The sequence below is a fragment of the Canis lupus genome, chromosome 15, assembly GCF_048164855.1.
Source record: "Canis lupus baileyi chromosome 15, mCanLup2.hap1, whole genome shotgun sequence".
NCBI classification, from domain to species: domain Eukaryota; kingdom Metazoa; phylum Chordata; class Mammalia; order Carnivora; family Canidae; genus Canis; species Canis lupus.
Genome location: NC_132852.1, coordinates 24364196 through 25508950, shown reverse-complemented (window position 1 = coordinate 25508950; position 1144755 = coordinate 24364196). Strand labels below are relative to the sequence as shown.

At 37.7% G+C, this 1144755-nt stretch overlaps 3 protein-coding genes, 7 long non-coding RNA genes and 1 pseudogene across 32 annotated transcripts; 6 read left to right on the top strand and 5 right to left on the bottom strand.

The window, feature by feature from the left end:
* Positions 1 to 9884: 9884 nt before the first annotated feature.
* On the top strand, positions 9885 to 13481 carry LOC140604749 (uncharacterized). The gene is made up of 2 exons (XR_012007563.1): positions 9885 to 9959; positions 10536 to 13481. It is a non-coding gene; the product is annotated as an uncharacterized lncRNA (long non-coding RNA).
* Positions 13482 to 61193: 47712 nt separating this feature from the next.
* On the bottom strand, positions 61194 to 153484 carry LOC140604767 (uncharacterized). Its single transcript, XR_012007580.1, has 3 exons — positions 153345 to 153484; positions 151906 to 152033; positions 61194 to 61335 (listed from the first exon to the last, which is right to left on the bottom strand). It is a non-coding gene; the product is annotated as an uncharacterized lncRNA (long non-coding RNA).
* Positions 104920 to 108140, bottom strand: LOC140604766 (uncharacterized). The gene is made up of 2 exons (XR_012007579.1): positions 107784 to 108140; positions 104920 to 105781 (listed from the first exon to the last, which is right to left on the bottom strand). It is a non-coding gene; the product is annotated as an uncharacterized lncRNA (long non-coding RNA).
* On the top strand, positions 108289 to 152155 carry LOC140604765 (uncharacterized). 3 transcript variants are annotated; one of them, XR_012007577.1, is made up of 6 exons: positions 108289 to 108367; positions 125825 to 125915; positions 130877 to 130938; positions 131224 to 131491; positions 150940 to 151039; positions 151741 to 152155. It is a non-coding gene; the product is annotated as an uncharacterized lncRNA (long non-coding RNA). The 3 variants fall into 3 exon arrangements; XR_012007578.1 differs by lacking the exons at positions 150940 to 151039; positions 151741 to 152155 and adding exons at positions 139326 to 139395; positions 141907 to 142709; XR_012007576.1 differs by lacking the exons at positions 150940 to 151039; positions 151741 to 152155 and adding an exon at positions 132652 to 133087.
* Positions 153485 to 153692: 208 nt separating the features above from the next.
* TRMT9B (tRNA methyltransferase 9B (putative)) lies at positions 153693 to 224642 on the top strand. Of its 6 annotated transcripts, XM_072776251.1 has the most exons (8): positions 154752 to 154905; positions 188453 to 188610; positions 190149 to 190251; positions 190648 to 190845; positions 204236 to 204390; positions 210741 to 210914; positions 216678 to 217741; positions 222732 to 224642. In XM_072776251.1, the coding sequence occupies exons 5-7, from the start codon at positions 204237 to 204239 to the stop codon at positions 217709 to 217711; spliced, it is 1362 nt and encodes a 453-aa protein (XP_072632352.1). In that variant the 5' UTR covers positions 154752 to 154905; positions 188453 to 188610; positions 190149 to 190251; positions 190648 to 190845; position 204236; the 3' UTR covers positions 217712 to 217741; positions 222732 to 224642. The 6 variants fall into 6 exon arrangements, with proteins under 6 accessions (XP_072632351.1, XP_072632350.1, XP_072632352.1 ...); XM_072776250.1 differs by lacking the exon at positions 154752 to 154905 and adding an exon at positions 153693 to 153971 and having other exon boundaries at positions 216678 to 224642; XM_072776249.1 differs by lacking the exon at positions 154752 to 154905 and adding an exon at positions 154658 to 154723 and having other exon boundaries at positions 216678 to 224642.
* Positions 193372 to 195019, bottom strand: LOC140604764 (large ribosomal subunit protein uL30 pseudogene; annotated as a pseudogene).
* Positions 224643 to 249526: 24884 nt separating the features above from the next.
* On the bottom strand, positions 249527 to 257236 carry LOC140604748 (uncharacterized). Its single transcript, XR_012007562.1, has 3 exons — positions 256417 to 257236; positions 252098 to 252223; positions 249527 to 250529 (listed from the first exon to the last, which is right to left on the bottom strand). It is a non-coding gene; the product is annotated as an uncharacterized lncRNA (long non-coding RNA).
* A 16974-nt stretch (positions 257237 to 274210) lies between these two features.
* DLC1 (DLC1 Rho GTPase activating protein) lies at positions 274211 to 767566 on the bottom strand. Of its 14 annotated transcripts, XM_072776232.1 has the most exons (19): positions 767454 to 767556; positions 737656 to 737722; positions 668928 to 670064; positions 579348 to 579497; positions 568032 to 568172; positions 479476 to 479509; positions 304325 to 304396; positions 299236 to 299317; positions 292616 to 292679; positions 288483 to 289906; positions 287849 to 288025; positions 284586 to 284745; positions 284273 to 284471; positions 282360 to 282573; positions 280743 to 280857; positions 279944 to 280162; positions 278720 to 278937; positions 277559 to 277732; positions 274211 to 276800 (listed from the first exon to the last, which is right to left on the bottom strand). In XM_072776232.1, the coding sequence occupies exons 3-19, from the start codon at positions 669939 to 669941 to the stop codon at positions 276680 to 276682; spliced, it is 4578 nt and encodes a 1525-aa protein (XP_072632333.1). In that variant the 5' UTR covers positions 669942 to 670064; positions 737656 to 737722; positions 767454 to 767556; the 3' UTR covers positions 274211 to 276679. The 14 variants fall into 14 exon arrangements, 12 of the variants coding, with proteins under 12 accessions (XP_072632333.1, XP_072632335.1, XP_072632334.1 ...); XM_072776234.1 differs by lacking the exon at positions 737656 to 737722 and having other exon boundaries at positions 767454 to 767566; XM_072776233.1 differs by lacking the exons at positions 737656 to 737722; positions 767454 to 767556 and adding an exon at positions 685446 to 686039.
* Positions 353395 to 377978, top strand: LOC140604762 (uncharacterized). Its single transcript, XR_012007575.1, has 3 exons — positions 353395 to 353507; positions 375515 to 375680; positions 377461 to 377978. It is a non-coding gene; the product is annotated as an uncharacterized lncRNA (long non-coding RNA).
* Positions 736767 to 765000, top strand: C15H8orf48 (chromosome 15 C8orf48 homolog). 3 transcript variants are annotated; one of them, XM_072776244.1, is made up of 3 exons: positions 736767 to 737757; positions 740047 to 740215; positions 757801 to 758010. In XM_072776244.1, exons 1-2 carry the CDS (start codon positions 736991 to 736993, stop codon positions 740210 to 740212), a joined length of 933 nt encoding a protein of 310 aa, XP_072632345.1. In that variant the 5' UTR covers positions 736767 to 736990; the 3' UTR covers positions 740213 to 740215; positions 757801 to 758010. The 3 variants fall into 3 exon arrangements, with proteins under 3 accessions (XP_072632345.1, XP_072632347.1, XP_072632348.1); XM_072776246.1 differs by lacking the exons at positions 740047 to 740215; positions 757801 to 758010 and adding an exon at positions 764155 to 765000 and having other exon boundaries at positions 736768 to 737757; XM_072776247.1 differs by lacking the exon at positions 740047 to 740215 and having other exon boundaries at positions 736769 to 737757; positions 757801 to 758006.
* Positions 767567 to 829940: 62374 nt separating the features above from the next.
* On the top strand, positions 829941 to 1050388 carry LOC140605499 (uncharacterized). Its single transcript, XR_012008150.1, has 4 exons — positions 829941 to 830422; positions 993183 to 993285; positions 1027967 to 1028064; positions 1049620 to 1050388. It is a non-coding gene; the product is annotated as an uncharacterized lncRNA (long non-coding RNA).
* The last annotated feature ends 94367 nt before the right edge of the window (positions 1050389 to 1144755 follow it).

Sequence of the window (1144755 nt, the reverse complement as noted above, 5' to 3'; positions counted from 1 at the left end):
GCAGGAACGCGAGGTCAGATGATCCCCCAGCGGGGCTCTAATTGGCTCCTCCCGAAACGGGGGCCTGGCTTGTAATTGAACAAAGCCTCGGGCCGCGCAGGCCTCCCCGCCCCTCGCCTCTCCGCCGGCCGCCTGCCCTCACCTGCCTCCGAGGCTTCTCCCCTAATTCCCGCTTGGCGGGTGCTTTTCTGCCGGCGGCTGGGCCCCGGGGCTAAAGCCCAGACCGCCAGCACCGCCCGGACACACCCGGCGCCCTGGGGGGGGGGGGAACCCGCCCCCCGCCCCGCCCTCGTCTTCCCGGCCCGTGGGCGCCTCCCCGTGTGGGGGTCAGGTGCACGTCTGCAGTTTCTTTACACCCAAGTTACAGATGGACATGTAGAGGCGGAGGACCTAAGGGTGCGCCGAGTCAGTCTGGGGACTCTGACTCCTCCCGCCTAGGCTAGGTCGACTTTAGAAACAAAATAACCCCACCCACGTTCCTGAGCCGACTCCCAGCGGAGGACAAGGCACTTTTCCACGGTGGCAAGTTACTGCGGATTTCCTGTTTAAAACTGCCCCCACCGCGAGGAAGAAAGCCCGCAGGTTCCCAAGGTGGCCGACGCGCTCTTCCCATCTCATTCAATGCTCCACAGCTGGCTAAGGCCTATATTTGGCATTTTTAAAGAGAAACCACCAAGATGAATAGTTTTCATAGGGCAGTTATAACGCTACAACCTGCGCAGGGTTTGCAGCATCGCCAACAGAAGGAAAAAAAATGATCTGGGTTTTTGTAAGTCGGTTATATTTCCTTTAAACTTGGTATCAGCGAGTTTAAAGCTCTCAGTTGAGAATACAGATCTGATAACAGGCCACTAGATGGTTAATGCTGGAAATGACTTAGAACTTTTAATCCTTTTTCAGATGGTTAGAACAATTGCCCAGAGAGGGAAGGTTACCTGTCCCAAATCACACAGCCAATAATATATGCAGGCTCTGCTCCCTTCTCTCATTTCACTGTTAGGTTACCGTGTTAGATCTCAGAGATATATTACATGAGATTTTCAAAATAAAGAAAGTTGGTAAATGGAATGTTAACCCGAGCATGCTATGCCTGAAATGGGCTAACGTTTAATTAACATCCTTCTTTATATGGAACAGGCAGTTAGGCTCAAAACTGCTTTTGAGTTACATATGTTTTTACTACACAATGAGCAAATTCTGTAACTTCAGACGAGATGTGGATATATTGCCCCAAAGGAACAAGAAAAAAGCTAGTTAAGGAAAAGCGGAGGCTCCCATTCCAACAGGGTGCAGAGGCAAACGGGTTCCTGTACTATTCATGATTGCACCTGAAAAACACTGTAGCCAAGAAACAAGGAGCAATTCCTAATCATCTGAGGTGGGGAATATTGGGATTAACCGTAATTGTGACCTTGAATTTAATCCTAACCCCCCCCCATATTGCCTTCCCTCAATAATAAGAATGAATGCTCACATACTCGAGACTTGAAACCATAAGTGAGAAAACAAATATTCCTATGTAGATGGACATTGACTTTTTGTGATACATTCCTGTCCTTAACAGCAGCTGGCAAAAATGTACAATAGTAAATACTTCATGCATGTGTCCATGATTACTCATGAAGTATAATAAATTAACAAATATGCTTATATTTCCTTCAGATAGAGTTCCAGTCAGGTTTTATTATGGAATTTCCCCCAAAAGTAAAATGTACGGTTCAGAAAATAGTGTGAAGTATCATTTGTCCTTTCGAGTTTCTTTCCCTAATAAATGTGACAGATAAGCACATCTGATTCTGGTGTGAAATAAAATGGTACAATTACAATAATGTGAGAGGGAAAAAAAAAAAAAATGGGACCGTGGGAGGAATCTTGCCGTGATCTCCTTGGCATTTGTGAATGGTTATAATTCATGTTTGCTCGTTTATACATTTACATAACTGGTTCTCATTTATGTAACTTATTTATGTAAGAGGCTGCCTCTGTGGCCTTTCTGTGCTGCACAGTTTCCCTCTGAAACAGGAAGTCTGGGGCAAAACAATCACCGGCTGTAGCAGGTCACTCTTCCATCATTCTCTGCCACCAAAAGGGGATATGCGCTTTGATGTGACTGCCTTTTAAATTAAGAGGAGAGAAAAACTAGTACCTTCATTCATTTTCTAAAATTCGGACTTTGGTCCCCGGCTCCCCGGGCAGGCTGCAGTGGAGGAGGGGGAACCCGCGAAGCAGCCCCCTGGCCAGAGAGAGTACACCGGGGTGAGGCTCTCCCCTCTTTCCCTCTGAGCATTACTTGCCTCTGTCTTTGCTAACAAAGTAGTAAAATCATGAGATTTGTATTTCATTTCAGTTTTTTAGTGTTGTCTTCTAAAATAGATCAGTTATGTAAGAGAGTAAGAAGAAAAGCATATCTGTTTCCTAATTTGGAAAATGCTTATCACCATCATTCCCTTCGTATCCCTGCCCTCCCCCCGCCACACCAGAAGGAGACTTTTCCTGATATAGTTAGGTAAACTCCTATTTAAGAATAACGTAACATAGTGCTTTTCCTGGACACGAGTCAGCTGAAGATGTGTATTTGAGCCTCTTTTTTTTTTTTCTTTTTTCTTTTTTCTTTTTTCTTTTTTTTTCTTTTTTTTTTTTTTGCCGTGGGTGAATTTACCATTTGTTTCTTCACATTCTTACCATTAAAAAAGAAAGCCTGAATTTAAGCTTTAAAGAGCCAAGCAAAATTATATCCTCTTTCTGATTTATTGCAGTTGGTAACATTCCGGTTAGTGCATTGAAAACAGTAAACTCTAAAGTCCAATATAACCAGCACACACCCAATAGCATATATGTACATAATGCACAGATGAAAGGGTCTTCAGAGACCACCTCTCATAGCCCTTATTTTATGTGTATGAGGACACTAAGATCTGAGAAACTCCTGGTTTAACGAAGTCATACTGGAGGGGCAATCCGGAGACCTGGTGCCGCCCATATTTGTGCTATCTGGGAGGAAGTCCTTTGCCATCTGTAAAATGAGGGAACTGGAACCATCTCTCAGGTGCCTCTGCCTCTGGATCTGAGCCCTAAGGGTTTGTTTGAACACAATTGAGAGGAGGCAGCGAGTCTTCCAAGCTCAGGAACACAGCAACGTGACACCTGTTACATGAAAATCTAACAGCAGAGGAAAGGCTGAGAATAGAAGGGGTATCAGGAAGCACACTTTGTTGATGCACACCCAGCCCCATCCAGGGGAGGGGGGATCTGATCTCTGGGACGTTAACCCTTTCAATCATAAGACAGGGATCCCCCACCACACACACCTCCTCGCCCCTACTGTAATTCTGTGAGAGGCTGGAGAAAAGTCTGGGTGTGGGGGGGTGGTTATATAACTTGGGCATTTGTGGGGAAGTTTATATAAGATGCTAAAAATACAGTATATGATTGCTATAATAGTTTCTAAGTGAAAAGCCCTAATGAGGACAACCTGCTAGGTTAAATAGAGGTGATGCTAAGTAGATATCTAAACCCAATTGTCTGCAGTGACTACTGTCTAACCAAGTACAGTTTACTACTCATTGCTAATAAAAATATTCTGTTATCTTCATGGGGAACACTGTCAGTGTGCTCAGGGGGGCACTACCCTTACCATGGGCACCATTCTTAATTCTTCTTTCCAATGCTCTAAAAAAATCTAGAAATACTAAGTAGGTAACCCATATTCTATTTTATTGGTAGGCAAATTGATAAAATGAGCATATTTCCCAGCATCAAGCTGTTAGAAAGAAATAGACACAGGAATAAATCCCATATATTATTTAACAAGCCCTAAGAATTAACCACATGTGAATTCCTCTTGCTCTCTATCCTCCTTCCTTGACTGCACCCTGCCCTCATGCATTTAGCACTTATCATCTGATATATTATACATATAATTTGTCTCTACCCTTGAGACTGTAAACTCCTTAAGAGCTGGAATTTCTGCCCATCCTGTTCACAGATGTGTCTCCAGCACCTAGGACACTAGATGATCATTGTTGAATGAATCATGGACAAATTAATGATATCACCTAATATTCTTCAGTCTTGTTAGTGATGAAAAATCTTTTAACTGCTAATACACGAGGATAAGTTATTTTCTTCATTTCTCTTCTCTTTCATACTTCCCACCTAGTCTGCCAAAAGATCTTGGTTCTGCCTTCAGGATATATTGAGAGTCTGACCCCTTCTCATTGCTCCCTCCACCCCCTGACCTTTCACTCCCTCCCTTCCTCACTCCATACTCCCATAGTCACCATGGCCCAAGCCATCAGCATTTCCCCTCCTAAAAAAAGCACAACCAGTTTGGGTATTCTTTAGATAAGAATTTTGCAAGTGGAAACAGAAAATTAAATTCAGCAACATTATATGTATCTACAAATCAAAAAAACCACAAAGAAATATATAGTTGAACAGCACAAGTTTGAACTGTTCAGGTCCACTTGTATGTGGATTTTTTCTGTAAATACACACGGTACAGTACTGTCAGTGTATTTTTTCTTCTGGTTTTCTTAATATTTTCTCTAGATTACCTTATTGTGAGAACATAGTATATAATACATATACAATATATATGTTAATCAAATGTTTGTGTTATCGGTAAGGTTTCTGGTCAACCGTAGGCTATCAATAGCTAAGTTTTGGGGGTGTCAAAAGTTACACATGGGTTTTTGACTGCGCTGGAGGTCAGTACCTCTAGCCTCTGCATTATTGAAGGGTCAACTGTATAACCACCTAACATAGTGAATGAAGCTTTAATAATTTGAAAATTATAAAACACTAATACTTTGGATAGAATCTAGCATTAGTATTGCTATTATTACTTAGAAATGCTTGCCAAACTGAGGATAATAGAAAGTCTTTGAAGATTTGAGAAGACTTGGTGATCCCACCAAGTTACATGGTCTACGTGGGTCCATGTAGGATCCCAAGAGGGTGATCCCACCAAGTCCATGATGTCTACATGGGTCAAAAAATCTTGGAGCCATCCCGAACTCCTCTCTTTCTCTCCTATTTCACATACACATGGCCAGCAAATCCTTTTGGTTCTACCTTCAAAATGTATCCAGATTCTGACCCCGTCTCACTCTGCCACCACCTTGGTCCAAGTCACCAGCAGCATTCCACACCTGCTGGATTACTGCCACAGTCTTCTCACTGGCTCCAACCCCCTTTGTTCTCTTATCAGCACAACAACCAGAGTCATCACCCTAAACCATAAAACAGTATGCTCCTCAAAACACATTTATTCCTCAGTTGAGCTCCCAAGAAAATTTAAAGTGCTGACCAGTGACCCAGAAGTTAGTCCTTGATCTATCCTACGTACCAGCCTTTCTGATCTATCTCCTGCTGGTCTCCCCATTCTTACTCCTCCCTGGGCACATTGGCTTCCTCATGGCCTTGGCTCTCTCTGTTCTCCTGTCTTGGGATGCTCTTCTGACAGATATGCTCAAGGCTGCTCTCCCTCTTTCCCTTGGAGCATTTGTGCAAATGGCACCCTCTCGGTGATGACTTTTCTGGTCTCCCAATCTCTCTTACCTGTTTTTTGTTTTTTAATCTTTCATGTTTATCCCTAATAAACTGTATGTTTATCTTATTTATTATAAATTCCACAAGGGAAAATTTAGGGACCAGGGGGCAAAGACAAAAGGGCCAGATGATGGAGACATTATTTATGTATATAATAAACTGCTTTATTTACTGTTGGATTTCCAGTGCTTAGAACATATATAATAGATCCATGATTAAAAAAAAAAAAACAATTGTCGAATGGTAGAATAAGGAAGGGGCTTTGGTGCTACACACAGGTATACGTGTGCTTTGCTGCCCACCTTTCTGCCTGTGCTGGCTACGGTCATTGTGCCACTGCTTAGAGGAGAGAGTGAAGTCTGTGGAATTAAGGAGGTGGAATGGAATCTAGAACATGGTTTCTTATGATAGGATCTAACAAAATCATAATTGTATTTAAGAAAGATAAGAGAAATAAAGTTGCAGTGTCAGCTTCCTTGAAAAAGAATCACTAATCCTAGTGGACAACACTGAGTAAATATACTTTTGGATAATTCACATATGTCCTGGCAATCTGACAAACTCCTCATGCCTGCCAACTATAGAGGAACTCCCCCCCGATTCTGTCCCCCTACGATGTAGTTTCGTTTCATTTGTACCTTCCCAAGATTATGCAACTTGGTCAGGCTATCCCCCCACTGAGAAGATAAAGCCTGGCTCATTTTCAGCTCCTGTGTGATGTTTTTAGAATCTGAGATATTAAATTGTAAAAATGTAAGATTGCAATTCATAGAAAAATGAATGATGTGTATAAAGTGAACATGTATATGGTTTCATCTGAAAGACCAGAGTACGTTATTTGGGCGGGGTGGACATTTGAGCTGGTGAAGGAGATACAGCATGTTAGGTAGGCAAGTCCCTGTGAGTAGATTGGGCCAGATGACCTGTGTCCCAAGATGGTCTACAAGTTCTCCAAAAAAGGAGAGATGATCACTTCAGATGATGGAAGAATTCACAACCAGGAGATGATAATGTACAGATCAAAGAGTCAGGGCAAGGACATAATGGCGGAATAAGCAACCAGGTTAGAGGTTGAAAGTTAAGAGAAAACCAGAGGAAGAGGAAGAGATGGAACGTATCAGGTAGATATGCATCACAGACCATCTTTCTTCAGTGTCCAGTGCATGGTTTAGGCCAGACTGGCTTAGGGCCTTGGACAAGAGAGAAGGAACTTTTTTTTCTATCCCTGTTTTCAACTCTGAAATAGCTAGACTAAGGGATATTCTTTCAGACTTAAGTGAAAGAAATTCAGTAAACAACACAGATTCTATTAGCCAGTATGGAAAACTATCACAAAAATAAACAGTCCAGAACAAGTTTAAGAATAATGGATACATTAAAATACTACTAAGGGAAGTCAGACTCAACCAAAGTTTTAGGTCAGCCAAGAAAGACAGTGATGCTTTCCAGTGATCCATCCTTTGGTGTTTTTGTCAAGAAGAGACTGCTGGGCTGCATGCATGGTCCAGGTATCCCACTCCTTAAAATAATCCTTAAATTCTTATATCTTGTCTTAATTAATCCCATTAACTCCCTTATGGAACCAAATTGCAAACACATAACTTTGTTTTTTTTTTTTTAATTTATTTTTTATTGGTGTTCAATTTACTAACATACAGAATAACCCCCAGTGCCCGTCACCCATTCACTCCCACCCCCCGCCCTCCTCCCCTTCCACCACCCCTAGTTCGTTTCCCAGAGTTAGCAGTCTTTACTTTCTGTCTCCCTTTCTGATATTTCCCACACATTTCTTCTCCCTTCCCCTCTATTCCCTTTCACTATTATTTATATTCCCCAAATGAATGAGAACATATAATGTTTGTCCTTCTCCGACTGACTTACTTCACTCAGCATAATACCCTCCAGTTCCATCCACATCGAAGCAAATGGTGGGTATTCATCGTTTCTAATGGCTGAGTAATATTCCATTGTATACATAAACCACATCTTCTTTATCCATTCATCTTTCGTTGGACACCGAGGCTCCTTCCACAGTTTGGCTATCGTGGCCATTGCTGCTATAAACATCGGGGTGCAGGTGTCCCGGCGTTTCATTGCATTTGTATCTTTGGGGTAAATCCCCAACAGTGCAATTGCTGGGTCGTAGGGCAGGTATATTTTTAACTGTTTGAGGAACCTCCACACAGTTTTCCAGAGTGGCTGCACCAGTTCACATTCCCACCAACAGTGTATGAGGGTTCCCTTTTCTCCGCATCCTCTCCAACATGCAAACACATAACTTTGAATAAAAAGCCTCGCCATCAGAAATGTCTTGACTGGAGCTGTAAGTAAAATGTGCATATTTGGTCCAGTACATGAATCCATTTATGATGCCCCCTTCTCTGTCCTAACTGGCTAGCTCATATGAACTCCCAGAATTCTAGCTACTAATTTAATCTGATTCTGACCCCGATCTTTGTAAAAATTCAGGATCTGACACCTCTGACTCTGACTCATTTGTTAGGTGACGACACTTCTCATCCAGTGTGGAGGGAACTGAAGGTTCCTGCAAACCCATTTATTAACACGCTGACTTTGCTACAAGTGCCTTTGGCTTTAGAGGATTTATTTATCTGGGTATCACTGTATCTTTCTCCCCTGTTTCATCAACTCAGGCCTAAAAGAACTAAGGCCTTTTCCATAGCAAGTGCTTCACCAGATTTAGATCAAACCTTTCTGAGCAGACGGGGGCATTTTGAGTAAAAGAACAGCTCCAATTTTGTTTCTCCTAAATTTGATGTAGCCCAGTTATTTGACCCCAGATATAACTAGATAGCTCAAATGCAGCTTGCAGTAGCTGTGAATACTAAGCTTTCATCTATGGTTGACCCTTGAACAACACAGGTTTGGACTACGAAGGTCCACATTCCGGAAGATTCTTTTTCCATAGATATAGTACAGTCCTATAAGTGTATTTTTTTCTTATAATTTTTTATTATTTTTTAAAGATTTTATTTATTTTTTTATGAGAGACACGGAGAGAGAGGCAGAGTCACAGGCAGAGGGAAAAGCAGGCTCCATGCAGGGAGCCCGATGTGGGACTCAATCCTGGTACTCCAGGATCACACCCTGGGCCGAAGGCAGACGCTCAACCACTGAGCCACCCAGGCATCCCTCCTTTTAATTTTTTAAATGACGTTTTACTTGCTTTATTGTAGTAATACAGTATATAATGCAAATAACATAAAAATACATGTTAATAGAATGTTTATGTTATCAGTAGGCTCTCAGTAGTCAAGTTTTGGGGCAATCAAAAGTTACACTCATTTTTTTTTTTTTTTGACCAGGCACGGGTCAGGGCTCCTACCCACCCCTACCGCCCTGATTTTGTTCAAGGGTCAACTGTGAATTTGTTAAAACAACTTGCTTCAAAGAATGTTTTGGAATTTATATGATAAATCAAACTTGTTTTGTGTTTGGGGAAAAAAAAGAGCTACTTATATGTATAAGAAAAGTTTGCAAATACAGAGATGGTGTCCGTTGAAGGACACTGTGCCGCACACAGTGAGGCCAAAAAGCATCTCACTCAGAGCATAAGCCCCCCTCCACCCCTCCAACCTCCTCCACACCGCCCATCCTCCACCACACCCCCATCGTCTTCCACACCCCCATCCTCCTCCACAACCCCATCCTTCTCCACACCCCCATCCTCCTCCACCCCCCATCCTCCACCACACCCCCATCCTCCTCCACACCCCCATCCCCCCATCCTCCTCCACACCCCCATCCTCCTCCACACCCCCATCCTCCTCCACACCCCATCCTCCTCCACACCCCATCCTCCACCACACCCCCACCCTCCTCCACACCCCCATCCTCCTCCACACCCCATCCTCCACCACACCCCCACCCTCCTCCACACCCCCATCCTCCTCCACACCCCCATCCCCCCATCCTCCTCCACACCCCCATCCTCCACCACACCCCCATCCTCCTCCACATCCCCTCCATCCTCCTCCACATCCCCCCCATCCTCCAACCCCCTCCCCATTCTGTGAACCTATGGGAAAAGTTTCTCCAGCCCGGTGTATGATGAGGGGGTTGTAACACATAATTTCTAGTCCCTTCCAGCTCAGAAAGGCTGTAATTTCTGAACAAATACATCCCTTGCCTTTTGATAATTTTCTAGTGGAAAACCATACAGCTTGGGCTCACATGCAAAATCTTTACTTTTGCAATTAGAACCCCCCCCTCCCCCGCCCCGTCGGAGGTTTTCCAGTCCTGGAGCAGGCGGGGTCTACGCATGCGCGCCGCGCTTCCGCGGGGCCTGGGCGGGGGCTCTGAGTTTGGGGGGCGGGGGAGGGGGGGGAAGTTCCTACCGGACGGGCCCGCTGTGGCCGAACCAGGACCAGGGCGGTGTGACGTCGGTAGGTCCCGATGGGCCAGAGAGGGTTAAAGGTGGCCCCGGGGTTGGTTGAATGGGAGCTCAGCGGGCAGGCGGGCGTTTGCGTTTGGCTCCGGTTGACGGATGCAAAGCAGTGGGCGGGGATCAAGGGGGCGCCCCCCCCCCCCCCCCCGCCCCAGCGCGACCTGCGTCTCTTCCCCTCGGAGGGCTTGTCAGGCTTGTCCCCCGCGGGCTGCAGGGGCTGCAGGGGCTGCAGGGGCTGCAGGGGCTGAGGGGTGGGCCCGAGCGCCGCACACCTTCCTGGCTGCTCCCTCGAGGGCTCTGCAGCCAGGTCAGCCACCGGGGCCGGAGGTGTGCGGTGCGGTGCGGTGCGGTGCCTGCCTGCGGGGCGGGGCGGGAGCTGGGGGCGAGCCGCAGGGAGCTGTCTTGGTAAAAGATAGCCGTGAGCCTCGAAAACGTGCTCCCATATTTCACAGCGGAAAGCAGGATGTAGTGAGCTTTTTTATTAACCTCCGTGGGGACATTGCAGCGACAACTGTATAGGGGGGAGAGTGCTATATTCAAGTACCCACTGATCTTTGAAAGAGACTTTTTCCAGATCAGCAAAAGAGAAGTGATCGACGTGCACTGCGTGCCAGTGATGACCTTGAGCTTCATATCCACCAGCCGAGCAACATCTGATACTATGATGCTGGCCAGCACATGCTATGAGGAGCACGCCAGGTGTGGAAGACACCCAGGGAAGAGGCCACAGGCTTACCAGGACCTTGGAGTTAACCCGGGAGCTTCCCTTGAAGTTTGTAAAGATAGCCATCGAAGTCATGAGAAACAATAGCCCCACCTGAAGCTTGCCACCGGACACGTCTTTAACCTTCAGCTGTGTCCCCTTCAGGTGCAAGGGATCTTTTTGTTTTTTGTTTTTTTTTTTCCACTAGGAAAACCTTGTTTACCTCCAAGACCACCAATGGAAGCTTCCAGCTGTACCCAAGCCATTCCAGCAGAGGACACAGTGGACATACCTGAGTTTGAGGCAGAGCCCAGTGGTTATGGAGCCCCATGGACAAGAGGATCACCAGCCTCCTGTTTGGGTCCACCTCCTCTCATGAACTGTTTTCCCAGAAGCACATCCTTCCCTAATCACAGAGCCTACTGTGCCTGACAAAGGGATAGGAGCCACAGCAAGTGCTGCGGACAGGGAGGCAACCGAGCACAGACTTGGCACATTAATACAGCACCAGCAGGAATAGCCTTCATGGATCCAGCAAGAAGTGGAACCTGCATGTTCATGACAGGTGCTTCTGATGTGGCCTCAGAGGTCTTCACGTACTTGGAGCAAGTGTTTGCTTCTAGTGCATACTTGCAGCATGTCAGCAAGAGCTGCTGGTTCCTCCCTTGTGGACAACATGTATGTGGTGACTGCAGGACAGAGATGACCAGCAATTTTGTTGCAGAAACAGTTAAAGGTCCCACAGCAGACCTCTTGTCTCCATCCTGCAGGCTATACAGTGAATGGGATGGAAGCCAGAGAGCCCCCCAGCCCAAGGCAGAACCCAGAGGGATCAAAAGGAAATGGACAGAATTCTATCAGAAGTCAGTTCTAGCACCATAGGACCGAGGAAGACAGACAACCCTAATATCATCCTTCTTTGGCTCCTTAGCTCCCTGACACTAGGGGTGAGGGAAAGGAAAAATCCCCAGCAGCCCAGGAGACTGAGGACACAACTCCTCCTCCAAGAAAACACCACAAAGGAGTCCTGGGTTATGCCAAAATTGAGAGGGCCTGAACTACCACTCGTTCAGGGTCTTCAAGCAAAAAGGGTTCTTCATGAACTTCAAAGCCTGTCTTATTGTACAGAGTAGAGAGATGAACATCAAATCCAAGATGGTGGAGGAGTTGGAGTGGAGGCCCCCATGCAGTCATCTCAGTGCGGCAGGGGCGAGGTACCACTGAACTATATATCGGAGACCAAGGATGCAGGAATTTTGAAGCCTATTAGAAAAGGAGTTACAGCATGGAGACCTAGGTATTTCCAGTTATTTCTCAAGCTTGCCTTAGATTTAAGTAAATAACTTTAAAAAAAATAAAGTACATTTTAAGAATTAAAACACCATAAAGCACAATTCAAAGGCACATCTCTTTTCATCATGAAATTCACAAATGCGTGTTGGTGGGAAGAGTCTGGTAGGTGATGGAAGAACTGGAAAACACCTGTATTCACACCAAGAATGAAACTGTGACTCAGTGGGCCTGTGCTGGTCAGAGGAGGAGCCTCTTACCTTCTTTCTTAATCTGTTTGGATTGCTGTAACAAACATATCATAAACTGGGTGGCTTATAAATGAACATTTATTTCTCACCGTTCTGGAGGTTGGGAAAGCTAAGATCATGGTGTCAGCAGATACATTGACTGGTGAGAGCCCACTTCCTGATTTGTGGCTGTCTTCTCACTGGAACCTCTGATAGCAGAAGGGACAAGGGTTTGCTCTGGGGTCTCTTTTTTAAGGGCACTAATTACATTCATGAGGATACCACCCTTCGGGCCTAATCACCTCTCAAAGACCCTACCTCCTAATCCCATCACTTTGTGGGGTAGGATTTCAACATGTGAATATTCAAGGAACACAAACAGAAAAAAAATCTATAGTGCCTTGCTTCCTTTTCTCTAAAATGCATCTATTTAATTATGTAACCGAATGAGCCTCAAACTCCGGTGGACTTCAGAATCAGCAGAAGTGCTCTCTGAAATGCTTATTCTTGGCCTTAGACAAACTGTTACAGGACCATCTTAAGTGGTGCTGATGGAGATGACTCAGGATCTTCACTCAGAAGAACAGGGATACGTGGTCCAATTTAAGAACTGACCCTGAGTGTCAGCAAGTAGGCCCTGTACATTTTTTTTTTTTATGTAGATGTGCTCATCTTTTTGAACTATGTGCTGGTTCATTTTAATCATACCTACTGTAGACATTCACCTCATTAACAAACGTTGGAATAAGAACTTACCGTATGCCAGGCACTGTTTTAGGTGTGTACCAGTTAAACACTTTTGATTTTTTAAAGATCTGTTTTTTGTAATGCTATATACAGTCTACCTTATTTTTATGGTAGCTGTGTTGTAGGGGTACTTACATCATCCAGAACCTGTATAAACTAAGTGACAGAGGATAGGATGGGATGGAGAAGAGAGACAAGGCTTTTTGTTCTTATCCTTCTGCTGATTACCTTTGCAAACTATAGGGGACGCATCAAGCTTCCAAGGCTTTATAATGTTACCAAAAATATAAATACAAGTATGCCATGACACATGTAAGAAAAAACAATTGTTTTTCACCAGTGGGTTAGCGATGGGGAGGTCCTGAAGCAGTGGCTACATAGTACAAAAGAAAATGACACATCCTTCCATTGTTTTGAGAAGGTATCCAAATTGGGAAGCATTAACTTATCTTTCTCTCCTCTTAATGAATGGACATTAGGTTGAAGGCATGGAACAGCACACATATTTAAGGAAAGGAAATAAAATATCTTATTTCCTCACGATGCTAAAGGATTGCTTCTTTCTTACTAAGTTACTTTGTCACGGTCTTGTGTTATATGTAGGAAAAAAATAAGGAAAAAAATTAGAGTCACTGTTGGGAAATCCATTTGCTCTGGTTTCTACACCAACAGGAGAGGTTCATAATGTTGACATGTCCAGTCTATTATGGGCCACCTTGCATCTGGTGAAACTGGGGGGACCTTGAACATCCTAGTAGACTCATGGATAAGATCCCTAGCCAAATAACCCTCCTATCAAAGAAACCAGAGGTAGTTCCTACTTATCCTGGGGGAATGGGTTTCAGTCCCCTGCTAGCTAGCAGAATTATTCAAACAAGCCACTGAGGGAGCCAGATGCCACCTCACTCTCTTGACACTCAAAAGTCTGCTTGCCATAGCCCTTAGCTGTCCATTCCATTCCTGTATGGCTCTGCATGACATCAGTGTCCTCCTCTGGGCTGCACATATATGTGACTAATGAGCTTTTGTGGGTCTCATCTTCCAGTGTTGGCATCATGTGTTTGGCCATCACTGTAACCCTAGGGCAAGAACCCCTCCCTCCCCAACAGGAATCATAGGGGGTGATTAAAACATGTTTTATCCCCTGAGTAGGATTTTTGTTAAAATAAAACAAACTCCTATATTAAAAAAATATTTTATCTATTTATTCATGAAAGACACAGAGAGAGAGGCAGAGACATAGGCAGAGGGAGAAGCAGGCCCCCTTTGGGGAGCCCAGTGTGGGACTCCCTAGGGCTCATGCCTTGAGCCAAAAGCAGATGCTCAACCACTGGGCCACCCAGGCACCCCAATTCCTGTATGTTTAAATAAAATGTGCCTGTGCATAATTTTAGAAGGCTTTTTTTTTTTCATCCGTAACAAGATGGTCAGAGAAAGTGATCTCCTCGAATACTTTCTTTTCATCATAGCCTGTCCTTGTGATAGACTGGAGGTAACAAAATAAGTGGTTGGCCAGTTACATAGCGTCTGCAGGGGCCATAGATTATCACAGCCACAGCAAGCCCAGAATTAGTCAATATGGGGTAAAGGCAGGAGTCATCATTTCTCAGGAAGCAAACTAAAGCAAACACAAGAAACAAGGCCTCCCTCCAATTTATGATGGGTTATTATATTTAGGTTGGGAGAATGATTAACCTGTGTTGCTTACTTAATCATAAATAAGAGCTAAGCTCCCAATTGCCAGGCAGTACAGCAGATATCTGGGCTCCAGAAGAAGGTGTGAGTGGGAAAGAAGGCAAGAGCGGGTGTGTGTCATCAAATCAAGCTTCTGCCCCAACTGCACGTGCCCAGCAGGGACACGGGGACCCTTCATGATTTCTGCCCACGAATGGTTTCCCCTGAGAGTGTCTGGTGATCAGGCAATGAAGGCCACTCAGGCTGCGTAAAGACTATGTAACATAAAGAATGGCTTGGGAGGTGAAGCCAGCAATTAACAAGGAAGCGGCCTTAGACCTTCCAAAGGCAGCACAGTGGTTGAGGGACTGCCTCTCTGCTAGTGTTTGTGAGAGAGTGCATTCACTGTGCTCCCCTAAAGTGGACCATAAAGGCTGGTTTGCACATCATCAAATGTACCTGGGGATTCTATTACCAAATTAGCTACCATTTATTAGCTACTATGTGCCCCCCAGTGCTACATGATCTCCTTTAATCTGCTTATCAACATTTTGAGATAGGTACTATTACCCACATTTTGCCAGGGAGGAAACTGCATTGAGTAATTTATTCAGACTTGTACAGCTAGAAAGAAGAGGTGGAGTCTAGATTCAAACCCAGAGCCAAGGTTCTGGATGATGTGCAAGCAACCAGGATGTGTCTGGGCATTTCTGGGGAGAAGGAACTAGCTAGGAGGACTATCTAGGGCAAGCTGCTCCAAGTACAATGCCAATAAAGAGATAGGTCATGGCTTTATCACAAATATAATTTTGTATTAGAGCAAGAAATCAACCAGATGTCCCATAAGCATATACCATTAGGACCTGGTTGGAATACAGATGGATCCGTGTAGGAAGTGACATTCCAGTTAGGATGAAATAAACACAGAACCACATTGTGTATTTTGATGCCATTTTCTCAACAGCTTGCACCTTACTGTACAGATTTATCGAAGTAGTATCTTTGTGCTCTACATAAAGCACAAATCAAAATATGCATGCTCTGGCATCGATCAGCAGGCAGCACTGCATATTGGTTGCGTGTTTATTTCTCCTTTCCTTACGTAAGCGTGTTTACATAACATCAATACCCAGAGCAGGAGCCAGATGATGTTATGCTAACTGATGGGAATAGCAAAGTACTGCAGAGCTCAGCACTTTTGGACACCGCTGCCTTCCGATGGTATTGAATAATGAGAAACTCTCCACCTTGAGAACACACCTCCTGGAGCTTTGTACTCTGTTCATTGACTTTGCTGCCTTTGGGTTGATGGTAGCCTGTCTTTATGTTACATTGATTAGTTAGGGTTTGGTTTAAGCAATTATGAAATCCTTTGAGGCTTAAAAAACAAAAAAACAAAAAAAAAACCGAAAAAAAACCCACGACCTGGCTGAATAGATAGGGACCTTCTTGAAGGTCTCTTGTTAAAAATTCATTGTTATGAAGTATTTTCGACATAGTGATTTATAATTGAATTCACAGAGCTTAATGTTAGGTCTGAAGGATTAACTTGTAAATTATGTAATTTGAGCTACAGCCATGCTAATTGTGTTAGTTCAGAAGATTGTTTACACGGACATGAAATCACTGTTTTGGAGACACCGGCAGAGTGAGACATCCCAACCAGATGAAGTTAGCTCCCCTCACCACTTCAGCACGTACTTTAATTAGTATTTATGTGCACTATATAAATACATAATTATTTGTACATGTCTGCTCTATGGTCTCTAATTAGCTTTGCCTCCTTTTTATTACCTTGAAAAAGACTTTTTTTCAGATGCCTCTATGTCTCCCTCCTCTCCAAATTTCAAAACTCCTAACTGAATCCTCTGAGCCCTGTGAACACACACCAGGATTTCATCTGGCAGTAAGAGTTTCAAGTCAATTAACAATCTCACAGCTTTGCAAGCCTCTCATAGGAATCAAACCTAAATGACTCTTCCCAGATACAAGTCATCTCTTGGGTAGTTTCTTGTCTTAGAGTAAAAAACACTTCCAATTACTTGTTTATGTCATCAAATGGCCACGCACTCCTCGGAGAGCCCACGTTAGAAGGAAAGTCAACGTCTAAATAAGCATTCATTTGTAAAAGATCTCCCTGTATTGAGAGGCCCAAGATAGTTTAAATGTATATGCTATTTCTATGTTATTTACCTACTAATTTACCTAATTTCCTATTCACTTTTTTGTCTCAGCCGTTTCACTTAGAGTGACCAGTAACACTTGATTTTCCCGGCCCACGCCCACATGTATTTCTAGCAGTTTTCTGTGTGCTCCACTTTTATGAAAATCAAGTATATTAAAATCTGAACTTCTCTAGTGGTTAAATTGGGAGGGATTGTTTGTTTGTTTGTTTACATTACACAGGGTCCTTCACTTTACAAAAGGGATCAGGGACCTCATCTTTTCTTTCTGTAAATATTTTTTAGCACATCAGTGACTAAAAAGAATTCTCTGGATGACAATACAACAATGTGAACGTATTAACTGCCACTGGACTGTACACTTAAAAGTGAGATGGTCAATTCTGGTGTATTTTACCACAATTAAGAAATATATGTTATTGAATTACTGTGGGCCTGCACTGTGCTAGAGGCCATGGCCACGTCCATGGCACTCTGCTGTCTAGTGCAGCAAATAATGGAGGAAATGTGGCATGGTGCTCTGAAAGATATGTTGCTAGACCTGAATATCTAGCAGTGGGAACCTAATTTACATACCAGGGCTCAGAGAAGGCCTAACATCAGGAGGTATGTTAACATGAGACAGTTTAGCCTTCTGAAGTGTGGGGAAGGGCTTCATGGGCAAGGGATCAGCATGGGCAAAAGATCTAAGGTGGGAAAGAATTCAATGTATTTGAGCAACTAATGAAAAGCCAGTGTGGATGAAGAAATTTATGACTGGAGAAAAATGTGACATGAAAAGAAGTTGGAGAGGCGTCAGAATCCAGATCACTCAGGTAAGAAGGATTTGGATTTTATTCCAAGTGAAAGGAAAGCCACTGAAAGGTTGTAAACTGGGGATTTACATGATCTTATTTATATTTTTACAAAAACCACCCTGGCTGTAATACAGATGGTGGATTGAGGAGGGAAAGTAGAAACAGAATAAATGGGGAACTATTTGAGTACTTTCTCCTCATGTATCTTAAAATATAATTTGCCTTTAAAATTAGACACAGAGGACATTGTATTTTTCATGAGTACATTTCAGGGAAAATAAAATGCAAAGTACATCCATTGGTAATTGTTTCATTATATGCATCTAAATTTTTTCTTTGACTTTTTCTACTCTGCTACTCTTTAATTTGCTTTCCCTTGTATTTTTCCTCAATGAGTAGGGGATTTTTTTTTTTTTTGACCAAAGAGATAATTTATGATAAACTTATAAACTGTCTAACATTATTCACATGTCATGTATTACTATTGCTTTTCTTTAAATATCAGATAGTAAAAGCACTCCACAAAATATTTCACTGGCTCAAAATATGAACCTAAATTATTGATTAGTATCTTCCCATCAAGGTCAATATTGTCTTCCCTTTCATCTTACTTGAAACATCCAATATTTTCTTGGCTGATGGGCATGACCCCTAGGGATCAAGTAGAAGGTTCCTGAAGAAAGGGCACATCTCTGGAATAGGCCAGATTCTCCAAGACGTGTCTGTTTCAACACTAAAAAAACTTTTTTTTTCTTTAATACTTGAATTGCCAAAACCAAGGACTGGCAGAGAACACACATGGCATGAGGCCAGAATTCCCATGACCAATAGTGAAAATTAAGTTGTGCTAAGAAGATGTACCAAGGCACTCTTTGCCTCTCTGCATCTTCAGTCTTCCTTTCAAAGAGCCAAAACCATGTAAAGTATAAGAAAATACCTCATGATGGTGCATAACTCTGAATGCTTAGGCTGAAAACACCAGGAAACAGGACTTCATGTCCCTCTTCCCAGGTTTATGGTTTGAGAAGTAGCCGACACACTGCCATCCTATCTACAAAATCCCACCCTCTTCTCCATGTCTCTCCATGTCTCTCCAGATCCAGCCACTCTCAGAAAATAAGTGTGATGGGAAGGGTAGAAAAAGGAAAGTGTATCTTGGTTTAACTACACTCACTGCTGAAACAAATAAACCCTAACATTTCAATTAATGCAGTAGAAGTGTTTTCCTCCCTCACACAGTTTTCCAATTTGAGTTGCCAGGTGGTGATTAGGAGGTTGAACAAGGTCTGCTCCACACAGTCATTCAGGGATCCAAGTTGCCACAGGCTCAGCCCTCTAAAACATGTGGCCTCTTGGGGAGGGAGATAGGGGGAAATGGGAAGTTGTTCAAAGGGCATAAAGTTAACAGTTATACAAGACCTATAAATTCTAGAGATCTGCTATACAACATAGGGCCCCTAGTGAATTGTATGGTATCATGCACCTCGAAATATATCAAAAGGGTAGATCTCATGCAAAGTGTTTTTATCACACACACACACACACACACACACTAAAAGCAAAGGGACCCAAGGAAACCCTTGGAGATCATGGATATGTTTTGTTTTGTTTTGTTTTGTTTGTTTTGTTTTGATGGATATGTTAGCATAGGTATATGCATATGTCCATGCTTAACAAATTGTATACATCAAATATGTGCACTTTTTGGTATATCAATTATACCTCAATAAAAAACATGTGACTTCTAATGTTTCCCTGAGCACCAAGAGCCAGTGAGCAGATGTGAGAAAAGAGAGTGGCCCACATATGGCAACTTTTGCTTGGTCAGACCACAAGTACTGCTATACTCACTTCCACTCATGCCTCCAGCTAGAATCCTAACTGCAAGGGAACTGAGATAGCTAGTCTGGCCCTGTGTCCAGGAAGAAGAGGAAACAGGGTTGGTGATTACGATGAGGATGGTGTGGTTCTCATGTGTAAAGAGCTAAAAAGCAGGAGTGGAAAGTGGACTGCTGGAAATTGTGTTTTATTTACTTGTTTGCTCATAGTTACAGAGAATCAGAAATTGGGAATGGAAAAAATTATTGTTTTTCAGTAGATGAATATCTATTAGAAATTTGAAATAGCTATCAACTTATCTCAACTAAAGATCTGAGAAAGGAATTTATTCATTACCTACATTCAGAGGGTGGAGCAATAATGATTCACCTTCGGTGTATTTGATTGGCAAACACTGAGTCTATACTGACTACAACATGAGTAAAAACAAAAACTTAAATGGGGCTTATGAATTTTTTCTTAGAAAAAAATTAAAGGAAATATCACAGGAAGACAGATTAAAAACATACCTCTGCCCATGGCTTATTTTAGAAACCAGAAGTAAAACACTCTCAGTAGAATGAGAGACAGCAAAACTCCTAGGAAATGAAAGTTGTGTAAGGAATGAATGGTCCAAGATGAGAAACGTAAAATAGAGGAAATGGGGGGAGGGTTGTTAATGACATTGAAAACTATAGAAAACGCAATAGGAACATTAAAATCATCTTTGGAAGTGTGTGGAAGGCACAATTGGAGCAGAGGAAAGTGAATTAGGAACATAGAAACAAACTTGAATTTTCACAGAATGAAAAGAAAGTGAATAGACGTGAAAGGATGTCAAGAAAGAGAACTGAGCTCACCATATAGGTGAGTTGGGTTTTGGAGAAAAGGCCAGAAAAAAATACTTTATGAAGGTGATTTAAGAGCTGTATATGGAGAATAAGAGCCCTTTAATTCCAGACCAATGTGAAGTAAAAGATACAAAGAGACATATCCTGGCACATATTTTGATTTATAAGGATAAAAAATTTAAATCCGACCCAGGGCCAAAAGATAAGCCACCCACAAAAAAGAGAAAGACAGGTAAAAATTCACCTGTCTCTGTACCTCTTGAGAATTGGCAATGAAGAGAAATTTCTATATAATATCAAGATGAAATCCATTAAGATCCAGCTCTTCATAGGCAGCCAAATTGTATGTTAGACAAAATAAAGGTATATTCAGAAATGCAATAACTTACTCAACGACATAATCAAACTAACTGGTAGTGAAGCAAAATTGAGAGCTCATGAATGGGGAAGTGACAGTATAGGAGAGCTTGGGGCAAGCACCAAAAGCAGCACATGACACATTAAATCTTAATGATCTCCTAAACACAGCTGAAAATGAAATCGTGTCAGAATATTTCTTGGAAGAAAAAATTTATCCTGTAAAATGGTCTCATCTATTTAATGTACATCCTGCCCTTTCCCCGTCCCTGCAGCAGCCTCTGAGGCACCTCTCTGGGGGTTCTGCAGGACACACTGGAAATCCCAGGCTCTTACACTAATCATCTCGCCCTGAATTACAAGGTTTTCTGGGATGTTTTTCCTCCCAACAATTCTGACACCAAATGTGTGGGTTTGTCCCACATCAACAACCAGTTCTCCAAGTCTCTGGACACCACCTGGGTGTCCCACAACTCAATTCAATTCTGATACTAACCATCTGGAAATAGTGTTAGACTCCAAAGGCTCAAGGTTCAGTTGCACAAGACTCTGCCCTCCTTTAGATGCCAGACGTAAGTTCCCGAGTGCCACCTGTCCTTCTTACCAATGGGCTACACATCAAGGATTCCCATGACCTCAGTTTCAATGATTTGCTAGAACTACTCACAGAACTCAGGGGGAACACTTTACCCACATTTACCAGTTTATTATAAAGGATATAACTCAGGAACAGCCAGATGGAAGAGATTCATAGGGCAAAGTATGGCAGTGGAGGCAGGGGATAGAGACTTCCATGCCCGCTCTGAGGGTGCCACCCTCACAGTACCATGATGCATTCACCAACCTGGAAGCTCTCTGAAGCATGCCATTTAGAGGTTTTTATGGAGGCTTCACTGCATATGATTAAATCATTGAACTCAATCTCTAGCCCCTCTCTTCTCACTCTCTGGATGTCCTGGGGATGTGGGTGAGAGTTCCAACCCTCTAATCACATAGTTGGTTCCTCCCAGCAACCAGCCCTCATTCCAAAGCTATCTAGGGTTCTAGAAAGAGTCACTTTATCAATATAAACTCAAGAATGGTTGAAAGGGGCTCATTATGAATAACAAAACACTCCTATCCCTCAGAATATTCCAAAGGTTTTAGAAGCTCTTTGTTAGGAACCATTGACAAAGACCAAATATATAGTTCTTATTGTATCACACTTCTCATAGTTTCGTTTGTGTTATTTTATTATTGCTTTTTGTTTGTTTGATTCTTGAATGCTTGTGGTCTGAGTCCTTTCATGAATGGAGCAGGAGAAAATATCATAAAGCATTGAGTAATATAAAGAGTTCACACAGAGCAGGCATATAATCAAAATCAATATAGCCAGCAAGCCAGCCCAGAACTAAAGGCAGGGGGCTCTGTGTACAGGATATTTCTTGTGTTTTCCACAGACTGCCAATTACTTGGAAGAAGGGATATAATTGTCACACAGAGGACACAGCCCAGCTAGCACCTATGCATGTGGTTCTCTGTTGTTTTTAAAAGTCAAATGGTCCAAAAAAAAAAAAAAAAAAAAAGTCAAATGGGACCATTATTTTTCTTCTATGGACCCCAGTTTTTTTTTTTTAAAGTAAGCTCTATGCAGGGTTTGAACTCATTACCCCAAGATCAAGAATCTCATGCTCTACTGACTGAGCCAGCCGGGCTCTCCTGGACCTCATAGTTAGGATTGGGTATACTAAGTAATAATTTTCCCAATTTTAGTCATTGTAGATACTGATCATGCTTACTCAATGGGGGGAAAATGAGTTCTTATGGACTGAATGAAAATATCTTACTCTTAATCATAAAGCACAGATATATAGATATGTGAGTACATACAGTACATAAAAGCATATGCAATATATCTCTGATATTAAAATTTCATGTGGGTGACTAGGAAAAAACCATATCTAAAAAGCTGATGATTTTATTTTTTTATTTTTTATTTTTTAAATATTTTATTTATTTATTCATGAGAGAGAGAGACAGAGAGAGAGGCAGAGACACAGGCAGAGGGAGAAGCAGGCTCTCCATGCAGGGAGCCTGATGTGGGACTCGATCCCGGGTCTCCAGGATCATGCCCTGGAATAAAGGCAGCACCAAACCGCTGACCCACCCGGGCTGCCCAAAAGCTGATGATTTTAAAAAAAAAAAGGTAATGATGTTTTCATATAAATGACTTCTTTTTTTTAAAGTTTATTGATTTAAGTAATCTCTACCTCAACGTGGGGCTCAAATTCACAACCCCAAGATCAAGAGTCACATGTTCCTCTGACTGAGCCAACCAGATGTCCCAAATGACTTCTATCAGAAATTTTGATCTGTATTACTTTATCAGTATTATCACATTTGGTTGGAATTTCAATCAAAAGCAAATAAATGCCATATCTTAGCTTGTGAATAAGTATAATTGGTCATTCAACAGTGAACATTTTGCCAGACAATGATCTAGAATACAAAATGCTCAGGATATGAAAAGATAAAACTCTGTCCTGCTTCTCTAATAACTTACATTCTAGTTGGGAGAGAGAGATAGTAAACAAATTAATAAAAATATGGATAATATATCAACCGATGATAAAGTATTAGAAGAGAAAGAAGGCAAGATCTGACAGAGAAAAGAGGTATACTGTTTCATATAAGGTGACCAATTAGAGAAGGTTCCCTTTGATGAGGTGACATTTGAGTAGAATCCTGAAGGCTTTGGGGCAGAAACTGTTTGGATAACTGGGGAAGAATGTCCAGGTAGAGAGAAGTACAAAGGACCTGAGGTAGGAGTGGCTCAGTATGTTGGATGTATTACAGAGAGGCTCATGGAGTAGCAACAGAGTGAGCAAAAGGGAGGAGTAGGAGATGGGATCAGAGTAGCAGGTAAAAGGGAAAGGTCAGGGGATGTAACAACATGACATAACTGAGTAAGGTGGAAAGCCTTTGAAAAATTTAAACAGAGGAGTTTATTATGTGATTTCCATCTTCAGAGGTTACATTGGCTGCCTAGTAGAGAATAGATCTTAGTTCGATGAGCTTGGAAGAAAGGAGACCAACTGGAAGACTACTGCAATAGTCCAAGCAGGAAATGGTGGAGACTAGATGAGGATATTCAGATTTGGGATACACTTTACAACATGCTTTTTTGGAAAATCCAAGACAGCCAAGACCACCATAATGAAAGATTTTATGTTGGGAAATACAACATCATCTTATGGTTCTAGGTCTTATTTAGGAGAAATCTTTGCATGTGTTAAAAAATAAAAGGGGATTTTTCCTGGTCTGGTAATTCTTCAGGTTAGCAAAAAACAAACCAGCAAATCTCATATTTTATTTTATAGGAAAATTTTGTTTGTAGTTGCACCAAATTTCTATTTGGGGAAGGAGTGGCTCTTATTAAAAGACAAGCTCTGCATGTTTGGTTACACAGATGTCCTTTATTTCTGAAGCTGTCAACAATATTTCCATGATTGCAAGTGGTCTAGGTTGATGTAACCTGCTATGCTACGTAGTGTTTGAAGTGCATTTGTATTTCCAGAGCTCAGAAAGTACATAACGAGCATTAATGAGTCTTCCCATGCAATTTTTAGCTCACTCCTGGCATTGATCAACTGTGTTATGCTTAGTGTGGTGAAACTTTCTTCCAGATAAAAAATCCGACTTTGGCCCTGAAATCTGTTTTTCCGATGGCTATTAATCAATTTTGCAAGCTGCCTCAAATTCTTTTTGGAGATAGGCTGTCATAAATAAGTAAAAAATAATCTTTGGTTAGTCCGGAAGTGGGGAAGTGCAAGCTAGTATACGTGCCAGATAGCATGGCTGAACATATTTATGCATATGGGAAAGCCTGACTCTTCCTTATGGTTACGTGGGTCATACTGCTTGCATATCACCCTCCTCTCAGTCTCACGAAGGGTTGTAAACAGCATGTAATCTAAGGGGCTGCTATCAAAACAAATTCATTTCATGAGATGTGAGCTGTCACTGCACTTTGGCAATGACTTGAGATCACTGGTTAGGGTTTTTATAGCATGTTTCCATAATGGGCCTGTATTCCTCATGAAGAGGAGGATTTACAGGGAAAAGAAAATTCACAAGTCTTTTTAAACAGAGACATAGAGTGGCTCCCTCATTTCTGGAGTGCAAATAGATTATATATTATATACGGCTAAGCAGTATGTATGTAAATATACATTGAGAAAATATTTGTATTTTATATCACAAATATTGTTTACCCTGTGTGTGGTCAATGTATATTTCTAAGTATTTACTAAAGGAAAACCATGTGGCTTATCTTACACCTCAGATAAAGTGGAAAAAGAGCTGGCAGGCCTGAGATTGAGAAAAGATCATAAAATATTTAATGATCTGAGGACAAGGGGGAGAGGACTAAGATCAAACTTACATTAAAAGCAGTGCAGCCAGGATGCCTGGGAGGCTCAGTGGTTGGGTACCTTCCTTTGGCTCAGGTCATGATTCCAGGATCCTGGCATCGAGTCTTGCATCAGGCTCCCCCACAGGGAGAGGGAGTCTGCTCCTCCCTCTGCCTATATCTCTGCCTCCCTCTCTGTGTCTCTCATGAATAAATAAATACAATCTTAAAAATAAATAAATAAATAAATAAATAAATAAATAAATAAATAAATAAATAAATAAAAGTAGTGTAGCCAGCTAGCCACCAAAAGACAGCAGTCTCTCCACTGATTGAAGAGTGTAGGGACCAGAAGTATGGGGACCGAATTATTCATGGAAGGAACACACCAAAATGCATGCTGCTGAAGAGAGAAGCCCATGAGAGAAGCCACCAAGATAGTGCCTCCCCCCAGCCCCCCGTGTGTCAAGAATTGACATGTTTATGATCTTTGGGTAAGCACATGAAGGAAAGGAAGGGACGAAGAAAGAGGGGAGAGTCCAAGCTTCTGGCATAATCTTGCCATGGTTCCTAAAAACAGAAGGCTATGAAAGCTACAAATCCTTAAACCATGAAGTGCTATGTGAGTGTCTATTCCACACCAACTCTAAAAGTAACAAATCATGTGATAGCTTTAAAAGAAAATAGCCCAAGGGCCACCTGGGCGGCTCAGTTGGTTAATCATCTGGCTCTTGATTTTGGCTTAGGTCATGATCTGAGTCCTGAGATTGAGCTCTGCATGGGGCTGGCTCCATGCTGGGTGTAGAGCCTGCTTAAGATTCTCTCTATTCCTCTCCCTCTGCCCCTTCCCTCCTCTCCTTCTCTTTCTCTCTCTCAAAAAAAACAAAAGAAAACAAAAAAACAAAACAAAACAAAAAAAAAACCCAACCCTCCTCCCCCAAAACAAAACAAAACAAAAACCTTTCAAAAACTAAATAAAAAATAACCCTTTTTTAGAACAGCGTGGGGGAGATTGAAAACAAGATAATACTTAAAGGTGAAGGGGGGGGAATGCACCAATATTCATAAAAAATTACAGACCCCTGAGAGCTCCAGACTTTTTTGAAGATCCCTAACACTGAGAGAAGTGTTCCAAGTATTCCGAGAAGTCAGCTTTGCTGTGCACAGACCAGGACCTGGAGTCCGTTTACAATATCTGAAAACTTCAATGTAAGTTCTAATTAAGTTTGCTTCTCTAAAGATCATGTTTAGTAAAAGCAGTCTGGAAGTCAGCAAGACCCAAGATGTGCTTGGGAATCTTCTTTTTAAGTCTTGCTCTTAAGGAAATCTGTAACTATTTGTAGTTGTTTATGTCCTTATATGGAAAAAGAATGTATTTTGCTGGAGAAAAACAAAAATAATGAACTGGATTTATGGCTAATTTCTCTCGATTATCTTCTTTCACAAGACCTTAATCCAAGGATATTCAGTGAAATAATACTCCAGCCCTAGAGACAGTTACCAGAAGTGCAAGCACTACATAGGAAACAGATATATCATTTTAAGATTGCATATTGTAATGTCCTAAATCACCTTCTTGTCACTAAGAATGAGGCACTAAATTTCTTTCTGAGTGAGGAGGCCACCTAAGCAGTTAGGGATGATGGTAATATCGTATCATGCTGGTTTCCAGATTTGGTAGCTGTCCTGTAGCTCTCCAGGAGAGTGCCTTGTTTTTGGTTAATGCACACTGAAGTGTTTATACTTAATGGGCATCATGGCTACAATTTACTCAAATGGCTCAGGGAGGAAAAACAGCAAAGAGAGAATAAGAAATCAAATGTAAAATGTTCATGACTAAGTGATAAGATGAGAAAGCTTTTTGAATTATTCTTGCAACTTCTCTGTAAGTTTGAAATTATTTTTTAAAAAATTAAGACAAATACAAAAAGACAGTTTGAAGAGTGTCTAATTGGCCAAATTTTAGATTATTTGAAGTTCAAAAAAATTGTGACCATGATTGTAATTCAACGAATAAACAAGAATCCATGAGTCCACAATGAGAGAGAAAGAGAAAAGAAAGGAAGGAAGGAAGGAAGAGAGAAAGATAAAAGAAAGGAAAAAGGAAGGGAGGGAGAGAGGGAAGGAGGAAGGAAGTACTTAGGACCACCAGAGCCTACTATTACGCCAACGTCTTACTCTGGTCTTAACTCTGACTTTTTTGGTAAAAAAAAACGACAACAACAAAAAACAAACAAAAACAACCTTTACCATGTCTTTTTGAGAGGAATTAAAATTCATCAGTTGCTTAGTGATAGAAAGTTTTTTTTCAGAAGAATGTCAGCTCCCCTATATTGAAGAAAGGATAGGCTAATAATCACCATTTAACAATTGTTCCCGGGTCACTCGGTTTTTGTCCCCAGTGCACCAAAGAATTGGCAAGCTGAAACCAGAATGAGGAGATAGAGTTTAATGAGTAGATAAGTATAGCAACTTGCAAAAGAGAAAGTGGGCCAATGCTGGAGCCAGGGTGGCAAAGGCCCCAAGAAGCACCAGCTGCATTCATTTAAGCCAGCTTTTTGCATATGTAAATTTGGCTTTGATTGACATTTTTGATTGACAGCTGGTGGGTATATACACTTCAGCTTCTGAGCTTGCACCTACCCAGGATACATTCTGTTGTGATTGTATTCATTTATATATTGCATATTTAGGAGTTTCTAATGGGCTTTGTTGTGACTTAGGGTTACCTAAGGGCAAGTTGCACCTTTTATGCGCATGTTCAGCTATTTGGAAGTCCCCTTGTGGTTTTTGTGTGGCTCTGTGGTTAGGCCTTTCCTGTTCTGTTAACTCTCAGGGTGGCTCTGAGACTGTAGCTGGCATCTGCTGTATTCTTCCCTGCTCATGCCTGACTTGCCTGACATTCTCCTCTCAAGTGATTGGACCCCAAATCATTGGGAATTGAGGCAATGACCACTTGGCTTCTTGGAGCTGTTAAAGATTTGGGGCGTCTATCACTTGTCAGGTGTCAAGGACAGAAGGTAGTGGTGGCTGGTGGTGTCCATCCAAGGGACTTCCAAAAGGGAAAGAGGCACAGGCACCTAAAGGTTGATATCCTTGATTGAGGACCAGTTGGAGATTGGTAGCCTGTAATCTGGAGGAGACAAAGGGCACTGATATATTGATTAGTGGGGGAGGGGGGGTCCAACGAGTAATGTCAAGAAAACCCCTAGATGAGGGGAATAAAGGGTATAACCCATTGCTAATATGGAGGACAAGGGATTCCACCAAGGGGTTTGGGTGTATTTGTTTTCAAGGTTGGTGGCATGAGTTAAAAGTTCCCATATATCTTGTTGGATTTCTAGGGATTTATTGACATAAAAGCAACATTCCTCTTGCAAGAATAGACAAGTTCCTCCTTGTACCACTATAGCAGATCCAGGGCTCGTCTATTTTGGAAAACAACTGTGGCAAGAGAGCATCTTTCCCAACCTTAATTAGAACTTGGTCACCAGGTTCATATAGAAGATGCACCTATTATTTGTTGGTAGGTACTGTTAGGCTGTATTCCTTTAAAGCCTACTGGAATTTAGATAGATGAGCTTGTATGTCAGTAGTCTCTGGATCTATGAAGAAGTCTGTAGTTAGGAAAGGTCACCATAGAGGGCCTCAAATGGACTTAAATCCAGGGCCTTCTTGGGAGCTATGAGGAGAAGGGTAATTGGCAAGGCTTCTTTCCAATCTAGAGATGTCTCTTGTGTGAGTTTTTTTAATGATACCTTTTAGGTGTTGGTTGGCCCTTTCCACCTTCCTGGAGGACTGTGGCCTCCCAAGTACATTGGAAGTGGTATTTGATATCCTGTGCTTTGGGACAGATTGAACTATGGTATCTTCAAAGGAGGGCCCATTGTCACTCTGAAGTGACTCTGGGAGACCAAACTGAGGGATGATTTCATGTAGAAGTTTGGTTACTTCAATTGCCCTTTGAGTTTGTGTGGGGAAGGCATCCATTCACCCTATGAAAGTGTCAACAAGCATGAGGAGGTATTTGTATCCTCTGCAGGGTGGCATCTGAGTAAAATCCATCTGCCAGTCTTCTCCAGGGTAGGATCCTTGCCTCTTTATTGGTTGGATTAGTTGTGGGTGATGAGCACCCCTGGGAGTTGTTACATATGTGCAAGTGGGAAAAGAGGTTATTTGTTGAACCATCTGGGAGAGTCCTTTACCTTGGAATGTTCTGGAAATGAGAGTTTATAAAACATCTCTCCCTAAATGATTCATGGGAGGGCTTTAACTAGTTTCCATTGAAGACTTTGAGGAATGGCCAAGATTCCATCTAACGAATACCATCTGCTGTCATCTAGGGAAATTTCTTTTTGTTTACCCAGGCTTTGTCCTTTTCTGTATATTTGGTTTGTGGCAGTGATAAAGGGCCAAGTATGAGGGTAGGAGAGGCTGCCTGATTGGCAGTCTGATCTGCATCCTCGTTGCCCTGTGTTATTTCTGAGTCCCCATTTTGGTGACCCTTGCAACGGACCACTGCCACTTCCTTGGGTTGGTGTATAACCTCAAGCATGTGGGCTATGTGAGTTGCATATTTGATGGGTATATTTTTGGAGGTGAGGTGGGTATATTTTTGGAGGTGAGGTATCCTCCAGCCCTACGTATCCTCTTTCTGTCCAAATGGTTGTGTGGGCAGGTAGGACTAAGAAGGCATATTTGGAATTGGTGTAGATGGTAACCCTCTGATTCCTAGCCAGCTCTAGCACCCTAGTAAGAGCAATGAGTTAAGCTAGTTGAGCTTATGAGTTGCTTAGGTGGGCTTGTGCCTCCATGGTAGAATGAAGGGACGCTATAGTATAATCAGCTTTTCTCTTGCCTTCTTCCATGAAGCTAATACTATCAGTGAACCATATTTCATTTTATATTTTATAAAGGTTGGTTGGCAACGTCAGGCCTAGGCTTTGTGGGTATGGAAAGGATCTCTGTGCATGAATGGAAGGGTTTTGTGTCATGCTCTGAGACTGGTAGTTGGGTAGTGGAGTTGAGAGCGCTGCAAGTGAGGGTTTTCTAGTAGTAGAATTTGGTTTGTGGAATTCTGCTGTCAGAGAGCCCGTTTGATGCCTGATTAGTCATGAGGTCTGGATTTTGATGAGTGCTGAGGATTTGTATGGGTGCTCCCAATATTAGTTTTAGAGATTCTTCTGTTAGTAAGGCCAGGGCTCCATGGGCTCAGAGGCAGGGTGGACCTCCTCTGGCTGTGGGGTCAATACATCTAGAAAGATAAGCCATGAGCTGGGGAGTGGTCCCAAGTTTTTGTATTAAAACTCCCAGAGTGATGCCTTCTTTTTCATGAGCATAAAGTTAGAAAGTCTTGCTGGGTTTGGCAGACCTATTGCAGGTCCCTGTTTAAGAAGCTCTTTAAATTGCCCATAGCTAACTGTTGTGAAGGTCCCCAGTTCACAGGAGTAGAGTCTAACTTGCCATTTAGAGCATCATAGAAAGTCTGGACAATAAGTCCATAGCTGGGAATCCAGATTCTACAGTATCCCATAAGGCCCAAGAAGGCCTCAGTTGCTTATAGCTCTGGTAGTACCCATTATAAGTTAATTATAGCTTGGATTCGTTTTGGGGAAAGACTATCTTTAAGGGGATTATGAGAACTCCCAGATAAGACACCTGCTGCACCAATTGAGCTTTGGACTTGGATATTTTATAACCCCTTTCTGTCCAAAAGTTTAGGGTTTAGGCTATGTTGGATGGCCAACTCTTGAGTGGGGAGCAAATTATCCACATATTGGAGGATTGCTCCCCCCGAAAGTTGTCAGTCTTGTAAATCCTTAGAGAGGGCTTGGCCAAACAGATGAGGGCTACCCCTAAATCCCTGCAGAAATGTTGTCCATGTAAGTTGCTAGATGGGTGCACAAGGGCATTCCCATGGAATGCAAACAGAAATTGCAATAGGATGCAAACAAAAGCATCTTTAAGGTCCAGGACCATAAACCAGAGGCCATTTGGAGGATGGTGCCCAGTATAACATATAGATTTCACACAGTTGGGTATGGGGGTATAACAGCCTCATTAAGGGCTCACAAATCCTGGACTAGGCAATAGCTGTTGTCCTTTTCCTTAACTGCTAGGATGGGAATGTTGCAAGATAAAGTTGTGGGGCTAAGAAGATCATGTTTTAAAAGCTTGGTAATTATGGGCAGTAGATTCAGCCTTGCTTCAGATCTGAGAGGGTTTTTTTGTTTTGTTTTGTTTTTTTTTGAGGGTAGTAATGGGGGCCCCTAAATTCAATTATAATGGGTATGGTTGATATTGCTCTTCCAGGGATTCTCTGATCCCAGATGTCAGGGTTGACTAGGGAATCTCAGTCTTTTAGCATTTGTGTTGGAATTGGTGAGGGTCATTTTAAGAGAGCCCCTAACATGTTCCATAGATAGTTTTTAGTATAAGGCTAAAAGATGACTACAGACCTCTATTTTTTTAAGAGGTCCTTGCCCAATAACGGGCTGAAACATTCAGGAATAATTTTAAAAACTATGGATAAATGCTTGTCCCTCCCAAAAGCAGAACAGGAGATCAGTGAAATGTCTGATGGCCAGTTGGCTAGACACTCCCATGATGGTGCAGGTGTTAGAGGAGGGAGGTCCAGAGAAGGAAGTCAAGACACAATAGGTGGCCATATTATCAGGTAGGAAAACAGTTGGCCTACCTGCCACAACCATTTGCAACCTTGGGTCCAGTTGGGTGATGTGGATGCTCAAAGATGGGGCCAACTGGAGGGGGCCTTCTCATTCTTGGGCAGTCATCTGGGAGGCTGCTGGTAGCCCTGGTCCCCTTTGGGTCAAGGGACAGAGAGAAGCCCAGTGCCCCGTTGCCCAAATTTGTAAGAGGAGGATTGTTTTTGTTGGGGCAGCCCTGTGCCCAATGCCTTTGTTGTTAGTAAACATGGCATTTATTTTTGATTTTTTATTTGCTTGGGGGGGCTTTGGAAGCAGCCTGGTCTTATAAGTCAGCTAGCATTTGGGCATGCTTGACATCTTTTCTTTTTTCCTGCTCTGGAGTTCTAACCTCTGTTTCTGTATCATGGTTATAAAGGGTCATGATCACCATTTCATTTAGGTCAGCCTTAGGTTCCTGAACCAGTTTTTTGTAAATGCCCTCACAGGAGTCTAAGTTGAGATCGGTTTATGTTGTGAAGGCCTCTTTTAGCCTATTTATAAAGGTGTTTGGGTTTCCTTCTGGGCTCTGACTGATGGCTATTACTTTGGAAAAGTTAATGACTTTATGGCAGGCATCCCTTAATACAAATATCGAAGGGATTTCTTTCCCACTGTTGGGCTTCATTGCTATAGTCCCATCCAGGGTCCACAGGTGGGACCATGGTCTCTCTGATAGGATACTTAGGATTAGAGAAGTACAGACCATCTGCATACTTTCTTGCCTCCTTTTTCTCCCTTTCTAACTCGGTGTCAGAAAGCACTTCTCCCAGGATAACCATAATCTCTTTCCAAGTCATTTCATATAGGATGGTGATATGTTGAAAGCCCTTGATATATCTATCATGGTTATCCGAGGAGCTCCCTAGTTTACCTTTGTTTTAGTTCCACTAGGGAGAAAGACTTATGCATAGATTGTGTCCCAAACTCACCACCTGCTGCCTCCACTAGGGGTTAGTTTCTTTATGGTGGGGGTAAGGGAGGTCTCCAGTGTGGCAGGGTTGAGGTGGGGGTGCCTCTGCAGGAGCTGAAGGAGACATAGGAGGTGGGCAATGTTGTCCTAGGTGGTCAACGTTGTCCTAACCAGAGGGTGGTGAGAGTAGTAACCTTACAGTTCTCCAATAGGTCCTTACTTTCCCTGAGGAGAAAGAACACCTGAACATAGGGGATTTCTGCCCATTTGTCTAGTCTTGTAGTATAGGTCTAACTGAAGACCAGTATTGGAATTTAGTGTTCCATTAAGGGGCCATGTCCCCCCACCCCACCCCGCCCAGGGAGATTGTATAGTGGTCATGCCATGTTGCAATAGAACACTAATTTCCTTTTCCAAAGAGTTGTGGGGTCAAGCCAGTTCTTTAAGATAAAGCTCAGAAGAATTCCCTTGGGATGGACTATTCAATTCCCATCTAGAAAACAGCATGGAATCGGAGAGCCCTGTATTCCAGTGTCAAATTCACGATCCAGCTTGTGGTCTGACACCAAAAAAGTAGTTGTGGAAGACGTATCCTACTTGTACCCAACCAAAGGACCCACATAGAAGCTGGTGGCCATTCAGCATATGTAGGAATCCCTTTCTAGTGGAAATCTGGGGGAAAAATGTACTGAGATGGATCAGTGAGGTTGATGATTCAGCCAATGGGTGACCAGAAGGAGAGTAGAGTCCTGGGAGCAAGGGATCTGCTCAACCAGGGGAGAGTGGTGAGGATAGATAGAAAGAGAATTAATAAATGGCCTGCCTGCAGGCCAAGAAAATTAAGAAACGAGATCCCCTTACCCAGTGATCCAGGTCATGTGACCACAACTACCAATGAAATAATCAGTTATGTAAGAGTCATTAATACATACTGGGGAAAAAAATGTGTGTGTGTGTGTGTGTGTGTGTATAAATACATAGAAAGATAGAAAGATAATGTGTAAAATATTAATGATACTGATATTAAATCTGTGACATGGGTACAAAGATATTCTATTATTCCTTCAACTTCTTTGTATGATTGAAAATATGCAAACATACAAAAGCTTCTCCGATACCAGTGCCACTTGATATTTGACTAGAGTTCTAGAAACTCAGTGCTAGAGGAGGTAATCCAACCCATCAAGTTGTTAAAAGACACATTTATTACCTTGCTCACCTTCTCAACCACAAAATATACATAAGGGAGAGGATTTTCTAATGGCTGCTGAATTTAACTAAAGAGTAATTCCTGGGGCTCCTGGCTGGCTCAGTCAGTGGAGCATGTGAATCTTGGTCTTGCAGTTGTGAGTTCGAGACCCAGGTTGGGTATAGAGATCATTTAAAAATAAAATCTTAGAAAAAAGAGTAATTCTTAAGAGCTACAAGATGACTTGCCTTGCAGGTAGGCAAAAGAGTTCAGAAAATAAGGAAAAGTAGCATGGAGGCTCTGCTCTCAAGTTTCCTACGTAATGGGTACTAGTTGGCCCAAAGTAGAGGACTGGGCTGACTGATACTCTGAAACTATCAATAAAACATCCCTCTACCTTTACAACTTAAGGTCTTAGAGTTGCCATTATTCACATATTAAGGGATTATCAAATTCCTCCTTATTCTCAATTTTTATTAATACACACCTGTCTTGAGAAAAGTCTGTGGAAATAGTTAACATTAGACTGTGTTCTGTATTCGCAGATCATCACTCTGGCCTCCTCAGCTATGAACTAGCTCTACTGTGGCATGAATCATAGAGAACACTCATTGATTCTCATAGAATGTTAGTGCTGTCCCCAAGTCAACAAGTCGTCTGTGAGCTCATCTTCAGAAAGAATGTCCACTGCTGCTACAGCCATACAATAAAAGCTCTAACAGAAATAGGATTATTTTTGCACAAACAAGACGAAGTGATTTTTAATGTTTGTATTATTTTTTAAAAGATTTTGAGAGAAAGGGAGTGAGAGATAGAGAGAGAGAGAGCACAGCTGGGAGAGAGGCAGAGGGAGAAAGAGAAGCAGACTCCTGGCTGAGCAGGGAGCCTGATACAGGGCTCGACCCCAGGACCCTGAGATCATGACCTGAGCCGAAGGAGGATGCTTACCCAACTGAGCCACCCAAGGCGCCTCTAATGTTGCTATTCTTATTACAAAATCTATTTAAAATTACCTTACTCATATCTAAATATCTTAATCATACCACATCTAAACATGACACGAGATGACTGATCTTTGTGTCCAGAAACAGATCTGACCTACAACTGCACTGTTTTTGTGGCCACGCATCCCACTGCTCCCGGGGGACTAGAGGTCCACTTCAGTGATAGTATTTATAAAGCAAACCGAGACGTATTGCTATTATATGTTAGAATTGGTCCATCCATCACAGGCGTGCCACAGACTCTCAGAGGGAACAGCCAGCTCTGCAATCTTGTGTAGCCAGACTATCAAACCACGAAGGAGGAGAATAATAGCTGAGGCGCATGAAATTGTAACTTCCAGGGAGAATTTGTTGGGGAGGAAGAATAAACAATTCTGTGAAAAACTTTCAAGGGCCAGTGCTCTATACACATCAATCCTTAAAATAATCGGTTTGGAGGAGCTCTAGTTTTAACATTCTGTAACTCTTTAATTATGCCTTAGGGAGTGGTGGTGTCCAGAGTAGGGGTGCATGAGAAGATTCACTGTAGAACTTCTATTTCTGTTTGTTTTTCATCTAAAAAAAGATGGGAAGTAAGTTTTATTAGTATTTAATATACAGATTCACACCAGTGAACAGTGTGTCTGTCCAGTACAAGTCAACTGTTCACCACAGCCTACTGTACACGAAGCAGAGCCCAAGGGAAGAGTGGGGGTTCCACCACACTCAAGCTGACACGGGCCTCCTTCAGCTTTCCATCTACTTGGATATAATGGTGTTTGGCTTGACCCAGTTGAGTTGGGTCGTGCATTCGCCATTGATGTGTTTGGGCATTTTGAAAGAGGGTTAATATTAAAACAAATGCAAAACTACTTCATATGCCCAGACTGTACCCAGCAGCGGATGTCACTTTCAAGCCATTCATATCTAAAGAAACCGAAGCTGGTAGAACTAGTTCTCAGTGGGGCTGAGAAACATTTCTTTCACTAACCTGCAAGCAGAGCTATCGTCATTTTGGTTATGATGGTTTTGACTTGTACATGGTTCACTACCTTTGGGCAAGTTTCTATACTGGAGGTGCGCAGTCATGATCACAAATTGTAAGGACCAAGAGGACCAAGTGAGAGGCAGTTCCACCAAAGCAGCTGACTCATGAAATGATGGGAGTCTTAAAATCATGGTTCTCACTGAAAGGGGTTTCTGGGAGGTCAAGGCCTTGGGAACAGCATGAAGCTGGGCCACCTGCCTCAATAACTCTCAATCCCATTCCTGGGGTGCTGAGTATCTTTTTGTTTTTGATTTTGGGAAGACCCTGAAATCAGTGGAGTTTACCTAAAACCTCCCTCTCACCTAGAAATACTGGGGGAAAGGCATGTTTTTCATTCCAATTATAGGTTCTCAAAAGTTGACATACTCAAAGAAAGAATGCAATGATAAAACAGCTATAAATTACCTGATCTTTGCTCTATGTGGGGCACTGTGGTTAGTTTACAAGCATTATCTATTTCTCATTGTACAAGGTTTCTAAAGAAGTCTTACGACACTGACCACACCTCATTTTAAAACGACCATGACTTAATGTCTTAACACTCATAAACCCAATGCATGTGGAAACTTTCTTTTCCATGATAACTGCTACTATCAAGCATGAGTTTCCTCCATGCAGATATTTTAGGCTTGTTTTAATTATTCTACCTTTTAACAGATCACCAGATCTGCTTTCAATTCCTTCCACCTCAAGCTTTTCAAAATACAGTGTATGAAAGTTCCACTCCCCAGCACCACCATCCCTCCATTGAAGCTCAGCCTAGGGACGGTGTGAGGCCTGTAGTAATTTTCAGTGTCTGAGCCTGCTGGGATGGCAGAAATACAGCGCAAAACAAGGGGAAAAGGCCACTCAAGGCTCCTAGAGATCAGGGGATGTATATTAATGACCTCATTGGCAAATTTCTCAACTGGAAAAAGGAGAAGTAAGTTCAGGAGAATTTAATATGGTTTGCTAAGTGCTAATGTATTTGTTACCTCACAACACTCACAGGCTCTAGAGTCTCCTAACCTCAGTTCAAATCCCATCAACCCAATTTACAAGCTGGGTGATTTGGGCCTGTTGCCTTATCAACAAGGAAGGACAGTAATGATCCTACAATGAGGATTAGATGACTTGTTTTTTTCTAGATACCGTCAGTTACATAGTAAACTGTCTAGGAAAAACTCTGGTGTTTATCCCATACCATGGCACTTTATACCTCTGTACTCTGGTCATCAAATGTGGAAAAGGGGTTCCCTACATTGAGCAATTCTTGCACACCAGCTGGGTGTCCTACAATTCAATTTTGACACTGCCTCCCTGGAATTGGAGTCAGACCCCACAGGTTAAGGACTGAGCCCTGCAAGACTGTCCTCCCTTTCCGTCCACCTCAGTCAGATACCAATGTCAAGTCCCAGTTCTCACCTGTGCTTCCAGTCAACCAACTATAAAGCAGAGGTTCCCATGAACCCCATCTGGGGTTTGATTAAGTTGCAAGAGTGGCTCCCAGAACTCAGAAAAAGTTTGCTTTCTAGATTACTCATTTATTATAAAAAGACATAACTCAGGAACAGCTGGATAGAAGAGACACATAGGACAAGGTATGTGGGAAGAGGCTGAAGCTTCCATGAACTCTCCGGGTGAGTCACCCTCCCACCCTACGTGAGTTGGCCTCCACCCGTTGGCCAACCTGGCGGCTGTCCAAACCCTGCTCTCTTGGGTTTTTATAGAGGCTTCATGGTGTAGGATGTTTGGTGAAATCTTTGGCCATCAGTGATCAGTTTAGACTCCAGTCCCTCTGTCCTCCCTGAACAGCATTATTAGGGATTTTCCAAAAGTCACCTCGTTCGCATAAACTCAGCTGGGTTGAAAGGGGGTCGTCATGAATAACAAAAGACACCTTTACCACTCTTTTCACTTAGGAAATTTCCAGGGCTTGGGGAAATCTGCACCAGGGACTGGGATGGAAGACTAAACAGATATTTCTTATTATAAATCACATTATCACATAAGCACTCAATATATGTTGGTTATTTTAATCTAAATCCTCACAGCAACACTGATAGGTAGACACTGTTGTTCTCATTTTACAATTGAGGAAATAAGCTTAGAAAGTACCTAAGCAATTTCCTCAGGTCATACAGCAAGTAAAGGATGATGCTTGTATTTGTACCGAAGCTCTAACATTCAACTTCTTTTCTCTACATCACACAGCTCCATGAGAAAAAAAAAAAAAAAAAATATATATATATATATATATACATGATAATGAGAACCAAGCACAATCTTATATAGAGAGAAGGCTGTGAGAGTCATGTCTGACCTTCATTTTTTTTTTATCAAAATATCTGGAAATTGGATTTGTTCTAAATCTTTTTCAGAATGATTATGACGATAATTGTGAGTTCTAAATTTTGAGGAGCTGTTTTATGAGATGTGGGAAAATAGTTATTTCTTCAGTGATAAGTAATAGCTATGTGTGGAATGTGGCCTGGAGTTTCAAGTTTAATTGTAAAACTGCTATTCTTGTTATTGCTCACGTATGAACCAATTTAAATTCTGCCCAATTTCTAAATTACTTATTGCCCGTACCATAGCTTTGATTTTTTGGCTTACTTCTACATATGCTTCTGTGATATGTATGCTTCTATCTAGCATAGAAACGCTATGCTAGATAGCTTCTAGCTTCTAGAAAACGCTAGAAAACGACTAGAAAAACTAAGCTTTTCTTTTTTCTAGCTTCTAGAAAACGCTAGAAAACGACTAGAAAAACTAAGCTTTTCTTTTTTCAAGAATTAGAGATGCTTTATTTCTAGAGACAAGAAGCCATTGAAATTGAGAGAGCTTAGCAAGCAACAACAATGTAGCACACTTTTCTTTTTCCCCAAGCTGTCGATAACTGGAATAGTTCAGGCACCACATCTAATCTCTTACATAAGTCTTATGCAAGAGATGTGAGCCAGTTCTTTCCTGAAACAGTGCCAGAGCTAATTCAGATATTGAAGGGCTTTTGCTTCCTAATATTCCTGGTAAGCATGGCATACACTTACTTTACTTAGTTCACTTGGGTTATTTTTAGATGACTTGGATAAACATACACACACACACATTTATAAACAACCTTGCCAACACAGTGAAAGCTCATATTGTGTCTGTTCAAGTATGCTTAGCTTGGGCAGGGATGGGGAAAGCAAGAGAACGGTTTGGGATGATTAGCACTCTTTCCTTCATCTTTCGTAGAAACATATATAATAACTGAAGACATTTTTAAAACAAGCTATCGTTATTTGGCAGGCCTTCTGTGGGACAGAACTCCAGCACAGGAGGCTAGCAGCCCTGTCACACTGGCTCAGGAATTTGATTTTTCTTATTCTAAGAGTGAAGAGGCAGAAAAGCAGGAGGAAAGCAGGCGGTTAAAAGTCCATGACAGTACTCAAGAACAAAGTGGATAGATTAGGTCTCAGAGATCCTGTTTGACCCCAGGCAAAGAGTAACAAAGAGGGAATCCAAAGAGAAAAACAAAAGATACAATTCAAGGAAACTTCTTCTTTTTTTCTTTTTCAAGGAAACTTCTTTACTGAGAGCTCAGACTTCTGGGATAGCCCTCTCAGTCTTGGTCTTACTAGTTGACCCCACTAATGCAGACTCATAAGTCCTCTTTCAGCTTCCCAGATGAAGGGAGGTAGTAGTTGCTTTCTGTAGCCATTTCTCTTAGAATATTAATGAACCCTGCACTGCCTCAGGGCAGCTCTTGTTCTTGTCACAGGGAATATAGCATTGAACAAACTCCTCTTGGTTCCTGCCCTCATGGGATTGACTTGAAAGATATGGTCCAGGGCAATGGTTCTCAACCCTGGCTACACTTAGAATCAACCAGAAGCTTTTATAACATATCATTCCCGGGTCCCCCTCTCTGGGAGGATAATTATTTACTTGGCTTGAAGTGGAGTCAGGGTGGAGCCGAGGTTGAGAACCACTGGTCTGTTGGGGATAGTGCTGTGTGCAGGCTGCTGCGCCACACAGGCTGTTATGCCATCATGTTCTTCAGCTTTTCATTTAAATTGTTTTCCCAAAATGTGGATTCGTATCTCTAATGACACGTGAGGAGGGTTTATGTTCAGAAATGAGTGTTTCTTATCCGAATAGTCATGTATTTTTATGTGTATTTAAATTTTCAGTATATGTGCTGCCGAAGCACGGACTTTAATTGTACTTAAAAAATATATAACTGGCATGCCAAACTTGTGAACTCACAGATATTTTTGCTCTGTATGAGAGTTTCCTTTAAAATAAATGAATTAAAACTAAACGTTGAGTCAGCTTAAATAAAATATTAACTAACGACCAGGATATTGCAGACATCGTGAAGTTGGTATCATAATGACCCCAAATTAGAAACACGAATTTAAACAGTATGAGAAAAATCAATGTGCAGGTCAAAACATGTCACGGATTTGTTTAAATTATTCTTGGTGGTGACTCCCATGCATATATCATCTTCAGGGTGAGAAAGAAGTAAAGCTAACTTTGTTCAATTTCCTAAATGACTGCTTGATTAATGGCCACTTCACTGGATGGCCCATTGGTAAAAGCCAAGTCACTGAACGATCATCTAACCAACTGACCGAATGGATACTGAGAGACAAATACCTTACACTAGGTATTTTGATGATTTTGCCCTGGGAAGCAGGAGCAAATGTACCAGAAAGATCTGGTCTAGGAACCAAGTCCTCAAAAACAGAGAGTAGATTGCACTAAAGTCAAGCTTCCATCACACATTCGAGAAGTATCCTCATACCCAAAATTTGAAACACACTTGAGATTCACATTCAACTGAGTTGGGCCTAGAAATTCATAGTGAGATGATTCAGGTGATGCTGAGGAGAAGGTACACTTGAAAAATAAAAAAACCATCAGTAATGTGACAGTTGATGGAAGTGAATTGGTTTTCACTGAATGGGCTTTAGTGAGTTAGCTGCTTGACAAACTGGCTTCCACAAAACTGATTTGCTTTAGAGTAATAGTTACTTTCCTTTAGGCAAACTGGAGTACATTTTTCCATAAGTCTTTCTACCTTCTCTATAAAGGCCACTTTCGGGCAACCAGCTTGAACAATGAAAGCCTGAGTAAGGTAGGAGGGCTACAGTGACCCCCTAAACTTCCCCTGCTGATTATAAACAGGCCCATTAGGTGACCCACCTCAAGATATCCATAAGCCCTAGCTGACCACCTAGACACAGTTACCAAAGAAGGAGAATTCCATTTGTTCCCTCCCATACCTCCTCACCTGCCCCCTTAACTACAGCCCCCAACAACTGCTTCCTGGTGGACGGTGTCTCCCTTGCTGTCTTGCCTGCTGTTCCTTTGGGGTGTATCCAATAAATTTCTATCTGCTTTGTTCTGCCACAGGTGAATTCTTTTTTTTTTTTTAAAAGATTAAAATTTAGGGGATCCCTGGGTGGCACAGCGGTTTGGCGCCTGCCTTTGGCCCAGGGCCTGATCCTGGAGATCCGGGATCGAATCGCACGTCGGGCTCCCGGTGCATGGAGCCTGCTTCTCCCTCTGCCTGTGTCTCTGCCTCTCTCTCTCTCTCTCTCTCTCTCTGTGTGACTATCATAAATAAATAAAAATTAAAAAAAGATTAAAATTTATTCATGAGAGACACAGAGAGAGTGAGCAGAGAGAGAAGCAGGCTCCCTACAGGGAGCCTGATGTGGGACTTGAACCTAGGACACTGGGATCACGACCTGAGCCAAAGGCAGATGCTCAACAACTGAGCCACCCAGGTGCCCCATGCCACAGGTGAATTCTTTCACTGCCATCTCCATCAGCCTTTACCAGATCAGGCCACCCCACATTTGGTGGCCCCCCATCTGATCAGGAGACCCCACGTTCTCTAGACTGCTAACTTCTGGAAGTGCTATTCCCTGTAACACCTAACTCATGTTAGCTGGCTGAACAGAAACAAGACCTAAGATATGTTTGGGTGGAGTACCCTTTCCCTCACATTGCAACTTAGGGCACACAGTCTCATATTCAAGCATCAATTGAGTCCACCCAAACCAAATATTTATGAATAGGAGTGCTGAATACAAGATGCATCCATCTATCTATTGAATAGAAGATGAATTTTAATGAGGATTTTTAAAACCCAAATGATTAATTGAAGAAGACTAATTTCAACCCTTCATCATGAACTATACACATTTAATTAAAAAGTTTAATAGTTTTTTAAGAGAGGGGGGAGAGAGAGAGAATATCTGAGATTCTTAAGTAGGCTCCATGCCCAGCACAGAGCCTGATGCCAGGCTCAATCCCACAACCATGAAATCATGACCTGAGCTGAGTTCAAGAGTCAGATGCTTAACTGACTGAGCCACCCGGGCTGCCCTACAATAAGAATTTTAATGCTGATTTATATTTTTTTCTTCCCAGCAAGTGTTGACTTGTTGACTTACTTCCTCGATGTGATTAGTAGAATTGTTTCTATTCTAATCTGGGTAGAATTCTCATCTTATATTAAGCCTCCAGGTTCTACTGAACTTTACATATATATATGCATACATATATATATATACATATATATGTATCTTTTTACAATTTTTTTACATATATATGTATCTTTTATATATCTTTTGTCTGATTCTAGTCCTAGGATGTTTTGTACTGAGGTTGTCACTCTCATGTATTAAAGGCAGAAAACAGTCCCTTGTAGTATAAATGTTCAAAGTGCTGGATTTAGATGCAGTCTTCACCAGCTATATTTAAAGGGGTTGCTTTCCTCCAAGGATCCCTGCTAAGTGCTGGCCACATAATGGGGATGTCTCCCCTCTTTATTATTGACCTTGCATTCTTCCCTCTGACTCAAACTTCTGTGTTCTGCTTTAGGATGGCAACAGAAACATTTAAAACTTGGCAACTTCAAGCAGAAAGAGTAATTTTCTGATCTGATCTGAGCAGATATAACCCTTCTGCTGTTCTAACATTTTCAGGCAAACACCATTAAGTGGTCTCTCTGGCAGCAGAAACTCAAGGTTTTACTGCTTAACCATTTCATACTCATACAGGCTTCATTAGGGTGATGTGACACAGAGCAAGTGTGGAATAAAAAAAAAATCTGACTTTTCAGACAATGTACTATTTGATTATAACTGCCATATTTTTCCCTCAAAATTTGATCCCTCTAGAAGATATTTAATCTTTTAATCTAGCCAATTAGTGCAGCCAGAAGAGAATCAGCTGTAGACATAAAGGAACTAGGTGGCCACCCAAATATGATGGTTTTTTAAGAGTGTAGGGTACAACCCCGTTCCAAATTTTCCTTCTGAAGTTTTATAAAGAGAGGCATTTCAATCATTACTTTTCATTTGAAAACTAAAATATTCCCATAAAGGATTATATATTATGCTCCCAAAAGTTAAAATCTGAACTAGGTTTAGGGAACAGATACCTTGAGACCAAAGTCTTCTGATAGATGGCATAAGAAAGGAAGAATGCATCTTGGGACTTTGTGCTATGGGATAAGGGACTAGGGACTGAGAAGCCAATTGATGTGGTGGGAAAAGGAAACCAGAAACAGGAACTATGTAGCTTCCAGCACTGTGAAGCTGTCTAATCCTAGACAGTTGCTCTTTGACAGAAGCAACAGTCTACAGATAATCTCTAGGTCTAGACTAGCACTGGCAATAGACCTTTTGAAAATAATGGAAATATTTTCCATCTGCTCTATCCAATATGGTAGCCACTGGTCACATGTGGCTACTGAGCATTTAAGCTGTGGCTAGTGCAACCAAGGAACTGAATTTTTTATTTAAAATTTTAAATATAAATAACCACATGGGGCCAGTGGCTACCATATTAGACAGCACTAGTCTACCCTGTTCCCTTTGAGAGTTCTACCTATGTATTAACAAGATAAAACAAAATTCAAATCTTTTAGTTCCCTCCTTCTTCATTTCTTTTATTGAAATAATATTTCCAAGTGAGATATACCAAATTAGTTTAACTATTTCAGCTTCTATATTATTAGGTATCTACTAACTACTGAGTACATTTATTATTATTTTAACAACATATCTGGGGATCCCTGGGTGGCACAGCGATTTAGCGCCTGCCTTTGGCCTAGGGCGCAATCCTGGAGACCCAGGATCGAATCCCACGTCGGGCTCCCGGTACATGGAGCCTGCTTCTCCCTCTGCCTCTCTCTCTCTCTCTGTGACTATCATAAATAAATAAAAATTAAAAAAAAAACAACAACAAATCTGCAATATAAATATTAATGTTTTTAACAGATAAAGAAACAGGTTCAGAGAGGTCATGAAGATAGTAAAGAAGAGCATTGGCATTATACCTAGATTGGTCTTTCAAATCTATATTCTTTCCCCTATATCACGCTAAAGGCACAAAACATATAAAACTATATTAAAATTGTGTCTAGTTCTGCTTTTCTAGGTCAAACCATGCCTTTATTGCATTTTATTAGCATGAATAATTACATTTGCTTTTGCTCCATCATTTTTGTACCTATTTCTCTCTATTTGGAACAAAAGGAGTAACTGATGCCTACAGCAGAAGGGGTTTTCTTAGGAAACAGATATGGAGTCACGAAACTCATGAAAAAATTCATGACGAAAATAGCCAGAAATTCCTCTTAGCACTTTGGGATATGGTTTCTTCAAGCTCGTTAGGTAGAACTGCTTTGTTGCTTGAGGTAACTGTTCATACCTGAATACTGAGATGGATTCACCCTAGCACGACTCAGTTCAGATCCCTACGTTCTTATGATAGGCATTAGCAAATTAAGGAATCAGACTTCTACATACAGCTCGGTTGTAAGCTAATGATTTATTAGTTCAGGGAAGGTCTCTTGTTTTAGCATCAGTGTCATTACGCAAAAATACTATTTGAAAATGGAAGACTTCTGAAAATCAAAAGTAAAAGTATTCAAATAAATTCATCCCAAGCGATGTTAATTTTAAAGAAGGCAGAAAAGCATCATATAATTGACAACACGGTTGTAAAGAGAATCCCCATTAATGAATTTTTAACCATTCTTTTCAGTTGTTGGATTAGGCTTCTCAAATCAGAGTTTAGGTGGCAGTAAAATGAGCCAAAGTTGAAAAAGAAAAAAAACTAAGTATCCAGTTAGAGCCAGGGTATCCAGAGAAAGCCAGGTTTTTGAACAAGCGAACCAGGCCAAGGGTCAGCTATTTTGGGAACACATAGTACCCAGAAATGTGAGCTTAAAAAGAATTCTAAAAATCAAGAGTTCGTTCCCAGGAGAAAACTAGGCAATATACAAAGTAAAAGCCCCTGGTAACTAGCAAGCTAAGAGTCAGATTCATAAAAAGCCCAAGTGGGTGGGCAGTTGGCGTTAACAGCTTAAGGGTTCTGTAAGTAAGGAGGAAATGAGGTGAACATCAGAAGATCCAGCCACTAGGGAGACCACAGCACAAGACAAGAAACAGTCTCTCAGAGGACCGCATATGCTAAGGTCTGAAGGTGTCCACCACCGAATTTTTAAGTTAAAATCTTAATTTCCCAGGGTGTTGGTATTAGTGGGAGGGTGGGGGACTTTGGGAGGTGCTTAGGTCATGAGGGTGGAGCCTCATGAATGGGATTAGAGAGATCACAGGGCTCCTTCACTGCTCTGCCATGTGAAGACCATGGGGAGAAGGCGCTGGCTGCAAAGCAGGAAGAGGCCTCTTTCCAGAATACCACCATGCTGGCACCTTGATCTCAGACTTGAGCTTCCAGAATGTGCAAAATAAAGCCCCAGAGTTTATAAGCCCCAGAATCTGTGGTATTTTGTTATAGCAGCTCCAACAGATGAAGGCAGTATAGAAACCTAGCCACTAAAAAAAAAAAAAAAAAAAAAGGAAACCTAGCCACTGAAGAACTAGTGTTAATTAATTGTTTTAAGATTATTTATTCATGAGAGACACAGAGTGAGAGGCAGGGACATAGGCAGAGGGAGAAGCGGACTCCCTGCAGGGGAGCCTGATGTGGGACTCGGTCCCAGGACCCCAGGATCACTATATGAGCACAAGGCAGGCACTCAACTGCTGAGCTAACCAGGCATCTGGAAGAACTAGTGTTTAAAAAAGGAAACCAATGCTAAGTCCTGGATATACAGTTGAAGAAACTAAATCCAAGACTGACTCATTGCTGATCAAGGGAGCTGTTCCTTAGAATCAGGGACAGTGAGGTCTCGGCTGGTGTGGGTGACTAACTGGGCCAGGAGAAGCCTCAGTACAGTCTTTAAAGACTGTGAGACAACTTGATGTGTAATCTTATTGAGAAGGCACAATGGCCCTAGGAATCAACACTAGGGTACCACTTCTTGTGGCTGGCTACAAAAAAGGTGGGGGTGCCAGGGCCTTTACTTGCCCATGAATAGACACGGAGGGGGGCAGTGGTAGCATGGCAGGCAGCAAGGAGGACAACCACCTAATCTCTCTATCTTCCATCCCTCTACCTAATAGCATAATTGGCATGAGCCAGAGATTTTCACCTTGGTCAGTGTAGGACACTCTTTGAAATGCAAGTATTTTCTGATGGCAAGGGCAGATGATCTTCTTTTCATTTTTGTGCTGTTTTTCTTCCCTGTGAGAAGCAAATGCTACAGTGTTTTAGGTATTCTCAAGCCATATCCAGAAAACCAGAGTGTGTTCCTGCTGTATTTGCGCCAGGGATGGGGAGAACTGGGAATGCGAAAGCCACACTCCTACAGTACATGATGAAATGTCACTGATGATCTCTGCCAATGAAGGCATGCCTTGGAAAACCCATGTGACTCAGTGGCCTTCCACTGGCATCCATTCAGTCCCCTTCAGTATGTATTTATTTGTTTCTCCACTCCCATGTGTGAAAGTCATTCGAGCACACTCAGGGTTTAGCTTCTTTTCTTGGCTTCTGAGAGGAGAGAAGGATGGGGATGGGATGGTTGGGTGAAGTATATCTCTCGGGGCCCACTGTCAAGAGGGCAGCAGTGACACCTGCTTTTGTGTCGCACTCCCTCCTCTATTTCCCACCAGCTTGCATACGTGTGATTGTCCCTGATACCTCTCATATCTCTTAGGACTTAGTTTCTTTTTGAAACCATTCATTGGGTTAGAGTCACGGATCCCTGGAGCTACTTTGCAAGCATCCAATCAATCTCATAATTATCTTAAGAGAAGCATTAAAACAAGCAAAACATATTAAGGATATGCCTGTAGAAGTTTATAGATATTTTCTGTAATGAAGAATGAGGTTGATATTCTGTGTTGTAGCATAATAGGCCCAGGAGGAGGTGAAGATGATATTGAATAGTGAGAAACAATATTGCAAAGACTTTTCCAGAGTCCTGCTGTTTTTAAGGATTATGTTTTAACACAAAGATAGATCTAACAATTGGAATAGTGTCTTCTGAGATCTAATTTCAAAAGTGTTAGATCCTGGAAATATCTTATTTGTTCCTTTGTGATTATTTTGAACATCTATTTTCTGTGATCTGTGATGAGGTTTTGAAGGAGCAGGCACTTGACTGGATCATGGGCAGGGGGAGTGACCTGTCTTTGCTTAGATAAGCATTTGTTGGGTAGCACCTCTGCATGATTTTTTAAAGTTATCAGAGGTGATAAGGGTAACAAAAGCTTTCAGAATCAAGAAAAATGAGAAAAGAAGCTCATTTTTATAAATGGTATTGTCTTATATAACCCCCTGGAAGACACCCAGTTCTCACTCCTAAGAGCTCTTATGAGTCAATTTGTCATTTGATATTTTGTAGAGTTTGCAGTAAATTGGAAGAAGTGAATGCTCCTACTAAACTTCAGTGATAAGCTAAATCCACTCAATTTTGTACTTGAATTCCTTGAGGGAAGCTCTTTTGTCTCTTTCCTCTCCTTGCCCAACCTATTCCCAAGATCTAGAAGAGTTTCTTATACATACTAAGCCCCCAGTAAGTGTTTGTAGAATCAAATTGAATTTTGGAGAACTTTCCTTCTTTTGGATATGGAACTGAAAAAAAAAAAAAAAACCCATAAAGCCAGAAAGTTGTGCCAGTCTCACCCCAGGCATCAACCCTCAAGCATATGCCTTTCCTGAGGCTGATAATGAGGCTCTTCCCCTCCTCTTCTCCAGCCTCCTCCTCTTTTCTCCCCTCTACCTCCTGCTCCTTCACTCTCTCCCCTTCTATAGAGACTCTAACCCAGGAATCTATACACACAAAGAACAAAACTCACAGGAAAACAAGATGCCAATTCATTAATAGCTGGGCAGGGACTCAGTAATCCCAATGCAAGGCGGATTTGTAGAATAAGGTTTAAGCAAGGAAATCTAAGGAAAGCTTCTCCTTGTTTCCCTGTCGCTAAGCCCAAGATTATCAGGGAATCCACTTAGCTTCCAAAACACATCTGGGAAAATATGAAGAGGGCTTCCTGCAAGCCAGTAGAGCTCATCACGGTCCTCAGCTGGAAGCACAGAGCCCACCGTTGGAGATAGGAATCAGCAGCAGAGCAACTCAGGTGGGTTTGTCCTTTACCACGAAGGCATTCTGACCTCAGGTAGAAAGTGGCCCAGTGAGAGTCTCATGTGTTCCCCAAACAGGAAACCACTGGCACTGGTGGTTTGGACAGAAGCTAGTGGAGGAGTGGGGTGGGCAGTAGATGGAAGTGTCTACTTCCCTTGTGGACAGAGGTAGGAAGTAGCAAGAGGGGAACGAAGGTTCCCAGACAGGGAAGCACAGACACAGAATCAGAAAGGGAATTGAGGAGTCTCTTCAATCCCCATTCTCCAGAGGAAACCAGGCCATAAAGCTGGGATTTTGCTCTGGGCCCAATTCAATGCATGGATTGTCACCACTGGACTCTGCTTGATGCCTACACTGCACCAGCCTGTTCGTTTTACCCTCTGCTACTGGCCAAGCTGCCAACAAATTAGACTTCTTTTAAGTTCCTCGAGCAGCCTCTATGCTCTTCCGTCTCCACATCTTTGCTCACTTCCTTCCCTCCTACCACTCACTCTGTCATAACCTTCTGGATCCTTTGGGACTCAGCTTGGATGGCACTTCTCTATGACCATCTGTAATTGTCTCAACCAGAAAGAGTCAAGTCCTCATGGCTGTGTCCAAAGCATGTCTTATAGTGCAAAGAGCAATGATCTAGCAGTCTGAGTCTAAAAACCTGGCTCCCCTGCCTTTGAGCTTTGATCTTCAGCAAGTTAGCTACCATTTTCTCTGACTCAGTTTCCTCAGACATCACACAGTCATCATGTCATCCTGTCATGGTAATCCATGTCAAGAAAATCATATAATATAGTGCCTGGCCCACAGGAAGCCCCTCACCAAGAAGACTGCCTCCTCTTGCTGCCTGTAGACTTGTTTTTATTGTGTGTGTGTGTTTTTTTTTTTAAGATTTTATTTATTCATGACACACACACACACACACACAGAAAGAGACAGTCAGAGAGACAGGCAGAGGGATAGGCAGAGGGAGAAGCAGGCTCCATTCGGGGAGCCTGACATGAGACTCGATCCCGGGTCTCCAGGATCATTCTCTGGGCCGAAGGCAGGTGTTAAACCACTGAGCCACCCAGGCTGCCCTTATAGACATGTTTTAGCATTGATTACAAAATATGGTGAACTAGATTTGTTTGTGGACTCAAGTTCTCTCCTCCCACTGGATAATTCACTGGCTGTGGCAGCAGCAGGAGCTACTTGTTTCTGTGTCCCTTCTGTCCCCACCCCAGGGCCTTGGACACGGCACACAAACAATGTACAGTGACTGATCAATGCAATGAACTTGCGTGTGCCAAAATAGACTTGATTCTCTATAGCAGTTCATATCATACCAAATATATATATTTTTAAGATTTTATTTGTTTATTCATGAGAGACACAGAGAGAGAAGCAGAGACACAGGCAGAGGGAGAGGCAGGCTCCCTGCGGGGAGCCAGATGTGGGACTCGATCCCAGGACCCCAGGATCACAACCTGAGCCAAAGACAGACACTCAACCACTGAGCCACCCAGGCGCCCCTCATACCAAATCTTTCATTGCCATTCCCTAAAGAGGGCACCATATAAAGTAGCTAATTAATAGCATAGAACACTACATGTATTAATTTACTCAAAATATCAGATGACCTAACTTTATATTTTTATATACGTATACCTAACACATTTTAAAAAACAGGGCCTTGTTTGAATAAAGCATTAATAACTTACGAATCATTTATCCTAACTTTTGCTTGGCCCCTGCCAGAGGTTCAGACCTTGCCAAAACGTTTCCCTCTGCTTGGTTAAGAATTATTTTCTTTAGATTTTAATCTGATTTTTCTATTAGAAAACACTCTTCTTATCAAGATAGTTTAATAGACTTAAAAAACGAATAGAGTTTGTTGAAACGTCTTACATAATTGAGGGGAGTGATGATTCTTTACAGGCCGTATCCTGTGCCTTTCTGCTTTTCCAGGGCAGGTTTAGGCCACATCCGGGTTTGGAATGGTGTCTGAACGCCTCTGTGGAGCAGGGCACACAGACCCCTTTTGTAAGTGTGTATTAGTTTCGACCACATGCCTCTTAAGCTCAGTTTGGAAAAAATAAAATGCAAAAAAATTCCTGTGAGTATAGGAAGTTTGCATTACATTAACTCTACACCATCTTTAAAGGCAAAGACTTGCCCGAAAGCTGGAAGTTAACAGACAGGGCCCCTTTGTTCCAGGATGCACTTCTAAAAGAGGGATTCGAGCCTCTAGGGCTGAAGGGGCACACAGTGGGCCCTGGGCCAGCCTGCCAAAAGCCCAAAGATGATTCCCGGAATCTTCCCCTGCCTGCTGAAGTGCTAACAGTCTCTGCTAACAGCAGAAAGACCCTGCTGTTAATAGGACGATACAGCTCAAATAGTCAGAAATCAGCCTGCTCAAATTTCTCAGACTGTTCTCCACTTGGCATCTCTCTTCCAAGAAATCCAAGTACAGATTTTCTTGTTTAAACCTTCCTCCAGTAAAGTACCTTCCTGCTTCCCTTCACCCTGAAAAAAGTAAAAGCTTCCACGTTCTCTAAGCCAACTAGAGCCAGCGCCCCTCCCTCTGGTCCCCAAGTTCTCCTGGATTCCAGGGTGGGGGCGGGGGAGGCCTGTGGTTGGTTGGCAGTGGCTCCCCTCCTGGGGCTGCTCCTCTCACTCTCAGCCCCTCACCTCAAGCTCAGTCTTGTCTTGTGGGGCCTCACAGGGAGATGAAATGTAGCCTCTGCTTACAGAGAATGTGGGAACCCCTGCGATCCACAAAATTTTTTTTCTATTTTACTTTCTTTTTCTTTTTTTTTTTTTTACCCTATTTTACTTTCTACTTTCTATTTACTTTATCCTTTGATTTTCTAAGAAACAACACAGACTGTATAAGCCTATTCTGATGGTTTTAGGGACATCGGTGCTCAGTGCACAAGATATTAATTAATGCTTCATGATAAAGCTCTGAGTTTGACCATTTAAAAATGAAAGAGAGGGGTACCTGGGTGGCTCAGTTGGTTAAACATCTGCCTTCAGCTCAGGTCATGATCTCAGTCAGGGTCCTGGGATCGAGCCCCACATAGGGCTCCTGCTCAGCAGAAAGCCTGCTTCTCCCTTTCCTGCTGCTGCTCCCCCTGCTTGTGCTCTCTCTCTTTCTCTCGCTGTCAGATAAATAAAATCTTAAAAAAAAAAAAAAGAGAGAGAGAGAGAGAAACAAATTGACCTCAAAGAAGCTAAAAAAAAAAAAAAAATGAATGAGACACACAGAGTGAGGAGAGAGAGAGACAAGGAGAGAGAGACAGAGGTCGAGAGATAGGAGGAAGAAAATGCTAGCGGTCTCAGTACTGATTTTCCTCTACTTCTACAATAATAAAACCCTTGCCATTTCCCCAAGGTACCTGACCACCTGGAATACAGACTTCCTTTCTAAGAAAGTAAGCAGCTAAGGGAGCCCATGTAATGAAACTCTAGCATTGGATCGGGATGCAAGAAAAAGCTCTAGATGCACCTCAAAGAGCATGTCCCTAAACTTCAGAGCATGCTCATTCTTCTAGCTCTTTCTCAATCCTGCTGCCTGCCTGGGAGACTTGGTGCCAAAGGCAACATTCTAGGAATGACACAGCCACAAGATAGAAGAACCTCACACGAAGCCGCCATAACGCCATCCCTGCGGTGTCCATCTCTGGACTATGACCTGAGAGAGAAACACATTCCAATTTTGTTGATGCCACCCCTAATTTGAGTTTTGACTTTATTCCATGTAGCCAACCATATTTAAAGTCGAGGTGGATTTTCCATGAAGCTAATGAAGCATAAGGTTCAGAAACCCTCACTTGCCTGGGACTATTCCCAAGAACAGGAAAGAAATGGTGTTGTGTTCTGTGGTCATTTTGTATGCTTTTCCTTAAAGGGTCCTCCACCCCACCCCACCCCCAGATTGCATAGGGCCCCACCACTCTGAACCCATGTCTCATCCTCAGTAAGCCAATAAATCTCTTCATGCGTGCTTCTTCTGGAAAGTCAACTATATACACATCCCAGTAAATAGTTCAGTTTTCTCTTGCAGTGGGGAACTTGAGTGTGCTTGGTGGGCCCATTGTTTTTTTTCAAAGTATGTTCCTAGATATTAATGGCTCTTATAAGAGAAAGAGGGTCTTAGGGAGGTATTTGGGGAAATACAATATTAGCTAAAATATGTTTGTCTATGTTTTTAACTACAGTCTCTGGGAGGATTTAATATGCAAATACACATAGAGAGTCTCCCAGAGAAAGAGGATGCTGTCTTTCTGAAATGCATCAAATGACTAAGTCGCCTTGATGAAGAGTAGTTCATGGGCTAGTTTTCTGTGGAACATGATTTGGAAATACACAGCAGGTCTCAGCGGGAAATATTTGTAGACCATCTCTTAGGACAAACGATGTATTTTATTTTTCAGCATTCATGGAACAAGGTGATTTTTCTTCCTTGTCTTATTTTTAGAAGTTGTTCCCTGTCTGGATACTACTCAGTAAGCTTTAATTCCAATAATATTGACATTTTTAGATTGACACAAACCTGTCTCTTGGGTCAGGAGTACTAGCTAGGAGTATTTGTATGAAGTATTAGATCAGCTGTGGATTAAAAGGGGTGTGTCTTCAAGGGAACTGGAGTCACATTGAGGTTTTATCTCCTAGGAGGAGGTTTTCAGATAGTGAGGTATGGAAAGTTACAACCACCATCAGAAAGTGGTTCTGCATAAAAGGTCTTTTTTTTTTTTTTTTTTTTTAACTTATGTTAGTGCTTGCAGAAATAAACCAGCTCATTTATGGGAGCCAGATTTTCATTACAAGGAAAATAATGAGTCCCCACGCTTCTGGTCTTTAATTGAAATTTAAGTGTTTGCACTTGTGTTTGTCTTCTAGGGTTTCTATCCCAAAGGACCACAAACTGGGTGGCTGAAAACAAACAACAGAAATGTACTTGTTTCCAGTTCTGGAGGCTAGAAGTCTGAAATCAAGGTGTCAGCAGAGCCATGGTACCTCGAGGTCTCTGGATAGAATCTCTCTTTTCCCCTTCCTGGCTTCTCCTGGCAGCTGTCCATCCCTGGGACTCCAGCTTGCCACTGTACCCCTCCAATCTTTACCTCTGACCTCATGCGGCATTTCCCACTTTTTACAGAGGTTGGAGCTTCAATATATCTTTTGGGAGCATATAATTCAACCCATCACAACACCAAAAAACCGGTAATTATCTGTTGGGTGACCTGATGTCATGGTGGACAGAGCTCTGAGTTTGCTTTGTAGCGGTTCAATGATAATAGATGTGTTGCTATTGCCTTTAAAGAAAAACATAGTTACTGTGGGTAATTGAAATTTGGCCTATCAACTCGTTCCTTACTTCAGACAATATCTCTACCTCATTGAGCTCCCTACCTGCAGAATAAGAATTTTTTTATTGGTTCCCTTGCACTGTCAACTAAGTGATTTTAGGAGGTGAGGAGAATCTTTGTCAGTGGGAACCAATTCACAAATTGAATATGAAGCATTGGGCCATGGAAAAAATGTCCATCTTGTTTTAACAACAATTCTCTGTGTTTGAATTCAAGGTAGAAGACTGAAAAATGCCAGTGGAAGACTTTCTAAAGACTAGATATTAATAGTGTATCTAGAATTACTCTGCATCCATTATATATAAACCTTGTATATACTCTTAAAGTCTTTGATACAACGATACAAAAAGCAGAGCTGTCCTTCATACAATGGCATCCCAAGTCTCTAGAGCACTGAGGTGATAATAGGAATTTGCACGCTAATTTCAATTTTGCAAAAGTCTCTAAAGTCATATTTTTATTGAGTTAGTACAATGTAACTAAAATGTTCTTTTTCCTTCAGATTGAATTTATTATATGATTTTGATTATACTGGTTCTCTCATGCAGGTAGGTGTTCTCTTTGGCAATCATATATCTTTTTAAATAAATGAAAATGAATTCTGTATAGTGTGCAATTTTTTTTGACATACAGAATCTTATAAAATATGGGAGTAGAAGGAGATTGAAATTTTATTTTTTATTTTTATTTTTTTTGAGATTGAGATTTTAAAAAGTGATTCTTGGTAGTTAAAATGTTGAGAAAAGAGCACAGGACAGGGTTAATGCCGATCATGCAACTCTCTTTTCATGAACATTGACAAAAAACAAGGCAGTCTTCCAAATGCTTTGTTCTCTTTCTACTTAAACCCATTACTTGACTTAAATGCCTTTAACCTATGACCTTCTAGAATATTCCATTGTTTAAAAAAAACTGTAATTGTCTGATCAACTTCTTTAACATTTCTGAAGCCCTGTATCATTTTAACGGTTTGTATAGTGTGCCTTTGTTCTCAACCCTGTTAAGTAAACAGAGCCAAAATACTACAGAGAATAATTTATATATTCAAGAAAACCTCAGAAAGGGTAAAATGCTTTCCTGACAGAGTACTTAAAATAAGACAAAGCTGGGAGGGCAAAATCACCATTCCTGAAAGATCTCAATTAGAAAGTTCCTCATAAGGAGATGGCAACGTTCTACTGCATTTGTTGAAGCAATCTGCTGTCCTTCATGGCGTGATAATCCCACAGGGTTTTCCCACACTCTCTGGAATCCCTGAGAGCATCAGTTAAAACTGCATCCCTGACCTTTCTTGGGAAGTTTCTATCACCTTCTCTAAATTTCCATTTAATCTGATCTTACTCATCATATATTTTTTCTTAGAGTAGACGATGTCCTTATAACCATGCATTTTTTACTCTTTAGGCAAGATGTTCCCAGGTAGGGGCCCCAGGTGTGTTTTCACTTTCATCCAGAGGCTCAACAACAAGCAGTTCCTCATCTTTACATTTTTCTAAGAACTTGTCTTAAGAGTTTATTTCCTTTTAAAGGAGGTGACATCACATACTATTCTCTCTTGGAGGGCATGTGCAAAGAGAAAAGTCAAACCCCAAGTGACTTTTTTTAGATGTACATTTCCTTATAAAGTGTCACATCCATGCATACTGTTCCAAATGGTACAGCTCAGTGAAATTGGATATAGTGAACCCACTTGCGGGGCCACACCTAGGGGAAAAAACATCAAATTTTGCCGGCATTCCAGAAGCCTCTCTAAGGCCACCAGCTAGTCACTCCCTACCCTACTCCACTCCAGGAAACAACCATTATTCTGACTTCTATTACCATAGGTTATTTTGGCCTCTTTTCCAAATTTACTCAAATAGAATGAGACACCATATACTCCTTCGTACCAGGTTCAGCATTCTGTTTGTGGAGGCCAGCGAAGCAGTAGTAATGTGTTCAATTTTATTGTTGACTTTTACTCTGTGGTATGAAAATGCAACAATTTATTTTCTGGTCTGTCTTGACTGGACCTTTGTGTTGTTTCTAATATTTGATTATTAAGAATAGTGCTGCAATAAAAATTGTTGTGCATGTGCTTCAGAAAACACGTGTACATATTTCTGGTCAAGTGTTTATTAGCTCTTTGGATGTCTCCTTTGGGAGGTATCTTTTTTTTAAATCTTTTGTGCATTTCTTCTTGGGTTGTTTGTGCTTATTGCTTTGTTGGAGTTCCTTATATATTCTTTTACAGATACACATTTTATGTTTCTATGTTTTATATCTGTCAGATACACTTCTGTCCATTTGTAGCTTGACTTTTCCTTAATGCTGTCTTTTAGATCTCAATTTTAATGTAGTCTCATTTGTCAATTTTTCTCTTTATGGTTTTGGTATACCATTTAAAAAAGATTTGCCTACCCCAAGATCATGAAGATATCCTCCTATGTTACCTTCTGAAAGCTTTATTGCTCTCTTGCATTTAGATCTCTGGTGCCCTTGGAATTGATGTTTGCATATATATGAGAAAAGAGGTAAAGTTAATTTTTTTCTGCATGGTGTCTGATTTTCTATATGGATATCCATATGCCATTTGTTCAAAAGACTATCTTACAGTGTAGAGTAACTGGTCATAAATCAAACAACTATGTATGTATGTGTCTCTTTGTGAACTCCGTTCTCGCCCATTGGTTTATTTGTCTTTCCATGTACCAAGGCCATGATGATTAAAATAAGACTTGATATAAGGTTGTCTAAGTCCTCTAACTTTGTTCATCCTCAAGATTGTCTTGGTTATTCTTGGCTCTTTGTTTTCATAAAAATTTATAATCAGCTATTTCTCAACTTGAGAGAAGGATCAAAGGGGGGGGATGTTGTATAACAATCTGTTGGTGTATATTCAGTGTGAAAAAAGTTCCTTCTGATTTTGATGATACATTAGGTTTGTGAACTGTATCATTAGAATGACTTGGGATACAAATATAGAAAACTTCAAACCATCTGGTTTAAATGTTAAAGATCTTTGTTGTCTCCCTTAACAAAAATCTGTTCAAGGGAATATGGCACCATTCATGGTATAATCAGTATTTCTGGATCCATTTCTGTATGATTCTGTCTTCCATGTGTTTTGGTTTTATATTCAGGCTAAGAGAGAACTGCAGTTTCAGGTAACATGTCTATAAACAATAATATCCAAAGGAAGAAGCACTGTTTCCTTTTTGTGTCTTACTTAGGACAAAAGTCCCCCCAATTTTTCCTCTTTCCTCATTGGCCAGGATTATATGCCATGTCTTTGTATAAATCAATCACCAGTTTACAGAACAGAGCCACCATGATAGACTTGGATTGTACCTAAGACCAAGCTCATTCTCTACTTGGTTCATGATTTTGCATAACTGTGTCTACCTGGACAAAAACCAAGTAGTAAAAATAGCTGTAGGGTAAACATATAACTATTTCTGCTACAGACAGACTATCCCTTGGTCACTCAACATCTAAACGCATTCCTCTATCTACATTTCCAAAGATAATCATTCCTGTGTGAATTATGATTATTGCTTTCTTAAAGGAAAACAACCCAATGTCTCTGTCAGTTAATATGCCCAACTCCAATTCTAGTGTCTCTGGATGTTGTGAGGTATTATCAGGTTCACATATAGCTTCTCATGTTCCAGCTTCCTCAAACATTGCCTAACATTGCCCCACAGATGAAAAATGGCACAGACCTTAGCATCTACACTTTAGGGTTGTGGAGATTACCAAAGAAGTTGAACTATTTCTGGTTAATGTTAGCAAATACTGGGGTTTCTCCAGAGAATAATTCCATTAATAATGTTTCTAAGAATAGGTTTGATTTGTTTCTTATCCATTTCATGAGCTAATGACTACAGCCAAAGCATGTGTCTGTGTAATCTTTGAGTCTGAGAATCCATGCTCCATACCATGATTCTCTGGGCCTTGTCTCTTTTCTTGGTCTTGAATATCAATGGCAACTACCTTGAATTTGTGCAAAGTAATAGCCTTGTGTGAGCAAGGCACTAGCCATGATCCAGCACTTCCCTACACTGTATTCTCTTTTCTTGGCCAAAAAATTGGTTAATGAGAAGTGTGTGGGAAATGTGTGGCAGATTAGGCTTGCTTTTACTCCAATTTATCTCCTCCAAGTTTCCAGCCTTCCTCTGTGCTCTCAGATGGTCATCTTCAGGCTAAGCTCATATTTCTACTATAGGACTTTGAGAATGGTCTATAAAAGTAGACCATCCTCAAAAAGCATCCTAAATCATTCCTGCCATTTCTTTTATTTTTTTATTTTATTTTTTTTAAAGATTTTTATTTATTTATTCATGAGAGAGAGAGAGAGAAAGAGAGAGAGAGAGAGGCAGAGACACAGGCAGAGGGAGAAGCAGGCTCCATGCAGGGAACCCGATGTGGGACTAGGTCCTGGGACTCCAGGATTATACCCTGAACCAAAGGCAGGCTCCAAACCACTGAGCCACCCAGGGATCCCCTGCCATTTCTTTTAATACTATACTCTGTTCAACGTGTGACCAAAAGTAGAATAGGTGATAGCTTCATTAAATGCTTTATAGCTGCAGAGTCATCTAACCTCAAATTCTGGTACCCTAATTTCTTTACTCAATGAATTTCACATGTTTGGGCTTGTTTCTTACAGAATCCCATTCCTTGAGTTATTTTATGATTTAGCCACAGTCCATAGTTGCCAATAAGGAAAACCAGCTCCATACTGTTTACACAGAAAAGGAATACGGTGAAAGGATTATGAGTAGGCATAGAATCTCTCTGAGTGCCAGAAAACTAAGCTTAGAGGTCACTTAGCCAGAAACAAGGGCCAATATCCTGCTGCGGATCAGACCTGGTGCTGATAGCACCCTTGTCACTGCCAAGCATAGATGTTGCAGGAGAGACCGTTAACACCAGTGGAACTGGACACCAGATGTTCCTCTAGCAATGCGGCTAATATTGGCCCAGAAAACTTGGCTGACAATGTCTTGAGGCCACATCGCATTGTGGTCTTTACTCTTAGAGTTCCAAAAATGGTGCAGGTCTTAAAAGTCCCTCTGATTTGGGCTTTCTCCTTATCATATCTATCCCATCTCTTTCCTATGCTACTTTGGCCAGGGGAGGAGAGGTTAAAATGAAGGTGATGACCTCTAAGTTTCCTTTTCCTTTCCTCTCCTCTCCTCTCCTCTTCTCTCCTTTCCTTTCCTTTCCTTTCCTTTCCTTTCCTTTCCTTTCCTTTCCGTCCCCTCCCAGAGTCCACCTGGGTCAGAAGAAGTGGCTTTCCTTTCATGGTCCTCTCTGATTTCTACATTTGCATATTTTTCCCTCGAGAGGACTTGAGGTCCTCACAACTCAGCTGTCACATGGTAAGGGCATCTCCTCTATACCATGAAGACACTTCTATGGTCCCAGTTGTCCAGGAGTGACACTTGATGTGAAAACCATGGAGTGACTCAGAAACCAGTCATTTCAAATAACAGAAAAATACACTGGCTTAACATCCCCAGAATATTACTCCCCAGTATACTGCATGGATTTGCTGAATCCACAGAACATTCTTTGGGAAGTGGCTGAGGGGCTTTTAGGTTCTTGTATTTGATAGCATAGGGAGAGCTGATTCAGCTAGCATCCACCAGCATGGCTGGGGATTGTAAGAATGTTGAATTATGAGACACCTGGGTGGCTCAGCAGTTGAGCATCTGCCTTCAGCCTGGGGCGCAATCCCGGAGTTCCAGGATCGAGTCCCAGATCGGGCTCCCTGCATGGAGCCTGCTTCTCCCTCTGCTTGTGTCTCTGCTTCTCTCTCAGTGTGTCTCTCATGAATAAATAAATAAAATCTTTTTTTTTAAAGAATGTTGAATTATATAAATTCCAACTGATCATTAATCTAACAGTAACTGTGATAAGTCGAAAAAAAGAATAATATAAATCCAGCTACATAGTCTCAGAAATTGCACATACAATTCTAACACATTTTTCTGGTTTGAACGTTGGAGAGCAGGGTTAGGGACCTTGGCAGAGACATTCTGTTTTAGGTGTGGGAGGATTCTAAGTTTAAAATTCCTGGGTGGGAGGGGATGGACACGGAGCAGAGCTGAGGAAGATGTTTCTGGTAAACCCCTCAAACAATGCCTAACATCATCCAAGGGATAGAGAATGGTAAAACTCAGGTAGCAGCTGGGGAGCTACTGGGCCTAGCAGGTATTTGTTTGGGTTCTTTCAGATGGCTTGGGGGAACTTGTCTGATACTTTTCCGTGATCCATGGGGTGGGAGGGGACCCTGAGCACAGCGAAGAGGACTATGTGGGAGGGAACCTACCTGAGAGCCAAAGGGTCAGCACACCAGTAAGTAACCAAGTGAACTTCCCTCTGGCCGGACACCAATGGCAAGCTGCTGGACAGAGGAGCCGGGTGTCCCTTCAGATGCCCTCCTGCCATTTCCTTCCTGAGGCAGACCCAGCCTCAGCTGGAGCCCTCTTGCCTCTGGGAAACCTCAGAGCCCTTGCCCAATTTGTGGGTGACTTTCATTTGCATTTCTTTTATTCTCCTCCCTTTGTCTTACACTTTTTTTGTATATTGCTCAGTAGTTGAGCTCAAACCTGCACCTGTTGCCCACAGATTGCCCTACATAGGACCTGCTGCCACCATCTCCCACCACCTGGGCTGGGGGGCGGGGGGTGGGGGCTATAAACAAGAGGCAGACTCTTGGTGACGAAGATGAGCACTTCTCCACCTCATTGTCTCTTTTCTCCTACCTTCCTTTTACCTTCTGATTCACTTATGCCAGGAGAGGCTCCGAGTGGGCAACCTGCCCTGGTAGTCCCGTCAGGGATGAGGGACCAGAGGGCATGGAGAGAAAAGAGTGAAGCCCTGGAGAACACCGGCGAGATCGGAGAGCTGAGATGAGAGACAATGATCCTCATGCACTTCACAGCATCACAGATCACCTTATCTTGGTCAATTTAACAGGGAAGTTGTGAGAAGTCTGATGTGGTGGGAACATGTCTCTAATAAATTAGAGCTCAGATGGGGCCATCATGTGGCTAGTGACAGCCGTGTCAAACAAAAGATCATATAAACAATATTTAAAAATCAATAAATAATCTGGAAATTATTAGAATTATTTAAGGAATTCTACTGCAGTTCAATCACTTGGCAAGTGATGTTAAAAAACACATGAATTTTCATTTTTTCTTTCTGAGAGTATATAAAGTTATGTTTCTAAATTTTGAAGTTTACATACCAATTTCTATGACTTTACTGGTTATGAAGTATTTTTAATATTTATATATTAATATAATATATATTTAATATTTATATATTAATATAATATTTTAATATCCTTAGTCAAAAGACTATATTACCAATGAAAATATTTCATTTTTGCATGCAAGAGTATTTCAAACTTCCTTCCCAAGGTGTGGAGACACTCAAATGAAACACTCTTGATATCCAGGCTCTTAAAGCAAGTACCTCTTTATCATGATAGCCATAAAAAATGAGTAATTTCTTACGTTCCTTTTCCTTTCCTCCTTTCCCCTTCCGTCCTGGTGAAAAGGAGATTATCACGGATTATGGGTTTTGTTGATGTAGAAATATGTAATGAGTTCCTTTCAGAAAGATTTCAGTGATCTGGCTGTGCTGGACCTCAGGATTATTCATCTGTAAAAGGTACCAAAGAACAGAATCAGGTCGCAGTGGTTATTTTGGGATTATCAGAAGGCTCCCCTTGCAAGCCTCAGTACAAGGCTTTTTGAGCTCTGGATATTCCCTTCTTCATTCCCCAGAAGGACAAGGGTTCTGTAAATTCTCTGACCCTCCACCTCTGGAATGTCTTTCTAACTACCTCTTTGCAAATTTGAGCTGCAAATCCCATTGCTGTTAGTGACACATTTTGAAGTATCCTGTGTCTCCCTTCATTTGACATTAATATTGACATACATTCCCTTTTATCAGTATAGCTGGGCACCATCGCACCCTTAGACATATTTTCCTGACTCTCCAACGCACGAACAATTTCAGCGATTACAAAAGTTTCATTATTACTCAACTTAGGCTTATACGTAAGATATTTTATGATTCCAGTTAATAAAAGATATCAATGCAGAACAGGAATAGGCAAAGCATTTTATTACATGATATCTATCGAATTTTGAGAGTCAATACTTCCTTATTTTACCAGCTGCCACAGAAAACCTGAAAAACAGAATTTAGAAGAGGCCTCCAAGAGACAGAAAACACTCATGGAGCCTTGAGAGGATCGAGCAGATCTGCTATGCTGACCTCATGACTTTGATCAACAGGATAAGCAGTGTCATGCTTTGCTCTCATACTCATGACTCTGTTCTGGACTTGCTGAAAGAGAGCAAAAGAAAAGATAGTGAGAGGTGGAGAAGACAAGTCCCGGACCTGTCTGAAAGTCACATGCTTGTGGACCCCCATTTCCTATGCATCTCCCTCTGCATCGTAGAAAGATAAGAGTCAGGTTATGGAGAATCTGGTAAATGGGAAGGTAGGTTTCCAGCTCACACACAATCTTTGTACATAGCAAGTCAGATGAGGTCAATTTCATTAATCTCAGTTGAATTTTATTATAATTTATTGAATTGCTTCAAAGCGGAATGCTCTGTGTCTAAGGGTCTTACTTTAGGTAATATATTTTCAACTGATTGTATGACCTCTGGGAAAGTCATGTAACCACTCTGAGGCTCAGGACTAAGAACTACTTGGGACAGTCGTTTAATACTTGATGATACAGTAGATGTGATCCCTGGCACACTGTGACCATCAGTGCCGGTTGAGGCTGACTCAGTTTTCCTGATTACTGACAAGGGTGGTGTGTGCAGGAAAACAAAAACTGATCAAGGGTCTTTGGCAGACTGAGTCTCATAGCCACAAAGGGTATTAAACACAAGAAAAAAAAAATCTGGCGCCTCTTCAAGTAGCTGATGACACAAGCCAACATAATGGAAAACAATTACCAAGTGAAATCACAAATTGTGCAAAAAAATGCCCCGACATAAGTGATCTTAGGGGAAATGCTCAAAGAATACACAAATCTACTGATAACATTTGTTAGGCCAGAATAAGATGTGCTGTGTGTATTTCCCTATGGAAGGATCATGTGAGCTGGATCATAGGAATGTGATTCAATAGCGATCTTAAAAACTTGCCATTACACTGCCCTAGTACTTACTGTTATTTCCAGTAGACTCCAGCCTACCCTAAGTGTGAGCTCCATATATCATTTTTCCCAGGACCTGATAGTTTCTGGATTAATCATACTCCAGTTTTGAGCTGAGAGAACAAACAATGTAAAGAGCTAAAAGCAACTGTAAGTCTTTTTGGATCAGCAAATTTGATGTGAATGTTACCAGACGCCCTTGATTAAAATTGTTTTTTATTCCAGTGAAGTTTGTATCACATATTCTGAGCATTTTAAAGTATATAATTCAATAGTTTTTAATATATTCATAATGTTGTACAACCATCACCACTATCTTATTCTGGAATATTTCCCTCACCCCCAAAGAAACTTCTCTTTTAAAGTAAGTATACTTCCTAGGGCCTGTGAGTGGCTTAGTCAGTTAAGTGTTTGCCTTCAGCTCAGGTCATGATCCCAGGGTCTTGGGATCAAGCCTTCCATCAGGCTCCATGTTCAATGGGGAGTCTGCTTCTCCCTCTCCCTGCCCCTCTTCCCCATTCATGCTCTCTCTCAAATAAATAAAGTCTTTAAAAAATAAGTAAATAAAGCAAACACACTTCTGGAGGGGCAACATGTAAAGTCCAGCCCTAACATTTATATATTACCAGATTTTTTTTAAATTCCAAAGACAATAAAAAAATCAATGTATTAGAGAAAAGAGATCACTTGAAATGGGAGGGCAAAATATTGAAGCAAGTATCAGTAATTCATTATTTCAGTTAGTTGCAGTTAGCCTGCTGACAAGATAGCCTCCTGTGTGATCTCCTCCTGCATTATATCAGGATTGGTCTGTGCAACCAATAGAATACTGCAAAAAGGATGCTATGTCATTTCCAAGGCTGGGTAATAACAGATATTGTGGCTTTGCCTTACTTTCTCTGATTACTCCTTCTGGGGAAGCCAACTGTTATCTCAGGACAGTCAAGCAGCCTATAGAATGACTCATTTATCAAGGAATTGAGACCTCTGGCCAACGACAATATGAGGCAGCGGTCTTGGAGGCAGATCACCCAGCCCCAGTCAAGCCTTCAGATGACTAAAACTTGAGCTGACTCCCTGATTAGAGCCTTCAGAGCAACCCTAAGCCAGAGCTACCCAGCTAAGCTGTTTTTGGATTCCTGAGCCTCAGAAATGATGTGTAATAGTAAAGATTTACAGTTTTACACTGCTGAGTTTTGTGGTAATTTATTAACAGATTAATACAGAGCTACTATAGTAGTGTTAGGGTAATAGTTCAGCAAAGTTTCCAACAGGAAAGGAGGAAGTACCTGTGCCACAAAGAGCGAAACACCAGAAACTCATAGATATATAATCAATGCTCTAACCCTTCACCTGGCACTAGGCTTAAGCAAGTCAGACTGCTACTTCCTTTACATATTATTTTCCCTGCCACCAAGATGCCCTGTAGCAATCTCTTTTCCCAAACAAGATGATCCTTGTTGAAATTAAACCTATCTCCTACAGAAATCAATAGAGAGGCTTACATGGTGTGATTTTTCTCTGGGCCCCATTCATGCCTAGAGATGGAGGACTTTGATCCCCTGAATCTCCTTAGGCGTGGAACTAAAAGAAGGTTGAAATGAGGATTTTCCAGAGGGGTCTTCCAATTTCTCTGTTTATTTTCATTGAATTTTTTTTTTTTGAAAGAGGTTAAGACAAACAAAATAATTTCAAGTAAGTGCAAATAAAATGGCAAATAAGCAATTTAAATAAGCCGGGGGGCAAGAAAGAGTTTGAAAATGTTAAACCAGTTATTGGTATCTTTATCATTCCATAAGTTTCTAGAAAAAGACTGGTTTCTCCTTCCCTGCTTAAAAAGTTTACTCAGACTCTATTCTTTGAGTTGCTTAAACTACTTTACAGTGTTTTCTCTTGGCACCAAAATGTGTTTATATAATTCAAACCTCCAGTCTGTTCTGATCTTGTTGAAACTTGTTATGCTTTGCTAACTCATAGTAAAGTAAATGCATTTTTAGAGTTTAGGCCAGAGACTTAAGCCACATTTGACTACATGTTTTCCTGACAGTATCAATTTCTGTCACTTTGTCAACAAGTTACTCGAGGTGGGGTTAATTTTCTTTTTGCAGGAATGTGACCAAAAATGTGTTTAATGATCTTAGGTCCTGGTTTTCTTGGATTTGCAGTAGCTCTTAGCTGGCAACTCTGAGAAGAAGCCAGATGCTGTCCAGTAACTAACCTCAGCAGTCGGGAACCAAAGGAGCTCATCTCCTGTTTCATCAAATAAAAACATAACACAGACGCTTTTTGTTAATTGGGCATGAAGGGCAGACATTGGATCTGTGGGCCCACTGGTTTTTAGAACAGGCCAAAGAAGGGGCACCTGGGTGGCTCAGTGTTTGAGTGCCGCCTTTGGCCCAGGGCATGATCCCAGGGTCCTGGGATCGAGTCCCGCATCAGGCTCCCTGCAGGGAACCTGCTTCTCCCTCTGTCTATGTCTCTGCCTCTCTCTGTGTCTCTCATGAATAAATAAATAAAGAAGTGTCTAAAAAAAGAATTAAAAAAATAAAAATAATAAAATAGGCCAAAAAAAGTAATCAAGGGCTCTCAGAATCTGGGGTTTAGAAAAAGTGATGATATCATCAAACCTGACCTCTTCTGTACCCTCTTCTTCTGTTCTATTGGTCTTTTGAAATGTCCTTTACTGGTGAGCCTACTTAGTAATTTTTTAAAAACTTTGTTGCTTACATTTTGAACTATTTCAATGATAAAGAAAAGTCCCAGAAACAATTTAACAGATATCGGTGGAGGCAACATCAATATTGAATAAATGTTAAGATTTAGACTCCATTTTTTAAGAGAGAGAACATATCCTAGACAAAATCAAGGCTCCGGTCCTGTGGTGGACATGCCCTAGGGTTATGCCACACTCTTATATGTCCTCTTCCCCTTGAGTCACAGAACCTCTGGCTTGTTCCTAAGTAATAGAATATGGCAAGATGATGTGATGTCATTCTCTTGATTAAGTTACATTATACGGCAAAGGGTAAGAGATTTTATAGATGTAATTAAAGTCCTTAATCAGCCGAGTTTTAGTTTGCTGAAAAGGAGATTATCCTGTTTGGGCCTAGTCTAATTAGGGAACCCCTTCAAAGAGTGTCTGGAAGTCAGAGATTTACAACAACAGAGAACCTCTCTCCTCACTGCCAGCTTTGAAAAAACTGGCCACCATGATTCTATAGCTGCAAGAAAATGAAACTGGCCTACATTTTGACAGAAGTTGGAATATTTTCTAGTCCAGTTCCCAAGTGTGAGCACTGTCTGGTTGATTCCTCGATTTCAAGCTTGGATTCGAGACAACTAACCCAGCAAAACCTTGTCTGGACTTCTAACACAAGGAAACTGAGAGATGATAAATGGGTGTTAGTTTAAGCTGTTAAATTTGTGGTGTTGTTAGTCGAGACACAAAGCTAGTAAAAGCCCTAATCTCATCCTTTATCTCCTTCCCCAGAGGAGATGATATTCAACTTTGCTAGAATGAAGGGAAATAGAAATTAAAACAATGAGTTGCCATTTCTCATTCTTCAAATTGACCAAAATTAAAACACCTGACAATTCCAAATGTTGGGAGTCATAGGAAGTTTTATATGCTGGAAATAGAAATGGAAATGAAAATTGGTACAACCATTTCAGACAGGTTTTATAATGCCTATGGGGCCTAGCAATCCACTTTTAATGTGAATACTTAAGTACTTTGTTTTTGTACTTAAAAAAATACTTTTTATACTTTAAAAAAAACTTTTACTGCATATACTTTACAGAGGTTTGCCACATAGTACCCATAAACAGTATTTGGTATCTTTGTTTTAAATTTTTCATAGATGTACACTTTTGTAACTTGGTTTTTAAATTCAGTATTAGGTTGTCAGATTGATCCATTTTTGATATATGGATTATACTTTGTATTTTTTAAAGATTTATTTATTTATGTATTTATTTTTTTATTTGGGAGGGGAAGGGCAGAGGGAGAGGGAGAGAGAGAATTCTAAGCAGTGAAGAGCTCAACTCAAGGCTTAATCTCATAATCCTGAGATCACGACCTGAGCTGAAACCAAGAATTGAATGTTCAATGACTGAGTCACCCAGGTGTACCTGGATTATTCTTTTTAACACAGTAAAAAAATATTCCATTATATTACAATACCACATCCATTCCCTAAACTGTACTGAGGTGAACAAATCTGTATTAATTTTGAGGACAGCTTCTCTAGGGAATATACGTAGCAGTGAAGTTGTTAGGTCCCAAAGGCATTATAAAATGCTTGAGATGTCTGTGCCATTTTCACTCTCACTTCCAGTATACAAAACTTCCTATTACCTTAACATGTGGGGTGGTCAAAGATTTTAATTTTTGTCAATTTGACGGGTGTGAAATGGCATCTCGTGGTTGTAATTTGTATTTCCCATTATTTCTAGTAAGACTGAAATAGTCAAAACATCAGCTCATGTGATTTTGGTCATTCTGGTTTCTTCCATGCTAAATATCTTTTGTCCTCTTCATGTCTTCTGCCCATTTTCTTGCCGGTAGTTATTATTTTCCTTGTTGAGTTGTAGGACGTGTTTATATATTCTGGGTCTCAACGTTTTACCAATTAAATGCATTACATATGGCTTATTCTAATCAGTTCACTTTCAAAAAACATATGTGTAGTGAACTTTGGTTTTCCTTGCTGCAAAGTGTGGGTTACACCATGTAACTCACAGATAAATGAGATAATGAACACATGAAAGTTCCTGCTCCAGTGCCAGGTATAGTTTAGGTGTGCAGTGGTGAGCCTCCTCCACCTCCTATCTATCTATCTATCATCTATCTATCTATCTATCTATCTATCTATCTATCTATCTATCATCTGTCTATCTATCTATCTATCTATCTATCTATCTATCTATCTAGATTTTATTTATTTATTCATGAGAGACACAGAAAGAGGTAGAGACATAGGCAGAGGGAGAAGCAGGCTCCCCAAGGGGAACTCAATGTGGGACTCTATCCTGAGACCCTAGGATCATGACCTGAGCCAAAGGCAGACACTCAACCATGGAGCCATCCAGACACCTCCCTATACCTCCCTTTTAAAGAACTTCTGGGTTTGGTGATAGGGCAGTGGCTAAGAGAAGTGGTTTGGGGTTGTACGCATGTCTTATTACATCCCACTATTAGCACTTGCTGGCCTGTGATGTTGGAGTTCACCACTTAAAGCTCTCTAAACCTTTTTGCTCATTTGTAAAATAGAGATCAAAATGCTTGCTTTATAGAGCAACTGCAAGACTCAAGCTCTAGTTGCACAGTCCTTACAGCACACTGAGCCCTCAAAGCAATGGTAGCTGCTCTTATTATTATCATCCTCATTAGGGAAGATGAGAGTTGCCTAGAAATAACAAACATGGCTTAAAATATGACAAAGTCTCCCTATAAAAGATGTACTAACTGCTATTGGAATATAGCAGTGAAGGAAGATTACATTCAGCCAGGTGTTGATGGAGATTCAGGGAAGGCTTCATAGAAGAAATGTCATTTAAATATTGTTTGTAAGAAGGGAGGGTGGGATATAAATAAGTAGTTACAACTTGAGGAGAAAAAGATTTTTGGCAGTAAAACAAAAGAAAATGTGGGGATATTAAACAAAACCAACAAAGCTCCTAGTACTCTAGCTGTACAGAAGTACGGGATAATGGGAGAGGGTGTTGTGAACAACCTGGAAAGGGATGGTAAGAACAGATCATGGAGGCTCCTGGATGGCTTAAAACTTTGAAGTCAGATATGATAAAAGAGGATTTAGTCTTTGAAGATATCAAAGTACCTTTGCACTAACTAGTATCCCATGTACTGAAAAGGACCCTCTCTGTGTAACTATAAAGTGCTTTTGCCTATGGAATAGTCACATTTCTCAAACAGGGGTCAGTGACTAAGTTGCCCAGGGGTGGGAGTAGGGAATATGGGGGCTGTGCATATGACCCATATACAGGAACCCAATATGTATGTCAGGGCAAATGAACACTATGGGATCCAGTCTGAAGCTGCCTAATTACTCCCATCCCATACTAGGAATCAACGATCTCCCTTAGATCAGTTGTAGTGAACCTTGGTTAGTTCCTTAATATGGCTCAGAAAAGGCAAAGTATGTAGCCTTCTCATAGGCGTTCCTTGTGGGTTCAGATAATAGTTTTCGCCACATTTAAAAATATTTGGATGAAACGCATTTCCTTCAGAAAGTTTTGTTTTGGATAGATTGTGCACCACTTATTGTCCACCTAAACTGTGGAATTTTGGTTGTCCCCAAACACATTGGGTTTATAATTATTTTTATTTCCTCCTAGATTTTGTTCTTCCAATTTACTATCACATAATCATTAACTGGAAAAGATGCTTTGGTCTTACTTATATGAGGAATCTAAAAGCACCAAACTCAAAGAAACAGAGAGTAGAGTGGTTGTTGTTAGGCACAATGGGAGATGGTGAGAAAGAGAGGGTGAGAGAGAGAGAGAGAGGTATTAGACAAAAGGTGCAAAGTTTCAATTATACAAGATGAATAAATTTTAGAGATTACTCTATAGCATATAGCCTATACTTGACAATATTCTATTGCATATTTAAAATTTTGCAAAGAGGGTAGATGCTATGTTAGATGTTTTTATCACAAAAAGCAATAATAATACTTTATTATTATTTATATAATGATTAATACATTCATGGCACAGATTATGATGATTTTACAGTGTATACCTATCTCCAAACACATCAAGTTGTATACAGTAAATATGTACAGCTTTTTGCATGTCAATCACACCTTAACAAGGTGGTTAAAAAGTGCTTTGGTCTTCTATTATTGTTTTCTTAACAACTGAACATTCCAACACTTATATGAGTACTCATAAGAGAGCTTTCAAGAGGTAGCTAGATACAGCTGCAAAACTTTTACCATCCAAATTATGAGTCTGAGATTAGAACTGTTCCTACTTTTAAAGAAAGTTCTAGGCTCTAGCATGGCAAATGCTTTTTCTCAAACAAAAAATGGTGAGTAATTCTGTGAGCAAAACCAGGAATGAATCATACCACAAGAAATTTCCATCCTAACTGCAGACACTCATTGTAAAAAAAAAAAAAAAGAAAAAAGAAAAAAAATCCAGAGCCATTTCTAAAGGAAAAATGGAGAGGATTTACCATGAAGTTACCCTGTTGCTCTCCATCTGGATCTAAACTGATTCAGCTGGAGTTGACTTCCTAGTGGTCTCCAATGGAACTGAAATAATCTTTGTGGGACCAGCAATTTGTTCTCATTTTCTACCTCATTTTGCAGCATCTGGTAAGAAGTATGTAAGTAGCAGGTGTATTCACCATTGCCCGCCCCCCCTTTTTCTGGAGAACCATTTCTTAAGTATTTCAATCTTTCTTCTCATCCTAATGTAATTGATAGAAAGCATGAGAAGCTTTTTGAAATGAGGTTATTATAATGAAAGTTTATTTATGTTGGACCTTATAAACACAATGATTCATTAATCAAAACACCCATTTTTGTTTAAGCTGGAAGTGTGAGACCTAGGAATTGATAGTTATCTAAATTTTCACTTCCAAAGGCTTTGTAGGGGTGCCTGTGTGGCTCAGTCAGTTAAATGGCCAACTCCTGATTTCAGCTAAAGTTATGATCTCAGAGTCGTGGGATCGAGCCCCACATTGGGCTCTGCACCCAGCGCAGAGCCTGCTGGAAATTCTCTCTCTCCCTCTCTCTCTGCCCTTTCCCCTGTTCTCTCTTTTTCTTTAAATAAATAAATAAAATCTTTAAAAAAATAAATGCATAAAATTTAAAAATGATCTTTATTTTACAAAAATGGAAGTGGGTCTCTGAGAAGTTTCTTGTTTTTTAAGAGTACAGATGTGCTGGTGGTTCGAATAAGTCAAGTTTTGTGACTCTTCATCTTCTGTATTTGTTGTCTGTCAAACCACAACTCACACATGGCACTTAACAAGCTTATTTTTTTCAGCAAGGGAGTTTTATCTATGTTAATAAATTGAGGCAATTTTTTATATTTCTATCAATTTGCTGTAATTTTGCCCAAGTAGCTGCTCCAGATGGCATATTAGAGACCAGAACACAGGGTATTAAATGTTTTTAGGATATAATCCCATCTCTAATAATACTTTCTTCTAGATAACATGGCCAACCATTTTCTTCCTAATGCCATCTAATTAACCAAGGAGGGAACTGCCAGTAGGAAAATCCCTATTTTTGCCTTCAGAATTAGGGCTTTTTTATATAGACGTCTGCACCTGCAAAGCTTGGGCAAAAACACAGCTCACACTGGTGAGCAATTTGGTCTTGTTGGTAAATAAAACACACACACTTCTAATAGGTTTCTTTTAAAATTAAACACAAATTATGTCCCAAGTACCTTTAAAGGCACTATTTTGGCAAGGTAGCCTCGTAAACTGAATCACTTGTATTTTACGATACAGTTCCAGGTGGTACAAAGTAAACATTTAGACCTGGACACTTTCCTCTCATGTTTTGCTTCGTGTTTTGTGCTTTCTTCCTTTGGTTCAAGTCCTAAGAATTCAGTTGAGCACAGAAATTTGTTTAAAAAGTAAATCTCCACTCAGATACGGTATATAGGCCTGTCCCTGATGCTCTTCCCTGAAAGTTATGAAAACAGAATAGCTGATGTTGGCCTACCATGGGCAGAGTTGCAGAAAGTCTTCCTAGGTTACCTTATGAAAACTTCTCTAATACTTTCTCTCATTTCCATGAAACTCAACATCATGCCCTTAAAGAAATGGAAAAGAAGCATACTAAGTATGATCAACAAAGAAGGAACTGGAACCCATTGCTCTCCCACAGTATCCCATCTTTGGCCATGGGCAACACTCTCTCACTGTTGGCAGAGAGAGCTTGTGACAGATGGGATGCTAATAACCACTCTTGGAAGATGACTTGGCTGTGTTCGGACCCTGTTTTCAGTTTCTTGGCTGCTTATTTTGGTGGAAGACATTAGGATTGAGTTGGGGCTAAGAGCATCATGTGAATAAGCAGGCAATGCATTATAGCGGTTTGAGTCTGTGAATAAAACCTTTTATAGCCTTTCGCTTTAACCCACTCTGTGGGGAGATGAAACAAAACAAATCTCTAATGTAGTTTAAACTTGGTCCAACCTAAAAAAAAATAAAACGATCCTTTTTGGAAAAAAAATTCTCAATTGGATAAAAATGTTCTGTCTCTCAGATTACTCCTTCTTTGCCTTCTCTGTAAGATGGAGTAGTTGGTGTAGAAGGTAGTATGGAGTGGCCACATAACCTGTTGGGTTTGTGGGCGAAATGGGGTCCTCTGGTCTTCGGTTGAATTTGGAGTATTACCTGGCAACATCTGTTGGCCTCTAGAATGATGTTGCTTGATCAACTCCTTCCAAACCTGCTGTTTTGGGCTGATGGGTCTTTTGGACAATGCTTCTGGACAGAGCCAGTCAATTAGTTTCTCCTCTCTCACTGCCTGCTGGCCCCTGAGTCTCTCTTTTATCTTCCATGTGGTCACTTGGCCAGACCGTCCACCCTTAGTCTCTTCTGTGGGTCACTTTGCCTTATCCTAGCAGCCCCATGGCAGGTCCATTGGCCTTAATAGTGTCCTTGTCTTATGGGGATGAGAATAGCCTGGGAAGCTATGCTTCAAGGCATTTCTCTATCTGACCACATTGCACTCCCAAGTTTATTTAGATAGACTGTTTCCTGTTTGGTATATGGCTGCTTATGCTGTGTCCTCCTTCTTGAGACCCAGACAAGTAGCAAGATAAGAGTCCATGTACCCAACTTATATAACAAATTTCAGAGGGAAGAATCAGGGCACATCCATCTGACTATCTCACTCTTCTCTTTCTCTGTGTCCTCTACATAAAAGGCAGGTTTCTCTGCTCCTCTTCTGCTCTTATTTGTCCCTTACATAAAACTCTAAGCTAAAGAAAAAGATAAATGAATTTAGGTAATCCTTTCTTATGGCAAAGCCTCGCCTGAAAGGCCGTTGTTTTGCTTCATTTAAGCTGTATTTCTAATGTTTTTTTAAAGCTCTAAATGTTTTGCTTCATTTAAACTAAACCACAGTTTAAATGACAGCAACTGAACATTATCTGTCATTTTGTTGTTGTTAGTTTTGTTTTGTGTTCCTTTTATAGAAATCTTAATCTCCCTCCCTCAGGCAGATGGGTTCCTTGAGTGTCCTAGGACCAAGGCCATGTATTAGGAAACTAAGAAGTAAAAAAAGCACACACATAATTATCAAATTATTTCCCCCATTACATTTATGCTCTCCCAAACTTTCACAGAAAGTTAGCAAAATATGTATAACTTTAGATGCTATTCTCTAGATGAAAAAACTAAGTTTACCTAAATATATTTCAAACTATACCTGACTGGCTCCAAAGCCCACCCTCTTCCTGGGAAGTACGTTGCCTCTGTTGAAGAGCTGGAAGTTTAGATGTAGATCAAGAGCTAAGAAAGTTCAGAGAGTAGCCAAGCAAATGGCATCATCTACACTATGACTCAAAGTTGGGGACAGAACAGAGACCTATGTGGCTTCCATCACCACTGTGCCAGGTGGTCTGGGGTGCTGAGAGTTCAAGTAAATACTTGCCACTTAGTAGAAGAAAAGATGCAATACATCTGATTGCTTGTTTACTGATAGAAACAGAATCAACAGATGATTTCATTAAAATGGAACAGCTTTTGAGACACATTCTCTGAATTCTTAATGTCATCTGGGAAACTCGGAAATAGTTCCATAATCTTGTGGAGGAGGGAAGAGCAGATCCTGCCATTCTGACTTTCATATTCCACACAGTCTACCAAGTCTCTGCTACTTGGGCAAATGTCATATGATTTGAGTTCAGAGAATTTAAAGCTTAATGGTTTATTACCTTGATAGCTACATAACTCATTTTAAGCCTGCTTCACTTAAGCTTATAAACACATTGCCATGGTGTGGAGATTCCTTCGTGTAAATTTTATTTTCCCTCTATGTTCATTGATTTTTTAAAGAATTGGTCACAAACGGACAAGATGGCTGGAAGAAGAATGCGCACCCAACCCTTGGGCAGCATGAGAAGGGCATCCCTGTGTGGCCGTGTCCTCAAGGGATTGGGGTGGGGGGTGAGGTAGGTATATTAAAACCTGAGTAGGGTGGGAAGGAAATCCTTAGGGAAGGGTGGCATGGCATGGGGTGTGGGAGTCCGTCCAGGCTAAGTGGGGAGGGTATTTGTGCAGCATGGTGGCAGCCTGGGGAATCAGAGCGCTAAGAGCGTCAGGACGAGGTCCAGGAAGGAAGCAGAGGTGCAGCCAAACCTTGAGGTGTTGGAGCTGAGGTGTCGTAAGGAAAGCTTCCAGATGGGGAATGAGTGGTGGCAGCAGAGAATGTTCCTATATGGGGAATTGATCAAATAGGTAAATATATTAAGGGTAATGGGAGATAGATTTCTCACTGCCAGAGATGGAGACAAAACAAAATGGACCTCAGTAGTATTGAATTGGAATTGGTGGTATCAGTGTGAACATACAGGTTGTCAGAAAATAGAGAGGAAGATAAAGACAATAAATAGATTTAAGTATACACACGGGTGTATATACATTGACTTTGTCTACTGAGTAAAGTGATGCCCTAGTAACAGCGAACGAAACTCCTAGCACTCAGATCTGTTTTTCTTAACATGATTCTACAGAAAGGAACCAACTTCCTTGAAGAACTCACTGATTCCAGGGCTAGGACAGGGAAAGTACAAGTTGAGACAGAAAACTCTTTTTTTGTGTGTGTCAGAAGCTAAGAAAGTATACTCAAAGAATGATGGGGATATGTCAAAGGAACACAGGCCCAGCTTGCAGGGGCTGCACTAGCTGAGTCTGGCACAATTTGTACTTTAAAATAAATGATATTACTAGTAAAGCATAACCTATCGAAGAAAATAGAAAACTATGAGTCTAGACTGATATAATAAATGAATAAATTGCAAGTGTTGAGACATGGGATATTTACCCTACAAGTACCTGTGCACAATATACTTATTAATTCTAAAGAAAAAAAAAAAAGAGAGAAACTTCACATCAGAGAAGTCTGGAAGTCAATACCTTAGTCAAGTGATCAAAGAGATATCACCAACAACGGGACACAATGAAATGATGTGCCAGCACTCTTGGGCAATGAGGACACAGCAACACATCTGTGATGTTCCTGCCAAAGAGGCATGACCTGAATTAATCATGAGGGAGCAAGAGATTGAGGGACATTCCACAAGATAATTGGTGTACTATCTTCAAAAGTCCCAAGGAAGATGAAGAAAGTCTGAGGAACAGCTCCAGAGCCAAGGAGCCCAAAGAGATAGACAACTAAGCCCAACGGGTGGTTCTGAACTGGATCCACTTGTTGTAAAGGACATTAGGAGGAGCACAATAGTGAGAGGGGGGCCTCATAATCAGATGGTGATTATGTATCAGTGTTAACATTTTGGTTTTGGTGGTTGTGTTATGGTTCTATAGGAGAATACCCTTGTTTGCAGGAATGCACACTGAAATATTTTGCAATTATGGGCTATCAGGTTGGCAACTTACCCTCAATGATTCAGAAAAAAGGTCTCTTTTTCTGCACTGACATTTCTCTTAAAAATATTTAAGTAGGGGCACCTGGCTGGCTCAGTCGGTAGAGCATCTGCCCCTTGGTCCTAGGGTGGTGAGTTCAAGCCCCAGCTCAAGTGAGGAGCCTACTTTAAAAAAATAGTTAAAAATAAAGAAATAAAATATATTTCAGAAAAATATTTAAATAATATAATAATAACAATTATATTATGTAATATATTATTCTATAATACATATTATCTTATATAATTATAATAATATGCACACAAATTAAAATGGAAGATATTTAACGTAAACTTTCAGCACAGACTCAAGCATATTTAGCTCTATGGTGATCACAGATGATTAGACAAAGCTGTCTAACTGTGCTAGTCTAATTTGAAGCAGAAAAAATGTAGCTAGTATGAAGTTTTAGGTCTAGCTTTTCAGAATTATTATTAGTATCATTATCATTGTCACTTTTTTAAAAAAGATTTATTTATGTATTTGAGAGAGAGAGAGACGATGCAAGTGAGGGGAGAGGCAGAGAGAGAGAGAGAGAGAGAGAAAGAGAATCTTCAAGCAGACTCCTTGCTGAGCCTGCAGCCTGCCTAGGGCTCAACCCTAAGACCCTGAGATAAAGACCTCAGCTGAAATCAAGAGTCAGATGCTTAACTGACTAAGCCATCCATGTGCCCCATCATTGTTACTTTTAAATTTAAAGTTATTCCAAATGTTTGGAAAAGTTGTGAGACCAGTGAGAAGAACTTCCACAAGGCTTTAAGCTTTACCTAGATTCAACATGTGGTAACATTTTATGGTATTTGATTTTTCATCTCTATTTTTTTTCTGAACTATAAGTTGTCAACATCATGTCCCTTTCCACTTAAACGTTTGTGCCTCCGTCTCCTAAGAACAAGGATGCTCTTTTACTTAACCACAGTACAATGATCAAATTCAGGAAATGTAGCGCTAATATATAGAGTCCATATTTTCATTTTGTCAATTAGCCCAATAATTTCCTTTATTTCCTAGCACAGGATCCAATCCAAGTTCAAACAACACATCTAGCTGTCATGTCCCTTTTATCTGGAACAATTCCTCCGATTTTCTTTGCCTTTCATAATACTGAAAGCTGTTTCGTAAAATACTTCTCGGTGGTGGTATAATGTTTTTGTCTGGATTATTTTTCTTCTTCCCTCTCCCCTTTTCTGTGCCAATTTTCCCATGTGTTACAGAAATCTCTTCTTTTTTCTGCCCTCTGGAGTTCCACCAAATCCCAGAAACTGACACTTGTTTTGATGGGTGGATTGTTCACAATGGACATTTCTTCTGATTTCTTTTTCCTACTTTGCTGGAAGAACCAAGGATCAATACCTGAAGAATTTCAATAATTTAGACGTACAGAAGGGCAACAAACGGATTAGTTGGGAAGAACCAAATTCACCGTTGGAATGAACAATTTACTACCATTGACTAAACATTGCAGAATAATTTTAGACAACAAACTACAAATCATGGACTTGCAAACCATCATAACCCCTGAGAGTCAGCATTAATTACCAATTGCATCCTTCTAACACACCAATGAAGCTCTTAGCATGGGGGATGAAGGTATAGTTTCTGTTGTCTCTGGGTCTTCCTTTGCTGTGCTGGCTTGATGCTGAGCCCTCACACTGGTTCCTTGCCTAAAAATAGCACACTGCTGGATTATAGGGAGATTTATGAGCACATGAAATGAGAAATTAGAGAACTAATTGTAAGAGAAAGACAAAACAACCTGAGAACGAGGGGTTATTAAGTATGCTTCATTTCAGGGAAGGTGGGGCAGGATGGGACACAAAGCGTGGGTAGAAGGATTATGCTAAATATAAAAACAGAGCTACATGAAACACACAAGGGAAAATAATGTGCTAATTATATAACAAAACATTCACCTCATATAGCAGCATTATAACCTCTGGGTTCCCACAGTTACAGTATTTTCCAACCCTGCCAGTACTGGAAGCAGTTAGCTTATGAACTGTGAACACAGTAATGTACAGTGCAATAATATTGGGAATATGTATCCAGCTGGAAGACTGTTGCCTTAATCATATGCATATTTCTGCTGGATTTTTTCTTGACAAATGATGTTACGTAAAAGCCAATATTTGTGTACATATCTTTGTAGAACAAACTACCTCCTCCCCCAATAAAAAGTTGTTTATAAATGTTTAAACAAGCATTTAATTAGTTAACATTACTTATGAATTTTTAAAAAGTACTCTCCCAAGAATAATGGTATTTTGTTTTAATCTGTTTCAGATGTAAAATAGGAGACTTAATGGATACTAGCTGGTCCGGCTTCACTTTAACTTCCAAGTCCATGCTGCCACCTGGTGTTCTCTGAGGGCTTCCATCTTTTAGGCAAATGAGTTTGGTATTTCCTGCTGCCTGTTGGACATTAAAAGGGGAAGTGTGTCCTCCTGCAACCTCTTTGCGTCTGACTATAGACGACAGATCCTCTCATCCCCGACTTTCCTGTTCTTGCTACTGTCTCTAACATTTGGCACAATGCCTGACGTATACAGTGCCTGATGTAGCACCACCTGTTTGATGAATGAATGAATGCTTGTCACCCAAACTAGAAAATGTGAACCCATTTTAATTCTCTCTTCACTCCCCCATGGCCAAAACTCTTTAGCCCTTGCCACCCCTCACTTCAGATCTTTATAGCTTCATGTCTGGACTAGTTAGTTCTCACTTACATGTGCCACTGATGATATGCCCTATGCTGTGTCTTTATTCTTAAGACATTCATTCTATAACAGGAAGCCTGTATCTCCCACTCCACTTTACCCATTTGACCCATCCCTCACCCTGCTCCCTTCTGTCAACCATTATTTTGATCTCTGCATTTATGAGTCTGTTTCTGCTTTTGTTTTGATTTTTTGACTTTACATGTAAGTGAAATTATACAGTATTTGTCTTTCTCTGACTTATTTCACCTTCTCTCCAGGTTGTGGTAAATGGCAAGATCTCATCCTTTTTTATAGTTGAGTAATAGTGTTTTATATATATATATATCCATTCATCTTTATCCATTCATCTATCGATGGACACTTACATCGCTTCCACATTTTGGCTATTGTAGATAATGCTGCAATAACCATAGGGGTGCATGTATTTCTTGAGTTAATGGTTTTATTGGAATTGCTGGATCATATGGTATTTCCATTTTTATTTTTTTGAATAACTTCCACACTGTTTTCCACAGTGGCTGCACCAATTCACATTTCCAGCAATAGTGCATGAGGGGTCCTTTTTCTCCACATCGTTGCCAACACTTGATATTTCTATATTTTTTATCCTAGCCCTTCTGATAGGTATGAAGTGGTATCTCATTGTTGTTTTGATTTGCTTTTCTCTGGTGATTAGTGATGTTGAACATCTTTTCATGGGTCTGTTGGTCACCTGTATGTCGTCTTTCAAAAATAGTCTATGTAGTTACTCTGACCATTTTAAAACCAGGTTATCTGTTTTTTTGTTTTTGGTGCTGAGTTCTATGTCTGGGTTTTTAATATTTGCAAATATCTTCTCCCATTCAGTAAGTTGCCTTTTCATTCTGTTAATGGTTTCCTTCACTTTGCAAAAGGTTTTTATTTTGGTGTGGTCCCAACAGTTTATTTTTGTTTTTGTTTCCCTTGCCTGAATAGACTTATCTAAAAAAATGTTACTATGGCCATTGTCAAAGAAGTCACTGCCTATGTTTTCTTCTAGGAATTTTATGGTTTCATATCTCCCATTTAGGTCTCTGATCCATTAAGATATTTTTTGATAGTGCTGTCCTGACATGTGGTGCTAATTTTTCATTTATGCATCCCATTGGTGAATAGAGAGAGCCTGGATAATTTAACCTTTAGATGTTCTTCAGATCTCTGTTCCCTCTTTTACCAAACCTTTTTTTTTTTTAATTTTTTTTATTTATTTATGATAGTCAGAGAGAGAGAGAGAGAGAGAGAGAGGACATAGACAGAGGGAGAAGCAGGCTCCATGCACCGGGAGCCCGACGTGGGATTCGATCCCGGGTCTCCAGGATCGCGCCCTGGGCCAAAGGCAGGCGCTAAACTGCTGCGCCACCCAGGGATCCCCCCAAACCTTTTTAAAGAAGGGCTTCCTAGACAGAGAAGTAGATGATTTTAGAATGCATTTCCTATCATTCTTTAAAAGGAAGACCGTGCTTGGAATTTTAAATTATTTGCATCCTGATGGCCTCAATAAAAACACTCAGGGATCATAGTGAAAATGTCAGTCCAACAGGGCTCTAGCTGGGAGCCTTTTTGTGGAAGGTCATGAACAAAAAGACCTCATCAAACAACAATAGCTTCTTGCAACATCCTGTAGGCAAGGCTCCAGGCTGCCCTGCTGGTGTAAGACCCTCGGGCCTTCATTCACGTGGGTGTGGCTAAAATATTCTCCCTTAACCAATTTTGTTTTGCAACCTATTCTCGTGAGAAGATGGTTTTTTGACTTATATTTGGAGTCATCAACTGTGACACTGCTTACTTACTCCTCAGCTCACTCAAATCTTTTGCTCCAAAAGAATCATCAGTCACCCTCCAATGTCAGGGCCAGAAGCAAGGGAGGGGTCAGGGAGAGATGTGTGGAGCTTTGATACCTCTCACCTCTGAAACACCTGAGAACCATTATTCAATAAAATCTACGCTCTTGAACCTCTCAGATTCATCCATTTTGTTATAAATAACAAACATCATTATAATAAATTAATGCCATAAATAAGATTGTAAGAGAAATATTTACTATATCCAAATGCAGAGAAAAAAAAATAAGAAAAGACACCACCCAAAGCATTGATTCCTAGATAAATAAAATCTCAGATTTTTAAAATGTGAAATTAGAACATTAGATATTTTTAAGTTATGAGAAGTAATTTATGACATAAAACATACAGATTAAGATAGCACACTCATTTGCTGTATTTGCTGCATGCATAACATATGTAAACACGGTTGGGTGGTGCCATGTATGGAGGCTTATTTTTTCCTGCAGAGTCCCCTGCAGTGGAGCCATGTCTTCCCAAGCAGGGCATGCGGATCACAGGAAGGACGAAATGTGGCGGTAGGTTGTGCACTGAGCCCCCGCACAGTACAGGTGTTGAGGGAATGCCAGCAGAAATGGTGAAGCAGCACAGCATGACTGAAGTTTGAAGACACTGGTGGAGGCTAAGGATTGTCAGCCCATTTTACAGATTGGGAAAGATGCCCAGGAGCGTTGAACTATTTCTTCAAGGTTGTAGAGAGAAAGCAGCAGAGCTGTGTGACTTTGCATCTACTTCTCATTCTAAAACCAATGCTGGCCTATCTTTCATTCCTTTTCTTTCTTTTTGAGTGATTCATTGTGAACTATTTTAAAATATAGAAAAATGATGCAACGGATGTTTACAATACCAGCCATGGAAATTAAGGGAATGTCAGTATCTTGCTGTCTTTGCTTCAGCAACATTTTTGCCTTCTTAAAAGAAAGAAAACATTCCAGGTACAGTCAGAGCACCACCCAGATCTTTCTTTTCCTTCTACAGAGAACCATGTTCCTGAAGTTGGAACATATCATTTGCATGTATTTTTCCTTTTTGGCTTTTATCATATACGGATGTAACAATATGTGTCCAAAAAAATGAATCATGTAAAATGTGAGGTCTTGCTGCCAGAATGTTAATAAGGCAAAGCAGAGCCCCTGATGAGGGCAGATGCCAATGGCTGATCATCTGAAGTCTGCGGTCCAATTGCTGTGTGGATCACCCACATTAAGTGTTTACCTTTAAAAATTGTGTAACTTGTGTTTGTAGATCTGCTTTTTTTCCACTCAGTCCTATTGTTTGTATCATGTTGATACATATTTGTAATTTACTCAAATGAACTGTTTTGTGGCACTCCAACTTAAGAGCTGTTCCTGTTTCTACTTTTAAAGTTATTGTTCTTATTACAAATAGTATTGTTATGCACATCTTTGGTCATGCTTCTTGAGGCAGGGTTTCCACTGACATTTTTATTTTTATTTTTTTTCACTTTTCACAGCTAGTGGATTATTTATCTTTTGCTAACAAAAAGAAATCCTTTGGTATTACAGAATTTGTTTCCAACCCATAATTTTATGAAGCATTAGAATTTTATTTTTGGGGAATCTGCAATAAAACTGTTGCAACTTTTCCTTATATGTTAAAAAAATAGTTTCCCTCAGTGATTTTCTTAATATTACATAACTTCAGTCAATAGGCATATTGCTGGGATCCCTGGGTGGTACAGTGGTTTGGCGCCTGCCTTTGGCCCAGAGCACGATCCTGGGGACCTGGGATCGAATCCCATGTTGGGCTCCCGGTGCATGGAGCCTGCTTCTCCCTCTGCCTGTGTCTCTGCCTCTCTCTCTCTCTCTGTGTGACTATCATAAATAAATAAAAATTAAAAAAAATAGGCATATTGCTATTATTGGTAGTGAAAATAATAATTCCTATGCACCAGGCATTATCACATATTTTGTCATTGCATAAAATTATTTTAGTATTTTTTAAAAAAAGATTTTCAAGTTACCGTAGCACAAAATGAAACAAGACAAATAAAAGCAAATTTTATAATGTCAACTTGAGGGAACAAGTAAATCATTCCTTCAGATAAGAGGGTAGATCAGAGCATAAAGAGCAGGAATAAGGCTAGCATAATATTTGGTGTCACTGCAGGGTCAAAAATGATAATCCTGGGACTGAACACAGGACAGTGTGTACTCTTAACTGATATTCACAGGTTATACAAAGAGAAATTTCTTCTTGTCTAGATTGCTTTTTCTATCCTAATGGGAATGGGTGGAATTTCTAAGAAAGAAACTGTAGAGTCAGGCAGATCTCCAACAGTGACCCGGCTCTACACCCTTGAGCAAGGTATTTAACTTTCCCACGTCTCTGCCTCCCTCTCTGAAAAAAACACAACATATATTTTGAAGATTTTCATGATGATTAAGTGAGATAATCCACTGACATTTTTAGGCTGGATAATTCTTTGTTGTAGAGCTGCCTGGGCATGGTAGGGTGCTCTGCCTCTGCCCACTGGATGCCAGTGACCCTTCCTCCCTCCGACACTCCTCTCCCTGCAGTGTGTCAACCGAAAATGTCTCCAACATTACCAGATGTCCCGGGAGGGTCAAAACTCTCTGTTTGAGAACCAGTTCTCTTGAGTATAGATTTTGAGTGGAATTACTGAAATGTTGAATGTGCACATCTCTAGCTTACTTCTGTTTACCATGCAACTGTTCTCTAAAGTTGTACCCGTTTTACTTCCACCAACTGAAAAGGGTACTTACTGCCCAGCATCATCAGCAACACCCCACATCAACATTCTCACTGTAAGTCTTATTCTTTTAATTACTAGTTTATTTGCTGATGTCAAGTGGGGTTGAATATTTTGTGTTTATTGACCATTTGGGTTTTTTCTCTGTGAACTCCTATACATATATTTTGCCCACTCATATTCAGTTACTTGACTTTTTCTTATTGATTAGTAGGACTTAAAAAATAATCACTGAATACAAAAACAAATCCATCCATCCATCCAACAAGTATCTGTTGAGCACATCCTATGGACCCCAAACCATTCTGGGTGATAGGAATAGAGCAGCAGACCAAAGAGAAACATTTCTGTTCTATGGAGTCCATGATCTTGCAGGGAGAAACAGACAAGAAGTAAAATAAACAAGTAAACTGTAGAACATATTGGAAGGTATTATCTTTTACAGGGAATAACAGTGTAAGAAAAAGGTAGGGAATGTCATGGTGGGGAGGTCACAATTTTAAATAGGGTGGCCAGTTAAGATTTCAATGAGAAGATGACATTTTAACACAGCTAAGTAAGGAAGGGATTTGCAGTCACTTTAATCTGATGTTGGTTATTAGGCTGCACATAGCTTCTCTAGGCATACAGCTTAGCTTCTCACTTTTGAGCGTTTTTTAAAAAAGATTTTATTTATTTGATTGAGTGGAATTACTCGGACTTGCTCCTATCTGCCTTAGTCTCCCATTTCTAGCATATACTTCCTGGCTACAGCTCCTTCCCCTAATTTTACAACTAACACCCTACCTCCAACTCCAGCTTCTCTGGAAACTTGACTCTGAAACCCTTCATCCTTCCCTGTACAGCTCAGTCACAGGGCCCGCCCCTACTTCCAAGCAGCATGCCTGCCAAGCATCTGCCTGAATCCAAGCATCATGAGGCCAGGGCCTTGGTTTTGTTCACTGCTGTGTCCCAAGGTCCAAGGGAGTGCCTGGCACAGAGGAAGAGCTAAGTAAATACATTTTGAATAAAATAAAGTATAAATGAATTTAACCACTACTCACACTAAAGTATCGTCTGTTTTCAATACACAACGTGCAATTAAAAGCTTCTGCTTTAAAGTAAAACAAAAATAGCAGAAATATGTAGCCTGAAGGCTGGTCGTACAATTTTAGGTGGTTTTTTAAAAGTTTCCCAATACATGATGATGTTTTTTTTTTTTTTAATTTTTTTATTTATTTATGATAGTTACAGAGAGAGAGAGAGAGGCAGAGACACAGGCAGAGGGAGAAGCAGGCTCCATGCACCAGGAGCCTGATGTGGGATTCGATCCCGGGTCTCCAGGATCGCGCCCTGGGCCAAAGGCAGGCGCCAAACCGCTGCGCCACCCAGGGATCCCGACATGATGATGTTTTAAACTCCCATGCCATGCCACAGTTTCCCATAGAAAACAAAGTAAGAGACAAAAGCTATGAAAACTAAAATTCTCTGATAAAGGAACAAAAATATCAGGGAAAGATTCTGCTGTAAAATTTAGACATGGCTTTAAAAATAATTTAATTTTAATTCTCAGCCCCAGTTTCCAAGTAAGAACAAACAAACAGACCAAAGTCCAAAATTAAAAAAAAAAAATGTTTCTTTACAGAAATCTTCCACCACATTTCTGGACCTGATGTAGGGGGTGTGGGAGAAGGAGGGCCTTTTGTTTGGATTTTGTTTAAAGTCCTCTCCCCTCCCCTCAGTTTCTAAACAAATAACAATATTTTCAAATAAAACAAGCCACAAAATAGCAGCCCAAAGCCCTAAGGCAAAATTTTGCTAAATGCTTTTTAAAAAAGTCTACCAAGTTCAGTTTCCAATTAAAACAATCAGAAGAACATAAAAATATACAAACTGATTTTTTTTATTTTTTTTCTTAAAAAGGCTTCCTCCCCCCAAAAGTTTTAAAAACACGCACACACTTTTTTTTTTTTTTAAATAAAAAAACCTTCTTTTAAAAAATAAAAACCTACCTTCTACTTGGTCAAAAGTCCAGTTACAAAGAGCTAAAACTGAATGCACTAAATAAACTTCCCACTCCTCTCTAGGCTGTGAAATAAGGGAACATGTAAGGATTTGGCAGGACCAGGGGCTGCTCAGAGCTTAGATCTGCTTGGAACCCTGTGTGCAGGCTTCCAAGGGCGGACTTGCTGGGGGAGATCTGGCAAAGGCAGCCGCACCCGGCCCTCCGTGCACCGCAGCGCTTCATAATCCCGGGGAGCACAAAGTGCCCTGAGAGTGACAACTGGGATTGGAAGAAAATATTCGAGTTTCCAGGATCTCTTCGTGGTGTCCTATTCTTCAGGGCCCTCCAAAATGATCTGTGTTTGACTGGAAAATAATTTAAAAAAAAGAAAAAAGAAAAAAACCCTCTCTAGAACTGATTCTCTGAATACTGTACTCTTTAGGAGTTGACAAGGCAAAAATGTTCGGTTAATTTTCATGCTTCTTACTGGACTAGTCGAAAAGTATCTTATTCTTGGGGGGTAGGGACATATTAAAAATATCTCCAATGGAGATCCCCGAGTGGCTCAGTGGTTTAGCGCCTGCCTTCGGCCCAGAGCGTGATCTTGCAGGCCTGGGATCGAGTCCCACGTCGGGCTCCCTGCATGGAGCCTGCTTCTCCCTCTGCCTGTGTCTCTGCCTTTTTCTCTCTTTCTGCGTCTCTCATGAATAAATGAATAAAATCTTAAAAAATATATATCTCCGATGCCCCTGTGGTAATGAATAGCAAACATCTAAGCAATCATAAGATGACTGTTACTCCTGGAAATGCTGCTCTGAAAATAGCTGCCACCTTGGATGCCCATCTTCCCTCTCCCAGGGGTCTCTGGGGTCCGACAGAGAGCTACCCCTTCTGCTTCCCTTGTCAATCCTGTATCTCTGACCCCTGGGAAGTCCTTGCTGCAGTCTGACTGCCTTCCTTCCAGCTTCAGTTGAGGCAGACTGTGATCCCCTCTGCCCTCACTGGAATGGCCACGGTGATCTTTGGAACTTGCTCATGCCTTTATTGTCCCTGATCCTTGACTCTCTCCTCCCCTCCTTCCTTGGTTTGGGGATTCTGAAAACCGCTTGTCCCAGACACCAGACAGTTCTTTTTTTTTTTTTTTTTTAAAGGCAAAGCTTAAAAAATTATCTTAGTATCCTACAAGCTTTTCACGCTAGAAATCCTCCTAGGGAAGGAATGCCTGTGTGGCTCTGCAGTTGAGTGTCTGCCTTTGGCTCAGGACATGATCTTGGAGTCCCAGGATCGAGTCCCACATCAGGATCCCTGCAAGAAGCCTGCTTCTGTCTCTGCCTTTCTCTCTCATGAATAAATAAATTAAAAAAAATTTTTTTAAAAAGAAATCCTCCTAAGGAAAATGATCTCGGAAACCCATTCCTGGCTCCCAAAACACAGTAATCAGAAGGAGAAAAAAAAAAGTTTTGACATCCTGAGTTTAATGCTGTGAAGAAATGAAATTTATAGAAGAGAAGGCACTTCTCAAAACTTGAGTTTTGAGAGCCTTTTTCAATTCCTTGGGGGCAATCCCTGGAGTCCTCTGATAGGATCCCAGACACAAAGGGCTTATGGGATGCTGATGGGCAGTGAGTCCTCAGCACCCCAGGAATCTCTTTAATACCTAAACAGAGACAGGAGATGAACAAGGCCTGGGGTCTTTGTCAGGTTTAAGTTGGAACCAAGTGACAGTTTTCACTTTATGTGAGATCCCTCCCCTACTGAAAATAGTCTAGAAATAAATTCAGCACAGCAGTGGGAGACAAGGGGGCAAGTATGTCTTGTTCCTCCTGCTATTGGGGCCAGGACCAGACATTCTGAGACAACATGTCCTCTATTATTTGAGAATAAATTGCTTTTTCTTGCCTTTTATGCAATCAAACCCAAAATACAGTATTATTTATCTGCTATTACTGCTTCATATTCCTCCAGTATGTATCTTTAATTATAATCAGAATGACTTCCTCCCAGTGAGCTAAGCAGCTACAAACTCTCTGCCATCAAATATGAATGCCAGCCCTAACTCCAGCGCATGCTAAGCATCTTTGTGTCTGGTTATCTTGTACTCTCACCCAGACGGTCCTTCCTCCTCTGTGTCTTTGTGGAGAGTTAACTTGCCATTTTATCAAAAATCCATGTCCTGTTGAGGTGATTTATATACATCATCCTACTTAGCTTTTAACAATAATTTTACCAGGTGGGTATTATCAAATCATTTCGGAGTCAAGAATGCTTAATCCCAGGAACACAATGCCTAGAGCCAGAAAGCAGTGGCGTGGGATTTGAATTCAAATTTATCTAACTGTAAAGCACCTAATTTTGTTTTTCCTCTCACATATCTTATGCAGAGTATAGGATGGAGAGCAAGCCTTCCCACATCTTCCAAGTGGCAGTGTACTGGAGCCAACTTGTGGGAGCCAACTATGAGCATCTCTACCTAGCTTCACGTTCAATGACTTCGCATCGGTAGCCAATGAAATGAGCCCTGGTGGAATGGACCATGGTGGAAGTATTTACACTGCAAACATTAGCAAATGCTACAAATCAGTGCTTGTCAGGGAACTGGCTGTTAAACATTTACCAGCACATAACGGTCTTCAAACTATAGTGATTGCTCCTCTTTCATAGTTCCTGGTTTGTATATTTTAGAATTAATTTTACGGTCTTCTAAGTTTTACGTCAATAAATCTTATCGATGCAGACTGCCTAGAGAGAATTTAGAAAACACTTCAATCTCTTAGGTCCAAGATGCTGTAAAACAGAACTGGATTTGTAAAGACCTGAGATGCATTAGAAGGTGCTAAATCTGCCAGCAGGGGGAGCCTAATTCCCAAACATATGCTCGCCTTTTCTGGAATATAGAAGCCACGCAAAGGAAAAATACAGGACCTGGCTTTGATAAAATCTGTCAGAAATTAAAATCTACATTAGAAGTAAGTGGAGATCAATGCTTTTCAGATAAATAGTGGTGGAACAAAAATGCATTACCCATGCTACTGGAAGTAAAGGAGAACTCTGAACAAAAAATCGACTACAAACATCAAATAAAGAACTCAGAATTTTACAAGGTCTTTTTACCAGAAAGAAAATCAGAAATACTATGCACTTTGAATTCTCATATCTAGGCTTTTAGAATATATAAATTCTGACTCTGCAATTTTCAGAAAGCTTACTAAGATATCCCAGGCCCTTTAAATCGCCTCCCACCCAAAACAATCGGTGTACGTGGGTAATGCAACTATAGTCTAAATCTCAGTGGAATTTAAAAAAACTGGACAAGATTAACATACTGAATAATGCTGAGAAATGAGCATAACTTTTCCAAGAGGACCTTGCACTTTCAGATTCTGCAGCAGGCTGTATGGCATAATAGCTAACCTAGAGGGGACTCGTGTGAAAACGTGCAGCTCAGAAGAACATAATGGTGGAATGGTGGCCTATACAGACCTAGGTATTTGGGATTTGATTAAAAAGGCCATATCAAACTGGTAGGAAAGTTGTGAGTTATTCAGTAAATGGTGTCTGGATAATTATGTTGGGAGAAAAAGTTACATGATTCTATATAGAGAGCCTCCACGTTGTGTTCTACGCACAGATACCTACATTTCTTGACATAAAGAAGTGTACATTTGATGCAAAGGGATCGTATGTGATCAGCTTCATTGGTGATCAGCTCTCCAGGTGAATCAATAAAATCCTGGGAAGCCACCTATGAGTCAGCAGCCTCTCTCTCTGTCCACTGGCTCCGGCTCCCTCTGCAGGAAAGGTCTCAGAGCTTAATACAGATGGGCTGTCTGGGGATGGAGCACATGGCTGCTGGCAGGTCTGAGCATAGTGATCTCAGAGGAAACAGCACTTCTCTCCTTCAGCTTCAGTAGATAAAATCTCAAGAGTTTCTTTCATACGTATGAAAAAATTGGAGCATTGGCATAAGTAGAGAAAATAGTGTTAGAGCCAATCATCCTGCTTCAACATGGACAATTTTGTCTCATCTACCCTCATCTCCTTGAATTTTTCTTATCATTTTGATTCACATATCACCTTTCAAGTCGTTCCATCCTTAAAAGTTCCTGTGTGTACCTCTAAAAGATAAGGACAATACTATCATCACACATAAAACACTGATTATAATCCCCTAATATCATTAAATATCCAGTGTTTAAATTTCCCCAAGTATATTATAAACATTTTGTTATTTATTTGAATGCAGACTCAAATCAATTCAAGGATCTATTCTAATCGACTCAGTCTTGGTGATGTGCTCACACCTGTACTAGTCACAGTCACCTGCGGGCATGACACACTGGGATTGGCCCGGCGTGGGTCATGTGTCCGCAACGATGGTCAGGTGGAGAGGATTTTGCTAGAGCAGTGGGGCCTGGAGAGACACAAGCAATAGCCAGTCTAGCCAATACAACCCGAACTAGATGTTTATACAGCATTTCATTTTCGGAAGGACCCCCTCAGCCTGCCACCATCACAGCGAATCCCACTTCTGGTGTAGTCCCACATGGAAGCTTGCCAAGAAATTAGCCACCCTCAAGAATCCTCTCACCTCTTTCTCAGAACTTTCAGGGGCTTCTTCTCCCGTGCGTTCCACGATGAGCTTCTCTGGCTCTTGTCCCTCTCATCTCGACCCCTTGCTGGTCTCTGATGTGGTGCCTCATGGTACTATGGCTCTTTGGGGAACAGTACTGCATGGGTGACTGCTACTTTTTTTACCCTAACACCCGCATCAGGGAAGGGGTGCTGCTCCCTGATATGGTGATCAGACCCCACAGCTGCTGGGAGAAGTGGTTACTCTTATCATCTCGGGTCCTAGTTACCAGCTATGTGGCAGTGTTTGCACATGGACTGCCTTACAGCCAGCCCCCCACGTGTCTTTAATTAATCCCTGCTTACCCCTCAAGTGCTGACATGAAGTGGGCTTTCCCTGAATGGGTCTTCCCTCCCTCTAAGGTCTGGGCCAAGCAGGCTCTTTAGTTTACCCCATCTTACCATACAGATGTTTCTATTTCTCTCTGTCTGCTTTCACAAGTGTCTACTCCACGCAGCCTCAATTCCACATTGGCTTTATTTATGGACCACTTGCCTTAATATTAATATGTGCAATGATTCACCAATTAAAGATTGAGTGTTTCCTGAAAATCTGGAGGAGCTATCAAGTATAAAACACTGAATTATTCAGACAGAATGAAAAAGCAGCTCAAGAGCAAATTTGTTTCAGTTTTAAGAATAGGGAATAAATCAGGATGTGAGCAGAAGTTAATGTAAACCTGAAAGTCCATTTTGCCTCTGGTAGCTTGGTTAATAAATGTTTGTAAATCTCCTTTAAAGGCTAAGCTCCTCACACCTTTATCTCTAGAATGCATCGGGTGGGATTTAGAACATTCTCGGTATTCGTTTAATGTAACACTATTCGGACCAGCTCATCAGCTCTGGTTCTCCACAGAGGTATGCTGCATTCTGCACCTTAGTTATTTGGTACAATTGTTCAGCCTCGCTTTGTTGTGAAAAGATTTATCTCTTGGGCCACACAACAGATGGTAGGCCCCAGGAAAAGGCATTTGTGTTGTTTCATTTGTGAAAAATCTGCTAAGAAAATTCCACGTATCTTATGTAAGACTCAATCTTCAGAATGGAGAGCATGCTTTATGGGGTTTTCTCCTTGCTGTTAGTAAATTTGGAGTGCTCTAGAGGAAGGGGCCTAGTGTGCCAGAATCAGACACTGGCACGAAATCCCAAACCACTGGAAGTTGTGGCTCCATGGAAGTTACTTCACATATTCACCTTGTATACAACATTGGGATCCTGAGAACCACCTCTGGAGGCTGGTTGTTCTATTCATTGAGTTAGGGAGGTCAGTTGCAAAAAATAGTGCCTGGAATCTAGAAGGTGCTCAACAGATGAATTCCCTTCCTACGGTCTCCCTAGACTCATTAAATCAGCATTTCCCAAGCATGCTCGTTCCACGCCAGTTCTCAATGCCAGGATTTTAATAGTTATTACATAAAGAAAGAGTTCTGTGATTAGATGAATGCGTTTGGGCAAAACTGGGTTATACAAAGTGGAAATGAATGGGTTATAGATTTTCTCTGTGCTTTTGTTTCCTTTGTAAGCTGCAGGCCATCTAGGAAACTTTAATGTGGCGCCCCTAACGCAGCATTTCCTAGTCTTATTTGAGTATGGAGTCCTTTTATCTTGGAGCCCTAGGCAATCCGCTGGGCACATTTAGGGCAATACAGAGTTATCTTCCATCAGAGAAATAAATCCCTCAACCATGACTGCTTTTCTTGTACCCCTCCCACCAGGACCAGACTGGTTCTCATATAGTTTCTTAAGACTCCTTCTCAATTTTTTTCTAACTTGTATTAATATACTTGAAGGAAAGAGACAATGGCTTGCTACACACAGTAGATGTGTTTCTCCTATTATTGAAGCAATTAGAGCCCAGAGATAGAATAAGCATATAGTATACTCACACAGGTTTATGGAGTTCTAGAAACTTAAAAGCTGGAAGAAACCCAAAAAGCAACTCCTCTCATTCCTCTATTCCACTACTTTCATTAAAATGATTGTGGACTCTTTCAGGCAAAGAATTTTGTATAGCCCGTACTCAGAAATGGAGTTTGTTTTCATCAGATCTGCAAGCAGAGTGAGGCTTTTTCTTTTCTCTAACTTGGGAGATATGATTACTAAGCTTGGGAAGACTCTACCTCTTGAAGGTTCTAACTACTTTCACTCTGTTGTAAATGAGCTAGAGAGAGGACCCATCAGTCCCAGTGACGGAAGGACAGGGCAAGGAGACAGGAGGCGCCTGACTGCTATCACGAGTGTGCAAACCTGTGCAGCTGGCTTGGAAGTTGCCATGGATGGGTTTCATGCTCTGCTGTCGCTGTCTGGAAATTCTTAATAATTTTCCAACAAATGGCTCCACGTGTTTGTTTTGCACCGAGCTCCTCCAATTATGTAGCCGGTCTTGAGGGAGAGACACTTTGAAGAGAGGGTGTGACCCTTCCAGGGTTTGACCTGTTGTGTGTTGGCCGGAAGCTAGCCCCAACTGACATCATCTTGATCAGAGCTCTTGACCCAAATGCCACATAAGCAATTTGATCATGCCAAACTGTGTGGCAGCCAGAGAACAATTTGAAGGGAAAAAACATATTTTGTAGGTTAGCCTTTTTGAACTAATAAAATAGTGGATTTATTATTCCTTCTCTGAAACTCTGAGTAACTTATAGAACCTGAAAGAAGCTTAAGGGTTATTATGCTCTTAACACAAACTCTCAATTTGCTGAGCTGTCAATTTCCCTTGGGAAGAGTTGTCCTGGTGAGGTCTATCACATCTGCCAAGCACTTGCACACACCATTCATTTAGAAAGTAAGTGGTAGAGTTCTACCTAAAGGGAAAGCAAAGGACCAACCGTCTTAGCCATCTTGGATGAATTGTCCACCAGGATGAGAATATTCAAAGCATCTTGAGGTTAAAACTATCGTTCCACCACTTTTACTCATTAAGAATATTTCTACACACTGTATACACATAGTTTAAACCTCGTAGATGCCACTGTTAGAGAGGAAAATCCAAAACATAACAATACTCATGGAATTTGATTTTTTTAAGTTGGAGTCTAGAGCATGGACCAAAGAGAAAAATATGTGTTTCCCAGGAAGGAAAGAGTTTTCACATGGATCAAGGTAGAAGAACCTATAGCAGAGATTGACAGATTGCTTGTGGGGACGCAAGACAAAAATGAAGAGAATGTCTTGTCAAGCTGGTCAAAACAGGAGCACTTCATAGACCAAGATGTCAGGGGTGACAAGTACATCAGCACACAGGAGCCTGGGCTGGGCACTTAGAGAATAGGTGGCTCCTTCTTACCTCTCTCATTAATTTTTCCCTTCTGTCTGAGAAGCAATCTCTCTAAATCCTTCTGGGTCTTCATGTCTTTTGTTTTCAAAGGCTTTTTAAAAAGTTAATGCCTTTTCAATAATTGTAAATAGCCACTTTGCAAATTCCTTCGGATCTTTAGCTTTGAGGAGGAAATTTCTTAAAGAAGCATTTAGTAGGAAAAGCGAACCAAATATCATTTTAAATGGTTTTATTACAAGACTCTAGAATAAAAAAGGTAACTATGCCATTAGTGGATTTTTAAAAACTTTTTATATATTTTATTTATTCTGATAACCAAACACTTTTCTTCCATTGCTGTTCATATTTTGTCTCCTAAAAAGGTCATATAAGGGACGCCTGGGTGGCTCAGTGGTTGAGCATCTGCCTTTGGCTCCGGTCATGATCCCAGGTCCTGGGATCGAGTCTGGCACTGGGATCTCCACATGGAGCCTGCTTCTCCCTCTGCCTGTGCCTCTCCTTTCTCTCTGTGTCTCTCATGAATAAATAAAATATTTAAAAGAAAAAAAAAGGTCATATATAAGATCTTCAAGTGGTTTTTTAAAATCTAACTTCCTATTCCTATTCTTAAATACATATTCTATTTGTAGACATGATTTTTTGAAAACTGTTATTGGCAATCTCTTCCAGATGGGAGTCTTCAATTTGGTTAGCGTGCTGGTCGTCCCCAGAGGGCTTCAGGAAATGAGCCTGCACATCTTTGCTTGTTTTCATGTTTAACCCTCTGCTCGGTAGCTGATGTTCTGCAGGGAGAACAGCCCTTTCCTGGTTTGGTTGAACTGGAAGGTTTTCATGTGTGGCTGCAAGCATTCCCAAGTGCTAATTTGACTTTGGCTAATGGCCTGAGTTATAAAGTGTTTCACAGACCTCTCTCTGCATGGACACCCTCCTCTTATTTAATGACAGAGCATAGAGAGGAAAGGAGCCTCAGAGGGCAGTGGACAGATGCTGAGAACGAATGAATGATTCCTGCAGTACCACCTTGTCTTCTTCACTCAAAATTGTTCTTCAACATCTGATTCCTGGCAATATCGGATTCTTGTTTTGCCTTGTTCTGTAATACAATGGCACATGATGGTCTTTTATCTTTTTTTTAGTTGTTTATTCTTCTCTATGATATGTTGCTGAGCATTCAAGAGAGACCCCCCAAAAAGCCACACCCTAGAAGGGCTTCTTCTTCTATGCAGCACAGTTTACTGAAATTATATAAAATACGCCATAAAGAAAACCCCCAATTGCTATTAGAGGATAGGCATCAGGCCCTCAGATCCTGAGGGATTATTTATTCATGAAGCAAAGGCCTTGCTTCAATATCTTTTAAGGGATGGGGCCTGGGTGGCTCAGTCAGTTAAGCATCTGCCTTAGATCATGGTCCTGGGATTGAGCCCCGCATTGGGCTCCCTGCTGAGGGAGCTCCTTCTCCCTCTGCATCCCCAACCAGATGCTCGCTCTCTCTTTCAAGTAAATAAATTCTTAAAAAATATCTCTCAATGAGCTTGTGAGTCAAATGTGCCCAGAGATAGTCTAGTGGATCCCGCATATATATCTTTGGTTAGAAAGACTGAACAGGCTTCTCAGCTATGTTACTCTTCCTGGAAAAACAGTTCTATGATAGAGGGACAGATCTCAGAGAATTCTGTACATCAATTCTCTTTCAGAACCATCGGCAAAACAACTGGACTTAGAGATGGTATTTTTTGTCTATTTAAAACAGTTTTGGAAACTCACCTCAATTCACTTATTAATGAATGACAATGGAGTTCTTCACTGTGTCTTGTGTGGATCAACTTGGTCTTTTTGAAGCTTATATTTAAGCTCTTATATTTAAGTTGGGATGGTTCTAGAATAGTCTTTACTCAGGACAAGCCCTTCTTCTAAGGTGTGGCTTTTTTGTGGGGGTCTCTCTTGAATGCTCAGATGCTCAGCGACGTATCTCTGGCTGGTTGGAACTCAAACGTCTCATGGCCCTGTGTAAGCTTCAGGATTTGTTCAGCTTCTAACTCCCTACTTGTTCCTTCCATAATGTATAGAGGCTACCTTTGTAGAGTCTCATCATATGTGTGCACAGCTTTGTACTCAGCTCAACACTCCAGGGGATCCACTTGCCAATTCCTGGAGCTCTTGCCCTGTGTACACCTCTCTTCTCCAGGACTCTGCCTGCCAATTCCCACTGCCTCAACTTCCTTGAGCCCAGGCCTTGTCTCTTCAGCTCAACCACGCCTCCATTCTCCACTTGGATACTCCTTCCCTCCAGGCAGAGAGCTGGGCAGTCATTGTGGTCACTTTGTTCTCTTCTCTTTCCCTTCTATAACAGTTCTACACAGCCTACTGTCAGTACCTTAAACCAGTTACTCATGGATTTTAACCAGATTTCTAATTTGAGGTATTAGCACTAGTTTGGTACCAGGTACTCCATCATGGTTGAAAGCAAAAATCCTCAGTCAAGTCTCAGACCATCTGTTTGCTGACTCCTGAATCCTCAGCACCTCCTCTAATACATGGAACATAGTCTGCACTCAGTAATAATAGCTTTAGAATGAATGAACCTGTTGTGATTCGTGCAGATCTAAGCAAACTTGGAAGCAGGCCAAACTTCTCTACAGGGCAGGTTGGATTTATGTGGACCATCTCCCAAACTGCAAGCTGGAGAGAGGGTAGTTGGTGCAGTTACCACTGCAGTCACCGAGGATAATGACCACTGGTTCCTGTGTTCAAAAATAATAGCAATAATCATAATAGCTACCATTTATTACAGACTTACATATTTCAGGCCTTGCATTAGGTACTTCATGCATGCTTCTTCATTGAGTTCTCACAACAGCATATGTTAATTATCATTTTCAAGGTCAGGAAACAATGGCTTGTACACATTAAATAATTTGTTCGAGGTCACTCAATGAGTAAGCAGGAGTTGAGTTTGGAACCAGATGCTCATTGCAGACATTATGTTCTGAACCATTATGATGTACTGTTGGGACCAAACTTCAATTACACTACAGGGCAATTTATAAAGAAACAGAGAGCATAACAAACATGGGTGACTGACTATACCAGAAATTTTTATCTCCTGGTGAAGATAAATGAATTGTGAGTTTTGCCCTTGCCTCGTGGAGATTGAATTTATTGATCATGGAAGGAACTGCAGAATATGTTAAGGACAAGCCTTATAGAGAGGTAGGGGATACAGTCCTTTAATTAATTCTAAATCCACCTGAAATTTGTCACCTGAAATATGGTATCAGGATTGCTAATACCTAAACATATCTGAGGATACTAGGATCAATATTTAAAATGGAAGAAATCCAGCTGAACTATTAACCTAATGAAAATGCTAGATAGAAAATGTTCTTTATTGAACTTTTTTCAATGACCTGAATTTAAATGGATAAAATTCTTTTTGAGTATCATTCTGTTAAAGCTTTGGAATGAAAGAGTTATCTTTTAAATTAAAGTTTGTACATCATTTTTATGATGGAACACGATGTCCTCAGCTTATTTTTCATAGGCCTTGTAGGTACAGCATTTTCAGTATAAGTTAAAAAAATGATAAAAACTTTTGAAGGGAAATACTGGAAATACAAATCACTGTAATTCAGATTAATGGAGAGTAGTCAATTGATAACTAGCAAAACCAAAATAACTTGTTTTAATTATCATATTCAATTACAGAAACTAATTAGAAAACATTATCTACCTTCATATCATTTCATCAGTAGACAATTTGTTGCACACCATTTTGCTTCGCAGACTGTCTCTACCATAAGCTTCATCAGGGGCCCTTGACTAGAACACAGCACTCCTTCTTCAAGATCTTAAACCAGATGACTCAACCATGATTCATGAACCTCTACAATCTGCATCATGGACACCCAGAAGCTCAACTGTAAGGCTCATGAGATCAAGAATGGGTTTGGGGCTCAAGATAGAGATCTGGAGACACTGGAGGCAGAGGACACTAGAGAAGTGGGTGAAACTTTTACAGGGAGAACATAAAAAGAAGGAAAGAATCCTTGGACATAAGCCTAGACCATGTCAGAGTTAAAGGGAGAAGGGAGAAATATAGGGGGTCTACAAATGAGATTAAGAAAGAATAGTCAAAATGGTAGGAAAAAGTGAGGATCCCAGAAGTCAAGGTAAGAGGAAACGTTTTTAAAAAATTTAAAACCAGGGATCCCTGGGTGGCGCAGCGGTTTGGCGCCTGCCTTTGGCCCAGGGCGCGATCCTGGAGACCTGGGATCGAATCCCACGTCGGGCTCCCTGCATGGAGCCTGCTTCTCCCTCTGCCTGTGTGTGTCTCTGCCTCTCTCTCTCTTTCTCTCTGTGTGACTATCATGAATAAATAAATAAAATCTTTAAAAAAAAGAAAAAAAATTTAAAACCAAATGTGTATTTCTGCCCAGATGGAGGTCACAGCCTTTCTAGATGAATGCATTGTGAAGAGAGGTTGATTTTTAAAGTTCTCACTTAAGATCCAGAAATATTGATTAATATTTGCAAAATGTCTGAAACTTATTTATTTTGGGATATAATATATGTTATCCAGAGTAAAAAAGGCAATAGAAGTTCACACATTTCTTCCATGTAATTTCTTTGAAAAGATATGAAGGTTTTCTCAAAAGGTTGGCAGCCTAGTAGCCTCATAATTAACAATATAGTCTGCGTTTATTAATATAATGTTTCCTTCCAACACTTTGACAAAATCAGAAGTAATATATTCCCTTATAGAAGTCATGTCTACTGCTTCTCATTCTGCCCAGTTGTACATTGTCAAGGAGGGTCTGCTACCCATTAATAGAATTTTGTTTGCATTCACTAGAGCTTTATTTTTTTTAAGATTTTATTTATTTATTCATGAGACACACACACAGAGAGAGAGAGAGAGAGAGAGAGAGAGAGAGGCAGAGACACAGGCAGAGGGAGAAACAGGCTCCATGCAGGGAACCTGATGTGGGACTTGATCCCAGGTCTCCAGGATCAGGCCCTGGGCTGAAGGTGGCGCTAAACTGCTGAGCAACCCGGGCTGCCCCACTAGAGCTTTAAACTAAAAGTCAGTTATTTGGTACTGCTAGTGGTATAAGAAGGAAAACCCTAATGAATTGGTTCTCCTTTCCTCTGCTTTCTTCCTGCTCTGCTTTCTATTAGTCATTCAACAAATATCTAAATATCAGTCACTGAGCTAGAAATTGGGCAACATAAAAGGATAAAGTGAGATATGACTTTCAATAGAAACACAGACATATTTTGAACAAAGACATATTTGAGCAAATTGAAACGAGACTATAAGGTTTCTACATTAGTCCACATGCCTTCACACAGGGAATTGATCAGAGACTGGTTTCTAATAGCTTACTATCCCAGATCTAGGCAATACTATATCATAAGAAGATCTATAGGTTTTAAATACCTACTGGAGAAAGGCCTGTTATAACTGTAATTTTTTCTTGAAAATGCCTCTTTTTCCCCTGTATTTGATCCCTGCATCTGTCAAGATAACACACACATATCTCTTCCTCTTTCACTCCCTTCCTCCTTGCTTCCTGCTGATTGACTCAAACTTCAAAAAAATCCTAAATTATTTCTCACCTAATACAAATGTCTTCCAAATTTAAAACTACTGAGAAATAATTTTGAAGTAGGAAATGTGGCTGATACAATGTGAAAAAATAAGCATAACCCTTTGGGAAAGAATTAAAAATAAAAATAACTTGGCAGGATTAATGAGTCTAGCACATTATGCTAGAAATAATGAAGACGGTTTTTTGTTGTTGTTGGATGAATAATACATAATTTCTTTCGTTCAGATTTCTCTCTTCATAGTTCATTTTTCTTTCTTTCTTTCTTTCTTTCTTTCTTTCTTTCTTTCTTTCTTTCTTTTTTAAGATTTATTTATTCATAAAAGACACACAGAGAGAGAGACACAGACAGAGGTAGGCTCCCTCCACGGAGCCCAATGAGGGACTCGATTCCAGATCCCGGGATCATGCCCTGAGTGGAAGGCAGAAGCTCAACTGCTGAGCCACCCAGGCGGCCTTTCATTTTCTTTTGTAAATAGACAAATTAGTTATCAGAATAACTCTGCTGTGTATGTTGTTTAACAATTAGCTATAAAGTTTCAGAAAAAGTCCAACAGAAAAAAAAAATAGTAGAGAACTAGTCCTCCCTGAAAACAGTACCGTTGTTGACGGGACCTGAGGAAGAGCAACTAAACTGGACTCTATTTGATGTCCATCCTAATTACTGAACTAAAACTCCTGAAGTTATCTAATTGCTCAAAATTGCATTATTGGATTCCTTGCTAGTTGAACTGCAGTCCTGTTCCACAAAGAACAGAATGGGAGGTACTTCAGAACACAAAGGAACAGTCAAACTCAGAATGAATAACTACAAACCCAACCTTTGTTAGGATTTCAAAGCCAGACCAAGGATGACTGAATTCTCTGTATCTTTGCCACCCAAGTGAGGCTTCCAGAGCTTTCCTACAAATACAAGGGATCTCTCTAATCTGAGATCCTGCAAGCATCCTTCCTAAGCAGTATCTTAAGTACTTTGTTATAGGTGAGTGATCTGTTGACATTGAGCCCAGGGTCAGATATGACTTCTGCAGGACTGAGACCAAACGAATCTTCCAGATATTGTCTTCCACTTCCACTGGCTGCACCAGTGATAAGACATCCACAAAAACATTTTTGGAAAAGAGATCAAGTGTGAAGAATACAACTGGGAAAAAAAAAAAAAAGGAATAAGAGCAGACATGGAGGGGAAGAGAAAAGCCTACTCATCTTTCGAGTTATTTTATGACTTTATCAAGACTTCCTAAAGCCCTTCACGCCCTAAGTGGAACTAGCTTTCTTCATGTGAGGCCCACCATAACCCCTTCTACAAAAGCCATGTACCCTTTTGTTGTATTTACTGTTCATATGTGAACAACATGTTTGTAAATGAGGAATTAAAAAATTGAATGAACAAAGAAGAATGTATCTTCATTTTCAATATCTTAAATTTAATATTCTTGCACTGGATTTTTCCCCCCAAAATAATCATGACAAATTGAGAAAAGATCTAACTCAAGAAAACAGAATCTTAGGGGTGCCTGAGTGTCTTAGTCAACGTAGTGGCCAACTCGATTTCACCTCAGGTCATGATCTGGAGGCTCTGGCATCAAGTTCCTTGTCAGGCTCAGCACTCAGCAGGGAGTCTGCTTGTCTCTCTCTCTCCCTCTCTCTGCCTTTCCTCCCACTCTCTGCCCTTCCATGATCTCTCTAAAATAAAAAAATAAACCTAAAAAAATAGAAAACAGAGTCTTAGCATTATGAATGCTCTTAGTCTGGACATTGAGGGAAGGCCTTTCTGCAAAATTTTTTTCTCTGCCAAATTTTTAAATATAGTTTCAAACATCTCAGTGACTTGCTCCAACTCTAGTAAAGCATATAAGCTTAGTATGTTTTTTAAAAATTCCTAGTTGGAACATTGTTGGAGAGAGAAATTTGAGAGTATTACTTAATAAAGGCATGCTATTACCTTATAAGCTTTACAAAAGATTTGAAAATTGGAAAATGTATGTTCAACGTGGCAAATGGTAATTGTATTTTAATATATTTAATTATTTCAAATCTGTTTATCCATAAAACTGTATGACATGACTTACTAAATATGAGAGTATGACTATATTCCTTTGGTGAGAATAACGAATCTCCATGTATCTTATATTTTAAGAAATGAGTGTGTAATTAACCATTGTAGACAAATCCAACAATAGTTCAGTCATTATAGACCATCTGTTATGTTTGTGAACTGTCAAGTTGGAGCAAGTTTCAGAAGCTATAAATAGCTCAGTCGTGTTCTTCCCTTGGGACTAGGATCTTCTTTATGTATGTGTGTGTGTGTGCTGAAATGGTGATAAAAAGTAGGTCAAGGGGAGAGACTGGTATTCCAAATCGGGCATTTAGGGGGAGGAAGGACAAGGATTTTGCTCTAATGTTTTCAAGTGAATTGATTTTCTCATCTCACAACCTTTCCTCCCCCCAAAGCTTTTCATATTATTGAAATATAAGAAAGCAAAAATATTTATGTAATATATATTATATATATTTATTTAATATATAATATTTCTCTAATAACTGCAAAAATATATACATATCCAATGTATCTCTAGTAACTGTCCTCTAAAGTCAAAACTCCTCGCCCATTTGGTTTAAAAATGGAATCATTCCATACTGGCATTTTGGTGTTGGTTTCTGGGGCTCTTTCTATCTATCTACAGGATGTTCCAAAACAATGTCTTAGAATATGGGTCTCAAAGTCGGAATCTAAATTGGTATTCACGCAGGTTTGAGCGTTCTCTGAGAAATGTTAAAACATTTTTTCCATTTATTATAATCTTTCCCTTGAGGAGGCAAACATTTCTTTAAGAGGACATGGAATGCTCTAACCACAAAAGAGAAAATTGATCAATCTGAAATTCATTAAAGTGAAGAAATTCTTTTCAACAAAAACAAGACACCATAAAAAGAGTGAAAAGGCATGCTGAAGACCAGAAGATATTTGCAACACATTTATCTGTCAGAGAATCCATGTTTAGAATAGAATTCCTACAGTCAAAAAGAGGACAATCCAACTTTTAAAAAACAGCAAAATATTTAAATAGACATTTCACAAGAGGATGTACATGTGGCCAATAAGCATATGAAGAGGTTTTCAGCATAATTAGTCATCAGAGAAATGAAAATTAAAACCACAGTGAGATACATTGTGATACACTCTACAGAGTGGCTACAATTAAAAAGGCTGAGAATACCAAGTCTCTTATACTGTTGCTATGACTTTCAATCATTGAATTTTGAAAATTTATTTAGCAGTATATACTAATGTCGGGCTAAAGCAGCCAGACCCGAATGGCCGTGTTCTGTATGATTCCACTTAAAGTTCACCAACAGGCAAAACTAAACTACAGTGATAGAACCAGAAAAGTAGTCACCTCTACAGGGTTGGATATTAATTGGGAGAGGATATGAAAGTGCCTTCAAAGATTCTAGAAATGTTTTCTATTTTAATTAGAATGATAGTTACATGAACATGTACATATGTAAGAATTAATTAGCCCACATACTTAAGATTTGTGCAGATTTGCATGTTATAACTCAATAGAAACATCTTTTTTAAAGAAAGATCAGGAAGTAAAAGCATAGTAGAACCCCTCACTTTTGAGAAAATCGCTATAGCAAGTATACTATATGCATAAGAGAAGAAAAACATTAATATTGAGGAGAAAATTATTTCAAAAAAGAGCTAGAAATGCATGATGTTATATATTACCTTGAGGAGAAAATGAGTTGGCATTATAAATATTCACTATCTGTTAGAATATATTTAACATATTTAAATAACATTCCCAATTCTCTTACAATTATAAAGGCAGTTAGTTTATTTGCATAACCTGACTTTCGCAAGGAGCTCAATTTCCATCCAAAATAAATCTGGATCTGTTCCCTACATCATTTTCACTTCATTAATTAGCATCTAATTTATAGGCATCTCAGCGGTTGAAGCATTTTTGCAAATAGGGCAAACTAAAATAAGTCTGGATGTATTTAAACATCTTGGCAATACAAATGGCCCTTTCCCATCCTATTTTATAATTTCAAAATCTCTTCCCCTGCAAAGCTTTCCTGACCTGCCTAATCACAAGTAATCACTCCATTCTTCATGTTCCTGTAACATTTTGTTCTAACCTCTATCATCGCACCTGTCTCTTGATAAATAATATTTGCTAAACTGAGTTCTTTGAGCACAGAGAATAAGCTTTATTAATCTTTTAATGCATTTTGCCTTGTACTCTGTGGCCACTCAATAAATGTCTATTGAACGACTGAATGCATTAATAGACAATTCTCTCTAAAAACTGCTGAGAGTCTTGGGATGCATTTACCAACTTGGAAAATAAAGACTGAGAAACTCTGTCACTGGTCCCCAAGCTCCACGGTCTTGCCAATACTGTCTTTCAGCCTGGAATGCTTTTCTCCTTCATATCCACCCCCATCTAACTTCTCTTTGCTCCCCACAATTCAGCATGGCAGGTAAGAGCCTCAGATTGTTCATCTCAGACTGGGTCAGGTGTCACTGGTACATGCTCCATGAAAGCAGGTGTGGGTCTCTAAATTCAGCTTTTAGCAGAACGAAAAGTTTTCTGCTTTATATATCTGCTTCTCTCATGTGCTTGGCCAGACCTCAAAACTCCAGTCCAGGGTTGAGGGCCAGCGAAAGTACAAAAGAGATTCAGAATAAAGGTACAATTGAGTAGCGATGCTGCTCTCTGGTGCCTCGTTCATTATCAGCAGAGAGCATCTCAAGCCACATAGGCAAAGGTCCCACTGGGGTAAGAAAGCCTGTGGATTGGAGATCTCAGAGCTGCAGGCACAGTCTCCTCTCTCAGGGGGAAGAGCCATGCCAGCGCTCAACAGGCCACTCTACCAGGCAAAGCACATTACTGCCACCACTGCTTCAATTTGGGGGCTTTTGTGGGCACCCGATGGTGAGGTGCCCAGCTCACACTGTCACCAGCCACTCACTTCCAGGACACAGCTGCAAGTCCTGGGCTCCTTAGCTCAGGCTCATTTTGCACAAGGGCTTCCCATCCACACTCCCAGAGGGACAAGTATATTCTCCTTAACTTTCGACCTTTTCAGTTCTTTCATTTGCTGCAGCTTAGGAGACATCATCATGATCACCCTTTGCTCCTGTTGCACTAGCAAAGAGCTCAGGCCTCTTTCCAGAGCCAGGGCTCTGGGCATAACTGACCAGCTCCACAAGTTGATCATGACAGTATCTGCACTGTAACAGGCTCCTCACAAGCCTCCTAGCATGTTCTGGGTTACAGTGCTAATGAACATTTCTGTGTTAGCTGCCTGCTGCAAGTCTAGATGTGGTGCTAGTCCTTGGAGGGGAGGAGCCACCACTGCGGGGACTCCTCTCCCATGGGATGAATGGGGAGGGACCCTGGGACTTCAGAGAGTGGCTGTGATAGCACAGCAGCTGGCACAATGCTCAGGAAGGAGCTAGGGTCACTGCCACTATTAGCATGGGAGTATAGGCCTCTCTTCCCAACTTGGAAGTGCCCTCCTCCACCCAAACCTTTTCCAAAAGTGTATTTTGTTTCTATTGGGCACTGGCCACAAGGAGGACTTGGTTGTAGCAATAGGTCTTCTACCTCAATCTCCTCCCCTTGTGCCAGTGGCTCTGGGTCAGAATGCTGTGGGCTAAAGCAGGCCTCCCTGGTGGCTGGGATGGCTGACCTTCACCCCATCCTTTTCATTCTTACTAAGTGTACAGTATTCTTGCCAACTCTACTGACTGCCAATGAACTGCACCAGGCAATAAACAGCTGGTCCAAGATCACAACGGGAAAGAATTACAATTAGGAGTTGAGTTGCTTTTACTTTTGTTTTGCTTCAAACAACTAATGAGGCTGTGTAACAGACATATAGACAATGAGGTGAGCGGGCTCACCTCCCCACCACCTTACACAGTTCTCACAGAGGTGCCTCAGTAGGAGTCTTGGGTGGGAAAAGAAAATCACCAGTCATGACATTGGTGGGATATTCATGAACTTACCTTTTAAACAATCGGCCTGGAAGTCCAGGCTTTACCAACCACCAGATAGGGCAATTTGGTATTCTGATCAACAGGCCTACAGGAGGTTTGGCCCTGGACAGCATGCACGTCCTTCTAACCTTTGAGTTTCTTGAAAAAGAGCCATGTCCTGTATCTCTGTATTTCCAGCATAACACTACAGCGAGCCCATAGGAGGGACTCTGAAAATATTTGTTCATCAAATAAGTTGATGTTCTGCTCTAGTGCCACACCCCAGAGTGTGTGAATAGCCTCTGGAGGAGGTGAACAAAACCCAGTAAGGTTGGTCCATGGTCACGGGGGTTTTTCCTTTGCTCTAACATCTCTAGATCTCAATGATGTAGCTAGCGGGGCCTGAGCTTTCCCATAGTTCCAGTTGGCCTTCAGAGATGTGAGGAAGGAAATCTGGGTCCTGAGCTAGACTTACTTATTCCTAGGACACAATGAGCTTTGTAGTAGAGCCAAATGGCAGAAGAGGGACAAGGACAGAAAGACAAGGGGGATGGGGCAGCAGAAGCTGCATGTAGGTTATAAGAAGAACCTAATGAACACATCAACTTTCATCTTTCTTTATTCATGAAGCTGAAATATCCCAAGTCCTGTATCCCACTTCTTGCCAAACATTTTCCCACAGTACTGGTGTGAGATGAAGTTTTCACAGATTTACAGAAAAATAATATAAAGGATATTGCTTCATAAAGCTAAATTTATTCCTTTTTAAGAGAATTACCTAATACAGGGATGTTTTTTGGGAGGGAGAGAGTAGGAAATATTTTTCTTTGACATTATGACGACAGTGGGTAGTATTTTTAAAAAATGTCTTTAGTTGACAAAAGTTGGCAAGTTTATACCAATTCCCCAATTGTTTATCTGTCTTAATTTTACTGGTCTGTGGTATCTAGAAGTTTGGGAACCACTGATATGACCTTTCCTATAGATTTTATTTTGAATCTCTCACGTGAAGGCCTTCTATGAACTTTTGACATATTTTTCATTGTTGGCTTTAAGTGCAGAACAGCATGTAAAACTCTAGGTCTAGCAAGTGCTCCAGTCCATACTTCATCTCTTAGGTCCATACCCGCATATCCAGCTATCTTCTTAACATCCTCACAGGCATGTCAAAATTAACATGCTATAAACTAAATTCATAATCCCCAGTGCTCCAGAGCTTTCTCCCATGGCCTCCATGTATCTGTAATGACATGTGTTATCCATCCAGTTACATAAGCCAGTGACCTTTGAGTCTCCCCTATCATGCACATCAGTCCATTGCCAAAAATATCTTGAATCTGATTTGTTCACTGAAGCCAGAAGATCTTTGGAAAATGCACATCAGATCATGTCTCATATCCTTACTCTTTGAATAAAGTATATAAATGATCCACCATAGTACCCATATTTCTTCTCTGTAATAGTTCTGTAGAGAAACAGAATCAATACGATTACATATATATTTATACAGAAAAAGAGATTTATGTTAAAGAGTTGGCTCATTATGGACACTGGCAAGTCCAAAACCTGCAGGGTAGAGGCTAAAGAGCCAGGAAAGAGCCATAGTTGCAGTCAACTCTGAAAGCCATCTACTGCACAACTGCCTTTTGCTCAGGAGAGGTCAGTCTTTTTGTTATATTCAAGGTTTAAATTGATTGAAGAAAAATCTACTTAACTCAAAGACCACCTAGTTAAATGTTAATCTCATTCAAAAACACCCTCAGGAAGACACCCAGAATAATGTCTGACTATACCTCTGGGTATCATGTCCTGGCTAGGTTGACACATAAAGTGAACCATCATATCCTCACCTACCATACTGTAGCCATACTGACTTTCTACTAGTTTCCTAAAAATAACATTTTCTGTCTTCAGATTCTTTGTAAATTTTTGTTATTCCCTCTGCCTAAAATGTCTCGCTCCATTCTTCATCTAGTTAACACCTATTTATCATTCATTCATCTACTTACTCATTCCATTTATATGGCAAAGAGAAATCAGAAGATCCCATTTTGTATGCCTAACCTCATGGAAGAGATTCCATCAGCAGTAATATGTAGGAGGAGAAAGCATCATATAGGACACGTAAGACTTCATTCATGTCTGCAGAAACATCTGTAAAGCCTGCCTTGCCAATTGCGCAAACTAGAGAAAGGTGTTCTCTCCATGTCAAAAAGGTCAAGAAATTCAGCTAGAAGCAATACAGATGGGATCAGATAGCCCGTAACTCCCTTCTGGGAAAAAGCAATGTGTCTAGGAATGAAATAGAAAAATCCTAGAAGAATCCACTTTTACCCTGTAACTGAGAGGGTGAAAATAAGAGGCAAGGGCATGCCTCGAGGGATGCTGGGAGATAAACAACTGGGAGGTACTCTGCTCTATGAGTCAATTTGCTTGATCACTGGGGCTGCCAGGTAAACAATAGAGATGACACAAATGCAAACCAAAACTGGCATGGAAGGGCCTTGTTCCTAATACTAGTAGACCGACTGGGTAGGAAGGGAGGCACTGCAGAAGCCACGTAAGACTAATTGGGGCTTAATATTGGCATAAGTAGTCACATAAAATATAGAGAAGAAATGGACAGAACACAAATTTGCTGTTGAGATTGCTCATTGTACTTCCAACTACCTCTCTCTAAGATCTTGGATCTCCACATTTGAAATGTCTGTTATTAGTAAATCAAAATTTTTCTTTGTCCTTTCAGCTAGACCAGAAGAATCAGAACACATTGAAGACATGGAAAATGACACATTAGATACATGTGTTGAAATGTGTAGAAAATCCAGAGAGGTAACATAAGGTCAGAGTAGAAATAACCATTAAAAGGAATAATATAACTTTCTCTTTTCTAATTTTTAATTTAAATTCAGTTAACATATAGTGTATTATTATTTGCAGGGGTAGAATTTAGTGAATCGTTGGTTGCATGTAACACCCAGTGCGCATTAATACAACTTTCTTAAGCTAAAAAAAAAGAGAGCCTAATTTAACATATTTAAAGGATACTAAATACTGATTACTGGGTAAAATTCATGAAGACAGAGCTACACCTGGAAATGACATGGGGGGTTTTAAGCTCTGGAATAGAATTTAAAGTACTACATGTGTCCAGGAGGAAAAAGAAAGATTACAAATAAAGTGAAAAGTTAGATTGGCCTCATATGTCTTCTGTACAGTAGTAAATACAACACAGCAATAGAGTTGCGAGGGGAAAATTGTGATCCAAAAATGATAAATCAACGTCCTAAGGAACAGCAATGTGAGACAGAGAATCGGGACTAGCATAGGGCATATTTTGGGTATGATGATTAACTTAATTGAATCACATTAAACCAGGAACAATTACTAAGCAACTAATAGGGATTAGAAACTGCAAAGAAACAGAAGGGAAAGGTGATTCGGCAAAAAGAGGAATAAATGCAAACCCTGCTACTAGCTGGTTATAGATCTTGGGAAAGTCCGTCTTTCAGTCCTTGGTCCTTGGTCCTTTGCTTCTCATGATCTTCTACTTTGACTTAAAAGCCCAAGCCTGGGGCACTCAGTTGGCTCAGTCAGTTAAGTGTCCAACTGTTGATTTCAGCTCAGGTCTTGATCTCAGGGTCATGATCTCAGGATGGTGAGATGGAGCCCTACTGTGTGCTTAGCGGGCAGTCTGCCTGAGATTCTCTCCCCTGCCCTTCCCCCCCACTCTTTAAAATAAAAAAATCTTAAAAAATAAATAAAAAAATAAAATCCCAAACCCTACCCTAAAAGAGATTAATAGGAATAAGCAGTAACAACAAACTAACTCTTTTGTCTGAAATGATCACCACAAAGACCCTACAAATTCCCTGAGCCCAGAGAAGCCCCTCCTATCTACAGAGCAAATGAAGAGAAGTCTTGCCTGGTGGCTATTCTAGAACTTTGGCTCTTGAGGGTCTGCAGCCTTCTGTGTGACTTCACAAAAGCTTCTCTGAAAAGGGAGTAGGCCAGGAAATCATAGGGGCTCGGGGAACAGCTCTGTTCTCAGGTATGCCTTATGCTCCAAGAACTGAAAAAATAAGGTGGCTTCCTGTTTCTGACCAGTAGGCAAGAAAAAGTTGTTTTCTACCTTTCTTCCTTTCTAGCTAGCCTGACAGTAGGATCCATCTGTGACCTGTGAGTCAGAGAATCAGGCTCATTATATCTGCTCTATAAAAAGTCTTTTGAATCTTGGTTATTTTAGTTGTCCTTTTGTACAATTGAAAAGAAAATGTCTAAAGGGAACTAAACCCATGCTAATTCTAAATGCTAAGTGGATATACTTGATGTACAAAAAAGAAGCATATTTCTGGGCTCTGGGGTATAATGAGCAGGCCAACATCAAGGTGGATGATCAATGATTTAAAAAAAAAACTAAATATGTAATTTAATTAGCATTATTAGCAAACTTGCCGTATTCTAGGCAGCACTGATTGTTAGACCACCAATAAGAATAAATAAATGACAGCCTAACATTCAACCAACCAAACAAGAAAGGATCAAAACATAATTTTAATTGATTTTTTTAGAGCTAACACACTGCAGCTTATGAAATGAAGCTATTTAAAAAATAAGATCTCCCCCCCCCCAAAAAAATAAGATCCCCATCTATAAAAACATATTCCTAATACTATTGTTAGGGTTGCAATGGCTATCGATGCAACTAATTTTAGAGAAAGTAGAGTCAGAGCTTTTAAAGGTAAATCAAAATATTTTTCTTACTCTCCTTAAAATTACCATCTGCAGCCTCTTTGCGTTGTGAAGGCTGAGTTCTTCCTTTAGATCATAATATCCTGGGTGGCCCTTATTCTGACACCCGATATATAGATCAGATCATGTACACGTCATTCACTTATTCCTTACATTCAAGGAGGGCCTGCTATCCAGGAGGCATGTGGTGACCCATGCCTGGATTCTGGATCTAGATCTTCCACGAAATCATGATTCTAAACTAGTTAATGTCACCTTTCTGAGCTCAAATTCCCTCATTCGTAAAATTGCCTATAAAATTACAGAATGATATTAGAGCATCTCTAGGTAACATTTACACTCTAAGACTACTTAAATTCATATCAAACAGGGACAATGCCCGAATTCTTATTATAGTTTGACACAGAGAGACTTCATTAATTCTCTCTGGCCACAAGACAACTACCAAATACAGTTAGTTGTGCACATGAGATTCTAATACCAATACTCAATGATAAAAAATATTTTAAGATACAGGGGCACCTGAGTGGCTCAGTCAGCTAAGCATCCACTTTTGATTTTGGCTCAGGCCATGATCTCAGGGTTGTGAGCCCACATCATGGGGCTCCAAGCTCAGTGCAAAGTCGGCTTGAGATTCTTTCTCTCCTTCTGCCCCTTGCCTTACTCATGTCCACTCTCTCTAAAATTAATAAGTGAAATCCTATAAACAGTATTTTAAGATACAGAAACACAACTTAATTATGTACCAAAAATGATTAATAACAACACTGGCTATAAAGCATGTGACATTTTTCATTAACATTAACAAATATAATATGGTAGTTGCACAGGAAAAACTAAACTCTTCCTCCAGTATGTTACTTTCTTATTCTCACACCGCTACCCCACTTACGACACTTCTGGCACCAGATGTGTGCAAGAGTTCCCCCCACTGAAGATTGTCTGCACCTGGTAGGGATTCTACAGTTTAACTCCAATTTCTACCTGGAGATAGCTTCAGAGCCCACCGGTTACGGGCTGCGCCCCACAACACTGCCCCTTTAGATCCCAATAGCAGGTCTAGGTTGTCACCTGTGCTTCTGGCTAATCAGCTATAAACTGCAAGTTCCCATGATCCCCTCCTCAGGTTCAATTAGTTCGCTACTGTGACTCACCAAAGGCAGAGATATGGTTAACTCACTTCTTATAAAAAGATAGGATAAGAAATACAGATAAGCATCCAGATGGAAGAGACTGTGTAAAGCAGGTTCAGGGGTGGTGGTGGGGGGAATGGTGCATACCTTCCATGACCTCTCCAGGTGCACCACTCTCCCAGCACCCCATGTGTTTACTGCCACTCTCCAGATGGGAATTTTATGAAAGGCATCATCACATAGGCATGATTGATCAATGGCTCCATCTCCATTCCTATCCTCTTTCCAGAGAATGGGGGTGGGATGAAAATTTCAAGCTTCTAATCATGGTTTGGTCTTTCTGGTGACCACCCACCACCCAGGAGCCCACCAAGAATCATCTCATTAGAACAAAAGACACTGCTAGCACACAGGAAACTCCAAGGGACTTAAGAGCTCTGTGTCAGGATCCAGGGTCAGAGACCAAATATTAGAACAAAAGATTCTCTTAGTGCTCTTATCACTTACGAAATTACAAGGGATTTAGGAGCTCTGTGCCAAGAACACTAGGCATACAAATATTCTATTATCTCATAGTAGAATGACAAATATCAGCAAGTTTGTCTCCACTGAAATAATAATGGCCCACATGATAGTTGTCAACTCCTTCCAAATTAATTTTTCATGACCCCTAGGTTAATGATTAATTTTACTGCTCATGTATGCTCAATATTCTGTTCATTATAAAGTAAAAATCTATCAAATTGGCTTAAGATATTACAAAAATAAACTAATATCTGTGAGCTGCTTACTTATTGATCAATATCACATTCATCAATAGCATGGGTTTGAGAAATGACTTCTGACAGTATGAAAGTCACTATCATTTTACCTTAATCTTCTTCTCTCTCTCTCTCTTTTTAAAAAAGATTTTATTTATTTATTCATGAGAGACCACAGAGTGAGAGGCAGAGACATAGGCAGAGGGAGAAGCAGGCTCTCTCTGGGGAGCCTAAGGCTAGACTCCATCCAGAACACCAGGATCACAACCTGAGTTGAAGGCAGATGCTCAACCACTAAGCCACCTAGGCATCCCATACCTTAATTTTCTCTAAGGTAATAATAAATGTTACTTTAATAAATAATATAGTAGAATAACATTTTGCCTTGCAGTAGCTAGTTTCCTATTCAGAGATATTTAGCAAAGGTATGACAATACTCTAGCTAGGAATAATCCCTAGGGCAATCTTCCCATTGACAGGTTCATATTCCTTTCAGAAATGAGGGGTATTTCACCTTCCAAACAGGAATCTCAACTTGTTTTTTCAAAAAGGACAATATTTGAGGTTTAAGCATACCAGACATATACTTTTCTTTGAATACATGATAATTTGTGCTCCAGGGATATGAGGGTATCATAGATTCTGTTTATGACTCTGACTTGTAACTCTTATTTTCATTAATCACATTCTTCCAATTATTTATCTAAAAGCAAAGGAAAAATCTACACCATTCGTGGTGGACTAATCTATGCCACCCATGTTTATAATAAATGACACAAAAATATTTATCTGAGGTTTATTTTATACCAGATACCTCCTAATTCATTGCTAGTTGGACTCTTGCTAGCTGAATATCTGTAGTGTCATGCAAAAAATGGCCTACCAAATCAAAACAGAAATTCTGCTAATGGGACACCTGGGTAGTTCAGTGGTTGAGCGTCTGCCTTCAGCTCAGGGCGTGATCCCAGGATTCTGGGATCGAGTCCCATGTAAGGCTCCCAGTGGGGAGCCTATTTCTCCCTCTGCCTATGTCTCTGCTTCTCTCTGTGTGTCTCTCATGAATAAATAGATAAAATCTAAAAAAAAAAAGAAGAAATTCTGCTAAAACAAATCCAAGTGTGCACGCAAGTGAAAAACACTGAAATTATGTGCAAGATATGTATGTGCATACACACACATGTATGCACAAGCATGTATTTGAATGTATATACATACATCTATATCTTAGCTTTTTCTGCTAAGAAAGCCTGGTGTGAATGATACCACAGTCGCAGGAAGTACACTTAGCACCCAGATCATTGGTTTCTTAAGAGCAGTGTCTACCCTTTTTTTCTTAAATAGCAGAGTAAAATCCTGAAAGTTATGATCCTCCCTGCTTAGCTCTGCAGGGAGGTTATGAATATATTAAAAGCTAGAGGCTAAGAAATGCAACTAGGACACAGAGCTAGTCAATAGGGGAGCTGAGATTTTAGTGAGGCTCTGACTTCTAACCATGAAGCCTTGATTACCTTTGACACACTCAGCCTCTCTCTTGCTTCACATCAGCATGGATGAGTTCCTGTTGTGAGGCTGTATTCATTATTCACTTCACGATCAGTGATTCCTCCCATACCTGTGAACAGTCCCATTCTGATGCTTTAAAAGAATGGGAAAGAGCCAGTATAGAAAAAAAAAAGTTTTTAGAAGTTATTTCTATGAGATCTGGCATTTCATTCAACTTCTAAGAGCTGGAGGCTTTTGAATAAAATGTGAATCACAAAAAAAGATATCATGCACTTAAGGTAAAAGCTGGCTTTTTTCAGAAATTCAGTAAAATGAGTATGATTTGAAATCTCCTTCACCTCTTTTTGAAGCAAACCCTAATTTTCACCTAAATCTGAACTGTAATTCCCCTCCTAAATCCCCTTGTGGACTGCAGGTGAGCAGGAAATAGGCTTCTCTCCAGCAATGGGGGTGTAGGGGTTTATGTTTTTGTAGTGATTATGCTTCTCCAATTAATACAGAAATTGGTACATTGAAATGGAGCACCAGTCTAACCCAAACCTGGAGTCTAACTTAGGATTCAGGCAGTGGGAGGAAAAGACACTGAGGATAGGCTGGGAGACTGAGGATCCAAGGCGAGCAGGACAATGCTTTTAACTTGGAAGGTTGTCTACTAGCTGCCAACTGAAGGGAAGAGGCCGGGAAACAATGCTAGCAGTGAGTATTGGCTGTTACAGGCTGAGATCCTTGCAGCAGAGAGGAGCTTAAGCAAGAATTGGCTGGTAGGCAAGCAGGAATGATAGGGGCTCGTCCAGAAACTTCAGGCCTCAGGGTTAAAAAAGCTGTGTCTAAACTTCAAACAGTAAAAAATAAAACAGAAAAGATTCTGAGTGACAAAGTCTGAGTAATGCCCAAACCCAGCTGGACTTTATACTAGTAAAAATAAACTCTTCTGTTAGACTACTAAGATGCACGGGTCTTTCTTCTTTCAGTAGTTAATGCCACTTTACCCATATACTTTCGCTGTCCTATTTAATCATGGGAACACCCATTCTTCCCAACCAGGATTTGCACACACACACACACACACACACACACATGCATACACACACTCACATATAGTACATAGGCTCCATAAGAACCGTATCTTAGTTGAATAAAATCATTTGAATTTTAACAGTATTATTGACACTGTCCCTTTGTATTAGGGACATTCAGTATTTAGTACTGAGATTATTATGACCTTTGATTTTAATATCCAAAATCTTCTATTTTCACAGTTGCTAAACTACTCCTTACTTTCTCATTGATGAATTTAAAAGTTTACCTGCTTGGCAATATCATACAGTATGTTCTTTAGAGAGACATGAGATATTTAGATTAAAAAAGAAGAATCTTCCTATCATCTTTTAAAGCCTTTAAAACCAGATTAGGTAGCCCAAAGGCAAATATATTATAAACAAAATTGTATAAGGCACAGAAATGGAAAACATCATTTTTCACTATAATTGTGGTGATCATAGGGTTCTGGCATTGTTGGTGAGTTAATATTTTAAGGTAATATATTCCTATCACAGTCATTTTGCTCTTTAAATGAAAAATAAAAATGGATTTCCCTCCTTGTAACTATTATGGCTTACAAATAGTGTGAAATTCAGACATGACACATATATACTGTTCCCGCACATATACCACACATGCACAAACCACACATCATACATATAGCACACACACACCACACATATGCAACATATTCACCAGCCACACACGGCAAATAAATCACACCCTCACCTACAACACACATACACCACACAGGGCATGTATATACCACACACACACCAAACATACAACACACGTATACCACACTCAAATCACTCTTATATAAAACACACACACTCACCACACACAACACATATATTACATACTCATACCACAGAGATACTAGACACCAGACATATAGTAAATACAAATACATACAAATAACACTCAGATACCTTACACATACTACACATACACAGATACATATACTACATACTCCACATATACCACACATATATATCACACCCACACCAGATATATTGTCAACACACACACCACACACATATACCATGCACACAGATCCATACCTTATACTCATGCACAATACACAACAAATTATTCACACATGTACAACACATATAGCAACGTGACCACACACACAACAGATATATCAGACACAGCACATATAAAGCACACACAAACCACACACCACACATATTCTAGACACACACATTACACACAACACATGTATACTTCACACACACACACACCACACTTAAGATATAAACACACCACACATACATCTCACATATATCAACACACCACACGTGTACCATAAACAAACCGCACAAATACCATACACACTCTGACACACTAAAAAAAAATAATAATGTGAAGAAGAAATTTGGCCAAGAAATGATTAATGCGATCAATATAAATAGTCAAACTGACAAAAAAAAAAAAAAAACCTTTAGGCCTTGATTATCCCAAATAATTTCTTAGGTAAAGACCCCTTCTTCATCTTACTAGATACATCATAACTAATGGAGGGGCATGAATACAAAAAAATATTAAAAAAAATATTTTTAATAATTTCTGAAATAAAGCTGGCCTTCATTAGGAAAGCTGCATTACAGAATAGTTAGAAGATTTATCATGACTGCATAGATTTATCATGACTGCTATAATGTATCACTAGGCTTTTCTAGTTCCATTAACATAATGCCCTTTTTAGGAATGTAGTCTAAGGATGGTATTCCCAGTGAGCCATTATAGAAAGTCTGGTGTTATGAGTTCTGAAATAACTAAATTCCAATTCTATAAAACATCTCTGAGTCAGCCTGTTATCCATTAACTAGGATAGATCAAGATAATTACAGTTGTCTATACCCCCTTAAACCAGTATTCCCAAAATTGTTCATTTACTGGCACACGTAAAACAATGATAAAATTATATGGGCCAGGGGAGATAGAGAAGGAGTCTGCTTACAGCCTGAGATGAATGACCCCGTGGACTCTGGCCACCTGTCTCCCCCAGTACAGGCTAACGGTGTCGATAATTTGGCATATCTGTGACTGTGCTATGCTCCATCAGGTGAGAAACTCTGTCATGTACCTAAGATGCAGGATGAAATTAAAATATTAAAACTGTACAAATGCCTTTGAAAAGATATACAATATCATTAGTCATTAAGGATATACAAATCAAAACCACAATAGGGTACCACTTCACACCCACTAGGATGTTTGGAAGGTAGTAAAATTTAAAAACAAAACCAAAGATAAGTGTTAGCAAACATGTGGAGAAACTGGAACTTTTGTATGTTGCTGATGAAAATGTAAAATGATGCAGCCACTGTGGATAACACTTTGCAATTTCTCAAGGGGTTACACATAGAATCACCATATGGGGAGTTGAAAACAAGTACTCAAACAAGAACATGTACTCATGTGTTCATAACAACAGCACTATTTAGAATAACCAGTGGAAATAACGCAAATGTCCACCAACAAAGATAAAAAAATTGCAGTATATACATTGCATGGGATATTATTTGGCTATTGAAAGGAATGAAATACTGCTGTATGCTACAACGTGAATGAACCTCCAAACATTATGCAAAGTGAAAGAAGCCAAACACAAAATGTCATATATGGCATGATTCCATTTATAAGAAATATCCATAATAAATCAATCCATAGCCACAGATACAGATTAGTGGTGCCAGAGGTTAGATGGAAAGATCGCTTAATGGTTTAGAGTTTTACTTTGGAATGATTGAAATGTTTTGAAACTAGACAGAAAATGGTGCTTGCCCGACGCTGTGAGTGTACTAAACACCAATGAATTTTGGCGTTTAAATGATTGATTTTATCTTATGTGAATTTCATCTTAATAAATTATTTTTTTTAATTACATGAGTGAAGGAGAAGTGGAGATTTAAAAAATCTCCCCAAATTTGATAGATACAGATGCTAAGGCCAACAATTCAATTGTAAAGTTTACTTAAAAATTTTTTTTTTAATTTTTCTTTATTTATGATAGTCTCAGAGAGAGAGAGAGAGAGAGAGGCAGAGACACAGGCAGAAGGAGAAGCAGGCTCCATGTACCAGGAGCCCAATGTGGGATTCAATCCCGGGTCTCCAGGATCGCGCCCTGGGCCAAAAGCAGGCGCCAAACCGCTGCGCTACCCAGGGATCCCAGTTTACTTAAAATCTATCTGTATGTTCCAGAATTTCTTATCCCAACAACAGGAAAAACTGTTCCTAAGAAAAGCACTCCATTTCACTCGAGTACTCTTAACACAGCTATTTTAGAAAGTAAAAGAGGTCAATTTATTGGGGTTAAAGGACAAAGGATGAAAAAAAAAGAACATTGGAGGATAGGAAAATCACACATTCTCTACTTACGTTCCTACTCCTTTCCCAAAGCAGGATATGTTCATGGTCTCTGCATTTGCTTTTTTCATGGAGCTAGATAATGCTAGAAATGAATGCGACATTAGCGATCTCTCTTGGACTATAGCTCGACTCTATCCAGGCTCTGCTTTAAATTTTAAATTTTAAACAAATAGCAGTTGTATCATTGAAGCTCATCAGAAGGGATCCCTGGGTGGTGCAGCGGTTTAGCGCCTGCCTTTGGCCCAGGGCACGATTCTGGAGACCCAGGATCGAATCCCACGTCGGGCTCCCAGTGCATGGAGCCTGCTTCTCCCTCTGCCTGTGTCTCTGCCTCTCTCTCTCTCTCTCTCTCTGTGACTATCGTAAATAAATAAAAATAAAAAAAAATATTGAAGCTCATCAGAAGCAAATAAAATATGCACCATTGTGACAGTTAATTTTGTGTGTCAATGTGGCAAAACATGGTACCCGTTTTTTTTTTTTGTTTTTTTGTTTTGTTTTGTTTTTTATCAAAAGCTAGTCCAGATGTTACCGTACTGGTATTTTTAGATGTGATTAATATTTACAATCAATTAACTCTAAGTAAAACAGATTGCCCTCTGTAATGTGGGCGGGTGGCATCTAAACTATTGAAGGTTTTAAGAGCCAAGACTGAAGTTCCCTGGAGAAGAAGGAATTCTGCTTCCAGACCGCAACATCCAAATTCTGCCTGAGTTTCCAGCCTTCATACTCAAGACTGCAAATTTACTCTTACATGAGTTTCTATCCTGCTGGCTTGCCACACAAACGTGAGACCTGTCAGCTCCCCAATCACATGAGCTAACTCCTTAAAATGAATATCTGGATAGATAGATGCTAGATCCTATTGATTCTGTTTCTCTGGAAAACTCTAATACGACCACTTCAGCATCATCCCCTTATATTGATCAGGGGGTGCTGCTCCTGGCTATTAAGCTAAGGCCATTGCTACCTCAACAATACCCGCCCCCCGAGGCCATTTTATCAAAAGACAGGTTTCAGTTGTCACAGGTTTATTTACTTTAGACTCACCCAGAGAAACCAGGGCTTGATTATGCTATTCTTTGATTCATGCTGCTTAGCAAGACAAGATTTAACAATACCCAAACCACAGAAGAAGGGTGTCATCACATCTCAGGGACAGTACAAAATTATTTCAAACCAAAGTATGTTCAAAACCTAAGTGTATTCAATGTATTATTAATTCCTCAAAGAAAAAATTACAACATTCAGAAGGAAGCAGCTGACAGCTATTTTCTTTTCATTATCCCCTAAGATAATAACAAATAGAATTTTAACAATATCCTGAATCAAGTGAATTTAGAAGTGGCCAGAGTTCTATTTCATCTTATTCCAGGGGAAAGAAGAGGTATAATGCAGACGTGTAAGAAAAAGAGCAAGGATCTGCATTTAGGTGTGCTGTGCAGTAACTCAACCAGCTTCCTCAGGGGGAACAAACCTTCAGAAGAGACCAAGAGAAAAATATGATTTTTAGTATTCTTATATAATTCAATAATGAAGCTTTTTGTCTAAGATGCTCAGTGTTATCAGTAGTCAAAAAAATATAAACTAGAAAAACAATGAAACCTAAAAACCATATGATCATCTCAATAGACACAGAAAAAGCATTTCACAAAGTACAATATCCATTCATGATAAAGTCCTCAACAAACTAGCTTTAGAGGGAATATACCTCGACATAATAAAGGCCATATATGAAAAACCCAGAGCAAACATCATACTCATTGGAGAAAAACTGAGAGCTTTTCCCCGTAAGGTCAGGAACAGGACAAGGATGTCCACTCTCACCACTTTTATTCCATATAGTACTGGAAGTCCTAGCCACAGCAATTAGACAACAAAAAGAAATAAAAAGTATCCAAATTGGAAAAGAAGTAAAATTTTCGTTATTTGCAGATGACATGATGATATCTGTAGAAAACCCTAGGCTCCACCAAAAAACTACTAGAACTGATAAATGAATTCAGTAAAGTCACAGAATACAAAACCAATGTGCAGTAATTTGTTGAATTTCTCTACACTAATAATGAAACTGCAGAAAGAGTAATTAAGAAAACAATCCCAGGGCAGCCCGGGTGGCTCAGCAGTTTAGCGCCGCCTTCAGCCAAGGGCCTGATCCTGGAGACCCAGGATCGAGTCCCATGTCAGGCTCCCTGCATGAAGCCTGCTTCTCCCTCTGCCTGTGTCTCTGCCTCTCTCTCTCTCTCCTCTCTGTGTATTCTCATGAATAAATAAATAAAATCTTAAAAAAAAAGAAAACAATCCCATTTACAATTGCACCCAAAAGAATAAGATACCTGGGAGCAAACCTAACCAAAGAGGTGAAAGAGCTGTACTTTGAAAATTACAAAACACTGATGAAAAAAGTTGAAACGACACAAAGAAATGGAAAGATATTCCACACTCATGGATTGGAAGAACAAATGCTGTTAAAATGTCTATACTACTCAAAGCAAGCTACACATTTATTACAATCCCTATAAAAATACCGTCAGCATTTTTCACAGAACTAGAACAAACAATCCTAAAATTTGTATGGAACTGTGAAAGACCATGAATAGCCAAAACAATTTTGAAAAAGAAAAGCAAAGCTGGAGGCATCACATTTCTAGACCTCAAGTTCTATTACAAAGCTATAGTCATTAAAACAGTATGCTACTCGCACAGAAATAGAGAAATAGATCAAAAGAACAGAATAGAAAACCCAGAAATAAACCCATATTTATATGATTAACTAATCTTTGACAAAGCAGGGAAGAATATCCAATGGGAAAAAAACTGTCTCTTCAACAAACGGTGCTGGGAAAACTGGACAGCAACAGTTTGAATGAAACTGGACCACTTTCTTACACTTACATATATAAAATAAACTCAAAATGGATTAAAGACCTAAATGGGAGACCTGAATCCATAAGAATCCTAGAAGAGAGCACAGGCAGTAATGTCTGTGATATTGGTCATAACAACATCTTCTTAGATACATCTCCTGAGGCAAAGGAAACAAAAGCAAAAATAAACTACTGGGACCGCATCAAAATAGAAAGCTTCAGCACAGCAAAGGAAACAATCGATAGAACTAAAAAGCAACCCAAAGAACAGGAGAAAATATTTGCTAATGACATACATGATAATTAGTATCTTAAATATATGAAGAACTCATACCATTCAACACCAAAAAAACAAATAATCCAATTTAAAAATGGGCTGAAGAACAGACATTTCTCTAAAGAAGACATACAAATGGTCAGCAGTCATATGAAAAGATGCTCAACATCCATTCGTCATCAGGGAAATACAAATCAAAACCACAATGAGATACCATCTCACACCTGTCAGAATGGCTAAAATAAAAAACACCTTGTTTCTTGTGAAACAACAGGTGTTGGTGAAAATGTGGAGAAAGGGGAACCCTCTTACACTGCTGGTGGAAATGCAAACTGGTACAGCTACTCTGGAAAACAGTATGGAGATACCTCAAAAAGAAAAAAAATAGAATTGCCCTATGATCTAGCAATTGCACTACTGGCTATCTACTCCACAAATACAAAAACACTAATTCAAAGGGATACATGCACCCAATGTTTATAGCAGCATTATTTATAATAGCTAAATTATGGAAGCAGCCCAAGTGTCCATCTCCACTGATGAATGAATGGATAAATAAGAGGTGATGTGTGTGTATGTATGTATGTATGTATGTATGTATATATAATTCAACCATAAAAAAGAATGAAATCTTGCCATTTGCAACAACATGGATAGAGCTAGAGAATACAATGCTAAGTGAAATATGTCGGTCAGAAAGACAAATACCATATGATTTCCCTCATTTGTGGAATTTAAGAAACAAAACAAAAGAGCAAAGGAGGGGGAATTAAAGAGAGGCAAACCAAGAAACAGATTCTTAGCTCTAAAGAACAAACTGATGGTTACCTGAGGGGAGGTGGGTGGAGAGAGGGGTGAAACAGTGATGGGGATTAAGGAGTGCACTTGTGATGAGCAACAGGTGTGGTACAAAAATGTTGCATTACTGTATTGTACACCTGAAACTAATATTACACTGTATGTTACTGTATTAGAATTAAAATAAAAGATAAAGATAAGATAATGAAAACAAGCCATTATCATCTATCAGATTTATAAAAATTAAAACATTGGGCAGCCTGGGTGGCTTAGTGGTTTAGTGCCGCCTTCAGTCCAGGGGGTGATCCTGGAGACCCGGGATCGAGTCCCACTTTGGGCTCCCTGCATGGAGCCTGCTTCTCCCTCTGCCTGTGTCTCTGCCTCCCTCTCTCCCTCTCTGTGTCTCTCATGAGTAAATAAACAATAAAAAAATAAAAAGAAATTTAAAAATTAAAACATTTATAACATCCAGGGCTGATCAGGATGTGCTAAAGCTAGCGCCTTCACACCCTGGTGATAACAGTTTCTATTGCTAAAACATTTTGAAAAAGAAATCTGTCATTATCTATTTATTTCTATTAACATTTACAATGCATTTATTGACCTAACAATCCCACTGGGAAATGAGCATTAGAACATGAAGATCTACAGACAGTGGTTATTTTTTTAAAGCATATGCATAATTATTTTTAAAAATACTGAAAATAATCTACATGTCTGTAAGGAAATAACAGTTGAACAAACTTGAATATCCATTCTATAAAATATTAAACATCTGTCAAAAGTAATGAGTTATATCTGCAATTATTAACGTAGAATAAATACAGTCAAGTGAGAGCATAAGTAGCAGAGAGATGTATAGGGTGTAATTACATGTTGATTAAAAATATAGCCTACATTTTAGTCAACATGTTTGTTTGCATAGAGAAAAATGTGAAAGAATACAACCAAAATGCTAACTTAACTTCAGATAAGGTGGAGTTGTGTAAAGGGGCTTGGGGGAGGGTATGGGGAGATTGTTAATGTTTCATTTTTATGCTTCTGTGTTGCTTGGCTTTCTATTATTTATATTTAATTTTGTTTCTGTGTATTACATTTTGACATCTTAAAAACCTTTCTGGCTGAGGAGGTTGCCCCTCCCTGGTTAGCCAAGTTTTAGGGATAGTAAAAGGCTCAGCAGGAAATGAGTATTTGGTGTACAAACGAATCAATCCAGAGCCATACACTCCTCTATCTTGTCCAGGTACACCAGGAGGCCATGTTCCTCTGACTTAATCACCTCAGGCCAGGCATCTGAGGACCATCTCTATAATTTAGAGCCCTCAGAAAATACTCAAACTAGTCAGTCCTGACCTGTTTCCCCTGCCCTGCCCTGACCTATCTTTCCTGAGGAATGCCCAATATAGGCTCTGCTTTTGGTTTTCCCTTTGCTCCTCCCTTGTTTCCTAACTCCCAGGAGGCTGTTCCATGTGGCTCTGCTAGAGGTGCTGTGCTTCCTGTTTCTAGGACTTATGGGAAGAAGAAACTTTGTTTCCCTGAGCCTGTCCTGTGTCCCCTCTTGTAACTACACCTGTCTGACCATCACACACCAAAAGACATAGGACAGACCTGTTATATAACCACATATGCTTTCTGTCATCTAAAAGCATCTAATATTTATATAAAATAAGCTTTAAAATAAAACTCTAATAGACACATTTCATATACAATTAAAAAGGAAGGTGGGGATTTAGTTCTACCTGAAGAGTTAATCTTAGAGTCTTGTGTTTTTCTGACAAACGACTAAACACAATGGACACCACCATGAGGCCTGATGGACTCACATCTATCCAGTCTCCTCTCTGTTTTAGAGATGGCACAGCTCCATCCTGCCTGCCTCCTTGTCCCCCACCCCCACCCCCACCCCAATCCCACCCATATGCATTCCGCTGGGAATGGTGAAAAAGCACCAGCTAGGGATGTTCTAATGTTATTGGCACAGTTCACCTCTTCGGGTCTCACTTCTCAACTAAAATGGTGGCTACATGAGAAGACTTCTGTCTTGATGCCCTCACTATCCAACCGTACCCCTTCCATTGAGCCCTTGATACAGGATTATTTCAATAGGAGTATAAGCTTCTGGTGGAGATATTTAATTTTAGCCTCTCATTCTTTAATTTCAGTATGATTCAGCCTATTTGTTTCAAGCTTTTGGCTTCATTTTAGGAAGCAGATGTTTAACCTCCTGTTCCTTGAGCTAGTAATCTCTATAATTAAGAGTTCTGAAAGAATACTGGAAGGGGTACAACCTAGTTCTTGGATAAAATTATATCTGTGCGTGGGAACTGTATTTCCTTCCGAGTCCTTTAATTATAATCTTGGGCGTCTATAGCATTTGTTTAGCATTTAAATTTTAACAACAAAGCTTCACTTGAAAAAAAAATGCAGTTTCTTGAATGACTTCTTCCAAATTCATCTTTTATTTTCAGTTACATATTTGCAGCCAGTGAGTTTTTATGGGTTTGCAAATTTTAAATGTTTAACAGACTAAGTTAGGTAAAGGCTTAGCTCTGCCACATGAACAACTAAACTCAAACTCGAGTGACTTTAATAGCAGTTGCATACAAAGTGAGGTAAACCAGTTGGCTCTCCTCCACTTTGAAATGGCGCCCTCTGGTGTATGGGGCCTCCAAGGTCATCATGGTAGGGGAAGAGCAGACTAAAGGGGTGTGTGGGATCTTTCATGGGCCAGGACTTCGAATGGTTTGCTTCCCTTTTCCCCAGATTCTAATGGGCAGACCCATGCCCAACCCAACTGCAAGAGAAGGTGTAGACATGTAGAAGGCTATTTGGTAATCCAAAAGATTATCCAAAAGAAGCAGCAATGGATGGAGGGCAAAGAGAGGGAGGATGCTTATGGAGCACTGTCAGTTTCCACATTAGATAGAAGTATTTAAAATCAGTCCACAAAGTAGAAAAACAGAGCAGAAAGAGAACAATTTTAAGTGTGCCTTTTCAGTTTGTTTGACATGTTCACTGGACTCCAGTAAGGATATTGGGGGTACTGATTCTTACTTAGAATATGTGGAAAGGCTCAGGGCACCTGGCTGGCTCAGTTGGTTAAGTATCTGCCTTCAGCTCAGGTCCTGATCCCAGGATCTTGGGATCGAGCCCCAAATTGAGCCTCGAGAGTCAAGCTCCCTGCTCAGTGGGGGGTCTGCTTCTCCCTCTCCCTCTGCTCCCCCCACTCATTTTCTCCCTCTTACCCTCTCTCTCTTTCTCTCAAATAAATAAAATCATTTTAAAAAGCACTCTACAAAAAAAGAATATATGAAAGGATCATAGTTGGTGACTATGTGTAATGCAGTCAGTAAGCACGAGTTCAGTCTAAAATGAAGTAAAAGTTAGAGGTGGCACTTGTGAAGTGTGAAACCAAAGAAAAACAAGCTACGGTGTTGGTATATGAAAGAAAAGAACAATATTCCAGTAGGAGATTTGCAGAAGTAGCTTGATTTTCAGTTTCAGAAATTTTGCTCCACACATTGCTCCTTCCCTCATTTTTATTCCTTGTGATTGCCTCAATATTCCTCTTTCCATTTCACTACTTCCCCTGCTTCCCTTGATTGGTTACACAATAAAAAAAAAAATTGAAACTTGAGTCTAAGAGAAAAAAATGTAGACATTTAGAGACAGGCTAATGTTGCCCCAATTTTTATAAAGAGGTGAGCTCAGAAAATGAAGCCTGAGGTTCACTTCTGTCATAAAATACGATGAATAAAAATAGTCTCTTTCTTCAAGTAGCTCACAATCCCATAGGAGGAGGCAAACTGTGATTATCACATAATATGACATGGGACTGAAGGGCTCTATAAACAAAGTACAATGAGAGTTTAAAGAGCCCAGCACGCATGTCTGCACAAGGTATGGGGACTCATCACAGGAAAGATACCTGAGTGTATCTCAAAAAATGAGATACATGCAAAGTCAAAGAAACCTGAACTAATAATATGACTCGGTCTACAAGAATGAGCCAAGTTGGATGTGGGAGAATGACGGGACGATACTGGAAATCTACACTGGGGTCACAGGGTGCCAGTTCCCCAAAGTCAAATTAAGATATTTAAACATTATGAGGTAAATGATAACAAGTGATTACAGGTTTTAAAGTGAGGAAATAGAATGACTAAATGAGAAGCATCTCAGACTGGTGTCTGTGGTTTAGGAAATACATCATAATGTATTTTCTTCTTGGAGATTCAAAGAACCCTAATGAGCATTATATGCACTGGAGAATTCTTGAGGAAATTTGTTAACTTTGTTTAGCTCAGGATTTCCAAAAGAAAACTGAATATATGTACGAGTTTTCTATCATCGTGTAACAAATGACCACAAGTTTAGCAACTTAAAGCAAAACCCATTTTACTAGCTCACAGTTCGGCAGGTCAAAAGTCTAACGTGGCAAGATCGGGTTCTCTGCTCAGGTTATCACAAGGTTGAAGTCAAAGTATTGCCCGAGCTAAGTTCTCAGATGGAGACTCCAGGGTTGGAGGGAAATCCACCACCAAGTTCATTCTCATTGTTGGAAGAATTCAGGGTTTTTTTTTTTTGCTTTTGAAAAACTGATGTCTCCATTTCCTTGCTGGTTGTTGAGCAGGAGTTGCTCTGAACTCCTAGGGATCCCTTTCAGTTCCTTCCACGTAGCAACCCCCAGACAGTTTCCAGAACAGACACTTGCTTTCTTTTAGGCCAGCCAAAGCACATCTCTCTCTTCTCTTCTCTGGCCAGGGGTTAATGAGCTTAGGTCAGACCCACCAGGACAATCTGCCTATTCTCAGGTCAACTGGTGTGGGACCTTAATTACATCTGCAAAATCTCTTCACAGCAGTAAGGAGATTAGTATTTGATTGAATAACCAGGGGCCAGGAATCTTGAGGATCTGGTTTAGAATTCTGCTTACCAGAACAAGCAGCTTTTTTCATCAAAAATCTTTTAGCATGCTGCAAAATAATGTTTCCACAGCCACCGAATCTGGCAAAAACTGGATTGGTGTTGTAGAAAGAACACTCTGGAGATTGGAGATTGTGCAGGAAAACCACACTACACATCACAGGTAAGGACACATGGAAATAGGTTAAGAGCCTATTGTGTTATCAAAACAAGATAAAATGAGCTTGATAAACAAAATAGGTAAAGTAGGAAATTGAAACCTTTCAGGTTTTCAGCCCAAAATATTAAGCAAATTGTGCTGTAACATCAAACATAGTAGAAATGCAGAATAAAAAGTGGTTTTCAGTATGTTGTTTGAGTTCTGTGGTATACATGGGAAGAAAAAGTTTGAAACCTTGCGGAAATGAAGGAAGCGATGATGTACATTAGGGAGTCATTACAATGGACGAGAGTTCCTAAATTGGGTGAACAGAAGGAGAATGGAACAGGACTGCGGATGGAGTGAGCCAACAAGTTCATTAAAACACAAGCCATGCCAAGTTAAACCCACAAAATCATTTCCTTTTTAGGAGATGGCTATAGTCAATTTTATCTTAATATCAACCAAATGTGTATTAGACAGTCCATGATATCCTTGCAGGTAGATGAAAGTAACGTAGAGACTCTAAGAGCTGTATAAATATCTGTACTCAAACAATGATGATTGATGATTCATTGTCAGAGCAATCAGTGAAAAAGAGCACTGATCTTGGCATCAAGGAAGGATCTGGGCTTTTCCACTAATAGTAAGTTCATGTAATAGATTAAACCACTCACACACACACACACACACACACACACACATATCTTGAATAAATGAAAAATGAATTGCAAGCCCTTGAAACCACTTCTCAGGTCGCTGTTTCTCATCAATAGGAGTGCTGCATTCGATATTCTGAAATATCATTTTATCTCTAAAATTGTAAGGATTATAAACTACAGGAAGTAAAGTGCCCTCTTTCAAAGCACCATGCAGTTCTCGTCTTTGTTCTGCCCTGTTTAACATTTAATCTGAGATTTGGATAAGTTCGTTTTTAGCAATTATTTGGTTGAAACAAATCTGAGAGACACACTAAGTTACAGATGGCAAAAATCAATATTCAATTGTTGGCAGGAATCTGGAAGCAGAAACACAAATAATTAGTCAATACTCTTCCTACATAAAGATTGTTGTTGGAATCTAGAATATACTTCTCAATAATAAATATAATTTCAAAGATTGTAATAGCCCCGAAGTCCTTTTTCATTCCAACTCAGTTTATGGGGCTCCTGAGGAGGCTCTGGGTAGAAATGTCACCTCCCACTTCCCTAAGTGCAGTCAGGGTTCTCACCTGCCACTGTCTCCAACCCATTGTTTCCACACTCCAAAATCACTATCACATTTCTTTCCAGGTCTTGCCCCTCAAGCAAACTTTTCTTCCAGCCTGTCTCAACTAGACGTTCCTCTAAAATATTATAGTTAAAAATCATAAGTGATCATGTAAATACAATGTTTTTACACCTTTTTCTTGTTAGCAGTGGGTTCTAAAGTTCACAACGAAGGTAAAATATCCCATAGTTGAAATTGCCACCGAGAATTCTGTAGGAAGATCTCACACTGAAGATCAGCCTATGGTTACTTTGTAAGCCCAGACCAGCTATCCCTCCATCATTGGAACAGATTGTGGTTTCTTTAGTTAAGCATTGGATGAAGTGGTTGGCTCACTTGTTTGGGGGCCAAATTGTCCAAAAAAATACACATCATAAACCATTCAATGCACACTGAGCACAGCCAGGAGGTCATTCTGGATGCCACTTGGTTTTCAATTCCTGAAATGATTTAAATCCATATCTATCTTCTCGAATGCACTCCTAGAGGCAGATGAGGGAAAGATGGCAGGCTGAAGTATGTGTGTGTACACGTGTCGTGTATTGTTTTAAGGCATCCAGCAAACAAGCTGGTATGCTCTCAACAGAACAGAAATTATGAAAAACCCCTAAAAGGAGAGGGGATGTTTGGCTGAAAGATCATGGCCTGAAATCTAAGGAAGAGAGCATGGCGATAGAAGTTGGATTGAAATGTACCTTGAGTGGTTGACTGAAGAGCTGGAGGGAGCCGTGGGGCAAATATCAGGTAATGGTTGGGGAAGAGCAGAAAGAGCATCCAGGCCAGTCAGCCACTTCCTATCTCCCACTGGTGCCAAGTGACATGCTGCACAACCACTTGTCCTCAAGTCCAGAAGTCCTACCACTGGCATTCACGACCCGGTAGCACATCCCAACCACATCCTGACAATCCTTACAGACAGGCTATGATTTTTTAAAAAATACAAAACTCCACATAAAAAATCAATAACCATCAAACATTTAGGGGAAATTTATATAATAAAATACATACCAAATTTGAGAATTCCTTGCCTCCAAATTTGGCAGTTTTTAAAAAATGGCTTCTATTGTACATGGTTGACAGTGCAAAGAAATAAATCCTTATAGTATTGGTAGCAGTAACATTTTACAGACATTTTTTTGTGGGCCACTTAGCAGGATTTAAAAAAATGTTAAAAGATGAATATACTTTCAACCCAGTAATTCCACTCCTTGATATGTATCAAAGAGAAATTCTCACACAGGTGCACAAAGAGAAAGTCTTACAACGGTGCACAAAGAACAGTGTGCAAGAAGTCTCACAGTAGCATTATTTGTAATAGTCAAAAAAAAAAAAAAAAGGAAAGGGGAAAAAACCCTCTAAATGTCCAATAAGGCAATGGTTAGACAGTTAGGTAAGTTAGAGTACTTTGTTACTATGTGTATGAGTTTGCTCTGGCTGCTGTAACTACATTCCCCAAATTGTGTACTGCATGACTTAAACAACAGATAATTTTCTCACAGGTCTAGAAGCTAGAAGTCTGAGCTCAAGATGTCAGCTGGGGTAACTTCTCAAGCCTCTTTCCTTGGCTTGCAGCCGGCTGTCTCCTCCATGTGTCTTTCCCCTGTGTTGATGTGCTAATACAGATGCCCACCCTAATGACCTTATTTTAACTCCATTATCTCTTAAAGGCCCCATCTCCAAATACAGTGGCATTCTGAGGTACTGGGGATTAGGACTTCCACATATCAATTCTGGGGGAACAAAATTAAGCTCAGGGCACTATTGATGCTAGGTAATAGTTAAAAAGCAAAAGATGATGTGTGCATAGTTCCCTAAGATATAAAGTTAAGCCTCTGTGCAAACTGATCCCATTTACCTAAAAATACAGCATTCGTTTAAGAGGCGATAGATTTACCTCAGGAATGGAAGCTGGGCTAAGAGAGATGATCAACTTTGTTTTATACGCATTATTTGAATTTTCATGAGGAGAACGTATTTCTGAATTAGTTGTAAATCCCTGTCTAAAAAAATTTCTAAAGCCAAACCAAAACATTTTACATGCTCATTGTAAAATTTAATTTGGAAATACAGTCAGTCAAGAAGAAAAGTTCTCCCCTCTGCCTTCTCCAATGCACACTGCTTTCTACACTTAACGCAAACACAGACAGGGCAGGTCACCACAGAATTGACTGTCTAAACCGGGACACTTTCAAATGCAGAAGGAGCACAAGTAATAATTACATTTGGAGAAAAGGCCAACCAAGAGCATCCTGGCAAGCCGAGAAGAAAGGTTGCTCTGCATATGTATATGCATTCCTCCCCCCCCACCCCCATACACAAATAAGATCATATCGTCTACATTGTACTGGAACTACTTTGGTCATCAGCTCCACCTCTTGGAATCATTCATCAGAACAGACAGGTCTTCCTTACCTCACCCTTTCCAATGGCCACATAATATTTCATGGTGTAGATCTACTGCAATTTATTTAAGCTATTATTGACAGGAGTGACCTTCTAGAATTATTTAGAAGCTTTTATTTTTTTTAAAGGTTTTATTTATTTATTCATGAGAGACACAGAGAGAGAGACAGAGACATAGGCAGAGGGAGAAGCAGGCTCCCTATGGGGAGCCTGATGCAAGGCTCAATCCCAGGACCCCAGGCTCATGACCTGAGCCAAAGGCAGATGCTCAACCACTGAGCCACCCAGGTGCCCCTCTTTAGAAGCTGTTAAAATGGAAAGTTAGATTCTCTTACCTAGTCCCATTCCCCTGAAGTAACCATCTTTGCCAACTTCTATTTGACAGTACTTCTGGTGGCTAATTTCATAATTTCACAATTTACTGATGTCCTAGATGAAAAATTTGGTGTCTATATGAAAGATCAGAAATAGAATGCATTTATAATACTTTCTGCAACCCCTCCCCACCTACAATTTTTCAGTATATTGAGAAATTAAAATGATTAGGGTAAGTCCCACTGATGTATGAATGAGCATAGACTCCTATACCCAGTTGCATGTCTATGCAAAATGATTTCCAAAAAAATAAAAAATAAGTTGTGGACAGGAGGCTATCCACTGAGGGAGACTCTCCTGCCTGAGGTCCCTCCAACTCCCTCCTCAGGGGGGGCAGCCCTTCCCACTTCCTCCAATCTCATCTCCTCAAACACAGGGCCTCCTTTCTATGATGTTCCTTCTAGCTTGGGTGGGCTGCTCTTTTGCAGTGAATTTTTCATGTATCAGCTGGGACTCTCTTTACCTGCCTGCCCATTTACAAAGAGTATGGGGAAAGGAAAGGAAAGGCTCCCCCAAAAGTCCTCCGTTATCTCTGTAATAGTTATTGCTTATGCACACCTGTAGGCAGCAACTCTGCTTTCACTCTATTTTACCAAAGTCAGAGCCTGAAAACACTACCGATATTTCAGATGTGGGTGCTGCTGAGTACAAAACTTCCCTATCAGAGAAGGAAGATGACTCAAGCCCTAGGCTTGTCACTGTAATTAGATTTAGAAATGAATTATTGCATTAAAGGGATTACAAATCTTTTCAATTACCTTGATTTAATCTCTTCTATTAACTTAATAGAAATCTTGGGCAGAGGAATCAACCAGGAATATCATGTCATTTGCTAATGAAAAACCAGCATCAAAGTAACAAGAGAGATATGACCCTGCTGCATGTATACAGCTCCTGGCACAGCATAGTAATACAGTCTTATTTGTTCCTTCTTACAGATTTAGGAAGGAAGAAGAAGGAAGGAAGGAAAGAAGGAAGGAAATAAAATAGCTCAGATAAGGTGATTTCTTAGCCATCATAACTACTAATTTATGTAGCTAAAATTATGCCTCACATAATCCAGCCTTTTAAGGAAAGGGGTTGGTAGGGGAATATCCTAGAAGTTTTATGTCCCTTGGCTACCCCGATTCTATGGCTTACACACAGATATATCCTTGTGGGCCTATTATACATGGGGAGTTTGTTTGATGGCCCAAGGTGCATGTTGACTGGGCTGAGTTTCCTTTCCTAAGAAAACGTCAATAGATGATGTCCCTTGATCCAAAATGATGATCTCTTGATCCAGGACTCAAGTGAGGAACATGCTATATTTGAGAAGATAACATTTTGGAACCGGTATATGTAACCCTGAATGTAGGAACATATTCCAATATATTAAGGCAGTCTCTGAGGACACTGTGCTTCCTGTGACAAGACGGAAGATCAGAGGGGAGGAGTAGTTTGAGTATTCTTACATAAAATCTTTGGCTCGCTTCCTGAGATGTGAGATCTAAGTGCAAGACTCTTATTTCAAAGTTGTAAACAAGTTCAGTGGACTCCAAATTCTGGATCTTGTAAGTATTTGACTTCTTGTTTACACTTAAATATTTGTTGAGTTCTTTCCACCATGTATGCGTAAGGCACTAGGCTGTGCATTCCAGAGGTGAGAAAAATGAATTAGGCAGAGAGGCCTTTATCTCCAAAGGGAATGTGGGAGCCAGATCTGAAGCACAAAGAAGGAAATGGTATTTAGGATAATTGAGGGTGATGGAGATATTCAGAGTGGTGGCTGAATGTGACTTAGCAAGCCCTAAGTTCCAGATTGGAACCCTCATAGGTAGGCGCAGTTTTTAAACATTATCTCAGCATCTGATTGTTAATGAAGTACTTTCCCAGATCTGGGTGCTGAAGAGAAGATTGTGTAGTGAGGTTAATTTAAAAATCCATTTCAGTGTCTGGGTTACAAGTACCGAGTCCTGCCACGTACTGTCAATATCTTGAATCAATAGTTACCTCCTATCTCTGTTAGCAAGTAAGTGCTTCAAATGACATAAACAATGTCATCAGCTGGCTGATGAGGGTTTAAAAGAAACCTCTGACCCTATGGCCAAATCTCTCCAACAAACTGTTTCTAAGTCAAGGTCTTCACAGACAGATGAGATAAATGCATCTTAATATGTCCTTGCTGGAAATCATCTGACAAAAGCATCTCTGTGAAATTCCTGGAACCAAAAGACTAATAGACTTAAATATTTTACTGCTGTCAGGTTGAAAGTCTCCTGGAACATTGAATTTAAGCTAGAACATTAAGTTTAAGCTTTTCAATCTTGTAGCTACTGGGTAGGAACTGATAAGGATGGTGAGATGGAAACGAGAATATATCAAAAGAGCCTTTTAGATCGTCTTTACTGTACTTTGATCCATCAGCCTGTTCCCTGATACTTGGCTCCCAAGGCAACCAGTGTAAGTAATCAGAACCCACTTGTGAGTCCTTATCAACCGTGTTGAGAGGGCAAAGAACACCAGGATGAGTAAGACTGCTTATTTGGGAATGCTACCCAACTGTGAATTAGATATTTTCCAGGACTGTTCTTGGAACATAAAGAGCTAAAATCATAAATCACAAAAATTGAGATCTGAGAGTAGGGAAGAGTAAAAACTGATTTTTATACTGTATGCCAGGCACTAAGCTAGGAACAGGCTGTTTCATATCTTATTTATTCCTCCCATAAAGGTAGATGGTCCTACTAACTTCTTAGAGGATGCGAGCTAAATGTTTATGTCCTTTGAAACCCCTTGAGTGTTACTGAGTATAAATTCTGAGAGTCACCTGAGAGTCCAATGTTAGCTGATCTTGAGATGGGATGGAAGTACTTCAGTACGTAATGAAGATGCTAGAGCAAAAGTGCTCTGCTTAAAAACAAAACAAAACAAAAACAGAGAAAGATAGAAAGGATAAGAAGTGTGGAGGAGAAGGAAAAGAAAAGGCTGCATGGGTGCCCATCCATCGATGAAGAGGAGGAAACCAAGAGGCTGGCCGCTGAGGAGAGGTATCAGGATGGAAAAGAAATGTTTGTAGCATTTTAAAATGGTAACTTACTTGCCAAATGATCACATTGTAAACCACTTCCTCCATTTCTACCTCTCTTTAAAAAAACTTTTAATAAAATTGACATTGAGTTTGGTTTGTGGGGAAATGTTAAGTTTTGCTTCAAAGAGGATGCAGAATGGGAACAGAGGCTGCCAAAGCTAAGGAGTGGGGAGTAGCAACTTTTGAAATTCACAGAGTTGGGGAAATTGTGACTCCAAGAGTTTTGGTGACTTCCTCAAGATATCAGACATAGGATTTAATACCAGATCTGTAGATCCCAGAGTCCATTTCTCTTTTGTCAATACCAGTGGTTCACTGCTGCCATCACAGCACCCTCATGGCGGAACTTGCTCAAAATGCAAATTCTCAGTCCCTACCTCAGACTTATTGAATCAAAACTCTGGGGGTGGGACCCAGCAAACTGTACTCTAACAAGCCCTCCAAGGGTACTTGGGTGGCTCACTCAGTTAAGGGTCCTACTCTTGATTTCGGCTCAGCTCATGGTCTTGGGGTTGTGAGATCAAGCCCCACATTGGGCTCTGTGCTCAGCTTGGAGTCTGCTGCAGATTCTCTCTCTTCCTCTCCCTCTGCGCCCCCCCCCCCAACTTGCATGCACTCCATCTTTCTCTAAAATCAATCAATCAATCAATCAATAAAAAAATCAACCAAATACCAAGTCCTCCAGGTGATTCTGATTCATGGTCATTTGAGAACCACTGTTCTACAGTAAAAACTCTACACCACACCATCCTCCCTAGGAATTTAGTCACCATCAAGGTCAACCTCTTCATCCTACAAACAGAAAGCTGAGATTCAGAAAAGTGAATTGACTTGGCCAAGGTCAAATAGCTAGTTTTAAAATAATAGCTGAAACTAGAACTCAGATTTTTTAAAAGTTTTTTTTAAGCTTTATTTATTTATTTATTCATTCATTCATTCATTCGAGACAGAGACAGAGAGAGAGCGGGGCAGAGTCACAGGCAGAGGGAGAAGCAGGCTCCTCACAGAGAGACCGATGCAGGACTCGATCCCAGATCCCAGGATCATGCCCTGAGCCAAAGGCAGCGCTCAACCACTGAGCCGCCCAGGCGCCCCTTTTTTTCAAGTTTCAATCTAGTTAACCTTCCACATTCTTATCAAAGTCGCCAAAAAACTCAATACTTCCAAGCCTGAGAGGAACTTCTCAGTTCCATCTAACCAGATCTCTTGGCAGTGTTTTAAAGAATTGGCCGCCCTTCCCTTCTTGAATCATCTTGATCTCCTGGCTTTGACAACATACTCTCCTGGTTTTCGTCTGAGAAAGATAAAAGCAGCCCTGGGCATCTGGGAGTGAGGCTGATGATGCTGACAGTCAGATCTCGGTGCAGTTTAGGGGCTGGCCCTGCATTCACAGCTGCACCCTGGTGCTCTCCTCTCAAACACAAACAGTTTTTTAGAACATCAACCTCAGACAAGGTCACTCTGTGACCACTAGGCATCAAAACAAGAAAACAAAATGGCTTCATAATGCTGTCTTAATGGAGCCCAACATGTGAACATTGTCCAAACCTACAAAATAACAAACATCCCCCTACCTTGGTTACTCCAAGGGACTGCTGCTTCTGTATCAATTACAGCCTTGCCCTGGCTCTACCCTTCCCTTCTTCTCCATAGATTTGTGCAGAAATCCAGTCATAGAAATCTCCTGCCTTCCTGACAGCATCTCATCTAAACCAAAAAGTTCTGTTTCAATCCCCAAAGTCGCCTGATACAAGCCCAAATCTTTCTAATACTCCTATTGAGACATCCATGGTTCCCCATATGGGGTGTGTTTCCCTTGCTGGAATAAGTAATAAATTCAACTTTGTTCAGTTACGGGCATATTCCTGGTGTCTTTGGCTGGAGAGCATGGACACTGCCTACCTCACTGCTGCTTCTCTCTCTCTCTTGCTCAATCATCTTCCTCTTTCAAATGTCTAGAGCTCAGTTTTGCTACATAGTCCTCACCCTCCCCTCCTCTTCTCTTCTCTTCTCTTCTCTTCCCTCCACCATTCCTCTACAGGCAGTCTCATCCATAGTATTTGTGTACTGATGACTCCCAGATTTATATATTCCAGTTTTAACCTTTCCCATAAATTTTGATCTCTCGTGTTCACCTGTCTATTATTATATATCCATGCGAATATTGAATAGGCATTTTATACTTGCCCATAATTAAATTCCATATTTTATCCCGTCAAACCTGGCCTACCCCCAAAGTTTGTAATTAAAAAAAATAGTACCACATTTAATTCAGTTGCCCAGGTTCAAAAGCTTTGTAATCATCCTTGACAATCCTCAATCTCTTTCCACTGAGCAACCGATCCATCAGAATCCTGGGGGCTCCACCTCTAAAATATATTCTGAATTAAACACTTTTCATCACCCTCACCTGCAGCATCCCACCATCATCTCTCTTGCAAGAATAAATAGTTGCCTCCTAATTAGGCTTCTGTTCTCCTCTGTTGGCCCCCTATGTTGAGGCGGAGACCAGAATCTAATCTTATTGGTGTAGCAGAAAGAAATCTACTAGAAGCCATTTTAATGGCTTGTAGAATCAGTAGAAGACTGAAGAAACAAATGCCAGTTTGAGCCCCCATAAAAACTTTGATGATCCACTGTAGAACCAGGCTACCAAGGGAGCTTTGGGCACTTCTATAATCACTCAACTGGTAAGCACAGGCATCCCAGACTATGCTGCTTTACCACAAACACAAAGCCACCATGATCAGGAGAAGCCACTTCTCCTGGAAAGGAGACTTTCCAGCAGAAAATAAAAAAACCAAATGGCTCAGGGCCTGTACCTTTACTAGATCTCATGCAAATACATCTGATTGGCAGAACTTCTATCACAGGAGATATGGTTTTTAGCTTTCTAGTCTCTGCAGGATGTGGAGGTCCTTTTTTTTTTTTTTAAAGATTTTATTTTATTTAATCATGAGAGAGGCAGAGACATAGGCAGAGGGAGAAGCAGGCTCCATGCAGGGAGCCAGATGTGGGACTAGATCCCAGGACCCCAGGATCACGACCTGAACCAAAGGCAGACGCTCAACCACTGAGCCACCCAGGTGTCCCCAGGGAGGTTCTTTAGAAAGAGGTGGGGAGAGATATTGAGCACCAGACCCCAGGATCCATTACACTCCCCTATTTGCCACTCAAAATCCAGAGTAATTCTATTAAACACCAACGTTATCATGCCACTACCCTGCCCAATGCCATCACAAATGGTGTGCCATCATGCTTGCATAGGATCCCAAGTCCTTATGGGACTTGGTCTGGCAGCAGGCTCTCCTTCCATGCTCTTCCTTGCTCTTTCTGCTGTAGCCCCTCTGGCTTCATAGTTCTCCAACATGCTAGAACATGCCTACTTCTAGACCGCTTGCTGTCCACCGTGCCCAGAGTAGTCCTTAAGATACTTACATTGCTCGCTGCCGTACTTCACACAGATCTCTAGCCAAAGGCCATAGTTTTGCCACTTCTATAATCACTCAACTGGTAAGCACATGCATCCAAAACTATGCTGCTTCGCCACAAACAAAAAGCTCCCCTCCCCCTTCAGCCACACCTCTTCCACCTCACCCTATCCCCTCCACCACACCTCTAGTATTTTTTATGTCTGTATCGTGCTTCAGTTTTCTTCATAGCTCTTAGACTACTTGGGATTATATTTATCTGTTTAAATGTTTATAATCTGCCTCACCTCATTAAAATCTAAGCTTCACAGCTTTGTTTTGTTGTACCTGGGACCAAGAACAACAGTGTCTGGTACATGGCAGGTGCTCAGTATGTATTTGTAAAATAAACTGATTATTCAGTCCATTATGATAATCCCAGAATGTGAGCTCAGACCTGTAGGTATCAGTAATTAAGTACATGTCGTTCAGATATACAATTCCTTATCTTTGATTCTGAACTCCAAAAAGCTCTATTAACTCAAAGCTTGACTTTAAAAAAATTTTGTTTAAAGATTTTATTTATTTATTCATGAGAGACAGAGATTGAGAGAGGCAGAGACACAGGCAGAGGGAGAAGCAGGCTCCCTGCAGGGAGCCCAATGTGGGACTCCACATCTCGGGACTCCAGGATCATGCCCTGAGCCCAAGGCAGACACCCAACTGCTGAGCCACCGAGGCAGCCCTGATTTTTTTTTTAAATAATTAATCTATTTTGTTCATGGAGCATGATTTCTACTTGAAAAAACAAATTGTAGAAAACTATGGTTTTTCAGACTTGGGTATTTGGCAAACATTTTCTTGAAAATGAAATGAAGTAGACCTATTGCTTCAAAAAAAAAAAAAAACAACAACAACAACACAAAACAACCCACAACTGACAGTGTTTATTGCTCATGATAAAATTTAAGCTTTTAAGGGAAATTAAAATTTTGGAGAACATGTATTCACTACAGTGATATTGTCAGCTTTGCAATACTTGACTTTTCTGGTGAGATCCGTGGTGATATTAATGAGTACAATTTTTAAATTTTGTTTAATGAAATGTGTTAATATTTGGAAGGCCAACATAACTCCATAATACTTGCCAAATGACCAACCAATGCATCATGCTGCAAGATGTTCGGATAAAAATCTGCTAAAGGTGCAACGCAGATCAATGGATTTTAATAAATTAGACTATAAAACTTCCACTTATAACATTTCAGATTCCACATTTTTACTAACCTCATGAAACTATGACATATCAAGTTATAGTATAGTATCAAAGAAAAATATCCCACATTTATCTGAAAATGTTATTAAAACACTTTCCCAACTATGTATTTGGGCGAGGCCATTTAAAAAATATTAAAATATTAAAATATTAATTTATTTGTGAGAGACACACACACACACACAGAGGCAGAGACACAGGCAAAGGGAGATGCAGGCTCCATGCAGGGAGCCCAATGCAGGACTCGATCCCAGGACTCCAGGATCACGCCCTGGGCCGAAGGCAGGCGTTCAACCACTGAGCCACCCAGGCGTCCCCCAATTGTTTTTTAAAACACTGCAATCAAAATAGCATTATCACAGCAGATTGGATGCAGAAACAGATACAATAATCCAACTCTTTTTTATTAAGCCAGACACTAAATAGATTTTTAAAAATGTAAAATATTGGGGCACTTGGGTGGCTCAGCCAGTTAAGTGCCTGACTCTTGATTTTGGCTGAAGTCATGATCTCAGGGTCTCGAGATGGAGCCCTGACTTGGGCTCAGTGTTCAGCAGGAATCTGCTCAGGATTCTCTCTCTCTCTCTGCCCTCCCACCTAGTTCTCTCTCTCAAAATAAATAAATCTCTAAAATATGTAAAAAATATGGCTTTTGTCACTATTTTTTGTTGTTTTTTGGAAAATATAGTTTTTTTGGTTTTTTTAAAAAAGATTTTATGTAAGCAGACTTTGTTTTACTCGTTTTTAGGTTGGGAATTTATTGTTGTCTGCCTTGAGCTCTACTTAGATGTCTGGAAGTACTAATGGGGGGTATGAGGGGAAGAGGTAGTGTATTTTCCTTCAGGTTATCAAGAAAGCACATGGTTCACTTTCTGCATTATTTCTATATAATCACAAATGGGTTGAAGAGAATTGTAATTCCTAATTTCAAATGTCACTGTCCAAAGCATAACATAATGCATTTTTTAAAAATTTTATTTATTTTTTCATGAGAGACAAGAGAGAGAGGCAGAGACACAGGCAGAGGGAGAAGCAGGCTCCATGCAGGGAGCCTGACGTGGGACTTGATCCCAAGTCTCCAGAATCACACCCTGGGCCGAAGGTGGCACTAAACCGCTGAGCCACCTGGGCTGCCCACATTGTTAAAACACAAAATTCAACTGAGTAAATTTGGAGACCTAACTGGCTTTATTAAATAATTTGTAAATCAGGCAGCACCCCATCTCTTGAGAAGAGGGGTGCTCCAAGGAGTTGTACAAAAAACATGAGTTATTTTCATAATAAACATGTAATATATATTAAAACATAAAACCTCTTATTTTTATTGAATCATAAAATGTTTTATATTTGGTTATTTAATGAATTTTTTATATTTGGTTATTTTTAACAAATTAATAAATACTTCTAAATTTTGTTTTAATTTCTAACACAGTAAATATTGATAGATATATCCCATATAAACAAAAGCTCTCTGAAGTCCTCTAATTTTTAAGACTCTAAAGGAACCCCAGAGACCAGAAAGTTTGAAAACCACTGTTTTAAAGCATTTTATCAAAGGAATATATAAATTAATGGTAAATTACTATATAGATTAATGGCAATGAAATCATAATACTAATGGTTTATTTTAGGGAACTCAACCAATTAATTTTGAAATTCATTTGGAGAAGAAAATGTGGATGCATAACAAAGACAAATGTGGTATGTTGTATATCAATGAAAAGGGACATCCCCTATTTTATTTTATTTTATTTTATTTTATTATTTTATTTTATTTTAATTTCTTTAGAGAGAGAGGGTGGTGGGGCATGCATAGGAGCCAGGAGGCAGGGAGGAAAGAGAGTGAGAATCTCAAGCAGGCTCCATGCTTGGCTCAGAGCCTCACCTGGGGCTTAATCTCATGACCCTGAGATCATGACCTGAGCAGAAAACGGGAGTCAGAACCAACGGAGCACTCCCTTTCAATTTTATTAAAACATAAGACTATAACAATTTTAACTGTGTAGTGTTAGGTATAGAGCAGATCAATAGATGAATGGAACAACAAAGAAACTTGCAGAAATTGACCCTTAAAATGTAATCTTGGGAACTTATTATGATAGAGGTATTTCAAATAAGTAGAGAAAAGGGTGCTCAAAAGTCAGGACAGATTTGGGAGAAAAGCATAGCGTTAGATCTTGTTTTGGTTAAGGCTCTGAATTCTGGGCAAAAAAATCTACTCAAACTAGCTTAAGGTAAAAGGAATTTAGGGGGTACCTGGGTGGGTCAGTTGGTTAAGTGTCTGGCACTTAATTTCAGCTCAGGTCATGAATGCAGGATCCTGAGATGGAGCCCCATGTCAGGCTCCTTGCTCAGTGGGGAATCTGCTTGAAATTCTTTCCTTCTCCCTCTACCCGTCCCCCAACTTGTGTGCATATGTGCACATGCTCTTAAAATAAATAAATAAATCTTTAAATAATAAAAATATAATAAATGCTCTCTAAAATAAATAAATAAATACAGCTTTTTAAAAAAATTTAATAAGGAGGATGTAGAGTTCACAAAATGTTGCAGGGAATAAGTGAAGAAAAAGATTCCAGGCTGCATTCCCAGGAATGTCTACCAAATCCACACCACAGAACTAAACAGCCAAGGGATCTGATGTGTGATCTACAAGAAGAGGCTGCAGGATCAGGAAGCTAGGACCACAGCTGTTGCTCAGAACCACACCCCTTTGCCATCTCTGCAAGCTGCCTAAACAGGAATCCATCTGCTTCCTTAGAAGTAGCCACCACCATCACTGCTGATTCCAGAAGTTGCTGCCTCTGCCAGGATGCAAGCCTGCAAAGGAATGCTCCTGCACTTCTTCCCCTCTCTCTCTAAATAACTCAGTTCAAATACAAATCTTTTGTTAGTACCTCCTATCAGCAGAACCAGACTCACATCCCCAAACCCTTGTTATATGGAAATCTAGAAGGAGGGTGGAATGCTCATTCAGTGAGACATTCCCCTGTGTTGACTATGATCCTTATCTCACACTGTAACAGCAACAACAACAATGACAAAGAGGCATTATAGGAAAATATAGGCAAATAGTTTTATAATCGTGGGAAGGAGAAAGATTTTATAAGCAAAATACAAATCTCAGAAGCCATTGCTCAAAAGACTGATAGTTTTCACTCTCTAAAAATGTAAAGCTGTTAAATGACCAAAGATACACAAACAAAAAGACTTGTAACTGACTAGGAGAAAATATTTGCAACATTTATAGCAAACAAAGGATTATCTAGAATTCACAGTCTCTTTTAAATCAATGAGAAAAATAAACCCAACCCAGTGAAATCAGATTAAGTGAAATGAGGAAGTCACAAAAAGAACTATAGATGGCAAAAGTTGTTCAACCTCCTTAACAATTAGAGGAATGCAAATTAAAGGAACAATGAGGTTTTTTCCAAATCTAGAAAATGGGCAAAAAAAAAAAAAAAAAAAAATATATATATATATATATATATATATATATATATATATATATAATTGTCCAAAATTGACAAGGGAGTACTCTGACACACTGTAGTTGGGACAATAAGTAGGTGGGGGTTTTGTGGAAGGGCAGTGAGGAACACTCACCAAAATTTTAAATGTACTATAAGTATCCTCTGATATTTATAGAGATGCTCCATTTTTCACCTTCCAACCTGCAGGGATACTCATACATGTGCACAAACAGACAAATGCAATTATTTTAATTATGGCAGTTCATCATGATAAATTCAGAGATAATGTAAATCTCTCTCAATAGAAAGACAGTTAAATAAAACATTCTATATCCACATGATGAATGCCACAGCAGCAGTTAAAAAGAACGTGGCAAAGCTGTGTGTCTAGATTTCAAAGAGTTTTCAAGACCCAGTTGCAGAACAGATAAAACGAGTTGCAGAATGATACATGCAGGCAGACGACATTTAGGGGAGAACTGCTCCCCATCACATCTGCGGAGGCAAATGTGCGTTGGCAATTGCACAGAAGTCCAGGTGGACAACATGCACCTTACCCCAGGTTACTTCAGGGAAGAAGAGTGTATGAAGTGAGAAGGTGGTTGGGAAAGGGCCTTTTTTCCCCAGCGTATCTTCCTTATTGTAAATTTTTACCAAAATATACTTGGATACTAGTTGTGCCACTAAAATGTAAAAGTTTATTTCACTTTTTCAATAAATAAATATTTTCACATTTCAGGGCATAATTTGGAGCTGATCAACACAGCAATGGCCATGGTGGGCATCCTCAAGACTCAGTTATGTTGTCTGAAATCAGATGGTGTTTATACTTTGGATATTGACTATATTTTTCATGATTAATTCCACAAAATTTTTATCACCTTACTTACAAGACACATATTTCTTGATTTTATCATTGGAAGGTACTTTGTATTTTCTTTTCTATTTACAGGACTAGTTACTGAGCCTTCAGGAAGAGTCAGACTCACCTATTGCCACCTTCTTAATTTCTCCCAATAATTATATCCCCATTTTTCCACCTCCATAAGAGCATGAATCAGTGATCAATTATAGAAACCACACAGGAAAAGGAATATATGCTAGAAGGCTGTAAAAACCCTGTCTTTCCTGAAATCATGCAGTCGTATTGATTTAGAGCAGTTGAATCATTACCATCTCTTCTGTAAATACATCAATCAGACAGAAATAGCTTATGGGAACTGAACTTCCTTCTGCTCAAAAGTGCTGTGAGCATAGGGTAACTGAGAATCATGGAAGACTTGAGATTGCCAGTGGAGAAATTTGGGTCAAATATAGTGATAGATTTCCCATCTGTGAAAGCTATTAAATATTTGAAGAATTCTAGAACTCTGTTGAACAGCTATTCTAAGAAAAAAAAATTGCACCTCCATCATTGTCAACGGTGCATTAACCATTCCACAAACATTTTCTAAGTGCCTCCCAAGTGCCAAGTTCTATGCCTGTCACTGGGAAGTAGGAAGATAAATGAGCCATGATCCTACACACAAAGAATTTATCAAACCTGTGGAAGCAATGAAATCCACTCATCTATTCCTCCATCCATCCATTCGTTTGTTGACAGGTCTTATTGGGAGCCAATAAAAGCAAAGCACTTTTGGGGGCAAAGCACTAGGGATACAATGGTGACCAGCACTCAGCTAGGAGCATACAGCAAGGTAACAAAGCTCTGTGACAGGGATCCCTGGGTGGCGCAGCGGTTTGGAGCCTGCCTTTGGCCCAGGGTGCGATCCTGGAGACCTGGGATCGAATCCCACATCAGGCTCCCGGTGCATGGAGCCTGCTTCTCCCTCTGCCTGTGTCTCTGCCTCTCTCTCTCTCTCTGTGACTATCATAAATAAGTAAAAAAAAAAAAAAAAAAAAAAAAAAAAAAAAAAAAATTAAAGAAAAAAGCTCTGTGACAGTTTAGTAAGACTATTCTGCCTCTGATATGAGACAGAGCTTCAAACAAGGGACATTTGTGCTGAGTCATGTGTAGGGTTTTAATAGGTAAGGACATGGATAAAGGGAACCTCAGGTTGAAGAAAGAGTAGGAGGAAAGGGAAGAACAACATGGTAGGAGATCATATACTGGCCTAGTGCATCATTGCAATTCAATACACAATGAACATGATAGGATTTTAGATGCTGTAACAAACACGCCCCAAATCTCACAATCAAGTTTAGTATTTGCATGGAGATTCATGGACCAATCATTCTAGGAGTTCTGTTCTCCATGTGAATTCTGCATGTGTATATGTGTGTGTATGTGTGCATATGTGAGAGAGACAGAGAGAGAGAGGTCATATCACAGAGGAGGAGCAACTCTGGAAAGGCATACATCACTTCTGTCCACATTCTTTTGGCCAGAATTAAGTCACAGGGACATGGTTGCACTTAATAGAAAAGAAGACAGGGCTGTGCAATCTCCCCATATGCCAAGCAGGTAAATGGACCTGGTTTGTTGATCACTAAGCATTATCTCTGCTAGACTCAATATTATCTATAAAGGCTAATTCATATAAGGGAACTACTGTTTAGCATTTAAGAATTTACTATTTGAGGAGCATCTGGGAGGCTCAGTCAGCTAAGCATCTGCCTTTAGCTTAGGTCATGGTCCTAGGTCCTGGGGTCAAGCTCTGCATTGGGCTCCCTGCTCAGTGGGAAGTCTGCTTCTCCCTTTCCCTCTGCCTCTTCCTCGGCTTGTGCTCTCTCTCACTCACTCTCTCTCTCAAAGAAATAAATAAAATCTTTTTTTTAAAAAGTATTTAGTATTTAAGAACTCGTACACTCAACGGAATCACCATCCTGTATATTGCAAGCAAATGTTGAATAACTCTTTTGCAAGAAGTGCTAGATTATGAAGTGCAAGAAATGATATAATCTACTGAAGGGGTTGACAATTCAGGCAGGGATCAGGACTTACATATAATGAGAATAAAACAGTGTAAGGTATGGTAAGTGCCAAAATACAGAACAGCATCTTATATAGTTTCAGTTTATAATTCATGCCATATTACTATAAAAAAAACAGATATAGTATTTTCTGGGTTTCCATGTATAATTTTAAGGTAGGGTCATCATATTTCCCAAACACAGAAACAAATGTATTGCCCTTTTAAAACTCAGAGCTGTGAAAAAGAAAATGGAAGATGTTGACCAGAGACTAATACTTGTTCTCTGAGGGAAGATGCAATTCACATAGCTGTCATGGTGATTTTTGTTTGTTTGTTTGTTTGTTTGAGAGAGAGAGAGAGAGAGAGAGAGAGAGAATGCACCTGGTGGGGGTGGGGAGGGGCAGAGGGGGGGGGGAGAGAGAATTCAAAGGAGGCTCCATTCTCAATGCAGAGCTCCAGGGGAGCTGATCCCATAACCTGGATATCAAGTCTTGGTGATTTATTCAATAAGGCTTCTGAAAGAAGTCACTTGATCACTTGACAAGCTAAAAAAAAGTTTTTGACATTTTATTTGTATCACTTACATTAGCTTTGAGTGAGTTACTCACCCTCCCTTACCTCAGTTTCCTCATTTGTAAACAAACAAAAGAAGGATGGTAACCATAATAAGAATAATGCTGCCTCGGGCTCTCCTGTGGATTACATGAGTTAATGCATCATTATATTGTGTCCACCACCGGGTTCATGATTTCTATTTTAAAAGTGAAATATGATGATGATGTTAAAAATCAATGTTTTTGGAGATTACTTAACAGAATGCATATGTTGCACAAAGATAAAATTAAAAGCAAAAATAAATATATCATCCTACTTTTGATTTTAAAAATATTAGATGGACAGAGGCACACAGGAAGGAAATGCACCAAATGTTAATAATGATGTCTTTAACTGGTGCAATTATGGATTTTGTTTTGTTTTTCATATAATTCTAAATTTTCAGATATTTTTAAACATTTGTTACTTTCACATGCTATTATCTCAAAAATCCCTTACATCTTTTAAACTTTGCATGCACACATAATTGCTTTATTAACACGATGTGATTCATTTATGCTATTTTCTCATAAAGACCAGAAGACTTCCCTAAGGAAACTCTTTGCTTTACTCTTGTGTTAGAATAATTGGCCAGCAACATTAAAAATTAATCTCCTAAGAAGCAAATAGTTTTGTTTTGTTTGCTTTGAGAATCTTTTTCTCTTTTAGTAATAGCTCAATAGTAAATAGCTAAAATACCAATTCAAATCCTTGTTTTCCCCATTCTTTCTCTACCATGCACCTGGATCCTGAATCAATATGTGCTGGAATAATTCCAAATAAATTCTAATGTAAATTTTCACTAAGAGTTGAACGTGACCGTGACAATCAAAGGTATAGAATTCTAGAACGTCAAGCCATTTCAGATTTTCTTCAAGGCTGGAGCTTTAATACACTGAATTTATACATATATTATAATTTATGAATTTAGGTATAAATTGAATTTTTGAAAAAAAAAAGTTCATTTTTATTTCCATGCAAGATGGCTTTCTCTTTTGGAGGAACATTTCTTCAGTCAAGTTAACTCTTACGTGAAGAAAATTCTTTTAACATATATTCCATTTGGATATAGAAAATTGTGCTTGAAATTTCTTTTACATAGTTCTCTTCAGGTTATACTAATTTGATTTCTGATAAGAAAGAATTGAGCTCATGAGGGAAGTTTACCTATATCACATTATATTTGCATGTATGTGGCCAGAATAGTTAGGGTGGAAAAGCTTCTGCCTTGGGGAATGAAAGAGCCACTGTTGAAAATGAATGGTGCATTTTCTCCTGCAATAATAGAAAACATATGGGCATAGGACTTTCCCCATCTGCCGGTTGGCAGTGACTTAACCTCTGGGCCATTTCACCTGCAATCTTCCCCTTAGAAAGGCATTTTCTCCTGATTTGTTAACTCTCACTCTTCAGGTAAATAATTTAAGATTCAGAGATCTTCTTTCAGAGCAGGGTCAAAGAACTCTGGTTTTTACTAGGATTGTGGTAGAGTAGTATTATTGTCATGCTTGTTCTCAGGAGATGATAATTGTACTTTGACAATTGCATAGTTTTCTAACGAAATTTTATTATTGCATAGTTTTCTGAAGCTATTTTACAGTAAGTTAACTTTTGGTAAGATACATCAGTACCTAATCTTAAATGCTAATTTATTCTAATTTTTTCAGAAGTTGTACTCCCAAAGGTTCCAAAAATCTCATCAAAGAAAAATAAAAACAACCACATCAAAAGTCACCTTTCGTTTTCCCCAATCAAATCCCTAGGAACACACACACATACACACACAAAGTGCACATACACACAGAGAATCTACTCCATTTTTCCTAGAAGTGACTCTCATATAAGCTCAAGATTACCATTACCAATAGGTAGATGCAATCAAGATACTTAGCAAGGGAGCTGACATTTCACTTTACCTGACAAACAGGGTGGAGCACGACAAGTAATTGCGCTACAGTACAAGATGGCGCACACATGGCTGTGTCTTTGATGTCCTCATGAGTAGCTTTTTGTAAGTGAATGCTGTGGTAATTGTGAACTTTATATTTAAAACAATTAGGCTTGCTTGTGTTACTGCACTTGAGAATTTAAAATAATATTAAAGAAAAGGAACAAGACGGCTTTCCACATGTTGATATTGCTTCTCACACACTTGATTGGTAACAGCAGGGAAACAATAAAATCCACGAGGACAGAGTTGTGGCTACAAATAGGAGTATGTTTTACTCTGAAGCTGCATATAATCACTTTCTCTTAAAAAAAAAAAGTATAGAAGAGGGGTGGGTGCCTGGGTGGCTCAGTCGGTTAAGCATCTGCCTTGGGCTCTGGTGGTGATACCAGGGTCCTGGGATCAAGCCCTGCCTTGGGCTCCCCCCTGCTTGTGATTTCTCTCTCTCTCTGTCAAATAAATAAATAAAATCTTTTAAAAATGTATAGAAGAGTATAAAAATGAAAACTCCATCACCCAGAGGAAACCACTATTAACACTTCCATAAACATGCTCAGTATTTTCCCCATATGTATATGTAAATATGCAATATTCACAAAATAGTGATCAGTATGCTTTTTCACCTAATATTATGTTTCCAGTTCATTAAATTCCCTTCAAAATTATGGCTCTGTATTTTCTCTACATGCCAGATACTCCATTTTTAAATATAACATGTTCTTTGTTGTTGGAATTTATTTTTTACAGGCTTTCTTTCCCTACTGTGACAAAAAAGGTCATCCTTCCCATTCCCTGTCCTCTTCAAGCCAAAAACAAACAACACATACAAAAGAAAAATCATACCTGAGATTCTGTGTCTGAGAATGCTTCTTGCAAAAGAATTATGTAACAGCACAGTGAAAAAGAGAGAGAGAGAGAGAGACCAGGAGACATGTCACTCGCTGTTCCAGCTAAAAGCTGACTCCAAATATTACAAGAGCACATATAGAAGATCATGAAAGAGCAACAAGGCAGAAATTAGAAGAAGGATGCAGAAGTAATACCCCAGTCACTGCAGAGATGGAGAGGAAGTAGGCAAATGACAAAGGATAGTGAAGGATGACACAGTTGCCCCCTGACGCGAAAGACACACTGTTGTTTTACAGCCTCAGCAAACACTATGAACTATAAGGAAGAAGGATAATGGGCTTGTGCTGGTAAGAACAGCATACTATTAGTGAGTGTGAGAACAGTAAAGAATGTTCTTGATAACACTGCTAGAAGCACAAGAATTTACATGTTGTCATGCCAGCAGAGAAACAGGGTACACTTGAAGATACATGACCCTTGGATCTGGGTCAAAAACAAATAGCCTAAGTGGCAGTGTGTCGAGATCAGAATCCGAGGAAGCACCTGCTGGGTATTTTATCCAATGGAGAAAGCGTCACGCACTTATACATCAGAAGTAGACGTATATGTTCCTTCAACAAAAACTTATTAAACATCTCCATAGTCACGGCTCTGGGCTAGCCTCTGAGGGCACAGGATGATCCTACTCCAGTGTTCCCTTAGCGAGAGATGGGACCACGAGTTTTGATGACATTCTGTAATCTTCCTTCCAGGTATTTGTTTCCATTGGAAACTATACATTTTCTTTGTGATATTTCTAATTATTTGATTAATGGCAGTCATCCCATTAGACCAGAAGTTCCGCGAGGGTAGGTATTTTATTCATTTTGCTCACCACTGTTTTCTTAGCACAGTGGTTGGTATATAATAAATGTTCAATGAATATCTGTTGAATAAATAAATGAACAAATACCCTTTTAAAAAATTAGTGATGGGGATCCCTGGGTGGCTCAGTGGTTTAGCGCCGCATGCAGCCCAGGGCGTGATCCTGGAGACCCGGGATCGAGTCCCACATCGGGCTCCCTGCATGGAGCCTGCTTCTCCCTCTGCCTGTGTCTCTGCCTCTTTCTCTCTTTCTGTGTCTCTCATGAATAAATAAATAAAATTTTTTAAAAAATTAGTGTAAGTGTCACAAATGGGATATAGATAAAGACTGCTAAATTCTCAGGACAGAGAGATTAATTCCAGGTAAAAGCTAAAAGATTTTGAGGAGGATGCTAGCAATGTGGATCTGGAGGTATATGAGACCAGCTTAGAGGCATAGATTTCTTTTATTCATCTACACAGAAACTCAGCTTGCAGCTATAAAGGTGACTGAAGCTGTCCAGGGAAAGATTATGGAGAGAGAAAAGCAGAGAACCAAGGACAGGTACTTGAGAAGTATTGCAGTTTTTGGCAGGGCTATTTTTTATGTAGTTCACAAGACAGAATGCCCATAAAACCCTATAAGAAATCCTCCATGGTGGGAAATTCACTATTTACCCCAAGGAGGTCTTGAAGGCTTCATAGGTCTGGAGAAGACCAGTTCTTTGGATAAAGGCAGTAGCTCCAGACTCTGTTGGCACCAGAGTGGCTGGAGAAATAAACGGTTTAGGACTTAGGTGAAGGGCACACGGAAGCCCAGCCCATGCTCACCCCGAATGCCAAGGACTGTATGTGGTTAGTGCTTCTGTTCCTAGAATGTGCTGATTTATAGTATCAACAGCTATGAGCTCCTTGATCCCTAGGCCAGTCTGACTGCTTTATTATGGGGAATCCTTTAAAACCAATGAGGTCACAAAGCTTGAGCCTTTTCTATCCCTGTTGTCAGACTGTTTTATCTCCAGTCTCCTACAATGATCATTTTGGGAGCACCTCACAATTTCTTCCTGTAATCTGTAGCTAATCTCACCTTAGTTTACAATTCCACTTGTTGAGAAGTCCCATTTTCTTATGCACCAAGATATTATCATGCTAAACCAGTTAAAATCACTAAAAAATATGGAAAGACTTTGAAAGGAAGACAAATGAAGGAAAGAACACAGCTATGTTTTTTTTTTAAGTGTCTATTATAGTAATAATAGATAAGCACCCAAGTGGTTAATAGCCAGTACTCAGACCAGGGTTTTTTTTATGTAGTAGACAGCCAGAGTTGAAAGGAATAAAATAGTTATATAAGTATCATGCAGCATAGCTTGAGGCTTATGGCAATATATGAAAATTAATTAATTCAAATATATGCATTAAGCTCTAACTAAATGCCAAGAACTGTGACAGGCAATGAGAACCAAATAAATAAGTAGTTACAAGCTCTAGGAAAATAGCTTATGTGAATTTGTACATAAATGTAATAACTCAAGAAACTAGAGGTGTGGAATGGAGGGCTGTATAAGCTGGAGAAATCTCCAGAGAGGCTGGGGCCAGGCTGTGAGGGGCACTGTGCCGTAGGCTACCGGATTCGTGGTATTTAGAAAGCAGTGGAGAGCTGGTATTGGATCTCAAGCAGAAGTAACATGAAATAATTTGATTTTAGTATTTATTGATTATATTTCCTCCCATATTTCCATTAAACAAATGGTGAAAAATAATAACAGCTAAACTCTAGATATAATTTTCAAAATGGTTCACAGAACACAAATGCTATTTTTTGTGGAAAAAGATTTACTTCACTAAAAGAAAAAATTCAGTTAAAAAATGTGATTTGATTTGCAGAAATTTGATTTCAAATAACATCTCAAGAAGGAATCTTCTGTTTTTAGTAGGAGGAAAGAAGAGCCTTAAAAAAAAAAAAAAAAAAAAAAAAAAGAGCCATGAACAGAATACTTAAAGCTCTCCCTCCTGTCATGATGGTGTTATAGGTGACCAGTATGCTATCACACAGTTGTGCTTATTCAAGTTATCTACACTGATATTATTTACTTATGAAGCTCCATGAGAAAGTAAGGAAGAATAAGCAGTGGTCTCCACAGCCATAAGCAACTCAGAAGGTCCTGGAAGGTTAATATGGAAACCCAGCCCTGGGTAGTACAGTAGGGTGAGTTCCTCAGTTGTCAAGGCATTCATTGACCCTCCAGTGTAACTCAGTCATGTGCTTGGCTCAGTTTAACTCTGTCTTTGCCTCTCTTGGGGCAGTGAACAAGAGTGGTTAAGAACACAGGCTCTAGAAGGGTACCTGGGTGGCTCAGTGATTGAGTGTCTGCCTTTGGCTCAGGGCATGATCCTGGTCCGGGGATCCAGTCCCACATTAGGCTCCCTGCAGGAAGCCTGCTTCTCCCTCTTCTTATGTCTCTGCCTCTCTCTGTCTCTCATGAATAAATAAATAAAATCTTAAAAAAAAAAAAAAAAGAACACAGGCTCTAGGGCTCTCACTGTCTGGGTTTAAACAAACCCAGGCCTTGCCTCTAAGACACTTAGGAAACGAACTCATCAGGTCTCATCCTCTACACAGGATATATCTACCTGACAGCATGCTTCCAGCCACTGCCTTATAGGCCACAGATAGCTCCTTTTGATGGGCACAAATCCTTTGTTCGGTGAGTCATGTGATGGTAAGTATGGTACCTCAGTGTGAGGAACCACTGTCACTGCCTTTCTCCAAAGGGCTCAGGGAAGATACTCAGAGAACCTTGGCCTGCCATCTGCTCAAGAGGCACATGCAAGACCCAGAGTTAATTAACAAAGGAACTGAGTTGATTAAGCTACATAATAATAATCATATATAATAACATTATGTAATAATATATAACACATACAATATTATATATATTCATGTTATATTTTCAATATGACACATTTTATATATTTACAATTAGTACATATAATATATTCACTAATATAAGTAGAATATAATATATAAATATATATATAAGGGAAATATAAAATGAAGTGTAAATTTAGAAAGAAACAGAATACTTCTTAAATGTTCCACAGTGATTTAACTTCTGTTGAGACCATCACCAGCACACTTCATAATTAACTGTAAGAGAGGACCTATTGTTTCTTTTTTTTTTAAGATTTTATTTATTTATTCATGAGACACAGAGAGAGAGAGAGAGAGGCAGAGACACAGGCAGAGGGAGAAGCAGGCCCCATGCAGGGAGCCTGAAGCGGGACTCGATTCTGGGACTCCAGGATCATGCCCTGGGCTGAAGGCAGGCACTAAACTGCTGAGCCACCCAGAGATCCCAAGACCTATTGTTTTTATATAGACTCTACTTATTAATAATACCATTGTCTCCCTTGTCAACAGGGGATACCTCCCAAGACCCTCAGTGGATACCACAAAGGGATCTCTGTTATTCAAAGAGAATAACAACACTAATGATAAAATGGAACAATTATAACAATATACTGTAATAGAAGTTATGTGATAGTGGTGTCCATCTCTCAAGATATTTTATTGTCCTGTACTCACCCTTTATATGATGATGTGAGATGATAAAATGGCCCCATCACCACAAAGCAGCATCAGGTGACCTCTGATGTTCTGATGGGTCAGGAGGAGGAGCACCTGCTTCCAGATTGCATTTGATGGCCAGGTAACTAAGACCATGGAAAGTGAAAATGTGGATAAAGTGAGACTCCTGGAATCTTACATGGGGCACCACTGGCATACTTGTATTATTTCTTTAAAAAAAACTTTTAATAAAAAATTTCTTTTTTAACATGCCAAATTAAGAAATGTCATAGAACTGGTTATGTCCACTGGAGAGACAAAATTAAAGATTTTTTTTCATGAAAATTGTCCAACATCACAAATAAGGAGATCATAATACAACACCCGCCCCACCCCCCACCCCCAACATCTGTAACTGCCAGTGTTTGACAGTCATATTTTAGTTTATCTTTTTGCTGAGAGATGAAAGTGAAATTCTCAGGTACCAAAAGAACACAAGTGCTATGCCCAAGCTTCAAGGGAGGGAGTGCCCTGCTTCTCTATTGTGTAAATTTATTTTATAGCCCACTTTTCTATTTCCTCAACCCAAAGGCTGTTGGTGGCCATGGGAATGCCTCTTATGATGGCCTCGAATAGAATAATCACTTTATTTTTCTCCCTGCCTCCAAACAATGAAACGGTAACTCAAGTCCACAGACCTCTAGGGATTCATAGATATGCTTTAGCCAGTCTGTGAAATCCCAGAAAATGTATGCAAATCTTTTTACATTTGTTTTTTTATATGGGAGAGCTCCAACGCGTCTCTCAGATTTTTCTATGAGCCTATTACCCACAAAATGTTAAGAGCCTCTGCCTCTGACATATCTCAAAAATATAGTAAACAGACTTTCTTCCATTCCTTGGCGGGTTCTCCCTGTTAAAAGTCTGCAGAGGTCGCCCCCTCCAGGATGCCTTCCCTGACCACGTCACCTATAACTGATTTCCCTCATGCTTTCCCACAGATTTTAAAACAGGGCACTTTTTTAAAATCACAGTTTGTTGAGACCCCATTCACTTGACAAATATTTATTAGGCCTCCACTGTGTGTAAGTCACTATACTGATTTAGGTGTGCCTTGTCCCCCACGGCACTGCTAGAAGATGGCAAGGAACATCACAGTATCCAGTACATATCTTGCACTCAAGGACGTATTGCAATTGTAGCTCCATTGAATAGAAATAAAAATGAGCAGTGGCACTTCAGTGGGCTGGCATCCAGCTCAAGAAGAACATGTAAAATCAGACTCCTGATTTTCTCTTCCCCTTTTAAATGCAAAAGGAAGAAAAAGGGCAGGTCAATTTGATTATCCTGGACATGGTGCTAAAGATGCCCAGGCAAAGGTTCCCTTCCCTACCCCCAACGTACTGTTGCTCTAGCAGGTTCAGAATCACAAACTGCGTGTGCGCATCTCCACTTACCCTCTTAGTAGCATCTTAAATACACCAGTGTCTATGCGAGCCCTGTAGTAGGGTCCCCACAAAAAGACCGTGCCCGGAAAACAGCTCAACATGAAGCTCCCTCCCTCCTCCTTGGAATCAGGAGCACGTCAGCTTCATACACAAAGGGCAACACAGCAATTACTAAATATGTTAATTTTTCAATATCGGGCACGTGCTTTTTTTTTTTTTTTTTTTACAAGCACACGGGCCTCTGGTGATCAGTGGGTTGTTTGCAATAGGGGTTGCGGTTATCACGCTAAGGGCCTGGCAGAGCGTAGTTGAAGCCCTACGGTTTACAGAGGCCAGAAGGCGTGCGGGGCTGAGGGTGGGGGACGAGGTGGCGGGTTTTGGCACGGAGACTTCTAACCCAGATGCCATCCCGCTCCCGCTGGATGCTGTTTTGATGGGGCTGGCTTTGCAGAACTCTTAACGGGTCAGGCACCCCGTTTCAGCGAAAAAGACCCGGGGACTCGGGCACTGGCCCCCTGGACTTAAGGCCCTTGATTTTAGGTCATCGCATCCACGGGATCGTCTCCCTGGGAGCAGGTGGTCGCGGGAATCCGAGGCGAGAAGCGGCGCTGAAGCGTCACGTAGTAGCCGCCCCAGGTACTGCGCGGCCGCGCTCCGGCCAGGTGCCCTCGCCGCGGCGTCCCTCCCACCCAGGGCGCCCCGCGGGAGGACGCGGGACCAGAGCCCGGGCACAAGGCAGGAAGGTCGCCGCCGTCCCCGGCACCGCCGCCCTCCGAGGCCGTCACCCGCCCCGCGCGGGGGCGCCCGGAGCGCCGGAGCCCAAGCGCCGCCTCCGAGAGGTGGGGGGGCGCGGGGAGGCGGGGAGGCGGCGGGGGCGGGGGCGGGGGCGGGGAGCCGCGCGCCGTCCCCCCGCTGCTGTCGCGGCGCCCGCGCGGAGGCCCCGAGCCCCGGAGCGCCGGCCGCCGAGCCTCGGCCCGCGAGGCCGCCGGGGCCCCCGCCGCCACTTCCCCCGGCGCCGCGGCTCGGCCGGCGCGCGCTCCCCCCGGGCACGCGCTCCCGGCCCCCGCTCCCCCGCGCGCGCTCCGTCCGGGTTGCCCTCTTGCTTCCGCTCTCCCGCTCCGCCGAAGGAGGTCGAGGGGTGCGGGTCACACCCGGCAGGGCCCCGGCTCGGATGCGAGAGCGGCTGCCTCTTCCCGGCTCGGGGGAGCATTGCAACCGCCGGGCTCCGCGGCGCCGCCCGCGCCCCGACCGTGCCCCGACCGTGCCCCGACCGTGCCCGGCGGGAGCCTCCTGCCCAGCCTGGGGCCGCGGGCGCGGGGCGCGGGGGCCGGGGGCGCGGCGGGTCGCCAGGCGCGCTCGGGCCCCGCGTCGGGGGCCTGGCCGCCCAGGTGAGTTCCCGCCCTTCCTCTGTCGTTCCAGTCGCCCGGAGTGACCTGTTTACCTTGGAAACTTAGACGTGACCCAAGCAGGCGAGCCTGCCGCGCGCTAGGGGATTGCGGGGCGCGCTTCGGCTGGGAACCGGGGGGACTCGGAGCTCGGAGCTGCGGGGGACACGTTGGGTGACCTCAAGGTGAACATTGTATTCAGGGGGTGCACGCGTGTCTCTCTCCCTGTAGAAGCGACCACTTGGGGATTGATTTTTAACTAGCAGGAGGCGGTGAGCTGAGATGACTTAAAGCCAGAAAGTTTGTCACGATATTTTGGGGGTGACCTGAAAGAACTTAGTGAAATAGTCAAAGCCGGTGACAGAAATACAGTTTAAGAAGGAATTTCGAAACGCGCTGGTAGGATTTGCATAATACTTGCCATAGGCGCACGCCGTGGGGCCCCCTGGGCTCCTAGGGGTAAATACTGTAAGCACACAAACGCTTCGTGTAGAGAGAGGGGAAGCCTGTAAACACCTACGTGCAAAGCTTGATATCGGTTGGTATGCAAGAATTTCTGTGTATATTGAACATTTCGTGTGGGCAAAGAGCTAGAAAACGTCTATACCGTTTGGATTATTAGCAGCGTTCCAGGCAACGATTGACATTGAACATTGAACTCCTCCTTTCGGTGGTGGCTAAATGTAATATTATTCGTGTGACTCATCAGACTGTGGAATCCTTGACATTACTGGCTAATGAATGGTTAATTTGGTTTGAAGTTTAGAGAAGGGAGGACTGTAGGTTTTTCTGTCCTTGATGCCTGATGGAAAATGCGGTGTAAAGGGCTCTCCAGTGTTGGTGAAGGATCTTTGGAGGAGCTCAGAGGGGAGGATCATTTGAGAGGAATGAAAGTGACTCCCTGACGGCCACTGATTGCACATTGACTTCTTCTAAAGGAGACCCTTGACAAGTTGGAAAGCATCTCCTCACTAAGGGAACCGTTCCAGTGGCTACTGCTTTATTAATGCCTTTGGACAGATTTGAGAAGGGAAGCTCTCTATAGGCTCTTCTTTTAATTCCAGAGAAAGCATGTCTCTAGAAAGGTTCAATTGCCATAATGATGCTCTCCGGAAATAATTTGTCTTTTTGAGTGTGTGTTTGAATACATGTAAATCACCAAGGTAGTTCAAGGTTTTAATAAAATTTTACTTACCGGTGGGATATGAAATTGAAAATACTATGGATGGTTAATTCTGTTTGCAAATGGAGAGGCAGAGGTGTTTTCCCAATAAATCTTAAGTCTCTGTTTATGTGGATTTTTCTAAAGCCAAATATTACTGGGGATTAAGAGGACTCTAAAGAAGGTATTAATGCTTATAGTGTTTCTGGCAGGTGGATGTGTGAATACTTATAGACATGTCACTGTGAATAATTCCTGTGCACCTTTAGAGAACTGGTATCCAAAATTTGAACCACATTATGATGAAGCCTCATCATTGCTTTGAAGAAGGCAGGAAGGACCAGATAAGCTTGGCAATATACAGGACCTTGATGTTGAGAAAAACGTACGACTAAATCTTTGTATTTATTGCATGGTGATGTCCTGGTGTGTATTTTAAATAGGAATTGAGTCAAGCTCTCATTGCGATTTAGCTCTTGGTCTAATGTGTTGTTGAGATGAGGCTGTCCGCACTTGTCTGTGCAACCTTCCTTTCTACTTGTGAGTAAACAAGGAAGTGCTCTGAGATGACTGGCTTGAAAGTTTTAAGATGCTGGGGATTTATTTAAGAACAAACGCCTAGGTAGCTCAGTTGGTTAAGCGGCCGACCTCTTAGTTTCCACTCAGGTCATGATCTCAGAATTATGAGATGGAGCCCTCGGTAGGGCTCCACATTCAGCAGGGAGTCGGCTTGAAGATTCTCTCCCTCCGCCCCTCCCCTGACTCACAGTCTCTAATTCAATCAATCAGTCAATCCTAAAATAAGAACAGACTGAAAGAATAAAAATGGAGCCTGATTCTGGTATAGTTTGGTCCCTGGAAGGTCTGCAAGTATAGTGTTAAATGGCCAGCTGAATGCGCTTCAGCTTTTGAGATTTTCTTCTCTTGATGTCCTAAGAGAGAACTTAGCATAGAGCCCCTGGCTAACAGGTATCCCAAAGGAGTTGACATCATTCACTTTGGGTACTTACTTCCCGTCCAGACAAACTTCTAACCACTCAACAGAGGGAATTTAGAGGCTGCATTGGATCATCTGGAGTGAATCCCATCTCTGAGCCATTTCCTCATCTGTGAAATGGCCATCATGAGACTTCCTGATGTGGCTGTGAGAAGCAAATGGAATAATTTATATGGAATGTCGAGTGTGCAGTCAGCACATCGTGAGCAGTCCTACAAGGCAAAATGTGTTGAGTTAAATGTCATTTCCTGGGGGCTATGCAGGGGTTGCTGTGTACTGACAGTAGCATTGAATGCTGAGGTAAATGGGTCATCCTCCTGTCCTGGTACACTTAGTATACACCAGACTCCTAGTAGTTAGTGTCCTTTGGGAGCAAGAGTTTCACCCCGTCAAACCTGCATATCCTCCACTTTAGACAGGCCTTTGGCCTATCTGGGTTAAAGAGATTTCCTGTGGGTGGTTTTTGGAAATAATGATGAGATAGTAAGGGGAGGGAGAGATGACTGAGTGAAATTCCAAAATAGAATGTAAACATGCAATTGGCTAGTTTCTATTAATGCCATTAGAAGTATGGTCCTCGTAAAATGATAATAATTCCTAGTTTCCCCGAGGACAGTTACATATTTTGCAGTCTGTGTATTCGGACTTTGGAGATGAAGCAGCAATGACATTCCTTCAGCTTTTCAATCTTCAGCATTGCTTAGGCACCTAAGGTACCATGCTAAACCTTCAGAATACAATAGCAAGAAAAACAGGCCTCACCTCTCATAAAATACATGTCTGCTGGTAATAAGTAAGTAAATCTGTAATTATCCTTGCGCTCAGTGGGAGGCAGGCAAGATGTCGAGGGCAGAAACAGGGAATTTGACCTGTGATGGGAGGGATGTTAAGAATGCTTGCTTCAGGCAGTGATGTTGGGGTTATAAAGCATGGTCCTTTCTTGGGGAAGAAAGAACCTTTGATATGTAAGGCTGAGGCCCTGCAGAGACTCTGCATGTGCAGGTATACAGTAGGGAGACTCTGCATGTGCAGGTATACTGTAGGGGCCGGCCAAAGAGAACACAGGTATCTTCAAAGAAGGGGCAATGTTGTCAGTGAGGCAGGGACAGTAGGCCCAGCCTGTGAGACACATTTTCTTTTCTTTTATATTAAAGATTACAGTGTTAGTAGAACTCTTGTTTTGTGTAAACAACTTACTTTAGGCTTTCAGAGGACTATTAAATTATAAAAAAGATATTTACAATCATTTTGTAAAGTCGATCAGAACCTAAACCAATATTTACCATAACTGACTCATTTGTCAGCTCTTTGCATTACTCATCATCCGACTTTAAAACCATTGGGATCAATTTTCTTTTTAAAAATCTAATAGATCTTAGTTTAATATACATATTTTACATGTTTCTAGCTCTCCTGTATACATGTTTGCAAATCTATTTGTTCTATACATGTACAGAGCAGAGCGGGAAATACACAAAATATGCCTATTTATCCAGTTTGAATCTATATATCTATTCAGGAGCTGTAGGGACTGATTCACTTGTATTTCACCCCTGGAAAGCCCTCCTGAGTCTGTGTGTGAGGAGCCTGAGCCCAGCTCTGAGGAAATGTGACATGGGCCTGCGGGGTGGCGGCAGGAAGCAGCATGCATCCTCGATGGGTTGCTCTCCCGCACCATCCAGGCAAACTCAGTGAAGGATTTGGTATCTGATTCTTTTCCCCATATGCATGGTTTTATTCACTGTTATTACCTATTCCCTTCTTTTTCCTTCCTCTATCCTTTGTCATTTTTTCCTTTATGTTTCTTTCTCTCTCTAGGGGTCCCCATAATTAGTTCTCAGCCTTTATAATTATGCTTTGGCTCTAACCTCAGTCCGTAGGGTGTTGGCCTCATTTTGGGTAGTTCTGGACGGCATGGCCCTTGACCTTTCTCCTGTTCTTCATGGATAACCGCAGATGTCAGAGGGATACAAGCTCTTTCCTTCTTGCAGTTATCCCCAGGCATCGGACCTGCTGTTTTGTGCACTGAATGCCCTCATCAGTCCCTTCTTCCCTGTACCTGGAGGCGGTGGCGAATAGAAACTACCCTAACTACTGTAAGCAGAAAGGGACTTCATATGGGAATTGGGTGCTCGTAGGAAGGTTGGAAGAAAAGGTTGCCACTGAAAGGAGAGAAAAGGGCTGAGGCTGAGATTGAGGGATGACACCCAGACAGCACAGCTGAACTGGGCCCCCAGGGCTGTTGCCATCATTGCCACCACGTGGAGGTTGGGAATCAGGGCCACCACTGGAGCTGCTGACAATCAAGAGCACAGTGATCAGAGAAGCTGCTACGAAGTGCCACTCCACCCAGGAAGCCAGTGACTGAACACAGCTACCAACAACAGAAACAAATTTGCAAACATATATTTTTTATACATCCTCTTCCTCCCTTCTCACCCAGCTCATCAGCAGAAGCTCATCTGTGCCCAGGCTCTTGCTGCAAGGAATTCTGGGAAATGTAGTTTACACCTTTCCAGCCTCCCAGATGGAGGATTTCACCCTTGGAGGAGACTGGAATGAATGCGGAGTGACACCCCGTCACGTCTTGCACATATTTAAAATGTATTTCATCAGAGCCTTAGGTGGCATATTTCATTCTAAGCAGGTAGGTGATATATTGTAAGAATCCAAAAAGGATCTAGTTGCTAACCAATTTCCATTTCAAACAGATGGATATTATAGTCATTATAGTCGAAATTGCTGGAAAAAGCATCAGGCAAATAAATAACTAAAAATTACCAAGCACCTGCCTCGGCATGTGGTTCTGCTTGAATGTGAAATAATATTCCTTTGTTTCGGTTTAGTCATCAAAGTCAAATACCAGGAGAATTGATACCTAAAAAAGTCCTTCCCACCAAAGTCCCAGACAGCCTACGTTTAATGCATAGTGCTACAAAGGGAGAATGCGGTGTCTCATAAGAGAAATAGCTCCTGGTGGGCTGGCTCTTTCATTTGATGCATTATCTATGTATCTGTGTTTGTACCGAATTTTTCTTAATTCTATAACTTGAATGGTGTTTTTTTCTTTTTCTTTTCTTTTTTTTTTTTTTTTTAAGGATTACAAAGTTAGAAATGACCTGTTATTTGGAGATTAGAATTGGAGTATTGACTCTAATCACATATTTCATACCCCAGTGCTTGTTAGATTCTGTGTTTGTTTGTTTTTGCTAACCATTAAAGTAAATGTGGTTGAATCTTTGCTATCGCTGTGTAATAAATTATCATTTATCGGCAGTCAGAAATTCCATTAGCACATCTAGGAATGAATCTTGCGTATTGAATGAAGCCATTTTATATTTGCCTCTGATATTTGGAGCTAGAAAATGAGAGCAGAGTAGCTGAAACAAATGGCGTAACTCAGTGAATTTGTCATTCTATGACGTATACCTATTTTTAATTAATTTTTTCATCTCAAAAGGCAACACTCCATTGAGATACCGTCTCTAGGAGGTGATGAAAGCAGTTTAAATGCAGAATTACAAATGCTTCCTGGGGTCAACCACACTATAATATGAATATGTTCTTCCAAGTCCAGTGGTGACACCAAGAGTTTAGCCCCTCCACTCAAGCCACCAAAACAGTGCTCTTGCTCTGTAAATGTGGCTTCAAGACCAATCCACTGTCTTCCATCCTGAGCCCCCACCTAAGCCCCACTTACAGTATATTCTCAGGAGGGAACTGTTTGAATCTAATATTACACGGTTTTCATTCATTTCATTTCATTTACATTATTCGATTAATTGTAAGGGAAAGTAAGTAGCATTAATCTATGTTATGGTAACACGTTATGATCTCTGATTCCCCCTTCCCACAGTTTATCTCTTTCATTCATTTTTGAGTAAACATGCAAAAGAGAAACCTGGATTTGCCTCCCACTGGATGATAAGGAGGATGAGTTCTTATCTTTGGCTATATGGAGCTTAGTTGCAGATTAAGCTGTAGGACACAATTCCTTTTATGGATTGAAAATCAAAATCTCTCAATTTTCCATGTATTATAAAGTAGAAGAACATCCAAATCTGAACTCACTCTCTGGTTAGTTAGATCATTGATGGGTTAAGTTGAAGCAGGAGGTGGGTAGAGAAAGCATAGTTTTTTGGTTTATTTTTTAAAGCAAAATTTGAGGATAAACAAGACTAGTATTTGAACATCATTGAATGATTGTTTAGTCACTGACTCAAGATGTGGATGTCAAGAATCTCCTTTGGTGGTTCTTGTTGCTGGGAGCTAAAGATAGATGGCTCTGCCTTTGAGAGACGGATCCTTTGGGGGAGTCAGTAAGAAAGGGTTATGGTGGGTAATAGGTACTCTTATCATCAGTATGGAAAACAGTAGTTTTCAAAAAAAAAAAAAAAAAAAAAAAAAAAAAAAAGGAAAACAGTAGTTTTCTCATAGAACAAGTGGGGGATTTTCTCATGGTCAGGTAAAAGGCAGAGTTAATTGAAACACAGACATATTTCTGACTTCAAAGAATATCTATGGATATTTTTAATAATAGCAAAACAACAAAAAGGCAGCTAAAATAAAAAAGAGACAAAAAAATGTCAACTGTCTTGGACTGGGCCTTTTATCTGGTCCCTTTCACCTACAGAAACTGAAGTGAGCTTGCCACAAGTTAGAGGGTTTTAGTGTTTAAAGACATAGTGAGTTTGTAAGAAAAGAGGGCTGCTTTATGGTACTTTAGTCAACGTTCAGAATTAAAAAATGTTAAGGGTGGTAGCAAGGAAAGGGAGCCCTCAGTGCTATCAGGGACTTCCATCCTACAACTACAAGAAATTGAATTCAATTCCAAAAATGGGCTTGGAAGTAGACTTTTCCCCCAGAGCCCCTGGGTGACAGCTTGGCCTGACCAATATCTTAATTTCAGCTTTATCATATCCTGTGCAGGAAACTCAGCCTGTAAGCTTCAGACCTACAGAACTGTGAATAAATGGATGTTGTTTTAAGTTTCAAAAAAAAAAAAAAAAGATCAGAACCCATAATATTCTATAGGACATTGAATTTATAGAGTATTTGAGAAAATGCAAGCACATCCTGAATGTTAAGACATTTACAAATTGAAAATGTCAATGCAATGATATATGCAATTGTGAAATAGATCTAGAGTGACCAGATGACTTGTTGCTCAATCTGGGACACTTTTAAGAGTGAAAGGGGCACTACTAGCGATTGCCCTGGAAAAAGAAGCAGAAACGGGGACAGAGGCAAGCAACCAGGATTTATGGTCACCCAAGATTAAGATACTGGGTTGTGTAACATTACTGCGTTAACTGCAATATTAATTTCTTAAAAATTGTTGTAATATATACATAACATAAAATGTAGATTTAAACCATCTTGAGGTATACAGTTCAGAAGCATTAAGTATATTCATATTGTTGTGCAATTATCATCATTCATCTCCAGAATTTTTATCGTCTTGCCTTCTTGAAAGTGTACCTTTTAAACAGTAAGTCCCCATTCACCTCTCCCCTTTACTCCCTTCACTCCTGGCAACCACCATTCTACTTCCTGTCTCTGTGAATCTGACCACTCCAGGTGCATTACATTAGTGGAGTAATAAACTGATCTTTTGCGACCGGCTTATTTCACTTAGCATAATGTCCTCAGGCTTTATCCATGTTGTAGCATGTCTCAGAGTTTCCTTTCTTTTTAATGATGACTATTTTTCCACTGTATTTATTTCCACATTTTTAAAAATCTATTCATTTGTAGATGGATACTTAAGTTGCTTCCACCTTTGGCTCTTGTGAATAATGCTGCTATGAACATGGGTGTACACATACGTCTGTGAGCCTTTTCTTTCCATCCTTTAAGATGTATACCCACAATATTGATTTTTAAATGGAGAAATTAAAAATAGAGGGAAAAAGAACATTCTTTTCCATTATAGAATCTTTCCAGTCATACTATTTCAATACAGTACTCTGTTAGACTGGAGTCTGGCTATGCCTCTACAGAATTCGTTAGAAAAATCAGTTGATACAGACAATTTCAAGAAACCGCCTGCTAAAAAAAGCACCTAGGGGTTCAAATTCCATCTCCACACAAGAAAGGAAGCCAGTATTTCTGTCTCCACTACCATGATGCATCGATCACAGATGTTTCTAAGGAAAAAGGGCTGGCATTTAGACCGTCAGAATCTGAGTCAAGTGAATGGCCTTCAGCAGCATAAAGAACCAGAAAATAACAGCATGAGATTGAACAACAGTAGGCTCCATGTGACCTAGAACATCTTTGTAACACAGGAGACCATGAACTTCCTGGAAACGGGCAACAGAACTAACCACCATCTGTTGATGTGGAAGCTGAGCTGAAAGGAGACAGGCTACAGGGGAATGTGGACTTTCTGGATACTGAGAAGAATGTTCTTATTTTGGCTATAAAAGATATCAGAAAGTCAATGTCAAGAACATTGGTACATAAGATTTGAACTTAGATAATCCCTTCATGGAAATAGAAGCATCAAAATATAACTTACCATCTGAAATTTTAAGCACTTTATTTCCACTAGGGATTTATAGATCTGAGAAGTAATGTTGACATGTCTGGAACAAAAAAGGAATTGCCACATTTCCCTCTGTGTCTCTGTGGCAGATGTCAACCCTCTCTGGAGTCAATAAAGAAACGAATTCATCTGTAACAGCAGCCTTGAGGATACATTTTTGGTCACTGATAATAACCATGTTTCAGAAAATACATCAGCAGAGGTTAATCTGCCAATCAGAAATGGTAGCTGACAGCCCCACAGGTACTAAGGAGCTTTGAGAAAATTGGACCCAAAGTGAATGTCTTACAGCTTTTCAGAATGAATAGTACCCATGGTCTGTTCTCATCAGACCACACCTGTATCAGTGGGGACTGAAATACTATCGGGCAAGTCCACATGAAAACCTGCACACACGTGTTTATAACGTAAACATCCCCAAATTGCAAATAACCAACATGTCCTTCAGTAGGTGACCAGATAGACTGTGGTATATCCATACAATAGAATGATATTCAATGGTGAAAATATTTACTAAGCTGTGAAAAGAAATGAAGGAATCTTAAATAAATACTGCTAAGTAAAAGAAACCAGTCAGAAAAGACTAAATACTGTATAGTTCCAACTATATGAGATCCTGGAAAGAGTATTATATGAGTCTGGACTAAGTAAAAAGGCCAGTGATTGCCAGGATTCTTGGGCGGGGAGTATAGGAGATCAATAATAGAAAAGTGAAACTATTCCGAATGATACTATAATTATGGACATGTGACATCTTGTATTTGGCAAAACCCACAGAACAGAGGAATACCAAGCGTGAACCCTAATATAAACTATGGACATTTGTTAATAATAATACATCAATATTGGTTCATCAGTTTTAACCAATGTCCCACAGCAATGCAAGATGTTAGTTAAAAATTGCATAAAATGTGTCTTAAAAAATTAATACATACTTCACCTGGTGCTAGAATAGAAGATGTAGAAAATGTTACCTGCAGGGGTCCAGGTGATGGCACGTCAAGTTCAGGGAACACGGCTCCAAGCCAATGAAGCAAGGAAGTGAAAGCAGTCCTGTCATCTATTCCCAGCTGAAACATCTAATCAGCGACACTGTACCTTGGGTGCAGGTTTTTCACTCAAGCTCTTAGCAGGGGAGGAAGATGCACACAATCAGACTTCTGAGCAAAACTACTTCCTTCCATATTAGTTAAAGACTTGGGTCTGGACCCATGAAATCCATCGACACATCTGACACCAGAAAAGATGTGGGTCCTGAAGCTGCCCAGCCATTCACCAAGTCCCAGCAACTGTCTGCCATCGTTTTTTCCGCACTGCTACACTGCTGGGATTCTCCGTGTTGGCTCTCCTCTGCAGGAAGGTCTTGAGTATTTGCACCCAAGTGGGCAGAAATGCACACCTAGCTCTTGTATTTCTAGCAAGGAATGCTGTATTCCTACAGAGCTATGGCAAACCGCACCAGATAATACACATTAGAAAAGCTGTATAGACACACATGCACACCCAGATATGTGGTATATGTAGAAACCTGTAGGCAGAATGTTGAGCTGGATTTTTTTTTCCAAAGTAACTTATGCTCTTTTGTCTTATAATCTGTCCTACTCATGAAAAATTGGACCTTTTGAAATGTATCAGCAGTACGTCCACCCAGAAGCTTTTAATTCTCATTGAGATGATGCATTCTGGCATAAAATTGTTGGTTTTATGTGTAGCATACCACTTCACAATGATAGTGAATCTCCAAGCAGCAGAAACTACTAGAAATCCCACCACTTGTGCAGCTAAAAGCAGATCAGCTTAACGCTGGCTCTCTGGCTTGTAGGCAAGGTATGCCTCGTTGACTCAACTGTCAGCTTGTAAACTTTTAACCACAGTTTGGGGTTTTGAATGATTCCCAGTGCGCTGGGTATTATGATTCATCCATTGAAACAGGACATCAAAGAATACTTGGCCAATAAAACAATGGAGAAAAAACCGTGTTCTGTTTTGACATGGAAATTTTTATTGTAGGCAAATAGTAATCACCAAAGCATTTATACATGTTATTGAATACTCTCTGCAACAGCTGCTTTAGACAAAGCTGGGACCAAGTAACTCCTTGTTTTCCTGGATCTGCTTATTTAAACTAGGCTGCAGTGTGGTTTGCTGGACCTCTGGACTTGTGGAATCAGTACATGTGTGGATTCTAGTCCTTAAGAAGATTATAGAGTTTTCTTTTCTTTTTTTTTTTTTTTTTTTTTAGTTTTCTTTTCTTTACCAGTTGGCCTTTAGGTATTTATAAGTGACACCAGTGGCATCAGGTTTTTGTTTTTTTTAATTCTGATTTTTAAATTTAAATTCAGTTAATTAATTTACAATGTCATCTTAGTTTCAGAGGGAGAGGTCAGTGATTCATCAGTTGCATATACCACCCAGGCTCATCCCATCACGTGCCCTCCTTAATGTCTATCACCCAGTTACCCCATTGCCCCACCCCTTACCCTTCCCACCACTCCAAGTTTGTTTCCTATGGTTAAGAGTCTCTCATGGTTTCACCTACTGTGACAGAGAACTTAAAGATCTTTCCACATACAGCTGACGTCTTTCTTGATCCCCATCTCAGCATGATGCTATTTCTGTTGGTCCTTATACCCACCTTGTCTTGTGTCTTGCTCAGCATCGGGGTCCTTCACCTGGGCAGCAATGTCTGGGCAAGGCTTCCTGCCTTCTGGGTGACCAGATGCTTCAGAAAGAGTATATTCTGGTCTGTCGCTGTCCTTGAAGTGCCAGCAGAACCACCATCCTGTGCAATTTAACCACAGTTTTTCTCAAAACTGTGATGTTGCTATAAAACCTAGTGTTAGGAGCCTGTGGCAGGGAAACTGGAGGGACTGTTGAGATTGAGCAGTGTTCTACAGCAGGCAGGCTGCCATGGGTTGAGATAAAGGACAAGGAGGTAGGCAAGGCACGCAGGCCGCTCTTAGGACAGGGGAGTGGCTGCAGATGGAGAGAGAGGATGGGCCCAAGGCAAGGAAAGATGACATCAGTAGAGAGATGCTGGTCTTTGAGAGGCATCTGACAATCCTGGGGATGATAAGGGATGTAGGAGACTTGGGGATGGCATGGAGAGAGAATGAAGAAATCTGCATTTTCTTAGTGAAGTAGGAGCAGAATTGGCCCTGGTAAGACACTGTTTTGTAGACATCTCAGGCTTTCTGGGGAAATTGAATTAGGTTCTCAGTGCAAACGATACAACTTTAAGCTTTGGTTTTATATCTGTCTGCCCATTTTTGGCTCGAGTTTTCTCATCCATGAGCTCTGCAGCATCTAATTTTCTAACAGTTTAGGAGGCCGTAAAACAGAGATCAGGTGACTGAAGAAAACTCTTGGCCTTTCTAAAGAAAAAGCTGTGTGAAAAAACTCAAGGCAGTATTGTCATCTTCATGATTTGTGTTATTTAAAAACTAATTTTCTAAAATACTGTATTTCAATTTTTTAAAACATTTCATGTCTTAACATCATAGGTATCGGGGTGCATCTTACCGTTGATGGCATGTCATCAACTTTCTTGGCACAATAATTGTGCATGTTACAAAATAGATGGTGTCTTAGGGTGGGTGACCATAACAGAAGACCACAGACTGGGTGGCTTAACCAGTAGATGTCTATTTTCTCACAGTTCTGGAACTGGCAAGTCCCAGATGAAGGTCACCACCAATCTATTTTCTGGTAAGAGCCTTCTTTCCGGCTTCCATATAGCTACCTTCTTGCTGGGCCCTCACGTGACCTTTCCTCTGTGTGCACATGGAGAGAGCGTTCTCCAGTGTCTTTGCTTGGATTTGTGTTTTTAAGTAGGCTCCACGCCCAATGTGGAGCTTGAACTCAACCCCAAGACTAAAAGATACACTCTCTACTGAGCATGGCAGGTGCCCCTCAGGTGTCTTTTCTTATAAGGACATTATAAGGGCCCCCACCCTTATGACTTCATTTAACCTTAGTTACCTCCTTGTTAGCCCCAGCTTCAAATACAGCCACATTCAGAGTTAGAGCTTCAACATAGGAATTTGGGAGGAGACACAAACATTCAGACCATGAAGATGGTCTGATCCCATTACATGGTCTAGATGGTCTAGATGGTCTAGATGGTCTAGATCCCATTACATACTGGATGGCCATCACCAAGAAATACTTCTATCAGCCATAGGAGCTTCAGGTTAAATCTTTTGTCTTATTTATTTTTATTTTTAAAAATTTTTAAAAATATTTTATTTATTTATTCATGAGAGACAGAGAGAGAGAGAGCGAGAGGCAGAGACACAGGCAGAGGGAGAAGCAGGTCCCATGCAGGGAGCCCGACATGGGACTCAATCCCGGGTCTCCAGGATCACGCCCTGGGCCGAAGGCAGGCGCTAAACCGCTGAGCCACCCAGGGATCACCTCTTATTTATTTTTAATTTTGAGTCAGAACTCATATTTTTTTGAAGGAGATTATAAAATGGCATTTATTATTTAAAATTAGAAATAATAGACTGTGTCTCCTCATAGGCTTATCTCTGAAGAGACAAACACAGTTATAAAATGAGGTATGAAAACTGAAAAAAATTAAACTTTTCAAAACAGTCTGGTTTATTCTGGGCACAGACTTAATAACTCCTGCTGCTAGAAGAAGTACAATTTACTGCCATAGCAAAGCTTAAAATGTCAAACATATTCTTACAAAATACAATGTAAGCTGCCTGCAAATTAGACCATTCTTTTAGCTGGCATATTTCCTACTTGTGTGCAGCTTTCATAATTGTGGCACTTACTTGGAATGGAAAGCCTCTGTGCATGATGTAAACATTCAAACCCTAGCACTCATCAGTTTTCATAGGTACTAAGCAGGTATGGGTTGCTGCAGACCACAGAAGCAACAAGATCCCAGCTATTAGGAGCTCAGGTAATGAAACAGAATTAGCACTGAAGCAGACACAGCAAGGAGATGTGTCAGGGAGCTCTGGTTACAAAGCAAAAGCCTGCCAGTCAGAAGGCCAGGACCCAGGGCCTTGGCAGGAGGTCACAGGTGCCACCAGCCTTTCCCAGCATCCAGATCACAACTCAGAACCAAGAAGACATAAGAGTAGTCAGATGGCACCAAATTGGTTTATCCAGACCGATCCCTCTGATGACCCAAAGGTCTTTCATTCATATTTTAGGCAGGATCTCAAAAGATTTAGTTGTCTGGTTTCTGTTAGGCTGAGTAAAAGACAGAGGGAAAAGTGCCGACGGTGGGAGAGGACAGAGAAACGGTTAAGAAACACTCAAAGCCTAATGCCACTCAGTGTAAATGCAGACGCTCTACGAAGCCCTGGAGAGCATCACTCTACTTTAATACTTTGTCATACTTAGCCTCTATGTTACCAATTTAAAAACAAGTCATTTATAGGCTATTTAGAAAGGCATCAAAAATACGTGTATTAGGTTAGAAAGATTTCCATAAAAGTCATTAAAATAAATAATACCTTGATCAACCTCAGGAATTTTAATGTTAAATTATGTGATACCGGTTTTTAAAAAATATTTATTTATTCATGAGAGACACAGAGAGAGGCAGAGACATAGGCAGAGGGAGAAGCAGGCTCCCTGCAAGGAGCCTGATGCGGCACTTGATCCCAGGACCCTGGGATCACACCCTGAGCCGTAGGCAGACACTCAACTGCTGAGCCACCCAGGTGTCCCAAAATACAGGCTTTTATTAAAACTGACCTCTAGGGATGCCTGGGTGGCTCAGTGGTTGATGAGGGGAGTCCTCCCTCAGAGATGAGCTGAGCCTGCTTGTTCAGGAGTTGGGCTAAAAGCTTCATTTCCCCAGATCTCAGGAGCAAGAAATAGAGGTCACATTATGTTCATTACCTCGTTTACAGTCTCCTTTTCGATTTTACGTTACAACAATAGAATCCTCATATAACGTTAAAGGCATTTTAGGATCACGTAACATTCTTCATCAGGACACACACCGATGGTTAATACTCCAGAGGTATGGGAGGTATAAGTAGTACAATTTTAGGTAGCATGAAAATAAACCTTACAGTACATGAAAAATTGGATTGAGATCAGGAATGTTCTGTGGGTTCCATGTTCAAACACTGGCTCGCTCTAGGGTCCTAGGTAAATTATTTCCTGTATTTGATTTCTCCCTGAAATGACCATCTAAAAATCTGTGCAGTGCCCTGAAATCCTTGATCGTTTAAATTAAATACTAGTATGCTGGGCAAAAGCATATGTTAAAAAACACCCAGAGTCTCTGAAACAAATGGGACAAGGCAGTGGCAGAGCTAGGTTTGACCTTTGCATCTTAGGACTTCAAAGTTATATTCTCGACTCCCACCCTAATCCTTGGACACAGACTGAAGCTCATCAGACCACAGTGAGGTCCTAGGAACAATGACACTGATGACTTGCTCACCCCGGAGGTTTTTCTGGTGGAGAAACTGACATTCAAACAAATTTTTCCTATTAGCATTTGACCAACGTAGATTATTTTAATTTTTCTGCACTAATGCACTAGACCTAAGTGTATTCCTTTCTAATGAAAGCTGCCCTTTAACATCAGTAATTTCCAGGGAAGGCAAAGCCTCCTGAGTTTTCAACTTCTCTTGTTAATTAAGTATGGAAACTGTCACTCTCAGAGTAGAATTATAGTCATTCATCCACTTAGAATGCCAGCAGAGTATTAAATATGTTTTTAGAACACCACCTTAATTCCATTTTACAATGGAAATGTAAATATGAAAGTAGTCGATATGAAAGTAGTAACGGACTAAGTGATTGACAAATTTTGAATCTGTTGTGAAGCATTGTTACACGTTATTGTATAGGCTCTAGTACCTTGTAATACAGCTTCTAAAAAAAAGTGATAAAGATGAATTTCTATTTTAAATGGGATGCTCTCCAAATCACAAAAGACATACACACACTAAGAAACTATCAAGGTCTGCAGAGACATGTGACTTTCCTGGGAGGCTGCCTGTTTGATGAAGAGGAGCTTGGGAAGGGGAACAAAATGAGCAGATTTTCCTGCTTTCTGTTCCTTTAATCTAGAAAGCCATAGGCTTGCTCTGTGGAATCTTCTTCTCATAAGCAAACATTGATCCTTTATCAATTTCTGATATCTTTGTCATGGAGAGCTACTGTAGCTTCTAATTAACTATCCAAATCTCTTCATGTTCTCTACTCTGAGGTCTAAATTTTTAATGAACTGCAGTCAGGTTAAGAGGCATCTTGGACAGAGTGACATTTCGAGGTGTGAAATGATGGCCACATGTTGACTCGGTGTTCAGCTGCGCCTTCTGGGAGGCACCAATCCTCAGGATGGTGAGGACAGGCAGTCCAGAAAGCTTGACTCTGGGTGCTCACAGGGGACACCAGAAGCACACTTTCCAATTTAACAATGCCTGTTAGTTACCAGAAGAGCTGCGGCATGATGGGTGTACACCGTGCCATTTATTAACTATGCTGGCCTCACCTGACTAGTGTCACAGAGAGTCAGCATGGAAGCCAGTTCCTCCATATGGAAAACCAAACTCCCTCCCTCTCTGGATTATAGCTGGATTTCCATCTGGGATCTCTCTATATATAAAGAGAGAATTATTTGGGATCCTAGGCTCCTTAATTGATACTAAGAATCCCTTACCATTAGTTCTTTCCTGGTGATAATTCCAGTAGTTCTTGGTTTTCCATTTTCTTACCTATATATACTATATATACTTTGTGTGTGTGTATACATATATATGTGTCTGTCTATAGACACACAGACATATATATATATACGTCTATATATATATATTTTACTTCTGTGAATAGAATTGTATGAAAACAACAAAAAAATTTACTGTTAATGTTTGCAGACATCTGTTATTAGTAAGCAGACTTGTCTGTTCTTTCACTGTCCTTGAATTTTATGCTCTGAGATCTATTTTTTATGTAATCCTGTTTGTAATCTGTCTTCACTTTTTATTTCTAAAGTAGCATCTGATTGATTTTTATATTGTACTGTATTCTCTATCACACAAGACAGTAAAGAGAGCAGGTTGACAGTAGCTCACTCCACCTAGTACTATACACTTTCCCAAAGCACACTGATGGCTCTGCCTTGGGTGCAGGGCTCCTTCCCCGTGAGCGTGAGCTCCACTGCTCACATCCTGCCCACTGCCTTACCCAGCCTTACACATCATTGAAATAGAAGAGTTGGTTGCCCTCACCTAGTCCTTTTTGAGCTTTGCAATATACTTCAGTGTGTTAGACGTTTACCACAGCTGTCAATATTAACGCTATTCCACAGATTGGGATCTTAAAAAAATCCAGCCGAGTTTAGAAAGTATTTGCTACAGGAAACTATAACCTCATTTGGAACGTGGAATAGGACTTGGCACCAAAGTTTTTTATTAGATTGCCCACTGTCAGCCACTATACACTTGTCCAGTGGGGAAATGTGTTTGAGGATTGGCATAAGAAGAAATTCAAGTCTGGCACAGGCTGCCAATGCTTGAAAGTTATGTTGTACTTTGGGGACATTAAAGCACATTTCCATGTGAACATAAGAGTCTTAAAAGAGGAAGGGCACTTTACATCTAAGAGGAAGTAACAGAGACCTGGAGAAGCTGAGTGACTTGCACAAGGTAATGCGCCACTGACAGACCCAGGCCTGGGCTTGGTTCTCCCAATACACTCTAGCATTTTTCGTCACACCAGAATGTTCTGAGTTCTTCTTCTGAAGTTTTATTAGTGAGGTTTCATGCATTCAAGCCTCAGTTTTCAAGCTATTTTACTGACTGACTGAATGTAAAGGCAAAACGCACTGCTGCACTCTCTACTCTCAGTACACGACTGCCTCACTGCTTCATTTCTGCTCACCAGACATGTGGAGATTCTTGCACACCATGTGATTCAGTGCCAGTAGCCGGGCGCCCTACAATTTCACTCGCTTGCAACACCATCTACCTGGAGGTAGCCTCAGATGCCACAGGTGAAGGGTTCTGTCCCATAAGACTGCTGCCTCTCCCCCACATCGGACGCCAGGTACGAGGCCAGCTTGTCACCTGCGCTGCTGACTGGCTATACATCAGCTGTTCCCACAGCCCCCTCCTTGGATTAGGTTGATTTGCTAGAGCAGCTAACAAAACTCAGGAAAACACTTTACCTACTGGAGTCTCAGTTTATTTTTAAAAGATAGAACTCAGGAACAGCCAGACGGATGAGGTACATAGGGCAAGGCCCGGATCTCGCTAAGGCCCCGAGCTTCTGTCCCCTTAGAGTTTGAGGTATGCCACCCTCCTAACATGAATGCATTTCTTGTCCACCAGCACAGAAGCTCTCTAAACCTCACCCTTGGGGTTTTTATGGAAGCACAGTTGATTAAATCATTGGCCACTGATGTTTGAACTTCCCTCTCACTGCTCTGGAGGTCTGTCTGGGGGATGGGCCTTAGGTCCTACCCTCTTCTCCCCTGACAACTGGCCCATCCTTAGGGGCTTTCCAAAGGTCACCTCATTAACATAAACTCAGATGTGGGTGAAAGGGGCTTGGTATTGAATAATAACAGAAGATACTCATTTCACCTTTCAGCTCTGGAGCTATTTTAGGAATTGCTTGGAAAAAACCTATTATAACAAAAGATATCCCTAGGACTCTTTAGAGTAAAGTTCAAAGGTTTTAGGAGCTATGTGCCAGGAACAGTGGTTGAAGACCAAATAAATAATGACTATCTCATGGATAACATGTCCTAACGTACAAGAAAAAAATTGGAGAAACCCCCACTTACAAAATTGCTTAATAAGACAATGAGGGAAAAAGGCAGAAAAAAGATATTGTTAAGAATTTCAGAGTAGAGATCCACTATTTATTTTCCCCTGAATATACTTGCATGTGGTTATAATGTTTATCTATTATAAGCCTATTTTCATGACCGAGGTTATTTTATTTTGTGTTTTATCTTTGCATTAAATATTTCCTATTTATCCAATGAAGATGACAGGCACCTGCCTTCTGCCTGGTTGTGTTCAAAGTGCCATGTGTCTATGTCAGTGGACCCAAAACTCCTGATTCTGTGGTGTTTACCAACTACATGGGTGAGGCCGGCCATAAACAACTGTAGCAGGATGTGGAAATGAACTTTGCTTGTTTTCACTTTTTGCACACAAGTGCAAAAATACAGTAATACCACTCCAGGGTCAGGTCCGAAAAACGGAAACTACACTAGTTAGGTTTGTACAGGAAATCTGATAGAAGGGACTGGTTAAACCGAGGTTAGAGAGCTTTAAATGCGAAGTGGGACAAATAGGGTCTGACAGCAAAAGCAACTGCCATTGCCACTGTGTGTTGGGGGAACTAGAAGAGGGATATGGGCTTATCAGAACCTGGCAGCTTGGAGGAGGGCCCTGGAGCTGGGACCAGACCTTGGGAGCTCAGAGGGGGCCCGTGGAGTCAGGATCAAGACCTCTGAGAAGGGGGCCCCCTGTCAGCTAGTGCTGATACCGGGGTAGGCCCCTGGAGAGATGGGGTACAGATCTGTTGGCAGGAGTGCTGCTCAGCCGCTGTGGTATCTCCTCAGGGTGCACAAAGGGCTGGCTTTGGGAGAGTGGGAAAAATCTGAGCCCTAGCCGACTGCCACCAGAGACAAATGCTGCTGTCAGGGTAAAGGGCTGTTGCCGGGTAACTCCAGCAGGAACAGGAAGCCACCAGAAGGAGCTGCTCCCCTCTCCCTCCTCTGCCTGCCAGGCTCCATTTGATGTGCCCAGTCTGCAGAGCCCCTTGACAAAGTAGACATGCTGTTTGCAGAGCCCCCACTTCAGGACACAGAGCAAGGTGGAGAAGGCTGTGGAGGGACCCTCACTTAACCACGGTCCTGGTCCCAAGGGCTGCAGTTAGGCTCATGCTATGAAATTCCTTGCTAGATTACCCAAGCAGAACCGCAGAAGTGGTGGAAACCTGTTGTTTTTAAGAACTGTACTACAATATACATAACATAAAATTTGCTAACCTTTGTAAGTGTACAGCTCAGTGGCATTCAGTACGTTTGCATTGTTGTGCAGCCGATCTCTGGAATCCTTTTAATCCTCCTGAGTTGAAACTCTGTGCCCATGAAACAGTAAGCCCCCACCCCCTGGCAGCCACCATTCCACTGTCCCTCTGGACTTGACTACTCTGGGGACCTCAGATAAGTGGGTCAGATAATACTTGTCCCTTTCTGCCTGGCTGTTTCACATAGCATGTCTACAAGGGTCCTCTGTGTTAAAGCATGTGTCAGCATTTCCTTCTTTTTTAAGCCTGAATAATATGAAATCTGGTTTTGTGACCCTTAGGCCAAACCATGTTGAAGAACTGGGATGCTGGGGTGAGGATTTATTTAGAGAGAATTTTGTGGCACACTGTGGATGTCACCTTACCCTGTTCTCCCTCCTCCAACCCCCTCCTCCTCCTCCTCCTTCTTCCTCCTTCCTCCTTCTCTCTCTCTCTCTCCCTCTCTCTCTCTCACACACACACACACACACACACACACCATCTTGGGAAAAGAGAGGAAGATGTTTCTCCCATCCTCAAGTCAAGTGGCAGAGCTTTAAGGGGGACCACACAGAAAGCTTGATCTGTGGCCCTTGTAGTTTAGAGGGCACAGCAGTCTGGGGTCAACCCTACACCTGGAAAATACAAAGATTGATAGAAACAGAGCAGGGGATATAGGTATTGTTTGGGAAGTACTGGCACTCTCCCTGAGGATGGATCAGAGGTGTTTTCCTTGGACCAGATGTGGGCCACACAAGATAGATGCTGTTGGCCTAGCTGCTAAATATGGCCCCATCTAGATGCCTGACAAGATGGCAGATGAAAATGTGGGAGGCGTAGCGCTGGTGACCAGCTGCTGAGAGTCCTTGTCAGCTGCCAGCGGGACAGTGTACTCCCAGAGTCTGCGGCAATGAGGGACTACAAGGAACCAATGAAAGTGTTCCACAGAGGCCACCAAATGGCCCATGAAATAGAGAAGCAGCCTTTAGTTCCCAGCATGCCCAGCGATCACTCACACCACTTCTAGTCAAAAAGGGACTTTTCTAGCTCCCTGACATCACCTTGCTGGCTGTCTCTCCAACCACTCCAGCGCTGGAAGGTTTGAAGCAAGGTGGACCTGGGAGTAAGGGCGGAGGTCCAAAAAAAGATACCCCTGCGCTCCACCTTCATTCACCATGGCAGCAGGCCCAAGCCAGAGACGAGAAATTTCAGATTGGCGTGCAACATGGACTTGATCTTACACTGGACAGGGAATCTCAGTTGCAGAAATAAGGGTGTTTGTGAACAAAGCAAATTGGACAACAAGAGCAGTAGAAGTATGAGTGCCACAGAATTAGGTTTCCAGGGATACCACGTCACCTACAAATCCCACTTGTTCCCCAGGACAGATCTGAAAATAAAAGTTCCAAGTGTCTGGCAAAGGCTGTGGGCAGCAGAAGCGTCATAGTCTGCAGTCAAAGCAGTGACTTGGGGTTGGTGGAAAGTGAATGGCCCTCCGATGTCACTGGGTTGTTGGTGAAACAAAAGCATTTTACCACTTTGTTGCATGAAAGAGGGACAACAGTGGCAAGGCTTTTTTGTTTTTTGTTTTTGTTTTTTTTCCTGAAAGTAGCTAAGCTGACTATGCCATTTACTGGGTCCAGCATTATGGTCTAGGTGCTTTATGATCAGTGTGATGATGGAGAATTCAGCAATAAGAGGGAGGCCAAAGAGTAGACACAGCATTTTTTAATAATCCTGCCATAAAAAGCAGAGAAAGTAGGGCCGAAACTGGATAGTGATCTGTGGTCATGCCTGGGAGGGTTCTTTTTAGGTTAAGAGATATTGAAGCATATTTTTATATTAATGGGAAAGATTTAATAGCAAAGGGAAAATTGGTGGTTGGGAAGAGAGGGGAGAGAATTGCAGGAAGGAAGCTGTTGAGCTGTCAGCATATAGCTGGTGGGTTTGCTTTATGGGTAAGTATGGACAGTTCATCCCTTGTCTCTCTTCGAGGAGAAAGGAGTGTATGATAACAAATGCAAGTCGGTCAGCAGATGTACTTCTGAGCCCATGGAAATCAGAATGTTCCACAGCCCCCCAAATCAGTTTACTTCATATGGATATCAGATATTTTGTTGAACATATAACTGTTAAATATATGTAGACCTCAGGATAAAATTTAGAGCTTATCTGGGACTATGTCAAATTTATTAAAAGACACAGTCTTTGGGATGCCTGGGTGGCTCAGCGGTTGAATATCTGCCTTTGGCTCAGGTCGTGATCCCAGAGTTCTGGGATTGAGTCCCGCATCGGGCTCCCTGCATGGAACCTGCTTCTCCCTCTGCCTATGTCTCTCCTCTCTCTGTGTGTCTCTCATAAATTAATTAAATAATTAATTTAAAAATCTTAAAAAAAATAAAAGATACAATCTTTTCTGCACCAAAAGACACAATCAAGGGTGAAAAGGCAACTTATAGAATGGAAGATAATATTTGAAATCATGTATCTGATAAGAGGTTTATATCCAAAACACATAAAGAGCTCCTACAACTCAACAACAACAAGGAAAAAAGGAAAAAGAAAAATCATTAACTAAATTACCTGACTTTCAAAATGGGCAAGGGACTTGAATAGGTATTTATTCAGACATGACATAAAAATGGCCAACGTGCATATGAAAGATGCTCAGTATCACTAATTACTAGAGAAGTGTAAATAAAAACAAAGAGATATCACCTCACACCCATTAGGGTGGATAATATTTTTAAAAGAGAACAGAAAATAACATGTTGGGAGGATGTGGCACCCTTCCAGACCATCAGTAGGAGTGTAAAATGATACAGCCACTCTGGAAAACAATATGGAAGATCCTCAAAAAATTAAAAATAGAGCTACCATATGATCCAGCAACCCCATGTCTGGGTATTTATCCAAGAAAATGGAAAGTAGGATCCTAAAGAGCTTTTTGCACACCCATGTTCTAGCAGCATTGTTCCAATAGCCAAAAGGTGGAAGTTACCCAAATGTCCATCAACAGATGAATGGATAAACATTATGGTGTGTCCATACAATGAAATATTGTTCAGCCTGAGAAAGGAAGGAAATCCCTGGATGAAACTTAAGATCATTATGCTAAATGAAATAAGCCAGTCACAAGACAAATACTGAATAAGCCTACTTATATGAGGTATCTAAAACAGTCGAGCACTCAGAAGGAACGGTAGTTGCTAGGGATTGGGGCAAGGGGAAACAGGGAGTTATTATTTAATAGGCATAGAGTTTTAGTTTTGTAGGATGAAAAAGTTCTGGAGATCTGTTGCAGAACAATGTGAATATACTTCACACTACTGAGTTGTATACTTATACATGGTTAAGATGCTAAATTTTATGTTTTTATCACAACTAAAAATTAAAAAAATATTTTTAATTTACAACTTATTATTTGCCTCTTTCTTCTTAAAAGTTGTGAATCCAGCAAAAGCTATTTGGGAACATTCATTCCTTCACTTGGCAATTGTCCACCACCACCAAATTTGTCAGATACAGTAAGAGAGATTATGGATAAAGAGATCAGAGGCAGGAATGATCATTGTCAATACAGAGCTGAAAGTTAAGCTGGAGGAATTAGACAGAAACAAATGATTATAATAATGATTTTTCAGTTCTGTGTGATCCATGGTTCCTGACCATAAGCAACAGAAACTGACACTGATGATCTACAGGCTGATTAGGAATTTTTTTTTAATTTATTTTTTTATTTATTTATGATAGTCACAGAGAGAGAGAGAGAGAGAGAGAGAGAGGCAAAGACATAGGCAGAGGGAGAAGCAGGCTCCATGCACCGGGAGCCCGACGTGGGATTCGGTCCCAGGTCTCCAGGATCGCGCCCTGGGCCAAAGGCAGGCGCAAACCGCTGCGCCACCCAGGGATCCCTGATTAGGAATTTATTGAAAGGCTATGGAAGTCATAGAAAGTCAGAGAACCAGACTTGGAAAGTAAGTGTACCCTAGAGCAGCTCCAGAACTTAAGACTCCAAGGTCTAATTGTCAGTTTGACCAGGACCCATGGCCACCAACGTAGAGTCCTACTGCTGTACTAGGTTCCACAGCCATAGTAATCCCTGGAGTGTGAGAACCTCTAAACCTGCAAACCCAGAGCCATAGCAACAGAGAGAAAATATTCAAAAAATCATTAGACTAATTATTAGTGGCATTGCTCTAAATTTTCACTTCACTCCTATACATGTTTCCCAGACCCAAGACCTACAGGAAAAAAAAAAAAAAGAGTGTCACATATCACATACATCAGAATAATGTATACAAGCCCCATCTCAAAGTCAGAGATATTGTTTCCCACGTGGACCTCAATTGAGTCTTTCTTAGGCCATTCTACCTTTAGAAAAGGCTCGAGGTTTCTAGGTGTTTGGGTACCTGGTAAGGTTAGTGATAGGACATCATTTATTACTTCTTTCACTATAGGGTAAATCTCTTGGTGCAAAGCAATGTTGTGTGAGATGCCATATATTTGTTTCATTAACACCATGTGAGGCCCCTGGAACAGACTAAACAGTGACCACCATCATGCTGGTGGATCTGTGTAACACAGGGAGGACCCGAGGGAGCACAGAGCGGTGAATCTATCCAGGGGACAGGAGAGCCTTCACAGAGATAATTACGTCTCTCAGGTAGTCTAGGGGAGCAAGGTAATTCCAGACAGACAGGACAGATGAGCTAAAAGCATGAAGACAACAGATGTCTAAAGCATTCATTCAGAGAAGCTCACGTCATAGAGAGAGCAGTGCCACTAGATAAGGAGCTTGTCCTTGACTGTAAATCAGCTAAGTCACTAAACCGGTTCCTTTATCCTTTATCACGGCAAGAGTTTCTTTCTTTTCTTTTCTTTTTTTTTTTTTGTATATTTTTTTATTGGAGTTAGATTTGCCAACATATAGCATAACACCCGGTGCTCATCCTGTCAAGTGCCCCCTCAGTGCCCGTCACCCAGTCACCCCATCCCCCTGTCCAGCTCCCCTTCCACTACCCCTTGTTCGTATCCCAGAGTTAAGAGTCCCTCATGTTCTGTCTCCCTCTCTGATATTTCCCACTCATTTTCTCTTTCTCCTTTAATCCCTTTCACTATTTTTTATATTCCCTGAACGAATGAAACCATATAATGTTTGTCCTTCTCCAACTGACTGACTTCACTCAGCATAATACCCTCCAGTTCCATCCACGTCTAAGCAAATAGTGGGTATTTGTCGTTCCTAATGGCTGAGGAATATTCCATTGTATACATAGACCACAGCTTCTTTATCCATTCATCTTTGATGTAAATCAAGGATTGCTTCTTTTCATCGAGAAACTCTTGCTGTAAATTGCTCTATGCTACCCAGGACAATTTACAGTAAGAGTTTCTCGATGAAAGAAGCAATCCTTGATTTACGTTCTGCTGCCAAGTCCTTATCTTATGGTAATGAGCAGTTTGCTGACTGACTACTTTGAGTGGAATATCATAGCGGAGAAATGCTGGAGGGTTGGCTGGGGTCACATGGCAGAGAGCTTCATGTGACATGTTGAGGTATTTGGACTTTAAGTCTGAAGAGAAATGAGACATGACCATGAACATGCTGTTGGGGTTGAATTTCAGGAGCCTCACAAGCTGTGAAGCTGGGGGGACTGGTGTGGCTCGAAACCATCATATTAAGCTGGTCCCCAAACTCAGTTCTTTATTTCAGTGTTGGTTTGTGATCAATCTGTAATGGAATGAGAAAATTAAAGGAAGTTTAGTCAGTTTCTCACAATGCTTAATATTATTCAATTTTAAAGAATTTCTTTAGGGACACTTGGGTGGCTCAGCGGTTGGGTGTCTGCCTTTGGCTCGGGGCATGATGGGATGGAGTCCCACATCTGGCTTCCTGCGTGGAGCCTGCTTCTCCCTCTGCCTATGTCTCTGCCTCTCTCTGTGTCTCTCACGAGTAAATAAATAAAACGTTTAAAAAAATAAAGTATTTATTTAGTTCAAAATTATGGCCTCCCAACTTCTGTGGGGGTAAATTATCCATTCATCTATGCAATTATGGTGACAGTAAATAATAGGCTTTAAAAATGTGTGTATGTGTGTGTCCTAGCCTTCAAGTAAAGAACCAACTTGTCCCTTTGGTTCTCCAGATGTCCCGCTGAGATTTGGTCGGGGAGGGTTGTATCTACGAAATCCAAAGAGTGGGAACTCCAAGCTGAGACAATGAGAGGGGAGGTGTGAGGTCATAAGAGGTGAGATGTAGGTGGAATCTATAGGATAGGATGCCAACAGTTCAGATGTTACTATACTTTGTGTGCATGTGACTCTTTCCCTGAACCTCAAATATTCAGATTTGTTTTCACAAAAACCCCATGAATACCAATTTGGGTCAATTGTATTATAAATACATTTTATGAATACATTATGCATCTTCATATGTAGCTCCTTAATTCCATTCTTAAAAAATCATCACACGATGTCTCATTTTATATCGACACCATTGTCCTCACGTAAAACTCCTTCTTGGACAATGATTTGACAGTAAGATGATTGTGGGATTCCTCGTCACTTGACCTGCTGAAACCTTTCCTAAGCGGAAAGAAGATGGGCCATGTTCTGCTTCTCCCCTTCACATGGGTCATGTGTTGCCTTCTGTTACATCAAAATAATCTCCTTCCAAGCTGCCTTTCTGGACATCCTGTTGCCTTTATCTTAACACAGACCAGAGCTGGTTTTGTCAAATTGACACCAGCAGCTAAATGCCTGGCGAAGCAGGGTGCTATATTTTCATTTTTCTTAAATCTCATATTTGACTTCCTGGCAGGCTCTAATCTCCCAAATCAAAATGAACTGTAATAGAGTTCAATGAATCTGGTCTAGTCATTCATTGTCTGTGGAGGAGCAGCCTTGGATAACAGATCTCATCATCATTGTGCTGTGAGTTCTTAGCTTGACTTTGTATTCTCCTCCTGTCACCACCCTCCCCCTCATACACTCATGCTCCTCACCTGGCTGATAGGACCTTCATTTCCTTCACTGAGATTTTGGAGGTAGTATCCTGAACCTAAATAGAGTCAATTTAGACATGTAATCTTTGGATTACTCTCAAGGAAAACAAAATATTCTCAAAATATTCAGTCTTTCTCCTAAGATGTACTTCCCTCATGTTTTCTGCTTTCTTTCCACATGCATTTACACTGGGGGTGAGGGTGAGGGACCTGTAGACCCTGTTGGGATTACAGAGAGGGTGATATTCTCCAGTGCTCCATATTATATAGTGTGAAAGGCCTGAGTTTGTTCTGCTCATGAGATGTTAATTAGAAATGCTGTTCCTTTTTCCTACCACTTCTACTGTACTCTCTCTGGTGTATCAGTAAGGGCTTCTGTGTAGGGTAAAGAATATTCATTAGAACAGCATCCTGTTTTACTCGCCTCATTATGTAGATGGAATAATACTCAGAGTGTCGCTCCAAATTATAAAAGCTAATCTTGCTTGCTATCTATATTTTTTCATCAATAAATCATGTGCTTGCTTCCTACTATTGTCATTCAGCGGATGTTCTGTTTTACTTTTGTATCAGCCTGTAGCTTCTTGAGAGGAGGGAACCACCCATTTTCTGCTCCTCTCAAAGCTACCAAAGCTACTGTTGCTTAGTAGGGGCGGGCAGTCAGTGTTTGTTCCATTAAATTTAATTATGGTAGAGCTCTAATGGCAGCACATGGATAGCCTTTTCTCTAATACTAACATGTATGAGGGTTAAATACTAGGGATCCCTGGTGTTCTAACCCAGTTCCATTTCTTAACTCTGCATAATTTCTTTTGATTTAATTCATTCCAGTGGTCCTAACTGCGAAGACGTAGGATAATGATTTTTAAATGATCTTTCGTCCAGCCTGTGCTCTGCAGCTTCCAAGCCTATCCATCTTATTTTGTTTATTTTGTTGTCTTCCAAACATGACAGGAACAATATATCCAGCCCCGAACTCTCCCTCTGATCATTCCCTCCGACCAGTGGACCTTAGCACCATCTAAAGTGGTATATTTTTTATTCTTCTATTCCTTTCTACACATATTTATAAAATAGACCTTTATTGAACACTGAATAAATTGCAATACCCAGCAAAGATGCAGCCATCATAAGCTACTTTGTCCCTATTTGGAAAATGCTACAATCAGAGAACATAAGGAATATATAGGCACAGCCCGTGCCAGTACATGAAATATAAATGAAATATAACATGTTACTGATCATGGCATTTCAAAGTCCGTTACCAACATCTAGTCCTTCTTGTATCCGATTTCCTGCACATGCATAAATCTTTTTTCAAAAAAATATATTTTATTTATTTATTCATGAGAGACACAGACAGAGAGAGAGGCAGAGACACAGGCAGAGGGAGAAGCAGGCTCCATGCAGGGAGCCGGACGCAGGACTCGATCCTGGGACTCCAGGATCATGCCCTGGGCTGAAGGCAGGCGCCAAACCGCTGAGCCACCCAGGGATCCCCCATAAATCTTAAGTAGGCTTCTTTGATATAGTCACATGTGTTTTAAAATTGGTTTATCAGTTTATTTAGGGTCATTACCAAAGTTTCATTTTGTTTGCCTTTCATTCTCTCCCACTTTGGTTTTGGATGGTGGTGGTATATCTTAGGATGTCAGTATTATTATTATCTCTTCCTCTTTGACATGCTCTTCATCAGTCCCTCAGTCCTATTAATTTGATCCTTTCTTCGGTATCTTGGCTATTGTAAATAATGTTGCTGTAAACACTGGGGTACATGTATTCCTTTGGATTAGTGTTTTGGTATTTTTTGGGGGGTATATAGCCAGTAGTGTGATTACTGGAGTATAGGGCAGTTCAATTTTTAACTTTTTGAGGAATCTCCATACTGTTTTACACAGTAGCTGCACTGGTCTGCATTCCCCACAATTGTGCAAGAAGGTTCCTTTTTCTCCACGTCATCCTCAATACCTGTTGGTTCTTGTACTATTGATTTTAGCCATTCTGATAGGTATGAGGTGTTATCTCATCATAGTTTTGATTTGCATTTCCCTGATGATGGGTGATGTTGAACATCTTTTCAGGTGTCTGCTGGCCATCTGTATATTTTCTTTGGAGAAGTGTCTGTTCATGTCTTCTGCTCATTTTTTAATTGGGATTATTTTTTTGGGTGTTCAGTAGTGTAAGTTCTTTATATATTTTGGATACTAACCCTTTATCAGATATATTATTGCAAATATCTTCTCCCATCCATGGGTTGATTTTTAGTTCTATTGTTTCCTTTGCTGTGCAGAAGCTTTTCATTTTGACATAGTCCCAATAGTTTGTTTTTCTTTCCCTTACCTCAGGAGACATATCTAAAGAAGTTTTGCTATAGCTAATGTCAGAGAGGTTACTGCCTGTACTTTATTCTAGGGTTTTTATGGTGTCACATCTCACATTTAGGTCCTTAATTCATTTTGAGTTTATTTTTGTGTATGGTGTAAGAAAGTGGTCCAATTTCATTCTTTCGCATATAGCTGTCCAGTTTTCCCAGCACCATTTGTTGAAGAGACATTTTCCCATTCGATTCTTTCCAGTTTTGTTGAAGATTAATTTGCCAGATCATTGTGGGTTTATTTCCAGGTTTTCTCTTCTGTTCCATTGATCTATATGTCTATTTTTGTGCCAGTACCATACTGTTTTAATGACTTCAGTTTTTTAATAGAACTTGAAGTCTGGAATTGTGATGCCGCCACCTTTGCTCTTCTTTTTCAAAATTGCTTTGCTTATTCAGGTCTTTTGTGATTCCATATAAATTTTAGGATTATTTGTTCTAGTTCTGTGAAACATGATGTTGGTATTTTGATAGGGATTATAAGTGTGCAGATTGCTTGGGGGTAGTATATACATTTTAACAATACTTCTTGTTCTTCCAACTCATGAACATGGAATATCTTTACATTTCTTTGTGTCATTTCAATTTCTTTCATCAGTGTTTTATAGTTTTTCAGAGTATAGGTCTTTCACCTCTTTAATTAGGCTTGTACCTAGGTATCTGAGTATTTTTGGTGCAATTGTAAATGGGATTGTTTTCTTAATTTCTCTTTCTGCTGCTTCATTATTAGTATATCGATATTCAATAGATTTCTGTACCTTGATTTTGTATTCTGTGAGTTTACTGAATTAATTTATCAGTTCTCGTTTTTTTTGGTGGAGTCTTTAGGGTTTTCTGTATAGAATATCATATCGGCAAATAGTAAAAGTTTTACTTCTTCTTTACCAATTTCAATACCTTTTATTTCTTTTTGTTGTCTAATTGCTGTGGCTAGGACTTCCAGTACTATGTTGAATAAAACTGGTGAGAATGGACATCCCTGTCTTGTTCCTGACTTTCGGGGGAAAGGTCTCAGTTTTTCCCCATTGAGGATGATGTTAGCTGTGGGTTTTTCATATATGGCCTTTATTATGTTGAGGTATGTTCCTTCTAAACCTACTTTTTTGAGAGCACTTATGAATGGATATTGTACTTTGTCAAATGCTTTTCCTGCATCTATTGAAATGATCATATAGTTTATATTTTTTCTTATTAATGTGATAAATCACGTGGATTGACTGCAAATATTGAACCACCCTTTTATACCAGGAATAAATTACACTTGATCATGGTGAATTCTTTTTTTAATGCTTTGTTGAATTTGGTTTACTAGTATTTTATTAAGGACTTTGCATCTGTGTTCCTCAAAGATACTGGCCTGTAGCTGTCTTTTTTGTGGTGTCTTTTTTTTTTTTTAAGATTTTATTTTTTTTTGAGAGAGCACACAAGAAGGGGGAAGGAGAAGCAGACTCCCTGCTGAGCAGAGAGCCCGATGTGGAGCTCAATCCCAGAACCTTGAGATCATGACCTGAGCTGAAGGCAGATGATTAACTGACTGAGCCACTCAGGTGCCCCTTTGTGTGGTGTCTTTATCTGGTTTTGGTATCAGGGTAATTCTGGCTTCATAAATGAATTTTGAAGTTTTCCTTCCTCTTCTCTTTTTTGGAATAGTTTGAGAAGAATAGATATCAATTCTTCTTTAAATGGGCTAGGTGGGTGATGTGTATTAAAGAGGGTACTTGCTGTGGTGAACACTGGGTTTTGTATATGTGTGATGAGTCACTGAATTCTACTCCAGAAATGAATATTGCACTGTATGTTAACTAACAAATTTTAAGTTAAAAAAACTAAAGGGAAAAAATATTAAACAATAAATATTTCGTAGAATTGGCTTCTGAAGCTGTCTGGTCCTAGACTTTTGTTTGTTGGGAGTTTTTTGACTACTGATTCAATCTCCTTGCTGGTAATTGGTATATTCAAGTTTTTAATTTCTCTTGCTTCAGTTTTGATAAGTTACATGTATCTAGGAATTTATCCATTTCTCCTAGGTTGTTTAATTTGTTGCCAGGTAGTTCTTCATAATATTCTCTTACAATTGTTTGTATTTCTGCAGTGTTGGTTGTTTTCTCCTCTTTAATTTGTAATTATATTTATTTGAATTTTTTCTTTTTGTGTTTTGATGAGTCCACCTAAAAGTTTATGAATTTTATCTTTTCAAAGAACCAGCTCCTGGTTTCCTTTATCTGCTCTACTATTTTTTAAATTTTCTATATCATTTATTTTTGCTCTAATCTTTATTATTTTCTTTCTCTGGCTGGCTTTAGGTTTTGTTTTCTTTTTCCAGCTGCTTTAGGTGCAACGTTAGGTGTTTGAGATTTTTCTTGCTTCTAAGGTAGGCCTGTATTGTTGTAAACTGCCCTCTTAGAACAGCTTTCACTGCACCCAAAGATCTTTGTTTTCATTTTCATTTGTTTCCATGTATTTTTTGAAATTTTTTTTGATTGACCCATTCATTGTATAGTAGCATGCTATTTAACCTCCATGTATTTGGGTTCATTTCAGACCTTCTCTTGTGGTTGATTTCTATTTCATAGTGTTGTCATTGGAAAAGATGCATGACATGCCTTCCGTTTTCTTGAATTTGTTGAGACTGTTTTGTGGCCTAACATATGATTTCTTCTGGAGAATGTGTCAGGTCCACTTGAAAGGAATGTGTATTCTGCTGTTTTGAAGATGGAATGTTGTGAATATATCTATTAGATTCATCTGGTTCAATGTGTTATTCAAAGCCACTATTTCCTTATTATTTTCTGTTTTGATTATCTATCCATTGATATAAATGAGGTGTTATAGTCCCCTACTATTATTGTATTACCATTGATTACTTCTTGTGTGTTATTAGCTGCTTTATGTATTTGGATGCTCCTATATTAGGTGCATAAATATTCACAATTGTATCTTGTTGGATTGTCCCCTTTATTATTATGTAATGTCCTTCTTTGTCTCTTGTTACATCTTTGTTTTAAATTTTATTTTGTCTGATATAGGTATTGCTACTCTGGCTTACTTTTGACACCCATTTGCATGATAAATGTTTCTTCATTACCTTACTTTCAATATACAGGTGTTTGTAGGTCTAAAGTGAGATGTCTGTAGACAGCATGTAGATGGGTCTTATTTTTTTATCCATCCTGTCACCTTACATCTTTTGTTTAAAGTGTTTAGTCCATTTATATTCAAAGTAATTATTAAAAAATAAAAATGAATTTAAAAAACCAAAGTAATTATTAATACATATGTGTCTATTGCCATTTTATGATTTGTTTTGTGGTTAATTCTGAAGTTTTTCTCTGATCATTACTTTTTTTCCCCTCTTTCATGGTTTCCTGGTTTTCCTTAGTGATATATTTAGATTTGTCTTTGTGTATTATTACTCATTTTTGATTTATGGTTACCATTAAGTTTCTAATTTAACCTCTTCTGCATGTAGCAGTCTATATTAAATTGATGGTCATTTAAGTTTGATTCATTCTTTACTCCTTTCCTCTGCATGTTTTAGGTATATGGTGTCGCATTTTACATCCTTTTATTTTGTGAGTTCCTTGACTGATTTTTTACAGAAATATTCATTTTTATTGCTTTTATTTTTCCTACTTTTATACTGTCAGTTTTGGTCTTTTCTTTTCACTCAAAGAGTACCCTCCAATATTTCTGGTAAGGCTAGTTAGTGGTCATGAACTCATTTAGTTTTTGTTTGGCTGGGACACTCTATCCCTCCTTCTATTCTGAATGATAGCCTTGCTGGTTGGAGTATTCTTGGCTGCAGATATTTGCCATTCAGCACTTTGACTAGATCATGCCATCCTCTTCTGGCCTGCAAAGTTTCTGCTGAAAAATCCACCAGTAGCCTTATGGGGTTTCCCTTGCATGTAATTGTCTTTTGTATTGTTTCTCGTTTTGTTTATTGACCCCTTTATCTCTGCTATTGTTATTCCTTATCTCTGTGTTAAGGGTCTCACTCATGTCTTCCACTCTTTTCTCAAATCCAGGGAGTAATTTTATGATCATTACTTTATATTCCCAAAGGAAATTTTTAAAACTTCAATCAAATTTTGTCATTTCTCCTGTTGAAATAATTCATGGTTCCTCATTATGTTCAGGTAAAATCCAAACTCCCTAGAATGCTAAACTAAGCCCTGGGTGTTCTATTACCTACTCTTCCAGACCCACCTGCCCTTTCTTCCTCCCCCAAGATGGAGAGTTAAGAGTGTGAACTCTGGAATCTAACTTTCTAGGTTTAGATCCTGGCTCTGCCACTTCCTAGCTCTCTAACTTTGGAAAGTCACTAATACTCTCTGTGCCTTGGTTTTCTTACCTGTAAAATGGGGTACATACTAGTTCCTGTTTTGTATAGTTATTGCATAGATTCTATGAGTTAACATATGTTTCATGCTTAAAACGGCCCAGATAACAGTAAATTATGAGTGCGTGTGTGCACATGTGTCTATTACTGTTATTAGTTTCCTTGAAGTTCATCAAAAAGAATATAATAGGTCTTGTTTCTTTTTTTTTTGCATATGCTGTTTCCTATGCCTAGAAACACCCACTCCCCCTTTATCTGACTACCCTCTGTCCTCTGAATTCCAGGTTGGATGCAAGCCTTGCATAAGAGCCTTCACTGCATCTCCCTGCTACAGGCTAGATGAATTTCCTGCCCTATGTGCTCCTGTAGCACCTGTGCACACCTGGATCAGGATATTCATTACACTGGATTTGGTCCTTGGCATTTGTGGTTTTGAAAACTTGTAAGTGACCTAAAAGACTATGATGTTTAGTAATTTGTAATGGGGTTAATTATAAATATCATAAGATTATTAGGATTAAATAAGGTACAGCTTAAGTTTGGGGGTTTAGAAGCTCTCAGGATATATCCATCCCCAAAGTAAAGTTTCTGCCATATTTTAATTTTCTATTTCTTTGTATTGTTTCCCATATTAATTTTTGGGCACATTGTTTTATCTCTACCTCTAGTGTCTTACATGTGCAAGAGGCTTAAATAATATTTGTTGAGTATAACTGAATGTGTAAAAGAACAAATTTTACAGAATTTTTATTTATCTCAAAACTGGCTTTGCCCCTAACCCATAAGTTGAGGTGCTGACCCTCTTTAGGAAATACACATATGGCTAATCTCAATTTCAGAAGGTATGAGTTACAAATCTTTGCCCTAGGAGATGTTTTACCATATTCAGGAGAAAAGGAGAATACGTTTTTTAATACTAACTACTCCAGAGATATAAGGCTAATACTGTAAAAGGACTCATCTGAATTCAACATTTTAAAAGATATACTCTTATTTTGTCTTTGCCCAGCAACTAATTGGAGAAAATAAAATGATTCATATATTTTCAACAGGGGACAATTTGGATCATAATTTAGTAAATATAAAGAAAGTCAATTATATGTATATGTGTTGAAGCTATGATTTGGGCATATAGAAAAGCTTCTTCACCCCTGCTCCCACCCAAGTAGCTCACAGATGCCTTCTGCACTGTCTACAATTCCTTTCATTGGCTACTCTTACTGACTCATCTTCAGGAGCATATCTGAGAAGGTTCATTCATTTAGGTACTAATTCCTGAAGGAAAGGTACATAGCCCAGTTGGCACTCCACTGAGTGCCTAGCTCAGGGTATGCAAGCATGGATCCAAGGAGAAAGCATTTATTTTCGGGACAACATGGGGGCTCAGTGAACAAGCATCATCTCCTTTACAATAAAGGCTCACTCTAAAATTGCATGAGGGAAGATGAGATCCTATGACAAATAGCTCTTTCAAGACCCTTCTTAAATGTGCTTCCTAAAAGGTCAACTCTTGGGGGTCCCAGTGATCATATACCTGATATGATTGAGGGACAACTGGGGTTTAAATGTATAGGCATATTCTGAAGACCCAAAATAAAATTTCCAAAGCACACCCAGATCAGTGATTCTTAGGTAGGGACCAAGATTAGTGTGGGATGGAGAGCAGGGGAGGTTAGGGGAAGCTACCTGCAAGCCACCCCACCATCCTGAGAATCACTATATATAAGAGGTACGGTTTGTGGCAGTGAAATTTACATACAAAGAATCTGAAGACTAGGGAACATGGTTGAGAACTGTGATCTAGATATAAGGTCTATTTGCTTTATTTACAGATAAGGAGTCAGGTCCTAAGGTTTTACAGAATTGGCTTTTCCTACCACACCAGGCATCTCTCCAGATTTCATTTTATACCCCAAGACTTCTACATTACAAAGTGCTTTTTGGCATACAAGGCCCATCTTTTTTTTTTTTTTTTTCTAGTAACGAAGAGTCTTCTGATGTGTTTCATGACAGACCCAATGTATTATGAAAAAAGAAAATAAATGTGCTCAATGAAGAATAAGTAGGAGTACTTCTCAAAGTGGTATGGAAGTAACTGATATTATGAACAAATATTGAGTAGTTAAATTGTACTGGAATGCTTTAATGCAGTTTAGTAATATTGTCTTAAGTAGTATACATTTGTTTCCTTAAACCATGGGATTCAGAGTTGACTCTCAATGCTTGTAATTTTTCTAGGAACGAGATGAGATCATTCAATGTAATTTTGGGAGAAAGTACTGTATATTTTATAGAAAGCTTAGGAATTAATTCAGAAATAGCTCTTACAGTTCTGGCATACTCCACATATTCACAGCTCTTTCTAATCCCTTCATCCCTGGGTAATTTATGCATAGGTCAAGAGGTCAACCTGGGCTGTAGCTGGTTCAATATTTGCATTATGTAAAATGACATCTAGTGTTTGTGTTTTTCCGAATAGGGCCTGTGTTCCCTTCAGAGACTCATGCAAAGTGCTTCATCATGTGAAGGACCCTGCTGTTTGATTTAACTCTACTGTTTTTCATTTACATTACACTCTAAGAAAGTCATGAGCAAAAACTGTCACTCTCTGAGGGTAGAAATTGCTATGCTTCACAAAGACAAGAAGTAATTTTCCTGTAATCACAAGATGACTCAGGTTAGTAGCTTTCAGCTTTTACTGCAATTCAGATAACATGAGCATGTTGGGATACTGTGCAAACCTCATTAGTCCCAATCCCTATAATTTTAAATTTATGACAATGTGATACAAAGCAAGTTGGAGTTTATTTTTGTATTAGGTGATAAAAAGAATTTGAAAATAGTTGTACAGGGTACGTTAAAATGACCAGAATATACCTACTGTTTTTTAGAGAGCAAAATACTTTTCTAGTAGTTGAAGAGCATTATTGTTAAATGACGGTTGTTAGCATACAAAAGTTTGCAGTATAACCTGTACTTGAAAATAATATGCAGATGTTAAGTTTGAAGGATCATGGATTGAAAGGTAAAGAAAAAAAAAGACCAACCTATGTATTTTATGATTAAGTCTTCAAACTATCCTGACCAACTCGAACTGTTATGTTAGAATTGCAATTTGAGTAGGTCTTTAAAAATTTAAAGCAGAGTTTTATGTTCTCTTTTTTAATATTGTGTCTTCTGTGGCATTTATAATGGGAGAATAATTTATAGTGCTTGTGTTTGCTTTTAGATACAAAGCTGGGACTTCTGCATGCCTGGGGTTATATGGAAAACAGGTCTCGGCCAGGGCAGGAAATCATGAAATAAAAACACAACCAGGAGAGCTTGGTCCTAGCCCTGTTTCCTCTGAGTGCATGTTGGTCCTCAGCAGGGCATTTATGATTTCTGACCAAAGACTTGAGGACCAGTTTGTCTGGAGTAAAGTCCTGTTGTCTTGCAGAAGGAGCTAAGAAACAGGTCATCAATGCATTGGTTCTACGGTTAAATGTTGGGTGACTGCTCTGTGTTCAGCAGTATCCTGAGCACTGTGAGATAGACAAAGACAGATCACAGACCAGTTCCTGCCCTCCAGGAGCTTCTAGTCTTGTTGGGCATGTATACAAAGTTGAGAATTCAAGATGGCACCATGAGAAATGTTTTAAGAGTGATACAGATAATAAATATGCAGAATACAAAAAGAGTGGGAATGCTGGATTGTATCTATGGCTTCCCATGAAGTCTTTATGGAGGAGGAAGAAGCTTGCTAGACTTTGAAGGCCAGGTAAGATTTTAGAAGGGGGAAGGGGATGGAGCATTTCAGATGACAGAGAACAGTCTATTGGCTTTAGCAAAGATCTGAATGAGGAGCTGTATGAGATGCACTCAGGGGAGGAGATCCAGTTAGGGGAGGAGAGGACTTCAGGTAGAAGCTAACAATTTGAGATATGGTGGTTCCAGGATATAAGACTAGGAAGATAGACTGGGACCAGGTTGTAGAGGGCTTTGAATGCCAGCCAGATTGAGGAGTACAAGCTTCTTCCTGCAGAACATAGAGACCTCTGAAGGGTTTTCAACCCTATGAAATGGCTATTATCCATTATCTGGAAAATTATCCAGAATTGGCATGGAACAGAGATTCTAAATTGCTTTCCTTGGGTTCATGGAAGAAAAGTGACAAGCTGCAGCCATCAAGCCAGTAGTAACACATGTACTGTGTGATCCCTGCTGTCATTTTTACCACAGGAACATACAGTGTCTTGCATTATGCAGCAAGTGATGATTAATGGAGGATGGTGCAAACTCCCACCTTTATGGATATATGAGATATGGGGAGTGGGAGGAAGGCAAGGGAAACAGAAAGCCTGGAAACTGTAAAAGCAGCTCAGATATTAGGTTGTGGTGGTTACAGAAAGAAAGGGGAAGAAACAGCAAAGATGGCCATGGTAGTACCACAACTCTGATCTCTTAGGCTAGTGCTGGTTCCTACATGACCCTGCCATCCCAGGATGCTCTAGTACCACAAGCAGTGGCAAGTCCTGTCAGGAACTCAGGGCCACAGCGTGACTCTTCCACCGTGGCACCCCAAGGTGCAAGCTGTGGTCATGAAGACACATCCAAGTCTTTAATAAAGTCTGTTGGCAGCAAATACCAAACATACTTCCTCTGACATGAAGGACAGGTTTTGGGGCAGCGTACTAAGTAGCTAATGGAAGAAAGAGCTACAAACGAAACCTCAGGAAAGGCAACACTTGGAAGGAACCTGAAGATCTTTACTTTAGGGTTGTGCCATTAGTGATTTGATTCCAATGACCTCTCATCAGTTTTCCAGGGGAGTATGAGACACTCGGGAGGAGACCCACTTAGGGGAAGAGAGGTCTTCAGGTAGAAGCTGACAATTTGAGATATGGTGGTTCCAGGATATAAGACTGGGAAGATAGACTGGGACCAGGTTGTAGAGGGCTTTGAATGTTGAATTGAGGAGTACAAGCTTCTTCCTGCAGAACATAGAGACCCCTGAAGGGTTTTCAACCCTATGAAATGTGATCCCTGGGGAGAGAGAGTGACTGTCCCCGGCCTACAGGACCGGCAGGCCCCAGCATCATGTGGTGTCTGAGCTGGGAGCAGTTCCTCAAAGGAAGGGAGGATAAACAGAAGTTTTAAAAAGTATTTAATCTTGGGGCACATGGGTGGCTCAGTGGTTGAACATCTGCCATCAGCTCAGGGCATGACCCTGGGGTCCTGGGATTGAGTCCTGCATCAGGCTTCCTATGTGGAGCCTGCTTCTCCCTCTGCCTAGGTCTCTGCCTCTCTGTGTCTCGAATGAATGAATGAATGAATGAATGAATGAATGAATAAATAATTGTAAAAAATAAAAAAATAAAAAGTATTTGATCTCTGCAGCACTCAGAGATGGTTGCCGGATGGTTTAGACAGTTAAGCATAAACAGGATGGTTTAGTCAGTTAAGCATAGGACTCTTGATTTCATTCAACTGAGGTCATGATCTCAGGGTTGTGAGATTGAGCCCAATGTTGGGCTCCTTGCTCAACCAAGAGTCTGCTTGGGATTCTCTCTCTCTTCCTCTGCCTCTCCTCCTTCCCCTATCCCCTTCTCCCCACTTGCTCTCTACAAGTAAATAAATAAGTACATTAATTAATTAATAAAATAAAATGTATTTAATTTCTAAAATGTCTGGGATTGCAAATAATGATCATAAGTATACGGCCTCAGGTTTGGGGAGAGATCAGACATTCCACAGAATCTCGAATTTCCAAAATTATTTTTCACACCTACCTTTGCCAGATCCTCTGCTCTTTCAAACTAACGTCTTACTGTTTAAAACAAATTATTGCTGGAAATTACCTCCAGCAATACTTCTGTGCCTTCATGCTTTGGGGTTCACACGTCAGAGTCCTTTTTCCCTCCCTCTCTCCCCTTCCTTAGCAGTCAGATCTTCAAACACGTCGGGTGACCTGAAGTGATTTGATTGCTATGCCTTGGCTGTGTTAGAATTTTCAAGTTTGCTACTCTCCCTGAAAGGCAGGTTAACAGCGTTGGTTGTTTGTTTTCCATTTGAAAGTAGTAATTTATTAACTGACCAGATTATAAAAATAATCATGGGAGATATCTTAGTTCTTCCTCCTAATAAGCCTATTGATCTGGTCTTCCCTGTTCCCAGCATCTCCACCATCTACAAAATAGGTGGTGGTCTTTTTCTTCATACCCCACGTGGAAAAGATAATTTGAAGGGCCATAAAAAGTTATTTGCTTCTTTGAACTGTTTTCCAACAGTTTAGATCCCGTGAATCAGATCCTCCATGCAGATGATGCCCTATTTACCAAGAGATCAGGCAGTCAGTGTGTCATCCGTCAGGACAATTCGCTTCTTGTTGAACTATGCTTGTAGATCAGTTCACTCACTGACTTCAGGTTTCGGTCCCCCCTCCTCAGGCTATATATGGTTCCACAGTCCTTAGCATGTTAACGGAAGCCTTGTTGAGCTTAACAAAGGTGCTGTTGTAGGTCTGGCAAAGGCAAAGAAGCTGCAACACCTTTCGAACCTTTGGGCTCACACCATTGATACTTCTGATCCTGATGACAAATGCCAATTTGGGTTCTGCAGGCACGTAGAAGTTTCCAGCTTTTCTTGCCATCTTTGCCATTCAGATCTCAGTTTTGTACATCTGCCTGTATTCCTAGTGGTAATGCTTAGCTTTTTCATAGATAAACTTCCTCCTTGCCTTTCAAAGCATCTTTTGGGCAAACTTTTTTCCTCAGATGCTTGATCTTCAACTCTGTGACATTCCTTCACTTTTTATTAAGGGTTTCTGACACTTCAAGAACCTTCTTTTTCTTCTCTTCTGCACCCTCCATGGTTCCAGCCAGAAAAGAGGTGTTTGGGATTTTTAAAAAATATTTATTTATTTTAGAAAGAGAGAGTGAGCACAAGCGTGAGGGACAGAGATAGAGAGCATCTCAAGCAGACTCTGCACTGAGCACGGAGCCTGATGCGAGGCTTGCTCTCATGACCTTGACATCACAACCTGAGCCAAAATTAAGAGTTAGATGCTTAACAGACTGCTCCACCCAGGAGCCCCAGCAGGGCTTTAGGAAACATGGTGGATTGCCCAGCTTTGGTCAGTCTTTGAAACTTCTTATAAGTACAATTTAATTGAATTCTAAGGTGAGGATCCGAATTTCTCCATGCATTCATTTGGTGATATATTATTTTACATACAAGCAGGGCTCACAGACAATTTCCTTTTTAACAATTTCCAGTTACACTGGAAATGAACATAATATATTAGACTCCAGCATACCACAATTCTAGACTTCTAGAGCAAGGGTTTTTAAGCCTCTTTGGTGTTATTTTGAACTTCAATTTTTTAATACAAAGGTTCAAGCAAATTTCAGTTGTAGTTACAAGTTGTCAGTGTTATTTCTATTAATGATTAATGGTAATACATTCTATGAACAATGAATATTAGAATGTAAATAGTTCTGAGCCCTAATGGAATATATATAAAATTAATTAATAAAATCATAAAATTACATATTTTATCACTTCTTCCTTATTTTTATCCCTATAAAATTAGAACTCTTAGATTTTTGTCTATTTTTCCCATTGCTATGTCTTGCTTCTTTTACCTTAACATATAGGAAGCACATGATAATCATTCAATATATATTTGTTTTCCTTTTTTCCCATCCTTCCTTTTTCTTCCCCTGGTGTCTTTCCTCTTTACCTCATCATTCCATTTTGCTTCTTTAAAAAGAAAAACTGTAGGGGTATTTGGGTAGCTTAGTCAGTTAAGCATCTTGACTCTTAATTTTGGCTCAGGTCATGATCACAGGGTTGTGGGATCAAGCCGCCTGTTGGGCTTTGTGCTCAGCGCAGAGTCTGCTTGTCCCTCTACCTCTGCTCCTCTCCCTACTGTCTCTCTCTCTCTCTCTCTCTCTCTCTCAAATAAAATCTTTAAAAAAGAAAAAGAAAAACTGTATTAGCATATATTTTTGGCTCCTTCTTTGTTTTTTGGGGAACCCTGTTTCTTCTATTATGTATGTGTTGTTCAGGAGGTTAACCGTCCACCTTTCAATTAGGCTCCACATTGCTGTTTCCTTGGTTCTAAAGCTTATAAATATTGTGAAATCGTTCTGAAAGATTTTATTCTCCCATAAGCTCAGCAGGTTTTTCCAGTAAGTGTACTTGCAGAGAGCCACAGAAACAGCTGCCTAAACATTCCAGCTGATCAACATAGGAGTAATAAATCAGGAAATTTCAGTTTGTCCAAACATTTCTAAAAAGGCATTGAAGTATCTGAGAATTATCTTAATGAGTAACAGTCACAATAGAACAACAAGGTAATTAGAGAATGATGGTAAGTAAGAGTAGGACCAGCGTGCTGTTATAGGCTAAAGGTAAGATAGCACCCTTCCTGGATTCTTTATATAATTTCTGTTCCCATCCACTTACTGAGATCTGTAATCCTCATATATCATTGTAGTTGTGCTACTTGGAGGCTGTGGCTAACATAATTCATCTTTAATTTCACATTGGATGTTTAGGTAAAGCTATTCAATATCTAGTGAGCACATGGATCTAGGACTAGTAAAGTGAGTTTCTTTTCTTGCCACAGACCAATTAGTTGCTAACCTGCTGCCCTAATATGACATATTTACTGAGAGCAAATGGACTTTATTCTTCACGGGTCACTGGATAATCTGGCATGAGTCATTATTTTATTTAAATTAGTAAGAAACCCTCAGTTCATTTCCCTATATCATGTGCATAAGGGTTATTTGTGAATCAGAGTCTTGAGGCGTGTGGTTGTTGAAGTCACAGTGCTTGGGTGAACATCCCAAGCACTGGGTTTATCATTATTTGTTCAGGTCTTTTTTATGATCTTAAAATTTTTTATAGTTTTATTCCAAGAAAAAAGAGACCAGGAAATCCTCAGTTACATTTCTTCTGAGCTAAAAACTCTCTCAACAGTTTCTCCTGTTGTATATAAGAGTATATATTATTACATCATCTAATTTCATGGGAATACTGCCTCAAAATAGTACCATAACTCATCTTTGACCCTAGTAATCTCCGGTGTCTAGGTATCCCCCAGAAGGCACTAACCGAATAGCATTCATTCATCCTGGCAATGGCAGGACACAGCTGAGAAAGGATATTCTGCTCAGCTGTGGGTTTTAAAATGCTTTAAAGTTCATAGTAGGACAATTGTCTGAAAGTAAAAGGGTTTTCTTACATCGAAATACACAGAAGAGCACATACAAATGTACACTTAGATGAATTTTCACAAAATAAGCGCACTCATGTAAACAGGACCCAGATCAAGAAATAGAATATTACCCACACCCCAGGACAGTGCCCCCCTTTGCAATTCCTACGCCCCCAGGTAACCATTATTCCACTTCTAATGACACAGGTTTGCTTTACCTGTTTTTGTACTTTGCATAAATGGAATCCTACACTCCGTATTCTTTTGTGTCTTCTCTTTTAACATTTTATTTATGAGACTGAGCCATCTCACTGCATATAGTCACAGACTTCCTTCTATTACCCGGCAGTATTTCTTTGTATGAATTCATGGCAATTTATTTGATTGTTCAACTGATGATAGACATTTCCAGGTCTGTGCTATTCTGAAGAGTGTGACTGTCTTTTGGTAAACATATGTATGCATTTCTTTTGGATACATATACACATACATAAAGAGTACAATCTCTGGGCCACAGGATATGCATATGTTTGGCTTAGTTGTCACTTGCCAAAGAGTCTTCCCAACAGGCTGACACAATTTACGATTCTCCTAGCAGCATATTCGGATTCTGGACACTCCCAGTTCTCACCAACACTTGGCATTTTCTGTCTTTTTCCTGTTAGCCATCCTCTTGCGTAGGTGGTGGTATCATGGTGTGGTTTTAATCGGCAGTTGCCTGATATGAATGAAGATGCGCACTTTTTGTGTGTTTCCTGTTCATCTCCTGCCCACTGTGAAGTTTTGAGGGTTTTTTTTTCTCCCATTTTTATATTGAGTTGTTTGTCTCTTGCTTGACAATGTGGAAGAAATCTTCATATTCTGGATACAGATCCTTTGTCAGACGTATGTACTATGACCATCTTTTCACATCCTATGGGTTGAATTTTCACTCTCCTATGGATGTCTTAATTTTTTTAAAAGATCGTATTTATTGATTTGAGATAATGAGAACAAGAGGAGTGTGAGCGGGGGCGGGGGGGGGCAGAGGGAGAGAGAATCTTAAGCAGGCTCTATGCTGAGCATGCAGCCTGACACAGGGCTCGATCTCACCACCCTGAGATCATGATCTGAGCTGAAACCAAGAGTCAGATATTCAACTGACTGACCCACCCAGGTGCCCCTGGATATCTTAATTTTAATATAGTCTAATTTATTTATTTTCCCTTTTACGGTTAGGTCTTTCTGTTGAAGAAAGTTTAACCTAGCCCAAGGTTATATAGAAGCTCTTTTTTCCTCCAAGTTTTATTGTTTGACCTCCTAGAAAGAGGGTTTAATTCAGAAATGTAGTCAGTAGGTAGGTATCTGGATACAATTAAATAAGAAAACAAATGAGTGCGTTTTCCATTGAGCCAAACATGAAGGAGAAAATAGTGGTGTGGAAAGAAACTCAGGATAAAATTTAACAGAAGTTCCCATCACAAACAAAAGACAGATCCCTTCTGGTCACTGGGCTGTGAGCTTAGAGCTTATGATCCTAATCTTGGAGCTGCCTTTCTAGGAGTGGTTACTATAGGAACTGCCCTGAGACTCTGCAGCTCTGGTGACGCCTCCCTGGGGACAAGGAACCACTCCAGGGGACTAAACAAGGCCTCTCAGAGTTCCCTGTGTTCTCTGGGGGTCAAGGGCAGTGTCTCATCTCCTTGATGAGATACTAGGAAAATCTCTCAGAAAGCCTTTTCAGCTCCTCTGAATTATTTTTACTATTTATACGTGTGTGTGGTATATGTGTACAGTTTGCCAGTGATCATTAAAAGTATTTCATTTTTTGGTACTCACTTCAGATCTCAAAGTTGCATGTGAAATTGTGAGTATTGGACATGTCTCTATGTGCACTTCTCTACCCTTTTTTTTTTTTCCCCGGAAAGATGGCATTAGGAAAGACTGACATGTGAGAGGGATGGCTTACAGAGGGGCAGAAGGAAACTTTGTGGGTGATGGCTATGTTCATTATCGTAATTGTCTCATGGTTCCCCACATGCATTTGTATAAAATTTGTCAAATCACACACATTAAATATATGCAGTTTGTTATATGTCAATTATTCCTAAACTGTTAAAATAATTTAAAAATATTGTTGCTTTGGCTGGAGTTTCAGTTTTCACTTACTCATTAAACATGGTTATACCTATTATATTTAAGACTAGTTAGTGCTAGATACTACGGGCTAACCAAATCTGTATATTTTACATTGTTTCTTTAGAGTCCAGAATCCGGTTGCATTGCTTAAGTCATTATAGTACTCTGTAGACTCTGAAACATTTAGGGTCCTGTGACATTTACTGGATGAAGGAAATTATACTTGAGAAGTTTGGAGAAAACCAGAGACAAAAGTAGCTTCTTGGCTCACAATAATAAATTAAGTTTTAAGACGCGGAATGCAGTACTGTCTCAGTTTTCTCCCAGTTTTGTTACATCTGTAGTAAAAAGGAAAATGTTAATATTTATGAAGGAAAAAGACTGACTCACAAAGTAACAAGGTAACTTCTAATAGAATATGATTGATAATTTTTACTTTTTCGTTACCTGTTCAACATTTCTTACATGAGCTGTTTATTTCCCCTTTTTTTGGCTTAAAATATCCACACTGTCTGCCCATCAAGAGCAGTTGCTTGGGGACTATGCTACTGTTTCCATGATTTTGCAGAGACATGCAAAACAGCACTGGAGCTACCCACTGGCTCCTAAAGCTTCTGCCCAAACACAATCTACATCTTTCTGATCATATTTAATGGACAAAATTCAAACTTTGCCTGAATGAAATTGGATGGAGAGGTGTTATCTCAGAACAGGGCAACCAAATATTGGTGACTTCTTAATGATGACCCTGTTGCTAGAAGCATTGCTGAGATCCTTCTCTTTGTTCCTCTCTCCATGGGAAAGCACATCAAGCGACTGACCTCTCTTGTTACTTTTCTATCACTTTCTCTCCTCTCTTCCATTTTGCAAGGAATACAAGCTAGATGCAGAACAAAAACCCAAGCTCTTCGTATAAGAAGTAATGCTGAATTAGAGAGGACTCCTGTGGTGGTCAGGTCAGAAACCCAACAATCATAAGTACATAAGGGGAATTGACTGACCCTGAGTTGGGTAGGATAAGAAGTATCGGGCCCCCAGGACTGTAAAAACCAAAGTCTCAGGGAGTAGAACCAGGACTTTCTGTGGGCTGTGGTTCTTTTTCTCTCTGCATTTTTCTCTCATCTGTTTACTTTGCCTGACTTCATTCTCTTCTACCTAAAGACAGGTCTTTTCCATGTGAGGGAAAGATAGTCAAGGGCAGCCTGATCTTTCTTCTTTCTACCACTGGTGATGCAAGAGACAGGCCACTGGTTCTTTATTTTTATTTTTAAAATTTTATTTTTATTTATTTTGAGAGTGTGTGTGCGTGTGTGTGTGTGTGGGAATGGGGCAGGGAGGGGCAGATGGAGAAGGAGAGAGAGAGAGAATCTTAAGCATGTTCCACACCCAGTGCAGAGTCTGACATGGGGCTCTATCTCCCAACCCTGAGATCATAACCTAAGCTGAAGTTATGAGTTGGACGCTTAACTGACTGAGCCACTCAGGTGCCCCAAAGCCACACGGAGATATCTCCAGGAGGGACTCTAATTGGCTCACCTTATATCACCTGCCCACCTTGGACCAATGATTATGTCCAGGAATATGGTACCATGATTGGCCAGGCCTTCGTCACATGCCTGTGACCTCTTGGCCTCTGTGACCAAGAGGACAAGATACAAATTATTAGAATAAGGGGGGTGGTGAACTTGGTTGGACAAATAACAACAGCTACTCTAGTCTACTTAGAATTAGATAGGCCTAGAGCAATCTTTTAAAATTATACATCCAATCGTATTGCCTACCCCCCAACCCATCTACCAATTTAAAAACTATTTTCTACCATTGCACTCAAAGTAAAACCTAAATTAGTTCCTTGAATTTTCAGTGCATTACTTCATCGGACTTCTCCTTCCCTTTCAAATTATTTTGCCTTCTTTCATGACTCACCAACAAGGCTAGCTACAAGGGCCTAGAACTTGATAGCACAAAGGTTAAGAAGCCTGGCTAAACCAAATCCTATCTCCCTAGCTTCACCTTGAACCCTGTGCTCTTAGTACTGATCCCACTAGCTTAATCACATTACCTAGCTCACAAAGAATTTGCCTTGATGTATAAAATTCATATGGAAAATATTGCAGGAAATTTAAATCCAGTGTTAAAAATGTCACACATTGGAGAGCCCCAACTCGACAAATCAGTTTCACGGTCAGCTATTCATTCTGCAGTCTATAACCTCAGCTGTAAAATACAATAAAAACAAAATGGGTTTATATTGTTCACACACTTTAAAATATCTCTCTCTGTATGGCACAGGCCAACCAATTTGGGAGAGGACTCAGAGGAAGGTCTCCAAGGAGTACTCTTTAGATACTACAAATTCTTAGCTTGTAGTGGGAGCCAGATTGAAGACAATCGAGTTTATGTTAATTGCCTAATGTGTGCAAGTACAAGAAAGTAAATTTATTTGTTCTAGGGTTCCTCAAAATTGCATTGCTGGATTAGATTCCTTGAGTGGAAAAAGTGTTAAATAGACTTAAGTCTACGGAGATTTTGATTAAAAAGAAAAGCACTCAGTGTTTGGGTTTTTCTGGTGTGTAGGCAGTCATAGCCAGCCATATGTTTACTTTGTAAATTCCAGTTGAGAGTGCAACATAAGCTGTTTCAGTTTGGGTGGAAGTTTTGTCAGACCTCACAAATGAATTTTGTACTCTGTTAGGAGTTTGCCAGATTTTTTTGCAGGGGCTGTGGGCAGGTCCAGGGTAATTAAGGATAGTCTACTGCTAATTTGTTTTTTTAAGAGTAAATCCTAAAAAGCTCTTCCTTGTAAGAGAAGGAATGATGGAATTAGACTATCATCATTTGGTGATAACTGTAGTATTAACTGTTTAGGGCAAGAACCACCAATGGATAGGATGCTAAAATTGGTGGATGAGCCTATGAGAAAAGATATTTATGCAGTCTCGAAGTGTATCCCTCCACAAGATATTGCTTAAATGTAAAGGGGAGTAAGAAGGGAAGGTACTTTGCAGTTACTAATTAGACGCTGCCTTGCTCAAGTGCTTCCTAATTTCCAGGGTTGAAGTGATGAGGGGATGGAGGGTGGAGAGTGGGACAGAGGCTGTCTAGAGATGCACCCTTCTCAGGTCCCTTTCTCATCTGCAAGCTTGTGACTGTAAGGCCACTCTCTTCCCACACTCCCCAGAGTCACTCCTTCTTCTACCAAAGCCAGTACCCTCCTCTGCACTCAGGGTTAGGCTCCATTCTGGTTGTGTTTGTTCACTTATTGATGGTATGTTGTGTGCAAACCCCAGGGGATTCAGCATTAAATAAGCCCTTGATCTCGAGGATCTTCCAGCCAGGGCTAGAGGAAAATATCAAATAAACTATCATAGCCCTTTGGATCTGTAGAAGTATGCATGGGACACACAGGAGTACAATGGGAGGGATCAAACTAGCTGATATGCACCTGTAGGGTTCTCAAATGATCGAGGATACTTTCACATTAATTGGTAAAAGCCACATGCTGAGCCCCTGACCACTTTCCTTCACTCACATGCCTCAAGAGAATAATTAAAAGATTAAACCCAACACAGCAGAGGCCTCTAAGATTACTCTTATGTTTCTCTACTCCTTTGTGATTGCCCAGTCCTGCATAAGAGGTCAGACAAGGCTTTCTGGAAGAGGTGACATGTGTGCCAAGAATGCAAAGTTAGCCAGGTAAAATGCAGCATCTGTTCAGGGCCCTGGATGGGAGAGAATGTGTTGCAACTGAGAAACCATGGTTCACTGAGTAACGCAGCCAGTGCTGGGGAAGGGTGGTGACAAATGGCTTCAAGAGGTAGGTTAAGGCCAGATCAGAAAGAGCCTTGAATGCCCTATGACACCTGAACTTGACCGGGCAAGCTGTAAGATGCCTTTGAAGAAGTCCAAGACGGAAAGCAACACAAGTAGATTCATGTGTTATAAAAACAGTCGTGGCATAAGGGAAGGGATTGAGAGGGCCAAAAAGCAAATACAAACAAACCAACCTATTAACAGGCCATGGAAGTAATTCAGGCAAGAGATGAGCACCTTCTTTAAAGCAGGATCAGTATGGAAACAGAAAGGGTTGGAATCCCAGAACATTAAAAAGATAGAATAACTAGGGCTTTGTGATTGGACAGGAGTGATGAGCTACCTGTTATAAAAATTGAAAATGTACTTAGCATTAAATAGAATGATTTTATCCAGAGAGAACCATTTCGTAAGTCTTTTATATATGCTTCCAAAATGAAGAATTGATCTTGCACAAGAATTTGTGATGACTGGCTCATTTCCAAACCATTCTTTTCTGAAGATGTGCAGGTAAAAAAAACTCTACATTTACTACTCTTTGGACAGCTATGGCAGGGTTACAGTGCAGGTTTTGTTCTTTGCAGTTTATTGTTTTGGGTTTTAAGATTTTATTTATTCATATGAGAGAGAGAGAGAGAGAGAGAGAGAGAGAGAGGCAGGCAGACACACAGGCAGAGGGAGAAGCAGGTTCCATGCAGGGAGCCCTGTGTGGGACCTGATCCCGGGACTCCGAGATCACACCCTGAGCCAAAGGCAGACGCTTAACGGCCGAGCCAACCAGGTGCCCCTGTTCTTTGCAGCTTAAAAAAAAGTGTCAGGATGGTATGACCTTGGTGGTAGTAGGTCCCAAATTTTAGGAAATCTGCATCCTCTGGCTACCTCTGGAGCAGACTCTGACCTGCATTTCTTGGGGTGGCCCCATTCCCAGGATGGACCATGAAGCCGCCCAGCTGGAGCAGCAGCATGTGCATGATGTGTATGAGAGCACCGCACCATACTTCAGCGACCTGCAGAGCAAAGCATGGCCTCGCGTCCGCCAGTTCCTCCAGGAGCAGAAGCCGGGCAGCCTCATTGCTGACATAGGTAACCCGGGGTTGTGCCATGTAGTCTGAAATATAGTCTATTGTGCTTTTCCTTTTCAAACACCTCTGCATACATCGACCATCAAAATTGACCTGGCATTATTGAAGAAATCAGGACAGAAATGACTGAGGGTGAAATTGACCAGTTAAAAGTTAGATAACTCTTCATAGTTGCCAATCCTGTTTGGTGGCTCACATGCCTTCTACAGAAAAGCCAGAATTGTGGGATTGCAGAAGCCCTGTAACCTCTTATTAGTTTCATAGATCCTTTCCCTTAACTATTCTGGAGGTCTTTCACTGTAAGCATATCTTTAATTGGATATGATTTGCCTGGAGGGCTTTGGCTCATATCTTTCTGAATCAAGAAGTGGTAAACTACAACCCAGTAGATTTAAGACTAAGGTTCAAGACACGATGGGATTCCCACTGGAGGCACCTAAAACTGCTTTCCAGAAACTGCATACAGACTGTGCCCAGAAGAGTCATAATTCTATAGTTACAAATTCCTTCTGATTTGACATTTGCTGTAAACATTCACTCTAAATATTAGGAAGACAAACAGACATGTGTCCAGGGCTTCTTAACATATTAGAGGTGGTATATGAACCGCGTGGAATGTGGGAAAGGAATGCATGTCAGATAGAAATGGAGAGACTTTGAGAATATCTCTATCATGTCAACTACTAAAAATTAACTGTGGTTTCAGAAGATACAGTGAGTTTGGAACTCTCACCGCCCACAGTGTCAGCAAAGTACCAGAATCTTAAAATCAGTTAGAAGAAAAAGAGGCCATTCAGTAAGTGGCTTTAGGACAACAGTATAATTACATGCTTCTTTCTCATACCTTACTCCTCAAATTCCAAATGAAGCCAAGATTGAAGTATGAGAAAATGAAATCTTTAAAGGACTAGATGACTGAGAACTAGATTATTTTTTAAAATATCCTCAGAGGCAAAAGCCCCTTCTATATGTAACACCAAGGAAAGTCAGAAATCATAAAAGATAATCCAGTTGTCATTACTCACAGTACCTATGTTAAGTTAGTAAAAATTGCCATGAACACTGACTTCGCGAATGCTGAATTACGACTCCTCGGGGAGCTGCAGGATCAAGGTTCCTGTGAACCTCCAGTTACAGCATTTTTGTCAACAAATCAGTCCCTAACCTGTTTCATGAGTATGTCTGTTTGAAGACACATTATTACTATATAGGATGGATTCTTGAGCATTGAACCCAAGGCCAGCACACTGTAACTCAAGCCTGAGCAAAGTGTACTGAACACATAGATCTTGTCCATAAGGCTCGTCATAGCCATCTTCGGCTTAGGAACCCCACCCAACCCCACAGCTCACAGCCCCCACCCCAGCACTTGAGCCTTAAGCTCACCATGAAGTCACTAACAGAGCATAAAAATGCAATCAATCAATCAATCAATAAATAAATAAATAAAATTTAAAAAATGACAGTAAACAGACCACCTAAAGGACACTTGTTGATAGGATGAGAACCAAAACAAGGTGCTGGTCAGGGGCACCTCAGGCAATTCAGATTTTTCCAAATTTTTGCTGCCCTATAAGCAGGCTTGTTGGTGATCCATCACACAAGTGCTGAGTACTGACTTTGGGATAACAAATTCTGTCAAGTAGGTGAACATATAAATATAGAACCTGTGAGTAAAGAAGATCAACTCTATTGATATCTTTGACCATATAAAAGTTTAAAAGTTCTATAAGGCAAAAATCTAGAGACATATATAAATGAAGCCAAAAAAACCCCTGGAAAAAAAAAAAAAAAACAAAAAAACCCCTGGAAACTAAGTAAAAATATCTGCAACTTCAACTTTATATGATAGAAAACTGGAAGAAAAAAAAAAGAAAACTGGATAATTTTATTTTTTTTTATTTTTATTTATTTATGATAGTCACACATAGAGAGAGAGAGAGGCAGAGACACAGGCAGAGGGAGAAGCAGGCTCCATGCACCGGGAGACCGACGTGGGATTCAATCCCGGGTCTCCAGGATCGCGCCCTGGGCCAAAGGCAGGCGCTAAACTGCTGCGCCACCCAGGGATCCCCGATAAGTTTCTTAATCTACAGAGCATTCTTCAAAGTCAGTATGAAAGAATAGGACCAAAAATTCAAAGGAAAAATGAGGAAAGGATATAAACAATTCAAAAAAGAAGGAATACCTATTGTTTAAAAATTTTTTGATAGCTGATCTCCTTACATGGCTCAGTAGCAAAGGTACCAAAGGGTTTACAGTGAAAAATATGCCATCCCAGTCCTGCAGCACCAAGCAACCCACGCTAGAAGCAATTAGCTTATATAATCAAGATATTTAAGTATGAGCATTTCCATATGTGTACATATGGGTGGATTATCGTTTTTTGATTACACAAATGGTAACATATCACCGTATGTTATACAAACTGTCATAAGTACACCTTACTTCTGTTTTCTTTACTGTATTGTAGAGAGCAACCCATATTTGTACTTACACCATATTAACAGATCCATGTTGTCTGTTCTATCTTGCTACTATAAATTATGGTGCAAATGATACTGTTTAGATGCCCCTGTGCAAATCCATAATTATATCTAGTAATATTTTTTACCCATTTCTATTTTTCAAATTTTGTACTTTTATATATTTTTACTACTCTATAAATGAATGGAACTATTTTTTTTAAGATTTTATTTATTTATTTATTCATAGACACAGAGAGAGAGAGAGGAGAGGCAGAGACACAGGCAGAGGGAGAAGCAGATGTGGGAATCGATTCCGGGTCTCCAGGACCACACCCCAGACTGCAGGCAGCGCCAAACCGCTGCACCACTGGGGCTGCCAAAATGGAACTATTTTGATTACACAATGAGAGATAGGCTTTTTTTTTTTTAAGATTTTATTTATTTTAGAAAGAGTGTCGAGAGAGAGAGAGAGAGAGAGAGAGAGAGAGAGAAAGCATGGAGAGAAAGAATCCCAAGAAGACTCCAAGCCTAGCATAGAGCCTGATGGGGGGCTTGATCCCACAAGCCCGAGATCATGACCTGAGCCGAAACCAAGAATCGGATGCTCACCTGACTGAGCCATCCAGGTGCCCTTAGAGATAGGTTTTAAAATAAAAGTAAAGTTAAAGAAAAAAAATGAAAGAAGCCCAAGGTAATTAGACAAAATAAAGTAGTATAATATGACTATCTCCAAAAGGAAATGTTTTTCTTTCCAGGTTTTACACTTGGCTAAAATCAATGGTTTGTTATGTTGACTAACTTGACTGGCTATTAGATTAGCAATACATATTTTATTACTAGTAAAACTTTGTATAGGTTATAATCATCTGGAGGTAATCGGGTTCCAGCTTTACCCATACAGCAATTTCCTAGGCTGTTTTCACTATTTAATTGGTGCAACTTTCAGTTGACAAGAATTTTATTAGCCACCTCACCCTATTCCCCAGTCCAGCTGATTTACTGAGGTGAGGGTGAAGGGTCCCTGATGGCAACTAAGAATTCAGGGCAGGTATCAGGAATTAAGTGAGTAGGAGCTATAGCCCAAGTGAAAAGAACTTTGATGGTTCAAAAACAGCAGAAATCCCAGGTCTCTGAGGAAATGCTAGGATCTGTGCGGTCATGGCAATGCTGCTACCTAAAATGGGCTAGTCCCATAAGGACATTAGACGGGGTGTGGAGGACGTTCTGGGGTTTGAGAGCTTTATTTAGATTAGTTCAGAAAGCAGGAAAAAGACCAGAGCTCAATTCTTTTTGAGCAAGGTTACTTTCTTACCCAACATCAGAACAAGCATTTGTCCCAATAGTATTGAAAATTGCATTTGTGTATACATAATAAAAATAAACTTTTCAATAATTAAGATCCCCTTTGCCTCTTAACTGTATGTATTTATTCCCAGTCTCTGTGGTCAGATTTGATTTACCAAGTCATTCCCTGTTTACCATTCCTTCACCGAGTCAATAAAAACGTGGGGCTCCTGCTTTGTGGTGGGCACCATGCCTACAGAATAAAACATATCCTTTCAACTCTGGTTTTATGAAATGTATATAAAATGAGAAATAAATAGGTGATCTAGTCTTCTCTTTCCCATGGGAAAAGAGAATCCTCTTTGAGGTAAGAGTCTTAGAAAAAAAAACAAAAACAAAAACAAAAAACCTCTTAATTTTAAAAATGTAGTTGTGCCTACAAACTTAAGAGGAAACATTCAGATTAGTTATTTCTAGCAAACACTTGCCCACCGTGCACCAAAACATTTCATGGAATTAGGGCAAGTATCTGTTTTCTTCTTTGAGTGAGGCACAGAATGGAAAAGAGGGAATGGAATGTAAGCCCGTACTTTCTGTTAGCTCACCTCAATACTATGGAACGTTATCATTTAATGAGATTGAGTAAAGCGGCATCACTGTTGGGTACTGGAGCTTACTGCGGTGTCAAAAATGTCCTAATATACTTCTTGCACATTTAAGATCATGGGGTCACTAGGCTTAGCAATATTCCCCAATTTCCTCATTAGGATAAAATCTTCCCCTTCCTAGCATTTCAGTGTATGCAGCTGGAAAATAAATAACTGCATCATATTTGGGAGATCCACCACTATCCTTAGAAATGAATGCCATCAGAAATGAATATGGGACAAATCAAGGGTGTCATGGGCCTTGGGAGCCTTTGAGGAGATGCTGAGATTTGAAAAGGCCTAAGTGGCTTCAGTACTGCAAGACGCCCTCTGAACACCTCCTTCTAGCTCTCATGATCCACAAACCTATTCTTTCGGTTTTTTTACTTTTTAAATTCCGGTATCTTTAACAGGCAGTGCTATATTAGTTTCCAGTGTACAATGTAGTGATTCAACAGTTCTGTACATTACTCAGTGCTCATCCCCGGAAGTGTACTCTCAATCCTCTTGACCTGTTTCACCACTTCCCACCCCCTCTGGTAATCAGCAGTCTATCCTGAACCTGCTCTTATTAGTCTAAGTTAATTCGGCCTTTCATTTTTCTAAATGTACCCCCTGAGCCAATTAAAATAAAGCAAACTGTTTTACAAGATTATTTTTCTTTCACTATGACCATCATCTTTGAAATACTCAGGACTGCAATTTTGAAATACTTTCTAAATCCTATCTTCCCTATAACTCCCCTCCAATATTGATTACTTTTTCTCATAAGCATTCTTAGAAACAGTAGCTAGGAGATCTAAAATATTTCTGAGACCCAATCATTTACATTGAAATAATCACGCTGGAAATCTTATTTTTTATTCACATACTCACCACTGTCTTAGCTGGCATCGATGAACTTTAATTATGCTTTTATTGTCTCATATAATTCTGAATGGCCTATGAAGAGGGAGTTATTAGAGCATTGTGATACATTTCAGGAGCAGCAAACTAATCATCCTTGAATAGTGGTAGTATTTTTTTTTCAGGGAGAAAACTCTAGAGCTAATGCCAGTAGGCACAATTATCATCTCTAATGATATCTGTAAATATTTCTGAAAAAGGAATTAGCTACTATGTCTGTGCAAATATAACACTAGGTGTCAGATCCTAGAAGGCTTTGTTTCAAGATGATTTCTCCTATTATTTCTTTCTTTCTTGTAGCATCAGATATGATCGATCTAGATCTTTGGGTTGTGTAAATATTGAATTATTTGGGTCTCTGCTACCCGAAAATGGATGTCAAAAATGGTCTGTTTAAGAAAAAATAATAGTTCTAAGAGTTTGCATACTGAGTTGATAGAGAGCATTTAAAACCTAGGACTGACAATAGATTGGATGGAAAGATATTGAAATTCCTTTTTATTCAAATTCAAAATATTTGACAAGCATTTATTCTTATGTGTAAATTATTTTATTTATATCCAATGAAAAATGATGGGCAGTAGTTTGTTTTACACAGCCAGCAAGTAGTAAGAATGTCTGAAGAGAGAATATGAAAATAAATGCCATCACATACAGATCTATGCATAATGAAATATGTATATGAAGGTAGCTTTTGTAAAGGACTGGGCACTGCTCCTGGGTACCACAAAGCTCTGATTCCCTGCTGTGAGCCAGCTAACAGTCTTTGGTTGAGCTAGTGTGCTAACCCCTGTGGGCATGACCTCATTAAGTGTTCAATAAATATTATTTCTTTTTCCCTATTCCTTTCCCTCTTCTATTGTAAATAAAAATATGCAAGTGCCCTCTGAAGATTTTTCTTTGGCTTTTGTGAATACCTTCATGCCATGCTGTCGTCTGTTTCAGTTCATTAATACAAAGTTATTTCTATTCCTTGTTGTAAGAAAAACTGACAGTATTCCATTTCCCAGAAAGGACAGCACGTAACACAGGTTTTTCTCTTATAGGTTGTGGGACTGGAAAGTATCTTAAAGTGAACAGCCAGGTGTATACCCTGGGCTGTGACTACTGTGGGCCATTGGTAGAGATTGCCCGGAGTAGAGGATGTGAAGTCATGGTATGTGACAACCTTAATCTCCCCTTTAGGGATCAGGGCTTCGATGCCATCATCTCCATAGGAGGTAAGGCAGCCTGGTCACACGTTTGCCCTTCACCATGAGAATAACGTTACATGGTGGAGGCCATTCTCACAACCTAACATGAATTCTTTGTAGAAATGTCTATGTGATTCATTTTATCTAATTTTTAAAAATATTTCAACTGGATGATTTGACTAATCGCAAATGTATTTACGGTAGTACACACATGATTGTGTTAACTAGTCAAATGTTCAAACTGGTATTGTAGTCTTTCTGATGATTCATTCCAATTTCTTTGACTTATGAATTAGAGAGTATTAGGGGAATTTGACTCATTAAAAATATTTCATACTTTGTTATATTGAAATGAAGCCAGATTTGTCCAACGGGAAGTAAAACTTTAGAAGTCATATTACCTTCATCAGGCCATGACTGTATCCTTTATTGGCAGAACATCATAAAACTAATGCATTGAATGTCACCTGACAGGATGTGTCATCCAATCTACCACTCACTGGTGTGCAAGGCACTGGGGGAGATGGCCCCACCTGGTCCCGGCCTGCATTGTTTTTAATGCCACTCAGCTCTCTTACTGCTGGAGATTATTCATAAGTCTAGGAAATATGTTCCTCATATTTTCCCAACAAGTGTGCCCATAAAAACACACATGCCACAAATGAAGAGAAACAACAAAACCCCATGCCTGAAATATACACAAGTAGGGCTCATTTTACTCCATGCACGTAATCCTGAAACCTACTAGTCATATTTATATGCTAGGGAAGCTTGCAGCAAGTTGTTTTGAGAAGAGGAAAATCTTTTGCAAAGCCACTTATTTGCTCCAATACACTTAAAAATTAATCAATTTGACTATGACAAGCTTTGTCAAAGTGAGGTGATCCTAAATAAAACTGACTAGATAAAAAAAAAAAACTGATTGCCAGATAAAAATACAGAGTAAGACTGTTTGCTCTCTCCTGAAGGTAATGAGGACTTGATCTATTTGACATTAGATGGGAATTCTATCTTTGCTTAGTAAGAGGATGCAGGCCTGGATGCCACAGCCCTGAAAGTAGTTAGGCTGGCAGGAGACAGTTGCCATGGAAACTTGCTCTGTGCCAGCCTCACTTACTTGCAGTTGAAACTGTTAAGTCCATTTGGGGCATAAACAGTAAGAGGAGGGATTCTTTTTACACCAAGCAACTCATCACAATGATTTGAATCTTTAGTAGAGAGTTTTTGGGTTGGTCATTTCACCTAAGGAACGGGAAGTTGGGGAGATGTCAGAAAAGTATATTCTCTGCTCTTTTGTTCATTTACATTAGTCTTAGAGCCCCCATGTCCAGGCTGTGCTGCTGAGGCACTACTGTGGGTATAAGGATACTTCCCTGCTTTCTAATCCAAATCCAATCATTTAAAAAATGATTATGATTTTCAAACTGCCTGGCTTTCCGATCCACATTCCATATGTATGTGGTTAAGTCCTTCTCTGCTTTCATAAGTCTCATGCTTTGTCTGCAGAAGAAATGGAACACCCCTGGTTGCCATCTTCTGAAGAAAAATGCTTCCTTAGGTGGAAGTGCACCATGTATTTTTAGGAACTATAAATTAATGTGATATGGTCATTTTCAGCTAGGTTTCATGTTTAGTACTATATTATGAAAACTTTTGATAATGTCCATATATATTTACTTCCCTATTTAGAATCCTGTATGTTGACACTTCTTGCTAATCTTTTTTTTTTACTTCTTGCTAATCTTAACATGAAGAAGTACATATATGTAGGTATATATGTAAAAAATATGTATATATATATTGCTTTTCTGTGTCTCTTAATAATTTGAAAAGTATCATACCTAATTATATATTCCTTAAGTTTTACTGACAGATTGAAAAGAGAAACAGTCTTTCCACTTCTAGAATAGCTTGACAATTCTATGAAAATTTAGCAATATACTAAAATAGTGCCCAACAACTATTTTATGCTATTGGTTCTCAACTTGGGATTAAGTTGCCACCTCCACCCTTACAAGACACTTGTCCATGTCTGGTACATTTTCAGTTGGCTCGACTGGTTGTGTGTATGTACAACCTACTGTCACCTAGTGGATCGCCCCCACAACAAGGACTTTTCTAGCCTGAAATGTCAGTAGTGCTGAGGTTGGAACACTCTTGCTTTCTGCTACACCTATGGATTCTGAATGCTTTTAGATAGAGAGATGAGACCTGTATATGGGAAAAGTTAGATAACAATAAAATAGCAAGATATAGCAGGACTTTAAAGACGATCTTGTGCAATTTCCCTTCTGATTCTAGAATCCAGTAATTGAATTCAACCAACCTATTTTCTGGGGTCTCAGCGGGAACACATTGCTATAGAATACCTATATTGTACTATTTTTGCCTTTAAGTTATAAAGGCATATGATTATGCTTTTTAAACAAAAGGTTCTTTTCAATCCTTTAAAAATTCAGTACAGTTTCCTGACATTGATAATTCATGTAAATGTATCTTCATGTCTCATTTTGGTTATACTTACAATGTTTTAAAATATATATATATGCACATATAAATAGATTTTTTAAAATTTTTATTTATTTATGATAGTCACACACACAGAGAGAGGCAGAGACACAGGCAGAGGGAGAAGCAGGCTCCATGCACCGGGAGCCCGACGTGGGATTTGATCCCGGGTCTCCAGGATCGCGCCCTGGGCCAAAGGCAGGCGCCAAACCGCTGCGCCACCCAGGGATCCCAGATTTTTTATATAATGAAGAAATATTCATTTGTAAACTTTTGCCAAAAAAATTAGGCCTAAAGGTTACTTAGTATTGTATGTTAAATATAAACATAACACAATATAGGAGCACCTGGATGGCTCAGTTGGCTAAGCGTCTGACTTCCATTTATGACCTTGGGGTCCTGGGATCCAGCTTGTCCCTCCTCCTTTCCCCCTGTTAGTGCTCTCTCTCTCTCTCTCTCTCTCAAACAAATAAATAAAGTCTTAAACAACAACAATATAAAAGATTCAGATATTTCCTGGATGATAGTATGCTATTAAAAATGGATCACCATATAACAAATGTTTAAGAAACAAATACATATAAAGACTTTCCTCTTTTTTAAAAAAAGGGCTTCTTTTGAAGCCCAGAATCCTGAAATGTTTAAAACCTATAACTCTGCTAAAAAGAGATTATATTAAGGCAGTCCAGTTTTATTTTTTTTAATTTTTTTTATTCATTTATGATAGTCACAGAGAGAGAGAGAGAGAGAGGCAGAGACATAGGCAGAGGGAGAAGCAGGCTTCATGCACTGGGAGCCCGATGTGGGATTTGATCCCGGGTCTCCAGGATCGCGCCTGGGCCAAAGGCAGGCGCCAAACCGCTGCGCCACCCAGGGATCCCAAGGCAGTCCAGTTTTAATGAGGCTTTTTTGGGGGGGACAGGGGGGCAAAGCAACATAGTCAACTCTCATTATTCACAGTAATTATATTCTCTAAAGTCTCTGTGAACATTTAATTAGTGAATACAGAGCCATCGTCCCAGGGGAAATACAGGGCTAGGTTCCTGTGAGCCTCTGGTTGTAGCACTTTTGTCAACTGGTTAATACACAGCCTTGTTTTACATGTGCTTCTGTTTAAAGACAACTTATATTTTAAAATTATTTTTTATTTTAAACTTTTTATGTATTTATTTTTTCAAAGAGAGAGAATTGGGGGGAGGGGAGCAGAGGGAGAGGGACAGAGAATCCCAAGCAGACTCTGTGCCCAGTGCAGAGCCTGAGACAGGGCTTTATCCTACAACTCTGAGATCATGACCTGAGCAGAAATCAAGAGTCAGATGCTCAATCGACTGAGCCACACAGGTTCTCCTAAAGACAACACATTTAATTTTGAGCTCATGCTAACAGCCTAAATGAAGCTTCTGTAAACACATTTATTTGCTCTAAAAGACATATCCCAGCCTTCTCATGAGTAGGAACCCCTGAGCACCATGCTAGGGGATCCTTTTAAACAACAAAATCACCTACAAAAAGCACAAAATGCAGAAAATGTGTCACTAAATAGACCATGAAAGGACACTGGTCGACATGAGGCAAGTGAAAACAAAGAAGGAGAGGTTCCCTGGTTTGGCCTCAGCTGGGAACATGCCCTCTGGGAATATTTGCCACCATGTGTTTGTCAGTGAATGACCATGAAAACACTGAGAGTGCTATTTGGGGTGGGGAGGGGGCTACAAATGTATTTTGGCAAGTAGCAAAATTTGCAAATACAGTGTTTGCAGATAACAAGGATTTGACTATATTTTGAAGTTAGACCCACAGAAGTTCTGGAGTGAATTAGGTACAAGTCATAGGAGATAGTAACAACCAGGAATAGTCATAGATATCCACATTAGCATCATCCTAAGTCTTTGTCCTGACCTTTGTGCCTCCTTTTAGCTATGTGACCAAAGTCTGCCTTCAGCAATGCAAGCTTTCAAATTAACCTTTATAAAGGGCTCTGTGGGAATGGGAGTGGGGAATAGTCTAAGACCTAGTGATGTCAAGTGATTGGTCAAAGATCACAAAGTGAGTTATTGACAGGATCTAGGACAAAATACACAGGGATCCTGTTCTGCAGACCCGTTTTAGCCTCCTCATACCTCTGGCTTCCCACATTGCTGCGTGACAGTAGGAGGCACCAGTGTGCTGCTGATAGGAATGAAAACCTGACTGGGAACAAGATCAAGTATGCCTTGAATGATCTTCCTTTAATAGCTTTATCTACATAATAATCTCATTTTAGATATTTGCTGTCTCCCCCTGGCAGGTAAACTAGAGATCTATCAGCTTAAAACCCCACTACCGGCTGGATTATGGTGAGGGTTCCAGCACCTGTCCCAACCTCCCCTCCATCTCTCCTCTCACTACTCATACGAGACTCCCCTTGGAACTAATTTCCTACCTGAAACATTGCAGGGCAGGGCATACCTTTGCATGTGGAAAAACGATCTGGTTGTTTCTCTTGACATAGTACTGTGATCAAACTCCTCTCAGAACTACTAGACTGGCAATTTCCTCATAGCATTTGATTAAAACATGCATAATAACACACTTAAGGCTTGATAAAGGCAGTCCTACTTGAGTCTCACTTTAACTTTTCAGGGTTTGGAAGTAAAACAATGACACGTTGATTTTTTTAAAATACATACACAACCACTTTCTATTAAAAATTAATATGTTTAGCAATCATTTGGACTCCTGCTTGGCTGGCTTATCTTTGCATTATCTAAATAGGAAAATAATCTTTAACATTCTTCATTTTTGTTTGCTTTATTAATTTTATTCACATTGATTAGTGGTGTTAACCTTTTGATGCTTTAGAAGTGCCAATCATTCATTAAAGCAAGGAATCATTTCATAGTTCTTCTACAAGGGCATACTTATGTAACAGTGCTTCCATGAACATTCCATGAATGCACACTGGTCATCTTTCTAGTTAATAAATTTCATAGGATCTGGGACCTGGGAGGATTTAGAACTTACACATTATTTACATGCCTTAGTATAAGCAAAGAAACCTGAAATCCATAGAAGTGAAATTATAGTCCCAAATTGTCTAAAAAGTACAGGAGCCAGAGATAAAAATTATGTCTCTCCCAAAGTGAGGCTGTGCTAGTCCCACCATTTGTCCTGCCATGGAGGAAACAAGGAAGTTTTACTGGATGTTGAAATTGCATCATTATTATATGGAAAATACTAGTGTCTGAACGTGTAGGTTTATGTATGTGTATACACGCTGAGGCCTCATTTCTTCTTTTTCAGTCATACATCATTTTTCTACAAAACAGAGAAGAATCAGAGCAATTAAAGAAATGGCCAGGGTCTTAGTTCCTGGAGGCCAGCTAATGATTTACGTGTGGGCCATGGAACAAAAGAACCGACATTTTGAGAAACAAGATGTGCTCGTTCCATGGAACAGGGCTTTATGCTCCCAGCTTTTCTCAGACTCCAGCCAGCCTGGGAGAAAGCAGCAGTGTGGACATCCAGAAAGAAGCCATTCCTACCACCCTCCTTGCTCCATCTGTAGCTGTTCTGTTTGTTTTAAAGAGCAGTGTCCTTCAAAACGGTCCCACAGCATGGACTATGAACCACTGATGGCTGGAAACTGTTGTGCAGATGTTTCTAAGGAAGGGGAGGAAGAAAATGGATTCTATAACACCTTAGGAAAATCTTTTCGTTCCTGGTTTTTCTCTAGGTCTTTGGATGAATCAACTCTGAGGAAGCAGATTGAAAGAGCAAGACCCTTGAAAAATACAGAAGGTTGGGCCAATAGCACAATATCCATCCAGCCTTCCAGACACTCCAGCCTAGACTTAGATCATCAAGAGCCATTTTCAATAAGAGAACAAAATTTAGACGAAGATGTGTTTGTGGAGACTTCTCAGAAACCACTGGAGTGGCCAAGAGCATCAGCCGCAGTGAAACATCTACATGGAGACCAACAAGGAGAAGTTAGGAGAAATGGAGATGGGAATTTTCTGGAAGGCGCCCATCCCAGTGACAATTGTGTGAATGCCGGTAATGTGGAAGATGGGAACCCTTCTGCTAGTAAAATACTGAAAAGGATTTCTGCACTCAACTCCACAGATTCCAACCCAGATGAGACGATTTCTGTCAAAGAACAACAGCCCAACGTTTTGGATTCCAGAGCCTTTATGCGCTACTACCATGTGTTTCGAGAAGGTGAGCTCTATGGCCTGCTGAAGGAGCACGTGGCAGAGCTGCATGTTCTGAGCTCTGGGAATGATCATGGCAACTGGTGTATCATTGCTGAAAAAAAGGACAATTGGGACTGAGTGGATCATTTTAGACAATTCCTCCAAAAGGTGAACCATGTTCTTTCTTTACTAAGTTTGGTATGGTTACCTGGATTTGTGTCCAATTTTACTATTTTTAATCCATTTATGCTTGGTTCATGGAGATGATGAATTGATCATCTTTTAAACCTTCAGACGAACATAGAGCCTGTAAATGTAAAACAAATGTAAAACATTTGACAAAGGATGTTCATAAGTTATCTATAGAGAACTGAAGAAGCAGTAGGAAATGAACTTCAGTATGGTTGGGATCTTTTCTTCCCTGAAAGGTGAAATTATTTTGAGGACACACGTATATCATTTTTCAGTATTACAGGCAGATTTTAATAGATTCTGGTTGTTGACTTTTTTTTTATTACTATTGAAGTAGAGTCAACAGATGATATCATATTAGTTTCAGGTGTACAGCATAGTGATTTGACAATTCTATAGAAGATTCTGTTATTAAGTAATACCTTCTGATAACAGCATTTTTATAATGAAAAGGGGGTGAGTTCATCTTCTCAGGTTACACTTTGGATCCCTAAGCAAGATATCAAGTAAACCTGTTCCAATGCACAGATGTAAATTGAATCACGTGATACATTGTTGCCGAGGCCTTGCTCTTACTTTAAAGTCTTGAAAAGCAATAGATGGGGGAGAGAGACAAGAAGTGTTACAAGGACTTTTCTAAATGATAAGCAGACTTGCTTCTAAATACGTAAGTAACAAAATTTTCAATGTTGCTCAGAAGGTTTTTAAAGGCACTGTGAGCCTGTAGAGAGTGGTATGTGGGGTACTAGAAGCTGTGGCATGGACCCAGGTGGTATTTTCATGACCTTATTGGAAGCAGGAATGTCTGGTTAAGATAAGACCAAGATTGACTATGGAATGATGCTTTTCTTATGAACTGAAGGAGTATTTAGGAAATGAGAATCTGGTTGAAGCACTGTTTTATTTTGGCTCTCATTATAAATGTTATTGAGGAGCAAGATATTTGTCCTAGATAGAGGATCTGTTGTTGGATTTTTTTAAAATCTGGGCATTTATCTTATTGAAAGCAACATTTTATCAGTTATATTAGGGATTTAGGCAGAATAAATTCCTATTAATTTAAGGTTTAATTTCTGCCACTTTGTAGACAAACAGACTGGGTGTTGTAGTCACTGCATCTGTTTAGATTAACCATGGGTCTGTTTACATCTACGTCATGGGTCAGGAGACAGATGACAAAAGTCTCTTTAATCTATGGATCACTATAATCCTGGACAAAAATCCAATTCTTGTTTTGTGTAAGATTTCATTTGTTTGGGGTTCTTTTTCCCTTCAGTGATTGTGCTCTATCTAAAAATAATGCTGCTATTTTCAGAGAAACCTAAAGGATTATTTTTAATGCTTCTCTGAAAATGACTGATGTGTATATCTCCTTTGGCTTTAAAATGAGATCACATCATCATCTTTCTGGTTGGTGAGATTGTCTGGTGACAATATGGAAGATATGGGATCTGTAGTGTTCGGTGCAGAGTTTGCACTAGAGGGACAGTGAAAACAGACCTAGAAGTGGAATATAAACTAAAAATTAATTTAGTGTCTTCCATTTCTTTTTTTTTTTAATTTTAGGTAGTTAACACACAATGCAATATTGGTTTCTGGAGTAGAAGTCAGTGATCCTTCAGTTGTATACAACATCCAGTGCTCATCCCAGCAAATGCCCTCCTAATCTCTACCCCCCATCTAGCCTATCCCCCACCCATCTCCCTCCATCAACCCTCAGTTTGTTCTCTATCATTTAGTCTTTTATGATTTGTTTCCCCTTCCTTCTCTCCCCTTCCCATATGTTCATCTGTTTTCTTTCTTAAATTCCACATAAGTAAAATCATATGGTATTTGTCTTTCTCTGACTTATTTCACTCAGCATAATACACTCTGGCTCCATTCATGTTGTTGCAAATGGCAACATTTCATTCTCTTCGATGGCTGAGTAATATCCGGTGTGCATGCCCACATGTGTATATGTGTATACATTAGATAAGATGTGGTATGTGTGTGCATGTATACACACACCACATCTTATCTAATCATCAGTCAATGGACATTTGGGCTCTCTCTATAGTGTGGCTATTGTTGATAATGCTGCTATAAACATCGGGGTGCCCTGTACATGTATCCCTTCAAATCTGTATTTTTGTATCATTTGGGTAAATACCTACTAGGCAATTGCTGGATCATAGGGTTCCATTTCTTAATTTAGGACATTAAATATGAATAGAAGTGGTTTTCTTGGTAGAAAGAAAATATTCTCTGAGTTGGAGAAGTCTTTACAATTAAGTCTTAATGACCTTTTTTATTACAAGTGGAATTTTCCTCTCCTTGAAGCTTATTGTCACATGTATCTTTAATGCCAGCTTTGCTTCTAGAATTTGCTTGAAGTCCTCTCTTTCTGGTGGGAGTGCATCACTCACTTGCAACTCCATTTATTAGGCTGTGCCAAAAAAGCTGTGCCCTAACCTGTGTGAGTGACCTCCCATGCACACATCCTACTTTATGTAAGATGATTCTCTAGAATGGTTCCTGGGAAAGACTTTCACAAATTTTTGACAGGGCTGTAAATAAGCCACCAATATAGCAATCTTTTGCTCTTCATCTGCTGAGCACAAGAATTCTATGCGTCTAGACATTATGTTGTGTATGAAATTGAACTCCATGGTTGAAACCTCTCTTTGGTATATTCACGTGAAAAGCACTCAACTCTACCTTCTGCCTTTAGAGATTTATCTATGTCATTGAAGAGCCAAGCTAATGTATCTTAATCATTTAAAAATCTTGCTCATTTTTAGGATTGTCCTCAAAAGGAAATACAAATCATAAGCAAGTTTAAGTATACACAGGTTATATACCAGTGTTCAGTCTACCTTTACTTGCTTAATTATAGATTTTGCTGAGCTATCTGAAGTAATATGAAAACTTGGACTCCATTATTAATACTGGATCAAACAGTGTCTTTCCTGTTCCTTCTCTGTTCCTTGCTGGCATCCCTGCAGAGTCCCACTTTCTGAACTAGTGTGAGGTGTTTGGGAGATTACCTGAAGGTTCTTCCTTAAAAGCCATTGCTGCCTGGGGCACCTGGGTGGCTCAGTTGGTTGAGTGTTGGACTCTTGGTTTCGGCTCAGGTCATGATCTCAGGGTCCTGGGATCAAGCCTCACCTCGGGCTCTATGCTCAGTGGGTAGTCTGCTTGAGGATTCTCTCTCCCTCTCTCCCTCTACCTCTCTCATGCATGTGCTCTTTCTCTCTCAAAATAAATAAATCTTAAAAAAAAAAAAAAAAAAAGCCTTGGCTGGCTTACTGATGCCTCACTGGCCTATTTAAGGATGACATACAGTCCAGTGATTTGGGGTAAACTGCATTAACAAGCCAGAAAGGATGCAATCAAAATAACATCACAGTAGCAACCATGCACATGCTCTATTTATTATTTTTTAAATTGTCACTAAGGTGATGAAATGACACCAGCATGTCATATAACTAACAAACTATGTGACAACTGTCTCACATTATCATGTTGGTCTGATCCTCCTCTCTTATCACACTGCCCAACATGGGATGGTGTAGGATTTTTGTTTCTAGTTTGCTCTTCTATGTTCTTCCAAATTCTAGATGTCAAGAATTCCTCTATGTTTTAACTGATGATCAGTTGAACTGGCAAATAGTGGATATAATCCAGAGAGAAAGCAATCCAAATCCAAATCAGCCAGGAGCATTCATGTAATTGTATATTAATAACCACACAAAAAAAAGCACTGCTGAATTTTTTATAAAACTAAATGGGTTTGGAGGAGGACCGAGGGGCAAACCCAAGAGTTGTGGAACTTGGTTGGGGAAGGTACTCCCTAAAACAGCTCAGATTGGGAACAGTAGGAGCAAATGGAGTCTAACCACTAGCCAAGCAGCTGCAGCCTAGGGGAAAAAAAATTAGGGTAGGCCTGAGCTCTTCCCTGCTATTATGTAGAAAATGTGAAATAATAAGAGCAGCTAACTTTTCTTAATATCTAACATTAATTATTCTATCTGTAATCTTCATCACAGCCCCCTGGGATATAAATATTCTTACTGTTTTCCAGGAAAACTGAGGCAGAAAGAAATGAATTCAATTCCCTAATATCACACACATAGCAAGGATCACACATCTAGTAAGGAGCAGGATTGAGATTCAGTTGCAGGCAGGCTGGCTCCCAGCCTCCCCTCTCAACCACAACGCCGTATGATACACTCAGGCATGGTGCTGGGCAGATTATAAGAGCATTTCTTTCTTTTTTTCTTTTTATAAGAGCATTTCAAGGCAAGTGTGATTATCCCCTTTACAAATGAACTTTAGCAAAGTTAAAGCCTTCACAGTAACACAGTAATTGCATAGTAATTAATCCCTTACACATTTCCCCCCTCTTTTACACCTGTTTTTTTCCACGTATAACCCAGTTTCAATTTGATTTTAATAAGAAAAACAAACTTTGTCACAAAATGCTCTGTGCTCACTTCTCTCCAACTCTTCAACCCTTTAAACATTGTATGACTGTTTTTCCACTTTATGGCTGAGAAAATTGAGAGCTATTGAGATTTTCACTCATTTTATTTGTTGACTGAACCCTGCTCTGCAACAGATACACAGGATATAAGACAATGGATAGCGGGTATGTTGAAAATACACAGAATATTAAAGTTAGCTGACCTGAAGGTGCCAAGCTGCAACAGTTTCATTTTCATTGTATACCTGTTATCACATTGTACTGTTTAGTTGAAGTAATATACCAAACACCCTCTTAGAGAATCACGGTGTATTAGCATACCCGAGACCTGCACTAAAGTCTGGATTTCATGCAACCGAGCTTGACCCAGACACATGAACATCCTCTAGCACAAGCATTCTGAGAAGCATATTTAAGAAAACAATGTGTCCGACAGAATAAAATGCAAACCCCCCGCATGGCATTCAGGCTTTTCATAAATTGGCAATTATTTTTCAGGCTCATCTCCTGCAGTTGCACCCAATTTGTTTCTGTTCTGCAATCTGCTGTTTTAAACAACGCTTTTATTAGAAGTTACATAATGACAAGTAATTATCACATCCCCTAGATATAAACTTGGATTTCGAATGCCATAATTGTAATCCTTCTCCAAAGAAAAATGTGTGGTGCAGGCTTCATTCCGCCAATTCAAAGGGCATATGAGGTAAGTGTTATCACACACCCATCCAGCAGATGGAAAAACCACGGGAGTGGAAGTGCCTTACAGAGACGTCCTTAGGCCCCAAACCAGAAAGCTCCACTCCTCTTTTCCCAACCTCGACCCAAAATTATGATTATTGGTCTAATTGTATAAACTCCCTATAGTTTGTCCACAAAACTGGAGTGGGGATATTTTAAAAGAACTCTCACCAACCAAGAATCGAAATTCTAATGCAAATAGAAAGAATTCCCCGTGGCATGGAAAACACACAGAAACCTACAAGAGCTAATCACAGAGAAAATATTAACTGTGATTTGTCCTATTTTTTAATCCCCATGGAATTGGATGCATTAGTGGGAACTAGAATCCCATCCCATTCCGTTCCCCCTGGATGCAGGCCTTCCTCAGTTGACTAGGCACCAGGGATGGCCCTCTCTGGATGGGAGCAGTGTTAGTTTAGCATGCCACCCCATGACCTGATGGTCAAACTGGATCCCTCCTTTGGCAAATAAATATATAGTTTGTCTCTTCTTCAACTACAACTGGGAAAAATAAAGCTTGCCTCAACCCAATTAATTACTAATTGATCCATATGAAACAACATATTTTCTCCACATGGAACATTTGTTTTTCTCTGGATATTATCTCCTCATGCAGAGGACGGTGGGTCACTACTGTTAATCTGTGCCCAGCATAACTGAAATTATATTTATATTCACTTTGGGGAATTTGGCTGAATGACAGTCATGTCTGTAATGAGCAAATCATATGACTTTCATCAGATTTCCTATTAGCTATGTGGAGGGGCTTTGTTAGGGAAGGATTGACAATGGTGAAGGCTCACTAAGGTGGACCCTGGTGGAATTTCTGAGGAACTTCAAATATGTGAAAACTGTCCCATTTTCTTTAGATGTTCTCTTAAATATGTATTCTATAAATATATATATATATTTCTAGACATCAAGTGTTTGTTGTCATTAGTGACCAAGAAAAAGTAGCCCTCTTAATGTACTTGTCAAAACATTAAATTATCAATTACCGTAGAAACGTATTTCGTGAATAGATTTTGTTTCAAGAAACTGAATAATAATGTTCAATATTGTTGTGCTTCTTCTGATGTTGACTTGTCTATTTGTATCAAAAGCGCATTAACTTTTTTCTACAGTATATACAGTTACTTTAGCTTTTCCCAGAAGCAGCTAGCAATAGTTTTAAAAGCACAAATTGATGTAAAATATCTTGACTGTTGTCAATCTGAAGATCTTTTATTTGCATTAACCAATGATGTTCAGGATCTTTTTGCAATCAGTATTATTTAAAATGGTGTAATTTATATGTCTATGATATATATTAGGTTGTTTATTTAAATTATGTGTAAGTGTACTTTTTAAAAAATGTTATTATATGAACAAAATTATGCCTTTTATCTCCACTCTGAGTGTGACAGGATGGATACTGTTCTTATAACCTCCATCAATTCGGACAGCCACCTCTCCTTCTACTTCAAAAGAACCGGGCAAATTCATTTGTATTTGAATTCTATTATCTTTGTCTAAAGGAAACCGAACTAACCATTTAAGAACAGGTTGTCTTTAAAGATTTAGTAAAAGAAAAAAAAATAAAAATAAAGATTTAGTAAAAGAATATTAACTAAAATATATATATATATATATTTTAAGATGAATAAAAATGTATTAGACTGTCCTAAAGTGTATGTGGAAATATGGTACTGCTATTGAGAGAACATCATTTGTGACGTCCTCGGAATGCAGGCACCCCTCCCGACCCACTCCATCTGCAGGTTGTCAGCTCCTTAGCAGATGGGGTGTGAAGTAAGAGGGCACTTGTGTGGCCCTAACGCAGCTCAGCGGGAGCATGTTTGAGCAGCAGATGGTGCCCTGGCCTGGTGCAGCCCTGACCACCTCCCATTCTCCGTGATGGAAGAAGCTGTCACACGATCCCTGGGTGCCGATTTTTGCCCCTCACGGTGGCTGCTCAGGAGGCCAACATGAAAAGGACTGATAACAAAATAGATTCTGTGCCAATCTTTTGGCCAGAATCAATTAAACCTCGGTTGTGCACCTTGGACTCTTTGGTAGAAATCTGTTTTAAGACATTGCTAATTATTTGTCCTTAGAGACCATCACTTCTTCCGTCTTTGTGCTCATCTTTCATTTTTTTGAAATACCTACGCATAAATCCAGATTAAGAATCTTTAACAGACCTGTTAGCAGATTTTACACTTTTCTCAGTGGTTGGATCAGAAGGAAATTGTCAAGTTCAGTACCTGATTTTCACTGTCCACATCACGCCCCCCTCAGTCCCGAGGGACAGGGCATAGGAAACAGTCCCCATGAAGCTGCACCCCGGAGCAGCCTCAGCCAGTGGAGAACTGCCAGAAATTTCACCTGCCAGGGCCCTCTCACTTGTCACTGCCTCTAAAGAAGGAGGGATTCGTGCAAGCCGAGAAGCAGGCCTGCATTTCCCCCAACACACCCCTTGTACTCCTTGTGTTAGTTTAGATCCTTCCAGATCTTTGTCACAATGCAGCCCCCAGCTTGGGTCCCGTATTCAGGAAAATTGCCTCAACTCACTCCTCCATGTTGATTTTCTTGTTCACCATCCTATAGCTCTTTCCATTCAGGGTATTTTATGGCACTTGGCACCATATTCACCTTTAGCAATTAAAAACCTTCCTGGGGCTCCTGGGTAGCTCAGTGGGTTAAACATCCTACTCTTGATTTTGGCTCAGGGCATAATCTCGGGGTCATGAGATCAAGCCCCACATTGAACCTCTCATTCTCAAATAAAGAAAGAAAGAAAAAAAAAACCTTCCTAAATCATCTACCATTTTTTCCCTTATGTCTCAATTAAAAAAAAAAAAAAAGAAAGAAAAAAAAAAAAAAGGCAGGGTTGAGGGAGTTGACTAAAGACCTTTCTGGCTCCAGCCACTTCTCCACCTATCTTTATCCTCTGCATCAGCTCCAGCCCCAGCCTCCAGTAACAAAGTCACATTTGCCATTTTAAAGGGCCTGCTGCAAACAGGTATAAAGGAGTTCCCCCAACCCACACCCCACCCTTGCCCCACTGACTCCCAGCCTGTCTTCAGCATTTTGGGGAGAAAGAGTCCAGCTCTGGCTGATGGAATTCTATTCCTGGGATCAGCTGACTATGGAGGGACCGGTCTCAACTTTATTTTGCCTTCTGCCAAGATAACCTCTTCTCTTAGATCCTGTAGGCCTAAGTCCCTTCTCTCATGGTCCTCTAAGACTCCCAGGTGTAAAGAAAAAGAGTTTACTTACAAGATTTTTACTGCAGTCCCCCCTTATCTGCCAGGAATATGTTCTGAGACCCTTAGTGGATGCCTGAAACCATGGATAGTACCGAACCCTCTATATACTATGTTTTTTCTTGTACATCCATGCCTGTGATAAGGTTTTATACATTAGACACAGTAAGAGACTAATAACAATAATAACTAATAACAAATAGAACTATAAAATACCACCTTCAGGTGGTCTCTCTCAAAATTTATCAAAATACTGCACTCACCCTCCTTGGGACGATGTCAAATGATAAAACGCCAACATGATGAATTGAAGTGAATGATGTAGGTTCTGTGACGCAGCATTAGGATCAGAAGAAGCACCTGCTTCCACCTGAGCTTGACCTCGGGTAACTGAAACCACCGAAAGCGGACCACTGAATTTGGGTACAGATGAAACTGATGATGTGTGCTTGGGTCTCAGCATTAACTGATCAAGGGTTAAAATGAAATCACCAGGGATCAATATTTAATCATTAGTTACTAGCTTTTTCCTTCTCTTGAAAAGAAAGGGGTATTTGGCTATGTGTAAAAGGAAGGGCATGAGGGGCACCTGGGTGGCTCAGCCAGTTGAGTGCCTTCTGCTCGGGTCATGATCCCGGCCGGAGTCCTGGGGTCAGGTCCCACATCAGGCTCCCTGCTCTGTGGGGACCTTGCCTCTCCCACTGACTCTGTCACTTTTTGTCTCTCATGAGTAAGTAAATGAATAAAACCTAAAAAAATAAAAAAATAAAAATAATTAAGGGCATAATATTTTGAGATACAAAGCAAAATCCCTTCCTTCCCACATGCCACCCCTGAAAAATTAGAGCAGTGAGACCTCCAACAGACCAAACCCCCAAGGGTTTATCAACAGAGATGCTGTATAGAGAAGAAGGTTGAAGCATCCCACTCACTGGGGAGCCAGTTGGGGCAGTGAGCTGGGTCCTGAGCGCTAGACCCAGGTTGGGGAACACTGGCAGAGACTCCTACGCCCAGGCTTGGCATGAAGTGGGTGGAGCTGCCACTTTCATGTTGTATGGAGGGTCTCGTCCATAGGCCTTGTTCCTGGCTGTACGTGGGACCACAGTGCCCATCTTGGACATGAGTCACATGGTGAGCTGCCTGTGGTCATCGCATCAGAGGCAAATGAAAATTTCTCATCCAGAGAAATGTAGTTGGACACCCAAATTTTGGTGAAACAAGAAGACTCTATGTAAAGTTAATTGTTAGGGAGTCCTAATCCAATCCCACGCTCCTGTTTTATTAAGGGAGGACTCCAGTGTGTGAGCTGAAGTGACTTGCACGTCCCCACACGGGGAGAGCTAGCTCTCTTGCTCCCAGGCGTGATGCACAGCCGTCCCGAAGAAACTCACACTCGTACCCCCTTGGTGAGGCCTCAGCCCTCAAAAGCAGGTGGTCTATGTCTTTGTCCTTTTTTATTACTGTAATATTGGTGATTGATTCAAAATAACCACCCCGAGAGAGGTACTGACACCATGGGAAGAGACGGCACTTGTTTTCCCATCATTTTAAAGATAGTGATTTAAAAACTCTTCATTTCTTCATATTTGTGTTGAACAACTTTTGGCAAGGGGCTTTCTAGGAACTATTGGAAGATTTTATGGGAATAAGATACAGTCCTTGGTCCTATTGACTCAAAAGTGAGCAGAATGAATGTGCACAGGTCTCTCTTTCTGGAATATTCCTCCACTCTCCATCTGGCTGATTTAATCATGGATCTGTCTCAGTTTAAATGCATATTTCTCAGGTAGGCCTTTGGTGCCCCTGCCCTAACCCAGGCCAGATGTAAGTTATTGTCCCAGAGACACGTGTAGTCTTCCTTTTGATATTCATTGCACATCTTTATTTCCTTTGTCTACCGGAGTACATGGATCACAAGGGCCAGGACCCAGTCTGCCCCTCTCACTGCAGTGCCCTACTGTGGGCAGCCAGGGTTCTGGCCGCCTGGGGAGAGCTCAGGAGGAGAGTTAATCCCGACAACAGCAAAGAGGAAGGGAAGCTCAGATGATGGACCGTAACATTTGTCATGTGGGAGCTGCAAGCAAAGAACTTGGCATTTACAGTCTTGCCTGCTATACCAACCTTCTCAGGTGGTGCTGGGCCCCGTGGGTAGGTGTGGAAAGGAGGTCAGGCTCCTCCCTGCGACACACTGCTGGGGGTGCCGGCCCTCAGCTTGGCCTTCTAGGCCAACCCCCTGTTCTACGAACTCCCCTTTGGTGGGGGGAGGCTTTTGTGAGAGTGGGTAAAAGGCGGAGCAAACCGCAGAAGCAGGTTGCAGTTTGAGCTTTAAGTGCCGGGATGCCACGCTGAGGGGTTTACAATCGAACCTGTGATGCTACGGGGGCCTTTGAAGATCTGTAGGCAGGTGCTGCCAAAAGATTACTCTGGAACCAGCAAAGGCGTGGGTGGGGAGGGACACAGAGATGGGGAGGGGTCTGCGGCAGGTGGAGGACACCGGAGGAGCTGGGGCAGGAGGTTTAGAATGAGAAGAGGGACGCCCGGAGGGGCTCAGTGGTTGGGTGCCTGCCTTCGGCTCAGGGCGTGATCCTGGGGTCCAGGTCCCGCAGGGAGCCTGCTTCTGCCTCTGCCTGTGTCTCTGCCTCTCTCTGTGTGTGTCTCTCAGGAATAAATAATAATAAAAAAATAGAAGCATTAGAGAACTGAAATCATGATCGGTCTTCAGCTGCTAACGCTGTGCTGGAAGACTGGGATACTTCAGGCTGTCGACTGTTGGAATGTGGAGGGGGTGGACAATTTAAAAGTATTACATGTGGAATCTGGTAAACATAACTGCAGGAGAGGAAAACAGGCTTGAATGGCTGGGACTCACTCAGTGGGAGGCCTCCAGGGTTTCCCTCGCACCCAGTGAGGTGTCGGACTCCCCCTACAGCCCCCTAACCTCCACATCCCCTCCCAGGGCATATGCCTGGCCTGGGCCCTAGAAAGGGGCTGTGCGTATGGGGAGAGGGAGCAAATGGCTGAGTAGTCTGGGAATGGCGGGTAGCACGGCAGAGAGTCATAAGAAAAATTGATAGTGACCTTCTAGGACCTAGAGCAGTGGCCCAATTACCTCCTCATCTTCTCCTTTACTTAGCTTCCCTTGTTTCCTCAGCTCCAGACTTCCTAATTCCTTCCTATTCCTCCAACATTTCAGGACTCGGGTAGCTCAGGTACTTTGCACTCGCTGTTCCTTCTACTGGAAATGCTCTTCCCTGAAGCATAAGCAATGTTCCCCTCACTTCCTTCCAGCCTTCGCTCAGATGTCATGTTATCAAAGTTATCCTGTGATCAACCTATCTAAAACTGCACACCACATTCCCCCAACACCCGCCCCCCTGACACATGCATATATATATTCCCTATTCCCCTTCTATGTTTCATTTTTCTCCGTGGCCCCTATTATCCTTAAATATTACATTTTACTTGTGTATGTTATCTGCTCCCACATCTGCAAGATGTAAAGCTCCAAGAAACAGGCATTTTGTTTTGCCATTTTGTCTACTATCTCCCCACTGAGAACAGTGCTCAGCATAAGGCAAATATTCAATAACATATGATGGGTTACAGTTGGTTCTTGGATCTGCAATATCCAATGCTCACCCACACATAGACCACATGGTCAGCCTTGGGGTAACTGGGCTGGGGGGTAAGCCCAGGGGGAGCCTTTAATGACCTATGCCTTTCTTCCCAGACTTGGGAATCCAATGTGGGGATGTGGAAAAAAAAAAAAAAAAAAGACAACTTTGCCTTTCATTTAGACAGGAATTTTAGAGTTGAAAAACCAAGAACTGACCACCTTGGATTTCAGGTTTTGGAGGGACCTCTTTCTCAACAGCTGTATGTGGTTCCCCAGTCTGCCTGGGGAGAAAGTCCTCAGGAGCCAAGTGAACACCCAGGGAGAGTGTGGTGAGCTTGGACCAGGGGGACATAAAGGGAGCCAATGGCTTCCCTTCTGTGAGCGTCACTCCTCACTCCTAGGTGCTCTCTTGCTGTTAGGACTGACTGACTTGACCAAATTGCTTGACCCCTCTGGAGCATCAGTTTTCTCATCTGTAAAGTTTCCTCAGCTGTAAAATCAGGTTAACGGTAACAGTCCTGGACAAATTGAATAAGATATAACTGGACCGTGACTTCCAAAGTGTCAGGAAAGACAAGGGCTATCAAGGAAGGCCACTAGCACAGGGTGCAATATAATATACTAACCAAGTGTGTAGTACAGACATTTGTTTTAAGGCACTACAGGACAACTAGATAACTGGCGAGCAATGAAATTACCACATTTGTCCTTTACCTTTCTAATTATAAAGCCAAAAGCCATAGTTCTCTATGGGTTAGGAAAACAAAACAAGTTTAAAATTGAAAGAAATATAGGAAGCAAGCATCTGTGCTATCAACAGGTCAAATTCCAAATTTCTAATTTGCACAAAAGACATTTTTCTGATAACATATCTAAGTAGGAGTTGCTGGATAGTGTTAGGATGTGGCCAGGGCCAGGTCAGGGCCAGGTCAGGGCCAGGCTCAGGCAAACTGGGAAATGTCTCCACTGATTTTCACTGTGCTCACCCCACCCAGGCCCCCACACTATGCCCACCGTGGTTCCTCTGTGTCCCCAGCTGGCTGGCACCAGTGGCCCCATGCCATTCCTACAAGCCCAGAGACTGGAAGTGGGTGACAGGCCATCCTCCCCTGGAAACATCTCAAGCCCAGAGTAGCAAGTTTCTAGAACCTGGCTCTCTGCTCACCAAACCAGGCAATCTCACTCCCCCAGGCTCAGCTTCTCAGTCCACATCAATTCAGTAATTTGTGGATATCCCTCTGGAGCTGAACTCAGGCCTCCTCCTATGCTGCTGCACCTACTACAGCTCTATGTAGCTGTCACCTTGGATGAAAACCGGCTTCAAGGACCTTCCCAGAGCACTCCTTTGTTCACAGAAGTGGTTTGGAGCCTGGTTGTGGGTGAGAGATGCTCTGGAGCTTTGAAAGCACACTAGTTAACAAGACCCACCCAGAACCACTAGTTCAAACTCAGGCCAGTGTGTAGTAGGGTTGGGCACCCTGACTAGCAAAATCCCCGGCTCCTCCTCCAGCGCATGAGGCCTCCTGTCGGGGTGCTCTCTCCCTCCTCAGCCTTCACCACCCTTCCCCTTCACCAACGGCAACACCCTGGTGGTGTTCCTTGAATGCACTTCACCATTTCATGCCCTGAGGACTTTGTACATCCTTCTGTGGGTCTAGGACCTAACTCCTCACTGTGTGTCCACAAACAGGCAACATCAGCATCACCTAGAAACCCGGAGCCCCAGAAGCAGAATCCATGTTGCAGCAAGATCCCAGGTGAGCACCTGGGTGGCTCAGTAGTTAAGCATCTGCTTTTGGCTCAGGGCATGATCCCTGGGTCCTGGGATCAAGTCCCGCATCAGGCTTCCTGCGGGGAGCCTGCTTCTCCCTCTGCCTGTGTCTCTGCCCCTCTCTGTGTCTCTCATGAATAAATAAATAAAATCTTTTAAAAAATAATCCCAGATGATTTATACAAATGTTAAAATTTGAGACACACTCTGGATGCTTGCCAGGCTTGCCCGGCTGGAGAACCGACACACTTCGATCCCTAGGACCCCCAGCTCAAGGAGCTGCTCTTCCACTGAGGCTTTCCCGGCCTCACCCTCCTTGCCCTGCAAAGGAATGAGTTCTCCCGCCTTCAGGCGACCACTTCCGCAGCATCCAAGAGCTGACACCAACGATCCCCAGCACCTGCAGTACACAACATTGGGATCAAACAAAACCACCCAGCCGCTCATTTCAGGAAATAAAAGTTCCTAGAAGAAAAGGCTGTGAACCAGCTGAACAGCCTATACAGGACTACCAGCTTGTGCATCAAGAGTGGCCTCCAATCCCTTCCTTCTCGAGCCCACCCATCCGGAGAAAGCTACGAAGGCAGAACCCCGCCCAATCCCGATCGATTCCACCTTGCCAGTGTCACCTTAAAATGACCCAGCCCAGGCCCTGAAGCCATATGAAAATCCTGCTCTAATCTCCTTGTCTGAGATGTGACTAAGATAATCAGGCTGATGTTCCCCCTCCTTGCAGGACATATTACAGACCTAGCTTTGTTAAATCAAGTTTTTCTGGTGGCCTTTGGTGCTTCTGATGACAGTTGACAGGCTCATCACAGAATGTTGCAACTATTTATTTGTGTGGCAGATATTATCTTACAGCTTTGTCACTGCCCCCTTCCCGGGTACACACACACACACACACACACACACGCACACACATGCTATAGACTGACACAAAGAACATCAAAAAGTATAGAACTAATAGGCTCAAAACCTGAGCTGCAGACAAAAAGAGAGCAGGAGAGAGAGAGGGAAGGAGGGGCCAGGGAGGGGATGGGAGAGAAAACAGCCCAGAGGGGAGAGATCTTCCCCCATTAGGAAAGAACCAGTCACACATTCAGGCCTCCTGGACTTCCAGTTGGCCCTCCTCCAAGCCCTTCTCCCTCGAGATGCTGAGGACAATGGAAGTGAATAGGGTAGGGGAGCCAGTTTTGAACCCAGACAGCCAGGCTGAATTTCAACGGTGCAACATTTAACTTGACCTAAAGTTCAAAACTTTTTTGTATCTTCTGTATACTTGACCTCAGCTGCATATGTATATAATGAAATACAGTATATACAAACCAGCTCCGCTACCTTCGTATAATATTATTTCTATCCATCCAATGTTTATAGGGTGATTTCTCTCTCTCTTTTTCTCTCTCTCTCTCTAGTTGAGAGCTACCAAAGACAGAGAAAATCCAGGTAAAAATTAGATAACAGAGACAAAAGGACATTTGAGGATGGGAGCAAGAATAATTGCAGAGCATTTGAAATTTCCATGACTTGAGGAGGAAGAAAATTTGTTTAGATTTATTTAAAACTCTCTTTCTAATCCAAATATGAAAATATTATCAGGTAATTTTCACCACTGATACATTAATTATCTCTTGTGAACAAATTACCTTCACACTTAGTAACTTAAGGCAACATTTATTTTCTCACTCAATTTCTGGGTACTAGGTTCTGAGAGTGACTTGGCTGAGTGGTCTGGGTCTCTCATGAGGATGCAGTCAGGACGCTGGCCGAGGCTCCTGTCATCTAAATGCCGGACCATGGCTGGAGGAGCCACTTCCCAGAAGGTTCGCTCAAATGGTTGTTGGCAGAAGGCCCTTTCTGTAACACAGCTCACAACTTTCTCTGGAGTGGACCATCCAAGAGGAAGTGCAAAGGGAAGATACAGTGACTTTTATTATCTTGTCTTTGTTTTTCTGTTTTGTTTTGTTTTTGTTTTTCTGTAGTAAAATTTCCCTTTTTAAATTTATATATATATATATATATATATATATATATATATATATATATATATATATATTTTATTGGAGTTCGATTTGCCAACATAGAGCATAACACCCAGTGCTCATCCCGCCAAGTGCCCCCCTCAGTGCCCGTAGCCCAGTCACCCCATCCACCCAGCTCCCCTTCCACCACCCCTTATTCGTTTCCCAGAGTTAGGAGTCTCTCATGTTCTGTCTCCCTCTCTGATATTTCCCACTCATTTTTTCTCCTTTCCCCTTTAATCCCTTTCACTATTTTTTATATTCCCCAAATGAATGAGACCATATAATGTTTGTCCTTCTCCGATTGACTTACTTCACTCAGCATAATACCCTCCAGTTCCATCCACGTTGAAGCAAATGGTGGGTATTTGTCATTTCTAATGGCTGAGGAATATTCCATTGTATACATAGACCACATATTCTTTATCCACTCATCTTTCGATGGACACTGAGGCTCCTTCCACAGTTTGGCTATTGTGGACATTGCTGCTAGAAACATCGGGGTGCAGGTATCCCGGCGTTTCATTGCATCTGCATCTTTGGGGTAAATCCCCAGCAGTGCAATTGCTGGGTCGTAGGGCAGGTCTATTTTTAACTCTTTGAGGAACCTCCACACAGTTTTCCAGAGTGGCTGCACCAGTTCCCATTCCCACCAACAGTGCAAGAGGGTTCCCCTTTCTCCACATCCTCTCCAACATTTGTGGTTTCCTGTCTTGTTAATTTTCCCCATTCTCACTGGTGTGAGGTGGTATCTCGTGGTTTTGATTTGTATTTCCCTGATGGCAAGTGATGCAGAGCATTTTCTCATGTGCTTGTTCGCCATGTCTATGTCTTCCTCTGTGAGATTTCTGTTCATGTCTTTTGCCCATTTCATGATTGAGGGGAATGAGGCTCTTTTTAGAAGAATGTTAAAGAATTTGTGGACATACTTATAACTATCATATTCTTCCCATGTGCAAAGTACTCCCATCCTTCCCAATGCTGCCCCAAAGTCTCACCCCTGTACAGCATCAGCTCTAAGTCCAGGATGTCACCATTTAAATCAGGTCCCAGTGTAGGAAATTCTCCTTAAGTGCAGATCTCCAAGTACAATTTCTCTCTGTCTGAGGTCTTGTGAACTAAAGACATTAACTGAAATATCAATTAGTTATCCATCACTACGTAGCATGCCACCCCACAACTTACTGGTTTAAAGCATCAAACACCATCTCAGTTTTGGTGTGTCAGCAATTCAGAAGTGGTTTTTCTGGATGGCTCTGGATGGGTCTGAGATCAGTCTTTCATGATGTTTCAGTCAATCAGCTGGGTCTGAGTCATCTAGAGGCTTGAGGAGGCTGGAGGAACTGCTTCTAAGATCACTCAGTGACTTAGCTGTTGGCTGGAGGACTCATGCAGACCTCTCCACAGACTGTTTAAATGTCTTCATGACATGGCAGTTAGCTTCCCCCATGCTAAGTGATCCAAGGGTGAGCAAGCAAGAGGGAAGACATGATTTTTTTTATTACCGAGTCTCAGAAGTGACAGGTCATCACCTCTGCTATGTTCATTTGGTCTCATAGGACAACTCTGATATGATATGGGAGAGGACAGCACAAGAGCATGATTCCAGGAAGCAGGGCTCCCTGAGCACCATCTTGGAGATAGGCCAACACACCTGCTAATGAATTAATGTCAGAAGCTGGACTTAGGAGCACTGTCAGAAGCTGTAGATTCTTATTATGTGTTTGCCACTCTTCATATGATCCTAATACAGTAACAAAATTTGGCAGTACTATGAAAACAGGGATCTTAAGTAATAACTGTCTCTATCAGATGAATGATGATGATAGACCGGTAAAATGACCCAAAGGATTTGTGTGAAAACAGCCCACAGAAATCCAAGCACTGTAGACATATGTTTATCTGAGAGGGCACTCTGAAGTCTTATGAGCCTGACAATAGTGAATTCTACTTCCAGCAATGTGGTCTTTCTCTTTACCTTGGTTTCCTTAATTTCAAAAAAGCATAATAATAGCTTTTTTGATGAGTTTTTATGGGAATTCAAGCTTTTATATTTAAGGTAAATAGCAGTTATTAATTAATTGATAGAAAGTAATTACTGAAAAGATTATTTCATGGTATTGCATGGTAACCACCTGAATTGATAGATGTCTTTCAGTCTTTGGAGAAATATTTGTAAATGCACGAGAAAGGTAAATCTCTCCCATTCAATAATGTATATAATCATATTTCAGAAAAAGAATACAAAAGAAAAAATCATCCATTACCCTGAAACTCTTATACAATCACCATCTTTCCTTCTAGGCTTTTCTATGCACTTTTCTCCTCCTAAAGTCGGAGTGTACATAAAAGTATACTTTTTGTTTCTTTCACTTTATATCCTAATATAGAAACATTTAACAGAGTCTGACACTGAAACTATTTGTGTGTGTCATGCTCAAATTAGTGAGCTGGGGGCCAGAGTGGGAGGGGAGAGTTGGTAGAAGGAGGGGGAGTTATGAGCCAATAAATACCCAACAACTCTCTGTCATGATCAGTTAAAGTTCCAAGAAGAAGAGGTCCTACAGAGTATCAGAGACCAATGCAAGGAGATAGTAGGAAGTGCTAAGAGATTCTAGAAGTTGTGGCCTAAGGATGAAAGGTGCTTAAGCAATTTTTGCTTCCATTCCTCTTCCATAAAATATAGACGTTGCATGCAACTTCCCTTATGGGGCTGCTGGAACAGTTAGTCAAATTAGCAATATGTAAAGTGCTCAGCACATAGAAAAGATATTATTATTAAAATGGTAAGATTTAAAAAAAATAAAATAAAATGGTAAGATTTCATGAGTCAGGATATGGGATTTCTCAAAGTGTTTAGCAACCTAGGAATTCTTCACAGACTTCTTTTTTTTGTTTGTTTGTTTTAAGATTTTATTTTTAAAGCAATCTTGACACACAACATGGGGCTCAAACCCACAACCCTGAGATCAAGAGTTGAATGCTCTACCAACTAAGCCAGGCAGGAACCCCCTTAACGGATTTCTCAAACATATAACTTATGTCCTAGTTTCTATAACATAGGAAAGTCCATCTGGACATCACGTCAGTGTAGGGTTGATTATTGATAGCAAACACCAATGCTTACAGGAACTAGGTGGGCAACCTAAGGATAGGATGCTAGGAGGAGCTTGCAAGGTGGATGGTGCAACCCTGCCTCCATAGGGGGCAGAGCTACTGGGCATTCAGTTGATCTGTAGGACTAAAGCTCAGGATTGCCAGGTGACAGCTACAGAGCATTTTTTCCAACATTCATCTGAATTAACGGTGCTATTACAATATTCTTGGAAATGTTTCAAAAAAATTTTTAAAGTAGGCTCCATGCTGAGCATGGAGCCCAACATGGGGCTTAAACTCACTCCCCTGAGATTAAGACCTGAGCTGACATCAAGAATCAGAGGCTCAATGAACTGAGCCACCCAGGAGCCCCAAAGTTCTTGGAAATTCACACACACACAAATCAACAGTGGTTAGGTGACAGGATTTCTAGCATAGGGACAAGACTTACTTTCTGCCTTATCTCTAGCTATCGGGGTTGATTTTACACATTAAAATACATTCAATTAGGGCAGCCCGGGTGGCCCAGTGGTTTAGTGCTGTCTTGGGCCCAGGGCGTGATCCTGGAGACCCTGGATCGAGTCCCACGTCAGGCTCCCTGCATGGAGCCTGCTTCTCCCTCTGCCTGTGTCTCTGTGTCTCTATGTCTCTCTCTCTGGTCTCTTGTGAAAAAATAAATAAAATCTTAAAAAAAATACATTCAATTAAATAAAAAGTACACACTGACATTTAAAATGCTTCAAGAAGTCCTCCACTAGAGCCGAAAACCCATTTAACTTTATTTAACCCAGTGGTTTCCATACTATTTGATCTGGAAACTCTGTTTTCCACACAAAATTCCACGCAATACACTTTGGGAAATGTTTTCTAGCTTTCGAAAGGAATACTCAAACCAATCAACAAAAACAACAGACTGGTTATTGTGCCATGTTGGGGGGCACCCCACAGGTGTTCCTGCCATGTGATAATGGGCTCCTGCCACCTTCCACCTTCGAATCAGCAGCAGGGACATGGCAATTACCTCTGAGGACCCAATTCTCCATCTCTCCTGTGCTCACCTCACAGAGAAGAGGTCTGGGCACCATATTAGTGCTTGATAAATAGGAGTTTTCCCCTCGATCCTTGGAATATGTACTTTTTAACTGCTTCTCTAACAATAACATTATGACAGCAGCTTAATGAACATATTAAAGACAGAGAAATAGCTCCTTTTATGTGGCCTGAATACATTTGGTATTGTCCGAACCTGGCAAGCTGCACTGTGCTCTACACATAAATAGAGGTATGATGAACTGCAATGATAATACCATATTTTTCACTTGTTTCTTTTATCTTCTTTACTAGTTTGTAAACAGGGAGAGTAGGGTGTGGTAGCCTTAGATTCCTAATCTGTGAGCATAATAATATTTATCTTGCAGAATTTTGTCAGCCAGAATTTTTGAAAGATCAAATAACAAGGCAAACATATATAAAGTGCCTAAAACAATACCACAGACATAGCAGGACTTGGTAAAGGACAAGACAACTCTGGGGTGCCTAGGTGGCTTAGTTGGTTAAGCATCAGACTCTTGGTTTCAGCTCAGGTCATGATCTTAGGGTCCTGGGGTCAAACCCCAGGTTGGGCTCCATGCTCAGCAGGAAGTCTGCTTCAGAATCTCTCTCTATCCCTCTGCCCCTCCTGTTTGTCCTCTCTCTAAAATAAATAAAATATTTTTTTAAAAAATGACAATCATTAACTAAGTGATGGGCATTAAGGAGGGCACATGATAAGATGAGCACTGGGTGTTATACTATATGTTGGCAAATTGAATTTAAAGAAAATATATTAAAATGACAATTATTGGTATTATGTCTACACTACCTGTTAACATTAAATTCTTGGAAGATGGAAAAAAATCATGGATCTTAAGTGTGTACAGTCACTAGCGTGAAGCATGTACAGTCACTAAGGTAAATCATGGAACTGCAATATTTGTAGTTGGTTGAAATGGTTTTTTTAAGATTTTATTTATTTGTTCATGAGAGACACACAGAGAGAGGCAGAGGCATAGGCAGAGGGAGAAGCAGGCTCCCTGCGGGGAGGCTGATGCGGGGACCCCATCCCGGGATCACAACCTGAGCTGGAGGTAGATGCTCAACCACTGAGCCACTCAGGTGCTGGGTTGAAATGTTTTAAAGGATTGGCAAGGTTCTTAGAAATTCTCTTTTGCAGATGACAAAAGGAGAAACTGAGACTGAGAAAAATCAAGCAATTTTCCCATGCTTTTCACAGGAGCGTAAATCACTACACCCAACATGTGGATCCCACACTAAGCATACAAGAATCCCACTGAAGAGTTAAAAACTCAGCAGGACCCCTCTCTGAAGTGAACACACCCATAAACCTTCGCTTTGCATGGCTCCAGGGATTCTATAACTCACACACATTTGCACGGTTAATAACAAATTCGAACTCTGAGCATACTAAGTGATCTGCTGCAAACGTTCCCAGTATTTTGTTTAAATCCCTGCTTTGAGTTTATCTTTGTGTATGGTGAAAGAGAGTGGTCCAGTTTCATTCTTCTGCATGTGGATGTCCAATTTTCCCAGCACCATTTATTGAAGAGACTGTCTTTCTTCCAGTGGATAGTCTTTCCTCCTTTATCGAATATTAGTTGACCATAAAGTTCAGGGTCCACTTCTGGGTTCTCTATTCTGTTCCATTGATCTATGTGTCTGTTTTTGTGCCAGTACCACACTGTCTTGATGACCACAGCTTTGTAGTACGACTTGAAATCTGGCATTGTGATGCCCCCAGCTATGGTTTTCTTTTGTAAAATTCCCCTGGCTATTCAGGGTCTTTTCTGATTCCACACAAATCTTAAAATAATTTGTTCTAACTCTCTGAAGAAAGTCCATGGTATACTGGACCACTCTCTTTCACCATACACAAAGATAAACTTAAAATGGATGAAAGATCTAAATGTGAGACAAGATTCCATCAAAATCCTAGAGGAGAACACAGGCAACACCCTTTTTGAACTTCGCCATAGTAACTTCTTGCAAGATACATCCACGAAGGCAAAAGAAACAAAAGCAAAAATGAACTATTGGGACTTCACCAAGATAAGAAGCTTTTGCACAGCAAAGGATACAGTCAACAAAACTCAAAGACAACCTACAGAATGGGAGAAGGTATTTGCAAATGACGTATCAGATAAAGGGCTAGTTTCCAAGATCTATGAAGAACTTATTAAACTCAACAGCAAAGAAACAAACAATCCAATCATGAAATGGGCAAAAGACATGAAGAGAAATCTCACAGAGGAAGACATAGACATGGCCAACATGCACATGAGAAAATGCTCCGCATCACTTGCCATCAGGGAAATACAAATCAAAACCACAATGAGATACCACCTCACACCAGTGAGAATGGGGCAAATTAACAAGGCAGGAAACCACAAATGTTGGAGAGGATGCGGAGAAAAGGGAACCCTCTTACACTGTTGGTGGGAATGTGATCTGGTGCAGCCACTCTGGAAAACTGTGTGGAGGTTCTTCAAAGAGTTAAAAATAGACCTGCCCTACGACCCAGCAATTGCACTGTTGGGGATTTATCCCAAAGATACAGATGCAATGAAACGCGGGGACACCTGCACCCCGATGTTTCTAGCAGCAATGGCCACAATAGTCAAACTGTGGAAGGAGCCTCGGTGTCCAACGAAAGATGAATGGATAAAGAATATGTGGTCTATGTATACAATGGAATATTCCTCAGCTATTAGAAATGACAAATACCCACCATTTGCTTCAACGTGGATGGAACTGGAGGGTATTACGCTGAGTGAAGTAAGTCAGTCGGAGAAGGACAAACAGTATATGTTCTCATTCATTTGGGGAATATAAATAATAGTGAAAGGGAATATAAGGGAAGGGAGAAGAAGTGTGTGGGAAATATCAGAAAGGGAGACAGAACGTAAAGACTCCTAACTCTGGGAAACGAACTAGGGGTGTTGGAAGGGGAGGAGGGCGGGGGGTGGGGGTGAATGGGTGACGGGCACTGAGGGGGGCACTTGACGGGATGGGCACTGGGTGTTATTCTGCATGTTGGTAAATTGAACACCAATAAAAAATAAATTTATTATTAGGAAAAATAATCTGCTTTGCCTGGACTTCGCAGGGAACAGCCTTCGCGCATCGCACCACCAGGTGGCGCCGCACCCCGCGCGGAGGAGGCGGGCAGGCCGCAGGGGCGCCGGGGCGGGCTGGTGCAAACCCGGGAAGTCTAGCGCCCTGGGTGCATTTTAAATGTTCAGACGCGAACATGAAAGAGGACGAATTAAATTTGCCATTATCCCGCATACTTAAATCCTAAATGACTTTGATAAAAATAGAGCAGAGCCCACTGGAGAAGTGGCTGCCAGCCCAGCCTCTCTGGCTCGCATTCCAGGGCGAGGGAGGATTCTGACTGAAGCCCATCTCCAAGTTCTAGACCATCCTCGAAACAGAACGGGAAGCAAATGCATCGTGGCTCTCTCTTTTTTTTTTTTTTTTTTAAGATTTTATTTATTTATTCACGAGAGACACAGAGAGAGGCAGAGACACAGGCAGAGGGAGAAGCAGGCTGCATGCAGGGAGCCCGATGCGGGAGTCGATCCTGGGACCCCGGGATCACACCCTGGGCTGCAGGCGGTGCTAAACCGCTGGGCCACCCAGGTGTCCCCCGTGGCTCTCCTTTCTAAGCAAAAGCCCACCATCGTAATACTTCCTTGGGCACTAAGAGCTGGAGAAGGAGGGCTATTTCTAGAAGAACTGAAATATAAGGGGGTATGATGCGGGGGTACAAAGGGGGACATGAACGAGGGCAAAGAACGCGCGGAATGTGAAGCAGCCGGAGGAAAACCCGGGAATGCTTCAAAACGAAGCCAGCGTGGGGCGTGAGGACGAGGCTCGGAGCAGAGCCCCGAGTCCCCAGTGTCCAGGCCGGGAGGAGGCCTGCGCCGAGGCAGGGCTGCGCCGAGACCCAACCCGGCGGGAGCCGCGCAGACCGTGGTCGCCGGCGGGGGCAGGGCTGGTCGCGCTCGCGGGCCTCCTGGCGGCAGGAGAACAGCTGCAGCTGCGGGACGCGCACTGGGGCGCCCTCCGGAACCCCAGGGCCGCGCAGGTAACAGATCAAACGCACAGCGGGAAATCGGCGCGGGTCACGTTCACACAGGAAGCCCAGCGCCGGCTGTTTGACCCTATTTTAGTAATCGGTTCCAGGCGCACAAAGGAATGCCGGGACAAAGACCGAAGGCAAAAAAAAAAAAAAAAAAAAAAAAAAAGGAAATAAAGAACAACACACACACATGCACACACACACACACAAACCCGACCAAAACACCCACCACCCTTTTCCTTAGGAAGAAGAGCGAGTCCAAGAAGTTTAAGGAGAGCCCCAGCTGGTTTACAGAGTTGGCAGGAAGTCTGGTACCTCCTCCGTGATGTCATGGTCTTCACCAGCCCGGGGAGGGGGGGGGGGGGGGACATGCCAGAGCAAGCAGTGGGAGAGCTCTGAATGCAGCAAAGCCTTATTTAAGCTCAACTGTGCTGAGACGTTGGGTGAAAGTATTTTGGGCCTAAGCGTTTCCGGCCACGATCAGATGTATGGGCCCGATGGCCAGTGCTGGCAGAGCTGTGGTCCGGTCCTGCCACCTGCTTCTAGTCCCCGGAGCCAACTAGCTGCCGCCGAGCCTCCTCCGCCTCCTCCTCCTGTCATCATGGCCCGGATCATGGTACCTCGTGGGGTGGTTCCGACCAGGGCACGAGGCAAGATGCTCCATGGCTCAAAGGATCCTCGGGAAGTACCAGCCTCCTGCCCTCAGTTTAATGTCATAATCCACTTCGTCGCTCATACCGTGAACCTGGCCTCTAAAAAGGGGGGAGGGGGGGAGCCTCAATTTCTTTGGAGCCATTGTTGAATTCTCTCAAGTCTTATCCAGGCCAGGGGCTCTCTGAACATTCTGGTCCTGAAACTCACTTACCTTCTAAAAAACCGAGGATTCTGAATAGTTTTGCTTTTTGTTTTTCAATGTGGGCTATCAATATTGATCCTATTAGAAATGAATGCGGAGACATTTTTACAATATGTACGAGTGACAATCATAATGCATTACACAGCAGTGTAGATTATGACAAATAACTGTTTTCCCAAACAGAAAACGTTCAGTGAGAAGCACCATGTATGTCATTTACGTTTTACAAATCTCCTTAATGTCTGGCTAATAGAAAACAGCTGGATTCTCCTATCTGCCCTGCTTCTACATTCTGTCCATTGTAGTATCTTGTTTCGATAAAAGTTTATGAAGAAAAATCAGCCTCTGCATGAGGGAGGAGTATTTTAATAGGTTTTAAAGATAAGTGCACATAGCCGTTATACTACACGCAAACTCAGTAAGTGCTAGTTTCTTTAAAGTTAATTTTAATGTGGAACCTGGAACCTCATCAATGAACTTTTTAAATTCTCTTACATGAAGCCCATTGGTCTACTTTGCACTTTGAATGGATCTTTTATCCATGCATGCTTTTGTAACATTTGGAAAATATTGGCTGACTGACTTACGTAGATCTTCCAAATTTTGACATATTTTATGACATATCCCCCCCAAATCACATTATTAATATATTGCCACCAATTTCATCAGAATAATGTCTATAAAGAAGCTGTCAAGCTCATTGTGATGGATACAAGTTTTCCATAATTCTAATCCTTTTTTGAAAGTTAAAATTTTATCATTGACAAACTGATATTGTCAGTCGTTCTACTTGAGGGGGCAGGCTCACTTTATTCATTTTGACAAAGTATCAATCAAATATCCAATTCTAAATAACTATAGTTTGTCTTTCATTCTTTAAAATTTTAAAGGGCAGTGGTGTTCCAGGAGGAATTAAAGACTAGTTTAGTTCACAATTTAATTGCCGAGTGTTTTTCCTCAAGAAAACCAACACTCAGGCAGCCCGGGTGGCTCAGCGGTTTAGTGCTGCCTTCAGCCCATGGCCTGACCCTGGAGTCCCAGGATCGAGTCCCACGTCAGGCTCCCTGCATGGAGCCTGCTTCTCCCTCTGCCTGTGTCTCTGCCTCTCTCTCTCATGAATAAATAAATAAAACATTAAAAAAAATAAAACCAACACTCTTCATTATATAGCAGAAATGCTTCAAGTGTACTTCCCATTTTATCAGAGAATATTTTGTTTTGTTTTTTTTATTTAAAGATTTTCTTTATTTATTCATGAGACATACAGAGAGAGAGGCAGAGACACAGGCAGAGGGAGAAGCAGGCTCCATGCAGGGACTCCAATGTGGGGCTCGATCCCGGGACCATGGGACCACACCCTGAGCTGAAGGCAGGCACTCAACCGCTGAGCCACCCAGGCATCCCTATCATAGAGAATATTAAGTGCACATGTACTCAGAGGTTGAGATTTAGCAAAATTAATAATTTTTACTGATTTATCAAGGACTTTATATATACATATATACACATATATATTATTTTTAAGTAATCTCTACACTCAACGTGGCACTTGAACTCACAACCCCAAGATAGAGTCGCACATTCCAACTGAGCCAGCCAGGCATCCCTATCAAGGACATTCTTAATGAAACTGGAGTCTCTTTTACTGTGAGTATGTGGTGACAATTTGGTGCCACATGCCACATGCCAAGGAGGCAGCAGTTTTGCTCTCTGTTGCTTTTGCATCATCAGTAGAAATATCACCACAGTGAAAAAATCAACACCTTCATATTAATATGAAAATAGTTTTTGGGATGCCAGGGTGGCTCACTGGTTGAGTGCCTGCCTTCAGCTCAGGTCATGATCCCAGGGTCCTGGGATCAAATCCTGCATCAGGCTCCCCTCAGAGAGCTTACTTCTCCCTCCGCCTATGTCTCTGCCTCTCTCTGTCTCTCTCACGAATAAATAAAGAAAATCTTAAAAAAAATAGTTTTTACCTTACAGACTCCTTGAAAGGGTCTTGGAGATACCCCCTTAGTACTCCTCTATCCTCTCCAACTCCTGGTGACTTCTGGCTGTTCTAAATTTCCCTATTGCAGCATTCAATAGAGTGGAGGTGTCTCTGAGTCTGTAAGGTAAAAACTATTCTCATATTAATATTGGAATATTTTATTTCCCAAAGTTCTTGATTTATAATAGACTCTACCCTCTATTTTGAACAATAATAAATCATTTGGCATACTAATTACATGCCAGACACTATTCTAAACATGAAAAATATACTAGTCAATGGAACAAACAAGTCCTTACTCTCATGGCTCTCATATTCTAGAATGGACAATAAACTTTTAAATAAATTAATGCACAAGACATAATTCCTATAATGATTAAAAATAGACTGATGTGACCAAAGGTGAGCCAGCAGTGAGAGGACCCCAAAATGAGGGGTGTCAGGTTTGTACTCTGGTATGAATAATGGTGTTTCATGGGTAGAAATGAGAATAGGTGAAGTTTGCAGTAGACCGGCTAGGGTAAAATTGGAATTCCCCTGAAAAACTACGGCAAGGAAGAGGAAAGAAGGCATGGTTCTCTGTGTTTGGAAGGAGTGCCATCTTACCCCTTCTGGAGAGTACAGTACCTCATTGCCTAGGCGAGGAAGTAGCAGGGCATGGTGGAAATGTCTGGAGAAGAGCAGTTGGGTCTGGTACAAGAAGCCAATCTGCTCTGTGAGGGCTGTGACAGCATCACTGACGTTACTAGTTGCTGCTTGTTCTGCCCAGAGGCTGGTAGGAGAAGGGGGCAAAGATGGAACAAGGTTTATTTGTAACTGGAAGTTTCCATTGCTCTGGTTGCCATACCCAAGCTACATCAACATCCAGAGGCTGGCTATCACTTCTGCTCCAGAGTATCACAGAGCCACGTCTACAGCACACTAACATCTTTCATCTATACCAGTAGTCACCTAAGCTAGCTATCTAGGGCAAAAACAAAAATAAAAACTGAGAAATCACACAAAACTCAAAAGAATGGCTTGGAGGTCCCATTGCGAAAAGCACTGTGCCATGGAGAAAATATTATGGCACTCACTTGAGATACTTCTGTAGAATCAACTAGTGCCCTGTTTTCCTCTCCTCTTTACCATCAGTAGGTGTTATCAGGTAAATATAAGCTTGTAGCAAGATGTCCCTGCTGTTCCTGCTGGAGGCATGTGTCCTTGGCATCTCCAGGGCACATTTCTGGTGTTTTCTTCTGATGAACCCCTCTTATTAGTCCAGGGGAGGCATCTGTTCCCTCCTTGAGTTCAATCTTTCCCCTCTACTCCCCCCGTGAGCCAGCGTTGATGCCCCTTCCCCCCACACCTCACTCTAGAGCCGTGATTTTGTTTCCTTTCACACTTTTTCCCTGAGTGTATGAATTCTCATAACCCCAACAAAGGTATATTTTGCCCCTTCTCGAGTTCTTTCTCTTTCAACCACTTCATGTTTTTCAGAGGAGATATACTGGACAGGCTGTAGATCTCTGTGTAGAATCCTGCACTTTATACCGATGGTGGAAATTTGACATAAAATGTGAAAAATCTCTCCACTCTAGAAGTGCCCATGCAAGGCCATCCAATCTCCCTCACATTAAATCCCAGCATATTCCCTCTTCTTAGTAAAACATAAAATGCTGGGGGGGGGGGGGCAGGGACTACTGTTTGTCACTACACTCCTATAGCCCCAGCCTTTACAAACCATTGATACTTTTACTGTAAGGGTGCTAGAAAATGTGGTTCACTCTACTCCACAGAGGCAGCTGGGTGGGAGGGGTGGCCATGTGTGTAGTGGGAGGGTGGGTTTTGCTCTAATCTCTGTTCCAAGAGCATCAAAACTTCTGCTACAACCACTCTTCCCCAATCATGTAACTTCTTCCATGGTCCCCTCGGGTTGGCTCTAAAGTCCTTAAAGCCAAATGTATATGCCACATTTAGCAACTCTCGAGGGGCTTATCCTAAGTGTCTTAAGAATGAGATACATGAAAGACTTCATCTGATGTTTCCCGGCTTCAATGTCCTGTCCCAATGACCGCCTCTTCATCATTGTTTTTCTGCCTTCCTTTTTGAACTTTGACGTGTGTCTTGGCTACATTCTGTCTCCTGAAAATAGATCCCCATAAAAACTTTAACAAGTTGGTCCTCCATTTCTATCACACTTAAAGTCACATGAATCACAGCAAAGCCTCCCTTGGGGCCCCTGGGGAACCCTCTAGGAAACAACATATTTTAATAAGGAAAGGGCGAGTCAGTCACAGGGAGCCAGGAGGCTTTCCCAGCTGCCTCCCCCAGTTCTGCACCCTATATAATGCGTGAGTAATGCGCCTTGCGTGCCTATTGACCGGAATAGGACGGGGATAGATGGTAGTTCTCTGGATGGGTGGTGACCAAGGGTGGGGAAAGCTAGCAGGAAATCCTAGAGAAGACAGGAAAGCTGAGGAGGCGCTGTCCAGTTTTCCTTTTTCCATTCTCCTGAAAGCTCAGTAGTTTACAGTAAATGCATACACTGCAGAGTGAAGCAGGAAGACCAAGACATTCTAGTTGGTCACTTTTTGTTTCAGATTCTCATTTTTATTTTCCTAATTCCAGCCCTTTGGTTTCCGCAAGCCTTGATCCACCTCTTAGCTTCTTGAAATGCTCTTTCCTTCTCACTGAGTCTGCTGGATCCCATGCTTTGAGTATCTCCTTTCACCCTTTGAGAACTCTGTTGAACCACTGGCTCTGTCACTGCAGGCTGGCCTCGTAGCAGCAGCAGGCAGGGGAGGAAAGAAGACTACAATCCGAAAGATCTGGTCAAGGGGTACCTGGGTGGTGTCTGACTCAGTTTTGGCTCAGGTCATGATCTCAGGGTTGTGATCTCGGGATTGTGAAATTGAGCTCCATGTCAGGCTCTGAGCTCAGTGGGGAGCCTACTTGAGATTCTCTCCCTCTGTCCCTTTCCCCACTCAAGTTCTCTTTCTCTAGAATAAATAAATCTTCTTTTAAGAAAGATCTGATCAGAAATAAGCTGCTCAGGGAATACAATTAAGGCTATATTTGTGTTCTAAATCTTAATTGTTCAAATATTTTCTTTCAACGTTGCCATTTCACTTTTTCAGTATAACTAAACTCATGGAGAAAAGACATAAAAGGAGCTGAGGTTGTAATTAATGTAATTTGTACTGTGTAATATCAGCTCATTTATTTTTAGATGATAATGTATCCTATTCTGTAACCTCCTCCCTAAGGCCTCCATGGAAGGTGGTAAACATTGACAATGCTAGCTAAAAGCTGAGATTTCACGTTTTGGTTATTTTTCTTTGGCTCTGCACACCCAAAGAACAAAGAATTCAGACAGCTCTCCTGAGAACACCCAGTTTGCATTTATATTGCATACTAGGGCAAGCATGCTCTGGCAGTTGCTGTCAAGAAAGCGGAAATTTTCCTCAGCTTAATTCCCAGAATGTAGAGTCTGAGTGTATGGCAGGAACATAACACGTGTACTTGACAAACACATGGCACTCACACTGGGATGACGGCAGATGGATGGCTTCAGCAATAAACTGCCTGGATTTGGTGAGGCTATTTCCTCTGTAAGAGGAACACTGTACATCCAAAGGCATTTTGAGGGATTTAATTTTGCGTTTGGCTTATGGCGCTTTTAAATTGTCACTCCAAAAGCTGAAAGTGTGAAGACAAGCACTTATTCCCCCAACAATGTCATGAAACACATGGCCATGAGCGGAACATCTACTCTGGTTTATTGTCTGGTGAAGTGGCCATCAAAGCAGAGTCCAGGTACCTGAGAGTCAGATGTTGATCACCTGTCCATCCCCTACCTTCCCCACTCCTTATGCATCAGACAGAGCTCTGTAGAGAAACAGAATGGATAAGCTGTATCTAGAAAATGGGATTGATTTTCAGCTCATGCAATTTGACTGAGCTCACAAGATTAAAATCTGTAGGGCAGGCTGGCAGGCTGGAGATTCCAGAAAGAATTGACTCTGAAGTCTAGAGGCAGAATGCCTTCCCCTTTAGGGGAACCTTCTCTTTCCTCTTAAGGCCTTCAACTAATTAATGAGGCCCACCCATATTATGGAACACATCTGTTTTACTCAAAGTCTGCTCATTTAAATGTTCATCATATTTAAGGGCACCTAGATGGCTCAGTTGGTTAAGTGTCCAACTCTTTGATTTCGGCTCAGGTCATGATCTCAGGGTTGTGAGGTTGGCCCCCAAGTCAGGCTCCATGCTGGGAGTGGAGCCTGCTTGAGATTTTCTATCTCTCTCCTTCTGCCCCTCTCCTCCCATATCAATCAATCTCTCTAAAAAAAACAAACAAACCAACAACCATTAATATCTAAAAAAATATCTTTTTGGCAAACACAGAGCGATGTTTGACCAAACACCTGGATCCCACACTGTAGCCAGGATGACTCATAAAATTAACCATCTACATACAGTAGGTGCTCAACAAAATGATTTGATTTGATATGTATCCCCAGGCAAAATATATCCCCAAGACACTCTTTCTTCAGCTGAACAATGTAGGGATTGGGCTTCATTCCTCCAATTCTTGTAGGCCAAGGGCAAAAATTTAAATATTAAGAATATGGAGAACCTGTAAACTCTGGTCTCTTCAGATTAATTGAAGAACTTTAAATCAGATGATAATACCTTCTCCCCACCATGGTGGCTGCCCCCAGTATAAGCAGCAATAGAATAAATACTATACGGTGGTCCCACACACACACTTATCCTCAAGGGATACCTTCTAGGACCTTTAGTGGAACTGAATCCTACATATAATATACATACATACTTATGATAAAGTTTAATTTATAAATTAGGCACAGTGAGAAATTAACAATGATAACAAATAATAGAACAATTATACTGTAATAGAGGTTCTATGAATGTAGCTTCTTTCTCTCTCTCACAATATCCTATTGTTCTGCACTCACCATTCTTGTGATGGTGTAAGATGATAAAATGCCTACGTGACGAGAGGAAGTGCAGTGAAAGATGTAGGTGGTGTGACCTGGCATTGACCTAGGTCAGCTACTACTGACCTCCTGACGATACATCAGAAGGAGGATCATTGCTTCACGACCATGGCTGACAGCACGTGGCTGAAACTGCAGAAAGCAGAGCCACAGATATGGGGACTACTGTACCAAGCTCTGCAATCCGATGAGCTGTCTTCTTGCTGTCCTGGTTTTCTCGGCCTATCCACATCCAGGAGCAGGACTCAAGTTGCTTAAGATGTCCAAATCACCAGCTCTCCGTAAGAGAAGGGCTCCTCCTCTCACAGTGAATAGGCTGCTTAAGAATTTAGAACCCAGGAGTGAAGGAAATGCCTCTAAAATTTCCAGGAGCTCAAGGAAAGGCTTATAGAAAAATAGGCACTAGTTCCAGCCATTAACTCCTGGTCTGTTTGTTGTTTTTATTTTTAACCAGTCCAGGAAAGAAATAATGTCCAGTATCTTTAGAAGATGATTGGAAGAGGGTCATTGAGGAGGAATGAGATTCAAACCACAGTCAGTACATGAACCTTAAAGCAGTGCCTGGTCCATAACACTCAATCATCTCCATGGAATGGGCCAGTTATCCTCTCCTTTCATCCTTTCTCCATCTCTCTGTTTTCCTGAATCCCTGCCCAGAGGCAGCATCCATAGTAATGATTTCCTTGGTGTGGTTCAACCCCAAGGCTTCAAACAGAACCAACAGACAGGAGCCCCTAAATACTGTGGTGGTTTCTCAGCTCTGAATCCATACATCAAACCTGATGGGTGTTTCTTTTATGCAGTGTTCCTCAAAGAGAAAAAAGGCAAATATTTCAGTTCAGTTAATACAAAGATGTATTTCTCTTTTCTGTCTGACTCCACGTGTATGAGGACTTAGATAGGCAATTTGCTTTAGAAAAGTGTTCTTTTGGGGCACCTGGGTGGCACAGTGGTTGAGCGTCCGTCTTCTGCTCAGGTCATGATCCTGGGGTCCTGGGATGGAGTCCTGCATCGGGTTCCCTGTGGGGAGCCTGTTTCTCCCTCTGCCTATGTCTCTGCCTCTCTCTCTGTGTCTCTCATGAATAAATAAATAAAATCTTTTTAAAAAAATAGAAGTGTGTTCTTTCATTTAGATTTTTGTTTGCTTTGTTTTCTGAACTTGCAGTGCACTAAGTAACTAAATCATGAATCTGACATTTTAGGCGTCTAGATTACATCTTTTGAAAGTTGTTTTTATATGTGGAGTTTATTTGAAACAAATTTGTAGTCAAGGATAAATCCTTGGATGTGGAGCCAATAGAACTGGGCTCTTATGAAACCCTAGATGTCATGTAATTTATTTCTGCCAGTGTAGACTAGATAAATAAAGCTAATGGTTCATTTTCCATGAGGCTTTGAGGGTATACTGAACCTTGAAGAGGTTAGCATGGACGACCTAGGTTTGGAACTTCAGAGATTAACCATGCCATGTTGGACTGACCTCAGGAAACAGTGGCTGGAAAATCACTTCGAGTTGGGTGATCTGAATATAAATCTGAAGAGTTATATTCATTATCCTTCATAGCTCAGAGTCATCCTGTTCTACCAAAGGGATATAACTCTTGAGTGAAATAGATAATCACTTCTTGAGTGATATTAAGAAGTGATATTATTTGCTAAGAAGCAAACAAACTGGCACATAGAGAGAAAATAATGGGATGGAGGGCCCTTAACTGGTTGTGTAGAGGAAGATTTTTTTCAGAAGACAATATATAAGCTGAAAATTGGAGTGAGGAGTAGCCAGATGTGTGGAGGTGATTTTCCAGAAGCAGTGATAGGTAAAATGGAGGACAGCGGGGCTGAGGGAAATGGAGAAATCACATCAACTTTCAAGGCATCTGCCTTGTGCACCCAGCCTGCTGGTGCTAACATTCACAGAGATGGCAGAAAGTAGGGAGAAGGAGAGGCTTGAAGGGAAATCAAAAGTCACGTCGTGGACATGTCATGTTTGTGATGACTGTGAGAATTCCAAGGGTAGATGTTGAATAGGTGTGTAGGAGCCAGGGTCCTGGCAGGAAACCAGGGCAGGGGGAGGAGAATTTAATAAAAAGACTCTTTACAAAAGTATGGGCAGAGCTGAGGGAATGCAAGAAGATTGTGCAGTGCCCTGAAGCTAGGTATAGTGGGGAGGCATTACCATACTTGGCCTGAGGAAGCAAAGGAAAAGGGTTAAGAGAGAGGGCTGGTTAAGAGAGAGGGCTGGGGGGGGGGGCAGGAGGTGGATGGAGGGCCTTCTGATAGGATCTGTGGCCTTCAGTAGAGAGATATAGTCAGTCTGAGGTGAGCCACAATGAGGGAGCTGGGGTAATAAACTTACTGACCTCACTCTCCTCCTACCTTTCAATCTTCTGCTGGAAACTTCTATGGCTAAGCCCAGCTGGAAGTCAGAGAGTCTGTTGATGTAGTTCACAAAGGTCAAAGTGCCAGGGCAGAGAGGAGGGTCAGCACGAGTAAGGGGAGGATCTGTAAGGACAAACAGAAAACACAGCGCGAGACGTTTGGATACACAAGTCTGGAGCTCTAGAGAGATGTCTAGGTCAGTTAGAAATAATTGGTACATAGGTGGGAATTAAAGTTTTGGCAACAGGTGAGGTCATGGAAGGAGAGCAGATGAGAAGGGACTGTGCCACGAAGAACTCTGAAGGTAGAGAATAAAGAGGACTTTGTAAAGGTGACTGAAAATGAGTAGCCAGAGACCGAGTAGGAAAACCAAGACAGTGAGGTGTCACAGAAGGGCAAACAGGAGATGGCTGCAATGGAAAGAAGTGGCCAGGTGATCCTCTTGAGTCAAATGCTTCTGGGAAGCTGCATAACAGAAACGTGCCTTTTGGATTTGGTAATGTTAGTCAACTAGTATGCCAACCTCTGTGCTCGCAGGTATTGCCAAGAGGAGTAGGCCTTGAATTTTGAGGACGTCCCAAACTAGACAGGGACGCAGGCACACTGTAGGGTGATGGATCTGATAGAAATAGGACCAAGTGCCTTTTGAAACACTGGAAAAAGTTTCCTAAGGACAATCAATTATAGATATTATATGTATGTACATTCTTCAGAATAAAGAATTCCAGGACTGGAGAAATCTCACATTTTCAAGTAGAGGAAAATGAAACTCAGCAAAGTAAAGCCACTTGTCACTCCTTGACTCAGTATCCCATTGGGAGGATGCTGACAACCTGAATATTCTCTCGATTTCATATCTTGATTAAACCTTCAAAGGACAGACCTGTGACCTATGCTTTATTAGAATCAGATGTTACTTACCCAAAGATTTTCTGTGAAAGTTATGTTTATGCTAAAATTGCTAATGGGAAAATTAAAATTACTCTTAACTCTATAGTCTATACCCTAACTTTCCAGCTGTTTTCCCAGTTTTTTTCCTGATTGCATCTGTCTGTATAAACACTTCTCCTTAAAAAACTGTTTTCCATACAATCAACAGAGTGAAATGACAATGACACAATGGGATAAAATATTTGCAAATCCCATATATAAGGGATTAATATCCAGAATATCTAAAGAACTCCCACAGTGTTCAACATCACTAATCATTAGGGAAATGTGAATTATAACTACTGTGAGATACCACCTCACCCTTTAGGACGGTTACTATGAAACACACACACACACACACACACACACACACACACACACACGTGTACATGCCCAGAAAACAATAAGTGTTAGTTAGCAAGGATGTACAGAAATTGGAATCCTTGTGCACTGTTAGTGGGAACAGAAAATGGTGCAGCCTCTATAGGAAACAGTATGGAAGCTCCTCAAAAAATTAAAAGCAGAATTACCCTATTACCTAGCAATCCTATTTCTGGGTATATATCTAAAAGATCTGAAAGCAGGGTCTTGAGCAAATATTGGTGCACCTATGCTCCTAACAGTATTATTCCCAACAGCCGAAAAGTAGGAGCGACCCAAGTATCCTCTCAGTGGATGAGTGGATAAACAAAATATATACAATGAAACAGTATTCAGCCTCAAAAAGGAAGGAAATTCAGACACATGCTATAGCGTGGATGAATATTGAGGATAGTATGCTGAGTGAAATAAGCAGGCACAAAATCACAAATACTGTGTGATTTTACTTACGAGAGTTTCCAGAGTATTTACGTTTATAGACATAGAAAGTCGAACGGTGGTTGCCAGGGGCTGGAGGAGAGGAAAGAAAGTGGGGAGGAAGGAATGTTGCTTAATGGTGTAGACTTAGTTTCACAAGACGAGGTGTTCTGGACATTGGCTGCACAATGTGAAGGTATTTGATGCTACTGGACTATACACTTTAAAAATGGCTAAAATGATCAATTGTATGTTACAAGTATTCTATTGCAATTTAAAAAATTTAAATTGGGCAGCCCGGGTGGCTCAGTGGTTTTAGTGCTGCCTTCAGCCCAGGGCGTGATCCAGGAGTCCTGGGATCAAGTCCCACATCAGGCTCCCTGCATGGAGCCTGCTTCTCCCTCTGCCTGTGTCTCTGCCTCTCTTTCTGTGTCTCTCATGAATAAATAAATAAAATCTTTAAAAAATAATAAAAAAATTAAATTATAATGTTTACAATTTTCTTTTACTTCATTTAATAATATCAAGCGAACATCTTTTCATATCAACGAATATCTTTTTGTATTATTATTTCAGTGGCTACACAAGTGTTTTTTTATATAACTTATTTTTTTCTCAAAGATTTCATCTATTTATTTATGAGAGACACAGAGAGAGAAGCAGAGACACAGGCAGAGGGAGAAGCAAGGTCCCCATGGGGAGCCGGATGCAGGACTCAATCCCAGGACCCCGGGATCACGCCCTGAGCCGAAGGCAGAGGCTAAACCACTGAGCCACCCAGGCGTCCCTATAACTTATTTAATCAAATCACTACTTCTGGCAATTCAGTTTTCTACAAAGTGAAACATCATAAGCAAACAGCAGTGAAGGTCACTGTAGCTACATCTTTCTTAAATTAAAAAATTTCAGAATCAAAGAACAGAGCTCATCTGCGATGAGGCAGGTGGGAAGTGTAATATGAAAGCTGCAATATGAAAAACAATCAGCAGAGAACTGAATGGGGGTGTGACAGAAATTAAGTGCTATACAAAACATTTCTAGTTGGGGAAAGGAAACGCTACTCATCCATTCACTTACTCCTTATATAAATTATACTGAGACTCTGCTGTGCACCATTGTTTTTGGACCCTGTGCTTTTAAATTGTCTTCTTCTTCCTCATTCTCTTATTCCTCAGGGAACCCAAAGACCAGGCAAGAGAGAAGCAAGTAAATCTACAATTTCAGTGCAGCTTAGAACAGGGGGGGAATGGAGATATATGCCCCAGGTCTAATGGAAGCAGCAGAAGAAATTCAGCAACGGGGAGGGCTTCTTAAAGGAAGTGGCTGTACGTCAGTGAGCTGAGGATGGACAGAAGACTCAGTTATTTACACCAAGAAAGGGGCTAACTAAACGAGGTGGCCCACACTAAGAGGGCCCCCAATGATGCTTCCCTCCTGGTATTCACACCCTTGGGTAGCCTTCTCTCCCACTGGGTCAGGGCTGTTCTGAGTGACCAAGAGAGAATGGCAGAGATAACACTGGCTGAACTTGGAGGCTAGATTATAAAAATCCCTGCAGCTTCTATCTTACTCTTCGGATTACTTGTCAACCTGGAGGGAGCCAGTTCTTAGGCCATGAAGATATCAAACAACGCACACGAGGAGAAAGTGAGGCTTCCCACCAACAGCCAGCGCTCTCCTACCAGCCATGTGAATCAGCTGAGACGTGGCTCCCCCTCCCACCCCACGGGAGATCGTGGCCTTGACCACCCTCTTAACTCGTGAGGGAGCCTAAGCCAGAACCAAGAGACATAGTAAGTGATTCCTGTTTCTGTGAGCCACTAAGAAGTCTTTGTGGGGATTTGTTTCTCGCCAACAGTTAATGCGCTACCTCTCAAGCACGTGTGAAGGCAGGGCTGAAAATCTCTAAATGTGGGAGACATCTGGAGTGACCTTGGAGAAGGGAACACGCAGGGGAATGGCAGGGGCTGGAGACAAAGAGGAGAGCTGGGGCCGGATACCGCATGGCCACCGTGTACCCTGACTTTCTCACCAAGGCACCAACATTGTTCATGTATTAGGGGAGGGTTTGGATGAGGTCACACGGGAAGGATGTGTGTTAAGAACAACAGAGAGCCCTGGCTGGGAGAAAGCCTCAAAGGGTGAGCAGAGGAAGACATTACAGAAGCCCAGGAAGGAGCAGGCTGGAATTCCACAAGTTCAAGGAAGAGTTGCAAAAACGTGGGAGTGGCCGTGGCATCAAATGCAACAACGAAACCGCTCAAGGCCTGAGAAATGGGCACGAGAGTTGTCACCATGGGCCACGCGGGAGGTGTGCAGAACGTGCTAGAGAGAGCAGGGAGGAAAGAACCCAGGAGCCGGGGAGTGGGCAAGGGGAAGGGGCATCGTGTCGCTATGTGTCCGGACCGTGGGACGGGGGTTGAGGCCAGAGAGGAAAGGGTTTTGAGGAGAGCACGCTAAGGATCCCTAACCTGTACGATGGTGATTTCTGAACTGTCTCCTGAAGAGCTCAAGGGCTTCACACCTGCCAGGCCACCTGATTGGGGCGGGGGGGAGGGCAGGATGGCAAAGGTGTGTTCTAGCCTCACCTTCCCACATCCCAGCCCCAGACATCGGGCTGATTGGTCCTTCCTCCGAAGGCTGCATCCCACCGCTAGTCCGAAAACCATCTCTCCTGGCAACGGAGGCCGAGGCCTTAGAGACTCAGGAAGTCTGAGTCCATCATCGCCTCTCCCCACAAGGGCGGGCGGGCAAGGCCCTGAGGGGCACCTGCAAAACCGGGCAGGTTTTCTGGATCGGCTTCAGCGGCGCGGTGCAATGGAGACGCACCCTGGGCCTCGGCTGGGGCTCCCACCTCACCGGGGTGTGCTTCCCGCCCCGCGGCACACCTGCCCGGAGCTCCCGTTTCAACCTCCGCGTCCCAGGAGGTGAAGCGATCCGCCCCAGGCGCCCCCCTCGGTGGCAGAGGTGGGGTCAGCTCTCCGCACGCCGCCGGCCTCCGCGATGCACTGTTGGGAGTCCTGAGCCACCAGGTCGAGTGGAAGCGCCGGGCGCGCGAGGCCGGGGCGCGGAGCCAGGGCGGCGCGTGCGGGTAAAGGGGAGGGAGGCCTCCGCGCTCCGCGCCCCGCGCGTGGGGCCACACCTGCTTCCTTCCGTGCAAGACGAGAGAAACCCGTGCTCTCGGCCCCCTGCGCGCTCGCGCGCTCTCCCGCTCTCTCTCGCCTTGACACTTCGAAAAGTCTAACAAGTTCGAAGGAGCCGGAGTCCCAATTTCCAGAAAGATGCAACAGAGGCAGGGTCAGGAGGAGCTTTCCCTTCCTGGATCCCGCCTCCCTCGAAAGCGCTGAGCTTCGCGAGCCGAGCGCTACGTGGCGCCGAGCGAGCCGGTCCGCAGGCGGCTACGTGACTGCGCGCGCGCCGCGCCCCCCGCCGCCCCGCCGGCGCCCCCGGCCTCCCGCCGGCCCCGCCGCCCCGCGCCCGGCGTCCGGGGGGGCGGGGCTCCGAGGGACGAGACTCCGAGGGGGCGGGGCTCCGAGGGGGCGGGGCCTCATCTCCGGCCTCCCGCGCCCTCCCCGCCGCCCAGGTCCGGTCTCCGAAGGGGCGGGGCTCCGAGGGGGCGGGGCCTCGCCGCCGGCCTCCCGCGCCCTCCCGCCGCCCAGGTCCGGTCTCCGAGGGGGCGTGGCTCCGAGGGGGCGTGGCTCCGAGGGGCGGGGCTCCGGGGCGTGGCTCCGAGGGGGCGGGGCTCCGGGGGCGTGGCTACAGGGGCTCCTAGGGGCGGGGCTCCGGGGGGCGGGGCTCCGGGGGCGTGGCTACAGGGGCTCCTAGGGGCGGGGCCTCGCCGCCGGCCTCCCGCGCCCTCCCGCCGCCCAGGTCCGGTCTCCGAGGGGGCGGGGCCCCGAGGGGGCGTGGCTCCGGGGGGCGTGGCTACAGGGGCTCCTAGGGGCGGGGCCTCGCCGCCGGCCTCCCGCGCCCTCCCCGCCGCCCGGGTCCGGGAGGCGCCAGCCGCAGACGCGGGCTCCGCCAGGTGCGCGGTTCCGTGTCCTCTCTCCCTCCGGGACGCGCAAGGTCACCGGCGCCCCCCCCCCCCGAGCCCTGCTTCCTCATTCTTAGTCTACGCATTGGCCGGACCCCGCGGCCCCTCCAGCTCTGAGGTCTGAAGCTGAAAAGCCGTGAATGTTGCTTCTCCACGCCACTGTGTGCAGAGCGCCGCGAGGTCCTGGGGATCACAGTGCCGACTTAATTATGTCACCCACGGCATATAAAAGCCACCGAAAGGCCACTTTAGCATCAGTGTTGATTTTGACAAAATAACCGTAACATCATTCCTGTGCAGTTTACCAATCACTCTAACTGGTAGGCTGGGATCCAGATCATTGCCTCCATTTATAGGTGACGGGATTAACAGTGTATCTTATAATCCTAGCAATCATTATTACTAGGAACGTAAATTGCTCAAGAATATACAGATATGAAACTCCTTCTTCTGGAGCCACTTTCAAAGAATGCTCCCGATCTGACCTTAAACAAAAGGAAAGGGCAAAGTGATGTTATCTTTTAGGTCAGGAAAATAAACAGAGTTTTCTGTTTTCCTCCCCCCTTTGTAAGCAGTGACATTTGAGAGTTTTCTCACCAGCAGGTTTTTGCTTATGCCTGAAAATTATCTGACTGACATTAGCCTAAACAAGGGGCAGGGGGTAATCTGGGGGGACCTCCCTTGTGTTTTAAATAGTATGTCGTGAGGCCACAGAAATGGGGGGTACAGTTTTCAGGGAAATCCCTTCTTGCTCATTTTATTGGGTGGGTTGTATGGTCTCCCTGACCCCTGAAAACGGTAAGAAGGGTAGAAAGGAATGAGATTTGTTGGCATCTGATTGTCTGCTTGTCTCCTTTGTGAGGCTTGGGTGATGGTCAAAGAACCCCAAGTGTAGAGGTCCAGCTGTGGGACTGGTTTGAGGTGGGAGTCCTGAGGGTCCTATAGGAATCCCATTGCAGAGCCCCTTCTCATTGTGCACTTTAAGCTGTATTACAGCCAGAGGAGATGGCCATGATTCTCTGTCTTGTGTTATAAAGCTCAGAAAAATTGCCTCACATGAAACAGCTAGGCAATAATACAACTGGCTTTCAAACCCAGTTATCTGAACTCCAACTTCAAAACTGTCTCCTGGGGATCCCTGGGTGGCGCAGCGGTTTGGCGCCTGCCTTTGGCTCAGGGCGCGATCCTGGAGACCCGGAATCGAATCCCACGTGGGGCTCCCGGTGCATGGAGCCTGCTTCTCCCTCTGCCTGTGTCTCTGCCTCTCTCTCTCTCTCTCTCTCTCTCTCTCAATCTGTGTGTGACTATCGTAAATAAATAAAAAATTAAAAAAAAAAAAAAACTGTCTCCTATTTCAAAAGCTCTAGACATCACAAATGTTCTCAGGTCCCATCAGAGTGATAGTCCTCAGATGGCAGAGACTTCCAGGGGAATGACAATATGGGTCTCTCTAAGCTACTGTGATCTGGCTCTAAAGCGGTGGGATTCACTGAAAGCAAAGTCACACAGCAAGAATTGGCACACTATGGCCCCTGGGACAAATCTAGCCCATGAAGGGCCAGCAAGTTAAGACTGGTTTTTATATATTCTGGTGGTTGGGGGAATTTTTTAAAAATTTATTTTGTAAAGATTTTATTTATTTATTAATGAGAGAGACAGAGAGAGAGAGAGAGGCAGAGGGAGAAGCAGACTCCATGCAGGTAGCCCGACATGGGACTCGATCCCAGGTCTACAGGATCATGCCCTGGGCTGAAGGCTGCGATAAACTGCTGAGTCGCCCGGCCTGCCTGGAAAATTTTTTTTTAAAGGCTATTTTGTAACATAACGTGAAATTTATGAAATTCAAGTTTCTGTTGTCATAAACACAGTTTTATTAGAACATATCCATGCTCATTTTGTATCTATGCCTGCTTTCAGATTACTAATTTCTCGACTTGAATAAAATAAATTATCATTATACACCATAGTTCTGTTCTATAAAGCCATCGGGATTACGGAATTAGCAAATACTGAACCATTGCTCCTGAGGGAAATATGGGGTTAGGTTTCTGCAAGCCCCTGGTCACAACATCTTTGCCAACAGATGAATAGATAACCTTATTTTAGGTATATTTCTATTTAAAGAAATGTTATTTTTATATATCATTTATTCGCTAACATTGAACTCAGGGCCAACTTGCTCTTGGACAGAACTTATCTAACACACATTTTCTCCTTTTAAGTCACATCACAGCCATCTTGTGCATTGGCACATAAGATAGCACTTTAGTGCTATGCTTGGGTGCCATTTTAAACACCAGAATCACTCACAAAACACACACACAAATGACACAGAATGGACCACAAACAGGACATTTATGTTCAGTGTGAGAAGATGCAATGAGAAGACGAAATGTCACCTTGTCCAACCTCACAGCTGAGAACATAGGTGTCAGGCGACTCCTGTTTTTCATTGCTCTGCACATGTCCATGAATGACTGCGATGGCACCACAGTTACTGCTTTTGGGGTTATAAATAAATTTTAGTGAGTGGGCAAATTCATAAGTACGGAATCCAAGAATAATGAAGATCTCCGGTGCCTGCAGCAGAGACCCTGGGGACTGCAAAATCTACAGTATTTACTGGGTGGTCCTTCATAAATGAAGTTTGCCAGTCCCTGCTATACAGTGTTCTTAGCCTTTCGCCCAAAGGGAGTGAAACCGGCACAAAGGGACACATGATGGTGCTCAAATTAGAGGGTGCTCATAAGGAAGAGCAAAATGAAATGGGTTATGAGGTCAGGAAACTGGGAGTTCTTGGACCTGAAGGTGGAAACAATTTCTAAACTGTAGGGCAAAGTTTCTCCTCATTGCACATCTTCTGGTTTTCATTCAACAAATATTTTTTCCAGCACCTTCTAATTTGCATGGGTCTGCACTGTCTAGTTTACCCTAGTGTCTAGTAACATTCTTACTTGGTCAGTGTGTTGAGAACTAAAGCAATGAAGTGCAGGTAGAGGAGACAAGACTTTGAAACAAGAGCCTGGGCAGTCTACCATACACTTAGATTGTATCTACATGGACAAGCAGCCTCTGAAACAGATTATTTTAAGTTTTGCTTTTTTTTTTTTTTTTATGATAGTCACACAGAGAGAGAGAGAGAGGGAGAGGCAGAGACACAGGCAGAGGGAGAAGCAGGCTCCAGGCACCGGGAGCCCGACGTGGGACTCGATCCCAGGTCCCCAGGATCGCGCCCTGGGCCAAAGGCAGGTGCCAAACCGCTGTGCCACCCAGGGATCCCCAAGTTTTGCTTTTTAAAAAAGTTTTATTTATTCATTTGACAGAGAGAGAGAGAGAGAGAGAGAGAGAGAGCAAGCACAAGCAAGGGAAGCAGCAGAGGGAGAGGGAGAAGCAGACTTTCCACTAAGCAGGGAGCCCGATGTGGGGCTTGATCCCAGTACTCTGGGATCATGACCTGAGCCAAAGGCAGATGCTTAACCTACTGAGCCACCCAGGTGCCCCTGAAGCAGATTATTGTAAACGCTTGTTTGCTTGTCACGACTTTCTGGTTGCAAAAAAAGGTTTGGGACAGCTCACAACCAAAGCATCTGCTAACATCAGGACGAGGGAGGCCAGCAGGGCAGGTGGAGGGGAGGCCTAATAAGTAGTGCAATACAACCAGCGGGCAGTCCCTAGGAGCCCTGGGAGTGTTACACTGAGTTTCAAATTTGATTCTGAGGTTCTCATCTCAAAAAAACTCAGGATGGGGGAGAGAAAATCTCGTTCTAAGTGCAAACTCCATGGACAAAGGGCTTTCTGCAGTCCTTAGGAGTGAAAGGGTTTCCTGATGGGAGGTTTCTCAGAGTGGAACCCAGAGCGGCAGGGGCCCCCCAGCTCCACAAGCTCAAGCAGATCCAAACCAAATGCTTAACTGCTTCCTACCATGGTGGAAACGCAACTCCATATTTTCTTTGGAACCTAAATGCTAAATGTCTGAGTATTTACTTTTCCCATGTCTGGCTGTACCCAAAAGAAAGAACCTAAAGTATCAAGAAGAGTGATGCCCTGAATAATTTTGAAATAGCCCTTCATGGGGGACGTTCTCACCCAGCCTCTGGCTAAGGGTTGGAAGGCATTAGTTCAGTGCTGAGAGAGACCATCGTTTGTTGTTAATTGAGGGGCAATCCGTAGACTAGAAATTTTAGACTGCTGTGGGCTGTAAAGGGCCAGCAGGCAAAGCCAGGAACTTTTCTCAGGAAACAGTTCGGGCCCACCCTAGCCATGAACAAGTCACAGCTTTATTCTACAGGGAGGGCTAGAGGTGATTTCATCCTGGAAGATTTTCAAAGGCCACCACCCCATGAAAAAATCCCAGCAATGCTTACATTTCTATGGTTAAAAAAAAAAAAAAAAAGTGTGTGTCTTCTAAGCCCCTCATGGACACTGATATACCTGAAGTCCCTGACCCTCGTCTAGGAGGCGTAGTTCTTCTTCCTATTTCTTGACATGGCAACAGAGGCTCAGATGGATGAAGGACTGGAATCCTAGAATTCTGATCCTTCTAAAATTTTCCATCAGTCACGTGCTATTACAGCCAGCTACCAGTGCTTAGTGGTATCAAAGTTTAGCCACATGTGAAATATTAAGGAACAGGCTGTGTGTTGGAGGACAGCAGAATTGTGCTCGCCCGCACCCTCTAAGCACACACACTGTACCACTGGCAGCTCAGCCCAGCCATACACCGACCTTCCCCCACTGCACCGTGGCCTGGCCAGTGCTCCCAGGGGATCACAACTCATCATCCTAGCCATCTAAAGAGTCAACAATCCACCTGAGCATTGGATCTTACCAAGTGGGTTTCACTTGAGGGGGATCCCACAGGGAGTCATTGAAGTGGGCATCTCTACATTGTAACCTGCTCCCCCCTCTCCCTCCCCAACCCCTGCCCTCCGTCACAAGTGTCTGCAGGTTCCTAAGAGGTTCTGTACACCTGAGACCAAGCAGGTGCTAAAGATAATGCTAAAAATATGATCGGACGAGTAGGCCGTAAGCCCTTTCATGTCAGGGATTAATTTGAAGGGATCTGTCAAGTCCAGGGGTCTCCTCCTGGCTTGGTGGGGTCCCAGACTCTCCTTGTGGACTGGGGTGGAGAATCCCCTTCCGGAATCGCACCTTTGAACCAAGATGTGGCCCCTCTCGTGGTCCTGGCAGTTGACATTTGGAAGCACTGAAAAGGTATGCGTCTCAACTCAAGAGTCGGAACATAAAACCTCAGTGTGTCAACCTCATTTACGTCTTTTTATTTTTTTCATTTTTTTTTTGTTGCAAGCAAATTAACTCTCTTCATGGCTTCTCAGAGCTTCTCCAGAGGTGAGGCTTTAGGCAAAGATAAGGGAGTGGGAGAGGAGGCCCTTCATCTGGGAAGAGAGACGGGGGGGGGGGGTGGGGGGTGGGGGGGGTGGGGGGGATGGGGGGGGGCGGGGGGGGTTGAAAGCAGCAGTTGGTGATTAAATTACATATAATACACTTCCTGTCCATTACAGACTGATGTCTGACAGTTCAAAGATTTTGCTGAAGTCTCAGTTTCTGTTTGTGAGCTGTTTGCGCTCAGTGAAATAAATATCTTCTGATTTTATTGCTTTTTATTTTTTAAAGGAGAGGTGCTTGAGTAGGTAAATGTCTGGAAAAGCTGGCTCAGGGACAGTCACACCTACCAGGACGCACGTAAAACGGAGTCCGAAGGAAGATCATCAGAGTGTTATGAAGCCAAGAGAGCTGGAATGCAATTACAAACAGCTCTGGGAAGGCGCTGGATAACTGAGATCTTAATCCAAAGGAGGAGAAACATACCTTGGGAGCATTTAGATAGTCATTTTCTGGAAAAAAAAAAAGGGAAGACCCAGCGCCCAATGCAAATATGTCTGTCCACCCTCGTCCCAATTAAAATTTCCTCCAGGCGGGACACCTGGATGGCTCAGCGGTTGAGCACCTGCCTTCAGCCCAGGGCGTGATCCTGGAGACCCGGGATCGAGGCCCACATCGGGCTCCCTGCGAGGAGGCTGCTTCTCCCTCTGCCTGTGTCTCTGCCTCTCTCCCTCTCACTCTCTGAAGAGAGAATAAATAAATAAAATCTTTAAAAAAAGAAAATTTAATAAATAAATAATAAAATAAAAATGAGTAATAATAAATAAATAAAATCTTTAAACAAAGAAAATTTAATAAATAAATAATAAAATAAAAGTGAGTAATAACAAATAAATAAAATCTTTAAAAAAAGAAAATTTAATAAATAATAAAATAAAAATGAGTAATAATAAATAAATAAATAAAATCTTTAAACAAAGAAAATTTAATAAATAAATAATAAAATAAAAGTGAGTAATAACAAATAAATAAAATCTTTAAACAAAGAAAATTTAACAAATAAACAATAAAATAAAAATGAGTAATAATAAATAAATAAAATCTTTAAAAAAAGAAAATTTCCTCCAGGCTCCATTAATCCTAACTTGGAAGACAAATGCTTATTGAGGTTATTGAGGTTGATGGAGTTGCAGAGTCCAGACCGATAACAAGAAAGACACCCACCATCTAGTCCCTCTCCGCTCTCTGCATCTGTCACTGGGGGGGCGGGGGGGCGGGGGGACACTCTGAGAGCCCCCAGGATACTCTCTCTAATTGTTAGATTTCTGTTTCCCCATTAGAGGGAAGCTCCAAGGCTCGCCTATTGGTTGTGCCACGGCAGAGCCTCGCTTCTAGTCGGTGTTGGGACCCGCTCACCGGGGTGCACCTGCTCCCCGGGGTGCTGCCGGCGCGGCCTGGAGGGAGAGGCGCCTCCCCGCATCCCCGCATCCCCGCATGCAGCAGATGCCCGGGAGGCGGCCGGCCTGCCCCTCCGTGCTTGCGAGCCTGGAGCCGGAGCCAGAGCTTTTCCTGGCAGAAAATACAAGTTCTTCATCCTCTGTCTTCAAAGGCAAGTCTTGTTGTAAAGCAGATTGTCTCTGTTCTGCCCCACGCTTTTTTCGGAGCTCCGGGCATAGGACAGGCCTCGGGGTAGGTGTTGAGGAGAGAGAGGAAGTAAGGTAATGTTTGCCCTCAGCGAGGTGACTGTCTGGGAGTTGCAGCCCAGACCCAAACCCAAACAAATCAAAACAAAACAAAGCACAAATCCAGACGATGACAAAATACTGTGGCAAAAGAGAACCCAGAGAAAGGACGCTTCGCCCCTCCCTCCCCCCCACCCCCCAGCCTTCTTAGCGTCTCTAGAAGCTCGAATTAGAGTGAGCGAGGCAGGGTTACAATTTTCCACTTTGCTGCTTCACAGAAGCGTCTGGAAATGTGAGCGCCAGGACCCTTCGGTCACCTGTGGGCACGCCTGTGGCGCTGCTGGGTGGCGCCCAAGTCGGTGAGGGGGCCGTGAGTAGGGGCACAGCAGTGCTGGGGGGTCCCCCGCTGCCAGGACATAGGTTTGGTTTGTTTTTCAACCCTTAGTGACTTCACATGTTGGAAACTACATCTGGTCAATGAAAGTGCATAAAGCAAACCTACTTAACTAGGTTTCTCAGAATTTATCCAAACTACCTGTTACCACCAACTGAAGCTTCTCATTATCACAGGAGAGCAAATGACACCATACCAGGAAAGGTGTGGTTCCTTATAAATCAGCAAAGTGGGGGGATTCCTGGGTGGCTCAGCGGTTTAGCCCCAGGATCGAGTCCCCCATCAGGCTCCCTGCGTGAAGCCTGCTTCTCCCTCTGCCTGTGTCTCTGCTTCTCTCTCTCTGTGTGTCTCTTATGAATAAATAAATAAAATCTTAAAAAAAAAAACAGCAAAGTGTTTTAATTAATTTGTACAGATCTATTGTGCTAAAACAGGATTGGCTCCAGTGGTTTTTTTTTTTTTTTTTTGGTCCTTTTCGGTTTTGTTTTTTAAAGATATGAAAGTAGTAACTGGTACACACGAGCTTTGTGAATCAGGGGCTGTGTCTGAGTATCAGAGAATCTAGGGCAAATTTCTGACCTTTTTTTTTTTTTTTAAACCGATGTGCACACTTTATTTAATTACGTTTTTTGGTCAACACAGGTCACTCTTTTTTTCCATTTCCCTTCACCATGAAGCCTCCAGTCTGTTATGGAAGGGATTCATGAACAAAATTCATTGTCTCCAATAAACTAGAGTATTCGGGAGCCTAAAACATCCAGTTCAGGAAAAACAAAACAAAAACAAGAAACCAACCTCTTAGGTCCCTGGTCATTATCAAGGAGCGCATCTCCCTATCCCAGGGTCCTGGAATCTTTCACAGGGTGACCTGGAGGCACGTGGCCGGCAGTCCGGGTGGCCAGCATGGGCAGGGGCGCCCGAGGACAGGCCCCCTCCGATCACCCTCCCAAGCTGCCTTGGGCCGGGCTCTCCCTGGAGGCCGCTCACAGAGTTCCACTGGCTGCGGCTCAGCTGCACTTAGACGCCTGCAACCCCCAGGCTGCCCGCCTGTCCACCCTCCTCTCAGACCCTTCCCCACCCCCCCACCCCCGCACTGCTCGGCTCAGAAGGCGGCGTCGGCCTCCGTGCTGACCACGTGCCAGGCCCACCGGCCAGTCCCCCCAGAAGGCTGACACCCACCCTGCTCCGTGGGCCTCCTGGCCACATGCGTTCAGCGGCTCCCCCCACTCTGTCCCCGTGTCCCCATGTCTTGGGGCCTCCCACGGAATCCACCTTCCACGCCGCCTGCAGACTCCACAGAACTGTATTGCCCCTCTCCTTGGAGCTTCCCAAAGCTTCCTGTTGCCTGCAGGGTGACACACAGACTCCTTGGAAAGGTATGCAAGGCCCCCTCCATCTCCCAGATGCCTGCTTCTCTGTCCTTCTCTTGCCAAACCTTCCCGGACACAGGCCCCTGGCTGGCCTCACTGAGCCCTCCCACTTCCTCCCCATGTGGACTCCTCCAGGCTGCCCAGAAGGCCTCCCCGTCCCCTCCAGCATCCTTCAACACCCAGCTCCCGGTTTTAAAATTTTAAAATTTTTTTAAAAAGATTTTATTTATTTATTCATGATAGAGAGCAAGAGACACAGGCAGAGGGAGAAGCAGGCTCCACACTGGGAGCCCAATGCCGGACTTGATCCCGGGACCCCAGGACTATGCCCCAGGCCAAAGGTAGGCGCCAAACCCCTGAGCCACCCAGGGATCCCCAAAACTACAGGATCTTCAAGTCAAGAGGGGTGACACACTTTTGAGCCTTTCCTCTGTTGGTACATAGTAGGGACTCAACACATGTCTGTTGAATGATTAACCAAGTAAAAATCTAGGGCCAGTGGTGCTGGATTCTAGAGACTTCATAAAGAAATGAAGCTGTCTGGCCTTTACCACGGGGCCTGCCCACCGAAGCTTGGGCAGGATCAATCATAATTAATATGAATCATCTGAGGGGCACCTGGTGGTATAGTCAGTTAAGGGTCCGACTCTTGGTTTCGGCTCAGGTCATGATCTCATGGGTCGTGAGATGGAATCGTGAGTCAAGCTCTGTGCTCACCAGGGAGTCTGCTTGAAGTTTCTCTCCCTCTGCCTCTCCCCCTTCTCTCTCTCTCTCTCTCTAAAATAAAATAAGTCAATCTTTAAAAAATACTAATCTTAGGAGTATGTATAGTTTATTTTAGCAGAAGAGGGTTTAGAAGAGGAAAGAATAAGAAACAGACATTCAGAAGTAATAATACTTACATGATGCTTCCAATACGTTGGGCACAGTTATAATATCTGTACTGTGATTATCTCCATTTTATATATATGAAAACTGAGGTTAACTAACCATTTCCCCGAGATCCCACCATCAGTATAAATGGGCGTTTGATCTCTGAGAATCTGTCCAGACTCTCTGCTCCCACGTGGGACATAATACGAGCTCTAGACTAATATTAATAAGACCAGCGGCTAACAGAGCCCGAGTGCATAGCCTGGGCCACATGCAGGTTCTGTTCTAAATTCTTTTTTATTTTTTTATTTTTTTTATTTATGATAGTCACACAGAGAGAGAGAGAGAGAGAGAGAGAGAGAGAGAGGCAGAGACATAGGCAGAGAGAGAGGCAGGCTCCATGCACTGCGAGCCCGATGTGGGATTCGATCCCGGGTCTCCAGGATCGCGCCCTGGGCCAAAGGCAGGCGCCAAACTGCTGCGCCACCCAGGGATCCCTGTTCTAAATTCTTTATGTGATTTCTCTGTGGGAACCCTGACAACGGAACCAGCATTTTGTTTTCCTTCTTCTGCAAAATAGGATAATAACGCCTTCCAACCTCACAGGTTTGCAGTGAGGATTAAATAGGATATTACATGGAAAACCCAGAGTTGGGCAGACCTACTACCAGCTGAAATGGACAATCACTTGTGCCACCCAAGGGCTACTCCCAGCTTTTGGGAATAACGATGGGGACAGGAGAAGACAGTGCGGGCTTGCCCAGCTCTAGGAGAGCCAGGGGTGAGCCTGCGAGCCTGGGCTCCTCAAAGGGCTGACACTGAGTAGCGCACCTGCTGTTTTACTGGGGAGAAAAACAGAAGCCCCTCCGGGATGACTGTTCCCCACACAAGAGTCCTAGCCCAGGTGTTCCTGTGGTTGAAGACCTGGGGAAGCCCCTCTACCCCTGCTCTTGCTTTAGGAGGGTTAGGTACTTGGATTTGGCCATCTCAAAAGTCCCATGCAGTTCCACATTTCTCTGACTCCATGGCCCCAAGGCTCTGAGTCACCAAGAGACTTCAGAGCCTGTCCTTCCTTGTCATCCCAGAGGAAGGCCTGTTCCCTCCATTTTGAAAGCCACCCTCCACCCAGCGAGCCCATGGTTTCCCCACCAGAGAGGATTCTGATGCCCTGCGTATCCCTCCCAACCTGTTGGTGAACTTCCTTTGTCTCCAAACCTATATACTCCCACCCCTTAGTCACTTCAGACACATGCCTTTGTGCCCCTGAACTTTAGAAAAATTTTCCCAAACCTACTTTCTCTACCTCCCCATGGCTGCCTCCTTTACCTGCCAGACTTGCTGAGTGACTATTAGCTCTCACCCCCATGCCTTACTACCTCCAACAATAGTCCCTCTAGAACAATTTAGATAGCCCTCCCTGCCCAAAGCAGGCCAACGATAAAGATCCTGGAGACTGTCTAGCAGAGATAGGCTGAATTTCCGTGTGTTAATAGAAGCAAGAGCAACACAAAGTGATCTTTCTGCTTTGCAGATTAAAGGGAGCCCGAAAATAATTTTAAAAGTTTTTTTTTTTTATAGGGTTTGTTTTTGTTTCTTTTTTGGAGGATGTGGGTTGGGCCGGGGAGGCACATGCAGGTGTGACAAATGATAGAAATGAAGAAAAAGAGAGAAATGCGGGAAGACAGAGGGAACAGCCAACTTGGGAGGCCAGGGGCAGGCGCTGGAGCAAGGCTGGTTTGCAGGATCCAGAGGGAAAAGTCACGGGGGAGACCAGGAAGAAATATGGCCAGAGGGAAGCAGATCCACATGACAGAAGGACAATAGAGGAGGCCAAGAAGTTAGGGTATAAAGTGAAGTAAGAAAGGGCATTTCATCAGTCCACATAAAAGAGTCTGCTCTTTGGGTATCTCCACAACCCAGGGGCATATGCAGGAGGGGTGATCCTGACTTTAGGATTTTAGTGACTGTATGACTGTATTTTAGTAACTAGAAACCCTGCATGGGTCCTCCTTTTGTTTGCTTCCTTCTCAGACTGCCTCTTTCTTCTTTTGTTAAACGAAGGTTTTGTTTTATTTGGAAGCACTGTCCCTCATATTCCCTGATTTTATGTCCATTTGTACTTTTCTTGGGATTAAGCGGGTTTAGGATCAGAGAAAACTAGAACACGGATGAAAGTAAATAAATGGAGTTAGTTTTCGAAATTGCTATCTTATTCTCTTGGGTCTGCTGTGTCATGAAAAGGCAAAAATCATGAGAAATGGCCCCTGGTCCTTTGATGTCCGGCTGAACTATCCACTGAAGTCATTCAAAAGGGGAGTTCATGGATAGTCTTGCCGGATGTCTCAAGGTAGGAGATGGCCACTTGTAGCACTGAGGCAAGATCAATCTGACTCAGGAGTGTGCGTGGCATTAAGTTGGTTAAAAAACAAGCCAACAGGCCAATAAAACAACAGCCATACCTTTATCCTACCTACCCAGCCAGGTCACTTTGCTTCTGGAAATTTCTCATCTTCTTTTCTTGTGGCAGGAAACATATTCCATTTTCAGTGTTCTGGGGTTTTGGAATTAAATATTCTCCATCTCTCTGAGATACTGCAACATTTCATGTGGTCCTGGGGGTTCAGATTTCTTTTTGCTTTAATAATCTTTACAGGCTGTGTGAACTTCAAAATAAAGTGTGGCTTATCTTTGTTATTGGAAAAAATACATCCTATCAGCCAACCCTAGAAGTCAGGAAAACTAGTTTCTCCGGAGCGTGACATTAAATCCCCCAATTCCTTGATTAATTATCTCCTGTGCCAAGGGCTTGCTTGAACAGGGTGAGGAAACTTCACTGAGCTTCTATGGGATGGGTGGTTGGCCTTGGATGGTCTTTAGCCTTAAAAACCTTTGTAAGCTTCTCTTCCCTGAGAACATGCTCAGATCACGAACCATCTATGTTATTTCACATTTTTTTCTAAGAGGCTTCTAGCTTTGATTACCAGTTATAAATAATATACATTTTCACTGAAAATAACAAAAGAAATCAATTATTTTAGTAAATTACACTGTTTAATATGACAAATCTTTGGCAACTTTGAAAAAGGATGGAGCATGTTAAGAAATAGCCCTTTGAGGCAAAGTGGTAGGAGCATTTGTCGGGGGTTGTCTTGGGGTTGTTACCCTTGTCTTGGGGTTGTTACCACCGATTTTGCCTTAGACATCCCATTGTTATCAAACCTAGATCAGGAACCCCTATCATTGAAGGCTCCCCTGGGCCCTGACAACTGTCACCAGGTGGCCAGTGTCACCAACAAGAAAGGAAGCCTGGACATCAGAGATGAGGAAACGAGGCGACAGGCTCAGACCACGAAGGGACAACTGTTGCTTGTCCCATCTGTGAGGATCCCTTTGCTTGCAGCCAACAGAGCAGAATAATCTGAATTATTAAACATTCTTTCAGGTCAGCTACATCTTTATCTCTGGTTTGGAAATGTACAGCAAAGGAAAGAGGTCAATCAACTCAAGCTTGAGACAATCAGAAGCTGGCCATGGGCTGGAGGAGATGCAGTTTGAGTCTTGTGACTGGTGGAATTTTGAGAGTGTTATCTGAGCTGAAATGTGGCCAGGGAGGTTTTAATAAATATTTACCATATTTCTTTCTTTCCTTTTCCTCTTTCTTTTCTTTTTTAAGAGGATTTTATAGGTGGAAGAGATGGGAATTGGAATCCTTTGGAAGCATTCTTTCATTCTTTGATCTTTGAAATAGAACTAGCAGCAACACAGTAACAGCTAGCTATATGTAGCTATTTAACTTTAATAAGAAATTTAAATGACACTAAGCATTCAGCTCCTTGGTCACATTAGCCACATGTCAAGTACTCATAGCCGCATGTCCCAGTAGCCACATGTCCTATTAGCACAGAGAGGGAATATTTCCATTCCAGCAGAATGTTCTTTTGTATAGGTTGCTCTAGACTTTCTTGAGTCCTTTTGCAAACATTATGTAGCTACCTTACTTCTTTAAGCCTCCCTACCTCTTTGAGCTTTTTTCATTTATAAATTGAGCCTAAAAGGTTTCCTTTAAAGGGCTGCTGTGAGATTTAAATGTGACATTAACTATATGTAATGCACACATCCCACTACCTCACACCTTATACTGCTTAATAGATGATAGCTCAACAAGTCCATTGGGACTTGAGCTAGACACACTTGTACTTGAAAGGTACCTGTAACCTACAAAGCTTTTTAAACAGTTTCTTTGGGAATTAGACTATTTTTACAGGATCAAGTCACTCCCTGTGGTTGATGAGAGCCATTCTCAGAGTCAGAAAGGGAGGAAGGCTTTTGATTTCCAAAATGCTTTGTATCTTGATAGGAAGGAGAGAGAAAGAAGTGAAAATCCCCAATGAGGAGCAATGTTTCTAGTCCTGTTTTTTTTTTTTTTTTTTTTTTTTTTTTTTTTTTCAGTCAAATGAGATGAAAAATTTCTGCAAAGAGGTGTTTATACTATAGGTGTCAACACAGCCTTGGGCCCAGACGGGCAAACTGCTGCTCTAATGGGAACTGTGTATACACAGCAAAGGTAATTACTTTGGGCTACAGCTGCCAACATGATTTAGCAAACTCCCTGCCTGCAAAGGACTGATCATCCCCTGGAGAATGGGCCCAAATTCATTGCAACTGCACAGACCTACCTGAGCTTCCCCTGCCACAGGCTCTTTGAGGTCTTTTGTAATTTGCATTCCTTAGGCAAATGGAATTTAAATTCCTTAGGCAAATTTCATCCTGATGGAACACCAAGATGACATGCATGCCATGATCTCATTGTTGAGGATTTCTGCTTTACAATCATTAATGTATGCTCCGACAGGCAGGTGAGGTAAAGCATTTGGGCCAAATCCCACCTTGCTTTCAGGAAAGCTCCTTTACCTTTCAGTAGCCCTTGCTCTTCAAAGCACCTTTTCACCGAGATCTTGTACTTTCTGGTGTGCTTTTGTTTTGGGAAGGGCATAATGAAATATTGCAGAAAGTCACAAGACTGGGGATTGGCTCTTGGGCAGCAAGTTAAGACACCTGTAGGTAGATGTTCCCCTTGTATCCCTGGGGCCATGTGACATCAGAGGGGCTGGGCAGGTTGCAATCAGAGCACATATCTAATTGTTCTGCGTGTGCACATGGAGCAGAGTCCATCCTGTTCCACAGGGAGGCCTAAGAGGAGTCTCCGTACATTTCAGATCATATATTCAATTTGCAAACAGAACTGTAAGTTCTTTCAGGCATTAACTTCAAGCTAAACTTTGCCTCATATTTATTTTTACCTGCGTAATATCACTGTAAGCATCTCAGTAATAGGGATAATTTGAGACCTGGATTAATGTGATTATTTTGCTATGAACCTTCGTTTTCCTAGAGTTCTCAATTCTGATGCTATGGCCATGTGGATTGGCTGCTGTGATGATAAATTTACCTCCTAAATGAGAGGTGGTTGAGGCAGTGGACCTGGGCTGGAGTCTGGCTCCTTCTTCTGGCTCTGGGTACTGTCATTTGTCACTACCTCTAAGGTATATCCTTATTTTTGAACAATACTTACCCTTTATGGGGTACATGTGAAGCTTAAGTTTGACAGAAATAAAGACCCATGAATGGTGCTATAAAAATTCTTAGTTTTATATTAAGAATATAAAACCTCTATAGCCTTTGTTTCTGTTCTCTCTCTCTTTCTCTCTCTCTCTCTCTCTCTCTCTCACACACACACACACACACTCACCTCTAACTAGTGATGTTAGAAAGCACTGATTTGGATTATCTTCCTTAATGTTTCTTTAGTTTTTACTCTTCCAAAATCTCACTTGTCTCCATCAGCTCTGAAAAAAAAAATCAGTTAAAAAAACATCTGATTTTGTTAGAATTTTCCAAGTTATTCTATTTAAAATTGGTAAGCAAGATACTTTGAGTGTAACTCCCTTGAGTTTTGCTCAATTAAGATCTTCAGCCACCCCTCCTGAATGCATAGGAGCCTGTCCTCAGTCTGTAAGAAGCAAACCATTTCTGTTAGTGAGCAGATTTTAGTTCTGCGATGGCAGGGTGAGGACATTTCGCTCATTGCTGTGCCTTCAGTACTGAACACTGTGTGAGATAAATAGTAGATGCTGAATAATTTACTCGATGAGTGGAAGAAGGAAATGGGTAGTGTGTCAAAAGCCAACTGAATCTACAGTGGTGTCCATAAGGATGTCTCCTCTAACCTGATAACCTCCTGCAGCCTGTCAAACAACGAAAGCAGTAGGTATTTCAGGCTTAAGACGTATGTTTTCATCTTTATTCTATTTAGTCCTGAGGAAACCAGATCTGAAGGTAGAGGGGGAAAAAAAAAAAAAAAAAGCTTTGGTCTCTGTGTGTCTTTTTAAGAATTATGTTTGGTTTTTCCCCTACCCTATCCCCAGAGTGAGTCAAAATAAAATCTCTTCTAAAATGAGTATCAGTTTCTGAGAAACAAGATCGATTGAAACTCCATCACAAAGAACTCTTTAGATATACAGCATCCATGTGTCTTCACCAATTTAAACTTTTAAGATTCCATTAGGTTTAACAACGTCCACTGTCTGCAATCTCAAAACGGGCAGTGATACACGGAAGTGAGGGCTTCCAGCAGATGGCATCCTGGGTTCTCTTCTTTTTTCAAATAACAGAAACTAATTCAATGAGTTCCATTTAGCAAATAATAAATTTATTAGATGCCTACAAGTACAAAACACGGAAAGCTGCTGTAGGGATTATAAAGATGTGTAGGAGAAGAGCCCTGCCCTCAGAGAGCGTACAATCTAGGTGATTAGTCACAATTAGTGAGTTGCGGCAATATCACTCTAGGTAACTCACACAGAGTTCTTGGAACATTCACATCCTTTGAATTCTTCGGTTGTCAAACTTTAAGGAATCCTTTCCACAGGAAAGCTGGACGGTGGGAAAGAGACCTTTCGTGGAATGAAATGGTGACCTTGGCTTTGCTTATGAGCATCTTTCTCTTGTTGGCTCCTTAGTCTTCTAACTTTCTCAGCATCGTTTCCCAACGACCTTTGTTAGGAGAGAGTCTCCATGCTTCCTGAACCTTCACCAGGGTTTCCTGTTTGTTTAGTGAGTGGCTCAGTGGCAGTTTGGCCTTGGAATGATTTGCAGTCCGATTTTTCCTTCAGCAAATCTGATTTTCATCTTAGTTGATGCTAGAATGATATGCTTTGCAATCTATGGTTTTAAGGGTAGGAGTGAGATGCAATACACAGGAAAGCAGGCCAGACCTTTCCCTTTAAACATTTAATAGTGCACTTACGGATTATATTCTGTACAGATATAGAGCAAGTTATAAACCTCTTCATTTATTTTTTTTTCACTTAGACTGTTTTCATGTAAAGTGTATTTACATTAGGAAAAAAAAAAGCCTTGAGGTACAAAACCCAAAAGAATATCTGAGGTATAAATACAAGTATATTTTAAATAATAATTTTTATCATGCTTTATCTATATTTGAAAGCACAGTGGACATGTGTACATGTTTATCTTAATAGAATGGTATATACAACATACAATCTTACAAATCTGAAAGCTATTAAAATTGAATATACAAGTATATCTTCATGAGGAACACTGATAACCAAAATACTCAAATTTTAAAACTCTAATCTTCCCTCTGCTGCAAATTCTTCAAAGAACCTTTGAAATAACACTGACAATGGTAACTAAATTATAACAAAATAAAAATCCTTCTTACAGCTCTCATTCATACATTATTCACTTTTTGATCCATACAAAATAAATTCACTAATACTGTCTCTTGAGTCAATCTCTAGGGTTACAGTAAAACCTGTACAAAGACCACCTACCCTTCCAAAAAACTCTGCTGATGCTTTCTGTTTTTTTTTTCTCCTACGATAACTATTTTTCTTTACCACTAAAATATAGTCCAAGGGCATCATTATAAAGGAAAAGAAAAAGAAATGTAGGGAAAAAAAAAGCAAAAAAAAGAAAAAAGTTGCAAAACCAGAAAAACTATTTGCTGAAAAGGACAAATCAAACAACTATGTATGTGCAGCTTCCAGAAACACTGTGGATAACAACAATCAACACTTGTCAAATTTTAATACTTGGGTTAAATTTACAGGGATTTCCTTGGGACACACATAGTTTCCTGTTTTCAGTGTGTCTTCCAGAGTTCTGGTTATAAACACGACAATGCAAAGAATTCCAACAGGTAAGAAGTTCTGAGGCTTGATTCAGGAATAAATGTTAGAGTGTTCAGTTGTTACATCTTGACTTAAAAAACAGACACAAAAACCCCAAATAAAACTATGCTTCTGAGCTAGTGAGGGCTGGGGGCGGGTGGGTGATTTCTTCCTTGAACTAATCTATACTGGTTAAAAACTATATCACTATTTGCAACCCGGTCTAACGACATGCTGTGTTTGAGAAGGGGTTGGAATCAACCTACTACAATTACTTTTAAGGAAAGAGGAGGTTGGTTTAAAAAAAAAAAGGAATGTGCTTAATAACTTGGAAAAAAATAAGTGAACAAGGATGTTGGGTCCCCTTTCTGGATGGGTCCATGGGCAGTCAGATATCCCAGGTTAAACTGAACCTGACGCATCAAAATCCTTCTTGGAGGCGTCTCAGTGTGCCAGACACTGCGTTCCAACTTATACAACTATGCCATTCAACCAGCAACAAACACACATACACACACTCCTCTGTGCAAACCTTTCTTTGCTCATCTCAGTGAGAAACAGGTCAAAGAGTACCAACTATTCCAGTGGATACACAGTCCCTCAACACGCTGCAAATAAAATGACATAGGTACACATACACCAGTATCACAAGAGAATGAAGTATCTTCATTATTTTCTGTAATGTATTTATAGCTTTGCTTCTCAGAAGCAATTTGAATAAGAATACTTTTTTTTTTTTTTTTCGTGCACAGTCTTATATATTCCAGTCAAGGCCTAAAATCTAGACCTTCAACAAACAGGAAGCAGCTTTAAAAACGTCTTCAATTGCTAGTTGATCCCCACACTCTAAATTAGTTTTCTTTGTTTCAGGACTAGACTCAGAATCCACTCTTTCAAGGACCGGCATGGGCTTCCAGAAACAAACATCCAGATGGCAGATGTGGCCGCTTAGCTTCAGGAATCACCTAGATTTGGTGTCTTTGGTTTCGGTGTTCTGATTGCTGAAAGAGTCTCGGATCTTCACAACTTCAGCTGCACACAGATGTCCGAAAGATTTTGTGTACCACTCTGGCATGTGGCCCCTACAATGGAAAGGAAAAGCAGGAGGGGTTCTTTAGATTGGAAAGCACTGCAATAAGCCGGAGAGGGTTCTGAAGACACTTTCATTTCTTGATCCAGAAGCCATGGAAGTAAAGACTATTACTCCAATTATTCCCAGGTAACCTCGTGGCACATCCATTATATGTCTGGAATGCGAAGTTTCTCAAGGAAACTGTACTGAGTTCAGATTTTGAGTGCATTGTTCAGGGAAAGCTTTAGCATAGAGAACAAAGATAGATCACATAGAGAGTTGAAAATGTACCCAGATGCCAAGATTTCAAATGAGAATGTAATCACTTTGGAAAGTTTGAAGAGGTTCGTGTTTTTGTCTATACTACTGAATTTCATGAGTTTTCTGATATGAACCCACATTCATCAATGACACAGGGTGCAGGCCTGATTAATTACTAAAAGGGCATGTTATATATTCAAATACCTTTGACTATAAAATGTGAATCGTCCACTTGGCTAGCTCAAACTCTCATTTCCTATGGCTATGAACTCACGGCAGGAGCAGTACATTCATATTGCTTTAGTGCCACTTTCTCTAAGGGATCAGAATTAGGAAGCAATTTCCACAGTACCAAGAAACATGAAGGTGTTCCTTTATAAAGACTGCTCTTTAGAGAGCAGACAAGATACAATGATGTGTTCATTTAGGCCATTCTCTGTATCAGACAAAAAGTCTCATCTTCTTCATGACCCCTCACCACGGCAAAAAATCAGAATCAGAACCTACCTTAAGTCAGCTCTGCACATGTAGGTGAGTTTAGATTTCCCTGATCCACAGGGTTCGATCAGATACCTGGAGAGGAGCACATTGACTCTCACCCCCACCACAGGTGCCCGGTCGTGATCCACAGAGGTGAGTAAAAGGGCACATGCCCCCTTTGGTAAATTAGTCCTCCATGTTCTGTAGAAACAAAACCAGAGGCAAAGGATGGAATTTCCTGGAAGCCAAGTTTCAAATGGGTCCTGCTGTCAGAAGAGACAGCTGAGGGGCAGGATGAGTTCCTCTCCTGTGTGACCCAGTCCTGGATAGATGGCATCTTCTGAACTATTGTCCAAGGGCTCTTGAATGACAAGCAACTCCATCCAGAGCCATTAGAGTGGGGATATATTCACACATCAGTTCTTTGAAAGAGAACTAGTACCAAGGGTGAATGAAAACCATTTTTACCTTTCACAAATGTATTATAGCACATAGACATCCAGTTGAGTATTGCTCTGTTGGAAAGCTCTGGACTAATGATGTGCCATTTCCTCAAAGATTTTTGGAATTCCTCTTTCAATAATGTCTCCAGAGTATTTATGAATTACATATAGTTCAGCTTTAACCACAGCTCACTTGGGACTTAAATGTTATTTCCTGGTTTATGCATTCACTAGCTGTTTCTAGCAAGAAAATCTGTCCTAGAAGGGGCAAGAATCTGCTACCGACGAGCATATTCAATTGGATGTGCCTCTAATTCTTTATTTTCTTAAATCTTTAAAAAAGTTTTTATTTATTTATTTGAAAGAGCATAAGAGAGCATGAGCAGGAATAATGCAGAGGAAGAGGAACAAGCAGGCTCTGCATTGAGCACAGAGCCTGAGGTGGGGCTCGATCTCTTGACCTGGAGATCATGACCTGAGTCAAAATCAAGCCAGATGCTTAACAAACTGAGCCACTCTGATGTCCCAAGTGTGCTTCTATTTCTGAGTTTGATTCCAAAAGCGTTCAAACTATTTTCAGGGATGAACACACTGCTGGAATATACAGAGATATGTTTTCCCTATTTGGAAGGGTTCGATATTATGTCAGAGGCATACCTTCTATTTTACATAATTTTACTATCTTGGCACATTCAGTGATAGCAGGCTCATCCTTGCTACTGTTAATCCATTTGGAAGCTCTCACCTCAAAACAACGTAGTCCCGAGCGGGATGGGGCGCCATACTGTTTTGGACATACTGGTAGATTTCAGTTTGGCTGTCTAGAATTTCAATCACTTTTGAATCTAACAGGTCTACATCCCAGAGGTGCTGCTCTTTAAGTAGGCGCTTTAGGATTTCCTCAGGCATTGCAGGGACTTCAATGGTCGACCGCCAAAGCCTCAGAGGTGGTCCTTCGCTCACCTGAAAAGAGGATATATTTTTCAGTGCCCAGACAATTCACAAATATATTTTGAAGGCAAATTGCCAGCTGTATTTATGGTCATGTGTTTAGAGGCTAATTATTACCTATATGCTGGTGTCCCCAAATATATTCAAGAACAGGCTAGACAGCCTTTTGACCAATTTTCTGGTCAAAATTACGAACATCTATTTTCTTGGGACCCATGTAAGGGTCAATGCAATAAAGGAAGATCATTTATTTGCATCTTAAAGCCTGCATGGCCATCCAGATGCTCTGTTTATTTATTTGTTTGTTTATTTTAAAAGTTTTATTTATTTATTCATGAGAGACACACAGAGAGAGGCAGAGACACAGGCAGAGGGAGAAGCAGGCTCCATGCAGGGAGCCTGACATGGGACTCAATCCGGGGTGGGTCTCCAGGATCTCACCCTGGGCTGAAGGCAGGCACTAAACTGCTGAGCCACCAGGGCTGCCCTGTTTATTTTTTTTCAAGGTGGTAAAGACAGGATCAAGCAATACTATCAAGCTAAGCTTTATCAGCAAAGCACAAAGACGTCCCTGTCCTCAAGGGGCTTTTAATCCTAACAAGTTCATTTCTCCCAAGTAATCCTCACTTATTAAAGGGCCAAGAGAAGAATGGCTGAGATTAGAGGAGACATAAGGGGATTCTGGTCAAATTATGGAAAAATCTAAGCATGTTATAAAATGTCCTAAAGCCAATACCTCTCGTAAAACATTCCAGGGAAGTATAGTGGGATTCTGTGGAACTAAAGGATTTCATTAGATGGTCTGATCCCTACAACTGGCATGAGGTGATTATTCCTTGCTGAACTGGCTTCCACTTTTAACTGGGGAACTGAATCATCTGGCTGCCCAGGTCTACAAGGAACAAAGGGAAGGTGACAGATCCCTGTGGGAAACTATGTTGCCACAGGGTCTCACCTCTGATGAACCTGAATCCTGACCATGGGAACTGAGTCGGCTGACCACAGGGACAAGACTTACCTTCTTGTAGGACAGCTCAGCTTGCTCCGATGTAGAGTAGCTGACCCAGCCTTTAAACTTCTCCTTGACCTCTTTAAACAGGCTATCCACACAGTCCTGGAGGAAGTGCTGGTAGTCAGCAGACTCATCATTACGCAGGCGTCCTAATGCTTCTAGAGTGAGGGGCTTCAGCTCCTGTTCCGTGTAGGAATTCCGACATCGACTCATTTCCTCAGGAACCTGTTGGGGAAACAAGAAACAAAAAGGAGGTGAGTGTGCTCATCAGTGGAAGTCACAGCACAGGGGCCAGATACTGGGTTCTCAGGGCAGTGCGAGCACTCCAACTACTCTGCTTCTAGCTTCTAGTAGACAGAGGAGTGGGCCTGCCGATCTCACCTGGTATCATGAAGATACAAAGAGATCACCTTCAAAGTATCTAAATGAGCCTGTCCTCATGTCAGGTATTCTCCTTGGAAAGTCCCAGGAGAAGGGTAAATGACTAACATAGGGCTTACGTGGATGAGGACAGGCTTCTCAGATACAGAATTTATTTCAGAGAATTTGTCACTTTTGCTTTTTAAGTACAGGGATATGGAGATAGGCAAATGTCACTCAACACAGTAACTCTTATGCACTTATACATTATAAATAAATACGATGTTCTTAGAAAAGGAAAAAAAAGACATTCACGAGCTATGTATATAATCTCCAGCTGTGGAAAGATCTTTTGGTATCATGTGAACAAGCACATGTGCCTAAGATTTTTGTCCCAGTTATTTACATTATCCTTAACAAATGACAAAGTTCCCCAACTCCTTACCTGGAAAAGCTTCTTGCATTCAGCAATCATATGGGCCAGACCCTGAGTGGCAGCAAGGTTTTCATTCAAATCTTTCTGATCTGGTTTGCCCAAACTTTGTTTTCTTTGCATTACCCTAGGCAGAAGAAATAACAGAGGGGAAAAGATTCAAATATTTATGTTTTTAATTAATGTTTTATTGTAGGAAATCCAAAGGAGAGAAAGAAAAAAAATCTATTTTACCGGAGCCTATTTGTTACTAAGAGGTTCAGGAGAGCTTTATGTTGGTCAGTAAAATTCCTCAGTTTTATCAGCAAAGCACAAAAACCACGAAAGGGACTGTTTTCAGATGGAGGCTATTTAAAGCCATCACGTAAAACAGGTTCCTATTTAAATAGGGCAGCTTGGAAGGTATATCTACGTTGGTGGGATGAAAGAAAGGCAGCTTCCAGGGGGTGCGTGCAGAGGAGGCACTGTATGTCATGGTAAATAGTGTCACTATTCTTCACAGTTTAAATAAAATCCCCTCCTGAAGGTGAGGGGACCGTCTATTGTCTCTTAGAGGTTTTGTCTTAATCTTATCTGATCTCTCTCTTTGGTCATCTCAAGCACCCGTCCTATTGAAGTTGGAATGCCTCAGTTCACAGAGTACTAGATTAGAAGATATTTCAAGTATTGTAGGGCCTTCAGAAGCAAAGCCAACTTCAACTAGCACCATAGGCCTTGGCCTGTAGCTAAGGAATATTTGAGCCCAGCAAATGAATCAGCTGGGTGGGTCTGATGCATGGGGTTAAGTCCAGTTAGTAGCTCCTTTGTTAACTACTCTGCTGTGAGGCTCTTACAGTAAGCGTCTGTGAAATGCTCTCATCAGTAAGCCCCAACTGGCCCTGCCATTTTCCCCTGGTCAGAGGTGGGCAAGTTACTTATTAAACGGACCCTCTCTCCAGTCTCACTTTCCTGCCAGGATCTTCACCTCCTGTGATTGTTAGGAGGATTAAATGAGAGAATGAATGTCAAGGGCGTAGTCCTGTGGTTGGGTCAGAATGAGTGCTGAGCAAATATCAGCCTTTGATATTTCCAGGCCCTGTGACTTCTTCAGCCACTCCCAGCTTGTATACATCCAAGGAGAAACTTTGCACACAATTGGCTTAGGCCAGGTCCGAGCTTTGAGGCTCAACGTTATCCTTACTTCTCTTACAGCCAGCTGACTGACTACCTTATGACTTCTGGCACAGGCTGGGGGCTTGGCTTCCCTGGCCCTGCAGAAGCCAGGACAGCAAGGAACTTATTCCTTATTCCCACCTTGTTTTTTAGGGCAGAAAATGTGCATGATTTTGGGCTGGCAGAAGGTTTGATGGCAATGTCATGGAGGGTGCTGGGGAGGACAAAGGCAAACACTTGCCAAGATAAAGCACATATTCAACTCTCTCCCTCAAAACGTGGTTGCCACTAGATTGTCTACAAAGTCACACCCCCAGGGGTGAGAAGAAAGGAGCAAAGTCCCAGGGTGGTGTTAAGGAAGGAGGCAGACTTCTTTTTGCTTAACTCAGGTGTGAATCCAAGAAAAAAAGAGGGACAACCGTGACGCCAAGGTCTGAAGAACGGAGCACACACATGCACACCTCGTCTGACCCGTACCTTGGAGAAGAATTCTCTCTCTTCAGGGTGTTGAGATGGAAAAGGGAAGGTGCTAAGCACACGGCCAGGTTGGTGGGAGTCATCTGGTTTTCTTTTACGGCTGCTGTGACATCGCTCAAGAAATAAAGAAGTGTCTGTAGGACCTCTCGGTTCTCATCAGGCAGGAGCATAATGGCGGCCTTCATGGCCTGCAGGCGCTGGTCCTTGGGCACACCTGTACAACACGAGCATTTCCCCCATCAACTCAGTGCTTTTCCACGCACATTGTGAGGAAACGTCCCAAAGCAAACACCCAGCCCCAGCGACCTCAACCCAGTACTGAACAAGCACTTGCAGAAAGTGTACTTGAGGTTAATATGGAAGAAATTAGGGACCGCCACCAGCGTCACTACCCTCAAGTATTTCCTGCCTGTGGAGGAGGTAAAAATGTTTCAACACCCACCATGCCAATATCCTCCTAAATCCACCTCGGACTGCAACTGCAGATATGATGCAGAATTCGTTTTTCTTTCCTAAGTATTTTTTTTAGAAATCCCCCGTTTACCATTTTCAATGACTGAAAACATTATACATGTTTATACCTTGATCAGTGTCAGATACTATCTTAATTAAGATATGTACAAAGGCATAAAAACTTTCTTAAGCTTTACACAAGATGTTCAGTATCTCTGGGGACTTTCCATAATTCTAACAGATCTGCTTATTCGTAAAATGCAGAAAGGAAGCTGCTAAAATATTCAATTGAAACAACAGATATTTTTACTAGGAATTTCTTGAAGTTTTGGAAAGCATGCTGAGAGACTATTATAAAAATATATGCTTGAGAAATAAGCCAGTAAAATAACATACATGCAGAAAATGCTGGGCTCAACCTTCGGGCCTCCTTTACGAGGCAAATCTGTCTTTTAAGAGGCATGTGGTGGAAAAATCAAGTCACCCAAGTGCAGCTCCATAGGACAAACCGATTAAAACAGCTCCATGGTTACAATACCTAACAAATACCGTAGTGGGGAAAATGTGACCTGTGTTTTCATAAAATCTGAAAGGATGAAACAAATAATGAAATAATCCAGACCAGCTCCATTTCTCATAAAATACAGTCCATTGCGCTGGTTTAAAGACAATTTGAGCACAGAGAGAAGCTGCTTTTATATTACACTTCTGTAACACCACGCTGAGCCAAGAAAAACATGGGGCTGTAAAAGCTATAATCCTGATCTTGATCATTAATTTAGACAACTGTTTGCTTGAAGCTTTACTTAAAAGTGAGAAGGGCATGAGTATTGTTTTCCCAAGTATTTCTGGCAGAAGCTGAGATGAATAACAGAAAAAGATTATTTATTCATTTCACAGCAAGATAAAACACACAGACACCTGTGAAGTTTTAAACACAACAGGCCGTGCTAGAGAGAAGGTATCTGCTCTTCTAAGCATCTTAGATCACTGTTCTAGAAGCAAACAACAGAGCAAGAGCCTGGATCAGAAGGTAGGAATATGCGGGCGCCTGGGTGGCTCAGTTGGTTGGTTAAGCATCCGGCTCTTGACTTCAGCTCAGGTCATGATCTCAGGGACTGGAGATGGGAGCCCCACATCTCAGGTTCCATGCTGGTCATGGAGCCAGCTTATGATTCTTTCTCTCTCCCTCTGGAACCTCCACTCTCCAGAAAAGAATGTACACATGTGTAATTCCTCTAGTAATTAGAGAATGACGATAAGGGAAGTTTATTTTTGCGTTATTCAACAGGTATACAGAAACCTGTTTCACAAGCATGGAGAAAAGGAAGAAACTGATGACTTATGTTTCCAAGAGGTCATCGCATGGGTCCAAACGAATGGCATTAAAGGAAGCCACAGGTTTCAGCTGGTCCCACTTTTTCCCAAGGCCAATGATGTTAAGATCAAAGAACACTTACACTGGTAGATCTGCAGAAAGGTTTCTGAGAGTTTGTTCGTCATTAGCGGCTCAGGAAGGTCTCGAAAATACTGCTTCAACATGTCTGCTACATCATAAGCAGATTGTCCCTCATAGTTGACACAATCTATGGCACTTTCATTCATCTGGCGCAGAGCCTGAATTCGGGATTTGACGCCTGATTTTCTGAAGAGCCCAACCTGTCAGAAGAAAGACATTTTCAGGATAGAAGCAACATTTTCTACAAAATTATAAAAAGAGGCATGAATCTGAGGTCTCACAATTTGGTGGGACCTGCAAGCAGCGGTTCTCACCTGATCCAAACAGTGGTTGCGGAGGTAGCGCATGGCCTGCTGAATGCTCTGGGGCAGGGGCTGTCCTGTGCGCTGCACATTGACTGTCAGAGGGACCCCGAATACATTCCGGTCCTTGTAGTCTGGAACCTTGATCCTTTTCATGAACTTGGGCACAGCCCTATTTAATGAATAGTAGGGTGGGGGATGGGAAGGATGTTTATTTGTCTGTATACTCTTATCCATCTTTGTAGGTAAACCCTGTGGGCTTTAGATCTGTGCTGGTAAGGTGGCTATTTAAAGTTAAATAAAATTATAAATTTGTGTTAGTCATAGTTCAAGCACTCCAGTAGCTACCATATGAGCAAATATAGAACATATACACCATTACAGACAGTTCCATAGGACAGTGCTATTCTGGATGTTCTGAGAGTTGGGGCTCCGAAGCCCAGTAACATTTTCTCTATTGGGGATTCTCCTTCCACTATTAACTCTGAGAACTGAGTCTATATTCTTAAGGGAGCTGTTGGGCTTCCTAACAAAATGGCAGCATTGGAAGGAACAACATTCAAGATCCTACTTAGGCACTTTGGACAGAATTTGAAAAACATGTTCCCACTTGTCCTGTAAATAGATAAGAATGATTTCTAAGTTTTTGATGAGATTCAAAGTATTTAGGGTATAAAAGAATTGTGTAATGCTGGATGAGAAAACAGAAAATACATGATGTTGGTACAACATAATGAGAACCAACTCCAAGGCTCAACAGAGGGGGGCCAAGCTAATGACCTGAAGTCAAAATAAATTCTCCTGCTGATGACCCTGGAGAGCATAACATCTTTAGGTTTCTAAAAGAAGATGGAAAAGAACAATGAAGGTTTTGTGAGCCTACCCCAGGCTCCCTGGAGTCCTAAAACCAGGTCCAGCCCCAGCAGTATGTGGAACAGCAGGAAACCAATGTCATGCATTTAATGCTGTCAGGCAGAAATTTCAGCTCTACAAGTGACCTCTCTAAATGGGACAAGAAAGGGCGAGGCCAAACAGGAAAATAACTTTGTGTAGAATCTCTCTCCTGTTCCATGGATCCCACAATGTGAGGCTTTTACATTTGGTTTTGACTCACTGGAAAAACTGACCAAAACTCAAGAAGTATTACGGACTTTCAGATTCTTGAGGGTTTTGGTGGGAAGGGGGTGGGCAACTTCGAAATGAGAATGTAAAATATGCACTTTTAAATAGCCAGCAGGGAAAATATGACTCTCAGCACAGAGGAACACTGCAGAAGATAGCCTGCTTTGACTTCTGAGCGCTCACCAGCAGCCACGACACGTTACTGTTTATAGCTCTACGAAAGGTAAGACTGAAGTGCAGAGCCAAATGTGTATTTCCATACAGTTAAGTATATGGTATCATGGCAATGAGTGTGCATAATACTCGCTTTGTCGAGGGGGGAGAAAAGCCCAGCGGCGGAATGTGCAAAGAACACATTACGATCTCCACCGAGAATCCGAAGCATGTGGGGATAAACCGGTCAATACTTATTTCTGTCATTCAGAACAAACAACTTCTGTATTTAGCAAGGCTCACATAATAACAGCCTTTGAACGGGAGGTGCTTTGATGCTGAAGTTAAACTCATAGAGTCCTGAGGAGAGGGGGAGCTGGAGAGAAAAAGAACATTTCCGCTGCTTTGCCGACTCTCCTGGGCACCTCTGGTTTGCTCCAGAGTGCCACTAAGGAAACAGCCTGCTTCTTTGATTTGTACTAAAAAGCAGAGGTTGTGGGGATCCCTGGGTTGCTCAGTGGTTTAGCTCCTGCCTTCAGCTCAGGGCGTGATCCTAGAGACCCAGGATCGAGTCCCACATCGGGCTCCCTGCATGGAGCCTTCTTCTCCCTCTGCCTGTGTCTCTGCTCCCCCCCCTCTGTTTCTCATGAATAAATAAATAAAATCTTTTTTTTTTTTTTTTTTTTTTAAAAGCAGAGGTTGTGCAACTGGGATGAAACACTCATATGAGTGAAAGGCTTAAGGATAGCCTGCTGACACTGTGAAATGCACTTGGATGTCAATCTGGAGATAGTTCTCTGCTTTGCACTGACAGCAGAAAAAGTAAGATACGCACACATTAGGTCACATCCGTGACCCATCCAGCCTAATGGTCTCCAGCTCATGTTATACACACCAAGAGCCGTATCTTTTAAAGTAATTATGGACAGTTCATCTGATGAATTTTACCTTAGTGTATATTTTAGCCTACAATACATAGAGCAGGGGCAGCTGGGTGGCTCAGTGGTTGAGCATCTGCCTTAGGCTCAGGTGTTGATCCCAGGGTTCTGGGATGGAGTCCCGCATCGGGCTCCCCACAGGGAGTCTGCCTCTCCCTCTGCCTGTCTCTGCCTCTCTCTCTGTGTCTCTCATGAATAAATAAAATCTTAAAAAAAAAATTTACAACAGTGAATTCCCTTATATTTATTATTCACACTCTGAGAGCCTTTTTTTAGAAATAACATAACTTCAATTTTCTAGGACAGGTAGATTTTTTGAGTGATGCTTCAAATATTTACAAATATTTACATCAAAAATGATTTTTAAAAGCATATAGAAAGAGCATTGTAAGGCCAGGACTGTACATCAGACATGTCAAAGTTGGTCTCAACATCCTATGATCTGAACAAAATTTTTCTTTCCTTCCTTCCATAAGTATGATTGGATACTGTACATATATTTACCTAGCTTCTTTCCTTCCTTCTTTCCTTCCTTCCTTCACTCCTTCCTTCCTGATTTATTTGAGAGAGAGAGAGAGAGAGAGAAAGAGAGTGCGAGGGAGAGCAGAGGGAGAGGGAAAGAGAATCTCAAGCAGTCTCCCTGTTGAGTGCAGAACCCAATGTAGGGCTCAATCTCACAAACTGGAGATCATGACCTGAGCCAAAATCAAGAGTCAGATGCTTAACTGACTGAATCACCCAGGCGCCCCTGGTGGGCTTTGTCTATCATTGGGAAGGAGGCCTCTAAACAGTGTGATGGAACAGCAATGGATTTTTACACCAACAACCAGCAATTTGATACCTGAGAGCTGAAACTCACTCAACCAATCCCCTTGCTTATTTCCTAAAGTTAGACTAGCTTGAGCAGTATCAAATATAGCCTCAAGAATGCAGAAATTACATCAGGATGATAGTCTAAAGGTATAATAAAGGATAGAACTGTCATATACCCAGTATTGGAACAGCATCAAGGAGGGGACCCAAACTATTGCCAATAGCTTACTGAGCACAGTAAATCCTTACCAGCTAAAACCATGCTTATTAGAGGGTGTGTATTTCTCCAGCAGGGCAGTTAACTTTAGGAGCGAGTATTTCTGCAGCAGGTTCATCTGGGCCACAGACTGGCAGTTGATCTGCAGGGATACAGAGTTTAAGCTCGGCCGATGGGAGCTCTGGAAACTGTGCCATCTCAGCCTGTGCCTGCAGGAGAAGAGCAGGGGAGGGAGTGAGTACAAGGACTTTTCAACAGGTAGATGCAAAATCAGCAGTGGCTGCTCACTGGAACAGAGAGGACTCGACTTTCATTCCATTCTTTTCCTCCCCCCGCTGTGGTAAAATACACATTATATACATGATCATCTTAACTGCTGCTAAGTGTACAGCTCAGGGGCATTAAGTACCCCCACCCCCTTGTGCAACCATCACCACCAATCATCCATAAGACCTACCTCCTCTTCCCAAACTGAAACTCTATACCCAGAAACAATATCCATGGTTTTGGATGTTGGGATCTTCTGGTCTATCACTTTTCTTTGGGACCCACAGGGCTATGAATGCCAGATGTGACCCATTCCACCCCCCTACCCACCCCCAAGAGCAGAAGCAGTCCCTTTCCTGGTCTCCTTCCCCTATCTCCAGACAGAAGCAAAGTGCTCACCTGTTGGACCTTGTCAGGGAGGCCCCAACCCCAGAATCCCTCCTCTCCGGGATGTCTGAGGGCTCTTCGGGTTCATTCAGTGAGTTGCCCGTACTGTCTAGGTCACTGGGCGTGGCTCGGTCGTTGTCCACATCCAGGTGTATCTGTTTGGGAGAGGAGGGGCATGGAGAGACCGAGTCCAGGGCTGAGTCAGAGTCCCCCTCGTCTGAAAACTTCTCGGACCACTGGTTGACTATCCTTTGCATCCCCTTCACATGGTAGAGGATGTCATCCAGCTCGGGGAAGATGTCCTCGTTCTCCAGGTCGGCCAGGTCCCCTGAACTGGAATAGAGGATGGAGCCTGGCACGTTGTCATAGATACTCAGGCGGCTGCTCATGGAACTGGAGGAATTGCGCCTCTTGAGCTCCTTGGGGCTGTCACTGCTGTTTTCCCTCCTCAGGCTGATGTGGCCGGGGCCGTGGAAGCTTCCAGTCCTCCAGTTGACAGAGCTGTTATTCCCTGAGGGAGGGAAACTGCCATTGGAGAGGGCCTTGGGGAAAGTGCCAGGCTTGTGATCTTCTGGGATGTAGAACACTGTGTCCTCTGGGTAGCTCTCGCGGTTCTTACAGTTCTGCTCCATAACGTTGTTGAACGTGGACTGATTGAACGGGTCAAAGCCCTCTAAGTACATGCCCACCCGCTTGTTGCAGGCACTGAGGCTCCGAGTCCTGGTGACCGGGCTGGGCGTGCTCACGGCGCTGCTGGTCTCCGACTGGCTGCTGCTGCTGCTGGTCTGCGTGGAGTTGGAGACGCTCCGCTTGCGCACGGCCGGCACGTTGATGCGGTTGCCGTTGAGCGCGGAGATCTCCACACAGTTGAGCTGCTTCAGCTTCTCCTCGTCCATCCCCTCCTGCAGGATGGGCCCGCTGATGATCAGCCCCAGCTTGGAAGGCGCCTTGTGCTTGCTGTGGGGCGAGCCCCTGAGCTTCAGGCTCTCCATGCGCTTCAGCAGGCTGCGCGTCTTGGACTTGGCGTTCTTCTCTTGGCCTTTCATGCTGAAGCTGAAGCTGGACAGTTCCTTGGGAGAGGGCAGGCTGCAGAAGGAGTCGTCGTTGCCCACGAAGTGGCCGGAGGAGCAGACGCTGATGACCGAGTTGGTCCGGGGCGTTGCCGCGTCCCCCGCGTGGGGCGCGTGCACGGGGAGACTGCCGGTGCTGCTGAGGCTGAGGACCGAAGCCACCTCCTGGCGCTCGCTGAGCTCTGTCAGCATGCTTTCGTGGCTCGCCGCGGTCTTCAGGGGGGCCTCGGCGGGCGCCCCGGGGGCTGGGTCCAGCTTTGAAGAAAAGACATCAAACTCCTCCAGCCGTGACCACCTCTTGCTGTCTCTCTGGAAGGTCCACTTGCCGCTTATTGCACAAGGCTCGTCCTCATCCGAATCCTCACTCTGCAAAAACAGAATGGAGGCATTCGGTCATCGCTGGGACTGGCGGAGGGCAGGGAGCAGGAGGAGGGTGGGGAAGAGGAGGATGGCGGGGAACAGGAGGATGGCAGAGAGCAGGAGGGTGGGAGGAGGAGGACGGTGGGGAGGAGGACTGTGGGGAGAAGGAGAGTGGGGACCAGGAGGAGGGTGGGGAGAGGAGGTCAGGGAACAGGAGGAGGGTGGGGGAGGAGGTGGTCAGAGAGGAGGAATATGGCTGGGAGGAGGAATATGGCGGGGAGCAGGAGGATGGTGGGGAGCATGAGGATGCTGGGAGGAGGGGGACAGTGGGGAGGAGGAGGCCGGTAGGAGGAGGAGGAGGCCAGGGAGGAAGAGGAGAGTGGGGAGCAGGAGGAGGGTGGGGGGAGGAGGAGGACAGTGAGCAGAAGGATGGTGGGGAGGAGGAGGAGGGTGGGGAGGAGGATGGTGGGGAGGAGGAGGGTGGGGAGGAGGAGGAGGGTGGGGAGCAGGAGGATGGTGGGGAGGAGGAGGGTGGGAGCAGGAGGATAGTGGGGGGGCAGGAAGGAGGAGGAGGAGGGTCGGGAGCAGGTGGATGGCTGGGAGGAGGAGTTGGGCTGCAGGGAGCAGGAGGATGGCGGGGAGGAGGAAGACAGGCAGGAGGAGGGCGATGGGGAGGAGGAGGAGGGCCGGGAGGAGGAGGAGGAGGGCAGGGAGCAGGACATGACCTGGGGGCCGGAGGCACAGGACCCAGCTCATCTTATGCCATCAGTGTCAATCCACCCTTTATATCTTTATTATTTATTATTATTTGATGATTATTATTTTATTTCTTTACGTTACAAACGTGTACATCAGGACATTAACAGAAAAAAGCCTGATCAAGTGTTTTAGGCTAAATAAGAGTTATTTTGTAGAAACTGTCAATCCATAGGCTGTTCTTTAATTGCTCACAGAGGAAACCCTCTTGAAATCTGTGAAAATTCCAGGCATCCAAAATATTTTGAACTGGAGTCAGCAACGGGGAGGACTCCCTCTGGTCTGCCTCCAATTTTGCTGTCTGTTGATAGCATGTGTTTATATTCTCTTTTGCAATTAAAAAGGTAGTTTTCAGACACTAAGGACAGTAAAATATGTGGCCACCCTAAAAGTGTACAAGGTCTCCAAACAGACCAGTGGAGACACGGAGCAAGGTAAGCCCCCCACATCTCTTCAGTCTGATACTTTTCAGCTTCTTACCTGTTCTTTTTCATCCCCTCCCCCTACCAGACAGGGAGTGGGGAGCTAATGCCACACGTGTCCTGTGAAGTTTCAACCTCAGACACGCTCCAGGCAATCAACAAGGCTTCACAAATACCCAGTCCTGACAGCATGGAACATTCAAAAACATGAAGTAACAGCTTTGTTGATTATGCTTGATTTACGGGCAGGACTCGGGGTTACGCTGTGTCACAAATATTGTATCTGAGCCTTTAAGGTGGGATTTCAAAAGGCACGATTCAGTATGATGCATGTCTTTCCCAGTGGTGTGGAAAATACATGACTCCTGGTTCACAGGACCATGAGTGGAGAGCATTAAACACTGACTTGTCGACTCTCTCCATAGCTCAGTGGGTGCTGAGGTTCCAGTTCATTTGTTTAAAAGGTTTAACTCCCCCAAGAAGGCAGCTTGTTGCAAGTCAAGGACTCTAGGATAATTAAAATTGGTACTCTGAACAGTCAGAAATATGTTCTTTGACCAAACTTATTCCTGTTTACTCTAATTTGTGACACTCACTCCCAGGACTACACCCACCTCTTCTCCTAAGATCTCATAAAAGGCTCTCACATTTCATACACAGAAGTTATATACCACCATTTGACTAGAATGTGTGGGATTTCCTGCCCTTCCCTGCATCCTCCCCACCGCTTTTCTTCCTTCCAATCTCTCACTATTCTTCAGGAGCCCCCAAGCCAGCCTTCTCTTCCATCCCTGTAGCTCTGAAACTGTTACTGTTACTGTTGTATGTGGGAAGACAGAGTGTTCCCAAAGAACCGTAGTTTTAATTTCTGCAGGGAATAATGGAGGATTCACTGGGATTTCCTAAGCCTCATTCCTTTAATCTGTAGTAGGCATTGAATTAACAAGGCAAAATAATAGATGATTTGTTCCAATCAGAAAGTTGAAAAAAAAACCTCTTAGATACAGAGAACAGACTAGTGGTTGCCAGAGGCAAGGGTCAAAAGGTACAAACTTCCAGTTATAAAATAAATAAGTTTTGGGGATGTGATAGACAGCATGTGACTATAGCTGATAATTCTGTATTGTATATTTGAAAATTGCTAAGAAAGTAGATCTTGAAGATTCTCATCACAACAACAAAAAAATGTTCTAACTATGTGTGGTGATGGACTTATTGTGGTGATCACTTTGTAATATATACAAATATTGAATCATTCGGTTGTATACCCAAAACTAATATTGTGTGTCAATTTTATCTCAATTAAAAAAAAACAGTAGGAAAATCACGAATTATTGGGTAAGTATCAGTTTCAATTACGTAAGGCTACTTGGTCTTTGGTAAACTTGACTGGATTATAACGTTAAAAATGTAGATTTTTGGAACAAGGAAGCAATAAAGAAAGAGACAAGAGAGACAAAACCTCTTACAAAACACATAAACCAGTTTTTGGTCTGCCTCCTTCCCTCTCATCCCATAATACATTTTATATACTCACTCTCTTCCGATGAGGACTAATTTCCAGCTTCATCACCGCACATTTGTTTAGAGTATTTAGACGCCTACAGGGCAAAGAAATAATATTAGCAAATATATGGGTATTTGATATATATTTTTTCCAAACAGATGACCTATTTAATGAGTTTCTTTATTCTATAAAAGATTATTCTATAATTTAGAAGAGTATTAGAAACTTCTTTAAAAAGTAATGGCTTAAAAATACCATTCTGTTTTTTAAGCTTCTTCATTTACATTAAGTATTACTATTTTATAGTAAAATGACACATTGCTATGGTACTATCAGGTGCTTCTTATTCTTCATGGAACAAACAACTCTCAGTGAGGAAATTTATTCTCCCAAGGGTACCTAGGTCGATCCATTAGGTAGTTCCACATACTACCACAAAATAAGAACCAGTGATGTCTCTCTCCTTTCATAGAAACAGGAACATTAACAAGGAACCAAACAGTGTTCTTGGTCAATAAAAATAAAGGTATATTCTATCTCAAATCAAAATTCAAATAGAAAAATAAACCAATTTTTAGTTGTAACAAACAATTATCTGTAACAAATAATAATCTTAGGCACTCTGTTCAAAAGTTTAGTGAGTTCTTACACAGAGAGGAAATTAGAGTCTCTTTAATACCCTATTCTTTTTACACCTTCCTATATGGGACAAGATAATGTTTAGTACAGTCATAGCAGTAGTGCAAATGATTACTGGAAAAATGTTTATACAGCAGCTTTAAGGGTTAAAATCTTTACAGAGTTCAAGACTAGGCACTTGAATCACATTCTTCTTTGGAACAAGAGTCGTATTTTCACTTTGAATACTTTTTACCCCTGCCAAGACGTAATGTCAATTTATAATTAGGGAAATAATTTAGGTTTGTTGGAAATGAAATGCTAAAAGAAAGAAACACAAAAACCAAAATAAAAATCCACCCCCAAATAAAAGTCCTCATCAGGAAATAATGAAATAGCTGAAAAAGAGAAACCCCTTTACATGTACAGAAATACACAGTCTGTAAAAGTGTGAAGGACAGCCCTCTCTAACAGCTTCCAGATGACCAGCACTTAGTCTTCCTCAAATAAACCTTCAGCAGCATATCTGCTGTCTTCCAAGGCCAGCTATCCAGTTTTTCCTACAATGGTGATTCTTCCTTTTTCATAGGATAAGAACAGTTAATTCACATGAATTCAAACTGACCAGGAGGCTGCTGGTAGGCTTTATCTTTGGGATTCTGCTCTTGCAACTTGTCTCACAACTTGATGCAGGAGGATAGAAAGTATTTTTGCCTGCTGATAAGACTGACTTTGATTTCATAGATTACTTGGTAGCCTGTTTATAGAATAAACAAAGATAACTCAGAACGCCTGTGTAGCCTGTGTTCAGAAAAATGCTCTCTGTTGACGGGGAGGGAAAGAAAACAAGTAACTAAGAAAAAGCCCAAACTTTGAAATGAGTGGATGCAAGGTCCCTCCCTAAAGGGGCATGCATTACCTAAATGACTTAGATCCACAGTGTTTGAGTTCTCAAATGTTTTCAAGATTTAAAGAATCCGGAATGGTTACAGTTAGTCTCAGGTCTGGGTTTCATTAATCAAACCTGTAATCAAATACCCACTTGACTTCATTTGGCTTTAATGGTTGAGTGGTGTTTATAACCAGGTTTACTAGGCATGGAAGCCTTTGGCAGCGGGGGGAGGGACTCACTTCACAAATTCTAGATTTGAGTCAAACAAAAAAGACCCTGGAGGCTAGTTTTATAAAGGTCAACGTTATCTTTTTTTTCTGTTGGTAGCACTAAACTAATGGCAGTTCCATTTTGAAGCCTAGAAGTTATTCCCTGGAGTTTCTGTAAGATTCATTTATTCCCAGGACCTCCAAAGAATGCCCACTGGTGAGATCTTAGCTCCTTGGAGAGGGATCACACTGACACAAAATAGTCACAGCTGGATGAAAGGGGGCTCGCTCTGGGTCAGGCACCGTGCCTCGGCACCTCTTAGGTCTTATTTCACCCTGGTCCCCACAACAACCCTATGGCACAGATATCACTGTTTTCCTTCCTTTTATAGATGAGGACATGGGGGGGGGGGGGGGTTGGAGAGGTCATGAATCTTGTCCAAGGCCCCAAGAGTAAAACATGGCGGCTCTGACACTCAAAAACAGTGTATCCTGCATTCTTTTCCAAAATTAATCTTAATGATGCTAATAATACACAGGAGCAGCTTATGTCCCATATATGATTCCCCAAACGAGTGGCAGCACACTGGTATCACGCACCATCTGTCTGGAAGGCGGGGTTGCTCCAACCCCCCAGAGCCCTCACCGGGGCCCAGCTCCACAGGAATGCGTCAGGCTTATCTGCTGGGCAGCCTGTACCCTGCTCTGAAGAGGGAGGGGGGACAAGGTGGCTGTCAAAGGCTCATGACTTTGGCTGCAGGGAGCTGTAAGCACCCTGATAAAAGCACAGCAGGCAGGCATTTGGGCCTCATTTAAAATGAAATGGAGGAAAAACCACAAGAGACATATAAGAAAAGAAAAAGGAACAATTTTCCAAGTCAGACCTGACAAAAATTGTTCCAGTTCTTAAAAATACTTTTTTGGAATTAGCACAATTGCTTTAAAAATTTACTTGCTTCCTTTTAATAGAACAGAAATAGTAACAAAGATGAAATCCACCATGTGGCAGGCTGCTTGACCTAGCTGAGGGGTTTCAAGGGCTGCTTTACAACAAAGTGTGGGACTGAAGATGAGAGTTGGGCTATGTACTTATCATTATACGATTATCACCTTATTTACATAATTCTTTGGTGAGTTGATGGGAGTCGGTTGTTAACTCCAAAGGAAAACAGTGATACGGAATATTTTTCAGAAAAGAGACAAGATCATTTCAATGTTCTATAGACTCAACGTGGGCCTTGAACTCATGTCCCTGAGATCAAGAGTTGTATACTCTTCTGATAGAGCCGGCCAGGTGACCAAAGACAAAGATCATTTCAGAAGACATGTTCTGATAGTAGGTCACAGATTTGCATTATTATGTATATACTTTAAGGTAAGCAAACCACTCCCCCAGTATTTTTTTTTTTCACTCCCCCAGTATTAATACTGAATGTGATCTTCTCACGGTCTTGGCCTTATCATTGGGTTGGATTATATAGCAAAACCAACAAGACTGGGACAAGAGCTGATCCCTCCAAGGAAATAAATACAAAAATCCCTTATAAGTATATGGGTAAGAATGTTCGTGAGTGATCCAAATCCAAAAAATGTGGTAGTTTCATAACTAACTTTTGGTCACTATCAAACTTTGTATTAAGGATCACCATGATCCTCAGGAAAACATTAAGTTGGGGGTGCCTGGGTGGTTGTCAGTTAAGTGTCTAACTCTTAGTTTCGGCTCAGGTCATGATCTCAGGGTTGTGAGACAGGGAGTCGGCTTAAGATTCTCTGTCTCTTTCCCTCTGCCCCTCCTGTTCATGCTGTGTCTCTCTTTCTCTCTCAAATAAATAAATCTTTTTTAAAAAAAAGAGAAAGAAAAAACATTAAGTATACAAGCCTTCCCCTAAGTAGAGTCTGCTAAAAAATCACCAAATATTCTGAGTGTTTATAATATATCTTTAAGCAGAACACTAGTGTGTACATGGGAGCAGTTCTAACATCTGTGTGTGGGTGTAGAGGTGGGGAAGGTAGCAGGAAAGAGAAACCAAAAAAATTATTTTGTTTTAAACAAATTTAAAAACATTTTATTAAAGGTAAAAATGTTAAAATTGGTATTTAATAATATTTTATGAAGTAATACTTGGCAACTGAGTTTGGGTAATCCTATTACCATATACATATTTAAAACCAACTTCCCAAAATATTTCAACAGGGCAAAAGATGGAGGTCTATAAGAAGTCTGTCCCTCTGGAGAGAACTTGACAGATTACAAATTTTCGAACCACACTACAGCTTCATGATTTACTGGCCCTCGAATTCCATGGACTGAGAAACTATGTGGAAGAGGTGAGTATAGCTAAGGAGATGAATATCACATCATCAGGAAAACAGCTATCTTCCACTGCTGTGCTAACAACTCAGAACCTGTAGTGCATTTCTAAAGAAGATGCCCTCATCGTTTTCTTCAGAACATTTGTTTAGGTCTCTCAAAAGGAAAATAATTTGCCTTGAGCAGTCTTGGTGAACACAGACAAGAGCCCTGAAGGTTTCCATTACAAACAAGGTAATGACCGTTACTATGAATTCTGAAGCATTTCCTTTTTTGTAAAGAGAACCCAACTTCAATACTTTCTCCACATATTCAAATCTGGGCCTCCAATTTTGGCGTAATTATTTTCTTTTCTTTTTTCTTCTTTAAGATTTTACTTATTTATTCATCAGAGACACATAGAGAGGCAGAGACATAGGCAAAGGGAAAAGCGGGCTCCCTGTGGGGAGACTGATGCAGGACTCGATCACAGGACCCTAGGATCATGATCTAAGCCAAAGGCAAATGCTTGACCACTGAGCCACCCAGGCATCCCTGTGCCTAATAATTTTCAAAGCACTTTGACACCCATTACCTCATTTCCTCCTCATACTTAACCTCTGAAACATCATCCTCTGCACCCACGAAAATGGAAACCCAACTAGCATACACTGCAGAGTCCAAATACAGATGAAGGTTTAGCTGTTTCTATGCTTTTCTTTTCACAAAAGATCCAGAAACACAGATTTATTCCCTTTAAAGAGAAGTGACTTTTGGAATAGAACGGAGAGCTAGTGGAAATCACAATGTGCCATGGTTGACTGTCTCCTCAGAGGAGGGCAACTAAATTTCAAACTGATATTAAAAGAAAAAAAAAATCAAGAATCTAATTATGACTAGTTTGGGTTGCAATGTTGCAGTGATATTTTTATGACCCAGAAATTCCTAAGCTGTTGTTGCTGTTCTGAGGGCCCACTTACTAAGTGGCATAAAATGTGTGAAATGGTTGATCTGACTCAGTGCGTAAATATTTCCTAGGATCCATCTTATGAGTGACCTCATTTATATGCGTTATCACCAATGATGAATTGAAAAATAAATTAATTCTACCCCACAGCTAAGCATTAAAACATTTTAAAAATGTCTGGAGTCGTTTACATTCCAGATGTTGACTTCTCTCCCAAACTGTATTAGTGACACTTTCTCATTCCCTAATGACATAGGGCATTACACACTACAGTGTGGGACTTGGGATCACATTGCTTTCAGAAAATGTGTACATACCCTGGACATTTCTAAGCAGCCGTTTAATTGGATTTGAAAAGTGACAGGGTTTCGTGGTTAATACGGCATTTTTTCCCCGTCAACCATGAGAACTAGTCTATTTCCTACACTGTTCTAAAGAGCCTACCTATCTTTCCCTAACCACTGCTTAAGTTAGCAGATTCACAAATTGCCTTACATAAGAAAGGCAAAAAATAGTACTTTTGCTGAACTGCAATGCTTTCTTTGCTTACAAAGGAGAAATAAATACTGTCATTCTACCTTAAAGATGTTTTTTTTTATTTTTTATTTTTTTTATTTTTTATTTTTAATTTATGATAGTCACAGAGAGAGAAAGAGAGAGAGAGAGAGAGGGGCAGAGACACAGGCAGAGGGAGAAGCAAGCTCCATGCACCAGGAGCCCGACATGGGACTTGATCCCGGGTCTCCAGGATCGCGCACTGGGCCAAAGGCAGGCGCCAAACTGCTGCGCCACCCAGGGATCCCCTTAAAGATGTTTTTATAAGTTAAAATACGTACTGATAAGAGAAAATTCATTTCGAATTTACGCATAGAATCACGATGCGAATTTTTTTCTGTGTATAATTGTCCCCCGAAATTCAGCTTTTATAGTTTATAAGTTTTGAGAAAAATGACGAAGGATGAATAACGTAAAAATGAATAAAATGTCATGAAGCATTTGAAAGGATTATCAGTGTCTCATCATTGTCTGCTACATGTTTTATCACTTCCACTTCATTAAACCCACCAGCTGCCCCTTAGCCTAAAGACCTATCAGCACAACGAACAAGGATTTCTGACAGTTTTATTCACATTTCACATCAATGCTCATTTACTGCCTGTCCACTGTAGCTTAAAAGCTGTGCTGAGTTATTTTACAGACTTATTTAATCCTATTGTTACTTTTTTGTACCTGGGGAAGCTGAAGAGGTTCAGAGAAGCTTCTCTGGAATTCCAACAATGGTTCTTTTGACTCTAACACGCCATAACTCCCCCACCTCTATTTATTCCTCTGAATGTGTTATTTTCGTTCAATGTAACAGCAACTTTGACTCTGATAGGGCACCTGGTTGGGACTGTACACTCAGTTACATTGCTTTTTAAAAAACTCTATTCCAAGTTTCCAGGCCATTTGAATGTTGTTTCAGCAATCATATGGTATTGAATATGCAATGGTCTAAGTACCTCCTAGGTCAGTGTCATTTAATGGCAATAATAAGTAACAAGATGTTACTGACTTAATTAGTAGAACAAGGGTAAGCAAAAAACATTTTGATGATAATATTTCATTCCTAAACCAAAAAAAAAAAAAAAAAAAAAAAAAAAAAAGAAGGAAAAAGAAAACATTTCCATTTACCTGCATAAAGCCTCAATGGCATCTCTGTCCAAAAAGTCATGCTCTCTCTTGACCGAGGAAATATCAATGGGGAACAGAAGATCTGTAAGAAAAATAAAAATGCATTTACTGAACACCTAAATTCTTGCCAATCTAGCCCGGTTTAGCAGAGGGCAAAAAAAAGTAATTTCTTGAATACCTACTGTGTGCAGGACACCTCCCTTCCTATCAAGCGCTATGAGAGAATAAAGCAACTTTCGAGTAGTCCATCAGTGTCCTGAAGGAGCTTAGATGTAAAGCGGTCTGTAGACTCAAATAAATATCCCTTCTTGTCAGATAAGTAGTTCAAAACACTGTTCCACCTTTAAACAAATTGTCAGGCAACAGAGCCCTGCTATAAATTATAGTTTAAGCCAGAATCAACACCAGGAGGATCCTTCCTTTCAACGTGGTGGTGGTGGTGGTGGTGGTGGTGGTGGTTGTCCTTCGTGTGTGTCTGCTCACATTTGATCAGGGGAAGAGGTCATGGAAAACTGAGCCAAGGAAAGGTCTACAGAACAATGGCAAGTGGTAGTAAATGGAATCTAACCATTTGCATGACATCAAAAGCTAAAGAGAATTCAGGATATGCTATTTTTAAACAAATATTAGCACTTCCATATGGCTTTTCAGGAGTTTATATAACTCCCCCTAAAACAAAAGGCCAGCTACAAAGCTGCTGTAGAACAATAGAAGCCCAAATCCTTTAATCTCTAGGAGAGTTCAATGCTCTTAGAATACTAGGAGGTATATCAGAACCAAAAAGGAGAAAGGGGGAAAAAGTCAATATGATAGAAGAATTCCCTTTTTTTTTTTATCCCTTGTTGATAAATGCATCAAGAAGAGGAGAAGAAGACTGGCAGCACCACTGTGGAAATTTACAACAGCTCTGGAACTGCCACTAGATAAAAACAAGTTACTTTCTTTGGAGTCCCAGCTATTAGGGTATAATTGGTCTTTCCTGTAGAATGCTTACATAATATGATGAGTAAGAGTTCTTCGGTACACCTCTGTGGGTCAGGAATGGGCAAAATAAGTCAGCACAGCAGGAAACTGGGATTGCCATAACCAAACAGAAACAAAAACAAAACAAAACAAAAAAACAAAAAGCCAACCCCATGGCCTCTGAAATGGCTAATGCTTTATACTGGGATAGACAAGGCTCTTAGGAGTTCTGGAGATGCAAGTGATTAGCAATTTTCTAGTTCTTGGGTTGACTGTTAGATTTTCATAGTTTCCAACTTCCAGTTACTGGTTTCACAGAATGGAGCTCCTTATTCTTAACAATTTCTTTGCTAGAGATAATGGTTCAGAGTGATTTTTTTTTAATTTTGGAAACAACATAATTAGCGTTACAGTCCAATTTTTTTTTGTTGAAGGCATAGAGTTAGATTACGTTTATTGTTCCTTGAATAACATAGGCAGACCAAGGAAGCAGCCCAGGATTTACAAAGACATATATGAAATTTAGTATTGCAGTAATTTATCTCTTCATTATTTTATAGACCAACTCTATTGGCATATAGTGAATGTAAACAACCAGGGCAGACTGTGAAACTCTTTGAAGGTTGTGACATTTTATTTCACCTTGAGCTATTAAATAATAGAGCTGATAATAATGAATAGATTTTGAATACTTCTGAAGGGTAACATCAGATCTATAAATGTAAATGAAAAGCTCACATGTCTGTTAAGTATCCAGGAGATCATGACTGTCTTATTTTAACAATTCTAACTTACCCAGAACTGTGTAACTATAAATTTCTATTAAAAAACAAACCAAAAAAACCCCCAAAAAACTGTTGGGTAGGTAGGGATTAAATGTAAGAGAGAAGCGAAATAATTAAATGCATAATTTTCTCTTACTTGCCTAGACTCTTCTGAAAGGACTGGCTTTTGAAAGATATACTTTGTTAATGTATAGAAGTTCTTCAGGTTAGGATTTAATCTTCCAGCTTGGGTTTAAGGGCAGGAAGTATAAATTGTCAAAGACCAAACTAAAGCAAAACAGGAAGACCAGGAATGTGTGGGTTGGTGTGTAGTGTGTGTATACTCACCCTGCACACAGGACAAAGGACAGAAATTACTACCCAGAACTATATACAGTATATTCCTATATATACAAGTTCAAAAGACTTGTAAATGTGAAGAGATCCCAAATATATTCTGTGCAAAGGTAGTCTGAATGTTAGGATTCATCAAAAAGTAAGACAGAGACTGGAAATGAGTCTTAGCAAACATACACTCACAAGAAAGTGCTGCTTGGCAGCAAATCAACACCAAAAATGAACATAATTGAAGGAAATTTGATTTCTAAACAGGAGAACAAAAGGAACAGAAGGACAGCCACCTTACTGCCACTGCAAATGCAATTATCTTTCCCCATCTCCAGTGGAGCTGTGAATTGAATGCAATAGATTGGTCCCTCCCCAACCCTCCCCACTTCCAAGCCCTTCTGAAAGACAAAGATACTGTAAATGTTATTAGGTCAGAAATTCTCTCTAAAGGAAAGATAAGCAACTCCACCATAATAAGCATGCAGGTTAACCAAGTACCATAAAAGAGAGAGAGGGAGAGAGAGAGAGAGAGAAAGGAAAAAGGAATTGGAAATACTCCCTATAATGCAGGAATAATAAAGATATTTTACATAGTCTAGCAATAAAACAATTCTGAATCCAACTTCATGGGAAAATACTGCACATTCAATCTGGGCTACAATGAGGAAGACTAGGCATTATAAATTAGGCAATGAAATAATTTAGCTGAATGAGCTAGGAAAATAAAAATGATCTCTATGGTCTCTGCTGGATTTGCTTCTGGGGAGCCCACCCACCCACCCCATAGCTCCTCAAGATAGCCTGCTGATCATGTCTAGCACTACCAAACTTGCAAACTATACCCACTCTTAGTATTGGCTTTTTGTTCGCGTGTTAAAGAAGGTTGGCAATGACCCCTAGCTCTACCCAAGAGCCCAATGCCACTGTTACAGGAAGTAGTCTGATTGTTATTACCCTACAAGAAGAGAAGAGTAAAAGACATGATTTTAAAACTATTTATTATGAGAAAAGTTGAACATCTTTGGTGAAAATATTTAAGTGACATCATTTCAATTCAATCGTATAGAAATTTTGTCACATGGTGGCTATCTCCTAGCAGTTCCCTTCCTAAGAAGCTGATGAAAAAGATGTATTTTTTAGATGTAAATCAACCAAAATTATGGTTTTTTTTTTGAGATTCTGGCAATCCCTTTATTCTTTGATGTCTGAATTATATTTTTATTTCTATAAAATAGGTAACATTCATCACAGTGTTGAGCATCCCTGTTGCTGTAAATAGTGGCTTGTTGATTAGTTGAATGGATGGGATGGGATGGATAGGATGAATGAATCAATGAATGAGAGACATGTAGTGTCATCATCTCAGTAGAGTTAAAGAAACAAAGAATGCTCAAGGTAGAAGAAGCTCTGGAAGTCATTTAACTTACTCTCAATTTAGGAAATCACTTTACTATTCACCCAACCTTTACTTGAAAATTACCCATAAAAATGGAGTTCACTGGTTCACAACTATAATTCTCAGTAGAGTTAAAGAAACAAAGAATGCTCAAGGTAGAAGAAGCTCCAGAAGTCATTTAACTTACTCTCAATTTAGGAATCACTTCACTATTCACTCACTTTTGCTTGAAAATTACCCATAAAAATGGAGTTCACTGGTTCACAACTATAATTCTTTTTAAATGACTTCACATAGAGTATGATAAAAAAAATCCCACATTAATGAACATCCTATTCATCTTGCCACGTGTATGGTATGCTCCACCCACTATGGGCAGCCAGAGGCTCAGGATGAGTCACACCTGAGGAGCTCTTCATCCTCAGCCAGTTATCTGAATGACCCCCAGGGAACTGATTACGAAGTGAAGGAGTAAAAAATTGGAAATCGGCCTAGATCTTTCCTTTTTTTTTTAGGTCCCTTTTCCTTAGTTAAAAATTTGAATGGCACAGAAAAAATAATATTCATTAAATGACAACCTAAACAAAAATAAAAAGTCTAATTATAACCTGGGAACTATCTATCTGCAATACATGACCAAGAAAGGCTTACTACTTAGAATAGAGAGCTGTTATAAATCATTATGAAAAGTGCAATCAGCTCATGAGAAAAACGGGCAACAGACATTTCACAGAAGAGCAAATACAAATGGCCAGATGATATGAAGAAACGAGTATTATCATTTATGATTAGGGAATTGGAAGTCAAAATATATCTGGTGATTGGCAAAAATTAAAGTCTGACAATATCCAGTATTGAAAGCACATGAACAGGATCTTTATATATTACTAATAGGAATGAAAATTCATACAGATACTTTTGAAAAATCTGGATTATAAAACTGAACATACACGTTTTCTATTACATGGTAATTCTGCTCCTCAGTATACGGACAAGACAAATTATTGCAGGTGTACCACGAGACTACAAAACAGTACAAGAATGTTCATAAGCCTACAGTTTATAAAAGCAAAACAGAAAAAGCCAAAATGCCCACCAATCAGAGTATGAATGAGAATAAACTGTGGTCTACTCACACAACAGGCTATTACACAGCATTCAAAGCAAGTGATCTAGAGGGACACACAGTACAGAAGAATCTTAATATACCAATTAGTGGAGAAAATTAAATCTTACAAGATTACATAGAGCATAAGACCCCTTTTATAAGGGTAAAAGCAAATTTATAAAACTTTATATATTAGGAAAATGCCATAAAACTATCTAAAAGGAAAGCAAGAAAATGACAAAAGTTTCAGGATGACAGCTACTTTGGGCAAGGGGTAGTGGAGGGACCTAATGGGGCAACACATTGGGTGCATTATTATCAAGGTCCTAGCTTTTGTTTTGAGTGGTGGAGGTCTTAGGACTTGCTCCATTGTTTTCTTAATGAAATATTTTAATAAATGATAAAATATCGGAAAATAAATTGTAGATCAGTGATATCATGAACCAAGGATATGAACATGCTAATTAAAAAACAACCAAAACAAAACAAAAATAACATTCCCCTACTCACCTTCGTAAAGCTGTGCATACTGGGGGAAACCTGTTGCCCGTAGCCAATCACAAGCTTCCTTGGCTTCAATTTCTGCAACAGAACAGAAGAAAGACAAAAATGTCAGTCATGTGTACCTCAGCCTGCTTTCTTCCTTAACAAACTCTGATTTTGCTATATACACAAAATACATCACCTGACAATGGCTAAGCAAAACAAACAAACAAACAAACACACAGTTCAAATGGTTTAAAATATGGTGCATCTTTTTAGACTTTAAAAAATGCATTTTTATCTATCGTTCCTTAAAAAATAAAAATGGGGTCCTAGCAGTAGGTTACTCTGTGCTGCTTCTATGTTCTGGTTACAAATGACTATGAAAATAGGGTGTAACAAGCAGGTTGAAGAGGGATTAAATATTTTGGAGCCGAGATGGTCTAACCTGGTTTACTTTTCACATCAACAGATGGCCACAAATACATGTGACACCCTGGAAAAGACTAACCTGCCCAAAGGAACAGACTTTCCCCCAAAAGGATGCACAGAAAAGGCCCAGGTGCCATGGCAATGTGCCTTTAGGTGCATCCAGCAGTAGAGGCCAGGCTGCCAGGTGACCCAGAGGGCATTAAGTCAATAAATCCCACAGTCTTGGCAGACTGAAATGCCTAATAAAGCTCTACTTCCTTGTGGTTAACATCTTGTAGATAGTATTGATAAACAGAAAGGCCAAGAAAGAGCAACTGACACACTGTGTTCAAACTCACTCAAGCACATATTTACAATCCTGTTAAAACTGACTCAGAGAGGCGGTCCAGGGCACCTTCATTAGTTTCTCTGCTTGCACAAAAAAATATCCTTTCAATTCTTCTTTCCACCTTCCTCAGGCCATTAGAGTACTTAGGTGTATAAGGTGATTCACTCATTTATTAATGTCTCAACATTGCTTTATTTATTCTGGATTCAAATCTTTATTAAGCATCTCTCCTCTAAGCCAGATGGAGGTGCACAATCCATATTAGAAGTATACATATCTTACTTTTGCCTAGTAACTTTACAGTTCGAAGTATTTTTTCCCTATTATTTCATGAGCTCCTTGGCCTGTAAAGAAAGGCAATTAAAAACACTCAAGAGCACCTGGGTGCCTCACTGGTGGAGAGTCTGCCTTTGGCTCAGGCTGTGATTAGGGATCCTGGGATGGAGTCCCACATCAGACTCCCTATGGGGAGCTTGCCTCTCCCTCTGCCTATGTCTCTGCCTCTCTCATGATTAAATAAATAAAATCTAAACAACAAAAAAAGAATTGTCCAGTATGAATTACCCGTACTTAACATTTTTTAATGTAATGACATATACCTTGTCTCAGAAAGGAATGAAAGCAGCTTTACATAAAATCATAAAATAAACATTTTCCAGAAAACTGTATTGCTGGAAAAACCTATAAAAGCTCAACGTTTTATTTTACAGAACGAAGAAACTTTTTTTCTCTATCTCTGTGGCCCCTGCTCAAAGACAGACATGGAAAGAAAAAAAAAAGGCTAAGTGTTTGTTTAAAAAAATATTTTAAATAACTCACTCCTGACTATTTGGAGGTTATTTCCATGGAACAGATTGTTAGACTCTGAACAATGGATTATCAAAAAGTATATGCTCTTGCTTTCTTAATATTTTACTCAACAAGTGGTGAGTAACCAGAAATTCTCAATGTCCACTCTTTTTTGACTATATTCAGACATGACACTGGGTCAGCATATGCACAAAAGCCTTAATTAGACACACTTTACCAGCTAATATTGCCACCTCTTCAGACCATGATGTTCCTGATTTTCTGATTAAAATGGCTTCCTGCTAAGAGGCACTTAAGATATGAGGTATTTTCTTAAAAACCTTTACATTTATTTATATAATGCCTTACAAATTACCAAGCATTCTCATATATATTGCTTGTTTAAGGCCCCGAGTGATTTCAGGAGCCCACAGATGCCTATTGCTGAATTGTCATTCTCTTACTCACTTCCCAACACTAAGGAAAATGAAAAGCTGCCAAATGACCACAAATTCATTTAAAAAGCTATGTCCAAAAAAAAAAATAAAAAAAAAAAATAAATAAAAAAATAAAAAGCTATGTCCAAATAGCCACTCCGCTTAGGGCCACGTGGGTAGAAAGAATTGATGTGAGCAGGGAAAGGTTTGCATCTTCAGCAGATAATCTAATTAAAGGATGACAATGGCTAAAAATCAGTATTTTCAAGAACTTCAGAGATCCAGAAATGTTACCCTCCTTTTCCCTACCCTGAAATAGATGAAAATGTGTCTTTCTTTTGGATATGAAACACGGGAAATAGGCAAGTCTCTATCTCTCTTACATTTAAGAATGCCCACTCATGAAAACTTGGGTTGCAGAACAAATGGAAACTCAACACACTGTGTCTGTAGAAATCAGAATGAAAACACTGGAAAAACTGTAAAAAGTTGTCATTTTTAAAAAAATAAATGGAATAGTTCTTGACTTTACTCCTACTCATTTCCAATTATCAAGAGAAAATGGTAATAACATTCGAATGCAAGTACTGATTTAAAAAAAAATCAGTATTTTCATTTTATTTAACATGAAATGAACCTATGTCTACATCTAAGTCAGGTAGAGAACACCTTTCCTAGTTTCACGTGCCACCCCCCGCCCAATGCAAACCATTACTTTCCTTCCTGTCTCTCAACTAAAATTCCACATCTCAATTCTCTCCTCTCTCAGAGAAACCATCACACCTCTAAAGCTACAGCCTTGATCTTGTCTCTCTCTCACAAATTCACTAGAGCGCCCTTGCTTGGAAAATCTAGTCTAAATAGCTCTGTGTGGTTTTCTGGGCTCTCCATGAGGCAGGCAACCTAATTGTTCAGCTCCCTGTATTCACTCTATCTCCTAGTCATAGGATGCTCACTGCTCATCTCACTATACATCACCGTGACTTCCTGGCATGAAATGCTCTCCCATCTTCTCAGTGTAAAATTTCACTCGCCCTTCAAGGTCGATCCATCCCAAATGCTGCCTTCTCTAAGCAGATCTCCCAGATGCCTCTTGACAATTCTATCAATGGCTAACTTTTATTGAGTGCTTACTATTTGCAAGGACCTGTAAGCATTTAAGGCATATTAATTCATTTCCTTTTCACGTTGATCCTAAAACACAGATTACTAATATCATCCCCAAGATACAGAGGTGAGGAACTAAGCAAAGAAATAACTTCTTTTTTTTTTTTTATAACTTCTTTTTTTTAAAAAAATTATTTACTTGAGAATGAGAGAGCGGGAGCGGGGGGGGGAGGGGCAGAGGGAGAAGTAGTTGAGCAAGGAGCCCAACTTGGGGGCTGGATCTCAGGACTCTGAGATCATGACCTGAGCTGAAGACAGATGCTTAACCGACTGAGCCAACCAGGTGCCTCGAGAAATAACTTCTTAGAATGGGTTTTCTTTACATTCAAATACCACAGTACAGAGAGAACTAAGACTAATAAATAAACAAGACAGGGGCTCTTGGGTGGCTCAGTCAGTTAAGCGTCTGACTCTTGATTTTGGCTCAAGTCATGGTCTCAGGGCTGTGAGAGAGACCCCTGTGTTGGTCTCTGCACTGGGCAGGGAGCCTGCTTACAAGTCTCTCTCTCTCCCCTTCTACCCCTCCCATGAGCAAGACAGTTTCTTCCCTTAAAAAATATAGAACAACAAGCAACACTTAACATATTAAAACCATGTACATATTGCATTTCTTAGTCACTAAATCCCGATGTCTGTTTTTGGAGGCCTCTCCCCTGGCTCTAAGGTATGACTTTTTCTTCAGTATATGCAACTATGAGGATGACTTTTTAAAAATATTCTCCACCAGGCAAAAATGCAATCAGAAACTAAAAGTACAATGGAAATACAAGGTCACTTTAATACCTGGATTTTCTCTGAGCAAACAACAGACAAAATGTGTTAAGGAGGAAACAGGAAATATTTATTGGAAACAGCTTTAGTGGTTAGTTGTATAAGATGAATGAGGTCCAGGAGACTCTTTTGCGTAAGGCTGGGAGCCATTTAGTCCATATTTGCACATTTCCTGGCACTATGGGATGACCCTATCTTCCCCCTACCCCTCAACAGTGAGTTAAACAGAAATCCCCCAGCGCCGTCATCATTCTGTTGAACCCGCTGATCTTAACCGGTTGAGCAACAGTAATTGGGTCCAGGATGTGATTACTTCCATCTTCTGTGTGCCCTACCTTCACAGTGGGAACTGTCAGGCTCTCTGCCTTCTTTGACAACATGCTACCAAAATCAGGACTCAAGGCAAATGCCACAGCTACACAGAATGTAGCTGTTAAAAGTCTAAGGAATTGGAGGAATGCAAGAAAATTCAAGCACTTTCCAGATTCCTTGGATTCCCCCAAATATGACAGACCTATGGGTAAAGATCCATGGAAATGCTGATGCTTTTACAACCACAGAGCAGCTCCTTAAGCTATGTGAAGGCATGTAGTATTTTCTAATCCAAAACAAAATTCATTTCTCTCCCCTGGTCACACAGATTAATTCCAACAGAAGGAGATTGTTCTTACCGATTTTCCAGCCTCCAATGAGTTGGCCAAGTTTACAGGACTGCCACGCAGCTGGGCCCATATATACTGGGCAAGTGGGCTTCACATGTCAGCCCACTGGAGAAGCGTACCATGGCTTTAAAACCCTGATCTCAGTGGTTCTCAGCTCTGTATGCAATAGGCACCATGTTGGGGGAGCTTTCTAAAACCACCAACCACCACCCACTCTCAGGCATTTGGGTTTTCTCAGTCTAGGGAGTACCCAGGAAGCACCTTTTTAAAAAAGCTCTCTAGGTAAATTTAAGGGTAGCCTGGATTGAGAACAACTGATCCAGACTACACTGCTCTGTATTCTTGCTTCAGGAACTCTTTCTCCCCAGATTATTTTAATAGTGTCCCAACTAAATTTGGTGATAAGCTTTGCCCCTCCCTGTCCACAACAAATCTGTCCTAGTCCAAGAATACCTGAACCCTGGATTCGCTTTTATGAAGCACATTAATTCATTATGTCAGCCCCCTGCTTCTGATTCTTCAATGACTTTGTCACCTTCCAGATATAATCCAAACTTCTCAGCAGACCCACAACCTTCATTTGGCCTCTGCCTTTTCCATTTGGCTCCTGGAAGGCCTCCAAATGCAAGCTTTGTTCATCTTCCCGAACTCCTTGGGGTTCCTAGGAGACACCATGCTCTCTCATGCTGCGAGCTCTTAATCTGTTCTCACTACCACCCCAAATTTCCCCTTCTCTCTATCCCATCAACTTCTCTGCCCCATCTTTCCCCCCATGCTGGGTGAGGTGCACCTATCAAAAGCTTCTTAATTCATTTGTATATCCTGAGAAGATGACTCTTCCACATTGGAAGCACAAATATAGTTGTTTGAAGGAAAAGAGAATCCATTAAGATTATCCTTCCTTCAAAAACAAAGAACTATAATATGACCCCCTTTCCTTTATCAATTAATAAAAATAAATGTTAAACAGAAACAACTGCCAAAGAGTAGTTATCAGGAGTTATATGTAAAATGAATTCCGAGATGGGCTAGGTCAGATAGCAGAATGCATATATTAATATCTATTACACTCTAACGTTATCTAATCACAGCAAAGATTTTGACTAGCAACTTAACAACATTCCTACTCTCAGATGCCTAAAAACATTCTGAACATCTGGTGTGCATATTCTGAAATAAACCAGTTAGGAAGCTTCTGGAAGACCAGTTGATATTAATTCTAAGGCTGTTAGCCCAACAGTAGCTGACCCAGGTCCACCTTTAGGTATATTCTAGTATAGTCATACATTTACGTGAAGCCAATCATCCTTCATTTTCCCCTTTACTCAGTTTTAATTTATTGAACATCTACTAAGTGTGCTGTCAGCTGTGGTCAGGGATAATCAGACACAGGTTCCTGCCCCGAAGCAGGAAGCCAAATGGAAAGGTAATTCACAGTTGAGTACATGGTGTCCTATGATTCTCTACTAAGGAAAGATCTGGTTTCCTAAGGGCTATTCTAAGGCCCTTGTGTTTGTTAAGTCCCAAGTGACCTGGTACAGGCAGCAACGAGTCCCCATGTTATAGGTGAAAGCCCAAGTCCTAACTATGGCCTGCACACTCTAGCTTCTTCATACACCACATTGGTCACCCCATCTCCCTGTGGCTATCATCTAGCCACATTGGCCTCTTCTCACCCACCCTGTACTCCCCTTCCTGATTTATTTTTTTCCCTTCCAAAACATTTATTATGTTTACTTTCTGTCTCTCCTCTGTAAGCTCTGAAAGGGCAAGTTTGTCTACTTTCCTCTCTGATATATCCCAAGCACCCACAGTAGTGTGGAAAACACAACGTAGTTGCTTGATAAAGAAATATTACATAAATACAGCATGATTTTTTTTCTTGCAAAGTGGTCTTAATTTTTCTGACCAGGATCCATAATAAGAAATACAGTTTACATTATAACCTGGTACACAATTGTACATATGCATGCGTGTATCACACACGCATTATTTACGTACACAAACACGTGTTTGCAGAAGCAATGCCAACTGAAACGAGTTTCATCAAATAACACTTAAAATACATAATGCATCCTTACATTTTTCTATTCCATTTAAAAAATGGTTATTTGTGCCCTACCAGAGCAACTGGTTTGAAATGTATTATTCTCACACTATAGCTTTTTCTTACAAAGAAAGAAAAAAAAGCAAACTAGGAACTTCCTATACGTAATATAGTACAGAGGAGAAGGCGATGTGACAGCCTGAACTTAGAGGTGGGAGCTGGGCTGCTTGAGCACCTGGTTTATGCTCGGTCTTTATTTAAGGAGGGGTTAGGATATCACATAGAAGACTGGGTGGGGGAGAGAAGATCCGCGGTGAAGGAGACAGTGTAAGTCAGGAGGAGCGGTGCTGATGCACAGGTGTCTGTGAAAGAATAGTGAGCAGTGGGATTTACTGTAACACTGACAAAGGGAGGGAAGTGTGGGGTGGAAAGCAGGTTATCCCACAGAGCACATATAAGCACCCCTTAGCCTGATTACCCATGGCGCAGCCAACCAACATCAGTTCCTCAGATGTAAAACAGCTTTGCATCTGAGAGTCTGATAACTCATCACAGAAAGAGGCTGACGTATCACCTGTAACAGGTGAGGAAAACAGGTCCAGGAAAGAATGCATTGCTTTGTTAAGTAGCCTTCAGAAAATAATCTCTCTGGACCTGTTTCCTCATCTACAAATCTGGGATTGCCAGAGGCTTTGTAAATTCCCCACGTTTCTGAGATTTCCTTTATGCCAATTTCCCCTTCTCTCTGAGACAACCTTTAGAATAGGTTCCATTTCTACTGTTAAGCTTCCAGATTCATCATCAATTACACGTGGAGAGATTTTTCTTCCCTCAAGAAACTGGATCAACAGTTCAGCTCCCCAATTTTGCAGATTTACTGAAGTTTATTGTGAAAATTTTTAATTTGCTTTTTAATACATTAATTCCTATAATATTTTTATTTAATACATTAAATCCTTGGTTTGTCTCATGAAGCCTGTGCTCATATTACAGGGAACTCAAACCTCTACATATTTTTGCTTATGTGTGTGTCTACAGTTGTCAAACTAAAATTCATCTCAATAGGAGGAGTACGCTTAGGAAACCCAGAGAAAGCCCTGAATTTTCCTCTGCTTACTGAGCTTCTATGTTTGTGCTTCCCCTCGCCAGCATCCTGGCTTCTACAGAATCAGTGGGCTGGGTGAAGAAATGCTTCTTGGAGCTCCTCATCTTTTCTCTGAACCAGTAGGAAGCTGATTCAGAGTACAGGTAATTTGCTTAAGGTTCTGGAACTACCCTGCTCTCCCCAGCTAGACCACTTTATGCATAATTCAACTGCCTGCAAAGGTTACTTTTAAATCACCAGACTGTTTTTCAGTACAAGGAAAAACTGCAAATTTGTGAAAGTTTTCAAGTGTTTTTTCTCTCTCTTTCTCCTGCTTGAGGTCTGGAGGCCGATATGTTGCTTTCTAATAAAGAACATTCCTAGAAATAATATAAAGTGGAAAAAAAGGACCCATTTTGCCCAATGATGTGATGACAACTTAATAAATGGTTTTGCCTTGAAAGAAGAAAACCCTGAGACACACCCTACAAACCTCTACCTGGGATTATGCACTTGAAGAGAAACTCCAGCAATGCTGAAATGAAATCAACTGAAATCCCCTTTGGGGATCAATTAGTTCAAGTGTTTGCAAAATACTGTTTCTTCATATTAAGAAATATGCGCTCTTCTCTCACAAAGGCAAAGGGATCTGTATTCATCTGATCCCATGGTTGACATGGTTTGAACTCAGGTATTCCAGACTTAAACTGATCCAGTTACTTCCAGGAACTGAAAATACCTCCCAGCTAATCGGAAATTGGTACTTACTACCCAGCATAAAGAAGTCAAAACTAAAGTGAAAATAAACTATTCAGGAAATGGATAATGCATCATCACCTCTTTCTATTTCATTTTTATGTGGGGTGGATTAAAAAAAAACAATTTTGGTTTACACACACACACACACACACTTATAGTATTCTACAACAAATATTTATGCATTTCCAAGCATGCCTTGCTAAGAAAAATGACTTGAAACAGTTCTTAAAATATAAAACCTTTTAAAGATAATTGCATAGATTAAGAAAACCATTTCAAGCAAGGAAACAATCTAAATAACATACTTGTAAGGGCTTTTAGTTTTCTGAGTTTTTTTTTTTTTCACAAAATGAAGCAGATGTTTTAAGATTATATAATTCACTTCCTTTATAACTTATGATTCAAGGCAAATACCTGGTAACAAACCTGAAGTGAGCCCCTCCCATCTCCAAGATGAAAGGTTTGCAGGCATATCAATTCTTTCATTTACATGTTAGCAAATTTTTTTCTACTAAGTAGCTCCCAACCCCAACCTTCAGCTTTTGCCCCAAGTTCAACATTGCCCTAGAGAGGGAAACAGAAATAATTCTGTCAACTTAAGTGAGAAAGGGAGTAGAGAGGAACTCTAGAGAAGCTGTCCACTCAGGGGGTGGCTAGGGGGGCTCAGTGGGTTAAGTGTCTGCTTTCAGCTCAGGTCATGATCCCAGGGTCCTGGATGGAGCCCCATATAGAGCTCCCTGCTTAGTGGGCAGCCAGCTTCTCCCTCTCCCCTTGCTTGTGCTCTCTGTCAAATAAAGAAATAAAATCTTAAAAAAAAAAAAAAAAAAAAAAAAAAGGCTGTCCACTCAGGTTTTAGGCCATTCTAACAGAGAGAAAAAAAAAGAATAGAACAAAACATTAAGTTGCCTTACACAAAGACGAATAAAAATAAAAACATGGTAGACACTGGTGAATGGAAGCTGCCTTTAGGCATTCTTATGTCTAACCTCAAGCAGGAAACACTGTATAACTGGACCTTCTCAGTTTTGTGCCAACAAGTGTAAGAAAAAATAAGGCCTATTGTCTTTTAGGTGAGCTAAAGAATTATTTTCATTAAAAATGCTGGTGACAACCAGCTCCCCAGACACACATGATCTAATGGTCAAACTTTAATTTGGGTCCATCTGTTTATTTAGAAAGGCTTCTGTTTCTATATGGATACATTTTTCCTCCAGACATTAAGGCCCTCATTTTGTTGTTCTCCCCATTTTTTGTCTTTTTTCACACATGTGGGCAGGAAGGGGTCTGAAACACTGTTTAAACACACATATGACCTTGGCCTAGTCACTGAACTACCAGGCCTCTCGGCTGCCCCTCACTGGGGAAGAGGCGATGTTTTTCCAGGCTGCCATTGCAAAGTTCTGGAATTTCCCCTGAAATGACTTAGAAATGCACAGGCATCATGGAAGATCCCTTTTTCATGCTATCCAGTTTGAACATGGGAGCTGTGTGGAGATGGTCCCCTGTGCATTTAGTTTCTCCAGGCTCAGGAGTGAAGATGATTTCAGAATTCTAGCATCTTAGATCTACTTTGTCACCTGGCTGTGACCAAGGGCAAGGCGAGGCTGTAGCGCAGCCATTTCACCTCCAGGGTCCCTTCCTTGTGGCTTTCTCAGTGCTCACAGCCTCGGAAATGCGACAACCTCAGGGTGTGGAAACCTTCTGTCCCTCACACATCCTCCAGAGACTCCTGCAAGGAGAAGGAAGGCGCCTTTCTGACAAGCTTCAGGAAGCAGCCTCCAATCCTCTCTGCGGGACACTCAGAGGTGGGGCAGGAAGAGAACAAAATGTGGATGGGAGGTGTCAAAGGCATCTGAGGACTCTAGCTTCACTGACCTCAGCCTTCGGGGAGTTTTTGATTTTCCTCCTGGGGACAGGAGGGGGTAAGACATGAAAAGGCCACCAAGCAGAGGTTTGTGTGAATGGAAAAGGGGTATGCTTTCCACTGTGAAACTCGGTTTAGTAGCAAAATAAAATACAAGGCTGAATGATTAAGAGAAATCACCTCCCACATGAGCACTGTTGGAGAGGGACTTAGTCAGGTGTAAGTTTTACCCTTGGTGTCCAGGGGCATTATCTGTTAACAGGCAGCCATTCTCAAGATGCTATTCAAAGGTTTTCACTGACATCTAGAAGAAAATATCCCCTTAGAAGTAGTATTTTCAGGGGCACCAGGGAGATTCAGTGGTTGAGCATCTGCCTTTGGCTCAGGTTGTGATCTCGGGGTCCTGGGATCAAGCCCCGCATCAGGATCCTCCTACAGGGACCCTGCCTATGTCTCTGCCTCTCTGTGTCTCTCATGAATAAATAAATAAAATCTTAAAAAAAAAAAGTAGTATTTTCAGATACTTTTATGGAATAAAGCATTATTCAGGGCAGTCCACAGAAGCTAGGAAATGGAATCCCAGATTCCCTCCTGAAATGTTAAAGACAAAGGCTCAGGTGTCCATGCCCTAGGCCCCTGAGAGAGGATGCAAAAACCTCTCACTGGTTAATTCTGGACCCTGAAGTTACAGCTCCCCACCCAGGAGTTCGAGCCCCCTAGGAGACTTGCAAAGTAACTGTGAGGCTCTCCAGAGCCACACAATATTGTCTTCTAAACAGAACCAACTCCAGCCAAGCAGAGTCCCCTGAGCTGCACACGACAGCCACACACACCTGGTAGAAATCCTAGCTCTGTCATGGACAGTGAGTGATCTGAAGCAAGGAATGGAACTCTCTCTCCCAAGACCTGATTTCCTTTATTTTATTTATTTATTTATTTTTTATGATAGTCACACAGAGAGAGGGAGAGATGCAGAGACACAAGCAGAGGGAGAAGCAGGCTCCATGCACCGGGAGCCCGACGTGGGATTCGATCCCAGGTTTCCAGGATCGCGCCCTGGGCCAAAGGCAGGCGCCAAACCGCTGCGCCACCCAGGGATCTCCAAGACCTGATTTCCTCATCTGTAAAAGGGGAATCATCCCATCTGCTTTTTCAGGGTTGCTGAGGCGAAGGTGAAACGTGATAGTAAGAGCAAACTTGGCGATGAATTTCTGCTTCTATACTATATTCTATACAGAATACTATTAGTATTCTGTCAAAAGTCTGTGGATTTTTTATAAAAAACGAAAAAGGAACATTCATACTAAAGACGGTTGACCGTTGCTTGTGAGAGACAAGCAAAAATATACAAATTTTTGTATATTTTTGGAAAAAATTTTTGGAAAAAAAAATATACAAGCTAAATACGCAAGGCTTTCTTCCGGCCCACCATGGCAAGGAAGGTAGACTGAAAAAAATGTTAAGGCAGAGTAGACCTAATTAGAGAACCCCCAGCAGGACTACTCCCAACTCCTTATCATTGATCATGATAATCCTTAACAATAACACAGGATCCCACAAGGAAAGGGGCAGAGACAGGAAGAGCCCTTCTAGGCTGGGAATCTTACCCTTTTCCATTAATTAGATTTCTGACTAATTTGAGGTTGAAAGAAAACACCACTGACAGCACTCATACCAGTAACCCATTCCTATAAGGCAAATTTTAATCTTACATCACTGCCTTTTTAAAAATATTTTTTTAAGACTTCTTTATTTGACAGAGCAAGCTGGAGAGAGTACAAGCAAGGGGAGCAGCAGGTAGAGGGAGCAGGGAGTCCAAAGAGGGGCTGGATCCCAGGACCCTAAGATCGTGACCTGAGCTGAAGGCAGACACTTAACCAACTGAACCACCCAGATGCCCAGCAGCACTGTCTTTCTTAAAAAAGGAAGAATGACCCTCACTTCTCAGAATTCCTCCAGAGGAAAAAGGCCCAGAATCAGACAGAAGGACAATGGTGAAAACTGCCCCAGAAGAGCATTTTTCCTCTTAATTTCAGGAGAGGAACTGGGGACTTCGCTTTTTCGGGACATGGTGTTCGGATGTTAACATGTTCTGGTTGGGCATTAATTCACCTTGATCACCACTGCAAGGAAAACTTTTTAGGTCCTGAATGCTGCATGCATCATTCCTTTGCACTGAAATCCCACCACTCCAAAGTATCTTAAGGTTAAATCCTGTGAAAATGAGCACTCAGTTAAACTCAGAAGAATGACCATGTTTAGAAATTAAATTCTTTCCTCTACTGGGTCCCAACTCACAGAATTCTCGTCACTGAACTATGCAAACAGAAAAATTTAAGATTACCTTTCTCCCCAGGTCTGTTTTATAATTTTGAGAACAGCCTTGGCATGACATGAGCCTTGATGCCCATTATACCATGAGGCCAGGTTTGACTATAGTGTTCTAAAGCTCCAAGAATTCAGTCTTTAGTGATCTGGTAATATCCAGAGAGGAAGGGGAAACATCTGAAGTTATTTTTACTTTTGCAAGTCTTCTAGCTGTACAGGGAAAATGCTAGGGTGGGTCAAGTATTGTCTGGAGCCCTTCAGGTTTTTTTTTTTTTTTGCATGGCCTCATTTCCGTCTTCCTGTTGCTAGGAAGGAGATTTAAGCATGAGAAACTCGTGTTTACAATACTGGACCATCCTGTCCAGTACAAGGCTCTCTCCAAAAATATACGATTCACTTCACCCACTGTACTTTGGATGCCCTCATTCTTGTGGATCAAATCACCCGTTCCTGCATATTTTGAAATGCCATATTTACCTGCCTCAGTCATAAAAATACCACTCTCATTTTAACATTGCATCATGGCTTAAAATCTCCATGGGGACACCAAGGGAAACTCAAGTACTTATTTTTGTATTCCAAACCACCTCTTGGAATCCCACCAAGCCTCTGATTGGAAGGCATCATAATGGGGCCTCCCATATCCCTTCTAGGTCCCATGCTGGTTCTACAAGAAAGAGTTGAAGTACTATATACATTTCTCACTCTCTTCCCAGTAATAACATTCAATCATAATATGCTTTTCTATTAATCTGGTATTTTTTCAGAAGCAACCAAATATTCCTTTTTAATGTAAAAATACCCTTACATTTTGCTTAATCTTTGCTCTTCAAGCCATAATATTAACCAGTAACAAAATAATAAAACAACAACAAAAAAGGTTTTAGGTTAAAGGGCATCTGGCCTCTCACCTTCCCTCCAGAACTATGGAAAATCCTTTGGTTGGCCCAGTGTATGAAAACTTGGAACACTGCTTTCAATTAGCCATAATCAATTGCCTAACTGCGCAAACTTTTCACTCTTAAGGAGTAACTGGTGTTTCTCCTAAGATCTAATATTGGTAAGCTAAAGTCACAGGCAAGTCAACAAAACCCTATTTCTCATCCACTCTAGGGAAAGATTTAAGTTGGAAGCTACTCATTTTGATCCTGTGGAGTTGGAGTTGGGAAACAAGGTCAGTCCCTGTTCTTGAGCTTCTGGCTAGTTTGGTGTAAGGTGTCACTCAGATTGAATGAAAATAAAATCCTCTCTCTCTCTCTTTTTTTTTTTTTTTTTTTTTTTTGGTCAAAAGCAAACTTTTAAAGCAGCTGGAGGAGAAAGTCAGTCTGTTGTGCTTCATTTTAAACTCTGAACAGTAGTGCTAATGAAAAAAATATGCAGCCGGGCTTGGGCCACGCTGTAAATCTGGCATGCCACAATAAAAGTTAATACACGCAATTGCCAACATTTTCTCAGAAAATGTCTTGAAATAACTTCTGAATGCACATCTGCTAACTATTTGACACTCATTCCCCAGGATTTTAGTTCTTCTATTAGGGGGGCTATTGACTTACAGGGCACCCCTCTGACCATCTGCTCCAGCCTGCAAGCCAAGATGGCACTGGGTGCCTCCATTAATTCCACACTTATGGTCTGCAAATTATCTCTGCAGAGGACCAGCCTGCAGTCCAGATGGATGCTGAATTAGTCAACCTCTTGGAGCTGCTGATAGATTTACATTCGGAGTTCTGCTGGGCTATTATTTTCCCTCATCCCTTCAGCAAACAGAGTTTGGGGGAAAAAATGTAATTTGAGACTCAGTATTCTAACTTGTCCAGAGCTGTGATTTTTTTTTTTTAATCCAAATGCGTCATATATGCCACCCGCATGACTCTTTCTGTAATGGATGGCTGTGCCTAGGCTACACCGCTCCATCTCACCAACAAGGGATGAAAAGAGCTTTTGAATCTCGAACATGAACCCATGTGGGTGTAAAAAGAAAATGAACCCATTTGCTAGCTCTGTTGGGTGTAAAGAGGCTCACTCAAAACTAGCGTGCAGGGATCCCTGGGTGGCTCAGCGGTTTAGCGTCTGCCTTGGACCCAGGGCGTGACCCTGGAGACCCGGGATCCAGTCCGGTCGGGCTCCCCGCGTGGAGCCTGCTTCTCCCTCTGCCTCTCTCTCTAATAAATAAATAAAATCTTAAAAAAAAAAAGAAAAAAGAAAAAAACTAGCGTGCAGCAAGGTTTTCCTCCACGGTGCAGATTAATAACTACATGCAGGAGTTTCCTTCTACAGTAATTAGCATAAACTGGGTATTTGTGGAACATCAGTGCCAGACACGTGCTAAGCGCCCGCATTAGCTCCTTTGATCCTCTCAAGCCCAAGCTGCAGACGAGGGAGGCGCAGAGAGGCCTCAACACTTCCCAGATGCGCGCCGCTAGCAGCCTGCGGACCCACGGCTCCCACGTCGCGGCCTCACCGGGGCCGCCCCGACCACCCTCGCAACAGGGGCCGTGCTCTGGGAGGACGAACGGATCCACTGATAACCGTAATCTGCAAATCACACGTGGCACGGCCAGTTGGCTCGGCCGGGGCAGAAACTCCTTCGGCGGGATCAAAGTGTCAGCCCGTGACGTCGGGAGACGGGGTCAGGGGCACGGAGGCAGAGCGGGGCAGGGCTCCCAAAGGCCGTGACTTCCTTGCGAAAAAAGTCGGGTCGGGAGGCGCGCTTGCTTCCTTCCTTCCTTCCTTCCTTCCCTGCGCGGCCCAGGCGCTCGGCCCGCGCGGGCGCCTCCTCCGGGGCCAAGGGCGTGGGCATCTCCACGCGGCTTTGTAGGAAACCCGGTCCGGCGCCCCGGCACGTGAAGGCACCCCCCGCCCTGCAAGCCAGGGTGGTGGTGGCGAGGGGGGCTTTGCCAAACACCTTCAACACTCTCCAGGGCCGCCAGCCGCCAGCCGCCCTCCTGAGTCTGAATTACTTACTTTCCAGCGTTTCCAGTATTTGAAAAACCAGTTTGAAATTAAAGCCATTCTCCACCCCCCCCCAATTTACTTTCAAGCAGTTTCAAAACACAAAACAAAAAAACCCCAAAAATGATTTTCAAATTGCCCCCGCGGCGTCAACACCCCTACATAACACAAAGTCCCGGGGAGTCCGATTTTGGACTTGGAGAGCAGGGGCCTGCGAGCCCCGAGCCCCGAGCCCCGACGTCGCCGCGGGGCCGAAGGAGGGAAGGCGGCGGCCAGCGCCCCGCGGACGCAGGACAGCGGGACCCCGGGCCCCCCGCCCCCCCGACGGGGGCGCCCCCAGGCCTGCGGGTCGCGCGGCCCCAAGCCCAGTGGCCAGCGGTCACTACCCGCGATGGGGACCTCCCTCCCCAGCCCCGGACCCTCGTCCCCCCCGCACTCCACCTCCTCCTCCACTCCGAGAAAGCTGGACGACTGGGTCCCGAGCCGCGTCGGAAAGCCCTTTAAAGGCACAGAACGACAGGCACCGGCTTGACAAGGCGGGGTGACATTTCCTCCGCGGCGAGGCCCCTGCGCAGCTCGCTCCCGCCGCCGGCCCGACGGCAAGGCACGGGTCTAGCTTACGTGTTAGGATCATGATGTCCGGCTTCCTCCTGCACATCAACTGCGGCGGGGGGCGGCGGCGGCGCGGGAGGGAAGTCGAGGCAGCGCCCGGCCGGCTCAGCTCCCGCGCCTGGACCCACGGAGCCGCCCGACACGCGCGCGCTGGCGGCTCCTCAGCGCATCCCGGCTCGCCGCTCCGTGCCGCGGCCCCGGGAAGGACGCAGGGGTTTCCAGAGCTCGGCAGGAGAGCGCGCTCAGGGCGAGGGGCGAGAGGCACCGGGGCGCTCGCTCCCGCTGCCGAGAAGGTCGGCCATGGCCGGCTCCGAGCTAAGCGCCCCGCTCGCGCCGGCGGCCGGAGCGCTCTGCCGCCCGCGCGCCCCTCCGGCCGCGCCCTCCCGCAGGGCCCGCCCCCGAGGGGAGGGGCGAGGCCGGCCGCGTGCCCGCCGTCGCGCCGCCGGGGTGGTGGCCCCGGACCCCGCCCGTCCTGGCTCCGCCCCCGCCCCGCCCCCGCCCCGCCCCCGCCGCTGGGCGAACCAACCACAGCCCCAGGCGGTGCTCTGGCCCCGCCCCCGCCCCGCCCCCGCCCCGCCCCCCGCCCCGTGCCCGCGCCCTCTCTGCCCCCGGGCAGGAATAGTCTCCAGGGTCCTCCCCGTCCGCAGCGGGAAGCGCCCCGAGCTCTCCAACTCTTGGCCTCAGGGGTGCACGCAAACTCTGAGCTGGACTCTGGGATACCGCGCACTTTCCCTCTTTTTTTTTGGTACCTTTGCACACTTAAAAAAAAAATCTCTATTTTTTCCCCCCTCCCTTACGTCCCGGTGGGAACCGCATAAATTTTCAGAACCGAGGGGAAGCGGGAGGTAGGGGTGAATCAGTGTTTCCTCTGCTGTAAAATGGGGAGAATAATACCTGTCCCTTGGACATTCATCATTCATTGCTAAACCCCGCGGGGATAGAGAACAAATACAAATTTGTTATGTTAATCAATATTAAATATAGTGTATATTATAATTAATATTATTCAATTCCTGCTCTAGAGGGGGATTCAGTTTTTAGTCAGCACGTGTGGAGTTTACTGTGTGCACATTCACGGTCGGTATTTTCCAAACTATGGACCTCAGACTGCAACGCAATGCAACCTGCAAGCGGTAGGACTGGCCTCTGTATCAGAGAATTATAATCTCTGATGGTGATAATCCGCGTTTTTACAAACCTTAGGGTGATTTGGAGGCTCTGTAATTTGGGGGCCCCTGATATCACAGGAAGTCTCATTTTTAAAGATCACAATATGACCTCTGTAAGATTTTTAAAAATTCAGAGCAGGGTTTCATGAAAATTTACTCTGGGGCTAATTGGTGTTTTCTGCCTATTACCTCTGCGCAAAGAAAACCACTACACCCATTCATTCAAAAATATGTATCAAGAGCATTGATTATGTGCCAAACACTGTTCTAGACTGGAGATAGAGCAGCAAGCAAAAAAATCCAAACATCTCTCTTACCTCCTAAAATTTATCTCCCAGTGGAGAAGATGCACTAAACAAAGTAAACCGTGAAATATTTACAGTGTCTTAGATGGAGAAACATAAAGCAGGGGAGGGGAGAGAGGAGTTGTGGGACAGTTTATTTAAATAGGGTTAAATACAAACCGGAGACTTTAGTCTGTCTTAATTATAGCTTAAAAACATATTGATTTCCTAGGCATTCCTTAGCTCACATAGAGGAGACTCCTTTTTACCCCAGTTTTTTTTTTTTTTTTTTTAAAAAAAAACAACAATAAAAATGTTAACTCCACTGGCTCTCTAATGTACCCAAATCAGAATTCTGGCTCTGGAGAATGGACTTTCAGGTTTTGGGATCTAATCAATAAATAGTTCTAGGGCTTTTACCTACTTATAACTGCTGGGGACACCAAGGTAAGCAAGGGTATGTCCACCTCTGCCTGTGCAGAGTGTACAGTCTGGTGGGGAAGCAACAAGGGCCTTGTGGAAAATGAGGTGCTATGAATGTGCAGGAAGTGGAGCCCAAGACAACAAGAAAGACCTGCTCTCTGAAGTCTGGATGCTGGGGGAATTGTCAAAACGCTCGCAGTTGTCAACAAGTTGGAGTGGGATTCAAGAGGAAGTTGGAAAAGTAAGGGCAAGAACTTTTCTGATTCCCTGCATGACTGTGTTAAGGATTGTTTTATCCTTTACGGTTGTAAACAGTGAGAAGCTATGTTAATGGATGAAGACATCCCATAGGCAGATCTGCATTTTGAGAAAACCACTCAGGTTGCAGTGTATACTTTAAGCTTAGAAAATAGGAATATATTTCTATTCATATCCTAAACATACTAATTTCACTTATTTATTAAAAATTCAAACCTTAAAAATACAGATATTCTAAGCATCTTCTCCAAAACATATCAACTCTTAGAATAAGTTCTTAATGTTCATTAGTTAGGTGAAGTTGCATTCAATTTAATTAGGTTCCTAGAAGTTTGTGCAATCCCTATACATCCAGCCCCCACTAAGTATTTCAGAATAAAACATACTGCCCTTTTTGTCTCTTTTTGTTCAAACTTCATTCCTTTCTCCTTGATTATTGATGATGTCTTTTCTGGGTCTTCTCTAATTTCATCCTATTTCTCTGGAGGTTTCTGCTATGTGGATAGCTAGCTCATCATCTAATAATATCAAATAACTCCAAAAACATTTTCCTTAGTGAGATATTGTTTTGCATTTGGCCTTCACTGAATCTCATCACCTTCTTCCATTCTTTGGTTTATCGACATAACCTGTGCCCTGGGCCAAATCTCAATTTCATAGTTTTAATTCTTTTTTTTTTTTTTTTTTGGTGGGGGAGGGGAAGGAAGGGCAGAGGGAGAGAGGAGAGAGAGAATCTTAAGCAGGCTCTGCGCCCAGTGTGGAGCCCAACATGGGACTAGATCCTAAGACCCCAAGATCATGACCCGAGCTGAAATCAAAAGTAGGGTACTTAACCAAGCCACCCAAGTGCCCCCAGAGTTTTAATTCTTACCCTCTTTAGAAATGGACACGCTACATTTTGAAGGCTGCTACACTTGCAGAATAGTGGTTGGAAGCAGGACTTTTGTAGCAGGCCACTTACTAGCTGTGTGATGAACACATTATTTTGCCTCTGATACTTTAGTTTCTTCATCTTTAAAAAAACGATGTTGAACTAGTGCCTATCTTATGAGGTTTTTAATGAAGATTGAATAAGATAATGTACATAAGTGCTTGGCACATAATGAGCACATGATGTTAGCCATTATTATTACATATTACTAAGTGAACACATCAAACAAAAACATGAGATTTCTATTTAAATAATCATCAGGAGTAGATTAAAACAAAACAAAGTGAGCCCTTGACTTTAACCTTTCCAAATCTGAGGAGCTTTTACAAACTGGGGGAAGGGAGGAGTGAAAAAGGCATTAAGAATATCAACAGCAATGCTTTACCAGATAAAAGAGGGTCCACAGGACAGCTCAGACTCCTTCTTCTTCATTCAACCTTCAACTCATCACCCAATGTTTCATTGCTTCTGTTGTGGGCAGATGACATTAGACTAGGCTCGTTAGCTGATTTGCATTAACACTGGACTCTAAGAGGCAGGGATTAAGTGGCCCATTTCCCCACCAGAAGTCTATGGTCCTCCAAAATCCCTTTAAATATGATGATAAAAACCATTACAAATTACATCAGATTTTGTGGCTACAACTTGACCCAAAGACAAAGACTTGTGATATTTACCTCCTGCCATGCTCTTCTCAGTTTGGGTATCAGGTTCACGGAAGCTACTCATAGGATATACTACTCTATTTGGATGTTTTCACATTCAACTGTGTATTAAGGCAAGAAAATCAGATGGGTAATTCCTAAACTGCGTGACAAAAAGCTAAATGACTAAGAGGTCACCTCTCTGGTTCCTACTCTATATTAATGATTGATATTAGATATCATTGATACTACCCAAGGACATCCTCTAGCATTTTTTCCACTACAATGTGTTTTTTTTAAAAAGAGTAAAACTCAAGTGTCTATAGGTACTCAGATAATACTGCTGAAGAAGGCAAGCCACAGTGGGGTAGGGAGAACTGGGGAACCCAGAACTTCCCCAAAGGGGCAGGGTCAGTAAGGCTCACTTGACTGTTGGCATGTGTTAACAGAGCAACCCCTTGGTTCTGGGCTTAAATATTTTTCTTTTTTCTTTTCTTTTCTTTTCTTTTCTTTTCTTTTCTTTTCTTTTCTTTTCTTTCTTTTCTTTTCTTTTCTTTTCTTTTCTTTTCTTTTCCTTTTCTTTTCTTTCTTTTCTTTTCTTTTCTTTTCCTTTTCTTTTTTTCTTTTTTCTTTTTTCTTTTTCTTTCTTTCTTTCTCTCTCTCTCTTTCTTTCTTTCTTTCTTTTTTTTTTAAAAGATTTTATTTATTCATGAGAGACACAGAGAGAGAGAGAGAGAGAGAGAGAGGCACAGACACAGGCAGAGGGAGAAGCAGGCTCCATGCAGGGAGTCTGATGTGGGACTTGATCCCGGGTCTCTAGGATCAGGCTCCGGGTTGAAGGCGGCGCTAAACCGCTGAGCCACCTGGGTTGCCCTAAAGATTTTTCTAGAGCCTCCTAGCTTTCTATAATTTTATTTCAAACCTCTCAATTTTTAGATGCTGGCAACTAATTAAAAAAAATCTAAACCCATTCCAAGTAATTTCAACTTTGGGCTTCATTTAGCTCCAGGGCAACTAGTTAAAACCTCTGCTCTAGTGATATGAGCCAAGCGATGTCTTTGGAAATTTATTTCTCTCCCACAGGAACTAAAAGCCTCCTGAGCGTGGAAAATGTTGTAATATAATTTGTGTTCAATGGAGCGTTGGGAAATCAGTGTGGAAAAAAATTTATTTGTAATATTCAAAGGAAATATGGCAAATAATAGAAAGTTTTGAAAATCATTTTTAAACGGTATTCAATGAAGAGAAATAATTAAATTTGAAATGTAATGGTTGTCCCTAAAATATTCACTTATGTTTAAGTTTCCGTGACTCACATCTGGGTTCTTTCCCTACTATCCACCCTTGTATTTAGCCTTTTCAGAAATGTTTAAAATCCAATTGCTGGAGGTATCACATGGGGAAAGAGGAAAAGAGGATTGGGCAATGAAACAGATTCATCCCATTTTAGTTTTACCTAGACTAGCTCCCTTGTTCAGTCAGATCCTTTTTTAAAGATATTATTTATTTATTCATGCGAGACACAGAGAGAGGCAGAGACATAGGCAGAAGGAGAAGCAGGCTCCATGAAGGTAGCCCGATGAGGGATTCAATCCCAGGATCCAGGGATGCTCAACCACTGATGCTCAACCATCCAGGCATCCTCAGTCAGATTTTTTTTTTTTTACTACTTCTTTTGAACAATTTAAAATACAGGGAAGGTGACTTAGTCTACCAGTGATGTTTTAGTCAAGAGGGAGGAGTCCTTTGTTCCTTCCTGCGTAATGTAATATAAATCTACTTTTGGGGCAATCACTTAAACCCCAATTATGAACCAGCCGGACATAATATGTTTATCATGCAACAATTATTTATTAGACCTTGGAAAAGGCAGTGTGCTGGTGAAACAAAAATGAACAGGAATAAATACATCTTTGGGATGTAATGTACAGCCTGGTAACTATAGTTCATACAATTGTACTACATATTTGAAAGTTGCTGAGAGAGTAGATCTTAAAAGGTTTCATCACAGATGCAGGCACCTGGATGGCTCAGTCGGTTAAGTGTCTGACTCTTGATTTCAGCTCAGTCATGATCTCAGGGTTGTGAGATCGAGTTCCTCTCAGGCTCAGCGCTGGGCTTGGAGCCTGCTTAAGATTCTACCTCTGTCTCCCTCCCCCTCCCCCACACACTCACTCTCAAAAAGTTAAAAAAATTTTTCATACAAGAAAAAGTATTTTGTAACTATGTGTGGTGACCAATATTAACTAGACTTATTGTGGTGATCATTTTGCTATGTATATAACATTTCAACTCTGAAACTAACATAATATTATATGCCAATTATATCTCAATTAAAAAATACTTCGGTAAATATCTGCCCCCCTCCCACCCCCATAAAACATGAAGAAAGGGCTTGGAGGAGAAAATTCATAGGTGGAAAGAGGTACAGATACAGCTCTGTAATAGTTGAGTGGAGGATTTGAAAATACTGAATTCTCATTCCCGATATGATAAATCAATGAACACTTTTTCCTGAGATAATTACAATATTTGCAGTAGAGTCTCCTTCTGAAGGCAATGCCACTTAGCAGCTTGGGTACCCAATTAGCCCAGTGCCTCAAGGCTCAGCATGTAGGGAAGGAGGGTGCCCAGAAGTAATGGCACCAAGTCAGAGCTCTCGCCGCCCCCAATTTCCATTGGATTTTCACCAGTGACTGCTCTGGTTCTTCATGTGGGCTCTGACATTATAAAAATTAAGCCAATGAAAAGTAAAAATTGATTCTATGAAAGAAACTGGGCTACTTTCCCATCGAATTAGCCAATTTTAATGGCATGCTTTGATTCTTTGTCTATTCTGACATTGTTCTCCATTTAATAGTACTTTTTTGGGGCTTGTAGCAAGTAATTCATTTCAAGTTGAATAATGGACAACATTATTTTTTAAGTTCTACAAATACGAAAGTGCAACTAATATTTATACTTTGCTTTCTTATTTAATAATAATGTTAATATTATTAATATTTAATAATTATAGTACATATGAATTCTATGATTATAAAATATCCACTGTTAGAAAGTTTAGAAAATATGGAAAAGCATAAAGAAAAAAATAAAACCTCCTCATACTCCTACTATCAGGGACAATGGTAGACACCTGTATTCCATTTTTATGTCTATCCTCTCCGTCAAATTTTTAAGTACAGATACTTTGTTGTACAAAATTGGGATCATAGTATATATTGTTTTGTAATGTCTTATTTCATTTTATATACATACATAAATATGACATTTTATAGTTGCTTCATGTTCTGTCTTATGGATTTACACGTATTGATTAACCAATGTTGAATTTCTAATTTTTCAGCATTTTATGTAATGAACATTCTCATATAAAAATTTTTAAAGAGCAAGAATGATAATTTCTTTAAGCAAATTCACTTAGGTACTTTGTTTTTTTTTTTTTTTAAAGATTTTATTTTTTATTCATGAGAGACACAGAGAGATCGGCAGAGAAATAGAGGGAGAAGCAGGCTCCCTGTGGGGAACCTGATGTGGGACTCCATCCCAGGACCCTGGGATCATGCCCTGAGCCAAAGGCAGATGCTCAACTGCTGAGCTACTCAGGTGTCCCCACTTAGGTACTTTAAACTAATAACCCAAATGGTATTGGGACATTTGACTTATATTTCTCAACTGTCATCCAGAAACCTTGTGCTTATTTTACATTTAATCAGTGGTTGAATGTGCCCATTTCTCTTCATTAAAGTGTTGTCATTACCATTCCTTCTGCTAATTTAACGAGCAAAAAAGTATTATCTCATTACTGCTTAAGTCCACATTTGTTTGAATACTAAACTGGCTGAATTTGTTTAATTGTAGTAAAATAACATAAAATTTACCATTTTAGCCATTATTAAATGTACAGAGTAGTGGCATTGTGTCTGTTAACCTTGTTGTACAACTATCATCACCATCCACCTTCAGAACTTTTCCATTTTCCCCAACTGGAACTTTGTATCTCTTTAACAATAATTCTTCTCCCCCACGCCCCAGCCTTCTGGAACCAGGATTCTATTTACTGTCTCTAGGAAGTTGACTATTCCAAGTACCATATATATAAGTGAAATCACACAGTACTTATTCTTTTGGTTTTGGTCCTTTTGTTACACTGGTTGAAAAATGTTCATATTTATTAACTAGCTGTGTTTTAAAAAATTGTCTATTTAGTCCTATAGCTTTTTCCCCCCTCAATGAAGCATTTTTCTTTTTCTTTTTTTTTTAAGATTTATTTATTTTATGATAGACATAGAGAGAGAGAGAGAGGCAGAGACACAGGAGGAGGGAGAAGCAGGCCCATGCCGGGAGCCTGATGTGGGACTCGATCCTGGGACTCCAGGATCGTGCCCTGGGCCAAAGGCAGACGCTAAACCGCTGAGCCACCCAGGGATCCCCTGGGTGGGATTTTTCTTTTTGTTACTGATTTTGAAATATTATTTACACATTAGAAATATTAAAATAGGGATCCCTGGGTGGCTCAGTGGTTTAGTGCCTGCCTTCGGCCCAGGACATGATCCTGAAGTCCTGGGATCGAGTCCCACGTCAGGCTCCCTGTCTGGAGCCTGCTTCTCCCTCTGCCTGTGTCTCTGCCTCTGTGTGTGTGTGTGTGTGTGTGTGTGTGTCTCATGAATAAATAAATAAAATCTTTAAAAAAAGAAATATTAAAATATTATAAAATATTTTTACTAGTTTGTCCATCTGCCTTTTAAGCTTATTTAATTATGGTATTAAAAAAACAAGATTAAAAAAATAAATAAAAATAAAAAAACAAGATTAAAACAAAATTCAAAGGTCTTACTTATTTGTTCTTTTCAATTATTAACTAGGAGTTTACTTAAGTAGTTTTCTCTATATAATTTGAAGCCAGAAATGTTGACACAAAATCAACTTACAAAACAAGGTCATTTAACATGTGGCATTTTTTGCTTTATTTTTAATGATAGGTTTCATTATTTACTCAACGAGTCTAGCAGTCTTATTTAATTTCCTATCTTCCCTAACTTCACATAGAGATGCTCTGCATAGAGGGAGGCCTCCATAAAAGCCTCTGCAAAAAAGCTAGCAGGGTCAGAGTACCAGATGGAGACCAAGGGGCATTGAATTTTTGAGACACTTTTTAACTTTCAAATTCTCCCTAAGTGTAGTGTGTGTGTGTGTGTGTGTGTGTGTGTGTATGTGTGTACATCTATCTACTAGTTAGTAAACCTTAGGATATCTGAGTTTTTCTGGAACTAAGTACAATACCAGTGTGGCCATTTTGGCCTTTCATCTTGTGGGCAGAAAACTATTTTTAGTATTGCTCTCTACCATTTTGTTCAAAAGAGCCATTTATTGGAAAGATATTCAACACTCACGGATGGGTGGAATTAATATTGTTAAAAAATATCCATACTACCCAAAGCACTCTACAGGTTTAATGCAATCCCTATCAAAATACCAACAGCACTTTTCACAAAACTAAAACAAATAATACTAAAATTAATATGGAGCCACAAAAGATCCTGAGTAGCCAGACATCTTGAGAAAGAAAAGAAAAACAAAGATGGAGGTGTCACTATCCCAGATTTTATGATACACTACAAAACTGTAGTAATCAAAAGAGCGTGGCACTAGCACAAAAATAGACACATAGACCAGTAGAATAGAAGAGAAAGCCTGGAAATAGACCCATGCTTATCAGGTCAGTTAATCTATGACCAAGGCGGCAAGAGTATACAATGAGAAAAAGATATAGTCTTTTCAATAAATGGTGGTTGGAAAATTGGACAATAACATGCAAGAGATCAAACTGGACCACTTTCTGACACATACACAAAAATAAACTCTAAATAGACTAAAGACCTACATGTATGACCTGAAACCATAAAAATCCTAAAAAAGAACATAGATAGTAATATCTGACATCCGTGGTAGCAACATTTTTCTACATGTGTCTCTGAAGGCAAGAGATTAAACAAAAGCAAACATAAACTGTCAGAACTACATCAAAATAAAAAACTTTTGCACAATGAAGAAAACCATCATGGAAACAAAAAGGCTACCTACTGAATGGAAGAAGGTGTTTGCAAATGAATATCCAATAAGGGGCTAATAATCAAAATATATAAAGAACTTATACAATTCAACATCAAAACAAAACAATCTATTTTAAAAATGGGCAGTGAATCTGAATTGATATTTTTCCAGAGAGAACATACAGATGGCCAACAGACACATGAAAAGATGCTCAATATCACTCATCATGAGGGAAATGCAAATCAAAACCACAATGAGATATCATCTCACACCTGTCGGAATGGCTAAAATAAAAAAAGACAAGAAATGTAAGTGTTCATGAGGATGTGGAGAATAAAAAACTCTCACAAACTGTTAGTGGGAATGCAAATTGGTACAGACACTGTGGAAAAGAGTATGGAAGTTCCTTTTTTTTGTTTTGTTTTTTTTTTTAGTATGGAAGTTCCTTTAAAAAATCCAGAAATATCATATTATTTCTGATCCAGTAATTCCACTACAGAGTATTTACCCAAACAAAACAAAACACTAATTTGAAAGGATATATGCACTTCTATATTTATTGCAGCATTATATACAACAGCCAAGATATGGAAGCAACCTAAGTGTCCATCCATAGATGAATGGAAAAAGAAGATAATGTGTGTATATATAAAATATATAATAGCATATTGTGCAGCCATAAAAAAGGATGAGGTCTTGCCATGTATAGACCTAAAGGGAATTATGCTAAATGAAATAAGTGAGACTGAAAAAGACAACACAGGTTGCACACTTATGTGGAATCTAAAAATCAAAAAAAATGAATAAACAAACAAAAAGCACAATCAGACCTATAATACAGAGAAGAAGCTGATGGTCCAAGGATCGGGGTAGGGGGGGAAGATGGGCAAAACAAGTAAAGGAGACTGAGAAATACAGGCTTCTAGTTATAGAAAGAGTAAGTCATAGGAATAAAAGGCATAGCATCAGGAATACAGTCAGTGACAGCATATGGTGACCGACTGTACTTACATTTGTGGTGAGCATAGCATAAGGTATAGAGAGAAGTTAAATCTTCATGTTGTGCACCTGAAACTAATGCAATATTGTATGTCAACTGTACTCAAAAAACTAAAATTAAAAAGTTTTAAAAAGCAAAGGAGCCATTTATGTGGTTCCTCCTACTTTGACTTCTATTATTTTTTTTTACTTTGACTTTTAAATCAATATCCAGATGTCATTCTAAAGCATTGGCTCAAAGAAAATTATCTACCATGGTTTTGAAAATATGAGGTTTTTTTTTCAGTAAGGAGATGTTTTGTGTTCATCTAAGTTGTAATGTGTTGATGTTTCTTTATAGTAGATTGGGTCATAAAATAATGATAGTATGGCATGGGCTTGAGCAATGTCTGAAAAAAATAAACAGTTTTTTCTTAGCTGTGAACTACAGTATGTTGGTCATTACAGTGTTATTTCTGGAAACTCCTACACAGCTCCAGATCATTAGCTTACTTTAATAGGCAACAGGAGAATAGGCCTGAAGTATGTCATCAAGTTTGGTTTTTCATGCATAACCAATTTGGTCAATTATCTCTTATGGATTCAGTTGAAGTAAGCTGCATTTTGGGGAACTGCAAGGCAAAAATGATACATTTTTAAAGTAGACCTGGCAATAAGACTCATGAATTATGGAAGACTGATGTTTGAAGACTTATAAGAGAATAGACTGGATTGGATCTCTCCAATACAAATATACTGCTGTTAAACAAACAACTATTTCTGTACTGATTATTTTCATATTTTGGGTGAATTGACAAAACAGACATATAAAAGGCAAAAAAAATTAGAAAAGGCCTATTGAATTTCATAATTGAGTGCTCCAGTTCTGAATTTCTAAAAAAATGAATCTATGAGAATCCTGAAGTCCATGCATGTATAGAGGAAAGAGATCTGATATATAAATCATGTCCCTAACTTGTTCATAATCACCATCAGTGGCCTTGAGTTGTTTATAAATCCCTTGCTCCTTAGTTTATTTTTAAAATGCATATATTATATACAATATACTACATATTAATCATATATTTTATTGTATATAAATAAAAAGATATAATTTATATGACAGGAGGGGTACTGGAACATTTAGCTCAGGATTTTAAGTTGTAGAAACAAGTTAATTTGGAGGTAAATAGTATCATTACAGATAAGGAATTCAACTCGGGTTACATAGCTTGCTTGATATCATACTTTTAATAATTAGGGAAGCCAAAACTTGAATCTCTGCGATGATGATTATGACCAGGGCTTTAAAGTCAAACTATGTGAGTCTGAAGCACTGTCTCAGGTCTCCTCTTCCCTCATGTGTAAAATGAAGGGTTTGGACCAGATGTTCTCTTAGGTCCCTTCAGCTTTAGGTTCTAGTTTGTCTTGAAACACAGAGTAACACTGAATTTATATTCACATTCACTTCCTTGTATAGGGTTCTAAACACATCCAGCATTCAAAAATGCTACTAATTAAACACAAAAATGTTGGAAAGGAAAAGGCATCTTCTCTGTGGGCTACCATGCCTCACAGCAATTCAGAAAAGAAAACCGTGGTGGCCCGCTGAGTGTACGGCTGCAAATCCCAGGACTGTACCTGCCATGGTAGAACTGTGTCCCCTTGAGGGCCAGTCTCTTGGGTCTCCTGGATCTGTTCCAGAACCACATGTTTCATAAATCTGTAAGTCATGCTCTTCTTTCTGGGCAAGCTTCCTCTGCTACCACGGAGGCCTCAGGAGGTACGTGTTTTGGTCCGTATACTTGCTAATGAAATTTGCGTCCTACAAATTTTGGTAGAATTTTGAGGGTGATCCTCTTAAAAGTGAACTCCTCTTTTTCTTCTGAGCCACTGCTCTGATTTGCTAATTATATTTTGATCTTAATTCTCCCACTCAGACTTTTAAAATGGAAGGCTTATATGACTTTTTGTGTGATTTCTTTCACACTCTTCACTAAGAGTCATTTCCCAACATCCATACACTTAATCTCTAAGTGTATTCTTCCTTTGAAGAAACCTTTGGTAATTATTAGAAAGGAATACTCAACCACCATCCCAACATATTACTTTTAGGACACTTTGGATTTGGGATGCCTGGGTGGCTTAGTGGTTGAGGGTCTGCCTTTGGCTCAGGGCATGATCCCAGGGTCTGGGGATGGAGTCTCGCATCAGGCTTCCTGCAAGGAGCCTGCTTCTCCCTCTGCCTATGTCTCTGCCTCTCTCTCTTTGTGTCTCTCATGAATAAATAAATAAAATATATTTTTTTTAAAAAAATAAAGAATACTTTAGATTAAAGCCCTCCCTTGAAGTGACATAAACATTTTTGAAACAACTACCATACTAATAAAAAGTGGCAGGCAATACATGTGCTGGCTGTCTTGTTTTCCTGCACTACAACCTTCTACATCAGAGTCATTATGTAATTGGTACGTAATAATATTCTATATTTGCAGAGTTCCCTTAAATACACATTTTATTTCTTAGAACATTCAATAATTGAGCAAGATATTTTGTATGTTCTTCTCGTACCATCTGTCCCCTCCAATAAGCACAGCCTCCTGCATTATCAATACTTTCCACCAGAGCGTAGGTACATTTGTTACATTTGATGAACCTACAGGGACACATCATGATCACTCAAAGTCCGCAGTTTACATTAGGCTTCATTCTTGGTGTTGTACATTCTATGGGTTTGGACAAATGTATGATGACACATAGCCACCATGATAGTTTATACAGTTACACTGCTTTACAAATCCTTTGTTCTCCACCTATCCATTCCTCCCTCTCTTCTAACCCCTGGCAATTGTTTTACTATCTCCATAGTTTTACTTTTTTCCAGAATGTAAAAGAGCTGCGATATAACAGGCAAACAAACGTGTTCAACGGGTTTGGGGTTATAGGAGAAATCTCTGTACCTTCCTCTCAATTTTGTTGTCAGCCTAAATCTTCTGGAAAATATAAAGCCTTTTAAAGATATAGGAGAGGATTTAGTAGAATATGGAATATTAAATGATAAGGTCAAGCATAAACATTTTGGTGTTCTAGAAGGAGTTAATATAAAGACTGGAGCAAAGAGGCAACCCTTGGAGTTCACAGTGGCTGAGAATTTTTTTTTCTTTCTTTCTTTCTTTTTTTTTTTTTTTTTTAAAGATTTTATTTAGTTATTTGAGAGAGAGAGCATGATTGGGGGGATGGGCAGAGGGAGAGTGAGAAGCTGACTCCCCGCAGAGCATGGAGTCTGATGTAGGGCTTGATCCCAGGACTTTGGATTATGACATGAGCTGAAGGCAGATGCTTAACCAACTGAGCCACCCAGATACCCAGGGTGAGGATCTTTTAAAACGAATGAAAAATATAAATTCATAAAGTATAGGAGGCATAGAGCATACTGAGCAGAATAAATACAAAGAAGTCCATACCTATACACTGTTTAGTGAATCAGCAGAATACTTCAAAAAGAGAAACATCTTAAAAGCACTGGAGAAAAAAGAAAGATCACCTGAGTTAAACTGATGACATTATGACAACAAAACACAAGCAAGAGAACACTGGAATATCTACAAATTGAGGAAGTAAGGAGAGGAGATAACTTTGAATTATATGCCCAGAAAAAATTTTCATGAATGAAAGTGAAAGAAATTTTCAGATAAATAAGAATAGAGTGAGTTGATAACCAATACAACTTTATTAATGGAGATTTTGAAGGATGTACTTAAAAAAAAAGAAAAATGATCTCTAAGGTTTGAGATGCAAGACAGAATGGACAACAAAGAAAATGATAAAATGCAGGTAAATTGAAAAAAAAAAACCCTGTCTGCAGAGAATAGAAATATTAATAATAATATAATAATAATATGTCTAGGGGCATCTAGACAGCTCAGTCAGTTAAGCATCCAACTCTTGGTTTGGCTCAGGTCATGATCTTAGGGTCATCAAATTAAGTAGCTCAGCATGGAGTCTGCTTGAGATTCTTTCCCTCTCCTCTCCCCACTGTTCCTCCCCCTGCTTATGTGTGTTCTCTCTCTAAAATGAATGAATGAATGAATGAATGAATAAATAAAATCTTAAAAAATAATATGTTTAATTTTGGGTACTTTAAAAGGGATAATTATAGAGATAACAGTAAGTCAGGAGTAAATCACTGGAGTACAGTATTCTAAGGTGCTTGTATTTATTCATTGAGTATGCATAGCAAAATTTCAAGAATCATCTTTAAAAAACTGAAATAATGTATTATTTCTAAATTAGTATAGGGAAAATTGGAATAAGAAAACAAAGAGATTCAAGTTTTTTCAAGTAAAAAAGGCAGAAGATAAAGACATAGGAGAGAGTAGGTAAAATTAAAAACACACATATATGACCAAATAGATCACTATTTACCAAAAATGGTAATAAATATCAATGGTCTTAAGTTACCACTTAAAAGTCAAATCTGGTAGATCATGTTGGTCTCCATAAAAATAAAAACAAAAATAAAAATCCAGCTATATATTAACTTGAGTTATGTCAAAAACATTAACATATGGAAAGATACGCAGAGAAAAATGCAAAAGAAAATTAGGGTAGCTACACAAATAGAAATAAAAGTTGGGATGCCTGGGTGGTTCAGTTAAGTGTCTGACTCTTGGTTTTGTATCAGGTCATGACCTCAGGGTCGTGAGATGCAGCCCCACATTGGGCTCCCTGCTGGGTGAAGAGACTGCTTAAGATTCTCTCTCTGCCTCTGCACCTCCTTCCCTCTTAAAAAAAAAGAGAAGTCTTTAATTCAAAAAGAACTGCAAGTAGTTAGGAGGGCTGTTACACAACACTAAACATGTTCATTATATGACTAAAGTAAAATGATTCTGAAGCTGTGGGCCCTTAATAAAATTACCTCACAATTTATAAAACTAAAAATGGTGGAATTAGAGGGAGAAATTGACAAGTATCATGGTGGGTGATTTCAACAGACTTCTCTCAACTTTGGATAAGTTGAGCAGACAAAAGAAAGAAAAGGTAAAATACAGGGATCCCTGGTGGCTCAGCAGTTTAGCGCCTGCCTTTGGCTCAGGGCATGATCCTGGAGTCCCTGGAGCCTGCTTCTCCTTCTGCCTCTCTCTCTGTCTCTGTCTGTCATGAATGAATAAATAAAAATCTTAAAAAAAAAGAAAAGGTAAAATACAAAAATTTTAATGATCATGTGTAGATTTCTGTACCCATCAATTAATATACATTCTTTGCACTACAATATTAAGACCAAACAAACAAAACAAAACCATTAACCATATACTAAGCCATAAAGCCAATCTTAACAAATTTCAAAGTGCTATCATTTTGATCACTGTGGTGGTTTTAAAACATGTCCACAAAATCTTCTGCAATCCTCTCCTCAAGAAGTGGGGTCAATATTCTGTTTGAACCTAGGCAGTCCTGTGGCCTTCAATGACTAGAATGTGTCATAGGTGGTTCTGATTTACTTCCAAGATGGGTTGGAAAAGGTCCTGTGGCTTCAGCCAGTTGCTGGCATCAGCCATATTTCTTAAGATAATCACTCACTCTGGATTCTTCCACATAAGATGTTTGGCTACCCGGAGGCCCTGATGTGCAAGTATAATTAGAAAGGCCCGAGAGAGACTGATGTCAGAGGAGCTCCAGCTGTTTCAGCCCATAGTTGTCTGGGTAGTCCTAACTGAGATATTAGACATGTGAATGAAGAAGCCTTTGAGAGACCCTTAGCCCAGCCACCATCTGACTGCAATTGCTCACTGGACCCTGAGGAACGACTGCCTAGTTGAGTCTGGGCAAATCCTAGATCCATGAGTAAAATAATCACCATTGTTTTTTGTTTGTTTTGTTTTCTTTTTTGTTTTTGTTTAATTTTTAAAATTTATTTATTCATGATAGACACAGAGAGAGAGGCAGAGACACAGGCAGAGGGAGAAGCAGGCTCCCTGCAGGGAACCTGATGTGGGACTCGATCCCAGGACCCCGGGATCACGCCGAGCCGAAGGCAGATGCTCAACCACTGAGCCACCCAGGCATCTCCCTTCCCTGTTGTTTTATGTCACTGTCTTGGGGAGGTTTGTTATGCAGAGACAGATAACTAGAACTGTCATATTCTCTGACTAAAATGCAACGTGTATGTAGGTGCTTCCATGTATGTGCATGTGATACACAAACGAGATGTTTTCCTAAAGACCTAACCTTGAGTTTTCAGGCTCAATGCTCTCACTTCTCATTCTTCCAGGCATCTCCTGGCCAGCAAACACCCAGTGGTCAGTGATGGCTCTTTAATATTTTTAGGATACTGATTGGAAATTTCAGCAGAACAGCACACAGAGGGCAGTCTCATTCCTGACAAAGCTTAAGCAAACTTTCAAAGCCCTCCTGTTCGCATTTCCCAGTTCCAATCCCACCCCAGAATCAGGCTCTTTTTCCTAGCTTCTTGCTCATATATGAAGCCTATTCTTCTTCTTTAATTTTCCCCAAATTCCAAAAACACTGTGGCTAAGATGTCCCATTACCTTCTGGACATTCACGATCTCCTCATTTCCTACTCTGAGAACTCTCTCTGGAGTGTCTTTTTCTTTCTCAGGGACAAATGGACTCAAAGTTATCTGTCATCCAATCTTCATATTTGTTCTCTCTTCGCCTACTCCTCTAGAGAAGTTCTAGAGAAGCTGATCCGCTCCTTTGCCCTTCCCAGAGAAGCAATGACAGCACTCACATTCATCAAGCTCTCTTTGATAGTTATTCCTTTCTATTCCATCCTCAGTAAGGCAAAGAGGTCCTATATACTTGGCCTGCCTGAGCATCAGTTGGAAACACATGTGTACATAGGAAGGAAAGACATAGAAGAGAAACTGAAGTCCTGGCTGACTGGGGCTGTAATAAAACTGGGGACTGTGAGAAAAAAAAAGATTCCATTAACAGTCACTGGGGTCATGGGGCCTCTTGTCTGCACTTGGTTTGGGAAGGCTCGCCCGAGGGAATTACTCTCAAAGTCCAAAACTGAGATTTCATTCTGCTGGTAACCACAACACTTGTTTATAGAACTCTTCCAAAGGATGTCATAGGCCTGTTTCAAAATCTCTCAGCTCTGGGCCAGTATTAAATCAGCCATTCATCTCTGAAGAGTGTAGTATTGCTCATAAAACCACCTGAATGCCATTTGTGGTCTGGGATGTATACATGTCCATGAGTGTCTCTCTGTGTGTATGTCTATTAATTCACATCTCTCTCGACCTTCTCAGATAGTTTCAGAGGAATGTATGGTTAAGACAGGACTATGCATTGGGTTGGGGGAGGCTCCATGACCTGTTTTATTATATGCACCTATTTTTAACAACCTATTTCTTTAATTAGAAAAAAATTTATGAGTGTTTTCTTTTAAAAATCATCTCACCTTTAATGTAATGAAGGCCTCATAGCCAAAGGGAACCGAAAGAGAGTAAGAATTGTAATGGCTTGCCCAGCAGGCTCCAGTATTCCCTTAAAGGTATATATTTTTTTCTTCTAATTACATCAGGCAGTGATTGGGAGGATGGTAACTAATAATAAGGGTTTCATTGTCTTTCTTTTTTTTTTTAGTCACCAATACTCGAATTCCTCATACATTGTACTTTACAAGGAGCTCTGGGGGAGCCATGGTGTGGAACCCTGATCATGTGGCTCGCTGGTACAGACACAGGGCTGTAAAAGAAAGGAGCCTGGGATGGCTTTAATATCCTGTTAGACAGGAGCATGACAGATTAGTGGGGGACTCCTTCCTTCTCAGGAAACCAGGCCTCTGGCTATAGCTTTGTCTTCAGCTCAGTCTTAGATCTTTATAAACACTTTCCTCCTGAACTTTAAAGGACCCATGCTTTTTAGCAACAGTTTAATGTGCATGAAACGAAAACTTAGATAAAGGGTTCAAGCATAAAATCTTATTGAAGGGTCTGATTTCTCAAGATGCTTTCTACAAACTCAGGCTTCACGTATACGTGAAAAATATTTCAAAGGAGAACTTTTTCATCAGGGAAAATACCAGTCCTAAAAATGCATGAGCCTCTATATGTAATATCGAATCTTAATTGCTTTAAAGAAATACAACCTGTTACACCTCATTAGGGACAGGTTGTAGTCAAGGTCCTCAGTTAAGAGTCTTGAATAAGAGATGTCTAAAAATGGAGCAGGGCAATTGGGAGCAATAAGTAGGAATTATATGGATTGGAACCATATGATGGAGAAATATCCGGGGAAGATGAACTATAGAAAAGGGAATGTGAATCTTTATAAAACATGGATAAAAATCTGTAGCAGATGTCCGAGGACAGTAGATGCAAAAGAAGACACATACATTATAAAAACACGTGATATTTATTTGAGAAGACTCAGTATTTACATCTGTCTGTTCTCCCTTAATCCATCAATTTAGTACAATATCAATAAAAACAATAGGGGTATGTTTTAAGAATAATGATAACTAATATGTATTGGGTTCTACTTATGTCATGCACTCTCTGAGTGTTTTCATCTCCTAAATAGTATTTTATGATTATTCATTTCCCCATTCAAGAATTTAAGCCACTTGCCTAAGGTCATGCGGCCAGCAAACCACAGAACAGAGATTCAAACCTGAGGATTCAGACTGTAGCTTAAGCATTATCAGTATTTTCAAACCAACAGAACTGAATAGTGAGTCTAGAAATTGACACAAATACAGAAATCTAGATTTTTATTAAATGTAGCCTTGCACATCATTGGATGATTATTTGATATCAGAGGTAGCCATCTGGAAACAAAGTTGGACCATAGTCCATTCTTTATACCAAAGTATTTTTCAAATGTATCAAAAATTAAAACATGTAAAAGGAAGCAACAACCATCTAAAGAAATGAGTGACTGAATGACAGATGTTGGGGGAAAGGCACTTAAACTTTATACTACTGCCATTTATTGTCTGCTAAAATTAATTATTTAAAAGAAAAAGAAAATAACGTAAATGTACTAGGCTTCCCTACTGTGTGCACGTGTGTTATAAACAAATACTAGTGGCATTCAGATCTGTTCCTGAACGGATCTCTGAGGAGGTTTACTCTGCCCCAGAAAAATGTGACTGTCTTGTGGTTATTTCTAATGTGATATTATAGATGGTTCACTTTCTATAGTTTCTCATTATTTGAACAGTATGAATTTTCCTCCAGGTTACTAAATATAGCATCTGATTTACTTGAGTGAGAGACTGTGCTAGAATCTGAGGCATCCTTTGTGGGGCAGAGGCTGATTTTTTTTTTAAAGGTTTTATTTGTTCGTTCATGAGAGACAGAGAGAGGCAGAGAAATAGGCAGAGGGAGAAGCAGACTCCCCACGGGGAGCCCGATGCAGGACCCGATCCCAGGACCCCAGGACCACGACCTGAGCCAAAGGTAGATAGATGCTCAACCACTGAACCACCCAGGCATCCCAGAGGCTGATCTTTTGGAGAATTTAGTTCAGTGCTTCCAAAATGTGGCAATAATGCCACATTTTCTGCAGTTCACATATCCTGGCCCATAAAAAGTGTTCTAAAGTGATCCAGAAGATTAGGAGTTGGTCATTGCTAACAATGGTTGACAAATTTGTGTCCTTTTCTTGACAAAAACAAATCTTTCTTTTGGCTTCGTTGCAAGTTTTTAAACAGAACACAAGAATTCTAAATTTATAAATATATATGCAAAAGAAATGGCAATATATTTGATTAGTTTCAACAGTATATTAAGTAAGTGTTAAAGATCTTTGTTTAGTGAAATGACAAGTTGCTTTGCAACTTGCTTTATTTTTTTTTTACCAAAAATGTAACATACATGCAATATAACATACATGTCTTCATGTCATTAGGTATATACCTAATTTCTTTTAAAGTTTGTATGTGGCTGTTATATGGCTATACACTAATTACTTAACTAACCCTCTATTGATGGACATACATAATGTGTCCCATTTTTACTGCTACAACTCTGTCAGTGAATATTCTGGTGTGGTAGCTTTTGCATCATGGACACATGACAAAACCACCTCCTCCTAAAATCCAGCAGAAAGAAAAAGAGACTACATGTGGTTGAACATCAGCATTTTTTAATCTTAGAATCTTAAATATGGTAATTAAAACAAAGTCTTCATTATAATTTTTTAAGTTTAAGTTTTTATAAAAATCAGACATTATAAAAATCAGATAATCAGACATTTTCAAAAAGGAGGTTCACTTATAAAACATTGAGAGAATTGCTTTTAGTTAATAAAGCTTCAATATTCTAATATTTGTTTTATAAGTTCCCATATATTTTAATTTATATTGTTTACTGTATTAATTTGTTTTTTTTTTACTGTATTAATTTGTAAGTTGAAGGCTCTCATCATGCTAAATATCTTGCTAATTTAGAATTACCCCCAAATTTGAGATCTCCTAATAAATACTTATTGATGAAAATGCAGTAAACATACCACTTAATAGTTCACCTGAGAAATTAAAGAAGCCAAAGCTACAGGTCAGTAGTAACTTTATCTGAATATATTAACTATAAGCCAAAAGCCTATAAAATGGAAGGAGAAATTCCTAACTAGCTTTTGTTTTATAAAATTGAAATATTTTTAAACAGATGAAATGGAAACTAGTCTGGTTTACATTTTCTTTCTGATTCCTAATGTTTAAGATGTTTTCAAAAGTAATATGCCCTCTGGATTTATTCTGAATAGAGCATCCCTCCTTTTCTGACTTTTACAATTTGAGGAAATATGACAATTTACTTTCTTGTTGCATTGCTTAATCAGCAAGGAGAATCAACCTAGCAATCCAGCAAAGGTGTGGCTACATTATTCAAGACGAATAGTCTCTAAAATACAGTACTATTCCTTTCCACTGGGAAGTTAGTTTCAATTAATGTATTATTAAGCTCATTGTTAACCATTATTAAGCTCACTGCTAACCAACCTTATGGCGAGCTGGGTCCTAGAGCAACTTCCTCCATCAACATGATGGCCAAAAGGCCATCCCGAAGGATCTAAGTTATAGTCACACAAAGGATATTGAGTACATAGTTTGTTTTGTTCTGAACTTCTTCCCACTGTGCCAAATGATTACAAGGTTACGAGGTTAGAGTGTGCTGGATGCACCAGATGCTTTTTATATATTAGCTCTAACTTTGCCTTACATTGTTCTGCCATGTGAGATGCCCTGAGAAAAACTCGTCTCTTCCTTCCCATCAAAGCTGAGAGGAACCCATCAAATATTTTCTCTCTCGGAAATTCTAACTCTTGAATCATTGGTGGGCTATGTATTCACATACTTCCCATCTTTTCCTTCCAGGGCTTAATCACAGTCATTAGGAGGAGGAAAGGGTGGGTTCCCACATTTATAAACTTCTAGAATGAAAGGTTATGAAAAGTCCAAATGTTCCTGTATCTGATCTGGCTTAAAGGGAATGTTGGCAACTCAAATGCTTAGGCGAACGGCTTGCTATGAGCATCCCTGGGTAGGAAGCGGTCAGTAGGTAAGAACTATTATTACAAGATCTACTCAGGAGCAACCTGATGCCTCTGCCCCTCTGAAAGCGAAAGCCTCCTTGAAGTCAATGCATATTTTAAGAGAATACATCAAGGGATAGAAAGAATAGCCACCTTCTAAGAATTGCTCTTGGGAGGGAATAATTTTTTTCAGGTAGGAAGATTAGACTAAAAAGGGCAGGCTTAACTGCAGTGACTGGAATCTGATTCCTAGAAAGGAAGTATAAACAACTGTGTGATTGGTGTTCACACAGAACCTTCAGAGGGATTTACGGGGAGCTCTTTGGAACTTGTCATGCATGTCGCACTGACCTTGTAAACTCAATCGCCTAAGTCAGAAGAGGCAGGAGACTTCTCTACACCATAACTTAACAAATCAAATCCAGTTACCCCATGTGACTACCTTTTCCCCTTTTTGGTAGAAAGGATCAAGTCAGTTTGCAACACTCTGAGACATTAAGAATCTTTGGTGGTAAAATTAAAAAAACAACAACGGACATGCTATTTGAGGAGATGGGGTTGGAGAAAGAAGCAAAACTGGGAGTGACACTGAACTTGGAAGACTGGGGAAGAGAAGAAAATTCACTACAGAGAAGGACATATGTTTTGGCAACATAGACCCTGCCACTAGTCAGTTCTAGAGGGAATGATAGGAGTAGGAAGAGCAATTAAAAAAAAAAGAGAAGAAAGAAGAAAGAAGAAAGAAGAAAGAAGAAAGAAGAAGAAGAAGAAGAAGAAGAAGAAGAAGAAGAAGAAGAAGAAGGGAAGTGATTAAAGCTTATTCAGCATTTGAAAACTAACAAAGCATTGGTAATCACCACATTCCTATTTATGGGCATCTGAATCACAGGCTAACTAAGCTCAGTCTGGGCTGACTGAGTGAAAAGGGGTCTGTCCCCTCACAAAAATAATAAATATATTACTGGGATAGTGACCTAAAGGAGAAATTCTTTTATTTTTTAAAGATTTATTTATTTATTTGAAAGAGAAAGAGGGCGAACAGGGGCAAGGGCAGAGGGAGAAGGACGAGAGAATCCTTAAGCAGACTCCCTGCTGAGCCTGAGGCTCCATCCCTGGACCCTGAGATCCTGACCTGAGCGGAAATCAAGAGTCAGTTGCTCAACCCACTGAGCCACCCAGGCACCCCTAAAGGAGAAACTCTTTAAAAATGTTGCTCTGAGCTTCAGAATTTAAATGGGTAACATACTGACTCTATTTAAATTCCACCTACAATGTAAATCCCAGGAGATTTTCTGGTATACTTTTCACACTCTGAGTGGGAACTTAGCTTTTATAATATTTATTACATTTGGATGACAATTATATTGCCTTTCCTTACCTACCAGATCAATTTACATTTTTCCCCTCAATTTTTACTTATCATATGTAATGCTTGGTAACAAAAATAAATTTTTTAAAAAGAAAATATCTCATACCAGTTTAGTTTACTCACTAGTTTACAGTAGTTGGATTCTTTGAAACTAGATATCATGAGAATATTTCAGGGTTTGGAACTTGTGCATACAAACCAGCTGGGCTTTGTTTAAAATTTTAAAGCCTTCAAATATTTTACTGAAAGAAACCCAAGATATCTTTTTTTTTACAGGTGCCAAGAGGTCACATTTTTATTGGTTCATCTGTATGTCATATAAAAAGCCTTTAATATTTTTAACCATAGTAGGTCTCTAGGTTCCCTGCCTAATCACCTCATCTCATCACGAGGGGTTAATTTGAGTCTAACTTTTGTTAAGCATGGAATTTTTTATGGGAATCACATTTAGTCAAACTGGTTCATTTTTCTATTAAAAGGCATGTAATAAACAAAAGAAGCAGGCAATGCACTTGCTCTTCATGGAATAACCAGGCTACATTTAATTTAGAAACAGTTGTGTTGAAATAATTTGTGCATTTGGGGGAAAATTCATGGTTATTCAACTATACTTTCCTCCTAGCTCCTCTCACGGAAAGCAAAGGTGGAAGGTGTTGCCAGACAAGGCGTTGAGGTTCTGGGACAGTGGGGGAAATGCATCTCCAAATATCTGGTTGTTCTTCCTCAGGTCAAATGGTATCCTAGGGGGTACCTATCAAGCTTGATGATCCTTCCCATAGTGAAATCTGGAAGTTTCTGCACTGATTATTTATTGCTAGTTACTGTTCATTACCAACACACACACACACACACACACCCCAAACTCACTCTCTCTCTCTTTCTGTCTCCCTCAATCTCTCTCTCTTTTTCTTTCTCATTTTTCTTTGACATCTCTGTACCGTAGGGCAGTTGTCTGGCTTCATTTTATCAAAGAGTAAAATAAGTCCAGGGTAACCTAACATAGTTAACAGAAACAGGACTAAAAATTTTGAGTCTTAGTTCCAGACCAGGCATGGGTGCCCTGAACCCCTGTGTTGAGAGGTGCCATTTCTGGGAACCAGAGCTCTATTCACATAAACAGCTGCAGAATCTAGCAAGGAAATTTATGTAATTAGCGAAGCAGGCAGTGATAGGATTTTTGGCTTCAGATTCAAATTCCACTTCATGATTCCAAGGTGGAGAGTGTTTTGTTATCTACCCACGTGGGACTGATTTCCCTCTTAGGCCTCTAAATCAAATACCAGTCCTGTGGCAGGAGCCCAAGAAACTAATAAGAGATCGAGGCAGCAAATTCTCATGCGTCCACTCCCCAAATCTTTGGGTCACAGTTCCCAAGTGAAATTCAAATAGGGGAAACAAAGCTGGGCACTTGGTACTATTCCTCTTGTCAGGTAGTGGTGTTAGCCACCCCAGAGGGCCTGGCCGGGGTCACTCAGAATGACTCCGGGGCACTGTGTTTATCAAGGAATTGGGAGACAGCTGCACATTCTTGCTTTGAGGTCTTTCTAGGGGTGGAGAAGGGACTTAGTTGGCTCTCTTTACTCTGTGCCCCGACATGAAGCTTAAGAACCCCCTCCCTTGCTTGAGGCACCATCTCATTCAACATCCCTTCTTTTGTTTATTTATTGTGCAACCTATAGGTGTATCACCTCAATTATAAACCCAGACAGGGGCTTTCCCTCCCCACACCCCCATTCCCATCATCTAATAACTTTCCTTGGGTGAGCTGGCACAGGTCCTATGGAACAGATCCCACACATGTCCACCGTCTCTCTAGGCGGCATCCAGGGCAACGTTTACCTCCACCCTGGAGCCCCCGCTTGGTTAGCTGATGCACAGTCCTTGGAATGTTCTTCCAATTGGTGAGTGAATCTGATGGGCAAATGGCAAAGAAAAGGACAGGAGGGGTAGAGGGCAGGAGTAGAAACCTAGCAAGGAAAGGAGAGGGGAGGACCACAAGCATTGTAGCCCCAGTCTTTAGCTATAAACCTTTGAGTCATAAAGAATGACTTTGAGGAGTGGACTGAATCCTGTTTGACTCAGAGAATATTCCAGTACCTGTCCCAGCTTGACTTACAACCTTGACATGTTTCTCACATCTACACATGGTTTTCAGGGGTGCTTCCTCCTGGATTGGGTGGCTAGGCAGTCCCATCTCCATCTCACCTCACTCAGAGGGCCTTGGGAATGTCTCCCTGCTTTTTCCTCTCTCTCTCTCTCTCTCTCTCTTACTTGGCATTTGTTAGACTTCCAGAAAGATTTGGCTTTGAGACCATAGAAAGCTTAATGCCCGCTAGCGCTCTTTAAAAGAGAGGGCTTTTATCACAGAGGGGAGAAGAACAGGTAAGGATTGTCAATGTCCTTTAATGTTTTGGGGAAACACTATGTGCAGGAGAAGGTGGTGAACAGGATGGATTGGGGGTGGTGGCAGTGGGCGAGATGCACCTATAAAAGATTATTCTATATCTGACCCAATCTCAGCTAGTCTCTTTTCTTCCTGCAAAAGACACCACCTATGTGTACACAAGGCAGCACGGAAACCCAGATGAATATGTGTATTAACAACTCCGGCATGATGACTGCAAAAATAATAAAGCTGAAAACTCCAGGAGCAGCTCTCGGTATTTCAATAGGGTGAACAAGTGGTAGCAATCCTTTGGCATAACCGTGTGGACACTTTTTCAAAGAAAAAGTCCTGGCACTAATTCTGATCCTAAATTATAGCCTCACTCCTTCCCAGCTCCCACCCAGCCCTGGCATGAGGTTGACTGGTTCATGTGCCTCTGCTACTTCTGGAAGTGTATCACCTCCTTTAGAGAGACTACTCCCTGGCCAGGATACCTCTTGAGATATAGGACACAAAGAACATATAGAACAACACGGTGCTTCTTAACCTGTGGAACGTTGGCCTGTTGCGGGAGGCTTGCACTTCCTGTGGAGTGTTCATGAATCCATATTTGCAGCATATATAAACTGAAGGGACAAACTATTTCATTCAGATACCCACACTGTTATCAAAACACAGGTAGATGCTTTTGTGATGAATAAAATGCAAATTCATTTCAAAGTACACTAAATTCATAGCAGCTTCTTTTGTATCATATTTCAATCAATAAAGAATAAAAGTACAGATAGAGTTCTGAGGGGAATTACAAAAGTTTTTCTTTTTCTTTAATAAAGAATTAATACCTGGAAGGCGGAGAACCACCGTGGAAGAGTGCCTGCCTAGATTCGGAGACTTTTAGTAAAACAAACACTGTAGTTACTGTTATTGGAACAGCTTTCCTCCTTAATGGAAACACCATAAGAAGGAGTTCAGGAAAAAGAAACAAGGAATGGCCCTGGCAGAGAAACTGAAAACGATTTTGGAGACTGAAGAATATCAAAGTAAAAGCAATTATTGTCTTGGCAACTAACTGGTCGTAGGCAATAGTCTTAACCAACTGAATTTGGGAGTCATAGATACTTATCAAATTGGCAGATCTCTCTCAAGGTCATTGTCTGCATTTGTAAATGAGGTTGATACCAGATAGCCTCCTGAAGTATGACGTTGAGCCTCCCTAAGCAATAACCAGGTATTATTATTATTACAGTCATACTCCCAACATGCATACATGACCAGCTCAAGGACAGCCAGGCAGCCTATGATTTTAGCCTCAACTCTAAGTTTCTGTTAACTAGCTAGCAGTCAGCTGGAGTCCCTCCTCTCATAGTATTACCATACTTTTTTAATAGAAGTTAAAACTGCAAAAAAAAAAAAAAAAAAACAAAAAAAAAAAACCAAAAAAACCCAAAGAGTAATTCATACCTTCACAGCACATTTCACCTGCATTCAGTTAGTATGAGATTGTTTGATTGGTAAATTGCACGATTAGTTGATCCAAGTTGGAACAAAGGAACATAATTCATTTAGTGCTTAGCACTGGATCTGAGAAAGTATCCAGGATCAAGAAATGATTTTGAAAATGGAAAGCTCTTTATTCTAAGGTTAGCAGACAGTAAAGTAGAGGAGGAGTGGTTTCTTAAAATCTCATGTGAAGGATTAATATAGCCAGATGCCTGTGGTAACCCTAGTGAGAGTGGTGGTGCCCCTTCTATGTGTGCAGTGCAGTGGGGAGGCCATGGGGAGTGGTGCACTGTGGTGGGTGAATCAGAAGGAAGCAGGAGGAAGGTGCTGACTACATCTAGAATATGATGGCTGAAACTATTGAGTCTGGGAAGAAAGAGCTAGCAAGATCAAGATGGTACTCATTGTGGTCCAATGTGATGGTCCACTATTCATCCATCAAACCAGTTGGGCTGGTCATTGGGCAATGACCAAGCCCCTTGGCTTTCTAGGATCTTTCTGTGACATCTCACCCCCGATATTCCTTTTCAAAGGCTTTCTGTGGCATTGACTTGAACCAGCCCTTATGTATACGAAAATATTAACTGGAGACCATTTGTATGGGACACAGTGTGAGATGTGGTTTGAATTTCATCCCTCTGGAGTTAGCAAGGTAAAATCAGAGTAAACATTCATACTTAAACATCAGGAGAAAACTCTTTTCATAATTATGGTTTAACTCAGGGACTTTTCCCTCCAGAGCTTTTGCAAATGTCCCGCATAGAAACTGTTGATTTGTGTTGACTAAAGTTGTTTGTTGGCTTGGATAATTCAGAGGAATAGCCTGAAAAACTATATTAGTGAGAATGGAGCTATGATGGCTATAAAATTAAATCCAAATCAGCAGACTGTGAGTATGCATTTTCCATTTTCTGGTGGGTTTTGTGTATTTTGTGGGTGCAAGTGAATGTGCATGTGATAACCCTGGAAGTCAGGAAAGGGGAGCACCACCAGAATAGGTAAGTTGTAGAATGGATAGAAATCTGGTTCTGTGATTGGTTCTATTGGTTTTTCTTTGTTTTTTTTTTTTTAAGATATATATTTTTAAAGATTTTATTTATTTATTCATGAGAGACAGAGAGAGAGAGAGGGAGAGGGGGAGAGAGAGAGAGAGAGAGAGAGAGGCAGAGACACAGGCAGAGGGAGAAGCAGGAAACCTGATATGGGACTCGATCCCAGGACTCCAAGATCACGCCCTGAGTCAAAGGCAGATGCTCAACTGCTGACCCACCCAGGCATCCTTATTGATTTCTCTTTGTACTTGGCTTGCCAGATAAAATGCAGGATTCCTAATGATGTTTGAATTTCAGAGAAATGGCTATTCTTTTTTTTTTAGTGTAATTATGTCCCATGTGATATTTGGGACAGATTTATACTAAAAAAACACCTCATTGTTTATCTGAAATCCAAATTTTACTGGGCCTTTTGTATTTTTCTTTGCTAGTTCTCATAGGTCTACTTTATACTATGATCTTAATGGATTCTCACTGTTAAGTTAAAAAAAAGTAGATGAAGGAAAGATAAGTGGTTTAATTCAGAAAGGGAATAAGTAGGCAAAGAATTTGAAGAGCTTTGGGCATGATGTACTGACAGGTGGCTGGTACATGGACCAAGCAGCAGTATTTCTATATTTCCAGAGATACTCTAGCCTTGTCACAAAGTGCTCTGGTCCTGAGTATTTAGTTTCCACAGCTGGCTAGTGGTCTCTACTCCTATGTTCTATTGGCACCACTAACACAGTACTGCTCACAGTCCACTGTTCAGGTGGACACATGGCCAGGACTTCTGTTTGCCATGGCTCTTGTGGAAAGAAAGATTTGGCCAGGGTCCCTGAAACTTCAACAGCTGCCACTTCAGCTACATTTTCCTGAAGAGTAGAGCAAAAGCAGTGGCCACTTTAATTAAAACATTAGCCTCCACACCTTCGTGTATTCCTCTACTTTAGTGCAATGAACTGACCACAGATGAGTGGCAGTGATTCTGTTTCCACTTGGTCATGTGGTCCTGACTAGAAGTAAGGTGAATGGCTTCCCTGGATCCATTTCTTTCACTCAGGTGGCTAGATGTGCAGAGAAAGGCAAATTGAGGAAAAAGCATTAAGTCTAGGTCTACCGATATTATATCCCCTCGTGGTATGTCCTGATACTCTATCCCTAATTATGCCATTGAGCCAGGGCTAATTTCCTTAGAGGTGGGAAGGAGGCCCTGGGGTTGTGCAGGAGCTATATCTCTGCACCTTAAAGCATATGGCCAAATAGCATCCCCCCCCCTTTCTTCTCAGTCCTTCCCTTAAGGACACCATATCATCTAAGTATGCAGGCTCAGAACCCTGGCATCTTTTTTTGACTACTTACTCCTTAACGTGATTCTCTTCCCCTACAGCTAATGAGGTATTAGGCCTGACACATTCTTCCTCTGATGTGCTTCTTCCCATGTCCTTGTTTTTACCCTCATTCAAGCCATCACTACTTTCCATCAGGATTAGGGGCCACTGACAGGTCTTCTTCTACCTGACTTCTCTGCTCTTTAAGCCATCTTTTTAAAACTGATGAAATAGGGATCCCTGGGTGGCGCAGCGGTTTAGTGCCTGCCTTTGGCCCAGGGTGCGATCCTGGAGACCCGGGATTGAATCCCATGTCGGGCTCCCGGTGCATGGAGCCTGCTTCTCCCTCTGCCTGTGTCTCTGCCTCTCTCTCTCACTGTGTGCCTATCATAAATGAATAAAAATTAAAAAAAAAAAGAAAGTTAAAACTGATTAAATAAGCCAACTCATTCAGACTAATTATTTTTTCTCAAGCACACCTCTGATTATGTGCTTGGCTATTTAAAATCCTTCAAAAACTCCACATCTCATACCAAGTGGATCTGGCTACAGAAGAGGAAAACTACAGTCACGGAGAACCAGGAGGGGGCTAACGGATGATTCCAGAGGCCACTGGGAATTTGCTGCCCTGTGGCCCTTGAGAGAATCCCTTATTTGTCAGAGCTGGCAGGGAAGTGGGGAGGCTTCCTGAGCCATCAGCCCACCATTTTCATAGGATGAAAATGAGCAAGTTAGAGAAATTTTGTCCAGTTCGTCTCCTTTCAAAGAAACTAAAACCCTAAAAATGGACTGACTCTGAATGAATAATAAAAAGACTCCAAGTGAGCTGAGCTACACAACTAGAGGAAATAAACAAAGGACCTCTTCTAGTGGAAGGAATCTGTGTACATTCTAGGGTAAACACTTGGGTAGAGGATAATTTGGCAAATGGTTACAAAGGGAATTAAGGGGGTAAAAGGTACAAAAGCTAACTGAGGTAGACTTTGCTAAGCCTCCCTTTGTCTTAACATTTCCTATGTTCTTAAATCTAATTGGTCAAGACTTTTTCTGAAAGGTTGTAAGGGAATTTAATCTGTACATTAGGGATTTGGGAACTCTTTAGTAAGCGACTCTGATTACACAGAATTATATATATTATGTGTGTGATCTGGACCATAGCTCCCCTTGGATTTACCTGAGGTTCTTACACTCATTTTCCTCAGGATTACGGATTAAAACTGAATGGCTTCTCAGTGGGGATGGTGGGGTATTTTATCTACTGGGTCTTGATGCTGTTATTTGTCTCCTGATTGATGATGCCTGAAATCAAGAGTCTAGCTCCTGAGGAGAGCACAGCTTTTCACTTGAGCCTCGCTATGTGAGAAGTCATCATGGCAGCCACGAAAATGAATTTTTTTTCTAACAACCACCATTGGATCAGTGGTGTAACTCCAGGAGGAGCCCCCCAAACCATGTTTATTTGATCCATACAGTCCTGCCAATGGCATCACCTGCATGGATTATTTTAGCCATTATTTTAGCCATATTTATTTAACATATGCAGTCTAACTTAACATTTGCTGTTTCATGAAACCATGACTTAAGACAAAAGCAAAAACTAAACTTATTTTGGGGTTGCTCAATCAAAGAATTTGGTCTATAACTGACAATACACAGCGAGGACCATTTCCTTTTTGTAGAATGTTATTTTGTTTTCTAAAAAAAAAAAATAGCAAATCCACATTCTCTATTCATTTTCTGGGCTCTCAGGAAAATGAAGCTTTTGAAAATGAGGCTCATGCTAGAGGTTGTCTCAGAGAAGGTCTCTTTATGCCACAGTGATTGCATTTCTAAAAACATTGCCACACTGTACGCACCCTCCATGGCTTATTCCCTTATTATTCTTATGAGGCCATGTGTAAGACAAAAAAAAAAAAAAAGAGAGATGTATCTTTAAGGCTTTTCTTGAAAGCCTGTAAAGAAGTTATTAACATGAATGTTAGAGCGTTTTCCACAATTTTAATGCATGGACAAGCCAGTATTATTTCCTAGATGAATTTCTTCTTTCCAGAGCTCTGATCTGCATCTAGATCTTGTCCCAGATACATTTCAGTTCATCGTAACATCAGGTGTCAAAGAGGAATATCTAATAGGGCATTTTAAGTCTCTTTTACCCCCAGCAGCACCTTGAAGCTATTTCTATTGTTCCTGTCATGAAAATAAATGAGACAAGCTCAGAAATTGATTCTTATGCTTAAAATACATAGATTAATGGTCAGGATATTATTGCCAATCAGGAAAGGGAGTGGAAAGGAACAGTCACAAGGACCTCAAAAGAAGGAAAAGGCACAATATCTTTTGTCTTTTGTTCTGAGATGGAAATAAACTGTCTCCAGTCCTGATAAGCCTCCTTTTGATCTTCCTCTTGCAAAAAAGGAGAAATAAACAACTGGCTGTTTTGCATTTGCTTTTAAAATTCAATGTGAAGTCCACACTAAACCAATTATTGAGGGGCATTATTTCGGTCAGCGAGCCACACCAGTGACCTTCTCATCATTCTGTCTATCTGCTTTCCTAAGGAGGCCCCAAAATCCCCCGCAGCAGTCAGGAAATGGCCTCGATGATTAGAGTTCTGTTTTTCCTGATGGTGACCCTGTGGTTAAGACCGTTGGATAGAAAAGTTTAATTTATTATGATAATGTTAGGGGGAGCGCACACTCCTCCGTGCACTATAGAAAAGGTCATGGGTATAGGAAGTGAGATTTAGAGTTTTCTGTGAAGTTTATTATTAGTCCAGAAATAGCATATGGGCATATATCTTTATCTTCACCGCAGTATGGGTCAGAAGGAAATGTGATGTGTAGTATTTGGAAATTTGGGGGCTTTACTACTGGATAGCTCAAGGTTAGAACCTAGTTCAACATGATTCGTTCTTAAGTTTTGATTAGTTTGTTTCTCAGAGATCAACTTTATCCAATGAGATGCTATTTTCAGAATGTTTATACTTTAATATCTCAGAACCAGAACTAAAAGGAAGCTGTGGAGCGTAGTACTCTCCACCCCCGCCTTTGGAGTTGGAAAATAGAGGAATTGAAATGTAGGCTCTGTTGTTGAATTATCTGTAAGAACTCGGGTAAGTTGCTTAATCTCACAAATGTGAGTGTTTTTATAAAATAGGAAATAATTTCTACCTTTTGGAGTCTGATTACTTTTACATTTATAACTAATATGCGTAAAATATCTTGGACCATCACCAGATTTTTAGTGGAAATCTCAGGGGAGAACAGCTCTTTTTACTAATAAAAACCACACTGGTCAGGTGTCAGGGTACCTGGGTTTCGGTCCACACTTGGGTGATAAAACTGGCTTTATGGCTCTGGCTGAGTCTTAGTCTGTGGAATATCAATTGCTTTCTCTGAAAAATTAAAGAGAGGGTCTAAATCAGGACTTAAGGGGCACCTGGTGGCTCAGTTGGTTAAGCGTCTGCCTCCGGCTCAGGTCTTGATCCCATGGTCCTGGATCCCATGGTCCTAGGGAGCCTGCTTGTCCCTCTGCCCCTCCCCCACCTCATGCTGTCTCTTAAATAAATAAAAAAAATCTTTAAAAATAAATCAGGGCTTAGAAAAAGAAAAAAAAAAAAGCCTATTGGTTTATTGCTTTTCATCAAATTCTCCGAGGGATTAAGAACATGAAAGAACATTTCATGATTTCAGTGTCCTAAACTCTAAAATTCTGTGATTTATGAAATACAACTGATTTCAAGCTTATTTTGCACATAAATTTTAATTTTTGTTAATTGTTATTAGGCAATGCTATGCTAGAGAAGGCCACTGATGTATATATAGTGAAATTTGTTAGGGTTAAAAGATACGATGTTTACAATTTTATGTATTAATGTTTGAAGACCCAGAAATCCTTGTAGGATGAGACACAGAATGTCTCATTTAAAATGCAATCATAGTCACTGAGAAGAATAGTCATTAAACAGTCTTTCAAAGGAATTAGAAATGAATGTGTTTTATGAACTGAGAGTAAGATGTAAAGGGGCATGCATTACTGATTCCAGATCACTCTGAAAATATATTTTTATACATTACAGTAAGCAGGAGTTGACACTATTTCGCAGAAATCTAGTGCCTGAGGGATAGAGTTCGTTAGGGTGTCTGGTGAGAAAAATGAGAGAGGTAGTCTCAATCATGGGCTTTTAACCTGCGGGTTTAGGGTGAGGATCTAACCTTTTACACACTGCTCAAAAGCATGAGGGTCCACAGGGGACCACTTTGTGTCTAAGGGCTCCTACCACTCTGAAATTCTGTGACTTGACAAAAGAGAACTCAGTTCACATTTATTGAATATGTTAATTTCACTTTTTTTTATTTATGGATTTTTAGGGTATGCAAGGGTGGTCATGTCAGAATCTGCTGAAGCAGTGGGAGAGAGTGAAGTGCTAAGCTTATCAAAGATTCAGAATCCTTCAATGGTGCAGGAGAAACACATGATTTCCCCTCCCCCTCTCTAGTTACACTGGGATGCGGGAGACAAAGAGATAGAACTGGTACTAAATTGCCATCTCCTCCCAATAAAGTGTCAAAGGTTTTTATAAAGCACTCAGGGAGACTTCCACGAATGATACAATTTATGCCATGGAGGCTAAAGTGACTAAACTGACCCAAATTTATTCTTATTCTTAATTCACATGATTTTTAAAAATTGTGAATTTATTTATTTATTTATTTATGATTTTATTTATTTATTCATGAAAGACACAAAGAGAGAGAGAGAGGCAGAGACATAGGCAGAGGGAGAAGCAGGCTCCAAGCAGGGAGCCCGATGCAGGACTCGATCCCAGGACTCTAGGATCTTGACCTAAGCAGAAGGCAGACGTTCAATGCTGAGCCACCCAGGTATCCCATTTTTATTTTTTTAAAAGATTTTATTTACTTATTCATGAGAGACAGAGAGAGAGGGAGAGACATAGGCAGAGGGAGAAGTAGGCTCCATGCAGGGAGCCTGATGTGGGGCTCGATCCCAGGACTACGGGATCATACCCTAAGCCAAAGGCAGATGCTCAACCACTGAGCCACCCTGGTATTCCAAAATAGTGAATTTTTATTTTTATTTTATTTATTTATTTATTTATTTATTTATTTATTTTTAAATTTTTATTTATTTATTCATGATAGTCACAGAGAGAGAGAGAGAGAGGCAGAGACAGAAGCAGGCTCCATGCACCGGGGGCCCGATGTGGGATTCGATCCCGGGTCTCCAGGATCGCGCCCTGGGCCAAAGGCAGGCGCCAAACCGCTGCGCCACCCAGGGATCCCTGAATTTTTAAATTCTGAAAAAATGCACTGAGTTTCCATAGGTGCTCTACTTTCTTTTAAAACAGTTTATGTGCAAGAGAAAGCAGGTTTCCATGGAAGGTCTAACATATAACATCTAATTAAGACTTGCAAAGGGTACTGCTCAAGATTACATTAAGGCTCAAAATCCCGTCAGGGAAGTCAGTGTTTCTAGTGTAGGTGGTGCCCTAGGTCAGGACCTGTTGGGGAGGGAAGGAAGGAAGAAGCTTGAGCTTATAGTATCCTACTGCTGTAGATAAAAGAATGCCTGTCCTTGGGAGCAGTAGAGCAGAGCTTGGGATTAGTTTATAGGCTCAGAACTGAGTCTATGAAGATAAGTGGGTCCACACGTGATCAACCCCATAAAAAAGTTGATCATAATAACACCAACCCAACAAGAATAATAATTATGCTTCATATATATGGCGCCATTCTTTTGAGAAAAATGTACCTTTTATAGACATCATTTGGGGGTGCTATTTTTATAACTAATTTATAGAGTCTGGGGAGTTAAAGAGGCAATTATTTATTTTAAGAGTTAAGTTCCTAGCCTTGTAAGGTGCTTGTGCAGATGTTACAGTAACACACTTTCAACCTCACTAATAGTGACCCCTGACAGGGTGTGGCCAGCGGCTCCTCAAAGCAAAATCACTGCTAGGAAAATATCTGAATAAGAGAAACCAAAGGAAGGAAATCACCAATTACTTAGTACCTAGTGTGTTCCTAATATGCGGTGCTAGGATTTTAACGCTTTGTTGCTCATTTATTCCCCACATTTAATCATTTCCTGTGAGATAAGTAGTAGTATTTCAGTAACTGTTGCAGTTACCGTAAGATTAAATGAGGCCATACATATAAAAGCATTTAGATCCGGCTTGGAAAACAGCAATCCCTCAGTATATGTCAGCCACTACTGTAATTCCCTTTTATAGAAGATACAATTTAGACTCTGTTTCTTTTTTTTTTTTTTTTTTTTTGACTCTGTTTCTTTTAGAGACTTCCTAACATAGTTAGCAAGTGACAAAGTAGGGATTTGAACTTGCCAGAAGTTAATCAGGCATATGTACCATTTTGAACAAACTTCTCATACAGATTTGTACTGTTGTTTGAATATCAAAAAATGGAAGTTCTGTTCCTCAGGAGCTTAATTGATCTAACAGGAGTTTACTAAGTCCTGTATCAAGAAGAACACAGGAATCAGCTCCCACAATCGTCCCAAGGCATCAAGATTCAATTTAACAAACTCCAGAATACCCTCATCTTGAGTTCCTTGTCTCTTGTTAATTTCTCCTTCTCCAACTTTCTCAAATTGATGTAGCTGCTTCTCTGACCTCAGACCCCCACTAAGTAACAGAAAAGGCATTAGTCTGTATAAAATATTTTCTTTCCCCCATATGTTTAATGGTAATTGATACTGCATTTCTTTCCAGCACATTTACAATGAGTGTTTTGAAGTGTCTTGAGCTTTGAGGAAATACATTTTTTAAAATCAACATATTTTTGAAAGATGCTTTCTGGAATTGTCTTGAATATCTTAAAGTGAATAAATATTTGAGCCCTGTTTTGAAAGTGCCCCATCAGATGTTTGGCTTCTTGCAAACTAATGGAAGAAATCCTCTGGACACACTCTAGTTCTTCCCAAGGTTCACATGGGATGGAAATCTAAGCTTTCTGAGTGTTCTCCTTTTTCAGACGAATCTGATTTGTTAACTTTTGGTTCTTCCCAAGAAACCAAGTAACAATTCCCTTTCTTTCTTTGTTCTGCCTCTTTTTTCCAGCTCTTGGATTAGGGATAAAGCTAGTAAGTTTTTAAAATTTAAAGTATCCTTGAAACTAGAGGTTTGGGATAATTTGAGAATAGAATGTGTTTTGGGAGCTGACATTAATTGAGCTGGTCCATTTCTCTACCCAAATGCTAAGTCATAAGAAAAGTCTACTTTTTCTAGCTTAAACATTGCAGATGGATGTTTATGTGTTTCATCTTCATCTTTTAACCCTCTGCCTACACTCTCACTTCCTTCTTGTTTTTTAAAGATGTATTTTTTTAAAATCACCATGTTTTTGAAATAATTATAAACTCATAAAAAGTTGCAAAATTATAGTTATCACTCAACTTTCCCCCAAACCAAGAAATTGATTGGCATAATACAATAAACTGTATACTTTAGTCAGATTTCACAATTTTTGCACATCCTCATTTTTAAGCAATGTCTTTGTGGATGATTCTATGACCCTTTATCACGTGTATGTATAGATCCATACAACCATCACCACAATCAAGATACAAAAGTGGGATCCCTGGGTGGCGCAGTGGTTTGGCGCCTGCCTTTGGCCCAGGGCGCGATCCTGGAGACCCGGGATCAAATCCCACATCGGGCTCTCGGTGCATGGAGCCTGCTTCTCCCTCTGCCTGTGTCTCTGCCTCTCTCTCTCTCTCTCTGTGTGACTATCATAAAGAAATAAAAATTAAAAAAAATTAAAAAAAAAAAAGATACAAAAGTGTTCTATCACCACAGGCGATCTCTGTCCTGCTGCTCCTATTAAGTCACACCCTGCCTCCACTTTCCTAGCCTCTGAAGTCACTTATCTGTTCTCTATTTCTATGTTTGTCTTTCACAGAACGTTCTATAAATGGAGTATATGGTATATGTCACTTGTTTCTTAGGAACAAAGAATCAACGTATCCACTTTTAGACATGAATCTCTCACAGTCAAACTTTGTAGAACCTTATTTTGTTTCTAGCTTGCTGTGCTTTTCTGGATATGCACTTTCTTATTTTATCTCATAAAAATAAAATATATTACAATCAGGTCAGGACCTGGTTTGGTTTTATAGCTTTTGAAGAAAATTTTAATATGCTTTTCATTGGTACTCTGTTTCCTCTAGGGAAAAAAAATGAGGGATAAAAATTGCTTACAAATGAGAATGTCTTTCCCTATAAAAAAGATGGTTGTAGGAGGCAGATTATTGCCCCTTCCACCCCCATGTCCATGTCCTAAGCCCAGGAACCTATGTATATATTATACTACACAGCAACAGAGAATTAAACTGGCAGATAGAGTTGTTTGCTAAACAGTGGGCTTTCAAATAGAGAGATTATCCTGGATTATCCAGGTGGGCCACTGTGATTACAAGGGGTTTTACTTGTAGGTGAGGGAGTAGAAAGGGAGGTCGGAATTGATGCAGTATGGGAAGCATGCGATGGTTACTATTGACTCTGAAGATAAAGGAAGCATCCTGGAGCTGAGGAAGGTGCACGGCCTCTAGAAGCTGAGAAGGGCAAGGGAAGCATTCTCCTCTAGAGCCTCCAGAAAGGAATGCAGCCCTGATGACACCCTGAATTGCGCCCAAGCGAGACTCATTTTGGACTTCTGACTTCCAGAACTGTAAGATGATAAATTTGTGTTCTTAAAGGTTTGCGGTAATTTTTTTACACACATAATAAATTCACATTGTTTTAAGACACAGACTTGGAAAGTCACATGAAGTCACAGATAACGAACTCAATGGGCAATCCTAAAACGATTAAAGGAGATATTTTGTAGAAATATTTTTCTGTGATTTTTAAGAGCAGAATAAAATTTTGTCTGTCTAGACTGATGGCGTTAACAGAAGATCTGTTGGGAGGCAGACCTATCAATTAATTAATTAATTAATTAATTAATTTTTTTATTGGAGTTCAATTTGCCAACATATAGCATAACACCCAGTGCTCATCCCATCAAGTGCCCCCCTCAGTGCCTGTCACTCAGTCACCCCCACACCCCACCCACCTCCCTTTCTATAACCCCTTGTTCATTTCCCAGAGTTAGGTGTGTCTCATGTTCTGTCTTCCTTTCTGTTATTTCCCACTCATTTTTTCTCCTTTCCCCTTTATTCCCTTTCACTATTTTTTATATTCCCCAAATGAATGAGACCATATAATGTTTGTCCTTCTCCGATTGACTTATTTCACTCAGCATAATACCCTCCAGTTCCATCCACGTCGAAGCAAAGACCTATTATTTTTAAATTAAATTATTAGGGCAGAAGAAGAAGCTTACTCTGAATAGAGGTTTTATTATAAATGATACCCTCAAACCTTAAAATATTTCCATAATTATCCTTCCTGTAAAAAACAATAAATGTTGAGGAAGCAATCGGGAACTCAGCTTTAAATAATCTCGATTAAATGCAAACTAAACAAATAGATGCCATGCTATTTTTACTAAGAATTAAAATATATCATACACTTACTTCCGGCATATCATCCATTAACAAATTTTTGTTCAGTACCCAATACTTCCTGGATGAATTAGCAGTGTGCTAGGTCCATGAGAGATAAAGAAAAACTTCTCATGGAGTTTACAACTCTGTTTCCAAAGATAAGATTCACATGCAGAACAAGCCATAATTAACAATTCCAGTAGAAGATAGATAAGGGTTCTATTTTTGTTAAGACCTAAGCCCTGTAGCGGGTGATGAAGGTGACCTGTGAAGGCAGGAAGCTCACGAAGGGCTTCCCTGGAAATAGAGACAGGAGCTAGGCCAGGAAGGATGAGTAGAACTCACAAAGGTGCAGATGGTGTGTATCAAGCAGCAGCAGCAGCTTCCGTCATACTTACCGAGAACTTACTTTGTACCAGGCACTGTTCTAAGTAATCTAAATAATTAGATTATTTAATCCTCATAAGACCCAATGAGGTAGGTATTCTTACGATTTTTATTTTACAGATGTGGGAATAGAGGTCTGAGTTGAAAGAAAATTAGAATGAACTGGTAATGAGGAAGTCATCAGGTTCTATAGGACACTGAAATGTTTCAGGTGAGGACTTTGCTTAGGTTCTTTGCTTGCTACATACTCACAGGATTCCCTTGTCTAATGGTTGCCAGGAATGACGCCTATGGGGTAACCAAGACACGTGTGCAAAAGGAACACAAGCAACTCTAAACTGTATACTCTTGAGGGGAAATAAAATTCTTCAGTGTCAAAATTGTGTGGTAGAAGAAGCAAGGACTTTTCTATTTTTATTAAAGAAGTAGAAGTCAACTGGCTCTGCTAGAGGTTTAAAGAGTTGTTGCAACAAGAAGAAAACAGCATAAGATAAAAGCTTACTTGTGCAGGAGTCCTATTGGTATCAATAAGAATGAAATGTGTTGGGGGGCTAAAGGTGGTGATTTCTAGGAACAAAATATTGGATTGGTCATTGGTCATGGAGAGAGGAGAGTCATAGAGGAGTCATGAGGCCCAAAATGTGTCCAGTAACAACTGGCCTTGCCTTGGGTCCTCTGGCTTTTTAAAATTATATTTACAATGAGTGCTCAAAGAAGATGTTTCTCTGAGGGGTATAATTATGGAAGCACACAAACTGTCTTATGTATCATCCATAATACACACTTGCCTTGTTATCTAGATTACTCCTCATTAAAGACAAAGTTTAAACGAAACTACATCTTCAAACTGGAAAGAATTCTCTTTGAATAAGTGAAGGAGCCTTTCTCTGAACCATTATTTCTAATTAGAAGGACGAATGCCTTTGACAAAAGCAGACCAGTTATGGGCAAGGAGGGCAGGAGGGCCAGGGCAAATAAATGGGGAAAAACCCTGAAATGTTATCGAACACAGTGTTTTTGTTTGTTTGTTTGTTTTTCTCTTGGAGTAGAAGTAGGTTTAACAAATATGTCAAACTAAGGGTGTTTGTAGCAGGTTATTTTTTTGCTTACTGAACCTCTATGCCAAAAGGATTTATGCAAAATGCCCTCAAAACTAAAAAAATAATTCCTATTTGAACTACTAATATATTAACATTTCTGTGGCATCAGCACACCTTTGTTGTGTGTCCATATGTAGTGAGTATATGATTTTATATGTAACATATGCAGACATATATTTATGTGTTGTTATTTTTACCTTTTTTTAAAAAAAGATTTTATTCATTTATTCATGAGAGACACACAGAGAGAGGCAGAGACATAGGTGGAGGGAGAAACAGACTTCCTGAAGGGAGCCTGATGTGAGACCCCAGGATCATGAGCTGTGCTGAAGCCAGATGCTCAACCGCTGAGCCACCCAGGTGCCCTATTATTTTTACTTTTAAATTAGGTAGAAGAACAAATTTCCAAAATGGGACAGCTCAGGCAATTTTAGGAAAACAATACATATATGAGAGACACTGATAGAACTCAGGAAAAGCCTTAAACTGTAGTTCAATAGAAATACAAGAAATGAGAAATAGCTACTGCTTCAGTGTATTAATGAGTATCTGAAGTAAAACATTTTTGAAACTTTCATTGTGGACAATTTCAAGCATAAGCAAACATAGAGAAAAGTAATATAATCAATTTCTATGTACCAATTACTCAGCTTCAACAGGGTCATTTCATTGTCAAACGTGTCTTGTCCATATCTCATCTACTGCATCCCAACTTCCCAGGATTATGGTGAAGTAAGTCCCAGACATCCCATTATTTTGTCCACAAATGTTTTAGAATATATCTCCCAAAGCTGAATTTTCAGAAAAATGTAACAATGATCACACCCCCCAAAAATGATGATAGCTTCTTATAATAGCTACTTAATGCTCAAATTTCTTAACTCTCCCATAATTTTTAAATTTTTGTTTTTTTATAGTTGAATGTCAGAATGATACAAAGTATCTCCTTCCCTCAAACTTCTATATAAGATGCGTGGTAACACACCCAAGGTTTGGGGGTTTATTGATATAAAAAAAATCACCAAGCAATCTTTCTTTCAAATGGAATTTGAAGGTTGCAACACACAGTGAGAGCAAGGGCTGCAAATGAAATTGTGGTCGCCTAGGGCAAAGGTGCCAGCATTCCTATCCATTTTGCTATTTTATATTTCAGATACTGTTCCGATCATTAGTGTAACCAGGAGAAATTTTGGATCTTGGCCTGGGAATCATGTAAAAACCAGTGCTAGTTCTGGACAGAATGGAAAATGCAGAATCACAGTAAAACTACCCCAATTTAGTATCTGTAGAATAGATTTATGGTAGTGAAATTAACTTATTCCTTCTCTAATTTCCTCCCTTCTCTTTGCTGGAAATTTGAGTTAGTCACTCTCTCTCACACACACACACACACACACACACACACACCCCTGACAAACTATAATTTCAGATGATAGGAAATACTTAGGAAGATAGGATACATTTGGCTATTACTTATTTCAGTGGGTATAATACATCTTAACTGAATTAAAATACTTCCCTATCTCAATAAAATGGTTCTGAGTCACTTGGATATCCATAGGGGGTGGGGGAAGGAACTTATCTCAACCCTGACCTCAACTCAGTTTTTAAAAAATCAATTCCATGAATTGTGGCTCTAGATGTAAAAAGAAATACAGCTTTTAGAGAAAAAGTAGAACTTCTTCCTGTCTTAAAAGTAGACAAAGACTTTGTAGATAACCCAAAAAAGCACTAACAATAAAAGAAAGATGACAGATGCTTGACGTTTAAATTAAAAATTTATGTTTATCAGAAGATACCATTAAAAGAGTAGAAGAAGGCTTTTCACGATACATATATCCAACAACAGTTCTGAATCCAGAATATATAAAGAACCCTTAAAAATCAGTAAGAAAAAGAGACAGTCCTGTATACATCCACCAGAATGGCTACAATGAAACAGATGGGAAATATCAAGTGTTGGAAGTAGAGCAAATGCAACTCTCATAAACTGCTGGTAGGAGAGTACATGGGTACAGTTGGAAATCTATGTGGTAGTGTCTATCAACTGTGATATGGCAATTCTGCTAAATGTATATCAAATAAGATTTACCAATTAGAAATGTATATATCTGTTCACCAAAACACAAGCACTGGAATGCTCATAGCAGCATTGTCTGTTATAGCTCCAAACTGGAAAGCATCCAAACACACATCAACAGTAGAATGGATAAATACATTGCAGTATATCCATACAACAGAATGCTACAGAGCAATGAGAATGAACACACAACAACCACACACAGCAATAATGGATGAGTCTCACAGGCATAATTCTGAGTGAGGTAAGACAGACACAAAACTGTGCACACTGTGTGACTGTATTTATGTGAAAGTGGAATGAGTCTCTACTGTTAGAAATCAGGAACATTGGAAAAGAAAAAAGAAATCAGGAATTTTGGGGGTTGGTAGTGGTGGTGACTGCAAAGGGGCCAACGGGGTCATCTGCAAAGCTGGCAATATTCTTTTTAACGTGGGTTCTTGGTTAAATAGGTATGTTCAGTTTTTAAAAGTTGCCAAGCTTTACACTTAAGCACTTTTCTGCATGTATATTGTTCTTTATTAATAAGTTAAAAAGTCAATTACTCAGCACACATGCTTGGTGTCCCTACATGGTTTGATTCCATTTACTTTTTTTTAATTTTTTTTTTTTTAATTTACTTATGATAGTCATAGAGAGAGAGAGAGAGAGACAGAGACACAGGCAGAGGGAGAAACAGGCTCCATGCACCGGGAGCCCGACATGGGACTCGATCCCGGGTCTCCAGGATCACGCCCTGGGCCAAAGGCAGGCGCCAAACCGCTGCGCCACCCAGGTGATTCCGTTTAAAACATGAACACATCACTGGCTTGGTGATACTAGATTTGCTATTGGTTACTAAGTATCAGTGGCAGCCCCAGAGGTAAACCTTGAGTTTGTGGTGAACTCATTTAGGTTATTAGTAATCCGTGTACTTATCAAATGCAGATTGTGTGTTTACAGACATTTCTTTACTTCCTTAATTCATAGTTCAAGGTGCCCACTAAAGGATATGTCTTTCCTAAGGCCTATCTATTGTGTTTAGTCCAAGCTCATTGTTGCTCTGCATTTCCCATTTTTTTTAAAGGATTTTATTTATTTATTTGAGAGAGAGAGAGAGAATGCAAGAACAGAAGGAGAGAAGAAGCAGAGTCCCCGCTGAGCAGAGAGCCCAACATGGGGCTCGATCCCAGGACCTTGAGATTAGGACCTGAGCTGTAGGCAGATGCTTAACCGACTGAGCCACCCAGGTGTCTCAGCTCTGCATTTTCATGGTGCTTTGTTTGTACCTCTGTTACAGCACTGAATCCTTTACTTATGAAGTTTTAATTCATTGTTTATGTACCTATCTTATCCATTAGATTGTTAGCTCCCTGGGGCAAGCATCTTTTCTGTGTCACAGAGCACAGTGGCTTATACATACCAGATACAAAATAAATATTAGGTTGCCTTTTGTACTCTAGATTTGTAGCCTTTGAAAGCCAGACATTATTAAAAATCAAACCTAAGCATAAGCTTTGGGTTTGTTGCTCTGTATTTTTATTTTTTATTTATTTTATTTTTTTTGCTCTGTATTTTTAAATAAGATTTATAATTAAACTCCAGCAAAATGCATATGATATAAACAAATAAGGTATCACAGAGTCTGTGCCAGAGGGACAGACGGGAGGAGGGTATGCTTTGCTTGTGTTGGTTGTGTTTCTGATGCTCTACTTAAGAAATGCACAGACCAATGCCATAAATCAATAAATAATTCAGGTAAAGGAACCTTGCCAAAATTGACATTTGCTTTAGGCATGACCAGATTACTCATTTTATTGACACGGTCCTGTCAAGAATTTATTACTTATTTATGAATGTCAGAATCCATGGAAGCAAGGGAGGCAGTAGATGAACAAATCTGTGGAAGCAGAGCTCAGGATACAAATTCATTTTCTTCTTCACAGAACACGCTTCTTAACTATTTGTTTAGTTCCTTATTATTTTGCATGAAAGATCATGCTTTCGCACAATAAGACTCTGGAGTCTTGAACAGCTTTAGAACAGATAACAGATGAATTGTAAATTAAAGAAGGAATTAGCCTGAAAAGGGGTATAGCAAAATGCACATAAACTGAGCATTTTCTTAAAGTTTTTCACTTAAGAAATATTTAAATATATATCTATTAATCATCCATCCATCCATCGATCCAGCTACCCAGCTTTATTCCTAAATAATGACCTCATCACCAATAGAATTCATTGAATTATTTTGGATAAAAAGAACCAGAAGGAGCACTTTGATAATTAATTCTTATATTTTCCCTCTCTCTTTGGCATCATCTCTCCCTACAGAATTCTTTAATAATAAATTGTTGTTAGATGCAAGAGTTTAAACTATATACCTAAAGGAAAATAGCTTTTATCGCTTTGCTTTAAGTTTACAGAGGAAACATAAAGTAAATTTGAAAATTCTTCAATGACCACAGAAGATTAAGTAAATGCTTTGCTGTTTTCCAAATGTGCAATAGTAGGCCTGCCTTTTAAATTATTCTTCAACATGACTACACTGAAAAGATTTTATGTGGCTTTCAGAATTTAAATCGGTGTCACCTTTGATTTTCAAGGCTTTCGTTTTTGTAGCCATAGCCTATGTTCTATGGTAGAGGGTCCCAGGAATTTCCACAAGGGTGTAATCTTAGACTCATTATTTAAACTCAGGGACTCTCACTTTAAAATGTTAAAAACAATCTACCTCCCACAGACATACCATGTGGCTAAGTGCCTCAGTAAAGGTTAACTATTATAATTGTGAGCCCCAAACTAAGCACTTTTGGGAGTCTTTGTCTAGTACACCGTGAGTAGAAAGAGCACAATTCATTCACTGAGAATCATCAAGTTGAGTTAGAGAGGTTTCTAAAGCGAATGTTGTAGGATTGGTCACTAAATCAACTCATTTACATATAAACACCAGCTATACCATCTTTATCCATTGTGCAACTCATCTCAGTTCTTAACAGGCTTGTATTGTCCTGTATTGACCAGCATCTCATTAAGAATCCTACTAAAACCCAATTACATGAAATTAATTTTATGAACATGGAACATCTGTTGCATTTAAACACTGAAAATGCCCACCCATATCGGCAAATCCAAACTTTTACTATCAGACATAAAATACAGATAAGAATTTTTATTTTCTTGTTCAAAATTTCTCCTTATTATGCACTGATAGCTCCTTTTCATTTTGCTATTGAAAATACATATATATTTTCAGTTTATCAGCAGGGAGTTTCTATTTTAGCTGAAATATGCATCTATTAATGTCTGGTATGGGATTTCATAGTGGCTCAAATAATTAATGGGAACAAAAGGAAGTTTTAAAAGGGAAGATGTAAATAAAAATGGGTGTTTTTTTTTGGGGTGGAGGAGTGGAGCAGAGAGAGGGAAACACTTCAGCTTGATAATTTCCTACCATCTTTATCTCTTTCATCATGTGCTTATTTGCCAAGTTGTCCTTAATTTCATTTACGCAGTCATCTAAGGGTAAGCAAAGACTAACTCCCACCTTCTCCTGCCCACTTAAGGACTCCAGAAATTCTCCCCTTTTCCTCCTGCATCACCAAATTTTTTTCTTGAATCCACTTCCCTCTCTTGAGCCCACCTCCCTTTCTAGGTGTTTCCATTCATCTATTTGTTCCTTTTTACTGTGAAACTATGAGAGTCTTCTACCCCACACTGTCTTCAATTCCATTTTTCCCTTTTTCCTTTGCATCCCCTCCAGTGAGGCTCTCCTTTTTACCATTCCCCAGAAGTGCTCATCTGGAGTCACTCAAATCCAATGGTGATTTCTCATGGCTTCATCTTCTTGACTTGTTAGCATTATTTGATAAGTTAATCATGTTCAGTCATCTTTGAAAAACTCGTTTCTTTTGGATTCCAGAGCCCTACAGTTGACCCTTGAACAACACAGGTTTGAACTACATGAGTTCACTTATGTACGGACTTTTTTTTTTTGATAAATACAGAACAGTACTATAAATATGTTTCCTCTTCCTTATGGCTTTAATAACATTTTCTTTTCTGTAGCATGCTTTCTCATAAGAATTCAGTATATAATACATATAACATACAAAATACATGTTTATCAACTGTTTCTGTTATTGTCAAGGCTTCCAGTCAACAGTAAGCTGTTGGGGGTTAAGTGTTTGGGGAGTCAAAAGTTCTACTTGGATTTTCAACTATGAAGGGGTTGGTGCACCAAACCTGTATTGTTTGATGTTCAGTTGTATGCTTCCTGGTTTTCCTCTTATCTCATTTGCCATGACCTTCCAGTCTCTTGCTGGGTTTTACTGTCCCCCAGACTTTTAATGTTGGAGTGCCCAATGGCTCAGACACCTTTGACATCTTTTCCAATTAAACTCTCTCTTTGGTGAGCTCATCTAGCCATGGCCTTGATACCATCCATATGCTAATAACGCTCAAATTCATATTTCTATTTCAAACTTCTTCCCTGAATTCTACCTGTCAAATAGGCATTTAAAACTTAATGACTGAACCAAAAAATTCCTGATCTCCCACTCAAAACCTATTTTTTCCCTTGGTCTTGTCCATCTTGGTTCCTGACAACTCCATTTTTAAAAAGTATCTTGTAGTCAGTCCTTCCTGCCTCCTGTCTTTCTCTCAGGTGCCAGACTCAATATTAGCAAATCTTGTTGGCTCAATCTTCAGAATCTACCCACAAGTGAACCGGTTGTCATCACCTCCATTGCTCTGAACCTGGTCTAAGCCAATGTCATCTCTAGCCTGGATTATTCCAATAGCTTCCTAGTTTCCTTACCTCCACCCTTGTCCCTTTGGAGTTATTATTGGTGCAGCAGTCAGATGGATCCTATTAAAACTTAAGTCAACCAACATCACTCCTCCGATAACCCTCTGCTGGCTTTCTATTCTACTTAGAATAAAAATCAAAGTCCTTTCGGTAGCTTACCGGGCCCTTCCTTCTGTCACCTCTCTGACCTTTTCTTCTATGACCTTTCCCTTACTCTCTCCTGTTCCTGTACTGGCCACTTTGATGTTTCTTTAAAAGGAATCTGGGTGGGGTCGGGGGGAAGGGACCCACAGCTTGCTTTCACTTCATGACCTTTGTACTTGCTGTTTTCTCTGCTTGGAAAGCTCTTCCCCCAGAGAGCCCTATGGCTGCTGCCTTACTCTTCATGTCTCTGCTTAAGTGTCACCTTCTCAGAGACTCTTTCCCTGAACACCTGATTCCAAATGTCACTCACGTTACTCTTCCCCTCAACACCTCTACAGTGGTCCCCTTCTCTGCTTTATTTTTTCACCCCAGCACTTCCTGACTTCTAACAGAATAATGTATACACAACATATAATTTACTTCTTTATTTTCTTGATTGTTTACCTCTCATCAGTAGAATGCAAGCTCCATGACAGCAGAAAGTTTGTCTGTTTCAGTCACTGATGTGTCCCTGGAGCCCAAGAGCATTTGGCACCTACTAGGTACTCAATAAATATCTGTGGAGTGAAAAAGTCTCTTTAACCTCTCTGCTTTTCTCACTAGAATATAAGTTCTTGGAGCTGGGATCATGTCATATTCATCATTCTGTCTTGCAAGTTTAATATAGCATCTGGCAAAGAGTAGGTGGTCATTAATATTTGTTGAGGTGAGCTGCGGAAGAAAAACACTCTACAATTGTTTGAGTATGCATTCCAAGATGGATAGAAGGATGGCAGAGGACCACATAGATGATACAGAGGAGATACAGAGAAAGTCAGTTAACCAACACTTACATAAATATTAAATTTTACATTATGTAAGAATGAACATAGTATTTGGGAAATAAGCTGAAGCTAGGGAGATTCTTGACTTCTACCATTAGGAGAGTAGGGGTAAGGAAATTAATCATAATCACCTGGGAATATTGGAAGCATTCAACGTTGCTCCCTCTTCAGGAGAGCCACTAACATTTGTGGAATATTTATTATGTGCCAGACTTTTTGATGCAATTTCCAGTGGCGGCTCACCAGTGTTTTCTTGGCCCTTCAACCCTCCAGCTCCAGCCTGAATAATTGCATTTCTCTCTGTGGTGGCACTTTCTTATATAAAAGCACAATCACATAAGTTAATATTTTTTTATTCTTGCCCTCCTTCCCTCCACCTCTTTCTCCTTAATGGAAAAATATTCGTAAAAATAGAACAGTTGCTTTGGGAGTTTACGTTGCTATATAAAATCCAGGATAAGTATTTTCAGCAGGCCCATACCACAGAGGCAGTTTTAAATGGCTAAACCAGCTTTTTAAACAGCTCCTTTGGTAGTAAAATTCCTACTAAAAGGAAAATAATGATAAGCATAAAATTTTGACCAGCGGTTACTCTGGGAAATGGGAGGGACTTCCTAAAGTATTGGAGACACTTAATTTCTTAAGTTGGGCGGTAAGGGTGTTCATTTTGTTACTTTTTATAGATTTTTATGAAATGTATATTTTTATGAAATATTAAAAAAGGAACTGCTCCCTTGGACAAGACTCTTCTCAAATTATTTAAAGATCTTTAATGTGCATTAGACTTCAACTCACCAAAGTCACTTCTACAGCATAAAATTTTTCCATGATAAAATAATTGTAAGCATTTTGGCTCTCTGTGAATGACTCTTATGTAAGAGCTATTCAACAATAGAGGTTAAAATAGTTTCTTCCTGTGAGGTTATATACAGATACACTTGTTTATTAGTCATTTGTTTCAAATTCAAAATACTCTTCTATTAGCACCAACATCATTGGAATTCCAGCCAAGACAGAAAAAGTCTATTTGACACAAGGATTTCTAGCGATGATACTCAGGCCCTCATCACTAAATGCAATGATAATTAGGTAAAAATACAGTCAGATCCAAATTAAGAAGGCAATTAGCATAAAGGCAAAAGAAGATAGGATTACTGGTGAGCACAATCAAAGGTATAAACTTGTGGAATCACTATGTGGTACACCTGAAACTATTGTAACACTGTGTGTTGACTATACTTTCATTAAGGAAAAATAGAAGAAGAAGAAGAAGAAGGTAGGGCTCTTGGTCTTTTCTTCCCTACAAGCTCTAGGCTTCAGCAAGGCATCAGAGAAGCATCTGGCTCGGAACAGGTGTGTTATGAGACAGCCATGGCTGCCCAATAAAAATATGACATAGTCACTTTTTTATTTTATTTTTTATTTTCATTATTTTTTAAAGGGACAGAAGTTTATTGAGTAAAGACACAGAGAAAACTCTTAGAAGTGAGAGGGGTCCTGACAGGGTTGCCCGCCACTTCTTTATTTTAAATTTCCTAGTAGCCACTTTAAAAAAGAAACAGGTGAAATTCATTTTAATAATGTAGCTTATTTAACCCAGCATATCCAAAAATATCATCATCTCAATAGGTAATCAATATAAAGATCAATAATGAGAGATTTTACATTGTTTATCTCATAATGAGTTTCTGAAATCTGGTGTGTATTTTATATCCAAAGACTGGACTCAGGTTCTGCGAAACCTAATGTTACACAATTTTGGGTGATGCCCCCTTTAAGCACCAGCAACTAATATACAAAGTTATGTGTGAAAATGAATATCAATTCATTCATAAGAGAGGATATGAAAAGGAATTACTGGAGATTTGATGATTCAGGTTTTTCTCTTTTGATATCTCTTGGCAATTTACCGGACACATTAACATAGAAGTGATTCCAGTGTAGCTTCTCCTACCTGCCTTGAACAACACAACTCCTGACACAAAGGCCCATCTAAGTTAGGGTCTCCGAAATGTGAGTTTCATTAGTGTTCAGGGTTAATTGTGTCTCCCCAAATTCATATGTTGAAGTCCTATCCCCTCCTACCTCAGAATGGTATCATATTTGGAGAGGAGGTCTTTAAAGAGGTGAGTTAAAATTAAGTTATTAGCGTTGGTCCTAATTCATTTGATTGGTGTCCTTGTGCAAAGAGAAGGAGATTCCAAGGGCACAAGTAGATGGAGGCAAGACCACATGAGGACAAAACAGTAAGAAGGAGGCTGCAGCCAAGGAGAGAGACCTTGGGAGAAGCAACACTGCTGACACCTTGATCTTGGATTTCTAGCCTCCAGAACCATGAGAAAATAAACTTCTATTGTTCAAGCCACCTAGCCTTTGTTAGGACAGCCAGAGCAACAAATACAATTAGCCTCTTGATAAAACTTTTGTCGAGAGACTGTCTCATCCCCTGCTCAATAGCACCCTCTTGCTCTCTGGCTGTTTCAATCCAACCCAATCCAGCCTTCCCTCCTTCTTGAGATCTTCCTTGTGGAGAAACCTCTGGGGCTCAAGGCACACGAACTCTCACTGACTCACATTCATCTGGCAAGTGAATATGAGTCTCTGTATGACGGCTCTTATATTATTACCATGTAGTATTACTTGTGCTCTTTCTACAGATAATATCTTTTTGCCCTCACTAAGTGAATCCTTTGAAGATTATCAGGGACAGTATCTTTTATCAAACTTGAACACCAAACTTAACATTTCTTGAATAATCTTTTTGGAATTAGGAGAGGGGAGTTCCCATTCAGGGCTGTAGGATGGTATAAAAAAAAAGCTTAAAAAAACCCCCACATACTTTCAAAGTTAAAAGCTGACCTGCCTACTGCACTAACCAGACAGAAACAGCATCACAATGGTGATGGCTGGAGTCCCTGGCTCCCTCTGGCCAGTGGGTCAGAGGTACTGATCCTTGTTTCTGCTGTAGCCACCCATTCCTGGTTGTTGCCTTCTGTTTTTCTACTGCTTACTTTACACCAGCAACGGAAGTTCACCGGAGTATCTTCCAAAAAGCTTTGGCCAGAACCAAAGGAAGTGAGTATATTCAAGGGATGAAAGGATGATTCAACCTCTTGCGTGCTCAATTCTTGGTATCCCTTCTGAAATTGCTGAAAAGAATGCCAACAAGTTGTAATTACTATGGTGCACCCTGGGAGGTGGAAATCTGCCAGCACGCACTGGATTTCAACCAACAATCCATTTTAAGTAAGACGCTGAAGGAAATGAACATCTATTTTGGTCATCTGTAGAGAATATCTGTGCCCCCTAAAAAGTCCACAAACATGCTTGATACACAGCTTCAGAAAACCATGCTTCTTGTTGGTATTTTTTGTGCCAGCTTAAATGTGCACTAAATATACTATAGCAATTCATTGGAGAGTGGGTGACAGAGAGTGGCTGACACTTGGTCTCAGAATATGAGTAAACTTTTGAAAAGAGCTTCCCACAGGGAAATGCACAATTACTCTCTCAGTAAGAAAACATATTTGGGTTCAAAATATTTATCAAATGCCATATTTTTCCAGGGAACCCAGGTCCCCAGAGTGGGGGCGGGGGGACATCCATCACCATCCTCAGGAAAGTGAGAGTGCTGCTTTTGCCATCAGAATAGCTTCCAAGGCCCTCGTGCCAATTGCCGTGCGGAATGATTCATCAGCCTCAGAAACTTCCTTGGGAGCTGAGTGGGCAGTCATGAATCATCTCTCGCCCTTTGCACATATCATTACTGATCTCCTTGGAATATTATATGAAAATAATACCTTACATTTTTGTGAAGAATGCTTTTCCTGATGGCATCAGACATCAGGACTGGAGTAAAAGCAGGCCCTGGTGAGCTGTGTATGCTGCGACTGGATATGTTCCAAAAACGTTTGCAAATGCTGTTTTGAGTCTGAATCAACACACCTGATCTGGAAGGCTGTCACAGGCAGAGGCCGGTCAGTGCTGGCAAAAGCACAAGGACTCTGTTTTGGGGATTAAAAAGAAACGATGAATTTTATCCCCTTCATGGTCAACTTGAAGGGGCATTGTACACTTGAATTATCCTGTTTTGTTACGGATAAGAAAGTAAACCGAGGGAAATCAACCTTTCCTTAAAAAAACCTGGTGCACACACACTGAGAAAAGCACCGAGTGTGGTTTTCCCCTTTGGTACAGCAATTTCTCATTCGTTTGGCCAGAGCTGATATCATAATATTTTAACATGGGGGTAGAAATAGCTAGAACCTCAAAGTTTTTGGGTTCTAATCCCAAACTTATCACCAATTTGCAGAGTAGTTTTGGAGTTACCTGGATACCTTGGGCTACCCATTGAAGTCGACTAACAAATTTTGTCAGCAACTTGGGATGGCAGTCATTGTGTTTCAAGATCAAAAGCAGATGAGTTGCCTCGTCAAACATGTTTGTACAAGTAGCAACAGCTGCAGTGGCAGTTTTGAGCCTTTATATATAAATAAACAGTTCCTATCAATGGTGAACAACCCAGCTGAAGTGACTATGAATGCAGCTTGTTATTACTGGAACCATGTTCTATGAAGAATAGTTGATGGAAATAAGGATACTCAACTTTGTAGGAAAGAAGATTCAGAGAAAATCTATGATTTCTCTCTCTAGTGGTAGGACATTTGTGAAGAAGAAGAATTAAACTTGTTTTTCCTTGTGGGACTTCAAAGTATACGATGCAAAGCATAGAATAGAAGACACATGGAGACAGATTTCAGACCCACTCAGGGGACTATTTTCTAACAGCTCCTTAGATATGACACCACGGTACCAAGTGACGTGCCCTTCCCTAGAGATGTCCAAGTGGATGCTTGTGGGCCATGTGGCAGGTATACTGTGATTTCATTCCCATTCTTCTAGGTTTCAGAGATAATAAAATAAACAAACAAACAAATAAATAAATAAAAGCAAAGGATCATTGTAGAAACACAGGCTATAGCTTTTCAAGTTTGCCAGTTATATTAATTGGCACCATTTAATGAAATAAAAAATGTTTTTTTTTAATTTTTTTTTTAATTTATTTATGTATGATAGTCACAGAGAGAGAGAGAGAGAGAGAGAGAGAGAGAGGCAGAGACACAGGCAGAGGGAGAAGCAGGCTCCATGCACCGGAAGCCTGATGTGGGATTCGATCCCGGGTCTCCAGGATCACGCCCTGGGCCAAAGGCAGGCGCTAAACCGCTGCGCCACCCAGGGATCCCCTGAAGTAAAAAAATGTTTTAAGCTAAGAAGAATGGGGGCACCTGGGTGGCTCAGTGCTGGAGTGTAGTCTGCCTGTGACTCAGGTCATGATCCCGGGATTCTGGGATCGAGTCCCGCAGTGGGCTCCCCGCAGGGAGCCTGCTTCTCCCTCTGCCTGTGTCTCTGCCTCTTTCATGATGTCTCTCTTGAATGAATGAATGAATACATAAATAAATATCTTTTTAAAAAAGCTAAGAATAGAAAATACTGTAAGAACAGATAGTTCTTGAATAGTAAATAAATTCAGTTCTATGAAAGAGATATCATTTGTGTAATTTAAAACATGCAATCGATACATCCACGCACGTACACCGATGGAAGAAGAAATATCAACTCATGAGCATGGTTGCCTCTGGATGCAGAGAGGTGAAAGGGACTGGAGTGGTGTTGAGAAGGACAATTTTGTCCTCAATATTTTATTTCTTTATGTAATAAAACAATAGCACAAATAAAATAAAATGTCTGTATTTGTCAATTCTGGATGCAGGATGCAAGGATGTTTGTTATATTATTCTTTTATATTTTTCTGTATTAAAATAATTGCTCTCTCCTCTCAAACAAAATACCAAGCTTTACTCTATTGCCCTGGTTTTTCTCATTTCAACAGCCACCACTGTAAGCTGTGTTGTCCATTAGTGCTGATTCACAGGCCATTATTTAGGGGATAGATGACTATTCATTTATCGACTGTATCCTACAGGCTTACAATGGGCTGTATCCTACAGGCTTACCATGTTTATGCTTCCTCCCATCCTGTGATTCTGTGGTTCTACGATTCTTAATTTTCAGCAGATACCACTCTTACAGTTTCTTTCAGCTTTTATATTTTCTCTGAAAACAGAAAGAAACTATTCTTCAGCAATCCTGTGATAATTTGTGCTGATTATGTGAGGCTAAGAGAACTTCTCCCTATTTCACAGTCACGGTATACTATGTTGTATACCTAATATCAAAGTATCCTTAAGTACTTCTTATTTTTTTAAGATTTTATTTATTCATGCGAGACACAGAGAGAGAGGCAGAGACATGGGCAGAGGGAGAAGCAGGCTCCCCACAGGGAGCCCAATGAAGGACTTGATTCCAGGACCCCAGTATCATGACCTGAGCCCAAGGCAGATGCTCAACCACTGAGCCACCCAGGCATCCCTCCGTAAGTACTTCTTTAGGTGAAGTCACCTATAATCATGGCTTGAAATGAGCTGGGAATATTTCTAGCGGTGGGGATGTTTGGGAGAGGGGGCACAGGTGGGACTTTAATTTGATTTCACTACTTCAGAGTACTTAAAAACCAGTCCAGAATATCCTCCAATTTATTTTTTCTCTAATTGGTCTTTCTTTACATCTCCTTGCAAACTACCTGGTCTATGATATATACTCAGTAGTTTTTTTTTTTTTTTTTTTTTTGAATAATGAGTACCCATGAAATATTTCAGTTCCTGTCCTTACTTATTTCAGACGTTTTTATCTAATTCTGGGAATAGTTTCTAACCTAGGGTCTAGGTGGAATCTCTAGTGGAGTAAAGAGAGTGATGTGTCATTAAGCCATTTTCAACATTTCAGAAAGATTCAAGAAATCTAACTAAAATGTCCAACTTACTTGCTTTTGGATGTAATTATATCAACACAGTTTGCTAATAGTAGCTGTCATAGTGGATCAGAGTCCCTAATTAGTAGGTATTTAAGTCATTGATTTATGTTTTTAAAAAAGGAGGTGAGATTTAAGAAAAAAGATCTCAAAATAAAAGATCTTCTGGAAACTAATGTAAGTCCTAGAAGAGATTCAAAATCTGGAACATGGTCTGAGCTAATAAACAATTTTTAAAATAGTGTTGGCAAAGGGATAAAGCAAAAAAAATCCCATTCACACTAAATTGACACCAGTAATTCTCACGTTCAATAGGTTGGCCGTTTGTTTTGAATTGCACCGTTTAGAAAGGCAAAGTGGAGTTGTTGCTTTGGTTCTAGAGGTTACCTCTCCCAATATATCAGGAACTCAGATAAAGCTGCAACTCCTTGGCCTGGTATTTAGAACATGAAGTTCAAGCAGCATTTACCACTAATAGCGATTTGTAGCTTTGAATGGACTTTCACATATAAACTCATCCTAATCACTGATTTCCAAACATGACTTTTTTTTTTTTAAATGCCATTGAATACAGTGACTAGTACATTTCTGTTCATTCCTTAGAACCACCATTGAAATTTCACTTCTCTTAGGGATCATTTCTTCCTGCTCCACTAGTCCAGACTTTTTAGTGCCTTCTCTTTGTTCTCATTCAATTGTGTATATACTTTTATTAAATCATTCTTATTTTATATTAAAAAATTCTTATTTTACATTAAAATTATCTTTATATATGTCACAAGACAGGGAAGGGAGGATGTTATTTCTATGTATTTATGAACGACAACATAGAGTTCAGAGAAATGGGTAAAAAAGCAAACCATGGAGCTGATTGGTGTTAGAGGCTGAACTTGAAGCTGAGTCTTCTGTCTCCAGCTCATGCTCTTTCCATTCTAAAGCACCACTCTTTGTAGTATGCTATGACGCTCAATTTTGTTAACTATAACAAGTATCACTATGTTTTTGTTTATTAAAACTGTGGCAATTAAACATAACATTTTAAGAAAAGTAACAATGGCCCTAACAGCCTGCATTTACTTAAGTGTTTACAACATGCCAGGCAATATTCTAAGAGATTCAGATGTATCAATTCATTTAGTTCCTGTAACAATCCTACAAGATTATTAATAATTGCAAATTACTCAATTTATAGATAAGGAAATGGAAGTGCTGAATTGTTATATAATTTGCTTGAAGTCACCCAGCTAAAGAGTGGCAGAGCTGTGATTCATACTGCGGTAGTCTGGCTTTAGAATCCATATTTGTAATGAAAGTAGACTGAAACATTGGTGTTTTCTCTCCCCAGTGAAGCTTTGGACATGAACAGTGTCTACAAGATTGGTTTCCATTTTGACACCGTGCAGACCATGAGACCAAGGTTTGGCTGTGGTTCTCCATTTATAGTTTCAACTATAACCACAGAGCACAGAAGACAGATGGAGTTGATTCCGATGATTGAATACATTGGGTTTCATGTGGATAGTCATTATGAAACAAGTAGGGATTTTATTTTGAGTTTTGTTCCCCCCTACTCCCCTTCAAATAATAAAGCGAACTGACAATTGAAGGAAAAAAAGAAAAAAGAAAAAAATCCAAACAACCTGTTTCTGATTTATTTGGGACTTCATTCAAGGTTATAGGAAGCATTCAGAATTATATTTCAGAATGTTCAAAAGCAGCCATTCTCTTTTGAAATAACTTGAAATGAAAAAAAAATTAAAATATGTAATGTCAAGCTATGTTAAGAAACTTCCACATGTAAAACAATAAAAATGAAACAAAAATATTCATTAGGTTTTACATTGTAAAGACCACCTCAATATAAAACCCGGATAAAAAACAAAATAAAATCTTGACTAAAAACAAGTGCTTCATAAATACTTTATGCCTTGTGATAATAACCAATCAAGAACTTACTTCATTAAGAAAGTAAATTTAAGAAGATGATATAGAACAACGACAAGGACCCTAAGACAAGGACCTGAGAATGTGTCTAAGAAGAAAGATTTCTAATTCCTAACATATTAGGTTAAAATTCAGTCACCATTATAGTTATTTAAATACTATTGTAGTCCAGCAATTAAGAAGAAAAACAATTTATGCCGCTGAGGTTTTCAGAGTTTCTAAAATCTCTAGAATATATTCTGAACATTCTTGTCTAACTTCTATACAACTAACCTACTTGTTTCTAATAGTTTCCCTAAAATACATCTTGAATGCTGTATATGAAGTATTCCTGAACACAGGCCAAATGACCTGTGTCTTTATTCTCCAGATCTTAAGTTACCTTCCTTCTTTTATTTATATTTACTAACCAGCTTGTCACCTTCACTTTTCTTTGGGGTTCTTCTTTTTACTCCTTATCCATCCACCCACCCACCCATCTGTCCGTCTGTCTGTCCATCCAACATTTGTTTCACTTTCCAGACTATGACTTTACTCTTATCAAAACAGAAGCTTCTCTCTTTTAATACATTTCTCCTCCTTTTCAAGGAGAGCCTCAGATTTTAGTTTTAGAGTCAGTTTTTTCATAAAAAATTATAAGGAAAGTGAGATTCACTTCTACTCTTCTGAACACTCACCTCACACACTTTATCCCTCTTTGCTCTTTTATAAACCAAAGACAGTGTTGACATCATAGTATTTAGGTTGTGTCCACTTACATATTGTACAATTACTGGTTTCTATGGTTTCCATTTTAGGTTATAAGATACTAAAGGTAACTTAGCATCCAGTGTCAATAATCACCATCTTCTTATAAAATTTTCATTTGGATGATTTATTTTTTTCAAACAATACCTGGGCTCTCTTCACCCAAGATAATGAATAGGAAATTTGCTATGAAATTATAAACAAGGGAGGAAAGTTAAGGGGATAAGTGTCTAGATTCCTTCCATCGATTTTGGAATTATGTTGGGGATTTGTATTTCTAACTTTGGACATGTCCTGAAAGTGAAATGAAGATTCAATTTTCTCTAAAAAAGAAGAAGCTGAACAAAGCTGGAGATTGTGTACAGTCCTGTCTCAACGATGAGTCAGCTGTATGTGAACAAAAGTGACTTGATAGAGTGGGCTGGGGTCTCATCCTCTCTTTTTGCTAGTTTTACACTAAGAATATCTTTCCCCTCCATCTGTACTAGTTGTCAACAAGGGCTCTCACTTTTTAAGGCAAGGGTTCCTCAGGGTTATGGGCAGAAGAGGAAATTCCTTTTAAAATAACTTTGCGATAGGACTCTTGTCCCTTGCATGAAATAAACCTTTTGGGAAACAAAAGAGAATGGATGGGAAATAACATGATAAGAAAACAACTCTGTAATTTTGTGTGAATTTTAAACCCAAACTCTGCACTGGGGGAGTTGTTAATGGTTTGTGCTGATTCATTTCCCTGACGCTATTATTACCCTAAAGCGAGACTCCATAACAAGCCTTGCACATACTCATAAGCCTTATTAACTTCTTGGGTCTTTGATGTGTTTTCGGTCAACAGAATCATTGTAGTATGCCTATCATGGGAATGGCTTTGAAGAGAGTCTTGAGGCTTGGAGGCGCAAAAATGCTCAGGGGGAAGTGATTCCTTTAAGGGATATATTGCCATAAAGCTAGAAATAATTCCAAAGTCCACATTCAGTGTAGTGAACTTCAAGGATTAGGACAAATGGACCCATGTACTAACACATTCTGCTGTGTGTGCTAACATATAGGGTCTGTGTGGGCTGGGAGGTTGGAAAACAGAAAACCTGTGGGTAGTGCTAACCTCTGACATGAGTGAATGTCTTTACAAAGCTCACTTACTTTCAGTTATTTGAAGGTCAAGGTAATAAGAACCCCTAGCATAGGTTAGGTTAAATACACTATTCCCCTCAGACTTTAAAGACAGCTTTAGTATTCTGTTGATTAGTATTGATATAGGTAAAGCTCAAATTCCACATTAAAAAAAAAACAAAAACAAACAACTTTCTACACAGAAATAAATTACTGGAGATGTAGACAGTTTTAGGCTCAGTTTAGCACTTTTACCCATTCCTATATATATATACACAAATATATATTCATATATATATATATATATAATCTCCTCACAGGTTTTAAAAGCAATAAAATATTTTATTAAGCTAAAGTCATAGTTATTTCATTTCATTATGAGTAGGATACTTTACAAATGAAATAAATCACTGGCAAAAGAATGCTGCACTTTAATCATCTGAAAACATAACATTTTTTTAAAATGGTCACTAGATATTTTGCTGATTTCACCAATTACTTGTCACACTTTGGCTGGAAATTCTGAACCATTCCATTCATTTATTAACTCAGCCAGGGAACTGTTTTTAAAATTTTATGAGAATGTTTGTGGTCAAATTCCTTCATTGCCTTTACATATGACTAAGTGGAGAGAATGCTTTTCAATTGGTTAATGGTACAGGCACCTGCCTTGTATTTTGCACTGTAACCATAACTATGATGCTAATTGGCTTGCTTCTTAGTACCTTTTTGATCATACTGCCTGAATTTGGCCAGTCTTGCAATGGAGCATTTTGTGATCACATGTAAAAATGAAACTGTTATAGACCAGATGGCATTATTGGGTGGTCACACTAGAAAAAACAAACTGCACTGCAGGTTTTAAGGAAAATAGAGATCATGTCAGTCTGCAGTGTGGTCTAATACACATCATTTGTACCTCTTAAGAGTTCTAGTACTCATTCTAAGGCAGAGAGGCCTGAAAGACCCAATCTCACATCCCAGCAAGTATGCAAGAGGATCCTTTGTGGTCTAGGGAGAAAATACGAAAACCTCTATTTATAGTTTATCTTTTTATTAACGAAAAATGAAATTAAGTATTGCTAATATTTAATATGTAGACTGACAATGATTCACACCTTTATTCCACAAGTCATGTGTGACAGCACTCTAAGTCAGCTGAGGGAGGATTGTGAATTACATGGATTGGAAGAGTTGACAGTTTCTGGTACTCATTTGCTTTTAGAATATACATATAAGTTTCAATTTACCAATGGATAAACACTGGTAAACTTAATGGATCTAAAAGATATATTATTTTGAAAAGAAATTTCACTGAACATAATGCTGATTAGTTCATATATAGTGAAGAGAAAGAAGTTGATATTTCTTCAACTCTTAGTATGATCTCTTGATGTGTTGACAGTCTAACCAGATTTGGTAAAATGCCGCCTCCATTCCCCCTCTGCCATGAAATTATCATAAGGATTATGAAAATATTAATATACATTCACTATTTTTCAGAGTGAAGCTTGATCTGCATGACAAATGTACCTCGAAGTATCAGATAAGGACAGAACAAAGTCATCATGCTTAGCAAGAATTTTAAGCTGACACATCCAAAATATAGTCTCTTGATTTTTTCCATAACATACGGTTATATGGTGCTTAACCTAACATTTAATGCTAAAATTTTAGAAGCCACACTTGAAAACTTTCACTTATGACTTACAGGTACATTAAGGAAACACTTGTTCTTCATGCCAAGATAAAGATGGCTAAAAGAATTCTTGAAAAACAGTATGTCAAGCCACAATACATTCCTTTAGTAGAAAGCACTGGTGACGTTATAGATTAGAAAACAAGTTTTCTAACAAATTATGTAGTATAAGAGGTTTGGTGGATATAGTTAAATGAAAGTGTAGATGTTTCTTTTTTTTTTAATTTTTATTTATTTATTTATGATAGTCACAGAGAGAGAGAGGCAGAGACACAGGCAGAGGGAGAAGCAGGCTCCATGCGCTGGGAGCCTGATGTGGGATTTGATCCTAGGTCTCCAGGATCGTGCCCTGGGCCAAAGGCAGGCGCTAAACCGCTGCGCCACCCAGGGATCCCAAGCGTAGATGTTTCTAACAAGTCGCAGACTATAATATTTACTAAATTTTGTTTCAATAATGGAATATAAATGACTACCTTCCCACTTTTATTATGAGTCACTAAAGGAAAGAAAAACCAATAAGGTGATATTCTCAATAAATGACTCTTTCAATAAAAATCATATTTTGCAGAAAAACTATTCATTTAACCACAAAAAGAATTCTAGGCTATGTTTATAGAGACAACATTGGAAAATTAATAGATAAGCTGCAAAAAAGTCAAAGCCAAAAGTGCACAAAATACTACAGGTTGACACTGATATTCTAATATTTTAATTTAAAAATTAACAAACTATTGCGAATACTTTACAGTATTTGAAATGAGGTAGGGAGTGACCAGAAAAACCATTTACTGTGTAAAGACTCATTGGTTATCTCATCATAAAGAACCTGGAACTGGAAGATAAATTATTCATTTTTCTTTAACAAAAAGCAAGTATTTCAAATTTGCTGACATTTCTGCGATGAAAAATAGCTGTCACTGTTATGTTAACTGAGCATACATTTTTCAAAAGTCGATATATAATGTGTTTCACCAAGATAAAGGTGACATTTGAACAATAGATGAGGAAGTAACTGCTTTATAAGACAAACAACAACTTGTGTTATGTACAAAGCATTCTTAAAATATTTTAGAAATGTGTGCATTGTTATATGAATTTGTTATTGAAAATGATGTGTATGTATCACCTATTAAAACTCCTATAAATAACATTAAACATCTTAATACAGGTTTTTCTCACCAGCTCAGTTTTTTGTAAATGAAGAATTTCAGTAATTTTAAAACATACATGTTAAAAATATAAAAATGCAGTTTCCTATTTGAATTTGAGACATTAAGGGAGAGATTTATTAGTAAAATTTCAGCAGAACTCTCTGGATAACTGTTAGACTGGATGGTAAATTTTGTATCATGACTTATTTAAAAAGTTGCATTTTGTCAATATCAAGTTTTGCACATCTTTTTCTCTCATGATGCCTTTAAATCAAGGATTGAAACAAACTGAAGTTTGAATCAGGATGCCACCTCTTGTTAAACAAAGATTGAAAAGACAATTTGAAGCATAATCTGTCACAATTCTGTCTCTGAAAATTATTAGTAACATTTAAAGGAAAGCAAAAATTTTTAGGGGGCCACTACTAAAAGGTAAAACTCAACCTTAAAAATAGACATCTTTTATGTTTGCTTTATATGTTAGTATAGAATTACATGTAAATGATTTAGAGAAACACTTTGGCCCCCCAGGGGGCATTTGGCAGGGTCTAGAGATGTTTTCAGGCCATTGCAATGGGGAAAGGTACTGTTAACCTGTAGCTGCTAGAGGCTGGTGAAGCTGCTTAACATCCTACAATGCACAGGACAGGCCCCATGCAAATGATCTGGTCTCAAATGTCCATAGTGCAGAGGCTGAAAAACCTTGTTTTGGAGATACATGAATTTTTTAAAAAATTTTATTTTATTTAAATTCAATTAATTAACGCATAGGTTATTATTAGTTTCAGAGGTAGAGTTCAGGGATTCATCAATTGTATATAACACCCAGTGCTCACATGACCTCCCTAATGTCCATCACCCAGTTACCCCATCCTTCCACCACCCTCACTTCCAACAACTCTCAGTTTGTTTCCTATAGTTAAGAGTCTCTTATGGTTTGCTCCCTCTCTGATTTTGCCTTATTTTATTTTCCCTCCCTTCCCCTATGATCCTTTGTTTCTTAAATTCCACATATGAGTAAAATCATGATAGCTGGCTTTCTCTGACTTATTTCACTTAGCATAATACCTTCTAGTTTCCATCCAGGTCATTGAAGATGGTAAGATTTCATCTTTTTGATGGCTGAGTAATATTTCATATATGTGATATGTGGATATATATATATATATATATATATATATATATATATATATATAGTGGACATTAGTCATTGTGGGCTGCAATAAAAACTGGGGTGCAGGTGCCCTTTCAGATCACTTTATTTGTATCTTTTAAATACCTAGTAGTACAACTGCTGGGACGAGAGTGGCTCTATTTTTAACTTTTCAAGGAAACTGCACACTGTTTTCCAGAGCAGCTGCACCAGATTACATTTCCACCAGTAGTGTAAGAATGTTAATATACATATAGTTTGTGCACAAAAATATTTTATCCACTGTATTATGACTTTTGAGAAGTTAAATTATCAGTTGATATGCTATTTGGTTCAAAGTGCAAAGTATTTGGTATTTTTTCTAACTCAGCATAGCATTTTTATTCAAATTTCACCTCATTTTTACCCATGTGAGTTATAAATTATGGGTTGACTAGAGAAGAAGTCAGTAATCAAGCCCACATGTGCACAATATCTTTTCAGCTGTTTTGTTATTATTTTTCTAAAGTATCAAACTATATAAGATAAAGTTAAATTTTCATAAGGCTATATATACATTTGCATGCAGAGTTCAAAAGATTTAATCTTAAAGTATGGGCACTAAGATGAATTTCATGAAACTTATTCATATCTTATCACCTATGAGTTTCTAGGCGGAGAAGGACTGAATTTAGAAACACAGCTAAAGATTCTCGTTATCAGGCTCTTCCCGGTCTCTCTCTCTCAGTCAGTCTTCAAAAGAATATTGTGAAGATAAACACAATTTTTAGTACTTATCAATCACTTTTTTTCAGTAAAAGAGTATTAGATCTTTAAAAACAGTTTCAGATTCACAGTTTCCATTCTAAAAAGCTAGTACAATTAGTTTCCATGTCTTCAGTGCATGGTTTTGGGATTAAAACTGCCCAGAGGTACACTGATGGCTCTCCAACTTTAATTTCTTCTTATCTGATATTCTATCAAACTTCTGTTTCCTTGCCAGTGTTCAGAGTTTCAGATCAATGATGAATCATGACTTTGGAATAGAGATTTAGAAACTTAGTTGCAAAATTAAAACAGCGATGGACACTTGAATATAGGATCACACACATACACACACACATCCATTTTAGTATGCCTAATAAAAATACAAAGAAGCAAGATAGTTTAATAAGTATTTCCTTAACACCTGGAGGAGTTGATGATGGGGGAAAGATCATAAAAACCTATGAAAAAAGAAAATATAATTGTCCAGTATTTATTATTTGAAGCTTAAGTTATGAAAATGCCATTTATATTATTTGTATTAATTATATTTAATATATTTTATTTTGATGTTAAAGAATATAAGAAATGTTGGGCACCTGGGAGGCTCAGTGGTTGAGCATCTGCCTTTGGTTCAGGTCATGATCCCAGGGTCCTGGGATCTAGTCTTGCATCAGGCTCCAATGCAGGGAGCCTGATTCTCCCTCTGCTTGTGTCTCTGCCTCTCTCTGTGTGTCTCTCATGAATAAATAAATAAAAATCTTTAAAAAAAATATAAGGAATGTTGAATATGAAAATAAAAAGAATGTTAAGGGTCACTGAAGACTTATATTTTTCTAATTATTTTTTCTAAAGCCTGTAAATTCAAAAGAGAAAACACTCTCTTGGAAAAACAATGCTTTGGGAAGTAGTGGTGGGGTTAACTACCTGCTTAGGAAGGCTCTTATTTTTTATTTGATATATATTAATGTATGCATGTATATCTATAAAAAGATATACAGATCAATCCTTCTTTCTAGAGATATATGTAGATATATCTACAAAGAGTATCTAAACATTTTTATGAGTACAATGCGGTCTTAATTTCCACAATTGTGTATAATTTTCCCCTTAAAAACCATAGTCCTTTCAGGAGAGTTACTGAATCTGCAACTGTAAGTAGAGAACAATAAGGTCATGATGAGATAGAGATGTTGGGTAATTGGCTAAACTCACTCAAGAGCTAGATGACTTCTGCCCAGTAGTCTCCCCGACAACAAAATTAAAGGTTATTTGAGATTATAGAATATGCTACTGCTCACAGAAATACCATAGAAAAAATATTGAAAAAAAACCCAGAATCTTATAAATATTAAATATGGGAATAGGAAGTCCAAGGCAATGAATTAAAATCAATTATGGGCTTTCAAATGCAAAGATTACAGTTGATAAATTTTACTGTGTCTTGAGGGGTAGTGGGCAGGGAGGAAATAAATATTTTTATTTTGTTTCATTTTGTTTTTTCCTTTCAAGTTTCTAAGTTAAATGCTACAGGACAGGTAAGGAAGGAACAGCAAACTTGTTGCCCATCTGTCATGGATTGCTTGCTAATTTCTTGCCTTTATTTTCTTTTAAAAAAACAGTTAAGAAAACACAGCACATTCCCACAGTTTCTCCTGTTCTTTTGTCCTCAGCAATTTTTTTTTTGTCTTGTTTTGTTTTTGTCCAGTTCTGGCTATTTTTACATGCTGTTTTCGTAATACACAAATATTCGTTAAAGGAGCAGATCAAAGGTTACAGCACTGAAATCTATCAACGAGGATTATAATATTTAATGGTGTCAGAACTGCAAAAGAATAAATAAATAAATACGCTAAGCCTGCTAATAAATGTTAAGAACAGAAGGTGAGCAGAAGTAACAGAATTTGATCTTTGATAGAGATCCATATTTCAAAACCATTTCTGCAAATTTGCTGTGTTAAATCAGCTTTGGAAACGCTCTTTTTCTGACTTCTGGAAAGAAGGGAAGTGATACTTTGATATTGCAAGGCACATGGTCCTTGTTTGCTATTTGGTACCAGGTGGTTCAATAGAACCACTTTAAGTTTTCCACCTTTTAGTGGCTTGAATAAATTTTTATTTTGATTAAATTGTTTTATACCTTCATTATCTTCAAAATGATGACCACATACAGCATTTGTCATTCTTGCTGCTTTTAAATCTTTCTCTAGTCTGAAGCCTTAAGTAATGTATTTATTCTAGGTCATTTCATCTGTAGGAATAATAGTGCTCCGATATGAATAGAGTCTTAGTTTTCTTATTCTTATGGGCTTGTAACTACCCAGCAAAAAATAGTGAAGGTGATAAAAGGTAAGAGAAGGAGAGCAGTATCTTCTTCAGGGAACTTTTAAGATAAATATTGATCTAAAATCCTAAAATTCATTGTAAGCTACTATATTAGTTATCAACCAATACTAGTCATGTTTTTTCTCTCTGTCAGATAAGTAATATAATGATACCACATCAGGATTGGTAGGAGAAATGTCAATTTCTTTTTTCTAGTTCCTTGTAATTGAAATATATGTTACAGCATGATAGCTATAAAACAGAAATAAAAAGTAGCCTGGCATTAAAAAGAAAAGAAAGGGAAATAAAACAAAAGAAACTCATAAACTGAGGAGTGTGTTTCTTTTTCCATGTATCTCCATGAAGTCTCTGTCCATAAAATGATCCTATGTAGTGTGTATATCAGCATTCTAGAATGGAAACTTAACAGCATATACAGATTGTATGTTGGCAAAGTAAAGCTGATCAATAGTGAGGTTACGTAAATCATAACCAGGACTTTAACACATCACAGAAAAGTCATTCCTACAAACAGCTGGTACCATGCCCGATGCTCAAGAAATAGCCAGTGACTCCAGTTTAAACAAATGACAGTATAAATATGTAAACACTTTATGGAGAATTTAATGTTACAAAGACTTCTATCTCTGTTGAATAACAGAATAAATGGCATTCTTTCTATTTTGTTCATATAAGCTGGCCAGCCATGCTGGCCTTCAAGCTTCCAGAGTTCTATCCCTATCTGTATCCCTGATCCTCCCCTAGACCTGCACTGGCTATTATGTCTCTAGTGTCTACCACAGCTCGATATGAAAGACTGACTGAATGAATGAATCCATGTTTGTTGTCTTCCTAAAACCATATTTTCTGTTTGTATTGGTTCCTGAAGATTTGGTTTTGGTATTACTTTTGGTACTCATTTTACAAAAGAAGATTGACTTAGAAAATGTTCATTATAGTGTGATATTTTAATGTCAAAACTATTTTTTTTGGTCAAAACTATTATAAGAGAAAGAGGAAACATAAAAAGTGATTGCTTGGTATTAACGATGGACAGCACCAATGGTATTATTGACGGTGCTTATGTTTTCTCAAGTAGCTTTCTCAGAATAGTTTCAAGAACTTCAAACATGCCTTTCATCCTCATGTTATCTCTGTGATATGTGAAATATTTTCAATATCACCATATAACAGCTTGGGAGGCAGGCAGGCCTGAAAGACAGAAGTCCAGAAATGTTTTCCATTTGACCAAATGTTTTTTTTTTTTTTTTCTAGTTCTGGACTTGGCTCATTTTCATTTGACCTGGTCAGCATTTGCTTTACTCTAGGGCACCGTTTTCATCTTTATTTGTGTAGCTTGTTATTTGCTATAGTAGAAATTTTTAAAAAATGGCTTCTACCTTCTTTTTAAATCTTTGAGTCTTAAGAAGAGGTGTTCAAAGGTGTGGGAGTTTAACAGCTACAATTTACTTGTCATTTCACAGTTACAAATAACATCAATTTGTTTACATTAATTGTATTAGTTTATTACCCTTCTCTTTAGTCTCACTCAGAGACAAGGTGAAAGACTTTTACTAACAACTCTGCATGACAGCATCAACATTACAAACGTCCTAATAATGAACTTAAAAACACAATTTTCCTCAGGAAGGATTATTGGCTATAGGTAGTTCATGCACGCAGAGTGACTGCACCTACATACACCCATGCACACTGCACATGGCTCACAGGTGTGCATAGCACACTTTCTAGGACACTACTCCAATCTCGGATAAACTTTATATTCTTGAAATATGTACACTTAACAACATATACTCCTATATTTCTATATAAACATTGAAAAGGAAGGTCTCACAGAATTTATCAAGGCTCCAGATTTTCAGAAAATGGAAGATTCAGCTTGGAAAGATGTTAGAGAATTATGGGTTTTAAATGCAAGAATATACTATTTTAAAGGACACAGCATGGAAATAGAACACTAATAAGGTTGGCTTTTGTCATGAATCAATTCTGAAACTGGAGGGGCTTCCATTTCCAGTGAAGAGAAACTCCATGGGATACTCCTTCCTCTCCTGAGCTCCTCTTCAGTGATGAAATCTCATCTCTTAGGAGTCTTACTATGTCTGCAGTAAGGCTCCCATTGTGCAGTAGAATCTCAGATCAATGTTTGATGAAATCTGATGACTGAATGCATTTCAGAATAAATGACTTTTTTGTTTGCTTGCTTTCCCTTATAAGAAGTTATATATTGAGTAAAATATCCTTGGGCTTCCCTCCTACCAAATGAAGACTTAAGTATCATAAGGAACCCCTTGCACGCTGATGAGGAAAGTGAAGAAACGTTATTTGGGACAAGGAAATACTCAAGATGGCTAACGAGGATGGAAAAGGTGCCAATGAGGGACCTCCTAACTCTGGAGGGCACCCGTAAATGATCTATTTAGTGTTCTTCTGTTGTTATAACAGTTCCTTAGGAAAGCTTTTTTCTTTTTCCAACATGTCCACAACTATGTTGTCAAGCTTTGAGAATAGCTGTCCTATTTGTTTGTTTGGTGGCCTCGTTGCCCTACATTGGGAAATAGGGCCGATGGTGTGTGGTGACATGCTGGTGTTTCAGGCTTTTCTTATCGTTGGAACTGGCATATCATCAAGTCTCATTGAAGAGCCCTTATTTCTGCAGCAGCAGAGCTGACTGGAGCACACCAGTCCTGCCAGAAGCACACCCTCCCCAGAGATGTTTTCTTCTTCAGGAACATGGAAAGGCCACTCTTGCGGGAAGGTGTAAGGAGACAAACCAATGGCCACTTCCGGGGGCTGGGGGGGTAGGGGTGGGATTTGATCCCTTTCTGCTCTCTCTTATCTTCTTCCACTTTCAGCTTTTCTGATCTACCTCTGCTGGGTTCCACAGGAGGTAAAAAGGAGAGGAGAAAACACTTGATTTGAGTGCTTGTGGCAAGGCATGAGTGACAATAGATGGACCTCAGTGAGACAGCTTTGATAACAGCCATGACCGGGGGTCAGATACGGTTGTACCCAGCACCACAGAGGCACATGGCACTTGATCAATCACACGACCGTCTAGGAAGAGTGAGTGCACAAACAACGTGTGCTTCTTGTTTATTTGGACATTCTCTCACTCATTCGACAAATAATTTATTGAGTGCTATCCTGTGCCGGGCACTGTTCTAAGCACTAGCATTAAGGCAGTGAACAAAACAACCCCAAACCCCTGCCCTTTGGAAGCTTACATGCTAATGGAGCCCACATTCTACATTCTTGACATTCTTATGACAGTAAAACCTCTGGGCCACTTCCCAAATTTCTTATAAAATAAATTATTTTAAATGAAAAAATAATTAAGATGGGAAATTCCCTGCCTTGGTGCCAGGCTGGGAGAATTTGAACTCAAATATTAAATGCGGGAAAATGAAACCTCGAAGAGCTAGAAAAGGCATTCCTTTATACATATGCTTCAAAAAATATTACCATGGTAGTGCTGTTGAAGGTGAAACAAAGTTCAAGGAAAACTCAGAATCCACCATTTGCTTAGAGTTCCACATTGACTATAAAATATTCAATGCTCAGTCTTAGAAACCACATGTAGTGTTCACGCAACACATAGGACTAGTGCATAAGGTCCTATTTTTCTCTCTGCTTCTACAAAAGCCATGACTTATCCCCAGTGTGTCCCTGGAAGAGCTGCTCAAATCACTTCACTGCCACCAGGTTGCTGATGTGAGTCCACTGGGGATGCAGCTGCCTGTGAACATGGTGGCACAGGACCTCCCACCAGCTGCTTCCCCTGTGGCTCCTCTCATCCATCCATTCTAGATGTCCTAGATGATTTTCCTCACTATACACCTTCCCTGTTCCCATATTTCCTGCACACTGTATCCAAGTGAACTTTCCACAACATCACTCACTTCTAACGGCTTTCCTGCTCTGGATGGTCCCATAGACCCAACCCCCTTCTCCTTGCTGGACTTTCAAAGCCCTCACACTCTATCTAGTACCAACTCAATCTGGTGATAACCACAAGGATAAAGTTAACAATATTTTGTATTTTCAGTTATACAACTGTTTGTAGATAGAGGATCTCATTTGATTAAATGAAATTAAATTAAATCCCCATTGACAGAGGGTTACACTGAATTTCAGAAAGGTCAACCGATCTCCTCAAAACAGCTCAGCTGCCAAATGAAATAAAAAGGGTTAGAGCCCAAATCTGAATTCTTAACGACTTCTCTAGTTTCTTCTTCTCCTTTTATGATGTACTCTTTGCTCCAGGTGGCTCAAATCCATTTCACGTTTCTACCACTGGCTACACTCCTCCTGACTGGTGATGCTCTCTTGATGACTTTGCCCCATGCCTGTACCCAATGGCAACTGCCCACATTCCAGAGCCCACTCACTGAAGGGTCCCTTCCTTCCCAGAATCTTCCTGAGAGCTCCTGCACATGTTCGCCTCTTCTTTCTTTGAAATATTTACCCTAGTAAAGTGCAATCCAGGGTTTCTCTACCTTAGAATTATAAACCCACTGAACCAAAGAATACTTTGTTGTTCAAGAGCCATCAGTGTATTGCAGGAAATTTATCAGCATCCTTGGCCTCTACCCATTTGATGCTAGTAGTACCTCCAGTTATAACAACCAAAAATGTTTTCAGACACTGCCAAATGTCCCCCGGAGGCCAAAACCATCCCTGGTTGAGAATCACTGGCTTAAACTACAGTTGTTTTCTAATTGAATGATGTGGGTCAGGTACGTCTGCCCCTGAGATCTGAAGTACAGGCAGGATGTTTGTATTTTGTTTGTATTCCTGAAGATGTTCTGCACTCAATATGTGTTAAAGACCCTTGCCTTACCTTCCAGTTTCAAACTGGAACCACTAATCATATCGTCATATTTCTGGTTGATTTTGAATTGGATAGCATAGTAATTAAAAACCTAGGTTACAGAATTTTAAGAAATGGCTATAAATATCACCTCTTTCACTTATTAGGGTCTCTGTGAGACACTTGCTTGATTTTCTGTTTATCTATGTCAGTATTTTCCAGTGAAAATATAAAACAAGCCACATTAAAAGAGTAAAAAGGAACCAGTGAAATTAGATTTATAGTATTTCACATAATCGAACATACCAAAAAATTATCATTTCAAAAAGTAATTAATATACAAATGACTAATGAAATGTCTGACATTCTTCTTTTTGCATTAAGCCTTTGAAATCCAGTGTGTATTTTATTCTTTTAATAAATCTCAATTAGAATTAGGCACATTTCAAGTGTGCAATTGCCACATGTGTCTGGTGGCTATCAGATGGGCTAGTTTCATCCATTAGGCTATGAACATCTTGAGGGAAGAGATTGTCCTACTAATTTTATATTTTAAAAAGATAACAAGTTATCTTTTAAATAAATTACCTTGATTTTCCTGGGTTAAAACCTTGAGTTCTCTTTGACTTCCTTTTTCTCACCTTGGAACCCATTTTAGCCCTTATATAAAATATAGGAAACATTAAAGAAGTCAATCTCCTCCCTTGAATGGATTTATAGAGAGAAGACAAACATGAATAACTAAAAAAAAAAAAAAAAAGCAGTATATAACTATTAAGTAAAACACTTTCGGCTTTCAAAACTGAATGGTTCAGGGAAAAAATAGTCTCTTTAACAAATGAGGCTGGGACAACTAGATATCCACATGCAAAAGAATGATGGTGGATCCTTACCTCATGCAATATACAAAAATTAACTCAAAATGGATCAAAGATCTACATTCGAGAGTTAAAACTAAACTCTCAAAAAGAAAACAGTTGTAAATGTCCACGATCTTGGATTTGGCAATGGTGCTAAGGTAAGACACCAAAGCACAAGCAAACAACAAAAAAGGTCTAGGTAAATTGGACTTAAAATTAAGACTCTTGGGCCCTATTAAGAGTAAAAAGACAACCTATAAAATGGGAGGAAATATTTGCAAATCAATAGCCATTTCTCCAAAGAAGGTCAACAAATGGCAACAAGTACATGAAAAGATGCTCCAGGTCATTAACTGTCAGGGAAATGCAAATCAAAACCACAATGAGATACCACTTCACACCTGCTAGGATAGCTGTAATAATAAAAAAAAAAAAAAAAAAAAAAAAAAAGGAAAATAACAAATGTCGGTGAAGATGTTGAGAAATTGGAACCTCATACATTGTTGGTAGAAATGTAAAATGGTACAGCCTCTGTGAAAAACAGTTTGGCAGTTCCTAATTAAGTTAGAACTAAAAATATATGACCTAATAATGGTACTCCCAAGTATATTGCCAAAAGAACAGAAAATGGGTGTTCATTTTATACACCCATTTATATATATATATATATATATATATATATATATATATATATATATATAACTTGTATAAGGATATTCATAGCAGCTGAAAAATAGCTAAATACGACAAATTTCATGAGAAATATATTTTCACAAGAGTGGAATTGTGTAAACAATCCAAATGTTTGTCAATGGATGCATGAATAAAATGTAGTATAATCACACAATGAAGCATCATTCAGTCATAAAAAGGGAATGAAGTACTGGTCATGCTACAACATGGATGAACCCTGGAACGGTTATGCTAAATGAAAGAAACCAGATACAGAAGGTCACATACTAATTCCATTTATATGAAATATCCAGAATAGGCAAATCCATTGAGATTGAATGATTAGTGGTTTCTAGGTACTGGGAACCTACAGAAATGGGGAGTGACTGCTTAATGGGGATGCTGGTTTCCTTTGGGTGATCAGGTTGTTTTGGAACTACATAACGATGACGGCTACTCAACACTGTGAATATACTAAATGCTCCTGGATTATATATTTCAAAAGATTAAAATGATGAATTTTATATTTTGTATATTTTACCACAATAAACCCAACTGAATGCTTCAGGGGTGATGGTATCTGTAAGGGCCTTTCTGGACAAGGTAGGCTTCTGAGCTCAAAGAAGATATAAAATTCAAATTTTCAGGAAAGAAGGATAAGATAAAGAAGGGCTCAGATAAAGTTGGAAGCTGAGCAGAATAGCTTTTGTAGCAGTGGGGTTCATTTGGAAATGCTCTTTACATTGAAAGTGTTCTTATTGTCTACTATCTCTTACATTCTATAATTTGGATCCACATAGGAACTGCTTTATTTTTTTTTTTTTTTTTTTTTTTTTTTTACATAGGAACTGCTTTAAAGCACAAAGCATATTTTCACAAGAGACCAAATGCTCCCAATTGTTGAATTTAACTATCAACAAGTAAACACATAAAATAGGATGACCTATATTCTTTGGATCTTATAATCAGATATTATGTTCTTATTGCTCTTAAGAAAAGAGGCAAATATCCCTTGGGATCACTCACAGTTCATCAATTTCTACAACATTTGTTTTACAAGACAGCATTGCTGTGGAGGAGAGAGGTGGGGAACACACACAGCATATTTATTTTTTCTATATCCAGAGTGAATCCATACATCACTGCTTTAGGAACTAAATACAGGCAACTTTTGTTGATTTATTATTGCGTTAAAGTACAACCTGAAATATACAGAGTTTGAAATAGGGATCATTAACTGTTTACGTGGAACTCAACAGCCTTGGGAGGATGATTGTGTGCCCTGCCGGGAAGCTCAGTGACAGTCACACAGTCACAGCAGAGAGAATGTCAGTAAGACCTGCTAGCTGCTGGCTGAGTGATGAAAGGCAGCCGCACAGAAGGTGTTAGGTGATAAGCATTTTAAACTTAACGGCATCGACTTGGGCCACAGGAGTATTGGAGGTTACTCCCACGCAGAAGCTGAAGGGACTATCTTTTGAGTCTTCACTTCTTAGGCACTTTAAACTCATTGGGTTTTCTCAGCCCTAAACTAAGGTCATCACCTTTCACAAGTTTTCCCTACAAACTAAACAAACACTGTTGTGCCACCACCTCCCGGGGGGATGTTAGACACCACTGACCCAGATGATTGCTGCTGGTGGCACACCCAAACAGAGACACCTAGACTGGGAAGACGATGGAGAAACTGGCTGTCAACCAGAATGCTCACTCAGGCACCCCTTCTACTCACTGGGAAAAGTCACTTCCAAACGTGTTCCATTTCCTAATGTCAAGGAAAGCATTGCCAAGTAGAAGTTAAGCTCAAGTTATTCTTCTTAGAGACAGCAAAGAGGGCTGAAACTATGATATCTAAGAAGGCCTTTTTATTATTTTCATCAATTAATATCTCTTGGCCACCTCTGGCATTCATGGTATTGTGCAATAGAATATATCTCAGAGGATTGTATTCCATAAAAAAAAACTCAGGGCTACCCTCAAAAAATATTTTTATTAAATCTCTTTATCACCCATTCTTGTTATCAAAAGTAAGAAAAAGGCTAAAGGAAAGGCTACATCTTAAATCCCTATAGTTTATGGAGGAAAGTTAAACCTATAAAGGTGGTTGATGTAAATTATCCTCTATTAGGTTTTGTTTTTGTTTTGATATTATTTATTTGTTCACGAGAGACACAGAGAGAACAAGAAGCAGAGACACAGGCAGAGGGAGAAGCAGGCTCCATGCAGGAAGCCCAATGTGGGACTTGATCCCGGGTCTCCAGGATCACGCCCTGGGCTGCAGGCGGCCCTAAACCAATGAGCCACCCAGGCGGCCCCTCTATTAGGTTTTCAACTATTACGATAAACGTGTTTTGAGAAAGGAAAATCACATTCCACATCAGCATTTTGTTGAGTATACTGGTGTTTCATGTAAGTTAGATACATCTTTGAAAAGACAGTAAGATATTAAATTTTTTTCTTTTGATTTTCTGCTCAGACCTTGCCATTGAAATTGCTCCATCATCAGAAGTACCCATATTATACTCTCTAAAATTGCAAAACTGTTTCTGAAATCTGAGTAACACCTGGTGATTCCAGAACTCTTGTTTCTCATTATAGTTTCTCTCCAAATTCTGCTGCTTATTTTCCTATGATACTGTTATTCTGTGCCATTCTGTTTTCTAGATCCTGCACCTTCTTTTTCTGTCATGAGAGGAGCTCAGGACCTGGTTGAAATGCTATTTCTATCAGTTACTGATTGTGTGATCTTCTGCAATCTTCCTAAATATTTGACCCTCAACTTCTTCATTTGCATAATGGAGAGAGTAACACTAATAGGTTTGTTAAAGGATAGTGTGAAAGACTATGTAAACCACATGTATTACAGAGCAGTGCACATAGTAGAAACTCAATAAAATTCATTCTTCTGGTCCATCAGACTGGAACTGTCTCTGTCTCTCAAATCCCTCAGTTGGTGTCTGATATTTTATGTAGCATCTCTGCACATAAGCCAACTATGCTTTTTTTTTTTTTTTTAAAGAATGGTAAATGCTTATTTAAACTCAATACTCTATTTACCTCTGTGAAACATTGCTTTTTGTTATGCCTATTTTTTTTTTGTTATGCCTATTTTTGATCATTCCTTTGCTATTTTTCTATAATGCAACAAAGATTAAAAATTCTAGAAAAAATTGACCACCAATGATATTCATTAAACATAGTAAAAAGAGAACACATAAAACTAACTTTAGTTTAACGTAATGTTCCAAACCAAACTATCAACATTAATTAGTATAGAAACATTTCTTTGTACACATTTTTGCACAGGAAACTTTAAAAAAGAATTACTTAGTTGGCTAACACCATTGGAATGTCAATTTCCAATAAACAATGAGCACTCCATTTTATTGGTCTGTGAGGAATACATATAAATGAAAGTAGAGTATTATAATTTGAAAAATTTATTTTAGCCTTATAGTCTTTAAAACTGGCTTCAACTGTTCCTATTTTTATATTGCTTTTAATTTTTCAGTGGTTAGTACATTTCAGTAAAAGGTGGAGAGTTTTAAATTACACAGTAAAACAGAAACAAATCAAAAGATTTCCTAAAAATGTGAAGAATGTCTGAAACCAACTCTAATAAAAAGCAAAATGTACTTAAAGTATGTGTAAGAAGCTGTTTCTTTTTTGAATTTATTTTACTCTGAATTGCCATGATCAGATTATGTAATTTTTGGAAAGACTATATGTTCTGAAGGTGTATAAAATAAGTGACACACACGAACAAGTTTGTTTTGTTTTGTTATAAAAACGCTTGGTATCTTTTGATTAGAAGTTATTTAGTATTTTACATAAACTCTTTCCATTTAAAATTTTATCTTTTTTAAAAAAAGATTTTATTTATTTATTCATGAGAGACATAGAGAGAGGCAAAGACATAGGCAGAGGGAGAAGCAGTCTCCCTGTGGGGAGCCTGATGTAGGACCTGATCCCAGGACTCTGGGATCATGACCTGAGTCAAAGGCAGATGCTCAACTGAGCCACCCAGGTGTCCCAACTCTCCATTTAATACCTGAAAATTTTAGAGTGTGGCGGTCACTAGGGTTACTCACCAGTGCCCTAGTTCTTTTATTGGGCATACGTCACATTTGTCCTTCACTACCTCCTGGAAGACAGAGATGTCTATATGGCTTGCGTTGGCTAATGCGACATCTCTAAGGAGTCTTTAAGGGCTAGCCATGAAAAAATTGTAAGAAAAATGCTGTATACTAAAATGTGCATGACAGGGTGAATGGAATGTAGGATATAAGAAATGTGAGGAAGATGGAAAAGCAGTGGTCAAGATCATGGAGACATTCAGTGCCAAGCAGAAGCATTTGAATTTTATTTTAAAAACAGTGGAGGAAGGTCTGTGAGCAGAAAAATGAAGTGACTAGAGCTGGGGTATTAGTAGAGGCTGCAACGATTTGAGGTGTATGCTAGAAAAAGCCTAAGCGAAAACAATCATGATGGACCATTAAGGGTGATTCTGGTGGCAGAAAGAAAAAAGAAAAGAGAAGTGGGCTCACACCAGACACTGAAGCTTCCAGCACCTTGATCTTGGGCTTTTGAGCTTCCAGAACCAGGAGAATAAATGTTTGTTGTTTAAATTAAATAAAACAAAACAAGAAGTTACTTAGAGCCAGATGAACACAAGAAATACTCATTTACTCTTCCAAGGAAGCTAAAATTCTTTGGGGAAATTAAATTTGTTTGCTCTATAAAGCAACCATGAAGCCTTTATAAAAATAGTGAATCTTCTACAAAAACAGTAAATATCTTGGTTTTTTGAGATGTGTATACTAAACCAGAGCCTATTTCCTAGAGGATCTCATTGTCTACAAGCTGACTTCAGTCCTATTGATCAAACAGCTCTTCCATGAAATAAATGGCCACTAAATCTCATTAATTTTTTGCTTCTCTGCTGCTGTTAGGAGCACATCAAATTCTTTGCAAAGTGAGAACAAATGGTGCAGACTCATCTGTTCATTAAGGACTCGAGAGTCTAAGTAGCATTTGAGAGCTACAAATGCCAGTAACATTAATTTCAGAAGAATATCTGTGATTGCTCATGGAGAAGGGCAGGCTTAGACAGGTTTTGACATGTGTATCCCTGTCTGGCAAAACTTGGACATGGGATGGGGAGCTTTAAGTGGTAGTCAAAGGTGAATTCTATTCTGGGAAGGTTCTGATTTGTTTTTCCTGCACTGCCCACTTCCTTACTCAAGGAGCTACTTCCTCCTAAACAATATTTCCTCAGTTCCCCAGTATTAGCTCAGGATGGGGTGTAAAGGTGAGATATGACAGTAGCTATAGGAGTGACTGCTTATACATTTTCTCTCTTCCTACTACCTCTACCATTGCTATTCCTCCCATGGTCAATGGCCAACTTGCTTACCTCAACACGGTATTATACATTTGGTAAGTTAACCACCAAGGACAAAACAAAAAAACTGAAAGTTGGAAGCTTCTTAAGGAGTTTTGTAGGTAATTACAGTAGACGGGCTCCTGGATTGGGAGCCCCGTCATTCTTTTCTTTGTTAGGTTTTCAATGAGTTTTCCTATTTATATCAGGAAATGAAAGGCCAATCTGAAGCATTCTTGGAGAGTTCAGCCTCTTAATCTCAAGAAATTAAAGTCTGTTGCATGGGTTGCATAGGGCGGAAGTGTCTGCGGAAGTATCTGTTTCTTTTACACCTCTGTGTGATTTTAAATAGAAAGCTGATATTCTTATGTGAAGTTGGGAGTTTTGCCTTTAAGAATATCATACTTCTTTTGCAAAGTGGCTCTTGACTAAGAGCAAGTTTCCCCTGGATTGTTGAAGGAGCCCTAAGACGCTTTCAAAGGCTTCCTTCTCCAGGCACTCCAACCAATGTCATCATCACATTTACATTTGAAGATTTCCCAGACATGGTAAGTCAAGAGGTTTGTCCAACAGAGTTCAGGAAGGAATGTGAACAATCTGGCTGTCACCTACAAGTAGAGAGGGCAAACATTTCATTCACTCCCTTCCCCCTATACAGGTATTTCTGACCTCACCAGTGGTAGAAAGGGAGCTAGAACTCTAAATTAATGTATAGCACCTAGAAGGTGAGGTTTCCATGTCCAATAGTACATTTTTGGCCAAAACCCAAACCAAACCAAACCAAAACAATGGAGATTTTCTTTTTTTTTCCTATAGTTGGAAAATTGTTATTTTTCCAAAAATTGATTAATCAATTTGAATGTGACACTCTTGATTGGTATTAATTTCAATTTATATTTTTAGTTTTCTCTAGAACATTAAAGATATTTTCACATATGCTTTCATATTCTGATAGAGACAGAAATTAGTGCTTCTTACATGACAGTGAATAGCATACACATTTATATAGTTTTATTTGACATTCATAAATTCCAAGAGACTGACTAAAATTGACTCAGAGAGTAGCTAATCTTTCCCACAGTTGACTGCATAGTCCGGTTGCATGGTCAAGCTCAGAACTTAAATTCTGGAAGTATGACCTTTGCTTCCCAAGCCTCTAGTCTGTCCTTTGGGGAAGATGCTAATGGCATCTCTTGGAAGTCACAAAAATATGGCAATATAGGACCTAGATTTTCTAGGAAAGTCTATATATACAATATGCTTTATTATCAGACATGGGACCTGTCTCATTTCAGAGGGTATTTTTCTCTCTGTGGATGGAAGCTATTTGATTTTCTGCCACTACTATAACTTTGAGTCTCTCTTGACTCTGGAGCCTTGGGAACCCTGGAAAATGCTTGGGCTTTGATCTGAGGAAGGATCCTGGTCTACTTTAGTAGATTGTTCTGGGTATAGACTTGATTACTTCTAAGCCTCTTTCAAGGAGTTTGAATCAGTCCTGGGTATAAGACTAAACTAGGACTCTGTGGATTAATACTGTGAGGTGGTCATTTCCATTATAAATGTGGCAAAAAACTGGGCACGAATGAAATAGTTCATTACTACTCTGTAGAGTCAAGGGGGGATGGGGACAGGACTGCCAACTGCACTTAATCTGTATTGTCTGCTTGCTTTAGCAAAAATATTAATAAAAACAATTCATCCTACTTCTACATAGAGCCTCACACAGTGACCAGTCAACAAGACCTGTAACACCATGTCATTATTGCTACCTTTCTCCTACTCAGATACCAGCAGGTCACATCTTTTCTTATGCCCCTTCCCCCTTGTATTTAGGCGCCAGTCCATATCATCTCAGAGATCACGCAGCAGAAACCTTCAGGCCAGACAGCCCAGGAATAGGAATCTTAGTGGATTTCCTAGATGATGAAGAAAAAGCTGGGAGAAGCGTGGATTACCTAAAGTCACACAGTAAGTTAACTGCATTGTAGTGTGTACTATTCTTGAGAGTATATGTATCACTGTTAGATAAAAACTTAAGATACAGCATGTGTGGTTGTACTGCATTCCCCAACATCAGTGCATACTGTCAGGGTAAAAGACCTAGGTGTTGCAAGACATGATAAAAGTTCAAGTTTTTCGGGTGTTTCATATCTTGTAATTATAACTATGGCTAATTTATCATGACATAGGCAGCTGTTTTACTTCTCATCTCATATTCAGATATCACTTGGAAATGTGGATAAATTGTAAAATAAAATTACGTGCACAACTGCTTTGATAGTTTTTCTATTTCATTTAGTGAACTTTGGCCTGAATATTTTGGCATTTATGTAGCTGGTGTTTAGGCTGAACTTAGTCTTAAGTGTGACAAAATACTTTACTAAATGTCTCCACCCTTTTCCCTTCCTGTTTTTTCTTTATTAGTAAATGAGATAACTGTAATATTTCACAGAGCTGATTACAACAGGTTATGTATATCATGGTACTTTGTAAACTCTAATTGTGTATACAAACATGAATCATTATTGTTACAACACTGAAATGGCCACGGTAACTTACTAAGTTCTTGTTCTAGTATTACTATTAGTTTTTTTTTTCCTCTTTGATTTTGTATGGCAAGAGGAGGATTCTGAAATAGACTTTATTTCCTCTATTGTGACTCATGATTCCTTTTTAAGGAGTCTCCTATTCAAATAAACAGGAAATGCACAATTCCCAGAAAGCATTTAGATAAAATTAAAAAGAGAGATATTATGTACTTGATAAAGGATTTGTATATAGAATACATGAAGGACTCAAATTCAATAATAAAAAGACAACCCAATTAAAAAATAAGCAAATGATCTGGACACTTTTTCAGGGAAGACATATAAATAGCCAATAAGCACAGATAAGATGCTCAACAGCATTAGTCATGCATATAGAATGGGAAATACAAATCAAAACCACAAAAGGATACCACTCAGTACCCACTAGGATGGCTATATATATATAAAAAAAAAAAGACAGACAGTAACAAGCATTGGTGAGGATGGTGAGGATGTGAAGGAATTGGAACTCTCATCACATTGCTGGCAAGAATGAAAAATGATGGTGTTGCTTTGGAAAACAGCTTGGCAGTTCCTTAAAAGATTAAACAGAGCTACTGTACATATGACCCAGCAATTCCACCCCTTAGTATATACTCAACAGAAATGAAAAGTTATGTACACACAACAACTTGTACATGAATATTCATAGCAGCATTAATAATAATAGCCAAAAAGGAGAAACAACCCAAACGTCCATCAACAGATGAATTAGTAAATCAAATGTGGGGTGTGTGTGTGTGTGTGTGTGTGTATATATATATATATATATATATATATATATATATATATAATTGAATATTGTTTGGCAATAAAAAGAAATAAAGTACTGACACATGCTATGACACTATGAACTTTGAAAACATAATATTAAGTGAAAGAAACCAGTCATAAAGGACCACATACTGGATAGTTTTATTTATAAGAAATATTCAAAATGGGCAAATCCATAGAAGCTGAAAATAGATTAGTGGTTGCCAAGGAGTGGAGGTGAGGGAAATTTGGGGGGAAAAGGAAAATGGGTGCAGTTAGTTTTTCTTTCTCTTTCTTTCTTTCTTTCTTTCTTTCTTTCTTTCTTTCTTTCTTTCTTTCTTCCTTCCTTCCTTCCTTCCTTCCTTCCTTCCTTCCTTCCTTCCTCCCTCCCTCCCTCCTTTCTTTTTTCTTTCTTCTTTCTTTCTTTCTTTCTTTCTTTCTTTCTTTCTTTCTTTCTTTCTTTCTTTTCTTTCTTTCTTTCTTTCTTTCTTTTTCTTTCTTTTTCTTTTTCTCCTTCTCTCTTTTCCCTCAGTTTTATTTAGGAATAATTGACTCATAACATTGCACATGTTTAAGGTGTACAGTGTGTTGATGTCATAACAAGGTTTCTTTTGGTAATGATAAAATGTTCTAAAATTTCACAACTTTGAATACATAAAAAGTATTAAATTGTACACTTTAAATGGGTGAATTATATATGTGTATCTTGAAAGAATGAGAGAATGAGAGAGAAAAGGCAAGAGAATGAGAGATAATTCTTTTTCCTGGATTCTAAAGTTTACATGACATTTCCTTAAAGGAAAACGGTTAATTTCACAAGATGCATGAGTTAAGAGGCTGTCCATCTCCAGACTGGTAAAGAGAACTTGTCCCCTGAAAACTAATGATAAATACCGAAAGTGTTCATTTCACTCACTGCTGACCTGCACTTATTAGGAACGTTTATATCTTAGACCAGATGGATTAGTAAAATAAATTCGGTCCCATGTGGACCAAAGAACCTAATGGCCAAAAGCTTTGATGTTGTCAAACAACTAACCAAATAACACGTTGGATAAAAAGAAAACAGATGTACAGACACCACTGACGGGGGCTTTGATCTTTTCTGTGGTGGCTGCACGGTCATAAAGGACACTGGAAACTTTGTTGCTCTTCCTAATGAGCCCTCCTTGCTTTATTAGGTTCACTGATTTCATGCACACCAAACAGGCGGGAAACAGCACTGCTTTCTAAGAAAGGACTTTGATGTTTAACTAATACTAGCCAATAAACCATTTCTTGCACTCCCAGCCAGTAAATAGTGATTATAGGATATCTTCAAAAATATGATATTCAATCTTCGCTGGTGTGAACAGAGAGCATGCCAGAAAGGGTCACAGCCACGAGTGAAGGACACCTTAGAAATCCTAATTAGACTCCTGCAGCAATCTGCTTTTCTTAGTTTAAGAAAACTTAGTTTAGTGCATTTTTTTTTTTAAACTTAAAAGTCATCGTCTGTTTGTCTTAAGATACTGGGAATTTTAAAAGTAAACTGTAAAGCAAGATTTGGTTGCAAAGCAGCTAGGAGACCTGATGCCACTCCTTTTTTTGGTGTTAGCACTTGGAGAGCTGAGGGGAGATTGGCCGCCTAAATGGAGTGTATGTCAAGGTGGCTTCAATCCAGATACAGCACAGCATTTTCAGGATTACTTTTTGAAGGAATCCATGCCTAAGGGTATGGGCCCTTGCCACTTTGCTAGGCCCAAAGTGGGGCTAGCCTTTGCAGAACTTGTATACTTTACAAATCAGTGCCTGACCTTCAAGTCCTCTAAATTCTTGGTTTTATTGCTAAGTCCTCCCTGTCTTTTAAATACTGATAGGAAGATGAAAAAAATCAAGGGAGGGTTTTTATCCCTGTTAACTGATAGAGATGACTGCCATTTCATGTTTAATGCTTCCCATGTATCACCAAAGAGCGCTAGCCTGGGAGTCAATGGAATTTGGTCAGGATCCTGGATTCATCATTGACGACTGTATGTTTGGGCAAATTTCTCAACCTTCCTCCTTTTCTGTGACCTCATTTATTAAAGGAGATGATCTCTAAGATTTCTATTTCTGTATATTTTAAATATTAAAAATAAGGAATACAGATCAGTTATGACTTCCTAATTTATAAAAGGAATCTGTTTTTCTTGTAGAAAATTTAAAAAACAGAGATAAGCAAAGAGTTGGAAGTTTCTTTCAGTTTTATTGGCCCACAATTCTTTATAATCTAGTACACTTCCAGCCAAAGGTTGATAGCACAGGGAGATACAGCAGAAGTAACCTGGCCCAACCTCTTATTTAACAGATGAGGAGATGAGATAGGACTTGTCCAAGGTCACACAACATACTTTACTGACCACATCACTGTGCTCCAATTACTTTAAAATATCTTGTCCTATAATTGGTTGCAAATAAAATTTTTGAACTTCACCTTGAAAGCTCTCTACAGGAGGATGAATAATGAACTGTAATTTTTTTAAATATGTAGATATGCTGAGTTGTATTTTCTTTACAAAGGGAAACTTTGCAGATTTTTTTTTTTTAAATATAGATTTCTAGGGTCGACCCAGTGGCTCAGCGGTTTAGCACTGCCTTCAGTTCAGGGCGTGATCCTGGAGACCCGGGATCGAGTCCATGTCAGGCTCCCTGCATGGAGTCTGCATCTCCCTCTGCCTGTGTCTCTACCTCTCTTTCTCTCTCTCTGTGTCTCTCATGAATAAATAAATAAATAAATCTTTAAATATAGATTTCTATGTCCAACTGTTGGTGTCTGCAGAAAACAAATAACCCAAGAATCCCTGTAAATCTGGCCCATCCAATTTAACCCACTGTTTACTTTTGTTCACTTAGATTTCACAGTGGCCCTCCTTGGGTCCTTAGTTCTTTAGTCAGTGTGGTGGCAGCTATTCTCCTAAAAAAAGAGGTGGCCCCATTTCACTCAGCCGTTGATCTACAGCAGCCTTACTATGGGGTTAGAGACAAAATAGTATAATGAGAGGAAAGAGTGGGGGAATATAGATAGTCCTGGACCAGTCAATGCTGAGGCTGGGATGGGATTTCATTAGCCATACAACACAAAGTAAATATGTAGTCATTTTTATTTCTTTCCTATTCCAACCTGATGATTTAACTAGAGTCTTAGTGTGTGAGGAAAGCCATGGCTAAAAAGCTGCCCCCCACTACCCATATTTGTTTCAAGTGACATTAATGTTGCCTTGGCAATTTTAAGCGAGTTATGTCTACTTCATCATTTTTGGAGCTTTAAATGCAAGTACAACTTAGTTCATGCCTAAAATATCATATTGTATTAAACAAAATTCTTAGAAATAACTATTTATCTCATTACATTGTCTCCTTCGTGATAGGTAAAACTTTTTTTTTAATATAAAGAAAATAAAGATCTTTCATTTACTGGTTCTTTTTATTTGTTTGCTTTCTCAGAAGAAGCAACACTATTTTGGGAAAAATAATGGCATTATAAGCAAAACAAGGACTCCAGGATCACATCCTGGGCCAAAGGCAGGTGCTAAACTGGTGAGCCACCCAGAGATCCCCCTATATTTGTTTATAGTCCATGGCGATTTTTAGCCTCATTTCAGACAGATACTCTTATTTTTATCTGAGAGAAATTTCAGTACATTTAAATATAATTTATTTTTTCCTAATAGTTAATTTTTTTCTCAAATAACCAAGATATTTTAAAGACTGAATATCATTTGTAATACTTTATTTGGATCACAGAGTATATTCTATATGGGAAAATTGCATAGGACAAGAATGTACTCCATAGGAATTTCAAATAAAGGTCCTATAATCTCATACTCAATATGTACCTCATCATTTATCACATTGCTTCAGTTTCAATAAAATATTTAAGCACATTAATGAAAGTGGCATAATTTGGTCTGTCCTCTGGATATCTTGTCAATACAATGTTTTAATACTTGGATATGCCTGACTTATTCATTTTCATCCGGCTGTTTGGTATTAAATAAATAAAACCTTCATATACCATAAATCCTCAGAGTAAGAGTCTGGAATTGAGGATCTTGTTGCAGGGAGATGAATTCTATTGTTGACCATCTCTTGCTGAGGCTAACATGATAACACCGAATGCTTCAGAAGTTTCATGTACTCATAAGCTGTAATAAGTACTGTTTCCTTTCTTTATTATTTTTAGAATAATGGGGATATATTCAAGTCAGTGTAAAACCTTGGATCATGCTGTAGTTATTTTTCTTATTTTTTTAAAGATTTTATTTATTTATTCATGACAGACACAGAGAGAGGCAGAGACACAGGCAGAGGGAGAAGCAGGCTTCCAGTAGGGAGCCTGATGTGGGACTCCATCCGGGTCTCCCCGGGATCGGGATCCTGTCCTTAGCTGAAGGCAGATGCTCAACCACTGAGCCACTCAGGCATTCCTGTGGTTATTTTTCATATTTTCATTTTTTATTTGTCTTCAAAAAACAATGAGTGGTTAACTCTAAACTAGATACTGGTCCCTCATCCATCAACTGAAAACAAATGCAGGTTCCAGTAAAACATTTAGCTTGTAGCTGGGTAATGCAGGTCTATTTCAAGTCCACCTACCATTTGCATAAGCATCCAAGTCCAATTCTAATTAGCATCCTGAAATCAGACTTGTTACTTATATTTTAGCTACATTGTTAATTTAAGACAAACACACTTAGCTTATGAAGAAAAGTTCCATACACTTGGAAATCCAAAAACAGTATTAAAAATGAAGAGAATTTTTTCTTAGTGCTACCATCTTAGAGCAAAGGAGACTATCCAGGATAGTATCGGTTAAGTGGTACAACACCTTTGCTTGGTTTCTCCTCTAAAGATCTGCCTTAGGCTCCACTTAAAATAAAACAATGGTGCATGTCAGTGACATTTGTCAAATGAACACTGGTGAGTTGTATGGATTATTTTTTGAAGCCACACCAAACAAGATAAAGCACACGACTGCTGAAAAGTTGAATTTGGGCGGAGGTTGGGGTAGTGGGGGTTGCTTTGGCATGGAATCTTGGCTAAGAAACATTGGTCTTAAATCCAAAATCAAAGCAACTGATTTGTAAATAAAGTATTTGAAAAGAAGGCAAAACAGAAGATATTTTGAGCTCCTTAGTAAAGGTATAGACAGACAAGACTGAATACTGGGGCCTTGACAAGTCTTGTCTGTGAAGTCTTGTTCTTATTCTGCTTTCTTCAGAAAAGTAGAGAGAAGGGAAAGCTCATTTCCAGAGTGTAAGCTGAGTTCCAGCTACAGCAGCCAGTGGTTTATCTGAGTTGTCTCCTTTAAACACCATTATCATGCTATAAGTGAGATATTATTATGCCTATTTTTGAAATGAACAACAAAACTGACATTCAGGAAAGTTAAGTGCCTTGCCAAGTCACCCAGCTATTGAACTGCATAGACAGAATTTGAACTCAACTCTTATTTACTACAAACCCCATGCTCAATACTGGCCTACAGCAAGCTCCCTTTCAGGACTCATTTGTACTATATGAGTAGGACAATATGTAATTATTGTACATGTCCTACTAAAAGTGCCCATTACTATGATATATTAATTTCAACAGGTAAAGTTCACAAATTTATAGCAATAAAAAGAACCATTTTGAAAATGGTATAATTTGTATACTTTTAACATTTGCCGCATCATATCTGTCAGAAGTTTCCCCAAAGAAAAACCAGTAGTTTAAAGCATGTAAGTAAGTTGTATAGAAGCATATAATACATTTCATCAATAGCCAATTAATTTACAAAGGCTGTTATCTTCTTGTCATTTTACTGTGATAGAGTTGTACCCAATAATTTAATAATGGAAGCATGCTGAGTTTTCTTGCATTTTTATAGGGATGCCCACTTAATAATGCGGCAGTAAAAGGAACAGGTGTACTTTATCTTTCATTCCAATTTTACAGATGAAATGAAGTATCTAATGTCTTTTTGATTGTGGACTGCCATTCAACGGGGCAAGGATGATACTACCTTATTTACATTTGCAAAATGAGATAGGTTAAAGCTGGGTCTCAAGCAGTTCCTTTTTCCATGAGGGATATAGAAGAAAAATCGAGAGAGGACACATTGAATTCTCAAGATGTAAGGTTAAAAATTTTGCATATTCAGTATCTCTAATTTTTATCATTTTTCATATTCACAGAATGACAAATTTCTTTAGTGTATTGTTCTAAATCCACATATAAAAATAGCTATCCTGGGGCTAATTTGTGTCAATTTTCTTGTGTAGTAAAAATAGATAGATAAGATACTGAAGGACAGGTCCCCCTAAACTAAAATTTAAAAATAATTAATCCACAGGTTTAATCCACAGGATACCTAAAGGTTTTGTTTAGATGAAAGGTAAATTAAACCTGCTCCCAGAAATCACTTTCAAGGAGAACATTTCCTAAGAAATGGAGCCAGATGGCTCATCATCACCCACCAGGCCACAGTAATAAGTTAATTTGGACAAATTGCCACATACACCCTCAGCCTCACCGACCTTTAATTTCTAACAGCTTTAAAAGCATCCATTAAAGTAAAATAGAGAAGAAAGAACTATAAATAGCTGACAGTCTTCAGAAGGATTGTTTGAAGATTAGAACTTTTGGGGCTTATTATACAAAACCTTAATGGTAGGAGGAAGGAAGAAGCAGTAAAAGGTAAAGTGAAATTAAAAAAAAAAACTCATGCAATTAAGATTATTACCCATTTTCTAAATTAATGTGGAACCCATTTTTGAAATTCTGAATAATTTATTTGTAGTAAATCAAAAATATATTCTGTGAACACAAAACATTTGAAACTATGTAAAATATAAGAAAGAACTAAAAAAATGTCAAAGGCAGTATCTCCAGTAAAATGTTGCAAGATCAAGGCGTATCAAACTTTCTTTGAATGTACGTTCTTTAAATCTCATCCATTTTTTCCAACACTTACTGTTACAGATTATCTTGATTTTCTGTAAATTTCAAGGATTACATTTATTAGATCAATCCTTTATAACAATCTTAGTTTGAGTTGACTGACATCAGCGAATGGTCTTCTTGTTTAGTTATCCCAACTAATGGGAGATATGATTACAAGATTCTATCTCCTGCTCTTTGTAAAGTGATGTCAAAAACAGAATTAAAACTTAAAATCTTGAACCCACGAATTAGCCTGTCAACCTTGTCATACAGTTGCTTTACTCATTTCCACAGGAAATTGCCTACAATCATGTCAACAGTGAACAAAAGAAAAATAGTAATTCGTTGGAGTATATCAAACCATAGATTCTTGGATCCCTTTAAAAAAAACTATTAAACTCTAACAGTCTTCCTGTTACAACTCTGAGACAAGTAAATCTTATTGTACTTGCTTTGGAGATGGATGGAACCAAAAGAATAAATTAGGGATACTTATAAATTGGGGGCAGTGCAATGATTATCCCTTTTTATTATGAGCTTCTTGAAATCAATGCCACTTGAGATCAGTATTATGAGATTATCTCTATCTAAAAGGATTTACATCTTACCCAGGTGAAATGCTAAGTGCTGTTAAAATAAAGCTATGGTAGATGTTTCTGGTTTCTAAGATTCAGAGGAAAAGAGGAGACATGGTTGTTTCCGAAATAATTTGATATTCCTCAAACAAGAAATAAAGTACAAATCATTGCACGTTTTCAGATTTAAATTTTCTCTCTTGAAATGAAGAGACTGATGTTTAGGAGACTACAAGGTCCCTTCCAGCCATAGTCTTTTATGATTATACAAAAATTATTCTTATATAGCAGTCCTTATATGGCTTCAAGAGTTCTGCTGATCAGGGATCAGCAACCACATACAATGATCCAGGGCTAGACTCACATCCATTACACAAGGAGAGAACAAAACTTTCCTCTGATCCAGCTCCCCAGCATTTCATTGGACTTCTGACCACATGGAGAAATGTTTGCTGTGTCTCCAGAGTGGAGTATATAAAGCTACATGTCTCTTCATAGGTTTTAATTGATTATTTTTAAATAGTATGAACCTAATACATCTATTGAAAGAATAAGTGAATAAATGAAGGAATAATAAACAGCAAAAACATATCATTCTGACATCCTTTAGCATAAGTTAATAAATATTGGGCATCTCTGTGCTCTTAAACATTTAGGTCTGTATTTATCTTCATTTTTACCCCACATCAAGTTCTGTGTGTATGTGTGTACGTGTGTGTATGTGTATAAATATACATGTTAACACAGGCATTCAAGTTGGTGGATAGATGTATGATTTTATATTTTTAAAGGAAATCTGAAAAAGAAATCTATATAGACTTTGTGATAATAGAAAGCTGAAATCTCTCAGCTCATTAAACTAATTTGATCACTCTTCCTCTCCCTATGTTATACTTGATACTTTGCTAACCCACACAAAACCATAAATTGGGGAAAGGTGCCCTCTTAGGAGACGCTGCCCCATAGGTTTGTGGCTTGGTGAGTATCAGCACCATTTAACAAATTAGAAAAAGGCTTCCCTTCTTCAGGTGGAACTGTCTCCCCCACCCAGGGCTCAGAGACCTGAGAACAAGCTGGACTTAAGTTCCTAGGTATCCTCTTGGCTTGGAGCCCGGAGTTGGGCATATCCTGCCCACTTAAGGCCCTGGGTTACACAGTTAGCAAAGGGAATCAGCCTAATTCCCAGGAAGCGCATAAAAGTCATTCCTCCCCAGTGATGTACGTGCACTTTGAGGTGTACTTTCAGGAGGGGCATGTACTTACTTTAGAATAATCAAAAGCTGAGCAAGGCATCAGCTGAGCCTCATGTGTGCATTGCACTTTGCTGAGTGGTAGGGGATGTATAATTACATGAAGAGAGGTCCCTGCCTTCAGAGCACAGTCTACTCAAAAAGTCAAAACAAAACCAGGCAATGTGGTGTGATCTGAAAATCAGTTTCTGAATATATAACCGCTTGGTTTTTCTTTCTTGCTTTATATAACAAGGAGGTCCGGCAGGAGGATTTTGGGTGTTATCTATCTGGAGTGATAGGCTTTATATCTCTAGTCTACAAGAGCAACTTGCAAATGTTTTATCTAGTGCTCACCGTGAAGAAACAACTATAAGAGTTATCTGCAACCAGCTGGGAGGCTTCCTAATATCACATCACATCACATCACATAGTATCAAATCAGTGGTGAAGACCGGGGTGAATGTTCCAGTCCTGGGATGCTGTGCAGGCACAGGCACAAAGATAGAGTTGCTATAGCTGTATGTGGAACAGGGGCAAATCCAAGACAGCCAAAGCCAGGTGTCGATGTTGGGTTATACAACCGGAACAGGCAGGACAAGACCAGACTGGGGTCCGTCACTCCATCTTCTCTGACTGACCACAGGTATGTAATTGCCAAATGGTTTGATATCATTTGGGGATACAAGTTGGATCTATAGCTGCGGAGCAGCCTTCTTCAGTGTGGAATGTTCAGGGACTGAATCCAGGATCCTGGCCAGCATTATACCACACGCTGAGCATCCAACAAAACGGCTGACCAGCTCAGACGCGCATTCACACTCGTGCATGGGCACAAACCTCAAGAGAGAACCAACCCTGATGTGTAATCTCAGGCCTGGGCCATGTTCTCCTACTTCAAAGGGGAATCCAATGAAGGCAAGTACTAGAAATGGGAAGTTTTCCAGTGTTAAAATATCAACTCCTGTAGAACTGTAACCCAGAGAGAAATGTTCTCCTCAAACAACAACACCATTTACAAAGTGGCTTGAAGTCAGTCAGAGAGAACGCAGAGTTTGGGAGGCAAGCCAAGGAGCTTGCATTTCTGCGATGCTTGTGTGGGTGCCAGTGATAAACATTAGTGCATCCCTTCGGCCCTCTGCCTCTGGAGAGCCATCTAAGGGGCCGTAGTGCCCCCTAAACATAAATAATCTTCATTTTCAAATGAACAGTAAATGCATGGGAACAAGATTAGGGAGACTTTTTTTTTTTTTTTCTCAGCCCTTTATGGAAACTTCCAAAGGAACAGACTTCAGCCTACTATGGAAGTTTTGCTTCAAGTGATGTCTCTGGAGACCAGTGCACCCTCTGTGCTGTTTACTAGACTGGACTTGCTCTTCTCCCATAGGATGTCCTCCTTTTAGACTTAGAGGCTTTAGAGCCAGTAAGAAGCTTAATCAGATTTGAAGGTACGGTTCAAAGGGACATAAAAATGACCATTATCTTTGTCATGCGATGGTCACATGGACTCATTCATTTACCTTTCCTTAAGATGTTTTCAATTTTGGTAGGGGAAAAGGATACAACAATCACTGGGTGAACTTGTTTGTGTGTTTTTTTAAAGGTACTTTGGATAACCAAGTTATTGATGACCATTATTTTTTTCAAACAATTTGAAAATTTGAAATTTGAAAATATCTTTAATTAATAATTTGAAATATCTTTGAAATTATCTTTGAAATTTGAAAATATCTTTAATTAATTTGAAAATATCTTTGTGCTGAATGGGGAAACCCGTAAATGTGTAAAATCTGAACCTTTCCTGGAACTATGTGTTACCAGCACAGATTGGGCTATTTGTGTGTGTCACACTGTCTCACGGTCAGCCGGGAAGTGCGGTTTGGCATGTGAAGCATTAAATTATAAATTGTTTTGGATAGTATTAGGCTCTTGTTTCTTTTTTATTTTTTTTTAAGATTTTATTTATTTATTCATGAGAGACACAGAGAGAGAGAGAGAGAGGCAGAGACATAGGCAGAGGGAGAAGCAGGCTTTCTCTGGGGAGTTTGATGCAGGACTCGATCCCAGGACCCTGGAATCATGACCAGAGCTGAAGGCAGACGCTCAATCACTGAGCCACCCAGGTGTCCTTAGGCTCTTGCTTCTAATGAGGCTGCAGAGGCTGAGAGAGAGAGAGAGAGAGAGAGAGAGAGAGAGAGAGAGTAGAAAAGGCCAAAGAAAAAGGGAAGTAAATGTATGAGAGAGGGAGGCACCTAGGGAGATTAAGGAGAAAAGATGCAGGGCTCTTCTCTGTTATTCTTGCACAGACTGGACGTTCAGTTGAGAGATATTATCCCTCCATAAGGGGGCTCTGAGAGGTCAAATTATGGATTTATATTATCCTTGTATGCACACTCTGAATTTCTCTTCGCCTGACACAAAAGCAGATGCTTACAAATTATCCAAAGAAGTGAGAAGTACTTTCAATTAAGAGTGCAGGAAAGGCCACTTAGGAGAATATTATTATGCAAATATTCACTGTAAACACTTTTGGTGTGAATGTGCAGAAGGCCATATCACAGAAAATACAAGTTTTCCTAGGCTAAAACTCTCGACCTGATTTGGCTCACGTTTTTCTCTTTCCTTGGTTTCTGGTTTCCAAGCTCATCACACCCTGTTGTATGTTTTCTTATTCTAGATCAGGATCAAATGCAAGACCATAAAAGGAAGAGATCTTGAAAATTAATATTTTGGTAGACATCTGTAGGAACGTAATAGAGAAAATGTAAAAGCTTTTCCCTTTCTATCTTTTTTCCCTTACCCCCAAGTCCTCTAAATGGCAAAATGACACTGTGAAGAGGGGCTTTCAGTCCTTTCAGCAGGGACAAAGGACGCCAGTTGAGAATCTCCCTTCTGCCACGACCCCCCAGTTGGTGCTGGATTCTTCCAAGGAGGTCCTGCTGAGCTGTTAGGAAGTCAGAGGTATTCGCACACTGCTCACTATCTTTCAGGGGCCAATTAGCTAGTTTGGAATATCCAGACCCTGGGTTCCTTTCATTTCTCTTTCAGCAGCTTGCCTTTTGGTCATTTGCTATGCTTCATTAAGAGGGGCAAAGCTCAGATCTGTCCATTTGGCTCACCCTTAGGAGCTCTGATGGGAGCTTTCTTGGGGAAGGCAATTGGAGCCATTGAAGAGAAGATGTGGGGATTATCCGTGGATTAGGATTATCTAAACCAGTGGTTTTCCAACTCTTAACTAGGGGAAGCCCTTTCACAGGTAAAACAAAACAAAACAAAACAAAACCAAAAGCAAAAACTCCAAACTTGTGCATGACATGACAGTAATTATACTGTTAGTATCTATTAAGGTAAGCACATGCTCATGTGAAGGAAAGGCTTGTTCTTCTTGTCCTCCAAACACGTTCTGTTCCCCTCCCAATTCCTCTTGGACAAACATCTGTCCTAGGGCATCAATACTTTGAATTCTTTGTGATCAGACTTAGGAAAAGTAAGCAAGATTTACAGAGGAGGCCTGGTATCTATCATCTGCTGGAAACTCATACTAACACACAAACACGGATTGTTGAGATGTTTTTGAACAACGAATACTAAACACCAAGGGAAACATGAAAAAAGAACCTCTTTTCATTTCATTATAGACGGTTCCATTTGTGAAGGCTTAAATTTGAAGGTGGTTAACGATTTTCTTGTTTAGTGATTCTTCAATTTGCATGTGAATCAGAAGGAGCTGAAATCATGGTGAGGGTACCGAAGATTATACAGAGATTGTACAGAGTATGACCCTACCACATTTTTCAGCAATGTTTTTGCCTGTTTAGTGAATGGGACTTGGGGTTAGAATTTCTGAGTACAAGTAGAGGGCATGCTAACATCAGGAACAATTACAAAGACTTGCACAGTACCAACAGAGAAAAAACTCTTTTCCTATGTTAGGATACATATTTGTTTTTTCTCTTTCTTTTAAAAATTGTTCCCAGTATTTGGGCTCCACCTTCTCCCAAAAAGGTAACTTTGCCTTCATCATCAAGAAAATTGAGGTGATCACATATGCACTACTTCAAGTTATTAGCAACATCTACATTCTTGGAGTCAAAAAAAAAAAAAGCTGCTGTCTTTTCCATGTATTTTTCTTAGACTTTTTCTTTCTTTTCCTATTTGCTGATGGTTCCCAAATTGATACTCCTGCCCTGCCTTCTATCCCAAGTTGAAACTCAGACATGCACACGACCATGGCCACGTACATGCACCTGGATGCACAGGGGTCTCATCTTCACCATCTCCTCCCTAACCAATTTATCCCACACAATTCCTCCTCTCACTGGAACCAGCATGCCGCCAGGCATCCAGGGTTGGAATCTGGTGGTAAACCTACACTCCACACACCCAATTAATCCCCCAGTCTTTCTAAATACTTTCTAAATATTTCTCAAACCCACCTCCTACTATTTAGCTCCAGCTATATCCCATTCAGGCTTTCATAATCTTTGCTCTAGATGCTTACGAGGACTCTTAATGACTCTCCATTGCCTAAAAATAAAGTCCCTACCTGTTAATATGACATTCAAGACTTCTCACGACCTTCCGTTTCCACTTTCACCTGCCACTCCCCACATTCCACTTTATCAAGCTGCACACACCAAGCGGCTGCTTTTATTCCTCCTACTTGAAATCTCCTCCCTACTTTCATCTGATTGACACTAATCCATCGTCTCTGAACCCATGACCAAGCTAAGGGCCACTCCTCTGTGATCCTATTAAACCTTGTACCTACCTGTTTCTTATCACCTGTATGTTATATTATATTGTAATTATCTGTGAATTATATTGTAATTGCTTGTTAATTCATATTTTGCCTCCCTTTGATTCTTCTAGTCGAGAGGGAAGATGGTTGCCCAGACTGTGACAATTTTTTTTGGTTTTTGTTTTTATTATTTTTTTAAGATTTTATTTATTTATTCATGGGAGGGAGAGAGAGAGAGGCAGAGACACAGGCAGAGGGAGAAGCAGGCTCCATGCAGGGAGCCCGCCCGATGTGGGACTCGATCCTGGGCCTCCAGGATCACACGCCAGGGCTGAAGGTGGCGCTAAACCGCTGAGCCACCTGGGCTGCCCGGTTTTTGTTTTTAGAAAAGGTGCTGGAAATGCTTTGACACACTTCAGTTGAGAACTAAACTCGATTTTTCCTCTTCCCCTTAAATCAGGGCAGGGTCATCCCTTGGCCTGTAACCAACACAATGTGACTGTGTGACTTCTGAGGTTAGCTTAGAAGAGTAGAGGCTGCTTGGCCTTGTTCTCTGGGACCTTTGTTCTGGGGCCCTGTTCGACCTTGTAAGGAGTCTGTCTGTCCTGAGGCTGTTGTGCTGGGAGGAGGTTCAGGTTGTGTGAAGAGGCTACATGTAGGTGCTCTCCTGAGCCCGGCCGAGGTGCCATCTGACAGCTAGCACTGACCACCAGCTGCGAATGAAGAAACCTCCAGGTGATTCCAGCTCTAGCTGTGGAGGCATCTGGGCCTTTGAAACTTTCCAGGCCAGGACCCCGACCTTGAGAGGCAGAGCCCCTGTGCCCATCCCAACTCCTGACACCCACAGTCCGGTGTCCAGGGCGATTTTGCAGCAGTGCCAGCCAGAGCACACAGCCCCCAAGCAGGCTGCTCACCAGCCCTTCCCTGGCTCTCTTCATGCACGGAGCCCTCCTCATTCTTTCAATGCGCCTCTGGGGCCACATCCTAAATATGCTCCATTCACCCAAATCATTGTTTCAGCGGCTTCTTAAAAGGGAAATCCAAATTAAGATACTGTCCAGACTCCTGACCCCGCCATTAGACGTTATTCAGGAAGATGTAAAACATTTTAAGGTTCTTTTAATACCACTTTAAAAGAGTACAGAAGGAGCTGAAACTTGGACCAGAGAAAGTGGTCCTGAGGAAGCATAATTATTAGAGAAGGCAGTTGGGCAGGCTGAAGGAATCCAGTAATACTTCTGCCTGGAATGGAGGAGATTTTTTTAAAATTCATTTATTTATTTATTCATGAGAGACACAGAGACATAGGCAGAGGGAGAAGCAGGCTGCCTGCGGGGAGCCTGATGTGGGACTTGATCCCAGGACCCTGGGATCAGGACCTGAGTCAAAGGCAGACGCTCAACCACTGAGCTACCCAAGGCGTCCTGAACGGAGATTTTTAAAGGCCATTTGCAACAATGGCAAATTAAAGGAAGAAGCTGAAGTTAAATATACATTTTTGTTTATGCAGTAGTTTTCATTTGGAGAAAAAACTTTGCTTCCAAAGGTCTGAAAGCATGTTTTTGTGAATATCTTAGACTTTCGTTTTCTATAGGATTCTCAGCTAACTATTTAGATAGGATTGATTTGGCCAATGGACAATTAGGAATTAAGATGACAACGGAAATATCTTTAGTATAGAGTGAAGTACTTAATGTTCCAACATTTCCCAGTATTCCCGGTATTGGCTAAATTCAGTCATATGACAGCATTCTGAATTGTGCTTATGTGTGTGCACCTCATGTGAAATAGAATTTGCTGCTCCAAAAGTATTTCAAAATGAAGACCACTCAGAAATCTTGTTGGCCAAAGAGTTCACAGACAGCAGTCCACACCAATCTAGATTCCAACTGTGTTTGTAATAAAGATACCTATGAAAGTAGAGTAAGTCAAATGATTTTTTCTTCACACGACCACATTCCATCATCCAACACTCACTTGCATACCACTGTCTCACTCATCTCTTTAACACACTTGTCAGAGTTCATATCTGCAGAATAGTCTAAGGAGCGGGGCTATGTCCCAGGGCCTAGCACAGTGCCTGAAACATATTTATAATATTTGCTGAATGAATAAAGCAGTGCATAAGGCCAATGCATCTCATCATTTAGACCATAAATACTGTTCATTCCTGTTTTGTTGTCAGTACAGTGCCCCACCTAGAAGTGACCCTTGATTGCAAAACTCCAATGAACAAAACCCAGACTGAGTGTCTCTCTTAAAAACAGGCAGAAACAGACTCCTCTGTTAACAAGCATACCATCCAGATATCCCATGTCCTCAATCACATTGCAAGGAGTCTCACCTATCGTCCAGAAAGAAGTAAGTTGCTTTTTACAGGTATTTAATGCATGACCACTGCAAATAAAGAGACAAGAGGCAAAAAAATATTGCTGAAATGATGACAAGGATTCATTATTTGGTTGGGTGCCAAGTAAAAGTCAGTTCCAGTTGTTCCATTAACAGTCAAAACTTTAGGCCCTGCCAAACATTACTATCTGCTTGTGCAATTTGGCACAGTTGTTACTAGGTCAGGATTGCAACTGCAAAGATAGTACGGCCAATATGTTGCCAGTAGGATTGACTATAGAAGATATGATACCTTTTAAAGCATGTCACATTATATGCAATTATAGTAATGGGTAACTTATTTAGCACTTCCAATGTGCCAGACAGCTCTCTAAGTGCTTTGTCTTTGTGACTCACTTCATCTTCACAGCAACCTTGTGTGGCAGATGTGTTGACATCATGCCCATTTTACAGATGGGGACACTAAGGCACACGGGGGTTAAGGAAACCTGTCTGTAGTTACCCACATTATTATAAGTGGCAGAATGGGAACTGAAAACCCCACCAGATAGTCTTAATTGCCACACAATGCTACTTGTCACAACCACTATGCATGACTGCCCCAAATCAGCACAAATGCCTGACTTCCAAGATCTGTTACAAGGATGCTCAAACAGGGCAAAGAATAGACCTGCCTCATATTTAACACTAATTATCATAGACGTCAGGCTAACAATGGTTCTAGAATAATTTTCTAACTAAAATGAGTAATATTTTCATAATGTAATAAGCGTTATAGTACCACCTGGACCTGCTCCAAGCTGAAAGCACTTTCTGGTTTGCACTCATCTTAGTGGGATGTTGCTTATGGCAAATGGGGTAAGTAACGTGCAAAGAAAGGCTCAGCTGTAGCTTTGCCATGACCCAAGACCATGCCTCCGCTCTCTGTAATCTTTAGTTATGAAGTGAAAGGCCAATCATCTGATACCGAAGCTCGAGGAAGGTTGGCACCTGCTTAGTTTTGGTCATCAGTTGTGTTTGCCCAGGGCAGGTGCTCAGAAGGTCACTGCAGCCCGGCACTCCCTCACTCCTGTTACCTTGCCTTCCCCTCCTCCCACTCCCAGTTCCTGGGCCACAGACTCCTCCCTTCATTGTTCTGGGTGCTCTCTCACATCCCCAACTTCAGCAGCAGCTTCTCTACATCCTGGTCCTGATGGAATCCCTGGGCCACCCCAGCCCCCTCTTCTTCTTATTCTGCTTTCTCTGGCTTCTGAGAAATTCTCTCAGCTGCTGTCTCCCAATCTTCATTCTCCAATCTCTTTTGCAGTTAAACATCTCCTATTGCTCCTCTTTCTTCCCTGAAGACCAGCTCTTGGTTCACAAACTTCCCTTTCCCGCCAACTGCAAAAGCCTCATCAGAGGAGGTAGGGTCCCCATAGACAGCCTGCACACACTGCAACCTTGCAATTCCAAGGCCATCACCTGCCATCCATCTATGCCATTTTATTCCCCAGAGTGCATCATTCAGAAATCTTCCACTGTGACATGACCTTCTGGACTCAGCCTCCCATCCTGTCTTCCCTCAATAGTGGATCTCTGGTTGCACTCATCATTCAGTCCTGGCATGCATCTTCAGTTCCCCGGATTCTCGGATGGATTCTCGCTTCTTCACTGCCTTCAACCAGGAAAACCTCTACACTGAATTAAAGCTGCAATTCACCCTTTCTTCCCTCCCTCCCCCTGAAAAGGTAGCAAATTACCATTGGAAAAAAATGCTAATGCTTTGCAAGTAACAGCCATTACCATTTAAGTGCCCTAACCTCTGTGGGGCTCTTTTACTCATTTCTGGACTGGACCCTCTCCATTTCTTCAGGATTCCTCTAAGCCTCCTCCACTCATCTCAAGCCCTGATCCATTTTTAGCAGACTGTGTTGTCCGGGGCTGCAGTAAGAAAGCAGAGGCCATGGGTTGTGATCTATCTCATCTCCCCAGACCCTCCGTGTCAAGTTATCCATTGTCCCAGCAATCTCTATCCCAATTCCACCAGTCTCTGGGTGGGGCTGCATGCCTCCTAACGAAGATTCTCTTATATTGTGCCTTTTACTCATCTCTTGCATTACTAGGTCAATAATTTTCTTAGTCCTTACTCCTAGTTTCAGCTTTGATTTCTCCCTGCCCCCCTGCATAAATTGGCAACTTCCCCTCAGCCAGTCTCTCTGACCCTGATTAAAAGACATACAACCCAAGCCCAAATAACAAAAACAGCAAGAAACAGAAAACCAGAACATACCCTGAAGCCATTATTTCCCACCCAAAACTATCCCCATTTATCATTCTTTTTTCCTTTTCAGGCAAATATCTCCAAATGATAAACTTCCACTGATGCCATCACCTTGTTCACACACGTGGCCATATCCTGCCTTCCAATATGCCATCCATTCTTCCTGAAATACCTTTGCCTGCCAGGATCCTGGAGGCTGGGTCAGGGCCTCATCTGGAATTGCTTTGGGACACCGGCCCCATTTCTACCAATGCACTTCCCTCACTGTCTTGAGTATTAAACAGGGAGACCCTGCTGTGCATGGGATGTGCCACGTTCACTGTTGTATCCTCATTGCCTGACAATACCTGGCATGTGGGAGAAAATCAATAAGTATTTCTTGAAAAAATGTTTCCATATAAAGCTCTACCAAATGATTCTGTTCCACTCATATTGCTTCTACATTGCTTTAATACAATTTGATCATTTCTGACCCAAAATATTGCTGCTCCCTGCCAGAACAATATTGTTCCCATCTGCTTCACTAAGCTTCACAAAGATCTTAGTTCTTTGTAGATCAGAGTTCTCCTGGTTGAAGTCAGCTGGCCAACAGAACATCATTTCTACACTCACATGGTCTCCTCTAACACTTTGGATGTCACAGATTAGTAAAATTTCCAAACTATGCGGGGACAGAATTGAATTGCTAACCTTTACTATCCTAAGTGAATGTATTAATCCACATCACCTAAAACCAACTTCTATCATCACCATCATTTCATAAGTGAGGATATGTTAATAACAACCAAAAAGTAAGAAGAGCAGAAAAAAGACAGGGCTTGAAACTAAATACATTTGATGCTATTAAAAATTCAGTACATCACTGTTGCTCATTTAGGGGCTGCCATAACAGAAGATCACAGACTGGGTGGTTCAAACAACAGAAATGTATTTTTTCACAGCTCTGGAGGCTGGGCATCTAAGATCAAGGTGCTGTCAGGGTTGGTTTCTGGTGAGGGCTCTCTTGCTGGCTTGCAGACAGCTGCTTCCAAAGGTGTCCTCACATGGCCCTTCCTCTGGTGAGCATACTCCTACTATCTCTTGCTCTTCTAATAAGGACAACCTCATTTAACCTTGATTACCTCCTTATAGATTCTATCTCCAAATGCAGTTGCAGTAGAGGTGAAGGCTTCAACAATGAAAGGGGAGAGGTCACCATTTAGTGCCTAATAATTGCCCCTTATTTTCTCATTTTACTGCAGATCATTGGGAATTTCAACCTGGATTGGCACCAGTCTGTAGGCCGGGATTTGAAAAACACTGTTCTGAATATTGTAAATACCACACATACAGACTCTTGAAAAAATTACCTATTGTATTTATTTATATATTTAACTCTTGTTACTGTATTTGTCAGTAAGATGGAGTTTAATCTTTGTTCTTGCAGAAATTGGCCTGCTCTTTTATTATTTATTTATTTATTTATTTATTTATTTATTTATTTATTTATTTTTAAAAATTTATTTATTCATGAAAGACAGAGAGAGAGAGAGAGAGAGAGGGGCAGAGACACAGGCAGAGGGAGAAACAGGCTCCATGCAGGAAGCCCAATGTGGGACTCGATCCCGGGTCTCCAGGATCACGCCCTGGGCCGAAGTTGGCACTAAACCGCCGAGCCACCCAGGCTGCCCTGGCCTGCTCTTTTAAATGGCAAAATGCTTTGAGGCAAAGTCCTCGGACAGAAAGACTTTTTGAACAAATTTATCCATTTATTTAAAAATATTCATTGAGCACCTAGCCATGCAAATAGAATGCAATTGAATCCTCTTAGCTGTGGTGTTACGGAAAAGAAAAGCAAAACTGTATTTAAAATAACATGATCTGGATTCTAGCCACCTCTCTGAGCTTTAGTTTCTTAATCATTAAAATGGAGATAATCAGGGGTGCCTGGGTGGCTCAGTAGGTTAAGCATTCGACTCTTGATTTGGGTCGTGAGATCAAGTCCCGTTTTGGGCTCCTTGCTCAGCAGGGAGTCTGCTTGAGATTCTTTCACTCCTTCCTTTTGCCCCTCCCCCCCTCTCTTTTTAAAATAAATACATAAAACTTAAAAAAAAGAAAAGATAATCATATATGTTTCCTTAATCTATTTAAAAGGATTTTATGAGGGTGATTGATTAACACTGAAGTATTTTTTGAAGTATAAAATACTATGCAAATAAAGGTACACGTGAATTAGAGATAACATAGTTGGATTAAAAATATTGAAACATGCAAGAATTAAATGAAAAAGCAATTCTTAATAATACTTGATTCCATTTTATAAAGTTATTAGATGAGGAGATCAGAGAAATGGCATGTCTCTTGATATCAGCAAAGCATTTTGCAACATTTTAGTGATGTTCTTTTAGAATGAATGGGTGCTGGAACAATTAGATGGAGTCATATTTTGGCTGAGCAACTGCCTTTTAGGTGTACTAACAATTAAAAATGAATATGAGCCTAAAGAGAGATCTCTATTTTATCCTTGATCATGTCCTAAGCAGTATTTTGATTAAATTAATCTCAAGGTCCCTGATTAAAGGTTTCAAGTGGCGTGTTTATAAAGCCTATAGGTGTCACAAAATTGAAGTAAAGAGCTAATATATGAAGAGATAAAGACTCAATTATCTCAATAGGCTGAAATGATGGGTAAGGGAAGGTATATGTAAAATAAACAAGATTAGGTTTAACTGGGACATATGCCAACCCTATACTCAGGCTGGGAAAAAAAAAAAAAAACCTGCTGCAGAAGAGAAAAGACTTAAGGATTCTATTTCATGTTAAAAAGATCTCCTGCTTCTACATGATCACAAGCTTAAAATGAACCACCAATATGGTGTAGGTGATAAAAATATGAAGAGTAAATTACATTTACTCTTGGAATTATAGATTATACTACTATTGTCATATGGCCTAGAACAAAGGAGGAAGAATTCCTACCATATCCTACCTTGCTCAGAGCATTTGCAGGGTATCTTGTTTACTAAAGAAGGCTATTAACAAACTAGAAAGCACCTAAAAGAGACTGTTTAAAGACCTTACTTAAGAAAATGCTGAAAAAATTAAGGAAGGATATCCTGGAGATAAGAGGATGTCTTTCTTGCTTGCTTTCACATATCTGACAGTTCATCATGTAGAAAAGTAAGCAAAGATTTTACATGATGCTCCAAAGAAAGGTCCCATGACAACTGTCCTGTTAAGGATTCTGACCAAACAGTAATGGCTCAAGAGACAGAGTAAGAACCTGGCCCATGGTCACACCACTACTGAGTCTCAGGATTTATTTACAGAAAATGGAAGTCTCTTCAAGAACTGAAACCAGAAAGGTAATTTCACTCAGGTTTGGACCAATATTCTCACTGTTAGACCACACTGTACACCTTCAAGTACAATACTATGAAGCTACAAAATGTTCACACGAAGGTATCTAGAGGACAGAGAAAAATGGGAAGTTATCATATGATCTATTCCCCAAGCCTTGCAGTAACAGAACAGAACTTCAGGTAACTCCTAGCAAGTTGTAAGAATAGTTCCAGGTTAAACCAAAGCTGAGCTATTTACACCAAGTTATAAAGTGTTTGGAATGCATATGGAATTCATTAGCATAAGAAGTGAAATCAGTTAAAAATATGATTAGCCATATGAATATTTTAGATAAATGAATGGATATAGAACTAAAATGGGTTTTGAAGGATGAAATTGTTATTGGTGATTTTCCTTTACATGGATGTTAGGGAGTAACAGTCTTTTGCAACCTGTCCTTGGATGCTCATTGCAACATGGCTCCGCCACAATGTGGTTGCTTTTGTGTGAGTGGTGATTCTCCTTTTGTAGAACAATACACAGTGTGTGTGTGTGTGTGTGTGTGTGTGTGTGTGTTTATGCATGTGTGTGCAGTGCTTATATATGTATAGATATGTATGTATGTGGATATATAAAACTAAAATCAGGGCACCTGGTTGGCTCAGTGGTTGAGCATCTGCTTTTGGCTCAGGTTGTGATCCTGGGGTCGAAGGATCCAGTCCTGCATCAGGCTCCCCTTAGGGAGCCTGCTTCTCCCTCTGCCTATGTCTCTGCCTCTCTCTGTCTCTAATGAATGAATGAATGAATGAATGAATGAATAAATAAATCTTTAAAAAATTTTAAAAAACAGCACTAAAATCAAAGGAAAAGACAACTGTAAACATTTTAGAATATTCATTACTAATTTAATTCCTTTTCCTGTTTCCTTACTATATGGTATTAAACCTGAAAAAGCTTATCACATAGCCTGTTTTAACTGAAAATAGCAACAGAATGGAAATATCCTTATCTGAGCAGGCTCTGGAACCTGCCTTCCCATAGGCTGCATGTTCTGTGATGGCCAGAAAGTGTGCTTCAAAAGGGGAGGGTTCTGTTACTCTGGGTCCATGCCATATGCTAATTTCATCTCCCCTACTCTAATACCTTCTTGTATTAAAAAGTTAGAGTCTGAAAAAAAAAAAAAAAAACAACAACAAAGGCAGCAAATGCTTAGAAGTAACAAAAACATTGCTAAGTTATAACATCTGGACTTCATCACTGCAGCACTGACGTCAGGACACAGCCCAGATGTTAACTATAGTAACCATCTAAAGTTTGGGTGAACGCGGTCTTCCCTTTAATTTGCAAAATCCTTTTTGCAAAAATCCTTGAAAACATAACAGCTTAGGGATATAAGTAGTCTACCAAATATTTAGGAGACCAGGTTTGGGATTACACAAATACACCAGCTTTCTAGGTGTATTCATCTCCTCGGAATGTTGTGGTCTCTCACTTGGAAATCCATTCCCCACCTCCCCATGGCCCACCAAAAAAAGATAAAGAAAAAAGAAAACACCTAGAAAAAACAGCCAGAAGGGAAACTGAATTTAAAAATGAGAAGTAATGAGTGCTGAGCCTTAGAAGATATGTGAATATAAGTCAGGTTGCTCTTCTCACTCATTTGAGGGCAGTTAGTTGTGGCCTGCAGGAGAAGCATCCTGATTTTTATGTTTTATGTATATGCTTCCACATTTTCTAGGCAGTTGAAGAACAAGAGAAGACATTCAAATGCAGATAAATCATACTTTAAATTTTTGTCCAACTTTGGTCATTATATTGAATGAATGTGTAAATAATGGCTGGTCTAGTTTTCATAGTTGATAGCTAATGAGGCTATGCTACATGCACTCATGTGTAGGATGATGATTGAAATAAGATGGAATAAAATTTCCTTAGCGATCTCTTAACCTCACCACACCCTCCATTACCAGATATCATTGGAAAAACTGCTGATTGGACAAAGACCAAACTACAGTTAAAGAAAGAAAAAAGGATCTCTAGGAGTAAGGGAAATGGATATAGATTTCTGACTTACTCATAGATGGAAGGTCTGAATATAATCTTATTCTTTTTTTGTGATTTCATATGCTAGGGCTGTGACATGACTAAAAATCACTTCATATTAACAAAGTGTCTGGAATTCATTTAACAAATATTTAGAAGGCAGAATAGTGCTGGTTAAGGGCATTGACTCTGGATTCAAATCCTGACACTCTCAGTTACTGTATAATCTTGGAAGAGCTAAAGCCTGCTGGGGTGAGTTTAAAATATTCCAAGTAAATTTCATCCACTATAAAATGGGGAAAACTATACTCACCTCACTATATTTTTGTGAGTTAGTGATAATTGTATGAAAAGTCTACGGCAGTATCTACAATATAAAAGCTTAATAAATGACATAATTAGTTATATCTCCTTGTGCCTTGTCTCATTTACTTGAATTTATTAATCTAGTCCCATCCCCTCTGTCATGATCACTTTCCAGAGAACTCCAGGCACAGCTTCTTTGCAATCCCCACAGTACTGGTGGGCATTAATGTTGTCTGGAGCCATCTTTGCGGCATGTGGCAGGATGCCTGACATATAGAAAGTACTCAATTTTTATTTGTTAAATGAGGAAATACTGCCCTTTTTGATGTTTAATGGTTAACGTACCTGTCTTGAGAGTATAGCCTGTGTCTTATAATTTTCACTACAATGCAGCACAGCAATGAACAAATATTTGGGCATATAGCGTATTTTAATAACCCCGTTTCTTCAGAAGAAGAACATGAAGATTACATAAGGTATTGACTTGCTTGTCTCACAGAACTGATTTAGTTCCAGAGTAGGGAATACAAATCGAAACTCATGACTAATGACTTCTGGTTGAATGGATTGAAAGAAAAAAAGTCTTAAAGGTAGCTTATTAAGTGATCATATGTATTTATTACTATTTAATTCAAGCTTTCTAAATTCCTAAGAATTCAAACAAGGTCTTACTTAGCCTACATTATTACAATAACAATGACTTGTCACAGATTTCTACAATAGTTTAACTAGTCTAGAGGCAAGGACAGGCTCTCTGGTGATGGTTATAGGTAACCTAGAGTAAATAATGTCTACCAGTAACATACTGATTAGTATCGAATGAATGATATTCTTTAAATACATTTTGCTCTGAGGCCCACTACTATTTGTAGTCCGTGTGCTGTCCTGTTTGTATTGGAAGATATAATCAGCGACCAAGATCCCTTCTAAACTTTTATAGCACTGCAACCTAGACATCCTAAAACTGTGGTCACTTATGTCATAAAATCAAGTTCTCTCATGAGAATTACCTATCTAGTACTTTTTTAAAAGATTTTATTTATTTATTCATGAGAGACACAGTGAGACAGGCAGAGTCACAGGCAGAGGGAGAAGCAGGCTCCATGCAGGGAGCCCGATGCAGGACTCGATCTCGGGACTCCAGGATCACACCCTGGGCCAAATGCAGGCGCTAAACTGCTGAGCCACCCAGGTGTCCCTCTATCTAGTCTTTTTTAAAAAATATGTATGTATGTATGTATGTATGTATGTATGTATTTAAGAGGGAGAGAGCATGTGAGTGAGGGAAGGGGCAGAGGAAGAAAATCTCCAGCAGACTCCCCACACAGTGGGTGCCCAATGCTAGGCTCTATTTCTAGACCCTGAGATTTCTATTTCTAGACCTGAGCTGAAATCAAGAGTTGGATGTTTAAACAACGGAGTCACCCAGGCACCCCAAATCTAACTAATCTCATCAAGCAGTTCCCAGGATCACATATGCTTACCTTTTAAAAAAAGGGTAAAAAGTCTAGCATGCCTATTGAGCAAGTAAACAGCATTATGGCTATTGCTAGAGATGATCTTGTATGATATAATTTATTTTACATGTTTTAGTCATTGTGTGAACATTTGCTCTGGTTAAAAAGGCAGATCTCTAAATAATGAAATGTTTGCTGTACTCAGCATTAAAAATAAGTTAGTGAAATATCTTGATTGTATCAAAAATGTTAACTGAATACAGGATATGATGCCGACTTTGTTTATGTCAGCTACAGAAAAAATAAAAATAAAAAGAGGAAAGAAGCTGTGGGAAAGCTGTATGCTGAAGGTAGAACATTCTCCTAATCCTAACCAGCTGTCCTTGCTTGAATGCATGGGAATTTAATAGCAATCTTCCTGCCTCTCTCTGTCTCATGATGTGTTTACTGAGTAGCAAGCTTGTACTCATTTTACTGAAGCAATGACAAAGCTGTTTTCTAGCTTTGAAAGTATCTATGAAAATACAAGAAGGAAATAATCAAAAGTCACCTTGAAATAAAATATATGTAAGTACTAACAACAGATTTCTCCCAGGCTGTTACATGGCAGGGAGCCACAATTAAGTAACTACTTAAAACACAGCAAGTTCAAATTCATTTATTCTGCTTTAGAGTGGCTACTATCTCAAATGGAATCACACAGCAAATCACAAGTGCAAGGGTGACAGAAACACAACATTCCAGTACCTGAAGATAAATAGCCAAGGCGTCACACTCCAAACTCTTCAGATCTTTCAACTCCCCCTCCTTCACATTTTTCTTTAGGGCCTGACAAATTATAAATCCTTGACTTCACAAAGGAAACTGCAGCTTTACTCTGAATCTCTTGAAGTAATAGATCAAGAGAATACAGAGAAGTACAGGAAAGAAATAACTTTTTTACGTTTTGTTTACATAAATATACTATAGAAAAAATATGTACATAGGAGGGTATTTAGATCTGTGTGTTTCTTAGAACAGAAACATACATCCATATATGGATTGATTTGTAACATCTAGTTCCTCATTTTTGCTTCAGTCCTGTGAGGTTTAGGAATATCATGGGCTTTGGATTCAGGAGAATTGAACTCACATCCATCTTCAAACTCTTTCCAGTTAGGTGACTTGGGATTAAGTTACTTAACATTGTGATCTTGAGTTTTCTCACTTGTCAATGGGGAAAATGATTATCTGCCTTAAACAGTTATTACAGCACTCAAAGAGATCAATGACTTATGCACACTATTGGGATATAGTAGGTCCTCAATGAAAATTCACTTCTATCTCTTCTGACACTCCCTTTCCTGTTTGTCCAGGGTTTGTTCAGGGTTCTGTTATTTCTCATAAGGACAGGAGATGGTCTAGAGCTAGCCATAGAATGCCCAATTTCATTTTGTGACTAAGGAAACAATGAGACAATAAAAAGCATAAAATAACTTAAAAAATGCTCACTCAAGTCACTCCAGTGATGCTTGGCATGTTAATTTATGGATACAAATGGTCTTGGACATCTCAGTACCATCCAACATGAAAGATTATGAATGCAGAATGCCCATAGATAATCCAGTTCTGTGAATAATGATGATCTGAATTAAGAGCAGTTAGAATATCTTTATAAGTTCTACAAAAACATGTGAATAGTGCTAGGGGTCCCTTGGGAGCTTATCGGAAAATGGGTAAGTAAGGGACCTTGAAGTTTCATTAGCTTCATTATAAATCTGCCTGACCTGGGGATCCCTGGGTGGCTCAGCGGTTTAGCACCTGCCTTTGGTCTAGGGCCCGATCCTGGAGTCCCAAGATCGAGTCCCACGTCAAGCTCCCAGCATGGAGCCTGCTTCTCCCTCCTCCTGTGTCTCTGCCTCTCTCTCTCTATCATAAATAAATAAATAAATCTTAAAAAAAAATCTGCCTGACCATGGGGGTGTGGGGAATCAGTGCTATTATTATTATTATTACCATTTTGACATCATATAGATATTAATCTTAAAACAATCTCACTTCTCCAAACCAATCACATTTCCCTCAATTCTTTCCCACCCGCCCTACTTGAATTGGCATGTAAACTTGTTTTCTCTGAGTAAGCAATGGGAATGTTGACTTATTTGAACTGGTGTGTATGCGTATGCTGCCTGAAAAAAAAAAATTCTGGTATGCTATGCGGGTGCATACCAGCACTATACACAAGTACAAGAGATGTTTTTTTCTGTTCAAGTAGATTCCTATCTAATTGGGTGAAGAGGACTAACATTGAAACAGCAGCACGATGAAATAAATAAAAAGAAGCATATAATTGGGATGCCTGGGTGGCTCAGCGGTTGAGTGTCTGCCTTTGGCTTTGGGTGTGATCCTGGAGTCCTGGGATCGAGTCCCACGCTGAGCTCCCGGCATGGAGCCTGCTTCTCCCTCTGCCTGTGTCTCTACCTCTCTCTCTCTGTCTCTCTGTCTCTCTCATGAACAAATAAATAAAATCTTTTTTAAAAAAAGCATGTAACTAATTACAAACATTTAAAAAATTGGTAAATGCTATAAGACTTCAGATAAAAAGAACAACAGTAAAGGTTGACTTTGTTCTAAACATTTATAAAGACAAGAGAATTGAAAAGTGAAGATTTTGGTTAAGGGGATCATGCAACATTTGTTGAAGAACAGGAACAAACCATAGAGACAGGAACCCAGTGCTTTGGTGGAGCTGTAAGCAGACAAGTACGGTGGAGGAAGAAAGTATAGCCAGATAACAGAGCATCATCACAAGCAGGTAGAGTTGTTTTGATTTTTTTGTTCCTGGAATCACATGCCACTGAAAGTTTTTGGGCAAAAACAGTGACAAGATGAAGATGGTAACAGCCTACATGACGCTGGAGTCACAGGCAGAAGCTTAGGAGACGTTGACTTTATGTAGGTAGGGTTCAAGGTGGTCTGTGCTATGATGGGGCACGTGGGACTGACTAGCCGGGACGGGACAGATACAGAGGCACACAGCAGGTACATGTGACGGGATCTGGTGACTGACTTAATATAAGCAATGAAGGGGAAGTAAGGCAACTTGTAGAAGAGGAACAGACTCTGAGCAACAGAAAATGAGGTTAACCTTGGAACTGGTTTGAATCTGATGTTGCAAGACCTCCAACATTTACTGAGCACGTGCAGATCACTAAAGATAAAGGGTCAGAGTGTAAAGATATGAATAGGACAGATGAAGACAGGTGGATAGGTAGGTAGGGGGACACAGAAAGAGAGACAGAGAGAGAAAAAAAAGACTGATAATAGAAGAATACAAGTATAACTCTCATATCATTTGAACTTTAGGAATGATCAACACTGAAGAATATAATCCAGAAATAACTTATGAAAAAGCAGTGTGATTATAAGGGAGATATTACTGATTCAAACAGCTTCTGAGTGTTGTGGTTGGTTTAAAAAGAATGTGAGGCAGACATGTTATTCTACTCCTTGATATCTGTTTTCCCTTCTACGTTGTCCTACACAAAAAATGTATTGTATTTTAATATACAATATTATGCATTTCTGCATTGGCAGTATGTGTGTGTTCATTTGGGTTTATACAACTGTCTGTTGATTAAAGCATTCTATAAATGTTTGTGTGTCAGGCACTGACACTAGATATACCTAGGTGTACAATACTGAGTTCCTGGCCTCCAAGAGAACCTTAGATTCTAGAGGGAGGGAGAGACGACAAACAAGCATATATAGCATTCTGGGATAAATGGATTACATTAGGTCGATAGAGGAATGTGATTTTAATAGAGTGACCCACAAAGGGTCACTGCATGGAGTGAGGGAGAAAGCCTTGTGACTCTGAGAAAAGGGTTTTTCAGGATGAAGGAACAGCAATTGCCAAGGAACCGCAAAGAGGCCAAAGTGTGTAGAATGGACTAAACTGGGGGAAGAATATAAGAAGGTAAGGTAGGAAAGGTAGGCAGGCCTGGGGCAGGTAAGGACTTCTTGACCATAGAAGGGATTTCATTCTAAATGTGAGGGGAAGATATTGGAAGGTTTTCAGGTGAGGAGTGACATGACATGATTTATGTCTAAAAATATCACTCTGGTTGCCACATTTGAAATATATTATAGGAGGGGGTAAGGGTAGAAGTAGGGAGGTAGTTAAGGATACAGGTTCGAGGTGACAGTGGGTTGGCCCAGGGTGGTAGCAGTGAGGGTGGTGACAAGTGGCTGGATTCTCCACACATTTTGTGGGTAGAGCTGACGTGATTGGCTGATGGAAGGAATGTAGGGTATGAAAGAAGAGAGGAGTCAAAGAGGACTGCCATGAACTGAGATGAAAAAGACAAGTTTTTACGGGAAAGTGAAGAAGCTCAACTTTGGAATATCAAGTGATTTTTGGCAAGATACCTAACATCCCTGGACATGTTTCCTCATTTGTAAAACAAGGTTTATAACAGAATCTACTTCATAGGGTTATGTAAGTATTAAATAACAGTGCAAGGAAAACTGACCAGAGGCCAGCACTGCATGTTAGGCATCTAGCTAAAATTAGATATCAAGAAATTGAAGAAAAATTTCAACCTTTTAATCTATGACAAAGGAGGAAAGAGTATCCCATGGGAAAACCACGGTCTCTTCAACAAATGATGCTGGGAAAATGGGACAGCTATATGCAAAAGAATGAAACTGGACCACTTTCATATACCATACACAAAAATAAACTTAAAATGGATTAAGGATGTAAATGTGAGACCTGAAACAATAAAAATCCTAGAAGAGAGAACACACAGTGATTTCTCTGACAATGTTGTAGCAACATTTTTCTAGATACCCCTGAGGCAGGGAAAACAAAAGCAAAGATAAACTATTGGGAATTTATCAAAATAAAAAGCTTCTGCACAGCAAGGAAAATAATTAATAAAACAGAAAGACAACCTACTGAATGGGAAAAGGTATTTGCAAATGATATATCTGATAAGGGGTCAATATCCGAAGTATATAAAGAATTTATACAACCCAACACCAAAAAAAAAAGAAAAAGAAAAAGAAAAATCCAGTTAAACAACAGGCAGAAGACATGAACAGACATTTCTCTAAAGAAGACATGCAGATGGCCAACAGATACATGAAAAGATGCTCAACATCACTCATCATCAGGAAAATGCAAATTAAAACCACAACGAGATATCATCCCACACTTGTCAGAACAGCTAAAGTAAAAAATACAAGAAACAACAAGTGTTGGGGAGGACGTGGAGGAAAAGGAACCCTCATGCACTGGTCCTGGGAATGCAAATTGATGCAGCTACTGTGTAAAATGGTATGGAGGTTCCTCAAAAATATAAAAATAGAATTATCATATGATCCAGTAATTCCATTCAAGGAATATGAAAACACTAATTTGAAAAGACATATGCAACCCTATGTTTACTGCAGCATTATTTACAATAGCCAAAATATGGAAGTAATCTAAGTATCCATCCATAGGTGCAGGGATAAAGAAGTGGTATGCACACGTGCACACACACACACACACACACACACACACAGGAACATTATTCAGCCATAAAAAGGAATGAAATCTTGTCATTTGCAACAACATTGATGATCTAGAGGGTAAAAGCTAAATAAAATTAGTCAAATAAGGCAAATATCATATGATTTCACTCAGATGTGAAACTTAAGAAACAAAACAAATAAACAAAGAAAAAAAGAGATAAACCAAAAAACAGACTCTTAACTATAGAGAACAAACTGGTGATTACCAGAAGAAAGTGAGTGGGAGGATGCGTGAAATGGGTGAAGGGGATTAAGACCATACTATCAACGATGAGCACAGAATAACATATAGAATTGCTGAGTCACAATACTGTACACCTGAAACTAATATAATAACAATGTATGTTAATTGTACTGGAAACAATTAACTAATTAATTAAATTAAAAACCCTTCAATCTCACATTCTTTCTGAATCTTTAAAAAAAGGGCAGGGCTCAAAAACAATTTATTCTCCATCCTCTCTTTTGGGATATGGGTGCTACAGTTATGGGAGAGAGTGAACATTCTAAATGTCAATCATGTCATGTATGCTAAAAATAATAATTCTGATGGTGATTGTGACAGAATAAGTAAATGAGCTGTAGAAATCTTGGTCATCAGAGAGAAGTTCAAGCTGAAATCAAGAGACTATAGAGAGAACAGTAAATAGTTTATATTTTGAAGAAAAGAGAAAAGAATTTAAAGAATTACTTGAAGGGAATATATCCCATGAGAAATGATAAAAGGTATTAAAATTAGGAGGAAAAGCAATAATCATGTGATGATGAAGAAAATCCACACATTGTCCTACAAAGTGTGACTTATCTCTTTTTGGACCTTACATTGTAAAGAAATGACTTGTGGTCACCTTAGTAAAATGAAAGATTATTTAACTAAGGAAACTATAAACTCACCAGTATTTCCAGGCAACTAGGAGGGGCTAATTATATTGCCATTTTTAAGATGATATCTGGTATCTCCCCAACACCATCTAAGTCTGCTGCTTCCAACTTACCCATATGATGAAAGGAAAAATGGCTAGGTAGATGGATGAATACAAAAGCAGAGGTCTCCATGCCCCTATTTGGTAGTTTAAACTTCAAGACCGAAGAACCATCATGAGTTAAGTATCTGTCTGGTAAAATGTTGTGGCAGAGACACGGGTTTTTAACCTGCACATCATTTTAAAACATGATGCTTTTCTTACAAAAGACATTTGAAAAAATAGGGCAACCCGGGTGGCTCAGTGGTTTAGCGCCACCTTCAGTCCAGGGCCTCATCCTGAAGTCCTGGGATCGAGTCCAACATCGGGCTCCCTGCATGGAGCCTGCTTCTCCCTCTGCCTCTCTCTCTCTCTCTCTCTCTTTCTGTGTGTCTCTCATGAATAAATAAATAAAATCTAAAAAAAAAAAGACATTTAAAAAATAAAGTATTACTATTTACTCCTCTAATATGGTAGAATTAAAAAAAAATCTATGCCTATTTTTGTAAATTAAGGCTTCCTCCACTTAAAGACAATTATCTACTGTTGGAGGACAGGGTTGCTTTTCAATGACATTCAAATAGTTGGTCCCCTCTGCCAGGTTTTCATACTTGGTTCCAGGGAAACTTTGGTCTTCACAAAGCCTTCAAGAGATTTTTTTTGGGGGGGGATGGGTGGAGGAAGGTATTCCCTAGGTGTTCTTGTAAGCATTTCTTCATATAGGTTATTGGGAGGATGTTCTCTCTGAATCTCATTTTCACTTCTTCTCATTCTTAGACTTTCCTTCCATTTTCTATTCTCATCACCTACCTCAGCTGCATTTGTACCCAAATACAGGGTCAAAATGGCATAAATGAACTTACTGTTTATTATCACTGTTAAAACATTTTTTAAAGATTTTATTTATTTATTCACAAGAGAACAGAGAGAGACAGAGACAGAGACAGAAACAGAGATGTAAACAGAGGGAGAAGCAGGCTCCATGTAGGGAACCCCACGTGGGATTCGATCCCTGGTCTCCCGGATTCTGCCCTGGGCCGAAGGCGGTGCTAAACTGCTGACCCCCCAGGGCTGCCCTGTTAAAACATTTAATTCCAGTGTAGTTAACATATAGTGTTATATTAGTTTCAGGTGTACAGTTTAGTGATTCAACACTTCCATAGGCCACTCAGTGCTCATGATGACAAGTGCCTCCCTTAATCCCCATCACCTATTTCATCCATCCCCCCACCCCTCTCCCCTCTGGTAGCCATCAGTTTCTCTGTAGGCATGGTTTCATTCATTTTTATGGCTGGATAATATCCAATATATACATATATATCATATATTAGTTATTATCACCTTTAAACAGATACTAAGTTACATTTTAGCTTGACCTACATATAAAAACACGCTAAACTGAAACATTATTTATTATTTACAATCTTTTTTTTTTTAATTTATGATAGTCATACAGAGAGAGAGAGAGAGGCAGAGACACAGGCAGAGGGAGAAGCAGGCTCCATGCACCGGGATCCTGATGTGGGATTCGATCCCGGGTCTCCAGGATCACGCCCTGGGCCAAAGGCAGGCGCCAAACCGCTGCGCCACCCAGGGATCCCTATTATTTACAATCTTTATTCCAAACTTTGCTCATCTATTCTTTGCTTAATTCAATTAAAATTTAAAAACTTTCCATGATACGCTGCTATATATGATATACATGTATGTTTATATCTGTATATATGCATATTCACATGTATCTATATATATAAATTTAACTATTACTATCTTACCTATACTATTTACATTTTCATGTTTTTCAAAGTAAATATTCTATGATTTTTTTATAATATTTGAAAAATTCCCTTCTGTATTGGGTATTATATATATCATTGCCTAGTGTGTAATACATGTTGAACACTTTGGCCATATAAGATGTGCGTATCTTAGACTATGAAGTTTCCTCCTTAGATGAATTACTCTTCCATGGAGAAACTTCTACACATATGTACATGGAGGTATGAACAATAGTAATACTAATAACAAGTGATTGTAACAGCACATAATTGGAAACAATCTAAATGTCTCCTAACAGGAGAATGAATAAGTAAGTAATAGTGTATTTACAGAACAGGAGTAGGAATAAATGATCTTTATGTTTCAATATGAATAAATCTCAAAAATATAATTCTGAGCAAAATGAATTGCAGAAAGATACCTGCAGTATGGTGTCTTTGAAATGTGCAAAACAGTAATTATTATTTTCTTAGGTTACTATGTAGTAAGAGTATAAAACTAGTACGAGAATGATTCAACACCAAGTTCAAGATTGGAGAATTTCAGGAGGCAGTTGGGAGAAAGAAGGAGGAAAATATTATCCAGGAGGGACAACCTGTAATTTTACATTTTAACTCTTAAACAGTAATTTTAATGTTTTATTACTTAAATTAGTGCTTGATACAGAGTTTTCTTGTATGTCTAAAATATTTAGTGAGGGTAATATTGCTGTTAGTTAATTGATAACATATCTAAAGATAATTTTAGAGAAAAGATTTTTGGAAAGCAAAGGGACCAATTTCAAATGTTACCCAAACTGTACTGAATTAAAAAAAAAAAAAACAATGAATATGTTATGGAAACAGCAACTTAAGCCATCCGAGATACTGGGATCAAATTTCCCAGGGTATGACCGCATGGACCATTAGCTAGAGCAACATCACCTTCATTTTACAAAAGCAATTAGTACATGGTTCAGTCTTCAAAGGGAGCAAGGATTACCTGCTCTTCAAAAGTTATTAAAAGCACTTGGCTTTTGACCCTTAGAATTCAACTGGTACAAAGTATTGGGGTCAGTTTCTTGCTATCCTAATAAAAGTTGTCAAACATTATTTTGCAAGACTCCATATAAAAACAGAGACATTACATAAGTTATTGTGACTTGAAAACATCCACTTTTACGTAGAGACGAGTGGACACCGCTCAAGTTATGGTCTTTTGTTAATCAGTTAAAAATATTATAAGTCAGAATACGGAACAAGGAAAAGAAAGCATGCACACACAAGGACAAATTATGCATTGTGAGCTTATTAAGCTCAGTATCTCACTTAAGTACAAAATGGGTAAAGAAAAAGAGCAGATAATCATAAAGAAGTTTGAGAGTTGGGGGTATGTGTGGGTCGGTGGTAGGGATTAATCACATAAGGCCACAAAGTTTCACTCGGGGAAACTTTACACAGCAAAGTGGGAGTCATGTGCAGGGTCACAGAAATAAAAACACTTTCTGTGAACTGGCTTCACAAGAATGGGAGCTTGGAATGTGTGTGGCGGTAGCTGAGAAAGTGGGTATGTGGCTGGGATTCAATTGTCCTTGTCTCCAAGAGGGGAATATCAACAGGCGGTGGTTTGCCCTCACCTCCCTGGTAATGCCCTTCCCCGACTAATGCTTTCCTTTTTCCTTTCCTTTTTTTCCTTTTTTTAAAAAAATTAAACGTTTATTTGCCCCTTTCCCAGACTCTAAACTTGGCTCTGACATGCCGGCTAATCCTCGGGGTATATACAGAGGGGCCGGTCACAGATTGTTGTTATTGTTTTAAATGGTGCAAAAGGCATTTACAATAGATTTTCAGGCACCATTTTGAAATAATTGTTCTGAAGTTTACCCTCTATGTTTATCTTCAGTTGTGCAATGATTATGCTTGCCAAAGAACTTTGGCTGGAAACACAGTTCTGGGTTCTAAGTCATCAATGTATAAAAGTGATCACTGAAGGACTAAAGACACTGTTTCTCTATCTTCCCTTTATACCCTACCAAAACCAAAACCAAAAAGCCAGAAATAAAGAGGCTGCACAAAGTGTTGCATATAGATTGGAATTGGTGACATCTCACAAATTTACAATATCCTAAGTATAAAATTCCCAGTGTTATTCTCACAGTATTACTGTATTTCATCTGCATACAAAAGACAAGAGTGAGGTACTTTGGGTTGCCTTGGCATCCTTCAACATTCTCCAACCTGGTGCTCATGGCTGCAGGCATGTTTTGTTGGTGATGGTTTGGATGTTGTCTGAGGCCTCAACATAGAAGAAGGGCCTCAGTTTCCCCCTGTGACTCAGTGGCATAGTACTTTGGTCGATTCTGGCTCTTAAAAAAGCCCTCTGCAGGGGAGCCTGGGTGGCTCAGTCAGTTGAGCATCTGACTCTTGGTTTTGGCTCAGGCCATGATCTCATGGGTCATGAGATCAAGCCCCATGTGGGGCTCCATGCTTAGCAGGGAGTCTGTTTGAGATTCTCTCCTTCTGTCCCACCCCTGCTCTCTCTCTAATAAATAAATAAATAAATATTTTTTCCAAAAAAATCCCTCTGCATAGTTTTAATATAAATAATAACTCTTAGAATATGGCAATCAACCCATGTAGAATAAAACTTGAGAAGACCTATATTCTAACCATATCCACATTGCTGTGGGTTTGGTCCTATCATCTCTCTTTCCCGTCCCCACTGGTTTGTCACCTCATCGGTCCATCCGTGAGCTACACATGAGGCAACATGCATGCACTAATTTCATTTGGCTGGAATTCACTAAATGAAATTCTAGCTTCTTGTAATAGCACAAAGGAAAGATGTTTCTACTGCAGCCTGAAATTACATGTTCAAACTTGTTTTCATCAGTGAAAAATTATAGTACAAAGACTGTCTTATCAGAATTGAAAAAATGTTTTGATGACATCCTTTTCAACCTGAGATGGGCTTCATTTTAAAAAGTTTTATTTTAAATACAGCATATTGTAAGGTAGATTAGGAATGTTCTTACTCATCTAGTTTAGTTTTTTTTTTTTCTGCCAGATGTTTATGTTGGTGAGAAACCAATAACACTGTCTAGACCTCTAGGATATAGTAATCAAGCATGACTGGAAAACATTCAGAGGTCACACTTCAATCTGGACCTACAACATCCTGCTATTCAAAACCAGATTAGAGATGATGGATCATGATAAACAGAACCACACTGAATGCTGAGTCAGTGATTTGAGAGTTGTCGGCAAAAAAAGCTAACTATGTCACAAAAAATCTACAAAATAAAACAAAGTCTAGACATCATTAAATGTGCTGTACTCCTACCTCCACCCCAAGTTGTCAACAACCAGATGCTACCTTGTGACTTTTACATCAGCATCCTGTAAATCAGGAATCCTCAATTTTTTTATGGAGGAGTTCCTTGAAATGATGGCTTCCTGAGGGGGGTGTGTGTGTGTGTGTGTGTGTGTGTGTGTGAAATTGCCTAGATATGCTCATACAAGTAAATATCCTAAAAACAGAGAAAGAAGAGAGAGAAATGTGATATTTAGTGTCAGGTTGTTTAGAGATCACCAAACAAGATTTTGCCAAGCAATAAGCTGCCATGTTTTTTTTGTTTTTTTTTTTTTTTTTTACTATGTCTTGGTGGTTTTGTCTAGAAGTCATTCATTAGTTTTTATTGAGAGTGTCTCAGTTCTTGACTGAAATAGTGACTGGAGATTCCTGCTATGGAGAATCAGAACTGACACCTCTGTCACGACATCAAATTCAACACTAACATTTTTTACTGTCAAATGATCAAGAGTCAGAGTCAGAGTCCTGGCAAATCATAAAAATGTCTTCTTCTCACTCTCCGCTTCCTGGCTGCCACTTGCAAGTCCTTACTGAACTTCTGATTTCGAACACTCTTAAGCTGTACTAAATACAAGATATAGGTCAATGACTGTCTCAAAGAAGGCAAACCTTACTGATTCCTAAGGTAAGTAAGTATGGAGTAAAATCATAGTGGAGTCCTTTATTTTTTTGTTTTCTTTTGTTTTGTTTTAATTTTTACTCAGTGGAGGGAGCAGCCAGGTGAATCAGTCCAGCTACTAGTACAAGAATTTCTTAAACACTGAGGAACATCCAAATAACTTACCTGGCTGAACGTACGAGTGCTACTATGCAAAACAATTTTAATCTGAAATATGTGTATTTGCCTTCACACCACCTTCCTGGTGCATGCACGCGCGCACACACACACATCTTCACAGTCATATCCTCATAGTGGCATAGAGGCTCTTTGCTGCAACGATTCAAGTGCTTTCATTTCCATGAGCAATAGTGGAAAAGTGATAATTATGACTTTAAAAGTTAACTGTGTCAGGGCAGCCCGGGTGGCTCAGCAGTTTAGCATAGCCTTTAGCCCAGGGCCTGATCCTGGAGACCCAGGATCGAGTCCCACATCGGGCCCTCAGCATGGAGCCTGCTCCTCTCTCTGCCTGTGTCTCTGCCTCTCTCTTTCTCTCATGAATAAATAAATAAAATCTTAAAAAAATAAAAATAAAAGTTAGCTGTGTCAGGGAAACTTTCACTAAAAATAATGCTCATTGAAGTACAAATGAGCACGACTGACAAAATGCAGAAAAGCGAGTGCTAATAAAATAGTGTGGATATCCTTTCATTATACAGCACTTGGATCAGAGGCAAATTCATGTTGCAGAGAGGAGACGGGGGGAGTATTGATTGGCTCAGCAAGTACCCTATGATACCTGTCAAATTAGGTTTTAGATACCTGTTTTTCTGTAGGTCACTTTTCCTGCCAAATAGACTCTAAACTAGTGGCTCAGTAGGTTAGGTATCTGCCTTCAGCTCAGGTCCTGATCCCAGGGTTCTAGGATCGAGCCCCACATCAGGCTCCCTGCTTAGTGGAAAGCCTGCTTCTCCCTCTGCTATTCCCTCTGCTTGCATGCCCATGCTCTCTCTCCTTCTCTGTCAAATAAATAAGTAATCTTAAAAAAAAAGTCCAGAGAGTTTTTGTCTTTGTGTCTTTTCTACCACCTAGCATTCTGTCTTTCACATAGTGAGGGCACAATCAGTATTAGCTAATTTGCAGTTAATAAAAGATTATGCCCATTCAGTACAAAGCCCCTCTTTGTTACTTTTTGCATCACTGGATGGATGTTTTGTCTGCCTTCTTGACTGCTCAGTGTCTGGGCCATGTCCCATACTTTCTGTTTCTAAGCCCCTTAGTTGAAGGTGAAACATTCATTCTGAAAACCTTTCCTGCTTTCTTTCATCCTCAGTCTCTCTACCTGGCCACACCAAGAAGCCAAAATTAACGAGATTCTTTGGAATTACTAGTGAAATCACTCCTAAGAGAAAATAAGGCCAAGGTACATGAACATATTGTCAATATTCAAAATATGCTTTAATTAAAAATATGAAGAGTTGGAAGCATCATTAATGCAAATTCATACCTTTTTTGGTAATGTTTTCATCGATTTCATTAATCTCTCCATTGAATAGATAATTAATTTTCAAACTACTGAAAGCATTCTAGAGTGTCATCAATCCAAAATAGACTAGAATTTTTAAAGATCATCTTATATATGGAGTTCCCTATGATCATATACTTAATCCTTGAATTTTATCACCTCAACTATTTTTCTTCTCAGTGTGACATAATTTTGGTTACTGGTAAACAATTAATAATATATTGTCATATATTTTTTTAAAGATTTTATTTATTTATTTATTCATGAGAGACACACACACACACAGAGGCAGAGACACAGGCAGAGGGAGAAGCTGGGACTCGATCACGGGTCTCCAGGATCAGGCCCTGGGCTGAAGGCAGACACTCAACCACTGAGCCACCCAGGCATCCCATATTTTCTTTTTTTGAAAGATTTTATTTATTTATTTATTCATGAGACACACACACAAACACAGAGAGAGAGAGAGAGAGAGAGAGAGAGAGAGAGAAGCAGAGACACAGGCAGAGGGAGAAGCAGGCCTCATACAGGGAACCTGACATGGGACTTGATCCTGGGTCTCCAGGATCACGCCCTGGGCTAAAGGCGGCACTAAACCACAGCCACCCAGGCTGCCCAATAAGTCATATTTTCATTTAACTCACCCATCATTATTTTTTTCCTTTAAAAATGCAATATGACTGTCTCTTAAAATTATGATGGAAAGAAAAGATGTCCTGACTTCCAGTTTGGTTCCATAAGAAATTCTGTGGCATCACAAAAGACTTAGACTATCTATTTCAGTTCTATAGCCCATGTATTTTGAAATCTGAGAGTAATTTCCTCCACAAATTGAGATACTTAAAGCACAACTTCCAATTTTAGTTAATTTTAATTTCTGAATCCATCAAGAGCACCTTATTTTAGCCAGTGATGTATTTTAGGCTTTAGGTTACTCAAACTTTGGAAAAAGGTCAACATTGCATCTTTAAAAAATGACTAAATATATGACTCCATGGCACTTTGGAAGTAATGAGTCTTTGTCCTATGGAGAGGAGAATGGCCAGTTCCTGAGGGAAGATGTACTAACCTGTCTGTTCCTTCTTTGCAGAGAGGTTCTCCCCGTCAAGGGCACCCTGATGGTCCGATTTCTTACGTGTACAACTTATTTTCTGCTCATGAAGGGAGCTGGACCCATTGGGACTGGTAGAGGAGCTTAAACCAGTGGTACTCAACCTTGGTACTCACATCCCATCCCTCTCACTCATGTATTCCTTCTCTATTTTCAGCGTTTTGTGCTATGAAAACAATAAACTGAGTATATTTTTAAAAGTACATATGCTCTTTCTGATACTGTCCCTAACAAGGGTGTCTTCTCCCTAACAATCACTGGTTTGAAGAACAAACCACTGATGAGTTTTAAACATCCCTCAGTGTCCAAGAGACACTGTGTATTTCTTTCTTACTATGATGGAGTTCACTTTACCATGTAGGTCCTCTCTCGAGTTCCAAGGTAGAATTCAGGTGTGATATTCATGGCTGGCAGGCAAGGACTGCGTCTTCCTTGTTTGTTAACCATTATCTAGCACACTGTTTTGCATACAATAGGCTTTCGATAAATCTTTGTGAGGTTAATTAATAATGACTGACAGATTTGCATTTTTGTCCATGGATACTCACTAATAGGTTTTTAAGGTATTACCAAAAATATGTAAATGGGAATAAAAATAGTGGTGTATACCTCACAGGATTATTTTAAAGATTAAACGAGAAAATTCTTTAGAGCTCTCAGCCTAGGTTTTGGCACTTAGTAGGCACTCAAATGACAACTTAATTACTGTCATTATAGTATTTGTCATAAAGAATGCATCCAAATGGTAATGACCACCTACTGCCAAGTGCCACATTTAGTTCATATTCTGTGCTCAATCTTTAGCTGTGCCTGATAAGTGCAATAGTAGCACTACAGTCATGAATTTAATGATTAAGGGGATAGATCACTTTGGTCTTCAGTTAACTTTAGTTAAGTCTTCATCAATAATTCCAAGCAAATTCTTCAAAAGTATCACAAGTTGTTCACAAGCAATAAGGAAAGAGCACAGAAGGAAAAGTGCAAACTCATCATCACTATCACTCACAAACAATTCCAGCATGAACCTTCTGGATGGTATACCCTCTTCCTTCAAGAATGACAGATTACAGAAGACACAGAGAAGGCCAACAGGTACGTGAAAAGATGTTCAACATCACTAATCACCAGGGAAATGCAATTCAAAGCCACAATGAGATATCACCTCACACCTGTTAGAATGGCTGGTATCAAAAAGACAAGAAATATATTTGGTGAGAATGTGGAGAAAAGAGAACTTTCATGCATTATTGGTGGGAATGTAAATCTGTGCAGCCACTATAGAAAACAGTATGGAGAGTCCTCAAAAATTAAATGTAGAAATACCATATGATCCAGTAACTACACTGGTATTTATCCAGTAATTACATTGCTATTTATCCGAAGAAAATTAAAACACTAATTTGAAAAGACAAATGATCCTCTATGTTTACTGCAGCATTATTTACAATAGCTAAGATATGGGAGTAACCCAAGTGTCCAGTCATATATAAATGGATAAAGAAAAGTGGCAAATATATATATATATAATTTTATAAAGTGATATTTATTATATCTATAATGAAATATTACTTAGCCATAAAAAAAGGATAAGATCTTGCCAACCGAGAAAATATGAATAGGATGGTATTATGCTAATTGAAATAAGTCAAAGAAAGACAAATACTATATGATTTCTTTTATATATGGAATCTAAAAAAACAAAACAAATGAATAAACAAATAAAAAACAGAAATAGACCCATAAATACTGAGAAGAATCTGATGGCTGCCAGAGGGGCAGGGGCACAGGGATGGGCAAAATAGGTGAAGGGGAGCTTCCAGTTATGGAATAAATAAGTCATGGGGAGAAAAGGTACAGCATAGAGAGTATAGTCAATGGTACTATAACAGCATTGTATGGGGACAGACAGTAGTCACACTTGTGCACAGCTTAACACATAGGGCTACTGAATTGCTATATTATACACCTGACACTAATGAAACAATGTGTATCAGCTATACCTCAATAAACAAGAATGATAAATTATTATTAAAAGAAAGTGACTATAATCAGAAATTGGAGAACATATACAATAACAAGTGTAACTTCAATCTATACCTTAATTAATTCCTCTTAAATAGAGAACTTGCAGTAGAGTATTCCTTTAGGTCAAGTTTTGACTTTATTATTTAGCTTCAGATCCTTAAGCATACCTGTGACTAATTAATATATCCCTTCTACCATGCCTTTGACCTTGGACACGTTTTGTTATTATAATTATACGGACCTTTGGCAAAATTTGCAGATGCTTTACACATACTATTTTAAATGAAGAAAGTCATAGAAGTTTTGCTCCAGAAAGGGAGGTGGCCAAATATCCCTTTCAAGTGGCAGCCCTGACATTTAGCATACTTTTTTCCCATACCACAGCTGCGCCACGTGCTTGAAACCCCAGCCTGCTTGTGTTGTTGATCTTTTCCATGTTTGGCTCCATCTATATAGCAATTTTCAAAGCAGGTTCCAACTCGCTTGGGGAGACGTTCAGATATTGTATATGCAGTTTGACAAAGTCACATGCAAGGGCTGATTTCTTCACCGATGTGTAAAAACAGTTATTTTCACCAGTCATCTCATTTTGGAATTCAACAAGGTCTTCACAGAAGTCACCTTCATTAGACTTTTTCTTTTCTTTTTTTTTCTTTTTTTTTCCTTCCAGAGGTACGGAAATAAATTCCATTTGGCATTGATATTTTATCTTTTATTTTCTATTTTTGGATTGGTTGAACTACTTTCACCCAATAGACTTAGACAAATTATAGCGGTATCATGCTAGTAGGGTGAAGCTTCTATGGATTTAGGGCACAGGGAAAAGAAAAGAAGCGTTATAATAACCAAACTGATGAAGTACTTAACTATATGCCACTGACTCTTCTAAGTACTCTACTCATTTAAACTTTGAAACAATTTTATGACATAAGTACTATCTATGTTCATCCTCTTTATATTGGTAAGAAACAGACTGACTTGCCCAAAGCTATCCAGTGCAAGAGCCAACCCGGAAGTCTGATGTCATAGTCAGCTCTCCTAGCCAATATATTATGTTTTTTCTCATCAAAGCTGACCTCGACATCAACACACTTCTCTTTTATTAAAAGAGTAATATCTATTTTAATAGATACATGCTACATCTACCCTCCAGAAATGTGACAGGGTCTCATGAAGCACGTTAATGGTGGTCTCTCAGACCCTTTAAAATGTTACATAGTATTGCATACACCCAGGGAAGTCTTTGTTTACTGGAGGAGCCTGCATACTTTGAGGCATACATCATTCTTGGTTAAAAGGCATTATATATGCCCTTACTTGCTTTTCACTGTGAACCAATGAGCAGAAGACAGTTCACAGAAGTCAGTGTTTGTGGTTTCTCATCATGGGAAGTGGGCCAGAATTCCTGATGCCCCATTGAATTGAGAGCCAAAGTACTACAGAGCATGTCAAACATTCGTTTTGCTGGTGAATTGGAGACCTGGTCAGCTGAAATGTAAAACTTTATTTCACAAAAGACAAGATACTGAACACTCAACAGAATACCCCATGGGATCCAACCTAGTGTAGATACCTGAATTTATTCTATGTCCATTGAATCTCACTTGGATTGAGATTTGTCTAAATTTTCCCACCTTCTTCATAGACAATTCAGTTTTCTTCCTTGTTTAAAATGTTTAGCCTTGGAAGTAGTGACACATGCCCCACAACAGGCTGAGGCTTTTACATTTTTATTCCCTCACATGTCATATTTCTCTTACAGACTAGATTGAACACTTTTTAAACAACCAATGTGGCTTACGCTGTATAAGCTGTTCTTACCTTATTGGATGCCATTAAATAAAGGCTGATATTTAATTTCTTTTTGGTTTATTTATCTTTTCCACTTTGCAAACTGGTGAAAGCTATTGTACATGTGTGTAGTTGGGAGTTTTGTCTTTCTTTTAGCCTCTCTCTCTCCAGTCTGAATGTTAGTGTCTCTTATTTTTCCTTAGCGGCAGTCTTATTGGCACATCAGTCCAAACTTGATTGCAGAGCTTTGTTGGACATACATCAATGTATTCCAGCCATCTCACATAGGAGAGCCCAACATCCCAGTCTATGAGAATGTCTAACTAGAAGTACTTGGAAGTTACAATACGGATAAAGCAAGGATTCTTTTCTTTTTTTTTTTTAAGATTTTATCTATTTATTCATGAGAGACAGAGAGAGAGAGATACAGAGAGAGAGAGAGAGGCAGAGACACAGGCAGAGGGAGAAGCAGGCTCCATGCACGGAGCCTGACGTGGGACTCGATCCCGGGTCTCTAGGATCATACCCTGGGCTGCAGGTGGTGCTAAACCGCTGCAGGGATTCTGAATCTAGGGTCTACAAGTAGAATTCAGAGTGCCTAGGAACTTGGATGAAGACAAATTTCATATTTTATTTGCATGAAACTCTAATTGGAATTTACCATTTCTTTAAATTATGAATGTGGACAAACTGTCAACTCCCCTCATCTCATGCACAATGGTATTAGCTGTCCCTGTGACTTGTCACCAACAGAAACCAGACTTTCACATATCAGACACAGTTGATGAAAATATCACAAAATATCATTTATACTCATTCCTACTCCACAGTTTTGGTGGTTAACAAACTTGCTCCAGATCACACGTGATTGTGGGTTTTGTGCAATGGACATCCACAGATGTTCACATGACGTCACTGCTGGCCCCATTCAGCCACCGAACAGTAAAGTTGAAAGTTTGCACATTGCTGACCTAGATATGGATGCTGCTCCCCAGTGTTCTATCTATAATGGTTAGTGACAAGGAGATGAATCAAAGACTATTGTAGAGTTTAATGCTCTTATTCTAGCTAACAATAACCATCTGTACACTAGTATCTTTACAAAATATTTAACTTATATTTATTTCCCTATATTTTAAACATCAGAGTCTATTATGTAATCTCATTCATTTTCTATTACTATACCACAATTTTGTGTTTGGAATACCTTGATAACTATATTGCACTATAATTGATTTCCTTCATAATTCTATGTATTTTATTTATACATCACAAAATATTATTCTGAAAAATGATCTGCAGGCTTCACCAGAATGCTAAAAAGATCCATTAGCACAAAAAAGGCTAAGAAGCCCTATTTAAGAGTATTATAATGGTAACAGGTTTTCACGACTGAAATACACCCCAAAGCCTAGGAGTTGTGTACCCAAGGGGAGGGAGGAGGGAGGAGAGGAGCTGTGAGGGGCAAGGAAGAGGTTCATGATGGATGGACAATTCGTCCAGAGTAGGGCTATCTACCTTTTCCATCACCCACTGTTAACCTCAAAGTTGTAATTTCCTGAAAACTAGATGCCATTCTCTGCTTTTATTTTTTTAAGATTTATTTTATTTTTATTTTTTGGGGGGAAGAGCAGAGGAAGAGGGAGGGAGAGAATCTCAAGCAGACTCCCTGCTGAGCACAGAGCCCAACACAGGGCTCACTCCCAAGACCTTGAGATCATGACCTGAGCCAAAACCAAGAGTCAGATGCTTAGCCAGCTGAGTCACCAGAAGATGAGGCCCCATCTCCTGCTTTTAGGAGAGAGACTGTGTACCTATGGGTTTGGGAATAATGGTCAGAGAGAGAGAGAAAAGGAGTAAAGGAAACCCTGTGGGTTGTGGTTGGACAGAGAAAGGCAATTCCATGTAAAGGAGGATACAATTAAGACAGTCTGTTCCATCACTCCTTACAGCTTGAAGGTCTTTTCCTAGCAGCAATTCTGTATTTTGTTTACATAAGGATAGGGATCCTTGAAAATAATAGGCAGACTCCTTGTTTTATATGTAAGGGATTTTAAGGTAAGGAAATATAAGTGATGGTTTTCATACATGACATCATTTGGGGTAGAAGAACTAGGGACAGTTGTGTTATGGAGAGTGTGTGTATTTGCATGTGTGGGAGAGACACAGAGGGACACACACACACACACACACACACACACGGAGAGCCAGTGAAATTGATTGATTGAGAGAGAAAATACCCAACAAGGAAACCTAAAACTTTGGCCCATGGCCAAACATGTTAAACCTCTGGAAGAAACTGCAATCTCAAGTTAGTTTTTGAGAGATTTGATGAAAGTCATCAAAGTAATGGTCATCATGAAAATACCATTTCAGGTACTATTAAAAAGAAGTATTTCCTCAGAGGCTTCAAAACACTTATTTATCTGTCACTTCATTAATTTCACAACATCAAGTGAAGCAGGAGATTTGGACTTTCTACTGCCCTCCAATCTGCAACAGAGGGCAAAGGGGTACGATGTATAACAAAGATTGTATCTGATGTTTAGAGAAGTGACTTTTTGTGGATAATTCACAGCTTTTAGTTAGCCTTTGGTCAGGAGGAAGTTCGAGTACAGAGAAGTTTGTGGGGAAGGAGAAAAGTAAGTGCTCTTGAGCTCTGGATGTGCACCAAATTGGTCTCCATCTGACAAACACTGATTGAGCTATGAGCCATGTGCCAAGCACAGGGGAGGCATGAAAAGGGTCCAATTCCGCAGTAATCAGTCAGTTGTAGAAGCCAAAATTCTTTCTTTTCAAGTATAGTACCTGGATTCTCTACTGTGTGAATTACCTAATAGGTCATATTCATCTTAGGAAAGCTGGGCAATATAAAGAATTTCTTTCTTCAGCAGACCTGGAGCAGGTAAATTTCTATTTGCTGTTAGAGCTGTGGAAATGTTTAATTTTCATCATACATAAAAAGTAACTACTTTTAAGTGTTTTTCATTCGCTGCTACATTTTTGAGCCCATATACACTCTATGTATGGATGTGTGTGTGTGTGTGTGTGTGTATAGATACATACACACATGCAGACAAATGACAAGACGGAGGAAGTGACTTTCCAGGGATAATATCCTTATTCTAGGAGGTCAACAGCTATCAAAATCTCATCCTTTATGAAAATATAAGGGGAACCTTGGGAGGCAGGAGTGTTTGATTTAGTCTTACTCTTGAGTTGAAACACCAAACCACAAGATATTTTTGTGTTGTCTTTAATAAGATGTTATTTGTGGAACCTTTCCACTTGTGACAATGGATCTGTCAAAGAAGACAGCAATGAAAGATCTACTTTTTTTTTTTTTTTAAAGAGCCAACCAGTTATAGTTGTAGATTTTATAGTCCTATATCTTATTTCTTAAACTTCCTCTGGCCAATTGCAAACTGTTATCACTAGATAATACAGCTTAAAAAAAAAAAACTTACCAGAAAGTTGGATTTCTTTAAGGTATCATATTTATTTTGAAACCATAATAAAATGGCTAAGTTTAAAATATTTTGCCCTGTCTCCCCTACTTTATGATTAGACTTGACATTGTTTACCCTGCCCTGTATTGGGCAATATTGTTTAGTTTAACAAACAGAAAGATTTTCATGAGCATTAAGGACAAGCTTACAGCCTCACAAGCGAATATAACTAGCATGTTATCTTCATAATCGGTTATCACAATCACAACCCTTAAATTTCTCTTCAAGTCACGTCAGGACTGTGATGTGAAAGTCAAAGGACCTTTTATCAAGAACATACAGCACAGAAATCTGTTGACACTTGGAGGCCACGTGTAATATTTTTAACAATTCAGAACTTCACAGCGAGTATGAAAAACTACTGGATTAACCAAAAAGGTTAAGAAAATATCATCTCTGACCGATTCACGTAGATGACATAAATACAGGGACTTGCAGAGCCAACAAGGAGGAGCCATGAAACGGGAGTAGGATACGTTTCTAGAATTCAGAGAGATTATTTTATTGCTAGCTGCTTTTTCTATCAATTCATACTCTTAATACCAGGACCAAAGCAGAAGTCCTTGTTTCTTTAGTGTCCCCCTTGAAACACCATCTGCCATTTGGTTGCAATGTCACACGAGCCCTAGCACATCTGAATTGCACCACTGTATTTATGTTTTATTATATTTCAAACGCCTGCCTCCAGCATACCTGACACCCTCTTGGAACTCAGAGCAGCTCCAGGCTGCCAGAGGAAATACCAGCAGGCTTTCGCCCGGGCAGCAGCGCAGATTACTCCACTGACACACAGACCTTCCAGGCTGCTCTCCTGCAGAGACCAGGCCACCTGGGGCCACACCAGCCCCACGGGGGACCCCACCAGGGCTACAGAGCTCGGTGCTTCCCGCTGCAGCTGCTCATCGCCAATGATTTCCTGACACTCAAAAGGACCTTGCTTTTCTTTTCAAGGTTAAAAAAAAAAAAAAAAAGAACAACACACACACTCACACACACACACCTCCCATAAAACCTTATCTAGAAATAAGCAGGCCAGAAACCAGAGAGGCATTAGAGAAAAAAAAAAAAAAAAAAAAAAACCCACAACCATCCCAGCGACGTGAAATAGCAGAGGAAGGGAGATGGAAAGCTGGAAAGCACTGGCGTGACAGTGACGAACTTTTCTGCAGCCCGTGAGCCCCTGAGTCACCGGAGCTGGTACCTGCGGCTGGGCCCTGGATGGCTTGCCGTGCCGCACGCCCCCCTCGCGCCCCCGCTCGCCCCTCACCTGCCAGCCTTCTGTCCCTGGTGTTTTTCCAAATCGCATCCAGGGCCCTAGCGGTGGAGTCTCGGATGTGGTCGCTGAAGGACCTCCGGAGAGGGGCTCTCGGGGGCCGGGCCATGCCGCGCGCCCCGGGGCCCCCGTCGGGCTGGGCTGGGGCTGGGGCTGGGGCTGGGGCTCGGGCTGCGGGCGCCCTCGGCGGGCCCGGGGCAGGGCGCGCACCGCCGTGCGCCCTCAGGACGCCGGCCCCGCGGCTCGCGCTGCGGCCCGGCCGGGGAGCGCCGACTGCGGGCGGCCTCCTGGAGCGCGGCCAGGCGCGCGCGGCGGCCCCATCTGGAAGGGCTCGCAGGCGGGCCCGCGGCACGCTCGCGCGCTCGCTCCGGCGGCCTCCGAGGCTCGAGGGGGGCGGCTGCGGCTCCCCGCGGGCGCCAGCGACTGGGCTCGGTGCAGGCGCGGCCGCCCGCCTCTCTACTACCTGCCTCCTGGCCGGGCGATCCAGCTCCACCTGGCATTCCCGGGGGAAAGCAGAGCCGCGGGCGGGGGAGGGGGGGACGGGACGCGAGGGGCGGCAGGGAGGTGAGTTCGCATCCACGTTTGCATGTGACCCACTCGTCTTGGGGTTTTATTGCCTCGCGGTTGTAGAGGAGGCTGTTTCTGACCTCCAGCGTTCAACCTTTGGTTGCGGGGGAGGGAGGGAAGGTAGGGCTGCAGTGCGCATCCTGCAGATCTGTCTGGATTCTCTCTAGGAAATGGATGTTGGGTTTTAAAGGAAACATTAGTCACCTCCTCCTGTCTCCCTTCTAACTACGCTTCTACCTGCTTTAAGTGGTTTAATCAAACATTTCTAGGTTTTGCCTCTAAAGAAGGTCCACATGTCCCCCGGTTTTCGGAATCTTTCAGCTCCAACGAAGCCAACGTCATCGTTATAATTGCACACCCAAAACTCTGCCCCAAAGAATAAAACTGCCGAGCACCGTGAAATCAAAATATGGGCCAACTGCTTCTTTTACAAGATCTGTTTTCGACTTTCTAAAATGCCGAGTAAATCTATTTCTTTGCCAATGAATTTGGCTGATTTTCTGCTTTGTAGTGCAGCATTGCTCCTCTTCCCTCTCACTATCCCCTAAATGCCATCTTTTAACTTTCAAGGTTTGGCATGGCGGCCTACTGTTGGCATCACATACTATCTAAGGGCTAGTTCATAACCTTTGCAAAATTAGAAAATGCTGTAAAAGCACTTTGTAAATTGCAAGGTACCATGTGAGTACTAATTATTAACATAATTATTTTTATACATGAAATCATTTTCAACCCACACTGATCTCCAGAGTCTCCAAATTTCTACAGCTTGCAACCTCTTTCCCATCAGCTTTGACAACTTAATTATACAAAGGATGATCATTATAATAGCGTGATTGTGCTCACAAGTTAGAACACTAGTGGCACTGCTTATTAGTAACCCAGGTGTTTTCAACCATGTTGTTCCCAAATTATTAAAGCTCATGAGTCTCTCCAACTGAAAATGTGTGTCTTGATCAATATTGTCTTCTTTGCCTTATCACTGGGGTGGTCATAGATCAGGAGGCAACAAGTACTAACTGAGGTATGTAGACCTCGGTGCCCGAGGGAGCCATTTCCGAGGCAAACCTCTCCATTAAAAAAAAAAAAAATCTCAAAAAATTGGACTGCCAAAGTACCAAAAGTCTGTGTGTGCATGTATCTGTGTGTGCATGTGCATGTGTGCACGTATGTGTTTCTCCTTCAAAGAGGTCTGGGCATCTTGAAACAGGTTGACTCATTTTCTGGTCAGGTTGACCAAGGCAGGTCTGGTTTGTAGAGGAACAGCATGAAGTAACCATAGCACAAGTAGTGAACTATATACTCTGAGCTAGGTGTGGAAAAGTTGAGGATGAATAAGACATTGACTCTGTCTTTGAGGAGAAATCCCACTGACCACAAATCATTTCAAAATAGTGTCACATGTTCTATGATAGAAGTGTGTACAAAGCGTTATAGGAGCACCAAGAAGGAAAAGGTAGCTTGGATTCCTAGCTCCTCTTAAACACCAACCTCACCTAAATTTCCAGTCTAGATTTACAACATAAAACCATTCCCAGCATGAATATCAATAACTGATTGTATGAGTCATGCAAAGTGACTGGCTGTAATGGCATGAAGTCTTTTTATACCTAAACACAGAAAAGAAAGGGAGCAATAAAGGGAAACAGCATTTGTTGAATACCTATGACATGTAGATAGATAGACCCTTAGAGGTGTTATTATTTCCTCTTTAGAGATGAGGAAACTGGAGGGCAGAAAGAAGAGGTGTGAGAACGTTCAGAGAGTAAATGGCAGACCTAGGATTCATACCCAGGGCTGTCTGCATTCAAAGCTCATTAGCCTCCCGATCAACTTGATTGCTCATAAATTAATGACAGTGATGATAATGACCCATTAGGGCTTATGTGCGCTCAGCTGATACTAAGCTACAGGCCAAAGCTCTTTAATCTTAGTCAAATAAAATGGCCACTGGGCCCATGGTGTGGAAGAAGCCTGAGTCTCAGATGGGTTTTAGATGATCCCAGCTATGAAAATTGAAGGGCAGTGAGTCAAGATAACCAAGGCCTAGTCAACACATACTGTTTAATAATAGGGTACTCAAGTCTGATCTCCAAAGTGTTCTAAAATACCCTCCTTCTCCTCTGTGACATGCTCTTTCGAAAAAAATCCTCCTAGTATTTCACTGTAGCTCATCTCAGCAGTGAAAGCCTACTTATTCTAAGCACAGGTTCCATTTGATAGAACAGTCCATAGACCTAACCTCCTAAGAGGTGTGTGTGTGTGTATATATATATATACACACACACACAAAAGGAAACTTACCAGCATAAATGTAACTTTTATACCTCAGAGAAGTGGAGCACAGCTATATATTTTCAAGCAAGGTGGGCTTTATTTATTTAAAGATTTATTTATTTATTTATTTATTTATTCATGAGAAACACAGAGAGCAAGAGAGGCAGAGACACAGGCAGAGGGAGAAGCAGGCTCCATGCAAGGAGCCTGATGTGGGACCTGATCCCTGGTCTCCAGGACCACATCCTGGGCTCCAGGCAGCGCTAAACCGCTGCACCACCGGGGCTGCCCGCAAGGTGGGCTTTAATTATTGATTTAACCATATTCCAAAGTAGGGGTGGCAACTTGACTCCTCATTTCTAAAAACTCATTACATCAAATTTCATTGTGAAGATGTTTCGACTCCTTATAAATGAGTCTCAGCCACATATCATTGGTATGATGTAAAAACCATCTAATACACTGCCAATTTTAAATTATTTTTATTTTTTGTTTTTGTTCTGTAGTAGAAGAAATATTCCACGCAGAAGTGCTTTTCAAAATTCACCATTTATAGAATAATCCCTCAAGTTTTATTTCTACAAATTTCAAATAATCCAAGTCTCTTCTGACTGAGAGGTGAGGATTGTATATCATAGTTAATGTTATCTCAATTTGGCAGATGGGGAGAGTGGGAATATGAGAAGTTTATTGATTTTTTTCAAGATCCTGCTGGGAATTATAAAAGAAATGAGGATAGCAACATTATGCGTTGATTGCTTCTTAGTTCCTTTTTCTTGTGATAAAAAGCTAGTTTCAGCCATTGGTGGAGCTGCTCTTTGACCTGGGGGACTCTTGTTTGTATATTAAGGTAGAGACTTTCATGCAAGTATGTCCCTAATATTGTCCATCTAAGAAAACCATCCCATTTTGATAATGTATTAGAGTTTTTATCTAATTTTGTCTAATTTATAGTTTTTAATTTTCTTAATGCAAGCAAAAATTTTAATGTTATAATGTTTCTAGGTCCCATACACTTTGATCTAATGTTAGGGACTCCTTCTTTTCTAAGCCTGTGGTCTTATGGCCACTCTTATTTGCTGATACAACTCATTTAAGCTTCCTTTGGAGTACTTAGAACATTAGGATTACCCAAAGTGCTAGCTAGTAGGTTCTCTCGAAATAGTATGACTAATGATGGGAAATGAAATGTTTATTAAGAGTCAATGCCATGCTTAGATCTGGGTCTTTGGAACAGGAAGGAAACTATTAAAACCCCATTTGGTTAAGTCCTGTGAGAGACCTAGCCCCTGCAACAGCACAACAGGTTAAGTGAATGACAGTGCCTACCCTGGCATAATAGGTCTGCCTAAAGGGCTGTAACTCCACAAAAGGAGTTTTCCATTATGTATCTAGGTATCCAAAAGCCCATGACGAAATTTGTAGTATGAAAGTTTGGTAACTCTGAGGACTATATAGATGGTTTCTATTTTTCCCAATGAATAACACCTAGCATATGGGTTACATGCTGCCAATCTCTGTTTTCATTTTGAATTTTGTTTATTTAACATGACCGTCTTGAGTACATTTGCTCTGGTGCGAGTGGCAATTTTGTTAATTTGCTCCTACAATTGGAACCCTTAGGATTACATTCAGTTTGGTTGAGAATCTCCTCTGTGATAAATTGTTAAGTATTTTCAACCAAAGGGTTCAAGGTAAGGTTGTTTGCACCATCAGTTAGATATCTATTAATGCTTGGTAGACCAATAGATCACAATGACAGTTCTTCAAATTGGTTATCTCCAATCTCCATTTGTGGAGATTGCCTTGGAAGGCAAGAAGAAAATCTTAGAATCTATGTCTATTTACTTAGCTCTTTGAACTTTCTCTTTTTTCTAATATACAGAGCACAGTGATTTATGGATAAAATTTATAAGTAAATGTATGTGTATTTATAAATAAATGTATATATCAGAAACTAATGGGATTAGCAATCAAAGATTGCTAATGGGATTAGCAATCAAAGATGTTCAGAAACTATTTCTCTACAACTCCTGATATGTATCAAATATATACACTATCTTTCAGAGTAAAATCAATCTGTTGGGGGAATACTGTTGAATAAATGTGTAAGGGGCAAGGGTATAATAAAACAAGAAGTGAATATGAGGAAAGAAAAATGTTCTGACTAACACAATAGTACCTTCTTTCATTTTTAACTACTGAATCTCACTACTAACTATGCTTTCTGAAATAAATTTCTTCACCTGGGCTGAGAAAAGTCACCTTACCTGTGAGAAAGGAAACTGCTATATGCTATATACTGAATGTGTTTGTCTCCAAACTCATGTTGAAACCTAATCCCCAATGTGATGGTATTAGAAGGTGGGGCCTTTAGGAGGTGATTAGGTCATGAGAGGTGAGCCATCATGAATGGGATTAGTGCCCTATAAAAGAGAACCTGGGGTAGTCCTTGCCCCTTCTCCATGTGAGGGTTCAGCAAGGAGATGGTGTCTATGAACCATGAAGTAAATCCTCACCAGACACCACATCTGCTGGCACCTTGATCTTTGGCTTCACAGCCTCTAGACTGGGAAAGAAGATTTCTGCTGTTTATGTCACCCAGTCTATGGCATTCTGTTAAAGCAGTCCAAATAGACTAAGGCAGAGACAGACCTTATTTCAGTCCTGCCCCTTAATAGCTTTGTGATCTTAGGACAGCATTTTCACAATTGCTAAAAAGGGGATTGAGTAGATCCCTGATTCTGGTATGGAAGGAGAGATGGAAGTAAAGTATACAGATTCACACAGGATGGGACCTGTCCTGCTGAAGTGGAACAAAAAAGTTAAACAGCTCCACTGGGGTAGGGGTCTCTTTCCTCTTCTAAAAAGTATGCCCATAGACTCTTACCTATTAGTAAATTAATTGTCCCTCTGTATACTTTCCTCAAGCTATTTTCAAGTTGCTTCGAATATGTTTCCTTGGAGTTGTTCATTTGTTTGTTTTGGTTTACTCTCTCAATTACTTCCTTTCTATTTTTTGTTGACCACTTGGCTCTAGTTGGCTATACTAGTAATTTTGGCAAGAAAGACAGGAAAGAAAAAGTACTAGAGAATGGGAAGAGGAAGTAGTGATGCTCTCAGAATTTTTTTAATGTAATGATTTCAGATTTTTTTCTGTGTCATGATTTCAGAAGGTTAAAATATTTTTAATTCTATAGCAAAATCAATAAGGATACATCACCAATACAAGTACAAAGAAATAATATATCTAAAATTTATATTGTCTAACAAAGGATAGAATATCTACTGGTAAAATAAATTTTAGACACAGTTAAAACTTTAGGAAGATATTTAGCAAGGACATTTCCTTGCTTGTATTCTTCATATTCTTTTATTCCTTTTATTCTTCCTTTTGTCATTCTATTCTCCTATTGTTTATTCTTCACAGTATAAAATTCCAGTGTATTATGAATTAAAGGAGTCCAACATTATGACATAGAATTACAGTAATGTAATTTCTCTGCTTACCAAGAATTAGAGTATATTATGATTACTTGAATTGCTTTTATTTTCTTTATTTTTTAAAGATTTTATTTATTTATTTATTCATGAGAGACAGAGAGAGAGGCAGAGACATAGGCAAAGAGAGAATCAGGCTCCATGCAGGGAGCCCGATGTGGGACTCGATCCCAGTACTCCAGGATCACGCCCCAGGCTGAAGGCAGGTGCTCAACCACTAAGTCACCCAGGCATCACTTGAATTGCTTTTAAATTGCATTTATTTCAGCTCATACTAGTTTTATATGTGTCTTTATATTGACATTGCAAAAAAAATCAACCTCTTACTGATTCTGAGTTATAAGACTTCCTTCTAAGAAAAAAAAAATTCAAATGCTTTATTTTACCTTCATGTAAACTCACTGCCACATCTCTATAAAGAATGCCACATGGTGATTATCTTCTGGATCTTAACAATTATCAATAGCCTCTAATAATATGCTATACTAATAATAAAATCAAAAGCAATTTGGGTTAATGACTTAATGGTATATTCAAGCATATGCATTCAGGGATAATTCCGAAATCAGACCAAAGAGGAACACAAATATATTTTCTGTGTTAATACAACCTATTGATTATACCTTTTCAGCCATATTATTAATAAAAGTTATTTATTAAAAGATCCCCAAAACACTGCCAGTAGTAACAGGTTTGAATGTTTTCATAAAAAGTTATTTTACAGGTTGCATTAGTTTTTGTCCATGAAGTGATCCTGATGGTATACCACCACCACTACCACCCCCCCCCCCACACACAAAATATAAGACAATGTTTTTCAGAAATTGCATAATAGGTAATGCCAGACTGTGATTTCTGGAAGAGAGAGAGAGAGAGAGAGAGAGAGAGAGAGAGAGAAAAGATGAGCTTACCATTGCTGCAGCTTACTGCCTTATTTTCTGGCCACAGAGTAGAAAGATGAAAATCAAACATAACTTGAGGTGATAGACATCAGAGTTTATGGAGACTGAGGCAGCTAGAATTTGCAAGTCAGAGTGCCAAAGAAAAAAGAGCAACATTGTAAGCTCTGCAAATTTGCAGAGAAGTCTCCCCAGGCTTTTACTGAATACTGATCTGCACAGATGTGGAAGGAATTTTCCCAAAACTTGGGGAAAAAATATTGGAAGTCAATGAGCAGATAACATCCTAAAGCTCACACAGGGCTGGGATTAGTTTCTGTTCCACCAGTCAGCATGATGAGACCTCACGTAATACGGGGCCTAAGGTAGAAATCCCTAGAAGGGTTATTCTTTTCTAGGAGGACTAAATTAGTCTTAGAATAACAGCAGCTCTGGAACTGCCAGCAGGAGAAAGGAAATAAAGATAAGAGTAGAAATAACTGAAATTGAAAATAAACAATAGAAATTAAAAGATGATTCTTTGGAAAGATCAATGAAGTTGATTAATTTCTAGTCAGATTAACTAGAAATAAAAAGTGAATTTAACAGGATTTAAGGTTAATATAAAAAAAATCAAATGTATTTCCACCTACTAGCAATGAACAATTAGTAAGTCTCATTTACAACATGATCAAAAAATATGAAATACTTAGAGATATATTTAACAAATATGTATACCTAAATTTATACACTGAATGCTTTATAAAACATTACTAAAAGAAACTAAATGCCTAAATAAATAGAGACTTATACCATGTTCATGGATTTAAAGAGTCAATATTGTTAGGATGTGAAGTCTTCTCATACTAATCTATAAAACAATACCAATCAAAATTCTAGAAGTTTCTTTTTTTAACTGACAAGCTCTTTCTAAAATTAATATGGAAATATAAAGGCCCTAAATGAACCAAAATTTTTTTGAGAAAGAGATGCAGTGTTGGAGGATTTACACGTCCTGACTTCAAGACTTATAAATCTACAGTAATTAAAACAGGATGATGCAGATTTAAGGATAGGCATATAGACCAATGGAACAGAATAAAGATTTCAGAAATAGGCCATACAACATGTTCAGTTGATTTTTGATAAAGATGGCAAGGTAAACCAATGGGGGCGAATAATCTTTTTTCAACAAATAGTACTGGGACAATTGGATGCCATATGGAAAAAATAGGAACCTTAGCTCTTACCTCACACATTAAGCAAACTAACTCTAAATGAACCATGAACCATAGTAGTAATTTAAGAATAAAACTATAAGAGTTATACAAGAAATTTGGTGGCCTTAGTTAGGTAAAGCTTTCTTAGAATCCATTAAACATCAATCATTTTAAAAAATGGATAAATTGGAATTAAAAAACTCCTTTATCCTCTTAAAAAAGCTGCACAGGAAAGAAAAAGTCAAGTCACTGACTAGGAGAAAATATATCCAGAATATATATAATTACTAGTATAGAAAAAGCCCTATAATTTAATTTAATAAAAAGACAATAAGATTTTAACAAATGGACAAAAATTTTGAAATGACACTTTACAAAAGGAGGTATATGAATGGCTAATAAGTACATGAAGATATCCAATCTCATTAGTCATTAGGGAAATGGAAAATAAAATCACATTGCGTTACTACTACACACTGAAACTAAAAAGACTAACCATATCAAGTGTTGGGTAAGATCTTATATATTGCTGGTGGGAATGTAAAATGGTTTAATCAATTTGAAAGTTTGTAAGTTTCTTGTAAAGTTAAAACATACCCTTACCAACTAAATCTACTCAGGTATTACTCAAAAGAAATGATAATATAGTTTGTACAAACACCTGTATGTTAATATTGGCAGCACCTTCTTCCATTTACAGATAATTCTATAATCACAATTACAGTGATAAAGTACTAGCTTAGTGCTTGTCAGAGGCTGGGGATGAGGGTGAAGGTGGGGTGAGATTCACTATAAGGTACATAAGGGTTATTTTAGGGGTGATGAAAAAGAGCAAAATGAAATATTTTCAACATAAATAACCAACAGAGAGTTAATATCTATATTAAGCACTTCTACAAATAAAAAAAAGCAAAATAGAAACAACCCAAGTGAAAAAAAAATCAATGGATTTTACGAGTAAGCATTTTACAGAACATATGGAGGTGAAAGAATTGGGAAATAGAGGCTCAGGGTTCAAATTTTGATGTCACTGAAAATTCCAGAATAAAATCAAATCATTAAAACTCTGAATCTTTGAGAATCAGATATAAGTCTTCACAGGGAGATATGTCCTCACAGGGAGGGAATATGCTTCTTAAAGCATGATCACTGGCTTGGAATATGTATGGAATGTATATATGAAAATAATATCCCAGTGCTGTGTTACTGGATCAAATTGTATGAGAATTTTATAATAAGGCACTTCAGATATTATTAATAATAAAATTTATTTGAATGGTATCATTAAAGACTCAACTCTGTGTTGAATGATTATTAGTATAATTTCATTCAATATTATTAGTATTGGCATGTTATTAACCAAAACAATAAAAAGATTTAAACTCAATAATGACAGGTTACTTTTGGATTCCACTATTATATTAGGACATGTCATTTGTGTGGATATATATTCCTTTCTGGGGCACTAATGGAATCTTAAAAATATGATTACTTAAGTAAACAGGTATTTTGCTAACATTAGCAGAAAAAACACATAATTTTCACACTCTTCCTGATAAATAGTAAGCCAAAAATCTCTGCAAATATTTTAAATGAGAAAAAAATAGGAAAAATATGAAACTCTTACTTTTCTGACTGGCATGAAAAGCTAAAAAATACAAGCCAGGAGAAGAAAATAAAAAAGAACAGCCTTGAGAAAAGGAAAAATAGAATTATGGGAGCTGGAACTTATTTGCATAAATTACGCTGCACAGGAAGTGGCAGTCTGCAAACTTCACCTGAAAAAAAAAAAAAAAATCTGCAGAGAAGGTTGAGCATACTCCTTACTGAAGAAAAAAGCAGATGATGAAGGGCAGTGGAGATTGTTAGCAAGTGCTTCTTTTGGATAAATTCCTTTTCTTTTTTTGTCTTTATTTTTTATTGTATTTATTGTATGTATTGTATGTATGTATGTATGTATGTATGTATGTATGTATTGTGGAGGAAACACCCCCATTAACAGACTTTAGAAACATGGTGCCTGCACTGCTTCCCTAATCTTGAATTGGAGACTCAGGGGGTTCTGACCCTAATTTTTCCTCACACTCACTATTGTCTTGGGCTTCTTGGTCTTTGAGACTTTTCAATGTGAGGCCAATGGCTGGTCAGAGTCTGGATGAATGGGCCAGAGATGAGCACAGAAATCTAGAGGAAACATTTAGAAACTTCTTATAGTAATTGGACAAAGTAGTTGGAATTACTTCCTTAAGTAATTTTATGACTGTTGAATCTAATGATAAAACACTTGGGCTTCTATTTTTTTGTGTGTGTGTGTGTTTTTCCTCTCAATTTTATTTTCTAGTATTCTATTTTCATTATATTTTAAAATGATATGTGTCAGCAGGAGATGGAAAAAAAGAGGTCACCATAAACAGTTTAGGAAAACTTGCTCTAAATATATGTATAAAATATCTAGAGATAGTAATTACTTGAGTGTTTCAGTGGGTGGTACTTTAGCTCCAGTGTATCTAGATGGAGAGAAAAGATAAAAACACTCTTCTGTTCAGCATTTAATCAGCCTCTGAATTAAACAATTGTTGGTATTTGCACATTTCTTACTATTTGTTATTTACATGGAAGAGCAACAGGGTAAGCATTCTTAATATTTCAACTTGGAAATTGAAAAAAAATGCTTAAAGGAAATGGAAGCATTTTTGCTTTTGCAGTTTCATGCATAGTGAGTGGTTCACATCTGGCACCAAGACTATAGATCATCAGTGATGCAAGAACACTGCAAACTGAAATATTCAAAGAAAAACAAAGGGTGGATGGTGGCAGGAAATAGAGCAGGCAAATTTGTCATTTAAGAGTAAAATATAATTATTCTAAAGTAAACCTTTTTATCTAATTAGTTTTAGGAAATGGTTAGCATTTCTTAGGAGGATGATTTGCTCTAAAATCTGAAAATTGGAGATCTTTAGAAGAGACTATTTTCATTAGTTCTCTAAATTCATGTATCTTCTTTATCTTAATGATATAACTTGTTATTTATTATCATGAGCAATAGTTGAATTATAATAAAGCAGAATTCAGTTTTTAGAAACATATCACCAAAAGCAAAAGCACAACTCAAAAGTTTTGACTTTTTTTTCCAACCTCATTTACTTAATCCCTGTAATATATACATATTAAAAGTCCTTATGAACAGTGATTGTAGTTATTATCTAATAGGTTTCTGGTATTGTAGTACATCATCTAAAAAAATCTGGGGGTGCCTGGGTATCTCAGGTAGTTAAGCATCTGACTCTTAATTTTGGCTCAGGTCCAAAAATTTTGGAATTTTTGGCTCAGGTCATGATCTCAAGCTTGTGAGATGGAGTCCTAGGTTAGCTCTGTGCTGTGTGTGGAACCTGATTGAGATTCTCTCTCTCCTCTCCCTTTGCTCCTCCCCACCCCTAAAAAAATAAAAACACAATTTCTGCCTCTTTTTCCTTTACTACTGACTATAGAGTTTAGAATAAGGATGTCTGGATCTTTGCAGCTGGGATAGTACCACTGATTAATTTAATAAGATTTACTATTCTTAGTAAAAGTTATAATCACTCTTCTAGGCCTGCTGAGTCTGGACCCATCCTATTTTTTTCCAGTTTTCTCTCCTTCCAAACACAAACTCCATGCTCCAGCTGGCCAGGCTGCACAATTTCATAATCGAGCCATGTGTGTTCCCACTACTCTAACTTTGCCAACAGTTTTCCATGCCTAGAATTGTCTGTGATCTCCCTTCCCAGTTTTCAAGGCTTTTCTCTCCCCCATATCCTCTCTGGAGCACTCCAGCCCAGTGAACTCTCTCAGCTCAATGTCTAGAGTGTCTTGAGTATCTTGCCACCTAAGGTTACAACTTATCTTGCTCGGCAGGCTGGAAGCATTCTGAAGGGATGGGTTCTCAAGGTCTAGACCAAGTAAATTCTTAGACAACAAGAGGAGCACGAAAAACAGCTCACAGCAACATCACTTGTTCCTAGCCCTTGTACCCTTAACCCCTGGCCCTCAGCTTTCTACTGGAGGAGGGAGGAAGTGAGAGAGTAAGAGGGTAGCAAAGAGAATTGGATGGGCTGACATTTGGCTGGACTTGAGTTAACCTGGAGAAGGGAAAATACATCCCATTAAGGGCAAATTGAGGATTGTAGTCTTATTAAAGAATTAAAACATATTAGTTTTCAGCAATATGTGGTAGTGATTTTTCAGGGTCACTTGGGCTGTTTCTAGGATTACAAAATTACAAATTAGGTAATGTTTGTTTGTGTCATTCCTCATGTCCCTCACTGAACAGCTTCATACTTGAGATCTCTTCCTTTTCCCTAAAGCATTGCCTTCTGCCATCTGACTGTCCAGAGTCACCACTGCGTGGTGGTTTACTTCTTCACCCTCACTCTCCCCTCATCTCATAGAGATCAGAATTCTGTTATATGGGTTCTTGATAATACTTGCTGGGCTATTCCAAGAGGAAGTTTAGCTCTAGGAGACAGTATAGAGCTGTAGAAAAATTTATATATATAAAATATCCCACATATAAGAGAGACTATACAGTATCTTTCTTTGTCTGACTTACTTCACTTAGCATAACGCCCTTGAGGTCCATCGGTGTAGACACAAATGGCAAGATTTCTTTCTTTTTTATGGCTGAGTTGTATATATATATATATATATATATATATATATATCTCCATTCAATCATTGATAGGCTATTTCCATATCTTGGCTATTATAAACAATGGTTCAATGAACATGGAGGTGCATATGTCTTTTTAAATTAGCATTTTCACTTTTTTAAAATATTTTTTTAAATTTTATTTATTTATGATAGTCACACAGAGAGAGAGAGAGAGAGAGAGAGGCAGAGACATAGGCAGAGGGAGAAGCAGGCTCCATGCACCGGGAGCCCGACGTGGGATTTGATCCTGGGTCTCCAGGATCGCGCCCTGGGCCAAAGGCAGGCACCAAACCGCTGCGCCACCCAGGGATCCCCAGCATTTTCACTTTTTAAGATAAATACCCCAAGGCAAAATTACTGGATCATATGATAATTTTATTTTTAATTTTTTGAGGAACCTATTTTGAGGAACTTGCATACAAGGTTCCCTTTTCTCCACATCCTTGGCAACACTTATTATTTCTACTCTTTTTGATAATAGCCATTCTAACAGGCATGAGGTAATATCTCATTGTGGCTTTGATTTGCATTTCCCTGATGATTAATGAAGTAGAGCATCTTTTTATGTACCCATTGGTCATGTGCATGTCTTTTTTGAAAAAAAAATTCAAATCTTCTACTCATATTTTAAATGAGTTATTTATTTATTTCTTTAGTTATTGAGGTGTAGGAGTTCTTTATATACTTTTGATAATTCCTCCTTATCAATATATGGTTTGCAAATATTTTATGCCATTCAGTAGGCTATCTTTTCATTCTGTTGATGGTTTCCTTTGCTGTGCAGAAACTCTTTAGTTTGATATAGTGCTGCTTGTTTAGTTTTGCTTTTGTTGTTTTGTTTTTGCAGTCAGATTAAAAAAAGTCATCACCAAGACTTTTGTGAAGGAGTGTTGGCTTATGTTTTCTCCTAGAGTTTTATGGCTTCAGGTCTTACATTTAAGTCTTTAATCCATCTTAAGTTAATTTTTGTGTACAGTGAAAGAAGGTAGTCCAGCTTCATTCTTTTGCATGTGGCTATCCAGTTTTCCCAATTACACTATTTATTGAAGAGACCATCTTTTTCCCCATTGTATATTCTTGGCTCATTCATTGCAAATTTATTGACCATACATATGTAAGTTTATTTCTGCACTCTCTATTCTGTTCCATTGATCTATTTATCTGTTTTCATACTGGTGCCACACTGTTTTAATCACTGTAGCTTTGTAATTAGTTTAAAATCAGGGAGGGTGATGCCTCTGGTTTTGTTGTTCTTCCTTAAGATTGCTTTGGCTATTTGGGGTCTACTATGATTCTGTACAAATTTTAGGACTATTTGTTCTATTTCTATGAGACATGCCACTGGAATTTTGATAGGAAATGCATTAAATCTGCATGTTGCTCTGGATAGTATAGCCATTTTAACAATATTAATTCTTCCAATCCATGAACATGAAATAGCTTTCTATTTGTGTCTTCTTCAATTTCTTTCATTAATGTCTTGTAGTTTTCCATACATTGGTCTTTCACCTCCTTGGTTAAATTTATTCCTAGGTCTTTTATCTTTTTAGATGCAATTGCAAAAGGGATAGTTTTCTTAATTTCTCTTTCTGATAGCTCATTATTAGTGTATAGAAATGCAACAGAATTTTCTGTATTAATTTTGTAGCCTGCAACTTTACTGAATTCATTTATTAATTCTAACAGTCTTCTAATGGAATCTTTAGGGTTTTCTACGTATAACATCACAGCATATGCAAGTAGTGACATTTTTACTTCTCTCTTTCTAACTTGGATGCCTTTTATTTCACCCTCCCCCACCTGTCTTCTTCTGCCTAATTGCTCTGGGTGGGACTTAAAATTACATTTACTACTTTAACATGTTGTTATCTTTAGTTGATTGGATGAGCAAGTTAACTAGTGGCAAATTTGTGACTATATGACATAATGTGGCATCTTTGATTACTTTGCTTGTTCAATAAATTTTTCACACATATCTTTTCTCTCACCTTTTCTGTAAGCTCTTGCAGGATAGTATCTTAAATAGTTTTATATGTCCAGTACACTATTTGTTAAAAATAGACATTCAGAGATATTTCTGGTTATATTTATAATGTAATATAAATATAGTCATTCAGTGTCACAATCATTTGTCTTAAGGTTTAGGACTTTGTTATGCAAAGTACAAACTTTGAGGTACATATTGAGATTGCAAGCATGTGGAGGAAGAATAAATGGGAAACTATCATTAACATTAACCAGTGATGCCTCAAACTTTATTGTGGACAAGAACTCTCTGGAGAGTATATTATCTTAGAGATTCTTTGGCCTATGAGCCTCCAGGCCTGGAGTTATCTAGGAATCTGAATTCTTAAGGAAGCATTCTTCAAGAAATTAAGAAAATTATGAGGTACATTTTAACAAACATTGCATTAAATAGGTATGCCTTTGTTTTCTTTTTTAAAAAGACTTATTTATTTTAGAGAAAGAGAGAGTATTAGTAAAGGGAGGGACAAAGGGAGACGGGGAGAGAGGATCTCAAAGAGGCTCTACACTGAGTGGGGAGCCTGATATAGGACTTAATCCCAGGACCTCGTGGTCACGACCTGAACAAAACCCTAAGAGTTAGAGGTTAACCAACCGAGCATTTATTTATTTATTTATTTATTTATTTATTTATTTATTATTTTATTTATTTATTCATGAGAGACAGAGAGAGAGAGAGGCAGGCAGAGACATAGGCAGAGGGAGAAGCAGGCTCCATGCAGGGAGCCTGATGTGGGACTTGATCCCGGGACGGTGGGATCACGCCCTGAGCCAAAGGCAGATGCTCAACTGCTGAGCCACCCAGGCGTCCCGTATGCCTTTATTTTTAAATTAAAAATGCTATTTTTCTTTCAAGCAAAAAATAATTGGGTGTCCTTTAGGTGAAGACATTTAAAGATAAACTGGACATGGATTTTATGATATAATAGGGAGAATAAGCTTTAGTAATCATAAGGAACATAAAGGAATAAAAATCTTATGAGAATTTCGAGTTTAGTGTTTGAGCTTTCTGGGGAATAGGGCTGATTTCAGAGCAGAGGTGGTCATGGAAGGCTTTAAAGGGGAGATAAATATAGAAATTTGGAAACAGTATGAAAGAAAGTTCCTGGGAAAGGTAACAGTATTAGCAAAAACACTGCAGGATATAGAGGGTGGGTATTTCTGTGATGGAGTCTCAGGGGCTGCTGAACATGAGAAAGGTGGCTTGGCTGATAGGCTAGGGCTGGAGATCGTGGAGATATAGCTTTAGTTTGGTGAGATTCCATGTAAGAATGTGTAAGGGCAGGTAAGGGAAGAAAAGACAGACAATAAAAGAAAATCCAAACATCAATGCCATATAATGTATTTAGGGTTTAGGAGGATTTTTGGGGAGATAATAATTTAACAGTAAACATCTCTTCTTAATTATACTAAACATCATATCAGTGAGTGCTATGATACAAATATGTAACTTTATTTCTATGTGTTCTATGATATTAACTTCTATCATTTGAAACAAAATAAGACTCAAATTAGAATTAAAGCCAATATTAAAACTATTAAAGTAAAAATTTTAAAAAGGTAAAAATCGCTATCTAACCTGTTCTATTATATTAACTTCTATCATTTGATACAAACAAAATAAGACTCTTAAATTAGAAGTTTACAATATTAAAACTATTAAAGTAAAAATTTAAAAAAGGTAAAAATCACTATCTAACCTAATGCATTTCTAACATATAATTCCAGAGTTGAAAAGACATTTGTATTTTTTACTGTCTAGATTACTTATGTAGACACTTCAAGAAATAGAAGTGAGACTAAATTCTAGAAAATCACGAAGACAGTGTGAGGTATTCTCTTGCTCTCCTTCCTCCTAAAAACAAAACAAAATAAAACAAAACAAAATAAAACCCTGAAACCCCTAAGGGTTGAATAATTTAACTAAAGAAAACAAAAGAGAGGTAAGCTGAAGTCACGGGAAATGGAAGAGAAAGAGCAAAAGGCTGAAAACCTACCACAGATGGAGCAAAGATTTTCCAGATGTGGAATTCTTTCTATGGATCAGTGCTGTTAGCTTGGCTTACTGAGGTTCTACCAGGAAAAAAAAAAAAAAAAAAAAAGGAACTATGGCTTCCTTTTAACTTCTATCTGTAATCTAACTAAACCTACTTTGCTGAAATTTTATATCGTGTTTCCTTTAGGAAAATGTCTTGATATCTGTGATCTGTGGTTATTTTTCAAAACTAAGCTTACATTGTAGATGGGAATGCTTTTGGAATGCCTGAAGATATTTGTATGTGTGTCAGAATTTCTCCATTTGGAAAGACGTTTATAACATCTCTACATCACGGTCCTCTTGTCTGCATCACAAAAAGGCCAGGGTGCTGCCTGCATGTGAGGATGAGGGGTCACTGTTCTGTTTATGTTCTGTTGTCCTGGACCATCTGGGGGGATGGTTCTTGATTAGCTGCAGAATGATGAGTGCCATCTCAGTGTCAGGGTCACAAGTTAGACAGAGATGACTTTTTTAAAGGCCCCCAAATTTGGTGCTCAAAAATATTACAAAATGATGAAAGTTTCTGTATATAATAAACAAGCCAGCTTCCCACTTCACTATAGTTATAAAAGAAGAAAAGCCTCATGTTCCCCTTTGAGTCACCTAGCTGATCTTTCTTTGAAAAAATGAAAGCTAATTTCTTTATCATTGTAGCTAGAATATAGCCATTAGGGTCTCAGGGGAAGAAACATCACTGAAATACCCACCATGTGGGTAATTTTTTTAAATTAAAAAATACTAAGTCATAGAATATAGATATATCTAGGAGAATTCTGATTTTTTTCTCATAAAGATACTTTATTTAAAAAAATGTACCAAGTGTCTCCCCCTCAATTATTTGTTTATTCTTCCTTCTTTTGGTTTTACAATGTTAGCTATTATTATTTAATATCTTACTGTGTTTAGTGGAATGGGAGAATGTGATATAGTCTATTGAACATAAATTGTTGAGGGTATCAGCACTTGACTCAAACACATTACAATGCAAATCAAAAGCCAAATGGCGTGTTCAGGATAAAGTTGAGTGGTTTTAAAAAGGAGATAATTTATTTGGTCAGGAGGAAAGAGAAAATCCATGAATCTCATAAATACAAGATAAGATGGTGCTGATGTAGGTGAGTATAGCTAAAAGAGCTAGGAAAGGTTCTATGGGTTGCAGGTAATTATGAAGTAGTAAGATAGCTCTGTAGACTAAAAAGGCAGTATAGCTGTGAAAAGTTAAAATTTTATTGAACATTCACTATATACTTAGTTGATGGTAGGTCTTATAGATTAAAACTAAACAAAAATATGTGATGGCTTTTCATTGAGGCTGCTTATAGCATATTTTAGGGGACGGGACACATATGTAAGAAGCAGAGAATGATGTAAGACATTGGGTAAAATTAAATAATAGACAATTTTTGATACTAATTGTACATGCAATCTGAATTTGAAGAAAGATGTCTAATTATCTGAGTGTAAGGAACTAATTTATGTTTAGTCCAACTAAAAGCCTGAGGAGGCATGAGAATACAGAAATATTCTGCAGATATGGGACATAGACCTTCTAAGAATTGAAGTTGGCACCTAGGGAGTCATCTGGAATGAAAGAAGCTACTTTTTTCATTTCTTTCTCTAGTTTGCATTGTTCTGCACTTCTCTGTCTTAGCCCAACTCTGCCATTATTCTCTTTTTTGCAAGGTGGTTTCCTCTGTTACTTTATCTCACAGTCCATGTGAACTTTTCACCAAAACACCTATTGTAGGTTGACTATTTCTTCAGCTCATAATTTAACAGAGAGAGAGAGAGAGAGAGAGAGAGGCAGAAAGACAGAAAGAGATTGTCCATTGGTCTGCCCATCTCTTCTCTGACCTTGAGTCAAGTGTGTCCCTCCCCAACCCCTACTTGCCTGTCTCTTGTCCAGTGGACTTTGCATGAGTTAGGATAGGTGGTCACATGGACCTAGGATGTTCCTTGTGACCTAGGAGCAGTGAAACTTGTCTGATTCAAAGGAAGAATTAACTGAAGAGTAGAGCAGTCAGAGGAGGCGTGGTGGAAAAAGTGGCATTCAAATGAGTCCTTAAAGGAAAAGTATGGTTTGGAGAAAAAGAATAGAAGAGTATTTTGGGGGCAGTAAACTTTGGAAGCAAAGGCATAAGGACAGGAATATGTAGATCATATAAATTATGTGAACTCATACTTTCGTTAGACCATTAGAGGTGGAAAAATGGTGATATTAGGCATAAAGAGGTAGATAAAACATCAGCTTTGGAGCCCAAGGGATTCATGTACCATGTAGCTTAGTATTAGGAGGGTCTAGCTCTCTTCTCAGAAACTACATGTTAGGTACACAACAAATAACAGCTGTTGTAATACATATATTGAGTGGTAGTATTTTTCATTTGAAAACCTGAAGAAATTCCACAGGAAAGAAATGAAGTAATTGAAATCAATGACTAAAAGAATAGAATTACTTTTTGCCTAAAGACAAAAATATAAGTGGAGTGTGCAATTATTTTATGATTAATGAGTTTTTAAAAAGTGTTTACACTAAGAATGTATTAAATAAACTCTTTAAACTGAGGTATATCTATATAATGAAGTATTACTTAGTTGCTAAAAAGAAATTAGCTGTCAAATAATGAAAAGGCATGGAGGAACCTTAAATGATACTAAGTGAAAGACACCAACTGAAAAGCCCACATGCTGTACCATTGTAGTATCACACAGAATAGTTTCCTTGACCCTAAATCCTCTGTGCTTCATCAATTCGTGCCTCCCTACCTGCAACCCCCTGAACTTTTAACCATATCCATAGCTTTGCCCTTAAAAGAATGTCATATGTTTGAACTCTACTTTCCACTAAATTTTTCTACTTTTCCACTAAAGGAGATTACTTTCCACTAATCTAAAATTATTCCCCCCAAAACAGTTTATTTATTAAAATAAACCCTTTTAAGTGTACAATGCTATACTTAATGACTTTTAATAAGATGTTTAAGACTACTGGAGGCAATGCTGAGACAAAGAAATCACTCAACACACAATGACAACCCACATATCATTAAACATGAAAATGGCATTATTTCAAAAAGTAGGAAATTAATATGAGCAGAAGTTGTCATAGAGACTTCATGGTGAAGGTGAGACCTAAATGAGACCTTGGGAGCCGAGGGAGTTAATTTCTGAAAGGAAACAGGAGGATCAAAGGTCAAGTTATGTAGAAGCAAATTTAGGCAAAAAGTGTTGCTACCATGGTTACAGCGGAAGGTACATGTTAGAAGAGGATGGGAGATAAGGTTAGGAAGGAAGGCCAGGGTCGGATCATGGAAAAATTTGTTCATCAGCCTGAGGAGTCTTGGCATTTAACCACTACACACAGCATAGTAGTTAGGAGCATGCATTCTAGTCTGTGTTGCTTGCTTTGAGTCTTGCATTGAACAAAGTATGACTTTGGGTATTTTAGGAAACCTCTGAGTCTCAGGTTCCTCATCTCTATAATGTGGAAAATAGTAACACTTAACCTTATAAGGTTGCTAGAGGATTTATTGAGCTCATATATATAAAGTGCTCAGAAAAGTGCAGGCAGAGTAAACACTTGCTATTATCATTTATTCAACCATTCATTTGACAAACGTTAAGTCAAAAACCTTCTAGGAGGCTGAGATTACACTGATGCAGGGAAAATGTAGGAGATCAGCGCACAGTGGGGAAAACATTTGGGTAAATATATCCAAGAAGACCATAGACTTAAAAAGGCAGATAAACTAAAGTGAAAACTGTACTATTATCCTTTTTGTATTTGCTTAAATCCATAAGAAAGAATTGATTATTATATTAAGAAGTTTATAACATTAGCAGTTGGGAGTCACTGGAATGTGTCTTCTGGTTAGAAAAATCTTAAAGCCAAAGCCAAAACCACATTGTGGTGGGCAAACAAGGGCTTTGGGAGATCATTTTGCTTAAATTTGACTTATAGAATTTATAAGATCTCTTTTACCTGATTACAGTAATCAGGACAAAATACTTTCTTAAATCCATGGTCCATTCTGACATAGCCAGACTTGTGTTCTGCACAGCCTTCATACAACAAAATGGGCACCAGCCTTATCTTGGGCATCAATAAATTTGTTATGGTTGTTAATAACTATCTTGGATTTCCTACTTAAGATAAACCACGTCTCAAAATCATATTTTTAGTTTATAATAGAAATGCTTATAAATCCATCTGTAAGATGATCTTAAACTTTTGTCCATAGAAAAACAAATCAAAGTCCTTCAAATCAAGTGAGGTTCAATAAGAAAAGGAAAGCAAAGTCCTACCAGTAGAGTTTGTAGGTCACTTCATACTCAGAAGGTCGAAGTAATACTTTGCCATATTTACCTTTCCAAAGTCAGTGGACCTCTTTGAAGAAAGCAGAGTCAATGTACAGTTATCTTGTGAGTATATGTGTTTATATTCGTATTATTAATAAAAGTAACTGAACTGCAAATTGTGCATTGCAAACTGTATAAAGATAAATATTTGAGAGCATCTAAAAAATGATCAGATATAATTTTCAAACTAAATGAAAGTTCTATTGCTCTATAAAATACAACTAATGCAAAGGGGCCTTTTAATAAATTATTCTTCAGGGAAGATCAGAAATGACAAATTAATTTTTCTAGGGATAAAAAAAGTCAATGTCAATTAAAATACCAAAATGAAAAATTGTGTCATTAGCCTGGGCTGGTAGTTCCTAGCTACTCCTTCACAGTCCTGATAGCCATTCTTTCAAGGGATAAAGTAGGGAGCAAAATATGCACAAGACTTTTTGGAGGAAGAAATTTTAAGCTCATCAAATGTGAAAAGTTATTGTTATTGATAAGCTGGAGATTAATGTAGCGCCTGGAGGAGTTGCTGGGTATGTCAAATAAATAGATTGATTCCATCTTTCTTGGGCATCTGCTTGTGCAAGGAACTACACTGGATGTGGGGTGACAAACATGAAATTGAGGGGTTTAGGCCTTTAAGAGCTTACAGTGTGATATGGAAGATAATTCATGAACAGAAATACATCACAAGTATCACGATATGCCATAGAAAGATATAGCTGCCTTTGGCTATAGAGACCTGGGGAAGACCTTGCCAAGTAGAAGAAAAATGGTTCAAATTGGAACTCATTAAAGAGAATTATCATGTATTCGTGTCACTTGAAATATGATTGGGTAGAAAAGGAAATATGTTTGATTGGTTCTGGTGATACAGTAGATTTATTTTCCTACCTGGTAATAAATGAAATACCAACAGAACATTTAGAAGCAGATTCAGAAAGTTATTTGTATTGAAAAATATCCTATGAATTCAAGATTTTTGGCATTTAAGAATAGCTTACTTATATTTTTCATGAATTCCTTGATACCTGAAAGCTAATGTGTTTCCTCTCAACAGCCCAGTCGACCACAGCCAACTTTTCATGGATTAGTTTACATTAGGTTTCAGAGAAACTGAGAGGTTATGTGTGGGCATACCCTAAATTCCTTCCTCATAAAAAAGCAGGCAAGCAGAAACCATAATACTAAGAAAAGTGAAGCAAGTGAGTATTTATAAGCTACTAGTATAAAAATAATGAAATTCATTTTTGGAGAGTTAAAGGGAATAAAGAATTTGGAATGTTGGCCAAAGCCCTGCCTGGTCAGATAAAGACAATTTTCAGATCCTGCCGAATCCCCCCCCCCCCCCTTTTTTTTTCCTGCCGAACCCTTTTAAACAGCTTGGGGTCTTTACAGTCCCAGAAAATGCTTCACTTAGAATAGAATGATACGATTTTGCTTTTGGCTCTAGGAGTATTATGCATATGGAGTAAAGCATTTGCTGCTTTTTTTTGAAAAAAGGATTTTATTTATTCGCTTATTTACCAAACATCCAGGAACTACCCTAACATCAGGCATAGGGAGTATGAGTTGAATAAAACAAAATTCTGTCTTCCAAGGTGCTTACAGCCTAGTGAGACAGCACTAAAACTAGTGTGATCTAGAGAGATGACATAGAGCAGTCTTTCAAAGGAAAACTGAAATACAGCAGACCTATTTTTATTCTTTCATTAAATCTCAATATCAGTAGATATTGAAACATGACTTAGAGTGGAATACATCACAGGGATGAGTCTGTATCAAGCAATGATAGTGAGATTGGAAAGGGGAGCACATCTTTGCATTTTAGCTCTTTTCTGCTGTTGTTGTTGTCTGTATTCCCCTTCTCAGTGATCAAAGGCAGTCAAGAAAATTAATACCAAAAGGCACCAAATCTGGGCTTTGTTATTGGTATGTTTACAAGAACTTGGAATGAAATCATGAAAAACCCTGATTTTTTTCCCCCTCACATATTTGTCACAAAGAAGTGTTTGATTTCTATGCTCTGCCTTAGTAGCCACAACACAAAGTTTAGAGAGACTGTGAATCTGTTATATGGTTCTGAAAGCTATCTTTCACGAGTGTTTCAGGCTACAATTATTCATTATCTTGATTTTAACATTTTCTTGCCAATGAACTAACCTAGAGGCAGGAATACAAACATTCTAAGAAAAATGACCAAGGAATGCAACCAAAGTCACATTCTAAGTCATTTTTCTCAATGGTGCCCTTTACATATTTGTGTGGGATAGATCCCCAAATAACACCATTAATTAATTATCCAGTTGAAATATTTGGCAGTTGTGGGGGTAGTAGGAGTACTGGGTGGTAGGGGCAGTTAAATAAATTTTTAGAACCATATCAACATTAAATCATCAAGATTGAAGCTAAAGCATCTTTGTAATTATAATTTATTGGTTAGCATGTATTTACAGAACACTCACTATGTGCTTATCAGCTGTTTTAATTATAGGGCACACAAAGACAATATTCCTTATCTAGGAAAGTTCATGGCCTAGAGATGAGGACATACAACAAAGCAAGATGATAAAGATTGCTGTAACAAACCTATAGAGATTTCTAGGAGCACAGAAAAATCCATGACTAACTCTGCCTGGGAAATCATTAAGGAGATATAATAAATTTGGATCTAATATTTGATCTAATAAAACAAGTATAATTTTCAAGATATGCAAGGCAAAAAATTTGCCATTTTTGGCAATAATTATGGTCTATTTTCCAGAGCTGCCATGCATTCTGACAAAATTTGCAAGGTGTTCTGTGATTTTATTTTAGAATGAGAGATTTCATATTACTCAATATTACTACTTTTCAAATATGCTCAGAGAGTCATATTTTGGTGACTAAAATGCAATGCTAATTTTCTAATTTATATACATCTATAGAGGGTGATTCTAAATCATAAATGTAGAATTTTTTTCTCCCATGCAATTAAATGAAACTATATTCATTGAAGATGAAGAGAAACATGGTCCATATCCTCTTTTCCCCCAGAATAAACCATTTCTCTCTTTCTCTATCTCTGCCTATCATCCGTATTTTTTTGAAAGGTGATTGCATGATCCAGGCAAAAGTAGAAACTTGATACTAATGGAAAAGTTTCTATAACTGAATGAAGAGGCTAAAGTTGGATGAACAAACCAGCAAACCAACACAAGAGAAGAGAAATAAGAGAAAATACTGGTAGATATATTGGAGAGACTCCTAGCAGGAAACAGATGGTATATTGGGTAAACTGAGGAAAGCTTGGTAACAGAACTATTTATAAAGATTAGGGAAGCCAGAAGGGCAAGAGGAGAATGATTTTCAGCACCTGCTAAGTTGGGTGGAAAGGGTCACCTAAGAGAAGCCAGCAGTGATTCCTTGGGAAAGAGATGGGAACTAACTACCCAACCTCACAGTCCCACTGTCATGCCCTGCCTTATTTTCCTCCCAGTTTCCTCCAGCTCCTCATTGGTGAAATAGGGAAGATAAAAAGGTGGGCAGCCCACTGATTCTGTCCACACTAGTCAAGCCTCCAGGGCACAGAGCTGGGAAGAAGCAGTGGATCTCAGTGACAAAAAGGGCATATCTAGTATGATAAATTATACTACTACCAGATTACAAATGGCCAGGTATCATGCAGGAAGTTTGACCTTAGCCTGTGGAGAGCAGGGAGACAAAGAAAATGTTCAGGCAGGAATTGATATGACCAGGTGGTGCTTTTCAAACATCACTCTGGTGACCGTTAGAGAGTGGACTGATGTAATGACAGGTCGAGGCAGGGAAAGCAGTTCTGGTTGCTGTTGTGAAAGTCCAGTGGGAAGTGGGGGGCTCCATTAATGCAATGGCAGGGAGAAGGGATGATGGTTGATTAGAAGGCAGTGTTGACAGCATTGTGTACAGGGGGTGAGGGAGTGAGGATGGGAGCTGGGAAGATAGGATCCAATTACCCCGGGATTAAGGATGCAGTGGATAATGTAGTCATAGGAAGAGAGGATGCAGGGTATACATTTCTCATAGACTAATTGTTTGTGAAAACTGAAGATTATCTGTTCACAAGAGAGAATTTCACCCTAATAGAGACAGGACTTTCTAATGAGAGGTTAAAATACGACCAACTCTGCCTATGCTATGATAACTTCTGTCTGAATTAACTTACTCAGAGGCTTACAGAGAAAGTGATCTCTTTTTTCCACATGGACGGCTGCTTAACTGTTAATTGGTGCCCCGAGGAAGCATTTAAGAGCTCTTAGAGCAGACATGGGCAGCAGTAACACAGCTAGATTCTATTTGGCTTGTACACATGGTAATTATAAGCACAACCAATTATCATAAAAAACAGCTACCATTTTTTAGGGCCTATTTTGTGCCAAGCATTGTTGCCTTACAACAACAACATGGCAGCTTCTTTATTTATACTCTAGAAATGAGAAAATGAGGAGGTTAAGTAACTTGCTTAAGGCCACACAGATAGGAAGCAGATGTGCTAGAGAATATACCAAAGGCATTGGGCCCATTCTTTAGGGGCATACAGTTGCTGGTGGCATGGAGGAGGTTATATGAAAATACTATATGTTGGATATGATTATACATTACTATGTGATTATGATTTTTTAAAGCAAATTAATTGGATTCTATTTCAGATCATGAGAATGTACATTTTAATACTTTGATTCTTTTCCTGGGAACTTTCTGAATAAGGTGGTTTAAGAAATTCTCAATTTAGAAGAAGAAAAGGTAGATGCTGGGCCAATGGATTATTCTTGACTAGAGATTGAGTTCCTTCAGGGCAAGGAACATGCCTTATTGGTAAACTGCTTCCTTGATATAACCTAATAAGATGCCTAGAATATGTTGCTGTTCAATACGTATATTTCTGGAATAACGAACCAATGGGAGGCTCTTTCAAAGTGCCTCTCCTTGGAAATTTTTGTCATCACAAGGTGGAAGATGAGCAGCAGGATTAATTCCACCAGGATGTATTTATATAGCAACATGGATCAGAATAGAAGATGTCTACTTAAAGCATACACAGAAACAACCACACAACTGTATCTCAAGAATTATTAATGGAATGTACCCAAAATGATTTTTTTTAGAGCTTCACAAGGCCTGGTGGGATTGGTTCCAGTTGGCTTGGATGAGAGGTCACACAGATTAAAAATAGACTTTCTTAATATGGAACAATAGGCTACATTCATTTAACAAGACAGAAAAAAAATAACAGGCCTTAGGGGCGGGAATGAAGCTTAATCCTATTTAAGAGCTCAATTAACCCTCAGAAGATTGAGTAGGTACTCTCTCTTCATTGCCACTCTTCTGTCTTGCCGAGCTTAAAATCCAAGATTCATAAAGAGGAATAAAGAGATTCATATTTGTATATAATACTGAAAATATTTTAAATAGGGTCATAATAAAGTTTAGAAATATAAGAATTAGTTTGCTTAGTCTGTTATGGTCCTTTAAAACTTGAAATAAGTCATATTCTGTTTTGTCAAATCCTTTACCATTATTAACAAAATATTCAAACACAAGCCTTTATCTTGACACATAAATTCACTGATTTTAAAAAAATCATTTATTTCTTATACTATCAAACAAAATTACATTTCCTTCTAAGCTAATCAGTACATTCTTAAGAAATCCATATCAAACTCCATGGTGGAGTACATTCTATCACTCTAATGATTTAATACACAGAAGCCAGGTTCTATTCAAATCAGTCCATCTGGGTTAAGCATCTGAGACCTGGGTAGGTCATTTGTATCAACTGGTAGATCCTACTTTCAAAGAGATTCCATCTCTTTGAATGGAATTTATCAGCTTTTTTCATTCATGCCCCATCATTATAGAAATGACCCAAATAGAGCATTGAAAAGTAACAATGTCTTGTTTTTGTTTCTTGCAGTTGAATTACGATAAAATGCGGTAGTTACATTATAGTTACACTTTTTGTTTAGTTAGTTCTTTGTTTTTATAAACATATCTTTAAAATATTTGAGAAGCTTGAAAAATTGAAGGTCCTCTCCCTATCAAACGGAAATCATTTAAAGATATTTCTGCCTCTCCATTCCCCCAAGCAGTAGCATTTCTATCCCTTCTTCCCCTTCCCCACCAGCCAAGAATTCACATCTTAATTTTCTCCTTGGGGTATGAAAGAATTTGCTGACGTTCTGGAATAAGATGACAGCTTTGCTCTGTTATATACTTTGTTTAAATTGCAGCTACTCTTGGAAATTACAGAGAATGTCACAACCCAAGATAAAGCATGACTTTGGCTAAGTTTTTTTCTCTTTGTGATGCAAATGTTACTTAACCATTTATTTCTGGTCCCAACTAGACAGTGAATACATCTATTTTTGGTATTAGAGCACTGGGACTATAATTGGGATTCAGTTACTACATGCTACTAATCCATATAATACCACTGCCTTGTTAAATTGAACAGTTTTTCTCTTGAACTGACACAAGATGCCAGTTCAATATTTTTCTTTTGTTCTGAAGGCTACTTTTCAACATATTAGAGTAAAGAAATCAGACACAGCCTAAACATGAGAGAAAAGTTTAGCTCATAGAAGCATATAAACTATGAAAACTTTTGTGTGAAAACCACCTAGCAGTGAAAGTAAGATCACTGAACTAGAAAGAGAGTATTCTCCATATAAAAATAATCTAAAACTAATGTTTTAATCATTAAGTTTGATGGGTAAAGTCATTTAAATCATGTTATCTTTTAGATGACACTATAAACTTTGAATGCAGCTCTTAAAAATCACAAATATCTAATTTCTAAGTTCTATGTTTCAAGTTTGGTAATATATCTTCGATCTGTTTTTTAAAAAGATTATTATTATTATTATTATTATTATTATTATACATAAAACCTAAAACAGTATTGAGGAAGCTCAAAAGATTTTTTTAAAAGCACCTGAAACCACCAATCCAAGTCTAATTTTTCGCATTTCCATGTTTCTCATCAGTCCCTATTAATCTCCCATGATACTGCTAAATAGCTATATACACTTTTGATATTTAATGAAATGTCTACACAAAGATGGAATTTTATTCTAGAATATGATGAAAAACATAACCAAATGTCCACTTACCAGCCTTTTCCTTGTCTGAAATGCCTGGAATAGTCTGAAAAAAAAAAAAAAGAAGTCACAGAATTGTTATTATTAGAAAGAAACACCAAAACATTATCAGGAACAAAATGAACTACCATAAATGGAGCAAAAATTAAATAGAACCCAAGAGTAGAAAAATGAGTGGGCACAAAAACTGAATAGACATCTTTCCATAGAAAGTATACAAATGGCCAATAAGTACATGAAGAGGTGCTCAACATCACTAATCATCAGGGAAATGTAGATTAAAATCACAATGAGATATTACCTCCCAACTGTTAAAATAGTAATCAAGAAAAAGTCACAAAATAAGTGTTGGCAAGGGTGTGAAGGAAAGGAAACCCTTGTGCACTGTTGGTGGGAGTGTAAACTGCACAGCCATTGTGGAAAACAGCATGAAATTTCCTCAAAAAAAAAAAAAAAAAAAAAAAAAGAACTACTGTATGATCCAGCAACCAAACTTCTGGTTATATACCCATAGGAAATGAAAAGAGGGTATCAAAGAGATAGCTGTGCTTGCATATTCATTGCAGCATTGTTGAGAGAAGCCAAGATATGGTAACAGCCTAAATAAATGTCCTTCAATGAATGAATGCAAAAGAAGATGTGGTATATACACAATAGAATATTATTCAGGAATGAGAAAGAAGAAAATCTTGCCATTTGCAATCACATAAACCTTGAGGGCATTATGCTAAGTGAAATAAGCCAGACAGAGAAAGACAAATGCTGTATGGTATCCTTTATATGTGGAATGTAAAAAAAAAAAAAAAAAAAAAAAAAAAAAAAAAAAAAAAAAGAGAAAAAAAGAAAAGAAAAGAAAAGAAAAGAAAAAAGAAAAGAAAAAGTGAAACTTCTAGAATCAGAGAGTAGAAATGTTGTGAGGGTCTGGATAAATAAGAAAGATTTGGTAAAAGGGTATATAAACTTTCAGTTGTAAGATGAACAAGGACTGAGGATCAAATGTATAACACGGTGACTATAGTTAATAACACTGTACTGTATAATTAAAATTTGCTATGAGAGTAGAACTTGTGTTTTTACAAAAAAAAAAGATGAGAAGTGATGAATGTGGTAATTAAGTGGAAATCCTTTCACAATGTATATGTATTCCAATTATTGTGATAGAAAACTTTAAATATCTTACAATTTTGTCAATTATACCTCAATAAAGCTTAAAAGAAAAGTAAAAGAAAAATGAAAGTTGAGGAACTATCAGGAATGTTATCAGACGCAGGTATAATAATTGTTAATCATGTAATTATTTTCTTCCCTGAAAACACATATTAACCCTAAAAACATATTGGCAATAAATGAAACCAAAGACATTCTTTGAATTTGGGTAGAATTTTTTAGTTCAATTTCTTTGTCCTGTTTTGGAAGACAGAAAAAGTAAATTGTCTGGTGAGTTTCTGTGCATTTCAAATCTCTGCCCTATCTCTTTGAGGCTCAGATTCCTCCTTTATTAGATGGGGACAATCACATCTACTTCTTAAGGTTGCTTAAAGGACCAACTGTGGTAGCTTTGATAAAGCATTTGAGGTCTTCAGGAAAAGGTAACTGCTGTTACTATTTGTTTCTATGGGCTCTAGGCCAATGGGTCAATTTATTAATAGGAGTGTTCTAGAAGTTCCATTCCCAGCAACTATCATCTATCACTACCATTGTTTAAAAATTAGAGTTCAGGAGATGTTTACAAAAGAGTTTAACGTATAAATGTCTAGTTCTACTCTCAGTGGATATTCTAAAACAAATTAAGGAAGTTGAATTTCTGTTTCCCATTCACCTGAGTTATTCATGTATACAATATCATGCACATGAGGGTATTAACTTGTATTGGAAGACTTCAATACATCTGAGCCACTGGGATTTGATACCTTCTACCCAAAACCACTGACCAAACAAAATATCTACAACTGACATGTCTCCTTCTCTTTCGGGACAAAGTCCTCAGAGTTGGGGTAAGAAAAGTAGACTTAAATGGATAATTAATTTTGTTGTACATGCATGTATGTGCATGTGTGTGTGTGTGTGTGTGTGTGTGTGTGTGTGAAAGAGAGAGACAGAGAGAGAGAAAGGGAGGGAGGAAGAGAGAGGAAATTTCACATGCACCTAGGTTGCAGATACGCCTACGGAAATAGAATAGCATCAATCTTCATTTCCAGAAATATCAAATATCAAGATATCTATGTATCTTTGTGAGATATTGATTACTGCTGAGACCCTGACCTTTGGAACTTAGGGAATTTGGAGGTTGATACAATTTCCAAATAAGGGGCAAATATCTCTCTGGGTAAAAATAGAGGGGGCTTTTATTTTGGCAATATTAATCCATAGTGAAAGTATATTTTGACTCAATCTCTATCTACATTTAGTTGTTTACTTCTTGTTCTCTGAGTGTGAATGCTGACTCTGCATCCTGGCAAATGTGCAGCTGTGAGGAAGAGTATCAGGTGAGTACATGGCAGGGTGGAAAGTCATGTCCAGAGACCAGGACATTGAAGGGATTGCATAGGCTCTAGGTATCTCCTTCAGCATCCTTTCATTTATAGCTGGGTCATCTATTTTTTCTTTCTTTCAGGAAGAACTGCTGTGATTCTACAGTTTAGAAAAACTGTTTCCCCCTTTACAGAAAAATTACCACACAGTGTTAGTGATATTTGTTTACTTCTTATGTATCTTTTTTGAGAGGGGTTTAAAAATGAACTTACATTTGGGGCGCCTGGGTGGCTCAGTCAGTTGAGCATCCGGCCCTTGATTTTGGCTGAGGTCATGGTCTCAGGGCGTGATATTGAGAGCCCCCAACAGACTCCATGCTGAACATGAAGACTGTTTAGGATTCTCTCTCTCCTTCCCCCCAACCTCCCTCTTGTGTGCATTCTCTCTCTCTCTCTCTAAAAAAAAAAAAAAAAAAAAAAAAAAAAAGGACTTAAATTCACACTGTGTGTTATATTTTAAGCTTAGCCCCTAGATTTCCTCCCTGCCTGGAGATGAGGTCTTTCAGATTAAATTTTCTCTTCTGTGACCAGTAAATAATAAAACAAAGCCAAAACCCTTCCATTGAGAAGATTGTAAATGTTGGTAAAGGTTGGTGATAAGCAGTTAAAAGATGTTCGTGGAGAAAGTGCCTCAGAAAAAAATAGAAAATATTTACTAGGTTCTGAATATGTACAAGGTACAGTTTTCAGCTTTCGCCTGCATAAACTCACTGAATCCTTAGAATAACCAATGGAGTCCTGGAAAGGGAAGTAACTTATGTGAGGCCACAGTCAGTGATGGAAGCCAGGACACAACCATTGGCATGCTGGCCTCTGAGGTCACTAACACTAGTTTGAAAATACTAATTAGAGTCTTTTTAAAACAAAGGAGAAGAAAAATTTGGAGAGATTCCATGCTAAAATATTGACTGAGATCACAAAATATCTGTGCAGGAATATCTGTATGAGGTATTTATAAATTATCTAAATAAGCCATCTCTTCTTATAAAAAAAGGCATTTTAAGATGAATTGAATGTCTTGCCCCAAATCACAAGTTGACTAGCAACAAGTCTTTTCCATATTTTGTTCTATTTGATTACAAAGTGTATAGCAAACACATATAAGTAAATATTTAATAAAAATGTTAAACAATGAGTTGTACTACAAAACAAAAATATTTTAGCCTCCACGGAGCCAGTGCCTATTACTTTAGAATATCACTATATTCTGTATGATGCTTTAAGCCTCCAAGGCTCACTTTCATGAAATAATTGCATGATGTGGAGGTAGGAGAGTCAAAGTTTAATGCACCCAGAATTTTATAACTGCTCTTTCAAAGTAAAACCACACAGTCAACAGCTGAATGTCTCTCAGCTGGTTTATCTTTGTTTTGTTTTTGTTGTTGTTGCTTTTTTTTTTTTTTTTGGTTTATCTTTGAATTTGAGGGAGAATTGTCTCTCTAGAAAAGTTTTAGAAGTAAATTTTTAAAATGCTGACACTTCATTTTAAACTAATTAAAGCTATATGTTGATTTCTAAATTACATGCCTTACATTATCCTATGTATAGAAACCCTTGGCCAAGTGTTCCTTCCTTGTGGAATACAAGTTGTGGAATACAACTGGAAGTTTCTTCCAGTTGAAGAATACATGAAAGACAGGACAGTTCCATACAGTGGATGCTCAATGGCAAGGATTAGCATCATCACTGATGTGACATCAAAAGAAGTGAGAAGACAGTAAATAAGTAGAACTATCCAGGTAGAAATGGAATGGTTTTCTTGGGCACTGAACCCTTCGGAAGGAGTATTGGTCTAAAGATTGGTCTTTTGCCTTTGACTTCAGAGAAGAGGCATGGCTGGATTTGGGCTTCAGGTCTTTTTTTTTTTTTTTAAGATTTTATTTATTCATGAGAGACACACACAGAGAGCCAGAGACATAGGCAGAAGGAGAAGCAGGCTCCCCACAAGGAGCTTGATGCGGGACTCAAGAATCCTGGGATCATGACCTAAGCCAAAGGCAGATGCTCAACCACTGAGCCACTCAGGTGCCCTGGGCTTCAGATCTTCAGGTTCCATAGTGTTATATCTATTTCTGTGCTTGAAACAAAACAGTCCATGCAAGGTGGCTCTATAGTCTGGTACACAGTAGGTTTCATCAAACATTTGTGGAATTAAAGAACCAAACACATATCCATATATACAGTTTAAGAAACATGTATGACTATTGCTTATGAGAAAGCTCCTATAAAAAGCATATTTTTGAATTCATTAGGGGTTTTTGTTAATAGTTACCATATGTTTCATTTGAACTGTATCCTCAGGAAGTGATTTAACATTTCTGGCAATAAAGCAATTAAATAGGATTTTCCTGCTGCCCATATGGGTTCGCTGTAACTTCATATTTTCTTCTCTTATTTCTTAATGGAACAAAGGGAAGTCTACTAATAACTTCCAAATGAGAGAAAAACACCATTCGTGTCTTGTTATTCTTCTTTTCAATATACAAATGATAGGATAACAATCTTATATATATTTTTTAATGGCTGTACTGACCCTCCAGTAGTTCCCTACAAGTCAAGATTTTCATTTGTGTTGATCTGTGAAGGTGTTTTATAATTGAATTTTAAAAAGCCATTAAAGAGAAAGCATTTTAGGAAAGGAGGAGTAAATAATTCTCTTTCTCTTAATGAGGTCTTTTAAAGCTGTGTGTGGGAGCTTAGACTGTGTGTGTGTCTGTTTATGTTTTTGACGTGAAACATGGTTACGGGAAATGCTGGTTTTGACATGCCTTCCGGAAATGTTGTAGACATATGTTGATTCTTTCGGTCTGCTGCTAGAATGACTTTCTACACTTACAGGAGGGACCTCAGCTGGACACCTTTTAAGAACTTAAACAAGTACACAGAAGCTGCTAACATGCTGTCACATAAGTAATAGATGTCATATCTGGCTTCATTTTTGTACAATGGCAATTTATTGATCTAATTTCTTCTTGATGATTTCAGTTGGAAATGGAGTATGATTTTTCCTCTTTAATGTGCTATTTTCATAATATGCCATGTCCCTCACTTATATAAGTTATTTCTCTCTTAGTTCTTTGGAATCAGAACCATAGAAAACTACCATTAAGAAGGCGCTTTGAAAGCCTATCTTCCAATCACTGGGCCTTTAAGCTAGACTGACAATTTAAGCATGACAATTGATTTTGTATTTTCTCTCTTTATAGGCAGCACTTGTTTTGCATATTTTATTAGACATGTTCACACAGAAATGGCTAAGGTACTCTCTATTGTTTTATTTATTTATTTATTTTATTTTTAAAATTTTTATTTATTTATGATAGTCACACAGAGAGAGAGAGAGAGAGAGAGAGAGAGAGGCAGAGACACAGGCAGAGGGAGAAGCAGGCTCCATGCACCGGGAGCCCGACGTGGGATTCGATCCTCGGTCTCCAGTATCATGCCCTGGGCCAAAGGCAGGCACTAAACCACTGCGCCACTCAGGGATCCCCTCTCTATTGTTTTATAAGCATTCTCTTCATTTGCCTCTAAAACGGCAAGAATCAGTGGCAAAGTAATTTATTCCTTCCCCTCAAAAACATTCACTTTTGTTCCCACAAAAATATTTTACAGACAGATTTCAAAATGGGTAATCATGTCCTTAGAAATTGCAGGAAAACATCCTCCAGTGATGGAGCAGCCTCTGTCCCAAATGAGGGCGCAAGAGCCCATTGTGGCCACAATGGGTAACAGGAAGAGTTTAGAGCTTCACATTTTGGGGAAGACATAGGAGACAACATAAAAGAAAAGAAGGTAAGTTGAAAAATGAGTTTATTTCCCATCTCTTTATTTAAAAACTCTTTTCAAATCAGGCCAGTATGTGATACTGTTAGTAGTCAGTGATTTCTATGTCATCTCACTTGAACAAAGAAGTTCACTGAAAAGCTGTGTCTAATTGGCAACTGATATCACCTGTTTTGATTTACAAAGTATTTCTCTCATTTTGACAGTCACCATTCTTTTATTAAAAATATAGGCTCTTGGGATCCCTGGGTGGCTCAGCGGTTTAGCGCCTGCCTTTGGCCGAGAGTGTGATCCTGGAGTCCCGGGATCGACTCCCACGTCGGGCTCCCGGCATAGAGCCTGCTTTTCCCTCCTCCTGTGTCTCTGCCTCTCTCTCTCTCTATATATATGTCTATCATGAATTTTTATATATATATAAAATTCATGATATATATATATATATAGGCTCTTCATGGTGGAGGGGACTTAGGTATCATTTAGGTGTGTTTCCCAAACTACTTCTAATACTACCTTTTCAATTTTAACTACATACACATATCACTTATAAATTTTTTATTTAATAAAATTTAAATATTATATTTAAATAAATATTTTTCTTGCCTTGTTCTAAATAACAAAAATAAAACACATGAATTTATGGTTTGAATTTTTGGTTGTATTATTCATACTACACATTAAAATAAATAACTATTAAAATTTAAAATAATTATCCCTGTGTCAGCTGATGTTTACCAATAATCTATGTAACCCTGGGAAACACTGATCTAGTTCTTTGTCTGTCATTTTGCCTATAAGGATGTTGAGATCCAGAGGGATTAATGATTTACTGGATGTTATAGACCTTAAGTAGGCCAATTGGGGATTAGAGTAGAATATGGTTCTGAAAGCACTGTCTACAATACATTAATTCCTAAGACTGATGAAGTCAAAGGTCACCAAGGTCTTACCCCCTAGAATTTATGATTTCAATTAAACTTAGCTTCTGAATCATTCAATGGAAGATAAAGGAAATTCAGTTACAGTGGAAGAGACATGTGTTAGGAAGATTGATATATATATATATATCAAAGTGAAGTGAAATAAATGTATGTATAATTACCTGAGAAATGTAATTGTGCATCCTTACTTCCAAAAAGAATTTGACATGTCCTATTTAATGGAATTGTCAGCCATATTGAGGAATCCTTTTTATTGGGGGGTGGGGGGACAACATTTCTTTAGCAAGCTAGATAAACAGAAAAATCCATGGCTGTGTCACATTGAATTAACTCTTCTCAGAATTTATAGATGCTCTTAATTTTAATGCTTCTGTATTTCCAATAAATCACTTAATATTATTCATGAGAGAGCTCAATATCCTTTAGATACATTTTCTTTTTTTTAATTTATTTTTTATTGGTGTTCAATTTACCAACATACAGAATAACCCCCAGTGCCCGTCACCCATTCACTCCCACCCCCCGCCCTCCTCCCCTTCTACCACCCCTAGTTCGTTTCCCAGAGTTAGCAGTCTTTACGTTCTGTCTCCCTTTCTGATATTTCCCACACATTTCTTCTCCCTTCCCTTATATTCCCTTTCACTATTATTTATATTCCCCAAATGAATGAGAACATATAATGTTTGTCCTTCTCCGACTGACTTACTTCACTCAGCATAATACCCTCCAGTTCCATCCACGTTGAAGCAAATGGTGGGTATTTGTCATTTCTAATAGCTGAGGAATATTCCATTGTATACATAAACCACATCTTCTTTATCCATTCAACTTTCGTTGGACACCGAGGCTCCTTCCACAGTTTGGCTATCGTGGCCATTGCTGCTATAAACATCGGGGTGCAGGTGTCCCGGCGTTTCATTGCATTTGTATCTTTGGGGTAAATCCCCAACAGTGCAATTGCTGGGTCGTAGGGCATGTATATTTTTAACTGTTTGAGGAACCTCCACACAGTTTTCCAGAGTGGCTGCACCAGTTCACATTCCCACCAACAGTGTAAGAGGGTTCCCTTTTGTCCGTATCCTCTCCAACATTTGTTGTTTCCTGCCTTGTTAATTTGCCCCATTCTCACTGGTGTGAGGTGGTATCTCATTGTGGTTTTGATTTGTATTTCCCTGATGGCAAGTGATGCAGAGCATTTTCTCATATGCATGTTGGCCATGTCTATGTCTTCCTCTGTGAAATTTCTGTTCATGTCTTTTGCCCATTTCATGATTGGATTGTTTGTTTCTTTGCTGTTGAGTTTAATAAGTTCTTTATAGATCTTGGAAACTAGCCCTTTATCTGATATGTCAGAGAGTTAGAACAAATTATTTTAAGATTTGTGTGGAATCAGAAAAGACCCCGAATAGCCAGGGGAATTTTAAAAAAGAAAACCATATCTGGGGGCATCACAATGCCAGATTTCAGGTTGTACTACAAAGCTGTGGTCATCAAGACAGTGTGGTACTGGCACAAAAACAGACACATAGATCAATGGAACAGAATAGAGAACCCAGAAGTGGACCCTCAACTTTATGGTCAACTAATATTCGATAAAGGAGGAAAGACTATCCATTGGAAGAAAGACAGTCTCTTCAATAAATGGTGCTGGGAAAATTGGACATCCACATGCAGAAGAATGAAACTAGACCACTCTCTTTCACCATACACAAAGATAAACTCAAAATGGATGAAAGATCTAAATGTGAGACAAGATTCCATCAAAATCCTAGAGAAGAACACAGGCAACACCCTTTTTGAACTCGGCCATAGTAACTTCTTGCAAGATACATCCACGAAGGCAAAAGAAACAAAAGCAAAAATGAACTATTGGGACTTCATCAAGATAAGAAGCTTTTGCACAGCAAAGGATACAGTCAACAAAACTAAAAGACAACCTACAGAATGGGAGAAGATATTTGCAAATGACATATCAGATAGATACATTTTCATGTTATAAATTCCTTTCAATATTTAACAAGTCCTGTCTCCCTCCCCAACCTTGTAATTATGAAAGTTCAATGCCAAATGCATTAATTTAAGGAACTATTTTGGTATAATTGTTTTACCTTTTACATGGTTTTATATAATTTTGGTACTTTATTAATCCTACTTGGTGACTCTTGCTGTAAGTTACTCTATTTTTGTGATTTGCAAGGTATGTATTCTAAAACATCTGATTTTATGTCAACCTTAGTAATTCTGAAAGAAGAATCATTGCTGAAGTACCTGAATATGTTCATAAATTTCACTAGAAAAATTGTATTATTTCTTCCTTCTTGGATATTTGCAAATTTTTCAAAAATCAATTTGTGAGTTCTTCAAAAGATTCTTTTATATTTTGGTACAGTGATTTGCATATAGTAGCCATTTAGAAATATTGATTATTCAAGGAGGCTTTGTTTTTTGTTTTATTTTTATTTTATTTTTTTTTCTGATTAATGAAAGTTCTCAATTAAGGAGCACCATAGACATGTAGACTTATTTTCGGTAAAGATGATACTCAAGATAAGTGACTTATTCAGAAAGCAATTGACCCTGAATTGCTGATTATTTTTCTTGATGGACAATGTTAACCAGCAATTCATCTGCTTCTCAGTGTTAAATGTGTGCCCTTTACTCCTCCTAGTATCCCTCATAATGGATTTTTTTTTCTTTTGTCCATGTCCTCATTTTTTTAGCCTGAGTCATAGTTTTCTGCTGGTGCTACCCTCCTCCTCTCTGTATCTGATGGGCACTAGAAAGGCAATTGGCCCTGATAAAATGTATTACTATATCACTGTTTTCCTTAAAATGCTTTAATGATGACCTTCTCCCCAACCCCCTCCTGGAATGCCCGGCCATTAGTCATGTGCTCTGAGATTCTCATCCTCTTATGCCTAGTTCTAGCAACTCAGTTAATAGACACATGCTATGTACCCACCAAATGCACAGGTCTTTACTACGTGCTGTGGTGGCACTAAATGAAATAAAAAGATATGCTGTTAAAAGAAATAATCTAATTATGAATTCAAGACATAAGACTAAAATAGAAAATTTGAGGTGGATATGAACAAATACTGGGTCCCTCACTGCTACTGATTGGCTCTGTGACTTTGTACAAGTTTCTAGAACTCTCTGAGCTCAGTTCCCTCATCTCTAAAAAAGAGGGTAAAACTAGTATCTACATCTCAGGGATATTCTTGATGATTCAATGGCATGCTGCACAAAAGAGGATTATTATAGTACTTGTTCAACTGCTCCCTAAGTGTAAAGTATTCTCATTGTTGGGTTTGTTATCATGATATAAGAAAGTAACTATATATTTATTCTGAAATAATGCAAAGAAGCATAGGTTGTCTGTCTCTGCCCCCTCCACTTCATTCTGTCAGATTAACTTGTTTCCTCAGGTTCATTACTCCTTTATTTATTTTGAACTATTTATAATTATTTTCTGTGTTATTTTGAAAGAAATATTTTTCCTTGTTTTTGGTCAGCTACTTCCTTTAAGTTTTATAAAACCCAGTTCAGAAGCTATCATCCTCATACCTAACCTTTAATTTGGAGACTGTCACCAACTGTTACTAGATAGCTCTATTCTTGGCCCCTTTAGGTGTCAACACGTGACACTATTCTTCTTGGGTCCTTACACCGAAAACAGGCTCCTAGTTCTGTGCAACCTGGAGCAGCAGGACTTAAGGGCATATGTGGAAGTCACATCTGTATCACAAAATGTAGAATATTTCTCTTCTGCACTTGTGGGACCTTTCTGTGACTTCTGAACTATAGGAGATATCTAGGGCCACCACTCATATTTAACCAGAACTCTTAATGGGATTTATCACTTACTGAAACTTCCCTGAACTAAATTGAATTCCATACATGATTCAGAAATTGTTGGATATATATATATATATATATATACAAATAAAATAAATTTATATATAAAAACTTATATATAAATTTATTATATATAAACATATATATAAAGGTAATACGTAATATAATACTGACTAGTAGTCTGGATAAAAGTATAGATGGAAATATACACTAATAATGAAGTAGTAGAAAGAGAAATTAAGAGTCCCATTTATATTGTATCAAAAAGAATAAAATACCTAGAAATAAACTTAACAGAGGAGGTAAAAAAGCTGTGCTATATGAAATCTATAAAACATTGATGGAAGAAATTGAAGATGACACAAAGAAATGGGAAGATATTCCATGCTCATGGATTAGGAGAACAAATACTGTTAAAATGTCAATACTACCCAAGACAATCTACAGATTCAATGCAATCCCTATCAAAATACCATAACATTTTTCACAAAACTAGAACAAATAATCCTAAAATTTGTATGGAACCACAAAAGACCCTGAACAACCAAAGCAATTTTGAAAAAGAACAAAACTGGAGGTGTCACAATACTGGATTTGAAGGTATACTACAAGGTTGCAATAATAAAAAAAGTGTGATACTGACACAAAAATAGACATATAGATCAATAGAACAGAATAGATAGCCCAGAAAAAACTCACAATTATATGGTCAGTTAATCTCTAAGAGAGGAGGCAAGAATATGCAATGGGGAAAAGACAATGTTTTCAAAAAATGGTGCTATCAAAACTATTGGGACTTCATCAAGATAAGAAGCTTTTGCACAGCAAAGGATACAGTCAACAAAACTAAAAGACAACCTACAGAATGGGAGAAGATATTCGCAAATGACATATCAGATAAAGGGCTAGTTTCCAAGATCTATAAAGAACTTACTAAACTCAACAGCAAAGAAACAAACAATCCAAACATGAAATGGGCAAAAGACATGAACAGAAATTTCACAGAGGAAGACATAGACATGGCCAAAACACACATGAGAAAATGCTCTGCATCACTTGCCATCAGGGAAATACAAATCAAAACCACAATGAGATACCACCTCACACCAGTGAGAATGGGGCAAATTAACAAGGCAGGAAACCATAAATGTTGGAGAGGATGTGTTTAGAAAGGGAACCCTCTTACACTGTTGGTGGGAATGTGAACTGGTGCAGCCACTCTGGAAAACTGTGTGGACGTTCCTCAAACAGTTAAAAATAGACCTGCCCTATGACCCAGCAATTGCACTGTTGAGGATTTACCCCAAAGATACAGATGCAATGAAACGCCGGGACACCTGCACCCCGATGTTTATAGCAGCAATGTCCACTATAGCCAAACTGTGGAAGGAGCCTCGGTGTCCAATGAAAGATGAATGGATAAAGAAGATGTGGTTTATGTATACAATGGAATATTACTCAGCCATTAGAAACGATGAATACCCACCATTTGCTTCGATGTGGATGGAACTGGAGGGTATTACGCTGAGTGAAGTAAGTCAGTCGGAGAAGGACAAACATTATATGTTCTCATTCATTTGGGGAATATAAATAATAGTGAAAGGGAATATAAGGGAAGGGAGAAGAAGTGTGTGGGAAATATCAGAAAGGGAGACAGAACATAAAGACTGCTAACTCTGGGAAATGAACTAGGGGTGGTGGAAGGGGAGGAGGGCGGGGGGTGGGGGTGAATGGGTGACGGGCACTGAGGGAGGCACTTGATGGGATGAGCACTGGGTGTTATTCTGTATGTTGGTAAATTGAACACCAATAAAAAATAAATTTATTGTTAAAAAAAAACTGGACAACTACATGCAAAAGAATAAAACTAGACCACTTTCTTACACCATACACAAAAATAAAGTAAAAAGGAATTAAGGACTTAAATGTGAGACCAGACATCATAAAAATCCTAGAAGAGAACACAGGCAGTAATTTCTTTGACATTGGCAGTGGCAACATTTACGTAGATATGTCTCCCCAGGCAAGGGAAGCAAAAGCAAAAATAAACTATTGGGACTATATCAAAATGAAAAGCTTCTGCACAGCAAAAGAAACAATCGACAAAACTAAAAGTCAACCTACAGAATGGGAGAAGATATTTATAAATGAAGTATCCAATAGAGAGGTAATATCCAAAAAATATAAAGAACATATACAACTTAGCACCAAAGAAACCAAATAATCCAATTAAAAAATGAACACAAATTTCTTCAAAGTAGACATACAAATGGCCAAAAAATACATGAAAAGATGCTCAGCATCACTCATCATTAGGGAATGCAAATCAAAACCACAATGGGATATCACCTCACACTAGTGGGAATGGCTAGAATAAAAAACACAAGAAACAACAGGTGTTGGGGACAATGTAGAGAAAAAGGAACCCTCTTGCACTGTTGGTGGAAACGCAAACTGCTGTGGTCACTGTGGAAAAAAGTATGGAAGTTCCTCAAAAAATTAAAAATAAAATTATCATATGATCCACTAATTCCACTACTGGGTATTCACCCAAAGAATATGAAAACACTAATTCACAAAGATCTATGCACCTCTTTGTTTATTGTAGCATTATTTACAATAGCCAAATTATGAAAGCAGTCAAAGTGTCCATCAGCGAATGAATGGATAAAGAAAATTAGGTATGTATATATACATACACATGCATATAAACATGCACAATAGAATATTACTTAGCCATAAAAAAGAATGAAATCTTGTCTTTTACAATAACATAGATTGATCTAGAGGGTATAACGCTAAGTGAAATAAGTCAGTCAGAGAAAGACAAATACCATATCATTTTACTCATATGTGCAATTTAAGAAACATACAAAGAAAAAAGAGACAAAAAAATTGACTCAACTATAAAGAAAAAACTGATGGTTACCAGAGAGAGGAGGTTGGTGAGGGGATGAGTTAAACAGGTGAAGAGGATTAAGAATACACGTATTATGGGGCTTCTGGGTGGATTAGTCTGTCAAGCATCTGATTCTTGATTTCTGCTCAGGTCATGATCTCAAGGTTGTTGAGACTAAGCCCCCTGTCGGGCTTCTCACTGGGTGTGGAGCCTGCTTAAAATTCTCTCTCTCCCTTTCCCTCTGCCCCTCCACCCCTGCTCATGCTCTCTCTAAAAAAACAAAACAAACAAAATCTTTAGATAAAAGGGTACACTTATTGTGATGAACACTGAGTAATGTATAGAATTGTTAAATGACAATATCGTACACCCAAACTAATATAACACAGTATTCATTATATTGAGTTAATTATACTGGAATTTGGGATCCCTGGTGGCGCAGCGGTTTAGCGCCTGCCTTTGGCCCAGGGCACAATCCTGGAGACCCGGGATCGAATCCCACGTTGGGCTCCCGGTGCATGGAGCCTGCTTCTCCCTCTGCCTATGTCTCTGCCTCTCTGTCTCTCTGTGACTATCATAAATAAATAAAAAAATTAAAAAAAATTATACTGGAATTTAAAAAAATATACAGGCAAAGTATTTGTCAATGGTTTAACACAGAATTGCATATAGTATTTAGCTTATAAAAATAATTTGCATTATGAGTATATTTGTCATATTTTAACTTAGTCTTTAGAAGGCTGAGAGATAAAGAAGCATTTTGCTTATAACTACTTTTCTACCAGTTATATCCCAATATAAGTTTAGGTTCATATCAATAATTCAATGCTTATATGTTCACCTGTATTCAACCCCAAATTTACTAATATTCTTACAGTTTCATACCTTCCAACTTAAAACCTTTGGCAGAACTTAACTTTTGATAGAAACTCAAAACATATACCACTAAGTCATAACTGCAAAAAGAATATAGATTAAAACTACTTCAATGATATACATAAATCTGTTTATGACAAATTATAACCTTGTTCATTGAATTGGAATTTATTCTTATCAAATAATATTCATTTAAGTGGGCTCTTGACTGGAGGCCAGAAACATTTTTGTTACAGGAAGATATTCATCATAGTGGTATTCACTAACAAAAATTGATTTGAAATAGGTATTTTATGTGTGCTATAAACCATAGACCTGAGCAAGAACAAGAATGCTCTAAGTCTGACTGGAACTTAAGGACAAAACTTGGAGTAACAGAGAACAAGTAGAAACTGAAAAAAAAAATCACCTAAAACTAGTGTTACACTGTATGTTAACTAACTGGAATTTAAATAAAAATTAAACAAAAAACCACAAAGTCTTGTGAATAAGGATACTAATCAACTAATAACCAAAAGTTTAATCCTTTTAAAGCTGTAAATTGTCTGAACATTGAGATATTTAAAAACGTTCTGCTCTTAGAGAATGTCTAACATAGGCAGTAGAGATGCCTGTTAGCATTTCTGAAGTATATGCCTGAATTAAGTCATAAAATGTGAGATGTCTATCCTACGAGGAATAAAGATGGGTTAATTTAGATGAATGTTATGTAGGGTTCTTTCTTCTTTTTTTATTTATTTATTGGAGAGAGTGGGAATGAATGCACAAGTGGGGGGGAGTTGCAGAGGGAGAGGAAGAAGCTGACTTCCCACTGAGCAGGGAGCCCAACGTGGGGCTCGATTCCAGGACCCTGGGATCATGACTCAAGCCAAAGGTAGACGCTTAACTGGCTGAGCCACCCGGGTGCCTATAGGGACCTTTCAGTTACCTGCTGTTGATAACATGACAAATATTCTAGGACTTTTCTCCACTGACCACAAGGTCCTGGAGCCCAAATCAATTTTTTTAACCACACCAGTGACTCAAATCCTCTTCTTTGCTGATAAGTTATCATCTGGCCTTCTAGATTTCCCTTCTACTCTATCTGTACAGGAAGTCTGACCTGGATGGGAAGGAGTGCCATATGCCCTGCTTTACCTGGGATAGTCCCAATTTATATGGGGCATCCTGGTAGTTTAGCATTTGTCTCAGAATGTTCCTTTTTTAAAAAAACAAACAAACGATCAGATCTGATTTTTTAGGATAGTTTCAAATTCACAACAAAATTGAGTGGAAGATACAGAGATTGCCTCTCTGCCTGCTGTCCTCACATGGCACAGCCTCCCCCAGTACCAACAGCCTCCACAGAATGGTGCATTTGTGACATCTGTTAATTGATTGGCACATCAAGATCACTCAAAGTCCATAGCTTACATTAGGGTTTACTTTTAGTGTTGTATATTCTATGGATTTGGACAAATATATAACATATATCTGCCATTATAAAATCATACAGAATGGTTTTGTTGTTCTAAAAATGCCTGTGCTCTGACTTTTCAACTCAGCCTCTCGCCAACCCCAAGTGGCCACTGATCTTTTTACTTTCTCTATAGTTTTGCCTTTTCTAGAGTATCATATAGTTGGGATTACAGAGTATGAAGCCCTTTCTAGTTGTTTTTCATTTAGTAATGTGCATTTAAGTTTCTTCCATGTCTTTTCATGGCTTGATAGCTCATTTTTTAGTGGTGAATAATATTCCATTGTCTGGATGTACTAATTTATCCATTACCTACTGAAGGACATCTTGTTTGCTTCCAGGTTTTGGCAATTAACTATGAATAATGCTTCTATAAATATCTGTGTACAGGTTTTTGTGTGGACACAAGTTTTCAACTCCTTGGGGTAAATACTAAAGAATGCAATTGCTAGACTGTATGCTAATAGTATGTTTGGTTTTGGAATATTATTTTTTAATGACAAAATTATGAACAGTTGTATTAATATGAGTCAGGGCATAATTACCTTTCTGGCTTCTATAGTCTTATCTAGTAGTGTGTGATATGCATGTGCAGAGAACAAAGTTTCCACTTTAATATATGGTTACATCTGAAACACAACTAGTGATAAACAGCTTCTCTCCCTCACCCTTTCCAGACATAGTCTAACAAATACCTGCCTTTGAGCACAGCATGCATGTTGCTTGCTAGCTTAACAAAACACACTCAGACACAAGTGGCTAGGATCAGCCTTCCAGTGATGATGGAATGGACCGACTGCTGCTCTACTGGTCACTTGGTATACCAGCCAGTTTTGCTCTGGTGCCTGCTACAGTCTGCAGGACACACAGAGCCTCATGAGGTAGGAGGGAAATGGGGGTTAGGTGTATGAGAGCTATACATACAGAAAATATGGGGGGTGGGTAATAGAGTAGTCTTACCATAGAATGCATAGAGTAGTAGAGGCATTCCTATTACTGTCCCATCTTTTAATGTACAGTATAAACATCTACAGTAGTTGCATAATTGTTGGGAAGCATTTTGTTTGTAGTAATTACAATTAATTTAAGCAGCTCCTTTTACTCTCAAACGTATCCCAGTTTGGATGATAACTTATATGAAACCATTTTGTATGGATTTCATCAATAGGGTCTTATGCCTCATAGCTCCTCGTAGGTTAGGCCCATGGGGAGCCCCAGTAATGGATATAAGTGTGTGATATTATGATTTATAAAAAGAAATATATATTTGGTCTTCTATCTTGTTCCTGGCACAGAGCTCCTACAAATCTTGTAATTTCCTAAATTGTAAGAGTGATAAAGGTGTCTTTTTATGTTAATGAGGTGACCCTTTGGTACCTAGGAACTGAGGCGGGTTGCTAGTGGGTGGAGCCAACCAAATGATTAGAGGGTTGGAACTCCAGGGCTGGAAGAGGTGCTGGAGATTGAGTTCAATTGCCAATGGACAATGATTTAATCAATCACGTAGAGACAAAGTAACTTATTGCCAAATTCTCATCTTTTGTAAATGGTCAAGCCAAGAATTGAACACAGGGTTTTAACACAGATTAAGTGTATGTTCTTAACCTCTACTCTACATAGCTTCTCTGGACTGACATATTACTCTTTCTGTAAATATCTTCTACCATAGATAACAAGAGAAAAAAATAAGTGAGAAACCAAAGATACTGGTATTGTTTTTACTTACTGGGAAACAAGAACCTAACAGAATGTAAGCTTACAGGAATAATGAACATTCATCTTTTTTTTTTTTTAAATGCCTAATAGGTGCAAATTCTAAAGGAGCAGGGGACTTGAATATAAAGTTAAACACAAAGCCCTGGCACTTTCCCTTTTCTGCTTGTCAGTCCTGGGCTGGTTGCCCCTTCCCCCTCTTCTTTCTCAGGCAGACATTACTGGCTAAGAGTACACTTACTGGGGTAAAAGGAAAAGTAACTTAATTTTTATGACCACACTAGAAAATGTTTATACACTTTCACGAGGCAGATTGAATGCTCTGCAGTTTAGCCTCACATAATGTCTCTCTCCCAAAGAAACACAACGGAGTGAGGTTCACTCTAAAGCTGTGCACTGCAAGGACCACTTCAAATGGAGCTAGCTTTTGCAGACCTGGAGTTTTTTCCATCAATCATCAGTGATGCTAAAGGGCTGATTTATACCTGTAATGGGTATGCCTTTCATCAAGGTCAAAAGTAATTGATTTAGTGGCTGTTTCATTTAAAAGACTGTTTATGATTATAGGCACCTCAACAAAATAAAAAACATTCTCTCAGAGTGAAAGTAATGCAGGGAGCATGTGATATAGACACCTGACCCTAAAGACTAACTTGGCATGATAAATGAGGTCCCATTATTCCTCAGTTGTCTGCTGTCCCAACTACACTCCTTTCAGCGTCTTCTCCAACTTCTCCTGAGACTTGATGCTTAGGGCTGCCAAAGGGCTGGTTTGGGTTTTAAACAAACTATCAGATTGGCACTAGATCAAATGATTTCTAGTTCTAAATATCAACAACATGCTACCTCATTATCTTAAACTGTGTTCCAATCAAATTTGGGATGTAATATGGCCTTCTTGTGATTTCTGCTATCCATGAAATGGGTTAAAAACTTGCCCTATCAATTCTTCACTTTCAGAACTCAGGTTCCTCTTGGCATAACTCTTAACTTTGATATTGGGTACAACTTTGTCCAATGACCTAGTTTCTGTAATTAACAAAAGAAGATACTTGGTAGCATGTTTTAAAATAAAAATAGTTAAACAAAGTCCTATTTTCCCTCTTTAAAGGATTACAATACAGCAGGATCCTGAACTCGTCCAATAACTTAAAATGCAAAATCTCATAGTAGGGAAGAATCATCATTTTAAAAAAAGTTTAGGTTTATTCATCTATGTGCTAAACAGGGAAATAGGCAAAGAAACTAGACACTGTAAAATGATTCCAAAACAAGATACTTAATGAGGCTCTTTCCTCTTTTCAATTAACCACTGTTTATTCTATAGGAAGTTATTATATGAGCCCTGAATCAGGGGGATAATTCATCTAGTTTTCAGGAAATTTCTTCTTCTTCTTCTTCTTCTTCTTCTTCTTCTTCTTCTTCTTCTTCTTCTTCTTCTTCTTCTCCCCCCCACCCTTTTTTGATAAGAAACAAACAAAAATTGGCTTTTAAAAGTGTCTGATATTTGTAGGCTCTCCAGATAATGTTGCACAGCAAATCCACGTGGCCCAGATGAAAGAGGTGATTTATGTAAGAATTCAGTAAATGTGCTACATTCTCTGGCAAGCTTATTTTTAATTCCTACAGCTCTTTTTTTTAGTATTTGGGTCAAAATTCCATTAACAAAGGGAACTTTTCTACATATTCTCTACTTTGTGAACCTTGAATACTAGAAAATTAAAGATTTATTGGAGTAGGCCTGAGAAATATTTCTATTCAAAAGCATTATTTCCACTGGGTTTTGAACATGTGTTTTTATCAAGAACTCTAGTGAATGTTTCTTTATAATGCACAAACTTCCGAATAGAAAATAAGTCAAAACTGCTTTTACTAAATACTTTAATTTCTTAATCAAAACATTTCAGATACTATCTACTGGCTCTTTTAACTGGTACCCACTGCTATTGAATACCCTCAATCATTTTGGTTCTGAAAGACAGCCAAAAAAAATAAATAAATAAAGGAAATTATTTAATTGCTAAAATAAACAAATAATAGTCTTATTTGTTATGGTTATGTTCGGAAGCTTTTTGTTCTACCTGAAGTGCAAGCACTTTGAGGGCAAGTACTATCGTATTTTATCTATTTACATTCCCTATAAAACTTTCTTAGCTTACTGTTTATTATCTTTTTATCTATTTGTACCGCCTTTAAAACTTTCAAACTTTCATGAACTGTTACATTGAATTTTTATTATTACCTTGAAATCCATAGAGAGCTGGACATTCTAACATGTAATGAAACCCTATAGAATTTACAGTGGGTATTAATAGGGACATCAGATCTCATCCTGTCACCTTAAGAAGGTTAAACATTTTAGATCATAGTTTTCTTACTTATAATGTTTTAGCTTATCTTTCAAGTTCCAAATTTTAAATAATTCTTAATTTGTGCTGAAGTGTCTGAGTTTCTCTTGGAAATGTCTGTTAGTAAAATACTTAGTCAAACTGAAACCATATGAGCTCTAGGAGGTAATATTTCTTTACTGCATAGAGATGGCATTACCCATAGAGCTTACTGTAATGGTTTTAATCTATGCCCACAAATTCTTTGACATTCCTTCTTTTGAAAGGTAAAGCCTCATTTCCCTCCCTGAGTATGGCTGAAGTAACACTGTGTAACTTCCGACACCTTATCATAACAGCCATGGCAGCTTCTTCCTTGCTCTCTCTTTTTAGGATGGCATGCTAAGCTAGCTCCCATGTTACCAGGACACTCAAGTTACCCTACATGTTCACCTGGAGAGAAATGGATGCTTCTGCCAACAGCCAGGTGCATGAGTATGTTCAGAAACAGAATCTTCAGTTTTAGTTACACTTCAGACATTCTACTTACAATCTCCTGAGAACTGGAGCTAGAACCTATCAAGCTCTGCCTGAATTTCTGACACACAGAAACTGTGAGAGTATAAATGTTCACTGTTATTTTAAGTTGCCAAATTTTGGGGTGATTTATTATGCAGCAATAAATAATACACTTATCTATATATTTAAATGAGGAATTTCTGTAAACATTGGCAAAACTGCAGCTAAACTAAAGTTCATCTTATTTCCCAGGGAACTAAGTTTTTGAAAGTTCCTTTAAAAGATTATTTCATGTTTAAAGGTATTACTATACTCCTAGTACAAAAATTTCCCCTGTCACAGTTAAACAGCGCTTCCTTTTGTGGCAGACCTAATGAGAACGGGCAGAAAGCTGGCCTCTCTTCATTATTATTCTTTCTTCATTCTTTGCAGTTAAGTTTTCTGCCTGGATTGATGGTCATCATTTATTAATTTGTGTTTATTGAGCTTCCCTGTGTATTTTAAGTCAAAATAGGAACCATATATTGCACAATAAAATTAGTTTCTATTCTTAAGGAACTTAAGGCTTTCAACAAAGAATGACGTAAATGGGGTGACTGGGTGGCAGGCACTGAGGGGGGCACTTGACGGGATGAGCACTGGGTGTTATTCTGTATGTTGGCAAATTGAACACCAATAAAAAATAAATTTATTATTAAAAAAAAGAATGATGTAAACATATGTAGGCAGGCATATGGTATTCATACCATATTGATATGGTATATTGATATACACAGAGATAAGGTAATGCACAAAATGAATACCTTATTGTAATTAAATATTTATAATACATAGTATCTTACTTAATCTTCACAGTAATGCCAGGAGACATAAAATAAACAATTTTACTAGTCCGTGGTATTATTTCTTCTGAAATAAATATTTTTCTGGTTATAAATGTATTTTAGAGACTTTGATAATATGGAAAGATAACCCTTGTGCAGTGTTACTGTAAATCATCCAGCAAGCTGGCCTAAGAATTATGTGAGATAGTTAATGTATCTTAACACATTTAATTCTGTGGCTTCATTAGAGCCTACCAGAAGGTGCTGCTGAGCACAGTCAGGACCAGTCTGTTACTTGAGAACAATGAATACAGAATCTAACATAGCAGACTGATTTTTTTTTTTAAATCATTCATTAGAAAGTTGGCCATCTTTTAAAAATTTTTTGTTGTTGCTGTTGTAGTTTTGCTTTTTATAACACTATGTTGTTGCAGATCTTTCTCAAAAGTGCTAACAAGAGGGCAGCCCGGGTGGCTCAGCAGTTTAGCACCTGCCTTTGGCCCAGGGTGTGATCCTGGAGACCGGGGATCGAGTCCCACGTCGGGCTGCCTGCATGGAGCCTGCTTCTGCCTCTGCCTGTGTCTCTCTCTCTCAGCTCTCTGTGTTTCTCATGAATAAAGAAATGAAATCTTAAAAAAAAAAAGTGCTAACAAGGGAACTCTCCAGAAATATTATAAAAAGCAAACTGAAGATTTTTTAGTCACTCACGTTATTGAGGAACATGTAGTAGACATGTCTCTAGGGCAATTTCTTAAAAGTAACTTTAAAAAAACGCTAACTTTATTAGTAGGATATAACTTTCTTTTCTTTCTGTGTAAATCTGAGTAAGCCCTTAGCTTCCAAACCAAATTCAAACCCATACTTTTACTTATGAAATGAAAATTGGAAGATTTTTTTCATATCAGAATCTTATTCCATAGCAAGCTGTTTTACTAAACTTGAAAAACTTGGAATTTAAACTAACCAAAATGTAATAATAGTTGTGCTTTTCTTAATAAATCTCAAAGGTGTTATGTTTATTTGTGTGTGTAATGTGTGTGTGTGTGTTTGTGTGTGTGTGTATGTTTTATTTTTTTAGGCAACAATTAGAGTATCAAATAGTCTTTTGATAACTATTTGGTGATCTGTAAAGATTATTTACCAAAATATCACTTGGCCTCAAGTGATTGATCTGTTTAAACATTATACCATCATATGCTAAAAACTGTTTTGAGTTTCTTCACATTACATACACTTATAAATTAACTATATAGAGAAAGACAAGAAAAGTACTGAGAGTGAGGATCATAACAGAAAATTTTTTAGAATCTTGTAATTTATGGCAAGTATTCTATAACACTGGGGGGAAAAAACAAGAAAAGAGAAATCTCAGAAGTTGGTTAGTCTTGGGTCTTTGCTTGTATAGTTTGTTTAGAGCCCTAAAAGCCTGGAGAGAAGTAGAAGTAAGGTTAATGAACTTGGCTTTCAGACCAGAGCCCATCCCTAGAGGAGACTGTTAGGTTAGTTCACATATGGCAAGAAGGGATAATGTGATACACAGAAAAAACGTTTTCTTGCTTCCAATAGTCATACAAAATTGCACAATACTTTATAGCATTTCTCAAACACTTAGACATGTTCTGGGACAATAATTTTATACACTCACAGAGGAAACCTCAGAAGGCCATAAATACTGCTCTGCTAAATAAAAGGAGGCTGATGAGTAGGTGGCTTCTGAGGCCTGATAGAGACATAAATGAAGCGGGCTGCCAGTGAATAATTCTCAGTAAATAATTGGTCTTTCATGTGAAGACAAACAGCTGCTGGAACTCTTTGGAAGATGCTACAGAGATTTAAGAATGCATAGAAAAAGAACTTTTGGCATTATCGCATATGAAGGTCAGGACTGGATATTCTCTGGGAAAGGTAAACACCAAGGGAAAAGATTGTCTTCTTGCATCACATTTTAAAACACAGTGGTTTATATTTATTCCAACTTAAAGTAAGAAAATGGCTCTCATCAACTTCCTAAAACTTAGTATTGCAAGGCAATGAGGAGGATATTACAAATTATGAAGTACAATTCCTTTTTTTTAAAAAAAAAAAGATTTTAGTTATTTGAAGTACAATTCCTAGTTTCAATGAATTTAAGATTTAAGAGAGAGAAGACACTTATATGCAAATTTCACTAATGAGTCACAAAACTGAAAGGTGATGTTTGAGAATAAGAAGGTCTAACTTTTTACTTAAGAAAGGTTTGCCTACACTTAGACCATAATTCTACAAGTATCAGTGGACCTCTAATTAAAGTGTTCAAGATATGGTATAGTATAGTAGAATATCCAAAGGGTCACAAAATTGTGTACGTAAATGTACATATCTTACTATTCATAACCCAAAAGCCACCAGAGACAGTTTATTAAGTTGGATTAGCAGTATTTGCTCCTAATATCTTTGCTCCCCTAAGTCCATTAAAAGAGCCTACCAAATCGGTTATGTTTAAGTAATAAAAAAAGGTAAAACTGGGACCTCAGGCATTCCTATTTCTGATTAGTTATATCAGGGGTTCTCAAACCTGTTTGTGCATCAGATCACCTGCTGGGCCCTGCTCTCAGAGTTTTCTGATTCAATAGGTCAATAGGTTTAGGGTGGGGCTCCAGAGTTTCTATTTCCTCTAAGTTCCCAGATGCTGCTGCCGCTGCTGCTTTGGAACCATACTTTCAGAACTGCTGTGTTAGAAGAATATACTGGTTTGGGTGTAGTTCTGAAAATAGAATCAGTGGCTGGAGTCTGGTGAGTAACAGAAAGGGTGGCATGACATGATGCTACAGAACTAGGTGCGTCCAGGTTATACAAGAGCTTGTCATTTCTGGTAAGCACAGAGCATCTACATGTGGGGTTAGGTAGATTAGTGATGATGTGATCCACTTTGGCTGCTCAGAGGAAAATGCATGGGGAAAGAAGAGGGCCAGAGATGGCATCAACAGGCAAGACATGACGGTTCAAGAAAGAGAAATGACTGTTGCTCAGGCTGCAGTGATGGGATAGGATGAAGATAGCAGAAGTGTTCAGACCAAACTTAAATTTTTGGAGGAAAATCATCAGTGGATTGGTTATGGATTGATTGTGAGAGTTCAGGAGAGAGAGCTGCCAAAGAAGATGGTCAGCCTCCTGTCCTATGACACTGAATGGATGAAGTACTGCAGGTGGAGAAAGCTGCAAGGAGCTAGGATGGGGAGGTGGCAGGAGCCAGTTTCAGTTTTGGACAGCTGTTTCAGTCTTGGACAACAATTTCAGTTTTTAAACTGCTGGTGCTCAGAAGAGAGTTCTGAGCTAGTATAAACTTGCTGGGGCCTGAAGCTAGGGAGAAGAGTCCTCATGATGTGAGAGTAGGACATAGAAGGTCTGGGACTCGTTGCTAGTCTCTGAAGTTTGGTCAAGAAGAAGCCAGCAGAGCACACTGACCAAGACCAGTCAGAGCAGAAAGAGAGAAACCAGAAGGCTGTGATGTCACACAGGTGAAAAGAAGAGATTTTTGAACCTAGAGGGGCATTCTGGAGATGGCAGATGAGAATGAAAACGTGATCATTTGATATAGCAGCATGGAAATTAAGGAGGTGGCTGAGAAAATTGGTCATGGTAGATGTGGAAATCTTGTGGGGACAGGAAGCTAGCTGTACTGGAGCATGTTGATGATCAAGGGCAGGGAAAGAAGCCAAGACAGTTGTTAACTGAATCATTGGTCAGATGTGGATTCATCCAATTCAATTTTAAACAGATATTATGCAAGAGGCATTGCAACCTTGGGGAAAAGATGAAGAATAAGGCTCCCACCTTGGAGTGGATCATTACTGGTTAGGTGGGAACCACAAGAAAACACCTCCTTTCTCCTTCTCCCAGACTTTCCTCAAGCAAGTACAACTTCCCGGAGTTGTGACTATCTGATGGTGTCACAGAGCTTCCCAAATTTTTCATATCAAGGCACGCATAGAAAAATGATAATATTAGTGCAGAACACTGGATTAACTGGAAGGGCTACTCAAGGCTGGGGCTGTATCCTAGAAAAATTTATCCCTGACCTTGGCTCCAGTCTGCAGGATAAATGAATTCCAGTCATCCCCAGACTGATCCCACTTGTCCTCACCTCAACTTAGGTGTGGTCAGTTCTATTCATATCTAGGTTCTTCTTATCAAAATGATAGTTCAAAAGGCCCAGGGGAAAGAAAAGATTCCCACAAATAATGATATTTCTACTGAGTTTTTGGGTGGCTTGACTTTCGGGTATTTTTTTCACGTATGTTTTATGATTAGGAGATAGTACCACTACTAATGTAAAATCTATCTGATATATATTATTATTTAAAAATATTTTTATATATTCTTGTATATTTATACTGTCAATCTTCTCCAACTAAATTCTAAGATCCTTCAGGATGGGACTTATGAATATATATTTTTCTTTTTGTTCTTCCTATGCCATTGTAGCATCTTTCATGTTGTAAATGATGCCTGTTGGTTAATACATACACAGATATATAAAGTCCACATATGATGCTCAGGCTTTGTAGTACAAGAGAGAGGAACACTGTTTGATTACCCAATGTTTAAAATTGAGACTGATTTTTGCCTTTGGCTGGTAGACTCATCTGATACTTAAAGAGCCTGGCAAAATCTGGCTGAGGTGGAGCTTTAGCAGACTACGTGCGCATAATCTATTTATTGATGATTAGATATTTAACTCAATACTTGTGAACTTTTGATTGAAAACAAAGGTCTTCCTGACTGAAACTGGTGTTGGGTCTGTGCCTCTTTTTTTTGGAGCCAGCTTCCATTAGTAGAATGTTGCCTATTCTGTGAGCTCTGAGCAAATATTAATTATAGCTAATTGTTTTGAGGTCAACACATTCAAACCAGTCATCAGCTACCTTTCTCCAGGTTTCCTTTACTAACTGGGGACCTTTCTATTGTGTGGTCATTGCTTCTGCATCGTGTTTCCAGGCCCCAGATCCTGGATGAGCAATGGGGTGAGGATAAGAGGAGACTGTCTAGTCAGGGTTAGGATTACATACATCTGTCTTCCTCACTATACACCTCTTTTTGTTAGTTTGTTTAATTTGTTCTCCAGACTCTCTGTGACACAACAGCTAATCACAGGGACTTTCCTCACATGTATAGCATCATGAATATGGATAATAAGTCCGCCTTATAGGTAGGGTTTCCTCTCTCTGAAAAATGTTTACATACCTGAAATTAGGTTAAAATGAATAAAATAGATATGAAAAGTATAGGTAAAGTGAAGAAAATGCCCAAAAGTTCTTAAAATAAGCCACAAAGATATATGAGCCAGTAGGAGAGAAGCTCACTCACTCATTTATGACTTGCTCTGAGTCAGGTTCCTCTGCTCACTGAGGTTTCAGTGGATTTCTGACTTCTATTATACCAGTTTCCTAGTAAACAGGTTCTCACACTGGTTGTGCTACAACATTTTATGGATTAATGGTTTGTAAATAAGCTTAAACTTTTAATTTAATTTTTAATATTTATAATTTTATAAGTACCAAGTTGCTGATTTTCTAATGGCAAGTACCTACTTTAGTTTTAGCTTAATGTGTTTATAAACAATAGGAGAAAAGCCAAATGGCATTTTCTTCTCTGAGTCAACCCTAATTCTGAGGTATTATTTTTAACGGAAATGATTTTTATTGCAATAAAAAAATAAGTCCCTCTCTTGACAGTTAAACCGAGGCCTTGTGAGCGGTGGTTACCTTTTAAAAAAGATGCTTTCTTTGGTTTCACGTGGAAAGCAACAATTGATAGGAGAAAATGTGTCCTTCTCCTGGGTGGCAATTCCAATTTGTAGGATTCCTTTTTGCTCAGAAAGCTGATAAAAGTCATAAAGCCATGGCCTAGATGTATGAAGAGCAAGTTCTAAGCCTAATAGTATTTTAATAAGTCTGACTCAGTAAAAGGTGACATTCCAAAGAAGATCAAGAATAAAGCCTGTCCAAACTAAGGACTTGTTAAGAGGATTCATATTGTTTTGTCACTTAGCTGAATTCTGTTTACTATAGAATGTTTTCACATTTAAAATACCCGTGTCCCAATTCAGAAATGATGCAGACAGAAACATCAACAAACAAACAAACCCCCAAACCAAAAAAATTTTTTATATAAACCCTAAAACTCAGGATGTACACTTTTTTGTTTAAAAATACAACCTATTTTTTTAAATTTCTGAGATTTCAGAAGCACAAATATTTTTACATACCAAAAAGAGTAAAATATTGATATTGGCATCAAGTCAGGCCTTGCTCCTTGTTTTAAGTGGCTTTAATAGTATCCTTTCTGTGCCTTACTCCTTTTTGTTAGTCTGTTCCTTGACATAATGCACTGAGAATGTGACCACAGTGTAATGTGTGTAACTTCTGAAGATGAAGACTCAAACCATGTTAGGTTGACATCAGCCTCCATAAAACAACAACAAAAATCATTTTAAACCGATGACTTAGCTTCAGCATTTTTAATGATCTCTAAATTGCACACGGTAAAACCTTGATTGACCAGAATGCTTTGGAAATGGAACATAAATTGCATTTTTTCTTTAATGTAGCTTTAAATTTCAAAAAGGAAAAAGTTACTTTCAACCATTGTTGAAAACTGTTGTAAAGTGGATGGGATATTTTCCTGCCTTAGTAAACAAAGCATAATGAACACAATGCAATCTTTTTTAATGATTTTATTTCTTGCAGTGCTTCTGGCTTCTAAGGAGCTGAGTTTCATATTCCACCTTCTAGTTTCACGAAAGCCACAGAGGCAGCAGAGCACACACAGCTTACCCTGGAAGCTGCTTGAAACAGTAAATATAGGTATGGGTTTAACTATTCTCTGCCTTTGCCTTACAGGTTACTTGATTAACCTATCAATGAACACAAGTTAACTGATATTTTAGGGAATTAAGACAGTTTATTTAGAACAATATATTTAAATATGATCTTTTTGGAATTATACTGAGTCTCCAGTGAAATGAATGCATAAGGATGAAGCTATGATTCTGCTATTTGTCAAGAAATTTACAAAAATGAGATCTCTATCTTCCTTGAGGCAGAGAAATGGGTAAATCATCTATATAGAACTTCTATAGCACTGGGACTCTAGAAAGATTATTTAAGTAAAATAACTAACTGAATTAATTGTATTTTTAAAGATTATAGTATTTTTCACATAGCACTTAGTACAACTTTATATATAATTGAAAAAACATTTTTTGTTGTCTGCCTTATTATTAAATGCATGAAAAATTCTTACAAAATAGCCTTCTCATACCAATAATTTTCTTTGATATGAAGAATAAAAATTTTCTAAGACCCAAACTGCTCAAAGGGGGAATTAATTAATTAATTAATTATTTTTGTTTTGTTTTATGTTTTTTAATGAATGAATGAATTAATTAATTAATATTTTTCCCTGTTTATCACCTTTTTATTTTTATTTATTTATTATTTTAATACTAAATTTATTTTTTATTGGTGTTCAATTTGCCAACATACAGAATAACACCCAGTGCTCATCCCGTCAAGTGCCCCCCTCAGTGCCCGTCACCCACTCACCCCCACCCCCCGCCCTCCTCCACTTCCACCACCCCTAGTTCGTTTCCCAGAGTTAGGAGTCTTTATGTTCTATCTCCCTTTCTGATATTTCCTACACATTTCTTCTCCCTTCTCTTCTATTCCCTTTCACTATCATTTATATTCCCCAAATCAATGAGACCATATAATGTTTGTCCTCCGATTGACTTATTTCACTCAGCATAATACCCTCCAGTTCCATCCACATTGAAGCAAATGGTGGGTACCTGTCATTTCTAATGGCTGAGGAATATTCCATTGTATGCATAAACCACATCTTCTTTATCCATTCATCTTTCGATGGACACCGAGGCTCCTTCCACAGTTTGGCTATTGTGGACATTGCTGCTATAAACATTGGGGTGCAGGTGTCCGGTGTTTCATTGCATCTGTATCTTTGGGGTAAATCCCCAGCAGTGCAATTCAATTTGCCAACATATAGTATAACACCCAGTGCTCATCTCATCATGTGCCCTTCTTAATGCCTGTCACCCAGTTACCCCATGCCCCTACCCAACTGCTCTTCTGCAACCCTTTGTTTCCCAGTTAGGAGTCTCTCTTGGTTTGTTTTCCTCTCTAATTTTTCCCCACTCAGTTCCCCTCCTTTCTCAAAGGAGGAATTTAAAGCTGCAGTGGGAAATGGGTCTCCAATTTGTTACAAAAATGTCCTTCATATCTTCTCTTCTCCCATTTAAAACATGGTTTTATTTAGAATACATAAAACAAAATGCACAGCAGCTCAAGTTAAATGTGAGTTTCTAAATGGTCCAGAACGACTTATTCTTTTTCATTACATACCATCAATTTGTCAGCTACCTACAAACACATTTACTGTGTTAGGCTCTACTTTAGAGTAGGAAACTCATTATAAGATCATAGCAAGCACAGAATTAGACACAAAACGTTTTTCAAATGCCTTTTCTATGTGTCAGGCACTGCTCTAGTATGGGGAAAATAATAATGAACAGAACCAAAAAAGCCCCTTCTTTCATGAAGCTAACTTTCCTGTTGGGTAGATCAACTAAAAACATGAACAAAAGTAAGGTGATGTCATATTCAAATAAATGTGAGGAAAATGAGAAGATAAGGCCGTGTGCTGGTGAGTGACAGAGGCTTGGAGAGGGCAGAGAAGGTAGCTTTATCCAAAGTAATCAGGGAAGTCAGCTCTTGTGTAGGTGATATTTGAGTTGCCACCTGAACGCTGAGGAAGGCCTGCACAGATACGGGGAAGCAGCAAGAGCTCTGAGTGTGCAAAGTCCTTGGAGTTGGAAGGAGTTTGGTGTGCTCAGAGGACAGAGATAAGGCTAGAGTCACTGTGGCAGAGTGGAAGAGAGAGGCAGGATAGAAGGGAAAGAGGTCAGGGAGCAGGGCACAGGCCAGAGCTGTAAGCCTTTGTGGGCTAAATTGCTGATTATAATGGGAAGCAGCTGGGAGGTTTTAAGCAGGAAGAGTAGCTTGATGTGATGCATGCTTAGAAAAATTACTCTGTGCAGAGGATAGACTGCAGGGGTGGGAGAAAAGGCAGATGCGAATGGATACTGGGAAATAGTGGTGACTTGAACTGATGTTATGAAAGGCAAATATCAATTATCTCCAGGCAAGAATAAGGTAAGGAGAAAATATCAAGAGATTTTTATAGGTAAAGTTGGCAGGACTTCCTCAATTATGTATTGGCTGGGTCATTTGAAGGAAATAGAATCAAGATGGCTTCTTAGGTGTTTGGCTTGAGATACTGGCTGGAAACTGGGTGTGTAGGGGAGAAGAAACCAATTGTCCTGCTCTTGCCTTGTTAAGCATGAGATACTTGTTAGATAAGCAAAGGGAGATAAGTCCTAATTATAGCTATGTTTTATTAGTGCCTGCTATGTGCCAGACACTGTTCTAAGCCTTTTTAAGTGTAATATAATTCATTCCTTTCAACTATAGCTGGAAGTACAGACAGCTATTATGACTGCTAAGGTTATAATAAATGGCATAATCCAAATTAGCCCACAGAAAACCTGGCTCAGGGAACCTGGCCAGTTGTCACTGTGCTAAGCTGAATGAAGAGAAACAAATCTGGGTTTAAGGGATATATCTAAGTTTCAAATATACATTTTAGAGTCATCAGCCTATGAGGTATTTTTAAAACCATGGGACAGGATGAGATCTCCCAAAGAAGGCATGCAGATAGGACTGGGGACAGTGTCTTGGAGCCTTCAACAATTTAGAGATCTCTTGAAGAAGGAGGAGTAGAGGAGCATGAGAGATAGCAGCTGGTGTGATTGGAGGAAATAAGGCATATGGATATAGAATCTTTCTCAACTTCATCAGAGTTTATATATAGGACCTTTTTTTTTTTTTTTTTTAAAGTAGGCTCCATGTCCAGTGTAGAGCCCAAAGTGAGGCTTGAACTCATAACCCTGAGATCAAGTCCTGAGTTACGATCAGGGTCCGACATTTAACCCACTGAGCCCCCCAGGCATCCCTAGGACTTTTTTCTTTTTAAACAATCATATTCAGATAATATGAAAACCAGGGATATGGGGTACACTTTCTTCAATGTAATTCTAATATTTTTAGAGAAAACAATGTGAGCACTCAAGAAAATTCAGATAACTTCATGTTTACTATCAAGGTATTCGACTTTCTGATGTAGGGTGGAAGACATCAAGGGAGGGTTGTCTGCACTCTGACATTTCTGAAAGCATATTTTAAGTAAACATCCTGTTTTTCCTCATGGTAAAGTCATCCCTTCCTCAAGCTGATGGAAATCCCTATTCTTCATAAGAATGGGCCTCAAGAAGTAGAGGACAATATATATTATATATTCTCCCTTAAGGAAAACACTAACAACAAGCAAATGCTTGAACAAGCCAAATCTGGATCTATTGTTCTATAGAACCACAGCACTAGCCAATTTATCTATGCAATATAAAGTCTGCTAAAAATGCATTACAATATAAAGAAACAAAATTAATCAATAATTATTCATTGGACCTATACTAAAATATGTATAAATATAACCTTATTAATTTCAAAACAACCTGATTTTTTTGACAAGAGGGTAGGTTTTAATAAATACTTGGTTTGGAAGTTATAAAAAATACTACATATTTTCATTTATGTAGGTGAAGTTTATTACATATTGTACTTAAATTTTAGCTAGCAGAGGAAAAGATATGCTATTCAGAATCCTTCCAAAAATTGCAAAGAGTGCATATTTCCAAAGGCTCATCTTTCTTTTGAAAATAAAACTGAGTTATTTTTCTTCTGAAACTTTTAAATGGAGCTAGAGACCATTCATCTAAATCTATGAAGTATATTCTATTATTTGCTAAAATACAGGGAAGCAGAACCTTTAATAAAGTTTATTTTTCTAACAAATACCCAATCCTAAGGTGAAATTGCTTGACTATGAGATAGTATAGTTTACTATTGGGACCACAGGTAGAATTGCAATGGTAGAAATTACAATGTATCAATACATATTATGATATTTGTTAAAGTATTTTAATATTTCAGACTATGTAACAATTCCAGGGGATTTTTTTTAACTTTCCAAAAGAGAAGTTCTATTTTTCTCAATTAATGAAATTAGCTTGTTGTTTACAGTTATGTTTATAGCTACTGAGACCTTATAGAGAAAAGGCAGTCAAGATTGAGTAATTGTGTTGGCCCACAGAGCTAAACTATATATTTTATTGTGGGGATCTGCTATATGGTCAAAAAGAACTAGATTAATCAGAAGAATGGCAGTGAATACAAGCTCTGTCACTTCTTAGCTACATGCTTTTTGGCTTCAGTCTCATCTTTTTTGTTGTTGTTGTTGTTTATAAGAATAACAACAGTATTTGTAGAGTTCTTGTGATGATTAATTAAGAAATTTGAAGACACTATGTAGTATGCCACCCAAATATATACTGGAATTATTGCTATATGACATTAATAGTACCTCAAGAAGACACAGTCAAAACATGGTGTCAAATTTGTCTTTTTTTAACATAATTTATTATTTTTTAATTTTTAATTTTTTAAAAGATTGTATGTATTTATTCATGAGAGACACAGAGAGAAAGAGAGGCAGAGACACAGGCAGAGGGTGAAGCAGGCTCCCTGCAAGGAACCCGATGTGGGACTCAATCCTGGATCCTGGGATCACAACCTGAGCTTTAGGCAAACGCTCAACCACTGAGTCACCCAGGCATCCCTCTAACATACTTTAAATATAAAATCAGAAGTGATGATTTGCTAAATATTCACTAAAGATAAAAGAAATAAAAAGAAAAATGTAAACAATATATAAAAACAAAATCAATTATCTGTAGTCAAAAGCAAAAGGTAAACTACAATCTTTTTCTGGAGGAAAAAATAGAAATAGAATGAAGACTTGTTAAAATACTTCCTTGACAACCCTTTATTATAGAACTGAGTTCCAGAATAGTATAAGAACATTGAATTTCATTTTATTTCTGCTATGCTAAAATCTTGATTATGTAGCTCATGAAAGGAGGTCTTTATTAAGAGAATATTATGTGGATACTATTTCTATAATACACATTAAATATTGGAAATATGCTTTTTCAATTCAAGTAAAGATACTTTTGACTCAATAAGGACTATTTTTAAATCAAGTAACCCATTATCTGCCTCATTTCAGAATAATTAATTATCTCTTTTTTAATTAAGGATGAATTCATTCATAGTTATATAAAATAATTGGTCCAATATTTTCAAAGGTATTAACATATTCTAGGAAATCATATTTTCTAATTATTTTTAATGCATTGATTTGATTTAATAATCATATTAGCATCATGGATTGTAAATAGATAGAAAAGTAATGGGAAGGGTTCTGATGTCCTACACATTGTTCAAATTTACTGCATATGTATGAGAGAATTTAGGTGGATAAGACAAATAAAAACCTGAACTTCCAAGATACGTATATATTAAAATATGTATATGTATAATTATACCTACAAAGCACCTTTCTCATAAATTTTGGTAAAATCAGACTAGAAAAAAAAGTTATGATTAATAGAGACAGATTCAGGAAAATAAAGAAAAACTTAATATAGTATAAGGAAATGACTGAATTAAAGAAGAATTCCTTAGTGTTAAGAGTCTCATTATTTTGAGCCACCTGTGTGGCTCAGTGGTTGAGCATCTGCCTTCAGCTCAGGTCATGATCACAGGGTTCTGGGATTGAGTCCTGCTTCAGGCTCCCTGCAGGGGAGGGAGCTTCTCCTCTGCCTATCTCTCTGCCTCTCTTTCTGTGTTTCTCGTTAAATGTTAAATACTAAATACTAATGTTAAATGTTAAATGTCTCGTTAAATGTTAAATACTAAAATACTAAAAAAAAGAGTCCCATTCTCTCAACTGCTATTGATATAAACTGCATGAAAAGAAATATTTTCCCATAATATTAATTGTATGCAATTTTGACCAGTTAGGCTTCTTCATTTATTTGCAGAATGACAATGAATGAACCATTCTCTTTCTTGTCAAATAGGAATTTTACAGACCAAACTATCTTTATCATAGAGTTTCTTTGAGGTTAAAAGATGAAGCGATGCATATAAGAACAATTTTCAAAGTTAAAACAGCTATACAAAGAGATGAATATAGCTTAAGTGATTCAGTAATCAGCCTCTGAGTCAGAGGACAAGGCAGTGTATGACTTTTCTGGCCTCTGGTGACAACGTTTCTAGGGTGGAGATTTATAAGAAAGAGTTGATGCATGTGAAGCAGTTAGCAGGGTGCCAGCAAATAAGAAGTGCTAAAAAATAGAGTATTTGTAATTCTCTAGTTTCAGTTTACCATTTTTCCCTTTTAGAAAGTCTGTCTTTAGGAATGATCATATCAGACAACAGATCACAGTTTAGTATTTGAGATGTTTTGTTCATATTTGTGTGTGTATGTGTGTTTTAGATTTATTTATTTATTTTACAGAGAAAAGCTGGAGTGAGAGAGTGCACAGACATGAGTGGGAGGGGCAGAGGAAGAGAGAAAAAGAATCTCAAGCAGACTCCCCACTAAGTACAGAGCCTGGGCTCCAGCCCACAACCCGGAGACCAAGACCTGAGCTCAAATCAAGGGTTGAACACTCAACCAACTGAGCCACCAAGGTGCCCTTTGTGTGTATTTTTAAATCATACTTGATTTCTAGCTTGATACAGGGAAGAGATGCCCTATCCTTGTTTCAGTTTTGAAACAAGTGAATTGCTCTCATCTCCAGAAAATTTTCTTAAGTATCAGAGATTATTTCTGATTTAAATTTAAATGACCATTTCTACAAAACTAAATCTAAATAGAAATCAGAGTTTCTTAACCTGGGACCCCTTAGTTTTTGAACCCCTAAAATTGCATGCCAAATTTATTTGTGCATGTGCGCATTTATTTTTTTAAGAAAACAATCTCTAGTTTTTATTAAATACACAAAGGGACTGTGATTCTCTTCAAATTAAGAATTATTGGTATAAAAAGTCTATAACAATTATAATTTATGATGTGTTTCATTTGTGGCTTATGGGTTCATATTCATTTCTTCCTTCTTTCCTTTTCCATTCACTTAACAAATATTGATTGAATGTCTATTACGTGCTTAGAGCAACAGAAATACAGCAGTGAATAAAATGTGTAAAATCCCTTCAGTTCTCATTGGACTCATATTCTATGGAGGGAAGATGGACAAAAAGCAATTATGAAATATAAGATCAGCGAGAAAAGCAATTAATATAAGGTAATAACGAGTGTTATGAAAGAAAGCAGAGGTTCGGGTAGAGCATGATAGGTAGGTGCAGGGTTTCAGATGGGGGTTCAGGGAAACCTCTCTGGTGAGGTGTCCTCAGAACAGATACTTGAATGAAGGGCAGGAGAAAGCCATCCACATATCCTTTAAAGGCATTCCAGGTACCCTTTTAGGCTAGATTTCATCTTCAATGTTGTATGTTGACTTTTCCCTTTCATATAGTACTGCTTACTTTTTGTTATTCCTTTTTTTTGTTGATTTTTTTTCTGTCATAGACCCAATAGATATGAATTTTTGCCCTCAATTTCCTCTCCTGTTAAATAAGGTTGTTTGGCTGATGATTCCTTAAAATGTTAAAAAAAAAAAAATGTTAACACACCATAGTGCCTATTCTTGTTTTATTATTGCTGTAAACTTCACATTTCAATGGTCTTCTAAATTCAGTAACCATCTGGACTAAGTCATAAACTCCATAATTAATTCACCCATCAAAGATTCACAAAGTAAAATGTATGCCTTTGCTTCTGAAGAGCTTAAAATATGACGGTGATAAACTTCTTGGAATGTTAAACTTGGCTCTATGGCTATATCCAATTGCAGGTGAACTATTCTTGTTCTTTGGGGTAATTTAGCAGCACTGATTCCGTCTGAAGGTTTAGGGTTCCGCATGCCGTGGCACTGACAAAGGCATAATCTCATCAAACTATAGGGATACTCAAGATCGCTGTTGCTCCTTTGAGACTTACGCTAGGGCAAACATTGTATCTGGTGGGATCTGAGTAAAAATAATGAACATAGGATCACATTTCAGCAAAAGCACTGTTTTTCCTGTTGAACCAATTTCTCTAGTTTATAATTGTAACACTCTGCAAAAAAAAAAAAAAAAAAAAAATCTGTAATAAACAAATACCAGAGAAGGAAATGGAGGAAAGGAAAAGAAAGCCCTCAAGAAATTGGACACCTTCACAAATATAATCATATATAGCAGGACCACTGGGAATTGTCCAGTGTCTCCAGCCTTCTGTAAAACAGACCAACCTGCAGACAGGAATGAAGTTAGGTGAACCTGTAATACAGCTCTGAGTGTGAACTCACTCGCACCTAGGGTATGGGCACGTGCTGTGCATCTAACTTAGAACAAACTCTAAAGTGTATTGGGAATTCCCCTAAAGGGCTTGTTGAGACATAGGTTGCTGGGCCCCAGGCGTAGTCTCAGGGGCCTCAGAAGCTTTGATTTCTCATAGTTCCTAGGTGATGCTGATGCTACTAAGATCACATTTTGAGAATCGCTGGCTTGAAGAATTTCCAGGGAGTCTCTGACTGAAGCACCACAAGGCTGTCATGGAGGCTGGAATGTTACTAAGAATCCTTGCAGGAAGCCTTGAAGTAGGGGAGTCAAGATGGTGACTGCAGTAAGTAAAAGGCAGGCTCATCTTCCTGGTATGCAGCTGCCGAGATGCAAGACACTTTTCAAACATTGTGCAGCTTTTAGGTTGGTGCCCCAGGGAGGAACAGGCCCCATCAAGGCCAGCCAAGAGCAGACTGATTACATCTGTACCCGAGTGTAAAGGACCAAAAGTCATCCATCAAATTCTCTAATCACATGTGAACATGAGATCAGCCAAGTTGTCAGCTGAACAATCTTTCAATAAGTAAAATAATAAAATGCCTAAACTTAAAGCCATTTTATAAGACAGGTAGTACTTATTTTAGCAATAAAGACGCTCTTTAAATTTAAATATATAAGATCAAGAGATACATCTGGCAAGTGTGAGTTAAAGGAGTTAATTTGCTTTCACTCTGTGAATTCCAAACTAAAAATCATTTCCAATCATAAAGATTCTAAATATGATTGATGAGGTATGACAAAACAAAAGTAAAACCCTACTCTTTCTCTCTATGAATGTGTTAAATGTGAAATAATACATGACAGGTTATAGGAACTACCCTATTTACAATTTAATTTACTACAATTTGCAATTTAATATATAAAAAATTTACTATTTAATGCAGATGCTAAGAAGCTTTTACTTCATATTTCAGGAAAAAATGTTTAAAATACATAGCAAATATGGAGGAGACTCTGGAAGATTCTATATAATTAGAATGGTAAGAAAAGCAAACGATTTGGTCAGGTGAGAGATATGTAATGATTGATTTTATGTGTTAACTTGGCTAGCCTGTGGTATCCAGTTGTTTGGTCAAACAGGAGTCTAGATATTGCTGTGAAGACCTTTTTTTAGATGTGATTAACATTTAAATTAGTTGACTTTGAGTGAAGCAGATTATACTTCATAAGGTAAGTGGGCCTCCTTTAACCAGTTGAAGGCTTTAAGAGCAGAGACTGTGGTTTCCCAAAGAAGAAGGGATTCTATCTCAACACTGCAACACAGAAATCTTGTCTAGCTTTCCAACCCGCTGCCTTTGGAATTTGGACCTAAGACTGTAACATCAACCCTTTCCTGAATTTCCAGCCTGCCCAGTCTACTTTAGTGATTTCAGACTTGCCAGCTCCCACAATCACGAGAGCCAATTCTTTAAAGTAAGCCTTTCTCTGTTTCTACCTGTGTCTATATGTCTGCCTTGTGTCTATCTCTGTATCTCTGTGTCTCTGTTATGTTTCTCTGGAGAACTCTGACTAACACAGTATATATCAAAGGCAAGACTAATCAGAGTAGAGGTGTTAACTCTATTTTTAATGTGACTATGGTGAACTCAACAATCATTTTTTACTTTGACTACTTGAGAGTGATTTAATTTCCCTCTTAATTTCTATTGCCTTCACCCTTTACCCACCAAAAAGCAGGGATACTTATTTACTATTTATTACTGATATCTCTGTGAAGCACATATACCTGCACTTTCTATAATTTCCTTTACTTAGAAGATGCAAGGAGAGGTGAATTTATGATTCCTCAGTGATTTGAGTGGTTTGAGATATTGGGTCATCCACTATTGTGCTTCCTGCAGTTATTTCATGTTGTTCATGTTGTTAGCAGCCCTAAGTGTAACTACACCAAGTGATTATTCTGACCAGAAAGTGATGGCTCATTGCCTGAGACAGGAACATCATGTACAAGGCTGCCGTTTACACAACTCCTGGGATTATGCAATGTGGTGTTGCTAATCAATTATGTTCACTGAATGGAAAAAAAAGCATTAAAACTGCATGTTTCTGTACATTTAGAGCTAAACTGTTCTTAAATAAAAGTTACAAGATGGGGGAGGATTTATTGTCTAATCTGTACAAGGCACTATGCCAGGTAACCTAGATATATAATCTTATTTGATTTTTAAACATTCTGAAGGCAGATGAAGAAGGAGGAGGAGGAGGGGGTGGGTAGGAGGAAGAGAATGATTCCCATTTTCTGGGTAAGTAAAAGAGGGTCTAAGATAACAAGTGGCCTGCCAACGTCAAACTGTTAGTAAATTAAAAGGCATGCATTTGAGTCATATTTGATTCCAAAGCCTATATTCTTTTCCTATACTGGATTCTCTTTAGGTAAAAGTTAGACTCTGGCCCTACAGAACATAGTTTTAGTGCCATTGGTTCAATATATTGATATACCATCCTGATTTTTCTTAGAGAGGTATTTTTTTCTAGACAATGGTTTGAAAATAAATCTACAGTAAGTGAATCTAAAGTCAATATTTCATGATACTTGGACATACAATGAATCCAAATTTTAAATACTCAGTTGCAAAAGTTTCCAGAATTATAGCACAAACAGTCTAAGCCATCAAGATGTTTGGTTAGTACTATTCCCTTTGGGAAAATGATGAGGGTTTCTCAGAATCTTAGGATTTCTTTTGCTTTGATATTTTCTGAATTTATGTTATTGTCCTATAAAATATTCATTCATCTACTCATTAACTCATTCAATATTTATTGAACACTTATTTTACCAAAAGTCTATATTTTATATTTAGTAAAGTACAAAGATAAATTAGCTATAGGTTCTCCACTTATAGTACTTCCAATGTAGAAGGAAATTCTAGTAAATAAGTGGAAGACAGAGTACAGAGTGAGAAGGGGTTTTTCATGTCTGCCACAGAGTAGTGCCAGCAAAACAGTTTTTGCAAAAAAAGGTGGTAGAAATGGTTACTGATACAACAATGCACATGATTAGCCACTGTCTCTCTGTAGTTGTTACAATGACTATGATCATTATAATACAAGTCAGGTTGACATGCCAGGAAAGCAAGTGTAGATAAAATCATTTGGGTAGATATTTTTCCCTTGGGCCTCAGAAATAAGGGAAAGAAAGTAATAACTCATAGAAGTGGTCTTCACTTTGTCATTAGACATAGTTTGCATATGGTATGAAAAGAAAACAACCTAATTGTGTGCATACATTTGACCTACTAAGTTTAGTCAATTTCTAATTATGTAATTATTTTGTCAAACTGAATAATAGGTGGATAATGAGAAATGATAACGCTATTCTAGTACACTGAGAAGGTGGATAGATATAATTCCAGAACAGTGAAACAGAACAGGAATTTAGAGCCCTCTTATTTGGCAAATGGTGAGGAGAGTCATACTCAGAGAGGAAACACATTTGTTCATAAATGATAGAAGAGCTAGTGGAAGAAACTGGGATAAAATTTTAGAGGAGAGGAAATCTTGGGGACAGAACTTGTAACCTTGTTTATCCCTCCTCAACAATATCCAACTGTCATACACTGAGCCTACCATGTCAGGAGTTGCAGTGGTAACATCCAAATTGAGAATTAAAAAGACCGTTGATTTCAGTTGGCCGAGAGTGAAAAGACAAAGTAATCATTGCAGAGAAAGTCAAGGAAATGGATCTCTTTGAAGCAGTAGTTAAAGGCTACTTTGGGAGGGAGAGAGAGGTAGGGAAGAAGCCAAGAGACAGTTCAGAGGTCTGGGCTGGGGAGGATGAGGGATCTCTTGGGAGAGATAATGTACAAATATGATTAAATCAAGGGCTAGGTGAAGTTTTTCGTTCACACCTTCAAAGTCAGAAATGAGTTAGGGTGGAAAGATGACCTTAGAAAAGGACTTATAAAGCTTTGGTGCTGTTAAGGTGTTATTCATATAAATACTAGAAAACCATTCGAATCTGTTATTTGTGTTTTGTGCTGCATGTTTTCCATATCATGCTACATAAACTAGATACCTGTTACTACATTAGGAAATGACTTCACAAGAATCTCAGACATTGAGAAAACCTCTTTCAAAATATGTCCAGAGTTTTGTACTTTGGGATTATATACTGCTATCCTTGGAGAATATTATGTTACTCTCTAAAACTTGGCTAAATTTTGAGTGTACATATTTTCTTATGTAAAGAGATTCACAACAGCATTTAGAAGAGTTTCTTTCAATTCAGCTAGAATTTTGAACCACATTTCAAGGCTTTGAGGGGAGAAAAATTGTTCGCAATCATAGTCTAAGATTTCAATCAGCAGCAGGAATGAAATGTAGACTTGTTTGAATTTGTAAACAAGTTGTGGTCTAAATTTTCACTTTCAAGTCTGCTGTGTAGAACTCTGAAATCATTTTTTCATAGACAAAAGGACTGACGTGGTGGCTGGATTACCAGGTCTGCTCACAAAATCCCTTTAAGCCATCATGTACATAAAGTTTAACTGTTTTTCTAGTTCTTTGTAACATGAGCTGCAGGTACAAGAACTTGATGGCAAAGTGCAGAGTTCCTCTAATGTAATGGAATCACTGACTTGCCCATTGTCCACAGTGGGGATGTGTCCAGAAAGGAGGGAATGGAGTGGCTGGGTGGTCTTGCCAGTGTAAACCCCAGTTCACACTCTCCCTTTTATTTTGCAAGCCCTGTGATTGGTTCTCTTGCTTCCCTTTTCCCAGGTGCAGCAGATATTTCTGACAAGGTTTTAATTCTTTTGGAATATCTAAAACCATAATATTGGTATTTTATGAATATTTTAGAAAACAAAGGGAGAAAAATATCAGGTGGCTATTAAACCAATTTTTTTAAGTGCATCCCTTTCTCTTATTTTATGAAAAAAAACCTGACTCACACTTTAATAATAATGGTGATGAAGAAAGCTTTTATATACATTTCTGAAGAAAATCAGATACAGCCCTAAGTATGTCATCAATAGAGCTTAAGGATGTACAAGTGTTTTGAGACTGAGAGGGACAGGGCTGGACATCTTTGAAGTAGCCATGTTGGAGGTGGTAGCATGAGAAAGATGCAGGCCTGGGAATTTAATTTCTTCTGAATATACAGCCCATTTGGGGCCATGCTTCATGTGCAGATTTAACTCTCAGTTAAATCAATTTGAGGGTTAGAGGTTAGTCCTAAGTATCAGAAAGTAGACAGGGGAGGGAGGAAAGAAGCAAAGCATCAAGAGTATGTCTGTGGCCATGTCCAGGAGGTTTAGGTCATAAGCAAATCAGGAAAGATGACTGAGTAACAGTTCCTATTCTATGGGCACAGAAGATGAGAATCTCATTTCAGTATATGAAGTATATATGGATAAGGTGATTTCTATGAGTACAGAGTAGGGGCTCCCAATCCTTGAGAGAGAGGCAATTTAAAAACAAATGATTCCTGGAGATGACTTACAGAAATATGGGGTAAATGGGGAGAAAGAGAAAAAAAAAGTACATAGTAATGCAAGGAGGTAGGAGAGAGTCTGAACTCCGTGTGGGGATTTGTGTGTGTTTGGTGGTTGGGCACAAACTCCAAGTTGTTGGAGCTTAAGGTACATGATGTGGCAAGGGGTACAAAGCCAAGCTAGAGAGAAGGGATCCTTCAGGGCTGTGAGCCATACTAAGGAAGTGAGATATTCTCTAGAGCATAGAGAGCTGGTAAGTTCAAATAGAAGTGACATGGAGAGATTTGCATTTTGGATGGATGAACAGAGAGGTGTGTTGGAAGTAGAATTAAAGATGGCAGACTGGAAAGGATACCATTTAGAAGGTCGTTGCAAGAGTCCATAAGAAAGATGATTAAGACTTTATGAAGACTCTTTGTTAGAGTATAGATAGTGGGAATGGAGAGCATGGTTTTGAATTCAAAAAGTTTAAGTACTTCTGATTAAATATGACTGAATAAGCACATTCATTTAACTTAGATTGCCTCCCCAAAATATAATAGTTAAAAAAAAAAACAAACAGAGAGAAAGAAAAAGAACATACAAGGGGAAACATGGAAAGGAAGGTGACAGGAAGATACAGATAAGATAAAAGTCATATTAATAATATTCTTACTCTGGAAAGATAGACTGTTTGAAGCTATGTTATAGGTTGTAGAAAGCCATGGTCTCAGCCTTCCTGGGGGAAAATCACTAAGAGGGAAATATATTCATTGAGCTAAGAAAACAAAACAAAACCCTGAGAGTGCTCAGGAATTGGGGGTACCAATTACTCTGGAAGACTGGGACAGGTATATGGGGATGCAAAGAGGAGGAACGACTTTATATCTAACAGCTCCCCAGATCCCCAGATCCCAAACCCTATGCTGTACAGCCAGTTAATTGCCCATCTGCCATTTCAGCAAGAGACAGGAAGTTTGCTCTCCAGAGAAACAAAGCTGACAGGTTCTGGACCCAAGGATACTGGGCAAAGCAGAGGGTAGGATGAGGTGCAGCAGTGAAAATAGAGAGTAAGTGAAAGTCAGCATTCCCTTCTGCTCAGCAACTTGAATTCTGATAGCCAGACATTACCTAGGAAGTGCTGGAGAATTTCTTTCTGGAGAAACTTGTCATCCAAAGAGAGAAGACTGATAGAAGTCAAGATTTGAAAAACTTCTCAAAAAGACTTGGGTCTCAACCAGATTACTAACAGTCTGCCAACAAATCCTAGAGTACTGCTCTCCCATCCCCATCCCAATGCACAGCATCCAATCACTTTTTTTAAAAAAAAGATTTTATTTATTCATGAGAGAGAGAGAGCGAGTGAGAGAGAGAGCGTGAGAGAGAGAATGAGCAGGAGGGGAGGGAGAGGGAGAAGCAAGGAGGGAGGGAGCCCCAGATGGGGCTGGATCCCATGACCCTGCTGAAGGCTGATACTTAACTGACTGAGCTACCCAGGTGCCCCAGCATCCAAATCACTTTTAGTGACTTATCTTTATATAAACAGAGCCAAAGCTCACCAGATATATAGAGAAGGCTGCTAACATGAAAGGCAAGACAAAAAAGAATACATATAAAACATGAGATTTGGAGGAAACAGTGATAATGCAAAGGAACCCATAATTAGAATCAATATAAAAGTGAGTGACAAAAAATATAACAAGATCAGGATGTCATAGAAAAGGACTATGCAGAGGACGTGAATGGCCTCAGGTGTCTTTTTAAAAGAGAAATACCAAAATTCGATAGAGGTTTTGAAAAATAAAATTTCTCAGAAGGATTAAAAATAATAAAGACCTAGAATATAGATGACAAAGGTTATAAAAATAGAGGATAAGTCCAAGAGGTCCAAAATGCAAGTCATAGGAAATATGAAAAAAGAACACAAAATGCAAGAGGAATTAATTATTTTTAAAAATGCAGAACATAAAGACTCCTAACTCTGGGAAACGAACTAGGGGTGGTGGAAGGGGAGGAGGGTGGGGGGTGGGGGTGAATGGGTGACGGGCACTGAGGGGTGCACTTGACAGGATGAGCACTGGGTGTTATTCTGTATGTTGGCAAATTGAACACCAATAAAAAATAAATTTATTATAAAAAATGCATGCACATTTTCAGAAAAGAAAAAATGAGTTTTCAGATTAAAAGGGATGAACAAGTGACAAAAAATAGAAAGGGGAAGAGATTAATACTAAAGTATATCATTGTAAATTCTCACCACATTAGAGATAAGTAGAAGACTCAAATTTTGGATAAAGTAGGTGAAAATAGATAGCATATAGAATTGGGACTCAGAGAGACATTGATTGGTCTTCTCAAGAGCAAAACTGCAAGCTACAAAGCAATCAAGTAATATCTAGAAATTTTTAGGGAAAATGATTTCTAACCTAGAATTCAATACCTAACTGAACTATCAATCCAGTGTCCAGGCAGATTGAAAGCATTTTCAACCATGGAAATTAATTTCAAAAATTACATTCCTTGCACTGTTTCTTAGTCATTGGAGAATCTGCTCCATCATAACAAGGAAGTAAACCAAAATAGGGAAATATGAATCAATTCTATAAAAGAAGGGATCCAACCCAGGATGAGCCAAAGAGAATACCCTGGATGATGATGTCAGATTGATAGATGGGAAGAGGAATAGATAACACATAGTCCACAAAGAAGCAGAAAAATGGAAAGCACGATGAGTAATATCCTTGAGAAAAAAATAAAGTAGATAAAGCAAACTCGGTAGATACAAAATCAATAATATTAACACACTGAAAGTAGTTTTATAGTTTTGGCAGAGAGTCTGAAAATGAATAAGTGAAGTGAATGTAGAAAATAAGCCCTGTCTCACTCAAAGGAAGCAACTAAAAGGCAAAAAAAAAAAAAAAGTTAATTTCAAGTAAGAGAATATAATAATATAATACAGTGTGTGTGTACATGTGGGTGGGGTAGGAGAGCTAAATCTTATCTTCTAGAGCTAAGTAACTAAAAGGGAAAAAAATCAAGAAATATCAGTTAAGCATGTTATTTAGAAATGTAGAAATAGGGACATGTGGATAGCTCCGTCACTTGAGCATCCAACTCAATTTTGGCTCAGGTCATGGTCTCAAGGTTGTGAGAACAGAAATCAGGAGAAAGAGAGAGATGGAGTACAGGTTTGCTCATTTTTGTTAGAGAAATATACAAATAAGGAATAAATATTACAAAGAAAAACAGGCAAAAGGATCTGGATTTGATGTGGACTGGGTATATGTGAGGTGAGGGAGGAGAGGAAACCTGACCAACTCCTAGTTTTCTAGGTGAATTATCAGGTAATATGAAGCTGACTATGAGAAAGGAGGAGATATTTGATGACAAGAGATATGGGGAGGAAAAAGAAGATATATTGCATTTCAGACATCCTGAATTTGCAGGTAGATGTGGCCTCCGGATGACCAGGTCTAACTGTATCAGGACTCTCTCCTTTGCTTGTCTTTGGTTTGCTGAATAATTTTGACCCCAGCTTCTACATTCAGTGGGCAACATGACTGTAAACACATTGAAAATAACATCTTTTAGTTTGTGACCAGAAAGTAAAATAAGAAGTCTTGTTTGACGGGTCTGAGAAATTCTGGAGCTATTATGAAGAGCGAAGCCAGATCACGTGCTCCCCTCTGTGGCCAGAGGCCAGATCTGTTACTAGGAGAAGGTGTCTGGAGGACAAAAACACCTCACACCACACCTCTAATTTCTCTTAAAGTTTGGATTCCCTTCTTCCAAGGCCCACTACCAAATGTACTCTAATGGTAGATATTATACCTACCTCAACTGGTATTCATGTAGCCTTCCTCCAGAGTGCTCATTGTTTTATTACTTGTATGTTCTTTATCATTTATGGCACGGAGTTGAAATTTTTAAAGTGCGTATATTTCCTCTCTAAGATTTTAAGCTCCTTATGTGAAAATGTGAAGTGTAATAATAAAGAAAAGCACTCGAAGGATTATATATAAATGAGAATTGTTTACGTTAGGATAGTAAGCTTAGAGGACCACAAACTTTAATGATTCTATTACTCCCACCTTACCAGGAAGATCCTCTGTGTAATTGTTTTCAGACTTAGTACTCATTCTTTTGGTATCTTCTTTTAAAATAGAAGATAATATTTTGCAACAGTCAAATGTAGTAACAAGTTTCAGAGTCAATTTTTGACTTTGATTTAGATTTTTTGAAATGAACAAATTTAGGGGCAGTTTCCATGAATAAAATAGGTAATGATAGTGTGGTGATGTTTTCTTCCAGGATTTGTAACTTGGCTTTAAAAGTCTTTTAAAGGAGTCCTAAGTATTTTTAAACAATGAGATAATGTATTTACTAAATGTAAATGTAGTATTTATTATATACCAAGCACAGCGGTAAGGGCTTCACATATATTAATGCATTTATTCCCACAACATACTAATAGGGAAGGTATTATTGTTACTCCTGTTTTATAGATGAAGAACCTGAATCACGAAGAATTGAAGAAATTAATGTGACAAACTAGGAAACAGAGTTGGGGTTCAATCCCAAATCCATATACTTCCGCTGATGATATGCTACACTATCAGTGTAATGTTAATTTTTCCAATGTAATCCCTAAGAAAGGGGTTGCATGTTTATGTCTTTGTGCCAAATCCATCCTCCTTAGTTTTTGTATTAGTCTGTAAGCTACATTTTTTGATGTTTGAAAAACAAAGAAAGAAAATATATTATGGCATGTGAAAATTACATTAAACCTGAAATATTAGTGTCCACAAATAAAATGTTATTGGAACACATCCCAATACTTTGGTTTAAGTATTGTCCCTGCTACTTTTGCAGTGGCCCACAAAGACTGAAATATTTACTTTATGACCCTTTTTTAAAAAAAGTTTGCTGACACCAACTTAGAAGAGTAAGTCTGGATGACTGGATGTTTAGGTTCTGACACATTTTTCAAAAGAAATTCCAAATAAAGCCAGTTGAAGTAGTTTATATTAAATTAAATGTACACTATTTCAAATTATTTTAAATTACATTAATTTCTATGCATATAATAACATATATCCAACCATTTAACAAATGTTTAATTCACATATGCCAGACATTGCCTGTAGGAACTTTAAAAACATGGGAATGTATAAAGAGTAAAATAAAAAACTTCAGTAACATTCTTTACATAAGAACTTAGAGAGTTCTTATGCTCTCAAAAACATCAATGGAGTGCTTTGCACACCATTAAGAAATCAATAAATCTTTATTAGTGATTAATTTTGTTGAATTTTACACGTAGAATGTGTTTCCTGTTACGTGCTGAATGGCTCCATATGCTTATAAAGAGATAAAAGGAAATCACGTAGAGACAGCTTTATGATAAAAAAAAAAAAGTTAAATACTAAATGCAACTAGAAAGAGCTAATGGAGCACTGTGGTTGAAGGCAGGTCATGGAGCCAGACTGTCTGCCTTCAAACCCTGCTACACTATTTACTTCCTAACCAAGCTACACACAGAAGCACTCAGCTGGATGGATCACTCACTCTCTCTGGCTTTGGTTTCCTCATCTGTAGACTTCTGTGTCTGAGATGAAAGGATTTGTAAGGTCTCAAGAATTTTATGAACACATAAGTTTGCAGAAAGGAACAGATATGATGGATTTCACTTTTTAGCATTTTTATTAAGAGACATTGTTTGAGGTGGTGTAAGATACCAAGCAGATAAGAACGAGGTCAAATAAATATTTACCACTGGCTAAACATTAACCCTTGCTTTGTAAAATGGGATGAATTATTTTATCCTTCGTTTAAAAATAGGTTTAAAAATAGAAATGTTCACTTGTGTAGATATCAGTCCTTTTAGTTTTCAAAATTAAGTGATAAATAATAATATACTATTTATACTATTAATATATATATTCAAAACATTATAGATAAGTTTGATATCTGAACAAGTTGTCTAGAACCATAAGCTGAGTAATTTTTTCATTAAATCAAAATATCTGGAAAACTCAATTTTATTCTTCAATTCAAAACATGATTGATTTTAAGATATGTAGAGATGGGTAATAGCCCATTTTGGATAAATGTTTTTCAACTAGAGTTTTAATTTAGGATATGATACAATTTTCACTTTCCAGATGATTCTACTCTGACTTCTTAGTTGTCTTTAGCATAGACCACTTCGTCCTGAAGGGTGGCTAGAGGTAGCTTTGCTCTTGGAACTGCAAAACTGCAGACAGGGTGCAGAAGTTAAACCATGGTGAGGCTTGCCCTGTTCAGTTCTTTGGAAGAGAAACTCCCAGGGAGAGGATATAGAGAGGAGGGAATGTTCTGGTCAGGGGTTTCAGATCATCTGAAGAATTTTTCTTTCTCAACTGTATAGGTGGCATTTCTTCTCAGCCAGGTGAAGAAAATATGTTAGAACTTCTACATAATACCTATAAAAAGTTTCACAACCTTTTATTGCTTGTTTACTTGAAACAACAAAGGATTATTTTTCTGAAAGCTCCCTCCAACTCTAATGTTCTATGCTACACAGTGGCACAGTTCTTAATTTATTCAAAGATGGTTGAGAGTGAATTGAGCAAAGGGGTTCATTCATGGAGACTTGCTTCTCTATGTTTCAGCCTCTTGGGATTCTCTCCTCCAGCCATATTGAACTTCTCTTTGTTTTTCTAATTGGCTATGCTTTTTCACTCCAGATCTTCAAACGCGATGTTTATTTTGCCTAAGAACTCATTCCCTACCTCTTTGCATGGCTAATTCCAACTGCTTAAAATTCCTTTATTTGACATTACTGGTACCTCATAGATGCCAACCTCCTTCCAGGCTTTGCTGAAACAAACTTTTTCTAGGAAACCTTTCCTGGCTCTCTAACTAGTTAGAAGCTCTTCGTCCACGCTCCACAGCAACCTGTATTTCTATAATGGCCCTTAGCATACTTTATTGTTTGTCATTGCCAATTTCATTGTCTTATGGACTTGACTTTGAACTTTAGGGAAAGCAGAGAATCATTTCCACCTTTGTCTATTCCAGGGGCCCAACATAGTATCTGGCATAAAGCAGCTGTTAAAAGATTTGTGTTGAGTGAATACCAAAATAATTACCAGAGATTTTAGTATAGGCATGCACATAAACAGAACTCCTTTAGAAGAAAAAAAAATGAATTGAATTTGTTTGGTCTGAAATTCACTTCTGCACCAAGTTCATTAGCCCAGTTCTTTGAATGCCACTAATACTTAGCTCACTGATAAAGCTCAGATATGAAGAAAAGATGTTTGAAAGAAATAAAACATCATTGGAAGGGTTATATATATTTTTAAAGATTTATATATATTAGAGAGAGAGCATGAGTGGGAGGGATGGAGGGAGGGGGAGAGAGAATCTCAGGCAAACTCTCTGCTGAGCAAGGAGCCCGACTCGGGGCTCAATATCACGACCCAAGATCACCACTCCAGGATCACGATCTGTGCCAAAACTAAGAGTCAGAGGCTTAACCCACTTTGCCACCCAAGTGCCCTTGAAAGGGTTATATTTATAATCATCATATAGTTGCATGACCAGTTAAAACTATAGTATTTTCTAGTGCTTCATGATTACTACAAAGAACTAGTAACTCAAAAGTTCTAAAAACTGCAATCACATTTTATCTTAACTGAAACATAAAAAATCTATCCTGTAATAATATCATTTATTTGGTATCTGTATTAGCTAGAGTGACCAAAGTACCATAGACCAGGTGGCTTAAACAACAGAAATTTATTTCTCACTCTTCTGGATCAGGGTCAAGCAGATTTGATTTCTGGTGAGGACTCTCATCCTGGTTTGCAGATGACCGTTCTTGCTGTATCCTCACATGGCCATCTTCTGAGGACATACACTGGGAGACAGCAGGCTTTCTGGTGTTTCTTATATGATCAGGGCTCATTTTATGACTTCATTTTAATTGCTTTCTTACTCTAAATATAGTCACATTGGAGATTAGAACTTTACTATACAGGGGATCCCTGGGTGGCGCAGTGGTTTGGCGCCTGCCTTTGGCCCAGGGCGTGATCCTGGAGACCCAGGATCGAATCCCACATCGGGCTCCCGGTGCATGGAGCCTGCTTCTCCCCCTGCCTGTGTCTCTGCCTCTCTCTCTCTGTGACTATCATAAATAAATAAAAACTAAAAAAAATTTAAAAAAAAAAAAAAAAAGAACTTTACTATACAAATTTTGGGTGATCCAATTCGTCCTGTGGCTTTATCATTCTAAGATAACATTTTAAGTAATTCAGCTTAAAGTCTGGAAAGTATTCTTTTTGCACGTATAACACAAAGTAGTGTTGGTCCATTAAAAAAAAAAAAGTCCCTCCACCTCCCTCTGCCCCAGTAAAGCCCTGATATGATGATGTAGGGAAGATTATTCTTCTAAAATTGGGAGTAACAGTCAACTACCTTGGTACTATCTTTACAGGAATTGATAGTATCTGGCCAGATTTCATACAAAAGCATTTCCTCTTGAACTTTTAGTGTAATCTCATTTAGACTTTAGACCTGGTCATGAACTCAGATATGGTCCCGTCTGCTCCCTTACTCAAAGATGAGGAAATTTAGTCCCAAACAGCCTGTGTTACCCAAATTCTTTAGCAAGTTATTCAAAACTTTTCTCAATTTGTCTCAACTTACATTTTATCTAAAGTATCCTTCTCCTACACTGTGTATTTTCGTCATACCAGATTACTGGCGATTACCTTTCATGGTCCTAATTGAAACCCCTCCAGATGCTTCTGCCAACACTCCTCAAACAAAACTAGTTATCTATTTCTCCCTGTCTCTTCAGAATTTTTCCAAAGGCTTGCATATCATTTCTCAAAGTATATCATCATAATTTGTATAAATTATATTTTCTATTAAATTATGAGCTTCTTGAAGTCAGCAACTGGCTGTATATGCACCAGTCCTACCCTATAATACCAGTCCTAACCTATAGTACAGGACTTTAATAAATGATTTCCAAACTTCATTTCTGAAGATCACATGGATAATAAGTGGTGCATTAATAATGGGAATTCTGACTTCCTGACCAGTCAGGAAGTACTGACTGGTACTCTTTTTCTCCCTCCTAGGTTGTATTTCACTTTTAAGATGCTAGTTTTAGAGTTCTAGAAGATCTTCTGGGTCAAAGCACTTTATAAGCAAAAGTCAGAGAAGCGTCAGAAAAGTTCTTCCCTGAGTCAGAGGTTATATCCTAACTCACGTGTTTGAAACCTACGTGTTTCAAATAGGCCATCCCAGAGAAAAATGTTATATTTCTTATTGGGCAAATTTACCCAACTACTCGGCACCAAAAGCCAAGTTTGACATTTGTTGTTATGACTCCAGCTTGCAGGGGAACTATGCAAGGCTTGAGCTTGGTCACGTTGTAAGATGCCTTATAGAAAAATCACCGATGCCCTGAAGAGATTAAAGGTCAATGAAGTTAAGCCTGGAGCAATTGTTCTCTGAACTCTGGCACATTCTTACTGGTTTTCTGCCGTTTTATTGTGTTTGGCCTTTCCTTTATGGTTTAGCAAGGATTGTGAAATGCTGAATAAAGCTCAAGAAGACATGTTGATTCTCCTTTTGTGAGTCAAATCATAATTCTTCAGAATTTTCTCTCTTGAGAATTACAATAGTTGAGATATTTTTGTAACAGATAAGCCAAACTCTTAAAAAAATTGGGATGAATGAAAAATACCTATTTTTTTTCAATGCCATGTGAGTACCCTGGATTAGTAACATATTAGAAATTTTGCAATTCTCTAATGACATAAAAATACTTGGAAGAAATTAGAAGAGGGCAACTGGATAATAAAAAGTATATAAATTCCACTTAGGATACATATTTTATTAAAATACCTGCATATATATTCTCATAAATTAGGTTTTATCTTGAAAGAGATAAGAATTTTCTGTAATTCCCCCAGGTAAATCTTTAAAGGCTAAACTTTCTATAGCATGTTACTTTTATAACGAATATTGTTCTATCTACTTTAAGTTTCTCTGGAGCCAACAGCTGTAAGTCAGAAAAATTCAACTCACTAGTTAATTGAAACTGATGGTGTCAGAAAGTCTCTTTCCCACATATGTAAAATCCACATGTAAAATATACCCATATATAAAATTACATGTACATAGATGTTTTTATTTATAAATGATAAAGTAACCTGAAGAACTTTGCTAAAGCTTTAATCAGCTTCCATCTCAAATTATCAGTTTTGTTTCCTCCAGTTTTGTTTCCTTTCCTGAGACTGCAAAGTATAAGTGCTTTCTTGGTAGAAGGATGAGGGATGACCTTTGCTTTGCATTTAGTCCAAAAGTCCTTGATTTCTCTGGTAAGTATTTTTTTCTTATTTGTTTCTTTAGCAATATGGATTATCATTAATTTGCTTCCTATGTTTTCTCCTGATCTATAGTACATGAGAGAAATATCATGAGTTCCTTTTTTTCCTTTTTCTTTTTTTTAAGATTTTCTGTATTTATTCATGAGAGACACACACACTCACAGAGAGAGAGAGAGAGAGAGAGAGAGAGGCAGAGACACAGGCAGAGGGAGAAGCAGGCTCCATGCAGGGAGCCCGATGTGGGACTTGATCCCGGGTCTCCAGGATCAGGCCCTGGGCTGAAGGCGGTGCTAAATCGCTGAGCCACCCGGGCTGCCCCCTTTTTCCTTTGAAAGAATAAACATTAAAATATTTTTCCATTTTATCCATTATAGTAAAACATAAAATTCCTGCTAAGGAAGGAGCCAAATAAAAATGCTAACCAAATAATAAATGCTAAAAGATTTTCCTTTTATATGAATTCTAGCACCTAAGATGGTCATTTCCTTCTTCTTTTTTTTTTTTTTTTCTTTTTGTATACACTCACTGCCAAAGTTATTCAACTTAAGACTATATTCTGCTGCAAGTTTGTGGACAGTATTTGATTGCAAAATTATCTGAAAGGTAATGCTTATTTTATCATGCAAAAGCAAAACATTTACAAGTGATCTTTTTAAACAGTATTTGTTCTCTGGTCTCTTTGTGGTCTCACAAAACTTGCCCCATAAGCTGATCCGGAATTCCTGGTAATTGAAATGGATTATTTTGTATCCTCAACCCATCAATTTAGCTTTATTGGGTAATGTTACGTTCAGGTAATGCTATACAAATCAGGGCAAATGAATTTTACTTCAAAGACCTGGGACTCGGGTTTTAAGCGAAAAGGCCAGTTCTGTTGGTGATGTGCACCTGTAGTTCTGCTTGAGGGTGGTGGGAATCTTGACTATCTGAAGGGGTGAAGTGTACTTTCAGCCAGTCAGCAGAACTGAACTCATTCCAAATGAAGCATCAGAGAGGAGATCTCAGCAAATCTAGTGATGTTGAAATCTGTCTGGAACAGTAATCCTAAAGCTGCTTTTGTGACATCCAAGAGTGCCTTCAATTATCTAAGGAGTTTTGCAAAATGCTTTAAAAAAGTCTCAAAATACAATTAACTATTTATTACCAAAAAAAGATTTAAAATAAAATAAAAATACCAACCATGCCATGATCTCAGAAGATGGGCAGTGTCATAAAGTGAGGCAATGAAATACTATTGAAACTTTTAACAAGTTGGAGGTTTACATTCTAAAGCATTATAGTATGTACTAGAACACATGTGAAGTTTAACTAATACAGTTCAGGTTGTCAGGGAATGAATAAACAGAATGTCCCAGAGACTGCAAATATGGTTACACATGATAGAGTTCTACGTGGAAATTGAATGCGACAACTGCTAGTTGAAAGACTTGTTATGAAGAGCTACTGCACCAACAATTAAAAGTGAGTATGCGCCTCCAGCCCAGGGCGTGATCCTGGAGACCCAGGATCGAATCCCACGTCGGGCTCCCTGCATGGAGCCTGCTTCTCTCTCTGCCCTTCTCTCTCTCTCTGAGTGAATAAATAAATAAATCTTAAAAAAAAAGTGAGTATGCCATAATCTCCATATTCGGGAATTTAGAAAGCCTTCCTCCCAGTTTCCCCATTTATCCCAAAACTGGGGAGAATGCTTTCTTTGCCCATCTTCATATGAGACACAACCTGGGTTCAAAAGACGTAGTTGCTAGAGCAATTTATTTCATATTTCTGAGTCTTAGTTTTCTCCTCTGTGAGATGAATATAATACTATCCACCTTGCTGGATTATTCTGAGAATTCAATGCACATAAAACACTCAGCTCAGAGCCTTTCCCAGAGTGAATATTCAACTCATAGTAGTCTACCTGACAGTGGCATGTGACCCTGTCTATACATCAGAATCACCTGGAAAAATTTAGAACATACTGCTGCCAGGGCTCTACTATAAACCAATTAAAATCAGAACCTGGGGTTAGGGACCATACATTGGTCTTATAAAAACTCCCCAGGAGATTCTAATTGCAGCCAGAGTTGCAAACCACTAAGCTATCCAATTAGTCTACCAATGGTTCTTAACCTTGGCTGTGCATTGAAATCATCTGGGAACTTAAAAATACTGATGCCTGGGTTACTGCTTCTGATTTAATTGGTAAAAGGCTTACCTTGGGAACTGGGAGTGTTAAAAAGTTCTCCAGTTAATTTTTTTTAACCTCACTTTTTGAGATCTGACTGACATACAAAAACTGTCATATTTAAGATATACAACTTCATGAGTTTAGAGATAAGTATACACCATAAAACCGCCACCACAGTCAAGGCCATAAATATATCCATCACCTCCAAAAGTTCTTTCCAACCCTTTATTTATTTAATTTATTTTCCCCCAGTTAATTCTAATGTGTTCCAGGTTGAAGACCACATAGAATCAGGAGGATAACACTTATTCTGTGCATTCTGGTTGCATAGTGTGTTTCTCTTAAAACGAATCTAATTTTTCTGATTATGCAAGTAATCCACATCCTAACAAATTATTAAATGCTGAAAACCATGAAAAAATAATAATTAAAAAAATCTATAACCTTACTGCCCAGATACTGACATCATTAACAGTTTGGTTTGTTTCCTTCTTTGTATGCTGTTTTACATGGTTGGGCTCATGTTCTATATAATATTATATTCCTTTTCTTTCTTTATAACACAAGCATTTTCCATGGAATTTAATACACATTTCAAGTTTTATTTATTTATTTATTTATTTATTTATTTATTTTTTAAAGATTATTTATTCATGAGAGGCACAGAGAGAGAGAGAGCGGCAGAGGGAGAAGCAGGCTCCATGCAGGAAGCCCGACGTGGGACTCGATCCCAGGTCTCCAGGATCATGCCCTGGGCCAAAGGCGACACTAAACCCACTGGGCCACTGGGGCTGCCTTCAAGTATCATTTTAAAGAAGTAGCTTAAGGGTGCCTGGGTGGCTCAATGGTTGAGTGTCTGCCTTTGGCTCAGGTCATGATCCCAGGGTCCTGGGATCAAGTCCTGCATCAGGCTCCCCACAGGGAGCCTACTTCTCCCTCTGCCTATGTCTCTGCTTCTCTCTGTGTCTGTCATGAATAAATAAATATAATCTTTAAAAAAATAAAGAAGTGGCATAAACGTCTCCTTTACATATTATTTTGAATATTTCAAAGAAATTTCTGGACAAACTATTTAGGAACTTTTTTGGCAAACTCCCCCTACCAAAATTAAATGTCCCTCCTGGTGGGGTAGGAAGGAATAGACTCAATGTTCTTGTTCTAGACAGAACTCCGAAGACTGACAACAGTACTGCTGCCCCAGTTCTCCTCATCAGTCACATTTATTTATAAGTTATCTTCTATAAGGAAGTCATGGCATTAGAAGTTGGGCATGGGCTCAGGCAACGATTTTATTGCTAGGTTGACCTCAGATAGGTTTCCAATAGTCAAGGAAGCAGAAAGAGGAATCAAGAATGTCCTAAAACCAGAGAAATAAATCCAAGCTCACAGCCATAAAGCCACTGGACACAATAGATGCCAACCACTAACATTTTGAAAAATGAACAGAATTTTCCAGTTTCTTGCCCCAAAGGAGGAAAGTAGTAAGATGTGGCTTAAGTTGAATCTGCTTACAGTGCAGAAGTGAATCAGCATGTAGTAGACTGCAGACAAAATCTACGGGGAAGGTGAACTTGATGCTCCTAGAGGACATGAAGCCTAGCTTACTTGCCAGCAGACAACCAATAAAAGTGGAGTAAGAGCTTGTGTTTGGGAGACTTGTAAAGTCTGTCTTGGGAAAATTTCCTTGACCTCTTCCAAAGTGGAGGAAACCAAGTATGAAATTAGAACACTCTGTCTTGGTGCAGTTAAATTTCTGGGTACTCTCTAAAGTGGGGAGCCAAGTGCCTGACAATGCAATAATTTCAAGGATAAGCCTGAAATTAGAGGTGAGTTCTGGTGTAGGTTAACCTTTCCTGGATGCATTAGCTCACATCTCTTCCACTCCTGAAGAGGGGCATCTATTCCTCATAGTCCATGATTAATTATCCACTCTCTAGTGTCTAATTTTTAAATATATGTTAGCCCTGTTGCCAAAACAAAACTATAAACAAAGGGAGGTGTGGAAAACGGAAAGGGAACTTACATTATGTTTAGAATGAAACTCACACTTAGCAGAGTCTGCAGGCCCTGTGTGATCTAGCTGCTTACCGCTCATCAGCCACATTGGCCTCTTCCTGTTCCTTCAGCATTCCACACTCTTTCCTGTCTCAGGGCCTTTGCCCTGGATATTTCCTGTCTAGAAATCTCTTCTCCTGGCTTTTTTCCTCCACAGGGCTGGCTTCTTCTCATAATTTAAATGTTCCAGATTCCTAGAGAGGCCTTTCTAGACTACCCTATCAAATGATTTACTCCCTCATATCTCTGTTTTCTCAATTACACCCCTCTGTTCATTACTTTATCACCATGCTTTCATTCATTTTTCTGTAATTGTGCATATTTGCCACCTCCGTGCATGGTATGGGCATACAATAGTTGCTCTCTACCACCACAGAGCCTAAACTTTAGTGGAGGACATAAACATTAATCACAAAACTAATTGCAAAATCCTAATTCTGTTAATATCTACAAATGAGAGCCCATGGAACTAACTGGCAAGTATTTCACGTGGGATTTCTCTGCGGTTTATTATTGATCTCTCACTTGAATATTTGCTCCCTGAGGGCAGAGTCTTTGCTTTGTGTCCAGTTCTGCATGCTAGCCCCAGAGCAAGCATGCTTTGGAGACTTGAGGTCATTGAATAAATGGATACTAAACATCTCCATTTATTCTTTCTTTCAAAAACATGGTAACCATGCGAACTACGTTCAATTATCCCTATCATGAATTAATAGCATTGAAACTCAGATGTGGATGGAACTGGAGGGTATTATGCTGACTGAAATAAGTCAATCAGAGAAGGACAGACATTATATGGTCTCATTAATTTGGGGAATATAAAAAATAGTGAAAGGGAATAAAGGGGTAAGAGAAAATCTGTGGGAAATATCAGAGAGGGAGACAGAACATGAGAGACTCCTAACTCTGGGAAACGAACAAGGGGTGGTGGAAAGGGAGGTGGTTGGGGGTTTGGGGTGACTGGGTGATGGGCACTGAAGGGGGGCACTTGATGGGATGAGTACTGGGTGTTATGCTATATGTTGGCAAATTGAACTCCAATAAAAAGAAATTAAAAAAAAGAAGCATAGAAAAAAAAGAAACTCAGATAAGAAATTAATCCAAGGTCATAAAGCTGGTGACAGAACTGAAATTGAACCTAGTTATTATTTCAAGTCATTGTTTTTTTCATTATACAAAGGGCATAGAAAAGTCAAAAGAAGAAGTTATTATAAGTTGTTTTACTATAATGTAGAACTAAACTCATTGGTTAAATTGTTTTCACATGTTTTCCCTATAAAATCAAAATAAAAAACCAAACAGACCAAAAAACCCCACTATCATGCAAAAGAATCCTACAACTTCATTTCCCAGTAGCATTGTGGGACCAACAAAATCTAACCTTGCCAAGCATGCTCAAGTATTTCTTAGTGTTTGGTGATTGCAAAACTGGATTTCATTTGGATCTCTTTACATTTGGCACCAAAATGATAACTTGAAAGATCAAGAACAAAGATGTATGCTTGTGTGGCATTTGCTTTACTTGGCTAAAGGAAACCAGGTACAAAGGTATATGCTCTCTTAACTCTTTCTCTACTCTAAGAAGTTCTCAGAAATTTGAAAGGAAGTCCTACAGTGATTTCTTTGTTACTTATGACTTGAATGCCAGCAGGGAGGGGGTGTGTGTTTGTGTGTACATGCATGTGTGTGTGTGTATACACATGCACAGATGTGTATTTTGCAAACATGTATGCTTTCATCTCTTCTTTTTTTCTCCGCCTGGGACTTCTCCTTCCAGATCATGGATAACACAGTGCCAGATTCCAGTTTTAAAGGAAAGGCAGGAGAGTGAGGGAAACCAGAAAACAACTACTAAAGTGGTTTCTGGTCCATAGTCTCGAATAACGCACTGAACTCTTCATGGAACAGCAGCCCATTGCTTTCTCTTCAGACTTGCTCTCATGGTTTATTCCTCCTCAGAGTCAAGCATTATTTCTAAGTTTCTAGGCCCCTGGGTAATATTATTCCTACATCCCCTCTTGCTTGGTGGCCCTGAGTACTGGCACATACATAAATCTCTAAGCTCACATGGATTCCCTTTATGGGATAGGGATAGGTGATTTATACATTTATCATATGCTAGAACTTCTTTCCAAACATTTCAAAGATGAGTCAAAAGTAAACACCTGTATAAATAAAAATATGTGTATTTTGAGGAAAATTGTATCATGTCTCTAACTCAAAACAATAAGAACTGTCATCTAAGAAATCCTGTTGTCTAAAGCACTTGCAGAATTTTCCCATCATATTTAATGAATCTCATATTTTGCCAAGGATTAAACTCTTGATATATTTGAGATTGCATGGTAAATCTGTGCCCAAAGACTTTCAACACTTTCTTTAACTGGGACAAATGCCTTCCTGTTCTGATACTTAATCTACATTTAATCCAATCTGTATTTTATTACTATCATCCTTAGCCATCCAATTCCACCTTTAATTTCCATTTCCCAATCTCTATCCTATTACTAGCCTTTACCTAGATCAAGAGAATGCCCTGTAGGGATACTTTTGTTGACATAAATTGAGAGAAAAATACTCCGAGTTAAAATGATTACCTCTGTCCACGCCAGGCTACCGGATATAATCAGTCAAGTGCCCACATGGATTGCTGGTATCCAAAGTTATGTATGAAGAGCTGATCCATCTCTTTAAACTGTGTGTTATCCTTCCTTGTAGGTGGAATTACTGCCCTCAGTTCACCTCCAGATACTAAGATATTTCTAGGATCCTCTGGAAAGTCAGATGATTCTGTGCCTTTACCCTGCTGTAGGTGTGATTGGCCCGCAAACATAAGACCCCTTTGAACACATTGGAGGGACAAATGCCAGATGCCTAAGGTGCCACAGATTTCTCTTTTGAGAGTCTTGGAGTCTGCCTTCCTCAATTAACCGCTCACAACACCTTCATTGTATACCACTGAGCAAGCACTTGCGAGACGGTGTTGCTTCTGGGTTTCCAGACATGTGTCATTTCCACCGCATATTTAGTAGCACATAACTGCCTGAAGTGGGGAGGCCGGAATGTGAGGCATGTCTCACAGCGGAGTAGGGTTTTTATTTAAAAAAAAAAAATATCACTCAACTGCTAATGGAAACGTCAACCTCCCGGCCCTATTCTTAAAAATAAATAAATACAAGGAGTTCCCCGTGTGAGAGGCACATTAGGGACGCAAGATATTCATTTCCATGAAGTCACTCACAGCAGGCCTGTCTGGAAAAATGCTTTCATCTTCTGCAAAGGAAGGGGGGGGGAGGATGTATAGCCAGAAGGTTTAAAGACCAAGACTCTGAAGTAGAGTGTGAAGTGGGAAAAGCGATCTTTTAGTCAGGTGAGTTTAGGCCAAACCAGATTAATTTCTACACTTCATCTCATTGTGTGCTACACAGAAACCAAAGAATTATGATTGGTGGAAGAGAAGCCTCTGGTGGTCAAACTGGGTATCTCACAGTCCTGCTGTTCCTATGGGGACCCCAGGGGTGAAAGAGGGCGGTTGAGGTAGTGGGGTGCCACATTGCTTGGGCTAGGACAGCTCTGATCTGCATCATGGATTGTGGTCTGCTTTAATTCATTTAACACATATCATTGAGCATCTACTACTACGATGTGCTGGGCACTGTTCCAACTATGGTGACATGGTAATGATCTAGATACACATGGCCTCATGGGGCCTCTGGTCTGTGCATGGTTCTTTGTGGGCTGGTGGGAGGTGTGTGAATAGGGAGTTTCTACTGTTAAAATCCTGAGTGGTGTTCCAACATGCTCATTTTAAGGATGAATAAGCTGACGCTCAGAGATAGAGTCCTACGGCTAATTAGCTGAAGAGTTGATGACAGAATGTAGAGGCCTTGACTTACACTCCAGTGCTATTCCTTCCCAGTTCAAACAGGAAGAGAACAAAGTTTAAAAATTGGAAATTTGCTCAGCTAGAGAGGATGTGAATTTTGGTCCATGAACTTCCCCTGACACGGTTTTATCTCCATTTCTATCATCTTGAGTGCTCTGTTCAAGATGCAGTCAGGGCTGTACATCCACCCAACCTTGTACATGAGGAAGATTAGATGCACAGCCTTGTCCCTCCCAGACCAATGTCTCCGTTTCCCTTCTGAGGGGAGGTCATCTGGCTGCAGTTTATCCCAGGGGAGCCCTCATCAGTCCCCCTCCATCCATGTGGCCCTACTACACAATCATCCCTGTGAAATTGCTGGGACTCTCTTGCATTCTCGCTGAATTGCATCACTTCCTTCCTTCCTTTCTTGTATGAACAGGCAACACTTTCTCTCCAGCCCCCATCCCAGCCTGCTCGTTCTCCCAAACCACTGACTTTGCCTCTTTCCCCTTTCCTCTCTATTTTCCCTTGAGGCTATGTTACTGTATTGTATAATGCTGAAAACTAGAAGAGAGGTAGGATAAAATTCCGTTTATTTCTCTTTTGATTTTGTGCTTCTGCCTTGTTCTCTCATTCTCTGCTTAAGATCTCTCACCCTCTTCTAATTTAGAGTTCAGCTTTAGTCCTGGTCACTTGACCTGCCTGTTGTGTGTCTCTCCCCCTTCACAGCATCTGTGATCCTGTCTCCTGGCAAAGTTAGCTCTGCTCAGGCTCACATAAAGAAAGGCGACCTGCAAGGTTTGCAACTCAGGATGTGGAGAGCTCCTTACTCAGCCAGCCCAGACCTTGACCTGCTAGGAAATGTGGCACAGAGAATTGCTGGTCATGATCCCACACTGTCCTCAAAGATCCTGTGACACACTCAGCATCCTGTTCTGGGAAGCTGCCTGCACATTAGCTCACACATCTCTACCCTCAATGGAAGGGAAGCAAAAAGCAGCCTGCACCTACTAAAGATCTTTTCCTGAACTATTTCTTTGTGCAGCACTGTTTCTTTATTACAGCAGCAAACCAAAATGTTGCCTGCTTGGTTTTGAAAAGTTTTTTTTTTTTTTTTTTTTAATGCAGACTAACATACTGAATCTTTCCTTGCCCTCTAACCCTACAGGTCAGGTTCTCTGTAAGATTTAATGACACAGTTTATGGAAATCACACTCTGTGACTTATTCATCTCTTTTGTATTTTTCTGCATCTGAATTGAGTTACTGGAGGCTGAAGGCAGCAGCCTTGGCCTATCTGCCAGCACCATTGTGAAGAAGGCAGAAGAGAAGAGAGTTGCAAGAGAGCCTCAGAGTTAAATTTGCAAATGAGGATAATGTGATATTATTAGAACAAGAGCCTTGGGAAAGTTTTCAATTTAGAGAGCGATGCTATAGAAATACACACACATTCTCTTCTAGCCCCAGTTAGGATCAATGATTGTGTGGGGTCTGAATAAGTGTGCATGGCATTAGGGCTGTTTTCTATGTTAAGCTGGTAAGCTAGTCAAAGACCAGATATTTGACCCTGGCTTCAAGTGACCGCTGTGTTCCAAACAGCTGAACTGATTCCAGTAAGACAGAAGTCAAGAGTGGGAAGGATTAGAGCTGTTTTGTTTTGGAAGAAATGATAGGGAATTTTCAAATGGATTAGGTTTTGATCCTCACTTCTGAGCTGAGAGAGTAATGTCCCACAGTGATAAAGTGCCCTTAAACACCACGTCTTCTATCTCCTTGGGGCAGTTTATTTTCCATTACGCCAAACCCCGAGTCATGTGGTGTCTCTTTCTTCCCACAGAGCCTTGGCATCTTCTCCTTCACGGTAGGGGGCATCTCTAGCAGACTGAAGTGTTGCCTTCATACGTCATGTGATGTCACAACAATAAGGTCACACTTATTATTTACTGTAGACAGATCATGAAGGACCTGTGGTTGAGACAGTGGATTATTACCCACCTGAAAATGCAAAACAGTTTTTTCCAATGTGGAAAAAAATTCTTACGAAATGCCAGTGTTCTATCAGAGGACACGTTCCATTCAAGCTGTTCTTACTGTATCCTGGGCAGGCCTGTCCAGTCCTGGGAGGGGGACCTAGTGACTGGATGGACACGAGGTTCTGAGCCTTTAGGCTAAACAGCCCTCACAGGTGGTTAGGAGAGTATTGGATTTTTCCCAAGCAAAGAGAAGCGGTACTGAAGTGAGCAGTGCTTTTCTTGCTCAACTGTTCTCTGACAATGTTTAGACATGTAGGCATGCAGGGCAATGCTGTGTATGGCTGCCTTATCCATGTTCCCAAGTGCCTACAGAACATATTGTGTCTAAAAAAAAAAAAAAAAAAAAAACAAAGAACATATTGTGTCTTCAACCTTCGACCTCTTTCTATCTCCCAGCATGCTGCGCATAATGTAGATGTGTTGAATTGGACTGAGCCTCAGATCGGTTCACTCTTTCTATTCAATCTACTGATTTACTTCCTTTTATAGTCTAGTGAGTTCAGTACTATTGACTTTGGGAAAAAAAAAAAGGATGATAGTCATTCTCAATAAAGTCATCAAAGACTGGTTTTTCTGTTGTTGTCAAAGAGGCAACTTTCACTGCTTATCTAGTTCCCTTGGTTCTTCTGCAGCACTTAAAAGTTTAACCAGGCCCTCCTTCCCAAAGCTGTGTCCCTCTGTAGTCTGTGACAGCGTTTTCATAGATACCCCAATTGACTTTCCTCTGTAGACTGCTCTCATGCTTCCAGTAGCTCCGGGAAAAAGCTCAGAAGTCATCCTGGATTTCTTTCTCTCACAGATGACATTCAATATATCAGAATTTCTGTTTGTTCTCCCCTAAAAATATATCTATAATATGCCAGTGTTTGCCACCACCACTGCTACTAAGGCCTAGCCACCATCCTGTCTTGCCGGGACGGTCATGCGTGCCTTCTGGGGGCCTCTCTGAAGCCCTTGCCCTGAAAGGCTATTCTGACAGCCGGCAGAGTGGGCCACTTGAAGCCTAACCAGATCATGAAACATCTCTCCTGAGAACCCTCCTCATATGAGGAGGAGGGTTAGGCTTCTCATCTAACTCAGAATACAAGTGAAAGTTGTCCCTGTGGCTTGCAAGGCTTTCCCTGCTTTGGTCCCTCTTCCTTGCTCACTGGGCCCTAGCTTACTCCCCTTTGCTGAGTTTCCCAGCACAGAGGGTGGGTGGGCTCCTGCCTTGAGCCTTCCTCACTTTCTGTTCCTGCACGTGCAGTGCTCTTCCTCAGCCACGTATGCGGTTTGCTTCCCTATTTGCTTCCAATCCTTACTTAAACAGTCAACTTCATAATGAGGCCCACCCTGATCACTGTCTGAACACCCACATTCTACTCCTTCCTCCTCTCTTTTCCTTGAACATATCATTATTACAAATTCTAATATGCTTTTTCTGGTTGTTTTCTTTTCCCTCCATTTCCTATCAGCTCTAAAAGAACAGGGACATATAATTATTGCCATCACTTTTGTCTATTGATGTGGTATTTGTTCTAGAGAAAGATGCTCCGTAAGCATTTTTTGAGTGACTAAGTGGCTGAATGTTGGTGTTTCCCAGGGTTTTCTATCTTTTCTTACATCACTGGGCAATCATTTCATGTTTAAAATCAGTTATCTGCAGATAACACTCCATGGCAGATTTCTCCTTGGAGCTCCAGACACTTAAGCTTAAACTGCCTCCTAGACATTGCTCTTGGCCTTTGCATTCACTAGGACTCTCTCCTACAAATGTCTTAAGCATGTTGACTTGCATAACTGAAAAGTCCCGTTGTACTACTGTCTTCAGATGTGGCAGAAAGCAGGGGTCACACAATGTTATGAAAACCTACTTGTTCTTGCTTCTCTAGATTGTCTACATTCTTAGTTTCTGCTGCTGCGGGGGGGGGGGGGCAAGATGGCTACAGTAGCTGCATTTGCATATTCTTATGACTCTAATTCCCATGCAGAGGAGAAAGCCTGTTTTCCATAGGTCCTGAAAATTCCTCATATTCAAACCCTAACTGGACTAGCATAGAGCATGTGGATCCCAGCCTCCCTCACTCGGCCATCAGCAACACAGACGACACACATTCACACACACACACACACACACACACACACACTCCCACGTCACTTTGGCCATTGGCTGCAGCCCTGGCTCTGATCTGGATCACATGCCGTACTCTTGGGGGCAACCTTGCCTTTTCACATAAACTGGGTATTGTGGAGGGATCCTCAAATGAAAATCAGCAGTAGTTTTCAGCAGAAGGGAACAAGGATGCCAAAGATTTTCCCTGTCTTGGAGTTATTATCATCTAGCTGCTCAGTCATTATGAGGTCTTGGTTCCTTTCTCCTCTTTATATCCACCATATCACTTTTGTATAGAGATTATAATTCCTTAATATACTTTAAATCTATCCATGCCTCCTCCTTAGCATTCCTACCATGGAGGCTTCCATCTTTTACTTTGTGCCTGGATTGCTATGAAAGCCTTCAAAATAGTGCCTCTCTTAGAGCCATTCCAATGCATTCCCTCTCTATTCAGAAGAAACTTTGCCAAAATGCAGGAATGATCGCCCTGCTTCCCAATGTCCTTTGCTGGAATTCACTCATTTTCCTTGTCACCTTGTCATAGTGTAGAAGATACTTTTTTTTTTAAAAAAGGTTTACTTATTTATTTTAGAAAGAAGGGGACGGGGAGACAGAGAGAGAGAGGGAGAGAGAGGGATAGGGAGAGAGAGAGAGAATGAACAAGGGGAAGGAGCAGAGGGAGAAGGAGAAGCAGACTTCCCACCAAACAGGCAGCCTAATGCAAGGCTCAATCCCAGGACCTTGAGCCCATGACCTGGGCCAAAGGCAGATGCTTAACTGCCTGAGGCACCCAGGCGCCCCTAGGAGACACTTTTGAAATCTGACTCTAACTGGCCTCTGCAGCCTCTGTGTTGAGTTCAAAGCTCCTGCACTTGTGCCAGACCGAACCATCTGCTAGTCTCCACATGTGTGTGTGTGGGGGGGCTTTCTCACCTCTGTCTTTGCTCTCACTCACTGCTTAGCCTGGAAATCTCTTCTCTTTGCTCTCTACACCTTCACCAGGGTAGAACCATCTGTCTTTAAATATTAAAGAAATATTTGAGAGCACCTACTGCATACCAACTTTTCCCAACTGCCTCACAACTAGCCTAGGTGTTCTTCCCTGCCTCCCTTGAGTTGAGATTAGTTGTTTATTAGTGTGTCTCTCTGTTTAACTCTGAGCTCTGTGAGGAAGCCTATTGTTTCTCAAGTATCTAGCACAATGCTTGGCACACAGTAGGCACTCAAGAAATGATTACTAAATAAGGAAATAAAATGTCAAATAACCAGCAGGTAATAGGAGGTGTCTAAAAGCATTTTCTCTACTGAGCAAGTACATTATAAAAGGATCCAATAAAAGCTGTGCTGCTTTAATGATTCATTTTCAAGAGCCAAGTCCTTTTGAGATTATGTTCACTGGAGAGTAATGGAGACAGATAATGAACACCTTTCAATAGATTGAGGATCATTCATTTGATCTGAGATTTGAGATTTTGCTTATTGGGCAATAGTCATATCTCCCTACCATTTATATTGCATTTGTTACTTCTTTCAAAAAATGTGTGCATGTGTGTTTTGATAATGGGAAATGGAATACTAAATGTCTGGAAATATGGGGCCAAAGAGAATTGACCTTTATCCTGGATCATTTTAAAGCCCCAGAAAATTCCAAGTCAAGGGTTCAAAATCATGCTTTCCCTAAAAATTGCTAATAAAGATTAAACATTTACAGAGAAATGTGCAATCAGTATAAATCATTGTTTCTGTGGGTAGCCTGTTTACGACCACTTTGTACACAAACAGCAGCATTGTTCTACGATTGGTAGTCAGTACACTAGCATTCCAAGAAAATGTCCAAACAAATTCTTCTATGGTGATGTGGAAAGAACATCATTTCTTCAGAGGCGCCAACACAGTGCAGAAATCCCTTCTTTGAGTGTTTATATTCATCATTGATGAAAACTGATGTTTACTTGCTGCCATTTGAATTATTACAATTGCAAGACAAAGTTCATGAACTTTCTGTCATATTTTAACCAAATACTGAAGTATTTCCTCATCTTCTCAAGCCCAAAAAATGATAACCATGCCATTGATAAAAGACAAAACAAAACAGGAAAATCAATAGAGGTATATGAGACTTTGTTTTAAAAGAATCAGTCTTATTAGTTCATCTTAATATACTGTTGAGCACAAGATTTTTGCTCAGAAAGAGGCCTGTGCATTAAGCTAAGCCAGAAAAACAAATTTACCAGGAATATATTTATTTCTAGTTTATAATATATGTTCTTTGGAAATTTTCCAATGAAGAAAGATGATTAGGGTACAATAAATACCAAGACCTGGCATCCACCATGAGATGGCTTGGAAAGCAGAAACCAAGCCGTATAGCAACAGAAGTAGCAAAGATGACTATAGCCGAAACCCAAATGACAATTATTAAGATGGATGCAAAGAGGGGTGACTGAATTATTCATCTTTCTCATAATCCCTGTCTTCCCAGATAATCACCACATTCATTAGTGTCATTTTGAATACAAAAGTATGCTGTGGGGTTTTTCTTGATGATAAAAAGGCTCCTTCATTTTTCACTTTCCCCCATTGTTGGGTATTCCAATCTTTCTGGGAATCTGACTCTGTAAATCGTTCCTTATCTTATGCTAGGACATGTAGGACAAGGATGTCCTTTCTGGGCTGTTGATCTTGGTAGTTAACTCAATTGTCTTGGGTTGCCCTTTTTCAATTACAGATGGTGCCTCTTAATTCATTCTAGTACAGAAAATACTAGAATTTGATTTGGCTCAGAGAACAACTTGATATAGAATTTAGGCAAAGTGCAAATACACTAGTTAAAATATTATTTGGTTCATCATTTAAATAATTTTAAGTGTCCCTTTTAAAGAACAGGTCTGTTGTATATACTGAAGTATAATACTGACTGTCATTGGTGGAGGGATTACTATGCATTGAGCACTCTACTAAGAGATTTATTTCCACAAATCATGAAATCTTGTTTAATGCCATTTAAAAGGAGCCAGTTAAATTATTTAATTGAAATGAAAATATTTTAGAACTACTTTATTAAAAATATAAAAAAAGAAAAGACATAAGTGTGCCTAACTTTATAAAATGTTAAGAGTAATTTTAAGTCTGTATTGCTTTGTTCTATGAAAATTTTACTATCGTTTCCAGGCTTGGATTGCTTTAACAAAATGTAATCTGAATCTAATCAATTTCCAAAAGAATTTCATAAAACAGAAAAATAGGGAAAGCATTAATGAAGGACAAATAATAGGTACCTCAAGGCAATATTTTCTGCTTAAGGGATATGTATGAAAATGCTATAAATGAAAGAACTGTATAATTTTTAATTTGTGATTTTTAATATTTAAAATTTTTCCTCTTTAAATAGTTCTCAACAGAATAGGAATGCTGTGTCAATGATGGTATAGTTTGTTAGGACTGAGACCCTCCACAGTGATTTGGCTCAGAGAACTACTGAATCCAATCTTTCACTTAACTTCTGAACCAGGAGGATGAAAGGCATGCTGACACAATCTCAAATTCTTTAAATCTATTATCCTAACTATTATTTTTGCTTTGTGATGAGAATTTAAAAAAATTATGTGTATACTTCACAACTTGGTTGCCATTCTCATTCAAAGAAGAGCAAAAAGTACATGTAACTACGGCATAATGTATTAAACTTGGGTTTGAAAACACAGGAATATATATATATATATATATATATATATATATATATATATATATATACCAGCCCCCAAATAGCAGGAAATATTGATATCTAGGATACTTAAAAGAGTGACTTATAGATTTTCTAACTTTTATCATGCATGGAGCCTGAATAAGTTTCAATTGTACTCTAACAACTGCTCCAAGAAAAAGCATCCAAAAGAAGAAAAGCTGTTCCTATGTAGTCTTAGTTGGGTCTTCTAGGTGCAGAGAATAGTTTAACTATGAGGAACTGATCACATGAATTCCGAAGCATACGTTCTGTGCAGTGGTTCACTATTTTCTCTTACAGAGAATACCAGGAGCATTTTCATGTAATCTCTTACATACCGCTCAACAATACATGTGATCATTTACCTGTTTCCTTTTAATAATGGGAAAAGTAGTGGAGTGCCAAGAGTGAAACAAGGCAAAGCTGGGGGGAGTTGCTAATGCATGCTTTCTTCATTCCTCTGAGCTATAAAGTGGCTCTTCATTGAGCAGTCATCCATGCAACGTGGTGCTGTCTGAGGGAACAGGGTCAGCTCCAGATCATATCCTGCTCTGGAGCACAGCACTCCTTTCCCTTCTCCCTGCCCACAACCAACCTCTCTAACCAGGCAATTTTTGAGCACTACCCTGGCAGTACAGCTACAATACCATTGAGTAACTCAAGTGAGTGGGTCTCAGTGTGCCAAGATTCTTCACCTTTTAAACATTGATTACTGTGCTGATTTCATGGCTATTTGGTGTGAATTGTATGTGTCAGCAAATTGTAAATATGATGGCGGGGCGGGAGGGAGAAAATTTGGTAGAAACCATCAGTGACAAAAAGAAGCAGCTCATGAGTCTTGTAGATGCTTCCTACTCTTGTGCTGTGATTTACCAGTTTTTGGTTTTGGTAGATTAAAATGTTTTTGATTAATTAGTAAAGGACTAATAGTCCTTTGAGGATTAATTAGTCCTTGTATTAGTCCAGTGAGGATTTCTAGGACTTGGCTAAAGAAATCCACTAAGTTGCATGCTTTTAAGTCTAAGGATGGCATCTTCTGTTTGAATTTTCAGTGCCTACCAAAGAAACTGGCACATGGTAAGAGCTTCAGTTTTTTTTTCAATGAATCAATAAAAAGGAATAAAAACTAGAGTGTGGGAGTAGAAGTATACATACAAGGAGTTACATATACTTGTTAATATCAAATCAAGCTCTTTAAATTGTGTATCTTTTAATAAATAATTCTAAAAGAAGTACAAATATAAACAACTCTAAGAAGGTGTCCCACAAGAATCTTCTTCACTGAAAGGGGAACACTTATTGAGGGTCTTTATAAAATACTATAGAAATATTCTTTCAAAATGAATTACTTAGAAAATGGTTTGTAGAAATGAATATAGCAAATATATGTCAAAATTGCTTAATTATTCTTAGCCATAGATTCTTACAGAAATAGAACAAGTCAAATATTCCCTAGAGACACTTTGCCTTATCTGTCCTTCTGTATATGCATTTACTGTGCAATATATATTTTGATAGCATTACAAATCCTGAAACATCTTCTGTGAATTTAACTCCCTAAAGTTCTTGAAAATTATTTAAAGTTCTCTAGTTTTGGAACATTAGAGGCATAAATCTTAAATAGGTGACTCCTAATGATAAAAGATGAATTTATATAAACCTAAATTGCCTCTGCTGTAGATCTTTTGTGTGTGAAGTAATATACAATTTGACCAGAAGATGGCAGCATTCTGAAAGAAAAAAAGAAACAAACGAAAGCAAACCTCAAAATAAAAAGCAAGATACTGCAACTACCTTGCTTTATATTATTCAAAGTTTTAATGATGACGTTACTTTTACTAGTGTTAATCTTTTTTTCTTTTTTTTGGTATATTATCCTTTTTCAAGGTGTAAGTTGCCCTCATTTTAAGAAAAATAACTTAGTGGTTGTAGGAGCCTACCTGTACTATCTTGTCACCAAAGAAGAAAGTCCTTTGAAAGATCCAACAATCATCTGAAGGCTACAGAATTTTAAGTCAGTGGCATATTAATTTTCTGTTGGAGTAAAATATAATATCTGAAAATAATATATTTAATAACCAAACTTATGATCAAAGAAAAGATTACATGTGTTAGAATTTTTCTCCAATGAATCTTTTTGGGGTGGAGAACATTTTTTTTGGGTGTGGGGTGGTGGAGAACATTCTTATGCATTGTGAAATACATTATATAGAAATACAATTTAAAAACATGAAAAGTTTCATCCATGGAGAAAAATATATATTATATATATTTTATATATTATATATAGTTTATTATTTACAAACCCTTCAAAGCAATGTGCTCTTATCTTAAATCTATTTTAAATTTAACATATATTTTTTGTTTATACCAATACTGAAAGTTGTTTCTCAGCTGGCAAGAGGAATAGGGCTTCCCTTAGGTGCCAACTTACTGACAACTTTAATTGAATTAATTTAAAAAGATGCACAGGGGAGCCTATAGTCGTGTCCTTGTAATGCCCCTTTTAATTTATACAGCAAACAGAATCATGGATAATCTAATGTGACAATATCTTTTAAACCAATTAATGAGTAACATCTACTCTGTGTAACTCAGAAATATGCTAGGAATAAATGTGGAAAAATAATAAATATATGACATTAACAGTAATAAAATATTGAAATGATTTTAATTTGTATCTCTAGCTTTTAAGTGGCATTATATAGTTTTTTTGCCATATATGCAGTAATTTTTAAAAAATATTTTATTTATTTATTTGAGAGAGAGACACACAGGGGGCAGGACTGGGGGCAGAGGCAGAGAGAGAAGGAGAAGCAGGCTCCCTGCTCAGTGGGGAGCCTGATGTCTGTCTTGATTCCAGGACCCCAGGATCGTGACTTGAGCTGAAGGCAGATGCTTAAACAACTGAGCCACCCAGGGACTCTATGCAATAATATCTGGTTTGATCACAATATTGTGATGAAAGTTTTCAGAAATTTTGTAAGAAAAAAAATGGTTTTGTATTCTATTGTCTCCAAAAGTTTAAGAAAAATAGTCCTTAAGCCTAAGTCTAAATCTAAGCATGTATTCTTGGAACCTATTCCTGCTGTCCATGCAGCAACTAAATCAGAATATTATCATCGCTCCTCCCCTGGAGCCAACCTGACCTAATTCCCTCCACTCATGCCTATCTGACCTTTTGAGACCTGGTAGGAGTACTTATTGCTAAAATCAATCCTTCTTCATCCCCAGAAGCTGCTGAAGCTCCTAGATCTCAGCCCCAAATTGAACTTTCAGAACTTTTGGCCAGATAGAGCCCATCCTTTGTCATAGGCCTTTTCCTCATTACACTTCCCCTAAAAATCTGACTTGTGTAGAAGGATGTTTCTTTAGCTCTTATTGGAGCTGAAGAGGAAACCAGGCCCCATAAAGATTATACCATGTAGAACACAAATTATAAAAAAGTTTAAGTCTAGGCAAATTGATATTTTATTCTCCCTGCAGAAATACTATGATTTGCTATTATCTCTGTCATTATCATTTTAATCGTTCAAATTTGTTAATCTATGTTTTGCCTGTAAGTCAACATACAAATTATTTTATGATGTTTTAACACATTACCTTATCAGCATGTATTCCAACAGCGGATTTAAGGAAAACCAATTTTTAAATATCCCCCCGCCCCCTTCGGGGTATATAAACTCTACATTTAGCAGGTCAATTAAGGAACTGAAGGGTGGTAGTCAACCAACTTTGGGTAGTATGTACCTTATCTTTAGTCCTGTCTGAATACAGTTTTAGTGAATGATTAAAAAAACAAAACAAAACAAAAAAAAAAAACTACCATAACCTTGAATCTGTGATTTTATCTCCCTCAAAGTGTTTTTAATCTCTCAAATGACAGCAGAGAGCAAATGTGTTCCTGGCACACCTGTTCACAGCCCAGGACACAGATCTCTGTGATAGGGTATTAAAATTGAGGTTTGGACCTAAACTCTAAGGTGACAGATTTCATATCAAACTGAGTTGTGATAAAGACAAAAATGTAGAGGTTGTAACAAATATTTTGAGGAGAATGTATCAGAGAACACTGACTTACCCCCACCCCACAAAGGATAGAATAGAATCAGGAATAAGTGACTTGGGGAAGAGAATTTAGTTTGCTATGAGTCCTCCCCTACATCTTGCCCTACAGAGAAGTGTTAGTAAATAGGGTGTCTGCTCTCATTTCAAGGCTGGTTAAACCGACTTCAAACATACCCTCCAGACATGGAAAGTCTGATATGTGTCCCTGCAGCACGGGGGACACAGGAAACTGATCTGGCCTGATTGGGCTCCCTAGCTGGTGAGGAGTCAAAGGAGATGGGCTGTATTAGTATCAGCTGGATTCCTAGATTTTTCAGGAAAGGCAGTATTAGTATTTCTTATGGATCCGAGATATATGCATGGCTTAATTAGAGGACTGACTAGAGGTATAAACAGGTTTCAGCCAGGAGAAGATAAAAGCGTCTGCATTCCTGGGGTCTGTAAAAAAAACCTAGATGACCTGCAAAATTAGAAATATTTATATTCCTATATAAAGAAATTCCTGCATTAAGGGAATTAGAGATGTGGAAGCTAATCTCCAAGATGGTTCCCAGTGATCTTTGCTTCCTGGTACACATGCCCTGGAGAGTCCCCTCCCACGCCGATTAGTATTGTATAATCAAAAGGAAAACAACAGATATATTGGTGTGTGACTTTCAAAACCAGTTCATAAAAAGCATTGCAACTTCTGCCTTGGTCTCTTAGATTTCTCACCGTGGGGGAAGCGAGCTGCTATGGTATGAAGAAACTAAGGCTGTCTCATAAAGAGACCCACGTGGGGGAAAACCCAGTTTGCCAACCAATGATTAAATGATAATTAATCATTTTTTAATAATAAATTTATTTTTATTGGTGTTCAATATGCCAACATACAGAATAACACCCAGTGCTCATCCCGTCAAGTGCCCTCCTCAGTGCCCGTCACCCATTCACCCCCACCCCCGCCCTCCTCCCCTTCCACCACCTCTAGTTCGTTTCCCAGAGTTAGGAGTCTTCCATGTTCTGTCTCCCTTTCTGATATTTCCTACCCATTTCTTCTCCCTTCCCTTCTATTACCTTTCACTATTATCTATATTCCCCAAATGAATGAGACCATATAATGTTTGTCCTTCTCCGATTGACTCATTTCACTCAGCATAATACCCTCCAGTTCCATCCACGTTGAAGCAAATGGTGAGTATTTGTCATTTCTAATGGCTGAGGAATATTCCATTGTATACAGAGACCACAGCTTCTTTATCCATTCATCTTTCGATGGACACCGAGGCTCCTTCCACAGTTTGGCTATTGTGGACATTGCTGCTAGAAACATTGGGGTGCAGGTGTCCCGGCGTTTCGTTGCATCTGTATCTTTGGGGTAAATCCCCAGCAGTGCAATTGCTGGGTTGTAGGGCATCTCTATTTTTAACTCTTTGAGGACCCTCCACACAGTTTTCCAGAGTGGCTGATTAATCATTTTGGAGGAGATCTTCCACTCCTTGCCAACACCTACCTGCACCTTCATGAGAGACCCTATACTAGAACTGCATGAATAGGCTACTCCTGAATTTCTAGTATATGGAAACCATGATACATTGATTACTATTGTTTTAAGCCACTGAATTAGGGTTGATTTGTCATGCAACAACAGACAACTAATAGATTTTGGTACTAAGGATTGGGTGCTACTATAACAAAAAGATGTAAAAAAAATGACAAAATGTGGGAGTAGCTTTGGGATTAGGTGGCAGGTGAATGTTAGCTGGACTTGAGGAGAGTGCTTTTGACACCAAAGATACTGTTAGCACTAGCTGAATAGCCTTTGAGGAGGCTTTCGGTAAGACCTTAAAGAAATATTATTAGAAGAAAAGAATCATTTTTATTTAGTGACAGAAAGTTTAGGAGTATAGTTGTGGTGGTGCTGTGGAAAGCAGAAAACGTGTAAGGTATTTAGTGATCTGGCAAATGAGATTTCCAGGCTGGATTAAAGGCATTGCATGAGTTCTTGTTCCTTATACTAAAATGTAAAAAGAGGGAGAAAGACTTCTTCACAGGGTCTCCAGACAATAAATGATACTAAAGTTAAGAAATTGGGCAGCCCGAGTGGCTCAGCAGTTCAGCCCAAGCCTGATCCTGGAGACCCAGGATCGAGTCCCACATCAGGCTCCCTGCATGGAGCCTGCTTCTCCCTCTGCCTGTGTCTCTGCCTCTCTCTCTCTGTGTCTCTCATGAATAAATAAATAAAATCTTTTTTTTTTTTAAAGAAATGGTTTCAGGGTAAGATCAAATCAAGGTTCAGCCAAGAAAATATACCTAAAGATAAAATTCTTTGCCAAAGTCTCAAAAATATTTAAAACAATGCCTCAGAGAATTGTCCACACAAAAAGCTCACTAGGGATGTTTAGAAGGTACATCACACATCCTCTACATTAAACAACAGGAGTTTTAAGAATCATCAGGGCATGCCTCTCAGAAGCCTCAGTAGGAGTCTGAGGTAGGGAAAGACTTATCGTGAGGAGATTTGTATTTTGGCTCTGTCTACTGGAGCTCTAATAGGACACATAGGAGATGCACAAAATTTCAAAGAGATTGCACTAGCAGAAACACCTTCATCTCAGATCAAAAGATTCTGACAGTGCAGAACCAATGCAGGGCTTTGGAACTTCCAAACTCTATAGGCAGAGACCAAGATGAGAGTTTCTTTCAGATACTGAACTTATTGGAAACCATGAGAAATAATAATAACTATTATTGTAGGCCACAAAGTTTAAATATGCTTTGTTACATAGCAACAGAAAACTGATAATAGCAGGTAAAAGTTTCTCTTACAGACTCATAGGCATTCATGTGCACCCAGTGAGAACTTTTCTGTTTTCCTTGTCATCCCACCTCTCATTTCACAGCTGCTAGCTAGTGATGTATCTGGTGAGAGAGGAAGGAAAAGGAAGCTGAACTCCCACTCCCAACCTTCCCTGGCTGCAGGCAGACTAGGAGAGAGAGGAGCCTTACAGGTAAAGGAAGATTGCAATGTTGACTATTGCAGAAATTAAACCTTCTCATTTCTAATTCATGAATGCTATGTTTTGGGATTTAAAGTGATGGTATGGGATCCCTGGGTGGCGCAGCGGTTTGGCGCCTGCCTTTGGCCCAGGGCGCGATCCTGGAGACCCGGGATCGAATCCCACGTCGGGCTCCTGGTGCATGGAGCCTGCTTCTCCCTCTGCCTGTGTCTCTGCCTCTCTCTCTCTCTCTTTGTGAGACTATCATAGATAAAAAAAAAAAAAAGGTGATTGTATTATTTAAGAGTGTCTAGTAAGACTCATGGGAGTTTCTGAGTTTTTGTCTAATCAAGGAGGGAGAAAAGTAACTGACTTGGGTATTTGGTGTGGAAGGTATAATAAAAAATTAATTTGTTTTGTGATTTCACTCTATTTGGTTGTGCATATTTAGCTAAGATCACATTCCTGGAAAACAGTAAAACAGGGATCCCTGGGTGGCACAGCGGTTTGGCACCTGCCTTTGGCCCAGGGCGCGATCCTGGAGACCTGGGATCGAATCCCACATCGGGCTCCCGGTGCATGGAGCCTGCTTCTCCCTCTGCCTGTGTCTCTGCCTCTCTCTCTCTCTCTGTGACTATCATGAATAAATAAATAAAATCTTTAAAAAAAAAAACCAGTAAAACAATGCAAAAAATAAAAAAAAGATAATATAACTTCCTTCACTAAAACTTCCTCTGCTAGCATCCTTTGTTTTTCTTTCTTTTCATTACTACCAAAAACATCCTGGAGGTAGGCACACTTAAAATGGGCATATTTTATTGTATGTAAATTATACCTTAAAATAAGGTTGATTTAAAAACTTTGCTTTTTCTCCTCCTCATTCCTACCTCTGCTTCTTTATTCCCTTAGTCAATGACCCCACCATTGTCTTACTTCTTCAAGATGTAACTCTTGAATCCACTTTTAATTTTTTCCTTTTTCTAATCCTTTGTATAAGGTCAATTTCGAAACCCTGTAAGTTCTATCATAAATGGGAAATAGGAGTCTTCATTTTTCCTGTTCCTTAGGGTTGTTCCCTCAGGGTCCTAATAATAACTATAATTTGGTTCTTGTTACATCTTTTTATATCCACATGTTTGGGTATCTACTACTTGCACCAGAGAACACACCCATTGAAGGCGAAGGTCATAGCATCTGTGGTGGAGACTGCAGAGCTATTCCCTCTTCAGGGTCAGTGCATCAACTCTCTTGCTGCTGCCAATTTGGGAAATATCCTTTGGGAAATGGCCTTGGGAGCAAGGAACTGCCTCACTCAAAGTTTCATCACTTTCTAGGGGCAGCTTAGGACCAATAATTGGCTGGTGCAAGGATAGAGGTCTAACTCCCTCCCTCACTTTGGGACAACATGGAGAGACACCCAGCTCCAGGGATCTCCATACAATCACCTGAGGCCACAGCTGTTACTGCACTGCAGCTGAAGCAACTCTGTCTTCTATCCAATTTGGCCTTCCTCACTTCCAAACATGTCTATCTCTCAGAAACACTCAACAACACAGCTTCTCCAGGCAATTCTTAGTCCCAGAGTCTGATTCCAGAGATTCCAATCACATCCTCTCCCTCCAACACTTTTTTCTTAAGTTCTATTCCAGCGCTTAGCACAGTGGCTTACACATAGCCATAGCGAGTTCTTATAGCTTCTTGAAAAAACAAAGAATTGGGTTTCATGAAATTAATGTTCATAACATTAATAGTATTATAATTCACCTACATTATAAATTAGAATTGCTTTTTAAGGGAGATGTAGGATAATTTTATGAAGACATGAATAGATCAGTTATTACACATGGCTACTAATATTGTTCTATATCTTTTTATTAAAGTAAGGTGTACAAATATCTGATAAATATAAGAAAAGTACAATATTACTAGTAATAAAAAATATCCTGGCAAATATGCAATTCTTTTTTGGTCTATGAAACTACATAAATAAATATTAGAAATGCAGACAAAAATGTATATAGAACTGCCCATATATATAAACACACACACACACATATATATACACACACACATATATGTATACTATAAATGTTTTACAAGTAAGGAAATGATTGTAAAATTTTGATACCACAAAATTCCAAATGTAAAAATTAAATACTTAGCTAATATTTCCTTAGGAAATATATCTAAATTAAAATTCTACTAGTTCTGAGTTCTAAATATTCACCTATTTAAAGTTATTTAAAATTCTGACTTTATTCCCCAATAGAAACAAATTAAACAAGACAAACAAACAAAAAAGCAAACAAACATATTCATCTACAACCCGATATTGTGAAGTATAGATTTTGTTTTGTATTTACCACCTTAATGATCTGGGCCAACAGAACCCCAAGCCCAGGCCAAGTCAAATTGTTCTGATTCACACAGAGTCTTCTCCCTCTTACACTTTCTTGTTTCTTATCTCCCAGAGTTCAGGACTCAGTGATGATGAAGCTTTAGGAATGAATACCTTGCCCTTGGAGCATAGGAGTCCTAGGGGCAGCTTCACCACAATGATCTTGGAAATAGAGTAGATATATATCAGAGGCTCTCTGGACACACACAAAAACATTCTTCAACATTTTCTCACTCCTATAGTTTGTTTAGTCTAGGATTTGGACAAAATTTATGCTATGGATTGACCAAAGAAGATCTCATTCATAAAGCCAATATGTAAAAGAGATAAAAGTAAGTAAGTCTGGTTGGGGCAGGTGGAGGAAGGCAGGTGGAGGAAGGCTCTGATTCTCCAGAGCACAGTCTGAACAGCACTGATTTATTCAGTTAGTTTTGCCTGTTTGTATGATTCTCTGCATTTTGCATTATGGATAATTTGGTAAGTGGCCATTTGGTGAATTACTATAATATTTACATACAAAGATAGGACCTTCAAAATGGATCAGCAGAACAACAACAAATAAAATGGATAAAGCAATTTACAGTGAACAGGAAACAATGAGAGTCATTTTCAGGAACATCAACTGATCTTACTTTGAAGGAGTTCACAAACCCAGAATTCATCAGGATTACACTAAGGTGTTAGAATGGAAAGAAAAGAGAATCACTAAAGATGGCAGTGGTGACAATAATGTAAAGAATATGAACTATGGACATAAAAAAAGAAAACTAGCACATAAAATGTTCATTAAATACCTAGAATAGTCAGGGATATCAATATTTTTCAAGTGATGGTGTTTTAGGACATCATGAATCGAAAGTAAGTAATTCCTTTACTTTCCTATTTTTATTATAAGACTCCAAATGTTTAGATGTGTGATGTTCAGAATACTTAACAACATGGTAGATGTTTATATTTTTTCATTTAGAAATTAGCTATGTGGTAGACAGCTCACCACTAGAGCTAAAGAAGCCCCAACTGTAAACTTCGTGTAACTGCTACTGAATATTCCCATGGAATCCTTGGTTCAACATTTCATCTGACTTCCAACTGTCTATAAGAAGTGAGTGCTGAGACCAACAAATGCTAGGGCTGAAATTAATTATCAATCAAAGTGGAAAAGTTATAAAAAAAGGGGAACGTATTGAATATGTAATTAGAGCTTTGGGACAACGAAGTCTAAAATGAAGAGAGAGAGGACTGTGAAAATGACTTAGTGGTTATTATTACTGCTCAGTGCTATGAATTATATTCTTGGTTGCTGTGATGTGGCATGCTGCTGGCTTGCCATTTTACATTGCCCAGAAATAACTGGAAGTTGTTATTGCTCTTGGACAAAAATATGAGCTGGATTCGAGAAGTAACATCAGCACATGGAAAAACTAAATTTTTCTCATTGTAATGATGATAACACACAAAAGTACTATTCATATGACTAAACCTTAGATTGCAGAGATGATTTTTTATTTTGCCCTTACGGAATTTATTCCATTCAAACTGTTCCATGATCCATAGGTATTCTTTTTCCCCTTACCCCCCTTTTTTAATTTTAGGAATTCTGCTCTGGACAACTAATTAACTAGATTATTATACACTAAACACAAGCAAAATAGAAAAAAAAATTTTGCCAACTTGAAAAATTCTTTCAATACCATGAACTCAGTGTTTAGTGTTAAGAATCAGTGTATCTGGGTATAAGTTATGCTTATTTTTGACAAAATGAAACTCTTAGGTTCAAAGTGAAAAGGCTGACGTGAGGCGGTCATTGTGGAGATCAAATAACCCATCCCAAATGAGACTGTCATGAATTAATTTGTAAATGCATTGGAAACAGATGACAGTATCTTCAAACACAAGGAATGAGAGAATTTTGAATTTATTTTCAATATAAAAGCAAATAACTATAAAAATGTTGCTATTTTTCAAAGCCCAAGGTTAATGAATTACATATTTATTATTTCAAAATCCAGGGTATGTGAATGGATTCCTCTATGCTTTACAGTCATAGAATTCTAAGAAATATCTCATTATAATAATCACAGAATGATGTCCTTTTCAAAAACATTTTTTCCAGTTCTTTGGTGGCTCAGTTTTTCTTTAAAAAGCTATAAATTTTGCTTTATTTTCCTTTCTCATAAACAATAAAGATCTTAGTGAACAAAGACAAATATTTCTTTAAAAATCCACATACTTTAATGTTATTGCTTTTCTATGTCAAAGTAAGATTGCCATATTCAAAAGCATTACAATCAAAGGCATTTTTCTAAGACCATTACATTTTTGCATTTATTAATGGTAAACTGTACTAATTCAATTTTTTTGATGTTTCAGAAGAGCTTTTCTTTTTTTTTTAAAGATTTTATTTATTTATTTGACAGAGAGAGAGAGAGAAAGCACAAGCAGGGGGAGCTGCAGACAGAGGGAGAAGGAAAAGCAGGCTCCCCACAGAACAGGAAGACTGATGTGAGGCTGGATCCCAGGACCCTAGGATCATGACTTTAATGATTGAGCCACCCAGATGTCCCTTAAACTTTCTTTAAAATTCAATGTGTGACATTTTTTCCTTTGCTACGCTATTTTCTTTACTTATTATATATGACATTATGGAATACTGTTAAATTCTAATTAATTTTATATATTATCTTGTGTTTTTTCTCCCAGACTTCAGTAAAAAGGAGTATTTGCAGTTCCTCTTTGTAAAAAAGACAGTAATGCTTTATCCCTCTATTTTGTTCTAAATAGTGGACAAGATTAGGGAAAAATACCAGCTGTGTTGAAAATAACGGTTTGACAACCATTTAAACAAAAATATAGTATATAATATAAAAATATAGCATATAGTACCCTGGTAAAACAAAATATAGACAGTGCTAAAATTCTATGCAGGAACTGGGTTTTTAAATGATGTGATTTGGACTCCAGAATCTATATTCTTGTTTTCAATTTTAATGCCTGCCATTTACTGTATCACAGGCATAACGAGGTTAGCTTCATGATCATATGTATAAGATATGTGATTGCATTTGGATATGAAACCTGATTTGCACTGAAACTATTACAGGAAACCTTTGATGATTTTTTTCTTTCTTGGATCATTTTTAATTTTATTGAAATTCTGTATAATTGAGACAAATGCCAATGGTGTTTTATTCTGTAGCAGAATTGCTTTTCACATATCTATAAAGCATAGCCTAGTTTATTGCAAAAACGCTTCTGTGGAACTCTCCACTAGGAAATAAAGCTGAAAGAAATAATTCCAGTCCATGTGCCTGAAGTGTATTATTTGTAACAAAGGTTCTCTCATGCTCATCAGGTTTCTTCACGGATAACTGACTGAATCATCAAAACTCAAAAGAGCATTTTTTTATGGGGGGTTTGGAGAGTCTTTGAGAATCTGATGCAGATATTGACAGTCTTTCTATGTGTCAATGCTGGTGTGCATATACAATTTAAAATACAACTTCAAGGACTTTAGGTAACCTCTTAAATTCATCCTTAAATTCTGTGTTAAGAATTTTGTTTTTAATCTTGTGTGGCTAATTCATCATAAATTAATATCTTATTCCCAATCAGACTGTCCTCGACATCTTTAATAAATTACTCTCCATCAAAACAGTATTTAGGGATCCCTGGGTGGCGCAGCGGTTTAGCGTCTGCCTTTGGCCCAGGGCGCGATCCTGGAGACCGGGGATCGAATCCCACGTTGGGCTCCTGGTGCATGGAGCCTGCTTCTCCTTCTGCCTCTCTCTCTCTCTCTCTCTCTCTGTCTCTCTCTGTGACTATCACAAATAAATTAAAAAAAAAACAGTATTTAATGAGCTTTATATTTTTTGTTTTTAAGCAGGCTTACGTGGAAGTCCTCTTTTTACAGAAGCAATAATTTTTTTTAAAGATTTTATTTATTTATTCATGAGAGACACACACACAGAGAGAGAGAGAGAGAGAGAGAGAGAGAGAGGCAGAGATACAGGCAGAGGGAAAAGCAGACTCCATGCAGGGAGCCAGATGTGGGACTTGATCCCGGGTCTCCAGGATCTCACCCTGGGCTGAAGGCAGTGCTAAACCGCTGAACCACCCGGGCTGCCCAACAGAAAGAATAATTAAGTTGATTATTGGTTGTCAAAGGTGTCCATTAACCTCTGTCTGCTACCTTATGAGCTTCTCTTTAGAAACTCTTTTTCACACCTTTCCAACCTTAAATCTCCTATTGTAGATACAGACATTACCACACCCCACACCTGGTAACAGTGAATAAATCTGCCTCTGTAGTTTCTGTGTTTATCCTGAGAAATAGTCTTACACAAAATTAATAAAGACATTATATAAACTTATACTGGATAATAATTTCATGACTATATAAAAACTTAATAATTACTAATTTGGTTTTATTAAAAATTGAACCATATAGGTAAGAATTATTCAACACACATTTTGGAAAATAACACCAGGGAATGTACGTCTATATATACACATATATACATACACACAAATATATGTATATATCTTCTGATATATGTATACACATATATGTATGCATATAATCTGTATGTATATAAACATACAAACACCTGTAAAAAAATCTATGGTAGATAGATGATTTAGAAAATGATGTTAGAAGAATATGACCCATGCCATGCTCTGATGAACTAGCTCTTTATTGTGCAATGAAACTGTCCTTGTGCACTCTAATAATTCAAACATCAGTGACAATTTGTTTCCGACATAATAACCTCTCAAACCAGTGATGTTGATTCTGAAGCCAGGTGGTTGGCAGGTGGATCTCTGCCTAAAGCAGTGTTTAGGAGCACAGAAGATCTGGGTGCCTTCCTGGCCCCATTCCTTCCTAGCAGTGAGGTCATAGGCAACTCAGATTAACCAGTTTCCTCATCTATGAACTGTAGGAAATCATAGCATCTACCTAAAAGGCTGTCCTGAGGATTCAATGAACTATATGCCCTGCTAGTGCATAATATATCTGCCCATAGAGTGCACTCTATACATGTCCCTTTTGTATTTGATATTATTATTATTACATAAGCAAAAATACTTTTCTCCATAATTATTACCTGAATAAAACTTGTGAGTCTTTCTTAAAGTTCATATTCCTGTTCATTCTCTGTCTCTGCTTTTACCATAGAGAAATATAGATCCGTAGAAATACTATGAATGACAATTTATGGTTCTCACATGCACAGTGGCAGTGGCCAAAATATCAACTGATAATTTTAAGAACAATATAGATTAGACCATATCTCATTGGGTGAAAAAGGGAAAGTGAGATTCTGTTTTTGTAATGATTTGAACTTAAATAACGTTCATTAAAAATAATGAGTCAAAATTCTTATGTAGTGCCATCACCCTCCATTTCCCTGCACCCCAAAACATTTACACCTTTAGGGAAATCAATGCTATTGACAAGCGAATGCCAAAACAGAAATTACTATTTTGCTTCTATCATGCAGAGGGAAGGAAAATAATAGATTGTATGTGAATGCCTCATTAAACTGACTATAGCATAAACAGTTGTGTTGGGGGTCATCTTGAGAGACTGTCCTCTTCAACAATAGAATAGACTGACCATGCAAGTTTTAGAACTGTCAGTAAAAGCAGCTGGACTTTCAGGCTGATTGTAGTATTGGAGTCTTTTTAAAAGTCATCGAGAAATGATCCTGAACTGTAGTCAGGGCATACTCCTGAGCTCTATTTTCCTCACACCGTGGCAGACTGAAGGCAAGAGTTATTCTGAACCGCTCTCTAAAGGGTTGGCAGAGTCTGGCTGGGCGTCATCCTGCCTGCCCTAAAGCTCCCATCCCTCCAGCAGCTGTTTTCCTTCATCTGTCCCATCACTATTTTGGTATTAATGATGAAAAGATGAGGGGTGTATTCAATCTGTGGAATTAGACCCACTGTTGCCACCTTAAGCTAAAATAAGATGTATCTGTCTTTTTACTCTGTAGCAATTACAGTAATGAAGGTTAATAATTTCTGCAGTTTTTTATGTCTTCAATAAAAGGGTTATTTTCCAGTATGTAATACATTCTTATATGAATGCTAATATGTTCCAAAATTCCTTTAGATAGTTTAAGACATACTCAAAGCTGCTCTGTCTAGCTGTGGTTCCAACATGCCCAAATGATTGAGGGTTTCATCACTGTTATTAGAATTCTATCACAAGGCAACTAAAAGAGTTTCTGGGACAAAGAGGGAAGGGGAATTTATACTAAATTGAAAACATATCCTTGCGTTACTCTTAGTGATGCTCTCGGTTATTCTACAGAATGCTAGACTGTCCCTGTTCCTCCAGTACTTATTCTATAAATGGGATATGTTATTTCCTTTGTTACCTGGAGCGTGGTTTCTCTCTTCATAAATGTATGATTGATAGTAATTTAATGAGCATCTATATTTATAAGTATCTTCAGGGAAAACAACAAAACCCTGAGGTTTAATGTCCAGCTTCGAAATCTTTCGTGTAACAACCCTATATTCATGCAGAGAGGAACAGCTCAAGCAACTGATGCCATGGCCAGAAGGATGCCAGGATACCATTCTATAGTGAGTCAGAGCACTTGGTATAAAAATAATATGACTGATCACGAGTTGTTTGTGAAAGTGTTTCAAAGGGACAAAACAAAGATTTTGGGAGAGAAATCATTGATTTTTGGGATATTAAGCACTAGACCTCATTTTTTCTAATGTGTTTTTTTTTGGTATGGGGTATCCTACCTACAACTTCTTCATTTTTGTGTGAAATACATCCCAGAAATCTACTTTAATGCTTACTTTTTGGCATGATATATACATAGTCTTCGTGAAAAATCTGAAGATTACTCATTGGTCCTGTTCTAATAATACATATAAAAATAAGAAATATTATTGAAAAAATAGGCACTTAGAAACCCAGAGGACTTCATACAAAAGGAAAGCCAAATATTTGTGGTAGTTAGTCACCATTATAAATAGATTTTGCAGCAGCAAATCAAATGTAACATTAAATAATTCTGAAATAAAAGTAAACATTTTGTAAAAATATGACATTATGGAGCAGAAGGTTAGTTTGTTATGAGTGAATGTTAGAAGTAGGTGTTTCTAGAATTTAATGTTTCTACTTAATATTAAAATTGAAATTTTATTTCCTGGTGAAAAGAATGGTTCTGTGGGGTACTGGTGTCTTCTTTCTTTTCACAAAGCAGCCAGACTGACATTACACATTATCTATTTCCCAAGCTCCAGATTGAGGGGGGGGAAGTATATGTTTACTCTCTCGTAAAATAGGTAAAATTCTTCATTCTAATATTCCACCCAGAAACAACTGAAAACTTAGAATTGATCCATAGCTAAATTATCTCCAAACTGTAGTAAAAAAGGAACAATATTCAAAAGAATCAACACCAATAACAACAAAATTAGATATATACACACATTAAAACAATCCTTCCCCTGAAACAAAAGCGTGCTTTTCAAGCTATTTTCTTTTCTTTATTTCTTCAAGAAATTTCCTAAAAGTCAGTTGTCTTTGACAGTGGAGTGTTTCTTTCTGGGTCCTTCTCATGGTCTACTGGAGAATTTTACTAAATTATAGTTCAGTAGCTGGACAGAGTTCCATGTACAGTTCTCTAACTGCCTGTGGTATTGGTCAAGATGGGTTAAGCAGTTTTTGGTTGTCTTGAAGTGGAATATTGTGTTTGGAGGCTCAATCCACTGCATAATGATTCTCAGTGCTCACTGACTTAGGAGTGATGGCATCACTACGAAACTGTGACAGTGCCTAGGTGACAAGTCACACCTGAACAGCTGGATAGATAGACACAATTTTACCTGAAGTTGACAACTTTTCAGTGAATATTTGCTTTAGGGGCATGAAAAAGTATGTTTCTGTTCAATAATTGACCTAGGTTTTTTTTTAATAAATTTATTTTTTATTGGTGTTCAATTTGCCAACATACAGAATAACACCCTGTGCTCTCACCTAGGTATTTTTTTTTTAAAGATTGTATTTATTTCAGGAGAGAGAGAGAGAGAGAGAGACAGAACCAGTGGGGGAAGGGGCAGAGGGACAGGAAGATTCAGACTCTTGGTTGAGCAGGGAGCCTGACGTGGGGCTCGATCCCAGGACCTTAAGATCATTATCTGAGCCAAAACTAGACCCTTAATGATTGAGTCATGCAGGTGCCCCTTAAACTTTCTTTAAAAATTCTGTGTGTGCCATTTTTTTCCTTTTCTTAACCCACTGAACAATACAAGTGCCCCAACTTTAGTATTTCTTAATTTTATCTGTGAGGCGAATAGTTTGGTCAATTGATATGGCAAACATGAAAAATTTGAAAACAGACCCATCTTCAAGTATTTTAAAGGATTACAGTCCCCCCAAAGCTGATGGTTTTATGTTTCTCATTCTAAAACTTTACTGTAGATGGTTATCATAAAAATATAGAGACATATCTCAATGGAAACACATTTATAAACATGAGCACATTTATAAACATGAGGTTATTGAAGAAAAATGATGGAACTACACACAAAGTTATATAAATTGCTACAAATTATAAGGTGACCACATATTAAAATATGTATGTTTCAAGGAAGAAAAAGAAGATACCAATGGCAATTATTCTAAAGTAAAAGATGAATGTGGAATAAATATCAGAGAGAAAATAACTGCACTTCAGGATAATAGCAGGTACTTTAAAAAGTGAATATAAGCATGAATACGTTTAAAAAGGGAATTCACCTTCCTTTCTACTTCTCTCTTATATATCAGCCCCATACCTTGTCTCAATGTTCAGAAAGCCAATGCTCCAATGGTTCCTAAACCTTCAAGTTAAAACTGTTGACTTTTACCTTTTACTTCAACAAGAATGTGGTAAAGTGAAATCATTTGGTTTCATACCTTAATTTTACATTTTAACCTTTTTTTAACCCATTTTGGAAAAGAAGAGCACCACTTCATTTCAGTCTACCTGTTGACACATATTATTTTTGACCCTATGTTTTCATTGTACCTAGAACAGCATTATATGTAGTCTGTCAGTGGTTCTTGCCATTTCCAATCTACACAGCTCTACCATATAGTATGATACTGCATTTCCCTGTTTACTCACCTACTCCCCTTTGCTAGATTGTGAAATGTTTAAAGAAAGAAAATACATTTTACTCCACTCCCATTCTTTTATCTGGCAGAATGCATGGCATGTAGTAGGTGTGTAGTAGGTGTTCAATAGATATTTATTCTATTAAAAATGCTCTAGATATTCTTGCAATTGAACATATTACCACGTTTTAAATTCAGAGTATTCTCTTTTGAGTCTTATTTCAGATTTGCTTTTTATTTTAAAGTCAGGCAAACAAGCAATCCAAACTTGTTTCTCTGTGTTAAACTAACATGGGCATTTAAAAAAAATAATATGCCACTATGATTTTCACTAAACTAGGAAAGGTTATTTTGGAGCAGCTGGGACTTCAGATATTTGAAGTAGTAATTACTTCCTCTATAAATGTTACCTTTTACAGTCAAATACTGCTTTCCTGTAGTAGTTCAACTTTTTACTTAAAGGAAAATGTCTTTTATTTACAATTCACTATGCTATATTACTATATGTGAAAATTCTCATTTTATTTGTTTTGGTAGCACTGTAAAGTTGATGAAGCATCATCATGATATAGTAGCTTATATTTATTCAGTATTTATTCTGTGCCAAGCATTTCACTAAGTAGTTTACATGAGCTATGTCATTTAATATCCACATAACATTTATGATGTGTGTGATTTTATCTCTTTCTCTCTCTCTGTCTAGTCTTAGAGAGGCAATTTTCTGACTGGTAAGTAGTTTGGTCAGGCTAATAATTCAAGAAGAACCATCTCCAGATTTTTTGTTCTTGGTTCTTTAAAGATGAGTATACAGCAGCAAAATTTGATAACATAAAATTGCATAATTCTAGAAACATGATCTGTTTTAGTGAAGTACTTGTGTAATTACTTATAAAGCAAACAAGCAACATATGTTGGATTGTACTTAGTTAAATGCTATCATGTCACTGCAACTAAGACTAGAAGAGTATTTCTTCTATATTGAATGGATGAGGTATCAACCCTTACCATCATCAGCATTTCATGTTAAAATTGACTGGTAGCACTTATAACTTACCGTAGACTTGGGTTTGGTTCCAGAACTGGCCACTGGGGTGGACGATGATAGGTCAGTAGATTCGGTGTTAGAAGACAGATTTATTTGTGTCTGATTTATTGAAATGGTATCTGCTCCACTCTCAGATCCTGACTCCAGATCCTATTAAAAAATATATTGATATGAAAGGCATGTCCATGCTCTCTGAAGGCCTTTCCCCCTGCTACCAGCATCCTTCCAACTCTTCCTACTCCCAACACACACTGACATGCTAAAGAGTTGCTGACAACTGACACTGACTCGTCACCCACAACCATGGATTTTGTAATAAACAACTACAAATGGAGTGAGGAGGGATAGTGTTGAGGGATCAGGAACAGATCCCTTTCTCTTTTAGCACAGGGAAAAAAAAACACAAACACATGGTTTAAAAGAGCAACTAGCACAGAAAAGAGACTACACTAGAACTCTGCCAAGCTGGGGAGAAGCTGCGAGAAAGCTCTCCAGGTCAGAGGAACTGAAGAACATCCTGGTTTATAGTCCCACCCCACCTTAAAAGCCTAGAATGCAGCAGGATCCAGACACCAAAATGGGTGGGTCCAGTCATCTCTATGAGTTTATAACTCCAGTGAGTGCAGGGTCTGCAAGCCCACACCAGCCAGAGTCATGCTGGTGCACTGAAAAGAGAAGCTGGAGTTTAAAAGGACTGAAGAGCTGTGGGAATGCTCTTTCCCCCTCAACCTTAAAGTTCCAGTTGAGAGCAGGATTTGGCTGCCATAAGAAATTTCATAAACCGGGATCCCTGGGTGGCGCAGCGGTTTAGCACCTGCCTTTGGCCCAGCGCGCGATCCTGGAGACCCAGGATCGAATCCCACGTCGGGCTTCCGGTGCATGGAGCCTGCTTCTCCCTCTGCCTGTGTCTCTGCCTCTCTCTCTCTGTGTGTGTGACTATCATAAAAATAAAAAAAAATAAAAAAAAAGAAATTTCATAAACTATAAATGGAGCGGCCTGATGCCACATCAGGCAGGTCCTGATGACATAACTGAAGGGTCTAGTCATCATAGGGAGCTTGTGATCTCAGTGAATCCAATGTCCACTAGCTCACACCAGTCATCCTGTGACTGGGGCACAGAAAACAAGCCATGATTTTTGTGTCTTATCTTATTTTTTAAAATGTTTTAATTATTATTATTTTTTACTTTTCAAGATTTGTCTTAATTTTATTGTTTTATTTTTTCTTGTTCTCTTTTCTTCCTTTTTCTTTTTTCCTTTTCTTTCTTCTTTTATTTCATTATGTTCTTTTTTCTTTTATTATTATTTTTCTTTATTCTTTCTGTAAATGCCATGGCTTAAAAAAATAACTAGCATATATAGCCATAGTTCTGTCCAGCCAGCAAAAGTCACAGCACACACAGTCACATAGGGGACAGCATACACAAAACCACTCCTTCAACTTTAGGAAAAGTAGCTATTTCACCTAATCTATAGAAATAAATACAGGAAGTCAAGCAAAATGGGGAGACAGAAGAATGTGCTCCAAAAGAAAGAACAACAAAAAAAAAATCTCAGAAAAAGAACTAAATGAAACAGATAAGCAATGTATTTGATAAAGAATTTAAAGCAATGATCATAGTCATATACACAGGGGCAGAGAGAAGAATGGAAAAGCTTGGTGATATTTTCAATAAAGAAATAGAAAATATTAAAAAGAACCACGCAGAATTGAAAAATACCATAACTGAAATAAAAAGCACACTAGAGGGAATCAACATTAAATGAGAGGATGCAGGACATATAAGTGATCTGGAAGAAAGCATAATGGAAAGCACACAAGCTCATCATCAAAAAGAGAAAAAAAATTAAGCAATGAGGATAGATTAAGAGATCTCTTGGACATCATCAAGTGAATAAACATTTGCATTATAGGGATCCCTGAAGAAGACAGAGAAAAAGGTGTAGAAAATTTATTTGAAAAAATAATACTTACCTAACCTAGGAGGGAAATAGATATTTAAATCCAAGAATATTAAAATTTGTAAGGAGACACATAAGACTCCAAAGAGTCAAAGCAATCCTGAGAAAGAAGAACAAAACTGGAGGCATTACAACCCCAGATTTCAAGTTACACTACAAAGCTATAGTAATCAAAATAGCATGGTACTGGCACAAAATAGATATATAGAGGCAACAGAGTGAATAGAGAGCTCAGAAATAAAGCCACATTTAAATGGTCAACTAATCTATGAAAAAGAAGGAAAGCATATATGACGGGGATAAGACAGTGTTTCTAACAAATGGTGCTAGGAAAACTGACAACTACATGTAAAAGAATGAAACTGGACCACTATCTAACACCATATGCAAAAATAAACTCAAAATGGACTAAAGACCTAAAGTGATACCTGAAATCATAAAAATCCTAGAAAAGATGAAACATAGTAATTTCTCTGACATCAGCTATAGCAACATTTTTCTAGATATGTCTAGTAAGGTAAGGTAAACAAAAACAAAAATACACTATTGGGACTACATCAGAATAAAAAGCTTTTGCACAGAAAAGAAATCATCAACAAAACAAAAAGACAACTGACTGAATGGGAGAAGATATTTGCAAATGACATATCCAATAACATCCAAAATATATAAAAAACTTACACAACTCAATACCGAAAAAATTTTTGTGCTCATTAAAATGAGCATAGGACTTAAATGGATATTTTTCCAAAGACGTACATATGGTCAATAGATATGTGAAAAGATGTTAAACATCACTATCAGGGAAATGTAAATCAAACCCACAATGAGATATCACCCAATACATATTAGAATAGCTAAAATCAAGAAGACAAGGAACAAGAAGTGTTGGTACAAATAAGTGGAAAAAAAGGAACACTTGTGCATTGTTAGTGGGAGTGCAAACTGGTGCAACCACTGTGGAAAAGAGTATGGAGGTTCCTCAAAAAATGTAAAATAAAAATATCATATGATCTAGTGATCTAGTAATTCCACTATTCGATATTTATCCAGGGAAAATGAAACCAGTAACTCAAAAAGATGTGTGCACCTCTATGTAAATTGCAGTATTATTTATAATAGCTAAGACATGGAAGCAACCTAGGTGTCTATCAATAGATGCACGGATAAGGAAGTGATTTATATTTATATATAAATAAATATGTTTTTATTTATATAATTTTAATTTATATTTAATTTATATAATTATATAAAACTATTTTATGTAATTATATCCAATTTATATATTAAATACACATTTATTTATATATATAAATGTGAGTGCATGTCTAATGGAATAGTACATGGCCATTAAAAAGGATGAAATCATGCCATTTGAATAAAATAGATGGACCTAGAGGGTATTATGCTAAGTGAAATAAGTCAGACCAAGAAAGACAAACACCATATGATTCCACTCATAAATGGAATAAAAAAGTGAGTAAACAAAAAGTAGAATCAGAACTATAAATACAGAAAACCAACTGATAGTCGCTAGAGGGAAAATGGGTGGGGAGTTGAATAAAATGGATAAAGGGGAGAAGCAGATACAGGAACAAGTAATAGAATGAGTAAGTCACGAGAATAAGAAGCAGAGCGTAAGGAACACAATCAGGGAGACTGTAGTAGCAATGTAATGAGACAGATGGTAGCTATGCTTGTGGTGAACATAACATAATAAATAAACTTGTCAAATCACTAAGTCGTACACCCAAAACTAATGTAACATTGTGTATCAATATAGTATCAGTATAGTATCAACTATACTCAAATTTGAAAAAGGAAATGGGTATAATAATAGCATGCACTCAGAGTTTCTAGGAGTAAGCAAGATATATGCAAAGTACATGGAAACTGTACTTAATAATTTTCATTAAATGTTAGCCATTACCATAAACATTATTATTAATATCATTATGTCTTCTTAAAATTAGTACACAGTATGTATATAAGACATGTCTGCTGAGTGAATGCAATTACTTGGTAATCTCTCCAAAGGCAGTGCATTTAATCCATCAAATGTTCTGTTTGTGTTATAAGGTAGCCTGAGAGCATAGAGGAAAGTTGGGGAGGAGGGAATCCCAAAGAGAGGCAGCAGAGGCACGTATCACTCTACAGTTTTAACCTGAGAAAATTATGCGTTAAATACCTCTGTGCCTACTCTCCACATGTCAATCTTCTCATGCCCACATGGTCGAATATCATCTACACTACATCTATGCCCTCTGGCCTTATGTTCTACCATTCTCTTGTTTCTTGGTGTGCTTCAGCCATACAGTTGTTTTTCAGTTCTAAAACATCAAACTGGTTTCTATGGCAGGAACTATGTCTTTCTTGTCTCTTGCCTCAGAATTTCCCTCTGCCGGTCCCCTCTGGTCGAACCAGGTTTCTGCATGAATATTCATTGACATTTCAAGCTAAAGGAGTTTCCTCCCTTCAAACTCCACAGCATATAATTCTCTATTTCATAATACCTTGTTTATCTATCACATATCAATTATATCCACCCATCATCCTATTTATCTATCCATCCATCCATCTTTCCATCCACCCATCCATCCATTCCTCTGTCCATCTGACCATCCATCCAACCATTCATCTTCCACTCATCTCTTTTTTCTAATCTTATCTGTTTCCCTCTATTAGAATCTATGTATCACAAAAGGAGGGACTTCATCTATCTTATTTACTGATATACCCCCAGATCTTAGAATAGTGCCTGGCATGTAAAACATGCTTATAAAATATTGTTTAAAGAAAGAATAGGGATGCCTGGGTGGCTCAGCGGTTGGGCATCTGCCTTCAACTCAGAGCATGATCCCATGGTCCTGGGATCAAGTCCCACATCGGGCTCCTTGCATGGAGCCTGCTTCTCCCTCTGCCTCTCTCTGTGTCTCTCATGAATAAATAAATAAAATCTTAAAAAAAAAGAATACCTAGACTCAAAAGTATCAATATCTCTTTCTCACAATGAAAGTAGTTTTATAGTTTTTGCTATGAAATTATAAATCACCAGTAGCATTGAAAGGATCCAAGGAGGAAATAGAGAGGAGTTGGCAAAAGGGTACAAATTTTTAGCTATAAGATGAATCAGGTCTGAGGATCTAGTATTAAATATGGTGACTACAGTTGATAAGACTACATTAAAAATAGTAATTAAAATTTGCTACGAGAGGGCACCTGGGTGTCTCAGTGGGTTAAGTGTCTGACTTTTGATTTCAGCTCAGGTCATGATCTCAGGGTCATAAGACCAAGACCTACGCTGGGCCCTACAATCAGTGAAGAGTCTGCTTGAGAATCTCTCTCTCGTCTCCCTCTGCTCCTCCACCCCCATCTCTCTCTAGAATAAATAAATAAATAAAATCTTTAAAAAGAGAAATTTGCAGCCACCTGTGTGGTTCAAAAGTTGAGCATCTGCCTTTGGCTCAGGGTGTGATCCTGGAGACCCAGGATCGAGTCCCACATCAAGCTTCCTTCATGGAGCCTGCTTCTCCCTCTGCCTGTGTCTCTGCCTCTCTCTCTCTCTCTCTCTCTCTCTCTGTCTCTCATAAATAAATAAAAATCTTAATTAAAAAAAATCTTCCAACAATGGAAAGGCCAAGAGCAGATAGTTTCACTGATGAATTCTACCAAACATTTAAAGAAGAATTATGCCAATCCTTCTCAAATTCTTCCAAAAAGACTGAACAGAACGGAATACTCTCAAACTCCATTTACAAGCCCAGCATTACCCTAATATACAGCCAGATGCAGACACTACAACAAAAACAAAACAAAAAAAAAAAACTACAGGCCAATATCCTTGATATAGATGAAAAAATTCTCAACAGAATTCTAGCAAACAGAATTTAACAGTACATTAAAAGCATGTTACACTATAATCAAATAATATGCAAACATGTTTAACACATATAAGTCAATGAATGAGATGCATCACATTAACAGAATCAAGGATAAAAATATAATCATCTCAATATATTATAAAAAAAGTATTTGACAAAATTCCAAAACTTCTCATAATAAAAGCTCTCCACAAATTGTGTATAGAAGAAATATATCTCAATATAATAAGTGCCATGTATGACAAAGCCACAGCTGACATCATATTCAATGATGAAAAAATAAAATCTTTTCCTTTAAAATCAGGAACATGACCAGGATGCCCACGCCCATCACTCCTTCTCAACACAGAACTGGAAGTTCTAGCCAGAGCAATTAAGCATGAAAAATAAAGTCATCCTAATTGGAAGCAAAATTTCAAATTGAATCAACATGAGATTCATAGTCATAAGTAGCAAGTAATTTATAAGCCATTTATATTTGACACGTATAGCAGCATTCTTTTTGCCTTCCTGTTTATACTTTGATTAGGTGATTAACAGGGTAATATTCTGCCTTTCTAACAATAAAATATTTCTGAGGCAAATTAAGAAATATTTAAAAAAATCTATCATTTATTGTGTCCCTACCTTTCAAAGACAATACTACACAGCAATTACCTGCTTCAATATTCACCAACCCTTTGTGGAAGGTATTATCATCACTACTTGACAGATGAGGTAGTTAAGGCTTAAGAAAAGTAATTTAACCAAATTCACATTATGCAGTAGGGCTTTCATTAAAAGTCAGATTTTTCAGATTCCAGAGTTCAAACTCCTTAAGTAGCTACTGAGATGTTCTGGTGGGGGCATAAAATACAACCACATAAGTGATTTAAGGAAGGTCACAAATATGTAGTTTAGTACAAATCTTTATATTATTGTTTCCTCTCTCTTCATTATGAGAAATAACATGCAAGCTTTCTCAGAATCTGTCACATCCATTCCTTCTTTTCTTTTTCCACTGCTATCATACCCAAATTAAGTGATTAATCAGCCCTAAATTATCATTACAACTGCCATCTAATAATTTTCCTGTGACTACTCTTTGCTTTGTGTAATTCATCTTCTGCATCATCTCCTTACTAGGCTCTATTTATCACTGTTACTCCATGCTTCAACTGTGCCAGGGGTGGGAATATAAAAATCTTAGTGTAGTTCCCCCTATGGGAGGGAACATAATATGATGTGTTATAGTAGAGATGCAGGCACAGTACATTTGTGACATAAACAAGTGGGTAGCTAGTGATTCATTGGATATACAGATCTGGGGATAGAAAAAAAGGTCTCACTGGTGACCCTCAATAAGCAGGAAGTCATGGAATTCATGGTAATTTCCAGGGAGAATATTCTATCAGATGTAGAGAGAAATGAGTTTAAATTCTAGAGATAAGATTTAAGGGTCAAAAATAGGAAGAGAAATCACTGAAGTATATGAAAAGTAACTGATGAGGATATGGAAGAAAAGGAAAGGGAGGAGCCAGAAGCCAACGGAATTGTGAAGTCCAGGGAGGAGAGGATACTCAATTGCATCAAATGCTACTGCTGAAGACTGAGGAGTTACTACTGGATATTTCAGATAGGAGGTGAGTTGCAGAGAGATGATGGAGCAATAAATAAGAATTAAATCACGGAATATATACTTGGTGAAGATAAGCTTGGCTCATGAAGGAGGTCATAGGAAAACAGAGAAGAAAAAGAATACCTACAGATATTTGCAATTGTGAGGCTGCAAAATCCCTGTCATTTGTTTATTCTCTCTGTGAAGAAGAACACAAAGATGTTTGCTAAGAGATAGGTGTAAGGGCTGGGCAGGGTTTGGGAAGAATAGTAAAATTTTTGAATAGCTGCATTGAACTATGGTAAAAGGTCCAGGAAAACCAAAAAATACTGTAAAAACAGTGCAGGAGGTTCAATTAAAAGTAGTGAAGTGGTTCTGGTTTTTATGTTTCTTAAGCTTCTCGATGGCAAAGATGAAATATCAGAAGATATTCTCAAGATTGCCTTATTTACACATTAATTCAAACACAATTAGTAGCTTAATATTCAGAGTACCTTATTATCAGGAAAAAAATTCTTGACAGTCAGAAAAGTAGGTTCTGGTTCTGGAAATGGCACTTATTCCATTGTGAATGGACAATTTGCATCTTGGGGAGGGTTATAATAGAGTGGAATGAGCACAAGCTTTGAAGTCTGACAGATGTGGAAGTAAATCTTATCTTCTGTCTGTCTTTCAGTAAATTACTTGCCATTCCCCACCTGTGTGAACTTAGGTAAATTACTCATCTTCTCTGAAGCTCAATTCTTATTTTAAGATTGTTGAGGGTAAATGAAGTAACATAAATAAAGATTAGTGCTCAGTAAGTACTACCGTCTTCTTCATTCCCCACTTGCATTCTTTCCATGAGATGGGCCATCATTTGGAAGCTCTAAGAGACTAGCACGCAGTGGATATTTGGACAAAATCAAGTATTTGGACTCCAGAGGAGGAAACCAGATTCTGGGTTGGGGTGAACCACCAAGGTGCCCCAACTCGCAAGTCTCTATCCAGGCAGTCTCCTTTAAATCTTTATTTCTATTCTGTTTCTACTTCTATTCTTTATTTTTATTATATTTCTATTCTTATTTTTCATCTTCAAGCCATTCTTAAAGACCCTAGTCTATTATTATTTTTTATATCCTTTATTATAGGTAGAAAACTCACTCCAGCATTTTCTCATAATTAATCTCAAACTGAGATCACTTTTTCATTGTATGTCTTGTCTTCCTTGTTAAACTGTAAATTCACAGTGGAATGTAACGGTGTGAAAGAGGGAGTTTCTCATCTGAATCTGGGACATTGCTCCTTGCTGGATGATCAAGGTCATAATCATGCTGCTATAATCCCTTTATTCCATGGTGCAATTATCAAAAGAAATGGAAAGTGCCTGTGGAAAAAATTTTGATGATGAAAGAATTTTAAAATTAGCAAAGGAAGAGAAATAAAGAACAAGGGATGGCCTAGAAAAACATAAAGACCAAAAAGATGTTTTGAGGACTTTAGGCTATATGTTATTTATCTTTAGCCCAGTGCCTGGTGTGAGTAAGTACATGGGAGAAGGAAAGGAAATAATACATTCTAAATATGTGCCAGATCTGCGTAATACATCTTAACATATATTCTTTCATTTATTCTTTCCAATGAATCAGTAGACAGGAAATAATATTGCCTTTTTTTATATGAACCTGAAGTTGAGAAGTCAAATAACTTTCTTGTATTCTTAGATATTCAGCTGTAGAGCTGGTGATATTTGAAGCCAGGCCTGTAAACTCTGAAGTTCATAAGGTTTCTATGGTATAATTTTGCTTATTCCAAGTATCTATTCAACTGAAAACTTAGAAATGGATCACTATTTATATAATCAACCACTTCTCAGCAATGGTGATGATATTCCATGAGACAGTACATGCAACATAAAATCCAGTTTATACTTTAAATGGAGGCAAAAGATGTAGATATAAGTGAATCCTAAAATCAGCACCTATAATTTGTTCCTGTTTTTGTTTTGCCTTTACCATTGAACAAAGAAACATGTCTAGCAGATAAAAGCTGTCTTGCTTTCTGAGATGGGGACATCACTATGGAGTTGAATTCAGCAATTTGGGTTGGGTTTTTTTCCCCACTAAATACATAGGGATTGAGGAAAGTTCAATATAGATGGAAAAGTGGACAGATTAAAAAAATAGGGAAATAATAATTCTCACCAGACAACTTCCAAAGAGAAAACATATCCCAAGCCTACATTCATGGCAAAAAACTACTAAGAAATACCTCTTACTGAAAAATATTTCTGGCTTTAAAAGTGTTGTAGATAAGTGTAATTATTCTCCACACCCTTCATATATAAACAAGATTAAAACACCCTTCTTTGTTGGTCTTCAGATTACTTTGTATTTCTTCCATTGGGATGCCTTTCCTACTAAAGTATGTGTAAGGCACTTTGACAGCACCAAGCAAGGAGTAATTGATTTTCTCTGGGATGATAGAAGGAGATTTAAGCAAGATTTCAGTGTAAAAATGAGATGAATCCTAAAAGGTAAGAAAAATTATCCAGAGGATCACAGAAAAAAACACAAAAATTTCATTCTACTAGCTTTTAAGTTGAAGCATCTGGTTTCTTTCCCTCCCTCCCTTCCTCCCTCCCTCCCACCTTCCCTCCTTCCTAACTCTCTCTCTCATCAATCTATCATCTATAATTTGCTTACACTCTAAGGTATCCACCATAGTCTGCTAGAGAAAGCAGTATTGTGTAGTGGTTATATGAAATGGCTCTAGATCAAGACTCACTAGGTATATACTCCAGCTCTGACACATACTTAAAAAAATGTGAGGAATGAATGTGTTAGCATGCATAAATCATTTAGAATAATACCTAGCATATGCCAAGGTTAGCTATCATTTTAATTTGTTTATTTACTTTGAAATATCCTGCCCCATGGCCCGAATAAGTCTTGAATAACTCCAGAGTCAGTGATAGAACTATACTAATTAAAGAATCTGATCCAGAGTATTTCTATTTTGGTAGGTTCTCAGATTTATGTATAGGATTTTTCACCCCTTTGATTTTAGATAAATACATAATTTCTTCACTTTATGTATTATTACATAGCAAAAGTAATAGGTTAATTGAAAAGAGATTCATGGCTTAATTATAAGTAAATCTACCATCACATTTGCTTGATCTATACAGAGTAAGCCATTTAATATAAAACTAATAGTAAATATATAAAGTGTGTAGTCAGTCCTGGAATCTGTCTTCCAAATTTTAATTCAAATGTCAGAATCATACGGGAGTGTCTTTTTTTTTTTTTTGAGTGTCTGTCTTATATGAAATTAATGCACAGTAGAATAAAACTCTCCCCTCTGGACAATTCATTATGTTTCATGGAGTGAATTCTAGAGTGTTTTCAGGTTAATATCATCTAGATTATTTCTTGATAGTAGTATGCTGGGTTAGTCCAGCATCCATCCATCCATCCATCCATCCATCCACCCATCTATCCAAACATCGATACATGCATGTGTGCATGCAGCAAATATTTAGGTATCTTCTACATACAATGTAAATTTGTGGGATACTGGAAATGGTGTTTATAGGATGTCAGAGAAGACTTACAATGGGAGCAACAAGTATAATGAAGACGATTTGATCTCTAGGTAACATAATTTCCCCAGATGACTTTCTTTTTTGTCTAGCTAATAATAATCATTTCCTTTTAAATTACACTTACTCTTTTAAATAATATTGCATAAAGCACAGAATTACTTGAGTGATATTTACGGAACATTAGCAGGACCACATATAGGTCATGTTACCATCAAAGATGTTTCATTTGCAAGAGGGACTATATGATAAAAAGAGCTATCATTCTCATGGGAAAAGAAGTGGAAAGAGGAAAGCTCACAGGAACATGCCGCCGCAGGTTCGTTGGTGTGCTGGATGGAGAAGAGCTGGTGCTGAGGGCATTCTCAATGTCCTGATCAAGTTGGTCCAGTTTCATAATTAGCAGCACCATGGAGTCTAGCCGCGCCCTATCTCGATCTTCTCTTATTTCCTGAGGAACAGAACATGTTGTTACTGAATCTGAAAGGCCATTTCTTGGAAAGAATAAAAAGTTCCCTGTTCTTCAATGTGACAAAAAGGACACTGAATAATAGGCAGCCTTCTACTCAAGGGGAAAAGGAAGTTCTATTCTGTATCATCAATGGGCTCTTCATTGGGAAGATACTGACCTACTGCCAAAGAAACGTTTTACTTGAATTTTAAATATACATCTTCTGGAAAAAAGTGCAATGAAAAAGAAGTATAACATTAGCGAGTATTGATACATATTTACTACTTTTCAGCTATTTATTCTTGGGAAAAGTTATGCATTACTTTTTTCATGGTACAAATCAATTATGACATACTACTGTTTGTGGTTAGACATTTAAGGATCCATATAAGAGAATATGTTTGAAAAATGCTTCTGAGTATAGTGAAACATGGGAAAATAATCAAAGAAGGCAGGATTTTATTTTGTGCAGTGGGTAGGTTTTTTTGTTTTTGTTTTGTTTTGTTTTGTTTTTGCATGCGGCCATTTACCTACTGCCACTTCAGGCTATATCGTCAATATTTCTTTTCAAACTTCTTTTGCTTTCACACATTTTTTAAAAAAAGTCCCACAATTGTATATATTTTTGCAAATGATCATAGTTTCTTATTCTAAATTTCCTATAATACAGAGATATGTTTATGGAAATACTGCTGCTTATAGGAAAACCTAAAGTTTCTGGTTGACCATATAGAGTTATTTGGGCATGACTGCTTACTATTCTTGCATATTCAAATCAAGTTAATTAATATTAGGAATCTTCCAGATTCCCTGTGTGTTGTGTAACGTATCAAGGTTGGATAGAGTATTGTGTGGGAGAAAAAAGGCTGTGGAAAGCACAGTAAGTTTCTTCAGAATCAAAATCTATTGAGAGATGTAATAGACTCAGGGGTAGCCCTTTTGAGGAAAATCATCATTTCTCATTCATGTTGCCATATTCTCATCTGTCTTTGATATTTATCTGGATGAAATCAGCTTTGAAAGAAACACCAGTGGAGATCTCAAAGGGAAAATATATCATAACAGAAGCCTGAGGGGTATGGGTACAAGGGAGCAGGTGATGATATTGGCAGTAGGATGGTAGGATGACTGCCTGAATCAGACCTTTTGTTTTTGACATTTTTCTTTTAATCCCCTAAATTCTCTAGCCATCATTAGGAAGGATCTCCAAAGAGCAGAGACTAACTAGGGTAATTTCATGGATTAATCTAATTCTATAGGAGTCTCTGTACCCACAAGACTTAGAGCAGATTGTTAATATTACAGAGCATTATTTTCCAGATGTCAAATAATTGGCTTATCCAAGTAAATTGTTCAAAGAATCATTAATTAAGCTAATGATCAGTTATTTGGGTAAGCTGAACTTGTGTTTGGTTTAACAGACTAATGTCAAATTGAAAGAGTCCTATTTCCACAAAGACATCAAATTTGAGAATAAACTAATAATTTTTGTTTTGTTAATTACTTCATATTTCTGTTCTGTGATTATTACTTAAATCTCCTTTCACTGTCCCTGCTGTCTAAAACATGTAATGAGGTTCTGACATAATTACAGACTCTTGTAATCATAAAGGTTTGTGCTTTGTGCTTAAGAGTGTCCAGGGTATTTACAAACAGACTTAAACCTTACTATATATCATATCCTTCGGTGCTACAGACCTTTGTTTTATTCAAAAGAGCCTAATTGGGGTGCCTGGGTGGCTCAGTCACTTGAGTGCCCGACTCTTGGTTTTAGCTCATGTCATGATCTCAGGGTTGTCAGACTGAGACCTATGGGGGGCTCACGTTGGGCTTGGAGACTGCTTGGGATTCTCTCTCTCCTCCTTCTGTCTGCCCTGCTTGCACATGCACCCCCCCCTTCTAAAAAAGCAAACAACAACAAAGCCAAAAAAGTATTATTTATAGTAAAATCCTGCTTCTATCTTAAAATGGAGTCCTAGAAATATTAGAGATAATTGGTTTAATTCTCTTCCTAATACCCAGAAAATGGAAAATCTGACTAATAGGAGACTCAAAGTCCTCTTAATTACTTCTTCTCCAATGTATTTGCTTGTATAATTTCCTTCTTTTTTTAAACTGAAATTATGTTTGGCAAGACAATGTTCTTTGCATCTCTATATCCACATATGTTTTTTGTGTGATTTTCATTTCCCAGTTATAACATCCTCAAGCACAAAAAGTTATGTTTTTCTACCTGGCAGATGAGTCAAGTTATACACTGCATATGCAATATGTTTTCAGGAATAATAACAATAATTAAATCAATATAAGGCAGTAAAACAACATCTCCCAAAGCCATAGAAAGTATATCTTGATATTTTTCCAGCTACTAAGTTAATGCTGGATAAAGAAGTATGTCCTGAGTTGTCCTAGACCTACCAGCAGTGGTCTCAGAAACAATTTGTCTTTGAGTTAACTGGATGCTGAGATTGTGCTTTAAAAACATTTTCAAATCCATGGGCTGAGCATCAAATTATTTAAAATGCTCTGCCAAAAGGAATAAAACCAAACATCCTTGGTCTACAATATTCCTTTAGAGAAATAAGCCTATTTCTTTCCCCTTCCTTCCTGGATGCTTCCTTATTCACCAACCATTACACTTAGCCTGAAGTGTCAAGTACACAGACCAGTATCCTGTGTTGGGTTCCAGAAAACCTCACAAAATAGAACTGACTACAAATCAGATTCTTTGGATAAATTTTATTGTCTTTGTTTTTAAAACCTAGATGTTAATACTCTACTGTTCTAACCTTTCATATGTGCATGGCTAAACTCCAGCAAATAGCTCATGCCTGAAAATAGAGCTTCATATTTGCAGATTTTGGCTAGGTTGACTTATACAGTGAAGCTTTTATTTCATTCTCTCCCTATAGTCCAAGAAGAGAAACTTCTTAATAAATGAAGCTACCTATTAGTGAAGTTCTCAGTATTTCAATAACTTAACTCACTCAAATCAAGGCCAAAATGCTAAATTCTCTTCCTTCCCATCTTTCCTTCTTTCTTTCTTGTAGTCATAACCGTTGTGGGCCAAACACCATTAAAGGGAAAATATAGTCACCAATAAAAAGAGATTTAAAAAAAATCCCTGATTTCCTGAATATTATAGTCAACCATCAGAAGGCAGATAACAGAAGTTAACAAATCACAAGTAAGATGGCTTTATATAGGAACAAGTGCAAGAAGCAAATAGATAGGGAAAGAAACTACACAGTCACTGAAGGGGATTGTCCCATTTTGTATAGGGTGGTTGGAAAAGAGTTTTCTTTGGAAGTGAGGGCTAAATCATGACGGGATGAAAAAAATGGGGTAGAAGAGAGAGACAGTGGTGGAGAAAGAAGAAAAGAAAGTAAGAGAGAGAAAGGAAGAAGAAGGAAGGAAGGAAAGGAAAGGAATGGAAAGGAAAGGAAAGGAACAGGATGAGGAGAAAAGAAGGAGGAAATCTGGGAAAACAGCATTCCATGCAGAGTGTGGAGTGACACCAAGATGCTGAGACAGGAATGAGTTGGATGAATAAAAGGATCAGATAAAAGGTTGGGAACACCAGGAAGGAAAATGACAGGGAAAGGAATGAGTGCTAGGACAATGTGAGGCTGAATATAAACAGGAGCTAAATTATATTCTGTTATGAAGGTCACTGTAAAGAGGTCCAAATTATTCTTTGCAGTGGGGCCACTGGCAGGATGTCAGCAAATTAACGATCTGATATGTGTTTTAAACTTTTAGAGAGTTCTCACCACGTACTGACAACTAAACATTTTTAGAAACCTCACCCTACTTTACATCCAGTGATGCCACGTGACTAATACATGTTAAATAAGTTCCATTTATCCGAAGATTATTTTCTAGTCCTATAGTCCTTTTTTCCCTCCTGAAGTCTGAGTCGGATCCACATTATGGTAATTATAAGGAAATAACAAATTTAAGAGCACACTTATCTTGATGAACAATGAATAATACATGGAATTGTTGAATCACTATTTGGTACACCTGAAACTAGTATAATACTGTGTGTTAACTACAGTGGATTTTAAAAAATAAATACTTTTATAACATGGCCTTACATATTTTGAGATCAAAGTGAAAGAAGAAGGCACTGTTTGGGAAGCTGTTTCTTGGAGGTAGAGAGTGGTATATTGGTAAATGTTTAGAAACTAGATTCCAAAAAGAAAGTCCTGATTTGTAGCATGTGTCAATTTTTCTGTGACATAAATACTGCCGTGGCTGATCTCCAGCTACCAAATAGACACTATTGAATGCAGAATTGGAAGAGATGCTCCAAGACTGCTCTTGCGAGCTTATGTGAGCTGGTGACCAATAGTTGTAATTATGGTTTAATCAATGTACTAACATATTGAAATAATGCATTTTATTTATTTAATGATAGTATTTTCCTTAACCTTTGCAGGTAAAGTTCAGTATAAATTGCAGGCTTAAATTTAATGTTCTCCTGGAGACTTTTTTTGTTCTTAGAAGTTCTCACTAAACTGCTTTCCTTGCACTATCCATTATTTATATTGTAAAATATCTTAAAATTCATTATAATTAATACATCTTTATACTTGTATTTTTACTTAAGTCAAACATATTTCTTTGAGTAACTCATTATGTATTTGAATATTTTCTTCAAAATTTAACACTCTAGAAATCTAGAACCCTAGGACCATGGCTATTGGTTCCATAGTGTCCTGACTTTGCAGAAGAAAGTAAATTCTAGGGGGTTTTAAGCCAGATTACTTCTCCGTTAGCAAATTGAATAGAATAGAGCCCATATTTCCCAACTCTCTGTCCTGATCTTTTTCAGTATTCCAGTTTGCTTTTCTTTCATGGATGCAATTATCAATTTAATTCCATTTAGTATCATTTATTCTCTCCTCAACTCCCGCAATCTAGTTCCAATCCTTCCAATATACAGAAACTATGTTAACGAAGAACAACAATAACCACAATTAAATGCACAAAACTTTTGCACCTAAGCTAGTTCTTTTACACTTTTATTTAACAACCATTCATGATGTTTATTGACCATCTCCTGTGTGCTATGCACTGTTCCCTAGGAAGCCACCTATTTCATATTTGTACAGTTATAATGTTTAGAAATGCCATGGAGTCAAATTCTGCCTTCTGCAATTCCCAGTTTCTCTCTCCAGAACTAGACAGAGTAAAGTCGTGTCTATTCCATGAAAGAGTCTTTCAAATATTTGAAAAACTTTGTTGTGCCCATTTTCTTCCTTTTCTAAGTGAATCATCCTCAGTTCCCTTAATGATTTCTCATATGACATGTTTTCAAACCCTCATTAGTTCTGTTTACTCTTCTCTGTATATGACATAATTCTGTCAATGACCCAATTAATGGTTGGTGCCCAGAATTAAATATATTACTCTACATGTTGTCTGACCAGGGCAGAGTAGGCAAGTATTTCCCCATGTTCTATACACCCTCTCTAACACAGCTAAGAATTAAGTGCCTGTTTAGAACATGAATAGGCTATTCTTAATGGGACTGCCATGGTTTGCTTTTTTAATGAGGAAAAGCTATTTACTTGCCTGTGAGCTGACCTTGAGTCAACAGTGTGATATATGTCTCCTTTTCCCCATATATGCCTGTGTAGCAGTAAGAACAGAAACATCCTGTTGTCTTGACACTATAACCGGCTGTTGTCAAGGTATAGATAATATATGTCACAGTTGTGGAAGAAATTCCAGTTGTATTTCTTTCTTAAACTCATCAGTGCACACTTAAGGAAATTTGGAGAAAAACTATTCAGTTTGATTTGTTGTCAAAAGGCTAAAATGGTCAACCCACATGGTTTTCCATTGGGAAATCTGAAAGATTCCCCCCCGCCTTTTTTTTTTTTTTACCTCCAATAGCTATTTAGTCCCTGGGCAGTGAGGTCACTTTGATTACAATGGAATGTGAGGGAGATAAACAGAGTTTTTAGGGGGTCATTCTCTCCAGGTGTCTGAAAAGGAATTCTCTGAACATGAGACTCCACTACCCTTCTTTCCTTCTATCTGGGGAAGATAATTCCAACCCTCCTCTTTCTCCAGATGGTCTTTATTGAACAGCACAGGATTCAGTACATATACATGTAGTAAGGAGGAGGTGAAATTTACCAGACATTTTATAGACTGGGCAAAATATGAAGTCCAGAGAAAAGGATGCTCCCCTAAAGATGCAGAGAGAGGTTCTGTTTTCCTAATGCCAAGCATTTGGAAGAAAACCAAAGAAATTCAGTAAAAGACCAGAATGCCTCCAAATAGTGGACATTTGGCTCGGCAAATTTAGCAGTGCCTGAATGTTCTGCTTGTCAATGAGTTGTGGCATCACATAGACAGCCGTAATAAATTAAATAGTAGGCCAGGAATAGAACTAAGACTTCCTGATTCATAATCCAAGGTTCTGGCCCCTACACTGTCTTTGATTCTATACGGATCTCACTGGCTATTCTGGGCTGGTAATACTCCTTGCTCACCCATAGTAGAAAAGAACCTTTTAGCAAAAGACTTGGCCCAACTTCATTTTGAATTATTTGATCTGCAGCCAGCTGGACTAGGATGAAATCTCATATTAGTGTTATACATTTCATTTGACAATAAATTCCTCACCCTAGACTTTCCTTTCTTAAAATAATATCCTGTTTAAAGAACCAGAAAGTTATTAATTTTTTTTCTTCAGAAGCAGTGAAAATTTTCATCTGAATAGCTGGTCAGAAGCTAAAGATAATATAATTATCCTATGTCAGAATTTCTAGGCAAGTTATATAAGTCAATCTTAATTTTTATTCTGGTGCATTTCAAAATGAAACTTATGTAGATTAAGAGGTAGGTAATAAAACCAACCAGGAACTAACACCTATTTGCCAGATATCGTCTGTTGAACCACAAAATCTTTGCATGTTACCTTAAATTAATAGTAACATGTGCCAATATCATTTTAATATTAGATGACACAGAATGATAAATAATATCCTCATTCAAAGTTACTACAAGGCATCTTTTAACTGATATATAAATTATGGCTTTATATTAAGTGTTTATGTTCATTTCCTATGTATCTCCTCCCATTCATCAAACATGATGAGGAAAACCGGTCTCTGCTTGATTTTTAAACTCCAACAAGGCTTCAAATAGAACATTTTTATGTTGGGACTTCTGTAAATAGTTTACACACTCTCCTGCATAGTTTCAAAGCACATCTATGCAGCTGGTCCTAAGGAGTGCTCAGAAGTGGCAGGTGTGAGTCGGGAAGAGAACTGTGTGGGCAGTAATTCCTCTCTATTCCAAGGAAATCTGAGGATGACTTCCTCCACTAGGTTTAAAGGCCCATTTTGTGGAGTGGGATATAATTTCTACTTAAATAATTCGATAAACATTATGAAATCAGTCTTTAAGTGCTAAAATTGGAGATTAACTTTCAGGGTTACTTAGTACATTTATAGATACAAAGTCAGCCTTTCTGGGTTGATTATTTATTCTCTATCATCATGCTTGCTTGATATCTGCAAATCCTTGAAGTTTTTACTTTTTTTTTTTTTCTTTTTACAATTCTCAGTAGCTCTCTCCTTGGGTTCAGATATTGAAGGAGACATGTTTCTTTCTGGTATGAAAACAAGAAAAACATCCATTTAACATTAAAATTCCATCTACTGTTTTCAAGAATATTATGATCATCTTTCTTTAGGTGTGGATAACAAAGAAAGACAAAAGTAAAAATTTCCTCATTTTCCATAAAAATATATGACTTAATTTAGAAAAAAAGTCTTGTATTGACCTGAATCTGTCAACTTTCCTAGTTTTACCTTTCAGACTCTTTCTCATAATGCCTGGTGTTCCTCAAATGACAGTCATCTTGAGGACTACCACTACATAATTCTTAATATTTTTCTTTAATTAGATTCACATTTTTTACAGTTAAAATAATTTAAAAAATATATTCATGCTATATATCAGTTATAATTTTATATTTCCTATTGTATATTAAACTATAAAATTATCAAAATAAATCACTATACTATCTGATATAATCTCACATAAATTATATTACATTTTAGGAAATGCTTAGTTAGAAATTCAAAACTTATTTTGGTTTCTTGAATATGCCATGCTCTCTCTCATTGCAACCAGGATTACTAAGTTTAGCAAATAAAAATATAGGATACTCAGCTTCATTTGAATTCCACATAAACAAGGTTTTGTAGTATAAGGATAGCCCATGCAATATTTGAGATTTACTAAAACATTTTATGTTGTTTATCTGAAATTCAAGTTCAACTAGGCATCCTGAATTTCATCTCGCAACTCTATTTTGATCCATGGAATCCTTCTCCTTTGGCTTAACATACATCTCCCCTGCCTGGGTATATCAGAGGAAACCTTTTGTTTTGAGTATAGTGTCACTCCAATGGAGAGGTCTTACAGAAGTTGTTTCCTTAAATGAATGAACAGTAATTGCCTCTTAAGATATGCAACTTCAAAGAATAGAAAATACCTTTTCTTAGTGTGTTATTTAGTGTTATAATCCTAGGCAAATCTAAGACTTCCCATTTTGTTTTTTTCTGTGGTAACAAAATAAAATCTGAAAAATGCATGAGGCTAATCTTTTAAGAATTGCAAATTTACTTGAATTATTAATATTTTGTATGAAATTTTCTAGGAATGAGTAATTTCAGATTGAATCCTTTGCTATTGTATATTTTCTCACTTCTATCATGTGCAATGTGTCTGTGGCTCTGTTGGCACAAAGAGGAGTCTTCACACTGAAAAAGTATGGAAACTATTTATCTAACTCCGTCCTCTCATTTTTTTCCTGATGACTTACATTAGCAAATTTAAGAATTTCCCAAGCTACAAACTTAGATTAATGGCAGGATTGGAAAATCCCGGTTTCTTGCGTTCATCCTTACTTCTGGTTACCTAAGTAGGCATTAACACTATTAGACCTACCAGGCACTTTCTTCAACTCTATAGGTGACCCAAGAGGACATATTGCCCATACAAATTCATATGCATTGAAAGACCTGGGATGAATACGTGTAGATTAGAAAAAACAATTTAGTCTCACATGGATGGCATCTTCATATTATTAATCTACAAGTTTAGAAGAAACATCATCTTATTGATGATTTGTTCCTTTCTTCCTCCTTCCCTCCCTCCATCTGCTTTTTGTTTTCTTTTCCTTCCCTCTTTTCTTCACTTTTTTCCTTCCTTCTGTCTCTCCTTCTTTTTGTTTGTTAACAGTTCACTCTATCAGTGGTTCTCAAATATGATTAGGCATCAGAACCACCTGAATAGAATAGCTTGTTAAAATATAGCTGCTAATTCAGTAGGTCTTTAATGGGAATGAAACATTTGCACTTTTTACAAGTTCCCAGGTAATAATGTTGCTGCTCTATGGAGGGGGCTACACTTTAAGAACTCTGAACCACATACTAGTACTAGTTCTCAACAGTGGCTGATTGTAAGCACACTTGTATAGCTTTGAAAACTTCCACATTCTAAGGCTCCACACTCCAAATTTCATAGGTGTAGGGTGGGGCCAAACCAGTGTGTTTTTAAGAAGTTCAGCAAGAAATCCATTAATCTCTTATATTAACAGAATAATAAAAAAAAATACAACATATAAATGTCCAAAAAAGGTATTTATAACATTCAAGACCTATTTTAAATCACTTCTTAGTGATTTAATAAGCAGAACAACCAAAACTCTCTCAGGTAGCAAGGATTTAAAAGGCAATTATAGCAAGTTTTGAAGATAAATATTAGAAACACTTCTATACTTTTAAGAAAAAGTAGAACACTCATTATCACTCATTTTATTTAATGTTGTGATTAAGGTTCTGGCTGAAGCAATAAAACAACAAATAGTAGCAACAACAACAAAATGGAGAGGTAATTATATTACAGAGGAAGAGAATTTGTACTTTAAAAATCCCAGAGAATAATCTGAGAATCAACAAAGGAAAACACAGAAACATTGTTGTCCACTATCATTAGCCATTTATAAAATAGAATAGGGGTACCTGGGTGGCTCAGTCAGTTAAGCGTCTAACCTGAGTTAAGCTCAGGTCATGATCTCAGGGTCCTGGGATGGAGCCCTGCATTGGGCTCCCTGCTCAGCGGAGAGCCTGCCTCTCCCTCTCTTTTCCACTTGTGCTTCTCACTATCTCTGTCGCTATCTTGGTCAAATAAATAAATCTTAAAAAAAAAAAGAACAGAATAGAGAAAAATAAATCACAGTGACAAAAAAATCTAAAATATCTAGAAGCAACTGAACAAGAAGAAATAATCAATATTTTTATGGAGAAAGTTAAAAATGTCACCAAAGTATGTAAAAGAAGACAACAAATGGAGAGGTACATAATTGTTTTGGATAGGAACATTCCTTCTAACATACTTTAAAGCAATGTCTGTTTCCCCTCTAGAATGTAATGATCATTGCCTGTTTTGTGCAGTGATGTAACCCAAGAATCTAGAGCAGTGGTTGGCACATGATATCATAAAATAAATGTTTGTTGAATGAATGAATGAATGAAATCTTAATTGTCTTTCAATTAATTTTTAAATCCAAAGTAGTTTAACTCGAAACTCCTCTAGGATTTTTAAAATGAAACTTGCAAAGCTGATTCTTAAAAAAACAAAAATGAAGAAGTCCCAAAGGAAACAAAACATTTTAGTATAAATATCCTTAAACATATATGAAAATACAAAAAAATATTTTAATAAACTTAGATGCTGAATTAAAATTAAAATTTGTCAGGATTTTGTTAATTTTATTTTATGTATTCCTCTCTACTTTTTAAAAAACAATATTTTAGATAAATTCCTGACATTATATTTCACTCACAAATGCTTAAGTATGATAAATTGATTTTAAAATTCTCTTGTAAAAGGAAAGGAGGGAGTATTAATTATAAAAATCTTAAAACAAAACAATTCAAACATTTTTTGACACTGTATAAAAATCTACAAATGAAATTTAAGAAACAAAACAAAGAAAAAAAGAGACAAAAAACCAGACTCTTAACTATAGAGAACAAATTGATGGTTACCAGAGGGGAGGCAGGTGGGTGAAACAGGTGAAGAAGTGAAGGGGATTAAGAGCACACTTATGATGAGCACTGAGTGACCTAGAGAATTGTTGAATCAGTATATTGCACACCTGAAACTAATATAACACTGTATATTAACTCTACAGGAATTAAAACTAAAATCCATAAATGAAAAGACTGATAAAAATCAAAAGGCAACTGACAGGGAAAATATTTGGAGCATGTATAATGAAGAACTAAGAAATTATTAAAAACAATAAAAATGGCAAAAGCATTCAAAAAAGCTATTATATAAGAATGAATATTATTTAAAATTCTAAACCTCAGTGGTAATCAAAGCACTGCAAATTAAATAAATAATGGAAATTATTTTTCATCCATCAGACTGTCAAAAAAGAAAAAAAAGCTTCACCACATTTGAGATTGACAATCTCTTCAGAAATGTAAAGCTCTGCCTTTTTTGGAGGCCAGTTTGGCCTATTAAAATTAAAATAGGACATGTCCTTGAACTTGGCATTCTAATTTTAGATATACATCCTACAAATTACTTGTAAACATGCAAAAATTAGTATGCCCAATACTATTCACTGAAACTTTTTTTGTGTGTGGCCAAAGAATTGGAAATAACCTATGCAGTCATAAGCAGAATACTGTTTAATGTAATAAATTATTGTACCATTATTTCTTAGACCATTACCCATTAGTTGCAAATATGAAGTAGGTTCATGTGCACTGACACACAAGTAACCTAGTCAGCTCTTCAACGTAAGTAAGAAACTGTGGCTCTTTGGAGGGATACAGCCCCATGGCAGGGTACACTGCTCGATGAGTAAAACACGGTTGCCCAGGAATTCTCACTTTAGTCTGGTGTCCTTGTGCAGGGAACAACCTGTATAATTGTACTGGGTGCCCTGCTACTCGTTAGTAAAGCACTCCAAGAAGGTTTATTAAATGGAAAAAAATGTGAAGGACAATATCCTATAGCATGAAATCTTTTAGGTACCAAATGAGCACACATATATATGTGCATGCATAGTATTCAGACACAGGCACACACACACAAACACAGACTTGAATCAAAATTCTGTATTTTGATATGCATATATATAGATGCACAAAGATCTGTAAAGATACCTAGCCTTTGGGAGTGGGGGTAGAACTGGGAGGAGGCAAAGGAAACCCATGTTTTTTCATATAGTTTGAAATTCCTATAGGGAGTTTATGATTGTGAATTACATCAGCAATTGTCATTTTTTATTAGGTAAAAAAGTAAATATTTATTAAAAACAATAAAACACTACAAATTACAATTTTAAAAAGATGGCAAATACCACAAACAGAATACCCAGAAAAATTTTTGTTAGTAAACTGAATAGCACACTTTATTAATACCATTCTCCCCCCGCCTTTTCTGTTATTGTGAATGATTTTAAAGGTTTGGAATATCCATATATTGTCATACTGTGAAGCCTTTTACTTAATGATGGAAAACCCTCATTAGCGATATGGAAAGATGTCCACACATTCAGTATATAAGTTTACTAAATCGTAAAGTTACTAAATTTTCACACGTGAAGAGATGATTTATCTTGGCCATTGGTTCTACCTACCTCCCTGAGTGCCAGTCTCTGCAGCCAGATGAGATCTGGTGGTCATCTCTTTCTGTGACCATTAGTTTCAATATATTGAGTCCTGGCTGGAACTACTGACCTATTCCTGGTGTTCCTGGTTACTCACCAGAGTTATAATTCTCTTCTTACAGCTTAGACAAATTCCTGAATAGCTGCACTGTTTCTTTTAGCCCCAAAATAGAAAAGAGTACCATTATGACCTTGACTCTCTACCGTAAAGCCAAACTGACATTTTGTGAGAAATGATAAAATGGTATTCCACACTTGCTAAGATTTACAGAGCTCTAGTCAGTGAGCATATTAAATAGAATGTAGATGATGCTATATGTGATTTTAAGGCTAAGTTTTAGGGGATTAGCTACATACTTGCAATGAATTAAGATAAATATTCTTATTTGACATTTTATTTTTAAAAAATATTTTATTTATTTATGAGAAACACAGAGAGAGAGAGAGAGAGGAGCACCAGGTAGAGGGAGAAGCAGGCTCCATGCAGGGAGCCGGACTAGGACTCGATCCTGGGTCTCCAGGATCACGCCCCGGACTGAAGGCGGCGCTAAACCACTGAGCCACCTGGGCTGCCCAAAATTTTATTTTTTTAAGTCACATAGCAGCTAGTGCTATGCAATGTATCTTGATAGAATTAATTAATTAATTAATTAATTAATTTTAATTTATTTTTTATTGGTGTTCAATTTACCAACATACAGAGTAACCCCCAGTGCCCGTCACCCATTCACTCCCACCCCCCGCCCTCCTCCCCTTCTACTACCCCTAGTTCGTTTCCCAGAGTTAGCAGTCTTTACGTTCTGTCTCCCTTTCTGATATTTCCCACACATTTCTTCTCCCTTCCCTTATATTCCCTTTCACTATTATTTATATCCCCACATGAATGAGACCATATAATGTTTGTCCTTCTCTGATTGACTTACTTCACTCAGCATAATACCCTCCAGTTCCATCCACGTTGAAGCAAATGGTGGGTAGAATTTAATAAAAATGTTAATACTATTGATAAATACTTAACCCAGATGGCGATTTAAGTGAACATGTGTCAGAGGTTTTTTTGTTTTTTTTTTTTAAGTTTTTTTTTTTTTTTAATTTATTCAGGAGAGATACAGAGAGAGAGAGAGAGATAGAGGTAGAGACATAGGCAGAGGCAGAAGCAGGCTCCATGCAGGAAGCCCATTGTGGGACTCAATCCTGGGATCCCAGGATCAGGCCCTGAGCAAAGGCAGACGCTCAACCACTGAGCCACCCAGGGGTCCCTGTAAGGGTTTTTAAGAAGTTATTAGGCAATCTGTTATGAAGGGACACCTTACAGAATAGAAGAAATTATTTGAAAATCATAAATTGATAAGGGATTAGCAGCCAAAATATATAAAAACTCATACAACTGAATAACCAAAAGCAAATAATCTGATTAAAATATGGCAAAGGACCTGAAAAGATATTGTTGCAAGAAGACATACAAATAGCCAGTATATGAAAAAGTGCTCAAAGTCACTAATTATCAGGGAAATTCAAATTAAAACCACAATAAGATACTACCTCACACTGGTTAGAATGACTAATGTAGAAAAGACAAGAGAAACCAAATATTGGAAAGAATGTAGAGAAAAGGGAACCTTGTATGCACTGTTGGTGGGAATGTAAATTGGTAGAGCCACTATGGAAAACAACATGGTGGCTCCTCAAAAAATTAAAAATGGAACTATTATTTGTTCCAGCAAAAATACTTTTCTGGGAATATATCCAAAGGAAATGAAATCAGTATCCCACAGAGATTATTTGTAGTCCCATGTTCACTGCAACATTATTCACAATAGCCCAGATATGAAAACAACCTACATGTCCATTGAAGGATGAATGGACCACCCCTAAAGAACTGACCATGCCTAAAGGAATATGATTCAGCCATAAAAAAGCGGAAAGTCCTGTCATTTGTGACAACATGGATGAAGCCAAAGGACATTATGCTAAGTGAAAGAAGCCTGCCAGAGAAAGACTAATGCTGCATGGTACCACTTACAGGTGAAATCTTTTTTTAAAAAAAGACCTCCTTTTATATATTTTTAAAGATTTTAGAGATTTTTATGGATTCGTAGATTTTATGGACTAGAATGGTGGTTTCCAGGGGCTGTGGGATGGAAAATGGGGAAATGTAGGGGAAAAGGTACAAACTGTCCCTTATGAGAAAAATAAGTTTTGAGAATCTAATGTAACTATAGTTAGCATGGCGACCATAGTTATTAATATAGTACTGCATACTCGAAAATTGCTTAGAGTAGATCTTAAACATTCTTCACACATGCACGCACATGCATACACACAGAAGAAGTTAATCATAAGAGGTGATGGGTGCATTGCTTATTTTAATTCTGGTAACCATTTCACAATGTGTATAATATCATATCATCACTTTGTACATTTTGAATATACACATATATTTGTCAATTATTCCTCAATAATGTTGATCAAAATGAACACAAATCATTGACAATTAAATTCCAGCATGTACACAGTTTCCTTTCAGTATAGATATTTCTTTCATTAATGTCTTTGTGTTGGTTACCAAATTAAAAAGGAATAACCAGTCAGTAGTAGCTCCCTCATATTATTAAGCATTTCACACACATTAGTCTCCCAATATTTTGAAAGCCTGAATGAGAGGAGATGGAGCATCTGGCTTCCCTGAAACCACTGAAGGACCCAGCAGAGAGAACGAATGTAGTGGAACTCAAAAGTATTTTTTGATTAATTAATAGTTGTGTACTAAGTTCCAGTCTTTAATGAGCATCTAGACAATATGATCAATCTCTAAAAGTCGGTTTCTACAGAAAGAAAGCATCAACAACTGCTATGGAACGTTGCTTTTTCTTTTCAATTGAAGAGAACTTTTTAGATGCACTGATTAGAAAATGTGTTGGCTGTAGAGTAGGTCATTATTTGTGTCCTTACAAGACTTAGTAGAAACTCAAAAACGTCTTTGTGGTATAATGCTTCTGAGGGAAAGGGACATTTGAAAAATAGCCTTTTGCTTCCAAAATATTGAGGTTACTCATCCTCCAATTCCCTGAGATCATTAAGACCTGTTTGTTTGCCTTTCTCTTGTGCATAAGGAAACCAAACAATGCCTTCTTTTTTCCCCAATATGGTAATAACTCTTAACCCAAATTTCTGCCTGGGGAATCTCTCCAGCACATTGAAGAAAAATTTTTCTTTATCTATATATCTTGTTTGTTCTCCATATAAACTATGTGCCCATAAAAGGGACCAATAAGTTTCTGTGGCTTCTAATTCAAATGGCTAAATTCCATAATATATGAATCTCCTGTGGTGTTGACTTGCACCTTTTTCCTATGATGGGTAGTAATTCCTTGGCTATCATTTGTACAGTCAAAAATAAACACAAATGAAAATGTGACTGATAAAGCTAGTAAGTTAGAGAGCTTAAGAATATTCAATAGTATTTTAAAATGGGATTCACGTTCCTTTAAAATATTGTTTGAAAAAAATATTGTTTGATATGTATATAGAGAATATATATGTATTGAGAGTTAAATGATTAAAAGTAATTTTCTGTTTTAAAAAGGTAAGGTTTAAGAGAATACAATATCACTCTTTTCAGAAGTCCAAGGTAGATGGGACATTACTTAGTGCTAAAATTCTGTTACTCTCATGGTAAAATTATGAAACAAACCACAAAGTAGTAATTTAGAACTGGAGAGTACTTTAGATGTGTAGCTTTTTAAGCAATGAAAAAAACCTAAGATGAATAATATCAAGAAAAAATTGACTTACTAGGTTTTGACTGCTTGAGAAGGTTAATTGGAAAGAAGGTTAAAATATACCAAGGAGAACTACACATGGTTGTTGCATATGATAGGTAGCAAAAGGGTATTTTGGCAGCTGTAAATCTCTTCTTTTTGTGTAGTTAACTTACTCTTAGCTCATCCCTCTTTCTCTAGCTGTGGTTTCCGAGAGAGATCTTTGTAATTTTTTCCATATTTATTGAGCAACTATTAGATCAATTAACACTATGTTGTGTACAAGAGATGAGACAAATCCCTCTTCTTTTAAGAAGTTTATATTACATCTAGCAGATTGCCATGCAAACAAGCAACCAAAAGAGGGAAAAGAGAGAGAGAGAGAGAGAGAGGGAGAAAACGAGAGATATTTTGATTGGATAATATGGGGGTAAGCTTCACAGAGAAGACCACCACAATTTAACTGAGCCTTGAAAACTGACTAAGAATATGAAGGATGGAAGGCATGAAGTGCAAGGTATGCTAGGAACAGGATATGAAACATGGTAATAAAACAAGTTTGCAATGGATTGAATTGAGAGTGGTGTGAGATTAACACTGGCTAAAATCTTGTGCAAGGTGCAGTAAAAGATATAAACTAAACACACATAAAAAGTTGTTCAATTGAATTGAACTTCATAGGTTTGCCCTGTCTCTCAGGCTTACCATGCATGTGTCTATCTATTTTCTTCTCTGCACCCAACAGCTCCCCTTTTCCAGGTCTTTATTATACTATTATAAGGAAAGTAATTGTATTTTTGAAAAACATTGAAAGTCAAAAAAGATAAGTGCATCCTTTGTGCTCTGTCTGCAATCCCTACTGCTCCTGTATGGGTCACCTCTGTATGGGGTCTCCAGTGGCACAATTATTTCCTCTGTTTTTTCAAGGTGAATCTAAATTTGCCATTTAAGTAATTTGCAGATGTAGACATATTTTATAATCTGGTGAAGAGGATACTCTGCTGGGTCAGTGAAGCTCTACCTCATTGTTCTCTGTGGCAATAGTTGAGTCCTAGTATAAAAGAGTAAGAATGATACATTTATATATATATCAAATTAATGGGCACTTCTTAAACAGTTGGTGACTATTTAATCAGAAATGTCATTTCCACACAATATCTGCGTTGGTGTGTGCCATTATTCAATTTGACTAAATTCTATTCAAATTGTATTCAACCACAAATGCTTGCTGGTGACTAAAAGGTCAAATACATGAGAAAGCACAGATCTTATAGTACCACCTGTCACCATTACTGATAAAATATTTCAAAGTATATGTTCTTCTACTGAAGGCAAGTTAAAGGAAGGACTGGCTATTTTTATTCTAAGCATCTTCTTGTGGATTGAAAGCATTGATCCATTACAGACTTAGAAAGTCCAACCAAGGGGAAAATAAGAATTGTGATCTCCTTATATTTTAAGATTCTGTTATTTGCTCAGAAAAAATATAACCCAAATGTAAACTTATAGCCATAAAAATGGTAGGTAAATTAAGTAATTCTAAGAAATGTCTTTATTACATTTAATAGGAAATGAAGGAGATATTTCCTTACGCTATTGAAAATAGAAATATAGAAATACTCTTCTGGCAGACAGTTCTCATGAATTTTGGAAATTAAGGCAAAACAAAACAACTCATAGTCCCTGAAAAAAAATAACAGTAGTGGCAAAAAAATAAATCATATCTCTATTATTTGCCTTAAGATATTTCTTGTGCTCTTGGTCAGAAATTAGTTGTTAATAGAATTGACCTGCTTTTGAACAAGTATTTCTAACAACCTCTGCATTCAATAACACAATGCACCCATGCATATTGAATTTAAATGGCTGTAAATATGATAATATGCCTTAACTGCTAAATTTTGTGAGAAAGTAGTGAGAATTCTATGAATTTTCTCACATACCACGTCGCTAGGAATATTGTCTTAAAAGCCTTCTAAGCATTTAGAATATGCTTCTTTCCACTTCCTGGAACACAAAGTGCAGCAAAGGAAGAAGGGTTAGGAAGAAAGGGTCACTATCTCTAAGGGAAATATGCAAGCACCACAGATGCACGAAGCAAGCTGCTGTTTCCCACAAAGTCCACAGCTCCTCTTGAGCACAGGAAAGGGAAGAAAAATCCTCTAAAAAATTAACCACATGTTAGTATTGAAACTTTGCCAGGAACACAGACAGCCCTAGAGGGTTTGTTTCAAATCAATATTGATGGAGCCGTGTGGTGGGTCAAGAGAATGGCACATCTTGCTCTCAGAGTTCACAGGACTGAGTATTTTTATTCAGCCAAAGAGGAAAACTCAGAAAACAAACAAACAGCAGTGGGAATGATACCAGCAACACTAACAGTCTGACATTTTTAGATTCATGTATAGTGAGAAAGTGGTTCGCTACCTCAATCAATCTTTCATTTAATGAAATCTCTGGGAAGCACAGGGGCTGTGTTTGGGCAGAAGGTGACATGCGGTATTACTAAGCCCTCCTGGTGAATGAGGCTGTTGCATGTTGCTGAAGTTTTTGAAATATCAGGTCAGTATCGTTATTATACCATTGTCGAAGCAAAAATATGCCACATTACCGTGCATACTAACTGTAGTTTAATGTATATAAAACAAAACAACCTTATCCCCCTAAAAACACCTGAAAACAATTTCTCCCTCTTTTTTGATTGGACCGATTCAATTGTATACAAATTGAATAGAGGCCCCTGTTCAATATTCCAGGTAATTGTTAAGTAACAATTTTTTTCATAAAGAGATTATAGCTATTAAGTATATAACCATCTGATGTAAAGCCAAAAAGCAGTAGACAATCCACAAATGCCTCCTTTCTTTTCTGAGCCTTCATAGCATTTTCTAAATTACATATTGTTTTAGAGAGGTGAAGGGGTGTGATTAGTTATATTAGCTTGATTGCTTTGATAACGGTAAACCAGTATCTTTTTGTTATCTCCATACTTACTTCTATATTTTGATAAATGCTTTCCTTTCATTTCTCAGAGAAAACACTTCTGACAACACTCTCTATATTCAAGTAAACCTTTAGTTGGCTTCTTTGCCTCATTTTCTTACTCTACCATCTTTGTTCTGAGGATCACAGAACTTAAATTTGAAGGAGGACTAGAGACCATTTAGAGTAATTTAAAAAAAAAAAATTTATTCATTCATGACAGAGACAGAGACAGAGACACAGGCAGAGGGAGAAGCAGGCTCCATGCAGGGAACCCGACATGGGACTCAATCCCGGGTCTCCAGGATCAGGCCCCGGGCTGAAGGTGGCGCTAAACCACTGGGCCACCAGGGCTGCCCATAGAGTAACTTTAAACAGAGATGACAACTAAAGCCAAGGAGAGCCTTAGTAGACAAAAGGTAGATGGAGAAATTAGTCATTCCCACTCTCAGATCTGTGTCCCAACATTTCTCTATATCCTTCATATCTCACATAGGGGCTCCTATTTTTATAGCGCCAGTGTCTAATTCTCTCTACATTTTTCCTTCCCTTAAAGAGTTGCCTACATTTGTCTTACCCTGGGATTTCTTTGAATTTCTCCCTACAGTCATTCGAATTTACCTCACAATTACTCACAATGAGATGCTACAGAAAAGTTTGGTCATATCATGGGTTTGTTTTAATTTTGTCTGGTTTTCACCTACAACTTGCCACTTTGAAGTATTAATAAGTCCCCTAGCTTTTTTCTGAAGCAGATGTGGCCTAGACTTTAATCTGTATTTAGGACTTCCTGCTATTTGCTTTGAGCTCACACCCCTTGCACTGTTTTTTTGTGATTGTGTAAAGGTAGTGAGTGGCACTGGGCTTCTCTTCCTATCTACTGAGTTCAGCATCCCTTTCTAGGTAAAGTCCCAGATTTCCAGCAAAGTCCCAGATTTCCAGCTGTTTTCCCAAACTTTCAATTGCTACCAATGCACTACTCCTTCCCTTCCAGCTTTTACCACAGTTCTCTGCGTAGTCTTGGCTCTTAGGGCCCCCGTCCTGACACTGGGCTGTCCCATACATCTTTGAGGCTTCTCATCCAAAGACAAAAGGCCAGTTCACTATTCACTCATTTCTCCTTCCCCTGAAGGTGTATCTAGCCTAATGACAGCAACATAATGTCACACCAGTTGTTTCTAATTGCACAGAATCCAATTTTCTTAACATATATAAAAATTAAACAAATCTTTCTCAATCTATTTCTGTCTCTGTCAGCCTAAAATCTATGCTACTCTTCAGCTTAGAATCCACCTCTTTTCCCTGCTCCATGTGGAAATAACCTATCCATTCTCCAGGGCATAATTTATTAGTCATCCTCTCTATGACTCTTTCTTAGTCCCTTTTCCTTTAGAATTAATCAACCGTTTCACACTGTCCTCATAGGCATCTTGTTCTGTGATAGTCATTTTTGTCTATTTTCTTAAAAAAATGGTGAGCTCTTTGGGGTCAGGAATAAATCTTGTTCCTTTCAATTATGTGTTCTTTTTCCAGAGCCTTTCACAACTTCTGCCTTTGTTAGAAACAAACTCTTAATCCTTTATTAGACTAAAGTTCTGGGATGCAGGAATAATGTCTTCTTATGCTTTCGCACTCCTCAAAGTTCCTAAGAACATGTTAAGTACATGGTGGTCACTTGATATACTAACTGCTTGACCATCTGGCCAGAAATCTGGTAGCAGAGTTCCCAGTTTGGTCTCAGAAAGACAAGACTTTCTGCACAAATGGCTTCTTTGAGAACAAGGGAAGGGCTATGATTAAAATGTAGAACTCAGAAAGGAAAGGCCTTTTGTCTTCCTTATTAGTCTTTTAATCTCAGTGATTTCTAGGTCTTTGTGTGAGTGTGTGCTAGTGCAAACAGATAAGGTGGTAAAAAGAGAACAGAGGGATGGCAGATACAAATACATTTTCTGGGTCCACTCAGGTTGTGAGATAAGAAAATATGTCATTGGCAAGAGATGCTGTGTGCTTTAACTTTAATAATAACTTTGTTTCAAGCACACACATGGGCCTAGTTTAATGTCCCCCAAATTGGAACTTGAAGATTATTTATTATCTATTTATTTATTTATTTATCTATTTATTTATTTATTTATTTATTTATTTTTGGAACTTCAAGATTTTAGCAGGGATATTTCACTCAAGATGTTAGGAGTTGTGACTTGAGAGAAATGTTTACATAATCAAATAAATTTGTGAAATTCTGTTTTCTATGATTTTTGCTTTCTTGTACTCATTTTCTGAATCACCATAACATCCATAAGCATATTGAAAGCTTTGAGAATTCCTGAAGTAAATAAAATCATTTAGCTTTATTTAATTAGGCATTTCTCAATCATGTCTGAGTGTAGCACCTTTTTTCTCTTTGTTTTTCACAGAATATTCCTTTGAGGAATGATGACCCAAATACCCTATGGTGACTTGAATTTGAGTGAAAAGATGCTCCCCAGAAGATTATAGGGTACCCTCTGTTAAGTCTCTGAGAGGTAAGAACTAAATTGTCCAAGAGGGATTTCCTGAAGGGTGGATGTCCAGGTGGAAATAGCCTTCAAAGAGCTCTCTAGAGACTGGCAATAGCTAATGCCAAAATAAATCAGTTTTAAAGATTTCATTTATTTATTTTATTTGAGAGAGAGGGAGAGAGAGAATGTGAGTGAGGGGAGTGGCAGAGGGAGAGAATCTCAAGCAGACTCCAAGCTGATCATGGAGCCTAAAAAGGGGCTCAATCTCAGGACTCTGAGATGATGACCTGAGCCAAAATCAAGAGTCAGATGCTTAACTGACTGAGCCACCCAGGTGCCCTGAAATTAATCAATTTTAATAAAGTAGAGTTTCTCAAATTTTTAGGGACAGCCAAATACCCTAGAGATCTTGTTAAAAATACAGATTCTGATTTACTAGGCCTGTACTGGAGCCTGAGATTATGAATTTCTAATAAGCTTTAAGGTCATATTAATGATATTGATCTTTAGAAAGTTCCTTGAATTGCAAGAGAGTGGAATGTTGAGATGGTGGAAAAGATCTGGAAATGACTGGACTATCATGGACCCCAGCCCCATTATCATTTCAGGGGAAGGGCTGATGCTCCCCAAGCATGGAATGCTAGGATGATAAAACAGGGCTGGAGGCCAAAGGTTCTGCAATGTCATATGGCTGTTTGCCTCCAGCTTTGTTTTTTTTGCAGAATCCAATGTCTGTTCCCCCTGGATTCCAATGTATCGTACTTGAATGTGATGGGCAGTGGTGGAAATGCACACCTGTTGCCACTTAAGTCTGAGTTTTCCCCAATATATTCCATGCCAGAAAGCCAATGAGTGTTCTACTGGTCATCTGCTTCTGTTTATTTGACAGTAGTTTAGGATAATTATTCTAAATAGAGTTACAGAAGAATTGAGAAGTCTAAGAAATTAAGAAACAGGTTAGAAGGGAACTATTCATACTGTTCTTCAAAAGTTCCTTCACACTGATCCTAAGCCATCATTCCAACCTGATTTTCTTCTTTCCCTCAACCCAGAGCTCATAGGCCCATGTAGTCTAGTTTCTTTCTTAGCCTACTAAAGTGCCATGCTAAGTTCCTCCTTCATGCAAGGGCACATCCATGTGTTCTCTTTCTTTCTAATTCTTACTCCAGTTAGAGTCTAGTTCAAGTTATGCTTTCTTTACAAGGCTTTTTCTAATTATCCCTAAGCACATACTACAGAATATGATTTGCATTAGTACTATGTGTTTCTTATTCCTCCATCTTGTCTCAAAGTTACACTTTATTTGAGAATAGGGGACATCTTATTATTATTTTATAAATTTTTATTTTACTTTCTTGTTTTCTGCTTTTCTAGGCTTTCACATTTTCTAGTATTGTGTTCATGGGCAGCAAAGAAAACTTCTCTAAGGACTTGGTTGTCTCATCTATGAAATAAAAACATTGGACTAATATGTGGTTTTCATATTTCTTGAAGACAAATAATCATTTCTTCAAATAATATATTACACAATAACCCAGTATATGGAATAAGGTCAAAGGTGGGGCTGTAGGGTTACATGATGGGCTAAGGGAAGGCAGAGACTTTCCTGTTTTCTGTCCTTCTACTCTAGAATATCTGCCTAAGCATAAAGTTACACAGGAATCCAGAAAACCACTGGGTTCAATGAAGTCCAAGACCTTTTATTACTCTTAAGACTTTGATTTTAATTATTAGAGAAACTTTGCTGGTTTATATAAAATGGGCAAACATGTCATGACAAATGAAATGAAATTGTAAGATACAATGCACACACCACAGTGGTATTTAAGGTGTGGCTCACTGAACAGCTGTGGCAGGAACATTGTGATGTTTTTTAGAAATGCCAGATCACAGATCTCCTTCAAGGCCTACCAAATCATAGTTGGTGAGATTGGGCATTTGCAGATTACCAAGTGCCCTAGATGACTTTTATAAACATTGAAGTTTCAAACCCAATGATGTAGAGTAATGATTTTAAACAGCAGCACACATAGGGTTTAACTACTGAGTTTTGTATAAGGCAAATATCTGGCTGCTACACCTATAAGTTCTGATTTAATAGATCTTGGATAGGGGATCCCTGGGTGGCTCAGCAGTTTAGCACCTGCCTTCAGCTCAGGGTGTGATCCTAGGGTCCCAGGATCAAGTCCCACTTCGGGGCTCCCTGTGTGGAGCCTGCTTCTCCCTCTGCCGATGTCTCGGCCTCTCTCTCGATGTCTCTCATGAACAAATTAATAAAATCTTTAAAATAAAAAAAGATCTTGGATAAGTCAAGGTCCAGTCATCTGTACTTAAAAAAACAAAAAACAAACAAAAACAAAAACAAAAAACCTTTCAGTGGTGATTCTCTGTGTACTTCTGGTTGAGACAGACCACTGATAAAGTGTAAAGTAAAATACCAATAATTTAGAGATAAACAGTTGCTGTTATTATGCAGCAAGTTTGGCTTTGAGCCTCCTAGAGGGGAAGGAGAAAAAGGGACATATCTTTTTGCCATGCCCATCATAGTGGAAGGCATACAGTAATACTCAGTAAGTCTATTTTTATTTATTGGAAGCACTCCTGCATTTTATGGTAACTCTTATGATGATAGGGCCTCTAGATTTAAAAAAAAAAATTCTACTTGCTCAAAAAGTTCACATGAAAATATTATCAACTAAGAATAACTCTAAAAAAGCCAAAATATTTGTTTGGACAATATACTGATATTTAATAATGCTTAAATACTTTATTAGTAACTGGGTAACAAAATGTTCAAAGGTTAAGTCTCCATTTGTCTCCATTTGCTTTTGTAACTTTCATTTTTAGTTATACATACCATATTTAAATGCTACCTGATGCTTGCATGAACACAAAAGTGATTCTTAACCTTGACTAAACATTAGAATTCACCTCCCAGGATTTTAAAAATTCCTTTAAAAATCCTGATACTCAGGCTACACTCTTGAAAAATTACATATGAATTTCTGGAGATGGGATCTAGGCATCAATATTTTGTAAAGTTCCCTAAGTAATTCCAATGTGAATCTAAGGTTCTTGCTTCCACCAATAGTTCTCAAATTAGAGAATGCATGATAGTTACCTGGGAAGTTTATTGGAAATGCAAATTCTCCACTCCCCTACAACTGAGATTCAGATCCAATAGGTTTATCTGAAATGGTAGTTGTTGAGAAATAAAGATCCATGAAAAAAATTAAATGGATCCTAAAATCTAAAAATAATGCTTGCATAAGAAGCAAAAATGTGATCTTTATTTCCAATTCTACTTATTACCTCTCAATAGGTATATATGATATTGGACTTTTAATTTGTGATAGAGGCTAAGCAACAATTATATATTAGAATCCAAGAGGTCCCTGACTCATTCATTAAGGTATAACAGGACATATACTTGAGGGCCACAGAGCATTGGAACACTTTAAGTCAATATTTAGAAAATGGCTTTTAGTCATCTAGGTGGCTCAATTGGTTAAGTGTCAGACTCTTGATTTTGGCTCAGGTCATGATCTCAGAGGGTCATGAGACTGTGCCCTGTGTCAGGCTCCATGCCCAGCATGGAACTTAAGATTCTCTTTCCCCCTTGCCCCTCCCCCACCCCCAGATGTACATATTTGCTCTCGCTCTCTCTCAGAAAAAACGAAAGAGAGAAAGAGAGAGAGAGAGAGAGAGAGAGAGAGAGAGAAAAGGAAAGAAAGAAGAAAGAAGAAAGAAAGAAAGAAAGAAAGAAAGAAAGAAAGAAAGGAGGGAGGAAAAGTAAAATGGTTTTTAAGATTTGAGGTGATACTATCTAAAAATCTCTACTGCAGTTTTAAAGGTAAAAAGTAGAAGTTCAACTTGGAAATGTATTTTCTTCATTGAATGAAAAAATAGGCAAAATTACCTGAAATACTTCAGTCTATGGAACTTAGTGATTGATTTAAAAATCCCAGACAACAGAAAGGCTGGGAAGAATCAATATCGTATTTCTCAGAAATCCTCAATCTTAAAACTAAATGTTATGAAATACAGAATTTTTTAGATGACCAGATTTTAAAAAAATGTATTTTATTGCCACTAAATTCCCAACAATAGATTATATGATGGATACATAGTTATTGAGGTAGAAAAAACCTCACAATATAATTTTGAGTTTAAAGGTATTATAACATGCCATATGCAATTAATTGCTGCCATATCTAGCTGCATGAAGAACATTGATAAATGAAAAGCAAGGAGACAATGAACACAGAACAAATAAGATGAGCTATAAAATCCACAACTAATTCTTCCATGTCAGTCAAAGTTCAAGTGAGGGTTATTTAGGCTATGGCATTAGTCTGAGTTATTTTAGTTGTCTTTCAAAGAAACACAAAGACCAGGTTAAGAGGAAAGAAAAAGTATTGTGGATATAACTGAGAAGTCTAAGAGGTAGATTCTGGCCCAGGTATATTTAGGAATCCAGCAAAGTCATCACAGCTCTTCTCTTGTCTGTGTGACAACTTCATGTCCAGGTAAGCTGTCCCAGTATGATGGCAAATACGGCCACCGGGGGCTCAAGACTTTGCTCCGAGCTCAAGATAATTTCCAAACAGCCTCTGTTATAAAAGTGCTCTCGGAAAAAAAACAAAAAACAAAAACAAAACAAAAAACCCGAAACTGTAGAACTGTGGCCAAGGGGATAAGGTTTGTCTGGCCAGAATGAGTGTCATGATTACCCATCTGTAAGGCCTGGAAGAGGTAGTTGTGGGTAGGAATGAGAGGGTACATGAAAAGACATGTATATTTGTGGGGAGAAGACAGGAACCTGAAGGAAATATGTAACCCATGATTCAATTTTCTCTTTGAACAAAAAGGCAAGTTTCACTGCGGAAAGTGTGTGAGGGTGTTCTGGGGGCAAGGGTGCCCAGGAAGGCTTGAGGGAAGTGGTGAAAGTAATCTTTGGAATGCCACTTGGAGGGTGAGGTGGAGAGTGTCACATTTTCACCAAGCAAATTTCTATAAAGGGAGCCCAATGTCAGGAAAAACTGTGGATTAAGAGTTATTTTGGGGGTGCCTGGATGGGTCAGTTGGCTAAGTGGTGGATTCTTGATTTTGGCTCAGGTCACGATCAGGTCTTGGGGTTGAGCCCTGCCTCAGGCTCCTTGCTCAGAGGGGAGTCTGCCTGAGATTTTCTCTTTCCCTCTCCCTTCACCCCCAATCCCACCCCCTACACCCCCACACACACTCTGTCTTTTTGGAATAAATAAACACATTTTTTTAAAAAAAGACTTATTCTTATCTAAACCAATCACAATGTCTATCCCATGTGCGAAGAGTTAACAACTAAGTCTGTTTTTCTGATTAATTGTCAAATATCTAAGTTGGTAAATCCTATTATAAGTTGCATGACTCGTAAGCTTTCTTCCTTGGAAATGGCAAGTAAATGCCTTGTTTTATCTCTAAAACTCACATACTGAAATGAGATTATGCAATCATATTCAGGCTGTTATCTTCCATTATGTATGATGTCATGGTACTTTGGTCCTATAAATTTTACAAGACATGCTCTATTGACTCAAAAAAAAAAAAAAGAAACCCTTTCTTTTGAGAACAAACATAAAAGATGACAAAATTTTCTCTAATTACTCTGTGCTCACTGGAAGGAGAAAGAAAAGTGGATGTTCCTACAGAATCATGGATTTGATAACAAGCTCTAATTTAATCACGGATTTGATAACAAAGTCTAATTTAATTCTAGAGTGTTACAAATGGGAATGGTATTCCAGATGGTGCTCCCATAACTAGCTAACAACAGATTTGGGGTATAATAATGATTTCTAAGCCACTGCTCTTTTTACAAAATAGATCTTCATTACCCGAGCATGTCATTGCTCTAGATTTTAAGCATAAATAAGGGAACCAGTAGTTTTAGTTTCTCTTTCTCAATCCATAAAATTTATTAGCATTATCTTTGGAGCTGTAAAACTGTGCAGGCATAGGAGTAAATAATAAGAATGTACTGAGAATGTGTGTGTGTGTGTGCACACATGTGCATGTGCAGGTCAGCATAAGAAGGAATGAGAGATAGATGGGTGATGTAGCTGACGACTTTGGGTAGGTGTTGGCAGGATGAAGTTGAATCCCATAACTATGGTGATATTTTATCAATTGAGTCATTATTAAATATCTGTGATACATAAGAAAATAGACTAGACAGGGGGATGGATAAAAAATATAATACCTTTTAATATTTGGGAATTTAATATATAATTACTCAAGTACTTTAAGTAAAAATGTAAAGCAGTATTTGATAAATTACTGGGTAATAGTGAGCTGGAGTGGACTGAGTTTTGTTAAAAAAAAATGAGGTGAGATTTCTCTCTGCCTCTGTCAATAAATGTAACTATTCCTTTAATTTGTTGGCTGCTTTATTGGACATGACAAACAAACAGGCATTAAGTATAGACAAGAGAGTAAATACTCTGATTATATCTCACTTAAACATAATCTTAAGGGGCCCCTGGGTGACTTAGTGATTGAGCATCTGCCTTTGGCTCAGGTTGTGGTCCCGGGATCCTGGGATCGAGTCCTACATTGGGCTCCCTGGAGGGAACCTGCTTCTCCTTCTGCCTATGTCTCTGCCTCTCTTTCTGTCTCTCTCATGAATAAATAAATAGAATATTTAAAACAAACAAGCAAACATAATCGTAGGTAACTGAGTAATTTCATACTCATTGTTCTGGGTTGAATTGTGTTCCCCAGAAGATATGCTTAAGTCTTCATCCCTGGTACCTGTGAATGACCTCATTTGGAAAATAAGGTCTTTGCAGGTGTAATCAAGTTAAGATAAGGTCATGCTGGATTATGGTGGGCCCTGATCCAATGACTGGTGTCCTTATAAGAAGTAAAAATTTGGGGTCTAGACACAGACACACAGGGGAGAAGACCATTTGATGACAAAGGCAGAGATTGGAACAATGGATCTTCAAGACAAGGAAACCCAGGGCTGCTGACAACCAGCAGAAGACAGGAAGAGGCAAGGAAGATTTCTTCTCTACAGCTTTCAGAGGGAGAAGGCTCTAGATTCAAACACCTTGATTTTAAACCTCTAGCCTCCAGAACTTAAGAAAATAAATTTCTATTGCTTTAAACCACTCAATTTTTGATACTTTGTTACATAGCCCTAGGAAACAAATAGACATATTTTTTGGCGAATCTACCAAGGAAATACAAATGGAAAGTTAATCAAGAAAGAGCTATAGATAAGGAATTTTAGAGCTTTGGTACAACTTTCTCAGTTATAAATGAGGAAATTTAGGATTACAGAAATAACAATGACTTTCCCCAAACCAATTATGGAAAGCAGGGACCAGAATCCAGGTATCTTGCTTCCCATTCTTTTTTTTTTTCTTTCATATTGTCCAAATGTATATGGGAAACATGTGTTCTGTAGAGATAAATTGGAAAAAGAGACTACAACTCCTGATTTGGACTTATTGTGTTAGGTCAGCAGGTTTGTGCTTTTTTTGAAAATAACATTATATCAAATTTTACTGTCCAGTATTCAATTACCTATCAAGGCTAATCCTTGAAATGAGAAACTGTGTTAGCACACCAAAAGCACTCACCCTTTTTCATTCTTCATTATTTTCACTTTTCCAGACTTTCTCATAAAAACAGATTCTTAGTTTTTTTTTTTTTTAAATCATTGTCTGGACAACTGGGGCTTTATAGAATTTAAAAGTCCCTTCAGGAGTAACTAAAAAACTTTTTTTTTTCTATTTTTTAAGCAGGTTTTTAACACACAGCAACTGGACAATGCACAAAACAGACAAGCTGAGGAGGAAATTGTGTTTTCCCAGAGCTCTGTTCCATGGCTCTATCATGTAAGATCCAGTGCCATGTAAAAGATGCTTGATGCTATAATAGCTTATTTGTTTGATACATTGCCAAAATGCATAAAACATTTTTAAAAAATCACATACTACTAGAAATGTGAGAATGTATTTGGTCACTGGATGCTCACAGATTTAAGGTTTAAAAAAGGAACTTTCCCTATATCTGTACTTTTTACGGGGAAAATTAGCATTATGTGACCTAGCTCTTGTGTTAAAGGAGACTGAAGGTTTCTGGTATAAAATAGTCATAAAAATCTGCATTTCTAAAAATATATGTTAAGATGCAAAATTTGAGAGAATATGTTTTAATTTATAGACATAGGGGTTTTGAGTTAATCATCTTGAAGCATGTACCCTAAAACACTGAAATCATTTTTATCATGTCTCAAAGATTTCCAAAAAGCTCAGATGGTCTGTCGAGCTCCTACTTTGTCCTCAAAATATATGTAGCTCCCACCTTTTTGCTCTCTTCTTCTCGATGGCATTTCTACTGTTCCTCAATTTGACAAACGCAGAACTGAAGGCTCTAGCCAACAGACCCAGTTTTCTCTTGAATGAAAGCATTAATCAAGGTGAAACAAAAACAGGGAAGGAGATGAAGGAGCGATAGTGTATTTTAAAGCCTGCCGCCTGATTTTCATTAGACATGCTGCTGGCTCTCTTTTAGGTCCACACTGATTTCTTCTGTTTCCAGGGCATGCCTGTGAGCATTTAGTCAATGGAGCATCTTTTGAATGTCAAAATATGACTTCTATTTTCTTACAGTCAAAACATAGAACTCTATCTTACACATGATCGAAGCCAAGTGAATCATTTTCACAGTAAGAAGGTCTTCTTTCTCATGATTAATTCTATGTTTATTTCTTTCAACAAATCACATCAGCATACATGACCTCATGTAATGGCTATGCCTCAGGCTTAGAAGGTCCACATGCTTATGTATAGCAAATAATATTGTTGTATTACTCTGGTAACTAGCTCCTAGGGACCACTGTGTAGGCAGATCTGCAGGGGCCTCTGTGGCTATCATTAAGGGGGTTGTCTGGTTGCAGATGACTATGTTTAAAACTTCCAACCTATGAAATTCCCTGCCAGCAAACACCATCAGGTCATAAATGTAGTACAAATTGATTCAAATAACAGAATCGGGAAGCTGCTGGAATCTCTAAAGGCCATTTGATACTGACACATCCAAGCAGAGTCATGCCTGCTTCAGACAAGTAGGTCCCCGATCTGATTTTAAAGTTGTCCAGGACACTGAACAGTTTTGAGATTCTTATAAAGTCCCTACAGGAAGAGTGAACTTCTGGATAACTTACATTGCACATCAATCTGTTGTCCTCTATGGCACCGTATAATTAGCTATCATAAAATTGACATTTTGTCGGTCTTCAATATTTTTCTCTAAAAGCAATGATTCTCAATCCTGGTTGCACATTAGAGACATCTGGAGAGTTTTAAACAAACAAACAAACAAACAAACAAACAAACAAACATCTCAAACCCCACCTCAATTAAATTAAATCAGAATCTCAAAAACCAAAAAATTAAATCAGAATCTCTTTCCGCACTCTAGCACCGGTATTTTTAAAAGCTGTCAAGGAGATTTTAGTATGCTACAGGAGTTGAAACTACTGTTCTCATATGTGGCCTTTACTGGTGACATTAAATAGTATCTTTGTAGTCTGATAGTAGAATATTAGTCTTTGTTTGTTTTTTTTTTTTAAATACAAAGTTGCCCTATTTCACTCTTAGTTGTTTCTCTACAATTCGTTTTCAACACAACAGCCAGAATGATTGTTTTAAGATAACTGAGTTCATATTACTTCTCTAACTCAGAACAGCTCAAAGGCTTCCTACCAGTCAGTCTGAATCTACTGTGGTGAGAAGTTGTGATCCCTAGGACCGTATCTCCTACCACTCCTGTGTCTTTCACATCACTCTTCCCACTGCATTTCTGGCCATTTCCAACGGCCAGGTGGGGTGCCTCTGTCAAGAAAACCATTTCCCAGATTTTCACAGGCTAGTTTTCTCCCTTCTTTCAGGTCTGTCTATGCTCAAATGTCATCTCTGTGCAGAGATGTTTCCTGTCCAAAACAGCCACCTCCTCTCCATGATTACTCTCCATCCACTTACCCTGATTCATTACACTTAATTAATAACTACAATAATACCCTTTGCGAACTAGGAGGCAGCAAACTCTTTCTATCATGGGCCAGAGAGTAAATATATTAGGTTTCATGTGTCTTATAGTCTCTGTCATGGCCACCCAATTCTGTTCCAGTGCAAAAGCGGCTGTTGACAATATGTAAACATGAACACAATGGTGTCCCAATAAGACTGTATTTAAAGAAAAAGTAGAGGGTCAGAGTTGGCAAGCAGCCAGTAGTTTGTTGACCCCTGCTGAATCAGTGAAGTCCTACCACATATTTAGGGTTTAGGTACTACGTTTTCTGTTGCTGATACACCCTCTCTATTTGAAAAAATTCCAAATTAATAATGCATCCAAGTGCAAGTTAGCAAACTTTAAGTGTAATTAGTATTTGCACCAATTTCAGCATTCTTTCAGTTTCTATTAGGAATATATATCTTGTATGCTCTTTTTGAGTCAAAATTCCTTTCAGGGCTAAAACCCAACTTAAAACTCAAGTTCTTGTAGATTCTAGCACTTTAGGGGACTTGCAGCATATCTGACATCAAAAAACTACAACTAGTTGGGACACCTGAGTAGCTCAGTGGTTGAGCGTCTGCCTTTGGCTCAGGTCATGATCCCAGCCTGCTTCTCCCTCTGCCTATGTCTCTGCTTCTCCCTCTGTGTCTCTCATGAATGAATAAAATCTTCTTCTTCTTCTTTTTTAAAGTTACCATTAGTTTGTGATTTCACAGAAAGAAGTGTTACATCATTTCATTAGTGGTACTAACCAGTTGAGGCATTCTTGGTGCCTCTGCCTTTCTTGAACCTGTTTAGTACAGGACAGAATGCTTTTCCCTTCACAATTCATTTGTGATAAAGAACCTCATGATGGCTTTAGACACAATCACCTGGTAGAAATGATATTTTTCCTTGACCTAAGCTCTTTGAACTTAGTCTAAGAATATTCTTCCCAGTAGGAGGACAACATAACCATAAAAAGAGTTCAGTGTTCCTGGAAGTGTATTCCAGTGAACACTGGATCTGTGGGATGATCATAGGTATGAGAATGGAAGAAGTCTTTGGTCAAATAAATTTCGGAGACACTGTTTCTTTACTGCAGGATTTTTGGAACATCCTAGTAAAAGTATATATGGCTACTTTTCAAGTATCTGTCAGTTTCAAGAAAATTCATAAATACTCCAGCTGGAGCTAGAGTACTCGCAAGTTCCTTTCTGTTTTGATCATAGAAACCTGTTTTACAGTGTATTTTGTACAGTGTATTACAGTGTATTAATACAGTGTATTTTGCAGACACAGGGCTCCATGAAATCTAACTTAAGGAAAACAAATTCTATGCTCACTAAAATTTATTTATAATCTGTGAAGGCTCCCTTGGTATCATTGAGTTTCACAAATACTACTGATACAAATTGCTTTGTTTATTATTATTATTATTTGAAAACATGTAAGTAAATATAAAGAAATATGTAGTTTGCCTATAAAAATCTCAACATTCTTATCTCAGCTCTTGTTGATTAATTACGTATCTCAATTTAATGTCTACAAAGAGTGATGTTACTTCTACATACTTAAAATTTCAGTAGAAAGTTAAAGGAGCTCTACTTATTTTTTTTTCTGAAATGAATCAGTCTAGTTCTTTTTCCATATAATATAGCAATATTTCAAAGTTAGCCATAGTGGTGAGTCCTAAGAATGAAAGCTCAGGAAGAGAGGAGTGTTTATGGGACTTTAGATGAAAAAGTACACCTGAGGAATGCTGTGACTAGTAAGAAGGAAGGAAGTCAATTTAAAAAGACAGGAGAAGTGACACTACTTCTCTTCAACAGTAATTTCCTTTTCACTTTACTACTTAGCATTTTGTGTCAAACTACTTTGACTCTTTATTCATTATCCATATATATGCTCAGATATTCTCTAACAACAGTACTTTATTCATACCTCCTCAGAAAGTGAATTCTAATGATATATGATATAAACAAACAGTTCAAACTTAAAATATATCCTGGGATAATTCTACCGAACTTTCATTATGAAAAATTTCATTCATCTTCAGTATATTCAAAGCCCCCAAATGGACAAATAAACGTGCAGGACTTGGAAGCCAGAAGAAACATAGTATTCTGTATAAATTTTCTTCATCCCCATTCTATTGCCCAGTTTGAGTTGAAACTAAAGGAAAATATGAGAGTAATTTCAGGAAACTAGGTTTGCTTTCCCTTTAACATTCATTACCTACAGTTCTTTTAGTATTAAAAAAATTAGAGCTAGAAATACCTCCAAAACAACTATAACAAAAACTTTAGAGAAATAATATATGAACATGTTATAATTCTAATGTCTTGAATTTGTTTGCTATACACATTTGTCTACAACTCCATGATTTGTTAAATTATGCTGAATTGATATAAAATCACTTCCGATGGCCATTGGAAGCTTCAAGTTCTAGACTCATTAGTGCTTTATCAAAGTGTTCAAGCAAATATTAATTTCAAAGAATATCAATATTAACTAAGAATCAATATTAAGGATTCTAGGGGTTATTTAATTAGAGAAATACAGACAAAAAGATATTTTCAGAGAAGATGTAGTACATATATTTTAAAGATTTTATTTATTTACTTGAGACACAGCATGAAAGAGAGAGCAGGAGCAGGGGCTAGGGGTAGAGGGAGAGGGAGAAGCCAATACTTTGTTTAGCAGGGAGCCCAAAGGGGGGCTCGATCTTGGGACCCTGGGATCATGACCTGAGCCGAAGGCAGATACTTAACTGACTGAGCCACCCAGGTACCCTGAGAAGATGTAATACACTCTCAGCCTTTGTATGATAGTGAGCATTATGACTATACAAATGGCAGCTGTTGTGTTGCATTTCTATTGCGTGTCTTTGCTAATGAGTGTCTCTGTTCCCTAAGCTAATATAAAATATTTGGCATTTCTCTCCTTCCTTTTACCCAGGATTTACCATTCTTATTTAGGTGCAAGATTAGCCACCAATATCCTGTAGCCATTATATTAGTCAAGTCTGTGATATAAATACACAAATATATATTGTAAGCTTTAATGTAAATTCATAATGCACAAATTCTTCTTAAAAAGCAAAGCAAAACTATTTCAGAATCATAAACTCAGAGGATAGACTTTGAATTCCCAGTCTCTGGTAGATCAAATCAAATGAGTGACAGAGAAGTTTCCAAAGATTGATGTGGTAGGTTTAGGTGCATTCTACACTTTCATAGGAATGAAGAAAATCTCTGTTAAAAACTTTAATGTGTTATTTTTAAGACCAAAATAATATTGACTTTTTGATTAATACAAGCTACCATATTTTTCTTCTCACAAATTTGTCTTGATCCAGTTATTTTTTTTATTAAAAAATATCATTCCACTGCACTCTGCACTCTAAAATTACAAGAATACAAGCAACTATTATTTGGTGTTAGAAGAGATTTCACGGTGATTAACTGCAGTATTTAATGACTGTTATGTTTTATGAAAATTTTCAATGCAATTTGAAAAACAGTCATCTCACTTTAGTAGTAAGTTATTGCTTTATCTCTAATTACATTTCTTATTGGTTTGTACGTTTCCATTTTCTTCATTTCTCTAACTGGAGGCTCTATAAATCTGTAGTCCCATTTTTCTTCACTGACATGACATTCATAAACCAATAGTCATAATACTCATATATGATTCTAGACTTTTTCCCTTATTTCTTCTCAAATGTTTACTCCATGGTATCTAACACAGTGCAGGGAATATGTATTTATTCATTGCTGAGTCACTTGTTCTTTTAGGTCTTATTGTTGATCTTTTGATTGTAAGGCTGTTTTTCTCTCCTTGCTTTTAATGTTACCTTTTTGAATTTTAAGTTTTATTACAACATCCCTAAAAGTGAATATCATTGTATTTATTCTTACTATTTGTAACATTTTTGAAATTGTCTTTTATCTGTTTTTGTAAAATTCTTGACCATATTGTCTTCAACTTTTGCTTCTGTCCTTTTTTTTCCATCAACTCACCTCTGGAAATTAAATTATTTGTTGCTAATATATTTTAATATCACATTTTTAAGAATTCTATTGTTTTATCTGTGAATAAGTCTGGCTGCTAGTGATTTTCTAGGTCACTTAGTTAAATCTTTTGTAAAACTTGCCTATTAAAATCTTAATTCCAGTCACATAGGTTTTTACACCTAGAATTTCCATGTGATTCTTTAAAAATTTTTTTATAAAGGATTGATTTTGTTTTGAGAGAGAGAGAGAGAGAGTGTGCATGAATGGTAGTGGTTAGCGGGGAGAAGCAGGGGAAAGGGAGAGAGAGAACCTAAAGCAGGCTCCATCCTGAGGATGGGCTCGACCTCACAACCCTGAGATCTATGACCTGAACTGAAATCAAGAGTCTAATGCTTAATCCACTGAGCCACTTACGTGCCCCCACCCTCAATTTGATTCTTTTTAATAGATGTCTCTGGTGAATTTTATGGATATCTCTGTTAAAATTTCATATTTTATTGTTTGTTCTCTTCAATATTCTAACTAGTGTTTAAAAGTTTATGACTGATAACTTTAGATCTAGATCTAAATCTAGATCTATCTAGATCACTTGTGGCTCTATTCCTGTTATTTGCTTTCCTTTGCTCCTGTTTCTCAGTATGCCTAGAAATTTTTTTTTAATGGATTGAAGATTTTTTTCATTTTTATAGTCATCTCTTCTTCATTTCATTTGAAGTTTCTGGAAAAATTAATTGTAGAAAACATACATATAAATTGTATTATGTCTTTGAAGGCATGCAGCATAAATAGCTCTTGTATAGTTTATTCAGCATGTGCATACATTATGAGATTTTAGAAAAAGGTGTTAGAAGCCCATCAGATTAAATATGCTTTCTGTTGCTTATCCAGATATTAATAATTCTAGTTTTTCAAACCATTCTATAGCATCCCAAAGTTAACTTGTCTTTCATAGTCTATTAGATAGGAGATAACTCCAGTGTGAGTTTCCCAGAGGTTCCTGGACATTTCTGATAATCTATTAGAAATTTTGAATGAAATATTGTAGAGACTCAGGATAACAGTTTCTTCCTCCAGAGAGAGTTCAACATATTTGCTGGTATGCATCTATAGTGGGGACAAATCACATTACTTGAATTAGGAACTGAATTATCTTTTGGATGAGTTGAAGTTTTAATAAGATTTATTGTCCCTGAGTCTCTCCCTTTCCAAGTATGTCACCCTCCAGGGGTCCCAAATGAGAGCTGAGGGTTTATTAAGGAATTTCTCCTTGGTTAAACTTGAACATCAGTTTTTCTCTCAGCACCATATGACTTCTGGAAGCTCTTCTTCACTTCTTGCTCTTTGGTGCCCCATTAGGCTTATAATTCGTTAATGCCCTGAATATAAAACCTTGAGTGTCAGGCCCATTATCTTGTGCCCCCTTCTCCATGGCATATATCCCTCATGTCCTGGCTGCTGTGACATCTCTCATTGCCATTAGTTGTATTTTTTAATATGAGACTGCTAAAATTTTGCTGCTTTCTTGCCTTTTAGCAGTGGCTGTCTTCCTTGTTCTCTCTTTTCTCTCATCAAATGCTTGAAAGGATGAGGAAATAGTCTGAGAAGAACATCACCTTACAGCAGTTGGGGCCACCTCTCCTCAATTACCTTGTTTCTGATATCTTGTACACTAATCGCTACCTGCTTCAATAGCTCCTTGATGTCTTTGAAATATGTAGAGTTTCTTTTGTATTTGTTTTCTAGTATTACTATTATTTTTGGTGGGAACATTGGTTTGCTACAAGCTATTCTATCCCAGGCAGAATTTGAAATCTCTATGTGGTTTTAAGTTGGCAGATTCTCATAGACTTAATGAAAACTTGAAAAATTAAACCTTGTCACAGTTTTGGAAAAAGTTGGAACGAGGTTCCTGACCTGAAGTATTAAACTGATGTTTCAGAAGAATGTATACATATTGAATCCTAGAATGTAGTAAAAAGGATACCTAAAATATAAATACATTGTATCTTTAGGAAAAATTTACCGGAAAAAATGAGACTATGGAAGACAAAGGCAAAATATGAAAAATATATGAAAATATAATTAGAGAAGAAGATTATTTCCTTAACATTTTCTAAGATAAGTTTCAAGTAATTGGTGGTCTTTTAATACCTTTATTTTGGATTGGCTTTTATAGAAATTCAGCTGAATCAACATTATGTGGGGAAATACATGATTTTATACAAGCCTGTCCTACTCCTTTCACTTTTTTTGTGGAACTTGTGAACTGAGTGATTTTAATTTGGGGACTGTTTGGCGAGAGGGAAGCAGGTGGAGAGATTGAGAGACAGTTGTTTATCTGCTTCATGGTTTAATCTTATTGCAAGCTCTTGGTGTCTTCCACTTCTGTTCAAATCAGTAAGCAGTTGGCCCCAGATTGCTATATTCATTTCATCTTTGACCAGGAAAAGAAAGCAGAATTGTTTTGGAGAAGAGGAGGGAGGGTAAGTCAGTGATCTGAAGAAGGAAGCAGGAAGCTCTAGGCACTAACAAACACAAGCCTGTGCTTCAGAGATAAAAGTACAAATACATAGCCTCTATCTTCACAGAACTTGTAAACCAGAGAATGGAACAATAACTGCGGAGCTTAGAGTAACTGCCTTTCTACCCTATATATAGACACAGAGTAAGGAGCCACTAATTATTAAAGCCATCACCTAGAACAACCCAAAAGAGTAGAACATCTGGTTAGCTCCACAAAAACCACAGTAATGAGTAGGGACAAGATTAGTATCTATGACATGCCAGTGACTACAGACTTAACCAGACATTATTGTAGGGAGGCCTCTTTTTTGAGTGATATCATCCTACTCTGAGGTGTAACAGCTGAAAAAGGAAAACAAAACAAAAATAACCCAGACGTCGCTCCTTTTCTAGATTAAAAACCTGAAGAATCTGCATACTCAGCACCCAGGAGTTTTTCCAGGGAGCCAGACTTAATTCAGCATAGCAATGTGCTACTGAGAAATACAAACAAATACACATTTCAAACACTTGTGTCCATATTTAACATACTTCATTTCTAAGGAAGACTTAGAGAATTTTAAGAAAAGATCTGGGGAATGGTGTAAATCATTATGGAAAGGGATGGTTACTGGTACATGGCTGTAGGGAAAGATTTGGTAGCAGATCAATTATAAATCAGGAAAGTCATATTAAAACAAGAATCTTTTGATTTGTCTCCTAAAAAAAAAAAAAAAAAAATATCAGGCAGCCTGGGTGGCTCAGCAGTTTAGCGCTGCCTTCGGCCCAGGGCCTGATGACCGGGTTTCAGGATCGAGTCCCACGTCGGGCTCCCCGCATGGAGCCTGCTTCTCCCTCTGCCTGTGTCTCTGCCTCTCTCTCTCTCTCTCTTGAATAAATAAATAAAATGTTTTAAAAAAATGAAAATAAAATTTAAAAAATAGGTCCCCAGTGGCTAGTTGGCCCTAAATTAGCTTTATGGTATTCAATGAAAGAATGGTAAACTCTCGAACGAATAAAAAATAAAATAGACAAGTCTTCTATAACTGAGAAAAAGAAACATGAAAATGAGACAGAAAATATTTGCCTTCAATACCAATGAAATTTCTACCTTGCTCTCTTATGGTCATGGTACCATTTAGGCAATAATCTTCAGTGATGTAAAATATAGGATATAATGTATTTCAGCAAGACTATAACAGAATTTAATCTCATGCATAATATACAACTTTGGGCATTAAAATACATTGATTTATTTTCCTTCTCTGTTACTTCCAAATTTTGAGAATTGAAAAAATAACACTCATTTCTTATTTTCATCTTCTGATTTCCACAAACCCTTCCCAATGGGCAAAACTTGTTGGAAACCATGGCCCAAGACTGTTCATTTAGTTATGACTAACATTTAAATCATCATACATTGGAGGCAGAAACCTTTGGCCCTATGTAAATTAAACAAAACAAAGCAAAAACAAGTACAAGAAAAAAACAAAAGAAAACTAGGACTCAGCTCTCATGTCTCTTTTGACTTTAAAACACTATTCCAAATTTTTACTGTGTTCAGGGCTCAAGTTTTCAACTGCATTGACTAAGATGTATGCTATGAGTCTTGATTTACTAGCAATGTTTTCTCAAAATGTTGATTTTTGGAATCAGAAAACGGTTCATTTCTGCAGAAATAAAATGATCACTCTGGAAGTGTACTCTAGGATTGATATTAAAATATATGCTTTTTACTAAACATTTGTGTGTGTGTGTGTGTGTGTGTGTGTGTGCATTTGCTGTTAATATCATCTTATTCTTATATTTCCTTGTTAGGTATATGATTTATGAATATCAGTTCTTTTTGTGACATTGCATAATATCTATTTGGCATAAATTGGATTTGGTTCAGGTGAATGCGTGGTTATGAAGAATTGGTCTGCAATACATTTTCTAATACTCAACTAGTAAGTGGTATAGACAGGAGTATTGTCCAGGCAATCTGACTCCAGAGCTTTTACTTTTTACTACCTCTCAATATTATTTCAAAAAAGAAAAATGCAAGTTGTTTATTAGATATTAGGTCTTTTTTTCCTTCTAGGTCATAAATTTACAACAAAATCTTTTTCCTAGATCTTGTCAATTTTGGTTTATGCAGAGAATAGGCTGAGAGTTAAAGTACAAGATCATATAAGAAAACTTTAATATTAGCTGCCATTTTGGAATAGGTGTTGTAGTATTTACTTGTCTTTTATTTTTTATTTTTATGTTTTATTTTTTCCAGTCAGCACAGCTAAATTGATATTCATGATATTTTGAGAATACTTTGTGAATTATTATAGCATTAAAGTGTCCTGCTTACTTATTTAACATTTTTTTCAGAAAAAAAAGCATGGACACTCTTTCAGGTTCTAAGAGAAATTTAGAATGCTATACATGTAATTCCTTCTAAACTTTGCCCCCAGTATACTGAAATATAAGTTCAGGGTATTGACAGCACAGATAAGTAAATGTTAATAAATTTTTTGTTCTGAAGAACAGGATTTTAAAAATAAAACTCATCTTGAAAGCTACTTCTAGTCGACTTGGTCAACATCAGTGATTATGACTGGGCAGGCTTCTTACCAGGTGACTCATTCCCTTTGCAATTGCTCAGTCCATGGTATGCCACTGTGGATATCTACTTACACTCACATGGAAAAAAAGGTTGGTAATGAATCATGAAACCCTGGAATATAAGCATACTTTTAAGCAAAATACATGGGATTTCCCAGGGTTGAAAAATAGTTTGTCTCCTGTATCTCCTGAAATGTTTTTTTGGAATATCATCTAAATTATCCTTAAAATTAATCCCATCCTCATCCTTCCTCCATAATGTTTAGTGTTTAATTTTTCCTTTTAATTTCAGAAATCCTATCTCAGTTTGGAACATTTTTGGTGCAGTTGATGTTGTTTATAATATATTGCCAGAAATGTACAATAGCAGACTTGACAAATAAGGGTAACAACATTGTTTCTTGACCATTTTCTGGGAACTACAGGGGGTTTGGGGGGCATCTGTGCTTTCCTATTATGAGTCCCTTTAGCTATTTTCTTTTGAGACCAGGATGAATACAGGCAACTGAGGCTCATTTGCAGGCATTTCATGGATTACTGAGGAAGCCAATTTAATGAGCATCTTGTACCTTACAAGCCACAACCATTCCAGAGGTTAACCTTATGAGGCAATTAAGAAAAATCATCCTAGTATTGTGAAATGACCTAGAATCAGAGATCACTGGCCTTAACAAAGACTCTTTTTATGTAGAAAGTTAAGTATACAGTTGGACTTGAGCAAATAATAGTCTTTGGAGATGTGGAGATTGGCACATAGCTCAGCTCCAATGAAGTTGATATAATCGAAAGAAATAGAAGTAACCTTTGCCTCTGCAAGAAGAATAACAAGAAAGGGCCATTTGGAATTCATGAGACGTTATTTCCAATGTCAACTGAGGGAATAACTGTTTTTTTCAAAGAGGCGATTGTCTTGATATTTGTTTTAGTTAATGCAAGAAATGCAATTTCCAACTTTTATCTGTTATTTAGTGGATATTGTATGCAAACATAGGACAGAAATCAGGAATCTGACACAAAAGATGCGAATCCTGTCAATTTTGGTTTACATACTAATGGCAAGTTGTTATGTGTTATGTGATGTGAATAAAAAATAAAAATCTTGATCAAAAACACAAAGGAATATTCTCTAACTGAAGAATACTTTTCAATGTAGTGACAGATATAACTTTGTAATACCAGATTACAGTTTTCTTTAACTCTACATTTATTATGGAAGTCCCAATAATTGTATGTGCTATTGGGATTGTCAGTTTTTATTCCCCAAACCTTATGATAATATACAACTCTTACGATCACATTTTTATAAACTTAAAAACATAATTAAAAAAAATCAAAGACAAATTCTACATCAAAACATTAAAAATCAGGGTAATGAAACAGGTTTAGTTTTAAAAGAGAATTAGAATATGAAAAGTAGATTTATTTTTAACTGAAATCATAAACTTTATTTTCTGAACATTTTTTCTTTTTCTAGTGTATAACTTAATGATGTTTTGATGACTTTTTATTTTCAGGGTAAAAAGTTTTCCTTAATAAGTCTTGCAAAATTAATGGCCACAAACAATTTTTTTTCCCAAATAAAATGATCATCACAACAAAAAGAAAAGCTATACATATACATATGTCAGATTTTCTTAAGATTTATTTGAGATAAAGGAAGACACAGATTGAATAAATTTGAGAAAACAAAATATATAATTATCTTTTGTCAGATTTTTTTTTTAAAGATTTTACTTATTTATTCATGAGAGACACACAGAAAGAGAGGCAGAGACACAGGCAGAGGGAGAAGCAGGCTCCATGAAGGGAACCAGATGTGGGACTTGATTCGGGACTCTGGGATCATGCCCTGAGCCAAAGGCAGACGCTCAACCACTGTGCCACCCAGGCATCCCTCATTTGTCTGATTTAGGTCACATTAAATTCATTTATTTGCTATTTATTAATCAGACTTTGCTGACATTAAGCCTGACTTGTTTTCAGTTGCACCCAACCTCCAATTTTGCTTGAGAGCTTTAGAAATCTTAAATAAAAGATGAAAGAAGACTCCAGCAGCAATGGTTGAAGGGTTACTTAATGGAAAAAGTTAAGGTAAGTTTAAGATACAAAATCACTTTTTTTTTTTTTTAAGAGAGGGAGGCGTATGGAGGAGGGGCAGAGGGAGAGAGAGACTCTTAAGCAGGCTCCAAGCTTGAAGCCTGCGGCAGAGCTTGATCTCACAACCGTGAGATCATGACTGAGCCAAAATCAAGAGTTGGACGCTTAACCAACTGAGCCACCCAGGCACCCTAAAGTAACTTTTCTTTATAAATATATCTTTATAACTATATTAAAATTTAATTTTTGAAAATTGTACCAGATCATAGTTATACCTACATCTGCCAATAATTTGACTAACCTTACATCTGTTCTGAAAACTAAACATCACCCAGAGTAAAAGAGTTACTCAATTCATGTTATTTTATGTAAGGGTATAGGAGATACTGAAATCTTTTTCACCTGATATTAAAATATCCAGATATCTTCATGTCAAATTGACAATGTGATGTCTACAGATTTTACTTTTCAACCATTTCCTGAAGCATTAGATACAAATAGCTATCATATAAGCACCAGAAGAAAACAAAGTGGCTAAATGAAATTATTTTTCTGTTCTCCAACTTGAGCTGCTTCCTCGTATACTACAGTGATCCCAAATGATCTTAGAATTCAAGCATGCTTGCCCTGGAACCTTGCATGTAGCAACAGTGGTAACCAAGACCTGAGAATGTTGACTTAGCTGCACATATAATCAATTCAAACTATGCTGATCTCACCTGACCAAATCTTGAGTCTCACAGTTAGTGTAAACCTACAATCATACATGCTTGGTGGTTCTGGGGCTTCTGGGTTACCTCAGTGGGACATTCCAATGACAAGATTGTCTATCACAGCTGTATTTGCTCAGCTACATCCATAGCCAAGCTGACTGTATCTTCCAAATGAGAATGAATGTAATATGAGTAATAATAATGAAACGACAATTTTGCCTTATAGTTTCTTGCTTTTATTCCTTTCAGAATGAATTCAGTTTTCACATTACTTGTTCTTCACAATAACCTACCAGACAATTTAATCCTTTTTTTTTGACAATTTAATCCTTATTTGAACAGAAGAACTGAAAAATAGGTGAGTGACTAGCCCACATCACAATGAATCTCTTCAGTATTTCCATCAGAATCTGTATATAAAATATGTTTAAAATATAAAACTATTTGTAAAATAAAAAAGGAATGGAATATAATTATGTAAATGTAATAACTAAAATGATCATTTTATCAGAAAAGATTCATAAAGCAGAGTCATTTATATTCCAGTTTTTGTCTGTTTAAATTATGAAAATAGAGAATTTCCTTATATGCTTACTAACAGAATAGATGGGCCAGAGTATTTTGTTTTTTCCAGAGAGAAATGTTTACTGAGTCTAAACTAAACCACTAATTCATTTGTCTGGTTTAAGAAAGCGTATCTCATTGGAAATCTCATGACTATTCTCAAAAGAATTTATAGGAATGCCACTACTCTGGTTAGGTTTTCTTTTTATTCAACTTCCTATAATTTGAAATTCAATAGTGCTTCATTACCATTGTAGAAATGTTATTATTTTATAGTTAAATGTTATTGCAAAGATGACTTCTTTATCTGCTGAAATATATATTAGAATATCTGCTAAAATATGTATCAGGGTGTAAGAGATACTAATTTCGGCTAATTGTTTAAGCAAATAAATACATGTAAAATATGACTGCCTTCATTTTTCTTCATGTCCACTCAGCTGACAACCAAAAATTGGGAACACATTGCAAAAGTTTTCTCAGATTGTTAAATTACTTTATGTGCTAAGGTTTAAAATTCTCTTCATGGTTAAATGATAAAATTAAAATGTGTTAGTTGCCATTATACTAGCATTTCTTGAATATGACATTTTAAAAGAGTGTGGTGAAAAAGGCAGGATTATTTGTTGGACTACGTGCAGTTTGGCTTGTTCATGTAGTTCCAAAAAACAAATGTTTGTCCAACAAAATGCTGAGAATCATGTCTCCTGGGAAACTTATACAAGGTCATAGTTTCAAGAGCATAAAAAAAAAAAAATCTTATAAAAGCAAACTAGCATGTAATGTGAGAAAGTAAAAAAGTGGTTGGGGAAAAATTTGATTCTGTTGATTGAAACATCTATTTAGAAAAAATAAGTTACTGTCTTCTTAAAATACTATATTTGCAAACATATTCACATAGTGATAATCATGTTTCAGCAGTATTACAGAGAAAAAGGAGGAGTTAGCCTTGGAAAAAAACTGCCTGAGGGGTAGGGGCATATAACCGAAAAGAGAGAGTGAAAGAGCTTAATATTTGTGGAATACGCAGTATTGGGACAGTTTGCTAAGGGGGAGATAGGTGGTAAAGATTATGAAGGATAGACACGTGTGGCTAGGATCCTGGTGGTTTCATTCACTACTGAATCTCTGTGTTCTGTGTGCCGAGTGCCTGACATGTGGAGGACTCTCAACAATTACTACTTGAATGATTGAATGAGTAAAAATAAACAAACTAGTTAGACAAAGGCGTGATCATTGATTTGATATCAGAATTTGTACACAGTTCATCACCTCAAATTAGGTGAAATGACTCCTCTGTTTATAAATTGAAAAAAAATGACCCCTCTGTTAATAATAGCAAGTATGACAAACAACTATCACAAGCATGAAAATATTTTCCCTTGGTAAAGGAAAAGGAAGGAGATGGCATGCTGTACAAACAGAATCATTTGTGTTCAGATACCCACATTGTACAATCATTGCCTACACAGAAACATACTTGACTGGCATGTTAAAATGTGAGTATCACATCATGTTACTCTTCTCTTCAAAACTTTCAAAAGGCTCACATGACATTTAGGGTAAGAGCCCTGGGTCCCAAAGATCCTCACTTCTTGGAGCTTATCTCCTGCAGGCTTCATCTACCTCACTCTGCTCCAGCCACACTTGTCCCCTCCCCCACAGCTATTTCAAGCCTTTCCTGCTAGCTGGGCACGTGGACTCTGCAGCTCTCTTACCCACATCCACACCAGCAAAGCTGGCTCACTCTCTCGTGTCCTTCAGGTCTTTACTCCAATGTTACCTCATTGAGGCGTTCTTTGGCAACCCTGTCTAAAATTGCATTTCCTATATTTTTCCTGCCTTTTTTTTTCATGTGATAAGTATATAGTGATATACTTTAATACATATTCTATTTATATTTACCTCTACAATGTAAGCTTCATGACAGTAAGATTTTTTGTCTGTTTTGTAGTTGATTTGTCTATTGTTTGTATCCTAAACCAAATGTTGTTTAGAATACAACATATACTATATTAATGAAAGAACAAATGAACAGGTAAACCAAATTTTTAAAAATTGGGGGGCTTTCTGGTTAACTTTTGTTTCCAAACATGTAAAAGATGCAAATTGATTGAAATGATAAATATTAAATGAAATGGTAATAATTAAAAAGAAAAAAAATAGCTTTGTGTCTAAAAAAGGAAAAACATCATTTCTTTTCCAGGTATCACGCAACAGAGTTTTTGATAGCAGAAAAATCTTACATTGGGCACTCTTAATCTGGAGTACATGGATCCCTAACAATTTTAGAAGGGGTCTCTGAACCTATATATTTGGGGGCCAAATTTTGTTATGTATAGTACTTATTTCATGGGTAAGATGCACTATAGCCTCCGTGAGGCTATAGTAAACTCAAAGACAATGTTTACAAAAGTATGGTCTCTTTACCATCTATGGTGGTATAACCAAGGTGAGGGGGTGCTTATAAAAATTGTATACTCTTGGGCCCAGACATACTGAAATCAGAATCTCTGGAAGATTGACCTAAGACATTATGTTTTGAAAGAAATTTCCAGTTGATTTTTATCAAAATTTTATTTTCGGATTCCCTGCCTCCAGTAGGTGGTGATCTCCAAAATATGACAAGCATTTCCTATGGTTGTTTCCCAACTGTTGTTGTTACGCAGTGTCACTTACATCTGATTGTCTTAGCAGACCAATGAGGTCTACAAAGGTAAATAGCTATTCTCCTCATTTCCCTGGCAAGGGGACCGATGTTTGAGGAGAAGCAATTTGACCTAGTTCTCACAGTTATGTCCAAGGTTTTTTCACTGCTTTTACTTTCTGAAGATGAGGTACTTCCACAAAGAATTCAAAAGGGTCTTCCTAATATTGTAGACATAGCATTTCTAATAGTGCTCAAGACACTGAATTTTTCAATGTTATCAAGTAGAGATATTGAGCAAGGTAGATAAAGCCACCCAGGCAAAATGAAATTGCAGAAGAACTGCATGATACCTCTATATAGTTTATAAACATTTGGGCCTCTTCTTCTCTAGGTGGTCCCCTTATGTTGTATCCCTCACTGTTCCTGATCACTTTGCCCTTTTCTTTGCAATGATTTTTGCTTTCATGAGCAGCATCACATATCAGTGCTTGCAGACCAACAGTTTCACATGTAAAGTTTCAGCCTTGCCTATACTGCCCATGAAAGTAAGATTTATGTGCTTATATTTCTTTTATATGGGACTTGATATGCGGTAGATATCTCAAATAATATGGTTTCTGTGATCCCTCAAGTCTGAAAGCTGGGATCAGATCCAAACATAGTTTCACTAACGTTGATTGAGTGCCTATCACAATACTGTTCTAGGTACTTGCACAGACTGTCCGCCTTTATATTAAGCTGCAGAAAATCAGTTTAAGACAACATAATTAAGCCTGCAGTGTTATCAATAGATTTGAATGGATCACTGCTTATTTTCTAGTTGCCATAGTTGAAAACATGGCCCATTTTTAGAATACGACCTTAATTATGGCTTACTTGATCTGCATTAACAAAAAATTGCATTTAAAATCTTTGTTCTTGATACATTTCTATTTCTGTGCATGATTCTTTGGTTGCACTCAGCATTTTATTTTATTTATTTGAGAAAGAGGGAGAGAGAGAGAGAAAGAGAGAGAGAAGGAAAGGGAAAGGGACAGAGAATCTGAAGCAGACTCCATGCTGAGTGCAGAGTCCAACACAGGGCTCAATCCCACAACCACAAGCTCATGACCTGAGCCAAAACCAAGAGTTGGGTGTTTAACAGATGGAGCCACATTTAGTATTTTATAATGCATCCACCTTCCTCAGAGTTGTGAACTCCTTATCTAAATCCAGCACTATGTCCCACTCACGTTGTTTAATAAATGTTTACTGAATAAAAGAATAAAACAAAATTACTTTATTTTATTTATTTTTAAAGATTTTACTTATTTATTTTAGAAAGAGAGAGAGCATGTGAGCAGAGCAAGAGAGGAAGAGAGAAAGAAACTCAAGAAACTCTCTGTGCTGAGCAGAGAGCCCCACATGGGGCCCAACCTCACGACCCTGAGATCCTGACCTGAGTTGAAACCATGACTTGGAGGCTTAACTGACTGAGCTACCCAGATTCCCCAAAACAAAATTATTTTAAAAGCCCACCATTTCTATGTCTATTTTGTTAGATTATTTAAAACATACTCCTGTCAAACAAATATGATTATATGTTATGAAATATAATCTTGTCCCATTATGTTATTATAATGACTAGAAGATTTTTAGATATTAGATCAAGAGAGATGAAGCCAGAGGTGAGATGTATCTTGCAAAAGACATCAAGTGAAGTAGAAAATTATTTTATAAATGTATCAGTCCTGAAAGAAAAAGAAAAGAGAGAGAAGTAGTATAATATCAATTTATTTTTAAGAGAGCAGAGCAATTATAATTACTTTACTTGAAGAATTTGGTGTTATAGGAAATTCTAAGGATACTGAGAATAAAATACAAGGAGTTTTCCAGAGGGAATGGATGGATAAACAAATAAAGCTAAGTGAGACTGGAAGTAAAAACAAAGTTCACGCAAGCCCTCATTGGGAATCTCGTGGTTTTAGCCACACTTACCCCTCCACCCCCACCAAGAAGAAATTCAACCTTTACTTTTTGCTTCTGTGAGAATAGTTGAAAAGAGGAATTATTCACCATTTCTGAAAATTATCATCATTTATCTTCTTCTCCAAAACACTTTTTTAAAGTATAGGATAGGCTCAAAGAGAACCAACACAAACTACAAGGTTGAACAGGAAAGTAACAGTTGTATGAGAATTGTGACCCTCCGTGCAAGTCACTAGGTGACCAGTGGACACTAGAAAAATCCTCCAATGTTGAGAGAGGGCTACTACAAGGCCCTTTAAAAAACAAAGCAGGATGATTCGAGGGACTTCAGAATACAAAGTTTAAGTCATATATGGATATACAACCATCAAACGTCATCGATTAAGAATTTAAATTCTGGCCAAAATTTAAGCAGTATAAGTCTATTACCATTAGGTGTGGTGTGCGACTTCAGTGGGGCAATTTTGGCAAGATTATTTGAGACTTGGAGAGAGCTTTAATGATCATCTAGTCGCATTCCCTTCCTTTATAGATAAGGGAGATATCTATACCAAAGTTAGAGTTTCCCAGGGTCAAATTGGGTAAAAATTAAAACACACAGAGCTCCTAACTCCCAGCCCACTGCAATTTCCACTAATTGAAGTTTTGACTTTCTGGATCTTTGATAAGTTATAGTCAATAAAATGTTCTAACATGGGGTGAGTCTGTTAAAGAATTCCCTTGTTATTTGAAATGCTAAGTTGGCATTTGCTAAAACTCCAAAGTAATACTTTGTTCCTTGTTACACAGAGCTCATGCTGTACAATATGTGACAACAGTGATCTGATATTCAGTCACTACTACAATTTTGAAATCACAGATGTTGCTGACACTTCATATGTCAGTAGTTCAAAGTACTTCAAATGACCTTTCAAAATAGAGACTAACTCTATAATTACATTTTTCTCCCTCAAACCAGATTTGGTGACATTTCTACCACTGTTATACCCCCATCATGTGTAAAGAATACTAAAAATCAAGCTCATAGTTTTTCTTCACTTGGAAAAAAAAGGTGTGCTTATTATTTTGGTAAAAATCCTCAAAAAGCATATTTATTATTAATTTGGTAACCAATTTTATAAAATATCATATTATATAAAATATAGACTTCTTTTGAAGAATAAAATTCAAGTAACACACTAATCAGCTAAAAATGCTAGCCTTCAATACTCTTCCATTACCACAGATCAGTCTATTTCTTGTGTCCAGCTAATGAATAAGAATTCTTTCCTAATAGAATATGATTTTAAACAACCAACAAACTACAGTTTGAATTTCTAAATGTAGCACTTCTAAGAGTTCTCTAAAAAGCAATTCTCTTGAAAGTCCCCTTTTTTCTTGCTTTATCTCTAGAGAATTTCTAAGTTCTGTGAAGCTCTATGTTTTTCATATTTCTTTCCTGCCCTCCCCCTCTTTCATTCTCTGTCTCTTTTCCCTCTTTCTCTGGGACAGGAAGTTGAGGGTGTTGACCTCATCTGGATCATTCCCAATGTCAGAAGGTGGTCTTTTCAAAAAGATTCCTAGTTGTGGATTTCTTCCTGATTTTATTTTTCAGATAACTGTGTCAATAAATGAGTTCTAAAATGTTTTTTTCCCCTCCCTCCTCATAGCTGTAAAATGATCAAGTGACTCCTTTGAGGCTAATTACTGGGCAGGCTCTTAGAGAAATAAGTATTATCTCTTTGTTCATTGAAAGTGCACTGTGCTTTCCTGATGGGGCAGGGCTGTGGGCTGGGAATGCAAGCAACAAGCTCTCCTGTCCACAGGACCCTCAGCTCACAGACATCAATGTATGGGATGCTGATACCCTGGAACTACTTCTCCCGCACAGTGAAGTTAATGAAGGGTTGCTATTATGATTTCCTTTTCTCAGCTGATCTAAATAGTAACCCCTTTGATTTCTAGAAAAGGGAAATGTTATGGAAAAACTGCTTCCTGTGAATAAGCATATTAAAACTAGAATGCCACATAACATACTCTATAAAAAGATTTTTTCCCAATTCTTTTTATAGGTTTATGAGGAGGAGGATGACCTCAGGGAACACCCCCTCCACTCACCCAATATTGCTTCATATACATGTGCCTGGAATGCCATCTCAATTTCCATCTGCCTGTTCCTGAGCCTACCCATCCTTCAATGAAATTGAAATTCTTTATACTGCCCCCTCTTGAAACTTGCCCAGATGATTTGCTCACTGCCACAGGATTGGTTAGCATCTAGGATTGTGCTTGGAATTTATTTCACACTCAATAAAGAATTGATGAACACATGGAGAAATGTATGTCTGCAGCCAGTGAGGTTACCTCACCCTGATATATATTGTTTTTAACCTTTGCAGGTTTTTAAAATATGGTGTATTGTACTCATTTATAACTGAAAAAGCCTTGCCTTTTTGTCTAATTGTCTCATAGTATTTAAAGGGGTGTGTTTCTTTTCTTCATAGCAGCTTTTTTATTTTCTACAAAAACTTGTGAGCTGCCTTCTTGGTTCATGATAAAAGCTCAGCAAATGTTGGTTGTATAATTAAAAGACTTCCATAACCATTTTCCTCAAACTCACTGTAAATGTTCTATGCATCCATTCATTTAGTCATCATGACACAGTTATTTAGATCTGATTATGTGCTGGAGTTCAAAGGGAAATAAAAAAGTCTCTACCTTGGAGGATCTACCAGGGAATGGACAAAGCAAATAAACATTTATGGCTCAAGATAATCAGTGTCACTCTAAAGGTATGAGAGTATGGCCTTGGAAGATAGGGTTTTGAGAGCAGACAAAAGAAGGCTTAGGGAGATGCTTGGGGGAGGTAATGGTATGGATCACAAATGAAGGAACACAGGGAGAAACGCTCCTCCTATGTTTTCTGACAGCACACTTTTGTTATTTCAAAGATAAAAGGGATTACCACATATGAGTAGATGTCTGTTACTAAGGCCAGGCATTTTTAGGAATCACAATGTAAACAACAAACACTAGTGTTATGAGCACCGATTCTGAAGACAGATTCCATTCATTTCTTCGACGGAATATGGTGGTCATGTTTCACAGTATGAATGAAAAAAAGAGTCCATTGGATGTAAAAATATGTGTAGAAATAATGTCATAATGATATAAGACATCAGCGAGACAGCATCTCATACCAAGGTGTCTTGGGATGAATTCACCATTTCTTTACGTGAAAATTCAGCACATCAGTCCACATAGCATTTCTACACATTTAAATACATGTACAGTCATTTTCTTCCACACCCTTAACAAGCATTCATATCTGCAGCCTCTTCTTGGCCTTCTCTCTCAAACCCTGCACTGTCCTGGGCATGTTTCTGCCTTCAGGTCATAATCACTATCCACCAAGCTAGGTTTTTGTAGTTTATCATCCATGGTTTTAAATACCTATAAATTAAAACACACACACACACACAAAAACAAACAAACAAACAAACAAACCAGGGGTGCCTGGGTGGTACAGTCAGTTAAGCATCTGACTCCTGGTTTCGGTTCAGGTGATGATCTCAGGGTAGTGAGATCAAGCCCTGTGTCTGGCTCCATGCTCTGCACAGAGTCTGCTTGGAATCTCTCTTCCTCTCCCTCTGCCTCTCCTGCTTGTGTGCGTGCTCTCTCTCTCTCAAATTTTAAAAAGTCTTAAAAAATTAATTTCTCAACTACAAAATTATATTTATTACTGATTTCAAACTATGCATAATCCTGCAGAGAAGGCATTTCTTCCTTGCAAAATATTATATTCAATCCTCTTTTTCTACAAGTTAAGGAGCAATTTCACTGACTTACCCAAGATTGCAGAGCAGGTTAGTGGTAGAGCTGTCATGAGGCTTATCTCTTATCTCTGATGCCAATGTACTTTCTGTTACACCATAATACCTTCTTTATTTATATATATATATCAATAGACATGGTATGCAAAAATGCTACTGAAGGCATAGTGTGCCAGCTTCTGTGCATCTAGAAACAACCGTATCAGTGGGACACTTATTTCTGTTAACATCTAGCTCATTTGCCTTAGCACTAGTGGAAAGAAAGCCCAGTTCTGGGGGATTTCTTTTTTTTTTTTTTTCTCTCTTTTTTTTTTTTTCTCTTTCCACCCTGATTTGTATCTGCACCATAAGGGAGAAAGCCACATTATAGAGACAGATGGGACCGAATGACACTCTTATTGTTCTCCTTTTCCTACGAGGGCTCATGACTACTTGCTGCAAGGCCATTGGTACATATAGTCTTACCATTCAGCAAATAGATTTTCAACTTATTCCTTACAAATTCTATCCAAATCTACTCAAGATAATTTTATTAAAAATCTACCAATGTTTTAGCTGCCATTTCACCCCGTAGTCTATAGTAACAGATATCATTCGTGCCAAGAATAATTAGAAAGCTCACATTCATCTGGGACCTTTTCTTCCAGAACTTAGTTGGCACTGTATCCTGAACAGAAAGAATAAAATACCTTTGTATTCTTGATTTTAGTAACTTGTTCTTCCTACAGATGTGTCTATTCTTTACATCTCAATATATTACGCTTCTGAAAGCAGAAATGAACAGGGTTGTAATCAAAGTAACTTTACAAAGTGTTGAAGCTCACTGTACCCATGGTGTTTAGAGAAAAGCATTGAACACATGTTTTATTAGTTGCAGTACTTCTTCTGGGCTCCCATAACCCTATAATTTTATTGTTGGGCATTATGATGCACTACTAGTAGCACTAGTGCAAAGAATAAAAATAAATCATACGTAATTGGCCCTTCTTTTTGTCGTTGCAGGCAATATACATCTGGCAGTTTTGAATTGAAATATCGTGACTATCCAAGACAGCTTCTTCTATGTTAGAAAAACAAGCAAAGGGATTCAGGAGATGTTTTTTATCTGGTTGCCAGCATTCAAGAGACACTAAAGACTGTTATCTAGCATGGCAACTTTGTATGACTGAATATGTACCAGGTTTTCCATGATGTGGGAATAAGAGAACTGGAATCTGGGCCTTGATTATGACTGAAAATTTCAGGTTCTATTAGTTGCAGAGAATAACTGCCTGGGGGTGACTCTGAACTCTTTGCTATAAAGTAACAGAGAGTAATCGTAGAAAGGGAATGTTTTAAAAATATGACCTAAGGGACTCCTGGGTGGCTCAGTGGTTGAGCATCTGCCTTTGGCTCAGGGCATGATCCTGTGGTTCTGGGATTAAGTCCCACATTGGGCTCCCTCTGGGGAGCCTGCTTCTCTCTCTGCCTATGTCTCTGCCTCTCTCGTGTCTCTCATGAATAAATAAATAAAATCTTTAAAAAAATGACCTGATAAAATATAGATTTCTTCAGATCTATTCAAAGAGTAAAAGATTGTAATTAATCTGATACATATTCATACTACATGGATATTCACTACTTTGTTTTCCCCACTGATTTGTTATAGATACTTATTTATGAAAAAGCTTTAATTTTGTTTAGCTTTGGAGAGGCCTGTTGAAACTAGTGAATTTGGTAGATTTCATGTAAATTAGATAAAAGAGCTTTTTGTGCTCAATTGTCTCTAAATTGAGACTGGTCATTTCTGGTCATGAGGAAGCAACATTGTTCTAATAGTTGTTTAGAGTTATTATTTTTGGCTTATTATTCTCTGATGAGGAAACAGAAACCTGACATTTTGCTGGATTCCCAGGACCTATGTCTTTAAAGACTGGGATTATCAACCTTCCCCAGAGATTTGTCTCTAAGGGAAAGAGAGCCATCTGGGAGTTAGAGTTGCAGTTCTATTTGTGGGGACATGAAAAAGCTCAAAAGAGCTAGAAGGAGGAAAAATGGCAGCTAACTCACTTCCTTTTCTGCAGCCCAAGGGATAAAATAAATGAAAGAGATAAACTAAAATAAAAAGAAAAAAGATGAAATTTGAATATGGTGGAAAGTTTTTCCCCAGAGTCAAGACTCAAGTTCAAGGCTATTAGTGGGTAAAAACGGCAGGCTCATGGATATGGGCAACTTGTGTTGTGGGTGCTGCAGGATACAGAGAACAAAAGCTTCTTGAAGCCCGGAGAGCCTTAGGAAGAGGGACCTTTGTCTTATTCTGGAGGGGTAAATGTGTTGTGGCCAAATGCACATGGTCAGATGTAATCTAGACTCATACAAGAGAAAAAGCAACACATGCAAACAAAAGGAAACAGTAGACACTCTCTTTAGTTCTTCATCAACCTGAAGCATCCATGTGCCATATTCACCAAGTGTCACTCAGAATTCCATCATAACCCTTCACTCTGAGCAGTTTCCAATCTAATTAGGGACAATAGGTCTAAAATACAGTAATTTAGAACACCGCAATAAAAATTTCTCTAAATCTCTATGGTAAAAGCATATTCGCATTTGTTACCGTGTTTAAGCATCCTTTTATTGTATTGGAATATATCAGTTGATATGAAATGTGTGCCCCAGATATGCAAATTGTAAAGCATACTATTACAGTGACTCCCCTGTGAATCTACCCCCCTCACCCTGGAACTGGAGCATTAGCAGTGATTTGAGTCCATTTATATGCTCTTCTCCTGTCTCATTCTTGCCTTCCTTCCTCTACTCTGCTAAGATTTTTTGATTTAGTTTTTTATTCCTTTGCTTTTTTTTTTTTTAAAGTAGAGGCTTTAAATTGTGTATATATATATGTGTGTGTGTGCACCTAAATAAGCTATTATTTAGTTCTCTTTTTGAGCTCTATAACTATATTGAACCCTATGTAGTTTTCTGAAACATGCTTCCCTTACTCTCAGCAGCATTTTTTTTAAAAGACTTTATTTATTTATTCATGAGAGACAGAGAGAGAGAGAGAGAGAGAGAAAGAGAGAGAGGCAGAGACACAGGCAGAGGGAGAAGTAGGCTCCATGCAGGGAGCCCAACATGGGACTCGATCCCAGGTCTCCAGGATCACACCTGGGCTGAAGGCCACACTAAACCGCTGAGCCACCTGGGCGGCCCCAATTTTTTTTTTCTTTTTTTAATGAACATTGAGTGTTGTAGATTGAAGTGCTTAATTAATTTGATATCTGGGCAATATGCCATTGTGTTGGTATTCTACAATGTATTTATCCACTATCTCACAAATGAATGCTTAGTTTATTTCTAATTTTTTGTTGTTATGAACGTTAATACAATGTATGATCTTGTACCCATTTCTTGAGGGGCAAATTCAGGATTGTGTCTCAGGTATATATTAGGAGTGATAATATTTTTAGAATATGGGGATATTTAACCTTAAGATATAATGTCAACTTGTTTTCTAAAATTGTGTGTCAATTATATTGATATCCAGAATGTATAGAATTTGCTATTAATCCTAATCAACTCTGATACCTGGCATGTTAGACTTTTTAATTGGTGCTAATCTAGAGGATATAATATCATTGTGATTTTATTGGCATTTCTCTGATTTGAAAGCACTTTTTAACGGGGTGACTGGGTGTTATACTATATGTTGGCAAACCGAACTCCAATAAAAAATATACAAAAAGAAATAAAAAAAATAATAAAATGCTTTCTCTCTACTGATTTTTGATAAATTTAGACTTTCTAAATTTTTTTTAAAAAAGATTTTATTTATTTATTCATGAAAGACACAGAGAGAGAAAGAGGCAGAGACATAGGTGGAGGGAGAAGCAGGATCCATTCAGGAAGCCCGATGTGGGACTTGATCCCAGAACTTCGGGATCATGTCCTGAGCCAAAGGCAGATGCTCAAATGCTAAGCCACCCAGGCATCCCAAGAATTTCTAAATTTTAACATAAAAAGATATCCATCTTTTCTTATGTAATTAATTTTCTGTGTTGTTGATGAATCCCTTATTATTCTTTGCCATAAATTTATCTGTTCACATTTTCATATAAAATATTTCAAGTTCTTTCACATATAAATCATTAATCCTGCATCTAGAACTGTAGAGAGGAGAGGAAAGTGAACTTAATTTTATCCTTTTCCATACAGATAACTAATTTTCCAAGAATCAGCCCCCTTTCCTTCAAGAACACTATCCTATACGATTGAATTTCTACCTACATGGGATTATTCTGGGCTTTCTCATCTGTTTTATTAGTTATTTTGTCTATTCCTTCATAAATATCACATTATATTCATTCAATATGTTTAAATTTTTTTGACATTTGGATGGGCCAGTTTTGCTATCTTGCATGACTTCTTCAGTAATCTTTTGGTTATACACTGTCCATTGCTTTTCCATTGATATTTTAGAATCCAATTGTCAAGTTTCTTGAAAAACAGAATTTCAACTGTATATAATCTATGAATCAATTTTGGGAGCATTGGTATCTTTACAATATTGAGTCTTTCTCTTTGTTTTTTTTTTTTTTTTTACTTCAAGATTTTGTTTATTTGTTTATATATTTAATGGAGAGAGAGAGAGAGAGAGAGAGAGAGAGGACACAAGCAGGGGGAGCACCAGTCAGAGGGAGAAGGAGAGGGAGAAACAAGCCCCTCCCTGAGCAGAAAACCTAATCCCTGGAGTTGATCCCAGGACCCTGGGACCATAGCCTTACCCAAAGGCAGAAACTTAAACCAATAAGCCACCCAGGGCACCCCAGATCTTTCTATTTGTGAGTATAATACATCCCTCTACTTAATTTAGATCTTCCTTAATATCTTTCAATAAAGTTTTATAATTTCCTGCATATGATAATATGTAAGGGTACATCACATAAAGACTTATTTCTCTGTAACTTATAGTTCTTGTTGCTTTCATAAGTGGTAAATTTTATTTTATTTTTTTTAAGTGGTAAATTTTAAAATATACATTTTATAAATTTTTGTGAGTTTGCTAAACTTAATAATTTGACTATTTTTGTCAGATGTTCTTAGAGAAAATCTGATTCTTAGACTTTTATTGCCACTTCCCTCCCCCTATTGGTGTGAATCTCCAGCATAAAGTTGAAGAGAGAACATGACAATATGCCCCCATTAGAAATACTATTTGCTGTAGGATTTTCTTTTTAAAGTAACACAGGGGTGCCAGGGTGGCTCAGTGGTTGAGTGTCTGCCTTCGGCTCAGGGTGTGATTCTGGGTCCAGGAATCCAGTCCCACATCAGGCTCCCCACAGGAAGCCTGTTTCTTTCTCCCTCTGGCTATTTCTCTGCCTTTCTTTCTGTGTCTCTCATGAATGAATAAATGCAATCTTTAAAAAAAAAATAAGTATGACTTTGTTAGGTTAAAATAGCTGTAGTCTGTTTCTACTTTCTCAATTAAAAAAATAGTAGACATGGCCAACATGCATATGAGAAAATGCTCTGCATCACTTGCCATCAGGGAAATACAAATCAAAACCACAATGAAATACCACCTCACACCAGTGAGAATGGGGCAAATTAACAAGGCAGGAAACAACAAATGTTGGAGAGGATGCGGAGAAAAGGGAACCCTCATACACTGTTGGTGGGAATGTGAACTGGTGCAGCCACTCTGGAAAACTGTGTGGAGGTTCCTCAAAGAGTTAAAAATAAACCTGCCCTACGACCCAGCAATTGCACTGTTGGGGATTTACCCCAAAGATACAGATGCAATTAAACGCCGGGACACCTGCACCCCGATGTTTCTAGCAGCAATGTCCACGATAGCCAAACTGTGGAAGGAGCCTCGGTGTCCAACGAAAGATGAATGGATAAAGAAGATGTGGTTTATGTATACAATGGAATATTACTCAGCCATTAGAAATGACAAATACCCACCATTTGCTTCAACGTGGATGGAGCTGGAGGGTATTATGCTGAGTGAAGTAAGTCAGTCGGAGAAGGACAAACATTATATGTTCTCATTCATTTGGGGAATATAAATAATAGTGAAAGGGAATATAAGGGAAGGGGGAAGAAATGTGTGGGAAATATCAGAAAGGGAGACAGAACGTAAAGACTGCTAACTCTGGGAAACGAACTAGGGGTGTTGGAAGGGGAGGAGGGCGGGGGGTGGGAGTGAATGGGTGACGGGCACTGGGGGTTATTCTGTATGTTAGTAAATTGAACACCAATAAAAAATAAATTAAAAAAAATAGTGGATTTGGCTTTTGCCAAATGTTTTTTGTGAATCTGTTGAGATAATCATAATTTTTCCCCTTTAACCCACAGATGATTATTTAAAATGACATACAGATCTTTTAATATCAAAGTACTCTTTTATTCCTAGGATTAAATTTGGTTTTCCTAGCTAATTTGGTTAAGATGTTTTATCTTGTTTTGTACTGCTGAATTGTTCAGGTTTTAGCATCTATGTCCATGAGTGAGATTTATTCCTTTCTAATCTCTGGAAGAGTTTATAAAGGATTGAAATTATTTGTTCTTTGAAAGCTAACCACAATTTTCTTATAAAATCATCTATATTGGGTGTTTCCTTTGTAGGAGAATTTTAAAGGCTTTTTATTTTTAAAAGTGCTATAAGATTATTTTTTTCTTGGTTGAGTTCAGTGATTTTTCTTAGTAGTTTGTCTATGCCATCTAATTTATCAAATTCATTGACCTAAAGTTGTGCATTATATTCTCTAATTAATCTTTATCAGTGATTATATTCCACTTTCTATTTGTAATATTGTTTTCCTCTCTCTTGACTTCATAAAGTATTTCCTTTCTTGAATCGGGTTTATATGTCTTAATCCTTAAGATACCTGCTTTATTATCTTTTGGGTTTTCTTCCTTTATAATGGCATTTATGGTTTTCATATTTCCCTACAAGTAGCTCTTTTTTTGCAACCCACATGTTTAGAAGTAAACAATTTTTTAATCACTCAATTATCTTTAAAATTTCAGTTATGATTGCTTACCTCTTGAATTATTGGTGTGAATATGCTTTAATTTCCAAATATATGGGAATTCCTATTATTAAATTCTAACCTAATTGTCTAACCTAACTGCACTGTGGTTTGAGTATGTGGTCTCTATGACAGCAATTTTTTTTTTAATGTTTATTTATTTATGATAGTCACAGAGAGAGAGAGAGAGAGAGAGAGAGGCAGAGACACAGGCAGAGGGAGAAGCAGGCTCCATGCACTGGGAGCCCGATGTGGGATTCGATCCCGGGTCTCCAGGATTGCGCCCTGGGCCAAAGGCAGGCGCTAAACCGCTGCGCCACCCAGGGATCCCTATAACAGCAATTTTTAAAATTTGTTGAGACATACTTCATAGTCTACAATACCAGTTTTCAAAATGCTCCATATGTGATGAGAACAACATATATGTTCTGATTATTGGGTGCAGAGTTCTATATGTGCATCAGATTAAGCTTGGTTATTGTATTGCTTAAATTATCAGTGATTTATTAATTTTTTACTTGCAGATTATAGATTTTTCAAAATTTCTATCTAGTGTATTAATGTTTTCTTTATATATTTTTAGTCCATTTTAGTTGTTACAATTTAAACTTATTTTGTCTTCATGGTGAACTGAAATGTTTATCAATATTGGTGACATAATTTTATGTGGTGATTTTAATAACTGGTCTTAAGTTATATTTCATTTGTATTTACCTTTTCTTTTTCTTTTCCCTTTTCCTTCACCTTGTAATCTTTAAAAATCCTTACACATTACATATCTTTGTAAACAGCATTTGGAGTGTTTTCCATTCAATAAACTTTTAATTGATTATTGAAATCCATTTCCACTTATTGTGATTATTGATATAATTGGATTTTGTTCTAACATTTTTCTTTCTTTCTTTCTTTCTTTCTTTCTTTCTTTCTTTCTTTCTTTTCTTCTTTCTTTTTTCTTTTCTTTCTTTCTTTTTCTTTTCTTTCTTTCTTTCTTTCTTTCTTTCTTTCTTTCTTTCTTTCTTTCTTTCTTTCTTTCTTTCTTCTTTCTTCTTTCAACTATTTCTTTGAGAGAGAGAAAGCACAAGCTGGGCAAGGAGGGGCAAAGGGAAAGGGAGAAGCAGACTCTGAGCTGAACAGGGAGCCCAACTTGGGCTCTATCTCAGGGCCCCAGTGTCATGACCTGAGCTAAGGCAGACGTTTAACCAACTGAGCCACCACCCAGGTGCCCCTGTTATAATGTTTGTCTATTTTATTTATCTCACTTTTAATATTTTGCTTTTATTTGCTTGTTAAGTGATGTTTTTATTTGTTTGTATCCCATTTTGTTCCCTAAAACTTATTTACCCAAGTTCTATTCCTTTATCCTTGAAATGTCATCATTTATTTTTATTTTTTTTAAGTTTTTATGTATTTATTTGACAGAGAGAGAGAGAGAAAGAGAGCAGAAGCAGGGGGGAGCTGCAGAGGGAGAGGGAGAAGCAGGCTCCTCACTGAGCAGGGAGCCTGAGTGGGGCTCCATCCCAGGACCCTGAGATCATGACCTGAGCCAAAGGCAGATGTTTAACCAACTTGAACCACCCAGGTGTCCCATCACTTAATTTTTAGCATGGCAAATTTACATTATAATAAAATATAAAAATATGCATTAATATTATTTATATTTTATAATAAAATATAAAAATATGCATTAATGCAACCATCATTTTATACAAAGGTGTAATAAGGAACTTGGACTTTTTAAAAATCTGATCACCCAACTTTTGATTTATCCTCAGCTCTAGCAGCTGCCTTCTGTTTTGTAATGTGCAACTGAAGCTCATTGCTTGATCTTAATAGGTGGGAATTCTGTGGGCCTAAGTTGGGGATTGGAAACACTTTTTTTGCCAGAGGGACTTTTTACTTCTGCCACTAGCTAGGAGAACTACTAAACTTGAGGAGCATGGCTCAGCTTGACTGGCTCAAGACTCAGTTTCCTAGTTGCCATGTTGATGGGGCCATTCTGTTCTTCCTGTCTGCCCACTACTCAGGTTTCTACCAGGGTTCTGGGTCTTCCTTTATCCCTAGCTCATGTTGGCATGTTTTTAGAGAGTGTTTCATTAGTGATTTTCTTACTCCTTGTGAATCTAATGACATCTGAATCTATTCTTTCCAGAGTTTAGTTTAACTAAAAAAGGAAGTTTCTTTGGAGCAATACTGTTGTAAGCCGAAATCTTCCTTTCAAATATTTTAATAATGCAGCAAAGTTGGAATTATTACCACTACATTTACCTTGAAGAAATTTTGACATGGAGAGGTTAATCTGCAGAAGATATAACAGCAGTTTAAGTGGGAGACTGGACTCTTGATTTTGTTTTCTACCTCAATTTCATTTTTTTTACCTTAAAACTATGACAACATGAAAACTAGTGTACAAAGCAGTGACACACTCATGATGAAAGGAGGTAGAATAAGGACATGAGCAGGGTTTTTGTAGTTGTAGGAGCAACCACAACAGTCACATATGTACTACTTCTCATATTTTCCTAGTACATTTGCCCCTCAGTTTCCATGAGTCAGATCATCAGTTTTGCCTCCTCTGTGACAGATTTCATGATAATCATCTCCCATACTTATGTCTAAATGCTAACTCCAATCCTACAGCTAGACAGACCAACAGATTGAATTTCTTTCTTGGTGTCACTATCTAACATATGGTGAGATCCAGGAATCAAATGGAATTTTGTCTATTTCCAGAATCCACTCTCTTACTCGTTCTTTTATGGATTTTATGCAGCAGCACTGTTTTCTGGGAACAAGAAAGAACTGGACGGGGATTATAAGTCTGAATAGCAATGCTGCTTTTTAAATTTTCACAGGCCCACTTTCCAATGCATAGATCAAAGAGTTAAAGTTCCTCCCTTTCAATTTTGTAAATAAACAATAGTCTTCGAAGTGTTGACGTCATCTATATTTTAAATAAAGCCTTAAAAGCTGAGATCAATACTGCTGTTTAAAAAGATCCTATGTAAAAAAAAAAAAAAAAATCCTATGTATTCCATTAGAATTGAGTTTTTCACACTAATGCCAAATCCTAAAGCCTATGATATGGCCAGAACAATGGGTGTTGGAGTCCTGACTTGCTGAGCTCTGAATAGTAGTTCTGATATTTAAATGCTCTGTGGCCTGGAAGTGTGTTACTTATTTGTCAAGGCCTTGGTTTTCTCATCTACCAATTTTAACCAAATTTGTATGTTTTGTGACATTTAAATGAGATAATGCATATAAAGAATCTAAATGCTATAGCCATAGGAATTATAGGAATTTATAAAAGGTAAATTATAAATAAATTGTGTAATTTTCCATATCTTAGAAGTTTTATTGACATTTATGTTTGGATATTAAAATTAACATCAAAATTTGCAATAAGAAATGATTGGAAGCTATTGAAATACATGCCCTACATAATGTGACATGATTTTGACCTTCTAATAGTTGTTAACATTGAATGTCTAGAGAAGTGTGACATTGCTTTGCTAAAGTCTATACAGATATCCAAGTGAGTTTTCTCTTGAGTTTTCTTGAAGGGAAAGCATAAATTGTGAAAAGAATTAAATATATAGAGAAACTCCAGTTTCTATCCTCCAAAATAACAGTGTAATAGCTCAACATTGTAGGAAAATATCCGGGCAGACAGCTTATTTTCTACAAAAAGTAGCAATTGGATTTCCCTTGATTTTTCTGTAGTTTATATAAAGCACTGCCTAACAATAAATCTACTTGTGTTCAGCCACCCATTCAACCTCATTTTTTTCCCTCAGTGAACAAAGTTACTTCCTCTTGTGGAAAAATTTAATAAAACATTTGAATAAAATAATCCTTTGATACAGCTGAAAAAGAGGAAAGCACATTTGTCTTATCTGACTACATAACTTAAAAGCAATTCAGGAAGAAGTCATTTATTGCCCAAGGGACTTTTATTTTCATTTTATTTTATTATTTGAACATAATGTGCTAGGTAACTGTTCTAAAGGCCATTTAAAATAAAGAATGCCTTTCAGCAAAGTCCCTGGAATGCTCCCTAGCAGATCCCTCCACTCCTTCCACCCCAACTTGAAGTCACTAGTGACATCAGTCTGGGGCCTGTCTCCAGAAGGAGATCTTGGACCTGAGGGGCAGTCATGGGGCTCTCCCACTCTGGGGACCACAAAAATCCCAAAAGTTTCTTAGTTAACACCCTTTAAAAAATTGAGGCCTGTGGAAAACCTACGCACGGAAAGTCTGTTTCTATTTCAGTTGTGTATCAGTTAAGATGGAAAAATTTTAAAGTCCACACAGATGGTAAATAAATTTCTGCTACATGAGGCAGTTCCTGGAATAAAGCAATTTTCTCAAATAACAAGTGCCAACTTATTTTTTCAACTGACTTATTTTTAACTTTCCCAGGGAATAGTTGAGAGACTGGGAGCAGTGTCCTTCACCTTAGGAATCTGAGTCTCCTTCCAGAAGAAACTAATGCCGTTCTCACTACATACATACGTATATGTATATATACATATGTACACTGAATGAAGAGAGTGGTTGTTCATTTTCTTGGGGGAAGGGACTGAGAGAGAGGCTGAGGGGAGCCTGGGTGGCTCAGTTGGTTAAGTGTCTGCCATCAGCTCAGGTCATGATCTTGGGGTCCTGGGACTGAGCCCCATGTCAGGCTCCCTGCTCAGGGAAGAGTATCCCTCTTCTGCTCCCCCTACTCATGTTCTCTCGCTCACTCTCTCTCTCTCAAATAAATAATTTAAAAAAAGAGAGAGAGGCTGAAAAGTTGTAAATTTTGAAGAAATATTTATGTTTTAGTTCAATGTTTAATTTTCTATAACTTACTCTAAACAGTATAATATTAACTCATGCTTACTTAGGAATTCATTAAATATCTTGAACGAATGACCATTAATACTTGGGAATTCTTTATAGACTATTAGACTTGGCCCATGTCTCCAAAAATCTTCAGGGCTGAAGTCTCCTAGGACACAGCTGAACCCCCTTATGATTTGCTGGGTCATGCTTCCTTGGGGAAAACCATCCCTGGACTGCAATTGGCACGGAAGTCTGGTGTTTTAAACGAAACTATGCCATTTGCTAAATCAGGGTGAAGCAAACATTTCTTCTAGTAGTAGAGATTCCTTATTCATAAGAAACACAAACATTGGCTATTAAATGATTAAGTTGCTATAACATACTGGTAGTTTTGGTGAGGGTATTATAATAGAGTGTTAAGTACACAGCCCTTACATATTTGTTAACTTTTTTTAGTAAATATTTTACTCAGCAATTCAGAGATATCAACTTATCAATCAGTAGATATTTCCTAAGTGCCTAAATACTAGTCACTGTAAAAATAAGGAAAAAAGAAAAACTTGTCTTTGCCTTAGAAAGGTTATAGTTGAAGAGACAAACATGAAGGAATTAGAGAACCACCAAGAGCCAAACTGTGTGATGCTGAACATCAGAGTGGATAGTGATATGCTGACCAGATATGTCAAGAGAGATACTTCTGTGGATTGAATATCTTGTTCAACCCACCCAAATTATGTTGAAGCCTTAATTCTCAGTATGATGGTATTAGGAGGTGAGACCTTTGGGAATTAATTAGTTTTAGGCGAAGTCATGAGGGTAGAGCCCTGATGATGGAATTAGCATCCTTCTCATAAAAGGGAGAGAAACCAGAGCTTCCTCTCTCTGCCAAGGTAAGGTGGCTATTCATAAACCAGAAGGAGAATTTTCACCAAAATCCAACCACACTCTCACCCAGATCTCAGAATTCTAGCTTCCAGAACTATAAGAAAACAAACGTTTATTGTTTAAACCACTTAGCCTTAGGTATTTTGTTATAGCAGCCTATCAGACTAAGACAGACACTAGTGCTCAGATGAAATTTATGATTAAACCATCCACATGGAACAAGAAGACAGATTTTTAGAAGGAAGTTTTTGAAGTACTTGTTTTTTAGGGACATGGTTATCATCTTTCCATTGCAGTGACAAACTCATATGTGTGACAAATTCTAATGTTTGAAAGTAAACACTGACAAATAAATAACAGTCAATATATTGAAACCTAAACACAATTTACTAACCAACAAGTGTGTGGGAATCAGAAAAATAGGGAACTGGAAGGAATAGAAATATTTCTGAATTCAGTATCCTCCCTTAAACAATGAGGAAGGGAAAGGCTTGCTCTAGGTCATAGGAGTTGTCAGAAGTGAAATGAGAACATTCTTCCAGGAGCTAACTCTGCCTCCTCCGTTATAATACAAGAAACAATAACAGGTTTCATGTTACTCTTCTGTAGCATTTATGCAAAAATTTGTCAATTTCCCTTACTGGGAATAAAAGACCTCTGAGAATAATTGCTTAAATTTTCCCTTGGCTTTCTTTTCTTTGATCATTAAATCTCCTGTGGTTTTATACCACATCAAAGTGCAGGTATTAATAATGAAATGAGAACATATTTATATAGTGATATAACATAATGGCATTTTTAATAGACAACAACAAATTATAATTTCAGTTTTAAAAAGGTAGTAAATTTCGAAATATTTGTAACTGGTTTTCCTTTTTTTGACCTGAATGTGTTGTATCAACATTGACTTAAATTCAATGTTGTATCATTGAATTTGTTCTTCAAAGATTTGAAAAAAAGGTGCTTTTTACGATACAGTACAGATATCGTAATAATTAAAGTTTTTTTATGAAAATCCTTAGTCTGGAGAAAGCCTTGATTTTTTTAGTTTGGTTCAAAAGGACTTTAGTCTTCTGATTCTGAGGGCCCAGCAAAGGCCTTCTTTCCTATCAGGGCTTTGGCTAAAACATAGTGGTTATAATAATGAATTTTCTGTTATTCTTAGCATGTGCCCAGAAGCCATGGAGATTTTTGGACTTACTTAGTGAATTAAAGAAAGAAAGTGAAAAAAGAAGCTTTTATGAATAGCAACCACAGAAAATAGAGAGTATAAACAGTAGTAGTTTCAAATGAAAAGAAAAACACTACCATAACCATAGAATCTCTCCCAGAGATGAGGAGACTCCTTGGTGTATTTCAGCTCTCAGGTAAATTTGGGGAACTGTAAACCCTGAGGCTGATTGACAAGTGCTGTGTATGTGGCATTAAGAACTTATCCCTTGATGGGAAGGAGACCAGGATCTCATCTCTGAAAACTAATTAGCATTGAGCAAAATTATTTTTTAAAAGAGAATGAAACGAAACTTATCATTACCTTCCATCTTATGTTTTTTTGTGGTTTTCATACGCTTGGGTCATTATTTCACAACCAGTTCTCCACTGAATTAAAAATGGGTAGTGTAGAAACTTCTATAGGATGACCAGTTCTTAGCATATTTATCATTTCCAAGGGAATAAGAAAAGGAGTAGGTTGCCTCCCAAAGCAAAAAGAATCTATAGAGAGGAATTGTGATGGGTGAAATGTTATCAATTTAAAAGTAATAAGTATTTTATACTTTTTGAACTTCAAATAGAATACATAATGTTATTTTAGCATTGTTTCAGGAACATAATTAGTATCATTTATTGTTTTGTGAATATTAGCATTTCCATAGATTTCTGTGAATTTACAGCTGTAAGAGCCTTATTTTCCATGATATTTTAAAAGCCATATGCCAGTCATCTAAATCTTAATCTCTATCAATACAGATTTGGTTAAGGTTTTTAAAAAAATTAGGAAAATTAAAAATAAAAGCAAATATATTCTACTAATTTCAGCAGGATTTTTTTTTATGCCACTAAGAAGTTTAAATTTAGAAGAGGAGACAAGGCACGTTTTTATTTTTACACACACATCCACAGCCCAATCCTTTTTAGTATGGTTAGTACAATATATTGATGATGTAATTTATCACCTAAATGAGACATTTCAGAAAGTACAAGGGGGAGCAAAGTAGGCAGGAGGTAGGGACAACAGGCGTAAATCAGTGTGACCAGACAAACAAGGATGAATGGTTATCACACTGGTGGAGCATATTCCCTAAAAGTTAGAGTTATGGAACTTTATTCTTCAAATTTTTTGAGTTTCTTAAGGAAAATGATAGAAACTTTTTCATCTTTGATTCCCAGGCAACCAACATGATGCCTAAATATTAGATGGTAAAAACAATACTGAATGAATGAATTAATGACTGAATATACTAACAAAAGTAGATGTTCACACAAACAATTACAATTTTATTGTGGGATACACTCCTTCTTGTTCATAAAACTATTAACACAGCAGACTCAAGGATATGTGAAGACACCACAATGAGGAAATCTTCTTCCCTTCATCCATATATGTAGCAAGGGAAGTTGTTCTTTTCTCTTACACCTACCATACTGAAAATGGAGACAATTCTGTAGTCAGCAATGGCTGGGGGAATACACACACTCAATCATCTATCCCATCCTTCCATCTACCTGCTAGACAACTCCCTGTTTCTCACTATACCATACTGATCACCAAGACTGCACAAAGGACATAGATAGTGACCTCAATGTGCATACAGTACCACCATATCAGGGCATTTATTAGTTCATTTTCAAACAAGATTTTTAAAAAGATTAACTTTCATTCATTTCACTTCTTTTCCCAGCGAAGACTTTTTCAGGGAGGAAGAGGTAGCTTTGGGAACTTAAAGAAAGTAAAATGAATTTGAAACAGTTAGGTGGTAAATGCTGGAATGAGGCAACTAGGTGTATAGAGTAACTAAGAGACTCTAAGAGTCCATCGTGGACAGAGAGCAGGGATTTGTGATGAGTCTCTGTAAGAATCATTAGAATAGTGAGAGTAAGTTTAAAATTTTTAACAAGAACTTAATAGAGAAGTTTAAATTACAGGCTAGGGATATTATCTCCATTTGATAAAAACCAAGAGATTAGGTTAGTTTTTCATGAAGGGGAATAAGCTGGTGATGGTGCTTTCTTAACAAGTTCATATCTGATTATACTGTATAGAAAAAACTAGAGTAAGAGAAAAAAACTGGATCCAAGGAGACAGCCAAAAAGGCATTTATTATAGTACTTCTTAATGCTGTGATGAGTATGTGGGTAGGATGGAGACATGAGAAGTGGAGATATATGATTTATGCGAGAATTATGGATTTCTACAAAAATCATAGGGAGATCACACACCGGTCACCTTTGCTATCCTGTTGTTGTTGTTCTTCTTCTTCTTTTTAAATTTTCTTTATTTTTTCATTAGAGACACACAGAGAGACAGAGACACAGGCAGAGGGAGAAGCAGGCTCCATGCAGGGAGCCCAACATGGGACTCAATCCCAGGACTCCAGGATCACGCCCTGGCCTGAAGGCAGGCGCTAAACTGCTGGGCCACCCACGCATCCCTCTATCCAGTTCTTCTTAGTCATAACAAGGAAGGGGGAAAAATCACTAAATTGTTAAGAAAAATCAATAGCAGGGAAAGAGACTCTGCACAGAAAGAAATAATTCAGGTAATACAGCTCCACATTAAAAATCTCTAAACCTCACATTAAATTATCTCTATAATTAGTGTTCTCAGAGTGCTCCATCTATAAAACATGAACACATTATTATCAAAGAGCAGGCAGAGAACATATTCCATATGCTTTGCCTTCACTCTTGTTGCACACATGAAGTCTTAGCACTGTCTAAACCCAATCCCTCTACTGGATTCCCTTCTCCCTTATCAGTTCAAGGACATCAGTCTTAGAGCTACCTCCTATCTTGTAACAATGGTATTTCTTCTCTTGGGTCATTTTTTGACTCTCCATATATGATGCCTAAATATCTCCCATTAAATATTAAAAACAATTCTCTCTTGACTCCACATCCTCTTCTGGCTTTTACCCTCTCCCTTCATGTTCTTTTACAGCAAATATTAAATCATGATTTAATAGCTGGCTCTGCTTACTTTCTTTAATTCCTGTCCTCCCTTTTGTTCTTGAACCTTCTGAAAGCAAGCATCTCCCTTCACCAAACTATGAACAAGCCAACCAATAGACTTTATGTTGTGAAATGCCACGTTTCTTCTTGATATTATCCACAGCATTTGAAATATCCTCTTTCACTCTCCTTTTAGAAACAGTTCCTTTGCATTGCTTCTAAGATCCTACTCTTTGATTCTGTTCTTTCTTTTGTTCATTCTACTCCTTAGTTGGCTTACCATTCGTTTGTTGGATTTATTTTCTGTTTTCCTATACTAGAAAGTAGGTCCTTGAGAGCAAAGATGTTATTTTGTTTCTTGTACATCCAGAAGAGTGGTTGGCACACAGTAAATACTAACTGTTTATCGACAAGGTAATTAAATAACAAAAACAAAGAGCTATGTAAATTGAAAATAGAGGAGTAAAACAATAAATGTTTTAACATACAATGAATGATAAAATGCATCTACCTGAACACCAAAGTGCTGATTTGGTGCAGTGAGTCAAAAAAGAAAAAAAAAAATCTCAGAGTAAATAATGCAAAAATACAAAAAAGTGCCAAGTAATAGAAGTTAAGAGACATAGATACAGGTTATTCAAAAACATATAATAAGAATTCTGAGCAGAAGCAACAGAAACAAGGGGAGATGTCAGTACTCATTAAAATATCGCAAGGAATATTTCTTAAACTGATGAAAGACAGCTTTTCTGATTGAATGATCTTAGTAAACAGTAGGTTGCATTCAAAAGAAGCAAAAATATTCATAGTCACAACCTATTAAATTTTATAACTCCAAGAATAAAGAATATATCTTAAGAAGATCCAGAGATTTAAAAATAAGTTATAGAAAACAAGTTATCTGGGTGACATAGATCTTCATATTTTAAATACTGGGTCACAGGAGAGTCAAGGAATGTCATCAAATTTCTCAAGACAAAAGGAAAAAAAAGAAAGAAGGAAGGAAAGAAAGACAAGAAAAAAAAAAGCCTAAAGTTCTAAATCTGCTTAATCATTAAAATATGGGAAAAATAGCAACACTTATGGATATAAAAGAACTTAATAAATAATCATAACTATACGATAAAGTTATTCAAGGACATATGTCAACCAAATAAATGAAAATGTAAAAAGCTAAAGAACATGGATACACAAAAGCTGCGTGATATAGAAAATGGAAGCAATTCAGAAGGATTTTAAAATCTGTTATCTTGATGCCTGAGTGATCTCCCTTTAAATGACAAGACTTACATCTGCTTCTCTGTGGTCCAATTTCATTGTTGTTGTTTTCCTGGAATGGTTATTTACATACTATAAAGCTTTTTGTGGATTTTGAATTTTATAATTAGACATGGAACAATTAATTTTAGCCTCAAGAGAGAATGTATATGTTAAAACCTTGAAAATATAAAAAGAATACCATCAACAAAAATCAGAAGACAAAATGGGGGGTAAGAGATACACCAAGACATAAGTACTAATTTTCTAAACTTTTGAAATGGAAATAAAATACTATTTAAAATGGATAATCAACAAATGAACAAATAAACATTTTATTTAGGAGGCATATTCATGAAGGCAAATACCAGAGGAACTAAAAATATATAAATAGGGGTACCTGGGTGGCTCAGTCAGTTAGGTGTCAGATTCTTGGTTTTGGCTAAGGTCATGATCTCAGGGTCCTTAAGTCAAGACCCTCTTCCGGCCCTACACTCAGCAGGAAGTCTGCTAGGGATTCTCTCCCTCTGCCCCTCCCCACAATGCTTTCTCTCTCTCAAATAAATAAATATTAAAAAATAAAAATACATAAACAATAAAGATCAGTAGGTATAGGGGAGAATCTTTGAACTACGTATGAAAACACTAAATTCCATTGAAAGTAATTTTTCGATGATAGAAAATTTGTCAGCCATTGGTTTTAGTCCATTACATGGACTGTGCTTAGCATAATATAAGCAATTGTTATGGATCAAATTGTGACTCTGCCACCCCACAAATTTGTATGTTGACAATTTATGAAGTCATTGTGTAGGATGGACCTCTGTTCCCATGTGACTCATGTCCTAGTCAATCAGATGATTGTTCACAAGCCAAGAAACACTAAAAATAATCATCAGACCACCAAAGCTAGGAGAGAGGCACGGAATAGCCAATAGAAGGAAATAAATGTCTTTCACAAGTGAACATCATAGATTCTATGTACTGTCACTAATTAATAAATATTTTAAAAGCAAATATTTATAGTCATTTAGGTAATGATCCAGAATTGGAGACAGTTGACAATGGTAGTCTTTGGAAAAATGGGACTAGTCAGAGAGGAAATTTAACTTTCATTTTATACTTTTTTTTTTTTTGCATGTATCACATATACTTAGAAAAAAATAAAAATATGGAGTTGGTAAATAAACCAATGCTATCTTACTGGCAGCATCTTTTCTCAAGTTAAGCAGTGAGACAATTTAAAGCTTGGAATTGATTCAGAGATTTTTACATCATGTAATTAGTTATGATTACCGAATGCATCTATGTCTCAAAAAAATAAGCCACATTTTATGTAGAAGTGTCCTCATGTTATCTGCTATAGTTTACAGTTATTTTTATTATAACTTTCAAAGAACTACCAGATAAAACTAAAGATGAGGAAATACAGTGTGAGGTGATTAAGTGATTTAACTGGAACAAGAAGACAGTAAAGAAGTAGTGTGAATTATTACTGTACATGAAGGTAATGCTCAATGGGCTGTGCCAGCCTTCCCTCAATCACTCGTTCTACAGAAATGTAATAAGTGCACACTGTATGCCATGCACACACTAGGCATTAGAGAGAGAATGGTGAATAAGCTATGAGTATGCTAGTCTCTGCTCTCAAGAAATTTCATAAGATGTGTAGGTTTATGTACCACATTACCCACCCCCTTCCTTTATTCACCAGGGAAAAGTTCCAAGACCCCCAGTGGGTTCCTGAAACCGCCTATCGTACCATCCCTGTAAGTCTGGTTTTGCCTCTACATACATACATACTTCTCATAAAGTTTAACTTATAAATTAGGCACTGTAAGAGATGAACACCAATTAATCATGGAATAGAACAATTCTAACAATTTACTGTAGTAAAAGTTATTTGAGTATCATCTCTCTCTCTCTATCATAATATCTTATTGTACTGTGCCCACCCTTCTTGGGAAGATGTGAGATGATAAAATGCCCCATGGTGAGATTATGTGAGGTGATGACGTAGCCTTTGGGACCTACACTGGAGGCTAATGACGTCAAGATGCCGCATCAGAGGAGGAGCGTCTGCTTCAGAAGGCAATTGGCTGCTGGTAACTGAAACCTCAGATAAGGAGGAATATTGGACTACTGTAGTTTCCTGAGGCTGCCTCTAATAAATTAGTACAAATTTAGTGCCTTAAAAATACAGAACAATTTCTTCTTCCTCCTCTTCTTCTTCTTCTTCTTCTTCTTCTTCTTCTTCTTCTTCTTCTTCTTCTTCTTCTTTCTCCTTCTTCTTCCTTCTTCCTTCTTCCTTCTTCTCCTTCTTTTTGGAGAGAGGGTTGGGGGAAGGGGCAGAGGGAGAGAGAGAATCTTAAGCAGACTCCATGCTCAGCCCAGGGTCTGAGGAGGACTTGATCCCATGACCCTAAGATCCTGACCTGAGCCAAAATGGAGTGTCAGACACTTACTGACTGAGCCACCCAAATACCTTGCCAAATATAGAACTTTTTTCTCTCACAGCTCCTGAGGCCAGAAATCAAAGTGTGTTGGCAGAGCAATCCTCCTTCAGAAGGCTCTGTGAGAGGACCCTTCCTTGCTTTCTCCCTCTTCTGGCAGCTCCAGGTGTTTCTTGGCTGCATAATTCCAATCTCTGCCTCCATCTTCTCATGGCCTTCTGCTCCGTCTGTTGTCTTTTCTGTCTTGTGTAACGCACTTGGCATTGGATCTAGGGTTCACCCAGGTCATCCAGGGTGATCTCATTTTGAGATTCTTAATTACATCTCCAAAGACCCTTTTTCCCAATGTTAGGTCACATTCACAGGTTCCCAGGTTAGGATATACACATGCTTTTTGGGGGCCTCGACAATTCAACCATTGCAGTATGGATAAGTGAACAGGTAAGTCCAACACAGTGTGCGCTAAGTGCTATGCTAGGGTAGGTACAGAGGGTGATAGCATGCACATATGACACCTGGAAGGAGGTCCCAATTCAGTCTGAGGGGTTCAGGGAAGATTTTGAGTGAAGTGACCTGTGAGATGTGACCTGAGGAATGCCTGGGGTAGGAAGATGGGCTGGGGGAGCTTTCTGGGTTAGAGAGAGAGAGAGAGAGAGAGAGTATTCCGAATTTAGGTAACTGACAGGAGTTTAATGTGGCTATAAAAGGTGAGATGAGGTGTGGCACAGAAGAGACTACAAAGGTGAGCAGTTGCCCAGAACGCAACTGTCCTTGAAATCCTTGTCCAGCATATTGAAATGTTAAAGCTACAGAGGAAAACGGGACAGATGTGGACTGGATAAAGATAATTTGGAGTGCAGCATAAAGTGCAGAATTGTGGGGTTTAGGACTGGAGCCAAAGAAATCAGGATGATGTTGCAGTAATTTGAGCAAGAGATGGTGAGGGGATTAAGGGGTTAGGGAAGAGAAATATTGAGGATGTAGAAATATTATATTCATAAGTATTGTTAGTTACAGCTAAGCTCACAGGTGCATTTCTACAGTGTTTCTAAAGCGAAGAGAGATTCCAAAGCTCTCAACTTTTCATCTGAGCTTTCTTTCTGCCACTATGACTTGCCAACAGAGAAAGAAATGGAGAGGGAGGGAGAAGGGGTGATAATATGGATCTGGCAACAGTTTTAAACAAACATTTGGAATTTCTGAAGCATATCTTTTACAAATGGGTTGATTTCTTTCAGTTCTTAGAGCTGTGAATATACTTTAATTTGCATCGCTTCAAAGTAAATTTGACCTTTTAAACCCCTTCTTAAGTGAAAAAGTGGGACTACACATTTGGGAGGGTGGATATTCCTTATGACTCACTCTTAATTATATGCACCTGTTTAGTTCTTTTGGTTTCAAAAAGTTTCATGAGACGGTTAGGAATGCAGAAGGGTGTTATCAAAGTGGCAGTGGAATTCTGTGCAGAAGGAACGGAGGCGGCAGCCTTAGGAGAAGGTAAATATGTCACTTTGAATATAAGCAGTCCCTCAGGGCAAACAGTAGTGCGCTTCGGGAAAATCTGACTGCTGCTTCTCACTTGGGTGTCCACTGGTGTCCACTGCCCAGGACAGGGGAAAATACTTGTGAGTTTGCTAATAATTCTTGCCGAATCAAGTTTTATTGTTAAGTGGCTGAAATGGTAATAATTACTCGAAAACACTGTGTCAAGGATAACTCCTTGGATTTGAAATGCGGTACGACAACAACAAAAATCCCTATTGAAGGTTATTATTCGCTCTAAGCGTGTTAGCTACACCTCTTTGGTATGTTAGGCATGACTAAATACATTCCCTTCCAACAGGCAGTGGTTCCTAGGTCCTATTAACACACTTCTACTATTGCTTCTTAGTAGAGATTGACTCTTATATTTCTTCCATGAACCCTCATATTATGTAGGAAACCTCAATGTGGGCATTTTTATTATTCACCATATTTTATCTTAGTTTCTCATCATAAACAGTGGATTTTACATGACTTCAGTGTATGTTGATAACAGTAGTGTACAGATTCCTTCTTGGAGACTGCAGCCCCAGTGGCTCAGTGGTTTAGCGCTGCCTTCAGCCCAGGGCGTGATCCTGGAGACCCAGGATTGAGTCCCACGTCAGGCTTTCTGCATGGAGCCTGCTTCTCCCTCTGCCTGCGTCTCTGCCTCTCTCTCTCTGTGTCTCTCATGAATAAATAAATAAAATCTTAAAAAAAAAGAAGGGAATACTGGAGGCACAAATATTGGGCAGCAGCTCACATACATAAGTCATCATATCAGCAGAGTGACTTATCTATTGACATCTCCTGAGTAAATCTGGTCCCCTTTTTAAAAATGAAAAGATTTATGTGAAAGTTAGCAATTAAAGTTCATAATCAATTGGCTTCCTGTAAGCAATTTGGCTACTGCCTATTTATTCTCTATTAATAAAATAAACGATCTAGGTGGTCAGGTTTGGAAATTTTGGATTACAATAACCGTAATGTATTGCATGTGATTGAATAGATTTATTTCCATTTTAGGTTGCCCAGAATAGGGTGATGGACAGCTTAGCATGTTTTTTGTTTCTAGTCTACGTCAAATTTTAAGTATAAAAATTCAGTGTTTTACATAATCACTAATATGTTTAAAAAATTTGGGTGAGGATTATACTGAAATCTGCTGGCTAATTTCCTTTCTCTCCTTGCCTCCTTAATGATTGCTCACAGTATGGAACTTGTTTGAAATACTTTTCAGCTTGTTTAAAATTTATCTTGCTTCAACCCAAACATTGAAGACATCTGAGAGAAACCACTTTGTAACTTCTAAGTGGATAGAGATAATATTTATGATAAAAGTCTATGCTGATCACAGGGAAAGAATACAGAATAATTGAATTAAATGAAAATTCATGCCTCAGGAAAGAGTAACTTTTTAGTATAAAGCTAGAAACCAGGAGAAGCTGAGAAAAATAAACTTTACTTCATCTTCTTTTCAGTTTTCAAAATTTTATTTCATATTCTTGTCAGTAGATACCTGAAATGGTAGTTAAATTCTTAAAGCTGTGGTTTTTTTTTCTTTCTGCACACGAAGAGGACAAATGTCTGAAATAGAAGGATAAAACATTTCCTTTCATCGTTCAAAAAAACCTTAATATTAGGTTTGTGTTACATTTTGATGTTGGCCAATTCTTTCTGATTACTTTTAAATTATAGCTTCTCCATGATAATATGCAACTCAGCATCTTCTCCGTGGGGAAGCAACTTTACATTGGTAACAGGACATACCACTATTAACACTCTAAATTATAGCTCCTTGGCCTTGTCAATACACACACATTATTCCAGTTAAAGTGAAATGCAAGGATGTTTAAAGTGTCTTCCAGCTGGAACATTCCATGAACCTATGAAAAGCAAATTCTGCGTCCCATCCCATATTTGTAGGATGCTGCCTACAACAGTCAAGTGGACAACGTCTGGCTTGTTGGGTAAAGGAAGATGTGATAGGACGTTAAACATCATGTTACTATGTTACAGTAAAATGAAGACAAAATGCAAGGGATGTTGTTGAGACATGGATCAAAATTAAAGTTCTCATACCCAAAGGCAAATGCATACTGTGATAAATAACTCTGTACCCAAGAGCTCAACTGTTTGTTTCTTAATGTGGGCACTGGTCTGCTGTGTTGGCCAAACTCCACTTCCCTTCCCTATGCTCTTAGTGGGAGGGTGGAGAGGTGAGAAATAGTCCATAGACCTTGAAGATGACGTTTACCACAGAGGCCTTGCCTGCATCTGGTTTCCTTTTACATCTCCCCTGGAAACATGTGGGAATAGACCACCACCAGCCAACATGCAAATGTCTCTGTGGTCATAACCACTTAGTTCCTCTGTGTTTTGTCACATCCTCTACTCCAAGTCTCAATAAAGACTACATTGTTGAAGGAAGCCAAATACTGCCTTTCAGATTGCGCTTGATGATTGCAGATGTTGCAAATAAATTTATATAGGTATGAAAGTTTTATATATGTACTATACATATTATTTTATATGTGTATATACATATGCAATATTTTGTTAAGTAAATTTATTTTATCTTTAGTATTCCTGCTATAGGCTTTACACACCTCATAGCTTAAGAAAAGATTTCACTCATTCAAAAATTCATAAAATGGATTTTGTGGTGCAAATTGACACTTAATGTAAACAATATTTAAATAATGGTGCTGAAAAATGAAGGTTGTCATCAGCACACTGAGTGTGTGAGCAGCAATCTTTCACTGTGTAACAACAGAAGATGAACGGCATGGTCAGGGTGCTGTCCTCAGCACACATTGTTGACCATCAGAAAATTCACATCACTCATAGAGACTGTGGGCTCTTATTGTTAAAAAATTCTTATTTAAACTGGAGGAAGATGCAAATTGAAATTTGACCTTTTATCAGGTATTCATGAAGCACATTTCTCCTCTGTTATACTCTGTCAAATACCTTTGGTACCACTTCAAAGTGACTCTCAGGAAAATTTCCAATTGTTGATTAGGCTAATATGTGAGTAGAATGTGAAACTTCATAATTAGAATTAAATTCTTAACAAACAGGAATTATTCTCTTGCTGTTGTTAAAAAGATTTTATTTATTTGTTTGAGAGAGAGAGAGACAGAGAGAGACAGAGATAGCAAGTGAGAGCACAAACACAGAGAGAGAAAAGCAGGCTCTCTGCTTAGGGGCTCGATCCCAAGACCCTGAGATCATGACCAGAGTCAAAGGCAGATGCTTCACCGACTGAGCCACCCAGTGCCCATATTCTCTTGCTTTTTTACTTATAGTTTTAGTCAATTATGCTTTTTAATCACCTTGCTATGATTGCCCATCATAAGAACATTAATGAGTAGCATTCCAAGGATGATTCTTACATATCTATGAGCGTATGAAAATTATTGAGAATCACAGTCTCATCACCATTTTATAGTTGAACCATTTTGTGAGTACACCTCCCAATGATGCTTTAGTCATCAATCAAATGTCCATGTTCTTCATTTCACTTTTCTGCAAACTAATCAAATACTAGGTGGGAGCAAATGAACACAGCTAGAGTTTTTGTTCAGGACTCATTAGTATGTCGAAATCAATCAATCTATCTATCTATCTATCTATCTATCTATCTATTTATCTATCATCTATCTATCGCAAAGTGAGCCCAGAAGTTATGAAGCTAAAAATCTATGTTTGGAAACAGAAAGCTGCTTTGCCTAAGCTGAAGTATGGCATATGAAGTACTGTCCTCTTTTGACGTTTATATCACCATGAAATAGTTTGCAAAGCACATCTTAGCATTTAAAAGTGATTGTTTACCAAATAGCTTTCTTGATGTATTTATTTCACTGACTCCCTAACATTGAAATGTATGTATTTAAAAACAGTAAAATTTTACTTCTCAAGAACAGTTAAAGTAGGGACAGAGAGATTCCTCTCCTTCATTCTCTCAGCTCTGGCATCACTTGGTGAAATCTTCTTTGACTTCCTCACAGGGATGGAGTCCCTCTCCTACCCTGTAATGCTCTAGCTCCATAGATTTTAATATTTTCTACCTTGGGTTAGGTTGAAGCATGATGTTACTGTACTTGTGACTCCAAATTTTTCATTATATTAGGTTCTAAAAGGAAAGGTTATTAAAGTCAATTTAATGGAATATTTTGTTATTTATGTTATATTGCCCTTTCAATATGTAAACTCCTTTAGGTAAGGATGTACATATGCTTTTTATTTGGATCTTATACCACACATGACAAAGTGCTGGGAAAGGGAAGGCACTTAATATTTATTTAGTCAATGGATTCATATTACAGGATTTAATCTGTCATGATATTTAGGTAGCAAAGATGTCCATGAAGGTTGATTTATTTTCTAAATCCTCTCTTAAATTTTGTCAGTCTTGGGATGCCTGGGTGGCTCAGCATTTGAGTGTCTGCCTTTGGCTCAGGGCATGATCCTGAAGTTCTGGGATCAAGTCCCACATCAGGCTCCCTGGATGGAGCCTGCTTCTCCTTCTGCGTATGTCTTTGCCTTTCTCTCTATGTATCTCATGAATCAATTATAAAAAAACAACAAAAAACAAACAAAAAAAACTTGTCAGTCTTTCCCCACACCTATTCCCAGACAGTTCAGCTTACTCTCAGATCTAGAACAAGGACAATTTAGTCAAACAAACAGCAGACCACAACAACTACTGCTACTAATAGCTCAAGTCCTTGTTATTGTCTATGTGTCAGGCACTGTTTTAATTACTTCTATATATTAACATGCAATCTTCCTAACACCAGAGTGAAGTATTCCATTATACAGATGAAAACAAACAAACAAACCTGAGGCACAGAGAAAATCAATAACATACAGGATTACAAAGCTACAAGTGAGAGAGGCAGCTTGGTTTCAGAGTCCATTGGCTTAATTATCTGGTTCTGTGTATACCCATACTGTAGACAGTGTGGAGGTTTATCATAGGACCTGCAGCACTCCAGAAATCTACAACTAGAGTAGCTACTGACCCTGGCTGCTGTTTGTGCTGTGAGTACAGAGTCTGCCTGCAATTTTTCAGTTATGCAACTGTCAATTGACCTTGAGTTTTGGTAAAAAATGGATTGTTACAGGAGTTGTACTAGGTAGTTTGTTTAATCACGTTTTCTGTATCATTTAATGTTCTGGCAACCTTGTGGTGTAGGGAATGTTGTCTCCATTATTTTAGGGACATATAAGCTGTACAAAGCTTAAATGGCACCCTGCAATTTGTACTGTGCTCTTTCTCCTCATCACCAGCTTATTCTCTCAGTTAGAAAATCAAACTCAGATCAAGCCATTCATTTTCTAGACCCAATAATAATGCTATTTCAATTTTTTAAAAAACCTCTAGGTTAACTTTTAATGTATATAAAATCCTTTTCAAGTTCTAGTGGCTCAAAAAAAAATAGAACCCTAAATTCAAGAGTTTCATTAATTACTAGTTTCATTCCTGTGGCAATGTAGACAGAACTGAAAAAAAGTGAAAGTGTATTTTCCTATTTGCTTATGTTTCCTTTGAAAATTGTAAGGTTATCTCTAAAGTAGCACTATAATTTTCTTGACAGTTAGAACATTATCTGTGGAATAGACATCTTGTTGGCAATGGGGATAAGCACTTTATTTCTAAGAATATGAGCCAGGAAGTGAACAGATTCTGTTGGCACCACTGCATTTAGTGCCCAGATAACAGAGGCAGGGCCCTGTTCTGTAGGCTATGTTAGTTATCCCAACTTTTGTGGATATTGGCATTTGTTTGAGGGAGGAAGCCAAAACTTTTGGTGGTTTTGTTGGTATTAAAAGATTAATAAGTTGGTCCTGGTTTATAGTAACAGAAATCCATGAAGAAGAAACTAAATCAGTTTCACTATTACGATAGCCTCTAACGTGCAATTGGCTCTGAAATACCCATTAATTATTTAAAATAACATCATAAATGTGTATTAATTCTTGCTCCAATAAAAGCTGATGTTGGGTTAATGTGGATTTATTAATGATCTTGTTACTAATAATGTAAATTTGCAATTTGGGTCTAAATCACTGCTTGATCAGAAGCCCGCTACACATCATAACTACTTAAAAAAAAATATCTGGAACAAGAAACATCCAGATCTAATTGCTTTCATTCAGAGTCTATTTTTCTGCCTTAGAGGCACCTGACAGCAAATCTCCCTACGTTATGTGGTTTTCACAATATAAACTACAAAGAAATTTACTATCGTCTGACATTTTCTAAACAAATCTCTTAATCTCTACTACTCATTTGTCTTTCAATCTCTTACTCTATTTTTCCTGTCATTTCCCCTCCACTCTATCCCCAACTTCTTCAGAATGACATGAACCAGAGAAGTTGGAGAATTTCTGAACCAATGTCCTCCGAACATTTTTGGTCATGGGCTCCTCAAGGAGTGTGTGTATGTTATTTACTTATAAACTATAACATATATACTTTTATATTAATATATCATATATCTTATAAAATATGTATAAAATTAAAGGATAAATTAAAAACAAACGTGAATGGATATTCTAATATTTTCCTCATCTACACTGACTTTTGCCTATTCCTCTCTGGAAACAACTAAGGATTCTGAGTAACATTTTTCCCTCAGATTTCTATGTCCTAGATTAGTTACAATTAATTAGTTATTTTGAGACCAACAGTAATAATAACTTGAAGGTTGCCTCAGAGACCCATATTTTATATAGTTCTTTTCTCCCCCTTCCCTTATGCTCTGTTTTAGCACAGAACCAGTAGGGAGCATAAAGAGGAGATTATGGTACAAAGAATGAGATGTCTGGTTTCGGATTTGGGTTGTATGGTTCCATTTCTTCTGCGTCTTTATACTTGTGCTCTAGACACCTGATTTTGTCTTCTGTAAATAAATCCTTTACCATGACAGAAATATTCATTCATTCAAACATTTATGAATAGAGTTCTAAGCACCAGGCTGAATGAAATAGGCACACATTTGAACGGCTACAGACACAAAACTGCCCCCACTAAGCTTATGTTTTAGTTAGCAAGGGTGGGATCAAATGATTTGACAGTAAACACTATAAAAGAGATAAATCTTCTATGAGTAAAGATAGAATCAAGCAGTTAATTTGGCTTGGAAATTTGGGAAAGTCCTCCCCCCAAGTGACACTAGCTGAGAATCTTGAAATACAAGCTCATTGGGGCTTCACCTCTCAGCCGGGTGGAGATGGCTCTACTCAGCAGAGCTCCTCATGTGAACCTATAATAACAATAATTTATCTCCACCTGCTCTGTAATCACTGGAGTCAAATTCATGTTCCTTGTCTCCTCATTAAATTCCTGCTGGAGATAACCATAACTGCATCGTGCTGGAAAAGGTTCTGATTCCAGCCTGCTACAAACCCACTTTTTGTCAAAGAATTGTATTGTTGCTTTTCCTGGCAATTAACTAGGACTTCTTGGTATCCTATCACCACTTATCCTTCTCTCTGTTCCTCTCTCTCTCTCTCTCTCTCTCTCTCTCCTCCACCTCCTCCTCTTCCTGTGCCCCACCCCTTCTCTCATTCTCTACCACTACTGTTCTCTCCCTTGGGGCTAGCCTTACATGTTAGTCAAACAAAAGTCTTACTTGGGAACTCCAACAGTGTTTCACATAACTGCTTCACAGTTTATCTGGCTCATGGTGGTGTACCAGATACATGGTATAGGGCTTGGGATACTGAAAATGCTCAATATTTATTACTGATTGGTTTTATCAGACACCGTATCTGACGTTATCCTTTATCATATAATTAAATGAGTTTTTTTCCTAGCATTTATACGTGGTTTTAGGGGAATTGTGTTTATTTGTGTTTATAATGAGGCAAAATACTTGAGCCCCAAATATCTCCAAGTATGTTTTTGGCTTTCTAGTCATAAGGCAATAATCTGTTTAAGTGGCATAAAATAATTTGATAGTTTTCAGTGGTCTAAGAATACGAAAATGAGTTACTTGTAAAATTACCAGATTCACCTGGAACACAAATCAAGCTAAAATATGGCTGGGAAGACCTTGTGTTATCTGCATGCCAACTTTCCACCAGGTAATGATTTTTCTCTGCCATCTCTAATCCTCAACCCAGAGAAACAAAGTTTAAAAACAATACAATCTACTCAACAAGACTGTGTCTTTAAAACCCATGCGAAAAGGCTATCCACTGGAAGAAAGACAGTCTCTTCAATAAATGGTGCTGGGAAAGTTGGACATCCACATGCAGAAGAATGAAACTAGACCATTCTCTTACACCACACACAAAGATAAACTCAAAATGGATGAAAGATCTAAATGTGAGACAAGATTCCATCAAAATCCTAGGGGAGAACACAGGCAACACCCTTTTTGAACTCAGCCACAGTAACTTCTTGCAAGATACATCCACGAAGGCAAAAGAAACAAAAGCAAAAATGAACTATTGGGACTTCATCAAGATAAGAAGCTTTTGCACAGCAAAGGATACAGTCAACAAAACTAAAAGACAACCTACAGAATGGGAGAAGATATTTGCAAATGACGTATCAGATAAAGGGCTAGTTTCCAAGATCTATGAAGAACTTATTAAACTCAACAGCAAAGAAACAAACAATCCAATCATGAAATGGGCAAAAGACATGAACAGAAATCTCACAGAGGAAGACATACACATGGCCAACATGCACATGAGAAAATGCTCCGCATCACTTGCCATCAGGGAAATACAAATCAAAACCACAATGAGATACCACCTCACACCAGTGAGAATGAGGAAAATTAACAAGGCAGGAAACAACAAATGTTGGAGAGGATGTGGAGAAAGGGGAACCCTCTTGCCCTGTTGGTGGGAATGTGGACTGGTGCGGCCACTCTGGAAAACTGTGTGGAGGTTCCTCAAAGAGTTAAAAATAGATCTGCCCTATTATCCAGCAATTGCACTTCTGGGGATTTACCCCAAAGATGCAGATGCAGTGAAACGCCAGGACACCTGCACCCCGATGTTTCTAGCAGCAATGTCCACAATAGCCAAACTGTGGAAGGAGCCTCGGTGTCCATTGAAAGATGAATGGATAAAGAAGCTGTGGTCTATGTATACAATGGAATATTCCTCAGCCATTAGAAATGACCAATACCCACCATTAGCTTCGACGTGGATGGAACTGGAGGGTATTATGCTGAGTGATAAGTCAATCGGAGAAGGACAAACATCATATGGTCTCATTCATTTGGGGAATATAAAAAATAGTGAAAGGGAATAAAGGGGAAAGGAGAAAATATGAGTGGGAAATATCAGAAAGGGAGACAGAATATGAGAGACTCCTAACTCTGGGAAACGAACAAGGGGTGGTAGAAAGGGAGGTGGGTGGGGGTTGGGGTGACTGGGTGACAGGCACTGAGGGGGGGCACTTGATGGGATGAGCATTGGGTGTTATGCTATATTTTGGCAAATTGAACTCCAATAAAAAATAAAAATAAAACCCATGTGAACTGAGTATAAAATCATACTGTTATATATCCTTTTTTGCTTTCTATTCCTTCTCTCTTCATCAAATGATACTAGGCTTATTAACAATCTCTAATTATTCCACTAGTCCTTGTTTTCATTCAACATATCTTAGGGCTTTAACTTAACTATCCTTTTGTTTTTATTTCTTAGACAACTTTTTACTTCCTTTTTATATTCTTCCAGCTGGCTTCCTATCTCAGTCCATTCTATCTTCTGCATAATTTACTATGTTCTTTATGTCACCCATCGGTCAATGACAGCCTCCTCATGCTACAAGGCTCCCACAGAGGCATTCAGGAGACAGAAAAAAAGAAAAAAAGAAGGTCATAGAAAGGAATGAGAAGGTCATTTCAAATATGAGTGAACTTTTACTGAATTTATACATATTTTAGAGATAGGGTAAGGAGAAAATACTTGATTTTATCAGTCATTTCTAATTAATGTATTACATTTGCCCAGAGATAAAGTACAGTATATACAGTATAATGTTTTGCTCCTGGGGGGGGTTCATAAAAAAAGTGTAGCATTTGGTCATCATCATTTTGAATTGTTTCCTACCACGGAAAGGTATTCTGTAGTGTGAAATTAAATTTTAAAAATTATAGAAAATGCCACAGAACATATAGCAGACTGTTTATTCCTTTCACAATATGTGGTTATACACTGGAATAAATTTATGGTAGGGTGTTGTTCCTAACATATTTAATATTATGAGTTATCACTCAATATAAAATTTCTCCTTCATCCTTGATAATAGAAATTTTAGCAGACACCTGCTTACCCAGAATACAGACTCAATTTCTTAGGCTTTATTGCTAGGTGTGGTCATGGAACTAAATTCTAGCACATGAAATATGAGAGAAAAAGAAGTGTGTCCCTTCTGGCTACTGACTTTACACAGGGGTGTGTTCATTCCTGCACTTTCAACTCTTCCCATTGACTTTAAAATTGATAAGGGATCAAAATGGTAGAACAGTTAGATCAAAGGAGCCAGGGGTTTTGAAAATATAGAGGCTACATATTAGTCCAGAACTATCTATACTCACCTATTATGTGTATATGAGAAAAAGATACTGTTTAAGCCACTTTTATGCTGGTTTTCTACAATAGCAGTCAAAACTACAGCATAAAAGATACAGTTTAATTTAGTGTTGGCATGTGAGATTTTTGTTTGAATATGGAATTAGGTGTCTTCTCAAGGCTCAGATCATTTTTGCATAAGATTTTGCAGTTTATATTGCTTTGTAATATGGATTATGTTTTATGTGAGCAAATAAAAATATGTTCATACATTTATATAACTATTATGGTTATGCAAAACTTTGGGAACAATTTAAATAGTCTCTAGAGAGGACTGAATGTTGGACTCTCTTTAATTAGCTAACCACCATCAAGAACAAATACACTAGTTCTTTAAAAAAGTCTAACCTCAAGTCTTTCCCTACATATTTTCCATCTTCACATCTCATTTGGTTTAAAGAGACCACTTCTTAGACTGACTCCCTCCTCCAGATTTCTGTGGAATTTGTCTCTGAGAATTGCTCTTAACCAGCTGCCTTACCCCAAAGACCCACCCACGCTCTATAAGCGCAAGTCATATGCCACACGGCCTTCTGACTCATTTGCTAATGTCTGCTCCTAATCTACTTGGTTTTCCTTTGATTTCAGTGGCTTCAATTTAATGATATATTTCATCATATTTAGAATTATTAGCTTAAAAGTTAATATTTATATACACTACAAATGCAGTCCTCTTCTCTTGAGACTCTTAATAAATATATGTGTAGCTATCCTTGGTGGCCAGAAATAACACTGGAAAACAACAAGAAATACATCATGCAAAACAATGAATGCCTGCCAAGATTTATAGGTTTCAAGGAGTGATAATGTATATCTAGAGTACAATGATATCTCTAGTACAGTGCTATTTCAGTACATTCCGAGGATCACTCTTAGAAGCTCTACTTTAGTTTTCATTTTTTTTCCCAAGTCTTAGACTCTTGATTATACCCTGACCCCTACCCCTCAAAAAAAGTCATGCTCATAAATTCAGTGAAGGATTTGGTTTACTCATGGCCTTTGGATGATAAGTTGATTAAAGTTCTCTCACCAAAATTTCATTAGCTTATATTCTACATCACCTTCCATGCACTAATCTTAAAGCTGTCACCATGGCTGATGAATAGTTTTACAGATATAGACAATTAAGCAAATTCATTTCAGCATCTAGTACCTAATACCTTAGACGTGAAAATGTGGCTTGTGTGTCTCTCCAAGAAGTTTACCTGTTTTAAGTGATGTTCACTGGCATTAGGAATGGAGTAGCTGATTGCAACTCTTGTTGATATTTTGAAAGACTTTACAAATACTTGTTTCCATTTAATGGAAGTGATGATAATCATAATAATTATATAAAGGGTCATTTTGTGCCATGCAGAAAATACTCCAAATAGTTTATGTATCTAATATTACTTTGTTTTTGTACTTCTGTTCATTGTATGCATTTCATCCATAATTTTACCAACTTTCATAAAAAATATATAGGATAAAAGGTGAGAATCTCTTGCTTCTATACATTTATTTATTTATTTATTTATTTATTTATTTATTTATTTATTTATTTTATTACCTTTTTTTACTCAAGTTCTATTTGCCAACATATAGTATGTTTTTAATTCCATTCTTTCAAAGTAACTGCTATTAACCTTTTATGCCTATTTAGTCAGAATTTTCATCATCTTATTTAATCATGTAAAGAGATTTATACCCCTGTCCCTATTAATATTTATATCTATATACACAGATTTTGTCAAACAAGATTGGTATGTGCTATACAAAGTGGTTTGCCACTGCCTTTTCCCAGATACACCATATAATGAGCATTATTCAGTTAATGCACATGGATTTCACTCTATCTTTTTAATGTCTACGTAGCATTCCAATAATAGACAGTAATTAAACATTCTTTATTGATGGAAATTTAGGTTATTTCTTTTTTTGTGATAACATATAATGTGAATATCTCTGCCCATATATTTTTATGATTTTTTTTTACCATATTCTTTGGTAAAGTTCTAAAATGGCTAGTTGCCAATTCAAAAATATTTTAATATTCATTCAGTATAAAATAGAACAGAAATTCCTTAAGACTTTGATTATAAGTGCTTCCCATAATCATACTTTTCCAGAGTAGATTCTAAACTTGAAATTCTGCATTTAATCTTCTTATTACAAAGCATCCCAAATGCTGTAGAGTCAAAGCAAATATTCCACCAGACAGTGCCATAACACTTTAGAATGACGAAATGCTTAAAATAGAATATTTAAGTTAGAACTTGTAAATAGGTTATAATTACAGCTCTCATAATGGAACCATGCTATAGCGACATGTCCAAGAGCAAATTCTTTCCAGCATTCTTAGTATTGATATAAATGTCCAAGTGGTGAGCATATGTTTCTGGAATGTTTAATGTTTCTGTCGGCAGTTGGGCAGGGTTTGTCTTATTTTAGGGGAGCTGTGTCATAGGTCAGTTAATAATTTCTTATGTCATTATTACATTCCCAACAGATTTGATAGAATAAATGCACATTTCTGAAAAAGTGACCCAAGCATGCCAATCATAACAACTTTATGGAGAATTAATATTTTAATACAATATATAAGGAAGAGTTTGCCAGAAGCATGGAATTCTCTGTTGTCATATAGTTCAAGCACACTGATCTTTGCTGTCAAGTCTTTGACTTCATTTAAACCAAACTGATCTAGTTTGTTAGCAAAACCACAGTTTATGGAAACCAGACTTTTTTTTTTTGAATCACTGAGTTAGAGATTATTTATTTCCTCATTGCCAATAGCCCTAGTTGAACAGAACTAAGAACACTGGTTTTATGTTAGGAGAATTGCAATGAAGAATTAATATTTTATCAAAAGATGGAGAAGGATGTTGTCCAATCTGCAGGGAGTTTTCAATACCAATGACCATGTTGGATTTACAGAAGAAATTATATTTGTATTTACATTAGGATTCAAAAGCACTACATTGTTGGAAAAATTTGGAGAAAATCCCAAAGATAAGAAAACTTTGGCCAAGTCTCCTAGCTAAACCATGCTTCATGTAACCCCAGTCTTTGCTTCTCTCACTTAGAAACTTTTTAGAGGAGTATGGCATCTACAGGATTAGTCAAAGGGAGTTTGGCATGAAAAAATAATTTCAGCTATTGGCTCTTTTTGGTTAAGAGTTACAGAAAGATTGATACATCTATTGATGGCAAATGTGTCAAGATATTATTTCAAATTTTATCAGCATATTTTGAGATATTGTTGCCTTTGTATGTGAAAAGAGTCATTATTCACAGTGATTCATAGCACTTTAATTATGATAAAACATACTTTTAAAGGGGAAAAAATAAAAAAAAACAAAAAAGGGAAAAAAAATCCCAAATAATTGACATTAAATAAAGTAAATACTGTGACTTTCTGTCTTTCTAAAAGTTAGAGAACACTCTTCTGATATGCCTTGACCTATGAGCTATCTGGTGGCTATTTAATTTCAAAAGGAGGAAATGAAACCAATTTTGTCATCAACACAATTCCAAAATACAATGTTCACAAACTATTATAAATTCTATTAGTGAACTGAATAGGTTATTAATAAATTTTAGTTTTTGTATATTTTGATGATTTGTACAATAAGATATTCTTTGAATTATACAGCTACAATATAAGGCAAAAGAAGCATTTACATGTCATTAATCCTTGCAAAATACTAAGTGATGGCAACAAGGATATTTATAAAATCCCAAAAGCCAGATAATCTGTGCATGTGTCTTACCTTTCTTTTGCGAAGCCTGACTGGGTTATCTGTGGGTTCTTGGGTGGCCAGAGTTTCCTTTAAGTGTAAACACTGCATGCCATCTCCTGAGTTGACCTTTGGGAGACTTTTGTTTTGATGTTCTGAGAAACCACTCTTCTCTAGGCCATTTTCAGCTGACATTCCACTAGGGCAGGAAGGAGGTTGCAGAAGGCAGCTTCCAGAATCTGCTTTTAATAACGGCAGTCCTCTGTCCGTGCAAGGAGCAGCCAAGAACTCATCCTGTACTACACTGCAGGTGTTTCTTTCATGTTCATCTTTAGGGAAGTCAAGTTTCCTCCGTTGCTGAGCAATCACAGCAGAATTAAACAATTGTTTCTCAGGCACAATATCTTTCACAGTCAAAGAGTCACATGCACTTATGTGAGGTGCATCTTTTATTTCACTTAAACCTATATCATTACAAAGCTCCAGGCTTTTGCTTACAATGTCAGTAACTTTTTTCTCTCCCCTTTCTTCTACCAGTCCTAAGTCTCCACCAGCCATTCTCCAGGAGTTACTTTGGTTACCTTCCATGATGGGCAGTGTCTTTATTAAGGAGCCTGCTCCTCTGCTGCTATGTTGGTCTGATATTTTATGTCCTTGGGTAGTTAAAATCTGCTTATCATCTGTAATATATGGATCAGAATCGGCATCCTCATCAGAAACATGTACTAGTGTTTCTGTGCTGGCCTCCAGAGAAAGAAACTGATCTTCATCTTCATGGCTGTCATTTTCATCCACCTCCTTTGAAATGTGACCCATTGGCCTCCCAGGAAAGTCTCTCATCTCTGAACCATGGCAGCAGTCTGGTAGTGAAACACACTTCTCTTTACGATCCACATTTAAAGTTGCATCTTTTTCCATACTTGCCTGCAAGCTGTCAGCTACTAGTCCATGATGACATGCTGGGTTATGATCATCAGAATTAAAAGGCTGCCCAATCCATTGGGTCACATGTTCTTCCCAGCTTCTCTTTCTGATAGCTACAGACATGTCATCGTAGTTTGACAACAGATAGAGAGATATGTTCCATATGAGACTAAAGGAGATGGGACTTGATGAAAGATGAGTTCATATCCACTGGTCGAAGAAGAGAGCGTTTTGTCATTTCACCACCTATTAAATTTTTAAAAAAATATATGTATATAGTTCAAGATAATCATTAACAAACCAAAATACATCTTAGAAAAGAGCACATTTAATCTGTGCTATGAACAGATTAAGTAAGAGATTTTAAAAGCTTCTATTCCTTAGCTTTAATGATGTTACTTCTTTAAGAAGTAGCATAGTATTAGAACAAAATTTTGCATTTAATATTTCTGGTCAAAAACACTGACAACACTTGAAATGCAGCTGAATTGATTGACCTATTAATGAATGACGATCCAAGTACTGAATGTGTGAAACTCCATTAAGAACACATTTGCATTGCAGTACTTAACAAAATTCACCAGAAGAAACCTGTTGCTCTCGCATACATGCTTTCCTGCTCCACTTTTGTGAACACAAGATCTTACAAAGATCTATTTGCTGTTTGGTTTGAATCACAGCAGAGGCCACCAGGGAACTGTTCATGCACGACATGAGCTATAGAGACAGCACATGTCTTAGTTTGGAAAAAGCTAATACAGATCCCAAACTACCAGGATGTATTTACTCCAGGGAGTGACTAAGAAACATGGAATAATCTAGTTTAGCTCCTATTAACACACAATTCACAAGAAAGTATAACACACACCATTGACCATGCCTTAGGATAAATACATTTGCATTCATGGATCACTGCTACCACTAGCTAGCAAGCTCATTTTGTTGAAGCTCAGAGACATTGAATAAGTTGCCCAAGGTCATATATCCCGGAAGTAAACCAGGATTCAAACCAGGTCCTGTTTCTAACTAGGTAGCCAACAAACTTCACTGTCTCCATGGAATGAGTTTCTACTTGTGCCCCTCCCCTCCACCTAGCTTAAAGATTTTTATTTGTTTATTTATTCATGAGAGACACAGAGAGAGGCAGAGACAGGCCGAAGGAGAAGCAGTCTCCCTGCAGGGAGCCCAATGTGGGACACCATCCCAGGACCCGGGATCATGAACTGAGCCAAAGGCAGACAGACGCTCAACCACTGAGCCACCCCGGTGCCCTGCTCCACATAGCTTTAAGTATGTATAAAATGTGAACTCCTCATGCAGGAATTCAGTGAACCAAAAAGAAGATGTGAACATGGTAAAAATAATTGGTACAATTCTTCAGAAATTTCAGTAGCATTCTTTTTCGCTTCTAAGGCGTTTAGTTTGTATACGTCTATTAGAATTTGGCCATAAAAATCTAAGTAAACCAGGAAACCAGGCCCTAAGATAAGGTAGATTATAAACACATTCCAGGTAGCCTTCTCCTTTTTTTGCCTTGAATTATTCAAACCCTTAGTTCAAGGAAACAAATTATACCAAGGTAAACTGAACTTTAAAAAAAGGACTAATCCAAATGTTGTTCCATAATGAAACCAAATTATTGGACCATAAAAGAAAAATCCCATTCAAAGAGCAGACACTTCTAGTTTTTCCTCTACACAAGAAATGTCAGCACATAAATGGATTGGCTTATTGATCTCAGCCATAAACAAGATGAACTGCTATGCTGGTTTTGGGTCACTTCAGTCTATTGAAAAGGCTTCTGAATCCCTACCAAAAATTTCAAGCTATTCTGACTAAGCACTTGCCAGAAAGGTAAATATTCCCATCCTGTGAAGACCAGCGGAGTTAAGGCATGTACTAGAATTTGGTACCCTAGCCTGACCAAATATCTTTCTGGATGCTATCTGGTTCCCTCAAAGGTCTGTGACCATTTGAAAATGGTCAGCCTGCACATTTTCCATGTTGGCATTCATTTTGCACTCAAAAGAAAATATAAAGTCCCTGAATTCCATGCATAAGTCATTATAGTGTGGGAGGCTACGGAAAGTGGAAAAAACGCATAGACGCAGGCCAGAAAATTTCTGCTTTCATGGGCAAATTTGGGTTGTAATAGGGCGGTTCTGTTTTAGATGCTTTCTTTTCTTTATTTTTATCCAGTATAGAGAGAGAGCAGGCTAACTTAAGAAATGCCAAGTGGTATTACTGTGTAATTCCTAAGCCACATTTACATTTAAGTTGAGATTAAATTCTGGATTCATTTTTTTTTTTTTTACTAAAAAGAAATGGAGTTTTATTAACTCCTTGGGGGACAGATTACATAAAAGTTTTACCCTTAGGACCTTCCCATATTAATTTATTTCACTCCACTTTGGCAAATAGGTTAGTGTTTTTATAATGTCAAAGGAAGACACTTCAACAAGTTCTGAAGCCATCTAGTTGCAAAGGGAGATTGTAAATTAGGTAGAGTGTACACACTGAAGCATTAACTCCTTCTGTCCTGCTCATTTAGGTTCTTTGAACACTTCCAAATCATTCCTGTAAATGCATAGTGTCTATATTTTTAAAGACATAATTATCCTGATTATCTTTGTGACCATCACCTCTACATTTTCAGTGCTCATTCCATATCCTATGGTCTGACAGATTTTTAAAAATGTTCTCTCTCCAAACTTCATTATTCACACTTCCTATTTAAATTCTATTTATAAGATAAAATCTGCCTCCACGATCTAATGGCTGAACAGAGTATTAAGAAGGAGTACTGGATAATTGTCAGTTGCATCTGAGCATATTGGCGTCATTTTCTAAATCATCTGAATTGATTATAATCCATCCTATAATATTGAGATGTCTTTGTAAAAGACCTGATTTTTCCCTATCAGTCTCCTCACCAGATTGCTCTCTTTCTAACTGTACTTCTAACTATTGACTATTTTGCAAATTTCCATTACATTTTTTTGATAATCCTTTTGTGCATTTTCATTCAGAATGAGCTCAGCTCCTGAGGATTTGGATGAAGGATCTGGAAAAGTGTAGGTCATTGTGGGGTGTTGATTTTATGAAGTGAATTTCCATGGGGATTTTTCACTTCTTAAATGCATGTGTTCAAACACCACTATATTAATATTACAAGAGACTCTATATACCTCTAATTATGTAACAGTCCTGGAAAATGTTTGTAAAATGTCCAAATTTGCTTTTTGTAATATTAGTGCATAAAATGTTTAAACACGAATGAATTTCAAGTTTATTACTTGAGTTCATTTTGTAACACCATTCCTTAACATTGGCATTTTATGCTAAACAGTATATATTTTTAAAGATTTTATTTATTTATTCATGAGAGACTGAGAGAGAGAGAGGCAGAGACACAGGCAGGGAGAGAAGCAGGCTCCATGCAGGGAGCCAGATGTGGGACTCGACCCGGGTCCCCAGGATCAGGCCCTGGGCCGAAGGCAGCGCTAAACTGTTGAGCCACCTGGGCTGCCCCAGTATTTTAAACTTAAATGAAATTAAACATTATTATGCTAAATGACAATATCTGGAGACTTTCTAGTTTGAGAATCACTGACCTATATCTCATATCAAACAATCATGCTTTCCTTTGCACCTGCTTCTGAAATAAACACATACTATGTACTTTGGCTTGGTAATTGTCCTTAGAGAAGGAGATCCCAATGATAATCACCATTGCCTTCTTTTCTTTTCTTTTTTTTTTTTTTAAGATTTTATCTATTCATTCATGAGAGACACAGACAGAGGCAGAGACTCAGGCAGAGGGAGAAGCAGGCTCCATGCAGGGAGCCTGACGGGGGGGACTCGATCCCAGGACTTCAGGATCTCACCCTGAGCCAAAGGCAGACGCTTAACCTCTGAGCTACCCAGGCATCCCACCACTGCTCATTCTATAGTCTGAGAGAACATGATGCAAATAAAGCACTTGTGGCTGAAATCGAATGGGCGGTATTGAAGAACTGGCAGCAACATTGCCTGGCCAAGATCAATTCTTCAATACTTGTTTCTTCAAAGACTCTGCTAAACATTAGGAATAAAAATCTAAATAATGTATTCCACCTTTCCTAAAGGAGCTTACAGTTTTATAGGAGAAACTCATGTAGGGGCGCCTGGGTGGCTCAGCAGTTGAGCACCTGCCTTTGGCTCAGGGCGTGATCCTGGAGTCCCGGAATCAAGTCCTGCCCTGGGCTCCTTGCATGGAGCCTGCTTCTCTCTCTGCCTCTGTCTCTGCCTCTGTCTCTGTGTGTCTCTCATGAATAAATAAATAAAATCTTTTTAAAAAGGAGAAACTCATGTAGAGAAAAATAAAAGTCTTCTCATGCCACAAATACCATGTAAAGTTTAACATAAAGCAGATGGTCATCAATTTCTCTCTCCTTTCTTTCTCTCTTTCCCTTCCTTCTTTTTGTCTTTTCTTTCTCTTTCTTTTCCTTCCTTCCTTTTCTCCCTCTCTCCCTTTTTTCTTCCCTCCATCTTTCATCCTCCTTCCTCCTCTCCCTCCCTTCCTCCCTCCAGCATTCCTTCTGCTCCTTCCCTTCCTTCCTTCCTTCCTTCCTTCCTTCCTTCCTTCCTTCCTTCCTTCCTTCTTTTTAAACAGTGAGTGGTGTGGGATGATGGAAACATTAGGTAATGCTTCAGAGGAGAAAACCCCTAAATAAAGTCCTCTGTGGTAAATTTCCTGCCTCCATGACTTCTAGATCAAATGAGAGCTGAGGTTCAGAGTTTCACTGTTCTAAATCACCTGTTTGGGAAAGATAGCAGAAGCAACAATAAACTCCAGAGAATTACTGCAACTTGAAAACCCATTTGACATCTTGGAGAGGAATCACATTTCTTGAATGCATTCAGAGAAAGTTGAGGGGAGAGATTTAAGAAGAAATTTTTAAAAAAGATTTTACTTATTTACTCATGAGAGACACAGAGAAAGAGGCAAAGACATAAGCAGAGGGAGAAGCAGGCTCCCTTTAGGGAGCCTGATGCAGGACTCGATCCCAGGCTTCCAGATCACGATCTGAGCCAAAGGCAGATGCTCAACCACTGAGCCACTCAGGTGTCCCTAAAAAGAATTTTTTTTTTCAGATTTTCACAGACTTGTCTTCAGATTCAAGGGAATCTGTGTAGTATGCAGTGATACAAGAAATAAAAATAGAACACACTAAGAAACATTATTATGAAATTTCAGAACTTTAGAGGTAAGCAAATGAATGTAAATGTTATCAGAGAGAGAAAGAAAAGAGGTTATATATTATTTATTACAAATCTCAATATTATTGGATTTTTTAATAGCAAAATTGGAAACAAGACAGTCAAATATATCTTCAAAATTCTGATGGGAAATTATTTCTACCTTAAAATTATGTGAAGAGCCTTAAAAATTTTTCTCATCTGCTGAAGAAGCTGCTGGAAGTATAATTCCACCCAAATAAGAGAATAAATAAAATGAAGAAGACATGGCAACAAGGGACTCAGCAATTCAACACAAAAACCAGGGAATAGGCTTTCCAGGATAAAATTTATGTTACAGACTTAGTGGGCAATCATTTCACATAAACCCTAAAGTTCTCTACAAGAAATGTCTCTAAGGAAAAAAAAAACCCACACATGTAGATAATTGATTATATGAGGTATATGATCACATTGAGAAGAATTTATAATAAAGTTGGATGATATTAGATGAAAGAAGTAGTAATAATTATATAGAAAACTAAAAATCAATTATTATCTACAAGAAACAGGCTTGTAAAAGAAAGGAAATATAATCATAGTACACTATCTGGCTTAGCTACGAAATTTTTGGATAGCCAAATACTGCAAGCAGTAAATATGGACTTAATAAAAAAATTATGAAAGCAACTATTTTTTGAAGCATAAAATTTTTATAGGGGATAGGGTTAGGGATGCTGGGAAGAATAGTCTCAGAGAGCTAACTCTTCATTTTCTATAATAGAAATTTAACAGAAAATGTCTAAAATGGAAAAAAAATAGTGTAATCATTGTTTAGAAATATGGAAATAATAGGAGAAATAGCTAAAAAACTTAAATTATTATAATTCTGTGTTATTTGCTTGAGATAAAGAAAAATTTCTGAATCTCAGAAAGCATCTTAAATAATAACCTACATTTAATCTAAATTTTAATATGTTCCAGAGAAGTAATTTTAAGATTAAGTTGATATGTAAATATGTCTGCATTTCCTCTGCAATATATCCAATAGGACCTAAATATTCCCTGTATTCTCTTCCCCACTCACTATATCACCCCCTGACAAGTACACATATATCTTCTTCCTTCTATTAGCACAATAAAGGTGCCAGTTTGGGTATTCATTTTTGGGCCAAAAATGTCCTGTAGTTTTCTATCAGATTCTTCAGTGATTTTTTTTTTAATGGCTCTTTTTCCTCCCCTGACCCTTTTAGGAACTCCTGCAAGTCAAGATAAATATTCTTGGTAATCCTCTTAGCTATAGCCTTCTAAAATATTATCTTAACAGAAGTTTTAGGATACAGAAAATTAGATGCAAACAACCTTAATTGAGTAAATGAATATGAAAAGAGGAATTCTCCATTGCATTATATTGCAACTTCTCCTGGACACCTCATCATAGTACTTGGAAAGATGGCAACTTTTCTCATTCAACCCCTTAAAACTTTAAGTGTAGATATCTCATTTTATCCTTTCAGAACACAGGTGACATACATAGACATACATATGCATACATATACATAGATAAAAATTTGAAAAATAAGTATATATGCACACACACACGTGATTGGCTCGTAGGCTGTTTTTAAACACCTTCATACAGGTTCTATGTATTTAATGGAAGGGAAAATGAAAACATAATAGTACTGCCACTTTATTTTTCCCTTTCCTTAGGTGGCCACAGTTGTTTTGGTTTCCTTGAGGGTCTTTCTTCTTAATTACCCATCCCACATTAAATTTCTACGTCATGTTTTCCTTCTACAACTGCTTTAAAGCATATATATGTGGAATATCTACCACATGGCATATTCTCAGACACTGTGGGAAAGAAGAGAAGATATGGGGAAAATAATCTCCTTTTAATTCAAAAGTTTCAGCTCTCTAAAATGCACTCTTGCAAGAAGAAAGAATGCATTTGAACCAAGAAAAGAACATTTCCACATTGACCCACTTTGTTGCTAATATGGTAAGTCAGTGAAACGGAGACATTGGGAATCTGAACACCCTATCAGGATTTGAAATCTTAATGTGTCTTAGCCTACTCTCAAGGAGTCACATTTGCAAGTAGAAAGTGCCCCCAAACCACTTATGAACTGAATTAGACAACTGGAACAGAAACAACAACATTGACATGACCACAACTTAATACAGTTCTTCAAATGTAGGCTCACTAGTTTCAAAGGAAATCTTCATTACAGTGAGCATTTGCAGAGGCCAAAATGAAATTCATTTTCTTGATGGAGCTGTCAAGGAACAAATTACCAAGCAAACCAAACTGTGCACATTTGGGCAACTTCCCACTGTTCCCCAGCTCAATAATAACATGAAAAGGAATGCTTTTCATTGCCAGACTGATGTCTCATATTCAAGATGCTCAGGAGCACTAAGAAAGCATAGGCAGATATGACTTTTCTTAATTCCTTTATGTAAATGTATGAACAAATAGCCACAAAAAGATAACACATTTTAAAAAGCATTTCTATGAGTCTAGTCAGGGGTCAGAGTAGCCAACTTTTAGTAGAAGACAACTGGCGCTTTTCCTTTAAAACACTCATGCTGTCTAATCCAAATTGGACAGGGCTAGAAATAGTCTTTAGGAGAGAGAGATCTTAATAATATGATGCGTGAATTTTTCTTCATATGATTTCACGCAGATTTTCTTTCTTTCGTAGCAGTCTGTGTCCTGATTCTTCACAAAATCATCATCCATCTACTTTCACATATTTTGTCAGGTGTTGGAATTTACTCATTATGCCTCATTAGCTGTCTGTGGAAAACAAACTCTTATTGAAATTCTTTATTGGCAAATTGTTTAGTGAAGCTTAAAATAATATATATGAAATAGCTTCCATGTATTTAGGCTTTCTGGATATCAAAAAAAATAGTAAATCATAGGATAAACTGCCTATAATGAACTAAGCGGAATAAGAAGTATATTACTTTCTCCAAAGACACAGCCAAGCTTCCATCATTTTTGGTCTTTAGAAGAAAAAGGAAGAAGCAGGTACCCAATTTAAAAATATTCTTTTAAGACTTATCTATTTTTATGTATATCTCAGCTTTACTAAGCTTGGTAAATTTTTTTCTTATACTTAGCTTTCAGAGTCAAAGATTCCAGGAATTAGACAAACCTGAAAATTAACTCTGTCATTCATTAGAAGTCAGCTCATTATTAAAAAGATTTCTAAAATTATAAATTATTATCTCTGTGGTGCTCTATTTTTATCATCAGGTTCTTGCTATGTAATGCAGCCTCAGTAATTTCTAATTTTTTTGCAGGGAGGAGCCCAGGTACTGGCAGTGTTTGACTTACTACCACTTTATAGCTTAGGTCAACGAGGTCTGCAGATTCTCTTAACATTTTCTTAAGTAACCCACATGTAATTTGAGGAAATCTTGGAATACTTCATAATATTTGCCAGATATCACTAAGACCTTTTTGGGGATAACTGGATTCCAAAAGATCCCAAAATTAACACAGTCATGGGGAATAATATTGCATCATGGTACAATAATTTCTAGGTATGTGTATTTTCTTTGGGTTTTTCTATTTTGCTTTTTAAAAGTACACTGTATTCTCAATGACAGTGTTCAATCCTATGCAGAATCCTTTGAGCCTTTAGAGCTGCACTGAATCTTAGATATTCCTGCAAATACATTTATTAATAATTAACCATTTGGGTTTTTTGCCCTCCTATCTTTTTCCTGTAAAACCCCTCATAACCAAAGAAAAGTATTGCCTTTGCTCTGAACTTGTTTCAGTTGAAATTTTTCAAGCAATAGGAAATAGCTTAGAGTTAAATTTGTCATCAAGAGCTTGGTTGCTTTTTTTTTTTTTTTAAATGGCAGAGCAACATTTCTATTCAACAAGGGACACGGATTATATTGCTTTATCATCAGCATGGTGAGATGTGTCTCTGCTTTAAGTGGTCACTTTCTATTTTTAGCTTTGCTATCATTTCTAAGAACCCTCTAACGGTAGACACAGTAATCACCAACTGCAAATAAGAGATATGGCTACAACCACACAGGTGCTTGGATTCCTAGGTGCCAACAGGATACTGAGATTTCACTGATTCAAATAAGTATGACTTTCACTGAAATTGGGAACACGAAATCACTAGGAACTTAGCTACTTCTATTACGTCAGCATCCTACCAGGGGTTGATGCCACTGACATCAACTTTTCCTGCTGTGCTTAATATCTATAATCCTCATCTTATTTTGTCTTCTATCTATGTACAGTTGAGCTTGCTTTTTATTACCACATGTTCTTCTCTATACCCAACTAACAGCAGGCACATTGAAAACTGTTGATGATCATGATAATAGTAATAGTAATAAAGGACTTCTAATAGTAATAGTAATAAAGGACTTCTATTTACTAAGCATTTACTGTGGGTCAGGTACTGTATTTATACTATCTCCCTTGGTAATAGTACTCATAAATACTCCATGGAGTAGTTGCTATCATTGCCCTAATTTTATAGGGATAATTTTGGCAGAACTTAGTAACTAGCTCAAGGTCAAATACCTACTAGTGGGCAAAAGTTATCTCCATTTTTTTGTGAAGGTAAGATGGCTATTAGAGAACCATTGTTCCCCGCCCCCCGCCAGTAATTTGGATTAGTCACCTAAATTTTGTTTTCCTCAGTTTTCTCACCTCTATAAAGGGAAGAGTGAAAAGTTATTGAAAGGAAAATAATAATACTAAGCTAAAATAATAAAACTAAGCTAATGATACGTGTAGAACATTTAATCCATCGCATCTTGTAGAATTCACTAGATAGATGTTCAGGGACATAATGATGATGCTAATGGTGATGCTGCTCTTGCTGACAACGATGACTATTTTGGTTTTCATTGATCTTAGTTGCAGAATCCATGGCTGAGTATGAGCTGGCACTATGCCTTGCATGCCCATGTTGTTTCAATATAGATGAGTGACTTGGCCAAAATATGAAACACCATGAGTCTTTCTTCCTTGACTAATTGACCTATGCTAATTTATTTATGATAGTCACAGAGAGAGAGAGAGAGAGGCAGAGACATAGGCAGAGGGAGAAGCAGGCTCCATGCACCGGGAGCCTGATGTGGGATTCGATCCCGGGTCTCCAGGATCGTGCCCTGGGCCAAAGGCAGGCGCTAGACTGCTGAGCCACCCAGGGATCCCCCGACCTATGCTTTTTGAAACAGATTTGTCTGTTATACAATTTGCAAACAATTTGCCTATATAAAATCTCATGTGATGCTCAAAATGACCCAGGGATATAACTGTTTTCATTATCTTCCTCACTTTACTGATAAAATGCAGAAGCGCAAAGTAATTATGGGGCATCTTTCAAATCACAGAACATCAAGTGGCAAAGATGCAGATCAGAGCTGGTTCTTTGACTCTGCTTATGAGCTTTTCAGTACACCATACTATTTAAACAGTGGAAAATTCACTAGTGCTCTGCTGTCACTGGCTTCATGTAAATTTTAATTTTAAACTATTTCTGGATGCTCATGCTTCCTTCTGGCTTTTAATGAATTTGTAATGTCATCTTATGAGAATGTTGTTAACCTTTGGCCTCAGGCTCTGACGATTCTTGACAACCTCTTATTTTCTTTCCCCTGTAAAAAATATTCTATCATCACAGGATGTCTGGAAAATTAAAAAAAAAAAAGTCCCACAATCCCACTCTTTATGACCAGTTTTGCTTTCCTTTCTTTCCTCTTTCCTACTGATTTAGTCCACAAACATTTATTGACAAACAGGTATGGAGAGCATCTGATGTGTTAGGCTATCTTGATAATTGCTGAGAATAAAAAGAAACAATTGAATTTCTAAACTTCTCTGATCCTCCTACTTCCTTTCTATCTCATTTCCATTATTGGACTGATGTTCTCTTTGAATTATTTGAACTGTATTGCTAGAACACTTGGTTAATCCAGTCTAATACAAAACAACCTTTTTACATATATAACTAGTATGGTAATTTTTTTCTACCCATCTATCTTAATTAATGAGCACATTCATATGTACTGTGTTTACAGCGCCTTCCTACTATTTTTTGTATGGAGTCCTTATTTAATCTTTTCTTTAAAAAAAATGATTTTATTTATTTATTCACGAGAGACACAGAGAGAGAGAAAGAGAGACAGAGACCCAGGCAGAGGGAGAAGCAGGCTCCATGCAGGGAGCCCAACGTGGGACTCGATCCCAGGTCCCCAGGATCAGGCCCTGGGCTGCAGGCGGCGCTAAACCTCTGAGCCACCCAGGCTGCCCTTATTTAATCTTTTCCAATTGATTTACAAACTCTATAATCTACTGAATTAAAATCAATAATCTCTTTTAACTAGGTCTCAAGGTCCACACTTCACCATTATTCTGTTTAATTTCAATTAAACTAAGTCCATCTATTTCTCAAAACTCTGTGAACTGACTAGCAACTTAATGTTAAAATAGAACTATGGAATAAATGCTGCATTCCTATATTAACACCAAAATCAATCTGGAGTCTTGTTTGGTTTAAGTTGTGGGATTAGGGTGCTTATCATTCATATGGGGAAAGAGGGTACAACAGTCATGCCAACTCCTTCAAATCTCTCATCCTCTTTAAATTCGCATGTACAATTACTGGCATTTCTCTATTTTCATAATAAAATTCTCTGATCCAGATCTAGGTTATCTTTTTGGAAATTTGTTGTACTGTGGTGATTTCTACAGAAAGATTCTTATTGTAAGATAATACACTAATTCATTCATTCTTCAAGAAGAAACAAGATCAAAACAAAGGATTAAGTTAAAATGTCCCAAATGTAAACTTGTTTAAAGCCTAGAAGACCCAATCCTCTATGAGTGAGATTAAAGTATGCCTAAATCTTTAGAGTTAGGTGTATGGTATGGGCAGGTTTAAACGTGGTCAGAAAAATCATCCTTTGAAATGATAAGATCCTTAAGAAAAAAAAATAAAATGATGTATTCTCTTTTGCTTGGTTCTCTAAGTAACCATGCAGTCAGTTACATAGGCTACTGCTTTACTGAATTTACTCCTCATTCCAATATTGTGTAGGATGGTGACACTGAAAGTGTTGAAGTGTCTTTTAAATGTAATAACATCAGGAAATTCAATCTAGTTCATAAAAATGGGGAAAAGAAAGGATCATGACACACATTCTGTCTAAGAAATGGCATATAGTAGAAATGACATATATTAGTTTTATGAGAAAGCTTCTTGCCTTGGAAAGGGCAGTATTCAGGTTGCATAGCAACATATGTTGTCATATATGAAGTATGATACAGCTTAAGCAGCCAACTCTCTCATTTTACACTCTACCAGTCAGACATTTATTTATATACTGTAAGAAATTCTATATTCTACAACTAAAAAACTTTGTAGAAGGCTCAGAGTAGATATATGAACCAATTAAAGGATTGAAAATAAGCTGTACAAGGGAAGATGAAAGGCATTGGCTTTATTTGGCCCACAAATGTATACTTATGTTTTCATATGTTCATTTAGATTTTCCATATTTCCACCGAGGAAAATCCCATAAAACTGGAAATAGGCTAGAGCAATAGAGATTTAGGTTAGATAAAAGAAAGAATGTCTGGGTACATGAGATCCTTAAACCGATTCTGAGGTGGGGTAGTAAAATCTCTGAACGTCGCTGGTCAGGATAGATTTGTTATGATAGCATTTGAATATATCAATCGGACAAGCTCCTTTCTAGCCCTACATTTTTAAGACACATCAGTTTAAAATTATTATAATTATTAGCATGTGGATTGATTTTCTTGGCATAAACATGAAATAAAACAGTCACCAACAAGTTACCCCACTGAAGTGTTTGTCAAAGGCGTAAGAAAAGTTTTACATTTGAGAAAACTTCATTACTTAGTGAATTTGGCTCTTTTTTTTTTTTAAATCATGATTTTTCCCTCCATACTGTACATGGGTAGTAGCTTTGAGCCTTTCTTATTTTTTAAAGAAGTACTACAGTTTCTGTCTAAAACTAGCCTTCCACTGGATATATTCATAATTCATTCTGCATAATTATTATTTGAGAACAAGATGAAGTAGTATAAAGATATCTGAATTATGAAGGAGCACTCCACTGTGATCTCTTCCACTAGCAAGTGGTGTGACCTTGGACAGGTCACTTTTGAATGTCATTTTTCAGCTGCCTTGTGTCAACCTCAGGACAGTGTTTGAAGAAGTGATCTCTTATATTCTTTCCTTCCTTGAAATTCTTTTCAGGGATTTCACCAAATCATAATTTAGATAAGTCAGCATTTTATTTTGCATGTGCTGAACAAAAGATTTTTTATCATATTTAAAAGTTTTAAGACATCTTAAATTGTTAGTGAATAGTTAAAAATATACTAAAATAACTTATTCTAGCATAGAATTCAATAGTAAGTTGGCTAATACCACAAATGGTCACCTTGTACTGTGTAAAAGTTTAGAATTAAAACATTTGATTTCTTATGATCCAACTGTCAAACAGCTCTCATCTTTCATTTATTATATTTTGTGTTCATCTAATTGATTTGGAAATACACATGAATATTTATCCCTTTCACATACCATTCCACATAATTTCTATAAAATAATTATTTTCATTTTTAAATCTTCAGAAATATAAATGCAACAGTATGTTATGCATTAAAAAGTCCATTTTATTTCAGTCATTGCTAGATTTCTTTCTTCATAGATAGCACATTTAAACATTTAAGATACCTTAAAGAGATTAGAGCCCAGTGGAAATCTAATTTTATGATTATATGAATTATGAATATACGATTGGTTTTTCATGTGATTGCAGTGATTTCCAGCTGCCTTAAAATAATAATACTGAATGTTGCTGTCATTGAGATTTACTTCAATTCTTCAAAAATGTTCAACACAAGTATAACATGAGAAGTAAATCCAGGAAAGTAAATATAAAGTAAATTGGATTCTAATATTTAAATTTTTGAAAATCAAGTTAACTACTACATAGGCTAGAAATAATTTTTGAAGTTTCATGTGTTGACTCTTTTTTTTTTTTTTAAATGAAACATTTAAGCTGTACATTAGCAGCCTGCACTGTGATTGAAACTGGTTTAGGGAAACACTGAGGAGTCCAATCTTCATATTTTACATGACACATAGAATATTCTTTGGAGATTCATTATAAAGAAAAGCCACTCTGGTGCCATCGACTCTCCCTGTTGGCAAAGGAAGGGGGGGATCGAAAGAAATCATTTACACCTCACACTTAAGTGTGAGAATATGTATTTGTTTTGTATTATGCCCTGGAATAGGAAACCTGGTCTAATTCATAAAAAAAAAAAAAAAAAAAAAAGGGAAAGTAAAGATAAAAAGGGATCACAATAAAATCGTAGTTTATGGAGGAAAAGAGTAAAATCTCTCTGGAGCCTGTTTTAGAACTGACATTGTGCTAAAACAATTTGACTCGCAGTTTTCTCCTCCCTACACATTTTCCACTTCTAATTTCAGAGCTTAGCTCCCAGACTTAGGAAACCACCACTCCTTGCAAGATGCTAACATTTCTGTCCAACTTTCTGCCTCTTCAAAGCCTGCCTGGAAATATAAAGCAGAGAGTCCACAGCGTCTTACCTAGACAACGAGGAGCTGAAACGCCCAGGCATGACATCGCTCAACACTCAGGCTAGGAGAGAAGTCCGTCCCCGTTAGGTCCTCCAAAATATACGTTCACATTTTCGTGGTTGAGATCATGGCTCTATTCTAAGCAGTTCTACGCAGAGTGTGATTCTAACAAAAACACCCTCTGCAGCTGGAGGGAGCCTTGGCTAAAGCAGGAGCCTGTCAAGGCGTTCCTGGTGACTTCTGTCCACTAAATTCAGACTGATGTTTTGCGAAAGGGGCCTCCACAAGCAGGCCCAGATTGCCTGGGAAGCATTTCCTGCCTCTGAGTAGTGCATGTGAGAAAGAGTGCACGAAGCAGAGGGAGGGGGGCAGAGCAGAGCCCGCCTGGGCGATTGAGGAGCTCTGATTTTACACAGAACTGAAGTGAGTTTGTCAAAGCTCTTGAGGTGATTAGCTGGAGAGTCATAAAGTCCTAGAGCTTTCTCTATCCCCCACTGCTGATGAATTAAAAAAAAAAAAAGGGGGTGGGGTGGGGAAAACAATTTTCTCCCTCCTTTACAGCTTCCCCACTGTATTAAATGTATATGCACAGCTTACTCAAAATACCCTTGCCCGTTCTCCTTTCAAAAGATCCCTTAGGAGAGGGAGATGAATTTAGAGTTTTAAAACTGTCATCCCCCAAAGAGGAACACCTTTTTTTTTTTTTTTTTTTTTTTTTTTTTTACTCTACTTACAATCTACAGTGCTGCAGCCCCACATACAGTACCTGAGAGGATCTGTAAGTAAAATCCCAAGAAGCCAGGAGATAGAACATTGTCTTCAAATCTCTCCAATCCCAGGAATCCTTCAAAGAATTAAAGTAGTTCATGTCATGGCACATGCAGCGTTACCTCCAGTCAGAATCCTCCAGTTACACAAACACAGGGCTGGGAAAGCAGAAGACAGACTCCATCTTGATCCTATTACAGTCCTGCTGACATTAACCACTTGCAACTTCTTCCATCTAGCATGACAGAGTCCCTGAATCACATCTCCAAAGCGGCTCACGGTATCTGCATCCTTTGTCCGACACAAATTTTGTGAACTATCATCTGTTTATCTTTTCTGCTTTCTTGTGCCTCCACTGAATGACTTCCTCCTAGCTGCTCCAGGCTGGGAACTTGGACTACCATTTGGTTTTGATTAAAACCAGACAGCCAACTCTGGAGAATTTAGGGAATAAGCTAATGGAAACTGCAAGTATGGCTTTAATTAGTGCATCAATTAATAATAGATGTTAGCTCGTCTTATAATAAGATGACACAAATGTCAACACAGAGGAAGCTCAAGTCCTTTCAGGAAAGAAGTTATACCAATTCTCATTTCTTTATGACCCAGAATTCTCCTGAGGGAAAGTGGAAGGAAAGAAGAGGGATGTGGCCTTGGGACATCCAGGTTGTGCAGAGGCCAGTGGAGCAGCTTTGTTGTTTACACCAGGGAAACAGGAAACAGTATCTCTGAGTTTAATTATCTTGCTTGGGTGAAATTGCTCTGTAATGTCTCCCTTCTACTTTATTTACAATCAATGGATTCTCTTGCTATTTATGACTTAAGCATTTTTTTTGTGTGTGACTGGTGATTAGATTAATCTGATTATTGGGTCTATGCGCAGTTTACAAATTCTTAGGGATTTCCCATAATGGGAGTTACAAGAACAATTTTAATTTCAATATGATAAATGAATAACATAGAGCTACAAGAGATATTAAAGTTTTTAGCCCAAGACCCACCCTGTACGTCTCTGACATTGTAAGTAGTTTTCGTTGTTCACTTTTATTTTCAGTTGACTCATTTTTATAAAGACGGACAGATACCTGGATATCACAATGGCCATCTTTTTCATATCCTCAAAGAATGCTGGGTAGGTGGTGATTCGATGCAGTATAATGTGACACCTACTATTTCTTTTCTTATTAGATAACTAAAATCTCTCAAAATTAATGCAAAGTATGGACTAGTAGAGAAATAGGAAATGACAAGATTAACATATTGCATGTGAATATGAAGATGAGAAGCATTCACACAAAAACATGTGGGCAGAAGCAAGTTTTAAAAATTTTTTATCAAAACGTTACTGATTTAAAAATGAGCACTTAGATTCCTTTAATTTAACCTACAACCATATGGCAAGAAGGAAGTCCACACTTTCATAAATCCTTTAAAGAGCTACTATATTCATATTGATTGAAAATACTTTCACTGAAACCATGCCATTTAAGCTTCCCAATAATCTGGGTGTGTGTGCTCTTATTTTATATTAAAAATAAAGCACCTGAAGTTTGTGGAATTGTTTTTCTTACAATCACATGACGGAAAGTGGCCAAGTCCACACCAGAACTCAGATTTTAACTCTCAATTTTGTGTCTTTTCCTTCCCTCTGAGAGTTCGCCTGCCTCTCTTGACTCACACTTAATTGCTGTGTGAAATTGGGGAGACTTCTTAAACTTTCTGAGTTTTGAATACCCCTTTAAAAATAGGGACAACTCCACATAACTCACAGATTGGAATGCAGAATTTGCTTTATATACACATATATTTATAAATTTGTATTTATTTCCCTGAGGAAAACACTGGAGCAGAATGGAATGAGAATTGATGTAAGTTCTTTCCTAAAATAACTTGTTTATCTCCATCTCTATCTCTGCCTCTAGTCTTCTGGTCTTCTAGTAGATAGTAGGCGCTCAATAAATATTAACTCACTGCTAATTCTCAGCTAGATTCTCCTCATGAGTGCTATAATCTCCCCTCATGCAATCTAGCCTCCTTCCTGTTTACATTGGCCCGAGGTAACAACAAAACCCTATTCACATGCATTTATAAATGCGTTTATAGACATCTAGACACTCTTAATAGTAATTTTCTCCTTAATGTTCTCTTCTCTAAACAAATAAGACTTCCTGCTTTCTTCTATTATTAGAAGGATTACTTCCCAAATCTTTAATCACTCTTATTTATTTTTCATCCTTCAGTTGCCTGACTCCAAACAAATCTCAGAACTTACATTCTCATAAAGGCTTTACCAAATATGAGTATAAAGATAAATACTGAGATAATTTCTTAAATATTTAGCATGGTGTCAGGCACATAGAAAGGGTCCCAAGTATTTGTCCCCTTCTCCTCTCTGCATGTAAATCTAAGTACATCACTTCCTTAAATGTTTGCTTCTGACTCTATGCTAGATAAACTAATAAAATAAGGCATAGAGGCAGCTAGAAAGCTGAAAGTAGAGGATCAGGATAGGAGTCTGACTCCAACACTGTGATGAGCCCATGCAAGTTACTTAAGCTGTGTAAGCCTCAGTTTTAGCCTCTGGATATAAGGATTTTCCAAAATTAGAGATGATAGTCCACATAAAGCCACTAGACATTATGGCTGATGCAGTATTCATTTTTAACTACATTTTTTTTGATATTCAAATTATCTTCCTCTCCCATTCATATATTGCTCTTCTGTGATAACTAAAAAAAAAATCTATTAATCTTTTGAGCTCTGAGTTAAATGTATGCATTTGGAACCATTTTTTTGGTGGAGGAATTATGTACTTTTTAAAAAGGAGGCTAGCAGAATAAGGCTTAGAAGTTATTATGAAGATCAACTTTCTTCCCAGGTACTATAATCTAAATAATATACATCAGCTATGACAGACCTGCCAATTCCCTGTCATCTTCAGTAAATCTGTACCTGGACTTCTTCTACAGGATTGTTCAAAGACTCTCACATAGTCCAACAACCCCTCAGCTGTGCAAAGTGAGATACACACTGGGGAAAGAATGTTTTACTCTTAAAAGTTGAGTTTCAGGGACACCTGGGTGGCTCAGCGGTTAAGCATCTGCCTTCGGCTCAGGGTATGATCCTGGAGTGCCAGCATCGAGTCCCACATTGGGCTCACTGCATGGAGTCTGCTTCTCCCTCTGCCTATCTCTCTCCCTCTCTCTGTGTCTCTCATGGATAAATAAATAAAATCTTAAAAAAAATATTGAGTAGCAAATGTCATTAGCTCAGCATCCACTTTTAACATTTGTGAGTGCAAGTAGGCTCTGATTCTTTCCATTTTTAGGAAGGAATAGCATCATTAGAATGATGAACTGGTAATTAATACACACAAGGGGAGAATGAATGTCTTTAAGGCACTTTTGAAGTACCAAACATGTACACTTAGTGTAATAAATGTACGAGTATTTTGTCTATGAAAATTAATCCTTTAAAAATCTGTATTTAGGGACGCCTGGGTGATTCAGCAGTTGAGTGCCTGCGTTGGCTGGGGGTGTGATCCTGGAGTCCCAGGATCGAGTCCTATATCAGGCTCCCTGAATGGAGCCTGCTTCTCCCTCTGCCTGTGTCTCTGCCTCTCTCTCTCTGTCTCTAATGAATGAATAAATAAGATCTTAAAAAAAAAAAAAGACTTCTGATCGGTGAAGACACAATGTCTTTCTAAAAAAAATTAAATTAAATTTTAAAAATCTGTATTTAACAACTTTAGCCTGCAGCTTATTAGAGTTACCACATGTATGTCAAAGCAATAAAAATTGAATATATTTGACAGGATTTCTAGTTAATTTTTAAGATTATTTTTTATGTGTACTTTCTTCCAATAGGTTCATTAGGATAGATACACACCCACTTGGGAAAAAAAATACAATTTTGTAGTTTGCATATAAAAATCTGAATGTACATTATTAGTTCTTTAAAATCAATTTTGTCAAACTTGTGATACTCCACTTTAACTAAACATTAAGTATTCATTCAGAAGTATTTATTAAAGGAACACAATTAAGTTTGATGATAAACTAATGAAAAGGATCAAAGTCTATAAATTCTCCAAAACTAATTGTACCTGTTTCTTGGATTATTATGTTCATTGCTTCCCTCCATTGAAAATTATTACAATCCAAGAATAACTATAAAGTCTCTTGATAAATTTTAAATAACTTGGAAAAAAACCTTAGCAAGTATTAAAAAATATATTTTTTAAATTATAATTAAATTTATTTATAATTTTAATTATAATTTAAAAAATTGGCACAAACCCAATAGTATATTTGGTTTTGGAAACCGATAATTCTCCTTGCCTGTCCGGTAGGGCCAGGATACTCTCAGAAGCATGAAGGGTGCATGCCAAGCATGACTTGTTTTAGAAAGGCCTGAGTGTACCTACCCAGTAGAGGCTGAGGCTCTTATGTCTTATAAAGAATTTGTTCTCTATGAAAACTTATTAATATCACCATACAGCACACTTCAGCATCCTTGTTTATCATTATGATAACATTCTCCGAAATTCTCATTTCATGGCTAAAAATGTCCCTGTAACTTCAGTCTATTCCAAAGGGAAAAAAAAAAAAAAAAAGTTCCCTCTTTACCTTTGGGCCAGAGCTCACACTCTTCTAACTTGTCTCACCGTGCTCTCAAACCCGGCCACGCGTTGCCTCTTACATGCTCTGTTCACCTGGGAAAGAGGTGAAACTGCCTCTGTTCAAGTCCCTCCTCCTCAATAAAATAAGGTCCAGTTAAACCTCTGTCCTTTGGGAGTCATTCTACCTCACTGTTTATACCATACCCTGGTCTAGAGTCCAGGCCACATCCTCAGCCTTCCAGCGGAGGAAGGTGGGGAGGTCATGAAGTTGTTACAAAGGCTTGTGTCTTTGAAGGAATATCTGTTCCATATCTATAAAAATATAAATATACTCTTCTATTTTTCCCTTTAAAATAGAACCATTTGAGAGATTCAGGATACACAACAAGGAAATACACTTAATATCCATCCACACATTCAATATTTCCTTGCACTTATTATATTCATGATACTGTTCTATATTTGGGATACATCATTAAAAACAATCAGACCAAAAAGAAAAAGAAAAAAAGAAAAAAGAAAAAACTTTGACCTCAAGGAGCTTAAATGGGAAGTAGGAGGTTGACGATCAGCAATCAACATAATAAATAAGCAAATTATCTAGTATATGGATAATTACTATGGAGAGAGGAAAATATAGAGTGTGATAAAGAAAATAGGGAGTGGGAATCTCTGAGTGGCTCTGTGGTTTAGCACTTCTTTGGCCCAGGGTATGGTCCTGGAGTCCCGGGATTGGATCCCACATCGGGTTCCCTGCATGGAGCCTGTTTCTTCCTCTGCCTGTGTCTCTGCCTCTCTCTGTCTCTGTGTCTCTCATGAATAAATTAATAGAATCTTAAAAAAAAAAAAAGAATACAGGGAGTGAAGGTTGAGGGACAATAGTGTTATAGCATGAAATGAAAGATATCAGGGTAGGGATCACTGAAGAACTTCTCAGCAAATACATTTAAAAGATGAGGGAGATGGGTATACAGGTATCTAGGCATCACAGAATTTCAGGCAGAGTAGACAGGTCTCAAGGAAAAGTGTGCCTGTCATTTCCAAAAAATAGCAAGGGGATCAATGTGGCTGGAATAGAAGAAGAAAGGGGTAGAGAGCTAGAAGATGCACTTGAGGAGGTAAGGAGGAGGTAGTGTCCTGTAGTGACATTGACTTCGACTGACTAGGAAGTAGAGTCCTTGTCACGTTTTGAGCAAAGGAGTGTAAGGTCTGCTCTACATTTTAATATGGTTACTTTGGCTGTTGCATTAAGAATAGGCTGAAAGGAACTGATGGCCACAGTGGGGAGGCCAGTTAGGAGGTCACTATGATGATCCAGGTGAGAGACATGGATGGTGGCTCAAATGGAGGTGAGAAAGTTCAGGTATAAAATTATTCTTCGGTAGTTAGCCCCAAAAGTACTTCATGAAGAATTAAATTTGTTACATAAGAAGAAAAGAGGAGATGGAAAAGCTTCTTGCAAAACTCAAGGGTGAGTAGGTAGGGCAAATTTTGCAGAAGGAGAGGCTACAAGCCGACTCCCCTTAAGGGAGGGAGCCCAAGGGTGCAAGGGTGGATCCCAGGGGTCCTGGGATCACAACCTGAGCCAAATGCAGATGCTTAATCAGCTAAGCCACCCAGGCATCCCAATTAGCAGGTTTTAAAAGAGAATTTGAGGAAAGGAAATGGAGATACAAGTTGAGTCAATGTTTTTGAAGTTTCCCTGCAGAAGAAAGCAAACACAGTATCAGTAATGATGTGGGGCCATGAGAAGCTTCCATTAGGATGGGAAAATTAATAGGATGTTTTCAATTTTTGTTTTATGTTGTTGTTGTTGTTGTTTTTATCAGTATGCTATCTTCCCAATAGGAGGGAAAAGCTGATGATGAGAGGAGTGGAGAAATATTGGAGGTGGACTTTTGAGAACTTGGGATCTAAGGGCCCAGAGACTGATTTTACAGGGGAAGGTGATACAGGGGAAAACGTTAGTGGCTGTGATTCAGTTAGTCATTTGGCATACTCCAGTGAGCCACTATTATGGCTTTCATTGTTATTCAACTTAAAATTATTTTTTTGTTGTTCTTAGTCTCATAAAAATTATACCCATAAGAGATAGTTGCCTCATAGGTGTAACTGATGAGCAAAAGCTACGAAAATTTTGCAAATATGCTTGTCTCCACAATAGTATAATCCCACCTCCTGCATTTCTCTAATGGAACATGGTACTAGCAGGTGAAGGAGCACTTTTCCCCCCGACACCCCACAATCCATCTCTGGCCCTTAAAGCTGCAAACAAAGGTCCTGCTTTTGTGTCTCATCTTCAGAGAGTGTATTTCTGCTGTTGTTTTCCAGTGCTGAGTCCTTTTGCTAATTTCTTCATATCTATTTCTCAATTCATCTCTCAATTTTTCTAGATTTTTGTTGCTTTTGGCATTTGTCTTGTGTTTTTCTTCTTACCTTTATTGAGATATAATGGACACACAATAAACTCTGCATATTTAAAACCTGCAAACTGATGGTTTTGACAAATGCAGATGCCTATGATGCAGTCACCACCATGGAAATAATGAATACATTGTATCCATCACCTCCAAGTTTCCTTGTGCCTGTTATCCTGCCCTTTTGCCACTTTCTCCCTCTCTACCACCAAGCAACCACTGATCTGCTTTTTGTCACTGCAGAGTAGTTTAAATTGCCTAGGTATTTATTTCCATGAAATCATATGTCTGGATTTATTTCTGGATATATTCTGGATTTATTCTTCACTTGACATCATCATTTGAGATCTGTCCATGCTGTTGCATGTATCAATGACCCATTCCTTTTCACTGGTGAATAGTATTTAATTGCAAGCATTTATCAATCACAGTTTATCCATTCATCTGCTAATGCACATTTGGGACAATATCATTGAGACATAGTTTTTTTGACTATTACACAGAAAACTGCTATGAAAATTCATGTACAAGTCTTCGTATGCACATGGTCTTTCATTTCCTTGGATAAATACCTAGGAGTGAATGGTAGATTCATTTGGTAGGCAGATTTTTAACTTTCTTAGGAACTGCCATACTGTTTTCTAAGGTAGATGTTCCATTTCATATTTCCATTAGAAGTTTCTGAGAATTTTTGTTGATCCACGTGTGTGCTGACACTTGGTATGCTTCATTTCTTTAATTTTAGCCCTTCTTATATAGGTATAGTTGTATCTCCTTAGCATTTTCCTAATGATTGATCCTGAGTATCTTTTCCTATGCTTCTTTAACAACAGTATATCTTCAGAGAAGTGTTTGTTCAAATACTTTGTTCATGAAAGAAATTTGGTTTGTTGGTTTCCTTATTATTCAGTCATGAGAAATCTCTATATATTCTTCATGAAAGTCCTTTATCAGGTAATTGAAAATATTTTCTCCAAGTCTAGATTGTCTTTCATTTTTTTTTGTCTTTCATTTTTAAGTGTCTTTTGGAGATAGAAGTTCTTAGTTTTGATAAATTAAAAAGTTACCAGTTTTCTCCTTTTATGGATTATGCTTCCAGTCTCATGATAAAGAAATTAGGTTTCCTAAGATCACAAAGATTTTCTTTTATATTTTGTGCTATAAATTTCATAATAACATTTAATTTCTTTATATGGCGAGAGTATAGAGCAAAGGTTTTTTTTTCTTTTTTAAAAAAATATGGATATCCAATTATCCTAGCACCATTTGTGATAATCCTTTTCCTTTTCTTTCTTTTTTTTTTTTGTGATAATCCTTTTCCAAAGAATTGTCTTTGTCCCTCTTACAAGAATCAATTGACCACGAAGTATGGTTTATTTTTAAACTCTGTCTCATTGACCTGTTTATTTCTTTTATATCACATTGTATTGACTATTGTAGCTTTACAATAAGTTTTGAACTCAAGTATTGTAAATATTCCTACTTTGTTCTTCCTTTTCAAAGTTGTTTTGGATAATCTAGATCATTTGCACTTCTACACAAATTTTAGAAGCAGCTTGTTCATTTCTACCAAAAAAAGCCTGTCCGGATCTTGTTCAATTTGGTATATAGATTAAATGAGAAAGAATTAACATCTTAATAATATTGACTCTTCTGTTCCATGAGCATAATGTATCTCACATTTTACTGAGGTTTTTAATTCCTCTTGTCAGTGTTTTATGCTTTACTCTGTAACAGTCTTGCACATTTTTGACAGATTTCTTTATACATATTTCTTATTTTGATGCTACTGTAAATGGTCTTAAAATTTCCATTTCTAGTTGTTTATTACTGTTATATAGAACACATCTATTTTTTTTGTATATTGATTAATATCCTGAAAACTTGCAAACTTCACTAAGTAGTTCTAGTAGCTTTTTGAAAATTGCTAAGCTTTTCTGCCTAATTGGTTATATGTCTTATGTGAATAAAGACAGTTTTGCTTGCTCTTTTCCAACCTGAATACTTTTTATTTATTTTTTGTTTTTGTTTGTTGCTTTATTCCATGGATTAGAATCTGCATTACAATGTTGAATAACATTGGTGAAGTGGATGTTCCTGCCTTTTCTTGGATCTAAGGGAAAAAGCATTTGGTCTTTTACCATTAATTATGATATTAGCTGCAAGGTTTTTTTGGTAGATGTCTTTATCAGATTAAGGAAGTTCCCTCAATTCCAGTGGAAGAAATTTTGTTCCCCAGGGATATTTGGAGATGTTTGGAAATATTTTTGGTCATCACAACTGGAGCAGAGTCGTGTTCCTGGCTGCAAAACATACTGTAATTCACAAGATAGCTTCTCACACAACAAATAATTATTTGACTCAAAAAGTTGACAATGATGAGGTTGAGAAATCCTAATCTGCTATATTTCTAGTTTGCTAGGAATATTTTTTTTAATCATGAAAGGTATTGGGATGCCCTCTCAATTTTTTATGAATAAGATTTTTCTTTAAAGTGGTATAAAGTTTTTCTTTTTTAGTTTGTTAATAATGGCACATTTCACTGACTGATTTTCAAATGTTAAACAAATTTTCTATTCCTAAGATACTTTGTCACGGTGTATAATTATCTTTCATATGATATTTGATATGATGTATTATCTTTTAAACATTATTGAATTGAATTTGCGAAATTTTTGTTAAGATTTTTTGCATCCTGTGTTCAAAATAAATAATGGTTTGCTATCTTCTTGTTACTTTGCTATTGATTTCGATTTTAATTCCATTATAGCTGGAAAACATACTATGGATAATTTGAATTTTTGAATTTATTGAGACTTCTTTTATGGCTAAACACATGGTCCATTGTGGCAAATACCTTCAAAAAGAATGTGCATTATTTTTTGCATTATGTTTTCATAGATGAAATATCTGATCAAGGTCCAGAGAATTGAAAAACGTTCACCACTATCTTCCAAGAAGGAAGAAATAGTACCTATTCTATATAAACTGGAAGCATATCTTTAGATAGTCCTTAGTTCCAATGGATTCCTATTGAGCAACCTAATATTTCCTGGAACAGAGGTCGCCCTGCTCTTGGAATTTTTAAGCATTATCTAATTTAAACTCTTCATACCAGTAGGATAATCATTTATATTTGAAATGAATATTAACTCGATATTAGTTAAATTTTTGACAATTAAATTCAACCCATTTTTAAGTGTAAGCATATCAGTACATATGCCTACTTGGACATCCAATAATAATCACTATTTTGCTTATAAATTATCAGCCTTGATAGAAGTGGTATGTTAACCATTAAAAATAAAGAACACAATTAGAACTGCCTTTTTTTAAAGATTTTATTTATTTATTCATGAGAGACACACAGAGAGAGAAAGAGCCCAGAGGTAGGCAGAGGGAGATGCAGGCTTCATGCAGGGAGCCCGATGTGGGACTTGATCCCGGGTCTCCAGGATCACGCCCTGGGCTGAAGGCGGCGCTAAACCACTAAGCCACCTGGGCTGCCCAGAACTGCCTTTTAATGAAACTATGGAAACAATTCTTTGTTAAACTCTTGAAAAATGTTGATATTCTATTCAATAGCCAGTAGAATGTATATATATTTATATAGTATCACTTCTATATCCTAGTCTTTATTATTTTCTTGGATAAAACAATACACAATAGTGTTTTTTTTATGAATTTCAATGATGAGTTTTCCATTTAGTATGAAAAATGAAAACTTGCAAAAGTCTTTAAAATGAAAGCTTTTGTGAAATTACATTATCTTATTTTAAGTTGGAGAAAAATATTTTGGGCAGAATGTAGTTAAAGCTTTGCCAAAATTCAAATGTTAGAAACACAGTTTGAAAGAGTTTGTAAAACATGTGTCATAATAGGTTTCTTCTATCCTTATGTTGGAAGGTTGAATTTCACTACCAAAATAATCCTATTGTGGAATAAAATATAGCAGGGTTTCCTCTACTTATATTAGTTACTCGTGGGCCAAAGTAGAGTGTCGATTATGGTTGCCAAGTTCCTATGTAGACAAATGAATCACAGGAACACAGTAGCTATTTTATTTGGGACCTTGCTGAGCTGCAAGATTTTTAATGAGTTAAAATAATATTTTGGGTTTTGAGTAGAAAGTGTGAACTATCAAAAACACAGACATTTGACTTTAAAGTTTAGGACAAAAACAACTCCACATGCAAAGTCATTTTGAGCAACAGACTTACTGAACTTGAAATGGAATCCCCTGAGCGATGGTCTCTCTGTTTCCTTTGGGCTATGTGTCAGGGAAGCCAGTCTGATGGTACTGAAGCTCTCGAGAAAAGATCCTGCTATTATTGGCATGTATGCCCTCAAATTTGCATGTAAGAAAAATTGTTTTAGCTTATGTCTGAAGAGCCATGAGAAGATGATTGTTTGCTTCTCTTCTAGTTGGGAAGATAATAATAATGATAATTATTGCTAAGCACCAAGAAGATAGAAAACACAGACTGTGCAAGATATGTAAGTGAATGAAATAAGTGAATTAGAAGACATATTTTTCTTCAAGTGGGCCAAGTGGTTTGGTTAGCATTAATCTATTTTTTTCAAATGTTTATTAGAATAAAGATGATCAATTAAACACAAAGAATGTTTTCGAACACCTACAAGACTCAGTATTGTTAAAGATTTTGAAGAGCACTGTGATCCTTTAAAGTTAACTGCACTGATTACTTTACAATCTGATATTTGTATAAATACATAGACATGCATGGCACCCTATAAAAATTTGGCATTGTCTTATTTTCCATTTTAAGTAAACATTGTTTTAAAATTCCATTTCAGGGATGCCTGGGTGGCCCAGTAGTTGAGCATCTGCCTGTGGCTCAGGGCGTGATCCTGAGGTACTGAGATCGAGTCCTGCTTCTGGCTCCTTGCAAGGAGCCTGCTTCTCCCTCTGCCTTTGTCTCTGCCTCTCCCTCTGTGTTTCTCATGAATAAATAACTAAAATCTTTTTAAAAAATCCATTTCAGATCTTTGTTTGCCTAAGGCCTCACTCTTTTCTGTGAATGCCTTCCCAGATGATCCAAAAATTATACTTAGTTACTATCTTTTATGTTTTTCTCTTCACGCTTTATACCTCCATTCAGGCATGCCTTTTGCTTGGGGACTATCATCAAGAAGAATTATGAGTGGAGTGTCCTAAACCAGAGCTGAATATTCACAGTTAGAAAGGCCATTCCCTGCAAGGAGGAGAAGAATTTCGGGGCAAAAGAAGGCAAATAGAGAAGAATAAAAGGAATATTTATCTTGCCGGAAGGATGAAACCACTAAATCCTATAAATCAATGGGGATGTCACTGCCAGGGTCCTGGTTTTTCCTGTATTGTAAATATGTGTTACTGGCTTGCATGCTAGGTTGAATCCCATCTGACTCTGTGACTATGAGTGCAAGGCCACGTATTTTTTTTTAAGATTTATTCATGAGAGACACAGAGAGAGGGGGGGACATAAGCAGAGTGAGAAGCAGGCTCCCCAGGGGGAGCCTGATGTGGGACTCCATCCCAGGACCTTGGAATCACACCCTGAGCTGAAGGCAGCCACACAGCTGAGCCATCCAAGCATCCCATAAGGCTGTGTCTTATTTATAGTTCTAATCTTAACACCACACAGTTAAGAGCTAGGGAAGGAGGGGACGGAAGACTATCAGGAAATCACATTTGAGCATTAATTTAATTAGATCATTTTCTCCTGTCCATACATTGGAAAGAACAGGAATTTTGATCAGTGCAGATGGTGGAGAGGGAGGGGCTAGGAGAGAAGCAGGGGTAATTTAGAGCAAGGGGCACATCTGTGCACCAAGGGCCTGAGCATTTGTTCTATAAGACACTTTGGGGACTGATGGGAAACTGAGAGGAAACATTATGGCATCTGAGGGAATGAAGGCAAAAGCCAAGAGATGAGGGCTGTTTTGCAACTTTACTTGGACTTGACCAATGTGTTATTTTTCTCTTCCCATATCATGTTCATATGATTTCTCTAAGTGCTCTATGCTTATCTACCAACTGCTGGTGCCATAAGGCTAACACATCCATTTCTCAAGAAAAATGGAATTATGAGATGATAGAGAAAGAAACTCGCTTACTGCTGATTTTAAAAATTCCTTGAAATGCAAACCACAAAGGAAATACCTAATTGCTTCTCTAAGAGATGGTGGAAATTGGTAGGACAAGATACTCAGTTTCAGATTTTTGCTTTCATTCTCTGAAGGCATTTCTGTGTTTCTTGGCTGTGTGTGTATATGTGTGTGTGTGTGTGTGTGTGTGTGTGTGTTTCCAGAAACATGTAGCACAACTTCAGCCAGACCACATGTCTATGAGTCAATATTTCAGCCTGCATTTGTCTTAAACCGTGAAGCTCTGGGTGTAACCTAACAGAACCTGGCAGGTTGTCTGAATAGTTCTTTCACCACTTGACCCAAAATATAGTAAATCAGATGACATATTGTTCCAATTTTACATTAGTACTCATATTTTAATAAGGAAAGGAAGAGTGTGTTCTATCAAGATTTTTGAATACAAACAAAATCTAGTTTCAGATCCAACCTATTACAGAATTTAATATTGGAGTCACCAAATGCAGTTTGCTTTAAAAAAAAAACTTGATATGTACATATTTTGGCATTTGCTATGGACTAAATTGAGTCCCCACCCACCCCAACCTCAAATCCATGTGTTGGATCCCTGACCCCTGATGTGACGGTATTTGGAGAGGGGGCCTTTTGGAGAGAATTAGGTTTAGATGAGGCCACAAAGATGGGGCTCTTCATAGCCCAACAATGGGATCAGTACCCTTATGAGAAAATGAAGAGACACCAGAGCTCTCTCTCTTCCATGTGAGGACACAGACACAAAGTAGTCATTTGTACATCAGGAATAGTGTTCTAACCTGACCATCCAACACCTTGATCTTGGACTTCCCAGCCTCTAGAAGTTTGAGACATAAAAGTCTGTTGTTAAGCTTTCCAGCCTATGGTGTTTTGTGACAGCGGCTCAAGAAAACTAGCCAGCATTTCACAAGTTTGAGATGTTCATTTAGCTACATTTAAAGTAAAACTTGATACTAGAAACTCAATTTTCTAGTATCTTTAGTAGTAGAAGAGGTGGCACTGCTGCTGGTGGTGGTAGTGGTAATATTAATAATAATGGTTGGAATTTAATGAGTTATTACTTCTCTCGTGCTAAAATCCCTGGGAGAAAATTAAGATGTGGATGAGATTTTTATCCTCTCTCTAATCTTAAATATCGGTGCTATATATAGTGAACACATAAACCATTCTCAGCTCTGCTATCTCTAAGGAAGATCAAAATATTTTGCCCACTTATTTTTATAAAGACATATCATATATTACAAAGGGAAAAAGCTCTGTATATTTCGGGTATTTAAAAAATACATCCATTTATGGAACTTCAATGAGGTTAGGTGACTAGTCCAGTTGCTCAGCTGGTTAGTGACATGACACCCTCCTCCCAGTCCAAGAAAAGCTCTTCTTGTCTCAGGGAAGACACCTAGCTCTAGTCTGTGATATTTTTCTCCAAGATCTTTTGCCTATGCTCTGAATTCATTAAGATTCCCCTAACTAGTGCCCAAAGAGGCCAAATAAAATAAAAGAAAACAAGATTTGGGGGGCTTCTTGCAAAGGCCAAAGGAGGCTTCCTTTTCCTGCATTCTCCTCACACCTCCCTTGAGACAAGAAGCACTGAACTATTCACTTACTGAAATAGGAAAATGAAAGGGAAAGAGAATACTGGTGAAAATGTTTTTTTCTGAACACAACTTTGCCAAACTAAAAAATAGTTTAAGGATAACTCATCTCTGAGTGTCCCTCTTTATTTGTTTCTTTCCTTCTGTACTTAGTATATATACGTCAACTTCTAAAATGAGGAAGCCATCATTCAATCTTGTCTCCACTTGGACCTGTAAGCCCTGACTCTGTTTTTTGTTACTAAAACATTGGGAATCATAACAGATTAGTATTGAGAGCTCATTAATAGTCAGGCCCTATTCTCAGGGCTGTATGGAGTTGCTATTTAAACCTGACAACAATCCTAGGAACTAGGATCTTTTAATATGCTCCTATGTAGACAAGGTAACTGAGGCTGAACTTGTCAAAGTTGTTACATGGGGAAGAGTGTCAGACTCTAAGTTGCAGGCTCTTAACCACTGCCTTTCCACATGTTTGTGTTTACTCCTCACTATACTTCCTCACCCTCTTGACTGGCCCTCATCTCCCCATCTCTAAACTACTGTGCTCAATCATTTACAAAGGTCTTTGGAATATATTAATGAAAATTTTCAATTTTATAAATTTAAAGTAATAAAAGTAAATAGAAGGAATAAATACCTAAAATGCCAATTATTTCCAAATTATATCCAAAGTTGTTTACAGCAGCACAATTCCATGTGAAATTTGGAAAGAATCTGTTGAATTATTGTCAGAGAAACTTGAAATATACATTAGTTGAAAGGCTCTGCACCTTTAATAATACTTATTTTAGAATGCCGATTACTCTAAACAGGAGTACTAGCCAATAAAACCATCACAAAGTAAAAACAAAAACTCACAAAAATCTATCCATAGAGAGCAACACTGGAAAAATCTATCAAAAATATAACAGTGATTCTCTTTGATCAATAGAATTTTGCTTATATTTTTCTATATTTTCTAATTTTTAGTAGTTTCTGCTTTCTATAGTTAGTACATAGTAAAGAGAGGACAAAATATATCTGAAATGTAGTGGAAATTGTATTTATAAAGAGTTAACTTAATCGATTTCCGCATTTGTAAAATTAGTGGCAGGGTCTAAATATTAATAACTCCCACATATCATATTGTAACTTTCATTTCCTTTAGCTTCTTAAATCTTCCAAGTAATCATGAAAAAATGGAATTAGCTTATTCTTTGTGGATAAGAAAGTTGCATTTCTGAATACTTAAGAAAAAAAAAACTGTAGGTGGTGAGAACCAAGAACCAACACCATGTATTTCTAAGGAGGATTTTAAAAATCTCCTCCATCACAATTATTTCATATACTATGTTTGTATAATTCTGATTATTTATGACTCCTTTTCTTAATGTCATCCTTTTGAGATTGTCTCCAAACTCCTTCCAAGCTTTTTAGCTCTTGTTCAGTTGACTCCCATTTATGCTAGCACTCCCAGAATATTTATCATCCATGTCTCCAAAAACCTTTCCTGATGAGCCTTGTTGACTGTGTCTCTTTGCCATTTTTGATACACACAATGAAGATATTAAGACCTTATGTATTTGTACTGCTATACTTCATTAATGATAAAGACGATATCTTCTCTTGATTGTATTTTTCTCCTCTTTTTTCTTAAACACAAACATATGCACTTCACCAATTGCAATTCAATAGAAGGTTCAGCACATTGTAACTTGGATTTTGCAGAGTACATCAATTTGGGGACACAATTAGAATATACTGTTGTGGAAGTCTCTAGAAAGTGGTGTGGATTTCCTGCAAACTCTTGGTTCCCATAGGGCAAGTACCATTTGTTTCCTTTCCCGCTTCAAATAAGGCTATGAGGTGGCTCTTTGTCCTACAGATCCTAAGTGGACGTTAAGGTACTGATCTCCAGGAAAGGCACTACTACTCCCACCGACCTGGCATGGAACATGCTCATGGGGATATCTACCAGTCACTGTCACAGCCAGAGCTAGCCATGGTCAACCCCAAAGCCACTCCTCTCTCAGTGGTGAAAACTGTAAGACTGATTCTTCCAGTATTTTGTTCCTTTAGTCTTACACAGAGTCTCATTTTTATTAAAATAGTTTTGTTAGTGCAGTCCTTTATGAATTTTGGGGATTGTAACGAAGGAAAATCTGAGTGATTTTACACCAAACATCTCATCTACCCCCTGCAATGCTGCTCACCCTTTTCTAACTGACCTAATCTATCTGACTCCCACTCATATATATTACAGGAGCTGCCTTATTTCTTCATAATCATCCATTCAATTATTCAATACACTTATTGAAAATTCATTAGGGGCTAGGCGTTGACCTAGGTTTTGGTCACAGATCAATAATAAGACAAAGCTCCTTTCCCCTTGGAATTTATATTCTAAAGAAGAACACAGACATTAGACATGTAGGTACATATTAATTACAAAAGCTGTTGATATAAACAAAAATAAGTTAGAGCAAGGGACTAAATAGTGCTGTATACATGTGCACTATGTGTATGTCTGTGTGGGTGCACGTGAGTGCTATCTTAGATAGGTCATCAGGAAGGAAGCCCATGTGAAAGTGGCATTTGAACAAAAGCTTGGGGAAAGGGGTTCACAATAAGGGAGAAGGAACTATAAATGCCACCAGAGAAGAAGACCTGAAATTCAGGGTGGACAAATCTTAGACACAAATTGAGTCTCCTGTGCTACATTGTTTACTGTTTTATAAGGAAATGGAGTAGGCTTTCTCAAGAAAATGCTTATAAGAGCAAATTTTAACATCTAAGCATTAGAGTATATGTCTAAACAATAATTTCCTTCAGAAAGTAAGCCTCAGGGACATGGCTTTTGTCACCTGAAACTATCAAAGTGGGTTGTAGTAAGATTTAAATGAGGCAGTGGGCATAAAACAAACCAACCAAAAAGCTATATGTTGTGAGACAAATCTTAGGGATTATTATACAAAGCAGTATGCTGTATTTTGAAGTATGTTATTAATAATTATACAGTGTCTATTGGTTTGTATAATTCTGCTTATCTGGTCACTAGATTTTGAGAACTCAACATTCTATATGGTTCCTTATAGAACCAGCTATATGTTTACTTGTGTGGATGAGGTGCAGATTTACATCAGTATAATAAGATCTTTTGGGGTCCCTAAAACCCAAAATACTATGTATGCATAGAGGTTGCAAGTGAGCCTGGCTCTCTTGTAGCTTATAAACTGATTTTGGAGGAAAGGAGATTCATTTTACCCCCGAAACTAAGAGCAAAGGAAAATAAACAGTATCTCTCTTTATACGCTAGTGATGTCCAACTAAGTAAGTTGTAGCTACTGATTGATGAAGGATGAGAGGTACATGTACTATATAACATGGAGGGCAGGAGAATCTGACTGCACAGAAGCAAATGTGGTCAGGATGCTCTATCATGAGAAATGATAAGTGAAATTAGGAGTAGCAGAGAATTCTAAGGATTAGAAGTGATAAATAGGGCAGAATTATGAACTTCAAGGCTTTGGTTTAATGTACAGAGAGATAGATAAAAGATATGCATATTTTTAGGAGAAACTATAATGAAGGAGGAATAAAAATAGTTTTTTAAAAAATATTTATTTATTCATGAGAGACACAGAAAGAGAGGCAGAGGGAGAAGCTGGCTCCATGCAGGGAGCTTGATGCAGGATTCGATCCCAGGATCCTGGGATCACACCCTGAGCCAAAGGCAGACACTTTAAGCACTGAGCCACTCAGGCATCCCTAAAAGTTTTAAGATACAAGTTTCTTTGAGTTGCTTAGTTGGCATTTCTTGCTACCTAAGTAAAGAAGCAAGTCAGTTCCACCCATTCCCTATTTTATAAATGATCAGAGTGGGGCCCTGACAGATTAAATGCCCTGCACCCTGACAGGCAGTTAGTGACTTACAAGGCAGGACTAACCCAGGTTACACTGCTCATGGTCATAGCTTTCTCCTACTGTTCTGGGTGGCCTTTGAATTGCAAAATCACAAGGCAACTTTGCACAGTGACCTAGAGCCATAAGCCAATGGCAACTTTTGGAGAAGGGATATTGCATATCTATATGACATGCTGAAATAAATCACATATTTAGAGCATCATCATTCTTCTTATCAATCCTTTGTAACTATGAAGTACTAGACCATCTGCATGTCAAAAATGGTTTCCACACACCTAAGTAATAATCAGTCCCAAAGTTACAATATTTTTGGAAAACACATCATTTTGGGTATTATCAGATAAGGGAATTTAAATAATTAGCATCTTTATTATAAAGTCCTCAATATCCTTTGACAGAATCTATAAAAATTGGGAGTGATGCAGTTAATAAGGTAGTATATTTCTGAGTCTTTAAGCACATTAAATCCTTAGGCAAAAATCATAATGGAAAATACATACACAAACTCAAGCTAGAAGGTCTCACTTGTTTTTAGATCAAGAGAACAAAATCAAGGAAGATAAACACTCTCTTTCCATTAACACATCACTTTGTGTACCTGTGTTCTGGTTCTGTCATTATACCTTCCAGAGTAAACTGTGATCACATGGTACATTCAGCGTCAGGCAGGCTTAATCACAGTGCTGTAAAATAGTATGAACAGCACTGCTGAATCACACCAATTTTTCTCCTGTCCTCCTCCAGAGCATAATGCAACACTGAACATGTCTGAAATGCAAGCTGAGGATCCCACTCAGTTCCTCAATCAAAAATAGTAGAAGTTGTTAATGCTGCAAAACAATCTCAAGTCTTGAGTCAAGTTTTAGTGAAAAAGTGCACCCAGGGTATGAGACTGAGACACATTAGGCAGAGGATCCGTGCGGGGTGAGGGCTTGTACTGATGACAACAGCGGCAAGAAGAGTACTAACCATAATGGTAGTAATAGCTAACTCTTGAAAGTTGAGTGTGTTCCGTGCTTTGGGCTCGGTGTATTACATTAATTAGCTCATTTAAATTTCATAAAGACTCCATGAAGTAAAATTTAAAATAGTTAATATTACTTTAAGTATAATTTGAATGATTATTTAATAATGATTATGAAATAACTGATATTGAGTACTTTGTGCCTAAGGCTTTATGGGATTATGTCATGTAATCCTCATAAATCTTCCAACCTTCCCTGGGAAGAATTTTTTTTTCTTGATTGACATATAACATTATATTAGTTTCAGGTTCGCAATATAATGATTTGAAATTTGTATTGTGAAATGACCGACCAATTAAGCCTTGTTAACATCTGTCACTACAGAGTTACAAATTTTTTTTTTCTTGTGATGAGACCTTTCAGCATCTACTCACTTAGCAACCTTCGAATATGCAGTACAGTATTATAAACCACAGTGTGAAATGCTGGCAAGTGGGAGCAGAGATATTGCTCCTGAGCCTTGGGACTGCTTTCTCCCTCCAGGTGAGGAAGGGGATTTGCTGAGATGGCTTAAGAGCCTGGAGGACCCAAGGTTTATAAACATTTCTGTAAGTAGGAAGACATCTATCTTGGGTAGGCACTGCTGGAATGGTGAGATAAACACCGAGCATAGGACAGAAGCATATCAAGAATCAGGATTTCCAGATCTGGTAAGACCCTACTCTTTGCAGCTGGTGTCAGGAACAGTGCTGTGTCCTTGTTAGGAAATCTGAAGGCACCTATGATACTGAAGTCAGTGTGGCTGCTTTTACCGCTGTGTGGCATTTTTGCTTTAGAAGTGTGTCCCTGGCCAGTTAAGTGAGGCACTCACTCCAGGGGTGTGTATGTGGGGTGTATCAGTGGGTGTGACTATCTGCTGTCTTCAATCAGTACTCCTCCCCAAACACTGCAGCAGGTGAGATGAATATCCCATTTTACAGATGGAGAGCCAGAGACTTAGTGTCACTCTACAGTTTACCTAACATTATTCAGGTAGTAAGTAGTAGAGACAGGTTTCAACCTCAGGCTGGCTGACTCCAGTGTTTAGAAAGTACATACTGCTTAAAAGTACATACTTCCCTCTGTGGCCCAGCTATACAGATCACAATATACTTTTTTTTTTTTTTTGTCTTCAAAAGATAATTTCATCTCATAAAATCTTTCCTGTTTTTACATTTGCTTCTCAGACTTAAAATATAAGGCCGATTAAACACTGCCCTTGTGCTTTGTACTTAGTCACTTATATTTGTTTCATTCTTCATATAGGTCTTTATCTTTAAAATATCATTTTTTTGAATAATTTCACATCTTACTATCATATTTGGTCAGAGTCATCATTTATATTGATTATTGGTAACATTTAGTTCTGCTTTTGTTCAATACATCTCTTAATTGTATTTTGGTGAAAACTCAGATGAGATCAGCAAGCTGAGAGCTACTTTTAAGAGGAGCAGGTTCAATGACCTCCCTCCAATCTGCCCCTTTAAGGTGGGAGCCTTCTTCCCCTAGCCAGTGACTGATGCAGAGCGCCAAGGAAATGCCTTTCAGTTTAACTATCACAACCTCTGCAGGTCAGCCGGTGATAGATTTTATTCTTTGTTTCTGTTCCTGGAGATGAGGTATTCTTGAAGAGTGGCAGGGTGGATGTGGGGGTGTATTTTAAAATTTAAATATTGAAAGACTCCACAGAGTAAATGATTTCTAAGTATTGGGGAGGGATGGAGTGATAAAGTGCTGATTTAGAAATTATTTTTATTTTCTTGACAAAAGCTATGATAAACTTTCAAATCTTTTCCAATGCAGCAGTAAGGAGAAGAAAGATATTTTTATAACACTAGCCACTAGCACATTTTTAAAACTCTGTGGGAGACACACTTTACATATCCATGGCCTCAGGTAAGCATTTCACTACTATCTCAGTAAAGGATTGCTACAATTAAAAATAGGTTTACACTTAAACTTTTCATCCATACATTCTACTCCAACAGCAAAATTTCAATTCTTGTAAGCAAACAGCTTTTGTGGTCTTTATGAAATCCCAAGTTTAATGAAGCTCTCTAGATATGATTAAAGCGAGGTGATTGTACTTTGTTACTAAACAGAAAATCCCACTCAACATTCCAATTCTTGAACTAAATAAACCAGATAAGCACCATCCTTCACAAAGTGGGTGTCTTGGACAAATCATAGGCTTTGGACATGTCACATGTTTCCTCTGCAAGTATTGATCAAAAAGCATGCATTCAAGTCAATCAATTCCTCTTATCCCCAAATGCTTGTAGGCTTGAAGTATTATACTAATTATCCTGGAGGCTAGCAATGAGGCTAAGACAAGATAAGAAACCTGAACTAGTTAACCAATGAAGCCTTGGAGATGCCAATCACTCATCTGGGGATTTGTTCAAATAGCAATCTAAAGACAAGTTTTGAATGTCAGGAGAGACACTGATCACAGATGAAAACCAGGACAGGAGTTCAGATAGTCCTCTCAGGATTAGCAAATCCATGCTATTGATTTTTATATAATAAATGCAGGATATTAACTGTTTAGAACATCACAATTCTCTAACCTATATTCCATGTCACACTGTGCTATCAAGTGAACAATTTAATAGGCTAATTCTTTATTGTTATTATTAGCTTTGTCGAAGTATGATTTGCATACTATTAAAGTCACCAATTTCAAGTGTATAATTAATGAGTGTTAATAAATATTTAAATTCCTGGGATCCCTGGGTGGCGCAGCGGTTTGGCGCCTGCCTTTGGCCCAGGGCGCGATCCTGGAGACCCGGGATCGAATCCCACATCAGGCTCCCGATGCATGGAGCCTGCTTCTCCCTCTGCCTATGTCTCTGCCTCTCTCTCTCTCTCTGTGACTATCATAAATAAATAAAAATTTAAAAAAAATAAAATAAAAAAAAATAAATTCCTATAATAATCACCAAAAACATGCTATAGAATGTCTCATTCACACCAGAAAGTTCCCTTAGTAAATAGTAATTCTTTTCTCTCAATCTTTGGCTCTGGCAGTTATTGGTCTTCTTTATGTCAGAAAGAATTTTACTTTTTCTAGAATTTCATATAAATGAAATCATACATTATATTTTCTTTTGGATCTGATTTCTCTCATTCAGGATAATGTTTTGACATCTAGATCATTGTACATGGCAGTAGTTCAACCTTTTTATTTCCGAGTATCACATTATATAGATATACCACAATTTATTTACAAGTTGATAGACATTTGGATTGTTTCCAGTTTTTAGTTATAACAAAGCTAATACAAACATTATACACAAGTCTTTGTGTAAAAATATATTTTCCTTCTGTTACATAAGTAACAATAGCATCCCTGGATCATATATTAAGTGTGTGTTTAATTATTTTTAAAAACAGTAAAACTATTCTTCAATGTGGCTGAACTATTTTGCTTATACAACAATCACTTAGAGAGCCAGTTGCTCTATATTTGGAAAGCACTTAGTATGGCCAGATTTATAAATTTGAGTCATTCTAATTGATGTGTAGTGGTAGCTAGTTTTGATTTTAATTTTCATATTTCTAAATTTTCATATTTCTAAATTTTCATGTACTTATCTGACATGGATATTCTTTGGTAAAGTGTATATAGTATATTCAAATATTATACATTCAAATCTTTTGCCCATTTTTTACTTGGGTGTTGTTTTTTTCTTATTACTGAGTATAACTCTCTAATATATTATGAATATAAATCCTCTATTGGGATATATTTTATAGCATTTTCTCCCAGCCTGTGTCTTTCCTTTTATTTCTTGGGTATCTTTTGATGGGCAAATGTTTTTAATTATGATGAAGTTCTTTTTTTCTTTCTTTTTTGGTTTGAGATTTTTCCATCTTATATAATAAATATTTATTTAAGATCACTAACATTTTTTCATGTGTTTCCTTTTTAGAAGTTTTATAGCTTTAACTCTTATATTTAAATCTATAATCTATCTAGAGGTAATTATTGTGTATTGTGTGAGGGCCAAGATCAATCTCTCTATATATATCTATCTATTTACCCTATCTATCTATATCACATATAGATATACAGGGTTTTTTTTAGTAATAAAGGATTGTTGAAAAGACTACTGAATTGATTTTGTACTTTTGTTAACATTAAGTGGACCATATATGTGTGGGTCTCTTTCTGCACTTTGTATTTTGGTCCATTGGTCTATTATCCTACCTTTCTCAACAATCCATACTGCCCTTACTATAGTAACTTTATAATGTCTTTTTTCCCAAAAAAACTTGTTTTGACTATTCTAGGTCCTTTGAATTTTCATATAAATTTTAGAAGCAGTCTATTAATTTCTTGAAAACAAAGTCTTCTGTAATTTTGATTTGTAGATTAATTTGAGGAAAATATACCTCTATAACATTTGATTTCTCAATCAATAAACTTGGGATGTCTTTAGACTTATTTAGGTCTTTTTAAACATTCAGCAATGTTTTATAGCTTTCAGGTTATAAGGCGTGCATTTTTTGGTTAAATTTATCCATAAGTATTTATATTCTTGATGCTGTTCTTTATAGTTCCATTGATTGTTGCTAATATATAAAACACAACTGATTTTTGTATATTAATATAATTTGATACATGATTATATCAATTACTAATTCTAATAGCTTTTTGAGTATTGTTAAGAATTTTCTATTAATACAGCTTTACTCAACATATGTCAAATATTTCTACATTTATCATAATTCTAAATGGTTTTTCTTCTTTTTGCTCTTAATATAAATTACATGGATCAATTTTCTAATCATAAACTAAATTTAGGGATCCCTGGGTGGCTCAGCAGTTTAGCACCTGCCTTTGGCCCAGGGCGTGATCCTGGAGACCTGGGATCAAGTCCCACATCGGACTCCCTGCATAGAGCCTGCTTCTCCCTCTGCCTGTGTCTCTGCCTCTCTCTCTCTCTCTGTCTCTCATGAATAAATAAATAAAACCTTAAAAAAAAAAACTAGATTTACATGTGGATAAATTCTACTTGGCACTGATGTTTTAAACTAAAGAAGCAGCAACTAATATTGCTTGTTCTAATAATTGCATATGACTAGTTTTTAATGAAAACTTATTTTTAAATATATGTAATTGAAAAAATAAATGAAAATCAGGAAAATATTTTTGAAAGGTTGGACTTAGAGAAAATATAACTTTGTATTCTTTCCTGAAGTAATACCTTGTAGAATTGTGATATTTGTTTTGTAAACTTACTTAACTTCAGAAATAGATAATTTAGATCAAACAGCTAATGCAGTAATCAATATCATCAATAGATAATTTTAGGGTGGCAAATACAATTATTTTGTTATTTTATATCATTTGCTGCTCATGTATAGTAGATACATAAATTGTAAATATGCACACAAATTAGTCAATTTTGCTCTTGTCTATCATCGTCTCTATGACTCTCTTTTATACAGATGAACACACACACACACACACACACACACATGCAAATAGGAAGTGCCTTAATACATTGGGCATTTAACTGACAAACCCAAAAATCTGCAACTCAGTAATACTATTAAGGTCTTGGAGTAGCCAGATTGAAAAACTTTTATCAGTAATTTTCCTTACGTATTTCCTCATGGTCTTAATAATTGATACATGGTAGGGTCTCCTGGTGGCTCAATTGGTTTCAGTTCAGTTCATGATCTCAGGGTACTGAGATAGAGCCCTGGGTTGGGCTAAGCACTCAGTGAGGAGTCTGTTTGGAATTCTCTCTCTCTCTCTCTCTCTCTCTGCTCCTCACCCCACTCATGCATGCTCTCTTTCTCTCTCTCTCTCTCAATAAATAAAATCTCCTTTAAAAGTCTAAAAAAATAATTGGTATATGGTATATATAATTGCTTGGACCAAATTTGATTTTGTGGCTTATCTCTACAAAGTAGATTAAACACAGTACTTTCGTATGAGAAAATGAAACTTGCATTAGGTGCAGAGGTGGGAGGATCTGAGAGCCAACAGCATAAAGGGAGAGATTACAGAAAGCAGACAAAATAACTGAAAAGTGTAGCAGCTGGGGCTGCTCAGTGATTGCATACTATTGTGCATGATTCATACCCCTGAGAATAATCACTGAATTTTAGCACAGTCTAATAGCCTATGTTCAAGATGATGAAATGGAGTCATTAAGAATAAGTTAAGTTTAATCAGTCTATTCTGTTTAACAAGGCATGGAATTGTACAATCCATTTTAAAAAGCTGTCCATTAAAAGAGTTAAAATATTTTGGCACTTTTTGGAGTAAGCTTTATTTCTTTTGGGAGATTGACTTGGACAATATGCTTCACCGTCTCTTTGTTCAGTAATGCTGCCTAAACAAGGAATGTGATGTATCCACAAGCAGAGAAGTCACACATAAGGGCCACATGGTCAGTACAGTGCCAACTTCAGGGGATGTTATTCACATAGATTTACAGTTGAACAGCACTCCCCCTGGAATCGTGCGGGACTGCGGTCCTGTCCTCATGGGCTAGGATTTAAAGTCTCTATTCTGTTCACTATTGTATCTCCAGTACTAGGACAACCTGTGACACATAGTAGGCACTTAATAACATTTTCTTATTGATCATGAATGTAAGCATATGTAACTACATTGAATTTGCCAATGTAGTTACATATACTTGTTTAGAAACAAAATATTTGAGCTAAGATTTCATTAAGTGCCCATTTATAAGATGACAAAAATTTTCCAGATATCCTGTTTAAATCAGAACAGAAACTTTGACTAAAAGGTAATAGGCATGTACCTATAAAGGAAAGAACTAGGAAAGCTTCAACTTTATGAATGCCATGGAGGAAAGCTTAGAGTTTTTTTCTAAGTTGCCTTTGCTTGCCAGTTCTTTCTTTCCTGGCCAAAAGTGAGGCCCAGAGTGGCTTCCTGCCTCCTCAGGATTCGATCACAGGACTTGGCATGGACAAGGTTTATCCTTCTCATTCTCTTCTCTTAAAACCTCAGTCGGCTTTGTGGTAGTGTTGGACTCTATCTATTTAATACACTTTGTCAGTTCTAGTTTCATACCATATATAGAGAGCATTTAGCCAGATGATGATACTAATGATGACAAGACACTGAATTTGGAATCTGCAGATTAAAATTCTACATCTGGCTGAACCATTTATGCTAAGATAAATGATATCACATTTGAAAAAAAAAAAAGACTATTTGCCTGGTATCTTTTGTCTATGAGGTTAAAAGTACTTTAGAATTATTATGCTGTCTTGGATAGTAAATAAGTAATTTAGAATCCAGTGTTTCCATACTTTATGATGAATAAAATGCTACAAACCCTGTTAAACATATTAAAAATTAACCATTTTCACAACTTTATTAATTTTTTTAAAAGACACATTGGGATACCAGCCAAGCACAATACTTCATACACAGTCATTAGATGTGTGCATTGGCTTCGAAGATATGTTGAAGAGAATAGGGGAAGGGATTAAGAAAACAATTTTTTATGGTATCTTGGAATTCTTATCTTCTATAAAGTCAAAAATAGTTTTGAAAATCCTATAAAGGATGTGCTATTTATAGGCCCATGGTCAGCTTGTCAGATGTAATGGTTTTCTCATATTGGTCATTAATCTTTGTTTCAGCAATAATTGCAGACCACCATAAATTCTAAATACCCATGGAATTTCATGGTCTGAAATTATTCTGCAATTTAATGCTCTAACATTAAAAATAGACCAAGAATTCAAGAATTTGTTTTCTTTTAATCAGTTGCAATGTAAAATGTTTATGAATCTCAATCTTGAAAAACTATTTTAATATGATGAAGTATTTTGGAACACTTTAAAAAGCCATAACAGGATTGAATTACATCCTTTATATTGGAATCAACAGAGGAACTTTTTAAAAAGCCATATTTAGCTGCAAAGTTTTACCAGATTATGCTTAAGGTGCAACTTGAAATCACCTTCCAGATGTCTCATTTATAGATTATGACTGGTTCATCCATGAATCACCAGCGTGTCATTCTGCTTCCGCATTGAAGTTTCACGCAAACCAAGGAAATACCAAAGCCCTCTGTTCTCTTGGGTCTTTTATTGTAGGATCCACTCAGTCTGTACTGCCTTTTGATAATGAAAGCCAGCATTAGAAGATAGACCATGCTTCCAATGGAATCGACATCTTAGTAATTGGCCCTAATCACTTTGGAATATTATATCCTGGGTTTAGGCTTCTTTCCATCTTCCATATTTTATTCATCAATCATGGTTTCTGTCATAACTTGGCAAGAGTCTCTGGAATGCTGTATATTGTTAAAACAACCCTCCATTTCCTGAAATAGACACTCTATGTATCCTAGAGTGAAAAAGTCTTGGGAGAAGGTCTTTCTTCTTGAATTAAATTCTATAGAAAAAAACATACTCTTAGCTTAATAATAATCGTATGTTAAATGCCTATGACATGTAATTTCTTAAAAGCCTTTGATGAATCAAGTGCTTTTATTGCATATGACTATTTCACTTAAATAATGAGAGAAATTTTACATTATCTGACAGAAATTTGATGATATAATGACAGAAGTATTACCTTTTATCAAAAGCAGTTTAGTTGGGAAATAATAGTATTTTTAATTCAGAACCCATGAAAAACAACTGAACAGATTTTTTATAACCTTCTGGAGATTCTTAACCAGTATTATTGATCAATATTGATCTTCCCATGGCTTTACAAATAGAACTCAAAACCCTCAGAACTATATGAAATTGTCCTCATATAGCCCTGAGTGAGAGGAGCTCTCTTGCCATGGACTGAAAATTTAAAGGGCTACTCATATCACAAGTCACATTTATTAAATTTAACAAAGAAAAAAACGGGAACTTCCGTCAGTGATATAGTATAACCTGTAATTGTAAATATCACTCTCTTGACTAATAGTCTTCAGGCACCAAGGAAATATTTCTTTCCATCTGTTATCTCTATCCTCCAGAAAAAGGTGGTTATATCCTATTGCTCTCAATGTCACAAAAGTTTATGGGTTTTGTCTCTGCTGGTAGCAGAGACAGATGTAGCTCATGAATTAAGAAGGCATATTTGTTGAGGTTGGGAAATATAACATAGTTTAGGTATTTATTAGCTTGACTTAAAATTTTTAAGTGTTTAGCCTCTACTTGTATCCTTGCCTCAATTCTCACCTTCATATATCTTACTCTAGCTAACCTCTGCTCCCAGAGCCTACCACTATAGACATTTTACCCATTTGAAATACTTGCCATTTCCCAAAACATCCTTATATCTCTTTCATTTCTCACTGGTTGCTTCCTTTCTTGGAATATCTCTCCTATGTCTTGTAAATGAAACTTTGTCATACTCAAGATTCTATTCAATTGTTAATACTTCCTTAAAATTTTCTCAAGCACCCCACACTTCAATATAGATTGATTAAAAAACACTTAAAATATGAAATGCTAATATGAGGTCCCCAAACATGGAATGCTAAAAATTAAGTGCTAATATATATATTGACATAGTAACTAGGACATAGAGTTCAAAATGTTTGCTGTTGTTATTAGTTCATATTAAGCTTAACTATCCCCTCCCTAAATACCGTCCCCCTTAGCTATCACTATTATATTAGATTAGCTATCACTATTATATGTTTCCAGAGCATTCTGTACTCCCATATTGGCCATTTTTAACACTCACCCAACTTGACTAATATTTGTCTTTCTGGGACTATCTTATTCATTCTTGTAAGCCAAACATCCAGTATTAAACTGGGAAAATAAAAGGTGAGATTTGGAGAGATATATAAAGGCCTGGAATACAAAAGTAAGTGTGAAGATGATGGAGCACATTAAGAATTTTTAAGAGGAAATGTAAAAAGATATAAGGAATATAAAATAAATATTTAGAAAAGTAAAAGAAAGGATATTTGAGACATTTACTTAGATGTCCCAAAGGATTATTCATCTGAAAATGGTAGATAATTATTAAATTAATGAGTTAAACTCCATCCCTTTACTCCAGTTCCATTAGAGATATTCAACTGCCTTATATCTACTGCTAAGACATTTTTCTTCAAAGTTAATGTGCTTTGTTTATATCTTCTTCAAAAAGAAGATCTCATTTAAATCTGAGGTAATTCTTTTTTAGTGTAATCACCTAGCATATCATTGATGCTTAAATGATGTCAAATATTTGCCTTAAGCACAATAAAAGAATTATAAAAATATGCATAAATATTACCACTTCTGGAAAAATAAGTTTGATATATAAAAATTATAGTAGAAGTATAGGAAACCATACTCACTCTTGTCAGCTTTTATATGGATTTAGTAATACTATAACTTTAGATAATACGTATCTTAAAAGGATTCCACTTCTAAATAGCATAGAAATATGATATATTTCTTTTATTAATTAATTTTTTTGAAATATGGTATATTTCTATGATAATATATTGGTAAACAACAAGACAGGTAGTAACCAACACAATCTAGCTTATTTGGGTTGATATTATTGTTGATTAATTTTTTAGGTTAGTTATAGGGAGCATCTTCCAAGTTTTTGACAGAAGAATATCTGTTTTCAGGAAATATTATTTTGTGCTCCGGAAAAATATTGGAATGTATTGAGTGACACTTGTAATTATTAAATTTCAGTAAAAGAACTCTTTGTTCTTTTATACCTTATTATTCCAATAATAAAATATAAGAAGTCTATTTTATTTTTTGAACTTTTCCCCTTCCTTTAAATTTAGTTGTAATTGAATAACTATATTAAAAATTAAGAAATAAGTCTCCACTTATTTAAAAAAAAGACTGATTTTCTTACTCTAGGGCTGGTAAAAATTAGCAGTAAAAACTCAGCAAGGAAATAAACATCTTAAGTAGAAATTAAGTCAAATCTTCTAAAGTGTGTTATGTTCAATAATCAGTCTTAGTGGGATTTGAAGTCTGTGAGTATAAGGAGAAAACACTGAAGGTCAGGTAACAAAATTGTATTATAGGAAAGTTAATACCTTTTTCAAAAGTCTTTTCTTTAGGAGCTCATTATCCTGCACAAAATTACAAACTGTATTAGAAAGTACTTCCATCTGAGTTGAAAATTCTTTAAAACATACCACGAAGAACTAAGTAAGGTAAGCACATTTAACTGTTTTAACCCTATAATTACATTTCCACTATCTGTGCTTCCACACACCCATGAAGTAATCCAGTGAAATCATGCAGAATCATTACTGTGTAGCTAACACACTTGGTTCATGTATGTGATACAATTAGTCTAAAAAGGTTGATACTTTAAACATCAGAGGAATTAAATTTTTAAACCATGTTAAAGGATGTGGTAGAGAAACATCTGGAAAAGAACAGGTTGATTGAAATAGGCCTGCGTGGTTTCAGGAATGGAAGGTCATATTAAACTAATCTCCAAAAGAACTCTGAGAGTATTACTGCCAAAATAGACAAAGGCAATTCAGGGATGTAATATATTCACATTTTCAAGGATCACAGGAAAGTACTGGAGCTTAAAGTCAGTCTAGCAGTACATTATACTTAATTTTTTTCTTTCCATTGTTTTCAAAGAGGGCCATCTAGCATCTTTTTAAAATACATATGGATAGGCAGAAACAGCTATATCCATGGAGGAAATATTTGTGCCTTCTAGTGCCAGGCAGGTACTGAGATTAGAGAAACAAGTGATGTATCTTCATCCCTGAGACTCCAGAATCTAATCTGAGAGCCAGACAGCTACCCTGACCATACGATAGAGAAACAGTAACCCAGACTAAGGTTTTGCATGATCTGCTTGAAATGTTTAAGGGAAATTTGAATTTTAATATTAAATTTGAGGATAATCTTCATGGCTGTCCCACTGTGAAGAAATAAATATATGGAGGCATATGGTTTTCTGCAGAAGTACTTTGTAGAAAGAGAAAATAAATGAAATAATAGAATCTTAAAGCAAAATATTATGTACATTCCTTTAGTTATTTCTAGAGCAGCTTCGGCTATCTTAAAATTAGCTTAAACTCTATAGAATAGATAAGCCATTTAATCAGATTGGTGTCTACAGTTATGACTTGAATCTAGCTGCATGTGTCATGTCTAATCATGGAGCCATAGAGCCATAAAGAAGAGTACAATCTTGCCATTTGCAACAACATGGATGGATCTAAAGGATATAACACTAAGTGAAATAAGTCACTCAGAGAAAGACAAATACCATATGATTTTACTTATATGTGGAATTTAAGAAGCGAAACAAATGAGCAAAGAATTAAGAGGCAAACAAAAAAAAACCCAGACTCTTAAATATAGAGAACAAATTGGTGGTTGCCAGAGGGGAGGTTGGGGGCAAGGGGCAGGTGAGGTAGGTAAAGTGAATTAAGAGTTCACTCATCATTATGAGCACTAAGGAATGTATAGAATTGTTGACTCATTATATGAACACCTGAGACTAATATAATAACACTGTATTTCAATTACACTTGAATAAAAAAATATTTTTTGAAAATAAATCAACTATACAGTTAGAAAAAGAATCACAGAAAACTCTGGTTCAGAGATCCTTGAAGTCTGTTCTTTAATGCAAAAAAAAAAAAAACACCACATTTTTATGGTCAAATAGTCTAGAAATCAATAGATTAAATGAAGATAAACAAGTTTTTCTCCTGCAGGAATTCTCAGTGGATTTATTCTACCAATGTGCATTGTGTTTTCTGCAAAAACGGCGCAGTTCATAGTACTGCCCAAAATTCTTTGATTAAGAATACTTCATGGGGAATTTTAATTTGAAAACTCTTTGGAAAATATTGTGTTAGCCCTACTCATTTACTTTGCATAGATAGAATTAAGATTCAGTGAGTTAAGTGAGTCACACAGTCAGTTATAGTAAGCCAAGACTAAGAACTGAGTTTTAAAGATTATTTATTTGAGAGAGAGAGAGAGAGAGACCATGAGTGGGAGAGGAAGAGGGAGGCTCTCAAGCAGGCTCTGAACGCAGAGCCCAAAACAGGATGTGACTTCATGACCCTGAGATCAGGACCTGAACAGAAACCAAGATTTGGACATTTAAATGACTGCACCACCCAGGCACCTCAGAACTGAGCTCTTAGTTTTTCAATTTAGCACTCATTCCTCCAAACAATGGTCTTCAATTCGCACACAATCTCTGGAAGCACAGAAAGATTTTCTAAACATATGTAGGCACAGAGAGTTTTAAGGAAATCTAGGTTTCATATTTCTTTCTTAAAGTTGATTTGTCTACAAATAAGTCTGGGGGTTGGTCATGGGGGCAGGGCTACTCCCTCCTTTCCTACATCCCCTTCTACAATGAGGGATACAATGGTATATTGGAGGAAAGATTTCCATTTAGGGAAAAGCAGTATGTTGTTAGGGAATTTAGTTGGCTGTCATTGGCTATGCCAAGAGTTAGGAATAAGAACAGCAAACTAAAATCTTGTTATTTCAGCTCACGATATCAATTTCATTAATGCAAATAGCTATCAGTACTCACAGAACTTTAACATAGTAAGTTTTCATAGCAGTAGCTACTAATGTGCCACTGATTTTTAATGATCAATGAAGTAACCTTTATAAATCATTATATTGCAAATCAATATACAAATGCAAAGCTGCATAATAGCAGCTTTTATATATGTGTACAACACCTTTCTTTCTGTTATTTTGATGAAATATCTGTGCATCTTTCTAAGGCTGACCTTTCCATGCATGTATTAAATCCCTTCCTTTCTCACCTGCTGTAGGTAGAACATCATTTTTGCCTTTCTTTTCCTGTTTCCTGCAACTGCATATTTTCCCATTTGATTGGATTTCTCACCAGCATGCTTGCGTACTATTTCTCTTTCATATTAAAAGCAATCCTTTCTTGAGTCCACTTGTACCTCCAATTATTTCTCAACTTTTTTGTTTCCCTTTATAGCAAAGCATTTCTTTTTTTTAATAAAGATTTTTATTTATTCTCAGCCTTTATCTTACTTAAGGACATTTGATATGGTTGACAACTTCCTTCTGTTTGAAGTACTTTCTTTACAGGACTTCCAGAACACTACCTTCTCCTGGTTTTCTTTGTATCTCCCTTGCTGCTCCGCTCGGTGTTCTTTGCTGGATCTTCCTCACATCCCTATTCTTGGTATTAGAGTACACAGAACTTATTTATCGTCTCATCTATAAACACTCTTCTTATGATCTCATCTAGCCTCTTTAAACACTATCTATACACACATGACTTTCAAACTTCTATATTACCATCCGGCTTCTTCTCAGTTTCCAGCCTTATATACTGGATTAGCTGCTCGACGTCTCCACTTAGGTATCTGAAAGGCATCTCAAACATTGCTCTTCCAGTCTTCCCTTCCAAATGGTTGTCTTTTAGTCTTTTCTATTTGCATTACTGATAACTCAATCCTTCCAGTTTCTCATTCTTTTTTTTTTTTTTTAAGATTTTATTTATTCGAGAGAGAGAAAGAGAGACAGAGAGGCAGAGACACAAGCAGAGGGAGAAGCAGGCTCCATGCAGGGAGCCCAACGCGGGACTCGATCCTGGGGCTCCAGGATCAGGCCCTGGGCTAAAGGCGGCACCAAACTGCTGAGCCACCGGGGCTGCCCCCAGTTTCTCATTCTTGACTCATCTATTCCTCATATCCCATGCCCAATGCCATTGAGAAATCTTTTAAGTTCAAATTTCAAAATGTCTCCAAACTAGAACTATTTCTTACCACTCTCACTGCTACCATTCTGATTCGATATACACAATCTCTTGCTTGGACTTATGCTTCTATCTTTGTACTCCACACCATAACATTTCCCCATTCCTCATCTAAAATCTATCACAGCAGCCAGGGATATCTTGTTAAAATGTCTGCTCAAAATATTCTAATGGCTATTTATCTTACAGAAAATATCAAAGAGTTTACAATAGCTGAGAAGGCCCTAGAAGATTAGGTTCTCAATTTGTGCTCCACTATTAAACTTCAATTCCATTAACCTGCTCCAGCCAGCCCAAGCACTTTTGCTGGTCTTTTCTCATGCCAGACTACTCTCAATGGAGGACATTTACTCTCCTGTTCCCTCAGTCTGTAATACTTTTCCTCAACAAGTTCATGGCTCATTCCCTTACCTTCTTCATGTCTGTTCAAATTTCATATCTTTGGAGCAGTCTCTTCAATAAATGGTGTTGCGAAAATTGGACAACCACATGCAGAAGAATGAAACTAGACCATTCTCTTACACCACACACAAAGATAAACTCAAAATGGATGAAAGATCTAAATGTGAGACAAGAATCCATCAAAATCCTAGAGGAGAACACAGGCAACACCCTTTTTGAACTCGGCCACAGTAACTTCTTGCAAGATACATGTATGAAGGCAAGGGAAACAAAAGCAAAAATGAACTACCGGGACTTCATCAAGATAAGAAGCTTTTGCACAGCAAAAGATACCATCAACAAAACTCAAAGACAACCTACAGAATGGGAGGAGATATTTGCAAATGACATATCAGATAAAGGGCTAGTTTCCAAGATCTATAAAGAACTTATTGGGATCCCTGGGTGGCGCAGCGGTTTAGTGCCTGCCTTTGGCCCAGGGCGCGAACCTGGAGACCCGGGATCGAATCCCACGTCGGGCTCCCAGTGCTTGGAGCCTGCTCTCCCTCTGCCTATGACTCTGCCTCTCTCTCTGTGTGTGTGACTATCATAAATAAATAAAAATTTAAAAAAAAGAACTTATTAAACTCAAACTCAACAGCAAAGAAACAAACAATCCAATCATGAAATGGGCAAAAGACATGAACAGAAATCTCACAGAGGAAGACATAGACATGGCCAACAAGCACATGAGAAAATGCTAAACAAAACTAAAAGATCTTCCCAAAACTATAAAACTCCTCAGAGCTTCCTCACACTCTTCATGCCTTATTTTTCTTCATGTCACATACCACCTTCTAGTGTAAAATTCTAGTGTAATTCATTTATTTATTATGTGTATAATACATCCTCACACAGTAGAATATAAGCTGTCTGAGGTCAAGCTTGTGTTTTATTTATGTTATTCCAAATGGGGAGAATAAAGCATGTTTGGAAAAATACAAAATATACCAGTTTCAGCACGGCCGAGTGGCCCAGCGGTTTAAGCATCTGGCTTTGGCTCAGGGTGTGATCCTGGAGTTCCAGGACCCCACATCGGGCTTCCTGCATGGAGCCTACTTCTCTTTCTGCCTGTGTCTCTATCTCTGTCTCTCTCTTGCTCTCTTTCCTCTCTCTCTCTCTCTCTCTGTGTGTGTATGTGTGTGTGTCTCATGAATAAATAAAATCTTTAAAAAACTATACCAGTTTCAGAATGGTGAACACATTTGGAGAGGAATGGTAAGGAATAAAACTATATAGGGATGACCAGGTGGTTTTAATTTTATTATTTGTAGCATTTTTTTTAATGATAAAGGATCCAGTCATTTTTGTTACATGTTAATAGTAGGTACAAGGGTTCTAGTTGTGTCTGTCCTCTGAACTTTCTGAATGTTTAAAATATTTTATAATGTTAAAAATACCAATTTACAAAGAATGAAAGAGGGTGGTACATCAGGCAACTGTAGGTCTGAATGGTTGGAGCACAGATGGGGCAAATGGTAAAAAGAAAGAAGAAAAAGAGTATTGACCAGGTATTAGGTAATAATGGGAAGTATAGCTATTTTATAAAAGGCTATTTAGGACAGATGTCATAAAGTAGTGCTACTCATGCCTCAGCATGCATAGGAATAATGGAAGGATTTATTTTAATATGCAAATTCACTGGGTTTGAGAGGAGTGTGTTCCTGCTAGGTCATGCCAATGCTCCTGGTCTTAAAGCACTGATAACAGGATCCTGAAATGTGGGATCTCTGCTGTGGCTGCACAGTGGAATCCCCAAGAGCATTATAGAAATTACTGATGTTTGGGTCCAACCCCCAAAGTTTCTGATTTAATTATCATTGGAGGTGGCCTGGATACCACCCAATATTTTAAAAGATGATTTTAAAGCACAGCAGAATTTGAGAAGAACTATAGGGGGATTCCAGATCTGGTGCCTTCCTGGCACACTGTCTCTTCTGTGGACTCCCTCAGGATGTCTGTTTCCTGTGGTCTCCTTCTGAGGGATTTTGGGGCAGAGGTCACTGGGCTGTAACATTTGCTGCTGCTGCTGCTCAGGCCAGACCACATGCCAAAGATTAGGACTCAAATGCAGACAAAGGGTGGACATTTAACTGATATGCTTTTTACTGAATGAGGCCTGGCTGGTCAATTATTTCAAGTACCTGACCAACATAATATGCAATAGAGAAGTAGGGAAAAACCTGTGCTTACTTCTGAGGAGGAAACTATCAGAGATGCTGCCATCTGTAGGTAGACCATCAAATCAATTATTATTTTTTTTTTTATAAATTTATTTTTTATTGGTGTTCAATTTCCCAACATATAGAATAACACCCAGTGCTCATCCCATCAAGTGCCCCTCTCAGTGCCCATCACCCAGTCACCCCCACCCCCTGCTCACCTCCCCTTCTACCACCCCTACTTTGTTTCCCAGAGTTAGGACTCTTTCATGTTTTGTCTCCCTTTCTGATATTTCCCACCCATTTTTTCTCCTTCCCCCTTTATTCCCTTTCACTATTTTTTATATTCCCCAAATGAATGAGACCATATAATGTTTGTCCTTCTCCGATTGACTTATTTTCACTCAGCATAATACCCTCCAGTTCCATCCATGTCGAAGCAAATGGTGGGTACTTGTCATTTCTAGTGGCTGAGTAATATCCCATTGAATACATAAACCACATCTTCTTTATCCATTCATCTTTCGATGGACACCGAGCCTCCTTCCACAGTTTGGCTATTGTGGCCATTGCTGCTATAAACATTTGGGGTGCAGGTGTCGTGGCGTTTCACTGCATCTGTATCTTTAGGGTAAATCCCCAGCAGTGCAATTGCTGGATCTTAGGGCAGATCTATTTTGAACTCTTTGAGGAACCTCCACACAGTTTTCCAGAGTGGCTGCACCAGTTCACATTCCCACCAACAGTGCAGGAGGGTTCCCCTTTCTCCACATTCTCTCCAACATTTGTGGTTTCCTGCCTTGTTAATTATCCCAATTCTCACTGGTGTGAGGTGGTATCTCATTGTGGTTTTGATTTGTATTTCCCTGATGGCCAGTGATGCAGAGCATTTTCTCATGTGCGTGTTGGCCATGTCTATGTCTTCCTCTGTGAGATTTCTCTTCATGTCTTTTGCCCATTTCATGATTGGATTGTTTGTTTCTTTGCTGTTGAGTTTAAGAAGTTCTTTATAGATCTTGGAAACTAGCCCTTTATCTGATAGGTCATTTGCAAATATCTTCTCCCATCTATAGGTTGTCTTTTAGTTTTGTTGACTGTATCCTTTGCTATGCAAAAGCTTTTTATCTTGATGAAGTCCCAATAGTTCATTTTTGCTTTTGTTTCTCTTGCCTTCGTGGATGTATCTTGCAAGAAGTTACTGTGGCCAAGTTTAAAAAGGGTGTTGCCTGTGTTCTCCTCTAGGATTTTGATGGAATCTTGTCTCACATTAAGATCTTTCATCCATTTTGAGTTTATCTTTGTGTATGGTGCAAGAGAATGGTCTAGTTTCATTCTTCTGCATGTGGATGTCCAATTTTCGCAGCACCATTTATTGTCTTTTTTCCAGTGGATAATCTTTCCTGCTTTGTCGAATATTAGTTGACCATAAAGTTGAGGGTCCACCTCTGGATTCTCTATTCTGTTCCATTGATCTATGTGTCTGTTTTTGAGCCAGTACCACTCTGTCTTGATGACCACAGTTTTGTAGTACAACCTGAAATCTGGCATTGTGATAGCTATGGCTTTCTTTTTTACAATTCCCCTGGCTATTCGGGGTCTTTTCTGATTCCACACAAATCTTAAAATAATTTGTTCCAACTCTCTGAAGAAAGTCCAAGGATTTTGATAGGGATTGCATTAAACGTGTATATTGCTCTGGGTGACATCGACATTTTCACAATATTAATTCTTCTAATCCATGAGCATCGAATATTTTTCCATCTCTTTGTGTCTTCCTCAATTTCTTTCAGAAGTGTTCCGTAGTTTTTAGGGTATAGATCCTTTACCTCTTTGGTTAGGTTTATTCCTAGGTATTTTATGCTTTTGGGTGCAATTGTAAATGGGACTGACTCCTTAATTTCTCTTTCTTCAGTCTCAAATCAATTATTTGATTATTTAATTCATCTATTATTTTCAAAATGTATTGACGGTACAAGACATGTAACTTAATGGTGAAGAAAACAGGCTTTTTCCAGTCCTGGTAGGGCTTACAGTCTATCAGTATGACCTACCACGAACCACTTAACACCATTCTAGACTTATTTATAATGTGTCATTTGCTGCACGCATGTTCTGCTTCTTGAAAGCAAGAGTAGTAGATGTCTAAGGGAAAGATTTGTCTCAAATGATGGATAATCTAAGACCTGAAGGATGAGTAATAATCAGTGAGGAGAATGGGTAGGCTGAGGAGGAGAATGGAAAAGCTGCTGTTTAATACTAAGTGTTAGGCTCTTTCTCAGGGGGATTTTCAGCTGCTTAAACAATTTCCTTTCTCCTTCTTCCTCAAGTATTTTTACATAAAGACTTTAGTAACTAATACCTAAATATTTCACTGTTCTGTTTTGTTTTCAATCTGAAAGAGTCACTCTGTCACTTATGTCTGTTCCAGACCAAACTGTTGAGAAGAAATAAGAAACATGAAACAGGGGAGCTGTTTTCTACTCTAGTTGCAATGTGGATAGTTATTTGGAAAGGAGTTGGAGTGGAAGGAAGGGAGAAAGGAAGTGAAGGGTTTGGGAAAATTCTAGAGGTTGTGAGGTCAACTTGAAGACAGGTGCTCTGGATCCAGTGAAGGATATCTGTGTCCAATAGTGGGGATGTGACTGAAGAGAAGCAGTGTGTTGGGGGTCAGGGTGTGTCATTACAGGATTTTGTGACTGGAGGGATCTGGGGAGAGTAAGGATTTGTGAATGATTCCAAGGCTTCAGACTCCTTGGCTCATTTGTAGGTTTCTTCCCTGAGTTTCATAAGTTTCTAATCTCATACCCATCATTTTTTGGCCATACTCCTATTACTCAATTTCTGTTATTGTCTAATTAGTATCTAGTAATTCTAGACTTTTGATGGCATAAGTATCTCTAAATACTTAGTAGGAAAAAGTGTAGGAAATAAAATTATTTGATTTTAAAAAATCTACTGTCTTTTTATGGGAAATAGAATACTACATAAGTGGAAGTATGTCGGTGGGCATTCTTTTTGTTCTGTGTGCCTTAGAATACAATGTTGATGGGTCACTGGGCCATAGCAGAACTGACTGTGAGAAGCTTGATGCTGGGAGATGGGGGTAGGGTGGACATGAAAATAGATGGAAAAAATAGTACCTACTTTAAAAAAATCCAATCAAGATAAAAATTTAAAACTCAAACGTTGGAGCACCTGGGTGGCTCACTGGTTAATAGTCTGCCTTCACCCCAGGTCATGATCCCAGGTCCTGGAATCGAGTTCCACATTGGGCTTCCTGCAAAGAGCCTACTTCTCCCTCTCCCTCTCCTCTGCTTCTCTCTGTGTATCTCTCATGAATAAATAAGTCAAATCTAAAAAAAACAAAAAACAAAAAAACAAAAAACAAAAAAACAAAAAACAAAACAAAAAAATCCTCAAACATAACTTGCCAAAAATATTGACAAAATACCATGACAATGTCATGGAATTTGTCTTTACCTTGGTTAATAATTTTGTTAAGATTTATTTGTCAAGTATTAAATAGACACCTAGATATCTTTTTCTATGATAGTGAAATACTTAGAAATGAAGATCTACATACAATCTTTAAAAAGTTGGTAGAAAACATAATTGTAATTTTCAACTCCCACTCCAAATAATTGCCACTTCAAAATTGATTTTAATTTTTAATTTGATAGAAAACATTTTTTTAAACCAAAAATATGAAGAGAAAACATTTAAAAATAAAAATATGAAGAGAGGAGAGGAGGAAAGCAAAATAAATTCTATGTGGGGAAACATATACACACTTAAAGAGTTAAACAAATTTGGTACATGCATTTTAGTAAAGAAAATAATTCAGCTTCTACTAGCTAGAACAATGGCTGGCATTATGAGATAAACTTTTCTCACATTTATATTCTGTTGACCTGAAAAGTTTGATAATCCCACTAAAATTGGGAGATCAGACAACCAGAAAAAATATGAAGACGATAGAAATGTTGAGATAGTAGTAGCTCAAGGTGTTCCAGTTTTGTTGTTGTTGTTTACGTGGGGAGGAGCTGAGGAGAGAGAATCTTAAATAGGTTCCATGTTCAGTGCAGAGTCTGACACAAGGCTCAATCTCACAACCCTAAGATCATGATCTGAGCTGAAATCAAGAGTTGGATGCCCAATCAACTGAGCTACCTAGGCACCCCAAAAGTTTATGTGTTTTAATTACTTCTACTTTTATTATTGAGGAAGTAACTTGTGTGTTTGTGGTTATTTGCTCTTCAAAGTCTTTTTACACATTTATTGTTTTAGTGCTTTGGAGAAGTCTTATTGGGTAGATAGAATACAAATGCAAAAAAAACAAAATCAGGAAAGTAGTATGCTTGGTAAAAATTAGTGTACTCATAAGAAGAAGCCCATTAGAAGGATTTCAGTAGGCAGCCCTGGTGGCGCAGCGGTTTAGCGCCGCCTGCAGCCTAGGGTGTGATCCTGGAGACCTGGAATCGAGTCCTACATTGGGCTCCCTGCATGGAGCCTGCTTCTCCTTCTGCCTGTATCTCTGCCTCTCTCTCTCTCTGTGTCTCTCATGAATAAATAAATAAAATATTAAGAAAAAGGATCTCAGTATTTAGTTCCCTATTAAATCTATCCTGCAATTGCAAGGATGGTGATAAGAACTCTGTATTGGGTAACAAGCTCTTGTGTATGTTACCTTATTTTTTTTTTAATTTTTATTTATTTATTATAGTCACAGAGAGAGAGAGAGGCAGAGACACAGGCAGAGGGAGAAGCAGGCTCCATGCACTGGGAGCCCGATGTGGGATTCGATCCCGGGACTCCAGGATCGCGCCCTGGGCCAAAGGCAGGCGCCAAACCGCTGCGCCACCCAGGGACCCCCATGTTACCTTATTTAATAGCCAAGTTATGGGTATTAAATGGCACCCAAGAGATGGTGTCTATTATCCCTATTATATTACAAGAAACAAAAATGAAGGAGCTGATACACCTTGAGTTTGGAGAAGAGGTTCATAATTGTTTCTTCCTAAAATTTACAAGCTCTAAGGAATCTTTTAACATTTCTTGTTTGTATTTAGGTTAACTGAAGCCCATATTCTATAAGCAACTGTGGCAGTCACTCCTGATTTTCCTTTAGGTCACTTTATCAAAGCTTGCATTGGGGCCTATTGATGTAATAGTAGTTGAGAGAAGGAAGATGCCCAATCAGATAACAAAGTATGAAAAAAATATGTTAAAACATAACAAGGGGACCATTTTTAATACTTCTTATTTAGGATTAGGTAATCCGATTAGTTTTGATCCATTTAATGCCATTCTCTTCATTCTGGATGAATTTTATTCATATTCTTGTTCTTATAATGTTCATTGTTATCATGATATTTAACAAAGAAGAGGAACTTACAGGAGGCTCAGTGGCTTTCACCTCCAAGTTTTTATCTCCACATAATCTCAAAATTATAATTCTTGGCTTTGGGGGGGGTGTGGTAATAAAAAAGGGCAAATAAAAACAAAGTAAAATAAACTTTACAACTTTATAAACAGCAAGAACTAGCTTAATGGCATATAGCCACACTTATTAGTAAAGGGCCTAACAAGTTTGATGCATGAAATTTAGCCACAGAAAGACAAGAAACAGTCTCTGCTAGCTAGAACAAAGGCTGATATTGTGAGATTTCAGTGGCATAATATACAGGCTTCAAATAAGAGTTCTGGTCAGTGAGACATAAAGGAAGTGCTTCATTAGCTATCATAGTGCATACCTCTCAGGCTTGTACCACGGGGCAGCACGCAGCAAGGGCATGGGCGCAAAGAATGAGCTATTCACTCAGGTTTCATAATCTTGCTCTGTTTCAGCCTCCTGGGTTGACAGCTTTCAAGTTAAGCATGGAAGGCTCTAAAGAAACAGTCTTACATTCTTGAGTGATAGAGTTTGTTTTTGGAAAATGCCTATCTAAAATAAGGAGATAAAATAAGTTGAGTCTGCGAACTCAATTTATTACATTAGATGTCTTTCCAGAGCATAGTGAGATTTTTATGATTGCTTTGAACACTTCAATAAAATAGTTCTATGGAAATATTGGTCTCAAATGAAATTATTTGCAATTTCTATGTCATCCAACCCTATGCAATCATATGAATATTCATTTTACAGTGAAAGCTTACTTTGTAAGTAGGAAAATTACAGTAAAATGTTTTGCAAAGATATTGAGTAGAAGAAAAAATCATTCTATGTAGTAGTTTTCAGGAAAACCACTGTGAATTCCAATCTTTTCCCCCAACATCCAGAGTCACAGACCTCTGTCCCTCAAGAAAACCCATTTCTGGATTCATTTCATACATCCTCTGTGCTTTGAAGAGAAATGTATTACAATTAGGTTCTGATTTATATTAATTTCCTAGATGTCAATGTCAGTATTAAGTAGTATTGCCCAAAGGCCCAGGGACTTAACTTTATAAAATTGCGTAAAGATGCTGAGAATGGTTCTCAATTTGAAGTATAGTGAAGGTGAAGTAAATAAGACTAGAAAACCTATATATTATGTTGTTATCATAGAATTTTCAAGAAAAATAACAAAAGAGATCATACAATTCAAATTCATGCTTGGCATTATTTGTTGTGAAGAATATCACCATTGATACACTTAAATATATTAGAGATACTTATTTATAAAATAACTAATTTCTGCCCTATACTTGTTTGGAATTTCACCAGATACTCAAATGGAACAGTGGGAAATAACTGCTTAAAAACATTAAAAACTCTAAAATAAACCAATCAAAATATTTTATTTTTTCTTTTTAAAAATGATTTTATTTATTTATTTATTAGAGAGAGAGAGAGAGAGCACGTGAGCAGGGGGGTAGGGGTAGGCCTAATCCAGGACTCTGAGATCATGACCTGAGCTGAAAGTGGACGCTTAACCACATGAGCCACACAGGCACTCTTATTTTATTTTTTTTAATAAAAATATTTTAAAAGATCTGTTTAAAATTAAAAATTTAAATTTTCTCATATTCCAGGAAGAACAATAATTTCTTACTTAAAACACTAAATGTGAGCAATATCTCTAAAGCGTGGCCAGTCACATTTATAGTAGTGTCAGAGAATATAAATTGTATTCACAAGGCCCTCAAGGGCCTTCATCTAAAACAAAAATACTTCTTTATTAACAGACAAATAAAGTTGAAACTACTCACAGAATGTAGCTCTATGTACACCTATAAAGCAGTTTGTCTTTCTTTAAGTCCCTGTATTTAACTACTCCATTTTTCTCACTTAGCAGATCACAAGCAGTTTAACAGTAAAAGTCTATCCTGCAGGCAAACTATCGAATTTACCTTTAATCTGTTTTTCATAAAAACCACATGCCATGGGTTCAATTGCATCCCTACCAAATTCTTATGTTGAAGTTCTAACCCCCAGTATTTCAGAATGTGTATCCCTTTAGAGATGTCTCTGACACAGGTAAGCAAGTTAAAATGAGGTCATTAGGGTGGGATCCAATATTGGACACAAATATGGCTGGTACCCTTATAAAAGGTTAAATTTGAACATACAGACATGCATACAGGGAGAACACCATATGAACATGAAGACAGCAATCTCCTAGTCAAAGAGAGAGCCCTGGAACAGAGTCTTCCCTCACAGCCTTAAGAAGGAACCAATCCCATCCATGCCCTGATTTCAGATTTCTAGTTTCCAGACTGTGAGGCATTCTCTGTTGTTTAAACCACTAATTTGTGGCATTTTATTACAGCAGCCCTAGCAAACTAATACACCACATAAATAAAAAATTAATTGATAAATTCCCTCAATATTTTATCTTTCTATCTCTTTACCTATCAGAGCTTTGTTATAATAGCATTTTATAGGACAATTCTATGTCATGCAGATCATTCCGACTTTTGTTTTTCATCATCAAAAACAATTCTAAACTATCAGAAATTTTATATATGTTTTACAAATCTAAGACGAAGATACAACTACTCTAAACAATAAACATTTACTAAAGTAGCAGGCTATAAAATAAAAATACTGGTGTCTACAGAATTCTAGTATACAAATAATCAGTTGCAAGATATAGTGGAAGAAGTAACTTCCTTTATGATGACTAGCATAAAGTATATAACATAAAACAAAATAAAATCCATAAGCTTAAGAAAAAGAGAGGTAGACAGAACCTATATTGGAAACTACATGCAAGATGCCAAAGTACACCTGAGTACTTGTAAAGAATGCCATATTTCTGAATAGGAAGGTCCAATTTAAAAAATCCTCAATATTTATAAATTTAGCATATTCCAAGACTATTGTTTTTTTTTACTTTTATCCTGAAGCAAGACAAATTGGTTATAAAGTTCATTTGGAAAAATAAAGAAATAAGAACATACAAGAAATTCCTGATAACAAAGAAGAGAGGTCTGGCCCTATGAGAAATTAAAACATATAATATAAAGTCTGTTAAAACAGTATAGTATTGGTATATAGAAATAGAAAGACAGACCAATATACTACATTTGAAATTCCAGGAAAAAAAAAAACACAGCAAAACTATGTATGGGAATTTCTGATAAAGTCAGTATCTAAAAGCAGTGGAGTAAACAAGAACATTTTGGTAAGTATTATTGGAATCACTGGATAGCCATACAAAAATATATAAAAAGTAGGTTCATTCTTCACATTAGAAAAAAAGAAAACTATAAAAGGATTAGAGTGTTAACACAGAGAAGAAAAAGGATCACGAATATTGTAAGAAAACATGTGTGAGTTTATAACATGGGAGTGGACAAAATTTTTCTAAATATGATTAAGAATTCTAGAACACTAAGGAAACAGATTGATAAATTTATCATATGAAATGAAAGATCCAACTTTTGCATGGCAAACAGCACAAGCAAATAAAAAGACAAAGTGGGAAAATTGTTTGGGACTTATCTCATGGACAAATGGTTAATATTTCCAATATTAAAGTGATTTTAAGTACTTTTTAAGAATTCAGAAGAATAAATTAAAAAGTCTTGTGGAAAAATGGGCAAAATAAATAGCGCATACAAAAATAAATGTAAAAGGCCTTTATATACATAAAATGGTGTTCAATCTCACTTATAATAACAGGAATTCAATGTAAAATTACACTGAGATACCATTTCTCATCCATTACATTCACAAAAATTCATAAATCTGAGTACATATCCTGATGGCCAGGCTCTTGGGAACCATTGTTCTTATACATTGCTGACAGGAATGCAAAATGTACACCCCCCTATAGAGGGGAATTTGGAAATATGTAAAAAACAAAACAAAACAGAACTCCCCCAAAACTCAACAACTACATATGTCTAAATTTTTGATTTGTTAATCTTACTCCTAGAAATCTTATTGGAGATATACCTCTACATATACAAAGAAAAATTTGATTCCTTATAAGACCAAATTGCTCACAAAATGTGGGAATAACTGTGGTCCAACCAGCATATGTTGGATACATTTTTTTTCTAAGAAAGGGTGTACAAATGTATATTGATGTGTAATTTCAACAAGAAACTTGGAAGAATAAATAAAAAAACTTTAATGATTGTCTATAGGGAACATAATAGTAGATACAAAGAAGAAAAATAAATTTATGGCTGCTTATTTTTTTTTCTTTTTCCTTTTTTTAAGATTGTTTGTACTTGTGAAGAATTGTGGAGTAAAAGAGCCTTGTGAGCCCTATCAGCTAAATGTGGTGAACAGATCTCAATACAAGTGCTGCAACTTGCAAAAAGGTATTTTTGACACAGAGAAATTTGAATACAGAAGAGTTATTAGATGATATTAAGGAATTATTATGTTTTGGATGTGACAATCATCATAATGTGGTTTTTATTTTTAGAAATGCCTCACCTACTGAAGTTATAAACTGAAGTATTTATGGAAAAATAATATTATATCTTGGATTTTGCATATTGCAGTAAAGGGTAAAAAGTGAAAAGGGAAGAATTGATATCTTAAAAGCCTTCAAATTATACACACATATGACCATCAATTACATTCTGGAATGTATCATAAATGTATACCTATGAATGTATATAAAGATTTAACTAGAGAAACATTTATTCTGATAATTTTTAGAAGCACAAATACCTGGAAATACCTTGTGCCTAAATAACTTAATTAATTAAATAAATCAAATATGCTGAAATTATGTTGAAAAAGAATTTTTATAAATTGAATGGAAAAGTCACATTATTACTAATTGAAGAAAATAGTTTATAAAATAATAATATAACCCACATTTTTGTTAACAAAAATTATTTAGGAAAAATAGAAAATGTTTTATAAGTGTTTGTAGTATAATCTTCGGGAGGTCAGAATTTAGGTAACTTTTACTTAAAATCAATACTGGTGGCTTATCCGTATCTTTTAAAGTACATATGTTACCTTTGCAAAACAATAATTATTAAAGAAAAAGGCAACTCTGTGTAAGGCAATCAATGTCTGAAAAATTATAGAAGAATGGAAAAAAGAATGGAAAGATTGAGATATTTGTGAGGGAAAAACATTTTAAAGAAATGAAGAACCAGTACTGTCCTGTAAATTGAAATAATTTTTTAACATGAGTGATGTAAGATTCTTTACTCTGCAAAAATCGTTTCTCACTGTGAGATTTCTGACTCATTGATCTTAGACCCTTAGGAGAAGAAATAATATTTCATTTTGCTTGATCCATAGAACCAAGTACAGGGCTGGGAGGTTTATGTAAAGCGTAGGATATTGTTGAAAGATTTGTCAACTTAATTTCCCCTATTCATAAACTAGATTCCCTCCTGGTACCCTGTACACCACCATGGCTCCAGGAAGGGGTGCAGGCCAAATGCCACCTGGGAAGGAAGAGCTATGATACCTGGGGGGAGAAGTGCTTGCCAAACAGGAAGAAACTGAGAGAGTGTCCTTTTCCCTCCAAGAGAAGAGAAACAAGAGAGAAAAAGAATCAGACAGGAAGACTAATTTATTTTGACCTCCTCTCTCTGGGGTTAAGCCCCATAGCTATAAAGCATATTTGATTGTTGAAGAAAAGCTGGAAAAAAGAGCTTTGCCCTCCTCCCATTAAGAACTTTGAAGGAAGAGACAGTGTCTGCAAGGTAATAAAAGTAGTGCCATCACATGGTTAAGCCAGGAGCATTTGATTTATCTCTTTACTTCCTACTCCTCCCACCCCACTCCAGCCAGTCTTCAGCCACAATTCCATCTGTAGAGAACTCCAACATTCCCATCAGCCCTAAGAGATGCCTGACGTTTCTGGAAGAAAAACTTACCAGAGGAAGTCACCTGAGTGATAGTGTTTTGCTGCATGTGCCAAAGCACTTTCTCCCTGGCACTTCTCAAGCATGCTTTTGAAAGAAAAAGAGCCAACCTATAGGAGGCGGCCCAAGTACCCAAGGATGCCCAAAGCACAGGCAAAGTAGCCAGGAGAGGTTTTGACAAGTTCCACCAACCTTGGATTTTGTCAAGACCCTAGAAGGAATATGACTGGCTGTACCTTGGAAAACATCATGTTAAGAGTATTAAACTATTTACTGATTATTACATGCTGCTTATTACAAAAAAAAAAAAAGTTAATTACAGGATATTTTCCCCCAATGTATCTGCTTCTAGTATTAGTTTTTTTTTTTTGTTTGTTTGTTTTTTTTTTTTAATTCATGATAGACGTAGAGAGAGAGAGAGAGAGAGAGAGAGGCAGAGACACAGGCAGAGGGAGAAGCAGAGGGAGAAGCAGGCTCCAAGCCGGGAGCCTGACGTGGGACTCGATCCAGGGACTCCAGGATCGTGCCCTGGACCAAAGGCAGGCACTAAACCGCTGAGCCACCCAGGGATCCTCTAGTATTAGGTTCTTAAAAATATTTAGCATATTAGAAGATATGATTATACTTTATTGAAAGTATAGCTTCTTTGATCAATGTTTTTGGGGAAAATGTGGGTTATAATGAATTATGTATAAATATTCAGAGAATAAGGAAGGTTTTTAAAATGAAAATTAAAAAAATGAATATCTTGAGCCTTTGAGATGTTGGAAATCACTTGGAGCTACCCATCAATTATCTGCTACTTTTTTTTTTTGCTACCTTTTTTTTTTTTTAAAGACTAACATTACTTGATAAAATATTATCTGGGTTGAATAAATGAAGTTGCAAAGTGAAGTATCAACAGTGTGATACTTTGAGAGGCTAGTTTATATTTGGGAGATGCTTTTTGAACATTTCAGACTTTTGACTCTTTGCCAAAACATGTTCATTTTCTTGGAATAACATTATAAATATATCTCGCTGGACTTTAATAACAACACACATGGAGGAAGGGAACTGACCAAGGGAGCCCATTCTCTCGAAATTATCTCAGATATTTATTTACTAAGATCTAGACTCAAATATTTATTAAGACTAGAAAAAGTCAATCTTCGGAGTCAACATATTATAATTCAACAGTTATTAATAAAATTCTACCATGTTTTTTTAAAAGGCTCTTTTAAAGGGACATGCCATGGGTTAAAGAGTTAATGGGGGCCAGGCGGGGCATGTTCAGAAAGATAAAGATTAAAGTTCCTTCAGCTGGTTACACTGGATCTGTGTGAGGTTATGTTTCTGTTTTCACAATCATCCAATGCATTTGCTTCACTGATTTATCCAACCCTTCTTATGTGTCAAATACCTGGAGAGCACTGGGCAACACAGACATGGTTTCTGCCCTTATGGAGTTTTTAATCTAGTGGGGTGATGGTGGGAATGTTATCAGATCTCTGCAAACCAGGTAAGAAAGGCTCTAAGGAATTTGGGGCAGGATGGCTGTGAAGCTCTTCCCGAGGGAGTAGGACTTGCAGACTCAACAGCAAAGAAACAAACAATCCAATCATGAAATGGGCAAAAGACATGAACAGAAACCTCACAGAGGAAGACATAGACATGGCCAACATGCACATGGGAAAATGCTCCGCAACACTGGCCATCCGGGAAATACAAATCAAAACCACAACGAGATACCACCTCACCCCAGTGAGAATGGGGCAAATTAACAAGGCAGGAAACCACAAATGTTGGAGAGGATGTGGAGAAAAGGGAACCCTCTTGCACTGTTGGTGGGAATGTGAACTGGTGCAGCCACTCTGGAAAACTGTGTGGAGGTTCCTCAAAGAGTTAAAAATAGACCTGCCCTATGACCCAGCAATTGCACTGTTGGGGATTTACCCCAAAGATACAGATGCAGTGAAACGCCGGGACACCTGCACCCCGATGTTTCTAGCAGCAATGGCCACTATAGCCAAACTGTGGAAGGAGCCTCGGTGTCCATCGAAAGATGAGTGGATAAAGAAGCTGTGGTCTATGTGTACAATGGAATATTCCTCAGCCATTAGAAATGATCAATACCCACCATTTGCTTCGACGTGGATGGACCTGGAGGGTATTATGCTGAGTGAAGTAAGTCAATCGGAGAAGGACAAACATCATATGGTCTCATTCATTTGGGGAATATAAAAAATAGTGAAAGGGAATAAAGGGGAAAGGAGAGAAAATGAGTGGGAAATTATCAGAGAGGAAGACAGAACATGAGAGACTCCTAACTCTGGGAAACGAAGTAGGGGTGGTGGAAGGGGAGCTGGGCAGGGGGACGGGGTGACTGGGTGACGGGCACTGAGGGGGCACTTGGTGGGATGAGCACTGGGTGTTATAGTATACGTTGGCAAATTGAACTCCATTAAAAAGAAAGAGAGAGAGAGAGAGAGAGCAACAGTAATAAATCCTGCAGGAGAAGGGGGGTTGACGCGCCAGCCAGAGGGGACCTGCCTGAACCAAAGACCTGAGAACCTGTGTCTGGAAAAACCAGAGCACAGAATGTGGTCCCAATACTGGAGCACAAAAAATGTGAGCAAGATGTGCATGCGAAGTGTTGTAGGATGCTTTCGGTAGTCCGATATTTATTCTAAGACAGGGTCTACGAAGAGGTGATCTGCAGATGCATTTCTTGCTTGCGCTTCTTGGGCAGCATTTTTTTTTTTTAATTTAGGCGGGGCATACATTCTGGAATTAAATGGCCGCCTATTCCCATCGGCCTCACAAACGTTCTCCTGTGTGATCCCTGAAGAAAAGCAGTTTGCTCGCTTTTCTCAAGGATGGTCAGATTTTTGGACTTAAAATAGCACGAAGGAGCCGCCGCAGAGCGAACGGAGCCTGCGCTTTGCAACCCCAGCGAGCTCTGCGCCTGCGCACACAGAGCCTGCCCGGGGGGCGGGGCGGGGGAGGAGAGGAGGAGCGCCGCGCCGGCGTCCACTGCGCATGACCGCCCTCGTTGCCAAGGCAGCCGGGAAGGCGTGGCCCGGAAGAGGAGCCCCGCTGCGTCTGCGGGGAGCCGCGAGCGCGGGGGGCTCCGGCCTAACTGGTTCGGGAGCCTGCCTGGATCAAAGCTGAGAAGCGGAGCGTGAGGAGCGTGATGCAGAGCGATAGCCCGCCGCCTGGAAGCCCCGGCTTGAGAAGAGCAAGGGGAACTGGTGCACACGGACGTCGGGGCGATGGCCGACCTTCCTGACGGGCCCGTTGCTGATGGGGCGCAGAGATCCAGCTCCTCCAGCTCCCCCGGAGGACCGCAGCCCCGGGCCCGGGCCTCTGGGAGCCAGCCTGAGCGGGGAAGGGCCGCGCACGTGGAACATGGAGACCAACAAGCCGAGCTCTCGGGCTCCAAAAATAATGAAACGACGTTCATTACAAAGTGGATCCGCTATCTCAGGGGCCAAGAAACGAGCTCCGGACAGTACGGATCAGACGCTCGACGCCAAGCAGAAAGCACGCGGGTGCCTGATGAGGAACTGAATGCCCTCCAGTCTTTCTGTGCCGTTAAGATAAACCTGATCCAGCATAGAGCGAACTCTAAGGAGAAAAAGAGCAGCGGACGTCAAAAGCCACAGCTTAGATTGGAGGCCGGGGCCTCAGAGGGAGATGCCTTAACCTGTACGGTCCCCGATGAACTCGTGAACAGAATCTACTTAAAAAACATGAGGACAGCACCCAAACAGGGGGCGACAGCCAAGCAACACATTTCTTGGCGGTGTCTCCATTGCAACAGAAAACGAGCAGAACTGGCGCAAGCTGCCTTTCTGAGACAAAAAAAGACTCTCCTGGAGTCCCTTCTGCTCCAAGACAAAATAGACAAGCATCTTTACACCAAAGACCTTCTTACCCTTATTGGAGACGCCCATCGAGGTCTTCCCAGGCTTTCAGATGACCCCAGAATAATCTGGAAGAGACTGAATGAGCAAAGTCAGATCAGACACTCAGAAAGGTCAGATACAGAGCAGGTGTGGAGGAATGAGACACGTGCTTGTCACTTAAACTTTTTCTCCACCACTTAACCAAACCACTCCAACCGGGAGATAGTATTTATTCATGATAATGTGTAATGTGGATATACATGTTTCTGTTGTGTCTTTGAATAATCCTCATTTTTGCAGGCACTTTGGAAACGAAGGCTTTACTTTGCTTCCTTCTCAGATAACTGGACTAAAAACTTGCCACTCAGTACATTCCCCCCCCCCCCCCCCCCCAGATTATAGATGGCAACGCCGTGGTTGGTGTACTACCACGTTCTTACAACAACCCAGGAGAGAGATGTTGGCAGTGGAGACTAGGGTTTTGACAATACAGGTAGAAAGAAGTTCGGAGATGTAAGAGGTATTTGGGGAGTAATGATTAACAATGTCTGGTGAGGAAATGGATATGGGATTTAATAAAAGGTAAATGTTAAGAATGTGACTGAGTTTCTGACTTGTGCCCTTGGGTGAAAGATATCTTGTCATTAAGATAGGAGCATTGGAAAAGGATCTCGTTTGATGGTAGTGATTGAGAATGTGATTATTTGGATGGTTAGTTTAAGGTATATTTGAGACATCCACACTGACAGGTTGAGAAACAAAGGTTGAGGTTGGGTATTTGTGGTTGCAGTCTAGAGAAGAGGGCAAGCCTAGAGATTTGAGATAAAGCATGGGGCAGAATCCCTGATCTATAGTTGAAAATTGAAGTCATGGATATGATAAGCTTTCCTAGAAGAGAGCGGATTGAGAGAGGAGGGGCTAGGAGTAACCTTCTAGAAATTCAGCAACTCCTGGCTGGGTGGAAGAGAATCAACCAGCAAGGGAGGTTGAGAAGAAATGATCAGAGAAGGGTAAAGGAAACCAGAAGTGTGTGTTACAGAGATCAAAGAAGGAGAACATTCCAGAAAGGATGGGCTAAGTATGCTAATGCAACAGAGAGTTCCTGTGAGATAAGTTAGTTACGCGTTGGACTCTGTTGGCTTTAGCAACAACAGCCACTTCACTTATTTCGGAAACTGAGCAAAGTGGACTGAGGAGTGAATGTAAGGAGAGGACTATGAATACACACTACTAGAAGATTAGCTGTGCAGGGAGAGAGGGGGTAGCTGGAGGTAGATACAGAATTGAGGGAAGAAAGCTTGAAGAGAATACTCTAAAAAGTGATTTTGTTCGTAAAGGTTTTATGGAACTTTTCTTGTTCGTCTAATGAAACAATATTACCCCCTGGAAAATACCGTGATATTTTGAAAATACATTTATGGGGAAAGTGTTAAACGGCATTCTGAGAAGTCATCTCTGTTATTTCTGTATAAAAAATATGAATCCTAGAATTAGCGACAGTGTCTGGAGGTCATTGTTCTACATGTCTAACACCGAAGCTTTCGCAGTCAAAAATAAATTTGTAAAAATCAGCACAAAATATTTTTGTATCATATTCCAATTGTACTCTTTGAGTTTAGACCTTCATTTATATACAAAGATACTGTTCTGTCCTGTAGAATTTAGCATATTTCCTCTTAGTAAATCATTCCTAAATAAAATAGAAAATATTACCATTTTCATAGTAACTTTTTATTTGAAATCCACCTTAATGTAATGCCTTATCTTTGCCATCTCAGTATATTCACATTTCACATAACCAAAATTCTAAATAATTTCCTGTTTAGGATTCCCCATTAAAGGTCATAATCCACCCCTCTTTGTCAACTAAGCTAGAAATTTTAGAATCACTATTTGTTTCTCCTCTTTTTTATTTATTGCCCAAGCTAACTTTTCCGGCAAGACCATTGGATCATTCCTTTTGAGTATCTTCTGGCCATGACTTTTTATTTCCATCTTGTTACCACTTTCCTCATCATCTTAGCCCTCTTGTTCCTGGCTTCTTTCCTCTTCACTCCATTACCTATACGGTTGTCGGAACTGTTTTTCTAACACACAGACTTGTTCAAGTTAGTCCCTTGATTAAAAAAATAAGAAATGATTTATCAGTGCAATAGAAATAGCTTGAATTAATTAATGCCATATGAAATAATTAATGCCATATGTTCCTTCGTATCTGGTCCATGTTCATTTATCTAAGCTCATTCTGTACCTGTCCCCTGTTGCCCCCATATTTGAGCCTCTACACGAAATTTGCACTTCCCTGAGCAATCTTGTTTTTTTTTCTTTTTTTGTGCCACTAGGGTTTACAAGTATGCATTTATTTTGCTCAAATTCTCTTAATCGTCTTTTTTTTTTTAATTTTTATTTATTTATGATAGTCACAGAGAGAGAGAGAGGCAGAGACACAGGCAGAGGGAGAAGCAGGCTCCATGCACCGGGAGCCCGACGTGGGATTCGATCCCGGGTCTCCAGGATCACGCCCTGGGCCAAAGGCAGGCGCCAAACCGCTGCGCCACCCAGGGATCCCTTAATCGTCTTTTATAGCTGGTATACTTTTTAATTTTTTTTATATTTCATCATAGTAAATAGGTAATACAGTCACATGATTCAAAAATCAAAGGGATGTTTCAAGGTTTAGTGTGTACTTTCCCTGCCACCCTATAACCATTGCACTTCTAGGCTGGCCTGCCAGATCCCTGCCTGCTTGAGTTAACTCTTTTCCTGCTGGATCATGAGACAATCAGGCATCCCAGGATGAGAGCAGAGGTAGAAGAAATTCAGGGAATTGGGGAGTGGCCACTTACCAATTGGGACAGGGTATTCTCTTTTTTTTATTTTTTTTTATTTTTTTTTATTTTGAGATTTTATGTATTTATTCATGAGAGACACAGAGAGAGAGGCAGAGACACAGCCAGAGGGAGAAGCAGACTCCCTGTGGGGAACCTGAAGTGGGACTTGATCCCAGGACCCCAGGATCATGACCTGAGTCAAAGGCAGATGCTCAACATCTGAGCCATCCAAGTGTCCCAGGACAGAGTATTCTTATATTTTAGCCAATACAACCTAACTAGTGTGTATGAGCTGAATATTCATGGTAACTCTAAGTAGGCACTTATATTAGTTTCTTATATCTTTCCAGTGTTTATGTAAATATAAACACCAAAGATAATTTATGATATACTCTTTTGTACCTTGGTTTATTTTTGTGATAATATATGTGTATATAAATCATAAGGTTTGCTATTTTTAGCCATGGCTAATTGTACTATTCAGTGGCATTATTTACATTTACAATGTTGTGCAAAAAGTTTCTTACCACCCCAAACAGAAACTCCAGATCCATTAAGCAATAACCTCCTTCCCTATTCTATCCTCCTCCCAGTCCCTGGTAACCTCTAATGTACTTCTGTGTCTATGAATTTGCTCATTCTTGATATTCCACATAAATAAAATCATATTTGTTCTTTTGTGTCTGGCTTATTTACTGAAAATTGTTTTTAAGTTTCTTCCATATTGTACCATGTATTAGAATTTCATTCTTTTTTATGGCTGAATATTATACCATTGTGTGCATGTACATTACATGTATATTTATTTGTTCATCAGCTGATGGACTCTTGGGTTGTTTCCACTTTGGGTTATTGTGAATAATGCTGCTATGAATATTGGCATACAAATACCTGTTTGAACACCTATTTTCAATTCTTTAGGGTCCATACCTAAAAGTAGAATTGCTGAGTCACATGGTAATTCTGTTTAACTTTTTGAAGAATTGCCAAATTGTCTCCACAGCAGTTACAGCACTTTACATCTCCACCAGCAACGTATAAGAGTTCCAGGTTTTCTGTGGCTTTGTCAACACTTGTTATTTTCCATTTTTTAAGAATTATAACCATCCAAGTAGGTGTGAACTAGTATCTCATTTTACTTGGATTTGCATTTTGCTACTGAGGTTGAGCATCATTTCATGTGCTTATAGGCCATATGTATGTGTCATCTTTGGAACAATGTCTATTCAAAGACCTCTGCCTGTTTATCAATTGGGTTGACTATTTTGTTGACTTGCAAGGGTCATTTGTATATTCTGAATATGAAACTCTTATCAGATATCTGATTTGCAAGTATTGTCTCCTATTTTGTGGGCTGCCTTTTCAGTCTCATAATAGTATTCTTTGCTGCATAAAAGTTTTTAATTTTAACAAAGTCAAATTTGTCTATTTTTTCTTTTGCCGTTTGTGCTTTTGGTATCATATTTAAGAAACCATTGCTAATAGGCAATGTATATTTGTCCCTGTGTTTTCTTCTAAGTGTTCTAATGGTCTTAGGTATTATTCTTAGGTCTTTAATCCACTTTAAGTTATTTTTTTAATTTATTGTGTGAAATAAGTCTTCATTCTTTTGCATGTGAATATCCAGTCTTTCCAGCGCAATTATTGAAGGGACTGTTCTTCCCCATTGCAAAGTCTTGGCATTCTTGTAAAAAATCAGTTCACCATAAATGTGAGGGTTTTTTTTCTGCACTCAGTTCCATCCCATTGATCTATATGTCTACCTTTATCATGGTGCCACAATGTTTCATTACTGTGCTTTGTAGTTAGTTTTGAAATCAGTAAGTGTGAAATCTTCATCTCTGTTATTCTTTTTCAAGACTGTTTTGGCTATTCTGTACTCTTAAGATTCCATATAAATTTTAGGATGGGGGTTTTTCTATTTTTGTCATAAACATTATTGGAATTTTGATAGGGACTACACTTAGTGTGTAAATTGCTGTGATAATATTGTCATCTTAACTATATAAAGTCTTCCAATCCATGCCCAAGATGTCTTTTCATTAATTTAGGTCTTCTTTAATTTCTCTCAGCAATGTTTTATAGTTTTCAGTGTGTAAGTTGTGTGCTTCCTTTGTTGAATTTATTCCCAAATACTATATTTTATTCCCTTGTTTTCTATTGTAAATGAATTTTTTTCTAATCCAGTGTCTTTTTGGATGTCCACTGCTAGTGCAGAAAAATACAACTGATTTTTGTACATTGATTTCATATCCTGAAAGTTTGCTGGAATTCATTTATTTGCTCTAACATTTTAAAAAATGGATTCTTTAGGGCTTCCTAGCTGTAAGATTATGTCATCTGTGAACAGAGATAGTTTCACTTCTGTCTTCTAATTTGGATACTTTTTCTTTTCCTCTTGCCTAATTGCCCTAGCTCTAACTTCCAGTACTATAATGATTAGAAGTTGTAAAAGCAGGCATCCTTGCCTTGTCCCAGGTGTTAGGGGAAAACCTTTCAATCTTTTACCATTGAGTATGATATTAGTTGTGGGGTTTCTTGTTTTTGTTTTGTGTTTTTTAATAAACGACTTCTTATCTTGAGGAAATTCCCTTCTAAATGTATCAAATGTTTTTACCATAAAAAAGTTGGATTTTGTCAAATGATTGGGTTTTTTTTTTTCTGTATCATTGAGAAGATCATTGTGTGGTGTACTCTTTGACCTCAAACCTTATCTTCATCACATTCATCTCATAACCCTAAAATAATGACTAGTCAGAATTAATTACGCTCCTAAGGCATTAATACAGCTTCACATTATGATGCTTGAGCCTTAATGTATTTTACTTCCTTACTTGATTGTGAGCATCTCAAGTGTAGAGACTTCTACTGTGTCTATGGTACTTAGCACAGTAGAGCATGATGGTGTAAAACAGAAGTTTTATGGATGAAAAAATAAATACATCAAAATCAGGAGATTTAAGGTCTTTTGCACAAAATAAGAAAAATAATCTGCTGGCATATTCTTTCGTGTCAACATTTTGCTTTTGTGTTGTTGTTTTCTATAATTTTTCTTTCTCTTTTCATGGATTGGATTCCCCCTTTTTGTTGTTGTTTTTTTTTTTTATTCCCTTTTATCATGAATATACATATATTTTCCCAGTGGCAAATTAGCAGAATGTTTTTAATAAGACATCTTTCCAGAAGTATGTGACCAATTAATACAGAATTCATTTTATAGAATATAAAAATATTTCTTTGGAATCCACATTTTCGGATAGACAAAAATCATCTGAATTATTAATTTTAAAGATAATTCATGACTCTCTGCAATTTTGAAGGGTGGTAAAAATTCTTGCTGCTAAGCTTGAACAAAATATTTTATTGTCTCTGAATAAATTCAAAAGGAATGAATATCCTTTTTCCAAACTCTTTATAGCTGCACTCAAGAGAATCCAGTACAGCTGGAAAGGAAAGTCCATCAGATCAAATGCTAAGAAACCACATATTTCCCCAATGCACTAAAAATGTATCCAGCAACTTGGAGAGGATTATACAAATATGGAATTTATGTAGTTGTAATATACAGATTATATAAATATGCATCTATTTAGTTTATGTTTTGTCGTCTAGAACTTTTATCAAAAAATTCTGCATCTGCAAATCTCTATGCATATAACAAACATTATAATAATGAAATTCTTGAAACAGAAGTAAATGATGTGCCAGACTTGAGAGGAAAGAAAGTTCAGTTCTGAACATCTGAGTCATTTGAATTCCAATCTCAGAACTGTTTAGGAATGTTTGGGACACCCAGCTCAGAATACCTCCAGTTTTAAACATATTCGTTTATTTCATGTTGAAACCTAATATAGTAACTTAGTTGTTTCTGCAGCAGCATAGTTTAACAACTTGCAAGGAAATAGGAATTGTGGCTCTATGTAGGTGTGGGTACTCCCCTAATTTTGTCTGGAATTGACAGATGAAAATTACACACACAAATAGTTAATTTAAGAAACAGAAAAGGAAAAGACAGCTGAACTTTTATTCTTAGTTGATAATACCCTTTGGAATAAAGAATTCAGAGATTTTCCAATTTGCAACAGACTCAAATTACGGGGAAAATGCAAAAATCTATCAGAGTGACTCAAATAATCCTAAAGCCTAGTTTTGTTGAGCTCTCTGTTGAGTTAATAACCGAGGTTTAGGAGAAAGTACGCTGTGGATCACCCTACCAAAAACTCTCTTTGGATGTCAAGATTGATGACCCCACACAATGTCTGAGAGGGGATGAAAAGGTTTATTATTCACACAATGAGGGATTTTTGAGGGCACATAGGGCAGGCTCCCAAGCAGATCTAAAAATGGCTCCAAAAGAGAGAAGAAACTGGCTTGGTTTTTCTAGTGATTAGAGTGGGACTGAGGTAAGGATTCCCACCTGTGGGCTGGGACTAGCATGGTTTGAATTTCCTGCCAGTAACAAATGAGGGAACACCTGGGCTTCCATATTAGCTAGCCCAAACTCAGGGCAGAAGGGTAGGGCTTGAAACTTGACTATCAAACATCAAAAATAGAATCAGACTCTATTATAATCCATCCGTGATATCTGACTGGTGTATGGTATATGCAAATACACTAGATTACATTTACTTGAATTTTATTTTGCTAAAGCATACATAATGACAGCATGAAGCCTATAGCCTGCCAGGTGAGGGCAGTGGAAGTTCCACTGGATACCTTGTTCAAGAGCCCTGCATTGTTTATTTTTTAGAAGTGAAATAGTCACTTTTAACAATGTTCAGAGCTCCAAAGTGGATAAAGTGAGGCCTCTACCATGGCTTTAATATGTAACCTTGATTTACATTATCTGTAAGGCAAGAGATTCCCATAATTATGTTCAGCAAAGAGAGAAACTTTGGAAAAGTAATTGCTGTTGCTACCATTGGTGGAACCACTGGCAGTGGCCCAAGAATCTGTAAATATGCACAGATGGAGCTAATTGTTGACCAGGGTAACAGGACTACCTAAAGTTCAGCTAATTTTGCTACCCTTCTTTACCAAGGGTGTTCATGTTGAGGAATTAAAAGCAGCAGCTTTCCAGTATGCTCCATTGTGGGTAGTTTTGATGCAATCCATAAAGGATACATATTCCCATTGCTGTTCACTCATTTGATCAAAGGGTTACCCAAATAGCTAGGGATTCGAGGGAGAAGTAGCTTCCTCTAGCACCTATCAACTGGCAAGCCACTGAGGACAGAAGAGCCTCCCTTTCCTATAGGTGGAATACTCCAAAGGGTCCAGACTTCACTGTATCTTATAGGTAACATTTCTGTCTTAACAAGGAGGCCATGCTATCTGTGCAGAGACTGTAGAACGCTGCCTCCACGATCAGAAAGATATGGAGATTCACAGGCTCAGGGCCTGTGAGAACCTCTGTTTCCAGAAGAGCTTGGTATGCAGTTGCCACTGTCATGGAACTTAGAAGGGAGTTCTCCCCCCCCACCAAAAATCTATGGGTGGCCCAGAAATTTTAGGAAGTATGAGAAGTATGAAAGGAGCTTACTAAAGCCTCTTCAGTAAATAATTCTCTGGGGCAGTGAGAGGGACCACTAATGGAATGACTGCTCTATTGCAATTTGAACAGATTCTAGAGCTCTTTGTTATAGAGGGCTCCCAATTTGAGATGGGCCAATTTGTAAATGACAGCATAATAGACTTAAGTAAAATTTGTAGATTAGGACTCTGTGGTCTTCAAATCCCAAAAAGGCCTAAAAGATCTTGGGCTTTGTTCTAACACTGTGGCTACAGAGAGTGGCAACTGCTGCTTCTTGACAGTGTTAAAGTGTAAAGCCATCAGCCTAAGGAATAATTTTCAAGAATTTAACCAGGGGTGCTGGGCCTTGAAATGCCTATTTTCCTCTTTGAGCTCCCTCTTTTCTTCCTTATTTTTTTTGTCTTTAATTTTGTCCCCCTATCTTAAAAAATATTATATTTTGTGCAATTTGGAGTACACACAACAAAGCCACCTAGAAAAAATTTAATTTATTAAAAAACAACCACCAGAGGACTCCCTGGGTGGCTCAGTGGTTTGGTGCCTGCCTTTGGCCCAGGGCGTGATTCTGGAGTCCTGGAATGGAGTCCCACATTGGGCTCCCTGTATGGAGTCTGTGTCTCTGCCTCTGTGTGTGTGTGTGTGTGTGTGTGTGTGTGTGTGTCTCATGAATAAATAAATAAAATCTTTAAGAAAAAAAATAACCACCATCTGTGTGTGTGTGTGTGTGTGTGTGCACGCACACACACGTGAAGTAGGTAGAACAGATGGAAAAAATTCTAGGCCCCATGCAGGAGAAAGATTTGGGGAAAGCACCCCATTCATTTAACTTCATTTCTTAAATGAAAAAAGTTTCTATAGCCTCTAGAGGTCATCACAGGTTGCTCTAGGATAGCAGCTTTTCCCAAGTCAGGATGTATGATTTGTACATACCCCGGAGAGATTTTCTTCAATGAAGTCGTGTTAAGACAAAAACAAAAGAGGGATGCCTGACTGGCTTAGTGGTTGAGCATCTGCCTTCAGGTCAGGTCGTGATCCCAGTGTCCTGGGATCAAGTTCCGCATCGGGCTCCCTAAGAGGCGCCTGCTTCTCCTTCTACTTATGTCTCTGCCTCTCTGTGTCTCTCATGAATAAATACATAAAATCTTTAAAAAGAGAGAGACAAAAACAAAACATTTGCACAAATTTATCTTCAAGATAACACCATAAATAAGATATTTAATATTTTCATTTTGACAGTATTGCCGATGTAGATAAACTTATTAATTCTTTAGCAAAATATTGATTCTTTAGGGGAAAAAAGGGGTAAGGCTGTGTGAGAGAATCTGTCTCTGCCTCTTGACTCATTTTCCGTGGTTTGCTGACATTTTTTTTTATGTTCCTTGGCGTCTAGACACATCACCTCAATCCTTGCCTTCATATCATCCTCCTGTGTGCATGTCTGTGTCCAAATTTCCCCTTTTTATAAGGATGCTGATCATACTGGCACAGCCCATGATCTCATTTTAACTTGACTGTCTCTTTAAAGACCCTATCTCCCAATAAAGTCACATTCTGAGGTACTTCAATTAGGACTTCAATATGTGAATTTGGGGTGGGACACAAATTAAACCCTGGCTTTGGAGTGGCAAAGCTGAAGAATGAAATGCCCAGAATTTCATTTTAGTTAAATCATTCTAGAATCTTAAGTTGAAGACAGATATTCAAGGTAATAATTTCAACCATGCTACACATAAAGATTACCTGAGAAGCTTTCAAAGTAAACCAATGTCCAGACTTTCCTTTAATTGTTGTGGGGTAGATATCTGAGATATCTGGCAATAGTATTTTATTTTATTTTATTTTATTTTATTTTATTTTATTTTATTATTTATTTGAGAGAGAGAGAGAAAGAGTGGGAGTACAAGTTAGAGTGGAGTGAGGCAGGGAGAGAGCAAGATGGAGAAGGACACACCCAGGACCCTGAGATCTTGACCTGAGCCAAAGTCAGACACTTTACCGACTCAGCCATCCAGGTGCCCCTGGGAATAGTTTTGTTTTTGTTTGTGTTTTTATTCTTAAAAAGCTTCCCGGAAAGTATAATATGCAGCTGCATTTAGAATTACTTTTCTGAAATAATAAGACTTAAGGCATGAAGACCAATGGAGGCTGTTTTGTTAATCAAGGAAAGTATTAAAAATGCTCTGAAACATGGCATCGGTAGTGGGAAAGAGAAAGAGGAAGAGATAGATGGTTTCTAGAAACAGGAAGTAAATCAGCAGGATTTACTGATTGAATATGGGGGGTGGTAGGCAAGAACAAAGTTGATGCCTACGTTCCCATCAGGTACATGTCTGGTGTCACCAGCAGATTTTAAAGATAAAAGACATTTGTTTTCTTGGGGCAGAACATGATAATTGAAATGACTAAGTTTTTAACAAATTTGTTATTCTGAGATAATTGTAGATTCACAGAGAGATTTGATGTTTCTTTTAGTGGTAACATCTTGCAAAACTATAATACAGTATCACAGCTGGATGTTGACACTGATCAGTGGAGACACAGAACAGTTCTATTACCACAAGGGTACACTGACTTTGAGATGCCTGTAGATACTGGTCAAATAAGACTCGTTAAGGTGGAACTCCATAAATAACTGTTCTGAACCTAGTTTTGATCACTCCTTGGTACCAGAAATCTGCCAAAGCTAAGTAAGATCCACCTATATCAGGTACCTTAATGTAATAGTACACAAGGGAATTTTTTAAGATTTATTTGTTTGTTTATTTAGAGAGTGAGAGAACATGAGCAGGAGGGGCAGAAGGAGAGGGAGAGAGAGTGTCAAGCAGACTCTGCGCTGAGCATGGAGCTGGATCTCATGACCCTGAGATCACATCCTGAGATGAAACCAAGAGTCAGAGGTTTAACCACCTGCACCATTCAGGTGCCCCAGGAATTTACACTGGAGATTTTATGTCTAGCAGAGTGTTAGCAGTGCATGTAGTTCCACCTGGAGAACAAGATCTACTCAGGCAAATTGTTTACACACACATACTCACACATGCATGCACATATATGCCACAAGAATGTACAAGCACAGATACAAAATAGAAGATTCAGAAGTTTGTGAGTGGCCACTATATGAACCCCTCACATTTGAAGTGACAATTCTGTCTTTTAAAGGGTGTGTTTCATTTTAACTACAGCCAAAAAAAATGAGAGATTAAAAACAGCTGGAACATATGTCTATTTTCACCTCCTCCATCTGGAACTTTGTTTTTGGATATCACAGACATTTTCCAAACAAAACTCTGCTGAACAAAATGATAAATGTGGAAGAGACATGTATGTTCTTTTTTTGCTTAAAGAGCTTTATAGAATTCAAAGCATTGGGGTGTTTTTCAAACATAAAACTAAACCTTTGAACATCACAAATAGAGTTTGCTTTTGATGGCTGATGTGGCAGTGACTTTATATTTGAAATTGGATGATATTGTGAACTACAATGAAGATTCTTTAATCACTAGGCCCTATTTACATGGGAAGTAAAATGAAATCTTTTATTATATGTTGATATTTAAATAAAATAAGTAGACAAATAATGTGCTAGTCAACCTTTTAAGTTTCTGTAATTTTCTAATTCATCCTTTTCCTTAACTTTTCCAGTTGAAACTCCAATAGCTAGACCCTTATCTCATCATGCCCTAATTACTAGAATAACTTTTTCATTTTTTCTCTGACTGCAGTATGCTTTTATTTCAATACATCTCTATCATTCTAGGTTAACATTTTAAAACTGCTTTGGTAACATCACTCCTATTGTGTGGAGACTAAAATCCAAAATCCTTGACCTTCAGCATATAGGTATGACTTTGATCCCAGATTTTCAGTCTTTAATTCAAATGGCATTTCTTCCAGTTACAAGTATATTTTGCAAAGACTCATTGTTCTAGACTAACTGATGAGCTATGAGGGTCTGAAGTCAGGTGATAGCAGAGAAAATAGATGAAAAATGGAAAAATAATAGGGATCATTGAATGGGTAAATTTTGGTGACCAATTGATTAAAAGAGAGAAACTGGTATCAAGTATGATATCTACATTTAGCTACTGTGTGGATTACTCGAGAGAGAGAGAGAGAATCCAGGAAAGAGAGAGGTTTGGCATAACAAGGAAGAAATCATTATTTTGAATTTTGTGTATGACATCTAGGTGAATATATTTACTCCATAGTTGTTGAGAGTCAGGGAAAGAGAGGAGAGGGAAAGATAAAAGGTTTGCAGACAGTAAAAAATTATAATTGCCATGTTCAACCAACATAAGACTATTAAATATAAATTCACTGTGCTACAAAAAATATAGCCTAGGGGTATAGCATATTTAAAACCCCCAATTTTATTGGATAATAAAGCAATAAAATTAAAGTATTTTCCATAAAAATGACAGAAACAGTATTAAACAAAAGTTCAAATAAAAATCTCCGTACCATTTACCTTGAACTTTTGGCTCAATGTACAAATGATTCAGAAATTATGGCTACTTGACTATCTCAGCAGCTGTTTTCACAGACTAAAGATATGGACTTGGGTTTCATGCTTAAGTGATATTTATTAGACTAGGAGAAATATGGGGGGGGGTAGGAGGGGTCATGGCTACTCTTTTGCTCCACATTAGGGAAATTCTTTTGTTTTGTGACCAAGCACATAGTTTTAAGATAAGTAAGAAAGGAGAGGGTCACCTGCCTAACAAGCTAGTTTACCCCAGGGCAGTCGACCAGGTGACAGATGGAGTCAGATTGCCCTCACATTCCTATAAGAGAAGATATTTTTCACAGTTCTGGACCATATCCACTCAACATAAAACAGAATCTGATAACAATTATGGGTTGCTAGTGCACAGTGAGAAGTCAAATACCAAAGCTAGTCCTTGCCAAGTTTTTCTTTGTATTTTAACCACATGATCCATATTCTTCATTAGGCCATCCTTCATCTGTCTAAACAACAGGCTGGTGTTAGTTTATAAAACTTAACTGTTCTGAGTCCAGAGGCTTATGCATGCTTCTTTGGAATATATTTGTGGAGATCTAAAATCAGCAGTTTGATATAAATATCTGGACTTTGGAGGGAGAGATCAGATATCGATTCATTGGCAAATGGGGATTAAAGCCTTACAATTGGATGATGTTTCAAAGAGAGCGCCTATTGATAGAACAAACGGGCCAAGGGTAAGGCCCCTGGGTAATCCAACAGAAGCCAAATAGAGGAAGGAGACCAAGCACTTAGAATGAAAAACAAACACAAAAACAAAAACAAAACCCAAAAACCAGTCATGTGGGGCAAAAGGTCTGATATTTATTGACTTTCGGAATGACTTTCAGAAAATTTTAATTCAAAGGGCACCTGGGTGGCTCAGTCTGTTCAACATCTGCCTCTGGCTCAGGTCATGATCCCAGGGTCCTGGGATGGAGCCCTCATTGGGCTCCTGCCCAGCCCTCTTCTCCCTCTCCCTCTGCCTGCTGCTCCCCCTTCTTGTTCTCTCTCTCTCCCTCTGTCAAATAAATAAAATCATTTAAAAAAAAAGAAAATTTTAATTCAAGTAGGTCTGCCTCCTCCTGCTTTTTTCTATTGGGTGATTTTATGATTTTTTTTATTGAACTATAAAAACTTTTCATACTTCAGTGACATAGAGACTTTGTTATAATGCTTGAATTCCATATCACTATTTGTCTTTTGTTTGTTTCACTTATATTATGATACCTCCCTCATTGTTTGCAGTCAAATTTATTAGCTTTTATTGAATTTTTCTTTTTGAGAGAGAGAGAGACAGAGATTGTGAGTGGGGGTGGGGATAGGCAGAGGAAGAGGGAGAGAGAGAATCTCAAGCAGGCTCCACACTCAGCATGGAGCCCACTTGGGGCTTAGTGTCACAATCCTGAGATCATGACCTGAGCGGAAATCAAGAGTGGGACACTTAACCAACTGAGCTACCTAGGCGCTCCCCAATCTTACTAGTTTTTTAAGGTAGTATATAACTCATTGCTTCTTTTCTTTTGCTTTAAGTGCTCTTGTCCATCCAAAATACATGTTTTTCAATTTTGACCAATATATTTTACTCAATTTTTATAAAGTCATAAAAAACTTTGGCTCTTTAAATTCATCTGAGGTGCATTTGTAGTAACTCAGTAGACATATGCTGAAACTCTGAAATGAATCGTGGCTAGCCAATCTTGTGGCCAAGGTTCTTCCCACTGAGGAGATTTCTCTCATGAAGTCTCTGAGTACTACTTGTAAGAGGGCCCTGGGAGCAAGTTCAGCAGAAGACTCTACTGCCTGAAACTGCAGCTCTGAACGGTATAGTTTGGGGGGCTTTAGGTTTTATTTATTCGTGTGTTTGTTTGTTTTTAGTGGCTACGCAATGATCAATCTCTGTTAACCAGGTTTGGTCATGTTAGATTCCCAACTATTCTATTGGAATCTGTTGCTTATAATTAATCCCGGAAATCTCATTGAGTTATGCTTTTTAAATAGGGTCACACCCTTGGCCCCCCCTTTTCCTTCCAAATATTTCAAGCCTGAGTGCTATTTCTTTTTATTTCTGTTTAAGAGATTTAGCTTCAGTATATGAATAAGATATTATGGCCTGAGGTAGCAAAGTTGTTCACATTTCTCTGCATTTCACTATGGTATCCTCTACTGTGCCTCACCCAATCCATGTTCCAGTTGGATGTGATTTTTAATAAGAGCCATCATCAATTTCGTGAGCAGCAGGCCAAGCAAAGGTGTTTTGGAGAGGGAATCTGGCATCCTTAATTCCAAATGCCTGGATCTTAGTTGTTTTTATCAGCATACCCACTTTAGGAGCACCAGAGAATTTAACTGCTTAAATTCAGCTGGGAACATGTGGTAGCCATTAGCTCTGTCCATCAAATATTTCCAGTTTTCCTTCTAGGTACATGGTAGGATTGCAGTTCTTTGCTCCCCTGAAACTATTGTGACCATCTGATTTGTGCTCTTCGGTGAAATGTTGAATGGAAGTGATGTGTGTCCCTTCTGGATGGAAGCTTTAAGTATCGGTTCACTCTTTACCAACCTGCCATTTCTATATAGTGGCTGCCCTGCCAGCTTGGATACTGGCGATGGGCCAACATAAAGGAGAGCAAAAGCTCAGTTGGTTAAGCGACTGCCTTAGGCTCAGGTCATGATCCTGGGGTCCTGGGATGAGCCCTACATTGGGCTTCCTTCTCAGCGAGGAGTCTGCTTCTCTCTCTCTCTCTCCCCCTCTGCCCCTCCCTACTGATTATTCTCTCTCTCTCTCAAATAAATAAAATCTTTAAAAGAGAGAGAGCAATAGATATGTGCCTTCGATGAGAAATAAACCTTTTGCTGTTTTAAGTCACTTACCTAAGAAGGTTTTTTTGTTTTGTTTTGTTTTTGTTTTTGTTTTTTAAAGATTTATTTATTTGAGGGGAAAGGGGCAGAGGGAAAGACTTTTCAATCAGACTCCCTGCTGGGAGCCAGCCCCAGACTCCCAGGCACCATCTTCCAACCCATGTGATCATGATCTGAGCAGAACCAAGAGTCAGACACTTAACTGACTGAGCCACCCAGGTGCCCTGAAGGCTATTTACTATTAGAGTCTCATGGGGCACCTCCTGACTGAGGCAAAACTGAGTTTCTCAAAGTGGACTTCTATGGGACTAACCTGATTTGACGATTTTAGAAAAGAAGACTTGGTGCTCTTAGATAGACTTAGAAGGGACACAGTAAAAATTGATTAGGAAGTCAGTCCTGCACAACCATGAGGAAAGGCTGTTCTGGGGACAAAGAGCTTCATCCATGTGTGTGTGCTCATGATGGTTACATTGTTGTACACCAGGGTGAAATCGTCATATTGTGAGAAGCACAAGCCAAGAAATGGAAAGAAAATACTCATGTAAAGATTCTCTCACCATATGATAATAATAAAACTTGAATAAAAATAAACATGAAACCCAAATATAAGACTTCCTGACTTAAACAAATAAAATCCTCATGACCTTCTGAGGTATAGGCCTGTTTTACTGATTTTGCTGAGAGTGATTTGGCTTTACTTAGGCCTGTATTCAGTTTAGAAGAGTTTTCTGTAATTGTTTATTCTATAGCCAATGTTTCAATTTATTTTGAAGGAACATTGCTTCTGTCACTACTGTCTGTTCTATCATTGTATCAAATTCTCTCTCAAGTCACTTCCACCTTCTTGCCTGCATTCTGAGAGAATTTCACAAGTCTGTGTTTCACAGAGCTCTTCAATTTTTTACTCAATACTTCTTAAGTGTCTATAATCCTCATTTTCATTGCACATGATACATTTCCCTTTTTCTAAACCCAGGGTCTTTACCTCTCCTATCATCAACTTTTCTTTTTTTTTTTTAAGATTTTATTTATTTATTCATGAGAGACACACAGAGAGAGGTAGAGACATAGGCTGAGGGAGAAGCAGGCTCCCTGCAAGGAGCCCGATGCGGGACTTGATCCCTGATCCCAGGATCATGCCCTGGGCCAAAGGCAGACACTCAACCACTGAGCCACCTAGGCGTTCCCTATCATTGGCTTTTCAAAACAATATTCTGACCACCTTTAAAACATATACTTGCAATCTAGAGATTGTTTCAGGTTTTCAAACAAGTTAGGAGCAATGATTGATTTCAGGTTTCTCTTATTTTATTATTTTTTAAAATTTCATACACAGGATGTATAAGTCAACAATTCATGTCACCATCACATTCGGTCTTGTGCACTGTGAAAACTCCTTTCAAATTTAACATTTGATTGACTCTCAATTTTTGATTCCTATTTTATTGTGTCTTTTTATCTTTCTTGTGCAAAAATGGGATAGTCTGAATCACAGACTATCTCTTCAGACACATAGAGAATCTGAGTGGAATGACTAAAGGTCATTGGTGAAATCGTCATTTTTCTTTTGCAGTCATAGGCATTAAGATCACTAAGAAAGAAATGATAGAGATGCTTCTAGCCCCTCTTCCCCAATCAAAGACACATTTAGTAACTTACATTTTTTTTTGCTAGTAAAAATCACAAGCATGTTCTTTTTGAAAGAGAGTAGTGTTCTAGATGTCAGGTGGCAATCCTCCTGACTGTTTTATCATAAATGTTTTCAGTTTCATGAAAGTATATTAACTATGAAACCAACATCAGTGAATACTTGGAATAATAGATATAACAGTTAGGTAAACAGAAATACCATATACTTCAGTATTTCAAAAGTCATTTTTGTGTTTGGAATTTGATAAAGAGAAATGCATCAAAATGTCCCACCTTTGGCATTTTGAATAGCCTGGCATGAATGACATGAATATTAAATAAATATCAAAATTTATCTTTAATCTTGAAGTCTTCAAAGATACTTTACAATCATCAAAGAAGTGATTAAGGAAAAAAGTAAGAAACACATTGACTTTGTTTAACAGTTTTGACTCTTATTGAGTTGAAGAAATCTTGGTGAAAGATAATGCTGGTAACTATTAGAGATACATATTAAACATAAACATCCTCTCAAGTAGAGAAAGATTACCAATTGTGAAAATATGTGTCATTAACACAGTGCCAAACATTGCCTGAGGTTTGTTGTATTTCTGTATCTTAAAGATCTTTAAATAGAACTGTACTTTTTTCTCTGTAGATTCACAAATGTTAAATCAACCTAAATAAAATGGTTTCACTAAATATTGTGAGAAACCCAGGATCATGGCATATTATGGCACTGGACTTTTTATTTCAAAATATGTCACTCAAAAATTATCCAGAAAAATACAACTTTAGGAAATCTCTTCTTTTTATATATGCTACTCTTACATGTATGTACACATACATCTTCTAGACATATATCTGATAAGTTTAATAATTTCCTGAATTAAATATTCTTTTTTTAAAAGATTTTGTTTATTTATTCATGAGAGACACACAGAAATAGAGGCAGAGATATAGGCAGAAGGAGAGGCTGGCTCCCTGCAGCGAGCCTGAAATGGGACTTGATCCTGGGACTCTGGGATTGTGCCGTGAGCCAAAGGCAGTAGCTCAACCACTGAGCCACCTAGGAGTCCCTCCTGAGTTAAATACTCTTAATATACTTAGGGGTGCCTGGGTGGCTCAGTTGTTTAAGTGTCTGACTCTTGATTTCAGCTCAGGTCATCACCTAACGGTCGAGAGATTGAGCCCTGAGTTGGGTTCTGTGCTCAGCCTGGAGTCTATTTGAGATTCTCTCTCTCCCTCAGCCCCTCCTCCTTCTTTGCACATGGTCTCTAGCTCTCTCTCCTCTCAAATAAATGAATAAATATTAAAATATATAAATACATATTTTTAAATATACCTATAGTAAATGGTCCACTTTGCATAAGTTCTTTTGAGATTCAAATGGTAAAGACTGTGGGGGGAAGTTAAAATAGTAAATAAATTATTTTCAATAGTATCACATTTTATAGTCAGTGATTGGGTGGCTGCTTCAGCACAAACTTTGTTCCTTATTGAGAAGAGAGCCAAAGCATGCTTCTAGAACTCTGAACTCTAAATTCAGATGTAAATACACTCTCTTCTTTTTTTCAATGTTCAGTTGTTTGAAGAAAAGATTAGAAGAATGGTGCCATCTTGTTTTTCATAAAAAGTCCAGCAAGGACCAGGAAAATTTAGATTTTCCATATTATATGCTCCCTTGGACTTCTGTTAGCCAAAAATTTAATACTGTTATAGTTGCTTTATTGGATCCAAAGTTCTTACCAAATTTATTGATATTATTTTTGAACACTATGAAACAAATTATCCACACTTAATTTGTAAAGAAAAATCAGAGGAATGATGGATGCACTTCCAGCTTATATCTTGGCTTTTTATTATAGCTGACTTTGGACAATTTTTAAACTAGAGGAATGACATAAAAAATGATGGGGCCATCTGCTTTGCTTCTCCCATTACTTACGAGAATTAATCATGCAATGTTTGTTAAGACTGCTAATTGTGGCCACTTGCATGAGTTTTAATACCATGGTAAAGCTAAAACAATTTTCCTGAAACATCATCCTATTTTGGGGGGCTATTCTTTTCAGTATATTGATAAATTGAAATATTTTACTCATTTTAGGGAGTAAATCTTATTTTACGTATCTACAATAGGATAAAGATCATTGTATGTGCATATACATGTGTGATAGATAAAAGCTTGAATGGAATTGTAGTATGTACAAACATGAGAGACATTGATGAGGCTAGAAGAAATGATATCATGATACATGAAGTATATATATTTAAGGGATACATTTTTATTCAAAATCAACATCTTGCTCTCTTAGAAGTCTCTACTCAAAATACACTTCATAACTATATAGAAGGACTGAGAAAACACTTATAGACACATTCTGATCTATTTTAATTTGAATTGTTATATGCAAGATTTGAAATTACATCATATATGGAATAAGAAAGCCACAAGGCAACTAAATTTAGCTAACTTTGCATGGAATGCAGACTTAAATAAATTATCAGGAGTTAGAGATGTTTATATAGAAAAAGTAAAGAACTATCAAGAGTCTGACTACTAATTTTACTCTGCCATCAGCAATGGTCTGGCCTCTGTCTAAACAAATCTCTTACTAGGCTTCCACTTTCTTATTTTATAGAGAAGGTTACTTTCTCGAGTTTTTGGAGTGTTAGTTCAGATTTTTATGTAGAATTAGAATTATTACAATGTCAAATGAGAATAAGTATGATACTCCAGAGAAGTATAACAAAGAAAATGAAATCCAACTAAAATTTTACTGTTTTTCCCCTCATGTCATTTTTCAAATAGATGAGTGTTTTCTGCATGCTGCTAAGAAACCTGTCAAGAGCTGCCTTCTCCTGGGTAGGCAGAGGGGAGATCTGGACAAACCCATTCCTCCCCACCTCTGATGAGCCCACTCAACAGTAGTTCTGCTTTGGTTATTTTTATTATTATATATTCAATACCTATTTTCTGTGAAGAAAGAGTTTCATGGCTAAATAAAACATAAAGTGAGTTATTATTCTTCAATTCATATGCTGATATTAATAAATTTACATTTGCAAACAAAATACACATTTGTATTTTTCTTCAAATGACTCAAAGTAAACTTTATTATCATTGCATTATTATTTTTGTTACTCTGCTTTAATAACCAGTATGCAATAAATCAGTTTAGGCAGTGATCTTACAATATGACCTATCAACCCCGTCAACTTCTTTGCATATATATGTTTATATCAACTTTGCCTCACACCATGAATAAGCTGGAATTTTGAGAAATAAACTTTTTTTGCCATTGGGAATGGTTGCAAAACTAGCATTTTAATTATTCTGGATAAGAAAATATAAAATTCTGTATAGAATATAAATGTAAAAAATAATTCATGTTTAGTTACACTCTAAGAAAATTATAACTTTCTGTAACTAAGATATAACTGAAAATAAGTTAAACTAAACATTTAACTTAAATACAAGAAATGAGGCTAAAATAAGTAGGCAAACTAAATTAACACAGATGATACTTTTTAAAAATTGTGAATTAGAAAACAAACAAGCATATGGACTGAAAAGATCCGTTTATATAAAAAATACCAATAACAAAAATTCACCTGTCATGTGTGAGCAAAACAAAAAGAAAGAAAAGAAAAATATGACATTAGAAGTAATAAAGCAGATACATTCACCAGAGCAGGAGAAATTAAAGAATTGTAAAAATCATTATGCCAATCTCTTATAAATAATTTTATACATTCATATAAAAAGAATAATGTCCTATAAAAATAATAAACTACTAAAAGTGAGTTGGATACAATAAAACAAATCCAGATTGATGAGGAAAATTTTGTTAATTGCTTATCACTAAATACAAGCTGGGCTCAGGTGGTTTTTTACTAACATTGTTCTATTAGTCAAATTATTCTAGATGACAAAAAGATGGAGAACATCTTCTTTTATAAATTTATTGCCAAATTCTGATGAAGAAGGTAAGAACTAAGGATAAACCAAGGACATAAATATCTAGTAATAAACTACAGAATTTGCAGAAATAATTTACCCAGAAAATTATAAAACATTATTGAGAGACATTAACAAAGATCTAAGTAAATGGATTCATGTACTAAGCATATAGATTGGAAGACTTAATATTGCAATGTCAATTCTAGCCAATTTATACTTACGTTTAGTCCCAATAAAAAAAAAATCTCTTTGTTTGATAGACCTCGACAACCTGATTCTCAACTGGGAAATGTAAAGGTCCTTGAATAGCTAGTACAATTCTGAAGAAAGAAAAAGTGTTATAATGTCCTTAAATAATAACTAAAATACAGTTGAGAAAGCAAAACAAAGCTCAAACTTACTATGTACATATCAGCTTGTGTAAGTTACGGACCTATTGGACATCTGATCAGGTTTAGCGTCCTTATCATGTGCACCATTCGCAAATGAGCCTAGCCTGAATTGGAGGCACTACCCAGTTTTATTAGTTGGAGGCACTCATCCAGATGGCCATATCTCAAGAACCCTTAAGCCTTGTCATTAGAAGGCAATAAAAAAAAAATGCTTCTCTTCTTTTAGGAGTTGTGCCAAAAACTCAGACTGCAAGGGGCTCCAAATCATGTAATTCTCAATTATTTCTTTATGGACTTATATTTAAGTAAGTGTACTATGAGGAGACATGTCTGTTCCTCTGATAACCTTTCAATTAATTTACAAACTCTCTTAAGGCATAGATTGGATAGGATTCACTGATTGAAAACTTAAGTAAGAGGAAATAAATTAGGGAATTCTTGTGGGAAATTAAAACCTAAAGTAATTAAAATGTCTCAGTGAGGCTCAACATTTCCACTAAAGAAGTATATCAGCATACCTCAGAGATATTACAGGTTCAGTACCAGACCAGAGCAATAAAGCAAATATTGCCATAAGGCGAGTCAAATGAATTTTTTGGTTCTTAATGCATATAAAAGTTATGTTTGCACTATACTGTAGTATATTAAATATGCTCTACATTATAGCTAAAAAATGTACATATTTTAATTAATAGTACTTTATTGCTAAAAAAATCCTACCCATCATGTAAGTTTCAATAAGTCATCATCTTTTTTTTTGGTGAAGGACCTGACCTTGACGCTAATGGCTGCTGACTGATCAGGGTGGTGGTTGCTGAAGATTGGGGTGGTGGTTGCAGTAATTTCTTAAAATAAGACAACAATGAAGTTCGCTCATTGATTGACTCTTCCTTTCCCAAACTATTTCTCTGCAAAATAGATTGCTGTTTAATAGATATTACCCATAGTAGAGCTTCTTTCAAAATTGGAGTCAATTTTCTCAAACCCTGCCTCTGCTTTATCAGCTAAGTTTATGGAATATTCTCAATTTTTTGTTGTCATTTCAATAATCTCCACAGCCTCTTCTCTAGGAGTAGATTCCATCAAAAGAAAGAGAGAAAGAAAGAAAGAAAGAAAGAAAGAAAGAAAGAAAGAAAGAAAGAAAGAAAGAAAGAAAAACAAAAACCAAAAAAACACTTTTGGGGCATCTGAGTAGCTCAGTCAATTAAGCATCTGACTCTTGAGCTCAGGTCTTGATCTCAGGGTCATGAATTTAAGCCCCATGTTGGGCTCTGCACTGGGCATGGAGCCTACTTAAAAAGGAAAGAAAAATAAAAACGGAAGGAAGGAAGGAAGCAACCCTCATCTACTCAAGTTTGATTATGAGCTTGCAGCAATTCTCAGTCCCATATTTAGACTCCACTTCTAATCCTCATTCCCTTATTATTTCCAACACATCTGCAGTTAACTTCCTCCACTGAAGTCTTGAACTCCTCAAAGTCATCCATGAGGGTTGGAATCAACTTCATCCAAACTCCTGTACATGTTAATATTTTGACCTCTTCCTTTGAGTCATGAATACCCTTAATGGCATCACAAATGGTGAGTCCTTTCCAGATTTTTTTATTTACTTTGCTTAAATCCATCAGAGGAATCACTCTTTATGGCAGTGGTCTTATATTAAATAATAAGCCTTGAAAGTCAAAATTCCTCATTGATTCATGGGCTGCAGAATATATTTTATGTTCACAGGCATGAAGACACCATTAATCTCATTATACATCTCTATCAGAGTTCTTGGATGACCACATACATTGTCAATAAGCAGTGGGTATCTTGAAAGTAATCTTTTCTGATCTATAGATCTCAACAGTGGGCTTAAAATATCCCATAAACCATGCCATAAGCAGACGTGCTATCCTCCAGGCATTGTTTTTCCAGAGCACAGGCAGAGTAGATTTAGCAAAATTCTTAAGGGCTCTAAAATATTCAGAATAGTAAATGAGCACTGGCTTCAACTTAAAGTCACCAGCTGCATTAGCCCCTAACAAGAGAGTCAGCCCGCACTTTAAATCTTTGAAGCCAGGCACTGACTTCTCCTCTCTAGCTATGAAAGTCCTAGGTGGCATCATCTTCCAAAATACAGCTCTTTTGTCTACACTAAAAATCTGTTTAGTGTAGTCACCGTCACAATTTATCTGAGCTATGTCTTCTGAATAACTTGCTACAGCTTCTACAACAGCATTTGCTGCTTCGCCCTGCATTTTTATGTTATGGAGATGTCTTCTGTTCTTAAACATCATGAATCAACCCCAGCTAGCTTTAAACTTCCTTCTACAGCTTCCTCATCTCTCTCAGCCCTCATAGAATTGAAGAGAATTATGGCCTTGCTCTGGATTAGGCTTTGACTTAAGGAAACATGGTTAGTTTGATCTTCTATCCAGACTACTCAAACTTTTTTCCTATCAGCATGAAGGCATTTTCACTTTCTTATCATTCCTGTGTTGACTGGAATGACAGTTTTAATTTCCTTCAAGAGTTTTTCCTTTGCATTCACAGCTTGGTTAACTGTTTGGCACAAGGGGCTTAGCTTTCAGCCTATCTCAGCTTTTGACAAGTCTTCGAAACTAATCTTAATCATTTCTAGCTTTGGATTTAAAGTGAGAGATGTGAGACTCTTCCTTTCATAGTACCCCAAACAATTACAATAGTCTTATCTACTAATCATAGATCACCATAGTAAATAAAATAATAATTAAAAAGTTTGATATATTGCAGAATTACCAAAATATGATGGACACAAGGTGAGTGAATGCTGTTAGAAAAATGGCACGATAGACTTGCCTAACACAGGGTTGCCATAAACATTCAATTTGCAAAAAAAATGTGTTCCCTGCAAAGCACAATGAAGTGAAGCACAATAAAATGAGGTATACCTCTACAGTCACTCACATTATCTAAATCTTAGAAAATTAGCTATAATGGGATATCCAAGGAAGTGTAAAAATGACTCAACATTAAGAAATTTTGCATATTTTGTCAATTACTAGGCAACTCTCAAGCAAATCATCTCTACTCAAATCAGAAAGTACAGATAGAGTTAAAACAAAGGAAAAGTGACAATATAAAACTATATAATCATATGTAAAGTATGATTATCTTTATTCCCAATAAAGATTTCCTTTTATTTTTCTGCCTTTCAAAATCTTAGGTAGTTGAAGAATTCTTTTTCATTCAAAGTAAATACATTTTTTTGCATAAAATAATGGAATTGGCATAAACAGCACCCAAAATGAAGTTTTTTTTTCCTTATTTTATTTTCATATTATATACATATAGACATTTATAAGCATCAACTGATCAGGGCCATTATTTGTATGCATTTGCCTATTTGCAGTGTAAACTCATTTAACTACTCTAAATGGAATATATTCTTTCTATATGTAAAATCCATTTTGTAAAACCATCATGGATATTTTTTTTATTTAACTTGTATTTCATTTTTTGCTTGTTCAGTACTTCCTGATAAATACATGTTTATTTATTTGGGGTCTTACACACTTTTAAAAATGGAACTCCACTTTCATCTCATCTATCTCTCTCTTTTTTAAGATTATTTATTTATTAGAGAGACAGAACATGAGCAGGGTGAGGGGCAGGGGAGAAGCAGACTCTCTGCTGAGCAGGGAGCTCAATGAAGGGCTTGATCCCAGACTCCCAGGACTCCAGAATCATGACCTGAGCTGAAGGCACACTTAACCTACTGAGCAACCCAGATGCCCTATCATCTAATCTCTTAAGATAAACTCATACAAATCCCACGTGAAAGATGCCCTTGTGCCCCATTTAATGTTATTCTCGGGGACAGCTTCAAGCAGTGCTTATGTAATGCCTAGCCTTCCACCAATAAGTTAGCTTTGCTCTAGGACTGGCTTCCCATGTTTTATTTCCAGGAATCAGGTTTCTGAATAGCTCTTGAGCTCTGATTCCCATTTTCCAATAAGCAGATGCTTTCTTATACTTTAATGCATAAGTTCCTATCTGAGAAAATTATCAAAAATTATTCTGCCATTTGATCCCATAAATATAACTTAAAAAAAAAAAAAAAAAAAACAGCTGGTGCTTTGGAGCACCTGGGTGGCTCAGCCAGTTGAGCATCTGACTCTTGGTTTCAGCTCAGGTCATGACCTCAGGGTCCTAAAATGGAGTCCCATGCTCATGGGGATCCCAACTCAGTGGGGAGTCTGCTTTCCTCTCTCTCTCCCTCTGCCCCTCCTCCCACTCCTGACTCTCTCTCTAATAAATAAATAAATCTTTTTTTAAGAGTTGTCAAAAATTTTTTTTTAAAAGTTGTCATTTTAACATGTGAGTCATATTTCTTAGGTCAGTAAAAGTAGAGCAAATATTACTTTTCAGGCTACATGCCCTCTTTTTGATTCCTAGAAACATAACTATTATATAACCAAGTTAATATTTATAGGGAAGTAATTGTTAGAATTATCAGTATATGAGATGGCAACAATAAAGATCATGCATGAAATGACAACTTAAGTAACTTGTTTGAGTGTCCCCTGAAGAGCTGGAGTAGTAGGACAAAGAAACAAACAAACAAACAAACAAAACAGAGAAAAGGGAATAGAAGGAAGGAATTGAGTGTGCAATTTCTAAGAAATATGAAACATTTAATTTTTACTGTATACGAATTTCAAGCTCTAGAAACTGCAGTTCTGGGCAAAACCACCAGATTTTGCAAGCCAAGTAACCCAGAAGTGATATTCATACTTCATTTTGGGTTGTTTTTCATTAAATATTTTCAATTTTCATTTTTCAGAATTCACTGTATGCTTTTACATTTCAAAACGAAATATACAACATCGAACACTCATGCCTGCTGGTATCACCAAAAGGAAAACAACCACACGCTCAGTGTCTCCTGATGGAGGAACACAAAGCTAACCCTGAAGTTCCTGGCCAAAAATGGAAACTGAATCTGAGCAATTCTCTAGACGCAAATGACAGCATACAACGTGGAAGGTAAAGAAACATGCTAAGTCATGCCACAATACGATAGTTAGAAAGTCCAGATGGATATTCTACAAGACAAAAATCTAGAGATATTTCAACAAAGTGCAAGGGAAAAAAAAGAGATAGGAAAATTTATAGATTAAAAAAGAATCAATGAATTGCCATGTGTGAGCTTTATTTAGATCCTGATTTAAACAAATGTTTGAAAAATGACATTTAGGAGGCTACAGGATAGTTATACATTTAATATATACGTAGTGATAACTAAGGATGCTTATTTTTTTAAAAATGTGATCATGCTGTTGTAGTATAGTTGATCCTTGAACAACTTGGGATTTAGGGATGCCAACCTGTCCCATGGTTGAAAATCAATCTAAATATAACTTTTGATTCCCTCAAAACTAATAGCTGACTATTGATCAGAAACCTTAACAATAACATAAACAGTAGCTTAACATATATTTCATAATATGTATTATATAATGTATTCCTATATGTAAGGTAAAGAAGAGAAAATGTTAAGAAAATCATAATCTGAGCAGCCCCGGTGGCTCAATAATTTAGCATCCCCTCCAGCCCAGGGCCTGATCCTGGAGACCCTGGGGTCGAGTCTCACGTCTGGCTCCCTGCATGAAGCCTGCTTCTCCCTCTGCCTGTGTCTCTGCCTCTCTCTCTGTGTCTCTCATGAATAAATAAATAAAATCTTTTTAAAAAAAGAAAATCATAAGGAAAATACATTACTGTACTGTTTTTATTTTTAAAAATCCACATATAAGTAGACCCATGTAGTTCAAACCCATTTTCTTCAAGGGTCAATTGCATTTTAAAGAAAAATGTTTGTTAGCAATGCATGCTGAAATACCTACAGATGAAATTATATGATGCCTAGAATTTACTTCAAAATAACAGAGGAACTAGGACGGATTGAAGGGTGATGTATGAGGCAAGGATGCACCTATATGTTAATTACTAACACTTAGTCCAGGCTACCTAGAAGTTTATTATGCTACTCTGCCTGTTTTTGTGTCTGCTCAAAATTCTTCATAGATTTTTTTTTTTTAAGTTGTGGCAAAATCAAGCCTTTTCCAGGCTACTGAACAAAGAAACAAAAATAAAACCACTTTTATCTCAAATTCCTACTATTTCTAAGAATTTTGGCTTTTTATACTTTCCAATTCTGTGAAGGTTTCAACGTAAGGCCTTTGTATTCTCCTGTATTTTAAAAATCTGTTTAGATAAAAGCATCTGCAGCAATTAATTTTCTGTCATCAAGCCATTTCTACTTGTACTGATAATATAATTGAATTTTTAAATTGAAGTATAGATGACATAAAATATTATTTTAGTTTCAGGTGTTACAACATAGTGATTTGACAATTCTGTATACATTGTTACACTCACCATGCTAAGTGTAGTTACCATCTGTCACCATACATAATAATATAATTGGATTTTAAGGCATAGGCCTTTTTGCTAGGTATGTTGAAAACTTATTTTCAACTTATTTTAAGACTCTAGAAATTAAGATTTCTTAGGAGTTTTGGGTGGCAATACTTTAGATAGCATAGCTATTAAAATAAAATAAAGCAAACATGCTAAATTTTAAGATAGCTAAATTTAAGAACATTAATAAATGGTTTGAAAAATGAAGTTATGTTTAATAAAATTCAAAAAATAATCTTGCTCTGTACACTGTCTATAATATGAAATACTAAAAACATGGAGTAATACTTAGCTTGTAATCATTTACTCTTGTGCATGAAGACAGTAATGGAAATATGGGCTTGGTTTTCTCATGTAGACATTAAGGTACTGACTTTTACTGTCACACATATCTATATAATGTTTCTAACATCATTCACTGGTTTAGGAATCTTAGCAATATTTTTAAAAATAATAAATACAATTCACTAATCTAGGCAGAGTTTGACTGATAAGAATCTCTGAAATTTTTCTTCAATATTTTATTCAGAATTTCCTACATGATGCGGAAACAGAAAAGCAATTGAATCAACCAGAGAACTAATAAGATCATAATTAGGGTTTTATAAGGTCAATTTGTAGAAATATTAGCTTTCTTGCTAATCATAGTAGATAGTGTATTCAACATAACATTAAAAAAAAGATGCACAGTAAATTTTAATTACTTACACTGAAAGGTCCTACACTCTACGTCATATTGACAATTTAAATCTCTCCAGTACAACTGTTCAGGACCTTTGCCCTGTTTGAAAACAACTGAGTAAATGCAAGTGATTTTAAATTAAGGATGACTGTGCAATTACTTTAGGGAAGAAAGAATTAGCTTATCCATTAGTGTTATAGGTTGCTGTAAGGAGAAACACTCTGTTCATTCAATTAGCTCTCAACCTCAAGGCAACCAATCATTTCATTTATAACATTGTTGATCAAGCAGCTCTGCATTTTGAAAAAGCTATGCCTTTAGAAAATATAGCCTTGCTAACATATTTCTCTGGGAATGCTTGGATCTATTTGGCACATTAGTTAATTGTCAGGAGACACACATGATTTATTTAATAGCTTTTGATCAAATTCTATGAAAAAGTTCTGATAAAAAGAACACTATAAAATTAATTTTTCTAATTGAAATGACTATAAGCATTCATAAAGATTACTTCAAAATGCAATGGTAACTTTATGATATTGTGTACTGAAATTATTCAATAAAATGATGAGATGGAAACAAAAATAAAAATGCAAATCCCACATCGTCTGCGTTAAACTGAAAAAATATTTCACTTTGAACTATGTAGCAAAAATCATATTTTCAGATAGTTACATCAGAGCATTGCAACTATCAATTATTGTTCAAAATTTATACTTCCACAAGAAAGCATTACATTTTTGGATGAATGCAACTTCAAATAATATAAGAGAGTGACCCTATGCATTTCAATTTTTAAAAAAATGTATACTTAAGTATAGGCATTTTTCTCCCATTAGAGAACTTTCCTTTATGAGTAAAGTATCAGGACTACATTTTCAGAAATGTGTTAATATGCAAACCTCTCCCATAATAGCATTAGCATATAGATATATTGCTATATATGATATTGAATACAAGAAGAAGAATAAGAGTTTTACCTGGTTAATCACCTGTGTTGGTCTAAAGCTGAATAGAACAAATGGATTCACCAGCTATGTCTTGTCTGATAATCATGAGTGGTGGCCGCAGTTTCAAGGGCTAAGGGCAGCCGCAGTTTCAAGGGGGTGGGATTTATCTTCAGTAATGAATACCCAAGGGACTGCTTCCAATCAGGGAATGCTATTGCAGACAATGAAACCATTCTCTATTTGTTGACGGAGGTTTTGTATGTACAATCTGCTGTGGGTGTATTCATGCATCAGTGAAGGAACCAACATATATTTCACTGAAGCTTATGGTATTAAGGATATTTTGAAAGAAAGATTACAGGAAAATAAAACTTATCTTTCATTTCTTTGAAGTTTTTCCATTGTATGTTCATTTCTCCTAATCCCCCCCCCCCGGTAGAATGAAAATCATAAAAAAGGCTTAAATCCAAGAAATATAATCTCTCATGTGATGATACCGGAGCCCTCTAGAACACCACTGTGGAGGGATGCACATGGTCTCCGCCTTGAAACTTTTAATTATGGGAGTAGCTCACTATTTTTGGAACTACCTTATTCAACTCAGGACAGTGTCACCTGTGAGACATTTCTTTATACTATGGTTATTGATGCATAATATTTTCAACAAAAGTGTATATAAATTTATACATCTTACGTCTATATTACAAATCAGATAGTTTTGTTTGATTTATCCGGGAGTTGCATTTTCCAGTTTTGTAGTTCTAACTTGTTTTGACACACATTCTTCACCTAGTTCTGTCAATTTCTTTTAAGCATATAGCTTTAATCCAACTTCTCAACACTTGGACCAGGACTGCCTAGCACAGCTGACCATTGGCTAACTTTCCTAACTGGCTTCCCTTTTTCTACACTGCTGACCTGCAGTCTATGCTCCATAGAGCAGACTGGCCAATCCTTTAAAAGAGGAGTCAGATCATATTCATCTCCTGACCCTCCAAATGGCATCCTACTCTAATAAGTGATCTTAAAATCTCTCTAATACCTTCTAACCTCATTTAAAATAAAGTACAAATCTCGTAGATGGCTTAGAGCAGCCTGGTCTCTCAGCCCAGTTCTCTACCTCACTTAACTCTTTTTTCTTCTCTTCCACTTCCCTACTTGCTCCTGGCACTCTGTGGGTACATTGGCCTTCCGGTCATTCCTGGAAGGTGTCAATTGCACACCTGCCTCAGGAACTTGACCTGACTACTGTCCTGGAGTAACCCTCCCCCACATGGATTTTTTTGCATTCAGTTCTCAGTTCAAAAGTCAGCTATATAAACATCGGGGTGCAGGTGTCCCGGCGTTTCATTTATAGCAGCAATGTCCACAATAGCCAAACTGTGGAAGGAGCCTCGGTGTCCATCGAAAGATGAATGGATAAAGAAGATGTGGTCTATGGATACAATGGAATATTACTCAGCCATTAGAAATGACAAATACACCATTTGCTTCAACGTGGGTGGAACTGGAGGGTATTATGCTCAGTGAAATGAGTCAATCGGAGAAGGACAAACATTATCTGGTCTCATTCATTTGGGGAATATAAATAATAGTGAAAGGGAATAGAAGGGAAGGGAGAAGCAATGGGTAGGAAATATCAGAAAGGGAGACAGAACATGAAGACTCCTAACTCTGGGAAACGAACTAGGGGTGGTGGAAGGGGAGGAGGGCAGGGGGTGGGGGTGAATGGGTGATGAGCACTAGGGGGGCACTTGATGGGATGAGCACTGGGTGTTATTCTGTATGTTGGCAAATTGAACACCAATAAAAAATAAATTTATTATTAAAAAAAAAAAACAAACAAAAGTCAGCTATACTGTGGGATCTTCTTTGACCACCCATGGAAATCGCAAATACACCTTTCATCATACCCTTCTTACTTTGCTTTATTTATTCTTGATAGCATTTATTTATGTGTTTGTTTACTAGTTATCTCATCCAATAGAATATAAACTCCATGAGAAAGAGGATTTTGTTTTATTTGCTGATGTATCTTAATATCCTAAACAGGGCTTTGCAATGAGTCGGCATTGAAAAAGTATTTCCTTTTTTAAAAAAATAAAGATGTATTGATTTATTTCAGAGAGAGAGAGAGAGTAAGCAGAGGAAGAGGAACAGAGAATCTCAAGGAGACCCCACACTGAGCACACAGCCTATCATGGGGCTCCATCTCACAATCTCGTGATCAGGACCTGAGTCAAAACTGACTGTCTGCCATTTAAATGACTGTGCCCTCCAGGGACCTTGGAAAAAATATTTCTTAAGTGAATGTATGTTTAAGCTTTACTTCCTTCTCCATTTCATACAGTGTTCTAATCAATAAAATCTGATGGAATAAACAAAATATCAATCTACAGTACAGGTATATCTCAGAGATATTGAGGATTTGATTCCAGACCACTGCAATAAAATCAATATCATAATAACATGATTTTTTGATTCCCCAGTGCACATAAAAATTATATTTACATTACATGTTAGTCCATTAGCTGTGCCATAGTGTTACGCTTAAAAAAAGTACATATCTTAATTTAAAAATACTATATTGCTAAAAACTGCTCACCATCATCTCAGCTTTCAGCGAGTTGTAATCACTGACCACAGATCACATAACAAATATAATAATGAAAAAATTGCAACATTGTGAGAATTACTGAAGTATGACACAGAGACACAAAGTTAAGCAAATCCTGATGGGAAAATGGTGTCAATAGTCTTGCTCCACAAAGGGTTGCAACAAACCTTAAACAATGATCTGTAAGTGTAATGAAGCAAAGCATGATAAGACAAGGTATGCCTGTAGTGCCTCCTTATCCATGGTTTCACTTTCTGGTTTCTGAGGTTTTTATTACCCACAGTCAACCTCAGTCCAGAAGCAGATGATCCTCCTTCTGCTGAATTGTCGAAGGTCAGTAGTAGCCTAACACTACATCCCAGGGCTTATTCGTTCACCTCACTTCATCTCATCATGTAGGCATTTTATCATTTCACTTATCAGGAGGTGAGTGAGTACAGTACAATAGGGTATTTGGAAAGACAGATCACATTCATATAACTTTTATAATAGTATGCTGTTATAATTGTTCTATTTCATTACTAGTTATTGTTGCTAATCTCCTGCTGTGTCTATTCATACATTAAAACTTGATCATAGGTATGTATGTATAGGAAAAAAACACAGTATATATACGGTTCAGTAGTATCTGTACTTTCAAGCATCCACTGGGAGTCTTGGAATGTATGCCCTGTGGATAAGGGGGTGGGGGTTTACTGTAATGGCTTGTGTGGCTTGTAAACCAACCATCAAACATATCCTAAAATCTTAGAACCTGAAGAACTCATAACATTCACCATTCATTCATCTTCTGTTACCAGGCAAGACTGCACTGAACTTATGGATACTTTTTTCTTGATCTCCTATTCAGTTGGCTTAATTGCCTTTATTATAAGAAAATATTCCCTGCATAAGTATTGGTTTCTTTCTACAAACAGTCTCTCAGGAGATTCTGAGAAGCTCTTAACAGGCCTTTTTTATTTAATTTTTTTAATGCAAAGGTTTTTCTGAAGCACTAATTTACTACAGGTCTCAATTTATATCTGTCTCACAATCAAATTATCTGTGTATTCATTTCAGGAAAATCTCTACATTTCTATTAAAAGCTAAATCTAAAATATGAGGTGTCATTTTTGTGAAAAGCACGCAAATAAAAATGTCTCTGTTTAAAGTGAGACTTCACTTTCTCATTCCACCTTCAGTTAATTCTAATGGTTATTTCCAGACAATGTGAGGAAAGTGATGCCAGCCACACGTACCTCCCAATTTGTAAAAGACCTCTATCAATTTGTAAAAGTTTTAAAAGTTCTGATAGGTCATATATCAAGATATAGGAGGTGATATGAAAGCTATTGTGTTAGAAGTCAGGGATGTAGAAAGCTTAGGATTGGGATAGTTGCAGAATGGTCCAAATGTTTATATATAGATATTTATATACATACATGTTAGTATATGGAAGTAGCTATAAATTTGGTAAGCCAACCAGAGAGTAAACAATACCAGAATCCTGGTTGTTTTTAAAACAAACTGTTTCCAAATATTTTTGCTTTGTATCACAACAAGGATTTTAGCATATTTGTCCATGTGTCTATGTCTCTATGTCTCTATATCTCTATCTCTCTATATCATCTATCTATCTACTTATCTATCTATCTATCTATCTATCTATCTATCTATCTATCTATCATCTATCTATCTATCTATCATCTATCTATCATCTACTAATCATATGTTTAGATAAAGGAAATATATTCAGAATATTTAGCAGCAGGTTTGAGGCAATAACTAATTGGAATGAATGTTGGCCACAATCCTTGGAGCAGGGTCCTGGAGTTTGCTTACTCTGATTTCATGGATTACAGAGACAGAGTCACAGTGTAGGTGCTGAGCTGCATGAGGGCATTCAGAGCTCTTGAGTAGCTCAGATCAAATGTGTTCCTCTCCCGACCACACAGATATTTGATTCCTAGTAAAAGTCTCTTAAACTTACTTAAAATTTTTTTTTAACTGTAAATATATAAGTTTAAGTGATGGCTTTCTAATGACTCTTTTTTTACCTAATGACTTTTATCATCGCTAAAGAGGAACTATGTCCTTTATATTTGTTTTGGAATACTTTCTCAGTAACCTTTGAAATAGTGTTCATAAAATTACTATGTTCCAGGCTTTGAAAATAATTTTTTCAGATCAAATGCAAGCTTAAGGTACCATTTAACTATTCTTCAGTAAAGGAATAAATTTGTTCATTTCTGAGTTCTGTGTTGTGCTTCTATTAAATTACTGTCCAACTGGTTCCCATCCACTTTCCAGATTACCTTAATAGAAAATAACATTACTGCCCCAGGTCATTTCTCCTGATATAAATGAATTAGATACATATATTTTCTTAATCTCCTTTAGAGAGGTTTAATCTGGCAGGAGCATTTTCTGAATTTGACACTGGTTAAGGAACATTGTATCCATTAGTGGCCAAGGTATAGTTAGATGTTAATTTAATCATCATATTCCATTTTGTAGGTGGATTATGTTTTCTGTTAGAGAAAATTAAATTCATAAAATATGCCTTCTCCTTGAAAATGGAAAATCTTTTTTGCATGGTTAGCAGCTGTCATTCTAACTTCAGATGTAGTCTGCAGTATGATAGAAAAGACCACGTACTGCATAATTGAGACTGTGTCCCAGAAAAAAACTGCACTCATTTCTCTACCTGGGGGAAGGCTCATTTTATATTTGGCAAGTGAACTTTATTTTTTTGGAGGTCTGAAATCAAGCCGTTTTCTCTGAATACTGAGAAATTAAAAATGACAATTTATATTTCACAGTACCTTTACTTTAAAGTGCTTTGAGGATTATAAGTATGTGATTGTGTCTTTAGTTTCTCTTTATGAAAAAAGAATATCAGAATGCTTTCCACATGGTGTTGGGTTTGTTAGAAGCCCTTTGTGTCTAAAGGCTAGAATAAAGCCTATTATCTTAGGGATCTTTTGTGCCCCTTCTGGACTAAGCCACAGGATTAATGATATTATTTAAAATTGGATTTAAAGAGTTATCTGGATGTTAAAAGTATGGTAAAGAGTTCCTTTAGCCCAATTTCTAAACCCACTGTCTTAGAAATCTCCTCTCTACTTTGTTCCTTATTATCCAGTTACCCTCTTCATTTCTAATGCTAGTCTGGCTTCACTGGGTAGAGGGGACCAGGGTGGGTAGAGGGGGAAGGGGACAAGTGACTTTTGCACTGTGTTGAATTTCAGCTGGCAGAAAGGAGCTGTTATATATGAGAACAGCATACATTTTATTTATTGAGGTCCTAGAGAGACATACTGAGAAAGCCCCAAGGCAGAAGAATGAATTGAAAATGTTGCTTTTGGTCCTCATATTTTAATGTGGGTCCAGGAAAAATCTCACTTTATTTTGCTGATTTTTTTGTTTGAAATATTAAAATAACAATGAAAATTAAGCCTATAAAATGTGTATTTTGATGTCTAAATATGCAAGTGGATTATTTTCTAATTTTATCTTCTGAACAGCTGTGTGTGTGTATGGTATCTGTGAATTTAAAATAATTAGTATTGCCAGTTTTGACTACTTATCTGAACACTGGAGCAGAGAAAGATTACACAGTTTTATCAATCTGCCTGAAGCTGTTCTTTCCACCTTCCGTGAGGCCATCCTTAGATGCTGTCCATTCTCATACCCACCCCAAGATCTCAGCATCTGAAGAAATCACATGGACTTTAGGAAAGCTAAGCCCTTCTGGAAGACTTGACTGAGTCCAACCACTTCTCAAAAAGAAAGAAGTTACTAGAATTGGCTTACAGTACTAATGATTCATCCCTAGGGGCTCAAGTAGTGACCACTTTGATCTCTAAAATTAAGGAATCTCCACCAGTGGAATTGTGAGCAGAGAAAGAGAAGAGGATTGATACTGGTTGGCAATGGCCGATGTCAGAGGTGTCACATCAGATGGGACTCCCTGCTTAGGATTCTTTCTACTGGGAGGCAGATTTATAATTTTGTCTTGTAATAGTTTAATATATAATCCCCCAGAACACTATAGTTAACAGCTTCTGGAACAACAGTAATGATTATAGTATTTCCCTTTTCCATCAATTTGGGATAGGATCAGTACACCAGTACAAAAAATACTTAAACTCTGCAAATAAAATATAAAATATGCAGTTCATAATAGGAATGTATTGAATACTTGGAAAAGCATGCAGTGTGCTTTTGTGGAAAATGCAACAGCTTTGATATCAATGTTCAAATTTTAATTCTGCTGTTAACTAACCTTGTTACCTTTGGAAATTTGTTTATCCTTTTAGAAACTCCATTTGTGTACATAAAATAGGAATTCAACTTGCAGGGTTCTGTGAACACCAAATGAGATTATGCTTAAAAATCATATATCACAACTCCTGACATATCAAGCTGCCTAATAAATGACAGTAACTCCTTAATTTATGCTCTAATATACTCATTTCATCATAACAAAACCTTATGATCTTATATGTTTCTAAGGGTGTACATGTTCCATCTGTAAAATGCCTAGCTTTCCATTATAATACTCTCATTAAGGCAGACAAATCATCACTTATAGGGGTTTAGCATCCTGTGTATTAAGGATCTGGTGTATTAATACGGTAAGTGAATTCTATACTTGCTTGCTACTAAAAGTAGGCTTGTGGGGTGCCTGGGTGGTGCAGTTAAGTGACTGACTTTTGGTTTCAGCTTAGGTGGTGATTCCAGGTTGGTGAGATTGAGCCCTGTGTGGGTCTCAGGCTTAGAGTGGGGCCTGCTTGGGGATTCTCTCTCTTTCCCTCTGCCCTTCTCACTTTTGCTCTCTCTTGTTCTCTTACTCTAAAATAAATGAATACATCTTTAAAAAAATAAAAATAAAACAAAAGCAGGATTTCTAAGCAACAGCCATATGATCCATCCTTGTGGCTCCACTTACAATAAACAATGGAAGTAAGCACTATGGATATTATATCCTGATATTGTAAAATAGGCCTCAAATCTGATAGGAAAATATAGTTTCTAAACATGACCTTGGTAGAGAGGTAAACAGTTTTATTTTGAGTAGTATGTGGTATAAGTTACACCCTCACCTAGCATAGGGCTGGAAAAATCTTCACACATTCCTTTTTAGAATATCGAGTGAGCCCAGAGGGAGGTTTGCACCAGCAGCTTAATAGACTAAATCATTTTTTAAATAGTTTTCTTAGTCACATAAAATTCTAACTATAAAATAATTAGAATATTATTACATAACTGAGAAAATTTTCATGCATTTATTTAAATGTGAAGTTAATTTTTATCCAACTGTTAAAAAGTAAAATTACAGTTATTAGACCATTTTAAAGCTAATTTCTTACACACAGTTGTCCCTTACTTTTCTAAGCATTGACAGGAAAAAAAGAAAAACTAGCATATTTTTATCTGCTGTCTCAGATAATAAATGATTAAAGACTTAGAAGCATTTTAAGTACCACTTAAAATAATGAAATTGGCTCTACTTACCACCACGTTGAACAATAATTTAATTTACTCTATTATTAACTCAGAGCAAATTTAAATTTAATGCAAATAACAAATTTACTTTCTTCGATATCCAAATACACTAAAAAATACTTCTAACTCCAAACACAGCTCCAAACATATGGGTGTGTGTGTGTATTACACTTGAAGGGATCTCATAAAAAAACAACTCCGAAAGCTAAAAAATATTAAATATTTCACTAAGAACACATTCTACTATTGCACCTACTGTGTGGGGATATTTACGCAAAAACATCTAGCAATGGTAATTAATTTTGGAGGTTTACGGTATTAGGTTCCTGCTGAAAAAAAAAAATGTCACGGTACAAGCTAGATTAGGCAACTGCTATCATAAACATCTCTCAAATCTCAGTGGATTAATATAAAAAAATGTTTGTTTCTTGTATCTATCACAGTCAAGGGTGAGTTAGATGGCTCTCCTCCAAGCAATGATTCAGAGTTCCCTCCTGTGATCTTATCATTTTATAATTTCAAGATAACCCTGGCACCATCAACATTCTAGAAGGCAGAAAGAGTGCAGAATCTCCCACATTTGATACCTAACTACCTCAGCCTAGAAATGGATATCTATCACTTTCACTCATATTCTATTGACAAGAAACAGATTCAATTCTCTGACCTACCTACAAAGGAGAGAGAACTTGAGAGAATATAGCTCCCCATTGCTCAGCCACTTCCAAGAGCTTATTCTATACTATGCGAGGGAACATGAAACTTTGGCAGTCAGCTGTCTCTGCCACCACCATCAGCCCTCCAAGCATAGATTTCAAACTGTTGGAAAGACAGTAGGGATGCTGACATATGGTAGGTGGCTGCAAAGTGGAGAAAATATCATTTCTCTATGCCCTAGAATCCAAGAACAGTTTCTAAAAATTATTTTTCAGAAAAAGTACATAAAATAATTCTGTCTCTTTTTTTCAACTTAACATAACTGAGAGATGAGCAATTTTTAGAAGTCATCTAAACTATTAATTAATTAATTAATTTCTAAGTAGGCTTCACACCCAGCATGGGCCCAGTGCAAGACTTAAACTCACAACCTTGATCTCAACCGGAGCTGAGATCAAGAGTTGGATCTTTTTAAGGATTGATTGATTGATTGATTGATTTGAAAGAGTGAGAGAAAGCTAGCAGAGAGGGAGAAACAGGTTCCCCACTGAACAGAGCGCCTCATGCAGGGCTTGATCCCAGGACTCTGAGATCATGAGCTGAGCTGAAGGCAGATGCTTAATCGACCAAGACACCCAGACGCCTAAGATTTGGATGTTTAATCAATTGAGCCACCCAGACACCCCTAGGACATTTTTTCATTTCTTTTGGAGAAGCAGGGTCTATTAGAAGGTATTGTGACCAACATTTTTGACAGGAGTTGAGCAGAATGTTTTAGAGAGCTACTTCTCCATATAAGCTTTGATTACTGCTATCAGTATAGATGGTCAGAAGACAGGAAAAGTTTACTCTCCCCCTTCTGTCTTTAATAATCATTGAAAATTTCCATTATCTGGTTGTGGAAGTTATCCTCCTCATTATTTAGCTGGTCAGTTTGAAGGAGACATTAACAGGAAATGGAATACAAGGTGAAGATTTTCTTCTAACAGAATTGATTGGTATGGAGGAAAAGCCCTCCCAATGAAAAACAAACAAACAAAACAGTAAAAACAAAAAAACAAAAAAACAAAAAACAAATATTGTTTATAAAATAAAAATTTAAAAAGTCAAGTGCATAGCTGAGTTCACATTACATGTATTTTTTTAAAAAGTAAGATAAATCCATACAAGCCACAGATGAAGTGGGTGAAGCTTCTAAGGCTAAAGAATCAGTGGGCCAAGAGACCAAAATAAAGAATAAAGAAAATAACACTAAAAAAATTAACAAAATATATATTAGGAAATATAAAAGACAATAGTGAAAAAACTAAGCTGGATGTAATGACAGTAGAAATAAATCCAAAAATATCAATAATCTCTGTAAATATGAATGGACTACACCTGTCAGTTATGAGAGAGAGATTGTTAGATTGAATAAATAATATCCAGGTAAAACTAAAGGATGAGAAAGGTTGATAGTAAGGGCATAATGATAAGTCAGGTGAATACTAACAAAGGAAAACTGGGCTGACTGATTTGTGTAAGGAAATAGACTTTAGGGCAAAAAAGTAAAATGGGTATTAAAAGGGATATTATGGGGCACCTGGGTGTGTCAGTGGTTAAGCATATGCCTTTGGCTCAGGTCGTGATCCCAGGGTTCTGGGATCAAGTCCTGCATCTGCCCCTCCATAAGGAGCCTGCTTCTCCCTCTGCCTATGGCTCTGCCTCTCTCATGAATAAATATTAATTAATTAATTAATTAAAAGGGTTATTACATAATCATAAAAGGTTCAACCTCACTAAGAAACATAATAACTACAATCTAGATTGTAGTTATTAATCACAATATTTATAGGCAGAATTGTTAGAACTATAAGAAAATATTGGAAAATTCTTCTTTAGCGAAGTAACATCCACCTCTCAATAATGATAGACACTTCAGTTAAAAATTCATAGGGGAGGGATCCCTGGGTGGCGCAGCGGTTTGGCGCCTGCCTTTGGCCCAGGGCGCGATCCTGGAGACCCAGGATCGAATCCCACCTCGGGCTCCCGGTGCATGGAGCCTGCTTCTCCCTCTGCCTGTGTCTCTGCGCCTCTCTCTCTCTCTCTGTGACTATCATAAATAAATAAAAATTTAAAAAAAATTAAAAAAAATAAAATAAAAATTCATAGGGGAAATTAGAACAGCACAATTAACAAGCTTATGAAACAGACATAACTGGAAAAAAGGAAAAGCATATTCTCTTAAACTATTCACAAACAAAATATCATTATGTAAATATGCCTATTTACATAATATGCTTCTGATTAAATAATAGTAAATTATTGCATTATGTTAAAAAGAAAACCACAGTCCCAAAGGTTGAGTCCCTTGCCCCCAGGAGAGCAAATCAAGGCTTAATTGTAGTTTTAACCTCTCCTAGAGTGGAATTTTAAGCCAATGATTCTGGATTTGTCTGGTAAGTACCAATGAGGTAATCTTTTACTTGGACCCTCTACATCCCCAAAGGAAGATGGGGCACTCTGCATGAAAGCCCCCGTACCACTCCCATTAATAATGGAAAGTAACCTTGCCTAAAATAATCCTTTCCTTTCCATTTACTGATAACCCCTTGCCCATCCTCCTTCCTAACCAAAATTTCTATTTTTTACAACTTCTCAGAGGTCCCCTCTACTTGCCAGATGGTATGCTTCCAAATACATAAGTCACTTAATAAGGTGAATTAGATCTTCAAATTTACTCAGCTGAATTTTGTTTTTAACACATATTAAATGTAGTAAATGTAGAAAAATATATTTCCATGAATGCAAATATTAGAAATGAAGGTTATCTAAAAATTGGTGATATAAAAATCCAAGTCAAGAAATTACAGAAGAAACAAAATAGACCTGAAGTGGTAGAAAAAAAGATAATAATAACAAATGAGTGTGAGATTAATGAAATAGAATTTACAACAGAGGATTAACAAAGCCAAAGTTGGCTCTTTAAAGAGACTCAAAAAGTAGTCAAATATGGAAGATTTTTTTCAAAGGAAAAGAAAAAGAGAATGCACAGATAATATTAGAATTCTTAAAATGAAATATAAATTAGTGATATATATTTATGTATGTATTAAATTTGCTAGATAGTCAATCTACAAAAACAATCTACTACATTCAAGGAAAAAAATTGAAAACATAAACTTCACAATATATGATTCATAATAGCAATAAAAAAATAAAGTACCTAGAGAAAAATCAGTCATACGATCAGAGAAACAACCTGGACAAGAGTATAATATTTTACTAAAATTTATGGAAGAAAATAAACATATATAAAGAATTCAAAATTAATGGAGATATTCTATATTCATGGTGAAAAACAACCAAGTTCATAACAATGTTAATTCTTTACCAATTCTCTCTGTAAAGGTAATGCAATTCTTTATTTTTTTTTTAATTTTATTCATTTATTCGACAGAGAAAGAGAGAGCACAAGCAGGGGGAGAGGCACGCAGAGGGAGAGGGAGAAGCAAGCTCTATCCCAGGACCCTGAGACCATGACCTGAGCCAAAGGCTTAATCGACTGAGCCACCCAGGTGCCACACGGTAATGTGATTCTAATAGAAATCTTGATAGGGGTTTGATTGGCATTTGACAGGATGACTTTAAAAACACATTTAAAAAGATCAAAGAGCTCAAAAGAGATAAGATACTTTTAAAAAAGAAAAACCTAGTGGGTGTACTTGTCCTATGGTAGCAAGACTTATGAAGTTTTATTGAGTAAGACCATATTAGACAAAAGAGACAAATAGACCAATAGGAGAGAAATAAGAATCCCATGAATTGGCTCTGACATATATAGAAACTTTATAAATGACAAGATTCACATTGTAAATACCCACCTCCTCCAAAAAAAAAAAAAAAAAGAAACAAAGAAAGAATGAAAAAAGAAAAAAATTTTGAAAGCTTTTAGAATAAAGGAAAGTAGACCATTTACGAAAACATGGGGTGAAGAGAAGGATTTCTTAAACGACAAACGAAGTAAAAATGCTAAAGAAAATGATTAGTAAATTCGTTAAAACTAAAAATGTCTGGGTAGCAACAGACACAACAAAAAATGAAAAAAAACCGGGGCAGTCTGGGGGAAGATACTTGGAATGCAAAAAATTACTGAAGATTAGTATTCAAAATAGGCTTTTGAAGCTACAAATCAAACATGAAAAGAAAACAATGAAGTAGAAAAACAGAGAAAGATATAAAAGGTGATTCACAGAAGAGGAAACACGAATGGCCAATAAACACATGAAAAAATGCTCAGCCTCATGAGAAATCAGTGAGATGCAAATTAGTCACAAAGAGATGACATTCCTCAGCCCTCAGACTGGGAAAAATCTAAATAGTCCAACAATAACAAATGTTATAGTGGGGATATGGAGCAACAGGATTTTTTCTTACTGATGAGGAAATATAAATAGTTTTAACCAGGCTGGAGAGCAGCTGGTCATAATCTGGTAGATTTTATATATATATATAAATATATATATATATATATATATATATATATATATATATATATATATTATATCCCAGAAATTTCATCCCTAGACACATGTACAACACATTCAGGGGACTTATACCACAGTGATCATTGTAGTATTGTGAGTCTTAGCAAATCAGAAAAATGAAATGTTATCAATAGGGGAAGGGGCAGATAAATCGTGGTATGTCCACCAAAAGTAATACAAACATCAGTGAAAAATGAGTCAATATGACTTATTTATGACTTAATATATACTCTTGGATGGGGCTCACAAATATTATGTTAAGAAGGAAACAGTGAATTGTTAAGGGATTTACCAGTAAGCTATGATTCATAGGAAGTGATGGTTTAGGATACATACATATATGGTAAAGGACCAAGAAATGCTTGAGAATGATGAAAAGTAAATCCATGATAGGGATAACTCTATGGCGGAGGCTGGGGAATGTTTTGGGAGGATGTTCACAGGAGACCTCAACTGTGTTTCTAACATGGGTATTAAGTACATAGTTGGTTATGTTATTGTCATTTGTGCCTTTTGTATGTCAGAATGATTTAATGACTTTCTTCTCAAATGGATTGAGATTGTGAAATGAACAATAAAAAATCTAGTCTGATACTTTTATATATTCCTGTCTGTATGTTGAGTGGTCATGGAGGGTCAGAGGAAGGAAATAACTTGATCAATACTATCTAACTAGGTAATACAGATTCAAGACTAAAAATCATATATCTGACTCAAACTGCAGTGCTTTCATAATTCATTTTTTAAAATATTTATTTATTTATTTATTTATTTATTTATTTATTTATGATAGACGTGGAGAGAGAGAGAGAGGCAGAGACACAGGAGGAGGGAGAAGCAGGCTCCATTCAAGGAGCCCAACGTGGGACTCGATCCGGGACTCCAGGATTGCACCCTGGGCCAAAGGCAGGCGCTAAACCGCTGAGCCACCCATGGATCCCCTCATAATTCTTATTGTTAAGCAACATTAGAAAATAAAATGTTTAGCTCCTTTTTGTAATTAGGAGAATTAATTCTGAGAAAAGTTTAATTGACTGCTTTAGGATGACAGAATCAGAAAATACAACAGTGTCTTTTCCTGTCCTAACATAATCAATAAACATGTTATGTTCTTCAACAAAAGTGGCATAAGTGGCTATGAATTTTAAATTGGGTTAAAGGTAAGGATGATATATCTGGATTTCCAGATGTAAAAGTTTCCACTAGCTGCTTCTGATATATTATTTCCCTCTGCCAATGTGAGAAAGGGCTTAGGGGGAAATATTTCTACCCATGAGATTGAACAATCACTTCACCTTCAGTTCAGAGGAGCTATAAAAATATTTCAGTTGTTGTTTATGTGCTAGTGCCATGCACATATAAAGTAGATTAGTTGTATTCATGTGAGGTCTGTGTATTTGTGTGCTTGCCTTTATATAGATTTTCTAAGTTGATGGCAGAGAAGGGCATTAGCTTTAAATATTCAATTTAAGGGGGCTTAGGGAGTATTGGGAGAGAGGATGGCAGATTTAGAGTACTGAGCAAAATCTACCTGTCAAGGCAGGAGTCTGGAGTGCCAAAGACGGTATAGTATGACCCACAGATAAATGAGAAAATGGGCTCCCATTGTAGATTAGTATATAATAGTTGGTGCCAGTAGTCCAGGGGTTCATCTACTATTTAAACCATCAGGCAATGTCCAGGTGAGAGAATGGAACATTTTAAGAGCTGAGCAGCTTCACTGAAATACCTTCCACTTTGATAATCTTTGTGATGTAGAATAGCTATTTTGCATCTTCTTACAAATCCTACAAACCTATTCAGATTTATCTTTACATCTGAGTGGTCTTCTTTCCACTGTATCTTCTTTCCATTGGCTGCCAGGGGTTGGGGTAGATGAGAAAAATAGGGAGATGTTGGTCAAATGAAGAAGTTCTGAAGATCTAACATATGTCATGGTGGTTCTTTTTAATAATATGGTGTTAGATACTCAAAATATGCTAATAGAGTAGATCTTAAATGTTCTCATCACAAAGGGAAAAAGATAACTACGTGATGGATATGTTAAATAATTTTATTATGGTGACTATTTCACTACATATATATAATCATTGTGTCATACACCTTAAATTTGCACAATTTTATTTGTTGATTGTACCTCAATAAATATGGAATAAAATCAACTTGCCTTTAGGTGCCTACTGGTCTATGGAGAAAAGCTACATGGCCTTAGCCTGGTAGAGAAAATGAAGAATAGTAATATCCAAAGACCATACAAACAGTTATTGTAACAAAATCTCTAGTAAAATAGATGAGAGGGGGTTCTATTCAAGGGAGAACACCCCATAACTTTTAAAAACACTGGTAATTCATATGTAACAGGTGGTGTAAATAGAAAGAAATACCTCTCCAAGTGGAGGTCCCCCTTTATTGGGTACCTGACAAGGGTATGTCTTAGGGTCATATGGTAGAGTCGATGTCAGTAATAGGGCAGGCACTAGGAGTATCCTGGAGGAAGGGCGCTTCTCACTGATCTCCTAACTTGACAGAGAAAAGACTCAGAAAAAAAACATCCTCTTTTAGTTGCTGCCTCTTAGCTTGAGCCCCACTCAAAAAACAGAGGAAGCCCTCATTTGGAAAGCAATTTGCTCTGTCCATTCAAGATTTAAACCAATTATTCAGGGCCATCCTCAAAAGGTCAATTTTTGGTATTAAAAAAAAAAAAGTCAAAGTCTAGTTAAATTCAAGGAATGAGTCAAGTAAAGATGAACTGGAAAAACTTCTAATAGCCATATTAATTGGCTGAAGGCCAAATGCACCCAGCTGGGCCCCAGCTAAAGTTACAGATGGTTTTATTTCAAAACAACCACCGAAAATCTCTTTAGGTCCACCACTAGCAGACAGACTCACTCCAGGGGCCTCTGAGGATTCTACATTACACCAACCAATTGTCACCACCACAGTACTGTTAACAAAAGAGGGAGATTTCGCAAGATATAGCCCAAAGTTACTAAAACCGATTCAATATTCCTCTTTTTTCTTTACTTGACCTTTACATTTCTGACAATCTAAAGATCCTAAAATCTCTAACTATGACAATGAATTTATCCATTTCTCATGGTGATTTTTATTGGTTCTTACTCTATTATGTGTTTGGGGTATATGTTTTCAAATGCATACAGATTCAGAATCATCATATAGCCCTGGTGAATTATTTCTTTTGCCATAGTTATTTTTATTTCTAATATTTTTATAATAATAGTATTTTGATGATGATTATTATTATTATAAATTTGATTTATTTTTCCAGTTTAGTCTTTCTGTGATCTATCCTTTTTCCATCTTCTCCTTGGAACACCTACTGCAAAAACCTCACTAGCAAATATATGATGGTTTTACTAAGATGACATATATGAGTGTTATTGGAACTATTAAAAGAACTTAAATCTGTAATTCAGACTTCATTAATTTCCAAAGATGACAGCATTAGTCTAGTACCTTGTCTGATGTCATATTAATAAGACAAGACATTTTTAAGGTAATGGTCACTAATTTCTAGAAGAGATGTGGTTTGGTATCCCTTACAGGCTGCTTAATTCTGATATTCATTTAACTTGGGACAGGTTGCAGCTATATCCCTCTAACCAGCCTGAGATATTTTTAATTAATGCTAGGTTTGTTTGTTTGTTTTTTTGCTTGCATATTGATTTTCTTTTTTTGTTACTAGTGATGCTTCATAGGTGATGCTGATAGAGAGTGATCTTCTAGAGACCACTTCCAGCCATCATAAAATAATTAACAACCAATGGTGTTGCCAGCAGGGAGAACTATGACCAGCTACAAAGAGGCATCTCAGAAACTCTTGATATATTCCCCTATGGCTGAACAAGTTCCCTGTCAATGGACTATAGGAGAATGTGAATAGTATCCAGTAACTCATTATATCAGGGTAAAGGCTCCTCCTCAGATGTCACTACTACAGAACAATAGCTCTACATGTCTGCTTTCTAACAAATGAGTAAGAGTTAACTTGACCTTATTGTAGGGCCCTCACTAGCAGCATCAACTTTGCAGCCCCTACATTTCAAACAAGAGCCACATATGAAACTTTGAGAACTAGAGAAAATATATGTGAAGGATGGAGTATAGGGTACACTAAAGGAGACACTCCAGGGAGGAGAAATAGCGTTTCAAAAACATCAAAGCACAAAGTAGCATGAACTATTTGGAAAAGCAGAGCTACAAGACATTTTTTAAATTCTGAGTGAGTGTGTACATGTGGGAATGGTGGTAGTAGAAACCACGTCAATAGTAGTAGTAGTAATAGTAGTGGTAGGAACAACGGTGGTAGCAAGATAAGTAAAGAATTTGATGCTGCAGATGTAGGCAAGTAGTCAATTCAGTTCATTATAGGAGACTCTGGCGGAATTTAACCAGAGTGATGTAATGGAATTTATGATTTGCAAAGTTTATCAATGGCAGCAGAGTGGAGATAAGATGGAAGAAAGAGAAGCTGGAGTCAGGCAGACCGTTAGCAGATAATCGTGGCAATACTGATAATAAATGATGGAGATCTAAACTAAGGCCGATTCAAAGAAAGGGTGAGTATTCAGAAGAGTGTATTCACAGACTGTGTGGCCCATTGCAGGAAGGAGATAAGGAAGATGGGGTCATGAAGACTGGCACTGGCTTCCTGCTACCTTCGGTTTGGTCTCCTGGGAGAGAGACACTGAGGTGAGATTTGTGCAAGCAGTTTAGTGGGGAGTGCTCTCAGGAATAATGCTTGCAAGAGATGGAAGAAAACAGGATTGGGCAGAGTGAGAGTTGAATTCTGATGTGTTTGCAGTAGAGGACTTCACTGAGCCTACTGGTGATATGGGGCTGGGATAGCCCATCAGAGTCATCCTCATTTTTTTTGTTGTTTGTTCCTCCACACTTAACAATTCCTGGATATGGGCTATTCCTGGGAAAGGGCTATACGTTTGGGCAAATGAGCTCCCTTTAGCTAAGGGCACTTTCCGGAGAGGGATTTATCAATAAGCTATCCACATTCTTGTAGCAACAAGGGAAACACATATCTTGGTCTTAAAAGGAGGATCTGGATGACACATCCCAGAATCCATTCTTCTTGCCTTCTCATCTTCTGTTCCTCGGGCAGATGGTTCTCATATTGACTTAATGTTAGAGGATTCGGGAGAAGAGATAGGTTGAGGATAAAGATGGGTTAAAAAAGAGACATGTTTGGTTTGCGGTATCCAAAGTATCAAATCAGAACTGACCATGAAACCAATGAATACATGGGCCTTGAATTAGCAAAAACGCCTGGAATTAGAAATTTATGAAGCCTCAGAATGTAAGAGGTAGTTAAAAACCATAGTTTCCACTGCAATCATATAGAATTAGGGCAATGACTACAGCACAGCAGCATCCAAGCTAGGAGGATCAGATACAAGCATCTAAGGAGATGGAAGAAGAAAGTGTTATGCTGGAAGCTGAACCAAAAATATGTAAAACAATGCATGAATAATGTTCTCCATAGCTTCAAAGGGCACAAGTAGTATAAAGAAGGCTATTTTTAGAGGATTAAACCTGTAGAGGCTAAGCACAACCACTGACAGCAGGTCAGAGGGGCAGTGATGGGCAGTGAGGACTTGCAGGTAGAGGAAGTAGATTATTTTTTCAATAAGTAAATGGCTCTTGGGGCACTTGGGTGGTTCAGTGGTTGAGCATCTGCCTTTGGCTCAGGAGTCCTGGAAGCAAATCCTGCATCGGGTTCCCAGCCAGGAGCCTACTTCTCCTTCTGCCTATGTCTCTGTCTCTGTCTCTCTCTCTCTCTGTCTCTCATAAATAAATAGATAAAATCTTTAAAAAATAAGTAAATGGCTCTTGGGGAGCCTAGGTAGCTCAGTTAAGCATTCATCTCTTGATTTCAGCTCAGGTCATGATCTTGGGGTCCTGAGATTGAGCCTCACATTGGGCTCCATGCTCAGCTGAGAGTCTACTTGAGATTCTCTCTCCCTCTCTTTCTCCTCTTCAGCCACCACCCCCACCCCCACTCTCTCAAATAAATAAATCTTTAAAAAATAATAAGTAAATGCCTCTTACTGATTGTTAGAGCAAGGAAGAAGAGTGGTGGCTGGAGAACTAGGGGAGAGGCATATTTAGCTTACTTTCAAAGAGATGTTAGGTGTAAGGGAACTTAGAGCATGTGAGAAACCCAGGGCCATTAAGATACCTAAGATGATGGTATTGAGAAGGAGGTCAGGTAGGAGGAAGGAAGAGGGAGAAAGATAGGGGAAGGGAGGGAAGAGGGGAGAGACACAGATGTGGAGAGGCTTGGGTGAAAAGGGGTCCTGACATTAACTATGATCTCTTTAGTTGAAAGAAGTTGCTAGTCTCCAAGGTGACCCTCCGGGAAAGGGAAAAGGGAGATTAAATCCCTACCCTTATTTTCTTCCCTTCCTTTATCCTCTTGCTCATGTTCTTCACTCCAATGAAACTGGAATCAGAAAGTTAGGGATCTTTCTCTGACATCCACACTGAGCTGAAGGAGAAGAGTGGATTGGGGAGTTGGGGGTGTGTGGATAGAAGATCTAGTAAAACAGAGAAACATAGGAATGCCCCAGATGGACTGATGCTCTTTTCTTTATGCATACATAGAGAATTTTCTCCATTCAAGGAAAATCAAAAGGACCAGTCAGCTATCTAGACAATGGCAACGAATAACTAGATCTGTAAGACTAGAAATATGTTCATGACCATGAAAAATGTAAATGTATTTCAATTCATAATATTAGAAAAGTACAAAGAAGTGAACACACTATGGTATAGTGTAAAATATGTGATAGAAACTCTACAATATTAATGATATGTAGAATAAAAGTATGATACTAGATTGTAGAAAATAACATGATGTCAGAGTTTTTAAGTTCATGTTTTGTTTTGTTTTGTTAAATTTATCCTGAAGAAATGGAAAGCAGAGAAGCTTGGAGATTTACCAGCCAGCACTGAGTCCTTCACAGTCAACAATTGGCTTTTAAACTTGTAAAATATTCAGAGCATGTGTTTTTCTTTGCTTGTTAGTTTTCCCACACTACAGATTTTCTAGATTTTGCTAAGTTAATCCAAGTGCCTGGCTCATTTCTCCCTCAGCATCCTTATGTATTTCCTCTGAGGATCAAATTCCCTTTCTAAATTAGTACACATTTTTCTTGAAGGAATGGCCAAATAAAAAAGAATAAACACAGGCCAACATTTCTTAGTGTTTTTTAAGCAAACATTTCTAGTATTATTCATTGCAGTTTGTTCACTTAAAAATCATGACAGAGCTGTACTAAAGAATTGATACAAATCACAGTTAATTTTTTTGTGTATAGTAAGAGCACTTAATAAAAGATCTATCTTGGGCAGCCCGGGTGGCTCAGCTGTTTAGCGCCGCCTTCAGCCCAGGGTGTGATCCTGGAGACCCCGGATTGAGTCCCATGTCAGGCTCCCTGCATGGAGCCTGCTTCTCCCTCTGCCTGTGTCTCTGCCTCTCTCTGTCTCTGTCTCTCATGAATAAATAAATAAAATATTTATATAAAAAAGATCTATTCATCTATTGAATTTTTAAGTATACAATACAGTGTTGTTACCTATAGGCACTATGTGGTACAGAAGATCTCTAGGACTTGCTTATTCATCCTACGTAATGGAAACTTTGTATCCGTTGACTAATGCATCTATATATTCCCTGCCTCCTTGTCCCTGGAGATCACCATTATACTTTTTGTTTCTAGTAATAATAATAATAATAACAACAACAACAACAACCAATAAGGAGGGAGGAAACCTCTGGAGGTGACAAATGTTTATGACATAGATTGTGGTGATGGTTCCATGGTGTACACTATTTCCAAACTCATCAAGTTATACACATTAGATATCTACAACTTTTTGTATGTCAATCGTACCTCAATAAAGTGATCTAAAAATCAAAGCTGTGTCAAGTTTGAGTTTTAAAACTCTTAATTAAAGTTATTAATTTGTTTTGTTTTGTTTTGTTTTTTCGATAATGGAGATATTTCGCTTGGGGCTGTTTAGGGACAAATGGAAAATAGAGGAAAAAAGAGGTAAAATCTTTCAAAGGAGATTAACTATTTTCCCCACTTCCAGCTGTTGTTTACCTAGAGAAGTATAAGTAGATAGGAAAACCTAGATTGTAAGTGGAAGGGAAGTGTAGGGGAAGTGGAGTGTGGATACAGAACTCCAGGGAAGTCTACTGAGTCTTTACTAGCCATTGACTCACTTAGCATATGGAAGAATAGAGCCCTTAAGGAGATATGGGTAAGGATCATGGATTCTGGACCACAGGAAGATGAATAGAAAGGAGAAGAGACCTTCAAGGGGCTTTTATTTTTGAAGTCACCAGTGAAACTGCCCTATGGGGGATGGCTCTCTTGAGGTCCACATGTGCTTTTTTGGGTATGGTTTAGAAGTATAAAAGGATTTTTAGAAGCATTAATGTCTGTCCTAAGTACATGTTAATTTCTCTGGGCAGCCTTAGCCCTCCATGTATTCTTAACATTGCTTTAATGAAGGATCAATTATAGGATATGCTTATATATACGGAGCTGCATTACTCAGACCCAGGAATACACTAAGTCAGTAGAGAATGTTAGACAACATTATTATTAAACTGGTCAGATGGCTTTGATTTGTTTTCCTTCTAATCAATAATGATATAAAAAATGGAAAATATATTTTCTTGGTGATGGTGGGTGGAGGAAGAGCAAATGTTCACGCTGTCAAGATTAAATGTAAACCCTATTTCTAAGAGGGTCCTGTTATAAATGCCTTAAATCTTTGTCTCAAACCAATAACTATACAATCATAGCACAACTCTAAATGAGAACTTTACATTTATTATAAAATCACCAATTTTATAGAGAACTTAAAAAAAAAAGTAAAATTTGTAATTCTTCATTCAATTATTTATCATGCCCAAACTATTTGCCAAGAGAATTTTGGGTCTTGTTGATATAGAAGTGAACAAGCAAATTCTCAGCTTCATGGAACTTATCATTTACTGCTTATAAGCCAACCAGTGCAAAAGCACACTGTCCTAGTCTCCTTTGGGGAACATATACATTTAAGGGTGCTCAATACAGGGCACCTGAGTGGCCCAATCCATTAAGCATCTGCCTTCAGCTCAGGTCATGATCCCAGGGTCCTGAGATCGAGTTCCATTCCACATCAGGCTCCCAGCTCCACGGGGAACCTGCTTCTCCCTGCCTCTGCCTCCTTCTCTCTTTCTTTCTCTCTGTATCTCATGAATAAATACAATCTTAAAAAAAAAAAAAAAGGTGTCCAATATGAATGGCACATAAACCTGAGGTCAGTCTTTTTATTGTCCAAACAGCAGAAGAGCCTCCTGCTGGAGAGTCTGCATTTGGTTCTAGTTAAGATTGGATGTGTTTTTTGTTGTTCTCACACATCTCTTTGGAAATCTCTTCATTTTAGCCTGGAATCTATCCTGTATCAGCATATTAATTTAAGTATCAAATGTAATTCCATAAAAAGCTTCAAGGACAGATCCGTAGGAGCTGTTAGATTTTTAAAGTAACTTTTCTAAATAACAAAAAAAAAATCATAAAGCCTTTCAAAATCATTAAGAAGTAAAGTAAAATGGTGATTTGATAGGGAGTTTGTGGTTGTCATTTTTGGTTTAGGGACCTGCCTTAGGTAATCCATTATGAAATAGCTCCAAATTAATAGGGGCCTTCTTACATTGTTCACTTTGTTTGTGATGTTACTGAGTCCATAATAACAAATCAATGAATTTATCATACCCTTGGGGATGCCCTTGGCATTTTTGGAATGCTAGTAAAACCTCCAGCCAGGTGACAGAAATGAGGTAAGGATGCTGTATTCTTATTAACAATGGGCACATTCTTAAAATGAAAACTTTGATTTTACATCATCCAGTCCTATCAGACCTTCTGACCCTTCCCAAGTTTGTTCTTAGAAACTTCCTTGATTAGTAGAACTTAGCACTTTGGAAAAAGAAATCCTAAGCAGGAGGTCTCTGGTGGCATTCCAAGTCAAGAGTATTTATCACCGGTAATTTCTATTTTTATAAATGTCTGAAATCTTGTGAGTTTACAAGAAAGAGTTGTCTATTTATGATAATGAGGTCCTCATGTTCTCCCACGACAAGAGCAGGCACAAGAATCAGAATTTATCTTTTCACTCTCTGTATTTACTTTGAGAACAGTGACTCTCCCAGTACTGATTTATGTCTGTGTCAAAATGATTTCTGTTAAATATTTACATGTTATGTACACAGAAGCTTCAATTTTCAGAGTACTGGGGTAATTCATTAAAATAAAGATATATTGGTATTTTTATAATGCAAAATTCCATTAATCCACATTAGTTAAAACAAAAACAAAAACCAGACTGAATTTAGATACATCGATTTCAGGAAATGTTTAAAGAAAACCAGCCTTAAAAAAAAAAAAAAAAGAAAAAGAAAACCAGCCTTATGATTTTAATATGCCTTTACATAGAAGGAATACAATTATCAGGGATCAAAGCCTCGAGATGATGTAGCTTAATAGGTAAGGTGATCTACAGTTAATATCTATCTGGAGTATACAAATAATTCAAGAAAAATTCTAAAATAATGTGTTGTTAGCATTTCACATCCTGCTTTGAAAATATCATAGCTTTGAGCTCTTTGGGTTTCTTTTAAGATTTTATTTATTTATTTGACAGAGAGAGAGGGAGAGAGAGTACAAGCAGGCAGAGTGGCAGGCAGAGGGAGAAGGAGAAGCAGGCTTCTGCTGAAAAAGGATCCCAATGTAGGGCTTGATTCCCAGATTCTGGGATCATGACCTGAGCCCAAGGCAGACGCTTAACTGACTGAGCCTCCCAGGTGCCCCAGTTGCAGCTTTGAGCTTCAGCTCATGTTATCCCAGGATATTATGCATTCTAAAATGTGTAATCTTAAGATTTTTCACAATAAGAAGTCATTGATTTTCAAATGGCTGGTATTTTAAAATGTTCACACCTATTGCTTGAGACTCTTAATATTTCATACAAAACTCTATTTATTTGCTTGGATTCCTTGGATGGCTTCATGAACTCAAACATGTCAGATATGTAGTACTACATTATGTTAATATAAACTCAAGGTTAATATAATACTCAAGGTATTTATAGTCAATGTGAACTTGCACAGCAGTTTATACAAAACTGTATAGTAGAAAAAAAAAGACGGCATAGGCTTTTGTAAGTATTTTGATAGGAAGAGATGAAGTAGCTCCATTTCCATTGTATATAAAATTCTAGAAATGTCCTTGAATCAGCATATCCACAAACCCAGGTCCCCCTAAATAAAATTCATGGTTCACTACTCACTTCTAGCCCCGAATTTTTTTCAGTACTTCTTAGGGGCTGATTGCAATAATGGCTTCAATTTTTCACCTCTCTCTGTAGCCATACCCTCTGTCAGGTTACTTTGCAATTCTTCCCACTAAAGTGTCAAAAAAGACTTTTCTAGTCTGTTATTCTGAGTTTGTGTCACTTGCTTTGTCTAATAGTGTTTAGGTGGAAGTGGCAGCAAGTCTGTTCTGAACCCAGGCCTACAAACCTACAGTACTTCTACTTGCTCTTCAGCATCTCTGCATCACCATGGGGCCATCTCTGAGCTAGTCTGCTGGGGGATGAGAGGTGCCCAGTCACGTCAGCTGAGGTCGGTCTGGGTAAGCAGATTGGCCGGACCACCCCAGACACACAAGCAAGCCCAGCCTTCATACACAGAGCTACCCAGAGACACCCAGCTGATTCCAGCCATTCAAACAATAGATGCTTCTTGCTATGTGCCACTGAGATTTTGCATTTTATTGTTAAACAGCAAAAATTAACTAATACAACTACATATGAAACCTCATTAGTTTGGAAGCAGGAAAGTTTACACAGTAGTTTTTCAAAACAGAGGCTTTCCAGCGCCTACGTCAGAATTGTTTAAGTGTCTTGTTAGGATGCAGATGGCTAAGTCACATCTCAGACCCACTGAATCAGAATCTTTGGGGGAAGGTACCTGAAAATGGACATAGAACCCGGTAATTATTATAGACATTAAAATTTGAAAATTCCTAATCATTAGACTGGAAATCTGGAGATGTTTTTTTTCCCCCTAGGAGGTGGTAGCAGAAAATTTCCCAAGAGAAGTATCAATGAGACATTTTTTTTGGAGATCTCATAAATTGTCCTTTTTGATAGATTTCCATAAGCAGAAAAAGCATAAGAGTCACAGAGAAGAAAAACCACACTAGATTTTCATGGTCTTGTTTGTTTTATATTCTGTAAATAGAGGGTTCTAAAATCATGTTGTATTCTTGCAACCATAGACAGATTTACTGGCAGGACAGAAGCCAGATGAATGAAGTCCTGGGCTAAAATACTCAGGGATCTCAATTTCTAGATACCTTTATATCATAAGAAATTTATTTCCAGTATTTCTTTCCCCCTGCATACTAAAAATGCGGGAAGTCCTACATTGTGTAACTGCACATATAACTCCAACATAGTTTTACATAAATTATTTTTTTTCCTTTTTCTTCTGGGAGTCATAAAAACCATTTAAAATGGCTGGCACTGAATGTTCCTCTGTCAGATATGGACACCATAAAAACTCCCATTTTAGACTATCGGTTATTTAATGATCTGGATGCAATTGTTGAAATAACATACATTATTACTTTTTTATATTCTGTGCTATAAGCAAAACCATTTCCATCCCTTTAGTTTTCCGATGAACTGATTTTGTTGTGATTATTAAAATATGAATGCAGATAACTGACCACTGTTTGAGCTTCACACATTTTCAGCATAGTTTTGTATTCTGGGCTGCAGAGATCATACAAATGCTACTTATGAGCTCATAAAGGTCACATTTGATCCCTTTTTAGTGCAGCTGGTGATCCACCAGGAGAGGTATCTACAAACTTTTTCCATAAAGGGCCTGATAGTAAATATTGCAGGTTTGCAGATTATAGAGTGTCTGTCTTTACTATTCAACTCACCCATTGAGGCACAAAAACAGTCCTACAGGAGGTTGAGGATATATTCTAATAAAGCTATTTACAGAAATAGGTGGTGGGCTAGATTTGTTCATGGTCCATAGTTTTTTGACCACCATATTAAGCTGAAATATTCATTTATAGATGGCTTCTGTTGTCTCCTGCTCATGAGGATTGCAGCTTTTTCTAATTGTTAGTGTAACTAATTTAATGTCGTGAAATTGGTTTTTATCTTGATATACTCTAACTATATTTTTCTGGAGTGGGGACAAGTATTGAAAGCCACACATAATTAGCATAGCAAATAAACTGTCTATCCTGGAAATGCCTGTCCGATGTGTGGCTGGGGCCTGGGGAAAACTGTGAATGTTTGGAGAGTGACAATGTGTTTTAATCAGCACCTTTCCATTAAAAATGGGCAGATATCCAATTTAAAAATGGTTTAAGGAGAAAAAAAGGACCTTTATTGGCTCACATAACTGAAGAGTACAGAAATAGATTTTCAGGTATAGCAAGATTTGAATGATGAAACAATATCTTTAGAAATATCTCTCCATCTCTCAACTACATTTTTCTGTTTGTGGTCTTTCATATGTAGGTATAATTTCCATGATTTCAAAAATACTCTCCAACATGCCTGTGCTTATATCCTACTTCCTTGGTAATTTCAGTAAACACGTGGATCTTCTCTCCCTATTTCAGCAAAAGTTGTAGGAATGATGCTTATTTTTCTAACTTCTATCAAAGGCTTATTCCTTATACATGATAGCTAAGAGGATGGGATAAACTCTTTGTCCAGGTGTACATCACCTTCCTATACTTTGAATATGGGATAGGTTTGGTCCCAACAAATCTGTATGGACTGAAACTGAGCCTGGATGAGGTGTTCCCAACATATCTGTATGGACTTAAACTGAGGTGGATGAGGTTAACGAAAGGAAAATCAAGCTATTAGCAGAAATTGATGAAATATGTAATAGGTGAGAAAAAACAACAGATGTCAACCATATACCAAAACTTAAAATTTATTTTTCATAATTTTCCAATAAACTTTAGGTGAATATATATTCAGCAACTCATATATGACTCCTTCAGGGTTAGGAGATAGGGAAAACAACAAAAATTTGTATAAAGTTGAGTTTCATCCCTAGAGTTGAGTATCCAACTCAGGATTTCAACCCAGGCCATGATTTCAGGATCATGGAATTGAGCATCAGGCTCCACACTCAGCAAGGAGTCTTCTTGAGATTCTTTCTGTCCCTCTGCCCCCTCTTCTTTCTCTCTCTAAAGTAAATAAATAAACCTTTAAAAAATGTTTATTAATCTAAATGTGAAACTGGAAGCCATTAAAATCCTAGAGAAGAACACAGGCAGTAACCTCTTTTTCATAGGCATGGCAACTTCTTAATAGGTATATCTCCCAAGGCAAGGGAAACAAAAGCAAAAATAAACTATTGGGACTACATCAAAATAAAAAGCTTCTGCACAGGAAAGGAAACAATCCACAAAACTAAAAGGCAACCTACAGAATAGGAGAAGATATTTGCAAATGACATATCTGATGAAGAGTTAGTATCCAAACTATATAAAGAACTTATCAAACTCAACACCCAAGAAACAATCCAATTAAAAAATGGGCAGTAGGCATGAATAGACATTTTGAAGGCCAACAGACACATGAAAAAATGCTTAACATCACTCATCACCAGTGAAATGCACACCAAAACTACAATGAGGTATCACTTCACATCAGTCAGAAGGGCTAAAATTAACAACACAGGAAACAACAGGTGTTGGTGAGGATGTAGAGAAAAGGGAATCCTCTTTCACTGGTGGTGGGGATGCAAGCTGGTGCAATCACTCTGGAAAACAGTATGGAGGTTCCTCAAAAAGTTAAAAATAGAACTACCCTACTATCCAGCAATCACAGTACTAGGTATTTATCCAAAGGATACAAAAGTACTAATTTGAAGAGATATTTGTACCTCAATGTTTGTAGAAGCATTTCAACAATAGCCAAATTGTTGAAAGAGTCTAAGTATCCACTGACTGATGAATAGATAAAGAAGATGTGGTATGTATATACAGTGGAATATTACTCAGCCATAAAATAGAATGAAATTTTGCCATTTGTAGTGATGTAGATGGAGCTCGAGAGTATTATGCTAAGCAAAATATGTTAGTCAGAGAAAGACAAATACCACATGATTTTACTCATGTGCAGCATTTAAGAAACAAAACAGGGCAGCCCGGGTGGCTTAGCGGTTTAGCTCCACCTTCAGCCCAGGTTGTGATCCTGGAGACCTGGGATCAAGTCCCGCGTCTGGCTCCCTACATGGAGCCTGCTTCTCCCTCTGCCTGTGTCTCTGCCTCTCTCTCTTGTGCTGTGTTGCTCATGAATAAATACATTTTAAAAAATTTTTAAAAAAGAAACAAAACAAATGAACATAGTGGGTGGGGAAAAGAAGGAGAGGAAAATAAAAAAACAGACTCTTACCTCAGAGAATAAATTGTCGGTTACCAAAGAGGTGGTGTTTAGGGGGATGGGTTAAGGTGATGGGGATTAAGAAGGGCACTTGTGATAAGCACCGAGTCTTGTATAAGTGACTAAATTCTTCACCTGAAACTAATATTACACTCTATGTTACTGATATTTAAATAAAAACTTGGAAAGAAAAAAAAATAAAGGTATTGGTAAACATAAAAATATTGTTTATCAAGTACCTTAGAGCAATTGCTGCTTTTAAAGACACTGAATAAAAATAATCTATTTGAACATAAAACTATCCCAATGAATGCTCTGAATTTGTAATATGAACATAAAATACAACAGTTTATACCACAAAAATATTGATTTTAATGAAAATAAAATAAGGATGCATTTAAGAATTAGATGTAAATTTGTTTCGGTGGTTACACATTCCAGATGTTTACATTTATTACTTGCTTGTTAATAAATACAGATTTAAAATTTACTGACCAATTTGTTCCTTTCATTTTGTTCTATATTTATGGTTATGTGTGCCAAACTTGCCTTCCTAGAATACTATGTAATTCTTTTATTCCAGAAGGAAATAACATCCACCAGATGGTACAAGTACACACGCATAAAGCCCAGATGTCAATATTTTCAAAACTTCATTTTTAGTGAGTGGAGATGAACACACATATGTATTACATAATGGTTGGCATTCAACATTATTCAAATTCTGGGGAAAAGCTGAGAATGTTCTCCACTATTACACTTGTTGCTCATTTAAAATCATAGAAAATTAGATAGGATAGGATATAGGTAAAATCTTTTTGCCTGAAGTGTATTAAGGAAATTGTAAATCTTGAATTGAGGCACAAAAAGTCATCTGCAAAAGTGCAACATTAATATGACATTATTTAACAGAAACATATGTGGAAAGATTTAGGAGCCTCTCAACATGAGACTTCATATGATGCCACTTGAAAAAATAAAAGTTAATGTGATGACGAGTAAAATAAATTCAGGAGATGACAGTCTTGTTCCAGTATGCCCTAGTGTGAAAACACATGGGGAATTTTGTGAAGTTCTAGGCAATAAGCACTACATGGAAAAATGATAAACAGGAATTCATCCAGAAAATAGCAGCTGCATCATATGGGGAATGCTTATTGCAATTGGGAATATTTAAGCAGGGGCAAAGAGGAGTTAGAAGAAGCAGAGCATTGTCACAAGCCTGCCATATGGACGAATCTGCGAAGATAATAAGGGTCAAATTTCCCATTAACATAAATGGAAACATCCTAACATTAATATTGATTCAAAATGGGACACTTTTTATTGGAGAGTTGTAAGTTTCCTGCACTAGGGATGATCATGAAGACTTGAAACTCCAAGGGCAAATAGGTATTCTATCAATATTTGGGAATGGATAAGTGCAGATAGGGATGGCTATTTAAATTTATTAAGCACCTGCTCTATTTCTACCTAGGAAAAGAGTTGTATGATTTCTTCAAATAATGCTTTCCACAGCAAGTATAATTTTTCATTTTCATTTTGCTGATTAGACAAAGCAAACTCAGTCAAAGGTCACAAAATAAGTGGAGACCCAGAATTCCTCCAAAGATCTTTCTGGCTCCAAAACTATGCATACTCTGTCTATGATCTTTTGGTTAATATAGGTAATATAGGGGTGGATGCTGATTAGATGCAGATACACAGCATGTCACAAAATGTTAGATATGTGTAAATAAAGAACACTACCAATCATGAAGCTTTCTTCTGCTGGGAGGCTGCCAAAAGCTAGTTTAATTTAGATAGTGCTAAGGGCTATAAAGAAAATGTAAATGTAGAGTGGTAAATGGAGGAAACCTTCACATAAGGTGGTCAGGTAAGGCCTCCTTGAAGAAGTGAGATATAATGAGACCTAAATGATGAGAAGGAGCCAGGTATGCAGACAACTGAAAGGAATGAGTTCCAGGTTGAAGTAACAGGTTTAGCATTTTGAGAGACATGCAAACAAAACAAAACACCACAACCCATCCTCAAACAAAACAAAACAAAAATCAAAAACCTCTATTATCAGAACTTAGTGAATAAGAGAGATAATCCATGAAATGAAGTCAGAGAGAAAGGGGAGACAATAGACCTCCTGGTCTATGCTAAGTTTTCTAGATACTATTCTGTGTCCACTCCAAAGCCTAACATGATCTGGGTGAAGTGTTAAAAGTTGTTTACTACTAAATGGGGAGGATATTTTCAAGATTGATAAAGGTAGAAGCAAAGAGATCACTAAGAAAAAGATTTCAGAAGAATGAGAAAGCAAGAGAGATTAACGATGGAAATAGAGTTAATTGGATAGTTTCCTCCTAATAAAAATTATCTTTATTGAAGTATAAATTACATGCAATGAAATGCACACATTTGAAGTTCCATGTGTTTTGACACATGTATGTACTCTCAGCTATGTTTTTGAGGGAGCACAATTAGGAAATAAGAAATCTCCTGGGTAATAAAAGTACAACTAGCAAGATAAAAATGAAGTCTTTGGAAATAAATTGTGGTACATCCAGAGTGCAAGACAAAGACTAGAAATAATTGCCAGCCAGCATCACTATAATCTCAAATTATTTTTAAAAATTTAAAAATTAAAAATTTAAAAACTGACAAGTACAAGTGATATAAAATAGTGTTCTATACTTATAATTTCGTAAGGGAAAATGCAGATAATTTAGAAAGAAACAAAACTCAGACAATATCAGTCTCATGTGTAGTATAGACTATTATATGATAATGCAACAGTGCCTAAAATTCTGAGAAAATTATTTCCAGCCTAGAATTCTATACCCAGACAAACTACTAATCAAATATGAGAGTGAAATAAAGTCACTTTTAGATATGTGTAATCTCAGTAAATTTACTTTATACTATCTCCTTAGAGTTTTGGAGAATGACCTGTAGCTAAACATGAAAGATTCGGAATTCAGGAAGTAATAACTCCAGCCCAAAGTAATGGGACTCCTAGATGGTAGTTAGGTCGTTGGTCCAGCAAGCAAGAACAAGAGAGGTTAATGAAATGATCTAAGAATCACCTCTCTGAGAAAACAGTGTAATCTAAATTGTGATGGAAATTTTAGAAAAACTTGAGAATGTAATTAAGGTTAAGTGGCAATCGGGAAAATTTTTGTTTTCAACTCCACTAATTGATCCATTTCAGTGATTAACTGGACACGATAGGACATGAATATTTCAACTCTGATGATATAAAGAAAGTAAATGCATAGCTGACATCAGATGTGGAATGGGCAGGGGTAGAAGGGTAGGAGTGATGTTCTATCAGGTGAGGCATGAAGTGGTGCTGTGATTAATGGATCAATAATAGGTGGTTCAAGGTGATTACTTAAACTTCAACAGTAATCAGGGAAGCATCTGTAAGCAATGAAGTCACGATGAAGGAAAGAGCAGAAAAATGTAGCTCATATGAGCTAAACTCTCCCATCTCCTATCAGAAAGTCAATAAACAATGTCTCCAGTCAATAAATTAAGAGCATCAATAAGAACAATGATTCAGAAATGAAGAGAACTACTAGAATTCAGAACAACAAAGAGTTTTTGCCTCTGAAAGCCAAGAGGGAAATAGCGATTAGGCAGATAGTTGTTTTCATCCTAAGGTTTCCAGAAATATTTACATTTTTAAAGCACATGTATATTTCATATATTTCTTGGATAAACATTTTTTTCATTAAAGATCTATTATTGCTAATTAATAACATAATTTCTAAAAAATAAGGTATGTTGAAAAACTTCTAATTGTCATGAATTGTTTTTCCTAACATCTCTAACATGTCTGTCCAATAATTTCTCGGTAGTATTAAAAATATCAATGTGATATTTTAAATATATTTTTAATATCACATATTTTAAATATATGATAAAACATATATCTGTATCCAAATAGAAATTTTCTATTACCTTTGGTGAAAAAAAAAGTAATGGATTCAGAATTGATAAAAGAAAAACACTGTGATAATTTTCTGGAGTGAGTTTCAGTTGATAATTATTTATCTTATTTGTATGTTCTTTCTCATTGCCAGGCAATGGAGATATTTATACAATTACATCACAGATTTTTATTATTATGTGCTGGATACTTTGATAATAAAATGAGAACTCATCTTGCTCACTAAACTCAATTCAGAACAATTTTAATAAAAAAAAATTGGAAGAATTTTGGATGCAACAAGCCAAGCACTAATAAAAATCACATGTACTATAAATTGCACAAGATCTGAATATAATCTGTTCTTTGTTAACATCAAATAATTATTCAGTAGCATGAGGTTTCAATTCACCATATATTAGAAATACTCAATAGTTGGTAGTGATAAATCACATAGCAATAATTTATATTATTAAGTGTAATAATCAATGAAGTTTGATGTGTTGCATTTTCTTGATGTCAGATTATCCATTAACCTCTGAATGATTTTTAATTGAAATAACTTGTATAAATTCGAAAAAATATAATCTTATTTGTAGCAATATGTCCATATGGTTGGCAATCTTTATATTCTGGAGCACAAAATGGATTGCACAAAATGGATTGTCCTGTTCTTATTTCTTAACTAATAATAACTTCCTTGGCATGTGACTGTTGAAGCATGAACTTGAAAGCAATCCGAGAGGTTTTACATCTCTGACGGACCAAGGAAAGGAACAGGCAAATTCTGATCAGAGATATTTACTTTTTTTAAAAAATGTAAATTTTTATTAAACTTCTGTTTTTATCTAGTTTCTAGACATTTAAAACATGCTCTCAAATCAGGATATAGTTGGAAATTAATTTTGGTTAAGTTGCCTTGGGAAAGCATTATGAAATTGATGCTTCAGGTTGATTCTCTCTATTGTGACTTCCTTGTTTTTTCTCTGACCTGTGACCCAATTACTGTTTTTCATCTCTTTATATAAAACTTGTATTATTCAAATCTCAACTAATCTTCTTAGTGATTAACTATGAAGTACTTACCACCATGCACTTACTCAAGGGTACTTTCTGAGTAAGTTATTCTTTCAATTTGTTTTAGCATTTTAATACAACATACTTCCATTGCATAGAAGATAATTGTATATGACCCCAAAATTTGTGAAAGTCACAAAAACACCAAATGGTTGGGGTATGGGGAAAGGAATGTTTGCTCTAGGAAACTGGCCTAGACTAACACTTACTATCTGTATTCTTTTTTCTCTTCAGTTAAGTTGCATCAAATTGCCAATTTTTTTTTTTGTCTTAGGGAGAAGCATAATCTAGAATAATATCAATTAGAGCCAATTACTGGGAAATATATTGCCTTTCTCACATAGCTACATACTAGTAACTTCCAAATTGTAAGACATGCAGAAGTAAAAAACATTGAGAACTCAAAAAGAGGAGAGAATAAGACCATGTGCATAATCTGCTTAGATTATCAAATATGATAATGTGCTTACTTTCTGAACACCCTAGACAAGATCCTTAGAAGTCAACCCTTTGTTTGAAGATAAAGTTTTTTACTTCCTAAATTTTTTTTCTATGCATGACATGTGTGTTTGTAACTTAGAATTAGGATGGCTTGGCAAGTAAAGTGAGTACAGAGGGAGGTGCCTCCAAACCACTTAGAGTCAATTTAAAAAAATAGAACATAATCTTTAAAAGGTTAAACAATCACTCCTTATGGGACATCTATTTGCAGGCGTACTCTGAGACAACTGCTGGAATGAACTACATCCTTGCAGGAAATGCGTGCTCTGTGCCTTTGCCTAGGTCATGATGATCTGTAGTCAGGTAGCCTTCCCTATGGAATTGAAGCTGGCTACCAACCCCTGTATACTTGTTACTTTAGGTGTACACTTAAGAATTTCTTATTATGCCACATTACTCTTAAAATCTCTTTTCCATTTGGAATTAATTCTAACTTTTGAAATTTCCTTTAATAAATTATTTTTGCAACACTGTTAGACAGAGGAAGTTCCTGTGAAACCACTCCAATATATCCAAGCCACTCTAAAATGTTGGCCAAGATGTACTATGGCATGACCCATTCCACCAGATAATAGATTTGGATTACAATCAGGAAGGTATGAGGTATAGGAAATAATTAACATCTCAACCAGTTAAAAAGCTATGATTAATGATGTTATTTGAACACAGAAAGGCTGACTGTATTTCTGTAGTTAGCCAAATGACTGAATCTTATTAGGTGAAACATACAACGTCTACTTGAAAAGTGAAAAAAAGAAAAAGCAAACAAATGAAACAGTCGACCAATCAAATCTTTTAATCTCCAAAATGCCAGGTAACTTCCACATCTTTTTTTTTTTTTCAACACATTATTGGTCAGATTATTTTTGGCAGAGTAGAAAATAGGTTTTAATAGAGAAGTGGGGATTTTTCAACTCCTGGCAGTTCTCTTCTTTGTTTTTTAATTGCAAAAATTAAATCATATCACAAAAAGCTCAATTATTCATAATGCCAGAAATCTAACAAGGCTATTCCAATTTTGTCTATTCCTTTCTTATCTTTGGCAGGAACATTTAATGGGCACAGAAACATGGCTTACATCCTTTTCAGCCTGATAGGACAAAGGGGGTTTGAAAGGGAAATCAAGAAAAAAAAAAAAAAAAGAGTAAAAGGTTTACTGTTTCCAGCAGGGCAATCTTCCCAAAAGTAATTCCTTCTGGCCCCAAATCAAAGGGACTAGATAAGCAATTCCTCCCACTATCCTGGGAAAAGTGCAGAGCAGACTGATTTTGCAATCCACTCAAAAAGGACTGTGGGAATTATGAGATATGAAACATGGTCAAGATGGGGTCTGTGAAAGGGTATTCATTCACTCACTCGTGCAAACCTTTACTGAGAGCCTACTATGTGCCATACTATGTACTATGCACTGGGAAGGCAAAGATAAATAAAATACAGTTTCTGACTTTGCAAAGTTCATGGTCAGTTGGAAGGCACTGATGTGCAAAGAGGTTAAATAACAATATACCATGGCAAGGTTGCAACAGAAGTATCAACAGAGTTTGGTTGGAGCAATGGGAATGGACAGCTCAATTTGATTATGGAATTCAGAAAATTTTCAACAGAAAAACTATAGCTGATTCCCGCAGAATGAATGGAGATGTAAGGTGACAGGTAAAATGATGAGGAGTAAGAGGAGCATCCCATGCTATTCAGTTAGATTAGTTCTTTGGTGGCAATTAGGCAAGAGTCACACTGAAAATTAGTAAGAGATATAAGAGCTACTATTTAATGTATGAGACACTGTTTACTGCTTTACATGCACTACTTCATTAATTTTCACCATTACTGTTTCAAATTAGATATTATTATTCCGATTTTACTAATAAGGAAACCAAACTTAGAAAGGTTCAGTAAGTAGCTTCAGGTCACAAAGATTCCAATCCACTTTTGTCTGGTGTCCTATGATCAAGGAGGTCATTCACTTTGGCTATACAATCCACAGACTACCAGAAAACCTAAAATCAGTCTTGGGGATCCAAAGGGAAATACAATCTTAAAACGGACGTTTAGTTTTTACTGCAAAGAACAAAAAGAAAATTGAACTGAAAGCTTGGTAAGCCCAAGTGTGGTCAAATCAATGACTGAAAATTCATTGTGAAATTTCATGAGTGAACCATCCATAGCTGGTCAACCTGGACTCAGAGTGAGCATTCCATTTTAATTCGCTGGTTAGGTAGGATCTGCCTTTCTTTCAGTCTTTTAAGAGACAAATTATATAGACAGAGGTTACATATCTGGCACTTTAATTCAATAGGATTTTTGGGATCAGGGTCTACTGCAGATAGAAACCTTGTGACTACTATTATAATTTCAATTAGATATCGCCATCTAGGGGTAATCTAGAGAATTGATCAACATCGCCAAGCCAACGTCTAGATTCAGGGTAGGCATTTACACATATTATTATATTAAAGGAAAGTAAATTAAAAATATATTCCTTAAGTACATCATTGTACGTAATATACACCAGATAAGTTGCCTGGAAGTATTGCTAAGGACTCTTTAACTCACTATTTAAGAAAGGGTTAAACTCACTATTTAAGAAAGCACCTAGGTGGCTCAGTTGGTAAGGCATCAGACTCTTGATTGCCACTCAAGCCACGATCTTAGGTTGTGAGATCGAGCCCCAAGTGGGGCTCTGTGTTGGGTGTGGAGTCTGCTTAAGATTCTTTCCCCCTTTCCCTCTGCCCTCCCTCTACCACCACAAACATACACACACTCTCTCTCTCAAAAAAAAAAAAAAAAAGGTTATTTTTAAAATATTCTGGCCACATATACATTTTAAATTTATTAAATTGTTTTCTTTTTTAAAAAAAATATTCACTATTTGATTTGCGTTGTTTTCTCCTAAGATTAGCACTTCATATATCTAGGATGATCAAATTTGCATTTGTTAAGCAAGTATTTATAAGCCAATTTTCAATTATCTAGTTATTGGCTGTGTTCCAAAAATTATTTAAGTGGTTGTAGAAGCATACTTTTCTTTTGAAAGACAGCTATTCTTAATAGGAAGTCATAGGCCATTTTTTTTTTTTTACCATACTATTGTGTTGAAATGCTTAATATTTCTAGTGGAGAAAAACGAATGCAGTCTTGATGCATAGGTGGTTCACAAAGGCAGAGTTGGATGTAAAGTAGGCACTGAATTGGAAATGGGTTTTTATTTAACATCAAATATAGTTTTGCATATTTTCAAAAACTTCTTTTCAGTTTTCATTTTTTTGAGGCTAAATTATATATATTTCCTTTCTTTATGTCTTAGTCCTCATTACCTATCTAGAACCTTGGATCCGGATGACTTAAGATGCTACTTCACACTTCCTTCTCCTTCCACATTGGTAATCTTAAACCTGTCGGTGTTCTGCTTTCATTCCCTAACATTTCAACATGAATTGTGAAGACTGATTCTCAAAAGAAGTAGGATGGTGCACGAGGACAGAGGAATATCCAAATCTTTAAGTGAGGATGATTGGTTGAATCTGAGTAGCTCCATTTCCTTCTCTCTGCCATGTTGATAGCTGGCGAGCTCACAATATAAATTTTGACTTATTAATTCACTCAGTCATCTCTGATTCATCCACTTATCCATCCATCCACCCATTTACTCACACAACACTCATATATTCAGTATCGATTAAGTGCCAGACATTATGGTAATTTGAGTATTAAATATGATAGCGGGGATTCATAAATCTTACCATCTACTATTACTAACCACTAATGAAATCTCTTCCCCTTCGAGTGTTTCTCTAATATCTTCCTTGATCTTTCCTCCAATTAATCTTTTTTCCCCCTTGAACATGTTAAAACATGAGCAGAGAACTTTGGTCTATCAGAGATCCAGTCTAGGACCTTGAAGATTAGAATAGACTCCTTCTAGCAGGGATATGTGGGAAATATCTGGAATCTGCCTTAATCTGCAATAATCTGTATGATTTCTTTTATTCACCTCAGTTTGTGGTCAAATATTGGGTTTCTTCAAGGAGATGACTTCATTGTATTTCTAAATTCTCAGATGCTCATTTGATGTCCTTATTACATATCTGATTCAACATTGGATTTCCTGATATGAATATCTCTTTCAACAAGTAAAAGAACATCCATCGTAGTTTTTGTAATTCTTCAACTCTCATCACCTGACCTCCTGCTTTAGCAGTGATAGCGGAGATATCCTACAAAAATTGATGGGACTTCTTTGTTTTTTGTTTGTTTGTTTGTTTTTTTAAGATCTTATTTATTCATGAAAGACATAGAGGGAGAAGCAGTCTCCCCTCCTAGGACCCTGGGATCATGACCTGAGCCAAAGGCAGATGCTCAACCACGGAGTTATCCCAAGTTGACGGGATTTCTATCAGCCCCAGAATTGTCTGCAACTTGTCAGTCAGTTTTAGTTATTTGTTTCATGACAAAAGCAGATGTGACTCCCTTGCTAGCAGGCATAAGACAGGAGAAAAGAATGGCATTTGATCCCTAAAGGGAGGAAAAAAGAATCCCTCAGGCAAAATCACAAAACTCTTAGATCCTCACCATCCCCAACTCTCTAGGGCAGGAAAGAGAGGCAAAGGGTTTTGAGATGAAATGCAGGACACATAAGAAAGCTAAGATTTGACAGAGTAGAATGATTATGAACAGTGGCTCATGGAGGGTGGTAGTTATCTTACAGGCAATGAATAGAACTTCATGGAAGAAAAATATCTTTATAGCAGAAAAGTGAGGGAAGGGAGAAGTTGGAGTAAAGAAACAGCTTCATGAGAGTGTTCCAGTTTGGTGTGGTGCTTTCTTCTATCCAGCAATTCAGAGAAATGAGTCATTCCATCTTACGGCTCCCCCAGCCTTTCAGGTCTAAGGAGACCTTTGTTTTCTGGTTTAAGAAGAGGAAAAAACAGGATGGAGAAAACTCATCAGCTACCTACAGGCCCTGGCTCAGAAGAGACAAATGTCACTTCGACTTACATTCTACTGGTGAGTAGAGAAAATGTATAGTGTGGGAGGAATATTAATGCCATTGTGAAGTATTTACAATGTTTTCTTCATGGTCTGAAAAGTGTTTCCTCATAACTCTTTATATTGAACCCATAGGATCAAATGTTTATTCTTCATAAATGTTCAGAAGGTATGATGCTTTTGGTTCTCTTGGTTACAAACATACTTTGATTTGGGAATTATTAAGCCATATAACTAAGCATTGCAAGCTAATCATTTATTATTTATATCATGTTTATGAATTTGAAATATACATGAAATAATAAGATTAAATTACTCTTCAGTTTAGAATCAGAGACATCTCAACTCAGAATAAAATCTTCAATGCCCTACATGATCCAGTCTTTTCCCGCATTTTCAATCTTTCTCCCTCTACTATCTCATTGATTCATCACATTAGCTTCTTTCCTGCCTTCAGTCCATTCAAGAGATTTGCTCTGTCAGGACTTTTGCTGCTCCTTATTCTTGTAATTCTCTTCCCTCAGATCTGGGCAAGCTTGTCTTTTTCTTAATATTTCGGTTTAAAAAAAAAAATTTCGGTTTAAATCAAATATCACCCATTAAAGAAGCCTTCTTAGCCACTCTATACTATTTGGTTTCCACACTACCTTATTTTCTCTATTTACATATTTATTATCTGATCCCTGTTAGTGTAGATACTGTTCTCTGTTCACTGGTATTTCTTAAGCATACAGAATACAGGTGTCCGGCTTATGGTAAGCACTCAATAGATGTTAGACTAAATATGAGATAGATTTTCCTAATATCCTAAATATTATATATATTTTTCCCTTGGTTTGATAATCCAAAGAAAAGGTTTTGACTAAAAAAGCTTAAGCAAATTACTGTAATTTTTATCACAGAGAATAAAAAAATTTGTCAAAAATAGAGACAGGTGAGGCACATGTTAGCCTTAAGGATGTGTGTATGTGCATTGGGGTTTCAAAAAAGTTTACGTTAAGAACGAGTGCCACCTTGTGGTAAGTTTTATACCACGGACACAACTGCCTTAGGAAGGTTTTACAAAAGTGTGCTAATGTATTTGCATTTTATCCCTTGCATATTTTTTAAATTTGTGAACCCAAAATAAAGTAACATTCTATTAAAGATAGAGAAAACAACTACAGTCTTGGAATGCTGGTCATAATTAGAATCCCTACATATTTCAGGGCAAGAAAAATCTATCCTGTGCCTCAGTTTGTATTCATTATTCTTTCCGGTTTAACTGATGGGAATGTAAGGCAGCCACACTGTAGCTCTACGCCTCATGTACTGTTTGGGAATGCTGCAATCCAAGTGGAAACATTAGAGAGAGAGAGGGTTGGGATAAAAAACAGATTGATAATCGACATGGAGGCTTTGCTCATTCCTTTTCTTTCCAACATCAAGGAACATGGCAGAAATTTCATATTAAACAATGATAAGCATCAAATTACAAGGTGACTTTCTGTTTATTAAAGCAAGCTTCGAGATTTTCTAGGATGCAACCAAGAATTAGTATTCAAATTTGGAATGATCTTGGGACAAGATAAGGCTGGAGAAACAAACAAGGGCCAGATCGCACAGGCTTAGGGTTTTAATACCAAAATATATGGGTGTTGTGTATCAGCCAGACTAAGAGGAGCATTTGCACACCTGCTACATGACGATCTCATTTAGGACTTACAACCAGTGTATATTTGCAAAGTCTCAGTTTTGCAGATGAGGAATAGGATTTAAGAGGATTAAATTGTTCACCTTCACTTCATAGTGGCAAAATCTGGTGAAGAACCCAGTTCTGTCTGCCCATTTTTAAGTGACATTAACTTAAAATATTAAATATATACCTGTCAAACATTGGATATACACACACACCACATATCATCTACATAAAAACACTGAAGAATTAGAGCAGTTACAGGGTGCCTGGGTGGTTCATTCAGTTGAGCACCCAGCTCGATTCTGACTCGGGTCATGATCTTGGGTCTTGAAACTGAGGATCCAGTTGGGGAGTCTGCTTGAGATTGTCTTTCTTTCCCTTTGCCTCTCCCCCTGCTCATGCTTGGTCTCTCTCTCTCTCTCTCTCTCTCTCTCTCCCTTTCTCTCAAATAAATAAATAATTCTTTAAAGAAAAGAATTAAAGGGACACCTAGATGGCTCAGTGGTTGAGTATCTGCCTTTGGCTCAGGTCATGATCTCAGGTCCTGGGATCAAGTCTTGCATCAGGCTCCCCTAGGAGAGCCTGCTTCTCCCTCTGCCTATGTTTCTGCCTCTCTCTCTGTGTGCTCTCATGAATAAAATAAAATATATATTTTTTAAAAAATTAGAGGGATGCCTGTGTGGCTCAGCAGTTGAGCATCTGGCTTCAGCTCAGGGTGTGATCCTGCAGCCCCAGGATCAAGTCAGACATCGGGCTCCCTGCATGGAGCCTGCTTCTCCCTCTGCCTGCGTCTCTGCTTCTCTCTGTGTCTCTCCTGAATAAGTAATTAAAATCTTAAAAAAGAAGAATCTCATTGAGCCCTGTTTCAGGACTAAGGCTTTGCAAAGCAGAAGAACTTCAGTTTTCTGGTCTGTATAATAAAGATAACTTTTGAGTTTCTGCCTAATGGGTCTTTACAAGGATCAATTGGGATATTGCAAGTAGAAATGATTTGTCACTAATAGTGAGCCGTTAAAAACCACTACTACTTTCACTACAGGTGCTCAGATCTTTCAGCTGAGCCATTCCCTGTTGTTAGGACCCCCTTCCAAGGTTTTTATTATATTTTTAAACGAGATTTACTTATTTATTTGAAGGGGGCAGAAGGAGAGAATATCCAAGTAGACTCCCACGGAGCCTGGAGCTCTATGCGGGGCTCCATCCCATGTCCCAGAGATCAGGATTGAGCTGAAACCCAGTTGGATGCTTGACTGATTGAGCCACCCAGGCTCCCCTACAAGGCTTTTAAACTAACAAACGATTGAAGCACAGATTGTTATGCTACTGTGTTCAGAATTACCCTCAAATTATGAAAGAATAGCATTTGTGAAATTGTTTTTTTGTTTTTGTTTTTGTTTTGGAAAGGAGACGGTCCTTTGGCTGACTTCTAAATAGTTTGGCATCCTGTTAGCCAAGTCCCATTTCCTAGCATGTTGTCAGGGCGCCATCTGCTGGAACTTCAGGAGGTTGGCACTAAAGACTTGAAGCGGACCCGAGATGTATAATTACGCTCTTATGAGTTACAAGGAAGTATCAGCTTGCTTTTGAAATAATGATTCATTCTCTTTATATATCATGACATACCCATACAGCAAGACACTGTAGTATTTAAAGCAGTGAAATAACTCTGAAATGATAGTTGTTTTAAGATTAGAAAATCTAAGAAACAAGATACAGAACATTATTATTGCATTACAGTTTGAGTTCCAATGCAAAAAGTGTATGTAAGTGCATATATTTGCATTAGTAGAAGACATTATACATGTTGAGATTTTAACTCTTACCACTGTCTGTTTCGGAGCAAAAGGCTTAGTGGAAGTAAAGGTTTGTTATTTTAAAAATGTCTATATTGTTTGAATTTCTACCTTGTACCTTTATTACTTTTACTTTATTTTATTTTTAATAAAATAATTGGTGTTATATACATTGACTTGGAGGCCATTTGCTTCACTTCTATATTTGCCCATATTTAAAAATTATGTTAGTAAATGTGTTTTTAAGGTATTATTAACTCCTTTCTTTATGCTCCTCTCACATTCTGTCTGTATTTATTTTATACTACTTATGTTAATTTGGCTCCAGCATAGTTACTATAACAACATATCCTACATTTTCCAAGAAAAAACCCATGATTTCAAATATGCTGTCCTTTTGTCCTCAACAATTTCTTGTGTAGTTTTTAGACTTGGACACTTCTTTCTTGCAATTATAGTAGGTAGCTCATAGTCACAGGCTTTGCTACTAGCTATGTGACCTTGGAGAAAATTACTTAACATCTAGGGTTCAGTTTATTATTTGTATAATGAAGATAACATTATTGATCTTGTGTTTCTGAAGCTTATAGGTCAGGAAGCACATATGAAGTACCCAGTATTCATAGTTATTAAGATCATGTGCATGTGATTGTGTGTATGTGTTGTGTGTTTCTGTCACTTTCCCTACTTTGAAGTTTCAGGGCTCAGGTCTTATTCATCCTCAGCTCCTCAGAACTAGCAGCATACATTACATACTAATTATGCTAATAGAAAAAACAATAAATAAATATATAATTATTACTACTAATAAATTTTCACAATATTTTACTAATATATACTAAATACTAATGTATGGTACTAATATATGCTGGTAATAATAACTCCGAATTAAATTCCTAAGAGTTTCAGAGAGAAATGCTTGAAAAATAAGATCTAAGTATCAAGAGAAATTAGGATGTGAGGGTGACCCTTTCCAAATTTGAATTTTATACCCCACATATTTTTCCACATGAGTTATCTTTTAACTACAGGCTTTATTTGTTTACTTATGCATTTTTTATGAAATCACTGTTATAAGCCTTCCAACAGAGTGTGTATTATTAACTTCATCTAAAAATACAGCAGGTTGTTACATGCATGAATTTATATCTGAATGTAAAAAGTTCCACCAGTTTTAGAATGTTATGGTGTAACTAGCTTTATCTCCTACGTGCCCCACTGATAGGCTTTTTGTCACTATAATTTACCTTGTATAATCTAGAATTTCATATATATGCCGCTAGACAGCATGTACTTTCTTTTTTGTTTACGTTCTTTCATTCAACATATTTATTTTTAAATCCATCTATGTTGTAACATATACTAGCTTGTTCCTTTTCTAAAATCCTGAGCAATAGTGCAGTGTGTGGGCATGCCACATGTTGCTCATCCCTTCTCCTATAGATGGACTTTTGGGTGGTTTCCCATTTTTTTCTATGGTGTATCACAGCACTTGTAGATGATCATATTCGGATATTCTTTTTGTGTGTAACTAATAATCTTCTTTTGCTCCAATAGAAGCACACATTTACAAAAACACACATTTACAAATCAGAAAGGCTGAGTTAGCCTTCCTGATTTCATGCTATTACTTACCACCAGGTTAATCATCCTTAAAATGTTACTAACTTGCTTAAAACATCTTTGATGAATCTGCGTGACCTGGGTGTGACTCAATAACTTTTTAAGATAGTGGAGTATGTTTTCTTCTCTTTAATTTTTCTTCCCACCACTATTTGCCTCATCTCCAGAAGGTAACTGAAATTTCCTTTGGCCTGGACTTTAGAAGATTTTATGTTGTGGGGCCAAAATGAAGTTGCTAGGAAGCTAAATGCTACCAATAGCCAAGTCTTCAAAGCTTCTGCATACTGAGGCGGTTTTAGGGACAATCATTCCAGAAGGGATGGGTTGGAGGCAAGTATTATTTGGGTGGAGATCTGAAATAGTTTGGCTGATAGTAGGAGACCTTTCCTCAGCTTAGAAGTCACATGAGACTTCTATGGATTTTGTGAGCACCTAAGTACAACTTCCTGATCTCACGCAGTGTTTCATGACAATATTTCTAGTGTTGTTGCAAGATGTCGAAGACAATGAAGAGTAGGACCTGTGCCCTTAGAGCTACAATAGAAGATTTCAAGGCCAAGGTTACCATTGAGGCATGTATGTGAAGCATACTATTGACAACTACTGAGAAAGGAATATATAAGTTATTTCTTTTAATGTTTATAACTATTTACAAGACTTAAAGTAAAAGTTGGAATCCCCTAAACATAGCTGACATTAAATTTTCTACCAGTCAGGCATCTGGGAGATTGAAGCAGGTTAAATTCCATTTTGAAAAATAAAAAGAAAGTGACATTTCTTTCCCACTGGTGTCATAGATTAAGTCAGACTCTCAGCATTCATAAAGTATGATTTAGGAATGTGTCTGGCTGCATATAACAGATAACTCAACCAAGGGAGGTTTAGACATAAGGGTGTGTTTTTCTCACATGATATCAAGTTCAGAGGTCAGCTGCTGGTACTGGTTCAGCGGATCTCCAATGTCTGCCCATCAAAATTAGCAGGATGGCTCTATCTTCATGTCAATGTTTTCAATATTATGGTCACAAGGTGGGTCACGATGGATACATATTGTCTGTGTTTGGAGCAAGAAGAAGAGGAAAAGGCGGCTGTGTCCCCTCCTTCTTCTCCTTTCTTAGGAAATCAGAGGCTGTTCTGGAAGCCTCCTGGTGATTTCTACTTATACCTCATTACCAAGAACTTGAATTCACCTGACCACCTCTAACCATGATTCTGGGAAGTAAGTGTGCATCTTTGATACTCCTCTACATTGGAAGTGAGCAAAGAATGAGAAGGTTGGGATTGGGTGTGGTTCAGCTAATCTACAGAATCTGCCAGACACTAAAATTCCAAAGTGCAATGCCAAACTAGTATTTAAGGTCCTCCATAGTCCAGCCTTATCTGATTTTCTATTTCATCCAACAGGATTCTTTACTCCAGTTGGGATCATTCATTGTTCTTCAGATGCTGCATGAGTATCCCTGCCTCTGCAGCATGTGTCTGATCCCCCTCCTTGACACCCTTTCTCACCCATCCTCACTTATGATTGATTCAAGTCCCACTTGCCTCATGAAACCTTCTCCCCTGGTCTCTGTCACATTGATTTTTAGATTTTTAAAAATGTATTGATAGGTTACCACATTAAATAAGTGATATTTTCATAGCTTTTTAATTTTAGAGTGTGAACAATACCTATATGCTTTATCAAAAGGGAGAGAGAGAGAGATGAATTTGGAAATGAGCCTTTAATCATTTTCCACAGGAGAGTCACAGGATTCTTAGAAGTTCTTATTTTCCATAGAAAGTCATGATTGCTGCCACCTAATAATATTTAAATCCCTTTCCAAGGCACCTAGTAGGAAAGAGAATGAAGGTGCTTGCATATAATTCTTATCCTATAATTCAGTGACTCATCTTCATTATATGGAGACTGAATTCATATGAAGATTTCTGGATCTATTCCTAAATGTAAAGATCCTTATCAGCTTTTATGACCCTGGATCTACACTTATATAAAGATCCCAGGTAATTCTGAACCAGATGGTCTCCTGACCACATTTTGAAAGTTACCACCACCAGGAAGGTGGAGCCGTCCACCACAGACTGTGGGTGATAGTGAGAGCCACAGCCTTCTTGTGATTGGGGTGAATAAGCCATCACTATGACTGTCTGTGATTCTTTGTCAGGACAGTCCAGACATTGCAAAATAGGATCAACATGAGAAACAAGGAAAGAACTATGGACTAAAAAGACTAAAAAAAGTAAAAAATACTTTCCCTTTGGCCATTATGTATAGTAAATATATATAATTCTCATAATAGAAATGAGAATGCAGGCATTTTTTTTCAAAGTATGTTTATCAAATACATTTACTAAGTTTCAAAGGTGAATGTGGAGTTTTATTTCAAGCCATATGGCAAACTGGATGTTCAGAGAAACTGTCACACCTCAGTGTTCCTACAAGTGTTGAACACAGAGATAAACAAACAACAAAACCAAGAGCATAGGTGAGCAGGGCAGGAATGTAAGAGAATTCCTTATAGACAGAAATAGTGAGAAAGTATAAATTCTAACAGGTTTCCAAACATGGAGTTCAGAGGGCCAAAATACAACATAGTGACTGCAGTTAACAAAATTGTAGTGTATACTTGAAATTTGCCAAGAGGGTAAATCTCAAGTGTCCTCACCTCACACAAAGACACACAAAGACACACACACACACACACACACACACACACAAAGTACTTAGATGAGGTGATGGATATGTTAACTAGCTTGACTGTGACATCATTTTGCAGTGTACACATCCATCAAAACATCAGGTTGTATATCTTAAAAATACACAATTTCCATTATCAATTATATCCCAAGAAAGATGAAAAAAAAATAAGAAGACAGCAGCTTTAGTCTTGAAAATATTTGTCAAACGTTGGTGTGACAAATAAGGCAGTGGGTACCAAGCTTGGGTATAAGTAGATTGGGATGAGGAATCAAGGATTTGCAAATAAGCTGGAGTCCCCAAAAGGAAACATAAACATGTAATAAAGTAAGTCTGTCCTACAGAGGGAAGTGGTATGAGTATTTGCATATCCCAGCCTCGTCTCTGAGTGGAGTAGTAAAAAATGGAACTATTCCCTCAGAATTCCCATCCATATGTATATTTGGAGTCAAATTTCATAACTGCTGTATGGCCTGAACAAACTCAAGCTGGACTGCTTGGTGTTCCTGTCTTCATCTATTTGGGCTGCTATGACAAGACATCACTGACTGGATGGCTTATACACAACAGACTTTTATTTCTCACAGTTGCGGAGGCTGGAAATTCCAAAGTCAAGATGTCAGAATGGTATCCTTTTGATGAGGATTCTCTTTCTGATTCATAGCCAGAGTTGTCTTGCTGAATCCTTATATGGTGGAAGGGGCTAGGGATCTTTCTGGAGCCTCTCTTATAGAAGACTAATCCCATTTATTAGGGTTCTACCTAAAGACTTAATTCCCAAAGACTCCACCTACTAATACCATCACATTTGGCATTAGGATATCAACACAGGAATTTGATGGAGGGAGACATAAATATTTAAACCATAGCATTCTGCCCCTGGCCTCTCAAAACTCATGTCCTTCTCACATGTAAAATACATTCATTCCCTCCCTAGAGCACCCAAAGTCTTATCTTGTTCCAGGATCAACTCAAAAGTTTACATCCAGTCTCATCTATGTATCCTTGAAAGCAGATATGAGGGAGACTCAAAATACCATTCATTCTAAGGCAAATTGCTCTCTAGCTATGAAACTATTGACTCAGATAAAAATATTATGTGCTTCCAAAGATAACAGTGGCCAGGCAGAGGATGGACGTTCCCATTCTAAAGGGAGAAATAGGAAAGAAAGCTGGAGTACAGCAGTTCCTTTTACTCGGAAGATCTGTTCCAAGACCCCCAGTGGATACCTGAAACCCCAGCTAGTACCAAACTCCTTACGCACCATGTATTTTCTTTACATACATACAAACCTACCTACCTACAATAAACTTTAGTTTGTAAACTAAGCCCAGTGAAAGATTAATAAAGATAACTAATAATAAAATTGTACAACAAATTGTACTTCACTCACCATTCTTGTGATTCCGTGTGATGATAAAATGCCCAAGTGATGAGAAGTGAGGTAAGTGACACATTGTGACGTAAAGTTAGGGGACTATTGACCTTCTGATGATTTGTCAGAAAAAGGAGCACTGCTTCCAGCTGTAGTTCATGATGAAACTGCAGAAAGCAAAACCACAAGTACAGAGGAGTCACTGATAAGGGGGATTGCAGCAACAGGTCCAGAGCAAGACCAAAACCTAACAAGGCAAAAAACATTAAACCCCAAGGCTTGAGAGCAGTCCACCTTGACTCTGTGCCCCACATTCTTGACTCACTGGGGGTGCAGTTGAGCCCCCAAAGCTCTGGGAGACTGCCCCTGGGATTCTTCTAGGCCCAGCTCATGCTGCAATTCTCACAGTTGGGCTTGGAATCACCTACCAGCAGATCTATTAGTGTGGGGTTTGTGATGACCATTCCCTGCTCCCATGGCCCCACTGGGCAATGCCCCACAGGGGACTCTGCAGCCGTCTGGCTCCTACAGGAGCCCTCTACATGGATGGAGGCTGTCTTGAGGATATTCTTTAAAATCTAGTTGGAGGCAGCTGTGCCTTCATGGCCCTTACACTTTGTAAGCTGGCGGAGAAGGTGCCCTCTGGAGGAGCAGCCACATCACTAGACCAGATCTGGACAGTTGAGGATTGTGGTGCCAGAATTGGAATTCTAGAGCTGAACCCAGGGATGTGAGGTGGCTCTAGGGGCCACAGAGGCTCTTCTTTTTAATTTTTTTCCCCTGTGGGTTCCTTTTACTCTGCTCCACTGATGGGTGATGAGAGGGTGAGCCCTAAAGATCTCTGAAATGCCTTCTGGGTCATTCTTTCATTGGCTTAGAAAATAGATTTTGACTTGTTTAAATGGCTGACCAGTCTCCCTACCATCTTGATGAATAGCTCCTAGTTTCTTTTGAGATGATCAATCTATACCAATCTCTGTCAAATTTGGCCACAACCTTTGCATTTTCTAATGAACACAGTTTCTTATTTCTTTCAATAGGAAGAGGCTGAAATTTTTCCAAATATTTAAATTCTGTTTCCTTTTTGATGAATCATTCTGTCTCAGAATCATTTCTCTTTTCTTGAATTTTACTGTAAGCATTCAAAAGAAGCCAAGCTGTTCCTTCAACACTTTGCGTGGAAGTAGTTTCAGCCAAATATCCAATTTCATTGCTCACAGTTTCACCTTCCACAAAACACTAGGACACAAGTGCAATTCAGCCAAGCTTCTTGCCACTTCATAACAAGGATCGTCTTTCCTCCAGTTGCCAATAACATGTTCTTTATCTCCTTCTGAGACCTCATCAGAATAGCTTTTAATATTTCTCCCAACATCCCGTTCATGACATCTTAGTTACTCTCTTTAGTAGATGGAGGCCTTCTCTACAGATCTACTTTTCAGAGCCTTTGTCAGCTTGGCCTTTAACAGTTTATTCAAAGCAGCGCAGTGTTTTTCAAGCATGCTTCTTCAGGCTCTGCCCATAATCCAATGCCAGAGCCACTTCTACATTTTTTAGCTATTTGTGAAAGTGGCACCACACTCTCGGTACCAATTTTCTGTCTTAGTCTGTTTGAGCTACAATAGCCAAATACCACCGATTGGGTGGCTTATCAACAGCAGAAATTTACTACTCACGGTTCTGGAAGCTAGAAGTCTGAGATCAGGGTGCTGGCATGATTGGGTGAAGGCCATCTTCCACTCATAGACTCCTCATTGTAGCCTCACATGGCAAAAGGAGTCAAGGTATCTCTTTGGGACCTTTTTGATAAGGCACTAATCCCATTTATGAATGTTCTACTCTCCTAACTTAAACACCTCCCAAACAAAAGGCCCCATCTACTAATACCAAGACCTTTGGAAGTTAAGATTTCAGCATATAGATTTGGAGAGGATACAAATATTCAGACCACAGCAGTTACCCAAGAAAGATAAGATCGTCCTGGGTAAAGCAAGGGCACACTTAATCTAGAAGAAAGGAATTTGAATGCAGGCTTAAACAACTCCTATAGTTAATATTTCAAGGAATAAAAAGCCCACAAAAAAAATTTAAAAAAACCCACACACAAAAACACAAGCACGAGAAAGTCAGGACAAACTCCACCCTTGTATCTGTGCCAGGATGACTTGTAAGGACTATATTCCATGCCCTCTGCTTTTAGTTGGAGCCAATCAGGGTGGAGCCTTGGCAGAGGATGGTAGGGGGGAAGAAAAAAGATGGAATGAGAGTTAATCCTCTGACTTCTCCTAGCAGGGTGACTCAGTCTAACTTTGTTTTTCCACAGAAAGTCATTGCTTATCACAAGGTGGACTGCAACACAAAGCTTCTTGTTTTTCTGAGTGTTGGAAACTACTCCATCTCCTTGTTCATTAGGACCTACAATGTTACTAGTTCTGCTACTGCTGGATTTGGCTGCTGCCTGTCTCCTGGTCCCCCTTTATCTAACCAGATTTTTAATTTTTTAATTTTTTAATTTTTATTTTTCCTAACCAGTTTTTTTTAATTTAAATTTTAAATTTTAAAATATTTTGTTTTTAAATAATCTCTACACCCAACATGGGGCTCAAACTTTATAACACTGAGATCAAGAGTCCCATGCTTCTCTGACTGATCCCGACAGGCATCTCTGTCCAGCTTTTAAATAGATATTTTATTTTATTTTATTTTTTATTTATTTTTTTAAAGATTTTATGTATTTATTCATGAGAGACACAGAGAGAGAGAGGCAGAGGGAGAAGCAGGCTTCATGCAGGGAACCCTACATGGGACCTGATCCCGGGTCTCAAGAACCATGACCTGGGCCGAAGGTGGCGCTAAACCGCTGAGCCACCCAGGGATTCCCAAAATAGATATTTTATATACAACCTTGTCCTCTTTGAATTTTTCTAATTTGAGTGGGCCATTTATTTCTTGTTTTCCATCAGGATAAAGAGAACTGGAAGGTAGAGTGAGACAGGCTAATATGGGTATCATCTGAATTCTAAGAATAAATGACAGAAGAAACACAATGAAAAATATATAACATGTAAAAATACAAACATAAAAATGGGTAAATATCCAGGACTGCTTAAAGATAATAAGCTCCAAATTTGGGAAGAAAAATGTATACCAAGTAAAATTAAGATAAATGCCATCTATGTAAAACAAATACTGCAGAAAACGAATTAAAGATCTTAAAAGCTGTCAGAATGAAAAATGGGTTACACAGAAATGAGTGGTAGTGAAGCTGATGCCTTTCTTTTCAGTAGCAACAAAAGAAGCCAGAGGCTGTGGAATAATAGATTTAAAAGAGCGAGGGAAAATATCAATCTAGAATTATAGACTTGGGACAAATGTTTCAAGAATGAGGGACAGTTCCAGATGAATACAAACTGAGAAAGTTTATTATCAATAGACTCTACTGAAGGAATGTTTAACCAACGTAGTCCATGAAGGAGACAAAGGATCCCTGCAGGAAGATTTGAGAAGAATAGTGAGCTCTGAAAATGGTAGACCTGTGGGTATAAACTAAACAAATATTAACTATATAGATTGATAATAACACATCTAGTTGGTGAAGTTAAAAAAGAGAGAGATTTAAAATCTTCAGCAGCAGGCTGGGACTCCTGGGTGGTTCATTCCGTTGAGCACCAGACTCTTGGTTTCGGCTCAGGTGGTCATCTCATGGGTTGTGGGATCGAGCCCTGCATTGGGCTGGGCACTCAGTGGGGAGTCTGCTTGAGATCTGCTCCCTCTGCCCCTCCCTCACCCCCCCTCACTCATGTATATGTGTGTGCATGCTCTCTCTCTTTCTCTAAATTAATAAATTTTAAAAATCTTCAACAGCAGGAGATATAATTTCAGGGGTATACATTGCAGTATATTAAATAGACCTCCACTTATGGTAACAATGACAGCAGATGGTTATGAGTTTGTACACTAAAGCCCTGCTTGTATTTCCGCAGTAGAGATTTCCGGCAATTGTCTGGGAGTAATTCAGAGAAACAAAATCTCCTGCAATTTGCTATATCCAGAGAAGCACTGGACATGTTGCCGAGTTTCTTCTTTAAGACTCCTAAAGCAAATTGCAACCATATTTTGCCTTCAGACAGGAAAGTGCAAGCCCCAAGTGGGTTGACGTACTGAGGAGGTACCTTATCCTGATTATTTGGGAGGGGTCTCAAAGGGAGCTTCTTTCCTCAGTTTTACATCCTTTCTTTCCAGAGAGGCAGCTGGACGGTGAGGTAACTTCTGAATTGGAGAAAAATTTCACGTGTGAATGGCCAGCCTGATAATAACTAAGAATGGGATTACAAACCAGAACAAGCATTCTCTCACCACTTCGGGGTTTTCTTTAATTTAAATAGATTTCTCTTTATGTTATATGCAATTCAGCACCATAGCAGACTACATTTTATGGGCAGAAAAGGTCACGGAATCTATTTTTTGGCTGGCTGCTTTGGTTGTGACCTGCGTTGGAGAGTGCAATGACTTCTGCTTCTTTGCAATGCTGGGCTGGGCTGGGCCGGTCTGGGAAGTCAATTTGGTTTCATTCTGGTTTGAATACTTCCTACGGACAGGGTCTGATTTCTTCCAATAACCATTCTGGCTCATGCTCAAGAACTGGCTGGCTCTTCACTTACCTTATTTCTTAATGCTCTATTAAGCCCCAAATTCAAAGCCCAGACTTTACTTTCTGTCCTACAGAAATAACTGACTTTGGGACCCATGTTTCAAGGGCAATATAGGCAGTTTAATAACCTCGAAGGGTTTTCATCATTGCTTTCACTCAACATTTTACCATTACCCATGGGGTATAAAAAAAAAATAAAGGGACTGCTTTCACATTGATTTGCTTTGCTCAGAGCAGAATTCAGTCTTTGGTCTTACTTCGAGACAAGTATAGGTCCTGATGCGTCCAATTGCATCACCAAAAACTAATAGCTCTCAGCTCACCTCACGAAATGTTTCAGAGGCATGTGGCACTTTGGAGGACTCGGGTTAATCTACTAAACACAAACTTTCAGGCTGCCTATCTGCTGCTTATCAGCAGTATGCTCTGACATGAAATGAATTTGGCCTCTAAAAATATTAATTTGTGTTTCTCAAAGGAACTGGACTCCAAGGCCTTAATTTTTTTTTTTTTTAAGAGCAGGATTTATATCAAACAGTACAAGGGAAAAATAACTTTCTTAATAAAAGTTTCCAAAAACAATGCAGCATTGAGGTTGAAGACTCTGGAGATCCTTCATTTTTGGAATTAACAGTCTTCACAGAATTAAACAAATTTCGATGAAGGAGATAAGATATGGTTAAGGGCTCAGATGATCTCCAACTGGCATGGGAATTCTTTTTACTCTGTCTTGTTGATGTCAGACTTACCCTTTTAATTAGTGAAATTCAGAAGATAGGTCTCTGTTTTGTGAGATGACATGGGTTCCTATATTCCACTTAAGACCCTGAAAGAGGGATCCCTGGGTGGCTCATCGGTTTAGTGCCTGATTTCAGCCCAGGGTGTAATCCTGGAGTCCCGGGATTGAGTCCCATGTTGGGCTCCCTGTGTGGAGCCTGCTTCTCCCTCTGCCTGTGTCTCTGCTTCTCTCTATGTGTCTCTCATGAATAAATAAATAAAATCTAAAAAAAAAAAAAAAAAGACTCTGAAAGAATTCTGTATTTTGTAAACCTGAAATATCCGCCATTCAGGCAAGAAAACTTCATCTTTATTTGCAAATGGAGAGATCCAAATTTATTAAAAGAAAAATTGTTAAATTTTAAACATATTTTCTAGTTTGGAAATACCTTTCCTCAGGATAGCAAAGTACACAAAAATATACATGTACGGTTTGATAAATTCCCATGAAATGAACACCCATGTAACCACTGCCCCAGTCAAAATAGAATGTTGACAACAGTCTAGAGACACCTCTTAAGACCCCTCCCAAATGTTAAACCCTTTTGCTTCCCAGATGTAGCCATTATCTTGACTTCTAATAGAACAGTTTCATTTTCTCTGCCTTGGAAACATATTTAATTGGAGTTATCATGTATACATACATGTGTAGATGTAGATACGTCTATTTCTGTTGGAAATATACCTAGCAGTAGATTGTGGGATCTGTGTGCTATGTGTCTGTTCACATTTGCAGTGAATAAAATGCTCTTTTCAAATAGCTATACCCCTCCACTCTCCTGCAAGGAATATTGAGTCTCTATTGTTCCAAGTTGTCAGCATGATTGGTGGTGCCATTCTGTGCAGTTTCAGCCACACTGGTGCTTATGAACTGATATCTCATTTACGTTTTAATTGGAATTTCCTAATGACTAATGAAGTTTGAACACATTTTCAATTGTCTCTTTGCACCTCTTGTCCATTTTTCTGTAATGTTGGCTATACATTTTCTTATTGATTCATAGGAGTTTTTTCAAACGGCATTGATATGAGGCTTTTCTTGATTATTTATGTTGCATGAAGTATTTTGTATGATATATTTTGATGAACAGATGTTCTTAATTTTAATGTGGTTCGTGTCATGGATTTCCTCCCTTCAGGTTAATGCTTCTTGTATATATATTTTAAAAAGTCCTCCTATACCAAGCAACGGAGATATTTCCTATACTATCTTCCAGAAGTTTTGTTCTATTCCTTTCCTTACTGAGAGCTACAGTTCATCTGGAATTATTTTCTGTATGATTTTAAGTGCAAGTTTTATTTTTATTTTTTTGACATGGATATAGGGATTGTAGAAGTCCCAGCATTTTCTCTCTAGCTTCTCAGACATTGACACTACACATCCATCTTATATTATTTCCCCTGAGCTAAAATACAGCACTCAAGAGTGCCTCGGTGGCTCAGTTAGATAAGCACCCACCTTCCGCTCAGGCATGGTCTCAGAGTCCTGAGTTCAAGCCCCGCATCTGGCTCTCTGCTCAGCTGGAAGTTGGCTTCTTTCTCTCCCTCTCTGCCTCACGTTCTTCATGTTCATTTTCTCTCTCTCAAATAAATAAAGTCTTAAAAAATAAAATAAAATACAACACTCATATTTTACAAGTGAACATTTCGTACCCATTTATTATTTACCTGATCAGACTTCAGCAAAACTTTTGTTTTATAGAGGAAAGGGGGTGAAGAGTACTGAGCAACCACTAAAATTCTCTCGGCTCAACCAGATTTCCTTTAGAGAAGGCCACATCTGTGCATATGGGTTAGCAAATCAATGTTAGCTTTGCAGTATAAGATAAACCCATTAATAAATCCATCATTGGACTTTGATGGATATTTAGATTCTTTCTCAAAAAAGCGTTTTTTCATTTCTAGAAGTAACACTTTTATATTTCCGAATTCCATGTGACTTCAATCAAGGGCAGTCCTTACTTGCAGAATAAATCAATTACTGAAATTACCCCTTTATAATGAAAATAATTCTTTATCTTTGAGAATGATTAAAATCTCTCATCAAGTGTGTTGCTTTAATCAAGTGTATAGGATGCATATAGAGGATTATCTCTACTTAAAAAAATAATTGAAAGTATTTTTTATGTGTCTGCAGTCAGAATTTGATACACATATAATGCCCAAAAGACCTTTAATTCCAAAGTTAAACTCATTGTATTCATTGTTTATTAATTGTTGAACATCAGGGTAAGAGCAAATTTATGGTACTATAGTTAACAAGAATGTATTAAATGGAATTAATATTAAAATCTATAATCACTTGTCAAATTTCAAAAATTTATATTCCCACCTTGTAATGCATCAAAGTTATAAGTTAAAGATTGTATTTTATACCTATTTTGATTTATTACGCATGAAAGTATAATTACAAAACATGACTAATTCTAATGTGGAATAATAATTAAGTTATGGTTAATTAAGATACTGATAGTTGAAGTTTAAGGATTGAAAGACTAGAAGAGAAGTGAGCTTGGCTAGAGCTTTTTTAATGAAGCATTATTAATGGCATCTCTATGGGTCCATTATCTTTCCTTCAGTATAAATTGGAAAAATAAAGTACTTTGAAATGTATATTTTAAAAACTTACTGTTTCTTTTTTTTTAAAGATTTTATTTATTTATTCATGAGAGACACAAAAAGAGAGGCAGAGACATAGGCAGAGGGAGAAGCAGGCTCCCTTTGGGGAGCCTGATTCAGGACTTGATCCCAGGACCCCGGAATCATGACCTGAGCCTAAGGCAAATGCTCAACCACTGAATAATTCAATGTGATTACTATTTATTAAGACCTCTTTCTTCAGACCTGTCCTCTTCTAAGCCCTGATCTATGCCTAGTTTGCAGTTGACTTGTTTTACTCAAATTTCAGTATGTCTAAAATTAGACATATCCTATTTCCCTCCAAAAGGGTATTCTTCTTCCATTTCCTCTGTTTGATTTGAAATTTTAGATCTCCTTTGACTTTTCATCCCTTTTATTCATCCCTCTCATTTCCAAAAGATCATGATGTCTTACTGATTTTAATATATCTTCTTGGCTACCCTCATTGCCCTCATCTGCTCCCCTGAATCCTGACACTGGCATCCTAATGGTTTTTCTGCTCTTACTCTGTCTTTTTCAATCCATCTTTAACACTACTGAAAAGTTTATTTTTAAACCTATATAATTTGAATAAGATCATGCTCAGAATAAAATCTTCAAATAACTAGATTGTACCTGACTCCTGGAGTTTTCAAAATTTATCTCTGTTCCCCCAGATAGAATCCCATCAGTACATCCTTTCTTCTCAGCAGTCTCTGACATCTGAATTCACTCTTGCACCACCTTCTCAAAAGAACACTTTGTCTTATTGGCAAGGCCCCACACTGTATTCTCCAACTCTAGTCTTGGTCTTTTTCTAAGGGCAGATTTCTGCTATTTAAACTTTTGTTTTATAGAGGAGATAATGAGAAAAAAGAGACCGAGAGAAACATGGAGAAACAATCAGAGAGTCAGTAATTGTCCTCTTTCTCACACTGGCCCTCCTTTTTCTACCACATTTAATCTTGTCTGTCTCCAGATCCAGGAACCTATGTGCATAGTTAGATAAAATGACTTCCTTACTGTAAAAAAAGAAATGAGGTGTTAATAGCATTCACAAATGGAGTACATGTATTGTTAGGGCTACCAAGAACTTTCAAAGGGGTTCCATGTATAGAGTGATGAACATGATGAGTTACTCCGATTTTCAATGAGAGAAAGATGAGCCCTAGCATCTGGGAGGGCTTCTGGTAGAGTGTCTTTAGCCGTCAAGTTCCCTACTCAAGGTCATGCCCATCCCAAGACTGACAAGAAATTTAGTTCCAGATTCCCCGTGTGTTCAGCTGGGGCTAAATTGCAGTCCAGTGTCCCTCTTCACCCAGTCTGGCTTTTTCTACCTCCACCTCTCTTCCTCTCTCTCTCTCTGAGAAAAGCAAAGAGAATGTCATTTAAAAAATAGTAAAAGACTAGAAGTATCTTATTTCTTCTAGGAAGCAAACTGACTTCAAGGTTCCATGAATCATCCATTTGTCTATCCTACAAACTTCAAGATCTGAAAAAAAAAAAAAAAAAAAAAAACACAGTATGATGCAAGATATCCCATCTGTTTCAAGTGCACTCCCTGCATTTTTATCATATTCATAGTAAGGAAGCACTTGGTGAGACTTTGTCTGCATCTCAATTTCAGACTACAAATGATTTCACGAAATAGAAGAGGAGATGTTCCATGTCAGTTCTGACAGATCAATGTTATTTCTTCAGACAGAAATAACACAGATTATAAATTAATCAGTTGTATTCTTAAAAATTTGTTTAGTTCCTGGACATATTTCTTCATTACCTTTTCCAAGAGATTGCTGCAGACATGAAATCCACATTTATGTTTTATTTGGGTGCAAGTTTTCTGCTTGCTGTCAACCATCAACAGTTTCTCTACTTAGTGCTTCATCCCTTCTGTGCACTTACTAGATTTATATTAACCTTAAGAGAATACATTGTGAATAATATTTAAAACAATGCACTTAGCAACAACTATCAACACACTGTTTGCTTAGCCCCGCTCTTACTCATGGGCTGATGCTTTCCCTTGTTTTGCTGTTAATTTCCACAAGGTAGATTAAACTGCATTCATAAAATCAGAACTGCTGCTTGTGAAGAGATACGGAGCAAAATGTTCCCTAATGCAATGTTAAGCATAATGCCCCTGAACTTTAAAAAATTGGCTTCGTTTAATGGGGATTAATTCTTCTCTTACAGCTGTTGATGTGCCATTCTAGTTCTGCCAAATGTATAATTAAACTGAATTTAGAGTCCAGTGGATAAAGTTTAAAGGAGTGAGATATCTGTTTTATTTTAAAATGCCAGCATTTCCCTTACCTCAGAAGTCCTTTGAACTGATTTAAGTTTATGATAAAGAATTGTAGGTATTAACTTAAAAATGTATGATGCAGTATAGAGATCTCCAGAATTCTTTTAGGAGATAACTAAGCAGCTCATTTTGAAAGCCGAGTTAAAAAAGTATTTGTGCTTGTTTTCTAAAAGCACAATTGAACATGAGCACATTTCATCACTGAAAAAAATTCCTCTGTTCCCAGTCAATTCTCAGTCCTACCCTCAGCCCTAAGCAACTGCCAGTCTGCTCTCTGTTTCTATAAATTCGTTTTTTCTGGGCATTACACAAAAAATGGAGCCATGCAGTATATACTCTTTTGCATACATATTCTTTCATTAACATAATGTTTTCTAGATTCATCCCTGTTAACATGCATTTTATTCTTTTTTTATTTAAAGATTTTATTTATTATTTATTTATTTATTTATTTAAGAGAGAACATGCAAACATGAGCATAAGTGGGTAGGGAGGGGGTTGGGAGCTGAATAAGCAGACTCCCTCCTGAGCAGGAAGCCCAACATGGGGCTGGATCCCAGGACCCTGAAATCATGACCTGAGCTGAAGGAAGACTTAACTGACAGAGCCACCCAGATACCCGTACATTTTATTCTTTTTTATTGCTGAACAGCACCCCACTATGTTGGCATAATGCTAACTGGTTAGCTGCTTGTCCCAAAGTAGATGATAACCTTAGGCTAGCAGAGCCATTGGGCCTTCCTGTTCACTTGTCACTGAGATTGTTACTAAATAGGTAAGAAGTAAGCTAAATCAGGTAAGCTCTGCAGAGGTTGCAAATCTGTTGGTTTTCATGGCTTGCTCTGTCTTGGTTAAACTGTTGCCTTGACAGAGCCTGAGGGGAGTGGGAGGCCTGGGAGCCCCAGCTAAGAACTCCAGACACTAATGCTATTCTTACCTGAGGCTCAGTAGTTTACTTGAGTAAACGATTCTGTTTGGCAAAGTGTTTCCCAAATGCTAGAATGATTGCCTTTGACACTTCCATCCACCTTCATAGTTGCATGAAATCAGAGCTCATAATGATATTTTAAGTCACAAAACATCATGCTTTAAAAAAAATTTGTAATTAGAATATGCTTTATGCAATACATTAATCAAATATCATCATTCAAAGGTGAAAGATCCAGGTTAAAAAACAATATGGAAGATGTTGGCACACAGCCAGCATTTAAAGCCATGAAACGAAATAAGTCCATCCAAGAAGTGAGTATATATAAAAAAGAGATCCTAGAGCTAAGCCCCGGAACATTTAAATATTTAGTGGTTGATGAGCTGCTTTGGAAACAGCAAAGGGCACAAACGGAAAAGCCACTGAATTATGGAAATGAATCAAGAGTGATGTCCTGTAAGCCAAGTGGGGAGAGATCAAAAAGTATTCCAAGAAAGAGAGAATTTGACAGCGTTAAATCTTGCCATAGGCCAAAGAAACTGAGGACTGAGATTAGTCCACTAGATTTGATGACGTATGGTCACTGGAGAACTTGTTAAATGTTTCAGTGGGGTGGGATCAATAGGAGCCTCACTAGAGTGAATTCTATAGAAATGAAAGGAGAAAAGTTGGTTCTAGTTAGTAATTTTAAGATTTTTCTATATGAGAAGAAAAAAATGATGAGTATAGGAGGCATAGTACATGGGGTCAGGAGTGATACTATTTAAGATGAGGATAGGAGAGAAGAAAACAAGATTCTGTGCTGATGGTATGACCTAGTGGAGAGAGGGCAATTGTTATGGGAGAGATGGAAGCCTGTTGCTTCCAATTGCCCATTGAGAACAATTGTTCTCAAACCTTAGGGTACATTAGAATCCCTTGGAGGGCTTGTTAATTGCTGGGCTTCATCATGGAGTTTCCAATTTATAAGCCTGGGGGGGCGGGGTAAGGTCATCCATCTGCATTCTTTACAAATTGCTCAGAGAAATGGCTGCTACTGTTGTTGCAGCTGTGAGGGCCAACATTTCACTATTACTGTGCCTAAGAACGTGGCCTAAGACTATTTTCCTCCATGTCAGAGGAGTGAGTTCTAGATAATGAAGAAATTCTAGCAGAAATTCACAGAAGGAATGTAGAAGTTAGAGGAGGTGATTTGGGATAGGAGCTCATTCACAGTAATTGAGAAGGCCGAATGTATGGGCACAGCTTCAAGGAAAGATAAGATGTGATGGTGAGACCTTCTGGAAATCTTATTTCAATAGGGAGCAAATCTTTACCTGAGAGTGAGGAGAAGAGAGCAGGTGTTGGGCTTTTTTTTTTTTTTTTTTAAGTTTATTCATTTATTTTAGAGAGAGAAACAGTTGAAGGAGGGGAAGAGGGAGAAGGAGAGTCTTAAGGAGACATCCTGCTGAACCCGGAGCCTGAGGTGGGTCTTGATCTCAAGACCCTGAGACCATGACCTGAGCCAAAACCAAGATATGGGAGCTTAACGGACTGTACAACCCAGGGGCCCCAGATGTTGGACTTCTAAGGAGAGAGTACAAGTGAAAGAAGAGTGGAACATTTGGTTGATTCCCTCAAGTAGACAAACTTGTGCTCCTAAAACAACCACATCGTTTTTGTTCATCTGACATTGAAAGAACAGATTTCAGTGAGTCACTGGTTTTAACATAACAACTCTTATTTTTTTCAGATGTGTTTAAGCATTTAGATTCACTAGACTTTATGTTTTCCATTCTCCATGATCTCCACCTGCTCAGCAAAGAATAATTTTGTGCATCACACTTTGTGCCATGTTTGGGCTTCACAGTAGGTCGTGGGAAGTGAGTTATTGTCAGCATCATAATGCTGTGTGTCAAAGGTATAAACGTTTTTGAAATGTGGCTTGGTAATTCCAGATTAGCTACAATTTTGAGATTAAAAGTAGTGCCACCATGGTATCAATGCACCATTTTGCTTATTACTATTTATAAACCATACATTTCTATTTATAAGTTAAAATAAAAATACCAAAAGATATGAAGCAAACCACAATGGTACATCTGAAAGAAGCATCAGTTATAGGTTATTCTAAGTAAGCAAATGAGTAAATTACTGCAACTGGCTATTTCCCATGCTACTCAGTTTCCAGAGATAGCTAATCCTTTTCTTTAGAAGTATGTTAATTTTAACTTTTCATGTTGACTATTTGACACAAGGCCAACTGATGGGACATGTGATATGTATGGCATTTTTCCTTTGCTTTCTGTTGTTGACTCTGTTTGAACTAATACGTGATACATTACCAAGGAAGGAGATATAAATTGTGAATTTGATAAAAGTGAAATCACAAATTTAGCAAACTAGAAACTGGTTGCCGAGACTATAGCAAATAACTTTTGTTATCTGACACATCACCACAAAATTTAGTGGCTGAGAATCAACCTTTTATTGCATGGGTGTGGGGGATTGGAATTTGGGGTTGGGCTCATTGGGTCCGGCTGCCTCTATGTTGTTTAAGCTTATTTACACATCTGCAGTCAGTAGCCAGTTTGTCTGGGTCATGGCCTGATGGCTTGTTTCTACTTCTACTCGTCTTGTTTTTTTTTTTTTTTTCCTCCTGGTCTTTGATTCACTACCGAGTCAGAGCTGATCTCATGGCAGCAGAGTGTTCCAAGCCAGAGAACGCCAATGTGCAACTTGCAGTTTGGGAAGGCTGGGCTTGGGACTGGCAGCAGCACTCTGACACATTTTAGAGGTCAAAGCAAATCACAAGACACAGCGGACATTTAATAAACTCTACCTCTTGATAGGAGGAGCTGAAAAGTCACATTGTACAGGAGCTCATATTCAGGGAGGTGAATAATTGTGGTTATTTTTTGTAAAATTCTACCACAGTGACAAATTGGTCCAATGGAAATTATAGTGCAATAATTAGAAATGGGTGAGAGCATAGGTATTGAAGAAAAGATAGTAGGGGATCTCCTGAATAAAGAATATAGTTTACTTTTTAGCATACCAGAGTATGTGATTTATTGAAAAGTGAAACCTTCTGTGATCTGGAATCAGTGTAGGCTTATTACTCAGTTGCAGCAAAGGAAACACCCACCAAGAGGAGCCGTTGGGGCATCTCAATCAGCGGATGTTAGAAAGGATGTGTTTGGAGGACAGCGCAAGGAAGGGATGCTGGGCTCTGCATTGGATGCTGCCAGGAAACCAGGTATCTCAATAAACCTTGTCTAGAAGGGAGGACTACAGAAAGGCCACAGCTGTAATTGGTAAAGAAACAGCAGTGGCACATATTAGCCTCCATAGGAGGATGTTTGATATTCTTGTGGTTTGCACAGTGGCTTTAGCTGTGCCTCGACAAATGCAGTATGTATAATAGACTTGATTTATTCCAGGTCATGATGACATTATTATATTTCCTAGGAAGTATTTTCTTATTATTCCTCTTCAAACAATTTGTGATTTATCTTGTATAACTGTGTTTCGTCCGCTGCCTATCAATACCCTTGGTTAAAGCATTTTGAAGCTTTATTAAAATTAAGATTTTCAATGTTTACAGGAATAAGTCGCACTGAACTGGGGTCACTTGATAGGTAGGTTTTGTACTGTGGTCCTAAAATGAACTTTTAAAGCATGTTATCATGTAAAAGAGATTCATTAGTCCACATCTCAATAAACACTAAATCAATGTAGAAGTATATATAGAGAGAGCTTTAAGAGTGATCATTTAAATTTTCTTAAGAGCAGTCTTTAAATGGAATGAATGACTTTATTCACAAGTCTCCCCCTCACCCCCAAACTTATCTAATTAGAGAAGATTTAATCATATTGATTGGCCAAATGGCAGAAAACAAGACTAAAATAGCCCTGTAGGTGGCAGTCAAACTCTAAATAATGAATTACAATTTTCTGCTTGTTACTGCTGATGGCTATCTTTGGAAAGTATTCTGAGTTTTAAAAAGCCAATGTACTTTACAATTCTCATTATTTTGCAATATGTCTGAATTATTAAATCACAGCCATTTCAGGGGCACTGTATAAGACCTTTGGAAAACCAAAAATATAGAGAAGTATGATATCTAATAGGATAGTACTTCTAAAGCAATTGGATTTGAAATATGTTTGTTACAATTCTAATTTATGAGTTATCATGAGCGTTTCAAGTAATGTAATAAATAAAGTAGAAAAAGAATCTATTTTACTTAATATTTACCCAGTAAAGAATATATTAAAATGTGGTTTCTTTTCATAGCCCTAAGTCTAAGTAGCCACTTAGGTTTCTTTAGAGAGGCATTGACTGAACTTTCATTCTTATATATTTGTAAGAGGATAGTTACTGCTTTAAGATACTCGAGTGAGAGACATCTAGGTGGCTCAGTTGGTTAGGCCACAGACTCTTGATTTCAGCTCAGGTTGTGATCTGGGAGTGGTGGGATCAAGTCCCATGGCAGGCTCTGGGCTTGGTGGGGAGTCTGCCTGAGATTTCTCTCCCTCTGCTCCTCCCTTGCCTCTCTCTCTCTCTCTCTAATATATTTTAAAATATTAAAAAAAGATATTCAGAGTGATATGATTATTTTCTTCCAACATTCATATCTTAAAGAAAAGAATATACAATTTGTATTGCAAGTGCAATGTTAATTTAGTACATGTTACATATTACCTAATAAATGTGGTTCAAAGGAAGAAATTAATTAATTATTCAAACTATATAGATAAAATCTATTTAATTTCTCAAACAATTCAAAATATTCCAAAATGTAAATGACATGAGCTCTGACCAATCAGAAATGATGCTGGCTATAAACAACACGGAGGGGCGTATTAGTGTATACCAACCTAAAATCACCCAGGTATTGTTATATCTTTTGGAGATGCTGAAAATAAGTCTGCCTATTTGCTGAATAACCATTAAAGCTAGAATGTAGGCTGATCTGACTTTCTCCCTATTAACTTTCTATGAAATTTAGAGGTGTACATAATACAATGTATGTATGTGCAACAGTGGATTTTGTTGTGATTGCAAAAGCAGAATTAAATTAACCAAAGGACTTTATATAAACAAATCAAATGACTAGTTCTAATCTCTTATGTCCCTTGTTCATTCTTTTCAGAACCGTTTGAGACAATTTCTGAAATCATAGGGCATTCTAATTTAATAGTTCAGAATCCAGTGTTGTTCTAATTAGAGACATTATTTTGGCTTCTGTTCTCAGATAAAAATTCTTAAAATGCAAATGTTATTTGCCACAGTGATGTGGATTGTGAAGCAGCAACTGGAAAAAAAGTCTTAGAATTTCAGGAAAGAGGAGTGTGAACTTGATTTATTTTGGTATGAATAGTAGTAATATTAATAAAAACATAAAGGAGCGACCCAATTTAGGTGGCGTTGCCGGTGAGGAAGTGGGTATTGCTGTTATTACAATGAGGCATGTGTCAGAGGCTATGTTAGCAGCTTATCTAATGTGCATGGTCTCCTGATTTTCTAACTGAACTCCATTCTTAGCGGGAGTGTTAATGTGCAGCTATAATAACACATTTGCTGCGTTCCTTGCAGCTAAATAGGGCCTTTTATCCCTTCAAAATAGACAAAGAATAATTCTGCGTGGCCCAGGACTTCATCTAATATTTATGGAATCTCTAATATGTCCTAGTCATTACACATCTAGAACATGGTGTGCCAGCCTAGATTTTAAAGATGTGAATAAATTCCCATTGATTTTTGAGAAGATTTTATACTTTTAAGAGATAGCTGAGGGCATAGGAAAATCCATCTAGGAGTGTCATAAGTCACATTTTTGAGGTTTAACTTTTAGTGCTTAAATAATATACAATCTTATATATATTATTTATCATATATATATACATATATATATATTATTTATTCATGAGAGACAGAGATTGAAAGAGACACAGGCAGAGGAGAAGCAGGCTCCCTGTGGGGAGCCCAGTGTGGGACTCGATCCCGGGACCAGGATCATGCCCTGAGCCGAAGGTAGATACTCAACCGAGGAGCCACCCAGGCATCCCTATACCATCATACATTTTAATCATCATATACCAGTAAATATCCTGGGAAAGATAATTACCACCTGATTCCTCTTATTGACATTACTTCTGCATATCTCCAGGGGAAAACAATAATTTAGAATTTGTAGGTTTTTTTTAAGTGTAGGCACTAACACAATACTTCTGCCTACATGTATGTACCTGCCTGTATTGTTTGGTTTTTAACTGAAAATATCTATAATACACTGTGAGATGAGGTACAGAAAGTGAGCTTTTAATTTTTATTTTATTTTTTAAGATTCTATTTATTTATTCATGAGAGAGAGAGAGAGAGAGAGAGGGAGGCAGAGACACAGGCAGGAGGAGAAGCAGGCTCCATGCAGGGAGCCTGACGTGGGACTCCATCCCAGGACCCCAGGATCATGCCCTGGGCCAAAGGCAGGCGCTAAACCACTGAGCCACTCAGGGATCCGTGAAAGTGACCTTTTTAATACATGCTCCTTATAGTCACCCTGTATTTTCTATTATCTTGTAAACAGCAATTCTGTTGTTGTGTTTTCTTTAATGGTAAAGAGATACTAAGTCATCCTCCGTGTAAAATCCCTTTAGAAAATTGAAGACCTATTTTCCTTTTTTAAAGCTGAATAATCAAAAAAAATAATAAATAAATAAAGCTGAATAATCTCCTTAGGTTTAGCCATCTTAGTAGGTGTGATTTTATGTTATTAAAATTGTTGAATCTTCTTCAAATTCGTCATCAACCTCTTCAATTTTAGCTGTCAGAAATAAACAGTTATCATTTGTCCATTAAAAAAAAAAAAGATATTGCAAAGTAATCCTGCTTCCTTAGTGGAAATTTTCTGGTACTATGCATACAAACCACATCAAAAATAAAATGCAGTATTTTTACATTAACCAAGTAGTCCTTTCCTAAAATGATATTGTGACCTTTTCTAGTCTATAAACACTTTTATAAGCCACAATAAACATCTAAAAAATTAATGTTTGATGTTTCTTTTTTCTTTTAGTAAATTGGGATATATCTAAAAGTAATAGAGATTTAAATTTGTTTTATTCTTAAAACACCTTTTTCTCTTGAACTTCTGCCTCTACCCGTTCAATTGTGTTAGTTTTCTATTTAGTTGCTACTCTTTCTGAAACTGTAGGTTCAGAAGAATCTCAAATAATATACATGGGAAAATACTTAACCTTTCTAGGCTCAAATTTCTTTACCTGGAAAACTGAGGAGTGAGATTAGATGAGCTCTCAGATTCTCCTCAGCTATAGGTTAGGAAGTGTCAAAAATTAAGGAAACATATTTTGTTTTTTTTCTAATATATTGAATTTATATCTTTCTGTTTGGTCTAAGTTGCACCGCATTTATTTTTTTGGGTTTTTAAGCCTTCCTTTGTAGACCTCCTCACCAGTCTTTTCTAACTTAGAGGGATTCCCATTTGTATTTCTGCTCCTCAAGTAGAAATTGTAACGATGATACCTTATTAAGAGGAGGATGGCTTTAGGTACGGCCCCAGGGCTATGGTGAGGAAAAATCAGAGGGTCTCCCCTGAAAGAATTGGGATGTTACATTTTATTTCAGGGCGGCAATGATTTTGCCAGAGGGAAGGAGTCATTCTACTTTGGCAGGATTTTTTTTTAAAATATTTTTACTTTTGCATCTTTTACCCTTGGACTCAAGTGCCTGAACCTACAAGCCTGCTAAATTTTTCCATGACTTTTTATCACACTACAGACAGCTTCCTTTCAAATGCAAGGTCAGGGTGTAAGTCTCTTTTGATATCATGGTTGTAAAATGAGAAGTGCTGCTTATTTCAGATAAAACCTCTTTTTACCTTTCCATAAAAGCTTTATTCTTTCACACATACTATCTGATTTTAACATTTCAACAAAATATAGAATAAAACTGAGGAGACAAAGCAGTAATATTTGTGACTATGGAAGTCACAGAAATACATGACTAGATGATGCATTTACAGATCATTTACTTTCTCCCTCTACAGTCAAATAAATTTGCTGTTAAATCAGCCAGGGAAATGGGTCTGAAATCTCTATGCTGCTCTGTGACATCAAAATCTAATGCTTCTTATTCAACACACAACATTGTGAAGTTATTGATTTAGACTTTTAATTATACTGAAGTCATTGGACCTTCAGTGTACAGAAGTTTTGTTTTGTTTTTTCTTACTGAAAAATATTAACTGACATGACTCCTTAACACGTTCAAATTGCAAGTTACTTCATGATTTGAGGACAAATGGAGATGGTTGCATTTATTTTGAATTCTCATTTGTTCAAGTTGGTCTTACTTTATAAACATCTAAGTATGAATTCTCAACTGGTGAGTCAGTCAGACCCATAATTCAAGGCTTAGACAAAATTTGGTTTCATTCTTGAAGGTTAAGGAAGTCTAAAAGTGGTGAAGAATTATTTCTTCTTCTCTTACTTGATTTTTAAAAAAATCATATAAAATAGTATGTATATAATCATATTGTTTAATCTATAATAGACAGAAATGTTATTTACACAAATGAAATGAATAAAGGCAAAGTTGCATTGGGCTAAGGAAAAGATCCCAGATGGTAGCCTGAAACCACAGGGACAAAAAGACCAGAAATGGTATATAGGAAGATATGAATACATACACTATAAATGCTATAAATATATACTTGCTCTCTTTTCTTCCCTCAACTTCTTTAAAATAAATAAAATTATATAAAGTGATATGACAATGTATAAGTGGGTTTGTGTCACATGTAGGTATAATATGTAAAACAATAATTCTACAAAAAGGGGGAAGACATCAATCTACATAGGAAAAATGTTTCTATAGCTCAATGGAATTAATTTAATAATATAAGTCTAACCTAGATTCTAATAGGTTAAGACATATTTAAAAATGCGTAGAACAGCCACTGAGGAAACAATTTTTTCAAAGTAAAAAAAAAAAATCATTAAAGAAATTAAAATCTTACACCGAAATACTCATTTAATGAAAAAATACTCAGAGTAAAGGAGGAATACAAATACAAAAAGTATTGCTACAGATAGAAAGGAATATTTTATGATGATAGTAAGGTTAATTAATTAGAGAGGCAAAACACTTAAAAATATGTACACACCTAAAAACAGAGCTTTAAAACATATAAAACAAAAATTGACAGTAACATAAAATAAACAAACAAAATAATATAAAACAAAAACTGACAAAGGGAGAAATAGAAATTCAACAATATCCCACTTTTATTTTTTTATTTTTTAAAGATTTTGTTTATTTATTCATATAAACACAGGAAGAGAGAGGGGGAGAGAGAGAGAGAAAGAGAGAGAGAGAGAGAGAGAGAGAGGCAGAGACACAGGCAAGGGGAGAAGCAGGTTCCATGCAGGAAGCCTGACATGGGACTCGATTCTGGGTCTCCAGGATCATACACCAGGTTGCAGGCGGCGCTAAACCACTGTGCCACCAGGGCTGCCCAATATCCCACTTTTAATAATAATAGACAAGGAGGTAGAAGATCAACAAGGAAATAGAAGACTTGCACAACTATAAACAAATCAGACTGGACAGATGACTGTGATCCTCCACCCAATAATAGCATGACAGATACTCTTTTCAAGTCCACATTCTCCAGGATTGATGATATCCTGGACCATAAATAAGCCCCAGAAAATGTAAGAGAATTGACATAATACCAAGTATGTTCTTCAAAGACAATGGAATAAAACTAGAAACTAATCTAAATTTGGTAAACTCAAAAATGTGTGGAAAATAAACAGCATGCTCCTACATAGCTAATGGGTTAAAGAAAAGCTTTAACCTGGGTAAAAATGAATACATAGTACATCAAAACTTATGAGTTGCAGGTAGCACCATGCCTGGTGGGAAATTTATAGCTTAAAATGCCTAAAGAAAAAAAATCTCAAATTAACAACCTAACTACTTTCTACCTTAGGACATCAGAAAAAGAAGGCAAATAAATTCAAAGAGAAAAGAAAGGAAATAACACAGTTTAGAACAGAAGTTTATGAGATCATAAAAAAAATAGTAGAGAAAATAAAAGAAACCAAAAGAAAATAAGTGAAAACAAAACTATATTCAAATAAGATCAAGAAAACTGATAAATCTTTAGCTAACTGGACTAAAAAGACTAAAATTACCAAAAATGAAGAGGTAATATTACTATGTACCTAATCATAATCAAATGATTTAAACAATCATTGTGAACAGTTACATGCTAATAAATGAGACAATTTAGAAGGAATGAATAAATTCCTACAAGACCAACTACTGAAGCAAACTCAAGAAGAAATAAAAATTCTGATTAGATCTATCACAAATAAACATAATGAACTAATATAGACAAAACAAAACAAAATAAACAAAAGCTGCCCACAAAGAAAAGCCCAGGTCCAAAGGTCTTCACTGTGAATTCTACCGAACATTTAAACAAGAGTCGGTGCTAATCCTTCACAAGTTTTTCCAAAATTGGAAAGGAGGGAGCACTTCTTAATTTATTCTATGGGGCCAGTGTTACCCTGATACCCAAACCAAACAAAAACATCCTAAGAACAGGAAACTATACACAAATATTGGTTGCTAAGTTACAAAACTATTTCCTGGCTCTGACCAGATACTGCAAATTACCGATGTTTAATTGAAAGCAAAACACGATGTGCCTTATTAAAAGTCTAAAAGTGAAATGTGACAGAACTTAAACCAGTAGATATAAACGCAGCACCTATCTGTATTGAAGAAATATATTGGAAAAAATGAAACACTGAGGAAGAGCTCTGGCTTTAAGCACATCTTACCTGAAATCCTACCAGAAATCCAGTTCATTAATTTTTTAGAAATTCAATGTATGGAAAAAAAAATTTAAGAATCCTGGATGAATTCAGTGACAGAAATTCAGTGAATTTGGGCTAAGACTACAAAATAAATTGTTTTTCTGAAAATGTTGAGGAAACATTTTAAATCATTTTCAAAATGTATAATTCATATGTTGGTTTTCAAAAAAAAACTTACCTAGTCTTTGTAAAAATTCATCTTGAAATATGAATAAGGCAAAAGGATTTTTTAAAAAATGCATATATGTGTATACAGAATAAGTTTCCTCAGATACCAAACTGATACAATGGCCTATAGAGGAAAATAAAGCCATCGAGTCTGCGTTTGTCTACTTTACCATACAAAAATCATTTCTACAAGGCAAAAATTATTTGAATCTCATCAGTGTTTTTCAATTTCATATCTAACTCCATAGTGTAGGCCTTAATTAATAGCACATAGAATGTTTTCCACTAGAGGCTCAGATGATTCATAGGTGGCGTTGTTAAATAGTGTTCTGTTATCACATGAAAAAAGCTTGCAGTCATTCTTTTATCCTGATTTTCAGTGTTTATCAACTATAGTATCTACTGCTTTTTATTATCTATTGTTGTTTATTGACATGCAGCTTCATCCTAGAAATGAGAAGGCCTAAAGCATACATTCTTTGATACTAACCACACTCACACACACACACACACAGCACAGCACAAAAATACGTATAAATGGTAGATGGGCATGCAGAGTTTTGGCTCGTCTTCTTTTATGGCTACAGAATCACAATGGAAGTGATTTGGAAGTATAGTGTGCCTGTCATCAATGAGTTCTTCTCTGCCTCCAAACCATCCTTCTCTGTCCTGCTTTGTGATACTGGAGTTGGACTCTGTAAACAGTTCTTTAATAGGTTGCAAGTGTCAAGCATTATGGTAGAAGATTCTGGAAGGGTACCACAGGTAAAAAGGGTTTTTCCTTCTTGAATCTAGTGGATTTTCCCTTTTGCTTTGCTGATATTGCCACCAAACTGCCACTAGCAGGCGGGCCACTCGCTTGTGGGTGGTGGGCATCCCTGCTGCTGGCTTCTTAGCAAGTTTTGCTAGAACCCTAGAGGTAGCTTTCTAGTGAGGTTTGTTCTCATTCCAGAGGTGGCTTCCTGGCAAGTGTTCTTACCCCAGCCGGTCCTCCCCAGCGGGTGACTTCCCAGTGAATGTTGCTGGAATTCATTTGGGTAGTGTCTGCTTGCCAGGCGAGAAGTGCAATTCCTCAGCAAAATTCTCTGCCATCAGGTGGCACCAACCAGTTCTGAATATTATCAGACTTGATGTGGTTCTCTTCTGAGATTCTCTCTTGTGGATACTCCCTTTCAGCCCTAGAAGTGACTGCCATTTGGATCTACTATTGCTTTATTCTTTGGAGTCTCTCTGACCTTCTTATTATTAACTCCTTCTTATAAACTAATAATTCTTCATATTCAGTCTTTCATGGATAAATGACTGGCTTTGTTGCTATTTCCTAACTAAGCCCTGATTGATACAGATAACATTTTATTAGACACTTAATGAAAAAGGTAAGAGTGGTCATTTTCCACATGAAAATAGGAAATATTCTTCATATTTACATAAACATCTTTCATACATTTACATAAATATTTATTTTTTTCAATATTTAGTTCATGGCAAACTGATCCATGTAAGTAATCTCATTTTAAAAAACTGATCCTTTTTCTGAAAATTTAATTTAAAGCATCATATAGACACATAATTAATTGCATATTTTACTGTGAGAGGCAGAAATGGAAATATTTGGAAGCCCCTTTTGCTTTTCTCTCTTGCGATAGCCCTCTTTAAGACAGGAAATACAGACTCAATTTCCAGTTGCATTTTCAAAAAGGAAAAGGAAGATAATAGGAAAAACCCCTCAGTTTTATAACTCTAAATTATACCCTACTGTAGCTTTGTATCTCAAGTGTCATTTGAATGCTTGCAACCTTCACGAACGGATGCAGAATGCAAAAAGAAACATTTCTTTTTATTATTTGACAGAATTTTGCCAAAAGCAACTTCTCCAGTTTCTTGGGAGGGGGTGGTGGTGGTGGTGTTCCTCCTCTTAGTAACATATTGATTCTGAAAGATTATTTGAGAAACAAGGAACAAAATCTGATACTGGGAGACATAAAGACCACTTTCCATGGAAAGATTTGGATGTCAGCACATCTCAGACATTTTTCAGGGATGCTGGAATCATATGGCTAATTTTTACCTTTTTTCCATTGTAATTTTACTTAGAAACTTCTCATGTAATAACTGTTTGAAATAGCTGCTTTGTAATCGGAAATGTAAGCACTTAGGCTTTTTAAAAATGCTATAGAACTTTAATTTGTATTTTGTGAAATAGTGCTTGTAATGATCATTAATGTTTTATAACTTGAGGAGAATTCACAAACTAGAAACTGCAAGTTTCAGTAAAAAATAATTAAAGACCTCAAGCTATACTCACTTAATGGAGTTAAAAATTGTAAAGAAATCTCATTTCTATAAGCAATATTCTGCAAAATAATGAATTTACCCAGTATTGCCATTTTGCAGATTTTCTAATGAATTGACAAAGTTAACATCATTTTTTTTTCAGTCCATAGTGTTTTCTTCCTAGCTTTTGATTTAGCCATTGATTATTACTTTACCATTTCCTGAATTTTGGAACATATTGCCTTGATAGCTACAGCATTTCCCGCCTTGTGACTATTTACACAAATTTTATGCCGTCAAGTGTAAGTGAAGAAGTGACATCATTATTAAAGGTTTATTCTAAACTTTGTACCATTCAAGACAAAAGAAAAAAAAAAATCTCAAGAAATAAAAGCTTGCTCAACAGATAGCAGCACTACACTCTTGTCATGTCTGCTTATCATATTTCACTGTCTGAAAAGGACATAGACTATCATAGTGTAACTAGATTCAAACTCTGGTTCTAATTTGGACAATTTCTATCACCAGGAAACAAAATATAAACCTAATAATTTATAGACAAAATTTATCATTGAGAAGGGAATGTGAATGGTAGAGTCATTTGAATGAAGTTGAATATTTTCCAGTGATATAAATATACACTTTCTTAACAAGCACAATAACTTAGTTACCTCACTCAGATTACCTCCAGACTCTGTTTCAAGTACCACATTTGCCTTTAGGCAATTTAAGAAGAAGCATGCATCAAGTGTGTAAATATTTCAGTGACTATCCTTCATTTTGGTATCGAACAACTATTTCCAAACTATATATATATTTTTTTCCAGGTTGTTTTGAAAGGCATTTTTTTGGTACTGGTAACAGTAGAAGTAAATTTTAAAAACATATTTTAGTGACATTCAGGAATAACTGTGAAAGTTCCTCCTTCTAGAAAAAAATAACACTTTGAGAATTTCATGTTTATTAAAGTCACTAATACATCTTAATACAAATTTTTATTAAAATAAAATATGGCTCTATATAACCCTTGTAGATCAAATTTAGGAGTTTCTAATAAATATGAAAGACATTGCAAAAATGATCAGAAAATAATGAATGAACATTTGGATTCTGATATTAAGAATCCCTAAAATCCAATCTCATATTAAATTGCTTTGACAGTGGTACATTTAAAAAAAGTACCATTTAAATATTTGAATTCTAGGACTAGGAGCTCCTTCATTGAGCCATAGTAAGCAGATTAAAATTTACCCTCCCTCCTCCCCTGCTTTTTTTAAGGAAACAAGTTTTGTTAATTGAAAACTTCTAATTTATGGGGAAGCCTGGGTGACTCAGCCGTTGAGCACCACCTTCAGCCCAGGGCCTGATCCTGGAGACCTGGGATCGAGTCCTATGTCAGGCTCCCTACATGGAGCCTGCTTCTCCCTCTGCCTGTTTCTCTGCCCCTCTCTCTCTCTGTGTCTCTCATGAATAAATAAATAAAATCTTAAAAAGAAAAACAAAAAACAACTTCTAATTTATGTCTTCTGTTCACTCACTTTAATGAAGTCTGAAATTTCACACATAAGAAACATGATGTAGACACAGAATGTGTATGTCAATTATAGCTCAATACAGCTAGAAAAAAAAAAAACAACTAAAAGTACTACTCATTTTAGAAGATTTTCAGAGGACATTTTCTCTCTTCTCTGGTCAATCTAGGCAAGCATAGATGCAACAGCCCTGTGTAGACCATACCCTCTGGACATTGTTCCAGCTCTCTATGGCCGTGGGTAATCTACTAATGATAATAAAAATGATGAACTGCGATATTTTGTGTCTCTAGCTGTAAGCCTAGGTATTTACAAACTATTTAGAGTTTTTGTAGGGTTTTACCATAAATTAGGTGAGAAAGTACTGTTGTAGAATATTCACAAACATATCCTCGGCACACAGAACTTTGGTGAGAAGATATAGTTGAGGCACTGTAGTAGGCTTCTAAAGATGTGCATAATCTAATCCTTAAAACCTATAAATATATTACATTACATAGTTAAAAGGCCTTGACAGAAGTCATTAAATTGAACACCTTAAAATGGAAGGTTAGTTTGGATGATTTGGGTAGGCCCAATGTAATCACAAAGTCCTCAGAAGTAGAAGATAGAACCAACACCACATAAATACAAAGGATTAAAAGAGAATATTATGAAAACTTACATGCCAAAAAGTTGAACAACCTAGACAATACATTGAACCACCTAGAAGAAATGCATGAATTCTTAGAAACATATAACCTTCTAAAACTGAATCAAGAAGAAATAATTTCGAACAGGCTGATTACTAGCAATGAAATTGAATCGGGAATAAAAAAACTCCTAACAAATAAAGGTCCAGGAGTAGATGGCTTCATTGGTTAATTCTACCAAACATTTAAAGAAGAGAATACTTACCCTTCTCAAACTATTCCAAAAAATAGGAGAGAAAGGAAAACTTACAAATTCCTTCCATGAGGCCAGTGTTACTCTGGTACCAAAGCCCAAGATACTCCAAAAAAAAAGAAAACTGCCAACCATTATCTCTGACCAACAAAAATCATCAACAAACTACTAGCAAGCTGAATCCAACAGTATATTAACAAAACGTGGAAAATGGAGACAGAAAAGTCAGTCAGGAAAGAAGAGATGTTGAAAGAAGCAAGATCAGGTGATACTATGTGAGAATGATTCTGTATTCTGTGGCTGACTCTGAAGATGGGCAGGAGACCACAAGCCAAGGCTGCCTCCTAGAATCTATAAAAGGCAAAGCAATGGATTCTCCCCTCTAGCCTAAGGAAAGGAGCGTAGCCCTGCTGACACTTTGATTTTTGTCCAGGGAGACCTGTGTCAGACTTCTGACCTACTGGACTGTGAGGCAATCAATTGTGTTATTTAGAGCCATTAAATTTGTGGAAATTAGCAGCAATAGAAAGTTAACACAGGATTCATATATAACAGTTTAGAAAGAAGAGCTATTAGTGGATTAAAAGTCAGAGGCAATGAGTAATGACATAAGGCAGCAGAGGACTTTGGGAGGTAAAGAGCAATGGCATAAAACAAGCAGAAAAGCAGTGCAAGAGGCAAATGTATGTCAACATTTGGGACGTACATATACTGAACTAAAAGAGAGATGAACCCAAGCATCTGGTAATTAGGGGCCAGAGTAAATGATATTTTATGAACTATGAAAGGATTTTGAACTTTATCTCAAACATTTTAGGGTATTAAGTAGGAGACTGACATGATCTTTATATTTGTTTTTAAAAAACATCAGTCTTCTAGTGAAGGTAATAGATTGGGTTGCAATAATTCTGGATGAAAATAAACGAGATAAAAGCTTGTTGAAGTAATTCAGATTATAGCTAATGTCTATAGGACAACCGTAGTAGGGTTGAAAAGAAGTCCAAAATGCTTAGGAGGTAGATTACACTGATAGGTGGATGAAGATCAAAGAATCAATGATAAAACACAAATGCTTGCATGAAAAACTGAGTCATTTACTGAAAGAAGGCCTACAGAGGGGACCAATCTTATAAAAGAAACGATATGAACTCCATTTTGGAAATATCAAAGTTGATTAACATGTGCCCAAGCCATTTAAATGGGAAGGAACATTGGGAATTTGGATTGGATTTGTGAGTGAGTTTGGGGCTGGTGGTACATTGTGAGCTGTTGATTTTCTGAGAATGAAAAGAAAGAACGAAAAGTTAGCATATATACAGTAACATCTGATAAATGCTGAGAAATGGCATTTGGAAGGTGGTAGAAGACGACAAACCGCAGTTAACAAAGCAGTAGTAAACAAAGAAACAAAATTGATTCATAGGTTTATAGCAATTTGCCAGTTTTTCTGGGGTAAACCTTTCCACTATTATAAATATTTGAACCACCAGTATTACATCCTGGTATGACTGGGAAGAGAAACACATAATTGGCTCTCTTGAATCAGTGGATCTGCTTCTATTATGTCACTGGGAAACTTGGAAGGAGAAATGGAAAATTGGAAGCAGGAGCAATGAGAAATTACAAAGAGTACATGTAGAAAATCCTTTAGAGACTTTGATTATTGAAGGGAGGAGGGAGATGGGGACTGCAGGATAAATTTTGTTTCATTTTTGATTGGAGGAAGAACTGAGTAGATCTGAGAGGAAATAAGGAGCCAGTGAAGAGAGGAAATGGGTGGTTGAAAAGTGAAGTCTCTAAGGAGTTGAATATGTGCATGGGGACTTGGGAGGAAATAGGATCATAAGCATGAGATGAAAATTTTGGACAGAAAGAGGCTCTCTTATAAAAGCAGAGGGCAGGAAGAGATAATTGAATGTATATATTTATTGCCAGAATTTTAGAAGGTACTTTATCATGTTGTATATTTTAGAGTAATAAGTCAGATAAAATTGAGACTGATGGAAACGTGATGAAGATGGGAACTTTAAAGAGATTCCAAGTCGGAAATAAGTGTTTCTGGGAAGTGCTTTCTTTTGGTGAGGTCAGTGACCACAAATTTACAGAGGCACAGAACTATCTATCTGACATATTCTCCAGCAGCTCCCAGAAATGCAGGCGTAAACAAAGAAACCAGGCAATTAGACAGGGTTGGCCTTTAAATGGAGTGGCAGAGGTCCAATGGGGCAAGGAAGTTGAAGAAATTGTGTAGAGGGAGCTCTATTAAAGGGATCGGGTGTGGAATTTTTGCTCTATAGGAAAAAAGTTAAGATAGGTAAGGGCTGCCAAATATAAATAAAGTAAGAAGTATAAAAGAACTAAATAGGTAAAATATGACATAAAATGAGAATAACTGATTAACAATACTGGGAAGAATGGAAATTTTGGCCAGACAGCTGTAGGTCTGGATTATAGAGGTAGAGTTACCTTGAAAGCTGTAACTAGAGAGTGTCCATGTGAATAGGAGACAGGATAGAGAACAGTTAAAGGCCATAGGAGATGAGAGCATAGGATTGCAAGGTCAGGATTATGTATTGGCCATTAATTTGGATATTGAAGTCACTGACGATAATGCTAGAAATTAAAGAAAAAGAATATTGCTTTCAATGATATGGATGCTAGTGCTAAGGAGGGAGGATAAAAGCTGTTGCATGAGTAATACGAGTCTCAAAGTAGCAAGAATTTAACTTAGATTGAAGAGGAATAACTGGAAGTAGCAGTGGCTGACATGAGGGGATTTGTCTTCCTGTTGCTTATGGGGAATACTGAAGCTTCAAGGTAATTGATATATTTGAGGTTGAAGAGAGAGTGGGATTTGTTTTTTTTGTTTTTGTTTTTTTTTTTAATTTATGGTAGTCACAGAGAGAGAGAGAGAGAGAGGCAGAGACACAGGCAGAAGGAGAAGCAGGCTCCATGCACCGGGAGCCCGACGTGGGATTCGATCCCCGGTCTCCAGCATCGCGCCCCGGGCCAAAGGCAGGAGCTAAACCACTGCGCCACCCAGGGATCCCAACAAGGTGAAGGTCATATTTTCACAAGAGCAGAAACTCAGCTGCTATTTTCTGAAATTTGAATTTTAGAATTTTCTTAAAAGTTTTCTTGTGAAATTTACCTTGTAATTTTGGTTTGGAAAAATTTCAATGGACCGGACTTATGTGGATAACTTAAAAAAATGTAAGCACTTAATATGAAAGGGGGAATGCATATACATACACTTGTGTTATTATTTATTTTATTATTTGAGTAAACAAATTGATCTGTTGCTTTATGATGGGAGGCTTTGAGGGGAAGAGCAGAGCTGGGAGTTCAAAGGCACTTAGGTGTCTGCATGGAGAAGGATAGGAGGGGTGGCAAAATGCTCAAGAAGCAGACACAAGAATTGCTAAAGAGCATATTTCAGTGCATTTTACTTCCAAACTTTGATCTCCTATATAAGCCCTTTTTGAGCCTCTTTGAGAGAATGAACAGAGATACTCAAAGATTGGATATTTGCTTTCTTAGTTATTTCTAAATATTGGTGGGCCTTTCAGCATTTAATATTCCCACTTTTGTTGGTTACCAAATGAATGCATTGTTTTTATTAAAGCTGTGATCTCTTTGTCTCTTCAAAAGCATACCTTCTTATTTTGTTATTGCCTGTTTATCATTGCCCTACAGAAAAACTAGCACCTACATTAACATCAAATGAATTCATAATGCATAAAGCTATCCACAGAAGTTAGGAAGTTAATAATATTGATTATAAAAGGTGTTACCTTTAAAGAGCATTTGTTTGAGAGGATTGTCAATGCACTTATTCATTTATTTAAATTTTATGAGCTTCTTTATTTAATAACCATGGTGGAGAAAAAAATGAACTATTAAGTAAAATCGATTATGGAAAGAAACTCTTACCTTCCACCTGGTGAAAGTGATTTTTAAAATGCAGATGACACTTTTGTCCATTCCTATTTAAGGCAGTTTATATCCTGGGCATTTTATAATAATCCATACCGTTTCACAAATGATGGAGACAACCCAGGGAAACAGGGAATCATGCCATATACAGGGCTTTATAGGGTCAATGTGTGATGGTGTAGATCCAGAATGTGATGTCTGTAAGAGGGAGAGTGTTTTGATGCTCAATAAAAAAATGTGGAATGTATTTGCGAAACAGAAACATAAGAAAAGGAGAAATAAAGTTAAAGAACATTATATTTTAAACAAATTATTTTTTATCAAGCTTATAAAGCACAAGAAATATAAGTTTATTTACCCCTAATCAATTATACTCCCATGATTTTGGGTTGTATTTTTTGTTTGATTGATTGATTTGATTTTTTTTTTTTTAAGACTGAAAGCTACCTCAAGGTTCAAAATAATCTGAGTTCATAAAGTCAAGCATTTGCAGCACTCAGAAGAGTATGTAGCAAAAAAGAAAGCCAATTAATATTAGCTATTATCATTATTATTATTATTTATAATACAAAACAAATATCCATAGAACTTTGTGCCTAATGGCAAAACTGCATGTTGAATAATGGGAAAGTTAATAATAATATATTTTTAAAATTTTCAATATTTTAATACATTTAGAACAATCCTATCAAATTTGTGTATTACCCTCTGAGCCATGCAACTTTAAATTTGCTTTTTAATATATGTGTTCCTGCACAAATTCTTAGTAAATCCCTGGAAGGCAAAAATGTATGCTTTATTTCTGTTTCTGAACTCAGTATCTGCTTTAACATATGACACACAAATGAGACTCAATATACTTAGCATAACTATCAATACTTGGTTGGATAGAGGTCTTCCAGATAAAGGGAAATTTGGAAAGGGTAGACTCTGAAGTATTTGCTAGCATTTAAAAGTAAATGTGAGGTGGAATTGTAATATTATTTGAGTCTTAGAGACAAAGCATAATTATACAAGACTCTTGCCATTCCTTTATTTCCTACTGTTAGGGCAGTTCTGGAGTGTCTTCTGGGTCTTTGAAATCTCTTTTAAACAAATCCCTTTCATTATCCTTTCATATAGATTGGAGTTCATATTTGCAAATAACAGAATCCATTCTGACTACTTTAAATATAAAAAAGATTTTATTAAAAGCATGTTTTATACCTCACAGAAGTGGTATGTTTAATGAAGTTGGTGTTTCTTTTACTCTATGACATGATTACTTACAATAATAATTGTAATAGGAGAAATGCCAGGGTGGCTCAGTCAATTAAGTGCCTGACTCTTGATTTTGGCTCAGTTCATGATTTTAGTCCTGAGGTCAAGCTCTGCCTGGAGCTCCCTGATTAGCAGGGAGTCTGCTTCTCTCTCTCTCTTTTTTAAAGATTTTATTTATTTATTCATGAGAGACACACACAGAGAGAGAAAGAGAAGTAGAGACACAAGTAGAGGGAGAAGCAGGTTCCATGCAGGGAGGCCAATGTGGGACTCGATTCTGGAACTCCAGGATCACGCCCTGGACTGAAGGCAGGCACTAAATCCCTGAGCCACCCAGGCGTCCCAAGGGAGTCTGCTTCTCAATATCTCTCTCTCAAATAAATAAATCTTTAAAAAAAATTATGGGATGAAATAAATAATAATTATGGCCAGAAAAAAAAGCAGACAAATCTTTTTTACTGACTCTTTAACATATAATAATGCCAGTAAAATTTTCTTAAATCACAATTAAAAATTAGATACATATTAAAATATGAAAAGGGGAAAGTGATCAAGTGATACTTGTAAACTATATCAATACATTTCTTTAAAAATTAAAAAGTTATTTTCTATATATTAATCTGTCATAATAATGGATAATATTAAAGTTTCTGTTTTTCAGCCTTAATTTAGGAAAATTTGTCACTGGATTTATAAAAATGGATTTTCTTTGCATATTCCTGTTCAATAAGTAGTAAGATCAAGTCCAATTAGAGCTCTGCACTCAGCAGGGAATCTACTGGAGATTCTCTCTCTCCCTTCTTTCTCCTTCCTCCTCTGCCCCCCCAACTCATGCTCTCTATCTCAAATAAATAAATAAATCTTTTAAAAAATCTAGCAGAAAATCTCTGAAGAAAGTTCCATCAATACTATATTTTATTTAAATATGAAATATTTTACCTTACTAAGTCCTCCTAGGTTGATGCACCCCAACTTTCTGTTGTCTTGTGAAAATTTCAAAACGAAATGAAAAAAAAAAAAACCTTCAGTTGTAAGTGAAGTCATATTGACAAGATTAATTCACAAGACAACAGAAATATGGATAAATAATATGTATGAATAATATTTTCAGTGTGAAGCTTTAGAGCCTCGGCACCTGAAATAGACCAGCCTAGGTAAGAAACTGACAGAAAAACTACACATTGATGGATTTTACAGAGAAGAATTAAGTTGGGGTGCATGAACCCAGGAGGACTTAGCAAGGTAAACTGTTTCATATTTAAGTAAAATACAGTATTGATAGAACCTTTTTCAGAGAGATTGTTACATTTTTAAAAAAAGATTTATTTACTTATTTAAGATAGAGAGAGCATGAGTGGGGAGAGGGCAGAGGGAGAGAGAAAGGGAGAGAGAATCTCCAGCAGATTCCCTGCTGAGCACAGAGTTCTAATTGGGCTGGATCTTATGACTCTGAGATCAAGACCTGAGCCAAAATCAAGAATCTCAGACTCTTAACACACTAAGCCACGCAGGCTCCTCTGTTACATTTTTGTTGATGCAAACAAAAGGCTGTCACCATGACCAATACTGCATATTAAAATTATTTTATAGTGTAATGTGGCAGAGATCAGAAAGAGCGAGGTTCAAACTTCTCTTTTTGTCACATCACATCATTATTATATAAAGACAATTCATGTAATCTCAGCAAAGCTTACTTTCTTTTTTTGCAAAATTGGGGTTTTCAGGATCGATTGAGCTTTATCTAAAATGGTTAGTCCAGTATCACAGAAGTGCATACATGATACTAAGTAAATAACACTTGACATGTCTGTCTTTAATAATAATAATCATGAAGAACAAAATATCAGAACAAAATATCAAAATGTTTGCTTCTCATGATCATGTTCATGCTGAGCAGGAGAAAAGAGAAGTCAAGACACTGCACTGATGCTTGTTTAAACACACACACACACACACACACACACACACACACAGACACGCAAGCACATACAGAAGCCTGAAGTTCCAACCTGCACACCTCATACTGGGGGCTGACCAGTGCTTCAGGGTATTGGTTTTCTCCGTCTGAGAGAATGTCACTGGATTGGCACCATCTGCCTCTCAGCCCTGTGCTTGGGGTCACTGGTGCCACTGGAGACGTGTTTACACCAATCCCACAGAAGCAAAGTTTTTAGGACTACATTGGCTTACAGATGACTTTATACCATTACTAGACAAAACTATATATATATATATATATATATATATATATATATATATATATATATAACATAATCCATGTACTTTGAAGACAAATTTAGTTGGATGTTTGGATGATGTTTGGATGATGAAAAGAATAAAACATTTGATTAGACAAACAGAGGGAAGGTGTTTTCAATTATAATCAATCAATTAACATCCATTTGCTTTAAGGAGAATAATTTTATTTTATTCTTCCTTTTTGGAATTTTGGCCTCCTGAAGAAAGGCAGCATGTGTGTAATCATATTTTGAAAGTTTAAAAAGGCTACCAGATGCCAAAAGTGATTCAGAATATCTTCTCTCATAATTTTAGTATAGAACAATTTGCTTATTCCAACATTCTATTCTCATTAAGTATTATAATGAAAGCCTGCATAATGATTTTTAACTACCTAGGTTTAAGTAGTTTGGGAAAGTGGAATGGTTACATCTCTTCCAAGTTTATCTTCTTTTTAATTCAGTCAAATTATAGCTGTTTGGATATAGTAATTCCCACAAGAAGTTTTCCTTGGTGAGTTGCTAAACACATAGAAGTCCAAATGACTAAGTTAATAATGCATGTCAAAAGTATCAAACAAAAAACTTCCCTTCAGTCTCCAATCCTTTTTAGATAAAGACACATATTTAGCATTAAACATACCACACAATAGTATATCAGCTTTTTAAAAGATTTTTGTTTGGATTCTCCAAGTTGTCCTCCAGAGGGTGTGAAAGGCCCCTGGGCAATGTTCTATACCAGATTGTGTTTTGTTAACACTCTTGAATTTACTCTATTAGTAATTAGCCACCCTGGAATTTCAGAAAAATTGTTCTTTTGTGGTCAACTATTTTTCCTGATGAAGTCTCAGAAAGTGCATTGACCAACAGGGGAAGGATTTAACAATACAATACTAAGCTATGTGACTCTAAAATAAAATTTAATGTGCAAAAGTTAATGTGAATAAATTGAGCAATTGGATCTTTCAACCAGAGCATGGTTGAAAAATCCATGGTTTCTCTGGTAGATTGGAGTTCTTCAAAGCACGGCAGCATCAAGGCAGTTCTTATGGTGGCTCATGGCTCCAAGTATGAGAATCCCAGAGACCAAGAGTATTCCAGTGACTAGAGAAGAAAAGTAGCGCATCTTTTGTGGCCAAGCTTTGGAAGTCACACGATGTTACGTCTACTGAATTCTATGATTCTATTCTACTGAGTCACTGGCTAGCCTAGATTCAGAGGGAGGGGATATAGGCACCGTAACTTAATGGAATGAGTTATCAAAGAATTTGTGAGTATATTTTAAAACTGCTACAGGTAAGATATATATATTTACCAAATGGGTCATGAGGTATAATAATTAACTTGCATCATCAACATTGTAATTTTAGTAAGAAGCCAACCATGGCATCTCAGCATAAACATACAGATTGATACACACAGAGATGGCATTCTAGTTAATTCATTACTCATCAGATTCTTATCAGTGGAGATATTATAGGTGAGATAACAGTTCAGAGGAAAGGATAAGAAAATGAATGTAGACAAAACATAGTATCTATCTGTCAACAAAGTTTTAAGGAATGCTGAGATTTTTAACATGAAACAAATTTTCTTAGGGGTTTGAAAAGGGTTTGGATAGGGAAAGTAAGAAAATTAAGTCCTTAACCAATTTACAGTGGGGTAGACCAGCTGTCTTTCAAAGGACCTGTCTCTAAACAGTATTATATTGATTTTCAACTAGCAGTTTAGTGATCATTGTGAGATTAATTTGAATTTGAATTAGTTTTGTGCGTTCTGCTCATTTATTTTTTATTATTAAAAAGTTTTATAAACGTGCAAGAGCTTTAAAAACTTATCTGATTTATGTTTATACCTTTATAACAGTAGTTCACATTACAAAAGGAGAGAGATTGAAGAAACAGAGATTGAAGAGATTAACTGCAAACAAGAGAGCTCAGCCATTACAGTAAACACTGTTGCTTTCAATATGGTCTGTATAAAATTGTCATTAAGAAAAATATATGAACTGGATTCTATATAGGAAACACAAAAAATGTAAATCTTTTTAGTTTAAAGAAAAAATCAGGTTTTGAAAGCCTGGCCAGTTTATTTAGTACGTGTTTCTTAACCTTTAGGAGGTGTTCATTTAAACCATACCAATAGTATAAGAATATTTTTTTTTGTATAAGAATATTTTTAGAAAATCTCCACTGAAACTCTTCAATTATATAAATTAAAAACATCATTAAACAATAATATTTAAAATTCATAATAGAAACTACTTGATTAGAAATTGCAAGATAGGGACACCTGGGTGGCTCAGTGGTTGAGCATCTGCCTTTGGTTCAGGGCATGATCCTGGGGTCCTGGGATCCAGTCTCCATACCAGGCTCTCCACAGGGAGCCTGCTTCTCCCTCTCCCTGTGTCTCTTCCTGTCTCTATATGTCTCCCATGAATAAATAAATAAAATATTTAAGAAAATTGCAAGATAAAGATTTCTTTAGATTAATTTTTTTTTCTTTTTTTTTTTTCTTTAGATTAATTAAAAGAAAGTTCCCTAGAGTGTATCAGGTTTTTCCTGATACTTAAGTTCAATATTTTTTTAAAGAAGCTTTCTAGGATTAGTTAAAAATTAGTTAACTCTTAAATCCAATATTCTACATATCTCTCTATATTTTTTGTATTTTTTAAAATTACCAAGACTGATGGATTTGCCTTAATGGAAAACATAAAGTCATATTTTAAGGTTTTTTCTTTAATCTCTTCAAGTTTGGGATATTGACAGTAATATGAAAATTTTATGGAAACAGTGTGATTTACTATTGGGCTGAAAGTAGGCTAGAAGTGCACTTGAGAAAAGATGATAATGATGATGTAAAGTAAGACTGGCATATGGATCCTTAAAAGCAGCCATGAAACTTTGGCCAGATGTGTAAAGAAAACAACCTTTATGAAAACACTGACCTAATTCAGCCCTTTTTTCAAATCTCAGTTGGGAAAGTGTTCAGATGATAGCAAAACTGCAGTCTTGTCAAAGTATCCTGACTCTTTAATTTGAAAGTTCCCCAAATGCATCGTTTTACAAGCAAATTTCTATTACCATGTTTTGATAAGGTAGAGATTTTTAGTTTTTCAGATCAAATGGAAGGGTATAATTGCTTATATATAATGATCCTTTTGATTGTTCATATTTTCTGAAAGCTCATGTTTCAAAAATTTTTTTTTAAGTAATAGTTCTGTTGTTAGGACAATGGCCACCAGAGGGCAGTAAATATGTCTGCAATAGGAACTACTCAACTAAGGTGTCCTGTGTCAAGTGTTTTCTATTGCCTAGTTTTTGCATGGCTTGTATTTCAAATTGTTTTTAAATATTTTATACTATTTAATACTTTAAAATTAAAATATTTTTATTATTAAAGTAAATGTCATGGTCAAAAGGGTATGTGATATTGATAATAAAAATAAGTAGTATTTATTGAGCAACCTCTTATGTGCTGGATATGAGGCTAAACACTTTTCTTACATAGTAGTTTCTTTTAAGGCTCACAGCAAGGTTTAGGCATTATAATACCAATGTGGTAATGGGGAAAACCAAGACTTAATGATATTAATAAAAGCCAAATATATTTAAGCCAATTTTTAACCGTTTTCTTTTTTTGGGTGGGTAGGGGTGGATGGGATAATGGTGGGGGTAGTTATGGGCTTATTATATACTTAAAAACTATTTGCTTGAAAAGACTATGAGAAGAACTAGCTATCTAATCCTTTCTGTATCAACAGAAAATAAAACTCAGAAAAATGAACTCTTGTTTATGAAGATAAGGAAGGATATGATATATACACATAGGATATGTAGGTATATATGTGTGTGCTGTATATATATTAATGATGCATTTGGCTCAAGATGATTTGGGGTGATAATTCTTAAAAGTTATGATATTCTAAATAGTAATCAATCTCAGTTAAAAGATGGCTATTTTGCTATTAGTTATGGGCTGAATTGCATCCCATAAAAACTGATATTGTTGAAGTCTTAGCTCCCAGTGCCTCAAAATATAAATGTCTTTGGAATTAGGATCTTTAAAAGGGTTAAGTTAAAATAAAGTCATTAGGGTGGACCTTAATCTAATCTGACTATAAGAAGAGGAAATTTGGAGATAGATAAGCCCAGAGTTAAGACCAGGTGAAGACTCAGGGAGAAAATAGCCATTTCCAAGCCAAGGAGAGGCTTCCAAAGAAACCAACCATGCCAGCACTTGATCTCAGACTTCTAGACCCTAGAATTGTGATAAAATAAGTTTCTGTGTTTTAAGGCACCCAGGCTTTGGTACTTTTTAATGATAGTACAAGATAGATAGTACAATATATTTCCCATGAAGAGCTACATGATGTTGAGGCTATATTTCACTGACCTATGTCCCACTTCTCAATACCAGCCTACCTTCTCTCTAGCCACAGAAGTAGTAGGGGTAGTACTAGTAGGTCACCTAGAATATAGAATCTAACCGTGAAAATTAACTGGACTGATAAAAAATAAGAAGGAAGAGAGAAAGAAAAGCATTTGTAAAAATAATGTTAGACTGGAACTAGTTTAGTTATAGTTCCAGTGAAGGTCTCCAGGCCATAGCTGTTTTATTTCAAGGTGAGGTGTGGGGCTTCCCGCAGAACTTTCAAGGCAATTTCCTAATTGCTTGTGCTATCACAGCTGTACACTAACTTACAGTCTATGCAATAATTTGGAGAAAAAAATGGGAACTTAAGGAAGCCTTGGGAGACCTCTGTCAGTGTGCTGAGTGTCAGACCCTTTCACCTCCAGACTGGGGACAGGGAGCTAAGGAGATCACTCAAAAAGTTTGATGTATGTCCCTGGAGCTTGGAGGACACACTAAACTCATGTATAATTCATGCTTCACAAATCAAAAGGGTGAAAACACATGATTGGTTAGTTGTTCTGATAGCAGAAGGAGAGTGTTTCCCATTAATCTTGAGAGTGATAGAGCACAGGATGCTCTGGTCCCTCCTATGCACTTTGTGAGGGCCTTAGATGTGAAATACATGGAATAGAATTGTCTTATTTTCTAAGGGGAGCAGCCTTGAGAAGCAAAAGACCTTAGCAGAAAAAAAAAAAAAATAGAAGCACCATCAGCTATCTAAGTTCTGAGAAGGTATAGACATGTGGCCAACTGGAATAAATATACAATTGCATGGATCAAGAAAACTTCAAATGACTGATCCCTCAGAAGGGAAGCACCCACTTTGAAGACCTCTGGTCTAGAAGGCACCAGTGGAGATCACTATTACATCCAAAGAAGCCAAAGAAGAAATGCTCATCATTTTTCTGGTTTCTCCCTGTTCCTTCCCACTCCTCCTTCAGGAAGGGCCAAGGAGCCATCATTAATAAAAGTGAAGAAAGGAGTAAGGGGGACAAATTGAATCTATTCTTTGTTTGTGCTTCGTTAACAAGCTACATGTTTAAATGAAATTGCAATTTATAAGTTATTACACTGACTTTCACTTTCTAATTACTGAGCTGAGTCTGTGTTTTGAATGACCACGGTGATGGGAAGTGCTTTGAACCAAACAGTGACTTAAGGAGCCATGAACCTACCCTAGTTTTCATTCAGAGTTTGAGGAAGTGGGAAACCACCTAAATTTGTTTTCTGTTTCTCCACTACTCCTCCTTATATTCAATATGATAGTGCAATTTATGATATTTATGCAAAAATAATCTATAGAAATCCAAATCTTAAAGTCAGAACCTCCAGATACACAAAATGGCTTAACAATATTGTAATGAATTAGAATAGACAAGATTCCATCTGAATAATTGGTGTCTCATAAGATGTTGAGCTTATACATTAGTTTAATGCATATTTGAAATAATTCTTATTATTTGGGCTAGGAAAATTTCTTGATTAGACAGTATTTCCTTAGGTTTCTTTTTGTAACATGCTTACAGCATATTGAGCTCAAGAGATGAATTGTTCATTTAAGGTTCATTTAAAAGTGTCAGACAGTACAGTAATTTAGCACTTTTTCCCCCTGACTGCCAACTGTGACTTGGCATCATGCATCAGGCTGAATGACACAGGTTTTTGGAGACTGCAGTTTGGTTTCTGCAAGTCTCATGGGCACGAATATCAACTTTTCAAGAGCACTGTTATCCCCAGACGGTGTATACAAAAAGCTATCTAATTTGAGTCATGTGAAAAAATAGCTTATTATAAATATATCTGATTTATTCTACCTGTTCATTTAGTTACTAATATAATTAACCATAGCAAATCGTAACTGTTGACTACTATTCATTTCCTAATCGGAAATATTGAATATTAATCAAAAAGCTGTTTTTCATTGTATGGTCAGCAATCAATTTTAGAGCTATGGAGAATTGGAAAAGCAGAAGATAAATAAAAGTAACAATTTCCCTGGAGAAAAATTTGCATATAGTAAGAAAAATCAAAGCCCCGAACAATACCCCAAGCGAGTGCTGTTTCTAAAAATCTACTACTAATTGAGCCCTTGGTCTCTGTTAGATATAAAGCTGATGTTATTATTATTTTTCTTTTCCAGGTGAAAAAGATATAGTTGAGGGGAATTAAGTAACTTAGTTGTATGGGGAGTGAGTGTCAGAGCTGGACTCTGGTGTAGTGTTGTCTGATGTAGAAGCTTCCCCACCAGACACAGCACTACTCTGCCTCTCATGAAATGCTTTCCATTTAGCATCACGACCTCTGTATGGACAGTTGGACAGAAATTAAAAGATAATAGTGATAATTTACCAGCAATTCAGAAAGTTATGTAATTTTCCTTTTAATTCCCAACAAAGGTTTGTGGTCTATAACAGACACCCTAAAATCAAAGGCTTACGCTAAACTTAATCATAATTATCTTCCACCTGGCCGTCTAGGGAGCAGTCTACAACTGCTTGGTTAACGCAGTGCTTACAGACCTAAAGCTGCTTCTGTCTTACTCTCTGCTTAGTGAGTTGCCTTCATCTTTATACCCAAGAGAATCCTAGCAGCATGTCTACATTCCAGCCAGGTAGCTGCAGGGAAAACAAACAGAGACCTTGGAAGTTGCCTGTATTTCTTCTTCTTCTTTTTAAAATTTAGATACAATTCACATAACATACAAGTTACATTAAAAAAAAAATTGTAGAATGTGGAGAGCCTGGGTGGCTCTGTTCGTTAAACGTCTGCCTTCGGCTCAGGTCATGATCCCAGGGGTCCTGGGATTGAGTCCTGACTAGGGCTCCTGCTCAGTAGCGAGTCTGCTTTTCCCTCTGCCTCTGCCCCTCTCCTTGCTTGTGCTTTTTCTCTTTCTCAAATAAATGAATAAAATCTTTTAAAAGATGTAGAATGTGTAATTCGATGGGTTTTGGTATATGCACAGAGTTGTGCAACCGTCACCTAATTGCAGGCTATTCCATCATCTCTCACCAAAAACCACCACCTTCTTCCCCAGAAATGAAATTATTACTTTTCTTTTTTGATTTCTGCTTTTTTTTTAATAGCTCTAGAATTGATTTACTTTCTTTTTCTATGGGTTTGCCTATTTTGGACATTTTATATAAATGGAGTTACATTAATATGACTTCCTTCTTCCACTTGGCAGAAGGTTTTCAAGATTTGTCTATGTTGTAGTATATATTGGGACCTTATTCATTTTTATTGCAGGATAGTATTCCATTATATGAATGCGCTTGCATTTTATCTATCCATTCACTAGTCAAGGGGCATTTAGATTGCTTTTACTTTTTGGCTATTATGAATAATGTTGCTCTGAACAAACATGTGCACATTTTTGTGTGGACATGTTTTCAATTCTTTCCGATATATACATAAAAGTGCAATTGCTTGGCCATATGGTACCTTAATGTTGAGCTTTCTGAAGGGTTCATATTACTTTTTTCTCATACATCATTGGCTCAGGCTTCATCATAATGATATTGGGGATATTGAGAAACTTTAGAAAGATTATGGCAACTAAAAATGGCAGCTAAAAATCTATTAATAAATCTAATTATCTATTACCCTCAGATAAGGGTAGGACAGGTATTTGGAAACAAATAGTCTTTACCATAATGCATTCTTTTGACTACACAAATAACGATGCACTCTTTTCTTCCCGTGTAAAGTCACTCCTCCCCAAGAAATACAATTCAAATTTCTGTACCAGGGCCATCTTCAACTAAAAGTGTTGGATATTTGAGAGAGGTGCTCCACCAAGTGCATCACTGTTAAATTAAATGACAAGCTATCTGCCCCCCCCACCACCAACACATCCAATATATAATGATGATGGAATAGGAAAACCACACTATAAGCTCCTACTTGGAAAAGGCAAGAATGGAAAATACCAGCAATCAATGATCCATATAAAATATCCCAGACTACTGGACAGGAATAGAAGAGCCCTGAGCTAGCGGTTGAGTAAATTCCTTGGTTAGGCCATCTGGTTTGCTTCTTGGAAGAATCTATTTTGCTCTTTGCTCTCTGTGATCCCAGATACTGTTGTCTGGAATGTTTTTCCTTGTCAATGAATCTGCACAAGTCACACTCAAAGTGAACATAAATAAAGAATCAGCCATCTGAAAATAGACTGAGTAATAAGGGAGTGATAAAGAAGTAATCTTAATCTGAATTTTAGCTGTTCAATTAGCTCACATTGTTTGGCCTGTATGGTCTGGGCCACAGACCTATCTCTTCCTAAAACTATCTTTCAGAGCCACTTCTTAAAATTATTGCAGTTGGCTTTATTAATTCTGCAAAGCCCCAGATTCCCAGATTCTTAGTCACCTTAGATTTCAGACAGCAGGGCTGAGAAAATCTCTCTAGAAAAGAGTTGAATTCCTTTCAGTTTCAACACATACATTTGGTTGCATTAATCTTAGTCATTCTTGTTCAACTTTGTTGAAGGTGCCAAGAAAAAAAAATGAATACATACCAATTTTGTGATTTCCCACATCATCTCTCTGAATTTAGAGACACATGGTCTGCCTCCCAACAATTTCAGATAATTTCCCCCAAATGCTTCCCCATGACATAATAGGGACACTGGTTTTCTTTTCTTTTTTATTTATTTATTTTTTTTTTTTGCAGTTTCTGTTGTTACAACTGACCTCTAGATGATAATTGCTAGATATTCTTGAATTTTTTATAACCAAATTTTGTATTTGTTAGGGTACTCAGTTACTGTAAAAAAAGACCTAAATTTGCACTGCATTCTCTTTCATATGTGGTCTGGCTACACCTAGGCGAGGGTGGGTGGCATAAAGATGGCCTTGTACCAGGAATTCACGTTCATTCTACGTCATTATGACAGCATCTTTAAGGCAGTGCCTTTTATCACAGAGTTCAGGGTGGCCCATAACTTTGTCTGCAATCTACCTAAAGAAATGGTGAAGAGATAAAAAAGAAGGCAACACTTAGTTTTAATGGTGTGGCTCAAAAGTGGCACAAATCACTTGTGATCACATCTCATTGAGCAGATTTGCCACATGGAAAGACCTTCAAGAAGACCTGCAATATCTTCCCTACTTTCCTTCCAGTTACTATGAGAAATCACAGTAAGAAATGACAACAATTTAAAAACTATCTATACTGCAAGTCAAACTACATTTTTATTATAACATTTATCTCTGAAAGCTGATTTTTCTGACTTCAAACTAATTTTCTTTGGACTGTAAGCCTATGGTATCATGCAAATGTAATAACTAGTATAATGATACTAATTTCAGGGGTAAATTTAAAATTAGATATTGACAATTATTGTCCTTCTTACTCTTAAACTTTACTTTGATACTCTTTTTAAAAGAGATGTTCCAAGAACAGAAAAAAGTAAATATTCTACACCCAAATATTTCTCTTTGACTTGAGTATGTAAGAAATGGAAAAAAGGTACAAAATGATAAAATAAAATTTAAAAACCTAGCTTTCATAGTGTTGATTTTAATTCAAACATTAATACAAGTGTCAAATGAAGAAATGTTATTCCAGCTAAGTTCTAAAATAATATTTAAAAGTAAATCTTCTGGGATCCCTGGGTGGCGCAGCGGTTTTATATAACTAGTATAATGATACTAATTTCAGGGGTAAATTTAAAATTAGATATTGACAATTATTGTCCTTCTTACTCTTAAACTTTACTTTGATACTCTTTTTAAAAGAGATGTTCCAAGAACAGAAAAAAGTAAATATTCTACACCCAAATATTTCTCTTTGACTTGAGTATGTAAGAAATGGAAAAAAGGTACAAAATGATAAAATAAAATTTAAAAACCTAGCTTTCATAGTGTTGATTTTAATTCAAACATTAATACAAGTGTCAAATGAAGAAATGTTATTCCAGCTAAGTTCTAAAATAATATTTAAAAGTAAATCTTCTGGGATCCCTGGGTGGCGCGATCCTGGAGACCCGGGATCGAATCCCACATCAGGCTCCCGGTGCATGGAGCTTGCTTCTCCCTCTGCCTGTGTCTCTGCCTCTCTCTCTCTCTCTGTGACTATCATAAATAAATAAAAAAAATTTTAAAAAAGTAAATCTTTATTTATTCAAATATTTATTTATTAATTTTTGAGGGAGACAGAATGAGCAAGGGGAGGGGCACAGGGAGAAGAGAGAAAATCTCAAGCAGACTCCCCATTGAGGAGACCATCATAAGATTTAAAAAAAAAATAAAGGAAAAAGATTCTCTTAACACATTCTGGCTTGAAGTAGATATATTTTTATATTATAAGTTAGAATTTGGGCTAGCATACATTTCCACATGGACCACAAGTGTCTTACAGAAACATGCCATTTGGCCAATATAATACCTTAAAAATAAGACTGAACTGGTTGCTGATGTCTTAAAAATTATATATGTTATATTAAAGAATCATATTTGCAGCTTTTCGAGGTGGGCACTTGATGGGATGAGCACTGGGTTTTATTCTATATGTTGACAAATTAAACACCAATAAAAAATAAATTTATAGGGATCCCTGGGTGGCGCAGCGGTTTAGCGCCTGCCTTTGGCCCAGGGCGCGATCCTGGAGACCCGGGATCAAATCCCACATTGGGCTCCTGGTGCATGGGGCCTGCTTCTCCCTCTGCATATGTCTCTGCCTCTCTGTCTCTCTCTCTCTCTGTGTGTGTGACTATCATAAATAAATAAATTAAAGAAATCTTTAAAAAAAAATAAATAAATAAATTTATAAATAAAAACAAAAAATAAAATAAAATATAAAGGTTAAGGTTTGGTCATGTGAGGTCCCCATTGCCATGTGAGTTACCATAGAGGGCTCCCTTTTACGGGGTAAAGGGGACCCGTTTTGGCTCAGTTTGCTTATACTGGACTCTTATTGTTTATTTTTAGAGATCTATTTATTTATTTAGAGAGATAGTGAATGCATAAGAGAGCCAGCAGAGGGGCAGAGGGAGAGGGAGAGAATTCCAGACTGTGCTGGGCACAGAGCCCAAAGCAGCGCTTAATCCCATGACCCTGAGATCATGATCTGAGCTGAAATCAAGTCTGACACCTAACTGACTGAGTCACCGAGGTAGCCCTACTGGTCTCTTCTTGTTGTCAGGTATTCCCCATCTGACTAGATATAGGACTACTTGATGGAGTTTCAGTGGATTTGGAGGGTACCAGAGAGACTGGAAGGCAAACAAATTTTCAGCTTAGCCTACTTTTTTTTTTTAAAGATATTTTTAATTTATTCATGAGAGACACAAAAAGAGAGGCAGAGACACATGCAGAGGAAGAAGCAGGCTCCATGCAGGAAGCCCAATGCAGAACTTGATCCTGGGACCCTGGGACCACAACCTGAGCCAAAGGCAGATGCTCAACTGCTCAGCCACTCAGGCATCCCTAAGCCTACTCTTTATAGAGATTTCCAATAATGCACAATCTCATCTCCCACATCCTTCTCCATAGTTCCCCCCAAACTTCCACTTCCCATTGCCCTTTCACCTAGAATAACTCTTTAGGAGGTGCCGCTGTCACAAGGATAAAATAGAGCTATTTTCTCAGTGCTTTTGGATTTCTGCTCCTGCTGTAGTCACCTCCAAGGATGGCTGTCCTCTTCCTCATTGAAATGGACAAAATGTGATTTTATTTTTATTTAGCAGAAGTAGCTTTGACACAGAAATGGGATTAGACATAGCATGGTTGTAATGAGCATCATGGTAAATTGTAAGGAAACTTTTGAATTATAGTAAATAGTATATTCTTGAGGAAGCTATCAAATCTGACATTTCTAATTCCAGGTGAAATGTTAATTCCATTTACTGAATATAGGTACAAAACTAATGTTCATTACAGTTAAGAATGTAGACATAGCATTTGTATGATAGACCCTTGGAATAAATCTAGGATTCCCTGTAGCACAGATTAAGCATCCATATTATGGAAGGTACTCCCTGGTTACTGCCTTCTACGACTAGGTTATAGTCCTAGACAGGCATGTGGCATGATAGTCACTGATTCTTGAAAGTTTCAGAGATCCTGATAGGACCAAAGTGACTATCTAATCTATCTCCTAAATTTACAGAGAATTGATTTGGAACCTCAATCTCCTCCACATATAAAGCAATGCTGTTGGACTTGATAAAAGTTAATTTCCTTAAATTTCCATTGTGACTTTTATAAAATAAAAAAATATTTTACAGATGAAAGGATACAGTGGGCAAAAATGAAAAGCTGGCAAAAATAAAACAAGGAAATTTTAGACTATGCAATAGAGTTCCAGAACCATGCCACTTTTCATTCTGTGTCCCAAACAGTCAATATTGATGCATTGATACCTCTGCTCTCAGTGTCTGGATTATTTACTATAGTGCTCTCTCTTTGGGTACCTGAAAACCTCAAGAGGATACAGATTCTGTACATAATTGCTATGTTTTGCTTGTTATGCTATATTTGTCACTAGCCTTATCTTTTCATATTTGTTTACTCATGCTGAGTTACATTAGTCAGTAAATTATTTCTCTGGGCTCCAGTTCTGTTAAAGTTATTCTGAATTCAGGTATGCTCTCTTAGCTTATCCCTTCACTTCAGGATTTCTTTTCTCTTTTCTTTTTTTAGCATTTGCAAACTTTGTTTTTACTTCTCACTTTTTCCCCAGTCTTTGAAATAAAAAGTGAGCCAAAGTGGTCTTCATATTGATCCTCCTGACACCTTACCCATCACCATTCAAAGTCTTGAAGTGCTTGCTCTCCTAGAGTTATCGGTCTCTGGACTGCTCTCCTATGTTTCAAACAGTGCTTGTTGACCTTGGGGATTAATCTATGGTCGGTGATATATTTTTAAAAATTCACTGAAGTTCAGGCACTGTAATTTATGACTGTGGTTTACTTCAGTCAGACTGGAGATATTATTCCTTCATAAAAATGCTGGCATATATGTGTTGCAAACTTGCCTGCCTGGACAAAATTATTCTTCTTTTAAGCATTTTTGCTCCTTCAGGATAACTCCATTTTGGTTCAGAGCATCACAGGGCATTTATTCTCTCTATCACTCATTATTCTTTCTGGGGCAATAAAAAGCATTTTGGTACTTTGTTATTGTTGTTCCAACATCCTAAATTGGAGTAAAAAGTCTTGGCTTCTAGTTTGGCTCAGCCATTTATTGCTAATGTTAATTTATTGCTAACAAATCCCTTGTGCTCACTCGAGCTCAATTTCTTTATCAGGGAAATGGGCATGATATTAATTCATCATTCTATTGCACAAGATTTTCTACAAGGAAGATCCTGGGTATATGGGAAGGGATTTGAAAATTAGAATGCTATATACAAATGGGTTAATAGTATATGGTAGGGCTAGCAGAGTAACTGGCATTGATAGTAAGCGTGAGATAAATTTTAAATGTCACATATTCAAGTTATTTATATTCATAGATTTGTAGAGCCAAAGGGGACTTTATATCGCGCCCTCACACGTAAGGCCCAGAAAGACTCCCTGTGCTAATTAATGGCAAACCTGGAGAGTATTTAAGACTCCTGACTCCTGCCCTTGCTCATTGAAAGCATACTTCTGGACCACTACTTCTCATCAGTGTTTACACACTGCATGCATTTGGCTTTATGAACAACCACTGCTGATTTTAATGCTCTTCACTCCCTTATGTTGATTCTGGGAATGAAGAATGTGGAGAAAGTAAAATCATTCTACTCATGTAACTTACAAAGTAATCTAGATGTTTCCTTGAGGTTTTAATTTCTTGTAGGACCCAAACTCCTCTCTTTCCAGCTTTTCTCATGCCTCAGTCCAAAGCCCTCACACAAACTTTTGTTAATTCTTCAGATTGAGGTATAATTGTGTTTTCTTGGCCTTCTCTGCTTCCTGGGCTCTCTCTGGCTTCTCTATGTGGAGTTTTGCTAATACACTACCTAAACCATGAGAAGGAACTCAATTACAGAAATAAATATCTGATAGGATATATTTATCCGGTTAGAGGAGTTTATCGAATATAATTTGTGGAGGGGTCAGCTGTTTACAGTAAAGAGCCTGTTGCAGAGCCCATAGATTTTTGCAATTTTTGCCATCCTCTATCTTTCTATGTTCTATTTCTTTTTGTTATCTTTATCTCAGATTATCTTAAGAATTCTAAATGCTCTCCTCTGTAATTAGTAGAGTCAGTTAGTTCTCCTATAGAAAAACTTGCCAAAACACAGAGATACAGGTTAAAAGTAGTGGTTGGTTTATTTCATCAAATTATTTTTCAACACTGTTGCTAAGAGAAGCTCTGGTGTCACTTCTTTGTAAGTAATATTCTTCTATTTTGACTTTTTAAACCCTTATTTTCTTATGATTATATCAATGCAAGTTGCTAAAGCTTTGAAGGCCAAATTGGTTGCTTAGGACTTTATGTTGTAACAGAATACTCGACATAAAGTCTATAAAGTAATGAAACTTTAAGGTTGATTTAATTTAGTAGCTGAAGAATGTTAAAAATATTAATTTCTATGTGTCGGTGGCCCCTTTCAAAAAAGATGGATCCTCAACATTTGCCAAAGCTACCTCTATCTTGTCTATAATGGGAAAGTATGTCTTCCTTCAACTTTAAAATTAAAATTTTTATTTTATGGTAATTGGAATTATTTGTTACCTGCCCACTTCTGAATCAAATCACTATGATCAAGAGGATAAGATTATGCTGACTTGATTTAGACCAGTAAATGTCTACCATTGGATATGAGTAAATACTCAATACATCTAAACCATATGGTTCAGTATAGTGGAAGTTTATTCACTAATGAAAATCTTCAGGCTGATATGATATTGAAGAAAAGACTAGCAATTACCAACTATCCCATATAAAAGTCCTCTCTTGTCAACCATATGAATTCTAAAATGTGAAAGCCTATGCTTTACATATAACTTAAAAAAAATAACCTCTTTCAGATGCAGGAATAGGCAGTGTTGAATATTGTCAGTTATAAACCAAATCCATTTTTCACCTTTTCGAAACTGTGGTAAACATCATTGCTGCTTAATGAATATCAACAGCTCTCTATCTTCTGGGTGCAAAGAACTTGAGACTAGTTCTGCCCAATAGTTGGATTCTTTCTTTCTTTCTTTCTTTCTTTCTTTCTTTCTTTCTTTCTTTCTTTCTTTCTTTCTTTCTTTCTTCCTTCCTTCCTTCCTTCCTTCCTTCCTTCCTTCCTTCCTTCCTTTCTTTCTTTCTTCTTTCTTTCTTTCTTTCTTTCTTTCTTTCTTTCTTTCTTTCTTTTTTTTCTTCTTTCTTTCTTTCTTTCTTCTTCTTTCTTTCTTTTTTTTTTTTTTGCCAGTGATATATTTTTTTAAGATTTTATTTATTTATTCATGAGAGACACACACACAGAGAAGCAGAGACATAGAAAGAAGAAGCAAGCTCCATGCAGGGAGCCTGATGTGGAACTCGATCCCAGATCTCAGGATCATGCCCTGAGCCAAAGGCAGACACTCAACTGCTGAGCTACCCAGGCATCCCAGCCAGTGATCTATTAATGCAAGTAAGATCCATCACTATTAGGCCAGAGCATATAAATGAAAGACTTAAGATTTTTTTGTCCTTATTTCAGTATCTTGCATAGATCCAAAAAACAGTTGTATAAGCAGTGAGGATTTCAGAGTAAGGACAGAGAGAAAATATTAAGCAGAGCTCCCAGTTGACTGATGAATATGGAGAATGGGTAAAAAATAAAACTGTTCTTCTGAGCCACTCAGAGTTGAGGATAACATGACTTATTCTAGCCTACACATAATGATGAAGTTTTGGCCTGGCATATTGTCACCTAGAGATGCCAGGGGTTACGTTTTCCATTCTGTCCATATAGTCATAGGACTATGTTTTTTCCAAGAGAATGGGAAAAGAATTGATGTATTCAATTTCCATATTGCTTATTTGAAAGGTATTTGTTTCTCTGGGCTACTGTTTTTACCTCAATCCTGGGTAGAAATGGTGATGTCTACAGTAAGTGTGAAAACCTCATGTAAAAGATGACAGAGCTTACCTCATATCTTTGGTCCATGGATGACTTAATTGACCAAAGGTAAAATGCAGCCTACTAGATCAGTGCTTTATATGAGACAGAAATAAAACTTCTATATTTTTCAAGTCCCTGCATTTTTGGGGTGTTTACTGATGTAGTAAACAAAAATAAGTATACAACATATGTATCACATATGTAAATATAAATAATAAACATATCGATCTAAACATGTAATCAATAGGCCAACAAGAAGTTATAGATATATTTATACTATATTCCTCTCCAGAGATGGCAAAATAAGCAAAAAAAGTAGCCTTTACTTTTACTATCTAATTCATTTATTCATGTATATATTCGATGGATATTACTAAATTATTATAACATGGATAGGACATTATCAAATGTGAAGAGGGATATTAAGAAAAAATGCATGGTACTGCTGGGATTGTGTATACTATTTAATAGGAAAGTTAGGAAATATGAAAATAAAGCCTTTAGAGAAAATGGCAAAGCAGGATAAGGTCAATACACCGTGGAATGGTGAAAGGATCTTGTGCTTTGAAGGTAGTTAAACACAAAGTGAGATCTGCATTTAGAGCATACGACCTGCTGATGGTATGATGTTGGGTGACTATAAAATGCATAATATTACTGTTTTGTACAGTTGATATAGTTATTATCAATCCTGTAAGTTGCCTAGAGAAGTTTTTGGCAAATCATAGGCACTCAATTGATGTAGATTTTTACATTTTTAATTAATTAATTAGCTAATTAATTAATTTAGAGAGAAAGAGAGAGTGCACACACATGAACATGAGTGGGGAGCAGGTAGGGGCAGAGGGAGAGAATCTTAATCAGCCTCTATGTTCAGCATAGAGCCAAGAGGGGGCTCTTGGCCACAACCCTGAGATAATGACCTCAGCCAAAATTAAGAGTCAGGTGCTTAACTGACTGAGCCACCTAGTTGTCCTGATATTGCTTTTATTAGTATTATTTCCAAATAGTTTGCATAAGCAATGCAATTTCAAAGAAAGAATACATTTTTTTAAGGCTCAGCAGAAATAAAGTTTGTGTAGGGAAAACTGGGAAGAAAACTGAAGTTTGAAAGCTATAAATGATTTTCCCCAGGAAAGGAGATAGCTGCAGGCAATTAGTATGTGGGAGCACAAGGTGAAGTGCATATGGGGTGAACGAAGCATGGAGGAGGCTGGATGGAGTGTAGCAGGAAAGGAATATCAGAACAGAGTTGAGACAGAGGATGGGAATGTATCTTAACTCTTCTCTTGCATATAGCAGAACCGGGGATCAATCCTATTTTGGCGGGATTTGAAAGATATCATTTGGGAGCTCCTTTTCTAGGGAAAAAAACACCCTTCAAGATACAAATTTAGGCACAGTCAAGTAAATGGTAAGCAGCAGGTCTAGAATCCATTCTATCCCCTTTCTAGGGCAAAGGGCTGCTTCTAGGAAAGAAAGATGGTGACTTCAACAGATTTCACTGGAAACTTACTAATGGCATGTCTCTTAGAAAGCAAACCAGTGGTATTTGCTAGCAGGAGAGTTACTAGGTTTGGGATGCTCTTTTATTCTTTTTATATTTTTTTAAGATTTTACTTATTTAGAGAGAGAGAGAGAGCACAAGCAGGCAGAGGGGAAGAAGGAGAGGGAGAGAGAGAATCTCAAGCAGACTCCCTGCTGCATGTAAAACCCAAAGCTGGACCCTATCTCAGGACCCTGAGATCATGACCTAGACAGAGATCAAGAGTCTGATGCTTAACCGACTGAGCCACCCAGGTGCCCTGGAATGCTTTTTTAAAGGATAAAGTTTGTTCTCTAGGATTGCTTGTGGTCAACAGAAATGGAAGTTTGAATTTTATGGGATGGCTTTGGGGGAAAGCTGTCTGAATGTAGCTATCTGAATGTAAAATGGAGATATTTTAATGCCAAGAATGCCTCCTGTGTAAGAGGTGTGACTACACACATCACCTGGAGTTCTCATTTATTAATATAGGCCCAGAACACATATGGGCAGCTGTATTGGTGGCCTTAGATTTCCTTGCTTGTCTGAGCTTCATGTTTACTCAAATTCTTTATTAGTAAAGCTTGATACCAGGTAACATCCCTTTTTGTGTGAGTCTAATTTGACAATGTGATCCTTCAAGTTATTTCAGATTTGTGCATTAAACAGGGTTATGTTTCAGATCCACCAATCACAATAGCCATTTATTATTATTTTGTCAAAAAAAGGGGAAAATATGATGAGAACTTGATGCCACATTAACTGCCTATTGATCTTTATATGAAATGGTGAAAACCCAAAGCATATTAGTGGGATAGATCTTATCAGTGGAATTTGTAGGAAATCCTTCTAGATGTGGTGGAGATGATTAAATGAGCAAACAAGGGATAACAGGAAAAAGGCAAATTAATTAAATATTCTATTCCTGGCCATTATCTGCAGCCTTGGTAAAAGCTAGACTTATGAAAGAAGAGTAGATGGGCAGTGAGAAAAAATGAAATGGATAAGATCAGATTTTTTTTAGTTCTAGAAAGCTTCTCATGTTTCTTCTATAATCAGGATACATGTTTCTTTCATTTGCAATGTAACTCAGGGCCATTGATTAATTAAAAAATTGTATATGCGTCTAAAGACCAGGTTTAGTAACTGCAGAATCCAAAGGGCATTCCTTCTGTTCAAGCATTAGAACAATTAAAAGCAAACTAATAATAATAATAATAATAATAATAATAATAATAAAGCAAACTAATATAAAGGCCCGGAGAATAATTATTGGCACATTTACTTAAAAATAGCAATTGGCTAATAGCAATGTCGCAGTCAGTTAAGTGTGGGATTCTTGATTTCAGCTTGGGTTGTGATCTCAGCATCATGACCCACTTAGCACTTGGGTCTGGTTGAGATTCTTTTTCCCTCTCCCTCTGCCCTTCCCCCAACTCGTGCTATAAATAAATAAATAAATAAGTAAATAAATAAATAAATAGCAATGAGGAGGTGTGCAACTGACAATGTATAATGCTGAATGTAAGTGATTATTTAGGTTATGGCTGATGCTTAAGCGACTGAGAACTTTTATGAGCAAATGTATCTGGATGGTCTGCAACCAACAAGCTGTAGTGAATGAAGGTGAGAGAGCTTACTCAACTTTACTCTTACCTCTTAAAGGGTTACGGTAAATTTTCTCTACGTGTCCTGTCTGGGGGAAATTTAATCCCTCTGTCAAAGGCTAAACCATAAATACTGAAAAACATTGACTAAAAGGCTAAGATCTGCTTGCTTAATCCCTGGTAAGGCATTTTAAACTATACACAATGATTAGGTCAAGTGGCCTGGAGCTGGTAAGCAAAACTTTCTTAGGAATATTAGATATGGGTGCCCAGTATAAAGTAATTCCTATGTTGGGATTGGGTAGGGGAAAGAGTGTAGGAACTGTGCTCCAAATGGCATGCTAGAGGTATAGCTGGAGGGAACCAAGTGAGGGTGGAATTGGAAAATTTCTACATTTGGAAAATGTGACTGGACAGGATAATTTCCCTTTACCTGAATGTATGCTTGGGATGGGTATTAGGTACAAATCGGGCATGTTACTCTTTACCAAACAACAAAACAAAACTGTGCTAAACTCATCTTTCATGTGTTTTTAATTGGCCATGGTAAATGGGAATCTCTGGAACCAAGCCTTCCTTGTAATAAACGGTAAGCTATGGAGAATTCTAAGAGGGAAATGAAATTGCTACTCTCATTAAGAAATGGTTGGGGTGGGAGTTTTAATCCTTCTATCTCCCTTTTTTAATAGTCTTGTCTGGCCAGTACTTATGGAAGACAGTGTTTAGAAGTTAATACTAGACTACTGAACATTAGCCAAGGTGGCTCCTTTGATTGCTTCAGCTGTGTTTGATATAGTAGAGACTATCCAGGATGTGCAGTAGGCCAGTGGGGACGGATATGATGTTACCTACTTGGCTGATGTATTCTTTTCATACCAGATTTGGAGGCCAGCCAGGTGCAATTTGCAGTCTTGTGGCATGGAAACCAGCATGCATTCACTGTTTTGATACAGGGAAATTTGAATTCTTAGGCATCTGGCCACAATTTAATGAGGTAGGACTTGAACTTGATAACCATTAGAGAAAGTAAGTATGCTGCACTGATGACATGATTATCACTGATGCTTCAGTTGAAGAGGCTCTGGAGGACAAGTAGAGGCTGGCTGACATATCCAGCTAAAGTTCAAGATTTGGCTTAGTCTGTGAAATTCCTGGGAATTATGTAGCCTGGAGCAACTGAGGACATTCTTGCTTGTAACTGACAAGTTCTCAAACCCTGCCAATAAGGGAGACCTTAGAAAGCCAGTAGGACTATTCAGGTTTTGGCAAAATATTCCTCTTCTAGTATCCTGATGGCCCATCTTCACAAAATCAGTAGAAAAGAAAGAAGAAAGAAAGAAAGAAAGAAAGAAAGAAAGAAAGAAAGAAAGAAAGAAGAAAGATGGAAGGAAGGAAGAAAAAAGGCAAGAAGAGGGTCATGAACAGAAGTAAGGATTAAATAATTAGAGAAGATGGTGCAGGCAGTCCCATTTGGTTGTTATGAACCATAACTACATATGAATTATACATAGACCAAAACTTTGGCAGAAATCAAATATAGCAGACAGCTTGGGTTTTGCCTTTCAGCTGCCTGAAGCAGCTGTTCATTGTAGACCCTTAGAAAACAGTTGTCAGCTTATCACCAGGCAGTGGTGAACACTACCCATGTCAGAGAAGTCTTAGGTGAGAAATACCCATCATATCTTGGGTGATGTCAAAGCAATTTGAATAAGGATGGAGAAGCCAGCAAATCAATGATAAAGTGGCAGTGGTGTATTCAAAAACTTTCTAAGGGTGGAAAGTCACTGGGAGGGATTAACCACATGCATAAGGAAGTTGATTTTATAGAGCCCTTACAGCAAATAAACGTGGAGTCTACGAATTTACTGGAAAATGTCTCATGAACTGTGTATTTATGCATAAAATGGAAATATGTTAGGATCAAATGAGTTTCTCTATATGTGAGGGATTGCACACTTTGCTTATTGTTATCCTCATTAACTTGGACCCAGATGGAAGAACAAAGCCCCTGGGGAGCTGCATTAGAAGTCCTGGATATTTCTCTGCTTTGTCTCTGCTTCACGACTGCTTAATCTACAAAATTATTTGTGAGGTGTGATATCTGAATTCTAGGAGTCGAATGTGACAAAACGATGGTATATTGTCTCAGTTATAACATGAAATATTTACTTAGATTAAGAAAAGTAACCACAACAAACCACAAATCTGAAAAGCTAATGAAAATCCAGAAAAATGGTATGATTTTTTTGTTACTTAGAGCCAGACATGCCTCTATGACACTTTTTTCCTACATGATTTGGCTTAATTCTCTAGAATCACCTCTTCAAATGATAGTGATTTTGAAGTATCATTTTGTATAGGAAAAGTAGAAAGATAGTTTTGCCTTTCCTTTAGCCTGAACATTTTGTTTGTCACTATTGATGAGTTAGATTAGGAGCCCATGAGAAATAAACCCTCTGCTTACAGTTGTAAATTACTGAGGATTGGAAATTCCTACACATAATGTTCCTTGGTACATTTCAACCTTGTTTCTCCTCCACTGCACTCATATTTTGATTGCAGGCACTGTAGGATATCTATGTATCGTCTGGCCCTGCATTTCTTGTCGTGACATTGGGTAAGTTGGGACAGTGGGTGGCAGAAGTATTCCTGGAGGCCATTCTCTTTCTTGGTAGCTGGCAATGTTGGTTATGCACTATAGTGACTTTGAATTGCACAGAAACAGCCCAGTAAACACAAAGTTAATGTCCTGCTGTCGGCTCACCTTCCCTTTAGCTGAGTCCCCCAAATTCCTAGTCATTTCAATACCACTTGACATGAGGGCAAGTGTGACAAATGGGAGCGAGGGACAGAAAGGACAGGGATCCTAACTATGTAAAAAAGATCATTTGTTTTTGTCAATTTCACGTTTGATACTGTGAACGCACAGACTTGGGGAGTCTTCATGTGCAGGTGGGGAGCCCTGAATATTAAACTTCATTACCCTCATGGTAAATCTGCCTCTGAGTGGGGCAGATCATGAAAGGATTTGAAAACTTGGCAGAGAAAGCTGGGTTTGATTCAGTCTGTGTCTAATATAACAAGGGATGCTATTATGACCAGATACTTTAGAAATTCAGGTTGAGTCAAAGATATGTAAGAGGGTCTCCATATGCTAATATTATCAACTCAGTACTTATCAAATTATCCTGTTATATTACCAAAGCTCTTCAGAGAAGAATGTTTTGTTTTTGCTAAAGTTTTCCTAATAACAGATACTGGGGGAATATGGATTGGTTTCACCAGGGTTAAATACATTAGCGATGCATTAAATCATCCCCTGGCTACATCAAATGGTCATCACTTCCCTAAAACACCAACAAAGAGATTCTAGCTCAATCTTTCATCAAGGTCATCATACCTTTCAGACTTATAAAATCCAGTACCCTTATTTTGATGTATTTTTTTTTAATGCTGTCTAAACAAATTATCACCACAAACCTGCTTCTTCATTTGTACAAATGAAATGTGTATTAGAACACATTGTTAAAATGCTTGTCTGTTACTTGGCATTATCAGGGACAGCTCCTGCAGTTGCCAAAACTGAAAGAATAATGCGGCAGTGAAAGAAGCAGCCTTAGAGATTAATGTGTCTGATGATTTAAGGTAGAGAAATTTGTGGTGCCAAAGAAATGGAAACATTGAGAAGTCAGTGGAATGCTGACCCTTCTGGCAGCAGTTGTAAGCTGCTCCCTTGAAATGGAGAGATGGCCAGAAATAGCAATCCTTGTTGGATTTATTCCCCTACCAGCTTGGTGATGCTGCGTTAGACATGGGCCAGTGCACATTTGGGTTGAGTTGGTGAATAGTCCCTATTTTGATTTTAGATCTGCATATTTAATTGCTAATTAATTAATTTAATTGCCTTTCATTTAGGTTATCATTGGCACTTAAAATTCACATGTCTACCACCAAAACGTACACTTTGTTCACTGATCTAATGCTTTAAAATCTGCTCCCCAATTTATATCAGTAAATGCTCCTGCCTCCAGTTGAGTATCCGGTTTTATGAACACTATCTCCTCTGCATCTATTTTATGATAATTTTGTATTATTGTTCTTGTTTTTTTTTTAAGATTTTATTTATTTATTCATGAGAGACAGAGAGAGAAAGAGAAAGGCAGAGACACAGGCAGAGGGAGAAGCAGGCCCCATGCAGGGAGCCTGATGCAGGACTCGATCCGGGGACTCCAGGATCATGCTCTGGGCTGAAGGCAGGCGCTAAACCGCTGATCCATTCAGGGATCCCCTTATTATTGTTCTTGTGTTTCCCATGGTAGCTTCCTCACAGGCTTCACTGCCTTCAGCTTTTCTTCCTCAAATCCACATTTCAAAACACAACCAGAATATTCTTAAAAAGCCAAAACAAAAACAAATCTAACCACATCAGTCATCAATTTAAAATCATTTAATGGTTCCTTCTTGCCATCAGTATAATATCCAATTTTCATGATGGCATAAATGTGTTTCTATACCTGGTCCTTGCCAATTTTTCCAACTTTGCCAACTGCCCCGGTAAAGCTCACCCCCCTGCCCCATTCTAGCCATATCAAAGCACTTATACAGTCATCCCCCTGATTCATGATTTTGCTTTCTGAAGTTTCAGATATCCATGGTCGACCTTGGTCTGGGAACAGATGGTTCATTTCTGACATATCATTAGAAGGTCAAATAGTAACCTAATAGTATGTCACGGTGCTTTACCTCACTCGATCTCATCACATAAGTATTTTATCATCTCATACAACACAAGGAGAAAAAAGGCAAGTACAGTACAATACGATGTTTTGAAAGAGATCATATTCACATAACTTTTATTACAGTATATTGATATAACTGTTCTATTATTAGTTATTGTTAATCTCTTACTGTGCTAACTTATAAACTAAACTTTATCATTTAATTTATCACTTAAACATTAAGTATAGGAAAAAACATAGCATATATGGGATTCAGTACTACCCATGGTTTCAGGCATCCACTGGCAGTCTTGTAGCATTTCCTCCGTGGATAAGGTGGGATAACTATAATTTGCCCTTTATCTTCTATGCCTTTACATAAACTATTTCTGTCTACCTCGAATGTTGTTCCCCCAATTGTCTACTACAAGGCTAATATTTCTTCACCCTATAACCTCCCCTTTTTCTTAAGATTTTGTTTACTTATTCATGAGAGACACACAGAGAAAACTTCTTTCTTCTCTATCTCAAAAGTACTCTGTGCTCTAAGTAATTTTTAAAATTTTCCCATATGTATGTTATCGAACTATATTGAAAGTGTATGTTTCATTGTTTATAAGAACAGGAACTATCTTATTCGCTTTGTATTCCTAATAACCAGACTACTCTTGAAATATGTTAACTAATAAAAAATCGATGCATATTTGATGAATGAATACATGTAGGCTGTAACTAACACAGGCCACTCACTCACCAAGAGAGATGCTATTTTTTAAAAATCCTTCAGGTATTTGTAAAGCAGATAAAGCCTGTTGAAAAATACCTTACACAAACAGCAAAAATTTGATTGATTCTAACTAATGAAACAGAAGATAATCGTACCAAACATTAAATACTCTCATGTTTGATTTTTTCTTACTGACTATAGAGAATCATTGTGTTAGATTCATCTAGTGTATGTTGCATGAGAGGAATACATAACAGGTAGAATCCCTAAGTGAGATATATAAAGGATCTTTAGGGCAAATCCAGTAGAAAAGGAACATGAGACATGAATTTAAGAGACATTTGGGATTGGTGACCATTTGGTCATGGAAGAGAGTAAATAAGGTTTATTAACATGGTCATACGCCTGTGGGAGAAGGCAATACTAGTGCTCAGTCTTATTATGATGCAAACTTAACTGAGATTATATGATTTAGAGTAGTTGCAATCCCCATTATAAAATTTAAAAATAAATTTTAAAACCCTCCAGTTGATAGCAATTGCATTTTAAGGCTATGCGTTTTGGGGATAAATGACTTACTAAAACCTACAAGTATTTTAAAATTTCATTTTACTAATCTTATAGTTCCTAGATAATTGGGGAAAAAAACAGCAGTATGTAAAAGTGTGCAAGATAGAGTGGATCAGCTTATGGACAAAGTGTGGTGCTCACATGGATTCATAGTTTCTGTATAGTGCCCAAAGGGGTCTTTGTGTTACAGAATAAAAGCTATTTTCTTCTCACAAGTAATCCTTTTGGAAACCCTTGAGAAAAGCAACATTAGTCCATTTCAGTAGCATAAAATGGTTTCTTCAGCACTCTCATAGTTTGCCATGTAAATGTATATTTTGATACGTTTTGAAACAAAATTAAAATAATATATTATATATTTAGCTATTAATCTTTCTCTTCCAAACCTTTGGGATTTATTATGTAAAACAATATAAAAATAAACGTTAAAGGAATTACTTGAAATAAGCTTTATTTTATATAAAGGAAACACTAAAATGTGTGGATTATTGGCCTCTTAAATGTAAAATTACTGTTTCATTTTATCATCTTGTGTAAATGTATCTATAGTTCTTATGCATGTGCCCAACTTTTTTTTTTACAAGCTTATCGAATAATGTGAGATCAGAAGTAAAACTGGATTTTCCTAATTACTTAAGCAATGTTTCTACCTCTACATTAGGTTATATCCGAGAACTAATTGAAGGTGAAGCTTTCTTAATTAATCACATATCAATAAGTTGAGAATCTAAATGTACTAGTAGTCAGCCTGATTATCCTAATTTAACCATACATATCCCCACAGAGCTAAAACTATTCGCTAATAGTCTTGATTTTTCTGTATTTTAAATCATGCAAGTTTAGACCAACGTGGGAAGGACTCAAAACTGAGTCTTAAATGGATTATGATTGCAAAAGCTTTGCCTCAGGTATTTTCATAAACCTGAGTCTGCAAAATTTTTAATTGGAAGGATATAACCTAGGAGGATATTTAAAAGCAATACTTTTACTGTGGCAGTAATCTACAATGGCTCCTTATTACTGCACTTGTGAAATCCAAATACTGATATCTAGTAAAAATTTCCTTCAATGAGCCATCCCATTTTTTGTCTCATCTCTCATTTTGAATGTATCTTCAACCAAAATGATATTTGCTTACTTGAACATTAATTTTTACATTTTTCAATTTAAATTTCTTTTCTAATTTAATGGTTTTATATGCACGACATAAAAAAGATATCACCATTTAGGTTTATGACAACCTTGCTTGCCTTTTATACATTGAATCCATACTGAAAATTGCCCCTCCCTTCACTGTCATTTCTGCAACATTAAATTTTTTTCCCTTTCTTTTGGATCGATATCACCCTGATATAAAGAAATTATAATAGCCCTATCAAAACAAAATTCCCCTTACTCTATTTGATTGTCTGGTTCTTTCTGCTGCCTTCATTTTATCTAGCATTTTATGCTGTGTTCTTTAATACTCAATATTATATTTTTCAAGATCTATTCATTTTGAAGATTTAGAGCACTCATTTCAACTGCTGTGTGGTGTTCCTTTGTATGGAAATACCATAGCTTTATTTACTCATTTCACTATTGAAAACCAGATTAATACCCACTTATTTGTTTGTACTTAGAAAGCTTCAATGAAAATACTTGATTTTTATTCAAGTATTTTATTTTATTTGGTATGATATGAATGAGAGATTCACACAACTATAATAAATAGAAGTGGGATTGTTAGGTCATAAGATGTGACAAATTTAGACATATGGGATATTGGGAAATTTTTCTGTTGGTTGTACCATTTTATAATCTTGCTAGCAGTGTGTAAGCTTTCCAATATCCTAACATCCTTGCCAATATGCTTGTAAATTTGATGGGCATGAAATGTTAAGTTATTTTTGTCAGTTCTCTTGGAAGTATAATTTGTTTGCAAAAAAATTACACCTTCCTGGGGTTGGGTCTTGGGTCCCTAGATTATGGGATGGGCAAGAGAGACCGTGGAATGGGACCACTACCTCCCTGCTTGGGACATCAAGTGCTCTATGCTTGAAGCACTGGGCAGAGAAGGGAGGCAGCTGACTGACCCAGCTGTGGGAGCTCAGTTCCTGGAGTCCTTTGCAGGTACAGTCCCTACACTCATGCTTCCTCAAAATTCAGAGAACACCACTGGGCTAGAGAGGTCTTAACTGGGCTCAAGGCTAGCAAACATATTCACCCCACCTCCCAGAGAAGTGACAGATTCAGGCCCATGGGTGACCCTAAGCTCTTGGGACCCAGGACTGGCACCTGTTCCAGTATATCTTACAGACTGTGGAGATCTAAGAGAACCAGACTATTTTTAAGAGTTTGATGAGTTTTGTCAAACGTATAACTGCTTTGAAACAACTGTCACAAGGAAGATATGGGACATTCAAATCACCCCAACAAGGTATCTGGAACCTCTTCCTCACTCAGCACCTCATACCCACCACCACTGGTTTAACAAAATCTGATCTGCTTTCTCTCAATGAAGACCTATTGTTTTCCCCTTAGAGTTAAACAAACAAACAAAAAAAGGAAATCATACAATATGTACTCAAATTTGTCTGTCTTATTTCACTCAACATAATGTTTATGACATTCATCCAGGTTGTCACATGTATAAATCGTTCATCCCCTTTTGCTTCTAGGTAAAGTTCCATTTTATGCAACATTAAAATGTCTTTGTCTATTCATCTGTTGATTGACATGTTGGTTGGTTTCACTTTTTAGCTATGTTAATAAAGCTAATATAGATATTATGTATACAAATTCTTTCGACATGTTTTTATTTTCTTTATTTTTGTTTTTATTTCTGTTAATACTTAGGAGAAGGATGACTATACCATATGGCAAGTATATGTTTAACCTTTATTTATTTTATTTAAGATTTTATTTATTTATTAATGAGAGACACAGACAGAGAGAGGCAGAGACATGGGCGGAGGGAGAAGCAGGCTCCACAGAGGGAGCCCAATGTGGGATTTGATCCTGGAACTCCAGGATCACAATCTGAGCCGAATGCAGATGCTTAACCACTGAGCCACTCAGGCATCCCTATTTAACCTTAAAAGAAAAACCCAAAGAATATTCTAAAATGGTCGTACTATTTTACATTGTCACCAATAATATATGAGAGTTCCAGATGCTTCTTACCCTCATCAACACCAATGTTATTGATGTTGAATGATCTTTTATGAGTTTATTTCAAGTATCTTATTTGGCAAAATATCTTTTTAAATATTTGGTCATTAACTTATAGACTTTTATATTTAAGTATATTTCTAGTTATTTTTTTGTTCATATTATGAGTTAAAGGTCAAAGTTTATTGTTTCTGTGTGGATATCCAGTTGTTCCAGAAAAAGTATAAGTATATTGAAAAGCAATCTTTTATTCACCATTGTTGAAATTCAGTTGACCATATGTGCACATATCTATTTCTGCACTCTCTATTCTGTTCCACTGATCTATACGTCTATCCTTACGGCAATACCACATGATCATGATTACTGCAATTTATTATTGAAATTGGAAGTGTATGTCCCCTAACTTTATTCTGCTTCAAAATTGTTTTGGCTCTTCTAGATCTTTCGAGGTTTTGTTAAAAACAGAAATATCCTGTTAGTTTCTACAAAAGTCTTGCATGTTTAAGAAATTTTTCCATTTTTTTTTCTAGTCTTTTCTTTATTTAAAGGTTATTTATTTATTTGATAGAGGGAGAGAGCAGGAGCAGGGGTGAGGAGCAGAGGGAGAGGGAGAAACAGACTCCCCACTGAGCAGGAAGCCCAATGCAGGGCTCCATCCCAGATCATGACCTGAGCCAAACGGCAGAAGCTTAATTGAGCTTACCTAGATGCCCCCCTCCCCCCATTTTTTCTAAGATGTCAACTTACTGGCATGATTTTTATTGGGATTCAGCCAAACCTATACATAAATATTGAAAGAGTGAAACTTTCAACATTACTGAATCTTCCAATCCATGAAAGATGGATTTTTTATGATTTCTTTAAATTTTCAGCAGTTTTTTGTTTTCAAAGTTCTTACATGTTTTTTGTATGATATATTCCTAAAATATTTTCAATTTTCAATAATATTTTAAGTGAAATTATTCTTAATTTTATGTATCATATTCTTCCTTTCCATACAATTTATTTTTATACTTTGTGTCTCATAATCTTCCTATATTCACTTAATGCTAGCTTTTGGAATATCTATAGGTTTCTTTAACTTCTTTTTAAAAATTTTTGTGTACCATTTTTTTTTATCTTGATTTTTTGGACTGGACTTGATCTCCAGGAAAATGCTTGATAGAGGTGTGAAAACAAGACATTCTTTTTTTTTTTTTCTTTCCTAATCTGAGAAGCAAAGTGTTGACTACTTTGTCATTAAAGATGATGTCAGATCTATTTTTCATAGATGCTTCTTTTCAGACTGAGGCTGTTTCTCTTTCTCTTCTCAGTTTATTGAAGTGTATAACATAAATGACTGTTGGATTTTGTTGAGTAATTTTTTTATGTTTATCGACAATACCATGTGATTTTTTTCTCATTTATTTTTTTTACTATGGAATTAGAATGACTGATTCCCAAATGATAGACGGACTTTGTATTCTTGTATAAAATCCACTTTGTCATTATGTATTATTATTATCTTTTAAATATCACTCTCAAATTAATGTTTTGTTAAGGATTTTTTAATATCTGTATTCATGTGTGATATTGGTTTATAATTTTCCTTTGATTAATTTCTCATAATTAATGTTTACATGGCACATTCTTTTACTTTTAATCAAGATATATGTCTGCATATTTAAGCCATGTTTTCTATACATAGCAGATTAGTTACATTTATATTTTTATTCAGATTATCCCTTAATTGTGATTCTTACATTTTATTTTTTTAAAAGATTATTTGAGAGAGAGCAAGAGAGAGCATGAGCAGAAGGGACAGAGGGAGAGGGAGAGAGAATCTCAAGCATATGCTACAAGGAGAGCCTGATCCGGGGCCTGATCTCACAACCTTGAGATCACAACCTGAACCAAAACCAAAGGTTGTATGCTTAACCCACCTGCACCACCTAGGAGCACCATTGACTACTTTTTCTTTTAATGAATTATTCATGTTTATATTTAAGACTATTGTGATGCAATTTATTTTTCCTTCATCTCCTATGTTTTTAAATTTCTTCCTTCTTTTTGTTTAAGCATATTTAATTAAATACACTATTTATTTCACTTAATATGATGATTCTGCTTACTAAAAATAAACCTAATTTCTTTATTTTAGTTTCTCTTTTAGAATTTTAGCCATTGTATTTACCCAGCCATTATGCTCTAACTTGTTAGTGTTGTGTTACCTCATATAGAATCTAGAAGTTTCTAAAAATTCCAATAGCATGTTTCTTCTTTGATGTTTTTGTGTTATATACTTTAGATTTCCATACATTTAAAACTTCTAGTACAAAATAGTTTTATTTTAAACAATGTGTTAATTTTTAGAGAAATTAGGAGAATGGAAAAGAGAAGAGCATTTTACACTTACCCACAGTCAAAACACCATCATTCCCTCAGTTGTTCTTAGTTTCCTCTAGAGTCATTTACCTTTAGTCTGAAGGAAGATTTTAGCATTTAATGCAATGCAGGACTGCTAGCAATGAATTACCCCAGCTATCACAACAAGAACATTTTGTTGTGATGCTTGGGTGGCTCAGTTGGTTAAGCATCTGCCTTCAGCTCAGGTCATGATCCCAGGGTCCTGGGATTGAGCCCTACCCTAGGCTCCAGGTACGGCAGGGAACCTGCTTCTCGCTTTCCCGCATGTGCATATGTGCTCTCTTTCTCTCTCTCTCTCTCTCAGATAAATAAAAATGTAAAAATCTTCAAAAAATAATAAATAGTAAACAAAAACATTTTATTTCATTCTTATTTTGAAAGATATTTTTTACTGGAAATAGCATTGTTTGATCTCTATTTCTTTTCCTTTTAGCACTTTTAAAGATGATCTATGTCTACTTGCCTCCTTTTTTCTTTCTTTTCTTTTCTTTTCTTTTCTTTTCTTTTCTTTTCTTTTCTTTCTTTTTTCTTTTCTTTTCTTTTCTTTTTTCTTTTCTTTTCTTTCTTTTCTTTCTTTCTTTCTTTTTTTTTAGAGAGAGAGGGAGAGTGTGCATAAACTGGGGAGAGGGAGAAGGAGAGAGACAATCTTAAACAGGCTATATGCTCAGCATGGAGCCTCATGTGGGGCTTGATCCCTAGACTCTGAGATCATGACCTGAGTTGAAATCAAGAGTCAGAAGCTTACCTGAGTCTGCAGGTAGCCCATTGCCTCATTATTTTCTGATTAGACATCAGGTACCATTCTTGTCATTGCTTCTCAAAATGTAAGGCTTAATTTTTCACCGACTGCTTTAATGTTTTTCCCTCTAATTTTGGTTTTCAGTGGTTTGGTGAGTATATGCCTAAGTGTAGTTTATTTTTTTATTTCACCTGCTTGTTGTCTGTTGAGCTTCCTCAATTTTTAAGTTGTTGCTTTTCAATAATTTTGGGAGACTTCTGGCCATTTTTTATAAATAAAATTCCATTCCATTCTTTTTCACTTCTCCCTTTGAAAATCAATTTATTCAAATTAGAATGCATAACACTTTTTCCACACCTCACTGAGGCTTTGTTTTGTTTTTAATTTTATAATGTTTTAGATTCACATAGATTGTCTTTAGGCAACTGGCCCTTTCTTCTGTTGATTTCAGAGTTAAAATAATTCATTTTTATTTCAGAATTTCATGTCTCAAATTTTACTTTTTTATTGTTTCAATTTCTCTGCTGAGGTTCACCATCACTCATCTGAGTACCTTTTCTTTAAAGTCCTTGAATATGTTTGAAAGAGTTGCTTTAAGATTCTGATCTGTCACTTCTAACATCTGTGTCATGTCAGGATCTATTTTCATTGGCTTTTTAAAATTCACATTTCCATATTTTTTCAAGTCTAGTATTTTAAAAAATTCTATACTAAGTATTATAGATTATGGAGATTTCTTTTTCTCTATATAATGCTCTTTTCTAGCAAGCAGTTAAATTACTGAGATCCTTGAATTTATAGTTTTGATTTTACACTTGTTAGTGTGAATTTGTAAAAAGTCTGAGGTATTTACTAAATGCCTATAATGTGATATAACTTAAACTCCAAACTTTGTCTCTCCTACAGTGTGAGTCGCTCTTCAATTCCTTCAGCCTTTAAACTGTTGAGTCTCCTGGGATACATGGACTCTCTCCCATACATAATTCAGAGTTCAGGAAAATTTTGGAGGAGGACTTATATTTGTTTATATTCTGATTTGGGAATCCTTTTGTTGTTCCCATTCTCTCTGGCATTTTCTCTTTGATTTACAGTTCTTCTGCAATGCCTTAGTCTGTTCTCTGACACATCAAGCCAATAAGACTGAAGTTTTTCTGATTCAGTTCTATCTGCCTTGCTTGATAAAGATTGCAGAATTATTTCAAGAAAAATCATACATGTTTTTTCTCACTTGGTGCATTTCCCACTCCAGATTCCTTGCTGGTGTTCTTTTTAAAAAAAAAAAAAATTCATGAGAGACACAGAGAAAGACAGAGAGAGGCAGAGACATAGGCAGAGGGAGAAGCAGGCTTCTCTCAGGGAGCCCAGTGTGGGACTAGATCCCAGATTCTGGGATCATGTCTTGAGCTGAATGCAGGTGCCCAACTGCTGAGCCACCCAGGCATCCCACTGGTGTTATTTAATACCTTTAGATAGATGATTTTTATATATTGTCCACAGTTTTGTAATTTTTATGCATAGGACAGTTATTCTAATATCACTACTTTACCATAGCTGGGACAGAAATAATATTAAGTTTTAAGCTAAGATCATTGCTTCTCTACTTAAGGCTTTTTAATTCCAAGAGAAGAGCATTTTACTGTCAAGAAAATAGGTGTCACCCAATTATCAGGGTAATTGGCTCTTATCAGAATGATGTAGGACTGTGGGTATTCAACTAGCTCAGGAAAAAATATATTTGGCATCTGTTTGGAGAAGTGCAGAAATCACAAACTGAGAAGGCATTATGACCAGAGAGTCAGATACGTCAGCAGCAAGCCATCTGGACTAGCAAGGCTGGAGAGCTTCTAGAATGGATAATAGAGGAGGGAGGAAGTGAGGATCAGTTGCATCTCTGTGACCAGCTGCAGGAGGAGGGATGAATTCATTCAGGCAATCTTTTTTCTTATAATTTTTTCAGGAAAAGAATAAACCAGAATCCCAGAGACCTATTCCAGGTTAGGTGAACTTACTATCCCAAGGAAGTGAACAGGAGACGCCAAAGGGAGTGATTTTGGTGGATACTATAGGACACTGAGTACATCCCCTATTCAAGAATTGAAGCACTCATTCCCCAAACTGTCAGCAGGTTGGGATGTGAATGGATTCGAGCTAATGGATTGCATGCTAATGTCTCTCTCAAGGCAATGCCCTCAGTTTAAGAGAGCTGCTTCACCAAATGCTATGCTTCCTTCTCAGAGAAAGTGCATATCCAATTACTGGTAAACCAGTGGGTACATAGTATGTTCTTTTTTGCCACACTCTGGGAAATCTCTGAAGGACTATTCCAGCAGGAGAACTGCTCATAGTTGATTGAGTTGTTTTTTACAGCTGCATCACAAGATTTCCTCTATGGGGTCTTCCTGTCCTCACAAATGTAAAGTTGTTGATCCTATGAATATACTCTAGAAACTGTCCTGCACACAGGTCTCCATCTCAGGGACTGTTTCTGTGAATCCAATCTAAGACATCGTTCAGTAAAATTGTGTGACAATCACCACAAATATTTTACTTCTCCTTTTTTAGTTTTGTTAGGCAAATTTTAGATTTTTGTAGTTATTATCTATTGATGAAAAGATTATACATTACTATCTGTATCTATTCAACTTTGTTGCTGGTGGTTTATAGTCTTAAAATATTTTTTTTTATTTTTTAAGTTTATTTATTCATTTTAGAAAAGGATTGAGGGGGAGAGGGGCAAAAGGGGTGGGAGAGAGAAAAACTTAAGCAGGCTCCGTGACCAGTGTGAAGCACAATCTCACAACTTTGAGATCATGACCTGAGCCAAAAATCAAGAGCTGGATGTCTAACCAACTAAGCCACCCCAGCAACCCAAAATATTTTTTAAACTATTAATGTTATAAATAATTAATTTGTTCTAAAAGGTTTTAATACATTTTTTAAATTTAAAAATCATGTTTTAGACTTCACTGTTTATCCATTATAAAGTAGCAGGGGTTGAATTAACTTTCCTCCTTTTGTTAATTTCCTGTTGGTGCTCTAACAAATTGCCACAAATTTAGTGGCTTAAAACTTCAGAAATTTAATTTACTACAGTTCTAGGGATCAGAAACTTTAAATGAGTCTTATTGACTTAAAATCAAATCTCGGTAAGGCTGCATTCCTTTCTGGAAGTTCTAGGGAAGTATTCTTTCCTTGCCTTACCCTACAGAGGCTCCTCACTTTCTTTTTTCATGGTCCTTTTCCATCTTTAAAACAAGTAATGGCTGACCAAGCCTTTCTTACTATACTCTTTTTTCACTCTTTACTTGTGAGCACATGGGCTCACCCAGATAATCCAGGAAAACTTTCTTATTTTAAGGTCACCTAATTAACAGCTTTAATTTCATCTGAAATCTTAGTTCTTCTTTAACATTAGCATAACATATTCACAGATCCTGGGAATTAGGATGTGGGCATCTTTGGGGGGTTAATATTCTGTAAATCTCACACTGGAAGCAAAAATAAACTCAAAGAAGAATACCCAACCCAATTTTAAGTTTTAAAGACACTGAACATTAACAGTGAATGACAGTCATTTCTATGTTATGGGAAACAAATGAAGGAAGCCCAATGATTGGCCTAACTTATGCATTGAGAGTTTCTGAGACACAGAGCAGGGAGGGAAATCCCAAATATATCCCAGAAGATTTCCTGAATTGAGCTGATGGGGTTCAGAGTTTATGGAGATTAAGGTAGCTAGCATAGACAGGACCAAATACCAAAGAAAGAGGTATGTTGATAGAAAACTAGAGACCTCCAGACATCTCCCTGGAGAATTCAGCTAAGTACCAATGGGTGCATTCAGGTAAGGAAACTACCCCTGACTGGGGAAAGAATAATTTTGAAAAGATTAGAAGTAATTATCCTTGGCTTTCACATAGGGTCAGGAGGAGAGCTTGTCCCTAGCAGACTGATATGGAAACCTCACGATTCATGGAGCCCTGGAGAGCATGATTCATAGAGCACCTGTAAAGCTCTTGGCTTAGTAGTGAAGAAGAATCAACACTAAGCTGAACACCACTCCAGTCATACCTAACAAATCTTAAAAACAAAACACCAAGTTTTCAAAATCTTCCAAGTAACTGCAACTCAGAACAAACTCAAGAGTATTTACAGGAATATAAAAATATCTTCCACTTAAGATGTTAAAGTTCAAAGTATTTGACATTCAATAAAAAAAAAAAAGACCAGGCACCCACAGAAGTAGGAAAATACAAACCATAAAGAGGAGGGCAAATAAACCCCAATCAATTAAAACTGACTTGGCAAAGCACAATGAATAATAATAATAATAAAAAAAAAATACACTGGATGAGAACATGGCCATAGCAATTATCCAAAATGAAACACTAATTAGGTAATTGAACAGAGCAACATAATACACATAAAAATGGAGTCCACAAAGGAAGTAGAGGAGGTGGACAGAAAACATATTGAAGAAGTCATCTCTGAACTGTTTCTGAATTTATAGAAAAGTATATCCATACATACAAGAGGCTCGATAAAATCCAAGCACAAGAAAATGAAGAAAATGGCACCAATACATATAATCACCAAATTGCTCAAAACCAGTGATAAAGGGAAATCTGAAAGCAAACAGAGAAAATGACACATTATGTACAGAGGAAGAGACCTAAAACTGTGGCAGAATTTCTGTCAGGAACAATGCAAGTGAAAAAGAGAGATCTGTAACATCTTAGAGTACTGGGAGGAAAAAAAAGTCATCATCATAGAATTCTATCTTTAGCAAAACACCTTACAAAAATGAAGGCAAATAAGGGCTTTTTTTCAGAAATTCAAAAACTGAAATGCTGGTGATTCTTCACCAGCAGACGCATGTTATGAGAAATGTTAAAGGAAACCCTTCAGACCAAAGGAAAAGGACACCAGTTGAAATAAGGATCTACCCATCCCTGACTCCCAAAATGAAGACCATGGGAAATTGCAAGCACATGAGTAAATCCATGTGTTTGTTTGCCGGGAGCATCCTAACAAAGCACCACAGAGTGGCTTAAAACACCACTTGATTGTCTCTCAGTTCTGGAGGCTAGAAGTCCAAAATTGACATATCCCAGAGTCATACTCTCTCTGAAACCTGTAGAGAAGCATTCTCCCCGGCCTCTTCCTGGCTTGGTGCTTCCCTGACAGTACTCGGTGTTCCTTGGTTTGTGGGTGCATCGCTCAACCTCTCACATAGTGTCTCTCTTGTGTGACTATGTCTCTGCATCTCTGCATCCCTGTGTCTCTTCTCCTAAGAAGGACACCAGGCATATTGGCTTAAGGGCTCTCTCTGCTCCAGTATGACCTTATTTTATTGAATTACATCTGTAATGACTCTATTTCCAAACAAAGTCACATTCTAAGGTACTAGATATTCAGATTTCAACATATTATTTTGTGGGATACAATTCAACCAAATACAAAACATAGGTTTTTCCTATTATTTAATACAATTCAACCAATAACAAAACACAGGTTTTTCCTATTATTTAAATGTCTTTTAAAAATAACCTTAGAACAATAAGAAATGCCCTGTGAGTTTATTCTGAGCAAGAATTCCAGGCCTCCTGCTAAATGAATATAATTGTTTCCCTGTCCAAGTTCCTTCAGTGAAAAAAGTATATATTTATAGATGCTAGTGAATGTGTGTGTGTAAGATTCAACTGAAATATGGAGAAAATCTGCTAGCAAGTATATATGCCATCCATGTGGATCCCTACTTACATGTGAATATACTATGGTCACAGTATTTTTAAATTCCTTGAGAAATAAGTTGGCAACTCAGAGTTATGTAGATAAGCAGTGTGTAGCATTAGATAAAACTAACAATCTCAAAAGTATAAAATAAAATGCATCTGGTTCAATCCTCTGCTTCAGTTTATGAAGGAGGAGCTCTGTAATACCCACATGAATAGTGAACAAGGAGGAGTCTCAAGACTTCTAGGAAAAAGTTATAAAGTTATAATCCTTAAATGAAAGTATTTTTTTCTTCCAAACAATCCCTACTCCAACTGATCTATATCTCAAAATGACTACATTTAGTTAATAAGAACAGAAGACAGAAGGGTAAAGTGGCTGTGTTTCAATTCTATTATTTGGAAGTCATCTACCTTAACAATTATGATGGTCCAGTGTGCTGTCCTTGCTGGGCTGTATTGGCTTTTGCTATAAGGATTAGAACACTTGAGTTGCTCCCTGATCCTTGAATGGAGAAATCATGTCATGCTGCCTTTTCAGTTTAACCTACCTGCCTGGGAATCATGATCTCAAGAGTCAAATACACTTTAAATCCAAAGCAATCACCAGCACCCTAGACACCAAGGTGCTAGGCCTTCTGACAGCCTCTCTCCAGCTCCATGGGCATCTAGAGAAAGAAGATATTCATAGATCTATTTTGCAACACCTTGAACTGCTCTAAAATATGTTATGAAGCCCTGGAGACCATGTCAGCTTGTTCTAGTCTCACAGAGGAGATCTCAGAATCTTGGAAGAGAGGTCCCTCTCTCCACTGACCTTACCACAGGATCATTTATTTAGGCTAAAGCTGCTTATGAGATGCTGGAGAAAGAAAATGCTCTAAAAGGGCTGATTCAACAAAAATTATTGATGTAAACAAAATAAGAAAAGACAATTTACTATAAGACAAGAGTAAAAGCAATTTCTAATTAAAACAATTTGGCATAGATGATGTTTTTGAAAGTATTTTTGAAGCAACAGTAGCTCTCTTGGAATACAGTTCACCACTAAAGACTCAAGAATGTTATGATCCATCTATATCAGTTGGCAAGAAAACCCCATCAACTGATGTTAATATCATAACCTACTTTAACTGGCAGGGATTGCCATGATAAGAAAAAGAAAATAAGACCGAACTCAGAGCTCTAAAACCCAAATTCTTTGAGACCACAGAAGGGTTATGAGGGCAAACACAGGAGGAGGGAAGCTCCCAGACCTAACTTCTCTGATAGGCCAAATGCCCAAATTGAACTCCCACTTTCTATTCTTGATTAGCATATCCTAGAGAGTTTCAATTTCATCTCTGCTCCATCATGGCTGTTAGAACAATTGAGGCTTTACATTCTTGCATGCTACTAACACACATTTTAGTATCAACACAATGCAAGACATTCCATTCTTAGAAATAAAGATTCCCTAGTCTTTCCTTGTTAACTGAAGTTTTTCATGACATACACATTTTGTCTTTTGCCCTACAAGTGCGCATTTTACTGAATACTTTCTTTCTTGATTGCTTGCTACCCATTACAAAAAGGACAAGGCTGTGTTTATAAGTTTGGCCACCATCTTTTAGATGTGAGATGAAATATACTGAAATTTTCAGTAAAAATTCTCAAAGCTTGCTTCCTTAACGGAGTCCATACCCACGGTTTATTGCCCTAGTGACAATGAAAGTCAGGCCCCATGCTTGACTTTTATATCTCCTATTAGTTTGTTTCATTGTGCTTATATGGTTGGATTATGAGGTTGTTCATTCAGTGATCACCAGACTAAATATTTCAGACTCCTTTCCCAAGTTGCTCCAATATCCTTTGTGGCTAACGGAACAGGAAAACATTCAGCATGTAAATCCAATTTCTCTTGTAAAAAAGACAGTTATGATGAGGAGCCATTGCAATACCCCTATGATTAATTAAAAACATATTTTATTTGTGTAACAGCTCTGGGCACTAAATGAAGTAATATTGCCTTCTCGTCTATTTGTCCCTGATCTAGCTTTTATGTTTTTTATGCATCGTACCTACTACTATTTCACAATTGTAGATTTATGTTCCATCTTTTAGTTTGCCTCATCTCATCCTACTAGCAGATTTTTATTTGTTTCATTTTATTTTTCATATCAAAGCTTCCAGGATACTTGCACTACAAGGCCACATAGAAAGTCCTTTTTCTCTTTCAAATCCTCAAAGAGATGTGGATGATATAATGCTTCTTGTTATTCTGTCCTTATATATTTATTAATCTTCCACTAGCATTTTTTTCAAAAGAGGCTTATAAACAAGATGCCTTTATTTCATTTTTTTCTCTAACCTGAAGAGATCATAGAGATTCTGAAACAAAACTACACTTAAGAAAATCCTAAGTTTGCTTCTTATGACACAAAATACCTTTTGCCTTCCATAGTCACAAGACATTAATAAATTCAGAAGTGCCCAGCATTCTGAGCAGGGATAGTTATTGTCATGGAGAGATCTTGAGACATGCCTTATTTGTTAAGCCTCTTTTACTTGAATGAAGGCTGCCACTCCTGAACAACTATCCTGTGCATAAAAAATAAATTATCTTTTTCCTGAAAGGTCAGGCCCCATGCTCAGAGAATTTTTCAGAGACTAAAAGAAACTCTTTGTAACAAATCACTTTTATGACCCTTGAAGAACTGCATAGGTCACCTAAGGATATTCTCCTCCTCTTCACTCATAGAAATCACTGAATGACATACAAGAGCAAAGAGAAATGATAGAAATAATAAAATGTAATTTGTATGCTTCCAATCTTCTAACATGGCTCAATAGAATTGTCAGTCTAGCCCAATTTGGTAAACGCATAAGGTAGATTATTTTGTAAAGAAAAGAAAGGCAGATCAATTTCCATTCTAAATTGCATTTTATAAATATATATTTGGATTTCATCCAGAAAAGAAAGGTTGTTCGTATTAATCTGTTTTCATAACTACATGAAAGTTTCAGAATTGTATTTAGTTTACTCAGAAGTACAGGCTAACATGGTCAATGTCAAAAAAAAAAAAAAAAACCACAACTGTTTGGGATCCCCATATGTACTCAGTTTAAATATCAATTTACAAAAGAAGTTTGTCACACCTTAGAGAGTCAACTACACATTCACTACATACATCAGCCAGAGTCAACTGGGACAGTAGAATGACAAGTCATGATTTTGAAAAATGAACTGTTGTGACTTCCATTTCCAAGATGGTCAAATAGGTTATTCATACCAAATGTCCTGTTGTAAACAAGAACTCTTCAGATGAAATAAATTTTAAATACTTCCTTTGCAGAAACAAAGACCTGACAGATTTACATGAAATTGTATGAAATTGAAGGGAAAATCAGAACTCAGGAATATGAATCAGCAAAGAAAACTGTTTTCCCAAAGGCAATTTGTACATTTGTTTTGTTTTTATGCTTTGTACACTTTCATTACTTCTCACCTCATTTCTTACTACTTGACTTTTGTTTTTTTTCTTTTCTAGGTACACCAGTCTTTTGAATATTTTGTGATTGTACTGGTCATCCCTGTGTGATTTATTAACCATTTTTCATTATATTAATAACCTTATAGCATAAATATAGGATAATCATTCTAGGAATCAGCTCTGTCAAAAAAGAAAATCTATCAAATAATAGACTGAGGTTTTTAGTATATGAATATATGAATATAAATGTCTCTCTGGTATAGATATTTTGTTTAGCATTCTTCTTCATAGAGTGAAGAAGAATGTTAACCATACTTTTTCCATCATTAACCATACTTTACTCTTTCCATCATTTCCCCTTTCCTTTTGTATGCCATCAATGGCTTTCACATGAAACCAAAGATTTGTCAATATAAACTGATTAAGATTGATCCCAAGGTAAGAGTTCAAATCTAGTTACCATTAATGTCTTGTTTGTCCATACCCATGACAAAAGGAAAATATGTCCATTTAATTTTCATATTGGTATTGAAGAAGATGCTGTGATGTGAGGCACTCTAGTGGATGCTAAGGGTTGACAGATACCTTCTGCCATCAGGAATGGTCCTCAGCCAGAGAAAGCTACTTCATCCATGTTCATGTCTTTTTTTCCCAGGACAGTCATAGCCAATGACTGGTTGATACAGTGGGTGCAAAGACCTTGCCATAATCTGAAGGGCCATACCAGATCCTAATTTACCCAAGGTATGTTTTAAGGCCTTGTTATAACTATAGCAGAGTTCAAATTTCCCCTTTGCCCAATGCTGCTGTCACTGTTTTCTTACATACATTGTTCCTGAATGTGCTTTCCAATGCAAACAAGTATTTTCTTAGACTCTCCAGGGAAACTTATCTAAGATAGTTGGTATCAGAAGTTATCCTAGAAAGTAGGCATAAAATAAGATTTGCTAAATGGATCACTCACCAGTTAGATAGCAATAAAGACCTGATCTTTGGTGTTTCCCAAACAATTGCCTTAGTGTGCAATTGTTAAAATTCTCACTATTTTTTTTAACTGAATGGAATATAATCACTCATTTTTTTTGAGAAGTATGGGGGAAGACATAATTCTAAGAATTAAGAAAGCAGATGGTTAAGATCAATGCACTAAAAAAAGACAATGAAAAGCTGAATATGATTAATCACCAATTTAAGGAAAAATGTGAAAGTCAAAAGACCTTTTGGCAGTATATAAAGAGAACCTGATCTTTTTCATTCAGAGGAAAGAAAAAGCTGAGGATTAGGCCCAGGGCTTGATTTTAAAGGTAGCTGAGCTCAAGAAAAAATTTAATTATCAGTTTCAGCAAGCTTGTGTACAGGGTCAAGACCTTAATTTGGATGGAGTGGGAAACAAATTTGGAATTGGGATATCCAGGTCAATGTACTTAAGTACATTGAACCTTGAATCTGAGACCACTGGGCCTGTTTTATGTTGAAGGCTAACACTTCCCCCATTAATGTAAAACAACATAGGAGCTTCTGCTTTGCAAAACATTGTGACCTACCCTTAGATTTCTTCCTGGTCACCAGAATGATAGTTAAGGTCAAATAACAGTGACAATTGATGAAGTACTAGATCAGCTATGGAAAGAAGGAAGCTATGCTTTAAAAGAGTTGTAGGACCTAGCTAACATGTGTCAGCAGAAATTAGAAGACTAATGCATGGTATTGAAACATGAGGATGTGAGGTCAACTGGGATTTGATGTGCACTTCGATAAGGAAGAATTTATTGACAGGAAGACACTCCACTGGAGTGGAGTGACACTCCACTTAATACCTAGGGAAGAGAACTTAAGAGAAAGTGATAACATGTTGCTATGATGGCCCTTTAAAGCTTACAAAAAATAAAGACACACTTAATGAAGTCGAAAGATAAGGCATGCCATGGTAGATGGTGGAATAAGACATCAATATTTCAGAGAAATAGGCAGACTAGAGTAGATATACAACCTAAAACAAGAAAATCTATCAGTCAACTATGCTGCATATATGAGGAACTAGAAAAACCTACAGTTACCAACATTTTAAGTTATATGCTGGTGAGAGTGCTACCAGGATTTTAAGGTGACTATTGTTTTTAGATTGGACCTGATGATAGGAAATGCTGTTACAGAACTGTGGACAATGGAATCTTTAAATAATAAAGTCTAGGCAGTGATACTTAATCATCAGGTAATGAGGTGGACACACATATAATATGAATGTCAAGGTCACAGACCAAGAAAATTGACTTGCCGCAAGTTCTGGAGATAGGTCTCAGATTATGGTATACCTGGGAGCAAGAGAGATGGACAGACAATGTAAGAGTTGCTAAAAATGCACATCAAAAACATTTAGGATGCAGAATAGATCAATGTCGGTAATCTTAAGTCCACTGCTCCAATAAAAAGTCAGAATTTATTGCTTAGTTTCTGGACCTGAACCAGTTTTCATACCTGGAACCATTGCCCTCAGGAAGAACCCTGTAACACAGCAAATATATGCTAAAATGATTCCCCAGTACCTCCCTAAAGGAAGTACAGAATTAATTTGGATAACTATAGCAGGGAAAGAAGAATACCCAGTCATTTCCAAAACTTTTAGATATGGAGTATGAGGTGTTAACTGTGGGAATCAAAGCATTGTTATAGCCTTATTATTAAACACTGGAATTATGGGATCCAGATAATAAATGGAATCCTAGAAAGTCTGGTTCACAGGTTCATTGGGTTTGTGCACCTATGGAGTGGACATTTCTTTAGTCCAATGCATAGGTGGAATGGACAAATCATGCACTCGATGGAACATCACAACTGTTTTTTGGCCTGTGGCGTAAGACCAATTGTAGTGGTATTATAAGTCTGGCCAAACTGGTAAATCAAAACCAGTATTGCATCCCAGGAAGAATGGCAGATATTAGTGTTCTTCCCTTTAATGATGTAAATAATGCAGGTTAATGGTCTTCACTATATCTCCACTTTTTAAAAAAGATTTTATCTATTCATTAGAGAGAGAGACAGACAGACAGAGAGACAGAGACAAGGGAAAAGCAGGCTCCCCATGGAGCAGGGAGCCTGTTGTGGGACTTGATCCCAGGAACTCAACATCGTGACCTGAGCTGAAGGCAGATACTTAACTGACTGAGCCACCCAGGCACCCCACTATATCTCCACTTAATTCGCCAGTCTGGATCCTGGTTTCTGGGTAATAACAGTGGACCAATGCAAATTTAAACAAGTAGTAGCCCCATGTGTACTCAGGAAGACAGATATGGCATCTGCTAGACTGGATAACAAATCCTTAAGTGTATGACGATGCATTTAAGAACCTGTCAGAGTTTTTGCCATACCCATCAGGAAGGAGCATTTGAAGAGTTTTGCATACTATGTAATTAGCTATTTATAGTCTTATTTAGAACTGTATTGATTCTCCTGCCTTTTTAAAATATTTAATATTTTAATAATTATTAATTAATAATTATTTAATAATTATTATCTGAAAGGAACTGGCCCAGCTAGATTTTCCGTACAATACTAGTCCAGTTTATCAGTGACGTTCTCTTAATTTTGGATCAGCAAGAAGTGGAAAGTACATTGGAGATCTTGTGAAGATACAGACATTCTAAAGGTTGGGCAATAAACTCTATTAAAAATATGGGTGTCCTTCACGTCAGTGTTTCCCATGCAGGTCTCAGCTTCTCCATTTATTCAGTCCTGCTTTCCTCATTGCTCTACAGTTGTCTCTAGTAGACTCCCCAATGAAGTTCCTACATGACGTCTCTGTCTTGGAATTCAGAATAAAAGAGAATCCAGAACACTTAAATGTTTGTATGTGGTACATGCTCTCATATACTTCAAAGCTCTAAATTTGAAGTCTCCGATACCAGAAATTTCTAATGATTATTCATAATGAAATGGAACACAAGCTGTATGGCATAACTGCATTGGATCAGTTTGTGACTATGACTTTCGCAACATGTAAAATAACCCAATTAAATTTGGAAATTAGATATTTGGCTTACATTTTAGAGCTAGTCAAAATTAGTACAATCAATACTTTATTATAAATTACAAAGTAAATTTGACTAACAGAACAATAGGTTTTATAGAATAGTAATAACTGGGTGATGGGCACTAAGGAGGGCACTTGATGGGATGAGCATTGGGTGTTATACTATATGTTGGCAAATTGAACTTCAGTAAAAACAAATCTGAAAAAAAGATTCTGAATTTTATCCTGGTTAGAAACTATGGATGTGTAGTCTAATTGGAAATAAATGGTATACATGCACTGGAAAAAAATGCTATATATTCCAGATAATTTAAAATCTAACTATGGTGTGATTAGTCATTAAAAGTAAAAATCCTAAAATACATATATGATCATGGACTGAACCTATAATCATGGACTGGAAACACACCTAGCACATAGTATCTATAATGCTAATAAAATAGCATTGTTAATAAAATGAAAAGAGGCTCATCTCACTAATCTGGACAAGTATCATATAATGTGTAGTTGGAAAAAGTTGAAAAGGGGATCAAAGTAGAATGAAACTATCCCCTACAGAACTAATTTTGAAAAAGGGTGGTGCTAAAAATCACCCAGGGAACATTGTGAAACAAGAGATATGTCTTCCTTTTATTAAGACAAAGGTAAAATAAAAATTAAAGACACTGTGTTCCCCAGTTCTCCTCAACTTGATTAATAGGAGAAGACAAAAGCCTTAGGCACACACAAAAAAGAAATTTTCTGAGAACAAACATTTTACAGCTGGTATACTTTGAGAGGTCTCACTATGAGCTGTTAAGAAATCTGTGGTTAAATAAAGGAGTTTACTTAGTTGATTAATCAGTTTGAAATAAGTTCCCAACAGAGGTTAAATTTAACTATGCTCTACTTTATTACACAACTGTAGGATAATTGTGAATTCTTTCAGAAAAGAAATGAGGACACATTTGATTTAGTAAAGCTATCTTAAGCATCTACAATTTAATCTTTTTTTGTTTTCTTTTGTAATTGGTTTTCTAAAATATGTTTTATAAAGTATTAGAAATCATATTATTTTGCATATCTAGTGGGTATAACATGTTCATTTATACAAATTAGCATAACACACATTGAAACAGACAATGAAATTAGCACTTGTAAAACGTCTACTGAGCCTTATCTATGCGGCTAATGTTCTCTCTAGCCCCTGACAAAGCCAATCTACTTTTTCCCCCTGAAGTAATTCTTCAGTTACATTTTGTGCCTTTCGTTATTTTGCATTCATTCATTTCATTTTCATCATTATGATTTTCCTCAGATGGATATATCTGTATATAAAACATTATTATTTGAGTTTAGTTTACCTTGTAGAGTTGGTGTCATACTCTATACTTCTGCAACTGTTTTTATTCATAATTTGACTCTATGCTTTAAGACTCATCCCTGTTGATTTGTGTGGTTCTAATTAAATCAGTTTAGTTACTCTATAATATTTAATCATATAAACTTCAAAAAATAATACTTATTCTTTAGAGCAGTTTTAGGTTCACAGCAAAATTGAGAGCAAGGCACAGAGATGTCCCCATATACTCCCTGCTTCCACACCTGCATAATTTCTTCGATTATCAACATCTCCTGCCAGAACGGTGTATTCATTAAATTTCATGAACCTGCATTGACACATCATTATCATCTGAAGTCCATAGTTTACATTAGGGTTCATTCTTAGTGCTGTACATTCTATGGGTTTGGATAAATGTATAATGATATGTATCCGCCATTATAATAGTTTTAGTGCCCTAAAAAGAACCTCTGTGCTTGGCCTATTCATCCCTTCCTCTCCCTTAATTCCTGGAAACCACTGATCTTTCTATTGTCCCCATAGTTTTCCCTTTCCCAGAATGTCATACAGCAGGAATCATACAGCATACAGCATTTGTAGATTGGCTTCTTTCACTTAGTAATATATATTGAAGTTTCTTCCATGGCTTTTCATGGCTTATAAGCTCATTGTTTTTCAGCGCTGAATAATATTTTATTGCCTGGTATGCCACAGTTTATCCATTTACCTAATGATCGTTTTGATTGCTTTTAAGTTTTAGCAATTATGAATAGAGTCAGTATAAATATACATGTGTAAGTGTGTTCAGTTCTTTTAGGTAAATACTGATATGGATCATATAGTAAGAGTATATTTAGTTTTGTAAGACATTAATTATCTTCCAAAGTGGGTGTACTGTATTGTATTCCCACCAAAAATGAATAGAATTCCTATTCTTCTATGTCCTGCATAGCATTTGGTACTATCAGTGTTCCAGATTTCAGCCATTCTAATAGGTACATAGTGGTATCTCATTGTAATTTGGATTTCTCTGATGACATATGATAAGGAACATTTTTTATATGCTTATTTGCCATCTGTATATCTCCTTTGGTGAGGTGTTAGTTGGGATCTTTGGTTCATTTTTTTTTTTTTAAGAATTATTTATTTATTCACTAGAGACACACAGAGAGAGGCAGAGACACAGGCAGGGAGCTGTGCCTGCAGGGAGCCCAATGTGGGACTCAATCCCCAGACCCGGGATCATGCCCTGAGCTAAAGGCTCAACTGCTGAGCCACCCAGGCATCCCATCTTTGGTTCATTTTTAATCAAGTTGTTTGCTCTCTTATTTCTGAGTTTTAAGAGTTCTTAGTATATTTTAGATAACAGTCTTTTATTGGATTTATCTTTTACAAATATGTTCTCTGAGTCTGTAGCTTGTCTTTTCATTCTCTTGACAGTGTCTTTTGCAGACAAAGAATAAATTTTTTTTCATGTAATGCAGTTTATCAATCCTTTCTTTCATAGATTGTACCTTTGGTGTTGTATATAAAAGGTCATCATCAATCCCAAGAGATTTTTTCCTATGCTGTCTTCTAAGGATTTTACACTTTTGTGTTTTACATTAGTTCTGTGACCTATTTTGACCTAATTTTTGTGATAGATATAAAGTCTGTGTCTAGCATATTTATAATAGCTGTTTTAAAGTTCTTTTATGCCATTTTATCCTCGCTGACATTTTGGGGTCCATTTCTATTGACCAATTTTTTTTCTGGCTATGAATCAGATTTTCTGCTTCTTGGTTATTGTTGAGATTATTGAGTAGATGTCAGACATCCCAATTTTAAGGTTATTGAGCGCTTGATATGGTTGTTTTCTTTTAAGGGGCATTGGATTTTGTCCTGTTAGGGAGTTAAGTTACATGTGTATTGGTTTGATTAGTTTTAAGACTTGTTAAGCTCCTTAAGGGGTGGGTTCAGAGTAGCCCATGTTCTCAGGTTAATTTAGTTATGCTACTAACACATTACTAATGAACACCTCCTGTATTTATTTATCAAGTTTTTTCCATTCTGTCTGTTGGAAACTTGAATTTTTTTCTAGTTTTCTAGTCTTGTATGAGTTCCAGGAGTTACTCAATTTATAGCTCACCCATATGTGTTCTTTTCCCAGAAGTTGTTTTTTGTTCCATGTTGTGGGTGTTCACTCTAGGCATGCACAGATTAGTGTTCAAAGACTGAATGGAAATCTGTGGAATTCTAATTTCTGGAGCTCTTTCTTTGTTTAACTCCTTTTTCTCCATACTATTTCCTGCATATTCTTAGCTGCCTTTGTTTTCACAACTCTGATGTTTATCTCCTTAACTCAGTGAGACTATTGGACTCTGCTTGAGTTTCACCTCTCTGCACTACAGTCTAGAAATTGCCTCTAGGCAGAAATTTAAGGCCATCAGTCATATTTCTCATCTTGTGTGTTTCTCTTTTTCTTAGATTACAGTCCTATGTTGCCTGTTTTCCAATGTCTTAAAATCATTTGGTAAAGCATATTTTGTCAAATTTTCTGGGTTTTGGAGTATAGGGTTTATTCTGGATCCTGTTTATTCATCATACCTGAAAGTGGAAGTTTATTGCAATGCAACATTTTTCCATCTAAACTGGAAGAAATATTTTGGTATCTGAAAAAATACATCATTTTTTAAAAAAACAGTGTCAATAAAATATATGCATTTTTATTTATACATATTGAAAATGTCATCACCGATGCATTGGTTTTATTATTGATTCATTTCTTTGCCCATCCAAAATATTGACTCTGAATAGAGACAAAGTAATTTTCCCCCAGAAGTGGTCAGTTCATTTAGGGTAAGAGTATACTTCATCCTGCTTATGATTTATAGAATACAAAGCATAGTTTCTTTGTCACATCTAAAATTCTAAATTATTAGATTATGTTCTCTTTAAGTACAGCTTATGACTTTTAAAATTTCTTCTCTGTCTTTAACTATGGCCATTTTCATCCCTAATGAGTTTCTCGCTCAAACTTGAAATAGGTGTATCTATTTGTTTAGCCTCTATAGAAAGCCAGGTTTTAATTTTATTGCAGTTTCTCTTAATTCTTTTTTATATTTCACTAGTTTCTTTTATGTCTTTTCTTCTTCTTCTTCTTCTTCCTTCTTCTTCTTCTTCTTCTTCTTCTTCTTCTTCTTCTTCTTCTTCTTCTTTTGCAGGGAGCTATAATTTGATATGTTAGCCACTCCCTCCCACACACATGCACACACACCAATTACTTGAGTTAAATCCTTAGCTTGCTAATTAGCAATATTCTAAATCAAATACATTTAAATATATATTGGCACATGTTTCCTATATTCATATAGAGTTAGTTTGAGGTTGTTAATTCTGGGTCTTACGCTGTAAGCAAAATTATATGTGGTACTTCCAACTGGGGGCAGTTGAAAATATATTTGAGTTTGCTGGTACTCTTCTCTCATATTCTGGTGACCAGAGAAGCCATATGTTTTATTGTCAGCATTACAATTGGTCCAAAATTCTATCAGCCTAGGTTTTAAATCAGTAGGTGAAACCATTCACCTCTTACTCTCCTTGCTGTCATCAACTAACATACAATAAACATGTTGTAAAATGAGAAATAAACATTTGCAGTCTTAAACATGTGACATTTTGCAGTTAATTTGATACAGCAGTATAACATATGTTTTTGCTGGAAAATATACAAAATTTTATCCCCCGACTTTTTTTTTTATCCCCTGATTTTTATCAAGAATAAAAGTATGTTTCAAAGCAGACTTATAGGAGTGACATCAGAAAGAGAATGGAATAGGAATCTCTGGGCCTCATACCCCAGAGACAATGATGTAACAACACTGTATAGTCCAAAAACCTTAATGAGAACACCATAAAGCAGTTTAGAATTTTCAGTACCCCAGACAAGCACAAAACCAAGAACAGCCGCATTTAAATGAAAAACAAAACAAAACAAAAACAAAGACAAAACAAAAGAAACACGAATGAATGGGTACAGAATACTAAAAAGATATAAGTTTGTGATATTGATAACATCAGTGGGGAGGGAGATGTAAAGTAGGAGTTTTTGTTTATGACTGAAGTTAAGTTGTTATCAGTTTAAAATAGATTGTTATAACCATAAAATATTATGTAATCTTCATGGTAACTATAAAACTCAACAAAGTAGGAAAAAAGGAAATTACCTCATCATGATAAAGGCCATAATATGGAAAGCCCATAGCTAACATACAAATCAATGATGAAAATCTGAAAGTTTTCAACTAAGATCAAGAACAAGGCAAAGATCTTTCTTTCTTCTTTCTTTCTTTCTTTCTTTCTTTCTTTCTTTCTTTCTTTCTTTCTTTCTTTCTTTCTTTCTCTTTCTTTCTTTCTCTTTCTTTCTTTCTTTCTTTCTTTCTTTCTTTTTTCTTTCTTTCTTTTTTCTTTCTTTCTTTCTCTTTCTTTCTTTCTTTCTTTCTTTCTTTCTTTCTTTCTTTCTTTCTTTCTTTCTTTCTTTCTTTCTTCTTTCTTTCTTTCTTTTTCTGGGGGCTGCTGAGCTGAAGACCTATCCCACTTCTTTGCTTCCCCATCATCTAGGTCCCCTTTGATCCACTGGTTGAAGGTTTGGAAGCACAGTGGGGAGGGTCTGAAAGTCTCCCCTGGGCAGCTGTTCCTTGCTTTTGTGGGGTGATGGCTAGCAGAACCAACAAAAAGCTGGAGAGCCTCATCTGTCAATCCTGGATCCTGCCCTTTCCATGGTATTTGGATTGTGTGGTGATGGGTGATCTGGTGGTAGGTATGAGGATGGATCTGTTTGGCTACATCTTGTCTTTAATTTTATTTTCAATTGGGATATATTTGGCATGTAGCATGATGTAAATTTAATGTAAAGAAAATAATGATTTGATACATTTATATTGCAATTACCTGCTTTTGCCATTACTAATCAACATGGTCCTGGAAATCCTAACAAGGATAATTTAGCAAGAAAAAAAAAAGGCATACAAATTAGAAAAGAAGTAAAATGATCTCTGTTCATAGATAACATAATGTTATACGTAGAAAACCCTAAAGATTCTATGAGAACATTGTTGGAACTATTAAACTAATTTAGCACACTTGTGAGTTAAAAAAAAAAACTAACACACACATGTCAGTTGTATTTCTATAAACTAACAACAAATAATCCAAAAAGATAATTCAGAAAATAATCCCATGTAAAATAGGTTCAAAAAGAACAAGGTAGTTATGAATAAATTAACCAAGGAGGCAAAAGACTTACATAAAAAGTAATCACATTTCAGAGAAACTAGACAATACACAATAAATTCAAAGACAAACTATGCAAGGCATTAATATCCAGAATTTATAGAGAAAGACAACTCAACAACAGAAAAAGAAATATCCTGAATCTACAAAATGAGCAAAGGACTTAAATAGACATTTGTCCAAAGAAGATATACAAATGGCCAGAAAGAAAAAAAAATGGCCAGAAAGCATATGAAAAGATGTTCAACATCACTAGTTATCAGTAAAATGCAAATCAAAACCAGAGAAATATCACCTCACATGTGCTAGAATCATCACTATCAGTAAATCAGATAATGTGATCCCTCTGCCACCTCTCAGCTAAGACACATGGACAACTGCGAGAACCAGCAGGACCAACAGTTTCCACCTAACTCACTAACAGCATACCCTGCCTCCACATTTCCTGTGGATGTACACCCTCTGGTCCTGAAATACTTTTCTAAAGCAGTTCCTGGTTCCTTACTACAACAGATCTGTACACACGTGCTAACACCATATGCCCTACCCCTGTGTTCTATAGACCTGCCCCCTTCAATAAGCCCTTGGATAGAGCCCATCCAAAGTAGTGCCACAAAACTGGCAGTGTGCAAGAAGTCCCAATAGGGACCAGCACCACTCCTAAGTGACACCTGCTGGTGGGAGAGGAGGAGACAATCACACACACCAGTCCCACTGAGGACCCAGTAGTGAGTTGGGGGCAGACATCTGATCTGATTGCAGGCCCCACCTGTCAATGAAAGCTTCTCAGAGGACAACACAGGGAAAGACCCTGCAGTTCAGTGGTACTACATCTCTGTTAAACAACTGTTCTGATTCAACTCAAGCTCATGGTGGCCCCAGACTGGTCCGCTAGCAACCAGGGACCATGCCCTGCCCACAACATGTAAAGAGAGCCATTGCAGATGTCTGAACTGAAGGAAAAAGCTCAGCCACAGTAGCAGGATGCAGGAAGCACATAAGGAGATACCCCAGAAGTGCCAGTTCCTGATGAACAAGGGGCGTTGTACTTTAAGATGCTAAAGGACCTCTTCTTAATAAACCACTACTTTCAAGAGCAGGAGATGTAACTGCCTTTCCTAACACATAGAAAAAGACACAGAGAGTTAGGCAAAAGAAGGAGACAAAAGAATATGTCCCAGATGAAAGAATAAGACAAATCACAGCAAAAGAGCCAAACAAAATGGAGATACATATGTCTCAGAGAGAATTTAAAATAAAGGTCATAAAAGATACTCACTGGACATAAGGATGAAAGACCTCAGTGAGACCCTTAACAAAAAAATAGAAAACATAAAAAAGAACCAATCAGAGATGAAGTACTCAATAACTGAAATTCAAACACCAGATGGAATAAATAGGCTGGAGGAAGAAGAGGAACAGACCAGTGACATGAGGACAGAGTAATGGAAAGCAATCAAGATGAACAGAAGAGAGTAGAAAAAATTAAAAATGAAAATAAATTAAGAGAATTCAGTGACAGCATCAAGAATAATAATGTTTGCATTTTAGGGATCCCAAAAGGAGAAGAGAGAGAAAAGGGGCAGAACATTTATTTAAAGAAATTATAGCTGAAAACTTCCTGAATCTGAAGAAGGAAACCAAAATCCAGATGCAGCAGGCACAGAGAGCCCCCAATAAAACTGATTCAAAGAGGTTCACATTAAGACACATAGTAATTAAAATGGCAAAAAGTAGTGATAAAGAGAAAATATTAAAAGCAGCAAAAGAAAACAGTTACACACAAGGGAAACCCCTTAAGGCTATTAGATGATTTTTCAGCAGAAACACTGCAGACCAGAGAGAGTGGCATGATATATTCAAATTACTGAAAGAAAAAACCTGCAACAAATATACTCTATCCAGTATGGCTATCATTCAAAATAGAAGGGGATATAAGGAGTTTCCCAGACAAACAAACATTAAAGAAACTCATCATCACTAAAGCAGCCTTAATGAAATGCTAAAGGAGACTTCATGAGAGGAAAGGAAAGACCATAAGTAGGAATAAGAAAAGTAGGAAGCACAAAATCAGTAAAATTGGGTAGATCTATAAAAATAATTTAAGAGATATGCAAATTAAAGGATGTAAAGTATGGCACCATACACCTGAAATGTGGAGAGGAGAGGAGAGGAGTAAAGACTCAATTCAAACATAAGTGATCATCAACTTAACATAAACTGCTGTATGCATAACATGTTATATATAAATCTAACAAATTAATCCAGGAATAGATAAATAAAAAATAAAGAGAAAAGAATCCAAATTAGCACTAAAGAAAGCCAGCACACTGAGAGAGAAGAGGGCAAGAAAGGAAAGGAACAGAGAAGTAATAAGTAACAAACTGACAGTAAGTACATACATATCAATAATTACTTTGAATATAAATGGACTAAATGCTCCAATCAAACATATAGGTGACAGAATAGATTAAAAAGCAAAACCCATCTCAATGCTCCCTATAAGAGACTCATTTCAGACCTATACACATGCAGATTGAAAGTGAAGAGACAGAGAAAGCATTTGTCATGCCATGCAAATGGAAGCAAAAAGAAAGCTCGAATAGCAATACTTATATCACACAAAATAAACTATGAACAGTATTTTTTTGAAGATTTTATTTATTTATTCATGACAGGCACAGAGAGAAGCAGAGACACAGGCAGAGGGAGAAGCAGTCTCCCTGTGGGGATCCTGATGCCGGACTCAATCCCAGACCCCAGGATCACAACCCAAGCCAAAGGCAGATGCTCAACCACTTGGCCACCTAGGTGCTCGAAACAAAGTCTTTAACAAGAGAAAAGAAGGACACTATAATCATAAAGGGAACAATCCGAGAAGAAGAATTTTATTTATTTATGCACCCAACGTGAGTGTACCCAAATGTATAAATCAACCATTAACAAACATAAAGGAAGTAATTGATAGTAATATAATAATAGCAAGGCACTAACACCCCACATACCAATGAATAGATCATCCAAACAGAAAATCAACAAGGAAACAGTGGCTTTGAATGACACATTGGACCAGATGGATATAATGGATATATTCAGAACACTTCATCTTAAAACACCAGATTATACATTCTTTTCAAGTGTACATGGAACATGCTCCAGAATAGATCATATATTAGGCCACAAAACAAATTTCAACAATCAGAAAGATTGAAGCTATATCATGCACCTTTTCCAACCATACCACTATGAAACTAGAAATCAACCCCCAGAAAAGATCTGGGAAAAACACAAATACGTGGAAGTTAAATAATATGCTACTAAAGAATGAATTGGTCAACCAGGAAACAAGGGAGAAATAAAAAATTACATGAAAACAAAGGAAAATGACAACACAATGGTCCAAAATCTTTGGAATGCAGCAAAAGCTGCTTTAAGAGGGAAGTTTATAGCAATACAGGCCTAGATCAAGAAGCAAGAAAAATCTCAAATACAACCTAACAGTACCAGAAAAAGAAACCAGAAAAAGAAGTACCAACAAAATCCCAGTACAGTGGAAGGAAAAAAGTAATACAGACTAGAGCAGAAATAAATAGAAACAAAGAACAAATCAATGAAACCAGGAGCTGATTTTTTGAAAAAATGGACAAAATTGATAAACCTTACCCATATTCCTCAAAATAAAAGGGGGGGGAGAGAACTCAAATAACAAAATCAGAAATAAAAGAGGAGAAATAACGACAGACATTACAGAGATACAAGGAGTTATAAGAGAATACTATGAGGGGGATCCCTGGGTGGCTCAGCGGTTTGGCGCCTGCCTTTGGCCCAGGGCACGATCCTGGAGCCCCGGGATCGAGTCCCGCATCAGGCTCCCGGCATGGAGCCTGCTTCTCCCTCTGCCTGTGTCTCTGCCTCTCTCTCTCTCTCTCTCTCTCTATGTCATGTCTATCATAAATAAATAAAAATAAATCTTTAAAATAAAAAAAAGAAAGAGAATACTATGAGAAATCATATGCCAATAAACTGAACAATCTAGAAAAAAATGGATAAATTCCTAAAAACATATAACCTTCAAATCTGAATCAAGAAGAGCTAGAGAATTTGACCAGACCAATGATCAGCAATGAAATTGAATTAGTAATAAAAAAACTCAAAAAACCAAAAATCCAGAACCAAATGACTTCATAGGTAAATTCTACTAAACATTGAAAGAAGATTTAATAATTATTCTTCTCAAGGTATTAAAAAAATAGAAGAGGAAGGAGATATTCCAAATTCATTTTAAGCAACCATCATTATCCTGGTACCAAAATTAGATAAAGACACTACCAAAAAATAAAACTACATAGATACAAAAATCCTCAACACATTATTAGCAAACCTAACAATACATTAAAAAAAAAAAATCATTTGCCACAATCAAGTGGGATTTACTCCTGGAATGCAAGGGTGGTTCAATATTCACAAATCAATCAGTGTAATACATCACATCAATAAGAGAAAGGATAAAAACATATGATCATTTCAGTAGATGTGGAAAAAACATTTGACAAAGTACAACATCCATTCGTGACAAAAGAACTCAACAAAGCAGGTTTATAGGGACCTCAACATAATAAAGGCCATATATGGCCTCAACATAATAAAAGCCATTATGAAAAATCTACTGCTATCATCATTCTCAAAGGCAAAAAACTGAGAGCTTTCTCCCTAAGGTCAGGAATAAGACAAGGATGTCCACTCTCACCACTTTCATTTAACATAGTACTGGAAGTCCTACTCACAGATATAAGACAAGAAAGGAAATTAAAAACACCCAAACTGGTAAGGAAGAAGTAAAACTTTCAGTATTTGCAGATGATAGGATATTATATATAGAAAATCCTAAAGACTCCACCAAAAAACTGTTGGAACTGATAAGTGAATTCAGTAAGAGTGTAGGATACAAAATCAATATACAGAAATGTGTCACATTTTTAAATAATAATAATAATAATAATAATAATAAAGCAGAAAGAGAAATTAAGAAAATAATCCCATTTACAATTGCACCAAAAGTAATATGATACCTGGGAACAAACCTAACCAAAGAAGTTATGCATTTTTAAATTTTATTTAGTCTCATATTTCTTATGCTTAAGTTCTTCATGACACTGCATTGGGGAATTTACTCAATAAACAGAGAAAATCAGTAAAATTGAGCATATATTTAAGAATTCTATTTTTTTTAATAGTTACAAAGCTACATGTAATCTGGCTCTTTTTTTTTAAATTTATTTTTTATTGGTGTTCAATTTACCAACATACAGAATAACCCCCAGTGCCCATCACCCATTCACTCCCACCCCTGCCCTCCTCCCCTTCTACCACCCCTAGTTCGTTTCCCAGAGTTAGCAGTCTTTACGTTCTGTCTCCCTTTCTGATATTTCCCACACATTTCTTCTCTCTTCCCTTATATTTCCTTTCACTATTATTTATATTCCCCAAATGAATGAGAACATATAATGTTTGTCCTTCTCCGAATGACTTACTTCACTCAGCATAATGCCCTCCAGTTCCATCCACGTTGAAGCAAATGGTGGGTATTTGTCATTTCTAATGGCTGAGGAATATTCCATTGTATACATAGACCACATCTTCTTTATCCATTCATCTTTCGATGGACACAGAGGCTCCTTCCACAGTTTGGCTATTGTGGCCATTGCTGCTATAAACATCGGGGTGCAGGTGTCCCTGCGTTTCTCTGCATCTGTATCTTTGGGGTAAATCCCCAACAGTGCAATTGCTGGGTTGTAGGGCAGGTCTATTTTTAACTCTTTGAGGAACCGCCACACAGTTTTCCAGAGTGGCTGCATCAGTTCACATTCCCACCAACAGTGCAAGAGGGTTCCCTTTTCTCCACATCCTCTCCAACATTTGTGGTTTCCTGCCTTGTTAATGTTCCCCATTCTCACTGGGGGGAGGTGGTATCTCATTGTGGTTTTGATTTGTATTTCCCTGATGGCAAGTGATGCAGAGCATTTTCTCATGTGCATGTTGGCCATGTCTATGTCTTCCTCTGTGAGATTTCTCTTCATGTCTTTTGCCCGTTTCGTGATTGGATTGTTTGTTTCTTTGGTGTTGAGTTTAATAAGTTCTTTACAGATCTTGGAAACTAGCCCTTTATCTGATATGTCATTTGCAAATATCTTCTCCCATTCTGTAGGTTGTCTTTGAGTTTTGTTGACTGTATCCTTTGCTGTGCAAAAGCTTCTTATCTTGATGAAGTCCCAATAGTTCATTTTTGCTTTTGTTTCTTTTGCCTTCATGGGTGTATCTTGCAAGAAGTTACTGTGGCTGAGTTCAAAAAGGGTGTTGCCTGTATTCTTCTCTAGGATTTTGATGGAATCTTGTCTCACATTTAGATCTTTCATCCATTTTGAGTTTATCTTTGTGTATGGTGAAAGAGAGTGGTCTAGTTTCATTCTTCTGCATGTGGATGTCCAATTTTCCCAGCACCATTTATTGAAGAGACTGTCTTTCTTCCAATGGATAGTCTTTCCTCCTTTATCGAATCATCCCCTGCATATTCTCAGACCATAATGCCTTGAAATTAGAACTAAATCACAACAAGAAGTTTGGAAGGACCTCAAACACGTGGAGGTTAAGGAGCATCCTGCTGAAAGATGAAAGCGTCAACTAGGAAATTAAGAGAGAATTAAAAAGATTCATGGAAACTAATGAGAATGAAGATACAACTGTTCAAAATCTTTGGGATGCAGCAAAAGCAGTCCTAAGGGGGAAATACATTGCAATACAAGCATCCATTCAAAACTGGAAAGAACTCAAATACAAAAGCTAACCTTACACATAAAGGAGCTAGAGAAAAAACAGCAGATAGATCCTACACCCAGGAGAAGATGAGAGTTAATAAAGATTCGAGCAGAACTCAACGACATCGAGACCAGAAGAACTGTGGAACAGATCAACAGAACCAGGAGTTGGTTCTTTGAAAGAATTAATAAGATAGATAAACCATTAGCCAGCCTTATTAAAAAGAAGAGAGAGAAGACTTGAATTAATAAAATCATGAATGAGAAAGGAGAGATCACTACCAACACCAAGGAAATACAAACGATTTTAAAAACATATTATGAACAGCTATACGTCAATAAATTAGGCAATCTAGAAGAAATGGATGCATTCCTGGAAAGCCACAAACTACCAAAACTGGAACAGGAAGAAATAGAAAACCTGAACAGGCCAATAACCAGGGAGGAAATTGAAGCAGTCATCAAAAACCTCCCAAGACACAAGAGTCCAGGGCTAGATGGCTTCCCAGGGGAATTCTATCAAACGTTTAAAGAAGAAATCGTACCTATTCTACTAAAGCTGTTTGGAAAGATAGAAAGAGATGGAGTACTTCCAAATTCGTTCTATGAGGCCAGCATCACCTTAATTCCAAAACCAGACAAAGACCCCACCAAAAAGGAGAATTACAGACCAATATCCTTGATGAACATGGATGCACAAATTCTCAACAAGATACTAGCCAATAGGATCCAACAGCACATTAAGAAAATTATTCACCATGACCAAGTAGGATTTATCCCCGGAACACAAGGCTGGTTCAACACTCCTAAAACAATCAATGTGATTCATCATATCAGCAAGAGAAAAACCAAGAACCATATGATCCTCTCATTAGATGCAGAGAAAGCATTTGACAAAATACAGCATCCATTTCTGATCAAAACTCTTCAGAGTGTAGGGATAGAGGGAACATTCCTCAACATCTTAAAAGCCATCTATGAAAAGCCCACAGCAAATATCATTCTCAATGGGGAAGCACTGGGAGCCTTTCCCCTAAGATCAGGAACAAGACAGGGATGTCCACTCTCACCACTACTATTCAACATAGTACTGGAAGTCCTAGCCTCAGCAATCAGACAACAAAAAGACATTAAAGGCATTCAAATTGGCAAAGAAGAAGTCAAACTCTCCCTCTTCGCCGATGACATGATACTCTACATAGAAAACCCAAAAGTCTCCACCCCAAGATTGCTAGAACTCATACAGCAATTCGGTAGCGTGGCAGGATACAAAATCAATGTCCAGAAATCAGTGGCATTTCTATACACTAACAATGAGACTGAAGAAAGAGAAATTAAGGAGTCAATCCCATTTACAATTGCACCCAAAAGCATAAGATACCTAGGAATACACCTAACCAAAGATGTAAAGGATCTATACCCTAAAAACTATAGAACACTTCTGAAAGAAATTGAAGAAGACGCAAAGAGATGGAAAAATATTCCATGCTCATGGATTGGCAGAATTAATATTGTGAAAATGTCAATGTTACCCAGGGCAATATACACGTTTAATGCAATCCCTATCAAAATACCATGGACTTTCTTCAGAGAGTTAGAACAAATTATTTTAAGATTTGTGTGGAATCAGAAAAGACCCCGAATAGCCAGGGGAATTTTAAAAAAGAGAACCATATCTGGGGGCATCACAATGCCAGATTTCAGGTTGTACTACAAAGCTGTGGTCATCAAGACAGTGTAGTACTGGCACAAAAACAGACACATAGATCAATGGAACAGAATAGAGAACCCAGAAGTGGACCCTGAACTTTATGGTCAACTAATATTTAAGAATTCTAAAAAAAAAAAAAAATTCCTTAGAGGTCAATTCTTGACTTTTCAAAATAAAAAAAAAATTGCCATCTTGCTTTTTCTAAGTTATAATTTTAGTTTAGTGGAGGATACCACTTTCTAGTTATGATGGAGATTCATGTTTAACATGTTAACATGTTTAAGAGTATGGATATTCAAGATACAGAGTCTCAGAGAATAGGAATATACAATTCAGGATCAAATGGAAATTCTAAAATTAAATAATACATTAACTGCACTTAATCAATAGATAATACTAACCACATACTGAAAGAAGAAAAAGATTCATGAGCCTGATAATGGGGTAATGTTAAAAATGTCCAGTAAGAAGCACAGAGAACAAATGAAGATGTGGCATACAGATAAGGGTATAGGAGGCAAATATGTGGAATTGGAAGCCCAAACAGAAAGGAGAGGATGTAGCATAATCTAGATTTGAAGAGAAACAACGAAATGTCTCTAAAACCAAATAAACGTTAAGCTATGAAAACAACAAATGTTGAAAGCCATGAGTGAAGCAGATACATTAGGGTAAAAATCTGAAAAAAAAAAAAAACAACAGAAAAATATTAAAAGTGATTAGGGAAAAGAGATGGAATGCATTCACAAAGAGTGACTTCCCAAGAGTCCAGAGAAAAATGGAAAGATAGCTGCAAAATGCTGAAAAAAATTCCCCCAAATAAACAAATACCTATCTAGACTTCTTTAGTAGAGAAAGTATCCCTTAAAGTGAAGGCTATATAAACTCATTTACAAGTAAAAAAGGAAAGATTGAGAGAATTTGTTCCTAGGAGACCTTCACTAAAAGGAAAAGTACAGGAATTTCTAAGCCAGAGGGACAATAATCCCTAAAGAAACAAGGAAAGACAGGGAGAAATGAGGAGGAATAGAGAGTGAAGGCATCACCAGATCTGAGTGAGTTATAACCCTACCAAGCAGTTATATATAAGGTCTTGTTTGGTTTAAATACATACGTATAATTAAACATAAGAAGAAGAAGCCAGGAAGTGGGTAGAGTTGAAGGTCTTACATTGTCTTAGAAGAGAATGAATTTGTTAGTTCTTACAACATGGCGATAAGTCAAGTTATCACAGAGAAACATTAAAAGAGCAAAAACAACAACAACAGCATAATTTACAAGCTAATTAGTACAGCCACCTTCAAAAACAAGTTGGTATTTTAAAAATGCTAGATATGGGGCATCTGGGTGGCTCAGTTGGTTAAGCATCTGCTTTGGTTCCCGTCATGATCTCGGGGTCCTGAGATCCAGCCTTACTTCCTGCTCCTGCTTAGGGGGGAGTCTGCTTCTCCCTCACCATTTGTCCCTCTCCCTGCTTGTGTTTGCTCTCTTCTGTCTCTGTATCAAACAAATAAAATCTTTAAAAAAATTAAAATATAATATAAAATACAAATATTACATACATCTACCATATGGTCCATCTCTTCCATTCCTACATATTTACTTAAGATAAATATTATTATGTTTTATATATTACAAATGTATATACTAATATTTATTATATATTAAAATATATAACTATATAAAGGCTTGTAAGTAATGTTCATAGTAACTTTCATTGTAATAGCCACAAACTGGAAACAACTAATGTCCACTAAATGTGGACAAATGTCCACTAATAGGTGAATGGATGAACAGTGATATATTTACATAATAAATACTAAAAAAATGAAGTATTAATAAATGCATAATGTGAATGAATCTTAAAATAATTATGCTGAATAAAAGAAGGAAGACATAAAAGAATACCTATTAATCTGGTGGCTTTTATATAAAATTGGAAAAATTCATAGTTATTAATTAAGGGAATTAAGGTGGTCCTTATGAATGGGGAAGGAGTGGGAGCAATGGGTAGAAGGGAAGGACCAAAGAGAGCTGAGGAAACTTTTAGAGATGATGGATATGTTCATTATCTTGAGTTCATGGGCATATACATATCTCAAACCTTTTGATATATGGGTGTCTGGGTGGCTCAGTCAGTTAAGCATTTATCTGCCTTTGGTTCAGGTCATGATCTTAGGGTCCTGGGATCAAGCCCCAATCTGTGCTCCCTCTGCTCCTACCCCCCACTGTGTGCTCTCTCTGTCTCATTCACTCTCTCTCTCAAGTAAATAAAATCTTTTTTTAAAAAAGGAATGCTCTTAAAAATAATCATTACCTAGATGAGAAAACCTTTACACAGAAAAGAAATACCAATTATCAAGAGACATTATAAAAGGTCTAAGGAATGATGTGATACACAACCAATAGGAAGAACCAATTTTTTATGATGTCAATTCTCTCCACATCAGTCTAGAGATTCAACACATTACCATGAAAAACTTCAGCTGCAGTTTTTGAAAATTTACAATCTGTTGTAAAAATTTCATATTAAATAAAAGCACCAGCAATGACCAGACAATCTAGAAAAATAATCACAAAGTTGAAAGACTTAGACAACCATATATTAAGACATAGCTCTAGTTAAAGTTAATAGTGCAGGAATAGAAAATTCAAAACCAGTGTACAGAATAGAGGATCCGCATATCACTTGATTTAAATAAAGGTGACTCTTTAGTCAACTGGAAAATGATGGTCTTTTCAATAAATTGTTTTAACCAGGTGGATGTCCATTTAGTTTTAAAAAAAAATCATTTTTCACACCCTTAACAAAATAATTTCAGATGATTCATTGATATACATGTGAAATTTAAGATACTAATATTTCTAGAACAAAATACCTAAGAATATATACATGACCTTGGAGGAGGAATCATTTCTTGAACAGGGAAAGAGTTTTAACCATAAAGCTAAAGACTGGTAAATTGCAATACATAAAAGAATGGACTTCTGTTCACCAAAGGACATCAAGAGAAAGAGGAAAGGTACAAAGAGTGAAAGATGTTCATAAATCATAGATCTAACAAAAGCCTTACATGCTGAATAAAAAAAAGAACCCCTATCAGTAAATAAATAAATAAATATCCTATAGAAAATGAAAAAAAAGTAGAATAGGTCCTCATACAAGAGGATAAACAAATGACAATAAATATATTATTTCTCTGTTGTATTAGTTATCAGGAAATTGCAACTTAACACAGTAAGGTACTACTGCATACACATAATGTATTAAACATTCAAACCTCATTGTTGATACTCTATATCCTCAACATAGCATTGAAAACTTTGACATCCAAATTCATCTCCACTCTTTGCTGTAACTTTTGAATATGGCTTTTAATTGTGTTCTGTGTCAAAACTGTATAAAAAGTTACAGTTTTATTATCTGGAAGAATATCAGAAATTGACAATGGAAGAATTATTATAATTCAGGTCTTTGTGAATCATGTCATATGGTTGTGAACAGAAATATGGCAGGGCATAAATAATCATTTGCCCTCAATTGCACTAAAGTTGACATGGGCAATATATGCATCCCTTGCCTCCATTTGTCTAGCTCGCCCATTAATACCATGTCTCCCATAGCTAAGGAGGAAAACTGTAGATTGGATTTCCTGCTGTCAAAGCTTTAATAGTGACTTTTATTTTCAGAGCAGCTACAAAGATTTCCATTCTCTAACTAGGAGACATCACTGGAAGTTTCTAAGAGGAAATAATATGATCTGGTATAGATTTTAAGGAGAATACTCTGTGTTTTGAGGAAAAGGTTAAGGAGCAGAAGGGTAGATCAGTTAGGAGGGTGCTCTACTAGTTGAGACAAGAAATGTTAATGCTCACCCAGGAGTGGTAGCTGAGAGACAGATGTGCCATTGACATATTTTAGATATATGTTCATGGAGGAACTAAATGAAATTGCAGATGGATTGGATATAGGTTGGGAAGGAAAGAAAACATCTGTAGATGAGAAGAGAAGTATGAATTGGCAACACAAATGTGAAAGCTGCCATATGGTATAGTATAGTGTGTCTGAACCCTGACTGCCATTAGAATGGAGAAACAGACAAACAAGAACAACAGAGAACAAAATGAAAAAGCAATGTCTCCTCCCTCAACACACACACACACACACACACACAACACACACACACACACACACACACAGATTCCTAGAACCCTTCCCTGAACATTTGGATTGAATTGTCATGAGGTAGAGAGGCTCAGTCATGGGTATTTTGTAAAGTCCCAGGTAATTGCAATGTAGAGTCAGTATTCAGAGCTACTGATATGCATGGCAAAGAAGGCCATAGCAATGGAAGGCATCATCAAGAGAGAAATTAGTGTTAGAGAGGAAAGAGCATCAAAGGGGCATCTAGCAGAGCATCAGCACTTAGATACATACTGGTTACAGGAACAGAAGACAAGAATAAACAAAAACCCAAGGTGGAATACTCTGAAATTAAGGTATCATGGAAACCAAAAGGACCAGGAATGGGGTAGGAGGAGGGTAATGTTTCAAGAGAAAGAATCAGCAAGCAACTGAATGCTGCTGAAAAATGACAGAGACAGTCTATATGTAACAATTAGCAAAGATAGAGGCAGGAGACGCTTTGACAAGACATTTCTTGTTAAAGATTTATTCATTTGAGAGAGAGAGAGAGAGTGGGGGAAGGGGCAAAAGGAAAGGGAGGGAGAGAATCTCAAGCAGACTCCCTGCTGGGTGAAGAGCGCACATGGGGCTTGATCTCACAACCCTGAGAGCATGACCTGAGCTGAAATCAAGAGTCGAACATATAACTGACTGGGCCACCCAGGCGCCCCAAGAATGTGGCGTGTGTACATAGAAGTTACAGGCAGATTGGCATGGATCTAGGTAAGAAAGTGAGATTGATTCAGCAGAGAACTCTCTCAAAGTGTTTTGTAAGAAGGGAGGCAGGTGGGTATAAGGGAGAGGATGTGAAAGCAAGTAAGGGTTTATACCTGGCCTTGCTGAAATGTGGAAAGCATTAGAACATGAATCTAGGCTTATGTGAATGATCCATGGTCAAAGAGATTGATGATGTAGAGAGAGATGATGAGAGATGAGAGATGAGAGATGATGTGAAAGTAGATGGGATAAAGAGGTCAGGTTGAGTCTGGCCTTTCAAAGAAATGGAGAAGAGGATGAGGGGGTGTGCAGGTAGGTTTGGATGCAATGGTGGGAAGATGAGGGAGTTCAGATCAGGTAGTTCTCTTACCTCATTGAATATGATGTGACATTTTCAGTGGATTGTGAGAGTTGTAGGAGGGTTTTGAGAGATTTTTAGGAAAGGAGGCATAAAATTAATATTTCTGGGGTATCTATATCTATAACAAGACTGCCATGTGGTATTGTGCTCTTAAACTTATTATCATAAATTTAAAGTAAAAATAGCGTGTGTGTGTGTGTGTGTGTGTGTGTGTTTTCTAGTAATGTTCAGAGTTTCTGGAGAAAAGAGAGAAAACATGGTGTATTTTTTCTGGATTTCTTCTTTTTAAAAGTATTTAATTTATCTGAGAGAAAAAGAGAGAGAGAGAATGCTCACATGAGTTGGGGGGACAGGCAAAGGAGAGGGAGAAGCAGACTCCCCACTGAGCAGAGAGCTCAATGGGGGTCACAATTACTAATAATTGAGATATTATATTTATAAAATCTTTTTTTTTAAATTTTTATTTATTTATGATAGTCACAGAGAGAGAGAGAGAGAGGCAGAGACACAGGCAGAGGGAGAAGCAGGCTCCATGCACCGGGAGCCCGACGTGGGATTCGATCCCCGGTCTCCAGGATCGCGCCCTGGGCCAAAGGCAGGCGCTAAACCGCTGCGCCACCCAGGGATCCCGAGATATTATATTTATAAACCCCACTACTCTCTCATTCACATTGCCACCTTTACCAGTCTAAATTATATAAAGCATTATTATTGTAATTCCTCTCTGGGAAATAATGACTTCTACTTTCTTGCTCTTCTTTCATCTATCATACTTACCCTTAAAATCCTTATGGATAGGGATGCCTGGATGGCTCAGTGGTTGAGTGTCTGCCTTTGGCTCAGGTTGCGATCCCAGGATCCTGGAATCGAGTCTCACCTCTGGCTTCCTAGAGGGAACCTGCTTCTCTCTCTGCCTATGTCTCTGCCTCTCTCGGTGTCTCTTATGAATAAATAAAAAAAAAAAATCTTAAAAAAATCCTTATGGATAATCACTCCCTGCCACCATAGACTCAGGCTTTTGATTCAGTGATTCCCTTTTTTACACACAACTTGTTCTATACTTCATCTATCTACTCTCAAGATATTGTCCACTTGATATTTCCTTCATGGAAACAGAGGCATTAAAATCTTTATTTCAAAGAATACACATTTCTCACACAAATATGCCCCAAGACTTTTTGATAAAGGAGGAAGTGTACATCTCCAGGCAAAAAAGGAATAGCCACAACTTAAGCCTCATTTCTTATAAAAAAAAACAAAAAACAAAAAACACTCAAGGGGCGAGGGGCGCCTGGGTGACTCAGTTGGTTAAGCATCTGCCTTTGGCTCATGTTATGATCTCAGGGTCCTGGGATCAAGCCCCAAATTGGTCTATCTGCTGAGGAGGGATCCTACTTCTTCTCCCTCTTCCAATCCCCCCAATTTGTGCTCTCTGGCTCTATCTCTCTGTCAAATAAATAAATAAAATCTTTAAAATAACAAAACAAAAACATTCAAAATACATCACAGACTTAAATGTAAATGTAAATGTAAAACTATAAAACTTTTAGAAGAAAATATAGGATGTTGGACTAGGAGTTCTTACTACTGACAACAAAATTAAAATTCATGAAATTCATAAAATTGATGGATTGAACCTCATCAACATTAAAAACTTGTGCTCTGCTAGAAACATTGTTAAAGCGATGAAAAGCTATAGAGTGGTAGAAAATGTTGGCAAATCACGTATCTGACCAAGGATTAGTATCTAGGACATATAAAGACCTCTCAAACTCAACAGCAAAATTAAAAAAAAAATAGAACATGAACAAAAGACACTGATAATACTGACAAGAGCTGAATAAGTAGTGACCAGGAGATCAATAGATGGTAACAGTGAGGAGGGGTGATATCCTATCTGAAGGATGTGAATTTCAAAGGGCTAATCCGGTTTGCTAAAGAGAAGAGGAGCCATGGCTGAAAAATAGCTGTGCAGAATTTCAGGGAAAAAAATTCCACTTGAAATTGTCTCAAGGATTAGTTAAGTGTCATTCAAGGCAAGAACACTTAAAAGGGCACTTCTAAGCAAAGACTAAGGATGGAATAGAGTTTGCTCATCAGAAAGAGAAGTTTCTGAAGAAGGGAAGTATTGCTAACAGGAGAGAGTGGGAGACCATGTCAGAGTTGGAGGCAGAGGTCTGGCATTGAGAGCCTGGGTGGTAACAGATGATAACAGAGAGAAGCTAGATTTCCAGGAGGGCCTGAGGGAAAGTTTTGTGGGATATCACAAGCCATCTCTGAGATGTTCTGTTCTCAATATGGTCTAAAGTGACCTACCGCCACCCCCTTGTCAAGCACAACTGTTTGTTGTCCGCACCCCATATCTTGGTAAAGGGTGCCATCTTGCATGCTGTTGCTCAAGCCATGAATCCAGAGTCATACCAGAATAGATGTCCCTCATACACACATCTAGTTTTGCCCATCCCACTTCCAAAATATTTCTAAAACTCATTTAATTCTCCGTGTTCTGGCTGCTTGCAACTGAATTCAAATCATTATTTCTCCACCAGATCACACTCAATTAGCCTTTTGCTTTCTACAAATCCATTATTATTCACATTTCAGCCAATGTAATATCTTACAAGTTAAAATTTGACCATTTCGTTCTCTTGGTTAAAGCTATGCAATTGCTTCCTCTTGTCCTTAGGATATAACCTAAAATCTTTAAGTGGCTAACAAGGCAATGCATCAGGTCATTTTGCAGAATCGTCATCTTAACCCATCCTCCCTTCCATAATCTCTGCTCCAGCTGCACTGGCCTTCTCTTATTTCCTCAAATTGCCATGTGTATTGTACTTAAACTTTCCATATGCACTCTTTTTATTCTTGGAACATATTCTCTGCTCCTCTTTAGTGAAGTTACCAGATTTAGGAAAAATATACAGGATATTCTATTGAATTTGCATTTCAGATAAATAGCAAATCATTTTTTTTTTTTTAGTGTAAGCCTATCCCAAGTTATATCTGGGTGGCTTGCATTTTATTTGGCAACTCTATTTCTTAGTCTATCCAATCCCTCACTTTTTAAATTCCAGCTTAAATATTACCTCCTCCCTAGTCTTTTCAGACTAATTTAGGTTTCACTTCTTACACATTCTCATAAAATGCAGCATGGATATTTATTTAATATCTGTCTTCCTCATTAGATCACAGGCTCCATGATTTAAAAATAATGTTCAAAACTAACTAACTAACTAACTAAAAATGTTTGTCCTGGGGTGCCCGGGTGGCTGTTTTTAAACATCTGACTTCAGCATAGGCCATGATCTCAGAGTCCTAGGATCAAGCCCTGTTCCCTCCACACTCAGCAGGGAGTCTTCTTGTCCCTCTGCTCCTCCCCCAACTTGTGTTCTCTCTTTCTCATAAATAAATAAAATCGTTTTAAAAAAATGATGTTTGTCCTGATAACTATCTAGCACAACATTGACACATGATGGGAACTCAATATTTTGGAATGAACACTTAGCAAATAATAATGGAACATGGAGCAGCATGGAGTATTACAAGTGCAATAGGCAATCAGCTAATCCTGTGCTTACATTCCACGTTAATAAACATCAACTGAGTTATCTTGGGTAAATCTATGTTTGCTCAACAGAAAATTGGAATGATAATATCCTAATTACAGGGCCATTGTGAGAATTAAATGTGAACGTACTTAATAAATGTTCAAACACACGTATTGCTTTCTTCCTTCTCAAATTTAAAAAACTTTGAGACAGTCTCATCCTCCTTCACCTTTTGTAAGTTATTCAAAAGTCTCCTCTATTGCACATCCCTTCACCCTGCAGGAACCTGTGCCTCTCACTCTGTGGACTCCCGGGGACTCTTGAAAATCACAAATATCTTCTCTGCCACAAGTCAGCTGTGGTTAACACATGTGAGGAAATGAGGATTTGGCCCTTTGGGGTCTACATACATGAAATTGCTTTGTTTTTTTTTTTGGTTTCACTTTATCTTTAGTCACTTTTCACACCCAGTTACACGAGGCACTGTAGTAGAGCTACAGCTTTTTCAAACCCTCCTCCAGCCCATTAGATGAAATCCACTCCACTCTGCAATCTTGAAATTCCCTCCTTGTCCCAGGTTATAAGCAACTGGTGCTGGAGTCCTGTCTGGAGGTCCTTCTCCTCCACTCAGGTCTCCCATGAGTCCAGGGTACAGTATTATGAGGGGCAGATGGAATGAAATGGAATTTGTTGTGTCCTGCTTCCTTGTCAATATTCTGTGCCTCCTGGGGGAGTGATAGACTTCAAGAATTTGTTGTTTCTGTTTTTATTTGTCCAAAGAGTAGTCACAGAGGAAAAGAACACAGCACTTGAATCCTTAATTTAACAAAGACGAGTTCCTCACGACTGTCTTGGCACACTCTCTCTTCATTTTCTATTCTGTTCTTTCCCCTTCTCCCTTCCTTGTTTGCATTCTTATTTCCACTATTTAATCCTCCTTCCTTTCTTATCTCCCTCTCACTTTTCTGCATTCCATCATCTTCCTCTTTCCCTTTTTTTCTATATCTTCCTTCCTGTTTTCTCCCTCCTTCCATATACAAGGAAATCGATGCCTTTATTTCAGACTTATAGTTGTATTTTTTAAATAAAATACCTAATGCAAAAATAGATATGTCTCTAGATCAATCAGAGATCTGGAGAGCTTCCTAGCCTAACACTCTGCTGAGCCCAGCCCTGAAGGTGACCACAGCCCCTTTCCTGCCAACTGCAACATAGCTTTTTACTCTGTGTCTGTGCTCATATAATCCATTAGCTGGAAGGCATGCCAAGAAATGTAGCTAAAGACTAAGCTAGGGGCACCTGGGTGATTCACTCGGTTAAGCATCTGCCTTTGGCTCAGGTCATGATCCCTGGGTTCTGGGATTGAGCACCCTAACGAGCTGCTCAGCAGGGAGTCTGCTCCTTCTGCTCCCTCTGCTGCTCCTCTTGCTTGTGTTCTGTCACTAGCTCTCTCTGTCAAATAAATAAAATCTTAAAGAAAAAAAAAACCCCAAAACCAAAGAAAGACTAAGCTAATTCAACCTAAAATGTGAGATTACAAAGTAGCACCATCAAACCTGAAAACTCTATTCAGCAATTCCCAGTCCTTTTCTCCCAAATCCTGGTTGAAAAATCATAGTGCACTGCCAAATGTGTGATATGATAAGCCAGGTGAAAAATGAACTTGTCTTCAATGAATACAGCCTGTGTGTGTATGCGTATACGTGTGTGTATGTGTGCATAAGTGAGTGTGTGCATTTCTGTGCCTGTATGCGTGCAACTATATGGCGAAATGATTATTATACTGCCTTTGGCTTTAAACTACTCCTGTATTTCCCCACTGTGACAGGTAGAGGCTGGTGCTTTATTAATTTACATCTAAAACCTTGCACAGCTGGGGATAACACATGCACTTCCTCCAACTGCCAAAGCAACCTAGAGAGATACACTAGTGAGGGCAGCAATTTTCCGAGGCTGTGATATCATCACTGAATGCCTAGTAATACTGCAAGGAGACGCCTGTATGGGAAATAGGCAACAACCTCTATATAAAATAGAATGATCCCAGTGATAACCAGGCAGATTAATAAATCACTTTTACAATAGAAACACAGGAACATGGGAAGGGAGGTCAGCATTTTGATGACCTCAAGATATGCTGAAAATGAGAAAAATGGCAAGTAATTTTGTAAACCCTTATCATGGAAATCAGATGTGACCAGAGAATGGTTCACGGTCTCAGATTGAGGCCATCTGATTTTGTCTCCCTTTATTGCAGCCTTCTCTTTAAACTTTCTTTTCCAAAAGCAGTGTTACTTGAGGAAACATCTCCTTTCAATCATTTGTAGGGTTTTCAAGGCTAGTACCTTGTTTGGAATATGCAAATATAGGTATATTTTATACATACTATATTTAGGCAAGAAAGATGGACTTACCTTTCCCAATATCACATACTTGGAACATTCCCATAGCTTTAGAAAGTTTGCCATTAGAATATATTTTTTCCTCAGAAACTTAAAAAATTAAACCAAAGAAACTCCATTCCAGAAATTATTCCTACTTTGCAAGCTGCTCCCTTTTTATTAAAGTTCCTTTTAAGAAATAGAAAACACATTTAGGATTTTAAGCAAGAAGAAATAAGAAATCTAAAATAAAGAGGACTACTGTACAAAGAAGTGGCTGTTTACAAAATAGGAAGAAGGGCTGAAGGAAAGGACCTAAGCAGGACCCGTAGGGATGACTTCTAGAACAGTTCAGAATAGACATGATGAGGGAACAGAGAGCAGCAGGGAGTAGCAGGCAGCAGCATCTCTTTCTGCTCAAGGGACCTGTCCCCGTGCTTTACTAAAACCACCATTCGGCACCAAAGATGCCTCAAGAATTCTTTCTAGACCATGGGCTCCTGACCTCTCCATACCAAACCTCACCAGGATTCCAAAACTACATCAGACTCATCCAGGAAAGCCACTTCTGAGGTTGTTACTGAAGCTAAGCCAGAATCTGGAGCCTACTCCCACAGCCTCTGAACAGCCCGGGAGCTAGAGAACTGATATCATAGCTGCCACCCCCGGACCAGACAGATAGGTAGAGAAGCCACATAACTTTGTCTATACACAGGAAGCTGGAGCAGTGCTGTTTAAGAAATATAATGAGAGGCACATTTCTCATTTTAAATTTTCTAGTAGCCTGATTTTTTAAAAGGTAAAATGAAAGAGCGAAATTAATTTTAACTTGTTTTATTTAACCAAAATTGAAGCACTTCAAAATATAATCTGTCATAAAAATTTATGGAATACGTTATTCCCTCTCTCTCGCTCACTTTTTTTTTTTTCTTTTTTAAGAACTTCAAAACCCACTGGGTGTTTTTCAGTTACAGAACATCTTCATTTGGACTAGTTTCAATTTGAGTGCTCAGTAGCCACATGGGGCCACAGACTACTGAGCTATGCAGGGTTGGGTGAGGACGCTGCTCTACTGCTAGAGAGAAATCTTTGTTTCCCCCAAGTATTTCTAAGCAGAAGCAGACAAGATGTGAGGTTTCTGCCTCAATTTTGCCTTCCAAGTCTCCTGCCATGTAGGTGATTGGCAGATCTAATTTGCCTCCAGAACCCTTCCTTCAATGGAATCTGGAAAATGTGTTCTTCCTATTTGTTTTCATTTCTAAAGTCCTCAGTGAGAAGATTAGTGAAATGCAGGTTGAATAAACCCATCTATAGTATCCAACAGTTCTTTGCAAAAAGGGGAAGAACAATTCTATGGGAATCTATACGTGTTATTTCTATCATCTTCCAAATACTTTAGGATTTGTTACACCACTTCATTTTCCTTCCATTTTGGAGCTCCTGGTGTCATTAAACAAGACTTGTTTCATAAAATTTATTGTGTTTTTATAAGCAGGAACACAACGGTGTATCTCTATAATTGTTTCCTGTAACTTACTCTGTCCTAAAGTTACCCCCAACGTGCAGTTTTGGAGGTTTTGATCACAACTCAGAAGAGGAGCTTTTCTAGTTGTTTCTTAGGCTTCCTATACAAAAAGGCATCGACATGAAAAGTAAATCCATTCTTAAATGTTTAGATAGTTTACAGCATGTATACATTCTTGGAAATTGCATGAGTCTGACTGGGGAATTCAACCTGACTTTGTAGCCAGCATGACTCATTAAAATGCACAGGAGCAATGGAGAAACAAGAAAATAAGATGCAGGCTTCTCCTAAAGATTCATATTATAAGAATAGAGGAGCTCTTAGGGATTATTTATAACAAAAGTAATGAAATGTTAGTGAAGTTTAGGGCACATTTTCTGCAAAAAAATATAGTACTATAGTAAAGGAGTCTACAGTTCCATCTGCCCAAAATCCAATCGATGAGACATTACACCCTGCATCTTCACTCCCACACTCAGCACTTCAATTTATCACCTCTGTTCAGTGCAAGAATGAGCTAAGAGCTCGAAAACCTGGATAATTTGTTCTGTTTAGACGCTCAGAGTTTAATAAAAAATCTAGGCCTGTCTCCAAGTCATAAATAGTCACTTAAATCATCTGGCACTGTCTTGTACATTGTAGGTGTGCTGTGTACACATATTGGGTAAGTCCTCAAGTTCAAATACAATTTGTTAAAGTGAGCACATACTGGTTTTAAAAAACATTAAACTGATACCTAATGCCAAATGAATAACAAGACATTCGAAAAGAGCACATGCTAGGCTGGTGCTTTCAGGGAAGTTTTCATTAGCACCGCTTTTCTCCCATTAAGTTGACATCTCCAAAACTTCATCATGCTCCTTTATGGTCTTTGCAAAGTGTCCTTTTCCATAACTATAGATTCAATTAGCACTTTCAAGCAGGTAGACTCTAAATTCTATGTCCTTAACTTGACTTCTCTGTTAAAATTCTCTTTTACATTCCAGATTCATATTTCCACCTGATGGATGATAATCTCTAGACCATTTTCTGGCAGGCAAAAATGCTAAGTCCAAAATTATCCTTTTCCTTGTACCCAGGGCAATCCCTTCTGAGTTCACTATTTTTGTTTATTAACATCACGAGAAATACTTACCTTCCTGCCTAGGTTTCAACCTAGGCAGGAATAATCTTGAATAATCTTGATTTCTTTTTCCCTCTTCCTTTATGCTGAACCGACTAGTTTAACCCAGTAATTTATTTTCAAATATTGTATTCACATCTGTTTTTCTTTCCTTTATGAAAGTTATCGTTCTAATTCACACATTATAGTAATTTTTAAAGAAAATACTGTAACAATAGATTTTGTCCATCTAGTGTACAGTTCTGCAAATTCTAGCACGTGTATAGATTTGTGTAAACATCATCATCATCAACATTCAGAACAGTTCCATCACTCCAAAAAAAAAAACCCTTAATGCTACTTCTTAGAAATCACACCCTTGCCCTATTTCTAACCCCTAAGAACTATTTATCTGTTTTCTATTCAAAGTGTTGTTCTCTCTTTTTTTAAGATTTTATTTATTTATTTATTTATTTATTTATTTATTTATTTATTTGAAACAGAATGAGAGAGAGAGAGACAGAGACACAGGCAGAGGGAGAAGCAGGCTCCATGCAGGGAGCCTGATGTGGGACTCGATCCTGGGTCTCCAGGATCATGCCCTGGGCTGAAGGCGGCGCTAAACCGCTGAGCCACCCAGGCTGCACTGTTGTCTTCTTTTGAATGCCATAAAAGAAATCCTACAATATACAATCCTTTGGAACTGGTTTCTTTCACTCGGGAGAATACCTTTGAGATCCATCCAAGTTGTAGCAAGTATCAGTAATTTCTTTCTTTTTAATGTTGAGTAGTATATCCATGAAACGATGTACTTCCATTTACTTCATCATCTCCCGTAATGCATGAACCTTTCATACTCTGCTATTCAAGGGCCCTTACAATATGTTTTCCACTTGTAGCCATGGTTCCCTTGGCTCTCTTCCTTGTATGATTTCAATCAGAATGACTATGTTCTGTTAAGTCATTATATTAACTACTTCCTTTTTCTTTTTATAAGGCTTCTTCCAGTGTTAAATAACTTGTCCCCTAATCTCCATCCTATTGAAATTTAACCCATTTGTCAAGACTATTTTCCAGGAATCTTTTTCTGTGTCTTTTGAAGTTTGTCTTTCTGAAGGCTTTATGTAGTTCTTTGATTGTTTGACACTTATGCTGTTTGGTAACCATGCTTGTCTTACAGATTGTACATGCATATAAGAGATGAATCATAAAGAAAACATGATGCCTGAGAGTAAATATTAGAAACCAAGATATAGTGGATCATTAGACATTAGCAAAATACCCTCAGTGAGAGCTTCCTAAGGGTTTTCATGAAGTGGAGTGAATGTAGATGCACTGTGTTTATTTAGCGTTCTGCAAACATTAACGTTTTTTGATGTCTCTTTTTTGAGAGATTTCTACTTGAAGATCCATTCAAATAACTTCTGACAGGATAAGTTTTCTCCTTTACTAATAAGATAGGTTGCATCCTTGGTATGAGTTTCAGTAATAGCCTCACTGGAAAAATGTCTAACTCATAGAATTTGAGTCCATTAAAATTTGATTTATATGTCTAATTACAGTATCTTTTCTTTTTTCTTTCTGTATTAGTTTGCTAGTACTGCTGTAACAAAATATCATTGACTAGGTGATTTAAACAGGAGAAATTTATTTTTTTTTATAGATCTGGAGGCTAGAAGACCAAGATCAAAGTGTCAGCAGATTTGCCTTCCTCTGAGGTCTCTCTCATTGGCTTGCAGAGAGCTAGCTACCTTCTTGCTGTGTCCTCACATCCCTAGAGTCTTTCTGTGTGTTTATTCCTTTCTTATAAGGACATGTGTTAGATTGGATCAGAGTCCACCCTTAGGCCTCATTTTTAACTTAATTACCTCTTTAAACATCCTCTGTCCAAATACAGTCACATTGTGAGGCCCTGAGAGTTAGGACTTCAACATATGAATTAGAGAAAGGGAGCATAATTCAGCTTATAACATTTGCTCACCAAGCAATTTCTTGAGAACTTGTCTTCCTATATAACTTACTTATGGAGAAAAATAAATTGATCAGGTTCACTCAATTAGACAGACTTGGCAGATATATTTCTTATGACAAATTAATAAAATTGGCTTTCTAGAAAGTCTCTTGTGTGTTTTGGTTACATAAATCAGCATTTACTTGCCAATCAACTCTGGAACATCAATAAAATAAAATTTTTGAGTTGTTAGGGCAGATGCTAGACCCACAACTGTGGCAAATTCTGGAAGATAAATGCTTATTCTGGGAATCTGTTTTGGAAGGCAGCCCACCTTCTCTAGTTATGGTCCTTTGCATTGTCTCAAACTGTGTAAGTTTTTCACTTGAGAATTCTCATCTTAGTCCCCTAAGTCTGGAGATACTTGACCTTGAACAAGTTACTTTATTTCACTGATTATAAGATAAACATTTTTCACATTTTGTCACATTTCTAATTAGGGTGCATGAAAAAATAAGTGGTATTTCATGGTATGTTGACATTTTTCTTATTTATACATAAAATTAATGTGTAATGTAAAATTTATAGCATCTTAAGTTTGTTGACATAGGACACCTCTCCTTACCTCTCTAGCCTCCTTTTCAGAATGGGGAAAAGAAAAGTATCCACCTCCTTATATTCAGAGGATGAAATAAGTAATCCATTGCTTAGTACAAGTCTTGACATGTGATATGCACTCAGGAAATATTACCATTTTCATAATGCAAATTTTTGAGAAAATTTTGTTTTCTTATACAAGGCCTCATGTACAGAAAATGGCTAACAAATATTTATTTTACTGAAGAGGAATTAGGATTTGGGAGACTTATGACTTTTTCTTGACAGCAACCTATAAACACAGAGAAACAGTTTGTTTTTAAAAGTCCATTTCCCCTGATCTAGAATTTGTCAGCCAGAGAGGGGGAAAATAAGGATCAACACTTATGATTTTGATTAGGTGCTAAAAGACTAACATCGGATACCTACTTATTGCAGTGTCATGATAAGATTTGTAGTCCAAGGAATATAAGAAAAGAGCAATAAAATATAAATTTGATGATAGTCTTTTGGTGCTCAGGGCAGATCCCCTTCAGGATACCTTGCTCTTGGAGGAAAGGAATTTGAATGGAGCTGAATTTGTAAAATATCTTTCACTAATGCTCTCGAATTCAGTTTTTAAGAGCTATTAAGGCTAGGAGGCAAATGGAAACTTTCTTCTGAAGATGACCACCATGGGATGTGAGCAGAGTGAGCACTGAATTCTTCATAGCTGGGAAGTTCAATATCTCTTTCTTTGAACTTCAAAAGTCACAAGAAGTTCCATGTTTAGGTGGATTGGGAGTGGGCTGGGAGGAAACAGAGATGCATAGCTGCTATTCCCATGGTGGCACAGAAACCAGGGTTATGCAGCAAAGGACACTCCCAAATTGGTGCAATAGGGTGAAAAAAATTTACTAGGTTTATAAATAATTAAGAAAAGTATTGGCAACATCTTCTTTACTTCTCTGTCTGAAGCTCAGATAAATTTAAAGTGAACTTTCCCATTTATTCATCTCTAAAGAAATAGAATTTTCTACATTTCCATATTTTCTTCTGTCATCAACATTTCTCTTTGGTGTTCATTAGCCTAAGTCTTAATGAAAAGCTAGAGTGTTTATTAATAATAAATTTCCAATGGGTTCTACTCATAACCATATATTTATGTTTTCTTCTTTAGCTTTTGACTTGAAGGAAATCATTCTTGATAAACTTTTATTTTTTATTTTATTTTTTAATTTTGGGTCATGATGACAAAGAGTGACAAGAAAACTTACATGACAAAAAACTTTTATCTTTGATTTGCTTACACATTCCTGTAGCCCAGAGTCCCTAATTGTCCTGATTCATTAATTCCCCCCAAACAAGTTGATTATTTAGAACTATTTGAACCCTTACTAAGGGTATAATGTCTGCTTATGCATAAAATAAGAAACCAGATATTTTGGGAAGCAGTTTCTGGATTTAGAATATTGTAATATAATTTCATATTTGATCTGGTCCTAAAAATAAATGAATATAGTGGCTTTGCAAAGCAATATAAAATAACTTTTATTGTACTAGGAAAGTTGGCTACTGCTCTGAATACTAATAAAATTCTACGAGAATATCAGGATCAGGAGTTCAGGCTGCTATAACAAATTACTATCAACTGGAGGCTTAACCACAAACACTTATTTCTTAAAGTTCTAGAGGTTAGGAAGTCTAAGATAAAGGTACTGGCAGATCCAGTGTCTGGGGAGGGCCCACTTTCTGACTTGTGGACAACCTTCTCACTGTGTGCTCATACGGTATAGAGAGATGTCTGGTATTTCTTTATTTTCTTATAATTCCTAATCCCATCATGAGGGACCCACCTTCATGACCTCATCTAAATCTAATTATATTCTGAAGACCTCATCTCCAAAATGCCATCTTATTGGGGATTAGGGTTTCAATATATAAATTTTGTGGGGACACAAGCATTCAGCCCATAACAGAGGGATCGCAAATGGTAGTTTGCATATGCTTAAGGAATATTTTTAAAAACTCTATGATAGTTATTATAAAATATCTGTCATCCTTCTCATGATTTCCTGGCCTCTCAAGGAAGAGAGAATTATAACTGACTGTAATGTTCCTAACTACATTCTACTCAGCAGTCTCACTTTTCTCTTGTGTCCCATTTTGTCTCATTGTCTCTTGGGCATTATTGTTAGCAAACACATAAATATACTCATTAATAGTGATGATGTGCTACAAAAGTGCAATGTCCTCCACAAAGAAAAGATAGGGACCCATGATCCCAAGGAGAATACAAGAATATTATTCTTGGACTTCCGGGGAAGATGGTGGAGGAGGAGGATCTAGGCTCACCTCCTTCCATGGATACAACTAGATAACACTTACATCAGTGCAAAGAACTCAGAAAACAACCAAAAGAATGGCAGAACAGACTTTCCACAGGTAAATGTAAACAAGAGGCTATACTGAAAAGGGTAGAAAGTACAGAGAGATGGTTAGGAACCAAACTGATCTACAGGACTATCCAGAACAGGGAGGGATGCTGCTGACACAGGGAGAGGAGAGGAGCACATCTCATGCCAGGCACACCAAGTATATGGACCCTGCATGAGGAAGGCAAATTCCTCTAACATTTAGCTTTGAAAACTAGAGGGGCTGAATGTCAGGAATTCCTATAGGAAGTGAAGCTTAACACATAGAACCTCAAAAAAAAAAAAAAAATCAGCAGGCAAAGCTCTGGGAGAGCCTGAGGGTGATAGGAAACTGAGACTCTACCCTTAAAGAGACAGCATGACAAACAGCTCTGCTGAGATACAGAATAGAAGCAGCACTTTGTAAACGCCTGAGGTATACTGGAGGGAGATGTGTTTACTAATCTCAGAGCATGTACTGGAGGAACAGATCTTTGGAAGACTTCAACAACAACGAAAGAGCTTACGTGCACCATTTCCCATTCCCAGCACTTAGCCTCCATACACTGACAACACCTGGAATCAGCACAGCATGAGCATTCTCCACCCAGCTGGCTAACAGCATGCTTCCCCACTCCCATTTTTCTGAAGATATTTCTGCCATCTAGGCCTGAGCGGAGTTTTTCCAGGCAATTGCAGATCCCCTCCTGCAGGAAACCAGGAAAAACCTTGCTAACACCACACACTTCACTCCTGATAAAAAATTTAAAATAATGGTCATAAAAATATTCAGTGGACTTGAGAAAATATGGAGACCCTCAACAAAGAGATCGAAAGCATAAAAAGGAGCCAATCCGAGATGAAGAACTGAATAAGTAAAATTAAAAATATACTAGAGGGGATAAATCGTAGCCTAGAGGAAGCAGAAGTACAGTTCAGTGAACTGGAGGACAAAGCAATGGAAAGCATTCAACTTGAGAGAGGAAAAAATGAATAATAAAAGAAGAAAAAAGATTAAGAGAACTCAGTGACATCAAGTATAAAAACATTTGCATTATAGGGATCTCAGAAGAAGAAGAAGAGAGAAAAAGAATCAGAAAATTTGTTTGAAGAATTGATAGCTCACAACTTCATAAATCTGGAGAAGGCAACAAAAAAAAATAAAGAGCCAGGTGGCACAGAGCCCCCGCCCCCCCAAATCAACCCAAAGAGGTCCACATGTAGACACATAGTAATTAAAATGGCAAAAAGTAGTGACAAAGAGAGAATATTTAATTTTTATTTATTTATGATAGTCACAGAGAGAGAGAGAGAGGCAGAGACATAGGCAGAGGGAGAAGCAGGCTCCATGCACTGGGAGCCTGATGTGGGATTCGATCCCGGGTCTCCAGGATCGCGCCCTGGGCCAAAGGCAGGCGCCAAACCGCTGCGCCACCCAGGGATCCTAAGAGAGAATATTTATAGCAGTTAGAAAAAACAAAAGAGTTATATACAAGGGAAACCCCATGATGCTATCAGATGATTTATTTTTTTCAGCAGAAACTTTGCAGGCCAGAAGAAAATGGCATTATACATTCAAATTGCTGAAAGAAAAAAAAAACATGCCAGACAAGAATGTTCTACCAGTAAAGCTATCATTCAGAATAGAAGAAATAAAAAATTGCCCAGAAAAACAAACATTAAAGAAATTCATTATTACTAAACCAGCCTTAGGGAAATAAATAAGGGGACTCATTAAAAAAGGAAAAACCATAAGCAAGAGTAAAAAAAGTATGAAGTACAAAAACAGTAAAATTAAATATATCTATAAAAATCAGTCAAGGGTTTACAAAATAAAAATTTGTAAATTATGAAACCATATATCTAAAATGTGAGGGGGGAGAAGAACAAAAGTGCTTGTAAAATGGGTTCAAACTTAAGCGACCATCAACTTAATATAGACTGTTATATGTATAACATGTTATATTAAACCTAATGGTAACCACAAATAACAAAAATCAGTAATAGAGATGTAAAAAATTAAGAGAAAGGAATCCAAGTATGTCACTAAAGAAGGCCAGCACACTGAAAAGAAAGCAAGAGAGGAAAGGAACAGAGAAGAACTGCAAAAACAAAAACAAAAACTAAAACAAAACAAAACAAAAAAAACAAAAACAAAAAAACCCACCATAAAACAAGTAACAAAATGGCAAGAAGTACATACTTACTGATAATTATTTTGAATATAAATGGACTAAATTCTCCAATCAAAGGCATAGGGTAACAGAATGGATAGAAGAGACAGACTCTATATGCTGCCTGCAAGAGACTTACTTCAGACCTAAATGCATGCTGATTGGAAGTGAAGGGATAAAAGAATAATTTATTATGCAAATGGAAGTGAAAAGAAAGTTGGGATAGCAACACTTATACTATACAGGCAAAATAGATTCTAAAACAAAGACTATAACGAAGGACAAAGAGGGTACTATATAATCACAAAGGGAAAAATCCCTTTATAACAATTATATACATATAGCATATAACAATTCATATAACATATAACAATTATAACTATTTATGCACCCAACATGGGAGCACCAAAATATATAAAAGCAGGTGATAACAACCATAACGGAAGTAATAGATAGGTACAATCAATAATGGTAGGCAACTTTAACACCTCACTTATGTTAATGGATGGATCATCCAAATAGCACATCAACAAGGAAACAGTGGCTTAGAATGACATATTGGACCAAATGGATATAATAGATATATTCAGAGCATTCTATCCTAAAACAGCAGAATACATATTCTTTTCAAGTGCGTATGAAATATTCTCCAGAATAGTTACATATTAGGCCTCAAACAAGCCTCAATGAATTAAAAAAGACTGAAGATATACCATGCATCTTTTCTAACCACAATGCTATGAACCTAGAAATCAACCACAAGAAGAATCTGGAAAGAACACATGTGCATGGAAATTAAATAACATGCCACTAGACAATTAAATGTCAGCCAAGAAATCAAAGAAGAAATTTTAAAAAATTACATGGAGAAAAATGAAAATGAAAACCATCCAATAACTCTGAGATGCAGCAAAAGCTGTTCTAAGAAGGAAGTTTATAGGGATCCCTGGGTGGTGCAGTGGTTTGGCGCCTGCCTTTGGCCCAGGGCGCGATCCTGGAGACCCGGGATCGAATCCCACATCGGGCTCCCGGTGCATGGAGCCTGCTTCTCCCTCTGCCTATGTCTCTGCCTCTCTCTCTCTCTCTCTCTCTATGACTAGTGACTACAATAAATAAATAAATAAATAAATAAATAAATAAATAAAAGGAAGTTTATAGCAATATAGGCCTAGTTCAAGATGCAAGAAAAATCTTAAATACACAATCTAACCTTATACCTAAAGGTGCAAAAAGAAGATAATCTACAAAATGCAAAACCAGTAAAAAAAAGGAAATAATAAATATAGGATCCGAAATAAATGAAATAGAAACTAAAAGCAATAGAAGAGATTGATACAACTAGGAGTTGCCTCTTTGAAAAGGTCAACAAAATCAATAAACCTTTATTTAGCCTGGCTCAACAAAATCAGAAATGAAAGAGGAGAAATAACAAATAACACCACTGTAATACAAAAGATTGTAGGAGAATATTATGAAAAACCATATGCCAACAAATCAAACAACCTAGAAGAAATGGAAAAATTCCTAGAAACTTAGTAATAATTCCCAGAACTAAGTAGAAAATTTTAACAGACCAATTACCAGCAATGAAATTGAGCCACAATCGAAAAACACTCAAAAAACAAAAGTTCAGGACCAGATGACTTCATAGGTGAATTCTACCAAACATTTAAAAAAGAGTTAATACCTATTCTTCTCAAAGTATTCCAAAACATAGAAGAAGCAGGAAATCTTCCAATACATTTTATGAGGTCAGCATTACCCAGATACCCAAACCAGATAAAGACATTATAAAAGAAGATAATCCCGGGACAATATTTCTGATGAATAGCTGCCAATATCTTCAACAAAATATTAGAAAATCAAATCTGAAAGAAAATACCTTAAAAAAATCACTCACCCAGTCGAGTGGGATTTATTTCTGGGATGCAAGCATGGTTCAATATTCACAAATCAGTCAATGTGATTCATCACACAAATTAGAGAAAGGATAAAAATCAAATGATCATTTTGATAGATGCAAAAAAAGCATTCTACCAAGTACAACATTCATTAATAATAAGCACTCAACAAAGTAGATTTAGGGGGAACTTACCTCAACACAATAAAGGCCTTATATGAACAACTCACAGCTAATATCATTCTCAGTGGGGGAAAACTAAAATCTTTTCCCCTAAGATCAGGAACAAGACAGGGAAGTCCATGCTTACCATTTTTATTTAACATAGTACTGGAAGTTCTAGCCATAGCAATCAGATAGGAAAAAGAAATAAAGACACCTAAATTGGTAAGGAAGATGTAAAAAATTCACTATTTACAGATGACATCATACCATATATAGAAAAACCTAAAGACTCTACTAAAAAAAAAAAAAAGTACTAGAACTGACAAAGAATTAACTAAGGTTGCAGGATACAAAGTCACTATACAGAAATATGTTGCATTTTTCTACACTAATAATGAAGTGGCAGAGAAATTACAAAAACAGTCCTATTTACAACTGCACCCAAAATAATAACATACTTCAGAATAAACTTAACCAAGGAGGTGAAAGACCTGTAAACTGAAAACTATAAAACATTGATAAAAGAAATTGAAGGTGACACATGCAAATGGAGAGATATTTAATGTTCATAGATTAGGAGAATATTGTTAAAATGTTCATACTACTCAAAGCAATCTACAGATTTAATGCAATCTCTATCAAAATACCAAAAGCATTTTCTACAGAACTAGAACAAATAATCTTAAAACTGTATGGAACCACAGAAGGTACTGAATAGCAATCTTGTAAAAGAAGAACAAAACTGGAGGTATCATAAGCCCAGATTTCAATTTATACTACAAATTTATGGTAATCAAAACAGTATGGTACTGATACAAAAATAGACACATAAATCAACAGGACAGAATAGAAAGCCTAGAAATAAACCCATGATTAAATTCTCAATTAATCTTCAACAAACAAGGCAAGAATATGCAATGGGAAAAAGATAGTCTATTCAATAAATGGTGTTGGGAAAACTAGACAGCTATATGCAAAAGAATGAAATTGCACATAATTCTTATACCATACACAAAAATAAACTCAAAATGGATTAAGGACTAAAATGTGACACCTGAAACTGTAAAAATCCTAAAAGAGAGAACAGGCAGTAATTTCACTGACATCAGAAGTAGTAACATTTTTCTAAATATATCCCCTATAGACAAAGTAAACAAAAGAAAAAATAAACTATTGAGGCTGCATGAAAATAAAAATCTTCTGCACAACAAAGGAAACAACAAAACAAAAAGGCAACCTACTAAGTGGGAGAAGATATTTGCAAATGACATATCTGATAAAGGGCAGATATCCAAAATATATATAAAAAAAGTATGAAACTCTACATCTGAAAAACCATCCAATTAAAATGGGCAGAAGACATAAGCAGAAATCTATCCAAAAGAGATGTACAGATGGCCAACAGACACATGAAAAAAATTCCAACATCACTCATCATTAAGGAAATGCAAATCAAAACCACAATGAGACTTCAGTTTACAGTCAGAATGGCTAAATTCGAAAACATGAGAAATAAGTGTTGACAAGGATATGGAGCAAAGGATCCCTCATGCACTGTTGGTGGGAATGTAAACTGGTGCGCCCACTGTGGAAAACAGTATGGAGGGTCTTCAAAAAATTAAAAGTAGAACTACCCTATGATCCAGTAATTTCACTATTGGGCATTTAACCAAAGAATACAAAAACACTAATCTGAAAAGATATATGCATCCCTATGTTTATTGTACCATATTTACATAGCCAAATTATGGAAGCAACCCAAGTATCCATTGATAGATGAATGAATGATGAAGAAGTGAGGTTATCATCTATCTATCTATCATCTATCTATCTATATCTGTATCTATATCTATATCTATCCACACACATATACATACAATGAAATATTAGTTATAAAAAAGAATGAAACCTTGCCATTTATAACAGCTTGGATGGATCTAGAGGGTATAATGCTAAGTGAAATAAGTCAGTCAGAGAAAGGCAAATACCATACGATTTCATTCACATGTGGAATTTAAAAAATGAAATAAACAAAGATAAAAGAAGAAAAAACAAAAACAGAATCTTAAATACAGAGAACAATCTGGTGGTTACCAGAGGGAAGGTGGGTGGGGAGATTGGTGAAATAGGTGAGGGGATTAAGAGTACACTTATCACAAAGAGCATTGAATAATGTATAGCATTGTTAAATCACTGTACTGTACAGCTCGAATTGATACACTGTATGTTAATTATACTGAAACTGAAATTTTAAAAAATGGTAGTCTTTCCCCAACAACATTACTTTTGATGTATTTTCCTAATAGTGGGAAAAACAGAGTTTTTATAAGTAATCTTATAAGTAAATCTTACTTCCAGCTAAGAATCTTATGTAAGGAACAAGGAAACTAAAATAAATTTTGATGGCTCTTATCCTTAGAATCACCTGGAAAATTTCTTCCCCTGAATTGCAATCTCCATGACCCAGAAATTCCACTCAGTGACACAGGCTTCATGGTCTAAACAGCTTCCTGACTTGAGTCTTGCTCTTACTAAAGGGTGACTTTAGGCTGGATCAGGGTTGTTACCTTAGAATTGTGCATCACCCTATTTTTGAACTCATCAAAATTATATTCAAATCATTGCTTAAATAATTATATGTGAAATACTTGTGTTTTGCATTCAACATGAGAGCAGGTACCATGGAGAGAATGGGGGGGGGGCTAATTACAATATTATTTACTTGGCATATAACCTACATTCAATGGATATTTGTAGGAGAATGAATAAATGAGTGAATAAAAAAAGATGAAGAAATTGGGATCCCTGGGTGGCGCAGCGGTTTGGCGCCTGCCTTTGGCCTAGGGCGTGATCCTGGAGACCCGGGATCGGATCCCACGTCGGGCTCCCGGTGCATGGAGCCTGCTTCTCCCAATGCCTGTGTCTCTGCCTCTTTCTCTGTGTCATGAATAAATAAATGTAATCTTTAAAAAAAAAAAAAAAGATGAAGAAATAAACGCAGAAGGTCATTGATACAAGAAACCCCCTAATTTAAAACAAGTTATGAAAAAGTTCAGAAATACAGCAGATAGCTTGAATGAATTCTATTTAAAGTACTGATACATTCCAGGGCTGCATTTTCTAATTTTCTTTCTTTCTTTTTTTTTTTTTTTTTAAGATTTTATGTATTTATTTGAGATAGAGCAAGAGCGAGAGCAAGAGGGAGAGAGAGCGGGTGTGAGAGCGCGGGCACACACAATGGGAATGGGGGTGGGTGGGCATGGGGGTCTGAGGAATGGCAGAGGGAGAGGGAGCAACAGGCTCCCCGAACAGGGAGTCTGGATGCATCTTCAGGCTTCATCCCAGGACCCTGGGATCATGACCGGAGCTGAAGGCAAACACTTAACAGACGGAGTCACCCACGTGCTCCCTAATCTTTCTTTTCAAGGATGTACATAAATCAAGCCAGTTTCTTTGTTAATTTGCGTCTATAGGTGAATGTTAGCTGCATCTTTTTCAGTTAAGAACAGTGGCCTCCCAAGCCTGCCTCCTCTGATTCTTTACAGCCCGGGCCATCTGGCAGCATTAGTCCTGCCCACTTGATGCAGTGTGTCTGCTTCCACTGAGTGATCTCTCCTCTATGTAGCATCCTGTCTCTACCCCATCACCCAGCTGTAAGTCACTCATAAAGATGAGGAAAAAACTTCTTCCACTGTGATGTGATTTGCCAGCCAGTGATTTACACTGATTTAATCATAAGATCTGGTCCCAGCAAATAGCCATTTAGAGGTTTTTTTTTTTTTTCAACTTTAATTTATAACTACAATGACTGTCTCCAAAATTTTATTCTTGTGGGCATTATGAAAGAAAAACCACTCTTATTCTTGAGATTTTTATTAATATTAGCAAAAAAGGCATTTAGCTGCCAAACAAGCCACTTATTTGGACATTATAAAGGATAAATGATATTTGCCTTCCCATCCAAAGTTAATTTTGTAATTGACAGATTTTTCCATATATTTTTTATGGTTTTATTAGCATTTTATAGCATGTTTTATATTTGAGAAAACTGCTTTACACTCATTTTAATTAGTTATTTCTCATATATGTATCAATTAGTTTCAGTAATGGAAAGAGTAAAGTCAGAGAGATTTTGAAAAGCAAGATGTCACATATGCATACAAATTAAAATTTAATGACTTCCATCTGGGGATTATTACCCAACATCACAAGCAGTTTTAGAGAAAAATTGTATGAATGACAAATGGGCCTTGCTAGTTTTCTCATCTTATCCAGAAGAGGGTGAAATGACTCAGTTTTTAAACATCTTTTACATTGCTTATGAAAATTGGCATACTGGGTTCCTCTAAGTAGGCGGCAAGAAGAAATAAATGAAATAAGAGCTAGTGCCTGCATGTAGTCAGTAGCCCAGGTGATAATAAAACAACCATTTAATGCTGAGGAACACAGACTTCTGGAGTCTCTGACCTAAGTTTGATCTAGACTTTACCACTTTATGAGTATGTGACAAAGCAAATTAGTTCATCTCTTTTAACATGCCTTTCCCAATGGAAATTTCAATAGCCATTTTATTTTGTAGGGTTGTTTTGAGGTTTGAATAAATTCTTCCTAAACTCAGTACCTGACACACGGCATCATACCTGACAGCTTAAAAAATGTTCACTAGCATTATTTGTATTAGTCATTCAAAGACTAGTTTCCTGTGCTATGTTATTATTGACCTCCGTTCCTGCTCTGGCTTTCATAGTTTCAAATGCTATGAAACTGCACTGTTTGTAAATGACAAATCATACTATGACTTGATCATTATGGGTTTGAATCTAAGATTATTCACATTTATGGCTCATGAAAGGTGATATATTCCTTATCTGGAAGAAACTTTTGACCATTATCCTAAACTTTCTATTTTCTCCAAAGGATCCATCTAACCAAACTTGCCTCACTGAGGAGTATAAATATATTTAAAACATACCTAAACAGATATAGAGAGGTATATGGAAAAGCTCCAAAACCTCTCTGCCTCCTAAAGTGAGCAGATGCTCCCTTTTATTATGGGGAGTACTGTATGGGACTTGTGAGGACCATCATCACTTAATGTGCAGTTGGTGACATTCTGTTGTCAAATTAAGCCAGGTTTCCTGTGGATGTCAAATAACCAATTCTTAGTACCTCAAAGTTCTTCTAATTTCAGGATTTTTATGCTTTGAAATTCAACCAATAATTAAAAACCAGCATCAAATTAGAAACAGCAAGAACATTATTGTCTGACTGGAATATATTCCAGGTTGGATAGGATTATGTCCATGTTTATTTCAGTTTTATTTTTGAATATTTATGCATATTTCCCAGGCCTATGAAATAGTCAAACTACCCAATGTGCAGTATATTTTATTGAAATAAAGCAAATGTTTTTTATCAGGCCCCTCAATATATCAGAAAGGGTTGTCATTTTTCTTTCATATGTTATGAACAGTTATCAGAGTAACATGTAGAGATTAATCCAACTAGAAGCAAATATGACCTTTTGTATTTATTGTTATAGATATGTGCCTTAACATGATTTTTTTGCATCCTGTTTATTGTCCAATTAGACTTTGTATTTCAGACAAAGCACAGAGGTAATGCATTAAAGTTTTTATGAGAATTATTGTTACAATATAAATTCCAAAAGTCACTGAAAATAATGTGTGGAAACAGCATATACTGAGAACCCAAATGTTAACGTGACTCTAACAGCCAACATTTAGTTAATGCACTAGCCCTGGGCTGGGCGTGGTGGAGTGTAAAGAAGAGTAAATTGCTGTGCAAAAGAGTGTGTCTTTAAAATGACAGAAATCTGTCCAGAAGCAGAACGCTAGGCCTAATTTTCTTCATGGTAACTAGTGACCAGTCACACGAGTTAGTGTCTGCCATTTTCAGGCCTACAACTAAGCCCTGCCTTCTGGCTTTGTAGTTCTGGCTCACGTGGTGTCAGGTTTGCCCATGAGCTTTCAGTCTCCTATTGGCCTCTATTTGCATTTGAAATCTACTTTCCCATTACTTTTGTGCATGGATCTTGTGTGCCCAGTTCCATCTGTCTCATGAAACTGATTTTCCCACTTTGCCAACTTCTTTGTGTCCAGTCCCCTCTTTTCTTAAGATAAATTATCTATCATCTATCTATCTATCATCTATCTATCTATCTATCTATCTATCTATCTATCTATCTATCATCTATCATCATCATCTACTTATTTATTTATTTGAGACAGCAGGGGGAGGGACAGGGAGAGGAAAAAGCAGACTCCTTGCTGCATGTGGAGCCCCAATGTAGGGCTCAATCTCACTACCCTGAGATCACGACCTGAGCTGACCTCGTTCTTGATAGAACCAGTCACTGAACCCACTGAGCCACCCAGGCACCCCTGGACCTTGATTTTATTTGGTTGTTCCCATCTTTACCACTTGCTTAAGTGGCTTCATTCTTCTGTGTGACTGTGACAGGTCTAACTACTTAGGAGTTTGGAATTTAAATTGACTTAATATACCAATTTGCAAAGTCTAAATAATGTATAAATAATTGTTAAATTGCATGGCACGAATAATAAGGAGGCTGTGGATATATGTATGTATGTATACATATATGTGTTTATTCATTTACACACCATTTTTGGGAGCATGTATATACCACAGGCAGACCCAGTGATGACTCATAAGCACACACAAACCCAAGAAACATGCACAGCTTTGACTGTATGTAAGATGGACATATATGTCATATAGCAGTGGATATATGTTCAAGAAGGTTTATAGCTTTAGCATAATTAAATAAATCACTACTGGGTCAGCTGTACCTCTTCTCCTGCTTTTCGTCCTCAGCATATTGTCAAATATGCTTTTGAAGAGCAAGGCTATTAGAATTTATTTTGAATAAATACAATTTATTCTACAATAATTTATAGAGAGAATTTATTCTCTCTACAATTTTTCTCTTTCTGGCAGTGACACTAAAAGATTATTCTGTCCCATCTCCCTCCCCAGAAGACTAAGACATGCCTGAACACTCTCAAAGAAGTGTGCCCAAAATGGACATGTGGTAGAACTGTATAAATCTGAATGTCCTTAGGATATTTCCATGAAATCTTGATTAGTAATCTTCAAGGATATAAGTCACAAATATTGAGGAAATAAGTGAATTTCCTATTGTTAAGCCTGGTGTCTTAGCTCAGGCTGCAAGAACCGAATACCATACTCTGGGTGGTTTGAACAGCAAACATTGACTTCTCACAGTTTTGGAAGCTGGAAGTCTGAGATCAGGGTGCCAGCATGGTTGAGGTTTTGGTGAAGTCCTAGTTTACAGACAGCCATCTATTACTTGTATCCTCACATGGTAGAGAGGGGAGAGAGATCCTGTTCCCCATTACAAGGTTCCTTCATGACTTCATGCAACCCTAAAAACTTCCCCAAAGTCCTACCTCCAAAAATCATGACACTGAGGGGTAGGATTTCAACGTATATATTTTGAGAGAGGAAAGCATTCAGTTCAGAACACCTAGGGAAAAGTAACCAACTAAATAGTTGAGAATAGAGCTCTGTTCAAGAGAAAGGTTAGAGGGAACAGTGTGACTTGCATCACTTTGAAGAATGGAGAAATATTTCTACGTCAATTTCTTTTTGAAAAAAGATTTATTTATTTATTTTAGAGAGCGAGAGAGCAAAAGGAGGGGAGGGATAGAGGGAGAGGAAGAGAATCTAAAGCAGACTCCCTGCTGAGCATGGAGGACAACACAGGGCTCTATCTCATGACCCTGAGATCATGTCCTGAGCTGAAATCAAGAGTCAAATTCCTAACTGACTGAGCCACCCAGGTGCACCCTACTTCAGTTTCTATATGTAAGATCCCTCTGACTTAACCCTTCCAGGGAAGATTGCAGTAACTTAAAACTGTAGTGATTTATTCTTTTGGTAATCCTCTGGAAGGAAACCACTAAAAACTCTCAAAGGGAAATTCACGCATGTTATTCATAAAAATGATCAAATATAGAGGGTCGACAGATAAATACAGGAATCTCATTTAAACTTGAATTTCATATAAATGATGAATAACTTTTTTGGTATATGTATGTGCCATGCAATATTTTTATTTGCTAAACCTGGCACCCCTACAAGTGGGTAATTAACACATTTATAGGCAATTATATTCTGGAGGCAAACCATTATGGAAGTGAGGATTTCCATCAAAAAAGATAAACACTTGCAAATTAAACATTACTGCCCTAGTAAAGCAAAAATTTTCACGGGAAGACTTTGAGATAATTGGCCAAAATAGTCAACTGAGAAATATTATGGAATGAGGACACTGTAGATGTGGTAACTATAAAGAAATTTACAAATATTAATTTATAAATAGTAATAATCACTTTATAACCAACCAGAAATAATAAATGTAGGGATGTTTCCGTAAATGTTCATGATTAGCTAACATATTTCATCCCAATGAAACCTTAATGCACATAAAGTTTGCCTAGGTAAGAAGTAGATTAATACCTAAGTGCTTGAGTATGGGCTAAACTCAAAATGTCATATTCAGCAAAGTTCTTATAGGAGAGAAAACTTTTGTAATGGGCCACTAGGCTTGTGACTTATGGAAGCTGTGTCAAGACCACTGAATTAGACACATATTGACTCTGAATCATACAAAATTATTACTATATTTCTACAGGCTGGTGATTTTATTAGCATGCTCATCATCATTAATCAGGTTGAAAATAGGGAAGAATTTAAAAACACATGGACCAATAAAGAGTTTTATGACTTACTCATTAAAGAGTATGCTTGAAAGCATTCATCATGGCCATTGGTTTTGGACATGAATCTTTGGGTTCTCAGTGAGTATGAGAAAAAATGTTGCTTATAGTTTCTCTTTTCAGCTTCTAGAATATTAAGTACATGGGCTTGTTGTTATTATCTAAGGATGATATTCTTAAAACAAAGTTTCAAACACAATTGTCTTCAATTTCTGTCATAAAAAGTAGAAAGTAGAATTAAAAAATGAGAGAAAGCTGAAATTAGGACCAGGGCAGTTGTAAAGTGAAGGAGAAGCATATTTTAAGCTTTGGTGAACTCTGGTGAATAATTATAGTCTCTGTTATTGAACTAGGATAATCTAATAAGAAAGATTCTAATTGTATCTAATAAGAAAATATTAACTAACTAGAATTTAATGTTTTAATAGCATTACATTTTGTCACAAGAGTTTTGGGGGCTATGTGTTCATGTTCAGGTTTAGGACTGTTAAAATTATTCTGGGTCCAAAGGTCATTTGTTGATTTTTTTGTTTTGTTTTGTTTTGTTTTCTTTTCCTGCTCTTGAATATGTTACACAGCATCACTCCAAGGAAAATAACATGCACTTATTGCACCTGAGCAGCACGGATATTGCTTCTATTTCTCGTGTTGGTGTCAAAAGCTGCCATAGTTCCCATAAGAAGCCGAGAATTATGCCATGCTGAGACTAAGCGAAAATAAATGGCAACTGAACCTGAACTGAATTACAGGGTAGTGTTCTGTGGGGGCTCCACGTTTATCCTCTTGTGCTCTTCCTGTTACATTGCAACTTTAATAGTCACTCCTACTTCCAAGGCTCTCAGAATCTGTCACCGACCGAGGTCATTGCTTCACTCTCACTCTAACTTGTTTACTAGATGCCCGGTTCTCGCTCCTTCCACAATCTTTATCCTTGCATTTAACCTTGTAAAAGTCATGGCATCAGTTTGACATTCTTCCACAGCGGTGCTTCCAAGCCACTGCAAGAAGAGCTACACATTTTCTCCTCAGCCTGCCACATCTATTATCTGTGAATTTAGTTCCAAGTCGACCAATCCACCGCAGAGGGCGCTTTATGGGGATTAGACACTGGATATAAGAATGTGCCCTTCAGTGCTGAAGATGGTCCTTAAGAAGAATTATGGGCCAAGTTTTAGTTTTAGTATTGTCTGTCTGTCCTTTTGGCACCATCCCAGTCTATTTGTCTCAAGATCAGGACTTCTTCCTGGCCACCCAGAAGCTTAGGATTTAGTGGTTTCCATGATCAGAAATTTTTTTCTTACAAAAAAAAAAAAAAAAAAAAAGAAATTTTTCTTACTTCTTCCTTGATTTGAATTTTTCCATACTATCTCCTAAAGAGTTCATCAGATAAACTAGTGGTTCTCAATATGATGTGAATGCCTACACTTTTTATTTGGTGTATTATCCTAATTGAAATAGGTGTTTTCCCAAAAAGTGGCACAGGGATTCCTGTAGGAAATACAGGATGGATTGAGGTTTCTTCAGTGAGATTTTTTTTTAAGAGAGTATGCGAGTGGGGAGGGGGTGCAGAATGAGAGGGAGAGAGAGAATCTCAAGCAACTTCCACCCCGACTCTGAGATCATGACTTGAGCAGAAATCAAGAGCCTATACCCAACTGACTAAACCACCCAGATGCCCCATCAGTGAGATATTTTTAGGCAGGTAGATCTTCACTGCTCCTCACATCATACCTTATAATCAAATATCTCTGCTACAAATGTGTGAGCCAGCCTGGAGGACATATAATTCTCTGGATGTGCATCACAGACTCCCTCAGTCCTATAACTTTCCTCTGCTCCCTCAGCCAATGACCTCTTCTCCTACTTTACAGAGTAAATAGAAGACTACAAAGAGAAATTACCTTAATTTTCTACCTCCAAATATGAAAATTGACTTTATTCATTCGTATGAATTTGTTCTTTCCTTTGGGTATAATGTAATTTAAGATCATTGCCTCTCACTCTGGTGTACTTTCAACTTCTCCCTCTCCACTGGCTCCTTGTCATTTGAAATTCTAAAGTTGGTCTAACTTAAAATAACCCTTTCTCGATCTCCTACTCCCTTCCACAATCTGCTCTTTACACTCTTCTGCTTTGGAAGCAAACTTCATGAACAAGTTGTATATAATGACTAGTTTCATTTGTCAATCTACTAAATTCTGCCATTTTCCCGACGGCCCATTTGTCCTGTCCAATATGTAGCCACTCATCACATGTGATTTATGCTCATTAGATTTTCAAAAATTAAGAGTTTAGTTCCTCAGCTTCGCTACTCACATTTGGCTATCAAGTTACTCTAGATAATGTCACCATGGTCTTCGTGTTGCTGAACTCAATGGATATTTTTCCATTATCCTACTTGTTCTATTAGCAGGATTCAACACTCTTGACTACTTATTGCTTTTCAAAATATATCCTTTCCTTAGCTTTCCTGCTGCCACACTTCTTTCTGCCTCAGAGCAACTTCTCAGTCTCCTTTGACACTGCTCCTTCTTTACACTCAGTACATCCTTGGATTCTATTCTTTTGGATTAAATTTCTGTTTATACACTGAGGTATTCCAGGTCCTTTTTTATTTTTATTTTTTAATTTTCTGCCTAGACTCTTATGATTGAAACAAATATCTCTAAAACTGAACAGGGATTTTTTACATCTTCCCCCAAACATGCAAATCATCTTCTTATCTTTCAGCCTTCCCTAACTATGTCAGCCACACCATCATCCACTCAGCTATATGAAAAGAAAACTGGAGTTTACCCTGTTATCATGCCTACACCTAAGCAATCTCCAAGTCAAGTCAATCTTAGTTATTGCAGTGATCCATAATTGTCAGCTCTACTCTTGATCTGTTCCCATCTTTCTCTACACTTACTCCAAAATATTTTTCAAAAATAAACCTAATTCTATTACTTTTTTTCCTTGAGCCTCTTCAATGGATTCCTGTTGCTTTTAAAATAAAACCCCCAACGTAAGCACTGCCTTCTATGACTGTGCACACATGTACTCATCTCTGAGTTCCTCTCACGTATCATACTCTGCTTTAGCTCAGGATCTTCAAACATTGTTACTTTACCTGGAATATTACCAGCTCACTCTCACCCACCTGGCTCATTCTTCAGGTCTCAATTTATATGATAGTTTCTCAAATAGATCTTTCTTCACCATATCCCTCGTAAGTCTATTATCTTCTTGTTCAAATCTCTCCCACATTCTCTATTCACTTTTTTTTTTATCACTTATTCAATATTTGGCACTCATGGTCAATATGTTTTGGTGAATGAAAACCTTAACTTTATTTTCCAGATTAATCAACTGTTTTTCCTTTGGTCATATGCTATGATGAGACAGAGCCATGCCTTTATCCCTCTGCTCATAACAAGGAAATTGAAGTCTTGAAGTTTTGTGACTTCTCATTAGATGCTATGAAAGAAACATAAAGATGCTAGAGGGACTCCTAGCTAGTAGGGTTCTGTTGCCAGAATTTCCAACATGCTATCCTTTGGCTTCTCTTACCCAGTGAATCTTTATATTAAATTAAACATTAGTGATATATTACCCATGACCTCCTCACTTCTGTTCCTTAACATCTTATTTTCTCAGTTTGGATCCATTTCCAGGATTGCAATACTAAATCCTGTTGATAATTTTTTTTTTTTTGAGGAAGAGGAAGCATGAGTGAAATATAATTTTTAATATAGCAAAATACAAAATAAGCAAATACAGTTTTTAGCCAGCCTGGGATCATTGTTAAAATATTGACCATAAAAAATACTTAACAAGAAACAGGGGTGCCTGGGCGTCTCAGTCAGTTAATCGTCTACCTTCAGCTCAGGTCATGATCTCAGGGTCCTGGGATTGAACTCCCACATTGGGCTCCCTGCTCAGTGGAGGGTCTACCTTACCCTATCCCTCTGCCTCTGCCCCCCCCCCAACACATACACTCATATTCTCTCATTCTCTTTCCCTCAAATAAATAAAATCTCTAAAAATACTTAAGAATAATTATAATCTCTGCAAAGATGATTTTCTATGTGAATTAGAATATATGGAGACTATAGATTGCATGGAAGATGTGTGATGTGGATATACTGACTATGGATTCAAAATCCAAAGCATCTTGATTAGGGTTTATGTAACCCTACCAGTAGCAACTATTTTTACTTTTTAAGTCTCCAGCCAAAGACTACTGTACTTGATGGCAGCACAGTTGTGTATATTTTGATAATCAGTGGGAAAAATGATTTGCACTTATTTTTGAAAAGGTCTTTCTCTTCCTTTTCTGAGGCTTTGTTGTTATTTCCCCTTGTGGTCTTGTTCTCTGCACTGTGTGTCGATGCCGAAAACAATCACATGACAAAACTTCTTTCTCATTAAAGACAAGGTCTTACTTCAAACTGAGAAAATAATTAGAAACCTGACAGGAATTCCTCTGGGTACAATAGTATTTGTAATGAGAAAATTGTACATCATTGAAGTCAAAGGGCTTGGCCTTGGGAGCCAAGAAATGCTCAGCTTTTATCCCAAGGGCTGAACCCAGATGCCTATCACAGCTCGACTGGAAGCTTGTTGTTCCTTTTCCTGCCCAAATATGCCAATCAGTGCCTTTCTGATGTCTTGCTGCAATGCTTATTAGGTAAATCCTGAAGTGGTTACCCATTTCATTATGTCTGGAAAAAATCCAGATACAGGTGCATGAATTAAATCACTTACTTGTGCATCACTTCAAGCATGAAGTTCAAACTCATTGGAAGCCACGAATTATATGCATGAAAGACTTCTGCAATTTCAAAAAAGGACTGTACTTGACTGCTGGAAGAAAGGAAGGACACACAAGTGCTAAGTTCACTTCTGTCTGCTGGCATCTTGCTGATAGCTTAGTTAGCATCCCAAGGATAATTCCAAAGGTCAGACGAAAAAGCAGGAGAAACAGTGCTGTGACTCATTCCCATGCTGTTGTCTGAATAACAAGAAAACAAATTGGAAGAAGAAATACAGAGGTTCTTTTACTACTCATTAAAAAAAAAAAATCCTAGTAGTCCTGGAACACTCCTTCTCAGGAATGTAGCACAATGCATTAATAAATAGAAGGTAAAAGGTAAAAAATGCAGTTCATCACTAACAGCAAATATCTAAGTTACCCACCGTAGCATTATCTATTCACCAGTGTCCAATATCTTCTGGCTGTCAGAAATATGAATTCTTTAAGAACCTGATTGTTTTAGGAACATATTTGCTGAGGCTCCTGTCATGAATAATAATGGGAAAACAATAATAAGCTTGCATATGTTGTGGCTTAATATAATTGGACAACCATGAGATTTTTAAGTGTGGCAGTTAGCAGTTCAGTTTTCTCCCTCCTAGGTCATTTGTTAGGATGAGAAAAGCCATTATTGAGGAGACATCCATGACCTCAATTTGCATTTGACCTAGTGGTTTCCAGATAGAGCTTTCTTACAGATAAGAAAGGAAGAATAATTTTTTTATGTGCTTCTGGATCTTCCTGTACCTTCCAATCCTAAAGGAAAAGAAATTTTGGCTGCGCAGGGATAATTGAGTTTGCAGCTAGAAAAGATACATGACATCACTACCTAGTTCTTATGTTTTAAATTTGGAGTTTCCAAATTGTACTCTGCCAATAGGAGAAGCAACTCCCATCATGGAATCAGCCACTCAAGGAATCTTTTCTTGCAGCTATTTGCAGTAACCTCAGTGTTTTGGCTAAAACTATATGGCTGGGCCAAAGAGGAAGATTTTCTTCCCACACTTTATGCTTTTATCACTTTCTTTTATCTATTGGGGATACTGGAAGAATCTGTCTGATTGGTTAGATTTACTTATAAGCATGTTTGTGTTTCCTCATTTTTCTTCCTCTTCCTCCTCCTCCTTCTTCTCTCTCTTTCTCTCTCTCTCTCTCTCACACACACACAAGATGAAAGAAGTAGTTCAAAAGGATACTTGTTAGAGAGTGGACTGTAGGACATGAGAGTTCTCCCAATGGACTCAGACAAGGAAAGATTCCTGGCATGTGAGGAGGATAAAAGGAGAAGATGCATAACTTCCATGGCTTCCATATTTCTTTACTTCTCTTTCCCTCCGTGTTCCCTTTGCTATTTATTAAGCATCTACTCTGGACTGGACACTGAAAGGGCAATACAGCTAAACAGAAAATGATTTTCAAAAATATCTTGCAATATACTAAGAAGGTATGACTTGGCCATAATTAACCCTGCATATTTCAGAAAGAGAAAGGTGTTTGGGAATGGGAGAGAAGTATAATTGTGACTTTCAAAATAATTTATTTCAGAGGGGCTGATTTTGGCTTAGGCCATGATCTCTGGGTTCTGAGATTGAGCTCATCCTAGGGCTCTGCACTGGGCTTGGAGGAGTCTCCTTGGGCTTTTCTTTCCCTCTCCCTCTGCTCCTCCCCATCCCTTGCTTATGCTCTCTCTCAAATAAAATAAAATAAAATAAAGTAAAATAAAATATTTTATTTCATATGTTTAAGTATCTGAAGTCTAAAGAAGAAAATGGAATAATGATGCATGAAGGAATATGTTTTGGACTGTATGAAAGAAGAAAGTAAAATCTGAGCATAGAGAGAAAAACTCAGTTTAGAAAAGAAAAGGATTTGAGGGCCCCTATGCTTCCTTGAATCTATGTATAGAGAATAGTGGCGGGTGCCTTCACAGGGAGGTCTGGCCCGAGATACAGTAACATTACTACTTAATATCAAAGTAGTTTTTAAAATATTTATTTATTTATTTGAGACACAGTGTATACAAATTGAGGGACCAGCAGAGGGAGAGGGTGAGAGAGAAAATCTCTAGGAGACTCCCCACTGAGTGCAGAGCCAGACATAGGGTTCAATCCCACAACCCTGAGGTCATGACCTAAGCTGAAATAAGTCAGTTGCTCAACCAACTGAGCAACTTGGGTGCCCCAAAACAAAGTATTTTTAAAATAATCTTTCTTTAAATAATTTTGGGACTTCTTTAGGCAGATGGGCAGACTGTCCTGCTCCAGGACTAGTTGTAGTGCAAGCTAAAAGCCAGCCCGGAAGGCAGAGGCTGTAGTGTGGTAATTAATACCTGTTGGGTAGAGGCACATATATTGCTTCATGTAGATATATTAAGCACTATTCCACAAGGGTAAGGATGTGGGGAAAAGTTTTCATTGAGAGTTTTTTTTTTTTTTCTTGCTATTGATAGTAGACCAGTGTTTCCCAACTTTTTCATATCATTCATTAATTTAACAAATGATCATTGAGAACCTAGTGTCTGGTGGTCATTGTTCTAAGACCTTGAGATACATTTGTGAACAAAACAAAGATCTTTTTCTTTGTGAGCTTTACATTCCAGTACATTTAGAAAAGGGAAGTGTATATGGTGATGACTGGCCAAATGGGATGAAGCTGCTTGCTGTTTCAGGGAACTGGCCAGGAGAGTTTGCAGACTGGACCCTGCCAGTCGGGGAGCTGTGGGATCTATATGTAGGCACTCCAGTCCTCCTATTTAAAGAATGTTAATATGCTGTGGAAGCTCTGGTCTAGACCATCCTGTGTGGGGGTGTATCTGTGTGCTTACATTTGCACATGTGCATGAATATATTTGAACTAAGACCGAGCTACCTTTAACATTTATGGATCAGGAACTGGGTACAAATGGAGGCTCACATGACTATGTGCCTATGTCTACATATTCTAAGCTATATATAAAGTCACTAAACTCTTAAAAAATATATTCTATCTTCATATCTTACCAAATAAAACTTCCTAGATACCTGGATAACCAGGTTCAAATTTAGATTTTTCAGAGCTCTTGAAGATCAGGATTAAACCTGGCAAATAGGGAAAGCCACTCCTACGCCCAGCCTGCAGCCCACTTTTCTCTTCCTCCCCTCTGGCATACCACAGGTGTCTCAGAAACCTTATATTTAGATGCAGTAGCCATGATTCTTAACTGTCCACAACCATCTTGCTCACGTTCCTCTTCCTTCTTCATTTTCCTCTCAAAAAGCCACCGTTTACCTTCACCTTAAACCTAAGAGTATATAAACTGGCTGCATGATTTTTGACTTCAGCAGGACATATTCAGAGAAGCTATGCAAACCCTAGAATAGGCTTAGGGACTATTGGGTCAAGAATTCCCCAAGTTCTCTGACCCAAAGGTGATCGGAAAGGAGGAGTGTGAGCTCTGTGAAAGTGAGACCCCTCTCAAACTCCTTATTACATGGGACCAGGTGCACTGGTCCAGATCAGTAACACTTTTGCCAAAGTCTGAGGACAGTACTGACTGGTGCCTCCACTGGGTTACAAGAAAGTACCCCAAGGGCAGCCTGGGTGGCTCAGTGTTTTAACGCCACCTTCAGCTCAGGGTGTGATCATGAGTCTCTGCATTGAGTCTCACGTTGGGCTCCCTGCATGAGGCCTGCTACTCCCTCTACCTGTGTCTCTGCCTCTCTCTCTCTGTGTGTCTCTCATGAATAAATAAATGAAATCTTAAAAAAAAAAGAAAGCACCCCACATCTGTGGGGAAATGTCAAAGAAGTATGGCTTGGACTACTGAATTCTACCCTAGACACCTCTTTTGAACCCTTCTGATGCCTACCTTCAACCATCCTTGCCCTCCCACAAAAAGTTCTCATCACTCTTAATAAAGCAATTCTGACTTGGAAAATGGTACTGCAAAGATCTTAAGGCAAAACAGGTTCAGTGTTTAACAGGGTGTGTACCCCTCTAAAGAGGATGGGATGGCGATTTGCATTCCAGAAGCTGTGAGAAAGTCCTTTCTCAGAAGCAGACAGATCTCAGAACTAAGACACACTACATCAGTAAAACAGAATTATTGGGATTGAGAACTGAGATCATCTGTGTCCACATGGGTTGACTCTCAAAGCCGGGAAATATTTCCCCAGGAAGATAAAGATGTAAACCAATAAATTATTTTAGCGTCCGCATAGGCAAATGTTTGCAAACTGATGCCGGGGGCAAACATCTTGTTCACCTGGAAAATCGCTTGCTTTGCTTGCTTAGCAGTCAATGAATTGTTTTAGGAGCTTCACTACTATATCAGAAACTTGGCCCAATCTCAACCAAGTTCTTGTGTTTGAAAGGCCTGCCTTTCACCATTTGAGCCAGACTCCCCAATATTAAAATATCCCTCCTTGACATTTTCCTTCTGAGATTCTAGTATGCCTTTAAAGCTTAGCTGGGAAATTGGAGTGTGCCTATGATGGGACCTACATAAAGAACTTTTTTCTCTTATTTTTATTCCCTTAAAGTTGACTAGTCCTTTAGTAGAGTCTGATATATCCAGGCAATATATCATAGCATTTGTGTGGACAATAAAGTAGTAGGAAAGTTAAGATAATCATGGCTTGTTCTTTATTTACTCTAATGTTGGTAAACGTGTAAAATGAGATATATATGGAGAGACTGCATCCAGGACATCCTGGAGGTGACCAGCATTGAGGGAGGGCAGCCTAGCTGGCAGCTGGAAGTATAGAGAGAACCAGCCATTGGCTGTTGACTCAGGCCTGAACCTGTGTACTTTATCTCCCTCCACCCACTACCAAATAGAGTGAGAGAAAGTGAGAAGCTAATGTTCAAGCTCACACAAAGCTTTTTAAGATAACCTTACCTTTAGTTCACTATAATGTAAATTTTTATATTCATATCTTGGCACTAGGGCTTTAAAGAGGGTTGCTGAAAAACAGCTTTTCAATTACTGTAGTTAAACAAATGTTTATTCAAAATTTTAAAAAGATAAAAAGAATTTTAAACAATTATCTCTTAAATCTAAGAGACTTATTTAGAACCATTGAGGTTGTTTGGCAAATAGCTTTTCAGAGGAGAAAGCTGTGTGGAGAGCAGTGCATTATTTTGCAAATTAAACAAAATGTGGTTATGTTTTAGAAACAAACTCTGTCTTTCATCCCATGCCTTTCCCAATTCTGTAAATTTTCCCAAACTCTCCCATTGCAGAACAGGGGAAGGTAGGAGTTTTATATTCCACAGATGAAGCCATTTCATTAGGTCAGATTTTAATTTGTGTTTAGTCAAATATGTACCACATTGTCCCTCCACTCCGAAGTTCACCATAGTTGTTTCTGCTCTGTCACTCTATGACAGATGGCCAGAAAACTAGAAAAGCCCATCTGTCCTCTTGTTCTCTCCCGTCTACATTTAGTTTCACTGATGCTAGAGTGCTAGTTAAGAAATAATAAGAGATGCATATATCCAAAACCAGAAAAGGAAGAGATTGCATAATAGTGACTGCAAAGGAGGACATCCTGAAAAGTTCTCAGTCACAGAAACAAAATGCACAAGGTCATATGGCTAATAAAGTGGCATTAAGGATCTGTTTTAGGTCTCATTCCCAGGTCTCTCTTCCTCCCTCTCTTCTTTCCTTCCTCCTTTACTCTCTTCTTCCCTTTCTCCCTTCCTTCTTTAACTATTATGAAGACCCATAGTATAATTTTGCTGAAGAGAGGATGCAATTTCGACTTCTGATGAGAATGTGAGCGTGGAAGGTTTAGAGCTTCACTGCAGAACTACAAGGGCATAAAGAGAATTCTAGATGGTCTAAAGTGATGAGATTTGCCCCAGTTACCATTGCTGGAGGCAGATCTAAAGCACTTGTGCTCTCCACTACAGAGGTTAATCATAACCTGAATGTACACGCTCCAAAAGATTTCATTAACTGCTTTTTCAAGGGCATATCTGGCATAGGTTTCAGTGGTCTAGCAATTTAAACTTGCTTTTGAAAAATCCTTAAGGTTCTCCTATTATTGTAATAAAACCTAAACTACAACATCGGACTTCAGTTGCAGGCACTTATGCTACCTTCCCATGACTTGGATGGTTCTAACTCCCACATCTGTTTCATGCAACTAGGAATTCTCAGTTGTAGACATTGTAATAGTTTTTTAAAGTGGTGAAAAGATGGAAATGGAATATGCTACTGTGAACAGAGAAAAATGCCCTACAGGTTCACTGTGCATTTATTGAACAGCATCAATAGCTGGTGTGATAAAAGTGAAACTCTGTCACAAGTTGAACTAATATGTTTGAAAACACTTAAGTACACAGTGATAATATTTAGTTAAAGGGTCTAAGAGGTAACTATTGGAATTTTATTAAAGGGTATATCTGAATGAATGTAGCATTTATTTGACTTAACCTTAGCGTTTGAATGAAAATGTTTTGCTTACCAAGCACTTGGATCAGGAAGCTAAATGCAAAGCTCTGTGGAACCAGACTTCTGGAATGGCTTCATGCCTACAAATGCAAATTATTGATGAGTAGGAGCAAGAGAGATCAATGATGTTATATAAACTAAATCCTAAGAGGGCCAGTTCACAAGTATGATTAATTTAGTACCTAGGTATAGAATGAAATATAACTACCACATCATGCCAAAATCTGAGGTTACATCTACTTTTTTCAATAACAATTATCTTTCAAATAACATTCATGTACTGATTGGGCTAACACATAAAACTAGAAAATATCACCTTGAGCCTTCCAATGGGAGCAATGATGAAATGTCACATCATTTATCAAGTAGTTGTATGTCTATTTGTGGATTTTTAATTTCTTTGAGAGTGCTTAAAATTGGCATAGTAATACAATTTACTGATGATTATGGAATACTCCTTTTTTTCCCGTGGAATTCTTAAAAGAGAAATAATGTCAGTACTTTTTCTATACCTTTTCTATTCCTTCTTCTTGAGGGGATGAGGTCTTAACTATGCTTATGGAAGTCCTCCATCTCTTTAAACAAAATAGCTTTTTTGTTTAAAAGACCAAGATAGGTCGGTAAATTTTTTGATTGCCCTTCCACAAATGATATTTTTCTTTTATATGATAAAATTTTGAGATTTTAATCTGATTTAAATATGGAAGTTATATTCTTTTAATTTCTTCTCTCTGAAGATCTTCAGTGATAATTTATATATTTACTTAGAACTTTTTAAGTATATGTATTATACACTTATACACACACATATATACACATATACCCACCCTGAATATAGAAAACTACCAAATGTGAGTTATTGGCTAGCATTTTCCATACCTTTCTTATATAAAATATATTTATTATAAAAAATCAAACAATAAAAAAGATATGAGTAGAAAACTAAAAGTACACTTTGCCTTCCATTCTCATTTCTGTCTCATAGGCAACTGTAGTCATGCTAAAGTACACTTAGATATGTAGTCAGAGTTTTTCTAATCATAGAGTATTACCTATCTAACCAGCTTGCTATCATATATTTATACAACATCTCTTCTACTATGTAACTATCTCGATGTTAAGCACCAAAATTTGACGTTGGTTTTGAGTTTAACAGAAGTCTGCTATTAAGCTCTGGATCAGTCTTGGCTAGTGGAAAGCCAAATATTTGAATAACTACTCCTGTGTCATTTTTCACATCCTTTAACTTGTATCTTACTGGCCAACAGTGAACACATAGGTTAACATCATGCCTAATCAAACCTGAATGATGCATGTCATTCACTTTTTATTAATATCTAATTATTTACCTCCAGTTTTATGTAAACTTTTTAGATATAATTAAGAGAGAAAATATTCTTATGTGCTTTAGGTTTTGAAGTTCTATTAGTCAAATGTACTCCAAATGTTTATTTATTATTGCAGGTATAAGAGGGTGCAAAAATTAGTGGTGATTGTGAAGACTAATAGTTTTAGGTATAAATGTGATTACAAACTTTCAAGTAGTTAAACAAACTAGAAAATAGATTGACAAAAGATGTATATGTGTGTGTGTACATATACATATACACACATATATATGTATATTCATAGAGACACTAGATAAGCCAAAAATTGTAGGAAAATAGCATTTCCTTTTTGAGCGAATGTTCACCAAGTTTAAAAGGTTAAATGGTAATAAAGACAATAAAAATAAAGCATAGATGATTTCAGATGACCAGTTCAAATTTGCATCAAACTGTTGGATAGACTGTTATTCTTAACAAAACAAACTTATAAAAACTGAACTTCATTATTATTAGGTCATGAGTCCTTCAATGAAAAAGTTTCATTTGGGAATTTTTACCAATTGAAAGGACAGATTAAAAGTATAATGTCAACTTTGCCATGTCACATTCATTGAGAGGGAAAATTTCCAAAATCATATCCAATAATACATATGATAAATTACTTTGATTAGAAGTCATAAAGAACATAAGGATAGACTCAAGAAGGAAGTAGACTTCCATTTAACTTCTATGGATAACTTCCAAACTCAATCCCTTTTTCTCTTAGCAAAATTTGACACAATTAATTCCTTTCTCCTTTTTGAAATACTGAATTTCACTTACATTTCACCACATGCTTATCTTTCTGCCTATTTGCCTGGCTACTGTGTTGAATCTCATTGCTGATTCATATTTATTTTTTAAACATCCAATATGGGACTTTCCATTCTCCTCTTACTTAGTACTTTCTCAACAGGTTATCTCATTTATCCCTATGGCTTCAAATATCTCTGTACTAATAGTTCTCAGATTTCTATTTCCTGTGTAGATTTTTTTCCTTTAATATGTAGACATGCAGGTTTAACTGCATTTTTTTTGATATTTCTACTAAGAAGTTGCAAATGCATCTCAAATTGATTTTTTTTTTTTTTGCACAGAATTTTGTAACTTATCCCATAGTCTTCCAAATTCTGTTGCTTAGTCTTTGTCATTGCAAAATAAAAGCTCATCAGGTCCTTCCTTGATATCCTCTCCTGACTCATTTCTTTCTTTTTTTTTTAATTTTTATTTATTTATTATAGTTACAGAGAGAGAGAGAGAGAGGCAGAGACATAGGCAGAGGGAGAAGCAGGCTCCATGCACCGGGAGCCTGACGTGGGATTCGATCCCGGGTCTCCAGGATCGCGCCCTGGGCCAGAGGCAGGCGCTAAACCGCTGCGCCACCCAGGGATCCCTCCTGACTCATTTCTAATCACTAATTACTAAGAGCTGATTTCCTCTTACATTTTTTTTCATCTCTCTCTCCTATGTTCCTTTCAGTAGGTCTACAATCTACCAACACCTTTTTCTAGAATATTACAGCAGTCCCCTAACTCATCTCCCCTATAGCCAGTCCTCCCTGTGTCAACTCTGTTCCTCAACTTAATAAAATGCAAATCTAATGATAGAGTCTCACTGCTTTACATCTTTTGTTGGCTTCTTTTGGCTTTTAGATAAAGACCAAGGCTGCACATAATCTCATATCACCTTCCCCATTAGTCTGTACTTTTTGCCTGTTAGGATTTTTTTTTTTTTAATGACTTCTTTTTTAGTTCCTTTAGTCTATTGTGCTCATTTGTACTTCAGGCTCTCCCCAGCATGTTTTCCTACCTCTCTCCTCTCTTGTTCCCTATTTTACTCCCATTCACTCATTCTCTGATCTCAACTGAGACATCGCAGTATATTCTTTTCCTTTATAGCTTGCCATAGTTTGTCATTACAAATACTCATTAATGTTATGTCCCTTTTCCCTATGAAGCTCTAAGGGACAGCTGCTCTACTTATTTTGTTTTCCTCTGTGTGTTCAGCATCTTGTAATAGACAAAGATAATTTTCAATAAATATTTTTGGCTTTCACATATGAAAAGTATGTATTAGAAGGGCAGAACTTACAAGGAAATAGCATCAGGGAGGAGAATGAAGTCCCTCCACGGACTGCAGTTTCTCAGTTTTTAAATGACAGGTTTCTTCCTGCTATAACATTCTATGCTTTCTGATCAATAATATTTGCTCAATTTTGGAAATGTATATTCTTTAGGGGGATAAAATTTCTGCAGTAATCCTATTACATCTTATAGGTTGACTGAATCTGCCGTTTTATAGTTATCACAACTCAGAATAATGTGAGATGCTTGTCATCTCAAGCAGATAAGTTTTCAGTCTAAAAAAATATATATAGTACCAAAGAAATATGAAGTGTTGGACATTTTCTTTTAATTTGAATGATCACATTTTAGAAATTTCAAGCAGTTCAAAATCTTTCAAATTAAATACAAAATTATTTTCAAAAATGCATCCACATATATTGCCATCTCTTTATTAACTGATACATAGTCTAGGATACTATTTCTTGGCTTTCTACTATTTTTTTAAATGAAGGGAAGTATACATATTAATGTATAATCACAATTTTACTAATTACACTTTATTTTTTTAATATTTTATTTATTTATTTATTTATTTATTTATTTATTTATTTATTTATTTATTTATTATGAGAGACACACACAGAGAGAGAGAGAGACATAGACAGAAAGAGAAGCAGGCTCCTCCCAGGGAGCTCAGTGTGGGACTCGATCCCTGGAATGGGGATCACACCCTGGAATGAAGGCAGACACTCAACTGCTGCGTTACCCAGGTGTCTCACTAATTACACTTTATATAATAATTATAAAACAAATATATTAAGCTGTATGCACCTTGAAACTTTTGAAGTGCAGATAAAAATACAACTTATGGTTGAGCCAGTTCTAGGCTAACAAAATAATTGCCTTCCAAACTCCAAAACATCTTGTGGCACCAGGAGTGCAACACAGATTATCTGGGCAGGTGGTAGTTCTTAAATCCAGGCTTAGTTTTCTACAACCACTCCTTGGAGATTTACATGATCTAATTGAGGAACAACATCATGAACCTGAAATTTAGAGCCACACAAGACAATTTGATCTGGCATTAAACTGTTTGTTGCATAAAGTCTGCAACCCACCAAAATCTCTTAAAATAACTTTAGTGTATATAGTTCTCCAAATTAGGGCAGGTGAAGTTGCTGTATGCAATTTTGGTTTAGAGCTTCTTGGGTAATGTCTAAGACATCAAGATAAAGATTTTCAAAGCATAAAGAGATGAAAACACCTCTCCTCCAAAAAACAGCCAAGAAAACAAACAAAGCCAACTCTTTGACAAGAAGTTGCTGCTAAATGCCATAAGATTAGAGAGGAGGTTGTAGCTTTGCAACAGACTCTTTACTTGACCTCATCTGCCGTTCTATTTTAGTTACATTGTTCTACTGATGAGGTTGGATTGATAACATTCCCCAACCCAGAGAAAGATAAATGAGATATTAAAAATGTGTTGGAATTTGTCCCCTAAAATGATAGGGGTGATTATGATTTTATAATGCATATTGTAAATATCTCACTTATGTTTTAAAACAAGAATTTAGGGATTTGTTTTCAGGGATTAAAATTAAAATTGCTTAAACTTTATAGTAATGTTGTTTTTAATTCAAATCATTAAATTAATGTATAAGAGTTTATCTGAGATAGAAAGACATAATCTTTATCTGAAAGATCAGACAGTATACTACTATCAATTCAAAGTAGTCATTAACTATCAAAGGATAGGTAAGATGAAATGCTCACAAGAAAATGAAAGCAAAAATATATACCTAGGGATATTATATCAAAGATGAAGAGCTAGCCACATATGTAAAAACCAAGATTCTGATAGCTGAATATTTTACTTTCCATTATGACAACAGATATTTCTATCACTGAGTTTTATCTAAGTACCATTTTATTTTCTATCAGAATATGCATTGCATTTTTGATAATTTTTTCATTTGGAAATAACTATATTCAACAATTAAAAAACTTTGAGATACATGTCACTTTACAAAACAGAAATATTCTCCTACTATTCCTACTATGTAATTTCCACAAAGTCAGTCTATATTGTTGAATCTCATATACTCCTAAAGTTTTCAGCTAATATTCAAAAAAGAAAGAATTCAAGACATGACAACACTGGATTTAAAACATTAAATTGGGGTATTGGGGTAGGATTGTATTGGGGTAGGATTTAGGTTGGGTATGTTAAATGCTGGTGCTTCTTACTTAACTTCCAAGACAACATTGTTTTGTGAGGTGTTTTTGCCCATTTTTCTCTTGGATTTTTTTTTCTTACTAACTTACTTGAATTATTAATGTATTCCGATAACTAATTTTGTATTACAAATCTCTTCTGGTATGAGCATAATAATATTTTCCTTTTGATTTTTAAGATTTGCATCTGTCTAGAAAATATCTTTTACCCTTTCCCTGTAAAAACAATATTCTCTTATATTCTCCTTTTGCATTTTTTAAGATTTTATATTTCCAGTTAAATCTTTCATTCATTTGTAATTGATTTTTTTGCAGCATTAGATACCTTTTCTTTTCTCTTAAGTGATGTTTAACTGTCCTAGCACAGCTAACTGAAAATTCTATACTTTCTCTACTGTTCTTCAATGTCATGTATCAGGTTTTGCACACACCATAGTGGATAACAGAGTCAAAACAACAAACAGAATACTCTGACTCATCAGACTTATGATGTTGGCAAGGTGGTGATGGTTTTCCTATAAGTGAAATTAATAGGAAGTCTACTGAATTCTTACTTAATCTGTATAAACAGACAAGAAGTTAGCAGAAGTCTAACCTAAATCATAAAAATAGAGGTTTAGTACAACTCCTTCTATGTTTTTTTAGTAGAAGCACAGCACACCTCTGAAACCAGACATCTATTCTAGCAGAGACTTATATTCAGAAACAAGGTGAACAAATTTCCCAAGAGGATCAGTAGCAGAAAAATGGAAAGGACTGTTCTACTTCTCAGTTCTAAGATGCATGTGTTCTACCTATTTTAGGAACACAGAATCATTTAATAACTTTTAATTTTAAGTATAAAATGCATTTTGAAGGACAATATCCTAATCTCAGAATGTATTATATCCATGATGTCTTTGGAGAGTTTATTTCAGAAAATCCACGTTTTGAAATGGAGTAAGTGAAACGATCTTGCCCTTTCTACTGTAAGTAATTGCAGAAATGGAAAAAATAGATAAAGTAAATATTTTTATAGAATGTACAAGAGGCACTACGGTAGTTCCCCCTACTCACTGTCTCAATTTCCAGAGTGTCAGTTACCCAAGTCAACCACAGTCTGGAAGCAGATTATCCTCCATCTCATGCATTATCATAAGGTCTGCAGTAGCCTAATACTAGATCACAATACCTACATCATTCACCTAACTTTCTCTTCACAAAAGGCTTTTTATCACCTCACATCATCACAAGAACAGTAAGGGTGCAATACAATAAGATATTTCAAGAGAAAGAGAACACATTCACATAACTTTTATTACAATGTAATTTTATAATTGTTTTATTTTATTATTGTTGTTAATCTCTTACTGTGCCTAATTCATAAATTAAACTTCATCATATATAGGTATATATATATTTATTATATATATTAAGTGTATATATATTATATATACTATTTACTATATTATATATTATAAATATATATTATATTATACAGTTAATATATATCTGTATATATATATATAGAAAATATATATGCTGAATATATAAGTCTGACTCGTGCTATATTGGGACTCTGGCTCCCTGAGATTCAATATTATTGGTGGCCGGCCTTGTGTGGACAACCAAGATGGATCGTCCACTGAAGGAATCTTTGTATCCAAAATAGTTGACAGTGGGCCCACAGCCAAGGACGGAGGCCTGCAAATTCATGACAGGATTATTGAGGAAGAAAGAGGGCGAGTAGGGGGTGGAGCAGAGAGAGAGACAAGCAGACTCCCTGGAGGAGGGAGTCCGACATGAGGCTCAATCCCACAACCCTGGAACCATGACCTGACCTGAGACCAGGAGTCTGCTGCTTAACCGACTGAACCACTCAGACGCTAGAGGCCCCTCAAAAATGTCTTAAATTAGAAATACTGCCTTTTTACTATCATATTTTATGAAACAGTTTTACTAAAACTTCACTTGCATATTAAAAAAAAGCCCTTGCTGAAGAAAATTATGCTTTTCTATATATATGTGTGTGTGTGTGTGTGTGTGTGTGTATATATATATATATATATATATATATATATATATATATATAAAAGCATAATCAATACAGGGTTCACTACTATCCATTGTTTCAAGCATTCACTGAGGATCCTGGAATGTATCCCCATGGATAAGGGGGAACTTCTATATGGGACTGTGGCCCCTGGGATAAGAAACAATTATAGTGAATCTTATAATCATGCAGATTTCTGCCTGGAGGACTTTCTGCAAGGGCAGTAAACCCATGTGAAGTGGCAGTCTTATTGAATTGGGGAGATTGAGATAAGAGATCACAGAGGCAAAACTGGAAAAGAGGTTGCTATGTAAATTAGGAGTTCCAGAAATCAGATTGGAAACTCTACTGTTCATTGCTGAATACTAAACAATGTATTTATTAGGGTGAAATATCACAAGATTAGGTAAAGTATGACCATGAAGCTATACTCTGACCAATTCCCAGAGCTCATATAGGACTGAGTTCCAACCAGCTAGAGGAGGATCATTGAATTCACAAGCCATTTGATACAATGTAGATATGTCACCTTAGTAATAGAACTAAAGTAGTCCTAAAGTAAATATCACTGTAGGCATACTATAGGGCTCCTGGCTGGCTCACTCAGTTGAGCATTAACTCTTGATCTTGAGTTCAAGCCTAATGTTGGGCATACAGATCACTTAATTAAACAAATATTAAAAATCTCTGTAGATGTAACAATTTTTTTTTATAAAAGCTTGAAATAATTAAATTGATCTGTAAGCAGTATACCTGCTGGAAAGGTCAAAGTCCAACACCCATTAAAGGAAGCCAGTAATATCTAACACTCAACAATGCAAAATTCAAAATGTCCAGCATCCAACTGAAATTTATGACACATTTGAAGAAGCAGGAGAATGTGAGACATAAACAGGGAAAAATAATCAATAGAAATAGATGCAGAAATGGCAGACATACTTACAGTTAGATCAGAAAAGGAATGAAGAAGGCTATTAGAAATATATTCAGGAATTTTTAAAAACTATGAAAATGAAGAAAAGGGAAAAGGAAAATACAAAGTAGAAATGTGTAACTTGCAGAGCAGAAAAATACAATTTTGCAATAAAAAATCCACTGGGTGGAATCAAGAGCATATTAAACATTACAGAAGAAGTTAGTGAACTTGAATACTAGCTATAGAAACTATTTAGACTAAATGACAGAGTAAAATTAAATTTAAAAAGTGAAATCTAAGTTAATATTAGGAGTTCTATAATGTGGATAATTGGAACAAAAATATGAGAAATAAAGATTGAAGTTTTTACTAAATTTGAGAAAAAATTACAAACTCATAGATCCAAGATGTTCAAAATATTAAGCAAGATAACTACAAAGAACAAGTTTTAAAAACAACCCCAGGAATCAATTTTATGACAACAAAGAGAAAAAAAATGCCACACTTCTCAACATAAATCCAAAAAGCAACAGGACGAAATCCTTAAAATGTTGAAAGTTAAAAAAAAAAAAAAAAATCCAAATTCTAAAAACCGAACAAACAAAAAAACACACACAAAACCAAAAAACTCTGTCTATAGTCAGTGGGGAAAAACTAAAAAAAACGAGAGGATGGAATAAAGACATCTTCATAACAATCCACACTGAGGGAATTTCTAGTTCTTTAGGAGGAAGAAAATAATACCAGGTATCAGTATCTATGTCATGGAATGGAAAGTGCTAGAAATACCAAATATGACGGTAAATATGAACAATTTTTTTCAATTTTTAAAAGTTATTACAAATCATTGAATGAAAAACGAAACATTAGGTGCATTCTATAAACATACATACAATTAAAATGAATGACAACTGTAAGATGGATGAAAGGAGAGACATGGATTATAGTATTATATCACTATATTATTCATGATGTATTATATTATTTAAAATTTGATAGTGATAAGTTAAGGATGCATATAGTAAACTTTAGAATAAACTACGAAAATTTTTTTAAAAAAGAAAACCAAGGTGGTTATGGCGGTTCCAGCAGCAGCAGCAGCAGCTATGGCAGTGGCAGAAGGTTTTAATTACTGCCAGGAAACAAAGCTTAGCAGGAGAGGAGAGCCAGAGAAGTGACAGGGAAGCTACAGGTTACAACAGATTTGTGAACTCAGCCAAGCACAGTGGTGGCAGGGCCTAGCTGCTACAAAGAAGACATGTTTTAGACAATACTCATGTGTATGGGCAAAAAACTTGAGGACCGTATTTGTGACTAATCGTATAACAGGTTATTTTAGTTTCTGTTCTGTGGAAAGTGTAAAGCATTCCAACAAAGGGTTTTAATGTAGATTTTTTTTTTTGCACCCATGCTGTTGATTGCTAAATGTAATAGTCTGATCATGACGCTGAATAAATGTGTCTTTTTTTAAATGTGCTGTGTAAAGTTAGTCTACTCTGAAGCCATCTTGGTAAACTACCCCAACAGTGTGAAGTTAGAATTCCTTCAGGGTGATGCCAGGTTCCACTCGAAATTTATTTGCAACCTGCTTGGGCACAGAAGCCATTGTCTCCACAAACCTTGGTGTGGTTGAACTGACAGTTAATGTGTTGTGACCTGGAGTTCACCGTTAAAAGTGTCACCCAAGCAAAGTCCTGGAGTTTATTTGGTTATTATGATTGTTGGCACATCCTATGCAATATATCTAAATTGAATTATGGTATCAGATAAAATTACAGATGGGATTAAAGCTTGTGTATCGTCCATTATCATGTGTAATCAATAAATGATTTAATATTCTCTTGAAAAAAAAAAAGAAATACAGTTTATGAGTCAATAGTGGAAATAAAATTAAATAGTAAAAGTGGTAAGTTAATCCAAAAGACAAGAAAAACTGGGAAAAAATAACAAAAAAATAGTGGGAATAGAATACAAACAGCAAGGTGGTAGATTTAAGTCCAACAAAATCAATAATTTCATTAAACATGAAAAGTCATACTCCAAAGGAACAGGAGACTCTGTCAGGCTAAATAAAAAAGCAACACTCAACTTTATATTGTACACAGAAAACACATTTTAAGTAAAAAATACAAAGAGGTCAAAGGTGAAAGAATGGAAAAATATACATCAAGTAAACACTAATCCTAAGAAAAGTGGTATGACTAGGTTACTAACGTAACACCACATTTTTCTGATACATGTTTACATGATATATATCCTTTTCTCTCCCATCTCCTCATTCCATAATTATTTAAAGTATTAGACTGAAAACCAGTAGTTTGTAAGAATATAGAGGACTACAGCAACTCTAACAATGGCATTAATCAACAATCATCAGACATTTCACACAATGTCTGATTTTATATATATTATATATATATTTATACCTATATAATTTTAAAATTTACTTTTGAAGTCTAGTTGACATATAATCCTATGTTATTTTCATGTGCGCAAAAACAGTATATATGCTCATGGATTGGAATAATTAATATTATCAAAATGTCCATATTACCCAAAGTAATCTAGAGATTTAGTGCAATCCCTATCAAAATACCAACAGCATTCTTCACAAAACTAGGACATATAATGCTGAAATTTGTATGGAACCACAGAAAGTTCTGACTAGCCAAAGCTATCCTGAGAAAGAAGAAAGCTAAAACTATCACATTTCTAGATGTTAAGATATACTACAAAGCTTTAGTGATCAAAAGAGTATGGTACTGTCACAAAAATAGACACATAGATCAATGTAACAGAATAGAAACCCCAGAAATAAACTCAAATTTATATGATCAATTAGTCTATGACAAAAAGGAGGGAAGAACACGCAATGGGGAAAAGATAATCCTTTCAATAAACAGTGCCAGGAAAACTAGACAACTACATGTAAAAAAATGAAACTGGATCACTTTATAACACTATAGATAAAAATATACTCAAAATGTATTAAAGACATAAATCACAAAGTTTAAACCATAAAAATCCTAGAAGTAATCACTGAAAGTAATTTCTTGGATAGCAGCCAAAGGAACATTTTTCTAGATATGTTTTCTGAGGCAAGAGAAACAAAAGCAAAAATAAGCTATTAGGACTATATCAAAATAAAAAGCTTTTGAATAGCAAAGAAAACCATGAAGAAAATGAAAAGACAACCAACTGAATGGGAGGAGATATTTGTAAATGATATACTTGATAAGGGGTGAATATCCAAAAAATATAAAGAGTTTATACAACTCATCATCAAAAAAAAAAAAAAAAAACGCAAACAATATGATTAAAAACCAGGCAGAAGACCTAAAAAAGACATTTCTCCAAAGAAGATATACAAATGGTCAGAAGACACCTGAAAAGATATTCAAAATCACTCATCATCAGAGAAATGCAAATCAAAGCCACAATGAACTATGACCTCATACCTGTTAGAATAGCTAAAATCAAGAAGACAGAAAACAGCGAGTGTTGGTGAAGCTGTGGAGAAAAAGGAACCCTCATGCATTGTTGGTGGGAATGAAAATTGATCCAGTCGCTGTGGAACAGTATGGAACTTCCTTTAAAAATTAAAAATAGAAATACTATATGATTCAATTAATTCCATTATTGGATGCTTAGGGAAAACAAAAACACTAATTTGAAAATATATATGCAAATATTTATGTTTATTACAGCATTATTTACTATAGTAAAGACATGGAAGCAAATTAAGTGTGCATCAATAGATGAATGGATAAGGAAAATAGGGGATCTATACAATGGAATTTTTTTTTTTTTTATGATAGTCACACACAGAGAGAGAGAGAGAGGCAGAGACATAGGCAGAGAGAGAGGCAGGCTCCATGCACCGGGAGCCCGACGTGGGTGGGATTCGATCCCGGGTCTCCAGGATCGCGCCCTGAGCCAAAGGCAGGCGCCAAACCGCTGCGCCACCCAGGGATCCCCACAATGGAATATTACATAGCCATAAAAAGATGAAATTGTGCCACTTGAGACAACATGATGGACCTAGAGGGTATTATGCAAAGTGAAATATACCAAACTGAGAAAGAGAAATATCATTCCACTCATAAATGGAACCACAAAATGAATAAACAAACGAAAAGCAGAATCAGAACTATAAATACAGAGAACAAACTAATAGTTGCCAGAGAGGAGAGATATGGGAAGTTGGACAAAATTGGTGAAGGGACGAGCAGTTAGTGAATGAGTAAGTCATGGGAATAAACAAACAAACAAACAAAAACCAAAAAAAGAAAAAAACAAACAAAAAAACAACAAAACAGAGCATCAAGAATAGAGTCAATGATATTGTAATCGTGATACAATAGGACAGATGGTAGCTATACTTGTGGTGAACATAGCATAATGTATACACTTGTGGAATCACTAAGCTCTACACCTGAAACAAATATGGTGTGTCAACTATACTCAAATAAAAAGAAACACAAAAACCACAGTGTATGTGTATGTATATAAATATTTTATATATTTTTAAAGCTCTCAAGGATCACTAACAAAAATGGACCAATTTCTGAGCCATAAACAAGTCTCCGAAATTTTAAACAAATGGAATCTTATGGGACATATTCTCTGACAGAATTAAGTTAGAAATTAGTAACAGAGGGCACCTGGGTGGCTCAGTCGGTTGTATCTGCCTTCAACTTGGGTCCTGATCCCAGGGCCCTGAGATCGAGCCCCGCATCGGGATCCTAGCTCAGTGGGGAGGCTGCTTCTCCCTTTCCTCTGTCCCTACTTGTTCTCTCTCTCTGGGTTAAGTAAATAAAATCTTTAAAAAATGTTTTAAAAAATTAGTGACAAAGATATCTAGAACAATGAACATTTGGAAATTAGCAATACTCTTCCAAATAACCCATGAGCTATTGAATAACAAAGGAAGTTAAATATATATTTGAAATGAAAAAAAGTGAAAACATAATCTATCTGGCATTTAGTTTTCAATTTTACATTTAGGACAAGACTTTATTTTTAAAATATTTGTGTATGATGTGAAATAAGGGCCAACTTTTTCTCTCCACATAATTCATTTGTTCCAGCAAATTCTTTTTAAAAGAATACTATTTCCCCACAAATCACCTTGATACCTTTGTTGAAAATCAATTTATGCATTTGCTGTTTAACTGTAGTTTGTTCCATTGATCTGTTTACCTTATGTGAACACCACACAATCCTGATGACTTTAGCTTTATATTAGAATTTGAAATTGGGTAATGAAAATCTCCTTTATCCTCTACCAAAAAATTGTTTTGGTCATTATATATCTTTTGTCATTTCCATATAAATTTTGGAATAAGGATAGCAATTTCTACAAACATTGAATTGGGATTTTTGAGTTGGATAAAATGTTCTCTTTTTCTAAAATAATAGGTCTTAAAATTTATTTTTCTCAGTAATATAGTCACTCAAGCCTTCTCTTGGCACTCTTTCATGATATATCTTTTCCCATTTTTTTAAATGTCAAACTATCTTTATATTTAAGCTGCCGAAAGACCTTCCAGAAGTATTTTAAGCAACATAGATGGATTTTGATTTTTAATCCAATAGAATTGAATGACATTGAACTTAATACTCAGTTAACATAGATGTCTTAAATTCATTCCATCTTTTGGGTTTATTCTTTGTTTTATAACATCTTCTTCATTTTCCTTTTTCTTTGATGTCCTATCTGTTGCTATTAATTCATTGTTCTTCTTTTGTACAAATACTTTTAAAAAATAACAAGTACAAGCAAAATGCCATCTGCCCTTCTACCAAGGTGCACTGATCTCTACGTGTTGACCTCACTTTTATGTAAAATGAAGCTTTTAAAATATGTCTGGTGTCCCTTCTCTAGACAAACTCCAAGGATTTATTAAGATGATATAGGTGTCTTAATTAAGCTTTTATAGAATCTTATCATAGAATATTTATGTGGCATGTAGATTAAAACTTTCAGTTGCACCATCTTTATCAATTTATATTTATCTATTACAATGTTTACTGCTTTTCCCACTTTTTTCTCCTTCAATTTGGAATCATTCTTCTCAGTAGTATGACCCATTATTTCCTCTTCATGCAGACTTCTCACTCAAGTCATGGTAGGAACCATCAACTTCTTAATTCATTTACTCCACTTAAAAAATGTTTTAAAATATTTTATTTATATTTATTTGAGAGAAAGAGAGCATGACTGAGGGAAGGAGCAGAGAAAAAGAGAAAAACACTCTGCTGAGCACCATGCGGTGCTCAATATGACAACCCTGAGATTATGACCTGAGCCGAAATCAAGTGTCAGACACTTAACCAACTAAGCCACCCAGGTGCCCCTCCACTAAATAAAATAAAATAAAATAAACTTTTGCATTTTGGCTATTGGAAGTATGATTGTCCATGTTTGGTATAAGTTGAAATCTTACTAGACCAGTAATTTTGATTATCTAGGAGTACTCCACCTGAGTATTTTGTTTCTTTTCTGTTTCTTTGATAGCTTAGTTATTGTAGGTGCATTGTTATCTCCTCTGTCTAATATATTAATTGGAGTATAGCCCAAGCTGCTTTTGCAAGGGTGCCCAACATGAGTGGCTTGAACAAGGCAGAAATTAGTTTTTTCCTACTGGTTGGAACAGTTGAGGGCATCCACAAGCAATCTTTGATTTTTTTCTTGACAGTTTCCTCCAGGATTAGTATGTTTTTGTGGTAGTCCAGAGAAAGAAGTTTGTTTTAAGGAAATGACCTGAAAGTTACACATCATTTCTGCTCATATGCTGTTATATCACTAGTCCCTTGGGCACACTAAGCTCAAACAAGCCCAAGCATTATGGATGATTATCATTATACAGCTAAATTTTGGGGGCTTTGTTGCCAAAAGAAGACGTTAGGGAATGGACTTCGAGAGATATTTATAAGTTTTGTTCTTCATGGATCTGTTATTTCTTGAGATCATTGAGGACATCTTGAGCAAATCTACAAAAAGTAATAGGTGAGCAGTCTCTGATCCTATTGGGTGTTAATGTATCAATGATAAGTTGCCAGTTTATTATCAAAGCACCAGGAAAAAGGTTCTTTGTTCTCTCATAAATTATGAGGTGTAGCCCCTTATTGACCAACCAAAGAGACAGAGACAGTTAGGCTTTCTCCATAGCCCCATGGAAATTCATCCAGAGGCAAGGAAACCAACAGATTTCCTAGGACTGCTCACAAAGACAGACACGGGAGCCCAGAAGCCAAGTTCTGTTGCTAGGTCCACTCATTTCTGTTCTCTAACTGTACCTCATACCATCCTCTTTGCTCTGCTATGCGCGACTCCTGTTCTCCACTATAGCTTATTCCAGAGAGGCAACTGTCAAGCAGACTGGACCTGAAGGAGTGGCAGGTATGCCCATGTAGGTGACCATCTTTATAGTCAGATAAAACAAACCAGTGAGCAACAGTGCTTTTAGTTCTTAGTATGTTGTGAGGAAGCTATGTAAGCTAGGAGGTTGGCATACCTGAAAGAAGAAAGAGAAGGATGGTGGTGATGTAAGAAAGCCGTTGTACTACGGGGCAGTGCCAGACCTCCGATATGATATAGATGGTATAATCCCAAATGTAAATTAATAAAATTATTCTAGTTCCAATAATAGGTAAAGTAACAACTTTATAAGTTTATTTACCTTCAAATCTTATTTTTAGATTATTTCCTTAAAATCATTTTTGTAATAAATATTCCACCAAATTTTGGTATTATTTTAATAAATCACCTTATTTCTATAGAACTGACAGGAATCATATTTACTATGCTATTAATATTGGGATTTAAAAATATTTTCCACATTGTAACATCATTAGTTACTTACTTAAAGAAAAATTTCTAACTATATGGTCCATAAAACAAAACCAAAAACTAAGACTTTTAAAGTGGTGAAAGCTACCAGAAGTCACATGGAACTTAAAAAGTGATGATCAGTTTCTATTTTATTTTCTCTTCATATTCAAAGTTATTAAATAAAGTGCCACAGCATGCTAATAACAGGATGCACAGTGAAAAGTAATAACAATGATGGAAAATTCGTGGTAGAATTTTTTATTTGTTTAGGAGAGTAATAATCTCTAGGCTCATTCACATAATTCATTGGCCTTTTTAAAATGACCTAAATTAAGAGATAAACTATACAACCATATAATTGAAATATGAAAAATTAGAGTAGAAGAGGATATTATAGCAATAAAATAATTTTTCAAAGTTAACTTATGAGTAGTTTTCTTAAATCATTTTCCTAATAGCAGCTTTATTGGCATATAATTCATATACTGTAGAATTCACCCATTTAAGCATACAATTCAGTGGCACTTAGTGTATTCACAGAGTTGTGCAACCATCACCACAATCAATTTTAGAACATTTTCATTATCCCCAAAGAAATGCAATAGCCATTACATCATTCCCTACTGCATCCCACCCCTTCACCCTAGCCCTAAGCAATCATTCACCTGTGCTCTGTCTTCATAGATTCTCATATTCTAGACATGTTATATAAATGATACCATACAATATATGATTTTTCGTGTCTGGTTTATTTAGCATCATGTTTTCAAGGTTGTATATACTGCAGCATGAATCAGCACTTCATTGTTTTTTTATGGATGAATGGTAGCTCATTGTGTAAATATATATATATACACACACATATATATGTATATAAAACATATATTGTATAAAGCTTTCTCTGTAGCTTTTGATTCCTTTTGGTCTTGATTATGAAAAGTGTACACAGCAGGCCAAAACTATAAATGTTTTTAATGAAAAATCCCCCCAAAATTTATCTTTTTGGCAGCAATGGTAGATTGTTGATTTTATCACACCTAGTTAGATATGGGTGTGATGATTTTTTTAAAGGTGTTAAATAATAAATTAAAATGCCTTCTTTTAATTTGCACATCTATTTTTAACAGGTCGTATTGGGTAATTGTTAATTATATTTCTGAATTTGTGAATTATAGTTTTATATTTGGATTTTAAATAAGTCATGAGGGATTGAGTCATGCTATGATGATGTACTAATTCTAAATATATTTAATTATACATTCACCAGTTGATGGACATTTAGGTTATTTCCACTTTTGGCTATTGTAATACTGCTATGAACATTTGTGTATAAGCTTTTGTTTAGATAAACATTTTCAATTTCCTGAGTATATAACTAGGAGTGAAACTGCTTCGTCATATGATAGCTCTATGTTTAACCCTTTTATGAACTGCTAGGCTGTTTTTCAAAGCACTTGAGCCATCTTGCATTTCAAACAGAAGCATTTGAAGGTTCTAATATTTCTGCATTCTCGCCAACACTAATTATTGTCAGTCTTATTTATAGCTATCTTTGTGGGTATTGAAGTGATATCTCCTTTTAGTTGGTTATGATTTGCATTTCTTTAATGACCAGTCATATGGAGTATCTTTTCATGTACTTACTATTTCTAGCATATCTTATTTGGAGAAACGTCTATTGATACTCTTTGTCCACTTTGGAATTCAGTCATTTGCTATTGCTGGGTGGTAACAGTTCATTATGTATTCTTCACACTAGTCCCTTAACAGATAAATCATTTGTAGATATTTTCTACTATTCTGTGGATTTTCTTATTACCTTTTTAAAAAATATTTTATTTATATATTTGAGAATGAGAGACAGTGAGAGAGAGAGAGAGAGAGACCATGAGCAGGGAGGAGGGGTAGAGAGGGTAGCAGACTCCCCACTGAGCAGGGAAGCCCAACACAGGGTATCCATCCCAGGACCCTGTGATCATGACCTGAGCCAAAGGCAGCCATGTAACCGACTGAGCCATGCAGGTGCATCTTCTTACTACTTCCTTGATGTTATTCTTTGAACACGGAAACTTTTCCTTTTGATGAAGTCAAATTATTCTATTTTTCCTTTGTTGCTTATCTAAGATTTAGTGTTACATCTAATAAGGGTTTCCCAAACTAAAGGTCACAAATATTTGCTCTTATGTTTTCCTTTAAGATTGTTAATAACTTCACCTCTTGCATTTTAAGTAAATTTTTGTATATAAGATGTGAGTAGAGGTCAGACTTCATTCTTTTTATATCGGTATCTAATTGTTCCAGGAGCATTTGTTGAAATTATTCTTTCTCCATTGAAATGTCTTGGCCCCTTGTCAAAAGACAATTGATCATAAATGTTAGAATTAATTTCTGGACTCCCAGTTTCATTCTATTTCCTATGTGTCTAACCTTATGCCAGTACCACACAGTTACTATAACTTTGTAGTAAATTTTGAAATTAGGAAGTGTGAGTTCTCCAATTTTGTTCTTTTCAAAATGTTTTGACTATTTTTGTCCCGTTAAGTTTGCATATTAATTTTAGGGTTGGCTTGTCAATTTCTATGACGATGTTGACTGGGACTGTAATTGAGATTCTGTTGAATCTATAGATCAATTTGGGGAATATTGCCATCTTTATAATAGTAAATCTAACAATCCACAAACATGGGCTCTATCTTCATTTATTTAGATATTCTTGAAGTTTTTTCAACAATGTTTTGTATTTTCAAATACAAAATTGACACATTTCCAGAATATAATTCTTATACTTCTTTGGTTAAATTAATTCCCAAGTATCTTATTTCTTCTGATACTATTATAAACAGAAATAAGTTCTTAATTTCGAGTTGTTCATTGCCAGTGTGTAGAAAGATATTTGATTGTTATGTATTGATTTTGTATTCTGCACATTATTGGACTCCATTTTTAGCTCCAAGTGTGTGTGTGTGTGTGTGTGTGTGTGTGTGTTTTAGGATTTTTCTGCATATAGGATTATGCCATTTGCAAATACAGATAGCTTTAATTCTTCCTTTCCAATTTGAATACATTTAATAATTGTTTCACTACATTGTTTAGAGATATTTTTTATTAGTTCCTCTAGCAGTTACTATGTACTCAATTTATCAAAATCTTTTCAGATTTATACCAATTTAGTTCCAGTGAGACTTGAAAATATTGCTCCTAATAACTTTATTCTGTTTGCTCCTTTTTGGTGTTACTATTGCTATACGTTTTAAGCTAGCATATAACAAAAGTTACTATGATTATTGTTTTGCAATTTTTTTCTTTTAAAAAAATGAGGGAGGGATCCCTGGGTGGCGCAGTGGTTTGGCACCTGCCTTTGGCCCAGGGCGCGATCCTGGAGACCTGGGATCGAATCCCACGTCAGGCTCCCGGTGCATGGAGCCTGCTTCTCCCTCTGCCTATGTCTCTGCCTCTCTCTCTCTCTCTGAGTGAATATCATAAATAAATAAAAATTTTAAAAAATGAGGGAAAAATAGAGAAAGTATATATTTATAATAAGTGTTCAACTAGTATAATTTACCATTTTTGTTTCTTTTAATTTGACCCACTTGGTCAAAATATAGCTTTGCTTCCACTCATCTTTTTCATGCTACTACTGGTAAATACATTACATTTCCATATGTGATAGGTCCAATAGTATATTTATATTGTATGACTATATAATCATATTCATATAAAACATTTATATTCTACATATTTCTATTTATGTCATGTAATGTATATACAATTGCATACAAATTGTTTTGTACATCTGCTTTTAAAGTTAGCTAAAATGAAGAAGAAGGGAAATATACATTTATGATGTTTTTTATATTATATAATTACTTCTTGCACTGTTAATAGTGCTCTTTGCTTTTTTTCTGGGGATTGGAAATATATGTGGTTACTTGCTTTCGGCCTGAATAACTTCCTTTTGCATTTCTTATAAGATGGGTCTTCTAACAACACATTCTTTTGGTTTTTGTTTATCTGGAAAATTTTTACTCATCTTTTGTGAAAGATAGATTTGCTTATACAGTATTCTTGGTTGACAATTTTTTCTTTGAGCCCTTTGAATATATTGTCCTATTGCCTTCTGGCTTTCATTACTTCTTATGATAAATCAGCTGCTAATCTTATTAGTATTCTCTTGTGACACATTATTTTTTTATTTTGTTTAATTTTTGCTGCTGCTTTCAATATTTTCTTCTTATCTTTGACTTCTAGCATTTGTACTATGTATTCTCTTGTGACACATTATTTATTTATTTTGTTTAATTTTTGCTGCTGCTTTCAATATTTTCTTCTTATCTTTGGCTTCTAGCATTTGTACTATGACTCCTCTGTGTGTGGTTCTATTTGCATTTATCTTACTTGGGACATATACACAATGTTTTTAATTAAATTTGGAAGTTTTCAGCCATTGCTACTTTGAATTTTTTCTGCTCTATTCTCTATTCTTTTGGCATTCTCATTGTGTGTATGTCAGTATGTTAAATAGTATCCCACATTTCCCTGAAACTCTTCATTTTCTTTTTCCATTCTTCTCTTTTCCCTCTGTTCTTTGGAATGCATAATCTTTATCTATCTTGAAGTTCACTATTATTTTTCTTCTGCTCACATGTACCACTCAGCCTCTCTAATGCATTTTTTAAACTTTGTTTTAAAGATTTTATTTATTTATGATAGACAGAGAGAGAGAGGCAGAGACACAGGCAGAGGGAGAAGTAGGCTCCATGCCAGGAGCCCGACACGGGACTCGATCCTGGGACTCCAGGATTGCCCCCTGGGCCAAAGGCAGCTGTTAAACCGCTGAACCACCCAGGGATCCCCTAATGCATTTTTTACTTCAGTTATTTTGTTCTTCAAATCTAGAATTTCCATTTTGTTCTTCAAAAAATAACTTATATGTGTTAATATTCTTTATTTTATGCAATATTGTCATCATGCCTTACTTGACTTCTTTAATCGTGGTTTCCTTTAGTTCTTTGAGCATATTTGCAATAGCTACTGTCTGTTAAATTTGACATATGGTGGCTCTCACAAGCAGTTTCTGTCATCTGCTTTTCTTCTTATATAGAAGTCACATTCCACTGTTTCTTTGTATGTCACATAATTTTTTTTTAAATGGCTATTTTAGAAAATACATTATAGCAGTACTGCCCCCTTTCCCAACCCTTCCAGGAATTGCTATTGTTGTTTGCTTCTTTGTTTAGTGACTTCCTGGATTATTTTAGTTAAGTCTATTTTCCTTGAAGTGTGAAGTGTTTGGTGTCCTTACTCAGAGGTACAGCCTTGGGAATTCAGACAAACACCTTGAGATGATGGTGATTTTGGTAGGGCTGTCACTTACTAAGTCTTTCTCTTAATCTCTCTGCTAAATTCTGTCTGCTTCTATTGGTATCAGACATAGCTATTAGCTTTCACTGATTGCCTGCTGATTGTTCAATTGCTCTTGACAATGACCTAGGGTACCTTTTTCTAAGGTCTGATGCATTAAATGCATGCCATGTTGCAAGGGCCAGCGTTTGAAGTTAGTTCTGATCTCAGGACTACTCTTCTTAGCTGTGTTCTTGATTCTCTCTACTAAACTAGCTGGCCTATGGTTTTTAGCCTGTTGATCTAATGGAACTACCAGACTCCCTCCACTTAAATATCTACTACTAAAGTTGCCATTATTTATTTTTAAAAGCATCCTTGGGCTCAAACCTCCCCATATTCTGTTTTACAAAAAGTCAGTTCCTTTGGAGAGATCTTCAGAGCTCCCTTTTGTTAAGGCTTGCCTTTCCCCTCTGCAAAAACCCTAAATTTATCTCCAAAGCTGGGATAGCAACAGTGACCCATGTCTCTGGAAGAGTTGCTCCTGCTTTGTAAGCAGAAAACTGTGTTGGGGTGCTATCCTATCATCTTTGCAACTTACTTGTCCCAGTTTTGCACCTTCCCTATATAAATGATCTGGAAAAATCTAGCCATTTGATATACTTGGCATAACATGACTCGGGTAGAGCTGCTGCCTTCTGACTAGAAACTAGGTGGTGGAAGATAAAACTTGTCCTTGACACTTGCTTAGAATTTAGACTCAACAACACATTGCCAGGAGGATGAGGAAGGTTGGGAAAGCTGGGGGAAGAGAGAGACCTATTTCTTGATCATTCCCACCCTGTATTAGAGCTTATGCAATGTTGAGCTGATGAGGGGGAAGTGGGGATAGAATGGGTTATGGCTTGAAGGCTGCAGACTCCCAGAGTCCCTATTCTTACAGAGATGTTGCAAATTTCCTTGAATATTTTTTCATTTGCTGGTTACCTAAGGGGCTCTTCACACTACCATTCCAAAAGTCACACTACTCTGAAATACAATTTTTCTTTTCACAATTTTTCTCTATCTTTTAAAATATATTTAAAATAGAATCTAGAAAACTTCATGTTGTTAATATTACTTCTTCCTATATAAGTGACACAAAGAGGCTATGAAAAATATGTAGTACTATTAAATAAAATTATAGTTATTAGAAATATGGAATAATCATACTTTCCCTAGAACAGCATGATGTGTGTTTTTATATAAACAGGCATAGAAATAAACACTTTGATTTGTAGTCTTTGAAATAAATCTTTTGTTAAACACCAGACACCAGGAGCTTTCTTTAACATTTTTTTTTGCCAATATATGAAGCGGTTTTATAATATATATGATTTATAAGACTATTCAGACTATGATTTTCACAATATTTACAATGGTTAATTTATATATGGTGTTTTGAGAGAATCAACTGACAGTTTATGGTAATGAAACATGAAATTCTTTTCCTAATAGGCCTTTAGAAATGTAAAACTTCTTGTTGTTAACAATTTAATGTACAACTATCTCTAGTTATTTAAAACCAGAAAGTCTGATTTCCTCACCCTGTAATGTTGCCTTTTATAGAGACACCAAATCTAATGTGCACATTTTCATTTTCTTTTACAGAGCCTGTTTGTTGACTCATTAAGAGGATAAAAAAATCTGTAGAGAATTACCCATAAAGTCCCTGGATAAAAGCTTTGCAAATAACAGTTGATACACCTTGTGAAGAAATCTATCAGTTTGAAGATATATAAAACTTAAATGTCAAAAGGAAAGTTCCCTTGTAAAGAGAACAAATAGAAGCTATTTTGAAAACCTATTTAGTTAGGCCTTGGCATCTTTGCTTTAATGATTTTGAAGGGCAAAGAAAAAGTCATTTGATTTGATATGCATTATCATACATTAGGAGTCACTCAAAAGTTTTGGCCATTGTATTTAATAATAGTTAAAATAGATTTATATATTGGCTATAATGTAAATTAAAGTTTAATTTGACTCATCCAAAATAATTCTAAATAGGCTGCAACAATTTAGACTTAATCCTCATAATCATTTGCTATACACTTCACAAGTACATATTGAGCATGTATCATGTATTAGGCAGTTATTTTTAAGTTCTTGCTACAAAAAAAGAAAAAAATTAAGTCCTCAGTATTTAAACTTACTAAACTTTTTTTTTTTTTTAAACTTACTCAACTTTTGTATGTACTTCACATAGTCCTATTCATACCTTTGGCCAGAACCTTCCAAATCCATATCAGCTGAATATAATAAATAATAGGGAGATTGTATTAGTTAAGAATATCTGATACAGCTACCTAGTTGACAGAACTGGTTCTAATACTAAATCCTTTGGAAATGGCCTTAGATTAAGTTGGGTTTTTCAGGTACTCTGAAGAGGTTATAATGTGTCATCCAGATTCCCTCTCAGAAATGTAGGATTTATTTTCTTCCAGATATCAAGAAGGATGTAAAAGATGGTTTTTCAGCTTTACCCCTCTTTTGAGATGATCTTAGTTGAAGAACATTACCTTGCCCAAAGTCATGCCTCCCTTGAGGGTAGACGGCATCCAGTGACTCACTAATAAAGGGATATAGAGGCCTGGCCTTCTTATCTCCAACTCAAAACAATTCTGTGGCCCTTCCAATCTCAAAGCTCTCAGGGGGACCCACTGAGTCCTCTATTGGGACCACATCATGGCTTCATGTCATACTCTGTCCAACCATTTCTCCTCCCCTTGCCTACATAATAAGCTCATCTTAGTGTCTACTGCCTGGGAACCAACCAGAGACAGGTGTCAAACCTTGTTTAATCAAGTGGACAGAGTCTGTGGCCACATCTTACATAATGAGATTTGTAAGATTTACAAATTTACAAAATTTACATAATGAGAGTGAATAGCTCTGGAAGACAAAGAAATACAGGGGGCTCATTGTGAACCAAGATGCTATGAAAGAGTTTTCTTCTGCAAGTGGCTTTCAGAATGCTGGATACCACAAATGAGTAAAATTTCACAAAACATTTTGAGGTTAACATGTTTTTTAGGAAAGAATTTCTGCAAAGCTATCATCATCTCCTGCTATTGCTACCATTCAGAAAATTAAAAAAAACAAAAAAACAAAAACAAAAAAAACTTGAACTCCAAAAATCTTGGATGTATATTACTAAGAAGATAAAAATCAACTTCATGAAACAAATCACAATGTTATATCTATTAAAATTTTAATTCTTTTTAATATTAGTAAAAATTGTAAAAAAAATACTTCTTTGTAGAATTATACCAGTTTAGAATCTATTCCTTTCCAATATTTAAAATTGATTCTCTTTCTTTCTTGTTTTTGGCATTGTCATCAAAATCATCACATTGAAATTTTTTTTTTAAGATTTTATTTATTTATTCATGAGAAACACACAGAGAGAAGCAGAGACATAGGCAGAGGGAGAAGCAGGCTCCCTGTGGGGAGCCCTATGTGGGGCTTAATCCCAGGACCATGGGATCACCACCCAAGCCAAAGGCAGACACTCAACCACTAAGCCACTCAGGTGCTTATCTGCACTCACCAGTGTCAGAAATAAGGTTGTTATTCTTTAGCTTTCCAATAATACTTACAGATAAGTATCCCACTCCATGATAAAACTACAACTCCTTTGAGCATTATATTACCCTCTTCATGTATTATTTACAGCTATTATGGTCATCTTCTACATTGATTGTAGGTTTTTATATGTGGATCACATACTTCAGATTTATACAACATCATTTCATTATTCAGATGGCCTTTAGCATCATCACATTAAGCATCCTCCCTACCAGGCCAGATCCTAACCTGAACTACTCAAGCTCAGAACTTGAAAACATCATGTGCTTATTCTCAGATCATGACTTATTTTTTTTTTCAGCAATTTTATTTTTATTTCCTTCACTTTAGCACATCAAAGTTTCCCAAGCCTTGCTATCTTACTTCTATAATCTGACAGATGCTGTATCACTCTTCTCTCACTAACCTTTCTGAATCTCGGGTCAAGTATCTGAATACCTCCTTCAGTAACCCAGATTCCTGTAAATGTATCCCTTGCCACTTTCATCCATCAAAACCAGCATTGAATCGATGCTATGATCTACAATCTCTGCTCAAATTCCTAGTAGAGTAAGTGTTGCTGAGACAAATAACATACCAATGATAATAAAAAGTCAGTAAGCCTGATTAGGACCTCAACAAGCTTTGCTCTTTGTTAGCTCTATCTCTGTTTTCTCTCAATGATTATTCTAAACTTTCATTACTTTCCTATATACTTAGCTCAATTCCCTTCTCTCTCATTCTTTCTGGATGATCTTAATTCTTACTGAGAAAAAAAACAAAACAATCGAACAAGAAAAGTTTGGAGCCATTAGTGACAGTCTCATTCCTCTTACACACACCTGGAAACATATCTATTCCATATTCATTATTCTTTTCTCCATCAGTCTTAAAGATAAGTTTTTCTTGTTTCTGTCTGATATAAACACCTTTATAGGTTCCCTTAATTTAATATCCTTTCACTCCCATGAGTGACTTGCCGACTCAATAGTTTCTTCTTTCAACTATTTTATCTTGAAACTCCTTTATCTCTATAGGTAACTTTCCATCAATGCACAGATATGCTTTAATATCTTCATGGGTTTTTTTCTAAAAGGTTTATTTATTTTAGAGAGAGTGTGTGCTCTAGGTGGGAGGAGGGGCAGAGGAAGAGGAAGAGAGAGAATCTTAAGCAGACTCTTCACTGAGCATGGATCTTAATAAGGGTCTCAATCCTAGGACCCTGAGATCATGACCTGAGCCAAAGGCAGATGCTTAACCAACTGAGCCACCCACATGCCTCAGGAAGCTCTTTTTACTATGCCACTGATGATGTTTAATCGATATACTCAATTGATATTTTTCTTGGTGGAAGGTTATGTTGTTTTTGAGACTTGTGGATGTATTCTTCAGAGTGGCTTTCTGAAACTCCTCACATTATTATTTAGAAAAGCAGGAAAGTAAAAACTTTCTTTTCACTAGCTCTCTTACAGCTATGATTTTGGTTATGAATTGGGTTTTTCCGTTTAGATGCACTCAAGCAAGGTTAGGAAAGAATAAGTGGAAAACTGTCCTCATGGCCTGTGGTTATGCTGCTGGCAAACAATATTTGGGAAAGGGATGGTTGCTTTCACTTGTGTCCCAGGGCCCCTTGTCTCACATCCTGTTGTCAAGAACTGGCATCAGCAACAAACTCTTGATCTAATTTTCTAGGCCATAGAGTGATCTGAGCTTTGTGTACCCATTTTCTAGCATTCCCATTGTGAAAGTTTTCCAGTCCCTACTTGTTTTCTCCATAGTTCTGATGGTTTGGGAGATACTATTTATTTTTGAGTATCTTTCTAGATAACCTAAACTGAACTGGAACCTTCAAGATTTCTAACAATTTTGTAAAAACCCTATTATCAGTTTAAGTACTTTCCTGCTTAAAAGACTTAATGATGTTTTCTGTCCTTCCACGGCATGAACCCTAACTGCTAAAGCATTATTGTTTACTCTCTCTTTCTTAATTCCTTTCATTGTATGATATTGTATTCTTCTGGTCACTTAATTTCTCATTGTCCTCCACTTCCTTGATGGCCTTCTCTTTCTCTTCCTACCCCTACATGTTGATATTTAGGAACAATTCTCCCAGTTAATAACCTTTCTTTCTTGTGATCTTGTGTCAACTCCTAAATTTATACCAGTAAGTCAGAATTTTTTTCTTTTCACTTTAGACATATTTTTCTTCTGTTGCATATCATCCACATGGTTATTTTATATGTTCCACAAAAATTAACACATGGAAAATACATTCACTCTGTTTTTCTGTTTCCAAGTATACTTCATCATGTCCTTTCTTAATTGATTTTGCTCCAGCCATACATACTCATCATTTTTATTCTTCTCTCAGTCAAAATTTCATTCTGTGTTCAGTTAACAATCCCTTATGAGTACTTAGCTGACTTTTGCACCCATTCTTTATCCTACTACCATTTCTTTGATTGGGTCTTTATCTCCCCTCATGTAGACCATAGCAACAGTTTCTTAATTGGCCTTTCTGCCTTTTTCCCTTAAGTTCATTCTTTTACACTATAGCCAGGATACTTTGTTCAAAACACAACCAGGCCATGTCACATCTGAGCTTAGTTCCTTTTAGTGGCTCCCCATTAGCACAAAACAATGTTTAAATTCCTCAACATGATATTTAAATCCATCAACAATCTGGCTACTATTTATTTCTTTAGTCTCATTTATTTTTTAAAAATTTTATTTACTTATTTGAGAGAAAGAGAGGGAGGGAGAGAACATGGTGGGGGGAACAGATGGAGAGGAACAAGCTGACTCCCTGCTGAGCAGGCAGCCAGATATGGGGCTCCATCCCAGCATGTTGAGATCATGACCTGAGTCAAAGGCAGGTGCCCCTCTCTAGCCTCATTTTAAGGAAAGTTCCTGACTCCTTTTGTATTTGGGCTTTGTATCCTTCTCTCTGCTCTACTGCCAGTGTTTGCATAGTCCATCAAGGAATCACCACATATATTACCATGTTTTATCATATGCATGTCCTTTTTTTCTAAAGTTAAACTATGAGGTCCTTAAGGATAGAACTGTAATACGTTTATTTTGTGTATCCCTAATCACTAGCCTGTTTATTAGTAATTGCTCAACAAATGAATAATATATACATTTAATAAATCTGTACTGAACACTCAATTTACTTGAACTATTTTATCTATCTTCCCCAGAAGACTATATCCAGTTTATCTCACTTATCTCCAGCATTTAAAAGTCATGGCTGACACACACAAACATATGAAGAAGATGCATTTATTGAATGAATAACATAAGGCATATGTTTTACTGAGATTGTTGTTATAGCAAATAATGAATTTTAATTGGAAATCAAAGCTTGTGTAAGCCAGGATTGCAACTAGAAAAATATTCTCCAAAGCATATTTCCTTTACCATGTTCTTTTTTAAAATATTATTTATTTATTTATTTATTCATGAGAGACACAGAATGAGAGGCAGAGACACAGGCAGAGGGAGGAGAAGCAGTCTCCATGCAAGGAGCCCAATGTGGGACTCGATCCCAGGAATCTAGGATCATGCCCTCAGCCAAAGATAGATGCTCAACCACTGAGTCACCCAGGTGTCCCAACCTTTACCATGTTGTATAGTGCTTCTAGTGGATTCAAACAACAACAAAAAAATTAATGCATCATAGAAGTCATAACAGGATGTGTTAGTTTTTTAGGACTGCTATAACAGATTGCCACAAAGTTGGTGGCTTTAAAACAGAAATGTTTTCTCTCAAAATTCTGGAGGCCACAAGTCCAAAGTCAAGTTGTCGGTAGGGTTAGTTTCTTCTGAAGGCCCTGAGGGAGAATTTGTCCTAATTTCTGGTAACTGCCAGCAATCCTCAGCATGGTTTTCAGACCTCTCTGTGTCTGTCTCTTACCCTTTCCTTATAAAGATAACTGTCATTGAATGGAGGGCCCTCTCTAAATCAAAGATGATTTCTTCTTGAGATCTTTAACTTAATCACACCTGCAAGGTTTCCTTTTCCTAATACTATATCCTCAAGTACTGGGGGTTGGGACTCAGACATATCTTTTTGAAGGACACAACTCAATCTATTGCAAGGGGTATGAAGATGTTGTGGGAAATATGATTATACCTAAGTTTAGTTACATTATAAAAATACATTACAAAGAGACCAAACAAAGGCCCTAATTTGTCACTGTTTTTTGGCTTAATTGTCCCCCAGTATATGTGAGTAGGCTTAGAGTCCCAGACTTTGTCAAACAGGTAAAAACAATAACAACAAAAACAGATTTCAAAGTTCAGAGTTAACAAGATGCACATCCATGAGTTATCACATTTGCTAAATCTCTTAATGTTACTGAATGTAAGGGAAATTTTTTTTTTTTTTGTCAATAGGAAGATTTGGCTGATTAGGAAATAAATGATAAGATGTGAAGGTTTTTATTCATTTAGGTTCTTGTTTAGTTTTTCTGACTGCAACTCTCTCAGCAAGATCCGCATTTTTTTTACTGTGTTATATTCACAGTATGGCACTCACTGTCATTTTTAACACCTTTTGAAAGAGTTTACCTGGCTTAAAAATTTCTTTGACTTAGCAAATACTCTAGAAGAAATATGTATGTTTTAATGATTTGCAACTCATGAAGCTGCTTTTTATATCCCAAGTGAGACTGAAAGAGTAATGATTTTAGGCCTGGCCACATTTTCAGGAAAACTTGCAAAGATATTAGGGACATGAATAAAAAAATATCGAATCAGCTTTATATTTTACACCAGTGACAACATATCACAAGTCAAAAACGATTCCTACTGGACCTAAGTGTACAAAAATGTCTTACTTTGAAAATTGGAATAGTATTTCCAGTTCAGTAAGAATAAGAATACAGTTTTTTAATATGTAAAATCCTAAGTTGATAGGCTTGCTGTCAAATGTTTTAAAAAATGGAAAAAAGTATAGTGATAAATTGACAAGAACTGAATAATTAATCAAAAATACTTTCATGTTAGAAAAACCAAAATTATAGTTAATTTAGAAAGCTAATTAGATACTCAAAATTTTTTAGGAAATATATTACAGATTTAAAAATAGGATGACAAAGTTAAAATTATTAATGTCATTAGAAGATATATACATCTAGTAAGGAGAGTGTTTCTTTTTTTTTTTTTTTTTTTTTTAAGATTTATTTATTTATTCACGAGAGAAACAGAGAGAGAGGTCCAGACACAGGCAGAGGGAGAAGCAGGCTCCATACAGGGAGCCTGACATGGGACTGGATCCTGGGTCTCCAGGAACACCCTGGGTTGTAGGCAGCACTAAACTGCTGAGCCACCAGGGCTGCCCCAAGGATAGTGTTTCTTATAAAATAGTATCAGTTCCTCATCTTGACTACTGAGATGCTAATTTCTAAAAAGAAATAAGAAGGGGAGTAGCCACAGAAATCCCACACTTTCCAGTTATCAACTTAGTCCAGGTGTGAACTATGAGAATTTCAAATTTTGAAAAGCAATTCTTTTGACCAATTCACCTGATTTTCTCAGCGTGACCTATATTTTTTAGTCATTAGCCATTTATACAGAGAACAAATGAGAAGTTGTTCTGGTTGTATCCTTGATACTTCAACATTATCTCAAGTTCAGATCCATTATTTTGTCTTACCAATTTGCCACTAGATTTTTTTCATTTATGTAAATTTCTCTCCATTTTAACTGCTAATGTATCTTCAAAATGTCTTTAAATATTTGTTTTCCCATATCCACTGTCCCTCATTACTTTTGTATTAAAATAAATATGTACACCATTATAAACTGGGGAAATTGTAGCCCTCACGAAAGATAGCCATATATTTAATTAACTCGTTAGCTAAGTAAGAGTAGCACTGGTTAAGGATATTATAAGTAGAATCCACCAGATGACTGCATGTTGTGGTTTTATGGATGTACAAAACATAGTTCCTATATTTTAAGGCAACACATTTACAATTTTGGTGTCAAAGATAGACATGAATATTTTACTATCTTTCTGCTCCTTCCTTATTCCATTCTACTAATAATTTGACAAGCATTTATTGAACATCTTCTATGTTCTGGGTGCTAGGGATAATATAATGAGGCAGATAATATCCCTGCTCTCCTATGATTAAAATTTAACAAGAAAGTAGGTATGTGAGTCAGACAAGTAAATAAATGCTAAATAATAAAATCATGTTTCAGTGCCATGCAGAACAAGAACTCAAGATGATCATTGTCCTATATTGTATAATAAAATAGTTTCAAAAAGTTTGCTGGTTTGCAGACTTGTCAGGTATATAGAGGTGTCTCAATTGTGCCTTCTATAACCAACACAAAGGTTGCCTGCAGAGGTTCATAGATATCTTGAGGAACACCATTTATTACTAAGTCAACTGCATTGGATATAGTTTCTATAGAGTGTAATGCTCATATATTATGTTCAGTTGGATGGGCACTTAATAATGAATTCCCCATATATTAATACAGAATCAGTAGTAAGGTAAGTTACAATAATTTAAAAGAAGACTTCTTAGAATTGTGCTACTATATCTTTGGGAAAAACAACTATCCATTACCACAACAAACTTCCTTGCTCATGTGTTTGATATAGGTGCCTGATGACCACAGAAAGTAACATCCAGACACCTTTTTGCAACGTCATAGGTCTTGAAAAGAATCAGGTTGCACGTAAGTAGGGAGCAAAAGTTCTAGTGCATATAGTAGAGGTAAAACAGTGTCTGAAATACACAGTCATTTCTCGAAGTTGTTTTCCCTAAAAGACAGGACAAATGGAAATAAATTCAGAGAAGTCAGAGAAGTAGATTAAAACAGTAAATGTGAATATATTGTTAAGATCAAATTAGTGCTTGCCAATTGTCTTAAGTATATAAATAAGCAGAGAGAAGAAGAGAGAATGGTTCAGAGACACTATAATTGTAGAAAAAGGCTTTATTTTCCTTCTATTAAAATGGCTAATGATCAACAATATTTCCTAACATACAAAAAAATCATTAAATATTCCCATCATTTTTTTCTGTTGAATTTACTTATATCAATTGACTTTTTTATCTGATTCTTTTTTTTGTTTCCTGAACTTCTCGCATTTCTATGTTCAGCATACATTTTTGTCTTAAATAGCTTGGAAAACTTTTTTTCTTTAACACTTGATAAAATTATTTACTTTTAAGTTTTATAGAAAATGCATTTTGAGTGATAACAGCTAAATTAGGAAGGGGAGGAGTGATATTACAATGCTATGATGAATCCTGAGAGAAACAACATGAAAAAAGCTCCCATTATAGTATATAAGAGCTCTCGGACCATTGACTGAAATCCTCACAAATTACTAAAAAGGAAGCTGAATTGGAGTGGGGAATGTCTTATTTTAAGAGTTTCTATAAAATTGACTACAACGCAAATCAGGTCACATGATTTGCAGCTCTACCCTGTGCCTACACAGCTGGAGATCTCAAAATTATTTATCAAAATCATTGAATCATTGATTCACAACAAAGTCATAATCCCTGGAGTCAATATAGTTTGACATAAATACTTTATAATAACATCATTTTTCACACACACACACACACACACACACACACACACACACGAAAGAAATTAGAGGAATAGAAGCAGAGAGATAGATTATACAATATTACTTTTTTCAGGGAAAAGAAGATAGATAACAGCTTTGGAAAACTGGTGATTTCCATTAAAGTTAAATATACAACAACCTGTGACTTCATAAATTCACTCTTAAATATACATCTAAGAGGAATGGACACAGATATAAGAGTTTTGGCAATACCAAGTGTTGAAATGGATATGAATGAAAGGAATCCCTTTTATACATTTGCAGTATAAACCTGTACAACCATTTTGAATAAAAAAATGGCATTATCTTTTAAAGTTGAGCATTCTCATGCTAAGTCAGCAATTCTTTCTCATATAGGCAAATGCCTCAAATACCTTATATAAAGTCTGATGTTTCCTAGAGACATGTAAGAATTTTAAAAGCAGCTTTGCCCATTGTAGGAAAAAAAAAAAAAAAGAGAAACAATTCAAAGTCAATCAACAGAAAGGTCAATAAATCAGTTGTGGTATATTCACAGGATGGAATTTCATAATCAATTAGAGTAAATTAATTAAAACTATTAGTATCAATGTGGTATTGAGTGGAAAAGTAAATTTTAGAATACTGTTTACAATATAATATTATTTTTATAAAGCTTTAAAAACTGAGGGGCAGCCCGGGTGGCTCAGCGGTTTAGCACTGTCTTCAGTCCAGGATGTGATCCTGGAGTCCCGGGATCCAGTCCTGCGTTGGCCTCCCTGCATGGAGCCTGCTTCTCCCTCTCCTGTGTCTCTGCCTCTCTCTCTCTGTGTCTCTCATGAATAAATAAAATCTTTAAATAAAATAAAATAAAATAAAGCTTTAAAAACTGAAAAATATTGTTTCTGAGTAAAAACAAATTAGAACAAAATTTCAAAAGCACAATGACTATAACACAAAGATGAAGAGAATAATTCTCTCTGGGGAGAAATGGGAGAGGATAAGGAAGGAGCCCATTAGTAGATGGAATGCTATATGTAACATTTTATTACTACGTATGACAGAAAGTTCATGGGAATTTACTTACAAGTATTTTATGGGCAGCCCCGGTGGCGCAGCGGTTTAGCGCCACCTGCAGCCCAGGGTGTGATCTTGGAGGCCCTGGATCGAGTCCCACATCAGGCTCCCTGCATGGAGCCTGCTTCTCCCTCCCTCTGCCTGTGTCTCTGCCTCTCTCTCTCTCTCTGCATTTCTATGAATAAATAAATAAAATCTTAAAAAAATAAGTATTGTATATATATAATTTGTATAATATTACATGATTATAATTTTTTTAAAATATAGTACCAGTGAAAAAGAAAGATTAAAAATGAGAATATATAAATGGGCTGACACAGACAAAGCTCTAAGGTAGATTCTCAAATAAAAAGTGCAAGGTCCAAAATATTATATTTTACTTATATTTTTTAAAAAATACAGAACTATGTGTTTTTAAATTTTCAAAGGATAAAATTTTTAAAATCTGAAAAAGTACATAAAAACTAGTAAGGGTGTATGGTATCAGGATGGAAACTGATCATTTAGGGGGTAGTCTGTGAGTTGGGAGAGTATGCTCTTTACTCTGTTACCTATTTAAAATAAAGAAGAATTAGAGAGGAATAATTAAGGGACAAATGTCCTTTGGAATCCAGTGTTCTGAGAAGAGAGAGGGAAGAGAAAGAGGGAAATAAAGAGAAAGGGAGAAGTAGAGGGAGATAGAGACACTGAGAGAAAGCAAGAAATTCTAGAAAAAAGTGCAGGAGTATCCCAAGAATTAAAACAACAACAGAACAGAAATAAATGCTTTTGGCAAATCAGACCGAACTGAAGAAAATTTTATATTAAGAATTTTGAAGTCTAAGACAGGATGAAAGTAAATGTAGCAAGACATTCAATTTCAAGAAAATAAAAACAAGGATGGGGGGAATTTTTTTACTTGCTTTATAGACAAAAAAATAAAACCCTTCCCACTTTACTGAAGAAAAATTAGAAAAATTGACTGTTGTTTTCCTGGCACCTGAGACAGGATGGAATCAACTCTTCTTTTGATTTGTGGGACCAATAACATTCTTCCATTGCTTATTATAATGAAATATGTGGTATACTGATAACTTTAGTTTTTTAGTTTTCTGTTCAATAACTGGATGTCTTAGTAAGCATAGCCATTTTCATCTGAAAAAAATAGCAAGAATTCAATTATGTTTAGTTCTTTTGTAATTTCTGAGGCCCACAACCATACTTTTATGTTTACTTCTATTGATTTAAGTACACTTTCGCTTATCACCTTCCCAAAACACCTCATAAGTAGTCTATAAATGCCTCAGAACCATATTGGCAACTTTTACTGCCAAATGTGATAATTTTGTCCACGTTGTTAAAAAGTGTCACATTATAGCTAGTGTCCACTAAGCAATGTTTTATTTATGTTTTATTTTATTCCATTTATTTATGTTTTATTTATGTTTTATTCCATTGCATTATATAAGAATATATGCAGAGAAGGTGAATTACGTGTGCTAGCATTAATACTTGCTTTTCCTCCTTTCTGTAGATGGTTATATTTCTTCAGATGCCTGTGTGAATTTGTCACCATCCTAAGTGTTTGCCTTCACCCACTCAAGTGTGTAACCAAGTGCACGTATAGTTACTCATAATAAAGGGGCCAAATAGATGCTTCTCCGAATAGCTCCTGTTGACTTTTGAAATGACATTGAGTAGAGCTGACACACATTTCTACAATTAGGAGACTCGGAGTAATAAGAGAGGCCATATGACCTAGTAGTTTCAGAAAATGGGCTCTAGAACCTGGTTCGTGAGTTCCCCTTCCAACCTTGGCTGCTGTGTGGCCATGGGTCACTTATTCTACTTTGTTATCCTTCCTTTTCCTCTCTGTAAAATGGGAATAGTAAGGTTGTTGAAAGGATGGCATGTGATAATGTATATAAAGTACTTAGAAGAGTAAGTACTGTACTAGCATTTGCTATCACTGTCATCAGTAGTAGTAATGGTTAAAATTTATCATTATTATCATTCCTAAACAACTGCAAGTAAAACAGCAGATGCACTTGCTAAAATGTATATAAGTTATTTACTCTGGTCATCTGGGTTTTGATAATAGAGGGAAAATTTATGACTGGGAATTAACTTAAAATTTTTTGGCATTTCACTTTGTTGTTTTTGTAGACATATTATTCGTAAACGACATAATGTTCAATGTATTTTTAAATCACGCAGTCACAGGTTAGACAGACCACCTCCACCAGTGGCAGGCAGATGCCATATGCATTGGGGAGACATTTTATTGGTGACTTTGCTGAGCAGGTGTTTCATATTGGGTTGACCTGCACAGTGATACTAAGTTGTTATTTGATATTTCAAAGGCATTATCAGATAGAAACAAAAAACAAAAAACCCCCAGAAATATGAGACCTACTCTGTTGCCTTAGTAAGGATGGAAAATGTGTAAGTCAGATACTCCAGTATTTACGTAAAAGTGTGAGGTGCTATTGATTGTAATGAATGGGAAGAGATAAACATGAGTGGAAATGCCCAGGGGAGCTTTAATGAAGGAACTGGGGATATGAACCAATCTCTGGAGAAAGAAGTAACCAGTGGAGGTGAGACTGTGTGTGTGGAGAGTGAGTATGAAGTGATGAGTCAAGGCACAAATGAATGTGCATTTTATGAGACTAATGAGTAAATTAGCTTTGGTGGAATTTGTATGGAAAATCCTCAGAGAATGCTATTGGACTAAAAATAATAGGACAGATGAAAATAGTTTCTGTGATAGAAGTAAATCTACTAAAACCATTTCAGTCTTCTTCTCTTCAGTAAAATATTATTGAGCCTTGAACAGTACATTTTTGAGCTGGGCAGGTCCACATATATGTGTTTTCTTTTCATAAATACAGTACTATAAATGTATTTTCTCTACATTTCTTTCTTCAGCTTATTTTATTGTAAGAATATATTATATAATACATATAACATAACCAATATGTGTTAATTGCCTGTACATGTCATTGGTAAGGCTTCTGATCAACGGTTGGCTGTTAGTAGGTAAATATGGGGGGAATCAAGTTAAATGCAGATTTTCAACTGTGTGGGGGGGAGGGGGTTGGTGCCCCTAACTTCCACTGTTCAAGGGTCAAAGGTACTCCCCCCATGCTCACCCTCTTTCTTCTTAGCCAGAATGGTCTCTCAGAAATTCCATTTGAACTATAGCAGAACTACACTTCTTTCTTGACACTGTTCCTGCTCCCTACCACTACTCCCAAACAGAAGATAAAGATGAGGAATGTTGCTGGCTTCTATTTTGTTTTGTTTTGTTTTGTTTTGTTTTTATTTTTTTTCTGGCTTCTATTTTATATCCCCAATGTACAGAAGTGTGCCTGTACATTATAGGATCCTAAAGATATTTTAAATGAAATTGTTGAATGGAGATCAAATTTAGAGAAGGAAGCACTGGATACAGACATTATCTCAAGATAATAGAACTTACATTAGTTTGCGTTATAACTCAGGATTGTGACGGAAACAGATGGCCCTTTAACTCAAAACATTCTGCTGGAGGAAGGCATTGAAAGAATGTGGCTATCCATGCCCTGGGAGCTGGATCCTGGCGATTGGAGGCTCCTTATCTCCCTTCCTGTCCTTGGAATGTATGTCTTCCCACCATTCCCACAATCAGAGCCATTTTTAGGGTCATAACCTTGAGAGAGAGAGAGAAAGAGAGAGAGACAGACCTTGGCTAGCAGGTGTAGGGATCTACTCATCTCATAGCTGCCCAAGACAAACCTCATGCAAGTTCTCTCCCGTGTTAAACCTGCCCCCTACTAATTTGGAAGGGACTGCCTCTTTCTTAGATCTCTCCTTGCCCTCCATATACTGAGGGTCACTTTGCAAATCAATACATTCTAGTTCTGCAAAGGGGGAAAAATGAACAGGGTAATGAAACTGAGGAGACCATAAGTTTTATTTGTCCATTGAGCAATGTGCCTAAATTTATAGGAAATTTTAGGGAAAATTACACCGACACTTATAGTGAAGAGGTCATCAGTGTCTTCTATCCATTGCATCCCAATTCCTCCCACCTGGGATCCACAACACATGGCCATTCTAACCAGCTGAAAATAACTTTGATAGGTAATAGTTACTTTACGTTGTGAATAACATACACTGGAGTACAGAAAAAAAAAAAATGAAGCTTCTGATTCCTGAGAACAAAGAAGCTACAGGAGGAATAAGGGTAATTCCTGCCCCATAACAGTCCTTGCCTGTCACCAGGGTTCCTAGAGAAACACTATTGTCAGATAAAAAGGTACACTATGTAGGTCATGAGTCAGGTTACTTATTTTTTCTTTTCTTAAGAGAGAGGGAAAGAGCATGTGCATGCAAGCTGGGGCAGGGAGTGTGGGGAGAGGCAGAGAAAGAGAAATCCTAAACAGGCTCCATATCCAGTGTGTAGTTGGATGTGGGGGTGGGGGTTGGGGGGACGGTGGGGTGGGGTGAGGCTGGATCTCACAACCCTGAGATCATGACCTGAGCTGAAATCAAGAGTTGGAGGCTTAAGCAACTGAGCTACCCAGGAGCTCCTCATTTTTCTTTGCTTAAATTATTTTATGTGTTCTCATTAAAAAAATAACCTAAGTACAATAATTCAGTTGTGTACAAAAAAGGCCATTTTTAGTCATACTCCATTTTAGTTTTTGATATTCCTTAATTTGTCCTATTGCAAAAATACCTGCCAGTACTGTAACTCTTGGAAAGTATCTGTTCCAGATGTATTAGTCAATACTCAATTTTTAAATAAAATAATGCTTCCTACCGATTTGGTATAGAGCTCTAAGTTTGCTTGTGAAAGTCTATCCATTGGGACCAACAAAATAGGTCAGCTCCACAGCTTATCTGTGTAAACTTATGATAGATGACATTACAATAGAGAGATTTTTCACTCTAGATTATATTTGTTTCAGAAAAAAAATATTTCCTAATAATTCTATAAATGGATCTTTTTTATTTTTATAAATGGATCTTAAGAGAAAAACCACAAAGTTTGTAGTATAATACTGAAACACATTCAAATGCCAAAAAGAGAATCTCTGCCCTTTCTTCCTGAGAAGTTTTAGGTAGATTTATCAGAGTAACCACAGTGAAGTCAAATCCCTACCCTGAGGACATACACAGAAAACAGCCAGTTTATCAGAAAAAGGCATAAACACAGAGATGAGGGATTTCATTGAAAAACCGAGGCAGTAAATAAGAAGACAACTTAAAAACCGAGGAGATGGGCCAGACAAGGTTAAAAATAAACAGTTAAAATTTGTCCATTTTAGTTACTCTGTCCAAATTCTCTGCCTCCCTACTCAGAATAGGGCTCAAGTAAAAATTATATGAATATATTGGGCTAGGTTGATTTACTGTTTATAGATCTACTTTCACTTTATGAGGTCTCCCCATGAGAGGATCTTTTCCCTATCACACTAAGGTCTTGTTTTTCACAGCCATTTCCTTCCCCACCCTCTCTTCTGTCTTCCAGGAGACCTACATGAGCCCAGAAGGAGGGGCCTCCAGTTCAGGCTGAGACCTAGAATGGCAGTAACTAGGAGGAGAGCCAGAGCCAGTGTGCATGGCCATGCAGCGTGAGTGACAAGTGTGTGCATGTTACTGTAAGCCACTGAAATGTTGTTGCCAACTGTTATTGCATCATTTTTAGGCTGCACTGAGTAGGATCTTAAACAAGGTAGAAAAAAGTACTTTGTTAACTTTGAAAATGGAAATTTAAAGTACACACAACTCAGGAATCTAATACTTATCTTTCCCATCTGATACCTATCATTAGCTGAACAACTAAGATATGAATTTACACATTTGCATATAAGTGGCTTTTGTGTCCTTCAGATTGGGTACTCTGAGTAAATCCACAGTTCTTCCCTAATGTTTGATGTGTAACTGAAGCATAATACATGTGACTTGTGATTTTGATCTTTTCTGCTAGAATCTCTACTTTGTTCATTTTAATGAGGTCCTAAAATTTTAAATGAATCTCCAGTATTATAAGATGCATATTTATTATATGTGTGTGCCAAATCCAATATGCTTTGAATTTTCAAAATTGCCTTCCTTAGATTATTTTACATATAAATTCCTAGTGAAAATAGATGTGAGTGTGTAGTATTCCATTGAGACAGATAACTCCTACCTCACTAACCGTTCTGAAGAGATGCTAAATAATAAAATGATAAGCAATGTCATGTAAAATTTATTTACATAGTTCATATTTTATTGTATCGTATGTTAATGTTGTTTTATCTCTACATGTTATATAATGCTTTATTTCTTTGAAAATTACAACCATGTATCTTGGTAATGCTATGTGTTTGAGTAGTATGCAGAGATGAGAAAGCTGCTAGTAATGATAGACTTATCTTTTTTACCTCTTGGGAATTGAAAATATAACTTCTATTATGGCTAAATATATTTCTTCTATGGTCAAATAAACATGAGTCTTCCCTAGGAATTCCTGAAGTGTGGGCATGAGAGAAAGTGCTTAGTGACAACACTCCCAGGAGCTTGGAAGTAATTGTCTGTATGATAGAAAAATATGTGAATCTGACTCAACTTTAGGAAAAACTTTGCAAACAACTAATATTACCAATGGAAATTCTCTATAGTAGAGAGTGGCCTCATTCTACGAGATCTGTCTGGAAAAATAATGCCAATCATATCATAAGTGAATTTCACCAAAGGTATTTGTTATCATTGTCCTGTAGGTGCCAATGGTTTATATGGTATGAAGCTAGCTACATATCTGTGAATACAAATGTGGAGGTCCTTTATGACCTTTTTAAAATTTTTTTTTTTAATTTTTATTTATTTATGATAGTCACAGAGAGAGAGAATGAGAGACAGAGACACAGGCAGAGGGAGAAGCAGGCTCCATGCACCGGGAGCCTGACGTGGGATTCGATCCCGGGTCTCCAGGATCGTGCCCTGGGCCAAGGGCAGGCGCCAAACCGCTGCGCCACCCAGGGATCCCCCTTTATGACCTTTTTATATCAATGTAAGATACTGGAAGTACATCCAGGCTGGATTCTCTCTAAAGTGCATCATGTGTTTTAGAAAGACATGTCAAAATTATGAACAACAGTAATTTCAGTACTAGAAGGACCATCCATAATATCATTTCCCTTAGTCTAGATAGCAAAATTAATGTGATGTTTAAAAGCAACATTTATTTACTCAACTAGCTTTGTCTGTTCAGTTTTAAAATCGTAAGTGGCTCTTGAGCTTTTCCACCCACTGATTTTCAGTTCAACTGACATTTTAACTGATAATCAAATCCTACGTCTTTTCTTTGATAGTATTTATGTAATGGAAAGCAACACAAAACAACTTAAAAACAGCTTAAAAAAGTAATGGGGCTTAATGATAACTTATGTGTCAAACCCAACTTTGACTCAGAGGGTAAGGATGTCTGGGGGAGATATTGTATTGCAATTAAACAAACAAACAAAATCCTTCTTTCGCCCTTTGAGGAGAATGTGGAGAAGAAAAGAATCTCTCTGACACATGGTCACATTACATTATGACAAGAAAGAGGCCTGGCTTTTCACACCAAAACTGACTCTCATAAAAGGCTCTGGGTTATATGTTGTCCAAAGGGTCAATCTTATTTAACCTATGTACTCAAAAGTTTTACCTCTCCTTGTCACTTGAATCCAAGTCTTCCTCCACTTCTCCAACCCCACTTTGATCAATTCCCCAGCAATTCGCTCATACAGAAGCCCTGCATCTCAGAACACACTGCATACATTTCAGAAAAGAGAATCAACATTCTTTGTTCTCCTCTCCACTTTCTTTCACATGTTATTGCCTGATGATTAGCTCCCCACTTCTTACAGTCTAGGATTTTCATTCCCTATTATTATACCTTTGTACTCTTTCAGTTGCTGAGGTCTTTCTTATAATAACAACTAGGAACACCCGGAAGAGATGCCACCACTTCTTCCTTCCCTCTATTCTTAAGGACCCTCTTTCCTGCTGAACTTGGTCCAGCCTTAAAATTGTCCTATCATTCTCATTACAATGAGTGTTCCAGGCAGCAACTATTAATTGATGTGACTTTGTAACAAGAACTTCCGGTCCCAATTAATACCTTCTTGATTGACTTCAGCTTAAAATCTGAAGTCTTCTCACCCTGATCTCTTGTCCTCATAGTTGGAGAATTGGATATTTATGTGTTAACTCCTCTGCCACTCCTGCACATAGTTTTTATGTTTGTTTGCTTTTTTTTTTTTTTTTAATCATTTAGGCTCCAAGGATTTCCATGTAATTCTATTTTTTTCTTCACTGGGATAGCTACCATTGTATCTAATTATCAGTGGGAATTACTGCCTTTAAGATCTGAATCTTTGAAATAATTATCTGTCCACAGCCTGTATCCCTTTGCTTTTATGAAACATTTTCCTGCCCTACTTGTTACCTTCAATAGTCCTCTCAATGACCCCCTTTTCATAATTCTTACACTCCATAAGCACCTTCTTCACTTCCCCTCACCCTTCCTCCAATCCAATTTGGATCCTAATGGGAATCTCAATCTTTTTTCCTATTGACATTCTATCATGCCTACCCAGCAATTCCCAGCCATGAGTTAACAAACATAATACATACATATGTACATACATACACATGTTGATTCATTCATTCATTTAAGAGAGGGGCAGAGGGAGAGCAAGAAAGAGAATCTTAAGCAGGTTTCATGCCCAGTGTGGAGCCCTATGACACAGGGCCAGATCTCACAACCTGAGCCAAAATCAAGAATTGGACAATTACCCCTACTAAGCCAGGTGCCTCAGTTAACATTTATTTAGGTATGTCATTGCCCATCTCAGGCAACTGAACTTTCAGCTGCATTCACTACATATTTCAGCTATTCAACCTATGCTATTTATTTATTTATTTATTTATTTATTTATTTTATTTTTTTTTTTTAATTTTTATTTATTTATGATAGTCACAGAGAGAGAGAGAGGCACAGAGACACAGGCAGAGGGAGAAGCAGGCTCCATGCACCGGGAGCCCGATGTGGGATTCGATCCCGGGTCTCCAGGATCACGCCCTGGGCCAAAGGCAGGCGCCAAACCTCTGCGCCACCCAGGGATCCCGACCTATGCTATTTATAAAGACAGTCTATAATTCTTCCATTTTCTTCATCATGAGTTTCTCTTCCTGTGATCCCCTTATAATCCCCGCTTCTAAAATGCTATCTTTGTGGCTCTGAGGGCTTGAATCTAAGGAGGTTATGTTTGAACAGAGGCCTGGGTGATAGCAAGGGGTCAACCAGGCAAAAAATCTAGAGGGAGAGTATTCCATGCAGAGCAAAGACTTTAAGGACTTTGATTCAGAAAATAGCTTTGTATTTTAAAGAAACACGATATGTGGTTAAAGTATACTGTGTGAGGTGGCAAATGGGAGGTAAGATCTAAAAGGTAGGCAAGGCTTATGTAGAGTTCTCTAGTGCACAGTAATGATTTCAGGTTTTATTCTAAGTGAAATACAGGGTATCTCAAGCTTGGTATTACCAAAATTTGAGGCCAGAAAATGGATGTTTAGGATGTTTAGCAGCATACTTATCTTTTACATACGAGACACCCATAGCACCTTCCCTTCACTGTGACTATAAAAAACATCTCCAAACATTGACACATTTCCCCTTAGAGACAAAATCACTCTCCAGGGAGGAAGTCATGGAGTAATTAACAGAGTAGAGTTATTTGATTTGCTGTGTGTTTAAAAAGTGTTGATTTGGCTTTTCTGGAGAATGAGCTATAAGAAGATAATATGGACCCAGTTCAGAGGCAACATCAGTCCCCCAGGGGAAAATGTGGTGTGATGGACTACAGGGCTTGTTAATAGGGTATTTAACTCAAAATGTGTTTGAAAGTATTCCTAGAATTTGGCCATATGATTTACTGAAAGGTATAGAAAGCATCCAATAGCCAATGAAGGATGTAAGTATGAAGTTACATAGAAACAACAGGAACTTAGAGGAGAGTTGAAGACTGGATTTACTAAAGCAAAAAAGTTGTAGTCATTAGCATTAATATTGTAATTGTTGAATTTACAGGAGACCGGTGAATAATAGCCCTTTCTTTCTCTCTCAAGTTGAAAATGATTAAAATACAGGTATTGGACTCCTTTCTCATGGCACCTGTGTAGCTCTATCAGTTAAGCATCTACCTTCGGCTCAGGTCATGATCTCAGGATCCTGGGTTTGAGCCCAGCATCCAGCTCCCGGCTCAGTAGCGAGTCTGCTTCTCCCTCTGCCTTTGCTCCTGCCCCCATTCATGTGCTTATGCTCTCTCCTTCTCTCTCTTTTAGTCTCTCAAATAAAAAGAATCTTTAAAAACAAAAAAGGACTCCTTTCCCCCACCATATACAAAAATTGACTCTAAATGGACCAATAGCCTAAATGTAAGAGATCAGAATATAACATTCTTAGAAGAATACTTAAGTGTACATCTTTATGACTTTGCATTAAATAATGATTTCTTAGATATGGTCTAAAAGCTACAAGCAATCAAACAACAAATAGATACATCATACTTCATCTAAAATAATATCTTTTGTACTTCAAAGCACACAGTCAAGAAAGTAAAAAATGCACAGGAGAGAAAATAATGGCCAATGCTACATCTGATATCTAAAAAATTATAAAAATCATCACAGCTTAACAATAAAAAATCCAGATAATTCAAAATAAAAATTGGCAAACAGTTTGAATAGTGATTTCCCCAAGGAAGATAAAAATGGTGGTGGTAAGGATCATAAATGATCCTTAACATCATTGGGGAAATAGAAGTCAAAACCATGATGAGAAACTACTTCGCACCCACTAGAATGGCTATAATAAAAAGATGGACAAGCATTAGTGAAGATGTGGAAAAATTAGAACCATCAAATATTGTATCTTGAAAGTAAAATGGCATAGCCACTTTGGAAAGGAGTTTGGTAGTTTCTCAAAAATTAAATATAGAGTTACCACATAGCCTAAAAATTCCATATATATATATATATGTATATATATATATATATATATATATATATATATATATATACCCCCAAGATAAATGAAAATATATGTCCATGAAAAAACTTGTACGCAAATATTCATAGCATTATTCATAAAATCCAAAATAGAGACAGATATATGTCAACTGATGGACTGACAAAATGAGTATATCTATGAATGATATGATGAAATGATGAAATATTTTTTGACATAAAAAGGAATGAAGTACAGATTCATGCCACAACCTGGATGAACTTTGAAAACATGATGCTGGGATGCCTGGGTGGCTCAGTGGTTGAGCTTCTGCCTTCAGCTCTGGGCGTGATCCCAGTGCAGGGATCGAGGCCTGCATCAGGCTCCCTGCGAGAAGCCTGCTTCTCCTTCTGCCTGTGTCTCTCTGCCTGTGTCTCTCATGAATAAATAAATAAATAAATAAATAAATAAATAAATAAATAAAATCTTAAAAAAAAAAAAAAGAGGAAAACATGATGCTAAGTAAAAGAAGCCAGACCTAAAAGGCCACAGAGTGTATGATTCTGCTTTTATGAAATGTCTAGAATAAGCAAATCCATCCAGTCAGACAGTAGATTAGTTAACAGGCTGCAGAGGAGAAGGCAGGAGGATAAGTGCTAATGGGTATAGCATGTCTTTTGCAGGATGATGAAAATGTTCTAGAATTCTGTAGTGGTGATCGTTGCACAACTTTGTGATATATCAGGTATTTGATTTATCTCATTAAAAGTACACACACAGGGCAGCCCGGGTGGCTCAGCGGTTTAGCGCCGCCTTCAGCCCAGGGCGTGATCCTGGAGACCCGGAATCGAGTCCCACGTCGGGCTCCCTGCATGGAGCCTGCTTCTCCCTCTGCCTGTGTCTCTGCCTCTCTCTCTCTCTCTCTCTCTGTGTCTCATGAATAAATAAATAAAATCTTAAAAAAAAGGTACACACACACACATACACACAGATATGGTAAACCTGCTGTTTGCCTAACATTCTCCTCTCTCCCTAAAATAGAAAGATAAGAATAGAGTGACTGGAGTTCAAAATAGTAATTATACTGTAGATAAGGCTGAAATGAAGTGTGCAGTTACATATGTGGGCACTTCTAATCTCTACCCCTGAATTAAACAGATTTACCCAAGCAATCATAAGCAGAATTGCTATTGGGACATCTCCCTCAGAGGTGTATTGTGGGAAAGCAAATCTGAGAGCATCTTCCCTGCAGGGAGATTGAATAAAACAGATGCCCTGAAGGAGCTCAACCAAGTGTATCTGGTTTCTTGCAAATACAGCAATTATATAAGAAGCAGAAAGAGAGAAGCAGAAGTATGAACCCTAGTTTGGTCCTTTCTCGTGGAAACGTGAACTCAGGCAAATTGAGTCCTTTGTGAACACAGTATAAACGGATTTGAGAAGATGAGTTCTGTTTTGTGCACATTAGATTTGTGACCATGAAACTTTTAAAGTACAGGTGTTGGTAAAAAAGATGAATATATGGCTCCAAGTTTACAGTTCCATGTGACCCTGGATTTTTAAAACCTGCCTTAGGAAATGACAGGACAGGGTAAGAATGGGTCCCTCAATGGTTATTTTTTCTAATCCACCAACTCAGGCCCATAGCAGCCAAGAAATTAAATTAGTGGAAACAGCAATCCTCTGCTTAAAAGAATGGTTAGTCGATTTCAAGAGTGAAAATTCATGATGGATGCCTGCTATAAATTTTAATAGTTCTTGTTCCATGAAGTTTATTGTTTTCCTAACATTTGTAGTTTTGGGTATGAGACCTTTAATTTTTGTTTTGTTTTGTCTTTTTGGCAGTGAGAAGAATCCTACTATATAAATTTATTGGTTCGAGAATGAGAACAAAAATTAAAAGTCATGATGCCTAAAAATTTTTCCTAAAAATGTTTATTCGTGCATTTGTAGAACCAGAGGACATCATTTTATTACTATAAAAAGGAGGAATAAATAAAAATCATTTTAGATGTGGTCTACCTTTTCTAGGGATTATATTGAATGGAGTATTTTATTAGAAGCTAAATAATCCAAAAGCTTCCACACACTGAGAGACTTAATGAGTTGTGAAAGAAAGGTGTCCTGGGAGCTGAAATAAAAACATGAATATAAAAGTAGATAGACACTATGTCCTCACGTTCATAAGAAAATTATCCAATTCATTGAATACTGATTGCCATTTTATTATCTGAATCGATACCAATGCAGTTAATGTGGCATTTAGAAATCATAAAAATAAAGATGGGATAATTGTTCCCCTTAACAGAAGCCTTACATGCACATTTTAAACCCCATATAATGAAATCACAGTGAAATTTAGAGAAACGTGGACCCAACAAATGCTGCTGGCATTAAGCAACTCTTAAGATCCTTTGCTTTTCAATAGACTTCATTTACGATTTAATCAGTGTCAGCTACTGCCAAGGCCAATGGGATGAAGAATTCAACAAATTATTTTTCTCTTTTAGTAAATATTTAAGAGATTATTTATAATTAAATAAAAACATTACAATATTAACATTCTGTATTTTAATTGCATGAAAAGTTAAAATATTTTAAACTACTGTATCTATCTTGTACAACAGATTCAAAGAATTTTACAGGTAGAAATAATCATATAGATGAGCAAACATAATACTCTCACTTCATGGGTGGAAATGCTAATGCTTAAAAATATTAATCAGATAAAAAATTTCATTTTAACTAGAATCAGTCAGGAATCTAATGGCTTCTGAGCCCAGGTGCAGAATTTAACAACAACAACAACAACAACAACAACAACAACAACAACAACAAAACCACGTTGCCTCCAAGACTCTGTGGTAGGATTTCTGAACCAATTAACATGTTAAAATCATTCCTGTGACGTTTGCTTTTTTTCTGGGTTAGGGTGTTGACTATCCCTTTGCATTATTCAATATGTAACTTCACAAAAAGTATTTTTTTAAAGACTGGATTAAGGTCAAAGCTCATGTGTATAGCCTGATAAATTTCCATGTGCTGACTACTCTTTTTTTTTTTTTTTTTTTTTTTAAGATTTTATTTACTTATTCATAGAGATGCAGAGAGAGAGAGAGAGAGAGGCAGAGACACAGGCAGAGGGAGAAAAGCAGGCTCCATGCAGGGAGCCTGACGTGGGACTCAATCCAGGGTCTCCAGCTCACGCCCTGGGCTGCAGGCGGCACTAAACCGCTGCACCACCGCCACCGGGGCTGCCCATTTGTCCAGGGCTAGACCAATGAGAGATTCCTTGCTGTTCGGCACTTGGAATCTCCTTTACACACATATAGTCAATCTCTCTCCTTCTTTGCCCCAAGTCACTACTTACCTCTATCTTTTTAAAATATTTTATTTATTTATTCGTGAGAGACAGAGACACAGGCAGAGGGAGAAGTAGGCTACACATAGAGAGCCTGATGTGGGACTTGATCCCAGGACCGTGGGATCACGCCCCAAGTGGAAGGCAGGTGCTCAACCACTGAGCCACCCAGGTGTCCCTACTTGCCTCTTTAGAGTGTAGATTGGCTTGATTTGTTTTGTTTTGTTTTGTGCATTATATATACTATTTTGCTATATACATATAGGACATATACTCTTCCTTCGGACTGACTTTGCTCAAAATTATTTTTGGGAAATTTGCCCATTATGTAGTTGCTGTAAATCATTTATCTCATTATTATGTAAAGTTTTATTGTATAAATATATCATAATTTGCTTATGCATGCTACTGTTGGGTGCATTTGGTTATTTTCTAACTTTCGGCTTTTACCAATAGTGGTGCCATAAATCTTCTAGCAAATGACTCGTGGTAAAAATGTGTACACATTCCTGTTGGAAATATAACCAGGAGTAAAACTGCTTGGTTATAGAAATGAAGGTATTCGACTGCCAGTTTTTCAAAGGGCTTTTAGCAATTTACATTGGTACCAGCCTTATTTGAGAAATTCCATTACTCTATTTCTTTATCAAAAATAGATATTGTGTTCTTTTTCATTTTAAATATTTTTTTTGGACACAGTGTTTTCTCATGTTGCATGCAAGTCCCTGTGTGTTTGCATTCTCCCTTTTCCATTGAATCCTATTCTCTATTAATTTATATGCAATAAAATTCAAATTTAAAAAAATATGGTTTAGAGGTTTAGAGTTGCAACGAATGTAATAGTCCGTGAAACTTTCACTTGAGTTAATATACACATTTCTGTCACCCAAGAAAGTTTCCATTTGTCTTTTTGAGGTCTTTTTTTTTTTTTTTTTTTTTGGCCCTAGTGGCAACCTCTACTCCCAGGTCTACTGCTATCATAAGTTACTTCTGTATGCTCTTAACTGTGAGTGAATGGAAATCAGACAGTTTATACTCTTTTGGATTTGGCTTCTTTCACTAAGTATGTTGTATCAATTCATGCATCTTCTGAAGTGTAACACTAATTTGTTTCTTTTGTTTGCCAAATAGTATTGTATTATATGACTGCCGGGTTATTTGTATTTATACATCCAATCAGCATTTGAAGGACATTTGAATTGTTTCTAGTCTGGGGTTAGGATGAATAGCTACAATGAACACTGTTGTACAAAAATTTTGGTGGTGTATTTCTGTAGAAGTAGAGGTGTTAAGCTATAGAGTAGGATTGCATTGAATTTTTCCAAAGTGGCTCTACTATTTTATATTCCCACCCAATACACAGGAGTACCAATTGCTTCACCAGTGGTTCATATTGACAAAGTTTGATATTATCAATCCTTTCAAATTTAACCATACTTACAGTTTGAACTTTTTGGTGTGGCATTTAAAACTTTTTTCTTTACCAGTTAGCTAATGATGTCACCTTTTCTTTTTCTCTTTTTTTTTAATTTTTTTTTTTTATTTATTTATGATAGTCACAGAGAGAGAGAGAGAGAGAGGCAGAGACACAGGCAGAAGGAGAAGCAGGCTCCATGCACCGGGAGCCCGACGTGGGATTCGATCCCTGGTCTCCAGGATCGCGCCCTGGGCCAAAGGCAGGCGCCAAACCGCTGCGCCACCCAGGGATCCCGATGTCACCTTTTCATATGCTTATTTGCTGGCTATTTGTGCCTTTTCATATGCTTATTTGCTGGCTATTTGTGCTATTTCTTTGTAATGCATCTGTCAAGTCTTTGGTCCCTCTTTTTTTTTTTTTTTTTTTTTTTTTAAGATTTTATTTATTTATTCATGAAAGACACAGAGAGAAAGAGGCAGAGACACAGGCAGAGGGAGAAGCAGACTCCATGCAGGGAGCCTGAAGTGGGACTTGATCCCAGGACTCCAGGATCACACCCTGGGCCAAAGGCAGGCACTAAACCGCTGAGCCACCCAGGGATTCCCCTGGTCCCCCTTATTAATTGAACTACTTCTTATTTTATTATTCAGTTGTATAAATTCTTTATATATTCTGAGCATAAGACAAGAACACTGATACATATATATATATATAATTATAATCTCAAATATTTTTTCTACTCTTCTACTCTATGTCTTTTTCATTTTTTAAGGTCTGACTATGATAAAGTTTTAATTTTGAAGAATTCTAAAATGATTTTTTTATGGTCACTGCTTTTTCTGTACCTTTAAAAGATCTTTCCCTATTTCAAAAATGGCAAAGATTTTATGCTTTTTCCCCAAAAGTTAAAGTTTTAATCTTTATGTTATGCTATCCATCTTGAATTAACTTGTGTGTATGTCATGAGGTAAGGATCATAATTTCTTTTCTATATGATACTTCGTTTTTATGAATTTATTTATTTTTTTCCACAAAAACTAGCCTTTTCTCATCAAATTTCCTTGTCACCTTTGTCAAAAATTTATTCGCCATATATGTCTGCTTTGGCTACTATAGCTTTAAGTTCAGAGATTACTATCTCTTTTTTTCAAGATTGATTTATCCTTTTATTTCAAGATTCATTTGTCATTGAATCTCATTTTTTTATTTTCCATGTATATTTTAGAAACAGTTTATAAATTTCTAGATTAATAATTAACAATTGACATTTTAAAAACATTTAATCTTCTAATCTTGGAACTTGGCAAATATCTCCATTTATTTACATTTTTAAAAATTTCATCCTTGAAATTTTAGTAGTTTTTAATTTTTAAATTTTAATATTGAATTTTATTTCTTAGCAAAGAAAATCTCATCAGAAAGTATTAAGGATGAACAGCCCGGGTGACTCAGAGGTTTAGTGCTGCCTTCAGCCCAGGGCATGATCCTGGACACCTGGGATAGAGTCCCACGTCGGACTCCCTGCATGGAGCCTGCTTTTCCCGCTGCCTGTGTCTCTGTCTCTGTCTCTCTCTCTCTCTCTGTGTCTCTCATGAATAAATAAATAAAAAATCTTTAAAAAAAAGTTTAAAAATTAAAAAAAGAAGTATTAAGGAATTCTACCTAATTTTGCATATTAAGCAGTGATATCAACTAGCTGGGCTATATTTGAGAAAGAATATTTTCTCTGATCTTAGAATAAAAATACAGTTGTACAATCAATACATGCATTTATGAGTCAGTCATGTCAACAGAACATTTTCTTCGTCTCAGGTTGGTTAGACTTTCATATTTTTACAATTTTTTTTTCTTTACATTTTTTACCACATATGAATTACAATACTTATTTTGAGGTTATAGAAAAGAAATATTTAAGATGATAATACAAAATTTACATGAGTATTAGTGTGACACCAAAGCCTCCATTCTTAACTTTTTTAATGGTCTATAATAGAAAGGAATAGAGGTTAAGACAGACAAGAAGATAGTTATAGGAAGCAGGAGAAAAAGAAAGGAGAAATGTATGTTGACCTATTCTTTTTGTTTGTTTGTTTGTTTGTTTTGTTTTGTTTTGTTTTGTTTTGTTTTAGAGAGGGGAGGAAGGAGAAGGAGAGAGAGAATCTTAAGCAGTCTCCATATCCAGTGCAGAGCTGACACAGGGCTCAATCTCATGACCTTGAGATCATGACCAGAGCTGAAATCAAGAGTTGGTCACTTAACAGATTGAGCCACCCAGGCACCTCTATGCTGACCTGGTTTTACAGTTGACATTACTGTGTCACTCTGAGTTTACTGTGTTACTGTATTATAGTGTACTCTTCATATAGTGCACTGAATTTCTGCAGTACACTGATTTAATTTCTCTTCTTCTCTTACAACTCTGCTTTTAAATATACTAGCAATAAATGTGTTCAAAATATATCTCGATGAAAGGAAAAATACTGTACATAACTTTCAAATATATTTTGAAATACTTTTTGAAGTTATTTTTGTGAATTTTAACTGTTAAGGAATTTAAATGTTTAACATCGCTCTTGATATTTTTACTTATATTATTTTTTGATGACACATAAATTTTAGACTCCATCATGAGTCACTTAGATTTTTGTAGCCAATTCCTTAGATGATGATATACAATTGTATTTTTTTGCAATAATTAAAATTTATCTTATTCCAATTATATTCCCAATCACATTATTTTAACTTAACATAGGTATATGATGTTTAGTATTTTTAAAAATTTTAGCCAAAATATATGACACATCATGCCTTTATCTATGTTTGTGTGTTTGTGTGTACATGCATGAGACTGTAAGAAAGCGGTAGCTTGAATTTGTGAAAATGAGCTTACATTTAAGGAAGAGATGAAATTAATAAATTAGTACACTCCAATTTACATTGTGGTTTTTTTGGCATCAATAAGCACATTTTAAATTTAAGATTCATTTAAAAAATTAATACAGCAAAACAGAATGATCAGTTCATCATTAAACCTGTGTAACTACTTATGTTGGGAAATAGGACTGCAATTACTTTAGAAAAGAAAAATACAATTCAAACCACAGAACTGATAGGCCAAAGGTAAGTAGAGCTATATACATATCAGTCAAAGCAATAATAATAAATCAAGGAGGTATAATTAGAAACAGTTTTGAGGGAATGAATCACGAACAGAACATAGTGAATTAACTTCTTAGAGCAAATTGGAATCTATACAAAAGGAAATGCATGCAATTTGGTCATGAGCAGTGACTATTTAGTAATGAAAGTTGTGTTTGTAAATCAGTGTATATTATCATATTTAAAGTCAGCTTTCTAATAGAGAAGATACTCCCCCTAAAGCATTCCAAAGAAAATAATTTTTTTAAAGATTTATTTATTTATTCATGAGAGACGCACACACACACACAGACAGAGACACAGGCAGAGGGAGAAGCAGGCTCCCCACAGAGAGCCTGATGCAGGACTGGATCCTGGACCCTGGGATCACAGCCTGAGCCAAAGGCAGACGCCCAACCACTGAGCCACCCAGGTGTTTCCCAGAGAAAATAATTTAATCGATAAGATCTAAGTGTAAAGAAAAATACAATAAAAGCAAGTATTTGTTTTCCAAACAAACAAACAAACAAACAAACAAACAAAACTACCCAGTAGGATATCAGAGTAATCTGATTTGGTTGCTAAGTTTGATGTAGTTTAACTGAATTCAGTTTAACTTCTCTCTAACCTGTTAATCATTGACTTCTGAAAATAATTCATTTCATGTGACTAAGTAGGGATCTTATTCACCCAACATTGAGTGAAATGCATTATTACTACATTCTGACAAAGAGATTGCTCCTTGCTCTGAGTTTGCACATGCCCCATACAACCACAATGTCCTGATATTGTCTGAAATTCTGATTAATGCACAAGGGAAAGGAAAACTAAGTTTTTCAAAGGAGAACTAACACCAAAAAAACCCCCAAGAAATCAGAGGGCTTTGTGTGAGGAAAATCAGAAAAACTAAAGTATACCATAAAAGATCATATAGAATAACCAACACTTCCCAGGCTACTTCTACCAGGAGATGTGTTTTGAAAGGATAGCAAGAACAACCAGAAGAAATCTAAGTATCCATAAATACATAAATGAATAAATATGATGTGGTATATATAATGGAATATTACTCAGCCATAAAAAATAATGAAATTTTGCCATCTGCAACAACATGGATGGACCTAGACAGTATTATGCTAAGTGAATTGAGCCACAGAAAAATAAATGCTGTGTGACTTCACTTACATGTGAAATCTAAAAAAATAAAACAAATGCACAAAAAATGTAACAGAAACAGACTCATGATACAGAGAATAAACTGGTGCCAGAGGGTAGGGGAACACAGGCATAGGTGAAATAGGCTAAGAGGACTAAGAGGTACAAACTTTTAGCTATAAAATAAATAAGTCATGAGGATATCATGTACAGCATAGGGAACAATACTGCAGTAACTTTTTTGTGTGGTGACAGATGGTAAAGTATTGCGGGGATCATTCCATAATGTATGAAAATATCAAGTCACTATTTTGTATACTTGAAACTAATATATATAATATTAGTTTATGTCAATTATAGTTCAATGTCAATTATAATTCAATAAAAATACAGAATAAAATACTTTACTATTTACACTTATGCCTTCTCTTCAGAAACTTTAGCCTCTCTCAAATTCATCCCAAATTGCTCTGGGAGTCCTCAGGGTGTTTATTTTTGATCATTTTCTCTATTTACACATCTCACTAGTTTTTTTCAAGGAAGATGATCACCATATGCACAAAAGAAGGTATTTTCTCCTTTTTATAGAAATTTTATTATTTCTTTATCTAGTTACATCTGTTATAAATCTTAGTGTAAAATCTGAATACCAATGATAATAAGACCACTAATTTGACTATCATATTTCCAGATTGGAGTTTGTAATCACTAAGTTTAGAATCTAACTACCATTTTTTCTACTAAATATGATGACTTTGTTAGTTTGAGATAGGAATTTTTTTTATCACGTTAAGGCCATATCTATCCTACTTTTCTAATTAATGTATGAGAATTAGATGTTAGTTTTTTAAATTTCATGCTTTTAATGAATATTTAGTTAAAATTGAAAGCATTTATATACTGTAGTGAACAAAAGCCACAACAGTCCCTGTTCCTCCGAGACTAACATACTAACATTTGGGTAAAATCAATACTTAAATATAATATACAGTAGGTTAAGAGGAAATACATATAGTGAAAATACAAGAAGGAAAGGAGACAGAGAATGTCTGGAAAGGTAAACTGAGAGTCCAGCCTGGTGACATTATAGTAAAACCCGAGGTGAATAAGGGCGAATAAGGGGAATTTGAGTAAAGAATATTTCAAACAGAGGGAAGAACAAATAGAAAGGCATGGAGGCAGTTTTAGATCTGGCATGTTCAAGAAGGCTAGCAGGCTTAGGCTGGAAAGGAGAGGGGGTGAAGAGTAGATGAGGTAAAGGAACAAAAGTGGAACCAGACCCTGCTTCTGGGAGGTGGAGACAGTGGAGAACTTGAGAAACTTGGATTATACTCTGAGACATAGTCCTATTACAAGGCTTTGAATACTTGAGTGACACATTTTAACTTACATTTTAACAGGATCACTGAATACTTTGTTGAGAATAGACCACAGACATAAAAGTCTATAGGCAGAGAAACCAGTCAAGAGGTGTTTGTGCTAATCCAGGTAAAGGATAGTGATGGCTTGGTACATGGATATTGCAGCCAAGTTGGTAAGAAGTGATTGGGCCTATGTGAGGTTATGAATTTCATCTTGAAGTGAATTTTATATGAAATTCTTCAAGAAGGTTAAGTGATTTTCTATTGTATGGATTCTTTTTTTGAGTAGCAATTTTTTTCCACTCAAAACTCATCCTATGTTGCTGAATAATCTTCTGATTTTCCTGTGTTATAAGGGAAGTATTAAGCCAGCCTGGCTGATTACTTCTTATATGAATATAGTGTGTGTGTGTGTGTGTGTGTGTGTGTGTGATATTTTCCCCCAACTGAATTTTGATAAGATTTTTTTCTTATTGAAGTTTGACTTTCTTAGGCTAAAACTAGAATAATAGTTCACCCAGGAAATTGAATCACTTGGTTTGAAAACTTGTCTTTTGTCAACCCCAAAAATATTTTATCCTCCTATATCTGTTGTTCTTACATGTATTTTGGAATTCTTATATCTATTCTTTTAAAATATATTTTCCTCATATTTTAATTTCTGTCCCTTTTTCATGGCTCTGTGGATTTTTCCAAGTTTTTCTTTTAATTCACCTATTTAGTTTTCTCCTGTTATCATTATGTTGTTTTCTGCTTCCACTGTGTATTTTTTTTTCTAGTTTTTATTATGAAGAATAACCGGTATAGCTTTATTAATGAAAATAAATGTCCAGTTTAATTAGTAAATAGAAAGTGCTACTATTATAGTCACATAGTAGTATTTCTTGAATAAAGGAATAAATGATTGAAATAGGTGAGTCTCTGTGTTAGCATCTAGTTTCCTTGGTATTAGTTGGGGCACGAATAGAAATCTAAGTGGTAAGCTGCCCAAACCATTCCAATTCTAGACCACCTTATACAAGTCATCAGGACAGTAACTTCATCCCTTATACCTTCTGTGGATTTTTAGTGTGAGGAATTTGAACAGTTAAGACATGAATAAGCACTTATATAATTTATAGCCTATGATGATATTAATCAAATAAGGGAGAATCATGGGTCTGGAGTATCCCAAAGCTCTCTCAAGCATACATTTTATGTATCACTTAAATTTGCCATATTCTCGGGTGTGGAGCTTCCTGGACTGTGTATGAGTCTCCTCAGTCTAAGTATTATTTAATTCACTTATGTGTATTAGTGCAGATGTTAGGGAATGTAATTCCATTTGTTTAAATTTTAGTGTTGTTGATTCCTCTTACTTTAGAGACTAAGAGGGCCATCCTTGGTTCTATGTGTTTTCTCCTTCTTGAGTCTTTCTTTCTCTCCATAAGTTTGTAACAGAAATATATGATTCTTTTGAATTTACTAATACATCTGCTTGTATTTCTACTCACTAAATTTGATACAGAGATTCTTTCTTCCAATAAATTCCTCTGTCCCTCAAGTTCAGTATTTCTCACACAACAGAATAAATGCATGAAGAATAACAGAGATGTTTTACTCCTTCTGATTAAACTTCTTTCAACACAGCACACTCCATTTATGACAATTTGTACCAAGTTATATTCGATAGTGTTGAAGAATATGAATGTAGTGGAAATGGCAATTTAAACAGCCAGCATTGTTAGAATACACGGCCCTTCTACTTTCTGCTGCTTAAGACCTCTACAATTGCACAAAATGGAAAATAACCATAAGAATCCTGATGCAGCTAATGTAAAATAACATTTAGTTTCCACAGAGAAGCCTTTCTTCAAAATCCCTGTTCAGGTTAAACATCTTTCAAAAATTCAACAAAGAATATAGCATGAAAATTGACTCTTAGTAACACCTGTTAAAAAAAAAAAAAAAGAGAGAGAGAGAGAATATTTTACACCAGAGCAGTAAGAGGGAAAACCAGGACTGTGACTAAAAAGCAATATGAAAAATTCTTGTGTTGATGCCAACACTGATTTCACACTCCATAGCTGCCAATTCTATTTTAAATTATTGGGTCTCAGCTGTTAAAAAAATATATATATGGAAAGCATCATGAATATTGCAGTCTTCCATGTTGTCAGGAGTTGATATATCTATGATATATACCACCCCTGAGTGATACTAGAAATTGTCCTTGGACTAGAGATAAATAAACAGGTGAGATGTTGGCAAAATAGGGTTAAAGTATGATTATTGCACAAAGAAGACTGAGCTGGAAAAATAGGATGCTTTGAATTATTTTGAAGCACTTTATAAATATGGAAATCTTGACCTTTTTCTACAGAACATCCTAAAAAATTAACAATTCTTAACTAGTTATCTTGACATATTCTGTGGAAATTCATATTCTTATGGATCATAGGGAACACATTAGCAAATAAACTGGTTGAATGCTATCTTCCTATAGTATCTAAAGTATCAGAGCTAATTGTCTTTTTCTTTCTGTCTCTCTTTATCTATACACATTTTACATATGTATACATAAAGTGATATAAAGAGAATCAAACTCATAGCTTCAGTGTTTCCTTAGGGGAAGCAGCTGCTATTGGGGTGGTACAAATAATAAGTATATTAGATCTTTAATCACACACTTCTTATTGTTTGCATTTTTATAGTGTACACATGTTCATATAATATACATGGAGTTCTTAAAGCTAATGAGCTGCAAATACATGTTAGCTTTCTGCAAAGAGAAGGATGACTCGGAGGCAGGGCCATGGGCACAGAGGGTGGAGCCATGGGTCACAGAGGGTTATTCCCAAGCCTTGAAATATAATATAATTATCCCTGTTAGATTCTGAAATTTCTTGGGGCTGATGATTCCATTATTCTTTTCATCTTCTCCTTTTTTGAATAAGAATATCTATTACTATTATTCTATCCCTATTTCATACTTTTATTTGGGAAGTAAATAACTTATTTTCCAGTTTCACTGACAGATGGAGAGAAATTTTTCCTCAGGATGCAATATACCCAGAGCCCACCTAACTAATTTAGATGGTTGAGATAATGAAGTTTAGAGATTTTGAACTAATGATAGTTACATGAGATTTTGGACTTGATCTAATATTGTAATGTGTCCCAATTACTCAGGACTTCAGGATGGGACAAATGTATACTGTATATGAAATGGATGTGATTACTTGAGGGCCAGAAGGCAGATGGTGGCAGGTTAAACAATGGCCTCCCCAGGCCCTCAAAAATGTCCAATTCCTTATCCCTGATACCTATGAATATGTTACCTTATGTGATAAAAGGGACTCACAGATATGATTAAGGATTTTGAAATTGGAGATTGTTTTGGATTATCTGAGTGGATCCAATATAGTTGCAAGGGTCCATATAATCACATGAGTGCCTCTTAGCTTGTCAAGGAGGGCAAGGTTGTGCTATAGCAAACACTTTTTGCTAATATATTTAAATAATATATGTCAAATAAAATAGTTCATGACTAGGGTCCAGGAGAAATCCATGTCTAGAGGAAACTAGCCAGATTTCCAGACATGTTTTCATTTTTTAAAATAATATAGTTCCTTCACTTTGTGGCTTTTTAACAATAACTAACATAACAATTTTATTTCTAGTATTTGCCTGTGTTGCAGTTAGTCTGTGCATCTTATACAGAGGCTTAAATGCAACTACTCAGCCAGTCAAGTCATATGATTAGAGAGCTTATCCCTCAAAATAAGGAGCAGGAGGGAAACTCCATGCCAACAACAGACACATTATTTAGTCAAACTCTTCATCAATAAAATTTTGGCAACGATACAGACATAGATAGCTTGAATTAATGTCCTGCCTCCTGACTTTGGCCTTGGACAAAAGAGAGGACTAGAAAAGGAAAAGGTTAAAAATAGCCCATGACTGTTCTCAACTGGAAGCTGGCCTGACTCTAATAGCTAGGATTTAGTGTTCTCTGGTTGAGCATAAACAATTTCACAGAACACCAACATGAGACAAGGTTATTCTAACCAGGATAAAGCAAGGTGAAAATAAAACCACTCAGAGGTCATGCCTGGGCACAGGAAAGAAAAAAAAAAAAAAGAAGAAGAAGAAGAAGAAGAACTCGATGCAAATCATGACTATACCCAAACAACTTCCACCCTCCTCCATTTGGTTAGCTACATAACCATTGCTTTTTTTCCAATTACAGCTTCCCTCTTTTCTTATTGCCTTCTAAATAAAAGGTATTGATATACTAAATCACAGTCAAATCATCAGAATTAACTGTGCTTACTGAGAACACCCAATCCGGAGCAAGATGAGCTTGCTTACTTGAAACCTTCTCCAAATTACCTAATATAAGTCCAAATCCTATAAAGTTGTCTCTCCAAAATCCCTGCACTGACATTCCCCATGGTTTTCATCTGTGTGGTCTCCCTTTTGCAACAAGTACCCAAAACCTCAACTTCATTTAATAATGGTCATTCCTGATCATTTTGGATGGCCCTGGACATACAATGTCAAATTTCAAGGATATCAAAGAACAAAAGTTTATTTCTCATTTATGCTCTATTGGAAAGGACAGAGAAGTTTTGTATCATATTGCCCTCAATCTCAGCAAAATGATAAACCCCCCAGTATTTTGAACATCGGTGGTTGATGTAGAAGGAAAGAGGAGATACTGAATTGTACATTGGCTCTTAAAGCTTCTGCCTATAAGAATACACATTACTTCTGTACCCATTTCACTGGCTAAAGCCACACCTAACATCAAGGGAATGGTATAAGAAATCCTACCATCTGCTTAGAGAAGAATCTAAAATATTTGGTGGACTGAACTCATGATTATCATAGGTTTGCTTTTCATAGAGAAAAAAAGTAAAGTTATGATGGGTAGAATGATTTCTCAGACACCATGCTGTTTCATTTCTGTCCAGGGTCTTACTTATACATATATTCTCATTATTGTTCTTTAGAGCACGCACAAACATTTCTTACATTTTTTTGTGTGTATGCTGTATTTCACAGTAAAAAATAATGAGATACAGGAACAAAATTTAAATATGTAACCTTGTAATAATAAATGGAGTATTGAATTGGTGATTCAATTGGCATCCTTATTTTTCCCCACCATTATTTATGTCAGCCAATGCATCAATAAAGCATCTAAACAGTTCTTAAAAACTAAAATCTTATTATTTGGTAATACTGACAATTTTTATTTCCAAAGCCCAGTTATATATTAAATTTCTTAAATTTGGCTCTATTAATTAAACCTTTTACTTTACAACTACCAACTTTCCATTGGAAAAATGAGAAAAAGATAGAGATGGAAAATAGAAAAGTAATCGCTACCCAAGTGGTATAAATTCCATAAAGAAAAAGAGGAAATTATAAGAAGACATTATCCAAGAAGTGTAACGAGAAAGTTCCACAGAATGGAAAAATATTAATCTTTAAAAGAAATGATCTGCTAAATCTCTACCATAAATGAAGAAAAACCCATATTAGGTCATATAACTTTAATGTTTTCTCAACATCAAGTAAAACCTTTCAGAGAGAAAAAAATAATAAGAAAAATATTATAGTCAATGCATATACATGGAGGCAAAAATTCTTAATATAATTACACCAAATTGAACATAACATACTATTCTCAGAAATCAACCTAACAATAGTTTAGTCTCTTTCTCTGGGAGAATAACTAGAGAAAGGTAAGTATGACAAACTACAACACTCACTACTCCAGATGGTCTCCGGGGGTGTTGTCTTGTTGAGACCTCAGAACTGATTCCAGTTGCTAGAAGTTTGGACAGTTAGCAGTGGTAATAGCTGGTGCAGCCGTGGTGAGTGAGCCATACTGTTGAGTCCATGCGTAACTTCCATCCACATCAGTACACCATGGCTGATCCATTTAAGGGCGACTTGCCAGTGCTGGCCGTGACTGATGATTGAGGCCGTTTGATACCAACTGGCTGTTTTTTTTTTTTTTTTGTCTACTGAATTATTTAATGCCTCCTTGGTGGAAGATATTCACTGGTAAGTGTTAAAATGCAATTACAAGATCTCTACCCTTGTGTTTACTCTCATAAATCTACATCTTGTCACTGAGGAGGAATGGAAGGAATGGATAGTATATTGGAAATGGCAAATGAAAAATCTAGGGCAGCCTGGGTGGCTCAGTGGTTTAGCGCTGCCTTCAGCCCAGGCCCGATCCTGGAGACCTGGGATCAAGTCTCATGTCAGGCTCCCTGCATGGAGCCTGCTTCTCTCTCTGCTTCTCTCTCTCTCTCTCATGAATAAATAAATAAAAAAAAAATAAAAATAGGTACACTAACAGCCTTTCTTAAAAAAAATAAAAAGGAAAAATAGAGACCACAATACAAAGGACATACAAAATTCTAGAAGCAATATGGAATGTGAAATACTAGCTACCACCAAAAAAAGAAAAGAAAAGTAAAGTAAAGAAACAATTACCATAAATATAGATGCTGTAGTTCATACTTTATTAGTCATGACACTCAAGCTGGTAATTACAGGTGTTTTCTGCCATAGTTTGTCTTTTAGTCATATTCCCAATCGAATAACATTATTATCTGGTGGAATAACTCAAATCCTTATTCCTACAGTATTTAAGGTGTTATTTATCTTCCTGCATTTTCCCACTGACCCCAACTATTAGTCAAAACACTACAAAGGGGAGCCTCTGGATCACGAATTACTTGGGTTCCTGACGTTGTACTTCTTTACCCCACTCTGTTGCATCAGGACATGTTCTCTTTGGAAATCAAGATAATCAGTTCAGGTAATACAATACAGTGATCCCTTCTCTACCTGTGAGTTCAATAGGAGTAAACACAAACTGATCAGAGCGTAGTCTCAACTTCCAGTTTAGTGAAGTCATGATGGTGTTTCCTGGTGGAAGTATTTCTTTTGTGAGCACAGAAATATAAATACCAAGAAAACCCTTATTAATGGGGATGGGAGATGAAGTCCTTCTAATAGGTTATGATTTTAATACTGAGAGAAATCAGCCTCACTTCTACTCTAGTTCTTAAATACATTCATCCCATCTCTGGCAGAGATTGCACTATAGATTGACCACTGATTTAAGGCATATATTAATCCTTTTGATTGACATCCCAATTTTATATTCCATTAAATATGTTATCAAACATATTGTGGGTATGGAAGATATAGTAAGACCTTTGAATTCTGTGTGTCACCTTTGCATTGCTATACCATATATCTCTTGTTCAAATGATATTTTTAATGGAATACCAGGACAATTGATCAGATATTCTATGATCACATATATGCTAGCCTCACAGAAGAATTGTCTGTATATATAGTAAATATGTTTCTGGAATCTATGTCTATTCCTGTGTGTATGTACAGGGTGGGGTGGAGTGGTTTCTTCTCATTTTGTGGCAGACTGCATTACTGTCACAGATATCAGCTCTTTCCCTTATTAGAAGATTATATTCTAATGCCTTTCACTTATGTGATTTGCCCATCCTTCTGGTAAATGGCCAAAGGAGCATACTTTCCCTCTCCCCATTGCTAGGCTTAGTCATATAGATTGTTTTGGTCAGAAGAAAATGAGTGGATGTTATTTATGCCATTTGCACATGGAAAGTAGAGACTTTTAATGAATTATGTGATTGATTTGTTTCAACCTCTTCTGATTTTTCCCTATGTCATAATAGTAGGATAAACCAAATTGGAGTTGCTCCTTCACCATGGGTTCCAAATTAGAATAATGGAACAGAAGCCAAATGGAGCAGACCTGCAGTCAACACACGTAACGTGAACAAGAAATAGTTTTTGCTGCTGCTGTTACTGTTTTAAGCCACTGATAGTTTGAGATTGATTTTTACTGTAACAAAGTCTACCTAATAAACACCTCCATGTTATGAGGTATTCAAGCTAATCAACATGTCACCAGGTGGCCAGTTAGTACCTCCAGGGAATGAAATAAAATTAGGAATGAAACACTGGCATTTACTTTTGGCAGGTTGAGCACAGTAGTCATAGCCAAATCAGCCTGGGAGAGGAAACACTTCTTGTTCAAACCCCCCATTTCCACCGTCAATAGCCACTTTGTAAATAGTCCCATTGAGAAAGCACCTGGAGGGCTGACAGTCACAGGGTGCTTTGCATGCTCCACCTCATTTTCAAGAGCTTTGTTCATAGTGGGAGCCCACTGGAAGGTTTTCACAGGGGTCAAAACTATTTTTATACTCTTTGCTTGTTTTGAGAGGTTTGTACCTCATCCCAAATTTCTTGTCTCTAATCTTCCAGTTTTGTTTTTTTCAAGTCCCTGATTAGTCCACCAACCCATTAACCATTGTCCATGAATAATTTCCCAGGCTATTTCCCAGGCTATCTTTCCTTTAATATGAAGGAGATCTATTTCCCAGGCTACCTTTCCTTTAATATGAAGCAGCATACTCCCACATCCCAAAAATCTGCTGATTAGAGGGAAAAGGCTACACTATAGCCTTTCAATGATATTCCTGAATGGGGCTGTATTGTAGGAACTATCCATTTCTGTTTCTTGCACAAAGTAAACATTATTCTATTAAACTAAACCTTCACATTTGCTCTCTTTCCCTTATTTCTCTGTAGAATGGTCATAAGTAAAGTGATGATAGATCCTGGTTTGCCAGGACACTTCTGATTTACACCTGCTGTCCCATCTTAATTATTAACAGTGCCACTTTTTTACTCTCAAAAGTGTCCTGACTTGGATGTTAACTATATGGTCACATTAATCATAGATATAGGTTGAGAGGGAGATGGTAAAACAGCAAAAATATGTGCACCTGAGTCTAATTCTTCTGCAGTTTATCTGTGGATTCCAGACCTGCTTAGGTCCAGTCTCATAAATCCCCTTTCCATTACAGAATGGCATACTACCATAGTCATCCAATTTTATGATTCAGTAGATCAGCTAACATCCTGTTGATTATGAGCAGGTAGGGAGCATGATTGCTCATTTTCTCATCGTCAGATATTTTGTTCCTACTGTGGGCCAGCACAAAGTCACAGGTTGCTTTTCAGATGGAGAAGAGTTAGTGATTGAGAGGGCCAGGACTTACCTTCATATCTGAGGGGTCTGTGCTAATTCACCTGTTGAGGCTTTCCAAGGGTTCCGCAGAGCATCTCTGTCTGCTGTAAACATTTTTGATACCATCAGTTCTGCTGACTGAATCCAAATTCAGGGCATTTTTTTTCTGCTGTAGTCTTTTCTTATTCTAGGCACCATTAAAAACTGGCAGATTGGGACACCTGGGTTGGCTCAGTGGTTGAGTGTCTGCCTTTGGCTCAGGGCCTGATCCCAGATTCCTGGGATCGAGTCCCACGTCAGGCTCCTACATGGAGCCTGCTTCTCCTCCCTCTGACTGTGTCTCTGCCTCTCTTTCTGTGTCTCTCATGAATAAATAAAATCTTTATAAAAAAACCTGGCAGATTTATGGGTTTTCCAGTAATGGGTCATGGAAGTACATGTATAAATGACACATATTGTCTCAGAATCCAGAGTCCCAACGAGCACTGAAACTCTTTATGGTGGGCAGTGCAGGGTGAAACAACTTGCTTGTGCTTTAATGAGGATATTCTGAGATATTCTCTACATTACTGAATCTATGGAAACTTCCCTGAGGTTGCAAATCTTTTAAATTTTGCAAGATTTAAACCCATTCTTTTGTATAGAAGGTTTATTAATTTCTCATAATCAGATCCAATTAGAACACTGTCATCAATATAGAATAACAGTAATGAGATAGCATGAACAAGAAATCTCTCAAATTTATTACGACATAGCCCTAAGTCAGGAGATTAAGTGTATGCTGACATCACTGCTGATGAAGTTTAAAATGTTTTAGGTTTAATTTTTTTGACAGGCATGGGAAAAAGAAAGCTCATATGCACAAGAGAGTGGGTGTGCTGGCCGACTCTAATACATACACTACCTTCAGTGACTTAGCTGTGATTGTCCCCATCAGATTGATTTTGTTCTAATCTATAGTTTTTCCTTAGACCTTCTGTTTCACACTGGTTAACAAGCAAGTAAATGAGGATGTGGTAGCAATTGCTATCCCTACATCTTCAAAATATTTGTAGTTGGTACTAATCTCTGCAAATCTGTCCCAGATTGGGTTGGTTTTTCATTTACTCTCTTGGCAGGAATGCACAGATCCAAGGGCTTCTACTTGGTCTTTTCTATCATTACAGCCATCTAGCCTATGAATATCTAATATTTTATGGACTTGAAGGCCAAAAGGTGAGGTGAAGTTATGCCCTGAGATGAGTCAACGACCTCTTCTGGGGAAACAGCATGAGGACTATTTTATATTATAGTATATTATGAGAAAATTTGAGTGAGAGTAAAGGTCAAAAGATCAGGAAATGGTTATCATTTAAAAAGACAGCTTATAACCCATAGTTCCTAAAAGGAGGGGATTTGCTATGTTATGAGGGATCAAATGGGGGAAGCAACAGGGTGAGTCACAAGGCAGAGGGAAAAGGGGAACTGTGTACAAGAACCTCTGTTGGGCTTTTCATAGGAAGGAATTGGTGAAGCAGAATAAGCAGGCTTAAGATTGGCCAGTTGGAATAGTTTCAGTAATTTCTTGGGTATACCCACTGTTGCTAGTTGTCTGGTACATGGCACTTGGGATGATTAGGGCAGGTGGGAAAGCCCAAAGAAGAAGGTGGTTCCAATGTGGGCTTTGGATTAGTTGATTTGTATCAAAAAGTACACTCACATTTGAATTATTTACTATCTCTAGGAACTGGCTAACTGTGGGAAGGCAGTCTCTCCAGGGGCAACAAGATTCTAAATGTTAAAACATCAAAACATCAGAATATAGAAAATAAAAGACATTGCTAATACAAGGATCAACCATAAAATCTTTATGCAGAAGGATGCTAGTCTCTTCAATGTGTGTATATGTGCATTTATGTGTGTGTATGTGTGTGTGTATTGGGTGGGTGTGGGCATGGAGGGAGGATATTTTTGCTGGCAAAGTGGATTCAGAGATATTTGGCCGTTTGGATTTTAGCACTGCCTGCCTCTTCTCAAATGTCCCCACCTTGTTTCAGGGTTTATTTTCTTTCTCATTAGTGACTTTAATTTAGCATAAAATTCTTTCAAGATTTGATATTTACTTGTTGCTGTAAATTAGCAGCTTTCAGCATACATTTGTGGCAACTCTAGGAGATGAGAGCCTCTTCAAAATGGCCCTAAAGATTTTCTGACTTTTTTCCTCAATTTGTTCATAGTTGGGCATTTAAAGACTTCAGTTTGTCCTTTTCAGTATTTATGCTTTCTAGGCTTGTGAGAAAAAGCCAACTGACTCCACAGTCTTATAATTATGATCATTACCATAGTTACCAAGTGTGTCAGCCACTTGACCTCCATCTGTACAACATCCTTCATCCCATGCTACCAGTGGGGATAATTTGAGTTATCATGATATCACCACATGCCACAGAATTACCATTGGTCCATTACTCCCAGAAAAGAGACTATTTCTTCTTTTCTCAAATATATGAGCAGCTCAATCATGGAATCTTATTTTGATATGACTCTGTAACCCTGAAAAGTGGAGAGATCTTTCTCTTAAAGCTGTTACAAAAGCCAATTACTGTTTTAGCTAATGTCTTGGTGGGAAAAAGATGGAACACTCACAGTGAGTGACTGAGGAAAGTCTAATAAGTGGATGTTGTACTAAAGTGTGGGCAGCATATAAAGAAGTCATTGAGGAATACTGTAGTACCCTGAAGCTAGCAAAAGTGGATAGCCTTTTCATATTTTGATCTCAAATGACAGAAGGGACATCAGTTATCTAAACCCAGGGTAAGTAGATGTTCTGAGGGGATTCTTTCAAAAGAACGACTCTATTACAGGGATGCAGGTGTCCGACAATGACCCTAAAAGATGGGAATCTGTATACAAACAACTAACCTCAATCTCTTCCTGTCTTTTTTTTTTTAATTTTCATTTATTTATGATAGTCAGAGAGAGAGAGAGAGAGAGAGGCAGAGACATAGGCAGAAGCAGGCTCCATGCACCGGGAGCCCGACATGGGATTCCATCCCGGGTCTCCAGGATCACGCCCTGGATCCAGGCGCTAAACCGCTGCGCCACCCAGGGTTCCCTTTTCCTATCTTTTCATTTTCAGTCAGGACTTTCCATTTCATTGGCTGAACCCAAACAGAAGCTTAAATATGTAAGAGGAAGGAGATACAGTCCATACAGGTCAGCTTCCCATGACACAGCAGGAAAAGTCTAGAGAGTGTTTCTAGCGGGGCAAACACAAAATACCTAGTGTAGGTACCAGCCCAAAAGGACAAAAAATAGAGCAAGCTCTAGTATCTTAATATTTTTCTTCTATGCTCCTAATGGGTTTCTTCCTCTTCTATATATACAATGATGTTCAACATTACTTGTTGATTCTATTTTTTCTAAGAAAATAAGCTCTTTTATTCCCAAATATTTTAGTCTTCCATATCAGAGGGCTGATGTTTATGAAAATCGTGAATATTTTCCCTTTTGCTTACTTTTCCATATAAGATACTTAGAGAACTACATCTCTAAAACAATACCGAGAGGCAAGAGGCATTCTTCCCTCTTAGCATTCATTTTTGACCTACATATATGACAAAGAAAAGCAAAAAGTATAATCAGATAGAAAGGTTATAGTCCAGAAAATAATTTCACATTCTTAAAATCAAATCGAGGCTTTGCCTCTTTTTAGCTTTATTGACTAGATTTAAAAAAAAATTCCCTGAGTCTCTGTTTCTCCATAATTAAAATGAAGACTATAATCCCTAACTTGAACAAAAATGGCTATTATTATAGATAAAGTAGATAATGCTCCTGGCATGGTTTCTGGAACATATTAGGCACCGAGTAATTGGAAAGGATTATTAATAGCATAGTCATAGAAGTAAGAGAGAAAATATTGATTTAGGTGTCTAAAAGATGAATGAAGATCCTTGAAGAAATTTAGAAATAAATTCTTAAAACATCTTTAATAATTCTTAGAATCCTAAAAAAGAAGACAGATTTATTTATGTACCTGATATCTGATAGGAAATGTGTAACCACCAGCCAGGTATGTGAACTAAGACACAGTTCTTTTTCTTTCTTTCTTTTTTCTTTTTTTTTTTTAATTTAGAGTTATCACCACATCCACACAGATATCTTTACCATAAAGGAATTAAACTCCTGTGAGCCAAGGAGTTGAGAAATGTATGTAGTCCAATATATTGGCTAGTTTGGGACTTAACAAAGTAAATTGAAAACATCAATGATTAATGGGAAATGAAGATGCCAGGCTGGACTGCATGTATTACAAAGCAGGGACACCATTAGATTAAACGCATTTACATTTTGAATTTCAACAGTCCCTAAAATCAGCTTATATGCAAAGCTCCTTACACCAAAATGAGCTTAATTTCTGGTTGTAAACAGTCCTGCTGAACACCATAAATTTCAGGCTTCATGAGGATCCCTTGTTCAATTCAGATTAGCTTAGAAAAATATCTAGTTACATTAAAATCTTATATGGTGGATTTATTCCTTCAAATTTACACCAACAATTTTCTAGTGTATTTTTTCTACTGATCTAATTTTTCTATCGTTGTTTAGAATGTTAAGGGGAAGAACTATTGATGGGTAAAACCCATTACTTCTGCTCTAGTATATACTTTTCCTATTTGAAATGAATACCTATAGCATTTTTTATTACTTTCATGTAGACTCATAATACTATCTATATCTTCTATATCTTCTCCATTAAGAATTATAGACATACTAATATTTAAAAAAATATTTAGAAAAAGTCACTTATTGGTTTTGGCTGACCATCATCCTTTCTCCCTTCTTTTTGGTAATACTTTCTGAATTGCTTTCCAGACATTCAGTCCCTCCCCAGGCAGTCCATGTAACTGTGGAAACTGACCCTATCCACAAATCTTTCTTTTTTTTTTTTAAGATTTTATTTATTTATTCATGAGAGACACACAGAGAGAGAGAGAGGCAGAGACACAGGCAGAGGGAGAAGCAGGCTCCATGCAGGGAACCCGACACAGGACCAGATCCCAGGACTCCAGGATCACACCCTTGGCCAAAGGCAGGTGCTAAACCGCTGAGCTACCCAGGGATCCCCATCCACAAATCTTTCTTCCCATCTATCCACATCCCTTCAAGATGTTCATTAGTGTTTTGTTCAGGGATTGACTCATGATCCCATTAAAGTCAATGACATATAAGTAGAGTATATATTCTCTATACATGATTCTTGGGAATAAGCAGTCTAAATTTAAACAAAAGTTATTTGGAGAGAATCATTTCATTAGCTGGAATTGAATGAAAAAGACTATAGCTTTGGAAGTCCATGACTATAAGGTTTCTAGCCTTAGCATGAAGCAGACAAATAAACTACAGAGAAGACAAATTGGAACAAATTGTAGTTTTTGAAGATGCTCAAGCCTGACTGAAGCCTTCTCAGCATCTAGACTTTTCCACTTTTAGCTATATGTGCCCGAAATTGCCCTCATTCTAAGGCTCATATAAGTATACCATTTTATTATTTGGGTCCAGTGCTTGCAAGAGAGAAATTTCTAACCAATATAAGCATTTATCCACTTTAATACAACTTAAAATTTTTGTCTATTCAAATATTTCCATCCATCTGGAAGGTGGCCATTAAATGCTCAGAGCATCCTGTAGCCCTTTCTGTGTATACAGGGAATTCAAACCAATTTTTTTCCACTTTCAAAGTTTTCATGGAAAATTGTCTTCATTTGATTTAGATATATGAATGTATTTTGGTTACATTTGTGAAATAAACTTTAACTATGTTTATGCTATGCTATTTGCTCAGAACTGGCAGAGTGTTTAAGCAAAAATATAAATAATATTTGTTCATATGCCTATGTTATATATTATGAAAACAATGACATATATATTATTACAAAAAAGAATGTATATACATTCAGAAAATTATTTTAATTTATATATTTTTCATTTGGGTAAGATAAAAGGTTATTCAGATTTCTATATTATTTAAAATTTTGATAATATCAGATATCAATTAGTAAAAAGTCACTTTAAAGCACACATACAAAATTTACTTATTACTCATGTAACAATCAGTTCTGTTTTATTCATTGATTTATAACCTGTTCATAAAAATTATGTGCATAGCATGTGACACAACATGCTATTAAATTAAATGAATTTTAATACTTATTAGAAATTTATAGTTTCTTTTGTTAAAAAAATAATTTCACTTATCAATATTTTTTTCTTTAAGTAGAAGTTAAAAGTGACTTTATTAGGAGTTAGGTTCCCCACCTACAGTGTCAAATTCTAGATTTGATTAATATCATCCAAAGAAAATTTATCATTTTATTCAATCTGAAAATAGGCAGAATTAAATATGCTTAATTCAAAATACTAAGCATTTAGAAGAAAGAACTTACATAGATATTTGATTCAAAGTTGAATCCATTTACTATATGAATTGGTAAAAAATCACTTTTACTTAAATATTACTTTCATACTGGAACCTATTCATTTTTTTCTCAATAAATTTTATATATGCATAAAACAGCTAAATGGGAAAAATTAGGTTTTTATCGAGCTATCCAGTATATATGTCTAAAAACCAAAAAGACTGCTGGATATGTATAAAATGAGAGACAGAGCCAGAGCAGTAATTTTACAAGTAATGTGTTTGTAAACAAACATGTTAAATGATAGTTGCTATTACCCTGATATAAGTAGAGAACCATTTGCAGTTTTTATCCATTCAGTTTGCCAGTAAAGTCTGTACTTTATCCAATCATGGAAACCAATATGAGGAAGCAAGGGATACTTTTCTTGTTGACAACACCTTATGTGGGAAGTACAGTTTGATAAATGAATAATTGAACAGTATAGAGATAGACTAATTTGCCTTGTTACAAAATTTGAAACTGGTATTCAAAACCAGGTATTTAGATTAAAATTCCATTTTGTTCATTAATAGTTTTGACTCAATAATTACCATCACTATAATTAAAATAATAATAGTAGTTATATATAAAGAATAGTAGTTTTATTATACACACACACACACACACACACACATATATATACATCTATACTTATTTTTTTAATATGTCCCCCAGATAACTGGCTAGCCTTCATTTCCTAGGAGTCATTCATTTGACAGTAGAGATAATTCAATGACAAATACAAAGCTCTTCAATCTAGGTGTTTTTGCCGCCGTAATTACCAAAATTTAGTTCTGGACTATTATATAAATATTTTTTTCTTAAATCAAATATATGAACTACAAAAGAGAACTCCAAATTTTTAGTCTGGTGTTCTGAGACTTGACGCATAAGGAACACGCTGAATGGAGGTGGCACATGAGCACTGAGAGTTGCCTTTGCCAAAATTCTCCGTGATTTTAGAATTGCTTTCTTCCCACAGCTAAGATATAGGTGTCTCTGAGAAGTTAGAATGTGCTCAGAAGTATTTGTTAAAAAGCACCATTAAATTCCCAGTTGCAACTCTTTGTAATGCAAACACCAAAATAACAATAAAACTCAAAAAGCTGCCAGAACCTTTTGAAATATAGTAGCAACCGATTTTTATTTGTTTGCTTGTTTGTTTTAGCAACTGATAGCAACTGTTTGAGATAATGGTACTTTAAAAGAGTTAACATGCAAATCAGACTACAGAATTTTTTCCCCATTAGAATGAACTGTTTTCACTTTCTTTTCAGTGAAAAAAAAAAAAAAAGTCTCTAAAAACAACCTGTCAATATGCTTGATATATTTTTCTTATTGCTTTTTAAATGGACAATTTCTATCCAACCATAAAAGTTTTCAAAGCCATTAATGAGTAAATTGTTAACAGTAAGATGTAGACATACAGCATTTGTTATGAAAGATTTTTCATAATTAATTAGGTTGAAAGGAGAGAATTCTGATTGTTCCCTCCCTTTTATCTCCTCTTAGTGGATATACATATATACTGCCAGAACATAATTTCAATCTTGGACAATTAGAGCAATTGTCAAATATGGATGATAGGGTTGGATTAATAACAATTTTATTATTATTTCACAGATTGGACTAATGACTATTTTGTTATCATTTCATAGAAATACAATCACCATCTGAGGCAGATAAGTTGTAAGTTGTAAATTCCCCTACTTTCTCAGGAAAAGACAGTCAAAATCTACATATGGTCTATGTAATAGCCTTCTCTTCCAGAAGTTATTAGCTCACAGATGTGTTTCTCTGAACAGTTATTCAAAATCTGAAATGAAAGTTTTTTGACTGCCCCCTTTTTCAACTTTAATTTCACTCTTGTCTTGTGACTGTTGCATATATAAAAACAGATTTAAGAGCTAATCTAGATACTGTCAACTAAGTGAAGCATGAATTTTTTTTAATTCATTGTTTTGACTAGATCAAATATTTTGAGACCAATGTTGTAAGTTTAAGATGACAAAAGTGCCCTGCTACCTCAGTTGGTACAGTATGAGGCTCTTAAGATGACAAAGTGCTTGACTTTATACCCTCTAGACAAAGAGTGTTCTCCAGTTTTATAGTTAAGCTTTGATATCTGCTTAAACATTCACATTTTCCTCATGGACAATGGCATTGCTACCATTTCTATAAGTGACTTTGTGGACAGTGCACATGAGATCCAGAATAGTCAATAGAGTCAAGGGTCACTGCTACATGATGAATGTGGTGAAGAAACAGGTTTGTGAATATATGTATTGTTTGTAAATGTCAGAGGGTCCCAAAATCGAGTTCAGAACCCTTCAAAGGGAAGAATGAGGTTAGGCATTGACTTTAGTGACCATAAGACAGTTTAACAGCACTATCATTTATATCACCTTTAATATTTGTCAAATTTTTGCAAGTGAAATATATGTCTGTAATGGTTAATGTTACAGATAAACTCAGCTAGGCTATGGCACCAGTTGTTTGGTCAAATACTAATCTAGATTTTACTGTGAAGGTATTTTGTATATCAGATTAACACCTATAATCAGTTGGTTATAGGGAAAGGAGATTACCTTCAGTAATAAGGTTGAGTCTCATCCAATCAGCTGAAGGCTTTAAGAATAAAAACAGATTACCTGGCAAAGAAGGAATTCTGCCTCAAAAACTCCAAGAATGCCTGCTTGAGTTTCCAGCCTGCCTTACAGATTGCGATTCAAAATAGCAACATCAATTCTTGCCTGAAGTTCCAGTCCCGTCTGCCATACCCTCTAGAAGTTGGATTTGCCAATCCCCCCATCACTTGAGCCAATTTCTTTACTTTAATTAATGTGTATGAAATATTATATTTATTTATTAATGTATATGAAATTATATATATGGATATGGATTCCATAGATATAATATATGGAATTGTTTGGTTCATTGGGTCTTTGAAGAATTTATTTGTCCAAAATATCAAATTACCCACCTAAAATATCTGCCTATCACTTGGAGGGATGATTATAGTGTAAAGACTTTTTATTGTAATGTTGATTCAAAACTGGGATAAATATGTATTCATTATATGTATTAAACATCTCAGCAACAATGCTACATTATCATCAATTAAGTATCTAATATTGCTTTTGCCAATATTGTTTTGTTGTACTATTTAAAAAGGATAGGCTCATTATAGGTGAAGAAATTCATTTAATAAATTCAGACTAATTAAAGACATACCATATCATAGCCAGGATAAAAGGAGGATCATGAGGATCACTGCCACACATGAGGCTCTTGTTTTTTTTCCCAGGAGAGAATTTGAAGGACTACAAAGGAAAGAAAACAAATTAACATCAGAAACTCCTGGATCTGAGAAAATAAAGTGACTTATTTTTCTTCAATTTGAAGGTAATTAAATCTGTAATAATTTCTGTGTTAAAAAATAAAAAAAAATAATTTCTGTGTTATATTCTCAGTAACACACTATGTTCTCTATGCCAAAATACAGAATTATTTAACAACTGCCTGGGACAAGCGTAAAATTTCTAGACTGTTTTCCAGAGTTGGAGAAGACCTTGCTGTGTGAGACCTTACTGAAATTTCTATGGCATGAGTCAGTTTGAGTTGTCAGCAGAGGAGATGTTTAAATAAAAATAACACTAGCTTACAAATCCATAAACTAAGCTGTTTTGATGTGAATGTCAGAGTTTGGGTGAGGTCTTAGGATATCAATAGAGACAGCATTTATTAGAATAAATTAGATGTAATAAATTAGATATAAAGAGTAAATTAGAATAAATTAGAGTAATTTAGATAAACCTTTTAGCGATTCATGAATTCTGGCCTACAAAAACATACAACTATTTATCTCCATAAGAATTTAATTTTGTTGCCCTAATCATTTATGGTGGCAGGAGAAAGCTTCTAGGACATGACCTTAAAAGTATAACTGCTAAAAGTAGAAGGTAGAGAAATACCTATTGGCTCTGCCATTTAACACATGGAAGGAATCTGCATTTCCTTTCCTTCCTTTCTTTTTTGTCTTTCTTTTTCCAGCTTTATTAGGTATAATTGACAATTAAAAATTACATATTTTTAAGGTATACAACCTGACATTTTGATTTCTGTGTATATTGTGAAATAATAACCATTATCAAGCTAACCAGCAAATATATACCTCCCATGGTTATAACTCTGTGTGTGTGTGTGTGTGTGTGTGTGTGTGTGTGTGTTAAGAACACTTAATATCTACTCTTCAGGCAAAATTCAAGTATATAATACAGTATTATCAAATATAGTTACTGTGCTCTATGTTAGATCTCTAGAATTTATTCATCCTGCAAAGTAAATGTTGGTATCCTTTGGCCAACATCTCATCATTTCCCCCACCACCCAGTCTCTGGCAATCACCATTCTACTCTCTGCTTCTATGCACTTGACTTTTTCAGATTGTACAAAAAACAAGATCATATAATGTTTAACTTCCTATGACTTATTTCATGTAGCATAATGTCCTTCAGGTTCACCCATGTCATCACAAATAGTAGGATCTCCTTTTTAAAGCCTGAATAATTTTCAAATATATAATATACTATATTTAATAGATACCTCATTTTCCTAGTATATGTGCTGCCAAAGTGAGCACAATACCTCATTTTCCTTACCCATTAATCTCTCAGTAGACACTGGGTTGCTTTCATATCTTGCTCAGGGCCTGATCCTGGAGCCACGGGATCGAGTCCCACATCGGGCTCCTTGCAGGGAGCCTGCTTCTCCCTCTGTCTGTGTCTCTGTCTCTGTCTCTCTCTCTGTCTCTCATGAATAAATAAATAAAATCTTAAAAAAAAGGAAAGAGAATTATCTACTATTTAATTTTGTTGTAAAAATAAGATGATACATAAAATTTTGGTCATGTACACCCCCTTTAATTAATCGATGCAATTTTTGCAGTGTGTTGTATGAATTGACAAATGTTAGAGATATACTATATAGAATTTACATCCATGAAACTAATTTTTAAATATGTCTAAGTTAATTTTTCTTTAGAGTAATACATCTTTTTGTTATATCTTTAGTCATTCTTCAAAAATGTTTGTTTTTAATGAGTTCTACCATATTATAGACATTTTTCTGGTCAGTTCAACACACTCATACTATTCCAATAAATTGCTGAGCACATCCAAGTTTACTTGTCCTTTTAACTCAGCCACATAGTATATTTAAGTATTATGATTATATTTGTAAATACATTTTCTGTCTACATTTTAAAGTTTCAAGCAAATTTCTAGTTAAAAAATGTCTTCCAAATTACTCAGACTCCTGCTAAGGAAAGATACGCACAGTTGCAATTAGGACAGTTAATCAGTTGGATTTGTCATCTAAAGGGGAAAAATCATTAGCAAGACACTGGGTGGCCAGTGACAGCTTAAATACTTATAAATCACAAAATTGTCAGCTCCTTCACTTAAAAAGGAAAATATATATGTAACATAAAAAGGATAGGTTGAGTCTTTTTCAATTTAAATTTTTTTATTTATGTCATTTTGCCAAAAACTTTAGACTTGGAATCTTGTCATGATGCAAAAAACTTGAGAACTGTGGTAAAATTTAACAAGTAAACAGTGCTAGAAAAAGTCACGAAACTTGTCTGCACATTATATCCGAGCCTCATCAGATCGTAGTAATCGTTATGTAGATTCCCATACTCTAGAGGTCAGACATTAAACATTGCTGTGTATTTATAAGTGACTAGGCCTATATCACAGAGTTGAATGAGAACTAGATCCTGTGATCAAGGGGTTCACATGAATATCCAAAAATTTCCTTTGAAACACAACAATAAAATGTTCAAAATGTCACAAAATAGATCTAGTCTCTCAAATGGCTCAAATGGACAAAAATCATGATCGTGCTAAAAAAATAGCCAATTACATCTGTCGTTTGAGAATCAACACTAGTCTCAAATGACACATTATCAAAAACCACCTTTAAACTGACCTTGCCTAGAGAAGTATCTGGAAGATCTCTAGTAAGAATATTATGTATACTCTTTTTAAAATTAATTTTATATCCATTAGAATCCTGGGCTCATCAATACTTGTCTTTGAATCAAATCTTTTTTTTTCCATTTAATTTTATTTTTTTTAAGATTTTATTTATTTATTCATGAGAGACACAGAAAGGGAGGCAGAGGGAAAAGCAGGCTCCTCACAGGGAGCCTGATGCCTGACTCTATCTATGAACTGGGATCACACCCTGAGCCAAAGGCAGACACCCAACTGCTGATCCACCCAGGCGTCTCTCCATTCAATTTCAGAGTTCTCTTCCGCATACTTATCAGGTTAATCACGTAGTTGAACCAACTCTAATATGTGCTATCATTCCTAAACTTTCTAGGTATATGGAAACTTCAGGTTTAAGCATATTCTTTTCTTCACAATTTTCTCTATAATAAAGCAGAATGCAAAAGTTGCTAGGACACATAAAATACAAATTAGCATATAGATTTAATTCTAATAATCATTGTGGTCTTGTCATCATTGAATTAACTATGATTAATTCCTGAATTCCTGAACTGTGTTAATACACACACAGGACCAATTTGATTTGCACAATTTACTTAAATGGTACTTAAAAATAAATAGTCAGCAATGAGTATAAAATTGCCACCATTGCAACTCTTTAAAGAATCCTTTAAAATTAATTACTCAAGTGACATCACTTGAGTAATTATTTATCAAATACTTGCAGGGAGCTTACTATGCTTTTGACAAAAGAGTAAAGAGTCAGCAAAGCTTTGATCAAATAAGTAATACTTAGTTAACAAACTCTTAAATATATTAATGGTACTTCATTAACTTTTAGAATTGGAATATAGCTAAGGTAGTCATTAAATTCATCCAAATCACATGTGTGGTAGAAGTGGCAGTTCTTATTTGAGAATATAACACTTTCACCTTAGTGAAAGGAGAATGGAAATCAAATAAATAAAGGAACAAAAATTCTGAGAAAGTTCAGAGAAAAAGTGGAGAGAATATCAAGATACATGTGTATGATCCAAGCAACCTGGACCAGGAACAGAAAAAGAAAAGAATTGAATTGTGTGTATGTCTTAGCCAAGATCTTATGTGAGAATTTTAGAGACAGGTGGAAATTAAAAGGTCTAAGTAAAGATTTTTTCTCTAAAATCTTTGTAAAATATTAATAACCCTAGGTTGAAAGTGCAAGGCACTCTTGCTTTATTGCCTTTTTAACATGCTATAACTGATGGTGATGGCACTTAGCATATTATTGGGTATGCAAAGGGACAGTGCACAAGGAAATAAGACCATCCTGCATTTGAAATGTAGAAAGATCAGGGGAAAAATCAGCAATATTAGAAACAAAGGAAAAGGCAGTGGAATGCATAGATCTTAAGTACACAATTTGATGATTTTTCATAAACTGAATGCACTTGTGGAAACCATCACCTAGATTAAGAAAAAGTAGTCCTTATTCTCATGACTGATACAAGTCTCTCCCAACCAAAGATAGCCAATAACCCAACTTCTAAAAGCCTAGATTGATTTTGCGTATTTTTGTTCTCTATATAAATGCTAATATATAAGATGTAATCTTACAATACATGCTTATTTTAGCCTATTTGGGCTGTTAGAAACAGAAATACCATAAACTGGATGGTTTATAGACAACAAACATTTATTTCTCATGCTTCTGGAGACTGGAAAGTACAAGATTATGGTATTGGAAGATTGGTTTCTGGTGAGAAAGTCTTGCTTGCTGGCCTGCTATGTTTTCTCTGTGACCTCAACATGCTGAAAGGGCAAAGAAGCTCTCTCAGGTTCCCTTTATGAGGGCACTAATTACTTTCATGAGGGGTCTCATGACCTAATCACCTCCCAAAAGCTCCACCTGCTCATATTATCACATTGGGCATTAGATTTTCAACATAAGAGTTTTGTGGGAAAACAAACATTCAGTCTACTGTAACTCTTTTGTGTGTAGTTCCTTTTACTTCTTTAGCACTTGTGACATTTTTCCATATGAGGCATCTAAACCTAATATATTGTCACTGCTTTATGCATAATGGAATTTTCAGTAGAAAATGGATTAATTTGAAAATAATAGGTATTTATTTTCACTTCTATTTGATAGAAAAAAATATAATAGTTAGTGAACAAAACCAAGATTCAAGGATAGGACTGTTCAGGATAAGGCCAGAATATGTGTATCTGTAAAAAATAAGAATAAATTTAAAGAAAAACATTCATTAAATATTAGTGCAAGTCGTATGCAGTAACAGCAAAAATTGTGGGTTATGCTTGATTGATGGCATAATATTAAACAATGTTTAGGCCCTGAGCCTATGTCATACAATTTCCAGAAAACAGAAGGAATAGAGTACTATAGTCAATTGGATCAGTGGAGGATATCCACCCAGAGAAAGATAGGTAAGTGGCTAGTCATCTGCTACATTAACTGGTTGTCAATTTCTCTGCTGAATCTCTTGAGTTACATGAGTCAATGTGATCATTACAAGGAATCTTGTAGTTTTACCAGGTACTTTTTCTTTCTTTTAAAAAAAAATCTTTAAAAAATTTTTAAAAGAATAAATAAAAATATTTATTTATGAGACACACAGAGAGAGAGAGAGAGAGAGAGAGAGAAGAGAGGCAGAGACAAAGGCAGAGGGAGAAGCAGGCTCTATACAGGGAGCCTGACGTTATACTCGATCCCAGGACTCCAGGATCATACCCTTGGCAGAAGGCAGGCACTAAACTGCTGAGATACCCAGGGATCCCCACCAGGTACTTTTTCATCTAACTTTTCTAATTATTCTCCAAGGACCAGAAAAAGAATTGCAAAACCCCTTCTTAGGAAAGAAAGGACACAGTTAATGAGGTTGAAAGATCGTGCCAAATTTGATCACCAAGTGACCAAAAAACAAACAAATAAATGAAGAAATGTGTTGAATGGGTTCTAATGGTTTTAGACTAAAACAGCTAAATATAAAGCCTCATCTGGCTGATTTTATCATTTTGGATGCACTTAATCAGAATTTGTTGTAATATATTGTTTCAAGTCCTTGGAGCAATATTAATATTTTGAAAGGCTGATTGATTGAAGCCCAGATTCAGAGTTCTCCTTCACTCAATAAGGTTCAGATGTTGGGACATCCATGGCATACTACAGAGGAAAGAGTACAAAGTCTCAGAAATATGAGAATGCTCAAGCTCATCTACTATGTGCAAACTGTTAGCCATATGCTAATCATAGCATTCAAGGGGGCCCTCTTTGAGGGCATTCTTTTTACCAAGCAATAAAAACACACATTGATGAAGGGAGTACTAACATCCTAGAAAAACTCTAGGAGATGCTACCATGGAATTAAACTAATGATTTCAATGGAATTAGATCCTGGAATAGTGGTGTTTAATCTTCAGAGACAGAGTGGGTGCAATACCATAATAAGCATGATGTGGAGTAGTATGAAGCAATATGTTTTGACCCACAGGGATCTATTGTCACAGCTAGTTGATTAATAAGCTTCTATCCATAATGAATAGTCTATGGAATAATTACTTGATCTGTATAATTATTTTTCCAGTTGTCAGAAATCTGATTATTATCTACGTAGTAGTTATTCATGACTATTTACCTAGTTCTCAGCTTAGTCCATTCAGACCTATCACCCCTTTATTGAAGAGGGGTCATATCCTTAGAAGAAACTTGAAAGTTGACCACCTTGTATACTACACATTTTCCTTTAAAGTTTTCCCAGGAAACCTGCTTTCATATAATGGGTTGAATGTATCCTTTAAAAAGGGAGAATATCTAGGCATTCCAGAGGCCATTAGATGCTATTTGAAATTTGGCACTAAATCCCAGAAGCCCACAATTCCACTATTGTCCTGAGGTTGGATTTGGAGGGGAAGGAGCTATGGAAATCTGGCGATGAGTGGAGATCAGCCAATTTCACAGTTTGAATGAAAAACTGTGGTTATTCCCCAGTCCCTGAATGTACACTTGGAATAAAAGTACTTAGTAACTGGTGGAGTCCACAGAGTGGTTTCCTGGCACATTGGTAAGAAGAACCAAGTGAGAGTCTGTAGAACTGTCATCCTCAGGCAAATAAACAAGAGCAGAATTTAATCCCATACCAAAATTAGAGACTTGATAAATACTGATCATATTTCTGATTAACTCACATATTTGGCCAGGGCAAAACTCAGATGGTTCTTGGAATTATTGTGGATTATACATTTTAAGTGGTTTTGATGACTATGTGGTATCTTTACTGGAGAAAATAAGCCACATTCCTTGGTACCAAATACACAAGAAATCAGTTTAGTGTGTAAGTGTGTGTGTGTGTGTATGTGTGTTTGTGTGTGTGTATATATACACACACTCATATATATATACTAATATACTCATATATATGAGTATATATTCATATATATTCAGAATATATCAGTATATATTATACTCATATATATTCAGAATATATTAGTATATATATGAGTATATATATGAGTGTATATATATACTAATATATTCTGAATATATATATATATATTTATGAGTATAAATGAGCATATATATATATTCAGAAGTGGTTCACCTTTATGTGATAGAGTAGAAGATATTTAATGTCTTATTTTATGGCTAACCTGCTATCCTACATTGTAATGATGAGTGTCCTTAAACATCGTATGTCCCACAGAACATCACCACAGGTCCATTACATTGATGATGTTTTGTTCACTGAATCTGATGACAGAGAGGGAATGAGAATCCAGGATTCAATAAGATATAGGTGTGCTAGAGGGTGAAATAAAAACGCTACGAAATGGAAAGCTGTCCTATAAAGAAGTTTCTAATCATTCAGCTGTCTGATATATGTGGGTATATATCCTCTAAAGTTTAGAAACATTAGCTGAAGTTTTCACCAACTACCATGAAGAGGCAATATGTTTTGTATAACTATTTGGATTTTGAAGACAACATACACCAAATTTGAGTGTGGTTCTCCTACCGATTTACTGGATAACTTAGAAGGGATTCAGTTTTGTGTGGGAATCAGGAGAAAAGAGGACTTAACATAAGGTCCATCCATGTGTGGTGCAAGCTGTCTTAAGGTCTGGGTCTTACGGCTGAGCATTCAGTGATATTTGGAGTATCTGTGACAGATGGGGAGCAGTATGGAACCTCTAAAGAGAAATTGCAATGCACACCCCTGGAAGTTTGAAGCAATCTATGAGAATCTCTTCTGCCTACAACTATTCTCTATTCAAAAAGCAGCTCCTAGCTTGCTACTGGGCCTCTGACCATGGAAAATCAAGTTACCGGAGTAACTGGCAACCACAATTTATCAAGTAATCCAGTATTTTCAATCTATCAAATCACAAAGCTAATGATGTGCAACAGCATTCCATTATTAGTGGGAATGCTATACATAACATCAGGCCTGAGCAGCTTTAGAGGACACAAGTAAATTGCATAGCACGTGGCTTATTGTATTTCCTTACTGCTTCACTGTCACTTCTCCAACCTCCTATCTATGGAATCATGATCAGTTTTCAACTACAGAAGAGGACACAATTAACCAATTAACAGATGAAGATTTCAGGAAGGCCTGGTTTGCCAATGGGTCTGCACAGTGTGCAGCAATCACCAGCTGGAAGTAGGCAGCTGCATTTTAGCTTCACACAGGGATAGTCCTGTTGGATAGAAGGGAAATCTTTCCAGTTGGCAGCAATTTGAGCTGTAAATTTGACTGTTCACTTTTTGGAAAGGTCCAATTCTATACTAATTTCTGAGCAATGCCTAATGGATTGATTGGCTGACTTGTCAAGGACTTAGAAAGGACAAGATTGGTAGATTGCTGACAAGGAAATTGGGGGTGAAGGAAATTCTGTGGATTGATTTATCAAAATAGGAACAAAGTGCAGATAGGTGTGTCATATTTAAATATCCTAAAGGGCATCCATTAGAGGAGAATCTCAATAATCAGACAAGATGACCCATTTATGGTCTTGTTCTATGTGTACTTGTAACAAGTAATATTTGTTTTCAGATTCTTGCTTCTTATTCAGTGGACCAATATACCAAGTAGCTCTGTTGGCAAGGATGGGGACTGTTCACGAGCTCAATAACATGGACTTTCCCTCATCAAGGCTGATCTATTTTGTGCCCATGTGACTAATAAAAGGATAATGCTGAGCCTATTTGGCACCATCTTCCAATGGACTAACCAGCCACTCAAGTGAAGATTGATTATACAAAATCTGTCATGAAAGGGAATAGCTTGTTCTCACATAAAAAGAGTTATTCTGGACACAGACTAACAATCCTTTCCGATACTACTTCTGCCAGTGTCACCATTCATGTACTTATAGAATGCCTAACCCTTGCCACTTAGTCAATTTCTAATTAAGAAATTAATTTTACCACTTACAAAGTGTGCCAGAGATCATGCCACAGAATTCATGGAGCTTACTATGTGCCCATCACTCAAAATCAGCTGACCTGATAAAATGGTAGAAATGGCCAACTGATGACACAATTGCAGTGCCATCTGGGAAGTCCTATATTATAGGTTGTGACATATGCCTTAGAGTAGTATACTATATATTTGCTATTTTCCTCATAGTCATCACACCAATAGGTGGAGAGAAGAGGGCCCTCTCACTATAATACCTAATAATCCATTCATAATATTTTTCTTCCTATCCACATAAATTTGAGTTCACTTGGATTGGCAGTCCTACTATCCAGAGAGAGATGCCTAGGCCAAGGCCATGATTCCATTAAACTGGAAGATGAGACTGCTAGCTGGACATTTTGAACTCTTCTTCTACAGAACCGACAAGCAAATGAGAGGATTAATTTTTAAGCTGTAGTAATTTGTTGTGTTGCTGTCCCTTACCATTTTCTGACACAGCGTATCTATTTTCTGCTATTCTTTTGTCTGTTCTGTGTTCTAAGGCATGGACCCCTGTGGACTGCATTACCTGGATTTTCTTGCCCTCTGGCTTCATGTTGGATTCAGCCAATTGAGGGCAGCAGCAGAGATTATAGAGTGGGAAAAAAAGAGTGGTGAGAGTGCTTTTTCTCTACATCCTTCCTCATTTCTGGCAGTGACTGGCCACAGAAGTCACAGTCCTGGTAGTGACTGCCTTTATATCTTTAGGTTCTGGTGAGCATCCCCTCATTCACTGTCCAGCTCACCCTCAGAAACACTCTTCTCTTCGCCACACAGAAGTCTAATGATGGTAATAACTTCCTGCTGTTGCTAGTCCCTGGGTTCAGCAACATCTTTGCTTGGTTACTTTAAACCTTCCCACACCTTTTATTAAATTATCTTAGTGATCTTGAGTGTGCTTTTCATTTCCTGCTGAGATCCAAATGGACAGGTCAATCGATAATGAGAGAATCCCTGTCAGCAGAGTGATTCTAACAATCTTCAGACATTTTCTCCCAGATATGTTTATTTAATTTGTTTTTTAGGGACTTTGTAAAACAGATCTAGATGCGATGGCTGGAATAGTGAAGGTGGTGATCCTAATGTGTGCTCCTGGAAAAGCATTCATTTGTCTGACAGCTTCCAATCTCCTGGACAAGCTCTTGAAATACATCCAAGGGAAAAAAAATTAAATTTTCTGAATTACATGTTGGTTTGTGGTTATAAAAGGAGAGATTTTATAGTAATACTGCACTGTTTTAATAACTATTGCTTTGGTGTACATGAGACCGGTAAGGTCCTGTGCTAGTACAGAGGTTACCTGGGTTACCATGCCCAGTTCTCCTGCTTCAATGTCTTTATCCCTATATAGGGAAATTAATAGATCCTAATGTATAAACTTGTGGCAAGGATTAAATGTGATGATGCATGCAAAACTTTCAGGACGGTGTTTGGCTCTTAATAAGTGATCATAAAATATGAATTGCTACTCTTCCACACATTCACCTGCACTCTATAGCCAAGTGTACAGTTTTATTGACTTTATTTCTCACTCAGCCCCATCCTCAAACACCTAGGAAAAGGCTGTCCGTGAATTTAAGAGGCAATAGTGCAATGAGTTCCCCAACATGACTTTTCAGCTACTTTCTTATATTGTGCTCTTCTATTTACCTGGTACTTGAAAAGTCCCTAATTATGGGTCTTATATCACCAGAGAACATGAGTGGCAATATAACCATCTAACTGTCACAAAGCTTAGTTTATGATTATTCCAAAGTTCCCTTTAATTTCCTTCAATGTTTTCTCATTAGAGTCCCTCATATGATTAAACTTAATTTTCCCTCTCGTTTACCTCCTGAGATAGCATCATCATTCAAATTAAACCTTACAGCAACATATTTAATTGAAATTTCAGCGACTAACAGTACCAACTATTTCTGTAAAAGAGAAACTATTTCAAACATCTTATTGCACCCACAATTCATACTTTGTCTTTTTATCTCTCTCTTCTTCCCAGTAAAACCTAGCAGGGAAATCCATTACCTCAAAAATGAAAAATGAGTTATAATTTGGTTTACATATCGCTGAATTTGAATTACAGGACCTGTTCACCAACTCCAGACTTCTGAAATGAGAAAGATATTTGAAACAACAAGGGACCTATGTCAAATAACCACAGGAAAGTTGATTGCTCTGAAAGACTTCAATAAAGCACGTTAATTAAAATCTGCACTCAAGCCTCCTCAGCAGTTTGGCGGTTGACAAAAGCACTCCAAAACAGTTTGAACAGATTATGTGTTTCATGTTAGGGAGCAATTGAAAAGTCAGAAATACCTCAATCATTTAAGATAGAAATGGTACAATCTAAATTGGCCTGCGGAAGAGTAGATAAAATAATCTAAAGTTTAGGCATTATAATATTCTTTCTCAGGCAGCCTGATAAAGTCTAGCCTATATTGATATAGTTATAAAGCAGGCCAAATCAAAGGAATATTTATTCTAGATTTCATTTCCATCACTTGGAAGAGTTTGGAATAAACTTACATAGTTTATGAACTTACATAGAAGATATTACTAAGTTAAAGATATAAGAACACCACAGTTCCCCAGCATTGTTGGGAAATACAGTTAAAGAGATTGCTTAACTGAAGGTTAGCTCAATAATGGAATAAACAGAATAAAGAGATTCACAGATAAACGGTTTATTTTAATATTTTGCATATTCTATGCATTGCTATAAATAATTTGAAGTAACTTCAATATACTGTGTAAACAATAGATGTCAAATTCTTTTAGGATTGCACAGTTGACTAAGATATTACAACACTAATTGGATGTCATACTGTATTTTATAATGATATTGGATCACTTGAGCCCAGCATACTCAATATTTTCCAGTTTCCTAAATTTTTAATTACTGCTGGAAAAAGTCAGTGGGCCATCAAGTTAAAACTTAGTACAAAACTGGTTGAAATTGGGCCTTTCCATCAGAAACAGCTTTAGTAGACTTCAACTTACCAAATTCGCTATTAGTATTTTGATATGAATTACTAGAAATACAACAGAATAGGATGATAAGAGCTTTTTTTCTTATTTTCTTAGAGTTTGGACAGAGGTTATTAAAGTAGCTGCCAGATGACATATGTAAGACATATTTAGAGAGTAAGAAATCAATTATGGAAACTTAATACTTAACTACCTATCTCCAGGGTATGCAATGGAAATAATTTATTAGAAGGCTGAAGAAGTAGTAGTGAGGATCTCATTACAAAGTGTTGTCGGGGTGCCATTCATCAATCCCTAGTATGTTTCTATTTTCCAAAGTAGCAACTTCAGTAATGCAAGCATGCATTTGGTTTTATTTTTCTGTCTTATTCTTCCTGAACACCAACCACTTCTGTTTCCTAGAACTAACTACTACTGACTATGCCCATAAGGAGATGTAGTATTTCTCACTATTTATATTTACTCTTAAGTATTTTTTTAATGCTATCACCTCACACCTGTCAGAATGGCTAAAAGAAAAAACCCAAGAAGTGATAAGTGTTGTTGAGGATGTGGAGAAAAAGGAACTCTCATGTGTCATTAGTAGGAATCCAAACTGGGGCAGCCACTGTAGAAGATAGTATGGAAGTTCCTCAAAAATTAAAAACAGGACTACCTTATGATCTAGTAATCGAACTACTGGGTATTTACCCAGAGAATATGAAAGCATTAATTAGGGATCCCTGGGTGGTTCAGCAGTTTAGGGCCTGCCTTTAGCCCAGGGCATCATCCTGGAGTCCGGGGATGGAGTCCCGCACAGGGCTCCCGGCATGGAGCCTGCTTCTCCCTCTGCTTGTGTCTCTGCCTGCCTCTCTCTCTCTCTCTCTGTCATAAATAAATAAGATATTTTAAAAAAGAAAACATTAATTTGAAGGGATATATGCACTCCTATGTTTGTTGCAGCATTACATACGATAGCCAACTATGGAAACAGCCTAAGTGTCCACCAATAGATGAATAGTTAAAGAAGATGCAGTGTGTGTGTGTGTGTGTGTGTGTGTGTGTATAAAATGGTATCATTCTTAGTAATGCTGACACTGATCAGAAATTTCAGGTGGTGAAATCCTATTTATATGTGTGTGTGTGTATATATACATATACATATATATATATATATATATATATATATATATATATAATATTCATTCCATTATGGAATAGTGGAATATTGGATGAATAACAGAATATTATTCAGCCATAAAAAAGAACAAAATTTGTGATTTGCAACAACATGGATGGATCCACAGAGTATAATTCTAAGTAAAATAAGTCAGTCAGAGAAAGACAAATACCATATGATTTCACTCACATGTGGAATTTCAGAAACAAAACAAATGAACAAATAATAGAGAAAAACCAAAAAACAGACTCATAACTATGTAAGAGAACTGGTAAACTGATGGTTACCAGAGGGGAGGTGGGTGGAGGGTTGGGTGAAATAGGTGAAGGGGATTGTGAGTACACTTATCATAATGAGCACTGAGTACTGTATGAAAATGTTGAATCACTATAGGTACACCTGAAACTAATACAACACTGTATGTTAACTACACTGGAATTAGAATAAAATAATAAAAATTTAAAAAATAAAAAGGTTATTATTGTCATGGTATAAGTATTACAACTTTTCAGATTTATTCCTACGTTTGAGGTTTATACTATTTATTACTTTTGCTCAATTGCAGTAAAGTTTAATTATGAAACATTTCAAACATGCACATAAGGAGACTGCAAAACATAACTAACCTCAATTTGCCTGCCACTCATTTGCCAAAATTATATATTTTCCTTTTTCTGAATTGTTTTAAAGAAAAGTCCAGATATTATGCCATATTTAAAAATATGAACATTCTTAAATAACCCCAAAATGCTATTATCACAACAAAAATATTAGCAACACCTATAATAACTGATGTCATTCAGTACCTAAATAATTCAGATTTCCTCAGTAATCTAAAAAATGTTATTTTATCATCTGTTGTGTGATTCAAGATCCAAACAAGATCAATCCTTTGTATTAGAAAATCATGTCTCCTTATCCTCCTTTTTTCTAAATAGTGCTCACAACTTAATTTTTCTAATTCATATTTTTTATTTGTTGAAGAAGCCAGGCCAACTAACCTATAGAATGTTCCATAGTCTGGATGTATTCACCTATTTACTGTGTTCCTCTTTTTTCTGTTTGTCTTGTAATCTTCCAATTAGTTCTAAAGGTTTTATTAGACCCAGTTCAATTTTTTTTTGGCAAAATAGTCAATAGCAAGGAGGTCCTATGTACCTCATAGGCTTATCAGAAGGTACTTAGTATCTGGTGGTAGCATTCTTAGCAATGCTGACACAGATCAGAAGTTTTAGGTGGTGAAATCCTAAGTATTCATTATAAAATTCTCTATGAATGTCTTCTAATGGTTTCATCCACTGGTAAAAATTTACCTAAATCAGTTATTTCTAGTGTTGTGCTAGGGCCAACATCCATTATCTCATAAGAACCAATTATGTACATTTCTTTGCAACTCCGTGTTCAAAGACTTCTTGTTGATGGCTTAAAATTGGCTATGATGGGAGAATTTACACAAAAACGAGCAAATCTTGCAAATCAGAGCTTTTCTTCTTGAGACCTGCTTTTTCAGCATATCCTTAATTATTTCATAGATTAAAAATCATGGTTTTATAATTCTGCCATTAATTCCACATTCATAAACTAAAAGTTTTTGGAAAAGAATGTTTATTTTTTTAGCTATGGCTCTTTATTTTGTTTTTGTTTCTTAAGATTTATTTATTTATTCATGAGAGACACACAGTGAGGCAGAGACACAGGCAGAGGGAGAACCAGGTTCCCTGCAGGGAGCCGGATGTGGGACTAGATCTGGGATCCCAGGATCACGCCCTGAGTGAAAGGCTGAGCTATCCAGGGGTCCCTCAATTACAGCTTTTTGGTAGGCCTGAAAAATAATGTTTTGCTATTGTCAGTGTAGACACTCATTATCTTTCAGGGCTAAGCTTGGTTAGGAAAAGGCTTTGTTTCTCTGCCTATACAAGCCTCTATTTAGAATATCTCTTTCCAACACTCTCTCAGGATTAATGTAACATATTCGCAGTTATTATAATAACTGATATGTGTGGGTTTATTCGTACCATCATATGCGAATTAAACCATATTTCCTGTTGATTTCTGCACTGCTCTTGCCTTCTGTTAGACCAGGTTTTCTATTTCATACTTTTCTCTTCTTCCTCTTGAAATTCAACCCGTTTCAGTTGTTTTAGTGGTGACCTTCATATTTTTGACACTACACTTAAAATTATACTTTTACCTATATTTCTTCCTTCAATGCTTATACTCAATATTTCACATTGGTATGTATAGGCATAGAAGAGTTGGGAATGATAGTTATCAGGCATAAATAACCAGTAGAATCTCTCCGCCCTATATCAAATAAACCATAAGCCTACTTTTCTTCACCAGGTAAACATCTCTGCATGCTTTCCCTTTTTTCATTTCTGTCACATCCTCTCATAATAGGGACATCTCTGATTTTATACAATGGTCGATATTTTAAATTATTATTTAACAAGCTAATGGACTATGACCTTTTAAATTAGTACTCTGTGCCTCTTGTGTCATCTTGGATTCAATTTTGTTCTTCTTATTCAAGATTGTTTGGGCACTTTTATTACATTAAAACTTTGAAATAGGCTTGTTGATTACCACAAAATAAACTGGAATTTGATTAGAATTGCAATAAATTTGTAATAAATTTGGGGAGTATTCCTAACTTTTCAATATTGAGCCTTTCCAGTCCATGAATTATAAAGCTTCTTCCTCCTTTTTCTCTTTATTAAAAAATTAAAATATTTAGATCTTTAATAATTTATCTCCAAAATGTTTTATAGTTTTCTATGTAGAAGTCTTACATATCTATCATTAAATGAATTCCAGAGTATTTTATGATTGTTTTGTTATTGTAAATTGAATTTAAAATGTTTATTTTTAAATTATTGCTGATATATACATATGCATATACACATGCATATATAGATCATTGGTAAATGTACTTATTCATTCTAATATAATCTGTAGATCCTTTTAGACATTCAACATGCATAATATTATCTGTAAATAATGACAGTTTTACTTTTCCATTTGAATCTTTTATCATTTTTTCTCACTATAGTACAGTGTTTATAATAGTGGTTATAGCAGACATTCTTCTCTGTTCTTGATCTAGGGGGGAAAGTTTTTCATATTTGGTCATTAAGTATAATATTTTCTATAGGTTTAGTGTAAAAGGGTATTTTAAAATCAGATTGAGGAAGTTTGCTTCAATTTCTATTTTTTTGAGATTTTTTTCATGAATTATATATAAATTTTATCTTACATTTCTCTACATCTATTTGAAGTCATTATAAGATTTCTTCATTTATTTTGTTACTATAAGGAATTACATTGATTGATTTTCTAAGTTATACGATCCTAACTTTAAGGAAACAATAACCTTGGTCATAACAGATGCATTTTTTATATGTAGTAGGTCTAGCAAATATTATTTTTAGAAGTTTTATGTTTATGAAAGAAATAACCTTGTAATTTTTCCTTTTTGCAGTGTTATCACTTAGATCTTTCTGGCCTTGTAAAAAATGACTTGCTCAATATTACTTCTTTATTTTATTTCCATAATTTTGTACTTTATACATTTTGAAGTTGTTATGTATTTAATTAACTATGTTCAAAATTATAATAATTATATCTTCCTGGTAGAGTGAATATCCTATCATTATAAAATATATTTTTAAAGTCTATTTTTATCTATTGTTAGGATAGTTATATAAGCTCTATTTGGGGCATATATTGATATAGTTTCCATCATTTTACTTGCATTCTTCTATGGACTGAATGCCCCCTCCCCCCCCCCCCCGCAAGTTACTATATTGAAGCCCTACCCCACAATGTGATGGTATTAGGAGCTGGGGTTTTGAGGAGATAATTAGGTTTAGATGAGGTCATGAAGGTTGGTGCCCTTATAAGATGAGACCAGAGAGCTTGATCTCTCTGCTATGTGTGGATCCAGTTGTGTGTGAGGCAGGAAGAGAATCTTCACCAGGATCCAACCATGCTGGCATCCAGATTTCAGATTTCTAGCCTCCAAAACTATGAGAAAATAATATTCTGCTGTTTAGACTACCCAGTCAATGGTATTCTGTTATGGCAGCCTAGCTAAGACACAATCTTTCAGCATATCTAAAAATATAAAAGGGGTAGCTCTTATAAGTAATTCATAGTAACATGTCGTCAACAACCAAACAATATTTGTTTTTAATAAAAGTTTTTAGGGCAGCCCGGGTTGGTCAGCAGTTTAGCGCCGCCTTCAGTCCAGGGCGTAATCCTGGAGTCCCGGGATTGAATCCCACGTCAGGCTCCATGCATGGAGCCTGCTTCTCCCTCTGCCTAGGTCTCTGTCTCTGTCTCTCTCTCTCTTCTCCTCTGTGTCTCTCATGAATATATAAATAAAATCTTTAAAGAAATAATAAAAGTTTTTGGTGTAGCATTACATTAGATATAATCACAGATATTTTCTTCTGGCTTTCTGAGTTTTTCTTCAGCTGTGTCTAATATGTGAAACTAATCTATTGATATCTTTATTGCATTAATTATTTTTCATGTGTAGAGTTCTCATGATGTGTATATATCTGTCTACTTAACTATTTCTACCATCTGTTTATATATAAAATATTCCAGTTATACATACTGTTTTGTATATTCTGTATATCCTGAACATATTGATCAAAGTTATGTTATCTTTAATCTGTCGGCCTCTGCTTTAACATTTGTTCATTTTAATTTTAGTCTTCTGGTTAGGTCTCCTGGTATGTTTAGTTATTTTCTTTTTCATATCAGGTATGAAATATTCTATAGATAATTTGAGGCTGTGGATACTGCTACTTTGCTCTAGAGAGAATTTACTTTTGCTTCTAGTAGTATTTAAAATATATACAAAATATCTTCATCAGCTCTAAGATTAAATTGATTCATACCTGATTTTTAGCCTTCATGAGGATAAGTTTACTTTTAGTTTATCCTTACTCCTAAGGGATATCCCTTCATTTGACCAAATAAACTTTTTACCAAAGTTTCTTCTCCTTAGAAGGCTTTGAAATCTAAGTTTTATTCCTATAGCCTCATGAGATTGTTGAAATCTCTCATCAGCTTCTCAGACTTTCAGCCATCTGTTGAACTTACCTCTTTGGTATTTCTTTTTCTTCATTGTTTTTCTATCCTTCATCAAATTCTTGTTGTCATGGTAGCTTTACCTTGTCTTCAAAAATATGTGTTTTATATTTTATATAAAAAAGCTAGTGGTCATAGTCATAAGGAGAAATTTATTGAAAATCTTATTTTTTCCCTGTAAAACAGAAGTAATATTTTCATTATAATAAGATTAAGGCTTTTATTTTCAGAATACATTAAAGTGAAAGTAAAATATTTACTTTCACTTTACCCTCAAAATATTAACAAAATATCTGGACTAGATTTTATCAAAACCCCAAGCCAATATATAAGACTAATATTAAATGTTACTTCTTGGCTTCAGTGATCTTTGTTTAAGAAGCATAAAATTATGTGATTTTAAATTGCCAAATTTAAACTATCATTTTCAAATTCAGTGAAATGAATTTCATATCTCCAAGGCAACAAATACATGCATTTGTTTGAAACCAAACAACTTGGGATTCCTGGGTGGCGCAGCGGTTTAGTGCCTGCCTTTGGCCCCGGGGCGCGATCCTGGAGACCTGGGATTGAGTCCCACGTCGGGCTCCCGGTGCATGGAGCCTGCTTCTCCCTCTGCCTGTGTCTCTGCCTCTCTCTCTGTGTGACTATCATAAATAAAAAAATTAAAAAAAAAAACTGACTAAAACAGTATAGATAACCCCATCTCATTAGGTTTTTTTTTCTTTTTTCTTTTTTTAATATTTTATGTATTTATTCATGAGAAACAAAGAGAGTCAGAGACACAGACAGAGGGAGAAGCAGGCTCCTCACAGGGAGCCTGATATGGGACTTGATCCCAGGATCCCGGCATCATGCCCTGAGCCAAAGGAAGACACTCAACAACTGAGCCATCCAGGTATCCCTCATTAGTTTTTTCTTGTAAGTGATTAGTAAATAAAATCTAGTTTGGAAAGTAATAAGACACTTAGAAATTTTATGTTGAATTTCCTTAGTGAAAACTAAATTTGGTGTTCCCTGACCAGGCTTCTTCCTTGCAGTAATTTCAGGCTATTCTATAATTGCTCTTTCCTTTGTCATCAAAAGTATCACACATTTTAAATACTGCATCAGAATTTTTATTATCTTTTTTACAAACAGGATTTGTATTATTTTACATTAAAATGAAAATCATTTTAACTGGCTCATGGCATTTCTGAGTATGCCCCTAGTTCTTCAACAAAAGGCTACTCCCACATCTTCACAATCTTTAAGCCACAATCTCTGGTGTTCTTATTCTTAAATTTTATAATTTTAAATGTTTACGTTAATGTTGTGATTTAGCCTTCTATCGATATTTTGTATAGAATCATCTAGAGAGCCTGGGTCCTTCATCTCTGTTTTGCTGTGGTAGACATGGAATCAATTTCTTTATTAACATTTTAAATGCATTACTCTTAACTATGAATAAAGTTTCAAGGAGACTAAGAAAAAGAGGAAAGCCTCCAAAATTAAGTACAGAGACTATAGCTAATAGGAAAAAACAAAATAAGTTAGAAAAATGGAAGCACAACAAGAAATAGAAGCAAACTTTAAAATGTAAGAAAAAAAGAGAGGGTGGGATAACAAAAATTTCTGAGCACTGAGAATCAAGAGAAGATTATAAAAACTCTTAAATCATAATAGCATTGACCTTCTAAGGAAAAATAAAATATAACCAATATTAATAGAAACCAATAGAACTTGCATATACATATGTATATACATATCACTATATATTTGTCCAGATCCACAGAATGTACAAGATCAAGAATAAACAGTAATATAAATTGTGGATTTGGGGTGATTATGATGAATTAATGTAGGTGCAATTCACTAATGTAACAGTTTCATTCCGGTGGGGGATGTTGATATTAAGAGAGACTATGCATGTGTGGAATCAAAGTTACATGTGAGAAATTTCTATATCTTCCTATCAATTTTGATGTTACCTTTAAACTTCTCTAAAAGAGTAGTCTTAGAAAAATGCATGCAAAGGTTATTTGACTACAAAGGTAATTTTTTACATAATATTTACATATATATAATTTAAAAAACAATCTTTGTTTTTAAAAGTTATTTATTATACAGAGTATATGCGCTTGTCTACAGAATCTGTCTTTAGTTGAAGAACTCAATTACCTTGCCAATGCTTACTCTTCTGGGAATGTCACTAGTAAATAAAGCAGCCTTGTGTTATTGGCTTTGTTTAGAGATGTCAAGGTGAGAATGCAAGGGGTGGTATAATTTTTTTTCAGTTTTAAAATAAAATACTCTTGAAACAGAGTATTTATGTTGTCTATTCTGAAGTCACTATTAAATCTCTAGCAAACTGTGATATTTAGTGATATGTTACTGAGAATTTTAGAAGTGACATAAAACAACTATCCATCTGAACCCAAAATCTGTCAAACAAAATGACAGCAGGATAGTAGAGTATGTTCTAATTGCATATACATACATATACTTTTTTTTTTACATTAGCTATAATATGAAATATTGTAAAACCATCTGGGGGAATCAGAAATCTGTGATTTCTAAGAAGTAAGTACAAAACATTAGAAATGAGACTGAGGGCTGTTTAATTTTTGTTGAAGGGGAATAATAAAGGGGAAAAAACAAATCAATAAATTTTGATGTATTTATAAATACAAATATATTCAAACCCTACAGAGTAAAATTATAGCTAAGATATTCTGATGATTTAATCTTGAAGTTTCTTGATACTTTCTTAAATATTTCTAAAGAACCTTATCGTCCCATGCAAAATTAATACTATTCTCTACATTTATGACATTTCTGATTCATATAGACAGAAAGCTTCATAAATATAAAGACTAAGGCAGGAGTGAGGCGTAAATATAATGTAGAGTTTAGAGAACCTGGTTAATATTATCTCAGACATACACTCACTTTGGAGAGAGTAGTAGATGATGGTTGAAATGACTTACAATATGAAGCTGAAAGAAAAGCTTATAAAGTGAAGAACATCTAGAACCATAGACAGTTTAATATAGTAGGAGACAGAGCTAAACCAGGCCACTGACTGCATTTTCCTTGTGAAGAAGTAAATGACTCAACTTGTACAAAAGAACACATTCAGGTTTCTAATGCTATGTTCTTTGCATTTCTCATTTATCAGAGGTGGAAAAGAAGTCTGGACTATACACTTATTAATCTTAACTTTTCATGACCTAGTTTCTCTATTTTCCAGGGATATGAGAGTTTCAGAGGAAGAAGTGGAACTAGAAAGCCTAATTGGAAGAACCAGTCTTGACAGCTCTGTACAAAGTGGGCATGGCATTTTTCAGAACTACAAAACATAAAGAGACTCCCTGGCACATCAGACCCATTTGCATGCACAGCGTTAGGTATGCACATTTGGAGACTCATCTCTCATTTACCAACATGTCTTCAATATTCCAGAGAGCACAACTGCGGCATTGACAAAAGTGGCTTTCGTTAATCAGCTCTAAAAGCTTCACCTTGCACATGACATCAAAGCTGCTGGAAGACCAGAGAGAGTCCTACCTTCAACCTCCAGCTGCCACGCAGGGCTTCTCTTTGCTAGAGCCTCAGTGTTTCTTTCATCTCCAGCTTATATATACACCTTTCCACATACTACTTTTGGGGGACGTGGAAGGAAAATATTGCAAAATATCACCATTTAACTACTTTTGTTATTATGGTTATATCAGGAAAATAAAAACTATAAATTGTCCCTTTGGTGGGGATTCTTTCAGCCCAACTTTATTTGTTGAGAGACAGAAACCTTACGGAAAGCAGTCTTGGACGGTCGTCATAGAAAGCTTAAAAGAGGGGCACCTGGGTGGCTCAGTGGTTGATCATCTGCCTTTGGCTCAGGTCCCGGATCGAATCCCACATCAGGCTCCCCTCAGAGAGCCTACCTCTTCTTCTGCCTATGTCTCTGCCTCTCTCTGTATCGCTCATGAGTAAATAAATAAAATCTTTTTTAAAAAGTATATAGTTTATTGTTTCTCCATTTTTTTCCTTCCTATTCATAGGATGATATACCTGATATTTGTATTTGCTTTCAGACCTTTTTATTTATCCTAACTGTGGCTTCATTATTACCTCTAGTGACAAAAATATATCCCTGTGAGATGGCATGTCCTACAGCTACTCTGTATTTTTGCTGGTTTGCTCTGTTTTCTGTTAACAATTATTTCTTGACCACATCCTGTGAGCCAAGTGTTTCATGAGATACTGAGAAACCAAGTAGGGTTAAAATAGGTTGGTGGGCCTCAGGGTGCTCAATGAGTGGTTTTAAAATTCCCTAAAAACAACTCCATGATAGGGTCTTATTGGTATTCAAGTGGTCTAGTTACTTTTTTTTTTTTTTCTCCCAGTATGAAACATAAAATCTTTGCTAGGGTTCTATAAAAATGCATTATCTTACCTTCTGAACTTAAAAGTAGGTTCACTTCAGTTGTCAACTTTAATATTAAAAGAGGGAACTCTGCTTATCAAAACCAAAAAGTCATATTGCTCTTAAATAAATAACTGTCCATCACAGTTATCTTGCTTCAATCTGATTAAATTCTATTCTCTGAGGATCAAAGACTTCTAATATTCCATTTTAAAAGTCAGAGATTTTATCCAGCAGCATGACTGAAAATCAAATCCTTTAAGCAACTTCTGTTCAAACATTTCAGAAAGCCTATACCTGTTTTGAGTAATTTGTGCATACTGGCAATAAATTTAGGATCTAATTTTAATGGCTCAACAAAAAGAGATGATATTGGAAACTAGTGCTTTTGAATTTTGTACTCTGAAATATAATACTAATTATAAGGCATAATGTTAGACTTTTTTATTTTTCCAGTTAATTTATTATTTGAAATTATTATTTGAAACATTGTCTTAGTGATTTTAAGGAATATATATATATATGTATATATACATATACATGTACTTATATATATATTCCTTGGATAAAGCATCGTTTCTCTTATTCTGGAGCAAGTTGAACTTTTAGAAGGCCATATATATGATTTTTAATTTTAAATAGACTATTTTTTAGAGCTATTCTTGCTTGGTAGCAAAATGGAGCAGAAGGAACAGAGATTTCCCATCCGCCCTCCTACCTCCACACATGTGCAGCCTGCCCCATGTTCAAATGCTGACATTAGAGCAGTAGCTTTGTTATAACTGCTGGACTGAGGCTGACACATCATCACCACCTAAAGTTCACTTCCAATGCTGCACATTCTATAGGTCTCAACAAATACACAATAACATGCATTTGCTCTTAAAGAATCCTACAGAAGAGCTTCACTTTCCCCTACATCTTCTGTGCTTAGTCTATTCATCCCTTCCCTGCAAGCCCTGGCAACCAATCCTCACTGTTCTCATAACCTTATCCTCTTAGGAATGTCACATAGTTGGAAACCCATAATATGCAGCCCATTCAGCCTGGCCTTTCCCACCTAGCAATGTGCATCCAAGGTTCCTCTCTGACTTGATAGCTCACCTCTCCCTTTTGTTGAACAATACTCCATTGTCTAGATATACCCCAGTCTATCCATCTGTTCGCTCCATGAAGGACATCCTGGTTGCCTCTGTTTTCTCATGAGTAAATGTTTTTAATTTTAATGAAGTCTAGCCAATCAATTATTTCTTATATAGATCATACTTTGGTGTTATATCTAAAAAGTCATACCCATACTCAAGGTCATCTAGGTTTTATCTTATGTTAGTTAGTTACCTTCTAGAAGTTTTATGGTTTTGAATTTTATAATTAGGCCTATTCTCTACTTTCAGCTAATTTTTGTGAAGGGTGCAAGATTTGTGTCTAGATTTACTTCCTTTCCTTTCATTATTTTATTTGTTTGTTTGCTTCTGGATATCTGGTAGTTCCAGCACAATTTGTTGAAAAACTACCTTGCTTCACTGTATTGTTTTTGATCCTTTGTCAAAAATCACTATATTTGTGTAGATCTATTTCTGGGCTCTCTATTCTATTGCATTTAAAAAAAAAGATTTTATTTATTTATTCATGAGAAACACAGAGAGAGAGAGAGAGAGGCAGAGACATAGTCAGAGGGAGAAGCAGGCTCCATGCAGGGAGTTTGATGTGGGACTCGATCCCAGGACTCCAGGATCATGCCCTGACCCAAAGTCGGATGCTTAACCACTGAGCTACTCAGGCATCCCTATTCTGTTGCATTTTTTTGTTGCAAATTTTGTTACATTCACACCTAAGTATTTCATTTTGGGGGGTGCTAATATAAATGGTATTGTGTACATTAACTTTGTATTCTGCAGCCTTCTTGTAATCATTTATTAACTCCAGGAGTCTTTTGTTGGTTCTTTCATATTTCTTTTTAGGCATTGTATATAGATGATCATTTCATCTACAGATTTATTTTTTCCTTCTAAATCCATGTATCTGTTATTTGCACTTCCTATCTTATTGCATTAGCTATGACTTCTCATATGATGACAAAAAGAAGCGAGAAAGGGGATATTCTTGTCTTGTACCTGATCTTAATAAAAAGCTCTGGTTTCTCACTATTCACTATGACATAAGCTATAGGTTTTTTGTAGATATTCTTTACCAAGTTTACTAAGTTCCCCTCTATTCTTACTCTACTGAGAGCTTTTATCACAAATAGGTATTAAAATTTGTTGAATACTTTTTCTACTCTCCTGATACAAACATGTGATTTTTCTTCTTTAGCTTGTTAATGTGATGGATTATTTTGACCAATATTCAAATTGAACAAAATTTGCATACTTGGACTAAATTTCATTTGGTTGTGGTGTATAATTCTTTTTATATATTGTTGGGCTCAATTTGCTCATATTTTGTTGAGGATTTTTACATTTATCTCATGAGCTCTATTGGCCTATGGTTTTCTTTTCTTGCAATGTTTTTGCCTGGTTTTGGCATGAGAGTAAGCTGGCCTCATGAAATGAGTTAGGTGGTATTCCCTCTGCATTTATCTTCTGATGTTTGGTAGAATTCATCAGTGAACCCATCTGGGCTTAATGCATTCTGTTTTGGAACATGTCAGCAACTCAATTTATTTAATAGATACAAGCCTACTCAAATTATCTATTTCTTTTTAATGTGACTTGTGGGAGATTGTGTCTTTTAAGGAATTGATCCATTTCATCTAGATTATCATATTTATGGGTATAGAGTCATTTATTTTATTATGTATTATCCTTATGATATCTGTGGAATCTGTAGTGATGTCTCTTCTCTAATTTCTGATATTACTATTTATCTCTGTCTCTTCTTTTTCCTAATTAGCCTGGACACTTGCTTATCAATTTTATTGATCTTTTCAAAGAACTAGCTTTTGATTTTGCTGGATTTCTCTATTGATTTTTTTTATTGTATTGATTTCTGTTCTTATTTTATTATTTCTTCCCTTCTGCTCACTTTGGATTTAATTTGCTATCACTTTTTCTAGTTTCTTAAGGTGGAGGCGTATTGATTTAAAGTCTTTTTTCCTTTCTGATAAGCATTCAGTGTTATAAATTTTCCTCTAAACATTGCCTTCACTGCATCCCACAAGTTTCATTATTATATTTTCATTTTAATGTAGTTGAACATAGTTTTTAATTTCCTTGAGATTTTTACTTTGACCTATTTGTTATCTAATCTCTAAATATTGGGGGATTTCCTAGCTATCTTTCGCTAATTGATTTCTAGTTTAATTCCCTTTTAGTCTGAGAACATATATCATATGATTTCTATTATTTTAAATGTGTTAAGATGTGCTTTTTGGCCTAGAATGTGCCTCTCTTGATAAATATTTTATGTGACACTGAGAAGAATGTGTTCTGCTGTCCTTGGATGAAGTAGCCTATACATGTCAACTATATGCCGTTGATTAATGATGTTGGTGATTTCAACTATACCCTTACAAATTTTCTGCCTGCTGAATCTGGCTATTTCTAATGGAGAGATGTTGAAGCCTCCAGCTATAAGAGTAGACTTATCCATTTCCCTTTGCAGTTCTATCAGTTGTCTCAAATATTTCAACATTCTGAGACTCATACACATTAAAGATTGCTGTCTTCCTGATTAATTGGCCCCTTTATCATTATTTAATGTTCCTCTTTATTCATGATAGGTTTTCTTTTCTTTTCTTTTCTTTTTGTTTGTTTGTTTGTTTTTTTTTTTGCTCTAAAATCTGCTGTGTTTGCAATTAATATGTCTACTCTTCTTTTGTTTATTGTTAGCATGAGATGGTTTTCTCCATCCCTTTATTTTTCACTTGCTTGTGCTTTTAAAGTGTATTTCCTATAGACAACATAAAGTTGGACTTGTTTTTTGATTTACTGACAGCCCCTGTCTCTTAATTGGTGTTTTCAGGCATTGTTGTTAAAGCTAATTATTGATATAATTGGATTAATCTTTACCACATTTATTACTGTTTTCTGTTCATTGTCCTCTTCTGTTTCTATTTTTATCTTCCATGCTTTTTAATGCATTTTGTCATTTTGAGTATTTTATATTATTATTTTCTCTTTCTTAGCATATAAATTATACTTAAAAATTTTTAGTAGTTGTCCTAGAGTGTGCAATATATATTTGTAACTAATTCAAGTCCAGATTCAGATAATAATATGTTAACTCACAGGTAGTATATGTAGCTCATAAAACAAAGAATTCCTAATTCCTCCCTATAATCTTTTGTATCATTTCTGTAGTTCATTTCACTTATATATGTGATAATCATCAAATAAATTGTTGCTATTATTATTTTAAGTAAACTATTATCTGTTATATTGATTAAGAATGGGAAAAATAAAATGAAGTAAAAGTTGTTACTTTTACTTACATCTTCTCTAATGGTTTTTCTGTAAATATATTTGAGTTTCTGACCTATATAATTTTCCCTCTCTCAGAAAAACTTTTAGTATTTTTTGCAAGGCAGGTTTAACTAAAATATTAAAATTTGTAATATTTCTTATAAGGCAGATATATTTTTTTGAAGAACAAATTCTCTCAACTTTTATTTTTCTGAGAAAGACTTTATTCTCCATTACTTTTGGTAGATAATTTCACAGGATACAGAATTCTAGATTGGTGGAGGTTTTTTTCTTCAACATTTAAAAAAATTCACCTCCAGTCTCTTCTGTATACATAGCTTCCAAAGAAAAGCTAGATATAATTTCATCTTTGTTCCTCTATAAGTAAGTTGTCTTTTTCTTCTGACTTCTCCAAGATTTGTCTTTGTCATTTTTGACAAATTTGAATATAAGATGTGTGTGTGTGTATATAAAAATATATAAAACTAAGATTTCTTGGTGCTTTTCTAGGCTTCCAGGATCTGTGGTTGATGTCTGACATTAATTTGGGAAATTCTCAGTTATTATTGCTTCAAATACTTTTTCTGTTCTTTTTGCATTTCTTCTTTTGGTATTCCCATTAGGAATGTACCCTTCTGTAGTTGTTGTATAATGCTTGAATTTCTCCGTTTTATTTTTTTTCTCTTTGATTTGAAGTCCTAGAAGTTTCTCTTGACATTTCCCCAAACTCAGAGATTCCTTCTTCAGTTATGATCAGTAATGAGCCCATCAAAATCCTTCTTCGTTTCTGTTACTGTATTTTTGATCTCCAGCATTTCTTTTTGTTTCTTTCTTAGATTTTCTGCCCTTAAAAAAAAAAAAAAAAAGATTTTCTGCCTCTTTGCTAGCATTACAAATCAGTTCTGGCATAGTGTCTACTTTTTCTTTTAGTGCCGTTGGCATGACACTTATAATTTAAATTTTCAGTCTGCTAATTCTAACTTCCTTGCCATATCTGAGTCTAGTTTTAATGCCTGCTCTGCATCTTATACCCGTGTTCATTGTCTTTAAGTATGCTTTGTAATATACGCTAGAAGCCAGACATGATGTACTGGGAAAAAGAAACTCCAGTAAACAGGCCTTTAGGGATATCATTGTAAGGTGTGGGGGAGGGAACACATTTTTAATATCATAATTGGGCCTCCATGTCTTAGTAAGACTGTCTTCTGGACTGTGAACTTTATACATACTTCCCAGTGCTTTTCTCTCAACCCCCTATGTGGGATGGGATGGCTAAAATGCAATAGAATTAAGTATTTCCTTTCTCCCAGGTTGGTTAGGCTTGGAGAAAACCACAAAAAATTAGTCTCTGGTAAACCAGTTTTTTTCTTGAGGGCAGGCCTTGTTAAGAATAACAGAATGGTATAGCATATTTCAAAATGACTTACTTTTTCCTCCCCTGCTTCTGGAAGCCAAGGGGATTTTTTCCATTATTTAATGTGAGAACCTTGTAGAACTTTCTAGAGGTAATAGTCACAAAAGTGTGTGGGCATCCTGGCATGACTGGGCACCTCTGGAGTTTTTACCTCTTCTTCTCATCCATACTAAGCTTTCAGCAATTCCTCATCTACAGTTTAGAGTTTCCTATTCTGGTACTCATTCTCATTGAGTTTTTTCCATGTAGGATTTTACTCCATCAAGTTGTGATTCCCTGAATCTGCCTATTTGTCTCTACCATTTTGCAAGCACTGGTTTGACCTATCCCTTCTCTTACAGTTCTGAGACAAATTGCTTATTTTTTTTCCATTCAATTAGATTTTTGTTTATTGTTAGAATGGAATGACTTCTTGCAAGCTCCTTATATGCTGGATAAGGAGCACATAGGATTCTTTAATATGATTTTGTACAAATGTGTATATACGTTTTCCAAATGTCTGAACATGAAGACCAAGATTACTCTGCCATTTTCTTTGCAGCTCTTAAATTTTTTCCTTTTATTTATTTCTTCATTCTACTACAAAAAAAAAAAAAATAGCTGCAACTTACTTCTGGGGAGCCTAACTCATAGATATTATGTGTCTTCAATTAGAATTACCAGTTTCAGAGTCAAAGAATCACATGATTTTTTAAAAAGTGTTATTATTTAGTATCACTCAAAAGAGTTTTAAATGAATAGTAATATTCTGTACCGTGTTTCCCCTGATAGGCCAGATGTGGTCCTCACTGAATTTGTGTTCCCCAAAGACTAATTTGGCTTCAACAAATGAGCAGTTGATTCCAGAGCATCATCAGTTAAAAGATAATACCAAAAGAGAATGTGTGGTGGGTTCTATAGAATTCTAAAACTCTTTCACGTGATGGCAACATCTTTTGGGAGAAATGTATATATTCATAATAACATTGAAAAAAACACTGAATTTTTTAAAGTATCACTAATATTACAATTATGCTGAAAATATAAAAGAAAGCAATGCAAGGCTATATACCACGGATACCCAATTAATATTAATTATGATTAGCACCTTAACAACTTAGGTAAATAAAGCATCTGTATACTAGAAATTCATGAAATATTTCATAGTTTTAAATTTCTGCCTATTTTTTTATGTCTCCACTTTCAATAGTGTCTTTTAATTTTGTAAATCATAACTATTTACTGCAGAACCATAATTTATCCAGAGTTATAACAACAATTAGTCACAAAATTAATTGGAATTCGGGATGTACTTTCAGTAATTCATCTTTTTCAGAAAATGACAGAGTAGAGTTAATTAGTAGTGATTAAAAGAATGGTGTTTACCTCTAGTGTTATGTTTATGTTTCAGTTAGGATTTAAGTGTCAATGTGTCACAAAGGAAAATTACTAACCCAACTTCAGTTGACTATGAAAATGTCTCCACATAGTTTGATGAACTTCAATATATGCATAAAAAGACACATTGTAGCCTAAATATGTTAGGAAATAATTAAATGTGAGAAAACATCCCAAAAGATAAGAATGCTGGTAAATTCCAAGTATTGCCTTCTCTAGTCAATGGGAAACAAATGATTGATGACTCTTTTAGTTATCTCCATTCATATAAACTATGGGTTAGCATTGTTGGGGAAATATAATCCAAAATAAAATCTTCAACCTATCCAGAAAACCTCTCCAAAAGCTAGCAGAAAAAGAAAACAGTATTATTATTGAATAAGTATTAGATCAGAATATGATGTATGTCAAGAAATCAGCTAAAACATTGCAAAGACAGAAAGACATCTCATCTTTTAATATAGCCAAGCAGATACAACCTACTATATAGATGTTTTCAAGATAACTAGTTTTCTAGTAAGTGAAGTTGATAGCACCATTTGTCATGTATAGTTTATTCTAAATTCACCTGGCAATTAAAGTGACTACCTGCATTGGCTAATTGACTTTATCCAGAGTTAAAACAAACTCTTTACACCTTTATGACAGGGTTTTTTTGTTTTTGTTTTTGTTTTTTTTAATTGAATTTTTATTTTTATTTATTTATGATAGTCACAGAGAGAGAGAGAGAGGCAGAGACACAGGCAGAGGGAGAAGCAGGCTCCATGCACCGGGAGCCCGACGTGGGATTCGATCCCGGGTCTCCAGGATTGCGCCCTGGGCCAAAGGCAGGCGCCAAACCGCTGCGCCACCCAGGGATCCCGGGGTAGTTTTGTAACTTGGAGCAACATATTTACTAAAATTAGGCTCCAACCCTGCCAGAGAAACTGGAAGGTAGGGGTGCTATCTCCCCTGGTATTTATATTTCAAAGAAGTGGCTCCAAAGTCCTTGAGAAAGACATTCTTAGGTCATAAAGCTGATGAAAGGCCTATCTAGTTTTCAAAAAGATTTATGTATTTAAAAGAGAAGAGACTTTACTAAGAATAGGGAAGGGAAGGAAATATCTTCCCTTGTTTTAAAAAAGGAGAATTAAGCCTCTTAGTTTTCATTTGTATTTATCCTTACAGTATTAAAATTTTCAGGTTTTTGTAGTGGCCTGGGGGGGGGGTTAGGAATATACAAGAGATGACTTAAAATAGAAGAAAACAATATTGCTGGTTAATATCTACTTCCTCCAAGTTCCTTTTTTTGGGTAGGAGATTCTCACAACCTTAAACCCAGGTAATATAAACTTATATAAGAAGTAAGAGAACAGTGAAGAAATTATGAAGGAGCTAAAATAGTAGCAGGCTTTATTAAGCTCTCTCTTTTTTTTTTTTTGGCTGGGTACAGTATACTTTATTGATGGTACATGACAAAGTAGGGCTCCACAAGCCCCTCCCTTTCCCTGGGGTCTAGGATGTAAATTGGAGGTCAGGAGATTCTCAGTGTGTTGGGGGATTAAGTTGGGGCAGGGACTCCCCAGCAGCTGAGGGCCTCTCTCTTCCTCTTGTTCTTGCTGGGGCTGGTGGTCCAGGAGGCTCTTACTCCTTGGAGGCCATTGGACCATGAGGTCCACCATCCGGTTGCTGTAGCTGAATTCATTCTCATACCAGGAAATGAGCTTTACGAAGTGGTCATTGAGGGCAATGCCAGCCCCCACGTCGAAGGTGGAAGAGTGGATGTCACTGTTGAAGTCACAGGCGACAACCTGGTCCTCAGTGTAGCCCAGGATGCCCTTGAGGGGGCCCTCTGATGCCTGCTTCACCACCTTCTTCATGTCGTCATATTTGGCAGCTTTCTCCAGGCGGCAGGTCAGATCCACAGCTGACACGTTGGGAGTGGGGACATGGGAGGCCATGCTAGTGAGCTTCCCATTCAGCTCAGGGATGACCTTGCCCACAGCCTTGGTGGCACCAGTGGAAGCAGGGATGATGATCTGGGCAGCCCCTAGGCCGTCTCGCCACAGCTTCCTAGAGGGGCCGTCCACGGTCTTCTGGGTGACAGTGATGGCATGGCTGGTGGTCATGAGGCCCTCCACAATGCTGAAGTGGTCATGGATGACCTTTGGCTAGAGGAGCCGAGTGGTTGGTGGTGCAGGAGGCATTGCTGACAATCTTGAGGGAGTTGTCATACTTCTCGTGGTTCATGTCCATTACAAACATGGAGGCATCAGCAGAAGGAGCAGAGATGATGACCATCTTGGCCCCGCCCTTCAAGTGAGGCCCAGCCTTCTAGATGGTGGTGAAGACCCCAGTGGACTCCACAACATACTCAGCACCAGTATCACCCTATTTGATGTTGGTGGGATCTTGCTCCAGGAAGATGGAGATGGATTTCCCATTGATGACAAGTTTCCCATTCTCAGCCTTGACCGTGCTGTGGAATTTGCCATGGGTAGAATCATACTGGAACATGTACACCATGTAACTGAGATCAATGAAGGGGTCATTGATGGTGACAATATCCACTTTGCCAGAGTTAAAAGCAGCTCTGGTGACCAGGCGCCCAATACGGCCAAATCTGTTCACTCCGACCTTCACCATCGTGTCTCAGGGACATGGCTGGCACTGCACTGTCTGTCGAATGGAGAGGAGCAGAGAGCCAAGTCTTTCTTCTTTTTAATGTAAGTTTTTTAAAGATTTTATTTATTTATTCATGAGAGACACAGAGAGAAAGAGGCAGAGACACAAGCAGAGGGAGAAGCAGGCTCCATGCAAGGAACCTGATGTGGGACTCAAATCTGGGAACCCAGGATCATGCCCTGAACCAAAGGCAGACACTCAACTCCGCTGAGCCACCCAGGCATCCCTGATTCTTCCATTTCTAAAAAGAAAGACTTAGCTAGGGACGCCTGGGTGGCTTCGTAGTTGAGCGTCTGCCTTTGGGACAAGGCATGATCCTGGGTTCCCAGATTTGAGTCCCACATCAGGCTCCTTGCATGGAGCCTGCTTCTCCCTCTGCTTGTGTCTCTGCCTCTCTCTCTGTGTGTGTCTCTCATGAATAAATAAATAAAATCTTTAAAAAATTACATTAAAAAGAAGAAAGACTTAGCTTAATAAAGCCTGCTACTATTTTAGCTCCTTCATAATTTCTTCACTGTTCTCTTACTTCTTTTTTTTTTTTTTTTTTTTTTTTTGTTCTCTTACTTCTTATATAAGTTTGTATTACCTGGGTTTAAGGTTGTGAGAATCTCCTACCCAAAAAGGAACTTGGAGGAAGTAGATATTAACCAGCAATATTGTTTCCTTTTATTTTAAGTCATCTCTTGCATATTCCTAACCCCACCAGACCACTACAAAGACAGTAAATGAGGGTTGACACCACATGATCCAATCCTCCAAAATGAAAAGGCCACAGGGGATGATTTTTCCTTTAGTGATGCCTTTTGTGTTGGAGAAGATCCTGTTTCTGAATGTATAATTTTACCTCCACACATAAAGTGCTGTCTTTTCCATGCTTCAGAAAATCAGAGGGAGGGGTACTATGTCCTTCATTTATGAGCACTCCGAAATGAAAAGCACCTTGGGTCCTTTAAAGGCATTGCTGAAAGTGAACACTGTACAGAAGCTAAATTCTGGCACCATTGAAATACATATAGATAATGAGATCTCAACTGCATTTCAGCCAGTTAATTATTTATTGGATTTTTCTTAAGTGGCAACCTTCATTAGGAAATTAATGCAGGACGCCAAATACTACCAATTAAAAAGGACCCATGAAAAAAAAAATTAAAAAAAAAAAAAAAAAAAAAAAAAGACCCATGAAACAAAACCAGCAACATCAAATAGTATTGAAATCACCTATAAAATAGATTGTTTACAAAAGAGTTGTCTGAAACCCCCTTCTGAATGAATGTAAGGGGGTCTGGGCTTTGCCAAACTGAGATGATAAAGCATAATTTGCCCTGTAGTTTCAAGTTCTCTAATCAAGAGATGTGAGCAATTTTAGCAAAAGTTCGAAGTTTATGATGATGCAGAGAGAAAGATGCCACCCATAAGTTTGAAAAGCTTCTCCACTTCTGAGACTTTAGGAATCAGTCATTGCTTTGAATTATATTTGGTAGCAAGAGAGGCAAAATGCTAAACTTCCTGGGGCGTGTGTTCCTTTCATTCCTCGGTACTTAAATGAAGACAGTGCAGAAACTCTAGCCTGGAGTTTGCTTGAGGAATATACCACCTCCCACAAAAGAAGCGAGGTAAAGTGAAGGAGTCTGGGGATAAGGGAGGGAAGCAGGAGAGAAAGGAGATTAACCTGCTCATTTTGCCTCCTGGTAAATAGCTAGTGCTTTACATTCTCTTTTTTGGAGAAAGGAACAATATACTAGAAATCAGAAAAACAGAAAGGAATTTAGAAAATAAAACTAGCCTGAGATCATTTTTCTAGATGGGTTTTTGTCAGTTTGTCTGGGTTCTTATTCAAACCAAAAGCAGTCACGTGTCTGCCCAAAGATAAGTTGTAAAAGAAGATTAACTTGCTTCCTTGCCCCTGGCTTATCTCTTCTCTCCTAAACCCTGAGAGAACGTCTGAGTGTCAGGATAGGTGTAAAGTTTTTCAATGGGATGTTCAATGCGTCCACATTATTCTTTTTTTCTTCTTCTCTAAATTCTTCCTATATTCAAAATCTGCTTGCCCTGGGACATATCAGTAAAATACCATTGTAAAATAAGTAGATTTATTAACAACCCAACCCTATTTTTAAAAACCTTTACCTATAACTTTAGATCTCACTGAGAATTTTGAAAATCAAGTTTTATTTCTAGAGAAGTGCACATGGACCCAAGGACCCCAGCCCTGTCATCACAGCTTCCCATCGTACTAACCTACATTTCTACTATATTCAGTTTATTTGGCAGCACAATTCATATATGAAGTGTGTGTGAGTATACATCAGTTGTGAATTGTTGCTGGTGGGGTGGCAGCTGCCTAAATTATGATACTTCTAGGTCCTCTAGGTCTCTCTAGGTCCCATTGCCTTTTATTGTACCAATAAGGATTGGAAGTCTCTGAGGATATGACCCACTTACAGGTATAACTCTGATATTTTTCAGACTCTGTGCTTATATCTTTCATTCTCTATCCACATCCCTGCCTCTCAGAAGACCACCAAAGACGGCATCATCATACCATGGTAGGACATGAATTATGAAGGAAAAATGTTTAGTTATTCAGCCTAAGGCAAGGATTGTGCAAAAGAGGTAGAGCAGAGGTTCATAATTACAAATGTGAACATCTCCACAAAGATTATTTTTACACATAATTGTTCCTCAACGTGGAATGTTTTGTTTTGTTTTGTTTTCTACAGCTTTCAGCTCCTTCTTAAAGCACTGAAATCTGTTTTTTCCAGAGAAATTTATCACCCCCAAGTAGAAGACATGAAAACAGAGCCACTATGTTGTGAGGAAGGAGCACTAAAACTCCATGTTCTCTTTTCCTCTGAATTCCTCTGTGACGCTCTGGTACTCCATGGAACTCCAGGGTTCCAGGAACTCAGTTTGAAACCCATAATCGAGTCAGTTATACTTACATCCAGAATATCTGGCCCGTTTTTGTTGTTGTTGAGTATATATTTATAAAGAGCCTATGACATCATAAATAATACCCTTTCAAAGCTTAATTCAACATAACCTCACATGTATACAATCTCACTTCCATGCCTGACTCACCTCTTCCTTGTTGAGTTCTCAGAGATTTTTCTAGCCATACTTCTTTTTTCTTTTTCTTTCTTTATTTTTTTTTTAATTTGGCTATAGTTGACCCTCAATGTTCTTATTAGGTATTTAAAATATACCAACTTACCTTGTATTGATCATTTAATCTTTTAATTTCCCCCTGATGCTCTAGACTAAAAGCATCTTGAGAAGAGCAACCACACTTTATACTTATTCACATCCAAATCATAGTACAGTATCTAGCATTTACTAAACCCCCTGAGCTTGCTAGTTTCTGATGTTAGTGATGATTATAACTCTAAGATTTTGAAAAAAGACATTATTGGAAAAAATCTGGAGTTTGACTGAACTAGATTCCAATACCTTCAGCTCAACTAATCAACAGGCTTCTTCCTGCCCCTAAACCCTGATCTCTCTTCTCTTAGATCATTTACTTTAGGGAAGTAATAATCTTAAATTCTTTCTCTGCCCCTTTGAGATGGAAATCATTTTATTTTATTTTATTTTATTTTATTTTTTATTTATTTTTTTAAAGAATTTTATTTATTTATTCTTGAGATACACACACAGAATGAGAGAGAGGCAGAGACACAGGCAGAGGGAGAAGCAGGCTCCATGCAGGGAGCCTGACGTGGGACTCGATCCCGGGTCTCCAGGATCACATCCCGGGCTTCAGGTGGCGCTAAACCGCTGTGCCACCAGGGCTGCCCCCAGATGGAAATAATTTTAAAAGCCACCTACCAATTTTATTTTATTTATTTTTTAAGATTTTATTTATTTATTTATTTGAGAGAGAGACAGAGCAGGGTGGTTGGGGGTGGGGAGGAGCAGAGAGAAAGAGAAGCAGATTCTGTACTGAGCCTGGAGCTCATCTTGGGGCTCAATCCCATGACCCTGAGCTGAAATCATGAGTCAGAGGCTTAACCGAATGAGCTACCAAGTACCCCATCTCCTGCCAGTTTTAAAACTTGAGGTTGTCTTTCTCAAGGGCTAGGAACTACCTCTTTCACAAGTAATTATCAAGGAAGTTTCTTGACCCTTTCTCATATCTTCTGTGGCCAGTAGAACCCTAGCCCACTGTACCTTGCTCTAAGTTGTAAAAACTATCTATTGTCATGAAAATATGAAAAAATTACTTTTTTGGGGGTAAGATCAACTAGCAAATATAGATGGCCTACAATTTTCCCCACCCACCCCTCCCTACCTCATGCCTTAAAAGCTCTCCAATCCTTGTTTTAGTGGAACTGAGCTCAGACAGAGCTTTGGCTTCTCTACCCTACTGGAATAGCCTTCAATAAAATCATCCTTTCCTGGGGATCCCTGGGTGGTGCAGCGGTTTGGCCTGCCTTTGGCCCAGGGCGCGATCCTGGAGATCCAGAATCGAATCCCACGTCGGGTTCCCGGTGCATGGAGCCTGCTTCTCCCTCTGCCTGTGTCTCTGCGCCTCTCTCTCTGTGTGTGACTATCATAAATTAAAGAAAAAAAACTTCCTTTCCTATTTAACTTTATTTAGCCCAAGTTTTGCTTTACAGAAAGTCATCATTACCCTGCTCAATCTTAACTTGCCCTTATAACACGAAACTATATTTTTCAGAGAGATGAACAAGTTGTTGTTTTCTAATTGGTGATAGTAAGGAAAAACCTGGAGAAAACTGTGTCAATAAAACTGAAAAAAGCTAAAATCAACTGGTTTACACTTGTGCACTCTGTGTAAATATGCTGATCAGCCTTTCACAAAGCGGTGAGTCAAGCTCTTCTTGTGTATATGTTATATTCTTGTATCAAACTGTCTTTAGACCCTGCAGTAACTTTTTCAGGCCACTAGGGAATTTTTACATGCTTGAAGGGTATGTCTTCCTGCTTATTAGTAGACTCTAAATGATATATTCCTTTCTTCTTAGTAAAGTAACAAAATTTAAGTCATTCAGTTTTAGAGGTAAGGAGCCATTTCTGTACCTTTCTTCTCTGGTGGGCTATCTGCTCCAGGCTCTGTCTTCAGGGCAACACCTGAACACACATAACCATCCATCCTGAACTCATAGAGTGAATTAGAGCAGTGCAGAATTCAAACCAGGAAATATAAGGAAGTAAACTGATTTCATAACATTTTTGGCTGAAAATGATCTTTGGGGTTACAGAGATCTCACCTTTCATTTTGGGGGAGGGGGAAATGTGGACATTCATGAGTTTATACAATGAGTTAATTAAAGAAATGATACATGCCAGGATTAGGAATAATAAAATTCTTGTCTACTGCTTTTCTACTTTCTATTTCTGACATTTTCCCCCTGTTTTTGTCATTTGTTCCTATGTGTTTTAGTTCTGTGTTCCAATGCTGCCCCACACAGATCCCATAAATTCATCCACTCTCAGATTTTATAGTCTGCATGAGTAACTCTATCTAGGGATATATAGGTTTTTAAAAGAAGAGTGCAGAGAAATGCTAAATGGAAAACCATAAATAACCCATGGTGGGATTTCCTACTGCAGAGTAGATATTTTTTGCCCTGGAAGAGTACACTTTCCTCTATGGTCTCTCCCTGCCCCATGCCATTTTTGATACAAAAAGAAAACTTTGGCCATCACAATTCTGTGATGAATACAGTTCAAATAAAAGGCTGATTCTGAATACAGGGCAGTAACTGAATATAAATAACTTCAACATACAACTCAAAGGAAGGTGACTCAATACTTTTTCATTTAAGTTTTCTCTACCCAGGCTACAGAAACCCTCAGCTGGTACATTCTCATTTCTATTTACTGGAAAAATGATATTGTAGGGGGATTCAAAAAAATAACTATCACTGCTTTTGAAGAATTCCATTTCTTTTTATGTCTCCTTCCTTCCCTGGCTTAAATAGAGTCAAATGAAAATATTCCAACATAAAAATAAATGAATTAGTTAGCCAGCTTAAACAGGCATGCACACACATGCACACATTAGTCTTGTGCCAAATCCTTTCTTGATCAAATAGATCTGAAATGCAGTAAATCAGGCATTGGTTGATCACTTTGTTGAACATTCCTCTAAATTGACTTTCTTTCCACATACTGGAAAATACGAGCCCCTAGTGTTATTAATAAACTTGTATCTCCATGCTTTAAGGACATTGCATTGGTTCTGAAACATGTCTCTAATTCCTCTTCCATGTGAATTTGGTGTGAAACTGCAGTTTCCTAGGTTTTTTGCCTTTCCAGTCTAACTCCTGGAATCATCAAAATATTATTGTCTTTTAAGACACCCCATGTTCCCATAGGGCTAGTCTTTGAACAGATGAAAGCTTAGAGTGGAAATGACCTTTTAGCATATCCTTCATTTTTATGCTTGTTAGCAAGTTGTACATTTTGAGAGCTACCTTTCTGAGATTTTTAAAGCTGTGGATCCATTTTGTCATTTCCCTCACCTATATAAAATGCTTTTCTCTAAAAAGGAAGAAGTGACTCTGTTTAACATTAAACATTAGAAAATCTATATGAAAAAAATGCTTAAAATACTTGGAATGATTCTCAAGAGTATCAAAGATGGATCCCTGGGTGGCGCAGTGGTTTGGCGCCTGCCTTTGGCCCAGGGCGCGATCCTGGAGACCCGAGATCGAATCCCACGTCGGGCTCCCGGTGCATGGAGCCTGCTTCTCCCTCTGCCTGTGTCTCTGCCTCTCTCTCTCTCTCTCTCTCTCTTTATCATAAATAAATAAAAATTAAAAAAAGAGTATCAAAGATTATGAAAGACAATAGTAGGACACATATTAATAGAAAATGTTTGAATGTATAAATGAAAAGAAAAAATTAAAACAAGACACTCTGGGGGAAGAAACACAGAAGGGCACAAGAATGATGTCCTTTTATTTTGTTAATTTATGTTACTTATCATTATTTAGAGTTTTACTTTAAAATTATGTTAAATATTAATATGAGAGGAAGATCTTAGTGTAGGTTAACTGAAGTTCTAATTTGGTATTATTGATACATTGAATACATTGGAGGATTAAAAGGCAATTTTTTTCTAAAATAAACATTTTGGGGAAAAATCACAATTTTATTTTTTAAATTTATTTAAAAGATCCGATTTTAAATGTCAGCTTTGAAATTTTGATGGTGCCAGGGTTGTTCTATTTTTCTTAAGAATAGGATAACATTAAAAAGATCCTCAGGGCAGCCTGGGTGGCTCAGTGGTTTAGCACCACCTTCAGCCCAGGGTGTGATCCTGGAGACCCTGGATTGAGTCCCACATCGGGCTCCCTGCATGGAGCCTGCTTCTCCCTCTGCCTCTGTCTCTGCCTCTGTGTGTGTGTGTGTCTCTCTCTCTCTCTTTCTGTCGCTCATGAATAAATAAAATCTTTAAAAAAAACCTCAAAGTAAAATTCATTATTCTTCACTTCAATTAAAAATTATACACTCCTATCAAACCAGAAAATTGGACTCAATGCATAGTATTAGGTATCAAGTATTCAAAAGTCTTCAGTATTTAAACAATATTGTTCTTACAAGTATGAAAACTCCTTCAAAGTTGTAATTTTTGTCTGCAATGTTCACTATTACATCCCAAGTATGTAGAACTTGTGTCCTCGCACATATTAAGTACACACTAAATAGCTGCTTGATTGATGTCCTGGACAAGCATTTCTCAAAGCAGGTCAGATAAACACTGGAGTATTCCTTCAGTTGTTAATAAATATTTCACGAAAAGGGGGATCCTCTGATTAAAGAAGTTTGGGAACCACAGAATATAAGGATATATATAATACATATCATATGTATATATATCATATATATGGATATATATGATATATATATATGGATATATATGTTTTACTTGTTTATTTGAGAGAGAGAGAGAGATAGAGAGCATGCAAGCAAGGACAGGGGTAGAGGCAGCAGGAAAAGCTGGCTCCCCACTAAGCAGGAAGCCTGATGCGGGCTCAATCCCAGACCCTGGGGTCATGACCTGAGCCAAAGGTAGACACCTAATGACTGAGCCACCCGGGTACCTCATAAGGATTATATCTTAGATATTTATGTTCTATATACAATCAAATGGCTCTGAAAAAATTCTTTTATTAAAGACGTGTGTAATTGTGAAAAACTCTTGTGAACTATGGTAATCTTTCCAAATGTAATAACCATGTTTATTTTCCATTTCTAGTAGGAAATACTATCCTGAGCTATTCTTGCCCAAGCTCAGGATATGTCATTATGCCTTCTGTATGCATAATAGGGCATCTGCTTTGAGTTCAGAGTCCAGGTAGGAAGTCATTAAAAAAAATTGAAAGCATTCATTCTTTCATCAAATGAATCCTCCAAAAATAGTGAAGTCTCATGGAGTAGCAAATTCAGATTTGTAATAAAGTAAAAATCTACTCTGTTCCAAGCACCTTTTAAATAATCTACATGCATTCATTATTTAATTCCCCATGTAAGTCTATGAGATATGTAGCAAATTATCTCCATTTGCAAATAGAGAAACTGAGGCATAGACTATTTATGTGCTTTACCCAAGCTCACATTGTTATCAGCAGCAGAGCCAGGATTTGAATGTAGGCAGGAGTGGCCTGGTTCTAGTATCTTGATTTAAAATTACTAATTTTAGTCATGATCTTTTGTCAATCCCACATAGAGATTTCTGATTTTCATTTTAAACAAAATGCATTTATATATAAATATTTATTTGATATTATCCTATTTACAGGGTAGTAAAGATGTATTTTTAACTTTAGACTTTTGTATGATAAATCGACACAGTAAAGATTCAAAGCTAACTACAAAAAGAATAAAAACAGAGTAAATAACTAGTAATCTAGTACAGGGAAAATAATGCACAAATAAAAAAGAAATCAGTTAATCCGAAAATGCAAGTATTTTAAAAGCAGATGAATAGACAAACGATAAACAGGAACAAGCCAAAATATATAATCACAATAAATGTAAATTCACTATACTTATCTGTTAAAAATTGAGATCATTTGACTTCATAGAAAATAAAATAACTCCTAAGGCTGTCTATAAATAAGAAGGAATTGTTATGGATTTCTTTTTATAAATGGACTGAATTGTGTCTGTCCAAAATGCATATATTAGGGAGGACTTCATATGAAACCCCAACCCTCAATGTGTCTATATTTGAAGATAGAATATTTTAAAAAAGTAATTAAGATTTAAAAAGGTGAAAGGGCGCTACCCTGATCTGACAGGACTGGAGTTCTTGCCGGAAGAGGAGGAGACATGAAAGATATCTCTGTGTGTAGTATACACAGGCACAGAGAAAAGGCCAGAGAGGGCAGCAGTGAGGGCAGCAAGAAGGTGCCATCTATAAGCCAGGAATTGAGATTTCCAGACATCAACCCTGCTGGCACCTTCTCCTTGAACATCTAGCCTCCAGAATGGTAAGAAAATAAATTTATATTGTTTAAGTTACCCAGCCAGTGGTATTTCGTTATGACAACCTGAGCAGACTAACACAGGCACCTCAAACCTTCTCTTCACAGGAGGTTTAAAAGGAAAAGGATGTTGAAATACATAGTAGGCAAATATTAACCTAAAGACAGCTGGTGAGACAACACACCATAAAAAAGCCGGACTTTATTAGAGATAAAGAAATTATTAGCTGAATTATAGCTAAAGACAAAAGGTCTGATTCACGAGGAAGGTCATTAGATGCATAAAATTATGCATGTAGTTCTATAACCTCAAAATAGAAAAGGAAAGAATGGAAAGAACTGCAGGGGGAAACTGACCAGTCCTTCATCATGGTGGGAATATTTCTAAATAAGTTCCTATTAATAGGTCAACAGAGCTCTATAAACATACAGAAAAAATGAACAATACAATTTAGACATTTATCAGGCATCTAAAGAAAAAAAATACAAATAGTATTTTTCATTTTGAATTGTGATATATACATGTACACATATATACCCATATGTATATACATATATATGTGTACATATATATTTATAATCAGCTTAAATAATTACAAAGTGATCACCCAAAGGCCCAAAGGCCAAGGGTTAAGAAATAAAATATTTGTGCTGCCAATATCTCCCATTTATCACTTCACAAAGTCATTCCCCACTTCTTAGAGCAAATGTTATCCTAACCTTGCAAGAATTGCGTACTTTTTATTTTTTTTTTAAATTCTTATTTATTTATGATAGTCACACACACAAAGAGAGAGAGAGAGAGGCAGAGACACAGGCAGAGGCAGAAGCAGGCTCCATGCACCGGGAGCCCGACGCGGAACTCGATCCCGGGTCTCCAGAATCGCGCCCTGGGCCAAAGGCAGGCGCTAAACCGCTGCGCCACCCAGGGTTCCCTTGCATACTTTTAAAATTCATATATTTCTACTGTTGTATGTCCTCCTAAATAATATAGCTCAGTATTGCCTGTTATTGAACCTTTGCAAGTGGAAACATTCTATGATTCTTTTGTAACTTCCTTATTTTCTATCTTCTTTAAAATCTTGATTGGTGATACCTCCAGTATAAAGAACTGAATTAATTACAATTCTTGGCTCATGACATTTTTTGATGGCCATTACTTATGCATTTGTATGTAACCTCACATTTAATGCAATAGGTGAATATTATGATTACTCATACCCTGTGCATTCCTTCCCAATTCATCCCTCTGCTTCCCTCTGCTCTTGCCAGGAATAACCAATCCAGAGTTTTTCTTTATCACACCCTTCCTTGTTAAAAAAAATAATTTTATAAATTAATCAAATTTATATATGTATCTTTAAGCCCTATATTTGTCATGTTTATTTCCAAGCATTTCAAAAGTTATACTGCATGCAGTATTTTTAAACTTGACTTTTTGGTCTTTAACCATGAAGAAAATTTGTTCTGATCTTCCTATATTTCACAAATTTTGGCATCAATTGTGCAATTGACACAGTAAACATATAGCATACAACTGGTTATAATATACAACTTGGTTAGATTTGACACATGTAAATATCCACAATGGCCCTCTTTCCTATCATCAGGAAACCATGACCTGCTCTCTGTCAGTAGAGATTAGTTTACATTTCTATAAGACGATAGTAATGGAATCTCAATATACCATTTTTTTTCAACTTCTTTTACTTAACATATTTATTTTGATATCTATCCATGTCATGCATATCAAAGTTCATTACTTTTGATTGTTGAGTAATGTTCCATTATATAAATATATCACAACATGTTTATCCATTTACCTCTTGATAGATGTTTGGTTTGTTTATAATATTTGGCAATGACACACAAAACTTCTATGCATAATTATTTGTATGACATATGTTTCCATTTCTCTTGGTCAAATATCTAATGGAACAAATGATACCTGCATGTTTAATTTATTAACATGTATTATTTACACAAACAGCTTTTCCATAGTGGTTTTAACAGTTTATATTCCCATTAGCAGAAAGAGTCTAGTCACTACACATGCTAGCCAAGACTTTCTTTGGTCATACTTTTTATTTAGACCTGCCAATCACTTTGTGGTATCTTAGAGTGTGGTTTTACTTTGCATTCTTCGAATGATGAATGGTACTGAGCATCTTTTCATGTGCTTACTTTCCATCTGCATATCTTCTTTGGTGAAGTGTCTCTTTAAATCTTTCTCCTATTTATTAATGCTTTCTGCTTTTTAAAAAATTATCATTGACTTTTGAGGATTCTTTTCCTATTCTATATATAAATATTATATTTAAAAATAATTTTTCTCAGTGTGTGACTTGTCTTTTCATTCCCTTATCATGTAATTTCAAAGAGCAAATATTTTTAATTTGATAAAACTAAATAGTTTTTATTTTTCTTAAAATAAGCCTTCAATGTCATATCTATGAATTTTTTGGGCAATCTTTGGCCAAAACCTGTTTTCCTACATTTATTTATAGAAGAGTTATTTTTTCTAAAAAAAAAAAAATCAGTTATTTATTTATGAGAGACACAGAGAGAGAAACAGAGACATAGGCAGAGGGAGAAGCAGACTGCCTGTAAGGAGCCTGATGTGGGACTAAATCCCGGATCCTGGGATAAGACCTTGAGCTGAAGGCAGATGCTCAACTGCTGAGACACCCAGGCATCCCATATAGAAGAGTTATTTAGCATATAATACATTCTAATAAAATTTTAATATAGTGAGATAATTTTCATATAGCTCATTTTTTAGCCTATGGATATTATAATATTCTTACACAATTTGTTGAAAACGTATCTATTTACACAGAATTCCTTTCCATCTCTATCAAAATCAGGTGCCCTTGTATCTGAGAGTCCTTTCTGGCCTGCCATGTCTCTGTGGACAGATCTGCTGCCAGCCTTATATGTTTACCCTTGTAGGTTAAATACTCTTCCCAATCTGCTTTCAGAATTCTTTTTCTGTTTTGCACATTTCACTCTGATATATCCTGGAGTTCACCTGTTTTTGTTGATTTTCAGAGAAGTTCTCTGTGCCTCTTGGACATGAGTGCCTGTTTTCTTCCCCATATTAGGGAAGTTCTCAGCTATAGTTCATTCAATAGACCTTCTGCCCCCTTTTCCCACTCTCCTTCTGGAACTCCTATGGTGCAGATAACACTTCACGTTATGGAATCGTTGAGTTCCCTAAGTCTACCTTCATTATCTAATAGTTTTCTTTCCATTTTCTTTTCAGCTTCATTATTTTTCATAATTTTATCTTCTTTTTTTTTCATAATTTTATCTTCTATATTACTGATTCATTCTTTTGATGTGTCTCTTCTCATTTGTATGGCCTCCATTTGGAACTGCATTTCAGCTATAGCATTTTTAGTTTTGGCCTGATTAGGTTTTAGTTCTTTTATCCCTATGGTCAGGGAATCTCTAGTATCTTCTGTGCTCTTTTCAAGCCCAGTTTACTAGATTATAATCATTTTTAAAGATTTTATTTATTTATTTATTCATGAGAGACAGAAAGAGAGAGAGAGTCAGAGACAGAGGCAGAAGGAGAAGCAGACTCCATGCAGGGAGCCTGATGTGGGACTCGATCCCGGGGCCTCTAGGATCACACTCTGGGCCAAAGGTGGCACTAAACCACTGAGCCACCCAGGCTGCCCGATTATAATAATTTTATTTTTTTATTTTATTTTATTTTATTTTATTTTATTTTTTATATAATTTTAAATCCTAGTTGATATACCTTACTTTTTTAAAAGATTTTAATTATATTCATGAGAGACACAGATTGAAAAGCAGAGACATAGACAGAGAAAGAAGCAGGCTCCTCACAGAGATCTCAATGTGGGACTTGATCCCCAAACCCAGGATCACACCTTAAGCTGAAGGCAGACACTCAACCACTGAGCCACCCAGGAGTCCCCAGACATCTTACTTATATCTGTACTGATTAAATCCCTGGCTCTGAGTCTTACTTCCTGTTCTTTTTTTTTTTTTTTTTTTTTTTTTTTTTTTGTGGTGAATTGCTCCATCTCATCATTTTGTCCAGAAAGGAGGAGAACAAAAAAAAAAAAAAAAAAAAAAAGAAAAAGAAAAAAACAACAAAAACAGCTACAACAACAATAACAAAACACTAGATCCTGGGTGTGTTTTGATCTGCTTATTAAAAGAAATTAGATCCCAGGGGCAACTGGGTGGCTCAGTCAGTTAAGTGTCTACCTTTGATTTAGGTCATGATCCAGGGTCCGGATCAAGCCTGGAATAGGGCTCTCTGCTCTTCTCCCTCTCCCACTCCCCCTGCTTGTGCTTTGTCACATAAATAAGTAAAATAAAAAAAAAATAAATTAGATCCCAAAATAAGAAAGAAAAAAATATATGTAATAAAAATACAATGAAAGGAAATAAAATTTTTTAAATACATGAAATATATATAAAATTAAAAATAAAAGAATTGAAAAATAAGAAAATATGTGAAACAAATTAAAAAAAATAAAGAAGAAAAGTCCAAAGGAGGCTGAATACTGTTTTCCCCTAGACCTGAAGCTTTACAGCCCTCCAGGATCAGTAAACTTGGTGCAAGCAAGTTGTTGCTGCTGGCCTTCTGGGGGAGGGTCCTGTTCTGCTGATTCTCAGGTGGACTTATATCAGTGGAAACGTGCCTCCAGTACACAGGGTGGCAGGGCTTGGTGTAAGCAACTCTGGATTCCACTAGATAGCACTGCTTTGCTCCCTAAAGGCTTTCAGCACTGATGGGTAGAATTAATATAGCGGTGCCGGGCTCTCTCCACCCAGAGCTGAAAATTCACCCTCAGTGAGCCCTCACCAAGGAGCAATCCCTCTTGTCTTCCGGTTTCTGTCAGAACCCTGAGCTCATCCTGCCTGTCACTGAGCTTTTTTATCTCAGGCACACGACCGAGTTTCAAAACTCCAACTTCTAGGACTCTTACAGTCCTGACTGCTCTGTTCTTTCCAAGGAGGGTCTCCCCCACTTGTGCCTCTTGCCAGACCCAACCCAGGAAAACAGTCCCACAACCACACAGTTTGATGTTCATGGCAACACAGAGCAAAAAGCCAGCACCCTAGCCTCCTTGTTCTCAGCCAGCCTCCCCACACACATGCCTGGAACAGTGCAGCACTTAGTACCTGTTCTGCTTGCAGCCCAGGGGATCCTCAGACCACGCTGTCACACCTGGGGTTCTGCTCTGCTTTGCCACCTGAGCACCCTTAAGTCAGGCGTGTAGCAGACTTCTAAAAGTTCTGATTTTGCCCTCTGCTGCTTATAAGACTTCACAGTAGCCTCCTTAAACAGGCTCCCTGCCCACCACCATATCCACAGCTATGTCACACTGATTCAAGTCTCTGCACCTTCTACCTTAGAAAAGGTGGTCCTTTTTCTACTTAGACTTGCAGCATTTGTACTTTCAGATCTCGGATTGATTCCTTGGGTGTTCACAATGATTTGATAACTGTCTAGCTGTATTGGAGGGTCAAGACAAATTACAGTCCCCTATTCCTCCGCCATTTTACCCACCCCTCCCCTTGAGAATTGACATCTTAATGAAACAGATTTTGTGATCAATCCACAGCATATGTCTCTCCACTTACATAGGCCTTCAACTTCTCGCAGCAATGCATCATAGTTTTCCAAGTATGTGACTTTGTCAGAAATATATCTACTACTTCGTATCTGTTGATGTCTTCTTATAAGTGTTTCAGTTTCTGATTTTTCTTTGCTAGTGAGTAGAAATAGAATTGACTTTTCTATATTCATCATGTATTCTTTAATTATTCTTAATTATTTGTTCCAGTAGCTTTTTACATTCTAAAAGATTTTCCATGTAGACATATCATCTGTGAATAAGGAGAGATTTACTTCATTTCAATCTGGATGCCTTTTATCTCTTATTGTTAATGTCCCTGGCTAATACTTCCAGTACAATATTGAATAGAAATGATGAGACTTGACATCTTTGCCTTGTTCCACTTGCTTAGGGAGAAGGCATTGAGTCTTTCATCAATTGAGTATGATGTTAGCTGTAGGCTTTTTCATAGATGCCCTTTGCCAGGTGAGAAATATTTTCCTTCTATTCCTAGTTGCTAGTTTATTTTCCCCTCTTCAAAAATAATTGTGACAGTTTGAAAAATGTTCTTGCTGCATCTATTGAGACGATCATGTTTTTTTTCTTTCTTATCGTGTTAATACGGTGAATTACATTGATTTTGGAGTGTTCATTCAATCCTGTATTCTCGGGATAAATTTGACAGTGCAGACATGGAAGTTGTTTCATTGTCAAAGGATCTCGAATGAAAGACTCTTGTAGTTTTATGGACCTGAGGGGTCCTAGGGTAGGTGGAAAGAGAGCTAGGGGTAGGAACACACTGAGCACTGAGAGTGGACAAAGGTGTTCTATTCAAGGTTATTCTCTTCTCCCCCCTCATAAGGAGGCCTGAAAAACATTGCAGTAGAATCCCCCAGATAGAGAGACCTAGAAATGAAGACTCCTGTACTAGGAAGGCAGGTATGCTTCAAAAGGATGGCCTTCCTGGAGTGCTGGAAGTCCTTGACTGCAACTTACTTCACAAGCTGCGATGTAGTAGCTATGAACTGGGGCTGGTTGTGGGGAAAGCAGCATTTCCCCCATGAGGCCTACCAGGTAAAGCCTGTGTAATTGCCTACAGTTGGTATGCAAAATCAAACATAGGTTTCTGGCCATGAGCTAGACACCTGAAGTAATATTTCATTTGCACTTGAAATGTATGTGTGATTAGATGACATAGTTGATAGTGTTGTTCAAGTCTAATATCCTGGAACTGATGGCTGGGTATTTTCACCAATATTCATGAGTGGGGTTAGCCTATAATGTTTCTCTCTTGCAGTGTCCTTGGGTATTTGTATTAAAATGGTGCTAATGTAGCCACTCTGGAAAACAGTATGGAGGTTCCTCATGAAGTGAAACTAGAACTATCCTCCAATCCAGTAATCACAGTACTGGCTATTTACTCCCAAAAGACAAAAACACTAATTCAAAGGGATACATGCATCTCTATAGTTTATAGCAGCATTAGTTACAATGGCCAAATGATGGAAGCAGCCCAAATGTCCATGGATAGATGAATAAAGATAGACACACACACACACACACACACACACACACACACACACAAATACCGTGGAATATTATTCGACCATAAAAAATGAAATCTTGCCATTTGCAACAACACGGATGGAGCTAAAGAGCATAATACTAAGTAAAGTGAGTCACTCAGAGAAAGGCAAATACCGTATGATCTCACTCACATGGAATTTAAGAAACAAAACAAATGAGCAAAGGGGGAAAAGAGAGTGCGAGAGAGAAACCAAGAAATAGTCTCTGAATTATAGAGGACAAACTGATGGGGGTGGATGCTGGGCTGGGTGAAATAGGTGCTGGGAATTAAGGAGTGCACTTGTGATAATGAGAACCACACAATGTATAGAATTGTTGAATCGCTGTATCATTCACCCAAAACTAATGTAACACTGTATGTGTCAACTCAACTAGAATTAAAATCTAAAAATTTAAAAAGATAGTGTTAACATCATAAAATGAGTTGATGAGTGTTTTGTTTTTGTTTTTTTTTTCTTTTCTCTGGAAGAGTTTTGATAATTCTGTATTTGTTTCCTAAATATTTATAGATTCATCAGTAAAGCAATCATCTTTTGAAATTTTAATGGCGAGTTTTTTTGATTACTGGTTCAGTTTATTTAGTGGTTTTTGAATCTCCTAAGGTTTTTTGTTGTTATTGTTCCTTTATAAGTCAGTTCTCATAAGCAATATTTTTCTATGAAGTTTTTCATTGTTTCGAAATGTTCATATTTAGTGGCATAAAATGATTTATTATATTTTTATTAATGTCTTAGGGTTTGAAGCATTTCTGCAAAGTGATAGCAGAAACAATTCATCAATGAGTTTATAAGTACATATGTATTACTGAAAACCATAAAACAGATACAGAAAAAATCTACTTAGTATACTTACTGCTTAGTATAAGCAGCATCATATGCCTTAGAAGAAATTTTTTTCTATCATTCTTTGTCAGTTTTTATTTAAATTGTAGTTAACATACAGTGTAATATTAGTTTCAAGTGTATAATATAGTTATTCAACAATTCTATACAATACCTGGTGTTCATCACAAGTGCATTCTTTAATCCCATCACCTATTTCACCCATCCCCTCATCCACCTCCATCAGTTTGTCTTAAGTTCAGAGTCCTTTTCTTGGTTTGTCTTTCTTTTTCATTCCCTTGCTCATTTGTTTTATTTCTTAAATTGCACATATGATAGCAGGTATACCCAAGAATGCCAAGAAGCTTTCAGCCCAAGTCATATTATGACCACAAAATCAGACATCTGGGAGCTTGTGTAATATCCAGATGAATCACAGTTCAGCTAACCATGGTGCACGTGCTGTCATTGGTCTGGAAGTGATTTCCCAAAACAGGAAGAAGAATAAAGATCCTCTCTCTCTTTCTACAATGATAGATACCTTATGGTATTATTTTTCAGCTACCATGCCCCCCAGTAGTTAATGACAAAGAATAAAGTATATGATAAAAGTATTTTCCAAACTCAGGCTTATTCAACCTTGTTTGTGTTACTTTATTAGTTAGGAATATGTTTCTGCCTATATATAATCATTTATGATCAACTAATTGAGAAACTATGTCAAAAATGTCCCATCTTATGGGAAATATCAGTACCATGAAAATTTCCATATGTAATGGAAGTTGCTGTGATTGATAGATTCCTTTTTTCAGGGAGAGAGGAAGAGGGAGAGAGGGAGAGGGAAAGAGATTCTTTTTTTTTTTAAGATTTTATTTATTCATTCATGAGAGAGGGAGAGAGAGAGAGAGAGGCAGGCAGAGACACAGGCAGAGGGAGAAGCCAGCTCCATGCAGGAAGCCCAATGTGGGACTCCATCCTGGGACTCCAGGATCACACCCTGGGCTGAAGGCAGGCGCCAAACCACTGAGCAACCCAGCGATCCCCAAAAGAGAATCTTAAGCAGGTTCCATGCCCATTGTGGAGCCCACTGAAGGGTTCAATCCCATAATCCTGAGATCATGACCTGAGCCAAAACCAAGTCAGACACTTAACAAACTGAGCCACTCCAGGTTTCTCAATAAAGTAGTTTTCTTAAATGCTTCTAGAATGAAATAAAATTTTGCCTTTAAGTCACAAATAAATTTATTTAGTAGACCATGTTAATATTAATGACAATGATATACTGAGCAGAATTTTTATATTACTTGTATTATTGCCTCTTCCTCAGAACAAATGAAACATATATTAGCCTATTCAAAACCTCAGGGTATTAAAAGTTTTTCTGTTTTCCACTTTAATTTTTCATTTGTTTAATGCCTATCTATTGAAAATCTATTATATATATATTTTTTTACATGGAGCTATTTAGCGCATGGTATACCAACTTGAGAAATTAATTGCACTGCAAAGTAAGAGAAAACCACGGATCATTATCTAAAAAAAAAAGTACGGTCTTACTTCTCAAAATAAAAATTACTTGGGAAAATAAATGGTGAAAATGATTACTACTACAAATCCTTAACTCCTATGTAAACTCAGGATTGCTAGCTCTTTAAAATGAAATATATATTTCTAATTTTTTTGGATTTTATTTTGTTAAAAAGAAAGGCAATGAGTTTGCTGGAACTGCATGGAAACCTGTCCACATAAATGCTACATGTCTAAAGCTGGAAAATATACTTTTATTTGGTATTAATTTTTATAGTTTATTCTTCATGTGTGTAACCAGACTTGTGTAAAGAACGGCGCAAATAATTATATTTCATTGCCAAAAAAAAATGAAATTTAAACACGTTTTCAAGAATATCATGTTTTTCCCTCCAAAACTAGTCCTACGAATGATGCCAGCTTTTCAGTTAAAGAAGTTTCACTGTAAGTGTGGAAATGTGCTAAGCAATTACACTTTCTCTCACACCAATATTAGGAATACTTCAAAATGAATAGGCAGTTTTCAGACACCAAGTGAACTTCTAAGATCATTTGCATTTGGTAGTTACCAACCAGAAGCAGTGCAAGGAAAGTAAGGATAGATTAGACAGCATTTGATTAGGTCTCTTTAATCAAAAAGTCCTGAACTCAAGAGCTCAAGTTCTAATTTAAAATTGTTCCTCTGCTCCACGCTACAGATTCTTCATTTCTAGCTCTCCAAGCCTTCTGCTTTCTTTGACTAAATCATCGATTTAAGCTAATTAATCCAGCATTCTGTATCTTTTAAGATTTGAATCCCTTTATTGTTTATTTCTATGTATTTTGATATAGGTTATATGTAATAAATCTCTCTGCTTTCCTAAAATAATGCTATATCAATATTTTTCATGATTAAAAACTAATTATCCCTAACAATGAAGGACATTGAACAGATCACCTTGGAAATCTTAAGATCCCAAGGTACTTAAAGTAAGGAATGCCTTTTAATTTTTTTTTTTTAAATGAACTTAGCCTATTCAATACTAAATCCTGGCTTGTTTCGATATTAATATATTTTCTCCAAGATACTTTTGTGAATTGATACTTCATAGGCACCATCTATATTGTGGCTCTCAGGACTGCCCAGCACATCTCTGTGCATCCCCAAGGTTCACAGAAATTCAAGCTTGAGGCACATATCACCAGATATCATGAGTGTGCTGTAGCACTAATCTCTCACTTTATGTCACCTGCATTTAGATGAAAACCCTGAAGTTAATCAATAAAAGAAAAGTTATTTTTTCTCGGATAATGTAAAACTATGGGTTGACAAAGATTGGTAGTTACATGTGTTAAAAATTACCTTCTTCAAGAAAATTAAAATGAGATCTAGAGATATAGAGGGACTTATCACAAACGGAATTTGAGAGTTGGAATTAAAGATCAGAAAGCCTGGAAAGCTTACGGTGTTTCTAATGCCACAATTCAGCCTTTCTTCTCTGGTTATGTCTCCCTAATCTCTTCTGACACATGTTCTGCAGCAACGACCATCCCACCATCTGCATTCCCCAGAAGAAGACAGTCATATTCAGGTAACCAAACTCCATCTTTTCTGTATTTTTGCTTCTCAAGACATTTGCATTCTGAGTTCATATACAATTTTCAGGTAGAAGTTTGTACTATAAGACTAGAAAAGGTTTATCATTGTGTAAAGGTGAGGCCAAAAGGAAAATCTTTTCCAGTTTTGTAATTAAAAAATCCTTTTAAAAATACTTTATTTGCTTCTCAGGTAGTGATATGTATTTACAGCAGTAAAAAATACAGTGAAAAATAGCCTTCTTCATGACTTTGCTTGTTCATTCAAACGTGCTGTCTAGCCTTACCTTTTGTTATACCTGTAACTAAACGTGTCAGCTTCAGAGGCACCTTTCATAATATCTTTAACTAATTGCTTCCAAGATTCAGCATGGCGATGTTTTCCCCAGGGTCTTGCTGCCTTCTTCCCTTCACTGGTTCTCCTACAACCTCCTTGGACTGTCTGGTCTCATAATTCTTAAGCAAGTCAGAATGTTCCCTACAATATGCTGCTTCATGCATCTTGACTCCAGCTGAATAAAAATCCTGGCAGGTTTCCAATTTATTCTCTGCTCTTAGATTTTATTTAGTTGAAGAAATTTTGCTTCATAGAGATATTTTTTTTTACCCAAGTCATCCTTTATAAGAGTAACTCTAGCATACTTTTTACTCTGGTCATTTTTTATAGTATTTACTCTCTTTGAAATTAATCTTGGACTTGTATTTTACCAGCTGAGATTATAGATTATTTAATTCAACAAATTTTTATTATTTTGATCATTTTATAACTTCTCAGCCTCATTGAGGTATAACTGACAAATTGTAAGATATTTAAAGTGTTCCATGTCATAATTTGATATGCATATACACTGTGAAAGGAATGCCCAAGTCGATACAGCATTATCAACTAGAGTTGTAATTAGATTGTCAGATCTTATAACTGACACTATACCCTCTAACCACTTTCTCCCTATATTCCTATTTTCCCCATTCCCCAGCCCATCACTTTTTTTTATTCCACATATAAGGGATAACTATGCAGCATTTATTATTCCCTGTCTGGCTTATTTCACTAAGCATAATGCCCTTCAGGCTCATCCATATCATTGTAGATAACACGATACAGGATTTCCTTCTTTTTCTGAGGCTGAATAATATTCCATTGTGTGTGTGTGTATGTGTGTGGGTGTGTGTGTATGCCATATTTTCTTTACCCATTCATCCCTCAATCAACAGTTTTTGTTTCTGTACATTGGCTGTTGTGAATAATGTCATAATGAACATAAACGTACAGATATTTATTTGACATAATGGTTTTATTTCCTATAGGTATATACCATGAACTGGGATTGCTGAATCATATAGCAGTTCTATTTTTAATTTCTGGGGGAATCTCCATACTGTTTTCTACAGTAGCTTTGATAGTTTTGATTCTAATGATGTACAAGGGTTTCCTTTTCTCCACATTCTCACCAGTGTTTGTTACTTCTTGTCATTTTGGTAATAGCCATCCTAACATATATGAGGTGATATCTTTTTTCCCTGTTGATGAGTGATGCTGAGCACCTTTTCACATACCTGTTGGCTATCTGTATGCTTTCTTTGGAAAAATGTCTATTCAGATCTTCTACCCAGATTTAATTAGATTTTTTTTTGCTATGAGTTATAGAAGTTTTTTTTGTATAATTTGGATATTAACCTCTTAATGGGTGTGTGTTTGCAAATATTTTGCCCCATTTCTTAGCTGTCTTCCCTGGACAGAAGCTTTTTAGTTTCAAGAGCTTCCCTTGTTTATTTTTTCTGTAGTTGTCTTTTGTTTTGCTGTCAAATAAAAAAAAAAAAATCATTGCCAAGAACAATGTCAAGGAAATTATACCCCATTTTCCTCTAGAAGTTTTATTCTTTCAGTTTTAACAGTTAATACTTTAATTCAATTGAATTGTGTGTACGGTGTAATATCAGGGTCTAGTTTATTTCTTTCACATGTGAATATCCAGTATTCCCCATACCACTTGCTGACAAAACCATCCTTTCCACATTGAATATTCATGGTTTCTTTATCAAGAAGTAATCGACCATTTATGCATATATCTATTTCTGGTCTCTCTATTGTATTCCATTGATGTATATGTCATATTCTTTAATGTCATATCATGCTATTTTGATCCCTATAGCTTTGTAATATAGTTTGAAATTAGGAAGTACAATATATCCAGCTTCATTCTCCCCTCTCAAGAGTGCTTTGGTTCTTTGAGGTCTTTTGTGATTCCACACAAATTTTTGAGATTTCTTTCTCTATTTCTGTTTTAAAATGCCATTGAAATTTTAACAGGAACTGCATTCAGTCTGTAGATCATATTGTGCAGGAGGGACATTTTAATAATAATAATTATTCTACTCCATGAATATGGAATATCTTTTTAGTGTGTCTTCTTTAATTTCTTTAATGATTTTTTAGTTTCAAATACAGATCTTTCATTTCCTTAAGTTTAACCTGAGTATTTTTTTGGGTGCTGTTGTAAAGAGATTGCTTCCTTAATTTCATCTTCTGATAGTTTATTAATGTATAGAAACATGACTGTTGTATGTTGATTTTAATATCTGCAACTTTACTGAACCTGTAGTTTTTAGGGTTTCCTACATATAAATTTATCTACAAATAGAAACCATTTTATTTTTTCCTTTCTGATTTAGAAGTCTTTTTTTTTTTTTTTTTCCTGCCTAATTGCTCTGGCTAGGACCTCAGAACTATGTTGAATAAAACACCTGATCTTAGAGGACAATCCCTCAGTTTTTCACTGCTATGATGTTGAGTAGTAGACTTGTCATATCTGGCCTTTATTATATTGAGGTAACTTCCTTCTATACTCAATCTGTTGAGAACTTTTACCAGGAAAGAATGTTGAATTTTGTCAAATGCTTTTCCTATATGTATTAAGATGATCATATAATCTTTATCCTTCATTTTGTTAACAAGGTGTATCCTGTTGATTGATTTGCATATGTTGAACTTTATTTGATCATGGTATGTAATCCTTTCAATGTAGTGCTTCATTTGCTTTTTTTGTTGAGGATTTTTGCATCTATGTTCAATAGGGATTTTGGAAATTTTCTTGTAGTGAAAAGAAATGTTCACTGGTATTGGTAACTTTCTTTGGTATTGGTATTAAAATAATGCAGCCTTGTCAAATGACTGTAGGAATATTCCCTTGTCTGTTTTTTGGAAGAGTTTGAGGATTCTTTTTTAAATGTCTGTTAGAATTCAGCAGTGAAGCCATCTGGTCCTGGATTTTCTCTTTTGGAAGATTTTTGATTAATGATTCAATTTTCTTTGTAGTTAGTAAATAATTGTTCAAGTTTTATATTTCTCCATGATTAAGTTTTAGTTAGTAGATTGTATTCTAGGAATTTATCCATTTCTTCTAGATTATTTAATTTGTCAGTATATAATTCTTGAGAGTAGTTTCTTCTGATTTTAGTGTTTCTTATTATGATTTATGATGTATCTCATTTTTGGTTTTACTTGGGAATACTGTTTTATTTTATAATCCATCAGTTAAACGCTTACCCATTTTGTTTATCTTTTCAATACTAGCTCTTAGTTTTATTTACCAATGTGATTGACTTTTATGTTCCATTTCATTTATTTCTGCTCTGATCTTCATTATTTTCTTTTTTCTACTACTTTAGGGCTTCCTTTTTTTTTAAGTTCTCCCAGCTGTAAATTTAGGTTGAGAACTTGCTCTTTTATTAATGTAAGCATTTAGCACTCTACATAAAATATACTTAGAACTATTTTTTTCTGTGTCCCATAAGTTTTGATATGCTGTGTTTTCATTTTCATTTGTCTCAAAATATTTTTTTAAGTTTCTTCTTCAACTCATTTGTTGTTCAGGAATATATTTGTGAGTTTTCTGGGTGGTTGTGTTTTGTTGTTGTTGTGTTGTTTTGTTTTGTAATTGATCGCTACTTTTATATCCTTACTCTTCAAAAAGATGTTTGATATGATTTCAGTCTTCTTACATTTCATTTTATCATTCAGTAAAATAAAGATGAAGCTGGATGGCTGGCGGAGAGAAGAATCCAATGAGAAAGGGGCCATTGGTATATATTTTAAAATACAGTGAAGACAACTGTATCCATAAATAAATTCAACTCTCATAAATCTAGTTATGTGTTTGAAAAAGAAGAGAGAGGAAGAAGAGAAGGAAAGACAGAGAAAAACAGAAAGAGAAAATAGATTTTTAATAGCACAGACTATACCTGTGTGAATCTTTTAATTTAATGAGTATATGCCCAGAATGAGTATGACATAGAGGACATAAAAGATTTGTGCTTTCTTCTAAAGCATTCTAACAGGGCTAATTGAGTAATTTGAATTTTCTCTTCAACTTTCCCCCAAATTATGGCAAACTAGCAATGAACAGAGACTTGGGCAAAAGAAAGTCAGCAGGAAAAAATATGAGGCAAAGGACATAGTAATAAAATATTGAACAATCAGCCCCTGGCTGCCTATAAATAGGACTATTGGTATTGTTGCAGGGAGCCTCTAGGATGGCCTCACATGACCCCAACTCATAGTATTCCTTGCCTTATATAATTCTAGTCAGTAGAATTTGACAACATTGAGAAGATGTAGTTCTATGGTTAGGTCACAGAAGATTATGCTCTCTTTCTTTCTTTTTTTTTTTTTTTTAATTTTTTTTTATTGGTGTTCAATTTACTAACATACAGAATAACACCCAGTGCCCGTCACCCATTCACTCCCACCCCCCGCCCTCCTCCCCTTCTACCACCCCTAGTTCGTTTCCCAGAGTTAGCAGTCTTTACGTTCTGTCTCCCTTTCTGATATTTCCCACACATTTCTTCTCCCTTCCCTTATTTTCCCTTTCACTATTATTTATATTCCCCAAATGAATGAGAACATATAATGTTTGTCCTTCTCCGACTGACTTACTTCACTCAGCATAATACCCTCCAGTTCCATCCACGTTGAAGCAAATGGTGGGTATTTGTCATTTCTAATAGCTGAGTAATATTCCATTGTATACATAAACCACATCTTCTTTATCCATTCATCTTTCGTTGGACACCGAAGCTCCTTCCACAGTTTGGCTATCGTGGCCATTGCTGCTATAAACATCGGGGTGCAGGTGTCCCGGCGTTTCATTGCATTTGTATCTTTGGGGTAAATCCCCAGCAGTGCAATTGCTGGGTGGTAGGGCAGCTCTATTTTTAACTCTTTGAGGAACCTCCACACAGTTTTCCAGAGTGGCTGCACCAGTTCACATTCCCACCAACAGTGTAAGAGGGTTCCCTTTTCTCCGCATCCTCTCCAACATTTGTTGTTTCCTGCCTTGTTAATTTTCCCCATTCTCACTGGTGTGAGGTGGTATCTCATTGTAGTTTTGATTTGTATTTCCCTGATGGCAAGTGATGCAGAGCATTTTCTCATGTGCATGTTGGCCATGTCTATGTCTTCCTCTGTGAGATTTCTCTTCATGTCTTTTGCCCATTTCATGATTGGATTGTTTGTTTCTTTGGTGTTGAGTTTAATAAGTTCTTTATAGATCTTGGAAACTAGCCCTTTATCTGATATGTCATTTGCAAATATCTTCTCCCATTCTGTAGGTTGTCTTTGAGTTTTGTTGACTGTATCCTTTGCTGTGCAAAAGCTTCTTATCTTGATGAAGTCCCAATAGTTCATTTTTGCTTTTGTTTCTTCTTTCTTGATAATATACTCTCTCTCTCTCTCTTTTTTCCTTCTCCTCCCTTTCTCTGTCTTTGGCTTTGGGGAAGTGAGCCCCCATGTTGGAAAAGACTAGGTGTCAAGAAACTGAGGACAGCACCAAACACAAACAATGCATAACTGAGGTCCACAGTCAAAAATTCCTGGAGGGATTAAATTATGTTTCCAATCTTATAAGTGAGGTTGGAGACAGATCCTTCCTCAGGTGAGTCTCACTTGAGCCTTCAACTTCCACCATCGCCTCAGAGAGAATATTCACTATACACGGAGATCCACTTAAGTTGTGCATGGAATTTTGATCTGCAGAAACTGTGAAATAATGAATGTGTAATGTTTTGAGACACTAATTTTTGAAGTAATTTGTAACGCAATAGATAAATAATATACTTTGATATGCATAAATAGGAATTTATTCCTACTAAAGAGGCCAGATAATTTTATAGCTATCTACCAGGGATGAGTTCACTTCTAATTCTGTGCTTTTCATGCTTTTTTTCAACACTGTGTTCTACGGATTAGAAACAAGTTCCCCAACAGAATGGAATTACATTAACAGGGGGATTTGGATCGTAGGAGGCCTTCTTAGAGGCTTCTGCACAATAGCAAAAGTTACATTTTAAATGCTAGGTTTTTTTTCCCCAATAACTATGGAGACTCATTTAAGTGAAACAAGTATCAGATTTTTAAACATGTTTTAATAGTTTTCATACTACTCACTTGAATATTGCTCAGCACTATTCTTTTTGAATGCCACAGATTATTTCCCAGAGCAGGTGACTAGCACACTCACAAGATAATGTTTTGCAGGTTCTAGTAAACACATTATTGTTTTCCCCTTTGGTCTTGTTGTGACATTACTTTTGCCCCAGTGAGCCCAGCACATCCAGCAAGAAACCCTCACTGCTCTTTCCCATGCTACATCACAACCCCTTAAAAGGGAGCTCTAGGTATTGTGTTAAAAGAGAGTGACCTCCAGTAGCCCAGACCTGGATTCCTGGTGCAGAATGTTGAAATGATGAATAATTCTTTAGGAGAACCAATGATTCTTTTTTATGGGACATGGAGATATATGATGGTCACAGATGGGATGCCATGTAATGTAGGCCCACATCTGCTCACTGTGAAACAAACTGTTCTGTCATTTTATGAGTCAGTTTTATTTGTGCAAAAGATGAATGATTAAGATACCTGGGTTGCAAGAGTTTGATGTAAAATGAAATTAAGTCTGTTGAGAGAAACTAAAAGTAAGCCAACAGAGATTCACAATGACACACATTGCTTATTTTCATGGTTGACTTCATTATTTCAAATATACAACTATAAACACACAAGATCCACTAAAGCATAGAAACTGTGGTAAGGGTATCTAAGATCCTAGGTAAACACATTTCTGTCTCCTGAATTATTGAGGACCTTGCTTATGTTTCCAGAATTATTTGATGATGAATGCTTAGAGTGCATGCTTTTCTGATAGTAAACTATTGAGAAATCCACTAAATTTATGTTGCTTTTCTTTTAGTACGCAATCCATTGTGATCAAAATGATTATAAATTAGCAGTACATAATTCATAATCTATTTTCTACATTTATACACATTTAAGATGAGTGGATCATTATAGAACATGCTGCTCATAGAAATACATGCTTCCAAAAATATGCCAAATAAGTATGTATTATAATAGTAACAAGAAAAGTGAAGTTCAAAAATAATTAACAATTATGGACAATTATGATACAAAGTCCATAGAAGTTGTTGAACAGCAAGATTGAATAATAATGATGCTAATATATTTTAAAGATTTTATTTATTTATTCATGAGAGACACAGAGAGAGGCAAAGACATAGACAGAGGGAGAAGCAGGCTCCCTCTGCGGGGAGCCTGATGTGGAACTTGATCCCAGGATGCTGGGATCACAACCTGAGCCAAAGGTAGATGCTCAACTACTGAGCCACCCAGGTGCCCCATGATGCTAATAGTTAGGTGAGACTACACAGGCTAAATGCTAGAGCAATAAAGAAAAATGGAATGCAGAAGACTGAAGGGAAAGAGAAACAGAGACTGCATTTTAAATATATTAGGCCAGAAAAATCAAAAGACATTTGTGTAAATATTTAACATCTTGAGATTAATGAACTCAAACTAATTCTATAGCATCAGACCATCTCAAGGGTCTGGATTATCTTTAATGTAGAGGTGGAAGTACCTCAGTTAATTACTAAATACTTGAGCTTTTTCAAATTTATCAAAAATACTATTTGGCAGATAATTTTGAAAGATTCTCTGAAGTTAAAATGGTCCATAAATGTGTTTAATATGGGAACACTGTTTCTAACACACTCAAATACACATGTGAATAGGGTCAAGAAAAAGAATTTCTAGAGTGGGAGTCACATTTGAGGCTCAAATTGCAAATTGATATGAATATGAGCCATTTTTTAGCTATATGATTCTGAACATAAAAAGTCACATAATTGTTCTCATTTAACTACAATGCAGATATAGTAAACTGAATTATAACTTTAATGAATTAAGATAACTAATTTGATTTGAAATAATCAAGTACTATGTTGATATTTATTTCATTTGTATTATTTCATTTCAGAACTAGGGCACCATCCAATACTCATGGAATTTGACTTCACAGGAAATGAAAGGATATTCTGCTTGCATGACATCCATACCCATCTATTTATCTCAATGTTAACATCATTGATGTGTCTCATCGATTACACTTTACTGTTAAAGAATTAGAGTTCCCTATTGACTTGCAAATATTTTAGATAAAAACACACTGATGGATTACCAAATCAATCAATCAATCAATCAATCAATCAATCAATCTCATAGTGTATCCAAAGGCCAAGAAGTGACAAAGTATGGTTAATAAGGTAAGGCAGCACTTTTGAGAAATATGGATTTGGGATTTGGCCTCATGATTCTGCAGTGGGGTGATGATTTAAAAAAGACAACAGGGCATGTTGTCTACTACCAAGGACCAAGAACTCATACGTAGGTTGTGAGATTCCCTGAAGACCTCATTAATCTACTGTACTTTTTGCTAAAGTATCTGAAAAGATATTCTCAAGTAAGTGCTATATTCAACTTTTTTCCATCTAATATTAATTGTGCACTTTATCGGTTGCATCTATGGGAAGAACCGTGTCTTTACTCAAGAGCATTATTTTTTTATATATAACCAAAGTCTGTTCTGATATTTAGAGAGAGGGACCAAGGTGGTGACATAGGAGACTCTTGAACTTCCCTCCTCCCAAGTATGTAGCAAATGTACAACTATACACAGAGCAATTCCTTCAGGAGAATTTCAGAAACTAGCTGACTGATCCCTGGACACTGGATAAATGAGAAAATATCCACATCAAAATGCTTAGGAAAGGCTGAGACACAATCTCACTATGAACCCCAATCCTAGCTCAGTATCATACAAACACAAGACAGCCCCAACTCCCAGCTTCTCCCTGGGGAACTCAGGGTTTGGATCACACATGCAGCACCTCATCTTTTATGACTCTCATGTGAGAGATGAGCCCCCAAACACCTAGCTCTGAAAGCCAAGGGGAATTTAGTACAAAAGTCCCTGGGGAATAAGCAAATAAAGAAGCACTTCCTAATGGGTCTCTTCCCATCTATTCCCAAGGCTAGTGCACAGGGTGCAGGTAAATATGCCCAACTCTAAGTCTTTCCTAGGAAGGGGTTTGATTGTAACTTTACCAGCTGCTGCCTGAGGGGAGGACATTTAATTATAATGCATCTTGGTGCTGGCTGAAATCCTTTATGGAACCTGAAAGAGCCAGGCTCACTTCCCCCACCTTCTCCCTCCAGCTCTCTCCAATTATAAGGTCAAATCGCCAGTTTCTTCCCCAAAGGAGCTTATCAACACATCTAGCCTCCCAAACTTTACAGATGTCACCTGAGGAATGAGCCCCAAATCACCTAGCTCTGATCATCAATGGGGCTTGCATTCATGAGTCTCACAGGACTAAACAAAGAAGCAGTTTTGACCAGATACAGGACTATTCCCTCTCACCCCTCTAGCTATACACCCATATTTAATAGATGTTATGTTTCTCTAGATGACCACATGTTTAGGGCACAAAGACATGTATAGCAAACAAACAAAAAATCAAAGTTAGCAAAGGTCAATCCAAAATGAATTTCAAGATTTTTTAAAATTATTTTTAATTTTTTTAATTTATGATAGAGAGAGAGAGACAGAGACAGAGACACAGGCAGAGGGAGAAGCAGGCTCTATGCCTCCATGCCAGGAGCCCCACATGAGAGTCTATCCTGGGACTCCAGGATCGCGCCTGGGGCCAAAGGCAGGCACCAAACCACTGAGCCACCCAGGGATCCCCCAAATGAATTTCAAATAGTTTTTGAAAACTAAATATAATAGGACTTTTCATAAAAACTAGAACATGAACTGAAACCACTTTTCTTCTGAACCTGAAGCATACTAAAAATTATTTGCACATTTATTTATTCATCAATTGCCAAGGGCTTAAATTTATAATTAATATATGCTCTTATTAGGTATAAATGAAAAATCAATTCTCTAATGTTTATGCTATTAAATACAGTTTTCAATTAGAATTTGTGATGTAGGTATTTTACTTATTTTCAATTAAGAGCAAAGGAAAATATCTTTTAATGCTAGCTTTAGTGTAACAAATAGCTAATTAACTAAATAAGTAATCAGGGTTCATTCTAGAAATTTGGATGAATTTAACAATATAAGGAAACAATTAAGTTTGCCATATTAGTATTTACTATCTGGGCAAAACTAAGAAAAGATATTACCAATGGCTGAATGGGTATTTTTATATATTATTGGTTTGAGTAAAGTGTGTTATAGATGTTTTAGAGAACACTTATGCCACAGTTGGTAAAATTCAGAATCCATACTTCATATCACCCAATATTCTCACTCATGGGTACATTTGCTAGAGAAACTGTAACTGTCCCTAGACTACAAGGTCAATAGGAAGAGTTTGATGTCACCATCTCTTATAGTTAATAAGAAAATTATTATAATAGAATATATATAGTACTGCATGCATATATAAAATACCCTACAGAATTTAGGAGATCTGAAAAACCAACATTTCACATCAGACCACTGGAGCAAATATGTTTGGGAAGGATACATATTAGGCTCAGAAATGAAGGTTAATAAGAAGCAGATTTCCAATGAGTATTGGAATAGTGTGTCATAAGGTGAGAAATGTGATCACCTCAAATCTCTACATCTAAGGTAAATATAAATCTTTTTAAAAATCCTATGGATTGAGATGTTTGATTTGGCAAAAATATTTAGTTTTTTTCCTAAGATCTAATTGATGGGATAGAGTAATATAAAAATAATCACTCATTGAAGTAAAAAATCTTAAAAAGGTACAACAAATTCATCAGGTCATGGACATTCTAGGATGCTTAGAAGGATCCAAAGCATCTAGGGTCAAATTGATGGAGATAGAAATTATATGAAATCAGACTGATGGAAAAAAAGTACTATGGCTATAGAATAGTAACTCAAGAAGGGCAAAGCATAGTTCTGGAAAGCAGAGTTTCCTACCAAAACTTTGGACAAATCACACAACCAGAGATAGTAGGGTCTAATAGGTCTTCAAATCCATCAATTTTATTCTTTGGGAAAGTTGTGTCATTATCTTGCTATTATAGCCATTAGACCTAGTCCTTGTCCTCAAGACAAAGGCACAATGATAACATTACACTAATGTTATCAAATACAGATAAAATACACTAAAGATTTGCCACAAGGATGTCACAGAATGCCTGACATTGGTGTCAGGCAAAGAAGCAAAGTGAAACCTAGTTTCCATTTGGTTACTTCAAAGAAAAAGCCATATGCATTTCTAGAAAATACATTTCCCATCATCTAAAGACAAGCCAACTTGCTCACATATCAGACAGATCATGCCATCCCTTAACCGTAAGCTTCCCATGTCAGTTCAGTTAGCACAGCTTCTACCTTATGTCAAAATTTTCTACTTATTATCAGAAAACAGACAGTGATTAGGAAACATTTCTGCTATAAATATTTTGCAACTTAAGCTCTTGTTCCATGAAAATTAAGCAGGTACAAAATCACTGCATATTTGAATAAATCCAGTAGCATGAAAGAAAATCACTAGACAGAAAAATCCCAAGAACTGATATGGCCGTGTACTTTCATATAAACAGCATCTTCAGAGGAATACAAAGATACCACAAACAAACAAATGAACAAACAAACAAACATAATTGCTTGAGAAAAAGAAACAAATGACTTAACATGAAGAAGTGAAATTTTTTAAAAAAGCAGAATGTACTGGAAAGATTGACTATCAGGAGTATGAAAATAGACTAAATAATAGGCTGGAAAGAATTCACAGGACTTAGAATAAAAGAAGACAATGTCCATGAGCACAAAGTTAAAGGATGCGGACATAGATTCTGGATAACCCTAAATGCCTTATTGGAGCTCCACAATTAGAGACTAAGGAGAAGAGAAGAGAAAAATATTCAGGAAAAAACATTTTCCAGAGTGGAAGCAGGACATGAATCGACATCCAAGAAACCTTCCACTAGTTGCCTATAGGAAAACTTAAAAAAGCCTGTACTTGACCATGACCCGATAATATGACAAAGGTGATAGAAGATAGCTCACAAGAATGCAAATCAAAAATATGGGCAGAGGGCCTGAACAGACATTTTTCCAAAGAAGGCATACAAATGTTCACCAGACACATGAAAAGATGCTCAACATCACTCGTCATCAGAGAAGTGCAAATTAAAACCACAATGAGGTATCACCTCACACCTGTCAGAATGGCTAAAATCAACAACACAAGAAACAAGTGTTGGCCAGAATGTGGAGATAAAGGAACCCTTACGCACTGTTGGTGTGAATGCAAACTGGTGCAGCTGCTGTGGAAAACAGTATGGAGTTTCCTCAAAAAATTAAAAATAGAACAGCCATACGATCCAGTAATTCTACTAGCTGGGCATTTACCCAAAGAAAACAGAAACACTAGTTTAAAAAGATGTATGCACCCTTATGTTAATTGTAGCATTATTTATAATAGCCAACATATGGCAGCAACCCAAGTATCCATATATATGAATGGAGAAAGAAGAATATGTGGTGTGTACAAGCGCGCGCACACACACACACACACACACACACAATGTAGTGTTACTTAGCCATACCAAAAAAAAAAAAAAAAAAAGTGAGATCTTGCCATTTGCAACAGCCTGGGTAGATCTATAAGGTATAATGCAAGTAAATTAAGTCAGAAAAACTAATACAACATGATTTCATTTATATGTGGAATTTAAGAAACAAACAAAAAAAGACTCTTTTAAAGTTTTTAATTCCAACTAATTAACATAGTGTTATATTAGTTTCAGTTATACAATATAGTGATTCAACATTTCCATACATCTTGAGGTGCTCATCATGGCAAGTGCACTCCTTAATCCCCATCGTATTTTTAACCCAGCCCTCTACTTCCCCGTTTGATAACCATTAAATTGTTTTCTATAATTAAGAGTCTTTTTCTTGCTTTGTCTATTATGTTTCCCTTTGCTTATTTCTTAGATCCCACATGAATGAAATCATATGGTATTTGTCTTTCTCTGACTTATGTCACTTGGCACTATACTCTTTATCTTCATCTGTGTTATTGCAAATGTCAAGATTTCATTCTTTTTATGGCCAAATAATATTCCTTGTATATATACCACATCTTCTTGATCTATTTATGAATGGATGGGACTTGTCTGCTTCCACACCTTGGCTATTGTAAATGATGCTGCTATAAACATAGAGGTGCATGTATCCCTGTGAATTACTGTTCTTGTATTCTTTGGGTAAATGCCTAGTAGTGCAATTTCTGAATCATAAACTAGTTCTTTTTTTTAACTTTTTGAGGAACCTACATACTGTTTTCCATGGTGGCTACATCAGTTTGCATTTGCACCAACAGTGCACGCGTGTTTCTTTCCCTGCACATCCTTGCCAATACCTATTGTTCTTGCAGTATTGATTTTAGCCACTCTGACATGTGTGAAGTGATATCTCACTATGGTTTTGATCTGCATTTCTCTGATGATCAGTGATGGTGGCATCTTTTCATGTGTCTGTTGGCCATCTGGATATCTTCTTTGGAGAAATGTCTGTTCATGTCTCCTCATTTTTAATTGGATTATTTGGCTTTTGGGTGTTGAGTTTTAAAAGTTCTTTACATTTTTTTGGATACTAGCTCTTTATTAGATATGTGATTTGCAAATATCTTCTCCATTCCATAGGTTGTCTTTTAGTTTTGTTGTTACCTTTGCTGTGTAGAAGCTTTTTATTTTGATATAGTCCCAATAGTTTATGTTTGCCTTTTTTTGTTTTTCTTGCCTTAGGAGACATTCTAAAAAGAAGTTGCTACACCTTATGTCAAAGTTAGTCTGTTTTCTCTTCTTGGATTTTTAGGGCTTAAGGTCTCACATTTATATCTTTAATTCATTTTGAACTTATGTGTATGGTGTATGGTGTAAGAAAGTGGTCCAGTTTTTGCAACACCATTTGTTGAAGAGACTTTTTCCTGCTGGATATTCTTTCCTGCTTTGTTGAAGATTAATGGATGATGTAATTGTGGGCTTATTTCTGGATTTTCTATTCTATTGATCTAGGTTTCTATTTTTTGTGTGTGCCAGTGCTATACTGTTTTAATCACTACAGTTTTGTAATACAAGATGAAGTCCAGAATTGTGATGTCTCCAGCTTTGCTTTCCCTTTTCAAGATTGCTTTGATTTTTTGGGGTCTTTTGTGGTTTCATACAAGCTTTAGGATTGTTTGTTCTAGCTCTGTGAAAAATGCTGTTGGTATTTTAATAGAAATTGAAGTAAATGTATAGATTGCTTTGGGTAACACAGACATTTTAATGCTATTTGTTCTCTCAATCCAGGAGCATGGAATATCATTCCATTTCTTTGTATTGTCCTGAATTTCTTTCATCAGTATTTTATAGTTTTCAGAGTACAGGCCTTTCACCTCTTTGGTTAGGTTTATTCCTAAGTATCTTATTATTTTGGGTGCAATTATAAATGAGATTGTTTTCTTAGTTTCTCTTTCTGTGGCTTCATTATTGATGTGTAGAAATGCAAAACAAAATTCTGCAAACTTTGTATCTTGTGACTTAAGTAACCTCTCAGTTCTAGCAGTTTTTTTGGTGGTCTTCAGGATTTTCTATCTATAGTATCATGTCATCTGCAAGTAGTGAAAGTTTTACTTCTTCCTGATTTGGATTCATTTTATTTCTTTTTGTTGTCTGATTGTTGTGGCAGGACATCCAGTATTATGTGTAATGAAAGTGATGAGAGTGAATATGCATGTCTCATTCCTGACCTTAGGAGAAAGGCTCTCAGCATCCCCCCATTAAGAATGATATTAGCTATGAGTTTTTCATAGATGGTCTTTATTATGAGGTATATTTCCCCAAAACATACTCATGAGTATAGAGAACAAATTGGTTGATTTCCAGAGAGGAGATAGGTGAGAGATTGAGTAAGTAGATAAGGGGAATTAAGAGAACATTTATGGTTATGAGCATTGACTGATAAATAGAATTGTTGAATCATTATACATCAGAAACTAATATAACACTGTATTAATTTTACTTCATTTTTTTTTTAAATCTCAAAAAAAGAGTGGAAATCTCTTTTGTTTTCAACAGGGCTATTCTGGGTATGTCTGTGGGGGAATTTCTCATTCATATCAACAATTGAATCATTAGACTAAGTAAAGCAGATTGGTCTCCCAAATACACATTGGCCTCATCCAATCCATTGAACCTTAGTAGAACAAAAAAGTTAAGAGAAATTTTCCTTTCTGCTTGTTTTTGAGTTGGGACATTGGTCTTCTGTCTTTAGACTCAGACCCAGAATGGAATATACACCATCAGCTCTCTTATTCTCAGCCTTTTAGGCTCATCCAGAAATCATACCATTGGCTTTTAGGGATTTCCAGCTTGCTGACTACACATATACACACACGTACATCCTACAAGTGTGGTGGGATATATCTATACCATCTATATCCTATTGGTTCTGTTTCTCTGGAGGATTCAGACTAATTTTATGGTGGGGGAAGTAAGAAAAATCCTGAGAAAAAATTTGCTTTAATATCTAGCTTTAAATGAGTCCATCTATATTCAAGTGTGACGGCAAAATAAGTTTAGACATCTAAAATGGCAGAAATTGACAAGCTAAATAGTTTTCTTTTGCCTTTTCTACAAGCACTTAGAAAATGATTAAAACACGAACATAATTCATTTCTTCAATGTTTATTAAGTGTTGCTCATTGTCTATATCCTATAATATACCATATTCAAGATTCCCATCCTGCCTGTTATCTACTGATCCCGGAAATATCTTGTACTGTATTTACTCTTCTTCTTGTGATGAAATAAGATGATAAAATATCTACGTGATGAGATGAAATGAGGTGAATGACTAGGTACTGTGACTAGTGTTAGGCTACTATTGACCTTCTGACCACGTGTTAGAAGAAAGATCATCTGCTTTCCCACTGCATGGGTAACTGAAACCACAGATAACAGGTTGGGCGGTGGCAGAACTACTGTAAAGTGTAAATTTAAAAAATAACTTGATACAAGAATTGCAGATTAATATACAAAAACTGAGGAATGAATCTTTTGAGATAAGCTAAAGCATATTAGCATTCTCTTTTGGAGAGAGATTGGAAGAGAAACTACCTTTCTATATTTATTTATTTATTTATGATTTTATTTAATTAAAGATTTGAAGATAGTCATTGTTAAGTTTACAAAAAGAAACTGAAATTTTCTTTCCTTTACGCTACATAGGATATAAAAAGAAATTCTTGGCAGTATAGAATATATTAAAAATAAAATTTGAGTTAAAATATGATGAAAATAATAGGAAATAGAAATAGGTACTCGCCCTAGCACATGAACCTCCTTTCCTTCATAAGTAACCAGAGCAAAATGATTTGGGTACAAGTTTTAGAAAAATCTCAAAAAAAAAATCCATTATTTATATTTAAAAACTGTTTTAAAGCATAGGAATGGATGGTATTGAATTGATTTTACATGGCTAACATGAAAAAAACCAAGACACAGATAAGAAAAAAAAAAAAAACCCAATACTTGCCTTTTGAATATATTCACAAAGACCCAAATAAGTTACCAGCATGTTTTATGATGTTTCAAATGCACAAGATATTCAACGAACTCTTTTGTCTAACAGTAATTATTAGTAATAACTAAATATTTATCAAAAAGGAAAGTTAAATATTTTAAAAAATCATAGCCATTTTAAAAAATAAAAGATTTGTGCATACTGATATTAATATACTTAGAACACATATTTTAATGGGATATTCAAGGTATAAAGCAGTATTATCCTCTTTTTAGATAATTATAACAGCTTGCATGTATATTACATATATATGCTAAAAATTGATATAACATTTTTATAAAAATAAACAAAATATGGTGGTTTCCCAATGAATCAGAAATGTAACTTCTTCCAAATTATTTGAATTTCTTACATACATTTGCAATGTTGAAGATTAAACTTTTTGCCAAAAGACTATGTGTCAGGATAACTATAGATTACATAAAAAGTATCAAAAGTACATTTTCTTTCTCTTGGAGCAAATTCAAATACTTTAAAAATGTTTCAAGCTTATTCATATGAAAACATAAATCCCTTTGAGGGCATAACATTATTTCTATACTTCCTTAATGTTAATGTCTGAGGCCTTCATGTGTGTATGACTATCACCCTTTTCAATATGAACTGAAGTGTTTTGCTAAAATTTCTTCAATAGCATGAAGCCAAGATTTGTTTCGAGGACTCTATGATTTCACTGTTGATGTTCTCAACCATGATATTAATTCCACTGGAGGAAAGAAAATGAAAATAATTATACCTTAGTTGATTAATATCTCAAAATTACAAAAACTGTAACATATTTTATTAAAATTATTAAAACATCTAAATATAAATACAGTGACCTGCTTGGAGGGATCTTAATACATGTGTCGTGATTATAGAGATCCCACAGAATTCTGGCATAAAAATTAAAAGAAGAAATTTCCCTTAGTGTTCTATGTATCATGCAATATATTCCATTGATTTCATGAGAATTTAGGAAAAGCCCTTTGCTGAGACTTTCACTACAGTTTATGCTTGGGCTTCAAAATGTAAAATGTTTTTCACCAAGATCCGGGAGCTTTCCTAAAGAACAAAATCACTCTGGACATTGTCCATAAACTTTGTAATATACTGTGCCTCATTTCACCTAAGACCTTAGATTTCCCGGTAGCTGTTCTACCTTTATGCTTGATAGAGAAAAGAGTTTTGTAGATGACATAGCCATACCTTTACTTGGCCCTAGAGTATCTGGGTAGTGTTCCAGAGAATATGGATTATCTTTCCTCCTCTATGTCCTCACAGTTTCTAGAATAGGAAATGGAAGAAACACTCCCTAAATAAGTGGTCCCTTACAAAGCAGAAGTTCATTTTGAACAGGACTATTGGTAATAGCAAAATAGGTTTTTCTCTCCCTAAAAATATATAATTTTGTGAGCAAAAATTATAAAAGGACTTTAATTTTTACACTTTAAAACCGAAAAGAAGTATAAATTAAAATAGCTTTGTATGGACAAATCATTTTGGCAAAAAAAATAATTAAAGCAATTGGATGATAAAGACTTATAACCTGTATTTGTGTGTTCTTCACAACAGATCCAGCTTTGCCCATGCATAGGTATGAATCTATGCATGTGAGGAATCGTGCATTTTCTTCCTCTGCTCATAAGCTGGCATCAGTAAACTATATTCTAAGTGAAGAAATGCAAAATCTTGTTTTGATCTTTCTATTACATTTTAATGACAAAATTTCCTTGAAACTAAGTAAGCAGTAGTTTTAGCGGCCCTCACAATCATAGATCCCATTTCCTAGTTGGCAGTGGTCTGCAATGTGTTCCTAAGGTTATAGCTTTTTGAAAATCTGAAAAATTAAATAATTTATTATAATTAGTAAATGCCTGTGCTCTGCTCCATGCATTTCCCTCCATCACACTTTCCTTCTGATGCTGTTGAAGTGAGTGGCCATGGGTACTTTCTAATATACAGATAGGAGAAAGTTAGTTAGGGATCTATTTAGCTTGGCTTTAGGGGATGGTGCTACACAGCATCATGTACCATTAAGCTACTTGTAGCTGTTTCAGTGTAGAAATGGCTCCTAGGAAATCCACCATCTCCCCCTGTGTCAATTCACCTAGAATGGTGACAAAGAGATGCAGGATCATACATTACTTTGTGGCTGAAATGTGCCCTAAGATATGAATTAGTAAAAGTATTTGGGTGTTGAAGGAGAAATATGAACTAGACTACACAGAGATGAACACTAGACTGTGGAAAATTCTTCCAGCCATCAAAAGCTATAATCGTATGTGGAGGATTTGGTTGTCATTGATATCTAATCAAAATTGAAGTTATCTCCCTGTAGCACATACTAAAACAATATAGCATATACAATTAAAAATAGGATTTCCAAGAATCCTTGTATTTGTATGACACAAATATGTAGCAGTACTACATATAGTATTGAAAGCATTGGGCATCTCTGGTGTCAATAATAATCAATTTACATCAGCCATGCTCAATGAAAAACTGATACTCTAATTCCATAGAAAATATTAGCATATGAATAAGCAAATGTTTCATTGCCAAATACCAAATCATTGAACTTTTTTCACTTTTCAATCCTTTTGTCTCAAATTATTCCCCTTCAGTGGGAATGCTGAACTCCAACTTCAGCCCCATATGGTCATTTGTTCTTGTCAGCTAAATTTGGTCCTAAGTGAGGGGGAGTTTGGGCATATGGCTTAGGCCTGTCCAATGGAATTTTACAATGGGTCTCTTTCTTCTTGTTTGCAGTGAAGGATCCAAGACAGTAAGTGTCAGCTCTCCAAAATTTCAAAACAAGGAGCTATAGGATTATAAACATAAAAGAAAAGTTCTAAAGTCAATTTGTGACACTAATCAGCCATCCTCAGACAATATAAGGATAAGAATTCAGCTATGGAATTCAGAAATAAAGAAAAAAATGTGTATGAAAAATGCTCTTGGAGTGCTATGGCATTTTCTCCACATATCCTCTGAGAATGTGGGGAGATCATGCTTCTTCCTCAACCCTATTAAGGCAGAAAGGTTTTAAGGGGTAACACAAAATAAATCTCCAGAAGTTTGGGAGCTTCACTTTCTGTTATAACCTATATCCAGAACATTGTAAAAGACTGTGGCTGTTTTTGCCTATTTGGTAGAAGGTAGGGATTACACACACACACACACACACACACACACACACACGTACTAGGAATATACACAGAAGAGAATTAATATGTTGAGCAATTGATTCTGGCAAATGGAAATTAAGAGCCGCCACGATTATAAGATAGATCACTTGATAACTACAATGCATGCAAGTGCACGTATTCTCCCAACAATTTACAGGATACAATTGAGCTTATTCCCAACTTCTTAGGCCACAATGGCCCTCTAACTTAAACCCCAAAGAATGGATACTCACTAGAGCAAGAATAAGTAGAGGGGATGTCAGGGAAATATACACATAAAAGGAAATGGTCAATTTTTTTTTAGACCAGTGTCTAGGCCTGTTTATCACAACAGGTCCTATTGTCAAAAGACAGACTTAACTCTAGTTAGAAGTGTCAAGGCAGCTTAGTTATTGAAATAAAACATTATGATTATATATAACTGTCAGTAAGATGCTATGCATTTTGATAGAGCTTTATAATTTTACTGACCTTTCATATAGAAAATGGTGAGAAAATAAAAATTTGGCCTCCATTACTATCAATCAGATGATAAAAGGTTATTTTTATGTGCTGCAAAGTACAATCCATTATTGGCTCATACAATCAATTTCATCATTAATCATCAGTATTTTCTTAAATGCTCATTGAAAATGATTAAATACATTTTTGTAATCTTATTAATCTTATAAGCTTCTGTATGTTCTGGTTTGTGACAATAAAAGTACTTTGTCCTGTAAATAGCAGTCAAAGATTTTAAAGGTCATTGACCTAAGCTTGCCAAATTTAGACCAAAATTTCCAATTGAATTTCTATAAGTAATATTTTAATTTTTTTCAAGAACTGTAACTATAGCCTTAGGTTTTCTTGTCATGAGCCTATATCAAGAAACTAAAAGACAAAGAAGACTATTAACTCCAATTGAATCAGGGGTCAGAGAGTAGAATATGTAGGAAAAATATTGATAATTTTACTGGCATAGGACTGGGGAAAAATGATTGGGACATTTATTATCTCAGCTGTTTAGGGAAAACTAAATGAAAGCCAAAAAATGCTTCAAATTTAGACCTTTTGTAGTAGTTGCATACAAGTGAGCAGATTTTAATAACATTAATTTATTTGTATCTTTTGATTTAACAGCTCTCATGAAATTAAAATTTTTAAAAATATTTTAGGTTGTTTTCACTTCAATTTTCAATATTATGTATCTATTTTAAAGTGATTAGAGATGTCAAAATAGACATCTGTAAAATACCAAGTAGTCAAGAGGGAAAATAACACTGAGGAAGTTAATTCCAAGTCAGTATTATTATATCAATAAAATCACCAAACCAGAAGCAATAGCAAACTCTCTAATTAAAGAGCTTTACCTCTAGTGCCTAAATTACTGGATAGTATATGTATATCTTTAGTTTCTTAAATCAATATTTAACAGAGATTTATTGAGAGCCTGTATTTTCCAGGTATTTCAGGAAGAGCTAAGGATTCTGAAATAAGCATCCCCCCTTTTCAAGATATCTCTTTATTTCAGGAGCCCCTGGGTGGCTCACTTAGTTAAGCTTCTGCCTTTGGCTCAGGTCATGATCTCAGGGTCCTGGCATCAAGTCCAGTGTGTGGGGCTCCCTGCTCAGTGGGGAGTCTGCTTCTCCTTCTCCCTCTGCCACTCCTCCTGCCTTTCTGGTGCTCTCTCAAATATATAAAAGTAAAATCTTAAAAAAATAGATACTCTTGATTTCAGTGATACAGATATGAAATTTACACTTTCAATATTGTATACTAAGCATACAATAGCAATGAGCAAAAACTTTTATCTTTATTCTACATGAATAAAGCAAATAGTGAAACTGTCAACAAGAAGGAGAAGAAAAGGATTAGTGGGTAGTGATGCTTGGAAGAAAGGAAAGGACAGGTTCTATAGGATATTAGATATGGTCTTAATATGTTTGAACTTCATTGCAAAAACAACTTAGAGAACAATAAAATCTTTAAACAGAGTGATGATTTAATCAAATTTTATTTCAGAAAGTCCATCTGGGCTACAATTTGAAGAATGAAGTCAAGGGAACAATGTTTAGCATTGGATAAACCCATTTTTATTCCACTGTAGAAATTCCAGTGCAAATAAGGTAATTATCACCTATGATGCTGACAGTGGTGATGGAACAATTGTTGAATAATTCCATATATTGTGAGGACATAATTATCAATTTTCATGACTAATTTGATTCTAGTTACTGGGGACAACTTTTTAAATTTAAACCTCTAATTCTTTTGGCTTAGAAGAATAGGGCAATGGTAGCTTTTACTTATTATGATTAAAAATAAAGAATAGCAGGCACCTGGGTGGCTCAGTCGGTTAATCATCTGCCTTTGGCTCAGGTCATGATCCTGGGGTCTGGGATTGAGCTCTGCATTTGGCTCCCTGCTCAGTGGGAAGCCTGCTTCTTCCTCTGCCCCTCCCCTCCACTCATTCTCTGTCTTTCCCTCAAATAAATAAAATCTTTAAAAAACTTTAAAAAATGAAGAAAAAAAGAATAGGTGTCAGGGTAGGTAGAAAAACAATGAATTAAGCTTTGATACTTTTAGGTTAGGGGTAGGAATGCCCAACAGTTCACAATATAGAACTTAAGAAAAATATTCCCTAGGCAGAAAAAAAAATGGAGTTATCAATGTGTAGCTCTCAGTTGAAAAGGAAGTACTGAAGAAGAAGAAAAGTTTGAGCACAGAACAAGGAGGAAAATTCACGTTTAAAGGATTAGTGGAAGAAGAACTTAAACCAGAGAATGCTAAAAAGTGTTTAGAGAATTATGGAAGAAAAATAAGGAAAGAACGATTTGGAAGTCAGTTTCTCCTGAGAGCCTGTTATTCTCAACACTGTAGGTTTTATTCACCATTAAGATCCTCAGAATAAAAAGTGATAGTCCTTAAAAAGAGATACATATAGAAGTAATAGAGAATACTCTTTCAGCCTTAAATTCATGCAGACAGGATATGAATCCTAGAGAAGAATTCTAGTCTCAGTAACTGGGGAACATGGAGGAGAATCAGGATCAATGAAGTCTAACATTTGATGATTTTCTAAATGTACCTTTGCCTATGGACAATGTTATTTTTAGTAATGCTATAATTTTCATGTATTATCCCTAAATTGCGTGGTCAAAGTATCTACTATATCCATGTTTAACAAGATCCTTGTTAGGTTGACATGTGAAGGTAGGCCAATATTATAGTCACTCAAAAGTCTTATTTCTGTTCCAATGTGTCCCATACTTTGGGGCATTCCTATAATCATTCCCTGTTTTTAGCATTTTTAAACAATTCAGTCATGAGTTTTATCAGAGTAGACAAGCATGAAATGAATTTTCTATCACGGTTTATGAATGCCAGGAGAGCTCAGAGATCAGTAACATTAGAAGGCATTGGTGCTTGATGTTTAACTTTTCCTTTTTATTTAAGTAGGCAAATCCCTTCGAGCATTATTTTGCAATCCTAAGGACAGTGGTTGTTCTAATTTTAGAATAGTATATTTTGTGTCCTTTAAAAAGATGACTTCTTGTATACTAGTCCTTGCTCTTGGAAATTGTGCACTAAATTTTAGGGTTACACTTAGTTATCATGCCATTTGTATTTATCTCAATAGAGTGGTGTATAATTTAGTAACAATTCTGAAAATAATTTCATTATTTCATGTTTGTGGTACTTTTGTTAGATGACTAATTTAAAAGGTAATGTATCAGATCAGATCATTAATTGGAGAATATTGAAACAAGATTCTGTATTAAAAATTGAATAAAGCAAGCAGATAAATACCTGTAAACGTTTTCTGTTGTCTTAAATTTACAAATAAGTAGTGTACTTCAAGAATACATCATTGATTGGCCTGACATCTCTCAATTGCTAACATATAATAAGATTGTCAAACTGAATATCAGAAGTTATACCCTACTATTTCTTTCATTTATACACTCACATTAATTAGTTACTACTACTCATGATAGTAATTATCTCAGAGGACTTAAATTCAAAATATTTTCTGTTAAAAACATACAAAAAAATTTTTTTTCCTCATTTTGATTTTCGAGGGCACTTGGAAGAATTTTGGAGCCTTGACTAAGGAATCATTCCTCTGAAGATCATGGAAAGGTGGGTAGACTGTTCCTTGGGCATCATTATTTGCAGTGGCCTCCAAATTATTTCCTTCTCCAATTGTCCTGAGGGATTACAAAGCATACAATAATAATAAAACTAAAAGTAAATGTTCCCTTATTTTCCGTCATGGTGCAATGTCAGCCCCTCTTCCACTATGCAGCATTTTCCTTAGTTTCTAGGAGATAAAAGATTGTTGCAAAAGGCTATAGAAGGTGGGAAACTTTCTACCAGTCCAATTAAACTGCTACCTTGTGCAGAGAAGAACCAAACAGCTCAAGGCACATCTTCTGCCAAAGGATTCTGTATATGAAGCTGAAATGCATCCGGATCGGTTCTTCACTTCTGTAGCGACCTACAGCTATTCCCTGCCTATCTGCTTCTTTTTAATTGCACCTTTTTTTGTTGCTCCATTTTATTGTTTCTAAAACAAGATTTTTGAATCCAGGGAAGATTGTACAGTCTCATGATTGCACAGTATGTGTGATAAAGACGTCTTATTTGGATAATGATTGTCCATTTAATGTGTGGTCAGCTGAGATTCTAAAACAGTGTGGCTTCAACATTCTGCAGCTAAACACCTTTTATTTTTTTTAATTAATTAATTAATTAATTTGTGATAGTCACACAGAGAGAGAGAGAGAGAGGCGGAGACACAGGCAGAGGGAGAAGCAGGCTCCATGCACCGGGAGCCCGACGTGGGACTCGATCCTGGGTCTCCAGGTCCGCGCCCTGGGCCAAAGGCAGGCGCTAAACCGCTGCGTCACCCAGGGATCCCCTAAACACCTTTTAATATCTGCTTTTGCATGGCATATGTAGAACACTCGACACAGTCCCCCAACTAGCTAAGATGAAAACCAACACTATACAAAACTAGGACAGAAATCCGAGGAAGGACAGGGAGAGATGGCTCATATAATTACTTAGGAAACAATGTTCAATTGAAGGAAATCAATGTAGTTTTCCCTCAGGACATCCAGATATTCTTCATGAAAGAGAAACTACTAGAAAAAAAAATAAAATAAAATAACGCGAACGATGGAAAGGTACTGAATCTATCTCATGTCTCAAAAATCAAAGTTGACCGAAAATGGGAAAGTATTCTCCTCACCTGTGTAACCTGGTTTTTTGAGGTATCCAAAGTAGTGTTTTACCTTGTATAAAACACAAAGAAATTAGGCAACATCGTTTCTTTCCTAAGATCTTAACATGTATATATCAGAAAGAAGGCATAGGAGTCCATCCCCCTCCTTAAAAGTAAAACTACAACAGCTCCTCTGAGTCTACTTTAATTTTTGCAATGAAATTTTGAAGTTGAGCCATCTTTTATCAACTTTTGATAGGATATATAAAATCTTGCCATCAAAAAATTCTATTTATAATTTGCCCTTCTTTCACCAGGAAAACTAGCATTATAAAACAAATAATTTGCTTTCATCTTTGAACTCAAGTTCTGCATATTTCTTTTTATTCTAAGTCCCAGAACTACCTTGAATATGTATTTTTTTCAACTACTAGTCTAGTAGGCGACATTAGTAATAAACATTCTCATGATGTTTTAAAGTATTAGTTCTAAAATAACTATACATTTCTATTTCCAGAAGATGCTAAAAAAGACTAAGCCAAACTAAACCACAAGATACCAAGAGACAGGCAAGTTTTGACATAATGAAAACACTAGATATAATTTTATTTCTGATACCAGAGCCACACAGAGGAGCTTTCTGATAAAAAGCACAGTGACTTTTGTTTGCTCAGTGTATTTCAATGTATTTGCCACATAAACTCACTAAATTAAGAAAACATTCAGCTACATGTAATAGAAATAGAAGGATAGAATCTAAAGGAATTAAGATGACTATTTCTGGGCATTAGAATTCTGATTTAGTGGTCTCCCATTTACTTGTCCATGCTTCAACATATTCTGAATATTCCAAAATTTCTCTTAGAAGCTTGTATGAATTGAAACTATGATAAGTAAAAACAAGAAATGAAATTTAATTTAGCGCAGAAAACCAGTGCTGTATCAGTGACTGGAAATGGAGGTAGGATGATTATTTGTGGCTATAGAGGTTTGAAGCTATTCTTGAACCAGCACAGACAGAACAGAGGGGTGAACAGGTAAATCAGCAATGCGGATAACTGGTAGGAGAGAGTGTTTGGTAGAAAAGGTGGGAACAGATTTTATTTTATTATTATTTTTTTTGTGGGGGGGGGACAGATTTTAGAGTCTCATAAAAACCTGCATTTGGCATGAGGGTGATTAACTTTTATTGTATATACTTGAGAGGAGGACTAAGCAGGTGAAACTGGTATTCAGAGTAGGACAATGATGGAATGCACGCGTGAGTGGGGAAATACATAATTTTGTTTTATCTTTCTCATGCTCAGATTGCCTGGAACTTGCTGTAAAAACAAATTAAATGTGATACATGCATTTTCTATGTTCTTTCTGTCAGGAGCCTGAATTAGCTTCTTATACATTGCACTTATCCTATAATCAATGTAATTTAAAAGCTAGTATATCAAATAAAAGGATGCCTTTTCTGATTTTAAATGTTTATGTTATTTTTAATATGTGCATTTTTACTTTTTTTCTTGCATCACATAGATTTATTTTGCATAGGTATGCAGTATGTAGTATCACGGGTGCTAATGTCAAAAGAAGTGCATTGATTAAAATGCCCCTTTATTTAAGACTGTAATTTCTGGGTTGAAATTCATTAAATCTCTTACCATATTTAAGTTTGATTTTTATATTTCACATTTCACAATGGATTTAATAATGCTCTAACACTTTCTACTGCTAAAATGATGCTAAACAATGGTCATTTTATATATCTCATAGCAAAAAAATTATAATTGATAAGCTCTATAGACATTAATGCATGCTCTAACATGACATATGCTTGTATTTGCATGCATATTTATTGTGAGGGTTAAATTTTCCTGGGATATCTTGATAAATTTAAATTTACTTAGGTTCTTCCTCAACCTTTGAGTTGGTGTAATCTCTTTCACTATATCCCTATCTTCTCTTTCTCTGTGCTTTCTAGTTCTCTTCACATGCTCTTTTATAGGTGCAGCATCTAGTTAACTAGAGGCAAGCTAGCAGGAATTTTCTTGGAAGCACAGAATATGCTAGAAAGCTTCAACCCTACTCAATGGCCTCTATGATGGAAGAAACTCGGGGGTTATTATTAATATGAGCACAGCAAATATCCATGTTCATCATAAACAAAGACATAATAATAATAATTCTTGCATCAAACGCCATTTTTACTATCTTGACACTTATAATTACTGTAGTGTCCATCATTCTTTAGCAGCATGGGAAAGTTATCATAAATTTCTCATGTGACATATGAAAGTCAATGTTTCACTTAATTTGATGTTTTAAAGGTTGTCAGTTCAATCTATTTGTGACTGTCAGAAAAAAAAACCATAAAAGCAAAAATCATTAAGATGATTACTCTGTGTAAATTTAGTCAATAATTTTCTGAGCCCACTTGTTCAGTGTCACCTAAAAATGGTGCTGCTGTCATGGCTCTGTCATAGTTATTTGAGACTTACGTAAAAAAAAATTTTCATCTTGAGAAATAAACGTTTTATAAGAACCTAAAAGTGGCTAAATTAATACAATGTTAGCTCCTGTTAATTAGAAAAACACTTTTAGGGACCCCTGGGTGGCTCAGCGGTTGAACATCTGCCTTCAGCTCAGGGAGTGATCCCAGAGTCCTGGGATCGAGTCTCGCATCACGCTCCTTTCATGTAGCCTGCTTTTCCCTCTGCCTATGTCTCTGCCTCTCTCTCTGTGTCTCTTATGAATAAATAAATAAAATCTTAAAAAAGAAATACATTTTTAAATAACATTTCAACTGATAAAATTAATTAAACATCTTTCCTTAGAGTTAGAATGTATTAGAAGAGCATATGATGCCTTCTAATTCTTAAGGGCCCTCCAGAATTATCAATTTATATGATTAGGAGTTAAATATTGAATATATTTCTAATGACATGCATATGCAGATATTAGTAGGCAAATGGGGATTTCCTTTTAGCATGTTAAAATTGAGCAAAGAGACTATTAAAATAAAAACAGAATACTAAATATTTCAAGAAAAATAGTCACTGAAATTCATGCTACTGTTCCAAACTTAATATTCACCACATACCTTTTTTCATTACAGATCAAATTCTTTAGAGATTACTAAAACACTTTCAACATACCAGTCACTGTCCATCATAGTTAGGGTCTGAACTAGATTTTTCACCGTGGCTTTCAAAGGTTCTCAACGCCGTCAGTAAGATCAGTTCTTAATTCTTGGGCTAAATCGCTTCCTAGAAGTGCTTCAAGGCAAACTGTGACGTTTGAAAGGTAGTCATCAAAACTTCTCTAATGCAATATCTCCTGTGAAACAGAGATACTTCTGTCAAAGGCACCCCAGCTGTCACCATGTGTCAACTTCCAATCAGTGAATCCACTTGGTTCAGTCCATTATTACAATTCACACACATACCAGGTCTTACCTTATCCACACCTCACTTCACCTCGCTGGTCTCCAACCTCTCCTAAGTTCCACTCAACTGACTGATACTATATACCACTTTAACTGTTGAATTGCCTTTTTCTGAAAGGAAAAAAAAATGGCTACTAATTCATCTCAAAACACACCTGTTTGTTATTAGGGAGTCTTATGGTATGGGTGAATATTCCGGTTTGTCAGAGGAGAGATTTTGTGGAGAGAAGGGCTCTTGGAAACCTGTCAGTTAAAGTTCTCCAGGAATCAGATGCCAAGGGGTCAGAAGTCCAAGTTTACTGTGAAGAATGTCTGTGATAGACAAAGAGGAGGGGAGCAGAGTAGTCAAGAACTTTAAGCCATTGATGCAGGCCTGACACTAGTGAAAGGAGAAGGAGGAAGAAGGAGAGCTGAATGAGTAACCAGACCTGGACACTGGGGATGCAGCCCTGAGATCTGTGTGGACTGCCTGAGGGCTAGATTCAGCACGAAGATGGGGTAGAAATGACCATGCCTCAGCCAATCCACTGTGCTCAGTCATTGTCTAGAAGATGCTCTTCACCTGAACACTGTGAGAGATCCCCAGTGCCTTGTGGCTGCATGTGCTCCTCCTAGCAGATCCCTACTGGGAAGGAGAGGTCTTACACTGAAGGAAGTAGCTGCTGCAAATTCTTCATGTAATACAACATGCTCATCTAAAAGTTGTGGTACTCTAACCAAGTATTTTTCTTTTACAAAGTCACTTTATTCTGAATCCATACATATTGGTCTACTATTTCATGTCTGTATTTTTGCCCGTTTTGACAAAAATATAAAATGACTTATCTTTATCCTTGTTGCTCCCTTCCAGTCACTTTAAATTTTATTCAGTTCTGTAATTTATTTACTTCTCTACTTGTCTTCATTATTTAACTACTTATATATATTTAGGCAGTTCAGAACACACACATAAGGGATACGCTACTTATTTGAATAGGTGATATATGCACTTCACAGAAAAATCAAAGTGTACACCCACTTTTATCTATAACGTGAGACCCATTTCTTAAGGGATCTTTCATTAGTTATTCCTACAAATCTATGAACTTTTAGTGCATGCTGTGATCCCCCTGCCATATTGCAAAGCATGCTGTAATACCTAGATTGTTTCATGGATATTAAAACCCAAATAAAGTAAGAATCCTATCAATGTGGTTTTATGTATCTAATTGCAAACAATTCTCAGTGAAAAAAAAAACTTATTCATGTAGAACAAAGAACAAAATGTAGCTCATATGGTAGTTATTGGCATATTCATCTAATAAAAGTGTTATAATTCTATATGATTTCAGTCCTATGTAGAAATTAAGAAACAAAAGAAATGAGCAAAGGGAAAAAAGAGAGAAACCAAGAAACATACTCCTAACTATAGAGAAAAAACTGGTGGTTACCGGAGGAGAGGTGGGTGAGGGGGATGGGTGAAATAGATGATGGGGATTAAGGAGGGCACTTGTAGTGAGCACGAGGTATTGTGTGGAAGTGCTGAATCACTATATCCTACACCTGGAACTAGTACAAGTGCATGTTGACCAACTGGGATTAAACTTTAAAAAATAAAAACAAACACACACACACACACACACACACACACACACAAAACGCTGTAATTCTTACAACCGGACTGCTTTATTAGCACAGCCTGTGCCTGACATAGTTCGTATACTCCTGATAATGATATGTGATTAGTAACAGGTGCACATGAATGGTACCTAATATAAACCCACTCATAATTTAAAAAATTCTAGAGAAAGAGAACATGAGTTTAGGATCTCTAGGTGTTATGACAACAGAATAAAGAGAAATCTCTGCTAAAACATGTCTATCCTTTTGGAGCCTTATGGCTCATCAGAGATTATTAGGACCCACAGCAGCAGAGGCTGAAATGTGATTGCGGGTGCAATGTGATTGGCCAGTTTATGATCCAGGAGGGGCTCCAATTGGCCAGGAGCCTGTGTAACATGCTCAGTAGAGGACAAGCTTTCTAGGAAAGCTGAGAAGAATTGTATGCATTGTACTAGACAAGAATGACAGCAGGGAGAATAAATAGGGAGGCAGACAAACAGGATCTAAAAAGAGGAGTGGCAACATGGAGAATAGATTGAACATATGAAAGAGACCATACAAGAGTGACAGACTCAAGATCAGTTCCAGCTTCTGAGAAGAATTATCTTCACATCAACCATCTATCGATAAACATCTTGCAGAAAGTCACTTTTCTTTGTGCAGACTGAATATGATTATCTTTTAAGTCATATATGATAATACATGTAAGACGCTTGGAACAGTGCATGGTATACAACAAAAATCCTATAAATGTAATCCACTAATAAGTACAGAAATGCTAAAGGCACAGGTGATAGGCGGAGGGGTGGGAGTGGGGGAAGAGGTTCACTCTAAAATAATACAGTGCCTCCCCACCATTTTCACATCGGTATCTGCACGTTCACATACACCCCCATCCCCACAATCCCCCGCAAACACATGATACTGCCTGTATGACCCCTTGGAGTAACCTGGAAGAGACTCAGAACCCCAGACAAGGTTACTGGCAGCTATAGACAACTGGTTATGGGTTCTAGCCTCTCCGAGTCTCTTCTGGAAGCTCTGAGGCTGAAGGGATCCATCTATCAGAAAACACAGAGAAGATCTGCAGTAATGGTACATTGACAAGCTGAGTCACTCAGTTCTCTGCTATGAAGAAAGGCATTCAACTGAAAGCTATAAAAGCCCTCAAGAAGCAAGATTTCCAGTGCGGATAGTCTAGGTCTCAGCTGGCAGCCCAACAATCACACCATCATTTTCCACTTGTCTTCATCTCTTCTCACGGTGAACACACCTACCAACCTGTTTCCAAACTGCCAAGAACTTCTCCCCAGATTGTTTCCATATCTTCTAATGTTGCTCTCTATGCCTGTCCTCATTTCCCTACACTCTGTAATTACCATAGCAGCTAGGGGGATCCTTTTAAAACCAAGTCAGATCATGTGCCCAAGTGTTCTCATCTCACTAAGTCCAAAGTTTACAGTGGTGCAAAGACATGCAGGCTCAGCCCCTCTCTGAATTGATCTCCACTATTGTATTCCCACCCAAAGATGGTTAGTCTTTCTACCTTTGGCTTGATTGCTCTTCCTCTAGAAAACCACATCTTGGCCTAGTTGTCCTTGTTTCATTTAGGGTCTTTGCCCATTTTCTCATTTACATGTTTTGATGGTTAACTTTATTGTCAACATGCCTAGGCTATCATGCCTAGCTGCTTGATTAAACATCAATTTAGATTTTGCTCTGAAGGGTTCTTTTTAGAATCTATAGTCTCTGTGGAAAGCATAGTACCCTCCATAATGTGAGTGAGCCTTATCCAATCAGTTGAAGACCTTAAGAGAAAAGGCTGGAGGTCCCTGAAGAGGAAGAAATTCTGCCTTTAAACTGCTTTGAGACCCAAGACAACAACATAAGTTCTTATGGGAATTTCCAGCCTGCCTTGCAAATTTCTGATGTGCCGGTCCCAGCAATCTCTTTTCCTATGAAGATACATCCTGCTGGTTCTGTTTCTCTGGGAAACTTTAAACACATTTATTCTACACAGCACTGGCACACTTTGTCCTCCTTCACTGGTTTATTTTTGTGTGTATCTATTGTCTGTCTTCTCCCACTAGAATACAAGCTTTAGAACAGTGCCTGACACATGGTAGGTTCTCAATAAATAGGTGTTGAATAAAAATAAAAATAAGTCATCATATTCTTTGGCTCTCTCCATATCTTCATTACGTCCCCCATGTAAGGTATTGAGATGAACAAGACTGACAATGAGAAAGTAAAAAGAATGCAAGAAATCCAAGGAATATACAATGTGGAAACATTTAGAGAAGCAGAAGGCGAGTAAATTCTGGGTCATATATAATCCAGAAAGTGGGTGTTTTAGAGACAAAGGGAAATGAGAATGTAAAGAAGAGAATGCCCAGCTCTATTAATTTTTCATCAAATCCAGCAGAAAAATGATTAAAATTGAGAATTGCTCTGGAATTGGAAGAATACATTTTTTAGAGGAATTTCATTAAAAATGAAAAAGGATGCCTCTAGAAATAACTTAAAAAGCACAGCTTTGAAAAGACATAAATCAATGTGATGGAAAGTTCTGTTAAGTATAGAATTAGGAGACTTGACTTCTACTAATTAGCTGTGTGAACATACGCAATGCACTCAGTATTTAGCAGTTCCCTCAGATCTAATATGAGGATTATGATGTGTGCTTTACTTCCCTAGCAGAGTTTTTCCCTCCTAGACGGAATCAAATGACAGATAAAAAAACATAAAAAATTAAATAAGTAAACTGTAAGTTACTACTAGATGAATGTTTATAAAAATAATAATGGCAAGATAATAATTTTGACAGGGCGTGCTTAATAAAAATACCTAAACATAAGTTAACCAAAATACCAAAATTAAAAAATAAATTGTCAAAGTAAAAGGTCAAAATAGTGATGAAGTGGCACAGCATCCTTTGCAGGACTTTAGTGAAGAATTTAATTTCTCTGAAAGAAAGAAACAGAGGATTCTCTATATTTGTGCCAAACACCTGGAGAAACTGATATCCTCTAGCACTTTGGAGAAAATTGGAAAGAAAACTATAAGTCTAGTTTCTCACTCTCTCTGACTCTTATAAAAACACATTATTTAAGGTTATTGCACAGTTGTTTCCCCTAGGGATCTGTTAAAGTAAACAGTGTTATCTTAAATGTGTTATTCTGTTTCCACAGTATGGGAGGTAAACTTAACTTGAATCAGACTATTTGCCATAGTGTTATTATTCTCCTAAAGAAGCCACATCATTCTCTACTTTTAAAAAGTGAGTTAGTATGATTTTTGACAAACTGCACACAACTTATAACTTTACACTAAGTCTAAACTCCATAATTCCTTTCCCCCGTAGACTTTTATTTAAGGAATTCAAAACCATTGGCAAATATTAAACATCTTTGAATGTGTCAAAGAATACTGTTGAATACTGAAAAGTTAGGCAAAGTGTAGGAGAGGAAACATTTTGTTCATGGTTTTGGAGAAAAACAAAAGTTGGTTTCATAACGACATAAAAGTCAGACTCTATTCCAGTTTGATGCTTAATAAGCTTAAGTGACCAGTGGCCAACATGTTCTTAAAGATTTTGTGAGTCAAATCTGCTCTTTTCTATTTAATATCAGCAACTTACATCTTAAGTATAATTCATAAGTTTATCAAATCTTAACTATAGTTCAGAAATCTATAAAATCTATCAATAAATATTGTATTTTTTCTTGTATATTTAGAACTCTTAAAGATATTTGTAGATGTATTACTATTTGGCTTGATAAGCAAACATTTTATACAAATAAACTTACTCTTTTGAGACATAAAGCTATACAACAGAGTAAAATGTCTGCAGTTAATACAAAGTGTAATTAGAATGTTGGGGTGCCTAGGTGGCTCAGTTGGTTAAGCATCCTATTCTTGATTTTGGCTTAGGTCATGATCTCGGGGTCCTGGAGATCACAAGTCAGGTTCTGTACTTAGCAGGGAGTCTGCTTGAAGATTCTCTCTCTGTGTGCCCCCTCCTCCTGCTCTCATGCTCTCTTTCTCATTCTCTCATAAATAGATAGATAAATAAATAAATAAATAAATAAATAAATAAATCTATCTTAAAAAAACCCACCAAAGTTTAATAAAATATTAATCTAGGAATAAGTCATAATTTTACCTTACCTATCAGAACTATCATCTAGTTAGGCTGTTCACACTGAGAGCTGTACCTTTGTGAACTAAATTCACAATAATTACTGGAAATTTAGTTCAGAGCAGAACATTCTAAATATAGAATATTTTTATTTAGGAAAGAGACATGCAATCAAAGGATAGGTTAGGATAGGATGGTAATTTAGGAATATACTTACTATGTCTCTGACTGGCCACTGGTATAAGTACTGAAAGAATCATAACACTCAACAAGTTGAGCTGTTACATTCATTGTAGAAGAACAGACAAATGTGGGACTGAGAGTATGCAATTCAATGGCATTGCATATTAATTAACTCCTGTGATGGGATGAATTGGAATAAGAATTGTTCTACCTTCCTTCCAGTCTTCATGAGAACAGAATATTTAGATATTTCTTAGGAAGTTCTTCCTATAATACTGTGTTTCGAATGTCTGACAAGACCCTCGCCTCCAACAACTGCATCATAAAAAGGAAAGTTGTCCCAGAGTTATGTCTATGGGGCAAAGTGTTCTGGATGATTAAGGCTGAATACTGATAGAAAGAAGGGCCATGTGGAGAGGAGTAGGTGAGTAACATTGCATTTGGGGAAATAAACACAAGAAGACATAGAAAGGTGACCACCTTGGATGGCAGCATAAACTCAAGAGATATCCAGCTCTTAGAAATTATTTTGTAGCTCAATTTTGTATGAAAAGTCACATCTGGGAGTAAACTTTTAGGAAAACTGTGTAGAGTTTACAGATTCACCAAGGGAGTGGAGATTGAGATAAAGAGAGGGGACACACTTGTTTTAGTCGGGTACGAAACTATTTTCTCCACTTACAGGTTCAAAGGAGAGACTAAAGATTTTTTTTGAAATAATTGCTGACAATATATACAAATACTTTTGCTTAATATTAAAAGTCAATTTTAGAATTGCAGTCCTCTTACTTCATTAAAAAGTGTTCACAGGAAAAAAAAAAGCGTTCACAGAGAGCATTGACAGGTTTTCTAGCATTTTGGAAGTCTCTCCTGTCACCAACACTGTGGCTCTGTGTATTCAGAAGGGAGTTACAACTGAATTGTAATTTCAGATCCAATATCAAGCTTAATTTCAGCAGTAGTGTCACAGTTCTCAAATATTTGTCTCATCAGAACCCTTAAGGTTGCAGTAGCACACTTAAAATGTTGCTGAATTTCTTCCTTTCTGTCAAGCTTCTGTGGAAAACATCTTTCAGGTTCGCCAGGTCAAACGTGATAAGAATGGCTGACACCCAAGAACCAAGCCAACTCTATTCTCGGCATTAAGCCAAAAAGACACAGAAGATATTTTTAAACTTCCTTAAGATGGCCTTAAAGTTGAACAGTTGGAACAAATAGAAATAAGGACTAAAGCCATTCCATAGAATAGACACAATACTTTTGGAAAAAAATAGAACTATTTCAGTTTTTATATTTTCAAGAGCAAAAAGAAAGAAGGAAGAGCAAGAAATCATGTGAATCGTACTTAAAATATAGTTTCTGGGCTAAATTCATTGGAAGAGATTTTTACTAAAGATGTGTTATTGAAATTTGGTCAGCTTGTAGACAACCTGAGTCTCTTTTAAAAATATTTTATTTATTTATTTGAGAGGGAGAAAGAGAGAGGGAGAGTGAGAGAGACAAGCAGACTCCCTGCTGAACAAAGGGCCCAACATGGGGTTTGATCCCAGTACCCTGAGATCATGACCTCAGCAGAAGGCAGATGGTTGACTGAGCCACCATTGACTAACCTGAATTTTTTTTAAAAAAGTAAGTCTTACTAGAGTAAAAGTTCACATATCTAGCTTTCTCAAAGAATAATAACTTTGGATATATGCACATCCCAAGCATTGACTCTTTAAAATGAGGACAATATAATTACAGCAGAAACTGCCATTGCCAAAAATGTGGCTGCCCCTTCATTTGGGTAGTATTCTCCCTCTGTAATGGCTTCTCAGCCAAAAGCCACACATTCAGATCTCCTTTGACAAAAGGTGTGGCCATGTGATGTAATTCTAGCCACAGAGTATTGACAGAAATTACATACTGCCTTTTCCTGTTTATGTCATTACTGGGGTATGGTACATGTAGCTTGGAGATTAAATAGACATTTTAGTGTTTTCTTCAATGAGTATGCATAAGCTATTGTGAAAGAAAGCTGGGTTTCCTCGGTATTAAGGGAGGAGTTCAAACTATGAGAGTAGGTGAGACTACTCACAGAGCAAGAAGAGAACAAACAGTACTAGATGTGGTGGGTGGAGGAAGGAAGCTTAAGATACACTAATGCCTGAGGAATAAGAAGGGGAGTAGGTGTGCTCTAAAAATTCACAAGTAAATGGTGAAAACCCTTAAGCAGAGAAAAATTGGTCACGGAACCGGAAGAGGGTGATAGTCACAGGGAATGGAGACTTTTAAAAGGCAATGAGCATTTTACCTTTAGCATGTACCCAACAATATATAGACCAAAAAAAAAAAATCCATTCATTTTGAAACTTAACAATTTTAGGAATGATTTAGGAAGAACACCTTCAAATGAGTGATGAAGCTAAAATCCTGACTGCATGAATAAAAGAGGGACAGAGAGGAAGCAAACCATCATAAAGTAGGCAACTCTCTGGAAAGTTGAATGGAAAGGGAGAAATGGGGTCTTCCATAGGGGAACACTGAGTCAAAGGAGGGACATATCTGTAGAGCAGGGAATGAACTCAGTAGAGGGAGAAGAACAACAGGAATGGGAGCTGGGAGATCGGGTAGTTCAGTCTGGTCCAAAGATAGCACGGGAGGGGATGAAGAATGCTGGTGAAGTAACTGTATTTAAACAGGAAAAGGAGCATGTCTGTTTCCCTGGATGAAAAGGAATTAAGTCTGATTGCAGATGCTGGCAATTTTTGAGTTAGAAAAAGGTGTGAACTGAAGCCTATCCCCACACAGTGCTCTTTCAGCCCCCCTGTAGTGAAAGATCTGGAAGACAGATTGGTGGTCTTGTTGCTTGCATCAACTCTGGCTAATCATTCAATCAACAATAATCAATCCACAAAATATTAATCTAGTATTTACTATGTTCTAGGTGCTTTAAGAAATGTAGTAGCTAGCAAAACATATCCACCACTGTTTTCTTTACAGAGATTGTGATATAGTAGGGAATTTTACTAAATTTCAGTTGATTAAAATTTATCTTTTTAAGAAAATATGGTAACAGAAGTTAAGAGTGTCAGATTGTTTCTTACTCAATTGATGTTTTTTAAAGATTTTATTTATTCATGAGAGACATGCAGAGAGAGGCAGAGACATAGGCAGAGGGAGAAGCAAACTCCCTGCGGGGATCCTGATGTGAGACTTGATCCCAGGACTCAGGGATCATAACCTGAGCCAAAGGCAGACACTCAACCATTGAGCCACCCAGGCTCTCTCTTACTCCATTGTTAAACAAATATGAAGGCTCTAACATCAGTAAATGAGTAGACCAATTTATAGTTTGTGATTTATATTTCTCCTCATTTACCATCAAATTAATAGTAAACTAGAAAATAGAAATGCATGACAGAAGTAGCAATACTAGGACTTTCTTTATAATCCTTAAAGAATATATTGTCAGGAATAAATGTAATTGAAATATTTGTACTTAGATGCTTAGTAGAAGAGTTATGATTTATACCAAAGGGCTTTTGGAAATTTCAAAAATTATTATGTTAAAAATAGTAGTTCTTTTATTGTTAAAATAAAATTAAATCTTTTTTTAAGTCAAATATTTATTATTTGTATTCTTTCTCTTTTTCCCTCTCTCCCTCTCTCTCTCCCTCTCTCAATAGTCTACAGACCTATGTACATATTCTTTAGCTATGTCAGGGAGGGTAAATTTGTTGCCTTAAATCTTGACTCATTATTGAATCTTTATTGACTTATTATTGAATGAATTGTTCCCAACTCAGAAATAAATGATCTAAGATGAAAAATTTCTTTTTGAATTTCCCAGCTAAATTCTAAATTCTTAATTCTGTCTTTAAAATAAAATACTAAATAACTTGGAATTTGTTGAAAAATACATAGCATGAAGTTATAAGACTTTCTGATCATTATTTTCATTTTCTATTGCAGACATTCAATTACTAGAAACACAAGAAAGTGTTAATTATAACCATTTTCAAGCTGACTACACTAAATTAGCTTACAGGGCAAAATCTCAGGAGCTAGAAAATTAAGATAATTATCCAATGAGAATCTCCTCTTCAGTAAAGGATTCCTTTGGCTTAGTCTGTGCTATAGGTGCAAGAAATGTTTGTTCCAAAATGAGTATCATCCCAGGCAGTAGTTTTCATGGTAGGAGAGACGTAACTCCTAATGTAGCCCCCTTCCCTGATCAAAATAATCTTTATCTGGAAATATTCACTTCTCTTGCAAATTGTTCAGCAGTCTGCTAAGTCCTTTCTGACACAGCCTTAACTGATGTGAAGATAACACAATCTGGTGTATATTTCCGTGTGTCATTTACAAGCTATTTTCTGTTTGTCTTGTCTCGTTAAGAAGACAAGGGATGTTATCTAGTCTGTTTTCCTTTTCTACAATGCCTGGCACAATATTGGGCATTTAGACAAGTAGATATTTGTTTTTGAAATACTTCGAAGTCATAATCTGCAATATTCATTCTAGAAAAACCACTGCAGTGTTATTTTGATAACTTCACTTTTATATTTTAAGTCATTGCTAAAATGGACTAATTATGTAGTAATTATGATATTCCTTAATTTTATGTATTTGAAATAATTGTAATGGAAAAATTATATTCTTTTTGGTGTTTTTCTAAATTATTTTCTTGCTTCCCTTCTTTTTTGATGCAGTTAGGCAAAATAAATATCATTCAATATCTCATTTTGAAGTAAGTTTGTTTGTTTATTTATTTATTTATTTATTTATTTATTTATTTATTTATGTGATCTCTATGCTCAACATGGGGCTTGAACTCATGACCTCAAGATCAAGAGTCTCATAGTCTTCCAATTGACCCAGCCAGGCACCTCTTAATGTCTTAGTTTGAACAAGGGAATGAAGTATCGTGGCATTCACTTAAATTATAAATGACATCTAGGTGTCCCTATTTTCCAGTTCCAGAAGACGCTTGATAATTACAATAATTGCACTGTTGGGGATTTACCCCAAAGATACAAATGCAATGAAACGCCGGGACACCTGCACCCCGATGTTTATAGCAGCAATGGCCACGATAGCCAAACTGTGGAAGGAGCCTCGGTGTCCAACGAAAGATGAATGGATAAAGATGTGGTCTATGTATACAATGGAATATTACTCAGCTATTAGAAATGACAAATACCCACCATTTGCTTCAACGTGGATGGAACTGGAGAGTATTATGCTGAGTGAAGTAAGTCAGTCGGAGAAGGACAAACATTATATGTTCTCATCCATTTGGGGAATATAAATAATAGTGAAAGGGAATATAAGGGAAGGGAGAAGACATGTGTGGGAAATATCAGAAAGGGAGACAGGACGTAAAGACTGCTAACTCTGGGAAACGAACTAGGGGTGGTAGCAGGGGAGGAGGGCGGGGGGTGGGAGTGAATGGGTGACGGGCACTGGGGGTTATTCTGTATGTTAGTAAATTGAACACCAATAAAAAATAAATTAAAAAAACAATAATTAATTATATTTATAAAGTGCTTTATAGTTTATAAAATATTTTCATATACCTAAATCATTGAAAATCTGTTTTGATCATAACTAGAGTTGCTAACAACCTAAGAATGCTTTTGATTCAATGTAAGAGATATTCTGGTAATGAAACTTTGCTGCCCCAAATTTGCAATGAGCAAAACCAAAAAGCAAACAAAGCCTTCTAGGGAATAGCCAGTGGTCTGATGCTTCTGGGGGAAAATAAAAAAAAAATTAAAAATAATAAAAAAAAAATGAAAAAGCAAAGGTCTAGAGGGAGGGCTGGAGAACACTAGAGAAGGGTCCTCACTGAATTTAGGAGAATTGGAATCTGGCTAATACTAAAACAGAAACTATTTTTTCAAAAGATTTTATTTATTCATGAGAGACACAAAGAGAAAGGCAGAGACATAGGCAGAGGGAGAAGCAGGCTCCATGCAGGGAGCCCAAAGTGAGACTCTATCCCAGGACCCCAGCATCACCAGCCTGAGCCAATGGCAGATGCTCAACCACCGAGCCACCCAGGTGCTCCCAGAAACTGACTATTGAAAGCCTCTTTCAAGTCCATTGCTTTCTGCTAGCAAATATTTTAATTACATTGTGACCTTGCAAAGAAAGGAGTGGATGACATCATCCGAAAATCTCCTTAAAATGCAATTGTTGATTTTTCCCCCCTAAGTTTACTTTTAAAAAAGGAGCTGAAAATATTAAAATCACAGCAGAAATTGAAGTTTTTATTATAGTGTTCAGAGCTTGAGTAACTTAAATGTGGTAATTACAGCAATTAAATGTAGAACAGGTAGGACATGTCCAGCATATTATATGACATATAGATAAATTAATAATCACCCAGGAATTTGAAATGTCATGTGTTGAGTTTTAACATGTTTGAAATTGATGTCTACCTTTATATTAGGAGAGCTTATGATAGATTGCTGATAATGAACTATCTGAGGAAAAGACCAAAAAGAAACTTTCTAGCATGTTCTGGCACTCTAGCTGTGTGAATATTAGGCAATCTGGGTACATATATGGCTAGTGCTGCTCTTTAATCAGACCTAAGACATGGGAAGAAAATGCATAGCTTGTGCTGGGTGCTGATTCTCTGGAAGATTTCTAGTTGTACATACGGGAAGTGGGCTCATCAGCATTTAGCCCCATGAGATACTGCATAAATGGAAAAAATGGCCTTTCAAAGTAAATCCTCTAACCAGATCTGCCTAATGGGTAAAACAGATGGTAGAGGCCTAAATACAAATTTAATTTCATATTAAACATGTATGGTAGTAATTGTTTTCCAAAGTCAGCAAAAGAAAAATCGCCTGCATTGTATTTCATAAAGGACACTGCCAAAAGGTCTCTGTTCTAAAATACTTGGACCATTAGTTTAGAAATTCCTTTTACCCAAGATGAATTATGTTGGGCCAATGCACTGTATCTTCAGGAGTCATGTTTAAGGTATAAACTTTAGAAGAAGGTATACAGTCTATGGAGGGTCTGTGAGGCTAAGGTTACCTATAAACAAGGGAAGAAAACCTGCTAGAGGTATAAGGGTGGGAAAAAGGGTAGAAGGGATGCTGAGCATCTAGATGGCAGCTCGATGATTCTGGGATCTGAAGGACCTGTGTTAAAAGTAGAAAAGAAAATACAAAAATCTCCCAACCAATCCTCTGTTTTGCTGCTTTGGTTAGTCATACCGTGCAAACCAAATCCAGCCCATCACTTGTTTTCATAATTAAAGTTTTATTGAATCAGAGCCATGCTACTTCATTTATGGATTGTTTCTGGTTGCTTTGGGGCTATAAACAGGAGAAGTGGGGAGTTGTGACAAAGACATAATGGCTGGCAAAGACTAAAGTAATTTGGTGTTTGCTCTTTTACAGAAAAAGTTCTTTGAACCTTGCAGTAGAACAAACCCATACTCTGGTTATTCTACTTCAAAAATAATAGATATCTACGTAAATAGCTATTTTTATGGCTCATACCGTACTGGGTCCACCTTCATATTCCCAGTGTAAGTGAGGTCCTTTCTCACTCAGTTTCTATGGTCAATCTCTCGACTTATTCAAGCAGACACAAGGATTTCCTGAACACTTAAGTGATTATCACTTTTAAGTATTATGATGCATGTATATGATGTATCTTACTATTAGCAGAAATGATTACATAATGAAAAAATCTACAGACTGGAATATTTCTTTTTTAAATTTACTGAAAATCATAACTAAATTTTATTCCTGAACTAAAAATTTGAAAATAAAACTTCAAATTGATATCTGCTATTGTTAAATTAATCTTAGGGTATTTTTTTTTAATTGTTGTTGTTACCATTGGAAAAGAGTTAAAGAAAAATTTATTTCTGGAACCGGCAGCTGAGGGAGGTTGCAGGTTCGAGTCTCAACAACTGACCTCTTTGACTGCCAGGTGGACACTTAGAGTGTTTTAAGGAAAGGTTGAGGTCGGGGGGAGGGGCAGGTATGTGCAAGAGAGCAGACAGGGAGCACATGATCATGGATGGAGACAGGTAATACGTTTAGCTCCTGGATGGGCAGAAAAGAGGATGTGGTCTTCTAGGCATTCTGTTGCTAACCAGGCTTTTCTGGCCTTGGAATTGGAATGTTTTAGTCATTGTGAAACATTTTCATCCTTGCTTCCAGAAAATGTGGTAAGATATAATTTATTTCAGGAGCCACTAATTAGCCCAGTTGGTTAAGCATTGAATTCTTGATTTTGGCTCCAGTCATGATCTCATGGTGATGAAATCAAGCCCATTGGCCTCCACGCTCAGGGTGGGATCTGCTTAAGATTCTCTCTCTCCTTCTTCCTCTGTCCTCTGCAACCCCCCCTCCTCCACTCATGCACACACACTCTCTCTCAAAATAAAAAAATAACTACGTAAATACATACTTAAAAGTAAATAAGAGGGATCTCTGGGTGGCTCAGAGGTTTAGTGCCTGCCTTCAGCCCAGGGCATGATCCTGGAGTCCCAGGATCAAGCCCCGCATTGGGTTCCCTGCATGGGACCTGTTTCTCCCTCTGCCTGTGTCTCTGCCTCTTTCTCTCTCTCTCTCTCTCTCTCTCTGTCTGTCATGAATAAATAAATAAAATCTTAAAAAAAAAAGTAAATAAGAATGATGGGTTTTAAGAGCATGAGTTAAGCAGCCTTTTCTAGTTGTGATTTTAACTGTTACCCTTAGGGTATTTTTGAAATTTATGTTACAAAAGTATTTATTCAAAGTAATTTGTGTGCAAGAATATAGGCTGACAGAACATTTATTTATTTACAGTGTAAATCGTTTATTGAGATTGGTAAGTACTGGGCTCGAGATAAAGACACAAGCCTTCCCTATGAGACAGGAGAAAGTATAGGGATAGTCATTCATATACAACCATAACAAAATCTGCCTATCAACCCTGAATGGCCTAGACCTTTCACAGAGCAAGTGGACTCTATGGTGGTGATGGAATGGGAATAAAAGTCTTGGCTCTTTGGTCAGAAAGTTGTAGATTTGAATTTTGCCTCTACCACTTTCAGATGTGTAACTCTGGGCAAGTTTCTTAATTTCTCATTCCCTTGGGTATGAAATGTAGTTAATAGAGGGTTGTGAAAATTAAATATAATATTGGACTTAAGGAGTTTAGCACATGAATTAGATTCACAAATTAGATTAAAACTTCAAAACAAGTTGTCTATTAACACAATTGTTATTACTGCTAAACTTTAGATTTCTCACTTTTTAAAATCTCTTAGCTAGCATTAAATAGTTAACATGTCACCATCTGCCTCTACTTAGTATAGTAAGGACCAGATATAATAGTGAATACAACAACCTGAGTTTTTTGTTTTGTTTTGTTTTTAGGGATTTCTTTTTCCTTAATATTGAACAAATTGAAAAAAGTCTTGATTGATAGTCTATACCTGGAAACGACTATATTCAGAGAGCTCACTGCCAGCCAAAGCTATCATATACAGTGACTTGACCACAGTCCAATTATTAACACAGGAAAAAAGAAACTGACAAAAACTCATGTCTTAATAAACCAATACATCACTGTCAAAGAGCATATGGAAACTGTATCAATAAGGCCACTAGAATCAGAACAAATTGAAACCTATTAAAAGCTGTGTTGTCTAAAACTTGTCATCATTTATTATCTTTAAGTGTAGAACAGACAGCATGGTGTGTTAAAAAGAGCAAAGCTTTTATTGCCAGAAACTGAGTTTAGATCCCATCTACATAACTTACCAGTGGGATCCTAAAAGAGTGAGTATATGTGATTTCATTCTTTTTTTTTTTTAATATTTTTTTTTCAATTTTTATTTATTTATGATAGTCACAGAGAGAGAGAGAGAGAGAGGCAGAGACACAGGCAGAGTGAGAAGCAGGCTCCATGCACCGGGAGCCCGATGTGGGATTCGATCCTGGGTCTCCAGGATCGCGCCCTGGGCCAAAGGCAGGCACCAAACCGCTGCGCCACCCAGGGATCCCTATGTGATTTCATTCTTGCCCAGAATTTCCTCCTCCATGGTCCTCATGTGGTAATCAGCTATGTAACACACCCTCTCACAACAATAGAAATGGGATCTAAACCCCTGTTCTCCCTGGTTGTTTCAGGGAGGTGCATGTGACCAAATCGGGATATCCACATTGAATATATTATTAGCATCTTTTTCTGCACCTGTTGGAGTTAGGCTTGATGTAAAGGACAGCCAGGGAAATCATAAGGGAACACACAGGGAGGATTAAGTAGTGTGACATTTTAGATTCTCATTAGTGTTATTCCTTTCCAACTGTAGAGTAGGGGCGAGCCAGTATAAATTGAATAGAAACATTCTTTTAGTTTTTACATTTATCAAAGCATAATTAACTTAAGAGAGAATATACCTAACACTTTCCATACAAGAAGATAAATTGCACCCTCAATAGCCTTACACAAACATCATCATGTTTTATGAGATGTGAGAAGTGCTGCAAGGAACTACTTTTGATAATATTTTATATGCTAATATTGTCAAAGTGCTTGCTTAAAAATAAATCATATATAATGTTATATTTAATACAATACTATTCTCACTTACCTGTACTCCAGTGTGCTTTCTAGAGTAGGAAGGGCATATCTACATTGCGAAGGCATCCAGGTATGAAAACACTTGAACACTGTAACTTGTAATAGGGGTCTCTAGGGGTGTTTAAAAAAAGAAGTAAATATTTGTGAGTAATTTCCCTAAAAAGCCATCACATTGATTCAAAATTCACATTTGTCTTTTGTTTGTTTGTTTGTTTTCTGTTTTCGTTTTTTTAAATAATAAATCTATTTTTTATTGGTGTTCAATTTGCCAACATACAGAATAACACCCAGTGCTCATCCTGTCAAGTGTCCCCCCTCAGTGCCCGTCACCCATTCACCCCCACTCCCCGCCCTCCTCCCCTTCCACCACCTCTAGTTCGTTTCCCAGAGTTAGGAGTCTTCATGTTCTGTCTCCCTTTCTGATATTTCCTACCCATTTCTTCTCCCTTCCCTTCTATTCCCTTTACTATTATTTATATTCCCCAAATGAATGGGACCATATAATATTGGTCCTTCTCCGACTGACTTATTTCACTCAGCATAATACCCTCCAGTTCCATCCACGTTGAAGCAAATGGTGGGTATTTGTCATTTCTAATGGCCGAGTAATATTCCATTGTATACATAGACCACAGCTTCTTTATCCATTCATCTTTCGATGGACACCGAGGCTCCTTCCAGTTTGGCTATTGCGGACATTGCTGCTATAAACATCGGGGTGCAGGTGTCCTGGCGTTTCATTGCATCTGTATCTTTGGGGTAAATCCCCAGCAGTGCAATTGCTGGGTGGTAGGGCAGCTCTATTTTTAACTCTTTGAGGAACCTCCACACAGTTTTCCAGAGTGGCTGCACCAGTTCACATTCCCACCAACAGTACAAGAGGGTTCCCTTGTCTCCACATCCTCTCCAACATTTGTGGTTTCCTGCCTTGTTAATGTTCCCCATTCTCACTGGGGGGAGGTGGTATCTCATTGTGGTTTTGATTTGTATTTCCCTGATGGCAAGTGATGTAGAGCATTTTCTCATGTGCTTGTTGGCCATGTCTATGTCTTCCTCTGTGAGATTTCTCTTCATGTCTTTTGCCCATTTCATGATTGGATTGTTTGTTTCTTTGGTGTTGAGTTTAATAAGTTCTTTATAGATCTTGGAAACTAGCCCTTTATCTGATATGTCATTTGCAAATATCTTCTCCCATTCTGTAGGTTGTCTTTGAGTTTTGTTGACTGTATCCTTTGCTGTGCAAAAGCTTCTTATCTTGATGAAGTCCCAATAGTTCATTTTTGCTTTTGTTTCTTTTACCTTCGTGGATGTATCTTGCAAGAAGTTACTGTGGCTGAGGTCAAATCGGTGTTGCCTCTGTTCTCCTCTAGGATTTTGATGGAATCTTGTCTCACATTTAGGTCTTCCATCCATTTTGAGTTTATCTTTGTGTATGGTGCAAGAGAGTGGTCTAGTTTCATTCTTCTGCATGTGGACTTACTTATTAGTAGCTAAGGTGCATATACTCGTTTTGTAATTAAAGTATGGTAAATAGCATCCAATTTTATGTAGATGGTATGATTATGTAGGACTTAGATTATTTGAGAAGAGAAAATATGTAGTTTTAATCTGATCTTTCAAGAAATGATGACCCATAAAAGGAGGAAACCAAAGAATGTAAGTCCACCCACTGACTTCAAGATCACTTCGGGTAGCTAGTGAGCAGCCCTGCACAGTCTCTGTGTGAGTCAATTTCAAAGGGTGTCTATGTCAGAACAGGTTTGCCACTTACAAACTTTGAGTGTTCTCCATCCAGTTATGAAACTAGATGATTGAAAAATTTCCTAGTATAGTCAGTTTTCTTTTAATAGTGACAAACTATGAGAATTCTCATTTTCTTCATTAGCTTTTTGTTGTTGTTGTTGTTTAAAGTAGGTTCCACACCCAGTATGGAGCCCAACACAGGGCTTGAACTCCCAACCTTGACATCAAGACCTAAGCTGAGATCAAGAGTCAGGTGTTTAACTGACTGAGCTACTCAGGCAGCCCCTCTTTCTTAGCTTTTCATTAAATTGCCCAAGTAACCAGTGGTCTTGTTTTAAATGTAAACTTCTATGGCAAGCCTTCATTTAAAATAAAGCTGAAAATGTAAAAAACAAATAAAAATTAAAAATTAAAAAAAGTGCAAAAGCCATGTTCAAAGCCTTATTTGCCAAACACAGTCCCTGATTTTGTGGTTTTAACAGATGAAGACAGCCCTGTCACACGCTTCACTTCAGATTATGTCAGCTATGCTTGTGTCAATGTGTGACAGGGAAGGGCTCAAGTTACAAGGCAGTAAATATGAGTCATGATATCCATTCTGGCCATATACAAGCCAATACTAGGCTCTATCCAGAGGGATAAATCATATGCCCCTAATTTTCTGTAACTCATATCACTAGGTTACTGCTGTTCTCCTCACACAATTATCCAGCTATTTAGATGGTTGGCAATGAGATAAGTTAGCTATGAACTGAACCTATTTAATTACTTTTTTTTCTGTCATTGGAAAAACTGATTTTCATCGAGGGAAATTAGACTTTCAAGAGCAATAAAGGAGGAAGGAATGGGATGGCCTTTGTCAAAGTTTTCCTAAATAAACATATGAAAAATTGTCCTGGCTGTTAGGTTGAATATTAAAAGAGTGGAGGTAAGATTATTATCTTTTAATAAAAGAAATTGGTGTAGTTATGGGCATTTGACAGATGGTGTGCTGAATTGGCACCACCCAAGCAAGGCTATCTTCTCCAATAGAGGTATTAGCAATACACCCCAGGTTTTGACAGACTTATTCCAATTTCTCATTTAATATGGGCCCCAGAGCACTCGTTTCAGTATGAAGAACTCCCTTTCCTTGCTCTCTGGCAAAAAGTCACTGAAAACTATTTAATTTGCTTCCATTCCCCATTTCCAAATCAATTTTCAAATCTGTAATATGTGATGATGGACTTGGATGGCTTGTTCTACTGTACTGGCTATCTCAGAGTGATTTGGCAAGCTGAGAAAACAATTAAACCAAATAGATAAATCTATCATTTTCACAAAAAAAATAATTACAGGCAAATGAGAGCCACATATATTTGAATCAATGTTTGCCTTGCTGTGTCCTGAGATATGGATGGCCAGAAATAGGTTTACTGTACTTCATTCCTCATTGTAAGGCAGGATATACTCCCAAGTCAAATGTAGTGATCCCACCACATTTCCCCCATGTATTAATTATATGTACCTCTGCAAAAAGATACAACTAAGAGACCTTTGAAGCTGCTAAAAGATAAACTGAGGCATATTGAAAATGTTGAGTATTGAAAAATGGTAATTGGAATCGGGCAGAGCCAACCCATAAGTGGTTAGGAGCGCTCCACAGAGAGGAGCTCAGGGAAAAACTTTTATAGGGAAAAGTTATGAAGATTATTGATTAGCTATAGCTCCAAGTATACTTGGCTGCTTGTGATGGATTGTCCTTGAGGTTTTGATTTTGTGATCTTGAGGCATTACAGGCTTAGGTTTGGATTTGATTACTTAGGCCAGGAGGGCATGAGAGCCACTTCAGTCTAATGGCCTCCTCGCTTAAATAATTTAACACAACTAAGCTCAACTTAGTGGTGACTGTCAAAAGCCTTCCTGGAAAATACTTTGAATCTTGTAAATGGGTATTTCCTGGGCAAGAAAATATTGTTCTGAAATTTAGTTCACTCTCTTTCCAAGACCTGTGTCTCTGATAGGTAAGAACTATCAGAGGGGCAGATGAAGCATGCTTTCTTCTAAGTGTGTAACTCTGTTGGCCCTATTTCATCTATCACTACTTTCTTGGAGAGGAAGACTTGTATATTCCAATTGGTGACTTTGAAAGGAGGATCCTACTATACAGAGCCAGCCCTTTTCCTTTCTTTCTGAGAACAAGCTATCAGGAGAGCACACATTAGGCTGAGGTCCTTCCAGCGCAGGTGTTGCAGCTGAAATGAAGGATAGAGTGGACAGCCATAGTATAAGAAGTGGTAGGGGTCTATGGTATTAGGAAGCCCAGCTTTCTGTAAACATAAGCTCTGTTCTGTAATATCTGTTTTATCATAAAGTAAATTGATATTTTGGTGTCTATAGGTTCATGCTTTTTTCTTATTTCTAAATTGATTCATAACTGGAATAAGAAATCAGAATATTATTTACTGATAATTTCCTAAAATGCTGTATAAGGACCATTGTGTGATGCCCTGGATTCATTCCTTTCTGAGAGTAGTTCCTTGCTGAAATGTCATCTATAGACACCAATGTTTTAGGCTGACTGGGGGCAACTTGGTTTGTCCCATTCTGGCTGATGATCTTCTATGAAGATCTAGAAACAAACGTACCCCTGTGTTTGCTGTTTCCACTTATAACTCTACCCACCACGGAAAAATCAGTTGTTATAGTTTTCAACCCCGATTTTAGGTCTTCTCAGGAGGGAGAGGTCGATGGTGGGTGGTCTATTTGTTCACACACACACACACACACACACACACACAAGCCTCACTGGAAAGGTCAGATTTCTCAAAGAAAAAGAATATTTGCCTCACTTCCAACCGCCCAGGCCCATAATTTTCATAGTGTATTTATATGGTAAATAGCTATTCATCAGTGAGGATTCTGTGAGAGTTCTATCATCCTTCTAAAATTTACTAAAACGTTATTCTAAGCCACTTCTATACAAAAACATATCCATCCGTCACTCCTGTTCCAATGTTATTTTTATTTCAGTATAGTTGACACACAATGTTATATTAGTTTCAGGTGTATGACTTAGTAACTTGACAAGTTTATACATTAAGCTACGTTCACCACAGGCATAGCTACCATCCATCCCATTACATGGCTATTACCATATCATTGATTGTGTTTCTTATGCTCTGCTTTTTATTCCCGAAACTTACTCATTCTATCACTGGAGACCTGTATCTCCCTCCTCCCTTCTCCCATTTTGACCAAACCTCCACCTCTCTCCCCTCTGGCAACCACCAGTTTGTTCCCTATATTTATTGGTCTGACTCTGCTTTTTGTTTGTTTATTCCTTTTTTTTAAGTCTCTATTTATGAGTGGAGTCATATGTCATTTGTCTCTCAGTATGTCTTATTTTCCTTAGCATAATATACTCTAGGTCCATCGATGTTGTTTGGAGGATGTGAGAAAAAGGAACTGTCATACACTGTTGGGAATTGATACAGCCATGGTGGAAAACACTATGGTGGTTCCTCAAAAAATTAAAAATAGAAATATCAAATGATTCAATAATTTCAGTTCTGTTCCAATCTTAACAAGTAACTCAATATAGCAGCTTTTTAAGAGTCAACATAGTTATGAAACTGGCTGACATGGTTATACATTTGACATAAATATTCCAAATATCATCTACTAAACCTCGTATAGGCTCTAGAACAAAAATGTACTCTTCTGCAGAAATCAGATATTAGTGGTTTTGCTATCTTATAATGTTCAACATTTTTTCAGGTTCTGAAGCTCTCTATTCCTGAAGTATTTGAGTCACCATAATTCAAAACATTCTACTCTGTCACTGACATGCTGGTTTAGTTTCTGTAAAGGAGTGACTTCAGCCAGTGGTTAGAAAGTCTTTTAATTAAAATCCTATGGTAAAGGCTTTAGCCCTAGGAGATATAGTCTCCAAAGCATAGAACTGATATTGCCTTCTTCTTGCATATAGAAAGTATACTAATTTTATGAGAAACTGGATTTCCATGGAGGGTAAAAGAAAAATTGAATTCCAGCTTATAAGTTCATGAGGGAATTTTGGTAAACCTTCACAAGATTTGAGAAAATCTAATTCTCCACTTAAGCGTGTCTGCAGGATGCTTCTTTAACTTGGCTCTTGATTTCTGAGAATCATAATGGCTCTTATCTGCTAGACTTTCTTTCTGTGCTTTAATATGCAATTTTGGCTTCAGTACAGGTTAACAATTTTAATGTGAACCGTAGTTGTATAGTGAAGTGGAAATCCCAAATCCGGTACAACAGTTTTCAAAATATAATCTACATAAGAACTGGAATTTTTCCAGGGCCCAATACCAGCTCAGAGATGTATCCAAATAATGGTAGACCTCTGGTCCACAATAATTTTAAAAGATTTACTATTTATTTTAAATATTTCAAAGAATATTGAAGGCGATCCAAAATGTATGCATCAGGGATCCCTGGGTGGCTCAACAGTTTAGCACCTGCCTTCTGCCCAGGGTGTGGTCCTGGAGACCTGGGATCAAGTCCCATGTCGGGCTCCCTGCATGGAGCCTGCTTCTCCTCTGCCTGTGTCTCTGCCTTTCTCTCTCTGTGCGTCTCTCATGAATAAATAAATAAAATCTTTTTAAAAATGTATGCTACAGAAAATAGTTTTTAAGAACCCCAATCTACTTTCATCTCCCATTCTCTGACGTCTTGCATCTGTCTCAAAGCCTCTCTCATTTTAGAACTCACCTCTTGGTGATGATGATGATGATGATGATGATGATGATGATGACAGGGACAATGAAAATAATGAGTATTATGAAGTAACATTTATTAAGTGTTTATTCTGTAGCATAGATTGTTCTAAGTGATTTACATGTGTTTAATAATTTGCTTCTTGATCCAAGAAAGTACTAGTTCTGTCCCTGTCTCTTTCTTTCCCCTCTCCTGTTCTTTCCCAGGTCTCTCTTAAATTATAAATTTTGTATAGCCTCTCTTAGCCTTTCTGATGTTTTGCTTTTTTTTTTTCACTTCTCATCCTTTCTCTTTTTAACCATTATCCATCTTTTGTGTTACACACACAAAAAAAACCAAACAGGGCTGTTAAGAACCAACTTCTCTAATAGACTGAAGAGACCAGTGGGGGGTATAAAGGATTTGTGGCAGATTGGGGACATGCAGACTTTAATAGCTCTTGTCTGTAAAATAATTGGTTTTCCTTAATTGTACTTGGCCTGCCTACTGTACTCAAAATTTGAGGTCACATTTTTAAAAGATATATTTCTTTTCAATAAGTATATATACCAGTGCATTGGTACATGATAAAAGATCGTTACTTAAACATACTAAATATGTTGGGGTCATGGACCCTCATGAGAATCTGATGGGATGGGATGCCTGGGTGGCTCAGTGGTTTAGCACCTGGCTTTGGCCCAGAGTGTGATCCTGGAGTCCTGAGATCAAGTCCCACGTTGGGCTCCCTGCACGGAGCCTGCTTCTCACTTTGCCTATGTCTCTGCCTCTCTCTCTCTCTCTCTGTCTTTTATGAATAAATAAATAAAATATTTAAAAAAGAGAGAGAGAGAATCTGATGGGATGAGGCTTTACAGAAAATGACATATGATGGCATAGGTATAACATCATATCTACACAATGTACTTTATTGAGGTGAAAATACAAGTTTTGTGTATAAAATACCTTGTACAAAAATGTATTAAAAAATTTTATACTTAATTGTTTTTCATGTAAAATGCAATTGTTCTTCCTGAAAAAAAAAAAGAAACATATTTAACTGAACAAATAAAATAAGAGAACACATTTTAATTCTAACAAAGGAAATTTTAATGCCAAGGCTATTATTTAGGATGGATACAATTTTGAAATTGTAACAAGATCTCTGTTGTGACAATGATCAAGTTGTTTTTGAAACCCAATCAGTTTTAACTCTTAGTTGGCAATATAGTGAAATCCTTGACTCACAAAGGCATGTAACAGAAAATGGAATCCGGGCTTCCATTGCTGACTCTGCTACGTAGTGATAGGCTTATGTCAAAGAAAACTAGGATTCTCAATACTTCTAGAGTCGAATTTATGTGCTAACATTTACTTTGTCCTGAAGTGAGTGAGGTCTGACTCGACAAGGTCTCTGCCATTGATGGCTTTGTCAGCAAGAAAACCATTATGAGTCCATGTTTCAATGTTAAGATTGTCTGAGGTACAGTAACGTCTGAAAGCACTCTACATTGTGTCCAGGTATCAGAAGATTTTTGCCTGAAGCCAATTTAGTAATGTTTCTTGCCTTTCAACCTTCCCAAGCTCTGGGAAGTTTTGCCGAGTTGCCTCCTCCAGTCTCCCACTCCAAAATGACACCTCAGCCACACAAAGATCATGATTTTTCTGCAGCATCATTGATGCCATTTCTGTTACTTCAAACCAAAAGATTTACCTCACTTATGAAGCTACACATGTCCATCAATTCTGATGAATCATTTTTGAAACTGTCCCTAGAAAATGTGTCTCAAAATTGTATTTTTAAAAAAAGACTAAAGATTTGTCTTCAAATGTATCAAGAGCTCAAAAATTTGTCTCTGAAAAGTCAGTATATTTTTGTACAATAGGGAATACTGTATGTAGTACCAATTTTCTGAGAAAATTCTCAAAATGATAGGGATTCAAAGGTCATTCAGATGAATTGATAACTTGTCTATCAGTAGATAAAACATATTTTAGGATTTTTAAATAATTTTTTTTAGTGCCAGTGCATACAAATACGTAAAGCTAATGATAACCATGAAGGATGTCACTATTGTTGCATCTTTTGTCTTCTGGCTAAGTAGCATACTGACAATTATTCAACAATCAGCTTCTTTTTTTTTAATATTTTATTTTTTTATTCATGAGACACACAGAAAGAGAGAGAGAGAGAGGCAGAGACGCAGGCAGAGGGAGAAGCAGGCTCCATGCAGGGAGCCCGACGTGGGACTCGATCCCAGAACTCCAGGATCACGCTCTGGGCCAAAGCCAGGCGCTAAACCACTGAGCTACCTGGGCTGCCCCCAATCAGCCTCTTCTAATTGAAATCCATTGCCTTTATGCTTTAAAATTTTGTTTATATATTTTGTCATTTCTTGGAAATGTTGAGAAAATAAGTCTGCAACGTATTCTCACTCTATATTTTGATAATTTAATCAGTGTGTTCTCTTTGAAAGTGTATTTATCTAAGGTGAGTAAGGAATTAATATCTACTAGGATCTACCTTGAATCAGCCAATCTACTAATGTGTATATTATTATTATTTTTTTGAAGATTTTATTTGAGAGAGAGAGTGTGTGCACAGGAGCATGGGGAAGGGCAGTGGGAGAAGCAGACTATGGGCTGAGCATGGAGCCTGCAGCATGACTCAGTCACAGGCCCCAAGATCATGACCAGAGCCAAAGGCAGACGCTTAACAGACTGAGCCACACAGAGGCCTCATGTGTGTATTTTTGAGGGTGTATATATGCCCAATCAATTTGATGCTTAAATGTTTGCACCTACAGTTATATGTAGGTATGAAGTATATCTATGATTTCATGAAAAACTATAAATTTATAAATATGCATGCATAAACACATACATACATGCTTATCACACATAAAGAATTTAATCCTCACTACAACTCTTTAAATTATTTTCATTTTCATTTCACAGATTTATTCATCCAAAAGACATTTATTAACCACCTACTATGTTTCAGGCTCTGTGCAAAGAATAAGATCTATGTACTAGTTGCCTTGATGAAAGTAACATAAAATTTGCAGGGAAATTAATTAAGGTTCAGAAGAATAACATAATGACCAAGTTTATACAATGAAAAGAAATGAAATCCAGTCCTCAAAGCCAAGAGGCTCCCATTTTGAAAATGGAAGTTAAATTGCTTTAATACTCTTTTCCTTTGGGCTTTTCTTTACTTACTCATTTTTGACTCAGCAACCACAAAAATATATTAAGCATTGGACCATGCAAGCCCTGCCCACATACCTTTGGCTTTGTTAATAATGCCTCATTTTCAGGATTAGCTAACTTGCCACTGATGACTTATCCCTAAATATAAACTTGATCAACCTTTTATGATTTGATAGTATTGTTCTTTTATTCTTTGGTAGTTACTATTATTTTAAATTATGCACCCAGTTATGGTGGCTTATCTCATAATTGAAATCCCACTGGAATTTTATGAAGACTGGGACAATTTCTGTTTCTTTATTTTTCCTAATTCAATGTATACCAAGTGCCTAGTATAGTGCATGGCTTATATCATTTACTGAAATATGTTTGTTGCATAAGAGTAGGTGTGAGGGCACCTTGGTAGCTCAGTCGGCTGTCTGCCTTGGGCTCAGGTCATGATCCCAGAGTCCTGGGATCAAGCCTCACACTGGGCTCCCTGCTCAGTGAGGAGCCTGCTTCTCTCTCTGCTTATGCTTTCTCTCTCTGTAAAAAATAAATAAATAAATAAAAGAGTAGGTGTGAACATGCAACCACCAATATGAGGCATGTACCACCCACCAACAAGTTGGGTCCTGGAGCTCTCCTATGATGTAAGGCATTGACTCTTTGGCTGCTGAAATGTGAAAGTTCTAGAGGTCTGAGAGATTAGCCAATGCACGCGGTAGCATTGAGATGGGAATGTGTGGAACTCAGAGTGGTGGGCATTAATGACCTGTAGAAGTGTTTCTATATTTTAGCAATGGATACAGCCACCAATACACTAGTTGAATGTCAGCATGCAGATGGATAAAATGAAGCTACATGTTAATGTCTTCCTTCATAGCTTATAATACTGAAGATCTTTAAAACTTGAACAAATTTAGACATATGTTTTCATCTCATGTCATGCCCAAATAAACCTGATAACAAAGTGCAAGAATCAAGTCCACTTTAATTCAGAATTATTCTTGTAACTTATTTCCAAGATAATCCTAATTTTTCACCAAAATGTTCATCTTTACTCCTGTGAAGTTATCACATGGATATAAATAACCATGTTTTTCTTGTTTAGAAAAACAGATGATTTAAATATGCTGTATATTTTTAATATTTCAGAACAGTGTTTTTTCTGGTGTGTTGAACTACTTCAAAAATTCATACTTCTTTTAAAATATGACTCAAATAAAATTTGTTAAAGTCTTTTATTAGAACCTCGTTTCTGTGCAAGACTCCAGCTGTGGCCACATGCATTGCCTATTCCTATAGTGAGTGATTCCAATAGTTGTCTTTTGAAATAAAAACCTGGACATACACCAAAGTTAGAGAAGGTAAAATTTTAGAAAATTTTCATGGAATAAAAACCCTACCATATATATTTTTTCAAACATTTTTGGATAAATTTGAATGTTTTGATGATATTACATAAATTATCTAAATTATCTAATATCACAGCTTTGGAAAATTTAAGAACTATCCTTTGTTATATAGTTGCGACTTCTATTTTGTGACTTTTGGGTTTCTTTGCAATCAGATAAAACACATGACTTTCAAGACTGACCATCTACTATACTCTCTTGGCAAATATTGCTCCAATTACCAAGAAAATGCTATCCGATTTTTTGTATGTGTCCTCTGCATAAAATATTTTGCTTGGTATTATCATACTTTCAGATTCTGTTTATATGTTTTGTTCAACATTTGTGATTCCCCAAGATAGAATTAGTCATTCATCCTCTGGTTTCCAGCACCACACTGAACACATTTTTCTCTTGGGATTTTACAGATCATTGTTTTACATCTCTAAACTGAATTCTAAAGAGCTGGGTCTGTTACTTAATAACCTACACAACCCCAGCACCTAACCTAGCATCTAAACTTTATTGGATGTTTCAATAAAAATGGATGGAAATAAAATCTTCTAACTACATCATTATCACAGTTCTTTTTTTCTTATAAATCCCGACTGTATGTAATCATTAAGACACTTAAATCACCTTCCCGTGGGCAGACCTCAACTTTCTTTGTTATTATTTCCTAATTATCATTAAGTACCTTTTAAATTCTTCTATGGTTCATTTTTCTTTGTCTGTTTTTGTCATTCACTTTCTCCTAGTTGAGTGACAAAGAGAGAAGTAAAATATAATTCAAGAAACAGCCTGGTTATTAAAATATACTGTCATAAACTTGTCACCTGGCACATTTGTTCTGTTTACCTTTATGCAAAGCATTATGATGCATTATTTATAATGCTTTTTCTAGCTCATCTATTAAAGGCAATTAAAACAAAAGGAGGAATAATGTTCTGCAGCTGCTTTTACCCCTAGGACCTTCTAGGAAAGGAACAAGATGAGGGTTGGTATTTATGAAGTTTGTTGTCTGTTAGGCCTTTTAACTGAGGCTAACACAACCTTTCACACAATCTTAATTAGATTTGATGTTTTATTTGTCTTCATTAGGAGGCAAATTAATTTTTAATTAAAAAAGAAAAGATTACTGCATCACTGGATTATTAAAAAAACCAACTTTCCATTCCTTAATTCTATAAGCAAGGCATAATTATAAATGACTAATGCTTCGGGCAATAATCTAACACATTAAATAACTCACTTCTCTGGGGACACAGGAAAACATTCAAATAGTTTTATTTGAGATATTTTCTAGTTTTATTTTCATGAATATTTTATGTTAAAAAGTTTTAAAAGACTTAAAAATGTAGGAAGCCTAGATTTTATAGGATGAAAAATCTAAAACAATTGGATTTAAGTCACAAAGTACTTAGTAGCAGCGTGAAATTCTGTTGGCATTTATTCTTTTCCTTGCTCCCAGTGACAACACTATGTAGACATAGAGAGACAGATAATGATAGAAAAGAACTGTCCTTTAGGTAAACTATAAAATGGAATGTTAAGATACATCATGAATGAAAACAAAACCTGAAGCTTTATCCAACTTGGGAGATCCAGGAAATGTGTAGCTCTCCCTTCAGTTATGTTATCCAGGGCATAAGGAAATTTGGCTGTTTCAATTGATTTAAGAGCTGATCCTGAGAGACCTTCATTCCTCAACTGGTTTGCCTGGAACTTTGAGTGCCAAATAAAGGGTAAGCAGATATAGGTGGGGCATGGCATCTTCCTAACCATAAAGTCCACATATATATGAATATTGGGTTTGGTTTATAACTGAGATTCACTTGAGACAATTAAATTCTTGCCTTTGCTTTATATCTTACTAAATATATTTATTAAAATATTTATACTTATTCTGGGTCTGGAATTCATTTAAGAGACAACTGAAAGATTTCTGAGCCATAATTCATATACTGACTTTGCCAAAGGAGCTCAAATGAAATTTGTTGTAGAAAAGCTACAAGCCCATGTAGTGTTAACCTTGTAATGATATGACAAATAGGTAAATTTGATTATATTTTGATCTGATGACATTTCAAAAGTATAAACAGTGGCATATAGGAGTGAATATTTTACTAGCTTTATTTATGTAAATTGGTTTCTAGGACACAGGAAGTAGTATACTTATAACCAAAACAAACTCCACTAGGAAGTCTGCATATTTTACAAATGTTGATTTGTAATATTTAAAATAAGTAGATCCAGGATCCCTGGGTGGCTCGGCAGTTTAGCGCCTGCCTTAAGCCCAGGGCATGACCCTGGAGTCCCAGGATCCAGTCACACATCAGGCTCCCTGCATGGAGCCTGCTTCTCCCTCTGTCTGTGTCTCTGCCTCTCTCTCTCTTTATGTGTGTCTCTCATAAATAAATAAATAAATAAATAAATAAATAAATAAATAAATAAATAAATATCTTAAAAGGATTTTGAGCCAATGGTTACAATAGAGATCATTGAAACCCACACCATGTCTTTGAGAAGATTTTAAAATATAAATATAAGCCTCTAGTTATAGAGATGAAAAAGAAAAGAGAGCAAAGACATAATCTACAAATTTTAGGAATTATAGAGGTGACATCACTAACGATCAAACATACTTAAAGGATAATGAAGCAACATTATGCACATTAGGCTAATACATTTTAGCTCTTAGAAGCACAGAACAAATTTCTTGAAAGATGCAAGTTACCAAAACTTACCCAGGAAGAAACGCAAACTGATGCATCATATCTGTTAACTAAAATGTTTTAAATTATTTCCCACAAAGAAACTCCAACTCTAGTTGTTTACTACTAGAATTTCATTAAATATCTAAGGACCAAAAATATCAATTTTGTATAATCTCTTTTAGAAGAGGAGGGAATACACCAAAACTCATTCTATGAGGACACTGTATCACTTTGATACTGAAACCAGACAAAGACACACAAGAAAAAAAACTACAGACCAGTATCTTTCATTAGCAGAGATAAAAATATTAAGAATTTTAGCAAATTGAATTCAACAGTTTATACCAAACTAATGCATAATGACTGAATGGCATTTATCTAAGAATGCAAAATTAGTTCTTAAACATTCTTAACACTAATATCCTTAAGTCAATCAATGAAATTTACTATATTAACAAATTTTAAAAAATTAAAATAGAAACAAACATGTGCTCATCTCTATAACCACAGACAATGGTTTGACAACCTTTAACAATATATTCAACATTGACTTCTGATAAAACATCCTCAGCAAACTAGAATTACTATGAAAAGTTCTGAACCTGATGAAGATCTACAAAAGAATATATAGCAAATATCATACTTCATGATAAAAGATTAAGTATTTTCCCCTTAAGATCAAGAACACTGCAAGAATATCCATTCTTACCACTTCTATTCAACACTGAAATAGATTCCACCTACTACAATAAGTTAATAACAAAGTAGTAGTTAGATGGATGATAGATATATGGATATCTAATGATTGATAGATAGGTAGATAGATAGATGATAAACAAATAAATGGAATTCCGATCAGAAAGGAAGATATGAAACAGTATTTATGTATAGACAGCGTGAAATGTTGGCTTCCCTGGATGGTAGATGGTGTTTTCCGTGTGTCTTCGTATCATCTTCCCTTTTTACATATATTTCTTTTATAAGTTCATCAATCTTATTGATGTAAGAACCGACCTCAGTCCAGCATTTAACTCATTTTAACTTAACTAATTACATCTGCAATTAATCTATTTCCAAACAAGTTCATATTCTGAGGTAGTGAGGATTAGGAATTCAACACGTGAATGAAGGAAGCATAATTCCACCCATAACATACTTCAGAACTGGAAATGACACAGATAGACATCAGCAAGTAAATGGACAATTTTGCTGTTTATTTTTTTAAGATTTTTTATTTATTTATTCATGAGAGGCAGAGACAGAGAGAAAGAGAGAGACAGAGAGACAGAGAGAGAGAGAAACAGACAAAGGCAGAGCGAGAAGCAGGCTCCATGCAGGGAGCCTGATGAGGGACTTGATCGCAGGTCTCCAGGATCATACCTGGACTGATGGCAGGCACTAAACCTCTGAGCCACCCAGGGATCCCCTTTTGCTGTGTTTATATAATGGAATACTACTCAGGAATACAATGCTTTGATAAACTATGGATACATGTAAAATTACACATGAATCGTAAAGTAATTATGTTGAATGAAAAAAGCCAGAAAAAAAAAAGATGTATATACTGTGTGATTCCATCTATAAAATTCTAGAAAATGTAAACTAATCTACAGACACATAAATAAGATCAATGTTTACCTGTCGAAGAGGCTTGTGGGGTGCAGAAAGTCTGGAGGGAGAAATTACAAAGGGGCAGGAGGAAATTTGGAGTGTCTTGGAGATGTTTATTATTGTGATTTGTGTGATGGTTTTAGAGATATACATATATGCTGTTTCTCATCACATCATACAACTTAAACACATGCAGATTTTAGTTTGTGAATTCTACCTCAAGATTTTTTTTTAATTTTAAATATTTCTTTTCACAAATCATCTTTTCAACAGTTTAAAAATTCACTACATTTTTCCTGCAATTAAAGAAATCCTCAATTAAAAAAAATACTATTTATAGTAAACAAAGAAAAAAATCAACATTGGTTACCTGTGAGATTGCCAAATGATAAATAATCAAAACAAGACAAAAGGAGTTATGACATGTCTGACTAACAAAATTTGGAAATACAGAGTTCTGTAAAAATATATACCAGAGTCATAAAGAAAGGATTGATCTCTTGCTCCAGATGATTTAAGGAAAATGGATAATTTATCAATTGCCTTTTCTTAAGTTGAATACATTAACAGAAAACTAAAATCCATTCATAATAAATTTATAAATACCAAAAGAAAAAATAAAACATTTTGGCTATTCATCCAACCTAAAACAAAAACAAAAACAAAACAAAACAAAAAAACACGTACATTAAATTATTTATTCTTTATTAGAATTTTTATTCCAGGGTTGATGACCTGGAGAGTTTTCCAAGCCTGGTCATCATGTAAAATGATAAGGAAAATAAACAATATAACATTTACAATTGAATAAAGGCTTGCTCTTTTAGAGTACTATTTTTCAAGGTTAGTTAGCAATCTATCCAGGCCAGATATTTAACAAGCAAACCCTAGTTTCCAAAGCTACTTTAACAAGATGCTTTATTCAGATAGAGTCATAAATATGGATAGAGTCTTGGAGAAACCTAGTCTAAATTCTCCCTTTCAAAGATGGACAAATTACCACCTGGAAATAGTAAATGACTTTCCTAATGCTGTATAACAATTTGTTAGTTTAGTTGGGATTAAACTTCTGATTTCTCTCTTTTTTTAAAAGATTTTATTTATCTATTCATGAGAGACACAGAGAGACAGACACATAGGCAGAGGGAGAAGCAGGTTTCCCATGGGGAACCTGATGAGGGACTTGATCCCAGGACCCCGAGACCCTGCCCTGAGCCAAAAGCATATGCTCAACCACTGAGCCAGCCAGGTGCCCCAAACTTCTGATCCCTTAATTTCTGCTATAATGTCTTCAATGCTATCATGCTGTGATGTAGTCATTTTTTAGAGTAGTGACAGACAGGTTTCCATATACTTTACTGCTCTGCTAGAGTATATACAAAATTTATTCCTTACCATTAATAAGATACTAAACCAACACATTCAACATTGAATTAATATTGTATTTTATGAATGACTAAAGAAATAACAGACATTTTAGTAGACATTTTTAGCCAAGGGGTTATGTTCTACAACATGAGATTTAATGCCTAGGATCTACTACCAGGGACTGGGGACACTGATAAATTAGCTATGGCTTCTACTCTTGTTGCCATATCCAGTAAAGTTTTAACGCATCTAAAAATGGCCTATCATGGCCATGATACTAGTGACAAGAATAAAAGTGCGTCAAATAAATATGTACTTGTGTATTTATTATATTTTAGCCATGAGTCCTAATGATTTAATGAGATGGCACTGAGAAAAAAATGAAGTGGGAGAGACTTTACCATCCATCGTAATTAGTGTTGCTAAACAGAGTTAATGAAGGTGTGAGCATTATTACATCATTAATGAAAAATGATCTCTAAGCATAGCGGGTAAGCTTATGATATATGAACTTATTATCCAATGTCAAAATCTGGGGGAAGATTTACCTAATTAAAATAAAAACCATTTTGCCCCAGAGAAAAGAAGGGGAATATGATTTTGAAAATAAATGAAGCTTTCTGTAAGTCTCCCTTAATTTCTAACTCATAAAACAACATTAATTGACTTTGTGACACTGTTTTTAACTTTTTTTTTTTTTTTGCTAAGACTTTAAAAACCACTTTACACTAAAAAGTACTGTGCCTTCTGTGGGGAAGCATACCTTTGTAGGCAATTTAAAAATGTTTAAAATAAGCCATCTTAAGAATATAAAAAGTCAAGATAATAAACCCATTCATACAGTTATTTCTTAATGTGTCCTTCCTCCATTCAATCCTACAATATATTAACTTTCTATTATTGTCTTAAATTATCAGACTCTGGGATGTTTGGAACAATACAGTTATGATCCATAGTTTCTGTCCTTGCTATTAACTTTCACTGGGCTTTGGTTAGTTTCCGTGTTCTTGTTCTTGAAAGGCTAAAACCAAGGTTTTGGTCAGTCTGGAGAGAGAATCTGCTCGTTCTGGACCCTAGGACTGAGGGTTCTGTTTCCTTTCTGACATTAGGTTGAGGATTTTTCTCAGTTTCCAGAGGCTTCCTGCGTTCCCTGGCTTCTGGTCTCTGTACTCTTCAAAGCCAGGACTGTCATGATTTAATTGGGCCCACAGGGATAATCCAGTATAAGCCCTCTATTTTCAGGTCTGTAACCTTAACAACATTTGCCATATAAAATAAACTATTCACAGGTCCCAGGAAGTAGGAAATATTTGGGGGAGGGAGCATTCTATATAGCACATATGTGTATTTTTTGTAAGATCTTATCTATTTTTTATTTAAGAGGGAGAGCAAGTGAGAGAGAGAAAGAGAGTGAGCACATGAACAGAGGAGGAGCCAAGTAACAGGGAGAGAATCTCCAGCA

Coding starts and splice junctions, on each gene's coding strand:
- TRMT9B (XM_072776250.1), top strand. CDS start 204,237: ATGGACCATGAAGCCGCCCAGCTGGAGCAGCAGCATGTGCATGATGTG. Junction 204,391..210,740: donor CAGCCTCATTGCTGACATAG/GTAACCCGGGGT, acceptor TTTCTCTTATAG/GTTGTGGGACTGGAAAGTAT. Junction 210,915..216,677: donor TGCCATCATCTCCATAGGAG/GTAAGGCAGCCT, acceptor CTTCTTTTTCAG/TCATACATCATTTTTCTACA.
- DLC1 (XM_072776234.1), bottom strand. CDS start 669,941: ATGTCTGTAGCTATCAGAAAGAGAAGCTGGGAAGAACATGTGACCCAA. Junction 284,746..287,848: donor AATAAGCATGGTTTTAGCTG/GTAAGGATTTAC, acceptor TTCATTAAATAG/GGCTGTGCCCAAGTTCATGA. Junction 278,938..279,943: donor CTGAGCTGTCCTACAAGAAG/GTAAGTCTTGTC, acceptor TCCTCTTTTCAG/GTGAGCGAAGGACCACCTCT.
- C15H8orf48 (XM_072776244.1), top strand. CDS start 736,991: ATGGCCGACCTTCCTGACGGGCCCGTTGCTGATGGGGCGCAGAGATCC. Junction 737,758..740,046: donor CAGATCAGACACTCAGAAAG/GTCAGATACAGA, acceptor TATTTATGATAG/TCACAGAGAGAGAGAGAGGC.